The sequence below is a fragment of the Myotis yumanensis genome, unplaced genomic scaffold (genome assembly GCF_028538775.1).
Source record: "Myotis yumanensis isolate MYYU_CA2020_CCGP unplaced genomic scaffold, mMyoYum1.0.hap1 SCAF_1, whole genome shotgun sequence".
Taxonomy (NCBI): Eukaryota; Metazoa; Chordata; class Mammalia; order Chiroptera; family Vespertilionidae; genus Myotis; species Myotis yumanensis.
Window position 1 is genome coordinate 51,360,809 of NW_027223752.1, and position 1,028,014 is coordinate 52,388,822.

At 44.5% G+C, this 1,028,014-nt stretch overlaps 16 protein-coding genes, 2 long non-coding RNA genes, 5 other non-coding genes and 6 pseudogenes across 54 annotated transcripts; 17 read left to right on the forward strand and 12 right to left on the reverse strand.

Moving 5' to 3' along the window:
* The first annotated feature begins 445 nt into the window (after positions 1 to 445).
* SPG21 (SPG21 abhydrolase domain containing, maspardin) lies at positions 446 to 22,716 on the forward strand. Of its 4 annotated transcripts, none has more exons than XM_070420898.1 (9): positions 446 to 690; positions 4,585 to 4,671; positions 7,670 to 7,831; positions 10,789 to 10,869; positions 12,502 to 12,647; positions 17,319 to 17,427; positions 18,703 to 18,810; positions 20,963 to 21,103; positions 22,006 to 22,716. In XM_070420898.1, the coding sequence occupies exons 2-9, from the start codon at positions 4,609 to 4,611 to the stop codon at positions 22,120 to 22,122; spliced, it is 927 nt and encodes a 308-aa protein (XP_070276999.1). In that variant the 5' UTR covers positions 446 to 690; positions 4,585 to 4,608; the 3' UTR covers positions 22,123 to 22,716. The 4 variants fall into 4 exon arrangements, with proteins under 4 accessions (XP_070276999.1, XP_070277018.1, XP_070277028.1 ...); XM_070420907.1 differs by lacking the exon at positions 446 to 690 and adding an exon at positions 3,663 to 3,773; XM_070420917.1 differs by lacking the exon at positions 7,670 to 7,831.
* A 2,545-nt stretch (positions 22,717 to 25,261) lies between these two features.
* On the reverse strand, positions 25,262 to 60,543 carry ANKDD1A (ankyrin repeat and death domain containing 1A). 4 transcript variants are annotated; one of them, XM_070420876.1, is made up of 15 exons: positions 60,428 to 60,543; positions 56,846 to 56,949; positions 54,017 to 54,115; positions 52,472 to 52,570; positions 48,729 to 48,833; positions 47,958 to 48,056; positions 44,151 to 44,249; positions 43,469 to 43,567; positions 41,235 to 41,333; positions 37,504 to 37,602; positions 35,103 to 35,201; positions 34,081 to 34,176; positions 31,414 to 31,618; positions 28,732 to 28,863; positions 25,262 to 27,496 (listed from the first exon to the last, which is right to left on the reverse strand). In XM_070420876.1, the coding sequence occupies exons 1-15, from the start codon at positions 60,459 to 60,461 to the stop codon at positions 27,435 to 27,437; spliced, it is 1,530 nt and encodes a 509-aa protein (XP_070276977.1). In that variant the 5' UTR covers positions 60,462 to 60,543; the 3' UTR covers positions 25,262 to 27,434. The 4 variants fall into 4 exon arrangements, with proteins under 4 accessions (XP_070276977.1, XP_070276970.1, XP_070276961.1 ...); XM_070420869.1 differs by having other exon boundaries at positions 37,504 to 37,599; positions 48,729 to 48,863; XM_070420860.1 differs by having other exon boundaries at positions 48,729 to 48,863.
* LOC139013218 (nascent polypeptide-associated complex subunit alpha pseudogene) lies at positions 39,193 to 39,934 on the forward strand (annotated as a pseudogene).
* Positions 60,544 to 63,061: 2,518 nt separating the features above from the next.
* LOC139002911 (transmembrane protein 230 pseudogene) lies at positions 63,062 to 63,378 on the reverse strand (annotated as a pseudogene).
* Positions 63,379 to 94,000: 30,622 nt separating this feature from the next.
* Positions 94,001 to 95,285, reverse strand: LOC139002918 (solute carrier family 35 member G1-like). The gene is made up of 2 exons (XM_070404189.1): positions 95,059 to 95,285; positions 94,001 to 94,992 (listed from the first exon to the last, which is right to left on the reverse strand). Exons 1-2 carry the CDS (start codon positions 95,173 to 95,175, stop codon positions 94,066 to 94,068), a joined length of 1,044 nt encoding a protein of 347 aa, XP_070260290.1. The 5' UTR covers positions 95,176 to 95,285; the 3' UTR covers positions 94,001 to 94,065.
* Positions 95,286 to 102,105: 6,820 nt separating this feature from the next.
* On the reverse strand, positions 102,106 to 124,194 carry PLEKHO2 (pleckstrin homology domain containing O2). The gene is made up of 6 exons (XM_070420942.1): positions 124,077 to 124,194; positions 118,301 to 118,450; positions 113,212 to 113,328; positions 108,805 to 108,909; positions 107,265 to 107,363; positions 102,106 to 105,042 (listed from the first exon to the last, which is right to left on the reverse strand). Exons 1-6 carry the CDS (start codon positions 124,086 to 124,088, stop codon positions 104,041 to 104,043), a joined length of 1,485 nt encoding a protein of 494 aa, XP_070277043.1. The 5' UTR covers positions 124,089 to 124,194; the 3' UTR covers positions 102,106 to 104,040.
* Positions 124,195 to 133,209: 9,015 nt separating this feature from the next.
* PIF1 (PIF1 5'-to-3' DNA helicase) lies at positions 133,210 to 140,392 on the forward strand. Its single transcript, XM_070421003.1, has 12 exons — positions 133,210 to 133,797; positions 134,665 to 134,797; positions 134,883 to 135,008; positions 135,101 to 135,254; positions 135,336 to 135,450; positions 135,537 to 135,643; positions 136,897 to 137,036; positions 137,387 to 137,493; positions 138,231 to 138,318; positions 138,470 to 138,615; positions 139,254 to 139,445; positions 139,613 to 140,392. Exons 1-12 carry the CDS (start codon positions 133,240 to 133,242, stop codon positions 139,670 to 139,672), a joined length of 1,926 nt encoding a protein of 641 aa, XP_070277104.1. The 5' UTR covers positions 133,210 to 133,239; the 3' UTR covers positions 139,673 to 140,392.
* On the reverse strand, positions 140,322 to 165,188 carry LOC139014176 (uncharacterized). Of its 2 annotated transcripts, none has more exons than XR_011472202.1 (5): positions 164,973 to 165,188; positions 161,704 to 161,779; positions 160,812 to 160,881; positions 158,134 to 158,334; positions 140,322 to 142,126 (listed from the first exon to the last, which is right to left on the reverse strand). It is a non-coding gene; the product is annotated as an uncharacterized lncRNA (long non-coding RNA). The 2 variants fall into 2 exon arrangements; XR_011472203.1 differs by having other exon boundaries at positions 161,629 to 161,779.
* On the forward strand, positions 164,675 to 193,651 carry RBPMS2 (RNA binding protein, mRNA processing factor 2). Of its 2 annotated transcripts, none has more exons than XM_070421018.1 (8): positions 164,675 to 165,044; positions 181,615 to 181,692; positions 182,177 to 182,215; positions 183,084 to 183,146; positions 183,478 to 183,628; positions 184,102 to 184,253; positions 192,203 to 192,272; positions 192,542 to 193,651. In XM_070421018.1, the coding sequence occupies exons 1-7, from the start codon at positions 164,964 to 164,966 to the stop codon at positions 192,263 to 192,265; spliced, it is 627 nt and encodes a 208-aa protein (XP_070277119.1). In that variant the 5' UTR covers positions 164,675 to 164,963; the 3' UTR covers positions 192,266 to 192,272; positions 192,542 to 193,651. The 2 variants fall into 2 exon arrangements, with proteins under 2 accessions (XP_070277119.1, XP_070277129.1); XM_070421028.1 differs by having other exon boundaries at positions 192,718 to 193,651.
* Positions 193,652 to 215,387: 21,736 nt separating this feature from the next.
* Positions 215,388 to 228,953, forward strand: OAZ2 (ornithine decarboxylase antizyme 2). Its single transcript, XM_070421044.1, is given in 6 exon segments — positions 215,388 to 215,592; positions 224,540 to 224,615; positions 224,617 to 224,697; positions 226,164 to 226,339; positions 227,395 to 227,480; positions 227,737 to 228,953. Coding segments are annotated over 6 exon segments (570 nt in total). The 5' UTR covers positions 215,388 to 215,572; the 3' UTR covers positions 227,868 to 228,953.
* Positions 222,286 to 446,402, reverse strand: ZNF609 (zinc finger protein 609). 5 transcript variants are annotated; one of them, XM_070420973.1, is made up of 10 exons: positions 446,301 to 446,402; positions 417,790 to 418,083; positions 288,988 to 289,213; positions 243,469 to 243,556; positions 239,811 to 242,151; positions 238,123 to 238,489; positions 236,150 to 236,325; positions 235,708 to 235,924; positions 235,200 to 235,278; positions 222,286 to 234,547 (listed from the first exon to the last, which is right to left on the reverse strand). In XM_070420973.1, the coding sequence occupies exons 2-9, from the start codon at positions 417,955 to 417,957 to the stop codon at positions 235,205 to 235,207; spliced, it is 3,657 nt and encodes a 1,218-aa protein (XP_070277074.1). In that variant the 5' UTR covers positions 417,958 to 418,083; positions 446,301 to 446,402; the 3' UTR covers positions 222,286 to 234,547; positions 235,200 to 235,204. The 5 variants fall into 5 exon arrangements, with proteins under 5 accessions (XP_070277074.1, XP_070277066.1, XP_070277057.1 ...); XM_070420965.1 differs by having other exon boundaries at positions 235,200 to 235,263; positions 417,220 to 418,083; XM_070420956.1 differs by having other exon boundaries at positions 417,220 to 418,083.
* On the forward strand, positions 370,115 to 370,224 carry LOC139000122 (U6 spliceosomal RNA). Its single transcript, XR_011469531.1, has one exon. It is a non-coding gene; the product is annotated as a U6 spliceosomal RNA (small nuclear RNA).
* On the forward strand, positions 414,432 to 422,359 carry LOC139014177 (uncharacterized). Its single transcript, XR_011472204.1, has 3 exons — positions 414,432 to 414,545; positions 416,764 to 416,924; positions 421,674 to 422,359. It is a non-coding gene; the product is annotated as an uncharacterized lncRNA (long non-coding RNA).
* Positions 446,403 to 452,272: 5,870 nt separating the features above from the next.
* TRIP4 (thyroid hormone receptor interactor 4) lies at positions 452,273 to 520,035 on the reverse strand. Of its 2 annotated transcripts, XM_070421084.1 has the most exons (13): positions 519,884 to 520,034; positions 512,975 to 513,144; positions 512,089 to 512,222; positions 504,526 to 504,738; positions 502,412 to 502,490; positions 492,342 to 492,471; positions 489,543 to 489,758; positions 482,828 to 482,954; positions 477,531 to 477,718; positions 473,474 to 473,598; positions 471,345 to 471,436; positions 459,746 to 459,848; positions 452,273 to 452,561 (listed from the first exon to the last, which is right to left on the reverse strand). In XM_070421084.1, exons 1-13 carry the CDS (start codon positions 519,982 to 519,984, stop codon positions 452,494 to 452,496), a joined length of 1,746 nt encoding a protein of 581 aa, XP_070277185.1. In that variant the 5' UTR covers positions 519,985 to 520,034; the 3' UTR covers positions 452,273 to 452,493. The 2 variants fall into 2 exon arrangements, with proteins under 2 accessions (XP_070277185.1, XP_070277193.1); XM_070421092.1 differs by lacking the exon at positions 489,543 to 489,758 and having other exon boundaries at positions 519,884 to 520,035.
* A 4,349-nt stretch (positions 520,036 to 524,384) lies between these two features.
* PCLAF (PCNA clamp associated factor) lies at positions 524,385 to 540,904 on the forward strand. Its single transcript, XM_070404201.1, has 4 exons — positions 524,385 to 524,511; positions 524,824 to 524,904; positions 529,283 to 529,445; positions 539,610 to 540,904. The coding sequence occupies exons 1-4, from the start codon at positions 524,466 to 524,468 to the stop codon at positions 539,653 to 539,655; spliced, it is 336 nt and encodes a 111-aa protein (XP_070260302.1). The 5' UTR covers positions 524,385 to 524,465; the 3' UTR covers positions 539,656 to 540,904.
* A 3,122-nt stretch (positions 540,905 to 544,026) lies between these two features.
* CSNK1G1 (casein kinase 1 gamma 1) lies at positions 544,027 to 708,344 on the forward strand. 6 transcript variants are annotated; one of them, XR_011472207.1, is made up of 13 exons: positions 544,027 to 544,241; positions 601,877 to 602,279; positions 609,251 to 609,291; positions 619,997 to 620,066; positions 662,244 to 662,395; positions 663,742 to 663,976; positions 669,205 to 669,290; positions 673,937 to 674,021; positions 674,296 to 674,444; positions 675,303 to 675,407; positions 686,964 to 687,074; positions 696,756 to 696,983; positions 697,598 to 697,668. XR_011472207.1 is itself a non-coding variant. In XM_070421106.1 (13 exons), exons 2-13 carry the CDS (start codon positions 602,099 to 602,101, stop codon positions 705,726 to 705,728), a joined length of 1,377 nt encoding a protein of 458 aa, XP_070277207.1. In that variant the 5' UTR covers positions 544,027 to 544,241; positions 601,877 to 602,098; the 3' UTR covers positions 705,729 to 708,344. The 6 variants fall into 6 exon arrangements, 5 of the variants coding, with proteins under 5 accessions (XP_070277207.1, XP_070277216.1, XP_070277249.1 ...); XM_070421106.1 differs by lacking the exon at positions 696,756 to 696,983 and adding an exon at positions 705,674 to 708,344 and having other exon boundaries at positions 697,598 to 697,704; XM_070421115.1 differs by lacking the exon at positions 696,756 to 696,983 and adding an exon at positions 705,674 to 708,344 and having other exon boundaries at positions 544,027 to 544,196; positions 697,598 to 697,704.
* On the forward strand, positions 629,775 to 629,880 carry LOC138999991 (U6 spliceosomal RNA). The gene has a single exon (XR_011469496.1). It is a non-coding gene; the product is annotated as a U6 spliceosomal RNA (small nuclear RNA).
* Positions 708,345 to 714,476: 6,132 nt separating the features above from the next.
* On the forward strand, positions 714,477 to 721,421 carry PPIB (peptidylprolyl isomerase B). The gene is made up of 5 exons (XM_070421163.1): positions 714,477 to 714,655; positions 715,318 to 715,431; positions 716,355 to 716,448; positions 720,344 to 720,528; positions 721,095 to 721,421. The coding sequence occupies exons 1-5, from the start codon at positions 714,521 to 714,523 to the stop codon at positions 721,215 to 721,217; spliced, it is 651 nt and encodes a 216-aa protein (XP_070277264.1). The 5' UTR covers positions 714,477 to 714,520; the 3' UTR covers positions 721,218 to 721,421.
* On the reverse strand, positions 719,207 to 724,685 carry SNX22 (sorting nexin 22). Of its 2 annotated transcripts, XM_070421184.1 has the most exons (7): positions 724,611 to 724,685; positions 724,161 to 724,244; positions 723,668 to 723,772; positions 723,122 to 723,216; positions 722,676 to 722,708; positions 722,364 to 722,431; positions 719,207 to 721,984 (listed from the first exon to the last, which is right to left on the reverse strand). In XM_070421184.1, exons 1-7 carry the CDS (start codon positions 724,683 to 724,685, stop codon positions 721,863 to 721,865), a joined length of 582 nt encoding a protein of 193 aa, XP_070277285.1. In that variant the 3' UTR covers positions 719,207 to 721,862. The 2 variants fall into 2 exon arrangements, with proteins under 2 accessions (XP_070277285.1, XP_070277277.1); XM_070421176.1 differs by lacking the exon at positions 722,676 to 722,708.
* Positions 724,686 to 744,979: 20,294 nt separating this feature from the next.
* SNX1 (sorting nexin 1) lies at positions 744,980 to 789,236 on the reverse strand. Its single transcript, XM_070421197.1, has 15 exons — positions 788,996 to 789,236; positions 766,217 to 766,325; positions 761,515 to 761,642; positions 761,016 to 761,082; positions 757,479 to 757,522; positions 755,121 to 755,262; positions 754,415 to 754,493; positions 753,874 to 753,949; positions 751,193 to 751,306; positions 750,918 to 751,011; positions 749,676 to 749,881; positions 747,167 to 747,310; positions 746,555 to 746,635; positions 746,009 to 746,080; positions 744,980 to 745,412 (listed from the first exon to the last, which is right to left on the reverse strand). The coding sequence occupies exons 1-15, from the start codon at positions 789,146 to 789,148 to the stop codon at positions 745,362 to 745,364; spliced, it is 1,560 nt and encodes a 519-aa protein (XP_070277298.1). The 5' UTR covers positions 789,149 to 789,236; the 3' UTR covers positions 744,980 to 745,361.
* A 1,731-nt stretch (positions 789,237 to 790,967) lies between these two features.
* CIAO2A (cytosolic iron-sulfur assembly component 2A) lies at positions 790,968 to 814,554 on the forward strand. 4 transcript variants are annotated; one of them, XR_011472212.1, is made up of 6 exons: positions 790,968 to 791,246; positions 799,312 to 799,476; positions 800,866 to 800,915; positions 802,188 to 803,056; positions 808,975 to 809,020; positions 814,091 to 814,133. XR_011472212.1 is itself a non-coding variant. In XM_070421237.1 (5 exons), exons 1-5 carry the CDS (start codon positions 791,123 to 791,125, stop codon positions 814,186 to 814,188), a joined length of 483 nt encoding a protein of 160 aa, XP_070277338.1. In that variant the 5' UTR covers positions 790,978 to 791,122; the 3' UTR covers positions 814,189 to 814,554. The 4 variants fall into 4 exon arrangements, 1 of the variants encoding a protein (XP_070277338.1); XR_011472214.1 differs by having other exon boundaries at positions 790,970 to 791,246; positions 802,242 to 803,056; XR_011472213.1 differs by lacking the exon at positions 808,975 to 809,020 and having other exon boundaries at positions 814,091 to 814,178.
* LOC139014230 (SWI/SNF-related matrix-associated actin-dependent regulator of chromatin subfamily D member 2 pseudogene) lies at positions 805,394 to 808,968 on the forward strand (annotated as a pseudogene).
* Positions 813,710 to 813,816, forward strand: LOC138999783 (U6 spliceosomal RNA). Its single transcript, XR_011469450.1, has one exon. It is a non-coding gene; the product is annotated as a U6 spliceosomal RNA (small nuclear RNA).
* Positions 814,555 to 831,413: 16,859 nt separating the features above from the next.
* Positions 831,414 to 954,460, forward strand: DAPK2 (death associated protein kinase 2). Of its 10 annotated transcripts, XM_070421298.1 has the most exons (12): positions 836,923 to 837,094; positions 837,962 to 838,059; positions 898,892 to 899,113; positions 906,787 to 906,925; positions 920,677 to 920,806; positions 926,205 to 926,253; positions 927,058 to 927,084; positions 929,962 to 930,114; positions 931,163 to 931,208; positions 950,914 to 951,003; positions 951,125 to 951,208; positions 953,783 to 954,460. In XM_070421298.1, the coding sequence occupies exons 1-12, from the start codon at positions 837,074 to 837,076 to the stop codon at positions 953,861 to 953,863; spliced, it is 1,140 nt and encodes a 379-aa protein (XP_070277399.1). In that variant the 5' UTR covers positions 836,923 to 837,073; the 3' UTR covers positions 953,864 to 954,460. The 10 variants fall into 10 exon arrangements, with proteins under 10 accessions (XP_070277394.1, XP_070277403.1, XP_070277397.1 ...); XM_070421293.1 differs by lacking the exons at positions 836,923 to 837,094; positions 950,914 to 951,003; positions 951,125 to 951,208; positions 953,783 to 954,460 and adding exons at positions 831,414 to 831,480; positions 932,503 to 936,078; XM_070421302.1 differs by lacking the exons at positions 836,923 to 837,094; positions 950,914 to 951,003; positions 951,125 to 951,208; positions 953,783 to 954,460 and adding exons at positions 832,110 to 832,185; positions 932,503 to 936,078.
* Positions 852,630 to 853,263, reverse strand: LOC139013784 (ferritin, heavy subunit-like; annotated as a pseudogene).
* Positions 871,977 to 872,083, forward strand: LOC138999656 (U6 spliceosomal RNA). The gene has a single exon (XR_011469418.1). It is a non-coding gene; the product is annotated as a U6 spliceosomal RNA (small nuclear RNA).
* Positions 917,665 to 918,883, reverse strand: LOC139014247 (sodium/potassium-transporting ATPase subunit beta-3 pseudogene; annotated as a pseudogene).
* On the forward strand, positions 924,126 to 924,231 carry LOC138999954 (U6 spliceosomal RNA). Its single transcript, XR_011469485.1, has one exon. It is a non-coding gene; the product is annotated as a U6 spliceosomal RNA (small nuclear RNA).
* A 26,082-nt stretch (positions 954,461 to 980,542) lies between the features above and the next one.
* Positions 980,543 to 981,223, reverse strand: LOC139002932 (SIN3-HDAC complex-associated factor pseudogene; annotated as a pseudogene).
* Positions 981,224 to 1,028,014: the final 46,791 nt, after the last annotated feature.

Consider the following 1,028,014-nt stretch of genomic DNA (forward strand, 5'->3'; position numbering starts at 1 on the left):
GTGGGCAGGTTACAGTGGAGGGCTACGGAGGGCGTTTGTGGCTGTGCCTCCGGGAGGCGGGGAGGGGGAGAAACAAACAAACAAAAAACCTGCTCAGAAAAGATGCAAAGCCCTGCTCACCCAAGCCTGAACTCGAAGGGGTCCCTCAAAGCGCTACTCGAGGCAGGGGAAACTGCTTCCTCCAGGAGGGCGCGAACTGGAGGCAGGGGCAGGTCCCAGGGGCTCGGCGACCCCTCCTTCCATTCGCACAACCTCTCCCACGTCACACGGGTGACCCAGAGCCGACCCCGAGGCAACTGGGACCTCCCCCCCCCCCCGCGCCGCCACCCCGGGGAACCAGCCTGAGCGCGGGGACGCTCTCACTGGGCCCGTCGCCATGGTGACCACCGGAGCCCCGCCCCTTCCTCACTACGTGGCCCCACCCCCTCCAAACCCGGAAGCGGGAGAGAGGCTGCCGATGCGCGGACGTTTCGGGAGGAGGGAGCGGGGCGGCCCAGGTTCGCTCGGCCGCGCGCCCCGCCCCTCGGAGGCCGGCGGTCCTGTGCGTCCCCACTGCCTGCGGCGCCTGCGGGTCTGAGCGCTCCGGCCGCCGGCCCCCGCGCGGGCCCAGCCACCTCCCGGCCCGCTCGGGTCCTGGAGGGAAGAGCCGCCTGGGGAGGAGGGAAGCGGACGTGGGGGCGGCCACGGCAGGTGAGGGATGAGCGAGGCCCTGCGAGCGGGGGTGTGGTGTGTGGTGTGTATGGGGTGGCAGGGGAGTGTGTATGTAGTGTGAGCTGCTGTCCCAGTCGGTGTGACTTTGTGAGTGGGCCGATCCTTGTGACCATGCACGTGATCACATGTCCGTGTGTGTGTGTGTGTGTGTGTGTGTGTGTGTGGGAGAGAGAGAGAGAGAGAGAGACTGAGCTCAAGTCTGAGTTCGTGGGGGTGGTCGGCGTGCGGTGGCCCTGCCTTTGTGTGGCTGTCAGCGGTGGGCCTGGGAGAAGATGGGGGTCCGTGTGGAGGTCGTCTAGGGTGAGGGTGGGGCGCTTGACAGGGCACCCTCCTGTAATCCCCTCCTGGGCTCGCTGCGGCAGCCCGGGAACGTGTTTTCCTGTAAACTTTTAAGAACTCTGAGCAGAGACCAGTTCCCTGGGAGATCGGGCCTCAGCCTGAAAGTGACAGGTGACTTTGTCATTGCTGAGTAGGGCCAGGTGTGAGACTGGTGACTGGGGGCTGAGAGAGTGTCTCTCTTCTCCTCTCATTTTCCTGGGGAGTGGTGAGTTCTTGCTTCTCCACCTACAATGTTGCCGCTCCTGTTAGCACAAAGGAGTAACTTAATAGCTGTGTGCAGCTTTCCAAAAGCTTTTGTACGGAGACAGGACAAGATGAGGTGTCACAGAAGAAATGTCAAGTAGGCAACTTTTCCTCCCATGAGGGTTAGAAGATAATGCAAGAGAGAGAGATAAGTCTTCCCCTGTAGATATCTTTAAAAAGATAGCTATTTATTTGCCTTAAAAGCCAATTGCATCTCCTGGAGACTCTCAGGTTCAGTATTTTGTTATTGTGGTGTTAATAACAATCCTAGGTTGTACATATGTAGATCAACTACAGATTGAGATAAAGGTTCAGAAAACCTCTGAGTAGTTAAGCTAGTTATGTGACAGACATTGGTAAAGGTGATTTTGTTGACTGTAAACTGGCAGGTTCTGCTGAAACTGAGCCATAAATGCTGGTGATTCTCGGTGCACACTCACAACCGGCAGTTTTACTGACAAGCAGCACCAGGGAGGACCAGGTGGCCAAAGCTCTCCCCGGGGGAGGGGCTTCCTTGGGCAAGAATGAGGCTGATCTCTGCGGCCCTTTCCCTCCCAGCATGAACAGGTGCTTTTGTTTCGGTGAAGAATTGAGTTGTGAGAGATCAGATCAGTGTTGAGCTCGTGGTCCACATTCTTTCTTTTTTTAATACCGACCAGTTTGGTCACAATCTCAGTTAACCTTTTTTGCCATATACGGAATGTTCTTCTTGTGACTTGGAAAAGTACACCCTTTTAGTGAACGAAAGAGAGTTGGGAGAACAAACTTCCTTTTCATGCTGCTCACAGCTGCTTTCCCTTTGCAGCATGAGCTGTTTTTTTCACTTAGATGTCAGTTGGTCATATGCAGCATTTGCTATCTGTCTTACCTTTCATGTACTGCCAAACGAGCACAAGTGTTAAAATCACTTGCCTCTACAAAAATGTAGTCACAGGACTCTCTCCAGCAAGATTAGTTATAAAATGTTAGGATGCTGGGGTGGTTGTGAATAATACTGAGGACTGTGGTAAGGAGTATTTTTATATTTATTGCTATGGGAAGAAGTGGATGACTGTGAATGTATGTGCCTGACTACAGTAGTTTGGTTAGTCCATTGCAGTTGATTGCAAACTGTGAATAATTTGTTTTATGCCAAGTTTGGTAAATCTAGAAGGAAGCTTTCTGCTTTTAATTAGCTAAGGTGTTTTATAAATCTATTGGGTAGATTTTTTTGTTGTTGCTAAACATGTTTTTGATGTTTTCTTCTTTAAAATGGTAATTGTTTATAGTAATGCAATAATAAAAAAATGTCTCTGTTAGGAGCTATTTATATGATATAGGAATATTTCAGGTCTGTCCAGGTTGAAAATATTCCAGAATTAACTATCTATGCTAGCTGCTTTCAATTAAAAGTGGTAAGCAGCTCAGAGAAAGGCTATAGTTCACATTAAGATTTTTAACATGCTAATATTTAAGAGAAAATGGATATGCAAAGAATGATTTTCTTTATTTCAGTATGAATAAAAACTATATGTGTGCACAGTGATTTTCAGGATAAGACTGGCTAATGATTTATAATTTTAACAAATTTTTCTAAAAGTACCATCTTAGCATTGAGAGAAGAGACCATTATTATAATGTCAAGGTTGTAAATCAAGTTTAATATTGGATGTCTACATTTACCATTTCCTTGGGGTTCAATTTAGTAATCCCTCAAGGTTAGAGAGATAACAGTTGAGACTGCTGAGTGCCCTGTGTGACTGAGGGAAAAGATGTGGAGGTCCAAGGAGGAAGAGCTCCATTGGTTTTATTTATTTATTTTTAATATTTTTTTTATTGATTTCCGAGAGGAAGGGAGAGGGGGAGAGATATAAAAACATCAATGATGAGAGAAAAGCATTGATCAGCTGCCTCCTGCAAGCCCCACTCTGGGGATCGAGCCAGTGACCCAGACATGTGCCCTGACCAGGAATTGAACTGTGACCTCCTGGTTCACAGGTTGAAGCTCAACCACTGAGTCAGTCATGCCCGCTGGGCGAGCTCCTTTGGTTTTAGAATCCCCTGCCTCTGGTCAGCCCAGAGAAGCCCCTCTAAAATGACAGCTCAGAGTCAGCCCAGAAATCAAATCCTAAGATCCCAAGCTCATCCTAGCCCTCAGGAAATCCAGGCTTGCCCTGGGGTAGAGGACAGGGTACATCGTAGGTGTTTGAATCCTTCGAAACCAGTGGGTGGAAGTTCCCTGTTTGGCAGTAAGAATCGACAACAGGGAACTAATAATTTCAGGTTCCTGTTATGACATAACACGCATGCCTGAGCAAAGAGACCAGCCTTTAAATGGAAGATGCTCAGCCAGTTCAACACCCATAGTTGCCCAAGTTAGAAGGGACTCTAGGGTTGCCTAGTTCAATCTCTTTAGGACATAGCATTCGTCAACAGGTGATGCCTGCTGTGTGCCAAGCACTGTTCTAGGTGTTGGAGATGCCATGGTGAAACAGTCACAGGTGAGAAAACTAGCCCAGAGAGGGTCAGTGACTGTTCTAAGGCCACAGAACTACAAAAGCCGGAGATCACTAATCCCACAACAAAGACCCCACATTTTTTCGTAAAGGCACATGTTTTGTTTGGTTGCTAGTTCTAGTGCCTTCAAGCCTACCCTCATGTATTATCATAGATCTTTGGAGGATATTAGGTCATTTTTAATCACACTAATATGAACAGCAATTTTCCTGTATTTTGCATTAAGAGCTACATGTGAGGTTCTGAAGTTATGTTCCACTACAGTTAGTTAGATTTGTGGTATTTGGTGAATTGATCAGGAAGTAGGCTTATTAATACATTAACTCCTTTCTTTAGTGTGGACTATTCCCTATAATTCTATCAGACAGAAACATCTTTACTAAGATGGATTTAATAAGATATTGTCAAAAGATAGGGGGTGGCACTGCACTTTGGAATCATTTAACTAGGACAGGCAACCTGGTGTCAGAAAAGACTGTCCTGCATCTGGTCCTGGCTCTGAATTAGCCATGGCCTCTCCGGTAAGGCGTTTACATTTTCTAGACCAGATTTCTCTTTTGAAAGAACTAGAGGTGTGAATAATTATCTCTCAAGGCCCCTTCCTGCTCTGTGATGCTAGCATTTCACCAAATTGTTTTTTGTGCTTTACGTATATGTCAGCAAGTTAAAAATAGCCCATTTCCTCAGTTTTACCCTTTAAAGTATGCATTGTTGGTATAGCTAGACCAAACTGTACATTTAGTTCTGATGTGGACATGAATTCTTGACATGAAACATCACATGCTTTTATTTCAGGGTTAACCTCCATCTCAGCTAATCATGGGAGAGATTAAAGTCTCTCCTGATTATAACTGGTTTAGAAGTACAGTTCCCCTTAAAAAGGTATGTATGGTTTTACTACACTTCTTATTTCCAAAATCTTATATTGTTTTTGTGTGTGATTTAGATGTTATGTCTTATAGTGTTTGAGAGTAAAGGTTATTGCCAAGTATCATGACTTTGGGTTTCAGAGCATAAAGTTTGCCCCTTCTCTGTCAAGTACAGTCAACTTTTGAGGCTCATTCAAGAGTAAAAGTGAATATAAATATACTCATTATTTTATAATTATTTTTACATATTCAAGCAAGCAAGAATATGTGTACTCCTTAGTGTAGTTTAGTGGAAAACTTACAGCAATAGCAACTATACAGTAAGGGCAGTCAGATTCTATTATAAAGCATTTTTCTGTTCCTCAGATTTAAGATTCACAGTGGGTTAATTAGAGATCCTCTGTTAGCAATGATTTACTCACTCTGCCATGGTCATCTTCTGGAAACTTTATTTCCCTGGGATGTCCAAAAGCACCAAACGCTTATTTTGAAATTTCACTATTGACTCTTGAGTCCCAGATTAATCCTAAATATTTTGGGATCATACTAGACAAAGGCTGTTCACGTCACAGGATAAAATTTTTGCTTATCCCCTTGCAAAAGTATTAAGAGTACTATGAAAAAAAAAAGAGTACTATGATCTGACGATCATCTATGTCTCTGTTATTTTGTCAAGGTAGACAGTTGTGGCAGTATCATGCAAATTTGAGTTAATAACAAAATTACTCTCCATATAAAAATTTGAGACACAGTTTTCCAAGTATAGACAGAATACCTGCTATATACCTGGCACTGTTGTAGGAAGTCCCCAGGTATCGTATTTAATTCTTTTCAATAGTTTAACAAAGTGGGCAGTGGTGTGCCCATTTTATAGATGAGAAAACTGAGATTCACAGTGGTTAGCTTGTTCAGGGTTGCCCAAGTTCGAAGGGATTCTAGGATTGTCTAGTTCAGTCTCCTTAGGACATAGTCACTCATTTAGTCAACAGATCATGCTTGCTATGTGCCAAGCACTGTTCTAGGCTAATAGGTTTGGGATTAAAATCAAATTAATCTGACTTCAAAGCTGGAAGTACTTGGCTGCTTACCAAAGGGAGCTCCCTTCCTTCTTGCTACTGGGAAACCACTGTCCTCGCTGAAAGGAGAATTGGCCTCTGGAGTCCCTCTACTTCGTCCGATCCCTCAGCTTAACTCACATGAGCTCCTCCTGATGGACTCATTTAAGAAGCCGATCACCAGACCCAGGACAACCCACACCTATCTAAATAGTCTAAGAAGCAGTTATAGGAAGTTGTTTAATTGATGTGATTTTCTGCAGTTGTCAGGTGATTTGGCCCACAAAAGTCATGGTAAACTTGCTTGATACATTTTGTGGTGCTAGATTACAAATTATTAAGCAGATATTGTGACTTCTAAAGGAATTCTGACAAAATTGCCATTTAGAGAACTCTAAGGAAGTTGAAGGGATAAACAACCTTTGTATTTATGGCTTATATTTAGAACATACTATGTCAGTTATATCTCAATAAAACTGGGGATGGGGATGGGGGAGAGACATAAAAAAGAACATGCTATTTTTTTGTTATTTTTCTTCCAAATCAGATTATTGAAATAATTTTCTAGAAAACTTTAGAGATCTTTTCTCATATGAATTCTATTACTACAAGATTGAGATTTACTGTGTGCACTGTCAAAGCCATTGATAGATTTTTACCACAATTTCAGCAAAAAGGCATGAAAAGCAAAAATGTGAGCAATAAAATACATAGGACACAAACATGAATGTGAGATGCTGTTGTGACCACCTGTGGCCTGGGCAAGTCCAAAAGGGAATTGTCAGGGCTCTCTGGACTTTGCCTCGCGCTGTTGTCTGCTCTTGGTAACATCAGTGACCATGGTCAGTGTGTTGCCACCCAGAGTGACACCATGGGGTTCACAGCACTGCCAGCTGGGAGATCTCAGAAAATAGGACCTGGAGGCCTTGAACTTTTTAATGTGAAATTAGGAGGAATATTGATTTGCATGGGCAAAAGTTCAAACCATTAATGTACTTTTCCAAATACCACCAGAAGTCAAAGAAAACAAAAATTAAACTAACACGCAATGAATGATACTAATCGCTAACACTGATTGAACTCTGAGCATCTGCCCAACTCTGTGCTGAGCACTTGAATAATCTCAGCTCACTTAAAGCTCATCGTTTTCCCCTGTTGGGTCAAGAACCATTAAATCAGGAGGGTTTCTGAAGACCTTCCTCCTTCCCACCCACTCCCTCACCCCACCCCACCCCGGCAAAAGCCGGTTTTTCCTGTACCCACTCCCCACACCCGACTGAATGATTGAAACATTCTCCTGGGACAGGGACACCCACCCCTGCCTCATCCCTCCTCTCTAGCAGAAGTCTCGCCTCTGGAAGATTGTTCTAGATCAGGTTCCTGAAGCATCTCCTGAGTGGTACCATCTCTGTCCAGTTTCTCCCTAGAGCCTGAAGTCTTTCTCTCCCTGCCTCCCCTGTTCACACTCTGACCCTGCTGATCCCAGTCAGTCCTCTGGGCCAGCACTGGAGAATGATTCTGCAAACTGCCCTTCTCCTACACACACGCACATGCACACACGTGTGCACGCGTGTGCGCGCACAAACACACGTATGGGGAAGAAGCAAGATGCCATGTACAGAGTTTACTGTTTAATGGTAAACAAAATAGACTTCTTATAATCATAGATGGAAAGGAAAATTAAAAACTGGTAGAAAAAGCAGCTCTTTGGAGGAGTATAAAGTATAAAGGAGTATAAATATTCTATGGGATATTTCCTGAGCACCAAAGAAGGAAAAGGAGACCAAAGCAGTTTATTTTATGTACTAATCTGGCGTGACCCCTCCCCACAGGTTACCTTTTAACAAACAAGGCAGTGGTATTAAAATTGTCAGCAAAATTATAGTGTGAAGTTAACAATACAAAAACCAAATCTGTAAGACTTTCCTTTTTTTTTTTAAATAACTTTCCCTCCAGATTATCGTGGATGATGATGACAGTAAGATATGGTCGCTCTATGATGCAGGTCCCAGAAATATTAGGTGTCCTCTCATATTTCTCCCCCCAGTCAGCGGAACTGCAGATGTATTTTTCCAGCAGATTTTGGCTCTGAGTGGATGGGGTTACCGGGTGATAGCTGTAAGTATTATTGATTCAGTATTCCAGTTCAGGTCCACATTTTTTTTTGGGGGGGGGGGGGGGTTGTGCTTCTATTTCTGATCAACTATAGTGAAGGGCACATTTTTTATTGAGGTAAGGTACTGTTTTCCTTTTTTAAAAGTGAGATGAAGCCTTTTGGAGGAAGGTGGTATGGTACACAGACATACAGAGATGCAAAGGGACAGACCTCCGTCGGAAGCTTTCTGCACTCCTAGCTTTTCTGTGCATTCTCTCCTGTCCCTCTTCTCACAAGTCTGACCAGTAGGAAGCATTGTCCTTGTTCGTAGGTGAAGAAACGGCGGTCCAGGCCATTTTAGTGATTGCCTCGGGTCACACAGCCAATAGGTGGTGGAGGGAGAACCCAGCCCAGTCTTCTGACTCCATTTCCCCTCCTCGTTTATGACACCACTGCTTTCAGGGGAGGCGAGCATGGAGTGTTAGACAGCAAAGAGATCTAAGGTTGGGTGACTGGGAGCTTCCTGAGTCTTCTCTGTGAAAGGCTGGTGGGGAGGGCACTGTTGCTGTGACATTTCTTGGCGTGCCTCAGCTGTAACGACAATGGAGGGTAGTCTCCAACTTCCAAGGAAGGGAGATACCTGGGATATTAACATGGAAATGGTACTCCCCATGGGACTACTGCTGTTGTTACACATTTTATTTACTGTCTTCACGGAAAGAAAACGTGGGCCAGATCTCTTTTCTTGGAAGGTAACCAAAAATTCTACTGAGGGCACCACCAACTGGGGCCACACAAGACAAATGGACTCCTCTTCCTCCTGACAGCCCTTTTCTTTCCCGAGAAAACTAGTTATTATCAGCAGGCACTGCCTGCTGCCTTCCTCCCAGGTCTTTTCTTCCCTGTTAAGTTCCTCCAGATTCTTTTTTTTTTTTTTTAATATATTTTATTGATTTTTTACAGAGAGGAAGGGAGAGAGACAGAGAGTTAGAAACATCAATGAGAGAGAAACATCGATCAGCTGCCTCCTGCACACCCCCCACTGGGGATATGCCCGCAACCCAGGTACATGCCCTTGACTGGAATCGAACCTGGGACCTTTCAGTCCGCAGGCCGACGCTCTATCCACTGAGCCAAACCGGTTTCGGCTCCTCCAGATTCTTGAACCATTCCTCATATGGCATGTTTGAGTCTGCAGCATAACCCCTCTTGTTCTGAGAGTTCAGTAATTCCTCTTTGTGGACAGCCTTCCAGGAGGGCAGGGTGGTAGCCGCCCTCATCCCAGCCCTCTGCAGCTTCACACAGGACAGCCTTCCGGTGGCCACTGTTGATCAGCCAGGGAGGAGGAGACTGAGCAACCCCCAGGCTCTGGCCCGCCAAAGAGCGCTGTCGAAAGCTGACTCTGTTTATCCCTCTAAACTGGCATTTTAGAGATTTTGCCTCCTGGGATTTCCCTATTTCATTAGCTAGGTAATCAATCAAGAAAAGGCCAACAGTGTTTCAAAATTACTTTGTTGTTTGAACAGAATGCCCAACCCATGAGGTTTTGAAACTTATTAGGTATTCGTTAGCATCTAACAGTTAAAATGCACAGATACCTTTTTCATTTACATTTTTAAATGAAATCTACAACTCACATGCAGTTGTAAGAAATAATCCACAAAGATATCCCTTTTACACTTTGCCCAGTTTCTTCCAATGGTCACATTTCCCAAAACATCATACAATATCACAGCCAGGGTATTGATATTAATATAATCCATCCATCTTATTTAGATTTTTCCAGTCTTACTTGTACTCAGTTATGTGTGCAGTAAGTTGTATATAATTCTTTCATCTGTCTAGAGCACAGATCTTTTTAAATTAAAGGTTTTAACCCTGGCCAGGTGGCTCAGTTGGTTGGAGTGTTGTTCCATAGGTTTCGGGTTCAATCCTGTATGGGAGGCAGCTGACCAATGTCTCTTTCTCTCCCTCCTTCCCTCCTCCCTCCACCCTAATGTTTCTCTCTCTCTCTCTCTCTCTCTCTCTCTCTCTTTCTCTCTCTCTCCTCCCCCCCTTCCTCTCTCTCTCTCTATCATCTCTCTGTTAGGGTATCATCTTACTCAAATTTTCTGCTAGGAAGAGTCTGTTCTCCATGCTGTCTCAAAATAGCAGAATCTTATCCACAAATGGAATTTTAATGGTAAAAGTAACACAAATTTTAAAAGTACATCAAATCTGAAATGATCCCATAATTTACATGGAAGTATTTATTCTAATGATTTATTAATGACAAAATGCATGTAAGTGCTTAAAACAACAAGCCTGTCAGATGGGTTTTACATATTATTAAAGAGAGGAAATTATTAGGTGACAAGCCTGAGTACCCTAGAAAAGAATTAGTGACTTTATTTCTTTTTTCCCCCTCATCATCAGCATTAATAGATGGGTGACTTAGGGTCAAGCACCATACTTTTTTGGTCACAAAATAAAAAGTTCAGGAAATCATACAGACTAAGTCAATGGAAAAAAAGGGACAATTTTATTGAATGCTCCCTTAAAGAAATGCTACCCAAAAGAGAGGGAGCTCTCGTTAGAACAGTTTTGTTCCCAGTTCTCCTGAGCCACAACTCAGAATGAATTTAGATCTAAGGAGAAGCAGTATTTCTTTACTTGGATGGGCTCTGCTCTGTGTACCTTTAAACCTCAGAGTCTCTCACTATTTGGAAAGGAAGTTGAGGTGAGTTGAAATTGTTATTCACATAATATCACTAGAATGTGCTTACTTTTTATTCTTCTTAAAATTGGTCTGTTAGATAAAGTGTGAATTTTGAAGTTTAGGAAAAGGTGAGAAACATATTTACATATTTTGAATAAGGAGCAAAGCTTGAGCAACTGAGAAATGCTATTATGAGAGTCCTAAATTTTTCAGATAATATCAGTTTAAAAAATAAAAATAGATTAGTTCATTAAAAATAAATTAATTTTTTTATTATTTCAGTTGCAATATCCAGTTTATTGGGACCATCTTGAATTCTGTGATGGATTCAGAAAGCTTTTAGACCATTTACAATTGGATAAAGTGAGTACCATGAAACTAATTACTTGTGTGTGACTTTAATGCAACATTTGCATTATAAAGCCTGGTGTTGTTTTTCTCTTATTTTTTAAATAAAATCCTTTTGAGATAAAAGTCACATACTATACAGTGTACCCCTTTTCAAGTCTATAATTCAAAGATTTTTAGCATATTTACAGATATCTGCAGTCATTATCACAATCAATTTTAGAACACTTTTCTCACTCCAACAAGAAACCTCATACTCAGCAGTCACTACTCACTCACCCTCCCCCTAACCCTGGCAAGCGACTCTACTTCTGTCTCTATGGATTTGCTGTTCTGGATGTTTTGTGTAAGTGAAATCATACAATATGTGGTCTTTTCTGACTGGCTTCTTTAGCTTAGCATAAAGTGTTTGAAGTTCATCCATGTTGTAGATGTAGCAGTACTTCATTTCTTTTTATTGTCAAATAATATCCCATTTATGAATATAGCACATTTTGTTTATCCATTCGTTAGTTGGTGTACATTTGGACTGTTTCCAGAATATTTGGCTATTATAAATAATGCTGCTGTGAACATTCATGTGCAAGTTTTGGTGTGGACAGGTTTTCAGAGTGGAATTACTGAATCATAGTGTTTGGGGGTTTTTTAAAATATGTTTTTATTGATATTTAGAGAGAGGAAGAGAGAGGGATAGAAAGATAGAAACATTGATGAGAGAGAAACATCATCGATCAGCTGCCTCCTGCACACCCCCTACTGGGGATCGAGCCCACAACCCTGGCATGTACTCTGACTGGAAATCGAACTGGTGAACTCTTGGTTCATGGGTCTATGCCAGTGATGGCGAACCTGTGACATGCGTGTCAGAGGTGACACACGAACTCATTTTTTTGGTTGATTTTTCTTTGTTAAATGGCATTTAAATATATAAAATAAATATCAAAAATATAAATCTTTGTTTTACTATGGTTGCAAATATCAAAAAATTTCTATATGTGACACGGCACCAGAGTTAAGTTAGGGTTTTTCAAAATGCTGACATGCCGAGCTCAAAAGATTCGCCATCACTGGTCTATGCTTAACCACTGAGCCACAACACTTTGGGCCTGAATCATAGTTTTCTTAAACAGAAACTGCCAGTGGTTCCATTTTCTAATGTAATCTGTGAAGAGTATTTCTTTAAGTTGTATGATTTGGCCCTAACCGGTTTGGCTCAGTGGATAGAGCGTTGGCCTGCGGACTGAAAGGTCCCAGGTTCGATTCCAGTCAAGGGCATGTACCTTGGTTGCGGGCACATCCCCAGTAGGAGATGTGCAGGAGGCAGCTGATGGACGTTTCTCTCTCATTGATGTTTCTAACTCTTCATCCCTATCCCTTCCTCTCTGTAAAAAATCAATAAAATATATTTAAAAAAAAAAAGTTGTATGATTTGTATGCACAGTTGTATTGTTTTTCAAGGGGTGCATAAATTGCATTTAAATACAATATTTCCTAAAATTCTAACTGCAATAGATAGTTTAGTCTGTTGTCTAGTAGTGACATTCTCTTCTGCGGTTGGTGACAGTTAAAAATGTGTTGTTGTTTTTTATATTTATGTTCAGGATTAATCATTGTTGTAAGATCCTCCTTGTGCTTGTTTACAATTAGGTTCATCTCTTTGGGGCTTCCTTGGGAGGCTTTTTGGCCCAGAAATTTGCTGAATACACTCACAAATCCCCCAGAGTCCATTCCCTCATCCTCTGCAATTCCTTCAGTGACACCTCTATCTTTAATCAAACTTGGTCTGCAAACAGGTAAGGATGTAAACATTTGGCCAAAATTGTTACTATTTTTGTTCAATGGAATTTTGGAAATGTTGGCTTTTGTGGGTGTTTTTGGTGTACCAGGGAGGGAGGTTATTTCTACTTCTGTCTTCTGAAACCACCCTGCCTTTTAAAATTAGAAATAGTCATCTTTGCAAAAGAAAAGAATTGAATGAACTCTGAATTCACCTATTTCATTTACTGTAAGCTATTGTGTAGCTTTGTTTAATATGCATTCATAAGCTCTTACAGTTTCTCTTCGGTGCACATGCAGCTATTCTTGTGTTCTACATGTTGCACTTGTTATTTTATGTAAACACTCGAGTCCCGGTGCACGAAATTTGTGCACTGGGCAGCGGGGCCCTCAGTCTGGACTGTGCCCTCTCGCAGTCCGGGAGCCCTTGGGGAATGTCTGACTGACAGCTTAGACCTCGCCAGCCATGATCCCAGCTCAGGGCTTCTGGCTGAGCAACGCTCCTCCTGTGGGAGCGCACTGACCACCAGGGAGAAGCTCCTGCATTGAACATCTGCCCCCTGGTGGTCAGTACGTGTCATAGCGACCAGTCGTTCTGCCGTTTGGTCGGTTTGCATATTAGCCTTTTATTATATAGGATTCTGTGTATTGGCTGAAATAATTTCTTAGGAATTTGGCTTCTCTCAGTTTTTCATCGTATTCTTTTGTAAATCTTTGTACAAATTACTTTTTCCTTCCCTTTCTGGGTTATTTTCTTTAGATATGTTCCCCAAAATGGATAGAGTAGAGCAGGGATGGGGAATGTCATTTGGTCTGGCCCTGCCAAGGCAGTAGGGGGGAGTTAATTAAACGTTTGACCAAACATAGCAGGCTAATTTTTTTTTAAAAATATTTTATTGATTTTTTACAGAGAGGAAGGGAGAGAGATAGAGAGTAAGAAACATCGATGAGAGAGAAACATCGATCAGCTGCCTCCTGCACATCTCCCACTGGGGATGTGCCCGCAACCCAGGTACATGCCCTTGACTGGAATCGAACCTGGGACCCTTCAGTCCGCAAGCCGACGCTCTATCCACTGAGCCAAACCGGTTTCGGCAGCAGGCTAATTTTTAAGTTGATAATTTTGTATGGCCTGCGAATGATGTTATAAATATACAAATGGCCCTTGGCAGAAAAAAGATTCCCATTCCTGGAGTAGAGCATTTAGTCTGTCACCAGATGTTCTGCAGGTCATGACACTTAACATGTTAAGCAGCCAGCCTGTTTTGTCTTCGGGACGGAAAGTATAGTGTCAGTCACCGGTGACTGACAGGGCGCTTAACATGTTAATGTTTATTTGCTTTTCAGCAAGATGGGGATGGTGGACTGCTTTGTGGGGCAACCAAGGGCGTACCTGCTTCCTCTGAGCTATCCTGTCATTGATTTTGTCATTTTAATTAGTTTGATAGGGATCTAATTGTACCTTAAAGCTAACTTAATGTGCATTTTGTTTCATTGCTAACAAGGCTAAGCTCTACCCTAAAACATAGCCCAGTGACTGAACATGCCTGTCTGATCAGGTTGGTTTTCACATAATGTTATAGGTAAACGATGTTTTCATGGCTTTCACATCTACTTAAGATTGTACTCTGTTATTTTCCTGAAGTCATCTCAGTAGTTTACTCAGCCTTCATGCAACGATTTCTTGTATTCATTAGCTACAGGTACTTCATATCCAGGTGATGAACTAAAAAGTTCATTGATTATTTTTGATGATTTTTTTAAATCTTCATCTGAGGACAGATTTTGGGTTTCTTTTTCTTTTTCTTTTTAAATTTTTATTTATTGATTTTTTTTTCAGAGAGGAAGAGAGAGAGAAATATCGATTTGTTGTTCCACTTATTTATGCATTCATTGGTTGATTCTTGTATGTGCCCTGACCAGGATCGAACCTGCAATCTTGGTGTACTGGGATGATGCTCTAACCAGCTGAGCTACCCAGCCAGGGTCTGAGGACATGCTTTTATTGATTTGAGAGAGAGAGGAAGGGAGAGAGAGAAAAAGAGAGAGGGGGAGAGAGAGAGAGAGAGAGAGAGAGAGAGAGAGAGAGAGAAAGAGAAACAGGAACATTTGTGAGAGAGTAAAACCAATCGGTTGCCTCCTGCACGTGCCTGTACCAGGGATCAAATCCACAACCTGGGTATGTGCCCTGACTGGAATTTGAACCCAAGACCTTTTCATGCATAGGAGACACTCCAACCAACTGAGCCAACCGACCAGGGCTGGATGATTTATAATGTTTCAATTGTCAAAGCCATTTTGTATTCTTTGCATATTAGCTACTTTTAAATATATATATGTTTTTGTTGATTTCAGAGCAAGGAAGGGAGAGAGAGATAGAAACATTAATAATGACAGAGAGCCTTAGCTGGCTTGGCTCAGTGGGTAGAGCATCGGCCTGCCGACTGAAGAGTGCTGGGTTCGATTCCGGTCAAGGGCACATGCCCGGATAGCGGGATTGATCCCCGAATCAATGATTCTCTCTCATCATTTCTCTCTCTCTCTCTCTCTCTCTCTCTCTCTCTCTCTTTCTCTCTCTCCCCTCCCTTCCTCTCTGAAGTCAATAAAAATTTTTTTTTAAAAAATAATAATGACAGAGTATTATCAATCAGCTGCTTCCTGCACTCCCTCTACTGAGGATTGAGCCTGCAACCCAGGCAATTGACCTGACTAGGAGTTGAACCATGACCTCCTGGTTCATGGCTCAACACTCAACCATTGAGCCACACTGGCTGGGCATATTAGCCACTTTTTAACAAATATCTGAGCGTTTACTATATGCCATACACTGAGGTCAAAGAGGTGAGCACAGACAACAGGGTCCACTCCCCATAATGCACACCTAGGCATCAGGCCTTTTTAGAAGATAAGAAAGCTTTGGGGGTGAGGTGGAGAACTTAGATAAGTGAAAGATAGCCGACTATCCTTGTAAGGGAAGCTCAGCTTCCAACAAGGCCATTCTACTGAGAATATGCATCAGAAGGTGATCTGTACCTTTTGTAAGTCATTTTCAGTGCAGGCTTAGAGAAATTAGTGTTTTACCCTATATAATGGCTCTCAGCATTTGTAATTAATAGAATATCATTAATATAATTAATATCAACCAATTATTATTAATATCAATCAAAAATCACATAGAAATCCATAAAGATGGAATTGCCTTGAATTAGACCAGTGGAATCTAATAGTAGCAAACTTTGGGAGGTATACTAACTCTCATTTTGCTAATTTGAAATCTATTTTGAAATATCGGTCAATCCAAAGGTGATGTAAATGTGAAGGTTGGTATCTTAGGTTTTCAGTCTTCTATAAGAAGTAGGTTAGCACTAGAAATACGGTTTAGCAATTAGGAAAAAAAAAAGTCTTGGAATCATCAGAATGTCTACCTTGGTAAAGTTATTTTGAAATATATAAAAGGCTAATATGCTAAGTGTCCGACTATCCGACCAGTTGCTATGGTGCACACTGACCACCGGGGGCAGACGTCAATGCAGGAGCTGCCGTGACACGCAATGGCACCACGGACCTGGCGCCTACAAAGCAACACTTGGCTTCCCCCAAGTGGGACATAGGCCCCACCACCCCAGAGCGACAGCCCACCAAATCACAGCTGACGCTGCTGAGACCCCATGGTGCAAAATGTGGCCCACAGCCCAGCCCAGCCCAGAAATGGGCGCTGTGGGCACTGGGTAATGACATCACATATCAACACCCAGCTTCTTCTCCCTAGTGACAACTAGCCTCCTTGCAGATTCTTCATCCCAGGAACATGACTTGCTTTATGCCCAGCTGCAAACATTTCACACTTTAACCAAATGTCTGTGAAGCGTTTTCCCATGCCTCACCTCCTTTGATCCTCACAGAAGTCCTGGAGTAGGTAGATAGGAGACTCAATGGAATCCTATTTTCTTTTCATTAGCTGGAAAACGGAGATTTAGAAAGCTTAGAAACTTGACCCGACTGAAAGAAGTAAGAAATGGTGGACCTTGAAAATGACTTCAGGTTTTCTCACTGCACAGAATATAGTCAAACACTGCTGCAGTTAAATATTTTACCCTGTGTTCCCCTGCGTGATCTACAATAATCATCTTCTTCATGTTATATTTGTCAGCTGTGTTGCTGACAATTACCTGAAAGAGAAGTTGGGGTGCTTCATTGGGCTGGAAAAAGTTTAGCTACACCAGAAAGCAGGTCTAATTACGCAAGTTTATATAAATAAAAGGCTAAGTTGACTCGTGCATGTGCAATACATACAAATCTCTCCCTGGCGCCAATTGCATGCATGTGCTTTGATCTGTCATTGTCGATTGTGAATTTGGTTGACATTTCTATTATAGAGAAAGGGCGAATAGTGATATTAAAATAGCTCTTCTAATTAATTTCCTTTCAATGTGCACAAATCCATGCACTGGGCCCCTAGTCACTTATAATTATTTAAATCCTCAAAAGTTTAGTCATATTGAACATAATTCTTTGGGTGCTTGGGAAAGTGTATATAAAACAAGATGCTGAGCGCTTTGGAAGAAGAGACTAGGTCTTTTTATCTCTAGATCCTAAGTAGCTAATATAGCAACACTTCAGGGTTGAATCAATATTTGCTGTTTATGTGTAGTCTTGGAAGTTTAAATGATCAGGTCTTTGTTTTACAGCTTTTGGCTGATGCCATCATTTATGCTCAAGAAAATAGTTCTTGGAAACTTTTCATCTGGCCCAGTGGACCCTGTGATGGTTGATGCCATTGATTTCATGGTGGACAGGGTAAGGATTGCAGCATTGGGGTGGGGACACCTTATACTGGGAGTTTTCATGTTTGCTTGGTTCCTGAAGAAACATCTGTCTCATTGAGGATGTATTAAAGGTGCTTGTTGAGTAGCCTTCTGTATTAACATTAATATATTACTGCTGGTAATTCCTCAGAATCATTGTGGGGAGCTTTTCAAAATACAGATTCCAGACCATCAAACTGAAATTCCTGGGCATTGGATCTGGGATGCCTGTATTTTTATTCCACTCCCCACTCCTGCCTTCCCGAGATGAAGCTGATGTAGCAGCTCTATAGGCTTGCATTTATTTACTTACTAGGGCCCAGTGCACGAAATTTGTGCAAGGGGCTTGGCCCTCACAGCCCTGGCTTCCTCCAGAAGGTTGTCCGGAAGGACGTCCGGCTATCTGGTCTAATTAGCATATTATGTCTGGTCTAATTAGCATATTATGCTTTTATTATTATAGATTTTTAGAATTTTATTTATTGATTGTTTTAGAGAGAAGAAGGGAGAGAAACATCAGTTTGTTCTACTTATTTATGCATTCATTGGTTGATTCCTGTATGTGCCCTGACTGGGAAGCAAACCTGCAACCTTGGCATATCCAGACGATGCTCTAACCAACTGAGCTACCCAGCCAGCACTAGACTTGCATTTAGAAACTACTGGGCTAGTTAATATTTCTGAGGTCTTATCCAGCTCTAAGATCTCCTAAATGTTTATCTGTTGTCTTTGTTGTTCATCCTCACCTGAGGATATTTTTTCCATTGATTTTTTAAAAGAGTGGAAAGGGGGCGGGGGGGGGGGGGCGCGGAGAGAGAGAAATGTCGATGTGAGAGAGACACATAGATTGGTTGCCTCCCACACGCACCAGGGCCAGGGATCGAACCCACAACTGAGGTACGTGCCCTTGACTGGAATCGAACCTGGAGCCCTTCAATCCACGGGCTGCCATCTATCCACTGAGCCCAACTGGCAAGGGCTATTTGTCGTCTTTGAGCTACGGGAATTGGCTTGCTGCCCATGGCACGGAGTTGAAGAAGCTGTTCAGGTGGAAGACTATGAAAGGCCAGGTTCCCAGAACAGGAAAATGCCACCACCCGAGAGGCCTATTTGATGGCTCTCAGATACATGTGTTTCCTTGTCAGTGACCTTCCTGGCCCCCTGACACATGATCCCTCCTTTATAAGCACAAATGCTATCTGTGGATTTAATGGAAATGTGAAAAACAAAATCAATTCAAAAACTTTACCTGTGTTTCTTTCTGTAGCTGGAAAGTTTGGGTCAGAGTGAACTGGCTTCAAGACTTACCCTGAATTGTCAAAATTCTTATGTGGAACCTCATAAGATTCGGGACATCCCTGTAACCATCATGGATGTAAGCTTCCTTTTAAGTAAAATAGATGCTTTATCTTTTTAAATGTGTATGTCAAGATCCTCCTCATAATTATTTTATAATTTTTCAATGTTTTTCAAAGGCAACTTGGATTTTTTAAATCTCTTCAGCTTCCTTAATTCCAAAGCAATCTATTTATTGCTTATTCTATATTTTTCCTGGCAGGGATAACCCAATCGAAATCAGAATAAATTTAAACAAACATGGTAATTCTTACCCATTTTGGTGTATTTATTTTTATTGTTATCAACAGATATTACACTTTAGCTATTACATATCTGGGCAGCTAAGAGAAGGTGTCTCAGGAGGGCAGCAAATCAAGAATTCCATAAAGTCTAATTAGTGCAAAAACTTCTTATGTTTTTAAGTTGTGGTAAATTATACATAATAAAATTGACCACTTTAACCATTTTTGAGTGTACAGTTCAGTGGCATTAAGTACATTTACAATGTTGTACAACCATCACATTATCTAGTTCTAGAACTTTTCATCATCCCAAACTGAAACTCGGTACCCATTAAACAGTAACTCCCCATTGCTCCCTCCTCCTAGCCCCTGCAGCCAGGTTGTAGCATGTATTAGCATGTCATTCCTTTTTAAGGCTGAATACTATTCCATGGTATGTGCATGCCACATTTTATTTATCCGTTCACCTGTTGATGAACATTTGGGTTGTTTCCACCTTTTGGTTATTGTGAATAATGCTGCTCTGAACATGGTTGTGCAAATGTCTGTTTGAGTCTGTACTTAAATTCTTTTGGGTATATACCTAGAAGTGGAATTGCTGAGGTCATATGGTAACTCTGTGTTTAGCTTTTTGAGACACCACGGGATCGTTGTCCACAGCGACTGTGCCATTTACATCTCCACCAGCAATGCACCAGGTTCCAGTTCCATATCCTCACCACACTTGTTATTTTCTGTTGTTTTGATAATGGCCATCCTAGTGGATATGAAGTGGTATTTTATTGTGGTTTTGGCTTATAGTTTTAAAAAAATATCATATAACTATCTTGCCTCAAAAATAGATTTATTCTTAAATTCAGGGTATTTTATTTTTTATTTTTAAATATATTTTATTGATTTTTTCCAGAGAAGAAGGGAGAGGGACAGAGAGTTAGAAACATCGATAAGGGAGATTGATCAGCTGCCTCCTGCACACCTCCCACTGGGGATGTGCCCGCAACCAAGGTACATGCCCTTGACTGGAATTGAACCTGGGACCCTTGAGTCCGCAGGCCAACACTCTATCCACTGAGCCAAACCGGTTTGGCAAATTCAGGGCATTTTAAAAAGTTGATTTTGTCAGAAAATTATTCATTATAAGCATGATAACTTGTTGTCATTTTCCACTGTAATCTCTACATTTTGACATTCACCATGACACTGAGCAACCTTTAAGTACTCTCGGTGGAATGTCTGCTCCTCACGGTGCATTTGATCTGCTTGCTCATCTTTTAAAACTGCCCGCCACTTGGGTACATGGTCACGAAAAACTGTCTCTAAACTTTAGCAAGATGAGATGCATTTTTTTATTTCTTTTAAATTACTTTTTAAAAAACATTTTTGCATATGTGTATAAACATCAGTTGGTGTGGGCATTGAAAAATGTTTAGAATCATATGCCCCAAACTTCTACCAATGGCCCCTCCAGGGAAGGATCTGGACTTTTTCTCATACTTGCAAATTTTTTTGGATTTTTTTGGATTACTGAGCATATACTACTTATATAGCTGTTATTAACATAGTAAAATTTTAAAATTCTTTTGGGGTTTTATGATCTTTTTGAAATTAAACTGGCATTTTCTAATAATGATTATTCACTATTAATATTCTGTTCATTTAGTTAGCTATTTTGAGGAAAAAGAAAATCCATAGAAGAATTTCCTCCTCCTCCCCACCCCCATCCCCCCAAAAAAAGAATGCAGGAGACATTTGGCAGCAAAATCTGTGGCTAATGTCTTATGTTGGATTGGAGTCCCTGGCGATCAGCAAGCAGGAGGAGGTGGCCCCTACTGCACCCGGGTTCAGCAGTGTCTCTTCATGGGAAAGAAATGCCTAGGGGGCACTTTCCAGAATGTGAAAAGAACATATTAAATTACCAGTAGGTTACAACCTTGTCTTTTTTTAAAGGTATTTGACCAGAGTGCACTTTCAACTGAAGCTAAAGAAGAAATGTACAAACTGTATCCTAATGCCCGGAGGGCTCACCTTAAAACGGGAGGCAACTTCCCGTACCTGTGCAGGAGCGCAGAGGTGAATCTCTATGTACAGGTGCGTCCCAGCTTGGAACCCAGAGCACTTTGAACCCAACGTGTATGGTTTGAAACATAAAGCCTTTTTTTTTTTTTAATGTGGAGTAAGAGAACTAGAATTCTCTGTAGGACTGAGGCATTGATTCGATAATTTATAGGATAATTTGAGCAGATGTGTTAGAGATCCCCAGGTGACTCTGCCCACCATCCTTTCCTAAGAGCAGCAGGCCCATCGCCTCACACGCTGAAGCACCTTTTGGTAGGATGTGACCTTGCCTCCTGGACACGATGGCTTCAGCCAGAGCAGGACACCAGCCCTGAATGGGGTCCATCTGAGTGCCATGGAGTGACTTCTTGGTCTATTTTTAATGCATTTTTTTAAAAAATTAACAAATTTCATCTATAAATACAGCACCTCTTCACCCTCTACCTATAAAGGGTATTAGAATATCGGTGAGAAATGATTGTTTTTGACAATTGGCAGAAAGTATTAAAGTCTTAAAAAAAACAACCAGTCACGTCCTTTGATCTTGTCATCCACTTGTGGAAATGGATCCTAAGGAGAGGATCCTAACTACAGAAAAGCCTGATGCCCAGAGACATTCAGCATGGTGCTAGGCAGCACAGCAGAGGCTGGGAGGACCCGCCTTGCAGCAGCAGCGGGGAGGGTAAACCTTACCCTGCTCACAGAGCAGCGTGCACCCCTTCAGATGTTTATCAAGAGTTTATAGGAACTTAGAGAGGCTGGCTACATATTAAATGAGGAACAAAGATCCCAAACTGTGGTTTTTAAAAGTACTTCTTTGACTTTTCCATGTTGCCCAATTTTTCTCTAATTAGTAGGTATTACTCTAATTTTAGAGGGACAGAGCATTTATATACCATGGTGACGTTTAAAATAATGCTTCTGCATTTCTACAGATACATTTGCTGCAATTCCATGGAACCAAATATGCGGCCATCGACCCATCGATGGTCAGTGCCGAGGAGCTCGAGGTGCAAAAAGGCAACCTTGGCCTCAGTCAGGAGGAGCAGTAGCTGGCGCTTTGGCTGGTGATGACGAGTGACCCAGCACGTTCCTGTACAATCAGTGACATCAGTGCCGCCAGTCAGCCTCTGTTCAGTTCGTCAGGCTCGCCGGTTATCACTGTTCGGAAGTAGGACTGATGGTCCCTTTGTGACAGGTGGCAGCTCTTCTGAGCCAGCGTAACTGTTCCCTCTTTGGTTTTTTAGCTTTTGAATTTGAAGAAGTACTTTTGAAGACTCCCATTTTAAGAATTGTGAAAATTTTGCTACCAAAAGTCTTCACCATTGTGTACTTATGTGAATGTTACTTTCTGAGGTTTGGGATTTTGTGGGGGTTTTTCCTTGTCTTTTTTTTCTTTCTTTCCTTTCTTCCTTTTTATATAATTTGCTATAAATACTGCACATCCAGATTGTGTATTAGAAGGACATTGGTGGTTTCTGTGCTTTCTTGTTGTAACTGTTACCAAAGTGCCAAGGTTGTCACCGCACCAATTACTCTCCTACAGATCAACTACTTCCAATTCCAGTTATGCAAGTGGTTTTGAGTTTTAGCTGTTGTCTTTCTAGCCATTACAGTCATTTGGAATAAAAATTCAATTTCAGTGACTGGCTTTAATGATTATTGTATCGGGCTACACAGACAGGACTTCCTGAGAAGCAGACCATGGTGTTTGCCAATTCAGTGTGACTTTAGGTAACTTACTTAATCTCTCTTAAGCACAGTTTGCTCATTGTAAAATAATAGTAGCTATCATTTATTGAGCAGCTACTCTGTACCAGGTACTTTTCAGACCTTCTTTTTCCTTCCTTAATGAAAAATTTTAAATGCACATAAAGTAGAGAAAAATAATATAATGAACCATGTCCCACTCACCTTGCTTCAAAAATTATCAAGTCAGAGACAGTGCTATGTCATCTCTTATCCCACCATCCCTTCTTCCACACCTACTCCCATCACTGGATTACTTTAAAGCAATTTCTGATACCATATGATTTTATCTATAAGTATTTCTTTATGTACCTTCAAGAGATAAAATAACCATAATGCCATTAACATACTTAACAGTTCACCAATAATTCCTTCATATCCCCATTCACGACTACCTCATAAACGTCCTTTTATGATTGCCTTGTTCTAATCAGCTTCCATACAAAGTTCACACTTTGTATTTGATTGAAATGTCTCTTAAATCTCTTTTAAACTATAATTCCCTCTGCCCTCTATTTTTTTCTTGCTATTTACTTGTTGAAGAAACAGGCTTGTTTGCCCTATAGAATTCACCACAGTCTGGATTTGGCTGATGGCAGCTCATGGTGTCCTTTAACTTCTCTGTCCCTGGTATTTCCCATAAACTGATAATTGCATGTAGAGGCTTGAGCAAGTTTGAGCTCATTCTTTTTGGCAGGAATGCTTCACAGGTGGTGTGTGCTTCCTGTTGGGAGCTTTAGGAGGCACATAATGTCTCTCTGTGTCTAAGTTCTTAAGATCGCTCCTTGTCAGCCTGATCCAGTCATTGGAAAATCCCCTGATGGTTTAGCTGCCACTGCTGATCATCGCACACAAGCATCATTTCTTCAGGGGCTGCAGGACATTGACAGTACTGGAATGCTTATTATTCCTTCTGCATTTATTACCTGGAATTCACTGATTAAACAAAAGACAACTATAATTTTGCCTCATTAACTATTTGGTTTCTCTGAGGTACAATTTAGACAAAAAGATCAGCATTCATGTTTCTTTAAGTTTTCAGAATACTGAGTTGGCCATACTTTTTCAGATTTTAAACTGATTTTACAGGCGCAGAGACTTGGAGAGGTGGGGAGACTGCTGGGCGTCACACAGTAAGGATGGGACTGGAATGCCACGTTGGGTCATGCCTAAAGTCAGTGGTGTGTCTCAGAGGTGCTGTGTCTTCCCTGACTGCCTTATGATTTGACAGCAGTCGAGAATTAGGGAAGCAGTTGGTAAGCCATAGAGGCAGGGCTTGCCATTTCTAACTGTTAGCATTGAGTCTTCCTTAAGGCTGCCATAGTTTCACCGAGTGTGTCTTGACTTCCCAACAAACAGGGAGGGCCTGTGGGCAGGGCCAGTCTACACGTGGTCAGCAGCAACCCCTCACCTGGTGCAGTAATGAACCAGGGCTGCCCTCCACTCTCTTCAAATTCTCCCTTTGTAAACCATGCCTCCCTGGCTCTCCCCACTGACGACTGCCATTTCCTGCCCTGACTGATTGTGAGTGCTGGCCTTGAATGCTTATCCAGGCCTGTCTATTAGGCCAGTCTTCTACAGACTCTCCTGGCAAAAGCTACACCCATGTCCCCACTGCCCAAACCTGCCCCTGCTCTCCCCAACCCCATCATCTCGGTTCCCAACACCACTGCTCCTCAGATTTCCCAGCTAGAAACTCAGCCATCTTGGACCCCATCACCACACCTTCACCTCCATGCCTCAGGCCGAAGCAGATGCTGATGAAACATTGAGAGCAAGATGCTTATTAAAGATCAAAAGAAGGAAGGTTGTGGAAGGAAGATGGATTGGGCATCGTGACGCAGGCTGACAGACGAGGGAGCTCAGGGGCTACCAGTGCCCCCTGGAGTCATCTCAACAAGGGCTGAAAAGCCCTCCCCTCTGCACGCCGGCCCATGGGCCTCCTGCCCCTCCAGCACCTCTCTCCTCCCCTCCCATGCTTCCTGTGTTCCAGCCACACCGTCCTGCAGACAGACACACCTTCGTGCCATTGCTTAGACTGCTCTTTGCTTGGAATGTGTTTTGCCCACTTCTATCTTCTCTGTGAGCCTCTCACCTTCCTCCCTTACCTTCTCTAAGGAGGAATAAATCCCGTAGTTCCCTGCATATACCCATTCAAACACCAACCGCATTCTATTACATTACTGGTATCTGAGCCCCTCCGCCCGCCGCCCAGACCACAAGCTTCCAAAGGGCAGGAACTGGGGGCTACTCCATGCAGCTCCCCGGCTCCCAGCAGACTGCCCGGCTCGGAAGACACTCAGTCAATATTGACTGCGGGTGGTGAGCTGAACGGTTGTGGTTACACAGAACCGATCCACAACAGCTGGTCTCATCTGAAGTTTTGCCATAGGTCTCCCAAACAAAAGAAACGGGTATTGAATCTGAGAGATGTTTCAACATTTCAATTTTATTTTAAGAACTTGCTATTTTTGTCTCAAAAAAATACAAAATTCATTGTGCAAAATCCATTCAGATAAATGATGTAAGTCCCATGTGGTACAAAGTACCTTTCCCAAGTGGGAGATGGAAGAGGAGGGTTTTCCATGCGGAGGACGGGGCCACGGCACGGAGGCTGCCTGCTATGCCGGGGGCTGATCCATGTGAGCTGTGTGGCCTCTGACAAGACACACCTCTCACCACCAGGTTACTGCCTGTAACATGGGCTGGTTTCAAAGCCTCTTTCTTTTCAAAACTTAGTTTGTGGGATTTCTTTGTTTAATTAATAGACTTAATTTTTAAAACAGTACAAAAAACAGCAGGTGGTATAGATTGCCCACATTCCCTCTCCACGGCAGTGTCCCCTGTATTAGTTTGCACTAGTGTTAGCATGAGGTTTGCAGGGTTCTCTGTGGGGTAAATTCCTAGATGTGGGATTGCTGGGTGAAGGGAAATGTGCCTGTAACTCTGGTAGGTAATGGCACAGTGCCTTTCAGAGGATGGTACCATTGTGAACCCCCACCGCCGTGTGTGGTCACTGAAACCCCGTTCAGCTCCAACAGATTTTGTTCTATCTCCTTCCCAGGACTTGGGCCCAGTGGGTAACTTTGTGAGGAGTTTTCCTAAGATGCGGGCTCCCCACTGACCATCACCAGCTGTGCCACATGCAAAAGAGCTGGAATTAGCAAGCGTGGCAGGAGAACTTCAACTTCCAGGCTCCCGCGCAGATCGCCCCCCCTGCTGTGAGCCGTGACGCTTCCAGTCACATTTCCTGGAGCCACACGCGGGTTGGTGTGGCTGAGCTGCACAGTCACCTGCCTGCCTGTCACCTAAAAGGGAAGCTCCAGACCAGCTGTGCCGTCCAATGTGGTTGCCACTTACCACGGTGCCCATTTAAACTTCAAATAATTAAAATGAGATAAAGTTTAAAACTCAGTTCCTCAGCCCACTGGCCACATCACAAGCGCTCAATAGCCACAGGCAGCCAGTGGCAAATAAACTGTAGTGCACAGATGTCCATCATCACAGAAAGCTGCGTTGAACAGAGCTGCCCCAGAGAGGTGAGTCTTCATATTGGGGCTATAAAAATGAGAATGACGACTGACCAGTGTGGTTCAGTGGTTGAGCGTCAACCTATGAACCAGGAGGTCACAGTTAGATTCCCGTTAGGGCACATGCCCGGGTTGTGGGCTCAATCCCCAGTAGGGGGCGTGCAGGAGGCGGCTGATCAATCATACTCTCTCATTGTTGATGTTTCTATCTCTTCTCCCTCTCCCTTCCTCTCTGAAATCAATTTTTTTTAAAATTTTTTTTAATGAAAATAACAACTAAATGCAAGGAGAGATCCTGGACTGGATCCTGGTGCAGAAAAATGGCTCAACTGACTAAATTCGAATAAGGTCTGAAGATAAGCTAACAGTATTGTATCAGTGTTCATTTCCTGGTTTGGGAAATTATGCTCTGGTTATGTAAGATGCTAATACTTGGGGAAGCTGTATTGTGAAGAGTATTTGGAAATTCTTTGTGTTGCTTCTGCAACATTTTTGTAAGTCTAAAATGATTTCAAAAATGTTTTAAAACCTTAAAAAATGTTACAAGAGGAAAAAAATAAGTGTGCCTCAAGGAACTGTCCACGCCTACAGATAAACCTGGGAACAGAAACAGCTGTGGAGCGAGCACAGCATTCCTAAAAGCCAGTGGATGAGTTAAGGGTGGTCCGTTTTGTAAGTGACAGATGGAGCCCTTCAGTAGTTGGAGAGACGGGAATGCTGGGCTTGGCACCTGACCTCACCACCTGATTAGCTGCTTAGCTAGCCTGAGCCCGTGTCCTTTCTGACAAGACGCCTCTTGCACCCTGTGAGGCTCTGAGATGATGGGGATGAAAGTGAGCTGAGAGATGCGAAGGACCATACCTCTGGGAAGGAATTACCTGCAAAACCCAAGACAGCCCCTGGACCAATCACTGAAAGAAATTGCAAACATTTGCCTGCTGGCCCTGCATGATGATGCATTTCAGTAAAAGCAGCTGGAGGTTTGTTAACAGTGATTCTTTTTTTAAGCCCTTAAGTGGTGGTCGTCTTCTGTTCCATGGCCCCCACTGCAAGGTCCCAGGCTCCTGAAGGTCCAGCCCCTCCGGTTACATGGCTGTGCACCTCCTGGGGGTGCCCGGGTCGGCGTTTACTTTCCTCCTGATGCTTTCTGCAAAAGACAGACTCCTATTGCCTCATGTTGCCTAAGGGCTCGTTTCAGGTTTTCACTGGCTGCCAGAATTTGTGTTAAAAGAAGAAGCAACAGTAATATTTAACATTTTGGAAAAAGAAAGAAGTTATACCCAATTCCTCCACTCTGAAATGACTCTTTTCCCACCCTGCCTGTGGCAGCGCTGCAATGGCCAGCCTGCCAGGGGCTTTCCTTCCCTGCTCTCCATGTTTCTCCTGTTGCCACATGACTAACGTAGCCTTCACTACTATTGGCAACTGCCTGGTACCCCATCCTGTGGTTTCCCGTAAAGCGCCATCCAATGCACATCGCAGTGTTTAAGGCTTTGTCATCAAGAGCTGGCCTTGTTCCTAACGGGGGTTGTGCCAGAAGCTGTTATCCCTCTTGCCTGATGGTTCCATGGATGCCCTGAGTACCAAGCCATGATTTGGGGACTATTTTTTTCTTTTCTTTTTTCATTACAAGCTCCATTTGTTTCATCCTTTTTGTTTAATAGCTGGAATTCAAAAGTTGGGATGGCATTGGAAATTTTGAGATCTGACTGGCTCAACTCATCTTAAGCCAGTTCTGGCCCGAATGTCTTAATGTTTGTAAAAGAAAAACAAAACAAAACAAAACAAAAACTCTGCAGGCTGTTCCAGCTTTATTCCACACTGTGGCGGGGAGGGGGATCAAGTATAGAAGGCTGGAGAGGAAGAGACTAGCATCCCTGGCTCCGGGGCTGTGAACCTCATAGGCAGCAGTTCTCAACCTGTGGGTTGCGACCCCTTTGGCGGTCAAATGACCCTTTCACAGGGGTCGCCTAAGACCATCCTGCATATCAGATATTTACATTACAATTCATAATAGTAGCAACATTACAGTTTTGAAGTAGCAATGAAAATAATTTTATGGTTGAGTCACAACATGAGGAACTGTATTTAAAGGGCCAGAAGGTTGAGAACCACTGCTAATAGGCATCACCTGGGACAACACCCTCCTTGCACAGGTGGGGAACCCAGGGCCAGGAGGCACTGTGATTCGCCCAAGGGCCACCTGAGTTCCAGAAAGAGGCAGAGCCGGGACCAGGAATCTGGAAGGTTCAGAGCCAGCACCACGGCCCTGTGGTTTGAGCAGCCTTGGAAGACTCTGCCGCATTCCAGTAGGGGCCACGCTGCTCTGACCCTGGGGCCGGGCGCTGCCCTGAGCAGGAGCGGGGCAGGGGACGCTCTTACCAGCCAGGTCCCTCCTGCCGATGGCCACGAGGCCCTCGAAGAGCACTTTGCCGGGGTTCTCACCCGCCGTGGTCACGCCGTGCAGCCAGATGAGCAGCATCCGGTGGCCATGCTCCTGGTAGCTCTTGGTGCCTGAGGACCATGAAGGAGAAAGAGAAAAGGAAAAGGAGTCACCTGGCCAACTTAGCATGAGCCAGACCTAAGCACTTGCCCATGCTGCCCTGTCCTGCCGCCGGACACCAGGCCCTCCTCTGTGCTCTCGAGGGGTTCAGCCCAGAGATGGGGAGGGGAGGGCAGAGCAGCCTCAGATAGGGTGCGGGTGGAGGTTCTGTGTTGGGGACCCTGAACTCCCCAGCCCCAGGCTTTCTCCTGAGCATCTACCACGCATGCCGTTGGTGTCTCTCTTAAGAGAGAGTTGGCACTCACTGTGGTACCCGATGCACAAGGCGGTCGGCTCCACCTCTGGCTGCTCAGGACAGTCTGCGCCTTGCATGCTAGTGGCCCTACTCTACAGGTGAGAAGTCGGCTTAGTCAGAGGCCGAGCTGGCCACGTTCTTTCCCAGGTTCTCAACTGTGAGTGCCCATTGGGAACACCTGGGAGGCTTTAGGAACTATGGACACCCAGGTTCCCCTCCGTCCCCCAGAGCTCCCGACAAGCGTGGGTCTCGGGACGGCCCAGGCACCGAGTGGCGTTAACGCTTCCCAGGCGATTCCAAGGTGCAACCATGTTCGTTAAATAAGTGTTCACACTCTTCGGTGCCGGTGGTGAGATCAACTTGTTTTAAACTCTGTGACTAGGTCTGCTCTCCCAGGCAGGGTGATGGTGGCACAGCCGTCGGGTCGAGGTCAGTCCTTTCGCTGTGTCTGCCCTGCCCCCCTGTGGGCCCTCAGCAGGCACGTCCTCCCTCCTGGTGCTGCCCTTGGTGCGGCACTTTCATCCGACCCCTTTGTTCACTAGCCTTTGCCCCCCAGTGCCCCTCTATCGGCTATGAAAGCTCTTGTCCGTAATAAAGTTTACTTTTGGATACCCCGCTCTGTTCCACTAATTGGTTTGCATATTTTTGTGTCAGGTGTCTATATGATTTATTTTAACTTTATATATGATTGAGTCTGGTTGGGTTCGATCATCTTCACTTTTCCCCCCAGAATATTCATTTATATGTTCCCTGTTTATTCTTTCAGTCAAGCTCACAAAACTTCCTATATTCATCTGAGTAAAACTAAAAGTTTTAATCTAATTTGGGAAAAATCAATATTTATAAGATATTATTTCCATCCAGGAATATAAAATGTCATTCCATTTACCCAAGTCTTCTCTTATGGCTAAACTAAATTTTATTGTTTTATTAATATGTCATTCATATTTCTTTTTATAAAAACACATTATTATAAAAGTAATATCTTGCCCTAACCGGTTTGGCTCCGTGGATAGAGCGTCAGCCTGCAGACTCAAGGGTCCCAGGTTCGATTCTGGTCAAGGGCATGTACCTTGGTTGCGGGCACATCCCCAGTAGGGAGTGTGCAGGAGGCAGCTGATCGATGTTTCTAACTCTCTATCCCTCTCCCTTCCTCTCTGTAAAAAATCAATAAAATATATATATATTTTAAAAGTAATATCTTTTTTAAAATGCCTCTATTTATGTGGCCCACTTATTGATGGTACATAGGAATACTCTGGTGTTTGTATATTTTATCATATAGTTAGCCATTTCGTGGAATTAAATTTTTTTGTTGTTGTTAATCCTCACCCGAAGATATCTTTTTCATGGATTCTTAGATAGAGTGAAAGGGAGGGAGGGAGAAGAGAGAGAAAGAGTGATTGAGAGAGACACATCAATCGGTTGCCTCCTGCACACACCCCAACCCGGGCCAGGATCGGGCCTGCAACCCAGGTACGCGCCCTTGACTGAGCACCTTCGGTCTGTGGGCCACTGCTCTAACCACCACGCCAAACTGTCCAGGGCTGAATTAATTTTTTAATGTTTTAATTGATTTTTTAGAGAGAGAAGAAAAGAACGGGAGAGAGAGATAGAAACATCGATCAGAGAGAAACATCACCACCAATTGGCTGCCTCCTGCTGGGGGGATCAGGCCTGAAACCTGGGCATGTGCTCTGACCAGGAATTGAACCGGCCACTTCTTGGTGCACAGGTCAATGCTCAACCACTGAGCCATGCTGGCCGGGCTCACTGAATCATTTTATTCTAAGAGTTTTCAGCTGATTCCTCTGGACTTCCTGTGCATACAATTACAGCATCTGAACTTAATAAATCTCTCTCTTTCTTTCCAGTATTTGCACTCATTTCTAATTCTGTTTCATGCCTTAGTGCCAGGGCCAACATTTTCAAATATATGTTAAGTAGTAGTGGTCACAGCAGCTCCTCTTCTTTTTACTGAGAGTGCCTTTCGTTTCCTGTATGAACGGTACGTATCAGCTCCGGCTGATTCATGAAGAATGTGAGGTTGACAGGACAGTGGGGAGGGAGAAGCAGAGGGCATGCCGGTGCAAAGGCCTGATGAGTGAAGAAGACACGCGGTGTGCTGGAAATGGCACGCGGCTTCATGTGGCTGGGCTGTGGGTTGCACAGGCTTTTTCCCCAGAAGCACAGAAAACAGAAGATACCTCCAGTGCCCCTACCCCTCCACTTGCTGATTGCTCTGGGGAGCCGAGGCGAGGGGTACCTGTCCACTGTTGCTCGATGGCATGGACATGGGCCTCAGTGAACTCCCAGCAACACGCGAGCTTCTTCCACTCGTGGGGCCGCAGGTACCCGGAGGCCAGTCGCCACAGCACAGAGCGGAGCTGCTGCGTTTCCTGCCGATGGTCCTGCTTAAAGGTCAAACTCTTCCCAGAGAGGTCACTGGGGTCCCTGAGTGAGAGGTGGTCCTGTGGGGCAGATCCCAAAAGTGCAACAGGGGTTTCTGGGGGGAAATCCCTGCCAGACTCTCCCTCGTGATCCTGGACGGGGAACTGGGAGATGGTGTCATTACCAACCTGGGCCTTACTGTCTACGGCTCTGGTTTCTGCCTCTATGCCTTGCTTTGGCCTCTGGGGCCCAAGCTGATCACACTGTTCCTCCATCCAGAAGTACTCTCCTCACCTCCCTGTCCCTCAAGCCCATTGCCACAGTCAAAAGACCACCCAATGCCACCTCTTTCAGGAAGGCTTCCCAATTCCTCTCTTCTCTGTTTTTATGTGGTACAGGTGACAGTAGAGTGACTCAGCAGTTGTGGCTAAAAACCAAGCAGTTGTGGCTAAAACTACACAAGGCACTGGACTTGCCACGTGCCAACAAGCAATGAAGGGTAAGGTTACAGAATTCTTTCTTTACAAAGCAAGTGATAAAATGAGAGGTTACAAAAGAATTACATAATAGCATAAACTAACCCACAAAGGCCTCTGTAAGCCCCTCTAAAGGAAGTGGATACAGAGTTTCGGTTGTTGAAAAGCTCACGGTCAGAAAAGTCACCCTGGTGTCTGCATGTCACCTCCTGGTCAGCAGTGTTTGGCCAGTCGCCTGTGAGGGGAGGACATGGGAGCTTGGCTCTCACCCTGGTGGTAAGACACCGTTTCTTAGAGCAGAGAGCAGTGTTCTCCGCTGCATCTCTGCACCGGGACCATCTGGGAGCTTTAAGAACTACTATGCTTCATCCCCAGGCCAGAGATTCTGATTGAATTGGCCTGGGGAGAGGAGGGAGGAATTCGTGATTCTAACTGCACCTCTGCCCTAGTGTTGAGAGCGTTGAAGAGTGATGTGGCTGAGCATTAAGCACATAAATCATTTCGTCAAACCCTTCATATTAATGTCCTGGGGTTACATGTAGGGGTCGTCTGTTGTAATGTTTATGAGACTCCTGCATGTCAGTGAAAAGGAATATCTCATGATTCCTATTGAAATTGGTTATCCACCAACTGATTTGGAATAGTGATTTTTTTTTTATTTGAGAGGTGTAGAGAAGTTTACTAAGTTTGTAAACAATATTGGAGTGATATTTGAATGAAATTCACTTTATTTATAGGTTTAATTTATTGGGTTTACTCGGATAATTTTTACATGGAGGAAGCATTTGAAGTGCTTGAAAAGAAAATCTATTATATTAAATGTATTCATTCACTTTAAAATGTTTACAATAATTAACTAAATTTATACATGGGACCAAACACTAATCAAAAGGCTTCTTTGAAAGTACTGTTCTGCCGGGAGCCGGTCCATCCTTGCTGCTTGACACAGTCGCTGCAGGAAAGAAACATCTGCACAGCATATGTTTCAAGGGACCTGGCACATATAGCATATTGTTCTTAATATGTTTGCTCTCTTTAGCGCCATGTGTTTTAACCAAGGTCACCTCTCCGAGAAAGGTTGTTTCCCCAGGTGGGGATCTTTCCCTGAGGTTAGGGAGGGGATACAACACCTTAATTAAGTACCAGGCGGGTAGTTAAGCTACATAATCTTTACTCCCTGGAATGGAGATAAGAAACGCCCTACCCTTTGTAATAGAAATTGACAGGATTAAAATCGGCTGGTATAAATACGAATGTAACAAGACAATAAACATCAGATCCTGATCAGTTCCTAACCAGAACTCCGACCAGAACTTTGGCTGGAGATCCTGGCTAGAGGTCCTGACTAGGCTGCTGATCAACTGAAGGCTGTCTTCGTGTCATTCCTTCTTCGCCGACTCCGTCCACACCTTTGGGGACCCCTGGACCCGCTGGGATTGGACCCCAGCACTGTTCAAATTTACTAGGATGTCTAAATAGAATAATAAGATTTATAAGATAAATTTGAAATTTACAGAAAATTAGTTTTTTAAAGTTATAATAAATTTAGTATTACTTTTTAAAACTGAAGTAAATGTAAGAAATCATTTCCTGTGTATATAAACCACCCTCAAAGACACCAGAAACCCCTGCCCACCCCTACTTGCTGACAACTAGAACAGCAAATGCCCAGCCTCACATCAGCCACCCTTCTTTCCCAGTTCCACAGCAGACATCACTAATCGCTCCCAGCACACCTTCCTCCTGGGCTGAGGAAGTTGCCTGAATACACCCCCCAAGCAGTAATTGCAATCACCCGGAGATGGCCGTGATCCAGGACCAACCAGCCATCTCTGTACCCACACACGCACGCATGCATCTATTCGTCCACCCGCCAGGAGCCATAGCGGCGGCCTGTAGTCTCTCCACACTGGTGCGGACGCTCCCCAACTCACACCCTCACCAACAGCCCTGCTGGCAGGTAAGGCAGCGACTATTGCCGCCTTGGAAACTGAGGGGCCCCTGAACTGGTCGAAGCCCGCTCCACCTGGAGCCCAGGTGGCCCCCTTGGTGCAGGGCCCCAGTACCTTCTCCCGCTGGTAGAAGCGGTCAGCTTTTATGATCATGTCCACCAGGCTGATGTGGTTGCTGCGGGCGGCCACGGCCAGGGCGGTTTTCCCTTGCTGCAAGCAGAAGCGAGGAGGGAAGCCGGAGTGTCTACAGGAGGGGTGTAGGGTGATCTCTAGCTGGGACTACAAACCCGGCCGCCCAAAGGAAGTGGTTTCCAGCCATCTACACTGGAGAGTAGGAAGGCTTTCTGGTCATGAGGAGGGAGGTGGAAAAGTCACAGGTAGAATAAGCAATAACGATAATTCCAGCCACCGCCTCCTGTGCTCTCTAGAACTTAGGAAGCCTTAGTGCTTATGAAATGCAGCCTGCATAACACTTCTACACCACCTGGGAAATAGCTGTTACCAGCCCGTTTCTCAGATGAAACCAGAGCCCAGAGAAGGGGCTTGGGCTGCCTGAGTCAAGTTTTCCCACTTCCCCACATGCTCCCAGCCCTGTGATCCAGGCCTCCCAATCAGCACTGGCCTCAACCACCCCCACGGATGGGAAGCTCCTCTCCGGGTTTGGGCAGCTGCCCCAAGGCCCAGCTCAAAGCAGGGAGCCCCTCCCAGACCCAGCCTCAGAGCCTGGTCCTGCTCAATCCTCCCCACCCCAATCCAAAGGCCTTTTGCAAATAACCTTCCCCTCACAAGCCTCATACTAGGTCTTCACTCTCTCAGACCTCCAGCCACTGAGGACATAGTCACCCCACAGGCGTGATGTGCTGAAAAGCTTCCCCCTCCTCACCAGTGACTCAAGGTGCTCAGAGTCTGATGAGGCCGTGAAAACAGAGGGCAACCACATCCTAGGCCTAGAGAACAGGAATGGGGAGGGCCGAGTGCTGAGGGCCCTCAGAGGAGGCGGGGAAAGGAAATGGAGCAGGAAGGCTTCCTGGAGGAAGCTGCATTCGAGGTGGCCTGTAAAGGAGGGGAGGCCCTGACACTCTGAAAGCAGGTGGCCATGAAAGCTTGAAAGGGAAGCTGGTTGTGAGCAGAGGTACCTTATCTCTCAGGTTTAAGTTAACCCCCGCAACCAGGAGCATCTTCGCTATGTCCTGCCAGGCGTGCTCCGCGGCAAGGTGGAGGGGCGTCTGCTGCCTCTGGAAGAGAAATCAAGGGACAGGGAAATGGAAGAGCTTGTAGAAGTGGCCTGTGCTTAAAGCCAGGATAGGACCAAGGTGGGTGCACTCCCAGTTGTGCCTTAACAAAGTTTCTCTACAAAGTTACGAGGAAGAGTAAACTGGGTTTAATCGTAAGCATCATACCAGAGAAAAGTTGGTAAAAAAAAACAAAAAAAATACTACTCACTAGCTCACCTAAGTCAACCTCTGTAATGATATTTCTCTAGTCTTTTTTAAAAAATGCAGAATGTTCTTAGTTTGTTGGTTTCACATATTTGAGACCATCCTGAATACGCATACATTTTGCACCTATTTTTATACCTAACATAACACTATACACATATTATCAACTCTAATAAACACCAATTTTTAAAATCTTCACCCAAGGATATGTTTGTTGATTTTAGAGAGAGGGAGAGAGAGAGAGAGATATGAGAGAGAAACATTCATCAGCTGCCTCTTATATGTGCCCTGACCGGGAAATGAACCCGCAACTTAGGTATGTGCCCTGACTTGTAATCGAACCCACAACCTTTCAGTGTATGGGACAATGCTCCAAGCAATTGAGTCACACCAGCCACGTCACCCACCATTTTTGATAGCTCCACAATAGTCCATGTCAATACTGTAATTTAACCACTTCTCTATTATTAAGTATTTGGCCCATTTTCACACTGAAGACTGATAATGCTGCAATGAATATCTTTGTGCACGAGCTCTTAATATATTTCTTGAAGCTCAATTCTCAGATGTAAAAATAGTCACAATTTTAATGGTATACGCTATCTCCTGCCAAATTGCTTTCTTCCCCTAGTGATGTGTGTGTGTGTGCTGGCACTGAGGAATACATGGTTAGGAAGTGGATTGAGGGAACAGGGGTTTAAAAGGGCTTCTGACTGATCACAACTTCAGGACTTGGAGGCCTCTTGTTATTACACAAGACTGCCCCAGTCACCCCTGCCCCGGGATTCTCCCTGGGGGTGGGGAGGGAGTGCGGGGGAGTCAATGAAAGGAAAAGTTTGAATGTAGGAAAACTTGAAAACAACCAAAATAATAGGGGAATCCTATCTAATAAAAGACAAAAAGGGTAATTAACCATACCTCCACTACGCTTCCCATTGGCTAATCAGCAAGATATGCAAATTAACTGCCAACCAAGATGGCAGCCGGCAGCCACTCAGCTGAAGCAAGCAGGAGGCTTGCTTGCTCCAGTGATGGAGGAAGCCAAGGTTCCTCACCTGCCGTGGCCCGGCTCTAAGCTCCGAAAGCAACAGCTCCAAAAGCAACAAAATTTCAATTATAGAAGCCAAACAAACCCCAGATACCTGCATTCAGCCGGCCGCGGCCTCAGAGCTGGGAGCGCCAGTGAAGGCAACAGAGTTTCAATTATAGAAGGTAAATAAATCCCAGAATAAAAAAGAAAAAAAGGAGAGGCTGGGAGCTTCAGTCACCCGCCAGCCTGAAAACGGCCCTCAGCCCCTCACCCAGACTGGCCAGGCATCCCAGTGGGGACCCCCACCCTGAAGGGGGTGTGACCAGCTGCAAACAGCCATCAGCCCCTCACCCAGGCTGGCCAGGCACCCAAGCGGGACTCCCACCCTGATCCTGGACACCCTTCAGGGCAAACCATCCAGCCTCCACCTGTGCACCAGGCCTCTATCCTATATAGTAAAAGGGTAGTATGCAAACTGACCCTAACAGCAGAAAGACTGGAAATGACTGGTCAGTATGACACACACTGACCACCAGGGGGCAGATGCTCAATGCAGAAGCTGCCCTCTGGTGGTTAGTGCGCTCCCATATGGGGGAGCTCTGCTCAGCCACAAGCCAGGCTAATGGCTGCCAGTACAGTGGTGGTGGTGGGAGCCTCTCCTGCCTCCTCAGCAGCGCTAAGGATGTCCAACTTCAACTTAGGTCTGCTCCCCGCTGGCAAGTGGACATCCCCCGAGGGCTGCCGGGCTGCCAGAGGGATGTCTGATTGCCAGCTTAGGCCCAATCCCCTGGGGAGCAGGCCTAAGCCAGCAGGTGGTCATCCCCTGAGGGATCCCAGACTGCGAGAGGGCACAGGCCGGGCTGAGGGACCCCCACCCCCGAGTGCACAAATTTTTGTGCACCAGGCCTCTAGTGGTTAACAAAAATGATGCTACCACTACTGTCAACAAATCAAGCTATAAAACGATTAATAGCTTTGGGCCATCTGGTAGACTGCAGCCGAGCCCAGCCAGCCTGGGAGGGTGCCCAGAGGCTCTGTGGGAACCAAGTGGATCCTGTAGCTACTTACATTGTCGGTGGCATCCAGGTCACTGCCAGCATCAATGAGGAGCCGAACTAGGGTGGGGAAGTTGTGCTTCACAGCAAGATGCATTGGAGAGGCTCCCTGCTGGGGTGAGGGAGACACAAATCAATTGAAGGGTCCCTCCCAGGACTGCCGAGCAGGAGGTGGGTGCTGGGGGATGAGAGTAGGGAGGAGCATTGATAGTGCTTCTGGGTTTGATGGGTGGCCTGAGGCATTTACAGTCCCATAGCCTGAATCCCTGGGTTCCAAACACTGAACTTCAAGGTGGGTGGGGACCTGAAGACCCAAGTTGGAGACTTTGCTATGCCAGGACCTCACATGGTGACTTTGGGCAAGTCATTTTCCTTCTCTGCTACTCTTCATCTGGCAAGTGATGTTTGCCAAGGTCCCTTCTAGCAACAACACCTTAGTGCTCTCTCATATCCCATGTAACCCACACATGAACCTAGAGAGTATATAAGGATGGTACTTTTATTGTATTTTCATCTTACAAATGGAAACACTGAGGTTGAGAGAACATATGCAACTTGCCAAAGGACACATAGCTAATAGATACCTTGTGTCATTGCACCTAGCACCTCAGTAGATGCCTGGTACCTATTGATGTGTGATATCAATGAAAGAGAGAGCTGGATGTGACTGAAACAGAGATCTCACTCCAAGTCCAGCACTTATTCAAGGCCTTGCTCAAGGCTAGGAGAATCCCTTCCCTGTGGTCCCCTGTGACCCCTGACTGCATGACAAAGTGAAGATACTGCCACTGTATCCCCTTCTCTAGGTCACACACATACTGTGCAATAGTACAAAGCCAGTAAAATTGGTAGTATAGATCTATACTGATTGTGGAAATATACCCTCACATATTGAGTATAAGAAGGTTATAAGACAGAACACACACACATGCAACAACAAGAATGCCCACTGTTGCCATCACTAGTTTAGGACAGAGGAAAAACGGTTTATAAATATTAGAAAAGATTTCCCCAGCCAGTGTGGTTCAGTGGTTGAGCGTCAACCTATGAACCAGGAAGTCGTGGTTCAATTCCTGGTCAGGGCAATCGATGATTCTCATTGATGTTTCTATCTCTCTTTCCCTCTGCCTTCTCTGAAATCAATAAAATATATTTTAAAAAATATTAATGATATCATTATTTGTAGGCAATCTGGTTGTTTTAATCTAGACAGGTTAAAATCATTATTACCCTCCCTCCCTCACCCAAAACACTACTAAAATTAATTTTAAAAAATCATATAGAAGACAAAAACACTCAAGTAATTGTAATAAATGTAGCTCTCTGGTGGGTGGTGTTGATAATAAGGAAGGCTACGAATGTGTAGGGACAGGGAGCATATGAGAAATCTCTACCTTCTGCTCCATTTTGCTGTAAACCTAAAACTGCTCTAAAAATAAAGTCTATTTAAAGAGAACCAAACACACCCAGAATGATGAGGCAATATCAAGGGACACAGAAGCCAACTGAAAGGGCTCCCCAATGGTCAAAGCTGAAACACTTGAGCAACAAAGTAACATTGGATTATAAAAGGATCTAAAGAAATAACTCACAACAAAAGAACTTATAAACTAGAAAAATGATTAATGGTTCAGAGTCGATAGTAATCTAAAACAATAACAAGGAATCACTTAACTATAAAATTAACAGAAGAATACCTAATATGGGTGAAAGGTCACCCATAAATGACTGGAAGCTATGTGGTATGACTTTTTGGGAAAGCGCTTTAACAACTTGCACCAAATCATAAGATCTTGGTACAGAGCAGGAGTTGCCGCCGCCCCAGGCTGAGGCAGGGTGTGGAACAGAATCTGACAGTATGAATCAGGACCAGAGCTCGAGGAACAAGATTCCACACAGGCAAACCACACAACAAGCCCGCCGGCAGCCGATGAAATCGATAAAGAACCAGTCGGTAAAGCAAAACAGAGCCAGAGTGAAAAGAAGGCGTGAAAGGCTGGGTCCAAACTGGGCCTTCAAGAGGTGACAGAGGTTATAAGGGTCATTATCCAGAAATCTAAGAATATCCTCTTCGTCATCACAAAACCAGAGGTCTACAAGAGCCCAGCTTCAGATACCTACGTAGTTTTGGGGGAAGCCAAGATTGAGGATTTATCTCAGCAAGTCCTCCTAGCAGCTGAGAAATTCAAAGTTCAAGGCGAAGCTGTCTCAGACATTCAAGAAAACACAGACTCCAACTGTCTACAGGAGAGTGAAGAGGAAGAGGCTGATGAAACCGGTGTGGGCGTTAAGACATAGAATTGTTCATGTCACAAGCACATGTGTCGAGAGCAACGTCAATCCACGCCCTGAAGAACAATAGTAATAATATTGTAAATGCTATTATGGAATCCACACCGTATCCATCTGAAAATGAGGATTTGTTTGTTTGTTTGTTTGTTTGAAGGAGTAATTGCTGCTTAGTTTGAAATTTGTTCTGTTACTATCATTAATAAGCCTTTTTGTGGGATTTTAAAAAAGAATCATAAAAATGTTTTTACTACCTGACCTGGAATCCTGCTTGGAGAACTCATATATAATGCAAAAGCAATAAAAAGTTTTGCCATAAAGATGTTCATGAAATCATTCTTTATAGTTGCAAAATCAGCACCAACTTAAATGCCCAACAGTTGAGGCTCTGTTAAATGTGATGTGGATACTGGACCCTACCTGTCATGGTCAACACCTAAAAAGTGTCTACCAGGAAAACTGCAGCAACACTGGGCACCTGGGCTCGGGAGACTCCACTGGACTGGAGTCGATTCTGGTGTCTCGATGGGGAAAAACGAATAAGCACCCTCCTTGCAGAATTCTGCCTTAGCCTGGATTTATTCTGGAGGTGCTACTAATATGAGGAGAAACTGAAAAGGAATAGAGAAAAGTTATTGCTTTACGAGGGTGTCAGGATTCAGGATGCCCCTTTTGTCGCTATTCTAATGGATTGTGTTATACTGTTTTTACAATAATTTTATATTTTTTTAAACATCTTTTTATGTATTTCAGAGAGGAAGGGAGAGGGAGAAAGAGATAGAAACATCGATGATGAGAGAGTTCATTGATTGGCTGCCTTCTGCACACCCCCAGGGAGGATGAAGCCCGCAACCCAGGCCTGTGCCCTGACCAGAATTGAACCATGAACTCCTGGTTCATAGGTTGGTGCTCAACCTCTGAGCCACACCAGCCAGGCTACAATAATTTTAAATGGAGTACTGATTTCAGCCATATGAAATGACCTCTTTCTAATTTAAACAATAGATAGTTCCTCGTTTGTGTAATGGGAATAATAATAGTACTTACCGATATGGAAACAGAGGCCCGGGGAGGCCAAAGCTGCTTGCCCAAGGCCATTCAGTTTGAGTGGCAGAGCCAGGCCTCAAAGCCAGGTTGTCTGACACCAAAGTCCAAGCCTTAACCACAAGGTTATACTGTTGCCTATGGTACAGTGCATGTGCCGCAACATAACAGGAAACATGTGAACAACCAAGAGGTAAATCTGTAATAAGATCATTCCTGAGACTCAGTGGATAAACGCGAGGAGATGCTGCGCTTGGAAGGAATGCGAGCTTGGTTTCTAGTCCTGTCCCACTGAGCCCTCTTTGACCCTCCTACACGCTGCCAGTCGGCCCCCATCCTAACCCCGATCAATGGGTCATGGAAGACTTTGGGGTCATGGGGGCCCCCTTCATTCCAGGCCCCCACACTTACATGATCAGCCACGTTGGTGCAGCCCCCTGAGTGGATTAGGGCCCGGGCCACGTCCTCAGAGCCACTGAGAGCTGCGTAATGGAGGCAGCTCTGCTGTTTCTAGAGAAAAACAGAAATCAATGCAATGCCCTACGGACCCTTCAGAGCCGGTTCAAAACGCACTTAGGGATTCACTATTCCATGTTTTCTCATAACCCCTCCCCCTCCCACCCCTTCGGGATTATTCTCCCCTTTCAACTCTGAGGCTGGAGAAATCAATAACGTGCCCAGGCCTGGTGACAGTAAAAGGAGCTCACTATGACCTCAGCCTTTCCTGGCGTCCTGTCACAACTCCGGAACACAGGCCGAAGGCTGCACCATCCCTTAGCCCAGTGATGGCGAACCTATGACACGCGTGTCAGAGGTGACACGTGAACTCATTTTTTTGGTTGATTTTTCTTTGTTAAATAGCATTTAAATATATAAAATCAATATCAAAAATATAAGTCTTTGTTTTACTATGGTTGCAAATATCAAAAAATTTCTATATGTGACACGGCACCAGAGTTAAGTTAGGGTTTTTCAAAATGCTGACACGCCGAGCTCAAAAGGTTCGCCATCACTGCCTTAGCCGGTAAAGACACGCAGCGTACAGACTCTGAGGAGATGGTTTTCAAAGAAGGGGACGAATAAGATGTGCCATACAGGGCACACCCCGCCCGGCACGCGTTGCCCAGCGGGGTCTGGTCTCAGGGTGTCCCAGCAGGACCTGGCAGGGCCGGAGCGAGGGCTTCATCCTGCATCAGCTTTCTAAGTGCGCTCCTTCAGCAGAGCCCTCTCCTGGCCCAACAAGGACCTCACACAGATACCTCCAGGCCCCAGTGGGTGACCAAGCAGATGTCCCAGTTTGCCAATATGGGGCCAAACCAGGACGAGCTGGTCACCCTCTCAAAGTGCTGCCTGGGTACACAGGGTGGGTGGGAAGTAGCCCACCTCCCAGGGGGAAATACAATCACGTGGGTTGCCCCCCCACCCCCCTCGGAGACCCTGCTGCAAAACACTCAAGGGGTGAGAATTTCTAGATGGAATGTGGCCTCTGCCAGAAACCTCAAGCCAAGGCTGGAGCACAAGGCCCAGAGGAGTGGGCAGCGCCACCCTCACCATGACCATTACCAGCTCCCAGTCTCTAAATGCCTGTGCTTTTCCTGTTAAGAGCCCTCCCAGCACTGAGCGCTGTGCTGGGCACAGGGAAAGGGCCTTGCTGACCAAAGAGCGGCACCCGAGGACACAGCTGGGAGCCCTGAGGCAGCTACTTTCCCTCTCTGGGCCTTGGTGTCCCCTCCTCCCCCATACCCCTAGGCCAGTGGGTCCCTTCTAAGGGAGCTCCGTACATTAAGTGTTTCGTGGCTTATAAAACATTATTCATACTTAGAGTGGTTTAACATGGGTATTTTTACATTTGTCATTTTGCTATTTATTTTCTTTTTTGTTACTAATCCTCACCCCGGGATATTTTTCCCATTGATTTTCAGAGAGAGTAGAAGGGAGGGGGAGGGACAGAAAGAGAAACATCTATGTGAGAGAGACACATTGATTGATTGCCTCCCCATTTCCTAGTTGGGGAAAGAGGCTCAGAGAGGTTAAATAACTTGCTCAGATCACAACAGCTCAGCAGTGGAGAAGCCAAGACCAGCACCTGGGCCTGCTGCCTCATAGCCTCCGGGTACACAATGTTCTGGAATCATTGTGGCTGTTACTGCTGACTCGGTTACAGCTCAGCAGCCCAGGGCAGCTGTCCCAGAAACCTCAAGCCAAGGCAACCAATTGATGTGTCTCTCTCATATTGATGTTTTTTCCCCCTCTCTTCCACTCTCTCTAAAAATCAGTGGGCCCAGCCGGCATGGTTCAGTGGTTGAGTGTTGACTTAGGAACCAGAGGTCATGGTTTGATTCCCAGTCAGGGCATATGCCCGAGTTGTGGGCTCGATTCCCAGTGTTGGGCATGCAGGAGGCAGCCGATCAATGATTCTCCCTCATCATTGATATTTCTATCTTTCTTTCCCTCTCTCCCTCTCCTTTCCTCTCTGAAATCAATAAAAATATTTTAAATAAATAAAAATGGAAAAAATATCCTTGGGTGAGGATTAACAAAAACCTCAGACATGCAATCCAACAAAATAATTACTTGGTTATGTGTAAGATAAAGGAATAGAGCTATTTAAAAGTCCGCTGTCAGTAATGGAGAGGCCTGGCTACCTGAGTGAGGGCATTCACGCTGCTCCCCGCCGCCAGGAGGAGCTGCACACAGTCAGGGTGGATCCCTTCAGCAGCGGCGTGCAGGGTGGTCAGACCTTCCTGAAACACACGGGGGGGGGGGGGGGGGGGGGGGCGGGGGGGGGCGGGGGAGAGGTTTGGGGAGGGCGGGAGGCTGAGGCCAGGACCTGAGACCAGAGGACACCCTCTTGCCAGGCTCCAGGGCTCCGAGCTCTCCACTGCCCTGCTCCTAGGACAATGGCCCCATTATCTGCGGTTCCCTAATCCCGCCCCTGACTGTCTCACTCTGAGGGACGGGTGGTCCATTCACCCCCTCCGCCACCCCTCTGCTCAGGCTCTCCTGCCCTCCAAGCAGCCTCACCCCGCTCTCTGTCCATTCCCTCCTCTTCCAGGAAGCCGCCCCTGCCCATCCTGGTCACCAGACTCCTCCCTTCTGTGAGCACACACCCTGGGCATGGCTTCCTGGCAACCCCTCCTGCCTGGTGCCCCACTAAGCCTGGAGTTTTGTGCCCCGGCTTAGCTTTTCCTGGCAGGCTGTTGGGTTAAGAACATATCCTCAGCTGCCAGCTTTAGGACCGCTATCGGGGAAAACCATGGGCTGTGGGTTCCTTGAAGGCAGAGAGTGAGTGTCAGCCATTTCTGCATCATCCAGGTGGCAACTCACCACATTCCTCTCCTCCAAGTCCAGCCCGATGTCCACAAGTTGCTGCAACACAGCCAGGTGGCCCCGGCCGGCGGCCAGGTGCAGAGCCGTGTTCCCCTCCTGCAAGAACCGGCTGGTAGAATCACACGTCTTCCAGGCTCTGAGGGCCTGCAAGAGCCACCCCTTGTTTTATAGACATGGAGACCGAGGTCCAGAGAGGGGAGGTGACATCTCCAGGGTCACAGAGCAAGTCCATGACAAGCTGTGGCCCTGAATGCCGGGCCAAAGCCATCCTGCTCCTGAGAACTGTGCCAAAGACTATAACCAGGGCACAGTCCTGGTCTCTCTTTTTTGGACAGACACATACTTAAAAAAAAAAAAAAATCCCTACTTTCCATGCTCCTGTCTAAAACTGGCCCCTCCCTGGGGACTGCAGACCACCCACCCTCCTTCTGCTCAAGGCCAGGACCCCAGCCACTGCCGCCTTGCCTTTTCCCAAGACATTATTAGCTTCTCATGGAATACTGTGGCCCACCCTGACCCCACATTTAAAACTGGAACCCCACCCCTGTCCTCCCGATCCCCTCATCCTGCTCGACGTTTCCTTCTTCTCCATAGCGCAGCCGGCCTTCTCAAACCCTTAGCATTTCCTTGTATCCCATGCTCGTGGCTTATTGTCTGACTCTATTGGCAGAACATCAGCACCACGGGGTGGGGGAGTTCTGTCCATTTTGTTCTCTGGTTCCCCCGAGCGCCTAGAATAGGGCCCGAGCACACGGCAGACTCTCAATAGACATTTGTCCAATGAGTAAATAATGTGATGGGAGCTTCCCATTTGCCTCCTGGCACTTGAGAGCCAGAGGCCTGGCAGTCGCCTCACATGTGAGAAGTCCAACGGTGACCGTGACGGAACCAGAGGCTCCATGCGGCAGGGCAGAAGGCACATGTTCTCTGTATGAGAAGCCCCACGAGGGCAGCCTGCTTGGGGTTCTCCTTAAAGGGACCTCACTACGAAGGACAGCTGGAAGGAGGGTGCAGGGCCCCAGCCAAGGGGAGGACAGCCGGAAGCGGCCAGAGGTAAGTATGTCCCTAAAGAGGAACTGCAGATGGAAGACCAGGGCAAGGTCCCCTGAGGGACCACAGAAGCTCCAGAAGGGAAGATGTAGCCTTGGCCATTCCTCACACCCCAAAGGCCCCTGGGGCACCTCTCGCTGAACCAGTCCTAAGGGCCTCCTCGCTCAGGCTCCTTCCTCGCGCTGGCCTGTCTCACTGCCTTCATGAGGGGTGGACATTCCCATTTAAAGGACACAGATCTTTAAAGGGCCCGAAGAGGATGTGAACATATACCAAAGCCAAAGCAGTACTTAAAAGAGTTAAAAACATGCCTCGCTTCCCCATCGTAGATCCACACGTACATAAAACAGCTATAACTATCTTCTGGGATCAAAGGTGAAACATTTACATTTCTTTTATGATGACAGTTATATCATATTAACAAACAAAAAAACAAGTTTTAAAAATCCCAACAGCTTTGTTCTGCTTCTCTCCCACCTCTCTGCAAATGTGCATTTAGCGGCCTAGTCAGCTCTCCACAGCAACGAGGATCAGGCTGGGAATGTGGCCATCGTGTGAAGTCTCCGTGACCAAAGAAATGCAAATGCACTGACATGTGCCCCCAGCTAGCAGGGCAGGGCTTTCTTCTTCCTTCTGGGCTATAACTATCCACATCCTGCCCTTTGAAGCCGCAGGTGGCAGGGACCTCTAAAAGGGCACTTGAATTCTGTGTGGGCAGGACAGGGGGCTCAGAGGCAGGAGAGCCAGGCGATAGAGGCGTGGCCTGGGGCCCATGACCTCTGCCCTCTGCAGCGGGGATGCCCAACCTCTCCACCTCTGTGTACCCAGTGGAATCAATCACTTCCTCTGGATGCTCAAAGCCTCTCTACCATCACAGCACCTGTGGCATAACGTGTGTTGTCACCATTATGTCATTGTATTGTCTGACAGGTGGGATAGCAGGAGTCAGACTTTCAGTAGCCCAGAACCTTGAAAAGCTCTCTTTGCTGCCCTCCCCAGATGAAATACAAAATGAAAATATTCCTCATCTGAGCACTCAGGACTTCACAGGGGTGTGCAATTTTAAATGCTTCTTTCTAGAATTTCTGATAGCAGGCTTCTGAGCAAGTTCATCAAAGCTGGGCTAGTTGGGCCGGCATAGCTCAGTGGTTGAGCATCGACCTATGAACCAGGAGGTCATGGTTCTATTTCTGGTCAGGGCATATGCCCCGGGTTGCGGGCTGATCCCTAGTAGGGGCGTGCAGGAGGCATCCAATCAATGATGAAACATCTGTCTCATCATTGATGTTTCTATCTCTTTCTCCCTCTCCCTTCCTCTCTGAAATCAACAAAAATATATTTTAATAAAAAAAAAAAAAAGCTGGGCTTTTCTCGTTCTCTGGCTTTGGTGCTCTTGCTCTCCCGGGCCCTGAGTGCAATCTTCTTGCCTCCTGAGTAATGAGTCCTGGCAGGGGCTGTCCTCTCGCCCTCTCTGTAATCCTGCTTCCTGGCTCAGTGCCGGGCACAGAACACAGACATTTCCAGCCATGTTTCCAAAATGAAGGAAAGCACCCTAATCGGAGTCTCAGGACCCCACTCAGCCTTTTCATCCCAAAGGATGAATGCAGACAGATGAATGCAGTGCAGACCTGAGGGTTCAGTGCCCCAGGGCGCAGCCCAGTGAGAGGAGGAAGCACAGAGCTAGGCATCAGGATGCCGGCTCCAAACCCAGCTTGGCCTTGGCCTCGCTGTGTGACCCAGGCTAAAGCAGTCCCCTCCCTGGCTCTCAGTTTCCACATCTGTGAAGTGAGAAGGTTGAACTGGCCCCCGATGAAGATGCCTTCCAGTTCTAAAACCCTGCGATATATTTGTCTATGAGCTCTCTGGCCCCTAGCATAGAAACAGGACTCCTATTCTGACCAAGCACGTTAATCAGAAGATTAAAAACCGAGTTCATCTCTTTGTTAGGAGCATTGTTTAGAATCTGCTGCAACATATTTGCCTAATGCAGCGGTTCTCAACCTGTGGGTCGAGACCCCTTTGGGGGTCGAATGACCCTTTCACAGGGGTCGCCTAAGACCATCGGAAAACACATATATAATTACATATTGTTTTTGCGATTAATCACTATGCTTTAATTATGTTCAATTCATAACAATGAAATTGGGGGTCACCACAACATGAGGAACTGTATTAAAGGGTTGAGAACCACTGGCCTAATGATTTGCAATGGTCCATTGATACGAGTCATTTGCAGGGTAGTCCTTCCAGTCCCCATCCCTCACTCCTCAGATTCGTGAAGTGCTCCCTCCTCAGTGCTCTCACCCTACTTTTGCCGTAATCACTGTAGCTTACTAAACCTCAAAGAAAGCAAATGACCACAGGAGGGTGGCTACCATCCCCCTAACTCTTCCCACACCCCCAACAACAGATGTTCCCAATGGAATCACAGTCCGCTCATACCCACCCCGGGCAGCGCTGCCAACCAATCCAATTTGCCATCCTGACTCCCCATATAAGATTGTAGCTCTTTACTAGGATTGTGGCACTGCGTTCCTTGAGTAAGAAACTGTCTCGGGCATCTCTGTGCCCCTCATCTGTAGCACAGAGTTGACCCAGAGAGTGTGCCCAAGAAACGCCTGCTGGATGGACATCGGACACACTCTGGTCTTTGGGTTCCTGCCCCTCCAGCAAGTTAGAGGCAGAAGTAGCCCAGATGAGCTGCCAGCGCCCACCCCTCTGGAGCCCAGCACCTGGGACCTGCGGTCACAGTACCTTGTCTTTGACACTGTGGTCACAGCCAGAGCCCACCAGGAAGTCCAGAGCCTCCAGCTGCCCGTGTGCAGCCGCCAGGTGAAATGCAGTCCTTCCCAGCTGATGGGGGGGGAGAAGAGAGTGAACTTTTACGCTCTGTCCCCCGGCCTCTATTTCCCCAACCACACCGGGCTTGCAGTGGCTTATCCTGACCCAGACACGCTCCCCTCTCCTGGCCCCCACACACCCAACTTCCCAACAAGACCTCACTAGGGGGGTCCCTCCCCTACTGACACCCTCCTGTGGCTCCCGGCTGCCTACTGAGAAAGGGACAGAGTCCTGAGGCTGGTGGTGGAGAGCTTCATGAGGGACCCCAGCCCTCTGGCTTTCACTCGCAATATTCTGACCCACCTGATCTCACACACAAAGGGCCCTTTTCCACCTCTAACTCTCTAGGATGCTCTCTCCTCCGTTTGGAACAGCCCCCTGCTTTCCAATCTTATTGACAGAATTCAGTTCATCCACCAAATGCCACCTCCTCCAGGAAGCAGAAAGCAGTGGCTTCCCTCTCTAACATGTCTAGTCCTTATCAGAGCCTCTCCGACGGAACTAACCATATTTCTGCTGTGTCTTGCTCATTTGTGCCCTAATGTCCCTTCTAGACCCACAGCTCCCTGAGGCGGGGTCCAGTCTGCACCAGCCATAGCTCCAAGGACACACCTGAGGAATGGGCACGAGTGGCCCTAGGAGCCCCCGGCCCAATGGAAGGGACAGGCTGGATGCCACCCTCACCTTGTCAGCACGGTCCAGGGCCACGTCCTCCAGGTCTTCCATGATGAAGGCCAGCACCGGCACGTGGCCTTTCTGGGCTGCGCAGTGCAGTAAGGTTAGGCCGTCCTGAAACAAGCCCAGGGTGGTCCCTGCAGTCTGGAACGGAGACCCTTCTCACGCACTGTGAGGAAGGGGGTCTCCTGGCCCCACAAGCACGTCAGTGAGGGAGGTTTGCAAATGCTGTGTTGACAGCCCAGAGCCTCTACCCTGGCCTCCCATTGCAGTGGGAGTGTTTAAAGCACTGCTTTTCAAATAGATTGCAACCATCAAGGGGTCATAAAAATCAATAGAACAATGTCTTACATCTTGACGGTGGTTTGGGTTATACAGGAACAGCTTTTGTCAAATCTCAGAGAGTATAAGTTTAAGATTGGTGTATTTCCTTGTATGTAAGGAAATTGAACCCTACTTAATGATACGCACGCTGAAGTATTTAAAGGAAGTACACTACTGTCTATAATTTTTTCAAATTCATCCAAAATTTATAAAGAACTCTAAAAACTCATCAATGAGAAATTAAACAACACAATTATAAAATAATTTGGACATCAAAGTATAGGGGAGGCAAATAAGCACATAAAAAGATATCTGACATCATTGGTTGTCATTGAAATGCAAATTAAAACCACAAAGAGTTTCCAACAATAGATTATGGAAAGGGGAAAATGCTAACATTACAGTGGAGAAACCTGGCTGTCTCTACTTTAACTATCTGATGAAGAGTGATATTGTGGTTTATAATTAGAAATATATATTTGGTCTTTATCCCTCTTCCTTGAACAGAGCTCCTAAAACCTTTGAGATTTCCTAAGTGGTGAAAGCGTTAAAGGTGTCTTTTATTATGTTAATGAGGTAACTGTAAAAAAAAACAAAAAAAAAAAACAAACCTAGGTAACGTCAGGTTGGGGCCTGGTTGCCTGGGGAACCAACCTTGATTAGAAGGTTGAAACTGTCCCTGACATGCAGGGATGGAGAAGACCAAAGGTTGAGCCAAGCACCAATGGCCAAGGATTGCCTCACTCATGTCTACATAACGAAGCTCCACAAAGACCCAAAAGGAGGGGGTTCGGAGAGCTTCCAGTGGGTGAACCACAACGCATCCATGTGCTGGGCCCCACACTCCACGAGGACAAGATGCTCCTTTGTTCGGGACCTGACCCTGTTAGGGATGAAAAGGGGGCACGTGCTAACCTGACAAGCTCAGAGAAGGCCTGCGTGGTGACCTTGCAAACTCAGAGACCTAAAGTAACCACGAAGGATGGTCTGAAATGAAAGCTTTTTAAAATAAAAAGCAGTTTATGATGGGTAGTCATGTCCTAGGCCTGTATCTTCCCTGACAAAGATCAACTTTGACCTTAACTGAGCCTATTGTCTTTTTGCATCTACGATGATACATACGTTTGGAATGTCAGGGTAACTTCCCTTTTTCCAGACCCCTTAGGGCACAACCAATGCACCGGGAGGAGACCACAGAGTCCCTCACTGTTACTGTTCTCCTGCTAATTGTTGACTGCTAACTAGCCTGTGCCCACCTTGTAAAAGAAGCATGTGTCTATCATTTTACTTTTTATCCAATCCCAGAGGTTTCCCAGCTTTGCTTTCTCCCACCTCTCTAATCTATCACCAATGGATTTCATGTAACTCACTTACATCTCCTCTTGATTGTAGTGTATAAAACAAAGTGCAAAAGTGCCATTCTCGGCAGCATTATCTCAATCCATTGAGATTCTGCTTCCTGGCAATTGTCACAGTTGGCTCAAATAAACTCACAAAAATTCTTCACAGGTTTGAATGTTTCTTACGTTAACATTATGTATCTCTTCATCTGGCTAGTGATTCATATCCTTTAATATACCCTTATAATAAACAAGTAATCTAGTAAGTAAATGTGTTTCCTGAGTTCTGAGAGCTGCTCTAGCAAATTATTCAAACCCGGGGAGGGGTTCGTGGGGAGCCCAAATAACAGGCGGGACTTGGGACTGGCGTCTGAAGTGGGGCAGTCCTGCAGGGCTCAGCCCTCAGCCTGTGGGTATGATGCTGTCTCCTGGTAGATGGTGTCAGAATTGAGTTAATTTGGTGGGACCCCTGTCAGTGTCTGTGGAGACTTGAGTTAATTACTTGGTGGCATGGAAGAACCACACACATAGGAACTGGTGGCAGAACTGGATCAACGTAACATTGCCAGTGACCAATCATGGTGGTGTCATCTGCCCCCTGATAGCAGGAGGTGAGGAAGGAACTTGACCTCTGTGGTCTCCTTCCCAAAATTCTGTCAACCCAATCTAATCATCAGACAAGCCAAAATGAAGGACTTCCTACGAAATACTTGACGGGTGCTCTTCAAAAGTGTCAAAGTTGTGAAAAACAAGGAAAGATTGAGAAATTGTCACAAGGTTAGAGGAGACTAGGGAGACAAGACGACTAAGTGCACTGTAGAATATTAAGGTTTTTTAAAAAAACTGATGAAATTTGAATGCAGTCTGTAGTTTAGTAAAACTTGAAATGTCACCAAGTTTTGGTGACTGGCAAGGTACTGATGACCTCTGACCCAGGCCACAGCTCATCTAACAGTGAGATGAGTTCCTTTGGGGAGGACCTTGAACAAGGGATTGAAAGTAAGACTGGTGGACTGTTTGCAAAGATGGCTGCTACAACTCTCCCCGCCCCCCCTTGGCAACACCTTAAGTCGGGGGGGGGGGGGGCGGGGGGGCTGTACTGCTCTTCTCAAGGGAAGCCAGCTCTCTCATCCCCCCAACCTAAGCTGGCTTTGAGCAATAGAATGAGGTGAACACACTATCATGTGACTTTCCAGCCTTGGCCTCAAGAGACCATGCCACTTCCACCCCTGCATTCACCCATCCTTGAAAGAAATGCTAAAATCTCAAGCAGACGTCTGACAGAAGTGAAATAAAATGTTCTTTTCCCATCCAAATCCCTGGACCCCTGAAGTCTAAGGACCCAGGTTGAGAAGCCCTGGCTGACAGCATGTGGCCAAGATGTTTTCATCTTCTTTAGAACCACTGTGCAGGGGTTCCAGGCACTCTACCTGCTGGGCCCTCCCCCTTCAAACCACAGCGCACACCAGTGACAGCGAGGGACTGCTGGGCTCCCTGACACTGCCCCAGATAATATATGCACAGCACTGCACGTGCTCCTCCCACGGCTCGGGGGGGGGGTACCAGCAACCCCAGTTCCAAAGGGAAAAACTGAGATTCAGGGGGTAGACTAACTTGCCCAAAGATCCCAGAGTTTGGTAACCAGTGCTTTCTCCTACCCTGCCTCCCTGAGCACAAGGGAGGCAGCGTCCCACCTCCCTCTCATTTAATCTTCCTACCACCCTCTGAGGGTGTTACTCGTATTCCTCTTCTGTGAATGAAGAGGCTGGTCAGACAACTGGGGGCTGTCATAGCATCTAGAGTGGTAAAGGATGAGGGGATCAGAAGAAAGAGGGGTTCAATGTTGATGGAAGAGGCACCTCTGGCCCTTCTCCAAGTGCCAGTGGGAGCAGCGATGGTCCCAGTTTCACAGGGTTGAGCTCAGCTGGGTTTTTAGGAGGCAAACTGGGGCAGGCAGAGGCATGTATGTGGGACCAAAGGGAACAGCGATAGGCAGGTGTCAGAGGTGGGGCACACCTGTGCAGTTGGGTCAGGGGACGGAGGGGGCAGGGGCAGTGGGGTCCCGCGGGCTGCCAGTTGAGGCCTTACCTTGTTCTCACAGTGGATCTTGGCCCCTGAGTTGACCAGGATCTGAAGAATCTGTAAGTGGCCAAACCAGGCAGACAGGAGAAGTGCATTCATCCCAAACTAGGGGAGAGGACATGGAGGGAAGGAGAATGTGAGGAGGTGTGGCTGCTTTGCGAAGTCACACAACCGTAAGAGACCGTAAGTGCCACCCAGGCCAAGGAGCGCCCAGCTTTAGGGATTTAAAGTCCAGGACATTTTTAAAAATAGAGGCTGATATACTATTGCAAACTTTCAGGGTAGGGGAGGTTGCTGAATAAAACAGCTGCCATCTACTGTCACCATCATTTCATAAAGAGAGACCATTTTAACACAAAAAATTTGGAGGGAGCCAATCTCAGAATATACTCTTTCCAAATACAGCTTTTAAAAAACATGTTTTTTATTGATTTTTAGAGAGAGGAAGGGAGAGGGCGAGAGAGATAGAAACATCCACTGACTGCCTCTTGAACGCCCCCTAGTGGGGATCAAGTCCACAACGTGGGCATGAACCGGTGACCTCCTGTTACATGGGTCGAATGCTCAACCGAGCCACACCAGCCAGGGCAATATTTAATTTTAGACTCTTAAATGTATCCCTATCATATGTCATTGTCAGATGCAGCCCCTTCCACAAACCTGTAGAGCTAATTTTGTAGATCCTGCTACTTTTCAGTGCTCAGCAATGTGCTGCTTGCCAATTTGCTAGTCTTTGTGCAAATTGTTGGTTAAAGGATTAGACAGGACAGGGCCCTGTGGCACAGCAAGAGAGACCTGCCTTCTGGTGACTTTACTAATCCACTCAGTTATCTGCCCATATCTCTCCCTGCCCACATGATAGCAGGAGGAACTGAAAAGGCTCTCTGAGCATTGAAAGGCCCTCGAAGATGGAGAGATCTCTATGACTGGACAAGGGGTAAATGGGAACCACTGCAGTGTCAAAGCCTCTAAAGACTTAGACTCCCTGCCCATCTGCACCTGCCCATCTGCACCTGCGCATCTGCATTTGTTTTACATTACTTAATAGAGCAGTTTTAATGTGTTAGTTGATAACAGTCTGAACATTAATGTCTCAAACAATCTAGTTGGGAAGACAGGAACCAGATAATTATCATCCAGTCAATAGTCATTGAAATTCATCCTGTCCTGAGAGAAGGACTCATATACTGACTGCTTTGAGGGGACTTTTCAGAGTAAAGGTTGCATACAGGTTTGTTTTGGGTGGGTTTGTTTTGTTTTGTTTTTTTTCCAAAAACAACAAAATGCAAGAGGGGATTTAACACAAACAGAAGATATTTTTTCTGTCTCATTGCCACAAGCCAAACTCTCTTCAGCACCAGGTTGAAGAGAGGGAGGCTAGCTAGCCACTGCAGTAACTACACATCTGATTCCAAACGCTTCAGGCAATTGTTTAACCTTGGCAACAACAGCTGCTCATAGATCCAGAGTGAGCATCCTCACCCTGAGACAGACAGACAGACAGACAGACAGACATGCACACACAGACACGCCTCCATAGGGGTCCCGTACCGCATCCTCATCATCCACAGCAGCCTCATGTTCCAGGAGCAGCCGCACAGCTTGCTCGTGCCCTGCACCTGCGGCCCAGTGCAGGGCCACCCTGTTCACCTGCCAGGAGTGAGAGGAATCCTGTGAGGCACTGGCTGGCTGCCTGGCCCACCTCCACACCTTCCCCACCACCAGGCCAGGAAGCTGGTCTACAGCACGAGAGGCCTTTGCTGGCTCTGGTGACCAGTGACTGGGGCCCCAGCTGCATCCTGGTCCCTTCCGCCTCCAAAGGGCAGCAGCTGAAATGCATGTAGTAAAACACAACAACCAGATCCATCTGTCCCCCACCTGCAACTCTTCACAGCTCCCCACTGCTCTTGGGACAAACTGCATGGCCTGGCCCTGCCTACCACTGCTTCTCAGAAATGCCAGCTTCCCCACTCTAAGTCTGTTCCTGTGGCCTGTGGCTTTTCTCCAAGTCCCTGAGGGTCCCTGAGGGCCTGGGTTCTGTCCCCTCTTTCCCTGAGAATGGGTCTGAAGGCTCCTGACCCCCCACCTAGTTCTCACACCACCTTGGCGGTTTATGATGGCATCTGGCCCTCGGCACATCCGAGCAGGCCTGGTGGGAGCCAGTGTCCCTCCATAGTTTTCTGCTTGTGAGGTGACAATGAAAGAAACACTAATTTTCGGAGTGGTGTCTCCGCCTGGAACACTGTCCTTCTTCACTGGCTCCTACAAAAACACCTCTTCCTCAAGAAGCCTCCCCGTCCCTCAGGTGGGACAGACCCCTCCGACCCCCATGGAGCTCAATTTCTCACAGTGGGAATGAACTGTTTGTGATACTCAGTTTAATGTCAGTCCTCCCCCACTAGACTATCAGCTCCAAGAGGACTGCATCATGGGTTTTGCTCTCTCCCTAGAACCTAGCACAGTGCTGGCACGGAGTAGTAAGCCCTTAATAAATACTTATTGATTGAATGAATCAATGAATGAGTGAATGAGTGAATGGCATTAGCATCCTATCATCCAACAAATCCATGCTTCCTTGCTAGTGCTTGTCCAGGAGTTGAGACCAAGGCTCCAGCCATCAATAACTCGCCGTGTGACCTAAGTTTACTTGCTGCGCCGTCTGTGCCTGCTCTAAAATATGAACAGGACTAACACCTTCTGCCCGCCTCCCTGAGTGAGGATCACCAGGAAACAGGTGGATGAGTGCTCTGAAAACCTCAGAAATCCTGTTACTATTACTGAGTCCCAGAAAGGCTCTGGAGACCCAGGTCATACCCTTGTCGTGTCACCCGGACAGAGCAGCCTCTGCTGCGGTCAGAAATCCTACATCCAACCTTTTCAGCCTCTACTGACTAGCACCCAAGCTGGCATCTCCTCTAAGGTGCTCCTGACAGCCAGAGCCCCGAGGCGGGGGATGCTACCCCGGTGGTACTCAGGCCTATCCTCAGTGTCCCCCACCAGAAGGAATGGCTTTGCCCTCTGTCCTCTTCCCCAGCAGGGCTGTGGACCGCCTCACCTGCAGCCTTCCCAGAGGCCTGATCAGCTGGGCTGATCTGCCTCCCAGCCTGGTCTTTGAGTCCCTGAGGGCAGGCGGGGGCCCACAGCAACTTGACACATTCAGTGGCCCTCAGAGAATTGAGCTGAACGGCTGCCTCATGCATGCTCAGCCTCTCTTGGTCTGGTCTCTCTTGGTCTCAAACCCCTGGACTTCTGACCTCAGGCATCACTCCACCTTTGTCCCTCCAGGTTCTGCTCCTATCTGCCTATCTGTCAGCCTCTGACTCCTGACCTTCCTTGGGTATGCCTTTCAGATGGGTCACAGTATCTATATTATAAAAGGTCTGTAGCCCTAATGACCGGCGGGGGGGGGGTGGGGGGGGGTGGGGGGGGTGGGGGAGGGAGACTGAGGCCTCACCCCAAGTCAGGGTCAGGATTCTGAGCCAGACTTGGGCAATTCCAGAACTTATCCTATATAATAAAAAAGTAATATGCAAATCGACCGAATGGTGGAACAACTAGTCGTTATATTGCAATGGGGCGCATGGGTGGGCGGGGCTGTAAGCATGACGATTCACTTGCTGGGCTTCTAGTCTATAATAATAGAAGCATAATATGTTAATTAGACCAGACAGCCCAACAATCTTCCGGACATCCTTCTGGACAACATTCAGGATGAAGCCGGGGCTGCGAGGGCTGAGGCAAGCTACCATGGCTGTGAGGGCCAAGCCCCTTGCACGAATTTCATGCATCGGGACTCTAGTAACTTATAAGAGTACTAGAGACCTGGTGCACAAAATTCGTGCACTTGGGGGGGGAAGGGGGAAAGGGGGCCCTCAGCCCGGCCTGTGCCCTCTCACAGTCCAGGAGCCCTCGGGGGATGTTCAACTGATGGCTTAGGCCCGTTCCCTGCAGTTGGACATCCTTAGCACTGCCACGGAGACGGGAGAGGCTCCTGCCACTGCCACTGCGCTCGCCAGCCATGAGCCTGGCTTCTGGCTGAGCAGCACTCCCACTGTGGGAGCGCACTGACCACCAGGGGGTAGCTTCTGCATCGAGTGTCTGCCCCCTGGTGGTCAGTATGCAATATAGCGACCAGTTGTTCCACCATTTGGTCGATTTGCATATTACTTTTTTATTATATAGGATAAGTTCTGGAATTGCCCAAGTCTGGCTCAGAATCCTGACCCTGACTTGGGGTGAGGCCTCAGAGACCTTGAGACAATGTGGACAACCTGCAAATGCAGATGCAGATGCAGACACCATAAACTCTCCCTCCTGGGGGGAGGCGTCCCTGCCACACTGTCCCCATCCCTCCGGAGCAGGAGGAGCCTGTTTACATACGTGGTTTCTGGCCCTAATGTTGACTCTGCTTCTGATCAGCTCCTTCATCCTCCCGATGTTGTTCCTGCGGGCAGCCTCGTGGAGCTGCCTCTCCAAAGGAAGCACTGTGGGGAGAAAAAGGGAAGTGGGGTGAGAGTGAGGGTCCCACACTGCAAACAAGGTGCAGTGAACAGCCCCTCCCTGGCCCTGAATGTTTCCTGGGCTGAGGTCTTCCAAAGGAATGGAGCGTGAGGGGGATGCCATATGTCGGGACTTCCCCAGACAGCTTGTGTGTCCTTCTAACTCACCACAGGTCCACATGGCCAGGACTCAGCCAAACCCTGAACATGGGAGACCATGGGTAAGACCATCCGCAGAGCTAGGTGTGCACCCCTCACCCGTTAGAGGTGCCCCATCACCCAGGCTTCATGTCTGCTCTCCCAGAGCTGCTCTTAAGAAGGGAATGGAATTCATTCCCCTGGAGTTCACAGCTGTGTTTTTCACAGCCCTGTATAGAAAGCAGCCAGGAGCTACTGAGTCCTCTGCTGCTCCGGGCCCTGCGGAGGCCAGGGGCATGCTCACCTGGCTTCTGTCTTCATCCTTCCACCTCTTCTCTCCTCTCCCAGCTAGGGGGCCTTCTCTGCAATCTCTCTGCACACCTCTCACCCTCATCATGTACCTTTACTTCAGTCTCAGCTAGAGAGAACCTCAGAGCTCCCTGCCAGCTCCTACATGGGCAGTGGTGGACTCAGAGGGTTAGTGGCCATGTCAGGAGGGAGCAGGCCTGGTGAGCCCCATGCTGCTGTCATCCTGACTGCTCTCGGCTTGTGAGGGTGTCTGAGCTCCCTGGCTGGACCTCAAGGTCCTTGCGGGCCCTGGCCACACCGGGCCCTTTCCAATCCACCTACAGCTCACAGCAGGCCCAAAGCTGGGCCCGGGGGGGGGGGGGGGGGCCCAGAAAACTCTGCTTCCATGAGTGACACCAATAATCCCCAGACTAAGAGATGCCCGTCCCTCCTCCAGAAAAGCTTGGACACACGGGCACAAATATTCCCTGGCCCTTTGTGCAGCCATTACAGGAGGTAATCTTGTGGTTTTATTGCTGCTAGACCCACATCCTGCATATGGTCCAGTGTGACTGTCTAAACCCATCTCTGTCTAGGGACAGGTGGCCAGCGATGCATTGAGGTGACAGACAGGCCTGCCATCAGTTTGGTTTGCCTGATAAATTCCACTTGGCTTCCCAGATGTGGGAGAGGGCCTTGGGCTTTCTGGTGCCTCACAAACACAACCTGCGGACCTCCGAGTAGCTGCCCCAGAGCAATCAGCTCCGGCTGAGTCATTGTCTGGCTGTAAGACTTAGTTACTTAATTATCCCGTGCCTCAGTTTCCTCATATTCTGAACGGGGACATAAGCTGCCCTCCAGGGTTATTGTAATGATTAGATATAAGATAAGAGAAGCCTCTAGCATGGTGTCTGGTAAGTAGTGCCACCATTGACATCACTATCATTCCTCCAAGACAAAAGATCAGAGATTAAATTCTGTGGCAGTGACAGGAGATTTGTGGGTGGTGGGCACACGGTGCAATATACAGATCTTGTTATATAGAAACCCACACCTGAAACCTATATGTTCATGTTGACCAATGTCACCCCAAGAAATTTAATAAAATAAATAAATAAATTCTGGTGGCCAAAGACCTGGAAGTGAGCCAGTGAAGCCCTAACCAAGGAAAGTACCTCCCTACCCACCTCCCTGCATTACTTTTCTCCATAACATCTCTCACCATGGGCAAATGCTATAGTCACATATTTAAGTTTACAGTCTGCTTCCCCCATTATAATATAAGCGCGTGATGGGACAGATTTTTGTCTGATTTGTTAATTACTATATCCCCAAATTCAGGCCCTGGCATGCATATATATGTGTGTAATTTTTAAAATAAATATATATTTTATTGATTTCAGAGAGGAAGAGAGAAGAAGATAGAAACATCAGTGATGAGAGAGAATCATTGATCGGCTGCCTCCTGCATGCCCCCTACTGGGGATCAAGCCCGCAACCAGGACATGTGCCCTTGACCAGAATCAAACCCGGGACCCTTCAGTCTGCAGGCCGACGCTCTATACACTGAGCCAAACTGGCCAGGGCAGCGTAATTTTTAAAATTTGGGCCCTGGCATATATTTGTTAAATGAATGAGAAACACACAAATCATTCAATCTCTTTGGGGCCTTGGAACTATAAAATACTGCCTCAGTTAAGACTCATTAGCCCCATGGCAAACCAAGCCGTAAGCTCAGGGGAAGGCAGCTTCCTGTCCATGCTTCAGGGGATGGAGAAAACACCGCCTTCCCAGCGAGGTCCACCTTGAGAGCTCCACCTCCCCACTGCGAAGGGCCTGCCTTTCCTGCAGTGAGGAGGCCCTTCTGGAAGGGCCCCTCTCAGACCGCAAACATCTCCAGGAAGCACTGGCTCCCAGCTTTTCTGTCCTTAACCTCTTGGCTGTAAACCCCCACCACCCAGGTTTGGGAAAGGAGCTGGCACCGCAGGTGTGAGCTTAGAGAAGCGGGGGTTCTAGGGCCCACTCTGCCACTTTCTAGCAGCAGGATCCTGGGCTAGTGCCAGGGAGTGTCAGTTTCTTCAGCCGTAACATTGCAGGAGGGTCAAGAGAAAGTGATCTGAAGGCATCCCTTCCAGCTCTGACTCCCTTTCTCGTAGCTGAAGCCCAGGGCCTGTAGGCTGGTTTGTGTTGGCAAACAGCCAGGAGTCCAAATGGGAGCAAGCCGACCCTGCACAGGCCAGATACAACTGAGTCTCCTCTCTTCCCTGCACCTCAGCCCATGCATCCTCTCTGTGGCCACATCAAATACACACGGCACTGTAATCCCTGGGCCTCTGCCCAGAATTCCATCCCACACTCCCCCATGCATCTGGCTGCACATTGTAAAGGTCCCAATCATGTGACCCTCTGTCCCAGGCAGAACCCTGTACCCTTTGAATTAACACCTTGATAGAGCCCCTCCCCCAGCTCATCCCCTGGAGGCCGCTGGCACCATCCTTCTCTCCCCTCTCCCAGCTGATGCCCACCTGACTGCTGCTACCTGGCCTTGGGACCCTGGCACTGGGCACACCATAGCTCCTCTCCTCTGGGTCTCAGTGTCCCCATCTGATGTGGTCACCGGGGCATGCTGGGGGCGCTGGGGTCACTTACTGACTGTGACCTTGGGCCCCTTATTTAACCACCCTGTGACACAGCTTTCTCTTCTGCAGAAATGGAGATGGCAGTAGGTCCCACCCGTAGGGCCGCCATGGAGGTCAAGGAGCGTGCCCGTCGCTCGGCCTGGCACAGAAGTGAGTTCTCAGTAAAGGATCGCAGCGCCGGCTTATTGCGAGCCAAGGTCTAGGCTCGTGGCAGTGTCCCCTCGGCCGATGCACGCTCCTCTCGGCGCCACAAAGGAGCCCAAGGCAGGGAAGGACACGTGGGCCGAGCCAATCCCAGCCGGGGTCGCCCCCGCGGGCGTGTGGGGGTGCGGGGGGTGCGGGAGATGCTCTGGTCCCCTGCCCGCCCCCGCCCCGGCCTCGCAGCGCCGCGGACTCACGGCCGTCGGTCTCCCAGGGCAGGTGCTCCTCCATGCCGCCGCTCGCAGCCCCGCGCTCGGCCCCGCGCCAGCCCACCAGCCGCGCATCCCCGGAGCCGGGCGGGAGGGGCGGGGAGGGGAGGGGGCGCGGAGCCGGGGCGGGGAGCAACCGGGTGCGGGCGGCAGCCGCTCCCCTGGACCCCTCCCCGCGCCTCGGCCCTTGGGGATGATGTGAGCTCGGCTCTGCGGCCTCTCCCCGCCCCTCGCTGCTCATCCCCCGCCCCGCATCCCAGACCAGGCTGCCGGTCCCTCCTGCGGCTCCCTGGACCTGGCCCACCACGCGTGTCGGGGAGGGGAGGGGCCGCTCTGGCTCCCCAGGTCCCCCTCGGGGTGTCTCCCTCCTCCCCGCCCCCCGCCCCCGGAGCTGTCCCAGCCTGCACGCCCCGAGGTGTGTGCAAGGCCTCCGGCAGGCCCCATCCTCGGGGACTGGGCCGGCTCTTAAGCCACAGAAGCCCCGGCAAGCGTATGAGAAGATGGCCAGATTCATTCATGATCCGAAACATACAAGTTCAAACGAGAATGAGATTTCGCTTGCGCCAGTTAGACCAGCAAACATGGGAAAGCTGGATAATGCCCAACGGTGAGGAGTGAAGAGCTGTCCCAGCCAAATCACTGCTGCTGCGAGCAGCCTGGGGCCACCGTTCTCAGAAAGTCTGGCAACAGTGAGGGGGAGTATGCACAGCGAACGGTGACTCTAACATCCGGCTCCTTCTGCTCCTCTTCACCTGTAAGGCCCCCGGCTGGAGGGAGGGTCTGCCAGGGGTTCCACCTGGTGGTCACTGCTGGTCCACCAGGGACCTCTCTCCCAGGTCCCTGAAGAGGAGGTGAGGCCCCAGCAGGGGTGGCAGGTTTCTCCACAAGATGCCCCCCACCCCACCCCAGGCTTTTCATTGTTCTTACTTTATATCTTGAGAAATTAGAGGGTTGTTTTTTGTTTTTGTTTTGTTGTTTAACAAAATGGAACCGACTTGTGTTTTGCACTCTGCCTAGTTGATGTCATGCTCCTTTGCTACTTGAGTGGCATTCTTCTGGAAAGGTGGCATCCCAGGCCCAGCCCCGACCTGCTGAATCAGAACCTGCATTTATTTATTTTTAATATATTTTTATTAATCTCAGAGAGGAAGGGAGAGGGAGAGAGAGAGAGAGAATCATTGATCAGCTGCCTCCTGCATGCCCCACACTGGGGATGGAGCCTGCAATCCAGGCATGTGCCCTGACCGGGAATTGATCCTGATTTATAGGTCGACCCTCAACCACTGAACCACACCGGTTTCAACAAGATCCCTGCTGATTCCTGTTTACATTAAAGTAGGAGAAGCACTGCTCTAGGCTGTCCATCCCAGCCCATTTTTTTACAGGCTTTTATTTCGGTATCTTCCATAAGCAGATCTAACCTCTCGCACTGTCATTTATTGAGCACCAGCTGTGAAGCAGCCACTGTGTCAGTCCCGTATCAGCATTATCTCATGCACTCTTTCCTCTTCCCCAACCCCCACCCTGTGAGGTGAATGCTGTTACCAGCCTCTTTTTCTGGGAAAACTGCCGCTCACAGGCACAAGACCTGAGGAGCCTCAGGCCCAAGGTCCCACAGCAAGTAAGTGGCCAATTCAAACACAGCACATAAGCTACACAACTGCTCTCACTGAGGGCCAGGCTGGGATGCCTGCTTCTGCGCACCCCCTGCAGGTAGATGGGCACATGCCAGTGTCAGGACACAGTCTGTGACCGTCCTGTCACCTGACAGTGGTGGGAACCTTCCCCTCAGAGCCCCAGGGCCACTCCCTGAGAGTTGGGGGTCTCTGCTCAGGGCTGCAGTGCATTCTGCTTGCTCTCCCTTCTAGATACTCTAGTTCTGGGCATCTCAAATTGGGGTGCCCATACCCTGGGGGTACACAGTCGTGGACAACAGGCACAGAAAACCACAGTTAAAACCTCAATTTTACATGATGCCTGAGGCAGAATGGAAAAGTTGCATTTTTTATATGTATTTTTCTTACTAATTTCAGAGAAGAAGGGAGAGGGAGAGGTAGAAACATCAATGATGAGAGATAACTATCCATCAGCTGCCTCCTGCACGCCCCTACTGGGGATTGAGCCCACAACCTGGGCATGTGCCCTGACCAGAATCAAGCCCGGGACCCTTCAGTCCGCAGACCGACACTCTATCCACTGCATCAAACAGGCTAGGGCGAAAAGTTGCATTTTTATTAGAACAAGCATGTTGTTGTTGTTGTTGTCGTTTTTACATACTGCATTCTTCCATTTACCACAAGAACAAACTGATAATAAAGACTATTTAAAAGAAATGCTGGACTCTAAAAAGGGTGGTGACAGCAACACTTCCCACTGCAGAATCACCGCCCACTTTCTCCAGTTAACATTGCTGTTCTTCCATGATACAGGCCAGGAGATGAAATAGAGAGCATGTCCTAATTAGCTAATGTAAGCTCTTAGGGTGGACCCATAAAACATGGCCATTGTTTTGTTAAGCATCTGCAACCTGCAGAATTCCTTAGCCCTGAGCTATGGTTTCTGCTCAGTATCTTAAAGCTGAGCTCAGACCCATCTGACTGCTCCTCGGGGCTGAAGTAGGTGCTAGTCATCAAAGTCTGGAATGTCATCACAGCAGTAACCCCGGGAGCCTTTGGATGCGCAGTAAGCGATGCGCAGGTGGTAAAATCCTGGCAGGAACACCGGGGTGCCAATGATCAGAACAGGAACGGCCTGGTCTTCTCCCCCTTTGAGGATATAGCAGGAACAGTACCTGGCAAGCGCGATGGCCTTACATGGAATCTTAGAGGGCTTTTCTTAAGCTGGAGGTCAGTGTAGCCATCCTCTGTGCTGGAGAGTCTTGGGTATTTCACTTTCCTACTGGGGATTCCAGTAGCCAGGTTGGTACGAGATGGCATCATAACACACTGACACGGCCACAGTCCCTTACCGGAGCGCCGTGCCAAATCATCCGCACGCCGACAGCCCGCTCACCATTGGAAACAGAGATGCTCATGATGTGAAGGAAAACCCCTATTCTGTAAAACTACTGTTTGGAATTCTCTGCTATTCTTTGGACGGCCTCTTATTCTGAAAAAGTAACTTTGTTTTCTAGCCTGCTTGAATAGTGGGGGCGATAAACTTAGCTATCTGACCTTGTAGGCCAGAGACTAGGTACACCCAATGCCATGCCAGGTGCATTTTTTAATTGGATAGAACTGTGTAGTTTTCAAGGCCGCCGCCAGCAAGCACACAAAGGGCCGGCTCTTCTATAAAAAGGGAAGTTCTGCTTGTAGCTTTGCTTAGAATTTGGATTCATTTCCCTAAGCCCGCCGCGGTGAATAAAGTGTAACTCCAAACTCTCAGAGCGCTATTTGGTTCTTGTCCGGTTTTCCTGTAACAATGACACGCCTCACCTGACTGCCACCTGCCCCACTCCGCCCAGACTGGGTCAGAAACAACCATGGTTTTACGGGTAAGAGTAGAGATACACTACCCCGTGGGTCACCTGGACAAGGCCACAGAGCTTTGGGTGTTCGCACTGCTCTATCCCTGGGAGTATTGGGAAGGAAATATTTGGCTCTGCCCTTTTCCTGTCCCTGCCAGGATGCAGAGCCCATTTCACCATGCATCTCCAACCCCCCCACACACACACGCACACATGCACACACGCACACACATACACACACACGCACGCACACACACGCCATCTTCATGTCTTTCCAAAGCAAGTAGTACCCAGCTTCACATATATGCTGCCTCCACCCCTTTGGCATCAGGGACTGTGGGGCTGAGGGATAAGAAGAACATGTAATTCAGAGACCACCAGGTTTGACATGGATGGACAGAGGGCCTGAGAGCACAGTGCTGGTAGGGGTGAGGGGGTGGCTCCAGGACCGGTGTGAGTCTGTGTGACAGAGGGAAGTGATTGACCTGAACACTGATTAGGAATAAGGAGGAAATATGAAGTTGAGGGAAACAGGTGAAAAACTTGCTTTGACTGTGGAAAAATAAGGCCCATTTCTGTCATGTATGAGCTCTACATAGTAACTTTGTAGCTTGGTAATGCATATGATTTCAAACGTCTTTTATATTAATCCTCAGGGAGGGGAAAAACAATAAAATTAAACTTGCAAAAGTTCCTCCAGCAGAACGGCATTTCCTCTGCCTGCCTCGGAGCCTGTGCACTTGCTGCTGTTTTGCTTGGAGCAGCTCTTACCCACCCCTTTCCACGGCTGGCTCCTTGTCATTTTCCAGGACTTGCCTAAGTGTCCCTCTCCCAGTGCAATGGTGCCACCCCTTCCCTCACTGTCCCTCTCACAGCAGCCTCCTCCCCCCAGCACAGTCACAATGTGTAATTCTGTGGCACTAACAACACTGGGTTCACCGGCTCCCACTCAGAACCCACTGCCCTGTCGTTTCATACTCAAAAGAAGCCCTAGTCTGGTGTCATTACGATAGATTTACAATGAGTAGCCTCATCCATTTACCATTTGGTATTTTTATTGATTTCAGAGAGGAAAGGAGAGGGAGAGAGAGATAGAAACCTCAATGATGAGAGAATCACTGATTGGCTGCCTCCTGCACGCCCCCTACTGGGGCTCGAGCCTGCAATCTGGACTTGTGCCCTTGACCGGAATCAAACCTGGGACCCTTCAGTCCACAAGCTGACAATCTAGCCACTGAGCCATTTGATATTTTTTACCAATGCAGAGCTCTGGGGTCTATTCTTACAGATGGATTTCTGGGTCAAAGGGTAAGTGCACAAAAGATTTTACTAGCTGTTGCCAAATCCCCTCCACATGTTCTATACTATTTTCGATCCCCATCAGCAAGCAGTGTCTGAGAGAGACTATTTCTCTCAGATTTTCCAACAGAATACACTCTCAAACTTGGAATTTTGCCAATCTGATAGGTAAGAAATGTTAAACTCAGTGTAATTTTAATTTGCATTCCTATCATTACAAGCAAAGTTGGTTATCTTTTTCTATGTTTATGAACCATTTTCATTTTTTTCTGAGAACAATCTGTTCTTATCTCTAGCTCACTTTCCTTTATGATTGTTGACCTTTTTTTTAAGAGAGTTTTTTTTTTTTTTAAATTGATCTTAGAAAGGGAGGAAGGGAAAGAGAGAGAGAGAGAAACATTGATGTGAGAGAGCTACATCCAACGGTTGCCTCCTGTAGGGGCCCCTACTGGGGATCGAACCCGGAAACTAGGTAAGTGCCCTGATCAGAACTGGTGCACAGGATGTCGCTCCAACCAACTGTGCCACACAAGCCAGGGCTTAAGAGAATTTCTTGTTTTATTAATAAAGTAATGTCTGTTGGTTATCAAAGAAAAATTAAAATACAAGCAAGGAAAAAAATAGCCTTAATTCATCTACTCAAGAATGCCACTGGGAATCACTTGCTATATACTATGCTAGCCCCTTCCTAACAAAAGAAAAAAGATACGCACAGTTGTATATAGGTTTAATATGATCTCAAATCCACTTGTTTATGACTTAAGTGCAGTTGTTTTAATCCACTTGTTTATGACAAAGAGAAAAATTGCTTTGATATAAGTATGAAGTGATGCCAGGATGTCATCATTCTACATCTGTTGTCACTGATAAGCAGTCGGTAACCCAGCAGCTGAGGGATTCCCCGCAGACTTGTTGATAAGAAAGTATGTAGAAGTAACTATGGCAATGGACCGTTCATGCTATAAATACTGACAGTTTGTGAGGACTATTTGGGTTTTAACCTAAAAATTCCCTGAAAGACCTTTGGGGCATTCGCTCCTGTCCTGGGCAGGCACTCTTACAGAGACAGTGGTGATATGCCATAGGGCTGCCCAGTGAAAGCGATCAGCTTACCTACCGCAACTGGCATCTCACTCCCTAGCAAGGTACTCTAGCAACAGAGAACTTTCACTTTAGGCACTGGCAGCTGGAAAGCAGCTCTGGTCGGTCTACCCAGTGCCTACTGGTATACAAAGGTTCACCTCGTATCCAATTTGGACTTGATCCCTTCATCTCCCCTTGCCTGGAACAAACAGTGTGATCAATTTGTCATTTGTTTGGAGTATGTTATTTTTGTATTTGGCTTATTAAGACATATTATCCTGTGTGCTTTGGCTTATGAAATTATTATAATTCCTACAGCAAATGTGTGCTTAAATAAATTGCTGGCAAAGACAACTCAGCCTCTGAGCATTGCTTTTGCTGCCCCCCCCCCCCCCAAACAGACACACACATACACACACATGCAAACAGTGGTAAATATTTGCTGGTCTTGTGCCAGCACTTGGGAGTCAGAGGCTATACTTGTCTCCCTGCTTAGAGCATCAGCTCTGTGAGGGAGGAAGGCCTGGTGTGCCTAGAGGAGGGAACGGGGTGAAGGGGCAGAAGATTCTGGCCAGGTGGGTCAGGAGTGGCCAGTGGACAGCCCCTGGAGATGTGCCTGTGCTGAGTGGGCAATTTGATTGTTAGTGGGAAGGAGCATCACTCTGCAGAATTGTTCACCCAAAGGGGAGGGGAGGGAGATGAGGGAACAAGAGGACAAGCTGTGTGGCCCTGGACAAGTCTCTCTCTCTCTTTTTTTTCTTCTTAAATATATTTTTACTGACTTCAGAGAGGAAGGGGGAGGGAGAAAGAGAGAAAAACAACCATGAATGATGGGAGAGAATCACTGATTGGCTGCCACCTGCACGCCCCACACTGGGGATTGAGCCTGCAACCTGGGTATGTGCCCTGACCAGGAATTGAACTGTGACCTCCTGGTCCATAGGTCCATGCTCAACCATTGAGCCACACTGGATGGGCTTTCCCTCTTTTCTTAAGGAAATAGGCCTGGATGGTTTTTTAGGCCCCTTCCTATGAACGAATTATACTAAGATGGGATGAATAATCTATTAGAAGAAGAAAGCATTGATTAATGACCCAAAAGGGCAGGGCTGGATTATTTTCAGGCTTCTGAACACCCCTAAATTTACAAACCTTCCCAGCACTTGTGTGCCCATGTCTTCCTGAGTCTAGTCTCAGCTCTGCCACCCTCTAGCTGTGTGACTCTGGGCAAATCACTAAATTTCCGTTTCTTCCCTCAGTTTTTTAACAAGGTCATTTCAAAATGTCTAGGGCCTTCCCCAGCATGCAGTGAACGCCCCATATGGTGGTGATCATTACCCTCTGCTCCACTGCCACCAGCACTGCCCTGGGCCCCGTGCCAGGAAATCTAAGCTCCATTTTCAGAGGAGGCAGTGAAGCTGAGAGGTAAATGACTCGACCAGGGACGCGCTGCAAACAGGTGAGAGTTGCAAGTGGAATCCAGATGGGCTTCTCTCCAAAGTGAACCCAGTGGTCCCCAAGGTGCAGCACCCGCTGCGTCCAGGTTGGGGCCGTGCCACCGGTGAGACCCGAGGACATCTCTCAGACCAGCGTCCGCTGGGGCAACCCGACTCAAGGGGGCGACCCTCTCGCCGGGAAGGAAAGCGATTTGGGAGGAAGCCCCAAAAACAGCGCAAGCCGGTCCTCCGGTTGGAGGAGCCAGGCGGGAGGGTGGGCGCGCAGCCTCTCCGAGCTGAGCCTCCCCCAGGAGCTCTGCCGGGCGTGGGCGGGGCGGGTTTGGCCCGGCTGCAGTTCCCGTTATCGACACGCGGGGGAGCCAGAGCCGCGAAGAGCTGCCCTAAATACCGTAGTTTCCGCGGGCGTGCGCACACTAGTCTGTGCCCACCACCGTCATGACCGTGACGTAAGCCGAAGGGGCGCGGAGTGGGAGAGGCTGGGGGTCCGGGCTGTAGTCTGGCCTGAGGTTGGCTCGGCCCGCGGTGAAGGAGCAGGCACAACGCGGGGCAGCGGGTGCTCGCCGCTCTCACTCTCCGCAGTGGGCCCTCTCCATCGGGCTTCCTGCTGCTGTGCCCCAAAGTGCAGGTGGAGGTCCTAGGATGCCAGGCCAGGGGCTTGGTGCGCGAGGGCGGGGCGAGGGAGGAAGAGGTGCAGCGGGGATGTGAGTAAATGTGGGGTTAACTGCCTCCCGCCTTTCTAAGCCGGAGGGAAAAGACAATATTCACACAGAAAGTTTGGGGATTGACCATGGGTTCCTGTTAGAGTAATGTACATTTTTAAAAACTGCAGAACAGAGCAAATGCTTAACCGCCCCCCCCCCCCCCAAAAAATTTATAAAAGCCTAGTTTCTAAGAGAGGTGTTGCCCGGAGAAGGGATGGGGTGACCTGACATTCCTGGCTTGGGAAGGGAAGCAGTTTTGTGTGGTCTGGGCCGAGAGCAGGGGCAGGGGCCAGTCCACGCGGCACATGGGGTCGGGGTCCCAAGCCTCTGTAAGAAGGTTGCCTGGCCTAGGCAGTGACCATAGGCAGTGCCCACCACTCAGAGTTCTGCCAACCCAGCCAGCATGGTTCAGGGTGGGAAGTGGGGGGGGGGGGGGCGGGGGAGGGGGAGTGGACGGAGGGAGAAGTGATGGGGGAAGCACAGGAGCTGGAAAAGATGTTCATTCTCCAGGCCTCAGTCTCTTCATCTAAACAGTGATGGCGAACCTATGACACATGTGTCAGAGGTGACACGCGAACTCATTTTTTTTGGTTGATTTTTCTTTGTTAAATGGCATTTAAATATATAAAATAAATATCAAAAATATAAGTCTTTGTTTTACTATGGTTGCAAATATCAAAAAAATTCTATATGTGACACGGCACCAGTGTTAAGTTAGGGTTTTTCAAAATGCTGACACGCCGAGCTCAAAAGGTTCGCCATCACTGCTCTATAAGGTGGAGATAATCATACCACCTAATAATAATAATAATAATAATACCTAATGCAAAGGCTGTTGTGAGAATTCAATGAGCAGGTGTTCTAAAAAGTGCTCTGCGACCACTGTGCAAAGGCCAGGCAGGAAGCCTCCTCTGTGGACGCCGCCCTGATTGCCCAGATCCAAAATGCTGCTCTCTCCTGGGGCTCCCAGAGCTCATGGTCCAACCCTGGCCTCAGTGGGGATAATTGTTTGTTTTGCATCTATCACCCCCGCTACACCGCTATCCCCACTCTCATGCCTGCCAGACCGTGAACATTTCGGGACAGTATGTGGCTGATTCATCCTTGTATTCATTCAAAACAAGGCCTGATAATACTTGGCAAAATGATACTAAGTTCATCTTTTTTTTAAAAAAAGTGCAGACTTTTTAAAAAATGTACATATACTTTATGCTCAACAACTCCATTCCTAAGATTATGCACCACAGAAATAATAGCAGTGATAAGACAAAGATAAATACGCAAGGATGTTTGTTGCAGTATTGTTTGTAACTATAGCAAAGAATTGGAACCAACCCAAGAATGCATCAAGAGAGGATTGTGAGATAAATTGAGGTGCAGCCATACAATGCAATGCTGAGTGGGTCTGTAAGTGCTGATGTAGGAAGAATCTCTAAAAGATAGCAAGGTGCAGAACAAGAAGTACAGTATGAGTCCATTTCTTTAAAAACATTCTCCCACCACTGCTTCAATCCTTTGTTTGTCAAAGCTCCCTTCCCTGTCCCACCCAAGATGTCCATCTGGCAGATCCTTTGCTACTCAGTTCCTTTAAGATAATAAAAGTCTGGTGTAACCCAATTTAAATTCCAAGCTCTTTGCATTTTCAAAATACATATAGCACGGACGCATACCAGGCTCGTCATTGTAACTCATTTATTTCTCACCCCAGCCATCCAAAGTAGATACTGTGATTATCACCCCCACTTTGCATATGAGGAAATAATGGTAAAGAGAGAAGTTAAACTATTTTCCAAAGTCGCACAGATCATACATGGCAGAGCTAGAGTCTATGACTCCAGAATCTATGCTCTTAATTCTGTTATGTCACCCTAGGCTTACAGAACCGAATGGGACTTTTTCGTGTCTCGGGCTTTCAGCAGGCACAGTGTATATGGTTAACGAGGTATATGATAATTAATTTAGCCATTCCCCTAATGATGGACAGGTAAATTGTTTCCAGTCCTGTGCTCTCACAAACAATGCTGCAATGAATGTCTTTGTTTGGGTGTTTCTGTACACATGTACAAACATTTCAGTAGGTTAGATTCATAGAATCCATGCAGTTGCTGTGTCAAAGGGTACATTTAAATTTGGATAGCTATATACCTATGTCTGTATAATAAACTACTCCAAAACTTGGTGGTTAAAACCACCATTTTATTTTGCTCATGATTTTGTGGGTCAAGAATTCAGGAAAGGCTCAGCTGGCTGGTTCATCTTTGCTTCTCTTCCAGGCTGGAGTCATCACTCACATGACCCAGCCTCAATGCTGCGTGACTTCTCTCTCTTCACGTGGTGTCATAACCTCCAGGGCTTCCCCACCTGGTTCAGGCTTCTCACAGCAGGATGATGTCAGGTAATTGCACTTCAGGTAAACTGGCAGTTGGCTTGCAAGAGGTAAGAAGTGGAACCTGCTGGGCAAGTTAAGGGATACACACCTGGAACTAGGACATTATCACTTTTGCTGTATTTTATTGGTCAGAGAACTCATAAACCACTCAAATTCAAGGGAAGGGAACATAGACCTCACCTCTCTATTGAGAAGAGTCAAAGAATGTTTGGCCACCTTTACTCTGCAACAATAGTTATTTCCAAATTGCCCTTCAAAATGTTGATCAATTTACATTCCCACCAACAATGTAAGAACCTTTCCCCATGCCCTCTGTGCATTGTAAAACACTGGTACCAATGTGGCAGTTGAAAATAGTATTTCATTGTTATTTTATTGTGCATTTCTTTAATTATGAGGGAAGCTGAGCATCATTTCATTTACAATTTTTCTTTCCTTGTGATTGTCTTTGCTCGTTTTAAAATTTGGTTCACCTTTTTAAATATTAATTTTTAAAATGTGTATATTAAGGAGATTAGTCCTTTATGTGACAGTATGTTACAAATAGTTGTCCCAGTGTATGGCATTTTTGGTAATTTTCTTCATTCAGATTTTTTGTTTTATATTTTTATTAATTTCAGAGAGGAAGGGAGAGGGAGAGAGAGAGAGGAACATCAATGATGAGAGAGAATCATTATTGGCTGCCTCCTGCATGCCCCACACTGGGGATCGAGCCTGCAACCCGGGCATGTGCCCTGACCGGGAATCGAAATATGACCTCCTGGTTCATAGGCAACACTCAACCACTGAGCCACGCTGGCCGGGCTGGATGTCACCTTTTTTAAAATATATATATATATATATATTTTTTTATTGATTTCAGAGAGGAAGGGAGAGGGAGAGAGAGATAGAAACATCAGTGATGAGTGAGAATCATTGATTGGCTGCCTCCCGCATGCCCTCTACTGGGGATCGAGCCTACAACCCGGGCATGTGCCCTTGACTGGAATCAAACCCAGGACCCTTCAGTCCGAAGACTGATGCTCTATCCACTGAGCAAAACCGGCTAAGGCTGGATGTCACCTTTTGAAGTCTTCCCTTTTGTAGGACATTGAAGCTTATTGAGGGCTGGCAGTGCCATATCTGAAAGGCCCCTGCAGCACCCCAGGCACCTGTGGGGGAGGGAGCCCAAGAGCCCAGCAAGGGCAGCCCTGTGATAGGAGGCCCTGCACAGCCCTGGCCCTGGGACCCAAGGCCTGGCCAAGGGAAGCCTGAAACACAGCCCCTGGCCTGCAACTCCGGGACTTTCACTGCAGGGTGAGTTCAGGCTTCCTTGAAGGAAACATTCCTTGGAGGCCCTCAAAGAGCTGATTCATGAGGCAGGAGGTTTCACAGAGCAGCGCCTTGTTCACAAGACCAAACGCAGTAAGGCCTTTGCCAAGACAATCCTGCTGGTCGCAACATCACAGCCGTGGGGAAGGGCGGGGATCTGCTCCAGGAGCCGCAGGTTCGGGGGCTGCTCTGGGCACAGGCTTTCCTTCCTCCCCAGCCAGGCTCTGCTGGCCCCTGTCCAGTCCTGGAGGGCCAGACAGCAGCAGCCACCCTCTCCTTCCCCAGCAGGGCCCAGAGGTGCCCAGGGAGCTGAGTGGGCACTCATTTGTTCAAGGATTATTTATGGAGTGTCCACTATGTCCAGTCAGTGTTCTTGGGATACAGTAGAGAATAAAGGAAACTAAAATCCCTGTCTCTGGACCTTTCAGACAATAAAAATACTAGTAACCCTAGTGAGTAGGTAAATATGTTAGGAGATAAATGCCAAGGGAAAAAATGGGCCAGGGAAGAGGACTTGGGAATTGGGGGTGGGAATGGCTAACGGCAGGGCGACTTCATTGGCCCTCCAGCCTGGTTCACCAATTCGAGCCCATTCAGGAGAACCAGGAAGGAGAGGGAGGTGGTTATGCCCCTGGTTCCCTCCTGTGCTGGTCCCTGCTCTTGTCAGGCGGCCTTTCCCACAATTCTCTCCTTCCTGGTTCCAGCAGCCACTATTTTCCTCCCCCGCAGGCCTGGGAGTAGCAAAGCGTTTCCTTACATCCCATCCACACCTTTGCAAAAAGTCCTTGAATAATCCTAATGTGAGTGCTGTAGTCTGCTGGAATGCTGAGAAATACAGTGACATCTGAGCAGGACTATCAGGCCCTGCACATATCCAAGGACTAGTTTCTGGGCAGAGGGAACTGCCAGTGCAAAGGCCTGGAGATGGGAGGGTAGGCCTGACCTGTTTGAAAGAGAGCAAGAAAGCCTGGTGGCTGTAGCAGAGGGAGGGAGGCCCGGGAGAGCTGTTATCAAAGAGGGGTGTGCTGAGAGGTGTGAGCGTGGCTTTTGCTGTAAGTGAAGGGGGGGCCACTGGAGGCTTCTGTCTGAGGAGTGACACAATCTTTAACACTAATTGAGAACAGACGGGGGCCAAGGGTGGACACAGGGTGGCCACTGAGGGGGCTATTGCAGTAGCCCAGGTGAGAAACGGCAGTGGCTCAGCTGGCGATGGGGAAGAAATGAGTCAACAGGGCTTGCTGGGATTGGACGTGGGGTGTGAAAGGAGGCAAGGGTGCTTAGAGGATTCTGGCCTATTGGATTCAGCAGTGCTACTAGGCTTCTAGTGGGTTCTCCACATCTACCCAGCCTGGCCCTCATATCCTGTCCCTCTGGGTGGTGTGTGTGTGTGTGTCTGTGTGCCCGGTCCCTGGGCGTACACTGCAGACCCACCTCCGCTCACAGGTCAGAGGTCTGCCAGCCTCTGCAGGAGGCTCCTCAAGCACGTCGTAGCCCCTTCTGCTTGGGGCCGTCTATCTGCTGGTCCCTGGGTCCGGAGCGGAGTCAGCCCTGGGTGCTGGGAAGGGAGGCCCCAGAGGCAGCCCAGTGATATGACTGTTACCTTATCAGTGACCTGCTTTCTGGGGCACTCCCAGACCCGTGCCGTCTTCAGCCTGGGCTCTGTGGCTTAGCCAGACCTACATGTGACCTGCTTCCTCTTCTGTCATGCACTCAGCTAGCTTCCTCTCAGGCTCCTGCCCTCTGCGGGGCCTCCTCATGGCCCTTGGCAGCCTTTGCCCCCACCCCTGCTGGATGTGGTTTTTAGAATCCCAGTTTTGGGGGCCTCCTTCCACAGCAACCTGTGGGGGTCACTTGGCTGGACTCTCACTGCCCCAAGTTCCTGAATTTAGGCTGCGAGTGCCTCCTGGGCCAGCCAGGCCTGGCCGCCATGGATAGCAACACCACCATGGACTTTCCCTGAGCCAGCTCCGTGCTGAGCTTCCCACAGGCCTGCTGGGTCCGTCACGTACAGAGGTGGGTTCTGGAGCACCAGTTCGCCTGCACGTGACCTTGGGCAGGCACTTAACTTCTCCAAGCCTCCATTTCCTCAGCTGATCTCGTGGAGTCCCTCCCACACAGAGGTCCTTGTAAGTAATTGCTAAATAAGTTACTGCATGCAATACCCTTAGCACAGTGCCTGGCATACCCTTCGTATGTGCTCAGTGAAAGTCAGCTATTTAAATCATCACCATCTCCAGATGGAGACACTGAGGCTCAGAGAGGAGGGGAACTTATTCAAGGTAACAGAGCTGGAAAATGGTGAAGATGGGTTCCCCTGTGCCCTGACCCATCCGTCTATCCTCCCCTTCTTCCCTTCCTCTGGGAGGCCAGCACAGGGTAGGTATCAGTGCACAAATGAAGAAACCAGAAGCTTACACGCTCTCTCTTTTTTTTAAGATGTGTTTTTATTGATTTCAGAGAGAGGAAGGGAGATGGACAGAGAGATAGAAACATCAATGATGAGAGAATCATCGATAGGCTGACTCCTACACACCCCCTACCTGGGATCGAGCCCAAAATCTGGGCATATGCCCTGACCAGGAATTGAACTGTGACCTCCTAGTTCAGTGGTTCTCAACCTTCTGGCCCTTTAAATACAGTTCCTCATGTTGTGACTCAACCATAAAATTATTTTCGTTGCTACTTCATAACTGTAATGTTGCTACTATTATGAATCGTAATGTAAATCTCTGATATGCAGGATGGTCTTAGGTGACCTCTGTGAAAGGGTCGTTTGACCGCCAAAGAGGTCGTGACCCACAGGTTGAGAACCACTGTCCTAGTTCATAGGTCAACGCTCAACCACTGAGCCATGTGCTGGGCCAGAAGTTTACACTCTTAGAACCTCACAGGGAAGGGAGGTCCCTGTCATTATGGGAGATACAGAGATGAATGAAACAGTCCCAGCCCTCTAGGGAGGGCCAGAGTTCAGCATCCCTCCCTCCATGGAGGATCCAGGAAACCTCCATGGAAGGTGACACCTGGGTTCTTGATACATGACTGGCTCGTTGAATCATACAAGAAATGGTCAGCGCACAATCTGAATTTTTAAAGACCAAGTTTCAAACATTCTGTTCCTTTTTTTGAATAAAGCAGCAGGACCCCCCCCCCCCCCAAGAATCCAGTGTTGTGGCACCTAAACGACCTCTCACAGCAGATGTTACTTCACATGTCCTGAGCTCAACTTGGGGAAGTAGGGTCTCCGTTATGCGGGGCACCTTATGCCGGCTGCCCCATTTTGTGGGTGCGCATGTTCACACAGGCTGAGGTCACCCTCTCTCGGGCTCTTAGGTGACTGGCGTGAGTGAGCACCAATACCCCTTCCGGCAAAGATCCTAAGCCCAGTACCAGCACTAAGGTCAGGAGAAGCCTTTCGAATCCTCAGCGATGAGAAAAGAGTCTCCTGTCTTGCACACTTCTGTCAGGACAAAGGGCAAGGCCGGGTCTAGGTGACCCCAAGCTTGAGCTAGGGTGCCCCATCCAGCTCCCTCAGCACGGCTTTGCAGCGGTGCAAACATTTTGCTGCAGACCTGCCCTGCACATTGACTTCTGCCGGGACTTTTGGTTTCGGTTTCGGTTGAGAGCAGAAATGAGTCCTGCCCTTCCCCTCTGCTGCCCTCTACACTCTCCTCCCTCCTCCCTTGTCTTTGTCGTCCCTTCCCTGGTGGGAAATGACACCCTGGTCTCTAAGGGAAAGAAGTGGGGAAAGTTGCTCAGACCTCACTTCATTTTCAGGGCTGCTGGCCACTCCCAGTTGTGCAAATTGTGTACTGCACGGTTCTAGGGGATGCAGTCACAATGATGTCACCAACATTTGCATAGTTTCGGGTGCACTTTTCAGGCAGGTGGCAGTCAGGTGTCCTGAGAGGGGGCATCTTTTTCTAAATTGTCTGAATGCTTTGAGTGGGATGAAGGAGCTGAGTGCATTTTGGTTCTGATTCGCCAAAGCCCCAAGCCAGCTGGCATCCCACAAGCCACCTCCTCCCCAGGCCTTGCCCTCTAACCAACCTCATTGCTCAACTTCTCAGCTGGCCTAGAGCCCCAGTGATTCTGATTCAAAAGAGGCTGGCCCATCACCTTTCGGCCATTTGTGGGACCCCAAGTAAGTCTCTTTCCTTCTGGGCCTCAGTCTCCCTCTCTGCAACATGTGGACAAATTCTCTCTAAGGGGCTGTTCAGATTTGCCTCTGCGTCTGTGCTGAGGGGCCTGGGAGGCAGACAAGTTGGTTTGGCCTCAAGGTCCTGTTTCCTCTGAAGGAAGGAGGTTATGGGTCCCCTGATTGAAAGCAGGGCTCAGGGGATTCTTTTGTTGAAGGATGATGGTGAGGATCCCATGAGGTCACCCAGGGGACTGCTATGGCCTGGACAGGTCCCCTCGCCTCTCTAGACGTCAGTTTCCTCCCCCATGAAGTGGGGTGATGGTACTCACCTTGCAGGGGGCTGTGAGGGTTAAAGGGACTACTGTGTGCAAAGGCTGACACAGAGGAGGCTCAGAGAAAGGCAGGGGGAAGGGGCCTGTGGAACGCAGGGGAGCCGGGCCTACAGCTCCACAGGAGGCTGGCCCACGGAGCACAGCCGCCCTGTGACCGTGACCGGCACTGCCTGACTCGTGTTCCAGGGCAGGAAACCCACCGCGTTTCCTCTGGTCTGACAAGCCACCCCGTGTCCTCCCTCCCACTGTGGGCTCCCCTCCCCTCTCTGCGTGACCACACTTCCGGGAGGATGCCGAGGCCGGCATAGGCCCCAAAGAGCCCAGAGCCCTTCGTCTCACGTAGAATGCCCTCCCCTAATGCCCCCACTGCCCTTGCTGTTACCCAGTTACCTTGAGTTACTTGACACCCCCAAACAAACCATACATGGTCACAGTCCATGCTTTGCCCGAGCTGCATCCCTTCTGGTCACATGCCCTTCCTTCTCCCCACTCCCTTCCCCCACGATAGCTAAATCCTGCTCATTGTTTAGGGCCGAGCTCAAATGTCACCTTCTCTAGGAAGGCTTTCCTTGTCCTTCCAGTAAAGAAAATAATCACCCTTCCTGTTGGCTCGGGCAGCCCAGGACTCACAGTTGGGAGGCCTGCGGAGCTGAGTCAGTCAAACCCCCATGAGCCTCAGTGCCCTTATCTATGAAATGGAGGCAAATCACCTGTAGCTCAGGGGGCGGGTGTTGGAAGAATTCAATAAAAGGGGGGCATGTAAAGCTTGTAAACACAGTGAGGGCACACAGCTCGTGGAAACCAGTTCTAGCCGGCCACGCCTGCAGGGAGCCGGGAGGGTGTGTCAGGCACCCTTTCCATCCCTCTATTCCAGCTCTTTTCCGGGGGTCCTCAGGTTCCCACCCAGGGACACTCACTGCCAACCCACAGCTCATTGGAGCATCAATAATGATTGACAGGCTCTGAGCCCAGTGACTGACTTAGTCCTTCCTGGAGCCGGTGGTCCGCCCCACTGCCCCCTCTGGGGCCTCTACCTGAGGAAGGCAGAGGCCTGGAGTGGATTGGGGGAATAGGTCTGATGTCCACGGGTAGCCTGTGTGGGTGGCCTGACCGACCCACTGATGACTCAGATCTACTCCCCACCCTTCCCCTTCAGGAAGAGGCCCTGTCATAATCGCAGTTGTGCTGCACAAAAATAGCTTCAGTTCACAGATACATGAACACCAGGCCTTTTCACTGAGGGAAGAGGAAGGCCATTTCCCCACTCGCATCCCCTCGGCCTTGCTTCAAAAACTGATCCTCTTGGGTGGGGTCTTAACACTTCTCGGTGGATGGCTTCAGCAGCTGCTTCCTCCCGGTTTCGGTGCAGAGGATTTTTGCTGCTTTGCAATCAGCTTCTCACAATTTCTCATTTGTCCCTCACACCAGAGATGTGGGGCTGAGCAGCTGAGGTTCTTGTGCCCACTTTGCAGATGCGGAAATCCAAACCGAGAGAGGGGAGGGGAGTTGCCCAAGGTCACATGGTAAGTGGATGATGGAACCTAACTCCTGACACCGTGTTCTTTCTGCTCCAGCGTATGCCTTCTCCCTGGAGAATACTGTGGCCACAGCCAGAGCAAAGGGCAAAAGGGGAGGAGAGAAAGACTAGATAGAGCACAGATTTGAGGAGCAAGACATTCATGCAACAAACATTTGCCAAGCTCCTACTACGTGCCAGGGACCATCCTAGGCACTTGGAATATAGAAGGGAGCAAAAAAAAGGCCTACTTCCTGCCCCCATAGAGCTTACAGTTTAATGGAATGAGAGCTAACATTTATTGCGCACGTGCTTTACACCAGATGCTTTACATGGGATTTATTTAATTCTTACCAACATCCCCATGAGGTATTGGACATTTGTCATTCCTGTTGGCCACCCAGCATTTGAAACCCCTTCCTAGGTGTGGGGTATTCTCCCCTCATGAAGAGAAGCCCAGCTTCCATTTTTGAGGCTAAGTATGCCAGATACTCCCTTTCCCAGCCTCCCTTGCAGCTAAGGATGGGCATGTGACCAGATTTGGCCAATGACTGTACAGATCCACCATGGCGGTCAGTTAAGGCAGTCACAACAGGAGCCTCATCTGGCTTCCAGCGGCACCAGCAGCCATTCGTAGGGGCAGGGGCTCTCATTCACTGCAGTGTCTGTGCCCAGTGGTGGCAGCTAGCATTTGTCCCTCCAGCATTGCAGAGATTGAGTATTTCTCCATAGCTAGTTTAAAAAGTATGTGTGTGTGTTGGGGCGGGGGGGGGGGGGGGGGGGGGAGCGGGGGTGCCTCTGCTGCTTTCCCCCAGAGAAAGTGGGTGGGGTGGGCAGCACCTGGAAATGACAGGGAGTCTGGGGCAGAGGCTAGGCTTTCTCTAAGGCCTTTCAGCCTGAACCCAGTGGCCTGGGCTAGGGCAGAGGTGGGCACTGGGTGGTCTCAGAAGCCTGCACCTAGTGGCTGCAGAGTCATCCTTGCCCTTATCTATTCTCAGGTAGTCTCTCTTCTCCTACCCACCCCCCTCTCTCTCCCACTGCCTCAGGCCTGGTTCAAGCCCCATGAGCCCTGCCTCGATACCTGTCACAGCTCTTCATTGGTCCCTCATCCTCAGCCTGGTCTCCTTGCATCCAATCCCTACCATCCTTCATCCTGGAAGCAGAGCGAGCCTCTGAACATAGTACTAATGGATTCACACCCCTCCTTAAGCACCTTCCAGGGCACCCTGGCACCCAAATACCTTTGCCTGACGCTCAAGGCCCTTCCAACCTCTCTGACCTGCATGTCAGTCCTCCAGCCCCATCCCAGATCTCTGACCACACCCCCTGGTCAGTCACCCCCTGCTCCATTGCCACCATGCCCTTCCCTAACAGTTGCACCTTCTGGCACTACTTTTGTTCACGCTGTTGCCTCTGCTAAGAAAGCTCTCCCTGGCCTCCTCTGCTTTTCTCTCGAATAAACTCTCATTCATTCTTGAAGCAGCTTCAAATGCCAACTTGTCCACGAAGCTTCCCTCAAGCCTAGACTTCCAGTAATACTACTGTTTCCTTTATTTTGTCCATGAGAAGTTTGGTGGCATTTTTATGGGCGTGTGAGGTGCTGCTGCCCGGATCAGTTACTTTGGCATGAAGAAAGGCATGCCTGTGGGACTATGAACCTGGGCTCTTGGTCAAACAGACCCAAGATCAAATTTAGACTTTGCCATTTACATGCTGGGCCATTGCGGGCAAGTCAGTTAACCTCTCTGAGGCCCCATTTCTTCAGCCTCACTGGGCCCCCATGACTAATTGGTGGTTTCCCTGTCAGCCTGCCCTGCAACTGTGAGCAGCCTTCTAGGCCAGACTGATGGGCATCTGCCATGGGGCCCAGCCTGGGGTGTGGGCCTTTACTACCCATAGAAGCCCTGCCTGGTACCCTTGTCTGAGCTGCTCCCCTTCAAATCCACTCTCCACCTGTAAATAAAAGGCAGGTCAGAAGGTACAAGATGGGAGCCTCTGATTGGGCATCTCCTGGCACAAGGAGAAGTACACAGGTGTGTCCCACCTGTGTGCCTAAATGCTGACTAGCACAAGCAGGTGGCTCTGCATGTATGCACACAGCTGTATACAAATTTGGGGGGAGGTGAGTGTGTGCATGTTGGGGCTAATGTGCTTGCTTGCCTGTGTATATGTGTGTAGCTCTGTGGTTGTCAACTCAGAGCAAAAGTGCCCACACTTCCTGTTAAGAATCTATTAGAGCCCTAGCCAGTTGCTCAGTGGTTAGAATATCGGCCTGTCGGCTGAAGGGTCTGGGGTTCAATTCCAGTCAAGAGCATGTACCTCGGTTGCAGGCTCGATCCCCGGCCCTGATCGACATGTGCAGGAGGCAACCAATTGATTTGTCTCTCTCACATTGAAGTTTCTCTGTCTTTCCCCCTCCCTTCCACTCTCTCTAAAAATCAATGGCAAGCCAGGTGTAGCTCAGCAGTGGAGCGTCGACCTAGGAGCCAGGAGGTTACCGGTTCGATTCCCGGTCAGGGCATATGCCCAGGTTGCGGGCTCGATCCCTAGTGGGGGGCGTGCGGGTGGCAGCTGATTGGTGATTCTCTCTCATCATTGATGTTTCTATCTCTTTCTCCCTATCCCTTCCTCTCTGAAATCAATAAAAAAATATATTTTAAAAAAAATCAATGGCAAAATATCCTCGGGTGAGGATTAACACACACACACACATCACTCGAGCATATTTGATGGAGGCCCCACACCTCCCTGGGAGCATCATCAGAGCTGGGAGGAGAGGGGGAAAGGCCGGGCAGGAAGGAAGGCAGCAGAGGGCAGGTCTTGTCTCACTCTGCTTCCACGTCATGGCATAACCCCAAACAAGTTAGGGCCCAGTTTCCCTTTCTGTGAGAGCAGGATGGGGGATTAGACCAGGTGATCTCTGAACCCTCCCACCCCTCATATTTGGAGACTCAGAATAATATCCTGAGTTCACTTTTCAGGAGGCACCAGGCACAGTCCAGCTATCCCACCAGACATCATGCCGCCCCCTTCCCCGAGTTCATCTAATCCTTCCCAGACCATCCTCAAAAGCCCATGGACTCTTCCTAGCGGTTGTATGGGGGAGGAAGGGGACGGGGAGGAAGTTCCCAGTGGAGAAGGGTTTCGGGGCAGCCAGTCTCCCACCCTCATCAACAACTTCCTCTCCAGCCCCAATCCCATGCCGCCAGGCTCCCTCCCAGTTCCCACATCCTCAAACCAGCAGAGAAACAAATGAGTTGCTCAATAGGGCAAGGCAGGCGTCCCTGCCCCTTCCACCCACACCGGCTGCAGTGGGGAAGGAAGTGGGGGAGAGGCTGGGTTCCCAGTCAGCGCTGGCCCCTCATTTTACAGATGAGAAGCCCGGGTGCAGAGAGAGCCAGTGGCTTGCTCAAGGCACCCGGAGCCGGAGCCGGTGGCAGTGCCAGGACTGAGCCCAGCTTCCCAGGAGCCTTTCCCCATCCTCAGGCGCCCCCACCCCCTGAGGAGGGTCCCTGACTAATTCCCATTTCCACTGAGGGTGGGACACAAGTGCAGGAGCTGACATGGCAGCACGGGGTGGACGCCAGGAAGCAGTTTCCTGGGATTGGCAGACTCCAGGACAAGTGTCAAAGGAACACACCCCTTCCCAGGCGAACCTTCAGTGGAGGACACCCCGGACTGCAGTAGCTCCTTGTGGTTAGGAAGACAGTGGAGAGACCAGGCTTCTTGCCTGTTGTCCTGCGGGGAAGCCAGGCCCCTGCGCTCAGCACTCACACCCGTGCCCAGACAGCTAGGAAGGAGGGTTTTACAGTGAAGACACTGAAACCCAGAGAGGTTAAGTGACTTTCCCAAGGTCACACAGTAAGGAAACAGTAGGACCTATGTGGTATGATCCCCAAATCTTTTCTTTCCACTAGTTTCCCAAAACATGGACTGAGATGAATCTAAAAACATGGTCCCTGCCCTGGCCAGTGTGGCTCAGTTGGTTGGAGCATCGTCCTATCCACCAAAAAGTTTAATTCCCAGGCAGGGCACATACCCAGGTTGCAGGTTCCATCCCTGGTCAGGGCAGTTTCACTCTAAGATCAATCTCTCTCTCTCTCTCTCTCTCTCTCTCTCCCTTCCTCTCTCTTTAAAAATCAATAAAAGGATGTCCTCAGGTGAGGATTAAAAAATTTAAAATTAGCCCGATCAGCGTGGCTCAGTGGTTGAGTGTCGACCTATGAACCAGGAGGTCATGGTTCGATTCCCGGTCAGGGCACATGCACAAGTTGGGGGCTCCATCCCCAGCAAGGGGTGTGCAGGAGGCAGCTGATCAATGATTCTCTCTAATCATTGATGTTTCTATCTCTCTCTCCCTCTCCCTTCCTCTCTGAAAAAAAAATAAAGAAAAAACATTTTTTTAGTTAAAAACATGGCCTGTAAAGTGCGTTTAGATGATATGGGGGTGAACTGTTTCTGTTTTTTTTAAACAATATATTGATCTAAGTGTAAATCAGGAAAAAATAAATCAGCTCATCAAAACTTATGGTTTCACCGGTTTGGCTCAGTGGATAGAGCGTCGGCTTGCGGACTGAAAGGTCCCAGGTTCGATTCCGGTCAAGGGCATGTGCCTGGGTTGCGGGCACATCCCCAGTGGGGGATGTGAAGGAGGCAGCTGATCGATGTTTCTCTCTCATCGATGTTTCTGGCTCTCTATCTCTCTCCCTTCCTCTCTGTAAAAAATCAATAAAATATATTTTAAAAAAAACTTGTGGTTTTATTATTATTATTGCTTGGGACTAGGCTAAGGTTTGAAAGGGGTTTATTGAAAGAAAAATATTAAATGGGTAATAGTAGCAAATGTCTGGAAAGCGACTCATGAATGGCTGAAGCTTTAGAAGCAATGCTTGAAACCTCCTGGTCAGAAGCAGTGACTATGGGCATCTGCTGGCAAACACAGGGGTGACTCCTAAGAGCCCTCCACCCCCAGTCCTTCATGGGTGCAGCTCTGGCTCTGGTGTGTGTGAAGGGCAAGTTCATCCTGAGTAATGTGGGCCCTGGGGAGACTGAGATGGAGGAGAGCTGCTGGCTTCTGGGGAGGGCAGAGGGCAAGAGGCAGGGCACACCTGCAGGGGCTCAGAGTGTATGACCAAGCCCCCAGGCCCTGGAGTCAGCTCTGAGGGGCTCGCGCTCTCCACTTGGCCTGTCCTGCCCTGCCCTGCCCGGCCCGGGTGCCCCTTCCCCTCTCAGTTTTAGCTCCTCATTTTGGGTCCTGGTTCCTGCTCTCCTCCGTCCCTATCAGTTTCAGCCTTGCTCATTTTCTGAGGAGCCATCAGGCAAGAGGGAGACTGGACTCTCTGAGGAGGCAACTCCACTCCTGGGCCCTCCCTCCCCGTCTCCAGGCCTGGCCTAGGGAGCCCGTGCAGCTGAGCATCAGGCCTGGCAGCCGGCCGGCCTCCTGGACCCAGGGGACTCTGGGAAGACGCAGAGCCCAGCGAGGGCCTGGCCCACTGACCCTGCAGTCTGGGGGTCAGCCCCACAGGGACAGGCCATCAGGAGGTCGAGTGCCTCACTCCCAGGCCAGACACCTCTTCCCTGTCAGTAGGAAGCCCTGTGGTAGTGGGGTGGGTGTGTATGTGGGGGGGGGGGGGTCGGCGGAGGGGGGCTGCTCTCCTCAGTCTCTTTATCACACTAGACCTTGGGTCTGCCCAACCTGCCTTCATTACTCAGGATTTGAATACTGAATGACCATCAATAAACATTTTAAGGATATTTCTTCCCAAAGCTCTGGGCTGAGTGCTCTTCACAAAGGATTTTATTGGATCATCACAGCAACACTGGGGTGGATCCTGTTATTGTTTCCACGTAACAGACGATAAGTTGAGTCTCAGAGAAGTGAACTGTCTTGCTCCAGGCCACACACAGGGCAGGGCAGAGCTGGACCCTGTGGGCTTCTCCCTCCCCAAGAAGCAGGGAGAAACCACTGCAAAGGAAGCAAGACTCCATCCCCAGTTTAAATGCAAAGCCCACTGGGGAAAGTCACCACGAAGCTTTATGCTTGCTTGAACCTCGGTGTGAGTGAGTTGGTGATCATTGTGACTTTGAACTGTCAACCTTTTCTCACTACCATCTCATTTAGTCCATGCCAACAAGAGCAGGTAGAATCGTGCCCATTTTGCAGGAACGGGTCCCACCATGCCCTAACCAGCTCTAAGACCAGCCCCTCTGTTGGCACTGCCACTCCATCCACGCCACCATCCCCTCTCTCAGAGCACATTTTCACAGGAGAGAGGGGAGCTGGTTGAGGAACCAGGACCCCAGCGAGGGCAGGTGATGAGGGGAAGAAGTGGGCTGCAAGGAGAGAACAGAGACTCGAGGTCATTCCCCGGCCATCCTGTCTCTGAGCCTCTTTGTGTCTTCATTGGGCGTCCAGGGCTGCAGGCAGGAATGCAGGAGCCACCCTTCCTTAAAGCAAGACAACGGTCCTGCAGCTTCTCCCCACAGCCCTCCACCACCAGCCTCTTTTCTAGCTAAGAACTCTGCTCCTCAGCCATCACTCCTAGGACACTGCCTAATTACAGGGAGTGTACGTGCGTACGAAGAAAAGCATGCAGGGGACTCAGGGTTGTTTTTCTGTTAAGTCAAACCGTTCAAATGCCTGTTGGGGGAAAGATTTTTATGCTAATAGACGGAAGTGTTCAACCGGAGAGAGGTATATTGCTCACTGTTCAGTGCCGGTGGGGAGCTGAATTTCACCTGATTGAGTAAAATAACCAGATCAGCATTCAACTTTCTGATGTAACTGGAAAATAGTCCTTTAAAAAAGCAGGATTCGCCCTGGCCGGTTTGGCTCAGTGGATAGAGTCGGACTGCAGACTGAAGGGTCCCAGGTTCGATACTGGTCAAGGGCACATGCCTGAGTTGCAGGCTCGATCCCCAATAGGGGGCGTGCAGGAGTCAGCCGATCAATGATTCTCTCTCATCATTGATGTTTCTATCTCTCTCTCCCTCTCCATTCCTCTCTGAAATCGGTAAAAATATATTTAAAAAAATAAAAATTAAAAAGTGGGATTCATTTTTAAAATATGGGTATCTCACTAGATACGGCAGGGCGGGCCCACCTCAGGGGCTTTTCAGCTTGTGTATGTCCAGAGCCCCTTCTCAGAACCATGTTCTTAAATACAAATGAAATGACATAGGCTTATGTCATAACTCTATTAAAATGTCATTAGCAAAAGCAAATGTGGTTTATAGTGACTAACTATAAACGGAAGTGTTCAATCCACTGAGCCAAACGGGCCAGGGCGAATCCTGCTTTTTTAAAGGACTATTTTCCAGTTACATCAGAAAGTTGAATGCTGATCTGGTTATTTTACTCAATCAGGTGAAATTCAGCTCCCCACCGGCACTGAACAGAGAGCAATCTACCGCTCTCCAGTTGAACACTTCCGTCTATAGTGACTAACTATAAACTATAAAGTTTATAGTGTGGTTTATATAGTAATAGTAACTAATGGAAACAATATTAAGATCTGCAACAGGCCTAACAGCAACTGTAATTTTGAAATAGGGGTGAGTATAAACTATATTTTGAAACATCTGAGAAAACTGTAATGGGGTTTGAAAATATCTGTCATTCTCCCAGTGACACCATCACAAGGTCCTGCTAATTTGATGTGATTTTTGGCCACATCAGTGAAAAGAAAAAAATTCAGGTTGAGGTCAGTGAACATAAAGTTGTAGTATTTTCTCTTCCAAATTTTCAGACCCCTTGAAATCTATCCTTAGATCTTTGAGGGTTCCATGGTCCCCAGATGAAGAACTAGTTCTTTTATTTTATAGCACATATATGTAATGGTATCAAACGTAGTTATTAAAATCTGTTTAGCTTTACAAATAAATAAACTGCCTGGCAGGTAGTAGGTCTCAGTAAGATGCGGGGGGGTGGGGGAGATCTGCTGTGGCTACCCCCTAGTCTTTCTTCTGGGCAAGCATCGGCAGGAGAGCAATCGAATTAGGGGTGGGGATGTTTTGACTGGCCCTCAGTCCTGGGAGGAGGGCAACTCCACAGCTCAGTTCTAGGGAGCCCCAGCCTCCCAGGCACCCCAAGGCCTCCCTCATGCAGACCCTGAGCAGCCTGCATCTGGGAATCCCCCGGAAACCCTTGGGCTCCTGCTTCCCCTCTTGATTCATTCGTGGTCACACGAGAAGCAGTCACGAGCCAGCATGACTAGGTCCGTGTTGACAGGCTCACAGGACACTTGGCCAGGAGTCAGGCAGCAGACATTGGCAGCGAACTGGGAGGCCCTCGGAGCCCAGAGAGCAGACGCAAGCCCAGAGGAGAGGTCCACTCCGGCTCCTCAGCGTTCGGGACAGGCCCAACCAGAACTCTCCAGAGTTCACCCCGACTCCTCCTTTGTGGCCTCCTCCCCACTGCCAGGCGACTCTTCCTCCTGCTCGAACTGTCAGCGCCTCAGGAATCCAGGATCTCCCTCGAGCCACGGTCTGCCACCCAGTTCCCCTGCTCCAGACCGAACTGCCCCTCATCCCTTCCACTGGCCGTCCATCAAAGTCCACTTCTTCTATGTCCCATCAGCCTCCAAGTTCTAGGTCCCACCAGTTCTCTGAGGCAATTGCATGTTACCTGAGGTACATGGGACTTGGACTTAAAGACCTGTATAGGGGCATTGGCTCTGATAGGCCATGAAGTCCTCTGCCTCTCTGAGCCTCGTTCAACATCCTCATCTATTGCTTGGACACGTTTACATTGCTGCCCACCTTTCATGGTTGTTATGAGAATCAAAACGATGTTTAGATGTGCAGTCACTGTATAAACGATAAAGGACTTTCATGGCTATAATATGGGATTCGTGGTTGACAAGTAGTTTGATAAGTGTTTTCTTTTTTTTGACCTTAAATCACATTTTATTTTACTGTTATTATTTTCTCTTGAATAAGTGTTTTCTTTTCATATATTTTTATTTATTTCAGAGAGGAAGGGAGAGGGAGAGAATGATAGAAACAACAATGATGAGAATCATTGATGGGCTGCCTCCTGCATGCCCCCCACTGGGAGTCAAGTCTGCAACCTGGGCATGTGCCCTGACCAGGAATCAATCCGTGACCTCCTGGTTCATAGGTTGATGCTCAACAACTGAGCCACGCTGGCTGGGCTAGTTTGATGTGTTTTAATGTATCAGGGACCTTCTGGAGAAATGACACAAAGGAGTGACTTTGGTGGTGGTATTTCAGGCAGTGGGGGATCCACATAACCAGAGGGCCCTCCCACATACCCCCCCCCCCCCATTATATCCCAAGGGAGACATGCCCTTGTAGGCAGTGTGGCCTTGAATCTGGGTAGGAGTTTGAAAACTCTGTAGGAATGACCCCCCACTGAACCAAACACAGGAAATTGACCAAGAGGTGTTGGTGTGATACAGATTTGCTTCTGCTTTAGATGTGAGTCACCCAGTTTGTCTCAATCACTGCTGAGCAAAAGGGGGAGGGGAGGAGGTGTCTGTTTTTGAGAAGGAAAACCAAGAGAGTCACTCTATTCCAGGAGCAGAGCCAGGGGCTAGGGAGGGCAGGTCAAAAACCGTGTGTTAGCTTCGGGGCCTGGAATGTGACCTGCTAGGAATGATGCAGGGCTGAGCACCAGAGGCCTGCTCTGTCACACCCAAACTATGTGCCTGTGGGTAGGTCACTGGTTATCTCTGGGGCTACATTTTCTGTCTATAAAAGGCCTGGGATCAGCCCTAACTCAGCGGGATTGTCTGAGAGTTCATGTGCTCATGAGACACAGAAATGCTTGCAGCTGGGTTACAGGGTGAGTGCCCACCCTTCCACCTCCCATGGTGCCCAACCCCTGTGCTGCCCCCCAGCACAGCATTGGTCTGGGCCTCCTGTGTGTCTGTCTCCTCACTGGGCTGATTGCTGCAAGAGAGAGCAGTGCCTTCATCCTCTACTCCCTACGGGGCACCTGTGAGCATTCACTGTGCCCACTGGCTGAATGGAGGGAGGAGACGATGCACCTGAAATTATTATCCCAGGACTCATATTGCCTCAGGGCCAGAAGCCCAGGAAGGGCCCTTCCTCCCTGTGAGGCTGTGATCACATGCCTACATTTGTGTTGTTTTTAGATATTCCATTTAGCTTTCTCCTCTGGGGTCACAGAAAGCCACCCCCCAGCCAGCGGGTGTCCCCGTGTCTGGGACTCTCAGCAGGGCCCTCTCTTTTTCATCGGAGGAAGATAACCTGGTTCAAAGCCCAGCTCTGGTACTTACTAGCTATCACTCTGGACCTCAGTTTCCTCATTTGTGAAAGGGGAATAATAACTCAGCCTACTGCTAGGTCAGTGGTTCTCAACCTTCTGGCCCTTTAAATACAGTTCCTCATGTTGTGACCCAACCATAAAATTATTTTCATTGCACTCTAACTGGTTTGGCTCAGTGGATAGAGCGTCGGCCTGCGAACTGAAAGGTCCCAGGTTTGATTCCGGTCGAGGGCATGTACCTTGGTTGCGGGCACATCCCTGATAGAGGGTGTGCAGGAGGCAGCTCATCGATGTTTCTCTCTCATTGATGTTTCTGACTCTCTGTCCTTCTCCCTTCCTCTCTGTAAAAAATCAATAAAATGTATTTAAAAAAATTATTTTCGTTGCTACTTCATAACTGTAATGTTGCTACTGTTATGAGTCGTAATGTAAATATCTGATATGCAGGATGGTCTTAGGCAACCCCTGTGAAAGGGTCATTCGACCGCCAAAAGGGTTGCAATCCACAGGTTGAGAACCACTGTAGCTAGGTAAATGTATATTCTGCTTGACAAGAAAATGTCAACTTGTTTTTTAAAGTAGTTGTGGGAATATATGACTTTCTATTCCATATATATATTTAAAAGATCTCATGGTCTACATGACAATACCTTGGTATTGTCACCCTTTGCCAGTCAAAGGCATGTCAAATTGTCATTCACTTAGCCCTGGCCAGTTGCTCAGTGATTAGAACATCGGCCCGAACACCAAAGGGTCTCGGGTTTGATTCCTAGTCAAGAGCATGTGCCTGAGTTGCATGAAAGAGAGAGAGAAACATCCATTGGTTGTCTCCTACATGTGTAACCTGCAACCCCAGTGTGTGCCCTTGACCAGGAACTGAACTGGGCCCATGCTCCAACCACTGAGCCAAGTCAGCCAGGGCTTTATTTATATTTTTATTATTCTTTTGATGATGATACTGCTTAGGCCAAGGCTGTATTTCAGGAAGTCCAGCCCTGTGAGGATGCCTCCCCCTCCCCGCCCGCCCCCGGCCAGGCTGTCAGGACACTTCCCATCACTCTGTTTCCTGATTCCAGGCATCAGCAGAGCTGGCTGGACAGAAGAAAAATAGCCTTTGGGTGTCTGGGGCTCTTCCCAACAAGGTGCCAATGAAAGGCCTGGGACTGGTTTCCATGTGGGGGTGGAGCCTAGGAGAGGGCCCGGGGATTCCACGCAGCTGATGCCCGCAGCAGATTCTTGGTGACCTTGGACCCGTTCTTTCCCTGATCTCTTCATCTGTAAAATGTAGGCCACTGAGGCTCCTTCCACCATAGCTTTTCTGTGATGAAATTTAGAGTGGCAGCTCTGGGGAGGGCTTTCTGATAAGAGTAAAACAGGCTCTCCTGAGAAATGAAATGTTAACACAATGACAATACAAACCCACTGCTTGCTGCTTCCTGAGTGCCTCCCCTGGGCCAGGCACTGTCTGGACCCTTCACACTCGTGACCCTATTTAATGCTGGTAGGTATTCTTCTTCTCACTTAACAGATAAAGTGACCGAGGATCTGAGAAGTTAGGCAATTGTCAACGGTCACAGGGCCGGAAGGTCTGTGCTACAAATCCAACCTGTCACCTAATCCTGTGGAAGAACTTGGATATTTGAGAATGGGAAGACTCCAGGGCCCCTCTGAGCCTTTAGAAGCAGGTTAGAAGGCAGGAGTTCATCCTTCCAGAGCTCACGGGGACCCTGCCTCCCAGAGAGCCACTGCAGGACTGACCCTGCCCAGGCTCCAGGTGCAGACCTAATGGGCGATTCTGAAAACAGGGCCTTTCATAGCAGACAAGAGCAGGGGGCTGCTTGGCCTGGGGAGACCTTTGCTCACCCACAGCAGGGACCTGATTTTTGGGGTCCAGCCCCAGCAGGTCCAGGGGTACCCAAAGGTGTGGACAGAGTCGGCGAAGAAGGAATGACACGGAGACAGCATTCAGTTGATCAGCAGCCTAGCCAGGTTCTCTTTTATTCTCCTGTTACATCTGTATTTATACCATTTGATTTTAATACTATCCATTCTATTCCAAAGGTTAGGTTGTTTCTTATCTCCATTCCAAGGTCACTACTCTACCGTTCTGTTAAGCTACAAGGGAGTAACTGAAGGAGATTATCCTAAATAAAGATTATGTAGTTTAAGCGTGATTGTTCGTAGTTAAAGTGATTAACTACCCACCTGGCACTTAGTTAAGGGGTTTTACTGATTAATTCCCTTCCTTAGTCCTGTTAATCCCTAACTCCAGGGGAAAATCCCCACCTGGGGAAACAACCTTTCTCGGGGAGGTGACCCTGGTTATAACACATAGCGCTAAAAAGGGGAGCAAACATATTAAGAACAGTATGCCATATATGCCAGGTCCCTTGAAACATCTGCTGTGCAGATGTTTCTCCCTGCAGCAACTGTGTCATGCAGCAAGGATGGACCGGCCTCCAGCAACTCCCCTATTCTTATTTTTTAAATGTAGCGCATGTAAATCAGCAGCCACCTCTTGGATTTCGTTGTTTAAAATTCGGAAGAAGACTGGGAAAAGAGAAATAATTATTAAAGTTATGAATAAAAATAGGCCTGAGCTTAAAAGCATGGGGATAATGCTTTATTTAGAGATGGTTTCAAAAAGAAAAACCCCAAATCAGAAGACAATTAAAATTATAGAATGACAGTTAAAGTTGCTAATGCCACTGAACGAGAAACTATTAGTCAAATTTGGTGATTTAAAAACTTTCAAATAGTTTACATATAAAAAATCTGGCATTAAAATGAAAAGGCACAGATATGGGTTAAAAGAATAATAATCATTTATAAAAGCCTTGAAAATAAGGCTAATTTATTCGTCTTTTTAACACCATTAAGTAGGCACCTATTCCAAGTTTCGGTTTGGCCTCCTAAATGGAATTATGTTTCAAATGAATTTTCAACATACTAATCATAGCACTACGGTGTCGGGTGAATTTCCCGCCAAAATATAAGATGGCGCGGGCAATTATTTAGGTTTCCCGCGCAAAATCAGAGTTAGTTTAAGATACCTATTACCCCAATGGGTATGAAACGGTTCGCATACGCAGGTAGGTATCTTTGTGAACGGCAAACAAACAAATATTTGGTAATACGCAGTTACAATCGGCCCGAGTTTACACGTTTCCGGCACTCCACCGCAAATCTATATGAACCGAGTTAAGACGGCTCCCTCGGAGTACGCGCAATTCACGCGAGCCGACTTAACTCGTTTCCGCAATCCAAGTGATAGCAGCATTATTACCGGTAAGTTTCTTATCCTCTACACTGCTAAAAGAGCATCTAAAATTTATCTCTCTCCCCATGCTTCTCTCTAAAAAATTTTTTTAAAAATTAATAAACATGAGAACCAAGATGGCGGTATAAACCTGTACGTGCTGCCTCCCACAACAACACTGAAACTACAACTATAAGACAAAACAGTTATCATCCAGAACCACGGGAAAGCTGGCCGAGTGGAAGTTCTACAACTAGAAGGAAAGAAAGAAGCACATTGAGACTGAGTAGGAGGTGCAGAGGCGCCAAGAACAGAGGTACGAAGGCAGGCGTGAGGCGGGCTGCAACTGGATGCACGGTTTTTTTCAATTGGAAGGAGATACAAGCTCTCGAATGCACTGAGCGCGTTTAAAGCGAGATTCTGGGGTCCCAGACTCCTATGGGGAGAAACTGGACTGTCTTGCAGCGGGTCGGAAAGCAAGGGTGGCTTTCTCGCAGAGCTGCTCGCAGGGATCATTGTTGCTGTGGGGGCGTGGCACTCGGGGACGCACAGACGCGGAGTTGGAGTCACGGAGACACGAGGAGTCACGGAGACAGAGACCCTGATGACAACCATTGCTGTTTGCTCCACCCTGGTGATTCTCTGAGACCCCACCCCACTCAATTTACATCCCCACCCAAGCTGTGCCAGTGGTGCAAAGGAATCACCTGCGCTTTTGCAGCCTAACCTAACAAATTGCAGCTGGGTCAGAGAGCTCCAAAACTTCCAAATCCCAAACAAAGAGGAGAAATCTGTTGATATCGCTGTAGCTCCTGCTGGGTGGACCCACGCAGTGGTTGACTTGGAGATCCAGGAGCCAGGGTACCCCTGGTCAGATACCATATTTCAACTCCTCACATCCATAAGGGACACATCAAGAAGTAGACTCAGTGAGCACCAAAGCCCCACTGAAACAAGTCCTGCTCCATAAGGGTGTCTCCAGCACAGCAGTTCTTCCACTATAGACACAACCGGTCCTTGCAGTCAGCCAAAAATGTGGAGAAAAAGAAGCATGTCACAAATGAAAGAAATGGAGGAAAGCAAACTAATTGAGGACATAGAGTTCAAAACCACAGTTATAAGGTTACTCAAGAATCTTCTACGAACCTCCGAGGAACTTAGTGAGACCTTCAAGGATCTTAATGAGAATGCCAAAAAAAATGGAAAAGGACCAGTCAGAAATTAAACATACACTGACTAAAATTAAAAATAAAATACAGAGATCCAACAGCAGATTAGAGGATCCCAAGAATCAAGTCAAAGATTTGAAATATGAAGAAGCAAAAAACACCCATCCGGAAAAGCAAAATGAAAAAAGAATCCAAAAATATGAAGATAGTGTAAGGAGCCTCTGGGACAACTTCAAACGTACCAACATCCGAATTATCGGGGTGCCAGAAGAAAAGAGAGAGCAAGATACTGAAAGCATATTAGAAGAAATCATGACAGAAAACTTCCCCTACCTGATGAAAGAAATAGACTTACAAGTCCAGGAAGCGAAGAGAGCCCCAAACAAGAGGAATCTAAAGAGGATCACACCAAGACACATCATAATTCAAATGCCAAGGGCTAAAGACAAAGAGAGAATCTTAAAAGCAGCAAGAGAAAAACAGTTAGTTACCTACAAGGGAGTACCCATAAGACTGTCAGCTGATTTCTCAACAGAAACCATTCAGGCCAGAAGGGAGTGGCAAGAAATATTCAAAGTGATGACCAGCAAGAACCTACAACCAAGATTACTTTATCCAGCAAAGCTATCATGTAGAATTGAAGGTCAGATAAAGAGCTTCACAGACAAGAAAAAGCTTAAGGAGTTCATCACCAACAAACCAGGAATATATGAAATGCTAAAGGATATTCTTTAAGAAGAGGAAGAAGAAGAAAAAGGTAAAGATAAAAATTATGAACAACAAAGTGACAACAAATAAATACCTATCAACAAGTGAACCTAAAAATTAAGTCAGAATAAACTGGTGAATAGAATAGAATCAGGGGCATAGAAAGGGAGTGGACTGACAATTCTTGTGGGGAAGAGGGTGTTTTGGGGGTGCGGGAAGAGATTGGACAAAAATCTTACACCTATGGATGAGGACAGTGGCAGGGGGTAAGGGCATGGGGTGGGATGGGAACCAGGTGGAGGGGAGATATGGGGGAAAAAAGAGGAACATCTGTAATAATCTGAACAATAAAGATTTATTAATTTAAAAAATCAATAAACAAATCCTTGATGAGGATGAAAAAAAGACATACCATATTCAAAAATGATACTTAAACTATGAAATTTATTAAATATAATCAATTAAGTAAATCCTGATTTTCCAAGTATGTGCATATGTGGTGAAGGTGGACTTGTAAACAATACACATTTCCACAATGATGCTTCATTCGGACCCCTGGCACCAGTTACGAATGGCCGCTCCAGCACTACTGGCTACTACGCAGAGCGCGCCACCCACCGTCCACCACGTTGGTATATCATGCAGGAAAATAATTTGAGAGATAAAAGCGAAAACCACATCCATGGTCTTCATTAGTGCTACCAGCCCAGCTTTTTCTATTTGAAGGGCTTTGGTGAGAAACACCTGACCCCCCAAACCAAACAGCCCGATTAGTAGGAGAAGAAAGAGCCTGTCCATCCCACAGTTCGGCAGCTTCCACATTCCTAATGCGAAGAGGATGATGACGCACTCCAGGAGGCCAGCCACTATGTAATACCAGATGGTCAAAAAGTAGTCCACAGATTTCCCCATTTTTCTGAGGATAACGAAAGTCAAGGCAGCGCACACGGCTTGTCCGAGTGATGCGAACGTGCCCTTCAGGTGATCTGAGTAGCTTCCAGCCATCTCCGCAGTGTTGGAACCAAACAGAAACGGCGGCCTCACGCTGAGGATCACTCCGGTGATGGCGAATGCGGTGAAGAGAACATCCCAAAGGCTGTATTTTTCCTTGAGAAACATGCAGGCAAATAGAGACGTGAACACTGGACAGCTAAACGAGACCACCGTGGCACTGGCGAGGGACGTCATATGGAAAGCGTAGTATAAAAGGATCGTGCCGGTAGAACCGAGGACTCCTCTGAGAATGAGGAAGATTCGTAGATCTTTGGGGCCTATAAACCCAGTTTTTCTGTATATTAAGCAAGGGATAATGACTAACATTTGGAACACACATCGGAATGCACTAATTTCTACAGGATGGAGGCCTTGCACTTTTTTAACAAGTAAAGAGGCCACTGAGAAAAGGAAGGCAGACAATAATGCGTAAAACAGACCAAGTCCACGACATGGTGCTTTCTTCTTGGCTTCCGGCTGCACGCGCGAACCGCATGGCGAGGAGCAGCATAGCGGGCACCAGCTGGGGCCTGGGGTTTCCACTGCCTCCGCTGGCTCTTCCCTCACGGCCAGCGACTCTTCACTTGCAGATGTGACAGCTGTGAGCTGCAGCCCCGGCTCCCGCAGCAGGGCAACCCGGGTGCTGCCGAGGGGCTGCATTGCGCGACCCAAGCTCTCCCCGCGGCTGTTCCAGCGCCAGATGTTGGGGTCCAACCCCAGCAGGTCCAAGGGTTCCCAAAGGTGTGGACGGAGTCGCGGAAGAAGGAATGACACGGAGGCAGCGTTCAGATGATCAGCAAAGCTAGGTTCTCTAGTCAGGTTTTCTAGCCAGGTTCTGTCTTTATTCTCCTGTTACATCTGTATTTATACCAGTTGGTTTTAATCCTATCCATTCTATTCCAAAGGTTAGGGCGTTTCTTATCTCCATTCCAAGGTCACTACTCTACTGTTCTGTTAAGCTACAAGGAAGTAACTGAAGGAGATTATCCTAAGTAAAGATTATGTAGCTCAAGCGTGATTGTTCATAGTTAAGGTGCCTGGCACTTAGTTAAGGGGTTTTACTGATTAATTCCCTTCCTTAGTCCTGTTAATCCCTAACTCCAGGGAAAAAATCCCCACCTGGGGAAACAACCTTTCTCAGAGAGGTGACCCTGGTTACAACACATAGGGGAGCAAACATATTAAGAACAGTATGCCATATTTGCCAGGTCCCTTGAAACATCTGCTGTGCAGATGTTTCTTCCCTGCAGCGACTGTGTCAAGCAGCAAGGATGGACCGGCCTCAGGCACCCGATAGTTCAGAAGGGTTTGGGGGCTATTCCTCTCCCTAACCCTCCCCAGAGGTAGAGCTGTTCACACACTCCTCATCCCACTGACAGGCGTGCCCTTACCCACATCGTGTCCTGGGGACTTTGGGGACCCACAGGCCTCAGCCTCAGCCTGGCCTGGCACTGGCCACAGCTGGGGCAAGCCAGCTTCCCTTCAGACCCAAGGCCACAAGCCGGAGAGGAAATGAAGGTGGGAGGGGCCCAGAAATGCTGACTCAGCTGAAAGGCTGCCTAGGAGGAAGGAAGCACAGAAAGGCCTGGTCCAAGGCTGTAGGCAAAGCCATCCTGGCATCTCTGTGGATTCAGGGCCGCAGGACCTCACCTTGGCCACCCAGCCTCGGCTTCTGGCCAGGAGGCTGGAGGCAGGGTTCTGACTGGGCCACACTGTAAGGGAGGGACTGACCCTGAGCCTGGCCCTGGCTGCCCAGACTATGGGCTTCTTCCCTCACCAGCAGCCAAGGGGGGTGGCTGGTGGGCAAAGACATGCCCACATCTTAAACAAGCCGCTTCGCTGGGAGTCCGGCCTAGGAAGCTGCACTTCTGAGACCAACATCAAAAAGTGAATAAAACAAAGAGAAACAAACAAAGCCTCTCTGTTTGTGTAGGAGGGCAGGAGCTCTTCAAGCTGATGAAACCCCGGCATCTCGGTTTAAGCTGCTGAGCTCCCCTGCCATTGTGGTCTCTAGGGACAGGTGTCTTACACGCCTACACACAACTGGTCCACTCACTCTGCACGCTCCCCTGGTTGCAATAATGGGACTGTAAATTGTTCTCCGAGGCCAGGTTTCAGTCTCAGCGCTGATGTTTCGGGCTAGTTGTGTGGAGGACCGTCCTGCGCACAGTAGGATGTTTAGCAGCAGCCCTGGCCTCCACCCAGCGGCACCCCTCCCCATTGTGATAAACAAAATATCTCCAGACATTCCCAAATGTCCCCTGGAGGACAACGTGGCTCCTGGTGGAGAACCACTGCTCCAAATCCAACATATAAAATGTCGCTCGGCCATGCTCGTGGTTTCAATCACCCCCCCTCTAGATGCCCGTGACCTTCCGATTCTCCCAAGCCAAGTTCTGGCAATTCTCCAGAACCCCCCACACAGTTGCTATCCCTTCCCAACTTGCCCCTCCCCTGGACCTTCCCATCTCAGGCAAGGCCACCTCCATCCCCCCAGCATCCTGTAAGTCATCTCTGATTTCCCTTCCTCCCGCTCCATACTCTCACATCCACAAGACCCACAATCCCCAGTTCTGCTTCCTAAAAAAAACACTTTACTCCTCCACTCCCCCGCCAAGGTCCCTGTCCCAGCTTGGGCCCTCGCCGCTCCACACCTGGGGCATTGCAGCCACCTCCCAACCGGTCTCTGCCCTCAGCCTGCTCTGCCCTCCTGAAAGCCTCTCATAAGCCCCCTTGGTCCCCGCTGATCAATGATCGTCATCGCCACCCCCAGCCGCTGCCACCTCACCTCCCAGCCCCCCACCCTCCCTCAGCACCTCCTCCCACAGGATATGACACAAGGAATTTGTCACAGCTCCAGTAACACGCAGTTCTTCTTTTTTGGCGCATGCTATTCCCTCTGTCTCAAACGCCCTCCCCAAATCCTCTGCTTGACAAACCCTTACTCCTCCTTCAAGGCCCAGGCAAAGGTCCCTTCTCCACGAGCCCTTGCCTGATCCCCCCAGCAAAGGCAGCCTGTTGGTCCCCGCTCTGTGCGGCTGTGGAACTGACCCATCTAACTCAGGTTCATCCCAAGTTCAGGGGTCTCTTTCCCCAATTGCCGGTGGGCAGCTGCCAGTTGGGAAGGGATCCCATTTTACTGTACTTGAGACCCACACACAGCACCTAAGGTAATGGTGGCACAGAGTAGGTGCCCAGCACACAGTATTGGTATGCATTTACTAAGCCTCTTCTATGTGCCAGGCCCTGAGCTAGATGCTTTACCTAAATTATCTCATGTTATCTTCAAAGTCACCCTGCCCCGGGGAGACACGCCAGAAATGCGGAGAGGCTGCGCAGCTTGTGCTCGGCAGTGTCGGAGCGTGATTGTCCATCCGCCACGCTTGGTTCTCCCTTGGGGACTGGCCTCACCTCACTCCCCAGATGTAATCTCCAGGGAACCACCAATCCCCAGAGCTAACCTGACCTGGGTGTGGAACAGCCCTTGTCCTTTTATTCAGCTAACAAGTTGGAATTTTATTTTTAATTGATGTTTCCTTTTTTAAAAATCTGTTATTGATTTCAGAGAGGAAGGGAGGAGAGAGAGAGAGAGAAACATCAATGATGAGGGAGAATCATTGATCAGCTGCCTCCTGCATGCCCCACATTGTGGGGATCGAGCCCGCAACCTGGGCCTGTGCCCTAAACAGGATTTGAACCGTGACTCCTGATTCATGGGTTGATGCTCAAACACTGAGCCATGCCGGCCAGGCAAGTTGGGATTTCTTAAAAAGAAACTTTTAATAGGAAACCAAGGAAAAGCCCCCCCCCCCCCAAACTTATTTATACATATATAATTTATATATAACTTGTGTTATATATATATATTTAAAATTTATATATATAACATATATGTAATGTTTTTTAATTTTACAATACAGATGGGCAAGTTCGCTTCTTCCCTTGAGCTGTTACTTCCTCCTCTCCGAATCCTGGAGGGACTAGATGGGCTTAAAGATCCTTATCAGTGCTGATATCCTGTGAGCCCATGATTAGTTTCTCCGATGGAGAGTGGGTTGGTGAATTTTGTTGGTGATGGCAATTTACTAGGCACACAGCAATGGGAGGAGGAGGATAGGGTAACAGAGCAGTCGACAGCCCCACCCATGCCTCCATCCCTTTATGATTTGACCCTAGATGTCCAAAGGGAGAGGGGGACTTGTCTAAGAGCCTCCTCCCGCCTCCTCATTGGGCCCTTAGATGGTCTAAGGGCGGGGCTGGAGCTAGATAGGCTACAGCTCAGAGTCCAGACTGTGTGTTTCCTGCTGGAAGGGTCCTGTCCCCTCTCCAGGCCTCAGTTTCTGCATCTTCCCTTCTTCGGGCTGCCCGCTCTGGCCTCCCAGGCTCTGGCTCCTCCTCCCCTCTATTAGTGAGACCCACTGGAAAGCCCCGATCTGCACAGCACAGACACAGGAAGGGGAGAGGGGAGGCTCATGGGCGAGTTCCTGTGGAGGCGCAAGTGCTCAGCTGTAGCCTTTGGAGCCTGTCATTTCCCTTCCCCGCCCACCCAGCTGGGCTGCAGAGAAGTTTCATCACAGCTCAGTTGTTGTCCTTATAAGGGAAGGGCCTCCAGAGCCTCGCTCTTGGGCCACAGCTGGCTGGTAGAGAGCCAGGCCAGCCTCGGGGGATCCTCCAGGCGCCGGGAGAGGTGGGGCTCCCCCAGGCCTGCCAGAAGTCACCTGAGCTGAGTGTCCATCTGACCGTGGACCGTAACTGCCCACAGGACTTCGGGTGACAGACTCTCCAGAGAAGAAGCAGAAAGCAGTTGATGGTGGCCCCAGGCCAGGACCCTAGGGAGGCAAGTCTCAGATCCCAATACTAACTTGTGGTCTCCTGGGCAAACTGTTTAAGCCTTAGTCTCCTAGCCTGTAAATGGAGTGAACATAAATACATCTTCCTCGTGAGGCCACATGGTGACAATGAGAGACCAACATAGGCCTGCCAAATAGTAGGTGCTCTGTGGGGCCAGGCTGCTGGGGTTTATTAAACATTTCCTATGAGGCAGGCCATGGGCTAAGAGCAACCCTGTGAAGAAAGGAGAATTGGCCCATTTTACAGACAGGAAAGACTGAGGCACAGTTTGCCTAAGGTAACTCATTCATGGCTGGGGCTTGAATCTAGACGTGTCTGCCTCCAAATCTAAAATCATGGTTTTTCTACTTATACCCAGCTATTTCCTCCAGAAATTTTGTCCCTTTAATAAAATTATGAGAACAGGGAAGAATTCCCACCATTACCTCTCTATCATCTACATTCCCCCACAGACCCTCCTCATAACACAGAAAAACCTCCATTGCGTGAGTTTAGGTGGCCTTTTTGGACAGCCCGGTCTCATGTCTCATGCAGTGAGGAGAGGCCAGAAGACAGGACTTGGAGGAGGACACAAAACATGGTGGTTCCAGAAAGACACAGTGAGCTTCCAAGTCCCAGGCTCAAGTAGGGGCAGAGAGGGGCAATCTGGGTGCCCCCTCCCCACCAGCCCCTGCTCAGTCTGGGGTCCTGTCTGAAGGTGGCCACCTTGTGCTTTGCAGAACCGTGGACCATAACTGCCCACAGGACTTCGGGCCACTGAGATAACACAGCATGTGCTCAAAAGGAAGACCTTCCTTGCACAGGTCCCCAGGACGAGAGGGAAAGCAAGTTTCACCACATCCTTTCTCGCCCTGTGGCTGGCCACTGACACCTTCCCGGCAGCTGTCCCCTTTAAGGCGGTTCACCAGAGGGGCCTTCTTTCTGGGCCAGGGTGAGAGGAACACCCCCATCACTAAAGGGACTCCTCTCCCTCACCTTGGTTCCTCCTCACAGATAAGGGGCCATGAAAGTGAAGTGATTTGCTTGGGGGTCTCCCAGCTTCTGCAGGCCACTCTCTCAGTATGGCTGTCAGGTCAGGCCAGTGGCAGGGAATTCAGGAGGGACACGAGGGGCATAGCTCTAGGTGACAGGCCCGGATCAGGTGCTTCCTGTTATGTTGGCCACCGGGACTGCCCAGCAGCCCTCAGAGGAGCAAGGGAGGAGCCTTTGGGGAGCACAGTGGTGCTTTCCCACACAGGGGAGTGGGGAGCATTGCCATTCCCCTTTCGTGGGTAAGGAAACTGAGACCCCCCCTGAGTCTGTGACTCACCAAAGTCCCTGGGTGGAACATGAACTTTAGCAGCTGGACTTGGAGCCAATGAACACTCAGTGAAGTCCTGGGGTCCTGCTGAGATGTATTAGGGGTACTATTGGCATAAGGTGGGGCCCAGGCTCACCCCTAACCACAACGAGGTTCCGAGTTAAAATAACAGTTGGAATCATTTTGAACCATCATGGGAAACACCTGTGCAAACAAGCATTCTCGATGGAGGCTAAATCTACGGGGTATACTAGTATCTGATGAGATGCAACATATTTGTGCATGGTCTTAAAATATCTCCCAGATTGTTTATTAGTTACAAGAGAACAGTTATAACTCTCCAGTAGAGAAATCAGACACCTTGACCAGGTGATCAAAATTAACATCATCAACGAAGGGCCGATGGATGCATGTATCTCAGATGTGATGCCCTGAGAAGGACTTAGGAGCACCTGTGCAGTTTTCTGGATCCATACCCTCAATCTAATTATGAGGAAACTCAGACAAAACCCCAAGTGAGGAATGTCCTATTAAAAAGGGAGGTGGGGGCCTGACCGGGTGGCTCAGTTGATTGGAGTGTCCTTCGTAGACCAAAAGATTGCAGGTTCGATTCCCAGTCAGGGCACATGTGGGGAGGCAACCAATGGATGTTTCTCTCCATCAGTGTTTCTCTCTCTCTCTCTCTCTCTTCCTTCTTCGCTCTAAAATCATAAAAAGCATATCCTCTGGTGAGGATTAAAAAAAATAAGGGGAGGGACTGTGTCCTTCCAAAATGTCCATGTCATGAAAGATAAAAGCTGTGGAAACATTTCAGATTAAAGGAGACTAAAGAGACATGTATGCATTAGCAATATCCAACCCTACCCTAGAGGAAAAGTATGATACAGGACATTATTTGGTCATATGACAAAATTGTAATATGAATAGTAACTATCACACTGGCGTTGAGTTTTCTGAAATTGGTAACTATACTATGGTTACATAAAAGAATACACTTATTTTTAGGAAATACACAGTGAAGTATTCAGGGGTAAGGGACCATGATAATTCTCCAATGATTCAGAAAAAAAATTGTGTGTACATATGTTAAAGAGTGAAAGGCTCAAAAAATAAACCAATGAGTCAGTCGGGGTATGAGTGTAATGGTATTCTATGTGCTATTCTTACTCTTGCAACCTTTCTGTTTGAAATTTCCAAATAAAGCTTTTAAAAATTGAAAACCATTGTTCCTATGACAGCCCCAGCCTGTATAAATGTGTGGTGACATAGCAAAGGGGGAGCACGGTGGAGGGCGACGCCCCCGCCCGGCCTATGCGAAGGATGCCCTAGCACGGGGTTTGGAGGACCGGCGAGGCCACCGACCAACCTCCTACCCCTGCTCCCTTGAGGTCAGCCCTGGAGCTGGTCCCACACCAACAAACAGGCTTGCGGCAGAAAAGTTCCATAAAAAGGGATTTATTGCCGAACTTCAAGAAAGGCGCTTCATAAGCAGAAGACATGGAATGCCACCCTCCTTCCGGAGGCAGGCAAGGCAGCCCCTGCCTATTTCCCATCCTCCCTCCCTGGAAGCTGGCTCCCCCTTTGGGGCCCAGGCTGCCCAGGTCTGGGGACCCTACAGGAGCCAATGGCATTAGGCCACTAAGGTTGCCCCAGAGCTACTCCCTCAGCCTGGTCACTTATCAAAGGGGAAATGGAGGCTCTTGTCCCTGAAAGCAGGTGATGGGCTGAAGCCCAGCAGCCCTCACAGGAGGGCTGTTCCCCAAAGCAAGACCACAGGGGCCACATGGCTGTGGGTACTTGATGGTGTTCTTGCTCTCACACTGGAGAGAGATGGACAGGCAGAATGTGGCCGGGAAGCCTAGTTTTTCCAAAGAGTGTGGTTTGGGGAGATCCATGGGGGCTCATGAGCCACGGCATTGCTGCTCACACCCATGCCTGCCCAGTACAGGCTACAGAGTGGACCTCTATCGGCCCCTCCTGACCCCTGGCTACTACCCTCAAAAACAGGTAGAAGTACAGTAAAGAAGGCATCGGCCTGCACTGGCAGGCCTCAGCGGGCACTACTGGTGGCAGGGGGTAGGCGGTGGGCAGAAAGGCCAGAGCACATGGCTGTGGCCCTCCCTCTCCTCTCTTTCAGTAAACAAAAGTGCACATGCAGAACCCCCTGAGCAAGCCTGTCAGGAGCTGCTCCCGCTCCCACAAGCCCCAGGGAGAGTGGCTGCAGCCCTCAGGGCCTCTGCACCTACAGGCTCTGCCCTCAGTCCAGCTGCTACAGCAGGATGGAGAGCAGATGTGCTCCTGGAGCCAGGGAGGGGCTCGGGAGAGGCCCAGGGTGCTGGCCCGGGCCAGGAGAAAATGCTCCTTCCACTAGCAGCTCAGGAAGCGCAGCCCATCCGGGGCCTGAGCCAGAGGGGTGAGCGGAGGTGGGGAGAGGATGTGGTTTCAGGCCCAACATACCCCTCAGCGTAAGAATAAATGACTGGGATATTGGACCTGTTTGGTTGTGGAGGAACCACAGAGACCCAGATATAAATCCCATCTGGGGAGGCACAGAAGTTGGGGCAGCTTCTCTCCTGAAGGCTGATTTACAATGAATCGCAGACAGGATTTTCTGACGCTGACGTCGGGCCATTCTGAAGTTCACCTGTAGAGGAATGCGTGGGCTGGACACAAGCTGGTCCAGAGGCAGGGACTAGACTAGGAGACCTTTCAGGTTCCTCCTCCACCCTGGAGTCCTCCTGCCACACTCACCAGGGAAGGCCTGCAGAACAGGAAGGCCCAGAGAGGGGCCACACAGCAAATGGCTTTCGCACACCTGCCTCTGAGCTGCCTTCAGGGGCTTTCAGCTGAGGGATGAACCTACAGCCTGGACCCAAGGCCTCAGCAGCTACTGGGACTAGGCGGGCAGGAGGGTTGGTTACGACTTGAAGCTGCCTTTGCCAGGAGGCTGTCTGCCTGGGAGTATCTGGACATAGAGGCTGTGGGGGGCTCAGCTGTGCTCTATTCAGAAGTCAGGAATGTAAACTACGGGGGGTGAGAAGCAGAGATGATGCCACTCCCAGAGCCCCGAGTGCTGTGCCAAAGCCCTGGGGCAGATCAGAACAACCATGCCAGCACAGAGGTCCTGAGTGTGTGCTCCCAGCCCGAGCCAGGGCCCGGAGGCCAGGCCAGTTAGCCAGGCAGTGGCCCTGGGTGACACCTGCACCGCTGGCCAAGGCCAGGCAGGAAGGATACCAGGAGCCTCTGCAGGTCCCGGCCAAACACTGACACGTCCGATGGCCCTTCAACAGCCTGAGCAGAAGCACATTTCTTGGCAGGGCTGGGCTCGATGAACCAGGCCAGCCGGGAGGGACCGTGCCCCGGCCCGGCAGGCCCTAGGGCGCACTTCTCCTGTAGAGGGTCACCAGCTCCTTCCGCTTTTCCCGCAGCCCCGGTGCTTCCTGGCTTAGGTCTCCCAGATCTCGGATTTCCTGCAGGACCTGGGTGGCCTGCCTCAGCTGCTCCACAGCCTCGCTGAGCAGTGTCTCGGCATTCACCGGGGCCGGCTCACTGGCCAGCATCTTGTTCAACAGTTTCTCCGTCTGTTCTGAGGCCACCTGTACCTCCAGCTGGGCCCGGTACAGCCGCTGCTGTGGACGCCGGGGGCCTTCCCCAAGCAGGTCCCCCATGGAGGAGCGGCGGGGTTGGCTCTGAGGTGGCAGTTCCCAGGGGAACGCTGTGGAAGCGGTTTTGTTCTCGGGGGGAATTCCCGGAGTGCCAGCAGCCTGGGATGGCTCCACAGGCTCAGGACTGTCGTCCACGCCGTTCACTGAGACCTGTGCTGAGCCTGGGGCAGAGGTCTCAGAGGCCCCGGGACTCCGGGCTGGCCCGGAAGCCTCCACCCCAATCATGGAGGCTCTCAGTTTCTCCGATAGGATCTTGGGTGGGGGTGTAGGGGGCCTCCCACCCTCCTTGGTGGAAGCCTCGGAAGTCTCCGAACAGGGCACCTGGGGTGGTTCCGCACTCTCAGGCACAGGGGGCTCCTCGGGGCTGGAGTTGTCCCAGCTCACCTTCAGTTTTTCAGGCAGGACCCTGGGGAGCTGCTCAGAGGAACTGTCCTCCCCCACTGCAGTCTCTGAATCTTCTTGGCTCTCAGGCTGTGCCTCAGAGCTGGCTGAGACAGGGGTGGGGGCTCTCTCCCCCACAGGGGTCTCCCCTCTGTCACCAAGGGCGGTCACCTCGGGAGCTGGGGAAGGCTTGGCAGGAGGCATGAGGGGCCGGAGGGCCTCCCGGGGCTGGGCTGCGTTGACGTCATTGCCGGGGGTAAGCACTGGCGGCCTGCTGTCCAGAGCATCGAGGTCCAGGCGAGAAAGTCCATCAGAAGCTGCGCTGGCTACCTGGTGGGGGCAGCATATGGACATCATCATGGATGACTGGCCTTTGGGTCTGATGTGCCTGCCCACAAGGGCTCTAAAGCCCTCCCATCCAGGCTGCCCAGGTCCCCAGGCCCCGCTCCACACCCTCTGATGAATCCTCTGCTCTCTCACTTGCAGAATTCCCTGTGTCAGAATCACAGGCCAGAGGTCAGAGCCAGGCTGCCCTCTCGGTGCCCCAGCCGGCTTCTTCCAGCCAAGGAAAGAGGCCGCTCTTTTAGTAGCCGTTGTCCTGGCCTGGGCAGCCGGGCACATGGTTCCAGCCCTGTTTCTGACCCTTCCTGGCTGTGTGGCCTTGAGAGGGTTCCCTCTCTGCACCCACCCACCCAGTAGGCGTCAGGACCAGGACTCAGTATAAGTCTCCAGCATGGTGTGCGCTCACTCACTTCTGCTTCCCCTCCCTGGAGACCTCTGTCCAGGCTGCCAGCCCCACACCCAGCCCTCTGGCCCAGATCTCTCCAGCCCTCGCCTGCCCAGCTGCTCAGCAGCTTGTGCCCACTCTCCTCACATGGTCAGATGTGGCCCCAGGCACAGGCAGCCCTAGACCACAGCTGACTGCCAGAGGGGAACAGCTGCACCAAGCAGACAGCTGCCACCAACTTGGCCCCAGGGCTCCGCAGAAACACCCCGCAGCCACACCTGGTCCTGGGGACCTTCCCAGGGAGCCCCAGAGGCCCGAGAGCAGGGCTGGGCAGCAGGCCCCTCCCTGGTCCCTCAGGTGGTGGGGTCCTGGCGGGGACCCTCACTCCCCTTTACATGCACACAGGTGAACTGGCGACACACACGTTCAGTCACTGGGATGAGAGTCCCTCCCTGAACTGGCTGGCCCTCCCCGCACCTCCTAGATCTCCCCCCTCAGGTATGCCTTGCCCCCCTGGTTACTTCAGTCCTTCCCTCTGCGGCTTTCCCCTCGGCTGACAGACATGAACAGGCTGCCTCACCTCAAAGCAAACTCTCTGACGACCTTGGACCCTTCCCTTCCCCCTCTGTCTTCCTCTGGTCTCCCACTCCAGCACCCTTAGCTCTGCACCCCATGACAGTCCCAAGCTGACCCCCCTGAGAGAATATGCTGTAAGCATTACCACCTGCCTGTCCCTCACCCTGCCCTTGTGACTTGTGGCTGCCAACCTGGCTGAAGACCTAGGGGCCCCATGCCCTTCTCCCCCTGGAGGTGTCACTTGCCTCCTGGCCTCCTCTTCCTTGGCTCTTTACTGCCCCTCAGTCCCCAAATGTGGCATGTGCTGAGGTTCTTTCCTGACCTCCAAGGTCTCTACCACCCCACCATCCACCCCATCAGCAACAATGATCTGAAAAGGGCTCCTCGGTCACCCCTCCTTTTGCCCTTATCTTCTCCCAAATTCCCTGTGCCCAGGGCCTCTAAACTGCCCAGCCTCCAGGCGTGGAGGCTCCTCTGACAACCCTCCTTCTCTGTCTAGGGCACCTCCCCCAGCCTGCAGTCGATCACAAGCCGGGCGGACTCTTGCTTCCCAGTCTCTCTCCCACTGGCCCCTCCCTTTTCAACCCCTCTGGGCGCCTGGAGCCCCCACTGCTCCTCTTCCTCCTGGTCCCCTACCTTTCCTTCCCTCCATCCAAACCCTTGCTACCCTGGGCCTCAAACTGACGTCTGGAACACACCCTCCCACCATCCTGTCCTCAGTTCCGGCATTCAAGGTCTTCCCAATTTCCTCCCCCGACCCCACCTTCCCTGAAAGATCTCCCAAAGGGACTTGGCACACTTTGCACTCTCCTGCCTCCTGCCTCAGCTCACACCATTCCCTCCACCGGCACCTCCCTCGCACCACATCTGCCAATTGAAACCCTCCCCGTCCTTCAAGGGCTGCTCAAAGCCAGGGGGTCCTCTGTGCAAAAACTAGACACAGCTCTGCTTGCATGTCTTTCTCCAGCTGGGAGCTGAGCTCTGAGAGGCACAGACCACTTCGGGTCTGTCTCCCTCAGGCACCAACTCTGGCTGAGGCCGGTGTGTGGACTCACGGCGAAGTAGGCACACCTACACGCTGAGCACGGCTAACACATGTGCCTGCACTCAGACCCCGCACACGGCTCAGGAAGCCCCAGCGCCAGGCGTCCTCAGGAAAAAGGGGGGCCAAGCCTGGCTGCCATCCTAAGGAGCGGGGTCCCGGGCTCAGCTGACCTCCCATCGGTCCAAGCTGGGGGCAAAGTCTTACCTCCTTCAGGTGGATTCTCGTAGGTGGACGGCGCTGCTGGCCCCCACGCACTCGGTTCCGGGTCACATGCTCCAGCGCACAGCTCTTGTCCACCTTTATCTGGGAAGGAGAAGGAACCAGGTCAGTCCCCACCAAGCCTTGGGGAGAGAAGGAAATGCCCAGGTGTTAACTCAAAGTCAGGTCTGTACCCACATCCTCACTCACTCACAGGGTCAGAGCCGCATCGCTGCCTCTCTTTGAAGCATCTCCCCATGTCTGACCTCTGCTCTCCGTTTCTGCACTGCCTTTGTCATCTCGCTGCAGGCCGGGGCTCTCCCCCTCTCTGTAGCTGCCCTCTCTGGGCTCAGTCTTCCTGCCCCAATACGGGCTCTCAGCCCTTGCCCCTCGGTCTACTGCAGATATGTAAGTGGCCCCGAGGCTGCTTTTGGGCTTAGCTGGGGACGGCGAGGAGTTAGCTCATGATACCCTGGTATCTGATCCAGAACAGGCCTTGCCCTGGCCCCAGCTCCTCCCCCAGGACCTTTGGGTCAGAGCATCTAGAGGCAGCATCTCCTCTCTGAGGGTAAGGAAAAGGGTGAGGACTGGCCCAGGAAGACACAGAGTAAGATTCACACAGGAAATCTAGACTCTGAACCCGGAGCAGCCTGTCCCTTTGATGGGTGGTGGGGTTCGGGGGGTGGGGGGTGCTGAGACTGTCCAGCCCCCAGATCAGGCTCAGGGCTCAGGCCACCTGGGGTCCAACTGTCTCTGTTCCTCAGAGGAGGAGCTGACCCCACTCCACCCAGATGTGGGCTGAGGCCCAGTCCATGCTCCCATCGCCCGCCCCACAAAAGGGGAATATTTTCCCGGCTAGTGAAGCACCGAGCATGCCAGTCACACTGAGACATGAACTAGGAGCCGAGCCCCAAGTCAGGGGCTTGGGAAAATTTTCCCCCCTCGGGTCTCAGACTTCTGCAATCCCAGGGCCAGCCAGGCAGCCTCCAGGACCATTTTAGCCCAAATAGCTACAAACCCACGATGTCAAAGATGACCCTCCCTAGGAGATCTGGTCTCAGGGGACACCTTGCCTGTCCCAAGCCTGGCTGTGGTCACTGTGGCCACCGTCACCACTACAGCACAGGGGGTGGGTGGTCGCTGCAGGCAGATAGGGAGGCCCAGGGCTAGAGCCAGCCTGGCTTCCACTTCATGGCCAAACTGAAAAGTGAGCTTTCTGGCTTTCAGCTCACCCCCCAAACCTCTCTGGCTAGGCCCACCTGCTGTTGGGCTACAAGCCTTTAAATTCTACCCCACTACTTACCCATGTTTTCATTTTAACAAGTAACTTAATTTCCTTACACCTCAGTTTCTTCATCTGTAAAGTGGGATTGCCACCACCTACTTTGAGGGGTGTTGTGAGGATTAAATGAGGTAACAATAGCATGGCCCAGTTTGTAGCAGCGACATAATCAAGGGGTCATCTGAGCTGAGGCTGGGCAGGGTCCCTGAGCTCACACAGGGGGAAGGGGACACAGAGCTGTCTGTCCACAGGACTTCATCGCACCTCATCGAAAGCCTTGTTCTTGCCTCGGCTGATCCCTTCATTGAGGGCTTTGATCCAGGATTCCTTCTCCTCCCCATTGGGTGCTTGGAACTTGATGTTGCTGACCTGCAGGGGGCATGGGTGGGGTAGATGGCAGATGTTAAACCTGGCTCACATTGGGGTCTGAAGGAAGCTCCCATCCCAAATCCAAGGTGGGCCGTGCACAGCTGGCTGGGAGCAAACCACAACGACCTCACCCTGGGGCTTCAGGGGAAGGGGGTGGACAGGTCCAGCCGAGCAAGGGCTCTCCCCCTGGTGCAGCTGTCAGACTTAGATTGGAGTCAGCCTTGCCCTGGGGAGGGAGCTCAGGTCTGGCCCCCGCCAGCTGCTGACCGATGGGCTTGTTTTCTCTGAAGTAGGAGTAGTCCCAGTCTCCTGGGACTGAGGTGACAGAGGTGACAAGCATGAGGGTGTCCATGGAGAAGGCCCACTGGAACCAGAATCACCTTCAGCTCCCCAGTGGGCCCCACAGCAGTCCTGGCCACAAATAACAAAGTCCCAGGGTCTCCTTTCTGGCCTTGAATCATAGACGGTAAGAAAGGGCACTGGGGTCCTTCCCAACCTCCTCATTCTACAGATGGGGAAACAGAGGCTCACCAGATGGGATGGGATTTGACCACAGTGGCCTAAAGTAATCCCATGACTCCTGACTCCAGACACTATGCCACGCACCCCACAGGGCCCTCTCCATCTTGGGCAGGAGCTCCAAGCTCCTATATTAGAATCAGAGGGCAGCTCAGAGAGCCCCCTGCCCGCCGCCTGCCAGGCCCCAAGGCCAGACAGAAAATGATGGAAGGAGCGAGGCCATGCAAACTGAGAGGCTGCTTTGCATGGTGGACACAGCAGTGGGGTCTCTGAACTAGACAAACCACCACTTACAGCTGGCTGACCTTGAGCCTCAGCTTCCTCGTCTGTAAAAGGAGACCACCACCCTGACCTGCCTATGGCGCTGTGAGGGCCACTGACATGTGAAGTGTTAAATCTGGAGTTGGGCATAGAGTGCTCAGTAGTAGAAATTATCACCATGGCCTTCCTTCTGGACAAAACATCCCCAGTTTTCTCACCTGGAAAAAATGCTGAGGGAATTCAACCTGACTCAAGCCAGGGCCCGGCACAAGGTAGGTACTCAGTAAATAGTTACTGAATGAATGAGCCAATAAACGAATGAACTAGCTCAAGGTTCCTTCCCTTACCCCATTTTTGGGCCACTGCCCACTCTCTGACCTCAAGATGCCCTACTTCTTTGTTGGGCGGGTCGCCAGCCTGCCCATCCCCCTCTCCCCCGCCCCCTGGTGTTAGCGCCTTCCTTCCCACCACCCTCCCAGTTATGTAACACCCAAGTCCCCCTGGCCCCTCAGCATCCTCATTATATAACTTCCTCCTGGCTGCCTCCCACTTCTCTTCATACCAGGCCCTGGGTCCCACCCGCCTCCCCATGCCAGGCACGGCCAAATGCTCATTTGCATGACCAGGGTAAATTCGATCCTGGCAGCAGATCTGCAGTTAAGTCAGAAACCCTAGGGCACCTTGGCAACTGCCTCTTAGCCCAGCCATCAGGGCTGCTGGGAGCTCAGGGAGGAACAGCATTGCATCCAGGCTCTGCGAGGGCCCACCCAACCCTGGGATGGGGCTGTGAAAAGGTGGACCAGGGCCAGTGCCTCTGAGCCAGCTGCTGTTCCTGCTCGCAGGCCCTGATTGGTGGGCCCCTGCCTGGTGCAGAACTTAACATCCCAGAGAGCTTGGGAGGCATGTACTTGAATACAGCAGTAAATGCAGCAAGAGTGGGGCGAAAAAGACCACTGGCCTGGGAGTCGAGATCAGAGTTCTGGTCTCACCAACCTGCAATGGCACCCTGCACAAGTCTTTTCACTTGGGGCCTCAATGGGACAAGTGCAGAACCACTGAACCCAACCCAAACTGTGGCCTTCCTGTTGGCCAGCCCCCTGAGGCAGGCTGCGGGGAGGAGGGTGTAGGCCAAAGGGCCACCCCAGGAGAAGGAATACAAGGTGAAACGGGATCCAGCCCCACCCTCGGGAACCCTGTGATTCTGCTGAATGAGCCAGGCATCCCACAGGGTGATCAGAACAGGGATAAGCAGAATACCAAGGAGCTGCTCCTCCTGCCCCACCCCCACCCCCATGTCCTGAAGAGCCACAGGCTACACAGGTTTCCACCCAAGTTCTCCAGCCAAGAAGCCCCAGGAGAAAGGACCTTAGGAGCTAACAAGTCTGGCCACAGCATAGACCCACGCTGGCCTGGGAAGGCGGAGGAGGCGGGGACACGGGACAAAATGGCAGAGGGGCAGAAAGTGGGAGGGCAGGGGAGGGGAGGGGAGGCAGGAAAAGCAAAGGGCCAAGCTGGCTGGGACCAGCAGGCAGCAAGGCCCGGCAGGGCCACCCCGCTTCCTGGCAGCGTCTGCCTGTGACCTCATGGCAGGGGCATGGGGATGGGGAGACGGGGGAGAGGGGCATGCAAGACACTGGAGTCTTTGTTTATTTGATTAGAAGGAAAAACAGGCGGCCTCAGGACCAGACAGCCGGGGTCATGTGACCTCCCAGCCAGAGGGCAGCGTCACTGAGGATGGGGAACACCCAGGGCGATAGGAAAGGAGGGTGAGGGGATGCGGGGGATGTGGTACTCTGGGTGGTCCCCCGTGTGCCCTCTGGAGAGCTCTCACTCTCTGTGTGAGCTCCTGGGGTGGCGAGGGTCAGGAGGCCCTTGAGTTGGAAGCAGGGTGTACTGTCCTCCCACTGCTCTGCAGCCCCCACCCGTTGCTCCATAGCGCACTCCCTACTGATCACCCTGTTCCCTGAGTCACCCTGAGCCAACCTGAACTCTGAAGAATTGGAAAATGGAAGGGAGGTGTTGGCCGAAGCAGGTGAGAAGGCAGATACACAAACAGGCTTCTCCGAAGGTGATGTCCCACCCTGCACTGGGCCTGGCCCACCTATCCCACCACCAGCCGATCCTCAGAACAGGAGAAAGGAGGGGCCCAGGACTGGCAGAGGACAGAAGCCGGTCCCCTCCACTCCACGTCCACATACGCTCACTAAGAGACACCCAAAGACCCAAACAGACCTGGCCAGGTGAACACAGAGGTGCCCCCACGTGCACTGTACACACAGGTGCAGACCTTCACGCATAATGAACTCCAAGTCTCTCAAAACACACATACACAAATACAGTGCCCACCAGAGAGAAAGCAGGCCTCCCCAGCAGGATAGGGGCTCCTGGCCCGAGAGACCAAAATATGGTTCTCCTCTTCTCACAGAGCCCTAAGTAGCAGATGCCACGTGAAACCTGGGCCCAGCCCCGTGAACCCTCATGACACTATAAACCTGCCCCCGGCCCCCGTGGGCACACCCCCAATCCCAGTCAGAGCCCTGCCTACGTTGCTTCTTTGCCCTCACCCAGGCAGAGCAGGGCCAAGGATTAGTGAGTAGAACAGCATGGCCTCCAAGGCCCAGAGCCACCCAGGACTGGGCTCCTGGCCTGAAAGCTGGGGAAGAAACAGAATGGCCTCCAGCAGGCCCAGACCAGACCCGCTCCCCAACCCCCCGCATCGGTGACTCAGCCCCCACTCTGGGAGGCTCCACATGACGTGCAGAGGTCTGGAGAGGCGTGACCCAGTGCAGAGGGGGAGATCTGGCCAGAGTTACTGTACACGCCAACCTCAATCTGACTCCCTCCTGACATGTGTGAAACTACGCCAGCGTCACTCACCCGGACTGCCTGCCAGAGACATGTGGTGAAAACAGCAACCTCATCTGTACACACAGCATGTCCCGGGGGAGAACCTCTCGGGCAGGAGGCTTTCTCCAGCATTAGCCAGAGGAACGTGCAAGGGAGGGCAGCTGGGAGGCTGCATGTCTCCACGGCCTGAGTCCAGGATAGAGGGCCCACCCAGGAAGCCTGGGATAAAGGGGAGGCCACTCCTTCCCCTCTGGCCCAGACTGTGTCAGAGGTCTGGTGGGATGAAGCCCTCATCCTCAGCTTTCCTGCCTCAGCCCTGGGCCTCCTGTGTCCAGGGTGTGGGAGAAAGCCAAGTGCCCCACCTCCCAAAGGCTACTTTCCAACCGCAGCCTGGGAGGAGGCCCCGAGGCCTGGAAGGGAAGAGGGGAGCAGAGCTCTCAGCAGAGCTCTACACGCATCTCCTATCAACCAGGGGCGGGGAAGACTCCAAGACAAACTCGAAACTCGCAAAAGGTCCCACCTGTGGCAGCCCCAGATCTGAGCCTCAGGCACACGCCACAGAGAATGCTTGGGCTGCATCCCGGGGCCCAGCCTGTCTTAGAAAGCCTCCAGGGATGATCTTCCCAAGCAGACCCCAGCCTGGAGGAGGGTCAGGCCCGGCAGGCACAGCCCTACCTTGTTCCCTGGGGATCGCAGCAGGATAAATCGGTGTTTCCGCTTGAGGAGGGCACGCAGGTCCTGGCACTTCTCATAGCTGCCCAGCTCCACTGTCTCCACACACTTCTGCTCGTCCTGTGGAGGGACAGAGGGGACATGAAATGGTGAGAGCAGGACACACCCAGACTCTCAGACACCCAGGTCCCGCCTCGGACCCCGGTTCCAACCAATGAGGACATCACTTGGACAGAGGGGGACCCCAGCCTGCCAATCAATCACCAAGATGAGATATTCAGTCCCCGGCATTCAGTCTGTGCTGGCTGGAGGGACACGCTCAAGGCTCACAATGCACGTGAGAGATGGGGCTCACCATCCGGAGATGGGGAACAGGGCTGACTCGAATGTTCCTAAGGCAGTTGGAGGAAACCCGGGAAGCTGGAGAGGCTTAGAAAGGGTGCCTGGGGGTCCGCGCAGGCCCAGAGACCAGGCAGAGATGTGCGGAAAGTTAGCCTGGAAGAGGGAGCAAGCTGTCACAAAATGAAAAAAGAAAAGAAAAAGGCTTTCCAGGCAGAGCCACAGAGGGAAGCGTGAACAAGGCATGCTTGGGGCGACATCCCTGCCTTCACCACAGTGACCTGACTTGATTCTCTACTGGCATCTTCCTCTGCTGACCCTGGGCTCGGGGAGAGGCCACTCTCCACGGCCTGCTCAATGGAGAGCACAATGGCTCCTTTAAGAGCCCCCCACCCCAGGCTGTCATCCTGAGGCCCCATCAATAGAAGGGCCAGTGGCCAGGACAGCGGTCAGCCTCCTCTAGGCCACTCCTGGACACCAGCGAGACTCCCTTCTTGCCCACCAGGCCTGGCACCTGAGTGTTTTCTCCACCAGGTGCCTCTCAGCAAGCTGCCGGGGCAAGCTCCTCCCTCAATGGTGATCAGTTGGTTGCTATTCCAGAAGCCTTAGCTGGAGCAACTTCCTGGATGTGGCACAGTCTCACCCTGGAGACTCCAGGGAAAGAGAAACAGGCCCTGGATCAGCGGGGGTAGGAACTGGCCGAGTGAAGCTGCTATTGGACGTCACACAGAGCCAGCAAAAGCACCCACCCAGGACCTCTCAGTGCTCTGCAGTTTGGGGGGGAATATCTGGGAAGCGGTGATTCAAATATCTGCAGAGGAAATGGCCTCATTTCCCTCCATGAATCTGCCTATACTGTTTCCCAGGGTTCCACATCCACAGATTCCACCAACCTCGAATCAGAAACATTTGTGGGGGGAAAGTTACGTTGCTGCCAACATGTTCTATGTAGTTAGGCCTACCATGGTTGCTTCCTGACTGAACATGCACAGACAGTTCTTTATAGCCATTATACCCTAAACAACTAATTACATAGTATTTACATTGCATTGGGTATTATAAGTAGCTAGAGATCATTTAAAGTATATGACAGGATGTGTGTAGGTTATATGCAAATACTATTCCATCTTATATAAAGGACTTGAGCACCCATGGATTTTGGTATCCACGAGGGTCCTGGAACCAATCCCTTGCCTCATTTTATAGAGGAAGAGAATTCGGTTTGGAGGTGAACTGATTTGCCCTAGGAGCACAGACCCAAACATAAGCGGCCAGAGCCAAACTCAACCCCACACCCTCTGACTCCAGGCCAGAGCTCTTCCCAGCACAGCGCTCTCCTCCCTGCCAGGGGCAGAGGCAGGCATGGGCAGTGCCTTAGCAACAGGTTGCTCTGCACCAGTGGTCCTCCAAGTGTGGTAGCTGGTCCAGCAGCAGCAGCACAACCTGAGAACTTGTTAGAAATGCAAATTCTCTGGCTCCATTCCTAATGAATCATCATCTTAGGGGAAATCTGAGTTTTAACAGCCCTCCAGCTGATTCTAATATATACAAAAATTTGAGAACCTCTGTTCTCAACCTTGGTGGCACTGGGACCTTTAAAAATCCCAGTGCCACCCGCCTGGCGTGGCTCAGTGGTTGAGCATCGACCTATGCACCAGGAGGTCATGGTTCAATTCCTGGTCAGGGCACATGCCCGGGTTGCAGGCTCGATCCCCAGTATGGGGTGTGCAGGAGGCAGCCGATCAATGATTCTTTCTCATCACTGATGTTTCTATCTCCCTCTCTCTCTCCCTTCCTCTCTGAAATCAATTAAAAAATTTTTTAAATCCCAATCTCCAGCCCTGGCCAGGTGGTTCGGTTGATTGGAGCATCATCCTATACACCAAAAAAGGTCGCAGGTTTCCCAGTTAGGGCACATGCCTGGGTTGTGGGTTTGATCCCCGGTCAGGGCACGTACAAGAGGCAACCAATTGGTGTTTTTCTCTCACATCAATATTTTCTCTCTCTCAAATCAATGGGAACAATATCCACAGGTAAGGATTTAAAAAAAAAAAATCCCAATGCCCAGGCAACATCCCAGATCAATTACATCAGGATCCCTGGGGGGTGGCGCCCAGACATGAAACTTTTTCAAAGCAGATGACTGTACAGCTAACGTGGATAACCACTGATGTACCCTCCCTTCAGCCCCTGAGGGAAAGGGGAACATATGGCCAGGCAGCTTGATATTCCCCATCCAGATTCAATCAGGTGTCTTTCCCATTTTTGCCTCTGCACATCTCTTTCCAACCCCTAGTCCCTAATCCCTTCCACATTTCTCCACGCAACACAGGGGTAGCACAATCCACCTGGTCCAGGCAGCTCCACTGCCCACCCCTTGGTGCTCCCTTGCTCCTTTGAGGTCCCCCATCCACAAAGCACCTGCCAGGTGTAGGCAGGGACATTCTGCTGGGCCATCACTCTCTACCCTATGCTGCCTATGTCTGCTCTCCTTTCTGTTCTCCCTATAATGCCCTGCCCCACAAAGGAGCAGCTCAAGAGCAACATACATAGGACCAGTTGCTGGACTGAATGCCTGACTCAGAGTGAGACCCCAGGAAGTCCTCACCTACTGAGCATCCAGAGGAAGGGGGCTGCCTGGAAAAGGACCCTCAGCTGCAGAAGGTGCAGGTCACCTGCCCCATGTGCACATGCTTCCCCCAGCTGGACAACAACTGACCCAGACACAAAGGTGGCTCATCTCCACACCCAGCTCCCCATGGCTGTCTGTCCTGGGTCTCCTCTCCACCCGAATCGCTGAATCATCTGGCCCTTCTGCAGCTCAGAAAAACAGATAACCCAGCAGGCGCTGGGCGGGGGCAGCATTTTTGGAATGTCAACCTCACTGACAGCAAAGAGACAGCCAAGAGCCATTCGCATTAGCCTAGTTCCTTACATCAAGAAAGAGGAATTGAACTAATAAGCATTTCTCAATTCCCACTCCTGGGCCAAGCTCCCCACCCCTGAGAGGGCGAAGTTCCTGAAGCTTCAATTGAGGTTTTTAATAGTGATTATTTTAAAAGGGTGATTTAGGTTTTTCATGTTTAGGGGATGCAAGATCCTTCCTGCTTCCCAGCTGTGGCCAGATGTGGAGGGGCAGCCCAGGACAAGCCTGGCAGTGCCTGACAGGCTGGCAGCTGGGGACCTGTCACTCAACTCTTAGGCAGCTGGGACTGGAGAAAGCTTGACAACACCCTTTATTTATAAAAACATCCCCCTGCTGCCACCACAGCGCATCCTCATTTGGTGAGAGCAGCGGTACAGACCATCTGGGGGGCTGTCTGAACGACTCATCCAGCTGCTTCTCTGACACCCCAGCTCCATGGGCCTGGGCCTTGGGAAGGACAGGCAAAGTGCTCCTCAAGGGTAGCTCCTTTAATCACGGAGATCTGGGCGCCCAATCTTTCTTGGCCTGGGACAATTATGGATTTGCCAAGATACCCCGAGGCACGCTGAGAGGCTGAGGAGGAACAGGCAGGATGCCCTTCCTGCCGCCAGGCCGTTCTCCCCGTGTGTTCCATCTGGGGGAGGCATACAGTGATAGCCCATGCTCAGTGGATGGGCCCTCTAGAGCCCCACCCCCAGGACACACACATCATAAGTAAAAGACCTTTCCTCCCCAGGTTGTCACCAAGAGGTTTTTCAACTCTTAACCCCAATTTTAGCATCCTTGTTGTCCAGGTTCCAAGCCTGCTGAAATGAGACAGGGCGCAAGCCTGCAGTGGGAAAATGTGAGGACTGTGAGAGGCACAAAGACAGCAGAAGTAGCAAAGTAGCAACTGGTAGCTCGATGTTAAAGGAGAAAGAAAAGATGAAAAGTACAGTCTGATTATAAGTGACTCCGAGCCACAAGGAAAGACTCAATTTAGGCTGGCGCCTTCTTCTGAAGAAGGCAGAGAATATTCAATATACTTTAGAGAACGTCCACCCGAAATAGGTTGTAGAGTTTATTTGCTGGCATCAGTGAGTGGAAAGAGCACTGGATTTGGTTCTAGACCTGGCCCCTTTATTCACTGAGAGGCTGAGCAGTCATTTGGCCACCCCGGCCCCAGGATCCATCTCTGTAGACCAGGGGTGGGCAAACTTTTTGACTCGAGGGCCACAATGGGTTCTTAAGCTGGACCGGAGGGCCGGAACAAAAGCATGGATGGAGTGTTTGTGTGAACTAATATAAATTCAAAGTAAACATCATTACATAAAAGGGTACGGTCTTTTTTTTTAGTTTTATTCATTTCAAACGGGCCGGATCCGGCCCGCGGGCCGTAGTTTGCCAATGGCTGCTGTAGACGATGACATGATGACTGCACTCATGGGACTGTCGAGAGTGTCATACGAGAGCTCTAAACACACATGAGCGATAAGTATTATTTCCATTATCATTGATAAATGGAGCAAGCTTTAGTTTTCTGGAACATTCACATATGTGGAACCTACCCCAGGGCCAGGAAGTTGCAGTGTAGGCATGCCCCTGAGAAGACACACTCATCCTTATGCACATACACTTCCAACAGCCCCTCATCCAGGAGCCCTAGACTAGCATCTGGAGCTACTGTCCCGTGCCTCGGAGACCCCGAGAAGATCAGGTGCTCGTCCAGGGTTGCACAGCATGGCAAACACGGAACAGATCTTCCAGGCCCGGTTCTGGGTTCCCCCTGCTGCCCTCACTTTGTCCCCTGCCCCAGCACCCCAACCTCGGGGCCAGGCAGGTGCTCACCTCATTCTCGTAGACCAGTAGCTGGGCCTGGCAGAGGAGCAGATAGCGGTCTTTCCAGAGCCCTAGGAAGCCCCCGCTGCTCTTCTTGATCCAGCCAGCCTTGTCCGCCGTCCGTGCTCGCTGGGGCTTCTCGCCCGCCTCCTTCACACCCTGGAAGACAGCACCAGACATACCATGAGGGTTGCCACATGGGGGCACACAGTCCACAGGCCAAACTAGGGACATGTCCCTCTGCTGGGTACCTACTGGTATCTTCCCATGGGAGCTTCCCCACAACCCCCAAGGCAAATATTCTTAACCCAGCCTTAGAAATAACAGTAATAACAGCAGCAACAATATTAGCAGCAGCCACCTTGTACTGAGCCACCATTTTCACGCACTGTCTCATCTAGTCCATACAGCTACCCTCCAAGGCAGTGCACCGTTATCTACATGTCACAGCAAACTCAGAGGGGTAACGTGCCAGAGTCACGCAGCTGGAAGGACAGAGCCAGAACTCACAATTCTGCCTCCCAGGCGTTCATTCAACCAGCCAACAAATGCCGTCCTGAGCACCCGCAATGTCACGGATGCTGGAGCTGGCAGAGAGGAATGAAAATAATCGATCTCTGCCCTCAGAGAGCCGGCAATTTAGGGAAGGAGGAGCTGAACAAATACACACTAGACATAAACACAACAAGTGTGAAATGCTACGAAGGAAACAGTGAAGGGGTTGGCAGGTGAGAGAGGACAGTGCAGGCCTCCCACAGGAGAGGACATGCGAGCAGAATCAGAAGGATGAGAGGAGGAAGCAGGCAGAATGGTAATCTGCCTCCTGCCCCTGCCCTTCTAAAGAGCACCCTTGGAAGCCTCCTGCTTCCGCCCCAAAACAGGAGGCTTCTCTGCGCTCCTCCCCACCGAGTCCAGGACTTTGGGGCAGCCACCCCATCTGGTGAGGGCTCCAAGGGATTTGCCTTGGACCAGAGTCCTTCTCTAAGACATGGCAGCCACCCTGGGGCCTCCAGGCCAGCCACTGACATCTTGTGCCCCTCAACCACCTGCTTGGTTAGCTGGGTGCCAGGTGTATGCCTACCAGGTGGGGTCAGATTCATCTCCGGTCCCCAGCACTCAGCACTGTTCCTTTACACATAACAGGTGCTCAAGAAATATCTGAGAAATGAAAATAAAAATACATGCCACTTGCTAACCACTTTGCTTCAGCGACTGGTCTGCACAGTAGTGAGTGTGAAGGGGAGGGTGGAGGGGAGGGGGTCAAGAGCGTGTCAGAATCTAGAGGGTGCTAGAAGGAAATTAGCACTAATTTTTGACTACTTTGTAATTTACATAAAGCTCAAAAAAGTGGCCCCAGTTAAAAGCAGACCTCTCCCCAGGGGATACCCTGTGGCCACAGCTGCCTTTGGAAGGACAAGCCCAGGCAGATGGAAGTGTGGTGAGTTGCCAGGGGCTGGGTAGGGCACGGCCTCCCTGCTTTCTAACCTGGTTCTCACTGTGCCCCCACCCCTCTGAACTACAGCTGGGGATCTGAGCTTTGAAGCCCAAGTCACACAGACCAGAGGCAAGTCACTTGGTCTCTCGAAGCCTCCGTTTTATCTGTGAAATGGAGATAGATATAAATGCAGAAATGGCAAAGATTATCGTTCCATGAGGGCAGTGACTTTTGTTTTGTTTACTGCTATATCCTCCGTGCCTAGACAATGTCTGGGACACAGCAGTGCTCAATCAATATTTGCTGCTGGATAAAGACATGGCATACAAAGCAGTGCCTAGGAGACCTAAGGTTAGCAAAAGGTAGTTGTTATTGTTGTTATTGTTGTCCCTGCCACTCCCTCTGCCTCCCAGGGACCTCTCTCCCTGGGCCTGGTTCAGAATCTAGAACTAGGCCCTTTCTGGGCCTAGCTACTGGGCATTAATGCCCCTGGAGCTCCTTGGAATGTGAGGTACACCTCAGGGTCTCTCCCTAACTTTTGGATGACAAGAAAAATGGGGAAGTTGGATGGTCCCAAATGGTCTTCCCGGAAGGACGAATGAGGAAGTGGAAGGCTTGCCTGCAGGTCAGTATGAGCCACCCGGACCAGAGAGAGGACTTCAGGGCCCTTTACAAGAAGAGGGAGGCTCTTGTATCCTATCACCCACCCAACTCCCCTCCCGCCCTCCCCAGAGACCCTGTGTTCAGCCCCATGGGCTGTGGGACCCTTAGGGGCCTCATCCCCCTAAGGCTGGAAGGGATGAAGTGGGAAGCAGGAAACCCCACCCCCACATTTCAATCAGCAACTGCAGCATTGTTAGTTAGCTCCTTCCTAGGCCTGTGGGCTCAGGCTACCGGTCTCTCAAACCAGGCAGTAGGGCCAGTGGGATATGAAGCTACTGCCTGGATGTCCCACCGCTAAGCTCCAAGCTCCCCTCCTGCTTTTCAGGGCCCACCACCGCCCCTTTTAAGCCCTTCCACTTGTTACCTCCCCTGCCTGCCTCACCTACTGACACTGAAAACTTCCTGCCAGCTGGGAGCTCCCAGGGAGCAAAACTAGAGACTTGTGCCTTGACCACAGTCCTCTCTGGTTGTAGCAGAGCAGTGCCCAGCGAACGCCATGGCTGGATTAAGTAGAGAAGCCAGTCCAGGGCCTAAGGGATGGGTGGGGCCAGGATGAGGCAAGAAGGCACTTTGGGATTGAGGGGAGTGACAAGTGAGGGGCTGGAGGCCTGAATCAAAGCCCAGGGAAGGGTCTCCTTATGAGGAATCAGCCACCGACACACCAACAGCTTCCCCACCTGCCACCCTTCACCCAACTCCTCTCCCTGCCCCTCAGACATTCATTCCCCCACCAGGGGCCTGGCTATGCCCCAACAAGTTTTCATAAGTAGCCCCTCCCCTTGGCAGGGCTCACAGGGAGGTTTTATCTGGCTCAGCCCAGTTTCTCAGCCTCCTCTCCTCTTGTTGACCAGCTGACCACTGCGCTTCCTGTTTCGCTCCCTCCTCTCCCATCGCTCCTCACTCAGGCCCTCCTCTGCCCACGGTGGGCAGCTTCTGAGGCACCCCTAGGCACCAGCGTGGCTCCCCTTTGCCTGAGGTGGGAAGGTCTCTGTGTCATTCATTAAAAAGAAAAAGATGCCAGGTCACCCTGACCCTGTGCACAGGAGGGAGCGGGTGGAAAGCCACAACAATGGCCGTAACGGAGAGAAAACTTGTTGACCCCTCACATCACTGGGAACTTGCGATGATGATCTCTGCTCTTTGACTAAACCCAGTGATGCTCTGATCAAACTCTGCTAAGAAGCCACCAGGTCAGAGCCCCGCGAGGAACTTCCAATCTGACAGGGGCAACACAGACCCTGCTAGAGGCCCTGTTGGGAGGGACATAGCACCTACCTGCAGGGATACCTCAGTCCTCGCTCTCTAATAGGTCAAGGAAGGGCTTGAGGTTGGTTTAGGAAGCCCTTGCAGAAGGCAGGGTTTTGATAGGCCTGTGAAGAGGGAAGGAGACACACACCTTGGCCTAGAGAAGGAAAGATACAAAGGGTATCAACGACCCTACAGTCTCAGCTCCTTCGCTATAGAATGAGAAAGTACAGCCTGGAAAGGGCCAGAGGTTAGCCCGAGGTAACAAAACCAGTCCTGGGACTGGACACTGCCCTGCCTCTCTCTAGATGGGAAAGGGCAACTGAGCAGTCAGGAGGCCACACCAGGAAAAGGCATGACTAAGAGGACAAGGGTAGAACCCCAGGGCAGAGCGGAAAGCCGAGCCCAGGGTTTTCAGCCTTGCACCAGTGTCAGGAACACTTCACATCGATATTTGCACTTTTCAAAGCTTCTGCACGTATCGCTGCATGTCTGGATCTCCCACCTCTCATTTTACAAATGTGGAAGTGAGGCCCTGGGAACACAAGTGGACAGATGTCGAGTGCCCAGACCTGCACTTCACCAAGCCTCAGCCTGACGGAGGAGGTCACTGAGGCTGCGGGGCCTTGGCACCCGGGTGGCTGGGACATGGGGAGGAAGCTCAAAGCTGGGGAGGGGCTGAAAGCAGCCATGTGGGAGTGAGATGATGAGGCCAGCCTGTGATCATGAAGCAGCAAGTGACTATGGTCTAAGAGGAGTTTTAGAGAAACAAAGGTGGGACACTGGGGTCTAAGGAAACAAGAGTAAGTGACTAGGAGAAGAAATGAGAAGAAAAGAATTAGGGATGCCAAAGGGGAGGTAGGGGATAGGGAGCCCCTGGCTGTGTGGGGGAGAGGTAAGCAAGACCTTAGTTAACCCAGCTGTTTGGGGAGCTTTTGGTGCTGTCAGTAAGTGGCAAAGTTGGAAACTCAGAGCCAGAGGGAGTGCAGGGCTGGGCTGGCCAGGAGACAAACCGTGGCCCAGGAGGCCCCGAGATAACTTCCCTTAATTGGGGGCCAGAGCAGATCAGAAGATGGAGTAATCCTGTCTCACATCCTCTGGGAGAAGAGGTGGGGCCGCAGCCAGACTACCCAGCCCTCACAACAGGGGCCTGGGGCCGGGGCGGGCAGCCCTACCTCTGTAAGCAAGAAACGAAAGCAAATCACAGTGAAGTGACTTGGCCCCCTACTTCCACCCGCTCTAAGAGCAGGTGCCACAATCAGTGGATCTGGGGAGGAGGCCCGCAGGCCCAATATTTTATAGAAGAGGAAACACAGGCCGAGAGGGGAAGTGACTTATCTGCCACCCCATAGGAACGAAGGGCCTGGCCTGGAGGGAACCCTGACACTCCAGCCGCCCCTGGGCAGGGGCAGAAAGGACATGGGCACTGATGGGGACACAGGCAGCCTGGTTCACTCAGGCGGGGCTCCCCGGGTGGCCAGGGTGGCCTCCCCCACCCACCCAGGCACAGACATACACCCTTCCCCTTGGCTGAGAGGGTCAGAAGCTGACAGACACACACACACACACACACACACACACACACACACACACACACCCCCAGAGGACAAGAAGCAAGTCCTCTAGACTCAGCAGGCCCCTCCTCGAATTTATTCATTCCACAAGCACACATTAAATGCTTGCAGTGTGTTTGCAAGTAAAGGGCAAGAGTCACAGAGTGCTCGACCCCTCCCCAGACCAAGTGGGTCCTGAGGGGGAAGAGAGGCTCACAGGGGCACTGCTGGTCCAGCTGCCCAGCTCCTTCCGGGAACTAGCCCTCCCGGGGTGTGGGGGAGGCAGGGGCTAGGACCAGCCCCTATTGGGCCAACTCTAGGGTAGGTGAGCGGGTAGGGTAAAGGGGACACATGGGGCTTATACTGGGGAGAAAACAAGCAACTTCTCCAGTCCTCGGGCCACCAGAGAGGGGCACAACCTCAAGATTCCTTCAGACAGGCACCCCAGGACCCACAGACCCTCCCAACACACACACACACACACACACACACGCACACACACACAAACACACACACACACACCACAATCCACACAGTCTGCCCCTCATGATCCGACCTGGCTGGCAGCGAGAGTCAGCGGTGACCAGCGCTCGAGCCCAGCACCCCAGGCCGCTTCAGCAGAGCCTCAGTCTCCCCGTCAATCCAATGGGAACAATAACGTGCCCCCAGTGGGTGCGCGCAGCCAAAGAGACAGTGAAGGAGGATGGGTCGCTGAAGCCGGACGCGATCGCTCCCGCCGCCCCTGCCCGGCTCTGCCCGCTGGGGGTGGGGAGGGTGCCGGCGTCCCGAGACGGCGGGAGAGGGGCTGGAGCAGGGCCTGAGCCCGGGACCCCCACCGCCGTGAGCGGCTCGAGACCCCCGCCCAGGCCCCCGCCCGGCCGGCCCTCACCTCCTCCTCCATGGCGAGTCCGCGGGGTCCCCCGATCGGCCGCTGCGCGCTCACTCCCAGCGCCGCGCGGGCCCCGCCACCTCCATCCGCGCCGGCCGGGCGGCGGCTCGCAGCGCTCTGTCCCGCCGGCCGCCCGGGGCCCAAGAAACTTCGGGGGGGCGGGGCCGGGGGCGGGGAGAGGCTTCCGGGGGCCGGGGGGCGGGGCCTCGGGGGGGGAATAGCGGGGCCCGAGGCCGGGGGGGGGAGAGTGGGGGACAGGCGCGGCGGGCGGGGCGGCGGGCGGGGCCTGGGCGGGGTGGGCGGGGTGTGCGGACCGGGAGCCCGAGCGGGAGGAAGAGGGAGGGACGGGGCGGAGAGAGGCTTCGCCGGCCCGCGGAGGGCGAGGGGCTGGTGGGTGCGAAGGGTGCGGCGACCAGGAGGAGGGGGTGGTTTCCGGCTGGAGGGGGAGGAGCGGGAGCGGGAGCGGGCGGGGCCCGAGGGCGGGGCCGGGTGGGGCCGGACCCCGAGAGCTCCGGAGGCGCAGGCGGTTTGCGCCTCGGAGGTCCCCGACCCGAGTGGCCGGGATGGCCGAGCGCCCTGGGCGCCCCGGAGCTGAGGCCACCGAGAGGCTCCCCTGTTCCCTCCCCGACACCAGGGCAGTGGCGACGACCTGGTTCTCTTCTCCCTGGAACCTCCTGGCAGGTCAGGGCCTGGAACTTGAGTCCCATCCGGGGAGTAATGTAACCGGAAGACCTGGGGCTGGGGCTGGGGCGCTGGGCTCCTAGTCCCTTGGGGGAGGGGTTCTGCCCTGGCTCTCGGGGTTCTGCCCTGGCTCTCAGGGGTCCCCAAATGCCGTGTTCTCCAGTTGGGCGTTGCTCGGAGCTGTACCCTTCTCTGGTTCCAATGCCTGAGGGCCACCCCACCCCCCACCCCATTCAGCGGTGATCTTGCATCCTGACCGCCCTGCTAGGGAGCGCAATGTAGGGACCAGCAGAGAATGGTGTTAGTTACACCGGGCACCCTCAGTTTGCACTTAGAGAAACAGAGACCCAGAGAGAGAAAGTGGCTACATCCCATCCTCCAGCACCGCCTCCCCTCCCCCCACTCCTCCCCACCGCTTCCCCTTCGCTCTCAGTTGCCCCCATGTCTCAGCAGGAAGCACTGAGTGCCTGTGGGATCAATGGTGACCTCCTTGGGCTCTGGCTGCCGTAGCAGCAACTGCACCGGTTGATTGAGCTCTCCTTTCACTGCCTTCTGCTGGCCCTCAGGCTCCCAAGCAGTCCCAGCCCTACACGGAAAGGGGCAGCTTGGGGACCTAGGGCCACAGGCCAAGATGGAGGCACACGTTTCCCTCATGCCTGGGCCTGGGTGTCTTTATCTAAGCAGCAGTTCTCAACCTGTGGGTCGCGACCCCTTTGGCGGTCGAACGACCCTTTCACAGGGGTCGCCTAAGACCATCCTGCATACCAGATATTTACATGACGATTTTTAACAGTAGCAACATTACAGTTATGAAGTAGCAACGAAAATAATTTTATGGTTGGGACACAACATGAGGAACTGTATTTAAAGGGCCAGAAGGTTGAGAACCACTGAAAAGGGATAAAGAAAATCTAGCTCAGAGATCTGAGAAAATCCGTGTGTATGACAATCTCTTGCAGCCCATGCCTGAGGTTTTATTTCCTCAATCTGTGGAGTTGTGCTGCTATTGCCTCCCATGCCCGAGGACTCAGAAGATCCATATCTGGAAACTCAGATTCCATCTTTAGGAGAACTGATACCCCGGGGAATTCATGTTGTTGCTCAGTAGCAGCTCATGGTGGAGGTGGGGTGAGGTGGGTTTTGATATCCAGCCAGCTCTGCGCCACTGTGAGGAATGAGACGCTGGTAACGGCTTAGCCTCAGTTTCCCCCTCCAGTCCAGGCTAGCCCTCTGGTTGTTGCCTCCACACCACATGCACTCATTCAGCACAGATATTTTATTGGCCTTGATTGCTTGCCAGGTCCTACACTAATAGCTGGAAGATAATGGCAATACCCAGGGTCCCTGTCCTCCATCAGGAGAGAAAGGCATGTAAACAGATAAGAAAACTGTGTTAAATGTGAGGGTGGATGAGGAGAGGAAGGACACCCAGCCGGACAGGTATTCTAGGCAGAGGGGACAGTGTGAGCAATGGCATAGAGGTTTGAAATAGTGTGTGTGTGTGTGTGTGTGTGTGTGTGTGTGTGTGTGTGTGGTGTAGGGGGCAGGCTGGAGAAGCAGACAAAGCTCAGGATAGAGAGGGCCTTGAAGGCTGTATTGAGAAGACTACATTTTATCAGAGAATGGGAAGTCATTGAAAGTTTTGAACTATGAAAGTGATGGAGTCTGCTTTGCATGTGCATCATTTATTTATTTATTTATTTTAAAAAATATAAGTATATTGATTTCAGAGAGGAAGGGAGAGGGAGAGAGAAATAGAAACATCAAAGAATCGTTGATTGATCAGCTGCCTCCAGCACACCCCCTACTGGAATCGAGCCTGCAACCCAGGCATGTGCTTTTCACTGGAATCAAACTTGGGACCCTTCAGTCCACAAACTCTATCCACTGAGCCAAACCGGCGAGGGCTGCATGAGCACCATTTAATCAAGTTTATTGGGTGCTCTAAGTTGGGGTGCTTTCCAATACTTCAGCCTGGCTTTTATCTATTCATTCAAAAGAATTTAGGGAGCCTCTTATCTGCTTACCGTACTAAACTCTTCGCATATATCTCATTTAATCCTCACACAAGTAGACGTCCATCCATGAAATAAATACAACTGTTAACCTCATTTTACAGATCAAGAATTCAAAGCTTGGACCTATTTAAGGTCACTTGACTGGTAAGTGGTGGTGCAAGGATTCAAACCTCATCTGACTCCAGCGTCTGTGCTTTCTCCTAAATGACCTATTTTGGCAGCATTGTGTGACCAGGCTACACAAGATACAGGCCCTGTCTTGGAGAGCTGATACACCAGTAGGAGGATACTGAGAAGGCTCTGATGAAGGAGTACACAGTGTGTGGTGAGAGCTGGTTCCCAGAGGGAGGGGCTGGAGTGACTGACTTGTATTTAGTCGGGTTAGTTGCGGAAGTTAAGAGAAGAGAGGATTTTAAGGAAAGAGAATCAACTGTACCAGAGGTTCAATAAAATAAGTGTCCGCAGCCCCGGCTAGTTTGGCTCAGTGGATAGAGTGTCGGCCCACAGACTGAAGCTTTGAGGGTTCGATTCTGGTCGAGAGCACATATCTCGGTTGCAAGCTCGACCCCTGGCCTTGGTCAAGGTATGTGTGGGAGGCAACCAATCAATGTGTTTCTCTCACATTGATGTTCCTCTCCCTCTGTCTCGCCCCTTCCCTTCCACTCTCTCTAGAAAATCAATGGAAAAATATCCCTGGGGTGAGAATTAACAAAAATAATAATAATAATAATAATAATAATAATGTGTCCACAGCCCTGACTGGTGTGGCTCAGTCAGTTGGAACTTTGTCCTGTAACCCAAAAGGTCACCGGTTCAATTTCTGGTCAGGGCACATACACAGATTTGATCCTGATCAGGTGTGTATTGGGGTGCCTACGGGAGGCAACCAATTGATGTTTCTCTCCCTCTCCCCTCCTCTCTCTCAAAAAATCAATTTAAAAACACACACACAGCCCTAATCGGTTTGGCTCAGTGGATAGAGTGTCAGCCTGTGGACTGAAGGGTCCTGGGTTTGATTTCCGTCAAGGGCACATGCCCGGGTTTCCGGCTCAATCCCCAGTAGGGGGTGTGCAGGATGCAGCCGATCAATGATTCCCTTTCATCATTGATGTTTCTATCTTTCTCTCCCTCTCCTTTCCTCTCTGAAATCAATCAATCAATATAATATATATTAAAACAACAAACAAAAAACATGTCTATAAGAAAAAAAAGTGTCTGCTGCCCAGTGCCCTGGAAAGTGGCAGACCACCCTTCCCGTAGACTGTCCTTGTAAGGCAGGAGGGCAAAAGCTTGCAGAGAAAGGACCATGAGATGGAGAGGAAGGGCTCTTTTAAGTATCAAATGAGCTAACATCGAAAATGCATTTTGTAAACTGCCCAGTCCTGTGTTAATGCCATTGTTGTTTTTATTAATGACCTGGGGATTGGACTGAGACCACCGGTGAGAGAGAGCAGATAAGATGTAAGGAAAGAGTTCTAGGGAAGGAGGTTTCATAATGAAGAAAACCCCGTTCCTCCCGAGAGTCTGCGTCCAAACCAGGTGTCGGGTGAAGCGAGGGGACCCCGGGGCAGTGCTGCGCTTCACTCCGCACTCACCCACCGAGGCGGCAGCGGGCAGAGAACCAGGGGGATGCCTGGGCTGCCCAACGCCGAGGGAGGAAGTCCGGCCCCAGATGTGAGGCGTCCCTCTGGCTCCGCCCCCTTCCGCCCCCGACCAATCAGGAATCAGCTACAGCTGCACCGGGGCGGGGAGGGGGACGGCACTGAGGACCGTTAATTTGCTGCGAGTCAGCATCCAGTTATTCATTCGCTTCCTTTCCCTACAAGGATCTACTGTTGCTGCTCTTAAAAAAAACATGAGTGGGCACATTACCACTTTTGAAAAAGCTCTGGCAGTTTCATATGAAACTAAGTACTTACTATCCTCTGACCCAGCAATTTCTTACTTAAGTATTTATGCAAAAGAAAGTACAAATCCACAGAAAACCCAAATATCCATCAGCAGGAAAATGGATAAACTAGTATATCCGCACAATGGAATACTATTAAGCAACAAAAAGGAGCCACGCAGCAACATGAATGAATCCCAAAATTATGCTCAGTGAAAGAAACCTGTGCACACGAGAATAAATATTGCATAATTCTATGTATGAGAAGCTCTAGAACAAGCTAAAATAATCTATGATGAAAACAAAATCAGAACAGGGGTTGTCTGAGGACTGAGGGGAGGGATTGACTGCGAAGGGCCGTGAAGGAACTCTCGAGGTGATGGGAATGTTCTTAGAGCTCTGTGCAATGGAGGAAATGTCCTGGATCTGTGCTGTTCAACAGGGTAGCCACTGGCCACGTGTGGCTATGAAGCACTTGGATGTGGCCAGTGCAAATAAAAGCTGCATTTTAAATTTCATTTAATTTTAATTATTTTTAAAAATATATTTCTATTGGTTTCAGAGAGGAAGGGAGAGGGAGCGGGAGATAGAAACACCAATGATGAGAGAGAATCATTGATCAGCTGCCTCCTGTACACCCCACACTGGGGATCAAGCCCACAACCAGGGCATGTGCCCTGACCTAGAATCAAACCGTGACCCCCTGGTTCATGGGTCGGCGCTCAACCACTGAGCCACACCGACTGGGCTTATTTTAATTACTTTAAATTTAAAATTAGCCACATGTGGCTAGTGGCTTCCCTACTGAACAACACAGTTCTATATCCTCATAAGGGTTTGGGCCTCACAGGTATATTCATCTGTCAAAACTCCTTTCACAATAAGCCTAAGATTTGTGCATTTCACTGTATGTAAAGTTTACATTAAAGGATAAACATAGCCCTGGGCGGTTTGGCTCAGTGGATAGAGCATCGGCCTGTGAACTGAAGGGTCCCAGGTTTGATTCCGGTCAAGGGCATGCACTTTGGTTGCAGGCACATCCCCAATGGGAGGTGTGCAGGAGGCAGCTGATTGATGTTTCTCTCTCATCGATGTTTCTAACTCTCTATCCCTCTCCCTTCCTCTATGTAAGCAATCAATGAAATATATTTTTTTTAAAAAAAAGGATAAACATAAACTCTAATTAATGCTATGTGTGTTGAAGCGTTTAGATGTGAAATGTGCTGTTATCTACAACTTTGAAATGGGTAACAAAAATGTATTGATGAATGGAGAGATGGCTAAGTTGCTAGACATGTAATACAACAAATACAGCAAAATATTAATTGTAGAATCTTGGTGGTAGGTTAATGGGTGTTCACTGTAATCTTTCTGTGTATGTTGGAGTATTTTCAGAATAAAATGTTGGGACTAAGAGGAGAAAGGATTGGAAAGTTATTGTCTAATTGGGTACAAAGTTTCTGTTTGGAATGATGAAATTTTTCTGGAAATAGATAGTGATGGTGGTTACTTAATGGCAATTAATTGTACACTTAAAGTAATCATATGGTAAATTTTATGTTATATATCTTTTACAATTTAAAGAAGTTTGAAAGCAAAAAAAAAAGAAATATTGGGAGAAAATCCATATGAAAGTTTCTGTGTCTTCTCTAGAGGCAGTCGGGGTTCTGCACAAAGGGAAGGGCGAAAGGAGCAGGCTGTGTGAGTGAGTGTGCTAGTTCCGCTTGGAGTAGAAGTTAGTGGGAAGAGAACAGAGTCTTTGGAAACAGACCTATTTTCGAAATCCCAGGTCTTTCACTTTCTAATTGAATAACTGGGTAGCTTGATTCTGCCTCCCTTTCAAAAGAAAACTTGTGCTGGAGTTGCCAAGGGAACCAATAAAGTGTTTACTATTTTAAAAACTTATTTGTTTCTTATTGCTATTGTTACTGTAACAAATGTAGTAGCTTAGAACAACACAGAGTTATTATCTCATAGTTCTGGAAGTTTGAAATGTGTCTTACTGGGCTAACATCAAGCACTGCATTCTTCCTTCTGGAGACTCTAGGGGGGACCCACTTCCTTGTCTTTTCCCCCTTCTAGAAACCTCCTGTGTTCTTTGGTTTGGCTCATGGCCTTTTCTTTCAAAGCCAACAGTAACATCTTCAAATCTCTTTCACACACTACCCACCCCCTCTGCTTCCTGCATCACATCTCCTTCTCTGATTCTCCTGTCTCCCTCTTTCCCTTAGAAGAACCCTTGTGATTCCATTGGGCCTATCCAGACAATCCAAGATAATCTCCCCATCTCAAGATCCTTAATTTATTACATCCGAAATGTCCCTTTTGCCATGTAAGGTAACATATTCACAAGTTCTGGGGATTAAGGCTGGACATGGTGGGGGGACATTTTCCTGCCTACTACAGTGGCTTTGAAATTTTATGCTACTCCTACGTCAAGACTACACTGAAGCCCTGGCTGGCGTGACTCAGTTTGTTGGGCATGCACCAGGAGGTCACAGGTTTGATTCCCGGCCAACGCGCACAATGCCCAGGTTACCAGCTGGATACCCAGTAGGGGGCATTCAGGAGGCAACATGGATGTTTCTCTCTTCCTCTCTAAAAATAAACTATTTAAATAAATTTTTAAAAAGACTACACTGAAGAGGAAACATTTCTCATTATTTTTTCCTAATAGCTTTATTGAGATAGAATTCACATACCATATAATTTACCCATTTAAAGCAAATCATTCAAATGGTTTTTAGTAGTCACAGAGTTGTGCAACCATCACATTTTCATCTTTCTCCCATTTTTATGTTTGTGGAAACAAAGACTTGAGACATTATGGAACTTGCTTAGGGTAACATCTAATGGCAGGGCTGGGCATTGCAGTGGCTGTCAGGAGCTGATATTCTAGTCCAGGCCTGGATTCCACGAAGACCAATCACCTGGGGGCAGTGTGGTGTAGTAGTAAACACGCAGGTACTTAGGCCAGGTGAGACTTGGTTTCAAGGCTTTGTTTCTTCTACCTACAAGCTACGTGATCTTTGGTAAACCTCTTGGAGCTTTGGTTTCCTTATTTGCAAAATGAGGACAATAAAATGATTGGGGGGTGGGGGGGGACAGTACTCACCTGTAAGATCCCTCCCAGCTATGTAATTCCAAGCTTCAATGAGGAGGGCCGGGGAGGGGGGATGTAATTAAAAATAAATTCCCCAAGCATCCTCCAGGGCAACAAGAGGATGAATAAGTATTCCCCGAGACTAACTCACATGCTTTCATCGCCCAGGTCTCAAGAGTTCCTCCCTGATGGGCCTCAGCTGGGTGGGAAAGACAATGAGTAAAAGGCCCCTTAAAAAGGGCGAAGAGGAGTAGGAAGAGCTGAGAGGCGGGGCAGGCCTTGGGGTGGTCTGCCCCGAGTGGACAAAGATCCTGCGAGTGGAAACGGAGGTGGGAGGGGTCCGTGGCAGCTCTCCCCACGCCAAGTTCAGCCGCTCTGTAAGGGCTAGAGGGAGGGGGAGTGTGTTGGGTGGGTGGTTCCGAAAATAAATCTTCAGAGCAAGGTTGGGGTACACCACACCCCCTACGGCGCTACAGCAGCTCCCCCCGCCCCCCCGCCATCTCCCGCCACGCCCACCGGTCCACGCGACTTGGTATGCTCCACGCTCTGCCGCCACCATAAGCGTCCTTCCTCCAGCGTGCGATTGGTACGGCCCGAGCCAGGGAGGGGGCGGAGGGTGAGGACACGCCCCTGCCTCTGAATGGCTGGAGAATTTAAAGATCTGACCGGTGATAGGATGATTCTCCACGGCCAGCGTTTGAAAGTTACAGAGCCCGAGCTTCGCCGGCAGGTCCGCTCGGTTCGGCCAGCTCGTTCGAGTTCCGGCGCAAGTGAGTGTCCCCCCGATCTCAGGGTTTGGAGGAAGAGAACCTGCTTCTTTAATGGGTCCCTGCCGTGAGGGTGCAAACGAGAGGGTCAGTCGGAGGGAACACACATTCCAGGGTCGCCCCGCGATTTCCCTACCCAGATACGCTACCCCTTCCCACCTTGGAAATGGGAAGCGCCAGGGCTTCGGATCACACCACCCGGACTTCTCCCAGGCGTGTGGCCTCTCCCAGCCTGTTCCCACTTTTGTCCACGGGGAATAGGGATCCCTGCTCGGCTGCGTATGCACCAGTGAACGTAGCAGCAGCTGACATGACGAGCAGCAGCGCCCTTGCTCATCTCCCCACGTGAGATTCCCCTGCTTCCTGGGGAGAGGACTCAGGATTCCCGTGCCGTCTCCTCGGTCCCTGAAGCTGTCTTCTTTTCTGTTCAGGGTCCCCCTTCTTCTGCGGCCCTTGCCGGACAGCCGAGGCACCCCAAACCCAAACCTGGGTGCATTTGACGCTGTCCACCCGCCGCTCTGGAAATTATCGTGTAGGATGTAATTTCTAAATGAATTTCCTAAATTGCCCCAGCGTCCTTTTGCCATCACTGTGACCTCTTTGTGTTACCAGAGGCCTTGACCGGCCTCTATCCCACCTGTTGTGTCCTTGAGTCCCCGCGACTCCGGTGCTCCGATCCCTTTGCAGACCTGCGGAGGCGGTGGCGATGCTGTCGGGTTCCCTGGCGGCGGCCGCGGAATGCGAGGACGCGGAGCTGCGGTGCCGCGTGGCTGTGGAGGAGCTGAGCCCCGGCGGGCAGCCGCGAAGGCGCCAGGCGCTGCGCTCCGCGGAGCTGAGTCTGGGTCGGAACGAGCGCCGCGAGCTGATGCTGCGGCTGCAGGCGCCGGGGCCCGCGGAGCGGCCGCGCTGCTTCCCCCTGCGCGCGGCGCGCCTCTTCACGCGCTTCGCCGCCTCGGGGCGCAGCACCCTGCGGCTCCCCGCCGACGGCGCGCCCCGGGCGGGCGCGGTGCAGCTGCTGCTCTCGGACTGCGCCCCGGACCGCCTGCGCCGCTTCCTGCGCCTGCTGCGACTCAAACTGGCCGCGGCGCCAGGTCCCGGGCCGTCCTCCGCCCGCACGCAGTTGCTCGGCCCGAGGCCCCGCGACTTCTTCACCATCAGCCCCGTGCAGCCCGAAGAGCTTCGGCGCGCAGCGGCCACCCGGGGCCAGGACGTGACGCCGGTGGAGCGGCCCACGGAGTCGCGGGTGGGGGCCGAGCCCAACACCGTGAGGACAGGAAAGGGGGTATGCCTTGGGGACTGGGTGTGCCGCTGAGTTGGAAGGGACCAAGGAGACCCAAGTTGGGGGTGGTGGTGGTGATGGTATTTGAGGGGGCTGCTGGTTATCTCAGAGGAGATGCCCATCGGACATCTGAGTAGAACCGAGATGCGGGAATTGTGTGTTTCTCATAGTGCAATCTCTGAGACCGGGTAAGCCCGAATAGGAAAAGGGTGGCCCAGGTCACATTAAAAGAGAAAGCAGAGAAGGAGGCCTGGAAAGGAAACTTCAAAAGATAAAGAGAAGGAGAGGGGCGTTTGGAAAAAACCAAGTGGTCAGCAGTATAAGGGGGAGCCAACAGGTCCGATCAGATGGGGATAGGGACAAAGTCTGGTGGTTTTGACAGTTTGTGATCTGGGGCAGATGGATCTCAGACCACAGGGGTGGAGACTAAGGGGGTGGGAAGATAAGGATGGGGGAGAAGGGAACCTGGCTAGGCAGGATTTTGCTTGGGTGTTTTGAGGTTCATTGCAGTGAGAAGTGAGAAAAAAGGATGGGTGAGAGGACCAGGAGAGTTAGGGAACCCCGGGAGGAGGCTAAGGACCCAGACCCTGGTCTTCAGGGCACGAGGAGTCAGTGGAGACCCAGCCTTGATCCCTTCGTCAAGGGGAGACCTGGACCCCAGAAGTCACTGGCAAGATCTCCAGGTGAACCAAGGCTGCCCAGGGGCTCCAAGGAGTGAAGCCAGCAGAGACACAAGGGCTACCAGGCCTAGCATTGCACCTGGGCTAAGAAGGTGGTGGTGATTGGGGGTGGTGGGGGTGGTGGCAATGCCTAGAGTATGGGGGGAGGCTCTGAGACACCCTGTCCCCACAGGAAGCCCCAAGGTGGCCCCTGCCTGTGAAGAAGCTGAATTTGGCCCCCGCTAAACCACAGCTTTCTGAGGAGCAGGCTGCAGTGCTGAGGGTCGTCCTGAAAGGCCAGAGCATTTTCTTCACTGGGAGTGCAGGTAGTGGGGGGCAGAGTCGGGGGGGGGGGGGGATGGTGGAGGGCGGGATGGAAGAGAGGTGGTCTTGACTTTGCCCTCTGCCCAGGGACAGGGAAGTCTTATCTGCTGAAGCGTATCCTGGGCTCACTGCCTCCCACAGGCACTGTGACCACCGCCAGCACGGGGGTGGCGGCCTGCCACATCGGGGGTACCACCCTCCATGCCTTTGCAGGTAAGTGAGCGAGCCAGGCCTGTGGGAAGGGAGGAAGGGGAAGTCAGGGTTGAGACAGGGCCGGGGTCTCAGCTGAATAATGTCACTCACAGGCATCGGCTCGGGTCAGGCTCCCCTGGCCCAATGTGTGGCCCTGGCCCAGCGGCCAGGTGTGCGGCAGGGCTGGCTGAACTGCCAGCGGCTGGTCATCGATGAGATCTCCATGGTGGAGGCAGATCTGTTTGACAAGCTAGAGGCCGTGGCCAGGTCAGTGTGTGCAGTGAGGGCTGGGATCTGGTGGTTTCCATGAGGATCCTCGCTGCTAAAGCACTGCTCACTCCTCTCCAGAACTGTCCGGCAGCAGGATAAGCCATTCGGAGGGATCCAGCTCATCATCTGTGGGGACTTCCTGCAGCTGCCGCCTGTAACCAAGGGCTTCCAGCCCCCACAGTTCTGCTTCCAGGTACCACTCACCCTCCTGTCCTGCCCCCGCCCACCCCCCCCCCAAGGCGTCTGCTCTGCTCCCTGACCCCCTTCCTCCCCCATCAGGCCAAGAGCTGGAAGAGGTGTGTCCCGGTAACCCTGGAGCTGACCAAGGTGTGGAGGCAGGCAGACCAGACCTTCATCTCTCTGCTGCAGGCTGTGAGACTGGGCAGGTGGGCTCTGTGAATAGAGAGGGGCCTGCAGATGGGGACCCAAGTGTGGTCACAGGGGAGCATGGGGACCCAAACAAGAGGAAGAAATGCTTCCTGGGCCCATAGAGGATGGTCACTTTGTGAATATTGAGCTCCTGCCTCCCCAGGGCGGGTCCCCATCACCCAGCACAAGGCCTGGCACAGAGTAGGTGTCAGGGAACTATGGTCAGATGGACACACAAGAAGAATTCCAAGATATCGACACTCCCATTTCACAGATGCAAAAGCTTGGGTTCTCAGGGGCGAAGTGACTTGCCCAAAGTCAGGGCTGGAATTTAATCCCAGGTCTGACTTTAAAATCTAGGTTCCTTCCACTCTTTTCTTTTTTTCCTTCCACTCTTAAAGCCTGTGGGGTCACTTGGTGGTGGTGGTAGAGGTGGGGGTGGGGAACATTGAGACATGATCCCTGCCCAGCTAGGACAAACGGTTGAAATGCTACAACTACTCTAACATGGGAGTGGACAGGCCAGGAAGGCAGATGACTTGAGCCAGAGCTGGGCCTTGAAAGCCAGGTCAGATTGGGATGGGCTTGGGGGAGGGTAGTGGAGGTGAGCTGCTCTCTATGCCTGGGGACAGGAGGCGGGTAGGAAGGTGCACAGCACGCACCAGCATGCACGGGACAAGAGGAACGCTGAGTGGCAGAGCAGGGAGAGAGGGACCCAAGTTGTCCTCCTTCCTCCCACAGTAGTGCTGCGGTACCTAGGCCTCCCCGGATGGAGGAAGACTGTAGATGGAGAGAAATAGAAACACAGGCTCAATTTTCCCCCCCAAGGCAGCAGGCCAGGGGCTAGAACATTGTCATCTAGATTATAGGCTACCAGTATTACAGGTATCAACATCAGCTCCTGGTCTAGGTCCTCTAAACCTCTGGACTGTGCCCACTCAGCATACCAGACTTCCCAAGGAGTGCTGGGAATGGGAGGGTTGCTAGCTTCTTCCTGGGGGCAAGCAAAGGAAAGGGTACCCACCCATGATCATAGCCAAGTACCCCCCCCCCCCCCACACACACACACACAAACCCACACACACACTATGCTCAGTCCCCATGTACGGGGTCCAAGTGGAAAAGGATAAGTTGGCCGGCAAATCTTGCCCTCGTGCCCCTGTCTAGTCCCCAGGCCTGACCCATTGCCTGCGGCTTGGGCCATACCATCCACATGCCCCACCTTCCCTGGCATTCAGATGGGCTCTGCTCTAAAGCCCAGCCCCCACAGGTGCTCAAATGAGGTGACCCGCCAGCTCCAGGCTACGGCCACCCACAAGGTGGGGCGAGACGGAATTGTAGCCACCAGGCTCTGCACCCACCAGGATGACGTGGCTCTTACCAATGAGAAGTGGCTGCGGGACCTGCCAGGTGAGCAGGGAGCCAGGGCTGGGTAGTACCAGCTGGGGAGGCTATCAGGCAGGTATGTCAGCCCCCACCCCCCATTCCTGGCAGCCTGGGGCCTTGGGATAAATACCCAGGCCCCAACCTCTGTGGCCATAAGGCCCTTATATTTACAGAGGTAACTGGTTTTGAGAGGTGTGACCTTGAAAGGGTCAAGGTCACTCTGCCAGAAGATGCTGGAAGTGAGTCTTAAATTCAGGTCTCTGATTCTAAAGCTCCAGATAGGCCTGAGCTATCCCTGTTACCTGGTCTGATATGTGTTTTTGGAAACGAAGCCACAAGTAACTAGTAATCTTATTGCCTCACTCCTTCCCCAGGTGAGGTACACAGCTTTGAGGCCATGGACAGTGACCCTGAGCAAGCCCGGACTCTGGATGCCCAGTGTCCCGTGAGCAAGCTCCTTCAGCTAAAGCTGGGGGCCCAGGTGTGTGGGAAGCAGGGCCTAGACCCTGGGAGCTTGGGCCTCCCCAACCTTTGCCCCTCTGCCCAGCCTGCTCCACAGCTAGAGGGCCCAGCTGTGACCACAGCAAACTCCCTTCCTCCTGTTCCCACCCACCTTCCTGTCTTTAGCTTTCCACTGCCTTCCTGTGTCAACGTCTGGAGCTCCAGGCAGCGTTGCTTTGGATAAGCCCCTTGTCCTTGCGGAAGCTTTGTTTCATCTCTCAATCAGGGAGTGAAATATCTCCCCCACACAGGTGCCTTCCGCAGCGTACCCTCTGCTATGAGAGTCCTCCTTCCTTCCACTATGTCGGGGGTGGGCCACATGGGAGCCTTTTCTCAGGTTCCAAAGGGCACCCAAGGGGAAAGTGCAGGCACCATGTGGTTGGAAGAGGGATGGCAGCTGGGGGCTGGCCCTCGAGGTTGTGGCCCACATATACCCCCCAACAAATGTGGAAGTTTTCAAAGCCCTATGATGTCTGTGACCCTATTGCTCTTTACCTGCTCCCGAGCAATGTCCGTCCCCTTGACACAAGGGGAAACCGAGACCAGGAAAATAAAGCATCTTGCTGCACGGGGACACAGTCAGCTGGTGGCTAAGCTAAAAGTAGGACTCAGTGCCCCTCCATGACAGCCCCAGCCTCCCAAACCACAGCAGTGGCCCCTGGGCCCGAGGCCAGGCACAGGAATGGGGCAGCTCTCCATGCCTTCTTTCCCTTGCAGGTGATGTTGGTGAAGAACTTAGCGGTGTCCCAGGGCCTGGTGAATGGTGCCCGAGGGGTGGTGGTCGGCTTCGAGGCTGAGGGGAGAGGTGAGTGATGGGGGTGCAGACCTACTGCTTGGGGCAACAGGGCCCAGGGTAAGTGTGAAGAGAAAGAGTCTAGGATGCAAAGGTGAGGCCTGCTTCTCCGCTGAGCCCTGAAACAGGGCTGCAAAGCGGGACTTCTCCATGCATCCCTCAGGGCTGCCCCAGGTACGGTTTCTGTGTGGAGTCACCGAGGTCATCCGTGCTGAACGCTGGACGGTGCAGACCACTGGGGGCCGGCTCCTCAGCCGGCAGCAGCTGCCCCTCCAGCTGGCCTGGGCCATGTCCATCCACAAGAGCCAGGTGAGCAGCCAGGGCGGGGGGTGGGGCAGGGCAGGGCAGAGGGGGGACGAAATAGGCGAGGGGCAATTTGAGGGAGGCCTTAAAGGCTTTATGGGAGTTGAGCTTGCCCTGGAGGCAAAGTTCCAGACCAGTTGTAGGATAAACCTTTCTTGAGTGCATTTCCCATCCATGCTCTTCCTTTCTGGGATCCATATACTTGCCCCCGTCATCTCCTGCCCTGCACTTTCTGAGCCACTACCAGACATGTTAACTTTAATACTTACAACACCTGTATGAAGTGCAGACGGAATCGTCATTCCTGTGTTACAGAGGAGGAAACGGAGGCTCAGAGCGGTTAAGTAACATGTCCAAGGCCACACAACTAGTGAGAGGCAGAGCCGGATTCCTTTCCATGCCGGTCTGATCCAGGCCCGAGTTCTTTCCTTCCACCCCTACCCCTCTCACTTATCCTGGATGTATCTCCTGGAGCCCCTCCTGCTCAGATGCCCATCCAGGGTCAGCCTAGCCCTCTGCCTTGAGAACCTCGGGACTGAGCCAGGAGATCCAGGGGCAATAGCTGGGCTGGTGAGGTGGGTCAGGCTCTTGGGCACAAAGGACTTCAGGCAGAGCCGGCTCCATCTCTGTCTCTCCATCCCCAGGGCATGTCCCTGGATTGCGTGGAGATCTCCTTGGGCCGCGTGTTTGCCAGTGGCCAGGCCTACGTGGCCCTTTCCCGGGCCTGCAGCCTGCAGGGCCTGCGTGTGCTGGACTTTGACCCCACGGTGGTTCGCTGTGACCCCCGTGTGCTACGCTTCTATGCCACCCTGCGGCAGGGCGGTGGCCTCGGCCTGGTAAGAGGGAGTCACCCAGTGGTGGGCCAAGGGACCCTGGGTAGGGGTGGCAGAGCCTTCTCTGGCTCCATTGTGGACGGGGCAAGAGGAAGGAGATGCTGGCCCCCAGGCTGTGGCCCTGGAGGACAGCAGAAGCTCGTGACTCAGGTTCCCTGGCTTCAATCTAGGAGTCCCCAAATGATGATGAAGCAGCCTCAGACCAGGAGAATGTGGATCCAAACCTTTGAGCCACAAAGAGAAGACAGAAGATGGTCTCCCCCTCCTCCCATTCCTGAGTGAGCTGGGACCCCAGGAGAGAGCAGGGGAGGATGGTCAGTGCCCATTCTCCCGTCATTAGGGTCTCTCAGCCTCCTGGCACGGGTACAGGGATAATGCTTCCCACCCATTTGCCAGCTGTGCCTCAGTTTCTCCCCTTGCGCTGGGTGAGCTGCTTCCAGAGTCAGGAATAGTCTTTGTGTGCCAGTTGGGAATGGGCCTGTGGCGGTATCTGGTGTTAGAGGACAGAGGGCTGGCCATGGGACCACCGTCATGAGGGCTGCCCCCTTTGGGCTGCAGAGGAGAGGTGTTCAGGAGCAGGAAGAGGCACGCGGGTCCTGTGGGACTCAGGCCGGTACAGGCCCCAAATGGAGAAGGGACCCTGAGGTACTTTCACAGCCAGGCCCAGCCTCCCACAGCCGGGCCCAGCTCCCGCCTGAGCCTGACGTGAGGACACGCACAGCACACTGCGCGCCCATCTCTTAAGCTGCTTTTTGGGGAAAGAAATAGTGAGTGAGGATTAAAATGGATGTTCTCCGGTTGAGTTTATTTATTTATTTATTTATTTTAATAAATATTGTTGAAAGTATTACATAGGTCCCCTTTTTCCCCACCCCCCGCCCCAGGCCTTCACCACCCTATTGTCCGTGTCCATGGGTTATGCATATATGGGTACTCAGATGGTATTTATTTAGGACAAATAAACTTGTGAATTATGTAAGGACTGTGGGTTCCTCGGCTCTCTTTAAGAAGGCACACCCCTGCCCTGGCTGGTGTCGCTCAGTTGGTTGAGCATCTTCCCATGCACTAGGAGGTTGCCGGTTCGTGGATGGGAACAGGAGAAACAGACTGGGGATAACTTAAGCAGGAGAGGAAGGTAATGGAACAGAAGGCTAGCTCGAAGAAGTGATATGAGGAGCCCAGAAACCCAGGCTTGGGAACAGTGGGAACCAGGGAGGCTAGAAACACTGGCAGGAGTGGAGCTGGGGCAGCTGGCCAGGAGGACCTCTGGCCACCCCTGGGCGCCTTTCACAGCCACCAGGGGAAGGAGTCCTGAACTCTTCTGCCTGCTCACATCACTCAGTCCAGACCTAAAGGCAGGTGTGTGGCTGGCTGGGCTTGGTCTCCCATGCAGGTCCTGCAGCCTCTGGCAGGAGCTGAAGGTGCATGAAGGTGCAGGAGGTACCGGGTCTTCTGCTGGGAGATGGATCTTACATCATCCCCAGAGCTGGGCTGTTGAGGATGCCCGAGGGTCCTCTCCTGGGATTCTCCTCTCTGACCCCATCCTCGACACACACTGCCAAAGCACCCCTCACCCTCCCAGCCCTTTCTCCTCACCCAGGCACTGGTTTCAGCTTTCCCTGGTGTCATATGGACTTGCTCTGCTGAAAGATGGCTTCCTCACGAGCCTGCCTGGGCATCAGCAAGTCCTGTCCTCATTGTGCAGATGCTCTCCTCCTCAGTGCATCTGCCTTGAGGGCAATGATCAACTTACAAGTCTGTCTTCCCCTAGAACAGTGGTTCTCAACCTTGGCTGCACATTAGAATCACCTGGGAATCTTTTTAAAATCCTGATTTCTGGGCCTCATCCTCCGGAAATTCTGCTTCTTTGTTACTAATGTTGTGGCCCCACCTGATAACAAAGAAACAGAATTTCCAGAGGATGGGGCCCAGAAATCAGGATTTTAAGGATTCCCAGGTGATTCTAATGTGCAGCCAAGGTTGAGAACCACTGCCCTAGAATAAGGCAGGTGCCTTGGTAGCAAGAAACTTGGCTTAGCAGCCCTTGTATCCCCACAGCTCTCAGCATGATGACTTTAGAAAGGAGACACTTCATAAAATGGTTGATACATGAAAGAACACACCACTGTTCCAGGCTCCCTGAGAGGCAGGGGATGATTACTCCAATTCTGCAGGGGAGGCGGCTGAGTCCTGGGAGTGAGGCAGTGGCAGAGCTGGAAGAGAGCCCTTGGCCTCCCCTTGGGAGTGAGATGTGGGCTGAGATGGGGACTGGTGGAGTGCCCACCGTCATGTATCCTCATGGGAGTGGCCAGGGGAGGGCTTAGCTAGGCATGACCTCATCCTTTCTGAGGGGCTGGCATATTCTGCCCACCCCCACGGGGCCAATGGTCATGCTCAAACCCTCAATCTCAGAGCACCCTGGCCAAGCACCACACACCGTGGACCACTAGGTGGTGCCAAGTGGTCGGTCAGTCCCTTCCCAGAGACCTGGACGATCCTTTGTCTGTTGCCTTGTTGGGGCACATGGATACCTCAGGAGCTGGGAGCCCAGGAAGAGCAGAGGAGGAGGTTCCTTTCTTGAGAAGCTTGTGCCTGGTATCAGTTGAGTACCTTATGGTTTGTGCTCATTAGCACTCTGGTTTTTTCACAATAACCCCGAGAAGACAGGGGAACATTATCCCCACCTGAAGGGGAGAGAAAACTAATCAGTCTCTTGAGAGATTAGGTGACTCGGCCAAGGCTACACTGCAAGCTGGGTCTGGAACCCAAGTCCCAGGATCCTGGGGTTTTTAGTAGAAGGCCCTGAAATCAGATACTGGCTTCCCACTTCCCGTGTGACCTTGGACGTGCTGCCTAAACCCTCAGCCCCAGTTTCACCATTAGTGAAATGGTAACAGCTGACCAATGAAGTCAGGGCAAGAGCTGGATGGGGCCAGGCGTGCGGGAAACCCTCCTGGGTAGCTCTTTTTGTCCTTCATTACTTACCTAAAGTGGCCATCCTGCACCCCTCCTCCCCATCCCTACCCTTTCCCTGCCTCCCGAGTGGCCTGGAGAATAACAAAGAATTCACCAGAGCCCAGATTAAGTGACTGCTTTCTTTCAGTCTTCCAGAAGACACAGACTGTGCCCACCCACTAAGAGGAAGGGGCGAGTGAAGTTTTCCCCTCTCTGTCTCCCAACGAACATGAGGTCTCAGCCCTGATCTGTGAGTGCATTTGTCACAACTGCCCCTCTTTTTTTCTCTCTTCTCCCTCTTCTTCTCCTTCTTCTTCTTCTTTTTTGTTAGTCCTCAACCGAGGATATTTTTTCCATTGATTTTTAGAGAAAGTAGAACAGGAGAGGAGAAACAGAGAGAGAGAAACATCGATGTGAGAGAGACACATTGATTGGTTGCCTCCTATGACTGGGCCAGGGATCGAGCCTGCAATCGAGGTACGTGTCCCTGACAGAAATCGAACCCGAGACCCTTCAGTCCGAGGACTGAGACTCTATCCACTGAGCCAAACCGGCTAGAGCTCTGTCCCTCTTATTATCAAGCATGTATGAGGGCCATCTTTAGATCTACTTTACAGAGGAGGAGATAGACACAGGTGGGCAGCTCAAAGTCTCAAGGCTGATGGTGAGGCCAGGCTGGACACCCAGTGTCTGAGGCTTCATCTCAGTGTTCAGGGCCTTTGCAAAAAGGAGCATGGGGTGCCTTCTGGCCCCTAGCTTTGCCCGAGAAATTCCACACTCAAAACTCCATTTCTTTAGGATTCCAAGAGCATCACCCGCTGAGCCATAAACGGCTGGGAGGGGCCACGATGGAAGGGGAGAGGCTTGGAAGGAGACACTGAATAGGGAAGTGAGTGAATTCCAGGTACCAGACAAGCCCTGCAGGGCGGGCAGTGACCATGCCTCTCACCCCTGGCTCCAGCTCGCTCCTTTAGCCTCACGGTCTCCCAGCAGATACTTCTCCCACGCTGCCCCTCCCCCCCTCCCCGGCTTGTATTGGGTAAGCAGAGGCCCAGCTCACCTGGGAAGGTACAGAGTGAGGAGGGCGTCCAGGTACAAGCTGGGGCTGGGAAGGCCGGCAAGGGCAACCTGGGGGCAGGAGCCAAAGACCTGGGAACCGAACCGAGGGTGGAGGCAGGTGTCTAAGAGGCTCCACGACACCCCCACCCCACAGACACCCCCATCCCCACTATAGGAAGCCCTATCTTCTGGGCTCTTCGCCTCCCTGAACACCTCCCAGCTCTGGGAGCTGCAGTGGAAAGACCATGGCATCCAGCATCAGATGCCACCTGGTAGCTAGTACATGTCAGTTCCCCGACCTGGGCCTCAGTTTCCTCCTCCTCAGAATGGAGGTGGGGTGGGAATAAGCCCAGCTTGACCATCTGCTGTCGGGTGGACCCTGGGACTGTGCTTGGTAAACTGTGGAGGACTGTGCACATCCCTGGGCAGGTTTTCAGCTCCACTCCTTTCTCACAACCACGCAGGGTGGCCTCCTCCCCTCCCTCCACCTCCTCTCCACCCCCTACCCCCGCCCCCTTCACCAGGGCCCTGGCACCGCACTCCATGCCTATTTAAGGCAAATCTCCTGATCTCCTTTTAAATAACATTCTCTCCTTGTTATGCAGAAGACAAGCAGGGCTTCGGGAAAGAGGAGGAGAGCCTCAAGTATCCCATCGGAGGCTGGAGGGGGGAGGGGGACATGGGGGCAAGAGGCATGGCTCCCTCCTACCACCGTGAGCTTGGGAAAGTCCTTGCCCCCACCCCCGCCTTCACTTTGGTCCCCTCACTTCTTAGGCCCTAGATTGGCTAGAACCTCTTAGAGGGGCTGAGACAGCCCTCACTACCTGGGGGTGGGAGGATGGGGGATGATGCTAGCCCCCAGGCCCTGGGGGGGGCGTGGTGTATGCTTGGGTGAAGAAGTGGTGCAACCAGGGTAGCTAGTGAGGGGAGAGGGAGGATCTGGGGTAGGATTGAAATCTGATCTCACAGCCTGCCCAGTGTGAGAATGAAACACAACTGCTCTTTGGTTTTAGAATCTGAGGCTCAGAGAAGCCAAGAGACCTGCCCAAGGCCACACCGCCAGTGAGCGGAAGGGTCTATATGCGACACCGACAGTGACTCTTGTCAGACACCAGGCCTCACTCAAAGCCCCTGCACATACTCTTCTGCCTGTTTCACCTCTCAGGCGGGCCCTGACTCCTGCCTTCTGCCTCCCTCCTCTTTTCCGCAGGCCCACACTTCTCCCCTCCTCCTGGGTTCCTGCCCCCCGCCCCCGCCCCCCACCTTCCCACTGCAGGACCCAGCAGAGCCCTTCCCAGCAGCTCAGTTCTTTCTCTTTGAGGCCCAAGGCCCTACTCTCCTGATGCCTGCTCTCCCCTCTTCCCAGTCTTTCTCTAGGTGGCCCTCCAGCCTCCCATCTCAGCCCCACTAATCCGCCTGTGTCCTCACATGACTGAGCCGCCCTCTCCAGGGTTCAAAGGGAGAGGGTCAGGGATCCTTTGCAGATCATGTTGCCTCCTCGGGACCAGGCACTCATTCCTCAGGCACGTGAGCCACAACAGGCTGCCCCCCCCCCACCCCGCTCCCCATCAGTGTCAGGCTGCGGCTGGACTCAGGGGTCGGGGGACAGAGTGAGGAAGAAGGCCTGGCCTCTTCTTCCTCCGAGCACTGAGCGCAGAAAGGGCCAGATCGGTCAGCTGGTCCAGTGGTCTCATTTCACAGATGAGCAAACTGTGGCCCAGGGAAGGGGAAGGGAGGCCAGGGGTCCCACTATGAGACAGAAGCCAAGCTGGTGTGGACCTGATTCCTGGGGGAGGAGCGTCTATTATAGGAGGAGATTCAGCTCCTTGTTTAATAGGGGTGTCCCTGAGCTTCCCAGGGTCTTTCTAGCTTGGTTCTACCATTAACCTATTGTGTGCCCTTGGGCAAGCCCCTTTTCCTGTTTGGGCCTCAGTTTCCTTGTGGAAAACACATGGGTTGGATAGATGATAGCTGAGGTGCCATCCCATCAGCCCAGCCCTACTCCCCCAGGCCTCTTTTCTAGGCTCCTGCTCTGGCGCAGGCCACCTCATAGCTCACCAAGATTGCTCCGACAGCCTCTGCTGGCCTCCTCCGTTCTCTTCCCCTCTGATTAACCCACACACACATCGCTCAGGTAACCTCCTGAGGCTTGGGAACCTCCCATGGTGCCCAGGGGCCTCCCTCAGAATAAGCCATCTCACCACCTGGCAGTCGGCACATCTCGCCTGCAGTCCGACCCTGGACTCAGTTCCTCCTGTGCCGAGGGCACGAACAACCCCTCAACTCGGGGGACTGTGGTGCGGACACGCTACCCGGCACTCCTGGCTCTCTGTGCTGGACAGGCTGCCCGTCCCACTCTCACTCTCCTTCATTCAAATCGGTGAGGTCCCCTCAGGCTGGCCAAGTCCCACTACCTCCTCAAGAGGCCACCGTCTGGGGCCCCATCAGAGGTGACCCCGCCCACTTGGAGCTCCCACCAGCTGGACTCCACTCGCCTGCCTGCACCTGCAGCTCCCACCACCCGGTGGGCAGTATAGAAGGGGGGCTTCCAGAGAACCAGCTGGCAAGGCACTGGCTGAGGGAAAGGCCGGGCCTGTGGGCTGCAGCTCACTCCCCTACCTTCCCCCGGCCCCTGTTTTTGACACAGATTATCTTTGACCTTCAGAGACATCCTCAGCACCAACTTCAAAAAAAGCTCATAGTTGGACCTCAAGGCAGACTCTTAACTGGAGGTTTTAGACCCTCTGTTGCCCTGTTCAGATGATTCACGAAATCAGAAAGACTCAGAAAGCTTCTCAGGATTAGAGCAGCATCCCACTACACCGAGGTTGCAGGTTCAATCCCCAGTCAGGGCACACACAGGAAGCAACCAATGAATGCATAAGTAAGCAGAACAAATCAATGTTTCTCTCTCTCTCTCTCTCCCTTCCGCTCTTTCTCTAAAATCCATCAATAAAAATAAATAAATAAATAAATAAATAAATAAATAAATAAAAAGAGGAGAAAAAGAAAGCAAGCTTCCCCCAAAGACCCAGGAAGTGGTAGCTGGTAGAAAATCCATGTTATTAGAAGCAACTGCCAAGGGAAGAGAAGCCAGACCTAGGAGCTTAGAGACCACCCACTCTGGGGTCTGAACACTGCTTCAACCACTGGTAGGGCCTTGGGCAGGTTACCTAATGCCTCCAAGCCTCAGTTTCCTCATCAGTAAAGTGGGGACAATACTACCTATTAGATAAGAATTAGATGATGCATGCTTTACTCAAGGCTTGGTACCTCATATATGCTCAAAATATGCTAGCGATAAGCCTTATTGATGACAGACGGACCCAGGCCCCCAGCTGAGGGTGGGGAGGAGGGCTGTCGAGAAGCAGGAAGGCACCAAGGCACAGGTTGCTTAGCCAGAGGTGGGCAGCTGGTTAGAGACTAGAATAAAACACAAAGTCCCCAGCCTGTTGCTAAGCAGTCTATATACATTACCTCATTGAAACCTCAGTCTCTTCCTCAGTCAAAAATAGGGGTTTGGAACAGAAGCTTCCTAAGGCTTTTCCAATTCAGCAAGTACTTGTAAAAGGTTTTCTGTGTACAAAGTGTTTTTCACTTTGTAGTCAACCTATAGTCCTGTGTGTGTTGTAATAGTTGCAACGATCACACAACTAGATCTGGGACAGGAACCAAGAGGAAGGCTCCGTCTTCCCCCAGGACCTGGTGGCAGAGGGTTCTGAGAGGGGTGGGTGAGACCTAAGCTCCACCCAGGGCCCAAGGAGGGGCATGGCCCTTGGAGACGACGTCATGGAAGCTTGGCTCTGGCTCCTGCCCCGCGTCCGGTTCTGCCGGGCTATGCCGAGGCCCAGAGGCCTGGGTCTGGAACTCATCAACCCCACCTGTCAGCCCTCCATGGCTGGCTCGCTGGCCTTTGGTTATCACTAAGGAGAGTGTGGCTTCAGTCCAGGGGCCCTGAATCCCTTCCCTGCTAGCAACCTTAGGGCAGGGAGATGTGTTCCCATCAGCCAAGCATCCCCAATTTGACTGAGCTGTTATATGACAGGCTCTGTGAAATACGCAAAGACCTCACTATTCATAAATATTTATTGAACACCTACAGTGTGCCTGGCCCTGAGCCGGATGCAGGGAATCAGACAGACATTCCTATTTACTCTAGTAAAACAAGCTGTAAAGGAAAGCTACGTCTGATGGGAAATAAAAGAGAGGAATTCGCTTTACTCAAGGAAAACGGAGAAGGCCTTTGAGCGGAGAGAGGATGCATAGCTGGGAAAAGCATTCCAGAGAGAGGAAAGGGCCCCCGAAAGACCCTGAGATAGGGACATGCGGTGTCTTTGAGAGCCACAGGACCAGTGTGAGGTGGGCACACAGTAGGCTTGCCCTCAATAAATGCCAGCTGAACAAATTAACCAACGATCATAAGGATTCCTGCTTCCAGCCAAGGTGGAGCAACAGGGACTGGACTGACATTCCCACTTAAAACAACTGAAATGCCCAACAAACTATATGAAACAATGGCCCTGAAGACATTGAATGCCAGACGATGAAAAATATAGGGTGTCTCCCCAAAATGTATACACACTTTGAATCATTATAAAGGCAGTGTTTATTAAAATACATTTCATTTTTGGGGGGTGCGGATGGGAGCAGGCTGGAAGAGGTTAATGAGGGGGAAAGGAGGACCTATGTAATACTGTCAACAATAAAGATTTTAAAAAAGACATTTCATTCTCAAAACTGAGCTATCCTCTGTTACAGTGCCCATACATTTGGGGGGGGCACCCTGTAGTGACTCCTGTGAGTCAGAAAACAAATGTGGTGAGCCCCACTTTACTGCCTGAAGCTTCCAGACCAGGGCAGGCAGGTGGAGTCTGGTGGTCTAGGCCCTGGAAAGGTGACGCCAGGGGTCTGGGACCACAAGGCAGAGACTGAAAAGGCGAGAGCCGCACAGAGAGCTCTGGAGCTCCTCCGAGGGCCCCTCTTCAGTAACTCAGCGCAGTGCCTCCATGTGAGGGAACCACTGGAGGCACAGGGAGAACCATGCAAAGGAATTAGCACAATCCTGGGAGCTGACGCAGGGCTGGGAGCAGCGCTGGTTCCCACAACCAGAGTGGAAACCTCACAATTAATGGGGCATTGAGTGGAGCACGCAGAAGAATTTTTGGCTCAAAAGTAGGTCAAACTAAATGCAGTTCTGGCCCCACCTAACAAAAACAAGATCTGAAAGGGCCAAACTATTTTCAAATGACTTCTGTACCCCAGAACAAAGCTCAAGAATATTTATACAAATACGAAAATAGAGCCCAGCAAAACAAAATTCACAATGTCTGGCAACCAATAAAAATTAGCGTGTATATAAAGAAACAGGAAAATATGGCCCGTGATGGAAAGAAAAACCAATCAATTGAAACCTACCCAGAAATTTCACAGATGACAGAATTAGGAGACATGGACATTAAACCAGTTATTAAAACTCGATTGCATAGGTGCAAGAAGATAAAGGAAAGAGTGCTGTGTTAAGTAGAGATATAGAAGATATTTTTAAAAAAATATTTTTATTGATTTTAGAGAGGAAGGGAGAGGGAGAGAGAGATAGAAACATCAATGATGAGAGAATCATTGATTGGCTGTCTCATGCACGCCCCCTACTGGGGCCTGCAACCAGGCATGTGCCCTTGACCAAAATTGAACCCGGGACCCTCAGTCCACAGGCCAACGCTCTATCCACCGAGCCAAACCAGCTAGGGCTAGAAGATGTTTTTTAAAATACACTACATGGATTAATGGAACATTAGACATGGCAGAAAATTAGTGAACTTGAATACATAGTAATAAAAACTATCTAAAATAAAACAGAGAGAAAAAGCTTAAAAAAGTATAATAACGTCAGTGAGCTGAGACAACTTCAAGTGACCTAATATCGACGTGTAATTGGAATCTCCAAAGGAGGGAGAAGGACAGAAAAGATTATTTGAAGAAAAATAAACTGAAACATTTCCAAATTTGATGAAAATTATAAATCTACAGACGTAAGATACTTAATAAACCCCAAGCACAATAAACATAAAGAAACTACCAAGCTCTGATCCTCCCTGTCAACAGGCAGCCCGCTCTTGTTGTGCGGTGCCAGCTCCGTCTGACACATAATGGTTCAGGACTGGGTAAGTACATTTGGCCACATTGAGCGCCTGGTCACCAGGGCAACTTTTAACTCTACAACGTGGATATTGTTGTCATCAGTGACCTCCTTATTGAACTTAACTTCACAGTCTACATGTTCCGGTATTATTCCACCCATGGCAAGTTCAATGGCCCAGCCAAGGCTGAGAACAGGTAGCTTGTCATCAATAGAAGGCCCATCCCCATCTCCCTGGAGCAAGATCCCACCAACATCCAATGGGGTGATCCTGGTGCTGAATATGTTGTGGAGTCCACTGGTGTCTGCACCACCTTGGAGAAGGCTGCAGCTCACTTGAAGGTTGGAGCCCAAAGGGTCATATCTATGCTCCCTTCTGCTGATGCCCCCACGTTTGCGATGAGTGTGAAACATGAGAAGTATGACAATTCCCTCAGGATTGTCAGCAATGCCTCCTGCACCACCAACTGCTTGGCCCACCACTGGCCAAGGCCATCAGCCGTGACAAGTTTGGCATTGTGAGGGACTCACGACCATCGTCTATGCCATCACTGCCACCCAGAAGCCTGTGGAGCAGCGGTTCTCAACCTGTGGGTCGTGACCCCTTTGGCGGTCCAACGACCCTTTCACAGGGGTCGCCTAAGACCATCCTGCAGATCAGATATTTACATTATGATTCATAACAGTAGCAACATTACAGTTATGAAGTAGCAACGAAAATAATTTTATGGTTGGGTCACAACATGAAGAACTGTATTTAAAGGGCCAGAAGGTTGAGAACCACTGGCTTAGAGGGTCCCTCTGGGAAGCTGTGGTGTGACGGCTCAGGGGCTGTCTAGAACATCATCTCTGCTCCTACTGGTGCTGCCAAGGCTGTGGGCAAGGTCATCCCTGAGCTGAATAAGAAACTCACTGGCATGGCCTTCCATGTCCCTACCTCCTACCTTCTGCACACTCCCTATTGGGGATCAAGCCCAAGACCGGAGCCCCGACAAGAATCGAACTAGTGACCTCTGGGTGCATGGGACGGCACGCAACCAACTCAGCCACACTAGCCAGGGCGTTGCTACTTTTAATCCCAACCTATTCAGAGTTAAACTGCCAGAAGGTTTGAGGTTAAATTGCAAGGGGTTTGAGGTAAAACATACTCGGCTTCCAGTCCTGTCCTGACTTCCCTACATTTCTGCTCTGTGATCTTGGGGCAGCTTCTAAACCTCTCTGAGCCACATGTGGAAAAGGGATTTAACCTTTTGGGTTAGAAATCTTGTGAGGGGAGATGGATTCTTCTAGCAATAGACAAGGCTCAGGTCACCTGCCCCCACCACACTTACTCCACCCATCCCTCTGAGGCTAGTTTACTTCAAACCATTTGAAAAATATACTCAACCTGATCAGAGGGTTACATTTTGTAATGCCTGTTTAAGTTTACCTGCCTGGGATGTTCTTCCAGGAAGTCTAGTGAGCCGCAGCGAGACAACCCCCACTCGGCAGCTAAATGGAGCTCTTCGTCAACATCCCCTTCTTCCTAAGCCTTTCACATGCTAATGCGCACTGTGGACCTCCCAGAGCTTTGGGGAGGGGAGGGGGGAATGGAGCCTCCCAAACTTACTCCCTGCAGCACCGCCCGGTATCTCCCCTGAGAAGGCGCGCACCGCCTGCTATTCACTCACCTTGGGCAATCTGTTTCATAATCTCTTAGCTCCAGCCTCCCATTTCCAGCCTCCGGAGACAGATTTCCTACCAAATCCAGCTTTCCTCTCCATCCAGTCCTGCTGCCCTCCGCCCGGCCCCCGGATTCACAGTCCCACCCTGGTCCCCTCCCACCAAGCTCTGTGAGGCCCAGTGCTTGTCCTTCTCTCCACCTCCCGATGACCTTGGTCGAGTTCACACCAGGGCCCTACATGGACCCAATTCTCCTTGTCTTTTTGCCTGACACTCCAGCCAAACCAGGCCCTCACACCCTGAGTTTTCCCACACCCATGCCCTTCCCTCTGCCTAGAATGCCCCCAGCTCCCCCTCTTCAGGTTCGGGCTCCAGTGCCGAGACCTCCCACGTGCCTTCCCAGCTGGCCTGCCTGAAGGCTGCTTCATCACTGGTGCGGTCCAGTGTAGTCTTTGATATCTAGTAGGTGCTCATAAATACCCGGAGTTGGAAAGAATGAGTCTAATCCACCTGCATTATACAGTGGGGGCACAGAAGTGACTGAGGGGGCCTCCGCAGGGCTCCTCTGTGAGCTAGGCTTTCTCTGCAATTCACTTTGGAAAGGAAGTCCCCCAGAGGCCAGGTGAGTCACCTTTCTCTGGGAAGACAACTGTCTAGAGCTCACCATATAGACTCCAGCAAAGATGTTGAGTGGAATCCTCTTGTCAGCTGGCCCTTTGGGGTCCCAGACTGCACTATCCATTCCGAAAGCCCATGGTTCCTACTCTGTTTCTGTCTTCCTGCTGGCATTCCGTAATTACCACCACCACCACCACCACTGTCTGAGGCAGAAGCGGCCTGAGGAATTATCCATCCAGGGGGCCCACAAAGGCTTCACAAGGTGCTTAACCTCCCAGGCTGTGTGCACAACTCTGTATGTCTGTGGATTTCTGGAGCCAGCATCCAGAGATGCCACCTGAGTCTCAAAGGGAGTTGAGGGGAGGGCAAGACCCAAATGAGATACAGAACAGTTATCTGTCTGGCCTCTCATTATAAAGGTGTTAATACATGTAAGGTTCATATTACTATACCTGAGTTGGCTCACAGCCTGGTTTTGTAAGTAAAGGGTTTTTTTTTATAGATAACTTTAAAAAAATTTTTAAATTATATTTTTAATCAGAGAGGAAGGAAAGAGAGAGATAGAAACATCAATGATGAGAGAATCATTGATTGGCTGCCTCCTGCACGCCCCCACTGGGGATCGAGCCCGCAACCTGGGCATGTGCCCTTGATAGAATCGAACCCGGGAACTTTCAGTCCACAGGCCGATGCTCTATCCACTGAGCCAAACGGGCTAGGGCAGTAGTTTTATTTGAACACAGCCATGCACATGTTTTTGTAAGGTCTGTGGCTGCTTTCCCACTATAGCTCTAGAGTAGTTGCAACACAGATGTAATTGTATAACTCACAGAGTCCTCTAAGGGTTGGTTGCCATTATGATGGTGGTGATACAGATGAACAACAGTAGGCCTCAAGCTACATGGCTAGTGATCTGGGGGTATTTACTTATTTATTTATTTATTTTTAAAATACATTTTTATTGATTTCAGAGACAGAGAGAGAGGAGATAGAAACATCAATGATGATTGGCTGCCTCCTGCATGCCTTCTACTGGGGATCGAGCCCACAACCTGGGCATGTGTCCCGACCAGGAATTGAACCTCAACCTCCTGGTTCATGGATCGATGCTCAACCCTGAGCTACACCAGCCAGGCTCAAGGATTCTATAACAAACCTGCTGTGTCCTCCAGGACGAGCTATTGGGGACGGAGGAGTGGGTAGGGAGAAGCTGACTTTATGGCTCTGCAGAATGACCTCACTGCCTCCAAGGTCCGAAGTGATTAGACCTGTGTACCTTTGATACCTCATTTGCTCCAGTCACATTGGCCTTCCTCTCGTCTGTCAAATGCGCAAATTTTCTTCTTACCTCAGGACCTTTGCATATGCTGATTTAACTGTCTTTTTCTGTCATTCAGGTCCCAGCTCAGATATCACCACTCTCTTCTGGGGCCAAATCACTCTTTATGCTTACATGGCACTTGTAAGCAAAGTGTTTTGTCCACTTGCTATTGTTTTTTGTTGGTCTCCCTGAATGTAATGTGAGGTTTCTGTCTCATTCACTGCTGGAGCCCAGTGCCTAACAGTGGGTTTTCTTATGTTACTCAATAACTGTTTATTAAATGAATGAAATGATTCTTGAATAGAGTGTATCTTCTCTTCCTGGCTCTGTAAACCCACTCACTGAGCCACATTTTTCTTCTCTGAGCCTCAGTTGCTTCCTATGTAAAGTGGACTATGAGGTTTAGATGAGAAGCTCCTAGCCTTTTGGTTTGAACATTCTATGACATGAAAGCACTGCCAGGGGCCTGACATTGGTAGGAGATAATAGGTTTGGAGATAATAGGTTATATTTGACTATGAGCCTCAGTCCCAGCCCAGGCCCTGGGGACAGATGGTAACATCTCTACTGAAGGATGAAGGAAGGAAGAGGTGAGGGAGTAGGAGGAAGGGAGACCCAGTATCTGGCAGGCAGGGAAGGCTCTGAGAGCTGCAGGCCCAGGGCCAGGAAGGAAGTGTCCAGAAAAGGGAGGCAGACAGGAAGTGGGAGCAACCCCACCTCAGAGGCATGCCTTTGAGCTTCAGCGTTGTTTGAAATTTGTATTACAAGTATGCATTAATTTTTTTGTGTGTGTGTGTTTTATTAAATTTATTGGGGTGACATTGGTCGACATGACCATGTAGGTGTCAGGTGTGGGTTTCTATGTTACAAGATCTGTATATTTGTGTGTGTTTTTAAAAATTGATTTTAGCCCTAGCTGGTTTGGCTCACTGGATAGAGCATCGGTCTGGGGACTGAAGGGTCCCAGGTTCGATTCCAGTCAAGGGCATGTACCTTGGTTGCAGGCACATCCTCAGTGGGGGATGTGCAGGAGGCAGCTGATCGATGCTTCTCTCTAATCAATGTTTCTGACTCTCTATCCCTCTCCCTTCCTCTCTGTAAAAAATCAATAAAATTATTTTAAAAAAATAAAAAATAAAATAAAAATTGATTTTAGAGAGAGAGAGAAACATCAATTTGCTGTTCTACTCACTCAAGCATTCACTGGTTGATTCTTGTATGTGCCCTGACCAGAGATCACACCCGATACTTTGGCATGTCAAGATGACACTTTACCCTAGCCGGTTTGGCTCAGTGGATAGAGCATTAGCCCTTGGACTGAAGGGTCCCAGGTTTGATTCTGGTCAAGGGCACATATCTCAGTTGCAGGCTTGATACCCAGTCCAGGTCAGGGAGTGGTCAGGAGGCAACCAATTGATGTGTCGCTCGCTCTCACATCAATGTTTCTCTCTCTGTCTCTCCCCTTCCTTTTCCACTCTCTTTAAAAATCAATGGAAAAATATCCTGGGGTGAGGATTAACAACAACAACAACAACAAAAAATGACACTCCAACCCTCCAGCCGAGCTGCCTGGCTAGGGCAGTATGTATTAGTTTTGCAACTGAAAAAATTAAAATGCACGTGCCCTTTGACCCAGTAATTCCACTTCTAGGAATCGCCCCACAGGTAGAGAAGTTTGTGTGAAATGACGCATGTCAAGGCTATGTACAGCAGGCTTGTTTGAAACAGCAAGACTGGAAACAATCTAAATGTCCACCAAAAGGGGGCAAGCTAGATAAACCAGGGCAAATCCACAAAATGGAGTATTATAGAGATGTTAAAAATAACAGTCAGTCTGTTAAGTGCTGATGTGTGAGAATCTCCAAGGTCTCTCTTACGTAAAAGAAGGCACAGAGCAATGTATACAGGGTGTCTACCATTTATATGAAAAGCTATACACACACGTTTATAAATACTCAGAATACCCCTGGAACTTGTACTAGTTGCCAGGGGATGGGGTTGAGGGGAGCCTTAATGTTCAATCTATATATATGAAAGCGTAATATGCAAATCAACCAGACGGTGGAATGACTGCTTGCTATGACATGCACTGACCACCAGGGGGCAGACACTCCACGCAGGAGCTACCACCAGCCCGCAGGCCCCGATTGCCCAATCAGGGCCTGCCGCCCAACCTCTCGGTTCCTCCCCCTGGCCGGCAGGCTCTGATTGCCCAATGGGGAAGGGGAACAGGGAGTGGCAGTGGGTATGGGTGGCGCCAGGCCAAGGTGGGTGTGAGTGAGCAGGGCCCTGATTGCCCCGCTGGTCGACCCACACACAGGGCAGCGACCAGCATTGGCGGCAGGGGGTGGGGCCGGCTGCCGGCACTGGGAAAGATTGGCCCTGATCACAGGCCAGGCCTCGGGACCCAACCTGTGCACAAATTTCATGCGCAGGACCTCTAGTATTTTTATAAAACTGAGTTAAAACTCATATAACATGAATCATCTTAACCATTTTATTTATTTTTTTAAAAATACATTTTATTGACTTCAGAGAGGAAGGGAGAGGAAGAGATAGAAACATCAATAATGAGAGAGAATCATTGATCGGCTACCTCCTGCACGCCCCACACTGGGGATTGAGCTTGCAACCTGGGAATGTGCTCTGACAGGAAATCGAACCGTGACCTCCTGGTTCATAGGTCAATGCTCAACCACTGAGTCGCACCAGCCAGGCCATTTTAACCATTTTAAAATGTACAATTCATTACATTCAGTGTTGTCTAACCATCACCTCAATGTAGCTCCAATATTTTCATCACACACACACAAACAAACAAACACCCCAAACACCACTGCCTCTATTAGCAGTTACTCTCTATTTCTCAACTCCTAGGCCCTGGCAACCACAAATCTACTTTCTGTTTCTACAGAATTGCTGATGATTCTACATATTTCATATAAATAGAATCATATAGTATGTGACCTTTTGTGTCTGGCTTTTTTTACTTAGTATGTTTTTGAGGTTCATCCATGTTGATCCTTCTCATGGATTTTTATATTCCACCAGAGGCCCGGTGTACAACTTTTGTGCACTGGGGTGTAGGGGGGGAGAGAGTCCCTCAGCCCAGCCTGCACCCTCTCACAGTCCGGGACCTCTCGGGGAATGTCTGACTGCCAGCTTAGGCCCACTCCCCCTAAGCTGGCAGGCAGACACCCCCCGAGGGGTCCTTAGCACTGCCACGGAGGTGGGAGAGGCTCCCACCACTGCCACTATGCTTGCCAGCCGTAAGCCCGGCTTCTGGCTGAGTGGCGTTCCCCCTGTGGGAGCGCACTGACCACCAAGGGGCAGCTCCTGTGTTGAGCATCTGCCCCCTGGTGGTCAGTGCGTGTCATTGCGACTGGTCGTTCCGCCATTTGGTCAATTTGCATATTAGCCTTTTATTATATAGGATTGTATATATGACTATAACACATTTTGTTTATTCATTGATGGACATTTGGGTAGTCTCCACCTTTTGGCTATTGTGAATAGCACTACTCTGAACACTCATGTACAGGTCTTTGTTTAAATATCTGTATTCAATTATTTCAGGTACATATCTAGGAGTGGAATTGTTGGGTCATCTGGTAATTCTATGTTTAACTTTCTTAAGGACTGAAACTGATTTTAATATTCTTTTGTACCTTGTGAATCTTATACTATAAGTACCATGACAAATATTAGCTTTTCTAGAAACAAAGAAAAATATACATATAAAATGAAGGTGCACATTTATTTAAAAAAAAAAAACTTACTGTATAAATACAAGGGATTATTGCTAGATACAAAATTAGCAAATACTTAGCTAGAGGATTCCTGGAAGAAAACTGCATTTTGGACTTACACTTTAATTCGTTTGTTTCATTGTAGTTCCAGTGGTGGAATATAGGGAGACCTGAGTTCAAATCTCAGTCCTAACAGTTATAGCTGTGCATCACTATATAGGTTACCTAACCTCTTTGCATCACAAATGTAAAATACAGAAAAATCACCTGTCCAGCCAGCTGTGAGAGCTGAATGAGTTCTGAGACATCTTATGCCTAGCTCTGAGCCTGGCACACAGCTGGCAGCCTAGGTTAGCAGCCTTATGCAGGCAGGATTTGGAAGCTACTCTCTTCTATCCTGAGATCTGTACTCTGCAGCCTTTTTCACATCAGCTTCTCTGATTCCTCACATGCTCAAAGAATTCCTGCAGCCCTAACCAGTTTGGCTCAGTAGATAGAGCGTCGGCCTGCGGACTGAAAGGTCCCAGGTTCAATTCCGGTCAAGGGCATGTACCTTGGTTGCGGGCACATCCCCAGTAGGAGGTGTGCAGGAGGCAGCTGATCAATGTTTCTAACTCTCTATCCCTCTCCCTTCCTCTCTGTAAAAAAATCAATAAAATATATATATATATATATATATAAAAAAAAAGAATTCCTGCAGGCCTGGCCCTGCTGAGCAGAGTCCCCCTCCCACAGTATTTCACCACCCCTAGTGCCCGTCCAGAAGAGAGGCCAACCAGAGTGTGAGGGGACAAGAACCAGAGTCAGGTGCTGGCAATGGGGCCCACTGTCTGCCAAGGACTACCCTATGATAGGGAGCTATAGAGCTCAGGGCCACATATATGGAGGAGTTGCCTAAAGGAACAGGGAGACAGATTTGGGTTTAACCAGAGGCACACCTTAAATTTTTAATTGAAAGGACATAATGCCAAGCACTGTTGTGTAATTCTACACAAACTGTCCCCATTTCACAGATGAAGAAATTGAGGCTCGGAGTCCTTAGTCACTTTGCACAAAGTCACAAAAACAAATATAAAGTGCACCAAGGTTTGAACCCAGGCCTGTCTCAGTCTAGAACTTGGAAGCTCAGCTTCTGTGCTAAGAGGTCAATGGCCAAGTACTTGACATATGTTAATTATCACTAATCATTACCTGATAACAATATTGCTGTAAGTAGAGCTGGAGGTGTAGCAGTAGGATGAGCCGTTGGGGTGGGTGAAGTTGCTTTTCCCCCAAGTTCAGGCCAAGGCTGGATTAGTCTTTGGTGGAGATTCGAGTGTTTGCTGCAGGCAGTTGGATTCAGGTCCCAGGGTTCTAGTTGCTAGGGTACCAGGAGATTCCTAAGGTCTGCCCCTAGAAATTTGGATGTAGTTGTTTTCGCTGGGCCACAGGAGTCTGTCTTCTTCAAAAGGCAATTCTGGTCTGCAGCCAAGTGTGAGGTCCATTGACTTGTGTGACCACTAGGGCCCCTTCTAATACAGACTCTATGATCTGCAATGCCCACCTCAGGGGAAGCATACTGCCTCCTTAAATCCCTGAAGTCTAAGAGAGAATGAGTGCAGCTGCTCCCTTTCCCTTATGAATCAGAGGCTTTTTGGAAGGCAAAAAGGACTGTAAAAGGAGCCTCACTGGCAACTTCAGCGGGGAAGGTAGAGCCAGCTCATCCTCCCTCCTTGCCCCTCCCCACCCCACTCTAGGCAGAGCCAGTCCCCAGAAGATTGTCATTTGCCCCACTGGACCCTGGGTCAAGTACAACTATTCCTACTTTCAGTCCCTAGGTCTTTCTCGGAAACTGTCTAGTGGGGCCAGCTTCCTGGCATGCCAGGCAATTCTGCAATTTGTCTGGCGTGCGGGGCCCTCTCTCAGGCTCTGAGAGACCTGCAACTCAGGCAGGGAAGCAGGCCAGAGTGGCATTCTCAGTGACCTTTGGTTCCCTGGGAAGGACTCGAAAACAGTAAAAGTTTAGCAAGTGCCATTTAATCGTTGCCAGAACCTCTTTTTTTTTTCTTTTTAAACACACACTTTCTAAAGGATAAAAGATCATTTGAGGGCTCCATATGAAAATATCTGTGATTAGCTTTGTTTTTTTTTCTTAGAAAGAAAACTTCCAAGCTATCTGCCTTTGAAATTAAATAGAAAGTATAAAATGAATTCAGTGCCTGGCTGTGTGACCTTAGATGTTGATTTCAGCCGCTGAAACTCAGTTTCCCCATTTGCAAAGACCACTGGCCCAGTGGTTGGATAGGACCTGGCAGTGGGGCGGGGGCTCTGGCTGCAGAGAGGGAGGTGTAAGTTGGGAACCCAGAATCTAGGCCAGGAACCTTTGACCTGCCCAGACACCCCTTTTGGGTTTCTGATTGTTGTTTTTTAATCTTTTGCTTACTTTTCAGGTTCCTGGCATCCTACTCTCTCTCCCACTTTGGGAGAAGGAAGAAAAAGCAGTAATTGACATGTTAGTATAAAAATACCCCTCTCAGGGATTTTTTTCCATGGTAACTCAAGCCTTTCATTCATTCAATATTCATTCCTAAACCCCCTCCACCAGGACCTGAGCTGGGCACTGAGAATTCAGAAAAAGATACCACCCTGTCCTCGGGGTCCCCCCCTAATTTTCAGCCACATGGAAACAGAAAAAATAACATTATGTGCAGGGAGGGCAGAGACACTGCCTCTTGGGAAGACTGGGTTCTAAGTGAAGTTCTTGGTTCTATTCCTTTGCTGATTTTATAATCACTCCTCTTGTTGCCTTAGAGCCGTGGTCGGCAAACTGCGGCTCTTTGGCCCCTTGAGTGTGGCTCTTCCTAAGCCTTAGGAGTACCCTAATTAAGTTAATGACAATGTACCTACCTATATAGTTTAAGTTTAAAAAATTTGGCTCTCAAAAGAAATTTCAATCGTTGTACTGTTACTATTTGGCTCCGTTGACTAATGAGTTTGCCGACCACTGCCCTAGAGCTTTGAGGCCCTCATAGAACTTCCAGAGCTGGGATCTCATTTAACACTCAAGAGAGCCTGGATAACACTCAGGAGAGCCTGAAAGGCACCTCCCGTTTTACTATGAGAAAACGAAGCCACAGGGAGATTAAACGACCTGCCTGTGGTCACGTAAACTTAAACCCCGGCCTTCTGACACAGTTTTTTTTTTAGAAATACTGTTTGCTTTGGATTTGAACTTGGGATCTAGGTAACTGTGTGGCCCAGAGTAAAGGAGGCAAGGGGAGAAGGAGAGAGCTCAGGAACTTTGGGTTGAAAAGACCCAGTTTTCAATCTTGACCTGCATCACCTTTAAACTAGCAGTAGGATCAAGGGTAATAATCACAATCAACAAGAGCTTACCAGGAGCTCTTACTTAACTTGTATAACACGTCCTTGAAGTTGTGCACTGTATTCCCATTTTACAGATGAACTCGTTGATACTCAGCTGGTAGGCTGCCCAAGGTCACAGAATCAGAGTCCTGTCGCAGGGCTATTTCACATTTTCCCCATCATCCATGCCATCCACTAGTAGCTAGGCAAGTTCCCCAATATTCCTGGGTCTCAGTTTTCTAATCTTTAATTAGGAATAGCAGGAACAATGGGAAGATTAAGTCAGACTGCACATTAAGTGCCTGGGGCAGGAAGGCAAAGGTACTTTATAAATGTCAGCATCCAGCCCCCTTCCCTTCCTGAGACCTCTTACACCAAGGGGAGCTTAAACCTGTAAATGCCAAGAAAATATACCTTAGCCCAGTCTTTGGGCTTCAAGGTCACCCTCTCTACCTGCCTTCTCATTGCCCAGGCTTTCTTGATGGTGGGGAAGCTGAGGTTAGAAAGTAGCAAGGCATACATACCCTCAGGATGCTGGGTGGGTCCCAGGGCAGCATTTCTCAGGAGTGAGGCCATCTGAATCTTTTCCATCCCCTAAGAATAAAACACCAAAGGATGACGTATGTACAGTAAATCAAAGAGAAAGGGCCATACACCCCAGATAACCCAGAGGCCCCAGGAATGGTCCAATATCATTTCAGCGAAGGGTTATTAACATCTACCACTGCAAATGCCCATCCCTCATCAAGTTCTCTGCAGAAATGGAAAGGTGAGGCTGTATTCACTTAGCAAGGTTTGTGGATACTTCTCAGAGTCAGAGATTTTCACATCTGGTAGGTGAGACTGCAAGACGAGGTATTCCCAGGCTCAAGAGGACACAGAGAAGGCCCTATGAGAGCATTTGGGAAGGGGTGTGGGTGGGGAAAGATCAGGAAGCTGGGGAAGGGATGGGGGGTGGCCTTAGGCCAGTGATGGCGAACCTTTTGAGCTTGGCGTGTCAGCATTCTGAAAAACCCTAACTTAATTCTGGTGCTGTGTCACATATAGAAATTTTTTGATATTTGCAACCATAGTAAAACAAAGACTTATATTTTTTATATTTATTTTATATATTTAAATGCCATTTAACAAAGAAAACTCAACCAAAAAAATGAGTTCGCATGTCACCTCTGACACACGTGTCATAGGTTCGCCATCACTGCCTTAGGCAAAGGGAACAGAAATGTGAGAAGCTCAGAGGTAATGGGAAGCCTGGCACCAAGGGGTGAGGGGGCACTGAAGAGGTTGCTAGAGGCTGGCTACCAGGTCAGAGTTGGAAGAGACTGAGTTAAAAGTTCTCACCCGCCAGGCAGTTGGCCAGAGTTGTATACCCTGAACTCTTCTCTCTAGCCCCATTTGCATCAACTGGATACTCACACCAGGGTGGGTGGGACCTTTGCGTTTACATAATCTCCCAATCCCTCTGGAGTCAGAGATTCTTCCATTTCAGGAGCTGTGGGGATACAAGGTGGAATAAGACAGGTGCTGCCTCCAATATGCTTAAAGGCTGGCCACAATCCAGGAAGCTTTCTGAAGCAATAAGAATCCTCGTGTAAGGTGTTTCTCATGAAGGCAAAAGAGAGTAAAACTGGAAAGAATGCAAATGTCTAATAACAAAAGATGTCAAATTGTGGCACATCGCCCTAGCTAGTCTGGCTCAGTGAAAGGGTTCCGGGTTCGATTCCGGTCAAGGACATATGCCTGGGTTGCGGGCTCAGTTGCTAGGAAAGGGCATGCAGGAGGCAGCCGATCAATGATTCTCTCTCATCATTGATGTTTCTCTCTCCCTTCCTCTCTGAAATCAATAAAAAAATGTATATTAAAAAAATTATGGCACATCTCATGGGGGTTAACAATAAAAAATTATGACTGAATAATTTTAAGAAATGCTCATGACAAATTTAAGAAAAAGGGGTTCTGAAACTATAGATCGCAAATTTATGCACGGACAAAAAGATTAGAAGGAAATATTAATAAATTGCTCTCTAGATGGCAGATTGTTTCCTAAACTATTTTATAGCTTACAACTCTTCAACGATGTGCATATATTGCTCTTATCATCAGAAAAGTAATAAATATTTAAAAAAAATTATCAGCTTCATGTCACGGAAAAATACAGCAGTGGGGGTCAATTGTGGACCCTGTGTCATTTGTCACTTCTTCGGGCCTCAGCTTCCTTCTCTATAAAATGGGAACCTGAAGGGCAAGATGAGACGCCCTTCCTCTTTGAAAAATTCCAAACTATCAAGATACCGGAGTTTAGAAAACTGGCCAGGCTTCTCCTCCCGGCAGAAAAGGGAGCCGAACTGAAGCAGGAATTTGAGGGAAGTGAGGATTTGGATTGATAAAGCGGGAAAAGCGGAGAGGAAAGAAAAAGGGAGGAGGAGGGAGAGGAATAATCCTGATGGGACAAAGCTGGTGGTCCGCCTGCTGGGAAGATCTAGGGCAGGGGTGGGGGAGATTATGCTGGGTGGAGTGCGGCTTGTGAAGGATGGTCAGGATGTCTACGGACTCACAAGGTTGGCTCCATCTGGAGGGGCCAGAGGCTGGAAGTACCTAAAAACGTTTGGGTAAAGAGAAGCACTTCTCATGGAATGGCAGTGCCTGCTCCCTATAGGAGGCGGTTACCCTCATACTAGAGCCTGAACCTAATGTTCACAATGGGGGGGGGGGGGGGGGGGGAGACCAGGGTGCTTCTGGCCTATCCACCAGCACATAGTAGGTGCTCAACCATGATTTACTGGGAGAATATGTCTTTGGGAAAGACACTGCTTATTTCTAGGCCTCAATTTACCTAACTGTGAAGTGGCAGGCTAGGAAGGGGATTACGATTTGTTGTGGAGACTAAGCCGTCCCACTAGATACTCCCGGGTGGCCGCGCTAGCCTTGCCTAGCAGGTCGGCATACTGAGGCTCGGAAGGGTTGAGTCACTGGTTTAGGGTCTGGGATCCTCACTGGTCTGACTGCCCACCCAACCTCACTCCACCGACGTCGCGCGCCGCGTCCAACATTAAAACGCAGGTGCGGCGACCAGGTTGGCCCGGAAAGTGAGCAGAAACTAGGAGCAGGGAAGCAAATCACGCCAGGTCCCGCCGGTCTCTTCCGTCCCAACGGAGCCTCTGGCCGGGGTTCCGGGGTCGCAGCTCGAGTTCAGAGCCAGGGGCGCCAGTCCTGGGGCAGCTCCCCCGGCCTCGTGGCTGCTGCTCTTGAAGAGCACACCGAGGTGGGGGGGGGGGGGGGGGGCGGGTTGCACAGGGTGGCGGCAGGGGCCGGCCTCAGCCCGAGCGGGTTTTCAAAAGTCAGAGGAAAAGCCCTCCGAGGGCTGCGCCCTTGAGACCCGGGGAGGGGAGTCACTGCCGCCGCGCCCAGGCCGCAGGTGGCTCTCCCTTCCCTGTGCCTCGGGCTCTGAATGGGAGGGGCAAGGTGTGTTCGTGTGGGGGGCTTGAGGCCGTGGTAAGAGAGCACCCAAAGCTGGAGGGTGGGAAGGGGAAGGGGAGGGCGCACGGAGCCTTCTCAGTCACGGGAGGTACCCCCGGCTGGAGCTTGTGAGCATTCGGATCCCCAAGACTCGTCTCCCCGCCCAGAGTCCCAGCGGCGGCCGGGGTTGGGAAGGGAGCTGAGGTCTACGTCCCACCCTCGGGGCTGGAAGCCTGAGGCCAGAGAGGGGAAGCGATTTCCTCAAGGTCACGCAGCAAAACTGCGCCCAGCCGGGGCCAAAGCCCAGGTGTCCGCGCCCACCCCACGGCCCCACCCTCCTCCCCAGAACCTGCCCCCCAAAGCAACCCTGAGCTCCTGGGAGAGCGGAGCGCGCGGGCCAGGTCTGGGCGCTGAATTTGGGGGTGCAATGGGTGCCCCGGGCCCTATGATCCCGGATCAGGGCACAAGCTGAGCCTCCTTCCTGAAGCCGACGACTCAGGAGTCCAGCTGGAGCCCCCCACGTGGGGTCGCCGGGGCGGGGTTGGCGAGGGACGCAGGGGCGCCCGGCACCCAGCTCCACGGTCCGCGGGCTGGGACAGCGCGGCCCCTTTAAGAAAGTTCGCCGGGCAAGTTCATCAAAGTTTAAAAACTTGCGGAGAAAGGAAAAGGGGAAAGATGGGAGCGGGAGAGACCACGAGAGCGAGGGGGAAAGCCCCGCCGGGGGCTAGCGCGCCGCGGCCCGGCCGGGGCGAGTCCTCAGTGGGCGGCGGGGATTGGCTGCGCGTTCCCCCGGAGACCGCGCGGAGGGCGGGGGGCTGGCCCGGCCCCAGCTGAGGCCGGTTCCGGCCCCCGCCCCCCGCCGCCGCCCGGCGCCCGCCCCCTCCCCCGGCGCCCGCCCCCCGCCGCCGCCGCCGCCGCGGGCGCACTCGGCGGTCGCAGTGAAAAGGCGGAGGCGGCGGCCACTCCGGCTCGGCTCCGGTTCGCAGTGCCTCCCCCGCCGCACCCCCTCCCCGCCTCCCGCACCCGCCAAACTTGATGTGACCCCAGCCCGACGCGGCGGCCGCCCCTCTCACCGCCCCGCGCGCCCCCCACCGCCACCCCGCCCCGCACCCCCGGAGCGCACCGCTCACCGCGCCCCCTCCCACCTCCTCGCCGGGGCCGGCGCCGCTCTCGCCCTCCGCGTTCCCTTCCTCTCGTCACCCCTCCCACCCCCCCGCACCATGAGCAACCTGAAGCCGGACGACGAGCACAGCACCGGCACCGGCACGGGCTCGGGCTCCGGCGGCACCCTGGAGGAGGAGGTGGGTCTGCGCCCCGGGACTGGTCGGGTGAAGTGCGCGCGGAGGTGGGCGGGAGAGAGGGCGCGCGGGGCCGGTCCGGCCATCGCTCCCGGAGCCTTCCCGCCGCTGCCCTTCGACCGGGGAGGAGCAGCCCGTGTCCGGCGGGCGGGGGCGCACGGCCTGGACTGCCCCGCCGGGCGGGCATTGTCTCCCCGCCCTCCGGGGCTTGGGGCGGGCCGTGCGCCGGCCGCGGTCCGTGCGTCCCGCGGTGGGCGAGCGGCACCACGGCCGCCCCACGCCTCCTGCCCGCGCGTCCCTCGTCCTCCGCTCTCGGCCCGACTGGCTGCTCCCCTCCCGGCGCCTCCCCGCATGGCCGGGACTCCCACCTCGGCTGGAAGGAACTGAGCGGGATTAGCGCGGCGGGCGGGCGGCACCGTCCCGTGCCCTCTCCACCCTGACCCCTCCCCGTGACCTTGGAGGCCCGGGGCAGCCGCCGGCACCGTGGTTCACTAGAGCTGGTGGTGGCGGCGGCGGGTGCACGGGCTTCCCTCACGGCCCCAGAACCGGGCTCTGGCGAAGAGGTCAGCGGCAGTTAATTAGAGTTGGGAAGGCGATGCCTAAAGACACTTCCCGGTTCGCCTCCCTCGGTTTTGCCCAGGCAGCCAAGCTAGGACCCCAGAGCTGGCCTGGATGGATTCCGAAAGCAGAGGCGACGTTATCTGGTCCGCCAGCCATGTGCTAAGACTTGGGAGTATGAGGTGGCTTCGTGGAACCTCCAGCAGCTGGGTGGTTAATGGGATGGTGAAATCAGGGAGGATGTGGGGGGTGCGGTGGTGGATTTGGCTATCAGTGGATGGAGACCAGGAGCTGGGCCGCAAAGACAAAAACTGGTGTGGAAAGGGGACAGGGTTTGCAGCTCCCTTGAAGGGCCTGGGCCTCTGCTGTGTCACTCCAGGGCTGAGAGACCCTTCCTGCCCCACCCTGTCATGCTCTTGCCCAGGAAACCAAGGACCAGTTATCCATCCTGAGCTCCCTTCCCCTTGGTCTGGGGGAGAAACCGCAGAGCCCCTTGGTGGGGGTTGGTGTTGCTACCCCCTCCATTCCGGTGATGTTGCCGCTGGCCTGGCCGTGCTATAGGTTTGGTGCAGAATGGCGGCCACAGCCCCACTGCTGGGCTGGGCTCCTCAAAGTGGGAGGGATGGTGGGAGGGTCACACTGCCGGCTCCCACTCTTAGCAACTCAGAGCCTGCTGCCAGCCCCAGTCCACCAATGGCATGACATCTTGAGAATCTAGGTCTAAATTCTGCTTTTTGGGGGGTGGGGGTTGGGGGGGGGGGAAGCGGGATACACAACTCTTAACGCTCTAGTGTGGCCAGGGAGGCCCTGACATCGGTCCACTAGTGTGGTGTGGGCTCTAGTGTGGTGGGGTTGTTTTGGCTCCTGAAGGTCTTGTCCTCCTTGGATCTTGATGCCCACAGGTCATGGCGTTTCGGACCTTAACCCCATCCTGACTCTACCTGGTTGTTCAGAATCTCCCCCTTAGAGTTGGGGGAGGGTGACAGGGTTGCTGGTGTGGGGGGCCTCTGCTTGGCCTTCCGGTGGGCTGAAATTGAGGGAGAAAAGCTGCCTCCTACAAAGCTGGACAAGGACCCAGAATGCCACTTCTGCTAGAGGGTTGACTTAAGCAGGGACCTCACGCTGCCCAAGAGGCTGGGCTAGCCCTCAGACCTACCGCTTTGAGGTGGGAAGGGTGAACCATGTGGCCAGGCTGGTCTTGGAGAAAACATTTCAGGTCCTGGTCGCTTTTTCTAAGTGCCTTTTCTGAGAGAGAGGGCAGAATCCTCAAGAAGTGGAATCCTTGCTACTCCTTGGGGGTGGAGGTGGCCACAGCACTGTAAGAGTTCAGGGAGTCAGTGCAGCTGGTATTGGTGGAAGGCCCTGTTTAAAGATCTAAAACTGAGGGCTCTGGGGATCTCCTGGAGCCCAGTGTCTGCCTGGTCAGGTAAGCACAAGGATTGGCCCCCTTCCCTGATTAGCCTTCTGAACAGTGAGTAGACGAAGAGCTTTCTTGCCGGGGTTCCATCTTAGCTTGGTGGGTTGAGCTGGAACTGGACTCCTTCTCTTTAGCATAGATGCCCCCTAGGTGGTTAGTTCTGCTAACCCTAAGAGCCACCCCCTAGGGAATCTGCATTAGCAGTAGGGTTTACTCTCATGGCTGATCTAGGCTGCCTCTTCCCAGCTGACTATGGAGGTTAACTAAAGCAACCCTAGAAAATCGAGGAATCCTACTTGGCCCACATAGGACCTCAATTCCTAAAGGTGTTAGATCACTGGAGAAGGGTGTATTTTCATGGTTCCAGGATGGGGTTTCAGTGGGGCTGCTCATCTTTGTGTAGCTTGGACTCTTGGACAACTGCTTTGTCTTTATAGCCTGGGCTCTCCCTGGTTGCCCACCTTACCCATGGGGGCTTCATCCATATCATAAATATTAGGTTCCTTTTCTGGACTAGGGTCAGGAATATAGATGAAAGATCACAGACTCGGGGGTGAGAAGGATTTGCCAGGAAGTGACGGAATGTTGAAGACAATGGTAGATAAAATAAGGGGATATCAGCAAGTGATAGGGTGGTGCCACTGAGAAGTTACGAGGTCTGCCCTCCCTGAGATGCAGCTAAGTAGGAGGTTGTTAGACCAGTGAGGGTGGGAAAGGCATTCCAAGAAGAGAGAATCCTATATAATGAAAGCCTAATATGCAAATTGTCCCCTCGGGCGGTCCCCTGGCTATGACGTGCGCTGACCACCAGGGGACGGTGTGGAACATGGTGGGCATAGGTGAGGTGGTGCTGGCAGGGGGTGGCAGTGGAGGTGCTGCCAGCCCTGATGGGCCTGATGGGCCCCATCGAGAGCGGGATCGAGGTGGGATGGTGGAGCAGGAGAGTGGGCGGCACCAGGCCAAGGCGGGTGCAAGCAGGGCCTGATCGCCCCGCTGATTGCCCCACAGACAGCAACCAGTGGCGGGGGGTGGGGCCGCTGCCCAGCTCCCAGGCACTGAGGGAGCCAGGTTGGGGGCCTGGCCCCAACTGATAGCCCCGCAGACTGCGATCAGCTGTGGTGGTGGGGGGTAGGGAGCGGGGGCCCTGGCCCCAATCGGTTGCCCCACAGGCGGGATAGTGGAGTAGGTGAGGGGGCAGCACCAGGCCAAGGCAGGGTGCCAGGCGGGGCTGTGAGGCTGGGGACATGAGCTGGGGCCCAATCTCCACAGGCTACCCCGAGGGACCCCACCTGTGCACGAATTCATGCACCGGGCCTCTAGTAGCATGTATAAAAGTGGAGGTTGATTGTGGAACCACATGGCTTGCTTGGGTGACTACCAGAAGTTTGCCATGTTACAACATTATTGGGGGGCACCTTATGCTCATGCAAGCTTTGGGGGACATTGGTATTTTTCTGCCTCTAGGGAAGGAGATGTGTTAGAAGCATTGATACCCTTTGAAAGCTCAGGAGAGCAAGGAGGAATTAAGGGGAGGGTCTGAAGGGAAAGAGCTAAGTGTCAGTCTCAATACTCTACCCCAGGCAGGTCATGCCTGGTGCCCAAGCTCTAGAAGGTGAGGTAATACAGCACATGAAGCCTGCTCAGGACTGGCTTGCAATGCTGCTCAACCTCAGACCCAAACATGTCCTGTTTTAGGGATGCTCGAGGGATGGCTCGGTGGTACAGTGTTTATGGGGACGGGTGTGTGTGGTTTGTAAACATTCTGTTTTGAAAATGGAGACTTTACTTTCATAATACAAGGTAATACTAAGTTATAGTAATTAGTCATTGGGGGCCCCCTAAGGGAAGGGTAGAATTTGGAATCTTGGGTTGGGGGGCGATGTTTGAGTTTCCAAAAGTTAAAGACTTTTTTGTTGTTGTTTTCTTAGTTAAAGACATTTTTATGTTAGCCTAATGGTAAACTATAGAAAGACTGATTAATGGCAGCTAAGGGGGTGACAGTTTGACTTGAGGGCCTTGGTCTCTTGCTGTCCTCTCACCCTCATCTTGTCCATTGTGTTTACTGTAGCTGGGTCCGGGCCTGGTACCCCTGGGTCCATTATGTGTCCTCCAGCGGTCTCTTAAGAGCCAGCCACACCCCTACCCCCTGGCAGGACGTCCAGGGTTAGCACTTTAGGTGAGTGTGAAGGAAATCTGGGTCCAGCGTGCACTTGGGCACCTCCCTGTTTTTTTCTCTGCCATCAAAAGCATTTGACAGAATCTGGGACTTCTTGGTGATCTGTCTGCAGGCTTTTATTGGTTTAAGGCAGCGGTTCTCAACCTGTGGGTCGTGACCCCTTTGGTGGTCGAACGACCGCTTCACAGGGGTCGCCTAAGACCATCCTGCATATCAGATATTTACATTATGATTCATAACAGTAGCAACATTACAGTTATGAAGTAGCAAAGAAAATAAATTTTTTTTAAAGTATATTTTATTGATTTCTACAGAGAGGAAGGGAGAGAGATAGAGAGTTAGAAACATTGATGAGAGAGAAACATCGATCAGCTGCCTCCTGCACATCTCCCACTGGGGATGTGCCCGCAACCAAGATACATGCCCCTGACCGGAATCGAACCTGGGACCCTTCAGTCCACAGGCTGACGCACTATCCACTGAGCCAAACCGGTTTCGGCAGCAACGAAAATAATTTTATGGTTGAGTCACAACATGGAACTGTATTTATTTATATATATATATATATATATATATATGTTTTTATTGATTTCAGAGAGGAAGGGAGAGGGAGAGAGAGATAGAAACATTAATGATGAGAGAGAATCATTGATCGGCTGCCTCTTGAACGCCCCACACTGGGGATCGAGCCTGCAACCCAGGTATGTATGTGCCTTTGGCCGGAATTGAACCTGGGACCCTTCAGTCCACAGGCTGACGCTCTATCCACTGAGCCAAACTGGCCAGGGCTGGAACTGTATTTAAAGGGCCAGAAGGTTGAGAACCACTGGCTTAAGGGAAGGGAGGCATCCATGCGACTGGGCTTTTACCCGGAAACAGGGCCCAGGCAAGTGGATTCAGGCAGATTCCAGTAGGTCAGGCTCTTCTCCTTCCTGGGTGTTATGGATGTGTCGCCTCTGCTCAAATAACCTATGGGAGAGGCAGTTCTAATAATAGTGAGCCCGTATATGGTGTTTGTGCCAGGCATTGCTCTAAGCACTTTACCATTTGAACTCCTTCACCTCTTACCACAGCCTGTGAATTACTTACATCATCATCACCATTTCATAAACGAGGAGTAGACACAGAGGTTAGATCACTCGCACGCAGCTAGTGAGTGGGTGAGTTAGGATTTGAACCCAGTGTTACTCACCACGCTATACCTGCTGTTCTGTTATTAGGGTTTTTGGCGAGACTTGGGGGCAGGGGGAGAAAAAGCCTTGCAACTAAAGCTTTTGAAGCCTGAGCTTTGGGTGATGCCAGGGTCTCAATAGAAGCTCAGAGACTGGCCGCAGGCTTGCTCCCTTTGGTCTCCTGGCATCCCAAGGTTGGGTGAGGGGAGCTGTCGGCCCCTGCAGGAGGAATGTCTTATCACAGAGATTGTTTAGAATTGTCATCTCATGATAATAAAAACCAGGCCAGGTCATTTTTATTTTTCAGTTCTCTGCAGACAGTATGCTCCCCTGTTGCCTGTACCAGGGCTGACTGTCTTCATACACCCTTGGTACTCTGCGGCTTTAGGCATCTTAACTAAAGAAACCATGCTTGCTCTAAAGTGACTACCTGCCAGTTGGGGGAGGGGGGTGGCGGGGGAGACACACTCTCTTGGGTCTCCTTATCTTCTGCTTCCCTAAACACAGACAGCCAGCCTAGTTTGCCCGCCCCCCGTAAGAACCTGCTTCTAAATCTCATTCAGTGTTTGCACATCTGACTTATCCCCATCTTCAGTGGGCAGCTGGTGACACTGTAAATAGAGGCAAGGCATGAACCTGCCGGATGCTGAGCCTTTTGCTCTCATGCTTTCCCCTGGACCTCCAGACAGAACTGAGAGGTGGAGAAGAGGAGGAGCCTTCCTGCCTGCCCTGACCACTGAGCACCTGGTCAAGGGCCACCACCTCTCGTTATTCAGAGCTGAAGGAGAGTGCTAGAGTTCCCCCGCCAGCTCCTGACCATGGCTGCCTCAGAAGGGTCCTCACGCCCCTGGCAAAGCCGTGAGGCGGTGGCAGGGCCCATCTGCCATGCTTCAGTAACCATGCTGCTGTGAGGCGGGAGCTGTAGACAAGAGGCTTCATATGCCAGAACCCTGTCTGTCTGCCCAGGGACCAGCACAGGCTCCTTGGCTTTCTGCTGCTTCCTCTATTCTACCCTTGGATGGAAAGAGTAAGGTTGTCTCCAAGATGTGCCGAGGCCAGACCAGTGGCAGTTCTGGTGGGTTCTCCTTTCCTGACGACAGTCCACTGGTGGACCCATCTGTGCTGGGGGCCTCTGGAGTATCACAGGGGATGTGTGTAGAGGAAGGGTCTGCCTAGGCCCATCTGCCATGGCCTTTAGTCATTTATGGCTGGCTGAGCAGAAGCTTATGGCTGTCGCAAGTCATCAAGGCCACCTGCATATTGGACTCCCAGGGAGGCAGGGCAGGGCCTGACCGGGACCAGGCATGGGATACGTGTTTGCAGTATCCAGCTCCTCTTGGGAAGAGCCAACCTCCCCCTCCCAAATGGGTCTGAGCTTTTACTGGGGTCGGGGTGGGGGGTCAGGAGAGGTTACTGGAATAGCGCCTGAAACCATTTTTGAGAACCCTTGTCGCTGTGAAGGCTGAGAAGAACTGCCCAGACTGGCCCCTGTCCTCGGTGGATAGTTGTGGTCATATCCAGGCACAGCTGGGAATGGAGGGATCCTGATGTATTTGTGACAGGGGAGCTCCGGCCAGAATGCAGCTTCCATCCCTGAACAGAGACCCTTTCTCGACAGGAGCATTACATTAGGAAACATCTCTTGTCAGGCATCATCTGCCTGAGTCAGATGATGGGCAGTGTGTTGGGCTTAGTGCTGTGTTCCCAGTACGGCCTGTTCACACTCAAACAACATCACATGGTGTAAGGGTTGGAGGTATTGATTTTGGAGCTGGGGGTGGGGTATAAGATTCCTTTAGGCCAAAGCTTTGAATTTGCGGGGTGGTGTGTGACAGTGGTGCCAAGTACAGGGGACAAGCAGTGGATCTGCATTGGCCAACCGCACAGCACCAGGAAGGATGGGAGGTATATGGTGCAGAAGAGGAGGGAGCCTCACCCGTGGGCCCTCCATTCTGGAAGCCCTGTGAGTCTGCCCCTCGGAAAGCCTTGGACCCTGGCTCTGTCTGGAACCAAATGGAAAGCAGGTGCCTGGACATAGCAGCGAGTCATCTGCATGGCGCAGTTCGTGCTGTTTGGTCTGGTTCCCTAGATGAGGTGTAGGCTGGTGCTCACAATAGGCTCTGACCAAGTGTGCTTCTAAGACGGTAAGCCTGTTCCTGGAGCTAGAATTAGCTTGGGGTGTGAGGTCTGAAGCCTTCTTATTGAACACTATACAAGCCAGCCCAACAAAAAAAATATATACATGCCCTCCCTTTAGAGAACTTACCATCCCAGCTTAGTTCCCCACTCCTACACTCACACACACACAGTCCTGGACACATTGCAGGCTATAGGGGAAGACCCCCAACTTCCCAGGCAACTTGGACTTGATCCCTAGCCCTGCCACTGGCTGGCCAGGCACCTAATCCCTGAGCTGGTTTCTCCATCTATGAAATGGGCCAGTACCACGCTGCCTATCACATGGAAGGACTGCCAGGCTTACGTGCCAATGGTAAGCGTGAAAAAACTAGACACCATAACGTGTTGCCCAGATGGGGCCTGAGAGCCAAGCCCTGATAATGAGTGATTTGGGCTGTAATTAGCAGGGGCAAGTCCTAAGCCTGGGACTTCACGCCAGATCTGGCTGTCCGATGGCATTGTCGGCGTCCTGGCCCAGAGCTCCTTGGAGGAAACGAGGGAGCACTGGGGCTCTGGGAGTGTGTGCGTCTGGGTTCCCATTCACTGTCTGGCTGTATCTGCTTGCTCTTTAGTCCTATGCTGTGTTCAGCCCTTATAAGTCCTGGATCTGCGGGCCATGTCGCCACATTCCATCCACCTCTCGTCAAGTGGCCTCGCTCAGAGGGACTTCTTTCCCTCGGGAGGGGTAGGAGCGATCTGCCGGTGCCAAGCTTAAGCGTGGAACCCAAGCAGAACCCAGCCCCCACCCTACCCCCTTCACACACACACACACACACGAAAAATCCTGGCCACAAGATCTCCGCTTGGGAGGGCGTGACTGCTCTGAGCTTTCTGTTAGGCAACCCCAATATTACTCCAGCAGGGACCCCTCTCAAACCCTCAGGCTCAACTTGGCCAGGGCCTGGCTTCTGACTTCTGCTCTCCTACCCTCTCCTTCTCTAGCCCCTTCATCACCACTTTCTTTGTTTCCTTGTGGACAGAAGGAACGTGTTTAAACTCTGAGCCAGTGGAGGACACCTGCTTCCCTGGTGTCTTAGAAGGCGGAGTGTGAAGGACCTAAGGCTAGTCCACCCCTCTCCGTTGTTGCCCAGGCCGTGAGGAAGGCCTGACTGGCTGGGCTGGGACTCCAACCCAAGCTCCCTGACAGTTGGTTTGAGGCTATTTTTCTTTTGTGTGCATGTCTGGTCAGCAGTTGTTTGCTGAGCAGGAGGCTGAACCTGAGTCCCCTGTCTTGGTTCTCAGTGGGGTCTCTTTCCCTTGGTGAAGCCAGAGCTGGGTGTGATGATGGCTGGTACAAGTTCAAAAAGGATCTTCACTGCCTTTCTATCAGGAAAGCTGTAATCTGTATATAATGCAGGCTGCAGCCCGTAAACCCCTGTGAACTGGCTGGCGGGGGCGGGGTGGCCTGGTTGAGGCTTCCTGGAGCTGCGAGAGCCCAGCTGTCCTGTCCAAGGTGTTCGAGGGGCTTCCCACCCCCGCCTCCCCTAGTGAATGGGGCGCCAGGCTACACTCAGTGGCTGGGAGTTGGCCGTCTGGCAGTTTTCCCCTTGACCTCCCTCTCATTCACTCTGTTCGGGTTAACCGTGGGATCATCCACTGGGACCCCCAATCAGCCTTCTGCGAGGAGCTGTTTCTGCCCTCTTCACTTGGAAGCTGAAGGCCATCTACCTATTCCTGGGTGCCACGGCCGACCCCACTGGGCTCTGAGTGGGTGGGTGGTGTGAAATCATCGTGTGCGGAAGAGCTTTGACTCGTGAGCACCTCGGGGACACTGGGTCTGCTTCTGATGTGCTCGGTGACCGTGAGCAGCTCGCTGGACCCCAGGGCCTTGGTTTCCTCCTCTAAAAAGGTTTCTTCCAGCTCACATATTCAGCATTTCAGTGGCTGCTGAGGGCTGGGAGCTGGGGAAGGATGTGGGAGGGGCTTATGAGAGGCTTGTTTTTCCCTTTTTGGATTCCACCCCCCTTCCCGAAGTGGTGTTTTCCATCCAGATGACACCGGGAGAGCTCCTCAGCAGCCAGTAGGCGGGGAGTCAGAGCAGGCGCATTACTTGAACATTTTGATGGAGTGGACAGTTAGAACAGTTTTTCCTTCCCGGGCTGAAATCTAACTTTCAGAGGTGCTAAGGGATTGCTGCAAAGAATCAATGTTCATATACCGTCTTTATTTCTTTGGTAGAATGTTTCTATTGCCGGAGTCAACTTTCCCGAGTGTGTCTTTCCCGAACCCCAGCCGGTGGGGCAGGGATTTGCCTAGAAGGCAGGAGTCTGTCTTCCAGAGGAGGGCGCTCCTGGTGGACCTGTGGCATTTATTTGGGAGTGGGGTGGGGGAAGCGTGGGCAGTGGCCCTGATGTTTTCCTGCCTCAGCATCCTCTGTGGAGAAAGGTTTGTCCTCCAGGCAGGTGGACCTGAAGTCCAGGCTGCCATCTTGGAGAGGTTACCAGGCCAAGGTAGGAAGAAGGCTGTGGTGCCCTTCAGAGTCAAAAGATAAGAGGGTTCTTATCCAGGGGCATACCACTGGTTTCGAAAGCCGTGTCTGACCTTCCCATCTCTAATCAAAGCTGGAACTGGGGGAGCCTCTGGCCACAATACCCTACTGCCGCCTTTCACTGGGACGTTGAGTATTTAATGCCGTATGAAGGAGGTCTTTTGTGTCCAGAGGTTGCGACACGTTAGAGCTACTGAGCCCTCAGCATCAGGCATGTCCTTCCCCTTGCAGAGGAGGGCACACATCTGGTAAGAGCAGAGTGGCCAGACCCTTGCCTGGCCTCTGGCTGAGTGGGAGGGCTCTGAGGCCCCCACTGACCCCGTACCCCAGTCCCGTTCCACACAGGGGCTTTCTGTGTAGAATACCCACCTCCTCCTGCTCCCCTGCCAGCCCCTTCCCTTAATTCCTATAGGGTCCCCTGTGAGCTTGGCCCGAGACCTGAGCAGCCACTGTCGAGGAAGCTGGCCTGGCCTGGGGACACCTGAGTGACAGGTCTGCCCATCAGAGTGTGCAGAGGCCAGAGAGCTGTCCCCCTGGGCAGAGCGAAATGGATCGAAGTCCTGTCTGGAAGCTTTGCCCACAGAAGCTTGACTGTGCTGCGAGGCTGGTGCCTTGGGTGTGTTATCACCTTGCTCCTGAAGGCTTTGGTTTCATTTCATTTTTATCTGAAGGTCTTTAAACATGTTTCAGTTTGTCTGATAGAAGAACACTGACACATAGATATGAATGAGTTTATCAGAGCTCCTCCTTCCTACTTCTCTTTTCCCTGCAAAACACTAAGCTGTCCCTCTGACTGGAGAGGGCTGCCGAGAGGAGAGGAAAACCTAGATGGTGACCTGCAGTCCCCTGCCTGTCACGAAGGAGAGGACTGGGCACCCCGGGAGCCTGGGTCCTCTGTCTTGCTGGGCTTAGAAAGAGCAGTTGAGAGGCTCCTTATGGGAGGGGACATCCCCATCCCAGGGGCCTCAAGAACAAGGCTGAGGATGGGGGACCACCCTTTCCTGTGCCTCTCAGGTACTGCCCTTTTGCCCCTCCCTGAAGCACTGGGGGTGAGATTCAGGGGCCACCGGTAGCGGAGGTGAGGAGTGGTCAAGAGGTGAACCCTTAGGGAACCCTTAGGCACCCCAGATCCAGCACCAGCTGGAGGGAAAGAGCCCAGGAACCCACAGCAGAGACCTACCAGCCCCAGGAAGTCTGCTAACCAGTGATAGCCTGTGGGCTTACCCAAGGGGCTGGACTCCCCTGCCCCCTCACTCCCAGCAACTTCAGAGGAAGATGGGCAGCAGGACTTGCAGAAGAAAAGAGCTGCCTCGGGAGCCCCCAAAGCCTTGCTGGACAGGGACCCAGATGCGCCAAAAGGCCAGTTGGCTCCCCTCAGTGGGCCTGGTGCTGGCTGGGACCTCCAGCAAGGTTGAGTCTGCTCCCGACCGCCATGAGGGCTACACAGCCCTGCCTGCGATGTCCTGTGTCTCGGGACACCTCTCTGGCCAAGTTCTTTGTCCGTGTGAAATGTGGTGCCTCCAGTGGGTTCCGTCTGAGGAGCTGTTCCTCAGCAAGTTTCTCCTTTCACTGACTTCTAAGGATTCTCCATTTCTCCCCCAGTCCTCGCTCTACCCCAGGGGTCCTCAAACTTTTTAAACAGGGGGCCAGTTCACTGTCCCTCAGACTGTTGGAGGGCCGGACTATAGTTTAAAAAAAAGTATGAACAAATTCCTATGCACACTGCACATATCTTATTTTGAAGTAAAAAAACAAAACGAGAACAAATACAATATTTGTATTTGCATGTGGCCCGCGGGCTGTAGTTTGATGACCCCTGCTACCCCATCCCAAACATATCTCCTTGTGCTTAGGACATGGCTGTGGTCTGGCACTGTCTGCTCATATCTGCCACTAAAGATGACCATTTTTAAAAATATATATATTTTTATTGATTTCAGAGAGAAAAGAAGAGGGAGAGAGAGATAGAAACATCAGTGATGAGAGAGAATCATTGATTGGCTGCCTTCTGCAGGCCCCCCACTGGGGATCGAGCCCACAACCCCAGGCATGTGCCCTGAGCGGAAATTGAACCGTGACCTCCTGGTTTATAGATCGACTCTCAACCACTGAGCCACCCTGGCCAGGCGAAGATGGCCGTTTGAAAAGGGCTGTGGTTGCTTTCCCCGTTTTAGGATGGGAAGGATATGATCCCTTGGGTTGTGTGTGCACTTCTGGAGAAGGGCTGAGGTGTAGGAGAAGGGCCAGGTAAACGAGGGTGGTGACTTCTAGTACCTGGGATTGTGGGAACCGTCCCTTATGCTCCCTTCAAATACTGAAAACACTTTTGTGTTGAATTCTTTTTTTTTTTTTTAATATATTTTTATTGATTTCAGAGAGGAAGGGAGAGGGATAGAGAGATAGAAACATCAATGATGAGAGAGAATCATTAATTGGCTGCCTCCTGCACGCCCCCAACTGGGGATCAAGCCCACAACCTGGGCATGTGCCCTTGACTGGAATCGAACCTGGGACCCTTCAGTCCTCAGTCTGACGCTCTATCCACTGAGCCAAACCAGCCAGGACTGTGTTGAATTCTTATAATAAATTTGTGGAATAGGCAGGACATGGGCTCTCTGGTTGGTCTTTTCATCTTGGCACCAACCAGCTGTTGGTGCCTGCACCCACCTCATGATGAACATTGGGCCCTGTGAGGCTGGCACCAGCAAGTGGCATGGGGGTGGTCTCCAAGGCTGGCCTGGGACACAGGACTAGTGGACCAGGCCTTGGAGAAGTAACTGCATGTCTCTGTCCCAGCCGTCCCTAAAGGATCCTGACTATGCAGTCACCTTGCTTTGCTACCTTCCTTTTCTGAGCCTCAGTTTCCTCATCTGTAAAATGAGGGTGTTGTAGTTCATCTCCATGGTGCCTTCACCTCAAATATTACCTCCCTGGGAAAGAGGAAGAGGAACCAGTGACCACCTAAGATCGTCTCACCCATGTTGCCAGCTCACCCATGTTGCCAGCTCCAGCAGACCCGACCCCGCCTCACTAAGCACTTAAAAGTGAAAGGCTTGGGGTACCTGATAGGTGAGGTGAACGTGCAGTTTGTTGAGCCCCCCAAGTGCCAGACATGGAGTGAGGCGAACTGTTCATCCTGGAGGTAGGTGGTATCCGTGTTGTACAGATAAACAGCTTCGGGGGCAGGAGGCATCTTCCCCGAGCCAAGCCTTAAGCTGGGGTGCAAACAGCGGCTTAACTGAAGCCTGTTGTCTTTGCCATTTATGGCATTACTCTGCCATGCTGGGCCACATCTCTCGGGCTGGGAGTTCCTTTGGAAGGACCGAGGCACATGGAGACAGTGCAGGTGCTGAGGCCTGGCTCTGGGAACTTTGGAGGGTAGGAAAGTTTGAGACGTGGCTCCCTTCTGTGGGGTTTTGGAGTCCAGGATAAACTCAGACGGGTGGAAACGATGAGAGGCAGGGGGTTCTGAGGGCCCCGTAGGACTTCAGAGGAAGGGAGGGGAAGGGAGGAAGTAGAGGGATGTGAGGGGTGGGTGCTCTTCAGTCACGGAACTGGGGAGGGGTGGCCCGAGAGGCAGCACGGGCAGCTGCCTTTGGAGCGCATGGAGCTTGCCGGGGACCCGGAGGAGATGGGCTGTGGCAGGACCAGAGGGAGTTGGAGCCGAAAGGCAGAGGCGTGGTGGGCTCTGGAACCTCTTCTCCTCTCAGCGTGGGGCTGAGCTCATGCCCCCTCGACCTTGCTTCGCCGGTTTCATCTGCCTAATGCTCCAGCTTTGCTGTCATCCTAAACGAGTCCCCAAGGAAGGGCTCTGGAATGGATGTGTGGCAATACTTTACCTACATGAGGCTAACAAGGCCACCCCCGTGCCACTCCATCTGTCCCCACAGCCGGACGGATTGCTGGTGGCACCGAAGACTGAGTCAGGGTGCCTGGGTGAACTAAGCTGCGTGAGGCCCTTTGGGCCTCAGTTTCCCTGCCTGCACAGAGAGTAGTCAGGGAGCCTGTCGTCTGCTGGGGTGACTAAGATCAAGTAAGAACCTGAGAGAATAGTCAGGCCAGGCTTCCTGTGACCTAACCTCCCAGACTTGGATATCCCAGCAAAGGGTCTGTGGCCTGGCAGACAGGGACCCGCCACCACGCCCGTAACTGCCTTGGTCTCCTTTTGTTTCTGAGAGGTGGCCAGGGACAGGACGGGAGCGATACTGTGGCCTTGTGAACACTTCAGAACCTGAATGATGGAAACCAGAAGAAAAAGGCTGGAAACATCCGGCCCAGAGGGAAGGCTGGAAACCAGGATCTGAGCTGGGAAGGAGGGAAAGATCCCTCCTCCTCCCCTCCCCCACCCAGCAGGAAGCTTGGTGCTGAGAACTTGCTATTTAAGGGGGCCTCTGGGGAGGTCTGGCCAGAAAGGAGCCATTTGAGGAAGGGTTTAAAATTAGCCGGGGTGAAATGGGTGGCCCCTGGGGAGAACGGAGGCAGAGGTTTCTGTGGGGTGGCTCTGGTTCTGCATCTTTGACCCAAACCAAGCCCCCTCCATCCCAGGGAGGGGGAGAAGCAGGGCCCTGGCTGGGTGCTCAAGTCCTGGCACCCAGAAGCAAGCATCACCTCTACCTGCCCAGGTGGGTCCCGGGTCTGCTGCCTTTAAAGAAAAGCTGGTGACCCGAGAAGGTCACTCTCCTTGTGTTACAGGGAGGTTAAAGGCCCTCCCACCAAAGGGCAGCGCACAGAGGAGGGTGCCCTCCGGAGCCCACCCGAGAGCCTCTGCTGTCCAGTTTCTCCCAGGTGCTTCTGGGAGCAGGGCAGCACTTGAGCACCGTGTAGATGGGGACACAGCTGCGGCTGTGACGTGTACAGAACCTTCCGCCAGGCCTGGGAGCAGAGGCATATCTGGTTCGGGAAAGGCATGACCGAAAGGAACAATGTGCTCTAAATGGCAAGGGTATGCTTCTTGGCAAAAAACTCATGTGAGTGAAGAAACGTGCCCTTACCCATTTGTTATCAGGCATGGGCTGGGGCTGGTGGCACTGGCTACCAGCAGCTATCCATGCTGGTTTCCGTAGTCACTCCTGGCTCTGTTGTTGAGGATGTGCGTGTGCGTGTGCGTGCGTGTGTGTGTGTGTGTGTGTGTGTGTGTGTGTGTTGGGTGTAACTTTGCCTGGCTGCCCCAGGTTCCTGATTCAATCCATTGTCTCTAACAAGGCTGTTGGCTGGGTCCCACAGGCTATCATGCCGTTCAGGAAGTTGGGTTTGGCTGGAGTCACAGGATAGAAATCTGGTGTCTAGACCTGGCTTCACCACCAACTTGTCACCATGGTGAGGGCAAGCCTTGTAAACTCACAGCATCATCTGCCTCATTTGAAGCTGGCAAGATCCTACTCATTCTTCAAAACCCAGCATAATTGTTCCATCCCTGACTCCTAACCCCCGGTCTCTGATTCAGTAAACATTTAGTACCAGCACCATAGTAGGAGCTGGACATAGAGGCGAGAAAACAACACATCCCTGCCATTAAAGAGCTTACATCTAGCATCAGGAGCAGTGCCCAGGGGATGGATGTGACGGCGGTGGGCCCTCTGCTGAAGTCATCCCAGGGTGTAGCATAGGACTTATGTTCCATTTACATCTTTGCCTCTCCCCTGGACCAGACAGAACCTCTCAACCTGGGTCTATGGGTATCTGCTACAAAATATATACATTTTAACTTGTGCATTTGGGGGGGGTGGGGGGGGGGGTAAGATGCATAGTTTGCTTAGGAGGTCAGAGGGGCCCTTGGTCTGAAAAGGGATCCGTGATCTGTGTGCTTATTAAATAGGGCCTTCTCTTCTTGCAGCTGTTCGACAGCAGACAGTCTTGCACAGAGGTGCTCAGCAGGTGCTTGTTGAGTGACACCTGCAGGAAGAACCTAGAGAAAGAAAAGTGTACAGGAAGGGCTTTGAAAAGTTAAATGCTTGTGCTCTGGCTGGTGGCACAATGGTTGGAGCATCTGCTCACACACTGAAGGGTCTCGGCTTTGATTCCTGGTCAAGGGCACATACCTGGATTGTAGATGTGATACCTGGCCCCAGTCAGGGTATCACACCTCTCTCTCTCACACACATCTCTATTCTCTCCATTTCCTTCTCTCCCTCTCTTCCCCCACTCCCTTCCACTCTCTCTAAAAATCAGCCCTAGCCAGTTTGGCTCAGTGGATAGAGCATAGGCCTATGGACTGAAGGGTCCCAGATTCAATTCCAGTCAAGGGCACATTCCTGGGTTGCAGGCTCGATCCCCAGTGCGGGGTATGCAGGAGGCAGCCAATCAATGATTCTCTCTCATCTTTGATGTTTCTATCTCTCTCTTCCTCTTCCTTCCTCTCTGAAATCAATAAAAATATATTTAAAAATAAATAAATAAATAGAAATCTAAAAATCAATGGGAAAAATATTCATGGGGGAGGATTAACAACAATAACAAAAAGTTAAATGCTAGGAACCTCTGAGTATTCATTTGTCTCAGGAAATACCAAATTCCTCCCTAAACTCTGGGAGGATTCTAGTTCCTTCTAGAAGGAAGGGCCTTCATTCCTGTCCTTCTGTCTCCAGGTCCGGACACTGTTCGTCAGTGGCCTCCCTGTGGACATTAAACCCAGAGAACTCTACCTGCTCTTCAGGCCGTTCAAGGTGAGTCTGGGCCCAGCCACCCACGGGCAGAGCCTAGGATAGAGGCGAGGCGTCAGGAATGAATCGCTGACCTGGGCAGAGAATCAGAAACTGTGATCACAGACCTGTCGATTCACAGGTTGCTTTCTGCTGATCACTTAGCCCTTCCTAGCCTCTGCTTCCTCATCTGTAAAGTGGGGACATGGAGAATCTCCATAGGTTTTGCTGTAGAAGTAATCTTTGAGGTTCAGTGTAGCCTTTTCAATTTGCAGAGGAGAAAACCTAACGAGGTAAGATCTGTGCGTCTGGATTACGAGCTAGTGGGGCAAATGGGCATTTATGCCTGAAGCGATGGCTACTACCACCGATGCCCACCATGTGCTACTCCGTGTGGTGCAGGATGCAGAATGGAGGGCGCCCAACAGTGGTGGAGGGCGGAGTGGGTGGCTGGGACAGCACAGCAGTGGCTCTGACCTTCCCTGTTAATGACTGCCTCTCTCTGCAGGGGTATGAAGGGTCCCTGATCAAGCTCACCTCGAGACAGGTAATTTCTCTGCAAGGTTTTTCTCCCTCCCAGCCCATCCCAACTGCTGAGCTTGGGATGAAGTCTTTGCCTTTCACTCTGTCGTGAGGGAGCTGAGACCTGCTCCCTGTTCCTGTTTCTGTCCTGGGCTGACAAAATAGTGGCCTCCACAGACCCCCTCTTCTTACCAGTCAGCTCCTGGTCCTGCCTCTCTGACTCCTGGCTCGAGGCTGAGGGCCACTTGGGGTCTGTTCTGAACCTTGGCAAAATGAAGTTGGAGAAGTTTCAACCTGTTCCCCTTGATCGAATCTAGAACTTCCTTGGGAACTTGATATATTGGAGTCCCCTTCCTGGGAAAACATCAGAACTTACATATATATATTATTTTTTAAAAATTGATTTCAGAGGGTAGGGGAAAGGGAGAGAGAGAGAGAGAAACATCAGTGATGAGAGAGGATCAATGATCGGCTGCCTCCTGCACGCCTTACACTGGGGATCGAACCCACAACCTGGGCATGTGCCCTGACAGGGAATCGAACTGGGACCTCCTGTTTTTAGGTCAATGCTCAACCACTGAGCCATGCTGACTGGGCTGGAACTTACTCTTAATTACCTGCATGCATTAAAAAAAAAAAAAAAAGACTTATTGGAAGGGTGATGTTTAGTGCTGTAGGATAAAGCTCTGCTGGCATCATTTCCCACAACGTGGTACCTGGGTTGGAGACTTTTGGTGCAGTCTTCTATTGTTCCAACTGAGCTTAGGGTGGAAATGGGCAAGAGTTGCTTTTTATTATTTTGGGTTTTTTGTTTTGTTTTGTTTTGTTTTGTTTTTGCGGGGCAGATGGGATGTTGGGAGAGATACAAGGGTGTTCTCTCTTTTTCCTCCTAGCCTGTTGGTTTTGTGATCTTTGACAGCCGGGCAGGAGCAGAAGCAGCCAAGAATGCATTGAATGTGAGTAGATGGAGAACAGGTCTTTCTCTGACCCACAGTCCCCTCGGCATGGGGTGTCCTTGCTCTGTCTTCTGCAAACCTTCCCCCACCCCACGCCCAAGGAGAGGGCCCACAGACCTTATTTCCCAGCCGCCCTGGGGCAGAGTCCTTGGCTGTGCTGTCTTGGCCAGACGTCACTACTCACAAGGCTGGAGCAGCATGTCCTCTGTCGTGGCCTCATGTGGGCAAGTCTTTCGGGCAAGATCATTTCTGGGGCCCTTCTGTGCCCACTGCAGTGGACAGTCTGGGTTCTACAGAATAAAGTCTTCCCCTTCCTTTCCTTCCAATGTAGGGTATTCGCTTTGATCCCGAGAACCCGCAGACCCTGAGGCTAGAGTTTGCCAAAGCCAATACCAAGATGGCCAAGAACAAGTTAATGGCTACACCAAATCCCACCAGCGCTCACCCCGCCCTCGGAGCACACTTCATCGCACGGGACCCCTGTGAGTGGCGCTCAGCTGCAGCCTGCTGCCCTGCACTAGGCCTGGGCTCGGAGCCCCCACGGGGTTTGTACAGAGAGCAGGCATTGAGATTCTCACTGGGGGACTGTCCGCCTGCATGCCCCCTTTTCCAGGAGGCTGCTTGCATCCACAGCCACCTCCGTAGGGGTTCCATGCTTCCGTCCTCCCTGCAGCCTTTGTTGGGCCTCAGACAGGCTGAGCCGTCAGACTTCCCTGAAGCCTTCTCTGGTTTCTCTTGGTTGAGATGGGCGGAGGCCCATCTGAGAGCTTCTCAAAGCAGACAAGACGCACTCCCTGCCAGGCCAAGTTAACATGGCTTCTTTCTCTGGTCTTGAGGGGTATCTGACCTGATGGGAGCTTCTGCTTCATCCGTAGTGCTGAGTCCCCTTGTCTGCTTGGCATGAGGTGGCAGAAGGGAGTGTTCTGACGACGGGGGCTGTTGTCTCCCTTTGTAGATGACCTGATGGGGACTGCTCTGATCCCCACGTCCCCAGAGGCCTGGGCCCCCTACCCTCTGTACACCACAGAGCTGACCCCGGCTATCTCACACGCTGCGTTCACCTACCCAGCTGCCACTGCTGCCGCCGCCGCCGCCCTGCATGCTCAGGTAAGCTCTCCCCCAGGGGAGAAGCAGGACGGGGGAGAGTGAAGGCTCTGAGTTGGCCAGATTTTGTACCTACCTGGCCTCTGGACCACGCATGTCTCTTGGGCTCTGACAGGGCGTGGGGAGAGGACAAGCCGTGAGGCCACATTGAAGATTTGGGGCAGAGTCCTGAAGACCCAGCTGTGGCTCCACCACCCGCGGCCGGGCACTGCACTCTGTTTGCGGTGACTGAACCACGATTCAAATCCCAACCCGAGTGTGGTCTCCGGAACCCGCTGCCCGCCTCTGCCCCCTCCTGTCTTTATGAACTTGAGAAAGCTCTTAGAGATTGCTGTGCCTTGGTTTTTCTAGTTATCTGGGAAAGGAGAATACTATTGTGTGCCTCAGGTTGTTGTGAGAATTAAATGTCAGCTCACGAGAGGTGCTAGAACTGTACGTGGGACAAACGTCTCCCCCCCCCCCCCCCCGAGTGCTCAGAGAGGGTTCCTGTTTCCTTGGAGCCTGGATGCTCTCCCTCCCGAACCTGCGCTGGGGCAGGAGAGAGGACACGAGCATGTCCAGGAGAGGCAGGGAGGGCTCTCTGCTCAGTGAGGGCCGGGCCCGGTGCTGGAGAGGCAGACAGGCAGGGGGTCCGCTACCAGCCCATTCCTGTGAGGCAGCAGCAGGAATGCCAGCTGTGTGGATGGCACTGCCAGGTGGCACAGGAGGGCGGAGGAGCAGTGGCGAGCCCACCTCGGCCTCCCATCAGTGGGAAGAGTGACCTCGCCGGGGCGTGCTGTGCTGTTGAGCAGGCGTGAGCAGAGGCTGCAGACTTGCAAGGGCAGCGGAAGGGGATGAGGAGGAAAAGGAAGTGAGAAGCCAGGAAGGCGGAGTTCACAGGAACTGGAAGCTGCAGTGGGAGGAGTCGGTGCGCTGGCCAAGGGCTAAGTTCCTGGTCATCTCCGTCCTCTGGGGGGCTCAGTGACTTCTGGGTTGCCCAGTTCCAGGGTGGAAGGTTCAGGTTCTGTGGCTAGTACCCCAACAAACCCAGCAGGGGCACTCTCCCTGGCCACAGCAACTTTAGATTGTACCGAGGGCAGAAGTGTGGGCAAACTGGGCACTGCTCCCCAGCTGCACAGCACAGACAGCTGGAAAACTGGTTGGGGTAGGAAGGTGGTAAAGATCTTCCCTAGCAGGAGATGTTTGGGTGTTTACCAGGCTCTGTGGTGGGTATAGAGTAGTTAGCAGGGCACGCTGTCCGTCGTCTCTGACCTGGCGCAGTGTGGAGGGCGGGCAGTTGCACGCTATTCCGGACACGTGGGGAGTTTAACTGCTGGGGTCCTCACCTCTGATCCCCACTTTGCACCAGTTAGTGACCTGGTCTTCGGCAGGTGGCTTCACCTCGGGCCTCCGTGTCTTCCTCTGTACAATGAGAGGGTTAGGCCAGATCGGGTGAGAGGTCTGCTCTGAGATGCTAGGCTGTGACAGTGACCAAGCAGAGGTTGGGAGCCAGGGACAGGAGAGGCACCTTCTCGGGGTGGCCCCCTGGCGGGCTGGGAGTGGTATGCCGCTACCTGCTCCGAGGGTTTTGTGCCCTCCTGTTGTCTTCCTTTCCAGCTTGCTCCCTCCCTCCCTACACCTTGTGGTTGTCCAACTCTAATCCAGCTGCCTCGTCCAAGTCCTGGCTCTCTCTTTTAACACCTGTGTGACCTTGGGCAAGTTACTTAACCTCTCTGTGCCTCAGTTTCTTTTTGGAATGGTGATAGTCATACCTACTTTATACGGCTATACAGAGGGAAGACTATAGAAGTACCAGGCATCGTGGCTGGTATTTAATACCATCGTTGTCCAGTTTCCTCACCTGGGTCCTCTCTGAGCCTGGAGGCCTCATGTCTGAGTTCCTGTCTCCTGGGATTCCCAGGGAAGGGTTTGAAGGCTGCCTCAAAGGGTAGTGGCATTTTTGGGGAGGGAGACTAACAAGAGATTGGTCCAGGCAGTAACTAATTCTCTGGAAAGCCATGTTCTCAATAGTAAAACGTTGTTAGGACCAAATGCAGTAATAGGCATGAAAGCATTTTCCAAGTAGCATTTTTTCTTTTCATTTCCAGAGCCCCCTCCCCACCCCTTCAGTAGGGCTGCCCCAGAAGTGGAGGTTGAAAATGCCTAAATAGCCCTGGCTGGTTTTGGTTCAGTGGATAGAGCATCGACCTTCGGACTGAAGGGTCCAGGGTTCGATTCTGGTCAAGGGCACATGCTCGGGGTTGTGGGCTCTATCCCCAGTAGGGGGCGTGCAGGAGGCAGCCAATCAATGATTCTCATCATTGAAAGGAACTGTGGGCCACGAGGCTGTGGTGGGCACAGGGGCGGGTCTCGGCCCATCCTTTGCACCCCTGCCTGGCCCTTCCCTCCGAGACCCTGATCTCCTGTCTACCAGCAGCCTTGCAATTGGGGCCGGTGCCAGCAGCGGGTGTGAGTGGCAGCTGCTGCCCCAATCGCCCCTCAGGAGCAGAGGGAGGTGGAGAAGCCCTCAGGGGTGATCGGGGCTGGCAGCGGGTGCGAGCGGGGCTGGCGCAGGCAGTGGGTGTGAGTGGCGGCTCTGGTGCCGGCAGTGGGTGTGAGCAGGGCCATCGCCGACAGTAGGTGCGAGAGGCAGCTGCCGGCCCCGATCGCCCTTCAGGAGCAGGGGGAGGTGGAGTAGCCCAGCAGGACCTCAGCGTGTGGAAGCAGAGAATTTTCAGTAACTACCAGAGGTTCACCCTGATGACAGTGACTGGCGCCCCGCCTTGTTCCACGCTCTGCTGCCTGCTGCTGCCCGCCATGTTCCCTGCACACCCCCTGGTGGTCAGCACACATCACAGCAACCAGTTGTTCGGTTGTTCCACCGTTTGGTCTATTTGCATATTAGCCTTTTATTATATAGGATATCTTACACATATATAAATGGCTAATATACTAAGTGTCTGACCGTCCGACCGGTCACTATGATGCACACTGACCAACAGGGGGCAGATGCCCAACACAGGAGCTGCCGAGGATTTGGCAGGGGTGGTTCTCGGGTGATGCATCCCGAAACCAGAGAGGATGGAGCAGGATGGAGCCTGATTCCTCCTGGGGCCGCACAGTTCCACCTTCAGCCATGGGTTATGTTGTTTCTGGCTGCTGTGGGCCCTGAATCTGGTTTACTGCACACTTGGAATTGCGTTCCACACCCTGTACAACAGCAACTTTGCAGTGTGCCCTCTCACACTCTGGGACCCCTCAAGGGATGTCGGAAAGCCAGTTTCAGCCCAATCCCCGCAGGCCAGGCCGAGGGACCCCACCTGCTGGAGGGACCCCCCACTCCCTCCACAGATTCAGGGGAGGGACCACAGGAGGTTGGCTCCAAGGCATGTCTGGCCCATCTCATCCAGGCCCACCCTGCCGGCCACCTTCTAATTAATTTCCTTTCAATGTGCACGAATCCATGCACCAGGTCACTAGCCCTATATATCCTATATAATAAAAGGCTAATACACAAATTGTCCCCTCAACTGGGAGTTTGACCAGGGGGTGGGGCCAGTCGGCCCACTGCCCATGGCCCCTCCTCCGGCCAGCCCCACCCCCGATTGGGGGCAGGGCCAACTGGCCAACCTCTTACAACCAGGAGAGGCAGGGAGGGCTCTCTGCTCAGCGAGGCCCCGATCAGAGCGGGCCGGCTGGACCCCACCCATGCACAAATTTGTGCACCAGGCCTCTGGTGTATATATAAAAGCCTAAGTGACCATCCAACTGGTAGCTATGATGCACACTGACCACCAGGGGCCAGATGCTCAATGCAGGAGCTGCCGAGCTGCAGTGACTTGGCAGCTGCAGTTCTTGGGTGGTGCATCCCGAACCAGAGGAGGGAGCCCAATTCCGGGGTGCGTCTCCCGAGAACCGCCCTCGCAATCAGGACCCCTTGGGGGATGTTGGAGAGCCGGTTTCAGCCCAAACCCCACCAGTGCACAAGGCCTCTAGTATATATATATTTAAAAAGAAAATGCCTAAATAAAGGGATGGACAGTGTTGATATGAAGAGAATTATTCTGAACCCAGGGGACCAACAAAACTGAGTTTTTCTATGCCTGGGGGCAAGGAGGTAGCAGCTCAGAGACAAGAGGGGATGAAAAGCAGTTCTTCCTTTACCCAGATGGGCACACCCCAAATGCATGCCCTTTGCCAGTAGCTCAGCCAGAGCCCCAGGGACCAGACCTGCAGAGAGGTGCTGGGAGATGGTTCTCCCCCTCTGTCTTGGCACAAGGCCATCTTGCTCAACCTTCTGAGCCTCTTGATAGAATCTCCTCCTTCAAGAGGGAGAGGCATGCAGGAGGTGTGGATGGCAGAGGCCCGCTGGGGTCTGGTACATAAAGACAGTAGCCTAAAAGCAGGGGTTCTCCATGTCCCTTGTGTCCCAGAGTCCTCCCAGCCTGGACTTTGCCTTTTTTTATTTCACCTGAGGAAATGGGGGTCTCTCACGGCGGCTCCCCATCCTTAAACTGACACAGCCACTTACCGACAACCTTAAGGTTGCATGAGCTTCCTTGCCTCTGTTTTCTTATCTGTATAATGGGATGGTGACAGCATCAGCTTCAGAGGGTGTTTATGAGGATTAAATGAACCCAGTACCTGAAAACTACTTAGAGCAGCACTTGGCACAGGCTAAGGGTTTCATAAGCATTAGCTATTAGAGCTCTGCATTTATGGGGGTGGGGGGAGGCAGGGTTTTGTTTTGTTTTCCCTTTGGCTTATCATCCTGCTCCTAGAAAATCGCTACCTTTGGTCCTTAGACTTGGTAGGTAGTTGGGGGCAAGTGTATATGTAAAGCCACGGATAGGAATCTTTTACAAAAATTACTGTAGACATACTTAATCATTTTAAAATTTAATTATGAGGACATTTTTCTTTCTTTTTCTTTTTTTAAAATATATTTTATTGATTTCTTACAGAGAGGAAGGGAGAGGGATAGAGAGTTAGAAACATCGATGAGAGAGAAACATCGATCAGCTGCCTCCTGCACACTCCCTACTGGGTATGTGCCTGCAACCAAGATACATGCCCTTGACCAGAATCGAACCTGGGACCCTTGAGTCCGCAGGCCGACGCTCTATCCATCGAGCCAAACCGGTTAGGGCGAGGACATTTTTCCACATCAGTCGATGTAGATCTACATTCTAGATGCCCTGCCAGCCCACCACTGGGTGAGTGTGCCCAGCTCCCTGTGGATGGTAAGCAGGTGTGTACACAATGCTTTGCTGCTGGTAGGCTGTGCGGCAGTGGATGCTCTGTTCACGCCTCTCTGGGCACCTGTCCGGTGGTTTCCTTGTCATGAATTCCCGGGGCTGTTACAGGGTCAACGTGTAGACTGGCCAGTCTGGGGTCAGTAAGCCTGGGTGTTATTGTAATTGACCTTTGGGTGAGTGAGGCCCGTATTTGCTGGCTGTTCCTATTTCTTCTGTGGCTTCGCTCCTTTGCCCCTTCCCTTCTGGGCACATCTCCTCAGTCAGTCCCGGGTGAGAGGGAACTGAGTTCCTGCCCCCTTTTGTTTTGCTGCTGGTCCTCTTGGGACCTGGTTCATCGTAGATACCATGGGCCTGTCCGTGTGGGTATCTCAGGACCCCAAGTCCCCTGTGAGCAACTAGAGGCCCTGAGAAGGGACCAGCCGCTCACTCCCTGAGGTGCTGGCCCTGGGGGGCGGGGAGGGGGGCCTATTCTGAGCTGAGACAGGAAGGGACTGTGCTTTAGAGATTTGTTTTTTTTTTTTATTCCTCATCTGATAATATGTTTATTGATTTTAGAGAGAGAGGAAGGGGGAGGAGAGAGAGAGAGAGAGAGAGAGAGAGAAACATCGATCAGTTGCCCTGTCCGGGGATCAAATCCGCAACCTAGGTCTGTGCCCTGACCAGGAATTGAACTTGTAACCTTTTGGTGTAGGGGACAGTGTTCCAACCGACTGAGCCACCGGCCAGGGCTGGACCGTGCTTCCCTAGAGGACCCGGACCGCCAGCCCACGCTGTGTGTCTGAGGGAAGCGGAAATGCAGCCACTTGAGAACATTCTGTGCACTTCAGGGGAACGGCTGTCTGGAGCTCAGAAATGGGGTCTTTCCTCTACTTCCTCCCCAAGAAGGCACTGACTCATCTCAGGCCAGGGGGAAAGTGCTGCTTCAGAGGCAGGAATTCCAGCACTTGTGGAGAGTGGGCCAGATGAGGCGGGCTCTGAGGGAGTCTGACGCAGCTGCAGGAGGCCTCGGCTTCCCCAGTGGTGCAGAGGGCAAGGGGGAGGCCTCCAGAGTCCCTCCCACTCCCATCCGATGTCCTCCCCGCCCCCAGCCCTGCAGGGCACCCAGCTCCAGGCGCTTCCTTGCTGGGGGCTGCTCCGGGGTCAGGAGAGTTCCCTGAGCTGGGCCACAGGCTCTCCAGCAGCAGCGGAGCTGGTTTCCTCGCCCTCCTTGTGGCCTGAGCTCTGGTGTCCAGCGGGCCTCCTGCTGAGAGGGCATCCGTGGCTCCGCAAAGGGGAGGAGAGGCTTCCTCCCACTCACTGTCAGCCGGGAAGGCAGGGAACCGCTTCCAGATGTTCAGAAGGCAGGAAAGAGGGTCCGGGCCTCTGCCTGGACAGCTCAGAGGCGAGAAGCGCCTCCTGACCTTTCTGTGTGGTGCGGGGCTGACTCAAGGCAGTTCTCGCAGCCTGGGGTCAGCTGTGCCCTGGTGACGGCAGTGCCACAGGCTTGGAGCCCAGAGAGGAGCCTGGCATCGGTCAGGTGACTAAGACTTTATGCTATATGCCAAGCATCCTGGCATCGTAGGGTGGCCAGCCCCTGACGTCCTGCTGTGTGCTGGTGATCAGAGTCCTGCGCTGTACAGAACAGCACCTGGCATTGGAGGGGGCACAGGAGCAAGTTCTCAGGAAGCTTCCTGCAGCCCCAAATGGCCTGGAGGGTCCCAGGGGCCCGGTGGGTAACTGGTCTGACTGGTGCAGCTGCAGGGACTTGTCCATGAGTCCAGCTGCTCCTGTCTCTGCGTCGGCTCCTGTGCCATCCCTTCCTTTCCTTAGGGGACCCTGGGCTCCATCTGGGTAATCTCTCCCCTCCCCCAGGCAGCCCTGGGCCAGGCTGGGGCAGACGTGCTGCCTTGTAACTGGGGCAAGTGGCCTTCCCTGCAGTGTTGGCTTGGCCCCTAAGACAGCTTACCATCCAGACGACCACCAGCCCATGGGGAAGGGGGTGCATATCGTTTCCAGACCCATCTCTGGGGATCCTGCTTCGGGGCTACTGTGCTGTGGGACCTTCTGCAAAGTGCCAGGGTTTCCGTAGGCGCCACTCGAGGGTTTAGCTGGCAGGTTACAAACCTCGAGACTCAGGAGGGTAATGACGGAGGGACAGAGAGGTGGAGATGGGGAGGATGTAGCAATGGGGTCTCGCCCACGGCTTCCTTACAGATCACACAAGGCCTGGAGGCCACACCAGCTTTGCTTTCTCGTGTGGGGTCCTCGCATTCTGTCTCCCTGATGCTCATGGCTGCCTGTGACAGCCATCTCTAGCCGACAGCTGGGTGAGGACACTGAGATTCAGAGATGTCGAGCAAAACTGTATTGTGGTTTAGCCTCCTGTTAGGAATTCTGCCCCCTCCCAGGAAAGGGCGACAGGCAGATTGTTAGCACCTGGGCCCCCTGCCGCCAAGCCTCCACCTGGCCCAACCTGGCACGTTCCCGTCCGGTCTAGTGGAGTGTAAATCACCATAACCATTCTCTCATTTGGCCTTCACCCTGCAGAGGAGGCAGGTCAGGGGCCCTCTCCCATTTTCAGGATGAAGACACTGAGGCCTAGAGGTGAGTACCTGGCCCGACACCTGCCAGTGGTGACAGAACCAGGACTCTGACAGCACAGAAGGCCGAGCTGACGGGACTCCCCATCCGGGGAAGGGCTGCACGGCTAGCTCCTGATGTCGGCTTCTCTTGCAGGTGCGCTGGTACCCTTCCTCTGATACCACCCAGCAAGGATGGAAATACCGTCAGTTCTGTTAGTTTCTCAGTAAGTGCTGGCCCCGAGGTCCTGGATGCATGTCCCAGACCCGGGCTTCCCGCAGGGCCCTGGTCTCCCCTCACCGAATCCGAGAGCCAGGTGATGCGAGGCCTTCACCTGAGCGTGTGCTCCGGGCACTGCGGCTGGTTCTCCCCCTTCTCCTCCCACCTGTCACCCGCCCGCCCCATCTGTCTTGCAGACTTGGCCCAGTGGGAAGGCCTGGGTTCAGCTCCAGTCCCGCACCTCTGCTCACGGACCCCTCTCTCCCCTCCCTCCAGGTCTTGTTACCACAGCTTGACGCTCCCGCCCCCCGCTGGGGAGGAAGCTGCCGCTTGCCCGCAGCTTCCACTGTCCCCGGGCGGCCTGTGGAGAGCTGCTGCTTTCCTCCAAAGACTGTGAATTTTAAGCCTGACTCAGTGGACTGCTTCCTGTTCCCTTCTCTCCTCTCCCTCAGCCCTGTCCTGCCCAGAGCCCTTCTCCAAGGCCTCAGGGGAGGATTCTGGGACACCCAGACCCGGTTCCGAGGCCGCCCTGGGACCGAGCGAGGCCCGACCTCCCGTCCAAACTTGCTTTTGTAGCTTCACCTCAGAGGAACAAGGCGTTTGGTTTTGCATGTTTTCTGGCATGAATTAAGACACTTACACTTGTGTATATGTGAGTGTACAGTTTGTTCTCACACTGTGTCACCATAGCAACAGGTCCTGGCCTTTCATGGTTCATCATTCCTGGTCCCTCTCTCCACACCCCTCCCCTACACCCACCCTGCTTCGGTGAGGCCGCCCTGCCGCCGGTTCCACTGCCCCACACACTTCCCGGCTGAGCAGCAACGACCACCCGACAGAGTGTTGCCTTTTTCATTTCAAATCGGGGTCCTTCACTCCCTCCTCAGATGGGCCAGCAGCTGTTCAGAGCATCCCTTCTCTGCCCATTTTGCTCACCTCTCCACAGCACACCCCACCCCTGCCACTGCTCCTCATTCTTTCCAAACGACGAAACCAACCAAAAAGTGAAAGTATTTTTGTACCCTGTGTAACAAAATATTTATGCATCATAAAGGATTTTTCATGTGTGTGTGCAATTAATTATTGAAGAGACCTTGTTCGCCCTGTCAGATAAGTTTAATGTTTAGTTTGAGGCATGAAGAAGAAAGGGTTTCCATTCTCCAGCCATGAACTTTCGTGTCAGGCGTTAGTTTAAGAAAAATGAAGGGAGAATTGTGCAATTTTTTTGTTTTTGTGAGCACATCAGTGCTTTGCCTTTGGCCGCAGCTGTGGCTGTCTTGCCGTTTTCAGACTTAGGAGACGAGGTGGCTGTTGTAATTGCTGATCCTGTGAGAATGTGAAACTGGATGATATATGAAATGCAAAATAAAAAAATCATCCAAAGTCGCTGCTCTCTGACCTTTGCTTCCGCGGGATGTAGACTGCTGTTGGGAGGGCATAACGAGAGGACAAGGCTGAGAGTTCAGGGGGAGGAAGTGAAGTGGGTCCCGGCCTGAGAGCTCTCGTAGCCCCTCCCTCCTTCCCTCTTTTGTGTAACTGAAGTCTGAAGGGGAAGTGACTTGCCAAGGGCCATACATGGGATTGGGGGTGGGGCTTTCAGCTTACCTGTGTTTAAATTTTTTTTTAAATATGTTTTTAGTGATTTTAGAGAGAGGGGAAGGGAGAAGAAGGGAGATAGAAACATCTGTGAGAGAGGAACATCATCCATTGGCTGCTTCCTGCACACCCCCTACTGGGGATGGAGCCTGCAACCCGGCATGTGCCCTGACTGGGAATTGAACCGGCGGGCGACCTCTTGTTTCGTGGGAGGATGCCCAGCCAGCTGAGCCACACCAGCGGGGCACCACCTGTGTTTAATTCACTCCCTTCACGTTCCGAGTTCTGAGGATAGAACTGGAGAGTCCGTACACCCACAGGAAGCCCGCAGTGCTGTGACCCATCGGCCTGGCCCTCCGTGCCCTGTGTGATTTTCAGGCCCCCGGAGAGAAGGACTGGTTTGGAGGTTGGCCTCCTCTGTGCAGCGTCCTTGGCGCAGGTCTAGTGAGGCTGTTGGGGAGAGAACCGGGGAGGGTGGCGCAGAAATGGGTAAGCTCCTCTGCCCTGCTGGGCCCCGCTGCAGCTCCCCAGATGCCTTAGCTGAGGTGCAGCTGGAGCCAGAGCACATGGGTGTGAAGGTCAGGGGACCCGTGTGGGGTCGACCCTGGGCTGCCCTGGACCCAGTCAGGATGCCCCCAGCCGCTCCTTCCCCTGGGTGACTCGGGCCTCAGTTTCCTCTGTGATGTGGCCTGAAACCCTTTCCAGCTCCTGGAGGGTCGAGGCACTGACCTGACCTGACCTGATGGCTTTGCTGGTTCCCTTTTCTCTGTGTTCCCTCTCCACGCCTTTCGCTGCTTGACTCAGACGCTGTGCCTGGAGGGAGGGAGGGCAGGAGAGGCCCGAGCACCCCGCGCCTGGGGCTGGCCCTTCACGTCCCCACCTGCACCTTGTGTGACTCGGGTGTCCCTCCCACTCCCCACATCACCCTCTGAAGCCCGGGCCGGCACTGGCACCGTGGGTCTGTTCTGCTGCTGACTGTTCTGCTGTGAAAGGCCCAGGCAGACATTGGCTGTCCCTTCCGGTACCTGCATGTGAAGAGAGGGCACAGCACCTCGGTGCCATGAGGGAGGAGGAGCCTGGCCCGTAGGTAACTGGGCGTCAAGTGGTGGGTTACATGGACCCTGAGGGAGGCTCTGGGAGGGCAGAGCTGGTGGCTTTGTTCAGCCAGCAAGAGGAGGGGTGTTGATCCTTTCCTGTCTGCACCCTCACTTGATGCTGCACTTGAATCAGCTGGGCACTTGCCAAGCAGGCGAGGCCTTGCCCGCCTGCAGCCCCTCCTCGCGCTGGTGGGGAAGCTGTTCTGAGCCCACAGCCCCCACCCAGGGCCAGGGCGGTAACTGACCTACTTTAGCTGTCGGGAACCACTGGGTCTTCCCAGGCGGTGAATTATTCAGCTGGGTGCCTGGGCTGTGAGGGGCTAGGAGAGCTGCTCTATAATTTAAAGCCCCCCCTCCCGCCGGCTTCCCTGGGGGGCCTCCTTCACGCTTTGCTGAGCAGGCCTCAGGCCTGGGGCTGAGAGGAGGAGCTGGGAAGGGGAGGGAGGCCCCCAGGCCACCCCAGAGGGGGCTTTCCAGCTGAAGGGGCTTTTTCCTCAGAAGGGCCGTGATGGACAGTCACGTTAGGACTGAACTGTGGGGTTGACGAGCCTCAGATGGTTAAAGGGCGAGGCGGGGAGGCTGAAGTCAGGAGCAGCCAGGCTCCGGCTCCCCATCCTGTCCCTGCTCCTTCCAGAAGCACCTTTTACTTTCCAGGTGTGTTCAGTCCTGACCCGCAGGTTCGAGGCCTCTTTCTTTCTGGGAGGATTTCAGGCACCTGGGAAGACCAGGCTCTTCTGCTCAGAGGCCCCTTCCCAGCAGCACTGAAGGGCAGGGGAGACCATCTCCACAGGTGCATAGCCCCCCACCGCACGCACACATGCACACACACACATGCACGCGCGCACACACACACATGCACACACGCGCACACACGTGCACGCACGCACAAGGCTGGGGCTGAGTGGCTGCTTGTCGAGGCGCTGGGCGCCAGGGCTGCTCCTGGTCCCTGGCCTGAAGCTGCCCCACCTGCTGGGACAGGGCGGACTCGGGGCTGTTAGTGCGGGAGTGCTGCTGCCTGGCCAGTCTTTTGGGGGCGTGACTTTCACCTTGGAGCCTTCACAGCGAGCAGGTTTCCAGGCCCGCCTTGTGCCGTGCGAACCTCCAGGCTGTGTGGCCGACGCCAGGCTCTCCTGGCAGCCAGTGCACGGTGAAGGCTTGGCTCCACGGGGACTGGAGGGACTGGAGGTCTCTGGAGGGACCAGGCTCTCTTGTCCCCCCACCTTCCCCCCGCCCTGCCTGTCGTGACTCCAGCCCTCCGTCAGAATGTAAGTATCCCTCAGAGTAGGATTAGAGAATGTGCTAGAAGGGACCTGGGTGGGAGAGGTAACAATGCAGGGGGAGGAGGGAGCCCCGCAGCTGCAGCCCCCCCCCCCCCCCCCCCGCCTCTGCACCCATGCCCGGCCTGCACACTGGGCACCTCCAGGACGCAGGCCCTGCTCCCCACACTCCTCAGCGTGTTCCCTCAGGAGCAGAGGAGAAGCTGCAGGGCTGAAGGCCCAGCTCTGTGAGGGCAGGAGGCTGGGTGGATCCCTGCCCTGGGAATATTCCAGGGCTGACAGGAAAGAGACGTAGACTCCTGAAGTGGTTCCCTGGGCCTCCTTGACCATCACGCCGCCCACCCACACCCACTGGTCAGCGTAGACAGCGCCGAGGGCTCCCTCACCCTCTGCTTCTGTTTGCGTTGGGTGAGTGAGAGCCCTGGGGAGTTTGGAGGGAGGTCAGTGAGCGGGGCCAGGTGCCCCTTAGCCATTGACTTCATGACCTTGGAGCAAGTCCCTGCCTGGCTCTCTGCAGGCCCCATGGCGGCAGGGAGCACATGTAGTCGGTCCCCTCCCCTTACAGGTGAGGGAGGTGAAGCACAGAGAAGGAAGGTGGTTTGCTCTAAGTCAGAAAGGCAATGGCCAAGGCGTGCTCCTCTCTGCTGACCCAGTGCAGCTCCTTCCACCACCCGCCTGGCCATTCCAGGGCCTCCCGCACCCCCTTCAGCACGTGCAGAGGGGAAGCAGACAAGCCGACGTGGGACTGCCACAGGCTCAGAAGCCTGCACTGCAGCTCAGGTGTCCTGTCGGGCCACACCTGGGCCTGATGTCTTCCAGAGCTGCTGGGTGCTGCTCCCTGGTTAAGGGACAAAGGCAGGCCCTCGGTGACCTTTCTAGCTTCCGCCCAGCCCTGTGCAGTTTCTCTGGCCTTTTAAGCTAGGGGGGCAGGGTCATTGGGCCTGCAGGACCCACAGGGCTCTCAGTTTATGCAAGACAGTGTATCTCCATCTCTGCCTGTGGTAGAGAAAATGCAACACAGTTTAGTAGGAGGCGTCTAAGAACTAAGGAATGGCTATATCATTTTGTGAAAACCTATCTTTTCTCCTCTAAATGTGTATATATTTATTTGTGAATCTGTGCCCTTCTCTCGCCGGGTTATTGTGAGGGGTTATGATAATACAGGAATGTGCCGAATACCTAACAGGTGCGCGATAAATGCTTGCTATTGTTATCTTCAAAAAAACACACGTCTTCATAGTTCATCCTTAACAGATGTAATTGAGTTGGTTCTGTGCACTCCTGGGCCGTTTTTCTAATGCATCAATAGTCCTCAAAGGGTCCTAACCCCTCACTGTACCTGGAGGGGACTTGGAGGAGTCAGCAGGCAGAAGCCCCCAGAGCTAGCTTTGGGCACTTTGGCATCTTTTGATCAAATCACTTAGGATTTCAGAGTTCTGACAATAGTGGCAGTAACGCATTCATATACTGCTGTACACTGTACAAGCTCACATGCGCCATATCTGGTGATCCTCATCAAAGCCCTGAGATAAGCAAGAAAAGTATCCACTTTTTGTAGCTATGGGAACCAACGTTAAAAAGATGCCGAGGTCCAGGCCGCTGTGACTCAGTGGTTGAGCGTTAACCTATGAACCAGGATCTCATGGTTCGATTCCAAGTGAGGGCTCATGCCCGGGGTTGCAGTCTCGACCCCCAGTGGGGGGCGTGCAGGAGGCAGCTGATGAATGATTCTCTCTCATCATTGATGTTTCTCTCTCTCCCTTCCTCTCTGAAATCAATAAAAAAAAAATATATTTTTAAAAAGTGCTATGGAAAGCAGAAGGCTCAAGACCCAGGTTTTCTGGTGTCCCCATCCAGAGTGAAACGGTTCTCTGGAACTCTGGGTCCCAGGGTCCCACAAAGGCCAGGGCTCCTGGGAGACTGGACGAGTCTCACTGGGACCCCAGAAGCTTGGTCAGAAAGAAGCCAGTGGTGACCGAATCTCTCTGGTTACAAAATAGGCTCCCAACAGAAATCAAATCCACAGCCACTGCAGTGTGTGGGAGGGAAAAACCTGGGCAAGGGTGATCTGAGTTCAGAAATCTCGCTTTTTTTCAATATCTATCGATTTATTTTTATTGATTGAGAGCGAGAGAGAAACATATGTTCCACTTATTTATGCATTCATTGGTTGATTCTTGTATATGCCCTGCCTGGTGATTGGATTACAACTTCGGAGTATCGGGATGATGCTCCAACCAACTGGACTACCTGGCCAGGGCCAGGACTCTCTTAAATAGATTTGTTTCTTACTTTGGCCAGAGCGGGATCCTACAGGTGCCAGTATTAACTGCCTGTGTCTGGGTTGAGTTATCTCGGAGTTTTCGAGCAGCTGCATCTTTACCGTGCCTGAGTGAGTCATTGTTATTGAGATGAACTACTTGAGTTTGTTGTTTTCAATCACTTATCATGGGGCTAGGAGAGGAGGAGCGAGCCGAGTCCCAGATCGCCACCACGAACTCTCTTGTCTGTGTTCTTCACCCTCTGGTCTTTACCATTGCCCTGGGTGTGATCTGGGGAACGGCCATCCATTTCGTGGACAAGAAGTTCAAGTTTGGAGAGGGGCCTCGGTCATGTTTGGCCTTGAGGAGCCAAGCCAAGGCCCTGAGCTCTGGGTTCACGTCATCCCTGGGGAGGGACCACACCCGCTTACCCGGTCACTCTCTTCAGTCATTCTTCCTGTCGGCAAACGCTTGCTGAGTGCTCTCTACTGGAGCCTGTGTTGGGTGCGAGGTGGAGACTAAGATATAGTTGCTCTTCCCAGGACATAGCCTGGGTCTGGGGTCCGAGCTGTGGAGCTATGTAACTGGGAAGGGGAAGTTTTAGATGTGAATGGTTCCAAATGGCTCACTCCCCCAGGATGCCTTCCTACTGCCCCCCACCACCCCAAGAGTCCAGACCCACTGTGGGCCCGGGTTGTGGGTCTGTACTTGGCTTCTCAGGGTACTACGTGGGTGGCTTAGGAGTCGGGTACAGAGGAAGATGCACTGCTTCTGACCCCAAGGCCTCTCCTCAGCTTCCAGAGCAGGACACTCAGACTCCAGCCGCTGGTGAGAAGATCTCTCACAAAACAGCTGCACCTGTTTCTCTCTCCAGACCCAGGTTTTATTCCTGGAGCCAATGGAGTGTGCCTCCTGGGATAAGCTCGAGTCTCAGGGAGGAGAGGGAAGGAGAAGCTCCATAAAAGGGGAACAAGGAGGGAGCTACTTGGTTTCCTCCCGAGCAATCATCTCCACTAGGATTTTCCCCAGAGACCCTGCCCCCAAATATTTCTTTGCATGTACTTTCCATGGATGTATCCTATATAATAAAAGGCTAAGATGCAAATTGTCCCCTCGACTGGGAGTTTGACCAACCCCAGCCCTTCCTCCTGGCCGGCCCTGGCCCCAATCAGCCCCTCCCACCCCAATCTGGGGCAAGCTCACAGGACCCCACACATGCACGAATTCGTGCACCGGGCCTCTAGTATATTCATATTTCTTCTGTCTATGTTTGACAAAATACAACCTCAAAGTTTCAAAGAACTTTCATGGTCCTCTAGAGCCTATGGGTTGATGGCCAATTCAGACAGGCATTCAGGACCCACCCCAATCTGCTTTCTGGCCTCTTGTTCCCTGTGCATTCAAGTCAAAGCATTTGCTGACCACTATGCAGGCTCTGAGATACTCACAGGGGGAGCTTTTCTCTATGAAATTGAGCATCGCTTTCATCCTCAAGGTATTGGGGACTCTGTGACCTCATCCCAGGTCTCACTTCCTAATGGGTCTTTAGGCTGCTCTGTGACCCCAGCAAGACACTTCCTCTCTCTGGCCCCATCCCTGTCCTGCCTCTCCTCATCCTCCATTGCTCCGTTGTCCTGTGTTCATCTGTGTTTACATCTCAGGTGTCTTGTCTTGGCCCAGTGGTGCTAATGGTGAGGTTTCTGCTCACCTAAGACAGCAAGCATCACACCGGAGGCCTCTGATGGAGCCTTCCTCTTCCCAGGGTCCGGGTGGGAGGAGTGAGGCTGGGGCGCCCTCTTGTGGTAAAAAATGGTCACAAGCCTCATGCAGAGATCCCCTCCTCCCCCCAATCTTCCAAGACGAACTCTTGGCTGGGGCTACTCCAGGGTCCGTTTGTTCTGGACTGTCTGGGTGTCTCTGTTTTGGCAAATGCTCTCAGAGGCAGAGTTGGCAGCCAATCACAAACATTTATGGAGCACCTACTGGATTTGTACGTAGTTTATATTCTAGCTAGCCAGTCCCTGTGCCAGCACTGGGGATACAAAAGTGAATATGAGGCCCTAAGAATTTGATTCAACCCTGTTCACAGGTGAAGAAATCTCGGCCCTATGAGGCAAAGACATGTGCCCAAGTTCATTTGCAGAATTGACATAAAACTTAGGGGTCCTGACTCATGGCTTCATAGAAGATCAAGTCAATTACCCGTATGCCCTTCTGTCTCGCAAATTAAACTCTTAATGGCACAGAGCTTAATAACCACAGTTGATATTTTCCGAGCTTACAGGTCTAATTTCCCCCATGGCGGAGACTCTACCCACTGGAATGTCATGGATACAGCTCCCTGGGAGCTCAGATCTGGGCTGTTCCTTCTCAGATCTATTCCCAGGTGTCACCATATCTGGCAGCACTGCCAGGCATTGATGTCACCTGCGTAAACCTTGCTGGGCCCGCCGAGACTGGAAGTTCCGTTAGGGTGCAGGTTCCACCATCATCACTTACCAGCATGTCTAGGGGACCTGGTGGTCCCTAACCCCTGGCTGCTAACTGGCTACTTCACGTATGCGAGACATTGCAATCAAGTCTCTTCTCTTTGGACAGGTGTCTTCATGGGAATGAACCTCGACGGAGGTTCCCACCTTGTGAAAGCAGTCAGAGCTATCCAACGGTGCAGTGGGCTGCCTTATTTCATAGGCGATGACCTTCTTGTCCCCAAAGGTCTTTAAGTACGTGCTGGAGGTTCTGGCATGTTCCAGATGTTAGTGGGATGTTCTGGAGGCAGGTCAAGCATGGGTGACTGGTTGGCCCGTCCTGATATTTTTTGCCCTTGCTCAATGCCAGCCTTAGTGCAGGGGCAGGGCGTGAGGGGGCAGCTTGGGTGACTGGGTGGCAGGAGACCTCATGCCCCACTGAAAGGGGCAGCAGCTTGAGTTCAGCCCCGGCCAGCTGCTGCTCACAGGATGGGGCCCCTTTGATGTTTGGGTTTTTCAAGAGAAACTGGACATTCACATTTTAATATGAAAATTCCTGATATTGGATGTTAACAACTACAAAAAAAAATGTTAATACCATTGCATGGGCTTAACCACACTCATGTGTTTGTTGTTGGTTTGCAACTTAAAGATTTCTTCTAGTGTCTCACTTTTTGCAGTGAGTCTGTGGACAGAGACTGACCCCAAGTTCTCAGCTACCCTCAATCCATGTATATGCCCCTGTCCTCTCCCTCCTTTGTTCCCTTCTTTTTCTACAGCTTTGGCCGTACAGTGGGGCCTTGACTTACGAGTTTAATTCGTTCGGAGACCGAGCTCGTTAAGGAGCTCGTTAACTCAAATTACTCTATCAACTCAATGCAAAAAAATCGGCGAGAGACAGCTGGTATCTCAAAAAACTCGTTAGTCGGGACACTCGTAAGTCAAGGCCCCACTGTATTTTCTTCACCCGAATCAATCCATGATCTCCCCATGAGGAGCCGAATGTACTGGCAATGCCTCCAGAAGCCACCAGGGGGCAGAGTTGTATGCAGGAAACGATTGGTTTTGGCTGGCAGGAGTGAGGATTGTTTGTGATCTCCCTCTCTCTGCCAAGGTTACAGATCTATCTTGAATCCAGATTTGGGGGTTCTGGAAGGGGGTTCTGGGTCGTTCCCTGAGGGTGCAATGAGGCTCGCTATTCCCTGTCTCGCCTCCCAGAGGGCGCTATTGCCTCACCTCAGAGGATCAACTTTCTACCTTGACTCCCTGCCCTTAGCTTCCCTACATCCCCTCACACACACACATCTCCCATATCCCCCCAGCCACCCAGCAGTCACTGATTCTGCCTAGACCCACTGTCCACAGTTCTTTTCAAGAGCCTTCAGTGGCTCATCATCACATACAGGGTTTCAGAAGTTCAGTGTCAAGACACTGATTCCTGGCAGACGAAGTAGACTGGGACTGGAGAGCGTTTCTGTCGTCTCAGTTGTAACGGGCAGGGCTAGCCTTGTTCTTCCAACTTCATAGATGAGGAGACTGAAGTACGCGGTTCAGCCATCAGGCAGAGCTCATATATTTTCTGACCGTCTTCGCTAAATAGTGTGAGGGGTATAAAAACGTGCAGATATGGTTCCCATCTTTAAAGAGACCACCGATTGCTAAGAAAATATTATACATATATATAAAAAGGTAACTAACTCGCCCTAGCTTATTTGGCTCAGTGGATAGAGCATCAGCCTGCAGACTTAAGTGTCCTGGGTTCGATTCCGGTCAAGGGCACATGCCCTGGTTGCGGGCTTGATCCCCAGTAGGGGGCATGCAGGAGGCAGCCGATCAATGATTCTCTCTCATCATTGATGTTTCTATCGCTCTCTCCCTCTCCTTTCCTCTCTGAAGTCAATAAAAATATATTTAAATAAATAAATAGGTAACTAACTCCCAGTAGCTTCAAAATGGACATTGGCCAGTAAGCAACAATGGCAGCAGGACCCAGGTGAGGTCCCTGAATCTACAGCGTCGGTGAAGCCTCCCAGGCAGCGGTGGTCTTCACACTGGGGCATGGATACCCCTAGAGATACAAAAGGTGTTCCTAAGGGGAGGTGGCAGGGTTAGTTGAAGGGAGTCCATTTCCAGAACACGTGTTCAGTCTGCACTCGTCTGTGCCTGAGAATGCCTCTCTTCCCTTCATTTTCAAATTTCTTGTCTCCCATTCTACAAAAGAAAGGTATGGTATTCGTGGGTGCTGTTCACCCATTTTCCTTTCGGGTACTTTCCCACCTTTTAGAAGTTAGGTGTGGCCATGGGACTTGCTCTGGCCAATGAAATAGGAGCAAAAGCGTGTCCTTCTGATGGAAGCATTTCAGAGCCAGTGTATATTCTCCTCCTCACCTTCTCTCTGCCATGGTGACATGACATTTCAGATGGCGAAATCTGGACCCCTTCAACTAACCCTGAGTGACTCAGTTGGGGGTAAGTAAGAGTTGGGGGGAGAGGGAAAAAAAACCTTTGTTGGTTTAAGCAACTAAGATTCTGAGTTTGCTTATTAGTGCAGCATAATTTAGCCTTATGCCCTATACTATACAAAGGACTTACCTCTTCTCCAACCTAAATCTGACTTTGCTGTGTTGTCTTGATGTGTAAAAATCTCTGGGGCTCCAAATAAGTAATTTAAAATAGTGATTTCAGCCTAGCCAGTGCAGTGCAGTGCAGTGGTTGAGTGTCGACCTATGAACTTGGAGGTCACGGTTCGATTCCCAGTCTGGGCACATGCCTGGGTTTCCCGCTCCATCCCCAGTGGGGGGTGTTGCAGGAGGCAGCTGATCAATGATTCTCTCTCATCATTGATGTTTCTGTTTCTCCCCTTCCTTTCTCTCTGAAATCAATAAAAATATATTTAAAATAAAATGCTGATTTCAATATTGAGAAAGTGAATGACTGAAAAGGACTATTTAATACATCCTTTTGCAAATCAAAGATTTCCCAATACTTTGCTTTGGGCAATTGAAGGAGGTGAAACAAATTCAGTTGTCACCTGCAGGTGGTATTGTGTGACTCTCCAGACTTCTTCCATTCCCTTATTCTTATTTATATGAGCCAGATTTCTCAGCATTAACATCTATAGAAATTAAATATGGAAGTAAAATTAATGCTGAGCAGTCTCATTCCAGCATGTACATACCCAAATATGAGTTGTATTTCTTATACAATTTTACTTCTAATGTTTATTCTTTATCAACATTTAAAATATGTTTATGTTGTTTTCACAGTAAACTTACAATAATGTAATGGTAATGATAAGTCAATCCAGAAGAAAATCTTAAATCTAGATCCTTATGAATACAAAAAATACTAAAAGATATTTTAATTTATATATATTTTTTATGACAGAGACATATGGTTTGATGATATTTCCAAGCATAAACTTTACATTACATTAGGATAACATTATGTGGGGGAAGTAGAAAGAAAATATGAGTTCAAGGAGAAAATGCAATAATGTAAATTTTCCTCTGTTGGAAAAGAGTTTGCTTATATATTTTACAAATGGTTGATGATGGCTATCAAGTCTCTGTGATACATTTAATACGTTTTTTAAAGTCCTATACTAGTACACTAGAAATCACATCTGTTGCAACTGTTTAAATATGGTTGGGAATTTTTAAAATTTAAACATTTCAAGAGAACATAGTTTTTAAAAGCCAGCTTTACTGAGGGGGTACATCATTTTACAATTCTGTGTAGGGTGTGCATGAGCTAAATTACTGAAAGATTTCTGTTTTGGGGATGGGCTGGGTTTGGCTTGGTAGAGGAGGAGGAGAAAGGCATTCTGGGTAGGAGGAAGAGAGAGAAAAGGTATGGAAGCAGAAATAGGGCATGTTCAGGGAGCTGTGAGTGGACTAGTTTAAGACGGGGAGTAATCTGAGATTAGCTGGAAAGGTAAATTAGGATGAGACTAACATTTACTAGGCTAAGGCATTTCTGCTTCATATTTATTTTAATTATGCAAGGTATGCATGATACAGTCTCCTTATAAAAATTTAAAACTTTATGGATAGGCTTGGGACCATCACTTCCATGTCTGGCCCCCTCCCACCTCCCCGGATGTGACCTTGGTTTTCAGTGTTAGTCCATCGGACGTGTTTCCATGTATCCACACGCGCAGGTCACAGGCCTCTGCATGAGGGAATGCCTCCAGCTAAGGAGTTTCAGCTTTATTATAAGGTCACGAGCTACCTGGGGCTGGGGATGAGCTGGGGCGTGCTCCCAAGACATTACTCCTTTATGCCTTGCAACTGGGATTTGCTCACTGAGATAATGACAATTGTTATTTTGGGGGAAGGGGAGGCATAGGAAGTAATTGTGGCTCAGAGTCTGTGGCCCAGTATTGTCAGAAGGTGGCAGTAAGCACGTGTCACCGGAAGGTGGAGGAAATTGGGGAAAGGTGGTGGGAGGACACTAAATCCCGTCTTCGTTTGCTCACAGATATGCCTGGCTGCGTAGAAATACTCTCTCCAGAAACAGGTGGCCCTCTTTCTTTTATGCCATCATTTTTTATAGTGATAAGGACATTAAAAAACTATGTAATAGTCATGTAAGGGTGATAAGTAACAGCAGCTGGTCCTGCCGGTGTGGCTCAGTGGTTGAGCATCGACCCATGCACCAGGAGGCCCTGTTTAATTCCCCGTCAGCACATGCCTGGGTTGCAGGCTCCATCCCCAGTAGTGGGCGTGCAGGAGACAACCAACGGATGGTTCTCTCTCCCCCCTCCTTCCCCGCTCTCTAAAATCTGCAGGATGCATTTGGCCTGTGGGCTGCTAGTGTGTGATCTCTGCTTTATGGCTTCTGCCTGAAGGCAGAACACTGGGCCATGGTATGCTCTCTGGCATGCCGCCTAGCTCTACGGTCTGTGTGGTTATGAGAGTCTGGGCTTCTTAGAGAGACGCTGTGGGAATGGCTGACTTCACTCATGTCCGGTTCTCACCCACTTCCCAACACCCGGCTAGAGGACTGCCAGGAAGCGGGAGCTTAGCGCCCTCCTGGGTCCAGGAAGTCAGCCCATCTAGAGTCACCAGAAGCCAAGACCCCTCCAGGGAGCTGGACCTACGGCCCCAGAGCCCTTCTCTCGGGCGCTGGGCGGGTTCCTCGGCCTCTCCCAGGGCAGAGCCCAGTGGGAACATAGCCTGGTGACTGTTTCTCAAGGGGCTTTGTCCTGTGACTACAGCCAAGCAAGGCAGTCAGACACAAATGAAAACACATGCACACACTGTCCCAGCACTCCCAAGGCCTTTTCCCACGCGGTCGCAGGGTGGCCGGAAGGGCAGCTGGTCATGGGAATGGACGCGCGTCCCTCCCCCCGCCACCCGCCTGGAAGCTCCACCCTGTTCCATTTACTCCTGGCCATGCACCACCCCCCTTTCACCCCCTTACTGCTTACTACTTCCAGGGGGGAAGGAAATAGCTGAACAATGCGGCAGATCAGAGACCGGGCACAAAGCCCAGGCCGGTTGGCAGGCTGTGGACTCCCTGGCTGCCCTACTTCCACCGCACACCCGCCCTCTCGGTTCTTTCCCTGAAGGTCAGCCTTCCTCAACCTTTCTCCCTACCTTCTCGCCTTCCCTGTGAAACTTCACATGTCTGACAACTCTTTCCCATTTCTTTTTTTAATATATATTTTTATTGATTTCAGAGAGGAAGGGAGAGGGAGACAGAGATGGAAACATCAATGAAGACAGAGAATCATTGATCAGCTGCCTCCTGCACACCCCGGACTGGGGATCGAGTCCACAACCCGGGCCTGTGCCGTGACCTGGAACTGAACCACACCGGCCGGGCTCTGAGCCACACGGGCCGGCCTCTCCCATTTATTAGGTTGGCCCCTTCCCCTCTATGCGGTAGCCAGTGGTGACCACACTCCCCCTTGGGTATAATTCCTGGTATAAGGGGCTGAAGCCAGGCTTTGGTGGGGATTTTGGCCAGTGAAAGTGGGTGGGAAGAAAGGGTCATTTTTTCCTGAAGTTTTTCTCCAGAGGTGAAAGCAAGTGCTGAGAAGACAGTGCTGGACCAGAGCACGCAGATCTGAGGGCTCGTTCTCTCTCTGGACAGAGCCCATCACGGCCCGACGGGCAGGGACGAAGTGCTCACAGGCCTGTGGGGCTGTTCTCAGAGGAGCAGAAAGGAGTTACTAGTCATTCCCAATTTCTGGGGCTGGGAAGTTGGTGACAACCACAGCTATTGTTTTTCCTGTTGGTCTAAAATAATGTTCTGCCCCTTGCTCCCCCTTGGTTCTGGTGCTTCTAATGGCCTTGCCTTCCGCCAGGCATTTCCTGCTCAGGGAGCCAAGGGGCAGGGCGCCTCGCTAACCTTTGCCACCTCTAAAAGCCAGCCTGCCCTCTCCTCCCCGGTTCCTGGGAACCTGCCGGAGGGAGTGACCCGTGGGTGCAGGCCAGACCCTGTGAGGTAAGGACAGACCCATCCTCGTTCCCTCCTCCTGCCACACCCAGCGTGGTCCCAGGACAGGGGTGCCATGGGTGCTGAAAACCAGTCTCCTTCCCCTAACACAGTGGTTCTCGGCCTTCCTAATGCTGCGACCCTTTCATACAATTCCTCATGTGGTGGTGACCCCCAACCATAAAATTATTTTCGTTGCTACTTCATAACTGTCATTTTGCTACTGTTATGAATCGTAATGTAAATATCTGATATGCAGGATGTATTTTCATTGCTACAAATGGAACATAACTAAAGCATAGTGATTAATCACAAAAACAATATGTAATTATATATGTGTTTTCCGATGGTCTTAGGCGACCCCTGTGAAAGGGTCGTTCGACCCCCAAAGGGGTCTCGACCCACAGGTTGAGAACCGCTGCCCTAACATTTGATTTCATCCCTTACGTGACTTCTGCCCCTGTGTAGCTCGGCCATATAAAAGCGGCCACTTGGAAACCTACACAGTCCTGAGAGCAGGAAAGAGCCCTGAAGGGCACCTGTGCCGTGTCCGAGGTCGATGGCCACGAAGGGGGAGGACTGTCTCTGGAACCCCCCACAGTCCCAAACGCAGCTTCGGCGTCATCCTGCGAGGGAGCAGAGAGAAAATGCCCCGCCCTTGGTGTCCGCATCTTCTTGCTTGGGCCTTTTAGAACCTTCAGCTTTACCTTTTTTTAGTGCCTCCGGCTCCGTTTCCACCTGGAAAAGGTGGGATTTAAGTTGTGTCTGTTATTAGCAGAGAAGCTGACCGCAGTTCTCTATTCCTCCACTCGCAGGCTGAGCAACACACTTTTGCACTAATTGCTTCCTACTTGTTTCATTCATGTAAACAATGTCTCTCCAGCTTTACTGTAAGCTTTCCGGCTTCACCAAATGTTCGTTGACTTTTCCCACAATACAATTTTCCCACAACAAAAGGCAGGAGAGGAGAGGGATTGGATTCATGGCAAACGAGGTGGGGAGCCCTTGGAGGGCTCAAAGCACAATACTGACACCATCTACATTTTAAAAATACTTCTTAAAATAGTAATTACCCGGCATTTTAGAGGGGAATGGATTGGAAGAGAGCAAGAAAAGAGACAAGGAAGAGGCCGTAGTCTTCTGAGCAGAGATGGTGGTGGCTGGGATCAGGATGGGAAAGATGGAGAATAGATGTGACCATTTTGGAGACAGAAATGACAGGACTTGTTATGATGGGTTGGATGAGAAGGGAAGAGGGGTGAGGGAAGAGAGGAATTCTAACCACGACTAGGTATCTGCCTGAGCAGCAGGTGACGGAGGGCTATTTATGGAGATGGGAAAGAAGGGGACCCTGGGGAAGGACCGGGTTTGAGGCGACAGGTGGAATCAAGGATTTGGGCGTGTGCGGTTAGAGCCAGGCTGACCTTGTCATAGCGCCTGTATGTCTGTAGCTTAAAGGAGGATTCTAGGCTAGACACACAGGCTTGGTAACCTTCAGACCATGGGTAACACATAAATTCATGGGAATGAATGAGATCATCAGGGCTATAGAGGGCAGGTAGAGTTGGTGAAAGTGGAAAAGGCCATCGAGAAGCAGCAGCCAGAGACCGCTCAGGAGAGGACCGTGTCATAGAGGAGAAGAAAGGACAGTGTCCCAAGAGGAAAGCAGTGGTCAACTCTATTGCGTGTTCCTGAGTCAGGCAGGAGGACAGAAAGCCCGCTCTGGGTCAGAGGCGGCCCGGACGTGAGCAGCCCATGTGAGTCGTGGGGTGGATGTCAGGTTGGCACGGGTTACGATTTGTTGTTGCTGTTATTATTTGTTTTCCAAATTTTTGTTATGGAAAATGTCAAACATACATAAAAGTTAAAAGCATGGTTCAACAGTCATCAACTCATAGCTTCTGGTTTTATCCATGTCCTCGCTCATTTGTGTTTTTTTGGAGCTCACCTCAGACATTTCATTTCATTCATAAATATTTCAGTGTGTATCACTAAAAGATAAGGATTCTAGCCCTAGCCAGTTTGGCTCAGTGGATAGAGTCTCAGCCTGCGGACTCAAGGATCCCAGGTTTGATTCCGGTCAAGGGCACATTCCCGGATTGCTGGCTCGGTCCCCAGTAGGTGGCATGCAGGAGGCAGCCAATCAATGATTCCCTCTCATCATTGATGTTTCTATCTCTCTCTTCCTCTCCCTTCCTCTCTGAAATCAATAAAAATATATATTAAAAAAAAAGATAAGGATTCTTTATAAAACAACTAGACCTAAAACAAGAATAATTATTTCCTTTTTAAACATTGAGGTACAACTGACATATAACATTGTATTAGTTTTAGGTGTGCAATGCTTTGATCTATGTATATCCTGTGAAATGATTCTCTCTACAGCTTTAGTTAACATCCAAAAAGGTCACACTGGTTCCCTGTGATGGATAAGTCTCTTAAATCTATTTGAATCTACAGATCCTCCCCACCCCACCCCATTTGGTGAAGAGAGATTTTTTTTTCCTTTAGAAATTTCCTATATTCAAGATTTTGCTGATTGCATTCTTTTCTCTCCTTTTGTTTTCTGTAAACTGTTTTTCATTAGAAAGCTCACTCAGATTCAGGTTAAAGTTTTTGTCTAGAATATTCATAAGTGGTGATGAACCCTTTCATCAGGGGGTACATAACCGTCCTGTCTCTCTCCTTTGTAACTGTAACAGCTATTGGTGATTTACCCATCGATCGCATTAAGGGTTTGTAAAATTTTGATGTTTTATTCTTCCTTCTTCATTTCTTACCTAATTGGTTACCTTGAGGCATGTTTGTAAGGAAATCAAATTGAATGCTTGTTTATTACTCTTACCAGTGTTCAGGAGAACAATCTCACATCAATAATGTTGTGAACCTAACGCACAGCTCACTAAAGGCAGATTAAATGCTTGACCTGATTCTCTCCCTGTATCTACCAAAGTTCAGAATAATGAGTTGGATTCTCCAAATTCTCTAAAGGTGGTCAATGATGTTCCTTTTTTCCTTTTACTTCTCCTTTCTCTCTCTCGCTCTCTTTTCTCTTTCTTTTTGAGCATCATCAGTAAACATTCATGAATTTTATCATTATAAATTAGCTTTTTATCTGATCTTGTCTGGAGAGCAGATTTTTTATACAGAGAAGTGGGACTGAATTGAATTTACATTTATGGAACATTTTCTAGACACTGAAAGTAGATGCTGTCACACTACTTTATTTAATGCCCCACCTCCCCCCGCCCCCGCAGTCTTGGAGGGCAGGGCCCATGGTCCCTGCTTTTCACTGAGGAGGAGACAGGCCGTCAGTAGCCATGTGACTGACTAGCCCAAAGTCATACAGCCGGCCAGTGGCCAAGCCCAGATTTGTCTGAAGCACATGGCACCACATAGCTTTTTGAATGAGATCCTATAGATATGCAGTCCCTCAACAGGGCCCACTGATTACCTGTCCAGCCTCTAACTTACCTGTTATCATATATTCTCTTCAGACTTGCCTGTTTTTGTTCCCTGGAGTTGCAAGAGCAGTGCCTAGGGACTAGAACACTCTTCTGCCCTGTAACCTAACTCATATTTTGTTGTTGCTAAATACGTTTTTATTGTATTTACATATGTGATTTTACCTAAATATACACTCATCACATTATATATATTATTTTTTAAATTAAATTTAAAATTGTTGAGTTGTATTCCATGGTGTGGATGTACCCCAGTTTGTTTAACTGTTCACCTGCTGAAGGACATCTGGGCTGATTCTAATTTTTGGCTATTATGAATACAGCTGTTATGGACATACATGCATGAGTTGTTTTTTTGTGTTTTATGTGAACAGTTTTTATGTCTTTGGGATGAATGCCCAGGAGTACAGTTGCTGGGTCATGTACTGGTTGCATGGTTACTTTCCTAAGAACTGCCAAACTGTTTGTTCAGAATGGCTGTCTTATTTTTTAAGGATGGGAGGGCATGCTTGTGTGCCGGAGGGAAAGATGAGACTGTAGGAGCCAGGTTCTTGAAAAGAGGAGCGGGGATGGGCCCCTTGCTTCTGTGGCGGGATTAGCTGGTCTTTTGTAAAGGAGGTGGGGCATTCTCAGATAGGGGAAGGGAGAGACACAGGTGGGTGGAGAGGCAGATAGATTTGCAGATTGTGTCAGGAATAAGAGAAAGTTTCTCTTCTATTTCCTCAGTAACATAAGGGGCTAGAGAGAGAGATATTCATCTAATTATTATGTTGTACACCTAAAACTAATATGATATTATGTTTCAATTATATCTCAATAAAATTGGGGGGGGGTATGAAGCTACCCTTGGCCAGTGTGGCTCACTTGGTTGGGCATCATCTGTGCACCAAAAGGTTGCTGGTTCGATTGTGGGCTAGATCCCTGGTAGGGGGCGTGGAGACAGCCAATCAATGTTGTGCTTTTACATCAATGGTTTTCTCTCTCTCTATCTCCCTCTCTAAAAATCAATTTTAAAAAAGTGTGAGGCTAGGTCATCAGCTAAGATGAGAGGGTTAGAGGTTTTGCAGAGAAAGAGAATAGGTATACAAGTTGTCTTAGAGAGTGGAAAAGCAAGAAATGTAGCAGGAATTCCCAGGCACTGTTGAGAGCCATTTGAGGGTAGGATGGCAAACAAGGAATGAGGATAATCTGCCTGGTGGTGTGATTTTGCTTTAGCAAAATCACTGAAGAGGCAGATGGTGGGTTTATCCAGATTAAGGGTTTAGCCAGGTAAGCACCAAGGGAGGAAGAAGATGGGGCAAGAGAGTGGTTATAATGATGGATGATGGAAGTAAAGCTAAAAGGAAGGAACAAAAAAACTAGGGCCAATGAATAGTGAGAATTTAGTGAGGGCAAGGGATGGGAGCTCATGAGAAGGGTCAAAAAACGACTGAGGGAGGCTTAATTAAGAAAAAGGTTGCCCTGGCCGGGAAGTTCAGTCAGAGCATCGTCCCAGTACGCCAAGGTTGAGGGTTCCATCCCCGGGTCGGGCCACATACAGCCACTGAATGCATACATAAGTGGAACAACAAATCGATGTCTCTTTCTCCCTCCCCCACCCCTTCCTCTGTCTCTCTCAAATAAATTTTAAAAATTAAACAAAAAAAGGTTGTGGTCAGAGAGTCTACATATGGGAAGAAGTATGGTTTTCGGTGAAAACGAAGTTGAAGGTGCGACTACAGGAGCAGGCAGCTGCTGCGGTGTGGAAAATATTGCTGGGGCGAGAAGGTCAAGGAAGTGAGAGGAGGATGTTGGAGAGGCCATCATAGGGATGCTGAGCTCACCAAATAAAACACAATTTAGGGTGGAGAGAGGAGCAGTGAGCCAAGAGTCAAAACAGGGGTTTCGTAGGAAGGAGGGGCAGCACTGTAGGAGGGAGGGGTTCAGAAGAGGTATTGGGAGAGAGGAACATCCCACTTCCTGACTCTGAGGTACGTACGTGGGAATGAGAGGAAAATAGCATTCACCTGAAAGGGCTGCTAAAGAAGCAGTGTCCTTAAGGGAGAGCCAGGTTTCAGGTCAGGCCAGCGATGAAGGCAGCATCCTGAGAGAAGGCTGAGATACGGAGGAATTCGCTGATCACAGGTTGCAGAGGGCACAGCGGGAGGGAGGACGCGGCTGGAAACAGGGAGCTGGGAGCGGGGCAGGCATGTTGCCAGAGTGAAGAATGAAGTAAATACAGTAGGGACGTGGGAATGATGGGATGTAGCACTGTCCAGAACTTTCTGTGTTGACGGAAAAATTTTCACTGTGCAATACCATAACCACTAGCCACATGTGGCTATTCAGTACATGAAGTGTGGCTAATGGGACTGAGGAGCTGAATTTTTAGCTTTATTTTAATTAATTTAAATTTAAATAGCCACACGTGGCTAGTGGCTAGCATAGTGGAAAACATATAGGAAGGTGGGTCTCCATTTTTGTCACTTGCTTGCCAGGCAGCCCCACTCCTTCACACAGCAAGCTGTGGCAGCGGCCTTCTCACTCCTTCGCCATATAAGTCCAGACAAAGCACAGGGTCAGGCAACTCTGGGTCCAAATTCTAACTCTATCACTTACTAGCTTTTTAAAAAAATATATTTTTATTGATTTCAGAGAGGAAGGGAGAGGGAGAGGAGACAGAAACATCAATGATGAGAGAGAATCATTGATCGGCTGCCTCCTGCACACCCCACACTGGGGATTGAGCCTGCAACCCGGGCATGTTCCCTTGACCGGAATCGAACCTGGGACCCTTCAGTCTGCAGGCCCACACTCTACCCACTGAGCCAAACCAGCTAGGGCTAGCTTTTTGAAGTAGAACAAATAAATTAACTTGTTAGCAAAATCTCCCTGAGTTTTCATTCATCTATAAAATGGGAGTGGGGAGCTGTATAAATTAGTGCTTTTAGCATGATGCTTAATAAGTGGTCACTATTACTGACATAATTTAGTTTTCAATGTTTTCTGATTGATCAGTCAAAACCTGTTCTTCAGGCCAAAAGATTACTTGTCCAGGGATGGATTGACAGAAATGAGCCATCCCAGCTGCCTTGAGGGCCAGGAAAATGGCCCAGGTTTCTGGGACTATGAGATGGGGGTGAATCAGGGCTGGGTAATTCTGCTATGTAAGAATATTCCTACCTCAAACTTGGAAGAGCAGGTAGGGATAGCCAAGGGGACAAGGCGGAGGATCTAAAGTGAGCCAGAATATGGGATCAGCCTGGCTTAAATATCTAGTGATCATTTGGGCAGTTCTGGTATCATTTATCACTTCCCATTTTTGCTGGAAAAGCCTTAGTTTATGGCAGCTCCAAACTTCCCTCATAATTTAAAAACCAAAAGCATGTTGTTTGTCAAGTAGAGCAATGGTGCCCCGAGAGGGTTCTAATGTGGGACATTTGTGATTTGGGGCAATTATGAACTTGGGGTCATAGTGACCTCTGATCTGGAGTGATTGTGATCGCCTTCTCTATAAAGCATCACTAATTCCCTCGTTACTTTCTCTGTGGTCTTCTTCAGATGGAGCACTTACCTCATATTGTGATGGCCTTTCTGTCTCTCCCCCTCTGGCCATATTATGACATCAAGGCAGGAATTTTGTCTAGTTGATTATTGAGTATTCCTGGACTCTAGCACATGCCGGGAGCACATAGTAAGTAGCTGTTCGATAATTATTTATTGAATAAATGAATGGGACCCGAGGAGACAGTGCTCTGAGATAATGTGATCTCTCTTGTTTACAATCCGGATGGACTATGAACAGAGTCAGGAGTTCTGACGATTGTGTTGAAGTGCCTTTGCTTGTGGCCTGCAGTGATTGTGATGAGAGGTCCCTGCTCCAGTGATTGTGACTTCTTGGCAGGGACCACAGGGATAATGAATGGAGGTGACTGTGAACAAGTTTGTGATGGTGCCTTCCAGCCCTGCTGTCAGGGGACTGTGCCCCTGACCCACAGATATCTGGCTTCAGGTGCTCACCAGCCAGTGCCAGGCTTTGACCACTGACCTGCGATACCCTTTCAAGGTGCAGAGATTGTTGATCTCAGCTGACAGCTGAGGCTATTGCTTTGCATTATGAACTGAGGTATCCGAGATCTGTGGGCCTGAGCTCAGTCTGGTGATGGTGCTAATAATGTGTCTAGTACTCTTAGAATTCAGATTTTGTTTAATAAATATCCTCCCAGAACCTACAAATGACACAGCCCTGGCTTGGCTTCACGCAAACAAGGAGTCTAGATCAGGTCAAAGCTTAGAAAGCTCTACTTGAAATAGAGCGTGTCTCTCCGGCAAAGAAGCCACAGCCATCCCGCAACGTTTCTCACTCCGACCCCCACCTCCCGCCGCCGGCCCCCTGGTGCGCCTGCGCGGAAGCGAGGCGGGGCGGGGCTTGGCCCTTTGTTGTGGGCCCCAGTTTCCCAGGACACCGCGCGGCGCTGGGTGGGGCTATGCAGATGAGGCGCTCGGGGGCGGGGCGGCGGCGGCGGCGTCGGCGGCGGCCGGGGAGGGTCAGTTGGAGGCAGGCGCTCGCCGAGGCTGGAGGAGGGCTGTGAGCCCGCGGCCTGACAGGGACTTAACCCGCAGAGATCGGCCCCGCGCGCGCGACCCCACACCCACCCACTCAGCCACCTGCCCACCCCCCGCGCCGCCTCCTCCCACCCTGAGCAGAGCCGCCGAGGATGATAAACACCCAGGACAGGTAACGGCCCGGCCCAGGCTCCCCGCCCCCATCCTCCCCTCGGCTGCTCCGGCGGCCTCCTCCGCCCCCGCCCCCCGCGGGGCCCCGACCGCCCCGCACTGGGACCCTTCCCCGCCCAGCCACCCCGGGCCGAGCCCCCCTCTCGCCGCGGGGCCTCCTTCCGCCTCAGCCCCCCTCCCGCCAGCCTGGCCCATCCCCCCAATCCGGGCCTCCTCCCCCGAAAAGCCCCAACCCCCCGGGACTCAATCTTCCAATCAAGCCCCCGTTTTCCTTCAGCTCCCCCGAACGGTGCCCCGTTCCCCAGAGAGGATTTTCCCCTCATCCAGATTCTCCAGATTGTTTCCCATCTTCTCCACGTCCCCCCCCCTTAAGTCACTTAACCCCATCCACTCTGAATCCCCTAATTCCAACGGCGCCCTCCACCAAGACCTCCGTTTTACCCCCGACTCCCCTCCCACCGCGGAGCCAGGCTGCCTCCGTCAGGTCTCAGCTGGACCCATCGCCCCCCCTCCCACCCCCCACCCCCCCACCCCCCCACCCCCCACCCCCCACCTCCCACCTAAGAGCCTTCACAGTGATGCCAGCCCTCCCCTTGGTCCCTCACTCCAGCTGCTGCTTTTCCCTTCCTTCCTCCCGCAGCACCCCTTTCCCAGTTAGGCCCCATTTTTCCTGTCTCCCAACCTCGTTCCATTTATTTATCCAGCACTTCGGACTTGACCCCTATCTTCCATCCTGTTCCTCTGACGGGGTTCCCCCAGACACCCTTCTCCACACGCCTGCCCTGTAAGCACTCTCATCTGGAACTCGTCTTGACTTGTACTCCTCCCCTCTGAGCTGAACCCCGTCTTTAAATCGTCTTTAAATCGGTCGATCACAGACCCCCACCCACCCCGGCTTTGATGGGAGGCTCACCCTCTTTCCCCACCTCCAGCGCCTCCATACTCTGGACGCTGGGCCTCTGCAGGTTTCCTCCCTCAGAACCGGATCCTGCCTTCCCCTGTTAATTGGAGAGGAAGGCTGTACATCTTTTTGAAAGAGCACAGTGGCTTTTCTAAACTTGTGCCATTCGTGCTGCCTCCTGCTCCAAGAGGCAGAATTCATCATTCAATTTTCTTCTGGACTTCTCCTCCTCCTCTCCAAGGCAGCTCTTATCTGCCATCTCTTCCTCAAACATACTTTGTGTTTCTGCCTCAAACTCTTCTTTGAAACTGTCCCATAATTTCCTGATTCCCCACAATTAAAAAAAATATATATATATATATTTTTATTGATTTCAGAGAGGAAGGGAGAGGGAGAGACAGGAACATCAATGATGAGAGATTGTTCGGCAGCTCCTGCACACCCCCTACTGGGGATCAAGCCCACAACCCAGGCATGTGCCCATGGACCCCGGGACCCCCCAGTCCCCAGGCTGACGCTCTGTCCACGAAGCCAAATCAGCTAGGGCCCCACAATAGTTAACACCAGTTGCTTCTTGTACATCAGAATGGCTTCCATTTACAATTTGGCTCTACTTGTCTTCCTTCTTTTCCCCCTAGATTTGTGCTGCCAGCTCGAGATTGAGTCTGAAGCTCATTAGTTCCCCACACCAGCCTCTTTGTCCCCAGATTTGGCCTTATGGCCTCTGCCCCTCACTTGGGCCTCATTGTTTTGCAAGCAGATCCATTCCCTGCAAATCCTCCTTAAATTGTGCCTTGGTTTGTTTAAAACTAGACTTTATAGTTCCTCTTACAAACATAGCCTTCCTTATTGCTTTTCTTCATGTAGGGCTTTAATTACCACTCAAGGTTCTTCTCAAACTTGGGGTTTCTTTCTCATTAAAATGTCCCCGAACTTGCCATTTCCCACTCCTTTAGCAGAACCATCCTTAAATGGTCCAGCTGGGTCTTCAGCTTTTCTTGTATCTCAGTCTTTCTTAACTAGGGCTGCACATTTGAAAAATCAATCACCTGGGCCCCACCTCAGACCTGGTGTAAATGGCTTAGGGTGGAGCCTGTTTGTACATATTTTTAAAGCTCCCTGGATAATTCTAATGTGCAGCCAGGATTGAGAAACGCTGCCTCCCCACCCCTCCCCAGAAGACCCTTCCCATCGTATTCCTTTTGTGGTGTCAGCCCTTTAACTGGAAAGGGCCTTGATTTCAGGGATTTCCTTAGTCTTTCCCAGATACTATCTGGAAAATACCCAAGATACCTGCCACAGCCTTTTAAATTCACCTACCTCTTGTTACTCAGTTCTTAGCCAATAGCCATTTTCATTCTCAAACTCTTACCTAGCCCTCACACTTTTATTCCCTACATGCAGAAAGAAATTTCACTTCTTATTTCCTGTTTTGTTTTGTTTTTTATGGTCCAATTTGACCCATTACCCCGCCTCCCAAGCCCTCCACCTACAGCCCCATTCTGCTGTTACATTTCCCTTTTCCAAGACTCTCCATGTCCATCTCCCTTTGCAGTCCCGTCTTTTATTCCATCTTCTCTAACCCAGCCCCTTCTGGAGCTGAGGAGGTGGAAGTGGATGTATGTTCGGATTGTGTTGGATGCAGAAGGTATTATTTGTGGTAGAGAAGGCCATGTGTTCTGAGGATAGACAGCAGGTATGAGAGGGCAGAATGAAGCTGAGGCGGAGGGAGGCAGAGGAACCTATAGGAAATGTTCTTTGCTAGCCTTTATGTTCTTGTCTGGGCTGTGGGCTTTGGAAGGTGGTGTGGTCTCAGCAGGCATTCATTCTTTGGAGCCCTCAGGACTGACTGTGAGGTTGAGAGACCTGAGTTTTAGTTCTGGCTTAGCTAGTGTGCTTACATGTAAAAAGAGGGGGTTGGGTTCGCTTAACTTGGAGAATCCTTCCAGCTTCCTAAGTGGCAAAACAGGCTTGCTTTTCTCCAGGGCCCTTGCTTAGTGTGTTGGTAATTTGAGGGGCTTGGCTGTATGACAGGCAGGTGGAGGGAGGAGCCAGTTGGCCTGCCAGGGCCTGGGCAGGAGCAAGGCCTTGGATCTGGCTCCTCCACTTTGGCCTGGGGGTGGGGTGGTGCGTGCAGGGTGTCTGGTTTCTTTGAGTTATGGCAATCCTGTTTCAATAGCTTGTCTCCCAGCCTCCTCTGGCCTGCCTCTCACTCTGCTCTAAAAGGAGTCCTGGTAGAGCCTAACTGTGGATTCTGATAAGAGCCGGATGTTCTTCCCCTTCAGTGTTCTTGGTGTTTTGTATCCGCAGAGGGGGTAGCTGGCTAGAGTTTAGTTCCCATTGGGGGGGGGGGGGGGGGGGGCGGGATGAGGGGGATGGGCTTTACAGCTTCCCTGGCTCCAGTGAAATACTCAAGAGGTGGAGGCTTGGTTTCCTGGAAGAAACAGTTGCAGAGGAGCCCGCAGTATGTTTTGAAAACAAGGCTCTTCCTTTCCAGTTTTGTTCTGATTAGTACCTCCAGAATGTCAAAAGTCCTGATGGCGGGGGAAGGAAGAAGACCAAGTACAAGCACTTTTATTATAGTGTTTGAACACGAGGTTTAAATCCAAGGAAATCAAGCTGCCAGGCCTTTCTCCTCCTGGATTTGTGGGGGCGGGGGAAGACGGGCTCTGTCTAGGTCTTGCTTCGTAACTGACAGTACAGTATGTGAAGAGCTTGCCCCGGCTGGATATCCGTATAATCAGTCTGTGTCTGATGGGCTCTGAGGAAAAGCATTTGGTTCTTTCTACAGGTGGTTTTTCTTGGGGGTGGACAGGGCACAAGAGCACATCGGAGCTACCTTGAGCATCTTACTGCATAGTTCCCTGGTAATGGAATTTCTTTCTCTCCCCGCAGAGTTTGGTTTAGTTATTCCTTATTTATTGGTACTATGCCTTGTGGGATGTGGGGTGGTAGGGAGAGCAGGTTTTCCTGTTATGTGCCTTCAAGTTCACCCCAGAGAGGGGGAGAAAGAGAGACTTGTAGTATAGTCAGGAATCCCCCACATTGGAGGTATGCTTCAGAGAGCATTGAGAACTAACAATAGTAATTCCTCACTCTGCCAAGAAATCCAAATTTAGCCTCAGAGCTGCTGAGAAATATAAAAAAGGGGACTGAAGATTGGGATAGAGGGATGATGTTACATATGTGCATTTCTGGGGGGAGGGAAGTAATCCATCCCTTTCTGAAACAGTATGTATGCATGTTGATTCCAGTTGGTGCCATGATTTGGAAGGCTATGAAGCCTAATGGATAGCTATATAGTCCAGAAATGGCAAAGTAGTTGAACAGGAATTTTGTTACTTGAAGTGAACATTAGCAGCAGCAGAATAAAATGCTTTAAGATAAGCCTTAAGAAAATTTCCTAGGCCTTTGATACTATATAAACAATGAAGTGATTCTATCCTTGGAAGAGGCTGGAACTGGGTGATGATTTGACTATACAAAGTAGATTGAGGTTCTTAAAATGTAAATTTAAGGTCTTATTTTAAAGCATGATTACCTAGCTACCCACCAGTCTCTGGTAGCAAACGTAATTGTGCCCACCTTTGGCAGAAGATGTAACAGTATCATCTGTGTAATAAGCAAACCTCAGAGGCACAGATATTCTAGCTGGCCACTGTGTTTCTTGTGGAGAATCAACCAAAACCCAGTTTTGATTTCAGTCTATGATTCAGAGTGGTGATGTCATTTTCTTTAAAATCATGCTTAGCAAGTAGACTCCCTTTGGCACACAGCATAGCCCTACTGAAATGACTTATGCCTGGCATCTAACCAGGGCCCCTTTCTCATATGGAAAGGGGATTGGCAGCTGGAAATCAGCCTCTACACACACACTAGACTGGAGGTGGCCATCACCTCCCACCATTCTTCATATTTCGTTTTAGCTAAGTGTGTCGGCAGCCCTGGTTTGGTCCCTCGTTGTGTAGGAACTAGTCATCAGAGACCTTCTTAGTCTCAGAGTCAGAGCAGTTTGTATGAGGGAGTCAGGGCCCGGCAGTGTTCTAAGAAGCCAGAGACAGGAATGGGCCAGAAGAGGAGAAAGGAGGAGTGAATGCAGAATGTTTGGGAATGTGGTTTTGATGTCTTTTCACTTGATACCACAAGGTAGTAATAGCAAGGCCATCTGACCCTCCTCTGACAGGAAATAGAAACCAGAGAGAAAGGGTGCAGACTTGAACAAGCTCAAGCCACCGATTCATGTAAAACATGGTCAAAATATATGAAGGAGAATATCAATTCAAGTCTTTGTTAGATTTAGCCGAATAGAAGTTAGCCACAGAATTAACTTTTACATTAAATCTTTATGTAGCAGGCTATACCTTGCTTAAAACTGACATAGTCACCCTGGCTGGTATGGCTCATTTGGTTGAAGCGTTGTCCTGTGCACCGGAAGGTCGTGGGTTTGATTTCTGGTCAAGGCATATACCTAGGTTGTGGGTTCAATGCCTGGTCGGGGCACATGCAGGAGGCAAGCAATTGATGTATCTCTCTCACATCAATGTTTCTCTCTCTTTCTCCCTTCCTCCCTCTCTAAAAATCAATTAAAAAAAACACACCAACAAAACCAAAACACATGACAGTCAACTAGAAGTGATTTTGATAGGAGATTCTTTATTTTATCAAGAGATTTAAGATTACTTTCTTTAAATAGTAAGCACCCTAGAGATTTAAAAATAGGATTTGAATGATAAAAATTTGATTTACCAGCAGCATTCCCCAGGAATACATCTCCATACACTGCCTGTCTGTAGCCAGTATATGAAATTATAACCTGCTAAGCACATTTCAGACAACAGTCACAGAATGCTTTAAATTAGAGGCAGCAGGATGTGATATGTTGGTAGCATTCACGTGTATCCTGAGGAGTGTTTCCAAGGTCCTGTCCAATAACTGAGAAAATAAAGGGACTAACAAATCAGCTCTAATTTCCCATCTCTCTTCTGAATTGACTTGGATACCTGACACCCTCATTTCCAGAGTGGTATAGTTTTTTCTTCTCCAAAAGCAGGACCAGCTATGCTGGATGTTTAGGTTCAGTCTAATACATTTGATTCTTCTTAATCAGCCATGATCTTTTCAGCCTCTAGACTGAGTTTGTTAAATTATCCTTTTGGTGATAGGGATTAAACCAGTCCTGCCCCCCAGTGGAGCGAGCAGGATGTGAGGAAGGAGTGGAAAGAGCTGGGCATTGGAACCAGTAGAAACATGACTAAACTGAATATGAAATCTAATCTGGTTTGGATCTTGTGACAGGAAGACTTGTGTTTAGAAGCCACTTTCTCTTGTGCTTAAGTTCCTCCAGATCCACTTTTTCTATTGAAGTTGGTGGCATATTTTGCCTCAATACCCTTTGAACACTAAAGTCAGTACAAGAAGAGAAGGCCATTGCTGGCAATTTTATGCCCTTTTATTTCTTTAACCACCACATTCGTACCCCTCTCCCTTCCCTTCTCACATCAGAAATGACGATCAGGTAAAAAACCTATTTGCCATTCATAGCAAGTAACTAAAAACAGATCTATTGTGATATACGATGAAGATAATTATTGTGATCTCTCTACTAAGCTCAGCCCAAACCCCAGCTGTTTCTCTTCTGGAACTGGAACTGGATACCCACGTGGGGGCCTGAAACACCCTTCCACTCCTACTTACATACACACTTACGCTTGCTTTCTCTATAGATTTTGTGGGGGAGGAAAGAGTTCCCAGGACTGTTGTGATTGGGGAAGTAAATGACTTGTTACCATGGAATAGACTTCTTGCATTTATTTGAAGAGGATTGAAATCAGGATACCAGACATATCATTAGCTTATACATTAGTGCTAGACACAGGGAGGCCCTAGGGATTCATTCTAGGAAGATGGAGGGGATTCTGAATCTATAAAAAGAAAAACCCACCTTATTCTGGACTTTTCAGTGCGTTAGCTCCATTGTCTCTGCCATTTGCAAGTAAACATTAGCTCAGAATCAAGATGGTGGTTGGAATGCAAGTCAGGAGTTGAATGTAGCTCTCCCATCTACAACCATTGAGGAATAATTTCTCTGGAACTAGGAGTATTGAAGTTAAGTGCCCTAGCATCAGAATTCTAGAATTGCAAGGGCCTTCCTTGGGGATCTGGTTGTTTTGTGAACCACACAGTTCTGGTGTATGAGGCCACATATCATCTGTCTACCCCATAGAAGGTTTGTCCAGTACTCAGTAGCTCCACTGACCAATACAAGCAAGTCAGCTTTTTTCCGAGGCCTGAAGTGGTCACTAGGGAATGAGAAGGAAACAGTGTCATGTGGGCTGTGCTTGTGCCTTTGCTTGGGGGAAATCCTCTCCCTTAACACACTGGAAGGGGGGATTATTAACAACTCATTGTCCCTAGCACAAAATAAATCCCATCCTTGAAAACAGTAGCATAGTCCTCAGTCATGCCCCTTTTCTTAGTATCTCTCAGTGAGGCCAAGAGTGGCGGGAGATGAGAATGCCCTGAGACTTTCCGGAGGAGGCAGGAGGTGGTACATGTGGTTATCACCCTCAGGTATTGATGTTTTTCTGGGCCCACTGACACTGCCCTGGGAATGTCATCTCCCAATGAAACTTCCAAGTATAATTTCAGGCCCCCTGTTGAAATCCTTGAGAACAGAGGAGCCAAGCTAGAGTAGTGATGGGTTTGGACTTCCTGTCTCAGCTGGAATGCTTACACAGGTCTCTTGAGGGTCTCAGGGGCCTGGTCCTTTGGTTATTGTACCATTGCCAGATTAGATGTGAGTTCAGCTTTGTCACTCTGAGCCGAAGTGAAAACCCCCAGTCTGGCATGCAATGCCATATAAAGCAAAGGACAGAATGAAGAATGGTGCCTCATGTTATTTTACCACTGGTTTTCAGGGGGGGAAGAAAGCCTTGATTTATAGCATTTGTTGATTTCCGGGGTGTAATACTTCCCTATAGTTGATTCAAGCTGCCAACGTGACATCGTTAAACACCCAGCTGGGAAGAGATGTGCACAGTCGGGTGAGCTGGCTGAATCATGGTGTACATGCACAGACAGCTCACCTCTTGCATTGTTTCACTTGCCCTTGGCCTGTGGACTGAGTTACAGGTCAGCCTAAGGAGCCATTAAATTGGATTCAAAGAAGGCAGTGGAGCAAATTTGGAGCCCTGTTGGGTCCACCTAAAAATCATGGTGGCCAGTAAGGGCACATACCTTGAGATGATTATTGGCTTCCAGCATGTGCATCTCTTCCCAGCAATCTCCCACCCCCTAATATATACACACTTGAGTATCCATTCTGACCATATAAACGTTACCTGAACTCCCATGCCAGGTCAGATTCTAGCAAAGAAAGGCAAGGAAGCCCAGCATTTGATGGCATACCAAAATGCCATAATATTCAAGATAGCATAATACCCTGTACTATGGTGCACCTCCTCTCTGGGAGCCAAATCCCTGGATGTAATTCAGTTCTCAACCCTAGGTGGATTTGGGTAAGTTATTTCTGTCCAGTTACTCTGTTTAGATCAGGGAGGAGGCCATCATTGGAAAAGTGGCCTTGGGAGTTCCTCAGTGTGTGGTACCCAGCCCACGTGACTCCTGAGGCCCATATGCTCTCCAGCCTAAAGTAATTGTGTAGGCTCTGTGATTTGGCCACGTGGGTTGCTGAGACCCTGCTGGGTAAGGAAAGGGGCTGCTGGAGGGTATAGGGCTCAGCCTAGCAGACAGGCCAGGATCTGATTCCTCCCAAGGTCTGCAGCACCACCGAGATCTGTTTGGTGTTTGACAGGTGCTCTTCTGGTCACATATCCGGCTGGACTCCCTGTGCCTCTGCAGGACGGTGGGGTGGGTTCCTGCCCTTTAAGAGCAGACGTAGTTCTGAAAGCTGAAGCCTTAAGGACTGGCCCAGTGGTGTAGCCTTAGAGCAGTTGCTTAGGGAGAGCCAGGGCAGGGATTGGGGTGGGATGTTGGTTAAATCTTTACGTCTTGGTGTTCACTCTCTCACATTCTCCATCTCTTGCAGTAGTATTTTGCCTTTGAGTAACTGTCCCCAGCTCCAGTGCTGCAGGCACATTGTTCCAGGGCCTCTGTGGTGCTCCTGATGCCCCTCACCCACTGTCGAAGATCCCCGGTGGGCGAGGGGGCGGCAGGGATCCTTCTCTCTCAGCTCTAATATATAAGGTAAGGAGGACCCTGGGGCAGAAGGCTTAGAGCAGAGCCTTCTGACTCCATTGCGCTGTTGCTTAAGGACAGCAATCACTTCCCTTAATCCGACTCAGGCCAGGCCAGTAGGGGGATTGGGAAGGACTCTGAACTGTGGCTGCCATGTTGCTTCTGGGGAGTAGTAGAAGAATATCTGCACCAAGCAAACACCCTGCCATCTTCTTGGCGGTCAGCACTTTAGTGCTGGTTCAGGGTCTGGAGTAGGAAGGGTGCGATAGCTCTTGCAGGTGCTACTCCTTCCTGTTTCTCTTGAGAAATACCAAGGGCCAGGAGGAGCAGTTTTCCCGTTGTCTTCTTTTTTTTTTTTTTTTTTTTTTTTATATATATATTTTATTGATTTTTTACAGAGAGGAAGGGAGAGAGACAGAGAGTTAGAAACATCGATGAGAGAGAAACATCGATCAGCTGCCTCCTGCACATCTCCCACTGGGGATGTGCCCGCAACCCAGGTACATGCCCTCGACCAGAATCGAACCTGGGACCTTTCAGTCCGCAGGCCGACGCTCTATCCACTGAGCCAAACCGGTTCCGGCCCGTTGTCTTCTTTATTTGCCATTCTGACTGGTACCTTACCAGCCTGCTTGGGAGGGGGGGGCACGGGGGAGGTTTATGGTAAGGAGAGGGCGCCTTGCATCTCAATAACCTATCACCCTGGTAGCATATGGCACAGTCCAGGGGCTTTAGAGAACCCTGAGAATCTGCCTGGGAATGATCTGGGCTGGGGCAGCCAGCCCTTTGCTGGCTTTTGCTCTCCTGTGATTGAGGCCTAGAAGTTGGTTTAGCTTCACCCTAAGACTGACATTGAAGGGTAGGGTAGCAGGGCAGCTGAGTGTTGGTCTCCTGAGATTGTGGCCAGGAGACACAACATGGACCCTGCAGTCTACCTGGAAGCAGGCTTTGGTTAAGCTGGTCCCAGTCACGCCTCACACATACTTTGTTTCTAATGTCTCTCAGAGGGAAGGAAAAAAGTATGATGTTGTGGGGGGGGGGTGGGGTGACAAGCATGGGTTTTGAGTTAGGGAGACCTGGTTAACTGTGCCATTACTTACTGTGGAGCCTTGGGTCAGTTGCTTAATTGTTCTGGACCCCTAGTATCTCATATTTAAAATGGGGATATTATATGCCTACTTCAAGTGCTGCTTGTGGTCATTGACAAATGGGAAAGCACTTTGCACAGTATTTGGCATCTAGTGGGCACTTGATAAATATTTCCCTTCCTATCATGTTGGCTTTTAGCCAACATCCCCTAGCCTTAGTGCCTAATGAGTGATGGCTCTGTTTAGCTCTATATTTCCATGGTGCCCTCAATCCCATGCTACTCTTGAGATTGACCATAGGGGCCTCTCAGCACCACCTGGGTAAGGGGAGCCTACGATGTGGCCAGAAACAGTAGTAACATGGTCCCTGGACTAATCTCTTCCCAGGACGAGAAGCTCACTGTGACCCAGGACCTCCCTGTGAACGATGGAAAACCTCACATCGTCCACTTCCAGTATGAGGTCACCGAGGTGAAGGTCTCTTCCTGGGATGCAGTCCTGTCCAGCCAGAGCCTGTTTATAGAAATCCCAGATGGAGTATTAGCTGATGGGAGCAAAGAAGGGTAAGGAGCAAGGGCTGGGGGAAAGGAAGGAGCAACTGGGGAAAGAGGTCCCATTCCAGAGAAAGGGATATGTTTATTGGGGAGAACAGAGCAGTAGGGAGTCTGCCTTCTTTCCTAGCTCTAGGCCTCCCAAGCAGATACCATTTTGAAACAGGTTATTTTTAGCCAGTAAAACAGGCCTGCTCTAGGTTATAATTAAAGCAGATCATTATCACATTAACCAAATCCCTGTCATTAATCACTCCATGGTTCACACTTCCCAGCAGACATTAAATCCTCCTTGAGCCACCATACAGTGGTGCAGTTCAAAAGGCCAGGAACCTCAGAGAGCCGATGGGCTTTCATTGTATGGGCGAGGCCCTCCACGCAAGTCAAGTGTGTGAGAAACAGTCCTGAGGACAGAGTTCTCTTGAGGAACTCCTTTTTGGCAGTGTTAGGGCTCAAGAGTCCCTCTCAGTGGCAGGTAGTCATTATCAAACTTGGCAACTTTGGAAGGCCCCTGAAAAACTGGGTTCTCTTCCCAGGCCCCACACTGTCTTGTGAATTGTATTAGTTAAGTTGGTCAGAGGAAGAACCCCTATTCCAGGAAGAGATAATCCAGTAACATTTTTCTTTTTCTAAAAAATTAATCCTTACCCGAGGATATTTTTTCCATTGAGTTTTAGAGAGAGTGGAAGGAAGGGGGAAAGACAGAGAGACACCAATGTGAGAGAGACATATCGATTGGTTGCCTCCTGCAGCGTGCCTCAGTTGGGGCTGGGGATTGAGCCTGCAACCGAGGTATGTGCACTTGAGGAGAATCGAACCCAGGACTCTTCAGTTCAAGAGCTGATGCTCTAACTACTGAGCAAAACCGGCTAGGGCTCCAAAAACATTTTTCTTAAAGATTGTAGCTTATTTTTTCTGAATTCAGAGCTCTTGGGGTCTTGAAATAGGAACTTTCTCCCTGACGTTTCTCTATACTGTGGCTGTAAGCCTCAAAAAGCCTTTTTTGTGAGTAGTGGGTGGGAAGTCTAGAGAGGTGGTAGTGGGCCTGACTTCTTTCCTTCTTGCAGATTGTTAGCACTGCTGGAGTTTGCGGAAGAGAAGATGAAAGTGAACTACGTCTTCGTCTGCTTCAGGAAGGGCCGGGAAGACAGAGGTGAGGGGTTAAAGCAGCCTGAGTCCTACTTCCCAGAAAATGGGGTCTAGGGAAGGGGGAGGGGGTTCATATACAGTGAGGTGGGGCCCTTGAGTTTGCTACATAAACTTGGGCAGTCATGGAGGCTAGTGCCCAAAGGGTCTTTTAGTCAAGGACTAGTGCTTATTCATTCCATTTTTGTTTGGGGTTTTTCCTTCATTTGACCCTACCTTTGTGTTTCTTATTAAAATCCTTTTTACACTCTTATCTTTTGCAGCTCCACTCCTGAAGACCTTCAGCTTCTTGGGCTTTGAGATTGTACGTCCAGGCCATCCCTGTGTACCCTCTCGGCCAGATGTGATGTTCATGGTTTACCCCCTGGACCAGAACTTGCCCAATGAGCACTAATGGTTAGAGGATGCTTTGCCCAAGAGCCACAGTGGGGGAAGAGGGGAAGTTAGGCAGCCCTGGGACAGAGGAGGGGGCTCCTCGCTGTCTAGGGAAGGACGCTGAGGGGCTCAGGGTGAGGGTTGCCTATTGTGTTCTTGGAGTTGACTCGTTGAAATTGTTTTCCATAAAGAACAGTATAAACATATTATTCACATGTAATCACCAATAGTAAATGAAGATGTTTATGAACTGGCATTAGAAGCTTTCTAAACTGCGCTGTGTGATGTGCTCTATCTAGCCTAGGGGGAGGACATTGCCTAGAGGGGGAGGGACTATCTGGGTCTGGGCCAAGACCTGGAGGGTTGGTGGGTAGCACTGTCAGGCTCAGGCTCCCCAGCTATTGGGCTTTCTTTTTGGTTTTTAAGACTTGTGTATTTTCTTTCCTTGCTTCCTTCCTGTCACTCCAGGGGCTCCTGAGTATAGGCTTTGCAGCCCCATGAGCAAAAGTGTCCTCGAGTTGTTTTTTGACACTCCACCTGGGCTTCTCTGTGTGCATTTGTGTCCAGCCTGGAGAAAGCAGGTCTGACCCCCTCTTTACAGCTTAGTGTTTGTTATTCTGGCATTTGGTTAAACTGGCTTAATCTGTTAAATGTTATCAGTGCATTTTGAATAGGGGCATTCAAGTTCACTCCCACCACCAGGGCTTTCTTTGGGGTGCCTGGGCCCTATAAAAGACTAGCCAAACTCCAACCCTCAGATCATAGCCAGGAGTTGTTGCTACTGGCTGCATGGCCTAGGCCCCAGCATCTCTCCTTCCTAGGGTCACCAAGAGCAGAGAGGAAGAGGAATAGTGACTCAGGGCCTGGGGATTGAGGGGGGAATCTGTTCCTAAGGACTGGATGCCTCTGCCTGGCTGATGTAGTGCTAACTGTACCTCCCCACCCCGCAGTAGGTTCTGAATAGTGCCTGAGACCCTGCTCCAAGGGCCTGGGGGTGGGACTGGGGTAGTAGAGGTGGCCTGCCCTTTTCTGTTTTCAAGGTACAGCTTGTTCTAAGGGGAGAGGAGGGGAGAGAGATCTAGTCTGGGTGAGGGGGATGGGGGTGCCAGGGTGGCAAGTGTGTTGTGTTACAGTGTCAATAAACTGATTTAAAGTTGTGGTTGGTCTGTTTTTTATTCCTGCACCAGGACCAGCTTCCCACCACTACTGTCTTTCGAGTCTAGAGCCTGACCTCGTAGGGGCGTGATGCATGCTTCTCAGGTAAAAAGCTGCAGTGCGCCAGGACAGATGAACCGGCCGTCTCTGGAGCCACATTACACTGTAAAATGTGGGGTTGCTAGGAGTCTGGGACATACTGCCAGAGCCCTTAGAGAGTCAGGTGTACACAGCAGCTTTGTTCAGAATTGAGGCTATACACCCAGGAGTCAAGTTCTTCATAGGTCTTCCTTTTGTATAGAAGGCTGGGTCCTGAAACCAGGTTCTGGCTTTTGCACCAAGCTGACATTCCCATTCCTGGAGGTATCTGAAGGAAGCAGCACATGCCTTCCTTAGGAAGATGGTTTTCCCCACTTTGGAGCCCAATGCCCTGAGGCATGGCTGCCATTCTCCTGATGGAGGCATACCCCCAGTCTGATGATGAATAAGCTCTCAGTGGCATTGAAAGGGCCACTTCACATATGACCTCTTACGGCTTATTACCATTTCTTTCCTCTTCTGTTTTCTCAGGTGAAGTGTGGGCCTGTTCTACCTCCTAGAGCTTTGGACCTATCTGCTGCTGAACTGTGGCTGTCTTTACTTTGAGTCTTTGGCCCATTTTAATATTGTTCTTTGTGAGGCTTGTTTTCACACTGGGCCAAGTCATTAACCTTGGACCCTACCTGTGCTAAGCTATTCATTAAAAGGAGTGAGCTTAGCACCTTCACCCCTCCACAGTGATTAGTGGAAGGTCAGCCTAGAGACATTCAATTGAAATAAGGACCTGAAGATGTCTCCACTGAGCAGATAACCCCTAGAGGCAGCAAAAAGGCAGTGACTGAAACACACGAGATTTAGAGCAGATCTACGTGAATGCTAACAATGGCCAAGTTAATGTAGGCAGTTCAGGTTTCAGATGTTAAAGTCAAACCCAAGGAATCTATAAGACAGGTGAAAAACCAAGACAAGACTCGGCCCTTTATTATCCCCAAAGCTAGCAGAGTGGACAGGAAACACATCAGATTTTGCTGCCATCTACTGGTGGATCCTCTTAAATACAGCCAGAATTTAATAAAATCAGAAACCCAGACACTCAGTTAAGATTTCCCTTTCAAAAAGATAAGGCCACTAAGAGGAAAGAAACATAGGTGCCCAAAATCTGCACTCCAATTAAAACGCAACTTAGAAGGTAGACTATTTTGGGGGATGATGGAGTGGGGGAGGGGAGATAATGTGAAAGGCAAACTAGTCTAAATTTAAGAACAGGGACATTAAAAACTTTATTCAATAAATACAAATAATTTAAAAATATACTTCAATTCCAAACTCAATTAAGAAAAGGAAGCAGCAAGAAAGGGGGAAAAACAGGGAGGGGAGGAGAAAATCATGGAAAGGAGAAAGTTCAAGAGGTGGAACAATGATTTGGTTGGACTATTTCAGAATGTACCACCCTTTGAAATTCTGATCAAATGCTCTTGACCCATAAACATTTAGGGCTTGTTCTGATCGGGTGGGCGGCCATAGGAATCCACCAGCAGGGAATGATTCTCTGGTATCTGGATTAGAGCACCCTGGAGGCTGGCATTGGGAGGTTTTTTCTGTTCTAACTCCCAGGCAGGTTGAAATAGTGCAAACTCTTAGGCAAAGAGCTCCCCGCTGCATAGTTTTACAGGTGAGTGTCCAAAACCAGGGTTTCTGGGATGCCCCAGAATACCCAGGAGTCCAAAGCCACTTGGGTGAATGGGATCTAAGGGGAAGGAAGACAGGAGAGGCCAGGGCACAGGTTAAAGCTCCTGGGTAAGGCAGTGGCCAAGTTGGAAAACACTGCTGGGCAGGAAGGATTGCGGAGTAGGTAGTCTAGACATGGGATTCAACAACTTGCCATCAGCCAGGGAAGGTGGAGCTGAGGATGCATATGGAGCAGGACCAGGAAGATAAGGAAAGCTGAGAGAATGGAAAGGTGGGGAGGAGGGAGGAGGCGGCAGCTCAGCAGCAAACTCCAGGAGAAATAACCAGCAGCCCTCACAGATTTGTGATTGTCTCTTAAAAAGATTTATTTTTCTCTTCTTGCCTGAATGTACAAAGGCAAAAAGAGTACAGTTTGTATATATATATATTTATATATATATATATATAAAAAAACAAGGAACTTGGTAATGTACACTTTACATAAGGGAAGAATCAGGAAGACTGAAATTAAATCCAACAGAGCAACGCCAATGGAACAAAAGCTATGAACAGCAACACTGCCCCTCCAGCCCGGGCCTCCAGCTCGCCCCAACCTGCTCCCAATGGGGGCTGAGCACCAAGGCAAGCGGGTGGGCTGGGGCAGGAGGGGCTGGGATGGGGTTTGGGAGGGGCTCAATCCCAGGAGGGGCCCATGGCAGAGGATAGTCAGAAAACTTCCTGGGATGCCCAAGTAATAAAACAAATGATAAAGGCCCAGAATTATGGGGCCAACTAGCTGCCCAGTGGAGTCTTGGGGGCATCAGAGTAGACAGTGGGATGGTGATAGGGTATATGGATAATTAATGACATGGGTGACCTCAAAGCCCGTATAAAATAACTCTTAGCCCTTCTGCAGTCTTATCCTCCCACTCCTGAGGCCAAGTCTTCCCACACCGACCGTGGAGCCTGGAGAGAAGAGATTTAAGAATCACCACTTCATTTCATGGGGTGCCCTCTTAACCCTCCTGCTTGTGCTCCTCTGACCTTGAGATGTGTGGAGAGGATGACATAAGAGAATGAAATTGCATACATGTTCATATACATGTACCAACGGGGAAAGAGGCTGAATGAGGAAGAAGAGGATGTGAATCTTGAGCAGCAGCTCTCCAAGCCTTGGCTGTCTTTCCCTCTAGCTTCTCTGTGGGGAACCTGATGAGATGTCCAGCAGAGGCCTGGGCAGGGGTGGCGCCAAGAGCGCCTTGGTCTGGTGGTCTGGACCCTTAGCAGCCACCTTTCCCAGCCTATGCTTATGGAGTGGGGTGGGGTAGAATGGGAATTCTTGCTCCGAGTTTTGTCTCTCTGACCAGGTCATGGGTGCCACAGGTACCCTCACTTGTGTTCCTCCTTCCCATGTAGAGAGGCTGGAGGTGGACAGCAAATCCTTCACTCAGCACTTGTCAAGGATCTGTTTCCTCTATTGCTGCTGCTGCTGCTTTGTGCTATTCCAGGGAAGGAAGATTGGACCTGGCAAGGATCTGAAAGCAGGGGGATCAGGGATCAGGAAAAGGCAGTGCTATTCTGCCATTCCTGGGCAGCTCAGCTCCCACTCTTCAAGGGAGACTTGGATATAAGGATCCAAGAGCCAAAAGTTTTATAGGGGAAAAGAAAACAAAAGAAAAAGCTGTTCCCTTCTGTAGAACCCAAGGCTGCCCTGCTAATTCAAAATTTCTTCTCCTCTGTGTTACAGAACAAAGTGGAAAGGGCAGGAATGCAGACCATGCCTGCCTGATGGGAAAAAAATTACTTCAAACGGTTTCTTTACAATATGTACAGATCACGCTGTAAGCCAGCGCCACAGTTACAAAACACACAACAGTATTTAAAAACAAACAGGAACAGAGACAGGCCCTTGGCTTCACCCCACAGGAGTGTGGGAGGGCATAATCAGGCTGAAATTCAGTCATCCTCTTAGTGGTGACTCAGGTTAGGTGGGGTGTCATTTCCACTGTTCAGAGCACTGACCATTGGGGCAGCAGGAGGCAGAGGGAATAATGGAGGAGAAGGAGGCTTCTTGGGGGCCTGCTAAGAGGTCTAAATGGTGAGATTTTTGGATGGGCTCAGAACCCAACTTGAATGAAAACGAGAATGTGAAACCTAGAGGAAAGGTCTATAGGTCAGAGGGGCTCCTCTTGGGCAAATGACCCTAAGCCTCTCTAGAGTAGGGCTCTGGGACCTTGGAAAGCAGCCTTTGCTGGACATTGTGCTAACTGCCCTCCACCTCCATGCCCCACACTGTCAGAGCCAAGTACCTGCTTTAAATGGTCACTTTTGGCACTCTGGTCACTAATACCCCTGTGTAGCCTAGGCTGGTGTCTGTCAGTCAGTATTTTCTGTCAATCCAGGTCAAGGACAGATAGGAGAGGAGAAGAACAAAGGGATGATACCTCAAAAGCAAAGTAAGAGCTAAAGCTTCCCACCCCATGGGGAAGAAGTGACTCCAATAAAGCTACCAAAGCATTGTCCCTTCCCAGTACAAAGAGCACAGAGCCTGGACTGAGAGAGCAGAGAAATGTCTGCTGCCTCAAAGCACAGCTCCCACTGAGTACACTGTGGCTCAGAGGAGTAATGGCTTGAATATGTTACCCCAGGTCTAAAGAACACATAACCTCCCATGGTCAGTGTCTCCTAAAACAAAAACGTGTGTTACAAAGACACGGCTCATATTGGCACACATGGGGTTATAGACTGAGCTATATAAAACCATATACTTGTATACAGAGGAACCTGGCTGTATATATTTGTGACCCTAAATGATGGCTGAATGGACAGGACATTTTTTAAAAACTGCCCCCCGGGCCTTGCCCTGAGGACCCCTGGCAGACTCTGAAGCTCCCCAGGCCGGGGAATACTATTATACCTGCCTGAGTCTTAAGAGCCAAGCAGTGGAAAAGAAGAGGAGAGATCAGTATGAGAATCCCCCTGGGCACAGGGGTCAGGAGGGAAGAGAGAAAGGGCCAGGTGTTGAGGGCTAAGAAGCAGCAGGACTTAGTGGGGATGCAGTTCTATTTCACAGACTCCATTCATGCTCCAGCTCCAGCTTACTCCCAGTACCCCTGGGGAGCCCTGTGCTGGTGTGGGGACCCCCAGCCCTCTGCCTGACCAGCAGCCCAAGGCCATGCTGGGCAAGTACCATGATCTTCTTTTCCAGGCTGGGCTCTGAGCATTTATATGTGCTCATGTGAGAGGGGAGAAGTCTTCATGTTTGAAGACCTTGTTTTCACAATTATAGAGAAAACAGCCCCCAATTTCTTTCCTGAGATTCTAATTTCTCCACGTGCTGTCAGTTCCCAGGGCTCAAACCACTGGGGAGATGCAGGATCTGGTGATGGTGGTAATGATGGTGAGAGGGAATGGCTGCTGTGCTGTCTTCAGACCTTACCCAGTGCTTGGGGGTCCCTCCCTGGGGGGGCTGGTACTCCTCCGGCAGCTGACCAGGGGCTGGGGAACAGAGCAGTGACTTCTCTGGGCTGAGGCCATGTTTCCCTGGTTGCTCCCCATGCCTTCATCTCCACAGAGGCCACAACAGTCACAAATGTGGCCAAGAGAATAAATATTTTTGCTAAGTACCAGCTCTCCAGCTTCTGAGGAAGAGGGAGGGTGGGAGAGTCCGGGACCTGGTGGAGGCGAGATAGCCAAGGGTCTGCCTTCGGTCATGGTGGGAACACGGCAAACAGGATGATCAACACCATTTAACTGATGTATTAATGGCACCTCCAGCACCTCCTTGGGTGAGCCAGTCTGGCTCGTGAAGCTGACTTTATCCCGGCACTTGGTGTTCTGTAAGGGAAACATGGACAGATAACCAGGCACTCAGCGGCTGGCACAACAACCACAGGGTGGCGCTCCAAGAAAATGAACTGTGGGGGAGGCAGCTACTGCTGCTACTGCTCTCCCTAGACAAGCGGTTCTCAACCTGTGGGTCGCGACCCCTTTGGGGGTCGAACGACCCTTTCACAGGGGTCGCCTAAGACCATCGGAAAACATATATAATTACATATTGTTTTTGTGATTAATCACTATGCTTTAATTATGTTCAATTTGTAACAATGAAAATACATCCTGCATATCATATTTACATTACGACTCATAACAATAGCAAAATGACAGTTATGAAGCAGCAACGAAAATAATTTTATGGTTGGGGGTCATCACAACATGAGGAATTGTATTAAAGGGCCGCGGCATTAGGAAGGTTGAGAACCACTGCCCTAGAGGACGTGTTCCACAGCTCCTCTCAGAAGCACGTGGCTTCACGGGAGACTTGTACTAGACTCTAGTAACTAGAGGCTTGGCCACAGTTCCACCATTTCCAGACTGCTGACCCCACACAGCTATCCCTCACCCAGGCTCCACAGATACTCTGTGACCCACGATAGTTGTGATCAACTATCTCTACTCTATGTGCTGCCCCAAATTAAAAATCACTTACCATTCTCACCTCCGGGGCGGTGGGTAGAGTGAGGGAGTTGAGCCTTGCTGGCTGGCCACAATGGCTGTGGAAGAAAGCCCTGAGTGAGGAGGAGGACATGTTAGTGTAGCACTCCCAGAACCTTTGATTTAAGCACTTTCTCTTTACCAGCTGTGTGGGGAAGGGAGGAGTTTCTCCTTACTTTCCTAACTCTATTGAGTTTTGGGGTGCTGACAGAAAAAAAATGTAATACTTGGCCAGATACAGTTGCTAGGGATAGAGAATAAGGCTCCATTTTTCAGCTGCTTGTTTCTCTTTGGCTGTGGGAACACCTGTTCCTTATTCTTTTGAATATGAAAGCCAACTTTCTGGAGAAGTTTGAGAGTCCCCAAGCTCCAAGGGAGGAAATAAATGTCATATGCTTTAATGATGGTCTGCAGGAGGCTAGGATTCTGATTCTTGCCAGGGCTCCTTGCTGTGGACAACTGCTATGGAGTTTAAAAGGCAGGCAGTGGGAAATGAGGCTTACCTGCTGCATAGGGTAAGTTGTACTGTGCTGGGAGCAGTGAGTACCCCAAGTGGTGGTGGTGGTGGTGTGTGGACATCAGGCGCTGGGAAGGAGAGGTGCGGGGCCGGTCTACACTCCTATCACTGGCACCTGCTCCGCCGATGCTGCTACAGCTGCCACCACCCCCAACCACCCCACAGCCTCCCCGATCTCTCTCCTGAGAAGTTTTATCACTTATCTGGAAAGGAAAGCAACACAAAAGCACTATTGTGAGACACACACGAGAGCAAGATGCTAGAGCCCACATCATGACTCCTCAAACATGCAGGACACCTAAGAATCAAGTGGTGCCTGGAGGAGTCAACTGCACTGTGGTTAGGACCTGACCTTGTCCACCTTCTCCCGGACCCCGATTTCAGCCCTATTGGTCTGATACCAGCCAGTGTAACTGAACTTCCCTTACCGTGGGAGACTTGCTCTTGTAGTGACTGGCATGCTGCTGTAAGATGTCCAAGGCTTTGGACTCTGAGCTGGATTTACAACTGACACTGGGGCTGGCTCGTGCCTTGTCAGCGTCTTCACCCCCTGAGACCTTGCTGCCATATGGGGAGAAAGAGTAGCTGGAAGGTAGGTAGGAACCTGGGAAAGGAAAAAGAAAGCAGTCAGGGAGATGCGAGAGGTAGAAGAAACTGTATTAGTGAGCGTGGCTGGGAGGGATAGGCACAGGGATAGTTTCTACCCTGGTGTCTTTGGGCTGAGATGGTTAGTTTGTCCTTTCTTTACTGAGCTCTACAACAGGGGTGGGCAAACTTTTTGACTCGAGGGCCACAATGGGTTCTTAAACTGGACCGGAGGGCCGGAACAAAAGCATGGATGGAGTGTTTGTGTGAACTAATATAAATTCAAAGTAAACATCATTACATAAAAGGGTACGGTCTTTTTTTTTTTTAGTTTTATTCATTTCAAACGGGCTGGATCCGGCCCGCGGGCCGTAGTTTGCCCACGGCTGCTCTAGAGGCAAAATTAGCTTAGGGATATTAGGAACATGACCCGCAGTTACTGGGAATCAATTTCCCTCTCAGAGATTCAGCCTGGACAGGTGAGACTACGAAGTGGAAAAGTCATAGGATATGAAGGCAGATGGCCTTGGGCTCAAACCCTACTACTGAGACTTAACAGTTGGGTAGCCTTGAGCAAATTAACAACCTTTCTGAGCTTCAGTTTCTTCACCACCAAAATGAAGATACCAAATCTTATTTCACAGGGTGTCCAATGGATTAAATAAGATAATGCACATAAATACCTAGGACAGTGCCCAGCCCAGATCAGGCACTCATCCAACAGTACTGTTTTTTTTAAAAAAATATATTTTATTGATTTTTTACAGAGAGGAAGGGAGAATATAGAGTTAGAAACATTGATGAGAGAGAAACATCGATCAGCTGCCTCCTACACACTCCCTACTGGGGATGTGCCGGCAACCAAGGTACATGCCCTTGACTGGAATCAAACCTGGGACCCTTGAGTCTGCAGGCCGACGCTCTATCCACTGAGCCAAACCAGTTAGGGCCCAACAGTACTGTTTTTATAAAGATGAGTAGGGGCAACAGAAGAAAGGAATGAGACAATTTCCTATCTGTCTGAAAGCTTATGTGTCCTTATAATGCTATACCAGGATATCAAGACTATTTAGGCTGCTCTCCTATAGGGAGGGGCAGCTTGAAGGAGTGACAGAAGTTCTCTCTCACCCCAGAAGCACCACACATAGCTGTTCAGGCAACAGACATCAGTGAGTAGAGTGGAATAAGAGAATTTTCTTCTAACAAGTTAAAAACTCAAACTCCTACTGTGTGTCCCCCAAGAACTCAAGGATGGCAGTGTAAAGAGCTTGTCTTTCCCAAGCTCAGCCTCTTCTAGCTGAACTTCCCCACAATCTGACTTCCAATGCTCTTCCCCCTCCTGCCTTCCAATCTTACAGCTGAACAGGATCTTGTAAATGAATACATGCAGTGTGCTGGTTTGAATGTTATTTGTTACGTGTCTCTCATGCTACAATTAAGCTGTAAGCTCCCTATGTCTTTTGCGTTCTCCACAGTGCCGGAGTGCACTGCAAAATAAAGAATGTGTGTGTAACAAATCCTCGTTGAGGGAAGATGGCAGTGGTACAGAGTTTTACCTTTTGTTATCCATGAAAAGTGATCATAGAGGCAACCTTATAGTGAAGCAAGGGAGGTAGAGGTGGTTCCACAGACTGTAATTAGGGGTCAAAGAGTTGGGTGTAGAGGGGCCACTTCACAGAATGTCACATTCAAAAAAGGGCTGTCATCTACCTGAGCCCCAATAAGCCTTAGGACTGAGCAAGAAAACTGGATTTGAAATCTCTGCTTCGTTTCCACCCGCAGTTCATGGAACACCAGCTGGAAGGGTGGTGCCTACCTGGGTAGTTCTGCATCATCACAGCAGGCATGCCCCGGTAGCTGGGGTGGTTGGGGTCATAGGACTGGCTGTAGGAGTAGCCGTGCATGTAGGGGATGTAGGACTGGTGCTGGGTGAGGGGGGAGGACACAGGCACATGGACACTTGGCCGGGGCTCCTTGCTCCCAAGGCGGGATTCCTCAGAAGTGGGCAGCTTGCAGTCACTACTTGTGCTTTCTTTCCCATCCTCCTTGGGGACAGAGTCCTTATTCCGACTCCTTTCCTCCTTCAATTTGCGGTCCCGCTCCTCTTTCCACCTCTCATCTTCTGACTTGATGTCTGAGTACTTGGCAGGATAAACATATGTCCACATCCGGGGCTCAGCTTCCTACAATCACAGAATGAGCACTGAGCGTTGCACAAATGAAGGAGAGAGAGAGTGAGTGATAGTTCAAGCCCAGGGTCCCAGCAAACACCAAAGCAGACACCAGGGCAGAGAATGCCAGTGGCCTCTATTGATCGTTTACAATGACCTCTGGTCCCTCCTGCTTAAAAAGCCTGACCCCTCCCGGCCTCAAGGGAAAGAAAGAAAGAGGGGGAAAGAAGAGGAAATCTGTCGGTGGGTCTCCTCAGCGAGAACCAGCATTCTGGAGAAATGACTCTCTGAACAGAAGAGGCTGCTCCCTTTCCAAGGGTATTTAGGTTGTTTCATTTCTTCAGGGCAAACTCGGGCGGAAGGTCTAACTGTGGCACCAACAGGGAAGGGAAGACTTTCTTAAGTTTCTTGAGCAGCCCTGGCAGGTACGGCTCATTTGGTTGAGCGTCATCCCATGGTTTCTGGTTCAATTCTGGGTCAGGGCACATGCCCAGGTTGTGGGCTCAATTCCGAGTAGGGGACATGCAGGAAGCAGATGATTGATGTTTCTGTCTGTCTGTCTGTCTCTCTCTCCCTCTTCCTCCTCTCTCTATAAAATCAATAAAAACATATTAAAAAAAGAAAATAAGTCTCTTGAGCAGAGCAAGATGTGAGACCAAGTTCTTGGTTCTAGCTCTTCCTATAAAATATTTTTGCAAGTAACAGTTTGAGTAGTGTACTTCTGGCCTATTCTAAAATATGGACAGATCACCATGAAATCATGCCACAGGAACCGAACACTGGAAGAAACACTGTACTAGGAATCCAGATAGCTGGGTTCCAGTTTTGTTTTGTTTTGGGCCTCTCTTGTCAAATGGGAAAAGACCTTTCACTGATGTAACAGTACCGTCCCCCACCCCCCCCTTTTTCGTTCGTTAATTCTCACCAGAGGATATATATTTTTTCCCATTGCTTTTCAGAGAGAGTGGAAGGGAGGGAGGGAGGTGGGGAGAGAAAAACATCAATGTGAGAGAGAGACATCGACTGTTTGCCCTCTGCAGGTACCCCGACTGGGGGTGGGGAGTAAACCTGCAATCCAGGTATGTGCTGCAGACTGGGAATCGAATGAGACCCTTTGGTGCATGGGCCGATGCCCTAAATACTGAGTATACTGATCAGGGCTAAAAGTGCTTTTTGAAAAACATTAAAATGATTTACAAAGGTAAAAATATCCCTAAAATTATAGATTTCTCCTGCTAACCTGTATTCTGTTGACCTCCTAAATCAGGACAACCCTGATTGTGAGGAAGAGAGAAAGACAGACAGTATTTCTATTTCTTCCCAGAACAGTTACCTGTCGGTACCAGAGTATTGGATCCACCTCCGCCTGTCGGCCACACTCAGCACCTGTCTTAGCCTCAGAAGCCTCCTTGCCTAGATGGCTGGCCTCACTCAGCTTCACTTTAAGTGTTTCTGGGGCCTGGCTGGGGAGTTTGGAAGAGTCATCTAACTTGGGAATAATGACTGACTTGGCAGGGTCAGCCCCTGGCTCCTTGGCCTTGCTGGGTCCTGACTTCACCAGGTCTGTCAGGCTGGGAGCCTTGGTGAGAGTTGGTGGAATTGACGGCTTTTGCTTCCATTCTTCCTTGAGTGCTGCCTCCCGCTCCTTCAGGCCCAACTCTGCCTTCTTGTCCAGTCCCCGCTGCTGCTGCTCCAAGCTCTGCCGTTTCTGCTGTTCCTCATATTGCTGCCGGTAAGCTGTGTTCGTGCTCAGGAGGTGGGTGTGGTAACTCTGGTCGCTGTAGCCATAGGGGGGCACGTAGGCATACTGGTTGTAGTACAGGGACTGCATGTACATGTTGGGACGTTGCTGGATGACAGAGGGCTGCTGACTGGAACTGCTCAGCTCTGGCTTCTTGTCCTCACAGACATCGCTCTTCGCTTTCCCCTCTATGCTCTCAGGCTCCTCATCCTTTTTTGTCTTCAGGGCCTGGCTTTCCACTCCTGCCTGGCTGCTGGGGTTCAGCGTCCCTGGGCTGGACTGTGCGTAATTTGGAGAGTAGTAACTCTCAAAGCCTTGGTAATATGGGGAGTCTTTGCTCTGTGGCTGAGGGGGGAAAAGAGTTTTCTTAGCCCCTTCCTTAACCAACTGCTCAGGGTCCTTGGATTTGACACTCTCCACTTTGCCCTCCCCGTCCTCCCCAGCATCAGAGATGTCGGAGTAGGCAGGGCTGTTGGTTTTGACGGAGCTGGCTTCAGCTCCATTCTGAGTCACTACATGTAAGGGAGTCATGGGCTGGGTAGGGGTAGTGCTCTCTAGGCGGCTACTGCTTCCAATGGAAGGGCTGGGGGCATTGTCTGTGAAGCTGTATATCTTATCAGCTTCAGCCTTGATGCTGGCCAGTCGGCTCTGGTGGGGGTCTGATGAGCCATTTAGGAGCCCCTCCATTTTCATCCCATCTCCTGATGATTCCCTGAATGGGCTTTTGCCTTCTTCTGCTCGACAGACCTTGCCAGGAGTCAGAGGACTTTCAAGTTCCTTTGAAGACTCCTTCTTTTTTTTGTCTTTCTTTTTCTTATCCTTGGCTGGAGTCAAGGCAGGGTTGACTGTGAAAGGTTCTCCCATCACAGTGGGCTTGGGCTGAATGGGCTTGAGCTGGGGGCTGTTGGGCATGGCTTGGACCACTGTGGTGGTCAAGCCCGAGGAGGAGCCTGGGCTGGCTGCTGTGAAGGTGGCTGTCTGGAAGGTGTAGATTTGTTGTGGGGGGATGGCTGGGGCAATGGGCCGGGCTGACTTTAAGCTCTTGGAAGGCATCTTTTCAGGTTTCAAACAAGAGGGTTTTTTACATTTTTCTTTTTCCATACATTTCCTTTCCAAAGAATCAAAGGCATCATTGCTTGTATCATCCATAACTGACGGTCCATCATCAGAGCCATCATTGGATAAGGCCCCAAGGTCTGTGTCCCCTTCCCCACTCAACTTTTTCTTACACAGACCTTTTGTGCTGAATTTGCTTGAAGGAGAAGGGCTATGGGGCTCTACGAGCCGAACTTTGGGGGTAGCTGAGCGGGCAGGGGACAAGGAACCTTTCTGTGAGGCAGAGGCACCATTGCAGCTCCCGAGGTCTGCATGGAGTGTGGGCTCCTCTCCGTACTCACTGTCTCCATCTGCTTCTGGCTTGCTGTCATCATCTGTATGGGCGTGAGCTTGATGGTACTTAAGTCCATTGATGTGCTTATACTTCTTGTTACAGTTTGGGTGGGGACAGTCAATCAGGACTGGGGAGGGACAGTTTCTATCTAGAACAGTGGGTTCCACCTTGGTCCCAGGGAGGGGGCCAGTGGCTGAGCCCATGGAATTCGTACGGACACGCTTGCTCCCTTTGGAGTCCTCTGAGCTAGAATTCAGCTCCATGTCTGAAAGGGGTTTGTTTTTCCGCTTATTCACTGAGGAAGGGCTGGCCTTGACATCCTCAGAGGTGCTACTGGCAGGTGGGCGGTGCTCTGAAGAATTCTGGCTGCCCCGACGGCCTTTGCTATTGGCTCCTGCTCGGGTTTTGCTGCTGCTGCTGGTCCCTTTGCTGTCAGAGGTTGTTGCTGTCTCACTGACAGGTGTGTTACTGTTGGGACGCATGCGTTTGCCTCTACCCCGACCGTTTCGCATTTCCAAGTCACTGGTGGGAGAGTCACAGAACCTTGGCAAAGGACAAACACAATAGAATATTATTAAGAAGTGAAAACAACTTCAAACCAGTTTTGCTGCAGTCTCCAGAAGAATTGTCCAGATGGTAACTATCATTTTCAATGAATATGATTTGCTAAAGGAACTTCTGAAAGAGTGGGAACTGCAATTAAGTGGTGAGCTCCTAGAATGCTTTCTGCATACTAGCTGTAAATTATTCCCCAACATTTGGGTTCCCTAAAGCCTACCAAACTTCAAACTAATATTAGGAATAAGCTATAAGGTGCCATTCACTGAAATGCCAATCTTAAGATCAAATTGCAATTTGAAAAGGTCCTTGTGAAACCAACAGTGTCCAGTAGTTTAAAAAAAAAACCCCAAAATGTTCTTGAGTTTAAACTTTTCAGAGATAGCTACCATCAAAAAGGATCATCAATGAATGTTTGCACACTGATAGTCAGACTCTAATGACCTTTCAGACACGGAGTCTCAAAGTGACTACAGATAGCAGTCAGAATTCAATAATTACAGATGAAGACTTAAGTAGGATCTCCACCCACTTCTATCCAACCCATCAACACCTAACTCATTTATTCTTTTTCTTTCTTTTTTTTTGTGTGTGCCCTTGACCCGGAATTGAACCTGCAACCTTTTGGTCTGTGGGCTGACGCTCTACCACTGAGCAGCACCGACCAGGGCCTGATTAATTTATTCTTGAATGCCAGATAAATATAGTGGCTCCCTTTGTCTCTATACCATAATGTCCTTTAAAAGCTGGGTGCCTTTTATTTTTCCTTCCCCTGTATGGCAAATGCTTTTATTTTATAGAAACACATCTATTATATCTAAGGTGAAAAATACTGCTAGGAGATGCTGTTAATTTCTTAAATTTTTCCCTTTTTTTAAATTAATAATTTTTATTCTTCAATTACATTTGACATATAATATTGTATTAGTTTCAAGTGTACAACCTAAAGCTGGGTGTCTTGAAAACTATCCAACCCTATAGCCCGGCCAGCAGGCTCAGTGGTTGAGCGTCAACCTATGAACCAGGAGGTCACGGTTTGATTCCTGGTTAGGGTATATGCCTGGGTTGTGGGCTCAATTCTGTGTGGGGTGTACAGGAGGCAGCCGATCAATGATTCTCATCATTGATGTTTCTATCTCTCTCTCACTCTCCCTTCCTCTCTGAAATCAATAAAAATATATATAAAAAAAATTAAAAAACAAACCCAAAAAACCTATCCAATCCTACCTGGATAAAGGTATAAGAGATCACTGATTAGGGTGGTTCAGACTAACATAAACTAAAAAGCCGTAAAGTGCTTACCTGGGGGGTGCCCAATCATGCCGTGTGCAGTCAAGAAGTGTACCTACGTATGTCTTGTTCCTCCATGTTACATTCACTACCAACATCCCTGGAAGACAAAAAGACTCAGATATAGACAAGAGAAACCCTATTGACCACCGAAAAGAGTATTTTTCCATTTGAATAGCATTCTGGCTCCTATAGGAGGGTTTAGGGGTAATGTGGGTCCCAATAGGACAAACAGGATTGGGCTGAAATAGTTCTATGGGAACTGCCCACAACACTACCATGGACCTGTAAGATGGGCAACAGTTGCAAAGATTTAATGTGTCCAATTAAGACACAGTTTTATAACTTAAATACCAATGGTAATGGTATTATAAATGGTATTATGCAGTGTTTCAAACATACTAAAAAATTACAAACAATAACCTAACAAAAACTCATGTATCCACCAATCAATGACTTATTTATAAGATTTTGTGCCATTCAGGAATCATGTTTTTGGTGTAAGTCTAAGAATTCTTTGCCTACTGAAGATTTTTTCTAGATTTTTTTTTCCTAAAAGTTTTACAGTTTTCTGTTTTAGTCCTTGATTTGAGTCAATTTTTATATGAGATTCCCCCCCCCCACCCCCTCCCCTCGGTCCATGATGTCCATTTGTTAATTCATGATGCCAAGAATTGATTTGGTATCTTTGCCAAAATCAATTGGGTGTATCTGTCTATTTCCTCATTCTCTGCTCTGTTCCATTGGAGTAAGTGTCTATCCCTCTGCAAATATTACAGTCTCATAGATTACTGTGGCTATATAGGTCTTAAAATCTTATTTTAGAATAATCTTATCTATATCTACAAAATATCTTGCTGAAATTTTGACAGAAATTGCATTAACCTACATTATCAATTTGGGAAAAATTGACATCTTTACTATGTGCTCTCTATTTATTTAGATCATCTTTAACTTCTTTCAGCATACAAATCTTGTAGATGTTTTGTTAAATTTACACCTAAGTATTTCATTTTTTTGAGCTATTATAAATGGTATTATTACATTTTTAAATTCAGTCCCCAAATGTTCATAGCTAGTATATAGTAGACATACAGTTGAGTTTTGTATGTTTATCTTATATTCTATGACCTATCTAAAGTCACTTACTAGTTCTAGGAGTTATTTATTTAGTCATTGAGATTTTCTATGTAGACAGTCATGTGATGTGCATATAAGCACAGTTGTATCTCTTGCTTTCTGATCTGTATGCCTTTTCTTTCCTTTTCTTGTGTTATTGCAATAGCTAGAACTTCCAGCACTGCGTTGAATAAGAATAGTGAAAACAGACATCCTTGCCTTGTTTCTGCTCTTAGGGGGAAAGCACTCAGTTTTTCATCACTAAGTATAACGTTCAGCTCTATATCTGGAATATAGAGGGAAAACGAAAACCCAGGGAACTCACCACCATGTTATTACTCAGGTCTTGAGGTCCTTAGCTGGTCTGCCTTCTTTTCTACACCTTTCACAATCTTGTTATATTTGTTTTATATATAATGGACAGGGTTTTTAGTTGTATTTCCTAGTGCGAGAACTAGGAAAAAGTATGTCTATCTTCCTCAAAGTGTAAGTCCTGGTTAAATTTTACTGGTTATCTTTCTTAGTGTTAGTTTTCTATTATATAAAATTTTGTTTTGTAGGCTGTTTTTTTAAAAAAAACTTATCCTCACCCAAGGACATTTTTTCCATTGTTTTGAGAGAGTGGAACGAAGGGGTCAGGGGAGGGAGGGAGGGAGGGAGGGAGGGAAAATCATTGATGTGAGAGAGACACATCTATTGGTTGCCTCCTGCACACACCCGTACCTACTGGGGCTGGGGAACCTGCAACCCAGGTACATTCCCTTGACCAGGAATTGAACCCACAACCCTTCGGTCCTGCGGGTTGATGCTTTAACCACCAACCACTGAGCCAAACTGACCAGGGCAGTTTGCAGGCTCTTTTTGAGTGAGATGTTTTTGTTACTGATTTCCCCTTTCTCTGTTTCATACTTTTGCAATTTTCCCCATCTAGTCCCCTAAGGACCTAGTGTGAACAGGTCTTCGAATGGTCTATGCCATTAGAAGAAATTTAGGATATCATAGTTTTAGTCAGTGAACCAGCAGGCAGCTAGACATACTTCTTCCCAACTCCTTAGGCTTCCTTCCTCCTCTATTCAATTAACTAGTTAAAGCCTCCTTTTATGAGGCTGGTTGAGGGTTGGCATCTGACTCCCCTGGCCTCTAGTTCTATCTCTTTAGGAAGCACTTTCAGTATCTAGTTGGTGCTCAGGCACCATTCTCTGTTCCCAGATCTGGAGGAGAGCAGGCCCACAGCTTCAGCCCCAGTGACTTCTGTCTTTTCTATTTTTGATCCCTGGAGATGGTTATTTTGTTTTTGAGCCCAAACATGTTCTTTGATTTTCACTTTATATATTTTACTCCTTGTTATGTGTTTGGACCAGAAGGGATGTGTCAAAAGTTCGAACACGGTCTTTCTGACTGGAAGTCCCGAGGCACATTTTCTATGTAATGTATCTAGAGAATAAGTCTGGAGACTCTAGAGTTAGCCTTCTGTTCATCTTGGTCACACACTAGTATAATACTATTTGGGTCAGCACTCCATTCCCAGGGCCTATCTGCAGTAACTCACCTTTATTCATTTTCTTCTTAGATGTAGAAGGCTGTCTAAAATTCACTGGACTTGTAGTTAGAAAACCTTAGTCCAAATCCTTGCTCTGCTACAGTGTAATCTTGGACAAGACATTTAACCTCTACGAACCTTAGATTTTTAATCAATACTACAGAATTAAAACAAATAAATGATAAGATTTAAATTAGATAACTAGCCCATAGTAGGCTTTTATTATGTCAATACAAAGAAAGTGCTTAGATAAAACCATGGAGTACAGGACTCGAGCCCTGAACTCTTGGGCATGCCTTTTAAATAAGACCTTATTTAGCCTCTGTTCTCTTTGGGATCAGATTTTATGATGCTCTGTCATAAAACCAGATCAGAGAAGGGAATTGGGGGGAGAGGGAGGAGGGCATTATCCTTTCAGGAAGTCTCAGTCTGATGAAATTAGGGCAGGAAAGAACTTTGATTTAGTCAATTAGAGTCTAATTCAAACATTTATTGAACATCTATTATGTGCTATGTGTTTTCATACTCATTAGCTTATCAAATATTCACAGCCTTAAATCACTTTTTGAATAAGGCACACCATTAAGAGAAATCAGAGTCCTCCCAACAATCCTGCCAAATAGGGGTTGTTAAAGCTACTGTACAAATCAGGAAATGAAAGCCCAGAAAGGCTAAGTAATTTACCAAAGATCTCATTATTTATTAGTGGTCAGATCTTTAAGGCATTACACAGCAATCACTAGTGGATTTTGATTCTTTTTACACAATTTCCTCAAAATGTCCCTTTATCTTTATCTTAGCTAAAAACACACACAGGATTGCAGGGGTATGGGTGAGGGGCGGGGGGGATCCAGAGGGGAAAAGGACAGGATTCCTATCCCTTCTATCCCTTTCTAGGGTACTGACATCTTAAGGGAAATGGCAAACCTAAGAAAGCAATTAGGCCAAATTCTCTCTGGCTATTAGCAAGTGAATTCAAATGGATGTCTCCTCCCAGTGATGGGCTGCTCTGATTACTGTATAACCAATTTGAACAGGAACAGAGTCCATTTATTTCCAGACAAGGTAAGACTTAGAGATAGGCACTTCATTAATAAGAGCAGATGAGCACAGCTGTGTATAGAGAACAGGCATACAATTAGAATGTTAAGTCCCACTCTTGAAAGAGCTGGGCAGGAACACATTTATAAATCTGTCTTCTTCCTCTGGTATAATCTGAAAACCTTAGTAATAATGAATGAGTAGAAAAGAAGACAGGTCAGAGAGACTGCTGCAGATGCAAGAGGGGAAAATTCTGTATGGAAAAACAAAATGGAGGCTTGTTTAAATGTCAAAGCAAACACATTTTTCTGAAGTGTAACTCTCTTCCTACAAGGTTCTGAGTTGAGACAGCTGGGAGAATAAGAGGACAGGAAAGAAAAAGCAGGAAAAAAAACAACACTTAACAGACCCAGTTTCTCTATTAGGGGGTAGCTTTAGGGCAGTAAGTAGGCTGAAGAGAAAAATTGGTGTTCATTTCAGAAAGCTTCCTATTTTGAATAATGTTCACAAAATAGGGAATGACTTGGCTTATTTGAAGATTATAGTCCTAAAAATAGTAGTAATAATTTGTGCCTTGTGTTTCTCCAGGTAGTTTCATATTTACCAAGGGTCTTACAGACATAATCTCATTAAACATTAAGTTTTAGAGTGCTGAGTAGTACTCCTTCTTAAAAGTGATCACCTGAACCTATTTGAAGAAATAATGACAGAAAACTTCCCCTACCTGGTGAAAGAAATAGACTTACAAGTCAAGGAAGTGCAGAGAACCCCAAACAAAAGGAATCCAAAGAGGACCACACCAAGACACATCATAATTAAAATGCCAAGAGCAAAAGACAAAAAGAGAATCTTAAAAGCAGCAAGAGAAAAAAAGTCAGTTACCTACAGGGGGGTACCCATATGACTGTCAGCTGATTTCTCAACAGAAACTATGCAGGCCAGAAGGGAGTTGCAAGAAATATTCAAAGTGATGAATAGCAAGAACCTACAACCAAGATTACTTTACCCAGCAAAGCTATCATTCAGAATTGAAGGTCGGATAAAGAGCTTCACAGATAAGAAAAAGCTAAAGGAGTTCATCACCACCAAACCAGTATTATATGAAATGCTGAAAGGTATCCTTTAAGAAGAGGAAGAAGAAGAAAAAGGTAAAGATACAAATTATGAACAACAAACATGCATCTATCAACAAGTGAATCTAAGAATCAAGTGAATAAATAATCTGATGAACAGAATAAACTAGTGAATATAATAGAATCAGGGGCATAGAAAGGGAGTGGACTGACTATTCTGGGGGGGGGGGGAGGAGTATGGGGGGTGCAGGAAGAGACTGGACAAAAATCGTACACCTATGGATGAGGACAGTGGGGGGGGGGGTGGGTAAGGGCAGAGGGTGGGGTGGGAACCGGGTGGAGGGGAGCTATGGGGGGGAAAAAGAGGAACAACTGTAGTAATCTGAACAATAAAGATTTAATTTAAAAAAAAAGTGATCACTTGTTTTCCAGGAACCGGGTAAAGGGGTTTGGACTTAGGTATAAGGCAGCAAGCAGTAAAGTTCCCCCAGATCTCAAGGAAAGTGCAATGTTGACTCAAAACCTGCTTTACTTCAGAGGACAATTCAAAACCTCAAAAACAGTTGTGTATTCGAGACTGATCCAAGCACAATAGTGGAAAGAGTAAATTTTACCTCATTTTTACCATTTCTTCTAGTACATACTTGCTTTCAGGGATCTGGTCCCTTCATGCTCAGCTGACCACTCTCCCTGAAGCACTTCCTTCACTTGGCTTCCAAAGCAAGAACGTCACACTCTCCTGGTTTTCCTCTCATCTTTCTGGTCATTCCTCAGCATCTTGTACTTCTTTATGTCTAACTGATGTCTCCTGAACTTCTATTTCCAGCCCCAACCTTTCCCTCAAATTCAGTTCAGCTCCAGATTCATATATCTGATTGCAAATTTGACATTTCCATTTGATGTCTAAATAGAGATCTCAAATTTAACATGAGCCAAACTAAGCTCCTGACATCCACTCTTCCCCTGACACATCCCCTCCCCAACCAACCAATAACTGGCTCTGAGTTTTTCCTATTTCGGGTAATGGCATTTTCATCCTTTCAGGTGCTTAGGTCAGGTCCAAAACCGTCGGAGTTTTACTCTCAAGCCCCACACCTGACAGCAAATCTTGTTGGCTCAACCTTCAAAATATAGCCAAATTTTGACATATCTCACTACCTGCACTTCTCCAGCTCCAAGAACTCCTTAAATTATTCCAAGAGCCTCCTAATTTACATCCATTCTTATCCCTCTCTGACCTAGTCATAGCACAGAAGCCAGAGAGATCTTGTTAAAACCTAAACCATATCCTGATTCCTTTGCTCAAAATCTTTCAAAAGCTTCTTTCCATTTCACCCAGATTTAAAGGTTTAAATTCTTATTGTGACCTTAAAGGACTCACGTGATCTTGGCCTGCATTACCTCTCTAGTCAATGTCATCTTCTACTCTGCTCTAGCACAGTGACCTACTTGCTCTTTGAACACAACAGGCATATTTCCATCTCATGGCCTTTGAACTTGCCATTCCCTCTATCTACAACATATTCTCAAAGCTTACTCTCCCTTCACTTATTTCAAACCTTTTCTCAAAAGTCATCTCAGCCCTGACCGGTTTGGCTCAGTGGATAGAGCGTCAGCCTGCGGACTCAAGGGTCCCAGGTTCGATTCCGGTCAAGAGTATGTACCTTGGTTGCGAGCACATCCCCAGTGGGGAGTGTGCAGGAGGCGGCTGATCGATGTTTCTCTCTCATCGATGTTTCTAACTCTCTATCCCTCTCCCTTCCTCTCTGTAAAAAATCAATAAAATATATTAAAAAAAAAAAAGTCATCTCAGTGAGGCTATCCCTAAATACCATTATATGCTCTCTAGTTCCCTTTCCTACTCCCCCATAGTGAAAGGTGTAGAAAAGAAGGCAGACCAGCTAAGGACCTCAAGACCTGAGTAATAACATGGTGGTGAGTTCCCTGGGTTTTCGTTTTCCCTCTATATTCCAGATATGGAGCTGAAAGTTATACTTAATGATGAAAAACTGAGTGCTTTCCCCCTAAGAGCAGAAACAAGGCAAGGATGTCTGCTTTCACTATTCTTTTTTAAAAAAAAATATTTTTTTAAAATTGATTTCAGAGAGGAAGGGAGAGGGATAGAGAGATAGAAACATCAATGATGAGAGAGAATCATTGATCGGCTGCCTCCTGCATGCCCCCTACTGGGGATCAAGCCCGCAACCCAGGCATGTGCCCTTGGCCAGAATCGAATCTGGGACCCTTCAGTCCACTGAGCCAAACCGGCTAGGGCTGCTTTCATTATTTTTATTCAACATAGTGCTAGAAGTTCTAGTTATTGCAATAACACAAGAAAAGGAAAGAAAAGGCATACAGATCAGAAAGCAAGAGATACAACTGTGCTTATATGCACATCACATGATTGTCTACATAGAAAATCTCAATGACTAAATAAATAACTCCTAGAACTAATAAGGTCATAGAATATAAGATAAACATACAAAACTCAATTGTATGTCTACTATATACTAGCTATGAACATTTGGGGACTGAATTTAAAAATATAACAATACCATTTATAATAGCTCAAAAAAATGAAATACTTAGGTGTACATTTAAGAAAACATCTACAAGATTTGTATGCTGAAAGAAGTTAAAGATGATCTAAATAAATAGAGAGCAAGGAGTAAAGATGTCAAATGGCAACTTCTCTTTATTCAATTCAGAGTATCAGAGTGATTGCGGCAGTTTAGAAATTATCCACAGATTTGTTGACATTCCTCCCTTCAAAAAGTTGATGCCTAATTCCCCTCACCTTGCGTGTGGGTTGCACTTGACAACTTGTTTCCAATAAACAGAATGTGGTGGAAGTGATGTGCGTGACTTCTCAGACTAAGTAATAAAAGAGTTCCTCCTTGCTTTTGCTCTTGGATTAATTACTTTTCTTGGGAAGACAGCTGTGGTATTGTGAGGACACTCAAGCAGTGCACCCTATAGAGAGGTCCGTGAGGCCACAAACAGAGGCCTCCAGCTAATAGTCATGTGCTGAGCCAACTTGGAAGTAGATCCTCCAGCATCAAATAAGCTGACATCTTGACTGTGACCTCATGAGAGACCTCGAGACAGAACCAGCCACCTAAGCCACTAGTGAACTCCTGACCTACAGAAACGATATGATATAGTTATGTTGTTGTAGTCCACTAATATTTTGGGGGTAATTTGTTACAAAACAGTGGATAATCTGAAGCAGTGTCTTATCCTGAGCAGGCAAATAATTTGTTTAACTTATTTATTCCTTGAGTTTCTATTATTTGCCAGGCATTGTGCTAAGTAGTGAAGTTACATAAAACAGCTAAGAAGATATGAAGGTCTATTCCTGGGAGCAAATATTTATTAAGAGCCTTCTTTGTGGAATTCACTGGACTAAGTACTGGAGAACAGTACTTAGGGGGGAAGAGATGAGGACAGTGAGAACAGGGCAGGCCAGAATGTGTAGACCAGGGGTTGAGATAAATAAGGCCAGCTGTCTGCTTTCAACATAAAGGACTGAAAAAGAGAAAGGGTAGGAGTAAGAGATCACGTGTTACTGAATACTCTAGTAACTTTGAGTTTTCAAATGAAAACAGCAGCATTTACCTATATGCTGCTCTTAAATCTTGTTTCAATCTGATTTTTAAAAAAATATATTTTTATTGATCTCAGAGAGGAAGGGAGAGGTAGAGAGAGAGAGAGAAACATCAATGATGAGAGAGAATCATTGACTGGCTGCCTCCTGCACTCACCCTACTGGCGATCGAGGCCACAACCCAGACATGTGCCCTCGGCCAAAATCGAACCTAAGACCCTTCAGTTCGTACGTAGATGCTCTATTCACTGAGCCAAACTGGTTAGGGCTCAATCTGAATTTTCAATCCTGGTTGATGCTGACAACTACTCTCTGAATAAAGGGCAGGTCAGCATACACGTACGTATGATTGCTTCCTTGTATCCACCTACTCATCATTCATTCATTCATTCATTCAACAAATGAACATCTACTCTGGGCCAGACACTGTTGTAAAGTAATGGGATATATAGCAAAGCACCAAACTAACAGTCCTTGTTCTTAAGCAACTTATATTCAAGTGATGGGAGACAGACAATAAATGAACAAGTAAATATAGGTGAGATAGTGGTAAGCCCTATGGAGAAAAATAAGTTAAGAGCAAAAGAATAGATGTGAGAGATGGGGATGTAGCTATTTTATAAAGGGCAGTCAAACCTTATGAGAAGGGCACATTCAAGCAGATGAACCTAAGAGAGGTGAGAGAGTAGCCATGTGGAAATTAGAAGAACATTTTAGGTAGTGGGAAAAGCAGATACACAGACCCAGTAGTGGGAATGCATTTGGCATGTTGAGGCACAGCAAAGTGGAGAGTGAGGATATAGTGAAGTGAGGGGAAGAGATGAGGACAGTGAGACCAGGGCAGGCCAGAATGTGTAGACCAGGGGTTGACAGACTTTTAATGTAAGGGCACGTAGTAAGTTTCTTAGGCTTTGCAGGCCACATAGTCTCTGTGGTAACTTCTCACCTCTTGGTGCACAAGAAGAGTCACAGATAATGTGTAAAGGAATGGGCATAGCTGTGTCCCAATAAAATTATAAAAACAGGCAGTGGACTGGATTGGCACCTGGGCCTTAGTTTGTCCACCCCTGATGTAGACCATAGAACCCCTTTCAGGGCAAATGATGGAGGTCAGAGGGGAATGGTATATGCCCAGGTTTTGGCCTTAGAAAGCATTCTCAGAGAAACAAAGCTATAAATGAAAGCTAACTGAAATACACACACACACACACACACACACACACACACACACACACACACTGATTTCACAGGGGAAGGGAGAGGGAGAGAGAGATAGAAACATCAATGATGAGAATCATTGATTGGTTCCTCCTGCATGCTCCCTACCAGGGATCAAGACCCTACCCTGGGCATGTGCCCTTGACTGGAATCGAACCCGGGACCCTTCAGTATGCAGATCGATGTTCTATCTATTGAGCCAAACTGGCCAGGGCCCTTCTTTTTCTTTTGTTGTTAGTTCTCACCCGAGGATATTTTTTTTCATTGATTTTTTTTTAGAGAGAGTGGAAGTGGGGAGAAGGGGTGAGAGAGAAACATCCATGTGAGAGACACACTAATTGGTTGTCTCCCACATGCACCCCGACCAGGGCAGGGATTCAACCTGAAACCCAGGTATGTGCCTTTAACTGGGAATCAAATCTGTGACCCTTTGGTTCATAGGCCAGAGCTCTAACCAGTGAGCATACAGACCAGAGCTGAAATACTTCTATTAATATTAGGCACTAAAAGTTGTTTGTTGAACAGATAAAAATGAAAAAGCAGTTTGTCTGGAACCCAAAATGACAACTGTTTAACTGTTTCTATAGAAAAATATTTTGAGTGCCAAAAAAATGTTTTGAAAATTAAATTAAATTTGAAACACAAGTCATTCATAAGTTGAGGACTCTCCATATACAGAGGATATTTTAATCTTTTTCTTGATAACTCAGGAACATTATTTTAGACATGATGAACCTATGGTATGGTAAGAGACATTCCATTAAAGGTTATTAAGGTATTACGGGTTAACGGTTCTCTATTAATTATGACCAAATTGCTCTGCTCTTTTCTTGTGTGTTTTGCTTTTCAATCTCCTCTTTGGGTTGTCAGCAGTTACTTTTTCTTGTCATTAATATGTCTATACTTTTTGCAGTAGTAGTCTTTCTCCTATTGCCAACCTCTGTATCACATCCAACTTTCTTGTAATCTACTTTAGTTGAAGAAATCAGGGAGTTGACACTAATGCAACTATATCATCAGGTCCTATGGGTCCTCTTATCTGATTTCATGGCCATATAAATTCCACATCCATTAACTACATGATTCTCTAAAGAGCCTGTTATATTTGGAACTCAAAGTCCATGGGGGAAAATTCTATAGCTGGTAACCAAAGAAATCAGTTAGTCAGACAAAACTGTTTTTAAAAATTGATTTGGGTGGGGGGGGAAGGGAAAGGGATAGAGAGATAGAAACATCATTGATCAGCTGCCTCCTGCACACCCCCACTGGGGATCAAGCCCACAACCCGGGCATGTGCCCTTGACAGAAATCAAACCTGGGACCCTTCAATTTGCAGGCTGACGCTCTATCCATTGAGCTAAACTGGCTAGGGCTGTCAGTGAGCTTTGAATGTAGTGTGTGACTGTATGTGGTCAATGTCTAATAAACACAATTTCTAAAACTAAAGACTTGTTTTTACTCCTCTTTTAAATGTGCTAATTCTACTAATGAGTAATCAAGGTCTCAGTACAGGTGCCAAGAATGCCTAGACATTGCTACAAAATGAAATGTACATCTTTAATGTCCCCCCCCCCAATCCAAAATAAAACAACAACAACAAAACCACTAAAAAAAAATTGTTTAAGGCAGTGCAGTGGCTCTCAAAGTGTAGTTCTGGGACCCTGGGAAGTCCCAAAGTCAGTTTTTAAGGGGTCTACAAAGTCAAAACCATTTTCATAATAATACTAAGACAAATCTGTTTTTTTATTTTCATTCTCTCATGAGCATATAAGATTTCCAGAGGCTGCATGACATGTGGTATTTCAATGAAGAGAATATCCTATATAATAAAAGGCTAATATGCAAATCGACCAAACAGCAGAATAACCAGTCGCTATGACATGCACTGACCACCAGGGGGCAGACGCTTAATGCAGGATCTGCCCCCTGGTGGTCAATGCGCTCCCACAGTGGGGAGGGCCGCTCAGCCAGAAGCTGGGCTCATGGCTGGCGAGCGCAGTGGCGGTGGCGGGAGGCTCTCCTACCTCCACGGCAGCACTGAGGATGTCCGACTGATGGCTTAGGCCCACGCCCCGCATGAAGCAGGCCTAAGCCGTCAGTTGGACATCCCCCAGGGACTCCCGGACTGCGAGAGGGCACAGGCCAGGCTGGGGGACCCCCTCCCCCCGAGTGTACAAATTTCGTGCACCAGGCCTCTAGTAGAAATATATATGAAAATCTAGCTTGTTGTCTATTAAGCCAGACATAAAAAAGATTTGTAAAAAATGTAAAACAATGCTATTCTTCTCACTAAATATTTTTATTTTAGAAACTACAACTTTCATAAATGTCATATTGACATGTAATAGGTTTATTATTGTTATTTTTAAATGAGTTAATACACATTGTAACTGTTGTTCCCTCCCCACTCCCCCCATCCTTTCCTTCTGAGGTTCCACAGTCTGTTCTATCTTCAATGTCTCTGGATCTATTTTGTTCATTAGTTTAATTTGTTCATTATAAAGAGAACTCCTATAAGACTGTCAGCTGATTTCTCAACAGAAACTTTGCAGACCAGAAAGGAGTGGCAAAAAAAAATATCAAAAGTGATGAAAAGCAAGGACCTACAACCAAAATTACTCTACATCGCAAAACTATCATTTAGAATCGAGGGACAGATAAAGAGCTGCACAGATAAGAAAAAGCTAAAGTAGTTATCACCACCAAACCAGTATTATATGAAGTGTTAAAGGGTCTTTTAAAAAAAATTTGAACAATAAAATGGCAATGAATACATACCTATAACAACTGAATCTAAAAAATAAATAAATGGATAAGTAGATACAGACAACATTTTGACAGTTGTCAGATAGGGGGGAGTTGGAAGGATAGGTGAAAAAGGTGAAAGGATTAAGAAATACAAATTGGTAGTTACAGAATAATCATAGAGATTTAAAGTACAGCATAGGGAATATAGTCAATAATATTCTAATAAATATGCATGGTGTCAGATGGGTGTGAGATTTATTGGGATGATCACTTAGTAAGTTATATAATGTCTAATCACTGGGGTGTACACCTGAAACTAATATAACAGTATATGTCAACTGTAACAAAAAAAATAAAAATGATTTAAAAAACCCTTACACTGAAATGAAAGGTTTACTTTATTTTGGGGGAGGGAAATGAAGATACATAAAATTATTTTATACACACACACACACACACACACACACACGCACACACACTCTCTCACACTGAGTGGCCAGATTATTATGACCACCTGACGTTTGTAGGCAAATTAGCTATAATTTCACGCTGATGTTGCTAGAGGGCCAGACCATTATAAATAGGGAAGCAGGTTGTTTACCACGGCAGTAGAAGTGATTTTTTTCTGAAGATATGGGTAAACAACGCGATTTAACAGCCTTTGAACGTGGGATATATTTGAATGTGAGTGGCCAGATTATTATGACTACCCCATCAGTACTTCATTGGGTCACCTTTTGCCTTCAATACTGTGGTGATTCTTCTTGGCATTGACTCCCCGAGATGTTGAAAGGTGATGCAAGGAATCTGACACCATGCCTGATGAATAGCACTGTCCAGTTCTGTTGAGATTTGATGGTTGTGGAACCAGCTGCCTGATGGCTCTTTTAACTTCGTCCCACAAATGCTCAATTGGATTGAGATCTGGTGATTGTGGGGGCCACCTAAGCAAGGTAAAGTCTCCCTCATGTTCTTGAAACCACTCCTGCACAATACGAGCACCGTGGCATGGTGCATTGTCTTACTGGAAGAAGCCATCTCCATTGGGATCCGCCATCAACATGATAGGATGAACTTGATCAGCCATAATAATTAGGTATGTGTGCTATTCAAACGCTGTTCCACACGAATTCAAGGTCCCAAATCATGCCAGGAAAACATGCCCCAATCCATAACACTGCCCCCACCAGCTTGAAGGGTTGTACTCATGCATGTGGGGTGCATGCTTTCATGCTGTTTCCGCCAAATTCTCACTCTGCCATCTGCATGATGCAACTGGAAACGTGATTCATCGGACCACATGACTTTTTTCCCAATGCTCGACTGTCCAATCCTTGTGTTCCTGTGTGAATTGGAGACATTTTATCTTGGTAACCGCAGACAGCAAAGGTGTTCGAACAGGCCTTCGTCTTCCATATCCCATACGATGCAGTGTATGGCTAATTTGCCTACAAACTTCAGGTGGTCATAATAATCTGGCCACTCACATTCAAATATATCCCATGTTCAAAGGCTGTTAAATCGCGTTGTTTACCCATATCTTCAGAAAAAAATCACTTCTATTGTCATAGTAAACAACCTGCTTCCCTATTTATAATGGTCTGGCCCTCTAGCAACTTCAGCGCAAAATTATAGCTAATTTGCCTACAAACGTCAGGTGGTCATAATAATCTGGCCACTCAGTGTATATATATAGCCATGGAGTATGATAGCAGAGAAGGAAGAATAGGCAGGATTTTGTAAATCGTAAGGGGATTTAGGATGAGCTGGGGCTGTGTATTAGAGAACAGGAAGAAGACTCTGAAGAAGCTAGTCTAATACTTGATGCTAAATCAATACTTGATTGGTGTGCTGAGTTGCTTAATTCACTCTCCCTCAACAGCTGCTGCTCATCCACTCTATTTTCTAAATATGGTAAGAATGAAGGTATGGTTTTCAGAGTCTTTTTGTTATTTAATTACTTGATTCATTTTACACAATTTCTATGTCCCTTACCTCCATAGGCTTCTTTATGTTGAATATACACATTTCTATTTGTACGTATTCATATAAAATGTATATTATTGTTTTAATTTCATGTATTTTAATTTACATATATAGTATTATGTTATAGATCTCATTCTGGTTTTTTTTTTCAACTTGGCACTATGTAGTTAAGTCATCCATATTGCTATCTAACCTGTAAGATTATTTGTGATATCTATACCTGTCCTATAATAACATTTAATGAATTCTTATCAGTAGTTAGGAGGTAAGAAGATAGAAGCCAGAAAATAGAAGCCATGGTGCCTATCCTACCCTCAGGTGTCTTATAATCCAGTTGAAACAGATAAAGACACAAAATGATAACATGCTACCAGGCAGCAGTTGATATGGACAAAGTAAAATTTGGTTGAAAGGCCTGGTGAACCACAGTTTACCATATCATGATATAGTAAAAAAGGAGAGAGAGGAAGGATGTGGTGTCTAGATTTAAATGAACTGATATGGTGAAGCTGTAAAATAAAATTTTAAACATTTATAGACTTTCCTCTAATCAGCGATTTTCAACTGGTGTGCCACAAGAATTTTTAAACATGAAATACCTGACTATTTAGTCAAGGGCACTGACCTCTTTTCCCTGTCAAATTAAAAAATGACAGCAGCCAATGCCCTAGCTGGCTTGGCTCAGTAATTAGAGGTCAGCCTGCAGACCAAAGGGTCGTGGGTTTGATTCCTGGTCAAGTCCCCCTGCATGTGTAAGGCAATCAATCAATGTGTCTTTCATGTCTTGTTTCTCTCTCTCCCACACCTCTCTCCCTTCCACTCTCTCTCTCCCTCAAAAAAAAAAAAAAAAATCAATGGAAAAAATATCCTTGGGTGAGGATAAAAAAAAAAAAGACAACAGCTTAACACAACAATAACTGTCCAGGATGAATTAATCAAAATTATACCTATTTTTTTTTGTCAGATTGGCAAAAAAAATATATTTTTTGGTTTGCTGCATAATTTTAGTAGTTTGTGTGTGCTATGAGATGAACGAGGTTGAAAATTGCTGCTCTAGATGGTGCTAGAGCAACCATATTATCTTTTATAATTAAAGTTTCCTTCAACATTATACAGAATAAGAAGTAATTATGACTCATTAGCAACTTGATGATTCCTCTACTAATTTTATTGCCCTTTGGCTCTCAGTCTTGGACAGTGGGAACTCCTGGACATTGCTAGGAAATTAAAATCATAGGCAACTCAAACCCCAATGGTTTCTCATCCAATCTACAAAGGACTTTTAATTCAAAGTAATGTACTATTTGTGCTTGCTTGTGAGCTGAGAAGCAGGGTTGAATAATTTTTAGTCTTCGCTTCCAAGAAGCTTATCATCTAGAATGAAGTAAAGGGGACAAAAACTCTTAATATAAAGTGGAAGACATTATTACCAGCAATGCTTACCACTACTAATTCAAAAGATCAAGGGATGCGTAGGGTAGGTAATGAATATTCTAACCTGCCCAAGGAAATAGGGATTCTTTAAAGATTAGTAATAAGTTCTTAAAGATTGGCTTAGTATAAAATTATTGTCAGGCATACATAGAGTAGCTACCCAAGACTCTATTATATCAGGCATCTGAACCAGACTGGAAGCCCAGTCTAAGAACAGCCATAGTGTGCATTCTGTACAGACTTTCAATATCTGTTAGGTAATACGGTATGTTAGATGTGAAGTGAGCTCTAAGATTTCAAGTTATTAGGGGTTTTTTGTGTTTTGTGTGTTTTTTTTTTTTTTTAATTTTGAATAACTGAACTTCTAGTACACTGAGAGCTGGAGACAGTGGTAACGGTGGTGGTGGTGGTTAATGAGAGAGTAAGGTGACAGAGCTAACACATAACATGTAAACAGAAACCAAATAGCTTCTCCTTCCTCCCCAAGAGGGGAGCACCTGTAGAAAATGACAGCACTGGCATCTGGAGAACACCTGTGAGAAACTTCTAAACAGGCCTTCCCTATCAGCGATCATTGCCAGGACAGCTTACAAACCTTTAGGTCATCTTAGGTCCTTGCTGTGCTTTCTCCTTGTATAGTCCTCTTGACAGCTCCTGGCATACTCTTTCCCCTCAGATGCTAGTGATGAACAGGCTAGAGAACCCCCACACTGCACAGAAGCTAAGCCATTGGTCACTGCTCCCAACTAACCCCTCATAATAGCAGGTACCTACTGTAGTTAGTTACTCCATCTCCCAATTAAAAATAACTCGGCTGAAGAAGAGCTGCAGTGGTCTGCTCAACAGTCTGACCCTGAGTCACCCTTTCAGGAAAAGCTGAAAATGAACTGAGCTCTATAATTTAGCCATTAGTGATCTTTTTTGGTGCTCAACTATATGGCATCTTCTAATTGTATCATTAATAGGGCTCTTACTACACAGTGCTTGGTGGTACAGTTATTTGCATGTATTTGTTTAAAGATATTTCAGTTATAATATTTCCTAAAAATAAGATCGCATATACTAAGCAAATGTGAATAGCTCCACAAATCTCAGGAAATAAAGCTGCCTATTCAGCATTACATGGCAAAAATGTGACAGGGTATATATATAAATTCTTTTCATTCTAGCACATTTGAAAAGTAAAAAGGACTACCTTTAGGTCAAGTTGTTTAGAACTTTATTATTTTTTTTTAATTTAGTGAAGGTTTACATTCTAACGCAGCGGTTCTCAACCTGTGGGTCGCGACCCCTTTGGCGGTTGAACGACTCTTTCACAGGGGTCACCTAAGACCATCCTGCATATCAGATATTTACATTACGATTCATAACAGTAGCAAAATTACAGTTATGAAGTAGCAATGAAAATAATTTTATGGTTGGGTCACAACATGAGGAACTATATTTAAAGGGCCAGAAGGTTGAGAACCACTGTTAATGTAACAAAATCCATCAATCCGTTTTTTGTTATTTCTTTCATTACTTTCATGCTTAGCCTTTTCATCTAGAAACTTAGACATTTACTTATGTATTAGTTTAATTGAACAGCTTTACAAAAATCAAACAAACATGCATCTCTTTAATAAATCTTAAATTCATATATGTACTAGTATGTACTAGTATGTATGATATCTATACATACATACACACATATAAACTTATTTTTTTTTCAATTTAGGAAATTATTTCCTTATTTTTAAATTTCTTTTCTTATTAAGGTAAAATTGACAAAATTGTAAGTTTCTTAAAGTGTATAATGTGACGATTTGAGACGTGTACATTTACATAAACTTATATAAAACAAATGGATAGTTCTAGATGGTTATTTTAATTGAGATAGAGAGATTTTTTGTTCCACTTATTTGTGCATTCATTGGTTGATTTTCCTTCTTTTGGTTAATCCTCACCCAAGAATATTTTTCCCATTGATTTTTAGAGAATGGAAGAGAGGGAGAGGGGAGAGAGAGGGAGGTAGGGAGGGGGAGAGAGAGGAGAGGGGGATAGGGAGAGAGGGAGAAGAGGGAGAGGGGGAGAGGGGGGAGAGAGAGAGAGAGAGAGAGAGAGAGAGAGAGAGGGAGAGGGGGAGAGAGAGAGAGAGAGAAGAGAAACATCAATGTGAGAGAGACACATCAACTGGTTGCCTCTTGCATGTGCCCCAATAGGGGCAAGGATCAAACCTGCAACTTTGGAGTATTGGGATGACACTCTAACCAACTGAGACACCCAGCCAGGGCTTAGATGGATTTTTAAATCAACTTTTCCCCTCACAGAGGGTTTCCCCAATATTTACTACTAAAAAAAAATTCTTCCCATTTCCATTGGTTTGCTTACGAATTAGGGTCTGTTTCTAGACTACCAAATTGATTTTAATGAGCCATTACCAAACAGTATTTTTATAGTTTATTAGTTTTAAATAAATGGCAAAGAATTTTCCCCATTACCCCCAATACACATACTGTACACTAAAGGAGTATTTCTTTCACAATCGTATTAGCTATTCTCAGTCTTAGGCAAAGATCTTAAACTCTGGAAGGTTTGTCCTCAAAGTTCTAGTCTCCTTTTTCAATACCCTCTGTAATAGTCTCTTCCTGGACCTATGCCCAGCTCCTCAGCTTCCTACTTTTAGGAGGGTGAGGTGCTAAAGAAGAGTTACTAGAACTGGGCAGAGAGGACATCTTTCCCTTTAATACATTTCTGATTCACTGGTTGTCCAGCCTTAAAGGTATGGTATCTTTCTATCTTCAATCATCTAAGGCCCAAGGCTTCCAGATACAATTTTCTATTGTGACTTACTTTAGAAATTAATGGTTTACTTTACCTAATTTCTTATCTGATATTCCAAAATGTATTCCCATGTCTTCTATATTTCTAGCTCTAGATACATTTTCTGATTTTTTAAAATTATATTAATAACTGTACTTTGAAATTATAACTGTGTTGCCTCAAGATAGGTAGGCTAGTTGACAGGGGAAGATTTACTTCCTATTGTCTACCCTTTTTGTACTTTTGAATATTGTGCCACTTCATGTATGCACATAAAAAATAAAAAGTAATCCCTGCCCCCCCCCCCACTCCAATGATGCTATATTAGAAGAGATAACACCTAGATTTTTTTTTCCTACATAAATACCTAGCAGGTTCTCAGTAACTAGTGAACAGAATAAACAAACCCCAATACTGGTTTAACCCTTCAGGCAGGGTTTGAATAAGTAAGCTGATCTCATCTCTGGCTGATGAGCTGATAGCAACTGCTTACTCTTCCTTCTTTCAAAGATAAGAATCTTTGTGACTCTCAGCCTAGTGTGGTTCACCAAATTTCTAGTAGCAGTGTGTGTGTGTGTGTGTGTGTGTGTGTGTGTGTGTTGGGGTTCAGGGAAGGAGTGTTAGTAAGTCTAAGTGACAACATTCCACACAGCAATAAATTTCTGGTATTAAAATGTAGTGTAAAGATTTAGAATAAAAAAAACACATATATTTTATTAATTTCAGAGAGGAAAGGAGAGGGAGAGAAACATCAATGATGAGAGAGAATCATTGATCAGTTGCCTCCTCCATGCCCTCTACTGGGGATCAATCCCACAACTCCGGCATGTGCCCTGACTTGGAACAGAAAGGGACCTCCTGGTTCATAGGTTGATGCTCAACCATTGAGCCACACTGGCCCAGCTAGAATTATTTTTTAAAACCACAAATACAACTAAACTGAGTTCTAGATTTCTGATGCTTCATTTAAAGTTAAGACAATTCTTTCTTGTTGTTGTTGTTAATCCTCACCCAAGGATATTTTTTCCATTGATTTTTAGAGAGTGGAAGGGAGGGGTAGAAACAGAAAGAGAAACATTGATGTGAGAGAGACACATCAATTGGTTGCCTCCAGCACAGGGGCTGGGGATTAAGCCTGCAACTGAGATATGTGCTCTTGACTGGGAATTGAACCTGTGACCCTTTAGTCTGTGGGCCAACACTCTAACCACTGAGCAAACCAGCCAGGTTGACAATTTTACTTTTTAAAAATTCATCTAAGGGTTAACATTGACTGTGAAAATCAAATCCACCATACCTACTTTAATCATTGGGCTTACATTTAAAACTAAATTTCTGAATTTGTTCGAAGTGGAAGTCAATTCAAATCCTTACCTTATATTTATGTCTTGCTGCCAGCCAAAATTTGTTGTAGATTTTGCAATAAGCATCTATCTTCCTCTTCCCCCTATGAGATGAACCATCAGTAGAATCCTAGATCTAAACTATTATCACACACTGAATCTTCCCATACAGTTAAGATTTGGAATCCAATATACTTCCACTGAAATTGTGGAAGAGGTTTCCCAAGCCCAGACACACTGGCTTAAATTCTTTATTGCTTTCTTTGATTTTTGGGAGCTGGGGTGTAAAGTATTTCTGTGAAGCCTTGATTACTTTCAAAATAACAGTTACTGTCCTGGCCAGTGTGGCTCAGTTGGTTGAGCACTGTCTCATGCATCAGAAGATTGCTAGTTTGATTCCTGGTCAGGACACATGCCCAGACTGCAGGTTCGGTCCCTGGATGAGTGTGGTGCGGATGGGAGGCAACAGATCTGTTTCTCTCTCTCCCCCTCTAAAAAAATCAATAAAAAACATATTTATTTATTTATTTTTTAAAAATCTTATGTATATATATATATATATATAAAATTGATTTTTTACAGAGAGGAAGGGAGAGAGATAGAGAGTTAGAAACATCGATGAGAGAGAAACATCGATCAGCTGCCTCCTGCACACTCCCTACTGGAGATGTGCCCGCAACCAAGGTACATGCCCCTGACCGGAATTGAACCTGGGACCCTTCAGTCCACAGGCCAATGCTCTATCCACTGAGCTAAACTGGTTACGGCAATAAAAAACATATTTAAAAAAAAAGATAACAGTTACCATTTATTGTGCTTAACACTTGGAGTGGGGGAAACGAGTTAAGTCGGCTTGCGTGAATTGCGCGTACTCCGCGGGAGCCGTCTTAACTCGGTTCATATAGATTTGCGGTGGAGTGCGGGAAACGTGTAAACTCGGGCCGATTGTAACTGCGTATTACCAAATATTTGTTTGTTTGCCGTTCACAAAGATACCTACCTGCGTATGCGAACCGTTTCATACCCATTGGGGTAATAGGTATCATAAAAATCCCTGATTTTGCGCGGGAAACCTAAATAATTGCCCGCGCCATCTTATATTTTGGCGGGAAATTCACCCCACACCGGAGTGTTAAGAGTCTTCCATATATTATCTGATATTTAATCCTCTCAACAATCCCCAAAGTATTAGCATTCCCATTTTAGAGATGAAAAAACAAAAGCTTAGATAAATCTGTTTTAATGTACATAGATAGCTAAGTAAGATGCAAAACCAGGACCTGAATGCAAATTAGTCTGACTCTAAACTAAAGCCTGTATTTTTATACTTTCTTGCAAGATGAAGATACACTTTCTTGGTTCTCAGTAGCTCACATTTCTAAGTGTGAAACACAAAATTGTCCATGTACTGAACTTGAGAATACAACTGTAGACTAAAGTGAAAGATATCGATACTTGTAGGTTTATTTTTGGCTGGGATGCAGGTTATTGATTTTATATTTGACCTCTCTACCAGAAAAGAAACAGAAGCAGTAATAAAGTTGTATACTGGTGGCAAAGGGAGAGATACATAGAGCAGAAGAGGCAAGAAGCAAAAGAAAATGTCAAAGCAAGCAAAAGGCATCAAGGGTATAGAAACTCAAAAGTCCTTAAGAACAAAATAAAATAACACACACACACTCAAAAGTCCAAAGCTACAAGGTTATTATGAAAGATATAATGTTTCCTTTGTCTGTATTTTATTGATGATATAAGAAACAGAGCTCAGTTCTTGAAAAGCTGGAAATTTTCAAAAGTATCTTTTTTTAAGCCATAAAAAAGGGATGTAACTTGACTAAATCAATCATCATACATATTTAACATGGAATAATGTGCAGTTATTTAAAAATATAGGAGACCATTTATTTATTAAATACTAGTAGCCCGCACACGAATCTGTGCACCAGTAGCTCTCTGCGGGGCCTGGCCACTCTGTGCCCGCTGCCCAGAGGCTCGCCATGGCCCAGAGGCCCATCTGCAGCAGGGCGCAGAACGCTTGTCTCGTCGCCGGGACAACGACGCAAGCATTCCGCGCCCCGGCCTGGCCAGAGGCCCATCTGTGGCTGGGAAATGCAAAGGACTTCCCTCCCTGTTCTCAGAAACTCCGATAAAGGGTTTCCTTCCTCTTTCTCAGCCGGCTTTCACCCCTGTGCCTCCACCACCAGCCCCTCCTGTCACACTATCCTCTACCCACTCTACACTCTGGCTGCCCAGACCTGACCTTGCCCAGGAGTCAGGGGCCACTCGTTTTTGCTCAGCTCACCGGTTCCTTCTCTTCTTATGCAAGTGTTTCGCACCCTGGCCTGGCCAGAGGCCCATCCTCAGCTGGGCGCAGAACGCTTGCCATGTCGCCACGACGAAGCAAGCATTCCGCCAGGCTGCTCACACTGCCCTCTCTCAGCGGCCACCTCCCCTCCCTGGACTTGGGGACACCAGCGGGGCTGAGAGGACTGAGCGCCACCGTCTTTGTGACGGAGTGACGGTTAATTTGCATATTACTCCTTTATCAGATAGGCTGTTTTTATTTACTTCAGAGAGGAAGGGAGAGGTAGGGATAGAAACATTAATGATGAGAGAGAATCATTGATTGGCTGTCTCTTGCATGCCCTCTACTGGGGATCGAGCCCACCACCTGGACATGTGCCCTTGACCAGAATTGAACTGGGACCCTTCAGTCTGCAGGCTGACTGACCCTCTATCCACTGAGCCAAACTGATTATGAAAAAGGACCAACTAGAAATTAAGCATACACTGACTGAAATAAAGAATATTCTACAGAGATACAACAGCAGATTAGAGGATCGCAAGAATCAAGTCAAAGATTTGAAATATGAAGAAGCAAAAAACACCCAACCGGAAAAACAAAAAGAAAAAAGAATCCAAAAATATGACAATAGTGTAAGGAGCCTCTGGGACAACTTCAAGCGTACCAACATCCGAATTATGGGGGTGCCAGAAGAAGAGAGAGAGCAAGATATTGAAAACCTATTTGAAGAAATAATGACAGAAAACTTCCCCTACCTGCTGAAAGAAATAGACTTACAAGTCCAGGAAGCGCAGAGAACCCCAAACAAAAGGAATCCAAAGAGGACCACATCAAGACACATCATAATTAAAAGGGCCAAGAGCAAAAGACAAAGAGAGAATCTTAAAAGCAGCAAGAGAAAAACAGTCAGTTACCTACAAGGGAATACCCATACGACTGTCAGCTGATTTCTCAACAGAAACTATGCAGGCCAGAAGGGAGTGGCAAGAAATATTCAAAGTGATGAATACCAAGAACCTACAACCAAGATTACTTTACCCAGCAAAGTTATCATTCAGAATTGAAGGTCAGATAAAGAGCTTCACAGATAAGAAAAAGCTAAAGGAGTTCATCACCACCAAACCAGTATTATATGAAATGCTGAAAGGTATCCTTTAAGAAGAGGAAGAAGAAGAAAAAGGTAAAGATACAAATTATGAACAACAAATACACATCTATCAACAAGTGAATCTAAAAATCAAGTGAGTAAATAATCTGATGAACAGAATAAACTGGTGAATATAATAGAATCAGGGGCATAGAAAGGGAGTGGACTGACTATTCTGGGGGTGGGGAAGGGGTGTGGGGGGTGCTGGAAGAGACTGGACAAAAATAGTACACCTATGAATGAGGACAGTGGGGGGGGGGGGTTAGGGCAGAGGGTGGGGTGGGAACCTGGTGGAGGGGAGCTATGGGAGGAAAAAAGAGGAACAAATGTAATAATCTGAACAATAAAGATTTAATTAAAAAAAAAAACAACAAAAAACTCAGCGACCATTACAGCAGAATGACCAGAACGACCGGTCACTATGATACGCAATGACCACCACGGGGCAGACGCTCAATACAGGAGCTGGCCCCTGTGGTCAGTGTGCTCTCACAGCAGGAGCGCCACTCAGCCAGAAGCCGGGCTCACAGCTGGCGACTGCAGCTGTGGCGCACGAGCCTCTCCCACCTCTAGCAGGTGCAATCTCCAATGAACAGACTGCAGTCCCCACGTCCAGGTGGTGGGGGTGTAGCCTGAACGACCACGGATCAGTCGCCGCTGGCCCCTGGAACTCTCCCTTTGGACCCTGCAGCTGCACCGCACCCCTTACCTATTGCCCTCTGGGTCTTCGGATGTGGGCTCGGGAAAAACCCACAGAGGTGCTTCACGCACATACTGGCTGGGCCGGCCCCCATCTTGAGAGCCAGCGCTGGTGAAGTCTAGTCCAGTGACTGATACTCACCCATGTCCGCAGGAGAGCCCTTTGCAACTTCCACCTACCACCTGGCCCTGGCCCCATCTCCCAGAAAGTTTGGCGTCCTGGCACCGAATACCTGCTCCTGCATCCCTGCAGAGCACTGGTTGGCTTCGGTGACTTGTTCCGTTCAGGCAGCCCCACACTTGGGCCGGGAGTTGCGTGGAAAAATCACCCCCTATACCCTGCAGGTACAATCTACTGCGAACAAATGCAGTGTGGGACATTCGCACATGACTGGGACAACCTTGATACTGAAGTTGGACCCCTGGAACTCCCCCTCCGCAACAGGGCCATATTCCACCCCTTAGCTATTGCCATGTTCCTTCAGATGCAGAACTGAAATACTAAGAATGCGCCTTACCCGACCGCGATCACATTGGCCTTTCCCTCCTTCCTTCCTACCACTCCTAACTGCCACTTCCCAGCCGGACTGGTCCCCAAGTCTGGAGAGAGTCCCGGAAAAAGTGAGAAAATCCCAATCAGATGAGTGGGTTGTCCATGCCTGAGCCCATCGTGCCCTTCCTGGGCCTGGCTGGCAGCCGAGCTCCCATGTTCCCTGCGGATCCCTGGTGGCTTCCGCGTGCAGGCGGATCCCCAGCGATGCTGGTACCCGTCCCAGGACGCCCACAGCTCAGCCAGAACTTGCCCTGAGGCACATACCCCATAAACCTACAGGTACAATCTCCGGGGAATGAATGAAACGCAGACACTCGGAGTAACTGGGATGAGCCTGATACCGCCACTGGGCTCCTGGAACTCTGCCTCGGGCATCCAGATCAAATCTCATCCCTTACCGATTGCCCCAGAGCTACAGAGGAAGGCAGCAATATAAAAATGGCCACAAGGTGGAGATTAACAATCAGGGCAAAAGTCAGAGAGATGGATCTGAGGAGGCTGTGGGCAAACTACGCCCCGGGCCGGATCCGCCGCCATTTGAAATGAATAAAACTAAAAAAAAAAAAAAAAAAAAAAAAAAAGACCGTACCCTTTTATGTAATGATGTTTACTTTGAATTTATATTAGTTCACACAAACACTCCATCCATGCTTTTGTTCCTGCCTTCCCGTCCAGTTTAAGAACCCATTGTGGCCCTCGAGTCAAAAAGTTTGCCCACCCCTGCGTGTATAATATAACAAAACCATAATAGTAGTTATCTCTGGGTGATTTAAGATTTTATTTGTGACTCAGGATTTCTCCTTTTTCTTTGTTCCCTGAATTTTCAATAATAAAAAAATTGTTACTTTTTTTTGAAATGACTACTAAGATAGTTCCAAAACTCTGTAACTACTAAGCAGTAACTCTCTATTCCCAATGCCCCCTATCTCCTGTAACTCCATTCTAGTTTATGTGTTTGTTTATTGTATTGATTTATTTTAAATCCTCACCCAGGGATACTTTTTCCATTGATTTTCAGACAAAATGGAAGGGAAGAGGGGGGCGGGAGAAACATGTCAATTGGTTGCTTTCTGCGCGCACCCTGATGGGGGGCCAGGGATTGAACTTGCAACTGAGGTACGTGCCTTGACTGGGAATTGAAACCAAGACCTTTTAGTCCGGGGGCCGATACTCTAACCACTGAGCAACTGGCCAGAGCACGTGTCTGTCTTTATAAATTTGCCTATTCTAGATACCTCATATAAGTGGAATTGTACCATACTTGTTCTATTGTGCCTAGCTTATTTCACTTAGCATATTTTTTTCAAGGCTTATCCACATTGTAGTATATATCAGAATTTCATTCCTTTTTATTTCTGAGTAATATTCCATTGTAACTATATACTACATTTTGTTTATCCATTCATATGTTGAGGGACATTTGGGATGTTTCCATATTTTGATTATTGTGAATAATATTGCTAAGAATATTCATGTACAAGTTTTGTTTGAATACCTGTTACCAATTCTTTAGGGTATTTACCTAGGAGTAGAATTGCTAGAACATATGTTAATTCTATGTTTAACTTTTTGAGTTACCACTAAACTATTTTCTACAATGGCTGCAACATTTTACATTCCCACCTGCAATCCTATAAAGGTACTAATTTCTCTACAGCCTCTCAAACATTGTTATTTTCCTTTTTAAAAAAATAATAGCTTTCTAGATGAAGTGGTTATCTTATCATGGTTTTGATTTGCATTTCCTTTATGATTAATGATGCTGAGCATTTTTCATGTACTTATTGGTAATCTGTATATCTTCTTTGGCAAAATGTCTATTCAAGTCCTTTGCTCAGTTTTGAACTGGGTTGCTTGTTGTTGTTTTTTTGTTGAGTTGTAGGAATTCTTTACATAGTCTAGATATTAATCCCTTATCAAATACATGATTTGCAAAAATTTTCTCTGATTCTGTGAGTTGTCTTTTTTACTCTCTTGATAGTGTCTTGATAAGCGAAGTTTTAAATTCTGATGAAATCCAATATATCTTATTTTTTTGTTGTTGCCTGAGCTTTTGGTGTCATATCCAAGAAACCAGGCATTACTTTTTTAAATAAGTAACACAAAGTAAGTTAAAAAAAAAAAAAAAGCAACTAGAAAAACAAGTTGCTAGTGGTGGGGCAGAAAATGCAGGAGAAGATATAGTTTATTGCCTCTAATTTTGAATTTAAAATGCAGTATAACACGGCTTAAAATAGACTTTTAAGCATACCCATTCTTCCTTTTACTACAGTGTAACATAGTAGAGGCTCTTTTGGTCCAAAGATATATATAAGAACTTCTCTACTTCAAACTTTCAACTTATCAACTTTTTAAAAAAATATATTGTATTGATTTTTACAGAGAGGAAGGGAGAGAGATAGAGTTAGAAACATCGATGAGAGAGAAACATCGATCAGCCGCCTCCTGCACATCTCCTACTGGGGATGTGCCCGCAAGCCAGGTACATGCCCTTGACCGGAATTGAACCTGAGACCCTTGAGTCCGCAGGCCGACGCTCTATCCACTGAGCCAAACCGGTTTCGGCTCAACTTATCAACTTTTATAACAAAAACAAAGCTACTGCCCTGGCCAAGTGGCTAGGTTGGTTGGAGCGTCGTCCTAAACATCAAAAGGTTGCAGGTATGATCCCCAGTCTGGGTGGTTAACTGATAGATGTTTCTCTCTCACATCAATGTTTCTCTCAAATCAATAAGCATATACTTGTGTGAGGATTTAAACAAACAAGCAAGCAAGCAAACACAAAGCTACCAGCTGGATCAAGAGCTCATCAATTTTGCCCACCATCTACAGATGCCATGTCAGATCATTTGCACAGTGTCCACAGTGGGCTTGAAACTAGTAGACTCAGCCTTATCTGGTTTGGCTCAGTGGTTAGAGTGTCAGCCCTCAGACTTAAGGGTCTTAGGTTCAATTCTGGTCTAGGGCAGTGGTCACCAATCGGTGGTCTGCGGACCACTGGTGGTCCGCGAAGTCTGAAAGGTTGGTGACCGCTGGTTTAAGGAAACCTTTGAAGCAGTGGTCACCAACTGGTGGTCCGTGGACCACTGGTGGCCCGTGAGATCCGAAAAGTTGGTGACCGCTGGTCTAGGGCACCTACTTTGGTTGCAGGCTTGATCCCGGGCACGGTCAGGGCATGTGTGGGAAGCAACCAATTGATGTGTCTCTCTCACATCCATGTTTCTCTCACTCTGTCTCTCCCTCTCCCTTCTACTTTCTCTAAAAAAATCAATGGAAAAAATATCCTTGGGTGAGGATTAACTAAAAAACAAACAAACAAAACCTAGTAGACTTAGCAACAGCTCTTTGGTACCAAATTATTTTATGTATTTTATTTTTATAATTTATACCCCACCCTCACATCTGAAAGCAGAAACACCAGTTCTATTAGCTGTTATTTTTAAAAGACCCATGTTGCCTTAACCGGTTTGGCTCAGTGGATAGAGCGTCGGCCTATGGACTGAAGGGTCCCAGGTTCGATTCCAGTCAGGGGCATGTACCTTGGTTGTGGGCACATCCCCAGTAGATGGTGTGCAGGAGGCAGCTGATCGATGTTTCTCTCTCACCGATGTTCCTTATTCTCTATCCCTCTCCCTTCCTCTCTGTAAAAAATCAATAAAATATATTTTTGAAAGACCCATGTTTCTTTTTCTTTGCCTCCCCCCTCATTTTTTAAAAAGTCTGTCGCCTTAAGAAAGGATTTACTTGGAAGCTGTATTTCCTTAGCTTGATTAGAGAACTATAAAGGGTTATGCTTAATGGGGGCAGTTAATAAGAAACACTAATGGTTGTTGTTGACACTCTTTACCCTGGTGCCAAACAGCTCAATTTAGTCCTGTTCTCTAGAAGTTGAATATGCCTTCGGCTGTGTTTGCTTTCCTGGTAAAGTCCTCTTATACTCTCCCCAAACCTCTTATATTGGCCAAAGGTCTTTTTAGCCACTACTAAATGATCAAGAGCCTGTTAATGCGCTCGGTGTGGTCCCAATTTCTTTTTAAAGGAGAAAGACAAATGCTTGTTTACTAAGTTAAATTTGGGGGCAAGAAGGAAGATGATGCATCTGCAACAAATATCTCAATTCTCAGTCAATAGTAGTTTCAGGTTTTCTAGTTCTCTTTATAGATAGGGTGGAGGGAAAGAGCATAGCATAGTAAAGCAAGTCAGTCACAGTTTCTGGAAACCTACAAGCATAGCTGCATCTTGCCTAGAGCAGTACCCTGAAGGAAACTGGCTAGAACTGAGAGAAGGGAGAGTTACAACAGGATACCTGTGAGGAAGGCTAGTTTGGAACTTTGGGTACTATAACCTCTGTGGAAGCCTCAACTGGGGGAATGTAGTCATTGTTTCCTTCCCACAGCTGACCTCTGGTATATTAGTATCTAATATTTAATCTTGCCATGTGATTAGCTATTGTGCAAATTTCTGAGCACTGTTTCTTCCAAGACAAAAGTTCAAACCAGAGATGTAAGTCAAGACGAAGCTGAGTAGCCTTCAGAAAAGAAAAAGACTAGGAGAAATTAAGACGATTTATAGTTCATCAACTAGTTAAGTTTTTTCCCAACAAACTGGTTGTTAATCTGAAAACCAATCTTTTTTTTTAATGGGCTTGCCACATAAGTCATGTCAGGAACTTTATTTCAGGGTTAAAAACCCTAGCCCCAAATTTGTCTATTGCAGTGAAAATTACTAGAGAGAATGCTTTGCTATGCTATAAATTCTTATGTCCTACCAAACCTCATGTAGGCAGAACCTCAATTCAGCTAAAAGCAACATCTCCTGGTTTTTATCTCACTTATTCTGGCAATCTATTCATGTATAAGTCATGGATTTGACTGTAAGGAAGGATCAAATCATGTGCAGGTCTTCCAAAACCAGAAATCTAAAGGCAGAAATGTGGTTATTATTCCCTTAGAGCGGATACTTCCAAAGAGAATCTGTATTTCCCAGGCATTCTTTATTAATATTCTAAGTCTAAATCTCTGAGATTATACAATAAAGCAATTTAGGATAAGGTCTCTGCAGAAAATGTCTGAAGCCTATGGAGCAAAGGTTTCCAAACTTTGCTGCACATTGTATTCACCTGGAGATCTTTAAAGACTACTGACAACACCTGGCTTCCACCTACAGCCACACTAATTTAAGACCTGGGCATCTGGATTTTTAATCCCCACCCCTAAATGCTAATATGCAGCAAAATCTGGGAACCACTGCTACAGAAAATGTGTTTTCCAATGTTTCTGCTTTCAGTTCTGAGGAACTCTGAGCCTTTATTTCTGGGATATTTTGGGGCTGAATGAGCCAAAGCATGCACGAAGGTGACATGCATCACACCAAACTACTCCCACGTGACAATGGTGTTTTCTCTACACAGAGTTTCAGTACACTAGAGAGCCAGCTGAAAACATGAAGTACCAATCCGGGGAGTGGTTAGGTAGATCTGTTACTGCTAAAACTATAAGCAGGAAAAGAAGTGGTATAGGGTAGAGATGTAAGACCAAGGTGGAACATACACCAAATGTAAACCACTCCAGCCCCAGGCAGCTGGGGGAGCTGGGGAGATCTAAGACAGTTCCTCTTCCCATCTACAAGTTCCCACACCATGGGCACCATGGAAACGTACAAAACCTGGTTCACCACACCCTTAAATCACACACCCTCTCTTTCCTCTTGCTGAGGTTACCACACACTGTACCTATTGTGGGAGGTGGTTCAGCAGAGGTCATCATGCCCTCGGCTGTCCAGCTGGAGTTCTTGTCTGAAAACCACTGCAAATAAGGAGGATGGTATCATCTCAGTAGGACATACTTGAGGAAATACTTGGCCTGGAGTTGAGATGGAATCACACCTGTCCACAGTTTTACTGCTTTCCGACCTAGCAGGATAAGAACATGGCCAGGGGCTGGCCTACATGAGGCATTTTTCCTTTCAGCCTTCTTTAGCAAGAGGCTGACAGATGCAACTAACTGCTGAAACCTCTTTTTCTTTCTGGTAACCTCCACTTGGCATTTTCAGGATTTGTTAATAGAGCAGAACTGAACACATTGTGGCTCTTAGTGCCAAGCAGAGGGGAAACAGTAACGTATGGAGAGGAACAGTTGGGACCAGAGGATGGATGCTCTTCTGCCTAGACTGGCTTTAGCAAGCAATGCCTCTCATTATTATGTACAGTTCTAGATATTCTTCCTCTTTCCAGTTTGTGACAATAATTATTTTGAAATTTTTGATGGTCTTTGTTAATGGCTGAATTGTGTCCCCTCAAAGATATATTGTAGTCCCAACTCCCAGTACCTTAGAATGTGATCTTACTTAGAAACTAGAGGCCCAATGCACAAAAATTTGTGCAAGAGTAGGCCTTCCTTCCCCCGGTGCTGGCACCGGCTTCCCTTGGGCACCTGGGACCTCAGCTGGCTTCCCCAGGGCCGCCCCCAAGACCTGGCTGGCTTTCCTCTGCCCTGGCTTCCTCAGGAAGGATGTCCGGTCTAATTAGCATATTACCCTTTTATTATTATAGATATTATTATAGATAGGGTCTTTAAGGAGGCAATCAAGTTAAAATGAGGTCAAGTGGGCTCTAATCCAATATGACTAGAATCCTATTAAAATGGGGAAATTTGGACACAGTGACAGACACACAGAGGGGAGATGTGAGGGCATCTACAAGCCAAGGGACAGCAGGATTGCTAGCAAACACCAGAAGTAGAAGAGGCAAGGAAGGAATCTCCCTTCCATAGCCCTGCCAACACTTCTGGCCTCCCAAACTGAGACAACATATTTGTTGTTTTAAGCCACCCAGTGTTTGATACTTTGCTATATCAGCCTAAGAAAAACTAATACGGCTCCCAAAGCAGACCTGGTGTTGACTATATCAGTCAGATTTTACCTTAACTAACCTTAGTGAATTATTGCTGCTAGCCAAGGAGATTACAGTCTGGGTCAGTGGTTCTCAAATAGGGTGGTGGAGAACAGTGGTTATGCAGCAAGACAATTTCTAGGGAAGCTGTTTCACAATAAACATGCCTATGCTCCACCCTGAACCTGATGATTCAGAATAGGAGGAGTGGGGGATAGCTAACATGTATTTTAAACAAGCTTCCCCAAATGACATCATCGACTTGGTGTGATCCTTCATCTCTCCCCCAAACTGAGTCACACTAGCTTAAATAAAAAGGCAAAAAAGAAAAAAAAAAAGAAAATAAAGCTAAAACATTGGGTCTTCCAAATTGATCTGTAGATTCAATGTAATCCTAATCAAAATCTCAGCAGATTTTTAGTTTTATTTTAAATATATATTTTTATTGATTTCAGAGAGGAAGGGAGAGGGAGAGAAACATCAATGATAAGAGAGAATCACTGATTGGCTGCCTCCTGCAGGCTGCCCACAGGGGATCAAGCCTGCAAGCCGGAAATATGACATAACCGAGAATCGAACGGTGACCTCCTGGTTCATAGGTTGACGCCCAACTACTGAGCCATGCTGGCAGGGCCTCAGCAGGTTTTTTAAATAAAAATTCGCCACCAGATCCTAAAATTTATGTGGAAATGCAAAAGGCCAAGAATATTCAAGGCAATCTTGAAGTACAATAAAGAGGGAGGACTTACACCAGGGGTCCTCAAACTACGGCCCGCGGGCCACATGCAAATACAAATATTGTATTTGTTCCCGTTTTGTTTTTTTACTTCAAAATAAGATATGTGCAGTGTGCATAGTAATTTGTTCATAGTTTTTTTTTAAGCTATAGTCCGGCCCTCCAACGGTTTGAGGGACAGTGAACTGGCCCCCTGTTTAAAAAGTTTGAGGACCCCTGACTTACACTATTAGATATCAAGAGTTATAAAGCTATAGTTATTAAGACAATGTAGTATTGATACAAGACTAGATAAGTGATGAATGGAACAGAAGAGACAGAGCCCAGAAATAAACCCACACACGTCACTTGATTTATGACAAATGTGACACTGAGTGTAGTGGAGGAAAGCATGGTCTTTTCAATAAGGTCCTGGGTCAATTAGGTATCGATATGAAAAAAATAGAATCTTGATTCCCAACTCACACCCTAAACAAAAATCAATTTCAGATAGATTATAGATCTAAATATAAAAAGCAACGAAGTTCTAAAAAAAAAAAAAGAAAGAAACAGAAAACGATCTTCATTACCTTGGAAAAGGCAAAATGTCCTTTAACAGGCAGGACACAGGCTGGCCAGCGTGGCTCAGTTGTTGAGCATTGACCTAAGAACCAGGTGGTCACCATTCAATTCCCAGTCAGGGCACGTGCCTGGGTTGTGGTCTCAATCCATAGTGTGGGATGTGCAGGAGGCAGCCAATCATTGATTCTTTCTCATCATTGATGTTTCTATCTCTCTCTCCCTCTCCCTTCTTCTCTGAAATCAATAAAAACATATTTTAAAACAACAACAACAACAAAACAGGCAGGACACAAAAATTATAAAAGAAAAACGATAGCCCTAACTGGTTTGGCTCAGTGGATAAAGCGTCGGCCTGCAGACTGAAAGGTCCCAGGTTCGATTCCAGTCAAGGGCATGTACCTTGGTTGCGGGCATATCCCCAGTAGGGGGGGTGCAGGAGGCAGCTGATCGATGTTTCTCTCTCATTGATGTTTCTAACTCTCTATCCTTCTCCCTTCCTCTCTGTAAAAAATCAATAAAATATATTAAAAAAGAAAAACAAAAAAGAAAAACGATAGACTTTATAAAAATGAAGAAATTCCATTCATGAAAAAGTACCATTAAGAGAAAAGGCAAGATACGAAACTGAAAATATTTACAATACATGTATCTGATAAAGGACTTATAATCAGAATATACAAAAAATTCCTACAAATCAGTAAGAAAAAGCATACAACCCAATCCAAAAATGGGGAAAAGATTTGAACATGTACTTCATAAAACATTTCCCAATAAGCACATGAAAAAATACTCAATTTCATGACTCATCATGGAAATGCAAATTAATAACCCAATGAGATACCATCACACACCAATCAGAATGGCACAAATGAAAAAGACAAATAAGGTCAAGTGTTGCTAAGGCTGCAGAGCAACTAGGATTCTAATTGGAAGTAGAAGTATAAAGTGATTCAGATACTTTGGGAAACTAGCAATATTAAAGCTGATCATATGCATACCTTATGACCCAGGAATTCAATTCCTAAGTATATATAGAATAGAAATATATACATATATTCCCAACAAAACATATACAAGAATTTTCACAGACATTTTTTACATGAGCCCTAAACTGCAAACAACCCAAATATCTATCAACAACTTAATAGTAGTCACCCTTATCCACCATGGGTATGTTCCAAGACCCCCAGTGGATGCCTGAAAACAGGGATAGTACCAAACCCGATATATACTATATTTTTTCTATACATATATACCTATGATACAGTTTAATTAATTTATTTTTTGTTGCTGCTGTTGTTAATCCTCACCCGAGGATATTTTTTCCATTGATTTTTAGAGAGAGTGGAAGGGAGGAGGAGAGACAGAGAGAGAAATATTTATGTGAGAGACACACATCGATTGGTTGCCTCCCGTCCGCTCCCCAACCAGGGTCAGGGATGGAGTCTACAATTGAGGTATGTGCCCTTGACCAGAATCAAACCCGGGACCCTTCAGTCATTGAGCCGATGTAGGCTAGGGTTAAAGTTTAATTTATAAATCAGGTATAGTAAGAGGTTAATAACAAGAACTAATAATAAAAGAGAACAATCACAGCAAAAAAAAAAAAAAAAAAAAAACCCGTTAAGAAAGTTATGTGAATGTGGTCTTTCAAAATATCTTATTTCACAGATAAAAAATTCATTCTTACTGTAGATCTCAGCAACCTCAGCATACTAGTACAATTTTTTTTTCTTATTACATCAATAACTTCTACCTTTTCACTTAAAGGAAGCACTTTATGGCTTCTCTTTGGCATATCTAAATTGTTAGCAACACTACTCTCATGCTTTGGGGCCATTATTATAAGAAAAATAAGGGTTACTTGAACATGTACTGTTATACCACCACAGTTGATCTGATAACTGAGGCAACTACTAAGTGACTAATGGGCAGACAGCATATACAGCGTGAATATGCTGGAAAAAGGGATAATTCACATCCTGGACAGGATGGGGCTGGATGGCATGAGATTTCATCACGCTACTCAGAATGGCACACAATTTAGAATTTATGAATTGTTTATCTCTGGAATTATCCACTTAATATTTTCAGACTGCAGTTAACCACTGAAATCTAAACTGTAGATAAGGGTGGGCTACTGTATTCACATAATGAAATACTATATAAAATACTGAGACTAAACAAAATACAACTACATGTAACAATATGGATGCACTTCACTGGCATATGTTGAACAGTTAGACATAATAAAGTACAGAGTGTAATGATTCTATTTATGTAATGTTCAAAATGGATAACACTGATGTTAGCAGTCAGAATTGATTTTCTTGGCAGGAGGTTAGCTATTGGAGGGAGGTATGAAGGAGCTTCTGGGCTTCCAGAAATATTGTATTCCTTCATCTGGATGCTGGCACCACAAAGTGAGTTCATTTAGAAAATTCAATGATCTCCATTTTTATGATTTGTATACATATTTATACTTTTATTATTGTTCAGTAAGACCTATTAACATAAAAACAAAAACAAAACCTTTGGTTTTGTGACTCCTGAAGATCAGTGCCAGAATCAGCTGAGGTGCAGGTTAGCTCTATACTTTAGACATTCTGCCCAATCTCCAGGGTAGCAAACCAATGGTGGGTGGGGGTGGGGTCTGTTTTCTACTTTTTTCCATTCTTTCTTCACACTGCCTCTTAATCCCAGAAGTTTTTTTATTGTTGTTGTTTTTTGAGCAAGAACTAATAATTCTAAGGAGCAGGTTAAAAACTGAAAACTGTAGGGGAGCTTGATAAATGGAAGATGCACAGTATTTCAAGTGTACTGAATGAAAGGGGAAATTTTGCAAAAGATGAGGATAATCAGAGTCAAATAAGGAGAAGGCAGGTTGTTCACTGCATTAATTCTGGGTTAAAAGTTTCATTTCATTATGAGTTCAATGGGGGTAGAAAATTATTTGATAGCAGTCTTTTAGGCTTTTTAAAGATATCCTAAAGAGAAAATAGAGTACAACTTGTGGGAGGGGAGACTACTCAATTTCTCACCACAGCCTTTTTGTCATAGAGCTTGTTGCTATGGAGAAGGCCATGAAGGCAGCAACTAAGGGAAATAAAGGATCTGGCAGGAATAAGTACAGGGACAGTGGATTAAACAAAAACTTCTTAAGCAATTAGCAAGTAGCAGGGCCTATAAAAGACACACTTTCCATTTTTTCCTAACCCCTACCCCTCTAAAAGTATATGGCCCTGGTTTGCAACTATAATTTACCTCAAATACAGAGAAGCCTGAATAGGCCCAACAAGGCCTAAGCCTGGCAGATAAAACATAAGGCCATTTAGCAATGAAGCCTCATGCCAGGGGGAAGCAGCTACCTACCCACCCTATCCTGGGGAAATTATCTCTAGCTGCATAAATTATAAAGTTGATGCCCTATGACTTCTTTGTTCTATAAAGCCTGAGGGAGCTAGGATAATGAAGTATCAGAAGTGGAGAAGAGCCTCTTGTTTCATAGAGTAGTCAGACAGAGAGAAGAGAGAGACAGATTGAGAGAGAGAGAGAGAGAGAGAGAGAGAGACTGGTTGTTCTTAATGGAATCATTAAGAGGCAGCAGCAATGACCTGGGAGCAAAGCTCTGCCTGAACTGGTCTGAAACTACTGCTGTGAGAGAAAAGGCTAGTTGCCAAGTTAGTTAATAGCTTCTGCCCATCATTGTTTCAGACACTTTATCAACCAGGGCAGGGCCAGGCCCTGTTTTTAGCAGTGTAAGCACTAAGAGCAGAGGGTTCAACTACATCTTCCAGCAGATCTCACCACAACCAATGATTATCAAAGGCAGTTCCCTCTTCTGTCCCACACAAATAATCACAGAATTATAAATATCAGAACTGGAAGGACCACAGAGATATGTAATCCAATCTCCTCATTTTACAAATGAGGAAATAAAGGCCCAGACCAGTTAAATGACCTTATCAATAGGGCAAGAAAACATCAAGGCTCACAAATGGGGTATTTTCCTTTTGGAATCATATGCTGAGGCTAAATTAGCTAGGGCTAATTTATCAGAACTATATTTACTGGGTAGTTATTACTAACCTGGGTTCATATATAAGTATCAGGAACTAAATTATTTGTTAAAGGATGGCATTAATAACAACATAGGTCTGTCTCTGAGCCCATCTCAGATGGTTGTGTTACTGAAATACCAAAAGAATCTCATTAGAAACAACCTCAGCTATCTGGAAAGCCTGCAGCCTGGCCAACTGAACTGCCTGACTATGCTTTGCAGGAGGAGGAGGGTGAGAATGCACAAAAGGACATTTCTCTCCCTTGGAGATTAGTTTATTTTGCAATATGTAAAATGAAACTCAAAAAAGTCTGTAACTGAAAAATTTCCTTAGGGCTTCAGGATTTAAATATATGACAGTGGACAGATAACATAATCCACAAGGGTATATAAACATGTAATTGCCCTAAAGCATCCCCTAGGAGTAAGGTGCTAGGTGGAAAGAATGTGTTGGCGGTTGTTTGGGTGGGGGAAGGGTGGGAGAAAGTAAGTATTGATTTCCCTAATGCTTCCTTTGTGTGGCTACTGTTGCCATGTGGTAGTCGGTTGCTATGAAGATTAGTGGTGCCAGACAATGGCTGCTAGGCTCTTTATGACTGTGCTGTTGGTAGAGCGGTTTCTGCAGGAGTCGGGCTCGAAGCAATTGGCTAAGCAGCGGAAAGCTTGGTCACTGTGAACCATTTCTCTTCAGGTAAGTGCTGCCTAAGGCAAGACTAAAGGGGAAGGAGTGTTAGTTATAGCTAAGAAAAACGAAAACCAGTAGCTCCAGTATAAATATCTAAAATTAAATATTTCACAGTTCACACACATACTTTCCTACATCACAATCACACAGAATAAATCAAGAGTAACTCCCAAGGTTACTATTTCCACAAAGATGAATGGTCAGCCCCTTCCTTTTAGTGAGAAAGATCAAAACTCACAGCTGGGATCTGCAATCAGATGAGGATGAAGAACAGCTGAGGCAGGTTCTCAGCGGAGCTACCACAGGCAAACTAACTTCCTGCTAAGCAAAACCACTGCCTATTACTCTGATAATGAGAAAACTGCAACCCACAGACCAAAGTACAGGGCTCAACCACAGAGCTTGAAGGAGGGCCAATTTTTTCTCAGGTAAAAAGAGCCAGAGTACACAGAAATCACCCTGGGTCAGCTATTTACCCAACCTCTTCATTCTCCCACACAATTACTCCTCTTTCATCTCAGAGTATATATACACTTTTACATTATATATAATTTAAACATCATCTAGCCCCTATACTGTCCAAAATGGTAAACCACAGCTACATGTGACTATTTAAATAAAAATATAAAATTCAATTCCTCAGTTCCATGTAGCAAGATGTTATATGATACTGGACAAGTAAAAAGAGATTGAAGCCCAGCCAGTGTAGCTCAGTAGTTGAGCGTTGACTCATGAACCAGGAGGTCACCGATCAATGATTCTCTCTCATTATTGATGTTTCTATCCCTTTCTCCCTCTCCCTTCCTTTCTCTGAAATCAATAAAAACATATTTAAAAAAGAGATTGAAAATAGCAATAGTAAGTAGTAAAGGAGAGAGGTCAGTAGTTCAAAGGGGTAGCAAGGACGAGGAAAGTATTTTCATTGTAAGAAGTGTTATAGAGGGGAAGGAGTTAATAGAAGGGGAAAGAATGAAGATGAAGAAAGAATAGATAAAATTCATGGTAAAGACTCAAGAATTTCCAGAATAAGAAAAGAAAAATAAAATAATAGGATAAGAAAAATGCATTTTAAGGAAGAGAGGAGGGAAGCAGGGGATTTAGGTGGGTATCTTTGATCTCAGTTTAAGAGCATGAAGAAAGAATGAATTGGGCTAAGAATCTTGACAATGAGCCCAGCTGGCGTGGCTCAGTGGTTGAGCATTGACCTATGAACCAGGAGGTCATGCTTCGATTTCCGGTCAGTGTCAGGGCACATGCACATGCCCGGGGTTGTGGATCCCCAGTGTGGAGCATGTAGGAGGCAGCCAATCAATGATTTTCTTTTATCATTGATGTTTCTATCTCTCCCTCTCCCTTCCTTCCTGAAATCAATAAAAATATATATATATATTTTTTAATTAAATCTTTATTGTTCAGATTATTACAGTTGTTCCTCTTTTTTCCCACCCTAGCTCCGCTCCACCCGGTTCCCACCCCACCCTCTGCCCTTACCCACCTCCCCACCGTCCTCATCCATAGGTGTACGATTTTTGTCCAGTCTCTTCGGCCCCCCGCCCCCCCCCTCCGAATAGTCAGTCCAATCCCGTTCTGTGCCTCTGATTCTATTATATTCACCAGTTTATTCTGTTCATCAGATTATTTATTCACTTGATTTTTAGATTCACTTGTTGATAGATGTGTATTTGTTGTTCATAATTTGTATCTTTACCTTTTTCTTCTTCTTCCTCTTCTTAAAGGATACCTTTCAGCATTTCATATAATACTGGTTTGGTGGTGATGAACTCCTTTAGCTTTTTCTTATCTGTGAAGCTCTTTATCTGACCTTCAATTCTGAATGATAGCTTTGCTGGATAAAGTAATCTTGGTTGTAGGTTCTTGCTATTCATCACTTTGAATATTTCTTGCAACTCCCTTCTGGCCTGCATAGTTTCTGTTGAGAAATCAGCTGACAGTTGTATGGGTATTCCCTTGTAGGTAATTGAGTCTCTTTCTCTTGCTGCTTTTAAGATTCTCTCTTTGTCTTTTGCTCTTGGCATTTTAATTATGATGTGTTGTGGTGTGGTCCTCTTTGGATTCCTTTTGTTTGGGGTTCTCTGCGCTTCCTGGACTTGTAAGTCTATTTCTTTCAGCAGGTAGGGGAAGTTTTCTGTCATTATTTCTTCAAATAGGTTTTCAATATCTTGCTCTCTCTCTTCTTCTGGCACCCCCATAATTTGGATGTTGGTACGCTTGAAGTTGTCCCAGAGACTCCTTACACTATCTTCATATTTTTGGATTCTTTTTTCTTTTTGTTTTTCCGGTTGGGTGTTTTTTGCTTCTTCATATTTCAAATCTTTGACTTGATTCTTGCGATCCTCTAGTCTGCTGTTGGATCTCTGTAGAATATTCTTTATTTCAGTCAGTGTATGCTTAATTTCTAGTTGGTCCTTTTTCATATCCTTGAGGGTCTCACTAAATTTATCAGCGGTTTCTAGAAAATTCTTGAAAAACCTTATAAGTGTGGTTTTGAACTCTATATCCTGTAGTTTGCTTTCCTCCATTTCTGTCATTTGTGACCTGTTTCTTTGTCTCCGCATTTTTTATGCTTCTCTGTGTTGATAGAGTGGCTTTCTGTGCTAGTTGTCTTATAGGGCCCAGTGGCTCAGCCTCCCCAATTACCTGAGGTGGACACTCTTGGTGCACCCCTTTGTGGGCTTTGTGCACAGTCTTGTAGTTAAGCCTTGATTGTTGTAGGTATCACTGGGAGGAATTAACCTCCAGGCCAATTGGCTGTGAGAATCAGCTGTGTCTATAGTGGGGGAACTTCTGTGCTGGAGACACCCTTCTGGGGCAAGACTTGCTTCAGTGGGGCTTTGATGCTCCCTGAGTCTGCCCCCTGAGTGTGTCCCTTATGGATCTGAAGAGTTGAAATCTGGATGGTCCCACTCTGACCCCTGGGTACACTGGTTCTTGGATCTCTAAGGAGGTGCTAATTTAGCCTCTTCCTGAGGCTACCCAGCAGGAGCTATGGAGAAATCTGCAGATTCCTCTTCTTTGTTTGGGGTTTGGATGTGCCTAGATGAGGCCAAGCTGTGAAGCAATGCAAGCAGCTGTGGGGCCTTGGGCCTTCTTTTGGAAGTTCTGGGTCTCTGTGACCCAGCTGCAGTTTGTTAGGTAGTTTTCAGATTGCAAAGGGTCAGGCCTTTCATATGAAAAAGCCTCTGTGCACAGCTTGGGTGGGGCGGGGTCTCAGGGAATCAACAGGGCGGAGCAAACAGCTATGGTTGATCCTCAGTCATACCCTAAGAGGCCACTGGTCTCAGTGTCCCGGTAATCACTGCAAGCACCTCTGAGAGAAAGCCGCCCTCAAGTTCCAACGGATGCCAGACAGTCCAGTTTCTCCCCGTATGAGTCTGGGTCCCCAGAGCCTCGCCCGGAACTGGAGTTCAGAGCAGTCGGGAGCTTGAGACTCCCTCCCGATTGAAAAAGACAACCGCGTCCTCAGTTGCCAGCTCTTTCCACGTGTGCCTCTGTACCTCTGTACTTTACTTCCGCACCTCCTCTGAGTCTCAGTGTGCTTTTCTCTTTCCTTCTAGTTGTAGAATTTCCACTCAGCCAGCCTTCATGTGGTTCTGGGTGATGTCCATTTTGTCTTTTAGTTGTATTTTTGAAGTAGTTGTGCGAGGCAGCAATTTCTGGTGTTTACCTATGCCACCATCTTGGTTTCTCCTCAATAAAAATATATTTAAAAAAAATCTTCACAATGAAATAAGTATTGGGCAATGTAAATGGAACAGGGAGATGAAGGGATTGCTAAGCAGTATTGTGAGCTCAGCTTATGTCAGCTAACAAACAGCTGGGTTGTGTGAATTCTTTCACTTGTCAGTCTAGAATCAGGAGTCGAAAAATGGGAGATAAGGATTTCTTGAATTTGAGACTGGCAAGTTGAACAGATTCATTTCTCTGATGAAACAAATCTACATAACAAGTCTATAATGAAATTTCATTGGTATTAATGTTTTCATTCTCATGACTGCTATGTAAAACTATTCATTTTCAAAATGCAACAGTCAACTAGTACTGGATCCATGATGATTCCAAGGGTGTAGTCACAGGTTCTTATAACTTAAAAGCTGGATAGGTCCTTACTGGTCACTAGTTCAAGAAATGAGGTAACTAAGTTAAGAAACTTGCCCAAGGTCACAGTGATAGCAGCAGAGGTCTTCTGATTTTCACTTCAGTGTTCTTTGCACTATAGCACAAATTCTTCCAGAAAGCACGTCTACCAAAGTAAAATACATCACTAGTGATAGCCTCCCACTTAGTGCTGTGGTCTAAAAAGGAAAACCTACAGCATCCCCTGGAATTCTTATTTAAAGTCAGCCGTGCTTCTTTAAAATACCATAGAAGCTAGTAAGCAATTTTGCCTCAGCAAAAGTATGCGGTCTGCCTTAAGACTTCTTACACACCATTTCAGGACCTTGTGAACCCAAAATAGACTTGGGATCTATTATTTTGACTTGAAGTGCAGTGGGACAAAGGGAAATCAGATGGAATCAGACCTCTGCATAAGTGCTAAGAATAAGTCTCAAAAAGCCAAGGAAATCATTCCAGTGGGTCTTCTTAAAATAGTCCTAAGGTTGAGCCTAGTCGAGGATCTTTGTAGTGCTGGCTGAATTCCCAGCAACCTAAAAAGAGATGGGATCTGCAGGAATTTCAAGATGCCTCCAAGGCCAAGGTTTACAAGGAGAGGTAGGGAAAAAAGAAGCAACACTGCAGTACAGGTAAGCAAAGAAACAAGGAAGAATTGAGGTCACGATCCCTACAGCTGTTATCAGCAAGATGGCTCAGTGCAACAAGGACCTCACAGGTGAAGCATTCACAGCTTCCCTGGGCAAAGAGACAGAAGTACAAAGAGTTGGGTAGCAAAACAAAAAGCCTAATAGGCTGGAATAATTTTTTTTTAAAGTATCTGTATATAGTTCTTATTATTAACTTGAGGACTGACTCAGTACACTAGTTAGATCTTCTAAATCTGCAGAGAATGATCTTTGCAGGAAATCTCTGTTACTTTAAGATGAAAAGTAATGTGAACTAACTCTGATCCCAATTCAGACTACTGCCAACTGATAGCTCAAGTGAATGCCCTCTGAAATGGCCGAAAAGCAAAGTAGAGTACATAACAGCAAAATAGTTCTCTTGGCATGAAAAAAAACAAAAAAACAAAGAAGAAAAGTACTAAACCTTGAAACACAATGGTAAGTGGGAAAAAATATATTAAAATAGGAGCACTAAAAACCTTAAAAATTTAATTAAATAAATGAGAGTGATCTCAAACCTGGTGCAAGTATTATTCTTCTGAGTTTTAGAGAAGGTGAAGAATTTTGGAAAGTATTTGACATGGCTTCTAAGTTCAAACAATATTAAAGTATCTATCAGATGTACATTAACATAGCTCTAGAAATGACAATGACATAGATGCAAGATTCATTCAAATACATATTTTTGAAGGCCTACTACAGGTGTCAGGTGTTAAGTGTTGGGGATACAATGGTGAGCAAAACAGAGTCCCTGAGCTCACTGAACTTCTAAAGTAGTAGAAGAAATACACTTTTATAAAAAATACTATTACAGATGGCTCCCGATTAACAATGGTCTCACTTAAGATTTCTCAGCTTTATGACAGTGCAAAAGCCATTTGCATTCAGTAGAAACCATACTTTGAATTTTGATCTTTTGTGATGTTGGGCAGCAGTATTGAGATGATTTTGCCCAACTAAAGGCTAATGATGTGTTCTGAGCATGTTTAAGGTAGGCTCGGCTAAGCTATGATATTTAATAAAGTTAAGTACTAAATGCATTTTCCATTTATGATATTTTCAACTTATGATGGGTTTATCAGGATGTAACTCCATTGTAAGTCAAGGAGCATCTATACATACAAAATTGCAAATTGTGATGAGTGCTGTGAAATAAAAGTACAGAGTGCATTAAAAGTGTATAACAGCCTTAGCCGGTTTTCTTCAGTAGATACAGTGTCACTCCACGGACTGAAGGGTCCCAAGTTAGATTCCAGTCAAGGGCACATACCTCGGTTGCAGGTTCCCCGGCCCTGGTTGGGGTACATGCAGGAGACAACCAATCGATGTGTCTCTTTCACATCAATGTTTCTCTCTGTCTCTTCCTTTCCCTTCCACTCTCTCTAAAAATCAATGGAAAAATATCCTCGGGTGAGGATTAACAAAAAAAAAAGTGTATAACAAGGGAACTTGGTAATAGGCTACGAGTAACAACCAGAGAGCTTTTCAGAGTAAATAATTAATTTTTTAAAAAATTTCATGCTAACACTCCCCTGGCAGGGAGGGAAAACAGGGAACCTCAGATAAAAAGGTATCCACTATCTCAGGAGAGTAAAAGGTGTGCCTCACTCTCTTGCAAAGTTTTCATCAAGTTCACATAAGCAACAAATACCTCGCCCTTGGAGAAAAGTCACCATCATAAAGATGGACAGAATAAATAGGCAGGAAATTGATGTCTTCTATCTTTAATATATTGAGGCAACAGTTCCCGAAGGTTGCTTGGTGGCACAGAGCTGTGGTCTGAATATGTTTGTCATTCCAACAGACACTGTGGCTGTTGAGATGTTTGACCACAGGCAGATGACATTTTAAAAATCAGATCAGCCACTTGTGATTTCCAGGCTGTGTATCATATACACACATCCAGAGTCAATCTCAAGGATCAAGCTCTCTAATGTCTCGGTATCAGTTTCTAACACAATAGGTGTTTTTTTTCCCCGTTCTTGTCTTAGGAACACAATAAAAATTCATCAGCAATGGTATTCTAAAAGCTGGCGCTTCACTATAAAACTAATGATGAGAGAGCCAAGAACATAAAATTCTTAACCTGTATCACATCATCGCCGACTGAACGGTAGACTTTAAATAAATACTAGACCATAACAACATATTCAGAGGAACAGACTTTTATCAGGATGGCCAGAATGAAACACTTGAATTTCCACAGGCAGCCTGACGAGACAGCTTATGATAATCAGAGATAATGAGCTGTGCTCTTCTGGGCTTCTAAACTCCTCAGAGTGGGGAGGCTTTGAGAGTCTGGTTACTGATGCAGAGACCTGAGGGGACTCTGAGGCCCAGTCTTTCTAACCACACATACTTTGACAAGGACTTGGCTTTTTAAATAAAAATAATGTATTTGCTGAAATCAAATTGCCACAGATGGTACGAAGGGATCTGAAATACCTGGTAAGTCTCTTTGCACTCCTATTTTTTTAGGTTGATAAACTTTTAAACAGAAGAGATTTTATTCTCAAGGGCCGATGGAACATATAAGAAGTCTGGATAGTAGCCTTGGGGAGCAGCACCCTACAGTGAGCCAACTGCTTAGTGGATACCTGAAAACAAGACTATGTAAACATTTCCCTGTTGCCTAGGCCTATAAAATCTGTATTGACAGATGCATGAAGCGGTGTGGATGGTTGGGCAATGAGGCAACAGTAGGAAGAAGCTGGCTGCACCTCCAGGTGTTAAAAAAGGCAAGAGTTGCACATTCAATGAGCCAACACTAAGTCAATTTAAGAGTTTTCCATTTCCTTGACTCCCACAGCTGCCCTTTTATTACTTTATCTCTTCAAGCCTGACCCAAAAGTTCATTTATTTGAATTCTTCCATATAAAATGATAGAGAGGGGTATGGAGAGTATAGACACAGTATGAATTACCTGGCCAGCACCTATCAAACCTACTGCTTAAGTATCAGGGCCAATACTGTTGAACAGCTACAAAGTGGAAACAATTAAAACTGCCAATCTCTAGAAGCTGGGGGATTTTACTAAGAAGTTTACTGTAATCTTCTGGGTAAGTATCACCAGCAGACTATGGTCATTTGAGACTTCTAATAAATACTTGGTGTGAATTACAACAATAAACCCCTGCAGGCAGAAGCAGGTTGAGAAGAGATGGGGAAGCCACAGGTAGCACTTACCATCTTCTGTTTCTTGCCACACGATGCCCTCCAGGTTGACACTTGTCCCAGGTTCACAGGGACCCAGGCACTCAGGCTCAGTGGCTAAAGCCACATCACATGTGTTGACCCCAACTGATCGGGTACGAACCATGATCTGCTCACAGGGAGATGAGATGTCATTACTGACCACTGGTACCAAAAGGTGCAGTGGCAGCACTGCTGGTGTGGAGACAGGGGACTCCATCTGTGGGGGAAGAAAAAGCACCAGCTGAGTTACAGGAGGAACTTTTAGAGGAAATACCTTCCTTGTATTTAATCTAGTCCAACATCTTTTCCTGCCAGAGTGCAGAAGACTCTAAATATAAGACTTTGTTTTTTCCTTTCAAGTTTTACTCATGATACCACTACAAAGCTAGCAGTTTAGATGAATGTGCCCTGAGCTAGGAGAAGCTCTATCCTATATAATAAAGCCTAATATGCAAATCGACTGAACAGCAGAACGACTGGTCACTATGATGCACACTGACCATCAGGGTGCAGACGCTCAACGCAGGAGCTGCCCGCAGGCCCCAGGCCAGCCAAGGCGGGTGCCAGCGGGGCTCCCCAATCACCCCACCGGTCACCCCACAGATCGGCCCTGATCGCCGGCCAGGCCTAGGGACCCTACCCGTGCACAGATTCCGTGCACCGGGCATCTAGTTTCTTAATAACAATTTTCATCATAAATTGTGCTTGTCTCATTTTTCTAGTGAAAGAGAATTAGGGCCAGTTTTCAGTAGTAACAGAGCACAAAGATTGATAAGAAAGAAACGGACCAGTTTCTGAGCCATGTTTCACTGCTACCACTATGTGTCCCAAGAAATTCTACATTAACCAGGTATAAAATCCAAGAATATAGATAGGAATAAAGAAAAGGGGGAAAATAGATCCTAGGAATGCCACTTCAAGAAGACTGGAGCTTTAATTCATCTTTAGCTAGAAGGAAGTCTTCTTAAAAGTTATTTAGGAGAGCTTGAAGTTTCTATTATAACAGCAATAGTTAAGGAGAATGGCATTTTGGAATGTGAATCTAACATAAAATTTATCTGTAAGAAACAAGAGGTGTTATCACTACCCAGAAACCGACTGGTAGAGAGTCTGCTGATGAAGTTGATTATAGACACACACAGATAGAAATAGTTGAAGGATCAACAATCTACCTCCAAATATAGAACCTCTCACAAAAACACAATTACTTAGATTCCAAGAAGAATGTAACACATCTAGAGTTTAAAAAAAAAATGTAACGAAAAGGGTAATAATCCCTTAACTCATTATATCTTAGCATTTATCAGGTTGACAAATTACCAACTCTGAGTCTACAGTGCCAAAATCCTAACTGAACATAGTACCTTGCATATGCAAAGGCACTCAATGATGCACTGACTGACCTGGTATGATAGCAATCAGCAGACTTAGAAAATGATAGGGACCCTCTTCTCTGCAAAGATTTTTTAGTCCTACAGACCTATATTCAGAGAGCCATACAATAAACCCATAATACAAGCTGCTGGACAACTCTGCAACAGAAGTCTGGTTCTGGAATAGTTTACTGCATGGCCACTGTTCTACCTATAGTTCACCTACTTCCTCTTAACACTGACATCTGGGTATTGCATCCATTCTCTGCAGTTAGCTCTGACATCTTGGCTTATAAGTCATTGCTATTTGTGAATCATCACTGTCAGAGTCCAGAGACTGCTAAAACACTGATTCTTTTTAAAAAATTAATTATATTATTTGAGAGAGAGAGAAAGAGAGAGAGAGAGAGAGAGAGAGAGAGAGAGAGAGAAACATCGATGTTGTCCCACTTATTTATGTATACATTGGTTGCTTCTTGTATGTGCCCTGACTGGGGATTGAACCCGCAACATTGCCATATCAGGACGATGCTCTAACCAACTGAACCACTGGGTTGGAGGTTTAAAACACTGATTCAGATTAATACTGGTCCTTGAAAAGTTGCCAAAACATTATCCTTATCTGCTTGTTGTTACATATACCCACCCTGTATTTCCTTAACTCCACCTTTTTCATAAAATGAAATGAAAGTGGAAACCTGTATAATGAATCTTCTGTATGATGGTAAATGCCAAAAGGCATTTTGCTGTCTTTGCACTCTTAAAAATCAGGTATTCATAATTTTATTTGGTAACCTTTTTGGGATGTGTGTGGTACATCCTTAAAAGACCCTTTAACATCTCCATGCACAGACTTGAAGGTAGAAATAACACAGAAAAAGTAAACTAGACTCCCCATTACTCCTGTGTAGTACTGGAATCTGGCTCTAGTCATTTAGCCCTTTCAGGAATGCTCCAAGAAGGTGGCTCATAACTCTTTGCAAAGAAAGATTCCTGGGGAGTTACTAGAAAGGGGGAAATTAGAGATAGAATATACAGATCACCTTTACTTATGGACTTACCTCTGTTCTTTTGGGGAAGAACTGAGGCAGAAGCAATTTCACAGTCAGGATATGCAATTCCTTTGCTCAGTGTTTGTTCCCTTTTCTATACCTTTCTTCTTCTAGCAAAAGAAATTCCTACAAGGTCCTCTTTCTGGGACACAGAGATTGACCTAAACCTTCTAGGTCACTCCTGTGAATTTTCTGATTGCCTCGCTCGAGCATGTCCTGTTGCCAGTCTGTTCCACCGCTGAAACAGCAATCCCAAGTACAGAGGGAGGGAAGTCCCCAGGGAGTCAGCCACCTACTCATTATCTCAGCCATCAAGGACAGCTCTTTTCTGGAAGTGGGTTCATTTCCTGTTAACTTATTTAGTGCTGCTAGAGCCCAGAAAGAAATAAGCTACTAATATTCTAGATAAAGCCAAGCCCCTAAACTCCCTACTAACAGATCCAGAAAACAACATCTAAGATATAAGTAGGAAACGCCAATGTTGCATTCGAGCACCTTGTCAAATTAAACCCTGCTATATACCCTAAAGAGAAGAAACTTAGCAGAACTGATCACTAAGAACTAATATACATGAGGAGCTGATTAACATGTATATGCAACAAACTACCTTACTGGTCAGAGTTACTAAGCAGAGTTCAGGATCTCTGTGTAAGGATGACTTTATTTAATTTTTTAATTAATTAAAAGATTTTGGGGGGGTGGAGAGAAGTGAAGAAATTCATCTATGGGTTTGGAACTATTCAGTTTCCTTCCACTTTGCAACAGAAATCGAAGGCGAAATCATGGTGCAGCACAATAATGTTTAATTAGAGCTCCAGCTCTGCTAATTACGTTGGTTGCATCTATAATCTACATTAAGCCATAGTGCATAATAAGCAGCTCTGTGATATTCATCTAATAACCTAGGTGGCTTTATGAGATTTCATATTCTACTATTCATTGGAACAAACATAGCTTCATTTATCACTCACCAGGAGAGAATCAAAATCAGAAAAGGACTCATTTTGCCATCTTTTCCATATACTTAGGATATAAGAGCAGGGATTGTCAGGAGATTGAAGCCAGCAGGGAAAATGAGGAACAGGAATATAAAACGTTAAGGTAATTAAATACCTTAACAACTAGGACAACAATAAAAGCTGGGCCAGTTCTCACTCTGAAATGCTAAGTGCCACCACAGGCTTCTGGGGCTCACTGAAGGCGGGAAGTAAACAACAAAACAAAACAAAAACCTGAGAAGAGAGAATTTAAAAATGGAAATCTCTGAAGTTTCCTAACAATTCTGTCCTTTATCTTTTAATGATACTTCTTTTCAATTCACCTTTAGATATTAGTCAAAATAGTACAGTACCTATTAGGGATCTGAGTGCTGATAGGCAGGTGACACAGAAATGAGGACTAGAGACAATAAAGAAAGGCCAAAGCCATTAATCTCCCTGAAAGAAGTAATTATACACTGACTTCAATTGCTTCCCACACATGAGAGGCACTGATGAAAGAAAAATTTCAAGGCCGCAACCGAATTTTTGGGGCAGAAAATGCAGTGAAGAAATATTTGGTTCAGACCCTCTCCTCTCTCCTACACTAATATAAGTCTGGTATCTTCACCTTCACAGTCAAAAGGTAGAAAGAAAGCTGGCCTGGCAGAAATGGCACAGTTGGCCAAGTGTTGTCCAGTGCATCGAAAGGTTGCCAGTTTGATTCGGGTCAGGGCACATACCTGAGGTTTTGAGTTTGCTCCCAAGTCAGGGAGTGTACGGAAAGCAAATGATGTTTCTCTCTCTCCTTTCCTCTGCTAAGCATGTCCTCAGATGAGGATTTTTTAAAAACTTTAAAAAAATATATGTATATTTTTTATTGATTTCAGAGAGAAAGGGAGAGGGAGAGAGAGAGAGAAACATCAATGATGAGAGAGAATCATCGATTGGCTGCCTCCTGCATGCTCCCTACTGGGGATCGAACCTGAAACCTGGGTATGTGCCCTGATCAGGAATCATCCTGGTTCATAGTTCAACGCTCAACCACTGAGCCACTTGGGGATAAATGAAAGAAGACTTGACTTGCGGAGAGGGATAAACACACAATATTGTCAGTTGTTTTCCTTGGAGCAATAGGCTCATTTCATTCACTTTCAAGAAAATGTCTGCCAAACACCCACATCTGAATAACTAATTTGTTAGTTGTTCTTTCAAGTAAAAAATGGTATTTGATGAAAAAACTGGATAGGTCAGCCCACAATTCCCAATTGCACAGGTGTTCATGTGTACTTTCCCTTTTGTCACACACAACATAAAATGACATGTACTCAAAGGTTGAGATTTAATTAATAACTTTTACTGCTTTATTGGCACAATTAAAGATATTTTCAAGTGAAATTGGCTTTATAATGTTTTTTAATCTTTTACTAAAAGGCCATAGCAATGAAGAATGTGATGGTTACTAGTGCAATTTGGTGCCACTGATTTTATTTGTGCTAAGGTGCCAGCCATCTTACCCACCATTGCATTTGTATCATCAGTACAAGGTCAACAGAGCAAATGAAGTCTTAGTATTATTATGAAAATACTTCTGACCTAGCAGAACCTCTGAAAAGGTCTCAGAGGGTTATATTTCAGAACTTAGGGTTCTGAGGGTTATATTTCAAGAACTAATCAAGTTTCATGTTCTAGGACTAGAGAAGTGATCAGCTTCTGCAGAAGCATATACCCATCTGATTCCTAAACAAAACTGGGATTCTGGTAGCCAGAAGTTGAGGGAGACTGCCTATTCATTAGGCAAACAAGAGTGTCTTATTTGCGTGAAGAAAACAGAGACATGAAGGCAGAGAAAATTATTAGCGAGAGTGAAGTAGGAAAGAACACTCCTAAAATCCATACACTAAAGATCTTGTAAGTAGGGATGTTTATGAGTTAGGAGTTAATAAATTTCAGCAACTGAGTTAATAGTGAGTATTTTAAAAATATGGGGGAATGAAGAGGTCAGTTAATTGTTTAGAAAAAGGACAAATGAATGATGAACATTAACTAATGACAAAATTGCCCCTTAGTCTTGAGAGAAGGGAGGGGGAAATCTGTCTCTCTAGTGCCTATTTGTTTTCAAATCACCAAGGATAAGATTTCTCTGAAATTTTAACTTATTAGTTCAGAAATTAAACATGCCATTATCTAAAAGAAATTTTTAAATAGGTCTTTAATTAGATAAAAGTCATCATTTTCTACAAAAGTCTTCCTTGTCTTTGCTATGTAATCTAAAAGTATAAAGATAAAACTTCAAGAGTGCTCTGTTGTATAGTATCGATTAACTCCCAATTATGGACACCATAGCACTGGAAAACCAAGAGGGAAATAGCCATCTGTTTAGATAGGCTTCATTGCTCAAGTGTCTCCTAGGTGATTTTGTGTTCTAGAAGGTCACAAAATATCTACTGATTTTTTTTAACTTCCACATAAGGCTCATGAATTTTACAAGAAACAATGGGTTAATTCCAATGAAAGGTCACTGTATCTAACAAAAGCATCTTAAGCCCTAGCGGGTTTGGCTCAGTGGATAGAGCTTCAGCCTGCGGACTTAAGGGTCCCAGGGTTTGCTTCTGGTCAAGTGCACATGCACGGGTTGCAGGCTCAATCCCCAGTGGAGGGCGTGCAGGAGGCAGCCGATCAATGATTCTCTCTCATCATTGATCTCCCTCCCTCCCTCCCTCCCTCCCTCCCTCCCTCCCTCCCTCTCTCTCTCTGAAATCAATTAAAAACAAAACACCAAAGCATCTTCAGCAGCAAAGCTGTTTGAGGTTCCTAGAGAACACGTTTATACTACAGCGTCTCATTTTACACTATGTAAATGTTCCTAAAAGAATATGCACGGACAAAATCATAGCAAAGAAGAATCTTAAACATTAACCCACTGGTTCTCAACCTTCCTAATGTCGAGACCCTTTAACACAGTTCCTCATGTTGTGGTGACCCCCAATTTCATTGTTACAAATTGAACATAATTAAAGCATAGTGATTAATCACAAAAACAATATGTAATTATATATGTGTTTTCCGATGGTCTTAGGCGACCCCTGTGAAAGGGTGGTTTGACTCCCAAAGGGGTCGCGACCCACAGGTTGAGAACCGCTGAAATATTTTCTATAATAGGCATTCATAAAACCCCTATTTGAACTTCATCCCCATCTACCTACGTGGGTAGAGAAAATAACCCTTACTTTACTGGGGTGATTTAAAAGATTAAATTCTTTATCATACATCAAGTGCCTAGCAGTGTGCCTACAGTATTCTGGCAATCTCCAATGATAGTCATTCCGAACTATTCTAAGAGTCAAGTCACTTTTGAAAGCTCATATTGAATTTCCTATCTATTAAAACTCCCTAGATCTTTTCTAATCAAATTTTGAAAAGATTCTCTTCCATCCCCAACCCCCCATTTTCTTTCCCAGAAGCAACCAATGTAATGCATATGTATTAACTTGTTTATCTGTACCTTCCCTTTATTCTTTTTACACAAATGACAGTACACTACATACCCTGTTCTGTACCTTATTTATTCATGTAATAAAAACATAGGTAACTGTTTTAAACTTTAAATGCTTAAACTCTATAGCTTAATAGCTGGGTGACCACAAACACATTATGTAATCTTTCTGAGCCTCAGTTTCCTTTTCTGTAAAATACAAACATCAAGGATACCAATATTTTACATGGTCATTGTATAGCAATTAACTGCATGTAAAGTGCTTGTGTACAGTGCCAAAGACACAGTAAAAGTTAAATACAGATTAGCTAAGAATAATGATGATAAGTTATAATTACAATATCTTTTAAATTTTTAATCCATCTTTCAGTCTATTATGACATTGTCAATTTCTATTCAAACATTTAGTGCTTGAGAAACCTGTCTGTAGTTGATCATGATAGTCTCGATTTTTCATCATGCTTTCCCTTCCTTTTTCTGGTAGAAGAATTTTTCTTTCCTGTGGGAAATCTATTTCCCCAACTTCATTCCACTACAGGAGTGGCCCAACTCTACCCAAAGTATATGGAACCAGTTCTCCACAGGCTATGGCGATTCCTTTTTCTTCTGGTCCGTTAAGATAAAAGGACTAATTAAATCTGGAGCCGCCAGGGGCCATTTCTCCTCACACATGAAGAAGGCCTGTCTAAGAATAAAGCCAATTCAGGGGAAAATAGAATAGAGACATGAGTCAAGACAGAATCTGGATGAAATTATTTAAGGCCCTGCCTGAAATCAATAAACTCCATTCGTGGGGACCTACAAATTGTTTGCTTAAACTAGCTTGAACTAGATTTCCATTACCACTGAAAATGTCCTGGCTACTATATATTACCCACAAATTTATATGCATTCTTTCTATTTAGTCATGGAAGTTATAATAAACACTAGAGGCCTGGTGCATGGATTTGTGCACTGCGGGGCCCCTCGGGCTGGCCTGTGGGGATTGGGCCAAAACCGGCTCTCTGACATCCCCCAAGGGTCTTGGATTGTGAGAGGGCACAGGCCAGGCCGAGGGACCCCACTGGTGCACAATCAGTCCCGGGGAGAGACCACGGGAGGGCTCCAGGGCATGTCCAGCCCCTCTCACCCAGTCCCGATTGGCCAGACCCCAGCAACAAGCTAACCTACCGCTCAGAGCGTCTGACCCCTTATGGTCAGTGCACATCATAGTGACTGGTAGAATAGTCAGACACTTAGCATATTAGGCTTTTATTATATAGGACGCTGAACAAGATTGGACCAAAGGCAGAGCCTTGTGGTCCACTACGTCCATCCTAGCAGACAAACATGTAGTAATCAATACTCTTTAAATAAATATAGCTCTCAGCCAGCTATAAAGTCTCCCAACTGTATCACCATCTAGTCCACATTTCATCGACATGTCATCAAGAATATCATAAAAGGCTTTTTCAAACACCTTGAAGAAACCAAGGCATTCTAATCTACCCACACAAGAACTACTGGGAACAGAGAGAGAGAAAAGTTTAAAGTGTTTTATTTTAGAACTTAATTTGGTTTCTAAAAGCATTCTTTTTCTGCATCCTTTCTTCATTCAGAAAAATTAAATACTTACTATGGCCTAAGCACTGTACTATGTGATGAGTCTGAATATGAAGATAAACACAAGGTAAATAGCTAGGCACATAAAATTAAATTATCTTTTTTTGCTATATATCTACAGAAACTTAAAGATATCAGCTGAAAATCCTATACTTTGCTTAAAGCTAGAATTTATTAAATAGCCTGCTCCTAGGTCTGGTGGGGTAAACAAAAGTGAACAAGTAATTAGGTCTAGTGGGGCAAATAAATGTGAACAAGTAATTAAAGCAATGTAATAAAGGATGCAAACGAGGTAAGTACAAAAGGGGCAAAATAACTTTTGTGTACCTTGAAGAAAGGCAAGTAACACTTCACCTGAGTCTTGAGAAATAAGTTTAACAGAGAGATGAGGAAATCTAAGTTACTTTTGTCAGCTGCAATACCAAATAACATGGCCTAAGAGGGAACCACATAGTTTGGCATGGAGAGGGTGGAGAGAGTAGTGGGAGATTTACATGTCACTGTAAAGAAAGTCACTGTGGAGCTTTAAGCAGGGAAGTAATATGATCCAATATCCTTTTAATTTTTTACTTTGTCTTTGAAGATTACTGTAATTAGAAGGCAAGGATACCAGTTAGAAGCCCACTATAACACTCCAAGTAATATATAATGATGGCTTGAACCAAGGCATGGTAGTTGTAATGGAAAGAAAGGAATGGGTTAGAGGCGAAATCAATAAGACTTGGTGGTTGACTTAATATTAAAGAGGTAAGAAAAATCTGGGCTGACTTCAAGGTTTCTGGTGCCATTATCTCAGACAGGAGGTATAAGAAAACAATAGCAATAATAACAAATTGTTGGTGGAACAGAATTAGAAAACAAGTTCAACTTTGGGCATATCTAGAGATATAGAACTGGAACGCAAGAGAAAGGTCAGGGCAGTAGGTAAGAGAAGCTATAAAGCTGCTTCACCCAAATGTAAGAGTCACTATATTAACAGATTTTACTGCCTTCATTACTTAAATATGGTCCTTATTCTAATACTCACAAATCCATTCAACAGAGCAATAAAATGGAGAATCAAGCAACTTTACAAGGCTCAGAAAAACAGATATCCCACATTTGTAGAATCAATACAAAATATTTATTCCTGCTTGCAAAATTTCATTTTAGATTAGGAGTTAAACTGATAAATAATCACAACAGAGATGAACAAAGGGCTGTAAGTACCCTACCCAGGGAGTGACTGCTAGAGAGAATAGGGAAGACTTCATACTGGAGTGGACCTTACTGATAAATTAGAAGTCTCCTAAGAGAAGGAAGAGAAAGGAACAGCTTGTTCAAAGGTACTCAGAACCGCAAGTTGATGGTTAGGTTGAAGTAAAAAGTATAAGAAGAATAACATTTGGACTTAACTTTGCAAGTATTAAGAAGCTCCTGAGAGCCCTGGCCGGACAGCTCAGCTGGTTACAGTGTCGTCCTGATAAGCTAAGGTTGTGGGTTTAATTGCTGGTCAGGGCACATACAAGAATCAACCAATGATTGCATGAATAAGTGGAACAACAAATCAAAGTTTCTCTCTTGCTCAAATCAATTTTAAAAAACTACTAAGGAATTAAAGCAAAGCAGTGATATTATCAGATTTGTATATTTAAAGATAAAATTAATAGAAGGGAGTACTCTAAGAGATTGAAGAGAAGGGCTCCTAGCTAGATGCCTGTAAGTCAGTAAGTAAGGGGGATAACAGGAAGACATAACAGACATTCAGGTGTATAAGCAATTTGACTTCATGAGATATCGGACATATAGGTAAACAGCAAAGGAGTCAGGTATGATTAGAGTGTGTGATTCAGATGGCTGGGAGATGATTTCATTCCAAAAATATTTACCGAGCACCTAAGATATACCAGGCACTATTCTAGGTGCTGAGGAAATCCTGGGAACAAAACAGATAGAAATCCCAGTTTCTGGAGCTTAAATTCAAGTGGATGGTATTCCACTACTGAAAGAAACAGAAAGAAGAGGAGAAAGAGGTTTTAATTTTGACCTAGAGAAGGGCTAGAGAAAGATGAGTTGATTAGCTTTTGTGTTCTGTTTTGTTTTTACTTTGTTTAGTTGCCAGCATTCTAGGAAAAGAAGATTGGAAGTAGGTAGGTCTTCAAGTACACAATCTGAAGAGGTCTCAGAGCATTTTTAAGGACTTCAGAATAATATATAAATACAAATGAAAACACAATATAACTTTCCACCTATCTGTCTGGCAAAGATGAAAGAGTTAAACAAATATCTAGGTTGGTATGAGTATGGAAAAAACAGGCCCTCTATGCAGTACTAGTTGGTGGGAATATAAACTGGTAGGAACTCTGGAGAGGGCGATTTGGCACTAGGTATCAAAATGTAAACTGCACATGCCTTTTAACCCATATTTCACTTATAGGATTTATATCAAGAAGTTAAGTCCTGACTGGTGTGGCTCAGTTGGTTAGGCATCGTCCCAGATATCGAAAGGTTGCAGGTTTGATTCCCGGTCAGGACACATGCCTGAGTCCCGGGCTCAATCCCTGGTAGGGGGTGTGCAGGAGACAGCCCATTGATGTTTCACTCTCACATGGATGTCTCTATCTCCCTGTCCCTTCCTCTCTCTCTAAAAATCAATAAAAATATTTTTTAAAAAGTTAACAGGACAAATGCACAGATGTATGATGTACAGTTTGATTCAGTGCTGCTTTTAATAGGCAAACCAAAAAATCCCCAGAAACAATCTAAATGGCCATACTAGCATAGATCTTTATCTACCATCTATGACAGATATCCACAGCATATCTTTTAGGGAAGAAAAAGTTACATTACAGCATGTACTAGATTAGTCCATTAGTGTTAAATTGATCTCAATATAAGTACATATGATTATTATACAATATGTAGATTAGAAGTTAGAAATAGAAGCTGAGATCTGGAAGGATATTCTATATCTACACTAATAAGAGAGAAACATGGTAATTAGCGTACGACTGCTACCCTTCCCATTGGCTAATCAGCATATCCTTATGCAAATTAACTGTCAGCCAAGATGGCGGCCGGCAGCCAGGCAGCTGGAAGCGAACATGAGGCTTGCTTGCTCCAGTGACTGCAGACTCTAACGTTCCCCGCCTGACTTGCCAGCCTCTGAGTTGCAACTCTAAGCAACTATGTACTATGTTGCAAATGTAGAAGCTAAACAAAACCCCAGAAACCAGCTTTCAGCCTGCCGGGATCTCAGAGCTGAAGTTATACATTGTTTCGATTATAGAACGGCAAACAAACCAGATACGAAGCCTCAGAGCCAAAGCCAGAGCTAAAGCTGGCCCAGAATAAAATAAAAAAAAGAGAAAAAAAAGGAGCAGTTGGGAGCTTCAGTCAACAACCGCCAGCCTGAAAACAGCCCTCAGCCCCTCACCCAGACTGGCCAGGCACCCCAGTGGGGACCCCCACCCTGAAGGGTATGTGACCAGCTGCAAACAGCCATCATCCCCTCATCCAGGCTGGCCAGGCACCCCAGTGAGGACCCCCACCCTGATCCAGGACACCCTTCAGGGTAAACCAGCCAGCCCCCAGGCCTCTATCCTATATAGTAGAAGAGTAATATGCCTCCCAGCACCGGGATCAGCGGAGCCGCGAGGCCTCTTGGCACCAGATCAGTGTGACAGGGGGCAGCGCCCAAACCCCCTGATCACCCTGCAGCTCTGTGTGCGACAGGGGGGGGCCACAACCTCCCTATCTGCCCTGCTCTGTGTGTGACAGGGTGCGGCGCCCCAACTCCCCCCACCCCCCACGGGCCCTGCTCTGTGTGTGACGGGGTAGAGCCATAACCTCCCCATCAGCCCTGCCCTGAGTGTGACAGTGGCGGCGCCCCAACCCCCTGATCGGCCCTGCTCTGTGGGTGATAGAGGGCGGTGCCCCAACCCTCTGATTGGCCCTGCTCTGTGTGTGACAGGGGGCGGTGCCCTAACTCCCCTATCGGCCCTACTCTGTGCGTGACAGGGGGGAGCTCCCCAACCCCCTGATCGGCCCTGCTCTGTGCGTGACAGGGGGTGGCGCCGCAACCTCCCCATCGACCCTGCCTTGAGTGTGACAGGGGGCGGTGCCCCAACCCCCCAATCGGCCCCACCCTGAGCATGACTGAGGGTGGCATCGCAACCTCCCAATCCGCCCTGCTCTGTGCATGACAGGGGGCGGTGCCCCAACTCCCCAGTCAGCCCTGCTCTGAGCCCGACCAGGGGCTGCACCTAGGGATTGGGCCTGCCCTCTGCCACTCGGGAGCAGGCCTAAGCCAGCAGGTCGTTATCTCCTGAGGGGTCCCAGACTGCGAGAGGGCACAGGCCGGGCTGAGGGGACCCCCCCCCCCCCGAGTGCACAAATTTTTGTGCACCGGGCCTCTAGTATATACACACACACACACACACACACACACACATATATATACTAGAGGCCCGGTGCACAAAAATTTGTGCACTGGCGGGGGAGGGGTGTGTGGGGTGTCCCTCAGCCCCACTTGTGCCCTCTCACAGTCTGGGACCCCTCGGGAGATAACCACCTGCTGGCTTAGGCCCGCTCCCCAGGTGGCAGATGGTGCCTGCCCTGCCTCCCCGGGTCACGCACACGGCAGGGCCGATCCGGGGGTTGGGACGCTGCCCCGGGTCAGGTCGCACACGGGACGCCCGGGCGGGCTGGCTGATCGCTGCTGCCCCGCCTGGCCGCCCCGGGTCAGGTCACACACAGGACACCTGGGCAGGCCGGCGTATCGCTGCTGCCCACCCGGCTGCCCCGGGCCAGGTCGCACATGGGATGCCCGGATGGAGGCCGGGCGGGCTGGCCGATCGCTGCTGCACCACTCGGCCGCCCCAGGTCAGGTCGCACACGGACGCCCGCCTCCCCGGGTCACAGATAGCAGGCCCGGATGGCGGCAGGGCAGGCGGGATGGCACTGTCCTGCCCTGCCTGCAGTATGCAAATTAGCCGCCATCTTTGTTGGCAGTTAATTTGTATATCGCGCTGATTAGCCAATGGGAGGCGTAGTGATGGTATGGTCAATTACCATGTTTGCCTATTATTAGATAGGATATATATATCTAATTTCAGAGAGGAAGGGAGAGGTAGAGAGCGATAGAAATATCAATGATGAGAGAGAATCATTGATCAACTGCCTCTTGCACGCACTCCACTGGGGATCGAGCCTGCAACCACAGCATGTGCCCTTGATTGGAATTGAACCCAGGACCCTTCAGTCTGCAGGCCGACACTCTATCCACTGAGCCAAACCGGCTAGGGCTGGAAGGATATTCTTATAGTCATCTTTTGATACTAAGAATCTGGATGATTTTTAGTTTCTCTTTTATATTTTCCAGTATTTGATTTTTCATTATATTAAGAATTTATTATTGTAGTTTTTAAAAAGCTATTTTTATTTTAAAGCAAAAGGAAAAGATGTTTACATATGTGAAGGTTTAGGTTCATTATAAGAAAAGGGACCTACGTTGATAAGAAAATGGGCAGGTAGGTGACGAAAGAAAGGATAGTGGGGCATATAAGTAGAAGGGGGAGGCATAGGGTAAGGACATTAAGCCAGTACTTCCATTGCACAGGTCACTGGCAACAGGACTAGCCCCAAATAGCTGGGTTGTTCCTAAGAGCTGAGGATGGGGCAGTACTACATGAACATTTCTATGATCTTCAGAAGGCAGATATTCATAACCTAGAGACTTCCTGTACCCGATTCTCTTTTGAGAACTATGTGACATCTTCTATGCATGTGCAAATATGCAAAATCTTTGCTGAGAAATAAACAACAATCCCAAACCCCCTGTCTATGGTAACCAGAATCCTACCTGGAACAGGGCCAGAAAAAGCCATGTTTCCAACACTTCTGAGAAAACCACCGCTGCTGCTTATCAAATTAAAATGCAAAGCAGCTCACTCCAGTGTCACTGGGAACTGTCAGAAAGGGATTATGTTTCCACCCCAAGGATGCAGGTCAGCTAAACAATACCCGTCTTCTAGTGCTGAGAAGGAGGGAGAAGGAGGAAAAAGATTAGGCTGGTTTCCAAATAGCAGTCCCGCCTGCTTGTTACCGTGGTAACCTCCCTTCCCAGAGCTGCTCTCATTTGTCTCTCTCTGCCTGACCTTCATGTTGCTCTGACAATAACTGAGGAGGAAAAGGTGCCCGCCTGCCAGCTAAGCACTCAAGTAGAGGGCACCGAGCAAGAAAAAAGGCACTCAAAGTCCCTCTCATTCTTGACGTGACCTCAGAGCGATTAGAGTCCTGAAAGAGATTTCTGGTGGCCTTTGTCATTTCATCCTTCCTCCCCTGCTCTCAGGGCCACCCCACTTCTCTGAAACACCCTTTTGGTGTGAGGAATCTGAGTTAGTGGGTAGGTGAGAAGTCACAAAGAGAAAAAACAAGGTATGATAATCTGCAGAACAAAGGTAATAAAATATTAACTCAAAAATGCAGTACAGTAGTTAAGTACAGCATTTGTGCCATATGTCTAGTCAGTGGAACTGTGAAGGCAATTAAGGTACTTGGGACAGGCTAGGGCAAGCATGTCAAACTCACAGCCGATGAGTTATGAACTATGGATATAACTCTTATCTTGGGGCATGCAGCCCGAGGCCGCGAGTTTGACATGCTTGCGCTAGGGGAAAGACCCAAATACTTAATGCTTTTTATTGTTTTTCTTCAAACCTGGATATATAAAATTCAATCATTTAAAAAAAAAATTATTGAGTACCCCCTATATGGTCCTGTGCTAGACACTGGGTATGGAGTGGTAAATCAAAGAGCCTGGTAAATAAATATAAATTAGAAACTTATTAAAGAACAAACAGGGCAAGTAATAAGAGAACAATGTGAGCTACCTAGGATAGTCAGGGATGGTATCTCTGAAGAGGGTGGATTTCAGCTGAGACCTGAAAGATGAGAAAACATGAAGAACTTAGGGATAAGCAATACAGACGGAGGGAACAACATATGCATAGCCCTAAGGCAGGGTAGAACATGGCACATATTTGAGTTCCATATTTCATTTCATAGTTCTGGACACACCCATGGAAAAATGTTTGAGTCTGATGATTCTAGAAGCCTAGAAGGCACAGGGAATAGGCAAGATTGGTACAGCTAGCCAAAAAAGTATCCACTAAATTCACAGATGCTGAGTTACTAAGATATCAATCTTGATCTATGGACATAACTCTTATCCAATAGTTTAGAAAAATAAGAGCTACAACACTGGGGTCAATTCTCTGCTAAAAGGAGTCACTATCATTCCAAAAGACACATTTTTTAATAGTAGGTATGATTTCTATTAGTTTATTTTAAATGGCACCCTCAAACCTATCACATACTTTACCCCAAACCTATTTAAACTGATTTATGCTGGAGTAATGACCTTGTATAGGAATAGCAGGGCCAGGTTTAGTCCCAGTTTTCTACCATTTAGCTGTATAACCTTAGGCAAGTCATTTTACTTCTCCAAACCTCAATTTATGAAATGAAGTGATTGGACCTTATGACCTTGAAGGAGACTGTAGGGCGTTTTTCAGTTACAAGTGACAGAAAACCACAGCCAAACTGACAAACTAAAAAGGAATTTAGAGGCTCTCATATAGCAAAAAAAGTCCAAGTCAGGCATCACCTGATAGAGGGGCTCAAATGATGTTATGGAGACCTAGTTTCTATCTCTCCCTCTTTTGGTGCTATTTTCTCTGGTCCAGCTTCATTTTTAGATGGGCTCTCCCCCAGGTGGCAAGGTAGCTGTCGTAGTTCAAGTTTTACAAGCTCGTAACTGCAAGCCCAGTAGAAAAACAAATTATTCTCTGACCACTCTTCACAAATCTGAAATTCATTCTGACTGACCCAGCTTCTGGAGTTTGAGAGCCCATGACCCTTAAAATCTTAAAAAATTTTATGTTCTGTAAATATTTCAACACATCACTTCCAAGTCTTTCCCTTTTCAGGTTTTGATTTTTTAAAAACGTAGTGTACATGTAATTTTTACCTGCTCAGCATCACTCTTTCCTAGAAACTTCCCCTTTTCCAGTCCTGTGTTCCTAGTAAGATGAGTAATCACAGTGCCTCTCTAGTCATCTGGCACTGGAGTGGGTTCTTCTATTTATTTCTTCTCAAAAAAGCTATTGATGAAATATTAATTTTATTTCTTAAGAAGGTAGAGTTATGTTTCATTCTGTTCATGATATAAAACCCTTTAAACCTCTTCTGCTCTTAAAAGCATTACATTTTTGCATCTTCCTTAAAATATTTGAATGACAGCCAAGTATTAATATGGCCACACAGCAAACACTAATTCTTATTCAATTCAATTCTGTTACAATTGAACCTACAATTCGGACCTTATACACTCAATTCTACTACAGAAATGAGTATGGTTGGATCATCAAACCATTCGAGATTATTCTTGAATATGGGAACTTTCTTGAAGACCAACTGGAATTTTCAGATAGCAAAATGCCAGATTATCAGAATTTCCCTGTATCATAAACATGGTGTCAATTAGCTAGTAATTTAAAACACAATTTTAAATGTTTGAATATTATTCTTTTGAACAAATAAGCCATAATTTATTTGACCAATGCTGGTAGATATTTAGGTTGTCCTAATTTTCATTTGTATAAACAAAGCTGAGAGGAATAGCTTAATAGCTAAATCTCTTGCACCTGTTTCACTATTTTCTTTTCTTTTTTTTTTTTTTTTAAAATATATTTCATTGATTTTTTACAGAGAGGAAGGGAGAGGGATAGAGAATTAGAAACATCGATGAGAGAGAAACATCGATCAGCTGTCTCCCGCACACCTCCCACCGGGGATGTGCCCGCAACCAACGTACATGCCCTTGACTGGAATCGAACCTGGGACCCCTCAGTCCACAGGCCGACGCTCCATCCACTGAGCCAAACCGGCTAGGGCTGTTTCACTATTTTCACAGTCTAATGTCCTACATGGGAAGAGTGAGTAAAAGAGTATATATATATATATATATATATATTTTTTTTTAATTTATTATTATTTTTTAATTGAACCCACAACATGGGTATGTGCCCTGACCAGAAATTGAACCCACCATCTTTTGGTGTGCTGAACAGTGCTCCAACCATCCGAGCAACACTGGCCAGGGAAAGGGTATGTATATTTTAAGGCTTTTTGATATATACTACTTCATCAACTTTTAGGCTTTCTAGAGTTAACTTGAATACATATTTAATATACATCATACAATATGCACTATATAGAGAGAGTTCAGTTTATCACATGACCTTATATTTATCCATAGGTAATATTCAATTGGTCCAGGCCCAATAACTTGAATTCTGGGAAGAGTCTGAGTCACTCTTAAACCAGGACAATAAAAGGCTAGATTTCTTAAAGTACAACTTAGGAGTTGAGATTTCTAATCAACAAGTAGTTTAGCAGACAGGAAAGATCTAAGTTAATAAAGTAAATGTGGGCCATGCAGAGGATGTGTATTTTCTTCTCTCCAATGTCTTCTGGCAGCTCTTGGACTTCCTAGTAAACTAGAATAATGTTTTAGCTTTTACCATAACCAGTATAATCAATCTTACCATCTCATTGTTTAACAGCATCCATCAGTTTCAGTTTTCAGTCACTTATCTGTGAATACCATCAAGAGCTTTTCAAAAGGATATTGTTTTTCCTACTAAATCTCTATAATGAACAAACCTCTTAAGTTCCAATATATAAAGGCTCTTACTAATTTTATTTATAATTTTAACCTTGTAGAAAAGAAAATCACACATTAAAAAATCCCTGGACTATTTTAGGGGAAGGTTTTGGTTTAAGAATGGATAAAGTTAGGGAAGAAAGACTTCTTCAAACCTAAGTAAATGGTGACAATAAATAGGAGGAGATAAGAAAAATGAATGTTGAAGACAGACAACTGGGTTCACATAGATCCACCACTAAGGCTGTGCAGTTTTACTAGTAGGCAAGTCATTTAACTTCTTTAAGACACAGTTATCCAATTAGTAAAATGGAAATCATTAGTATGTATCCACAGAACTACTGTGAGAATTAAATGAAATTTATAAAAAGCATTTAGCATTGTTGCCTGGCACATAGCCTGATAAATGTTAAATGCTGCAGTTTCTGTTATTATTAAACTAGAGGCCTGGTGCATGAACTTTGTGCACTGGGGGGAGGTCCCCTCATACCAGCCTGCACCCTCTTGCAGTCCAGTACCCCTCAGGGGATGTCTGCCTGCCGACTTAGTCCTAATCCCCCCAGGCCTAAGCCAGCACTCAAATATCCCTCTCGCAGACCGGGGCTCTCACAGTCCAGGACCCCTTGCTCTTTACCGCTCACCTGCCATGGAGGTGGTAGAGGCTCCCGCCACCACCACTGTGCTTGCCAGCCGTGAGCCTGGCTTCTGGCTGAGCAGGGGGGGAGAGGGGAGCGCCGCTCAATCAGAAGCTGGCTTGCTGCTCCTTAGTGCTGGCTCTGCCTCTCCCCCCACTTGTGGGGGAGGGGCCCATCGACCGGGCCGGCTGGGGGAGGGGCTGTGGAAAGTTGAGACACCGTGGTCGCGCCCCATCCCCTTCCCTGCCACATCTGTGGAAGGCTTGACACTGGTACTGGGACACACAGCCCCTCTCCCGCCACCTCTGTGGAAGGCATGGCACCAGGACCGGGACTGCGTAGCCCCCTCCCGCCACCTCTAGGGAAGTGGGGGCGCTGGGACCAGGCCTGCGACGCCACCTCTCCTGCTGCCTCTGCAGATGGAGGGGCGCCGGGACCACCATGGCTGGCCTGGCAGCGCAGGCTCACTGGCCCCACCCCCCACCCACTGGTTGTTCAGGAAAGTCATTCTTGCCTCGGCCCTTGCAACCCCGGCTTTGTCCACAAAGTTGTCCAGAAGGACATTTGGCTGTCTGGTCTAATTAGCATATTAGCTCTTTATTATATAGGACTAGAGGCCCGGTGCACGCAAATTCATGCACGGGGGGGGGGGGGGGGGGGGGGGGAGGCCCTCAGCCCGGCCTGCCCTCTCTCACAGCAGTCCGGGAGCCTTCAGGGGATGTCCTACCGCAGTCTGGCCTCCCTCTGCAGGAGGCGACTGGACCAATCATGGGAAGGCAACACCCCCATCACCCTGCTGCTGCTGTCCCACTGCTGGCCGCTGTGGCTGCTGGCCCTTGCTTCTTAGTGCTGGCCCCGCCCTCCACCCACTGGTGGGTGGGGGGCAATCTGGGGCCAGGTCGGCTGGGGGAGGGGCTGTGGGAGGTTGAGGCACAGCAGGCTGCACCCTGTCCAGCCTCCTCAGCGGCGTGGCACCGGGCCCAAGCCCACGCTGCTGCCTCTGTGGCTGCCTCTGCAGAAGGGGCAGCACTGTGACTGGGACTGCGCAGCCCCCTCTCCCGCTGCCTCTGCAGAAGGGCCCGTGCTGAGGCCTTTCCCGCGATGCCTCTGTGAAAGGGGCGGCAGCGCTGCCTCCTATCCTGCGGTGCGCCTCTCCCGTGCTGCTGGCCCTAGGCCCTCACAGCCGCTGTGGCTTTGTCTGGACGGATGTCCGGTTGGACGTCTGGTTTAATTAGCATATTACCCTTTTATTGGTATAGATTATATAGGATGTGCCTTAGGGATTCTCCAAAGGGGCTTCATCCATTGACCTTTACCTTTAGAACAATGATTAGAAGGTTCATAAGTCAGATATCAGCAACTCTTCAGGATAAGAACAGGTCAGGATTTGGCTACTACATTATAATTTAAAATATGAATTTCCTCCTTTTTAGCTTTCAAAGCTTATCCTTATTTTAGGTTGGAACATGTGCACATAAGGTGAGCACACCTTTCATAATTCTTACTACAATGGAATTTACTAGTGTTCATCTGAACAAACCAAGAACAAACACAGGAAAGTCCCAAAATAACATTCTGATGTGTAGTTAAACTGCTTGCTCTATTTGGGTAGCTGAAACATTGTCCTTCTTGTACTATTAAGACTGGGAAACAGATTGCCAGAAATGCATGTGGTCTGTACAATCTTCTTGTAGAACAGACTGCATAACCCACAGTCTCCCCAAGCAGATAAAAATGGTCAGCAGGTGAAAAATTGGTAATAATCCTATAATTCTCTAAGGAGTTAGAGAGCAAGGACTTAATCTCCACTTCAATGAGGCCTTTGGCTAATCACTTGCTTGAGAAGAAATAATTGGAGAAACAAATGGGTGGGACAGCTTCTAATAAGGGGGAAATGCCTACAGCAAAAATACTTGAGGGGTCTTTAAAATGATCAGAGAGGTCTCAATCTGCTCCTCCTCTACCCTCTGTAACTAGCAGACCTTAGACCTTAATTCTGCAAAGGAAGTTTCCCTGGCTCCTATTTCTCAGTTTCTAGTACCCTCAAGGCACTTTTACACATTAGCTGCAGTCACTTAGGTTCTCTCGGCTTCAGTTTCTTTATGAGATTAATAAAATGCTAGGATTTTTGTCTCTCATCTAAATTCTAATCTTGCCTAAATCCAAACTGGTATAACTGTCAGGGGGCAGCTATCCTTAACAGCACTGCTGTTAACTTGAGCTTTATAACAAGGGTATCCATCAAAATAAAAACCTCTACATTCAGACAGCATTTTCAGTACAAAAATAAAACACTGCCAAGCAGGAACCTCTTCAAAATGATATGAATGAGATAAAGGTAGCACTATTAAGTAAACCACAGTGGCTCTGAACTGACATGAACGTTATAGGGTCCAAGCATGACAGGTGTTGGAATAATCACAATTTTTGCTTTTAAAGATCTTAAAATTGATTTTTAGAAAGAGAGAAAGGGAGAGGGAGAGAGAGAAACATTGATGTGAGAGCAGAAAATTGATCAGCTGCCTTCTGTATGCCCCCTGACTGGAAATCGAACCAGTAACCTTTTTTTTTTTTTAATATATTTTATTGATTTTTTACAGAGAGGAAGTGAGAGGGATAGAGAGTTAGAAACATCTATGAGAGAGAAACATCAATCAGCTGCCTCCTGCACACTCCCTACTGGGGATGTGCCCTCAACCAAGGTACATGCCCTTGGCCAGAATCGAACCTGGGACCCTTGAGTCCGCAGGCCGACGCTCTATCCACTGAGCCAAACCGGTTAGGGCGAACCAGTAACCTTTTGATGCTGGGATGCCCAATCAACTAAGCCACACCAGCCAAGGCAAGAATCACAAGTTTTGAGCTCCACAGAGATATGTGTATTTCAATTTTAATAAACAGTGAAATAGTTCAGATGCATTTTATCCCTCCAGCAAAGTGATATAGTCTTTCAAATTTTGAAATATTAAAATGGCCTATTTTGGTAGGATTTTCACATCTCCAGTGTTCCAGAGCCTAGTTCTAAATATATATATTTTTTTCTTTACAGGTTTTGCTCAAGATTGCTAGAAAAGATTCAAAGGCTTTCTAACCTTAAAACTGCATTGATCAGATTGGAATAAGAGATTAGAGTAAGAGAGGAGGCACATAAATGTAAGAATTAGCAAGAAACTAAATAAACCAAATCACAACTGCCAGAATGAAGATACTTCTACAGATGAGAAATATTACTTTTGTATTTCTAACAAGTACATGTGCCAGAAATACATGGTTTTCAACTTGTTTCCCTCATCCAATTATTCCACAAGTTTACAGAGGAACTCCTAGTAAAACTTCACTGTGTGCACCACTCTTTGCCATATTATAACAGACCAAAGTAGATGTTTCTGTTCTCTCTCAAAACTAAGGTTTTGTCTAATGGTAAAACAAAGACTTTCTTTTCTAATCTCCTGCAGAAGGAGAAAAAAATGAAGTCACATTCTAAGAAGACCTCATTTCATATACAGTATTTGAAGCCATGTGGCAAAGTACCAAGTTATTTCCTTACCATCCCGATAAGGCTAGATATTCCACTCAGAGGAAAAGTCCATATTCTCATATATTTAGAAGGATGTTATCTTAGTACACTGTCCTTGTTTCACAGTACTGAGAAGAAGTGATACTTTGTACCTTATAAACGTTGGGGTTGACCTGGAGAATTGTTTTTTTAAATACATTTTTATTAATTTCAGAGAGGAAGGGAGAGAGAGATGGGAACATCAATGATGAGAATTATTGACTGGTTGCCTCCTGCACGCCCTGCCACAGGGGAATGAGCCCACAACCCAGCCATGTGCCTTGACCGGGAATCGAACTGTGACCTCCTGGTTCATAGGTCGATGCTCAACCTCTGAGCAACACTGGCCAAGCAGCCAGGAGAATTTTTTAACTCTCATCCCTGTATGCTTTTTGGGTTTGTTTCTTTTTAAGAACGAGAGTAGAGAAAGAAAAGGCAGGCTTCAGTACACAACATACTGATAGGTGCTCACATTGTCCTTAATAACTTACTGGCCATATTTAAGACAGTATTATGTACTAACCACCATACTGGCAAGATTTCTGAAGTTGACAATTCCAAGTACTGATGAAGCAAAGCTGGTAGAAGCATGAACTGGTACAACTACATCCATAAACTGGCCTTGCCTAGTAAAGTAGCACGTGTGCACACCTTACTACCTAGCAACTCCACTCCTAGGTTGGTAACCTAGAGAAACCCTTGTATATGCACAGCAGGAGACATAACAATGTTCATAGAAGCAATGTTTGTAATAGCAAAAATGCTGAAAAGAACTCAAATGTCCACCAACAGATTGATGAAACATATTTTCATATATACATACTATGGAAAAATAAAAGCAGTGAAAATAAATGAACTAAACTGCACATTTCAACATGAACAAGGAAAAAACAAGCGACAAAAAAAGGCACGACACTGTGGTTGCATTTAAATGAAGAACAAAAACCAGGCAAAACTAAGCAAAATTATGTAGTGATACAGACAAATGGAAAATATAAACAGGAGAGTCCTATATAATAAAAGCCTAATATTCAAGTTATCTCCTCGACCGGGTGTTCGACCAGGTGGCAGGGCCAGTCGGCCAGCCGGCCAACCACGGGAACGGAGGCTCCAGCCAGCGGCGGCAGGTAGCCAGGGGAAGGGAGCCAGGGACCCTATCCATGCACAAGTTTCATGCACCGGGCCTCTAGTGATTAATATAAAATGCCAGTGGGAGATATAGAGGAAGAGGAGGTTAAAGTGAAGAAAGGGTCGGACAGGAGGTTCTAAACCTAACCTCAAGTGTTGTTAATGCTTTTACTTCTTAAGGTGGAAAATAGATACAGGTTTTCTTTTTATTGCTATTCTTTAAACTGCACAGGATATATTTTACAGTTTAAGAAATATACTGAGCATCCACAGTTTAAGTTTGAGAAAGAGCCCTGGTCAGGTAGCTCAGTGGGTTACAACATCATCCTGATATGCATCCCAATATGCCAAGGTTGCAGGTTCCATCCTATCAGGGCACAAATAAGAATCAACTAATGAATGCATAAATATGTAGAACAATAAATTGATGTTTTTCTCTCTCTCCCACCCCCTCCCTCTAAAACTCAATAAAGAAGTAAAAAAATAAATAAAACTAAGAAAAAATCACATTATACATGGAAGCAAAATAGTCCTTATTATCTAGTGCCTACACACTGCTACAATGAGGAAACATGCCAAGTTTTCCTGATGACCTCTTTAGGTAGTAAAGAGATGCTACTAATCACGTTAGTTTTTAGAAAAATTAAGCTTGAGACTCTACTTCCATAGTATTTTGGAGGTATAACTTTCCTTTGTAGCACTTATGTAAATTGACTATTTTTGTAATGTCACCCTCCCACAACAAACTGAAAATCTCATGAAGGAGGGTATTCTTCAACATTCCATCCCAGGGTCTAGCACAGTGCCTGATCATGGAAAGCAGTCAATAAACATTTTTGAATGAATGAATGAATGAATGACTTTAAGAATCTAAGTTGGGATAACTTTTACTAGTCTCTATTTTAAAAAATTCAGGAAAATAGAACAGAACTTTCCTGAAACTCAATGTTTCATCCCTGTTATTAGGCTTCCTGAACCACTGTCGCAGAACTTAGTTATTTCAACATTTATATAACAAAGTTTACTAAGGCCCTTCTGTAAGTAGGCACTGAGTTAGGTGCTGAAAATATGGCACTGACAGGATTGATACAGTCTTATTTATCTACTAGTAACCCGGTGCACGAAATTCGTGCACATTGAAAGGGAATTAATTAGAGGAACGTAATTTGGACTCACCGTCTAATATCAATAAAAAATTTGTGAGTGTGAGGCAGTCCGCGTTTCTGAAATTCAATGACATGAATTTTAGCTATTACTTTGCCAAATAAATGGACTTTACAGATATCATTTAAAAGAGCATTCAGCTTAATATTAAAAACCCTGGCTACCAAGTCAGGTCTGTTTTCAACTTTTTGCCAGCGTTGTAAATTGTTTGCAATATCTGCCCATTTGGGTTGCATGTCATGGTTATGAATAAATCGGGCTTGCCATACTTTGTTACAATTGCCATAGCATCCTGATACCGCTGTTGCATATTTCTGGGACTACCCTCAGAAGATGATGGAAGCATTATCATTTTACCAATTGGCACACTGTCATTTTTAGATCTAGATTTGAGGTAATCCATCAAACCACTATATTTTTCAACTCTCAACTTAGATTGGTTTACTTTGATGAAATTTATCCAATTGGCCTCCGTTTTTGAGTATGAATCCATGATAAACTGTTGAGTTAATTTTCCTGCATTTAAAATAGGATTGAACGTGTCCCGCACAGAGAGATGAAATCCATAATACTGCATTTGTGTGACTCGTGTCCTTACATTTCGTCTAGTATTATTGTCGATTACACTGTTATCTCTGAGTCTTAATGCAATATCTGTTCCCCAGCCTTTTTCACCATGTGGAAAAAGAATAGGATATGTCATTGCATCTAATGTAGGAAACAGGATATTGATTTGTTTCGTTTTAGTGGCATTTGGATTATTGGGATCTGGTTTACAATGAATGAGCAAGTCCCTTTCAAAAGGAGGTTCTCCATCTTCGTTTCTGAATATGACAGCAACCTCGGTCACACGGGGAGAATTTTATCTACTTGGGTCACTGTTACGCTCATATTTAATCGCCATTGTTACTTCTGTGGGAGCAATACCTTTTGCTGCTGCTTCAGATTGGGCTTCCTTTTCTACCTCATGTAGCATCTTGTACGATTTTGTTAATTCATTTATTTCATGCATGAGGTTGTTGATGTCGATCATGAGTCTTTCTGAGCAGCCCTGGTTTTCTGGCATTGCTAATCTTTTACTTGTAGCTTCGGCTGTATCCAAAATATAGAGTTGAGAAACTTCCAAGCAACACCATCTGAAGGATGTAAAGTTCCAGTATGGTGATAAACTTGTCCGTGTATTCTAAAACAGTATGGCCCATATCCTGATGGCGATGCAATATTTGCACCCATGGAAGCAAAAGCAAAAGAACTATATATGGAATGAATATTTTCCATGAAATTTTTACTGTCAGAATCTTCGTTTGTCATTAATCTTTTTAAATATGCCGGGTAATCTGGAAAATGTATATCATTTGGACAGAATTTCCCTTTGCTACAACATCGAGTAAATTTCCCATCAGATGGTTTTTCATCAGAGAAATTTAGTGATAGGCAAAATTCACATCGAACAGTCATTCCACCACAACTATGTTCGAGGATTGCATCGTCATGTACTCCATTTTCGCTGAGAAGGCAGTTCCTACCGGTATTGGTAGTACTTGTTGATGACTGTTCTCTAGACATATTCTGTCGTCACCACCGTCTTCTTTCAACTTCAAAGGGACAATGGTCTTTAGACATTTTCTGTCGATAATGCCGGTGTTTTTCGGCATCAGAGCGACGTTTTTCCAGTAGCTGGTGGTCAGATACATCCTGTCACAGGCGCCGCCTTCCTTCAAGATCAGACACACGCTGCTTTGCAGACACTTTCTGTCGATAACGCAGGCATCTTTCAGCTGCAGAGCTACGTTTTATCAACAGTTGTTCTTTAGACATAGTCCCACCTCTCTACTGTCACAGTCAGAGATGTAGGTGAATGAGAATCCTGGTTATCAGGCCGCTGACAGCTGATTCTGGCTGATTCTGTGGGGGTGGGACTTTCTCCCCCCTGCTGTCAGTTTCCACAGCTGTGATGAGGAAGCTGGGGTGAGAGAGGGAGCCATGCCCTTTAAGCCGCCCTCTCTCTTGGTCTGCTCTATGTCCATCAGTCTCCTGCTCTGCCAAATTCTCCAAACCTCCCGCTCTCCGCCCACTCCTCTCCTGCTCTGCTCTCCGCCAGCAATGTCCTGGGAGCCTGCGGGGGTGGCTAGGCGCGGGTGGCCTCGGCTCCCTGACCAGCGAAAGTCCCAGGAGCCCGTGGGCATGGCTACGGCCTTACCTCCCGGGGCCGGCGAAGGTCCTGGGAGCCCGTGGGCATGGCTAGGCGTGGGCAGCCTTGCCTCCCCAACTGGCGAAAGTCCCGGGAGCCCGTGGCTGCCAGACACCTGCGTATGCAAATAAACCGTCATCTTTGTTGGGTTAATTTGCATAGTCACTGATTGGTTGATGGGTGTGGCTTGTGGGTGTGGCTTGAGCATAGCAGAGGGATGGCTAATTTGCATGTTTCTCTTTTATTCTATAGGATACAATAGACACTCCATGTGTAAAGGATGATGGTAAGATAGGATTTTCTCTGTGACTGCTTAGAACATTGAAATGTGTAAAAGACAAGGCTGAGATTTCAACCGATGGGTGGCAAGATCCACTTTGGAAAACAATGGGTTACTATTTCCTTTCGCTGCTCAAAGGATGAACTAATTTCTTTAGTCTTTGCCTCCTTGTGAGTTAAATTATATCATCCTCTCCTAAAATATTGGATAAACAGCATAGCATTGTCCTTCTCGAACCTCTTCTAGAAAGCAACAGGCAGAAACAATCACTCCTTGGAAGAAAAGCTACAAAAAAAATTATCTTGAAAACAAACATCTCTATTCTGGAAATAAAAGGGAAGAGCCATAGGCTGCCACATTACAGCTGCCTCTCTACCTGCACTTTATGGGAAAGGTTAAAATTAGAGACAATTAATGAAAAAGCATTAAATCGTGGTTGTAATAAATTTGAAAACTATTCAATTTCACTGAACTTAAGACTTTGGCTGCCTTTCATTCTGTTTCAATGCAGTCATCATTCTACCCAGCATTCCTTTAAGGCCACATTAGAAAATGTTGCTGACACCTTTCATCAGCTCAAGCTATTCCTGACTCCCTTCTCCATCCTCCTTTTTCCTTAAGCCAACCTAAAAGTTAAGAAATCAAAGATGGTGAAGAGTAGTGTAATTAGATAGGACATGAGGGGCACAACCAGCTTTCCTCAAAATAAACTTTATTCTATTGTTTTCTTAGGGAATAAACTTCTTCCTAAAAATTTAACAAAGTCTTCAGTAATTTTATTTCACAAGGCATATTTCCTCTTGTACATTATCTCAATTAAAAATAAGCATTTCAAAATTTCTTAGATTAAGCCTCCTTCTCTGTGAGTCATTGTTTATGGGACAAGAATTTAACACTCAGGATGTTGAAATAATTCAGTCATGCCTAAATCTACGGAGTATGGTTCACACAAGGCCAATAAAGCCAAAGGCAAATGAGCATAAACTAAGGATACTGAGTACCCAAATAGACGCTAGTTAGTTACAGTGGAAACTATCAAAAAGATTTAGAAATAAAACTTACTTATTCCTATATTCAAAGGGAATACTTACCAAAAAACTGGGTAACTTAACCCAGTAAAAAGCATTCACAATTTGCTATAGAATTAAAAAAACAAGGCAGCACTATATGTCAGATTCAAGTTATTAGCTAAAGATAACAGCAACAAATAGACACCCAGGATCTACCACCAACGTAGGGCCTTTATGAATTAAAGAGAAGCTGCCGTCCTCTGGGCTAACCAGGTGCAAGGTATTATGGGCCAAGCTCAGGCTGAATTTCAACTCTTCGTTCAACCCCCTCAGGAGATGATCCTCCTGAAGGGCAGGCACACCCTGTACAACTGAGGGTGACTGCTCTACGTATCTGATTCTCTCCTCTCTCTTCCAAAACCTCATTAAAGTGAAAACAAGTAAATAGAAAAATAGGCATAAATCCTTGAGGACAAAAGAGAGCAAGAGAGAAGAGAACAGCAGATGTGTCAAACACATTTTGGAAACTAGAATGAAGATGGGCAAATGTTAACCTAGCAGGTCAAAGGAAGCTGAAAGCTAAGCCTATACGAGACTAAGCCTGTAAGATAAAAATGAAGGAACTCCGTATGCCAGGAAACATTCAAAATACAGGAAAAGCTTAGTGGCATCAGGTACTTCTGAAAAGAGGGTAGGTCTCAAAGCAGGAAGATCAGCTCAAAGTCTTTAAAAGATACAATTAGCCCTGGCTGGGTAGCTCAGTTGGTTGGAGAATCATCCTGTACCCCAGGCACATACTGAAAGCAAGTGATCAACGTTTCTCTCTCACATAGGTCTCTCTCTCTCTCTCTCTCTCCCTCTCTTTAAACATATCCTGGGATGAGGATTAAAAAAAAAAAAAAAAGATACAATCAAACTTCTAGACTATCTCCACCAGCCAATGCAGCCTTCCTATCTCCCCACTCCCTACTCCTCACAATTCTGGCAGAAGTCTGAAGGTTTACTCTCTGGATATGTTGAACATACAGGCTCTGTACTCACCCAAGCACAACTGAAAAAAGAGATAAAAGTACAACACTAAGAGCAACGGTGGCCGAAACCGGTTTGGCTCAGTGGATAGAGCGTCGGCCTGTGGACTGAGGGGTCCTGGGTTCGATTCCGGTCAAGGGCATGTACCTGGGTTGCGGGCACATCCCCAGTAGGAGATGTGCAGGAGGCGGCTGATCGATGTTTCTCTCTCATCGATGTTTCTAACTCTCTATCTCTCTCCCTTCCTCTCTGTAAAAAAGTCAATAAAATATATTTAAAAAAAAAAAAGAGCAACGGTGAAAAAAACCCTTTTCTCTCTATTGGGTTCTGTGCAAACAGGCAAAAGATTGGTTGATTCCTTTGAGGGAAAAATGACTTGCCTAAGATAAAAGACCTACAGATGCCAGCAATTGGGTGACCTGACCCAAGTGGTCAATCACCCCTTACAGTAAAGTCCACCAACTGACAAGCCCCACCAATGAAAATGAATGGTTGCAGGTTCAATTTCAGTCAAGGGCTCATACCTTGGTTGTAGGCTCGACCTCTGCCCCAGTGGTGGCAACGTGTGGGAAGCAACCAATCGATGACTCTCTCACATGGACAAGTTTCTCTCTGTCTCTCCATCTCCCTTCCACTCTCTCCAAAAATCAATGGAAAAAATATCTTTGGGTGAGGATTAACAACAACAGCAGCAACAACAACAACAACAACAACAAAATCCCTACATAAAATAAAAAAACTATTAGCCCTGGCCAGTGTGGCTTAGTTGGTTGGAGCGTGGCCCCACATATCAAAAGGTGGTAGGTTCAATTCCTTGGTCAGGGCAAGTGCAGAAGGCAACCAATCGGATATTTCTATCTTACATCGATGCTTGTCTGTTTGTTTATCTGTCTGTCTGTCTCCCTATCTCTAATACCAATTTTAAAAATAGTATAACTTCCATAAACTGATTATTAAAAAAAACAAAACACACACACACAAAATGCCCAGTTGAAGTGGCTCAGTTCGTTGAATGTTATCCTGTGCATTGAAAGGTTGCTGTTTCGATTTCAGGTTGGGGCATGTACAGAAGGCAACTGATCAATATCTCTCTCTCTCTCTCTCTCAGCATGCTCTCGGGTAAGGATTAAAAAAACAAAAACAAACAAAAAACTATCATATCAAACATAAGATATTGTATTAATGGAAAAAGAACACAAGATTATTACAAGAAGGAGATTGTAGAAATTTAAAAAACTATATATACACTAGAGGCCCAATGCATGAAATTCGTGCAAGAGTAGGCCTTCCTTCCCCCAGCTGCCGGCACCGGCTTCCCTCTGGAACCTGGGACCCGGGCTTCCCTTGCAGCCCTGGCTTTGTCCAGAAGGTTGTCCAGAAGGACGTCCGGTCTAATTAGCATATTACACTTTTATTATTATCTATACTAATAAAAGGGTAATATGCTAATTAGGGTGGATGTCTTCCAGACGACCATCCGACGTCCTTCTGGACAAAGTCGCAGTGGCTGCCTGAGGCTCAGGTAAGCCGCGGATGGTGGCTGCCACTGCCCAGGGCCAGCCCGAGGCTCAGGCAGCTGCGTACAGCTGCGAGGCCCGAGGCTCAGGCAGCATGGTGGCCGCCAGCGGCAATAGCAGCAGGGTGATGGGGGCGGCACCTTCCCCTAATCAGCCAGGTCGCCTCCAGCAGAGGGAGGCCAGACTGTGGCTTAGGCTGGGGACAGAGGCAGAGGCAGAGGCAGTTAGGGGCGATCAGGCCCCAGGGGGGGAAGGTAGGGGTGATCAGGCCGACATGGGCCAAGGTAGAGGCGATCAGGCTGGCAGGGGAGCAGTTAGGGGCAATCAGACTGGCAGGCAGACAGAGGCAGTTAGGGGTGATCAGGCAGGCAGGCAGAGGGGTTAGGGGCGATCAGGCAGGCAGGCAGGAGAGCAGTTAGGAGCCAGTGGTCCCGGATTGCGAGAGGGATGTCCGACTGCCAGTTTAGGCCTGATCCCGCAGTCGGACATCCCTCAACCGGCAGTTGGACATCCCCCAAGGGGTCCCAGATTGGAGAGGGTGCAGGCTGGGCTGAGGGACCCCACCCCTGTGCACAAATTTCGTGCACCAGGCCTCTACTTATAGATAATAGGAAGGATAAAGTTGAAGAAATTTCCTAGAAAAAAGACAGAGATGCAAATTGGGGGAAAAATAAGAAATTGGTAAGAAATTACAAAACAGTATAGTAGGGCTGAAATTTATTTTTTAAAAAGGATATAGCCTGGCCAGTGTGGCTGAGTAGTTGAGCATTGACCTATGAACTGGGAGGTCATGGTTCGATTCCCCGTCAGGGCACATGCCCGGGTTGCAGGCTCGATTCCTGGTGGGAGACATGCAGGAAGCAGCCAATCAATGATTCCCTCTCATCATTTCTATCTCTCTCTCTTTTCCTTTCTTTCTCTCTCTCTTTCTTGCTCCTCCTTCCTCTCTAAAATCATTAAATATATTTTAAAAAAAGGAAACAAAAATGTCCAGCTATAAATTTATAGATTGAAAAGGCTGTCTAGAACTTAGTTACTAGTACAGATGAAAAGAAACCCACACCAAAGCACATCACAATAAAAATTCAGAATAACAAGAATAAGTAGAAGATACTGTAATACCTTCAACATTTTGAGGTATAATTATTAAGTCAAACATATGAAACTACCAGTTTTTACAGGCCAAAAACTGTAAACTAATAGTAATTTCTTATAGCTCAACCTAATCTTGAATTTACTATCTAGCCCAGTGATGGCGAACCTATGACACGCGTGTCAGAGGTGACACGCGAACTCATTTTTTTGGTTGATTTTTCTTTGTTAAATGGCATTTAAATATATAAAATAAATATCAAAAATATGTCTTTGTTTTACTATGGTTGCAAAGATCAAAAAATTTCTATATGTGACACGGCACCAGAGTTAAGTTAGGGTTTTTTTATTTTTATTTATTTTTTAAATATATATTTTATTGATTTTTTTACAGAGAGGAAGGGAGAGGGATAGAGAGTTAGAAACATCGATGAGAGAGAAACATTGACCAGCTGCCCCCTGCACACCTCCCACTGGAGATGTGCCCGCAACCCAGGTACATGCCCTTGACCGGAATCGAACCTGGGACCTTTCAGTCCGCAGGCCGACGCTCTATCCATTGAGCCAAACCGGTTTCGGCTAAGTTAGGGTTTTTCAAAATGCTGACACGCCAAGCTCAAAAGGTTCACCATTACTGATCTAGACAAACTTTTCCGATTTGTAAGGTCTCAAAAAAGGAACAAAGTATGGGGAAATGCTATAATGTGGATGAACCATAAAAAACATTATGCAAAGTGAAAGAATCCAGGCACAAACACCATATATTGTATGATCCCATTTATATGAAATGTCTACTATAGGCAAATTTACAGTCAAACGTAAAGTAATGGTTTCTAAGAGCTAAGGGAAGGCAGGAATTTGGAGTGATTACTAATGGACACAGGGTTTCTTCTTGGGGCTCTAAAATTAGACAGTAGTGATGCAAAACTGTGAATATACTAAAATCTTCTGAATTTTATACTTTCAAAAGGTGAATTTTATGCCATGTGAATTATATCTTAAGAAAGCTACTACTTCAAAAAAATATTAAGAATTAACCGTTGGATTTACCCATGAAGAGGTCATTGGTGACTTTAACAAGGGCAGTTTCTGTAGAATGGCAGAGGGCAAAACCAGTTTAAGATTGGCTTAGGAGAGAAAGCGAAGAGAGGAATGGAAATGGCTGTGTAGACTATAATTGGGTCTACAGTATAACTGGAAAATGGACTGCTCTTTGAGAAGTTTTACTAAAGGGAGCAGACATATAGGGTACTTCCTAAATGAGGATGTGGGATCAAAAGAGGGCTCTTTTAAAAAAAAATTAAAGATATTTAGTGCATGTTTGATGTTGATGGGAATGATCTTATATACAGAAACAGTAATTATGCAATAGGAAAAAAGGAGAAATGCTGAAGTGAGGTCCTTGAGTAAACAAGAGGAAGAGATCTTATGTATAAGAGGAAAGATTAGCTCTGCATACGTACACAAGCAGCTCATGGGCAAAGACACAGGTAAATGGGTACATGTGGGTAAAGATAAATGGGAAGATCTGTGTAGAATGGATGGAAGCTCTTGCTTGTATTCAAGAACAACATAATCCCATCCCATTCTGAAAATCAACAGTTTACAATCACAATGAAAAACATCAGCCTGACAACCACCCGAGGGGGTAAGAGGGCTGGGGTGCCTTCAAAGCTTCATTCCCCCCAAACTGTCATTATTTGACCTTTCTAATGGTTTCCTGGGAGACCCCCAACATGCAAGGTTGTCTATCTAATCAGACTTAGAGCTTGCCCAGTGTGAAAAGCCTTTCCCCTGGGGATGGGAGCATTGGTTGAAGATACAGGCAAGTGTGCATTTAACTCAGTGGTTGCATGAGTCAGTGGATAACAGTTGGGGCAAATAATAAATTAGCAAAAAAGCTTAAAAAGTAAAGCTAAGGCAGGAGATATCCACAGGGGCTTTGAAAAGCTCTGATGTGTTCCTGGGGATCTAGAAGGTCACAAGTATACAAAAGGCTGTGTGCATGCCGAGAGCTGAACACATCCTCAGGAAAGGCCTGAGAAGGCTCTAAGTCTCAATTCTGGTTGACCTTGAGGCTCTGTACAAGCAGAAAGTGAAGGCTAAAACACAGCTGTCAACTGCCTGGTTGAGTGTTATATTTTACACCCAGCAAAACTATTCTTCAAAAACCAGGAGAAATGAAGATATTCCCAGATAAACAAAAATGGAGACAAGTCAATGCTAGCAGACCTGCCCTATAGATACACTAAATAAAATTCATATATATATATATATATATATATATATATATGTATATATATTTTTTTTTTTCAGGGAGGGAGAGAGAGATAGAAACATCAATGATGAGAGAGAATCATTGATCGGCTGCCTCTTGCATGCTCCCTACTGGGAATTGAGCCTGCAACCCAGGCATGTGCCCTTGACCAGAAGTGAACTGGGACCCTTCAGGGGGGCAGGCCGAGGCTCTATCCACTGAGCCAAACCAGCTAGGGCTACTAAGTGGAATTCTTCAGGATGAAAGGATAGTTTAGACCAGGGGTGGGCGAACTTTTTGACTTGAGGGCCACAATGGGTTCTTAAAACTGGACCGGAGGGCCGGAACAAAAGCATGGATGGAGTGTTTGTGTGAACTAATATAAATTCAAAGTAAACATCATTACATAAAAGGGTACGGTCTTTTTTTTTTTAGTTTTATTCATTTCAAACGGGCCGGATCCGGCCTGAGGGCCGTAGTTTGCCCACGGCTGGTTTAGACAGTAACTTGAATCCACAGGAAGAAATAATGAACTAATAAAGCTAACTTCTTGTTTTATTGGTTTCTTACTGATGTTGCAACATATTAACACAAATTTAGAGGCTTAAAACAATACAATTTATACAGTTCTGGAGGCTGGAAGGCTGAAATAGTTCACTGGGCTAAAAATCAAGAAGTGGGCAGGGCTGCATTTCTTTGTAGAAGTTTTAGGGGGAAAATCCATTTTCTTGCCTTTTCCAGCTTTTAGAGGCTACACTTGCATTCCTTGTTTCATAGTTCCTTCCTCCATCTTTCAAGTCAACAGTATAGTATCTTTAAAACTCTCCCCATTACTTTCCTGCTTCTTTCCTATAAAAACCCTGTGATTACATTGGGCCCACCTGTGATTACATTTAACAGAGGTTACATCAGGCTAACCTCTATTTCAAAATCCTTAACTTAATCATACCTATAAAGTCTTTTTTTTTTGCTGTTTAAGGTAATATATTCACAGGTTCCAGGTATTGAGACACAGATTTTCCAGGGGGTCATTATTCTGTCTACCACAGTAGATAAATACAAAACATGATGTAAATTTTTTGTTTGTACCTTTTTGTTTCTCTTATCTAATTAAAAAGATACCTGCATAAAGCAATAATTATAATCTGTGTTGAAGGGCACATAATGTTTAAATATGTCATTTGTATGATAATAATAACACAAAGGAGAGAGAGGAGGGAACAGAGAACAAAGATTTTGCATATTATTGAAATGAAATTGGTATTAACCCACACTAGATTGTTATAAATTAAGACTAGAGGCCCGGTGCATGAAAATTCATGCACTGGAGGGGGGGGTCCCTCAGCCCGGCCTGCCCCGGAGCCCTCAGGGGCTGGAGGCGACCCTTTGATCAGGGGAAGGCGATGCCCCCATCACACCTCTGCTGCTGCCACTGCCAGCAGTGCAAACCTCAGCCGGCCCTGGTTACCTGAGCCTCGGGCAGCCCTGGGTAGCTGAGCAGCCACCATCCGAGGCTTGCCTGTGCGCCTATGGAGGCTCCGGCAGGGCTGAAAGGACTGGGGGACTCCAGTGGGGCTGAGGGGACTGGGTGCCGCCATCTTGTGGCTATGGGGGCTACCATCTTTGTGACAGTGTGACGGTCAGTTTGCACATTCCCTCTTTATTGGATAGGATGTTAGTGTAATCTTAGTAGTGTACTACTAAGAAAATAACTAAAAATATTATAGGAAACTACAAGGGGATTAAACTGGTACACTAGAACCTATCTATTTAACAAAGACTGCTGTAGAGGAACAAAAAAGACACGACATAGAAAATAAATAGCAAAATGGTAGGCATGAATCTCACCAGAAATTACATTAAATGTAAATGAAGTAAACATACACATTAAAGAATGATGAAGAATCTAAAGATGACTGAAACAGACATAACAAGCCATAATCCTGGGAGGTTTTAGAGAAAAAGGAGAGACAATGATTTGCAAGTGGCAAGAAAGAAAAAGGATACCAACCCCACTTTTATGTTCAGTGGTACAATGAACGTGAGAGAAAGGACAGATATTGCTTGAGAGGACTGCAGTGAAGCAGGATTCTTTGGGGATGCTTATAATCTTTTTAGATAAAAAGAATTTTTAAATTTTATTTAGTAAAAACTATCATTCTTTTTCTTTATGTTTCTTCCCTTTGCATTCATGCTTCACTTAGGAGTTATTCATACTCTGAGAGCAGATAAAAAACATTCATATGTAAGATTCTTGAGTGAGGTCCTTAGTTCATTTTAACCTTACTATAGACACTGCTGTATAAAATTCTCATTTTTCTTTCATAGAATTAAAATAAAGGAAAGTAAAGGAGACAAGGATGTATATAAGAAAGAGCACTAAATTAAAAGGCCTTAGTATGGGAATTTATCTAAGATCCATTATGAAGTCATTGATCTCTAATCTGCCTTCTTCCTTTCCCATTGCCACATTCAGCTCCACATCATCTCTCGTCTATGGCTATAGGTTATTGCAAGATCTTGCAATTGGCTAAACTGAAAATAGTCTCTCCTTTTTCCAATCCATCCACTACAAAGGCTAGAATTACAGTCCTAAAAGAAAAACCACCCTAAAATGAAAGATTCATGTCTATATTTTATATAAATAATTCAGAAAAATAAAAGATTCCATATAAAATTGAGTAAAGTAGCCGAAACCGGTTTGGCTCAGTGGATAGAGCATCGGCCTGCGGACTGAGGGGTCCCGGGTTCGATTCCGGTCAATGGCATGTACCTGGGTTGCGGGCACATCCCCAGTGGGAGATGTGCAGGAGGCAGCTGATCGATGTTTCTCTCTCATCGATGTTTCTAACTCTCTATCTCTCTCCCTTCCTCTCTGTAAAAAATCAATAAAATATATTTAAAAAAAAAAATTGAGTAAAGTATATGAACAAGCAATATATAGAAAAAATACAAATATCAATATATTTTTAAATATTCAACCACACTAACAATTAGAAAGGCACAAATTAAAATGGCAAAGCAACTCTCCCACCAAATTAACATAATTGTAAAAAATTATAAACACCCAGTTTAGATAAAGAGATAGAGAAACAGAAACTTACAAATTAAAATCTTATTTATAGTAAGGAGTTTCATATTTAATAATGAAATCCAAACTTATTATAATTTAAGGCCTTTTGCAATCTGACCTTGGCTTATTTTTCTTTCTCTTCTCTATAGTCTACCCATCCTGAACTTTACCTGCAAATCTAAGTAAAAGCATACAAAATGTCAGATTTTTCATCCCTCAGCATTTAGGGACATGTTGTTCCTACTGCCTGAGATGATCCCTTTCCTTTGTCTCTGATGGAAATGCCATATTTCCTTTCAAGATTTAATTCAAGTATGCCCTTCCATAATGTCCCCAAATTTAGCTGTCCTCTCCTTGTGTTCTCATAGCACTTTAAAACTCAAGAGCCCTTAATACTCTTCTTCCAATGAAAGTTATCTGTTGATAATTGTCTTCCCAACACACTGGGGGAGGCCCTTGAGATTCTGGTCTTATTTATTTTTGTTTTTATAGCGCACAGCACACAGTTGGTGCTCCATAAATACTGAATTAGTAACATTTCATCTAGCACCTAAAAACTAACAGCAAGGCCTTTTCATTTCCCAAAATCTACAAAGACCAGTACTTAATACTACCTTAAAATTATAATTCTCCAACACACCACTGTCCAAAACACTAAAACTACCTACCTTATATTGGTAATCTAGATTTTATTCTTGATCATTTACAAGGCTAAGAAAGCTAAATGTTTCCTTTACCAATATGTGGTTTTAGTAGGTTAATTCTAAATATTAAAAATGCTGCTAGAGCCTGGTGGATGTGGCTCAGTGGTTGAGCATATGAACTAAGAGATCATGGTTCGCGCTAGCTGGTTTGGCTCAGTGGATAGAGGACTGAAGAGTCCCAGATCGATTCCAGTTAAGGGCACATGCCCAGGTTGTGGGCTCAATCCCCAGTGTCGGGGCAGCCGATCAATGATTCTCTCTCATCACTGATGTTTCTATCTCTTTCCCTCTCCCCTCCTCTCTGAAATCAATAAAAAAATATTTTTAAAAAGAGAAAAAAGAGAGAGAGAGAGAGAGAGATATCATGGTTTGAGTCCTGGTCAAGGCACATGCAGGAGGCAGCCAATCAATGATTATCTCTCATCATTGATATTTCTTTCTATCTCTCTCTCCTCTCCCTCCCTCCCTGAAATCAATCCTATGGAAATAAAAGGCAAATATACAAATAGAATGACAGAACAACCAAACAACTGGTTGCTATGATGTGCACTAACCAACAGGGGGCACACACAGAACATGGGGGGTGTCGGCAGAAGGTGGCAGAGCACGGAATATGGCAGGCATTGGCCGCAGCAGGATGGTGGAGCAGGTGAGCGGGGGTGCCAGACCAAGGCAGGGCACCGGTCGCTGTCATTGGGGCGAGCCTCTGGTGGTTACTGAAAATTCTTTGCTTCCACACGCCATGATCCTGCCTGGCACTCGCACCCACTGCGGGCGCCGGCCCCACTCGCTCTTGCTGCCAGCACCCAGCGCCAGTTCCAATCACTAGGCGCCATCAGCAAGCGGTGGCTGCTGGCCCCAATCGCCCCTGAGGGCTTCTCCACCTCCCCCTGCTCCTGAGGGGCGATCAGGGCAGCAGCTGCGGCTCGCACCCACTGACGGTGCTGGCCCCGCTTGCATTTGCTGCTGACGCCAGCCCCAATCGCTCTGCGCCATCAGTGGGTGCGAGTGGGGCCAATGCCATCAGCACATGGGAGCAGCAGGAGTGGGGCTGCCAGCAGACAGGGGACCAGGGGCCACAGCGGGAGGGGCCCGGCGGTGGGAACAGAGGATGGGCTGAGACCCGCCCCTGTGCCCACCACAGCCTTGTGGCCTACAGTTCCTTTCAAGGTGCACGAATTTGTGCCCTTGATTCTCTCTCATCACTGATGTTTCTATCTTTCTCCCTCTCTCCACCTCTCTAAAATCAATTAAAAAAATACATTTTAAAAAAAATGCTGTTAGAAAGAAGCAGTGATGTGCAAGGCAGTTGATTCCATCTTGATATACTGAAATTGGCCAGGGTAAGATTATTTATGCCATGGAAATTGGTAAACACTACAGATAAGCCCTGTACCCTCCCCTCCAGGCTCGTTAAACATTTACCAGCACACCACTGGACAAAAGTATATTTATTCTAGTAGGACAGCACTGTGACTAGCTAATGAGTAAACAGTAGTTCAAGTCTTTTTTCTTCAAGAAGCTTCCTGGTCTAATCTAAACTTCATGTATTTTTCCCTAATTTAGAACTCCTAAACCACATATCTATGTCAAAAAGTTTTACTTACATTTACTTAATTCACTCAATAAATATTTACTGGGTACCTGTGGAACTGCCCATATTGATGATCAGTTGTTTTATCCACTTATTTTCTTTTTTCCTTTAAGCAGTAAAGCTTCTTGAAAGAACAGTGGGTTCTCAGTAAGCACTTACTAGGTAATGACTGGGGTAGAAGATATTGTGATTGACACCTCACGTACATTTCACCTGCGACGATCAATCAAAGACAATCACAGAAATCCCATTCCCTTTGTCAGTGACTTGTTTTAAAAAGGGCTTATGACCCAATATGGTCAAAGAGATGTGATGACCAAAGTCTGCTTCGAGCTTCTGGAAAAGGCTTCTTGCTCCTAGGAAATAAAGCAGGTTTCCCTTCTTAACCTCATCCTCATGTGGTGCTATTTGGATGAAATGCTTACAAAGCTGCAGTCATCACATTATCCAAAACGAACAAAACCCCCCAAACCTGACCTAGCTCTGAAATTCCTTATTAACCATATTAGACCTGAGGTCCTGAACCTAACTGTCCCCTATACCTGGGCTCCTGAGCATTAAAGAGAAAAAACCAACACGATATAGAAAAATGTTAGTTACATGCAAACAAGTGGTTAGAATAAGATGGAACTTGGAGACATTGTAGAAAATAAGTCTAGGCAAAGTACCGAAAATTAGGTACAGCGGTATAGCGGCAGATTCGGAAATTACCGAAAAATTGGTACAGCGGTCTAGTAGGGTTAAGCCATTTAAAAATAGGGTTTCTGATATGGGCAGCCAAAGCATATTAACTGATAAAACAGAAATTTGAAACACAGATATATGCACTGAACTAAGATTCTTACCACAGTAAAATTTGGTTAGAGAATAATTGTGTTTTAAACTAAGCGTGTGTGTTTTTTTCCTTTAACATTTTCCTCCTAGGTACACAGTTATTTTTAAAAATCAAAGTGAGCTGAAAGAGTTAGAGGTCTACAAAGTTTGTTAAGAAAAACAGAAGCCCTTGCCCCTGTTGTTGTCCCACTTCTACTCCCTCCAGGCAAACCACTTGCACATCTTTTAACCGATTATTTTGGAACTGAGCTCCATGTTTCTAAAAGACTGCTTGTGTTGCTACTTATTGATTTACTACTTTGAAAGATGATTTAGATATATTTTCTCCTTTAGTATTCATCATACACATACTTCCTTTCTATCTCCTTAACTACCCTATATAATGACTGTAATTTTGATTAGTTCAATATTCAGTATACATTACAATGACTATGTAAGCCTTATTTACACTTGAGTCATACAGTAAACCATGATGCTTTTTTCTTTCCTGCACAACTCTTTGCTTTTTCTGTAACTATTATCTTTTTTATTCATTTGCTTAGATTTTCTACATATTCATCAACATTTCACCCCAGAAAATCTTTGTCAACTGTATGAATTTTCTCTCAAGATATTTAGACCATCAAGTATTCTAGTACACCTTCCTAAAGAAGTCTCTTTTGGAGACTTCGCATCTTCTCCAATGTGGACTGGCTGACCCCTCAGTGCTGGTAAACTGTTATCTGAAATCTCCACTATTCTAAGAAATGCCCTCGTCCAGTGGTAGGCAAACTGTGGCCCCTTGAGTGTGGCTCTTCCACAAAATACCCAAAATACCACGTGCGGGCGCACACGTACACTGCGATTGAAACTTCGTGGCCACACTCAAGGGGCCAAAGAGCCGCATGTGGCTCGTGAGCCGCAGTTTGCTGACCACTGCCCTAGTCTTTCTTGTTTATTGGATTTCCTGTTTCCTCTCACGTTTACCTCTTTCCAGTTTTACACCCTTATTTTGTGAAGTACATTTTCCAGTAGCTTCATAGATGGTGTATGGGAAGTACATTTTTCAAGACACTGCAAGTTTATTCTTGCTTTTCAGACAAGAAATATAGTTTAGCCAAATTAAAAAAATTCTAGGCCCCATTGTTGAATATAATTTTGACAATGATGTGTACGGACTCTTTTAATTTTTAGAAGAAATTGATGAATTCTTAATTGACATAGAAACTGAGAAGCACATGACTATAGAAGTCTGTATCAGATTTATAATACATTTAAGCTAGCCTCAAGTCAGTGTTAATATTTAAAGAAAGCTTCATGAAATTGGCAGCAAGCAGGCACTGAATAAACAGTAGTTATTAATAACAAAAACCATATTTACATATGCAAGTTCTGATATAAATAAAATTAAACCTAAAAGAAGCCAAACCAAGGGTTTTGATTTCTTAAGGTGCCTAATCCTGATTTGTCTCTAATTTTAATAATTTCTCAATTATATCAAGTAATTCTTTTCATATTTATATCTTTTCAGTTGAGTAAAGCCAGCTTGATTGGCTGGAATGTAGATTAAAAGTTCCAAATATTGGCAAAGTTCGAGTGACTATATCATTAAGTTCACCTTGCGAAAATTTCAAAAACTTCTTTTTGTAAACACACAGTCCTACACACAGCCATACTGCCCAGGATCTCTTCCTATATAATACAAGGCTAATATGCAAATTGTCCCCTTGACTGGGAGTTTGACCAGGGGGCAGGGACGGATGGCCAACTGCCCGTGACCCCTACCATAGGCTGGCCCCACCCCCGATCGCCCCCACCCCCCCACCCCAATCAGGGGCCGAGCCAGCCGGCCAACCTCCCGCGTCCACTCCCCCGCCAGCCCAGCCCAATCAGCCCCGATTGGGGTGGGCCAGCCAGACCCCACCTGTGCACAAATTCATGCACCGGGCCTCTAGTTTATTTATATAATTAATAGCACACAAAACCCTAAAAAAGAAGAGGGAATTCAGTATCAGGAGAAAACAAAGATGTCAACTTCCCAGAGGAAATAAAAGAACTTCCACAATGATTATTACTTCCATTCTGTTTCCATAAGATTTACAATGCAGAAATTTCATAAGTGTAAAATGCTATATACTGAGGAGTCAAATCCCTTCTTTGATCATTAGGCAATTTCTGCTTCAACCTTCTGTTTTCTTCCCATAGCCAACCTCTAGGTGTTAATGTTCAAAACACTGGTGTTCTGGGACATTATCTCCTTTTCTCCTTTAATAAAAACTGTGTAAGCAGGGAACATTCTAGTCTTCCCTTGGTTCCCTGATGTCTTGTTGCTCTTCAATGCCTACAGTTGTTCCAGCATTCTCAGACACAATAGTCAAGGCTCACTCAGTACTAGGAACATCTCTTAAAGGGAGAAATTTGATTTAAACTACATAAGCCTATCTAAAATAATAAGCATTTGAAGGATTAATATAGATCTTGTACACAATGTAGTCTCAACCTCTGTAGGAACTATATTTAAGTTTAATAGCAACAAATTGGTCTATTTACTAATATAGTAGTTTCCTCTTATCCAGTAGGGTGAATGTTCCAAGACCCCCAGTGGATGCTTGAAGCTGCAGATAGTACTGAATCCTACACATATGATGTTTTTCCCTATATATACTAGTACATGCCTTTTTACTTAAAAGTAAGCATTTAATGACTTCTCTTCTGCATATCCAAATTGCAAGCATCACTACTCTTGTGCTTTGGGGCCATTAAGTTAAAATAAAGGTTACTTGAACACAAGCACTGTGATATAATAACAGTCCGATAACCAAGACGGCCAAGTGACTAATGGGCAGGTAGTGTATACACCATGGAGATTTTATCACTCTACTCAGAATGGCATGCATTTTAACTTATAAATTGTTAATTTAGGGAATTTTATGTTTTTGGACCATGGTTGACTGCTGATAACTGAAACCATGGAAAGTAAAACTGCAGATAAAGAGGAACTACTGTACTATAAAAAAAAATTAAGATAATGGTAATAATATGTTTGTTTAAAAAATAATGGCCTTACTCCAGTAGCAAAAAGCATGCCTAGTGGCTAGATCTTGTTTTCTAATACTATCTATACTAATAAAAGGGTAATATGCTAATTAAACCAGACATTATTCCGAACGTCCTTCCTGACGAAGCCAGGGCCGGAGGGAAGCTGATGCCGGCAGCTGGGGGAAGGCAGGCCTACTCTCGCATGAATTTTCGTGCATCGGGCCTCTAGTTCTCCAATAAAAGGAATCAGGGTTCCTTAGAGAGAAATGGCTGATTCCCGAGCTGGGGCAGGAAATATTTATACAAGAGGAGTCTACTGCATTTTGCAGTGCCAGAATGCGAAAAAGTGCTCAAACAACCATGCACACAAGAATGTATGCATGGGCGAACATTCATGCATGTGCCTGTGTGTGTGTGTGTGCGCGTGCGCACAAACACACTAGTGATATGTTAAAGGAATACAAAAACTGACTGAAAGGGCTCCCAATGACTAAAGTTGGAACAATTTGAATAACACAATAAAGTAGTATTGAATTATAACCCAAAATATAAAACATATATCCATGAGTCCATCCTATCTAATAAAATGAGAATATGCTAATTGACCCTCATGCTGTCGCAAATGGTGGCGCTCACAGCCAATAAGGAGGGAATATGCTAACTGACTGCTCTGCCCCCAAAGATGGCGACGCCCACAGCCAATAAGGAGGAAATATGCTAATTGACTGCCATGCCCTCAAAGATGGTGGCACCCGCACCCACAGCCACAAGATGGCCAGCAGGGAGGGCAGTTGTGGGTGACCAGGCCAGCAGGGGAGGGCAGTTACGGGTGACCAGGTCAGCAGGGGAGGGCAGTTGGGAGGGACCAGGCCTACAGGGGAGGGCAATTGGGAGGGACCGGGCCGGGAGGGAAGGGCAGTTAGGGGTGACCAGGTCAGCAGGGGAGGGCAGTTGTGAGCGATCAGGCCGGGAGGGGAGGGCAGCTGGGGACGATTGGGCCGGCAGGAGAGCAGTTAGGTGTCGATCAGGCTGGCAGGGGAGTGGTTAGGGGGTGATCAGGCAGGCAGGCAGGCGAGCAGTTGGGAGCCAGGCAGGAGAGCGGTTGGGAGCCCGGATTGTGAGAGGGATGTCTGACTGCCGGTGGGATCGGGCCTAAACCGGCAGTCGGACATCCTCTGAGGGGCTCCAGATTGGAGAGGGTGCAGGCTGGGCTGAGGGACACCCCCCCCTTCCCGTGCACGAATTTCATGCACTGGGCTTCTAGTACTGATATAAATGACTAGATAAATGAATAAATGGAGGAGGAGAGACTAATCTCCCATGTAAAATTCCAAATAGTAATTTATGAAGATACTCTGCTCTTAAGGAGGTATAGCACAATTAACTCTCCACTCTTTACGCTGTAGACTGTGCATGGTGACTTCTCTCCGGAGTACAATATGGAAAGAGGAGGGGAAAAAAGGTAACTTTACAAAAGTGAGGAACCTGACAAACACTGTCTCAGTTAGGTGATCAAGGCCAACATCAATAGTTATAAATCATGTCAGTAGTATGTATTAAGCATATCATGTGATAAAAATGGCACTTTATCTCTGTGGTTATCTTCCCAATAACCCATTATGCCATCTTATCATGAGAAAAACTAAGACAAATCCCCATAGTGGAGCATCCTACAAAATATCTGACCAGTACTCAAAACTGACAAGATCATCAAAACAAGGAAAATTTGAGAAACTGCCACAGACAAGAGGAACCTAAGGAGACACAACTAAATATAATGTGGTATTCTAGATATGATTCTGGAACAGGAAAAAAGTAAATCAATCTAAATAAGATATAGACTTTAGTTAATACTAATACCAATACTGACTGGTCCATTAATTGTAACAAATGTATCACACTAACAGTAGGGGATGTTAATAATAGGGAAACTGGATTTTATGAGAATACTGGTATATGGGAATTCTCTATACTATCTTCTCAACTTCTCTGAAATCTAAAACTATTCTAAAAAATAAAATCTATTAATAAGAAGAAACAATAGTCATCCCCACTGCCAGGTCAGAATGTGATTTAACCAAATCAGGGTGGGTGAAGGAATTTAATAAATTAGAGTTCACAAAGAAACACACTTCCCCTAGACCAGTGGTCTGCAAACTGCGGCTCGCGAGCCACATGCAGCTCTTTGGTCCCTTGAATGTGGCTCTTCCACAAAATATCACGTGCGGGCGCGCATGTACAGTGCGATTGAAACTTCGTGGCCCATGCGCAGAAGTCGGTATTTTGTGGAAGAGCCACACTCAAGGGGCCAAAGAGCGGCATGTGGTTCGCGAGCTGCAGTTTGCCGACCACTGCCCTAGACCTTAGGAAAAAATATGAAACCTGTTATCCAGGTAGATAATATCAGGTCAGTTGTCTAATTATATATAAATATAAAATATTTAAGTTTCAAAGTAACTATATCTTTGCTTAATCAGAATCAATCAACCTAATAGACACAGAGCTAGCAACGAACATGGTTGATCTTATAAGAGATCTGGGGGTGGGGGTGGGAGTGGGGAAGAGGGCTAAAAGTTAAAAATTCAGATAATAATTTCAATAGACTAGCTTTGCTTGAAAGTAAGAGCAGATAAAAATCTTTGGAATCTATCACATCCTAAGAGAGACCTAACTTCCTGAAAAATCAAATTGAATCACCAACTGCTGAGTCTTAACTATGTGCAAGGCATTATCCCTGGACCTACTACTCTAAGTGTGGTCTCCAGATTGGCAACATCATCACTTCCTGGGGATTTGTTAAAAATGCATATGGCTCTAGTCAGTTTGGCTCAGTGGATAGAGCATCCGTCCTCAGACTGAAGGGTCCTGGGTTCGATTCTGGTCAAGTGCATGTGCTATGGTTGCAAGCTCGATCCCCCACCCCAGTCAGGGCACATGCAGGAGGCAACCAATCAGTGTGTCTCTCTCATATCGATGTTTCTCTCTCTATCTCTCCCCTTTCCTTCTACTCTCTCTAAAAATCAATGGAAAAAAATATCCTTGGGTGAGGATTAAAAACAACACATATTGACCTCATCCCAGATTTACTGGGGGTTCAGCCTAGAAACCTGTATTTAACATGCTCTCCGGGTGATTCCCATGTACACTGAACTTTGACTGTCACTGTGGTAGAAAGTGTGATTTCTCTTTGAACTTGGCAAACACATAGAGTGGTCTGGGCTGCAAGTTAGCAGATGGAGAATTCATGTCACACACCAACCCACCTGCCACATGATTACCAAGCAGCACTGGCCAAGGAGTCAACCCTCCTGTACCAGAAAATGAGTAGAAACACAATGGTTTGATCCTCTGAGCTTTTTGCGGCATTTTAAAATCTGCAAACAAGCAAAAGGAACAAGTCAGAAGGAGGCTGAAAATGCTGGCCAGGAGGGAGATATACATAATAGCAGGTATAGTGTATTTTCTACTCAGTGACCCAAAACAGACTAAATGCGACAATCTAGTCCTCTTAACATCTCCAGGTTCTTGTTTTCCCATGGAAACACATACATTTGGTTTTGACTCTTCTGCATTTTGAGACTGCTGTTTCCATCTTATTCTTGTTATTTAAAAAGTAAAAAGCACTTTCTATATCACCAAGAGCAATTCAGCAGGATTCATTTCTATATACTGTGTTGCCAAATATAAGCCCCAATAATGAACAACACAAGGGACAAGGGTTTGTCTTAGTAAAATGATTAGAGTGTCAGGAGAAATCTAGCTCTGCAAGCTGCTGCTTTTTAGAAAAACACACTTAACTGCAGCCGCAGATCCCTCCCTCCTCTTGCTTCAGAATCAAATGTTCACCCATCCCTAGCAACAAGATGAAGACTTTAGAGAGAGGGCTCTGACAGCAAACCACCAAGGCTGCAGACACATCCCGTTTTAATTGCATCAGCAACTGCTAAGCAATTAATGAAGAAGAGGGAGGGAGCACCAGGGCAAAGAGAGACTTGAGCAACCATGTGGAAATACTTCATCCTCACTCCAACAAGAGCAGGTGATTTATGGCAGCTGCACAAAGCATCAAATCCTTGCATCTGAACTCCCAGGCTACATCCCAGGCAGCAATAAAGCGACATAGTCTAGATTTCCTCTTGCTTAAAATTTTGTATCTCCCATTTTCCTCCCTGTAGCCACCAACAAAGATGAGGGAGGGAGAAAGCCAATAGGTCAAGTGGGTGATTTAGCTATGAAGTCCCTTGGGCAGATTCTATGTTTTGCACAGTACGAGGATGTAGTAAGGATCAGTAAATACTAAATACTAACAGCAGTGATTCATCAGAGGCATGCAGGTCCTGGGTCTAGGGCAGGATGGGGCAGGAACTCCATCAATAAATCTCTGCAGTTTCCTTCTTTTTCAAGCTATATCCTTATCCGATCACAGAAGAGAAAGTCAGTAAGAAAAAACTGCCAATGGCCCTGACTGGTTTGGCTCGGTGGATAGAGCGTCAGCCTGCAGACTGAAGGGTCTCAGGTTTGATTCCGGTCAAGGGCATGTACCTTGGTTGCAGGCACATCCCCAGTGGGGGGTGTGCAGGAGGCAGCTGATCGATGTTTCTCTCTCATCGATGTTTCTAACTCTCTATCCCTCTCCCTTCCTCTCTGTAAAAAAATCAATAAAATATATTTTTTTAAAAACAACTGCCAATGAAACCTTTCAGAGAGAAAGTGAACTCTCAAATGTGGCCATGGTTGCCAAAAAAAATCAGCATGAAAGTGAAACAAAAGCTCAGTCACTTAATGCCAAGATCCCAGCTGTCACCTCCTAAATAAACAGAGAACCCTAAATTACAACAGTGAAGGTTGGTGTTTTGGGATATGAAGATGGGAACTGATGAAAAATGAGATGGTTTTGACTAATTCACACAGGAAGTTCCTAAATAGAATAATTATCAGATACTCTCACTTCCCCCACCTTTTCCAGCCCTCACTATTCAATCACAAGGACCCGAGGTCCTGGGTTTTCTGCAACAAACCTGATTTTAAAATTCTACCCTATTGTGTCTGGATTTGAGGTTGCAAGAAAAAAATGTTTGCTTTATATATAGCTTATCCCAAAGGCCCTCACACAGAGCTTGACAGATGGTAAACCAACATACCTAGCAATGCCAAATAGAGAAGGGTAAAGAAGGCAGGAGACAGATCCCTGGGGCCATGGTCCAAAAGTATTGTTAAATTGGACTTCAACTAAATTGGCCTTTCCCTACCACAGAATTACTTGCACTGCTTATTAAAAAATACAGAAGATTATGATTCAAAGGGACTTCCCAGCTAACTGCTAGTAGGGAAAAAAAAAAAATCAAACTCCTTAGAAATCCCTAATACCATACATAGATCTAGTTTCTTGCCTACCTTCTCATCTCATAGCCACTCCCTCCTTCACTCTGAATTATTTGGTCATTCTACAAACATTTATTCAGTGCCTGCTACATGCTAGCACTGTTGTAAGCACTATGGATGCACATAGGACTGTCATATAACAGTTGTTCAATTTTGGCTTGTATAAGGGCTCCTGGCTGAGGAGGCTGGATGAGCCTGAAAGCCATTGCTAGCTAAGCTACATCCCTGGTGTAAGGCTGCAATCTCCTCGAAAGGAGACTTTTTTTTTCTAATTTGCAATAAGAAGCCCTATGGCCTAAGAGAGGCCCTAGTTACAGCGACAAACAAGTCAGACAAAAATCTCTATCCTCATGGAGCTTACATCCCTTTGTGGGGGAGACAGACAAAACCAATATAAATTAGATAGTATGTGAGACAGTGATAACTGTTAAGGAGAAAATGAAATAGGAAAAGGGGAAAAGTTTGTGTAGGTGTGTAATTTTAGAGGAGAACTATTATTCTAGAGGTTCCTAAATTTATACCATATGTTTTTATTGATTTTTAGAGAGAGAGGAAGGGAGAAAGATAGAGGGAGAGGAACTTTGATGAGAGACATCTACCAGCTGCCTCCTGCAGGGCCCCCTACTGAGGATCGAGCCACAACCCGGGCATGTGCCCTGACTAGGAATCAAACCCAGGACCTCTTGGTTCATGGGTTGATGCTTAACTACTGAGCCACACTGACTGGGCTAGAGGTTTCCAAATTTAAAACCATATGAATATTCAAACAATTTCATCAACTGCTGCTGGGCATCAGGTCCATGGCAAAGTGATCAGGAAAAATAAAGCCCTGGGGGAGGAAGGATTACTAGAGTGAGGGAAAAACAGACTAAAATAAGTGGTTAAGTATCTTGCTACACATAAATAATAGATGATATTAAGAAATGATTGTATAGTATAATAATGATATTTTGGTTATATAAGCAAATGTCCTCAGTTTTTAGAGATGCATGTTAAAGTATTTAGGAAAGAAATGTCATAATGTCTCAAACGTCCAAAGTGTTCAACAAAACTAATAAATAAACCATATCTATAGAATATGGCAAAACCTTAACAATGATCAAATCTAGGTGGTAGGTGATCATTTACTTCTAATTTTTGTGTATATATTTAAATTTTTTCTGAAAAACACAAGTGGGGGAGGGAAATTATTGCTATAATACAGTTTATCCATTATATTTGAAAAGATGACTTGGTAATATTTTTAGATCGAATGCCAGGCTTTTAAAGATGCCAGTTCATGCTATCCTGGTTAAAAACATAAAGTAGTCCCTGACCAGGTGGTTCAGGTGGTGGGAGCATTGTCCCAATACACCAAGGTTGTGGGTTTGATCCCTGGTCAGGGCACATACAAGAAGCAATCAATGAATGCATAAATAAGTGGAACAACAAATTATATGTTTCTCTTTCTAAAATCAATAAATACAAATTTTAAAATAAGAAAACAATAACAAAGTAAAAACCTGCTTTTAAAATATTTTGTAAATATTTAAAGTCTGTTTATAAATATTTTCTCTCAATTCTACTTAGCCAGACCCTTCTTAGCTCTTTATTTCCATATAACTGTGTAACAGGTGAAACTTACACGCTCTACATAGTTTATGATGTTCCACTCTTTCCGGGAATCAGATTTCCCAAAGCTGACCACTAAATGCCTCTTTGCTACCAGCAGCTTCAGGCTGTCTGCCATGAAATAGTCCTTACCTCGGAATGACACTAAGGGATACCACCTATGACCTGGAAGAGGATGGTGGCCTCCAGATGAACTGAGTAACATACTACTAGGCTGTAATACAATCTCTCTCCCCTGGCTCTCCAAAGCAGCTCAGAATTAGTGAGCCGTATTTAGGGTCACCCAAGGTAAAACTGGGAAGCCTACCACTCCCTCTTCCACTGACAGCTTAGGACCCTCCAATTCTAAACCTTTCTCCATCTCTTTTGTATCTCTTCCTTTACTCACAGTTAATTCTAAGTGGTAAATCAACTAAATAAATTAATCCTAATTAAATATGTTTAGCTAACTGGCCTTTTAAGAAGTGGTTAGAATTTCTGGCTCTTAGCAGTTTCTTCAAAGTACATCATGGCCACTAATTCTGATATACAGGGTGTTCCAAAAAATGTATACATACTTTGAATGATTGGTGACAGTGTTTATTAATATACAGTTCATTTTCAAAATTTAAAAGAATCCACAGAAATGAATAATTCTTTTGTCAATGCCTGTTTTTTTAATAATATATTTTTATTGATTTCAGAGAGGAAAGGAGAGAGAGATAGAAATATCAATGATGAGAGAGAATCATTGATGGGCTGCATCCTGAATGCCCCCTCCTGGGGATCAAGTCCGAAACCTGGGCATGTGCCCTGACTGGGAATCAAACCGTAACCTCCTGATTCATAGGTCGATACTCAACCACTTAGCCACGCCGGCTGGGCAATGCCTGCTTTCAAACCAATGACCATTCTAGTCTGGGCATTGCTGATAATGTGAAGCAATGGAATCACAAACATCAAGAATCATTTTGTTTGGTATTTGTGTGACCTCTATTTGTTGACTATTGCCGGTTTTGTACTGTAAACTTTATCTTTTATGTATCCCCATAAAAAAAAATCTAGTGGTACTTTAGGATACATTTTCTTTTTTTAAATATATCTTTATTGATTTCAGAAGGAAAGGGAGAGGGAGAGAGAGATAGAAACATCAATGATGAGAGAGAATCATTGATCAGCTGCCTCCTACTCATCCCCAACTGGGGATGGAGCCCGCAACCTGGGCATGTGCCCTTGACCAGAATCAAACCAGGGACCCTTCAGTTTGCAGGCCGACGCTCTATCCACTGAGCCAAACCGACTAGGGTTAGGATACATTTTCTTTGTTCAAATCTTAGTCTGGCTCCACTCATTATTTCAAATCAGTAAAACCTGAAAAGGAGTGAAAACTAAGTGAGTTGTCAGCTGTTAAAGTGTGTATACATTTTTTGGAGACACCCTATATATTACATACATACATATTCTGAAGTATACATATATAGAGTCTCATTTGAAGTTCCCATAAAACCAAGTCCACTTTCAGACAGTTCAAATGTTAGCCACTGACTGATTATACCTACTTCTTTCTCCATGGCTAGTCTAGGAGACTAATTTAATATATGTCAACAGAAAAATGCCTGAATAAATGTATAGATCAGTGTTCAGGTGGGTACTTTTTATCCTCCTTACTTTAACCAAAACTCATGGTGAATTTCAAAGCACACGAAAAAAAGGAAACTTGGCCTAGTATTAAGAAGAATGCTTATTCCATCTTGGTTCTCTTAAGAGATGATCAACCTGGCCGGTGTTGCTCAGTGGTTGAGCATCGACCTACGAATGAACCAGGAGATCGTGGTTCAATTCCTGGTTTGATTCCTGGTCAGGGCACATGCCTGGGTTGCGGGCTCGATCCCCAGTAGGGGGTGTGCAGGAGGCAGCCAATCAATAATTCTCTCTCATCACTGATGTTTCCATCTCTTCCTTTCCCTTCCTCTCTGAAATTAATAAAAAAATATATTTTTAAAAAGTCTTCTTTATAAAAAATAAAAAAGATGATCAGAATCACTATAGCATGACTTCAAATGCCTTTGCAAACCTAATTTTGCCAGTTTCCCATTCTGCACTCAATGCTTCTGAAATTAAAGACATTAAATTCATTTACTAAAATGCTTATGTAATTTAGTGGGCATTCCTAGTAGCCTAAGCAAACATTAAAGGTAACTATGGAGCAATTTTATAAATTATTAATAAAGAACTTACTGTGTCCTAGTAAAGAGACAAGCATTTACAAAAGTTAAGAAACTATTAGTGGATAAAAGGATATGTAAGCAATGTGCACAGAAATGGATGAGTGACAAATATTGTCATTCACTGTGATCTAAGTGGATTGAATGGCCGAGTTTGGTATGCTCTAACATAAAGCCAGTTTAAACTCAGATCATACATATTGAAGCCACACTGAAAATGGGTATACTTCTCTTCACTTGTTCTACAGCAAAACACAGATCCTGACCCTGGTTTTCCTTGTGAATATGACAAAATACCAGTGAAGAGTCTATTCTAATTAAGGGATGAATAACATTATGCCTGAAAACAAAACGAAACAAATGCTTTTTATTTCAGGTGTTGTAAAAAGTAAAAATAAAGTCAAAATAAAGCTTCATTGTTTGCTCTCACTTCTATGTTAACCTCTCCCTTTTATCACCCCCAACTTAAATAAGACCAGAGAAGCAGTGATACAACACTCAGTATACAGTACTTACAGCTCCACTCATGTGATTATCTTGTGCTATAGTGAATTTCACAAGCAGTTTTCCAGACCACAACAAACAGCTCTCTCTTATCTGAGCCACTGAGGCAATTATAACTATCACTCAGCTGGCTTATATATTGTTTGGTATAGTTATCTCCTTAATTCTTTTTATGAGCATAGGTCATCCCCTCACTCCAACAATTAGACAATTAGACTTCAGAAGTGACCTCACCTCTTGGCATAGTAACTGCTTTCTCAAATTCCCCCTCTCACCCCCCACACACAGACACTAAGCTGCTGCTAATATTAAGAATACATTTTTTTGCTGGCTTCTGCTTCTGAACCATAAACTCAGGTTATTGTTTAATTATAGCAATCATAAGATTAATGCAAATAAATGAAAACTGTAAACCCCCCTTCCTATCTTTTTAACACCATTAGTTAAATTTGAGAGATTTAATAGAATTATGCAATTATTTCAGTCAGGAACTCCAATAATGTGGCTGTGATATAGAGGGATTATTAGTAACATATGAGCCCAGTGTGGGTGTAATATTAATGCCTCCATCAAATTAAATGATATAGGCAGCCAAGCATTGTGTTAAGATGACCAGCTTTGGTTACCCACACACCTAGGTGATAAATCAACTTCTGATCCTTTCTAGTTGTGTGATTTTGGGGAAGTAAAGGTAGTCTAAGGTTCTTTTTCAAATGTGAAATGTGAATAGTTAGCTCCTACTTGTCAAGGTTGTTGTGAGATTATTAAGATAAATTGTTGCCTAGCTAAGTCTACTTTGAAATCACTCAAAATAAATGATAGCTATTATTACTAATTGCAATAACTTTCAGTGAACAGAATTTTACATTTAGCAACCAACACCCATGGATATCCTTGGTACTATGCCAAATTGAGAAACAGACTGTACTTAAAAGAATGAAATGTGGACGTGGCAGAATAAAAAGATTGAACTAAAATTAGGATTTATACTCGGATATGAGATTTATTCTTAGGATTTTGCATTAAGTTTGAAGATTTGTAAAACTCAAAAGGATGGATAATTCAGATGTCAGATGATACAATATTAAACATATATCAAAATATTCACAGAAAGCAGGAAGTATACCTTTATCTCACTAAAACTTGAACACAAACTCTAGTTCTTAAGGTAACTTAACAAAATGGCATTTACTAAGCCTGCTCTGAAAACACCTGCCCCCTATATCATTTAATTTGATGGAGGCATAAATATTACACCCACACTGGGCTCATATGTTACTAATAATCCCTCTATATCACAGCCACATTATTGGAGCTCCTGACTGAAATAATTGCATAATTCTATTAAATCTCTCAAATTTAACTAATGGTGTTAAAAAGATAGGAAGGGGGGTTTACAGTTTTCATTTATTTGAAACACCACAATGTTTGCTTCCTTATCCTCAGAAAAGAGAAACAACGTTAACACTTGATCTACAACAGGTTTTTGGCCTCAGTTGATACAAGTTTCTCTCTAGAGATAGGTTCTAAGAGAGTCTGAAGTGAAAATTATTCTGAGAGAATCCATTTTACACTATAAAAGGGAGTTAGAATACAGAAACCTTAGGTCTTAATCAATCAGATCTGAAGTAGCATTATTATTTTTTGAAGTTAAGATGTATCCTGTTTTGGTTTACTATGTTAAAACTGTTCAATAAGAAGGCTAGGCAATGGGACTGCAGCAGTGAAGAAGAGACGAGGACCAACTCAAAAAGATTCCTCTAGAAGAGAAAGACTGATGAACAAGAAAACAAATAAGTCACTTTTAGGCAATCTACATGCTATTACCAAAAAACAAAAACAAAACAAAAAAACAAGAGTTACTAGGGAAAAGTACCATTAGGTAAGTCCTAGAAGAACTGATGGCTGAATGATGAGTACACAAGAAACTAGGGAAGAGTAACCAGGTTGAGGAGGGAACAAGGGCACATACTCTGAGACAGGACCAGATATAAGGTTTGTGTGGCTAGTATATGAATGTGGAACAGTGGTTAACATCAGTTAAACAGGTAGTCACAATATGTAGGTCAGATATGTAGGACTTTTTGGCCTTGGTAAAATAATTTGAATCTTATCTTAATTTGGTGAGTCATTAGATTATTTTTTTATATATATTTTTATTGATTTCAGAGAGTAAGAGAGAGGGAGAGATAGAAACATCCATGATAAGAGAGAATCATGGATTGCCTGCTTCCTGCACGTCTCACACTAGGGACCTAGCCCGCAACCTGGGCATGTGCCCTGACCGGAAATCGAACCTGGGACCCTTCAGTCCAAGGGCCAGCGCACTATCTACTGAGCAACACTAGTTAGGGCGTCATTCAAGAATTTTAAGTAGAGAAATCAGTGACATTAAGACTGTAACTGAAACCTAAAGATGCTGTTTTCTGTTAAGATTCACAGACTCATAGACTTTCAAAGTTCCTGAAAAATGCATGGAGGAAGTTTACAAGTTACGTTAAAATACACATTCTATGGATTTCAATAATTTTTTACCTGTTCCTTGTCTTTGGTCCCCTAATCCAGTCAGTTAGGAAGTCCTGCCAATCTCTCCTTAATAACCTTCATTTATTTTTTCCTTTTGCCAAGCATCCTACTTTAAACTCTTTTTCATCTTTTGTTCTTTTCCTACCCTTTTTTCTAAACACGTGCGTTAAGTGTATAAATGCACAGAGATGCGCAGAAATTGAAGAGATAACCCTGTAGAGAGGTCCCTGAGTTTTCTATGTTAGAATATGAATAATGAGTATAAAAGAGTATTTCATTTCCAGAAATAGAAAATAAGAGACTTACTGGGTAAGAGTAGTATGAACAAGGAATAAACAAATTATGGAATAGCCTCTGATGGGTTATAGAAAGCCAAAGGATCCTTTGTTAAAAAAAATAAAACAAAAAACTAGGGAGACAAGAAGAAGAGCGAATGAAAATATATGGTTACTCTAGATCCAGAACAGAGTGTAACAATTCATATGGTATAGGATATAGCTACACAGGCACCTGTTTTCCTCTACTCTCTGTTTATCAAAATCTTATTCTCCTTAGAGAGGCTTTGTGGCCCTCCCAAGCTAGGATTAATTTTTCCTCCTTTACAGTCTCATATTTGAACTTCTATTTAGCTCAATTTATTCGGTCTTAAGTTATACTGTTACTGTTATGAATACAATTATCTATCTTGCTTACATCACAAAGGGGGTGAACAGGAGAGAAAGGTGAAATACTAAATGATACACCTATGAAGGCACTTAGTAAACTGGGAAAGGTTAAACAAATTCACTTATTCAGTTAACATCTACTGAACAACTACTATGTGCCAGACACAAAATAGACATGGTCGGTGTTCTCATGGAGTTTATATCCTTGGAGGTGGTGGGAATGTTAGCAGTTATTAATATACTAGAGGCTCAGTGCACGGATTCGTGCATGGGGGTGGGGGGGTTCCCCTCAGCCTGGCCTGCGCCCTCTCCCAATCCAGGACCCCTTGGGGGAAGTCCGACTGCCAGTTTAGACCAGGCCTGCGGGGATTGGGCCTAAACTGGCAGTTGGACATCCCCCCGAGGGATGCAGCAGTGCGCCAAGTGGCAGGCAGCCAGGGAGGAGCCTGAGCTGGTGTCACACGGCTCACGCTCATCCCAGCCTGCTGCGCCTGCCGCTGTCACTTGGTAGCACTGCTGCGGAGTCAGGAGAGGTTCCTACTGCTGCAGCTGCATTTGCCAGCTGTGAGCCCGGCTTCTGGCTGAGTGGGCACTCCCCCTGTGGGAACGCACTGACCACTAGGGGGCAGCTTCTGCATTGAGCGCCTGCCCCCTGGTGGTCAGTATGCATCATAGTGACTAGTCGATCGGTTGTTCCAGTCGTAACAGTCACTTAGGCTTTTATATATATAGACAAGAGGCCTGGTACACGGATTCATGCACCAGTGGGGTCCCTCGGCCAGGCCTGCACCCTCTCACAATCCAGGACCCCTTGAGGGATGTCAGATAGCTGGTTTCAGCCCGATCCCCGCAGGCCTGATCCAGACAGGAGGGAGCCTGATCCTGTGCGTTGAGCGTCTGTCTCCTAGTGGTCAGTGTGTGTCATAGCAACCGGTCGACTGGTTGTTCGGTTGCTTAGGCTTTTATATATATAGACTGTTGATCCTTGAAGAATGTGGGGGTTAGGGGTATTGACTCTAGTGCAGCTGAAAATCACATATAACTTTTAATTCCCTCAAAACTTAACTATAGTCATGCCTGAAATATCATTTTTAATTCCCTCCATCAATGACCACTGCATGTAGTATATACAGTAGGTGATAAATAAATGTCGGAATTGGGAATACCTCACACAAAGGCTCTTCTAGTGCACCGACACTGGGCCCCTTTTAAAGGTCTTGACTTGGCCACCAACGGTCTCCTTGCTACAGACTCCAGGGCCTCAGCCATTCATCCTTTCCACTTGGTTGTTGCCACTCAGCCACTTTTAATTAATCCTGAGGTTTTCCTCCACACCATCCCCAACTGACTTTTTATCTCCAGGACTGGAATCACACTATCATCCTCTTTTGATTCCATCTTTAAGACAAGCTATCTTTTCTTTCCAAACAGACATTGCAATTAAGGTAGAATAGCAAGCACTCCTTTGACTTAAATGAAAATTTTACATCATTGAGGTTCCACATTAAAATAGTTTACAAGGTTAGGGCCCAGCCTGGAAATTACCCTCTCTGGGCATTTCTTCATATTCCAGTTAAAGCTAAAGTGACTAATTAAACTGCAGATGCATGAATTCCTTCAGACACTAAAAAGGTCACTTAGTACAACAGCTTGATTTCAGAATAGGGTATAGAAATAGGATGAAACTGAAAAACTTTAACTTTTTGGGTTACGATCCAGATGAAAGACTTGCTGACTAAAAGTAATAGTGACAGTAAACAAAATAAAACACAAAATAAAATAAAAGAATAAAATGTTTTACAGTTTCAAAGCTATACAAAGGAATCTGCAAAATAAAACTCTGAAATAAACCTCAACAGTTCAGTTCAACACCTAAATTTCCCTATACTGCAGTCAATTTAAATTTTCTATTTGAACTGTATGTGTGTGCTAAACAACAAGTATTTATTGAGCAGTTATTATGTGCCAGTCAAGGAGGATATGATGGTGCGATGCTAGCAGAAAAATAACCTGTAGCAGTCAAACAGATAAGCAATGATGATACATGACAAAGGGAAGTACAGGAATCTATGGAAACACAAAGAAGGAGTATCTAATCCAGCTCTAGGTCAGCAAAGACTTCCTAGAAGTAAAATCTAAACTGACATCAGAATATGAACATGAGCCAGACAACAACATTTATATAATACTTAACTGCCAAGCACCATTTTAAGAATATTCTATATATTTACCAATTAATTCTCCCAAGGACCTTATGAGGTAGGAATTATTATTATTATTACTTACCTTCTACAGATGAAGAAATTAAGGCTTTTAGAAATTAAGTAAATTGCCAAAACACAGAGCTAAGAAGGGGCAGAATCAGGATTAGAAGCTAGGCATACTAGAGGTTCTGGCTCTCTCTCTATCTCTAATATCAAGATAGGAGGTGAGGGTGAGAGGTGGAAAGAGATGATAAGGGAAGGAGAAATGAATGTATTAGAATGTGGAAGAAAAATACAGTAACAATTGAAGGAATTCAGTATGGTAGGTTCTTGGGAGAGGTTAAGCATGGAAATTTAAGAGAAACCAGATTAAACTGAGGCACTTTAGATTAAGGTGGCCAGTTTCAAACTTAGGAATCATTAGTGTGTATATTACAGCAATAGGCAAAGTGATTTCTTGGTGTCTCTTCCTTTGAGACAATCTTTCTATATACCACTACCAAAACTGAACTTCCTAAAACACTGTGTTCATGATATCACTACCCTGCTCAGAAAGTCTTTAGTAGCATTCCACTGACTATAGGATTCATTCCAAACTGTGGAGCCTTCACAAAATGGCCTCTACCTCTCTTTTTAACCTTTTTTTTTTTTTTTTGGATTTCCACCAATTCCAACTACAAATTTCAGCCCCATATAAAATTATTTTTTGCCCTTGGAACAAATACTCATTGCTGAATAAAAATTTACAAGAACTATTTCAATTTAACACTTTGCATCATACTTCTACCTACAAACAAAATATTTATCACTCTTACCCATATACATTTTTTAAAAGATCATTGTATGTATAAAAAAAATTTTGACTACTGGCCAATAAAAAGTAAAGCACTCTATTTCAGGTTTGTTCAGTGGCAGATATATTAGCATTCAGCATATTTGCCATAATTCAAGTGACTGAATCTGGGCTATCCCCAAGAACCACAATTTTATTCTTACCAAAAAAGTCAGGAAAAGAACTAATATATACATCAGGCCTCTAGTAAGAGATAAAAGTATAAAACTCTGAAGAAAATATAGGGGGCATTGGATTTGGCAATGGTTTCTTTCTATAACACCAAAAGCACAGGCAACAAATGATAAAAGAGATAAATTGGATATTTCTCAGAAAAAAATATAAGCACATGAAAAGATGTTCAACATTACTACTCATTAGGGAAATGGCAATCAAAACCACAATGAGATACTGCCATTAGGATAGCTATTATTAAACAAAACAAAAAACAGACAATAAATATTGGTGAAGATATGGAGAAAATGGAACCGTTGTACCCTGTTGGTTTAGGAATATAAAAAAATGGTGCAGTCACTATAAAAAATAATATGGCAATTTTAAAAAGTTAAACACAGAATTACCATATGAGCCAGGAATTCCATTTGTGGGTATGTACCCAAAATAATTTAAAAGCTGGGACTCAAGCAATTATTTGCACACACATATTCATACTGGCATTATCCACAGCAGCCAAAAGGTAGAAGCAACACAGTGTCCATCAAAAGATGAATGGATACACAAAATATGCTGTATACAAACAATGAAATATTATTCAGCTTTTAAAAGGAATTCTGACACATGCTTCAACATGGATGAACCTTGAGGACTTTATGCTAATTATAATAAGCCAGTTACAAAAAGACAAATACTATATGACTCTACTTATATGAGGTACCTAGAGTAGTCAGATTCATAGAGACAGAAAGTAGAATGATAGTTGCCAAAGGCAAGGGAAGAAAGTGATAGAACATGTTTAATGGACATGTTTGCAGTTTTGCAAGATGAAAAGAGTTCTGGAGACTGGTTGCACAACAATGTGAATGTACTTAACACATTCCACTTGTCAGTCTGTACACTTAAAAATGGTTAAGATGATAAATTTTTAAAAACCGATTTTTAGAGAAGAAAGGAGAGGGTGGGAGAGAGGGGGAGGGGAAGAGGGAGAGGGGGAAAGGGAGAGGGGGAGGGGGGAAGAGAGACATCGATTGGTTGGATTGGTTGCTTCCCATACGTGACCAACCAAGGATCAAATATGCTACCTTTTGATTTATGGGAGATCTATGGGAGATCGCTCCAACCAAATAAGCCACACCAGCCAGGGCTAAGATGATAAATTTTATGTTATGTATGTTTTACCACAATTTTTCTTAAAGTTAAAAAAAAAACCACTCACACCAAAAAAACACACCAAAAAAACAGAACGACTCTGGAATTAGATTTCCTGTCTTTGAATCTTGACTCTGCTACTTCCTAGCTATGTGATCTTGGGCAAATTACCTAACTAGTCTGTGCCTCATTTCCTCAGCTATCGATGGGATGACATAACAGTAGTACCTAGATTATTAACTTGTGTGATGACAATTAGCAAATATATATAAACTTCTCACAACATTCTTAGAACACAGTGAGCTCCATTTTAAGTGTTTATTATTAAATTCACCATTTTGAAAACATAATTTAATGTGGAATTCAGGCCTACAGGCAAAACTAAGTTTTTCCCAAGCAAAATGGAATAAAACAATTCATGTGCTTATATTCAGGGTTTTCAGGTAAACTCTTGATATAAAGCAGCACTGACACACAAAATGAGTAAAGATTTCCATATTATGTTGTTTTTTCAAATTTATAATTTGAATATTTCATCAAGTAGTTTGTTTTAGTAGGTGTTCTAAAAATTTCTCTTCAAGGGATTCTAACCAGTACTATTAACGGGGCACATTCACTAATGTCTATTGATTCATCAATCTGTAATGAAAAACATCAGATTTAACCGCCATCTGGCATAGTGTTGTTTCTATGACAGCTGATGTTTTACAATGTCCACAAGTAGAATTACTCAAAAGTGGCACCTTTTCTATTTCCTTTTCTTCAACAATTTCAAACATAATGTTAACTATTTCTAAGCAAGATGGTAAAATAATCAATTCTGCAATTGTATAAGGCTACAACCTTTGTTTCCTGACTGTATTTGTATATGCTGAAAAAAACTCAAATCTTTTTCTATGAAAATGGAATGTTTTGTGATGAGGGATCAGTGTCATTTACTTGGAACAATTTCTTCTAAAAACTCTTCCTTGCAAATAAGACAATTAGGTTGGAGAAAAAAAATCAATGGGAAATATATAACTAAACTTGAGATCATCATCGACGGAATAATTATGAATTCACTTTTTTTCCTGCTACTTGGTTTGTGAGGTGACTCTAATAACTTTCCAGCTTTAATCAAGTAATCTATATAGGGTTTTATATAGGGTTTTATGCACCGGTGGGGTCCCTCGGCCTGGCCTTCGGGAATCAGTGGACCTCCGGAATCAGTGGACCACTGCGCTGCAGCCTGGTCTTACCTGCCAGCTTGTTGGGCTCCAGCCCACTGTCCACGTACAGTGTCAATCCTATATAGCACGAAGTAGTGCGCATTGTGGCAGGCAGCCAGGGAGGAGCCTGAGCCCTGCTGCGCCTGTAGCAGCAGCCACTTGGTCGTGCAGGGGGAGTGTCCGCGGGAGAGGCTCGCCTGCGCTCACCAGCCGTGAGCCCGGCATCTGGTGGCGCTCCCACTATGGGAGCACACTGACCCCCAGTGGGAAGCTCCTGCATTGAGCATCTGGCCCCTGGTGGTCAGTGTGTGTCATAGCTACCGGCTGGTCATCTGGTCCAGTCACTTAGGCTTTTATATATATAGACTAGAGGCCTGGTGCACAGATTTGTGCACTGGTGGGGTCCCTCAGCGTGGTCTGCGGGGATCCGTCAAAACTGGTAGTCCAACACCGCCTGCTGCTCCTGCCTGCCACTCCTGCTCATCCCAGCCCTGCTGCGCCTGCCGCCACCGCTTGGTAGGCTCGCTGCTGCTCTGCTGTAGTCTCTGGGCTGTGGAAGCCAGCTGTAAGCCCTCTGTCTGGCGCCGGTTGGGAGTGTACTGACTACCAGGGGGCAGCTCCTGCATTGAGCGTCTGCCCCCTGGTGGTCAGTACGTGTCATAGCTATTGGTCAAGCGGTCGCTTAGGTGTTTATATTCTATACTAGAGGCCTGGTGCACAAAATTCATGCGCGGGGGGGGTCCCCCTCAGCCCAGTCTGCACCCCCTCCAATCCGGGACCCCTCACGGCCACCCCTGCCAGCCTGGTTGCCACCAACTGCCCCCCCTGCTGGCTTGGTCGCCCTACACAGCCTGCTGCTCAGTCGTTCAGTCATCCGGTTGTTCGTTCGGTTGTTTCAGATGTGACAGCCCCTGGCTCTTTATATATATAGATATAATAAAAGCCTAATATGCAACTTGTCCCCTCGACCGGGAGTTCAACCAGGGGTTAGGGCTGGCAGTGGCTGTGGTGGCAGGTGACCAGGGAAAGGGAGGTGCCCCTAACAGACAGCCGCTAGGGACCCTACCTGTGCATGAATTTTGTGCACTGGGCCTCTAGTATACAGATAAGGATCTATTCATTCCTACTCCCCTTTTCTACCCCATTTTTCTTCAAAGTCCTATCTGCTCTAAATAGGTAGACACATAGAGAGATAGACATATTTTCATGCTTAATATTTATTGTGTAATTTTCCCACTAGAATGTAATCAAAACAATCCCTGGTACCCGGTACTCACTAAATATTTGTCCAATCAATTAATTGGTAAACTGCCTTACAAATTGTCAAAGGTATTTCCATTATCCTCAGATAAAACCTGGTTTTAGGAAGTGCTTCTTTTGGACCAGAGCAAACTGTATTGTTCTTTAGAGCACAGGGCCTTCTTCCTGAATTTTCAAAAGTCCAGCGGGCAAAACAGTCTTATTTACCACCTGCATATTTACTACCAATTCTACATATGATTATTACTGCAACTGTATTCATCCACTTCATGTCCAATGTTCCCACTTTAATTATATCATCCTAACATGAATATAAAGGTCCATAAGAATAAGGCTTTCAAATATCTAGCCAGAAAACTAAACAAGCCAAAAATCCAGATTATGTGGATTCATTTGTTACTGTATAAAGTTGAATAAAATAAGTACACTATTAACACCATGGTTGTCTATGTAAAAAAATCCTAGGAGCCCCAGCTAGTGTGGCTCAGTTGGTTGGAGTGTCATCACATACACTAGAAAGTGGCAGGTTTGAATCACAGTCAAGACACATACCTGGGTTGCAGGTTCAATCCCTGACGGGGTACATGCAGAAGGCAACTGATCTCTATCTCTCTCTCTCTCTCTCTCTCTCTCTCTCTCTCTCTCTCTCTCCCCTCCCTCCCTCCCTTTCTCTCTCTACAACCAATTTTTTAATGTTGTTTTAAAAAATAAATAAATAAAAAATCCTAGGAAATATAAAACAAAACAAACCCCTCCTGGAAATAAGAACCAAATGACTTTGATATAAGGTCTTACATGAAACTTAACTGCATTTCTATATACTAGCAACAAATAAATGGAAAAGGAAATTTTATTAAATACCATTTATAACAGGATCAAAAAACATGAAAAACTAAAATCACAATGAGATACCACTTTAAACCCACTAGGATATTGTAATGAAAAAAAAAAAAAAAAAAACACCAGAGATCAGCCCTGGCCTGTGTGGCTGAGTTGGTTGAGCCTTGTCCTATGCACTAGGAGGTTGCTGGTTCGATTCCAGTCAGGGCAAATGCCCAGGGTGTGGGCTTGATCTCTGGTGGGGGGCATGCAGAAGACAGCAGATTGATGTTTCTCTCTCCCCACTCTCCCTTCCTCTCTTTCTAAAATCAATAAAACATATTTTTTTAAAAAGACAGACAAGAATGGGCAGCAACCAGAATTCTCATAAAGCTGCTGGTGAGAGAGTGTAAAATGGTGCAATTACTTAGGAAAATAGTTTGCTGATTTTAAAAAATATATTTTTTATTTATAATATATATATATATATATTTATTGATTTCACAGAGGAAGGGAGAGGGAGGGAGAGAAGTATCAATGATGAGAGAGAATCATTGATCAGCGGCCTCCTGCTCGCCCCCTACTGGGGATCAAGCCCGCAACCCAGGCATGTGCCCTGACCAAGAATCGAACTGTGACCTCCTGGTTCATAGGTCGACACTCAATCACTGAACCACGCCAGCCAGGCTAATCTGTACATTTAAAATGTATGATTTTTATTGTATGGACATTATACTGCAACATTTGATTTTTTTACAATCTTGATCATCTGAATCCTCTTCTCATCATACCCCCTTCTCGTCCCTCCTTTCAGCAAGCAGATCTGGCTGAAAGTACCTCCAGGAGAGACAAAAAGGTGTCAAGAAAAAAGTGGGTTTCTAGTCTAATTTAATCCTGATAAATATCCAGTCTTAACCTCTTTTACCTGCTAATCAGAATGGCAAAAACTACAGGTACACAGTTTTTGCATTATAGAGAAATCATAGCTTTCTGCAGTTATTCAACATCTGGGAGCCACCTTGACATAGAAGAACAACATCTACAACTGGATGGGCCAACAGCAGAATAAAAAGCACTGACTGGCCCTAGCTGGTTTGGCTCAGTGAATAGAACGTCGGCCTGAGAACTGAAGGGTCCCGGGTTCGATTTTGGTTAAGAGCACATGCCCAGGTTGCGGGCTAGATCCCCAGTAGTGGGTGTGCAGGAGGCAGCCAATCAATGATTCTCTCTCATCACTGATATTTCTATCTCTCTATCTCCCTCTCCTTTCTTCTCTGAAATCAATAAAGAAAAAAGAAGGAGAAGGAGAAGGAGAAGGAGAAGGAGAAGGAGGAGAAGGAGAAAAAAAAGAAAAAAGAAAAGCACTGACCAGCAACCTGAAAACCAAATGCCTTTTAAACAATGTACCTGCCCTGCACTTTCAGGTCATGGCTTTCATGCTAGACTAGTAAGAAGGGATTTATTTGCTAAAAGCTTAGAGGATTTATGAGAAGAGATTAGTCCTGATATTACTGTTGAGAAAACTCTGGGCTAAGTTTGACAATGACCCATGGACTTAGAAAGTGGTTCAGATAAGGCTATAGAAGACCTATAGAAGGCTATAGAAGACCTATAAAACCAGGTCTTCATCAAAAAAAGAATGCTGCCTGCTGTGTCAATCAATATAAAGGAAGAAAAAAAACCAGCCTGAAAAGAGAACTTCCAATCTAGCATCATTCGTCTGGTTGACAAAAATTACCTTAATTACATGTTTTTATGAATCTGGATACCAAAAACCAGTAAACGTATAAAGTATAAAGCATATCCAATTATATTCCAAAAGGCCCCAGAGTCCTTTCAAATTCTATGATTTTGTTGGACTTTGAGCCTAATGAATATTACTTGGAATAAATGGGCTCAAAGATCAAGTTGAAAACCTTTTTGCTCAATTTATACTTTTTCTTTTTAACATGAATGAGATTCAGTCAATAAGCATTTATGGAGCAGCTACTTGGAACTAGGTCCTGTGTTAAGTAATGTGGCACCTAAGATAAAAGTGACAGCACTTGCCCTCAAAAAGATCTTATGTTTAGGTGGAAAAGAGAAAATTAGTTCATATAGAATGATGTGTTACATGCTATGACTAAATACACATGAGGTCTTGGGAAACAACGGCTTCCCAAAGTAAAATGTCTACTGATTCTTGAAGAACTGGAAGTTATTTGATCAAAAATGGTAGAAAAAGGTGTTCTAGGTAGAGAAAAAATATATGTACAAAGGCACAATGATATAAAAAAAAAACAAAGTATAAAACTCCATGACATGTCTAAGTAATGGCAAGTACTTTGGTATGGCTGAAATAAAGGAGTGGTAGAAGATTAAGCTAGAAAAAGCAGACTAGGATGGGATTGTGATGAACTGAGTCTCTTAAAATTAAGGTACTGAAACATAATCCAGAATGTTACGAGAAATAATTAAAATATTGTAAGTAGGAGTCTGATATCATGCTGTCATTTTAGAAAGATATAACCTGGCAGCATAGTAGAGAATGGTATGGAGAGATGCTAAATCAGAAGCAGGGTGACCAACTGGGAAGTAACTGGGCTAAAGCAGGCAACAAGTGAAAAGGTCCAACTAAGGCAGAAAAGTGGGGATGGAGAGGAAGAGAGAGAATATTTTTAAGAGAAATCATTCAGAGGACATATGATTTCTGGAATAAGTGGAACGGGGAGAATCTAGGGCAATTCTGTTTTAGCTTCAGCGATTGAGTGGATGGTCCATTAAGCAACACCAAGATATGGAACATCAATGACAATCAGGTTTAGGTAGGAAGATAAGGATTATTTTAGGCATGCTGAATAAAACATAATGAGTATTGGACTTTAGTGCACAGAACCTTGAAAGGTGACAATATTTAACTCCTACTTCAGTATTATAGGACTGAAGTTCCATTTGATGATGAGAGAAAACAACAGAGAAGAAATCTTAAGAAAAATATTTTAGAAAAAAATGACATAAATCTCATAGTTGAACCTGGAAGAAGTTATCATTTCTGCCTCACTCTCTCACAATAACTACCTGCAAAACAAGTCTATTGAATTCAGGCCAAAAAGGACAAAGTTGGAGGAATCACACCACCTGATATCAAACTATACTACAAGGCCATAATAATCCAAACAGCACTGACAAAATCAGACATGTACATGATGCAACAGAATAGAGAGCCCAGAAATAAACCCACATCTTTATAGTCAATTACTATTTGACAAAGGAGGCAAAAACAAAATGGGATAAAGACAGTGTATTTAATAAATGGTGTTGGGAATATTGGACAGATATGTGCAAAAAAATGAAACCAGTCCACCATTTTACACCATACACAAGAATAAACTCAAAAGGATTAAAGACTTAAATGTTAGACTCAAAACCATAAAAATCCTAGAAGAAAACATAGGTAGTAAAATCTCGGACACTGCCCTAGCCAGTTTCATCAGCCCAGTGACTGAGGTGTCTTGGATTCAATTCCAATCAAGGGCACCTATCACGGTTGCAAGCTCAATCCCTGACCCTGGCAGGGACATGTGCGGGAGGGAACCAATCAATGTGTCTCTCTCGCCGAAACCGGTTTGGCTCAGTGGATAGAGCTTCGGCCTGCGGACTGAGGGGTCCCGGGTTCGATTCCGGTCAAGGGCATGTACCTGGGTTGCGGGCACATCCCCAGTGGGGGGTGTGCAGGAGGCAGCTGATCGATGTTTCTCTCTCATCGATGTTTCTAGCTCTCTATCTCTCTCCCTTCCTCTCTGTAAAAAATCAATAAAATATATTTAAAAAAAAAATGTGTCTCTCTCACATAGATGGTTTTTTCTCTCGTGTATATCTCCTTTCCTTCCACTCTCTCTAAAAATTGATGGGAAAAATATTCTTTGGTCAGGTTTAAAAACAACAATCTCAGACGTTTCTCGTGGCAATATTTTTCTCATATATCTTCTCAAGCAAGGGAAACAAAAGAAAAAATAAACAAATGGAACGCTATCAAACTAAATGGTTTTGCACAGCAAAGGAAACTATCAGCAAAATAATAAGACAACCCACTGAATGGGAGAACATATTTGCCATTATCTGATAAGCACTTATATAACAACTAAAAAAATGAGCAAAGGACCTGAATAGACACTTCTCCAAACTGGACATACAGATGGCCAATAAACATATGAAAAGATGCTCAATGTCTCTAATCATCAGAGAAATGCAAATTATAACCAAGTGAGTCCAGTGGGCATGGCTCAGTGGTTGAGCGTTGACCTATGAACCAGGAGGTCACGGTTCGATTACTGGTCAGGGCATATGTATGGGTTGTGGGATTGATCCCTGGTGTGGGGTGTGCGGGAGGGTAGCTAATCAGTGATTCTCTCTCATCATTGATGTTTCTATCTATCTCTTCCTCTCCCTTCCTCTCTGAAATCAATAAAAATATATTTTTAAAACCACAATGAAATATTACCTCGCACCTATCAGAATAGTTATCATCAATAAATCAACAAACAACCAGTGTTGGCAGGGATGAGGAGAAAAAGGACCCTCAAGCACTGTTTGTGGGTAGGACTGCAGACTGGTAAAGCCACTGTGGAAAGCAGTATGTAATTACCTAAAAAAATTAAAAATGGAGCCCTTGCTGGGTAGCTCTGTTGGTTGGAGAATCGACCCATAAACCAAAAGGTTTTGGGTATGATTCCCAGTCAGAGCACATACCTAGGTTGTGGGTTTGATGCCAGTCAGGGTGCATACAGGAAGCAATCGATCAATATTTCTCTCTCCCTTCCTCTCTCTCTAAAAAACAGTAAAAACATATCCTCAGATGAGCATTTACTAGTAAAATAAAAATAAATAAATAATAAAAATAAAACTGGAACTGCCTTATGACCCAGAGATTCCACTTCTGGAAATTTATCTGAAGAAACCCAAAACACTAAATGGGATAGAATACATACACCCCTATGTTCACTGCAGTGTTATTCACAATAGCCAAGATTTGGGAGCAGCTCAAGTGCTCATCAGTAGATGAATGGATAAAAAAGCTGTGGTACATCTAAACAATGGAATACTACTTAGCATAAAAAAGAAAATTTTATCCTTTACAATAGCATGGATGGACCTGGAGAGCATTATGCTAATTGAAATAGCCAATCAGAGAAAATCAAGTACTATATGATTTCATTCATATGTGGAATCTAATGAACAAAATAGAGACAGACTCATAGAGAGCATGCTGACAGCATAGGGCAGTGGGGTGGGGGGGGTACGGGGGTGGGCGCTGGGTGAAAGGAAGAACTCATGTACACAGACAACAGTGTGGTGACTGGCAAGGACGGGGCATGGGGGAAGGTGGAGGTGGATATAGGGGCGATAAATGGTGATGGACGAAGGCTTGATTTGGGGTGGTAAACACACAATACAGTGTACAGATGATACGTTGTAGACCTATGCACCTGAAACCTGTATAATTTTGTTAACCAGTGTCAACTCAATAAATTCAATAAAAAATAAATTTAAAAAATTTTTAGACAAATTATATTTTTAATTTTGCCCAAGAGGCTTATACATATTGTAAAGCATGTTCAAAGTTTGAGAAAGATTGGTTTTAGACCATTTTTCTAAGCTTCTCTACTCTCTCACAGCCTGGAAAATATATACCAGGGAGTAGGTTCTAGACTCCTCTGTCTCTGGAGGACCCAGTTAAATTGAAGAGACTAAAAGTCTAATTTCAGTAACTAATAGGACTCAAAAGGCAAGAACAAAGAGAAGAGATTCCACCTGGATAACAATTCCATTTCTATAAAACCAGTTACAGTCCAGTGTAATTTATTTACAATGCTCCACTCTGCCAATTATTCTCCTTGCAAGGAAATGCAACTCTTCTCCCCTTTTCCATGTATCCTATTTGGTGGAGAAGAGGAAGGGGACTAAAATGGACTTTGTTTTCCTGCTAAGACTTGAGGTTTTTATTTACATATAAAAAACTAATCTGTTTTCATCAAGATTAATGACATATTCTGAATTACTAAACATAAAGCTATCAACAACTAGCAAAAAGAAAAGAGGTAGTTAATATTAGTGTTCCCTTGCTTTAAATTAGTCTCCTCTTTTCACCAGCCCTTTCTTTCTCCAGCCTTTCAATCCTCACAAAGTCTAACCTACTCCTCCTTCTCCAAGAACAGATGCTCTAAAGAAGATGAGGAGGATGGAGGGAGATGAGAGAAAAATAATCTTTTAAAAAAAAAGTATTATAAGGCATAGGAGAAATGCAGACCTAAACCAGCTGGCAATAAAAAGCCTTACTTTTCAGACAAATTTTTGAACATTAAACTCTCTGGCCTCTGCTATAGCCAAATATACTGATAAATTCTACGATAACTCAGTGTATGAACTAAAGCAAAAGTCTGAAATATTTTGAAGACTCACCAAAATTTCCCAAAATTTTTAAACATTAAGATCACAATATATTGTTGTCATATGCTGATTGTCAAATATCTTAGCTTAGAGATCTAACAGTAGATCCCAACATATTGTTTGAATACCTCAACACTAAAATTTTCCTAGGGAAGTCTAATACATCTGAATAATTTTTTCACCCCCTAATGCAACAGGGGAGGAAATGAACCTATCAGAACACTACTCTAGAGTGTGCATTTTCACTGAGGGTGTCACCACCGAATTTGTGTTCCACCTCAGGGCAAGAGTATACAGAGATATACAGCATACATCTAGTATTAAAATTTCACAGGATGAAGGCATTTAGGGAGAAAATGTCTAAAAAGGCTACTGAGGAAAAATAATGAAGAAAAAGATGGAGAAACACTGTTCAAGATTAGGGTCGACAAACCTTTTCTGCAAAGGGCGAAATAGTAAGTATTTTAGGCTCTGACGGCTATAGTTTGTCACTATTCAACTCTGCCACTGTAACATGAAAATAGCCACAGGTGATACACAAAGGAATGAGCATGGCTGTTTCAATTAAACTTTATTTATGGACAAAAAAATTGAATTTCACATAATTTTCACATCATTAAACATTGTTCTTCTTTTGATGTTTTTCAACCATTAAAAATGCAAATATCAACCCAAATATCCATCAACAAATAGGTGTAGAAAATATGGTATATCCATATGATGGAATATTATCTATATATTTAAAGCCAAGCGACCAGAACGGCAGAACGATCAGAACATGCACTGCAGCGGCCAACCGGCCCGATCGGGGGTGGGGCTGGTGGCCAAACTCCCACAGCCCATCCCCCTGCTGACGCGGCCTCAATTGGCCCCCATCAGGGCAGGCTAGCTGGAGCCCACCTGTACACGAATTCATACACCGGGCCTCTAGTTTAACAATAAAAAGGAATGAAGTATTGAATCATGCTATATGAATAACCATTTAAAACATTATGCTAAGTGGAAGAAGCTAGTCACAATCAAGAACACACGTTTATTGTATAATTCCATTTATATGAAATGTCTAGAAAAGGTGAATTTAAAGAGAGAGAGAAAGTAGGTTAGTGGTTACTTGGAGCTAGAGAGGTGGAGGGGGCAGTGTTGACTGCAAAAGTATATACGGTTTTTTTTGGCACAATAAAAATGCTCTAAAATTAGATATTGATACACTACTCAACTCTGGGAATATACTGAAAACCTTTCAAATGTATGCTTTAAAATGGGTAAAATTTATGGTATGTTTTTTGAAAAAAAGATTAAAACCATTCTTAGCTTGCCAACCCCTGTTCTAACTTTATCAGTTCAGCAAATGTGATCTTTAGAGGGGAGAATCTGAACTAACATCTTAGCGGTCAGACACTGATTAAAAGAGGAAGTACTTTTCATGGCCCTTTAGGAAAAGCCAATGTTAATCTGTAGGAAAAGCAATATGCTACAAGAACTGCTATGTAGGCTACCAGGCACACTCAATAAACCAAACCAGATATTCAAACTTCCGAAATGTATCATGGGTGGAGGAAGGGAGATGTTCAGAAAGATTGTTGGGTCTCAACCCTAGAGTTTCTGAGATGGCAGGTCTGGGAAAGAGATGGAAACCTGCATTTCTGACAGATTTCCATATGATGGTGATGCTGCTTATTTAGGGACCAAACTCAGACCCACTGATCTAAACGAATAGACTATAACTAGTGAAGTATTTATTGTAGTCATGTATCAGATATAAACATTTAAGAAAAAGTAAAGGAGATGCTGGGGCCAACAGGAGGAGCCAACCTTTGACCTGCAATGGAGACTACATCAGAGGCAGCTACAGTTGCCTGAGCAGAGGTTGCAGCAACCCGTGGTGGCTACAGCCACTGTGCTACCCAGATGCGAACCTCGAGGCCATGGTGGGCTGGTGGCCAAAGAGGATCCTGGTCAAGATGGAGTGGCTTCACCAGCTACTTCTGGAACCGGGAAATCTAAGGTGGAGAGAATACTTAACTATCAGGCTCCCTAAAGAGTAGAAGGAATTGGAGAAAAAAATCAAAAGAACTCACATCAAAACCTGTTGCTGTAGGACCTGAACATATTATTAAGTACATTGCAAAAGAAAAATGCAGGAAAAATACTACATAATTTTTCCTTTATTCTCCGAGAAGACATGTGTGGCTTATAAAGTAAGATCATCACAGATTTCAGGGATATAATTAAGCAGGGAAGGTGCAAGACCTCCTTTTTGGAAATACATCTCATATTTTTTCCATCATTCAAAGCATTTGCAGACACTTATTAAAGGAGCAGAACCAAGATCCATTAAAACTGAGACCTGACTACCAGAAGCCCACAGTAACTCACTTCATACCTGGGGAAAAAAGTCTTTAAGATACTTTATCAACTTTATTATAATTAGAAAGCTTATTGTGACTGTGCAATCATCTGAAAGGTGTTAATGTTCAATTTAGGTTGTATGGGAGAAAGAAAGAAGTCAACCTCAAAAGGCATAGATGGTTTCATTTATCTAACATTTTAAAAAAAAAAACACTATAAAGATGTAGAACAGTAGTTGCCAGAGGTAAGAGGTGGGTGTAATAATAAAAAGATTTTTTGGAGTGATTTATATATCCTAATGTTGGTGATAACTACATGAAAAATGACTTAAAATTTATAAAACTGTACCATCCCCATCCAATAAGTCAATGTTACTATATAATAATTTTTAAAAACAATTAAATACTTTTTAAAAGATTTTTTTTTAATTGATTTCTGACAGGAAGGGAGAGAGAGAGATAGAAACATCAAGGATGAGAGAGAATCATTGGTCGGCTGCCTCCTGCATGCCCTACACTGGGGATCAAGCCTGCAACCTGGGCATGTGCCCTGACCGAGAATTAAACAGTGATCTCCTGGTTCATAGGTCAATGCTCAACCACTGAGCCACACTGGCTGGGCTTACATACTTTTTAAAAAAAGAAAAAGTGAAGATATACCTTCTTTTATTTAATTCAGTGGGGCTTGGTCTTTGGATCCTAAAGCAGTATGAGTATAACAAATATTTTCTTTCAATGTGCAATGTGGCTGTATGTAGTCATAAAACCTCTCCCTCCTTCCTTAAAACTGAAGCTGACTGTTCATAAACCATCAGAGCCCTAGGTACATTTTTTTTTTTCACACAGGTACATAGACAAAGCTCTTAGTGTTTTTCAGAGGCTCACTAACATAAGTTTTAAGAAAGTCTAGGCAACAAAAAGCGGTGAAACAAAAACAATCTAGAAAAATAAATCACAACCCAATAGTGTTTACTTAGAGCACCTAACAGGACTTTATCTAGAAAAACAAGAACCTAGGGACAAGACCCTTGGATCTGGGGAGTTCTGTCAAACACCTTGCAGCTTGCCACCTTCTTTATCACCATAAATTGAGTTATTAAAAAAAAAATAACAGAATCACCTATGCAGCAGAAGAATTCCAAATAATTTATGTAGATACTCTGATTCAAAGAGGACTTAACTCCTCACTCCTTCAGTGTGGCCTATGCATGATGACTTCCCTCCATAAAGTAAGGTATGGAAAGAGGGGGAAAGAGTAACTTGACAGTATAAAAACCTGGCTAGCACTATTTTAGCCAGATGATCAAGCCCAACATCAACAATAATACATGATGTAAATAGTATATACCTTTGATGTAATGGGTGAAAATGTTACTTTACCTCTGTGATTCTTCTACCCAAACTCGTTAACTCTAGTCTAATCGGAGAGAAACATCAGATAAATACCAACTGAGGGGTATTCTACAAAATATCTGACCTCAACACCTCAAAACTGTCAACGTCTTCAAAAACAAGGAAAATCTGGGTAAAGTACTGTCCTGTTACTGCAAGGTTGTGGGTTCGATCCCTGGTCAGGTCATCTATAAGAATCAACCAATGGAAAAGAAACCAAGATAGCAGCATAGGTAAACACCGGAAATTGTTGCCTCACACAACTACTTCAAAAATACAACTAAAAGACAAAACTGACATCATCCAGAACCACAGGAAGACTGGCTGAGTGGAAATTCTACAACTAGAAGGAAAGAGAAAAGCACACTGAGACTCAGAGGAGGTGCGGAAGTAAAGTACAGAGGTACAGAGGCGCACGTGGAAAGGGCTGGCAACTGAGGACGAGGTGTCTTTTTCAATCAGGAGGGAGTCTCAAGCTCCCAACTGCTCTGAACTCCAGTTCCAGGTGAGTCTCTGGGGACCCAGACTCATACAGGGAGAAACTGGACTGTCTGGCATCGGTTGGAACTCGAGGGCGGCTTTCTCTCAGAGGTGCTTGCAGCCATTACCGGGACATTGAGACCAGGGGACTCTTAGGGCAGGACTGAGGATCAGCCATAGCAGTTTGTCCCGCCCTGTTGATTCCCTGAGACCCCGCCCCACCCAAGCTGTGGGCAGAGGCTTTTGCATATGAATGACCTGGCCCTTTGCAATCTGAAAACTACCTAACAAACTGCAGCTGGGTCAGAGAGAAGCAGAACATCCAAAAGAAGGCCCAAGGCCCCACAGCTGCTTGCATTGCTTCACAGCTGGGCCTCATTTGGGCACATCCAAACCCCAAACAAAGAAGAGGAATCTGCAGATTTCTCCATAGCTCCTGCTGGGTAGCCTCTGGCAGAGGCTAAATTAGCACCTCCTTAGAGATCCAAGAGCCAGTGTACCCAGGGGTCAGAGTGGGACCATCCAGATTACAACTCCTCAGATCCATAAGGGACACACTCAGGGGGCAGACTCAGTGAGCATCAAAGCCCCACTGAAGCAAGTCTTGCCCTAGAAAGGTGTCTCCAGCACAGAAATTCTCCCACTATAGACACAGTTGGTTCTCACAGCCAATTGGCCTGAAGGTCAATTCCTCCCAGTGATACCTACAACAATCAAGGCTTAACTACAACAAGACTGTGCACACAGCCCACAAAGGGGTGCACCAAGAGTGTCCACCTCAGGTAATTGGGGAGGCTGAGCCACTGGGCCCTATAGGACACCTAGCACAGAAAGCCACTCTATCAACACAGGGAAGCATAAAAAATGCGTAGACAAAGAAAGAGGTCACAAATGACAGAAACGGAGGAAAGCAAACTACTGGATATAGAGTTCAAAACCAAACTTATAAGGTTTTTCAAGAATTTTCTAGAAACCGCCAATAAACTTAGTGAGACCCTCAAGAAATCTAGTGAGATCCTCGAGGATATGATAAAGGACCAACTAGAAATTGAGCATACACTGACTGAAATAAAGGATATTATGCAGAGTTCCAACAGCAGACTAGAGGATCGCAAGAATCAAGTCAAAGATTTGAAATGCGAAGAAGCAAAAAACACCCAACCGGAAAAGCAAAACGAAAAAAGAATCCAAAAATACGAAGATAGTGTAAGGAGCCTCTGGGACAGCTTCAAGCGTACCAACATCCGAATTATAGGGGTGCCAGAAGATGAGAGACAGCAAGATATTGAAAACCTATTTGAAGAAATAATGACAGAAAACTTCCCCTACCTGCTGAAAGAAATAGACTTACAAGTCCAGGAAGCACAGAGAACCCCAAACAAAAGGAATCCAAAGAGGACCACACCAAGACACATCATAATTAAAATGCCAAGAGCAAAAGACAAAGAGAGAATCTTAAAAGCAGCAAGAGAAAGAGACTCAATTACCTACAAGGGAATACCCATACAACTGTCAGCTGATTTCTCAACAGAAACTATGCAGGTCAGAAGGGAGTGGCAAGAAATATTCAAGGTGATGAACGCCAAGAACCTACAACCAAGATTACTTTACCCAGCAAAGCTATCATTCAGAATTGAAGGTCGGATAAAGAGCTTCACAGATAAGAAAAAGCTAAAGGAGTTCACCACCACCAAACCAGTGTTATATGAAATGCTGAAAGGTATCCTTTAAGAAGAGGAAGAAGAAGAAAAAGGTAAAGATACAAATTTTGAACAAATACACATCTATCAACAAGTGAATCTAAAAATCAAGTGAATAAATAATCTGATGAACAGAATAAACTGGTGAATATAATAGAATCAGGGGCATAGAAAGGGAATGGACTGACTATTCTCGGCGGGGGGGAAAGGGATGTGGGGGGTGCGGGAAGAGACTGGACAAAAATCGTACACCTATAGATGAGCACAGTGGGGGGCGGTAAGGGCAGCGGGTGGGGTTCGAACCGGGTGGAGGGGAGTTATGGGGGGGAAAAAGAGGAACAACTGTAATAATCTGAACAATAAAGATTTAATTTTTAAAAAAAGAATCAACCAATGAATGCATACATATGTGGAACAACAAATTGATGTATCTCTCCTCTCTCTCTCTCTCTCTCTCTGGCTCTCTCTCAAATCAATAAATAAAAAATTTTTAAAAAACCCCATACACAAAAAACAAGGAAAATCTGAAACACTGTCATAAGTGAAGAGGAGTTTCAGGAGATATAACTAAATGTAATGTGGTTTCCTGGATGGAATCCTAGAACAGAACAGAATATCTGGCAAAAAATAAGGAAATCTGAATAAAGTATGGAAGTTGGTTAATAATAACATCTTAATATTGGTCCAGTAATAGTAACAAATGTACCATACTAATTAGTAAAATATTAATAATGGGGGAATATGGGTGTGGGATATATAAGAAATCTGTCCTACAATTGTTTCAAGTTTTCTGTAAATATAAAACTGTTCTTAAAAATCGTCTATAAAAAAAAAACAAAAACGTGTAACAGCACAATTCCAGGTTAGAGCTAGTGAACTGTTGGAAATCACTAGATCCCAAAACAAATCATATCTGACAAAGGTATCTTTATTTTTTGTTGTTAATCCTAACCCTTATGTAGCCTGCTAGAGAATGAAAAACCACATGGAGAAGGTGGCTCAGTTGTCCCAACCAGGTAAGCCAAGTCTGGCACAGATCATCAGAACCCCATAGCAGAACCCAGCCTAAACTGCTAATCCTCAGAAAAAAAAAAAAAAGCTAAGTAAATAACTGTTGTTTTAAGCCATTAAGTTGGATTGCTTTTTATGTAGCAAAAGCTAACTGAGATAATGGGTTTGGAAAATATGTGGATAGATAAGTTTTTAAATTAAAAGGTGTATATTCAGCATTATAGAATTTCTAAAGTTGAGAACTGATAAAAATTTTCAGATTTCCTCAGCAGTATATTTCAGAAAATGTCCACAACCCCTACAATACTTAAAAAATAAATGGGTAAGAGGTGATTGAAAAGTATAAATGCTCAAATACTCAACAGGATGGTTAAATAAATTGTAGTGTATTCACGTAATGGACTACTATAAAGCAATGAGAGTGAGCAAACTACAACTATATGCAATTATGTTTATGGCTCTCACAGCCTCAAAAGTATATATGAAAATTAAAAACAGGCAAAACTAACGTATGCTATTAGGAGTTAGCATAGTGGCTAGCCTTAGGGAGCTGTGACTAGAAGGCAGCACAGGGAAGTTTCCAGGAGCTACTAGTGTTCTGTTTCTTGATCTGGGTGCTGGTTATATGGGTGTGTTCAAATTGTGAAAATTCATCAAGCTGTGAGCTTACAACTAGAGTTACTAAAATTTATTTTTAAAACTACATATTCTACATAATTAATAATTATTGCCTTTATTTACTTATATGTATTGCTGTAACCCCAAAATGTTATTAAAAATTTCAGACATACACAAAAATCAAAAGAATAGTACACCTATATAGCTGTATTTTGATTAGCATCTCTAATGATCTGTCTTTTTGCTCAACACTTTTGTCAAAATACAGTTATTTTGTTTTTCATCCCTAATTCATCCCTTCCTAATAAAAACATAACTACCTATCAAACCTAAAGAATTCTGGGAGAAAAATCAGGAAAACAGGAACAAGCATAGTTTAATTACATGTGTATATGAGTCTGCTACAGCCCTCACTGGATTCAGAGTCTTTCACCGTATTTGCAATTTTCTTGAAGCAGTTAATTGATATATGCAGGCTTGAGTAAACAATCTAAAAATACAAAATGTCTAGCCCAGATCGGGTAGCTCAGTTGGTTAGAGTATCATCCCAATAGGCCAAGGTTATAGGTTCGATTCCCAATTAGGGCACATACAAGAAGCAACTAATGTGCAGCCAGTGTGGCTCAGTGGTTGAACATCAACCCATGAACCAGGAGGTCATGGTTCGATTCCCAGTCAGGGCACATGCCCAGGTTGCGGTCTTGATCCCCAGCTGAGGGCGTGCAGGAGGCAGCCAGTCAGTGATTCTCTCTCATCAGAGATGTTTCTCTCTCCCTCTCACTTCCTCTCTCTGAAATAAGTTTTTTAAAAAAAGCAACCAATGAATGTGTAAATATGTGCAACAACAAGTTGATGTCTCTCTCAAAACAAAACATACCTTAAAAAAATAAAAATACAAAAATTCTAGCTAGAGTTCACAGACATGTTAAGACAGACTGAGGAGAAAAAGAGGATAATGATGGAAAAAAACTGAGTATACAGACATTCTCTCCTAAAGCAAGGGTCTGGTAGGAGGGCTGGGGGGTGGGGTGGGTGGAGGAGGTCCCTTAGGAAAACACCAATGGCCAAATTCTAAGAACCACTGCATTTGCACATTTCATTTAAATATATTCATTCAATATCCATGTACACACTCACATATATTCTGAGTTTTATTATTACTGTTCCAAAGGTTATCATGACTTCAACTCTTCTTTTTTTTAAAAAAATATATTCCATTGATTTCTTTTTTTACAGAGAGGAAGGGAGAGGGACAGAGAGCCAGAAACATCGATGAGAGAGACATCAATCAGCTGACTCCTATACACCCCGCACTGGGGATGTGCCCGCAACCAAGGCACATGCCCCTGACTGGAATTGAACCCGGGACCCCTGAGTCCGCAGGCCGACGCTCCATCCACTGAGCCAAACCGGCCAGTGCTCAACTTTTCTTTATTCATTTATATACTCATGCACTTTAGGGTGAAATGTGAGACAGCACTGAGAAGACCTTCTTAAACAACCAACATAAGTGCAGACACCTATATATACAACATCTAATGATGTGGTCTATGGCAACATGTTTTTCTATTGCTGTTATTCTAGGGATAAAAATGAGGCAATAATGTCACACTTGTAGATTCTAATATTTCTTTTTTGTGTTTTGGATCAGATGAGAACAGAAAACAATGAGTCCATCTATTAAGTCCAGAACTGACACAAGATCCTAGACTTGAGTTAATTAAGAGATACAGATATACCATGTTCTTAGGTGGTAAGCCAATATTGTATTATATAATTACTGGAGGCCCGGTGCACAAAATTCGTGCACTGGAGGGGGGGGGGGGGCCCTCAGCCTGGACTGCACCCTCTCACAATCTGGGAGCTCTTGGGGAATGTCCGACTGACAGCTTAGGCCTATGGGGAGCAGGCCTAAGCTGGCAGTCGGGCATCCTTAGCACTGCCACGGACGCGGGAGAGGCTCCCGCCACTGCTGCTGCGTCCACCAGTCTGTGAGCCCGGCTTCTGGTTGAGTGGCACTCCCCCTGTGGGAGGGCACTGATCACCAGGGGGCAGCTCCTGCACTGAGCATCTGTCCCCTGGTGGTCAGTGCGTGTCATAGCAACCGGTTGTTCCGCCATTCGGTCGATTTGCATATTAGCCTTTTATTATACTAGTATAGAATAATGCAAACAGTTTATTACATTATTATAAAGACCATTTCTCCCTCAACTTAAATACTAAAAGTCAATGTAATTACAATGAGTAGCTGAATTGGATTTTGGGAAGAATAAAACTTTTTAAAAAAATTTTTACCTGAGGATATTTTTTCCATTGCTTTTTAGAGAGAGTGGAAGGAGGGTGGGGGAGTCAGAAGTGACCTCACACACACACGGGGGGGTGGGGGGGGGGGGAAGAGAGAAAGATAGAGAGACTCCCAAATGAGCCTGGATGGGGGCCGAGAGAATGAGAGAGCGCGAGCCTCCTGAATGAGCCCTGACGGGGGCCAGGGATCAAATCTGCAACCCAGTGCCCTTGACCAGGAATTGATCCTTAGAACCTTCGGTGTATGTGCCAACACTCTAACCACTGTATCATGTCAGCCAGGGCTAACAAGCTAGTCTAGAAAGAAGGACTATGAGGACAACTTTGCCCTGTTGCAATAGCTTAACTCTTACATGGCACCTATGAAAATACGTAGCATTAAAGGAGCTTTACATATATTAATGCATTTAATTCTCAAAATAATCCTTATTTTACAGGCAATACTGAGGTCTAGAGAATTTAAATAATTCCCACTAAGTTATCTAACTGATAAATGGCAGAGCTAGCATTCAACTAATCTAACCCCTGAGTTAAGCTCTTAACTTAGTTTTATCATGCTATGTCTCCTCCTAGACATTATAATATCTCATAGGCCCACAACTGGTCTTTAGAAGTATGATATGAAGATATAACAGATAACTGGACTGACAAGAAAGCCCAGGAACAGACCCAAAAATATATAACAATTTAGATTATGATAAAGATGGCATCTAAAATCAATTAAAAATTTGGAAGAATATTCAATAAATAATGAGAGGGCAGCTGACTCTCCAATTGGATTTTTTAAAGAATTAGGTTCCTACAGCACACTAAAATAAATACCAAATGGTTTTTAAAAACTAAACTTAAAACCAAAATATTAGAGTAAAAAATATACAGGTTAAGATTCTTATAATCTTGGCGTGAGGAAGTTCTTTTTTAATTAGACATGAAATTCAGGAGTGATAAAAAAAATACCTCAACAAATTGCATTAAATAAAAACTTTTATAAGACTAAATAAAATATATTGCTCGCTTTGGCAGCATATATACTAAAATTGGAACAATACAGAGAAGATTTATTAGCATGGCACCTGTACAGAATGACATGCAAATTCACAAAGTGTTCCATATTTTTGGGGATATAAACTACAGCAGAGGGAATATCTATATATATAAAAGTCTAAGGGACCATTACAACCAGACAACCGGAATGACCAGTTGGTAGCTATGACGTGCACTGACAACCAGGGGGCAGACGCTCAATGCAGGAGCTGCCCCTGGTGGTCAGTGCGCTCCTACAGTGGGAGCACCGCTCAGCTGACAGATGGGCGGGCTCACGGCTAGCGAGTGCAGCTGCGGTGGTAGCGCGAGCCTCTCCTGTGGATACTCCTCCTGCGTGCTGTAGCAGCATCAGCAGGCGCAGTTGGGCCCAGCCCAGGCTCGGACTCCTTCCCGGCTGCCTGCCACATTGTGCACTACTTCGTGCTGTGCGGGATCGATGTGAATAGTGGGCTGGAGCCTGACGAGCTGGCAAGTAAGCCGGGCTGCGGTGGCGTGGAGGTCTGCTGATCCATACAGGCCAGGCCGAGGGACCCCACCGGTGCATGAATCCGTGCACTGGGCCTCTAGTAGTCAATAATATCAAAATACCTTTGTATGGTGACAGATGGATACTGGACTTTTTCCTGGTGATCACTTTGTAAAGTACATAAATGTCAAGTCACTATAATATAATATAAGTATAGTATAATCCTATCTAATAAAAGAGAAACATGGTAATTAGCCGTACGGCCGCTACCCTTCCCATTGGCTAATCAGGGCGATATGCAAATTAACTGCCAGCCAAGATGGCGGCCAGCAGCCATGCACTGAAGTGACCAGGGAGGCTTGCTTGCTCCAGTGACGGCGGACTCCAACGTTCCCCGCCTGACTTGCCGGCCTCTCAGCTGGAACCCTAAGCAACTATGTTGCAAATATAGAAGCTAAACAAAACCCCAGAAACCTGCGTTAGTCAGCCGGGCTTCAGCCAGCCGGACTGCAACATTGTATCAAATACAGAAGGTAAACAAAGGCCAGAAACCTGCTTTCAGCAGCCAGCAGCCGAGGCCTCAGAGCTAAAGCTGGCCCAGAATAAAAAAAGAAAAAGAAAAAAGGAGCGGTTGGGAGCTTCAGTCACCCGCCAGCCTGAAAACGGCCCTCAGCCCCTAAGCCAGACTGGCCAGGCACCCCAGTGGGGACCCCCACCCTGACCCAGGAAGCCCTTCAGGGCAAACCAGCCAGCCCCCACCCGTGCACCAGGCCTCTATTCTATATAGTAAAAGGGTAATATGCCTCCCGGCACCGGGATCAGCGTGACAGGGGGCAGCGACCAAACCCCCTGATCGTCCTGCGGCTCTGTGTGTGACAGGGGGCGGGGCCACAACATCTCTATCTGCCCTGCTCTTTTCGTGACAGGGGAAGACGCCCCAACCCCCTGATCAGCCCTGCTCTGTGCCTGACAGGGGGGAGCTCCCCAACCCCCTGATCGCCCTGCGGCTCTGTGTGTGACAGGGTGCGGTGCCCCAAACCCCTGATCGGCCCTGCTCTGTGTGTGACAGGGTGCAGCACCCCAACCCCCCCTCCCCCATGGGCCCTGCTCTGTGTGTGACGGGGTAGAGCCATAACCTCCCCATCGGCCCTGCCCTGAGTGTGACAGTGGCGGCGCCCCAACCCCCTCATCGGCCCTGCTCTGTGGGTGATAGAAGGCGGCGCCCCAACCCCCTGATCCGCCCTGCTCTGTGTGTGACAGGGGGCGGTGCCCTAACTCCCCTATTGGCCCTACTCTGTGAGTGACAGGGGGGAGCTCCTTAACCCCCTGATCGGCCCTGCTCTGTGCGTGACAGGGGGTGACGCCGCAACTTCCCTATCAACCCTACCTTGAGTGTGACAGGGGGCGGTGCCCCAACCCCCCAATCGGCCCTACCCTGAGCGTGACTGAGGGTGGCATCGCAACCTCCCAATCCGCCCTGCTCTGTGCATGACAGGGGGCAGCGCCCCAACTCCCCAATCGGCCCTGCTCTGAGCCCGGACCAGGGGCTGCACCTAGGGATTGGGCCTGCCCTCTACCACCCGGGAGCAGGCCCAAGCCAGCAGGTCATTATCTCCTGAGGGGTCCCAGACTGCGAGAGGGCACAGGACGGGCTGAGGGCCCCCCCCACTGAGTGCACAAATTTTTGTGCACCGGGCCTCTAGTATAATATAATATAATATAATATAATATAATAGTTTGTCAACTATCCTTTAATTTAAAAAGAGCTTTACAGTCCAGAATAGGGGGAGGGAGACTAAAATCATATAAGTAAATTAAAAAAAATAAAATAAAAAATGATTCGAGTTCTCCCAATAATCCAATTCCTATCAAATCCCTAGAAAGATTGTTTTGTAGATACAGATAAGTAATACTAAAATTTAAATAGAAAGGCACTGACCTAAGAATAACTAAAATTATTTTGACAAAGAAAAATAAAATAGGAAGAATCACTCTATCCTATATTAAGGTTTATTAAATAGCTACAGTAATCAAGATAATGTAGTACTGGCAGAGAGATAGACACATGGGTCAATGGAACAGAGCAGAGCCCAGAAATAGATATATACAAGTACGGTCAAATGATTTTGACAAAGGTGCAAAAGCAATTCAGTGGAAAACGGATGGTCTTTTCAACAAACGATGCTGAAGCAATTGGGATATCCACAGGCACACACACACAAAATGAGCCTCAACTTAAACTTCACACCTTCTATAAAATTTCACTCAAAATGGACTGGCCTCTGAGAAAGAAAAAAAAAGGATCACTGGCTTAAATGTAAAACATAAATATCTCATAAGGGATTAGATCTAGAATATATAAAGAACTCTAAAAACAACAGTAAACAAACAATTAGAAAACGGGTAAAAGACATTCAGAGACATTTCACTAAAGAAGATATACAGATGACAAACAACAAATAAGTTCATGAAAAGATCTTCACAAAGGTTAGTCATTAGGGAAATGCAAATTAAAATGACAATGAGATCACTATACACATGTCAAAATGTCTAAAATTTAAAAAAAAATAGAGATAACACTAAATACTTGCAAGGATGCAAAGAAAATGGATTCTCATGCATTGCTGGTATATAAAATAGTATAGCCAGTCTGGAAAATTATTTGGCAGTTTCTTAAAACACTCAACACACAATTACCATATGATCCAGCAATTGTACTCTTGGGCATTTATCCCAGAGAAATGAAAACTTATGTTTGCATAAAACCTGTATATGAAAGTTCATAGCAATTTTTTTCATAATAGCACAAAACTGAAAATAACCCAAATGTCCTTCAACAGGTGATTTGTTTAACAAACTGTGGTACATACACACCCATGCCATAGAAAAGCTGCAATAAAATACATGCAACAACCTGGATAAATCACCACAGAATTATGCTGACTAAAAAAAGCCAATTTTAAATGGTTACTTACATACTATACAATTCATTTGTGTAATATTTTTGATATAACAAAATTTTAGAAATAGAGAACAGATTAGTGGTTTCCTGGAATTCATGGGGGGCAGGGGGGAAGGTGTTATAAAGAGAGGGATGTGGCTATAGTATAAAAGGACAACATCAGGGATCCCTGTGGTGATGGAATGGTTCAGAATCTTGACAGTGGTGGTGAATACACGTGATAAGATTGTAGAGAACTTCACACCCACACACAACTGGACAAATCTGAATGAGATTGGTGGATTGTATCAATGTCAATATCCTGGTTTTGATGTTATACTATAGTTTCACATGTTACCATCAGGGGAAGACTGAATAAAGAGTACAGGGATCTTTGTATTATTTCTTACAACTGCATGTGACTCTACAATTATCTCAATAAAAATGCCAATTTAAACAAAAGACAAAGGACAACAAAATAGTTGTAATAAATAAAGTAGACAATACCCTAGCTGGTTTGGTTCAGTGGATAGAGTATCAGCCTGTGGACTGAAGGGTCCCAGGTTCGATTTCAGTCAAGGGCACATGCCCGGGTTGTGGGCTCTATCCCCAGTAGGGGGCGTGCAGGAGGCAGCCAATCAATGATTCTTTCTCATCATTGATGTTTCTATCTCTCTTCCCCTCTCCCTTCCTCTCTGAAATCAATAATATTTTTAAAATAAATAAATAAAGTACACAAAACTACATTAATACTATAATAAAGGATTTTCTAAAAGACAAACCACAAGGAAGGAAAGAAGAGGAGACAACAATAACATTTCAGAATCTAGAAAGCAAATTAAAGAATGGTAACAGGCCCTAGCCAGTTTGGCTCAGTGGATAGAGCGTCAGCCTGGGGACTCAAGGGTCCCAGGTTTGATTCCGGTCAAGGGCATGTACCTTGGTTGCGGGCACATACCCAGTAGGAAGTGTGCAGGAGGCGGCTGATCGATGTTTCTAACTCTCTATCCCTCTCCCTTCCTCTCTGTAAAAAATCAATAAAATATATATTTTTTTTTAAAAAAGCTGTCCCTCAGCCTACTAAAAAAATAAATAAATAAATAAAAAAGAATGGTAACTGACTAAGCAAACATAAGAATGCTGAATACTACACTTCCAATAGGGAAAACTTCCAACTATATATACCAATCAACACCACAGAATCTTCTCCCCAAGAGCTCAGGAACTGGTAGCACCAGATAAGTCAAGGTGGTGAGACTGATGATTTAGTATTTTAATCCTGTCCTAAGGATATTCTTTTCCCCATAGCTTTTTCAGAGGGAGTGGAAGTAAGGGAGCAGGGGAGGAAGAGGGGGAAAGAGGGAGAGGGAGAGAGGGGAGAGGGGAAGTGGGAAAAGAGGGGGAGAGAGAGAGAAACATCGATGTGAGAGACACATTGACTGGTTACCTTCCCCACAGGGGATGGTGGGGGGCAGGAAGCAAACCGAGACAGAGAATTGAACCCAAGACCCTTCGGTACATAGGCTGACACTAACCACTGAGTGACGCCTGTCAGGGCCTAATGATTTAGTATTAATAACACTGATCAAAAGCTGTTTAAAAAGCAATTATATCCTTAAATCCCTTTTCTCATTCAGATGCCCACCCTAACTCAAGAGACTATAGAGGTTTATTTTCTGGAGAGGGTTGAATAGAGAAATCTCTGGACTAGGGTGCTCTAGGCATAGGAAAGGGCATGAGGACCATACCTAAAATAAGGGATTAAATGTGGACTTAAGCATACTGAATACTGAAGGCCAAACCCTAAGTCCTCTGTATTTTTTTCTTCATTTGGCACAAAGAAAGCTGGCAGTCAGTCTTTACCTTCCAGGAGAATTAGAAGAGGCTTTCTAAGGAATAAGGTAAACCCATGAGGAAAGACTTAAAGTTACTGACATGCCCTGCCTGGTGTTGCTAAGTGATTAGACTACAGTGGTTCTCAACCTTCCTAATGCCGTGACCCTTTAATACAGTTCCTCATGTTGTGGTGACCCCTAATTTCATCGTTACAAATTGAACATAATTAAAGCATAGCGATTAATCACAAAAACAATATGTAATTATATATGTGTTTTCCGATGGTCTTACGTGACCCCTGTGAAAGGGTCATTCGACCCCCAAAGGGGTCGAAACCCACAGGTTGAGAACCGCTGGATTAGAGCATTGGTCTGCAAGTTGTGGGTTTGATGCCCGGTCAAGGGCATATACCTTGGTTGTGGGTGTTCTCTCTCTCTCTCTCTTTCTCTCTCTCTCTCTCTCTCTCTCCCTCACCCTGCCCTTTCTCTCCCTCTCCCTCCTTTCTACTCTTTCTGAAAGAAAGAAAAAAGGCAATGGGAAAAATATCCTCAGGTAAGGGTTAAAAAAAAATTAAAGATACTGACATGTAGGTTTCATCAAATTAACAACCATCGCAACTGTGAAGTTCACCATACATACACCTGCTGATGCATTCAGAGCTTCCAATCAATCTTTCAGTGTCCCATCTTAAAGATGTTTAAAATGAGAGCAGATGACCAAGCACTACCAGGTATCTGAGGAAAACCTCTAACATAAAATATATAGATGTGGAAGAGGGTATGGGGGGATAAATGGTGATGAAAAAAATAAATAAATATATGTATCAAAACCAGCATTTCATAAATGAGTCAACTGAGGCTCATATCAGCTAAAACTGAGATTAGTATTCACCACAACCCATCAATGTGTTAACAAATATTTAATGAACCAGGTACTATTAAAGGTGCTTGGGAAATAAGGGTGAACAAACCAGAAAATTTTTTCCCTGGTAGAACTTACATTGTAGCAGATAGTTAGACAATAAATAATAAACGTAATACTTAAGTACACACTTAGTAAATTAGAAGATTAGTGCTTTGAAAAAAAAAATAACAGGGCAGGGTAAAGAAGTGGAGGTGGGGGGCAGTGCAGAGGCAGTTGCAAATTCAAAATAGGGTGATATTTGAGTAAAAAAACTTGGAGATGAGGGAGTTGACAATGCTGTTTAGAAGCTGGAATCTTCACTGTATAATCCCTAAAACAAGAGGAACATGGCTGAGATGATCAAGGAATAGCAGAGTCCAGTATGGCTTGAGACAACTGAGAGGGGCAGAATAAGAGATGAGGCCACAAAAGTATAGCAGGGAGAAGTACAGGTCATGTAGGGCCGTATAGGCCAGTGGTCAAACTCATTAGTCAACAGAGCCAAATATCAACAGTACAACGATTGAAATTTCTTTTGAGAGCCAAATTTTTTAAACTTAAACTATATAGGTAGGTACATTGTTATTAACTTAATTAGGGTATTCCTAAACTGGCCTTTGCTAAAAACGTCCTCAATCTGATTGAGGTACGGTTCGCTGAGGTCGACCCCTTCCAACTCTCCCACCCACGCTCGTCTTGTATACTTGTTTCGTCTATTTCCTTTCCAAAAACCGACTTCTGCGCATGGGCCATGAAGTTTCAATCGCACTGTAGGTGCGCACCCACACGTGGTATTTTGTGGAAGAGCCCCACTCAAGGGGCCAAAGGGCCACATGTGGCTCGAGAGCCGCGGTTTGCCGACCACTGGTATAGGCCATTGGCCTTTTCTCTGAATGAAATGAAGGGTTGATGGAGGGTTCTGGGAAAAAGAATGAGAATGATTTGACAAGTTTTAAAAAAGTAACTATGGCTGGTGTGTTGAGACTTATGGAAGCAAGAGACACAAGTAAGTAAGAGAGATAGCCCTGACTGGTGTTCTCAGTGGTTAGAAGTCAGCCTGAGTACCGAAGGGTCACAGATTCCATTTCCAGTCAAAGGCAAGTACCTGGGTTTCTGGTTCACTCCCTGCCCCAGTCAGGGCTTGTGCAGGAGGCAACCAGTCAATGTGTCTCTCTCACAATGATGTTTCTCTCTCCTTCCCCCGTCCCTTCCACTCTCTTTGAAAAGCAATGGAAAAAAATATCCTCTGACAGAATAAAGCCCCCCAGAATTTTAGGACAGACATGGACCTTGAAAATTTTCAGAGATAAGGAAACTGAGGTCCAGAAAGTTAAATGAGTTTTCCAAAGTCATGTATTAAAGCCTGGAATTGTATTGTATTATATCTGTAACCTTTTCAGTGTTTTCAGGTTTATCACCCCATCTTGTGGTCAACAATCCTGACAGTTCACAGGGTAGTAATAGCTGACATTTATTTCTAAGACAGCTGACCAAAATTAGGGACCAGGTCTAAAATACTCTCTCTCAATGAGTCTGCAACCTATAATAATAAAAGGGCAATATGTTAATTAGGCCAGACGTCCTCCGGTCGAAGCTGGGGCCAGAGGGAAGCAGCCCGGGTCCCGGGTGCCAGAGGGAAGCCGGTGCCAGCAGCTTGAGGAAGGAAGGCCTACTCTTGCACGAATTTTCGTACATCGGGCCTCTGTCATACCCATAATATCACAAAGTGCTAAATAAGCTAATTCAGACTTTCAAGTAACAGAAATAACTCAATTTTACATGATCTAACCGTATGGCTCTACAGCAGAGCCAAGGTTACCAAATGCTGCCTATGTATATTAGGTAGTGTGATGTCCATTACAAGTTAGGAAAAAAAGTAATTCTAAGGCAAATGGGAAATAGTAATTTTGTTCCCCATAATACTGTATGCTCTGGTTTCTTCCTCTCCCCTTTCTTTCCAGCCCAGGTTTTTCTCAGGTTAGAAAGCAGGTAGTAAAGAACCAATTCCCATAGGATAGCTGTTGATAAAATTACAAGTATTATCTCTCTCCAGGGGTATGTGTACTTGAATAGGAAACACAAAACCTTCAAATCCCAAAGGAACTGCAGTCAAGTTAGCAGGGAATATTATTTTTAAGAACTCCTAGCATTTCGTCAAATCGCACTAAATAAATTCACACTCAGCAACTGTTTATTGATGATCTACCATACTGTCAATCACAAAGATGAGACATAGTTTTTGCCTTTGAAATGCTCAGCCCTGATGAAAAAACAACAACAAAAAATACTAGCTTTTCTTTACTGAATGTTTACTATACATCAGGCACTAAGCTGTTTTACATAGGCAATATGTATCAAATATTACATTTAGCTCAGTGCTTAGCAAATAATAAATGTTCAATATATTGTGGCCATGATTATTATAATTATTACTTTCATAATTGCACTTAATCTTCACTTCTGCTCTATGAAGAAGTTATTAGCTTTACTTTAAGATGAGGAAACTGAGGCTTAGAGAGGCTAATATGCTCAAGGTCATATAGCTATTAAGAGCCAGAATTCAAACTCAAGTCTGTATGATTCTACAACTTATGCTATTAATAGCTATACAATATTCAATATAGCATTAATACAAATACCGCAGAATGATGTTTCAGTCAATGACAGACTGCATATACAATGGTGGTCTCATAAGATTACAATGGTGCCCTAAACGGTTTGGCTCAGTGGATAGAGCGTCAGCCTGTGGACTCAAGGGTCCCAGGTTCGATTCCAGTCAAAGGCATGTACCTTGGTTGTGGGCACATCCCCAATGGGGAGTGTGCAGGAGGCAGCTGATCGGTGTTTCTCTCTCATTGATGTTTCTAACTCTCTATCCCTTTCCCTTCCTCTCTGTAAAAAAAATCAATAAAATATATTTTTAAAAAAAGATTACAATGGTGCTGAAAAATTCCTATCACTAATGATGCTAAACCCACCATAAGATGGTAGTGCAACTCATTACTCACGTGTTTGTGGTGATGCTGATGTAAACAAATCTACTATGCACATATAAGTGTGTATCTAATCTAATAAAAGACAAAAAGGGTAATTGACCATACCTTTGCTACACTTCCCATTGGCTAATCAGGGCAATATGCAAATTAACCGCCAACAAAGATGGCGGTTAATTTGCATATGTAGGTGCCAAGCAATAGAGCGAAGCCGGCTGGCCCCGGGGAGGAGCAGCGAGCGAAGGCCAGCGTGGCGAGCGAAGAGCAAAGAGGGAAGCCCGCCGTGCCGGCCTCCGCTACGCCCCCGGGGCCCATGCGCAGCGGCCCCTCCCGGCGAAGAGCGAAGGCCTGGGATCCGGGCACCAGAGGAAAACTTGACTGCAGTTCCTTTGGGATTTGAAGGTTTTGTGTTTCCTATTCAAGTACACATACCCCTGGAGAGAGATAATACTTGTAATTTTATCAACAGCTATCCTATGGGAATTGGTTCTTTACTACCAAAACTGGAGTAACTAAACACACCAGCCATAGTTACTCTCAAACTGGTGGGTTTAGCCAGGGGAAGGGGCCCCCGAGGGGCTCCAGACTGCGAGAAGGCACGGGCCGGACTGAGGGACCCACCTGAGTGCACAAATTTATGTTTTAAGTTTGCTTCAAAGTATGCACCAGGTACTTGCCTTTGACTGGAAATGGAATCTGTGACCCTTCGGTACTCAGGCTGACCTCTAACCACTGAGAACACCAGTCAGGGCTATCTCTCTTACTTACTTGTGTCTCTTGCTTCCATAAGTCTCAACACACCAGCCATAGTTACTCTCAAACTGGTGGGTTTAGCCAGGGGAAGGGGCCCCCGAGGGGCTCCAGACTGCGAGAAGGCACGGGCCGGACTGAGGGACCCACCTGAGTGCACAAATTTTTGTGCACCAGGCCTCTAATAGTATAATAGTTGGTAATGATAATAAACAACTGTTACTAGTTTTGGACCATACCATACCATACCATACCATAGTATACTTTTTGTCATTATCTTAGAATAGAATCTTTCTACTTATAAAAAAAAAGTTTGCTTCAAAGTATGCCATGTTATGATAGCAGCAGCCTCATACAACTTGTGTTTAACATGTCCCTTGATTGTATAATTTTCTCTTGTGCTTGTTTTGTACAGTAACATGCTGTACAGACTTGTAGCCTAGGAGTAATAGGCTATACTATGTAACCTAGGCATGTGGTAGGCTACACCATCTAGGTTTGTGTAAGTACAGTCTGTGATGTTCGCACAATGGCGAAATTGCCTACAGTGTGTTTCTCTCAACATATCCCTATCATTAAGAGGCACATGACTATAGAATGATGTTTAATTTCACCTGGAAGTTTGAAGAATTGGCTAACAAGAATATGCTATAAAGAGGAAGTGACATTTAAGCTGGATCCTGAATGACAATTACTTTACCACGTGGGAAAGAAAGGGGATGAGAGAAGAGTTTGGTCCAAGTAAAAAATGATGAGGGTCTGAACAAAGGAAGTGGCAATAAGTACAAGAGATGGGGGTAGGTAACAAGAAATATGTAGGAGACAGTCTCTCCAAGGGCCTTTGTGATACACTAAATGTGAGCAGTGAGAAAAAGGTGTCAAGAATGACTCAGAAGTTTCTAGTTTGGGCAAATGGAAAAATATTCCCACTAATAAAAATGAGAATGCATGGAGAGAGCTGGGCTTTATAGATAAATCATAATTTTATGATAGACCTTGTAAGTCTGAAGTAGATCTAGAACAACTGAGCAAGGAAATCTATTAGGCAGCTGGAAACCATGGTCAACTTAGGAAAGAGGTCAGAGTAGAGGACAAAGATTTGGGAGTCACTGCTATGATGAACAGTATTTTGAAAAAAAGGAGATAAGTGTATAAGAGTTTGACACATAGGTAGCACCATGATATCTACATAATAAGACCAGTCTTAATACTGAGACCATACTGAACTCCGAAAATAAGCAAGGCCTTTAACACATGCTCACAAATCAAAATATGCCCAACACCTCAATCTTCACAGATTTTTTAAAAATGAGGTTGTTGATATAGAGTGCAAACTGATATCTGAGGACGAAGATCTCAGTGCTTTTACCCTTGTATCTTCAAATACCTAGCAAATCGAATGTTCAATAAATATATGACAAACAGAACACATGAATGGAGGCACAAAATGTCCAGAGTTAGTTAAAGTGATAGAATGAACACTAATATCCAGGTGCTCTATATTTTGTATGCTTTACATTCACAAGTTTCTCCAACTCCCTCCCTCTCTCTCTCTCTCCTTACCTCTCTCTCTCTCTCTCTCTCACTCACACACACACACACACACACACACACACGATCTTGTTATGAAAAATAATTAAAAGACTCTTAAATCTCAAACGGGAGTAGAAGTGTTCCCTTCAAAACTCCACATTAATAAAGGGCATCTCTGAAAACAAAAACAAAACAATGTTAACTTCATACTTAAAAGTAAAAGACTGAAGGTTTTCTTCTAAAATCTGGAACAAGCCAAAGATGTCTGTCTGTTCTTGCCATTTCCATTTAACACTGTACTGAAGGCTACAATTAGGCAAGAGAAAAAAAGACATCTGTGTTGGAAGGAAAGTAAAAGTATCTCTATTCGCAGATGTCGTGATCTTGTACATAGAAAATCCCAAAGAATGCTCATAAAAACTATTAGAGCTTATAAATGAGTTCAGCAAAGATGCATGATAAAGATCAATATATACAAATCAATTATATTTTTATGCACAGCAATAAATAACCCAAATGTAAAATTGAGAAAACAATTCTACTAAAAATAACATCTAAAAGAATAAAATACTTAAGAACAAATTTAATAAAAGAAGTGTAAGACCTGTACTCTGAAAACCACAAAACAACATTGAATGAAATTAAAGACCTATATAAATGGAAAGAGAACCCATGTACATGAGTTGAAAAACTTAAAACTGTTAAGATTTTAACAGAATTTTTGGAGAAATTGACAAGCTGACCCTAAAATTCATATGGAAATGCAAGAGACTCAGAATAATCAAACCTATCTTTAAAAGAAAAGCAAGTTGGAAGACTCGCAATTCCTGATTTCAAACTTACTACAAAGCTATAATAATCAAGACAATAATACTGGCATAAGGACAACTATGTACATCAGTGGAACATAACTGAGAGCTCAGACAAAAACCTGTACATTTCTAGACAACTGATTTTCTATAAGGATGTCAAGACAATTCAAGGGGGAAAGAACAGTCTTTCAACAAGTGGCACTGGGAAACTGGATATTCACATGTAAAAGAATAAATGGATCCCTACCTCACACCATGTACAAAATTAACTCAAAATTGAGCAAAGATCTAAACATAAGGGCTAAAACCATACAACTCTCAGAAGGAAGCATAGATGTAAATCTTCATGACCTTGGTTTAGGCAATGGTTTTTTAGATATGTCACCAAAAGCACAGCAACTAAAGGAAAAATAGATAAATCAGGCTTCAACAAAATTTAAAACTTTTGTGCTTCAAAGGATACTATCAAGAGTGAAAAGACAATCCACACAAATGGAAGAAAATATTTGCCAATCATATATCTGTTAAGAGAGTAGTATCCAGAATTTATACTCTTACACTTGGCTGTGTGGGTCAGTGGTTTGGGCCTCATCTAATACACTGAAAGATTGCCGGTTTGATTCCTGGTCAGGACACATGCCAGGGTTACTGGCTTGGTCCCCAGTAGGGGATGTGCAGGAGGCAAGCTATCAATGTTTTGCTCTCACATGGATGTTTCTTTATCTCTCTCTCTCTTCCTCCATTCCTCCCTTTCTCTCTAAAAAAGTCAATAAAAGATCTTTAAAAAAAAGACAACCCAATTCAAATATGGGCAAAGAATTTAAATAGACATATCTCCAAAGAAGATAAACAAATGGCCAATGAACAGATGAAAAGATGCTCAGAATCATTAGTCTTTAAAGCAATACAAATCAAAACCACAATGACATACCACTTTACACTCACTAGGTTATAAAAAAAAAAAAGGAAAAAAAAACCCCACCACAACAAAAAAAGACAATAGCAAGTGGCGCGCGCGTGTGTATCTGCTAATGGATCCACAGGCTTCTTTTGGGAGTAGTGAAAATAGTCTGAAATAAATAATGGTGATGGTTGCACAATTCTGTGAATATACTATAAAATCACTGAACTGTACACTTATAAAAAGGAAATATGAATATCTTAATTTTTAAAAACTTGTATGAAGTAAAAGAAAAAAATCCCCATGTATTACCTGTTTAGCTCGCCTCTTTCCAAAATATTCTTCAACTATCACTCCTTAATAAGTTCTGGAAACAGTTATTTTCTACTTTTTTTTTTTTATATATTTTATTGATTTTTTACAGAGAGGAAGGGAGAGAGATAGAGAGTCAGAAACATCGATGAGAGAGAAACATTGATCAGCCGCCTCCTGCACATCCCCCACTGGGGATGTGCCCGCAACCCAGGTACATGCCCTTGACCGGAATCGAACCTGGGACCCTTCAGTCCGCAGGCCGACGCTCTATCCACTGAACCAAACCGGTTTCGGCTATTTTCTACTTTTTGACAATAAATAAGAAAAGGCAGGAACATTGAAGCCATCTGATAAGCAAAAAGCAGAAATTCTACCCTCAACTTAGGCTATCAGACATCATTTCTCAACCTCTATTCATATGAAATTTAAGTTAATAACATGAAAGATTTTCCCAGATCTACTTAAATTCTTAAGTCAGTCTCTTGGACAAAGTAGTCAATCTTGATTTGATTTTTTCAAACCATAGTGCAGACGATAGTTCCAAAGATTATTCACAGACTGCTAGAGTAATTATTCTGATGGAAGCTCCCCTTCCCCTATTAGATGGAGAGTCCATGTTAAATAAAAAGATAATTTACAAAATAATGTATCAGTATAGAATGCATACTTTAAGAGAATATAAATTAAAATATATCCAGCCAGCATCTCTTTCCATTTCTTTCCTGTCAAAAAGATTTATAAGGTTATACAGTATTAATGAAGGTTTCTTTGGGGAATGGCTACACCTGATATTGCCAATGTCAGAGTAGTTTTAGACACCAGTCTCGAAGTCCCTCACAATTTTTAACATTAAAAAGGAACAATAAAAAAAAAAAAAAAGAAATGTGGAAAAAAAAAAAAAAAAAGAAGGAACAATAAATAAGTCCAAAACACATTTCTGTATTTGGCCAAGATTTCTATTTTCTTTATCACAAGCCTCTATAAAACAAAAATCTAAATATCTAATAAGCCAAAGTTCCACACTAGTCAATATAAATTCAGTAGAAAATTATATAAGAAAAGGAGATTTGTTTCTGTGCAGTTGCCTTAATTAAAATGTTACCCTAATGGAAAAGAAAAAGTCTCTGTGGCTCAGTTTATCTCAGGATTCCATGAAAGACAGGCCTTTTCTTCTTCTAAAACAAGAAATCTCCCAAGACTTTATAAGACTTTCAATGAAAGCAAATTGTTATGCAAATTGTTATGCTAAACTTTCCAAAAAGAGGTCAACATTTAGCCTTTAAAAATAATAAAACCATCACACACACACACACACACACACACACACACACACACACACGTTCATTCATCACCACTAATTTAAAAAAACAAATAAACACCCTGACTTCTAAAGATGAAGATTATAACTTGGCTTGAGACATATTATAAAAACTTAAATATAGAAGATACAGTTTCATACTTCAGGGTAATAAAATCTAGCCAAACAGGGCCAGACCAGGGCAGCTCTCAATGGGAAAATTAAAGATGTTAAAGAAACAGGGTTGAGACTCATGAGGTATATAGATCATGCCCAAGCCAGTCCTGAACCAATAATATCAGCCAGTTTCACAACATTAAAGAAATTCTTCTGTTAATAAAATGAGTCCTGGCTGAGGACCTCAGGTGGTTAGAGCATCATCAGGATATGCCAAGGTTGTGGGATCAATCTCAGGATACATCAAGAAGCAATCAAGGAATGCATAAATAAGTGGAACAACAAATTGATGTTTCTCTCCCTCCCTTCCTCTCTTCCCCTCTCTCTCAAATAAATAAAAAATTTTAAAAAATGAATATGGTAGAATTAATATGATTTTTCATTCTTCCATTTACCATTCTGCATTTTCCAAACTCTTTGTAATAAAGCACTCATTACTTTTATGATATTTAAAACGCCTTTTAAAAAGCATTAGTAATAGTAGGTCTCAACACCTGAATGCTGAAACTTTACTAGTATAACATAATCTCAAAGAAAAATAAAACCAAGTGGACCAGTTGTGTAATTCACAAGGTCAAAACGTTTCCATTTGCCAAGTAGACAGTTTGCTCTGAGGGCATCAGAGATAACAATGGTTGTACTTTGCCCCAATCTTCTTTCTGACAAAACAGGCTTTTGTCTAGAGTCACCAGATGCCTCAGCAAGTGCCAGAAGCTCAGAGCCTAGATAACACAGCTGAAGTTTGGTACTCCCATGCAGGCATTAAGAAACAATCCCCTGCCCACAACACTATTGAGCAAACTATGGTAGCTGCCAGGGCCAGTAAAGAATAATGAGGGGACGAGGGTCCAGAGTCACAGTTGCACTTTTTTCCATTACCAATGCTCTCCTTTTGTCCTCAGATGGCTCACTCTGCTGCCCATTTCAGGTCTTACTGGTCTTTGAGGTTTAGCCACCATGGCTGCCTACCCTCTTTAAAAAAAACCACGTTGGCAATGATGGGATTTTAGTAAAATTTAAACACTTCCAAATAAATGGAGGGTACCTTGCTTAGGGCACTTTCATAAAAGTTATTAGCTTTGATTCTACCTAGTTAAATCCCTCTGGCTTTCGTCTTGGCAGACTAGAATATTAATAGGCTGCCCTAGAAGAGTTGTAAAACACTCAATATCCAACCATTTCCTGTACCTTGAATGTTAATACTAAAGAGGGGAAAAGGAAAAAAAATAAAACAAAATAAGAAAAGGAAGGGAAAAAACATAGAAAACCCTCCTCTTAGGGCAATACCTAGACCCCAGAGACCAGGTCCACGCTCCCTCCTTGCTCCATTTCCAGCCACACTACAGCCAAAGCCAAGAACAATCCTTTTACTTACAGAGCCTTCCACACATTTCTCTCTTCAGCCAACTCTCGAGCCAGAATGAGCGACTCTGTTGGCACATGCCAGTTCTTGTTTATGAGCTGGTTACCACCTCAAAGGCTGCTTGGCCCAAGGCCTTCCCTCTCTTTACAGGATCTTTCAAACTTCAAAACAGGATCTTTTCTTAGACTCCTTTTAAGACACTGAGGTGGGTTACTGCTTCCTACCCAAGGAATTCTCTGGGAACTATATCTCAGGAAGCAGTCAATGTTATCCAACATGAAAGTAGAGAAAGATGGAAAGGTTTTACGTTAAAAGTAAAAGCAAACACTTTCAGAAGTAACTTCAATGACCATCAAGAAAGGGGTCATAAGACCTGAAGTGACCCAAATCAAATGATCCTCTCCTTTGCTGTCACAGTATAAGAGAGAAAGTGAGAAGAAAGATACCTGTTTTGCTGATAATTCTATTCTGTCATGTGCCCAGAGCTTATTTCTGAAAATTTGTAATATAAATTTTCCTAGGTTGAATTCCACACCCTACTGGCTAGGAGCTGAAAAGAGACATTGGGAAGCCAGATTTTCAAACTATATTTTGCAGCCTTTCCATCCTACCTATGTCTTCTTCTCCCCTTAATTCTACCTCATCTTTTAGGGATTGAGGGAGAAGAATAAAAACCTACACATACTTAGGCGTAGTTATAGGTTAGAGCTTGGTTCTCTACTGCCCTAGTGAAAAAAGGATTTCTTAAAAACTTCTTGTGGAAACATAATATTCACAACAGAAAATTGTATATATCATATATGTACAACTCACTGCATTTTCATAAACATACACAGCAGTGTAAATACCACCCATATCAAGAAACAGATTTTTTTTTTTTTTTTGCAAACATTTCTTAAATGGAGATTTGCCCTCTTGGGTACATTTGGTAATGTCTGGAGTAATTTCTGGTTGTCTTGGGGGTAATTCTGCTGCCATCAAATAGGTAAAGGCAAGGATGCTGCAAAAAATCCTACAATACACAGGACTGCTCCCCTTGCCCCCGCCCCAAAGAATTACCTAGCCCCAAACACCAATGTTGCTGTTGTTGAAAAACCCTGGATTATAACAACCCAGAAATCCTCCTTGTACTTCCTCTTCAGAAAGGACTTTTTCAAAATATGTTTTTATTGATTTCAGTGAGAGGAAGGAAGAGAGAGAGAGAGAGAGAAACATAAATGATGAAAGAGAATCATCAAACCGCTGCATTCTGCATGCCCCTAGTAGGGATCGAGCCCTTGACCCAGGCATGTGCCCTGACCTCCTGGTTTATGGGTCAATGTTCAACCACTTAGCAACAACACTGGCCAGGCTCCAGAAAGGACTTTTACTACTAAAATGTTCTAGCAAAAAGGCTATTGTTACATGATGCCATGAGGAGGTGGGACACAGAGACTCAATGATCACAGATGAAAAAAGTCACCTACCTCAAAAAATAGAAGCTGCAAAGAAGAGAAAGAAACAGAACAGACATTTGTTGCTGACCTTCAACTACTAAACCACCATATACTGTGCACTTACAGTGTACTTTTAACCCATACAAAATTTAAGGAAAATGAATTTCAGGAAGGTGGGTAATTTGCAGGATTCCACATCAATGAAGTGCCAGTGCTGGGATTCAAGCACAAGTCTAATCAAAGTCTATGCTCTTGCTTTAATTCCATTATGGAAGTTGAGAATGTCTTGGAGGAGAAAGTGAGAAGCAGAAAATATATAGGAAGTGGTTGAAGTAAAAAGCGAAGATCACTCTTTCATTACTCATAAGGAGCATGGGACAACAAACTTTCCCTTAAAGCATGACCCAATCCAGAAACCAAATCTAACTACAGAACCAAGCATGTTCTTTAGCCCCTTTCAGAGACTTTTAAAATGTTTTTTGTAAACCTGTGTTCCTAGTTGTAGTTTTGTATGCTCTTCACTGCACAGGGAAGAACTTCCTAATATGCCATTTAAGTTAGTTACCTTCTTGGTATTCCTCAGGAATCAGTCCTGGGCCCCCTTCTTTTTATCTCATTCAACAGACACATTTTCCCTAAGTTCATCCACTTTTATGACATCAATTACCACTTATCTGTTCACATTAATAACTCCTACATCTTTAGATTTCCAGTTCTCTCTCAAGACCTCCAGACCTTAAGGAACATTTCATTTCCACGTGGTTGTTAATTCATTTAACTCTCTCCTTCAAATGAACTACTATTCATCCTTCAGATATTTTCTCTGACCCTCACCCTGATGTGGACAAAAAAGGGGCCACATCCTAAAGCTGACAAGCTCAGGGTAAGCTTGCATGGCAGGCATTACAAACTCAGAGACTGAAAGTAAGCACACAGGATGGTCTGAAATTAAAACTTCCTAACTAAAAACGAGTCATGGCAGGCAGTCATGTCCTAGACCAATAACTTTTTTGACAAAGGTCAATCTTTACCTTAACTGAGCCTGTCTATTGTCTTTTTGCATTTATGATAACACACATTCAGAATGTCAGAGTATCCCCCCTTTTCCAGATCCCTCGGGGCACAATCTCCCACTAGAACATGAGACTACAGAACCCCTCATTGGTATCTTGTTCTCCTGCATACCATTTCTATGTGCTGTAAATGTTAATTATTTAACTATCCTATACCCACCAATGTAAAAGAGTATTTGTCTCTTCATTTTACTTTTTATCCAATCTCAAAGATTTCCCTGCTGTGCTTTCTCCTGCCTCCCTAATTTCTCACCAATGAATGTCACTTAACCCTCCTTATGCCTCCTCTTTTGATTGTAATGTATAAAATAAGATGTGAAAGTGCCATTCTCTGAAGCATTTTTTCAATCTGTTGACATTGCTTCCTGGCAATGGTCGTCAGTTTGGCTCAAATAAATTCATAAAAATCTCTACATGTTTGGATGTTTCTTACATCAACACTGATATGCATGTGGTTACTTGATTCCATTCTGTCTCTTTTACTAGAATGTATGCCCCAAAAGACTTATTATTCGGTAGTCCACAAGGTGAACTTTAGAAATGGTTCTGAAAGATAGAGAAACATATAAGCAGAATAAATACAATGATAAGGAACCATCCCTAAGGTAAGATCAATACAAAAACATTTAAGGAAAGATAATTTTTATTAAATGAGCACACCACACTAAAATCTAAGTTTCCTTTAAAAACACCGTTTGTTTCTTGGGAGGTATTACTTAAACCAAAGACATCACCTCTTGCTATCAACTCCAAAATTACCCTAATCTCAAATTTCTAATCAAAACCATCCCTAGAAGGTGATAAACCAGTCATTTGCTATTTTTCTTGCCAATAGCAAGTAGACGGTAGGGAAAATGCTGAGATTTGTGTGTAATTATTAAACATAAAAATAAACCATCAAAGTTTATATTCAAGACTCATTCCCCTGCTACGTTCATTTCAACAAGCTTTCACCAGTATCAAAGCTCTATGGGGGCAAGGGGATGGGAAGAATTAAAGTAGGATTTGCCTGGCTCCTTTCTCCTGCTTTTGGTTATTAGATATGAAATGCAGAATGAAATGTGATCAGGGAATAAAAACAAATTGAAACATCTGAAAATTTTAGTTTGATATAAAAAAATCATTGGGGTACATATTATTTTCCAACTATCTTCCCAGGCTTTGCTCTAAATGCCACTTCAGGTCATTGATCCAACATAAGTTAGGAACAGCAATAACCTAACTTGATTTCTAAACAGTTTGCTATGTATATGATATTTGAGGTCACCTACCTGCTTAATTATAAGAGGGTGATTACAGGGTTGGGCAGTGACCTTTTTTAAGCATTTAAATCTGCCTTATTCCATCCCTCCTCCCACACCCTTTGAAAAGAAGCTCCATTTCACAAAGGCTGAGAGAGTAGTGAAAACCCAGAGCTTCCCAAATTAATAAGCTTAGAATTTCCATTTCTGGGAGATTTTTTCTGGCCAAACTGCTTCCCAGGGAGAGGTAAACTGTACTTTTCTTCTTCCTTAGTGATATTGTATTGGCCTATACCCAGAATCATTTCTATTTAGCTCTTCAAATGAAAACTTCTATCTCTCCTATCTTAGGGGCAATTGCAATGTTCTGTCCAAAAGCTGCCACTAGCACACAGCTAAAAGTATAGCACTGGCACCAAGCCTTCAATGAGGTATTCTAGTCACAGCAGTGTCATCTCTAAGGAGTAGCTAATAGCAATTTCAAAATGGGTAAAACCTCATTGTCAAATAATACAGTGGGGTTTTTTGTTTTTTAAATGTATTTTATTGATTTTTTTACAGAGAGGAAGAGACAGGGATAGAGAGTTAGAAACATCCACCATCAGCTGCCTCCCGCACACCTCCCATCAGGGATGTGCCCGCAACCAAGGTACATGCCCTTGACCAGAATCGAACCTGGGACCCTTCAGTCCGCAGGCTGACGCTCTATCCACAGAGCCAAACCGGTCAGGGCTGGGTTTGGTTTTTTTTTTATATAACCAATGCTGTGCCTAGACTGCAACAAATGCCCATATAAAAAGAACATATTAAAAGGACTACTTATCCCTGGTTAATTACTTTTAATTGGGGAAGAGGACAAAAGTCCTCTCTAAATCTGTGTAACTAAATATAATCCCATCTGGTTAAGACAGGACCAGTAACAAATATAAAAGTGAGTCCCAGAAATAACAAAAAATAATTAAAACAACAATAGGATTTTTAAAAAGCATCCTTTAGATTCTCACTGAGTCAGATAAGGATAGAAAGTGAAGAGTAGTTCAAAGAAGTTACCAGAAGCACTGGGCCTAAGAAAGAGAGACTAGGCTCAGGGATATTTATGTTGGTAAAATGAAAATATCTCTGTTCTTCAGTTTGCTGATAGAGCAGTTCTTCTTCAACTCAAGGGTAAAACCTGAGGTTACCATATAGTGACTAAGGGAACCTAAAGAGAAGGAATTTGTGAGGGAATGTGAAAGCTAGAATTGAAAAGTAAATGCTACAAAAGAATAAAAATTATATAAAGATAGATTTAATCCATGGACCTGTAAATTTCCACTACAGAGAGAATCTGGACCCCAAGATTTCCTCTACTGTCATAAAATACCTTTGTACAGCAAACAGATAACCGCATATATACATTTAACACAATCAAATAAACTATATGTAGCTGGTAAAAAAGAAAAAAAGAAACAAACAAATAAGAAAGAACAATTTGAATGGTTTGGCCTCACACTTATTCTACTCAATGAGTATACTAGTAAGCTCTGGAGGGCGCCACAGCTAGGAGACAAGAACTCGTGTTCACTTATCTGGTGTCCATTCCTATGTGCCTCTCATGGTAGAAGCATTTCGCCAGGGTTAGGGTAATTTTAGCATTTACATATACATTTTTTTAAATCAATACAGTCCTCAAACACAAGCCAGCTTTTACATGAGACCTCAACTGAAGAAATAATGATTTGTTTCAATGCTAGAGAAAAAAATGTTGCTGAATTTATGAAGCCAGTATGTCACTTTCCAACATGGCATTATCCTAACTAATTTTCAAGGGTATTTTCTGACTAAGTGCTTTGTACACCCTGACTTTAGAACCTGATCCTTGTAAGAGATGTGAAAGGTCAGAAGAAACAACAAAGGCAAACCAAAATGAAAGAATTTCTCAGCCTCTTTCTGAAATTGTAATAAGCAGTCAGCTTGTTTGATTTCAAAAATCTCCACATTCTCAATACAAGCACATATGTATAATCAAAATGGGAAATGCCTTATGGCATATTTTATCTAAAACAGACACTCTACCAGATGTTTAGGAATCTGCATGCTGATGGGATTAAGATCTAGTCTAATATGGTGTATAAAATGTGTAGCTACTTTGTATGATGTCTTCCTCACATTTGCCAATTTTTTTCTCCTCCTATTCAGTGGAATATGCATCTGAAATACTCCAAAACCTAAAAAGATCCATTGAAAGTGTACAGTGTAGATTTATGTAAATTATGAGAACATATAATACTTGTAACAGTACTAAAAACATCATTTTACATTTTATTATGAGAATTTAAGGTTATATAACTTTGGCCAAAATGATATTTCACTTTTTAACTATGAGTCTGGAGCATATTCAAGTATATGTTTCTCCCTGATAATAATTAGCATTCCTTAGGTCTGAGACTTAAAAGTCCCATCAGGGCAATACTTTATACTAAAAAACATCAATTTTCTTTAAAGAAATAGTATGTGTTTATACACAAAAAAAGAAAGAAAACCAACAAAAAACATACATAAAGAACTTAGGGGACTTCTATTTCTGTGAAGTGATGCTCTTTCTTTTTATTTTTCTTGGCTTTTTTTTATTGCTTATGATTTTTTTAAAATTTTGTTTTATTGCTTAAAGCATTACAAAGAGTATTACATATGTCTCCTTTTTTTTTCCCCTTGACATTCCCCCGGCCTCCCCTACCCCCCAGTGTCTTGTGTCCATTGGTTATGCTTATATGCATGCATACAAGTCCTTCGGTTGATTTCTTACCCTCCCCCCTCAACCCTCCCCGGGCTTCCCACTATAGTTGGACAGTCTGTTCAATGCTGCTCTGCCTCTGTATCTATTTTTGTTCATCAGTTTATAATGGTCTTTATTATCCATAAATGAGTGAGATCATGTGGTATTTTTCTTTCATTGACTGGCTTATTTCACTTAGCATAACGCTCTCCAGTTCCATCCATGCTGTCGCAAATGGTAAGAATTCCTTATTTCTTACAGCAGCATAGTATTCCATTGTGTAGATGTACCACGGTTTTCTAATCCATTCATCTGCTGATGGGCACTTAGGCTGTTTCCAAATCTTAGCTATGGTAAATTGTGCTGCTATGAACATAGGGATGCACATATCCTTTCTGATTGGTGTTTCTGGTTTCTTGGGATATATTCCTAGAAGTGGGATCACTGGGTCAAATGGGAGTTCCATTTTTAACTTTTTGATGCTCTTTCTTTTTAAAAAAACGTGTTTGAGTGTGTTCAGAAACAGGCTAAGGAATAAGGTTTTATTGGATAGCTCCATTTTTTTTTTGGGGGGGGGAGGAGGGCGGGGTACATATATTTCCAGAAAGTTAAGAACACCTATTGGCCAACATAACCACAGAAATATATTCACTGAGAAACTGCTGTTGCATTAGCTGTAAATTTAGATTATCTACCTGTCTTCTGCTTCCTTCTAATTTACATATGGCAAATGTACTATATACTCATAAGAATTTTGCTCAAATTTTCCATAATAATTCCAAAAATTCCATAATAAAAATTTAATACTTAATCAGTAACACTGATATGGACGCTCTACCTTAAAGGTTATAACTATGAGAAATCCAATAATTAATTCTCCTAATTAAGAGGATAATAAGAGGCGTTATTATCCTCTTAATTAGGGGAATTATTCATTATAGCTATATTCCTAAATGACTGGTCCAACCCGACTGAGCAACAAAAAAGGAGAGTTGGAGAATCTTACTCATTATGTAAAGCAAATAAGGATCACATGGTATCTAAAGTGCAGTGTATAAGGACAACCAAGATGGCGGCACAGGTAAACACCTGAACTTGCTGCCACGCACAACCACATTAAAACTACAACTAAAAGACAAAACGAATATCATCCAGAACCACGGGAAGGCTGGCTGAGTGGAAGTTCTACAACTAGAAGTAAAGAGAAAAGCACAGAGTCCAGTAAGAGGTGCAGAGGTGTGAAAGTGCAGAGGTATGGAGGCACGCGCGAAAGGGGCTGGCAGCTGGGTACGCTGTTATCTTTTTCAATTGGGAGGGAGATACAAGCTCCCAACTGCTCCAGTTCCAGGTGAGAATTTGGGGACCCAGATTCATATGGAGAGAAAATGGACTGTCTGGCATGGGGCCTGAATGTGAAGGCGGCTTTCTTGCAGAGGTGTTTCAGCGGTCATTGTTCCTGCATGGGGCCGTGGGACACAGACCCCAGGACTTCTCCAAGGCAGAGCAGACTGGCAGCCATTGCGGTTTGCTCCCCCCAGGTGATTCCCTGAGACCCCGCCCCACCCAATTTACAACCCCACCCAAGCTGTGTGCAGAGGCTTTTGCATATGAATGGCCTGGCCTTTCTCTGCCTAAAAACCTGGGCAGACTCACTGAGCACCAAAGCCCCACTGAAGCAAGTCCTGCCCCATAAGGGTGTCTCCAGCACAGAAGCTCTCCCATTGTAGACACAACTGGTCCTCACAGCCAATTGGCCTGGAGGTCAATTCCTCCCAGTGATACCAACTACAATCAAGGCTTAACTACAACAAGACTGTGCACAGCCCACAAAGGGGTGCACCAAGAGTGTCCACCTCAGGTAATTGGGGAGGCTGAGCCACTGGGCCCTATAGGACACCTAGCACACAAAGCCATTCTATCAACACAAGGAAGCATAAAAAATGCGGAGACAAAGAAACAGTCACAAATGACAGAAATGGATGAAAGCAAACTACTGGATATAGAATTCAAAACCACGGTTATAAGGTTACTCAAGATGCTTCTAGAAACCTCCGAGAAATATAGTGAGACCCTCAAGGATATGAAAAAGGACCATTTAGAAATTAAGCATACACTGACTGAAATAAAGAATATTATACAGAGATCCAACAGCAGACTAAAGGATCCCACGAATCAAGTCAAAGATTTGAAATACGAAGAAGCAAAAAACACCCAACCAGAAAAGCAAAAGGAAAAAAGAATACAAAAATATGAAGATAGTGTAAGGAGCCTCTGGGACAACTTCAAGCGTACCAACATCCGAATTATGGGGTGCCAGAAGAAGAGAGAGAGCAAGATATTGAAAACCTATTTGAAGAAATAATGACAGAAAACTTCCCCTACCTGGTGAAAGAAATAGACCTACAAGTCCAGGAAGAGCAAAGAACCCCAAACAAGAGGAATCCAAAGAGGGCCACACCAAGACACATCATAATTAAAATGCCAAGGGCAAAAGACAAAGAGAGAATCTTAAAAGCAGCAAGAGAAAAACAGTTAGTTACCTACAAGGGAGTACCCATACGACTGTCAGCTGATTTCTCAACAGAAACTTTGCAGGCCAGAAGGGAGTGGCAAGAAATATTCAAAGTGATGAATACCAAGAACCTACAACCAAGATTACTCTACCCAGCAAAGCTATCATTTAGAATTGAAGATCAGATAAAGAGCTTCACAGATAAGAAAAAGCTAAAGGAGTTCATCACCGCCAAACCAGTATTATATGAAATGCTGAAGGGTATTCTTTAAGAAGAGGAAGAAGAAGAAAAATGTAAAGATACAAATTATGAACAACAAATACACATCTATCAACAAGTGAATCTAAAAATCAAGTGAATAAAAAATCTGATGAACAGAATAAACTGGTGAATAGAATAGAATCAGCGGCATAGAAAGGGAATGGACTGACAACTCTCAGGGGGAAGAGGATGTGGGGGGTGCGGGAAGAGACTGGACAAAAATCGTACACCTATGGACGAGGACAGTGTGGGGGGTAAGGGCCTGGGGTGGGGTGGGAACCGGGTGGAGGGGAGCTATGGGGGTTGGGGGAGAGGAAGAGGAACAACTATAATAATCTGAACAATAAACATTTATAAAAAAAATAAAAGATAAAGTGCAGTGTATAGCTCTATTTGAAAATGGCAAAAGGCAAGGACAACTTTTAGAGTTCCCCTGGCTAAGGGAATAACAGGGATTATTCAGAGGCTGAATAGTCCTTTTTATAATGGTAGTGGTTTTTAACCAAGAGATAATTTAAAGGCACCTGTTGAAGTTAAAAAGAAAAAAAAAGTACATGCTTGGGGTCCCAAGCTCTAAATATTTTACCTCAGTAGGGCACTTTTACTTTGCAAAAGCTCCAAAGTGATTCTGATATACAACCTCCAGTTGAGAAGCCTTAGGACCAAGAGACTCTTCAACCTGAATGTTGATTTCTCTAACCTCATGCTACTTTGGTTGGTGTTAGTATGATGAGTATGTGCATCTCCTTTCTATAATGTTCTCTGTACCTTTTACTAAGGATTGATTCAATACAGAGCTAAGTACTTAACTTCTGAAGAGACACATCGACCAGGAAATATCAACTCTAAGCTGAATACCAGTTCATAAAAAGCTTTTCACAATTATGAGAATCCATTATTAAACAAAAATAGAGGCCTAACAGAAAACATACAGATGCCAACACATACTAGTACATGAAAAGATGCTCAACAACACAAATCATTAGGGAAATGCAAATCAAGATCACAATGAGATGTCACCTCACACCTGTTAGAAGGGATATTATAAAAAAGACAAAAAATAACAACTGTTGGCAAGGATGTAAAGCGAACCCTTTCGTGCACTATTTGTGGGAATGTAAATTGGTACAGCCACTATGGCAAACAGTATGGAGGCTCCTCAAAAAATTAAAAACAGCCCAGCCGGGGTTGAGCGTCGACCTATGAACCAGGAGGTCACTGTTCGATTCCCGGTCAGGGCACATGCCTGGGTTGCAGGCTCTATCCCCAGTGTGGGACATGCAGGAGGCAGCCGATCCATGATTCCCTCCCATCATGGATGTTTCTGTCTCTCTCTCCCTCTCCCCTCCTCTCTGAGATCAATAAAAATATATTTTTTAAAAAATTAAAAACAGCTCTAGCTGGTTTGGCTCAGTGGATGGAGAGTCGGCCTGAAGGGTCCCAAGTTCGATTCTAGTCAAGGGCACATGCCCAGGTTGTGGCTCAACCCCCAATGGGGTGTGCAGGAGGCAGCCAATTGATGATTAGCTCTCATCATTGATGTTTCTATCTCTCTCTCCCTCTCCCTTCCTCTCTGAAATCAATAAAAATATTTTTTTAAAAATTAAAAACAGAACTAACATATGATATAGCAATTCCACTTTTGGGTATTTATGCAAAAAAGAAAACATGAATTCAAAAATATATGTTCATTACAGCATTATTTACAATAAGCAAGATATGGAAACAACCTAAATGTCTACTGATGGACAAATGGATAAAGAAAATATGGTCTATACATACAATGAAATACTACTCAATCATAAAAAAGAATGGAATCTTGCCATTTGCAACAACCTGAATGAACCTTGAAGGCATTATGCTAGGTGAAATAAGTCAGACAGAAAAAGATAAATACCATATGACCTCACCTATACGAATGTGGAATCTAAAACAAGCAAACAAATAAGCCAAGCTCAAGGATATAAAAACTAGACTAGGGGCTGCCTGAGGGGAGGGGTGGAGGATGGGAAAAATGGGTAAAGGGGGTCCAGAAAGTACAAATTTTCAGTTATAAAATGAGTAAGTCATGGGTATGTAATAAGTGGATCTTGAAAGTTCTTAATCACAAGAAAAAAAAATATTTTTTAGTATGTGAGATCAGCGCTGTACCAAAAGCACGTCAGCAAACTATGTATGGTGACAGATGTTAATGACTTATTGAGGTGATCATTTTGCTATGTAAATATCAAACCATTCCACTGTATACCAGAAACTAATATAATGTTAGGTCAATGATATCTCAATTAAAAAAAAAAAAAAGAAGCCAAGACAGGATTTAATGGCCAGGTCTGGCTCATCTATACACAATCTAGTATTTGCTACTAGGACTAGAAACTAGTGCTCTCAAATTTAAAAAGCAATTAGAGTATTTTTCAGACACATAGTTGAATTGTAGTCTCTCAAAAAACAACATTTCAAGTTGAAAACTGACCACCTTCAGTTTTTATTTTTGCAGCTAGTGACAAATTCACAAAAAGAAGTATTTCAATCCTCATGCTTCTCCTGACTATTCAGAATACCTGTAGGAATGCTAATGCCTTCAAAAGGCTAAAGTCTATACTTGTCAAGGACTAAAAGAGGGAAAAAACACACCTTTCTAACCTAAAATAATCAAAGAGCCATGCTTCTTCAACCTGAAATTAGCCCTGTACCAAAAGGAGTCCAACAAACCCTTCCAAACTCACCAATCAAACAATATAACCCCAAACCTCAAAGGCTCCAAATGCTCTGAATCAATCTCTCCTCAAGCCTTCCTGGAAATCAGTAGGAGTGAGAATATTAACTATCATAAACTCATTATTTCCAAAACCTCCATAGGTTTAACTCTTCAAAGTCTCTAAGCATATCCATTTTCCTTAATTTTACAATGACCTTGTACCTTATCCTATCTAATAAAGAGGGAAGATGCTAATTGACCATCACACCATCACAAGATGGCAGTCCCCACAGCCAATAACAAGGGAATATGCTAATTGACTGCCATGCCCTCAAAGATGGCGGCACTCACAGCCACAAGATGGCGGCACCCACAGCCACAAGATGGCAGTGCAGAGTCCCCTCAGCCCCGCTGGGGCGGCAGGCATGCAGCAAGACCAGGCCTGCTGCTCCGCAACCCTGCCTCCGGAGTCCCCCAATCCCCTCAGCCCCCCAGCCACCCAGGGCCGGCCTGAGGAACAGGCAAGCCTCGGATGGCGGCTGCCCAACCACCCAGGGCCGCCCGAGGCTCAGGTAACCAGGGCTGGTCGAGGCTTGCGCTGCCGGCAGTGGCAGCAGCAGAGGTGTGATGGGGCGTCACCTTCCCCTGATCGCTGGGTCGCCTCCTGCCCCTAAGGGCTCCTGGACTGTGAGAGGGGGCAGGCCAGGCTGAGGGCCCCCCCCAGTGCATTAATTTTCATGCACCGGGCCTCTAGCGGCTAATAACATCATAACACCAGCAACAGCTAACATTTATTGAGTATTTACTACATGCTAGACACTGTGCTGAATGCTTGAATGCTTAATTCTTTATCTCATCCAATCCTCATAATACCCCTATGAGGTCAGTACTATTATTCACTTCTATTTTATAAGTGATAAAAGAGAGGCTTAGAAAAGTTAAATAAATTAAACAGCTCTTTTGCTCTCAGAGGCCCTTAGATATTCCTTCCATTTTAGGCTCCTGTCATTTCATTCACAAAAAGAAAAAATATATATGAATATCACTCAGAAAAAAAAAATCATACCTACTGTTCAAAGTTACTTTTTATCCCTTAAGATTTTTGGTGAATTTGATCTTCACCATTAAGAGAAAAGGGAAGGATTAAAAATGGTGGCAGAGTAAGTGGATGCTGCATGGACATGCTCTCAGCAACAAATTCCCAGGAACTACAACTAAGATACAGAAAAACTTTCTGAATAATCAATGGAAAACTCACAGGAGAGAACCCTGATACCCGAGGACCGAAAGTGGAAACAGCATAGAGACTGGGGGGGGCGGGGGGGGGGGGGGCGTGAAGGTGCGAAAGGGCAGGTGGGGTGTCCACAGACAGCAACTGAAATCCTGGAGAGAGATATCTCAGCTGAGGGGGGTTGCCACTGAGAACTCTGGAATCTAATCCCCAAGCTGGGCCTCCCCTCCAGCAGAGAGCACCAAAACTGAGAAGGGTACCCACATAACATCTGGCTGTGAAAAGCAGTGGCATGCTACCTGCCAGGGAGTGACAGATAAAAATTTAGGCACCCTCTTAAAGGGCCAATACACAAAATTCCCTGTGGAGCCATCCATCTTTGTGCTCCGGCAGAGGGAGGGTGAAGTGGACTGGAGCTGTGACAGCAGAAGCCAGGACTGGGGACTTGGGGGATAGAGCTCAGAAGGCAGACACCCCAAGTTTCCTGGGCTGAGTCATTCCCTCACTGCAGTGGAGAACATCTTTCCCACATAGACATTTGCCTTGCCTAGGGGGAAGACAGTTGACACACCCTATTAGAAAATACCTAGTCCTGAGGCCACTTAAGAGATTAAAAATAACACTTATCCTCCAAGCAGAAGCAACTACCCCAACCTGTTGAAAAAAAAACTCCTGCCACACATGAGGACCATTGCCTGGGGGGCAATTCAAGTTGGAATACTATCAGTCTGTAGGCAGAGGTGGTCTATGAAGGCTTTGAATTTTTAACTGATCTAATTAGTTAGAAAGTGCTGGCCAGGATGCAGAGAAAAAGGAACCCTAGTACACTGCTGGTGGGAATGCAGACTGGTGCAGCCACTGTGGAAAACAGTATGAAGATTCTTTAAAAAAATTAAAAATGGAACTCCCATTTGACCCAGTAATCCCACTTCTAGGATTATATCCCAAGAAATCAGAAACACCATCAGAAAGGAAATATGCACCCCTATGTTCATAGCAGCACAATTTACAATAGCTAAGATTTGGAAACAGCCTAAGTGCCCATCAACAGATGAGTAGATTTAAAACTGTGGTACATCTACACAATGGAATAAAAAAGAAGGAACTCTTACTATTTGCAACAGCATGGAGGGACCTGGAGAGCATTATGCTAAGTGAAATAAGCCAGTAGGAGAAAAATAAATAGCACATGATCTCTCATTTGTGGAATATAACAAAAAACATAAACTGATTAACAAAAATAGAACCAGAGAAAAAAATATTTTAGAATAGAAGTAATTCTGTTATTTGCAGATTTTTAATATTTCCTACAACTTTTGTGATATTATACTATATTAGTACAGTTTCGGTAATATTATTATATTTAAAATCTTTTTTTCTTAAAATATTGTTTATTGCATGTAATATTATTATATTTAAAACTAGTGGCCTGGCGCACGGATTCATGCACACTGAAAGGAAATTAATTAGAAGAAATATTTTAATATTGCTATTCACCCTTTCTCTGTAATAGAAGTGTCAGAGATGAAAGAAAATTAGTAAAACGTATATGAATATATATAAATTGATTAATAAATAAACAATAACAACATGATATAACAGCAACAAAGACATGGTATAAAAACAACAAAAACATGATATAAAAAATTGATAAAAAACAATGATAAATTGATTAAACTTATTCTAATATCTCCCTGTATACAACATTAAGAGTAAAAATACTTTCAGAGTGCTTGACTAATTTCCCTTGTTATGAAGTATTTATAACTTTAACGTCACATGCTCCTCGAACTCGAGAGAAAGCGACATATAACTGACTATGTCCGAAAACGGGTTCAGGTAGGAATATCCCTACTCTGTCTAGAGTTTGTCCTTGTGATTTATTAATAGTCATCGCAAATGCTGGTATCACAGGAAACTGTCTTCGAATTAATTTAAGTGGGAGGCTAGTGTTGGACGGGGACAAATCAATTCTTGGAATCAGAATAACCTCATCTTCTGCAGATCCTGTCAATACTTCAGCTTTGATTATGTTAGGTCACAATCTTTTGATGATAAATCTAGTACCATTACAAAGACCCCATTTACTATTAAGATTTCTCAGTATCATGATGATTACACCTACTTTCAATTTTAATTTATGACACGGCATTCCTGAAGGAGTAATACTATTAAGAAAATTCATGCATGGGTGGGGTCCCTTGGCCTGGCCTGTGGGGATCGGGCTGAAACTGGTTCTCTGATACCCCCCAAGGGGTCCCAGATTGTGAGAGGGCACAGGCCAGGCCGAGGGACTCCACTGGTGCACGATTGGGGCCGGGGAGGAACCGCGGGAGGGCTCCAGGGCATGTCTGGCCCTTCTTGCCCAGTCACGACTGGGGCCAATAGGGGCTGGCGGGCCAAGGAGGGACCACAGGAGGGCGCCAGAGCATGTCCAGCCTGTCTCGCCCATCCCAATCAGCAGGACCCCAACAGCAAGCTAACCTACTGGTCAGAGCATCTGGCCCCTGGTGGTCAGTGTGCGTCATAGCTACTGGTGAACAGTCAGAAAGGTAGGACACTTAGCATATTAGGTTTTTATTATATAGGATAGTTTTTCTTGAAATATTAATGTTTATTGCATGTAAATGGCTAATTATTTTGTACTTACAATCTGGTAATATATTTATTTTGTATATTGAAAAAATTAAAATTAATAAAAATTCTATGAAAAAAAAATTTTTTTTTAAAGAGGAAAGGCCCTGGCCTATGTGGCTCAGTGGATAGAGTGTCAGCCTGCGGAATCAAGGGTCCCAGGTTCGATTCTGGTCAAGAGCACATGCCTGGGTTGCAGGCTTGATCCCCAGTGGAGGGTGTGCAAAAGGCAGCCAATCAATGATTCTCTCTCATCATTGATGTTTCTGTCTCTCTCTTCCCCTCTCCCTTCCTCTCTGAAATCAATAAATATATGTTCAAAAAAAAAAAAGAGGAAAGGGTGCTGCCCTAGTCCAGTGGTCGGAAAACTGTGGCTCGCGAGCCACATGCGGCTCTTTGGCCCCTTGAGTGTGGCTCTTCCACAAAATACCGACTTCTGCGCATGGGCCACAAAGTTTCCATCGCACTGTACGTGCGCGCCCGCACATGGTATTTTGTGGAAGAGCCACACTCAAGGGGTCAAAGAACCGCATGTGGCTTGAGAGCCGCAGTTTGCCGACCACTGCCCTAGTCGGTTTTGCTCAGTGGATAGAGCATTGGCCTGCAGACTGAAGGGTCCCAGGTATTGATTCCAGTCAAGAGCACATACCTCCATTGCAGGCTTAATCCCTAGCCCCGATACCCTGCCCTGTTCTAGTGGGTGTGGGAGGCAACCAATCAATGTGTCTCTCACATCACTGTTTTTCTCTCTTTGTCTTTCCCCTTCCTTTCCACTCTCTCTAAAAAAATCAATGGAGCCTGGCCGGCGTGGCTCAGTGGTTGAGGTCAACCTATGAACCAGGAGGTCACAGTTCGATTCCCGGTCAGGGCACATGCCCAGGTTGTGGGCTCAATCCCCAATGTGGGGCTTGCAGGAGGCAGCCAATCATCTCTCTCATCATTGATCTCTCTCTCTCTCTCTCCCCCCTTTCCTCTCTGAAATCAATAAAAAATATATATTTAAAAAAATCAATGGAAAAATATGCTCCGGTGAGGATTAACAAAAAGAGAGAGAAAAGTGGACAAACTTTAGTGTGTATCATGACCAATGGGAGAGCTAATGTTAAAACACTGATTGCTAAGGCCTCAACGCTAGAGTTTCTGATTTGGGGACCTAGGATGGGAACTGCATTTCTAACAAGTTCCCAGGCATTGCCAAGGCTGATACTGGGTACAGGGATGACTGCTTTATGAGAAGGTCAAAGGAAGTAATCCGCTCTCAACTTCGCTACCACCTTCTCATGTGAAAACATTTCTCTACAGAGTACTTCCAACAAAAGAGACACTTAGGATTTAAAAACACCTCCAGAGGCCGAAAGCTAAAAGACTACTCTCCCTACCCCCCACTTCACAAAGGCTCCAATGTCACCAAGGCAGTAGAAATCCAGAAAAAGAAAAATTAAGGACAGAATGATTGTAAACTCTGCTCAAGAGCCTCTTACATCCACATTTTACATCTTCAGCCTGAAAAGTGTTTCCTTTGGCTCTCCTAAGGCAAGAGAAATGCCAACAGAAAAAAAAAGTAGATTGTTTTTTAATACTTAAAAAAACGAGAACACACTCTGAAAATATAATTTTGCCCTATATACAGAAAATCTCAAATTGCTATAATTTCCTCTTGTCTATCTCTCCTTTGTCACATCCTGCATCTCAAAAAAGCTATTCCTTTTATCCAAGACAGACCCAAGGTCTACCGGTATACTTTCTTAGGTAGCTTAAATATTTATTATATCAAGGTCATATAAGATGAATGACTTCAGAGAAAAGGATTTGTTAAAAATGTCTCCTCAGCCGGCCAGGGAAGCTTCTTACTTGGGTGAGTGCTCTCAACCATGACTAAACTGTACTGAGAGAAATATATTTTAAAATATTAAGATGGCCTGGCACCTTCCTGATGCTAATCCTTCCAGGCCCATCCCAATGGCACAACTGGGAAATTAACAGAAGAGAAAAGCAATCTTCCCTCTGCTCTCGACTTTCAGATGCTTCTCCTTTAAGCTTTGCCATGCACAAACACACACACACACACACACACACACACACAGAGATAGAACATGTGCGCACACACAAATAACTCTCAGCAGGAACCAAAAATCAAAGCCTAACCCCATGGTTTTTAAGTGAGCAAGTCCAATTTCCTTCTTTGTAGCCCTTGACACATGCTGGCTGGGAGCCGTCTGGATTTTTTTCTGCCTTGTTCCTGCACCAGAAGGCTCTGCACTGCAGGTCAGGGGATGATAAGGAAATGAACAGTGTAATTTCCAAGGCCTCTGAACACAGCCCTGTCAGCAGCTCTGGAGGCAGGTTACTCAAGCATGGCTTGAAGAGTGAAAGCCACGGAGAGGAGGGCTCAGCCAGCCAGCAGTGGCAGGATCTCAGCTGTGTCTGTTACTGCCACCTCCAGCCTAAAAGCCCAAGCCCTGCTGCCTCCCTGGATGAGCACTGCACGTAAAAGCTCTTATACCCAAATGGCAAAAATACACATTCACAGTGGGGGAGGAAGATTAAGGACTAGGACTTAGATTTTCCATGCACTCTTGTGCAGAAACAAAAACATTTAGTGCTCTTCCAGCATACATGAGACGGCACATGCCGGCAAACCCACAGAAACATCTATCCAACATATCCTGCCCCACATCAGGGATATGGCCAGGAAGGAAACTCAATTCATATGAAATCGGAAATTCAACAGGCCACTTTAATATCCTTTGAAGCCAATTTTGGAACCCCCCTCTCCCCCAACATAAATATCAGGGGCTTTAGAACACATCGTCAGCATGCAAATTTTCCAACCCATATTTGAAAATTCTGACCATAGTGCTGGAAGTCTTTTTTTTTTTTTTTTTAAATCTTTATTGTTCAGATTATTACATTTGTTCCTCTTTTTTCCCCCCATAACTCCCCTCCTTCCAGCTCCCACCCCACCCTCCACCCTCACTCCCCACCCACTGTGTTCATCCATAGGTGCATGATTTTTGTCCAGTCACTTCCCGCATCTCCCACACCCCTTTTCCCCCCAAGAATAGTCAGTCTATTCCCTTTCTATGTCCCTGATTCTATTATAATCACCAGTTCATTCTGTACATCTGGTTATTTATTCACTTGATTCTTAGATTCATTTGTTGATAGATGCATGTTTGTTGTTCATAATTTGTATCTTTACCTTTTTCTTCTTCTTCCTCTTCTTAAAGGATACCTTTCAGCATTTCATATAATACTGGTTTGGCGGTGATGAACTCCTTTAGCTTTTCCTTATCTGTGAAGCTCTTTATCTGACCTTCAATTCTGAATGATAGCTTTGCTGGATAAAGTAATCTTGGTTGCAGGTTCTTGGTATTCAGCACTTTGAATATTTCTTGCCATTCCCTTCTGGCCTGCAAAGTTTCTGTTGAGAAATCAGCTGACAGTCGTATGGGTACTCCCTTGTAGGTAATTGAGCCTCTTTCTCTTGCTGCTTTTAAGATTTTCTCTTTGTCTTTTGCTCTTGGCATTTTAATGATGATGTGTCTTGGTGTGGTCCTCTTTGGATTCCTTTTGTTTGGGGTTCTCTGCGCTTCTTGGACCTGTAAGTCCATTTCTTTCTCCAGATGGGGGAAGTTTTCTGCCATTATTTCTTGAAATAGGTTTTCAATATCTTGCTGTCTCTCATCTTCTGGCACTCCAATAATTCTGATATTAGTCCGCTTAAAGCTGTCCCAGAGGCTCCTTACACTATCTTCACACTTTCGGATTCTTTTTTCATTTTGCTTTTCCAATTGGGTGTTTTTTGTCGAATCTTTGGTTTGATTCTTGTGCTCCTCTGGTCTGCTATTGGGTATAATATTCTTTATTTCAGTCCGTGTATGCTTACTTTCTAATTTCTTTATCGTAGCATCGAGGGTCTCATTAGTTTTCGTGAGGCTCTGCACAAATTTATGGCAAGCCCTCAAAATTGCGATTCTTAGCTCCATATCCTCCATTTCTGTCATGTTTTTTTGTCTCCGCATCTTTTATGCTTTCTTGGTGCACCCCCTTGTGGTCTCTGTGCGCAGTCTTGTTCTAGCCAAGCCTTAATTGTTGTAGTTAACACTAGAGGGATTTGACCACCAGGCCGACTGGCTGTAGGAATCAGCTGTTTGGAAAGCGTCTGTCTTCTGGGGAGGCGCTAGTCCAGCCCTTGCCTGAGGCGATCGGCAAATGGCTGTGCGCAGGGTTTGGGCGGGGCGGGCTCAACAGGGCGGGGGGAGGGAGCAGCTATGGCCGCTCTCAGTTCATCCCCAGGGGCTCTGCCTCTCTGTCCCAGAAACCGCTGCAAACCTCGGAGGGGCCGTAGCCAGACAGTCCCGCTTCTTCCGTTTGAGTCTGGGTCCCTAGAGACTCGCCCGGATCTGTAGCCCAGAGTCTGAGACTCACTCCTGAGTGAAAACGACAACCGCGCCCTCAGCCACCAGCCCGCTTTGCGCGCGCACCGCCGCACCAGCGTACCTTTAAATTTTCCACACTGCGCCGCCTCCTCTGTGCGTTGGAATGCTTTTGTTTTTGCTTCTAGTTGAAGAGTCTCTCCTCAGCCAGCCTTCCTGTGGTTCTGGTTGATGTCCATTCCGACTTTTAGTTGTATTTTTGAAGTGGTTGTTTACGGCGGCAGTCTCCGGTGTTTACCTATGCCGCCATCTTCGATTCTCCCTGGAAGTCTTAACCAATGTGTTTTATCTATTCATAATGAGTTTCCTATATAGGCGAAATGTTTTTATATTTCAGCCAATTACTATCTAGGGTAGACTAAGACATATTTCAACTCAAATCATGTTTTACTTTTTTTCTGATATTTATTGAATGCTTCCCAGGTGCCAAGCACTGTTCTAAGTGTTTAATATGGACTAATTTAACAACAACATCACACAAGGAACTATTGTTTTCCTCATTTTACAGATGAGAAAACTGGGGTATAGCAGTTAAATAACTTCCTCAAGATCTCTCAGTGGCAAAGCTAGAATACAAACCCAGGGAATCTGGCTCCAGAGTTTATACTCTTAACCACTAAGTCAGGGGTCCTCAAACTACGGCCCGCGGGCCACATGCAAATACAAATATTGTATTTGTTCCCGTTTTGTTTTTTTACTTCAAAATAAGATATGTGCAGTGCGCATAGGAATTTGTTCACAGTTTTATTTTAAACTATAGTCCGGCCCTCCAACGGTCTGAGGGACAGTGAACTGGCCCCCTGCTTAAAAAGTTTGAGGACCCCTGCACTAAGTCATACATAAGAGTTGATGTGAAATTTAAGTTTAGAAGGCTGGTGTTTTAAGTGAGAAGTGGATCCCACCTTATAAAGAAAATTCACGCCCTGACCGGTTTGGCTCAGTGGATAGAGCATTGGCCTGCGGACTGAAAGGTCCCGGGTTCGATTCCGGTCAAGGGTATGTACCTTGGTTGTAGGCACATCCCCAGTTGGGGGTGTGCAGGAGGCGGCTGATCGAAGTTTCTCTCTCATCGATGTTTCTAACACTCTATCCCTCTCTCTTCCTCTCTGTAAAAAAATCAATAAAATATTTTTTTAAAAAGAGAAAATTCACAGTGGTTCTCAAACATTAAAGTATATAGCAATTATCTGGAGAGTCATTTGAAGTAGATTCTGGGGACCCTACCGCTAATATGTGTTTAGTACATCTGGGGTAATGCCCAAGAATCTTTATTTTTGACATGTAGATTATGTGATGCACTTGGTTTTATGGGCCACACTTTAGGAACTCTGCTCTAGATGAACTGTAATCTCCTCAAAGTGCAGGAACCACTTTGCCATGTATACACCCAGAACCATGCATAATATCTGGATTCTAAATACACTCAATTAATGTACCTAATGAATTAAAGGTAGTAAGTCTTATCATCTCTTTACATAATGGTTAGTATCCACAATACATTTAAGGTCTGCCAATTAAAGATATGTCCAAGAAGCCCCAAGGCAGAGTTATTGTTTTTTATTTGTTTGTTTGGTTTTTACCTGCAATTGCCAAATAACGAGAGAGATGGCAATGAAAATTTACAATGAAAATTTGACTGAATGCAATATTCCAGAACACACACATACACACAACCTCGAGAAGTCAATCTCCAAGTAGCAGTTTATAAGTAACTTTCCTGTTTTATATGTAATAAGATAGGTTCGGTGTAGGTGTAAATGGTTATTCTTTGTAAACATGATCATCTTACCAAAAAAAAAAAAATCTAAACTCAAAGATCATTTTACTGTCTACAGTGTTAAAATCAGTATGAAAAATAAATGAAAGTGGTCTTGAAGCATACACAAAAATTTACTCAAAATGGAGCATAGACCTAAATATAAGAACAGAAACCATAAATTACATAGAATAAAACATAGTAACTAAACTTATGGACCAGTTACCATATGACTGACCCAGCGACTCCCCTTCTGTGAAACTACCCAAAAAAAATTCAAAACATTTATAAAGATGTAGGTACCCCTATGTTCACTGCAGCATTATTCATAGGCCAAGACATGGAAACAACCAAAGTGTCATTTGATAGCTGATTGGAATAAAAATGAAGTGGTACATATATGCAATGGAATACTTAGCCACACACACAAAAAAAGATGAAATACTGCCATTTGTGACAACACGAATGGACTTTGAGAATATCGTGCTAAGTGAAATAAGTCAGACAGAAATAGTAAAAAACCACAGGATTTCATTCATATGTGGGATGTAAAACTGAAAGCAATAAATGAACAGACAAGACAAACAAAACCTCAGAGACACAGACAACAGTATAGAGGTTATAAGAGGGAAAGGGGGAGAGAGGTAGTAAAGGTTTACAAAGGTGATAAAATATATAGGGATGGAAGTGATACTATTGTAATAACCTGGTTAGTTAACAGGAAAGGAGTAACTTAACACTCTCCAAGTCTGTTCCCCACTAACCAAAGGGAGAAGGGACTGGACAAAAGCAGTTTGGACACATGCCCAATACTAGTAAGGTCTGAGTGACATGGGAAGGTGCTTACCTGTCAGTCACACCTGGAAGCGAGTCAGTGGCCAGAATAGGCGTGGCCACTGCAAGGGCACAAAACTTGAATATTGAAACTCCTAGACAAAGGAGTTTCCTCTCTTGGCTCACTTGCTTGCTGTTTGCACCTGACTCCTGTCGTAGGGGCACATTCCCCTGCATTCAACGACGTGGCCCACTGACCATGCGGACTCCACACAATGGACTAATGGACTTTAACTAGCCTCATGCTCTGCCGGACCAAGCTGCAACAAGGAATGGAATCTCTGGACACTGGCCCTGCTTCCGGCTTTGCTGAACCCCCAGTTGCACCTTTTTCAGGACTGGGTTAAGGGGCATGGGACTTTGGAACCCGAGGAATGTAACTCCATGCAAATAAAGTCTTCTACCACATCTCATTCTCCTGTGGGGGCTTCTAAAAATGCTTGTTTCAATGGTGCCCCCAAAACCCCACTTCCACGAGCAACAGAGGAATCCCATTCATGTATTCCTCCAATAACAGAAGGTGATTTGACTTTGGGTGGTAAACACACAATGCAATATACAGATGATATAATATAGAATTGTACACTTGAAAATTATATAAATTTATTAACCAATGTTACCCCAATAAATTTAATTAACTTTTTTTTAAATGAAAGTAGTCTTGAGAGTATCTGGGCATTTACATCCAATGTTTCTGAGGTAGTTTTAAAGTGGGAAACTGAGAATCCCTCATAACAATTAAAGATTTAAGAATCCTGGCATAACAACATGACAAGAATGTGGAACAAGGAGAACCAAGATGGCGACATAGGTAAACACTTGTACTTGCTGCCTCTCACAACTGAAAGGGCGAGGGCTAGGCCTTCCACCTTGTCCCAGGGTAAAGGCTAGGCCCTCCACCTTGCCCCAGGGTAAAGGCTACACCCTCCATCTTGCCCCAGGGTAAGGGCTACGTCCTCGATCTTACCTTGGCCACGTGCTTGGCAAGAAGGTTCTTCCCGGAAGTCTAAGACTCTGCTAGCCACGCCCAGGAACAAGACATCGACTTGCACCTGGCCAATCGGCAGAGCACAGTCCTTTCTCCTCCCCTTACTCCAACCCCCGCTTTAAAACCCATCTCTAGGCGGGGTTCTCTCTCTCAGCCACTCGGTTTGCCGTGGTGTCGGTAAGTCTGGGGGATGGGGAGCTCAAGCTAGCTTGAAATACAGATTCTTATGCTTTTGCATCGGATTGGCTGACTCCCTGATATGGTTTCTTGGGAATCTTGAAATCTGGGCATAACAACAACCACATCAAAATTACAACTAAAAGACAGAACAACTATCATCAAGAACCATGGGAAAGCTGGCTGAGTGGAAGTACTACAACCAGAAAGGTGAAGACAGCGCATTGAGACTGGCAGGAGGTGCGGAACGGGCTGGCACCCGGGTGCACTGCTTCCCGCTTGCTCTGAACTCCAGTTCTGGGTGAGACTCAGGAGGACCCCGACACATACAGGGCAAAACTGGACTATCTAGCATAGGGGCAGGAACTCGAGGGCGGCTTTCTTCCAGACAGAGGTGCTGACAGCGGTCATTTTTCCTGCCCTGGGACCTCTTCAGTGCAGGGCTGACTGGCAGCCATTGCTGTTTGCTCCACCCTGGGGATTCCCTGAGACCCTGCCCCACCTAATTTACAACCCCACCCAAGCTGTGCACAGTGGCTTTTGCATATGAATGGCCTGTCCTTTCTCAGCCTAAACCTGTCAAACAGGCAGCAGCTGGGACAGGGAGCCCCAAAGCTACCAAAAAAAGGCCCAAGAACCGGCACCAGCACCTTGCTTCACAGCTGGGCCTTGCTTGGGCACTTCCAAACCTGATACAAAGAGGAGGAATCTGCAGGTCTCTCTGTAGCTCCTGCTGGGTGGCCCCAGGCAGTGGCTGACTTTGTACCTCCTTGGAGATCCAAGAGCTAATGTACCCAGTGGTCAGTGTGAGACCATACCAGATTACAGCTCTTCGCCACACTCAAGGGGCAGACTCAGTGAGCACCAAAGCCCCACTGAAGCAAGTCCTGCCCCATAAGGGTGTCTCCTAAAAAGCAGCTCTTCCATTGTAGACACAGCTGGTCCTCACAGCCAATTGGCCTGGAGGTCAGTTCCTCCCAGTGACACCAACAGCAATCAAGGGTTAACTACAACAAGACTGTGCACACAGCCCACAAAGAAGTGCACCAAGAGTGTCCACCTCAGGTGATTGAGGAGGCTGAGCCACTGGGCCCCATAGGACACAAGGCCATTCTATCAACTCAAGGAGACTTAGCAGCTACCCAATACATAGAAACAAACACAGGGAAGCAGCCAAAATTCGGAGACAAAGAATCAGGTCACAAATGAAAGAAATGGATGAAAGCAAACTACTGGATATAGAGTTCAAAACCACAGTTATAAGGTTACTCAAGAATCTCCTAGAAACCTCAGAGGAACTTAGTGAGACCTTCAAGGATCTTAGTGAGAATGCCAAAAAAAAGAAAAAATAGAAAAGGACCAGTCAGAAATTAAGCATACACTGACTGAAATAAAGAATAATATACAGAGATTCAACAGTAGACTAAAGGATCCCAAGAATCAAGTCAAAGATTCAAAATATGAGGAAGCAAAAACCACCCAACTGGAAGAGCAAAAAGAAAAAAGAATAAAAAAATATGAAGATAGTGTAAGGAGCCTCTGGGACAACTTCAAGCGAACCAACATCCGAATTATAGGGGTGCCAGAAGAAGAGAGAGAGCAAGATATTGAAAACCTATTTGAAGAAATAATGACAGAAAACTTCCCCTACCTGGTGAAAGAAATAGACCTACAAGTCCAGGAAGAGCAGAGAACCCCAAACAAAAGGAATCCAAAGAGGGCCACACCAAGACACATTATAATTAAAATGCCAAGGGCAAAAGACAAAGAGAGAATCTTAAAAGCAGCAAGAGAAAAACAGTTAGTTACCTACAAGGGAGTACCCATACGACTGTCAGCTGATTTCTCAACAGAAACTATGCAGGCCAGAAGAGAATGGCAAGAAATATTCAAAGTGATGAATACCAAGAACCTACAACCAAGATTACTCTACCCAGCAAAGTTATCATTTAGAATTGAAGGTCAGATAAAGAGCTTCACAAACAAGAAAAAGCTAAAGGAGTTCATCAATATTATATGAAATGCTGAAGGGTATTCTTTAAGAAGAGGAAGAAGAAGAAAAAGGTAAAGATAAAAAATTATGAACAACCAAGTGACAACAAATACATATCTATCAAGTGAATCTAAAAATCAAATCAATAAAAAATCAGACGAACAGAATAAACTGGTAAATGTAATAGAATCAGGGGCATGGAAAGGGAGCGGACTTACAATTCTCAGGGAGAAGGGGGTGTGGGGGGTGCGGGAAGAGATTGGACAAAGATCTTACACCTATGGACGAGGACAGTGGAGGGGGGGCGAGGGCCTGGGGTGGGGTGGGAACTGGATGGAGGGGAGGTATGGGGGGAAAAAAGAGGAACATCTGTAATAATCTGAACAATAAAGATTAAAAAAAAAAAAAAAGAATATGGCAACAAAAGACCTGGTTTCTATGTCTGGCTTTGCCACTGACTATCTGGGAGATCCCAGATAAGTCACATGACCTCCCTGGTCTTAGTTTCCTCCTCTATAAAATGAGGAGGTTAGACAAGATAATCTTTCCCTGGGCCCTCCTTGAATTACAACACCCAAATGGAAAACAGAGCTGCTGAAGAAAAAAATAAATTAAGCTCAGGCTCCATTGTAGTTAGAGAATACATCTCTGTCCCACATAAATATAAATTTTTAAATATTTTCCATGAAGAAAAATGCTTTAGGGCATTCGCTTCAGGAAACAAAGCTGACTGCTATGCCATCACTAACTGAGAAAGAACTAGAGAAGGAGGAAGGTGTATCAGAAGGAATAAAAGAGACCTGACCTTGGTTAGGCAATGAGGGATTGCAACAAGACAGAATTGAGCTAGAAGGCATAAGCCAGGGCAAGAAAACAAAACCAAGGGCAAAGGAAAATGCTCTTAGAACAAAGAATATGATAGCAAGCAAGATCAGAAGGCAAAATAGCTAAGAGCATACTTTACATTTTCTTTGTATCCTAAAGTAATGGGGGAAGTGGTAAATACATGCAGCATCTGACAGCAGCAGAAGCAGCAGCTAAAGAGGTGAGAGGAGCTTCTAGTTGCAAACTTCCAGATCAGTGGTTCTCAACCTTCTGGCCCTTTAAATACAGTTCCTCATGTTGTGACCCAACCATAAAATTATTTTCGTTGCTACTTCATAACTGTAATGTTGCTACTGTTATGAATCGTAATGTAAATATCTGATATGCAGGATGGTCTTAGGTGACCCCTGTGAAAGGGTCATTCGACCGCCAAAGGGGTCGCGACTCACAGGTTGAGAACCGCTGTTCTAGATCCTTTAGCCACTAGAGCAGGGGTGGGCAAACTTTTTGACTCGAGGGCCACAATGGGTTCTTAAACTGGACTGGAGGGCCGGAACAAAAGCATGGATGGAGTGTTTGTGTGAACTAATATACATTCAAAGTAAACATCATTACATAAAAGGGTACGGTCTTTTTTTTTTTTAGTTTTATTCATTTCAAATGGGCCGGATCCGGCCCGCAGGCCGTAGTTTGCCCACGGCTGCACTAGAGCCTACTGGTTACTTTATATGACTTGAAAAAAAGTCTCACTTAAACTCCTGGTTTAAGCCTGACTCTGTCTGCAGGAGTCAACACAGATAGATCACTGCCTTCTGTGGTTTGTAAATTCTTTTTTTCTTGCCTGTCAGAGTGGCAATGCAAGCACTAAGCTTGGAACATTCAGACAGGTACCCTCCCTCCTTCTTACCTCCCCTTCCATCCCTAACTTAACAACCTATCAATCAAACCACAGGCAAGGGAACAGGCAGGAGCCAGAAGGCTCAATCTTGTTTATTCCTCAACAACACCCCCCCATCTCTTCAGCTGGCAGGAAGTATAAGGCAGGCGTGTTCAATAACAATTCAGGCAGCAGCAGTTGCTAAGAGCCATCTCTGGACTCTCCTAGAACTCTGGGAAACAGCACAGTGAGCACTGCCAGAGAGAGGTATGGAGCAAAAATGAGATACAATGAAGGGAAATCCACATCCTTGGCTGATAGAAAATTCCCTGTCTTCGCCTAAGATACCTACCTTGATGAAAGAGAAGATCCTGAGGTAATCTGAATATTCAAATCTCCCTCATTAACTAGCGGTACACAAGTGACAATTCAGTGACAATTCTACCCTATACCACAAACTATCATTTATCTTCTCTCCTATTTCCAAGGAGGGGTGAGGGTGGGGGAACCTCTTGTCAAGATACTTTCTAAATATTATGAGTTTTCTTCCTTCATGACAGTTCTCAGCTCAGATTATGTAATTCCTAGATTATATCAAATCATCTGTTTTGGTTCTGTTGGTTGTCCCTACATGGAAGGAACATTCCAAACCAGTTAAGCCATAGGCAAGCCCGTATCTCAGAGAGAAAATTTTAAAAGAAATTTACAGAGACTTAGCTCACAAGCCATTTTACTTATCATCAAATACTGACTGAACACCTATTAAGCCCCAAACTCTGTGGTCCCTGTTTCTTGAAAGCTGCAAGATTCTTAGTCTTCTTTTCCTTCTCCCATTACAAAATCACTCTCTCCCTGCACAGTATTTTCATCTCCTAGCAACGTCCAAACATTTATTTAAATAATATTTCAATGGTCAAAGGCTTTATGCAAAAGCACCCCAGAAACAGACTGTTCAAAGGGGTTGAGGGATTAGGGAAAGGAACTGAGAAACCAGTTCATGCTTATAGTAACATCAAACTGCAAAATAAATGCTCTGCTTCTGAAAGTAATTCCTGGCAATTTTATTTTTCTTCCAAAAACTAAAGCACAGTCTCTCTCCCTTTTCTCTCATTCTACTTCCCCACTCTCAATTGCCTTGGGAGAGAAGGCTTATAATACAGCTACATTATTAAGGGACAAACTTCCCAAGCACCAAGGTGTATTCTTAGCTGAATGCATTGCATTTTTCAGTCCAATTATAATCTGAAGGGCAGCCTCCCAACTAGTCTCTGCACCTATAAGAGAAAATGGGTTCCATTTGCTTCTCTGTTGGAAATTATCCTGGACATTTAGAATTAAATCCAACATGAAGCTAAGCATCATTAATCCTTTCACACACAAACTAATTCTGGGTTTAGGAGATTGCAGCAATGAGGCCAGAGTTCTAAACAGAAAGGAAAATGAAGGTTACTCTTAGAAGTGTCCACTTTTAAGCACAGGAAGAACAATGATTATATGGCAGGAGTTTACTGCAGCCAGACGTAGGGAACAGTCTAATGGGCCTGGAACAGAAACAAGAACTGGTACTCCTAGGCCTCTTCAAAACAGTATTATCCATCTGCACCCCAGAGAAAATGGTAAATCACAGCCAGCACAGGATGAACCATGCCAATAACCAGCTGGAACTTGACTCTGCTGAGGTGGACTATAGCATCTGCCACCTAAACACAGGCAGCTTCTCTGGCAGCTGCCACTGGTAAAAGGAAATGAACCATTGTGTTATTAGTGGAAAAAAATTCACAGCCCTGTTACCAGGGAAGCCCCGATGTTGCTAAGAGCTACAGATGTGCCAGAGGCAAAGACCAAAATATCTACAGTAAAAAAAGCACAAGCTACCACTGGAATCCAGGCACTGAGAGGGCATTACCACCAAAACATACACATCCACCCTCTACTTATTAACACTTACATGTGGAAATAGGTATTCCCTGTTGCAGCTGATGTAATTACAGAGAAATCAATTTATATGGTATCTGCTGCGATCAGCTGAAAGCACAGGGTGAGCAGAACACAAAGCAGAAAATCAAGAGCCAATGAATGAGCAGCTCATCCCCAGGCCAGCTGCTCAGCAGGTAATTGTAAGCTACTGAAGTTTAAGGCAGCCTGAGCTGACCCTAGCCTCACACCTACTCTGCTCCAGCCCTGCAAGCTCGATATCCTGAGACATGAACTAAGATCATCTTCCCAGAGGAGAGGCCCTCCTAGGGCTGCAGGCACCTGCCCTTGCAAGCCAAACAGAAGGCACGGTATCATCATTACACTGTTTGGCAGCTCCAGGAGACTTTGATTCCTAATAGTTGAGAGAGATACCTGGCCAAGAACTATACCTTTAGTGGCCAAAGAATCTCTTTCAAGGCTAAACTTTCATAGCCACAACACTAAACACTAACTCATAAGGCCTGATTAAGTACCTCATAGTATAGTCAGAACCTCCTTCCCCTTGTTTACCTACCCCACATTGTGCGTGCTCATTTGCTCTTTGGTAGCCACTAATACACTACCTGGTAGCTACCACGCCATGGAACTTATTTTTATTTAACCCTTTTCTTCTCCAGAGACCCAGCAGCACCGTTTGTCCCATTAAGAACAGCACTCAACCGAAAGCCTATTAAATGTATCAACTTATTAAATTTATCAATGATTTTGAGGATGAAACACCATTCAAGCTGGGGATCACATAAAAGTTGATGTCAGCCTTCGACAACAAGTATCTGAGGTGAGACAAAAACAAGGTGGGAGGTTCTCAACTTGACTTATAGAAAATTCATCCTACAAGTAGCTGCCCCAACAACAAATATTCTTCTCCAAAATGTCCAGGCCTGCTGTTAATGAATCTGTAGGGAATCCCCTGGTTTGAAATAAAGCCACATTATCATTACCAGCTGCTCTGACCTTGTAATTGGTCATTACCCACAAACTAATAAGCCTCCCACAGAGTGCACATAGCATTTGGTGGTTAGTCCAGGGCAGCTCTGACTGGCAGTGGGCAGCCAGATCTGGCCACCTCTTACCTTTTCAGACTTGACTTTCTTTAGCAGGCGACACTCATTCTCCCCTTCCTCTGGCTCCGGTTTAGCTCCCAAAGGATTGAGCGCTGCCCCAGGCTCAATAGCTATACTCCCAAGTGGCTCCACAGCTCCTGTATCCACCCCTGCACTTCCATCATATTGACCACCCCGTGCTCCCAAGGGGACTGGCTGGAGGACCCCAGGATCCTTTTCTGAACAAGTCCCCACTCCTTCGCTTCTCTCCTTCTTGCTCTTAGATGAGCTGTTCTCTTTCTCCTTTTTGGAGCCGGCTATACTGCGGGATGCCTTAGCCGCCTTCTCTGAGCCCTTGGAAGCAACCAGGCTTCCTGCATTGGCACCATCTCCTGAGCGTCCCTGCACCTCTTTCTTGCTAGTTGCCCCCTCACTTGGAGTGAACAAGGAAGTCCCTGGAGTGGGTTTGCTAGTGTCTTTGCCACTCTTATTCCTTTTGGATTTTGATTTGCCTTCCTTCCCTTGAGGACCTGGCACTGGGGTCACAAACTTGATGTTGTCTGGTAGTGTGGCCACAGCATTGGGAGCCGGTATCCCCACCTCCTTTGAGCCTGACATTTCCAGTTTCTGCTGGTCCTTTTCCAGATCGGCGTCCAGGTCAATGATGAGATTCCCTACTCCAATGTCCCATTCATCCCCACTGTCGTATGTCTCAACCGGGTTTGCATCCACTCCTTTCCCTCCGGAGGCTCCACTGCTCAAGGACATCTTAGAGTCAACGTCCCACCTCAAGATTCAAGGCTCTTCCTTGCCCCAGCTTTCCTATTTTCAGCTTCAGCTATGTTCTCAGACCTGCCACATTGGTCAGTACATGCCCAGTGGACAACATCATTGCTGGAAAAAGAAAATTTAAAGAACTGTTAAAGGAAACAATACAGGCAAGAAGACAGGCTGAAATAAACTCCCACACATAACAGACCCTTTCCTAGGGGGCTATCACATCATAATGGACAAGACAAACAAGTTCAATTGTACTTCTAACCAAGTCACATTGGACCAGAGAAAAGTAAATTCCCACTCCATCCCCCCAGGGATGAGTACAATATTTCCAATTGCCTGGAGATTCCGTGGTAAGTCTTAACTAGGAATCCTCTAGAGCAGTGGTTCTCAACCTTGGCTGCACATTAGAATCACCTGGGAATCTTTTTTAAATCCTGATTTCTGGGCCTCATCCTCCGGAAATTCTGTTTCTTTGTTATGGGTGGGGCCACAACATTAGTAACAAAGAAACAGAATTTCCGGAGGATGAGGCCCAGAAATCAGGATTTTAAAAAGATTCCCAGGCCGTAACCAGTTTGGCTCAGTGGATAGAGCAGCCGTGGGCAAACTACGGCCCGTGGGCCGGATCCGGCCCGTTTGAAATGAATAAAACTAAAAAAAAAAAAAAAAGACCATACCCTTTTATGTAATGATGTTTACTTTGAATTTATATTAGTTCACACAAACACTCCATCCATGCTTTTGTTCCGGCCCTCCGGTCCAGTTTAAGAACCCATTGTGGCCCTCGAGTCAAAAAGTTTGCCCACCCCTGGGATAGAGTGTCGGCCTGCGGACTGAAAGGTCCCAGGTTCGATTCCGCTCAAGGGCATGTACCTCGGTTGCCGGCACATCTCCAGTAGGGAGTGTGCAGGAGGCAGCTGATCGATGTTTCTCTCTTATTGATGTTTCTAACTATCTCTCTCCCTTCCTCTCTGTAAAAAATCAATAAAATATATTTTTTTAAAAAAAGATTCCCAGGTGATTCTAATGTGCAGCCAAGGCTGAGAACCACTGCTCTAGAGTTAGTTTCCTATTCCCAGCAGACTTATTTCTACTACCATTGCCAGCTGGCAATCTTCCCTCAATCAATACAAGCCCTAGCACAGTGGTTCTCAACCTTGGCTGCACATTAGAATCACCTGGGAATCTTTTTAAAATCCTGATTTCTGGAGGATGAGGCCCAGAAATCAGGATTTTAAAAAGATTCCCAGGTGATTCTAATGTGCAGCCAAGGTTGAGAACCACTGCTTTAGCATATTACAGATTCAAGTTCTAGCACAACTTTATTACTCCCACCCCCTTTTTCTCTTTGTTACTTCTTGAATTATCAGAGACTCAGAAGATGGACTAGCAAAGGCTTAAAGCCTTCTACTAACAGGGTCTGTCCCTACTAAAAATAATAAATACTCTTTGTCATTTTACTATTGGGGGGTGGGGTATCTAATTATGAATAAAAGAAAAAAGCAAGCAGAACTGGAAAAAATACATCAGGACAGGGGACAAAAATTGCAACTAGAAGAGATATCCTCAGAGAGGCCTCAACTAATCAATTTAAGTTCAGTTATAACAGTCTTATTGAACTCCAGGTTTCAAATAGCAGAATTCAATGGGCCTTTCCAACTTTCCACTAAAATACCTATGAAAACATACATATATACACCAAAAAACAAAAACAAAAAGGAAGGAAAAGAAAAAATTTTACCCTACCAATAACTGAACTACTACAAACAACTACTGAAAAACCTAACACCAAAATGTGGATAACTCTCCACATTCTTGTATAAGATTGATAGCACTGTATTGGCCTCACCACCTGAAACAGATTGGCTAAACAGGTGGCGGGGTGGGGGTAAAAAGGCAATTTATACCTCTCCATTCCTTACTCATGAGACCTGAGGAGTTTACCATCTAGAAAACCCAGCAACCTACATATACCATCCCGATATTACTTTATGACAAAGCCAAAGAGTTCTCTTCATGATCACTTCCCTATCCACCATCTTTCTATATACATTTAAAAAATAATTCTCATAAGATAACAGGGCAGAAAGAGCAAACTAGTGGTGGCACATGAATACTACAAAGTGGATTTCTAACAGGTATATGCTTCAGATAGAAGAAACCTAACCATTTGTAGTTTTTCACCTATTCTCTCAAGATAGTGTCAAAGAGCCAGGGTACAACCCTAACAGGTATGGCTTAGTTGGTTGGACAATGCCCTATGCACCAAAATGTTGCTGGTTCTGTTCCAGGTCAGGGCACATGCCCAGAGGTTGAGGGCTCGATCCCAGATAGGGGGTCTGCAGGAGGCAGCCAATCAATGTCCCTCTCTCACATCAATGTTTCTCTCTCTCCTTCTCCCTTCCTCTCTAAAAAATAAAATATTTTTATTCCTCAGTAAAAAAAAAAAAAAAAAGAGCCAGGGTGCATTAGTTACAAAAGATATCCTAGGAGAGCAGAGCTGTACCAAGTGAATGCCAGTTAGCAACTGGGATTTAAGAGAGGAAGGTGTGCACATTAATCTACCATTTACCTGTAGATTTGAGAAGAAAAAAAAAGTTTTACCGAAGTAGAGTTTAGTGCCAAGTTTTCACAACAGCAAGCAACCTCTGATGGCATCAAGTTTACATAGATGTTACTTCATAAAAGGATGAGCAAAAAGGTGTATGTTTTAGGGAGACATGATGTAGAAACTATGAAAAAAATGCCACCTACAACGTAAAGGGAACATAAATCTTGGAGAGTCAGAGAAATAACTCTGAAAATAATTCTAGAATTCTAAAGAAATTTTTAGTAAAATGTTTGGAATTCTCAACACTACATAAAACTTGGCCTCTATGAAATAGTAGTGCAATACATATTTGTTCATTTATTTTAAAAAATTGATATTATGCCCGGCCGCGTGGCTCAATAGTTGAGCAGACCGATGAACCAGGAGGTCACGGTTCAATTCCCAGTCAGGGCACATGCCTGGGTTTCGGGCTCAATCCCCAGTGTGGGGTGTGCAGGAGGCAGCCAATCAATGATTCTCTCTCATCATTTAAGTTTCTATCCCTCTCTCCCTCTCCCTTCCTCTCTGAAATCAATAAAAATATATTAAAAATAAATAATGACTGTAATGTAGAAGAGAAAAATTTATTCCATAATGTTGAGGGTAGAAACAGGACCAGTGAGCAGAAATTACAGACAGACAGATGTTTAACTCAGGAAAAAAAATTTAACAAGATGAGATTTCCAACAATGGCCCACAATGCTTAATAAAGCTATATCTTTATCACTGAAAGTATTTAGCAAAAAAAAAAAAAAGCATAACCACTGTCAATCAAATTGCATAAAGAATTCCTCTATGTGTGGTAAGGGTAGTCTAGACATGCCTAGGGCTTTTTTCAAATCTGTAATTCTATTAATTTAACTATGAAAAAGTATTTTCCCTGCTAGAAAACTACTCAGAATTTCTGAATGGCCCAGCTGGTGTGGTTCAGTGGTTGAACGTCATTGACCCATGAACCAGGAGGTCACGGTTCGATTAAAGGTCAGGGCACATGCCCAGGTGGTAGGCTCAATCCCCAGTAGAGGGTGTTCAGGAGACAGCCGATCAATGATTCTCTCTCATCATTGATGTTTCTTTCCCTCTCTCCCTCTCTCTTCTTCTCTCTGAAATCAAGAAAAACATTTTTTTAAAGAATTTCTAGAACCCAAGATGGCGGCATAGGTAAACACCGGAAATTGCTGCCTCACACAACCACTTGAAAAATACAACTAAAAGACAAAACGGACATCATCCAGAACCACAGGAAGGCTGGCTGAGTGGAAATTCTACAACTAGAAGGAAAGAGAAAAGCACACTAAGACTCAGAGGAGGTGTGGAAGTAAAGTGCAGAGGTACGGAGGCGCACGCGGAAAGGGCTGGCAACTGAGGACACGATTGTTTTTTTTCAATCAGGAGAGAGACACAAGCTCCCAACGGCCCTGACTCCAATTACGGGCAAGTCTCTGGGGACCCAGACTCATACAGGGAGAAACTGGACTGTCTGGCATTGGTCGGAACTCGAGGGCGGCTTTCTCTCAGAGGTGCTTGCAGCAATTACTGGGACACTGAGACCCGGGGCCTGTTAGGGCAGGGCTGAGGACCAGCCATAGCTGTTTGCTCCGCCCTGTTGATTCCCTGAGACCCCGCCCCACCCAAGCTGTGGGCAGAGGCTTTTGCATATGAATGGTCTGGCCCTTTGCAATCTAAAATTACCTAACAAACTGCAGTTGGGTCAGAGAGACCCAGAACAACCAAAAGAAGGCCCAAGGCCCCACAGCAGCTTGCACTGATTCACAGCTGGACCTCATCTAGGCTCCTCCAAACCCCAAACAAAGAAGAGGAATCTGCAGATCTCTCCGTAGCTCCTGCTGGGTAGCCTCAGGCAGAGGCTAAATTAGCACCTCCTTAGAGATCCAAGTGCCAGTGTGCCCAGTGGTCAGAGTGAGACCATACAGATTACAACCCCTCAGATCTATAAGGGACACACTCAGGGGGCAGACTCAGTGAGTATCAAAGCCCCACTGAAGCAAGTCTTGCCCCATAAGGGTGTCTCCAGCACAGAAGTTCTCCCACTGTAGACAGAGCTGATTCTCACAGCCAATTGGCCTGGAGGTCAATTCCTCCCAGTGATACCTACAACAATCAAGGCTTAACTACAACAAGACTGTGCACACAGCCCACAAAGGGGTGCACCAAGAGTGTCCACCTCAGGTAATTGGGGAGGCTGAGCTACTGGGACCTATAGGGCACCTAGCACAGAAAGCCACCCTATCAACACAGGGAAGCAGCCAAAATGCAGAGACAAAGAAACAGGTCAGAAATGACAGAAATAGAAGAAAGCAAACTACTGGATATAGAGTTCAAAACCACAGTTATAAGGTTACTCAAGAATCTTCTAGAAACTGCCGATAAATTTAGTGATACCCTCAAGAAATCTAGTGAGATCTTCGAGGGTATGAAAAAGGACCAACTAGAAATTAAGCATACACTGACTGAAATAAAGAATATTATACAGAGATCCAACAGCAGACTAGAGGATCACAAGAATCAAGTCAAAGATTTGCAATACAAAGACGTAAAAAACACCCAACCGGAAAAGCAAAAAGAAAAAAGAACAAAAAAATATGAAGATAGTGTAAGGAGCCTCTGGGACAACTTCAAGCGAACCAACATCCAAATTATAGGGGTGCCAGAAGAAGAGAGAGAGCAAGATACTGAAAACCTATTTGAAGAAATAATGACAGAAAACTTCCCCTACCTGGTGAAAGAAATAGATCTACAAGTCCAGGAAGCGCAGAGAACCCCAAACAAAAGGAATCCAAAGAGGACCGCACCAACACACATCATAATTAAAATGCCAAGAGCAAAAGACAAAGAGAGAATCTTAAAAGCAGCAAGAGAAAAACAGTTAGTTACCTACAAGGGAGTACCCATAAGATTATCAGCTGATTTCTCAACAGAAACTTTGCAGGCCAGAAGGGAGTGGCAAGAAATATTCAAAGTGATGAATAGCAAGAACCTACAACAAAGATTACTTTACCCAGCAAAGCTATCATTTAGAATTGAAGATCAGATAAAGAGCTTCACAGATAAGAAAAAGCTAAAGGAGTTCATCACCACCTAACCAGTATTATATGAAATGCTGAAAGGTATCCTTTAAGAAGAGGAAGAAGAAGAAAAAGGTAAAGATAAAAATTATGAACAACAAGTACATATCTATCAACAAGTGAATCTAAAAATCAAGTGAATAAAAAATCTGATGAATAGAATAAACTGTTGAATATAATAGAATCAGGGGCATAGAAAGAGAGTGGACTGACAATTCTTGGGGGGAGAGTGGTGTGGGGGGTGCAGGAAGAGACTGGACAAAAATCATACACCTATTGATGAGGACAGTGTGGGGGAGGGGGGCGTAAGGGCAGAGGGTGGGGTAGGAACCGGGTGGAGGGGAGCTATGGGGAGAAAAAAGAAGAACAACTGTAATAATCTGAACAATAAAGATTTAATTTAAAAAAAAAATTTTCTGAATGACCAGGATGCAAACAAAAAAAAATTATGAGGACTGATCTTTAGTAGTACTTATGCCCTTTAGAGAACCATTGTCCTATTTTTGAGGGTGTTAAGAGTTTTCATAAGTACTACTTTTCAACCAGGTGACTTTTCAGAAATCCAGCTTTCCAAACCCAGCAGGCTTCACAGTAATTTTGGCGGTACGTTTCCAAAGACACTGTAAAAATGCCAAGGATTCTTTAATCAGCCTGGCTGCAGCAGCCAAACCACTTCCCATCTGCTCCCTACAGCATCCCTGGCTTTATACAGCTAATAATCAACTCTCTGACAGGTCGTTGCAGAGATGTTTAACCCCAGGAGGTAGGGCAACTAACATGCTAGCTGGAAATGAAAAAGCACTGACCTCTTGCTTCCATAGCAGAGAAAGTGCAGAATCAGGAGAACCGATACCTTACAGAGAACACAAGGCACTTTTAACTTGGAAGAGCTTCTGTAAATATTTTCCTGTCTTCTCTCCTTCTATCTATACTCCACTTCCCTATTTAAGACCACAATTCACCAGACTCTGGAATTCCTTGTCAGTACCATTTGTGCCTTGTTCCTGCACCTGATCTCTTTGTTGTGACCAAGCTAGGTCATGGTAATCATTCTCCATATTGTGTACCTGTAACAACAGGAGTTCAGATTCCAGTTTCTTCTCTGGAACCTAACTCTATCTCTCAGACTCTCAGCCCACAGACTGGTTTTTTGGGGTTTTTTTGTTTTAATATATTTTATTGATTTTTTACAGAGAGGAAGGGAGAGAGATAGAGAGTTAGAAACATCGATGAGAGAGAAACATCGATCAGCTGCCTCCTGCACATCTCCTACTGGGGATGTGCCCGCAACCCAGGTACATGCCCTTGACCGGAATCGAACCTGGGACCTTTCAGTCCGCAGGCCGAAGCTCTATCCACTGAGCCAAACCAGTTTTGGCCCACAGACTGGTTTGTAATCAATCACACATTTCAGGTCATTAGTTGCTTTTTCAGGGCACACGCCATAGATCATACCACTCAAGAATGAACAAGGCTTCTCTTCAAGACGGCTAAGAAAGAGAAAAAAAAGAGTCCTCATGTGACGTCTTGGCCCCTGGCAAGAGGACATAAGCAGCAACTGACCTTAAGTGAAACATACTAAGAACAGTACTTCTCTTTCCACTCAGATAAAGCTCTGTATCCATTCTAGAGGGCTTCAAAGAGAGAAGATCTCTTTAACTGCCAACGACCCACAGCTATTATGGTCTAAATAACAGTGTCCAATGTTGTTCCACTGTAAATTTATCTGTCATCCCCTCTCCTTATGGATTTTGAGTCAATCTTCTTATACACTCTGACCTGAGTAAGTGACAGTTGTGTATAATCTGCTTGGGACCACAAAGGTCACACATATTTGGATGTGAGGGTGATCTGTCTGGCTAGGTAGTTCCCTCCAAAAGCTGTATGGACAAAGAAAAAAAAAAATGCTATACTCAATTCTAGGAATGTAGCATGGTGTAGGAAAAAGAACACGGAACTTTGAATCAAGAGATGTGACTTCTGGACTCAAATTTCCATTGACCCAAGCCAGATTGATAGCCAAGTTGCTTCATTAAATATTAATTTTTTCATTATAAAATGGAAGGAGAATCCATCATGATTCTAAGCATATTATAAGGATACAATCTGAAAAATATAATACAACTCAAAAATATAAAATGATCCAAATATTCTCATAATATTCTGGTGCCTAAACTTACAGAGGACTGTTTCACAGTTACACCTTGTATAAAGTATCTAAGGTATTTAGCCCTGGCCCGGTAAACTCGGTTGCTTAGAGCGTATCGTCCCAATATGCCAAGGTTACAGGTTCAATTCCCAGTTAGGACACATACAAGAAGCAACCAAAGAATGCATAAATAAGTGGAAAAACAAACTGATGTTTCTCTCTCTCTCTCCCCCCATTCCTCTCTCTCTAAAAATCAATAAAATAAAAATATAAAAAAGTAAAGTATCTAAGGTATTTTAAAAAATAAATGGAAAATATTTTTAAAATTTTTTACAAATTAAATTACATGTAATACTGATATCCATTTGAGTTCTATGAAAGAAAATGGCAAAAAAAAAAAATGGCAATCCTTTCTTCTTTGATGAATTCAGGGTGGCTCATAAAACTCTATACTATATTGACTAACAAAAAGCCTCCATTTTGCTTCAAAAATCCCTCAGTGCCAAGAAACTAATCTGAAAGCTCAGAGTTTTAACATCTGGGTTATCTTTCACCAACTGTTCCAATCCACTAGAATGTTGAATCCATGAGAAAACAGTCCTTCAAATCTAAATTGTGAGTTTCATAGGGTTTGATGCCCCAGGAAACTGTCAATAAACCAATGAGATACAGCAAAGTTGCTAGAAAAAACCATATCATACCATCTTCCCTGAATTCCAGATGCTACCTAGAAATCACTTTGTACTTAGCCAACCTCAGGTGAGGCTAGTACAACATGTAAACCATCCTCAGTGATGCTGAGCTGACTCAGCTGGAAAAACAGGCATCTCCCTCTCCACCTGCCATGTTTCACAGGCGCTCACTCATCAACTCAATTTTCACCTAGGGCTCTAACAAGAAACAATCAACTTTCCTTTGGGTCTCTCCCTTAATTTATTACATTAATTACTATAACAAAGGAATTGTGTCATCTCAAGTACCATAGCTCTCAACTTATATCTCTAGTGGGGATCAGATAAAGAACAGACTAACAGTGCCAATTTGAGGAGAGATCCAATTCAACAGGGCTCATCTGACCAAGTGTCACCTAAGGACATAAAAGTGTAGCATCTCTCAGTCTCTGAGTGTATATGCTGCATCTCATGAATAGTTTTATGTCCCTCACAGGCTGCTATTCTCAAAGATTATGAGGCTTGACCTGTTTCATTTCACATAAACAACTGACACTTCCACCAGGACATAGCTATTCAAAAGGGCTCAGGTTTAGAGCTTTGGTGTTTGTTGGTACTGCTCTGTGCCAGCATACATCTCACAATAGGCTAAACAGCATACTGAATATGTAAATAGTTCAATCCCAACTCTGTAGGGATTCATTTGGTGGAAATAGTCCACAGGGAAAACCTCTCCTAAAGCCTATGTATAAGGCCAAGAAGCAGAAGGCCATGATCATTTAAAGCAGTGGTTCTCAACCTTCTGGCCCTTTAAATACAGTTCCTCATGTTGTGACCCAACCATAAAATTATTTTCGTTGCTACTTCATAACTGTAATGTTGCTACTGTTATGAATCGTAATGTGAATATCTGATATGCAGGATGGTCTTAGGCGACCCCTGTGAAAGGGTCGTACGACCACCAAAGGGGTCGCAACCTACAGATTGAGAACTGCTGTTCTAAAGTAAACAAAAAAATCCACCATTCCCCCTCCCCTAATAATGAGGGCTATGTCACCATTTACAATTTAGTTCTTATTCCCAGATGTAAACTTTCTGTGCTAAAGAGAATCGGTGATGTCAACTTCTCAGAAAAAAAGTGAATAGTGGAAATAGCTAGGAATCAGATCTCAGAAATTGGCCCTCCATACAGAATTGTTGTGTCAAAGCTTTTCTGTATTTCCATTTCCTCATCTCTAAAACAGGGAGTAATATGAGTCAAGTTCATAGTCATAAGGGAAAAAGAAAAGCCTATACATTTTTAAAGAAATACAGAAATTACGTTCACTTTTTATATTCTAGACCAAACCTCCTTACTTAAATTTCTTACACAAGAACTGCTATCCTAGCCCTGGCTGGTGTGGCTCAGTTGGATGAGCATCATCTCATACACCAAAAGGTCACAAGTTTGATTCCAAGTCAGGACACATGCCCAGGTTGGGGGTTCAGTCCCTTGTTAGGGTGCAAGCAGGAGGCAACCAATGTTTTTCTCTCACATCGACCTTTTTCTTTCTCTCTCTCTCTCTCTCTCTCCCCCCCTTTAAAATTAATAAAAACATTTTTTTAAAAAAAGATAACATCTACACTAGGATGTCAGACTAGCCACAAAAAAATGTGGGATCCACTTGCACATCCTTAAGGATATCTAAGCCATGTCTACTTCTCCAACCTTGCCTCATGCCCACACTGTCCTCTGCACCCCACTCCCATCTTATTGCCTCATGGCCTTTACCGAAAGACACTCCCTGTTCACACCCTACCTCTCAAAATATGATGACTTGATTAATATTTGTTTCCACCACTAGATTGCAAGCTACTCACTATTGTATCTTAAGAACAGTGCTTGGTTCACTGTGCCCTCAAATATTTTGGTCCATAAATGTGAACCACTAGACTGCAAGCACCCTGGTCACCACTGTTTCTTAAGAGCAGTGTTTGGTTCACTGTGCCCTCAAATATTTTGGTCCATAAATAAGTGAATGAACACTGCTTTCCTCAATGCATAGAATCATAACAGCGCCTAGGCTGCCACTTCTCCCCTCCATTTTTACTTCAGCTTGATTTACCACTAGTTAGTTATAAACTGTCTCAATTACCTGACAATCCTCAAACTTACTAGAACAAAGTGTAGATTCTTCTCTCCAAGATAAAGGATTCAGATTCAACAAGAATCTAGGGGGAAGGTTAGAAAACAAAACAGTCCTCACATTTCTTAAAATGCCTAACTGCCCCTGCCTATTCTCTTAGCCTTCAAACATGCCCAGTTGCTTCCCAAAATAGAGTTAGTCCACAAATCAGGTATTCTGGACAAAACCAACTCCTGAAAGCCCACATGCATATACTTAAGTGTATGATAAGTGAGACTATCAGACGACTTAAACCATTCAGTCATTAGATTTTAAACAACTATGACTTAAAGGTGACAGAAGTCAGAAAAGTGGTCATGTCTGGGAGTGCAGAAAATGTTTATATCTTTACTTGCATGGTGGTTACCGCTTTATTATATAGGATTGAGCCAGTAAGTATACTGCTGTTATGTTTTCTTGTACAACTTTTGTTTCTTTCCAGGATTTAATATAATTAATCACCTCTTTTTTTTAGTTTGTTGTTATTGTCCTTATAACTAATAAATACGGAAAAATTGAGTGTACACTTACAATTAGTGTTCTTTATGCAATTTATCACATTATAATTCCAAAAATAAAATAAAATATTAAGTAACTATAAACAAGAGAACTGTATTACTACTGGATCATGGTCCTGGTCCTAAAGTGGTATTTTATGCGATAATGGTAAAAGGTAATCAAGCCATCAATCTTTCTAGGTTAGAATATTTAGTGGGATGGTAAGGAAAAAAAAAGGAAAAAATAAAGGAAAGGAAGAAAGAAACTACTTATTACCCTATGTTTGACTATAGTGCAAGATTTACACATCTGTTGGAGAGACTGAATTAATTAGTAATAAGGACAATAACAAAAAACTAAAAAAAAGAGGTGATTAATGATATTAAATCCTGGAAAGAAACAAAAGTTGTACAAGAAGACATAACAGCGGTATACTTACTGGCTCAATCCTATATAATAAAGCGGTAATATGCAAATTGACCATCACACCATCATAAGATGGCTGCCTACAACCAGGCCGGCAGGGGGATTAGTGAGGTCTGACAAAACGACTGAACAAGCAGACTGCGTGGGGCAACCAGGCTGACGGGGGGGGGGGGGGGACGGGACAGTTAGGGGTGACCAGGCCAGCAGGGGCGGCAGTTGGGGGCGATTAGGCTGGCAAGGGGGGCAGTGAGGGGCAACTAGGTCAGCAGTTGGGGGCACCCAGGCCGACAGAAGGGGCAGTAAGGGGTGACCAGGCCAGCACACAGAGGCAGTGAGAGGCGGTCAGGCCGGCAGGGGGTTGGGAGGGAGGGGGCAGTTAGGGGCCGACCAGGCAGGCAGGCAGGTGAGCGATTAGGAGCCAGCGGTCTAGGATTGTGAGAGGGATGTCCAACTGCCGGTTTAGGCCCGATCCCAGGTGTCCTCGATTGGAGAGGGTGCAGGCTGGGCTGAGGGGACCTGCCCCCCACCCCATGCACAAATTTCATGCACCGGGCCTCTAGGAATAAATAATCCTTAACATAATAAACAATGAATATAGATTGACCTAACTAAAAATTGCAACATAACTATATTAGGAGGATTTGATAAGAAGGGGAGGGTAATAGGAGAGCATATTATTTATTATTTAGAAATATGTGAGTAAATATAAGAAAAAAAATCTTAAAAATCTTAAAGCAGTTGCCTATTGGGAGTGAGACTTGTGGGAAGGAGTAAATAGTAGATTGCTGATTTTCACTGAAAGCAGTAGTACTATTTGACTTTTAATATCAAGTTCATGGTAAAAGAAAAACTAAAAAGTATATGTATTAATTTGATAAATAAAACATTTTAAAACAATTTTATAAAAAGTTAAGGATGTACAGGTACTCCTGGACTTATGATGGGGTTACATGCTGATAGATCCATTGTAAGGTGCAAATATCAATAAGTCAAAAATGCATTTAATACACTTAACCTACCGAACATAACCATTTTAGCCTAGCTTACCTTAAATGTGCTCAGACCACTTACATTTGGGCAGAATCATCTCATTGCCACTACCCAGCATCATGAGAGTACTGTATGGCATATTGCTAACCCGGGAAAGGATCAAAATTCAAAGTACAGTTTTTACTGAATGTTATCATTTTTGCACCGTCATAATGTTGAACAGTCATAGGTTGAACCATTGTTAAGTTGGGAACTGTCTATACACATCAAAATAAGGGAAACCCTTGTTTCCCTTAATAGGTTTTTATAAAATATATCAGTTGATGGAAGGAGGGGCAGCAGAAGTGTGGCAGGTATGGCTATAGAGGGGCAGTATGAGACCTTTGTGGTGATGGAACTGTTCAGTATCTTGACTTGTGGCGGTAATAAAATTGCATAAAGCCCTGACTGGCTTGGTTCAGTGGATAGAGCATCAGTCTGCAGACTGAAAGTTCCCAGGTTCGATACCGGTCAAGGGCATGTACCTTGGCACATCTCTAGTAGGAGGTGTGCAGGAAGCAGCTAATTGATGTTTCTCCCTTATTGATGTTTCTAACTCTCTATCCCTCTCCCTTCCTCTCTGTAAAAAATCAATAAAATATATTTTTTTAAAAATTGCATAAAGCTAAATGTACACACTCATAAATGGGTACAAGTAAAACTGGGGAAATCTGAATGAGATAGGTGTATTGTATCAATGTCAATATCTGGTTATGATATTTTACTATAGATTTACAAGATGTTTCCGCTGGAGGGAACTGGGTAAAATGTATACAAGAGATCCCTCTATATTATTCTTACAACAGTATGAGACTCTGTAATTATCTCGAAATGAAAAGTTTAATTAAAAACGTTTCTTGACCTTATTTTTAATTTCTATTACCTCGAGGGTTAACACATTTTATTTATTTACTTTTGATAAGAGCAACCCAATAATTCAGCTTAATTTATTTCTAACTTGAAAGGGTGCTCTCTATCCAATACAGAATCCTAAGAAATGGTAACCAAATCTTTATATTCTTCTCTTCACTTGATAGAATTTGATATTTCCTCTGTCTTTAAAAACTGAAGTTCGCCCAGCCGGCATGGCTCAATGGTTGAGTGTTGACCTATGAACCAGGAGGTCACAGTTAGATTCTGGTCAGGTTGGGGCTTGATCCCCAGTGTGAGACCTGCAGGAGGCAGCTAGTCAATGATTCTCTCTCATCATTGACATTTCTATCTCTCCGTCTCCCTTCCTCCCTGAAATTAAAATATAAAAAATTAAAAAGTAAATAAAAACCAAAGTGTGTGCTTTTTTTTTACACGTCTTCATTAAAACCTTCGCCTCCTTTGGTCACCAGCTCTGATAAGTATTTCTTGGGGATCAACAGAAAACCATTGTCACCAACATAGACAAATTTTGGTTTTGCATAGAGGGGAGTTTATTTTTATCTTTATTTAGTTCTGATTCTCTTCCTAATGATGCCAAGCATTTCCCTGGCAGTGCACTGAGCTAATTTTTCTAGGAATAGCTTACCAAGATTCCTAGTCTCCCTTGGGGACTACAATTATTAGGTAGACGTTAATCATGCTAAGAAAGTGATTTGGACTTTCTGCCTCTTTTTAAATGTAATACTTGTCCACACTGAAGCTAATCTATTTTTCATCTCCCACATACAAGATACTCCTTTCATCGGCCCACAAGAGCCAAGATCTCTTAAACAATATGGGAACCTAACTACTGAAAACTATCCTGGGAAAACCTAAATATGTCACTTATGAAAAATATTTATTTATTAAAGTATCAAATAAGATGAGTGTCACTGCTTAAATTCTTGCACCCAGAACTTATGCATATGGTTTTTGAAGGTAATGTCATGAGGAACCAGCGCAGTACAATGAAAACAAAACAGGGGAGGAGGCAGAAAAGTTCAATTCTATTCTTTACTCTCCCTTACTTCCATAGCTGTTTAACAATCTCAGGCAAGTCACTGCACTTATTTGAGTCTGTAAAAAGTTGAGATAATTAATATAGAAACTGGAGCAGCATTCTAACATCAAACTCATTAATATCCCTACAGCAAAATGAATATTTACTTGGAATAGAACCAAAAAGACTGTAAGTTGCCTCTTATTGGTTGAAGCCAGGTTGTGCCTTCCTTACCAAAAAAAAAACACAAACACACCTTTGTTTTCAGAGCTTTTAAGTTTTAGAACTGCAGAGAAGGACTATGGAACTATAAAAGTATTCACTGTGAGAAAATAAGTTTGCTAAGGCACAAAACATTTTTGTCCATTCCATGACTAAAGTTTTTTGGCCTGACTTTTTAAAGTCTTTTCAAACTAAACAATGTCCACAGGTGACAACTCAACCCACACACAATTGTTAGTGATTTATCATATGACTTCTCCTTATGTTAACTAACCACTGCACCAATAAGTTATATGAATGGTACCAAGTCATCTCAATCAATTTACATTTTACCAATTTTCCAATATAGTTTTTAGTCCCTCCAACTCCAAACCCTTAAGAGAATAACATTTGAAATCCACACCAGTCCAGGTGTAGTGATCACACTACTACACTACTTACAACTTGAAGTGATATATTTTCACTAAGGGTTCCACAGTTTATTCTTGAATTCTCTCTAAATTCTTGAATAGATAATTGTGATTTCATCAAGTCTATTGATTTGATTAAAAGAAGTCTAGGCAGCTAGAAAAAAAATGTGTTGGAAATACTAAATAAATGTTAACATTTCTGGGATAATTCCTAAGAGCTCTTTGTATCTTTTGGTGCTTTAAAAAAGATTAACCCATGTTCTAATCAGGAAAAAAAACAAACATTAAGCATCTATCATCAGTTGACCTGGAAGTCTTTTTAATCTGCTTGGGAAGTGGAACTTCGGTAATGTTATCATCCCTGAATGGATCTTCCACACTATGGTAAGTAGTCTCACCAATTTTGTAGCTGCCTTTCCATTTTTAACATCTCCTTTTAAATAAAAAGCAGAAAATGCCTACCATTAGTTTTGCAAAGAGGCTTATCTATTTCATCTTTTTTCTTTTGCCTAAATTCTAGATGGCACTCAACCATCATCACTTTGTGGGTTGCTTGTGGTCTTGACTGAAAATGTTCCTAATTTTTTTAAAAGATGGCTTTCTCTTCCCCACAGCTTCAAGATTATGCCAAATTGCCATCTGTTCTGAATGGTCCTTTTGAACCCTTGCTTTTTTTTAACATGGACTTCTTATATGATAGTTTTCAAGTCTTTACATTTCTAGAAGATGATTTACCTTTTTAAATCTTTCTTTCCACTTTTTCTAATGTACATACTTCATCACAGCTTGATTTCTTTTTTTAAAAATATATTTTATTGATTTTTTACAGAGAGGAAGGGAGAGGGATAGAGAGTTAGAAACATCGATGAGAGAGAAACATCGATCAGCTGCCTCCTGCACACCTCCCACTGGGTATGTGACCGCAACCAAGGTACATGCCCTTGACTGGAATCGAACCCAGGACCCTTCAGTCCGCAGGCCGATGCTCTATCCACTGAGCCAAACCAGCCAGGGCACAGCTTGATTTCTTAAAACAGAATTTCCATATAAATTTTGTTCTTCCTCTCTTCCTGAGGAAACTGAGCTTAATCAAAATGCAATTAAATAGTATTAATCTAGAGAAATCTTTATTAATTCTTGTTTTTTCCTTAGGTGTAAAATCCAGGTTATTTCTTTGTAGGTTCTAAAACAGCCAACTGGAAGTAGTTTGTCTTATTCAAAACCATATTTTCACATTTGCATGCAATGAAGCATTTAACCAATCTGTATATAAATAAATGAACTCCACATTATTATTATCTAGCCTAGTTTTGCAGCTCCTCCAATCACCTTTAACATTTTCAATTCAAAAAAAAAAAAAAAAAAACATTTTCAATTCAGTCATATTATTTTTATTAGAAATGTGACATTTTTTATTTAAGCAAAGATTTCAAGCCTTATAAAAATGTAATCCCTTTACATCAATAAAATGAACCTCTTTGAGTAAAAAAAAATGTAATCCCTTGCTGCCACGATTAGTCTTCTTCTATAAAGTATCTGAGATATGAATTAAATCATTATACCAAGACATTGCCTACCAAAAAAGGACACAGAAAAAATATTATATAAGGATAGCAGAAATTTCTCTCATCTTTGTATTAACAGCACTTTTAAAAATACATAACGTGTCAGATCACATATTCAGGTAAAACATATATGTTTTGGAAGAAACATATTTGTTGTTGGAAGAAAATTTTACTTCATCATTATGTCACCTACTCCAATGTAACTTGTTGAAACTGAATTTCTTTCTTATAGAAAGTCTCCATAAGAAAAAGAATCTTGCCGAAACCGGTTTGGCTCAGTGGATAGAGCGTCGGCCTGCGGGCTGAAAGGTCCCAGGTTCGATTCCGGTCAAGGGCATGTACCTGGGTTGCGGGCACATCCCCAGTAGGAGATGTGCAGGAGGCAGCTGATCGATGTTTCTCTCTCATCGATGTTTCTAGCTCTCTATCTCTCTCCCTTCCTCTCTGTAAAAAAATCAATAAAATATATTTAAAAAAAGAAAAAAAAAAAGAAAAAGAATCTTACCAAACACTGTCCTGCATGTCCCTCTCTGTCAGATAGTGTTATGGAACGCATCTGAAATCCACACTGCCAGGATTTCCAGCTCTGCTAGGATTGGAAGAGCCAACTAATACAAACCACAGAGACATTACTACTAAAAAAATAGTTTTCACTAGCAAACCAAGCTATGTTAAAGCATTTTTAGTAATAAAGCAATACAACTTGGTTAGTTAAACTGAGTTCTTCTCACCACTAAAGAAAACAACATACACTTGAATTAACAGCTGCTGGCTTTAAAGTTCATGATATCAGTGATATGTTATTCTACCACTTAAGCATATGTAGTGAAAACGCAGAACTTCACATTTGATATACAGTAAATTCAGAGAAAAGCCCTGTGACATGTCTCAAAGCTCATCTAACGTTAGAACCATTTCTGCCTAAAAGTAACAGATTTCTTTTAGCATGGGCCAGAGTTCATCGGGACCCTATTCTAAAATTAGGTAGCAAAAAGAGTACATTTTTACAGAATGGCAAATAGGTCTCCTGTGCACTGCCACTGCACAAACCGATGAGATAAATAAAAATAGCATGTATAGGTAGGTACCCTGCATCTCAGCAACATCAAACAGCATTCAATGTTAACAAGCTGAGAGCTTGATGTCCATGAGCTGCATTCTACATAACTCAAGGACAGAAATAAGATATTCTGTCTCTTGTATATAAGGTAGAAATTTTAGCTTGCAGTAAATTACCAAAACAGCAGTCTGGCCTAAGGGATTTCTGTTTCCTATTAGCTTCATGAAAGAAAAACAGGAAAGAGGTAACAGGAAAAATAATGAAAAAGTTGAAGGGTGAGTAAAGGGCAAGCAAGAAAATTATAAGAAAATTTACAATACACAAGTCAGACAAGAGAGCATCTTAGACATAAGACATCTTCATCTTCTAGCTAATGAATTAGGTACTGGGAGAAGAAGTAAAAAAAATACCACAAACTTGAAAATTCAATTTTTAAGCTGAGAGCAGAGTGCACACTCCTTGAAATCTTTTTTAAAAAATATGTTTTGATTTTTTCAGAGAAAGAGGAAGGGAGTGGGAGAGAGAGAAACATTGATCAGCAGCTTCCTTCATGCCCCCTACTGGGTATGAAGCCTGCAACCTGGACTTAGGTTCATAGGTTGACGCTCAACCACTGAGCCACTACTGACCAGGCCTTGAAATCCTATTTTTAAAGAGCTACCCAAACACAGTTGCTGAGGCCTCATTAGAAAGAGGTAAGGTCACAATACTGGGCTTTCCCCATTGAGGAAGGAGAAAACCTAGAGGCCAAACTCACCCATTACTCTATGTACCCAAGGCCAAGTAACCGAAGAGTAAATCGCACCCCTCAGGGAACTAGCTCAAGGCTTCCAGTTCCACTCCTGGTGTCTTCCAGACAAGACTGACTGTAATTTTCACCATGATTAACTTCCAGAAATGCCAGCCAGAGGAACACCAAGGAGAGAACATAACAAGTAGCTATTTCCCCCCTCAATGTCAGCTGGACTCTTTGGAACAATTGCAGACACTGCCTCTTTTTCTCTGTTGAGCAGAAGAGCATTCAGCAACCTCAGGTAAGTGCCTAACAACCCTGTAACACATCAGCACCACATTTCTCAAAGATGCCTTCTCTGACCATCTTATTTAAAGCTGTAAACTCCCTACCTTCCTAACCTATCCCTCCTCCACACTCCTAATCCCCCTTCTCTGCTCTACTTTCTCACCTACTTTATCACCCTTTAAACGTTATATAATCATTCATTATGCTTATTTCTGTTTCCGTGATCCATGAGGTTGGGACTTTTTTGTCTATGTTGTTCACTGATAGATCTTAAGCAGCTAGAACAGGACCTCACACATAGTAGGAACTCAATAAATATTTACGAAATAAAAGAAATAGGAAAAACTAAAAAGACCTCCCAGAGGTCAATAATACCCAGAGGCCCAACAATGGCTATATCCCTCTAACAGAACCAGTCTGGTTCCTGTGACTGACTGACCTTCATTGCTTCTACCAGCCATACACCAACTACCAGCCTCTCTCCCCCAAGTCTTCAATCAGCTTGGTTATATGAAACCACAGTACTGATACAGGCAGTAAAGGCATCAAAAGCTTGTCCTTGAGTCTGAAGGATTTCTAAAGACTTTCTTAGTCTACCTTGTTCCTAGGTTATTCAGTTTGGGATAAAATTTAGCATAAAAGAGGCCTGAAGAAAGATCACAAGAAATTTCTGTTTTCAAATGTTAAATTCCAATTCAATTCAGTAAGCATTAATTAAACATAAAGTTATATTCAAAACACTGGGAACAGAAGAGACACAGGTCGGTTTGGCTCAGTGGATAGACTGTAGACTGAAGTTCTGGTTCAATTCTGGTTAAGGGCACATGCCTGGGTTGCATGCTCAATCCCCAGTAGGGGGCATGCAGGAGACAGCCAACAGATGATTCTCTCTCATCACTGATGTTTCTATCTCTCTCCCTCTCCCTTCCTCTCTGAAATCAATAAAAATATTTTTTAAATAAATAAAGCAAGAGATACAGAGGAAGATAATCAATTCTGGAGATAGATGGGTGGGAAGATGAGGGTTAAGAAAGGCTTCAGGAAGGAGATAGGTTTCCTTGTTACACACTTCTAGAATCAAATCCTTTTCTTTCAGAGCACTGTTCATAATCATACATTTATTAGTTGATTGTTGATCTCCCCCACTAGACTTATAAGTCCTGAAAGGACAGCGACCATGGCTGGCCTGGTATATAAGTGCTCAATAAATATTATTCAAAATGAATAAATAAAATTATAGTAATATTGCAGCAGTCTGTAATGTGGAATACAGAAAGAGGCATTAACCGTGAGGTTATTACAGATGAAGACCTAAACTAGGTGAGCCAAAGGAAAAAGTGGCACGATATCCAGAATAATCCAAATGTAATAAATGATTGAATAGGTGGTAAGGCACAAAAAGAACCAAATATGAGTCCAAAGTTTTGTGCCATGGCAACTGGAAGAAGCTGTAATGCTTATGGAAGAAAAGGGTAGGCAGGTTTCAGAAATGATGTACTGGAGGTACCACTGAAAACAAATGCCAAGTAGAAAAAAAAATTCCTCCTTTCCTGTATACCTTTCAGATACATATATCCCACAAGCTCCAGAATTCCAATTTATCTTCCTATAGTTCTATTTCTGATATCATTCTTTAAGACATCATTCTCTAGAAGCATCAGTTACAGAACAAAGTGCTGAGTTTCACACCAAACCTCAGAATTTGTCACTAAAGTTTATAAAGTGCATTCTTGAACATCCACTTGTGTTCATGTGAATAAACCTAACTCAAAGGACTTCACCTAGCAATGTTGCTAAGAATATTCCTGGTAACATACCCAAAGCCCTGGCTGTACTACGTACATAGAATAGAGCAGACACTGCTGCCTTTCTCTAATACTGAATGAACTATAGCCTAAGAAACTACAGTACCAGCATGCAATGCTATACCAGCAAGCAATGTGGCCTGTCAGGATCTGAATTTCATTCATGGTGTGGTTTGATCTCCCAAGGTTGCAAGGTACCTATTCTGGCCACTTTCTAATTCAATACCCTATGCTTCACTTGCCACCTTTTTTAAAAGCCTACCTACAAAAACTACTTACATTTCTAATATAAATTTTTTTAAAATCTCACATTCAAGTGGAGCACTTCCCAATAATCTTTAGATTACCCGAAAATTAGTAATGTGCTACAGATGGCTGGGAATAAAGCAAAGTACTCCCAGGACTTTTTGCGAATCCAAAACAAATAGTTCTGCCCACCAAATTTTTCTATTACAGACTGATGAATGTTTTAAGTAGAAATTTAAAAACAGTGAATGCTTCTTCCAATGTTCAAAGGTAGATTAAACATGTGATTGTGCTATATTAACAAACAAGCAAAAAGACTAAAAAGACTGTCATCCTCCTCTTAACATTCAATAAATATCTGCTATATTAGAAGTCCCAAGTCTAAGAATTAACTGGGAAATGTTGACAAAAATCCTAACTTGGGGAATTAACTTGCTTATGTGATTTTATTCCTTTAAACTGCTTGAAAACAAAGATTTCCTAACATACCGTCAACTTTAAAATTCCTACAGTCACTCACCAGCTTTCAATTCCTCAGTCCCTTTTACCAGGTATTCTGGAGATCTCCCTTGCTAATCAGATTTCACCAAATGTCACCCATTTAGAATTTACAGCATTAATAATAACAACTTTATTTTCTAAACAAAACACAGTGAACAATTCATATTCAATCCCAAGAAGTTAATTCAAAGGTTTTCCACTGACTGGTCAAAAATGGAAAAATACCCAATCCATTTCCACAATCAGTCCCATTTAGTTAAAAGATTTGATGAGATTTAAGATCTTAGATCCCTGACTGAATATACAAAATTACTTATTAATATCTGGCAAATCCCTCCAGGTATGATTTCCTTCTCATAAGCTGAGGTTCTTTTTCTGCAGCTTTCTGATACCCATTCTCATGGCTTGAACAGACTAAAAAAAGATACACTTGCTAAGCTGGTGAACCTGTAGAATGAGGATACAAGACCTTTCAAAATAAGATGGCCTAGTAAGAAGAAGAAAAAAAACCACACACAGCATAAGCCTTACAAATATATCAAAGAGGAGTGGAAGTCAAGCCCCAGAGATCTAAGCTACACCCATAAGCCCTTCTGAATATTGACTATATTTTTGACACAGTAATTATAAACTGCTCACTCCTGTCACTTCCCAATCAGTGGAAAACCCGCTTTCATCACAACCTTGACATCATAAATTTCTACAGTTAAATGGAACCTGAGAGATGATCTTGTCTAATCTGCTAATTTAACCGATAAGGAAAGAGCAAAGAGAGCTATGACTAGCACAAGGTCACACAGCTAGTTAGAGGCATAGTAGTGATAAGAACTTGGGTTTTGTTTTATGACTCCCTAGTCTACGAAAAGCAAAGAAAATACGTAACACTATTAAATCAGACAATAACTTAATTGTAACTGTAATTAAGCCACACAAAAATAAAATTTTTCCACATATAGAGAACAAAGGGTTAGAACAGGGAGTGACTCACATTAAACAGAAAGAAGCAGCATTTGTTCATACAATATAGAAGTTTCTTAAGGGCCCAACCTTGCACTTATTTTCTAAGCCATTACCACCTTCAAGGATGTGCATACTGTGCTTCCATCAGCATCTTCTTGTGGCAAAGGTTTGAAAAGTGGTAACTTCTGGCATAGAAAACTGATGGATGGTACAAAAGGAACAAATGTGGTACCAACAATAAAGAAGAAAGGACTGAAGGTGAAGGGGTGCAGATATTGCTGGGAACAAGGAATCCTGAAAATGGGGTAAGAATAAAAATCCAAGAGAGTAACATTGGACACTAATGACCAGAGAGCACAATAAAAAGAAGGCAGTTTCAGAGCTTGCCTGGCATCAGACAGCTCTCACCTACAAAAGAAAAAAAGAAAAAATTCTCACAGAGACAAGAGGAAGATTGTAGGTTTGCTCCTGAGTGATGGACTAGATATGACCTAATAGGTATTTGCCATCTCTTATTTCTGGGACTCTGATCCAAGAACAAACAGCAAGAGAACCATGAAAAATCAGCCCTGTTGGATCTGGAGTTCTGCCTTGACAAGATATAAAGCTCATTCATAGATCTGACTGTGCTCATGAGACTGCAGTTCAACTCCTGCTGCTAGAGCAAGGGGAGGGAGAAGGAAGATAGAAAGGGGTGAGTGGGAAGGAGGTGGAAGATCTGGGTTGTGACTATAATAGTGACAGTAATTAGAGTGTTTCCAAGCTGCTAGAGAAGTCTTCAGAGCAGAGAACTAGGATGGGAGATGGGGGAGGGGAAAAAGCATGAGAAAGCAAACTGCTGAGAATGCTAGGAAAGTATATGGTGCTTTGTGAATTGTTTAAAACAAACAACTGTGATGGCTTTATATGGGAAAATAAAGAAGTGTATATTTTTCTTCAGAAGTGAATACTATACAAATAATTGCTAGGCTACCACTTAAAGCTAGGTTACAAACCAGGTTTAAGCAGATTCTTACAAAATGTTCCTGTCTCTGCATTGGTCCATTGGCCCCTAGCCTCAGAGTCAATGTTCACCTCTCTTCCCCCTAATCAATCTACCTACAGACCTAAATCTGTCTCTCTCTCTCTTTCTCTGACATAGAGGTAAAGAGACTTCACGCCACTTGGAAAAGGGATTTCTAAATTCTAAAACAGCTAATATCATGTATTTCTTTCAATCAACTGTTAATACCCCGTGAATTCATTATCAGTGGTTCTCAACCTTCCTAATGCCGCGACCCTTTAATACAGTTCCTCATGTTGTGGTGACCCCCCACCATAAGATTATTTTCGTTGCTACTTCATAACTGTAATTTTGCTGTTATGAGTCGTAATGTAAATATCTGATATGCAGGATGTATTTTCATTGTTACAAATTGAACATAATTAAAGCATAGTGATTAATCACAAAAACAATATGTAATTATATATGTGTTTTCTGATGGTCTTAGGCGACCCCTGTGAAAGGGTTGTTCGACTCCCAAAGGGGTCGCGACCCACAGGTTGAGAACCGCTGCATTAGACTGTGTGCATGTGTGCGTGTTTCAATAGAAGCACACAGCCTGTCAGCCTAATACAGAAAATGACTAGAAGGCAAATAAATAAGTAAATAAATCAGAAAAACACCAAGTTACTAGTTTATAAAATTTAGGTTCTATGGCACTGCCTATTACAGTGGCATGACTATGTGAAAGAAAACCATATTAACAGAAGATGATAACCTTCAAGAAAAATCTGGGAATTTGCAGAAAACCGCAAAAAAGAAAGTCTTCATTCAAGTTATTGAAAATTCTGTACTTGTTTTAAAGATAAATATTTAGTTGAGATGGTTCCTTAACACGATTTGGCCCTCGGGTGATTATTTGATTCTAACAAATGTCAATCTCAATGCCCGAGAAGAGTTATAAAGGTGCTGGGAGAAATGAAAAATGGAACAAAACAAGCTGAAGAGATATAAATTTCATGTGGAGAATTATATTCATAAAATAAAACACATGCAAATTTATTGAGTAAGGCATGTCAGGTAGACCTAACACAAAAAGTCAATTACATCCTTTGCCTAAAACCTGCTAGGTTATCTTCCCAGTGGAGTTAAATCTTTTTCACTATGTTAAAACCAAAGAATTTCTAATAAACAATTACTAGAAACACTGAATTGCCACTATTTATTTCCCATTTATAGGGCATAAAGCCAGAACTCACAGAAATACAATAGGGCTGTCTAGGACCACGTCTAAGGCAAACTACTCAGTAATCTAAAAGAAAGAGAAAGAAGAATCTGTTTTTTTCTATTCCATTATCATCTCACTAACAAATCAGTACCGGGCATTAAGAAATGTGAAACAAAGAGCAATTTCACACATATGAACTGAACCTAAACCACGGAAGACTAAGTATTTTCTTGTCACTGTGACATGTGATTCTTTAACCACCTGCTCAATAATCCCTCTTCAGCTGCACAGCTGCTGCCAATTCCACATGCCCAGCTAGGCAGGTGCTTTGGTGAATTACCTGTTCCCTAGTGAAAAGAGTCCTTCACTGACACTTAGTGGGCCCAGAACCTGCCAATCAGCATCACCTATCTTCATTGTGCCTGTCACAGCCAACTTTCATGAGAGAGATCATAAAGGCATATTTAGTACACAATGTGATTTTTGTATTTTGTGGGTTTTTGTTGTTGTTGTTCTTTGTTTTTTAAAGAAAATGGATTTTTATAAATCAGGTAGAAGTGAGAATTCAACTGCTGGGGGAAAAAAGCCTGCCACACAACATAAGGCTGCCTTATCTCAGAGTGACCCCATCTGTCTGGCAGTATTTCCATCCATGATATTTTCCACAAGGGAAATAACAATTGCTTAGCTACCTTTGGAGATGGAGAAAGTGGCAGTAGAAGGTGCTATGGTACCTGGCAGTAATAAGAGAGAGAGTAGAGCAAGAAGTTCTGGAAACCACATATCATTTCTATACTTCCTAAGTCTCCATGGCTGAGGCCAGGCAGTGGAGTTCCCAGGCAAATAAATAAGGAGTGGCACTTCCACTTGACAGAGCAATCAGTAAACCCCTCAACAAATTATCCTATTCCAGCCATTTAGTTGCTCTATGCTAATTGCAACATAATTACTACCAGTAGCCAAAATTATGCTTTCATATCCTCAAAAAAAGCACAAATCTGTCCAGCTATCCAGACCTCTCACAAGGAAACATTCTCTTTTCTTAATACGTGTGTGTGTGTGTGTGTGTGTGTGTGTGTATTTCAGAAAGGGAGAAGAAGAGAGATAGAATCATCAATGATGAGAGAAAATCACTGATCACTGATCAACTGCCTCCTGCGTGCCCCTTATTGGGAATTGAGCCCGAAACCCGGGCATATGCCCTGACTGGGGGAATCAAACCTCCTGGTTCATAGGTCGATGCTCACTGAGTGACACCGGCCAGGCACAAGGAAAAATTTTCTGCCAAGATGCTGGGGGTGGGGAAGACCCAAAGTACTCTCTGAAGGATGGTCACAATCAGAAGACTCATGAGACTCCTCATGGCAAGGGCCCAAATTTGAAAGCTCTATACCTAATCAAGGCAAATTAATCTGGGGCTTCTGCCTTCAGTGTCACCTGACAGGATTCAGAAATGAATGCCACCAGCACAAGAGCAAAAAGCTTTGGACTCAATTTAGCTGAGACTTCACTCAGAGACCAAGGACATATATTAGTTGAAAATAGCCTAAAGACAGACAACACCTCTAGTAAGACCTTAAGACAGTTCTGTCATCAGGAAATACAAAGGTCACAACAACTTCTTCCTAACAAAGCCCAACACCTCAGTGGCAAGCCATCATTTTAAGACTAAAATAAAGGAAGGAGGGAAGCAACATAGATTCAGCACCTCAGAAAGGCCTTTACCAATACCAAAGGCTAAAATTTCTATTTATATGAAATGGTTGGCTATTGCGTACAGTGTATCCTATACAACTGCTCTCTCAAAATGAGTTTGATTTCTAATCTCTTTTTAAACAAAAGTTTTCTTCAATGTCCTAAATGAAAACCAAATTTTTAGCCCCAAATATTATTTTTACCTAATATACCAGTTGGACACTTCTATGAGATATATACAAGGATAGGGTTCCTTCTAGCTTGTTCTCATCCTTCTCTCATTAATAACCCCCAAGCTCTCAAATGTGGGTGGTGGTGTTTTTTTAATGTTCATCTCTTTGGCACAGTTCTCCCTAATAAAGAGGTAGATATGGACCTTCTGCACAATAAGCAAGTCACCCTTTTCATCAGAATTAAAATGAACAGGGATGTTGTTTTGTTTCCACAGGCCTTGACCAGATAGGCAAATCCTGTGGCTTTTTGTTGTGCAATTACTATTGACCAGGAAGTCACCATTAAAAAGGTACTGGGTCCTTGACTCCCTATATTAACACTACACAGGTTTCTGGTTGTATTCCTAAACAAACACACAAAAAATCACTGTCTGAGTGCCTCATCTCTATAAAAAGAATTAAATATGATGGTTCAAACCAGAGTGGAAACCTCCCCTTGGAGGTCTGACATAAACATCAGGGTCGAGTCTCCCAGACACTATTCCTTCACAACTTAGTACAGGCTAAAGAGGCAGGCTCAACATGGCTGGCATCCCCTATTCTTCTGAAAAATGTGTGCCAATGAGCTCTGCATTGTTCCTCACTCAAAAAGAAGAGCCTTTCTGTCTGGCCTCCTCCAATGGCAAGCCCCAGTCTGGAAAAGGAAGAAAATGGCACTGAGGAGCCTGGGAGATGGAGCATATCCAAAGCTCTCAGACAAGACTTGAACCTATGACCTTCACTGTGTACACAATAGGCGGGTGAGAGGGACCGGTTTATCTCTGCAGCAGCAGTTCTCAGCCCTGGGGTAGCACTCCCGATAAAATGACACGACTATTGTGTGTGGCAGCACAACAGCCCTCTCTCCTCACAACCGTCTAAACCAGCACTCCCTCCCCCGAGACAAAGCAGCAGGGGTGAAATTAACTCACGGCTGCAGAGCAAAGCCTCGTACAGAAAAGAGAGGCCTGTGGGGGACGGGGGACTCTACCCAACCCCTCGGGCCCTGGACACATGGCTGGGAACAGACAGGCTTCCTCCCCCATCTCCCCCACTTTCATTTAGGCAGGAAGCTGTTTCTCGTAGAGAATTCAATCATCTGTGATTTGTTCAGAAATATTCCCCCTGAAGGGCTCTGATCTCTCCACCCTGTGTGAGCCTAATTCCTAGAAGCTGAAATGACTGTTTGCTGCTGCCTGTTTCACAAACACACATTAATTGGTCAGATGTGTCTCCTCCTCCTCAACCCCAGAGGGAGGAAGGAGAATCTGAGCACAGCACAGAGATGATCCAACCGTAATTACACATAAAGGGAAAAGAGGGCAGCATGGGTTTTCCAAACAGGACAGGGTCACAAACCCTCCGGGGGGGCAGAGAGCAGTTAAGGGCCAGGCCCAGGAATCCCTCCATCTTGAAGAAAAGGACAGGGGTAAATATGACCTGCAGACTAGAGGGATCACACACCCACAACCTACTTGCTGCACACTCCCAGCCACCTTGCTGCCCCTCCTGGGCCACGCACACGTCCAGCTCCCACCCCTTCGCTCTGAACCCCCAACTCCCGGACTAGCCCCCGTCGTCCTGGGCCCCCTGAAGACAGACTGGCCTCAAACTCTCTGGCCTGTCCCTGCAACCTGGCTGGACCCTAACCCCCTCCCGGGCACCCCTCCCCTCACCCTGAATCGGCCCGGCCATGCTTTGAACTTCACCCCGCGCCCCTCGACGCCCCCTCCCCCACCCACGCAACGACCCCCCCTCCCCTCCATACACACCTTCCCCCCGTTCGGCCCCGACCCCCAACCTCCACTTCCTCCGTCAGGCGTCGCCACCCCCGGCTCCCCTCAGCGCCGCCGCCTCTCCTCCCCCAGCCCCGGCTTCACACAAAGCTCCGGACTCACCGCGCGGCCGGTCCCGGGAGCCGCCACCTCCGCTGGCCCGGGGCCCCGGGCCGTAGAGCCGCCGCTGCTACGGGGCCCAGGCCGCCATCCGTTCCCGCGGCCCCTCCCCCCCACCCCACCCCGCCTCCGCTTCGGCTCTCCGCCCCTTCCCCGCGCCGCTCCGCCCCGCCCGGCCGGTGCCGCTGTGTCCGGGCCGCGGGTCCCTCAGCCACCGCCACCGCCGCTGCCGCCGCGATCCGGGACAACCAGGGCCGCCTGGAAGGCACGGACACTGGATCGCCGGGCCCTCGGATCCGGATTCCGGGCTGGTGTGGAGACTGGCGCGGGAGAGCGCAGGGGAAACCCGGAACGTGGATGGAGAAGCCAAATCCTGGGTCTCGGAATGCGCGGTCACAAGGAGCCAGGATTAGAGTCTGCTCTGGGAATGCTGGAAAACCCGGCGAGCCGGTTAAAACAGAGATAAACTCGAAGAAACCTGGATTAGAAGCTCGAACCTAACGCTCTCGCCTCGCGGAAAGAACTCTCGCCGGACCAGACTTCCTCGCAGAGAGGTCTCTGGGGGAGCATCAAAACTTACAGAAGGCACCCGTTCTGTAGGTGTCCTTCAACTGTGGGGAACGGGGTCTGAATGTGAACATCCACAAAGAACAGAAGAGCAAGCAAAGCTCATGATGGTTTCGTCTATTTTATCCCTTGGTTCAGCAAAATATCAACCCTCTACTTTTTCCTTTGTTCTCGTTTCCTTTTTTCAGATTACCATTTGTTTTCCTCTTCGAAGTACCCATTTCTAGTCCTTCTAATATCCCTTCTCACCTCACCATCCTGTCATCAAACCTTACTGCTTTTTATTATGTAAAAGTCTTACTCTATCCTCCAAACCAATATCCTATGTAACTGTTATCTTTCCTTATTTATCTGCCATTCATCTCTGATAGCCCAGCACATTATCTAGTACACAGTAGGCATTCAGTGCATGTTTTAAAAAAAGATGTATTTCATTGATTTCAGAGAGTAAGGGAGAGGGAGAAATAGAAACTCAACGCTGAGAGAGAATCATCAATCAGCTGCCTCCTCCATGCCCCCTACCAGGGTCTGAGCCCACAACCTGTGCATGTGCCCTGACAGGGAACCAAACCGTAGAGGCCGATGCTCAACCACTGAACCACTCCCGTTTGTTTAAAGAATGCCCCCACTCACCACTCACTTGTGAAACATACTCTTCAGGACTTCCTTTCCTAAAACTTCTGCCTCCTTGCATAGCAAACAGAAATTTATCTTAATTCTCAAGGCTCCCCACATTTTAGCCCCTATTACATTCCTCCTGTGTCCTTGACCATCTTAGTCAACTGCAGTTTCTTTCCTTTCTTTGCTTATCCTGAGGTATCCTCCAACAGTGCCACTCAAGATAGTATGTGACTTGAGGATAGAGCCAGGTCATAAAATACCTTTACTCTCCACCTCTACACACAAAGGTGTTTATATTTTGAGGGGGGAGGGGAGGCAGGGGGTTTGCCAAAGGTAAATACTAAGGTTGTCTGGCCTAGGAAGATAATCTCCCTTTGGTCCACCAATATTCCACTTATTTAGGACAGTATAAGGACAGAATTGATCTCAGGTGACAGCAAACTTCCAATCTGTACTAAGTGATATATTACAAGTGAGGATTCAGCTCCTTATCGGAAAGAGAAAGAACACGGTTTAGTGTTTTAGACTTAAGTGTTAAAATGTTTAGACTTAATTATGGATTAATAATTGAGTAATCATCTCCCAGTGAAGAACATGACTCTGCTGGAGACTGGGCTACAAAAATAGGAAACAAAGGAAAAACATTCCTACACTGAACCCCAATTTTTAGCCAGAGAAAGTTCTCAGGTCTGGAAGAATACTAAAAATTGTAAAGTGATTGATGTCCTGTACAGTAAAAAAATATTAAGTTTTAACTTCCTGTTCCTCTAGACCCGTGGTCGGCAAACTTATTAGTCAACAGAGCCAAATATCAACAGTACAACGATTGAAATTTCTTTTGAGGCAAATTTTTTAAACTTAAACTATGTAGGTAGGTACACTGTTATTAACTTAATTAGGGTACTCCTAAGGCTTAGGAAGAGCCACACTCAAGGGGCCAAAGAGCCACATGTGGCTTGCGAGCCGCAGTTTGCCCTACCACGACAGACTAAGGGTTGGCAAATTATGGCCCACAGGTCAAATCAGGTTCATGAGCAAAGAATGTTTTTACAGCCCTGGCTCGGTGGATAGTCAGTTTGCAGACTGAAGGGTCCCAGGTTCGATTCTGGTCAAGGGCACATGCCCAGGTTGTGGGCCCAATCCTCAGTGGGGGGCATGCAGGCGATAGCCGGTCAACAATTCTCTCTCATCATTGATGTTTCTCTCTCCCTCCCTCCCTCTCCTTCTTCTCTGAAATCAATAAAAATATATACTTTTAAAAACACTGTTTTTACATTTTTAAATGGCTGAAAAATAAAATTTTGTGATGTGAAAATGATATGAAATTCAAATTTCAGTGTTCATAAAGTTTCATTGGCTCATGGCCATGCTCATTCACTTATTATCTTGGATACATTTGCATTACAATGGCAGAGTAGAATAGTAACAGGTTGTATGGCCAGAAATATTTGCTACCTAGTCCTTTACTGAAAAAGTATGTTGACCCCTGCTCCAAACAAGCACTGTCCAATAGAACTTTTTGCAATGTTAGAAATGGTCTATATTTGCACTATCTAATTCAAAAGTTACTAGCCACGTGTGGCTATTTGAGCACTTGAAATATGGTTAATGTGACTGAAGAAATGAATTCTTAATTTCATTTAAATAATCACATGTGGCTAGTGGCTACCATATTAGACAGTACAGCTCTAGACTCTTCTCACGTCTTCTGTACCGACATTCTTTTTGTCCCTTGTCCCAACATTTCACTCCTCTCCTATGACACACCTCTCTATGGACACTTTAGTCTGGCTCCTGGCTCCCCTTCCCTGACCCTATTTAACTGACTCCAAGCTAGGGTACAAAATTTACTAGGTTTTATTCCTAGACTCTCCATTGTCAATTAAAATCTGAAATCTGATCAGTTTATCAAGTTTCACCTCATGAATTAATCCACATTACGTGCACACACATAAATGGACATTTACACGAGTGTCTTTGTGTCAGAGGCTGGCACTGTGGCCATGTTCTTTCTTTGCATGAGAGAAGTAGAAAAGCCTTCCAAATGCTGGACCCTTGTTGCTGATGGAATCTGTGATATGGATCACCTCCCTCCAAACACATTCACGGAAGCTGAGAACAGCAGATGTGTACTTGCTATTTGAATCTCAGAGAGAACACATCCTTCATCATAGGACTTTCTTTTCTCCCCTCAGGCCTAATAAACTGAAGTTAGCTGATTTCTCTAGTTTAATAGATGCTTGCTTTTTTACTGGCCTTTTCTAGCTAGGCAGAAGAACAACTCCCAGACTGTCTCAATCTTGGCTAAGAGCTCTAGCAAAGGCATTAAAAAAATTTACCAAAGTAAATGAAATCCACATAAATACACTTTAGTAGAGACAGTATACTTAAAATGGAAAAAGTTATAACTCATAACTTTGTAATTATTTGTAAAAGTAATCTTGAAAGTCTAAATTTTTCATACCTCCCTAGGAAAAAATGGGTTTCTGTAAACTTCTAGCTTAAAAAGAAAAGAGGAGACACATAGTTCTCTTTCTCCAGATTAGCTATAGCAAGCAAAAAGTTAAAAAAACAAAAAACACCTCACTCCATTTCAAACATCTGACTGCAAGGTCAAAACCTCCTAAATCCTGACAGAGAAAACCAGTTTTATATATAGCCTACTCTGAGCTTATATATTTAAGATTGGGTCCTGTCTGGAAAAACAAAAATAAAAACACTGAATCCTTTAGGTACCATATAAATTGTGAGCCACTGAACCCAACCATCCAAAAGGGGGCGCAGAAGAAAACCAGCTCTGAACCATGGCACTTCCCTCAGGCCAAGCTGTCCTAGTTGTAGGGTCAGAGCAAAGTGGTATAAAGTACTAAGAGGCTGGCTATTTCTGTGTGAGTTTATATTCAGGCTAATAATTTCCACTAAGCTTTAAATTATGCTACTCATCACTGAGCAATGGAGGCCCATCTACCCTCAAGTCTCTCCCACACTTCCTCTCTGGTGTCTGCAAATAGGGGACCTAATACCACCACCACATGAACTAAAGACAGACTTTCACAGTCTAACCATGAAAAGAAGTTTCCAAGTTACTCTGCCATTTTCTCATGTGGCTCCAGCTGCATATTTTGGATGTGAGGTGGTTCTTATAAACTTGGAAGGCCCTTATAAACTTTATCATGATACACAAAATGGTTTCATAACCTGAACTCTTACAGTTCCTGATGTTTTTCTTTAGGCATGCACACAATCTATCCAGGTGGAAAAATCAATCCAGACTCTTCTGTGCTCAGGCTGTCATTTAAATAAAGAGGCAGATTAACTTTTCCTCTTCCAGCCCTAGGCTCTTTACCTCGTGCCTTTTGGTTTTATTTTGGTATTAAGGAAACCAGACAGCCCGGCCAGTGTGGCTCAGTGGTTGAACATCGACCTATGATCCAGGAGGTCACAGTTGATTCCTGGTCAGGGCACATGCCCAGGATGCAGGCTCAATCCCCAGTAGGGGACATGCAGGAGGCAGCCTATCAATGATTCTCTTTCATTAATGTTTCCATGTCCCTCTCCCTCTCCCTTCCTCTCTGAAATCAATAAAAATATATTTTAAAAAATGAAAGAAAGAAAACTAGATAATTCCAGCTCAGAATTCAAGGTGCTACTGCTTGGTAAATTATTAACTGCATAGTGAACCTAATGTGGATTCACTAACAGTACCAGGGTCTGTAGGAGGCCAAAAAGAGACTTTTCCCCCTACAGACATGCCCTTAGCGGTCTTTTCCATTTTCTCTATAGAGGTTGAACAGGAAAGGAAAGAAAATACTGCATGTTTGCATCACCAGAACAAGAATCAGGTTGGAAATCCAGAGTGACCAGGCCCCCTCAAAACCAGTGCCTAAAGCTATGCAACAAGCAGGGTTCACAGTTGAGTGAACATCAATGCATAATGAGTGGAGGTATTTCCATGCAAATAAATGCTGAATATGAAGGATTAAAGAAAGGGGAAATTAATCTTTTTCATAACACCGGGCACTTTTTTTCTCTCCCTTGTGCTCTCTTTTTAAGTCATGCACATAACTGCTGGAGGGGATCCAACTTCCCCAGTGTGGTGGTGCTGCTTCATAAAAAGCAGAACATACGCATTTAAGACCATGAATTCCCTGATACCAGCAACTGAGATTCTGATAGCTCTTCTGAACAGCCTCAGAAGAAAGGCTTTGCTAAGTGGGGGCCAGACTGACTAGTAAAAATCTCATTTCAAACCAACCTCCTATTTTTCCAAAACTCACAGCTTCCTGGGGTGTGGATGGTTTAAAGGGTTTGGTTTCAGCATCTGGGGGTATTTGGATGCAATTACTGAAGGGATTTTATTTTTCAGTTTGTTTCTAATTGCCCCATCCAAGTGATGCTTTTGCAATACCAACAAAATAAATAGGGCAGTTTCATGCTGCTTTAGCAGGTGGCTCCATCTCTTCCCAGTCTGATCTACTTATGCCTAATGTCTCAAACCAGAGAACAAAGTGGTAGCACCTATTCAGACTATCTCTTAAAAAATTTTTTTGTTTTAAAAATCTGCCAACGAAGCTTTTTGTCCTATCACAGGTTTGTATCAAACACAGGATTTCTCAGACATCCAAATTGTCTATCAAGCTATCATTTTTGGGGGGCAGGGGGCCTCAAAATTCAAGTGGTCCCTCCAAAATCGTTAACCTAGGTTAAGAATTTTCCCAAGGAACAATTTGTTCCTTTTTCCTCAAATACCATTCTAAGAAAAAATGTCAAAGACCTAGAATTTTTAAAATAGGTTTTTATAAATAATGTATTCAAAGATTTTGACCCACTACATAAAGAATCCCACTCCCTAAGAAAAATATACAAGTTTGATAAGAGTTTAAATTCTGAGAGTGTCAAGCTTGATTCCAAGCCTTGAGATTTCTACTGCTTCAGTTCCAAAGGACCAACGGATAACAATTTTAGTACACAAAACTCCACTAGGCTGTATAGTTCCTTTTCTCCGGGGTCAGACAGCTTTATTCTGCTTCATTAACCCCTTCTTTGCGCCTTGATGGATCTTGGAATCCAGTTTCCCTGTAAGGGAGAAAAAGAAGCCTCATTATTTATTTTTTATATTTGCAATGCAAATCTTTCATGGCCTCCCAGGTCTTCTGGTTACTGTGTTCCTGTCACATTCAATTATTTTGCTTCAGGACTCTGACACTTTCAAACTTCAGAGTTGCATTCTGTAAGAATGAGGAAGCAGTGGGAACACCATATAGAGAGATACAAAAGCATGCACACAAACACAATGAGTATTCGCCTAAAGAATCTAAGTTAATATTTCTAATTTTGTAGCTAGTAGAAAAGAAACACCATCTTTTCCAATCTAATACTAAACCAAGTTTTTAAAGAATAGAAAATATAATAGAGAAAGGCATTTCACACAGTGTGAAACCCATTCCTCTGACCTGTTAACTCGCTGAGGATAATGCATGAACCTCCCTCACAATGAGAAAAGCAGTTCAACTCACCCCTTTCCTGCCTCTGACTTAATAGGGGGAGTGACCTGAAACAGTCGAGTAGAATCCACATGAATGCTGTACTGACAAAGGGCCCCTATCACCAGCTAAGAAGGGCAAAGGTCACAGGCTGCATGACTCTTCTAAGTGTTAAAGTTAGAAAACAAGCAACCTTCCTGTCCCAGGTGACCTGCCTTAGGAGTGAAGAACCTGTGGTCTCTGACCTCTGACTCCTCAGATCTACCAGGACAGAGTTTGGTTCAGTGGTAGCAGCCTGAGGAGCCATCCATCTCATGAAGAGAAAGAAACTTGAGTTCCTTCCTGTCTGTCTGGCCTGAGAATAGAGTGTGTAGTTTGCTTTCTTCAAAAAAAAAGTCTCATTTAAGTCCATAGCAATGCTAATGCTGGAAACAGAAACAATTAAGTTGAACATCATCCTCAGCACTAAAAAAACCACAAAAACAAACAAACAAACAAAAAACCTAAAACAAGGATCCACATGTATAAGAGGCCCATACCTACAACCTTTGCCCCAATATGCTGTCATTTTCATTTCTTGCAGCAATCAGGTATAAAAGAGCACTAGACTAGGAGTCAGGAGACTCAGGTTCTTGTCTATTAACTAGCTATATGATCTGGGGCAAGTCATTGTTCCTCTGGATTTCAATATCCTCATTTGCCCAATTAAGAATACATGTTGTGCGGCTCAGTTGGTTAGAACATCATCCTGATACACCAAGGTTGCGGGCTTGCTCCCCAGTCAGGGCACATACAAGAATTACCCAATGAATGCATAAATAAGCGGAACAACAAATCGATGTTTCTCTCTCTCTCTTTCTCTCTCTCAAATAAATATTTTTAAAACCTTATTTAAAAAAAATAAAGAACACATGTCATGACTACTGCACAAAGAGATTGTGAGAAAAATAACCACAACTTAACAAGTTTCCCTGTTTTCTAAATTTCTTCCCCCCTTCTCCATCTCTCGAGGGCTATACCTGCTCCTGGAATAACATTACTTCTTTTTTGTACTTTCTCAGAAACCATCACTAAATGATAATCTAAATGCCATTCACAATAGTCACAATGCTGTTGATTTTATTGTTTTTTTATTTTTACAATGCTGTTGATTTTAATTTGGGCTTTAGAGCACAGAGTATTCCCAAGGATTTAGAAGTTCTTTCATCCCCTAGGCTGCCTGGTTGGAAATCTGAACATGTGCCAGCAATCTGGCAAAGAGCCCGATTACAAAGCAAGTTTGGCCCTGGGTGGCATGCTCAGTGGTTAGAGTGTCGGCCTGTGCACCAGAGGGTCTTGGATTCGATTCCCTATCAAGGGCACGTATCTGGGTTGCAGGTTTGATCCCCACCCTGAGGTGGGGTGCATGTGGGAATGTGGGAGGCAACCAATCAATGTGTCTCTCTCATATCAATGTTTCTCTTTCTCCTTCTCTCCCTCTCTCTCTCTCCCCCCTCCCTTTCACTCTCTCTAAAAATTAAAGGGAAAAATATCCTCACTACTTGAGTGAGGATTACAAAACAAGGCAAGTTTGCCTTTGTATCTCTAACACTACCAAATGATAGGTGCTCAATAAATGTTTTCATCAAATGAATTAAACAAAGAAGGCAGACACTACAAATTTCAAAACCTTTACATTATAGGAACTATTGAGTAACCAAAAATAGATAATATTAAGAGTATCCACGGTAAAGGTGGTGGTACCCAGAGGTACAAAGAAGTATGGTGTATTATTCAGCTTTTTAGAACAAGCCAGGACAGAATTTAGAATTCCATCTAGGACTCCAGACTTCTAGTTCTCTTTATTGAATAAGCTGGAAGAACCAGGTCCCAGTTTCAGTCCTGAGACTGCCTAGCTGTATAACCTGAAGGGAGTCACCCAGTCACTCTTGTCCTCAATCTTTTCAATGCTAAGAAACTAGACTACATAGTACTGACGGCTCTTTCCAGCCCTATGATATTGTGTCCTAAAAATGAAATGTAAATTGGAATGATTTGTTTCTGAGGCAATATGAAAAACAAAACACATAAAACCTAGAAAAGAGCTGGAAACCTAGAAGCAAAAAGATGTGAGCAAAATACAATTCCTATAAACCTGTTTACTAAAAATGAAAGGAGGAAAAATTCCTACCAACTTACAAAGTTGTTGAAAGGATTACAGCTAACATTAAGTGCTTTTTATATACCAAGCGCTGTGCTAAGTATTTTACATACATTAAGTCATTTAATCAAATAACTAATTGAAATCACTTATGTTAAAGAGCCTCATAAACTCAAAGTTCTCTGAAAAAGTAGTTGAGGCTTGGGAGCTGTATTTCTTAGATATGGTCTGTTTTAATTTATCATATAACTCTAGGCAAGTGTTTTCACAATATTCATTTCAGATTCCTCATATTAAAAAAAGAGACATTACCTTCTTCACACTCTCAAAGCTTTACTGTATAAGAACTTTCCAAGTATAATTTTTAGAAAACTGCAATCTGGTTATGACAACCTTCAAGTAAGACCAGCTCAGGTAAGATCAACCCATCAGAGCAAAGCACTCAGTGGTAGGCAGACTAATTTCTGACTTCAATTATGATGTCATAAAATAGAAAACTAATAGGAGGAAGGAGATATAGAGGAGTAAGGATTTCCAAGGCATTTCCAGGGATTCAGAAATTCTTTTCATCCCCTAGGCTGCCTTAAAAAAAAAAAACTGTACATGTGCCAGCCAACTGTGAGCTCCTTACAAATAAGGACTTCTTTGCATTCCCTAGCATCTACCACAGTGACTGCCAATAGTAACAATTCTTGGGGTCAGCTGTGGGCAATGAGGGCAAGGGACTAGGGCTTCTTGCATGAAGAAGAGACATCATGGCTTCCCTTGGATTACATGGACTCTGAACTTTGAGTTCTAGTTCAGCCTGGACTTGGGATCTGGACAGTTAACTAATGTAACACACAGTATACACTCTCTTAAAAGCAGAGTGATAATGTTTAGTTTCTGTATTTCCCCAATACTTTTACATTTAGTACCTACAGCATTTCAATATTAAACCACATCCTCAATCATGGTGCCTACGAGAAAATCAAATGCATGTGCAACAGATGGGCTAGAAGTTGAAAGGGAAAAAGTATTTGCCATCCATTGATATAACTCTCATAGGGATTTTCACATGCTTTGCATAAGATATAAGGCAGTATTTGCATGAGTTTATAGAGCATGTAGTTTATTTAAAGTAAAAAGATTCCTCTATCTCTCTGAACATTCAACCTATATATTCTACTATACTAAACATTTTTGCATTTCCTAATTTGAGCACAGCCAAATGATAACATATTGCACATTGCTCTTTTTTAAACTATTTCAATTTCAAGAAACACAATTATCCCCAGGTCAAGCAAGCTCAAGTTTACATGTCCAAAAACGTAAATCAAAATGTATACCTTTCAATGAAGGCATATATACATATATATACATGACACAACATATAAATGGGTTGTATTCTAAAAGTTTATTTCCAAGTCAGAAGTTTAGAACTTGGAATATATTTCTCATATAACTATCTATAAAAGGTGGTTATGCCCTAGCCGGTTTGGCTCAGTGGATAGAGCGTCGGTCTGCGGACTGAAAGGTCCCAGGTTCAATTCCGGTCAAGGGCACATGCACAGGTTGCGGGCTTGATCCCCAGTAGGGGGCCTGCAGGAGGCAGCCGATCAATGACTCTCACTCATCATTGATGTTTCTCTCTCTCTCCCTCTCTGAAATCAATAAAATATATATTTTTTAAAAAAGGTGGTTAGGTTCCTAAGCCATCCCACAAAAATTTTTATTTTATTTTAAACTATAGTTATGGCAGTCATTGAAGTAGAGTACTAACTATATTATTAATATTATGGAACTTAACCATTACAAGTAACAATATATCTAGAATAAACTATGAAGCATTCCAAATTAAAAGCCAACTATATATTTTTCCCTGTGGCTGTGGGATTAAAGACTCTCCCAGCTGTAAACTACTGAAAGTGGCCCCTACGACCTAAGGCAAGGAAGTTCTGGCAGAGTGTAAAGTTTTTAGAGATGGTAAAATTGAATGAAGGATAAAGGAATGGGGAGTTATAGAGAACAGAAACTTTATACCTGACTAAATCCTCACTCTGGTTTCCTCTCAATTGAATTTATTTTTCTGAGACACACAGGGATTGGTGAGCCTATTCTTTCCTTTAAAAAAACAACACACCAATTTTCACTACCTATTGTTTCTGACCAATGTTTTTTCACCTTGACTGGTCTACCATGAAAGAAGCTGTAGGCTCATAATTTCTATGTAGCTCTGTTGTCCCTGAAACAAGTATACATCCCATTTTGGCTTTTAAAAGCTTTTAACTAACAGAAACAATGGGGAAAGACAGGAGGTTATTAAAGCTTGCTCCCTAAGATCATCACTCCTCACCCCTATTAAACCTTATGGAAAAAAATGAAGGCCATATATGTGCTGAAGGTGGATCTCTGTCTGGGTAGAGATAGTACTGAAGTAAAACATTTCAGAGAAGTATCTAAACCAGCCGTGGGCAAACTACGGCCTGCGGGCCGGATCCGGCCCGTTTGAAATGAATAAAACTAAAAAAAAAAAAGACCGTACCCTTTTTTTTTTTTTTTTTTTTTTTAAAGGCACGAGGGAAAGCCCTTGGCCTATTTTTTTTTTTTTTAATACATTTTATTGATTTTTTACAGAGAGGAAGGGAGAGAGATAGAGAGTTAGAAACATCGATGAGAGAGAAACATCGATCAGCTGCCTCCTGCACACTCCCCACTGGGGATGTGCCTGCAACCAAGGTACATGCCCTTGACCGGAATCGAACCTGGGACCCTTGAGTCCGCAGGCCGACGCTCTATCCACTGAGCCAAACCGGTTCGGCAAGACCGTACCCTTTTATGTAATGATGTTTACTTTGAATTTATATTAGTTCACACAAACACTCCATCCATGCTTTTGTTCCGGCCCTCCGGTCCAGTTTAAGAACCCATTGTGGCCCTCGAGTCAAAAAGTTTGCCCACCCCTGATCTAAACTCTGTGTACAGAGAACATTTTCTCACGGGAGCTTAAACAGTAGATAAAAACCAAGATAGAGGAGGCAGCTAAGAAAAGGTAACTAAGGTAAAGATCAAGGTAGCAGTGGGTTTGACAGAGGAGACATACCACATTTCCTCTTACCACCAGAGTAAGGTGAGAATGGAACAGAGAAGAAGAGGGTAGAATGCCACAACCAAAAAGGAGAGGAAAAGAAAGATTTAAATCCTACATAGTGTAGAAGAAGGGAAAAGAATTTCCAGGGCTGCTTGGCTACCCATTAGGGTAAAGTCTGAAGTAAATAATTTGGATAAGTTAAGGGCAACTTATGTTCAGATTTTCTGATTTGTAGGAAACTCAGGAACATATGTGTCATTTAAATCATGAGAGTTGCCTGAATTTTGTAGTGAATATACATTAATTTAAGTTCATACTCAAAGCATTTCATTTTGTGATTAAAAGCAGTATTACTCAGTGTACTCAGTCGATCAAAGCCATAGGTACCTTGGGGAGAAGGCCTAGGATTCTCTCTTAACAGTTCTATAGGTGATTTTTATTTATATTCCTAGAGGCCCAATGCATGAATTCGTGCACGGGTGGGGTCTAGCTGGTCCGCCCCGATAGGACCAATCAGGCCAATGGCCGGGTGGAGGGGATGCGGGAGGTTGGTGGGCTGGCCCTGCCCCCTGGTCCAACTCTGGTTGAACTCCCGGTTGAGGGGACAATTTGCATATTACCCTTTTAATATATAGGATAGTTTGAGAAGTCCTTCTCCACAGAAAAGAATTATAAAGTGGCTAACTGATCTTCAAGATAATGGGTGAGATAGAGTTGCGCACAGCTGAAGACAATGCATGCCCCAGAATCATCCAGTTCACACAGTGGGAAAGCAATGTCACAGAGGCATAAAATAGTAACTGATATGAACAAATGGGAGAATAGTTGATGTTGTTTTTTAAAGAAAGTTAGACAAAGAGGATACCACTATATGTTTCCTTAGATTGCTTTGAAACAGAAGAGGCTGCTGTAGGACCAGACAGAGAAAGAGAAGATGGAAGATGAAGAAAAGTTGAGTGTTCAAAGAGTAGTCAACAAGCACTTCCTAAGAGGTGAATATAAAAAGGGTACTATAATCACAAATACATAAAAGCAAAAGTTACAGAAAAAGAAATCATCAAGATGTTTCAAAAAGATGAAAAACAAGATGCTTAGGGCAAAGCTCTAGAAACCAGTGATCAAGGGAATTGGGGGGAGGGTAAGAGGGAATAGTGGGGAAGTAATGCCTCCAAAATAGACAATCAAGAACAGACACTTAAAAAGTTGTCTTATTCGTGGATTAAATACTGATGAACAATGGATAAATGACAATGCTGCCACTAAGCAGTATAGCAGAACAAAGCACACTCTTTTGGCTGACACATAGGATTTAAATGTATTGGGGTCCTAAATTGAAGATTACAATGATTCATTAGCATGCCAATAATTGTGGACCAATCAGGATACACTTTAGAAAAGGTATTCTACAGTTAACCTAACATTAAAGTTATCAATAAATATAAATTTATTAATCCTCCAACACTTGAGATGCTATAGAAGAGGGTAAAAAGAGAAAAATTTCAAAAAGTTAAACAAGTGAGGTGCAAGATAAAAAAAGAAAATTAGACCGTAAAAGCTTGTGACTTACAGATTTTTGGATTTCCTTTAATGGGAAACTTCACAATCATTTCCTGGGGATTTTTGCAGATGAAAACAAATGGAGAATCAGATTCTTGACTCATGTCTGGATACTGTGAAATATAAAAATAAAAAGTTCAGTCTAGTTGGGACAAATTTTGAATTTCAAGAAGATCAAAGATGTCCCAGATTTCACCTCAACATGCTGATGACAGTACTCTTCATTTCATACTCACGTAAAGAGGATTATGCTCAACAACAAGAACAAACCTTCACCTTTTCTCAGGCCTTAGCACAGTATTCTTATGTAGTCTATTGTCTATCATTTCTTTAAAAAAAAAAAAAAAAAAAAAGGATGCCTGAGATCTTCCCAGAATAAGACTGCCTGTTCCTTTAATATAAGCGACTATGAAGTGGGAGATTCAGAGGTCTCCTTCAGGAACATTGGGCAAATTGAAACCCTCATGCATTGTTGGTGTGGATGTAAAATGGTACAACCGCTGTGGAAAAACAGTTTGGAGTTCTTAAAAAAGCTAAATACAGAATTACCATATAATTCAGCAATTCCACTTCCTGGCATATACCCAAAAGAACTGAAAGGGACACAAACACATAAATGTTCACAGCAGCATTATTCACAATAGCCACTAGTTTCCACAATTCATTAGTAGGTAAATGAATAAACAAAATGTGGTATTTACATAGAATGAATATTATTCAGCCTTAAAAAGAAATGAGCCCGGCCAGTGTGGCTCAGTGGTTGAGCATTGACCTATGAACCAGGAGGTCACAGTTCAATCCGGGCACATGCCCAGGTTGTGGGCTTGATCCCCAGTGGAATGGGGGGGGAGGGGATGTGCAGAAGGCAGTTGATTGATGATTCTCTCTCATCAATGATGTTTCTATCTCTCTCTCCCTTCCTCTCTGAAATCAATAAAAAAGAAATGAAATTCTGATACAAGATGGATAAATCTTGAAAAATCATGCTAAGTAAAATAAACCAGACTCAAAGGGCAAATATTGTATGATTCTACTTATATGTGGTACTTAGAATAGGCGAATTCATAGAAATACAAGGTAAAATAGAGGTTACCGGGGGCTGGGGGGGAGGGGGGGCCGGAATAGAGAAAGAAGGAATTATTATTTTTTTCCCTTCAATAACTTTTTGCTTTTTAATCCTCACCTGAGGATATGTTTTTATTGATTTTTAGAGAGAGATGAAGGGGATGTGAGAGAGAAACATCGATCAGTTGCCTCCCATATACACCTAACTGGGAATTGAACGTGCAACCCAGGTATGTGACCTCACGGGGAATGGAGCCTGCAACTTTTTGTTGTATGAATGACACTCCAACCAACTGACCCACTTGGCTGGGCAATTTATTTAAATTTTTTAATTTGTCCTCCCCTTAATAGGATGAAAGCTCCATGAAGGCAGAGATTTTTGTCAAAATTTACTTCTCAGTACCAATCATGCCTGGCATATACTAAGGCAATCAATAAATACTTATTGAATGAAAGAATAAGGAATTTACCAACTTGTGCATTAAGGTTAACTTAATAATGCTGAATATGCATAGGCTGGGAACTAGACACTCCTAGGATTTTAACTCTGGGTAAAAGCAGGTGCTATTCTGTAATCTGTTATCCCTCAAGCTAAATTAAAACTTTTGTGTCTTGGCAAGTATCCAATAAGGCCCTAAGTTTAATAAAAAGTACCCTGATATATAAAAAGTACACAGTAAGCAAATGTCAAATAAAGGGGAAAAGGTTGGATAAATGATATTATAGAACAACAGGTTCCTTGGACCCATTCATGCCTCACAGTAAAGCTAAATATTAAAATCAACTTTCCCTTGTGAACCAATGTCACCCCAATAAATTCAATAAAATAAAAATTAACTGAAATTAAATCCAAGTTTCATGTGAATATCCCTTTTCCCAAGCTCTATCACTGAACTTTAAGAGGCTTATAAGAAACATAGCTGAAGAACAAAGCAGCCTACAAGGAATAAAGAAAGGCAGGTCTGTGCATTGGGAAAATAGATTATTTTTCATGGCAAAACGCATTATAGCAAAGTCAGCTTGGCAGAGCCTCAGAACCTCCAAAAACATACAATCTCTGCAACTGCAGCCTGGGCGTTAGGGACCACATTATACACTAACAAGTCAGAGACAAGAAAGGAATTTCTGGTCTGAGAGGCAAAGACTAAAACGCAGCTGACTCAGAGAAAGAGTAAATTAAGAGAGGAGGATTCATATTTGTGAAGAATGTGGATAAACTGATGTCATATCCAATTTAGAGAAAATGCTAGATTAAGGATCACTGACATAGTACAGTAGGCGTTGTGGGTTATAAGATCAAGCAAGCAACTCAAAGCAACCATTCAGATTCAGTGACAGACTCTTCAGAAAGTTGCTACTGTCCTTACCTAAGACAACATGACTCCTATCATCACCTGGTTTCTGGCCTGACCACCAGGGGAGGTGTGGTGGACTCTTCTTTCATGCCTCATAAGTTTCACAGCTGTCTAGTATAAATGGTAATTAACTACTAAACAGCCATTTTCTTCTCCCCTCCAGAGGAAAATTATTCACCAGCTATCTAGAACAGCGGTCGCCAATCGGTGGTCCGTGAGGTCCAAATGGTTGGCGACCGCTGATCTAGAACACATTTCTTTTCCATTTTCATAAAAGAAAAAAAGTTTAGTAGTTTTGGGCAACCGCAGATTCAAAACCAAGTGGGCATTTTCACCAACTCTGCAAGAGTGCCTCCATTTAGTCCTTGCACTGAAATGATCAGTAACTCCTAAATGATGTCACTCTTCACAAATCCCCAGATGAGCTCTAAATCTTATTATACCTGTCTCCACAGAACTAAAAGCTAAAGCAGTCAAGAAAAAGTCACTGACAAGGAACATATATTTGCTGTAGGTTTCTTGGATTAAACTTTGAGGAACTAGATAAGACATAAAATCAGGCTCTGAAATCTAGTTAGCTGAAAACCAACTCCAAGTAGAGGTGATAATATTTGGAAAGAAAAAAAATGAGTCTGATAAAAAGGCCACAAGCACCAAAGCAGCAGATGCCAAAAGCAACTGTGTTCTCTGATAAATAGTTCTTGTTTACATTGCCCTTCAAAGCAATTCAAGGTGTTCAAAGGATAACTAGCACCCCGGGCCCTATTCTCCTGGAAGATAAAAGTTTTCTCATATCAGGGTAACATTGATCATGATACTTTGACTACTGTATATTGACTGGGGTTAGGTAAAGATCATGCCAGCTGGCCCAAAGTGGGATAGTTGAACTCCTTTGTACCAGTACCCAATTCAAATCATGTATCAAAGGCAGGTGGTTCCATCTCAATGATAGAGTCAATTCATATTTGCTCCAGGTGAAATGAATAAGTGATAAGCGATATGTAGTTTATAGGTCTTATAGTCATTTGAGGAAGTTGATCTGGTTTAAGTCACAAAGCATTGGTCTCCTGGTCCCATCCTACTCACAATAAAATTTCCACTGTGGCTTTCTGTGCCTTTTGGAGTCCTATGCTGGAACCTCCACATGCAATAGAATCCAATCAAGTATATTTCTCTAAAATTAACCTCAGCTTTTCTGCCCTGACCTTTTCAAAACCTAAATGGGAATCACCCATTCATGACAAGTATTTTTGGTCTTAATTTTCATATAGCAAGCTTTCTACTTAAACTAGTAAGAACCAAAAGAAAATTGCTCTTAATTAAAGATACTTCATTGTAAGGTTCTTAACCACTGAAGTCTACCCTGGGACTAATACCTCCTCTTGAGTTAAAGACTGCCAGTTTTAGATTTTATTTCCCAACTAGAGGCCCGATGCACAAAATTCGTGCAAGAGTAGGCCTTCTTTTCCCCGGCTGCCGGCACCAGCTTCCCTCTGGCACCTGGGACCCAGGCTTTCCTCCGGGACCAGGGTTTCCCTCGAAGCCCTGGCTTCACGAGAAGGTTGTCCAGTCTAATTAGCATATTATGCTTTTATTATTATAGATGTCTGGTTTGACTCAACTGAGAACCATTCTGAGGCAAAGCTCAGAGAATCCTTTGACCTTAGTTAACATATCAAGGTAAGATAATTATTAAGCATGATTAACATTAACAGTACCCCTTACTAGATAACATTTGTCTTTTAGAACAAAACAGATTAAAATATTTTAAACTATGCAAATGAAAACTTACAGAAAAGTTGATTTTGGTATGGTGAGCACACACTAGAGAACACCTCTCCTTCACGGCTACAATATAGGTTTCCTTTGCCATAGCTCATTTATTTTAAAAAATATATTTTATTGATTTTTTACGGAGAGGAAGGGAGAGGGATAGAGAGTTAGAAACATCAATGAGAGAGAAACATCGATCAGCTGCCTCCTGCACACTCCCTACTGGGGATGTGCCCACAACCAAGGTACATGCCCTTGACCAGAATCGAACCTGGGACCCTTGAGTCCGCAGGCTGACACTCTATCCACTGTGCCAAACCAGTTAGGGCAGCTCATTTTAAAAAGTCATTTACCTTAAAAGAAAATTCTCTTCTTTTGTATACCCCATCTGGACTAAAGGTAGTACCATTCACCCACTCACCACAGCCAGAAACACAAGTTAATCCTAGACTCTTTTCTTTTTCTCATACTTCATATCCAATCAAATCATCAAGTCCTAAACATTTCAATCATTTGTTCCTTTCTGTCCACTAACCTGCCTGAGTATTGTTGCAGACCTTCATCATGCCTCACCTGGACAATTATTTCCTTATATTTAGGCTTGCCCCATCCAGTCCATCTTTCCTACTGCTGCCAGGATAATCTTTCTAAAATACACATCTCATTACATCACTTATATAGTTGCCTTTAGAATACAATTCAAATTCCTTCACAAAGCACTTAAGGCTTTTCATACTAGTATATCAATCATTGCCAGCCTCTCAATATATTGTTACAACTTTTATTGAGTACCTACTATGTGCCAGGTTATATACTAGGACACTGGAGATAAAAAGATGAATATGACATAGATGGTGACCAACTACATGTGAACATTTTATTTTTGTAATTATAAAAAAAATTACCATCCTGCCAAGGAGGAAATGGGCTGAAGTCAGGGAAGACTCTACTGAAAGAATGACATCTAAGCTGTTTAAAAGATTAAATAGGAACTCTCCTGGCGGACAAGAGCATACACACATGATATAGCATGGTATATTGAGGAAGACATAAATTCTACCTTCTTCTGACTGACCATTTTTAGAAGCTTCTTTAACCTTCCTATCCTACCTCCAGCTGACTTAGGGTTTGGTCTCCTCTTTTGTGTATTTCTTTGTTCATATGATAATTATTATGGTTGGGGTTTTTTTGTTTCAGTCTCTTCTAGTAGACTTAAGGATCTAGAGGGAATAAAATATCTTGCTAAGCCCTGGCAGGTATGGCACAGTTGGTTGAGCATCATCCCATGCACCAAAAGGTTGCCAGTTCAATTCCTGGTCAGGGTACTTATCCAGGATGGGGGTTTGATCCCTGGTCCAGGCACCTATGGGAGGCAATCAATTGATGTTTCTCTCTAATATCAATGTTTTCCTCTTTCTCTCCCTTCCTCTCTCTCTAAAGTCACTAAAAAAATAAATATTTTTAATCTTGTTAAAACTCTGGATCCTCAGTCTTTAGCACAGTGCCTGGTACATGGCACATGGTCAATAAATACTTCATGAATGTATGATTGTATAATATTCTGAGCAATAAAATTTTAAAATAGGAGACAATTTGCCACCTGGTTCATACAGTAGACTGGATGACAAATCAAGAAGCTTTGAACAGATTGCAGTAAGATAGCAAGACTAGAGCAGATTCCTTCTAAATCAAGCAGATCACATTCTCTCTAAGCCTGGGTTTACTTACAGGCAAAATGAAAGTGTCACATTAGGTGTTTGATTCTACCTATATAAAACCTTTTGCATCTGCCCCCACACCCTATTGCCTAATTTTGCTGGCATTATCCTAGAACAGATTTTTAAAAAAATCTCTACCTTGGATGACAAATACCTTCAACATTGCTGCCAGATTGATTTTCCTCAAGCAAAGCTCTGATCACCTTCAAAACACCTTTTCCCATCCCACAACTGACTACAGAAAAAAGCCTTCCTCCTGTGGCCTGTCATTCAAAGGTATCTATCTCTGACAAAAACATACCTTTCCATTTTTGTTTGCTGCTTCTTCCCCTTCACTCATACTCTTCCCTCAACAAACTGGTTTGCTATTACTCTCCATACAGGCCCATAACTGCCTACCTCACCTTACTCCCTCTCCTTGGCATGTGCTTTCTACCATCTAAGTAGGAAGACTTGAACAGCAATCCCAATTCTACCAATTACTAACAGTACACAAGTTAGTATTTTAACTCTCTTAGTCTTAAGTTCTCTCATTTCTAAAAGAGGGGTAATGATACCTTGGAGTTGTTGTGAGGGTTAGAAAATAACATATATAATAGGCCTGGCACATAATAAATTATCAAAAAGTAATAGATCTTATTATTACTACCCTTCAAGGTTAGTTCAAAAGCCATCTTTTTCTTAAAGTCTTTTGTGATCCCACCCAGCTGGAAGCAACCTTTTCCTCCTTTACGTTCCTCAGAGGCAGCTTTTACTTCTCTTGAAACAGTCGTCTTTGCTTTTTATTTTGTATTTGGTTTACGTATATATCTTATCTACCTAGTGATCTTTCAAACATTCTAGGGTCAAAAACTTTGGCTCATTCAATTTTTTGTTTCATTCAGTGTCTAAAACCGTGACTGATTTGTAACCTATACTCAAGTATTTATCGATGAATGAAAGTTAAGAAAATCTTAAGAATTATATGCTCATTTTCAGATGACAAGCTAAACATTAAAAAATGTACATAAATGAATATAAAAGTATTAATATTCCCTTCCTCTCTTCAGGATAAATACAGCAGAAAGCATAATGCTTCCTAGATTATTAAAAAATGTACATGCTTGTCCTCAATTCATTAAGTGAACACTTGCTACCTAGGTTGCAAAAAACTCGAGTCTGTTCTTGTCAGAAATTCTAGTAAATGTTCTGGTTGTCATCAGATTCCAAAAATACGTTACCTATCTCACTCAAATGAGCTGTGATTTTAAAGAACTGCCAAGGGTTAGGCTAATTGTGGCAGATATTCAACACCCCCCTTTATGGGTTCTCAGATACAGCCCTCAAGATTCCTTAGGAACATACATTTTAGGTCTATAAATTGGTAGGCTTTCTCAGTACAACATATATATGTTTTTATTTATTTTAGAGAGAGAAGAAGGAGAGAAAGAGAGAAATATCAATTGGCTGCCTCCTGCACGCCCCCTACTGAGGATCAAGCCAGCAACCCAAGCATGTTCCCTGACCAGGAATCAAACCTGTGACCTTTTGGTGCATGGGACCAAACTGAGCCACACTGCCAGGGCCCTTTTCACATATTTTAAAAGAGAATTTGGGGACTCTATTATTTAAGGTCAATGCCTGATTTAAATATTGACTATTAATTACTTCCTTCATTTTTTAACTTCTAACCTCTCAGACTTACAATCGCTGGTGACAGTAGCCAATGATTTCCACATATGAAGTGGTATTTGCAATCTTCCTGATCTGTATCACTTGGATGCTTTTTAAAAAATGTTTTTATTAATTTTTAGGGAGAGGGTGAGAGAGAGAGAAATATTGATGAGCGAGAAATATCAACATCGATCGATTCCCTACTGGGGAATCAGCTTGCAAGTGGGCCATGTGCCCTGACTGGGAATCGAAACCAGTGACCTCTTGGTACATGGGTAGATGCTCAACCATTGAGCCACACCAGCCAGGCTGGATATTCTTATAGCAGTCAGCAGCAGAACTGCTTCATCGTAATTCCTTGAGCCCTGGCCGGTTTGGCTTGGTAGTTGGAGTGTTAGCCTGGGAACCTAAAGGTCACCAGTTCGATTCCAGATCAAGGGCAGGTTTCATCCCAGCCCTGCTGGGGGCGAGTGCGGGAGGCAATCAATGGATGTCTCTCTCACATCAATGTTTCTCTTTCTCTCTCCCTTCCTCCCTTCCACTCTCTCTAAAAATCAATGGGAAAAGATATCCTTGGGTGAAGATTTAAAAAAAAAGATAGGGTCTCGGTTATTATAAAAACCATAAGATCAAATGGAATAAAGGGTCAGTAAACTGACAAGGAGAGAAATGGATTCAGTACAGAAGAAATTGAATAATCAATGACCTTGGAGATTTCAGACAAATCTGATTTTCTATTGAAGGCAGAGATATAAATAGCACAAACATAACATAGACACATAGAAACAAAAGCCACCAGCTTAACTTTTTGTCTGAAAACTTGTTAGGTCTAGAGAACTGTTCAAACCACAGCTGCTAATGGTTATGGATTTGGCAATCAAAATGTCTTTGTTTTAAAAAAAAGTTTTAACTGCCTTACTATTGAGGTTACAAACCACAGCCTTGATGCATTGTTGCAGTTAACATCCTCCCTGCTGTTTTTGAGAGCTTACATCTGCTGCTGGCAGATAAAACGCTGGCAAACGGCATGGGCTCCTTCCAGGGGAATACAAAAGTTTTAACTAGATGGCTCTCATCTACCTCAGTGTCCTGAGTTGAGCCTACAGTGCTTTCTATAGCACTCCTACCTTGTCTAGGTTGATCCCCTGCTACTACTTAAGAGGGTGGAAGGTCTAGAGGGGGTTTTATCCTGGTACAAATCAGCAATGCCAACCATACTATTCTTAGAAGATAAAAGGAAGACAAATTCTTAGCTCAGGGGAAAGCACTTTTAGCGCATATTTTAAAGCCACTTCTAGTGTAGTGCACTTGACTTTTAACAACCACTAATAAAACATTTACTGTGGGTTTTTTTTTTTAAACTAAATGATCACACTATGCTGAAAATAGTGAGGGCTTAGTATATTTTAACTAATCAAAGAAAGGCCAAGAATTCGAGGTCAGGAAGTAAGTTACTGAGTTTCTCTGGGGAAGAGAAAAGTTACGAACAAGATGGAGAAGCAAAATGTGGGCTAAGTCACATAGGAGATTGGTTTCAGTTGAAATAAAATTAGTATATCCACAGGGGTTTTCAAAGAAAATGCAATTTAGCTGAGTGATGAGAAATGAGTGCGGAAATGCAGAAAGAAGACTTAAGTCAGGAAAGTGTCTTCTGGATGATTCTCCCTCAGTGAGCCAATCTATGAGGATGAGAGAAAACCAAATATATTCAGACTAGCACTTCCAAAACGTACATACCACAAGATACCAGTTCTGAATATGCAAATAGGGAGTTTTGGGGGGTAGAAGAGGGAAGAAGAGGCAGAGATGTGGTCAAAAAGTTTTGTGAACAATGAAAGTTATATCCACCAGATATATCAGAGAGTTACATCAGAATCATAATACACACTAGCATATTAAGGGCTCTGAGAAGTTTTTCAGTAAATAAATTTATTTAATCCAAATACATTTTCCAAATGTATGTGTTCATGGAAACCTCACAATCTCCCTACCCTCGTTATTTTTCAGAGAACACCTATACCATGGAATAGTTTGGGAAATGCTAGTGTAGGGTTATAATACGTAAACTCTCAACTCATTCTTGCAGAAATGAGAATAAGGTTGGTAAAACAGACGAGGCAATCACATTTCGTATATCATAGAACCCTAGCTCAGAGAGAGACAGACAGGTAGGCTACCAACGGTGCTTGAGACATTTTCCAAAAGCAGCCAAATACCAAAGCTACAACTTTAAAAGCTGTAAGATCCTTATCTGATAATCATCAAATAGGGCTAATACCAATTCTGAATACATTCATGTGCTACCTTCAAACATAGAATAGAAACAATAGGGAAAAGCCATAGGAAAAATAAGCATGGGATTCCTGTGTTTAATGAAGCTTGGAGGCTTCTGGCATTTTGAAATATTCTAATGTCATACATTAGGGAAATTCATAAAGAGAGTTGCCATGACCTCCAGCTAGAAACATATGGAAGGATTCCTCCACATCTATAAGCTACCTCCAGCTTTCTCAGGATAAAAGACAGAATAGGAGGAATATTATGCTACCCTGAAAGACAAGAATCTGGAGAAACCAAAACAATGTTTTGTTAATTAGATTTCTAATTCCATAGACTAGGATTATAGTTTCCCAACCTTTTCTACATAAATTGTGGCAAAAAGAAGACTGGCTACAAATCATTTGATCTTGTATCAGATAGTGGTTTGCTTGACTGGCAAATGAGAAAGTAAAGGAAGATCCCTTGCCAAAACCACCACCCACACTGCCAGAGGCTGCTGGTTATTTTTTTTAGAATGCAAATAACCTAAGAAGAAAAGTTATACTACGCTGTTAATGACTGTGAGAGTCTCTAAAATTGTAAAGCTTACACCAATATAAGAAATTCTTACATTATTTCTAAACTGAAAAAAAAAACCACGCTAGAGTAAAAAAAAATGACACTGAAAAAATGGGTAAAGGGCCCATTAGATGGATAGGACAGGCACAAGTGTGTGGAAAATGAAGAGCCTCCACATGTCTATGGTTTTGTGTAGATCTAGATCAGTGCTAAGAGCAGAAAAAAAGGCTAGGAGTAAAGAGTCATGCCAAATTAGATACATTGTATTCATATACATAAAGTAATCAGAGAAGGGCTGAGGAGGCAATCCACAAGAAAATGAAAGACAGAAAACTAGAGAGATTAATAACTATTGGCTAAAATATGTGAGGAAAGGATAGAAAAGGTGATATAGGAATAGTGTTTTTTAAAATTGCAGATAGTAATAACACTAGTGAAAGGCAAATAGATCTGGAAAGCAAAGAATTTACTGAGAAAAACTGAAGAACACTTTCTTTAGCACAGTGGTAGAAGCCCTACTGCTTAAAGTAACTATTTAAAGTACAGGTAACCCACACTGGTAGGTAAAACTTCATGCTTCAAGGATGATCCTTCTGATTTTGGATTTCTCTAGTCTGAGTCTAAACAAAAGGCTCTAAATTTCAGGTTTTCCTTTAGCTCCCTCTGCTGTTCAAAAATGTACTTTAGTTATGTCAGTTCTATCTTAAATGATCAAAATAAATAAAAACACACACATATATACACACGCACACCAAACTTAGCACTGTCCAGGCAATCAGAGTTCAAACATTTGCTTATTATGAATTCTCTGGCCCAGAACAAATGTTCCAGAATAAGTAATAACAAATTCAATCATTCCCACCACCTAATTGAAATTCAAGGGATAATGGAAGCTTTATTCACCAAAAGCAGCGAACTTTTTCTAAGGGATGAGGATCCTATATGTGTTAGCTGGATTGTGGCAAAAGCTTTTTATGCAGAAATGTATATGTGCCTATTCTCCATATACCAGAAATCAAAGCATCACTATACCATACTTTTTCTGTTTCTACCCTGGTCTTTTCTCTCCCCAGTATCTCCTAATTAAAAGTTTCTCTTTACATGTTTAAATCCAATTGCTAGCACCTTACTATCTTCAGGATATCCTGTGCGGAAAGATCTATGGTGGCGAAGCAAGCATCTGTCCAAGAGAAGTATTCTTACTCACCTGATCCTTAAATTGATTCTGGGACAAGCAGTCAATTAGGTCCACACAGCCCAGAAGACAACCTGATGGATAGTCATTGGGAAATTCCACATCTGAATCAAGAATAAAGAATGATTAAATTTCCTTTTTTGTGACCCTAGAACTCACAAATCTGTTTTCAATTCTGAACAAATCACTTTCTCTATTATCTATATGTAGACATAAGGAAAACAATGAGGTTTTTATTTGGTTCAACTGTTGATATTTTAGCAAAAAAATTTGAGTGGCTGGTTTAGTCCACTCTCCACATCTAAGCTATAGGAAAATTACTCGCACACCATTGAAGTTCAAAGACCCCACAATTTCACTTCAAACAAATCAATTCCACTACACTCAGCTGGATCAGACTGGTGTTTAGTGATGATGGGTTTTGGAAACAAGCTACAGGTGTCAAGAGAAAACCCATAAATATTTTTTTTTTAAATTAAGAATGTCAGAACACACAAATTTAAAACAAGCCTGTTATATCAGTCAAAACAGAAATACATTTTTATAGAAACATGTACTTTTGATTTCTTTTATATATACATATATGTATATATTTTATTGATTTCAGAGAGGAAGGGAGAGGGAGAGATAGAAACATCAATGATGAGAGAAAATCATTTTGATCGGCTGTCTCCTCCCCCACTGGGGATCGAGCCTACAACTCGGGCATGTACCCTTGACTGAAATCTAACCCGGGACCCTTCAGTCCTCAGGCCAACGCTCTAGCCACTGAGCTTGGATTTTTAAAAACTTCTATAGGTGTTGCCCTGGTCAGTGTGGCTCAGTTGGTTGGGTGTTGTCTGTGCACTGAAAAGATTGCCAGTTCGATTCTTGGTCAGGGCACATGCCCTGGTTGCAGGCTCAATCCCTAGTGGGGATGTGTAGGAGGCAACCGATCAATATTGCTCTCACATCAATATTTCTCTCTCTCCCCCTCTCCCTTTCTCTCTCTAAAAATCAATAAAAAGTCTTTAAAAACAAATAAAGAAAAAACCTTTTATAGGTGTGTCTGTAATTATCCTCTCATTCTATCTTAAAAAGAACTGTATGATCTGAATAAAAGGAAGGAAAACAAGACACCCAAGGGTGAGAAGTGTATTTTAAGATACAAATTTATTTTTTTTCTTTCTTTTTTTTAAAAAGTTTATTTATTTATTTATTTAATATATTTTATTGATTTTTTTTATTGCTTAAAGTATTACAAAGGGTATTACATATGTCTCCTTTTTTCCCCCCACCCTTGACAATCCCCTGGCCTCCCCTACCCCCCCAGTGTCTTATGTCCATTGGTTATGCTTATATGCATGCATATAAGTCCTTCGGTTGATTAAGATCCAAATTTAGTGTGCTGAGGGTGATTGCCAAAATACACTGCTTAAGTCAACCAACCTTGATGTGTCCAAATCCAATAGCAGATGTCTATTTGGGTCACTCCGGATAAAAATTTTTATTTGTGGTTCTTCCCAATCTAAAGATCCCAGAGTTTATAGCAGTCATGTATATTTACTATGATTTATTATCATAGTAAATATAGATATAGATATAGATATAGATATAGATATAGATATAGATATAGATATATAGATAGATATAGATATAGATAAAATTTTCTCAGATAAAACTAAGACTGCCCTGGCCAGTGTGGCTCAGATAGACTGTCAACACATACACCGAAAGGTTTCGGGTTTGATTCCTGGTCAGGGCAAATACCTAGGTTTCAGGTTAGATCCCCTGTCAGGGTGTGTATAGGAGGCAACCAATTAATGTTTCTCTCTCACATCAATATTTCCTTTCTCTCTTTCCCTTCCTCTCTCTCTGGAATAAATGAAACGTATCCTCAGGTGAAGATTAAAAACAAACAAAACAAAGTAAGACTAATTGGTTAATTTCTGGTATTGGGAACTAAAATTTTTATTTGCACTATTTGGCAAATTAACGCTTTCGACAGCTATCTATGACTTGCCACTAAACAAGCAAATACACAAAGTTTAAAGTCACTTTCATACTTTCAGCCAAAAAAAAAAAAATCATAGGAAGAAGAAGTGAAAGTCAATGACTTCTCTCAATAAAGTAAGACTAAAAGGAGAATATATGGTGGTTACCTTTCCCACGAAGAAAACGATATGTAGTCTGGAGTTCTGAGACTTCTTGAGGGGAGGGTCTTTTGGCTGTGGCTGCTATCCAAAGCCGTCCTCTGTGAGGAGTGTACCAGCTTCTGCCCTCCACCCTTAAACAAGTATAAATTTAGCAGGAAGAATCTAAATTCTAGTGTCCTGGAGGGTCTCATAATATACAATAAATTATCCAGTTGAACAAAGAGATCTGTAGATGATACCTCAGCAAGAGAAGCATTTTTTGTGAAAAACAATTCTCCCACAATACTCTTCACATGAGTATGAATTGTGTTCCCTTTCCCCAGTTATGCTTATTATCAGAACAAGGACAATTCATCTCTCTCAGCTTCTATTTTTTAAAAATATGATCTCTATAACTCAGATTGGGGGCTTTCATTAGCCTTGGGACTTTTATAATCCAAATCTTCTATTTTCATGGTATCCAAGTTGTCCCATAAAAATGGAAATCTTTGCCTTTCTTTGAGTCAAAGGCTAACCTTTTCCCTGAAAGATTTGCTAATTGTTCTCTAACCTGACAGAAAAATTCTCACCCACATATAATTCCTCAAGAATAGTTACTTTTATAATTATTATTTAATATGATTTAAGTAAATAAAAATGTTTATAATCTTTACTCTTTAAATTGCCACCACATTCATTTATATTTTCCAAGTATTTTATAAAAGGTTATGTTCTTTGGAGGAATTAAATAAGCTCTTCATTAGTTTGAAAGAATCTTTAAATGGAGTAACAGAATGCATTCCAGAAAATTTCATTACTCCAAGGATTACAAAAAGATATTTCTCTTTTAATTCACACCAATAAAATAAGGTACCTAGACGATATACCCCTATGATGCTATTCTTAGAATAGGAAACAGAGATGTTCTCATATCCTTAGTTTTCCAATGTAGATGAATTGGAAGACTGCTGGGCACAAAATAGGTACTCAGTAAATGAGGAATGAATCAATATATTTCTTCCCTCTATATCAAATAACCTTAAGGGCTACTGGGGAAGTGACCTCACAAGTATAGCAAAACCACCCACGTTATTTCTGTGGGATTAGTGATTGTGGGTTGGATGCTGCTCATCCTGTTCTTTGCAGTGAGAAAATCTGAATAAATAGATCCAAAATAGGATAAGAGAAATGTAAACATTCTGATTCCCTCAGCAGAGAACAAGCTGTCTAGTTTTCTACTTTAAAAAGGGAAGGCAGCCGAAACCGGTTTGGCTCAGTGGATAGAGCGTCGGCCTGCGGACTGAAAGGTCCCAGGTTCGATTCCGGTCAAGGGCATGTACCTGGGTTGCGGGCACATCCCCAGTAGGAGATGTGTAGGAGGCAGCTGATCGATGTTTCTCTCTCATCGATGTTTCTAGCTCTCTATCTCTCTCCCTTCCTCTCTGTAAAAAATCAATAAAACATATTTAAAAATAAAAAAAATAAAATAAATAAATAAAAAGGGAAGGCACCTAATTGCAGAGAACGAATGAGGAAACAGACACCTGCAGGCCTGGCTGCCCTGGAGCAGTAGCAGAGTGCTACACACCTGCTCTAACAGCACTACACACCTGGACTATGACACAGATAGACAAAGCAGGATAGCCTGATCTTCAAGAGGAGGGGGAAAACGGTAATGCACCTTAATGAAGGAGAAAAGTCACAATTCATCATGAAAACACCAAAGCACTAATAATTGTTCCTAAATATTGATAACAAATTTTCTTTCAGGAAAGTAGAAAAATGATTCTTACACAGTGAGAGTGGAAAAAGCATTTTGAAACCTGACCTCTAGTACCATTCCTGCCACTAGTAACTAACTTTGAAATTCAAAGCAAGCTGCTTTACCTTTGCCTGCCTAAGTGCCCTCATTTGTCCAAGATTGTAATAATACTGGCCCAATCTATTTAATAAAGCTACCTCTTTAAAAATGGTAAAATGTTATTTAAATACAAAGTATTATCCCGTTATGAGTTAGGACACTGCCAGGCATATGAAATTCTAACTGATAAAATAAGAAGGAAGAAAGAGATATCTGTATTCCCATATTCGCTACAGAATTAGTCACAATAGCCAAGACATGGATTGATGAATGAATGGATAAAGAAGATGTGACGGGGGTAGTGTGGGGATAAGGACACATATGTAATATCTTAATCAAAAAAAAAAAAAGAAGATGTGATATATATATTTATATATATTTATTTATTTATATATATAATGATATATTAGTCACAGCCATAAAAATAAAGAAGATCCTGCCCTGACTGGTTTGGCTCAGTGGATAGAGCGTCGACCTGCGGACTGAAGGGTCCCGGTTTCGATTCCGGTCAAGGGCATGTACCTTGGTTGCGGGCACATCCCCAGTAGGGGGTGTGCAGGAGACAGCTGATCAATGTTTCTCTCTCATTGATGTTTCTAACTCTCTATCCCTCACCCTTCCTCTCTGTAAAAAATCAATAAAACATATATTTTTTAAAATAATCAATAAAAATAAAGAAGATCCTGACATTTGCAACAACATGGATAGACATTGAAGGCATTTTGCTAAGTGAAATAAAATAAGTTAGACAGAGAAAGACAAATATTGTATGATCTCACTTATATGCAGAATGTGAAAAAAACCAAACTCGTAGACACAGAAAACAGATTGGTGGTTGCCAGAAGGAAATGGGGAAAGTAGTTAAAAGTTACAAACTTTAAGTTATAAGAAACTTCTGGGGACATAATGTACAAAATGGTGACTATAGTTAACAATATTTTATTATATATATTTGAAAGCTGCTAAGAGAATAGATCTTAAAAGTTGTTATCACAAAAACAAAAAGTGTGTAACTGTGGTGATGATGTTAACTAAACTAATTGCAACAATCATTTTGCAATATATATACGTATATCAAATCATTATGTTGTATACCTTAAACAAATACAATGTTGTATGTCAATTTTATCTTTCTGTAATGTTTTTATTGATTTTCTTTTTTTTAGAAAGAGAGGAAGGAAGAGGAAGAGAGAGAGAGAAACATTGATGAGAAAGCATCATCGATCAGCTGTTTCCTGTGCGTCCCTACTGGGGATCAAGCCTGCAACCCGAGAATGTGCCCCTGACTGGGAATCAACCAACCGAGTCATACCGGCCAGGGCAAATGTCAATTTTATCTTAATAAAATTGGATAAAAAAGGAAAAATAAATGTTGTAATGAAAAGTGAAAGAAGAAAAACACAAACATAAATACATATTAGGCCTCACTATATAATTTTCATAGGAAAAAGAACATAAACACTCCAAAATGTTAACAGTAGCTGTTTATAGGTGATGGGATTATAGGTGATCTTTCTTTTTCTAGCTACTTTTCTGTATTTTCCAATTTTCTATTTACATTTATAAAAGAAAAAAACCGAACTATCTTTAAAAATTGAATTGAGAAGAAACATATGAAACCATGGAATTATAAGCTATTACTATCACCACTAACAGGTACAACAACTCTACTCTATTATACTTCTTCTATTCCTTACTACTTCTCCCACTTTTTGTAGGAAAGGAATTTGTGGTAAAATAGTTTCTCAATATGGTTACTCAGATAGATAGATTAGCTGGATGATAGATAGTCAGATGAATGAAAGAAAAACAAAACCAAATAAGCTAATGTCTTAAAAAATTAATAAATATTAAAAACCTTGAATTTCAAATAGGATCAAACCATTAAAAAGTTGAGTGCCTTATTACAAAGACAGCACCAAGAGAAGTTTTATCAATAGACTTCCTACAAAGATAAAAAAAAAAAATTGGTATTCTATTGTTTGTTATGAGTAAAATCCTTAGCCATTTTAACCTCAGTTTTTTAAAGCTATTCAGTAAAAAAAATAAAAAAGAAAAACTATTATCAAGTCAGTAACATGAATATATTGCTTAAAGTTTTATGTACCAACGAATATTATAAATCATCACTAGATTGGGGAAAATAAATTCTAATCCATAACTCTAAATCAACTTGATGTCACTGTAAAATCTCTCACTGTCAAGATTCATTTCTGTTCTTACCTTTTAATACCTCTGACAAGCAGAGAAGCCCAGGGCTGATGCATAGAGAGGCACCAGCCACCATCAAAGCCTTCCTGAAATTCTTCGTCCTGGATTCGCAACTGGTGCCGATATGAGTTGAACTCTGGTTCTGATCCTGCTGAATGAAAAGCCTTCTTCTGTGTGGCTGCACCTGTCTGGTCTATCCACTACACAGGGGGAAAAAACAACATATAATTCTGAAAAGGAAAGAACCCGGAGTAGATCTAAAAAATGAGATGAATGCTAATAATGAAATCATAGTGGGAACATATTCTTAGAAAAATTTATCCCATCTTTGAAACAAGGACAAAAGAGCTAGAGAAGGTACAAATTCAGTAGAAGCCCAGGTATGATAACAAGGTTCCATCTTAGAGGATAGAATGTTGAAATCTCCACACAAAGTTTCCTAATTCCAGCAACAGTACAACTATCACACCAAATAACTGGTCTGTAATTATTTCCATTTTATACTTATTAATAATCTATATTGGATACATTATGTTTCTCAACATAAATATATCAGCCCAATGAAGATTTAACATTTTGATCTGTACATTCTTCACGTGCTGAGGGGCAGAATCACATGCTGGTACCATGATAAAGCCAAACAGATCTTGTCAGGGGCAGTAGTTCTGATGACTGGATGCAAAAAGTATTATTCTCTTACCCTGCATTAAAGAACTGGCCCCTAAAGGAGAGGATGGAGCACTACAGAAATGAGGCATCCATCATGTAAAGAGAATAGAAATTATAGGGTACAGGTAATTACAGGAGCCTGAAGAGTCCTGACAGTAGTTCAGTCAGAGACAAAGGTTAGTGTTTCTTCCATCCAGAGCAAGAAGACTGAGTGCTCCAAAATTTAAGGGGGAAAAAAGAGGCTTTATTAGGATGGTGAGGTTAGGTTAGTTGTCTTAATTTTTTTACTTTTTACTTAGTAATTTATAAATGGGAAAAAATGCTAGAGTGGTAGTCTAGAAACTCTAAGCAATCATTTAACCCCTAAAGGTGTCACTTTGCTGTAAAATAATGCGGTTGGACTAAATAAATCCCTAAGAATCTTTCCACAATAAAATTTTATAAGTCCAATCAACTTTGTATATTAAAAAAAAATCACAAAAACATTCAAGTACTTAACTATATGAAAAGGCATAAAGCAGCAACATATAAAATATAAAAAAGATCATGGTTCTTGCATTCAAGGAAGTTACAATCCTAATAGAAGACAGACACATAAATAACTATCCAAAATATAAGGCAGAGAGATGCAAATCAAAACAACAATGCGGTACCATCTCACACCTGTCAGAATGGCTATCATCAACAAATCAACAAATGACAAGTGCTGGCAAGGATTCGGAGAAAAAAGGAACCCTCGTGCACTGCTGGTGGGAATGCAGACTAGTGCAGCCACTGTAGAGAACAGTATGGAGTTTCCTCAAAAAACTAAAAATGGCCCTGGACGGTTTGGCTCAGTGGATACAGTGTCAGCCTGCGGACTCAAGGGTCCCCGGTTCAATTCCTGTCAAGGGCATGTACCTTGGTTGCGGGCACATCCCCAATAGGGAATGTGCAGGAGGCAGCTGATCGATGTTTCTAACTCTCTATCCCTCTCCCTTCCTCTCTGTAAAAAATCAATAAAATATATTTTTAAAAAAACAAAAATAAAAATGGAACTCCCATTTGACCCAGTGATCCCACTTCTAGGAATATATCCCAAGAAACTAGAAACACCAATCAGAAAGGATATATGCACCCCTATGTTCATAGCGCAATTACAATAGGTAAGATTTGGAAACAGCCTAAGTGCCCATCAGCAGATGGGGGGTAAGGGAGGCCAGGGGATTGTCAAGGGTGGGGGTGGGGGGGATAAATAAATAAATAAATAAATAAATAAAAACCTGTGGTACATCTACACAATGGAATACTACACTGCTGTAAAAAAGAAGGAATTGTTACCATTTGCAACAGCATGGATGGAACTGGAGAGCATTATGCTAAGCGAAATAAGCCAGTTAGATAAATATCATATGATCTCACTCATTTATGGAATATAATAAACAACATAAACTGATGAACAAAAACAGATCCAGAGACAGAGAAGCATCAATCAGACCGTCAAACCTCAGAGGGAAGGTAGGGGAGGGTGGGGTAAGGGGGAGAGATCAACCAAAAGACTTGTATGCATGCATATAAGGCTAACCAATGGACACAGACACCAGGGTGGTGAGGGCATGAGTGGAAGTGGGGGGGGGGGGGGCAATGGGGTATTACATATGTAATACCGTAATCAATAAAGAAAAAAAAAAGAATGCACACAGAACCTAAAAACAAAACAAAACACCTATATAACATATAAGGCAGAATTGAGTAAATACTACACAGGGATATAAACTCTTCAGTAGGAACACAGAGGAAGAACTGATCCATTACAGGGGAAATACATAATTTCATAATTATGTTAATATTTGAACAATTCTGAGGCCCACATTCTGTTCTTCTCTATTACAGTTCTTGTTTATATGTTTATATTACTTGTTTCTCTATTCTCACAGTCATTTTGCTAAATTAATCACTTATTACCTTTCAATAATACTATTGAGCCCTGTTAAGTGGTCTCATCTACCTTTTTAGCCTTTAAGAAACTGTCTACTGCCCTCCTAGTGCTACACCACTAATTTAAGCCCTCAGAATCTCCCCACTGAGTTACTACAATAATCTTTTTAGCTATTTCCCTGCTTCTAGTCTCATTCCTCCCTCCAATCCATTCTCTACATAGGCATGGATATTAAGTCAATCTTCAGCTAAAATCCTTCAAGTCCTCTTCTTTGTCTACTTTAGGATAAAACCAAACTCCTTAGCATGAGACATAAAGGCTTTCATAATAAGATGCTGCCTACTGTACTGGCTTAAGTAGTATCCCCTCCAAATTTACATCCACCAGAACCTTACTTGGAAATAGAATCTCTGTAGATGTAAATGAGTTAAGGTCATACTGGATTAGGGTGGACCCGAAATCTAATGACTGGTGTCCTTATAAAAGGGGAGAGCACATAAAGACAAAGACACACAGGAGGCAAGCTCTTCCTCCAGGGAGCATACCCTCAACTTCTCTCTGCCCCTCCCCTTCTCCTTCCCCCAACAGGTAATTTCCTAAACTCTAAGGGACCCCACCCCAACCAAGTAGCAATGGGCAGTGGCAGTTCGTCCAGGGCTAACCCCCTGGCCCTGTCCCCAAAGCCCCCTTTTCTCTGACTTCCTAGTAAGCCAAAGCAGACCAGACTAGGCTCATTTCCCCAGCCCTTTCTTGTTTCACTGTCCCCAGCTTTAGTATATATTTTTTTAAAAAGATACACAGGAAAGAAGGCCATATGCAGACAGATGCAGAGACTAGAATGACAAGCTACAAACCAAGGGCTGCCTTACAGGCACCAGAAGCTGAAAGAGGCAAGAAAGCATTCTCCAGGAGAGCCTTTAGAGCAGTGGTTCTCAACCTTCTGGCCCTTTAAATACAGTTCCTCATGTTGTGACCCAACCATAAAATTATTTTCATTGCTACTTCATAACTGTAATGTTGCTACTGTTATGAATCATAATGTAAATATTTGATATGCAGGATGGTCTTAGGCGACCCCTGTGAAAGGGTCGTTCGACCGCCAAAGGGGTCTCAACCTACAGGTTGAGAACCACTGCTTTAGAGGGAGTACGGCACTGCTAACATCTTAATTTCAATGTTGAGAACTGAGAGAGAATAGATTTCTGTTGTCTTAAGCCAACCAGTTGTGTTACTTTGTCATGGCTGCCTTAGGAAACTAATATGCCTACTAGTCCATTTTAACTTCAAACAATACTTAATTACTTGTGGTTCTCCAAAGCTCTCAAACTGTTGAGCCTCTGTACATGTTGTATCTTCTACCTGGAATTCCCTTCCCAGATCTGTCTGCTTGAAAATTCCTACTCATCCCTTACATCTCCTCTTAAACACTATTTCTTTTGTGACTCCTTGAGTGGGCTTATGAACTCTCCTAAAGTCCTATTGTACCTATGACATGTGTCTATCATAGCAACTACCTTAATTAATGGTAATTATTTGTATTTAAACACATCTTCCCATTAAATTTGAAGTCCTTAAGGACTGGAGTTAGGCCTTTATCTTTTAATTTCCCAGCACCTAGCAAAAAAACCTACCACATATACAGTGCTGATGAACAAATATTTCCAGTTAAGCTGTCTGCAGCACTGCTTTGAATGCAACTCTCTGTTTAAGAACCTTCTATGGCTCACATTAATTTACAAAATAAAAATGTGAAAACTTCCTAGCTAAACATTTAAGCTCTGGTTTTACCTACCTAACCCTAGTCTATTTCTCATGATAATGCTTTTTATGAGTACTATCTAGGTTGCTTAAATTCAGTATTCCATATATATATCTCCCATGCTATTGTGTACCCACGCCTTATTCCGACAGTTCATTCTGCCTGGAATGCTTTTTTCCCATCATCCCCAAACATTCATTTTCTTGGAAATTTACTTGTAATGAATGGCAGCTTCTCTATAAAAAGCCTCTTTTAATTAATCCCCTCAACTGGAAGTAGTCTTTCCCTCCTCTGGATTTCCACTGTACTTTATTTATATCTCCATTAGTCTTAAAATTGCATATATAATCTTTTCCCCTATTTGTCTCTGAGTTCTTTAACCCTTTGGGGTCCAATTTTATTTTTGGAATTCAAACAGTCTGGTCCAAATTAATTGACGGGATTGAATGTTGAAGTTATCTGTCTCACTAGACCTCAGCTCGACGTTGGACCTGCTCCTAGCGCCTGGTCTGTCGAGTCAGCCTCCACGTTGGACCGAAAAGGGTTAAAGATAGAAGTTATGTCTACTATGCTTGTACAAAACAGGTGCTCAATGTACTTGATAGAAAAATAAATGATGACAATGAATATGTGAATTAATGTATTAATTTAAAACATCACTCTATGGGACTACTTCTTTCTATAAAATATACAGAAAAAAACACTAACAAAAGGATCATGGAATTATCTAAATCTTTATAGTACTTAACAAACCTTCTCTTTGGAAATACTCAGAAGATAATATAGGTCAACTTGTCAGAAGTGCTGCAGAAAGACTGGAATGAATTGAACCAGAGAATAAGGTTGGTGGGTATGCTGAGAAAGCAGATTGGTATTTAAAGCCTATTAAAGAGACACACTTGAAAGGAGACATGTCTGGGCCCAAACTTCTCTCATTATCAATTAGAGCAAAGATCCACTAACCTGGGGAGGGGATTGGTACAGGTTCGGATTCACCAGAATTCCCAAAGGCTCTTCAGAAGATCTATCCAATTTGGTCAGTGATTGGTTCAAGGTTCCACTGGCAATGGCCTGTATTGTCTCATCTAGTCTGTGATAACAAACCAAAGGATGTAATAATTGGTAATATTCTATGTTCAGAACATCCTTACTTACCACCAATAAAAAAGCCTTCTACAGTAATAAATTTTAAAATTCAAAGAGGGGTTCATAAATAACCACCTTCCCCCACCCAAATTTCCTTCTCTTTACTCCAATAACCCTAAGGAATGAGATAGTAAAAGTTCCAGAATGCTAAGAAAATAGGTAGGGCCCACAATAATCATTTATCTGTCTAACGAGTTTATTAAAAATGCAAGGATTAGAAAAGTTGCCTAGAAAAAATCTGACCCACAGAAGAGTATTCTATGGCAGCCTATTTACTCAACACATTCAATTACTCCTCTGCTCACTCAGGAGTCCCTCTCTCCATTCCTCCATGATGATATGAATTCTAGCCTTGCTTCAAGGCCCAGAAGTTCTAATGAGGCCCTCTACTGGCCCCACACAAAAGTGCTTCCTCCTTTCTCTGAAGTCCTATAGCACCTACTATTTAGTCCAGCCGTGGACAAACTACAGCCCGCGGGCCGGGGCCGGCCCGTTTGAAATGAATAAAACTAAAAAAAAAAAGACCGTACCCTTTTATGTAATGATGTTTACTTTGAATTTATATTAGTTCACACAAACACTCCATCCATGCTTTTGTTCCAGCCCTCTGTCAGGTTTAAGAACCCATTGTGGCCCTCGAGTCAAAAAGTTTGCCCACCCCTGATTTAGTCATTGGATACATCCTATGATCGTGTTTGCTATGACTACTTGGCTCTAAACCTATGTGATAATGTTCACTGGTGGAACTAATTCTATTGGATAGTAAGAGATCATAGGTCCTGCAGGGACTGTATCTTATTCTACTCTATAGCACTACATTACTTGCTGCTTTACTCCATGCCCCTGCTGAATGTTTGACAAATGTAGGATGATGATGATTCTGAGACACACATGATGAAAAGCTTCTACCAGTAGGAAAGACTGAACCTGACCTTGAATACAATTGAAGAGTTACTTGTTAGGAACGTGTTATATGGAAGGCAACTTAAAAGGTTGTAGAAGACATGGCTCCTCCTTTCAAGAAAGCTTTGAATCTAAGTGGCAGGTTTAAGACAGCTATAAAGATGATGAATAAAACATGAGAGGATGTAATTAATACTATGAGGCAAAATCCATTTGGTGGTTATTATCCTATCATCCCATGTGCTGTACTTAAGCAGGTTGAGAGAGAGGTAGATATTTGAAAGGCAAAAATTGGGGGAGGGATTTCCAAACCAAGGGAAAGGCAAAAACAAAGGCATGAAGCTTAAAACAAAACAAAATAGTACAAGAATTTGAAGGAAGAGGTGAGTCTAAAATAAGGCAGCGACAGTAGGATCTGAAGAAGAGAAATAGATTTAAGACATAGTACAGTGGTAAGTACTGGTATATCCAGAACTCCATAATGTATAAAAGAAATAATACAAATAGCTTATGAATACATTTTTAGAATGTTCGAAATGTGAATAAAATTATGATGAAATGCCATTTTTCATGTGTCAGAATGGCAGTTTTTAAAAAATCCTCACCTGAGATTGGTTTTTTTAATGTTTTGTGAGAGGAAGAGAGAGAGAGAGAGAGAGAGAGAGAGAGAGAAATGTGAGAGAGAAATATGGATCGGTTGCCTACCGTATGCACCCTGACTGGGGATTGAACCTGCAATCTATGTATGTGCCCTGAACAGGAACCGAACCCACAAGGTTTTGGTGTACAGGATGATGCTCCAACCAATCAACCAAGCCACCTGGCCGGGGCAGAATGGCAAATAATTTTTTTTAAATATATTTTTATTGATTTCAGAAAGGAAGGGAGAGGAAGAGCGAGATAGAAACATCAATTATGACAAAGAATCATTGGAGCACCAAAGCCCCATCAAAGCAAGTCTAGCCCCAGAGGGATGTCTACAGCACAGAAGTTCTCCCACTGCAGACACAGCTGATTCTCACAGCCAATTGGCCTGGAGGTCAATTCCTCACAGTGATAACTACAACAATCAAGGCTTAACTACAACAAGACTGTGCACAAAGCCCACAAGGGGGTGTACCGAGAGTGTCTACCTCAGGTAATTGGGACACAGCACAGAAAGGCACTCTATCGACACAGCGAAGCATAAAAAATGCGGAGACATAGAAACAGGACACAAACGACAGAATTGAAGGAAAGCAAACTGTTGGATATAGAGTTCAAAACCACACTTTTAAGGTCTTTAAAGAACTGTCTAGAAGCCGCTGATAAATTTAATAAGGCCCTCGAAAAGACTGGTGAGACCGCCGATAAATGTAGTGAGATCTTCAAGAAGACTGGTGAGACTGCCGAGAAATGTAGTGAGATCCTCAAGAAATCTAATGAGACCCTCGATGTTGTGATAAAGAACCAACTAGAAATTAAGCATACACTGACTGAAATAAAGAATATTATACAGACTCCCAACAGCAGACCAGAGGAGCGCAATAATCAAGTCAAAGATTTGAAATACGAAGAAGCAAAAAACACCCAACCGGAAAAGCAAAATGAAAAAAGAATCCAAAAATATGAAGATAGTGTAAGGAGCCTCTGGGACAGCTTCAAGTGTACCAACATTCCAATTATAAGGGTGCCAGAAGATGAGAGAGAGCAAGATATTGAAAACCTATTTGAAGAAATAATGACAGAAAACTTCCCCTACCTGGTGAAAGAAATAGACTTCCAAGTCCAGGAAGTGCAGAGAACCCCAAACAAAAGGAATCCAAAGAGGACCACACCAAGACACATCATAATTAAAATGCCAAGAGCAAAAGACAAAGAGAGAATCCTAAAAGCAGCAAGAGAGAGAAAATCAGTTACATACAAGGGAATACCCATACGACTGTCAGCTGATTTCTCAACAGAAACTTTGCAGGCCAGAAGGGAGTGGCAAGAAATATTCAAAGTGATGAATACCAAGAACCTACAACCAAGATTACTTTATCCAGCAAAGCTATCATTCAGAAGTGAAGGCCAGATAAAGAGCTTCACAGATAAGAAAAAGCTAAAGGAGTTTATCACCACCAAACCAGTATTATATGAAATGCTGAAAGATATCCTTTAAGAAGAGGAGGAAGAAGAAAAAGATACAAATTATGAACAACAAATACACATCTATCAACAAGTGAATCTAAAAATCAAGTGAATAAATAATCTGATGAACAGTAAAAAAAAAAAAAAAAAAAAGAATCATTGATGGGCTGCCTCCTGCACACCCCCCACTGGGGGTTGAGCCTGCAACCCAGGCATGTGCCCTTGACCAAAATCAAACCCGGGATCCTTCAGTCCGCAGGTTGACACTATCCACTGAGCCAAACCAGCTAGGGCAAGAATGGCAAATAATTTTTAAAACTGTTGAGAAGCAAATAAAGAAACTAGCATTTGATATCTGGTGTGCAGCTGATAAGTCAAAAAGTATGCACCATTTAAATTTTGAGATACTGTCCAGTTTCCCTTCTAAAAGGCTGAACCCTTTCTTATGAGATATAAAATGATTTTTATTGTAAAAGCAATCAATTTTTATTATGGAAAAACTGGAAAACACAAATTAATAGAAGGAAAAAGAATTCTTAAACCCATCACCCAGAAGTAATTTTATTTTTTTCTTTATATCTGTGTATCATATACATAATAGATGCGAACAAATAATTATTTTGAAACTAGTGGCAGAATTTCCTTTGTTTAGAAAAAGTTGATCATGGAGTTGCCAGGTATGAAAGAGAAAAGCCACTTGTGAAAAACACTTCTCTGCTCACTAATATCCATTTTTATGTGTGTGTGTGTGTGTGAGAGAGAGAGAGAGGTATCATTTTCAAAACAAAAAAAAAAGGGCAAGATCTCTATGTGCTTTCTTTTCGTTGGAACCAATATGCATATCTCTTCTCAACTCTAAGTAGCCATAATGGCAATTTTTTTTTCAATAGACTTTATTTTTTAGAGCAGTTTTAGTTTCACAGCACAACGGAATGTAAGGTGTAGAGATTTACCTTACACTCATACTCCCTTGTCCCCACACATGCAGAGCTTCCCCCATTATCAAACATCCTTCAATAAAGTGGTACATTTGTAACAATTAATCAGTCTACACTGAGACATCATTATCTCCCAAAATCCATAGTGTATATTACAGTTCACTCGTGATATTGAGGCTGTACCATTTTTATTTTTTTTATTTTGGGAGGGATCCTATGCTCCTCCTTCTGTGCAGTTGTATGTGTGATTTTACACACACACAGTTCAGAATTAGAGACAGGCCCTTTGCTGTGTAGTTCACACTGGTCAGTGTTCATGCTCATGTGAACAAAGGGGACAGTAGGCACCGCAAAGTCTAGTCATGCTTGTGTTTGTACCTGTTTATCTCCTAAAAAGGCATCTAATTGTATGGTATATGATTGCCTGATCACTAAGCTTTACACCTGAAAAAGGCTGTACCATTTTAATACTCCCATCCACAGTGAAAGAGCACAACTATTTTCTTACACTCACAAATTATGCAATATTATATATATTTTATTTCAACCAATTTAATGGTACATATGTTTAAAAATATGTACTTTTTTATTTTGGTTAACCCTCACTGAAGATATTTTTCCTTTTTTTTTTTTTTTTTTTTTAGAGAGAGTGGAAGGGAGGGGGAGAGACAGAGAGAAACATCAATGTGAGAGAGACACATCGATTGGTTGCCTCTTACATGCACCCCAACCAGGGCTGGGGATCAAGCCTGCAACTGAGGTACGTGCCCTTGATCGGAATCAAACCTGGAACCCTTCAGTCTGTGGGCCAAGGCTCTATTCACTGAACCAAACCAGCTATGGCTAAAAATTTGCATTTCTTTGATAACAAGTTGAGTATCTTTTCAAACATTTAATGACTATTTTTATTTCTTCACCTGTAAATTGTCTATTCTTAGCCTTTGCCCATTTTTCTACTGGATTTTTAAAAATACACTTTTATTGATTTTTGGAGAGGGAGGGAGAGAGAGAAACATCGGTGTGAGAGTGTAACATGGATGCGCTGTCTCCTGCACACACCCTACCAAGGATGGAGCCCACAACCTGGGCATATGCACTTGACCAGGAATCAAACCAGCAACCTCCTGGTGCACCGGATGATGCCCAACCAACTGAGCCACAGTGGCCAGGATGTGGTCTTTTTCTCTTAATTTGCAGAAGGCCTATTTATATATTACTAGAGGCCCAGTGCACAAATTCATGCACAGGTTGGGTCTGGCCGGCCTGTCCTGATGGGGGCTGATGGGGGGGCGGGCGGGCAATTTGGGGCGGGGCTGGCAGGGGGGCCACAGGAGGTTGGCTGGCTGGCCCCGCCCCCAATCCTGCTGGGGCTGGCTGCGGGGTGGGGCCACACACACACACACCCGCTTGGGTCAGTTTGCCGGCTGCAGTGTGCGTCATAGAGACCAGTTGTTCCGGTCACTTGGCTTTTATATAGAGAGATGGATGCTAGTCTTGGTTAAATGTTGAAAATATTTCCTCTAAGTTTGTTATTTTTTTACTTTATTTTAAATATATTTTATGTCTTTTGACTTCTGGGTTTTGGAGCCTACTTAGAAAGAGATTTATCACACCAAAACAATAACCATATCCTCCTATATATCTATATTTGTTTCTAATTCTTTTATTTCTTTTACATTTAACTCTTTAGTCAAACTATCACAGAAGATTTTTTTTAACCCTTTCGGTCCAATCTCGAGGCTGACTCGACAGACCAGGCATTAGCAGGTCCAACGTCGAGCAATAAGAACATTAAAAAGTTCAACATTCAATCCCATCAATTAATTTGGACCAGACTGTTTGAATTCCAAAAATAACATTGGACCGCAAAGGGTTAAAGGTCATGAGTTATCTTTTTTAAAAATATTTTTATTGATTTCAGAGAAGGGAAAGGGAGAGAGAGATAGAGATAGAAACATCAATGATGAGAGAGAATCATCGATCAGCTGCCTCCTGCAAGCTCCCCACTGGGGATTGAGCCTGCAACCCAGGCATGTGCCCTTGACCAGAATCAAACCCAGGACCATTCAGTCTGCAGGCCGATGCTCTATCTACTGAGCCAAACCAGCTAGGGCCACAGAATGATTTGAGGTACAGATCGACTATAGATATTTTCTAAGCTGGTGGCCAATCATCCCATCACATATTAAATCCTTTCCTTACTATTTAGAAATATTACCTTTATCAATTATTAAATTTACACACATATAAACACACACCCATGCACACATACACATACAATACAGACACACAGGTTTCCTTCTGGAGTCTATTATTTCATTACTTATTCCTGTGCCCAAACTGTATCTAATTTTTTTAAAGTTTTTTTTTAAAAATAAAACCACTGTAATTATCTAGTAGGACAAGTTTCCCTCCCTGTTCATTTTCAAAATTTTCTTAGCTACTCTTACATGTTTCTATTCCATATGAATATATTATTTTTTGAAATCAACAAAAATAACAGATCCATTAGATGGGGTAAATCTTTTACAATCAAACCATAACCTTCTTTCAGACCTTTTCTGCTACTACCCACTTACTTGCTATGATACTCGGCTAGTGGATTTTCATCTTCCACAATCTTCCTGCCTGCAAAGTCAATGGTGATCTTCTTAGAAAGCCGAGAGGCATGTCGAAATTCTCTCAGCTCCTCCTCTCGCTTCTGTAAAGTTTCCCGCTCAATTTTGGATAACCACTGGTTAGAATCACTGGCAAAGTAATCTGATTCATCATCAATTACTTGGGTCCTTCGAATACTAAGAAAAAGAAAAACAACAACACATGGCAATTAGGTCACCTATTGACAAATAGGAACTTGATTACTGGGAAAATGTTTCAAGGTAGCTCTTATGCTGTCCTAAAGGTTATTATCTCAAATATGGAGGTCCAAGAATGTTCTAAAACCAGGTCAAGCTCTGCCTGGTTCCGAGCTTCTGCATATAAATTATCTCCATTGCAAGCTCAGCTCAGCTTCTAAAACTAATCTTATTGTCAGCCAGGAAAAGACACAGCACCATAATCCACTGTCCTTCTAGCTTTCTTAATACAGTACTCTAGTCCTCATCTTCTGAAATCTGGGCTTCTGCCTGGTTTTGCTGCAGCTGAGTTCATGTCTTGGCAACTTACTTATTTAATATGATAGTCCCTCTATAACTGGGACTTAGTCTATTCTTGTTAGGCCCAACTGCTACCCTTTCCCTTAGAAACTGGTGTTCTAATCTGGACTCTCAGTCCTGTGGCTTATTCTTAGGACACTTACTCTCTACTACTATATGTCAGTCCCCCTTCCCCAAATCTCCAGTCCCTCACTAATACAGTGGCCAAGTTCAGAATATGATAATCAGGCCTCTTTCTAACAAAGAAACTGAGAACTAGAAGAAATCTTGATAATCCACTCTCTCATTTCACAGATAATAAACCCAGGGCTCACAGAAGTTAAGTAATACTCTAAAATAACAAATCACGCTAGACGGTTTGGCACTGTGGATAGAGCACTGGCCTGTGGACTGAACAGTCCCGGGTTCAATTTTGATCAAGGGCATGTATCTAGGTTGCATGCAGGCTCCTCCCCCGCCCAGGCCCTGGTCAGGGCGCGTGCAGGAGGCAACCAATGGATATGTTTCTCTCACATCAATATTTCTCTCTGTCTTTCCCTCTCTCTTCCACTCTCTCTAAAAATCAATGGAGAAAGATCCTCGGGTGAGGATTAAAAAATAATAATAATAAAATGAAAAATCAACTGGATTTGTGCATAATTACAAATTTGTAATATACATAGTTATAGGGAAACACTCAAATCATATTCATATAGTGATTTCAATTACTCAAGATTCAGCTGGAATTATAAAAGTTTTAAGGTAGACAGAGTGGGAAGCTTAAGAGGGCTCAGGAGAAAATTGGTTCTATATATGAACCTAAATAATGCAAGTGGTACCCTTGAACAAATCAGCAAAAGGGCAACATCAATAGAGAGAGACACTTTTCCAGTTTTTACTTATCAAGAGATGTACTCCATTTCTAATTCTATTTCTAAGGTTAAGTTTTATTGAGTAGGTCTAAAAGTAATATTTAAAGGATTAAGAGTAAATATGGAGTTACAAACCTGGTAATAGGCTTAAGAAATAGTTTTCAAAGTTATATCTCATGTATTCATAGCAAACAGTTTGGTAGTAGAAGGTGTGTCTAACCAAAGATTAAAAACACACACACAGCCCTAGCCGGCTTGGCTCAGTGGATAGAGCGTCGGCCTGCGGACTGAGGGGTCCCGGGTTTGATTCCGGTCAAGGGCATATGCCTGGGTTGCTGGCTCCCTCTCCCTTCCTCTCTGAAATCAATAAAAACATATTTTTAAAAAAATAAAAATACACATACACAAAGAATTGTAATGCCAGGGATAGACTACCAGGTCATTTACAGTAAATAAGAGATTTGGGGTCTAAGAACCCTCATGTGGCCATTTGAGAAGTGAGCATTTATGTCCTATTTAATTTTTTTTTCTTTTTACCATTAACTGATTTTCAACATATGTATTTGGTCCCAAAGAAGAAGATGAAAGAGAAAGAAATAGAAAATAGAACTAGCAAATTCTGTCTCTTAAAAAAAAGTCAGGCCTAACCGGTTTGGCTCAGTGGATAGAGCATCGGCCTGCAGACTGAAGGGTCCCAGGTTCGATTCTGGTCAAGGGCATGTACCCAGTAGGGGGTGTGCAGGAGGCAGCTGATCGATGTTTCTCTCTCATCAATGTTTCTAACTCTCTATCCCTCTCCCCTTCCTCTTTGTAAAAAATCAATAAAATACATTTTTTTTAAAAAAGAAAGAAAAGTCAGTGGGCTAAATGACAAAAACATAGGAATGTAAAAGCCAATTGAGAAACATTTTAATATATTAATCATTAAATCAGAAAACAAATTTCGTGTCAATGATATGGCGTTACCTACACTCGCCCAGAGGCAACGTCTCATAGATATTCCACAGCCCAACACAACAATTTGCACATGGTAGGCACTCTAATATATAAGATGACTGAATGTCTGTAAGTGAAACAAGTGGGGAATTATTCAACCCAAGGCAACTTTCCGGATGTATACTAGCATGTGTTAAAAATTTAAAAAATGTTTCTCAGTAGGATCCTCTTGGTGGGATATATTTTTAAAAACTTTATTCAAATATTGATTTAAAAAATACATATAGGCCTCCTATGTAGAGCATCCAAGCTGTTCTTTCCCTGTAATCTTTTTCATACTCAACCCCTAAGAATGTAACAAGTGCCAAAATAATTTCTAATGGGCAGAATCTGAGGACTAGTCTACTTCTTAGCATTTATTCTAATCATATCATACCTAGTTCTATCAAACTCTAACAGTTTGTCTTTATGCTTGACAGCCTTCTCCAGACCAGACTTAAATCGCAACTCTTGATGAGGAAGAAGGTCCTTGGTAGAGATGTCCACTTTTCCAGAATTCTCTGTCCCTAAAATTCAATAAGAAAATCAAATGGTGTCAGCTTACAATACAGATTAGTTGTATCACTGTGCAGCAAAAAATAAAATCAGAAGATCTGGTTTTGCCCTGATGACTGACAGCCTTCATTTCAATGGAAAACAAACAAGTACACAGGCAGTGCTTGGCACATAGTAGGTTCTCAACAAATATTAAGGTCCATTTCTTCCCTTATGGAAATTTGGATCACCAAGGGGTACCAAACTGTTTAACAACACAATATTAAATGCCTTAAAAATGCCAAAACCGGTTTGGCTCAGTGGATAGAGCGTCGGCCTGCGGACTGAAAGGTCCCAGGTTCGATTCCAGTCAAGGGCATGTACCTGGGTTGTGGGCACATCCCCAGGAGGAGATGTGCAGGAGGCAGCTGATCGATGTTTCTCTCTCATCAATGTTTCTAGCTCTCTATCTCTCTCCCACTAAACCTTCCTCTCTGAAATCAATAAAAATATATGTTTTAAACAAACATACAGACACAAAAAAAGACAACAAGAGAGATTGACTGATTCTTATATTCTGAATATAAAAAAAGCACTTAGCCCTGACTGGTTTGGCTCAGTGGATAGAGCGTCAGCATTCGGACTCAAGGGTCCCAGGTTCGAATCTGGTCAAAGGCAAAGGCATGTACCTTGGTTGCGGGCACATCCCCAGCAGGGAGTGTGCAGGAGGCAGCTGAAAAAGCACTTAGAGCTATCGTTTCTCATAATAATGACTTTAAAGAAATCCTAATTAAAAAATATTGAGGGGACTTCCAGTCATGATGGTCATGTAGATAAATGCAGCTTGAAAATCCTCCCACAACCATGTCAAAATTACAACTAAACTTACAAAACAACCATCATTCTGAACAACCTGAAATCTAGCTGAATGTTAGTTCTACAATTAGAGATTTACAGAAGAAGCCACATTGAGACTATAGGAGGGGCAGAAACACAAAACAGGCAGGTCCCACAGCCACGTGAGCCAAATAAACATTGAAAGAAATCCTGGAGGGTTCTCAGTGGTTAGAGCATCAGCCAGTGGACTAAAGGGTTGCGGCGTTGATTCTGGTCAAGGGCACATACCTCAGTTGGCGAGCTTGACTACCTCCCCCATGAGGGAGCGTGCAGTAGGCAACCAATCAATGTTTCTCTCTCCCCATCCCTTCCACTCTCTTTATAAGTCAGTGGAAAGAATGCCCTCGGGTAAGGATAAACAAAAATAAATAAATAAATAAACAAACAAACAAACAAACAAATAAATAAATAAAATGATGATTTACTCTGGATGTTATAATTTTTTAAAATGGAAGAAATACCTTGGCTGAGGAGGACTTTCTGAAGAACGAGGGGTTCCAACCCATACCAGGCCCCCAGCATTCAGGTTCCAGTACCAGAAAGAGAAGTCCCCATAACTTCTGGCTGTAAAAACCAGCGGGGAGTGTGGCTGAGTGAGAGGCTGCTGAAGTCCCAGGCAGTTCTTAAAGGGCTCATGCATGAACCTACTAGGACTCACTTCCTCTGAGATCCAGTGCAGGGGCAGCAACTTGAAAGGCATCAGAAACATATGGGGAGGAATTGAATTGTCTGACATCAGGGGGAAAGCTGGCGGAGGACAGCCCTTTACTAGATAAAAGTGCTGACAGAGATCACTGTTCTTTTTCTGAGACTCTCCTCCCCAACAGAGCCAGCAGGCACCACATCTGACTCTCCATCAACCTGGTTCACAGTGTTCACCCCACCCTGGTGATTCCCTGAGACCCTGCCCCACCCAACTTGTAGGCCCAGCCAAGCTGTTTCCAGTGGCTTTTCCATACAAACTGCCTGTCTTAGCTCCTGCTGCAGACTTTCCTAAAATCTCTTAAAGGTTCAAAAATTACAAAGCAGCGACATTCGGTCTTGGCATGCCCCATATCTCTTGCTAAGTGGGCCCAAGCCTGGCACTAGCAGCAGCTAGCCTTGGTTTGCAGCTTAGCCTCTCCTGGGCACCACCAAGATCAGCATAAGTAGCAGCCATCTGCAGATCACTCAGTAGCTCCTGCTGGGTGCCCCAGGCAGAGCACAGGCAGCAGCTGACTTTGCACCTCTTAAGAGGCTCCAGAGCCAGTGTACTCAGTGAACAGCTTCAGACCATGCCGGATTACAACCCTACCACATCCAGGAGTGACAAATTCACTGGGCAAACTTGGTGAGCATCAAAGCCCTACTGAAGCAAATATTGCTGGGTAGGATCAGCTCCAGCACAGCAGCCCCTCTGCTGTAATCAGTTGATTATTGCAGCCTGGGGGAGGTGGGTGTCAATCCCTCCCAGTACAGCCAATAGCAATCAAAGCTCAACTACAACAGGCCACTGCACACAGCCCATACAGAGGTGTAACTGGAGTGCCCAGCTTGGGAGACTGGGGAGGCTATGTTATTAGACCCTAAAGGACACCTACTACACAAGACCACTATACTAGGTCTGGGAGAGGTAGCAGCTCTACCTAATACATAGCAACACACTTGGGGAAGCAGCCAAAATGCAGAGACAAAGAAACAGATTCCAAATGAAAGAAGAGAAGAAATCTCCAGAAAAAGAACTAAATGAAATGGAGGCAATCAAACTACCAGATACAGAGTTCAAAACAATGGCTATACGGATGCTCAAGAAACTTAGTGAGAATTCAACAGCAAGAAAAAGAACACAGAAACCATAAAAAAACCTGTCTGAAACGAAGGAAACAATAACTGAAATTAAGTTACAGCTGAAACCGGTTTGGCTCAGTGGATAGAGCGTCAGCTTGCGGACTGAAAGGTCCCAGGTTCGATTCCGGTCAAGGGCATGTACCTGGATTGTGGGCACATCCCCAGTGGGAGATGTGCAGGAGGCAGCTGATCGATGTTCCTCTCTCATTGATGTTTCTAGCTCTCTATCTCTCTCCCTTCCTCTCTGTGGAAAATCAATAAAATATATTTAAAAAAAAAAAAAAAGAATAAGTTACAGAGAATCAACAGTAGTAGATTAAACCAAGAATCAAATCAGCAATTTGGAATATAAGGAAGCAAAAAAATCCAATCAGAGAACCAAGATGGCAGCCTAGGTAAACACTTGTACTCACTGCCTCCCACAACTAAAATATAGAACCATCATCCAGAACTGCCTGAAAGCTGGCTGAATGGAAGTCACATTGAGACTGGTAGGAGAGCTGGAGGCACGGAATGAGCTTGACCTGCACTCATGTGTGACGCTTTTTTTTAAAATATATTTTATTGACTTTTTACAGAGAGGAAGGGAGAGAGATAGTTAGAAACATTGATGAGAGAGAAACATCGATCAGCTGCCTCCTGCACACTCCCCACTGGAGACGTGCCCACAACCAAGGTACATGCCCTTGACCGGAATCGAACCCGGGACCCTTCAGTCTGCAGGCCGACACTCTATCCACTGAGCCAAACCGGTTACGGTGTGTGACGCTTTTTTAATTGGGAGGGAGGCTGTCTCTGTGGAGCTTCCCCCCCTCCATGAGAAGCAAGGAGTCCCAGCCCCACACCAGACCCCCAGCCCAGGCTCTCAGAGCTGGGAAAAGAAGTTCCCATAATTATGGGCTGTAAAAACCAGCAGGGATTGGGGCTCAGTGGTACGGAGGCTGATGGAAACCCAGCTGTTCCTCTTAAAGGGCTGGTGCAGGAAGGAACTTACAAAGTCCTGCTTACTCTGAGCTCCAGCACCAAGGCAAGGCTCTAGGTGACAGAGGCACATACAAGGAGGAACTGAATTATCTGCCAATGGGGCCCGAACTCAGGGACAGCTTTCTTCCAGACAGAGGTATTCACAGGGATCATTGTTCTTATGCTGGGACCTCCCCAGTTGCAGGGCTGACTGGCAGCCATTTCTGTCCCACCATGGTAATTCCCTGAGACCCCACCCCATCCAATTTGCAGCCCCACCCAACCTGTGCAGCAGCTTTTGCATATGAATGGCTTGTCCTTGCCCAGGCTTCTGACTTTGCTAAAATCTCTCAAACTAACTACAACCAGATCACGGAGCCCCAAACCTATTAATAAAATGCCCAAGACCCGGCACTAGTATCAGCCTGCCTTGCTTTACATTTGTGCCTTGCCTGGGCACTTCCAAACCCAATACAAATAGGAGGAATCTGCAGATCTCTCTGTAGCTCCTGCTGGGTGACCGCAGGCAATGGCTGACTTTGCACCTCCCTGGAGGCCCAACAGCCAGTGCACCCAGAGGATAGCATCAGACCATACTAGATTACAACTCTACATATCAATAAGCGACACACTCAAGGCGCAGACCCAGTGAGCACCAAAACCCCACTGAAGCAAGTCCTGCTCCATCAGGGTGTCTCCTGCATAGCAGCTTTCCCACTGTAGTCACAGCTGGTCCTCACAGCCAATTGGCCTGGAAGTCAATTCCTCCCAGTGACACCAACAGCAATCAAGTCTCAACTATATCAAGACTGTGCACACAGCCCATAAAGGGGCTTACCTAGAGTGCTCAACTCAGGTGAGTGGGGAGGCTAAGCCACTGGGCCCTATAGGACACCTATCAACAAAATGCCCACGACCTGCACTAGTATTAGCCTGCCTTGCTTTACAGCTGGGCCTTGCCTGGGCACTTTCAAACTACACCAACTCAAGGAGACCACTCTACCAACTCAAGGAGACATAGAAGCTCTACCCAATACACAGAAACAAACACAGGGAAGCAGCCAAATGTGGAGACAAAGAAACATGTCACAAATTAAAGAAATGGAAGGAAGCAAACTATTGAATATAGAGTTGAAAACCATGGTTATAAGGTTACGCAAGAATCTTAATGAGAGCTTCAAGGGATTTAGTGAGACTTTTAAGGATCTTATTGAGAACGCCAAAAAATGGAAAAGGACCAGTCAGAAATTACGCATACACTGAGTGAAATAAAGAATAATCTACAGGGATGCAACAGTAGAGTAGAGGATTCTAAGAACTAAATCAATGATTTGAAATATGAGGAAGGAAAAAACACCCAACCAGAAGAGAAAAAAGAAAAAATAATCCCAAAATATGAAGATAGTGTAAGAAGCCTCTGGGACAATTTCAAATGTACCAACATTCGTATTATGGGGGTGCCAGAAGAAGAGAGAGAACAAGATACTAAAAACCTCTTTGAAGAAATAATGACAGAAAACTTTCCCTACCTGGTAAAAGAAATAGACTTACAAGTCCAGGAAGCGCAGAGGGTCCCAAACAAGAGGAACCCAAAGAGGACCACACCAAGACACATCATAATTAAAATGCCAAGGGCTAAAGACAAAGAACCTTAAAAGCAGCAAGAGAAAAGCAGTTTAGTTACCTACAAGGGAGCACCCATATGCCTGTCAGCTGATTTCTCAACAGGAACTATGCTGGCCAGAAGGGAGTGGCAAGAAATATTCAAAGTGATGAATAACAAGGACCTACAACCAAGATTATTCTACCCAGCAAAATTATCATTTAGAATTGAAGGTCAGATAAAGAGCTTACAGACAAGAAGAAGCTAAAGAAGTTCATCACCACCAAACCAGTATTACAAAAAACGTTGAAGGATATTCTCTAAGAAAAGGAAGAGGAAGAAAAAGATAAAAAATATGAACAATAAAAAGGCAATAAATACATATCAACAATTGAATCTAAAAATTAAACATAAATGAATAAGAAATCTAATGAACAGAATTAACTTGTGAATAAAATAGAATCACAGGCATGGAATTGGAACATATGGACGATTCTCAGAGGGGCGGGGGCAGGAAGAGATTAAACAAAGATCTTATATGCATATTAGAAGTGGATTTGTGCACTGGTGGGGTCCTTCAGCCTGGCCTATGCCCTCTCGCAATGTGAGAACCCTCGGGGGATGTTGGACTGCTGGTTTTGGCCCGATCTCCACAGGCCAGGTCGAGGGACCCCACCAGTGCAAGAATCCATGCACTGGGCCTCTAGTATGCATATAAGATCTTTGGTTAATCTCTTCCCACCCTTCCCCCACCCCCCTTCCCTCTGAGATTCATCAGTCTGTTCCATGTTTCCATGCCTGTGGTTTCCACTCTTGCATTAAGCATCTGCCCCCTGATGGTCATTGTGCATCATAGCTACCAGACAGTTGGCCCATCACTTAGACTTTTATATATATAGATATGCTTTACCTATGAACATAAACAATAGGACAGTGAAGGCCTGGGGCAGGAACCAGGTGGAGGGGGGCAATGGAGGGAAAAAGAGGAACATTTGTAATACTCTCAACAATAAAGATGAAAAAAATAATAATAAATTAACATGTTAAGCGCCATGTCAGTCACCAGTGACTGACACTATACTTTCCATCGGACCAGTCAGTCACTGGTGCTGCCAGCATATCAGTGAAATCGGATTATCTCGGGCTAAACAGGAAGGAAGACAAAACAGGCTTGGCACTTAACGTGTTAATTAATAAATAAATAAAAAGGAAAAAAAACACAAAATAATCAGAGCAGCAAAAAGAGCCCGGCTGGTCTGGCTCAGTGGTTGAGCATTGACCTATAAATCAGGAGGTCATTGTTTGATTCCCAGTAGGGGCACATGTCCAGATTGCAGGCTCGATCCCTGAATGAGGGACATGTAGGAGGCACTCGATCAATGATTCTCTCTCATCATTGATGTTTTTCTCTCTCTGTGTCCCTTCCTCTCGGAAATCAATAAAAATATTTTTTTTTAAAGAAAAAGGAATACCAAGAAAGCCTTAAGGGGAGAACCAAGATGGCGGCATAGGTTAACGCCAGAGTTTGCTGCCTCAAACAACCACTTCAAAAATACAACTAAAAGACGGAACGGACATCATCCAGAACCACAGGAAGGCTGGCTGAGTGGAAGTTCTACAACTAGGAGGAAAGAGGAAACCATACGAGACTCAGAGGAGGCGCAGTGCTGAAGTGAAATACTAAGGTGCGGAGTGCATGTGGAGCGGGCCGGCGGCAGAGGGCGAGGTTGTTGTTTTCAATCGGGAGGGAGTTTCAGACTCTGAGCTCCAGATCTGGGCAAGTCTCTAGGGACCCAGACTCAAATGGGAGAAGCGGGAAGGCAGCTTTCTCTCCGAGGTTTGCAGCGGTTGCAAAGCCGCTGGGGACGGAACTGAGAGCAGCCATAACTGCTCGCTCCACCCGCCCTGTAAATCCCCGGGGACCCGGCCTGCCCAAGCCCTGCACAGAGGCATTTGCCCGATAGCCTCAGGCAAAGGCTAGATTAGCACCGCCCTAGAGATCCAGCACAGAAGTTCTCCCACTGCAGACACAGCTGACTCTCATAGCCAGTTAGCCTGGAGGTCAATTCACCCCCAGTATTGCTGACAACAATCAAGGCTTAACTACAACAAGACTGCGCACAAAGACCACAAGGGGGTGCACCAAGAAAGCATAAAAAATGCGGAGACAAAGAAACATGACAGAAATGGAGGATATAGAGCTAAAAAACGCACTTTTAAGGTCTTTCAATAATTTTCTAGAAACTGCTGATAAACTTGATGAGAGCCTCAAGAAATCTAATGAGACCCTCGATGTTGTGATAAAGAACCAACTAGAAAGTAAGCATACACTGACTGAAATAAAGAATATTATACAGACACCCAACAGCAGACCAGAGAAGCACAAGAATCAAGTCAAAGATTTGAAATGCAAAGAAGCAAAAAACACCCAACCAGAAAAGCAAAATGAAAAAAGAATCCGAAAGTGTGAAGATAGTGTAAGGAGCCTCTGGGACAGCTTCAAGCGTACAAACATCAGAATTATAGGGGTGCCAGAAGATGAGAGACAGCAAGATATTGAAAACCTATTTGAAGAAATAATGACAGAAAACTTCCCCTACCTGGTGAAAGAAATGGACTTACAGGTCCAAGAAGCGAAGAGAACCCCAAACAAAAGGAATCCAAAGAGGACCACACCAAGACACATCATCATTAAAATGCCAAGAGCAAAAGACAAAGAGAGAATCTTAAAAGCAGCAAGAGAAAGAAAGTCAATTACCTACAAGGGAATACCCATACGACTGTCAGCTGATTTCTCAACAGAAACTTTGCAGGCCAGAAGGGAATGGCAAGAAATATTCAAAGTGATGAATACCAAGAACCTACAACCAAGATTACTTTATCCAGCAAAGCTATCATTCAGAATTGAAGGTCAGATAAAGAGCTTCACAGATAAGGAAAAGCTAAAGGAGTTCATCACCACCAAACCAGTATTATATGAAATGCTGAAAGGTATCCTTTAAGAAGAGGAAGAAGAAGAAAAAGGTAAAGATACAAATTATGAACAACAAACATGCATCTATCAACAAGTGAATCTAAGAATCAAGTGAATAAATAATCTGATGTACAGAATGAACTGGTGATTATAATAGAATCAGGGACATAGAAAGGGAATGGACTGACTATTCTTGGGGGGGAAAGGGGTGTGGGAGATGCGGGAAGAGACTGGACAAAAATCGTGCACCTATGGATGAGGACAGTGGGTGGGGAGTGAGGGCGGAGGGTGGGGCGGGAACTGAGAGGAGGGGAGTTATGGGGGGAAAAAAGAGGAACAAATGTAATAATCTGAACAATAAAGATTTAATTTTTAAAAAAAGAAAAAGGAATACAAAGAAATGAGGATAGTGTAAGGAGCTCCTGGGACAACTTCAAGCATAAGATTCGTATCATGGGGTGCCAGAAGGAGAAGAGAGGAAAAAATATTGAAAACCTATTTGAAAAAGAAATGATAGAAAACTTCCCTAACCTGGTGAAGAAAATAGACATACAAGTCTAGGAAGCACAGACAGTCCCAAACAAGTTGAGTCTAAAGAGGCCCCACACCAAGACAGAGCATAATTAAAAGGCAAAAAGTTAAAGACAAAGACAGAATCTTAAAAACAGAAAGAAAAAAAGAGTTTGTTACCAGTGAGGGAGCTCCCCTAGGCTAGAAGGGGTTAGCAAGAAATATTCAAAGTGATGAAAAGCAAGAACCTACAACCAAGATTACTTTATCCAGCAAAGCTATCATTTAGAACCAAAGGACAGATGAAGACCTTTCAAGATAAGAAAAAACTAAAGGAGTTCATCGCCACCAAACCAGTATTATATGAAGTGTTAAAGCAGTGGTTCTCAATCTGGGGGTCGAACGACCCTTTCACAGGGGTCGCCTAAGACCATCGGAAAACACATATATAATTACATATTGTTTTTGTGATTAATCACTATGCTTTAATTGTTCAATTTGTAACAATGAAATTGGGGGTCACCACAACATGAGGAACTGTATTAAAGGGTCGCAGCATTAGGAAGGTTGAGAACCACTGTGTTAAAGGATCGTCTTTAAGAAAATACATTTAAAAAATCAAAAATTTGAATAATAAGATGGCAATAAATACATATTTACCAACAATTGACTCTAAAAAACAAAATAAATGAACAAGCAGAACAGAAACAGACTTAAATAAAGAGGACATTTTGACGGTTGCCAGATGGGAGAGGGTTTGGGGTATTAGGCAAAAAAGCTGAAGGGATTAAGAAGTACAAATTGGTTCTAACAGAATAGTCATGAGTCTGTTCTGCAATTTAGTTGTTGTAATATGGTTGTGGGAGGAGGTGAGTACCACATTTACCTATACCGCCATCTTGACTAGAAATCTCCTCTCACTTTATTAGAATTCTTCTATGAGAAAGAGCTGTCCCTTCTCCCCCATTTAGTTAATTCAGGATATATTTTACTCATCGGGTTATAAACCATTATTATTTGTTTTTTTTGCTCAATGTTAAGTGGTTTTAATAATAATTTTTAAAAAAATAAATGCTTATAGAATAAATGAGTGAATAAACTGCATCTTACATGCCAGGATATGAGAAAGAGAAATAAACACAGATACAACAAAATATATCCATCACCACAGTAATCCAATCAAAAGATTACTGCCTACCTGACATTAGTTTCTTGAGCAATTTCTGGCTCTTGTTTGAGTCACGCTGTAAAATATCCTGTTCTTCACGAGTACATACCTATATAGTAATAAAAGTATTACATTCAGTTACAATGTCCCTATATAGTAATAAAAGTCACATGATCCCATAGTTATTTATGTTGTTTGCTTGATATACCTACAAAGTAACTTAAATTACGCATTAGCTATGGCAATAAAAAAAATAAGACTGTTGGTGCTTTTTTATTCTGACAAACATATCAAAAAATATATATTCAAATGAGTTTTGCCCTACTCTTTCTATATCTCCCTTCTTTCATGAACCATACAAAAAACTGATCTCACTGCAAGTGACCCTAAATGGCTTGATAATTTAAAAAATACACACACACACACACGTATATAAAACCTTTTTTCAAAGGAGAAAGATTTGCCATTGAGAATATTGGAAAAAATATTCAATACTTTCTTTTTAAAAAAGCTTTCCAGCTCTAGTCATGAAATCCAAGTCTTACAGGAGAAATTATAAGCAGATATCTTATTAGAAAGAAGCAGAGAAAAAAGCAAATTACAATATCACCAGTAAAATCTAGCCTAGCTTTTATACTATATATATATATTATTTCTTTGCCTTTGAACATTATAAAATAATGAGTATATTGAACAAAAAAAGTTCTGTTATTATAAAATCACTGAAATTTTAAGAAGGGAGGCAAAGAAGGGGTTACTTAAAAACAGTTTCATACTAAGCTTATAAAGCTACAAGGCTTCAAGGCCGATCTGTTTTACATTACTGTTTCTTGAACTGTTATATCTCCAAGGATCTAACAGAAAATGCTGTACTTCCTAAGTTGCCTTGGTGGCACAGAGAGTTTCTGCCAGCAGCTATAGGTTGTTTCTCTAGAGAAAGCTTCATATGGGAGGATATTTTCTGCCATTTTCTGAACATTTCTGATGGTAGACATTACATCTATCAGGTCATCAATTTTCTGTCAGTTTGTTCTCTGAGTATACCAAAAACATAAGGGCTCTGAACAAAGCAATTAAAAGAAGGTAAAACAAAGCAATCCTATATAATAAAAGGCTAATATGCAAATTGTCCCCTTGGGAGTTTGGCTGATTGGGAGTTCGACTGCTGGCTATGATGTGTGCTGACCATCAGGGGGCAGCGCGGAACGAAGGAAGGCCTAGATTGGTCCTGATGGCCAGCTAGGGGTAGGGACCCTACCCTTGCATGAATTTCATGCACCGGGCCTCTAGTATAAAATAGGTGCCTTCAACACTACCAAATGTCATTGCTTCGGCCAGCCAGCTCAACTGGCAAAATAAGCTTTTTTTTTTTTTGCTTTTTTTTAAATTCTCACCTAAGGTTATGTTCTACTGATTTCAGAGAGAGGAGAAGAGGAGGGGAGGGGAGGGAGGGAGAAAGAGAGAGAAAGAGATGGTGGGGGTGTGGAGAGAAGGAAACAGATTTATGAGAGAAATATTGATCAACTACCCACCCACCCCTAAACACACACACAAGCCCCCCCACACCAGGATCGAACCCACAACCCAGGTGTGTGCCCTGACTGGGAATCAAACTAGCAATCTGTTGGTGCATGGGGAGATGCTCCAACCTAGTCACAATGGTCAGGGCTGACATAGTTAAGGTTTTTAGACAACTCATTAGGGTGTTTGTAAGAGAGTCATAACTGCTACACTCTTGGGATCATTCTCTTAGACAATACAGAGCTATAAAGAGGAGTTGTCCTGGAAACAAAACCTTTAATGACCCAAAGATTATGTCACAATGGTTCTGTTCCTTGGGGATGTGAACCACATCTGAAGACTTTGACAAACATTTTTGACATTTTAGGCCCTAAAGTTTTCTTGAATTGAAGTTAATCTGACACAAGACTTGGGTATCTTTTAACAATGTGTATCCTCAAAACTCTTTTCACTAATAGGCCTCGTTACTAGGATAAAACATTGTTAAAAAATTCCTGCTACTACAGTTTACTGGACATCACAGGGAAGAAATTTCTATGAAAAAGAGAGTACTCGGGATGTGTATGTCCCTATTTATTAAACCAAAACACAGTAGTAAAATAAAATAGAAAAGAAACAATTACCAGAGTACCACAGAATAAGCAAGGGCCAGAACCTTCTTGTTCACAGACTATACGCCCGCAGATCAGACAGTTATTGATCAGCTTGTGCTTCTGGCCCAGGCAATCACAAGGGTGGCGACCTGGGATCAGGACTGCAAGCTTATCTTGTCCCTCTTTTGTGTATAAACTGACAAACTTTGTCTTCTTCTTTAAGGAGTTGTTGTTCTCTTGTGCCTAAGTGTACAAAAATATTAGAAATAACATCAAAAAATGAATGACAATGAAAACAGTCAAGGAGAGAGAACTTCAGTTCTGTTCAATAACAACTTACTCACTACTGAGAAGCCAGGAAAGAAGGAAGGGAATGGGAGAAATACAAATTAATTATAATCAAGGGTCTAGGGCAGTGGTCAGCAAACTCATTAGTCAACAGAGCCAAATATCAACAGTACAACGATTGAAATTTCTTTTGAGAGCCAAATTTTTTAAACTTAAACTATATAGGTAGGTACATTGTTATTAACTTAATTAGGGTACTCCTAAGGCTTAGGAAGAGCCACACTCAAGGGGCCGAAGAGCCGCATGTGGCTCGTGAGCCGCAGTTTGCCAACCACAGGTCTAGGGAAAGATTATGCTCTAGAAAAAGTTACTAATATCCCTTACCTTTTCAGCCTTCTATTACAGTTGGTGGGAGGTAGATGTAGCAGTAAAAATTGATTATGTGACATATTTAAGCATAGCTGAATTGAAGATCATAAGAAATAAAAATGCTTCTAAAAGCAGATGATATTCACAGATTTGGAAATATGACTAAAATAAGAATCAATAAAAATAGACTGAATAGCCCTAGCCAGTTTGGCTCAGTGGATAGGGCGTCGGCCTGCGGACTGAAGGGTCCCGGGTTCGATTCCAGTCAAGGGCATGTACCTTGGTTGTGGGCTCAATCCCCAGTGGGGGGCGTGTAGGAGGTGGCTGATCGATGATTCTCTCTCATCATTGATGTTTCTATCTCTCTCTCCCTCTCCCTTCCTCTCTGAAATCAATAAAAATATTTTTTAAGAAATAGACTGAATAAGGCCCTGGCTGGTAGTTCAGTTAGTTAGAGCATTGTCCCCATAAACCAAGATTGTGGGTTCAATCCTGGGCCAGGACACATAAAAGAATCAACCAATGAATGCATATACAAGTGAAACAACAAATTGATGTTTATATCCCTCTCTCTCCCTCCCTCACTCTAAAATCAATAAATAAAAAATTTAAAAAATAGACTCAATAAGAAAAAGACAAATAACACAAAAGAAAAATGGGCAAAAGACCTAAATAGGAATGTAATAAAAGACAATATCCAAATTGGCCAACAATCACATGAAAAGGTGCTTAACTTCATTAATCATCAAGATAATGCTAAATAAAACCACAATACATACAACTACATAACAACCAGAATGGCTAATTGAAAAAGACAGAAAATACAGAGTGTTGGCAAGAATACAGAACAATTAGAGCTCTCATACACTGCTGGAGTATAAATTGAAGCTGAACATATGCATATCCTGTGACCCAGCAATTCAACTCGGATATATACTCAACAGAAATGTGTAAATATGTTCACTAAAAGACAGGCAAAAGAATGTTCACCGCAGCACTGGGATTGGAAACTACCCAAATGTTCAACAGTAGATAGATGTATTCACTTAGTGGGATCCTATGTAGCAATGAGAATGAAAAGTATAGCTATACAAAACAATATGGGTAATTCTTATAAAGTGTGTTAATTGAAATAAGCCAAAAACAAAAGAGTACATATTATTTAGCTTCATTTATACAAAGTTCATAAGCAGGCAACACTATTCTCTGATGTTGGAAGTTAAGAAGGAGTTTCCCTTGGGAGGGTTGTCATTTTGAGGAACACTGGGGGTCTTCTAGAGGAATGGAAATGTTTTGTTTCTGTCTATACAAGTATGGGTCAGTTTGTGAAAATTCATCTGTTCAATTCTGCATGTGTGTTATAAAATAAAAAGTTTAAAGAGAGAAGTGTATTTATCAGCCTCTGTCTCACTCCATTCAAGCTGTTATAACAAAATACCATAGATTAGGTAGCTTATAAACAATAGGAATTTATTTCAAACATTTCTGGATGCTGAGAGTCCAAAATCAGGGTGTCAGCATGGTTGGGTGAGGGCCTTCTTCCAGAAATGACATGTAGGTCACTGTGTCCTCACAATGTGAAAGGGGCTAGGGAAGTCCTTCAGGTCTCTTTTAGAAGAGCACTAATCCCATTCATGAGAGTTCCACTCTCATGACATAAGAACTTCCCAAAGGCCCCATACCCTAATATCATCACATTGGGCATTAGCACTTCAACATGTGAAGTGTATAGATGCCTCTCCCATATTGTGGTCTTATTTCCCTTTAAATTGAGAGTTCCTCAATCATTTCCAGAGACTGAAGTTTCACAGTGGAAAAATCTCAGAAGTCTAGCAGTTGGGAAAATACTAAAAGAGAACAATTCTTTAGTAAGTATAAAGAGATCTGAAATGCCCTAGTGTCCAAAGCCAAAAGTTGAGATATAAAGACAATATCAAATAAGTCAACTTAGGTAAAAATTAAAATGTAAGACAAATGCTAAAGATTTTATCAAATCTAGTAGGCTGCATTTTTTCAATCTAGCCAATTATACCTTCGGCTCTCAGGGATAGAGATGGAGAGAAGATTAAAATCTCTAAGCAGAGCCCAGCCTGTGTAGCTCAGTGGTTGAACATCAACCCATAAACCAGGAGGTCATGGTTCGATTCCAGGCCAGGGCATATGCCCAGGTTGCAGGCTGGATCCCCACTAGGGGGTCTGCAATAGGCAGCTGATTGATGATTCTCTCTCATCACTGATTGCTGGGGTCTTTTCCGCATCTACAAGACTTCAGAAATTTCGAGAAGGGCTGTGTGTAAATGAATGAAGAGACTAGAGAAGAAATATGAATTTGGAAGGCATTTTGGTGTGCCAGATGGAAACTTAGTTCTAGTGACTAAGCTCCTCGAATCTCCAGACCCAGAGCTTTTTATTCGCACATTTTGCCCTCTAGCAAAGCAGATATAGATATCAAAGGTAAGGTCTGCTAAAGAATAAAGGACCATCAGGTTGGGGAAATAGCTGTCTGGCTGTTCCAGCAGCAGGTAATAACATGGAGATTTTCAGCCCTGCTGAAAGAGTCCATTCAACCTTTTGAGGACTTCTCGCATTTATCCTGACCCACTGGAATTAGCCTCCAGCAATTGAAATTGATGTTCCTTTCTCTTTCTCTTTCTCTCTCTCTCTTTCTCTCCCCCCCCCCCTAAAATAAATAAAAACATTTTACAATCTCTAAGCAGACATTTTTATTTTATTATACAGTTACATTAAAATAAGATATTTGAGGGACTGAGAGTTGGGCTTTGATGATGTCTTGTATATAATGGAAGCAAGTATTTCTCAAGAAGGAGAAAGAGAAATAGAGAACAGGAAAACAGGGCATGCAAGAATATTCATAGCACATCATTCCACTGCTTAAAATCATCATTCGTTTCCCATTGTGCTTAGAATAAAATCCAAGCTCCTTTCTAATCCTATCTAATAAAAAGGAAATATGCTAATTGGCGGCACTCACAGCCAATAAGGAGGGAATATGCTAATTGACTGCCCTGCCCTCAAAGATGGCAGCGCCCACAGCCAATAAGGAGGGAATATGCTAATTGACTGTCACACCCTCAAAGATGGCGGTACCAAGCAGCCCTGCCGTGCACCTGCCTCCAGAGTCCCCCTGTCCCCTCAGCCCCCCAGCTACCCAGGGCAGGCCCGAGGCACAAGCAAGCCTTGGATGGCAGCTGCCCAGCCAACACCCGAGGCGCAGGCAAGCCTCGGATGTCAGCTGCCCAGCCACCCAGGGCTTCCTGAGGCTCAGGTAACCAGAGCCGGTCAAGGCTTGTGCTGCTGGCAGTGGCAGCAGCAGAGGTGATGGGGGCATCACCTTCCCCTGATCACCAGGTCGCCTCCTGCCCCTGAGGGCTCCCGGACTGTGAGAGGGGCAGGGCTGAGGACCCCCCTCCAGTGCATGAATTTTCATGCACCAGGCCTCTAATTACCTATAAAGCCTTACATATGGCTTCCAGGTACTCTCCAATTTCATCTACATGTCATTCTTTTCCTGCTCACTATAACCAGGCACATAGGGCTTCTGATACTTCCTAGAATACTTTTCTCCATCTCCCCTTTGTAGTTGTTAATTCCTCTATCTGCACTGTTCCTAGTCCATCTCTTTATATCTGGTTCCTTTTCATGTTCAGATTTGGGTGTTTGTTTTTTCAAATTATAAGAGAAAGTTTATTTAGAAAGTTACAGAGATAGTAGAAGTGAGCCAGCTGGGCTTTGCAGGCTCAGGAAACAAGCTACAGAAGCAAAAGAAGGACCCTTGGAGCTTAGAAGAGGGAAAGGGAAAGGTAATGCGCCAAGGGGGAAGTAAAGAGGAATGGGAAAGACACAAGTGTGCTCCTGAGAGGGCCAGCACTTCAAGTTCAGGTCTTAGCTATAATTTCAGTTCTTCAGAGAGGCTTTATCTAAATGTCCGTCTTACCAATTACTGCCTATTGTACTGTTCTTTTTATTTTTCATGGTAGTCTTCACAATTTATAATTACTTAAAAAGTTTTCTTTGACTGTCTTTTCCACTTTTCCTCTAAACCACTAAAATGTACACTCTAGGAGAGCAAGAAAGCTGAATGTATCTTGCTTATTGCTATATTTCCAACACCTAAGTCAGTTCTTGACATAGAGCAAACATGCAATAAAAATAACCAAATGAATGCCTGTGAAAGTTGAAGATATATTTACCTACAGATCCATTTGTAGGTACAGTTTGATACTGGTGCTTCCGGATCTGTGAATTTGCCTACTTGCAAGAATTTATTTATAACCCCAAAATCAATCAATCATTCATGGACATGCACAGAGTGGCAATAAATTTGAGTCTCCAAATGCACATATTTTCAGCTAAGATCAAGCAGGGCAATGGTCTGCCTTTTTATTTCAGCTCTCATACCGTAAACAAGTGTCTTTTTAAAAATATATATGTTTTTATTATTTTTACAGAGAGAGGAAGGGAGAGGGACAGGAGCAGGGGGAAATGGAGGATATTTTTTCCATTGATTTTTTTAGAGAGTGGAAAGGAAGGGGAAGGGGGGAGAGAAAGAGAAAGAGAAAGAGAGAGAGAGAGAAACATCGATATGAGAAAGACACATCAATGTGAGAGACACATCAATTGATTGCCTCCTGCATGCGCCCAAACCCCCAACCAGGGCTGGGGATGGAACCTGCAACCCTGGTATATGCCTTTGACTAGGAATGGAACCTGAGGCCCTTTGGTTCTCTGGCCAATGCTCTAACCACTGAGAAACATAGGCTAATTTATTTAATCCTTCTTTTATGACTAAACAATCAGGTCAGTTCAAATTTTCAATATCTATACTAATAAAAGGGTAATATGCTAATTAGACTGGACATCTTCCGACGTCCTTCCGGACAAAGTCGTGGATGGTGGCTGCTGCTGCGAGGGCCGGGCCAAGGCTCAGGCAGTCATTGTGGCTGCGAGGGCCGAGGCTCAGGCATCCTCGGTGGCTGTGAGGGCCGAGGCTCAGGCAGCCATGGCGGCTGGCAGTGGCAGCGCGGCAGCGTGATGGGAGCGTTGCCTTGCCCTGATCGCCCTGTTGCCTCCCGCAGAGGGAGGCCAGAGGCAGCAGCAGTGAGTGGGTAATGGGGGCGGTTGCCTCCTGCAGAGGGAGGCCAGACTGCAGTTTAGGCCTGCTTCTCCTGGGGCGCAGGCCTAAGCTGACAGTAGGACATCCCCTGAGGGTTCCCAGACTGTGAGAGGGGGCAGGCCAGACTGAGGGGATTCCCCCCACCACCGTGCATGAATTTTCGTGCACCAGGCCTCTAGTTATAAATAAAATTGTATAGAACATAAATTTTTAGCATGTACTTCTACTTTCTTAAGTTACATTAGTAAGTCAAAAGTATATGAACATTTCCCATGGTTCTTGATGTATATATGCTGCCAAACTGTCCCCAAATCTTTTTTTTTTAACATATCTTTATTGATTTCAGAAAGGAAGGGAGAGGGAGAGAGAAAGAAACATGATGAGAAAGAGAATCATTGATAGGCTACCTCCTGCACGCCCCCCACTGGGGATCAAGCCTGCAACCTGGGCATGTGCCCTTAGCCAGACTTGAACCTGGGACCCTTCAGTCTGCAGGCCAATGTTCTATCCACTGAGCCAAACCAGCTAGGGCTCGTCCCCAAATCTTAAACCAGTTTATATTGCAATCAGCAATGTACAGGAGATTCCTGTTTTAATACTTCATCATCATAAGTATTCTAGTTTTAAAATATTTGACAATTTGATAGGCAGTATCTCAAGGGATTTAATGTGTATTTATTTGATTATGAGTACAGTAACCAACCATCCTGGTTTGCCCCGGACTTAGGGGAATCCCAGAAGATAGAACTTTCAATGCTAAAACTGGTCTTAAGCAATTAGCAAAAGTCACAAGCAATTAGGGTGATGAACTGGTCTTAATTACTAGTAAGTTAGACATCTTTTTTTAAAAAATATATATTTTATTGATTTTTTACAGAGAGGAAAGGAGAGGGATAGAGAGTTAGAAACATCGATCAGCTGCCTCCTGCACACTCCCCACAGGGGATGTGCCCGCAATGAAGGTACATGCACTTGACCAGAATTGAACCTGGGACCCTCGAGTCCACAGGCCAATGCTCTATCCGCTGAGCCAAACCAGTTAGGGCAAATTAGACATCTTTTTATGTTTATTGGTCATTTGTGTTGGGTTTTTTTTTTTTGCTTGTGGTCTTTGCTCATTTTATTCTGACCATTAAAAAGGCTTAAATCTCTATTTTTTTCCCTTTAACTTAACATCATTTTGTAAACAATTTGCCATGTTTTGCATAATCATCACACTCAGAATTTTCTGATCACTACTTTTCCATTTCAGCATAATTAACTTTTCCCTTATGTTGGGAAATTTAGCTGGTCAAATTGTCTTATAAATTTTTCTGATCACGGGGCTATTTTGATTGCCAAGAGAGAATACAAAAAAGCTCTAACGTTAAATGCTGATGAGGACAGTGTTGGTAGTAGATGGCCCAAAGAAGAACACTGCTAATAATAGCTAAAATTGTACATTCTTTTAGTATAAACCCATAAAAAAAATGTTGAAATTGAAGGCCTGGTGCACTTCATTAAATATTTTACATTAAACATATATAATGTGTGTGTGTGTGTGTATATATATATATATATATATGCATATATATATATATATATATATATATATATGCATAATCTTTAAGTAAAGATGTCCTTATAATACTTATTTAATCAGGCAGCCAAAAATACTACCATATAGAAAGTAATTATCACTTTCTTTTCATAAAATTCATGCATTTGTTGAAAAATTGCCGTTCTAGACCAATGTGTACACTTTATACAGTCATTCCTCTTCTCCATATAGCCAGAAAAAATTTCATTTTATAAGCACTTACCTTGGCCAAATCAAAAGGTGTTTTGACCTCTATGGTTGTGTCAGGTTCAGCAAATGCAGGAACTTCCTGTCTGTTTCTCCCTTTCCGCCTACTTCTCTTTAGCTGGTCTCCTGATTTCTGCCCATCTAAAATTTCTGTAAAGAAGAAAAAAATATAGAGAGGGGTAGGGAGAAAGGGACAGGATGGGGGGCAAGGAGGGGAGAGAAACATCAATTTGTTTCACTTATTTATACATTCCTTGGTTGATTCTTATATGTACCCCGATCAGGGAACCCACTACCTTGGCATGTGGAGACGAAGCTCTAACTAACTAAGCAACCTGGCCAGAATGATGCTTAATATTTAAAGTCAAGATATGAAGTCAGGCAGGTTTTTAAATTTTATTTTCCTTTCAAACAAGAATTAAATGTAAACCATCACTTTCTAAAGTGTAGTCAATGATAAATAAAGACTACTGGCTGGAATTAAGAAGTTAAATTAAAATCTGATATTTTAGATTGCATAATAATAATAATGACTTAGATTATTTAGGTTGGTGCTCATGCTGTGTTTAAAGAGTTACTTCTAAATGCTATTTATACTAAAATTGGACACCATTTACCTTGTAACTGGAAAGTGTTCCTTTAAACCATGTATAAATCTTTCAAATTATTCTGAAGCCACATTTATATCTGCAAACAGTATTTTTGTGATATTTTCTAAGTTGAAAAAATGTGAACTAGAACAATATTCATCACAAATTGAGAAGAACTGGATTAAAACTATGTATACATATGATTCTGCTTAAGTTGGCTGTGAGGAAATACAGAGTGACAAAAAAATACCAATTCCTATAAGCCAACCCATTTACCAATATTTCAATCTTTATTTAATTACATTAACTTACCATCTTTTTTGAAGGACGGCTGCAGAGCATCAGAAATCAACTCCTGATCATTCTTTTGCCATTTATTTATAAGCTCTTCTATGAATTGACCTTTTTTGCCCTCATTTCCCTGAAGGAGGTCAGTAACATACTCTCGTATCTCTTCAGGACTCTCAATTGACAAAACATACCTCAGGAAGTAAAGATAAAAGTTGTTGAAACAAGGCTAACTTAACTATGGTTTTCAATAATCATAATAGAGATCAAGGTAGTAAAAACCATTAATTAATCCATTAGAGTGTTTACTTTGAGTGAAGTTCTACTCTAGATGTTAGGAATATCAATTTGATTAGGACAAAGACCCTAACCTCAAGCAGTTCGTATTCTAATCTTCACAATCTTCTTGTATTTCTAAAACCAAATCAGTATATTGAAGATAGGCTTGTGGGGATACCCTTAACACAGGAATACTATTTTTTTATTTGTATTAAAATACAGTTAGAACGAGAATCGAAGATGGTGGCATAGGTAAACACTGGAGACTGCTGCCGCAAACAACCACTTCAAAAATACAACTAGCCGAAAGCGGTTTGGCTCGGTGGATAGAGCGTCGGCTTGCGGACTGAAAGGTCCCAGGTTCGATTCTGGTCAAGGGCATGTACCTGGGTTGCGGGCACATTCCCAGTAGGAGATGTGCAGGAGGCAGCTGGTCGATGTTTCTCTCTCATCGATGTTTCTAGCTCTCTATCTCTCTCCCTTCCTCTCTGTGAAAAATCAATAAAATATATTTTTAAAAAAAATACAACTAAAAAACGGAACGGACATCAACCAGAACCACAGGAAGGCTGGCTGAGGAGAGACTCTTCAACTAGAAGCAAAGACAACAGCATTACGAGGCTCAGAGGAGGCGCAGTGTGGAAAATTTAAAGGTACGGAGGTGCGCGCGCAAAGCGGGCTGGTGGCTGAGGGCGCGGTTGTTGTTTTCAATCAGGAGGGAGTCTCAGACTCTGAGCTCCAGATCTGAGCGAGTCTCTAGGGACCCAGACTCAAACGGGAGAAGCGGGACTGTCTGGCTACGGTCCCTCCGAGGTTTGCAGCGGTTGCTGGGACAGAGAGGCAGAGCCCCTGGGGATGGACTGAGAGCAGCCATAACTGCTCCCTCCGCCCGCCCTGTTGATCCCCTGCGACCCGCCCGCCCAAGCCCTGCGCAGAGCCATTTGCCTGATCGCCTCAGGCAAAGGCTAGATTAGCACCTCCCCAGAGGACAGAAGTTTCCCACACAGCTGAATCTCACAGCCAGTCGGCCTGGTGGTCAAATCCCTCTAGTATTAACTACAACAATCAGGGCTTAACTACAACAAGACTGTGCACAAAGACTACTAGGGGGTGTACCAAGAAAGCGTAAAAGATGCGGAGACAAAAAAACATGACAGAAATGGAGGATATGGAGCTAAAAATCACAATTTTGAGGGCTTGCAATAAACTTGAGCAGAGCCTCACGAAAACTAATGAGACCCTCGATGCTATGATAAAGAAACTAGAAATTAAGCATACACTGACGGAAATAAAGAATATTATACCCAATAGCAGACCAGAGGAGCACAAGAATCAAGCCAAAGAATTGAAATGTGAAGAAGCAAAAAACACCCAACTGGAAAAGCAAAATGAAAAAAGAATCCGAAAGTGTGAAGATAGTGTAAGGAGCCTCTGGGACAGCTTCAAGCGCACTAATATCAGAATTATAGGAGTGCCAGAAGATGAGAGACAGCAAGATATTGAAAACCTATTTGAAGAAATAATGACAGAAAACTTCCCCTACCTGGTGAAAGAAATGGACTTATAGGTCCAAGAAGCGCAGAGAACCCCAAACAAAAGGAATCCAAAGAGGACCACACCAAGACACATCATCATTAAAATGCCAAGAGCAAAAGACAAAGAGAGAATCTTAAAAGCAGCAAGAGAAAGAGACTCAATTACCTACAAGGGAATACCATACAACTGTCAGCTGATTTCTCAACAGAAACTTTGCAGGCCAGAAGGGAGTGGCAAGAAATATTCAAAGTGATGAATACCAAGAGTCTACAACCAAGATTACTTTATCCAGCAAAGCTATCATTCAGAATTGAAGGTCAGATAAAGAGCTTCACAGATAAGGAAAAGCTAAAGGAGTTCATCACCACTAAACCAGTATTATACGAAATGCTGAAAGGTATCCTTTAAGAAGAGGAAGAAGAAAAAGGTAAAGATACAAATTGTGAACAACAAACATGCATCTATCAACAAGTGAATCTAAGAATCAAGCGAATAAATAATCTGATGTACAGAATGAACTGGTGATTATAATGAATCAGGGACATAGAAAGGGAATGGACTGACTATTCTTGGGGGGGAAAGGGGAATGGGAGATGCGGGAAGAGACTGGACAAAAATCGTGCACCTATGGATGAGGACAGTGGGTGGGGAGTGAGGGCGGAGGGTGGGGCGGGAACTGGAAGGAGGGGAGTTATGGGGGGGGGTGAAGAGGAACAAATGTAATCTGAACAATAAAGATTTAATTTTAAAAAAAGGAAAAAAAATAAAATACAGTTAGAAAAATAAATAAAATACAATTGGCAGAGTATTTTCTATAACTATATATCTGCAATCATTATATTTTCCTAGGAACAATACAAATTACCTAATCTCTATGTTGCAAAAACCTAAAATTTCTCTTCATTTTCACTAAAAAATGAAATTATAAATTCAAACCAGTTACTGATTTAACATTCTTAAAAATTGTAAATCAAGATTGGCATCACATCAGAATAAGCAAATCTACATGTATACCTCACAGGTATTGGGTGTTTACTAACTGAAGGTAAGACCCTCTATCAGCAAAAAGAGATTATGACTTGCTTTATTACAGTGGTCTGGAACCAAACCCTCAATATCTCTGAGGTATGTGTGTATTTAAGGAAATTTTATAAAGAGTTCTTAAAAAGTGAGATGGGAGTACAAGTCAGTACAACTTTTCTAGAAATCAACTAGTTAGTATATTTAAAATGCCTTAAAAATAATCCAATAATTCCCTTTGTAGGACTCTATGAAATAGAGAGAGAACATTTTATGCAAAAAAGTTAACTGCATCATTATTTAAACTGGTGAAAAAAGTAGAAACTACTGAAAACATCCATCCATGGAGAAGGGTAAAATGAACTCAAGTTTTTAGACTTTACAAAATGTAATATGCAATCGTTAAAAGTGAAATTTTTGAATAATTATTGTTAACCTGAGGAAATGCTCTCATACAATGGTAAGTAAAATAATAGTTAGACTGTATATTTAGCATATGATCTAAATTGCTACAAAAGAAATGTGTATATCTATACACTTTATGTAGAAAAAGTGTAGAAAGTTATACACCAAAATGATTATCACTGAGTGGTACGATTAAAAAGAGTTTTAGTTTATTGTTTATTTTCTTTTTCCCGCTACAATTTGAAAATATATTACAACATGCATAGATAAAAACACTAAAAGAGAAATTATGGTTACCTCTGGGTTGTGGTAATTTTAGTTTCCTCCTTAAAAAAAAAATTCTTTTTTTAGTTTCTACAGTGAATATGCACATCATCAGAGAAGAAGTGAAAAAAATTACTTATAAATTAAGATAATGGACCATGGAAGCATTATAAGATCTGAAGAAACCAATTCAGATACCTAATATGGGACATACAAAAAATAATAATGCTATATCCTTTAAATTTAAAACATAATGCAGCCCTAACTGGTTTGGCTCAGTGGATAGAGCGTCGGCCTGCCGACTGAAAGGTCCCAGGTTCGATTCCGGTCAAGGGCATGTACCTTGGTTGCAGGCACATCTCCAGTATGAGGTGTGCAGGAGGCAGCTGATTGATGTTTCTCTCTCATCGATGTTTCTAACTCTCTATCCCTCTCCCTTTCTCTCTGTAAAATATCAATAAAATATATTTTTTTAAAAATCATGCAACTGTCTCATCATTGGTAGACAACCATTTTGGGGGCTTTTACAGTTTAATCAACCTGATCCCCAGACTTACCAGCCCCCATTACAAAAGCAATTGCTATCAAGGACTCACAGTGCTGCAAGGAACCTCAAGGGATCATTAACTCTGGAGTATTCTAACTACTAGGAAAATATTTTAAAAGCTCCAGAAACATTTGAATAAATGTCATTTCAACTATTTAATAAATTATAATAAGGAACAACATACAGCCCTAGCTGGTTTGGCTTGGTGGATAGAGCGTCAGTGTGCGGACTGAAGGGTCCCAGGTTCCATTCTGGTTAAGGGCACATGTCCGGGTTGTGGGCTCCATCCCCTGTGGGGGCTTGCAGGAGGCAGCCAGTCAATGTTTCTCTCTCATCATTGATGTTTCTGTCTGTCTCTCTCCTTCTCCCTTCCTCTCTGAAATCAATAGATATATTTAAAACAAACAAAAAGAACAACATACACCCAAATGCGTTATATACCAAATCTTGTATGTCAACCAAAATATGAACGAATGTGGATTTGTGGCTCTTAATGTCACATAAATGTGTCATTGTTCAGGAAGATAAGAACTCTGTGATGTCTTTTTAAAAATTTCAGGCCACTCAAGTAAAATTATTCAAATTACCTGACTAATACAGTACACCTGGGTAATTTTCAAATACCAGGCATGGCACAGCAAATTTACATAACAAAGGCTTTCATCTTGCATCACAGGGTGTTGTGCAATAAGTAGTAAAAACCTAATAAGTGGTTTAAATAGAGTTATATTATAGGAAGCTGTACTGCTTATTTTTTAAGTTTTGAATAATTCTTATTTAATTTATATTTATGAATTTTTAAAAATGCAAGCAGGTGTTTAGCCATTAGCGCTTCAACTTTAAAACAAATTTCTCATCACTCCTCTTTCAAGGCTGTGGATAAGTTTAACCAAGGAAAAACTAAGACTGCAAAATAAGCTTTTAAAAAAACATTTATAGACCAGCCGGTGTGGCTCAGTGGTTGAGCATTGACCTAGGGACCAGGAGGTCAGGGTTCGATATCTGGTCAGGGCACATGCCCAGGTTGCGGGCTGGAACCCAGTGTGGGGTGTGCAGGAGGCAGCCAATCAATGATTCTCTCTCATCATTGATGTTTCTATCTTTCCCTATCCCTTCGTCTCTGAAATCAATAAAAATATATTTTAAAAAATATTTATAGGTATCAGTAAGAGTCTCAGTTTTTCTAAAATTTTTATTTATTGATTTTTAAAAAAGAGTAAGGGAGAAAAATAGTGATTTGTTGTTCCACTTATTTATGCATTCATTGGTTACTTCTTACATGTGTCCCAACCAGGGACCTGCAACCTTGACATATTTGGATGATGCTCTAACCAAGAGCCACCCAGCCAGGGCCTGCAAAATAAGCTTTTAAACTACAACCTATGAGAATTAAAATTTTCATGAAATTATATAAGCAGACAAAATACAATTGGATTTGGAGACTGAGAAGACTGCTCTAATCCATACTTCATTGTTGATCCATCAAAAATAGCATCCATATGTAATACTTTCAACAATACAGATTTAAAATAAAATAGCCTTAATTTTTTTAATTGAATGACTTTTTTGGTTTGGTATATATTTTTTTAAAATTCTAACTATTAAACCTGACAGCACTCCATTGCTTTAAAAAAATGTTTGAAAAACTACTTAACCTGACCTTGCTTTCAAACAATGGTATAACCAAGCCATATGATTTGGCTGGATTTTTAAAAATTATTTTTTGTTTGATTTTTACTTTTTTTGTTTTTGTTTTTGGTGTGTGTGTGTGTGTGTGTGTGTGTGTGTGTGTCTTTTTGGCTTTTTTTTTTTTTTAAATAAGTCTATTCCAGTGTTCAAAAAAAAAAAAAATCCTTTAATATAGGCTCTCTTAACTCTCTCCTTGCCAACAAGTCTATTTTCTCCCAAACTTAGAAACTCACCTTACATCCTACAAAAGTCCTAGAATTGCAATTCTATTTCCGCATCAACGAACAAGGAATCAAATCAAGAAACACAGGTTCCTTGATCAAGACCAACTTTTGTGGAAGCTTTTCCCTCTCGCCTGAACATTGCACCTCCACCTATTCATCCTTTAGTTCTCAGAAATTGCAGGTCTTAGTTGCAGGGAACTGCAATTTCTCAAATCTTAGAGTCCTTTTCTCCGTGCTCAAACCACTCCCTGAACTTCCCTTACCTCGGGACTCATCAACCAACCAGAACCCAATTGTAGCAATTTTCTCTGTTGCTCCAGCCAGCACCTGGCTGGTAGTAGCGCAACAAGTATTTGTTAAATCAACTGAAAGCAGATACTAAATCCTGTCACCATCTCCATTTCATAAGAATCATATAGTATAAGATAAGCTCTACTAATTAGTTTATAGATGAGGAAACTAAGGTACAGAGGGAAATTAAGCAGCCCAAGATTCCAAAACTAATAAATAACAGAAACTAGAACCTGGGACCCCTTACGCCAGGAGCTATTTGCACCGTACTACGCCGCCCCATTTAAATTATAGGTCCTACTTGACAACCCAGATGAGGCAAACGAAAATGCTCATAGTAAGGAATTTCTGGAAAAGACCATTTGGCTTGCCCCTTCTCTTCAGAATCTGTAAGAAAACTGGCTCCCGGGGCAATCTTACAAATTCTAATGACAGGGATGTGGCGTTTTCCAGGGGGCGGGGGGGGAGGGGAGGGGGGGACCCCATCAGCCTGACACTCTATTCCAGAAACTAAACTATAAAACCAAACGTCAGAAATCGGTGCCTAGTGACCAACAACAGCCCTCTTATCACATTACTTCATTCTCATCAACTTTTTTAGCCCTCCCTGCTTCCGGGTTCGCTCGGCCCGTTCACTTCACAGAGCTCCTTCCCGCCTCGGACCCGAACCGGTCTTACTGCACGATCTCCTCACTGACATCCAGGCCAAAAGTTTTCCGCAAATGCTGGGTACACCAGCCCACCAACTGCTCCCGCGGCGCCGCCCCAGCCACCGCCATTTTCCCCAGCCGGAACCAGCTGGACTGAAAAAGCCTCGAGTCCTGCGCCGGACCAGTTCCCTTCGCAACAGCGACTTCGCTCGCGCGGGTTCCGCCAGCTGCACGCCCCGCCGCAGCGCAGCGCCGCCTCCCCGCCCGCCGGCGCCGGCCCCGCCCCCTTCGGCTCCGCCCCCTTCCCCTCCGCGCCGGCAGGGCGCTCGAATTCGAGCACTTGCCCGTGATTCTTCCGCATTGGCGGATGTAGGACTCGGAAACCGAGAATTCGGTTGAGAAGGCAGTACAAATACCTATAAAAACCACAGTTTAGTAAAGTCAAAACTGTAACCCATTAACTTGAGGGGCCACTTTTATTTTACTTTCGAAGGTCCAATTTTAAATGGTCGGTTTTAATGTAAAATGTTCAAAATAGTACTTGGAAGCCGAGGCAAAGCACTTACTAGTATAAGAGTTCGCTCCAGTGGTAGTGGTTGTATTAATACCGCTCCCTCCTCCCACCCCCGCCATGGTCCAAGACTAGAGTCATGCTGCTAAAACCTCTCTGTTTAATTTTTTGAGCCAGATCTTTCCCCGGAGAGGCTAGATAACTCAGCAAGCTCCACGGCGGTGCGGGAGGGGTGCGGGGATGAGGAGAGGGGGGAGGGAGGCTTTATATAAAATAGGTGTTGGAATTTGGCTTTGAAGACCTTCCACAGGAATTCAATGTAGTGATAAAAGTCACTACAGAATTTGGAGGTATGTATTTCAATCCACGATGGCCAGATTTAAAGGTCTTTTGCTATTCTGTAGACCACTGTAGACTCGGGAAAATTTAGCCAGACTTTTCTAAAGGGCCTATTTTTTTCTTTTTCTTTTTTAGAGAGAGAGAATGGAAGGGAAGGAGGGGGAGAAAGAGAGAAACATCTATACACATGGATTGGTTGGCTCTGGCAGGCTCCCTGAATGGGGCCTAGGGCCAGGATGGAACCTGCAACCCAGGTATGTGCCCTCCACCCGGAATTGAACCCACAACTCTTTGGTGCGCAGGCCCACGCTCTATCCATTGAGCCATGCCAGCCAGGGCTCTGCTGATATATTTAATCAATAAATTTAATTGGCTGGCTTTGTTTTACATTTATAGATTCTTCATTTCCATTAGGCTATTTAGACTACATTAATCTGATGCTCTTTCATCTTTTTATGCGAATGTTTTCATTGGCAAAAATCACAAGTGTATTGATTTACATTGAATTTAGATTGTTTTTAGTTTGGAAAACGTGATTTTCTAGCTTAAAAAATACGCTGAATGTTCATTATTACTGGGTACAAGTTTTGGGGTTTTTTAAAATGTACTTTTATTGATTTCAGAGAGGAAGGAAGAGGGAGAGAGAGATAGAAACATCAATGATGAGAATCATTGATTGGCTGCTTCCTGCATGCCTCCCACTGGAGAATGTGCCCTTGACCGGAATCGAACCTGGGACACGTCAGTCCGCAGGCCAACGCTCTATCCACCGATCCAAACTGGTAGGGCCTGGGTACAAGTTTTGTTTCTTCATAAAAATCCTCTACATTTAATACTAACTATAACATATCCAAGAAGTTTACCTGTTTCGTTATCTGTTCAGTCCCCATAACTAAAAATGTTAACTTCTTAAAGACAGAGACAATGACTTCAGTTTTATTTACAACTAGAGGCCCAGTGCACGAAATTCATGCATGGGTAGGGTCCCTATCGGCTACCTGCTGCCGGCCCCGGCCTTCCTTCGTTCCGTGCTGACCCTGGTGGTCAGCGCACGTCATAGTGAGCGATCGAACTCCTGGATGGTCGAACTTCCGGATAGTAGAACTCCTGAGGGGACACTTTGCATATCAGGCTTTTATATATAAAAATAAGACTTAATACATCATACTTAGTATGATGAAATTACTAGGTCCTCAAGACTAAAAATGTTCTTTTTTCATAAGGCCTGTTAAGGATTGTAATCTCTAGTTTGTAATGCTTGTAATATAACGTAATATAATTTACAATCATTATCATTTATTAGCTTTTTGCCTGAGCAAAGCAAGCACACCTATGTAACATGACTTAAAGATGTTCTTTCTTATAAACTTAGGCAGAAATTTTAATCATATATACTACAATTTTTCTTAATGCCCTAGGCCTTCAACAATTTCAGATTCACACACAGAATTCTGTTTTATTTAACTGCAGAGGAGATGCACTTCCTCACAGCAAATGTTTAAATTAAGAATTTTTACTAGGGCCCTGGCTGGTGTGGCTCAGTTGGTTGAGTGTCATCCTATGCATAGAAGGTTATTGGTTTGATTTCCAGTCAGGGCACATACCTAGGTAGCTAGTTTGATCTCTGGTCAGGGTGTGTACAGGAGGTAACCACCTGTAGGAGACAACCAATCCATGTTTTTCTCACATTGATGTTTCTCTCTCTCTTCTTCTTCTCCCTCTCTTTCTAAAATCAATTAAAAACATTTTAAAAATATATTTCATTGATTTTTACAGAGAGGAAGGGAGAGGGATAGAGAATTAGAAACATCAATGAGAGAGAAACATCTATCAGCTGCCTCCTGCACACCCCCATCTGGGGATATGCCCACAACGAAGGAGCACGCCCTTGACAGGAATCAAACCTGGGACCCTTCAGTCTGCAGGCTGATGCTCTATCCACTGAGCCAAACCGGTCAGGGCGGGGGAAAAAATTTTTTTTAAAGATTTTTTACTAGCCATCACTGTTTTTTTCTTTTTTAAAAACTTTACAAGTCATCCTTCCCTAACATATTTGGTATTCAAAAGACAAACATCCAATCAAATATAGCTGTAGCAATATGTAGACTATCCTTGTGCGCAAAAGTATATTTGCAACTCTTTGTAGCAATTTACTTGATAAGTGGACTAGGATGAAAAAACAGCAGATTCTCTATGTATTTCTAACAGCTGCAGGGGTCTGGGATATTCAAACTGAGTAATTCAGGTCTTTGTAGAAGCCACTTTGACAGGAAATAAAGTAATGTGTATTGAAGAACGATTGTGTATTGAGAGAGGCATGATGATAAATAACAAAGGATTATACCCTGGAGCTTGTTGGTTTTTCTGATAGGGATTTAGCTCTAATCTTAGACTACAAGGTTTAGTTAGACAAAGCTACAAGTAATTTCCAATACATTTCCTGCTATCTTAATGCTAATTTCGCCTGTTGTCTAGATTCTTTCATTCTAAAAGTAGTTGTTGATTTTGTTAAAATATTAAAAGGTTCCTAAAGTTCAAACAGTTTATTAGAGAAAATCAATGCTGTGCTGATACTTTCAGGGTTGCTTTTCAAGTGAGAATTTAACAAAATCCCAAGGTAAACTCATCTATGTTTTATGCATGGTATTCAGAGAGTGAAAATCACTCCACGTGAGTATTGTAATTAGATGATAGGCACAGGGATAGGGAATAGTATGGGCTTCTATTTTAGAGTTATGCTCACTGTCTGCTAGAGATGCAACAACACATTTGACATATTTTGAAATATATAATTTTATTAATTTCCGAGAGGGAGGGAAAGGGAGAGATAGAAACATCAATGATAAGAATCATTGATCAGCTGCCTCCTACATGCCTCCTGCCTCCTGCATGCCCCCACTGGGGCTCAGCCTGCAACCCAGGCATGTGTCCAGGGGAATCCAACAGCCTTTCAGATTCATAGGTCAATGCTCAGCCATGTCAATGCTGGCATATTTTTAACACCGAGACTATACATGTCTCAAGAAAGCATTTTGTTAATTTGTTTTCTTTATGTGTGTTTGGATATACAACTCACTCAGTTTTCCCCTTAGTTTCACACCATCCTAAAAACATAAATTAAAAAAAAAAAAAAAGCCCTATAAATAAATTGCATTAGCTTCCTTTTCTCCCATTCTGTAGCATTGTTTTAGTCAGTGGAGAGAGTTCCTCCCTGAAGTATTAAAGGAAAGTTCTATTTATTTTGATTTGCATGAAAAAGTCCGCTTCATTTCAGGTTTCACTTCCAGGAGTGAATCACTAATGGATTGAACCCTGCGGTAACTTTTGAATAAATGGTAAAAATTCTCGTTCTTTGCTCCCCTCGGCCCCCCCTCGCAGCAGACCCATTTCCCTAGTTCGAAAGGTTTTCCCTCCCGAGTTCAAAATCTTAAAAACCCCCCCTGGAGCCACCCCAGGAAGGCACCCCGCCACCGCCCATCTGGGGCGGTACCAGTCGAATCACAAGCTTCTGCCAGTTGATGGACGGGTCAGCACTGTGCCAAGAACCTGCAGCGGTCTCCCTGGACGCTGGCCATTGGTTGCGGGGGCCCGCGCGGAACCAATGGGGAGAAGGCGCGGAACCAATGGGGAGAGTCCCCGCTGTGCGCGGGAAAGAGACCAGTATAAACCGTGCCCGGGAGGTTGCCGTTCTTGTTCTTGCCCAGTGAGACGCCCTCCGTGGGAAAGCCAGCGGGTTGCTCTCACCTCCTCGCGTCCCAGTATGGTGCGGACTAGAGCGGACAGTCTCCCGGGCACCTACAGAAAAGGTGAGGCAGTCAAGCGGGTAGTGGAGGGCCGGGTGTACCCCTCACCGTGTCCCCCTCCCGCCCCCCCAACCCCCCGCCACCCCGCCGGCGGAAGAAGCGTGTGGGGGATGGGGGGCCCTGGCCTTGTGTGCCAGACTTAGAGAAGCCTGGGAAGCAGCGGCCCAGCTGCTTAAAGGGGGGTGGCGGGGGTGGGGGCGGGGAGGGTTATCCTGGGGCTCTCCGAGAGCTGGCGTCTGGGACTGTGGAGCTTGGGGCTCAGTGTCGGAACCTTACTGCCCCCTTCTAAACGCCCTCCTCTGCCTCTTTCCGCAGTGGTGGCTGCTCGAGCCCCCAGGAAGGTGCTTGGTTCCGCCACCTCTGCTGCTAATTTCACTTCGCCTTCTTCTAGGAAAGGTAAGAAGCGCGCCTGCAAGCGCCTGGAGGAACCCTCTCAAAAGGGGATCAGACCTAGCACCACAATTCTCCCCTTGGTACCACATTTCTCCTGATCTGCAAGCACCCTTACCCATCGTGGAATTTATTTTCCCGAGATCCTCATGCCCGAATTTCTTCCTTGTCCTATGATATAATGAGGGGGCTTTGGTGTCTTGGAGAGTTGGTGCAGAGGAGGGGAAAAGAATCTCAAGCCTCGATGTTAGGGATAAATACAATTTATTTTCAAACCTATTTTTTCTGGTTTAGTGTGTTGTTTCAATATTGACAAATGCCATTTATTTTATTTTATTTATTTATTTTTGACAAATGCCATTTTTTAATATATATATTTTATTGATTTTTTACAGAGGGGAAGGGAGAGCGATAGAGAGTTAGAAACATCCATGAGGGAGAAACATCGACCAGCCGCCTCCTGCACACCCCCCACTGGGGATGTGCCCGCAACCCAGGTACATGCCCTTGACCGGAATCGAACCTGGAACCCTTCAGTCCGCAGGCCGATGCTCTATCCACTGAGCCAAACCGGTTAGGGCAACAAATGCCATTTTTTATTAAAATTGGTTTTAAATATCTTTTTATTGGTTTGAGAGAGAGAGAGAGAGAGAAACATCAATGAGAGAGAAACATCATTGATTAGCTGTCTCCTGTTCGCTCCTTACTGAGAATGGAGCCTGCACACCCGCCCCCCCCCGCCCATGTGCCCATACCAGAATCGAACAAGTGACCTCCTGGTTCAGAGGTCAGTGCTCAATTCACTGAGTCACAGCTGCTGGGCTATTAAATTTTTTAAGTGACTTAAAATATATATACTAGAGTCCCGGTGCACGAAATTTGTGCACTGGGCGCGGGGGAGTGCCTCAGCCCAGCCTGTGCCCTCTTGCAGTCTGGGACCCCTTGCTCCTTACCACTTGGCTTGCTGCTTCTTAGCGCTGCCGCGGGAGAGGCTCCCACAACCACTGCTGCACTCACCAGCCATGAGCCCAGCTTCTGGCTGAGCGAAGCTCCCCATGTGGGAGTGCACTGACTACTAGGGGACAGCTCCTGTGTTGAGTGTCTGCCCCCTGGTGGTCAGTGAGCATCATAGTGACCAGTCGTTCTAGTTGCTCTGCCTTTACGTCGCTTAGGCTTTTATTATATAGGCTAGTGGCCCTGTGCATGAAATTCGTGCATGGAGATGGGGGTGTCCCTCAGCCTGGCCTGCACCCTCTCTAATCTGGGACCCCACAGGTATCGGGCCTAAACTGGCAGTTGGACATCCCTCTCACAATCCAGAACCGCTGGCTCGTAACTGCTTGCCTGCCTGCCTGTCTGATTGCCCCTAACCGCTTCTGCCTGCCAGCCTGATCATCCCCTAACCGCTCCCCTGCCGGCCTGATTGATGCCTAACTGCTCCCCTGCTCGCCTGATCGCCCCCAACTGCCCTCCCCTACCAGCCAATCACCCCCAACTGCCCTCCCCTGCTGGCCCGATCGCTCCCAACTGCCCTCCCCTACCGGCCTGATCATCCACAACTGCCCTCCTTTACTGGAACCTGCCTCCTCCGCCGGAACTGGCCTCCTCCATGCCACACAAAGCCGCAGGACCCCCAGGCCTCACCGCGCAGAACAGCTGCTGGGCCCCGCCTCCACTGTGCGGGTGGCCATCTTGTGATGACATCGTGCACACGAGGGCCACCTAGGCTTTTATTAGTATAGATTTTTATTGATTTCAGAGAGTAAAGGAGAGGGAGAGAGAGAGAGAAACATTGATGATGAGAGAATCATTGATCAGCTGTCTCCTGCATGCCCCACACTGGGATCGAGCCTGCAACCTGGACTTATGCCCTGACCAATAATTGAACTGTGACCTCCTGGTTCACAGGTTGACACTCAACCACTGAGCTATGCCTGCTAGGCTAATTGATTTTTGTTTTTTAAGTGAGAAGAAGGGAGACAGAAATACGGATGTGAGAGAGAAACATTGATTGATTGCCTCCCCTGGTGCCCAGACCAGGGATCTAACCACAACCTAGATTATGTGCCCTGACCAGAATCGAACCCACCACCTTTTGGTCAATGCTCAATCAACTGAGCCACACCAGCCAGGGCACAATGGCTTTTTCTTGTAAGAGATTATGTAAGCATCCCTTTACTAGATTAAGAATTAGGATGACAGTTACAGTACTAATCACATTGTCTTCTTTTTTAATATATATTTTATTGATTTTTTTACAGAGAGGAAGGGAGAGGGATAGAGAGTTAGAAACATCAATCAGCTGCCTCCTGCACACTCTCCACTGGGTATGTGCCCCCAACCAAGGTACATGCCCTTGACCAGAATCGAACCTGGGACCCATGAGTCTGCAGGCCAATGCACCATCCACTGAGCCAAACCATCAGGGCTAACATTGTCTTCTTAGTGTAAACATTTTGTTTTCATTCCTGCACGTTTTTCTCCCTCTCCACCCCTCTTTTGTTTTTTTGGAGTGTTTCCCAACTTTACAGCTTCTGATACTGCCTTTGGGTAGTAGCAATGAAAACCCGGTCAAGGAAATAGCTTCACACTGCTCCTGTGCAAGGATAGGTTGAAAAAATACTCTGCCATCTGATGCCTCATTCCTTTTGGTATGAAATTGAGCGGTAAGAAAGATTAATTCCACAAGGTCTAGTTAGGAATAAGGAAGCACTGTTAAGGACTTCATGGTTGTTGCTTTTTGTAAATTTCAGAGAGGAAGGGAGAGAGAACATCAATAATGAGAGCGAATCATGGACCAGCTGCCTCCCGCACTCCCCATTCTGGGGACTGAGCCCGCAACCCTGGCATGTGCCCTTGACTGGAATCGAACCTGGGATGACCCTTCAGTCTGCAGGCCAACGCTCTATCCACTGAACCAAACTAGCTAGGGCAGGACTTCATGGGTTTTTATGTTAACTCAAACTTCCCCTATTCTAAACATTTTATTAGAAAATATTTACTATTTCAATCTCTTTAGATAAAAAGGAATAATAGGTCAAAATTTTTGGAAATAGATGAATTTATGGAGAATATCTTGTACCCTGTATCACTACACTAATTTACACACAGGGACACATTGGCCCACTGTTGAAACACAACTGAGTAGGCCCTTAATGAACTTGTGTTGGAGAGATGCACCTATTAACGTATGTTACAGATCTCTATTTTTAATCAATAATCAACTATGTGAAATTGGTAATATTCTTATTTTAAAAATGAGGAAATTTAAGCTCAGGTTATATACTTTGGTAAAGGTCACACATCTAAATCTGCAGAGCTGGGTTTGAATTCTCTGCTGAACTATCCGCTGCTGTTATATACTTTCTAGTAATGAAAGCATTCTCATTAAGTTTCCTTCAAGAAAGTTATTAATCAAAGGATCACTCTTTTTTAAAGGCCATTTGTACTTTTTAAAAAGTAAAAACCATAAAACTTTAGATAGTATATATAGGAATATTTTATCAGTTTTTTTAACAGCTAGAGTTTGTGACAAATGTGTTGTAAGCAAAGGATATATGTAGTAACTTAATAATTTGCTCTTCTTAGTATTCTAATCATTACTTTGTAAAAAGGATAGAAATTTTCCCTTTATATTACTGTTTTAAATAATCAGGAATTGGATTTACCCTATGAACTAAAAAGGAGCCAAATGCTTTGAAAAGTGGAACATATTTATGTGGAAATGTTCACTGCTATACACTACTTATTTAGCCTTCTATATTTGATTTAACTAAATGACCTTATTAAATAAAAATTTGTCAGTTTGGCCTTGCCCAGTAGCTCAGTTGGTTAGAGTGTCCTCCCGATATGCCCATGTTGCGGGTTCGCAGGTCAGGTCACATATAGAAATCAACTAATGAATGCATGGATGGACGGAAGAACAACTCTCTCCCTCTCCTTCTCTTCCTCTCCCTCTTTCTATAAAATCAGTCAAAAAATAATAAAATTTTTTAAAAATTGGCAATTTATGGTACATGATGCTACCTTATATTAGGAAAAAGTGGGTCAAACTTTATCATGACAGTACACAAGTCTCTTCAAATAGGTCTTGTAGATAAAATATGAAAAATATTTTCCAGTTGTAAAAATTCCATTAATGCTATTTTTCTGGGCTAAAGGATAATGATGATAAGGTATTATACATTATACTACAATACTGTACTATATAATGTACTATTAACTGAATACAACTTTATTTTGTCACGTTTTCCAGTTCTTCATTTTAAGATGGATGTAATACCATTAATAACCTTTAGATTTGATGTTAAAAAATTGTTTCCCTCTAAGAAACAGCTATTGTATTCTTAGTTCTTATTTAGTTCCATCTGTTTATATTTTACAGCTGAAAATAAGTATGCAGGAGGGAATCCAGTTTGTGTGCGCCCAACTCCCAAATGGCAAAAAGGAATTGGAGAATTCTTCAGACTGTCCCCTAAAGATTCTGAAAAAGAGAATCGGATTCCTGAAGAGGCAGGAAGCAGTGGTTTAGGAAAAGGAAAGAGAAAGTAAGTTTTTATATTCTGCAATATAAGAAAACATTGATATTTTTGAAAATAAAAAACAATAGGATGTTGAGTAACTTTTAAGTTTCCCCTTGAGAAGTTAAGAAGATACAAACCAAAGGGTTTTTAAAACTTGTGCTGATCTCTTATTGAAAGTCACTCCCAAATTTCAAACATCAATGAAAGGTATTCTGTTTACTCATTTCAGTCACTTAAAGAGTATCAGTTTACATCAAGATGAATGCTACGTTATTAACTATTAACTATGAACTTCCTGTCTTTAATTTTTATTGTCTTTAATTTAGTCTTTAATTTTTATTGTTTGTTTTCGATAGTCTTTTCAAAAAAGCAATTTCCATGTTGATTTATCTAGTTTGAGTTTCATTAATACTGCCCCTTAAAAAACCATTAGTTCAACCTCCAGAAGAAATATATAACCAATGTAGAAAAGTTGGAAAATGTAGAAACCCCATCGCTTAGAAAGAACCAAAATTAACTCTATTGGGTATTTTCTTTACAACTTCTCTATAAATACTAGTACACTAGAGGCCCGATGCACGAAATTCATGCAAGGGCCTTGGCTCTAGCCCCTGCCTGCTGCGGCTTTATCCCGAAGGAAGGATGTCCAGAAGGACATCTGGTCTAATTAGCATATTATGCTTTTATTATTATAGAAAAGAACACTTCAAAACAAGGTGGGAATAAAACTGCACACATGCAGAATTTAGTGTGCAAACTTTTTAGGAAGATACCTCATGCTTTATAAGCTTTAATGGGGTGGGAAGTTAATGCTAATGGTAAGTGCTAAGCAAAATTTCTGGATGCAAAAGTACAATCTTTATTGCAAAAGTACCAAATGTCTCGTATACCAAATATAAACAATACTAAATGAAAATATACCAAATATCAATAGAAATCATCTCTGAGTAAAAATCTCATACTTACTAAGTGCTACCAATTTTCTTTTTTCTTTTTCTTTCTTTTTTTAAAAAATGATGTTGACTTTAACTTTTTGTTGTTGTTGTTTTTTTATATATTTTATTGATTTTAGAGAGGAAGGGAGAGGGAGAGAGAGCTAGAAATATCAATGATGAGCGAATCATTGATTGGCTACCTCCTGCACACCTCCTACTGGGGATCGAGCCCGAAACCCAGGCATGTGCCCTTGGCAGGAATCGAACCTGGGACCCTTCAATCCGCAGGCCAAAAAGTCCACAGGGCTTCTTCTTTTTCTTTTAATATCCCCAAAGCAGCATTTATTTATCCATTGAATTCCAAAACATTTCATTTAGAAGTATGGCATTTCAATAATTACCCATCTTTATTGACATGGGCTGATACACAAAGACAATAATCAAAATTACAACAAGTAAATCCATGATTCTTAAACAATTGCAACCCTCCCACCCCCCAAAAGTTACAACTATCAAAACTTTAGATGCATTGTGTTGAAAAGAAGGTTTGTGCACATCATAATTTAAAGAGGCATAACAGGGTGCTACTGAAACCTCACGTTAACAGTTTATTTTAAAGCTGATAGAGGGGCTCCAGTGGCGCAATCGGTTAGCGCGCGGTACTTATAAAGCTGATAGAAAGGAGCAAGTGTTCTCTTTGTATCAGCTTCCCTTAACAGTTTTCCAATCAATGAAGAAAGAGGTGGGAGGGTGAATTCAATTTTGCATGTACAAGATGTACACTGCTTATTAACAAAACACTATCAGCTCACTTTAAATGGATTATTTAAATATCATGATAGCCTGTTTTGGCTAATTCTTTTTTTTTAAACTTCCCCATTGCTTTCACCTGGAATTCACAACTATCAAGAGGCATAGTAAAATGCCTCACTCAGAATGCACTTGTCTCCATAATTTGAAAAGCATGCTCCTGTGGGCTCAAAGCAACCAGCAATCCAGCAATGAAGATTTATTTGAAACTGCTTCCCAGGAGGCAGGGGAGGAGATCTGAGTAGCTGTGCTGCCAATACAGATAGATTTAGCGCTAAATATTTTGTGATTGTGGCAATGAAGAATTGGTGATGATGGGGGTTGTAGGTGAAGGAAAGGCCAGGGGTCCAAAGGCTCTTCAGTTACTTTCTCCTGCTTCTTCATCCTGCTGCTCGCTTATCCAGAGGGTGAGGTTGTCTCACAAGTGCTATGAATTTAAGAAGCAGGGGAAAGCCTGCCAGCGTGACTCAGTGGTTGAGCATCCACCTATGAACCAGGAGGTCACAGTTTCAGGTCAGGGCACATGCCCGGGTTGTGGGAACGATCCCCAGTGTAGGGCATGCAGGAGGCAGCCAATCAGTGATCTCTCTCATCATTGATGTTTCTTTTTCCTTTTTTAATCCTCACCAGAGGATATTTTTTCTTTGATTTGTAGAGAGAGTAGAGAAAGGGAAAGATAGAAATATCAATGTGAGAGAGACACATCAATTGGTGCCTCCTGCACATCCTCCAATCAGGGCCCAGGCAGGGGGGGAGCTTGCAACTTGCCCTTGACTGGAATTGAACCTGGGACCCTTTGGTCCACAGGCCAAGGCACTATCCACTGAGCCAAATCAGCTAGGGCTCATCAGTGATGTTTCTATCTCTCTCTTCCTCTCCCTTCCTCTCTGAAATCAATAAAAATATATTTTTTAATAAAAAAAATAGAATCAGGGAAATAAATAATGCCACTTGGAAGAAAAGACAATGGAACTTTCTTTAATATAGATTTATAAGTGACTAGAGGCCTCGTGCATGAAATTCTTGCACTTGGGGGATCCCTCAGCTCGGCCTGTGCCCTCTCGCAGTCCAGGAGCCCTCAGGGGATGTCCGACTGATGGCTTAGGCTCCTGGGCCTAAGCCATCAGTCAGACATCCTTAGCACTGCCGCAGAGGCGGGTGAGGCTCCCACCGCCACCACTGCATTTGCCAGCCATGAGCCCGGCTTCTGGCTGACCAGCACTCCCCCTATGGGAGTGCACTGACCACCAGGGGGCAACTCCTGCATTGAGCGTCTGCCCCCTGGTGGTCAGTGCACGTCATAGCGACTGGTCATTCTGCTGTTCGGTCTATTTGCATATTAGCCTTTTATTGTATAGGATAGAGGTCTAAGCTCTCTAAATAACTTTGAAATATTTTGTTATGAAAACATCATTTGATTGGGGGTGGGCAGTGGTGAGGACAGTGGTGGGCGGGTCATGCCACATCACTGCCATTATGATGCCTCCTGATTTAAGACTCTGCTAGTTATTTCCCTGCACCATGCAAGAGCCCAAGATCCTCCAGCACACCAAGTGGCGGTCCTGAGCCAAGGTGTGGTGACCAACATGGGCATGGGGATGGTGGCCAGACTCAGTCTGGGGCTGCTGCTTCTGGTGCTGTTTCTACCCACGCAGATTTATTCAGAAGTTCCTTTGATCAGCACACCAGAACCTCCTGAACCCACAACGCTATCCAAATGTGCCTTGAAGTTATCAGCCAGTCTCCTTGTGGTCTTGTTTGCGCTTCTACATCTCTACCTGTAAGAGACTCAGGCCAAAAAATATCTACAGTTCACCAACCCATATTCTACAGCCCAATCCATATGGCATCTTGAAGTACAATGTGACAAGGAAAAACAGGTCTTCATCAAATCTACTAATTACTAATCTACCAATGCAGAAAATATTGAGAATCTCATATTGGACTGGTTTAAAGTATATCTGCAGCTTTGACTACGTAATGAATGCCAATAGTAAATCTGCTGGAGTTTCATGTACAAGAACAAAGAGACAACTTAGAAAATTAATGTTGTGATAAAATGTAGCTTAAAAGTTTTAAGTATGGACACCTAAAACTTTACTTTGAAAAGAAGAATAATTTCACCTGGACCTAGGGAAAAAGGATGAACTGTGGAATGGAGAGTCAGTTTTTACTTGGCTTCATTAAATCTAGGAGGCAGTAAAAGGATTAGGTAGTATAAAAAGCTTCCATGATTTCATTTATGTGTACACTAGAGGCCTGGTGCACAAAATTTGTGCATGGGTGCAGTCTCCCTAGGCCTGGCCGGCTATTGAAGCGCGAATGTCTGGAGTGGAAGGACAGGTCCCAGCTGACCTCTGGGCAGCACCTGGGCCTCCCATCCCCCTCCCCCACCCTGTCCCCTTGAGTCACAGCGCCGGAGTCCCCACATGGAGATGCGGTGAGCATGGCCAGATGCCATGGGCCAGGGCACAGCGTGAGCCTCTGGGCTGCCCAGCATCGCCACACAGTAGCCGGGTGGGCAACGTGCTCTCTCCTGGTTGCCTTGCAGATCAGCTCCTGTGCAAACCCACGGGGACAGCTCCTGCAGTCCCAGCAGCTGTGGCCTGGCTCACCCAGAAGAGGCTGTGTGGGTGTGGGGTGGGCTCCTCTCAGGCGCCCAGCACCTGAGCAGGGCGAGGGGGTGGGGGGTGGGGGCTTCCCGGTGCGTGAGCCCTGGCATCCTGGGAAGGGGTACCAGGCAGAGTGAGAGTGAGCTCGGTGGACACCCCACATTTTCACTGCACCTCCATCCCCATCACCCCCGCCCAGGTGCACTGGGAGGTTGGTCGCCTCCACCCACCCCCAGTTCCCCATCCCAGCCCAGGTCCCGGCCCTGATCAGGTGATCAGGGCCTGCCAGCCACTGGTCGCCATCTGTAGGGCAATTGATTGGGGCTGGGCCCCTCGCCCCACTCAGTGCCTGGAAGCCAGTTGGCGGCCCCGTCCCCCCCTGCTCCCCCTCCCCCCCACTGCTGCTGTTCACCGTCTGAGGGGTGATCGGCAGGGCGATTGGGCCCCGCTTGCACCCACCTTGGCCTTGTGCTGCCTGCTCAACTGCAACACCCGCCATATTCTGCGCCACCACCTTGTGGTCAGCATACATCATAGACTGCGGTCGAACTCCTGGTCTCCCAGTCAAACTCCTGGTCAAATGACCACCCGAGGAGACAATTTGCATATTAGGCTTTTATTAGTAAGACTGGAAGGAACCAAAGGTGTTACTATAAACTCTTTGTATTTCAGCAGTCCTAATTTGTTTTTAAATTTTAATTTTTTATGTTTTTTACTGAGATTTTACAGAGAGGGAGAGAGAAAAACATCAATGTGAGAGAGAAACATCAATTGGTTGCCTGCCATTCACACCCCAATAGGGGATCGAATCCACAATTTGGGTATATGCCCTAATCAGGAATTGAACCCGTCACCTTTCAGTGAATGGGAGGACACTCCAACCAACTGGGCCACATCTGCCAGGGCATCTGCAGTCCTAATTTAATGTTGATAGATTCCACATAAACTTTTACATTGTTAAATTTTCACTATTTTCTTGGGAACTTAACTCTTTCCTCTGGGGTTTTTGTGTTTGATTTTGCGTTTGACTTTATGTAGTAATTGACATGTGCCAGGACAATGCTGGATTCAAATCTACTACAAATCTAATAATGAGTAATTCTTGGATATACACTTAAAATTCAAATGACAGGTATTTCCTGTCACATTCTCACCCAATAGGTGTCGGGTGAATTTCCCGACAAAATATAAGCTGGCGCGGGCAATTATTTAGGTTTCCCGCGCAAAATCAGAGTTAGTTTAAAATTCCTATGTCTTTTGAAGTATGGGTTCGATTGAAATGGGTATGAAACGGTTCGCATACGCAGGTAGGTATCTTTGAAACAAATATTTGGTAATACGCAGTTACAATCGGCCCGAATTTACACGTTTCCCGCACTCCACCGCAAATCTATATGAACCGAGTTAAGACGGCTCCCGCCGAGTACGCGCAATTCACGCGAGCCGACTTAACTCGTTTCCCGCAACCCAAGTGTTAATTTATCTTTTTATTGATTTCAGAGAGGAAGGGAGAGAGAGATAGAATGATGAGAGAGACTCATCAAATGGCTACCTCCTGCACATCCTCTACTGGGTATCAAGCCCACAACCGGGGCATGTGCCCTGACCAGAAATGGAACTGTGACCTCCTGGTTCATAGGTGGACATTCAACCACTGAGCCAGACCATCTGGGCTGGAGTTCCATATTCTTTTAGCTAACTTGAATCACTTACAATGATTTTGAAAATTAGAAGTACATTGACATTGTTAAAATACTGTTTTTAATTTCTGCATATGCTGAATAATTTTTACAATTTAAAAACTTAACTGTTTTGAAGGCATATTTGACAAATCTTGAAACTAAGAGGCGATTATATGAAGAAGACATAAATAATACATATTTATGTATTGGCAACTTGCCTGCATTCAATTTACAACTCTTTTGTGCTCTTTCTGTAAATATTTTTTAAAACTTCTTGAATCAGAATAGTTACCTTTGGAACACTCTCTATCAGTCAGTGTTTTTAGATTATTAGAACCTGGTCTAAGTGTACTTGATTTTGGAAATTAAAACTTTTTTATAACTGCTTTGATATACAAAAGCCTTTTTAGAAATAGACACTCCATGAAATATTTGGTTCACATGTCACACACTGATGCTTAGATTTTATAGAATCCAGCATGGCCATAGTACTCTTAAGTCTTAAACCAGCAGTTCTCAACCTGTGGGTCACGAACAATGAAAATACATCCTGCATATCAGATATTTACGTTACGATTCAAAACAGTAGCAAAATTACAGTTATGAAGTAGCAACTTGAGAACCACTGTAAGACTTAAAGTAATATTTGCCATCTTTATTTTTATTTTTTTAAATATATCTTTATTGATTTCAGAGAGGAGGGAAGAGGGAGAGAGAGATAGAAACATCAATGTTGAGACTCATTGATCGGCTGTCTCCTGCACGCCCCCTACTGGGGATCAAGCCTGCAACCTGGGCATGTGCCCCTGACTGGAATCGAACCCAGGACTCTTCAGTCCGCAGGCTGATGCTCTATCCACTGAGCCAAACCAGCTAAGGCCAACTTTATTGTTTTTCATATTTTTATTGAATTTAGTGGGGTGATATTAGTTAATAAAATTATATAGTTTTCAGATGTACAATTCTATAATATATCAGCTGTATATTGTATTGTGTTTACCACCACAAGTCAAATCTCCTTCCATCATCATTTATCCTCCCTATACTTTTTTCTATCTCCCCCCAAAATATTTGCCATCTTTAGAAAACTACACAGGAACAACCAGATCAACATCTCAAGCATTATGAGATCTGTGTGTGTGAATACTTTTTTTTTGACCTTATATCTGAACACTGTACATCCGTTTTGGATTGTACATTGTGTTTGGAATTGATTTGCATTTAACACAAAAATAAAGATAAAATGGCTGGAAGAGCAATTAAATAAAAGTAAATGGCTGGAAGAACAATTAAAACAAAGTATTTGAGTCCTGCCAGCATGGCTCAGTGGTTGAGCATCCATCTATGAACCAGGAAGTGGAGGTCACATGACACAGGCTGCGGACTTGATCCTCTATAGGGGGCGTGCAGGAGGCAGCTGATCAATGATTCTCTTTCATCAATGATGTTTCTCTTTCCTTCTCCCTTCCTCTCTGAAATCAATAAAAGTTCTTCTATAAAAAGAACAAAACAAGTATTTGACGCATAAAGTGATGTTTATGCATATACATTTCTAAGAATTATTCAATACTGTTCATAAGGTCATTTAGTAAATGGTTACTAAGCTCTTACTGTCTTATGAGATATTTAAAAAGAATGTCAAATTTTGGAGTAGAAACTACATTTTAGACTTTTTGGCAATATTATTATTTTTGGTTTTAATAAAAATCAACAACCAAAGAGATAAATTTTTGGTTAGTGCCTTTTAATAGACTTGATTTAATGATCCTGTAAGTGTCTTCTAGTTCACTCATTGTCTGGAACCATTCTTCCTTGTACTTTCTCATTCTAATATGAACAAGCTAATAGTCATTATCAGCTCTAGAATAAATTACAATTCTTTTGAATTATTTGTGACTTCCATTAAGGAAACAAAATATTTGGTAATGCAGCCCAATATGGCTATACCATTGATCATCATAGCAATACAACCTATATTACAGGCTTTCTATCATATGGAGAAAGATTACACATATATTCTCATTAAAAACTTTGATGTATGGTATAAAAAGGATGTTTATATTATTCCTTTAGCCTCCTTTTCAAAAAAAATTTTAATTGACTTTTGAGAGAGGAAGGGAAAAGGAAAGAGAGGCAGAGAAACATCAATGTAAAAGTGAAACGTTGAGTTGCTGCCTCCTGCATGCCCCCTACCAGGGATCAATACCCACAACCTGGGCATGTGCCCTGATGGAGAATCAAACTGATATTCTTTTTTTTTTTTTTTTAATATATTTTATTGATTTTTTACAGAGAGGAAGGGAGAGGGATAGAGAGTTAGAAACATCGATGAGAGAGAAACATCGATCAGCTGCCTCCTGCACACTCCCCACTGGAGATGTGCCCGCAACCAAGGTACATGCCCTTGACCGGAATCGAACCTGGGACCTTTGAGTCCGCAGGCCGACGCTCTATCCGCTGAGCCAAACCAGTTAGGGCGATATTCTTTTTTAATATATTTATTTATTTTTATTTCAGAGAGGAAGGGAGAGGGAGAGAGACATAGAAACATCAATGATGAGAGGGAATCATTGATTGGCTGCCTCCTGCATGCCCGGTATGGGGATTGAGCCCACAACCCGGCAGGTACCCTGACTGGGAATGGAACCGTGACCTCCTTGTTCATAGGTCGACATTCAACACTGAGCTACACCGGCTAGGCCAAACTGGTATTCTTAAGGTGCACAGGTTGATGCCCAACCAACTAAGCCACACCGACCAGGGCAAGCCTCTTTCTTTGTTGTTTTGCAAGCCTCTTTCTTAAATCGGTCTTTGTTGTAATTACCCATTTATTGATAGTAAATCAATAGAGTAACTATTAATAGTAAATAGCAAACCATCAGTTTATCAAAGGACTTCTGCTATTAACTCCCCAGTTAATAATCTAGAATATGATATCTCCTATGGCTTTATTTCCCCCACAAAGGCAGGATAATCTCCATTAGTTACATGGGGGAGAGTCAGAATCAAGAAAGACTAGCAGCTACTTAAAACCTGAACAGAACCATGATACCAAAAGTAAATCAAATCCTTGTGAAAAGGAACTTTGGTTCATGATGGTATTCATTTGTTAACTATTAAATTTCTAGGAAAATAAAATAAAGACATCTCCGTAATCTAATAGGTGAGTCAATGATAATTTCATACCAAGTCAAAATACCTTTGTTTTAGCTTTCTTCTTTCACTAATTCTATGACCATTCAGCTTACTGGATCTAAATTGAAAGCTGATTATTTTAGGATAGATCTCACAAATTTTCATCCACTCTAAAAAAGAAAAATTCTGATTTATGATTATGTGGGTTTTTAAAAAATATTTTTATTGATTTTAGAGAGGAAGTGAGAAGGAGATAGAGATAGAAACATCAATGATGAGAATCATTGATGGGCTGCCTCCTGCACGCCCCCTACTGGGGATTGAGCCCACAACCTGCGCACGTGCCCTTGACTGGAATCGAACCCGAGACCACCCTCCAGACTGCAGGCCAACAGTCTATCCACTGAGCCAAACCAGCTAGGGCATGATTACGTTTTTGATTCATATTGTTCAAAAGGATGTACAGTCAAATATGATAACTTTTCTCTGCTCCAATAGATTATTAATTATTATTATTTGCTTTCTACTATCACAAAGTTCTTGCTGAAGGATTTTATTCCACTTTTATTATCCATTTAACATGTTGAAATAAGATGTTATAGGAACATATTTCTTTTTTTTAATAAAAATGGCAACATATCCTAAAGAAGAAACACTGATTCTATAAATTGACAAAATAAATTGTTAAACATTTTGTTGCCCTAGCACAGGGGTGGGGAACCTTTTTTCTGCCAAGGGCCATTTGGATATTTATAACATCATTCGAGGGCCATACAGAATTATCAACCTAGCCTGCTATATTTGGTTAAACATTTAATTAACTCACCCCTAAAGTCTAGCACTAGGAATTTGTAGGTGTTTATCAATTAACGGTTTTATTTTTCTCTCATTTCCAGTCACTTGATCAGACCCACTGCACTGTTAATTAATATTCCTGATTTATATGTTTGTAACTATTTTTTTTTAAAAAAACCAGTTGATATTGACTATTGAAGTTCTCTGTTCTTTCCACAGAGTACATCCTTTGCCACCTGATGACACAGATGACGAAGAAGAATAAAACTTTCTTATTCATCCTTGACTAATGTCTCCTGTTTACTCTGGTATTCTAGGATGTAAATTTGCATAAATGTATTTGTACCAGTTAGCTTTGTTGAATAGGCATTTAATTAAAAATGAGGGTTACAAATAGTTATTCAAAAGCAACTAGTTAAGATATTGCAAGATTTACGAGATAATTATGGTTATTTACCTTAGTATTCAATATAATGCAGTATTTGGTTTCTTTTACCTATTATTAAGCTTCTTGTTCTTGCTAAAAAGAAATCATTGCATGTTGTATACAACAAATCTGCTGTATTTGAGATTTGCTTAGATTTTTGTACTGCTGCCATTTTTACTGGCATTAGATTTTTATTTTCGTTCCTTTTATTTGATTTAAAAAGCAGAGTTGGATTTCTGCACATTTAAAAAAAATCAGTATTAATTAAGCCACACCTGTATTCTGTTTAAGAATGGGGGCCAATGTTGAAAAAATTTGATGGCTATCTGTGTTTTCCATAGAAACAAGTAAGGGCAATTTGATCCTGAGGGTTTCAGGCAGGAAGATGTCATAGACTACATTAAAAGAGAAGAATTTTCTTAGAATATGCATTTGGTTTGGTATCATAAAATAGTGCTCTCTGGAAATCAATAAATCATGAAAGGCAAACATGCCATAAACCCAGAGCTATGTCTAAAGTTCTTAGAGCTACCTTTATATTTTTCAAGATAACAGGGGTATAATTGAAGAGGTGGGTATAATATAACTTAGTAACAGTAATTCTTGCTTCCTCATCACATTTTTTTGCTGACATCTGTTGTCAAAATTAACCATGTTTTAACAGATATGTTTTTCTGAAGTTTGTTTTTAATAAATGAATACTTATTTTCACAATAGATTATATCCATTTGTGTGCTTTCTAAGATTCTACTAGATACTTCTCTTTTATTTCTTCCAAATACAAATTTGTGCATTAATCTGATTTTATCACCTTCCACACTGAGTCCTGATGATTCTAGATTACATTTTTTTTGTCTTAGAGGTCGCTATTAAATAAAATGTTACTGAATTTCAAGTAGAGTTTTATTTTAAGTACTTCCTTGATAGGTAGGCTTCTTATTAAGGAGTAACTCAAATCAACTCTTATTAAAGTCAAGTTTTGATGGGTCTGAAACCTGATTTATTATTTTTCACTGATGGAGAGAGAAACTTTTTGGTGGTGTGTCTCATGAAGTATAATTTTGATATATAATTTTTAAAAAATTTGATCTAATGAAAGTACAGTCTCTTCAAATATACAACATTTGATGATGTCTCACTTTTTAAATTTTTTATTTTTTAAAATAAATCTTTATTGTTCAGATATTACTGATGTTCCTCTTTTTTTTCCCCCCATTGCTCCCCTCCACTCAGTTCCCACCACCCATGTCCTTCCCCCCCCCGCCCCCCCCCCCCGCCACTGTCCTCATGTCTCACTTTTATTAGGCAGAGGTGTCTGTTCCATGTAATGTTTTTCTGTCAAAGCTTTTTGAAAATTAGGTCGGCAATTTAGCCTCTTCTAAAAACATAAGGGAAGTATACCCTGTTTCCATTGAAATTGGTTGGCAACTATTTGTTTTTTGTTTGTTTGTATTGATTTTTAGCGACAGATGTGAGAGCTTAACATCTATGGATCGATTGCCTTCTGCATTCCCCCTACCTGGTGAATAAAGCCCGCAACCCGGGCATATGCCGTGACTGGGAATCAAATTGGTGACTTCTCAGTGCATGGGGCGATGCTCAACCAACTGAGCCACACCGGCCAGGGCTGCAACTCTTAATTGTGAAAAACATCATGAGTTAAAATTTTGAATTTTTGTAACTTCCCCTCCTTCCTATTCTTCCCTCCCCCTTCCTATTCTTGTTTCTGTCTTTGACATACACAGAGAACAAGTTATTCCTTCCACATGACAATCTTCAAGTACTTAAAGATAGCTGTTATAGCTTTAGCTTTCTCTTCCTAAGGCTAAACATTCTATTGTTTATGTCACATATATCCTAAGTTAGTTTCTCTAAGTCCCTTGTATAAGGGGCTATGTTTTGTGTTGTATATTGCTTAGGTACATAAACTGATCCAAGTAGTCATTAATTGTTAGACTTTAGTTTTTGTATCTTTTATATTTGGAGATGCCAATGGAACTCTAAGAATATTTAAATATTCATTATTGCATAACAGTTATATTTCCCAAAAATAAACATTAGATACCCTAATTCTTTCTTAAATTATTAGAAAGAGCAATAAAAAATGAAAAAAAAAAAGCTTTTAAGAACTGAGAAAAGCCTGGAGGTTATATCTACAGGATAAACCAGCTGTGGGCAAACTACGGCCCGCGGGCGGGATCCGGCTCATTTGAAATGAATAAAACTAAAAAAAAAAAAAGACCGTACCCTTTTATGTAATGATGTTTACTTTGAATTTATATTAGTTCACACAAACACTCCATCCATGCTTTTGTTCCGGCCCTCCGCTCCAGTTTAAGAACCCATTGTGGCCCTCGAGTCAAAAAGTTTGCCCACCCCTGGGATAAACGTACTGACTTTGAAGGCTATTTGAGATCTAGTTTAGATCTGAAAGCACTGTCTTAATTATGGTTCATATTAAGAATATGGACTCCTGTCCTAGCCGGTTTGGCTCAGTGGATAGAGGGTCGGTGTGTGGACTGAAGAGTTCTGGGTTTGATTCTGGTCAAGGGCACATGCCCGGGTTGCAGGAGGCAACCAATCAATGATTCATCATTGATGTTTCTATCTCCCTTCCTCTCTGAAATCAATACAAATATAAAAAGAAAAAAAAAGAATATGGACTCCAATAGTACTGCTCACAAAGTCCTGTAAGTGTAGTTAAACTCACCTAGCTAATTTTAGGTGTGGGTTGTGCTCTTTATCTTTAGAGGCCTCTAAACAATGACTACACTGAAAATGATAGAATAATAGAAGTCATGTGACTATTTAGGAGTCAAGCCAGTTACAAACCTATCAAAAAGTGACTACTACTAATAAAACTATGAAGAGAGGATCTAAATAAATACTGTCATATTTCTTCAGGCAATGGGAAAAATAGATGTTGCATAGGAATTTGCATTTCTATATTGGCCTAAACTACTACATTTAATCTTAACTATTAATTGTTCTCAATAAAACATTTCTATAGAACACATTTGCCATAATGTTTAAAAATTTTTAAAGACATGTAGTCCATTGTAGTTTTAGATAAGTCATTGTTCATTGGGCTCATAGTTTTACTTTTTTAATTTAATTTTTTAAAATAAATCTATTGGCAATTAAAATATCAGGTTCTATTTTGTCATGGTAATGGTTTATCACTTGTCACAGCCAGATTTTTTAAAGAACAATTAATTACTGGATGGCCTCAGATTCTATTTGAATTGTGTGTGTGTGTGTGTGTGTGTGTGTGTGTGTACTTCCACATGTATGCATGTCCATGAGAAGGGTTGTAATGTTTTAGATTTATTAAACAACCTACTACTGACATTTTATTTTTTATTTTTTGTTAATCCTCATGGGAAGATATTTTTCCCATTGATTTTTAGAGAGAGTGGAAGGGAGAGGGAGAGACACACAGAGGGAAACATCAATGTGAGAGAGACACATGGATTGGTTGCCTCCTGAGAGCTTGCAACTGCAGTACGTGTCCTTTGACCTGAATGGAACCCCAGATCCTTCAGTCCGAAGGCCGACACTCTATCCACTGAGCCAAACCGGTTAGGGTGAAAGACAAAGACAAAACTTACCATTCCCTATGAGAGGCTGTCAAAGGAGAATGAAGTGCATGAGAAAACTTTCATAACATTGAAGATTTTAAAAGCCCAATTGAAACACAACTGAAAATCCACAAGAGGGGGATGCTTGCTAAACTGCCAGAAAAGAGAACTCCCACAAAGGGACGAGAGAGAGAGAGAGAGAGAGAGAGAGAGAGAGAGACCAATGGGTGGCCTGGGACTCAGGGTGGGAGGAAGCAGGTGTTCATAGTTTCTCAGGGGTAGGGGTGGAGGCGTGGGCATAGCTTAAGCCAAGGGAAAAGCAAGATGGGCTTTGTGACTCCGGCTGTGAAGCGTGTGCTCTAAGACCAGGAGCAGAAGGTAGAAGGGTGTTGTCAAAGGAGAGTACACGCTTCCAGCTACCTCCTGATAGTCCCAGAAGAAATGGGGGTGCTTTTGAGGCACTTCCGCTTAGCAACCCCACGCGGTTGCTAAGGAGGGGCAGTAGTATGGTGACCCGGAAGTGGTTGTGTCAGTTTCTCGCTGACTGCTTGAAGTGTGTCCTACCTAGAGCGCCCGGGTGCTTTGCGCCAGGCCGAGGGTGGGGCCAGCGTTAGTGGTTCCGGCTCGGCTCCTGTCGCCCCTCGGCTCCTCGCCTTCCCCCTCCCCTCCCACACCTCTCCTCCCTCCGCTTCCTGGGAAAGAGAGAAGCTACCACTGTGGGTGGGTACAGAAGCGCTCGTCGCCTCTGGGAGGGGTCCGCGCCGGCCCCTTGTGATCCTCGAAGCACCACCGGACCAGGTACTCGCTCCGGCGTCGACGGGGTCCCGGAGGTTGGAGCCTGAGGTGGGTGTGTGTGTGGGGCGGGGGGACTGGTTGCGGGGGGAGGGGGGCGGGCCGCGTTCTCCGGGTCGGGAAAGGGGACGCCGAGATGCTGGGTGGGGCGCAGGCCGGCGCTGGTGTCTGTGGAGGCTGCGGGGGTGGAGAGGAGGGGCTGGTGGAAACCGCCGGCGGAGAGTTTCGGGTGGCTGGGTGAATGTTGCGGAGGAGGCTCCCCTTTGGATGCAGAAGACTTCTGCCGTGTGGACGGGGAGTTTGCCACCTGGGGGACTCGCTCTGAAAGGGGGAGCGTTCTCCGGAGCCAAAAGGAGGGCATAGATCTCGGCAGGGTGGTTGGGGCAATCCACAGCTTCCATTGCCTGCTTTCCCTGTCCACCCCGCTGGGACATAGCCCGGTTTTGAGGTTTTGGGGGATTGTGACTCGGCTGGACACCGTGGGGAGCCGCCCTTGACCGAGCTAGGGCCGAAGAGTGGGTAAGGAGACCTCCCTCCACCCGACTTCCGTGTGCGTCCCCCGCTTCTTCCTTTATTGCTCGTGTCCCTGCGTCGCACGGGAGCGGTGCCCCCCAAGTGGGCGGCATCACAGCGTAAAAGAGAGTGGAACTGGGTTTGTTGCCTCTAAATGGTATTTCAAATGTTTGAAAAGTGCTGGAATAACATATTCAACAACGTCTCTTCGTTCCATATTAAATCGTATAAGTTATCTTAGAAAAGTGCAATTCTGAAAAGCACCAAACTATAGGCTAGTCCGGCATAGTCTTGTTTGGTAGATATAGGTGTTTATAAAAAATAAAAATAAAAAGACTAGAACCGTATAGAATAGAGGTCTAGGAGAGACATGTTGAGGCAAGCCTTTTCCACCCTCTTTTTTTTTTTTTAACCTGCCAGTAAGCCTGCCCTAGTTTAAATGAAGCAGAACGAAGCTCTTCATTTTTATTTCAATCAGTGGCCGACTGGTAAGTACTGTGTGGTGATGCCTTAGAATAGATAAGTTCAGAGAGACAGGATTGTCTGCTTTTGAGCCTGTCTCTTAATCTTTTAAGGAGATAATTGTGGTCCAGGGGAAGTTTTGGCTTTGAGGTAGGTAAATCTGGGATTGAACCCAACCTGCCATTGGCTAGTTGTTGATCTTGGGCAAGTCATGGAACCTACCAGAGATTTATTTTCTTCATAAATACAATGAGTTAAAATTCTCACCAGTATTGTAAGGGGGTGATATACGTAAATAATAGCCCACTTTAAATGGAATCACCTTCTAATTGAAAGATGAATTATCATTCATCTTACACAGTCAAGGTAGCCCAGTTTTGTGGAATAAGGCTTGAGATAGGAAGGGAATTGGATAATAATATTTAAAAACATATGTACAACAAGACTTTCAGTGACTTAGAGAAATTGATTACAAGTAGCATGAAATTCAGCTACCAGTAGTTTCTTAACTCTTAAAAATAAAGTAGAATAGGCGCATTTATTCAAAATACCAATAATGTTTCAAAGGTTTTCTCAGATTTGTGTTGTATATAGTATGGATTGATAGGAAAAACATTTAAGCCCTAGCTGGTTTGGCTCAGTGGATAGAGCAACAGCCTGTGGACTAAAGGGTCCCTGGTTCCATTTCTGTCAAGGGCACATGCCCAGGTTGCTGGCTCCATCCCCAGTGGGGGTCATGCAGGAGACAGCTGATAATGATTCTCTCTCCCTCTCCCTTCCTCTCTGAAATCAATAAAAATCTATTTAAAAATAAAACATTTAAAAAGTAATTTATGCCCTAGCCCAGTGGTTCTCAACCTTCCTAATGCCGTGACCCTTTAATACAGTTCCTCATGTTGTGGTGACCCTAACCATAAAATTATTTTCGTTGCTACTTCATAACTGAAATTTTGCTACTTTTATGAATCGTAACGTAAATATCTGATATGCTGTATGTGTTTTCCGATGGTCGCGACCCACAGGTTGAGAACCGCTGCGCTAGCTGATTTGGGCATCCGCCCTCGGACTGAAGGGTCCAGGGTTTGATTCAAGTCAAGGGTACCTACCTGGGTTACAGACTGGATTCCCCCCACCCTCCCCAGTGGGTCAGGTTATGTTGTGTGCAGGAGGCAATCAATCGATGTGTCTCTCTCACATCGATGTTTCTCTCTCTGTCTCTCCCTCTCTCTCTAAGAATCAATGGAAAAATATCCTTAGGTGGGGATTAACCAACAAAAAAGTAATTTATGTAAATTTCAATCAACATCCCCTGTCTCTGAAGAGAATTAAATTGGGACATAAAATAGAAAGTTGTAATTTAAGATTAAAATTAACATTAGTGTTGTGACTCATCTTAATTAGATTTAAACTGTTAGCAAAATTTACAGAATTCTTAAATGTATAATCTGTAAAATAAATGAAAATGGAATGAATTTCTGCCTTTAAGTCAGTTATGATGATAATCCTATATAATAAAGAGCTAATATGCAAATGGTCATCACGCTCTCATGCTGTCACAATTCATCACCTGAAAGCTGTGTGCACAGCAGGTGCACACAGGTGGGGAGGGCTGCGTGCACGGCAAGGCTCGCACGGGTGGGCGGGGAATTGACGCTGCGTGCATGGCGCAGAGGCGGGACCCCGGCTCCTGCCTACCTCTTTGGGGCAATCCATTGAGGAGTCCCGGATGGGTGGGTGGTGCTCCCGTACTGTGAGAGGGCACAGGCCAGGCTGGGGAACCCCCCCCCCCCCCAGTGCATGAATTTCATGCACCGGGCCTCTAGTATAGAAATAAATCTCAGGAACATGAAGTCTTTATAATTTGTTTCTTTTATGGTCTTAAAATGATAATTATATGTTACCTGTTATATGTCATATTTTCAGCTAATATAGTTTGCTTTGTGATGTAACATGTAGTTTTCATACTGTTTTAAAAAATATATATTTTATTGGTTTTTTTACAGAGAGGAAGGGAGAGGGATAGAGAGTTAGAAACATCGATGAGAGAGAAACATCGATCAGCTGCCTCCTGCACATTCCCTATTGGGTATATGCCCGCAACCAAGGTACATGCCCTTGACCGGTATCGAACCTGGGACCCTTGAGTCCGCAGGCTGACGCTCTATCCATTGAGCCAAACTGGTTAGGGCTAGTTCATACTTTTTAATTTTGTTGTTGTTGTTGTGAATCCTCACTAGAGGATATTTTTCCATTGATTTTTAGAGAGAGTAGAAGGGTCGGGGGAAACAGAGAGAGAGAAACATTGATGTGAGAGAGACACATCGATTGGTTGCCTCCTGCATGTGGTATATCCCCTTGAGGGGAATCAAACCCAGGACCCTTTAGTCTGAGCCAAACCTGTAGGGCTGAACTTTTTAATTAAAAAAAAAATATATATATATTTTTTTATTGATTTCAAGTAGGAAGGGAGAGGGAGAGATAAGAAACATCAATTATGAGAGAGAATCATTGATCATTACCTCCTGCACACCCCACACTGGGGATCGAGCCCACAACCCAGGCATGTGCCTTGGTTGGGAGTGGAACCGTGACCTCCTGGTTCATAGGTTGACACTCAACCACTGAGCCATGCTGGCTGGGCTGTACTTTTTAATTTTTAAATGTACTTTATACACAAAAGATAAAAATTAAGTAATAATTACTTACTCTAGTAATAGTTTTTTGTGTGTAAAAAATATACATAAAAACTCTGATAAAAGTCACCAACTATACTGAATGCTCCTTGAGGTAGAAATACTATTTTAAATTTTATCCACCACTGAATCTGTATAATAAGCAATAAATATTGGTCACATTGGTAAATGGATGGATATATTTAAAATTATTCATAAAGAATCCATACCTTTTTTAAAAATATATTTTGTATTGATTTTAAAGAGGGAGATATAGAGAGATAGAAATATCGATGAGAAACATCCATCTGCTGCCTCTTACACACCCCCTGTTGGGGATTGAGTCCAAAACCCAGGCATATATCCTGCCTGGGAATTGAACCAGGGATCTCTTGGTTCATAAGTTGACATTCAACCACTGAGCCACACCAGCCGGGCTCCATACCTTTTTTTTTTTAAAAAAAGTTGAAATTATATTTTTGGTAGTTGTAGCTTTTTGTAAGATTATTCAACTTCATGAATGCCCCATTAAAGAGTGTAAAATTTTTAGTGTATCTTTAAGCTTTTAGCTATGTTTTCCTGGATAATTTTTTTCATCATCTTTTGAATCTAAAATTTGAGGCAGTATTATCTTGCTTTGTTGGTAAAGATATCAGGAACTCCTATTTTCCACTCTCTTCTCATAAAACTTTCATAAACCATTTGTTATAGTATTATAAGAGGATATTATAAGAGGATGTTAGAGTAAAAAGATCTATCTAAATTATAGGCAACAATAGAAATTGTTAGAGATGATACTTTTCTCAGTGACCTTTTCCACTCAAAGTATGTGGCTGTTCCAGGAATCTTTGCAGTTGTCAGTTATGGAATTTGCTTGTCAGGAAATCTAAAAATGACTCCTTTAATATCCATTCCTTGGATGAGCTCAGAAAGCTTTAGGAAAAATTGGGACGGTTTATATACCATATACTAGATTCAAATAATGAACAGAGTACATACAGCTAATTTTATTGGTGCTGTCAAATCAGGAATGAAAGTTACTGTGTAAATGTTTTTAAAATGCCAGGTAGTGCTTTACTCAAACCAAATGAGTATTCTCCCAGAGCTTGTTATTTGAAAGCTTTTTTTTTTTGAAATATGTGAACTTTTGTAATGAAGATAAATAATCATTGTATCCAGAAAAAAAGAGCTGATATCATAGACAGATTTTAATATCACCAATCTGATAGAAACTGCTTCAGTGGCTTCAGATAAGTGGAAGTAGAGTTTCATGAAAGAACTTTAGAATTTGTGGAATGATAGTTTTTATACTTATTATTTATTTATTTCAGAGAGGAAGGAGAGATAGAAAGAGATAGAAACATCAATGATGAGAGAGAATCATTCATTGGCTGCCTCCTGCATGCCCATTACTGGGGATCAAGCCCACAGCCTGGGCTTGTGCCTTTGACCAGAATTGAACCGAGGACCCTTCAGTCCGAAGGTGGACACTCTTTTCACTGAGCAAAGATTGGACACTCTACCCACTGAGCAAAACCAGCTATGGCTGGAATGATACTTTAAAAAAATTTTTTTTTTATTGCTTAAAGTATTACAAAGAGTATTACATATGTCTCTTTTTTTCCCCCCTTGACATTCTCACGGCCTCCCCTACCCCCAGTGTCTTGTGTCTATTGGTTATGCTTATATGCATGCATACAAGTCCTTCGATTGATCTCTTACGGCCGCCCCCCCCCCCCCCCCCCCCCCGCTCTGCCTCTATCTATTTTTGTTCATCAGTTTATAATGGTCTTGGAATGATATTTTTTTAAACATGTAACTTCTCTGTACTCATTTCTGTCTAATACAAAAAATTTAAGCTGGGAGGAAAAAAAAGAATAAGTTTATTTCAGAATTACCATTTTCTTTTTTATTGATTTTTAGAGGAAAGGGGTAATGAGAGGGATAGAAAGAAAGAGAGAAACATTGTTGCTCCACTTATTTATGCATTTATTGGTTGCTTCTTGTATGTGCCCTGTCCTGGGATCTCGTTGAGGATGACACTCTAACCAACTGAGCTCCTTGGCCAGGGCAGAATTACCGTTTTCCTTCTTCTTCTTTTTTTTGGTTAATCCTCACCCAAGGATATTTTTTCCATTCATTTTTTGAGAGAGTGTAGAAGAGAGGGAGAGAGGAGGAGGGGGAGAGAGAGAGAAACATTGATGTGAGAGAGATGTGTTAGCTGCCTCCTGCACACACCCCCTCCCCCACTGGGGCTGGAGAACGAACCCAAAATCGAGGTTTGAGCCCTTGACTGGAAATTGAACCTGTGACCCTTCAATGTGGGGGCTAACGCCCTAACCACTGGACAGCACCGATCAGAGCAGAATTGCCATTTTCAGTTTGGGAGATTTACTTATTTGGAGAGCTAAATTGGATTTTGACATTATTAGGATTGTGTTCAGGATGGACTCAGGAAAAAAAATTAGATGCCATCTGTTTCAGATTTCTTATTCTCTCACCCTTTCATGTTTTGTGGCTTTGAATTCATCAGATTATTTTTCAAAAATAAAAATCCTCTGATTTAGGTTATATAATTTCAGCTATATCTGTGAACACAAAAGTCAAAGAATCTGCATTTTTATACTGAGTTACACAAAGTTCACAGACATAGGTTAAAAGTAATTGTTTTTTTCAGACTATGTGAACATTAGGTAGCATCATATATCTTTGTCATCATTCACTTAATAAACCATTCTTTTCTGTTCCTTTTTAGATAAATTTTTGTGAGTTTATTTGAGCCAAACTGAGGACATATGCCAGAGAGCAAGATTCCAAATGCTCCTTAATAAACTATTCTTGTCAGTAGTGCTTAACCATAGTCCACTCCTGGTGGAAGTTGCTAAGAAAATGGATTATGGAGATACAGAATAAATTTTTCCCTTTGATGTCACAATCAGAAGAGGAGCTTCTACTGGAGATTTTTTATTTAGTGATAAGTCCACTTAGTCTTTTGGTAGTGAGTTTTGCCTTACCTATGCCAGTTGCTATACCATAACAGTTCATAGGGCACATTCTTGTCACTTTTCAGTTTGAATCTTTTTTTCTTTTTAAAGATATATCTTTTTAATATATATATATATTATTGATTTTCTTACAGAGAGGAAGGGAGAGGGAGAAGGATAGAGAGTTAGAAACATCGATGAGTGAGAAACATCGATTCAGCTGCCTCCTGCACACTCCCTACTGGGTATGTGACCTCCACCAAGGTACATGCCCTTGACCAGAATTGAACCTGGGACCCTCACTCCACAGGCCGGTGCTCTATCTACTGAGCCAAACTGGTCAGGGCTTCAGTTTGAATCTTGATAAATTTTGAGGTCAGGCTTTGGGTTTACTGAGCTGGAAAAGACCATTACTTGTTTGTGTTACAGTAGTTGACATCAAACATGGAACCTAAAAACTCAGGTATCTTTGAGAAACTTTAAGTAGAACTGGTGTGGTATCACAAAAATGGACCGAAGAGAGAGCCCTCTGGACAGAAGAAAGCCATCCTTTGATTTCAGCAGGAGTATTCTGATGACATAGGAAAACATATAGACTACCCTGCTTCTACACCACTGTAGTCTGTTAGTTGTCTAGAAACGCTGAGTGGGTAGTGTAGTTATGGTAGGACCTGCGGTGTCAGGGATGGGAATTGTTCTTCAATAATAGCTCACCCATCACAATGGAGGCATTGACATACTGGGGAAAGGGATATTCTCTTGGATTTTGCCTTTGCCAGAGAAGCTGAGTGAACAGGTAACCATTGCCCTTGCCATCAAAAAGAACTTGCTGCAACACCTGTGGGTGCTGGGTAAGCCTATCAAAATGCCACATAAATTTCTAAGGAATAGCAGCATTGGACCTAAATTGGTTTCTGTAGCTTATACATTCTAACTCTTTTTAAAAAAATATGTTTTTATTGATTTTAGAGAGAGGAAGGGAGAGGGAGGGGGTAAGAAACATTGATGAGAAACATCAACATCACACAGATGCTTCTTGCATGCCCCCCACTGGAGATTGAGCCCTCAACCTGGGCATATGCCCTGACCAGGAATCAAACTGGTAACCTCTTGGTTCATGGGCCAGCGCTCAAACTGGCCAGGCCATTCTAACTCTTGAACAGACAAAAAGGGGTGTTGAGGACTTGAGCCTCTGAATGAAAGTACCATACCTTTACATCCCTCTTGATACATTTATAACTATACTTTAATTTGTTGGCATTAATGAATGATGTGGAAATGTTTTAAGTTGTGTGTGTTTGTGTGTGTGCTTGAGTGTCCATGATAGTCACCAGATCTCATTAGTTCTTAAGGCTCAATTGCTAACCACGACTGATCAAGCAGCTTCCCAGCTTGGTATCTTCTCCATTTCCTAGCTGTTACTCTCTGATGTAGGTGTTAGTGAGCAGGGATATGACCAATATGGCCAATGCCAGGAAAAATGCAAGGGGATTAAAGGTAAAATATTTTTATTTAAATTTATTAAAATTAAAATTTGATGTTTTTTAAAAATATTTTTTATTTTTTTATTTTATTGATTTTTTACAGAGAGGAGGGGAGAGGAATAGAGAGTTAGAAACATCGATGAGAGAGAAACATCTATCAGCTGCCTCCTGCACACTCCCTACTGGGGATGTGCCGCAACCAAGTTACATGCCCTTGACCAGAATTGAACCTGGGACCCTTCAGTCTGCAGGCCGACGCTCTATCCACTGAGCCAAACCGGTTAGGGCATAATTTGGTTTTATTTAAAGTCAATTTCTTTTTTTTTTTTTTTTTTATATATTTTATTGATTTTTTTACAGAGAGGAAGGGAGAGAGATAGAGAGTTAGAAACATCGATGAGAGAGAAACACCGATCAGCTGCCTCCTGCACATCTCCCACTGGGGAAGTGCCCGCAACCCAGGTACATGCCCTTGACCGGAATTGAACCTGGGACCTTTCAGTCCGCAGGCCAACGCTCTATCCACTGAGCCAAACCGGTTTCGGCTAAAGTCAATTTCTTTTTCACTGACGAGAATTTCTATAAATTCTAGTTTCGAGATTGTGGATGCCCAATTCAAAAAAATCCACCTTTATTTATTTAAACAGTTTTAGAATTATGGAATAATTGAGCAGGTAGAGTTCAATATTTCTCATATCTATATATCCTCTCTTCCCATTTCCTCTATTAGTAACATTTTGTATTAGTGTGGTACATTAGTTACAATTAATGAACCAATATTGCCTATATTGATACATTATTATTAACTATAATCCATAGTTTTCATTAAGGTTCACTCTTTGTGTTGTATAGTTCTGTGGGTTTTAACAAATACATAATAATATTTTCTATCATACAGTTTCATACTGAATAATTTTACCACCCTAAAAATTCTGTTTTACCTATTCATCCCTCCTCTCCTTCCCCCAGAATCCCTGGCAACTACTGACCTTTTTACTGTCACTATATAGTTTTGCCTTTTCCAAAATTTCATAGAGTTGGGATCATATAATATGCAGACTGTTTCTTTCAGTTAATAATATGCTTTTAAGTTTCTTCTATGTCTTTTTGTGGCTTGATTGCTCATTTTCTTTTATTGCTGAATAATTTTCCATTATATGGATGTACCACAGTTGTTTATCCCTTCACCTATTGAAGGACATCTTGACTCTTCCATTTTTTTGGAGATTATGAATAAAGCTGCTATAAACATGCATGTGCTGGGTTTTATGTAAACCTATGCTTTTAACTCCTTTGAGTAAATGCCTAGCAGTGTGATTGCAAGATCTTATGGAAGGACCATGTTTAATTTTGTAGGAAACTGTCAAACTGTCTTCCAAAGTATTTATACCATTTTGCATTCCCATCAGCAATGAATGAGCATTCCTGTTGCTCACATCCTTGCCATTATTTGGTATTATCAGTTTCATGTACTTTTTCCATTCTAATAGGTATTTTAATTTGCAATACCGTAATGACATACAATGTTGAGTACCTTTTCATATGCTTACTAGTGGCCTGGTGCATGAAATTCATGCACATTAAAAGGGTAGTAATTAGAGGAAGTATGTTAATATTGTTATTTGCCCTTTCTCTATAATAGAAGTGTCAGAGATGAAAGAAAGTTAGTAAAATGTATATGAAAATCTTCCTCCTGTCAGAGTCTGGGGCATGCTGTGGGACTCAGAGTCAAGTCCCTGCTCACGTGTGTGCACCTTGAAATCGCGTGAGACCCAGCCGGCCCCACCTCCATTGGGCGAGATCCAGACCCGGCCGGCCCCACTCCCATCAAGCCCCATCGAGTGGGGGGTGCAGCCTTAGGTCCCCCGTCAAGCCCCGCTGGGTGGGGAGTGCAGCCTCAGGGCCCCTGTCAAGCCCTGTTGGGTGGGGGAGCGCAGCCTCAGGTTCCCCATCAAGTCCCACTGGGTGAGGGGCACAGCTTAAGGTCCCCTGGAGCACCCTTAGGTCCCCCGGCCCGGTGCTGGGGCAGGGGGTCTGGCCTAAGGTCCCCCAGCCTGGTGCTGGGGCAGGGGGTGCAGCCTCAGGTCCCCTGGCCCAGGGCAGGGGGAGTGGCCTGAGGTCCCCTGGCCTGGTGCCGGGGGGCGTGGCCTAAGGTCCCCCTTCAAGTCCTGCCAGGCAGGGAGTGTGGCATGAGGTCCCCCAACAAACCCCACCGGGCTGGGGGCACAGCCTCAGGTCCCTGCTTATCGCTCATTATGGGAACCCTGCCTCCGCTGTGGGTGCAGCCATCTTGTGTTATGGAAACCCTGCCTCCCCTGTGGGCACAGCCGTCTTGTGGTGGCATGATGGAGTGAGGGTCAATTTGCATATCACCTCTTTATTATATAGGATTTGCCATCATCTATATATCTTTGGTGAGGCATCTGTTCAGATCTTTTGCCTCTTATTAAATTGGGTTGTTTGTTTTCTTATTATTGAATTTTAAGTGTTTTTTGTATATTTTGGATACAAATTCTTCATCAGATATGTGTTTTGCAAATATTTTCTTCCAATTTGTGGCTTGTGTCTTTATTCTCTTAACAATGACTTTCATAGTACAGATGTTTTTAACTTTAATGAATTTAACAAATTTTGCCCAGCCACTGTGGCTCAGGAGTTGAGTGCCACCCAGGAACCAAGAGGCCAAAGTTTGATTCCTGGCAGAGCACGTGTCTGGGTTGTGGGCTCCATCCCTGGAAGGGGTGTGCAGGAGGTAGCTGATCAATGATGTTTCTCTCTCATCAATGTTTCTATCTCTTTATCCTTTTCCCTTCTTCTCTCTCTAAAAATCAATGAAAACATATTTTAAAAGAAACACACACACACACACACACACACGAATATACTTAACAAGTTTTTCTTTCATTGAGCATACTTTTTTTTTTTTTAAATATATTTTATTGATTTTTTACAGAGAGGAAGGGAGAGAGATAGAGAGTCAGAAACATCGATGAGAGAGAAACATCGACCAGCTGCCTCCTGCACATCTCCCACTGGGGATGTGCCCGCAACCCAGGTACATGCCCTTGACCGGAATCGAACCTGGGACCCTTCAGTCCGCAGGCCGACGCTCTATCTACTGAGCCAAACCGGTTCTGGCGATTGAGCATACTTTGGTGTATCTAAAAACTCATTGCCAAACCCAAGATCACATAGATTTTTTCTTATGTTATCTTCAAGAATTTTCATAGTTTTGCATGTTACATTTTGAGTTAATTTTTGTGAAAGTTTTAAGGAGTTTATCTGTCCACAAGGATGTTCAATTGTTTATAAAAATATTTTCTATTCCAAAAACACTTGAAAAAATGCATTGTGTTGTCTTTTGTTACGTTTTCTTAGAGTAGTTTTGGGTTCACAGCAAAATTGAGAGGAAGGTACAGAGATTTCCTGTATACCCTCTGTTGCCATACATGAATAGCTCTCCCTCATTCCCTCCCTCCCTCCTTTCCTTCCTTCCTTTTCTTTTTTTAACATTTTTAATTGATTTTTAGAGAGAGAGGAAGGGAGAGGGGGAAAGAGAAACATCAATGTGCAAGCACAATATCAATTGGCTGCCTCCTGCACACCCTCTACCAGGGATTGAGCCCTTAATTCAGACATGTACTATGACCTGGAATCAAACCATCAACCTTTTTTTTTAAAATATTTTTTTAATTTTTATTAAATCTTTATTGTTCAGATTATTACATTAGTTACTCTTTTTTCCCACCATAACTCCCCTCCACCCAGTTCCCACCCCACCCTCCGCCCTCATTCCCCACCCACTGTCCTCATCCATAGGTGCACGATTATTGTCCAATCTCTTCCCTCACCCCCACACCCCTTTCCCCCCCAAGAATAGTCAGTCCATTCCCTTTCTATGTCCCTGATTCTATTACAATCACCAGTTCATACTGTTCATCAGATTATTTATTCACTTGATTTTTAGATTCACTTGTTGATAGATGTGTATTTGTTGTTCATAATTTCTATCTTTTTCTTCTTCCTCTTCTTAAAGAATACTTTTCAGCATTTCATATAATATTGGTTTGGTGGTGATGAACTCCTTTAGCTTTTTCTTATCTGTGAAGCTCTTTATCTGGCCTTCACTTCTGAATGATAGCTTTGCTGGATAAAGTAGTCTTGGTTGTAGGTTCTTGGTATTCATCACTTTGAATATTTCTTGCCACTCTCTTCTGGCCTGCAAAGTTTCTGTTGAGAAATCAGCTGACAGTCGTATGGGTATTCCCTTGTAGGTAACTGATTTTCTCTCTCTTGCTGCATTTGGATTCTCTCTTTGTCTTTTGCTCTTGGCATTTTAATTATGATGTGTCTTGGTGTGGTCCTCTTTGGATTCCTTTTGTTTGGGGTTCTCTGTGCTTCCTGGACTTGTAAGTCTATTTCTTTCAGCAGGTAGGGGAAGTTTTCTGTCATTATTTCTTCAAATAGGTTTTCAATATCTTGCTCTCTCTCATCTTCTGGCACCCCTATAATTCGGATGTTAGTACGCTTGAAGCTGTCCCAGAGACTCCTTACACTATCTTCGTATTTTTGGATTCTTTTTTCATTTTGCTTTTCCGGTTGGGTGTTTTTTGCTTCTTCGAATTTCAAATCTTTGACTTGATTCTTGTGCTCCTCTGGTCTGCTGTTGGGTGTCTGTATAATATTCTTTATTTCAGTCAGTGTATGCTTAATTTCTAGTTGGTTCTTTATCACAACATCGAGGGTCTCATTAGATTTCTTGAGAATCTCACTACATTTATCGGCGGTCTCACCAGTCTTCTTGAAGATCTCACTACATTTATCGGCGGTCTCACCAGTCTTTTCGAGGGCCTTATTAAATTTATCGGCGGCTTCTAGACAGTTCTTTAAAGACCTTAAAAGTGTGGTTTTGAACTCTATATCCAACAGTTTGCTTTCCTCCAATTCTGTCGTTTGTGTCCTGTTTCTATGTCTCGGCATTTTTTATGCTTCTCTGTGTCGATAGAGTGCCTTTCTGTGCTAAGTGTCCCAATTACCTGAGGTAGACACCCTTGGTACACCCCCTTGTGGGCTTTGTGCACAGTCTTGTTGTAGTTAAGCCTTGATTGTTGTAGTTATCACTGTGAGGAATTGACCTCCAGGCCAATTGGCTGTGAGAATCAGCTGTGTCTGCAGTGGGAGAACTTCTGTGCTGGAGACACCCCTCTGGGGCTAGACTTGCTTCGATGGGGCTTTGGTGCTCACTGAGTCTGCCCCCTGAGTGTGTCTTTTATGGTTCCATGGAGCTGCAAACTGGATGGTCCCACTCTGACCTCTGGGCTTCCTGGCTCCTGGATCTCTAGGGAGGTGCTAATCTAGCCTTTGCCTGAGGTTATCCAGCAAAAGCCTCCCTTCAGGGCTTGGGCGGGGTGCGTCCCACGGGATCAACAGGGCGGGGTTAGCAGTTATGGCTGCTCTCAGTCTTGCCCTCAGAGGCTCTGCTTCTCAGTGTCCGGGTAATCGCTGCAAGCCCCTCGTAGAGAAAGCTGCCCTAGGGTTCTGACCGATGCCAGACAGTCTCGCTTCTCCCGTATGAGTCTGGGTCCCTAGAGACTTGCCCGGAACTGGAGCTCAGAGCCTGAGACTCCCTCCCGATTGAAAACGACAACCGCGCCCTCAGCCGCCAGCCCGTTCCGCATGCACTCCGCACCTTAGTATTTCACTTCGGCACTGCGCCTCCTCTGAGTCACGGTATGCTTTTCTCTTTCCTCCTAGTTGTAGAACTTCCACTCAGCCAGCCGTCCTGTGGTTCTGGATGATGTCCGTTCCGTCTTTTAGTTGTATTTTTGAAGTGGTTGTTTGAGGCAGCAAACTCCGGTGTTTACCTATGCCGCCATCTTGGTTTCCCCCTCCCATCAACCTTTTGATGCACGGAATGATGTGCAGCCAACTGAGCCACAATGGGCAGGGGCATCCTCTCTCATTTACATCATCACCGGAGTGCTATGTTTCTTAATTGACACATAATCACCCAAAGTTCATAATTTAACTTAGGGTTCAGTTTTTGTGTTGTATATTCTATGGGTTTAAGAAATATGATAACATTTATTTATCATTATAATATATAGAGTATTTTCACTGCCCTAAAAATCCTCTGGGTTCTGCCAGTTCATCTCTACCTCTCCAACCCAGGCATTTAAAAAATATATATGTTCTTACTGATTTTTAGAGAGAGAGGAAGGGAGAGGGATAGGGAGAGAAACATTGGAGAGAGAAACGTCAATCAGCTGCCTCCTGCATGCCCCCCACTGGGGATCGAGCCCCCAACCTAGGCATGTGCCCTGACTGGGAACTGAACCAGTGACTTCTTGGTTCAAGGGGCAACGCTCAAGCTCAACCACTGAGCCACATTGGCTGGGCCCAGGCATATTTTTAAAAGAAACTAAAATGAATAAAATAATTTGTGGGGCTCGTTTTGAAAAGAAATGTTCCTAACATTCTTAGATGTAATTAGAAGCATTATTTAGAGTCTTGAGTTTTCCTTTCAGAAAGATTGATATTAGGTCATTAAGTGTTAACTGATAGGTGCCTAATTCTTTGTTTGAGATTAGGAAGTGTGAGCTAAATTTGGTACCAACCATACGACAGTAGCAGGTGGTAAAGGAGATCTAAATTCAGAATTTTTGAACCATCACTAAAATTAAGGTCCTTTGCCACTTACATTTTATTGTCACTCATGGTTTCAGCGCTACAGATTTCTTGTCCAGAGCTCCAGTGTGTGCTTATTACACTTGTAAGAAGCAATCCAGAAGCTTGACCTGGCAAAGGTTTAGTAGGAAGAGTACATGGGTACTGCTATAGTTGCCTGATCATTTCCAATTCTGACTCAGAGTGGGAATATCTATTATCATGGCAATAAAATGCTGTCCCGATACACTATTTCTTACATAGCCTAAGTAGTAATTATTAGCTAGAATCCACTTTCAGTTGGCTTTATAACTGTCCTGTCCTGGACTTATAGGGACACCCTTTGTTATTCCAAAGTATCTATTTTAAAAATATATTTTTATTGATTTCAAAGAGGAAAGGAGAGGGAGAGGGAGATAGAAACATCAATGATAAGAGAGGACATCATTGATCGGCTGCCTCCTGCATGCCCCCTACTGGGGATCGAGCCTGCAACCTGGGCATGTGCCCTTAACTGGAATCGAATCCAGGACCTTTCAGTCTGCAGGCCTTCTGTCCACTGAGCCAAACCAACTAGGGCTTAACCTTAATTTGTATTGTGACATCCAAATATTCTGGTCATCTAGGATATGATGTAAAAATTGTTTAGTAGCTCCATGTTTGGTGGATTGTGTTTGCTTTTTCACCTAGTTAAATAACACACAGGAACAATCTGTTTCTGTGAAAGCACTTAGGTTTTCTAGAGATAGATGTTCTCCATATCAATCAATACATAAGCTCACTTTGTCTTTAATGGGATCCATTTGGTTAATGATTGCGTTTCTTGAGTTTCATAGGTTAGGGATTCATAAAGCTAAAAGAAAACAATGGAGATGGTCTAGTTAGATTCTTTCATTTTACAGTTGAGATTACTTAAATGCAGAGGCTAAGTGACTTGCTCAGGATTTTATAGTTAATGTTAGATTGGACCCCATGGCTCCTGAATATCAGTCCTATTTCTGATATAATACATTAATTGGTTCAATTTAGTTAATGAAAAAATTATGATTTTATAAGAAGTAAATTTTCCAGGAAATTTAATTGGACTATTAAACTACTACAGTTTTAGAATTCAAATATTTGGTTGAATTTCCTAGTTAATTTCTAAAGTGTTAAGTGAGTTGCTTTTTCTTTAAGTACCAAGTGTCACTGGATTTTTAGTTAAGAGCAAATTTACTTTTCACATTCTAGATAGAAATTGGCCAATTTAAAAATAATGAAGATATGATAGCCTATATTTACTAGCAACAAGCACACATTTGACTGCATTAAAATGAATTTTAATGTATTTTTTTGCATAGTAGAGATAATCTGTTAATATTTAATGTCATAAAGCACCAGTGGATTCTGCTTTATCTGGGGAAGTATTTATAAAACTAAAGTGGAGTGTTATATAAAAACTAAAAGTGGGGATTAATTCAATATGCATCTGGTGAATTCAGGGCTTGAAGGATGCACATCTGTTGAGAAAACAAATCAGGGCTTTAAATATGTGTGCTTTGATTCTTTTTAACTGTTTTGAAACAGTCTTAATGGATTTAGAAAAGGCCATTTGCTCTAAGGAAGCAACTGTGAACCATTTATGATGCTATTAATAATTTTATTTTTCATAGCATTTTGATACATTAGTATTTTTCTTTCCTATTTATTTATTGGAGCAGGAAGGAGTTAAATGACTCACCATAACACAATTAGTTTGTTGCAGAACTATTTAAAAAGAGGGAGTGTAGTTTCCTGAATTGGATGGATTAGAAATATTTTAAAGCTCTGAATTCTATTTTGAATCCATAATCAATGAAGAAATAATCACAGAGCGCCTACTATGTATTCATCATGATACTAGTGCTATAAGAATGTAGGAATTCATGATCACAGATCAAGTTGGAGAAATAAGACTTAAAATGAAAGATATTGAGTAGTATAATCTATTAAGCAACTTCTTTTAAACTTGGTAATATAATCTGGGAACACTATAGGAATTTAGAGGGGAGAAAATTCAGTGACTGTTCATAATTCTTTTGGGAAACAGATTGAAGGAAGGTAAAGTGATGGATCTCAACTCTGCCTGCCCATCAGAGTAAAATGGGGAAACTTTCCCCAGGATCGGTTGAATCAGAATCTGATAGGTGGTGCAACCATAGTTTTTAAAGGCGTTCTCAGGTGATTGTAATATAAGGCAGTGCTGAGAACTACAGCCTTAAAGGATGGGTATGATTTGGGTAGGCAAGAAAGTGTTTGGGGGCAGCAAAGTTAAGCAGGGAGGAAGAATTGGGCACAGCTCGTGAAAAGATGAATCCAATAAAAGAATTATGTACTGTTAGGGAATAGGGAGAAATAAGTTTAAGGAGATAGAATGGGGTCATTTTGGAGATGTATTGTAAATAACGGTTTTGAGGCCTGCTTCAGACTCCGGAATTGGAAATTCTAGAGGTAGCGTACAACAATCTGTTTTAACAGGCACTCCAGGTGATTACAATGTACACTAAAGTTTGAGAAAAGCTCTTACTACAGGTTAATAGAAGTCAGGCAGAGGGCCCTGGCCAGTGTGGCTTGGTTGGTTGGAGTGTAGTCCTGTGTACCAAAGGGTCATGGGTTCAATACTCAGTTGCTGTGCATAGGGAAGGCAACTGATTGATGTGTCTTTTTTTCTCTTCCTCTCCTTCTCGTCTCTAAAAATCAGTGGAAGCATATTCTCGGGTGAGGTTTAAAGAAAGAAAAGAGAGTCAGAGGAAGTTAGATTTGATGTTGTAATAAGTAGGAGGACCCACTGAAGGTTTTTTAAGCTTGGGAGTAACAGGATGTATTTGTATGTATGAAAGGTAAATCTGATTATGATGTGCAGAATTTTTTGGACTACTAAAAGATAGAAATGAAGAAAACCATTTCTTGTAAAATTTCCATTTCTTGGAACTGTCTTGTAAAAGTGGTTGTGAGAAATAACCCGTGGAAATTTTTGTATTGTGTTTTTTAGGTATAAAGTTCTTGTGATACCATATCTATGAAGTGACTTGTGATAGCTGTTTCTGGGTTTTGTCCTTTCACTCATGGTGACTAAATTAGAACCACTTCATCCAGCTTTTAAAAAATATCTTGTAGCCCAGCTGGCATGGCTCAGTGGTTGTGTGTTGACCTATGAACCAGGAGGTCACGGTTTGATTCCCAGTTAGGGCACATGCCTGGGTTGTGGGCTTGATCCCCCCAGTGTAGGGCATGCAGGAGGTGACTGTTCAATGATTCTCTCTCATCATTGATGTTTCTCTCTCTCTCTCTCTCTCTCCCTCCCTTCCTGAAATAAATAAAAATGTATTTTAAAAAAGTAACTTTTAGAATAAATAAGTCAATGATTAAATTATGCCTGAGGAGCTTTCTATAATGGCAGTCTTTGCTGATATTATCGAAAATGTCTTAATCTTAAGATAGTTTAACCCTTTTTGGTCCAACGCCAAGGCTGACTCGACAGACCAGTTTCAAAAGATACCACACTATGAAATGTTTTAAAGAATAAACTCTTTGATTGAACATACTTAATAATATAACCAGTGAATTTTTGGTTTAAACTTTAAAATAAGAACATTAAAAAGTTCAACATTCAATCCCGTCAATTAATTTGGACCAGACTGTTTGAATTCCAAAAATAAAATTGGACCGCAAAGGGTTAAGAAATATTTCATTGTTATTTTTTTAACAGGCACTCCAGGTGATTATAATGTATAATGTTTTAGTTGGGAAGCAATAAGTAGTAAAATAACATGCTTGGGTAATTGTTTTCAGATGTTATCAGTTCTGTTCTAGCATTCTCTTATTTATTGGGTAAAATTCACACATCATAAAATTAATCAGTTTAAAGTGCACAGTTTGGTGGTATTTGGTACATATGTTATGCAACCAGAACCTTTATGTAGTTCTAAAACATTTTATTATCCCAAAAGGAAAAACCCCTATTAAGCAATTCTTTCTTCACAGCCCCTGGAAATCTGCTTTCTATCTCTATGAATTTACCTATTTTGGATAATTCATATAAATAGAATCCTATATAATAAAGAGGTAATATGCAAATTAACCCTCATGCCCTCACAAGATGGCTGCCTATGACCAAGCCAGCCAGGGGGGTTAGTGAGGGACGACCAAACGACTGAACAGCAGGCTGCATGGGGTGACTAGGCTGGTGGGGGGGGGCAGTTAGGGGCAACCAGGCTGGCAGAGGGGGGCTGTTGGGGGCAACCAGGCCAGCAGTGGGGGCAGTAAGGGGTGACCAAGCTGGCAGGGGGGGCAGTTAGGGGTGATCAGGCAGGCAGACAGGTGAGCAGTTAGGAGCCAGTAGTCCTGGATTGTGAGAGGGATGTCTGACTTAAACCGGCAGTCGAACATCCCCCAAGGGGTTCTGGATTGGAGAGGGTGCAGGCTGGGCTGAGGGGACCCCCTCCCCCCCCCCCCCCCCCCCCCGCACGAATTTTGTGCCCCAGACCTTTAGTCATATAATAAGTGCCTTTTGTGTGTGTGTGTACGTGTGTCTGCTTTTTTTCACTTGGCATAATTTTTAGAAATGGAATTGCTGGGTCATATGATAGTTGTACATTTTACTTTTTGAGAAACTGCCAACCATTTTCCATAGTAGCTGAACCATTTACATTTTCACCAGCTGTGTTCAAGGGTTCAAATTTCTTTATGTCCTCACCAAAATTTGTTATTTTGTGCCTTTTCTTTTTTAAACATCAAATGAAATGACCTATTATAAAGCAAAGATGGAATAAGTGCCAAAGTTAACCTCACATATTGGACAGTAGTCCCTTAGAAAGTAGCCTTGCTCAATTGAGAAAAGACCCAAGGGACAGAAGTAGCTCTTTATGGAAAGTTGAAACTGGTTTTACCATCAGCCTGAATGCCAGAATGTCTCACAGAACAGCGGAATATACCTTTGAAGGCAGGAGGCAAAATAATGCTAGTCTGTGAATTGTCTCTTGTGTGAATCCATAAACTGCCACAGATCAACAGAAAAGGAGCTCAATGAGAAGACTTTTAAAAAAATATTACAGCTATCCTAGTCAGTGTGTGGTATCTCCTGAAATTGCTTTGCATTTCCCTAATGAAGCATCTTTTCTTCTGCTTACTGGCCATTTTATACATTTTTTTTGGATGAACTGTTTATTCAAGTCTTTTGCCCATTTTTTTTGGTAGAGACTTTTCACTTTATTTGTTTATAATTTGTCCAATTCACATTAAATGTAGCTCTCTACCTCAAGCTGCTGTATTTCCCAAGTGATTTCTGCATAGATTCACACAATGCCTCCTACTCTTTCTAATCTTGCTTTAAAAAAAATTGTGGTAAAACATAACAAAATTTACCCTTTAATGATTTTAAGTACATATGTATAATACAACACAGTACTCTGTGGCCTTTGGATATCATGTACATTTGGCAGCTAGCTAAAAAGTAAAATTAAATAAAATTTATATCAAAATAAATTAGTACAGTTTTAGCCACATCAAATTGTATTAATTTCTTTTTTTAATATGTCAAGAAAAAATATTTTAAATGTAATAATATTACCCAAACTGTACTTACATAGTATAATACCACAAAAGTTGTAGGAAATATTAAAAATCTGCAAATAACAGGATTACTTCTATTCTAAAATATTTTTTCCCTCTGGCTCTATTTTTGTTCATTAGTTTATATTGTTCATTATATTCCACAAATGAGTGAGATCATGTTATATTTATCTTTCTCTGACTGGCTTATTTCGCTTAGCATAATGCTCTCCAGGTCCATCCATGCTGTTGCAAATGGTAAGAGTTCCTTCTTTTTTACAGCAACGTAGTATTCCATTGCGTAGATATATCACAGTTTTTAATCCACTCATTCGCTGATGGGCACTTAGGCTGTTTCCAAATCTTAGCTATTTTAATTGCGCTGCTATGAATGTAGGGGTGCATATATTCTTTCTGGTTGGTGTTTCTGATTTCTTGGGGTATATTCCTAGAAGTGGTATTACTGGGTCAAATAGGAGTTCCATTTTTAATTTTTTGAGGAAACTCCATACTTAACCACAGTGGCTGCACCAGTCTGCATTCTCACCAGCAGTGCACGAGGGTTCCTTTTTCTCCACATCCTCACCAGCACTTGTCGTTTGCCATTTTGACAGATGTGAGATGGTACCTCATTGTCGTTTTGATTGGCATCTCGGATGATTAGTGACTTTGAGCATGTTTTCATATGTCCCTTGGCCTTCTGTATGTCCTCTTTTGAAAAGTGTCTATTTAGGTTCTTTGCCAATTTTTTAATTGGATTGTTTATCTTCCTTTTATTAAGTTGTTTGAGTTCCCTGTAAATGTTGAAGATTAAACCCTTATCGGAGATAACATTGGCAAATATATTCTCCCATGCAGTGGGCTTTCTTGTTTTGTTGATGGTTTCTTTTGCTGTGCAGAAGCTTTTTATTTTGATGTAGTCCCATTTGTTTATTTTCTCCTTAGTTTCCATTGCCCTAGGAGCTGTATCGGTAAAGATATTGCTATGACATATGTCTGCTATTTTGCTGCCTATGGATTCTTGTAAGATTTTTATGGTTTCCTATCTTACATATTAGCCCTTTATTCATTTTGAGTTTATTTTTGTTTATGGTATTAATTGGTGTTCTAGTTTCATTTTTTTGCGTGTATCTGTCCAGTTTTCTCAACACCATTTATTGAAGAGACTGTCTTGACTCCATTGTATGATCTTGCCTCCTTTGCAAATACTAATTGACCATAATGACTTGAGTCGATTTCTGGGTTCTCTGTTCTGTTCCATTTGTCTATATGTCTGTTCTTTTGCCAGTACCAGGCAATTTTGAGAACAGTGGCTTTGTATTATAGCTTGATATCTGTAATTGTGATTCCTCCAACTTTGTTCTTCTTTATCAGGATTGCTGTGGCTATTCAGGGTCTTTTTTTATTCCATATGAATTTTTGGAGAGTTTGTTCTAGGTCTGTGAAATATGCGGTTGATATCTTAACACTACGGTGTCGGGTGAATTTCCCGCCAAAATATAAGATGGCGCGGGCAATTATTTAGGTTTCCCGCGCAAAATCAGAGTTAGTTTAAACACGTAATAATATTCACAAAACTCAAAACTAAAGACGTCCGGACACAAGAAGTATTTCTCAATAACTATTCTCTTTGCATGGTGAGATATCCAGGGATATCGGTTATAAAATGAGAAAACAATACATTGGTACCCTAACGGTATTGTACTCGACCAGCGCCATAAAGTGTTCTCTACTTACAAGGGATTTTTATGATACCTATTACCCCAATGGGTATGAAACGGTTCGCATACGCAGGTAGGTATCTTTGTGAACGGCAAACAAACAAATATTTGGTAATACGCAGTTACAATCGGCCCGAGTTTACACGTTTCCCACACTCCACTGCAAATCTATATGAACCGAGTTAAGACGGCTCCCGCAGAGTACGCGCAATTCACGCGAGCCGACTTAACCCGTTTCCCGCACTCCAAGTGTTAATAGGGATTGCATTGAATCTATAGATTGCTTTGGGTAGTATGGACATTTTAATGATGTTGATTCTACCAATCCATGAACATGGTATATTCTTCCATCTTTTTTGTGTCTTCCTCTATCTCTTATTTCAACGTCCTGTAGTTTTCTGAGTGCAGGTCTTTTGCCTTCTTAGTTTATTCCTCGACATATTAATTTTTTTGGTGCAATGGTAAATGGGATTTTTTTTTTTTAGTTTCTCTTTCTGTGAGTTAATTATTGGTGTATAAAATAGCCATAGATTTCTGTGTGTTAATTTTGTATCCTGCTACATTGTCAAATTCATTTAAGTGTAGTAGTTTTTTGATGGAGTCTTTAGGGTTTTCTGTGTACAATATCATGTCATCTGTGAATAATGATAGTTTTACCTCCTCTTTTCCAATTTGGATGCTTTTCATTTCTTCTTCTTCTCTGATTGCTGTGGCTACCACTTCCAGTACTATGTGGAACAGGAGTGGTGAAAGTGGGCATCCCTGTCTTATCCTGTTCATAGGGGAAATGGTTTTAGTTTTTGCTATTGAGTATGGTGTTGGCTGTAGGTTTGTCATATATGACCTTTATCATGTTGAGATATGCTCCCTCTATTCTCACTTTGCTGAGAGTTTTTTTCAAAAATGGGTGCTGGATTGTGTCGAATGTTTTCTCTGCATTTACTGATATGATCATGTGATTTTTGTCTTTTAATTTTTTTATGTAATGTATCACATTTATTGTTTTGCGAATATTGTACCAGTCTTGCATCCCTGGAATAAATCCACTTGATCATGGTGTATAACTTTTTAATATATTGCTGGATGCGATTTGCTAATATTTTGTTGAGGATTTTAGCATCTACGTTCATCAGAGATATTAGACTGTAATTCTCTTTCTTTGTAGTGTCTCTATCTGAATTTGGAATTAGGATAATGCTGGCCTCATAAAAAGAGTTTGGAAGTGTTCCTTCCTCTTAGATTTTCTGAAATAGTTTGAGGAGTACAGGTGTTAGTTCTTCTTTGAATGTTTGGTAAAACTCCCCTGTTAAGCTATCCAGACTGGGTGGACTAGTGGGAGTTTTTTGATTACTTCTTCTATTTCATCAGTTGTTATTGGCCTATTCAGGTTTTCTGATTCCTCCCGATTCAGTTTTGGGAGATTATGTTTTTCTAGGAATTTGTCTATTTCATCCACATCGTCCAGTTTGTTGGCATAAAGTTGTTCATAGTATTTACTTACAATGCTTGGTATTTCTGTTGTCATTTGTTACTGCTCCACTTTCATTACTGATTTTATTTATTTGTGTCCTCTCTCTCTTTTGTTTCTTGATGAGTCTGGCTAATGGTTTATCAATTTTGTTTATCCTTTCAAAGAACCAGCTCTTGGTTTCATTGATTTTTTTTTTGTATTTTTTTTTAAGTCTCTATGTTCTTTATTTCTACTCTAATCTTTATTATTTCCTTCTTTCTGCATACTCTTGGCTTTTCTTGTCCTCTTTCTAGTTCTTTAAGTTGTAGGGTTAAATAGTTTATTGCTGATTTTTCTTGTTTTTTGAAATATGCCTGTACTGCTATGAATTTCCCTCTCAGGACTGCTTTTGTTGTGTCCCTGAGATTTTGGGGTGGTTATGTGTACATTTTGATTTGTTTCCAGGAAGTTTTTTATTTCTTTCTTGATCTCATTGGTAACACATTCATTGTTTTATAACATGCTATTTAGCCTCCATGTGTTCGAATGTTTTAGAGTGTTTTTACTGTTGTTGATTTCTAATTTCATTCTACCATGATCTGAGATGTTTGATATGATTTTAATCTTGTTGAACTTGCAGAGACTTGCTTTGTGTCCTAACATGTGGTCTATCTTTGTGAATGATCCTTGTGCACTTGAGAAGAATATTCTGCTGTGTTGGGGTGATATGTTCTATAAATGTCAATTAAATCCATCTGATCCAGTGTGTTCTTTAGAGTCTCTGTTACCTTGTTAAGTTTTGTCTGGAAGATCTACCCAGTGAACTCAAAAAGGTATTAAAGTCCCTTACTATGACTGTATTGTTGTCAATCTCTCCTTTGAAGTCCTCTAGAAGATTTTTTATTTATTTAGGCGCTCCTATATTGGGTGCATATATGTTTACCAAGGTTATATCCTCTTGTTGGATCGGTCCCTTTAGTGTTATGTAGTGACCTTTGTTGTAGTGATGACCTTCATTTTAAAGTCTATTTTGTCAGATATCAGTATTGCTACTCCAGCTTTTTTTTCTTTTCCATTTGCATGGAAATTTTTTTCATCCCTTCACTCTCATCCTGTGTGTGTCTTTTATTTTGAGGTGGGTCTCTTGTAGACAGCATATAGTTGGGTCATGTTTTTGTATCCATTCAGCTACCCTATGCCTTTTGATTGGAGCATTTAATCCATTTACATTTATGGTTATTATTGGTAGGTACTTATTTATTGCCATTTTAATTCTGTATGGCTAGGTTTCTCTCTCTGTTTCTTCTCATTACAGCAGTCCCTTTAGCATTTCTTGTAATGCTGGCTTGGTGGTGATGTACTCCTTCAGCCTTTCTTTGTCTGGGAAGCTTTTTATTTGATCATCTATTTTGAATGATAGCCTTGCTGGATATAATAATCTTGGTCTCAGATCCTTGCTTTGCATTACCTTGAATACTTCATGCCATTCCCTTCTGGCCTGTAGGGTCTCTGATGAGAAATCAGGTGTCAGCCTATGGCAGTGGTCAGCAAACTGCGGCCCCTTGAGTGTGGCTCTCCCACAAAATACCACGTGTGGGCGCACACAAACAGTGTGATTGAAACTTCGTGGCCACATTCAAGGGGCCAAAGAGCCGCATGTGGCTCGTGAGCCGAGGTTTGCCGACCACTGGCCTATGGGAACTCCTTTGTAGGTAACAGTTTTTGTTTCTCTTGCTTCCTTTAAGATTCTCTCTTTGTCTTTAATTTTTGGCATTTTAATTATATGTCTGGGTGTGGGCCTATTTGGGTTCTTCTTGCTAGGGGTTCTCTGTGCCTCCTAAACTTGTGTGACTTTTTCCTTTACCAGGTTAGGGAAGTTTTCTGCCATTATTTCTTCAAACATGTTCTCTATTACTTTCTCCCTTTCTGCCCTTCAGGCACAGCTGCTATCCTAATATTGTTATGTTTCACGTTGTCCCACAGCTCCCTTAAGCTGTCCTCCTGTTTTTTAAATATAATTTTTATTGATTTCAGAAAGAAAGGAAGAGGGAGAGAGAGATAGAGACATCAATGATGAGAGAGAATCATTGATTGGTTGCCTCCTGCAAGCCCCCCAGTGGGGATCGAGCCCGCAACCCGGGCATGCGCCCTTGACTGGAATTGAACCTGGGACCTTTCAGTTCGCAGGCTGACACTCTATCCACTGAGCCAAACCAGCTAGGGCATGTCCTCCTGTTTTTTATTTTTATCTTTTTGGTTCTCTGATTGACTGATATTTTCAATTCTGTCTTCTAATTCACTGATTCAATTCCCAGCTTCCCCTAATCTGCTGTGCATACTTTGCAAAGTGTTCTTTATTTGTGTTACGTCATTTTTTTAAATCTCAGACTGTTTTTTTTATAGTTACTATATCTTTTCTCATGCTGTTGAGAATCTTTACCATCATTACTCTGAACTCTGTTTTAGATAAATGTCTTATCTCTGCTTCATTTATCACTTCTTCTGGAGAATTTGCTAGTTCTTTCATTTGGGGTTGTTTCTTTGTCTCATTTTGGCTTTCTGTTTGGGTTTGTGACTATGTATTAGGTAGATCCTCTCCACCTCTCAATCTCTAGTGCAGGGCAGTATTAAAGGCTGTTTCTGACTAATTAGATCAGGCAAAGACTCAAAGCCTCTAGAGCAGCAGTTCCCAACCTGTGGGTCGCGACCCCTTTGGGGGTCAAACAACCCTTTCACAGGGGTTGCCTAAGAACATCGGAAAACCCATATATAATTACATATTGTTTTTGTGATTAATCACTATGCTTTAATTATGTTCAATTTGTAACAATGAAAATACATCCTACATATCAGATATTTACATTACGATTCATAACAGTAGCAAAATTACAGTTAGGAAGTAGCAACAAAAATAGTTTTATGGTTGGGGGTCACCACAACATGAGGAACTGTATTAAATGGTCGAGGCATTAGGAAGGTTGAGAACCACTGCTCTAGAGACTGCCTCTGCCTACAGACTTATAAGATTCCGACTTGAATTGCCCCCCAGGCAATGGTCCTCAGGTGTGGTTGAGTTTTTTTCAACAGGGTAGGGCAGTTGCTTCTGCCTGGAGGCTAATTGTTATTTTATTTTTAGTTCAAAATATGTTTTATTTCTTTTTTTTTAAATTTTGTTTTATTGCTTAAAGTATTACAAAGAGTATTACATATGTCTCCTTTTTTTATTTTTCCCCTTGACCTTCCCCCAGCCTCCCCTACCCCCCAGTGTCTTGTGTCCATTGGTTATGCTTATATGCATGCATACAAGTCCTTCGGTTGATCTCTTACCAACCCCCCCCCCCCCCAACCCTACCCAGCCTTCCCACTGTAATTTGACAGTCTGTTCAATGCTGCTCTGCCTCTGTATCTATTTTTGTTCATCAGTTTATAATGGTCTTTATTATCCATAAATTCGTGAGATCATGTGGTATTTTTCTTTCATTGACTGGCTTATTTCACTTAGCATAATGCTCTCCAGTTCCATCCATGCTGTTGCACTAATTGTTATTTTTAATCTCTTAAGTGGCTTCAGGGCAAGTTGTTTTCCAATAGGCTGTGTCAACTGTCTTCCCCCTAGGCAAGGCAAATGTCTATGTGGTAAAGATTTTCTCTGCTGTGTGAGGGAATGACTCAGTCCAGGAAACTTGGGGTGTCTGCCTTCTGAGCTCTATCCCCCGAGTCTGCAATCCTGGCTTCTGCTCTCACAACTCCAGTCCACTTCACCTCCCTCTGCCATGGAGCACAAAGATGGATGGCTCCACAGGGAATTTTGTGTGTTGGCCCTTTAAGAGGTGCCTGTTTTCAGCTATCTCTCCCTGGCAGATAGCTACCCCACTGCTTTTCACAGGTAGATGTTAAGTGGGTTCCAGTCTCAGTTTTGGTGCTCTCTGCTGGGGGGCCCAGCTTGGGGATTAGATCCCAGAGTTCTCAGTGGGAGCCCCCCACGACTGAGATCTCTCTCTGGACTTCAGCTGCTGTCTCTGGGCTTCTGGCCAGCCCTTTCATGCCTCTGTCCCTTCTACCAGTGTCAGAGGTCTCCACTTTCGGTCCTTGGGTATCAGGGTTCTCTCCTGCGAGTTTCCATTGATTATTCAGGAAGTTTTTCTGTATTTTAGTTGTAATTCCAGTTTGTTCCTGGGAGCATGTCCATACAGCATCCACTTACTCTGCCGCTATTTTTCAACAGTATATTTTAAAATGTCAAACACTGGTACTTCCCTTTTCAAATTGTATTAATTTCTGACATGTTAGATGGTAATGAAAATTCCAAAGGACCTGTTTTTCTAGTTTGTATTGTCATATGTGTAAGATTTGGTAGAGTCTGCTGATGAGTCCAATAAGTTTTTATGTGGTTGCAACTATGATGTGGCCCTAAAGATTGTTGGGTTATATCTACTAAGAATCATCTCCACCTTTGGCTGAAAAACATCTGTGGAAAAGATGGTTTGCTAAGAAAATTATTCGTGGAATCAGAATAAAAGAGGCAATAGCTAACATAACAAAAAGCAAATTGCTTTAGAGATGTTCAGAGGTGACATTTTAATTATAGACTCTTCCTGTTTATTTGTATTAAGGATATCAATAGATTCCTAATTAGAAATTATTTTTATTAACTTGGGTTATTGTTTGTATTTGAACACAAAATAGCATTTCTTTTTTCTTTAATATTTTTAAATTTCTGTATTAAAATTTATAAGTTAAAGATATTGGGCTGCCGAACAGGTTTGGCTCAGTGGATAGAGCGTCAGCCTGTGGACTCAAGGGTCCCAGGTTCGATTCCGGTCGGGGGCATGTGCCTTGGTTGCGGTCACATCCCTACTGGGGGCTGTGCAGGAGGCAGCTGATCGATCTCTCTCATCGATGTTTCTGGCTCTCTGTCCCTCTCCCTTCTTCTCTGTAAAAATTCAATAAAATATAATTTTTTAAAAAAAGATATTGGGCTGATCATGAAACTAGTCTACCCTTTCTAAAATGTAAAGAGCACTTTCTTATGAATTAAAGAGCAATGATCATTTTCAGTACACAAATCAAATGTCTTTACCCACTGCTCCTTGATTAGCTCTATTTTCCCTAATTAGAAAATTAAATGACCTTTCTTTTTTTTTTTTTTAAATATATTTTATTGATTTTTTACAGAGAGGAAGGGAGAGGGATAGAGAGTTAGAAACATCGATGAGAGAGAAACATCGATTCAGCTGCCTCCTGCACACTCCCTACTGGGGATGTGCCCACAACCAAGGTACATGCCCTTGACCAGAATCGAACCCGGGACCCTTCAGTCCGCAGGCCGACGCTCCATCCACTGAGCCAAACCGGCCAGGGCTAAATGACCTTTCTTTATCCAGTCATAGTTTTATGCCCATAGGAACTCTTGCAGTTTTATTTTTCTAGAAACTTCATATATACACAACTGCAAACTCAAGTGTAGATTAGAAAGTTTGTATTCTAAAAGTCTGAGTCCTAAAACTTCTATACTTAAGAGTATACTTCTGAAGCTTCCAGGAGCATAGTCACCTGACTTTATTGTCACCTAACTCTACTTAGTTTGCTTATAGCTCATAGGAAGTTAAAGAAGCAGATTATAAGGAACCATAAAAGGAAGGTGCTGCTGGAGCTGAACACACCAGCTATATGAAGAGATTTTTGATACATAAGAAAAAAATAATAGTCTTAAAACTACTATAAAAATTTAATGGCCTGGGGCCATTTAGCAAAGTAACGTTTGGAATTACACATTCATTAGGGCTAAATTACATAATTTTTCAAAGGAATTTACATTGGTTGTCCTCGATCATCAAAAAGGTTAAATTCAGCCTTAGATGGTTTGGCTCAGTGGATAGAGTGTCGGCACATGGACTGAAGGTGTCCCAAGTTTGATTCAGGTGTGGAGGTACATACCTTGGTTGCAGGCTCAACCCCTGCCCCTAATTGGGGCGCATGGGGGAGGCAACCAATTGATGTGTCTCTTTCAAATAGATGTTTCTCTCTGTCTCTCCCTCTCCCTTCCACTCTCTCTAAAAATCAATGGAAAAATATCCTCGGGTGAGGATTAACCAAAAAAATGAAAGGGGGAAGGGGGGTTAAGTTCATATAATGTCTTGTATCTGGATGCCTAAGAGTCCATCTGTGAGAATATACTCTAAAATTATTGTCTCTTTCTTTTTAATACTTATAGCTCATTTTTAAAAATAATTTATTTATTTATTTATTTTTGACTTAAAAACAATGGAAATTTATTTCTCACATTCCCATTAGCTTGGCAGTCCAAGATCAAGTCTGTGGCAGATTTCTCTGCCTTGCCCACATCCTGGTTCATACACAGCCTTCTCTCTGTGACTCTCGGGAGTCTCTCTCTTTTTTCTTTAATTTTGTTTTATTGCTTAAAGTATTACAAAGAGTATTATATATGTCTCCTTTTTTGTTTCTCCCCTTGACCTTCCCCTGGCCTCCCCTACCCCCCAGTGTCTTGTGTCCATTGGTTATGATTATATGCATGCATACAAGTCCTTCGGTTGATCTCTTATCCCCCCACCCCCACCCCTCCCTGGCTTTTCCGCTGTAGTTTGACAGTTTGTTCAATGTTGCTCTGCCACTGTATCTATTTTTGTTCATCAGTTTATAATGGTCTTAATTATCCATAAATGAGTGAGATCATGTGGTATTTTTCTTTCATTGACTGGCTTATTTCACTTAGCATAATGCTCTCCAGGTCTATCCATGCTGTTGCAAATGTTAAGAATTCCTTCTTTTTTACAGCAGCATAGTATTCCATCATGTAGATGTACCACAGTTTTCTAATCCATTCATCTATAGCTCATTTTTCTTATTGAATTGACTACGACTATTGGTTAAGTTTTTGTTTTTTATTTGTTTCAATATATTTTTATTGTTTTCAGAGAGGAAGGGAGACGAAGAGAAACATCAATGATGAGAGAGAATCATTGATCGGCTGCCTCCTGCACTCTCCCTACTGGGGATCGAGCCCACAACCCAGGCATATGCCCTTGACTGGAATTAAACACATGACCCTTCAGTCCTCAGGTCGACACACTACCCACTGAGCCAAGCCAGCTAGGACTGGTTAAGTTGTTTTTACAGTGGCTTCTATTTAAGTATAAAAGTATGTATATCTTCTTGAAGTTTAAACTTCAATTTAATAAATTCATCTATTCAAGAAATAATGTCCTAATGATTAAGATATATCTATGCATAGGTACAGTTTGACATATTTACCCGAATGTACATTTTTTAGAAGTATTTGGTTAGACAGAATTGTGGTTTGGTAGAGGCAAGAGTAGATTAGGAGATGGGACAAGGTAAAGGCTAATTATGGAAAAAAGTAGAATGGTTAAGTAGGTATGAGTGAGAGTTGGGGAAGAGAAAATAATTAATCTGAAGATTAATATGCTAATGATTCTATTCTTGGAATATTCATTAAAAGGAAGTTTTTCATTTTTCTATTGTAATGTCACATTTTCCCTAGAAATTTTGTAAATACCACATATTTCACTTTAAGAGTAAAAAGTTTATGTAACTGATTAAAATTATTTATGAGCCCTGACCGGTTTGGCTCAGTGGATAGAGTGTCAGCCTGTGGACTCAAGGGTCCCAGGTTCAATTCCGGTCAAGGGCATGTACCTTGGTTGTGGGCACATCCCCAGTAGGGAGTGTGCAGGAGGGAGCTGATCGATGTTTCTCTCTCATCGATGTTTCTAACTCTCTATCCCTCTCCCTTCCTCTCTGTAAAAAATCAATAAATATATTAAAATAAAAATTAAAAGGAAGAAACATTAAAAAATAAATATTATTAAAAAATAAAATAAAATTATTTATGATTATTAACAAGTGGGGTAAAAGGGAAAGGGGCATGTGAAACCCAGTTATCTTTTGAGTAACAGAATTTTTCTGTTCCAGAATTATAAAGCATTTTTTTAGACACTGGACTTTTATGCAGCCAAATGTACAAAATTAATGTGTTTCACTACACTGTCTTGATCATTGAATTTGGCTCTGGCTCATGGGAATCCTGTGGGTGTGCACATGTTTTACTTCTGAGCAAGCTCCTAGAGAAGGTTTGGTTTTAATTAATGCTTCACAAAGCAGTGCTAAAATATGGACTTCTGGGTGGGTTTTTTGTTTGCTTGCTTCTTTGTAGTGGGCTAACAATTGTTTCTTTTTTTCCATTGTGCCTTTCTTGCCTTTGAAGAAGAAATATTCTTCTTATTCGTTGCTTTTACTATTTCAAAGTGAATCCAATATGTTTGTCTCTTCTTTTGGTATAATGCTATTAAATGCAGAGTTAGCAGTTCTTTTTTCCTTTGAGATGATGGGAGGTTATTTCCTCATCTACTTCTTTCAAGTACCTTTTTAGAGTATTTGCTCACTGGGTTTTCAATTGAGGGATTATTTGCCAGCCACGAGACTACTACTATGCATATAGACCTAGAGACTTAATGGATTCATTTGAATTCAGTATGGAGTCATAGGAAGGAAAGGAGAAATTTCTGGGTCTGTCTGCAATCGTAATAAATATAAACTGTCAAACCAATACAAATTCAAGTTCTCATGATTGCTTATTTGCTGTGGAGGTGTAAGAATAGTAGAAACTCCTTGGCCCGTTATATGAATATGAGGAAAGGGCCCTCTACAGGTTATGGTTATCTTTTGTCTACTCACTTTCCTTACCTACATAGTTCCTCCTACTGCTTTGAAGCGGTTTATAGGAAGAACAGGGATGAAGGGAAAGAACACTCTTAGCGGGCTGCCCCATATCTTTAATCAATTTTGTTATTTTTCCTTGGTGGTCATTCTTATTTTACCAATAAAGAAATTGAGGCATAATCAAAAGTTACTGATTTCCTAGATTCTCTGTACATTACTTTACCATTGAACCTTTTGTGAGTCCATGTGTTTTCCCCACCCTTGAGCTCTGAAATAATCCTAACTTTCTTCTTTACAGAGGAGGTGCATTGAAATAGTAGTAATTTACCAATTAATGATTTCAGCCTGATTCCCTTCATTGGTAGATTGTGAAGTTGGAACTGCATTGGTTTTTATTATAAAACTAGTGGCCCGGTGCATGAAATTCGTGCACAGGGGAGGGTGTGTTCCTCAGCCTGGCCTGCACCCTCTCCAATTTGGGACCCCTCAAAGGATGTCCTACTGCCAGTTTACAGGGATCGGGCCTAAACCAGCAGTCGGACATCCCTCTCGCAATCTGGGACTGCTGGCTCCTAACTGCTCACCTGCCTGCCTGCCTGATTGCCTCTAACCACTCTGCATGCTGGCCTGCTCGCCCCCAACTGCCCCCACCCCCCGCTGCTAGCCTGCTTGCCCCCAAATGTTCCCCCGCCAGCCTGATCACACCAAACTGCCTCCACTGCTGGCCTGCTTGCCCCTACTTTCCCTCCCCACTGGCCTGCTCATCCCCAACTGACCCCCTGCTGGCCTGCTCACTCCAAACTGCCCCCCTCGCTGTCCAGATCACCTCCAACTGACCCCCACTGATGGCCTGCTTGCTCCCAACTGGCCCTCCTCCTGGTCTGCTTACCCCCAACGGCCCGCCCCCCAACCAGCCTGATCACCCACAACTGCCCTCCCCTCTTGGCCTCTAACCGCCTCTACCTCGGCCCCGCCACCATGGCTTTGTCCAGAAGAACATCTGGAAGGTTTCCTGGAAGGTCTTCCAGTCTAATTAGCATATTACTCTTTTATTAGTATAGATACATTTGTCTGTAAATATGATTATGATTGCAGATATGAGTAGGACCAGGTAAAATTTTATAGAATGGCCCTTTTATTACAGATGGTTTGCCATGTATGCATTTTTATTTATTTTTTATTTTTATTAATTTTTATTTTTATTTTTGCTAAAAGTATTACAAAGGGTATTACATATGTGTCCTTTTTCCCCCCCGCCCTTGACAATCCCCTGCCCTCCCTTACCCCCCAGTGTCTTATGTCCATTAGTTATGCTTATATGCATGCATACAAGTCCTTCGGTTGATCGCTTACCCCCCTCCCTCCTGCCCCCCCAACCCTCCCTGGCCTTCCCACTGCAGTTTGACAATCAGTTTGAGGCAGCTCTGCCTCTGTATCTATTATTGTTCAAAAGTTTGTAATGGTCTTTATTATCCATGAATGAGTGAGATCATGTGGTATTTTTCCTTCATTGACTGGCTTGTTTCACTTAGCATAATGCTCTCCAGTTCCATCCATGCCGTTGCAAATCGTAAGAGTTCCTTCTTTTTTACAGCAGCATAGTATTCCATCGTGTAGATGTACCACAGTTTTCTAATCCATTCATCTACTGATGGGCACTTAGGCTGTTTCCAGATCTTAGCTATGGTGAATTGTGCTGCTATGAACATCTGGTTACATATATCCTTTCTGATAGGTGTTTCTGGTTTCTTGGGATATATTCCTAGTAGTGGGATCACAGGGTCAAATGGGAGTTCCATTTCCAGTTTTTTGAGGAAACTCCATACTGTCTTCCATAGTGGCTGCACCAGTCTGCATTCCCACCAGCAGTGCACAAGTGTTCCTTTTTCTCCACATCCTCTCCAGCACTTGTCGTTTGTTGATTTGTTGATGATAGCCATTCTGACAGGTGTGAGATGGTACCTCATTGTTGTTTTGATTTGCATCTCTCGGATGATTAGTGACTTTGAGCATGTTTTCATATGTCTCTTGGCTTTCTGAATGTCCTCTTTTGAAAGGTGTCTATTTAGGTTCTTCCAGTCTAATTAGCATATTACTCTTTTATTAGTATAGATACATTTGTCTGTAAATATGATTATGATTGCAGATATGAGTAGGACCAGGTAAATTTTATAGAATGGCCCTTTTATTACAGACGGTTTGCCATGTATGCATTTTTTCTAAAGAATTAAAAATTACTTTTAAAAATATTTCAGGAAGACTTTGAGAAATTTACAGTATCTGCTTTTCTTCCAAGAAGGTTGTCACTTTTATGCCAGAGTGAGAATTATTTGTATGCTTTTTATGTCAGCATCGGGCCACTGTGACTGGGGGGCACTTAGCTTGACTTGAGAGTAATTATCTTGCTCACTGGCTGGGAGGGAGGGTGTGTGGCAGAGGAGATAAATACTCGGTTCTGGATTATTCATAGATTGCTGACTTTCTTGATTGATTGTGAAAGCCCCTCCTTTTATTGATGTCCACCTTCTATTGACAGACATCTACCCTGGGAGAGAAATGAGATGAGTCACTCTTTCTTTTCATTGTAGAAAGCATTTGAATTCCTAAGGTGTGATAAGGCCACCCAGCCATCCACAGTCAAGATACACATTTTCATGGAGGATGTTCCCACTCTTGAATAAATTAAAACAATTTTTCTTTTAATTTAAACTTTCTTCTATAACTGGTTTCTTGTTACTTAAAAGCTAGTTTTTTTGAAACTACTTCCAAAGCTTTTCAAGCTGTATATGTCCCTGGAATCTACACTAATAAAAGAGAAACATGGTAATTACCATACGACCGCTACCCTTCCCATTGGCTAATCAGCATATCCTTATGCAAATTAACTGTCAGCCAAGATGGCGGCCGACAGCCATGCATTGAAGCGAGCAGGGAGGCTTGCTTGCTACAGTGACTGGCGAACTCCAACGTTCCCCGCCTAAATTGCCGGCCTCTCAGCTGCAACTCTAAGCAACTATGTTGCAAATATAGACGCTAAACAAAACCCTAGAAACCTGCTTTAGCCAGCCAGGCTTCAGCCAGCCTGACCGCAACATTGTATCAATGTTTTCAGCAGCGAGGCCTCAGAGCTAAAGCTGGCCCAGAATAAAAAAAGAAAAAAAGGAGCGGTTGGGAGCTTCAGTCACCCGCCAACTGGAAAACGGCCCTCAGCCCCTCAGCCAGCCTGGCCAGGCACCCCAGTGGGGACCCCCACCCTGATCCAGGACACCCTTCAGGGCAAACCAGCCAGCCCCCACCCCTGCACCAGGCCTCTATTCTATATAGTAAAAGGGTAATATGCCTCCCGGCACCGGGATCAGCGGAGCAGCGAGGCTCCCGGCACTGGGATCAGCGTGACAGGGGGCAGCGCCCAAACCCCCTGATCGCCCTGCGGCTCTGTATGTGACAGGGGGCAGGGCCACAACCTCCCTATCCACCCTGCTCTGTTCGTGACAGGGGAAGGCGCCCCAACCCCCTGATCAGCCCTGCTCTGTGCCTGATAGAGGGGAGCTCCCCAATCCCCTGATCGCCCTGCAGCTCTGTGTGTGACAGGGTGCGGCGCCCCAACCCCCCTTCCCCCATGGGCACTGCTCTGTGTGTGACAGGGTAGAGCCATAACCTCCCCATTGGCCCTGCCCTGAGTGTGACAGGGTGCAGCGCCCCAACCCCCTGATCCGCCATGCTCTGTGTGTGCCAGGGGGCGGTGCCCCAACTCCCCTATCGGCCCTACTCTGTGAGTGACAGGGGGGAGCTCCTCAACCCCCTGATCGGTCCTGCTCTGTGCATGACAGGGTATGGAGCCCCATCCCCCCTCATTGACCCTGCTCTGTGCATGACAGGGTATGGAGCCCCAACCCCCCTGATGGGCCCTGCTCTGTGAGTGACAGGGGGCAGCGCCCCAACCCCTGATCGGCCCTGCTCTGTGCGTGACGGAGTGGCGCCGCAACCTCCCCATCGACCCTGCCTTGAGTGTGACGGGGCGGTGCCCCAATCCCCCAATCGGCCCTACCCTGAGCGTGACTGAGGGTGGCATGGCAACCTCCTGATCCGCCCTGCTCTGTGCATGATGGGGGGCGGCGCCCCAACTCCCCAATCGGCCCTGCTCTGAGCCTGACCAGGGGCTGCACCTAGGGATTGGGCGTGCCCTCTGCCACCTGGGAGCAGGCCTAAGCCAGCAGGTCGTTATCTCCCGAGGGGTCCCAGACTGTGAGAGGGCACAGGCCGGGCTGGGGGACCTCCCCCCTCCCCCCGAGTGCACAGATTTTTGTGCACCGGGCCTCTACTGAATTTGTAAATAAGAATTGAGCCCGGCCGGTATGACTCATGGGTTTAGCATCGACCTATGAACCAGGAAGTCACAGTTTGATTCCAGGTCAGGCTACATGCCTGGGTTGTGTGCTTGATCACCAGTACGGGGTGTGTAGGAGGCAGCCGATCAATGATTCTCTCTAATCATTGATGTTTCTATCTCTCTCCCTCTCCCTTCCTCTCTGAATCAGTAAGAATATATTTTAAAGAAAGAGAGAGAGAGAGAAAGAGAAGAGTATATATGTTTATAAATAAGAAAACATGTATTTGATGCTCTTAGAAAGTCTTATTTTCTTTCATTAAAACTTGTGCAGTATAGGGAATTCCATAGATTCTCTTAATTTGAAGAAAGTTAGAAGGAAAGGTACTAATTCAGAGTTCCTTGGGAAAATGTGTCACATATATTTTTTTATGTTTATTTTGTTTAAATCAAAAACTGAAATATTTTTCTATTCAGAAAATATATTTGGATCAAACTATCTTCTATAATTTTAACCCTAAAATATCAATTTAAATATTTTAAAAATGGATGAGATGTTTGTTTGTTTTTAAAATAAGTTAGGTTACTGGAGTTCTACATGTTACTGGATCACCTGGGGTAATTTTTTTTTAAATTAAATCTTTATTGTTCAGATTATTACAGTTGTTCCTCTTTTTCCCCCCATAGCTCCCCTCCACCCGGTTCCCCTCCCACCCAATGCCCTCACCCACCCCCCACTGTCCTCATTCATAGGTACATGATTTTTGTCCAGTCTCTTCCCACATCCCCCACACCCCTTTCCCCCCCAAGAATAGTCAGTCCACTCCCTTTCTATGCCCCTGATTCTATTATAATCACCAGTTTATTCTGTTCAACAGATTATTTATTCACTTGATTTTTAGATTCACTTGTTGATAGATGTGTATTTGTTGTTCATAACTTGTATCTTTACCTTTTTCTTCTTCTTCCTCTTCTTAAAGGATACCTTTCAGCATTTCATATAATACTGGTTTGGTGGAGATGAACTCCTTTAGCTTTTCCTTATCTGTGAAGTTCTTTAACTGACCTTCAATTCTGAATGATAGCTTTGCTGGATAAAGTAATCTTGGTTGTAGGTTCTTGGTATTCATCACTTTGAATATTTCTTGCCACTCCCTTCTGGCCTGCATAGTTTCTGTTGAGAAATCAGCTGACAGTCGTATGGGTACTCTCTTGTAGGTAATTGACTGCTTTTAAGATTCTGTCTTTGTCGTTTGCTCTTGGCATTTGAATTATGATGTGTCTTGGTGTGGTCCTCTTTGGATTCCTCTTGTTTGGGGTTCTCTGCTCTTCCTAGACTTGTAAGTCTATTTCTTTCAGCAGGTAGGGGAAGTTTTCTGTCATTATTTCCTCAAATAGGTTTTCAATATCTTGCTCTCTCTCTTCCTCTGGCACCCCTATAATTCGGGTGTTGGTACGCTTGAAGCTGTCCCAGAGTCTCCTTACACTATCTTCATATTTTTGGATTCTTTTTTCATTTTGCTTTTCCGGTTGGGTGTTTTTTTAACTTCTTTGTATTTCAAATCATTGACTTGATTCTTGTGATCCTCTGGTCTGCTGTTGGGAGTCTGTATAATATTCTTTATTTCAGTCAGTGTATGCTTAATTTCTTGTTGGTCCTTTTTCATATCCTTGAGGGGCTTACTAGATTTATTGAGGGTCTCATTAAATTTATCAGCGGTTTCTAGAAAATTCTTGAAAAACCTTATAAGTTTGGTTTTGAACTCTATATCCAGTAGTTTGCTTTCCTCCATTTCTGTCATTTGTGACCTGTTTCTTTGTCTCTGCATTTTTCATGCTTCCCTGTGTTGATAGAGTGGCTTTCTGTGCTAGGTGTCCTATAGGGCCCAGTGGCTCAGCCTCCCCAATCACCTGAGGTGGACACTCTTGGTGCACCCCTTTGTGGGCTTTGTGCACAGTCTTGTTGTAGTTAAGCCTTGATTGTTGTAGGTAACACTGGGAGGGATTGACCTCCAGGCCAATTGGCTATGAGAATCAGCTGTGTCTACAGTGGGAGAACTTCTGTGCTGGAGACACCCTTCTGGGGCAAGACTTGCTTTGGTGGGGATTTGGTGCTCACTGAGTCTTCCCCCTTAGTGTGTCCCTTATGGATCTGAGGAGTTGTAATCTGGATGGTCCCACTCTGACCCCTGGATACACTGGCTCTTGGATCTCTAAGGAGGTGCTAATTTAGCCTCTGCCTGAGGCTACCCAGCAGGAGCTACAGAGAGATCTGCAGACTCCTCTTCTTTTTTTGGGATTTGGAGATGCTCAGATGAGGCCCAGCTGTGAACCAGTGCAAGCTGCTGTGGGGCCTTGGGCCTTCTTTTGGATGTTCTGATTCTCTCTGACCCAGCTGCAGTTTATTAGGTAATTTTAGATTGCAAAGGGCCAGGCCATTCATATGCAAAAGCCTCTGCGCACAGCTTGGGTGGGGCGAGGTCTCAGGGAATCAACAGGGCGGAGCAAACAGCTATGGCAGATCCTCAGTCCTACCCTAAGAGACCCCGAGTCTCAGTGTCTCAGTAATCGCTGCAAGCACCTCTGAGAGAAAGCCGCCCTCGAGTTCCGACCAATGCCAGACAGTCCAGTTTCTCCTGGTATGAGTCTGGGTCCCTAGAGACTTGCCCAGAACTGGAGTTCAGAACCGTCGGGAGCTTGAGACTCCCTCCCGATTGGAAAAGACAACCATGTCCTAGTTGCCAGCCCTTTCCATGTGCGCCTCTGTACCTCTGTACTTTACTTCCGCACCTCCTCTGAGTCTCAGTGTGCTTTTCTCTTTCCTTCTACTTGTAGAATTTCCTCTCAGCCAGCCTTCCTGTGGTTCTGGATGATGTCCGTTTTGTCTTTTAGTTGTATTTTTGAAGTGGTTGTGGGAGACAGCAATTTCAGGTGTTTACCTATGCGGCCATCTTTGTTTTCTCTCCAGAGGTGGCTGTTGAACACACCTCTTTCCACAGACACCAAATCTACATCTACACACAGAAGAATTCCCTCTGGAAGGAACCTAGAAATTAGTTGAGCAATTCCTATACATTGAGCAAACAAGGAATCCCCCCCACATCAAATGGGTAGGAAAGGCTGGACACATTCTTTTCACAAACCTAATTCCTGGCTCAGTGACATACAATCAGTAGGGAACTCAGAGTTCCCAGATTCTCCCTGAGGAGGGAAGGGTTTGGACCCAACATCTAGTGCCCCAACATTTTAAAGCTTACTCCTAAGGGATGACCCCCCTTCCTCCCCGCCCCCCCCCCCCCCCATACACCTAACTCTGAAAGCCAATAGCACTTGTGTCCACAGGACCTTGAAGACTATAACAATCAAAGAAACAGTTCTTAATGGGGCCTTCAAGGACTTGACCCTCCCTGCCCCTCAGCCCCTTCCCCCCCAACCTCCGCAAAGACTCAGTGCAGAGACAGAAGACAGAAATGCCCACCTCCCCATCTTTCCCTGAAAGAGGACTATTTGCATATTTTAAAAGGTGTTGCATGCAGGTCAGCTTTCTACTTTAGCACATATCTATGTACAGACTGTACTCTTCCTCAGAAATCCAGGAGGTTTGGCAGCTGCCATCTCTACATTCTCCTTCTGGCCCATTCCATGTCACTTGTGTTGCCCTGGAATGAGCTTGTACACTCATCTGGTGTCTGGGGTTTTGTGGCTGCCTCCCAGGGCATACACCTTTTGATTGCTTGGCCATGATGGCTGGCAGGTCTTGTGTTAGTGGGTCCCACAGGAATGGAACAAAGAAACATTCTAAACTAACTGTTCCTATACTGTGTTACCCTCCCCCCAGGGCTCAGTGTTGTGGGAGTAGACCCAAAAACCTAGCTCCTAGTCCAGCCGTGGGCACACTACGGCCCGTGGGCTGGATCCAGCCACCCGTTTGAAATGAATAAAACTAAAATAAAAAAAAAAAAAGACCGTACCCTTTTATGTAATGATGTTTACTTTGAATTTATATTAGTTCACAAAACACTTCATCCATGCTTTTGTTCCGGCCCTCCGGTCCAGTTTAAGAACCCATTGTGGCCCTCGAGTCAAAAAGTTTGCCCACCCCTGTCCTAGTCTCTGTCTGAAGGAGATCTAATTACATACTTTATTTTTTTTAAATGTGTTTTTTATTGATTTCAGAGAGGAAAGTAGAGGGAAACAAAGATAGAAACATCAAATCATTGATTGGTTGCCTCCTGCACGCCCGCTACTGAAGATGGAGCCGGCAACCCAGGCATGTGCCCTGCCTAGGAATTGAACTGTGGCCTCCCGGTTCATGGGTCAGTGCTCAACCACTGGGCCACACCAGCTGGACTACTTGCACACTTTAAAGCTGCTGTCTGAGGGTCCTGCTTCTAATTAACCTGCATCGAGGTACTGGACTGTGATCCTCCCCTTTGGGATATTGACAGGTCTTGGCACATCCTCAACTACTGAGAGCCACTAAGAACAAAGAAAGCAGTTTAAACAATCAAGATTTGAGTGACAACTGAGACCTAGGGTCTGGTTCAATGATAAGTTTCATCTTCTACAGACTACTCCATTAAGACTTGGAGAAGTGGCTGTTTTATCTAATGCACAGAAACCAACCCAGAGAGTTAAGGAAAATGAAGAAACAGAAATATTTTCCAAATGAAAGAACAAGATAAAACTTGAGAAACAGACCTTAATGAAGCAGACATTTTACCTGATAAAGATTTCAAAGTAATGGTCATAAAAATCTTCACCAAGGTTAGGAGTCCTTTAGGTTTGAAGGAGAGAGAAAGAATTTTTAAGACAAGCAAAAACTTAAGGAGTTCACTGCCACTAAATTAACCTTACAAGAAATTTTACAGGGACTTCATCAATTTGGAACTAAAGGATGCTAGTTAGTAACAGGAAAACATATGAATGTATAAGTCTCAAAGGTAATGATAAATATTATAGTTAAATTCAGAATACTCTAATGTAAGGATGGTAGCTAAATCACTTATTAATCTAGTACAAAGTTTAAAAGAGAAAAGTAGTAAAAATAATTATAACTGCAGTATTTTGTTAATGGATACATACACAAGGTAAAAATATAGAAATTATGGTATAAAAAATATAAAATGTGGAGGGGGAGTAAAAATATAGAGCTTTAGTATGCATTTTAACGTATGTTGTTCTTAGCTTAAAATAGACTATTATAAATATGCTATTTATAAGCAGTAGTGCAACCACAAAACTAAAACCTATAATAGATAAACACACAAACCAAAGAGAAAAGAATCTAAGCACACACTACAGAAAATTATCAAGTTACAAAGGAAGAGACAAAAAGAATAAGAACAGCACAAAGCAATTACAAAACAGCCAGCAAAATTGTAACAGTAAGTTCATACCTATCAATAATTACTTTAAAAATAGATTAAAATTTCCAATCAAAAAGAGTGGCTTAATGGATTAAAAATATAAGACCTAACTATATGCTGTCTACCAGAGACACTTCTTCTTTTAAGGACACAAACTGAAAGTGAATAGATGGAAACTAACATAAGAACACCTAAATATATAAAGTAAATATTAACAAATCTGTAGAGAGAAATAGATTTTAACATAATAATAGTAGGGAACTTCAGAACTCTACTTTCGATAATGGATAGATCATCCAGACAGAAAATCAATAAGAAACATTGGACTTAAAGTATATGATAGCCCAGATGGACTTAATGGACATTTATACAACATTTTACCCAACATCAGCAGAAAACATTTTTCTTTACCACACACAGAACATTCTCTAGGATAGTTCATATGTTAGGCCACGAAACAAGTTTGGTAAGTTTATGAAGATTGAAATCATGTCAAGCATCTTTTCCAACCATAGTGGTATGAAACCAGAAATCAACTACAAGAAGAAAACTGGAAAATTCAGAAATGTGTGGAGATTAAACAACATGCTATTAAGCAACCAGTGGGTCATTGAAGAAATCAAAAGAGAAATCAACATAGTTTTGGAAAGCCTAGACAGAGCAATTAGTCAAGCAAGGCATCAAAATTGGAAATGACAAAGTAGAAATATCACTGTTTACAGATGACATATAATAGAAAACCCCAAAGACTCCACCAAAAAATGCTGGAGTCCAACCCCAGCAGGTCCAGGGGTCCCCAAAGGTATGGACGGAGTCGGCGAAGAAGGAATGGCACGGGGTCAGCGTTCAGTTGATCAGCATAGCGAGGTTCTCCCTCAAGGATCTCAAGCCAGGAACTCCAGCCGAGTTCTGGTCAGGATCTCCAGCGAAGTTCTGGTCTCCAGCGAAGTTCTGGTTAGGATCCAGCCAAGTTCTAGTCAGGATCTCCAGCCAGGTTCTGTAGCCATGTTCTCTTGCTAGGTTCTCCATCCAGCTTCTCCAGCCAGGTTCTCCAGCCAGGTTCTAGCCAGGTTCGGTCGCCATGTTCTGTCTAGGTTCTCCAGCCAAGATCTGTAGCCAGGTTCTGTCCAGGATCTTTTGCCATGTTCTCTCGCTAGGTTCTGTCTAGGATCTCCAGCCAAGTCCTGTCTCTTGGTTCTCTCTCTAGGTTCTCTGTCTTGTTGTCTTGTTACATCTGTATTTATACCAGTTGATTTTAATCCTGTCAATTTCTATTGCAAAGGTTAGGGCGTTTCTTATCTCCATTCCAGGGAGTAAAGATTATGTAGCTTAAGGGTGATTGTTTGTAGTTAAAGTGATTAACTACCCGCCTGGCACTTAGTTAAGAGGTTTTATCCCCTCCTTAACTTCAGGGAAAAATCCCCACCTGGGAAAACAACCTTTCCTGGAGAGGTGACCTTGGTTAAAACACATAGCGCTAAAGGGAGCAAACATATTAAGAACAGTATGCCATATACGCCAGGTCCCTTGAAACATATGCTGTGCAGATGTTTCTTCTCTGCAGCGACTGTGTCAAGCAGCAAGGATGGACTGGCTTCCGGCAAAAAAACTAATAAAAAAATTCAATAAACTTGCAAGATATAAAATCAATATACAAAAATCTGCTGCATTTCTATACACTGATGAACTGTAAGAGAGGAATTAAGAAAATTTTTACATTTACAGTTGCATCAGAAAAGAATAAAATGCCTGGGGATAAATTTAATCAAAGAGGTGAAAGGTCTTTACACTGAAAACTATAAGACATTGATGAAACAAATTGAGGAAGGCACCAATTAATGGAAAGATATTCCATGCTCATGGATTGGAAGAATTAATATTGTTAAAACATTCATACAGCCCTAACCGGTTTGGCTCAGTGGATAGAGCGTCGCCTGCGGACTGAAGGGTCCCAGGTTCGATTCCAGTCAAGGGCATGTACCTGGGTTGCGGGCACATCCCCAGTAGGGGGTGTGCAGGAGGCAGCTGATTGATGTTTCTCTCTCATCAATGTTTCTAACTCTCTATCCCTCTCCCTTCCTCTCTGTAAAAAAATCAATAAAATATATTTTAAAAAAAATCATACAGCCCCAAGTGATGTACACATTTGGCACAGTCCCTAACAAAATGCCAATGGAATTTTTCACAGAAATAGAAAAAACAACCCTAAAAATTGAGCCCTAACTGGTTTGCTCAGTGGATAGAGCGTCGGCCTGCAGACTGAAGGGTCCCAGGTTCGATTCCAGTCAAGGGCACTTGCCCGGGTTGTAGACTCGATCCCAGGAGGGGACATGCAGGACACAGCCGGTCAATGATTCTCTCTCATCATTGATGTTTCTATCTCTCTCTCTCCGTCTCCCTTCCTCTCTGAAATCAATTAAAATATGTTGTTTTTTTAAAAAAATTTTTAGAAAAGCTTCTACACAGCAAAGGGAACCATCAATAAAATTAAAAGGCAACCTATGGAATGAGAGAAGATATTTGTAAATCATATCCCTCATAAGAGGTTAATATCTAAAATATATATAGGACTCATATAACTCAAAAGGAAAAAGCCCAAATAATTTGAATAAAAAATGCGCAGAGGAACTGAATGCACATTTTTCTAAAGAAGTTATACAAATGACCAGGTATGTTAAAAGGTGTTTAACATCACTAATTGTCAGGGAAATGTAAGTCATAACCACACTGAGATATCACCTCACACCTGTTACAATGGCTATCATAAAAAAGACAAGAGATAAATGATGGTGAGGATGTGAAGAAAAAGAAACCTTGGTGCAGTTACTAAGGAAAACAGTATGGAGGTTCCTCAAAAAATTATAGATAGAACTATGATATGGTCCAGCAATTCTGCTTCTAGGTACTTAACCCAAAGGAAAGGAAATCACTCTTTCAAAGAGATATTTGCACCCCCATGTTCTTTGCAGCATTATTTACCTCAGAGGCCTGGTGCATGGATTCATGCACCAGTGGGGTCCCTCAGCCTGGCCTGCAAGGATTGGGCTGAAACTGGCTCTCTGACATTTCCTGAGGGTCTAGGATTGCACAGGGTGGTTCTCGGGTGACGCCCCCCGGAATTGGACTCCCTCCTCTCTGGTTCTGAGTGCATCACTTGAGAACCGCAGCTGCCAAGTCACAGCAGTTCCTGCGTTGAGCATCTTCCCCTTGGTGGTCAGTGCACGTCATAGCTACCGGTCAGACGGTCAAACAGTCAGATAGTCACGTAAGCTTTTATATATATAGATAGCCAAGACATGGAAACTGCTTAAGTGGCCATCAATGGAAAAAATGAATAAGATGTGGTAAACACATACCCACTCTGGAATATTATTCAGCTATAAAAATGAAGGAAATCTTGCCATTTCTGACAACATGGGCATTATGCTAAGTCAGCGGTTCTCAACCTATGGGTTGCAACCCCTTTGGGGGTCGAACGACCCTTCACAGGGGTCGCCTAAGACCATCGGAAAACACATATATAATTACATATTGTTTTTGTGATTAATCACTATGCTTTAATTATGTTCAATTTGTAACAATGAAATTGGGGGTCATCACAACATGAGGAACTGTATTAAAGGGTTGCGGCATTAGGAAGGTTGAGAACCACTGTGGTAAGTGAAATAAATCAAAGAATGATAGCCAAAACCGGTTTGGCTCAGTGGATAGAGCGTCGGCCTGCGGACTGAAAGGTCCCGGGTTTGATTCCGGTCAAGGGCATGTACCTGGGTTGCGGGCACATCCCCAGTGGGAGATGTGCAGGAGGCAGCTGATCGATGTTTCTAACTCTCTATCTCTCTCCCTTCCTCTCTGTAAAAAATCAATAAAAAATATATTAAAAAAAAAGTTTAAAAAAAAACAGAAAAAGAAAAAAAAAAACAAAGAATGATAAATACTGTATTGTAAGTTCATTTATATCTGGAATCTCAAAAAAACGAATTCATAGATACATAACAGATTGGTGTGGCTAGAAGCAGGAGATTGGAGGGGGTTTTTTGGGATGGGTAGGGTGAAATGAGTGAAGGTGGTTAAAGATACAAAATTCCAATTAGAAATTCTGAGGATACAATGTGCAGCACAGTGACTATAGATAACAATGTTGTACTGTATATATAAAAGTTGCTAAGTATCTTAAAGGTTCTCATTACAAGAAAAATTATAAGTATATATGGTAATGGATGTTAATGAAATTTATTCTGGCAATAATTTTATAATATATACCTATGTTCAATCATTATGTTGTACACCTTAAACTAATACAGTGTTATGTTACTTACATGTGAAAAAACTGGAAAAAATAATGGTCAGATGGGAATAGACCGAGCAATGAGGGGTGGAATGGTAAGAATTGGAGGCATTAATAATAGAAATTTGTGAAAAAGAGAGGCAATAATAATACCAAAATCTGTAACATTGTTCTTCCCTTTAATAATAGCTCTCCCATAATGTATTTTGGCTAAAATCAATCAAATTTGATCATTAAAGTGTCCTTTTAAAAAAGCTAAAATGAGTTTTGAGCCTTCTATTTTTACTTAAATTATCCTGTATATTTTTTACTGTCTTGTGATTTCTGATAGTTTTTTAGCACACACACACATCACATGTTCACATGCAGATGTCATTTTTACTGAATGTTTACTGAATAACTTCTTTGGGTGTTATCCTGCTCTTAAAGTTTATCCTGTGTTCTAAGCGTCAGGTCAGGCTTTGATCCCATTCTTTGAGAGGCTTATAGTGAAAATTTCAGATATTGTTGCAGTCACTATTGGCAACTCCAAATAAGGGGAATTTTACTGGGAGCTCTGAAAAACATTTTTATTCTTACCAACAAAACAAATACTTTTTTGCTGAAGTTGAAACTTGTGAACAAGAGGCTGTTAGCATCCAAACCAAAGCGAACATGTGGTAGATGAAGGAATAGAAGAGAGACTCTGGTCACTTTGGAGATTCTTTAAACATACACTTACCATATGATCCAGCATTGCTGCACCAATAAACAATCTACACTAATAAAAGACAAACATGCAAATGAACCCAACCAAGATGGCGGCCGGAAGCCACGGAGCTGGAGCAAACAGGAGGCTTGGTTGCCCCAATGATGGAGGAAGCCAAGCTTCCCGCTTGCCGCGGCGGGCTCTGAGCTCCACTCAAAGCAACAAAGTTTCAATTATAGAAGGTAAATAAACCCCAGATACTGCTTTCAGCTGGCCGTGACCACGGAGCTGGAGCGAGCAGGAGGCTTCCCTCCCACCCGCCTTGGCTGGCTCTGAGCTCCTCTCAAGGCTATAAAGTTTCAATTATAGAAGGTAAATAAATCCCAGAATAAAAAAAGAAAAGAAAAAAAGGAGAGGCTGGGAACTTCTGTCCCTGGGGGGCTTGGCCAGCCTAAAAACAGCCCTAAGCCCCTCACCCAGGCTGGCCAGGCACCCCAGCGGGACCCTCACCCTGAAGGTGGTGTGACCAGCCTGCAAACACCCATCAGCCCCTCACCCAGGCTGGCCAGGCACCCCAGCGGGACCCCCACCGTGATCCAGGACACGCTTCAGGGCCAACCAGCCGGCCCCCACCCATGCACCAGGCCTCTATCCTATATAATAAAAGGGTAGTATGCAAACTGACCCTAACAGCAGAACGACTGGGTTACTTGTCACTATGACACACACTGACCACCATGGGGCAGGCGCTCAATGCAGGAGCTTCCCCCTAGTGGTCAGTGTGCTCCCACAGGGGGAGCTCTCCTCAGCCACAAGCCAGGCTGATGGCTGCCAGTACAGTGATGGTGGTGGGAGCCTCTCCCTCCTCCTCAGCAGTGCTAAGGATGTCCGACTGCAGCTTAGACCTGCTCCCCGCTGGCAAGTGGACATCCCCCGAGGGCTGCTGGGCTGCCAGAGGGATGTCTGACTGGCAGCTTGGGCCCGATCTCCCAGAGAGCAGGCCTAAACCAGCAGGTGGACATCCTCCGAGGGGTCCCAGACTGCAAGAAGGCATAGGCTGGGCTGAGGGACCCCCCGAGTGCACAAATTTTTGTGCACCGGGCCTCTAATCTATATATATAAAAGGCTAATTTGCTAAGTGTCCTTCCCACTATCTGACCAGTTGCTATGATGCCCACTGACCACCAGGAGCAGATGCTCAACACAGGAGCTGCTGTGGTGCGCACAGAGAAATGGCACCACGGAACTGGTGCCAACAAAGCAACACTCAGATTCCCCCAAGTGGGACACAGGCCCTGCCACCACCCCAGAGCAACAGCCCACCAAATACCAGCTGATGCTGCCATGGCACAAAATGTGGCCCACAGCCCAGCTCAGCCCGCAAATGGTGGCTGTGGGTACCGGTAATGATGTCACATTTTTGTTGACATTCTGAAGTGGAAATTGTCAACAGAATATGTCTGAAGACCAACTACTGCTACAACATACCTCTGAAGCCGAAAGAAGCTGGCGTCATCAACAGAATGCATCTGAAGACCAATTATTGGCACAACGTACCTCTGAGACTTAAAGAAAGCAATGTTGTCGACAGAATATGTCTGAAGAACAGTCATCAACAAGTACTACCAATACTGGTAGGAACTGCCTTCATAGCGAAAATGAGGTAAATAAGGATGCAGTTATTGAACACAGTTGTGGTGGAATGACTGTTACATGTCAATTTCGCCTATCCTTAAATTTCTCTGATGAAAAACCATCTGATGGAAAATTTACTCTATGTTGTAGCAAAGGCAAAGTTTCTCCAAATGATACAAAATTTCCAGATTACCCAGCATATTTAAAACAATCTAAGGCTTAGGAAGAGCCACACTCAAGGGGCCGAAGGGCCACATGTGGCTCGTGAGCTGCAGTTTGCCAACCACGGGAGCAAATGACCTATTGATTTTGAACTATATTTTTAATATGTTGGCTCAGAGTGGTAATTACTAGAATTTCCACTGGAATGGTATAATATATCTTATAGAGTAGTCTGTGAAGGAATACTTTTTACTGACCACTTCTGAAGCTAGCCATATTTTTTATCTGTAAACCGGTGGACTTGGATTTGTTGATTTTACTGTAGGTAGCAATTCTTTAAGCTGCTAGAGAGCGCATATTTAGTGTATATGTGGGGTCTCATACTTTTAAAAATATTTTTTCTTTTAATTTTGTATGCCTAAATTGACAGAAACTACTAGAATTAGTCTTCTTTTAAAAAAAATTACTGATTTTTAGAGAGAGAGGAAGGAAGAGGGAGAAAATATTGATAATGACTGCCTTCTGCTCTAAGGAACAAGCCCACAACCTAGGCATGTGCCCCCACCAGGATTAATCTTAAGGTCCTTGCTGGTATGACTCTAAAAATTTAAATATGTATCCATCATAACATTAGCATGTTTAAGAAATAAGTAACAAGTGATTGTAATAATTTATTCACCAGAAAAATAAACATCTACATATTATATTGATATAATTTTTCTCCTTTATCCCCTTTTTACTATTAAAAAAGGAAAATTAATATAAGCATATAGTTTGTCTTTTACTGCTGTCCTTGGAAGCCATCTTTTAAAAATAAGGTTAAGCTACAACTTACTTACCTTACCTATTCTATTTGACCTGGTTTTTGAGCTATCTTTTTCATATGTTATCTGCTATTAACTGTAAGTAAACTATTTAATATCCTTGTGAAATGAAAATCCCATATAGCCAATGTCTTTACGCTATTGAATTTAAATGAAATAATACTAGCTTCCTGCTGGATGAATTCTAGGAGCTTTTTTTTAAAAAAATAAATCTTTATTGTTCAGATTATTACAGTTGTTCCTCTTCCCCCCCCCCCCCATAGCTCCCTCACCTCCACCCAGTTCCCACCCCACCCTCAGCCCTAACCCCCCCCCACTGTCCTCATCCATAGGTGTATGATTTTTGTCCAGTTTCTTCCCGCACCCCCCACACCCCTTTCCCCCCCAAGAATAGTCAGTCCATTCCCTTTCTGTGCCCCTGATTCTATTATATTCACCGGTTTATTCTGTTCATCAGATTTTTTATTCACTTGATTTTTAGATTCACTTGTTGATAGATGTGTATTTGTTGTTCATAATTTGTATCTTTACCTTTTTCTTCTTCTTCCTCTTCTTAAAGGATACCTTTCAGCATTTCATATAATACTAGTTTGGTGGTGATGAACTCCTTTAGCTTTTTCTTATCTGTGAAGCTCTTTATCTGACCTTCAATTCTGAATGATAGCTTTGCTCGATAAAGTAATCTTGGTTGTAGGTTCTTGGTATTCATCACTTTAATTATGATGTGTCTTGGTGTGATCCTCTTTGCATTCCTCTTATTTTTGGTTCTCTGCGCTTCCTGGACTTGTAAGTCTATTTCTTTCAGCAGGTAGGGGAAGTTTTCTGTCATTATTTCTTCAAATAGGTTTTCAATATCTTGCTCTCTCTCATCTTCTGGCACCCCCATAGTTCGGGTGTTGGTACGCTTCAAGTTGTCCCAGAGGCTCCTTACACTATCTTCATATTTTTGGATTCTTTCTTCTTTTTGCTTTTCCGGTTGGGTGTTTTATAACTTCTTCATATTTCAAATCTTTGACTTGATTCTTGTGATCCTCTGGTCTGCTGTTGGGAGTCTGTATAATATTCTTTATTTCAGTCAGTGTATGCTTAATTTCTTGTTGGTCCTTTTTCATAACCTCGAGGGTCTCACTAAATTTATCAGCGGTTTCTAGAAAATTCTTGAAAAACCTTATAAGTTTGGTTTTGAACTCTATATCCAGTAGTTTGCTTTCCTCCATTTCTGTCATTTGTGACCTGTTTCTTTGTCTCCGCATTTTTCATGCTTCCCTGTGTTGATAGAATGGCTTTCTGTGCTAGGTGTCCTATAGGGCTCAGTGGCTCAGCCTCCCCAATTACCTAAGGTGGACAGTCTTGATGCACCCCTTTGTGGGCTTTGTGCACAGTCTTGTAGTTAAGCCTTGATTGTTGTAGGTAACACTGGGAGGGATTGACCTCCAGGCCAATTGACTGTGAGAATCAGCTGTGTCTACAGTGGGAGAACTTCTGTGCTGGAGACACCCTTCTGGGGCAAGACTTGCTTTGGTGGGGATTTGGTGCTCACTTAGTCTTCCCCCTTAGTGTGTCCCTTATGGATCTGAGGAGTTGTAATCTGGATGGTCCCACTCTGACCCCTGGGTACACTGGCTCTTGGATCTCTAAGGAGGTGCTAATTTAGCCTCTGCCTGAGGCTACCCAGCAGGAGCTATGGAGCTATGGAGAGATCTGCAGATTCCTCTTCTTGTTTTGGGATTTGGAGGTGCTCAGATGAGGCCCAGCTGTGAACCAATGCAAGCTGCTGTGGGGCCTTGGGGCCTTCTTTTGGATGTTCTGGGTCTCTCTGACCCAGCTTCAGTTTGTTAGGTAATTTTAGATTGCAAAGGGCCAGGCCATTCATATGCAAAAGCCTCTGCACACAGCTTGGGTGGGGCAGGGTCTCATGGAATCAACAGGGTGGAGCAAACAGCTATGGCTGATCCTCAGCCCTGCCTTAAGTGGCCCGGGGTCTCAGTGTCTCAGTAATCGCTGCAAGCACCTTTGAGAGAAAGCCGCCCTCGAGTTCCGACCAATGCCAGACAGTCCAGTTTCTCCTGGTAGGAGTCTGGGTCCCTAGAGACTTGCCCAGAACTGGAGTTCAGAGCAGTCGGGAACTTGTGTCTCCCTCCAGTTTGAAAAAGACAACCGTGTCCTCAGTTGCCAGCCCTTTCCAGGTGTGCCTCTGTACCTCTGCACTTTACTTCCGCACCTCCTCTGAGTCTTGGTGTGCTTTTCTCTTTCCTTCTAGTTGTAGAATTTCCACTCAGCCAGCCTTCCTGTGGTTCTGGATGATGTCCGTTTTGTCTTTTAGTTGTATTTTTGAAGTGGTTGCGTGAGGCAGCAATTTCTGGTGTTTACCTTTGCCACCATCTTGGTTTCTCCTCTAGGAGTTCTTTAGGTAAATTAGGGTTCTCTTTATTTTTATTAGTTGGTATAAAATGTTTGATTATGTCACTGGGTGTCTTTTTTCTGTTAAGGAAGAGTATCATAATTATTTGGGACCAATTATGTGCAAGAAACTTAAGGAGATATGACAGGATTTTTAACTTCAAAGGCTTAATATCAAACTGACTATTAGAGTACATACCAATATAATCTGGTATATGGTAGGTGGCAAATGAGTGGTATAGATAGTGGTGCTCCAAGTGTTAATGATGAATTGGTTATTAAAGGTTTCACGAAGGATATAGGATATGAGTCAGGCCTAAATAAGACAGAAGAGTTAAGAGGCCATTCTAGGTATAAGGACTAAGAATGGATGTTCCTTGTACTAGCTTTTTAAAACATGGATTTAAGTAAGGAGTTGATATTGAAGGGGCTCAAATGATAAGCTAAAGAGTTTAAACTAGGTGTATTGGTTAATAATTTGGATTTTGTAATAAAAGAAAACACGATAATTTCAAGAGAAACATCAAAAGTGCTTTACTCAAAGTAATGTCCATCGCTAGCTACACATTTTCCCCGTCTTTCAGGTAATTTATGGATACCATCCCAATAGAACTTTTCTTGTTTTAAGGCAAACCATTCAAAGACCCAATTTTCCACTTCTTTGTACGTTTTGAAGTGCTGCTGAGAAAGGGCGTGTGCCATATATTGTAACAAGTGGTAATCTGAAGGAGCAAGGTCTGGTGAATACAGCGGGTGGGTTAATACTTCCCAGGCAAGATCTTTTTTTTTTTTTTTTAAATATATTTTATTGATTTTTTACAGAGAGGAAGGGAGAGAGATAGAGAGTCAGAAACATCGATGAGAGAGAAACATCTATCAGCTGCCTCCTGCACATCTCCCACTGGGGATGTGCCGGCAACCCAGGTACATGCCCTTGACCGGAATCGAACCTGGGACCTTTCAGTCCGCAGGCCGATGCTCTATCCACTGAGCCAAACCGGTTTCGGCCAGGCAAGATCTTTTAACGTGTCTTTAACTGGTTTTGAAGTGTGTGATTGTGTGTCATCATGAAGCAAAATTACTTTGCCGTGTTTTCTGGCACATTCTGGTAGTTTCACGATTAAAGCGTGGTTCAAATTGATTATTTGTTGTCGGTAGCGATCAGTATTAATGGTTTCACCTGGTTTTAGAAGCTCATAATACACCACACCTTCCTGATCCCACCAAATGCAGAGCATTTGGCCTTGCAGTCAATGTTGATGGTTGACCTGGATCAACCCATGATTTTGTGCATTTGGGATTCTCAAAATAAATCCACTTTTCATCGCCAGTCACACAATTCAATGCGAAAAAGACTTCCTTTCGTGCTGTTGAAGCAAGAATTTACGGATGACTTTTTGGTTTTCCATTCATCTTTCGTTCAGTTGATGTGGCACCCATTTTCCTTCCTTTAAAATCTTTCCCATTGCTTGTAAAGGATTGGAAATTGTTTGCTGAGCAACATTTAATCTTTCTGCAAGTTGTTTTTGAGTTTGACACGCGTCTTCATCCAATAATGCTTGTAATTGTTGGTCTTCAAACTTTTTTGGTTGACCTGGATGTTCTTTGTCTTTCACATCGAATTCATCACTTTTAAAGCGTTTAAACCAGTTTTCACAAGTATCTTGAGATGGAGCATGTTCACCATAAGCTTCTGAAGTATTCTGCAGCACTTTTCTTCAAAATAATGAATTAGTACTTCCTGCAAATGCTTTTTTTTTTGGCACAAAATTCGACATTTTAAACTGTAAAAATATCTATGATGTTCACACCTTCAGAAAACTTGACATATGAAGTTTTGAAGCTTGCTGTCAATACAACAAAGTAGCATACATATCAAATCACATATATATCAACATATGTGTAATTCCCATCTAGTGAAAAAAATCCGCATTATTAACCGGTACCCCTAGTAATTGGAAAGTAGAAAATAGTTTTGAGCAGTGGATGGTGATAAATAAGATTATAGTCCAGCTGGTGTTGCTCAGTGGTTGAGCATCTACCTATGAACTAGAAGGTCACCGGTTTGATATCTAGTCAGGGCAGATGCCCGGGTTGCAGGTCAATCTCCAGTAGAGGGCATGCAGGAGGCAACTGATCAATGTTTCTCACTCTAGCCAGTTTGGCTCAGTGGATAGAGCATCGGCCTGCAGACTAAAGGATCCCGGGTTTGATTCCAATTGAGGGCACATGTCCAGATTGCGGGCTCGATTCCCCAGTGGGAGGTGAGCAGGAGGCAGCCAATCAATGATTCTCATCATTGATGTTTCTATCTCTCCCTCCCTCTCCCTTCCTCTCTGAAATCAATAAAAATACATATATTTTTAAAAAACGTTTCTCATTGATGTTTCTATCCCTCTCCCTTCCTCCTAAAATCAATAAAACCATTTTTTAAACTGATATTTTGAGAGAGAGAATGGGAGAGAGAGAGAAACATTGATGTGAGGGCAAAACACCAATCAGTTGCCTCCTGCACAGTCCCTACTGGGGATTGAGCCCAAAACCCTGGCATGTGCCCTGACCAGGACTCGGACCGGTAACCTTTTGGTGCACAGGACTACACCCAACCTACTGAGCCATACTGGCCAGGGCAATAAAAACATATAAAAAAAGAAAAGAAATAGGATTGTTAAAATTTCTGTTGTTCAATTAGTTTTCCTTCTTAAATGAGAGGCACCACATAAGGTGATATTGACTATCTTTCATTAACTATGGATTAGACTGTACTAATATCCCATGCATAGGTTAGAAAATTGATATATTTTTTCAATATATTTTTATTGATTTCAGAGAGGAAGGGAAAGGGAGAGATAGAAACATCAGTGATGAGAGAGAATCATTGATTGGCTGCCTCTTGCACTCCCCCTACTGGGGATTGAGCCCACAACCCAGGCATGTGCCCTTGACTGGAATCGAACCCACGGGCCAATGCTCAAATCTGCTAGGGCAGAAAGTTGGTATCTTAAATGTGAGTTTTTGCCATATTTGTGGGAAATAAAGTTATTGTTCTGATCTACAAGCAGGTGTTACAATTATCCTTTTCCCAGCTGAAGGCAGTTTTTGGCTTTCTGCAGGTTTCTAACCTTGAATGCTGTGTTTTTCTAATGTATACATGCAAGTGTACAAGGAAAATGAGAGCTGTGGGTAATTACTTCACATAATGTTAAAGTCTCAGTGCAATGGAGAAAATTAATGACAAGCATTATAAAAATAAACTCCATTTGTTAGAAAAACAGAGTGAACACAAATAAAATAGGAAGAGCAACAGACAAGGTAGTACGGTTTTCCAAATTTTATAAATGAGACTATTATGTGAGTGATAATTGATGAAAATTTGGGAGATAGTTGAATGCTCAAAATTGTTTGGATAGGCTGACATACTTTTTCTGTCTTCAAAAATTTTTATAGTATAAGGGAAGAAAGTATAGCCTGACAGTTTCTCATAGAGACACACTCCTACCAGTTAAGATGGGATTATCTACATAAGACATTGTAAATTGTATTTCCACTTTACTAATATTATGTGAGGAACTTTGGGTAAATAAAGATAATTGGAGAATATTAGATACAATTGAAAATATGAAAAAGAATGAGGAAAAATATAAATTCATAATTTTACTCATGTAGGATATGCAGTAATGCTGACCTCGTCTCATCACCCTGATCTTTTTACCTTAATTTGCTTTATTGCATACATAATCATGCAGCTCTTTTCTTCCTTAAAGTTTTAAGGAAAATATGTTTTTTTTAAATTAAATCTTTATTGTTCAGATTACATTTGTTCCTCTTTTTTCCCCCCGCAACTCCCCTCCTCCCAGTTCCCACCCTACCCTCCGCCCTCACTGTCCTTATCCATAGGTGCACGATTTTTGTCCAGTCTCTTCCCGCATCTCCCACTCCCCTTTCCCCCCCAAGAATAGTCAGTCCATTCCCTTTCTATGTCCCTGACTCATTCTAATCACCAGTTCATTCTGTACATCAGATTATTTATTCACTTGATTCTTAGATTCACTTGTTGATAGATGTGTATTTGTTGTTCATAATTTGTATCTTTACCTTTTTCTTCTTCTTCCTCTTCTTAAAGGATACCTTTCAGCATTTTGTATAATACTGGTTTAGTGGTGATGAACTCCTTTAGCTTTTCCTTATCTGGGAAGCTCTTTATCTGACCTTCAATTCTGAATGATAGCTTTGCAGGATAAAGTAATCTTGGTTGTAGGTTCTTGGTATTCATCACTTTGAATATTTCTTGCCATTCCCTTCTGGCCTGCAAAGTTTCTGTTGAGAAATCAGCTGACAGTTGTATGGGTATTCCCTTGTAGGTAATTGAGTCTCTTTCTCTTGCTGCTCTTAAGATTCTCTCTTTGTCTTTTGCTCTTGGCATTTTAATTATGATGTGTCTTGGTGTGGTCCTCTTTGGATTCCTTTTGATGGGGTTCTCTGCACTTTCACCAGGTAGGGGAAGTTTTCTGTCATTATTTCTTCAAATAGGTTTTCAATATCTTGCTGTCTCTCATCTTCTGGTACCCCTATAATTCTGATGTTGGTGCATTTGAAACTGTCCCAGAGGCTCCTTACACTGTCTTCTTATTTTCGGATTCTTTTTTCATTTTGCTTTTCCGGTTGGGTGTTTTTTGCTTCTTTGCATTTCAAATCTTTGACTTGATTCTTGCGCTCCTCTGGTCTGCTGTTGGGTGTCTCTGCACTGCGCCTCCTCTAAGTCTCGGTATGGATTTCTCTTTTCTTCTAGTTGTAGAATCTCTCCTCAGCCAGTCTTCCTGTGGTTCTGGGTGATGTCCGTTCCGTCTTTTAGTTGTATTTTTGAAGTGGTTGTTCGAGGCAACAAACTCCAGCGTTAACCTATGCCGCCATCTTGGTTCTCTCCTCAGTTTTAAGGAAAATATTTAATGAAAGTGAAACATAACTGTGTTTAGTGGTAAGAATATATATTTTTTTGTTAAGGATATTCACTTGGATTATAAAAAATAGCATCAAAATTATCTCATTGTATACTTTTGTTTTGGGCTCGGTCCTGATTTGGGTCACTGGAGAATTCCCACAGGAATGAGGTTGGTTTAAGACTTTGTTTCTCAGCTTTACTTTCACTTTGGATTTGTGCACAGGATTAGTTTCACGTACTTTTTCTTTGTATACTCGGTGCACAGTGAAACTAGACCAAAAGTTGAGCTTTCCAAAGTTTTAGTCTAGGACTGCTTAGTACTACTAGGGTTTTGAAAAGTCCTTTATAGAAGAAGTCTCTGTCATTCAGTAACTTGTCTTGGATTGTGTGATTGCTGTCAGTGTTTGATAAATGGTGGGGTTGGAGGAGGGGGAGAGTGAGTAACCTCATTTCTGATAGATTCTGTCCAAAGTAAAAGGAAGAGCTTTTGTCCTCAGTTTATTTAACTAGATTTAACCCTACCATATCTGTCTGTTAGCTAGTGATAAAAAAGCCAACAAATAATTTTCTTTTGGGCCATATGTATAGTATTAGAAGAGAGCCTTTTATATTAAAGGCTTGTGTGTTCCCTTAGCTGCCATGGTGAACAGCCTACTGAGCTTATGTTACCTGATGAATAACTAGTCCAGATGGCTAAACTGTTGGAAGATATAAAACCAAAGCCAGTTACAGGAAACTATCCACTTTGCTCATTTGGGGGTAAGATCCATTGTGGTAACTTTCTCAATTTGTTTTAAAATTTAATTTTTAACTGTTTTCTTGATTTTTACCTAGGTTACAAAATATCCGTCTATGCTCGAGACCTACGAACTACATGTCCTACAAGAACGATCCAATGGTTTTTCATCCCTTGAAGATACATTAGAAGCATAAATATGGTGCCAAAAGAACTTTCTACCCTTCTCTGACTACGGTTCATTTGGACATACTTTTGTATTGAAAAGAGGTATACAGCCTGAGGCTATTCATTGTGGAGAGACTCTGTCGGGTAGGATAATGGACCATCCTAGTAGGGAGAAGGATGAAAGACAACGGACCACTAAACCCATGGCACAAAGGAGTACACACTGTTCCCGACCGACTGGCTCCTCAACATCCTCTGGGGTTCTTATGGTGGGACCCAACTTCAGGGTTGGCAAGAAGATAGGGTGTGGGAACTTCGGAGAGCTCAGATTAGGTAAGAACTTGATTACATCCGTGACTTCCACTAACTACAGCAGTAGCTATAATAGGCAGTGGCGTGTTTCACAGCAAGTGGTTTATAATTTTATGAGAAATTCTCTTAATTAAGAATTCTCTTAAGAACTAAAGAATTTGTGAATGAGATAGTCATTATCAGTTATAATTGTTATGCAAAGTTCATGTCTATGTGTATAGGCTTTTAAATTTTCCACCAATATTTTGGTGTAGGGAGATCTGCATACAGATAACAATAAAATGAAGATTCTGATTTAGTTGACCTAAAAGTTAGAGCCCTAAATGCTGTCTTTCTAACAGACTTCCAGGTGCTCTAGATGCTGCTGGCCCTGGAACCCCACACCTTGAGAAGGGAGTAAGGTCTTGTTTTAATTCAAACCTTGCCCCTGATAAGGCAATAATTCCCAAATTTAATCTGCAAGGATATATTCATCCTGTTTAGAGAGGCTTCCAACTGATACTGTGTTTGCATTTCTTCCTGGAAGTCCCAGCATCAGGATTGAGCTAAAATTTCAGGGAGAAATTACGCAAATGTTTTTTTCCCAACCAAGGAAATTGATTTAAAAAAAAAACAAAAAAACTCACATGAGGATATGTTTTTCATTGATTTTAAGGGAGGGAGGGAGGAAGGGAGGGAGACACATCAATGTGAGATATAAACATCGATACGTTGCCTCATGCATGTGTCCCAGTTGGGGATCGAACCTGTAATCGGGTATGTGCCCTAACCTGAAATCGAACCAGTCACCCTTCAGTGCACGGGATGACACTTTAACCACTGCGCAACACTGGCCAGGGTATGTGGAAATGGATTTTTTAATTTAAAGTATAAATTTATGAGTGAGATGATGAATAATGACAAAATCAACCAGTTTGAAGTTGTGAAATTGGGAAGAGGGTATATTGGCTGTTTATTTATAATTCACCTCCTAGGTGAATGAAGAAGAGAAAATGAAAGATCTTATAAATGTATGAAGGTGGACATCAGCTTCAAGAATGAAGAGGTCCCCTTTTAGGCTAAAGTGTTTTCCTTTTCTTCATAAACATTGAGGCTATGATTATTATGAAGATTCCTTATAGGAGACTTTGGCTCTTGGGGCAATGGGAGTATAGGGTATTGCTTATTACCTCTGCTGCTTCTAATGATTCTGCAAAAGAAGATGGAAAAAGTCTTACCTTTGATCCTCCATCGAGAGATTCAGGGAAACATCATTGCACCAGCCAGAGATCACTGGCTGCAAAATTGATCACTGGAGCTGAGAATGAATTTATTTTTATTGGTAGAAGGTAGGATAATGAAAGGCTCTTCACATTTAGTGGTATTCATGTTCAGGTTAGCAAAGCCAGCAGATGCTTCTGAGAATAGGAGTAATGTGTACAATTTCATACTTGAGTTCCTAGCAACTACTGAATTGCTTTAGCAACTAGTTTAATGAACATTCATTTACATAATGGATTGACTTTGCTCCAGCATCACAGTAATATTTGAATTAAATAAATTATGACATAAATATCCACAAAATTACTGCTGAGAGGCAGTTTATAATGCATATAAATCCATGAACAGGCAAACCTTGTTCTACATCGTCTCTTATCTCAAACAATGCGCTTCTCCACCTGACAACCCTTTCATGCTGATACCTGTCACACATCTCTCAGGTGACAGAGGAGAAAATGTGAGAAAATATGAGTCAGCTTACCGCTATTAACATTTCAGGATATTGTGCTGTGAATATTTTCATGTATTTTTTGCTTTTGTTACTGCTTATTATTATTAAATTTTCATTTTTTAATGTACATTTCATTTCCTTTTTGTTAAATTTTCATTTACATTTTATGTTCTTTTTGTTTTTAAAGTTTATTAGAAAAACAGTACATTAGACATGTACTGTATCTAAGAAAGGTTAAAACAGGAAATAATTTGGGTGTCTGGAACAAATTAATTCACTTTACATTATTCCTAATAGGAAAAAATGATTTGGTTTTCAAACAAATCACTTCTCGAACAGCCTTTGGAATGAATTAAGTTCAAGAACCGAGGTTCCATTGTTCTAATACATGCAACAAAACAGATGAATCACAGACGTAATGTTAAGCAAAAGAAGGCAGACACAAAAGAGAGGTTTATTATATAATTACGTTCAGAGATATTTAAAATAGGCCAAACTAATTTCTTGCGATTACAATCAAAATAGATTATTTTGGGTGGCGATAGATGAGGGTTATTGATTGTGAAGAGGCACAAGAAAACTTACTAGCGTGCTGAAAATGTTCTCTCCCAAGGTAGTTACATGGTCATGTGTATGGATATGTAAAAATACACTGAGCTGTGTGCTTTGTGCACTTTACTTCATGTTAGTTACACCTCAATAAAAAAGAAAAATAAGTGTTAAAAATTATTTACAGGCATATCATTTGTACAAGAGGATTAAAGTTTGATTTTAAGAGTATGTGTCAGTGATCCTTATACAGCTTTTCACCTGTTCCTCAGGAGCAGCTGCTTCCTAATCATTGAAAGGTCCCGGATTCGATTCCGGTCAAGAGTACGTGCCTTGGTTGCAGGCTCGATCCCCCGCCCTGGTCGGGGTGTGTGCGGGAGGCAACCATTCGGTGTGTCTCTGTCACACCGATGTTTCTCTCTTGTCTCTCCCCCTCCCACTCTCTCTAAAAATCAATGGAAAAAATATTCTCAGGTGAGGATTTAAAAAAAAAAAAAAGGCTTCTTGATTTAACTACTAATTGCCTCAAGTTCTTTGGTTGGATTTTACTTTTTATAAGTTCTAGGTAGTAACTTATAAATGTACTACTTTCACTTTAGTTAGCTAGAGATCTAACTAAAACTGAGAACCCGAGGCTGTATGTCCCTTTATTGGTGTGACTGAGAACTGAGATGCTGGTTCTTTGCATTAGTGCTGTGTCTGATGAAGCTTACGGTAAATGTTGTCTCTGTAGGTGACTTACTGAAACAGGAAGTCTTCATGTAGTGGTTTTTATGGGCAGTATCACATCCAGGACTGCTGTTTCAAATGGGCTGAGTTTAGGTGTAAACTCAGTTTTTGTAAGTTCCAAAAACTACTATGTAATGCAGAGTGTTTTTTTTGTTTTTTTGTTTTTTAACAACACTAAAAGAACCCATAGCCAAGAAGGGAGCTTTGGGAAGCATTGTGGATTTTGTGCAACAGATGCTAAAAGTTTTGGGATTGTGCCATCTCATCAATGGTACTTTTTACCTGTTAAACTGCCTGCCTCTCTCACATATATATCAGATACATCAATATTTAGCTGAAGCAGTCATTCATTTTAAATGGGCAGAATTTTAACTGTATGTAATTAAGTTCTTCCAGAGCAAATGTTTGAGTACTCTCTCAGGATAGTGGTTGAGTGATTGTCTAGCTTTCCACATGTGGCAGCATTTTGTGTTGTCCTGTTCGGTCTAAATGATGTTCTCTAACAAAGGAATTTATTAGAGTAATGCATAACTCAAGAGAATTATCCAGTCACCTCCAGTGCCTCTTAGGTGTAAGGATAATTGCTTTGTCAGAGGGTGACATGTGTTCAGTTCTTCGATGCCCTCAGAGAAAAAAAGCAAACGTAAGCAAGCTAGCAATTTGTGATATATCAGCCATCATGTTTGGTGGTACGGAGGCTGTTTCATTTATTATATTTCTGTGAGTATATTCTTTTATATAGATATGAAAATTGAAGATGAGGGGCATTTCAAAATTAGTCTATTATTTTTAGATTTCATGAGAACTTGGAGGAAGGCATCCTGGTGGAGTGGAATGACTATTGCCTACTCTCTTGGTTCTCTTTCTGTTCTCTACTGATTGAACATAATTTTTGACCCTTCTCTTTTCCTTATCCCTCATGATTACATGTGGTTAGATTTTTCTTCCAAATGCCTTCTGGCCAGGTAGCTCAGTTGGTTAGAGCATTGTCCCAATATGCCAAGGTTGCAGGTTCGATCCCCAGTCAGGGCACATACAAGAAGCAACCAGTGCATGCATAAATAAGTGGAACAACAAAATGCCTTGATTATAAATCCTGTTTTTAAGTCATTCTCTTTCAGAAAGTATTGCCTCATACCTACAATAATAAAAGTAATAAAAATTAGACTTATCACCTTGTAGTTTACAAAGTACTTTCATATAATTTTCATGTAATTTTCATAATCACACTGTATATGGTAGATACCATTGAAATGTTCTGCTATAAAAACTTCCTATTTATTTTACTTGTAGGTATTCTCTCTTATACACTGGGGCCAGATGAGTACTTTAAAAATACAGCTTTCACCATTATGCTTTTCCTCTTAGCTAATGAGATCTTTGGTGGTTTCAAAGCATGTTGAATAATAAAATCAAAAGTCCTATATTTGCATTTAGAATTATCCATAATTTGATAACAGCCTTCTTTTTTTATTGTCCTGAAACTTTCTCAGAAGAACCTTCTTTGTATATCAAGTCAGATTGGTTCGCTTCAGCAAACATCTGTTACCTCTTATATATCAGATACTATCTTATTGCTAGGGATAAAAAGATTAGTTGAACATTCTTCTTGTCCTTTGGAAATTTGTGTCTAATGGAGGTAAAAAGATATATGCATAGCTAATTGTAATATATGTGGAAGTTTATGGAACTGGGTGCTGCCTCAGTTCTTTATAAACTGTATTTAGAAAAGGGATATTTTAAAGGAATCCCCCCAAAATGGGAGAGTAGATAAAAACAGATGAGAAATGTTAACAAAATTTTGGAAGCTGGAAAGCAGATAGCTAAGTGGTAGCTGATTTAGCAGTCCAGAGAAAGCTGAATGATTGAAAGGGTAGGCCAGTTTGTAACATAAAATACACTGGATAGGCTCAAGAATTGGAGACACTAGGAACTTCAGAAAGTTAGGATGCAAAAGGAGCCAAAAATAGGAAGCCTAGTTGCAGGTCTATATGTGAAGCTGTTGGATAACTAAACCTCTTCCTTCCTGGCACCACCTCCCCCTGCAGCTTCCCTTTCCCATCCTCACGGGAGATGGAAGGTTTACACTGTTGAAGGTGAACTACACTGAAAACTGGCCTTGGCTGAACCTGGGGAAAATGAGAAAAAGTTACCCACTGATTAGTGAGAAACCCCCTCCCCCCCAGACTCTGGAAGAAACAAATCCAAAGTGCTTGGGGTTTCTTTGAACACTTTTTCTTCAAAAGAAATATGTGCATAATTTCTATAATATAATTAAGTTGTTTTATTGTGACCAAACCATTTTTAGCCTATACCATCTACTTTCTCATTTTTTGTTAGATTGCTCATGTAGTTTCTTCTCCTGAGATGCCTTTCTACCTTCTTCAACTTAAAATCCTTCTAATTTTTTTACTCTTGAGAGAGGTGGCCTGAAGGAACTGCCTGGGACTCTAGCAGCCCTTTTCTCACTCAGCCACAGTCTCCGCTGTGTTTTTTGTTTGTTTCGTTTTGTTTGTTTTGTATGTGTGTTTATTGATTTGAGAAAGAAACATCGATTTGTTGTTCCATTTAGTTGTGTATTCATTGATTGTTTCCTGTATGTGCCCTGACTGGATATCGAACCCACAACCTGGGAATATGGGGACATTACTCTAACCAACTCAGCTACCCAGCCAAGGCTAATCTCTGCTGGTTTTTACACCCAGAAGTTATAGGGACTTTTCTTCCTGGCATTGGAACCCTGGGTTGGGACCCCTCCCTCCTCAGCAGTGACTTCCACAGTTGATATATTTATCCTGATTTTTATCTGCCACATGTTTGTGTGGTATACCAACCCATTCCATGTCTTCGCCCTTCCTACCAGTCTGGATGTGGCTTCTTTATATCCTTAGTTGTAGGGCTTCCACTCAGCTAGATTTCAAGTGGTTTTGAGTGATGATTGTTCTGTAGGTTAGTTATAATTTTGATGTCTATACAAGTAACTTTTAATCAGTTAAGGTTTGGGGTGTCTGAGATGTGTAGAGCATGGTCTTAAGCACCATAGGACATGGATAGAACTCTTAGGTAAAATCTCTACTCCTCAAGATATTTGTAGTCTAGCTGACTAAGGTAGTACAAATATATAAGAAACAACATAAAGTCCAATGCAGTGACTATATATTGTATACAAAACACTAGGGAGGAATTGAAGCCTTCAAGAATCAGTGGGGTTAGGGAGGTGAAGGTAGCTAAGTACCCAGCATGCAATATGGACTCATTCAGTGATAGTTATTGCTCTTATCCTCATCCTCACTGCCAAATTCCTATTCTAAATGTTTAGGAGAATATTGATTTTATTTATACAAGTAGAGAGCTTGAGAGGAAAAATTGTTATTATTTCAGGAAGAACTTTAAGATGTTTAAATGTTGTTAGAGAGCTGTTTCCTGCACATAGTGAAAGATACAGATCTAGAGTTTCTAGTGAAGGGTCAAAACAGCTTTGAGAATCATTTCCTTATATACAGTAGATAAGTTTTTCAAAAGGTGATTGGGACAATAGTTGGTTTTATTTCACACTGTTCTTTATACCAACTAATATTGACACTAAATACCATGATAAAAAATATAAAATCCCCATTTGTCAGTGAGTTGGAAAAATGAGGGTGTGTGTTTATTGTGCAAGAGTTAAAACCTCTGTGTCTTTGAAATTCTGGATTTTTTTTTCTTGCTTAATCTCATGGTTTAATAGTTAGGGGATATTAAAAAATAAAATGTGCATATGTGAGAGAGATAAATAGATTTTAAAAATATTCTTATGTCTGAATTTTCAAATTCTCAAGCTGTTTTTTGTTCTTGTCTTGCTGGGTCTTACCATCTTTATTTAGCATTTCAGTTATAAATCATGTTTTATATATGTGAACAGCTTTGGGAATGTGACCTTTCTCATGACCCTGTAAGCTATGATTTTGCTTTGTATTTCCCGGAATAAGTGTCACTAAAACATACATTTTGGTTTTTTTCCTAGGTAAAAACCTCTACACCAATGAATATGTAGCTATCAAACTGGTGAGTAGAATCTATATTTGTACTAAGTGTATTTTGGTGCTCTCACCCTCACATATAATTTTTTTACAGGAAATAATTGTGAGCATTTACAAAAATACTGTTCTTTTTCTCTTACATATGATCCCATAAAGTAATTTTCCTTCAACTATGTATAGTGTTACAGCATGAATTACTGTATACTATATAACATTAAATGATACTTACTATAGTTTAGCCATGATGAATCAAAAATAGTTAATAAAAAATTGCTGGAAGAAAAAAAATCATTGTAAAACTAGTAATTTTTGTGAACTTTATACCTTTCACAGTGCTACTTAAAAGATAAAATCATTTCCCCTGGCCAGTGTTACTCACTTGATTGAGCATTGTCCCAGGCACTGCAAGTTCACTAGTTCAGTTCCTAGTCAGGGCACATACCCAGGTTGTGGGTTTGATCCCTAGTTGGGGTATGTTCAGGAGGCAATCAATCAATGTTTCTCTTGCATCAGTGTTTCTCTCTTCCTCCTTCCCTCACTTTCCCTTCCGCTCTCTCTCTAAAATCAATGACAACATAGTTTTTAAAAAGATAAATTCATTTGAAAATTTTATCATTTTTGTGACTGATTCCTTTTTAAAATGTAATGTATTTATTAATATACTTAGTACAGAAATAAAATTGATCATCTAATCATTGTCTTCAAAAGCTGCCAAACATGAAAAGCACATCATGTGGTCAAATTTGAAGCAAAGAGAGGAGACCCAAGATGGTGGCATAGGTAAATGCAGATGCTGCCTCCCACAACCACATCAAAATTACAACTAAAATACAGAACAGCTATCATTCAAAACCACCTGAAATCTGGCTGAATGGAAGTGCTACAACTAGAGAAGTGAAGAAGAAAGCACACTGAGACTGGTAGGAGGGGCAGAGATTCTGAAATATGCTGGTCAGACACCCATGTGTGGCATTTTTTTAAATTGGGAGGGATCTCTTAGCTGCAGAGGCCTCCCGTGAGGAGCAGGGGGTCCCATACCAGACGCCCAGCTCAGGGTTCCAGAGTTGAGAAGAGGAGCCCCCATAACTTCAGGCTATAAAAACCAGCAGTTATTGTGCCTGAGGGACACGGAGGCTGCTGTAGACCCAGGCAGTTCCTCTTAAAGGGCCGGCAAATGAACTTACATGGACCCGCTCCCTCTGAGCTCCAGCTTTGGGTCAGCAGCTTGGGGGATCCAGGAATAGAGGGAGACACATGGGGAGGAACTGCATTATCTGGCATCAGAGTAAGAACTCAGGGACAGCTTTCTCCTAGACATGGGTGCTTTCATGGGATCATTGTTCTTATACTGAGACTTCCTCCGTTGCAGAGCTGACAGCCATATATGAATTTCCATCAGCCTGACTCACACTGTTTTTTTCACCCTGGTGATTCCCTGAGACCCAGCCCCATTCAATTTGCAGCCTCACCCAAGCTGTTTGCAGCAGCTTTCCCATTTGTATGGCCTGTCCTGGCTCAGACTTCAGACTTTCCTAAAATCTCTCAAACAGCAAGCAGCTGGCATCAGCAAGACCTGGCACTAGCAACAGCCTGCCTTGCTTCACAGCTTGGCCGTTCCTGGGCACTTCTAAGCCCAACACAAGTAACAGCCACCTGCAGATCCCTCTGTAGCTCCTGACGTGTGGCCCCAGAGCCAGGCACCTGGTGGACAGCTTCAGACCATACCATATTAGAACTCTACATACCCATGAGCCATACACTCGAGGAGCAGACTCAGTGAGCACCAGAGCCCCACTGAAGCAAGTACTGCTCCACAGGGGTCTCTTCTGTAAAGCAACTCTTCCACTATAGTCCAAGCTGGTCCTCACAAGCCATTTGGATGGAGGTCAGCTCCTTCTAGTGATGCCAAGAGCAATCAAGGCTCAACTACAACAAGACTGTGCACACAGCCCACACAGGGGCGCACCTAGAGTGCCCAACTCGGGTGACTGGGGAGGCTGAGCCACTGTGCCCTACAGTACACCTACAACACAAGGCCACTCTACCAGTTCCAGGAGACATAGCAGCTCTACCTAATACGTAGAAACAAGCACAAGGAAGCAGCCAAAATGTGGAGACAAGAAACATCACAAAACGCCGAAACCGGTTTGGCTCAGTGGATAGAGCGTCGGCCTGTGGACTGAAGGGTCCCAGGTTCGATTCCGGTCAAGGGCATGTACCTGGGTTGCGGGCACATCCCCAGTAGGAGATGTGCAGGAGGCAGCTGATCGATGTTTCTAACTCTCTATCTCTCTCTCTTCCTCTCTGTAAAAAATCAATAAAATATATTTAAAAAAAAAAAAGAAACATCACAAATGAAAGAACAGAAGAAATCTCCAGAAAAACACTGAAATGGAAGCAAGCAAACTATTAGATATAGAGTTCAAAACAATGGTTATAAGGATGCTCAAGGATCTTAATGAGAGCTTCAAGGGAGTTAGTGAGACTTTCAAGGATCTCAATGAGAATTTTAAAGACATGAAAAAAGGACCAGTCAGAAATTAAGCATACACTAACTGAAATAAAGAATAATTTATAGGGATTCAATAGTAGAGGAGAGGATTCTGAGAACCAAATCAACGATTTTGAATATGAGGAAGCAAAAAACAGCTGATCAGCAGAGCAGAAAGAAAAACAAATAAAAAAATATGAAGATAGTGTAAGGAGCCTCTGGGACAACTTTAAATGTACCAACATTAGCATTGTGGGGATGCCAGAAGGAGAAGCACCCATGTCTGGGAGAAAGCTGTCCCTGAGTTCTTACTCTGATGCCAGATAATGCAGTTCCTCCCCATGTGTCTCCCTCTATTCCTGGATCCCCCAAGCTGCTGACCCAAAGCTGGAGCTCAGAGGGAGCGGGTCCATGTAAGTTCATTTGCCGGCCCTTTAAGAGGAACTGCCTGGGTCTACAGCAGCCTCCGTGTCCCTCAGGCACAATAACTGCTGGTTTTTATAGCCTGAAGTTATGGGGGCTCCTCTTCTCAACCCTGGAACCCTGAGCTGGGCGTCTGGTATGGGACCCCCTGCTCCTCACGGGAGGCCTCTGCAGCTAAGAGATCCCTCCCAATTTAAAAAAATGCCACACATGGGTGTCTGACCAGCATATTTCAGAATCTCTGCCCCTCCTACCAGTCTCAGTGTGCTTTCTTCTTCACTTCTCTAGTTGTAGCACTTCCATTCAGCCAGATTTCAGGTGGTTTTGAATGATAGCTGTTCTGTATTTTAGTTGTAATTTTGATGTGGTTGTGGGAGGCAGCATCTGCATTTACCTATGCCACCATCTTGGTTCTCCTCTCTTTGCTTCAAATTTGACCACATGATGTGCTTTTCATGTTTGGCAGCTTTTGAAGACAATGATTAGATGATCAATTTTATTTCTGTACTAAGTATATTAATAAATACATTACATTTTAAAAAGGAATCAGTCACAAAAATGATAAAATTTTCAAATGAATTTATCTTTTTAAAAACCATGTTGTCATTGATTTTAGAGAGTGGAAGGGAAAGCGAGGGAAGGAGGGAGAGCAAGATATTGAAAACCTATTTGAGGAAATAATGACAGAAAACTTCCTCTACCTGTTGAAAGAAATAGACTTACAAGTCCAGGAAGTGCAGAGAGTCAAACAAGAGGGGAGAAAAAGGAAGAAGAAGGAAGGAAAAATGGGAAGAAGATAAAAAATATGTACAATAAAATGGCAATAAATACATATCTATTGACACTTGAATCTAAACATCAAACGAACAAGGAATCTAATAAACAAAATAAACTAGAAAAAATAGAATAGAAAAAAATAGAATAGAATAGAATAGAACCAGAGGCATGAAAACATGGAACAGGTGATGACTCTCAGAGGGAAGAGGGTAGGGGTGTTGGGAAAAGATCAACCAAAGAACTTATATGCAAATATTACCTATGGACACAGATATTAAGGTGGTGAAGACTTGGAGCGGGGTAGGAACTGGGTGGAGGGGGGCAACAGGGGAGATATCTGTAATACTCTGAAAAATAAAGATTTTTTTTAAAGATATGCCAAAAAAAGAAGTTTGAAGTAGAGTTTAATTCATTTTGTCAGTCTAATCTTACGAATAACTAATCTTTGCAAATAGCATCCTGTTAAAAAAGAATAATTATGTGATTTTAAGGATTAATAATTTTAGAACAAACAATTCTTTATCTTATATTTAAAGTTAATACAAAACCATTTCTAGCTTATATGAAATGTTTCATATGACTAGTTTCTATGAAACTTGCATAAATGTTTCTCTGCCTACTAAATCCTAGCAAGTTTCCCAGGATTTTCAGGTAGTTTGGGGATTTTTTAGTTGGAAGGCAGAGGAGTTAATGATTGAAGGACATATCTTGTGACAGTTGAATGCTGTTCTTTTCTAATGAATTGCACTTACTACTTCCACATCTGCTCTATGATTGGTCCATCTAGATTTCTCCTTCCAGAATCATGCTAGTCAACCTATTTAGATAAACTTGCATAACGCATTGTTGACATGACTGATAATTGCATTTCATTTTTAAATTTCATTAAGTTTTTAGGCTATTTTTATGGCAGAGTTAAAGCTGAAAATAGACAATGTTATCTAGTATAGTGTGTCTTAGTACTTCATTTCTCTTTCAAATCTTAAAGGCTTTTTAGAGGATAATAATCTTTTCTATAGGCCTCCTCTCTTGCTGTTGATCTGTATTCTTCATGGGAGATATAAGGCCCATAATTGAGCTCTTTTCATTGTAACAGCAAAATTGGCCTTAAGTGTTACAGTTCTATAAGGTAGCTGTCTGCTGTTGGTTTAGGATTTCAGGCAGGTATGTGTGTTCCAGAATAACCGTGATTCTGGCAAATAGCCTGCCCTCATTGGAAATGTAATCAGTACCTGGCGCAGAAATACAGAAAGTCCTGCTGGAACTGTTACAGTTCTACTTTGTTTGGATTTTCATTGTGAGCTCTTGTTTCTTGGATATCTAGGAACCTTTTAAAAAACCGTATATAGCCTAGATGGTGTGGCTTGTGTTGTGCAGTAGTTAAAGCATCAGCCTGTGCACCAAAGGATCTCGGGTTTGTTTCCCAGTTAAGGGCACGTACCTGGGTTGCAGATTCCATCCCTAGCCCTGTTCAAGGTGCATGCAGGAGGCAACCAATTGATGTGTCTCTCTCATATCAATGTTTCTCTCTTACTCTCTCCCTCTCCCTTCCACTCTCTCTAAAAACCAATGGAGCCCTAGCTAGTTTGGCTCAGGGGATAGAGCGTTGGCCTGCGGACTGAAGGGTCCCAGGTTCGATTCTGGTCAAGGGCATGTACCTGGGTTGCGGGCACATCCCCAGTAGGGGGTGTGCAGGAGGCAGCTGATCGATGTTTCTATCTCATCGATGTTTCTAACTCTCTATCTCTCTCTATCTCCCTTCCTCTCTGTAAAAAATCAGTAAAATATATTTTTTTAAAAAACGATGGAAAAAATATCCTCAAGTGAGGATTAATAAAAAAAAAAGAAAGAAAAGATAGATAAGGTGGACTTTATAAAAACTAAAAATTTATATAATATCAAAAGATTCTGCTCAGAGTGAAAAGGCAACCCAGGAAATGGGAGGGAGAAAGTATTTGAAAATCACATATCTGATAAGAAATTGATATCTGGAATTTACCTTTTTAACCATTTTTAAGTGTACAGTTCAGTGGTATTAAGTTCATTCACATTGTTGAGCATCCATTCCAAAATTTTTTCATCTTCGTCAACTGAAATCCTGTACCCATTAAACACTAACTCCCTATTTTCCTCTGCCCCCAGCCCCTGGCAACCAAAATTCAACCTTCTGTTTCTATGAATTTGATGACTCTGTAAATGGGATGACGCAGTATTGTCCTTTTGTAACAAGCTTATTTCATTTAGCATAATGTCCTCAAGGTTCATCCCATGTTATAGCATGTGTCAGAATGTCCTTGTTATAGCTGAATAATATTCCATCTTATGTGTGAAACAAAATGTACCCACATTTTGTTTATCCATTTAGTTGTTGATAGATACCCAAGTTGCTTCCACCTTTTTTTTTAATAATTAAATCTTTATTGTTCAGATTATTACAGTTGTTTCTCTTTTTTCCCCCCATAGCTCCCCTCCACCTGGTTCCCACCCCGCCCTCTTCCCTCACCCCCCCCACTGTCCTCATCCATAGGTGTACGATTTTTGTCCAGTCTCTTCCCACATCCCCCCCACCCATTTCCCCCCCAAGAATATAGTCCACTCCCTTTCTATGCCCCTGATTCTATTATAATCACCAGTTTATTCTGTTCATCAGATTATTTATTCACTTAATTTTTAGATTCACTTGTTGATAGATGTGTATTTGTTGTTCATAATTTGTATCTTTACCTTTTTCTTCTTCTTCCTCTTCTTAAAGGATACCTTTCAGCATTTCATATAATACTGGTTTGGTGGTGATGAACTCCTTTAGCTTTTCCTTATCTGTGAAGCTCTTTATCTGACCTTCAATTCTGAATGATAGCTTTACTGGGTAAAGTAATCTTGGTTGTAGGTTCTTGGCGTTCATCACCTTGAATATTTCTTGCCACTCCCTTCTGGCCTGCAAAATTTCTGTTGAGAAATCAGCTGACAGTTGTATGGGTACTCCCTTGTAGGTAACTGACTGTCTTTCTCTTGCTGCTTTTAAGATTCTCTCTTTGTCTTTTGCTCTTGGCATTTTAATTATGATGTGTCTTGGTGTGGTCCTCTTTGGATTCCTTTTGTTTGGGGTTCTCTGTGCTTCCTGGACTTGTAAGTCTATTTCTTTCAGCAGGTAGGGGAAGTTTTCTGCCATTATTTCTTCAAATAGGTTTTCAATATCTTGCTCTCTCTCTTCTTCTGGCACCCCTATAATTCGGATGTTGGTACGCTTGAAGCTGTCCCAGAGGCTCCTTACATTATCTTCGTATTTTTGGATTCTTTTTTCGTTTTGCTTTTCCGGTTGGGTGTTTTTTGCTTCTTCTTATTTCAAATCTTTGTCTTGATTCTTGCGATCCTCTAGTCTGCTGTTGGAACTCTGCATAATATCCTTTATTTCAGTCAGTGTATGCTCAATTTCTAGTTGGTCCTTTTTCATACCCTCGATGGTCTCACTAGATTTCTTGAGGATCTCACTACATTTATTGGCGGTCTCACCCGTCTTTTTGAGGGTCTTACTAAATTTGTTGGCGGTTTCTAGAATGTTCATGAAAAACCTTAAAAGTGTGGTTTTAAACTGTATATCCAATAGTTTGCTTTCCTCCATTTCTGTCATTTGTGTCCTGTTTCTTTTTCTGCACATTTTGGCTGCTTCCCTGTGTTGATAGAGTGGCTTTCTGTGCTAGATGTCCTATAGGGCCCAGTGGCTCAGCCTCCCCAATTACCTGAGGTGGACAGTCTTGATGCACCCCCTTGTGGGCTTTTGTGCACAGTCTTGTAGTTAAGCCTTGATTGTTGTAGGTATCACTGGAAGGAATTGACCTCCAGGCCAATTGGCTGTGAGAATCAGCTGTGTCTACAGTGGGAGAACTTCTGTGCTGGAGACACCCTTCTGGGGCAAGACTTGCTTTGGTGGGGATTTGGTGCTCACTGAGTCTGCCCCCTGAGTGTGTCCCTTATGGTCTGAGGAGTTGTAATCTGGATGGTCCCACTCTAACCACTGGGTACACTGGCTTTTGGATCTAAGGAGGTGCTAATTTAGCCTCTGCCTGAGGCTACCCAACAGGAGCTAAGAAGAGATCTGCAGATTCCCCTTCCTTTTTGGGGGTTTGGAGGTGCCCAGATGAGGCCCAGCTGTGAAGCAATGCAAGCTGCTGTGGGGCCTTGGCCTTCTCTTGGAAGTTCTGGGTCTGTCTGGCCCAGCTGCAGTTTGTTAGGTAATTTTCAGATTGCAAAGGGCCAGGGCATTCATATGCAAAAGCCTCTGCACACAGCTTGGGTGGGGCGGGGTCTCAGGGAATCAACAGGGCGGAGCAAGCAGCTATGGCTGATCCTCAGCCCTGCCTTAAGGGGCCCCAGGTCTCAGTGTCCCGGTAATTGTTGCAAGCACCTCTGAGGGAAAGCTGTCCTCAAGTTCCGAGTTCTGCCCGCTGCCAGACAGTCCAGTTTCTCCCCGTATGAGTCCTGGATCCCCAGAGACTTCCCGGAACTGGAGTTCAGAGCAGTCGGGAGTTTGTGACTCCCTCCCGATTCAAAAAGACAGCCGTGTACTCAGGTGCCAGCCCCTTTCCACGCGCTCGAGCCTCCGTACCTCTGCACTTTACTTCCGCACCTCCTCTGAGCCTCAGTGTTCTTTTCTCTTTCCTTCTAGTTGTAGAATTTCCACTCAACCAGCCTTCCTGTAGTTCTGGATGATGTCCATTTTGTCTTTTCGTTGTATTTTTGAAGTTGTGGGAGGCAGCAATTTCCGGTGTTTACCTATGCCGCCATCTTGGTGTTTTTTGTGTTTTTTTTGCTGCTTCCACCTTTTGACTTTTGGGGATAATGCCAGTATGAATATGGGTGTACAAAAATCAGTTTGAGCCTGTCCAGCGTGACTTAGTAATTGAGCGTCAAACTATGAACCAGGAGGTCTCGGTTCGATTACCTGTCAGGTAACATGCCTGGGTTGCAGGCTCAATCCCCAAGTGGGGGGTGTGCAAGAGGCAGCCAATCAGTGATTCTCTCATGATTGATGTTTCTATCTCTCTCTTCCTCTCACTTCCTCTCTGAAATCAATAAAAATATATTTTTTAAAAATCAATTTGAGTCCTGACATTTTTGTGTAACTATCCAGAAGTGGGATTGTTGTATCATATGGTAATTCAATGTTTAATTTTTTGAGAAATTGCCATACTCTTTTCCATAGTAGCTCTACCATTTTGCAGTATTGCACAAGGATTCCAGTTTCTTCATATCCTCACCAATACATGTTGTTTTCTGTGGTTTTGATAATAGCCATCCTAATGAGTATTCAGGTATATCTTTTAGGGTAGTGTTTGATTTTCTTATTACCTAATTGCCTGGTGTACTGTCAATACAGAATAATTAACCAGCCAATTCTTGAAGTTTGTTATAGAGCAAAGTGTGATAATTAGCTACTTTATCTCTGGGGTCTTTAGAAACTCTATTTTTGAAAACTTGATCACCATATTGTTTACATATTTTAATTGCATGTATAATCTAATTTTCTTAAGTATAAAGCTAAACATATATAAACAATTTTTATGCAGCATTATTCATAATATTGAAAACTGAAAGCAATTCATGTGTGTGTACATACATTTATACAGAGGAGTACTATTGCCATTAAAAATAATATACAAAAATAAATAAATAATATACAGCCCTGGTCGAGTGTTTCTGTTGGAGCATCATCCCATGCACCAAAGGGTTGTGGGTTTCATCCCCAGTTGGGGAGTGTATGGGAGGCAACCAATCAATGTTTCTCTCTCACATCAATGTTCCCCTCTCTCCCTCTCTCTAAAATTAATAAAAGCCCTAGCCCATTTGGCTCAGTTGATAGAGCATCAGCTTGCAGACTGAAGGGTTTTGGGTTCAATTCTGGTCAAAGGCACATACCTTGGTTGCAGGCTCAACCCGGGAGGCAACCCATTGATGTGTGTCTCTCTCTGTCTCTCCTTCTTTCTTCCACTCTCTAAAAATTAAAAATCAATGGAAAAATATCCTCGGGTGAGGATTAACCATAAATAAAGAAATTGATGGATAGATAGATAAAATTAATAAAAACATATCCTTATGGGAGGATTTTTAAAAATAATATACAGTTTTACTTCCTGTCATGAAAAGATATCATTCTCACATTGTTGAATTTAAAGACACATTTACAGAACAGCAAATGGAGCATGATCTCACTTATTAAAAAAATTTTTTAGTCTATTTTGTATATATAAGTAAATATTTGGAAGGACATTCACCAAAATGTTAATAGTGCTTCTCTGTAAAGGAATAGGGGCTCATATTATTTTTAGTTTCTTCCTAATTTTTGTGTTTTTTGAAATTTTCTTCCTGAGCATATATTATTTTTCTAAAAATAATAAAACTTTATTAGCCCAAGTTCATAATAAAAAAAGCAGGAAATACATGCTGGTAGTTAATTAAAAGATTTGACATCTGGTTTCCTAGGATAATACATTTCAGGAGAACACTTGATGATGAGGGGGAGCTATCCTTGAATGATGGCTCATACAGAGTATTTTTTATTTAAATATCTATGGAAAGAATTATATGTAATTCGGTTTCATCTTCTCCCTAGCTATGATTTCAGAGAGAAATTGTGGTAAGAAAATGCTATCATATGTAGATATCATCTCTAAATTATTAAGTGATCTTATGGATGAAAAAAGTGAAGAGATAAAGAAGTACAAATTGGTAGTTACAGAATAGTTACCAGGATGTAAAGTACAGCATAGACAATATAGCCCATAATATTGTAATAACTATGTATGGTGTCAGATTGGTGTGAGATATATTGGGATCACTTGGTAACTTGTATAATGTTTGATCACTGGGTTGTAATATAATAATGTATGTCAACTATAATTGAAAAATAAAAAATTATTTAAAGTAAAAAAAAAAAAAGTTAATAAATAAATATTAAGTGATCTTAACTCTGGTTTGTGTTGAAAACCTAAGAATAGAAAAATTCCACTTGTCTAAATCTGATATATCTTTTTTTGGGTTTCAGGAACCAATAAAATCACGTGCTCCACAGCTTCATTTAGAGTACAGGTTTTATAAACAGCTTGGCAGTGCAGGTAAGTGAAGGCTGTTTTCTCTATTTACTAAAATATAGATTACTGGAAGCCCTAAAATATGCACATTTTCTTAACTTTACTCTCATACCAGACACATATCTCCTCTGCTTGCTAGGTAAATAAATAAGCATAGATAGGTAAATAAACATAGTTAAAAAGCTACTTGCTCTTTGGCTCTTGGAGGAGCAGTTGAGTTGATTGGGGATCTGTGATGCTGTTACTGTACCTGTAAACCAACCTTTGAAAGCTTTCACCCACTTGAAATATACCTGGTATGGAGTTTTGCTTTTTGGCAGTTTACTTATTCTCTTTCCATCTCTTTATGTATACCAACAGAAAAGAAGAGTGGTTGCTAATTTACAAGCTATATTTTACCATATTGAGACTATATGTCCATTTTAAAGACATACTATAAAATCCATGTTCTGAAATACCATAACACTATCATTTTATTCATTTTTCTCATTAATTTGGAAGACCTATCTAAATAATTGTAATAACCTATGATCTTTGAGGATTTAAAAAATTTAAGATTATAATTTTTTAAACATGCCTAAAAGCTCTAATTTTTTTTTAACCTAAAAGCTCTAATTTTAAAAATATCTTCCTGGTTTCCAGAAAAGTATCTTGACTTAGCAAATGTTACCAACCTTAAGGAGGTTGTACCTATAGGATACTTCTCACAGAAGATTAAATCCTTCAGTGCTGGGATTCAGCATTGCTTGATATTAGTAGACATTCCTTTGCTTTGTGCTTTCCTCAGTGTGACAGTTTTATGTGAATGACTGAATGGTTTCTATTTCAAGTATCACTGTTGAAGGTACTATTGAAGGAATTTGAGTTACACTTCCTTAGAATATAGAGAATTCTATAAGAGCCTCTTGGTGTTATTAAAGTTGTTTTATACTCTGACCATGCAATAATCAGCCATAGTCATAACCAAAGCAAACGAGGATAGGCATTTGTCTTTCATTGAACCTAACAAGCATTCTTGCTCACAGTAGCCTCTTAGTATATACTATTTGTTCATTGATGGTATCCTTAAATATGGAGTGTGCCTGGCATAGGATTTAAGATTGCCAACTGAGTGCATAGAACTAAACTTTAAAGTTGGCTGTAACTTTCACCATGATATTTATCACAACTCACTTATGATAAACATATTTGTACATTTTTCAAAAATTTCGGGCACAGGTGAAAACATGATAGATTCAGCCTAACTTAGAAGTTTGAGTGGGCCTAAGGAAAATGATGAGGCCAGTTTGCAGAGGGATGAATCAGATCAGGCCAATGTTCCCTTTTCAATATGGAGCCCCAAAATCTAATGAACCTGTTAATAGGGATGACATCTGTGCTGCCGGGTTCATACTATCCCCAAATACAAGAGAGCATTGCAGCCTTAGCCGGTTTGGCTCAGGGGATAGAGCGTCAGCCTGCGAACCAAAGGGTTCCGGGTTCGATTCTGGTCAAGGGCACATACCTTGGTGGCAAGCTCCTCCCAGGCCCAGGCCCTGGTGGGGGTTGGTGCAGGAGGCAACCAATGCGTTTCTCTCTGTCTTTCCCTCTCTCTTCCACTCTCCCTAAAAATCAATGGAAAAAGATCCTCGAGTGAGGATTACCAAAAAAAAAAAAAAGAGAGAGAGAGAGAGAGAGCATTGCAGATTCTTGATCTTTTGGCATTCTACATGCACTGAAAATATTATTAAACTAGAAGCCCGGTGCACAGATTTGTGTACCAGTGGGGTCCCTCAGCCTGGCCTGCAGGATCGGGCTGAAACCAGCTTTGTGACATCCCCCAAGGGGTCCTGGATTGTGAGAGGGTGCATGCTAGGCCGAGGGACCCCACTGGTGCATGATTGGGGCTGGGGAGGGATGCGGGAGGGCTCCACAGCATGTCCGACTCGTCTCACTCAGTCCCGATCAGCCAGACCCCACCAGCAAGCTAACCTACCAGTTGGAGCGTCTGCCCCCTGCTGGTCAGTGCACATATTAGCGACTGGTTGACCGGTTGCATGTCTTCCCCTGGTGGTCAGTGCACGTCACAGCGAGCAGTTGAACGGCCTTAGCATATCATTAGCATATTATGCTTTGATTGGTTGAACGGCCAACCAGATGACCGGACACTTAGCATATTAGGCTTTTATTATATAGGACTAGAGGCCCGGTGCACGAAATTTGTGCATGGGGAGGCAGGGGTCCCTCAGCCCAGCCTGCACCCTCTCCAATCTGGGACCCCTCGGGGAACATCTGACTGCTGGTTTAGGCAGGATTGGGCCTAAACTGGCAGTCAGACATCCCTCTCACAATCCGGGACCACTGGCTCCTAACTGCTCACCTGCCTGCCTGCCTGATCACCCCTAACTGCCTCTGCCTCGGCCCCTGCCACTGTGGCTTTGTTCGGAAGGACGTCTGGAAGGATGTCCATTGTAATTAGCATATTACCCTTTTATTAGTATAGATAGGTAGATCATTGGATGGAGGGAGTCGATGGGAAAAAAGGGGGACATCTGTAATACTTTAAACAATAAAGATAACTTTGTTTTAAATTTTTAAAAAATTGCCTTTCATCTCTAGCTGGTTAGGCTCAGTGGATAAAGCATCGACCTGCAGACTGAAGGGTCCCAGGTTCGATTGCAGTCAAGGGCACATGCCCGGGTTGTGGGCTCGATCCCCAGTAAGGGGCGTGCAGGAGGCAGCCAATCAATGATTCTCATCATTGATGTTTCAACCTCTCTCCCTCTCCCTTCCTCTGTGAAATCAATCTTACTGCATAAAACAGCTTACTACTTCACAATTTGCTATTTAGTTCCTATAAGAAGGTGTTTAGAAAGAAAGGGAACAAGGTATTGCATAACTTTGTTATCATTGGTTGAACTTATGCCTGAAATTGTAAACACACAGCTCAAAGAAATGGGGACAGAAACCAGTTGCTTGGTGATGGAGGAAGGTAAGAGAAAGACCATAAAGCCATTGCTGCTGTTGAGTGGTAGAGGGGGCAGTGTATAACAGTTGTTACAAATGCCTCTGAGCTGATAACAGAGGGCTCAACAGCGCTCCATGGAAATAGAAAAGGCAAAATTTTGGCCCAAATTTGAAGAACCTCCAATGCTCTGGGATTTCCAACAATGAATTACCTTAAAGAGCAATAAATTCTATGGCTAGGAGTAGTCAAACAGAGATGGATGACCAATTGTTAAGAAGCAATTTTTTAAAATATATTTTTATTTGTTTCAGAGAGGAAGGAAGAGGGAGAGAGAGATATAAACATCAATGATTAGAAGCACTGATCTGCTGCCTCCTGCACAACCCCTAGTGGGGATCAAGCCTACAACCCAGGCATGTGCCCTGATGGGGAATCAAACCTTGACCTCCTGGTTCATAGGTTGGCACTCAACCACTGAGCCATGCCAGGCAGACTGTAAGAAGCAACTCTTGCCCTGCAGCAGTGGCTTTATGGTCTTACTCTTTATGGTCTTTCTCTTACCTTCCTCCATCACCAAGCAACTGGTTTCTGTCCCCATTTCTTTGAGCTGTGTGTTAACGTTTTCAAGCATAAGTTCAACAACTGATAGTAAAGTGATGCAATACCTTGTTCCCTTTCTTTCTGAACCCCTTCTTTAGGAACTAAAAAGCAAATTGTGAACCGAAGTAAGCTGTTTTATGTAATAAGATTGATTTCCTGTCTCTTAGAGGGAGGGCAGTTTCCAGGCAGAAGTTGAACAGTTATTCATTCTGGATGTTGTGAGGCCAATTTGTGCACTGGGTAAAAAGTTAGACTACATTACCTTTTTTTGTTAATCCTCATCCAAGGATATTTTTCTATTATTTTTAATTTTTAGAGAGAGTGGAAGGGAGGAGGAGAGACAGAGAGAGAGACACATCGATTGTTTGCCTTCCACATATGCCCAGACCAGGGCATTGAGCCTGCAACCGAGGTATTTGTCCTTGACTGGAATCAACCTGGGACCCTTCAGTCTGAGGGCCAACACTCTATCCAGTGGCCAAACTGACTAGGGCCTAGAATACATGACTTTTAAAGACCTATTTGAACTCTAAGATTGTATTAAAAAAACTTTTTAAAAAATATATTTTTTTATTTCAGAGGGGAAGGAAGAGGGAGAGATAGAAACATCAATGATGAGAATCATTGATTGGCCGCCTCCTGCATGCCTCTTACTGGGGATTTAGTCTGCAACTTGAGCATGTGCCCTTGACTGGAATCAAACCCAGGACCTTTCAGTCCACAGGCCAACGCTCTAGTCACTGAACCAAACCGACAAGCGTAGTAAAAACTCTTAAAAGCCCTAGCCGGTTTGGCTCAGTGGACAGAGTGTCAGCCTGTGGACTGAAGGGTCCTGGGTTCGATTCTGGTCAAGGGCACATGCCTGGGTTGTGGTCTCAGTCCCCAGTAGGGGGCCTGCAGGAGGCAGCGGATCAGTGATTCTCTCTCATCATTGATGCTTCTATCTCTCTCTCCTCCCTTCCTCTCTGAAATAAATATACATTTTTTAAAAAAAAAGAAAACTAAAAAACCCCAAAAAACTCTTAAAGACTACATATTACTCTATAAGAAACATCATGACACAGATATATATTATACCTGATACCTTCCTCAGTTTCAGAAAATATAAACTTATTTTTTTAGAATTTAATTATATTATAAATATAACCCAGGCAAAATGGACATCCAATGAGCCATGAATCAAAATGGGGACATTATCTAGTGTTTCCCATCATTGGCTGGCTGGGGGCAAGGTAGGTTTTTATTTGCAAATTATGGTTTGAACATGGGATTACTGGAGAATTTCTAAATTTATTATGAGAAAAACTTTTAAATGTGACTCTATATGTAATTGACTATGAGAAATGTTATTTTTCCCTGATTATTGGAAAGTCAAAGTTTTAGATGTTCTCTGTTTCTAAACCAAATACATTCTTCAGTTCTGCTTCATTCCTTCTTACATCATTGTGTTTTGATTTTTCAAGGTACAATAGACTTTGGCATTGGACATAATTATGCTTTTCAGATGTAGTTTCTATAGGTTGTTCTGAGTACACAAGATTAGGAGTCAGGGACTTAAATATTGACTCTGGATTCCCTGGAACTTGCCTGCCCTGCTGGTAGCTTTGGTATTGGTTTGGTACAATGATCCAGCTTCACAAGAAAGAACAGCAGTATTTCATTTTGGTAATTAAAGCTTTAAGCCTTGGAATCAGCAGAAGAAAGCACCCTGTGAGTTGTAACCATCTTTCTTATTTTTCTTATCATTTTCTTCAGTCATCAGTGTTGTGTTAATTGTATGATAGTCACCATGGTAAGTCTCAAACTTACTTTCCTGTTATGGGAATGTTTTTATGCTCTCAGAGTCCTTTTACTTAAGAGAGTATATACATAGTCAACTTAACATTTTCCCAGCTCACAGCTGTTTTATCCCATACTAGAGGCCCGGTGCACAAAATTCGTCCATGGGTAAGGTCCCTAGACCTGGCCAGCAATCAGGGCCGATCGGGGCTTTCCAGCTGCCGACCAGGGCCTCCCTTCCTTGGCTGCTGGCTGCTGGCCAGGGCCTGCCTTCATTCTGTGCCACCCCCTGGTGGTGAGCGCACGTCATAGCGAGCAATCGGTCTCCTGGTTGAACTCCCGTAGGGAAAATTTGCATATTAGGCATACACACACACTCACACACACACTAGTGGCCTGGTGCACGAAATTCGTGCACATTAAAAGGGGGATTAATTAGAGGAAATATTTTAATATTGCTATTTGCCCTTTCTCTATAATGGAAGTGTCAGAGATGAAAGAAAATTAGTAAAATGTATATGAAAATCTTCCTTCTGTCAGAGTTTGGGACGCACCACGGGACCCAGGATCAAGTCCCCGCCCACCCACATGTGCCTCAAAATCACACGAGATCCAGATCCGGCCAGGCCCCCCCCCCCCCACATTGGGCTAGATCCAGACCTGGCCGAGCCCACCCTTGTTTAGTCCCACCGGGTGGGGGGACGTACCTCAGGTCCCCTGGCCCAGCACTGGGGGGGGGGGGGGGGCGCGGCCTGAGGTCCCCCAGGCCGGGGTGGGGGGGGGTGCCTTGAGGTCCCCTGTCAAGCCCCGCCAGGCAGGGGGCGCAGCCTCAGGTCCCCTGGCCCAGTGCCGTGATGGGGGCGCAGCCTTAGGTCCCTTGTCAAGCCCCGCTGGGAGGGGACGCAGCCTCAGGTCCCCTGTCAAGCCCCGCTGGGAGGGGACGAAGCCTCAGGTCCCCTGTCAAGCCCCGCTGGGAAGGGGGCACAGCCTCAGGTCCCCCGTCAAGCCCTGCTGGGCAAGGGGCATGGCCTGAGGTCCCCTGGCCCGGGGCAAGGGGAGCAGCCTGAGGTCCCCCTTCAAGCCCCGCTGGGCGAGGGGTGCAGCCTGAGGTCCCCTGTCAAGCCCTGCCAGGTGGGGGGAATGACCTGAGGTCCCTTGTCAAGCCCTGCTGGGTGGGGGGCACGGCCTGAGGTCCCCCAGCCTGGCACCAGGGTAGGGTGTATGGCCTGAGGTCCCCCATCAAGCCCTGCTGGGTGTGGGGCGTGGCCTGAGGTCCCCCGGCCTGGCGCCAGGGTTTGGGGGCACAGCCTGAGGTCCCCTGTCAAGCCCTGCCAGGTGGGGGGCGTGGCCTGAGGTCCCCTGTCTACCCCAATGGGTTGGGGAGGCGCAGCAGCCTCAGGTCCCTGCTGATTGCTCTTTAAGGCTCGTATGGGAACTCGGCCTCCACTGTGGGTGCAGCCATCTTTGTGGTGGAGTGATGGTCAATTTGCATATTCCCGCTTTATTATATAGGACTTATGGCTCGGTGCACAAAATTCGTGCATGGAGGGGGGGGGGTTCCCTCAGAACAGCCTGCACCCTCTCCAATTGGGGACCCCTTGGGGGATGTTGGACATCCCTCTCGCAATCTGGGACCGCTGGCTCCTAACTGGTCACCTGCCTGCCTGCCTGATTGCCCCTAACTGCCTCTGCCTGCCTGCCTGATCACCCCTAACTGCCTCTGCCTGCCTGCCTGATCACCCCTAACTGCCTCTGCCTGCCTGCCTGATCACCCCTAACTGCCCTCTCCTGCTGGCCTGACCTCACCCCCAATGGCCCTCCCCTGCCAGCCTGATCTCACCCCCAATGGCCCTCCCCTACTGGCCTGATCTCACCCCCAACTGCCTCTGCCTGCCTGATAATCCCTAACTGCTCTCCCCTGCTGGCCTGGTTGCACCCAACTGCCCTCCCCTGCCGGCCTGATCTTGCCCCCATCAGCCCTCCCCTGCCGGCCTGATCTTGCCCCCAACTGCCCGCCCCTGCAGGTCCGGTTTCCCCAACTGCCCTCCCCTGCTGGCCTGATCTCGCCCCCATCAGTCCTCCCCTGCCAGCCAATTCTTGCCCCCCAACGGCCCTCCTCTGCCAGCCTGATCTTACCTCTAACTGCCCTCCCCTGCCAGCCTGATCTTGCCCTCAACAGCCCTCCTTTGCTGGCCTGATCTCGCCTCCAACTGCCCTCCTCTACTGGCCAATTTGGTTTTGCTTGGTCGGTTTCTATGCCAGTCAGCATCAAAAGCTCCACCTCCTAGGCAGCCATTGGCTCCTCACAGCACCCAGATTTGGTTCTGATTGGTTGGTTCCTATGCCAGTCAGCGTCAAAAGCTCTGCCTCCTAGACAGCCATTGGTTCTTCACAGCACTCACATTTGGTTCTGATTGGTTGGTTCCTATGTTATTCAGTGTTTCTGGGCCTATCAACGGGGCCTGATCAGGAAGGTGGGGCTCATCAGCTGCTGGCCAGGCACAGATAGGAAGAGAGAGGCAAGTGCTGATCTATAGCTGCCACAGAGGCTCTAGATCAGTCCCTGCTTCTCTCTTCAGGCCTCTCTCCGGGCATGATTTGCAGCCTCCTCAGCAGTAAGTACTAGGTCACCTCGCCTGCAGCCGCAGTGCTGGGTCGCCACAGCAACCCAGTGCTGACTGCAGGACTTCCGGTTGGTCTGCCTCCGGTTGTAACTGGTCATTACAGACCCAGGGTTTTTATATATTAGGATAGCTACTACTCACTTTGCTTGTATCCTAACACACAGGAACAGGATTGATGGATGACAGGTTTGCAGCAGAGATAGGCAAAACCAGTGGGCTAAACACAACAGGAAGCCTAAACACAAGACAGTATGAGCAGGAAGGTTCCTAGCTAAACATGAGCTGGCCACGTGATAATGGCCTAGTATAATATATGTTTGGTAATTAAATAAAAGATAAATAAATAGAACCAAGTATGCAGCAGAAATGACAGAAGGGAGGGAGAGGAAATGAATTAGAAAGGACAGAAACAAATGAAAGAGAATGGAGATAGGCAAATGGCAAGAAAATAGGACTCTAGATATAGAAATGAGAATGCAAGTAGATAAAATATGGTGGAGGCCTCTGATTTAGGAAGAAGGAGCTATACAATTGCCTTCTATTATTTTTCTCAGAAATAACTATTTCTTAAGAACAGTAATTTTGAACAGTAGCTCTGACATTTTTAATAAATAACCTACTTTAGTACTTTGACTAAAAATTCCCACCACTTCACTTAGCATTTGGACCAGGCCGACTATAATATAAATGGACACTGCGATAATCTCTTTGCTTCTGCACCCTTCTTAATTATATTGAGAGATCCTAATAGTAGTGGAGGAACTCATCTTGCTCTGGTTAAACATTTAATTCCATTTCTACGTAGCAACCTGCCTGGGAAAAATTCTCAAGGGCTATAGGAATAAATAGCTGATCTAACCCTGAGCTGCCATGTCCTGGCTATCCAGCAGCTATTCTAATCTGCTAATGACCATTCTGCTTTGGCTCTCTTACAAAGGATATGTTAGTCCTCAAATAAAAAAAAAAGACAGCAAGATACTTATTGAAATTTCATAATGTAACAAAGCCCAGGCAAAATCTCATTGAACAGAGAATGCAAGTGAACTTAAGTACCCAGTAGGTACTTTATATGTTATTTCATTTTTCCCATTTTTGAGCACAGGGAAGTGTAGTAACTGACTTACCCCAAGGTCACACAATAGGCAAACTATGTTTTTTTTTGTTTGTTTTTTTTTGGTACAATAGATTCAATGCAATTCCTATCAAGATACCCATGGTGTATTTCACAGAACTAGAACAAATATTACAGATTTTTGTCTTGTGTGTGCATATATATACATATACCTAGCAGATGCCTGGGCCCTTTAACCCATACCCCTTACCTAATCATAATAGAGTGGTGGAAGAAAGCCATAAAAATACTTAATTGAAGCAAAGGCCCAGAACCGCCCTCTAGTGTGAAAGAGTAAGATTTTCTGTTTCACCGGGTGCCCCCATATTTTATGCCATAGAAGGCTGCCTTTGTTACCTCCAAAATGTTTTATGGCCTTTGATGATCTAGGTTTTGAAATATTTCTTTCCAAAACAAATTAATCATTTATGTTGAATACATGTGCCATCTATACAACCAAGAGGCTCAGAGCTACCTATGCAAGCCATTTTAACCCACTGAAACCTTTATGTTGTGACTAAAGAAAGTGTTCATAGAGCGGATTGGGCTTTGCAGTTTTGGAGTTTCTGGGAGGGAATGGTTTTATATGTCATCAAAAAGCATAGGAGATGCCAATTGGTACCAAAAGAAGAGCTTCAAATCTAGGCAACTGTTAAATTAAAAAGAACATGGTGCTCACTTCAGCAGCACATATACTAAAATTAGAATGATACAGAGAAGACTAGCATGGCCCCTGTGCAAGGATGGCATGCAATTTGTGAAGTGTTCCATATTTTAAAAAATACTCAAAAAGAATATGGTTCTGCTTCAACAAAGGAATAAAGCATAAATGTGAAGAAAATCATAAAGTGTGAAATTGACAAAACCCTTTGATAATATGAACTTCTTGAGGAGTGCATTGTAAACAAGCTGGGCAAACATAGGAAGCGGTAAACAGGAAATTAAAAATAAGAACATCCGAAGAGATACTGGAAAGATGGGAATTTTACTTAAAATATAAGTGAATCATATAACAAGAGTAGTTGGGAACAAGTAACATGCCTCAACTTAGATAACCAGTACTTAGAAATGCTTAAAGAATTAGAAAAAACTTTTTGGTCTCCAGTTAGGCAGACATTTTTTTAATGAGAAGAAAGGATAAAGTGGTGATCTCAGTAAAAGAAAGTAAAATCTGGACCCTTTCTTGTCATGTATAAGTTTTCAGAAATCTCTCTGCCAGGGGTATTATAGATGAAGGAGACAAAAACCACTAAATTTAGGGGAAATTGATCTTTATTAGTATAAAAGAGCAGCCTTGAAATTGCATTTTGACGACTATGGAGATTTAGACACTTGCCCTCTCTAAGTACAGGCAGTGTGAATAAGTGGAGACAGCCAAGAATTGGAGCGAGGAGAAAAGTTTAGCCCAGTTTTTCCAGCTGTTTCTTTGTGACTTAGGTGTTAACCATGTGCCCATGCCTCAGTGTCCTTTTTCATACAACAGGAAAACCTGCTGTTTCTTATCAGGTTTGCAGACCTGCTGGGGTTGAATGAGGTAATGTCTGTAAAGGCCTTGAGTTCTGAAGGGAAAAGTGCTATGTAAACACAAGGCAGTATTGTTTTACATTGAAACTGAAGATCTAACTTTCCTGTAGAAATGGAAATATCCTATTTACATTTCTCATAGCTTTAAGAAATATCAGAATGAAGAGATAACAGTTTCATTTTTTTTGAAGAATTTCTGATGGGTTCTAAAGCAATGGTCACTTCGTACTTACCAGTTCTTTCTCTGACTCAATGCAGCAGAATTCTGGCTACTGTGAACCCAGCATATCTGTGATCTTGAGTGAGGTGTTTGTTTCTTTCAGAGGAGCTGAATGTGGTCAGGTTGAAATACAGTTATTCTCATTTGAGCCTCCTTGGTGAAAAGGAGTACTTTTACTTCCACAGCTCCATAGCCTTTTATGCCAATTTGGAGGAGACACTTGGCCACAGCTACCTTGAACCCCAGAAAAAAAGATAAAATTGCCATACCTATTTTTGTTCTGTAAAATTGAGTTGAAACTATTGCTCAAGGACCAAGCCAACTGGTCCCATTAATGTTTGGTCCTTACTAAAACTGCCCTTATTTATGAATCCTCAAAGGAAGCGGTGTTACTAGTGCCAAACTACTGAAACATCATAAATAAGGCTTATTGTTGTATGGGAATGTTAGTGAATATCAGTGCCCTCAAAGAGGAAGGATACATAAGTTGGTTGGGCATTGTTCCATGCACTGATGAGTTGCAGGTTCTGTTCCTGGTCTTTATTTGCTTATGCCAACAATTCTTCATTAACTGTGTTAAGGAAGCAGAATAAAAATATGAATGAATAATTTAAGATATTAGAACAAAGTCCCTCAAATTATTTCTATATGGATATAGTATACAGTTAGATACATGTATATTTACTAGTACTTATAAATTCCAAGCATCTACTCTGTGGTAAAAATTCTGGAATATAAGCCCCTTGCGTTTCAGAATTATGTTTGTTTGTTATCAGTGTAGTGGCTATAGTATTGCAAATCGTCAGACATAAATAGCCCATCAGCAGCTAAAGAATTATGTAGATGCAATCAAATTGAAGGAGGGATCATAGCTTGTCAGCTGTTTGCTTAGCTCCATTCTTAACAGTTGCAGTTCAGGAAAGGTAGCACTCTAGATCTCATACTCTGCTCCCTAAAAAAAATAAAAAATAAAAAAGTAACTTTAGAGAAGGAGTTTTTAATTATCCATGTGCAGCTTGGCCAAAGGAAAAAAATGTTTTTCCAATTGAAAAATTCTGTAAGTGCTGGAGAAAATTAATATCACTGAAGGTTTGGAAAAATATATAAAAGAAAGATTTACTTTCTCCACTTAGCTACTATTACCATGTATATTTCATTGGTCTTTTTTATTTCTATATTTTTCATTAAAAATGTTCTGATTTAAAGATAAGATTGGGAATCTGTTTATCAAATGGAAAGGTATAAATTTCAAACAGTGTTGAGATTCTTTTAGCTTTATTATCCAACTAGAGGCCCGGTGCACAAATTTGTGCATGGGTAGGGTCCAGCCGGCCCCGCCCCCAATTGTGGGGGAAGCCCAATTGAGGGTGGGGTCAGGGGAAGGACCCGATTGAACTCCTGGTCAAACTCCAGGTCGAGGGAACAGTTTGCCTATTAGCCTTTTTTTATATAGGATATGGATTTGAGAGATGAGATAGTAAAGGAGTAAGATGAGTTAAATGTCAAGTTGAATATTACGATTGAAAAATAATTGAAATATTGAAAATATTCTAGGAAGATAATAAAAGAATGCTAGAAAAGAAGTTGGTGGGGCCTATCTATGTGATAGTTTGTTATATTGAGGCACTGACACTTTGGGGACTTGGTGGCCTAATTTGAGTCTAGAGGCTTTATTCAAAATCCTAAGATACCTCTCAGAACACCATATTTCAGTTCATTGGCTGCTGGGATAACCTAATAAACTTTCAAATAATCAGACCACCACCCAGCTGTCAAAGATCACATGTACTAGTTTTTAGGTATCTATATATATATATAAAAGCCTAAGTGACTGGAACTACTGGAATGACCAGTCGCTATGACATGCACTGACCACCAGAGGGCAGACACTCAACACAGGAGCTGCCCCCTGGTGGTCAGTGCGCTTCCAAGCCAACCTCCCGTGGTCCCTTCCCCTGGCCCCCGGGCTGGGACAGGGAACCAGAAGTGGGTGGCAGCAGATACGGCCCTTTTGCCAGGGGGGCTGAGGGCCAGCTCCCTCCCCTCCTTGGGGCCAGTGGCCAACCTCCCATGCCCTGTCCCTCCCCCTGGCCATCAGGCCCCGATCAGCCTTCGAGCTGAGTGGTGGCACAGCAGAGAGGGTAAGAGGGGGGGAGGAGGCGGGGAACCGCTAGGTGGCAGGGCACAAATGATGGCAGCGGCGGCATCTGTTCCTTCCACGCCCAGCCCGCAACTATCACCTCCTCTCTGGCCTGGCCCTGATCAGCCTGCCCCCGGTTGGCCCTGATCGCTGGCCAGGCCTAGGGACCCCACCAGTGCACGAATTTCATGCACCGGGCCTCTGATCTTATATAAAATGCTAAGATTTCAAGGGTGATAGTTTTCCTAAGAACTGTGATATGTGAGGTCAGGAGATAAAGTTAGCACACAGACGAAAATCATGCATAATCAGCCTTCAAAAATCCCTTAAATTGCCTATAAGAATAAAGTGCAATCTAACTGGATTTGTGTATTATGATCAGGTTTAGTAAGTAAGTGCTGCATAGCATGAGGTATAGTATATAGTATACAGTGGTACAGAGTTGATATAATAAGGTATATATCTGCAAAATATTTTATGGTAGTTTTTTATTTTCTTAAACTTTTTTCAGCCAAGCATATATTGTTAAATTTGAGTAAGTAGCCCAGCTGGTGTGGCTCAGTGGTTGAGCATCAACCTATGAACCAGGAGGTCACAGTGCATGCTCAGGTTTCAGGCTTGGTCCCCGGTAGGGGCCTGCAGGAGGAAGCCGATCAAGGATTCTCTCTCATTGTTGTTTCTCTCTTTCCCTCTCCCTTCCTCTTTGAAAGCAATTAAAATACATTTAAAAACAATTTTTAGTAAGTAAATTTGGTTTTTATGCCATTTCACATCATAGTCTTCCTTCATTTTACTAATATTTTTGAAAGGTTTAACCTAGTACCAGGGTAGCTAGAAACCTCTCTGTTTTCTACCTGTAAGTTCCCAAAGGGCAGAATCTGTATCTTACTAGTATTTATCTTTTGTTTTTTTCCTTCCTTCCCTAAAGCACCTAGTACAATGTCTTGTACATAGTGAGTATTCAGGATACATTGGTTACAGTGGAGGAAGATGAGCAATTATATGTGTCTTAGTCAATACTATTTTGATTACAAATAACAGACTACAAATAACAGACTCTATTCCAGTTAGCTTACATCTAAAAGGAGGATTTACTGGAAGATCTCGGGGACATGGCATGGAACCCAGGAAGGAAATATACAGGTCTCACTGGAGATTAGAACAAAGCACTTTTGCCTCTAAGAACCAAGACAACTGCTCTCTGTCCCTGGCTTTCTGTGCAACTTTTCTAGACTCTGACACTTTGACTCTCCTTCTGCTGAGGGTCATAAAATTCCTTGCCTCAGCTTTTGTTAGCCCTCTTCATTTTCTTCATATTACCAGCCTTCTCAGCTTCTCCTTACATTTAGTAGGAAAAGGTCTCTCATGTAGCCCCTTTCAATTTAAGCACCCGCAGAGATTGACTTGAGCCGTATGTCCAAATTGCAAGTTCCTGGAAATGAGACTGGCTGATTCTGCTTGGAACAGCTTTTCAGTACTAATCCAGGTACCTTATTCAAAAGGTACAAAGCCATGTAAACCTTACCACTCAGCAGGGAGCAGGTTCTCCAAGAATATGGCTTTGAGAACTGGGAGAAAACACTTATTAGTGTGACAAGCTTACAGATGTTACTTTTTTTTTCTCTTCATGAAACACTTGCTAAAAAGCAAAACATTTTTCCTTAAGACAATTCAACATCTTGAGATTCTCAAAGTGGGGAGTAGAGCCTGAAAACAAGTGTGGTGTCCTGGCATAGGGCAGTGAATCCCAGAAAGAAAACCGCCTCTTTAACAACTAATTGTGCTTACGTTTATTGTACTTAACCATCAAGAATAATCTTAGGAGAAAGAAAAGAATAATCTTAGGGGAGAAACCTGCTTTGGGCCTGTGTTAACAGAGGCAGACCTTCTCATACTTTGCAGGGGTCTGGAATAATGAATTAAGATGTAAGCCACATCTGCCAAGCTTTCACCCTTCAAGGACCTGCTCCTTTCAGTGTGAGTGGCCTATTTGAAATAAGTAAACATGAAAGCAACAGCAGAAGCCTCAGATTCAAAACAAAAGGTCTAAAGTTCTGTTCTCTGGGTAAAGGGTAAGGAGGATGTTTGAAAATATCTAAGCCTTTGTGTATATTCTTTGCAGAAGGAGCAGCACCAGTGTCACTGTTGTTCCACATAGGGAACAGAACCTAAATATAAAAGTGTGCTTGAGTTGGTGAATCAGTAGCAAGAACCTGAGATTGATATGAGAATAGTATCTCTGCCGTATGTGTATGGAACAAACTTCAGACAGTGAAAAGTGTGGTGTGGTTACCATCTTTTCCTTTTAGAGTATGTGTGCATGTTTGTTTTCAAATTTACCTACATTTTAAAAGGACATTTAAATGCTTCCCTTGATATTACAACATAAGTCCAATCTGTGACTAATGCTTAATTTTGTGAGGAAAAAATAGAAAGAGTTGTTTCATGTAGTGGGCTTGGAAAGGTGTTTTTCACACAATACTAATAATGGCTAGTCTTTAATGGAGCTAATTTAGTGGCGATAATACCATGAATTTCTATCTGTTCTTCCAAGGATGAACTATGACCTTGACCTTTATTAACTAGTTATACTAGTTAGCCAAAAAAGGAACACTTCTGAACTAGGATAAATTCTATGATTGTGTCCTTTATGTGTATTTTCCATTATTTAGAGCAGTGAGACACATTTCTCATATTATGGCTAATAAGGTACTCTATGGTACAGTGAAATATAAGCAAAAAAGTTCATATCTAATGCTGTAAGAGACTAGCTTATCTGTTAGAGTCAAACCCCATGTGGCCCTTCTCTGCCCCTTAAAACTTTCAAATAGCTCTAAGTCACATCATGCATATAGAGTATTACCTATAATCACATACATAAAATTTGTCCCTCTTCCTTTGGGGAGAGAAGGGAAGGAATTCTATTTTAAATGTTTTGCTGGTGAAGACTTGTTGGGCCAATAATTTCTTGAATTGCAAATAGAGTGTTGTGAGTTTATTATAGAAATTGGCCTGCATACAACACACAGTAACACAGAGCACTAACACCTTTTCAGTGTGTTGTTTTGCAAAGTGCAGAACTGCTGGAGATGTTTGCTCAGTGTGAAGGCAGAATATGTTACTTGGATTTTGTCTTTAAGGAACTTCATGAAAAATAGAAGGTTAGGTTTCAAAAATAAACTCAAGTAACATATGTAAGCGGACTGGGCTGGAGAATTGTACTGTAGAGTGCTTATGAAGGCAAAGGTTTGGCAAAGGTCAATCACTGAAGCCTGTCAGTTGGAGCTTGCTTATAAATAGACACAGACCCTCTGGGCTCTGATGCCATTCTAGGACATTTTTTCCTTCTTAACTCACACCTCTCTTACTATGTACCTGCATGTTTCCCTTTTTTCCATCTTACAGCCATTCTTTTCTTTTTTTAACATTTTAAAAAGAATTTACTGATTTCAGAGAGGAAGGGAAAGAGAGAGAGAGGAACATCAATGATGAGAGAGAATCATTGATTGGCTGCCTCCTACACAACCCACACTGGGGATCGAGCACGCAACCTGCGCATGTGCCCTTGATCACAATCGAACCTGGGACCCGTCAGTCCCCAGGCACACACTATATCCACTGAGCCAAACCAGCCAGGGCTTACAGCCATTCTTTAGACATTAAGAATGACTTTGTGATTAGAGAATGCTTATTTAAGGATTCAAAGATCCATGAAGTTTCGGTCCAAACTAAGGGCTAGAGTAAGCTTATTGACCATTATAGGACTGACCACAGTACTCAATCATTATTCCTCCTAACTCATAGTTTGTCAAGATTAATCATTAGGAAGAAAGTTAACATATATTTAATATCCCTAAAGCTATGGAATGAAAAAGATGAGTGATTGCAGTGAATTTTTCCCATGGGTTATGAGAAGATGGAGGCATGGATCCACTGTTTTGTATTTAAACTTTTAAAAAATATATTTTTATTGATTTTAGAGAGGAAGGGAGAGGGATAGTGGGAAACATCAATGATGAGAATCATTGATCAGCTGCCTCCTGCACGCCCCCTACTGGCGATTGAGCCTGTCACCTGGGCATGTGCCCTTGGCTGGAATCTAACCTGGGACCCTTTAGTCCGCAGGCTGATGCTCTGTCCACTGAGCCAAACGGGCTAGGGCTGTATTAAAACTTAATAAATTTTTTCCTTATGTCTGTCATTGTCATTGGTGAGAAAGAATATTTTCCCCAAGTTTTAGTAATGAACTACATAAAATAGATAACTCCCTACATAAAGGTAGATAACTCCATGCACCTGCTTTTTTTTTTATCCTCACCTGAGGATTGAGAATATTTTCTCCATTGATTTTTAGAGAGAGTGGATGGGAGAGGGGTGGGAGAGAAAGGAGAGAGAGAAAACATCTCAATGTGAGAGGAACATATCAATTGGTTGCCTCCCGCTTGTGCCCCAACTAGGGTGAGGGATTGAACCTGCAACCAAGGTACGTGCCCTTGACCAGGAATCAAACCTGAGACCCTTTGGTCTGTGGGCCAATGCTCTAACCACTGAGAAAAACCGTTCAGGACCTTACTATTAAAATAGTTATCTATTTGCTAGCTAAGCCCTACTCTGTATGTAGCATATAACTTATCTATAAGCATGTATAAGACAAAGATCAACAAAAAGGTTAATTTTTAACATTTGTGACCAGTTCTGTTATCATCTTTCCACAGCTCCTAAGCAAGTAATTTATATTCCACCCCTTAAAAGAAGAATTTGTTAGTTCTGTACACCTCTGCATTCTTTATACTTTCAACAGTTTGGCACACTTTTTTTTTAATTGCTAAAAGTATTACAAAGGGTATTACATATGTGTCCTTCCCCCCCCTCCCCCCCCGCCCTTGACAATCTCCTGGCCTCCCTTATCCCCCAGTGTCTTATGTCCATTAGTTATGCTTATATGCACGCATACAAGTCCTTCGGTTGATCTCTTACCCCCCTCCCTCCTGCCCCCCAACCCTCCCTGGCCGGCACACTTTTAACTTTTCTCTTTTTTTTTTTTTTATTGCTTAAAGCATTACAAAGGGTATTACATATGTGTCCTTTCCCCCCCCCCCCCACCCTTGACAAGCCCCTGCCCTCCCTTACCCCCCAGTGTCTTATGTCCATTAGTTATGGTTATATGGATGCATACAAGTCCTTCGGTTGATCTCTTACTCCCCTCCCTCCTGTCCCCCAACCCTCCCTGGCCTTACCACTGAAGTCCGACAATTGGTTTGAGGCAGCTCTGCCACTGTATTTATTATTGTTCAAAAGTTTGTAATGGTCTTAATTATCCATGAATGAGTGAGATCATGTGGTATTTTTCCTTCATTGACTGGCTTGTTTCACTTAGCATAATGCTCTCCAGTTCCATCCATGCTGTTGCAAATGGTAAGAGTTCCTTCTTTTTTTTTTTTTTTTTTTTTTTTTTTAAATATATTTTATTGATTTTTTACAGAGAGGAAGGGAGAGAGATAGATAGTTAGAAACATCGATGGGAGAGAAACATCGATCAGCTGCCTCCTGCACATCTCCCACTGGGGATGTGCCCACAACCCAGGTACATGCCCTTGACCGGAATCAAACCCGGAACCCTTCAGTCCGCAGGCCGACGCTCTATCCACTGAGCCAAACCGGTTTCGGCAAGAGTTCCTTCTTTTTAACAGCAGCATAGTATTCCATCGTGTAGATGTACCACAGTTTTCTAATCCATTCATCTACTGATGGGCACTTAGGCTGTTTCCAGATCTTAGCTATGGTGAATTGTGCTGCTATGAACATCTGGGTGCATATATCCTTTCTGATTGGTGTTTCTGGTTTCTTGGGATATATTCCTAGAAGTGGGATCACAGGGTCAAATGGGAGTTCCATTTCCAATTTTTTGAGGAACCTCCATACTGCTTTCCATAGTGGCTGCACCAGTCTGCATTCCCACCAGCAGTGCACAAGTGTTCCTTTTTCTCCACATCCTCTCCAGCACTTGTCGTTTGTTGATTTGTTGATGATGGCCATTCTGACAGGTGTGAGATGGTACCTCATTGTTGTTTTGATTTGCATCTCTCGGATGATTAGTGACTTTGAGCATGTTTCATATGTCTCTTGGCTTTCTGAATGTCCTCTTTTGAAAGGTGTCTATTTAGATCCTTTGCCCATTTTTTGATTGGATTGTTTGTCTTCTTTTTGTTAAGTTGTATGAGTTCCCTATAAATTTTGGAGATTAAGCCCTTATCAGATATGACGTTGGCAAATATGTTTTCCCACGAGGTGGGTTTTCTTGTTGTTTTGTTGATGGTTTCTTTTGCTGTGCAGAAGCTTTTTATTTTGATGTAGTCCCATTTGTTCATTTTCTCTTTAGTTTCAACTGCCCTAGGAGCTGTATCAGTGAAGAAATTGTTTTGGCATATGTCTGAGATTTTGTTGCCTTTGTATTCTTCTAGAATTTTTATGGTTTCCTGTCGTACATTTAAGTCCTTTATCCATTTTGAGTTTATTCTTGTGTATGGTGTAAGTTGGTGCTCTAGTTTCATTTTCTTGCATATGTCTGTCCAATTTTCCCAACACCATTTATTGAAGAGACTATCTTGGCTCCATTGTATGTTCATGCCTCCTTTGTCAAAAATTAATTGAGCATATTGGTTCAGGCTAATTTCTGGACTCTCTATTCTATTCCACTGATCTATATGTCTGTTCTTGTGCCAGTACCAGGCAGTTTTGAGAACAGTGGCTTTGTAATACAGCTTGATATCTGGCATTGAGATCCCACCTACTTTGTTCTTTCTCAGGATCGTTGCAGCTATTCGGGGTCTTTTTTTATTCCAGATGAATTTTTGGAGAGTTCGTTCTAGATCTTTGAAGAAGGCCATTGGTATTTTAATGGGAAGTGCGTTGAATGTATAGATTGCTTTGGGTAGTATGGACATTTTAATGATGTTGATTCTACCAATCCAAGAACATGGTATGTTCTTCCATCTGTTTATGTCTTCCTCTATCTCTTTTTTCAACGTCCTGTAGTTTTCTGAGTAGAGGTCTTTAACCTCTTTAGTTAAGTTTATTCCTAGGTATCTTAATTTTTTTGGTGCGATGGTAAATGGGATTGTTTTTCTGATCTCCCTTTCTGAAAGTTCACTATTGGTGTATAGAAATGCCTCAGATTTCTTGGGGTTAATTTTGTATCCTGCTACATTGCCAAATTCATGTATTAAGTCTAGTAGCTTTTTGATGGAGTCTCTAGGGTTTTGTATGTATAATATCATGTCATCTGCAAATAAGGACAGTTTTACTTCCTCTTTTCCAATTTGGATGCCTTTTATTTCTTCTTCTTGCCTAATTGCAATGGCTAATACTTCCAGTACTATGTTGAACAGGAGTGGTGAGAGTGGGCATCCCTGTCTTGTTCCTGTTCTTAGGGGAAATGGTGTTAGTTTTTGTCCATTGAGTATGATGTTGGCTGTGGGCCTGTCATATATGGCTTTTATTATGTTGAGGTATGATCCTTCTATTCCCACCTTTCTGAGAGTTTTTATCAAAAATGGGTGTTGGATTTTGTCGAATGCTTTTTCTGCATCAATTGATATGACCATGTGGTTTTTTTCTTTCAATTTGTTTATGTGATGTATCACATTTATTGATTTACGGATGTTGTACCATCCTTGCATCTCTGGGATAAATCCTACTTGGTCATGGTGTATGATCCTTCTGATGTACTGCTGGATCCGATTTGCTAAGATTTTGTTGAGGATTTTGGCATCTATGTTCATGAGGGATATTGGCCTGTAATTCTCTTTCATTGTGATGTCTTTACCTGGTTTTGGTATTAGGGTGATGCTGGCTTCATAGAATGAGCTTGGAAGCGTTCCTTCCTCTTGAATTTTTTGTAGTAGTCTGAGGAGGGTAGGTTTTAGTTCTTCCTTGAATGTTTGGTAGAACTCCCCTGTGAAGCCGTCTGGCCCTGGGCTTTTGTTTGCTGGAAGCTTTCTGATGACTGCTTCAATTTCTTCCATAGTTATTGGCCTATTGAGGTTTTTAGATTCTTCCTGATTGAGTTTTGGAATGTTGTATTTTTCTAGGAATTTGTCCATTTCCTCCAGGTTGTCTAGTTTGTTGGAGTAGAGTTGCCCGTAGTATTGTTTAACAATCATTTGTATTTCTGTGGGGTCTGTTGTTATTTCGCCTCTATCATTTCTGATTTGGTTTATTTGGGACCTCTCTCTTTGCTTCTTGGTGAGCCTGGCTAGGGGTTTGTCAATCTTGTTTATCCTTTCAAAGAACCAGCTCTTGGTTTCATTGATTTTCTGTATTGTTTTTTTGGTCTCTATTTCATTGATTTCTGCTCTAATCTTTATTATCTCCTTCCTTCTGCTCACTCTGGGGTTTTCTTGTTGCTCTCTTTCTAATTCTTTGAGTTGTAGAGTTAGATGATTGACTACCATTTTTTCTTGTTTTTTGAGATAGGCCTGTAGAGCTATAAACTTTCCTCTCAGGACTGCTTTCATTGTGTCCCAGAGGTTTTGGATTGTTGTGTTTTCATTGTCATTAGTGTCCAGGATGTTTTTAATTTCTTCTTTGATGTCATCGGTAACCCAATCAATATTTAATAACATGCTATTCAGCTTCCAAGTGTTTGAGTATTTTGGGTTGTTTTTATTGTAGTTTATTTCTAACATTATGCCATCGTGGTCTGCGAAGAAGCTTTTTATGATTTCAATCTTCTTGAATTTGTGGAGACTTTGCTTGTGACCCAATATGTGGTCTATTTTTGAATATGTCCCATGAGCACCTGAGAGGAATGTATATTCCGCAGCTGTGGGGTGAAGTGTTCTGAAGATGTCAATTAAGTCCATCTGATCTAGTGAGTCATTTAGGATTGCTGTTTCTTTGCTGAGTTTTTGTCTAGCGGATTTATCCAGTGATGTCAGTGGTGTATTAAAGTCCCCTACTATGATTGTATTGTTGTCGATCTCTCCCCTGATATCTTCCAGAAGTTTTCTTATGTATGTGGGTGCTCCTGCATTGGGTGCATATATGTTTACCAGGGTTATATCTTCTTGTTGTATTGATCCCTTTAGTATTATGAAGTGGCCTTCCTTATCTCTGGTTATGGCCTTCACTTTGAGATGTATTTTGTCAGATATAAGTATTGCTACCCCAGCTTTCTTTTCCTTTCCATTTGCGTGAAAGATATTTTTCCATCCCTTCACTTTCAGTCTGTGTGAGTCCCTTCTAATGAGGTGGGTCTCTTGTAGACAGCAGATGTAAGGGTCATGTTTTTTTATCCATTCAGCCACTCGATGTCTTTTGGTTGGAGCATTTAGTCCATTTACATTTAAAGTTATTATTGAAAGGTACTTGTTTGTAGCCATTTCTTTTTTTGTGTGTGTGTGTGGCTGTTTTCTTTCTGAGCTTGATATTTCTTCTTTTTACACCAGTCCCTTTAGCATTTCTTGCATGGCTGGCTTGGTGGTGATAAACTCCCTTAGCCCTTTTTTGTCTGTGAAGCTTCTTATTTCCCCTTCAATTTTGAATGATAGCCTTGCTGGATAGAGTATTCTTGGATTCAGTCCTTTGCTTTGCATCACTTTGTAGATTTCCATCCATTCTTTTCTGGCCTGATGTGTTTCTGTTGAGAAATCATTTGATAATCTAATGGGAGATCCCTTGTATGTTACTTTCCGTCTCTCTCTTGCAGCCTGTAAGATTCTCTCTTTATCCTGCACATTTGCCATGGTAATTATGATGTGTCTTGGTGTGGGTCTTTTCGGGTTCACCTTGTTTGGGACTCTCTGGGCTTGTGTGACTTTTTTCTTCCCCACCTCAGGGAAGTTTTCTGATATTATTTCTTCGAATAGGTTTTCTAATCCATGTTCATCTTTCTGTTGTTCTGGCACCCCTATTATTCGTATGTTGTTTCGTTTCATGTTGTCCCAAAGCTCCCTTAGGCTCTCCTCCTGTCTTTTAATTTTTTTCTCCATTTTCAGTACAGTTTGAGTGTGTTTTGCTTCCTTGTCTTCTAATTCACTAATTCGGTCCTCCGCTTCTCCCAGTCTACTGTTGATACTTTCAATGGAGTTTTTTATTGAAGCTATGTCGCTCTTCATTTCTTCTTGGGACTTACTTAAGTTGTTGATTTTTTCATCTGTTTCTTCTAGCTTCTTGCATAAGTAGTTGAGTTTTTCATCTGTTTCTTCTTGCTTCTTGAACATCTGGTGCATGTACTCTAGGAACCTTATTCTGAATTCTTTTTCCGTCATGTTGCATATCTCTGTCTCACTTAGCTTCTTTTCTGGCGAGTCCTCCTTTTCTTTCCTTTGGGGGTTTCTTTGCCTACCCATGTTTGATCTCGCTGACATATGTAGATGTTGAGATGTTCAGTGGCTGCTCCCTGGGTGGCAGGGGCTCCTTGGGTTGTGGTTGCTGCTCAGACGGTTGCGGTAGCAGCTGCTTTCCAGTTGGCAGCAGCTCCTCTGGTGGGTGTTGTTCACAACTGTGTTGGCTCTTCTGGCTGGTGGGGGGAGGCTTCACGTACAGCTGCTGTTCCACAGACAGAGGGTGTGGTGATCAGGAGGCTGTGGTGATCAGGAGGCTGCGGTGATCAGGGGGCTGCTGTTGCTTGGATCTGCTGCGTTGATTTAAAGGCACAAAATACAACAGAGCAAGGCACAACGTACCAGGCACTGAACACAAGTATATTCACAATATTAATAACCCCAAATAAAGGTGACCACCCGAATTAAGAGAATTAGGGGATAAGGGAGAAAGAAGAGAAGAAGATAAAAGAGAGAACAGAAAAGAAAAATAAGAAAAAAACAAACAAAAAAGGAGTGCAAAAATAGAATTGGGAAAAAAGAGGGGGGAAAAAAAGAAAAAAAAAGGAGCGAAAAGAGAGAATGAAGTAGAAGCGGGGAAGAGACTATTTGTATGAGGAGCAAACTCCAATAGAACTGCCACTAATCTCAACAAATTCCAGCAACAGATCCCTGGAGATGAATGCAAACTACAAACCACCAATAATATCCAGAGGGGTAAGGGAAAACAGAAGGACAAAAATAGCCGGGGTGGGGTGGGGGAGGGAAGGGAAAAACCAGCAGAAAAAAAAAAAAAGAAAAAGAAAAAGAAAAAGAAAAACAACCTCACAACCAGTCCTAAAACAGAAGAAAAAACACAAAACAAAACAAACAAATAAAAAAAAAGCCCAATATATTCAACAATCAAGAAAACAATAGAAAGATAAGAGAAAAAAAAATGTTTGGAAAGTGAAGAAGGATAAAGAATAGGTGTATAAGGATTTAGAGCAGTAGATTGGAAATAGGATATATAAGTAGGGTGGAATTAGACAGGGGGTAAAAAGAAGGAATTGGGAAAGTCTGGAGCAGGAATAGGGTAAGAGAAACAGGACACCAAAAGGGGAAAAGTAAGGAAGAGGGTTTTAGCAAAGAGGTGAAATTGAGATAGGGAAAATTAATGCTAAAGGAACGATGAAAATAGAATGGAGAACACTAATCCCAAAAGAAAATAAAGAGAAAATAAAATGGCACTTTGAAAAATGGTAAAATGGTAGCAGTAATAATACTGGTTAAAAATAAAAATGTGGTAATTGAAAGGGTAAAATCAGGTGATGGAAAAAGAAGAAAAAGAGAAAAAAAAATTGGTTTCTTAGTAAAAAGGTGAAAAAATTAAAAAAAGAAAAAGAAAAAGAAAAAATTTGCAGTAGTGATGGTCTTTCGGTTCTTCTACTCTTCAGCCTGGTTCGCCTTAGTCCTGCCAGGTATTTAGGAGAGTGTTGAATTTCACTGCATTACACTGTTCCTCCGTGTTGTAAATCACAGTCCTGATTTTAAAGCAGGCCGTATTTGTGATCCAGTCTGCCTTAAATTGTATTCCCCTAAGAGTCAGTTTGTGGCTCAGCCTCTGGGTGGCAGTGTTTTTGGGTTGGCCTCTGAGGCTATACAGCTTCTCTATCCTTTTTTAATCCTTACCCTGCTCTGTGTTGTTGGTGGGACTGAAAATCCCTCTATAGGCCAGACCCTGGTAACACCCAGGGACTAATCAGCTTGTTTTAATCCTTTATCTCATACAGGGTGGAATCTGGGTGTGGCTGTGCTCCTTGCCTGGGGGGCTGGGGGGAGGAATTCCACCCTCTGGAGGAATGGCTGCCCCAGTCCTGGGCCCAGGGGTGTCTCAGCACTCAATTCGCTGCCACCTCCTCCGGCTCCCCCTCTTTCCTCAGCCTCTCCCCAGATTCCCCTCGTCTGCACCTTCACCCTCTCTTCAGCACAGGTGAGTGTCTGTATCCGAACTGTCCTATGAGCCGGGTTCAGTGAAAACAAAGAAACAGACAAACGCCGGCCGGCCGCGGAAACGCTCCTCTCTTACCGGTCTGGGAAACGCTCCTCTCTTACCAGCACTGCATGATCTGGGAAACGCTCCTCTCTTATGGGCACTGCATGGTCTGATCAGTTCCTCAGGATGCCCCCTGTAGTCTCAGTTCTCCGCAATCACAAAATCCAAATCTCAAATCTCCTGGCGCCAGCAAACCCGCGGAACTCCTTACCCCAGTCAGGGTCTGTGTCTGTCCCAAGAGACGCGGCTGTCTGCCATGCGGTCTCCCTCCGACCCTCTGGGCTCAGGTCTGGCCTCTCTCTTTCTTTATACTTCATACTAGAGGCCTGGTGCATGAATTTGTGTATAGGTGGAGTCTGGCCACCTGCCACGATGGGGGTCGGGCTGTTGGAGGGGAGGGGCCAAGGGCAGTTGGCCGGCCAGCCCTGCCCCAATTGGGGTGGGAGGGCCAGTCAGGGGCCGGGCTGGCCAGGGGGAGGGACCACGGGAGGTTGAGGGGGCCCAATTGGGGCCCCAATCAGGTTGGTTGGCCACCGCAGTGTGCATCGTAGTGACTGGTTGTTCTGGTCACTTGGCTTTTATATATATAGATTGCTTTAATTCATTCCTTACTAGCCCGTAGCAGTCTCTTACTAATAATAAGTACTTCAGTTATAATACAAGGAGATAATGTTTTCACTAACTAAAACATAATGAGCATCATCTGTGTTCATAGCATTGCACTCATTAATTTGAGAGTCACAGAGTTATAAATAAGATGGTCTCTGCCCTTCAGGAGACTAGAGCCTCATTAGAAGGAAAATGTAATGTTTACTGATTGTAAGGTATTATCCTAATTTTGTCTAGTTAACTATAAGGTATGGTTGACACTGATGTGTCTAAGTAACTATAATGCAAACTAAAACAGTGGAATGTTCTTTTTTTAAAGAACTTATATCAGTAGGGGCTCAGTGCATGAATTCGTGCACCTTGAAAGGAACTGTGGGCCATGCGGCTGCGGTGGGCACAGGGGTGGGTCTCGACCCATCCTCCGTGCCCCTGCCTGGCCCCTCCCACCGCGCCCCCAACCCCCTGTCTGCCAGCAGCCCCGCTCCCGCCGCCACCACTCCTACACGCTGACCACGCCAGCCCCACTCGCACCCCCTGACAGCGTGGAGCAATTGGGGCTGGCACCTGCAGCAGGTGTGAGTGGGGCTGGTGCTGTCAGTGGGTGTGAGCAGTGGCTGCTGCCCTGATTGCCTCTCAGGAGCAAGGGGAGGTGGAGAAGCCCTCAGGAGTGATCAGGGCCGGCAGCCGCTGCTCGCACCTGCTGACGGCGCCAAGCGATTGGGACTGGCGCCAGATGCCAGCAGCGGGTGCAAACGCCTGGCAGGACTGCGGTGCATGGGAGCAAAGAATTTTCAGTAACCACCAGAGGCTCACCCCATGACAGTGACCAGTGCCCTGCCTTGGTCTGGCACCCCTGCTCACCTGCTCCACCATCCGGCCACAGCCAATGCCCACTGTAGTGGGATGTGTGCGCCCCCTGGTGATCAGCGCACGTCATAGCGACCGGTTGTTCTGCATATTAGGGTTTTATATATATGGAAGTTTTGAAGGGAAAAAATGTTTATAATTATTTGGAATAGGGAAAGCTTTATTGAGAGCTATAAGGCTAAAATTTCAAGAAGGAGTATGATTTACTTTTACATGTTCAAATAGAAGTGTAAGAAAGCCTTCCAAGTACAAAATAAGCTAAGGTCCAGAGATAGGTATGTGTCTGTTCATGCCTTTATTAAAGAGGTATTCATTGAGTATCCCAATTGGGTTAAGTACTGTTTTGGCTAAGCCTTGGGGATACAGTGGTGATCAAGAATAGACACTGCCACGAACTTACATTCTAAAAAGGAGACAACCTGTGATTGGCTCCAGATAAGCAGAATTAGCAGTTCTGGAGAGGTTAGAAGAAGGAGAGTTGTGGGCTAGGGAAGGCTTCTTTGTATGGGTCATGCAGATTGCCAAGTATGGAAGCTGTTTTCTGCTGCAATTTTGTACATAAGACAGACTCACTTAATCTTTCATAACTCCTTACAGAGCTGAACCACTAGCCCCATGTGCCTATTGAGCACCTGAAATGTGTTACAAGTATTAAATACACATTGAATTTCAAAAGTTAGTACTTGCCAAAAAATATGTAAAATATCTCAGTAATTTTAAAATTAATTACATGTTGAGGTGATGATATTTTGGATATGAGTTAAATGAAATATATTATTAAACTTAATTTCATCTGTTTCTTTTTACTTTTAAAATGTGGCTTCTAGAAAAATTAAATTTATGGTTCTCATTCGTGGCTTGCATTGTTTTTCTTTTAGACAGAGCTGCCTGCTATAATTCAATAGTATGTTCCTAGTGCATGCTTAGAAGAAAATATTTACTGTGAAACTATTATTAAAGATGTACTAAGGGCAGTATGGGTATATAGTACTCAGATAAATCCTTACTTTTTCTCTTTATTCTCTTTTGATCTTCTTTTTACTCGGCTATCTTTGCCTTTTCATCTTCATTAATGACTGTCATATTTTTGTAGAGACATTTGCTTAACCAACTGGTGGTTCAGAATTAAAGGAAACTCTAGGTAAGAGCAAAATAGTCTTAGTATTTCCAATTTTAGGGAGCTGTTACCCTGCTTTTGCCTCTGTGCTTTTAGCTCTCTATATACCTGCCTATAAGATTCACTCTCCCTCCTCCAGCCTAATCAACTAACTAACCATCATCCTTCAGGAGTTAGCCTGTGACTCCTGTTCTGTGAAGCTTTCTACAACTCCCTCAGTCAAGGTTATGATGCCCCTCTTTTCATTCATTCATTCATTCATTTATTTATTTATTTTTAATCCTCACCTGAGGATATGTTTTTTATTGATTCTAGAGAGAAAAGAAGGGAGAGACAGAGAGACTGACATTGATGTGACAGAGAAACATCGATGGGTTGTCTCCGATCGCCCCGGCTGGGAATCAAACAGGATGACGCTCCAACCAACTGAGCCACACCAGCCAGGGCTAGATGCCCCTCTATTACTATAGCACTCTATTCTCACTTGTGATGTTTGATGAATGGTGGGGGTGGAGAGAGACACATAGATTGGTTATCTCCTGCAAGTGCCCTGACTGGGGCCAGGGATCGAACCTGCAACCCAGGTATATGTCCTTGACCAGGAATCCAACCCAACACCCTTCTGTGTACAGGCTGGCTCTCTACCACTGAGCCTTACCAACCAGGGCTAAAGTAATCTTGAATGTTCCATCAGGTCCTATTAGTTTTGACTGGAGAGAGATTTGGGTGTAGGCTCAAATAAGAAAAAAATGTCAGGCTTCAGCATCTGTTCCATTGACTGGTTGGTGGTGGTTCTGTGGCAAGCTGCTTACTCTCTATTTTTCCTATTCAGAAAAATGAGGGTGACACTTGGTACTTTACTCTCCCGGGGCTATTTTGATGCTTAAGGACTGATATTTCAATATTAAAAGAGTTTAGTAATAGGGAACACTCTGCTTCTGTGCTATGATTAGACGGTGTGCCTTAATGGATTTTGTTTTCCTCAATTAGGACACTTCTGGGAACAATTTGTTAAATGGGCCCAAAGGTATTGAAAACCTATCCTTATCTGCTTTTTATAATTTCTATATTAATTTAATCATATGTCGAGTCGCTTCCTGAATTTCTAAATGATTAATTCATTAAGCTTTATTTGGTAGTTGTATTAGAAAAATGCCACTAATGCACTCCTGATGTAATCTTAAGGGAAATATTACTCTTTGTTTACTTGAGTTCATAGTCTATCAACATTATCAGTATATTATGATGGCCTGTTAGGTCCAAATACAGACCATGTTTTATGGAATCTTTACAAAATCAGTTAACCTTCTATCAAAGTAATGTGACCCAGTAGTTCTTGTTGTGACTCAGGATGTCCTTGAATTTAGGGCACTGATAAGTACATGTGATATAGAAAAAAGAACCTGAGACTTGGAGGCAAAAGTTGAGGTTTTAGGTCTTAACTACATCACTCACTATGACACCTACATGTACTTGTTAATTTTAAATGGGAGGACCTGTATAAGAACACTTCATAAACTGTAAAACATACTTTTGTGACTGGACTATTTTTTGAATGAAATTTTCTAAATGTAACATTGAACGAATAGTGGGGTAGGAAGGATTCTCCTGACTTTTAAATATAAATAGTAATTTGGATAAAAAGCTAGGCGATACCCTCCAGAAGCTAGGAGATAACTTTGTGCTGGGGCTTTGGAAATAATGGATTAAGACAGGTTCTAAAAGTTTCCTTAAATACTCCATGGGCCTGCATACTTAAGAAATAGGACTATAGTGCTAACTGTTGAAATAGATCTAGGACTCAAGACAGACTAAAGAGCATTTAGAACTATGGCAATTTGGCAATATATGCTAAAATGTCAAATATGCATGCCCCTTGACTTAGCATTTTCTCTTCAAGGAATGTTCGCAGATACATTTGCATTCTTGCCCCAAAATGTGGGCACAAAGATTTTTTGCAGTATTTTATGCATATTTGTCTAAATCCAGCAATAGTTTCAGCTTAGGCCAGCCAGATCTAGGATCAACACTCTCCTTGTTCCTCAGGTTATGTGGTATATTTGTCTGTCTCTCTTGCTCACCGCTCTGCTTTCTCTGTTAGTTCCATTCTCAGATAGACAGTCTACCTATCCTCATGTAGTAGTGTCTGGCAGCTCCTTCCATTTTGGCAATCATAGAGGGAGCGGGGTGGGGGATTGCTGCTCCTCTGTAGTTCCACAGGAGTCCCAGACTTTACTATCATTGTTCTGATATGGCTCAAGCATCCATCCTTGACTCAGTTTCCCAGGATAGAGGGATAGCATACTCCGATTAACCTGCTTGAGTCAGATCCTTGGATGACAGTGGGAAATGGGTTTAACAAATGTATGGATACAACCCAAATGTCCATCAGTACTGGAAAACAAACATATATGATTTATCAGAGTGGGATACTGTATAGCTATTAAAATGAATGAGGTATATTTGTGTCTTGACAAAAATTGCTATGTAATATTAAATTAAAAATGAAGTTGCAGAAAAGTATTCTTAGTTATGCATATGTGCATTATTCGTTAGGGATGTGAATACTTTTTCTTCATGTATTACATAATTATTACATAATTTAAAAAAGTAATGCTCCAGGTGGCCGCTATTCTGGACCAGCGCTGGAATTGACAGAGCTCAAGAACTATAGAGAGATGGACATATGATAGGAAAACTGAAAAGATAGTATTCTTGGATCTGATACAAAAATAATGGGAACCAAGAGGTGGATAGGACAGATTAAATTGCCTGTGTAGCAGGAGCAGATTTATAATCCTAGAAGAGTGACAAGAGAATTTCTAGAAAAAGTAAAAATATTAACCAAAAGCCTCATGGTTTGGAAGAGATGGGGTAGAGAGCATAAAGAATAACTTTGGAAATCACATGAATGAAAGGGAACAACAGAGGCAGAGAATGTGGGCGGCTTAGTGTAAAGAAGAGAGCAGTGAACCTGCAGTTGAGAAATTGGTTATGTTTACTTCGGCAATCCTATATTACCTAGGAAAGGTCACGTAACATCTCACAGTATCTATCTCCTATGGACAAGGTAGTTTTTTGAGAGAGGGGAACACATTTATATTTGTTTGTGTGTAGCTTTTGCTGCTGTTAATTAAAATGAATAATTCTGCATAGTTCACCTATATATGGCAGAACGGCAAGATGAAATCAGTTATCACATACAACCATCATGAAAGAAAACACACAGAAGAAAGTCAATGTAGAACTTCAACTCTGAAAAAATCATTCTCATGGAATTCAAACAAGAGCTACTCAGAAATATCAATTGTGGTAGCATTCCCTGCACATTTTAAATCTGATTCATTTGTTTTTCTCTGTATATATGTGTATTTTAGCATTTTGAGGCAAGTATTGTGCAGTCCAAATAGAAAACTCAGGTGGCGTTTCATTGAGTTGTATTTACTTGCTTAGTACTTCTACCCTTATCTACCATATGCTTGGACTAGTGCTAGGTATTGACATACAAATGTAATTGTCACTACCTTCAAACAGCCTTTGGGTTGTAGGGAAGACAGCCACATGGACAAAGAAAGTGTAATGGGAATGAAGTAGGACTGTCAGGAAGGGAGTCACTGTACTTTGAGTAATTTTTTCCCCCCTTCTCATTGCTTCTAAATGCTTGTTAGAACTTTCTTGGTTTTTTTAGTTATTCTTAAGATGTGTGTTAAGAAAAGTTCAGCATCTCTTAGCGTTTAAAATTCTGTCTTCATAACTTAAATCACAGGAACTGCAGTGCTAAAGAAGGTGGAAAATTTTCAGAGACTGGGTTATTATCCTTTAAATTTACCAGTTCTGAGCTGACTTAGTCTGTTTTTGGAAAGAGAAAGAATTCCACACCCCCCAGTACACAAAATACTTGTTAAACAGTTTTTATCTTAGATGCAGTCTACTACAGAAAGAATCCATCTTCTATCTTGGGCTTTCTTTCCTGACTCCTTTGGATAAATAAAACTTTGAACCTGCTTTGAGGTTCAAGGCCTTGGTAAGTGTGTGTGTGTGTGTGTGTGTGTGTGTGTGTGTGTGTGTGTGTGTAATAGGTAAGTGGTAAAAGCTCCATTTCTGTGGCTAACTGCTCTTGCCTTTCCTCGCCTTCCGTACCCCAACTCCCAGTACAAATTTGAGCTCATATTAGCAGCATATGTCTAGCGATATTCAAGTTCCCAAGAGGCCTGTGAACAAAATGATTGTAGAACATCTTTCATTACAGGACACACAAAGTAATCCTGATTTCTTAATTCTGGTTCTAGCTATTCTTTTTATTAAACCAGCATTTTGAACTGATTCATATCATAGAGGCATTTTTCAGAGTCAGAAAAATCAGAGGGATTCTGTCCTTAAAAGAGAAACATGTGTATTGTCTCATATCTTTCTAATAATGCACTGTTTTTATGGAATTATTTCCTGAGTTTTAAAGGCTTTGCTTTCATTTTCCCTTTTCAGTTTTTCCTATGGAATATCATCCTGTTTATCTGCCTATTCTTTCTATTTTCTCGTTAAGTAGATTTGTTTAATATTATTGGTGATAATTCCCCCATGTATTAGTAATTCCTTGATTCTCTCAAACACTAAAGAACATTCAATAGTTGTGCAGGAAGCCACTGCCATTGATGGGACCAAGGATAGTTTAATTTTGGAGAAAAACTATTCTGTTGTCTTTAAAAATTAAAAAACAACTATAAACAAAAGGAAGGAATTGCCAAGGTCATTATGCCCTTAAAGGTTTTCTCCAGCCCTAACTTTAGAAGACAGTTATCACCAAGATATGCTTATTTTTTCATAGAATTTTAATGTAGAAGTTATTTTTTTACATCCAGATATTAATATAGGTATGGGACTTTGAAATTGCTTCACAGCTAGGTAATTTAGTTTTTCAAAAAGATGAAAGGCTAATTATTAGGCAGTAATGTGATCAAATTACCAAAAGCTTCAAGGTGGTTCTATTTCAGTTCTCAGCCTGATGTGCATTTAAAAATATCTCTACTTAGAGTAGTTACTGTTCATAATGCATTATGGAATCTTTTTAGGTAACAGATTGGGTGATAAAGAAGCCATTATTCTTGATTTGGTCTGTTTCACCCAAATTTATGACAGACTGAAAATTAGCTGTAGTATTGTACACCTTCCTATTTTATTCAACCTAATATATGTGAGAGCCATATGTCCAGCAGGATTTATAAGAATATGTTATTGATGGAGGGAAAGGCTGTTTTATAGTACCCTGTGAAAATATACAAGATAACGTGGGATATATCCTTGAATTTTGGGTTTATAAGAGATTTAACCTGTACCTAAAGGAAGTACAATTAAATCTATTGTAAATCCTTCAAAATGGGAAAATTCAGAATTTACTTCTTTAATTTAGAAGGGAGAACTTATTAGTGGTTTATTTCCAGAACAGATGAGAGATTTTAAAACTAATTTGGTTTCTTCAAATGAATTGAAGAATTCAGTGCATATCACCTGTCTACCTCTGTTCACTTCATTTTCATTACTTCATAATTATTTGCAGGAAGTACCTTGTTTACCACATGTGTAGTGTATAGTTTGTGTTGCATTTAAGCCTTTGCCCTCACACCCAGTCTTATTAAAGGATTTCATAGCATAATGCTAATTAATTAAAAATTTCTTAAGCAATGAATTAGAGATGGCTCTGCAAAAGAAGAATAAAATGTAAAATACAAGATTTCTCATTTAAATGCAACCCAGGTGATAATAATTACTGTACCATAATCTCTGACCCAAGAGACAGACTTTCTTTTATTTTTTGTGGGTTTTTTGCTTGTTTCTTAAAATATGTTTTTATTGATTTTATAGAGGATGGGTGAGGGAGAAAGAGAAACATCAATGATGGGAGAGAATCATTGGTCGGCTGCCTCCTCCATGCCTCCTACTGGGGATCAAGCCCCAACCAGGCATGTGCCCTGACTGGGAATTGAACCAGGATCTCCTGGTCAATGCTCAACCACTGAGCCACACCAGCTGGGGGCAGACAAATTCTCTTAGTGGGCCTATATTGTGTTTCACCACCAGCACTGCCCACTTTATGGGGAGTCATGCAAGAAACTAGGCACAGAATGGAACTTGCGTGGGTGTTCTTCTGTACAAGTAGTTCTAATAAATTACAGCTACCGCTCCCAAAAAGACTTTTATACTCAGCAGCACATTTTCTGTAATCTAAGAAACTCCAAATAAATCTTTTAAATAGCTTCAAAATGATTCCCTTCAAAAGGTACTGAATGTAATTGTTCTGATGTGAAAGAACTTCTGAAAGAGACGTTCAATTAATGTTTTCTAAGTCCTCATAATATATTAGTCATAAAACAAAGCAATGCCCTTTATTTTTACCCTGTAGATACAGTGTTTTCCAGCTGAGCTTACACTTCAGAATCACCTTTGGTGCTATGCTTACATCCACTACTAGAATTCTATTTTAGTAGGTTTGAAATGAAGTAAAAGCATCTGTTTTTTAAAGTTTTAGAGATGTTTCTAATAGCCACACTTCAGTTGAGTAACACTACCAGCTTATATTTGAATTTATACCACACCTATTCTATATAACATGTAAGCAACTCTCATTCATACTGGTTCTATGGCTTTACAAAGAGGAACTTAGAAAGTAGCTATAGTCAGAATTTTGGACGTAAAAGGGAACCATTCTAAACCTTTCCTCTTTACAGAGTTGGTAGCAGAACCAAATACTAGGTCCAAGACTGACTTGAACTCTTTCTGCACTAGCTTCTTAAACCTAGTTCTTCTTTGAGAAAAGCTTCAAAGCCACTCAGTAATCTAGAAATTGTCGAAATTGTCTTGAGCATCCCAAAGCCTGCCCAGGGTATTGTGAAGTCTCAGAGTATTTAATAAAAGGAACAGTAATGCAGCCAGCAGGAAGTTCTCACAGTTTTGAAGTTACTAGGCAGGAGTCATGGGTGATATAATGTATAGTTAGAAATTATAGTCATCACTCAGAATGCTTTTGTGACTTCTTTGTAAACATGTAACTTTCTGACAAGAGATGCCTAGATTTCGTACTAACGATTATTAGGAACAAGGTGATCATTTGTCCTGTTTAAACTAATCCTTAAGTAGGAAGTCTAAGAAATTATGTCAGTATTATATTTTTAAGCAGGCCTGACTTTTAGCTTGTACTTCAGAAGGAGGATATTGTGCCCAGATACACAGTTTAACCAACTAAAGGAATAATATACTTATTAATTATGAGTAAATTTGGCTATAAAAAACCCCAATCAGTAGTAGCCCAGTCAAGGTATAGAGATTGATTTTTCTTTTGGATTAAAAAAGTCCAGAGGGCCCTGGCTGGTTTGCTCAGTGGTTAGAATGTCGGTCCTCGGACCAATGGGTTGCAGGTTCAATCCCTGGTCAATCCCTGGCCCCGGTGAGGGTGAGTATTGGAGGCAACAAGTTGATGTGTCTCGCTCACATCAATGTTCCTCCTTCTTTCCTGCTCTCCCTCTCCTTTTCCCCCCTCTCTCCATCTCTCCTTCGTTTCCACTCTCCAAAGATCAATGGAAAAAAATATCCTCAGGTGAGGATTTTTTTAAAAATTCCAGAGGGAAGGGAAATCCACCATTGGTATGGTTACTTCATAGCCATCAGGAGCTCGAGTTCTTTTATTTATTTTTTATTTTATTTTAGAGATAGGAAAGGAGAGAGAGAGACACACACACATTGATGTGAGAGAGAAACATTGACCAGTTGCCTCCCGTATATGCCCAGACCGGGGATAGAACCCACAACCTTTTGATATATGGAATGACACTCCAACCAACTGAGCCACCCAGCTAGGGCTGTTTCATCCACTCTTGGCACTAACTTATATCCTTTTTTTTTTTTTTTTATATTTAAATAATTTTTATTTCTTAAAGTATTACAGAGAGTATTACATATGTCTCCTTTTTTCCCCCCCTTGACATTCCCCCGGCCCCTACCCCCCGCCCCCCCCCCGCCCCGTGTCTTGTGTCCATTGGTTAATCTTATATGCATGCATATAAGTCCTTCAGTTGGTCTCTTAATCCCCCCCCCCCAACCCTCCCCAGGCTTCCCACTGTAGTTTAACATTCTGTTCAATGTTGCTCTGCTTCTGTATCTACCCCTGTTCATCAGTCCATACTGGTCCCCTTTATTTGTCCCAACCTCACTGGAGTAGTCTCAACCTCACCAGGGCCGTCTGAGCCTCACCAGGGCCGTTTCAACCTCACCGGGGCCGTCAACCTCACCGGGGTCGTCCCTACCTCACGGGGGCCGTTTCAACCTCACCGGGGTTGTCCCTACCACACCGGGGCCGTTTCGACCTGACCAGGGTCGTCCCTACCTCACGGGGGCCGTTTCAACCTCACTGGGGTCGTCCCTACCACACCGGGGCCGTTTCAACCTGACCGGGGTTGTCCCTACCACACCGGGGCCGTTTCGACCTGACCGGGGTCGTCCCTACCTCACGGGAGCCGTTTCAACCTCACCGGGGTCATCCCTACCTCACGGGGGCCGTTTCAACCTGACTGGGGTTGTCCCTACCACACCGGGGCCGTTTCAACCTGGCTGGGGTTGTCCCTACCACACCGGGGCCGTTTCGACCTGACCGGGGTCGTCCCTACCTCACAGGGGCCGTTTCAACCTCACCGGGGTCGTCCCTACCTCACGGGGGCCGTTTCAACCTCACCGGGGTTGTCCCTACCACACCGGGGCTGTTTCAACCTGACTGGGGTTGTCCCTACCACACCGGGGCCGTTTCGACCAGACTGGGGTCGTCCCTACCTCACGGGGGCTGTTTCAACCTCACCGGGGTCGTCCCTACCACACCGGGGCCGTTTCGACCTGACCGGGGTCGTCCCTACCTCACGGGGGCCGTTTCGACCTCACCGGGGTCGTCCCTACCTCACGGGGGCCGTTTCAACCTGATCGGGGTCGTCCCTACCACACCGGGGCCGTTTCGACCTGACCGGGGTCGTCCCTACCTCACAGGGGCCGTTTCAACCTCACCGGGGTTGTCCCTACCACACCGGGGCTGTTTCAACCTGACCGGGGTTGTCCCTACCACACCGGGGCCGTTTCGACCTGACCGGGGTCGTCCCTACCTCACGGGAGCCGTTTCAACCTCGCCGGGGTCGTCCCTACCTCACGGGGGCCGTTTCAACCTGACTGGGGTTGTCCCTACCACACCGGGGCCGTTTCAACCTGGCTGGGGTTGTCCCTACCACACCGGGGCCGTTTCGACCTGACCAGGGTCGTCCCTACCTCACAGGGGCCGTTTCGACCTCACCGGGGTCGTCCCTACCTCACGGGGGCCGTTTCAACCTCACCGGGGCCGTTTCAATCTCACCGGGGTCGTCCCTACCTCTCAGGGGCCGTTTCAACCTGACCGGGGTTGTCCCTACCACACCGGGGCCGTTTCGACCTGACTGGGGTCGTCCCTACCTCACGGGGGCCGTTTCAACCTCACCGGGGTCGTCCCTACCTCATGGGGGCCGTTTCAACCTGACCGGGGTTGTCCCTACCACACCGGGGCCGTTTCGACCTGACCCGGGTCGTCCCTACCTCACGGGGGCCGTTTCAACCTCACCGGGGCCGTTTCAATCTCACCGGGGTCGTCCCTACCTCTCGGGGGCCGTTTCAACCTGACCGGGGTTGTCCCTACCACACCGGGGCCGTTTCAACCTGACCGGGGTTGTCCCTACCACACCGGGGCCGTTTCGACCTGACCGGGGTCGTCCCTACCTCACGGGAGCCGTTTCAACCTCACCGGGGTCGTCCCTACCTCACGGGGGCCGTTTCAACCTGACTGGGGTTGTCCCTACCACACCGGGGCCGTTTCAACCTGGCTGGGGTTGTCCCTACCACACCGGGGCCGTTTCGACCTGACCAGGGTCGTCCCTACCTCACAGGGGCCGTTTCAACCTCACCGGGGTCGTCCCTACCTCACGGGGGCCGTTTCAACCTCACCGGGGCCGTTTCAATCTCACCGGGGTCGTCCCTACCTCTCGGGGGCCGTTTCAACCTGACCGGGGTTGTCCCTACCACACCGGGGCCGTTTCGACCTGACCGGGGTTGTCCCTACCACACCGGGATTGTTTCAACCTCACCGGGGCCATCCCGACCTCACCGGGGCCATCCCAGCCTTACCGGGGAAACAGGAAGTTTTGCCCTCTGTCCCCTGCCGGCGGCTCCCCACCAGACAAAATCTCCAGTTGTTCCTGGTGGTTGAACATCCAGCACTCCTGCCCTCCACCAAGTGCACAGACTGCCTGTCTGCTGTCCCCCAGCGTCCCACAAGAGACTGGGACCAGTGGGCATGTTTGTGCGCTTGCTGGTACAGCAGTTCCACAGTGCCGGCCGAGTCAGGCCCAGCCCTGGCCGGCCCCGGACCCGACTCTGCCCCCCGATTGCGTCCCTCCCAGATGCAAGGAGCTGAAATCTGCAGCCTGCTGGGATGGGCTCTGTACTTGGTGCCTCTGCACATCCTACTCAGTCTCAATGCGCTTCTTTCTATGCGAGGAGTTGAAATCTGCAGTTTGTTGGGTTGGGCTCTGTACTTGGTGTCACATCCTACTCAGTCTCAATGTTCTTTCTCTCCTTCCAGTTGTAGAGCTTCCACTGGGCCAACTTTCCCATGGTTCTGTATGATAGGTGTTTGTCTGATATTTGGTAGTTTCGATGTTGTTGTGTGAGGTAGCACGCACAGGTCTCTTCCTTATGCCGCCATCCTGGTTCTCCTGGGTCTGCTTCTTGAGTGTGTTTCCCATGGCTGCGAGCAGTTGAAGTCTGCAATTTGTTGGGATAGGCTGCAAAAGCGCAGGTGGGTCTTTTTGTGCACCTGGCACAGCTTGGATGGGGATGTAAATTGATTAGGGCTGAGACTCAGGGAGTCGCCATGGCAGAGCAAATAGCACTGGCTGAGTGTCCGCGGCCCCTTGAATCTCTGCCAGGGCTTTGTGTCCCCCAGTGCCGGCGAGCAGCTGTGCAACAGAGTCTCCCTCGCTTTCTGATGGCTGCAAGGCCCTGCTGCCTCTCCCCGTAGGGTCTGGTGCCTCATGATCCCGCCTGAACCAGCTCAGTGGATTTGAAAGTTTGCAGAAGCAAAGGCGTTTCTACTTGTGAGTCTGGCACAGCCCAGACGGGAATGTAAATTGCGTAGGGCGGGGTCACAGGGAGTCGCCGGGGCGGAGACTCAGCGGCCCCTTGCCTATCCAGGACTCCAGGACTTTGTGTCCCCCAGTGCCGGCGAGCAGCCGAGCGCCAGAGCCTCCCTCGCTTTCGGACCGCTGGAAGGCCGTGCCGTCTCTCGCCTTGGGGCCTGGGGCCTCAGAGACCCGCCGGAACCAGCTCAGTGGATTTGAGAGTTTGTAAAAGCACAGTCATTCCCTCTTGTGCCTCTGGCACAGCCCTGAGGGTAGGGCGGGGTCACAGGGAGTCGCCAGCGTGGAGGAAATAGCGATGGCGGCCTCTCCGCGCCCCTCGCCTCCCCGGGACACCAGGACTTCTTGTCCCTCAGTGCCGGCGAGCAGCCGCGTGTCAGAGCTTCCCTCGCTCTCCGACCACTGCAAGGCCGTGGCCGCCTCTCCCTGTGGGATCTGGGGCCTCAGAGACCCGCCCCGAGCAAGCCCAGAGGATTCGAGGGTTCGTAAAAAACCGAGAATCCATTTGCAGCCCGCGTGGCGTGTGACTGCGTACCTCTGGTTTTGGTGCCTCCGTAGCTCCCACTCAGTCTCACTGCGCTTCTTTCTTTTCCTCCAGTTGTAATCTCCCACTGGGCCAACTTCCCCATGGTTCTGAGTGGCGGTTGTTTACTTCATAGTTGATAGTTTCAATGATGCTGTGAGAGAGCAGCACACACAGGTCCGCTCCCTACGCCGCCATCTTGGTTCTCCCTAACTTATATCCTTAAAGTGTCTGATAGTTCTAGATGGCTTCTGGAGCTTCAGCCATCATCGAAGGGGCATAGCTCCAACTTGAGTCATCTTCCTTGAAAGAGCTTTTCTAGAACCACCTCATTCAACAATTTCTGCTTCCATCTCACCTGTCATTCCTATTATCAAGGGAGGCTGGAAAGATATGTATAACTGGGAAGGTTGCTATTCACTATAATTAGGAATTCTGTTATTAAGAAAGAAGAGAGTAGATATTGGGCAGGTGACTAACAGATCTGCTGCAGCATGTTTTTCAAGAATATAATACTTTAAATATTAGGAAAACCAAATTTTAGTGACATCAAAAACTATTATTCAGAATATAAATTTAAAAGATCTCCTGCCCTGGCTGGTGTGGTTCATTTGGTTGAGCATCATCCATGCACCCAAAGGTTGCTGGTTTGATTCCCAGTCAGGCACATACTCAGGTTGTGGGCTTGATCCCTGGTCAGGGTGCATAGGGGAGGCAGTGATTTGATGTTTCTCTCTCCCTCTCTCTTCCTTTCACTCTAAAACCAATAAAAATATATTTTAAAATAAAGAACCCCAAACTACCATCTACCATGTATTTGGTTAATAAAAGCAATACGTCTCCATGATAGAGTTCTGTTTTGGCTTTCTCGGCAGGACTCATTGGGAACAGCTGTTAGGTTTTATATATTTTAAATAAACGAAAGAATGAGTTCTTCAAAACAACAGGGGAAAAAGACTTTTCAAATTAAATTCTGTTTCCTTTTGGAGATAGGAAGAATCAAAACAAGCACAAAGACAATTCAATGGACATTTATGGAACTAGCAGGAGCAGAATATACTATATTAGATGATTTGAGGTAGGAATGAATTTATGAAAACACTCATTGTTTAGTATTTAGATGGAACAAGGTAGACTGATGCAGTACATTAAATAGTTTAACATATATATTATAGCTAACTCCAGATATATAAGACCTATCCTGGAGAGAATAATGGGCATAGTAGGTTAAAGCTTTAAGTAGTAGATATTGTATTAGTTCATTTGGGCTGTTATATCAAAATACCACACATACTGGATGGCTTATAAACACAGAAATTTATTTCTCACAGTTCCAGAAGTTGGAAGTCCAAGATCAGGGTGCCAACATGGTTAGTTAGGTTCTGGTGAAGGCCCTCTTCTGTGTTGCAGACTGAATGGGTAAAGGATCTCTAAGGGGGTCTCTTTCATAAAGGTATTTGTAGGCAAAAACAAGCAGTAATCTGCATCATTTGCAACTGTAGGCTATGGTATACATAAATGTGTAAGATGGAAGTGTCTGTGCTCTGTGAGACCAGATTTTTAAAATGTTCTGGGCCTCATTCATAATCACTGTTCACATGGTGCTATCTAACACATATTCACTATATACCTCACATTTACAATACACTTTCTTATCAAGTTGCCACTTAGGTAAGAAAGTCTAGATTTTGGCTTCGTATAGCTATGGATTTTAAATCTGGGGGAAATCTAGCCTTGTATTTTCCCCCCTTTTCCTTTTATAGTTACTTATCAGTAACCAAACCTTGTCTGTTGACTTTGCTCCAGCTAATAGAAAACAGGAAACTACGGAGCCTCCCTGTGAGAAGAGGGCCAGGCTGTACCCTCTGTGACCTCACCCCTTCAGTTTGATTTGATTTGTCCTTGAGGAAACAATTGCAAACAGCTTCACATGTGGCTTTGGCAGTACGCATAGGAAATGCAAATTAAACCAACTAATGCAGCAGGGTCTGTTAGTCTGGCCTTTGAGCAAGCCATTTTTTAACCTATTATGATAGAACACTTTTGGGCATCCTTGGGGAAGAATAGTTTACACTCTGATCAAGTAATGGATCAGGAACCCTTCTCGGTCTTATATAGTAGTAGATATGCCGTTTGCACTCTGGTATTAAATAACTGCTTATTTGAACTTAATTGTGCAATGACTTAGCCGTTCCCACCCTTTATTACAGTGATTCTCAACGTTCTGACCCTTTAAATACAGTTCCTCATGTTGTGACCCAACCATAAAATTATTTTCGTTGCTACTTCGTAACTGTAATGTTGCTACTGTTAGGAATCGTAATGTAAATATCTGATATGCAGGATGGTCTTAGGCGACCCCTGTGAAAGGGTCGTTCGACTGCCAAAGGGGTCGGGACCCACAGGTTGAGAACCACTGCTTTATTAGGTCCCTTTGATGCTGTTGTGCTCAGTTTAGTTCTCCAGTAGGGATTATGAAAGAAAATGGAAATCTCACAAATTGTACTTTCTTTATAACTCAGTGCTGATACAGCTGTCATATTTTGGTTTTTGTATTCTCCATTCTGCACTCACTTCCCCTCTGCTTTCAGGTGAAGGTCTCCCACAGGTATATTACTTTGGACCGTGTGGGAAATACAATGCCATGGTGCTGGAGCTCCTCGGCCCTAGCTTGGAGGACTTGTTTGACCTCTGTGACCGAGCTTTTACTTTGAAGACTGTGTTAATGATAGCCATCCAGTTGGTAAGTTGACATTGCTATTCTGCAAACGGATAGTCAGCCCTCACCCCCCAACACATCCTTTTGTCGCTTTTGGTGATTGACCAGATGTAGTGGCATCTAGTGAATGTGCACTCACAGGCTTGATAGTGCATTCCCGGGCAAAAAGGACTAACCCAGAAAAGTCAGGCTGCGTCTGCTCTTTGATCTGTTTTAAGAATTTGCACTTTGGAACAGTGCCCTGTCCTTATCTGAAGTGGAAGCATATAATTTAGGTTAGAAAGAAAGAGGGTGAGTAGGTGAAGTTGTACAAATGCAAATAATTTCTCAGATGTTTTATTTATAGGTTTAAACACGACTGTAAGGTTTTGTCATGTCTTCCCTCTCCCTTTACTGTTGCATCCAAGAAGAGCTTGGAGATGTAATCCACTGCTCTAACTATTAAGATTCCAAAATTGTGTGACCAAGAACCTGCCTTAGTTCTCTGGCCTTCACTTCTCACAGAATGACATAGCTAAGGAGGCAGCTCTCTCAGCTCCTACCAAATTACATACCATTACCAGTTTGAGCAGTAAAGATAGTTCCTTTGAGAAGTTTGTCAGCCCCTCAGAGGAGGATGCAAATGCATCTTTATTGGACTAAGGTGGTAATGGTCTCCTCCACTTTACAGCAAAAACTTGGAAATGTTGGAAAATTGACTTTATATTTTGAACCCAAAATTCAAAAGTCCATGCTTCCCTTTCTGTATTAAGTAAGTAGAAAAGCTTTGTAGCTAGAAATGAACTTAATGAAATTTAAAATACTTTTATGATTATTATTTTAGGATAATTTTACTTTCATATATAAAAAGTACCTTTACCTTTGCTACTAATTAGCTCTGTGATATCAGTCCAGTATTAACTTCTCTGGGCCTCACTTGCCTTATTTCCACAACTGAGAGAGCTGAACTGGGGAGTCCTATTCAGCTGAGAGGAAGGTGTGGGCAGGATGTGAATGTGGCACTGTCTTCAAAGGCTGCCAGCGTAGTTTGATGCACTGTCTCTGCATAGATACTTCTTGCCTCTCAAATGCTTACTTTCTGAAATAGCATAAAAATACTTAATTCCATTTACCATTTGCAAATTGTAACATTATGAGGCTTAGCTGACCTGTACTACCCCACTATTTAATCTGGAGATTTGTTATGTGAATATTAGTATCAGAAAATATTTTCTGGTGGATAAGAGTAAAGTGACTCTGGGTGGTGAAGAAGAAATTAGTTTTATTTTCATTTCAGTAAGTAAAACCTTGGGCTGATAAAGCAAATGTTTCCATGTATTTTTTCAGTAGACTTGTTTAGAGTATTTACATCATTGTTTTTTCTCTTTCAGCTTTCTCGAATGGAATATGTGCACTCAAAGAATCTCATTTATCGAGATGTCAAGCCAGAGAACTTCCTGATTGGCCGGCAAGGCAATAAGAAAGAGCATGTTATACACATTATAGACTTTGGACTGGCTAAGGAATACATAGACCCTGAAACCAAAAAACATATACCTTACAGGGAACACAAAAGTTTAACTGGAACTGCAAGATATATGTCTATCAACACGCATCTTGGCAAAGGTGTGTTTATTTCCTGCTCCATGAACAGGGCGGCTTTTTAAAACAACTTTTTATTCTAATAATACTTTGTCCCCATTGTGCATTACAACTTGTGATTCTTATTGCTTCACATGGTAAGTGGATTTTTATACTTGAGAACTTAAGATGGTAAGTTAATGACTTTCCTGAGTATCCTGTTGGACAACTTAAGGATTTTAATTCTTTATACAGTTGGCCCTTGAAAAACATGGGTTTGACTTCACAGATCCACTTATATGGTTTTTTTTCTATGAACACTGTAAATGTATTTTCTTGATAATTTTCTTAATTTCTTTGCTATAGCTTACTTCATTGTAAGAATATAACATATAATACATATAAATATGTGTTAATTATGTTACTGGTAAAACTTCTAGTCAACAGTAAGTTATTAGTAGTTAGGTTTTTGGGGAGTCAAAAGTTATATATAGATTTTTTTAAAATTCTTTATTAGTTAAGGTATTACAAATGTGTCCTCATCCCCCCCCCATTAAACTCCCATCCCCCCCCTCCCCCCATATATAGATTTTTGACTGCAAGCAACCGGCATCCTTAACCCCGTGTCCCAGGGTCAACCTTGCTGTGTTTCCAAATGTTTAATTTTTTAGCAGTGTGGGTAATAGACTTACTGTATTAAGGTGGTAGTATTGGAATAAGTTTAGTGATGAGTTTGGTATGGATGACCTTGTATATGACATCTGCTTTGGGGAGGAGTACTTCACTAAAACATGAATTAGTCTTCTGTTCACTGTGCATAATTCCATGAATAATTCTTTAAGGAAGAGGTTATGTCTTATTCAGTGAAAATATATTTGCTTTTCCATGAATCTTACATTTTATACATGATAGTTTGCACAAATATTTCATAAAGCTCTAATCAAGGCAAAAGGCCTTATTTGTGAGAGGAAATGGTCCAGAGGAGAATTTTTGTGAGAGAAGCCTAAAGAACAGTGGAAGCCTTCTCAGCAGGTCCAAAAAAGCTTTCCTTTTTATATGTTTTATATATTGTTCTTTCATGGAAGATTCTGTTTGGAGACAAGTTCCACAGTGATTGAAAAAAAAAATGTTTGGAAATCACCACCCTAGAGAGTAGACATATAAATGGAATATTATCAAGTTTCATAATCATAGACATAGCTAATTATATCAGGTGTTTAAATATTAATGAACTGTGGTACACTAATAAGTATTTTTTTCACTAATATGTATTTTAAAGACTAAGATAAATAGCTACAAAGTTGCCTTATAAACTGTACAGGTATTCAGATAATGAATTAGTATTAGCGAAGATTAAAATGACATTACAAAGTAGTGTGATACAACTTTAGTTGAAATCATGAATGCTGTCAGAATTTTTTCAGTAACCACATGGAAATCCTCATTTAACTAAATGTAATACTTTAAAATTAGACTAGAATCTCTGCTACTTATTATCAGTGTCACTTTGGATAATTTTCTTAATCTCCCTGAAACTTATCTGTAAAATAAGACTAATATTTCACAAGGATGCTTTGAAGATTGAATGGGTAATATATGTAACACAGGTCTCTTGCATAGTGCTCAATATTTCCTTCTTCCTTTTTACAAGGAGACAGACTGTGTTATAAATAGTAAAGTCATAATTGCTTGGCTTTACTGAGACTGGAAATTATTGTTCCAGTGTGTGCTTCCTGGGCTCAGCAATTTGTCTTCTGCCTTTATTATTCTTGTCAGGAAAGGCAAGTACAGACAAGGGGAGGAGTGGGTATGTGTTATATTTGTATAAGGTTAAGAAAAATGGATACAAATCTTGGCTTTTTCATTTAAAACTATGTGATTTTGGTCCAGTAACCTTCCTCCCTCAACCTCAGTTATCTTAATCTATGAAATGGGTATGATAAACTTTATATTATAGGTTTGTGTGAGAAAATGCATATAAAGTGTTTAACGTAGTGTCTGATAGTAGCAAAGACTCTGTAATGGTAATTACCACTTATTTATTCAACAAAATGTTTTAAGCATCCACTTTTGTCAGACTAGGTTTCTTCATTCTTGGTGTAGCCATTTCTATTGGAACTTAGAGTTTATCTCCAAACTTTGACTTCCTAGTTCCACAGTTTTTCAGGTCCAATTCAACCTGTCACCATATTTTATCCTTACAGTACCTCAGAGAATACATATAGAAGGTTGTCAAATGCCCTTTAAACTCTGACCAGGGTCTCAAGGAACTCTGTCCTATTAGTATTAGCAAAGAGTAAAAATGACTTTACAAAGTAGTGTGATATAACTTGAGTTGAAATCATGAATGATAAAGCCCTAAACTTGATTCTGATAAATAAACACATAAATTTTTAAATGTGTAGCATCCTTTATGTTGTAATGAAGAAAAAGGGAAGTGTATTTTCAAATGACTTGGAGAGAATTGCCAATAATTTTGTGAGGAAAGATGCTTCCTAAACCTGATCTTGCCACATGAGGTTAGCCACGTTCCCCACTGATTAAGCCCTGGTTAAGGTAGCCCATTTAAGTAGTCTTTAGTCATTGAAGTTAGGGTGAGAACACTGGGCAATCCAGCCCCTTTCCTACAACAAAATGTATTTGACCTAAAATCAGGGATGTGGTGCATGTAAACTAAGCACATCTTTCTGATTGGTTGAAAGCAAGCCTTTATGGTGTGGAAAAATTTTATGTCCTACTGTTCTCACTGGCATTGAAATCTTTCTTCTTTAAAATGAAAATATCTTGCATGAATAAATAAGGGCGTGTGAGAATACTGACTTGAATTAGAATGTTCAAAGAAATATGGAAATAAAGCATGGCTCTGGTTTTCTTTTTTTTTTTCTTGATAGGTCCTAATGGCTTAAATTATCATAGGTTATTTTAGAGCTGGAAAATGACTTTTCAGATTACCTCCGTGGTCAGCAAACTGCGGCTCGCGAGCCACATGCGGCTCTTTGGCCCCTTGAGTGTGGCTCTTCCACAAAATACCACGTGCAGGCAAGCACGTACTGTGCGATTGAAACTTTGTGGCCCATGCGCAGAAGTCGGTATTTTGTGGAAGAGCCACACTCAGGGGCCAAAGAGCTGCATGTGGCTCTCGAGCCGCAGTTTGCCGAGCCGCAGTTTGCCGACCACTGACTAAGTCAACCACTTTATTTTCAAATGAGGAAATTTAGGCCCAAAGTAGATGACTTGATCATGCTGAATTTCACATGGATTAAATAAATGGAAAGGATGGGTCAAGAGCTAGATGACTTGACTCAGAACTATTGTTTTTCCTATTATCGCATATTCCACAGCTATTTTTCATGGTTCTCAGTTTTTGAAAATTACTTATTCCAGTGGGCTTAATGTTTATTTATTTTTTTATCTCATTTTTATAGTGAATGGTCTTTGCTGTGAAAAGAAAGTCTTTTTCTGTAGGGCTGATCAATATTGAAAATGTGGAGAGTTTCGCCCTCTTGTGCTCAACTAACTAAAGTGCAGCCATTTATCCAGTGAATTTTTTTATTACCAAGGGGCCTCTTGTTACAGGAAGTGAATATAAAAATGGAGAGCTGATGAGTAGGTGTGATGTAGTGTGAGAAACTGCAGGGTGTGATTTCTCTATCTGCCCTGATTTCTGGGAGGCCTCGATTGAACCTGCCTCCTCTTTTTTAAATTTGTTTTATCTTTAAGTTCTGTTAACAAACTCTGCTTTTGTGTAATGGCTTTTTGTTTTCAATTGCGAATAAAATTTATTGCAAACTTCAGGCAAGCCAGTAGACAAAAGCTCCTGGTTTATTTTATTCTTTTTAAGATCATTTCAATTGATGTACTCAATTTTATGTTATTTTTATATCTCATCAGGGTGCCTTTAGTGACCACCTTTCCGAAAACCTCCTTCCCATTAGTGACCCCCTTTCCTAAAGCTGCCTTCAAACAGCAAAAATTAGAAAGTTTCCTTTTCTTTGTTTTTCTCTTTTGAGGAGTACTATTCACGCTTTTTCATGCAAATTTCCCATGATTGGTGGCGGCATTTAAACACGTTGTGCTGTGGTATTTTGAGTTAGTTGAATAGCTTTCCCAGCCTCCTTGACTCCTGGGTTTTACTTTCTGCACAGTGAAAGCAGTCAAATGTAAGGTAGCCCCTTAGTCTTGCTTCTATAATTTTTTAAAATATATTTTATTGATTTTTTACAGAGAGGAAGGGAGAGAGATAGTTAGAAACATCGATGAGAGAGAAACATCGATCAGCTGCCTCCTGCACACCCCCCACTGGGGATGTGCCCGCAACCCAGGTACATGCCCTTGACTGGAATCGAACCTGGGACCTTTCAGTCCGCAGGCCAACGCTCTATCCACTGAGCCAAACCGGTTTCGGCTGTAATTTTTTTATAAAGCCCTAAACTTGATTCTGAAAAATAAACACATAAAATGTCTCCGATGAACCATAATTGGCAAATTAGAAATGGAGGTGTATACTACTTAAATTCAGTATGACAACCAAAGGTGGAATAGGATGTTTTCTGAGATGAAGTTATAATTTTTTATTAACTATTCTGCAGTTCTTTACCATTTTAATCATTACAGTTAAAAGAAAGAAAAAAAAAACCCCAGCAATTTGTCTTATATATATGCTCCCAGAATGCTGGAATCCTATAAGGTGCCATACAGGGCACCTTAGTAATTTTTCTTAAGGTAGTTATAGAACATAGTACAAATAGAATGGAGCTGAGAGATTATACATTGATGTTCTATTATATGAAGTTAAAATTTGATATTAATTTTTATGACAAAAAGCACTAGCCATGTATGCTAGGCATTCTGCAGCTTGTGTCTTCACAGGCCTACCCAAAATGGATGGTTTCAGCAGCTTCAGCTGCTAGTCTGCTGCTCACCTTCTCTGATGGTAACCAAGGATAATTATAGCCCATACACTGAAAATAATGTTTCATTTAAGATATCTTCCTTTCAGGAAGCTGACAGCATTGAATGAGGGGTGGTTACTCACTGTTCAGTAATTTGGACTTGATTTTAGTTTAGGATTTGCTCTTTTCTCTTAATACTTCTAGGTAGAGGAGCACACATTGTTTTTCTGTCTTGAACTAAAATACTATCCCTGATTTAGATAAAGAATTAATAAGCGAGACTTTCCAGAGCAGAAGAGTTACTGAACGGACTGCTTGGTTTTAAGGGCCTTTCTACTTTATTAACTATAAATGTAATGTGTGATCTGTCTTCCCTTTTAGAGCAAAGCCGGAGGGATGATTTGGAAGCTCTGGGCCATATGTTCATGTATTTCCTTCGAGGCAGCCTGCCCTGGCAAGGACTCAAGGTATCCTTGAAAGTGCTCAGTGGAGGACTTTGTTTCAATACTCAGTTGGTAATGAAGGGGTTGCTGATTTGATGTCTGCAAGAAGCACAAAGGGGAATGATTGGCTAGAGAGATGAGAAGCAAGGACTGGTTACATTAGTCTATATTGTAAATGCTCACCTGGGCTTTGGAAGCTCTGTTTTGCTACCATTTGTCTTCTTCCCCATCTGAATCCTTCTTCCTTGTTTTTGGATTTTCCATAATCTCTTCCCTTGTTCCCTCCCAGCCTTGGCAGTGCTGCTTTCCTCTCTGTCAGTATGCCTCTTCCACTACCATTATGTAGCAAGATGAGTGTTCCCAGTGTGTTGGGGAATTTCTGGAACAAATTGGTGACAGCAGCTGCTATACATTTTACCAGTAAGGCCAGCAGGGCTGGGTGTGTCCCTAAGAGGAACTGGAAATATTTGTTCATCCTATATAAGCTGAGTGCTCACCTAAACGAAAACAAAAATCCAGGTTTAATGTTGCTGTTCAAGTGTTTTATTGAATAAATGCCTATGCAGACAATAGTCATTCCTTGTGAACCATGTAGTTTAAATAGCCTTCTTTTGGTAGGTGTCAATACAGTACATTTCTATTAGAGTTAATTATCCTATCTAATAAAAGAGAAACATGGTAATTAGCCATACCTCCGCTACCCTTCCCATTGGCTAATCAGTGAGATATGCAAATTAACTGCTAACCAAGATGGCGGCCGGCAGCCATGCACTGAAGCGAACAGGAGGCTTGCTTGCTCCAGTGACGGAGGAAGCCAGGTTCCCTGCCTGCCTTGCCGGCCTCTCAGCTGCAACTCTAAGCAACTATGTTACAAATATAGAAGCTAAACAAAACCCCAGAAACCTGCTTTAGTCAGCCGGGCTTCAGCCAGCAGGACCGCAACATTGTTTCAAATACAGAAGGTAAACAAAGGCCAGAAACCTGCTTTCAGCAGCCGAGGCATCAGAGCTGGAGCCGAGCCTCAGCGCTAAAGCTGGCCCAGAATAAAAAAGAAAAGAAAAAAAGGACAGGTTTTGAGCTTCAGGCACCCGCCAGCCTGAAAACGGCCCTCAGCCCCTCAGCCAGACTGGCCAGGCACCCCAGTGGGGACCCCCACTCTGAAGGGGGTGTGACCAGATGCAAACAGCCATCATCCCCTCACCCAGGCTGGCCAGGCACCCAAGCGGGACACCCACCCTGATCCAGGACACCCTTCAGGGCAAACCAGCCAGCCCCCACCCGTGCACCAGGCCTCTATCCTATAAAGTAAAAGGGTAATATGCCTCCCAGCACCGGGATCAGCGGAGCCGCGAGGCCTCCCGAATCCGGGATCAGCGTGACAGGGGGCAGTGACCAAACTCCCTGATCGCCCTGCGGCTCTGTGTGTGACAGGGGGCGGGGCCACAACCTCCCTATTCGCCCTGCTCTGTTCGTGACAGGGGAAGGCGCCCCAACCCCCTGGTCAGCCCTGCTCTGTGCCTGACAGGGGGGAGCTCCCCAACCCCCTGATCGCCCTGAGGTTCTGTGTGTGACAGGGTGCGGAGCCCCAAACCCCTCCCCCAAATGGACCCTGCTCTGTGTGTGACGGGGTAGAGCCATAACCTCCCCATTGGCCCTGCCCTGAGTGTGACAGTGGCGGCGCCCCAACCCCCTGATCGGCCCTGCTCTGTAGGTAATAGAGGGCAGCACCCCAACCCCCTGATCCGCCCTGCTCTGTGTGTGACAGGGGGCGGTGCCCCAACTCCCCTATTTGCCCTGCTCTGTGCCTGACAGGGGGGAGCTCCCCAACCCCCTGATCGGCCCTGCTCTGTGCGTGACGGGGTGGCGCCACAACCTCCCCATCAACCCTGCCTTCAGTGTGACGGGGGCGGTGCCCCAACCCCTCAATCAGCCCTATCTTGAGCGTGACTAGGGGTGGTATCGCAACCTCCCGATCCGCCCTGCTCTGTGCATGACAGGGGGTGGCGCCCCAACTCCCCAATCAGCCCTGCTCTGAGCCCGACCAGGGGCTGTACCTAGGGATTGGGCCTGCCCTCTGCCACCCAGGAGCAGGCCTAAGCCAGCAGGTCGTTATCTCCCAAGGGGTCCCAGACTTCAAGAGGGCACAGGCCGGGCTGAGGGACCTCCCCACCCCCCTCACCCCCCGAGTGCACAAATTTTTGTGCACCGGGCCTCTAGTCTATAATAATAAAAGCATAATATGCTAATTAGACCAGATGTCCTTCCAAACGACCTTCCAGATGAAGCAGGGGCTGCGAGGGAAGCCTGGGTCCCGGGTGCCAGAGGGAAGCTGATGCCAGCAGCTAGGAGAAGGAAGGCCTACTCTTGCATGAATTTCATGCATTGGGCCTCTAGTTAATTATAAATATAACCATTATAATGACTGTGCCTTTGGCTGTAGACAAGACAATGCTAAGCTTCTAACCCAGCCGTGGGCAAACTACGGCCCGCGGGCCGGATCCGGCCCGTTTGAAATGAATAAAACTAAAAAAAAAAAAAGACCGGACCCTTTTATGTAATGATGTTTACTTTGAATTTATATTAGTTCACACAAACATTCCATCCATGCTTTTGTTCTGGCCCTCCCTCCGGTCCAGTTTAAGAACCCATTGTGGCCCTCGAGTCAAAAAGTTTGCCCACCCCTTTAACCCATGCTAAATCCCACTAGTTAGTTAAATGTGAGATATATTTTTGAGCTGTAAATTATAACAACATTGGCTCAGTGGATAGAGCATTGGCCTGCGGACTGAAGGGTCCCAGGTTCGATTCCTGTCAAGGGCACATGCCTGGGTTGCAGGCTCTATCACCAGTAGGGGGCATGCAGGAGGCTGCTGATCAATGATTCTCTCTCATTGATACTTCTATCTCTCTCTACCTTTCCCTGCCTCTGAAATCATTAAAAAATATATTTTTAAAAATTATATCAATGTGTTAGTATGGAAAGAAACGTAATCAGTAGCTTTGGATACTTCACCACCCCAAGAGGGCAGAATGGTTGATTTGCTGTGTCCTAGAACATGGTCCTGAAAAGTAAGGTTTCTACTTCCCTTTGGGAAGATACTTCTTTTCCCTTAACTTCCTCTAATATCTCCTCCATGGTCTTCTAGTCATATATATCTTCTCATTAATATTGACAGTTGTCAAATAGTTTCACATCCTATTTGCTCATTATGTAGCCAAACAATGCATTCATATGCTAGTATGTATTTTATTAATTGCTTCTTGAAACTTTCTCACAGCCCATAAATCATTTTAGTGATAGTTATAGATCTAAAATTTTTCCAATTTACTTTAGAACATTATTGCTTAAAGCTGGGTACAGCAGGCCAGGTAGAGCCTCAAGAGACTGCCTTGAGCCAGTACCGGTTTGGCTCAGTGGATGGAGCGTCTGCCTGCGGACTGAAGGGTCCCAGGTTCGATTCCGGTCAAGGGCATGTACCTGGGTTGTGGACACATCCCCAGTAGGAGGTGTGCAGGAGGCAGCTGATTGATGTTGCTCTCTCACTGACGTTTCTAACTCTCTGTCTCTCTCCCTTCCTCTCTGTAAAAAATCAATAAAATATATTTAAAAAAAAAACAAAAAACAAAAGAGACTGCCTTGAGACCACATTATCGGTCCAAGCTCCAGGAGCCCTCTGTCTATAGTCCTGAGCAAACCAGACTTGTCTGCTTTGAGCCACTGACATATATCAAACCTATCTGTTAGCCATGCCTATATCATAGATAACATTTTTTCCCTCTGGAACCTCACTGTAGAAACACATTGTTTTCTATTTCTTGTTTTTTTTCAGTAAGTATGATATAGAGTCATTTATCTATCTGTCCCCACTTGGATTTAGGAGTATTTTTAATCTTATCATAGAGCTGATCTAAGGAGGGGAATACTGAATCATTTTTTTTAAATTGATTCCAGCCCTAACTGGTTTGGCTCAGTGGATAGAGCGTTGGCTTGCGGACTGAAGGGTCCCAGGTTCGATTCCGGTCAAGGGCATGTACCTTGGTTGCGGGCACAACCCCAGTAGGGAGTGTGCAGGAGGCAGCTGATTGATGTTTCTAACTCTCTATCCCTCTCCCTTTCTCTCTGTAAAAAATATCAATAAAATATATTTAAAAAATAAATAAATAAAATTGACTCCAGAGAGAGGAAGAGGGAGAGAGAAACATCTACTGGTTGCTTCCTGCACATGGATCGAACCCACAATCTGGTCATGTGCTCTGACCAGGAACCGAATCCATCACCTTTTGGTGTATGGGATGACACTCCAACCAGCTGAGCCATGCCAGCCATGGCAAGGCTGAATCACTTTTGATCCCCAGTGGCCCTGGGAGATTACTAAGCTTCTTCAATTCTGAAAATATTGCTACATGGTATTTTTATCTTCTTATTCTGGGCACTTGTCTCATTGATGGTGTTTATCTGAGACTACTAAATATATTTTCAAGTAAATGTTCTGGAACCCTGCAGATGTTATGTACATATTTAAATACATCATCTCTACTACATTTCTTATTAATGTTAGAAAAATAATTAAGAAAAATACCTAATAAATCCTGCCAATTTGAGTGAAACAACCATTCTGTTCCCAAACATACTAGATCTCTTTCCAAATAACTTTTTTTACTCTCTGCAGGCTGATACATTAAAAGAGAGATATCAAAAAATTGGTGACACCAAAAGGAATACTCCCATTGAAGCACTCTGTGAAAACTTTCCAGGTGAGATGCTAAAAGGACACTCCAGCGAATGTGAATAAAGCTTTCAAGTAGGTGAAGATTATGACTTGGGATCTCTAGATAAAGGTGCTCCCCAGAAAAAAACTTAGTTTCTTTTATTGTTATTTAGCTCAAGATAGGTGATGTCACTTTCATTTGGTCCATAAAGAAAACACTGTGTCAAATAGTCTGTACAATATTCCTTGCTTGGCCCAGAGCTTCTGCGCATGCGAAGCATCTGGTTAATGAGCGTGGCCTTTCACCTCTTTCCTAACAGAGGAGATGGCAACCTACCTGCGATATGTCAGGCGATTAGACTTCTTTGAAAAACCTGACTATGAGTACTTACGGACCCTCTTCACAGACCTCTTTGAAAGGAAAGGTTACACCTTTGACTACGCCTACGATTGGGTCGGGAGGCCTATTGTGAGTATCCTTTTTATCTACCTCCTCACTTCAGACCAGCACTACCTCATCCCTTTCCTTGCCAGACTTTCTGCTTAAATCTATAGGGGGAAACATTTCTTTGACTGTAAACTTTACATTTACCAACGTTTTCAGGAAGATGCCATAGATTGCTCTTACTAGAGTTAGGAAGTAGGAGTTACTCCCTTATATGTTTTTAAGGTTATGACCAGTATGTCATAAGAGACCAGAAGTTAAGCCAGTTTTTTAAAAAATATATTTTTTTTATTGATTTCAGAGAGGAAGGGAGAGAGAATGATGAGAGAGAATCATTGATCGGCTGCCTCCTGCATGCCCCCTACTGGGGTTCAGGCCCACAACCGGCATGTGCTCTTGACTGGAATCAAGCCCAGGTCCCTTCAGTCTGCAGGCTGATGCTCTATCCACTGAGCCAAACTGGCCGGGGCATTAAGCCAGTTTTTAAGAAGAATTTTCATTTGAATGATACAGAAGCTGGTGCTACATAAGATGTTAAGGTGCTTGACTTCTGTAGGGTTGTAACCTAGCACCATAGGACACTTTTGAATTTGCTCTTCTGGCCAGGGGTCACAGGGCACGAGAGCATGCTAACAGACATCACCGCAGGATGTTTTTTTATTTTCAAAGGTAAGCTACTACTCTCCAATGAAGTATTGAGGACCAAGCTGCATCCCTTTTGCAGATAAGCAAACAGAGAAGACAAGAAGACCTTGAAATTGCCCTTGGTGGCTGAAAATAATAATTACTACTATTCTAGTAGAATTTGAATGATGCAGTCCTTTGCAGAGGCATTAAGTGGGACCTGTTTTCTCCATTTGACTTTGTGTTATATTTTTCCAGCCTACTCCAGTAGGGTCAGTTCATGTAGATTCTGGTGCATCTGCAATAACTCGAGAAAGCCACACACACAGGGATCGGCCATCACAACAGCCTCTGCGAAATCAGGTGTGTTGGACCTTCATTGTTTCAGACATTCCCTTTATTTGTGGCTAATGTTAACACCCAAATTCTTCAGCTTCTCTATTTAAGTGTATGTATTGAAATTAAAGACAAAGACCTTGCCAGTTTTCACTGGTATGGTGTGGCATTCTAGCATCCCTCAGAGTTTGTGTAATGGCACTGAGATGCAGCCAGGTGCCTTACAGTAAGCATCCACTCTAGAGAATCTGGGCCTGTCGAATCTGTTGGCTGAAAGGACCTACTGGACATACAGGATGTACAGGCTAGCCCACTTGGGGTCTCATTGACACTCCAGTGTGTAGCTCTTGCCAATGCTGGTTTTTCCTTGCTGGTTAGGAAGGATGGGTAATTTGGACTTCCAGCTGCAACCTGGGAATGAACTGGCACCTCCACTCCACTCCTGTCCTTGTATTCAGGCTAACTCTAGAATTATGAAAGAAGACTCAGCTTTGCTTTAGGCCACTCCTCAGAAGGCCATGTCATCTCTTTTTCAATGCTCATGGTTTGGGAAACTAGTGGTCTGGATGAGAGGCTTCTCTTAGCCTTAAAGACAGAGGAGGCAAGCACATACACAAAAACAAATTGGACAACATTTAAAAAAAGGAGAAACTGATTGGGAAGTGAGTATAATGAATATCTTTATATCATAGTATATTGCTAAAAAATAAAATGCGGACTCCAGTAGGCAAATAAACAAAGAATAATAAATAAGTAAACATATACACGTGTGCATGCACACCCCCACACACATAATCATTAGCACCTATCAAATTAGCTTGTTTCCCTTCCTAACCTCACTTTTTTATATTCACAGATACTTTTACAATAAAATAACAACCACACTTACCATCTCACAAATGCAACTGTGCAAGAACATAGGTTAAAAATAGCATATAGAGCCGAAACCGGTTTGGCTCAGTGGATAGAGCGTCGGCCTGCGGACTGAAAGGTCCCAGGTTCGATTCCGGTCAAGGGCATGTACCTGGGTTGCGGGCACATCCCCAGTGGGAGATGTGCAGGAGGCAGCTGATCGATGTTTCTCTCTCATCGATGTTTCTAACTCTCTATCTCTCTCCCTTCTTCTCTGTAAAAAAATCAATAAAATATATTTTTTTAAAAAAATAGCATATAGAAATAATACATATGTACTCGTTACAGTGAAGTACATACAAAATATAGATAGACTCACCAATAAGTACATACTCTTGGCAGATGTGTGGCTTGGTGGTTAAGGAAAGTATAAAGGGAGGAAATTATGTATTAGATCGTAGGTAAGAAAAAAAGATGGGGTTTAGCAAACTCTGTACCCTAATTGGGTACATAGTTACATGCTTTGATCAAGGTAGTTGGCTAAGAATTGTATTTGACTGAATTCTGTTAACAACACAGTACTATTGACCTTTGTGGTTAGCCCTCTCTCTCCTGTCCCCTTTTTTAAAAAAAACATAGTTAAGTACACAGTTAAACTGACACTCTCATACATTGCTCTTCACTTTGCAAATTGTTACAAATACTCTAGAAAGTAATTTGATAAACTTACTGTCCTCCCTAATAGAATAATCTTTACTCTTGGAATCAATCACAATTAACCCAAAATATAGATTAAGTTTTGTGTATAAAACTGTCGCAATGTCATTTGAAGTAAAATTTTAGAAATGACCCACCTATCCAAGTATAAGGGAATATATGGATCCATCTCAAATCCTTTATCAAATACCCTGGGTTATAATAAAGTGACTTGTAAATATTATATAGTCACTTAAAAGAATATTTAGGAAAACTTGTAGCAATCTGAAAATGTTTATGGTTTGTATAAGGGGAAATCAAAATACTACATTAGAAGTGCCTCAAAATTTCCCCTCAGGGGAAGGGAAGATGAGAGAATCAGTGGGAAGAGATAATGCCAAAGTATTAACAGAATTAGTTTTGGAAGAGATAGTGTGGATATTTTTCTAAACTATTCTATAATGAAGTTATGTTACCGTATAATGAAAATGCATTTATTGAAATGTACCTTTAAAAAAGGAAAATGCATTTAAATAGAAAAGATATGGAAAAATAAATAAATTTAAGTAGTTAGTGAAGTCTAATCAACATATCTGCCTACTCATGTTTTTTTGAATATTTGAAAACTAAAACATGTGGGTCCCTTTGGTTTCCCTGGTCTTTTCTTCTTCAGTGAATTCATAATCAGGGCTGCTGTTTTGAATGGATTTTAAACATATGGGAACAAGAGATGGTTGAAAACTTAAATTGCCAGAGTAGAAAATGAGGTCATACCTAGTATCTGAGAAAGGACAGTGAATTTCAATGTACTTTTAACTGAAATGTCATTGAACTAGTGTATATCATTAGGAAATCTCATCTGAAAGGTGATAAACTTGGTTTTGAAGAGTTTAATCTGAAGATCTCTGATTTTCCCCCCTTGCAGGATTTGTAGAATCCCATGGCTGCTGAGGGATTGAATTTCCCCTTATTAATGCAAATTTTACACCTCCTTCCCAGCAGGATTCTGAATCCTTGCTGGGTAGAATTCTTTCTGCCCTGCGCACTGTGGGCAAATGGATTTCTAGTGTCTGTTAAGCCTTTACACTGTGTTTAGTTTGTGGTCTCATGTCTTATATTCCATCACTAGGGTTGTTTTCTTAGGCTTTTTTTTTTTTTAATTACAGCTAAATAAGTCCCTTTTATGAGTTTAGGGAATGAAAGCAGTATGATTTTTTATACTGATTCGCTTCAAGTTTTGAAATCAGCAAAAGAAGAAAATAAAATCTCTCCTTGAGATCGAAAGATATTAACTTTACTTTAAAGGTGACAATGAATATGTTTTTCAGCAACTTTGACTCAGTAAATCTGAGGACCTACTATGTGAAAGTATGTCCTGGGGATACCAGGGTAAGAAGGGTCCTTGTCCTCAAAGAACAGACAAGCAGATAAGCCAAGGAGCCAGATAACTATAACAGAAGGCAGAACAGATAAGGTTCCCAAGTCACAAATTAGCATCATCAGGAGTTGGAAAAAGGAGACATTTTATCCAGTCTGAGCATGACAAAGAGTTTCATGAAAGAAGCTGTAGTTGATATGCTCTTAGGAGAATTAAGTGGAAATGAAAGAGTTATTTCAAGCAAAGAGGGAAATACGAGGAACAGCACATTATCTAGTTCCATTCTGCTATATATATGGTGTGATTAAGGAGACAGGCTAGGAAAGTAGGTTGGAGCCATTTAATGAAGCTCCTGGAATGCTGGGCTGTGGTAAGGATTAAGTACTAACGGTTTGAACAATCAGATGACAATGAGCTCCCTTGAGAGATAAGGGGCCGTTGCTGGCCTGTAGTAGAAAAGTGATACAGGGATATAACCTACCAGAATTAGCAGCCCACATGTATGTCAGGGTTGAGGGGAGAAGGATGAGTCAGAGCTGTTTCTGAGGTTTCAAGCCTGGATATCTAGGAGGGTGGTGATACTATGTCTAGAAATGGGAAAGTTGGGGGAGAAACTTATTTTGGGTTGAATTTAGGCATCTTTTTTTTAAAAAAAAAATATTGAATTCAGAGAGGAAGATGGAAACATCAATGATGAGCGAGAATCATTGATTGGCTGCCTCTTGCACAACCCCTACTAGGGATCGAGCCCACAACCTGGGCATGTGCCCTCGACTGGACTCAAACCTGGGACCCTTCAGTCTGCAGATCGACGCTGTATCTACTAAGCCAAACCAGCTGGGGTGAATTTAGGCGTCTTAAGTTTGAAATACTAGCAGTGCATTCCAGCTGAAGATGGGTAATAGGCAGAGGATGGCTCTTGAAAGAAAACCAGAGAGCTATTTGGGAATCAAGGCATGGACGTGACATTGATGATAATGCCTAAAGAGCCTCTTTTTCTGGGTAAATCTGCCCATCAATTGTGTGGTAGAGGAGTGAGCATGGGGGTTAACAGGCTCTGCTTGGTCCCATACTTAGAGTAGGAGGATAAAGTGGAAGAGCTCAGAACTTGATTGTAGCTTATCCCAAGACTGTGGCCATAACAGCGGTTCTCAACCTGTGGGTCGCGACCCCTTTGGCGGTCAAACGACCCTTTCACAGGGGTTGCCTAAGACCATCCTGCATATCAGATATTTACATTACGATTCATAACAGTAGCAACATTACAGTTATGAAGTAGCAACGAAAATAATTTTGTGGTTGGGTCACAACACGAGGAACTGTATTTAAAGGGCCAGAAGGTTGAGAACCACTGCCATAGACTATTTAACCTTTTGGGGGCCTCTCTCAAAGGCTTAAAGGCAGAGATTTTTTGTTGTTTTATTTGCTACTATATCTCTAATACATAAAACAATGCCTGGAATTGTAGGCACTTAGTAATTGAATGAATGAATGAGAAGCAGAAATTAATTAAATTAGATATTTGTTTAAAATATAGATTTTTATTTAATTTCCCATGAAAAATAAATTTGAAACTTTTCTTCCTATATGTTTTCTATTTCTAAAAAGAGGTATTCTGCCTCACTTGGTAGCCAGAACAGGGCTGGATTATATGCTCAAGGGAAAGGGTTTATAAAAACACAGCAGGTTCTTGCTGCAAAATAAGCTCAGGCATTTGTGTTAGTTCTCCATCACAACGAGAATTTTCAGGGAGAAATTGCTTTGCTGGTTGTAGGTATATTGACTTGAGTACTCTTTGGTTCCTAGGTGCACTAATAGATCCCAAATCGAGCCTGCAACCCAGGCTTGTGCCCTGACTGGGAATCAAACCGTGACCTTCTGGTTCATGGTTCGATGCTCAACCACTGAGCCACATCGACTGAGCTATTAAAATAGTTTTAAAAGACAAATCCAACAGTGGTTGAATGTCAACCCAGGGCACATGCTGGGGGTTGCAGGCTCGATCCCCAGTAGGGGGAGTGCAGAAGGCAGCCAATTGATGATTCTCTCTCATCGTTGATGTTTCTCTCCTTCCTCTCTCTGAAATCAATAAATACTTATTTTTTAAGATTGTTTTTTTAAAAAAACTTTTAATATCAGATGCTTAAGAACATTTTTTGAACATTCATTTTACCTGGCTAGAAAACTAATTAAATCATGAGGTTGTATAGAATAAATGTTTCTAAAAGCTAGATCCAGTCAGAAAGATCCCAGTGGGTTACATGGAATAACCTCTGCCTGGCATAGGAAAATCTGTTAAATACCAGAGGCCCGGTACACGAATTCGTGCACCAGTGGGGTCCCTCGGCCTGGCCTGCGGGATCAGGCTGAAACTGGCTCTCTGACATCCCCTGAGGGGTCCCAGATTGCAAGAGGGCACAGGCCAGGCCGAGGGACCCCACCAGTGCATGATTGGGGCCGGGGAGGGACGTGGGAGGTTAGCCAGCTGGCGAGGAGCCACAGGAGGGCTCCAGGGTGTGTCTGGCCTGTCTCACTCAGTCCTGATCAGCCGGACCCCAGCAGCAAGCTAACCTACTGCTTAGTGGTCAGTGCACGTCATAGTGGCTATTCGATTGCCCCCTAGTGGTCAGTGCACATCATAGCGAGCGAGTGGTTGAGTGGCCTTAGCATATCATTAGCATATTACACTTTGATTGGTTGAACAGCCAACTGGATGATCTGACACTTAGTATATAGGCTTTTATTATATAGGATAGAATGTTGCATTAACTAGCCCAGCCGGCATGGCTCAGTGGTCATTGAGCATCACCCTATGAACCAGGAGATCACGGTTCAGTTCCCAGTCAGGGCAAATGCCCGGGTTGCAGGCTTGATCCCCCGTGTTAGCACGTGCAGGAGGCAGCCGACCAATGATTCTCTCTCATCATTGGTGTTTCTCTCTCTCTCTCTCTCTCCCTTCCTCTCTGAAATCAATAAAAAAAAATTTTTTAAATATTGCATTCACTAGGATGTACAGGCTTCCTGCTTTTTCAGAACTTTAAGCATTTTCATCATTTCCTTAATAGAAGAAGCTTAATAGAAGGAAATTTTTGTTAAAGTATGTATTTAAATAACCTTGCCAACTTTTTTTTAATATATTTTATTGATTTTTTACAGAGAGGAAGGGAGAGGGATAGAAAGTTAGAAACATCGATGAGAGAGAAACATCGATCACTGCCTCCTGCACATCCCCGGTGGGATGTGCCCACAACCAAGGTACATGCCCTTGACCGAATTGAACCTGGGACCCTTGAGTCCACAGGCCGACGCTCTATCCACTGAGCCAAACCGGTTAGGGCACCTTGCCTACTTTTTTTCATTTCATATCTAAGGTTTATTATATTCCCAAAGTTTATTAAGGGGCTTCCTTTGCCATTCTTCCTGCCCCATTCTTTTTTTTCTCAGCTTACCCCCACTACATTAAAAAAAAATTTTATCTTGGAAGTGTCGTAAGAGAGAATATATAATCTAGTGTATTTGTTGCTAACCTTTGGTACTGTTCAGTCTCTATTCTTGTTTATTATAGTTGAAGACTATAAAATGAGGTCTAGAAGACTGGCAAGGGAGGCCAAAATGTTCTGTGTAGATGGCAACTTTTAACATATTATGGGAGCAGTAAAGTGAAGTAGATAAAATTCTTTGTTAATGTAATAAAAACTAATTTTTCAAAATACCTTTATGTAAAGAATAGGATTGAGTGATTTGTTTGCTACACAGGAGAAAGTTGTTTTGCCTGCCTTTGCTTCAGAATAGTATCTTTGTCTCCAATAAGAATTTGAGCCCTAGGCAGTTTGGCTCAGTGGATAGAGTGTCAGCCTGCAGAATGAAGGGTCCCAGGTTCCATTCTGGTCAAGGGCACATGCCTGGGTTGCTGGCTTGGTCCCCAATGGCGAGTGTTCAAGAGGCAGCTGATCGGTGATTCTCATCATTGATATTTCTATCTCTCTCTCCCTCTCCCTTCCTCTCTCTAAAATAAATAAAAACATTTAAAAAAATAAAATAAAAGGCAAAACAGAGCATTCATGAGAGAAGTAATTGCATTGAACATGTATCATAGAACTCAAAACAACACCCAATGGATTATAAATGTCTTGATATTTTTAAGCATTTAAATTTTTTGAGAATTGAAAGTTCTGTATAGTAATTTAGACGTTTTAGTATTCTTCAGTATTAAAAAAAAATAAAAAAGTTGTAGAGAGAACTGAAGAAGCTATTACTAATAGATATTAGTTAGAGATATTACTTATAATATTAGAAGAACAGATTTGTCCCCAAAGCTCTAGTAGTGAGAATAAATGAGACTAAGTTCTCTGAGGATATGGATACTGCCAATAAGTTATATAAAATAGTTGATTGTGTTATAAACCAGTCTTATTTTGGAAAATGAAACATCTGAACCTCTGTTGATAGAAATAATTGGAGGAGGTAGGTATATTTTGGGTAGCTTTTGATTCTCTCGAATGTGAAGCAGTATAAAACTAATCCCCTCTTTTATATGAGTATATAACAAGCAGATTAATACAGCTGCCTTCTTACAGAATATGCTCATTCCCTGAGGAACATCAGAAATCATGGCCAGGCCCTAGCTGGTTTTGCTTAGTGGATAGAGCTTCAGACTGCGGACTGAAGGGTCCCAGGTTCAATTCCAGTCAAGGGTACATGCCTGGGTTGTTAGCTCGGGAGGCAGCCAGTCAATGATTCTCTCTCACCATTGATGTTTCTATCTCTCTCTCCCTCTCCCTTTCTCTCTGAATCAATAAAAAATATATATTTTTTAAAAATCACGCTCAGGCCCTGACCGGTTTGGCTCAGTGGATAGAGCGTCGGCCTGCGGACTCAAGGGTCCCAGGTTCAATTCCGGTCAAGGGCATGTACCTTGGTTGCAGGCAAATCCCCAGTGGGGAGTGTGCAGGAGGCAGCTGATCGATGTTTCTAACTCTCTATCCCTCTCCCTTCCTTTCTGTAAAAAATCAATGAAATATATATTTTTTAAAAATCACAGTAAGGATCCTTTATATACTGTTCCCCATATGACTTCATGTTCCATCAGCAAAGAAGATGAGTAAGTTATAGCTTGTATGTGAGGCTTTAAAAATAATAATAAAAGCCTTTTGGTGACTTATAGGTGAGCTTTAACTCTTGACAACAGAAAGGGGAGAGTGAACATGGAGCCTTAAACCACTACTTTGTCACTCTTCCTTTGCTTTTTTTTTTTTTAATTAAATCTTTATTGTTCAGATTATTACATTGGTTCCTCTTTTTCCCCACCATAACTCCCCTCCACCAAGTTCCCACCCCACCCTCAGCCCTCACTCCCCACCCACTGTCCTCATCCATAGGTGCACGATTATTGTCCAATCTCTTCCCGCACCCCCCATACCCCTTTCCCCCCCCAAGAATAGTCAGTCCATTCCCTTTATATGTTGCTGATTCTCTTGCAATCACCAGTTCATACTGTTCATCTGATTATTTATACACTTGATTTTTAGATTCACTTGTTGATAGATGTGTATTTGTTGTTCATAGTTTGTATCTTTACCTTTTTCTTCTTCCTCCTCCTCTTAAAGGATACCTTTCAGCATTTCATATAATACTGGTTTGGTGGTGATGAACTCCTTTAGCTTTTTCTTATCTGTGAAGCTCTTTATCTGACCTTCACTTCTGAATGATAGCTTTGCTGGATAAAGTAATCTTGGTTGTAGGTTCTTGGCATTCATCACTTTGAATATTTCTTGCCACTCCCTCTGGCCTGCAAAGTTTCTGTTGAGAAATCAGCTGACAGTCATATGGGTACTCCCTTGTAGGTAACTAACTTTCTTTCTCTTGCTGCTTTTAGGATACTCTCTTTGTCTTTTGCTCTTGGCATTTGAATTATGATGTGTCTTGGTGTGGTCCTCTTTGGATTCCTTTTGTTTGGGGTTCTATGCGCTTCCTGGACTTGTAAGTCTATTTCTTTCCGCAGGTAGGGGAAGTTTTCTGTCATTATTTCTTCAAATAGGTTTTCAGTATCTTTCTCTCTCTCTTCCTCTGGCACCCCTATAATTCTGATGTTGGTACGCTTGAAGTTGTCCCAGAGGCTCCTTACACTATCTTCATATTTTTGGATTGTTTTTTCATTTTGCTTTTCCGGTTGGGTGTTTTTTGCTTCTTCATATTTCAAATCTTTGACTTGATTCTTGCACTCCTCTGGTCTGCTGTTGGGTGTCTGTATAATATTCTTCATTTCAGTCAGTGTATGCTTAATTTCTAGTTGGTCCTTTATCACAACATCGAGGGTCTCACTAGATTTCTTGAGGATATCACTACATTTATCGGCGGTCTTACCAGTCTTTTCGAGGATCTCACTACATTTATCGGCGGTCTCACCAGTCTTTTCGAGGGTCTTACTCAGTTTATCGGCGGCTTCTAAACAGTTCTTTAAAGATCTTAAAAGTGTGGTTTTGAACTCTATATCCAGCATTTTGCTTTTCTCCATTTATGTCATTTGTGTCCTGTTTCTTTGTCTCGGCATTTTTTATGCTTCGCTGTGTCGATAGAGTGCCTTTCTGTGCTAAGTGTTCCAATTACCTGAGGTAGACACTCTTGGTGTACCCCCTTGTGGGCTTTGTGCACAGTCTTGTTGTAGTTAAGCCTTGATTGTTGTAGTTATCACTGGGAGGAATTGAACTCCAGGCCAATTGGCTGTGAGAATCAGCTGTGTCTGCAGTGGGAGAACTTCTGTGCTGGAGACACCCCTCTGGGGCAAGACTTGCTTCAATGGGGCTTTGGTGCTCACTGAGTCTACCCCCTGAGTATGTCTTTTATGGTTCCACGGAGCTGCAAACTGGATGGTCCCACTCTGACCTCTGGGCTTCCTGGCTCCTGGATCTCTAGGGAGGTGCTAATCTAGCCTTTGCCTTCGGCTATCCAGCAAAAGCCTCCCTGCAGGGCTTGGGCGGGGCGGGTCCCAGGGGATCAACAGGGCGGGGCTAGCGGTTATGGCTCCTCTGAGTCCTGCCCTCAGAGGTTTGCTTCTCAATGTCCCGGTAATCGCTGCAAGCCCCTCGGAGAGAAAGCTGCCCTCGAGTTCCAACCGATGCCAGACAGTCCCACTTCTCCCGTATGAGTCTGGGTCCCTAGAGACTTGCCCGGAACTGGAGCTCAGAGCCTGAGACTCCCTCCTGATTGAAAAGGACAACCGCGCCCTCAGCCACCAGCCCGCTCCGCATGCAACCTCCGCACCTTAGTATTTTACTTCCGCACTGCGCCTCCTCTGAGTCTCGGTATGGTTTTCTCTTTCCTTCTAGTTGTAGGATTTCCACTCAACCAGCCTTCCTGTGGTTCTAGATGATGTCCATTCCGTCTTTTAGTTGTATTTTTGAAGTGGTTGTTCGAGGCAGCAAACTCCGGTGTTTACCTATGCCGCCATCTTGGTTCTCTCTCCCTTTGCTTTTTTATAGAGTACAACATTTATAGCTTTGAACATTTCTAAGATTTATAGAATTCTTACTGGTTTCATGCAGAGCAGCAACATCATATCTCAACCCCTGCTGCTGTTTACATCAGCAGCAATTAAAATTTGATTTCTTATCCCTCATTGCAGCCTCTCCAACTCCTCATTTTTCATTTTTGTAGAGCCTTAGGACTGATACAGCTGAGCATCATGATGTTAACATCTCCTCAGCCATCTGGCACAGGGGAAGAGGCACCTAAACAGATTGTTCAGAACAAAAATCACATATGAGCAAGATCAAAATACTGTGAAATCTAAAAAGCAGGTGAAGAGAATCTGAATGATACCAAAGATGAATGCAGAACCCAACAAGGGTTTGAATGAAAAGCCTTCATTTTGCTGGGAAAAGATCTGCCTTTAGCTTTCTAGGAGAAATACTTAATAGTGGAATAATTCACATCTAACTAAACTTTTTCTAATTCCAGACTAGAGACTGTTAACTAAAAGAATCAGGATAACACTGTAGCCTTCCCTGCCCCTGCCCCGCCCCCCCCATCATTTTATATTCTTGATGTGTGAACCTGCTTTTAAAGAGATACTTTGTTCATTCTTCTAGCTAAGAAAGCATGTTCCAGCCACTGCCACTGCTCATTTGTCTGGGTTGAAGTCTCATGGAGGTTTGTGTTGAGAGTAGTGGGCTCCCTATTTAAGAAAAGGCATATTATCTTGATTCCTAATGCTAGGAATTTTCTGTATTGACTGTTGTCTATTTAGATTGTTCTTTAGTCAGTGAAATTATTTATAAGTATGATTATTCCTTTGTTCAATAGTCTTAACATTCTGAATTTGGTCTGCTTAGTGACTACTGAAATTTTACTAATAGGGAAGCTAAAAGATGGTGATTTCAGCTTTTGATTTATTTATTTTTTCCTCCTTTGGTGATTTTTTTTTTTTCTGTGACTGGGTGAGAATGGTGAGTTCAACTAGAGACTATCAATAGACTGTCATGTATTGACTCATTAGGCTGAAATGAATGTAGTCAAGCTAACTTTACCCCAGTGCTTTGCAGCAGTTGTTCATTTAAAATCCAAAACAAGAACACTAATGTACTTGATTTTGTTATTGCTTGCTGTTGCTTCACCTTTCCTTCCCTATGTTGCTCTCATGCTTCCTAATGCCTGAGCAGACTGCATCATCAGAGCGCCGAGGAGAGTGGGAAATCCAGCCCAGCCGGCAGACCAATACCTCGTACCTGACGTCTCACTTGGCTGCAGACCGCCTTGGGGGATCAGTGCAGGTACTTACTGTCTTTATTGCCTTTCCCTGGCCTTCCCAGCTTGACTGGTAGAATGTTGGCTTGCTTCTGAAACTCAGGTTCCTTTAGAATGGAAACTTACAGCAAGGTTGAGGGTGCTTGAATAGGTAACTGAATATCAGTGCACTGACTTTCTGCCTTTGTGGACTTTTAAGAGTCACTTGTTAAGATGATTGCTGGCTATTGTCATTGACTAAGGAACATCTGTATGGTTTCTGATACTGATTTCTGCTTAAACTAGTTCTACAACTTTAATCCACTCATGATAAACCATAAAAATAAGGTCAAGGTAGAAGTTGTTTAGTGTCAAGTTGATGAAGTGTAAAGACTTGAAATGCATAAAGTTAAGTATTTTGGGGGTAGAGGGCTGCATATGTAGCTCATTCTATGATAATATGTGCCTTAGTGCCTAACCTGAGAATGTTAATTAGTCCAAGTCAGCTGTTTCTGAGTCAGTGCCCTCGCAGTTGGGCTATTTATTTTTCCTCCTGGAATACATGTGGTCTTGGAGAATTATTTCTGACTTCATTTGGACTGTTTTGAATCTCTATTCTCTCTAGTGCTTAAGAAGTACTTGTATCTCTAACTTTTCTTATGTCACTGTATTAATAATCTTAACCAAATTGTTTTTCTCATATTAAGTGACACCACCAATTGGGGCACACAAATAAACCCAGAGCTACCAAATAGAAATTCTTATAAAGGGGTAGATAAACCTTTTGCACATAGAAATGCATCTTGGTAGGCTTGATTGTCTAGAATATGCTTTTACATGGAGTTGAGTCACTAAAGTTAGGACACAGGAAATTAGGAGATAGCTTTGGCCCTCTTAAATCCTCATAGAAACATTTGGGTTAAAATGATGGATTAAACACACAGATCTACTCTCACTTCTCCTGAAACATACTAACAGAATGATAAAGCAATTTTTAAAGACATAAATTCATCTAAAAACGGAGAAAACAGAAGAGGAGGCAACAGCAACAAAATGTTAGAAGCTGGAAAGCAGATGGGCAGTTATTAAATGGCTTAGGATTCTCAAGAAAACTGAATTCCCTGCCAGGAGAGGGGAAAGCTGAGAACCTATTTACACTGGGGAATCCCCAGAAGGCTCAGAAGTTGGCCTTCTGTAACGGGGAGGTGGATGTGGAGGGGCATGTGCTAAAATAATGAAGACTGGTTAAAAGTCAGCTTTAGAAGCCAGAGGTCCCTAGGTGCTCTTCTCCTCCCTCAGCAAAGACCACATATGTATTCTTTTATGTTCTTCAAAGATTTATTCTTTAAAAAGGCAAATAAAGGGTCTCTGGATTAGGGGGTAGGAGGCACATCTGGGGGCAGAATACCAGCCTGATAAAAAATGGAGAGTAAATGAATGTATGCATATTGACTGCCTGATTTCCCCTTTGAGTCCTTCAGAATACTGAGAGCCAGGTGTATAGCTTCCAGGCAGGAGATTGAGTTGGCTCTGAGGAATCTGACCAGCCCAAAAGAAAATATCTGAGCATATTAACAAAATGGTTTCCCTACTGAAATGGCCCAGCCAAGTCATTCTGCAGTGAGATCCATATTTCAGAAGTCCCACCCCTGTACTCAAAGTGCCAGTTAACATTGCAATCTCCCACTTTTATATATGAGCAGACAATCAAGGATTATTCGACTTCTGAGGAAAGCCTTTAATGTGATATAGACCAAAGTAAACAACAGCAAAATATATATATATATATATATACACACACACACACACACACACACACACACACACACATATGTACCTTATTATTAATATCCTCAGAAACAGAAGATACTGCAACTGTGAAGCAAGGACAAGATGCTATGTTTAAAAGGAATATTCTCAGAGCAATAAAAAAAAAGAGCTCTTGGAAATTAAAAACATCATAAACAAAAAACTTATACTCAATAGTTTGGAAGATGAAGTTGTGAGGAAGTCTCCCAGAAAGTAGAGCAAAGAGACAGAGGTGAAAATAGTACAAAACAATAAAAGATTTAAAGAGAGTCCAGGAGGTCCAATTTCTATATAGTGGGAGTTCCAGAGTGAGTAAGAACAGAGAAAGTGGAGAGGAGGAAATCATTAACAAAATAATTTCCCAGAATTCATAGACTTGTTTCCAGATCAAAGGGGCCCACTGATTGCCCACCATAAATGGGTAACGGAACCATACCAGGGTACATCGTTGTGAAATTTCAGAACACCAAGGACAAAGAGAAAATCCTTCAAGCTTCCAGAAAGAGAAAACAGTCATATGCAGAGAAAGGATCAGGATTTAGTTTAGCTTCAAATTTCTGAATGGCAATACTGGAAACCAAAGAACGATGCCTTTAGAATTCTGAGGGAAAAATTATTTTCAACCTAGAATTCTGTACTCAGCCAAACTGTCAATCTGGTTGGAATATAGAATAAAGATGTTTGCAGAAATCTGTGGTCTCAAAAATTTTACTTCTCATGCACCCTTTTTTTATAAAGCTACACAAGGATGTGTATTATGAAAATGAGTGAGTAGACCAAGAAAGAGGAATAAATAAGTGGGATCCAGGAAACAAGAGATCTAACACAACACAGACCTAGCTGGTTTGGCTCAGTGGATAGAGTGTTGGTCTGTGGACCAAAGGGTCCCAGGTTCAATTCTGGTCACGGGCAGGTACCTCAGTTTCAGGTTCCTCCCCTGCCCGGGCCCTGGTCAGGGCATGTGCAGGAGGCAGTCAATGTGTTCTCTCACATCAATATTTCTATCTTTCCCTCTCTCTTCCACTCTCTCTAAAATAAATGGAAAAATATCCTCAGGTGGGGATTAAAAAATAAATCTATATATATAAAAGGCTAATATGCGAAGTGTCTGCTCATCTGACCAGTCGCTATGACACACACTCTGGGCAGACGCTCAATGCAGGAGCTGCTGTGATGAGCACTGGTCATTTACAGAGAAATGGCACTGCGGACCTGGCACCCACAAAGCAACACTCGGCTTCCCCCAAGTGGGACACAGTCCCCACCACCACTCTGGAGCGACAGCCCACCAAATAGCAGCCAACACTGTCGAGACCCCATGGCACAAATTGCGGCCCCCAGCCCAGCCCAGCCCGGCAATGGAGGCTGTGGGCACTGGCTAATGATGTCACGTACCAGTGCCCAACTGACTCTCCCTAGCTACTAGCCTCCTTGGAGTCTCTCCAGCCCAGGAACACAACTTGCTTTATAGCCAGGTGGAAACATTTTACACTTTAACCAAATGTCTGTGAAGCGTTTTCCCATGCCTCATCTCATTTAATCCTCATGGAAGTCCTGGAGTAGGTAGATAGGAGACTCAGTGGAATCCTATTTTCTTTTCATTAGCCGGAAAATGGAGATTTAGAAAGCTTAGAAACTTGACCCGACTGAAAAGAAGTAAGAAATGGTGGACCTTGAAAATGACTTCAGGTTTTCTCGCACAGAATATAGTCAAAACACTGCTGCAGTTAAATATTTTACCCTTTGCTCTCCCTGTGTGATCAATAATAATCTGCTTCATGTTGATATTTACTGCTGTGTTGCCGACAATTACCTGAAAGAGAAGTTGGGGTGCTTCACTGGGCTGGAAAAAGTTTAGCTAAATCAGAAAGCAGGTCTAATTAAGCAAGTTTAGTCTATATCTATAAAAGGCTACGTTGACTTGTGCATGTGTGATACATATAAAGCTCTCACTGGTGCCAATCGCACATGTGTGTTTTGATCTGTCATTGTTGCTCATGAATTTGGTTGACACTTCTATTATAGAGAAAGGGCGAATAGCGATATTAAAATAGTTCTTCTAATTAATTTCCTTTCAATGTGCACAAAGTTGTGCACCGGGCCACTAGTAAATAAATAAAAATACTTGAGATGTGTATTTCACACTTAAGTCAACATTATAAAAAAATAAAAAGAGAGAGTGATCTAACACAGAAGAGAAGGGACTCACCAGTATAATGGTAAAGTCAGGAGGTCCCAGGATAGGGTAGCCTGTCCCAGACAGAGGTGGTCACAAGGCTTTGTGAGCAGTTTTACCAAAATGATGAATCAGCCCTAGCCGACGTGGTTCAGTGGATAGAGCGTCAGCCTGTGGACTGAAGGGTCCCAGGTTCGATTCCGCCCAAGGGCACATGCCTGGGTTGTGGGCTCGATCCCCAGTGGGGGGTGTGCAGGAGGCAGCCGATCAATGATTCTCTCTCATCATTGATGTTTCTATCTCTCCTTCTCCCTTCCTCTCTGAAATCAATAAAGAAATATATTTTTTTTAAAAATGATGAATCAATTAGGATTCTAATATGTCAATATTTTGAAAGTAAGTGTTTAGATAAATGACAGTTGGTTAGAATTAATAATTAACAACTAATGTATAAAATCTAAGTAAAAATAAAATTTAAAAGATAATTAACTTCAAGGAAAACAAGAAATTATACAGGAATACTTTATAGCACAGTCGCAAATAGCTTTTAATAGTCATAACGCAAACACTAACAATTGATCTAATGAAAATTATAGGATAAATTATAATGGGAGAATAGATGAATGGGAAAAGTGAATATAATGCCAAAAATTATTAATTAAGATGCATATTGTTCAGAGATATGTAGGTAAAAAAAGAGTCAGCTATCAAGGAAGGGGGAAAGAGACAGCTGTTTTTTCTACTGATCCTTATAGAAATAGTTGATTCTTTATACAGTGTATTCATATAACTCTGATAAAAATAAAATAAAATGTAACTAAAAATATATATACATATATACATGATTTATCAAATTTGCAAAGAAAGTTTATTAGCCTAGCCTTCTGTTGTTGAAATGTGAATTACAACTATTTTGTAGAGTAATTTTATCAATTTTTATTAAAATCTTAAACATCTACACTTTGTGATCCACTTAATCCAATTTCAGATATATATCCCTCAGGAATGCACAGATACTAAAGATACATGTTCTAGAATCTAGATCATGGCTGTTAAAAGAAATACGAGTCACTTTTGTAATTTAAAATTTCCTAGTAATCACATTAAAAAAGTGAAAAGAGCCCTAGCTCAGTGTTCGGCAAACTGGCCCCTTGAGTGTGGCTCTTCCACAAAATACCACCTGCGGGCGCACACGTACAGTGCGATTGAAACTTCGTGACCCATGCCATGGGGCCAAAGAGCCGCATGTGGCTTGCGAGCCGCGGTTTGCAGTCCACTGCCCTAGCTGGTTTGGCTCAGTGGATAGAGCATCAGCCTGAGGACTGAAGGGTTCCGGATTCGATTCCATTCAAGGGCACATGCCAGGGTTGCAGGCTCAATCCCCAGTAGGAGGCATGGAGGAGGCAGCCAATCAGTGATTCTTTCTCATCATTGATCTTTCCATCTCTCCTCCTCCCTTCCTCTCTGAAATCAATAAAAATACATTTTTTTAAAATAAAAAGAAACATGTGAAACTAACTTTAATAATACATTTAATCCAGTATATCTAAAATAGTTCAACATGTAGTCAATATTAAAAATATTAGAAATATTTTACATTTTTAAAACTAAGTTTTTGAAATCTGGCATATAGTTTACTCTTATATCCAGATTAAGAACAAACATCTTAATTTGGACCAGTCACATTTTAAGTACTCAGTAGTCACATGTGGCTAGTAGCTACTGTATTAGACAGTGCAGCTCTAGAATGTTTATTGCTGACTTGTTTCTAATACCAGAAAATCATGCTTAGCCTAACCTTGATGACCTGCAGATACCATGACCTACCCAGTAGGGAGTGCAGAATTCTGAGAAGTTTGCTCAGATGAAGCACATGGACACTCCCATTCCAACTTATTTAATAGGCAGACCCCTATGGCCCCATCCTCCCAATATTTCCATAGCTGTTCCATATGTAGAGGCCCAAATTCAAGAAGACAGTATATTTTTCTCTTTCAAAAAGATGACTCTAAAGTTGTTTAAATTAAAACATATAGGAAATATCTATACATACCATATGTGGGACCAAGGAAGGGCCTGAGACTTAAGAATGACATTTAACATTTAATCATTATTTATTTGCTCAAATCTTTATAATTTTTAATTATTTACAATTCTTGTTAAGGTCAGTATTATAGATAGGTAAACTAAGTAGAGAATTGCCAAATAGGGTAGTTGTGAGAAATAGGATTGAAATGTTGATTATCAGTTAAAGCACTTCTTCCTTTGGTGCACAGCTCTGATTTTTTTTCACATTAATATTTTGAAAAAATGGGACTAATAACTCAAATTTTTTAGACTCCCAAAAGAGCTATTACCAATATTAAAGACTAAAGTTCAAAATAGTACTTCACCTTAGTCTCTTTCATAGATATTAATCCCATAGATATGAATTACTTTGTTCTTGTGTGATATAGGCAGAGAAATGTGGGATTAATTTTAATAGTGATTACAGCAAAATAAATGTCAGTATTCCAGATACAGAAATAAAGTTTAGCCCAGCTGGGTGTGGCTCAGCGTTTGGGCATCGACCCAGGAATCATGAGGTCACTGCTTCAATTTCCAGGTCAGGGCACATGCCGGGTTGTGGGTTCAATCCCCAGTAAAGAGCATGCAAGAGGTAGCTGGTGGATGATACTTTCTCATCATTGACATTTCTCTCTCTCCCTCTCCTTTCCTCTCTGAAATCAATAAAAACATTTTTTTATGTTTAGCTCAGTGGATAGAGTATCAGCCTGCAAAGCAAAGGGTGCCAGGTTCAATTCCAGGGCACATACCTCAGTTGCAGGCTCCTCACCAGCCTGGGCCCTGGTCAGGGTGCGTGCAAGAGGCAGCCAATTGATGTGTTTCTCTCACATCGATATTTTTCTCTGTCTTTCCCTCTCTCTTCCATTCTCTCTAAAAATCAATGGAAAAATATCCTCGGTGAGGATTAAACAACAACAACAAAAAGAAACAAACTTTTTTTTTTTAAAGAAATAGCTTACTTAAAAAATTCAATTGAAAAAATATAAAAATGATATTGTTTAAAGTACTAATTCATTATATACTAAAGGTTATTTATAATTTTTCAAATTGTTTTTGCTCTATATCATTGTGCTTAGCTTAGTAATTATGAAGTTGATATGACCAATTTTATTGACATAGTCTGACAGAGTTAAAAAGCAAGGCTCACGGAGGATATTGTGGTAGAGCTAAGCCTGAATCCAGCTCTTCGGTCACCTACACTAGTGTTTTTTCCACTGCACATATAGGCAGCAGTTCAGTGGTTTAACAAACTGTAGCTCCATCTTGAAATAATTTTGTGGATGCTCTGAGGCCCAAATTGATTCCTAAAGGGCAATTAAGTTTAAGGCTAGACAACTGGTATTAAGGTTCCCATTTGTGCGTGATTCATTTGAGACCAGGTTCTCATTGATACAGACAACTGTCTAGTCTGTAAAGTGAGGATAACCTCTCCCTTTGATTGCCTGAGGACATTGCTTGTGGGCCTTCATAGCAAGGAGAAATTGGAGAGGATGAGACATGTGAAACGCCATGAGCAAGCACCATGACCCAAAGTCACCAGGTAATTCACAGGGGTGGTGCTTATTCCCACTTTGTTCATGTTAGTAGAGGCCAAGGCGTTTTACTTAACATCTTGTCTAGTTGCTGAGTTGTTCTTTAAGAAACTTACTATGATTCCTCCTTTAATCTTTGTGCTCACAGAATGAATTTACAGCACTATCATTAGTGTGCAGCCAAAATGGGCCCACACGAAGCAAATGTAGGCTGAGGAAATTAACGGAGCAACATTAGCTTGAGGAGCTGTGGTTCTCCAGTCTGTAAACCCTCTCTCCTCAACCTTTTGTTTTTGCTGGTTTTCCCCCAACTTTTTATTTTGAAATTTACAGAAAAGTTGCAGGGTGTAGAGGTTGCAATGAACTTGTTTATGTCCTTAACCTAGATTAACAAATGATTAAGATGTTGTCCTATTTGCTTTAATTCTGTATGAGGGGTTGAAGGAGGCAGGGGGAGTGTTCACTAAACGATTTTAATGTAATCATTACATTTTAGCTCAGAATATTTCAACCTACATCTCCTAAGAACAGAAACATTCTCTTGTGTAACCAATAACACCATTTTATAGCCAAGAAAATTAATAATAATTCCATAATATCTAATGTATAGTACATGTCACATTTCCCCCAATTGTCCCCAAAATTAATCTTACTATGTTTCAGATTTTATCAAGGTTTGTACATTGCATTTGGTTATTATGCCTCTTAAGTCTCTTTCAATTTCTTGGTCTCTGAATTCTTAATCTCTTTTAATCTGTAACAGTCATCCATCTCTCTCTCTCTCTCTCTCTCTCTCTCTCTCTCTCTATATATATATATATATATATATTTATATATTTTTTTAAGACGTCTTCTTTGAAGAGCCCAGTCTTTTTGTCCTATAGAATGGTCCCACATTTTGGATTTGTCAGTTTGTTTCCATCATACTTAGATTCAGATAAAACTTTTTTTTTGCAAGAATACTACATAGATAATGTTATATAGTATTTATCATATCACTAGAGGCCCAGTGCACGGATTTTTGCACTGGTGGGGTCCCTCAGCCTGGCCTGTGGGATTGAAACCGGCTCTCCAACATCCCCCAAGGGATCCCGGATTTCGAGAGGGTGAAGACCAGGCCGAAGGACCCCATAGCTGTACAAATTTATGCACCAGGCCTCTAGTATGCATATAAGATCTTTGGTTAATCTTTTCCCGCCCTCCCCCCTTCCCTCTGAGATGCATCACCTCTTCCATGTTTCCATGCCTGTGGTTTCTGCTCCTGCATTGAGCATCTGCCCCCTGGTGGTCAGTGCACATCATAGCTACTGGTTGGATGGTCGCTTAGGCTTTTATATATATAGAATATATACATGTCAGGAGATAAATAATATCGATGGTTCCATTAAGCAGAGATGCTAAATTGGATCCGTAGCAGAAATGTGGGGTCTCCCTTGGTTAAGTCTAAATTTAATGTTGTAGGTTTCTTTAACAATACAACATTGTTTAATTTTTTTAAGCATGTATTATTAATGACAATAAATATTGTTGATTTAGTCATAATGGTGGGCATAGACTACTAATAAGTAGTATTTACCTTGTCTGCTCTTTTTTCTTTGAATAAATACCCTAAAGACTCCAACCTCCCACCTTCCTCTTTATGACTATGTAGGAAATTTTTACGAATTAATTGCTGATAAGGACCCCAGAGGTAGAGATAGATAAGAATAAACATTTATAAAGGGAGAATAACAGTAATACGAATATTTATTGAGCCATTGCTATGTACCATGGCACTGGGCTAAGCACTTTCTGTGGATTGTCTACACAGAAACCCAATTAGGTAAGCAGCATTGTTTCCCCATTTTACAGATTAGGAAGCTCAGGCACAGAAAGATTGAGGATCTTGCCCCAGGACCCACAGCAAGTAAGTGATGGAGCTAGGGTTCAAACCCAGGGCTGACTAAATCTAGAGCCCATTACTGTGCTATGCTGCCTCCATTATTGTGCACCAGGTATTATATCAGACACTGTCTTATACATTTTCTTGTATAATTCTCACATCAAACTGTAAGAAACAGTCTCAAGTAAATGAAGTTACTTACCCAACGGCATATGATATCCGAACCGTTTATTCTATTTTGTGGTTCTCTCCCATATTTCAGCCAAGATCTTTAACAACAGAGTGGTTTGTGCAGCGGGGTCCCTTTTTCCACTCCCCAGCACCCACATAAGCAGGAATCATGTGTTGGAAATGAAACCAGGTGACAGAAGCAACTGCACAAGCAAGAGAAGCCTGATCGGGTCCACATTAACCAGATGACAGGAGAGCCTTCAGTTACAATTCGGGGACCATCAGTGAGACCTGGGATGACACTGAACCTGAAATAAAGGTGGTTGAAATAAGACTGGTCTTCCAGGGGAACGTTTCCTTATCGTCTGCCCTCTCACCAGAGAGGGCGTGGCAATCTTGTTATTTGAGTAACTTCAAACTGATGGTCAAAGCCATGAAGAAATTTTTGAAGGAAAGTGTGATTGCTTATAGTTTCTGATGCCCACTATTAATCTCCTTTGTAGAATTTTTTAACATCATCACTGAATTTATATATAATTATTAGCATAATAAATTAAGAGGAGTAAAATTAAAGAGAGTAGTATGACCTATTGCATAGGATTTTTGTAGGGATTACATTTACACACACACACACACACACACACACACACACACACACAATCTAGTAGAGTCCTTGACACAGAGTAGGCATTCAGTATGGAAGTTATCATCAGTATATGTTTACATCATTGAATTTTGTGTCCTCACATGATAAGATCTGGGAACCTTTCCTAACTTAGGACAGTTGGCCCTCAACCTAGGAAAACAAACATTCCAGACACTGCCTGACTAGTACCTAAGCAAGAGACCAGATCTCCCTTAGTGACCCTCTCTGGCACTGGCAGGAGGCTCCTATTGTCATGGTGTCTGTCACACTCTGTCTTTCTGTTTCAGGTGGTTAGCTCAACCAATGGAGAGCTGAATGTCGATGACCCCACAGGAGCCCACTCCAATGCACCAATCACAGCTCACCCTGAGGTGGAAGTAGTGGAGGAAGCTAAGTATGTTCATCTTTCAAGGGGGCTCTTGAGTCATAGATTGAAAAATCTTTTACCTGTCTCTTCCTCTCTGTGTGCTGCTCATCTCAGACTGAATTCCTCATGCTTGTGTCCATAGCTTTTTTCTTTTGACCATTTTATTTTTGCATGGTATTGTAAGGCTGCTGCTGCTGCCCTTCTTTAGTTGTGATTTCCGGAAGACAGTCATATTTCTCTAGTCCACATGAGGCAAAAGACATAGTGAACTAAAAGAATCATGATAGAAGACCTATAATAGATAGTAGTCATGAGCCTCTTGGTGCCCTGGATCTTCTTACTCCCTATAGGACACAGAAAAATCTGCTTATCTCAACCATGGGCTGTGCTGAACAGCATAAAACTTCTGGTTCTTGGCTAACCACTCTGCATATATAGTCCTGGAGCAAAGATTTCAGGGCCATTTTGTTCTCACTTAAATGATTCTGGATTCAGAGAGACTCAGATAAATCAGGCAAGGAAAATAGTCTCTGTACATATGAGGGAAGGATCTTGAGAAGGAAAGGAAATCACACTAATCCCAAAAGGGTGAGGAGATTCCCCCACCTCCTTTTCTGATGCTCTTGCATGTGAATGTCTCGCCCTGTCCATACCACCAGCCCTTGGTGCTCTCTGCATGGTCTGTGTTTAAACTCTTAGAATATGGGGTGGAAGGTGAAATAACTGCTGATTCTACTACAAAAGCAGCATTTCTGTCACTTCTTTCCCTTCTTGCCCCATCCCAAATTCAAATCCAGGTTTAACCTTCAAGAAGACACGAGGTAGGAAGAGAGAAGTCCTTTATAAATCAGTTACTGCTGCCAAGCCTGATTTGGATGATTTTTCTTGTAAACCCTTTGAGAACATTCAGGCTACCCCAGTGTCCTGTTCAGTTATAGTGATATTGCATCCTAAGTGGTCTCTTGAGCCTCCAAGACCTGCATTCTTCTTCCTTCCAGATACACTTTGCGTGGTTGTCCCTCCTGCCCAATCCTTTACTGCCCCATCTACAGGCTTGGCTCACTTTGCTTCCAGGAGATCCTTTTCTTAAAGCAGGTCCTGAGGATTCCTACGCAGTAGATAAAAAGCAAGTGAGGATGACTTAAACTGTCTCCTGTCGAGTCCCTGCTGACTGTGGGCAGCTTCTGGTGCTCCTCTCCTGGTTTATATAAGGCCCTGCTACATACATAGGAGGGCAGGGGAGTTTCTAATGCCAGGAAGAGACTATTTTAGTAAGGAAACATGCTCCCATTTTCAGGGACTTTGGAGATGCTAATGGTATTCACAGTTTTTCAGTTTCCATGACAGAACTTTCTTCTGCTAAGTAGACAGTGTGTTTATTCCTTCCCTATGGGTTTTCAACCTTGGATGTACTTTGGAGTCTCCTGGAACTTGGTAGAAAATACAAATGTCTGAATCCTGGCCCTAGAGATTCTGATTTAATTTATCTGGAATATGGCCCAAGTATTAGGAATTTGTAAAGTCGAGGTGATTTAAATGTTTAGTCAGGGTTAGGAACCACTGCACTAGGTGTGGTCTGATCCAAACATTGTCTGGGCTTGAAAGATGGCTGTACCCATTCCCACCCCCACTTCACTTCCAACTCACTGCCGTGGCTACTATTTTGAAGACTAGAAATTTAGCTCTGCTTTTAATAACATATTTTGAATATCAAGATAGAATGGGCTTTAATCTTATAATGTGCCCTATACAGGTTTATCTTTTGAACCCATTCATCTCATTTCATTTCAGTAAATGTATACACTAATTGTGTATGTGAGTGTGGTGTTTGTGTCCTGTATGTAAGATAGGGGGTCATTCACAAAGAGATTCCAATTTCGTGTATTCTGTTCTGGTGTAATCTAAACTCTAGGATGTAAAGAGAGTTTAATGTCTCCCCATTTAGCAAAAAGGAACCATTGTGTCTCTTTGCTACCAGTTCCAGGTTTGGGCCTTAAAGATGGGGAAACCAGAGGGGAGCAATTGTATTTAACCAAATGTCATCCAAAAGCTTATAGTTTAGGGCATTTTGTGTGCTGATTCCCCTAGTGCAGTGGTCGGCAAACTGTGGCTCGGCAAACCGCAGCTCGTGAGCCACATGCGGCTCTTTGGCCCCTTGAGTGTGGCTCTTCCACAAAATATCGGCTCTTCCACAAAATACCGAATTCTGCGCATGGGCCATAAAGTTTCAATCGCACTGTACGTGCGCGCCTGCACGTGGTATTTTGTGGAAGAGCCACACTCAAGGGGCCAAAGAGCCACATGTGGCTCGCGAGCCGTGGTTTGCCGACCACAGCCCTAGTGATTTCATGAGCTATCAATCCATCTTGCCCAGTGAACTTTCAGGGCACAGCCATATGTTTTTCTTCTTGGTCTTCTATTTGGGTGGAGGGGGTCGGGGAGGAGTCCAGCAAGCCATGTGTCCACCTACTTGATCATTTTCACAGGAAGAGGTCACAGCTAGAGAAGCACAAGGTGTCCCAGACAGCCCCTCAATACGGCAGCTGTGATGCCATTTGTCCCTGCAGCCTAGTTGTAAAAAAAAAAGAGGATATTGCCCAAATTGAGATTTAACTAGGGTACTGGGGAGACTATGTGAAACCCTCACTTCCAAGCTTTTAGTTTGGGGTTCCTTGCCCAGCTTGTTTTGTGTAAAGGAGGAGAGAACTTAGAGGGTCTTAATTTTTGTTCCATGTACAAATGAACATCTAACGTCCCTTTTTGCTAGCTACAGGACACATGCCCTAGTTTAAGTATGATTAGAAGGGTAGTAAGGCAGGGCAGCTTTTTCGTTGACTTTTGTTACAGTAAGAATGCTGGAATTTTTGGTTATCCACTGACTTCTGCTGTAAATTAGCAAATATGGGCCTCATTTCCCCTGAAAATTAATAAGAATGAGATTTAGGCCCTTCTCTGCAGTTACACCTTCATCCAGAGCAGTGATCCTCACTCTGAGTCCTCTCCTAATAAAATAAAGTGTCTCTTAAGCCTGTTTCCCCTTGAGAAGAAGAGCTGACTGCTGACTGCTTTGGTCAGGCATGTTAGACTTGTAATAGCCTCAGAATAGTTGGGAGGTTAGCTTAACAAATTGCACACTAACACTTCATGTGGGAACCATTTGGCTTGGCTTTGGTGCTCGATTGAATTCTTACAAGCAGGATCATTTGCTCCGTTACCTTCCTGGAACATGCCCAGGAAAGCCCACTCTGGGGCACCCATCAACTCTCTTTCTGTTTTGTTTTACCCCTCACTGAGATCCAGCTGCCATCATGATGCTTCTATCAGGCACCTGCCCCCTCCACTCTAGTGTGGGGACCAAGTGGCCTGGGCCTACCTTGACAGAGGAAGCAACTAAACACAGACACAACATACTGCATGTTTGCATGGCTCACAGGGAGTCGCTTCTATCTCACGTCTGTGGACTAATATCTCTTTCTCTCTCTTCCTTTCTGTGTTTTTCTCTTTACACACTCTGTAGCTGCCTGAAAATGCTCAACCTGTGGTGAGTCCCTCTCTCCAGTCCACATGCTAGGGGAGTGGACCAGACTGGGCTGGATTGGCAAAGCCAAACAAAATGCCTTAAGAACACTGAATGGCTTCCATATGCCACCTTTGCCATAACCACCCAGATTGGGGAACTAGATCCGCAAGGTGGGAACGGGGCAGGCCTGTATCTAGGAATTGATCTATTCCTTCTTTCCTTTCAAACCCACCTAATTGCTGCCTCCTCCTGTCAAAACAATATCTATCCCACTGTATTCAAAATTACTTTTTAATTGAATGAATTTTTTCTCAAATTAATACACCCAGATGTTATCATTCAGAGAGGGACAGAGGTAGGAGGACAAAGTTACTGTGTCAGTTGTTTACTATTATTCTTCACAATCCAAGGACAATTGTTGCTGGATAATCTCACATTCTGCACCATGGTCTCTACCTGGAAATCAACTGCTTTGGAAAAATCTGTGACTTCTCTTTTTTATTCAGCTGGTTCTTCCATTGTAGAATATGTCTCTCAAAAAAAAGAGAGCTCCATGGGAAGCGATGGGTATTTTGTCATTGTTATTTTGGTTTATTTTTGTTTGTTTGTTTTTCGTTTATTGTCCTTTTTTCCTTTTTTGTTGTCCTCTCTTCCTATAAGAGTATAGTGGGCCAGGGGCTGATTTGGCTAATGAGATATTGGAGCCTCTCTTTTCTAGGTTCCTCAAATGCATTCTTAGGAACAACATGAGGTGTATAGGAAGGGAAACCCTAAAGAATCCATCCACGTTTGGTGAGGCGCATTCTTGCTATAAGACAGAGCCCCGTCCCCAGCTCTCTTCCTGGACACTGCCTGTGACCCTCCAAGTCCTCCTGAACTAGGTGGTTTCTTGCAGTCTGGAATTGTACTCTCCCACATTGTCTGCATGCATGGGACCATATTCTGTGTGGTGATAATGGCCTGCTGGCCTCTATGACTACCTTGTTTCTATTTGTCTTCTGTGACTGAGTTGAGCATTGTTTTCTGAACCCTAAGCCAAGTGGCCTACAGGGTTTCTCAGGGACAAGGATGTATTAAAGGTAACAACTGGATTTTATGAAGATGGAATTCAGTCTTATAGCATCGAGGAGTACATTGGGCCTGTTTATTTAGCAAACATAAGTCTGTGTGATATGACAGTGCTATGGTCTATTTTTCTCTGTGAGATATCAGTCATGTGATTCTGACTGCAAATATAAGGCCTACTGTATGCTCATCCAACTCAGTGCTTGGAACTCTAGGAGGTCCCAAGGCCTTCCCCAAAGAGCTTAGATACTATCTCGCTAGAGAGATAAGACATACATACTTGAAAGGACAACTGGTTCTCCAGGGTACTTATGTCATTGTCCCTTGAGAGGTCACTGTGGACAGGATGGTCAAGGAAGACTTCATGGACACTGCGGGACCTGAGCCAGCTATTAGAGCAAGGCAAGAGTGTACAAGTACAGCAAGGACAAGCACAAGAAGCATAGCAAAGGAATAGGTGAAGGGAGAAAGCAGGACTTTGTAAGAGAACATACCTTTTGCACAAGCCATGCTACAGCTCTCATCACCCCCTCTGGACCAGTCACTACCTGAGCAAGAGGTGTTACCTATTCCAAAGGCAGGAGTAAGGAGGGAATACCCCAGGTCAGGGATGTGCCAAGGCTATGGCTGTCGCTCAGGAGACAGCCTTTTCTATGAGCACTTGGAGGGCTCATCGAAACGGCAAAATAAGTGGCTCAGAGGCCTAAGGGAAGAGCACTTGGTGGCTTGTGAATATGGAGAATGGATCGACTTTCACTCCAGCATGTTTCACTCTAGCATGTTAAGATCTTCTGATTATACAATCAAACTGGAAGCAAACCCAAGACCCAAGAAGGGTTCATTTCTTGCCTTCATTCTCTTCTGATAGTAAGACATCTGTATGGTGTCCATTTGGGTTTGGTCTGGATTTGACCAAGTTTAATGGGCCCTGTTGCCGGTAGTTACCACAGAAACCAAAGAGTTGAGCAGATTGTAGGGTCTGTTTCTTTGTGGGTAGAAAAAATTATTAAAAGCTTCTGCTACTGCTTAAGCTTTAACTATAGTAACCAGCAAAAATTATTCTGGGGTTCTAAACCATAGCTCACACTCTCCTCCAATTAGGTGAACAGCATTGCACATCAGGTTATGATACGCTTATAAACACAATTTTTATGCCTTGCCTTGGAGGAGGTAAAAGAAAAGTCCTGTCACTTGAAATGGACTAAAACAGTATTTCAAACTTTTCTTATGATTGCTTTTGCTTAAAAACACAAAATCATCATCTTAACATCCTCTAAAAGGAGTAAGAATAGAGATTGGCTTAAATGTTAATGGTCCCTCTGAAAGTCGTGGTTAATAGGGAACGGGTAAATATATTTAAATATTGATGTTCCCATGAGATTTAATTTGCCTTGTTTAATATTAATCTCAGGAGATTCAACTTGGAAAATGTCTTTTTTCTAAAGCATATGTGTACAGAAAAAGATCATTTTCTTGAATCCTTCCTCAGGGATGTCATTGAGGACTGTTTTAAACAACCGAAAGTGTTGCTCATTTTTATTTAAAAGAATGTATTCAGTCTCCAAATACACATGACACTTTGTTTAGTAACTGTATTCATACCTGTTAATAGTACTTTACAAATGACATTAATACTCTTAAAAAATCTTAAGACCCTCTTGAGGTGCTCTTATTTCCAAAATCCATGTTTGATTCATTCAGATATAAAGCCCATTATTGTCTGTATAAATGTCTATTTTAACATTCTAAGAAATGTTCGACTTTTTAATAACTAGTCCAACGGGTATAGGAAATTACGAAGGGGTCTGGCTGAAAAGGAGAGAATCTTAGCTAAAGTGGTGAACTGGGGGTTTAGGAAGTAAGCAACAGTTCTTTATTTTTATATGAATACTAAAGGCCCAGTGCATGAAAACTCATGCACTGGAGGGGGGGTCCCTCAGCCCAGCCTGCCCCCTCTCACAGTCCGGGAACCCTCAGGGGCGGGAGGTGACCCGGTGATCAGGGGAAGGCAATGCCCTATCACACCTCTGCTGCTGCCACTGCCGGCAGCACAAGCCTTGCCGGCCCTGGTTACCTGCGCCTGGGGCCGGCCCTTAGGGGTTGGGGGGCTGAGGGGACTGGGCGCCGCCATCTTGTGGCTGTGTGTGCTGCCATCTTTGAGGGCAGAGCAGTCAGTTAGCATATTCCCTCCTTATTGGCTGTATGCGCTGCCATCTTTGAGGGCGGGCAGTCAGTTAGCATATTCCCTCCTTATTGGCTGTGTGCTCTGCCATCTTTGTGATGGCTTGAGGGTCAATTAGCATATTCCCTCTTTATTAGATAGGATTCCTGGCATTAAGCCTGGAAGGATAGGCAAGCAACTCAAAGACAGTTTTCTCAGAAAAGCTTTTCTTTCAAGGGTCCAGCAAATCTGAATTATACTTCCAAAGTTACTCTCCACCATCATCAGCATCTTTGACTCATTCACAACCTTCTCGTTTCCCATGTGTCAGCGTCCTAGAAAGGACCTATTTTGCACCAGCCATGTCACAGCCCTCATCACTCCCTTCTGGATTAGTCACTACCTGAACAAGAGGTGCTTCCTATTCCAAAGGCAGGAGTAAGGAGAGGATACTCACGCTTAGGGATGTGCCAGGAGGCAGCACTTGGAGGGCTCGTGAAGGAGCAGGCCCAGCCACCACCCTAAACAGGGTCGTTCCTGTAACCCACTCTGGCACAGCAGCAGCAGTGTCTGGAAGCTAAGTTGAAGACCTCCCACCAGATGCCCCCTGATGATCAGCTCCTGGTCTGTGGCATTGATCTTCTCCGAATGAAGAGTGTGCTATGCTAATTCCAGTCAGGATATCTGGGCTCCCAGTTATTATTAGAATCCGGGCTTCTCCTGCCTACTCCAAGTAGCTGGGTGGGAGCTGGGATGGGAATAGAGAATCCTTATTCCTTCATTGGTAACATTGCAAGATCCTCCTAGAGTTCCAAACATCATACTTTCATGGGGTTTGTTTTTTGTTTGCCTTAGTTTAGCCTCCATACTTGCTGACCACTGTAGTTGCATTAAATAATTTTGTGCTCTATATCAAGGGGCAGACAGTGCAGCCTATTTTTATGCAGCCCTGAGACCCCCAGCCTTGGTTTTCCAGAAAGATGAGGCATCTGGGTTGGGTGTCCTTTTTCCAGAAATGCTTGTTTTGGCATGCCTAGCCTGTGGCGTTTTGGTAGCTGCAGATTGAAGTAAAGCAGCTACTTGCCTTGGCTTTCCTGGCAGACACTGCCTACTGCCTCTAGGATGTGCACTGTAGATGGTGGGTGGCCCTGTGGGTGGTGCCAGGGGGAGACTTCCACTCCCTGCAGAAAGCAGAGGCTCTTAGAAGCTGCAGCCTCTCACACTGACTTGCAATGTTCCTTGTGCCCCAGGTGCTGCTGTTTCTTTAAGAGGAAAAGGAAGAAGACTGCTCAGCGCCATAAGTGACCAGTGCCTCCCAGGAGTCCTCAGGTCCTGGGGACTCTGACTCGATTGCACCTGCAGCTCCTGCCATTTCTCATTGGAAAGGACTCCTCTGCAGGGGAGGGTGGAGATCCAAACCAAAAAGAAGAAAAGAGATGCCCCCAGAAGGAGCCAGTGTGGGCAGCCAGGGCCCAGTGGGTCAGTGGCTATCCCCACCTGCCTGAGGCTCTGAGCAGGTCCCAGAGCTGCTGCTCCTCCACTGCTTGCCCTTGGGGCCACTTGGTTGACTCTCCTTCCTATTGTTTACAGTGAAGGTGTCATTCACAAAAACTCAAGGACTACTATTCTCTTCCCTCCCCTTAGTTTACTCCCAGTCCTTGCCCCGCCCTCAACCTTCTCCAGCACTAAAGCTAATGAGTTGAAGGCTTTGTCGGCCGAAGGAACTCTAGAGGCTGGGCTTGCGGCCAAGAAGGTAGGAGGAAGATGGCAGGCCTGAGCTGGAGAAGAACCTTCTCCACCTTCCAGGGATATCTGGCTCCCTCTTCCTCTGTGCCTGCCCAGCCTCCATCCTCAGCTGGCCATGGGTACAGTTCACTCCCTCCCTCCCTCTTGTGAGGTTACACTGTAGGACACAAGCTGTGAGAAATCTGCAGTCTACTGTCCCCATGTGTTGGCGTTCTTAGCTTTCTTGACAAGTGTGAACTCTATTCTCCAGTCAGTAGTAGAACAATGCAAATTGTTCTGAGCAAAGGAAAAAAACTGACTTTATTGCACTTTTAGTTTATTGGTTTTTTTGTGTTTTTGTTGTTTTTTTTAACAAAAAAAAAACATGGCAGATGCATATTGTGTCTGGTTATATTGGGAGTTTTACTTTTTTTCTGTTTTGAGGGGGATGGGGCCAGCCAAGCCATTCAGAAAGAACATGGGTCCAGAGGACATCTCAATGGAAAGAGTTGGGTAGCAGCACCCAGAAGAGAAGAAGCCAAACTCTATGTCATTCTGAGTAAACACTCAGGTTGGCAAGAAAACATACTTGAATTTTCATTCATCTTCTCAGCTACTGAAGAATGTCCTACCAGAGCCTCTTGACCTTATCAGCCTGCAGTTTGGACAACCTAACCTCTACGGCACGTGGGATGAGCCAGCCAAGCCAGACTATGACCAGGAGATACTTCATCCCAGAGAAGGAGATAACTTTAAAAACAAACTGAAACATCTGTTTCCTCCACTGCCAGGGACTTCCAACTAGATAGCCATGTAACTTCCTTATCGATTTTGGGGAACAAAATTAGTGATGAAACAGCTACCACCATATTACCACTAGTGGACAAAAAGAGAGGTAAATGAATCTGCCTTCCAACTGCCAAAGGAAACTCAGGATTTGGCATCATAGGGCCAGGAAATAAAATTGGTATGTACCGTCTGCCCCAGTAGCTGAGTCAGACATTTGGGCTGGTCTGCCTTATCAGAAACCAAGCACCTGCAGATTTTCTCCTGGCAGGTCTACAGCAGCAGGCTTAGGACTCAGTATATGGGGCTGGAGTAGCAGGAGGGGGAGATTAATTGGTGCTGGAGAATTCCAGGGGAAAGGAGACTGAAATGAAAGCTCTGAAATTATCTTCTCAATTAGACATAGACTCCTTCCAAATAAGATGGCCATGCATCTAGAGCATGTTCTCCCCGGTATGCTCTCTGCCACCCCCACCCCCCACATCGTGTAGTCACATGACATACTGCCATGAAGAGTCTTGGTTCCTCATTCATTGCTTTAAAAAAGTATTAATGTACAGAGTTCATCTTCTCATGCTCAGTTTTCATTTGAGTTCAGCAGCTTATCCAAACAGTGACCTCTTGTTCCAGATGTCATAGAGGAGAAGAGATTCTTTACATCAGGGAATGAGGTCTTCTATTTGGGAGTAGAGAGAGCTAAGCATGGAGGACAATGGCTGATGACTTATTCTGGTGGTTTGGGGAACAGAAATCCTTGCCCCTGACTTGAGGTGTAGGGCTGTCTTTTGGACTGGAGGGTGTGGGGATACTTTCTGGTAGTTGGCATTTCCTGACAAGTCCCTTGATGAATGGAACAGAAATAGTAGTAGCATGAAACAGAGTTACTAGGCTTCCTCTGTTCCATCAGGCCTTGCCAGGAAATATCATTCCCCTGGCTTCAAACCTGCTTAGCTTATATAAAGCTTGTAATTTTCCATTTCTTTAAAAGAATTTTCCCTGTATACAAAACAGTGGCTGGGAGACACAGAACCACACCCCTCCCCCACAAGGATTTCAAATATTGGGATTTGTTTCCTTGACATTATCTAGTGGTTAAGGTGTAATCACTGAAACTTACATAGTTTCTCAGTTGGTATTTGGGCAACTCTAACTTTCTGTATAGAAACTTCCTCATACCTGTATAGAAAAAGCCTTGCCTCTTAAGAGAGGGCAAGGGGAAAGGGTGGCAGAGCCTAGAGCCTCTTGGCACTCCATACCCTACTAAGTGCCTCCCCACCCCCTGCTTCCACAAAAAAAGCAAAGGCAGTGACCAGCTTGGCTGTAGGGCAAGCCCCCTTGCAGCTGGGTTTGTGACTTTCTTGGTCTTAATTTTTTTTTAAGGCTAGCTCTTGAGGGGTTGAATCTGAGCAATTGGGGGCGGGGGGGGGGGGGGGGTCCTTCCTAATGCATTGTTTTCACTCTGCCCTCCACAAATCCCTTGCTAGATATTTGATTTCCATAACAAAGATGAAGGCCCCAGGCCCCTCTGGCATGCAGGGCAATGGTGATCCAGAACCATTGGCACTGTAAGGCGGTCCCACACCCCTGAGAAATTGTGATTTTCTTTAAAAAATTTTTTTAGATGAGTACCTTTTAGCCATCAGTTCTATCCCCAACAGCACATTAGGGCTCCCTCCTTCGCTCTGTTGCTATAGTTGCTTAGCTGTATGCTTCAGCCAGGTCCTTGGGGTTGAGCACTCCATGCGCCCACCACCTACCCAAATCCACTTGCTCTGTAGTTGTTGAGATTTCTTCATTTCACAGCCATGATGCCAATTCCTTTGGAATTGATGCGATTGTTTCTGAGTTAGCATTAAGTACTAACAGCATCTGTTCATACAAAATCCATCATATTATACCATTGGGAGTTCTCCTAAGCCCTGCATACCTTCAGGCATTGCATCCTGAGCAGATTGAGGCTAGCAGGACAGGCAAAAAGGGTCCGACCTTCCCTTGTGACCAGAGCATGACTTATGTCTGCAAAGTCTAAGCAAGTAAGGGTTAATCACTTACTCTACACACCGTGGTGTTTCCCAGTGATCTCACTCCAGACAGCTCTGCAGGGGTGGGCAGAGTGTGCCAGCAGCAATGTGCTTTCAGGACTGCCTTCATTAACACTCTCCTGCTATTTTGGGTCTGTCTAGGAGTAAACAGGATCTAGAGAGGTACAAGGCAGGTGACTAGGTTGGGCTCCAATTAAAGCTCCATTTTACTTTGGAATGCAGGGGCAATAGGAGACAGCAGGATCCTGGGGTTTGCTGTAGAAGTGATGAATGCCTGTTAATTCTCAGTGAACTCCAACTACATAGAAACAGCCCCTACCATTAGCCAGAAGAGGTGTCCACTGCCTCTAAAGTAATTTCCGTCTCTGCACTGGAAATGTACACTGGTAGTACATGTTCCGTGTCGATTCTCAGTGTTAGTAATCACTTTCAATGTTAGAAATAGGCAGTGATGGTGATGTTATGTCAGAGTGGTTACTACGGATCATAGCCTTAACTTTTTATGCAAAAGACATAACTCTGTACCCCTCCCAGTGAGCATGCATTTTTCAAAAATAAGTACTTCCATGGCAGCCTAGAAAGCATCTTCTCAAAAGAACTTGATCATTCTTCTGATGCAACTCTCCTCCGCCCACATGCCTCTTGTGTCCCAGTCACCTCTTCCATATTCATATTTAAGCCCGCGTTCCGTTCCCAGTGAGTTGCCCTGGCGTTACCTCCAGTGTCAGAGCTACCACGGTAGGGCTAGAGTGTCTCAGCCTGGGTGGAAGCTTGCAGCGCCATAGCCAACATTGCTTTCGCCAGGTCACTGCCACCATCCCTGCCATTATCCCAAGGTGGGCAAATTCCAGAAACCCTTAGGGAGCCAGGATAACTAGGCACACCATCTGGATTGGCCATGTAAATAACAGGCACTTGTCTCTGGGGTTCTTGCTTTTGTCGACACCAGGGCTCCAGGCAAGTCCCTTCTAGAGGTTGATGGACAGTGATTCTCAGTCTTCCCCATAGTGGATTGGTAGGAATCAAAATGGGATTTCTATGGTTTTGTTTTCTTGTGGGATTTTTTTTTTTTTTTTTTTTTTTTTTTTTGGTGGGGGTGTTGTATATGAATAAGAGGAAACCTTGGCCCTTCTGAGGGCTTGCAGAGTTTTGAGCAATTTTTTAGCCACAAATCTTGGAAGTCTCATCAATCAAGCAGTCTTAACATGTTTTCCCCTAACTCCTTTTGCAGGTGACTAAGTGAAAAAGAGTAGGTTTCTTCATTGTATTCAAAATAGTAAGTAGATTCCCTGGATATAGAGAGTAGTAGTTGACGTATTTCCTCAAAAAGCAACCAGGAAGTCCACTCCAGTATTTGTAGATCAGCTTACAAAGGAAAAAATGAATGTGTACTCCATATATTTCTAGTGTGATTACCAAACTTGATGTTATTCAGAAACCTCAGTTTGGTGGACAATTTCTTTTATTAGTTTCCTTCTTTACTTCTCACAATCATCTTTCCAGTGCCATCACCACTTTCAAAGTCTCAGCTCAGAGGGCTATTCATGGTAGTAAAGGGGGGTGCAATGCAGACATCCCAGTAACACACACGAGAGGACAGCTGTCCTGAGTGCCCCTTCCCCACACACCCCTCTTTCAGGGCAGCTGAGACCTTTTCAGTGTTCCTCTTCATGAGTTCCAGACCAAATCCCAGGCCAGCCCTTGCGCTGAAAGCTTTTTTAAGAGGCTTATCAATTTGTTAGGAATGTCTCAGGAAAGATGAGCCATTTCTTTGGGGGAAAATATATTTACGGATGGTTGTGTGTGGTTGCATTTGTATGCTTGTGTCTGTGTGCTCATTTGTGTGTATTTCACTTCCATAAAAACTCAGCCCAGGCTACAGGGATCATGTGTTCCCGAATATTCTAGGAAGTAAACAAGTAACAAGTGAACTTCTCAAATTAGTGTCACAGCAAGTTGGTTCTGGGAATGAGTCCCATTTATCAAGCAGAAGAATAAATAATAAACAGCAGAAAAGATAGAGATAGAAACCAAAAATATAAGTCCTCTCCCCCCCAATGGAAAATAATGTTGATTCATCAATGCCCATTGGATATATTACATGCTCTAATTTATTATATTATTATTTTGTTTCATTCATCTTTGCCCATTGTATGTTTAAAAAGATATTGGGATGTTGATTGCAATTTTTTGAGACTAGATAATGTATAAATCAGTTGTGGAAATTAGTTTTAATTGATGTGTGGATGTGTCTAATCATTGTTAAATGCCTTTTATTTTTTTCTTTCTTTCTTTTTTTACCTGTTGTTTTAGATGTGTAATGTTTCATAAACCCTGGCACTGGTCACAAAGCTCAGCTGTGAAAATGAAACTTGTAGTATTTTTAAACATGAATGTCAATTTCAAGTGTATTTGAAATTATTCCTCCAGGAGAGAGATTTGTAACATCATTAGGAAAAATTCCTCTGCAGAGGAACTAGCCTTCTTTGGAGAAAATGGGAAAATGGGTCTTGATAAGTTATCTCAGAGTAGCCCATTTCCTAGGGCACCATGGAAAACACAAATGTGATCTTTAAGTATACCTCTTCCCCAATTTGGGGAGGAAAGGACTCAGTTTGCACCCTTTTTGTATGTAAAATAAAATGTCTTACCTTTCTTGGCTAATTTTGTTTGGTTGGTTGATTTGTCTAGTTTTTATCTCCCCTGGCTCACTTGTAACTTAAGAATCTGGCTAGGTCTAACTTTGATAGGATTCAAGCCTCCAGTGAATGAAAATAATGTCTGATACTTTGACAGTCTTCATTCATTTGGGCTAAACATTGCCTTCTCTTCTGGGTCACTTTAAAAATGAATATTCCTGCCCTAGCTTGTTTGGCTCAGTGGATAGAGTGTTGGCCTGTGGACTGAAGGGTCCCAGGTTCAATTTCCAGTCAAGAGCACATGTCTGGGGTTTCGGGCTCCATCCCCAGTAGAGGGTGTGCAGGAAGCAGCCGATGGATGTGATATATTGATGTTTCCCTTTCCCTCTCCCTAAAAATCTAAAATATATAAATAATCCTGGCAGAATTTGGACATTCACCATTGACATACTAGTTCCTATATTCCTGTGGTTCTTAGGTGGTGGAACACCAGGAAGTTAGGATCTGCTCTATGGAACAGCTTTGAATAGAGCTTTATAATCCTGCTCCACTAATGAGGAACATCTAACAGACAGAAGGTATAACTGGGATATGCGATATAAACTCACAAGGGCATATATTGGCCACAAAAACAACTGCCAATCTGGGCATGATTGGTTGCAGTTTTTCTGTTGTTTTTTTCTTTGTTTCTTTTCACTATTCAATTACTATGTAAGGATTTGTTTTTTTTTCACTGGCAGGCAAGTAAAAAAAAAAAAGTTTAAGATCTTTATGAGAGAAAATCTTCGCATTGAGACTATTTTATCCACCAAGCTTATTTTTTTTCTTTCAAAAGTGGTGGAAAAGGTGGGGGGAGAAGGCTGTTTTTATGCCATTGTAACATTTCATGTTGAGAAGGCTACTTTGAAAATATAGTTTGGTGAACATTTTTCTCAGTGGATTCAGTAGCAGCGTAAGATCTATGAGTGTGGAAAATTCATTCCCACAGAATTAAGGGGAAGGGAGTTTAGATCATCTGATTGAGGTGGTCTGGATTAAGGTGTGAAGATTAGAAAATAGCAAATGTTATTTGTGTTTATATGAGATTTGTCTGTTGAAGCTCTGCAGCCAGTGTAAGGAAGGACAAGTTAAACTTATGCCAGCGGCCATGCATAATCTGAAACTTAGGTCAGCACCTCATAGAGACTCAACTGCAGAGTTTAGCTATAGAAACAGTCATGCCTACCTACAATCTGGGCTGTGAAGACCAGGAATTTATAATTAATCTTTGAAAATTAGTTTTAAAGATGTTTAATAACATCATAGGTGCACGTTTTGGAAAGCTGTACTTTGGTGTGTGCGTAAGATTTATGGTACTGAAGTATGTATGTTGTAGACTGAACACCAAGTGAGAATACCTGAACTGGGGATGGAAAGGCATCCAACAACCATCCCTGACTTTTCTGAAGGTTTCTCAAAAAGGGAGACTAAAACTCAGGCCTTGGCATGTATTATTTCCCAGCTGGGTGCTAATGTGACACTATCTCAACCATTACTTGTTGAGCACAGCCCTGCAGCAGGTTTGGGGGAGCTACAGTATACACAAAATAAGCACAACATAATCGTTGCTCACAAAAAAAATGTAGTTACTTGGGAAAATAGGTAAAGAAAGTTAGTTGAGCCCTAGCTGGTTTGGCTCAATGGACAGAGCGTGGGCCTTCGGACTGAAAGGTCCCGGGTTCAATTCCAGTCAAGCACAGATGCCTGGGTTGCAGGCTCCATCTCCAGTGGGGGGCGTGCAGAAGGCAGCCAATCAATGATTCTCATCATTGATGTTTCTATCTCTCCCTCCCTTCCTCTCTGAAATCTATAAAAATATATTTTGTTTAAAAAAGAAAGCTGAAAACCATACTAGATCCATGTATTCCTCTCACAATGATGTTTCTCTCTCTTTAAAAATCAATTTAAAATCTTTTTTTAAAGCCCTAGTTAGTTTGCTCAGTGGTTAGAGACTCGGCCTGCAGACTGAAGGACCCCGGGTTCAATTCCGGTCAAGGACACGTACCTCGGTTGCAGGTTCAATCCCCGGCCCCACTCGTGGGCAACCAATCGTTGTGTGTGTCTCATTTCGATGTTTCTCTCTCTCCCGAATGCCCTCCTCTCTTTCTAAAAATCAATGGAAAAAATATCCTCAAATGCGGATTAACATTAAAAAAAAAAAAACCACACAGAGTGTATGCGCATTGACTCATACAGCAACAAGCACAGTAAGATTAAAGGAGAGAAAAGTGAGTAGTAAAGTGACAGGACAAAGTCAAAAGTGGGTTTTGAAGCAAGTTTTGCAAGGAGCTGTAGAAGTCATACTCTGGGTACGCGCAAACGCGGAAACTACCACACCCTAACCCAATTTTGCGGTTGACTGGCCCAATACGGACAATTGTGAGCGCCTCCGGCCCCTGTCCACTCACTTCCTAACAAAGTATCCGCGCCCATCTCGAAGACTTCCATTTCCGCTAAGTCAGAGCGGCCCGGCCGCGTGACATGCCGCTCTGCATGCTGGGTTTTGTAGTTTCTTCAGAAACCCAATCCCCGCGCTCTTTGAGGGGGCAACGCCTTCTGCGGCTCCTTTTCCTGTAGGTGGGCATGAGAGGGCTGGGGAGCCAATGAGGCAGCAGTAACGTGGCAGCCACCCACGAGCCCGCGTCTTCGCCCGCCCCACCGGGAGCCGGGCCCCGCCCCCATGGGGAGCTACTATCAGGCGCCGATCCGGAGGGGGGAAATGAAGCCCTCCTCCTCCTAGGAGGCCTGCAGAGGCCCCGGCCTCCCCCGCGGCCGCGCTCGGTGGAGGCGCCGGGGCCCACGCCGCCCGATCCCTCACCTGCTTCCGGCCCTCGGCTGCCCGGGCCGTGCTCCCTTCTCCCCGTGGATGCTACGCCTCTCGGAGCGGAACATGAAGCTTCTCTTCGTCGCCGCCCTGATCGTGGGCTCCGTCGTCTTCCTTCTGTTGCCGGGACCTTCCACGGCCGATGAGAAGAAGAAGGGGCCCAAAGTCACCGTCAAGGTCCGGCTTCCCTTCCCAAGCCCTGCCCGGCGGGGCCCGCCCTCCGCCGCCTGGGGTCGGCCTGGGCATCCTGGGCTCAGGCTCAGCGCCTGGTCCCCCGGCTGTGGCCTGGTGACGCCTGGATGGTCCTCCCGCCTTCAGACCAGAGACAGACCCGACCCTCCCCCAGGCCCCTGGCCTGACCCAGGCGTTGGCCCCGGGGGTGCCCAGCGGGGGCCGCACCCGCAGCCCCTGAGAAGTCCATTTGCAAATACCCCGCGGCGCTGGCGAAGTGGTGAGCGATCACGGCTGCCAAATCGTGAATCCTTTCTCTGTTTAGGTCCAATTTTAACCAATTACAAAGCACAGCAGTATAGTTTAAGCTCGCGTGGTTGCTTTTTTTTTAACCGCTGTTGTTTTGTATTTTGTTTTCTGAGGTTCCTAGAGCCTGGGAAGATTGTTACCCTGTAGTCTAAGGAAAGTGTAAACGGGTTTCCTGGGAAATGAGCCTGGAATTTTCATTAGATTCTCACGGGGTTTTGTCACCACCACAAGCAGATGCAGAAACACTGCTTTAAAACAAGGCTGTTTTTTCTGCCATCCTCCGGGTAGCTTCTCGGGCCCTTCTTTCCCTAACAAGGCCCCTTTAAACAGGCTAAATTCAAAAGGCTCTTTTTCCCCAGGTGTACTTCGACCTGCGGATTGGCGATGAAGACATAGGCCGGGTGGTCATAGGTCTCTTTGGAAAGACTGTTCCAAAAACAGTGGATAATTTCGTGGCCTTAGCTACGGGAGAGGTAAGTGGCTAGAGCAGAGGGAGTCAGTTTCAAACCGACTGAAGTTGGCAAGTAACGCTGGCAGCAAACAGCGCAGAGCGTGGCTCTCAGTACCAACTAACTTGCCCTGTTGGCAAGGGGAGCCCAGTATTATGTCTTGAGTTTTTAAAAATGAGTCCAGAAATCTGGGTTTTTCTTTCTAAAATTTATTTTTCAATACATTTTTATTGGTTTCAGAGAGGAGAGGGAGACAGAGAAACATCAATGATGAGAGAGCATCATTGATCGCCTGCCTCCTACATGCCCCCTACTGGGCATCACGTCCACAACCCAGGCATGTGCCCTGACTGGGAATCAAACCGTCACCTCCTGGTTCACAGGTCGATGCTCAAACTCGGAGCCACACCCGCTGGGCATGGATTTTTCTTTTTGAGAAGATTTCTCTCTCAGGCATTGCAATAACCAAAGAAGGCGTGTCTGTGGAAACTATAGTTTGTGGCCGCAGCACCAAGCTTTCTCTTAAGAGTAGGGGCCCAGAGTTTCCCAGGTTTTAAGAAAACCGGAGTGCCCTATTTAAGAAAGTTTATATTCCAACTTTTCATTGGGTCAGCAGGTAACCTTTTCTGGGGGGTCCGTTTTCTGGCATCCGTTCTTATAATTAGGAAAAAACGAGAGGGAAACGGCAGAGGCATTGTGTGAAGCAGAATTACATGAAGCCTGGGAAAGGTGGAAGGCGGAAGAATTCAGGCCAGCCCCGCCTGGCTCCGTGTGCTCCGAGCCTGTTTGTGGTCACTGCTGGCTCCGCAGCACATTGAACGATGACTGGCCAGCAGTGATGTCTCTTCTATGAGCAGGAGTCGTTGTGGGCTGGGTTCCTGCAGGGTCTGTTTCATGTCTGCCTGGTGCCTCGTGCCACCTCCTCACCTTCTCATCCCTTTTCCTAGAAAGGATTTGGCTACAAAGACAGCAAATTCCATCGTGTGATCAAGGACTTCATGATCCAGGGCGGAGACTTCACTCGGGGAGATGGCACTGGAGGTAACCCGGGTCCTGTGGGCAGAGGGTTGGGGTCCCTTCCTTCCCCAGCTCCGGAGGCAGGCCTGTCACCTGCATGGAGACCAGCTGTACAGGGAACCCAGTACAAAGAAGAGGGAGTAATGGGGGGTCAGGTGGACATAAGAGGTAGACTTGCTGGTCTAGGCCTACAGCCTTGATGACTTCTCGCAGTACCTTGTGGTGGGAGGGGAGCAAAGTCAAACGTAGGTGATTCTAGGTCAGGCATGCAAAGCCTGTGGGCAACCTTGGGAGCCCCAGCGAGGGTGGGCAGAGTTGCTTTTCTTTCTTTTTTAAAAAAAAATATATTTTATTGATTTTTTACACAGAGGAAGGGAGAGGAATAGAGAGTTAGAAACATCGATGAGAGAGAAACATCGATTCAGCTGCCTCCTGCACACTCCCTACTGGGGATGTGCCCGCAACCAAGGTACATGCCCTTGACCGGGATCGAACGTGGGACCCTTGATTCCGCAGGCCGACGCTCTATCCACTGAGCCAAACCGGTTAGGGCCAGTGTTGCTTTTCTTGGCAGTCTCCTACCAGAGACCATTTGGCAAGAGCTGACTAGGTCTCTCCTCTGCATTGCTTGTGAACAGGACAGACAGACACCCTGGACTAACCCACAGGTCTCACCATTCTTGGGTGAACAGCCTGCTCCTCCCTCAGGCTGCATCTGCAGCTCACCCCATCGAGTGTCTATTGGGCCAGGCTCTGGTGGGTGCTGAGGACACACAAATCAGCGCGGCAGCAATTCCCTTTCACTTCCAATACCTGAACACTCATAAACTGGCCCTAATCCAGCCTTTAGGACTCAGGCTCTGTCCTCAAGTTATCACCTCGGTGGAAATAATTAGGAGAAAGCCTGGGCAGGCGAGCCACGCAAACAGTACAAGACGTAAGTAGCTGGCAGCAGGTAGCAGTGGAGATGGCCAGGCAGACACAATCCAAAGTGATGTGTTCCTGGAGTCAGATACAGTTGGGTGTGGCCCGGTGTCAGCCACCTTCTTGCTTTCGACCTTGCAAGTGAGTTGTCTAGCTTTATTTTCCTCTTGTGTAAAGTGAGAGCGGTAAGAGTTATGGGTGCTGTGAGGGTTGGGTGAGATCTTGAGTGTAAGTTCCCAGTACGTGGTAGGTACCGTCAGCCATTGCCGGAGCTGACAAGTGCCGAGGCCTGCACAGAGGGAGTCACTTGGGGCCAAGGTTATCGGGAAATGGCCTTGTGACTGTGAGGAAAGATTTGAGCAGGGTCCTGGTTGGGGAGAATATGAATGGGCAGAGAAGAGGCATGATTAAGTTGTGGGCCGAGCTGTGTTCGGCAGCAGGAACTTTGCCAAGGGTGGGGTCAGGGAATAAAGTAGAGCACACTGCTTTGTCCTACCTGGAGGCTCTGCTGAAAACCTGAGGGGGAGGAGAAGGGGGCGGAAATAATGGTCTCAACCGAGTTTGAGGAAAAGTAGTATGGCAGCAGGACTCAGGCTGGTCAGGGGGCCGGTGTAGCTGTGTCTGTGGGGCAATGTGGGCTGGAACCCAGGCAGGACGGCCTTATGGGCAAGGGCGGAGATTCCAGGACCAGACCCTCTGTGGTTCGAGTTGCAGCTCTGCTGCTTCCTAGCTTGGGTACCTTTAACCTCTCTGCACCTCAATTTCTTCACCTTTGAAATATGGTTATTGGATCCTGCCTCATAGGAGGAGGTTTTTGTGTATAAAATGCTTGCCACGGTTCTCTGGCATGGTTACTTATCACTCTAAGCAATAGCCATTTTTGCCATGGGAGCAGCAGGAATAGTAAGAAAGAATGAACAAATGATGGCGGGAGGGGCGGGGGACAACAGTAAGCAGAGGAAAAGTTGGCAAACAAATTAACTGATGTCTAGAGGGAGAGATTACTAAGTATGTTGAGGTTAACACGCAGAACTGTCCCTTTAAGTTTGGAACTCCTCGTATCTTGGGAAAGCGATTGGAGCGGGGATGTGGATTTGTGGGTTGTCTGGACAGCAGCAGCAACTGAAATCCTGATTTACAGAGGATTCTCACGTGGGGAGGCTTTAGCTGGCAGCCCAGCCAGGAGTCGTGGCACAGCAGTGGGAGAGACCAGTTCATTTGGGTGTGGGACTGAGAAGTGGGGCACAGGCTGGGACATGCCCGCCCCCACCCGCCACAGTCTAGAATAGATTCTTGGTTTTCAGTCTTTTCCAACCTGTTACCCAAGCATGTCAAACGTGGGGCCCGTCGACCGAGAACTTGCCGTGCTTGTATCACACAATCAGAAGTATCTCCCTGATTAGCATCAGTCTAGGAAATTTCCCCACCTGCTTCCATTCTGTGGAACCACAGGGTGAAAATAGTTGTATTAAAGAGGAAAAAAAGGTTTTGAAAAGTATTGAGTAAAACAAAATGAAAATTACTTTATTGCTGCGTTTCTCGGGGCCTCTGGTTCACTAGTTCACAGTGTGAATCTCTAGGAGATGGAAGAAGAGGTAGTATTTCCCCTATAACTTAGGATCTCTGAAACTGTCTGCTCTCAGCCCTCTTTGTCATGTCTCCTGGCCCCTTATGGAGGGACACTTACATATATTCATTGCACCTTTTATTTTCTGTTCATTCGATAAGAGGCTCTAGACCAGTGATGGCGAACCTTTTGAGCTCGGCGTGTCAGCATTTTGAAAAACCCTAACTTAACTCTGGTGCCGTGTCACATATAGAAATTTTTTGATATTTGCAACCATAGTAAAACAAAGACTTATATTTTTGATATTTATTTTATATATTTAAATGCCATTTAACAAAGAAAAATCAACCAAAAAAATGAGTTCACGTGTCACTTCTGACACACGTGTCATAGGTTCGCCATCACTGCTCTAGACCAAGCATGTCAAACTCGCGTGTGGCCCACAATGAATATTTTTGTAGCCCAGCCAGTATAATGGTGTGAGCAGTTATTTACAATTATGAAATTTCAGTCTCCTGTCAGATACAGAATTACCTTGGGTCAGTTTTGAAAGTAATCACTGTGAACAAGATTTCCCCCGAAGTAAGAGAGATAGTAGCAGAGAAGAGATGCCAAGTGTCAGGAAGAAAATATTAATTTTATCATTGCTCTTGTTTTTTTTCTACTATACTTTTCAAAATAAACCCACGTTTCTATGAAAAATGAAATTTTTGTTTTTTTGTGGCCCACATACACTTAAACCCTATTTGACCCGTGTTAGCCTTTGAGTTTGACATGCTTGCTCTAGGCCAGTGGTCGGCAAACTCATTAGTCAGCAGAGCCAAATATCAACAGTACAACAATTGAAATTTCTTTTGAGAGCCAAATTTTTTAGACGTAAACTATATAGGTAGGTACATTGTTATTAACTTAATTAGGGTACTCCTAAGGCTTAGGAAGAGCCACACTCAAGGGGCCAAAGAGCCACAGTTTGCCGGCCACTGCTCTAGACTTTCCAGAATCCAAATGGCAGCTGCTTCCCAGTCTTTTGTGCTCTCTGGAAGAAACGCTGGTCAGCCACGGCATTCCTCTTCTGGAGGGTGCTTACCTCTCCTGCCCCTGTATCCTGCAGTCCCTCTCCACCCAGATCCTCCCATGCAGCCTGGGGCCATCGCCAAGGCTAGTTGTTAACATGTACCTTATTCAGAAGCCATAAACTACATTCTCAGAGTAATCATTCATGTGAGCTAGTCCCTAAATCGGCCTGGCCTCGCGCCCCACTTGGTCGGTCAGCATGGTTTAGTTCCAAAGGCCAGAGGGTAGGAAGAAGACAGCTCTAATACCCCTGTACTCTACTTGAGCCTGGCCTGACACAGGACAAGTTGAGGCCCCAAAGATCTGAGTTTGTGCCAACCCAGGTTCCCTGACCTGCTCTGTCTTTCTTCCCAGGTAAGAGCATCTACGGTGAACGCTTCCCTGATGAGAACTTCAAGCTGAAACACTATGGGCCCGGCTGGGTGAGCATGGCCAATGCTGGCAAAGACACCAATGGCTCCCAGTTCTTTATCACCACAGTCAAGACAGCCTGGCTGGATGGCAAGCATGTGGTGTTCGGCAAAGTTCTAGAGGGCATGGTGAGTTTTGGAGATGGGGGCTAAACGTGGGCAACCCTCACCAGGAATAGGACAGACCTTGGGGGCAGGGCAACCTGTATTCATCCCTTTCCCACAGGGGAACCCACAGATTCAGACGAGTGTTCGTGTCTGTAAACCTGGGGGGATTTAAGACTAGCCTGCCTCTCTATGCCCCCAAGTCCTGAATCCTTCTAGGCCCCAGGCAGAGGCCAGCCAGGCCTTGTTGAGGGACCTCCCCATACCGGTGCTGAGAGTGGGATGTGGCGGCACTACCCAGAGGTGTACAGGGCCCTTGGTACCCACTCCCCAGCCACCCTCCTCACCCTCCGCTCAACCTGGGTCTTGCTTCAGAGGATCAAATTGCTGCACCCTCTTGTCAGAACTGGGTTCTCCCTGTCCTGGGCTGACACCTGGCCAGGATTCTAGGATATTGGTGCCTTGAGGTTTGTAGGCTGTTCGTCACATGAGAGACTCAGTCCTCCCTGGCCATGCACCGGGGCCTGTCTCCCGTGAGTGGCAGATCTCCTGACCCACCCTGCCTTCTTGCTTCTGCCCTTTCTCCCCAGGAAGTAGTACGGAAGGTGGAGAGCACCAAGACAGATGGTCGGGACAAGCCCCTGAAGGATGTGATCATTGCAGACTGCGGCAAGATCGAGGTGGAAAAGCCCTTTGCCATTGCCAAGGAGTAGGGCCCCAGGGACAGCTTCCTCTTGAGCGACTGTGTGTTGCCCTCTCCGGGGGGTGAAGACAGCCCTCCACAGGGCTCTGCTGCACCAGCCCTTGTGCGGATGTCTGAAAGAGCGGACCCGCCCCTCACATTCCACAGGCCCAGTTTTGTAACAAACTTCTACCATCACTGACCAATTAAAAAAATAAGGTGGGTTTTTTTATAACCTGTGTGTGAGCTTGGGTTCTTGGGCCCGCAGCTTCTCTGTTCAAGTCTACGGCTCAGCCTGGGACTCTGAGGCAGTGGCTGCTTGTCCCCTCCTTGGGCTCCAGCCTGAACCCTTTCCCCAGATGCTACCACAAACTGTCGAGCTTTTGCTTCTTGCTTCCAAACTTTGCCAGCTCCCTCCCCCCCAAGAAGGTGAAGAAATACACCTGTACCTTTTCATAGCCTACCTCCTAAATTGACTTCTCCCTTTATCCTCATCCTCTGTTGTCCCTACCCAGAGTGCAGGTCTATCACCCCAGCCACTGGTGCAGTTGGGTTCTGGGCCTGGGGTGGGTAGGTCCTGGGTCCAAGCCAAGGGGGACCCCACCCGTCTCTTATAGGGCTCAAGGACAGACGCATGTGACTGTCCTGGCAGGTGGTCCAAAGGCCTCTGGGTTGGTCAAGGCATTGGTGGCAAAGGTGCAGGGTGACAGGGAGCCTCCGGCTGGGTGTCAGCTCTGTTGGTGCTGAAGCTGTAGAAGCCCTGGAGCACGCCATTCACCACCACGTTGGGCAGAGGCTCTGGGACAAGGAAAACAGGAAGAAGGGGAATAGGTGTGGGCCGGCCATGGCCTCAGGCCTGCAGCTCCCTGAGCCCCTGACAAGGCAGCAGTTAACAGCTGGTCACCTGAAATAAGACCTGGGCATTCCCAGTTCACATTCTGTTCACATAAGCCAGGCTGATGGGGAGTGCAGACCAGGGAGCCACGTCTGCTGCACCGTGTCTGCTTCCGGAGGGGAATGCACAGGGCACAGCAGTGCAGGCAGGGCCGCAAGGAGGGCCGTAGGAGGGAGCTGCTGCTGAGGGGTCCTGGGAGCTGAGAAATGACAAGCTCACCCCCACTCCCACCCTGATTCCTGCACCCTAAATCTGGGTTATAGGTCAGAGGCACCCCCTCACCTGGGGATGAGATACAAATGTAGGGGTCCACGCAGAAGCTGATGACCGGCCGGTGGTACAGCTGCGAGCTAGGAGGAGAAAGGGTCTTAAGCAGAGGAGAGTGAGGTGGGGCAAAATCTCCTATCGGGTAAAGACTGGGAACTGAGATCACTAACAATCCACAAGGAAAAAGGTGAGTGGGCAGTGGTGTCAGGAGCGCCCACAGGAAAACCTGGGCCAGTAGGACGGGCAAGGCAAGCCAGGGGCCACAGACCAGCCTCACGGCCTATGGCCACCAGGGGGCAGCGGGTGCAGAAAGAGTCATTAACTTGCCTGCTGTCGCTAGGCAGGAACTCCCCCAGGGCTCTGAAAAGAAGAAAGAGTGTAAACTGCCTGGGGATGCTCAGGGGAGCATGAGGAAGGGGTGGAGCAACGGAAGACCAGAGCTTCACCTCCCAGGGGGCCACTGCTTCTATTTGTAACAAGCCCAGTTCCGGTGGGTAACCAAGGCTGTACAGAAAATGGCCCCTTGCCCTGGCCGGTTTGGCTCTGTGGATAGAGTGTCCACCTGCAGACTGATCAGTTATGGTCAAGGCAAGAAAGCAGCCCCCTGCCAGGGTCAAGAAAGCTGACAGATGAAGGTGGTCATGTCTCACCCCTGGCAGATGTGAGAGAGAACAGGACCCTGCCCGGAAGCCTTCACCTGCTTGCTGCAGAGCCCCTTCCCCCAACACTGGGGCCTCTCATGCCAAGCCAGGCCCCTGGAGGCGCTCACTCACCCCCAGTTGCTGGCCTTGGGGTCTGTGGGGAAGTGCCGAAGACTCAGGAACTCCAGCAGCTCCTTGGGCACATCCCGGTTCAGGTACAAGACGCCCTGGAGAGGAGCACACGGGACCCCCGTCAGACACGGCCCAGTGCAAACTGAGCACAGGAGTCCTGCCAAAATGATCACAAAGTTCAAGACAGCTCGGGCCCTTCCCAACACGGCCCTGGGGACTCCACAGGGATGTGCCCAGAGTCTCCCTGGCCTGGAATCTGGCGTCCCTGTGTGGGAGGGGGAAAGGCCCACGTCCTCCTCAGGAGGGCATGCAGGACCTCGCCCCGGAGGGGAAAGGAACTAGCAGCAGGTGGCCCCAGTTCAATGAAAGTCCAAATTCAACTGAATTCAATTAATTTTCATTCTGAAATTACTGCTCAAAAAATTGAGGTTTGGGATAGAAAAAATCATGCCCAAGACGTGCGTCCCCCCGCACCCCATGCCCTCACACGTCTCGGGGTCACACCTAGTCCAGCAGGCTGGGGGCAACAGTGAGACCCATGCCCACCTGGATATAGGCCTCCAAGCCCTGCCGCCGCTGCTCCAATCCTCTGGTCCTCCAGTTGGGCAGGCGTTTCGAGGGGAATTCGGGCACCTTGTACAGCTTCTTCATCTGCGGTGCGATCAGTGTCCCCACTGAGCCCTTGAGCTCGCTTCACCCTAGCAAAAGCTCCCCCCCAAGCTCCCCACCCCCTCCGTATCCCCAAAACTTCAGGCTCTACCCTAGGATGGACACAGGTGAATGTGCTTGGGGCAGGGGCGAGAGAGGACCCAACAGCCGCGGACGCCCGAGGGTGGGCGCAGGGGCACGGACAGTCCCGGCTGAGACCTGCCCCTCTGGTCTGTCCGCAGCCCGCGGGGAGGTCAGCGCCCAGGACCTGAGCCCTCCGGGGACCGGAGTGATAACCAGGGTGGCAGAGGCGGGGACCGCAGCTCGGACGCCCGCCTCCCAGGCTGGGCAGGAGCCCGCAGGGGTCTGTCGGTCGGCGGCGCCGCCTCACCCGCTTGTGTAGCGCGTGGAACTCGCTGTAGCGCCTCGGCACGGTGTGTCTGCGCCCGCGGTACCGCACTTCCACTCGGAACACCTGCGGGGCGGGGGCGAGCAGGCGGGTGCGTGAGGCCCCGCGCCGGACGCCCGCCCACCCTCCGCGCTTAAAGGCACAAAGCGGCGTTGGAGAGCCGCCGCTCCCCGGGGACCCTCCCACGTTCCCCACACTCTCCGGGGAAGGGGCGAGGACCTGCCCTCCGCTCCTCCTGAGTCCGGACCGCCGTCCGCAGGGCTGGCAAATCCAAGCGCCCCGTGGCCGTCGGCCGGCGGCCCCCCGACGGTCTGGACCGCCGCTCCAGGACCACCCAGTCCGGGACGCGGGATCCCCATTGCGCGCGGGATCCCCATTGCCCTCGGCACCGGCGGGTCCCCGCGCTCCTTCCAACCCATCGCTCCCACTCACCATGTGGCTTTTCTCTGGGCTCTGCCTGGGCGCCTCGGCCTCCGGGCCCACGGACGGAATGTGAACTTCCAGCATCCGCGCCCCAGCCTCTCTCTGCCCTGCTCGCGCGGAGCTCGGAGCCGGAGTTGTGCGGACGCCGCAGAGACCCCAGCGGGGCCGGCCCCGCCCCTCAGCCCTCGGCCCCGCCCCGGGCGTATCCTCGCTCCGCCGGGTCTGGCGAAGGACCGATTAGGCGACGAGCAGCGTGGCGGGAGCAGAGAACCGCCCCCAGAGCCATGAGAGGTTGCAGGGCCGGTGGGGACAATTTGGCCAAGAGGCATCCGTTTGTCCACATTCACTGAGCGCCCACCGACCGTCAGAGGTGCGGTGAGCCAACATTTCACCTGCTCTTTGTTGAACACCTTACTACAGACTAGAACCTGTGGGCACTGGGCACGGAGGGAGCCGGGCGCCTACCTTGGGGGCCAACCAGGGACATTCCCTGCGTTCCTCACACCCATCCCAGGCTGCCCCCAACCCCTTCCCCCCACCTTCAACTTGGCCCCTGTGAGAGTGGTCGCGCCTGGGCAAGGCTTGGACCCCATCTGGATTGTTTTGTTTTGTTTTTTAAATTGATTGATTTTTTAAATATATTTTTTATTGTTTTTTTTACAGAGAGGAAGGGAGAGGGATAGAGAGTTAGAAACATCAATGAGAGAGAAACATCGATCAGCTGCCCCCTGCACACCCCCTACTGGGGATGTGCCTGAAACAAGGGTACATGCCCTTGCCTGGAATCAAACCTGGGACCCTTCAGTCCGCAGGCTGACGCTCTATCCACTGAGCCAAACCGGTTAGGGCTAAATTGATTGATTTTTAGAGAGAAAGAGACATTGATTTGTTGTTCCACTGATTTATGCATTCATGGGTTGCTTCTTGTATGTGCCCTGACAAGAGCTCTAACCTGCCACCTCTGGAGGATGCTCTATGGGACAAAGCCCCCATCTGGTTTTGCTTCAGGCCCAGTTTGCCAGGAAGAGGCAGTTTAAGGTCTTAGACTCTGCTTTGGGGGTCAGCTTGGATTTCCCAAAATGTGTAGACCTGTGCTCATCTGCAAAATTAGGATAATATGCCTCTCCCAGGATAGTGTATGAAAACTGAGTGATATGATCCCTGTGAAGCCATCAGCAGAGTAAGTGCTGAAAAAACGGCAGCCTGTGGGCTTGTCCTGGAGGCATATTTGGGTGGTTGGTGTACAGGGCAGTGAGTGGGGAAGAGGGACTCTGGAAAGATGGGTGGCCTAGGCTGCTCTTCCCACTGCTCTGGGAAGGGTCTTCCTGGGTATGTGGCAGGACCTAATCCATAACTCTCTCACCCCCTGTGATAGAAGGATCTCTGCTCCTATCTCTAGCCACCACCACCCCCCCCCCAACCACGAGGGAGCTGTTCCATTCAGCAGAGTCCACTCCACTGACGCCCCAAACAAAGGCCTGGGTGGGTGGTGAGGCAGGGATGGCCCCACCTGAGAGAGTTCATACCTAGCTGGAGGCCTGTGGCAGGAAGGAGGGAGCAGAGTGCCTATCTTAGGGAGCGAGGTTGGGGAGCCACTGGCTCACTCCATCCCCCGCTAGTACAGAGGTGCTTCTGAGCTGGAGCAGAAACTCTCCATTCCCAGCTCTGCCCCCACAGAGGCCCCAAAATGGGAAAAGCAAGCCTCCCCAATACTATGTGCCACACTTTCTTCCCCCAGATTCCATCCTCACAAGGGCCCTAGAATCAGGAAGCTGAAACTCCCTGGAAGGGAAACAGCCCACCAGGAGGAGAAGTGCTGGGTTTCATTTCCTCCCTTACACTCCAGGGCCCCGTCATTCAGGTGTTACCAGCAAGACCAGGAGACCTTAGTTCTTGTTTTCTTTTTTTAAAAATATACTTTATTGATATTTTACAGAGAGGAAGGGAGAGGGATAGAGAGTTAGAAGCATCGATGAGAGAGAAATATCGATCAGCTGCCTCCTGCACACCTCCTACTAGAGATGTGCCCGCAACCAAGGTACATGCCCTTGACCGGAATCGAACCCGGGACCTTTCAGTCTGCAGGCCGACCCTCTATCCACTGAGCCAAACCGGTTAGGGCAGTTCTTGTTTTCTTGAAGGAAAGATTTCAATCAATAGACAACATGTTGAAAAGCAAACAAGAATGTATTGACCACAGCAAAAATGTACTTAGGACAGTAAAACAAGGAAGGACCTAGAAGAAGCAACAGGAGAGCCTGGGCAGGGTGCTGTGGCTCAATGGGAAGTCAGAGAAAAGGGGGCCTTGGAGACAGGGTTAGGGGGTTAGCTCAGGACGAGCTGCCGGCTGCCCATTGTTCCCTTGGTTACAAGTCTCATGGGGTCCCTTAGAGGTTAGGGGGCACATGCCTGTGGGGGAAGGGGCAGGGTGTGCTCCCTGCAGGGAACCTTCATTTGCAGGGGTTTTAAAGGCTGGGCACTTAGGGGAGGTCTTAGGGGAGAATCAATAGAACATTCATCAGCTTTATGCTGATGTACCAAAATGAGATTTATTCTTTTCATTTGTCTGTCCTTGGGTGTGGTTGGCAAATGGCACTAATTGGATTTCTGTTATCTGTCTCCCTGAGTAGGGTGATTTAAGCTATTTACCCTCGGTTGGGCTGAAGTGCAAACCATTTACTCTTAAGTATCCTTGGTTTAGGGAAGATAGGATTTACTAAGTGGCTGCAAACTATTTAATTGTCTTCGTGCCCCTATTCCCTATTCCGCTTATCCTGAAATTTTCTTAGCTTCTTGCTATTCTGTAACACAGGGACCCTGTTCTGCTTGTCCTACTGTCAGAAGTCTTCTCCTGGGACCCCCAGACCTCTAAACTTCTTGGTCATCCATCCCAATGAGTTTGCCCCTCTGTCTCTATTTCTAACCCCTAGAAAACTGCTAGTCTCCAAATGGATCCCCATTTTCCCATGCCTCCCTTCATACTTAGTCCATTCTCTACCTAGCAGCACAAACTATCATCAAGGCATCTGCTTAAAACCTTCCAAAGGCTTCCCACTACTCTTAGAACAAAACCCACTCTCCCCACTACAGTCTACAGAGCTCTTGTGACCCAGCTCAGCCTCTGTCTCTCCTTTCATCTCCTCTCCATGCACAGTGACCATCTTCCAGTTCTTTAAACCTAATGAGCTCTTCCCTGCCTCAGGGCCGTTGCACTTGCTGATTCATTTCCCTGGAACACTTACCCTGACTCGTCACCTGATGGGTTTAGCTTAAACTTCCAGTATTTAGCCTAAAAATCACCTCTCAAAGAGGCCTTCCTTCCTGATCACCTTATCATATCATCCTGTCTGTGCACTTATTCCAAAATGTAGCTACTGTTTATTGTAGGTCTCCCTGGTTTCCCAGACTCTGAGCACCATCAGGCCAGGGGCCTGGTTGGTCTTGTGAAATTTTGCTGCCATGGTGCCAAGCATGTAGTAGACACTCAAAAACTAATTGTTGACTGAAAGACTATATGAATGAATAGAGGAGAGGGGTGTTGGGGAAAGGCTAGGGAGAGGACGGAAGGCCTGGGAGAGGCAGGAGGGAGCGGGGTTGCCAGGAGGTTCTTCGAGGAAGGCCAGCATGGGGATAACAACGGGAATGTTCTTCATGCCTTTAGAGTTAGATCTCTCTCTCTCTCTCTCTCCCTCTCTCTCTCTTTGTTGTCCACCTTGGTATTTGCTTAATTTCCTAAGAAGCCTCAAATCCCTGGATTTTTATCACTAGTTACAATTAAAATTTATGTTATTTTTTTTTCCATCACCATTTATACACAGAGAGACTTGATTCGACTCATTTGTAAAATTGCACAGCATTCCATGGCGCTGAAGTGAAGATGCATGGAGAAAACCCAGACCCATCTAAGATGTCTTTGGGGAGACAGAACAAGTTATGGAAAACAGTTTCCTGAAAGGAGATGATGGAAATCCCAAAGCAGTTATTACGTTCAGAGGAGAGTTTATTTTCTGTGCGCCTGAAGCACTGGCCAGCTCAGTGAGCCAGGCTCTATATGATGGGTGTGGAGCCCTTCAAAGTGACTTCCATTTTTAGAAAGAGTTGTCTCACTGGACAAATCCTCGTCTTTGCTCTGTCACTCTCTAACATATGAATTCCATGTCCAAGTTTCTGGGGGAAAGTTGGTTAAAAATACTGGTTGGTCACATTTTCTCGGCCGAGGTGTTTCCAGGTCAGATTTTAGAGCAGTGGTTCTCCAACTTCAGCAGCAGCAGCAGCGGTGGCCACGAGGCCTGGCAGGTCTCAGAGGGCCCTGACCTGCTTTCCGAGTGCCTGGGCCTGGCATGGAGCCTCACAAGTGCCCGACGATGCTGACTTGGGGACCACATTGTAGACACTGGTCTCTTGACTCCCACAGCAGACCTGTCAGGGAGCCGGGCCCCTCTCACGCCACTGTGCGGACGTGCAGCCTGGAGGTGAGGATCAAGGCCTGAGCACAGAGCAGGAAGGCCTGGGGTGGCAGTGTCCCCCCTGACAGGACCCCAATGCGGGGGAGCTGGTGGCTGGGTGGGTCACAGGTGGGATGGATCCCTGTTCCTGGCCCCAGCATGAGCCCTCGCCCCCCTGCCGCCATCACACAAAGCCCCTTTCACTGGCCCTGCTTTTGCTGGGCTGCATGGCTGCTCAGGAGGTTTGGTTATCCCTGTTAAGAAAACAAACAGCGCCTGAGCCTTGGGCTGGCAGGCCCTGCTGGGCACAGAGGCTGATTATTTCCTCCAGGCAGGTGGCCAGCGGTGGGCTGGCCCAGGGACTCAGCCCCCAGGGGCTGCCTGAGCAAGGCTGGGCCTGGGCTGCTCCACCCAGACTGGCTTTGGTCACGTGGGCAAGCGTGGACCACTCCCTGTGCCTCAGGGCCCTTGTCTGTACAAGGGAGAGTTGTGTGGATTAACTGACATCAGCCTTTTAAAGTGCTTAGCATGGGGCTTGCCACACAGTAAATGAATGTTAGTTATTATTTGACTGAAGTATATGAATTTGCTGTTTCTTAAGCCAAACCATGTACTGTTGGCAATTACGTGATTCATCCTATATATTATTACTGATTCAACTTTGAAACAATAAAAACAAAGGCTACTGTTCCTCGTTTAGAATCTTGAGATTGAAAGGTTAGCTTAAAAAAAAAAGCCTAATTAACTCTGTGATCAGGATTTTTCTGATTTTCTCAATATTGTGCAACCAAATAAAGTAAAAGAATAAATTGGAAGCAGACGTTCATGTAAATTAGCAACTATCCTGTTCATTCTAACAGCCTCAAAGTATTTACTGCTTGTCTTTTTAATAGGTACATGTTGCCCTAGCTGGTTTGCTCAGTGGATAGAGCATGGGCCTGTGGACTGAAGGGTCCCGGGTTCGATTCCAGCCAAGGGCACATGCCTGGATTGTGGGCTGGATCCCCAGTAGGGGGCGTGCAGGAGGCAATCAATCAATAATTCTCTCGCATTGATATTTCTCTCTCCCTCTTCCTTCCTCTCTGAAATCAATAAAAATATATTTTAAAAAAAAGATTGACTTAAAAAAATAAAAATAAATAAATAGGTACATGTTGTCCTGGCTGGGTAGGTCAGTTGGTTAGAGCATCGTCCCAATATACCAAGGTTGTGGGTTCGATCCCCAGTCAAGGCACATACCAAGAATCAACCAATGAATATATCAATAAGTGGAACAACAAGGCATACTCTCTCTCTCAAAACAGTAAATAAAAAAAAAGTACATCTTATACATTTGAAATAATAATAAAAGGATATTTTTGTTTTGAATATTGGACTTTGGTGTAGATGTCTAAAAATAGCTCTGCTGCTAAAACAGTTTAAATTATTGAGCTAGTCTATTTTATAAGTTTTATTTTTTTATTGGACCATGTTCCTCCTTTTTTAAAATTTTCATTTGACAAGTGTATTCTTTTTTACAATATACAAAATAAATCTATTACCAGATTGTAGGTAGAAAATAATTAGCCATTTACATGCAATAAACATTAATATTTCAGGAAAAATTATTTTAAATGTAATAATACTACATGCAATAAACATTAACATTTCAAGAAAAAAAGTTTTTAAATATAATAATATTACCAAAACTGTACTACCATACTATAATATTACAAAAGTTGTAGGAAGTACTTAAAATCTGCAAATAACAGGATTACTTCTATTATATCCTAAAATATTTTTTTTCTCTGGCTCTATTTTTATTCATCAGTTTATGATCATTATATTTCACAAATGAGTGAGATGATGTGATATTTACCTTTCTCTGACTGGCTTATTTTGCTTAGCATAATGCTCTCCAGGTCCATCCATGCTGTTGCAAATGGTAAGAGTTCCTTCTTTTTTACAGCAGCATAGTATTCCATTGTGTAGATGTACCACAGTTTTTTAATCCACTCATCTGCTGATGGGCACTTAGTGCTGCTATGAACATAGGGATGCATATATCCTTTCTGATTGGTGTTTCTGTTTTCTTGGGATATATTCCTAGAAGTGGGATCACTGGGTCAAATGGGAGTTCCATTTTTAATTTTTTGAGAAATCTTCATATTGTTTTCCACAGTGGCTGCACCAGTCTGCATTCCCACTAGCAGTGCACTAGGGTTCCTTTTTCTCTGCATCCTCACCAGCACTTGTCGTTTGTTGATTTACTGATGATAGCCATTCTGACAGGTGTGAGATGGTACCTCATTGTTGTTTTGATTTGCATCTCTCAGATGATTAGTGACTTTGAGCAGGTTTTCATATGTCTCTTGGCCTTTCTTCTGTCATCTTTTGAAAAGTGTCTATTTAGGTCCTTTGCCCATTTTTTTTATTGGATTGTTTATCTTCCTTTTGTTAAGTTGTATGAGTTCCCTGTAAATTTTGGAGATTAAACCCTTATCGGAGATAACTCTGGCAAATGTGTTCTCCCATGCAGTGGGCTTTCTTGTTGTTTTGCTGATGGTCTCCTTTGCTGTGCAGAAGCTTTTTATTTTGATGTAGTCCCATTTGTTTATTTTCCCTTTAGTTTCCATTGCCCTAGGAGCTGTATCGGTAAAGATAATGCTACAACAAATGTCTGCTATTTTGCTGCCTATGGCTTCTTCTAAGATTTTTATAGTTTCCCATCTTACGTTTAAGTCCTTTATCCATTTTGTGTTTATTTTTGTGTATGGTGTAAGTTGGTGGTCTAGTTTTATTTTTTTGCTTGTATCTGTCCAATTTTTCCAACACCATTTATTGAACAAACTGTCTTGACTCCATTGTATGCTCTTGCCTCCTTTGTCAAATATTAATTGAGCATAATGGCTTGGATCAATTTCTGGGTTCTCTGTTCTGTTCCATTGGTCTGTGTGTCTGTTCTTGTGCCAGTACCGGGCAGTTTTGAGAATAGTGGCTTTGTAATACAGCTTGATATCTGGTACTGTGATCTCTCCAACTTTGTTTTTCTTTCTCAGGATCGCTGCGCCTTTTCGGGGTCTTTTTTTATTCCATATGATTTTTTGGAGAGTTTGTTCTAGGTCTGTGAAATATGCTGTTTTAATGGGGATCGGATTGAATCTATAGATTGCTTTGGGTAGTATGGATATTTTAATGATGTTGATTCTACCAATCCATGAACATGGTATATTCTTCCATTTGTTTGTGTTTTTCTCTATCTCTTTTTTCAACGTCCTGTAGTTTTGCGAGTACAGGTCTTTACTCCCTTAACTTTTTTCTTAGGTATCTTAATTTTTTTTGTTGCAATGGTAGATGGGATTTTTAAGTTTCTCTTTCTGTGAGTTCATTATTGGTGTATAAAAAAGCCATAGATTTCTGTGTGTTGATTTTGTATCCTGCTACATTGCCGAATTCATTTATTAAGTCTAATAGTTTTTTGATGGAGTCTTTGGGGTTTTCTATGTACAATATCATGTCATCTATGAATAATGACAGTTTTACTTCTTTTCCATTTTGATTGCCTTTTATTTCTTCTTTTTGTCTGATCGCTATGGCTAGCACTTCCAATACTATGTTGAACAGGAATGGTGAAAGTGGGCATCCCTGTCTTGTTCCTGTTCTTAAGGGAAATGGTTTTAGTTTTTGCCCATTGAGCATGTTGTTGGCTGAAGGTTTGTCATATATGGCAAGTCAAGGTCATGTACCTTGGTTGTGGGCACATCCCCAGTAGGGGTTGCGCAGGAGGCAGCTGATGGATATTTTTCTCTCATCCATGTTTCGAACTCTCTATCCCTCTCCCTTCCTCTCTGTAAAAAAATCAATAAAAATATATTAAAAAGAAAAAATGGCTGTTAGGCCTTAGCTGGTTTGGCTCAATGGATAGAGCGTCAGCCCGCAGACTGAAAGGTCCCAGGTTCGATTCTGGTCAAGGGCGCATGCCCGGGTTGCAGGCTCGATCCCTAGTGTGGGGCGTGCAGGAGGGTGGCAGCCAATCAGTGGTTCTCTCTCATCATTGATGTTTCTATCTCTGTCCCTCTCTCTTCCTCTCTGAAATCATAAAATATATATATTTTTAAAAATGGGTGTTAGTCCTAGCTGGTTTGGCTCAGTGGATAGAGCACCGGCCTGTGGACTGAAGGGTCCCGGGTTCGATTATAGTCAAGGGCACATGCCTGGGTTGCAGGCTCAATCCCTAGTAGGGGATGTGCAGGAGGCAGCCAATCAATGATTCTTTCTCATCATTGATGTTTCTATCTCTTTCTCCCTCTCCCTTCCTCTCTAAAATCAATAAAAAAATATTTTTTTTTTAAAAAAGGGTGTTGGATTGTGTCGAATGCCTTGTCTGCACCTATTGATATGATTATGTGATTTTCGTTTTTCAGTTTATGTGATGTATCACATTTATACATTTATTGATTTGTGAATATTGTACCAGCCTTGTATCCCTGGAATAAATCCCACTTGATCATGGTGTATGATCTTTTTAATATATTGCTGGATGCGAGTTGCTAATACTTTTGTTCAGGATTTTAGCATCTACGTTCATCAGGGATATTGGCCTGTAAATCTCTTTCTTTGTAGTATCTTTATCTGGTTTTGGAATTAGGATAATGCTCGCCTCATAAAAAGAGTTTGGAAGTGTTCCTTCTTGGATTTTCTGAAATAGTTTGAGGAGTATGGGTGTTAGTTCTTTGAATATTTGATAAAACTCCCCTTTGAAGTCGTCTGGACCTGGGCTTTTATTTGGTGGGAGTTTTTTGATTACTGCTTCTATTTCATCAGTTGTTATTGGCCTATTCAGGTTTTCTGATTTCTTCTGATTCAGTTTTGGGAGAATATATTTTCTAGGAATTTGTCTATTTCATCCACATTGTCCAGCTTGTTGGCATATAGTTGTTCATAGTATTTTCTTACAATCCTTTGTATTTCTGTGGTGTCAGTGGTTACTTCTCTATTTCATTTCTGATTTTATTTATTTGTGTCCTCTATCTTTGTTTCTTGACGAGTCTGGCTAACGGTTTACCAATTTTGTTTATCCTTTCAAAGAACCAGCTCCTGGTTTCATTGATTGTTTTTTGTAATTTTTTTTTTTAGTCTCTGTGTTATTTATTTCTGCTCTAATCTTTATTATTTCCTTCCTTCTGCTTACTCTGGCCTTTCTTGTTCTCTTTGTAGTTATTTAAGTTGTAGGGTTAAATAGTTTATTGCTGATTTTTCTTGTTTTTTGAGGTATGCCTGTAGTGCTATGAATTTCCCTCTCAGGACTGCTTTTGCTGTGTCCCAGAGATTTTGGGTTGTTGTGTGTTCATTTTCATTTGTTTCCAGGAAGTTTTCAATTTCTTCCTTGATCTCATTGATAACCCTATCATCCTATATAATAAAAGCCTAATATGCAAATTGTCCCCTCAACTGGGTGTTTGACTAGGAGTACAACCAGGGGGCAGGGCTGTCCAGCCAACCATCCTGGCCAGCGGCAGCAGCAGACAGCCTGGGGAAGAGATCCACCCCTCCGCCCCCAACAGCTGGCAGCTGCTAGGGACCCTACCTGTGCACAAATTTTGTGCACTGGGCCTCTAGTTGTTTAATAACATGCTAGTTAGCCTCCATGTGTTTAAATGTTTTTGGGTATTTCTACTGTAGTTGACTTCTAATTTCATTCCACTGTGATCTGAGAAGATGCTTGATATGATTTCAATCTTCTTGAATTTGCAAAGATTTGTTTTGTGTCCTAACATGTGGTCTATTTTTGTGAATGATCCATGTGCACTTGAGAAGAATTTATGTTCTGCTGCGTTGGGGTGATATGTTCTATAAATGTCAACTAAATCCATCTGATCCAGTGGGTCCTTTAGAGTCTCTGTTTCCTTGTTAAGTTTTTGTCTGGAAGATCTATCCAGTGAACTCAGAGGGGTGTTAAAGTCCCCTAGTATGACTGTATTGTTGTCGATCTCTCTGTTGAAGTCCTCTAGAAGTTTTTTTTTATATATTTAGGCGCTCCTATATTGGGTGCATATTAAATTCTATTTTGTCAGATATGAGTATTGCTACTCCAGCTTTTTTTTCTTTTCCATTTGCATGGAAATTTTTTTTCATCCCTTCACTTTCATCCTGTGTGTGTCTTTTATTTTGAGGTGGGTCTCTTGTAGACAGCACATAGTTGGGTCATGTTTTTGTATCCATTCAGATACCCTACACCTTTTGTTTGGAGCATTTAACCCATTTACATTTAGGGTTATTATTATTATTTTTTAAATATATTTTATTGATTTTTTACAGAGAGAAAGGGAGAGAGATAGGGAGTCAGAAACATTGATGAGAGAGAAACACCAATCAGCTGCCTCCTGCACATCTCCTACTGGGGATGTTCCCGCAACCAAGGTACATGCCCTTAACCGGAATCGAACCTGGGACCTTTCAGTCCGCAGGCCGACGCTCTATCCACTGAGCCAAACCGGTTTCGGCTAGGGTTATTATTGATAGGTACTTATTTATTGCCATTTTAGTTCTGTATGGCTAGGTTTCTCTCTCTGTTTCTTCTTCTCATTACAGCAGTCCCTTTAGCATTTCTTGTAATGCTGGCTTGGTGATAATGTACTCCGTTAGCCTTTCTTTGTCTGGGAAGCTCTTTATTTGACTGTCTGTTTTGAATGATAGCCTTGCTGTGTATAGTAATCTTGGTGTCAGATCCTTGCTTTGCATTACCTTGAGTACTTCATGCCATTCCCTTCTGGCCTGTAGAGTTGCTGATGAGAAATCAGGTATCAGCCTATGGGAACCCCTTTGTAGGTAACAGTTTTTGTTTCTCTTGATGCCTTTAAGATTCTCTTTGTCTTTAATTTTTGGCATTTTAATTATGATGTGTCTGGGCATGGGCCTGTTTCAGTTCTTCTTGCTTGGGGTTCTCTGTGCCTCCTGAACTTGTGTGACTTTTTCCTTTACTGAGTTAGAGAAGTTTTCTGCCATTATTTCTTCAAACATGTTCTCTATTACTTGCTCCCTTTCTGCCTCTTCTGGCACAGCTGCTATCCTAATATTGTTATGTTTCACGTTATCCCACAGCTTCCTATAGCTGTCCTCCTGTTTTTTAATTGTTTTTTCTTTTTGGTTCTCTGAATGATATTTTCAACTCTATCTTCTAATTCAATGATTAGATCCTCAGCTTCCCCTAATCTGCTGTGTATTCCTTCCAATGTGTTATTTGTATTATGTCATTCTTTATCTCAGACGATTTTTTTTCATAGTTACTATATCTTTTTTCATGCTGTTGAGCATCTTTAACATCATTACTCTGAACTCTGTTTCAGATAAATTTCTTTTTTTAATTAGGACTTGTTTCTTTTTTAACAAATATTTTTTTATTGATTTTTTACAAAGAGGAAGGGAGAGGGATAGAGTTGGAAACATCAATGAAAGAGAAACATCGATCAGCTGCCTCCTGCATACTCTCTACTGGTTATGTGCCTGCAACCAAGGTACATGCCCTTGACCGGAATTGAACCTGGGACCCTTGAGTCCTCAGGCCAATGCTCTATCCGCTGAGCCAAACCGGTCAGGGCTCAGATAAATTTCTTATCTCTGCTTCATTTATCTATTCTTCTGCAGAATTCTCTAGTTCTTTCATTTGGGGGTTCTTTGACTCCTCATTCTGGCTTTCTGTTTGGGTTTGTGACTATGTATTAGGTAGATCCTCTACACTTCTCAATCTCTAGTGAGGACAGTGTTACAGGCTGTTTTTTGAAATTTTTTTTAATTTTTAATTTATTTTATTTATTTTTTAAAAATTAAAAAAATTTTTTTTTATTGCTTCAAGTATTACAAAGGGCAGGCTGTTTTTGACTAATTAGATCAGGCAGAGACTCAGCCTCCAGAGACTGCCTCTGCCTACAGACTGATAGGATTCCGGCCAAGTTTTTTTTCAACAGGGTAGAGCAGTTGCTTCTGCCTGGAGGCTAATTATTATTTTTAAATCTCTTAAGTGGCCTCAGGGCTAGGTGTTTTCCAATAGGCTGTATCAACTGTCTTCCCCCCAAAGCAAGGCAAATGTCTATGTGGGAAAGATGTTCTCCACTGCAGTGAGGGAATGACTCAGCCTAGAAAACTTGGGGTGTCTGCCTTCTGAGCTCTATTCCCTGAGTCCCCAGTCCTGGCTTCTGCTCTCACAGCTCCAGTCCACTTCACCCTTCCTCTGCTGGAACACAAGGTGGGTGGCTCCACAGGGAATTTTGTGCATTGGCCCTTTAAGAGGGTGCCTGAATTTTCAGTTTCCCCCTGGCAGGCAGCACCCCGCTGCTTTTCACAGCCAGATGTTAAGTGGGTTCAGGTCTCAGTTTTGGTGCTTTCCACTGGGGGGCCCAGCTTGGGGATTAGATCCCAGAGTTCTCAGTGGGAGCCCCCCCCCAATACTGAGATATCTCTCTGGGACTTCAGCTGCTGTCTGTGGGTGCCGGGCCAGCCCTTTCAGGCCTCTGCCCCTCCTACCAGTCTCTGTGAGGTCTCCACTTTCATTCCCAGGGTATCAGGGCTCTCTCCTGTGAATTTTCTGTTGATTATTCAGGAAGTTTTTCTGTATTTTAGTTGTAATTCCAGTTTGTTCCTGGGAGCATGTCCATGTAGCATCCACTTACTCTGCCACCATGTTTAATCCTCTATTTTATGTTTTTAAAAAAATTGTTTATTGATTTTAGAGAGAGGGGGCAAGGAAGAACAGAGATAAAGAGACATTGCTTTGTTGTTTCACTTATTTACGTATTCATTGGTTGATTCTTGTATGTGCCCTGACCGGGGATCGAACTCCCAACCTTGGGATATCAGGACAACACTCTAACCCAGTGGCCCCCAACCTTTTGGACCTTACGGACCACCGCTGGCAACCGCTGCTCTAACCAACTGAGTTACTTGGCCTCTCTTATTTTATAGGTGAGGAAACTGAGGTGTGAGGAGAAGTGGGCCCTGGAGAGGCTGTATTAGGAAGGCACCTCTGGCAAGCATGTCCTGCCTGAGCCCAACCCTGAAAGCAAAGTGTGGCTCAGGGTAGGCTGGTGACCTCAGGGCACAGGCAGGCTCCAGCCCCCAGGCTTCAGCCAGCAGCCTTATTCCTAGGAGTCCCCTCCCCCCTGCCCAGACAACAGAGGCAGCTCAGCTGTTTCAGAATGCATAAGCTAGGGCTGGAGCCATGGGAGCTGGCAGAGACCCCAGCCACCTGGCATCCGAGGCAGCATAGCTTCTGGGGGGCGGAGGGGAGGGGGTTTCTGGTGCTACAGTTCTACAAAGAACACATTAGAGCGATATGTCAGTCAACCAACCAACCAGCCCCTCTGGTGTGCCCAGCTCTAGGTTCAATGAACAAAGATGCATGCAGGTACCCTCATGCCATGGGGGCTTATGTGAAGAGAGCTGTGGGACCAGGAAGATAACAGGAAAGTCAGGCCAAAGGGCAGGAGGAGCTACACAGCCCCGGCCTCAAAGCCTGAATGGAAGTTTCCTTGTCTCCCACGCTAGCCCTGGGTGCTGTCTGTGATTTCTTGGCAAGTGGAATTTTTGTCATTATTGTTGTTCATCCTCACCTAAGGACAACCTTTCCATTGCTCTTCAGAGAGAGTGGAAGGGAGGAGAAAAAGAGAGAGAAACATGGATGTGAGAGAGAGACATTGATTGGCTGCCTCCCGCAGGCACCCCAACCAAGGGTGGGGAGCAAACCCGCAACCCAGGTATGTGTCCTTGACTGGGAATCGAACCTTCGGCCCTTTGGGGTATGGGCCAACGCTCCAATGAATGGCCAGGGCGGCAAGTGGAGTTTTCAGTCTCTGCTATTAATGGTCCCCAGCTATTTGCTCAAGCTGCTGCTTTGTCTTCCAGCTTCTGCTCCTGCTGCTCGACGGGGCCACACACTGCACGTCTGGGAAAGGGTATCTCACAGGGATCAGAAGCTCAGATGCCTACAAAGTCAGGTGGGGAACTTATCCTTCCCAAGCTTATTGTGCAGATTAAGGTCTTCAAGAAAACACTCAGTGGGTTAATGTCTAGGTTCCTCTTGTCCATCCCTGTGGATCCTGTGGGATATGGTACGGCACACAGCTGTCAAGCAGCTCTGGGGTGTGACCGTGGGCAAGCTTCTCAAGGACTTTAAGCCTCAGTCTTTGAATGGAGATAATGATGGCACACTGGCACAGAGTAGGTGTTTAACACATGGCAACTCTTATTATTAGGCCCCGGGGTCGGGAGGGAGTATGGGGCTGTCTGGATCCCACCCTGCACATGTTCCTGGCTGCCAGGTGCCTTATCATTTTCTGGTTGCTGATGTTCCCATGGAGCGAACTGCTTGCTGGGCCCCTGGGTCTTCACTGCTGTCACTCATAATGGAAGAGGAAGCTGAGAGCTCTGGAGCTTAGGAGGGCACAGTCATTTGGAAACAGTCGTTACTCTTCTTTAGAGAAAGGTCCTATCTTAGATTGAACAGGGTTTTTCTGTGGGTTTTTCTGGACCCAGACAAAGTACATCCTATGGATGAGAGCACCTCGCTTCCCTTGGGGGGAGGGACTGGCCATCACGGCCAGAGGGGAATTTCCACAAGAGACAAGGAGGGCAAAAAGGAGGCAAGTCATGTGGCAGGTGGTTGTCACCTCCCAGCCTGCAGGCCCCACCTGGGCACCTGAGCACCAGTCCTGCCAACCACAGCAAAGCCTACTGAACCCCAAATCAGGCCTGATTTTGGAATCTCTTAAAAAACTCCAAGATCTGGGCCTGTAGGCTCATAATACAAAGTTACCAGAGCCTGAGGGTAGCCATTGCCCCGCAGGCTGCCTTTGGGGGTTGGGAAAGGGCACCCAGATGGGTAAGAACAGAGGACGAGGACAAGAGGATATAGTTCATGATCTTAAGGAATTCAGAGACCAGGAGGCACATCTCAGAAATCACATTTCACAAAGGGTGAGAAAGACCAAAGGCTTAAGGGGATGACAAAGACAGTGCCTTGCCAAGAGCTATAAAGGAGGCAGGGCTGTCATGCCAGTCTGGGGTGAGGTGGAAAGTGAATCAAAGAAAGATTCCAGGGAATGTACATCTAAATTAGGCCCCAAGGGATGCATTGGATTGTTTTCTCATAATAAAAATAGCTTTAATTTTTATGATTATAAAATACATAGAAATTCTAAGCAACATAAAATGGTATAAAAATGTGAAATCATGCACAATTCCATCCTTAGAGACAATCACGGTTAACAATTCAATCAACATCCTTCATATATATATATATATATATATATATATAAATTTTTTATAGATGTGGAACATACCATAGATGTATTTCTATAACCTACTTTTTTCACTCAAAAATAGGTATTCCTTGTCAATGAATATAGCTATAAATTATCTCCAATGACTGTGTGATGTTCAGTTGTATTATGTACCATAATTCATTGAATCCCTTCCTGCTGTACAAACTGATTTCTGTAAACAATGCTTTAAGGGGCATCTTTGCATAGTCATCTACATGGTCTTGGTTTGTACAAGTGTCTATGGGAATCCTCAGTCAATCTTCTGACACGTTGGCCAATGCCCTCCATTTCTATCTACCAACACTCCCATCTACAATACTGTGCACTGCTTCACACAGATGTAACTGTGAGTTTGAGGAGAGGAATGGGAACTGGGAGAGGTACTTACGATACAAAGCCTACCACTGCTGAAGGCTCCTTAGGCCACACGAAGTGAGAAAGGAAAGAGCATATTTGGAATCGGTTTCCATGAGGAGTCAGCATGGTTAGGAAGGACTAGGAGATAAATAGGGAAGTTGAGCTGGGGTCCTCTCACAGAAGACTGTGAATGCCAGGTGGCAGAGTGAACATTCACCAGTTATCTATTTGGCACTAGTTATCTATTTAGAACATTCAACAGTTATCTATTCTGAGCCCAAACCTTTGCCAGGGCCACGGAGTTATAAAAAGATGTACCAGCCCAGCCGGTGTGGCTCAATGGTTGAGTGCTGACCCATGAACCAGGAGGTAACAGTTTTTTTATAGACATGCCCGGCTGGGTTGGGGGCTCTATCCCCAGTAGGGGGCATGCAGGAGGCAGCTGATTGATGATTCTTTCTCATCATCGATGTTTCTCTCTCTCTCTCCCTTCCTCTCTGAAATCAATGAAAACACATTAAAAAATATTTTTAAAAGATACACCACTTCAGAGAGTTTACTGATTGGCGGAGAGAGCCAACATGAAACCACACAACCGGATCCAAGCCATTAGCAGATGACGTAGGCACCGTCCTGGGGGCCAGAAGACAGGGGTGAGTTGTTCTCATCTCTTTCTAACTCTCAGCTCAGGCCTGACTCTACCCAAATATGGAGCAGAGAATACTAGCCAGTGTTTCACAAGACAGAGAGTTCGGCTCAGGCATATGCCAATGGCAGCAAATGTGTCCTTTGCATTGGGAGGGATCATCATTTGCGTCCCCTTCCTTCCTGTTACCCCAGGTGGAAGATCCTACCCCCCGTGTGGCCTGATGCCCCTCAAAATCCATGGTCTTCAATATATGTGAGTCTGACCACACTCAGCAAAGGACACTCCTTCCATCACCATGCTCTCAACCAGTTCCTGGCCCAGCCCCAGCAGATTTCCATTATCTTGTCTCCCTTTCTAAAACCTGAGCTGCAAAGGAATTCTTTATTTTCTTTAGGGTTCCCAGATGCAGATGCATTCAGAATAAAAATCTGGAAAGAGTTCCAAGTTACAAATATTTATGTATAAATGACCCTATCATTTTGACTTCTCTCATATATTCTGTCTCTGAATACTAACATTGAATGTTGGGGTCCCTCCAGCTCTAAGTCCTCATCTTCAGGACTCAAGCCCAGAGATTTTTAGGGGAGATAACCCAAGAAGAAGCAGAGGAAGTGTGAACCCTACTCACGTGGAACCAGGAGACCAACCCAAATATATATATATTTCTGTACAGCTTTATATTTATTTCCTTGCTTTTAGCCAGGCCTAGAAGCATCGACACTCCAGTAACAATGCGCACACTCAGCACCCAGATCTTGGTTTCTAAATATAATTCTCATTAAAGGGACTCAAGACTCCCTGGAGAAGTGGCTGATAACAGGGCTGGGGCAGCAAAGATACAAGATAAGCTTGAAACATCTTGTCAAGCCAGAAAGTGTTCAGAAAATGAAGGGGACATGTGAAAAAGACACAGGAGCCTGCTAGAAATAGGGAATGGATTGAAAATCAAAATAAATAAAAACAATGACTTGCACTGAGTAATAGGAATCCATTCATCCACATGATAAACAAAGCAGATTAATAAGGAGAAAAGATACTTTTCTTTTTTTAATTTATTGATTTGAGAGATGTGGGGAGACAAGGGACAGGAGTTGACTGAAGGCGGCTGCCCATGCCTTGACTTTTCCAAACAAGTCTAAACTGCCGCGTGTTTACTGAAATCTTTATGCTTAGTCTTCACACGTCCTTGCCTAAAGGACACTGCAGACGCATGTGCTTTCTCAAGGATGCTTACCCTGCTGATTGTATCTAATAGTTAATTTTAGTTTAAACTGTTGTTACAATAAAAGCCTAAAGAGGCAGGCAAACGGGCTGTTTGGTTTCTCAAGCCAAGCAGTCCCTTAGCCGTCTCTTTCATAGAAATGTGTGTCAGAGTGATCACTCATCCGTTGCTCAGGGTCTGCCGGTCGGCCCCGGCAGAGAGAAAGAGAAAGAAAAAAAACATTGATTTGTTGTTCCATTTATTTATGCACTCATTGGTTGATTCTTGTATGTGGGGATTGAACCTGCAACCGTGGCATATTGGGATAATGCTCTAACCCAGCTACCCTCCCTGGCCAGGGCAAAATATACTTTTCTTTAGAAGTAGAATGCCAACCAATAAATGTAGAAGAAATTGTAGAATGGGAAAATCACAGTGGATAATGAGCAAAATATTTACATGACCTCAAAGTATCTCCCCACAAATTATGTAATTCTTCATTCAATTACAAAGGGGAAAATAGTAAATTTAAAATGGATAAACCTGCAAACATCAACTTAACCCAGTGATCAGAGTAACCTTCAGCATTAATGGGGCCAACTGACATCACTTCCATGCTGTTCCTGCCCCACATACAAAAACCCTAATCTAGTCATGTGGAACCAGGAGACCAATCCAAATTGAGGAACATTCTACAAACTACCTGGCCTGTATTCATAAAACATGCCAACGTAATGAAAGGCCGGGGAACTCGTCAAGATTCAAAGAGACACATGTAACCATGTGGTACAGCTAAATGTAACATATAATCCTGCACCAAGAAAAAGGAAATTGCTATAAGGGAGATACTGGGACAAGTGACAAAATTTAAATATGGAGCATGGGTTAGATAACAGTTATTATATCAGTGTTAAACTTCCTGATTTTGATAACTATACTTATGGTATAAATTATGACAGAATGTTCTTAGGGAAATACATACTGAAGTTTTGGGGGTAAAAGGATACAACATCTGCAACTTACTTTCAAATGACTCAGAAAATACATGCAAAAGTAGATACAGCAAGTCATTTAGTCATAAAGCATCTGGTAAAATGTAAATACTTGGGAAATTTGGGTAAAGAATAATATATTGGTGTTCTCTGGGGTAGTCCTGTAACTTTTCTGTAAGTTTGAAATTATACTAAAATGTAAAAAGTTACCAAACAAACCAAGAATCCAACAAGGGATGAGTCAGAATTATGGTACAGTAACTCTGAGGAAGGCTTACAATGACACAGTCTTACAAATAAAGTTTGCGCAGCTACATAACAATACAGACAAAATGTTTATAACATATACAGTGTCGAATGATAAAAGCAGGATACAAAATATTCTATGTGTATATTTTTATAACTATGCCAAAGTAAGCATATAAGAAAGGCTGAGGATACAATCAAAGGTGATAACAAGAATATTAGCAGAGTAGAAAGAGAATGAGTGACTTAAAATCCGTGCTGTTTACCGCAGTCTCAGAGTGCCTGGCTCTTGTCTATGGGGATAAAGAGTTAACTCCTTATTGGTCCTTTACACTTTTCAGGACTTTTGATGGGTGGCAAAGAGGAGTTCAGAACCCAAGACTTTGCTATCAGAAGGCAAGACTCAGAGCACCCTGGGCAGCTTAGGGCAGGAAACAGAGTAGGCATAAAAGAGAAAGTCTGCCTCCTTTGCAGGAGAATTGGTTTTTCCCTCTTATTGTAAGAGACATCTTTAAAATCCTTCTCTAAGAAGTGGGAATAAGGATGAAACAGATTTAAGAGACCCTGTCGCTGTGGTCGATGGAGAAAAGGAAGCTCCAGTGCCCTAGGACAGTGGTCGGCAAACTCATTGGTCAACAGAGCCAAATATCGATTGAAATTTCTTTTGAAAGCCAAATTTTTTAAACTTAAACTCTATAGGTAGGAACATTGTTATTAACTTAATTAGGGTACTCCTAAGCTGGCCTTTGCTAAAAACGTCCTCAATCTGATTGAGGTACGTTCGCTGAGGTCGACCCCTTCCAACTCTCCCATCCACACTCGTCTTGTATACTTGTTTCGTCTATCTCCTTTCGTTCATCCTCTCTATATGTCCACCCCCCACTTCTTCAAAATAGACTCGCCCAGGCCGAAAACCGACTTCTGCGCATGGGCCACGAAGTTTCAATCGCACTGTACGTGCGCGCCCGCACGTGGTATTTTGTAGAAGAGCCACACTCAAGGGGACAAAGAGCCGCATGTGGCTCGCGAGCCGCGGTTTGCTGACCACTGCCCTAGGAAGCAGCAGCACAAAGTTGTGAACTCCTGCCGAGAGAAACTTACTCTACCTGGGCAGCGCCTTGGTTAGGAGTACTCCCGACCTGCTTCCCAACTGCACCCCAGCCTAAAGGAAAGAGCACCACAGTCTGAGTCATGTGACCTGATTTTAAAATATTTTATTACATAATCTTTTCATGGCACCATCAGGAGTAACAGAAAACGTTATTCCCAGTTCCTAACCACATCCTGAAAAATATACATATGTATTTATATATTTATATCAATACTCCACCCTATCCCATAATTCCACCACCTATTATAGGTCTTTTGCTTAAAGCAAGAAACTATTCTCTCAGGTAAGAAAATATATATGGAAGCTAAATGCAGGAAGGGTTAGAATGACGGGACAGCTGCTGCGGGGCAGGGCGGAAGGGGAGAAGTCAGGTTAGGCAGGATGCGTCAGGGTCCAGCAGAGGTGGAGGAGGACAGTGTATAAAAAGGCAGCGTCGGGCAGGTGGGCTCTGGTGTTCTTGGTCCATTAGGAGATGGCCTTTGCCTCAGGAAGGAAGGCTTCCCAGTACTTTGCCAGCTGTAAAGAAGTAGAGACAGTAAGCATGTGCCCCCATCGAGTGGCAGAGCCTGAGCTTGGAAGGGAAGTAAGCACAGAGCCATGGCACTCCCCCAAGAGCCTCAGCCACCCCACAGGGAGGCCTGAGGTGAGGTGGAGCTGAGGAAATGGCCAGCCACATGGCCCAATATCTCTCTAGACTTAGAATAATCTCTGAAGACAATCCTGGTTCTGCCCCAGAGGAAGCATCCCGTGGAGGTCACAGCTTTGCCCAGCTCGGTTAGCTCCTCGCAGTGGGGGCCATTGTTCCACATATGGATTGGGTTAGGTGGTATTAAGGGGTTAAAGGGAGAGGAGAGTTGAGCTTTGTTCTTAAAAAACAAACTCATTTTAGGATTAGGGCAGTCCTGTTTGGCAAAAGACCCTATTGGATGTTCCATGTTAGAGCAACAGGGCCTACTTTTAATTATTGATTATAGCAGGGCACAGGCACCCCCTGCCCGCCCCCCCATGCCCCCTCTCCAGCAGGGCCAGCCCATCCTGTCACAAAGCCACAAGCAGGCAGCTGGTCTGTGGAGCACACAGCAGAGGATGAAAGTCGTGTGTAACTTACATACCTGCTGCTGTGAGTACAGGAGTGTCTCAAGGTACTTGATCACGTGGTTTCTGAAGTCCTTGGATTTCTCTTTCTATAGGAGACAGGATTCTACACTGACCACCCAGACAGTGCTTCTTCCCCTCTTGATAGGATGGTGGTGGGTACTGCTGACCAGTGCTGCACAAGCTCAGGAAGTGGAGCCAGCAGCTGAAAGAGCTACCATTTCCAGCCAAACAGCCTCTGCCAAGGTTTTTCGCGGTTTTTTGTATGGCGGGTGTGGGAAGGGAGGAGACAGGACAGGAGACCACAGGGTATATGACAGCTGCAAGTTTTATTTTGTGTCTAACTGTTCTAGTTCAGCAGCAACAAGTGCCTTAGGAACAAACACACAGACGTGAACATGAAGACACACACACATACACACACACACAGCCACTCCTTTTCACAACAACTGCCAAGTTACTGGCAGCTCCACCTGTCTCTCTACTCAATAGACTTGGACAAAACCAACACCACTACGAAAGCAGGCACGGCACACCTGTGAGAATAAGATCTTCTATCTCACCTCAAAGCGTATCACTTCTTTTCGGACCACAGCTGAAATCCTTTCAAAGTCCCTTTCATACTGAGTCACCCGAGACTCCCACTGGGAAGAAAGAGGAAAAAAAGGATCACTTAACGTTATGGTATCATTATTAGTCTTTGTCTTTGGACAGCAATCCTATATTTGAGACCTCAATTGGTCATTCTGTCTGTCTGCCCCTCTGGGTAAGATCAGACAGCATGTGGGGATTTAGCGTGTAAGTGAGAGTCCGGCAGAGGCCACCTTGGGGCTGGCTGGAAGGGATGCCTGGTTCGCAGGCCGATCCTGCATCTGGGAAAGCTCGTAACTGCAGAGCTCTGGTCAGGTCCTCACCAACAAGGCTGGCGCCCAAAGAACTGAATTCGTTCTCACCAGGGGGCATAGCTGAATTACCTTTTCCAGGACCCCGCCAGGACCCTTCCAGCAGAGACTGACTGAAGTCTGGGTGAATGGGAAGAGGAAGAGGGCAGGCCTCAAGGCCAGCCAGCAGCCACCGTCCTTCACACTCAATCACCTCTCTCACCTGAGGTGGCGTGCCAGCATTGGGTGCAATGGGACCACAAACAACCCTGTCAGGCTGCTTCGGGGCCTCACCTCCACGATCTCGTCCTTGGCCTGCTGCAGCTTGTCGGGCTTGTTGGCCCACAGCAGCCGAGCCTCAGCCTCTCGCTTCTTCTGCAGTGTGGCTTGAGCATCCTGCCAGCGCTGCCACGTCTTCATGCGCTGGTCGAAGGCAGCCTGTGGGGTGAGGTGTTGGGGAAGAGCACAACCAGCCCTCAGGAGCTCCACCGGCTCCGCCTGGGGGGGCTCTCCCAGTGGCTGGGCTAGGGAAGGACCAGAGCAAGGGCAGGTTTCGCAGCCCAGTGTTAGTGCCCAGCTGAAGTTTAATGTCCAAAGCAGAAGCTTGGGTAAGACTCCTCTCCCAGCCTCCAGCGGGCCAGCGCCATGCTGCTGCATGCCACTCCCAGGCTGGATGGCTGGGAGCACCAGAGGTGGCCTGAGGCCAGTGCCCAGTACGACAGCGGCTGAGCGCCTCCCTCAGGCCAGCCAGTCCATGAACCTACACACTCCTCCTGAGCGCTTGCCATGTGCCAGGAACTACGAACACAGTGGGAAATGAAACACACATGGCTTTCCTTTCATGGAGCTTATACTCTACTAGAAAAGACTGACATTATGTTAATAATCACCAATAAGTAATTACAAGTATGCAGAGTACAGAGAAAACAAGCAGGTACTTTAATAAACTGGGGACCTAGCTTAGCCTGGGAGATATATCAGGGAAGGCCAACATAAGAAAGTAACCTTTAAACTGACAACCAAATACTATACAGGGTTAGCTCAATAGATCTTTAAACACTTAAAGGCCCCTCAGGGACATGGTGCTATTGCCCCATCCATACACTCAATTGCTCTAGGCTATCAAGTGCCCCAAGAAGCTCCCTAAAATCCACTTGATGGTTTTCCCTGGTTCTAGTCACTTGCCCACAATCAAGATTTCCAGACGACAGTTGTTGGCCTAACCAAACCATCCCATATCCCCACTGGCTTTGCAGGCTTCCAGACACAGCCTGGGGGAAAGATGTGTGCCTGTGGCCAGCCTCTCAGCCCTGTTCCATTTGCTCCCTTTCCTGGCATAACAAGTTCCCTGGGGGTTTTCGAGGTACAGGGCTTTGCTGAAACTTGAACCTCAGGGAGTGAGATGCCACCAAATTTACTTTCCCCAGCAGTGCCACTAGGATCACTTGAAATTTCTTAACAGCTCAAAGTCAAAGGATTAGGTAAAGGGTGACCTCATACCCAAGTAAGACTCAAGCCTAACCCCAGGGCTCACAGCGGTACAGCCCAACTTTGGGGAGAGGTAGAGGAAATCTGCTCCCTCTCTATTCTCACCAGCAGCTCACGACCATGAGGAGGGCAGGCAAAGTATCAGGGAAAAGCCCAGCTGGCAGCTCTGCGCTCTGAGGCCTGCTGCCCCAGCACCTGGAGCTTTAGGCCAGGCCTCCCTCACCCCTGTCCACAGGGGCTGCCCCTGCCCAGGCACCATATCCAAGCTCTGCCCTCCAGGGATCCCAACGATGCTCCTCTCTGACAGGTTCCCCAGAGAGTGCTCTTCCCTGGAATGGCTCTCCAGTCTAAGCAGTCTGACCAGTTCTAACAATTCCAAAGCAGGTTATCTTTCCAGCTCTTATCACTCTGGGTTAGCAAACCAAAACGCAAAGTGACAGGACAATGAGCAGGCCCACAGAGGAAACGAGAGCCCTGGAGCAGCTCGGCTCCTGACAGCACAGGAGCCTCTGCGCAGGGAGATGGGGGATGGGGAGTGAAGATGGCTCCGTAGCAACTCAGAGGCTCATTCATTCTGGGCCCCTCAGATCAGAGGCAGACGCAGGCCTTACAGGGCTCTTTCCTCTGTCTCAGGGATGTCATGCGAGAGCTAATCCCACTTCCCAGTGAAGCTTCCTGGGCTGCTCCGAGAGGTCATGGGAAACCAGTGTCCTGGTCACCAGGAGAAAAGGTGAGGTGCTTGACCTGAGGGGCAGGCTGCAGTGTTGTTACCAGTGTGGTCAGCACAGCACACAAAGGGCTCTGGTGACAAGCTCTCTCAGCCCCTGGCCACACTCCTCCATGCAATGCCAAGCTGGTTCTGTGTAGTTACCTGACTGCTCACATTGGAGGACAAGTGGAAGCCAGCAAGAGCTCTTACCAGGGCAGAGCCACCGCTTACTGTTAAGGAGGCAAAGACCAAAGGACTGAGGAAATGACTGCGCCAGGGCGCCATGACATAAGCCTTGCTTGAAGAAAGGAGCATGAGGACGCTGTCCAGCTTCAATAATAAGGAGGGGCGTATTGGGAATTCAAGAGTGGTCTTTTCTCCTAATGCACTTAAAAAACTGGCTGTGGGCCTCAAAATGACTTAGCAATAACCAGCTAACAGTTAAATGGTTCACAGTTTCTTGGTTCACAGGATGCCTTCTCTCTTGAGAATAGAAAAAGTTTCAGCTATTCTGAAGTATAATGAATGAAACTTTTTTGGGAAGGGGAAGAGCAAAGGGAAGACAAATGAAGTCAAGGGGAGGAGAAAGAGGAAACAGAAGCTTACTCGGACTATGGCCAGGAGGCGAATGTAGTCACTCAGGAGCTCGGCAAGGAGGAAGAAGTCACTGTTGGCCTGTTCTTGGTGGAGCTGCTCAACTTTTTCTTCCACCTCAGCCAGCTGGGAGAGCGCCCGTGACAAGGCTGTGTTGTCCTCTGAGCTCCCAAGCATGGCTAGACTCTTGGCAAACTGGGCCGTGTTCAGCGCTAGCTCTGGAAGGAGGAAGACAGCAGAACCTCTTACCTCACAAGGAAAAGGGACAAGTCAAAAACAAAACGACACAAAAACAAAAAAAGAAAAGGGACAAGTCAGCTGGTGCCTGGCGTGTCTCAGCGATGCTGCCCAGTCACACCACAGTCAACTGCATTCAGAAAGTGAGGGAATGCAGCTTGGCCACAAGAATAGGGAGAGGCACCTGCTGGCGTGAGTTTCACTAGCTGGGTCCACCTGGGAAAAGCAGCTCCACTATTCCTGAAGAGCCAGAGGCCAGTTAATACTAACGGGCCAAAGGAACGATTCTGTTTGTGCTAGAGCTCATGGTAAGAAGCCTGTCTGCATGAGAGTGAATGCTGTGCACGCTGCACAGTCTTGCATATTCTAGAGCAGGACAAATTTTTTATGTGAAGGGCCACATATTTTAAGCTTTGCAGGCCACATTTGGTCTTACGTGCTTTTTAAAAAATTCATCCTTTAAAAATGTAAAAACCATTCCCAGCACAGCAGTAGGCCCTGGGCCAACCCTTGCAATGGTCTCATTCTAATGGTTTTTGCCTCTTTAGGTTTCTGGTGATCCAGCATGCTTAAGGCAGAAAAGGAAAGCATTCAAACTTGGCAAAATTTACTAGCCCTTTAGCAAATCTCACTAAAGAAAAATGAGAAAGGGTTAGGAGACATACCTGGTTTCCCTACATTTACAAATTGCTCATTTGACCAGGTAGCTAAAGTCTGGGATATCATTTTGTGGATATAAGCCACCAACTCAAATCATACCAACAGAAGCCCACGTCCCAGGTCTAGCTGTACCTGGGATGGCTCCCTGCCCAGGTAGAAAGTACAAGGGCCCACAGTGACTGAGTCACGTTTCTTGCCAGGAGATGCAGGCATATCTTTTCGATCGGAACATCAGGACCAGGTGGGCAGAAAATTTCAATTTGAGTGGCTGAGAGGCTTGGGAACAGCATGCCCTCCCATGTCCAACTCACTGGAGACACCAGTTCCCCGGCTTCAAGTGCATTCAGAGGTTGTTACCTTTCCTATGGTTGACTAGAGTTTCTACAACAGCATGCAGTTTCCGTAAGCGCTGCTCCTCACACTCTACCTCCTGGAGCTTCTCCTCAAACCACTGAAACACACAAGCCCAGAGCTTTAACGGAAGCTATTCACATAGGCACAGCGCAGTCTTTCCTTAGCAGTTTTCAAAAAAGGAACTGTATTATCTTAAAAAGAAAGTCTCTAATTTCAGGATTTCTCAGGGCTTCCGATCTGTAAGCCTGAGGGAGTGGGGGCAGCACAGGGCTACTCACAATGTCTGATTCATTCATCTTGATGGTCATTTTGCTCACTGCGTCTGTGGCTTTGTTGAACATCTTGAGGAGACCAGCGCCACTCAGTGTCTGGGTACCCACAGCACGTGGCAGCTACAAGACCAAGAAGGCGGGGATGGCAAGTTATCTGCTGCCCCTATTTTAGGTTCAGAAGAATTAGTATCTATCAGATGGCATGCCCAAAACATGCCAAACGAATTATTTGAACTGTAGATTGTTGTTTTCAAAGGCAGACACATCTATAACCAGCATGTACAGAAAAAAAAAATCAAAGGACCATGCTAAACAGAATCAGCAACATTTTCTGCTTTTGATAGTGTATGCAGAAAGCAGTGTATGAATGTTATGGGGCCAGGTGACCTCATGTTGAGATTGTCTGTGCACCCAGGCATGAAGTGCTTAAATACCAAGTATGCTTTTGTCAAAAGTCAAAAATTCCTTTGGATTAGCATACTCTGCACACACCTGGACTTAAGGTCTCGAAAGTCTTTGAAGTTGTGCTCTGATTCTATTTGGATTTTCCCCAGTGATTAAAGATCCAAGGACAGGAACGTTATTTATTCAGATTGTGGCTATGTTTAGCGATGATCTAATTAAGCAAAAAAAAAAAAAAAAAAAAAGAGCCAAATATTTATAACCATTTGATTGGTTCAGTGTTTCAGAACTTTCCTAAGGCATGGATGGAAGGGATGCTGAAAAATCTATATATACAGCATACCATAATGAAAAATTAGATTTAGGACACTTACGGCAGTAATCCTCAATATGGCATTATTTTGCCACTACCCCCCCCCACCCCACCCCCCAATTTGGCTGTATCTGGAGATAATTTTGGTTGTTAAAACTGGGAAGGGGTTGCTACTGGCATCTAGTGGATAGAGCTGTACAATGCAAAGAAGGATCCAGCCTGAAGAGTCCCCAGTGCCCAGTGTACACAAACCCTGCTCTAGGGGAACAAAGTGGGATAAGTGGGTGAAATGGAAGAATGGACTTAGGAATCCCAGAGGAGGAATGAAAAGATTTAAAGCGTCAGACAGAATTTTTAATTAAAAAGTTACATTTTTGCGGGGGGGGGGGGGGGGGGGGAGGGAGAGGGGAGGAGACCCATATACTTAGTAGCATTTTCTTTACTAGAATACTAGATACTTTTTGCAAATTAAAAATTAAAACAAAATGAAAAATACAAAATATAGTCTTGTCCTTTTATTTATTTCCTTCTAGTTTTCTTTCCTATGAGATACATTATTTTATTATAGTGCTTCTTTTTTTTTAATCCTTGCCCAAGGATATTTTTCCATTGCTTTTAAAAAATATATATATATATTTATTGATTTCAGAGAGGAAGGGAGAGGGAAAGTGAGATAGAAACATCAGTGATGAGAGAGATTCATTGATCGGCTGCCTCTTGCACACCCCCCACTGGGGATTGAGCCTGCAACCCAGGCATGTGCCTTTGACTGGAATAGAACCTGGGACCCTTCTGTCCTTGGGCTGACACTCTATCCACTGAGCCAAACTGGTTAGGGCTCCATTGATTTTTAGAGAGAGAGTGGAAGAGAGAGGGAAAGACAGAGAGAAATATTGATGTGATAGAAACACATCGATTGGTTGCCTCCTGCACACACCCTGACTAGGGCCTGAGCCAGGGAGAAGCCTGCAACCAAGGTACGCGCCCTTGACCAAAATAGAACCCGGACCCTTTGGTCTGCAGGCTGACACTCTATCCACTGAGCCAAGCTGGCTAGGGCTCTAGCGTTTCTTTTGATCCTTAATGACTAACGTATTTGTTTCTTTTTTTCTTTTTTTAAATATATTTGATTGATTTTTTTACAAAGAGGAAGGGAGAGGGATAGAGAATTAGAAACATCGATGAGAGAGAAACATTGATCAGCTGCCTCCTGCACACTCCCCACTGGGGATATGCCCACAACTAAGGTACATGCCCCTGACTGGAATCGAACCTGGGACCCTTGAGTCCGCAGGCTGATGCTCTATCCACTGAGCCAAACCAGTTAGGGCGACTAACATATTTCTACACCTGTATTTTCCTGTTTCACTTTTTATCATTATTTTAATATATGCTTCCAGCAAATATATATAAACATTTCTGTAAACTTTGTTTATGATGAGAACAAAGTACTTGCTGTATTGATATGTTTTACTTAATTCTTCAATTGTTAGCAATTGGGATGTCTCCAATTTCTTACAATCGTGAATAGCCTACAGATAGCCTGTAAAAAAAAGACTGTTCACTTGAATCAACACTTTTGCTACATGGCAGTTCTGTGGTTTGTGGTAACTGGTTTTGAACCAATGCCCCTCAGCTCCTGGCACAAAAAAATGTATTCAATTTGAGGCAAGTAGTAACCTATGAAAGACATGCCAAGGACTTGCCAAATAGATCACTGTGTTGATCCAGTAAGAAAACTAGATTGCAGTGTGACCTCTACAACCAGTTGCTTTTGACTATAGGCAGAGCTTCTTTTCTTTCAAAGGCTGAAAATACTTGTCACTCATAGGTGTTTACAAAGTAGGATATAGTCTGGTACTAGCCTATATGCATGTTAAATGTTCAAATATTCATTGAATGAACTAGTTTCATTTCGCGAGGGACAGCTATCAATTATGAAATTCAATTATGAAGTCCGTACAATACTAACCTCTTCTTTTTCCAAGAACTCCCTGACATCAGGGTCCTGTAACATGGTAGGATGGTTCACAATCCTCTGAAGGTACCTATGGGGTAAGCAGTTATCTGGTTAGTCAGGCTGGCCTCCCTGGTTCTGAGTGTCATAGAGTGCCAGCAGGGTTACAATGTCTTTCATTACTTTAAAACGTCCTCAGATAAGGCGCTTAAGTATAACTCTGTTTGTAAGCACATTCAAGTTCATGTTCTTCACATTTATAAAAGGGGAGGAGAAATAACTGGTCAAAGAGACCTCAGTTATTCATATTTGACTGTCCAAGGAGAGGAGGACTGCTTGCCTACTCAGGATGGGGAAAGAAAAGAAGATGGTCTGTTCCTGAGCTGAGTGGGTAAGAGACTTAGGGAAAGTCAGGCATACTATGAAGGTGTAAATCTTTCATTCACCCAAGTTTCTCATCTCTACTAACTCCAGTGAACATCTCACAATTGAGTCTAAGGTTTCAGCTTCTCACTAGTCCTCATGTTACTCAGGAAAATGGTTGTATGGCACTTACCTTTCTAGAGCAGCCCTCCGTTTTTCAAGAAATTCTGCAGAAGAGGAATCTTCTTTCCCGACTTTTACTTTTGTCATTCCTGGAATGGAATTTAAAAAGCAAAAATAATTAATAATCATCATGAAAAGAGTACACCTGTAAGAAAGCCCATAGGAGGAAAGGCAATGAGAACAGCACTGCAAAACAGAATCAAAGGCCGCTTCAATGTCATGAGCATCAACCAAAGGTCCTTTACGCGTGTCATTTGTGAAATTAGTCTTGAAGCGCTGAAGGATCTAGACTCTGGGACTTGCAGAGTCTATGTTTTCTAAAGGGGGGGGGGGCATGGGACTCTGAGTATAGATCAAACATCAACTGAGGATGATGGGAAGGTTCCTTTCCCCCAATCCCCATCCAATTTACATTTCAATTTGGAAGGAACAGCAATCATTTAAGTCTCCTAGATACCAACACACACACACACACACACACACACACACACCCCTACCTGTGGAAGCTAACACTAGGATATTCTACTATACCAAAGGAAAGAGAACATGTCAAAACGTGCTATTTCTTTAGAACTCATGAGCCTTACAGGAAAGTACTGGAAATATTTCTTTTCTAACCACAAGACTACATTGTTACATGAAATAGTTTCAGTAGAAAATATATTGCAGAAGAATGCAAAGAACATACCCAAGCGGATTAGAGAGCACAGGCTTACCTATTAGGCTCTTCTCAGGTGGAGGAGGGACAATGAAGCCATTCTGAGAGTGTTTCTCTGAAAGCTTCTCATAAAGACCCAGAAAGTCACTAAATCTTCTTTTCACTGCAAACTGTTTACTTCTGAACATTGGTAAGCTCGTCTTGGGGACAGAAAAAACAGAAGGCAGTTTCATTCCAAATAAGGAATGAAGGAGTATCTTGAAAATTGTCCAGCTGACATCAAAGGCATTTATTTCCCAGATCCCTGTCTCAGCCATCTGGTAAATAACTTTCTCCAAGGCTGAGAGTCTTAAATTTTTGGAGCTATAGTTACCTTTGGCTATCTGGAATCTACAGAGCCCTTCTCAGAATAATGATTTTAAATGCATGAAATATATAGGATTACAAAAGGCAGCCGATTAAATTCAAGCGTACAGTTTCATTCCCAAGTTAAGAACCCTTGCTCTATGGAAAAATGTTAAAGCTAGAATTCTATTCATTCTTCCTGCACTGACTTATTAAGGATGTTAGCTGCTGGAATTAAAGCAGCCAAACTAAAGATAGACTAAACAGTGCTTCTAAGGGGGAGGGTCAGATGAAATGTCTAAGCTGTACACACTTTAACCCCTAAGGTGTCACAGGATATAGAATTTACAGGAGACAGAGAAACAAGTAGTAGAGAGACAACATAAAGCAGATTTCTAGTAAAAAAAGACTAGGCCAACATGAAATGAGAGATCATTTAATACTCACCAGATAGGCAAACTTGAAGGAGAATGGCCTTGCCAATGATTAACAAGAAAGTGTATCAACAGGAACTTTTACACAGCCAATGGGAGTATTAATTGGTGCAAAGACTAGGCTGTATTCCTTTCCAACATCTGCATGACCCAGGGGAACTATTCATGGCTCTATACCCTAGAGAAACTCTTCTATGTGTACACTAGGGGACTATGCAAGAATGTTCATAATTCATAACTATAAAAATAGCAAATATGCCAAATATCTATATATATAAAAGCCTAAGTGACCATTACGACTGAATAACCAGAACAACCCGTTAATCAGTCAGCTATGATGTACAATGACCACCAGGGGGAAGCTCCTGCATTAAGTGACTGCCCCCTGGTGGTCAGTGCGCTCCCACAGCCAAACTCCCGCAGCCAGCCAACCTCCCATGGTCTCTTCCCCTGGCCGGCAGGCCCCAATCGGCCCACTGCCCAATGTGGTGGCAGTGCGGCTGCGAGGGAAGGAGGGGTGGGGGAGGCGGGAGCGGTGCGGTGATGGGGCAGCCATTGCCTCCTCTCCTGACCTCATCGCGGCCTTTGGGCCCTGGGCTGGGACGGGGGAACCAGGGGTGGGTGGCAGCAGATGTGGCCCCTTTCCCAGGGGGGGCTGAGGGCTGGCTTCCTCCTTGGGGCCAGCGGCCAACCTCCTGCAGTCCCTCCCCCTGTCCCTGCCTCGATTGCCAGCCCAGCCTAGGGTCCCCACCCATGCACGAATTTGTGCACTGGGCCTCTAGTTCACAACATAAAAACAGATAAGTATTTATGTTATAATCACACAATAAACTAACTGTAGCTACACACAGCATGGATGGGTTGAGGAACAATGCTAGTAAAGAAAGCACTATTTTCAGCATGATGCAATTTTTATGAAATTCAAGAACAGAGCAAAACAGTATATTGTTTAGGGATACACATATGAAGACTTTTTAAATAAAGGAGCGACAACTCAGAAGAGTAGTCACCTCTAAGGTGTGAGGCAGGAATATGACAGGGAGAGACACAGGTGGGATTCAATGGTACTCATCTTAAGAATGGTGGTAGGTTCAGGGCTTCATTTTTTATGCTTCATAACATGCATACAACATTGTGTAAGTTTTGTATGCATTAATATTATATAAAAAAGGAAGACCAGACCTAAGAGCAAAAGGTTAGGGAAAGTATTAAAAGGAAACAAGTAGTTCTACCCTAAGCTAGCTCTGGGCTTGGTTTGCTCTTTCAGAAATACTGTCACATAGGAAACATGAGAAGAACTGACAATTTTTAAACAGGTGATATATAGTTTGGGGCAATCCACCAAACTAGCTCTAAGCCACATAGTTCCTGAGAGGGAGAGGACTGTATCAGATACACTGCATGTCCTAATAAAACTTACAAAGTTTCACACTGAAACGGTAGCTCTCTGGAAGAAAAGTGGAAAGGTTTGGATGAGATTACCAAGGGGATGCAGGCTTGCTCCATCTTGAGGAAACTTGAAGGAAGATTTTGGCAAAGAAACTACAGAAATACCCAGAAAAAATCTGAATGACGACCTTCTGGTATAAGCACCCAAGTCTATTAAGGCAGCCATCAGAAGGGTCACGTGGACTCACCTGTGTTGTAACTTTGTAGGCTACATAGGCATTCATACCATCCCCTGTGGGAGAACAAGAAAGCAGTAGAGGATTATTCTGTAAACCAAAGCAGTGCTAATCTTGTTAACATTTAACCAGGAATCATAAGCTACAGGAGCCCTGTATAAGAAGGGAAACTTGTTTCATATCCAAGCTTTATATACCATCCTAAATTCAATTCCTACTTTGCCTCAGGGCCTTCATGCATTTCATGCCCCATGGATGCTGGCTGGGCCCGTTTGAGTTAGACAGAGTCAGTCCCCTGTTCAAAGCCAGGCTCCATTTATGCCCTCCACAAAGCAGCACTGGATACTGACAATCCATCAGTTGTTATCATGCCAATATTTGGGCTGGTTGCACACATCTGTCTAAAACCAAACAATTCTCTTGCTGTGTAAAACAGGAGGAGGCAAAGGAAGCAACTGATGCAAAAGGAAACAAGTAGTTCTACCCTAAGCTAGCTCTGGGCTTGGTTTGCTCTTTCAGAAATACTGTCACGGCCCCCTCCATTGGTGCTGGGGGACATTGACCTCTCTCATCTAACATGTTCAACCAGAGCAAAGGGCCTGGCCGGAAGAGACTTTAGCTGCCTAATATCATACAAATCTCTCTTTCTGGAGGAATTGTGTTTCTGAAACAGCCTTTGACTGTTAAATAATTTGGGATTCAAGCAATTGTTTTTCTCTTTTTATTAGTGCCCTGACCTAGGCCACTGAGGGACATAAAGGCACCATTGACTCCCTGAGCACTTAAAAGACATACATTGGATTGTAGACAGATACAGCTCTGATGTTTGGGGCTAGACTCTGGTGTTTGGGGTTGATTTTGTCCCTTTCCTCCCCACCCCTTGGTTTTTCCCCACACCAAACAGGAAACCTAGGTCAACAATTACTACTTGGTTAAGCTTCTGAACTGGTTGTGGGGTAAGGGCCCCGGGGAAGAAGGTGCAGTACTGGATCAGCAGGGTCATATACTGCAACTTGGTTTCAGTGAGGTGGCTGGGAAAGTACACAAAGAAGCTGTGTACCTATATAGGAATAGAGGGCTTGCCTTCTCTACCTTGCCAGCCCTAATAAGAGTATGTATAAAATGGAAATCATATAGTCAACTTTAAAAATTACTTTATACTGATTATTGCTGTTAGTTCTCTTCTAAACCACTCATACTGCATTGCCTAATATCACTAAGGATACTTACCACTGATAAAAGGAAAAAGATATCTAGATTTACTTTATAGAAAAAGTCTTAAAATTTTCATTCATAGTCCAGTAGTCATAGTCAAATATCCAAAAGGTCAATCCCATAATCTACTGCCTTCAATTAAGAAAAGTCTAAGTGCACATATACATAAAACACAGTAGCAGCCCTGGCCGGTTTGGCTCAGAGGATAGAGTGTCGGCCCCTGGACTGAAGGGTCCAGGGTTCGATTCTGGTCAAGGGTACATACTTTGATTGGAGGCTCAATTCCTGGCCCTGGTTGGGGTGCATGCGAGAGGCAACCAGTCTAGGTGTCCCTCTCACATCAATGTTTTTCTATTTGTCTCTCCCCCTCCCTTCCATTCTCTCTAAAAATCAATGGAAAAATATCCTCCGGTGAGGATTAACGCACACAAAATACCCCACAGTAGCAAAGCAGGATCTTCAGACACTTTGCCTACATATCATCTGCTCTCACTGAGGAAATGTGTGAGGAAAGAGAAATACTTGCATGTACAGACAACTCACAAGATATAGAAATGGGCTAGCAGTACAGCAGTTTTAAATTTATGTTAATTTCCTAAATAACTTCAGAAGTTGAAGATGGCATATGCAAATTACCAAGACTGAAAAAAAGCATGTCCTGATAGAAGTAGGATTCTAATTTTATTTAATGTATGTGGAAATGAGAACCTCATGTTGAATAAACAGCCCATACAAATAAAAGGTGTTTCAATAAGATCAGGCTTTGAACATGAAAATGCTTTAAGCAGCTGGTTCTTGGCACCAACCTAAGATGAAGACTTATCCTCAAAAGTGACTTGTATTTATTTATTTATTTTTAATATATTTTATTGATTTTTTACATAGAGGAAGGGAGAGGGATAGAGAATTAGAAACATCGATGAGAGAGAAACATCGATCAGCTGCCTCCTGCACACTCCCTACTGGGGATTTGCCTGCAACCAAGGTACATATCCTTGACCAGAATCGAACCTGGGACCCTTCAGTCCACAGGTCGACGCTCTATCCACTGAGCCAAACTGGTTAGGGCAGTGACTTGTATTTAAATAAATCTGATCCACATGATGTTTAAAAAAAATGGGTTGAATTGTGTCCCCCTGAAAAAGATATACTGAAAGTCCTAAATCCCAGTATCTCAGAGTGTGACCTTATTTGGAAATAGGTCTTTATAGAATTAATTGTGACATGACAGGAAAGCTACGATTGGTCCTCAATTTCCTCTGTTGTTGGAAAGCGAAGTGTATAAGATGCTCATAAATATCTTACCAGTGCAACAGTCTAGGAAAAGTAAAACTCAACATTTTAACGACAAACTGTTTTGGTATAAAGTCTAACTAGACCAGGGGTCCTCAAACTTTTTAAACAGGGGGCCAGTTCACTGTCCCTCAGACCGTTGGAGGGCCAGACTATAGTTTTAAAAAAAACTATTTACAAATTCCTATGCACACTGCACATATCTTATTTTGAAGTAAAAAAACAAAACGGGAACAAATACAATATTTGTATTTGCATGTGGCCCGCAGGCCGTAGTTTGAGGACCCCTGAACTAGACTTTATAAATTCCTATTTCTAATTCAGCATAGACAGAAGGTTGGAAATTACATTTTTCCACTTAACCAGAGATTAGGAGGACAAGGCTCTGTATAGCATCTTCTGTAGGGATATACCTGGAACAAGGAAAGTTGAGGCCTGTTACTCTCTGCTCACTAATAGCTTTCACAAGCTTGGGACATGGAGAGGTTATTCTAAAAATCCAACTTCTGCAAAAGTTAAGTATTGTGTTTCAATTTGACCAAGATCCAACCTGGGTCTTTTATTCTTTACCTAAAATAAAGAGATGCAGACCTCCCCCCTTCATTAGGACAGCAGAGTACATGATAAATGGTCTGTAACAAGAATTTCAAACTTCTTGAGGGAAAAACAAAGTCAGTATCCCCAAAGTATAGAACATGTGTCTTTTTGGGTGTTTAAATGGGATTTGTGATCTCAAAAGGGAATAAAATGGTTTAATTAACTCTGTGGGAGGAGGAGATGTCTGGATTTTTAAAAAGGGATTCTAATAGTATTTGAGTCTCTGATTTTTATGCCTAAAGCCAAGAAAAACCTAAGTAAAGTACTGGGTAATTGACATTTCTGGCCTTAGAAGCATAGTAACGAGTATAATTTTACAGGAAAGATAACGAGGAAGTACTTTACAATGGCTAGTTCAGTTCTGGACTTGACTATCTAGAAATTAGCTAACTATACTTCCCACAGCCGCATCCTAACGTCACAAGGAGTCCCAAGTACACTCACCTATCTTCTCAGGATCAGTTATACCGACTGTCAAATCAAATTGGTCTTCCTGTTCTTCTTCCTCTAGCTTTTAAAGAGAAAACAATCATGAGACTATAATAAAAAAGGCTATTAATTTTACCCTGTATTAATATTGTACCAATATAACATCAAGATTTATCCTTCTATGCATCAGTGTTCAGTTGTCCATTCCCAACAATGCCAATGAACCAACTTCCACAATTTTAAGTTGGGAGGCTGTTCAAAGGTCTTTGTTACATCTATTATCTTAAAACCTTATTTTGATCATAATGAATAATTGCTAGATTTTGGAAACTTGCCTCTGTCAGGCTAAGGAGGGAATGAAGAGTTTATACTCTTGAATATGGGAGCTTCAGACACTAAATATTTACTCAGGGTTCATACTCAACTTCAGACTGGCAACATAGTTCTAAACACACACACACACACACACACACACACACACACGCACGCGCGCACACACACACTAGATTCTCACCTCCTCGTAGCTTTGCTGGGGTTTAGAAGAATTTGTGGCTTCCTGTGGAGGAAGAGATATGAGTGTTTTGGCTGGCACCTTCTTCTGATTATTCTGTGTGCTGTCCAGTGATAGCTCCACTGTGGCATCTGAAAATAGTTAATATTTTATAATAAAGGTTAATAATGCGTCTTTAATGGTTAAACTTCAGTTCTATAGGCTGTGACAAGAACAAGAGCAACCACTCTCAATACTCAGAGGTTCTCAGACTAAGAGAATAAGAATCATGAAATTTTTACATGTATAAAAGGGGAAGATGGTAAGGGAAGTATTCTTCTAGCACAAGCTTAATAGAGCCACATCTTTCATTTCTAAATAGAACTACTTGGCTACCCCCTCTTACATAGAATTTAGGCAAGAACTAGCTATCAAGCAAAAAGACTACAGAGCCAAAGTAAGTATGCCAATTTATTTTACTCTTAGGAATATTCCTTCAAAATCTTATATGGATCCTATTTAATCTTTTTAAAACACATATATGTTTTAATTGATTTTTTTTAGAGAGAGAGGAAAGGAGAGGGAGACACACATACACACACACACACACGAAAGGAAAAACATCAACATGAGATCGGCTGCCTCTTGCATGTCCGCAACCCGGGCATGTGCCCTGACCAGGAATCCAAGTGGTGACCTTTTGGTGTATAGGATAATGCTCAACCAACTGAGCCACGCCAGTCAGGGCCTATTTATTCTTGTTATAATTGTCGTAAAAGAAGAATAAGTTTGGTTACCTACATTATAAGCCAATATGATAGGAAAGGCACATATACTGACATTAAAGAAATGATATCAAAGGAAGAGTAAGAAAAACTATAAACTAGAAAAAATGGACCCAAGATACAAACATACTAACACCTATGAGAAGGACTATTTGCCACACCTGATGATGGTACTGTTGCTTTAGCACATTAAAAAAAAAATTGATTTCAGAGAAAAGAAGGGAGAGGGAGAGAGAGATAGAAACATTAATGATGAGAGAGAATCATTGATTGGCTGCCACCTGCACGCCCCCTAGTGGGAATCGAGCCTGCAACCCCAGGCATGTACCCTGACCGGAATCAAATCTTGACCTCCTGGTTCAACCATGAGCCACACGGCCAGGCATTTTTAGCTCAATTTAAGAATTGTTCACAATTATAGTTATAGATCACCTTGCAAAGATTAAGTTATGTTTAATATATGTGGTCCAAGGAGGATAAAAAGATGTGTAATATCTAAAAACTAGAGGCCCAATGCACGAAATCTGTTCAAGGGGCTCAGCCCTCACAGCCGTGGCGGCAGCCTCAGCTTAGTCTGGAAGGTCGTCCGGTCTAATTAGCATATTATACTTTTATTATTATAGTTCTTTCTAATCAAAACAGTTTTACAAAATAGTGCTTAAGAGCTGCTTTTGTCTATCTTGGAAATTTCAGTTGAGCAGAACAACTCATTCTCTAAGTGACCTAGAGAGGATACTTTTAAAAGAGCATTATGCACCATTTCTAGGCATCAACATTTTTTAGGCCATTTTTTTAAAAAAAGCAATTTTAACTCAGAGCAATGGAGCTAGAAGTTCAACATCTAAACAGCTCAGATGTTTTTTTCTTTTTAATAAAAAACAAAGTTAATATCCATTTGGGTTTGGCTTGAACACTAGGTATTCAATTTTAGCCCTTAGGGAATTCTAAGAAAGTGGTTTCTTTTTCTTTTCTAGACTTTCATTTGGAGCTAAAATGAAACCAGAGACAGGGGTCTATAAGATGCAACCAAATACTAGATCAATGTCTTAATCATTAAATGTGAATCATGTCTACAAATAAAGTTGTCATACTGTTGGAATCCAGTCCCTATCAGGAAAAGAGTGGTAACATAATGTGATGCTGTGGGAGTACAAAACAAAAAAGTATACATAACAAGTTAGGATTCTGTGAAACAAGCAACCAGCTGAAGTATGTTTAAGATATTCACATCATGCAGGCCCCACACAAATAATTAAGTTAACAAATGTGTTTAGAAATGAAACAGGAGGTGCTTCTTATTTAAAACCCTTGGCTTATTGGAGTGCTACTAAGAGCTCTTTGAAGAGCTGTGGCATTTTTATTGAAATTCATGTGACAAAGAGGTCAAAATTTACATGTTTTTTTCTCTGTATTATTCCCCCCCTTTCTCTTTTTTTGTTTGTTTTGTTAATTCTCATCCAAGAATATTTCTTTCATTGATTTTTTTTTTTAGAGAGTGGAAGGGAGGGGGAGAAACAAAGAGAGAGAGAGAAACATCGACGTGAGAGAGACACATCCATTGGTTGCCTCCCACACATGTTGGGTGCTGGGGATCAAGCCTGCAACTGAGGTATGTGCCCTTGACCAGAATCAAACCCGAGATCCTTCAGTCTGAACGTTAACACTCTAACCACTGAGCAAAACTGGCTAGGGCTCTTCCCTGTACTCTTGATAAGAGTGATGGAAAAGCTTTTGGGCTCCATCACAGATACTCTGATCATCACTAAACTAATCATGTAGAAAATATAATATCTTAAATTTCCAGTCAATATCTAAAACATCTTGAGAAGTTACTCAAGTCCTAAACTAAATGTCTCACTGTAAGCATTCCTTTCTGTATTTTATGATTTTTTCTTAGTAGTGAGGTAGGTATTAGCTGCTTATGAAAGTAGCAGGGGAATTAAGTAAATCAGAGTCCTCATTAGTAATAAATATGTCCCTAATAAAGATTTTCTATATGTTCATGTAAATAAAATACAACCATTGGGGCTATCAGTTACATTAAGATTTCAGGTCTTCTTATAAGGAAAGATCATATAAATGTTAAGGTCCCAAAGATAGAAAAACCTTCTTTTCAACCTGTTATATATCTAAAAACAGTTCATTATTTTATATTTCTCTTCCAGAAACTGTATCCAAAAAATAATCACTCCCAGAATGATTAAATAGTGTGCACTTTAAGTTTCAGAGATGAAAGGAACTGGAAAATCTTCTAAATCTTTATAGATCTTCTTCTAACCTCTCCTTCCCTTTTGTCTTTTAAATTTCCTAGCAGAATTCTAATGTGAGTTTCCCAGAATCTTACCCTCGATGCTCTCATCTTGCCCCTTCCTCACTCTTCTCTCCTTTAAGGATCACATTCCCATGGCAGCTTCAACCTCTACGAAGAGGTTCTTCTAGTTCTTCCCTCTTATCCCAGGGAGAGCACCACAGTTCAAATCCCCTCCGGGGCATTTCCCTTTACATTTCAGATTTAAATATCTAAAACTCTAACTCACTTTCCTCTCAAAAGCCAGTTTCTTCTTTGGAATATAGTTCTCCAACAGTACCATTTTCTTCTCAGTCCTTAGACTGAAACCTATAACTCTGTCTTCAATCCTGATTTTTGGATACCTAGTATGTCCAATCACTAACACGAGAATTTGTTGATTTCTCTTTTGAAAAGTTTTTACCTTTCCCTTCCTACTTCCATCACCTTATTTTTGCTTTGTCATTTCATTCTTGAACTAATTTGTGAATACCTTCTGAAGTTTCTAATCTTTGTCCACTACAATCCATTTTATATAATAATTCCACTAGATCAGTCTTCCTAAAACATTATGTTGCCCAAATTCAACACTGCCAATGGCTCTTAATTGGCCCTAGGATGAAAATTTAAAATCTTCAAGATTAAGAAATCCCCATTCTATACCATTGTTTTTCAAACCGCAGATTGTGTCTCATTTGGTGAATTGTGAAATCAATTCAATGGGTTGCAAATGTCATTAAAAGAGAAATAATAAAAAATTTCAGATTGTATTGAAAGTTGTAAGGAAAATTTAAAAAAAACTTGTTTCAGATTTATATCTATCTATATATAAAAGCCTAAGCGACTATTACGACCGCTCAACTGGTCTCTATGACATGCACTGACCACCATGGGGCAGACGCTCAATGCAGGAGCTGCCCCCTGGTGGTCAGTGTGCTCCCACAGCCAACCTCCTGCGGCTGGCCAACCTCCCGCAGTCCCTCCCCCTCAGGGTTGGCCCCCATCAGCCCCGATCGGGATTGGGTGAGATGGGCCCGATCACCTCTAGTAAGTATATATGTATGTAGATTTTAAAATATATTTTTATTGATTTCAGAGAGGAAGGGAGAAAGAGAGACAGAAACATCAATGATCAGAGAGAACCACTGATCGGCTGCCTCCAGAATGCCCCCCACTGGGTATTGAGCCCACAACCAGGGCATGTGCCCTAATGGGGAATTGAACTGTGATCCCTAGTTCATAGATCAATGCTCAACCACTGAGCCATGCCAGCTGGACAGTAAGTATATATTTTGGATGATGACAATAAAATATATTTCTTACTATGAGTCTTGGTCATAAAAGTATAAAGCCACTGCTTTAGTCTGATCTCAGACCTCTCTAAGCTGCCATGCCTTAGTATGTCTATCATTCCTCTGGTCACATTTATATTTCTGTTTAATAGTTTGTCTAACTGACGCTCTTAAGAAGCTATGTATTTATGTTTTATTCCCTAAACCTGCAAGAATCTTGATGGCAGGGACTGCGTTTTATATATTTTGAATCCTTCACAATCCTAATTATGCAGATGTATTTTTTCCTAGAGGAAGGGGGAAGGTTACTTTAACTCAGTAATTTAGAAGATCCCTAGTATAAGTGTTGAGTCCATACTTGCCTGCAAAGAGATCCTGTGGCTCTTGATCTTGTTCCTCATGGATTCCATTTTCTTTGGAGCCATTGCTGATAGGAAAGGAAGTAATTCTCTTTGGATACTGGGGCTTACTCTAAAAAAAAAAAAAAAGAGATACTGTGAATAAGACAGTACCATTAAAAACAAACCTATAAAGTGACTTTTGAATGGTTTTATTTTAGCAGAATATTTATTCTGGCCCTGGATGGGTAACTCAGTTGATTAGAGCATTGTCCTGATATGCCAAGGTTGCAGGTTTGATCCCTGGTCAGGGCACATACAAGAATCAACCAATCCTATATAATAAGAGTGTAATATGCAAATTGTCCCCACAGGCCATCATTCGACCAGGAGTTCGACCACTTGCTATGATGAGTGCTGACCACCAGGGGGCGATGCGGAACATAGTGGGTATTGGCGACACGGCACTGGCAGCAGTGGAGGCACTGCCAGCCCCAATGGGCCCCAATGAGAGCGGGACCATGGTGGGATGGTGGAGCAGGTGAGTGGGTGGCACCAGGCCAAGGCGGGTATGAGCAGGGGCCTGATCACCCTGCCGATTGCCCTGCAGATGGCGACCAGTGGTGAGGGAGCTGGGCGGGGGGCGGGGGCCCTGGCCCTGATCAATCGCCCCGCAGGCGGGATGGTGGAGCAGGTGAGTGGGTGGCATCAGGCCAAGGTGGGGTGCCAGGCAGGGCTGCGGAGCTGTGAGGCTGGGGGTGCAAGCTGGGACCCATCTCTGCAGGCCACCCTGAAGGACCCCACCCAAGCGTGAATTCATGCACCTGGCCTCTAGTGAATACACAAATAAGAGGAACACAAAATTGATGTTTTTCTCTCAATATAAAAAATATATAAATAAATGAATATTTTTCTTTTTAAAGAAAAGAAAAATGCAGCCTGCAGACAGGTTCCATGCCTTCAAGTCTGTGGATCATTTTTTTAAAAAAATTATATACATATTTTTAATTTTGTTGCTGTTGTTGTTAACCTCACCTGAGGATATTTTTCCAATTGATTTTTAGAGAGAGTGGAAGGGAGAGGGAGAGACAGAGGGAAACATCGATGTGAGAGAGACACATCAATTGGTTGCCTCCTACACACACCCTGACCGGGGAACCTGCAACCAAGGTACATGCCCTTGACCAGAATCGAACCTGGGGCCCTCCAGTCCGCAGGCCGATGCTCTATCCACTGAGCCAAACTGGCTAGGGCTGTGGGTTTTTTTTTTTTAAAATATATTTTTTATTGATTTCAGAGAGGAAGGGAGAGGGAGAGAGAGATAGAAAGATCAATGATGAGAGAGAATCACTGATTGGCTGCCTTCTGCATGCTCCCTACTGGGGATCGAGCCCACAACCCGGGCATGGGCCCTTGACCAGAATCGAACCTGGGACCCTTCAGTCCGAAGGCCAACATTCTATCTACTGAGCCAAATCAACTAGAGCTCATTGGTTCTTTTTTTTTTTTTAATTTAATTCATTGGGATGACACTGATGAATAAAATTATATAGGTTTCAAGTGTACAATTCAATGAAAGTGACTTTTAATGCATCGTTCAGTCACTCCCACAGTTATTTAGGAGAAGATAGGGGCACTAGTCAGCCAGTTCAATAAGCAGCAAATCAATATTAGTGCTGTAAGTGCTGCCCAAGTAATCACAGAGCTGAAATAAACGGATACATTTTAGAGTTAATTTCTAATACCATAACTGCTGAAATGCCCTACCCCAAAGCTCATGATACTGATGCGGGTATGTGTATACAGAGATAATTTTCAAAAGAACCTGTCCAAACGGATTTCTCCTTCTCAGTTGATGACCTTTATTCTTTCAAATGCTGACGGGGCACATTCTAGTGACAAGAACCCCACACTGGATCCAGTGGATTCCAGTATTTAAGCTCTGATCCTGCTTACTTTGTTGTCTTGGCTAAACTGTTCATTGAAACCCAGTTGTGTGGATATTACTGATCCCTCTGGAGAGACAAAAGAAGTTTTAACACTTTACACCTAATGCTGTTGTTAAAATAACTTATCTTTTCATCCTTAACTTACACAGACACAATTTTCAACCATACCCTGTCAGAACAGGGGAATAAAAACCAGTCATGCTTAGCTTCGTGGGTACACAGTGAAAATACAGTCAGTCCATGCCCTTTATCAAAAGCTCAGCGATCAACCACAAACAAGTGTGGGGAGAGACCCAGACCAGTTACCAGAATAAACAAAGCTGGATTGTGCAGGACAGGAACAGAAAGCTGGGAATCTGGCTTCAAAAGCCATGGTGTGGTTTCGCAGGGTTTTGAAGTCAGACCCTAAGGCTAAATCAGTTAAGACCTGACTTTTAGAATCTTTTATGAAACATTTCCTTAACAAATCAGAGGGATTTAGTTCCTCAGAAACAGGCCATTTCTGACCCAAAAGAATAAAGTGAAATGATAGATCTATTGAGAACTCTGCTTATTGAACTGGCTGACTAGCTCCACCCCAATACTGGGAACACCCTCGGGGAAAGAAACTGTTACCAATATTTAGTTTTATATTAGCGAACAATGCCTCTACTGGAATTTTTCCTATGCGAATAAAATTTAATGAGCACTAAGTTGTGTGTGCTTAAATGTTATACCAATTGTCAAGAGACTTCTAGCTGCTTCAATCTTAAAAAGCAGAGACACAGACAAGAAATAATAGAGCAAAAACAAAACCCACATTTCCCTTTTGCTCATACACTGCCAAACACCTTCTTACATACACATTTCCTATAAATATTCTTGTTCTCTTGTACAGTAGAGGGATCTCATAGAAAGCCATCTGATTTTTTAAAACTGGGGTGACAATGGCTAATAAAATATAGGTTTCAGGGGTACAATATACATAATCTGTATATTGTATCATATTTTCACCACCTCAAGTTTCCTTCCATCACCATTTATCCCCCCTTTACCCTCTCCTAAGCCCCCCACCCTCCTCCGCTGGTAAATCCCTTATCCTTTTTCTCCCAGCCCCCCCCACCCCTTCTCTTCCCATTTGATTTCTTTTTAATCCAGTTCCCACTGATACCAGTCATCTGTAGATGGAAATCTAGGAGAGATTAAAACCCAAGATACATTAAGGATGAATATATTTAAACGTAAGTTACTAGTAGCTCACTAGGAACACTGAAGCAACAGAAGGGCACAGGTTGGAATTTAGCCATTTTAAAAAGCATTTGGAAGAGCCCATTCCTGTGATATGGAGATGAACAAAGCTAGCTTTCTGATTTACCATCAAAACTTATAAGCTTAAAGACAAAGAACATTTTCTGGAGCCATGTGTCTGTCTATATACTACTCCGAAAAGACAGAACCAGATGGATGAAATATGCAATGACAACTAGAGCATAATTATCTGTCTTTCTCCCTCCATCAGACCATCTTTGAGCCCAAACAATAGTTGCTTGACTAGAACTGTGATGAAAACAGACTTGTGCTCCCTTAAGAGCTAGGTAACAACTACCTGAGAACAGAAAACTGCTCCTCAGATATCCTCTGGGACTCCATTCCAAAAACCACTCAAGATTGAGTTCTAGATAGTTAAAGTTTTAGCTAATTGAAGATAGTTAGATGGATTACTATATTTACTACCCTAATCTTTCCTCTGTAATTCTTCTATGTACTAATCTATGTATATAAAAGTTTGTATTCTGGTTTTGCCCCTACCATTTAAGCATTTTTCAAAGAACCAGCTCTTGGTTTCATTGATCTTTTGTATTATTATTTTTTGGTCTCTATGTAATTTATTTCTGCTCCAATCTTTATTATTTCCTTCCTTGTACTTACTCTGGGCTTTTCTTATTGTTCTCTTTCTAATTTTGTAAGTTGTAGGGTTATGTAGTTTATTAATAATTTTTCTTGTTTTTTGAGGTAGGCATGTTGTGCTATAAACTTCCCTCTCAGAATTGCTTTTGCTGTGTTGCATAGATTTTGGGTTGTTGTGTGTTCATTCTCATCTGTTTCCAGGAAGTTTTAATATTTCTTTCTTAATCTCATTGGTAGCCCATTCATCCTATATAATAAAGAGATAATATGCAAATTGACCATCACACCCTCACACAAGATTGCCGCCCCCATGTGGTTACAAGATGGCCAGTAGGGGAGGGCAGTTGGGGAAAACCAGGCCGGCAGGGGAGGGCAGTTGCGGGCAATCGGGACAGCAGGGGAGCAGTTAGGCATCGATCAGGCTGGCAGGAGAGTGGTTAGGGGTGATCAGGCTGGCAGGCAGAAGTGGTTAGGGGTGATCAGGCAGGCAGGCAGGCGATTGGGCCTAAACCGGAAGTCAGATATCCCCCGAGGGGTCCCAGATTGAAGAGGGTGCAGGATGGGTTGAGGGACCCCCCCCCCCCCCCCGTGCACGAATTACGTGCACCATGCCTCTAGTTCAGTGATGGCGAACCTATGACATGCGTGTCAGAGGTGACATGCGAACTCATTTTTTGGTTGATTTTTCGTTAAATAGCATTTAAATATATAAAATAAATATCAAAAATATGTCTTTTTTTACAATGGTTGCAAATATCAAAAAATTTCTATATGTGACATGGCACCAGAGTTAAGTTAGGGTTTTTCAAAATGCTGACACGCCGAACTCAAAAGGTTCGCCATCACTGCTCTAGTTGTTTAATAACATGCTATTTAGCCTCCAAATGTTTGAATATTTTTGAGTGTTTTTATTGCAATTGATTCCTAATTTCATGCCATTGTAATCTGAGAAGAAGCTTGATATGACTTCAATCTTCTTAAATTTGTAGAGACTTGTTGTGTGTCCTAACAAGTGGTTTATCTTTGAGAATGACCCATGTGCACTTGAGAAGAATGTATATTCTGCAGCTTTAGGGTGAAATGTTATGCAAATGTCAGTTAAATCCATCTGATCCAGTGTGTCACTTGTTGATTTTTAAAATACATATATTTTTATTGACTTCAGAGAGGGACAGAGAGAAACAGAAATATCAATGATGAGAGAGAATCATTGATTGGCTGCCTCCTACACACTCCCTATTGGGGATAGAGCCTGCAACCCAGCATGTGCCTTGACCAGGAATTGAACCATGACCTCCTGGTTCATAGGTTGATGCTCAATCACTGAGCCATGCTGCATGGGCCCTTGTTGATTTTTGGTCTGGAAGATCTATCCAGTGGGGTGTTAAAGTCCCCTCTTATGACTGTATTTCTTTTGATCTCTCCCTTAAAGTCCTCCAGAAGTTTTTATAAAAATGTATTTAGGTGCTTCTATATTGGGTGCATATTTGTTTACCAAGGTTATATCCTCTTGTTGACTTGGTCTCTCTCTTTTTTTTTTTTTAAATATATTTTATTGATTTTTTACAGAGAGGAAGGGAGAGAGATAGAGAGTTAGAAACATCGATGAGAGAGAAACATCGATCAGCTGCCTCCTGCACATCTCCTACTGGGGATGTGCCCGCAACCCAGGTACATGCCCCTGACCGGAACCGAACCTGGGACCTTTCAGTCCGCAGGCTGACGCTCTATCCACCGAGCCAAACTGGTTTCGGCGACTTGGTCTCTTTTGAGAGGGAGATATTTCTATCTGAAATCAATAAAAATATATTAAAAAAGAAACAAACAAGCTTGTAGAGAATTATTATAAGAGTTTATTTGAGTTTTTTTTTTTTCCATTTCCATTTGCATGGAAAAAATTTTTCCCATCCCTTCACTTTCATCCTGTGTGAGTCTTTGTTCTGAGATGGTTCTCTTGTAGATAGCATATATTTGGCTCATGTTTTCATATTCATTCAGCTACCATATATCTTTTGATTGGAGCATTAATCCATTTACATTTAAGGTTACTACTGATAGTATTTATTTACAACATAATTAAAATGCCAAAAATTAAAGACAAAGAGCGTATCTTAAAGGTAGCAAGAGAAAAGCAAACTGTTACCTATAAAGGAGCTCCCATAAGGCTGTGAGCTGATTTTTCATCAGAAACTCTACAGGCCAGAAGGGAATGGGATGAAGTATTCAAGGTAATGAATAGCAAGGATCTGAAACTAAGATTACTATATCCAGCAAGACTATCATTCAAAATAGATGGTGAAATAAAGAGCTTCCCAGACACAAACAAAAAATAGCTAAAGGAGTTTGTCACCACCAAACCAGAATTGTAAGAAATGCTAAAGGGACTGCTGTAATATAAGAAACAGAGAGAGCCCTAGCCGGTTGGCTCAGTGAATAGAATGTCAGCCTACGGACTGAAGGGTCCCAGGCTCAATTCCGGTCAAGGCACATACCTGGTTTGCAGGCTTGATCCCCAGTGGGGGCATGCAGGAGGCAGCCAATCAATGATTCTTTCTCATCATTGATGTTTCTATCTCTCTCCCTCTCCCATCCTCTCTGAAATAAAAAAAAGAAAAGAAATAGAGAAACATAGGCATAAAGAATGAAAATGGCATCTGAGCATTCTTTCATGTCATTAAGAATTGTACAAAAATTCCCACTCTTAGTGACTTAACTCTCTATTGTATGAGTTTACCACAAGCTAGTCATTATTTCCCTAAGGATGGACATTTAGATAGTTTCCAGGTTTTTTATCACTACAAATAGTAATATTCATACATACACACACACACACACACACACACACACACACACATACTATATATATATATTTCCTTGGGATAGACTCTTTTAAAAAAATGTTTTTATTAATTTTTAGAGAAAGAGGAAAGGAGAGAGAGAGAGAGAGAAACATCAATGATGAGAGAGAATCATTGATCGGCTGCTTCCTGCACATCCCCTACTGGGCATTGAACATGTGACCTGACTGGGAATCGAACCGTGACCTCTTGGTTCCTGGGTTGACGCTCAACCACTGAGCCATGCCAGCCGGGCGGGATAGACTCTTAAGTAGAATTATTGGACATAAAAATTTCAAAGGCTCTGCTAAGCTGCCTTTCAGAAAGCGTAGCACAAGCTTATATACTCCTCTCTTCCCCCAACAATGCACAAAAGTAGTGCATCTATAGCAACAGTAAGCATTTTCTCTTTTAAAAAATCTTTGCCAGGTTTCTCATGTTTACTAGAACATCTAAACACCTCTGTGACTTATCTTGATGTCCTTTGCCCGTTTTTCTATGCAAAGTTAACTTTTCTTAGGTGTACACTTTTCTTACAAAAGTACATTAACCCTCTCTCGGGCATATTGTACAGTATCCCTCCCAAACTTTATCTCTGTTCACATTTGTTTTATATTTTACTTTGTTGATGTAAGAAACATCCAAACCTGTCTGGCTTTTCATTACCCAATAAGTTAAGTTTTGTTTTTTTTAAGTTGATTACCTGGCCTAAAGCAATACTTTTTTTTTGTTTGTTTTACTAATGACTTCCTTCCCCACCCTCCTGCCATTAATACCCTTCCATTTTGCATAACTCCTGAGAGTACCTCTATTTACTAGATGGGATGCTTCCGGATTCATGAATCATTCAATAAAGTCAATTAGATCTTTATGTTTACTGGATTGAATTCTGCTTTTTAACAATCCTAAAGAAATAAGTTTAGTTTGTCCAATGCCAATCCAAATCAATGAACTGAAATGAAATTTGGTAAAATTATGAACAAAAAAGGGGTGCTTTTTTTGATGACATATGTGGGGGAGCAAGTCTCAAATGCCCCTGAGAATAATAGTTTGCAGTTTCTTTTCATAAATTTGGAGTTAAAGAGAGAAGGTAAGAAAGATTATATGCAGGTCAGAGAAAGCAAGGTGGGAACTGGATTACAGATTGGTTCAAATTAGTTCAGGTCCTTACTTTTCATTATCCCAGGAACCAAGAGGTCATGGTTCAATTCTCAGTCAAAAAAAAAAAAAAAAAAAAAAAAATATATATATATATATATATACTCCTTTGTTCATTGCTAAGTGAAAGAAGTCAGTGGTTAATAAAATTATACAAATTACAGGGCGCACAATTCTACAATACATCACCTGCCACCACTCCAAGTCAAGTCTCCCTAATCACCATTTATCCCCACTATATGCTCCTCTACCTCCCTCCACACCTCACCCCTGCAATCACCATACTGTTGTCCATGTCCATGAGTTTTTTCTTTCTTTTTTATTCTTTTATGCTCAGTCTCTCCACCTCCCACCCCTCCACCCAGGCTCTCCCCGCAAGCCTCTGCTCCCAGCTGTCAGCCTGCTATCTACACAGGTCATCAACTTTATATATATACTAGAGGCCCGGTGCACAAAAATTTGTGCACTCGGCGGGGGGGGAGGGGTGGGTGCCTCAGCCCAGCCTGTGCCCTCTCGCAGTCTGGAACCCCTCAGGGGATGACCACTTGCTGGCTTAGGCCTGCTCCCCGGGGGATTGGGCCTAAGATGGCAATCAGACATCCCTCTGGCAGCCCGGCAGCCCTCGGGGGATGTCCACTTGCCAGCAGGGAGCAGGCCTAAACTACAGTCGGACATCCTTAGCGTTGCTGAGGAGGCAGGAGAGGCTCCCAACACCACCGCTGTAATGGTAGCCATCAGCCTGGCTTGTGGCTGAGCAGAGCTCCCCATGTGAAAGCGCCCTGACCACCAGAGGGCAGCTCCTGCGTTGAGCGTCTGCCCCCTGGTGGTCAGTGTGTGTCATAGTGACCAGTCATTCCGTCTTTCTGCTGTTAGGGTCAGTTTGCATATTACCCTTTTACTATATAGGATAGAGGCCTGGTGCACGGGTGGGGCCGACTGGTTTGCCCTGAAGGGTGTCCTGGATCAGGGTGGGGGTCCCGCTTGGGTGCCTGGCCAGGCTGGATGAGGGCCTGATGGCTGTTTTCAGGCTGTCTGCACCCCCTTCAGGGGGGGTCCCCTCTGGGGTGCCTGGCCAGCCTGGATGAGGGGCTGATGGCTGTTTTCAGGCTGCCCGCACCCCCTTCAGGGTGGGGGTCCCCACTGGGGTGCGTGGCCAGCCTGGATGAGGGGCTGAGGGCTGTTTTCAGGTGAGCCAAGCCTGCAACTGAAGCTCCCAGTCTCTCCTTTTTTTCTTTTTTTTCTTCTTCTTGGATTTATTTACCTTCTATAGCTGTCACTGGAGCTGAGAGCCGGCTCCAGCTCTGAGGCCGTTGCCGGCTGAAAGCAGGTTTCTGGAGTTTGTTTAGCTTCTATAATTGCAACTTTGTTGCATCCAGAGCTCAGAGCTGGGCCACAGCAGGCGGGGAACCTTGGCTTCCTCCATCACTGGAGCAAGCAAGCCTCATGTTTGCTTCAGCTGCCTGGCTGCCGGCCGCCATCTTGGTTGGCAGTTAATTTGCATATCTCGCTGATTAGCCAATGGGAAGGGTAGCAAAGTTACGGTTAATTGCCATGTTTGTCTGTTATTAGATAGGATATATATATATTTTAGAGAGAGAGATAAAAACATTAATGAGAGAGAAACATCAACAGCCTTTTGCATGCCCCCTGCTGAGGATGGAGCCTGCAACCCGGGCATATGCCCTGATCAGGAATGGAACTGGTGACCTCTTGGTGCATGGGTTGATGCTCAAACACTGAGCCATCAACTTTTTGAGGCAAGGAAACCTGACAGAGGTTTTATCATGAAGATTATTGCACTAGTACTAATCAGGAAATTTCAGATTGACTGTTCAAAGGTCATATTTCTGAGGTAACCCTTGGCCACTGTTGGTGGGAATACATAATGGTGCAGCTACTCTTCAAAAAATTTAAAATGAAGCTGCCTTATAACCCGCTGATTCCACTTAGGGGTATATATCTGAAGAAATCCAAAACACTAACTCAAAAAAATATATATACCTCTATGTTCACTGCAGGGTTATTTAAACTAGCCAAGATATGGAAGCAACCCAATGCCCATCAATAAACAAGTGGATAAGAAGTTGTGGTATGTACACAATAGAATATTATTTGGCCATAAAAAAGAATGAAATCTTACCATTGTGACAGCATGGATGGATTTAGAGCAGTGGTTCTCAATCTGTGGGTCGCGAGCCCTTTGGCGGTCGAACAACCCTTTCACAGGGGTCGCCTAAGACCATCCTGCATATCAGATATTTACATTATGATTCATAACAGTAGCAATATTAGTTATGAAGTAGCAACGAAAATAATTTTATGTTTGGGTCACAACATGAGGAACTGTATTTAAAGGGCCAGAAGGTTGAGAACCACTGATTTAGAGGGTATTATGCTAAGTCAGTGGTCGACAAACTGTGGCTCGCCAGCCACATGCGGCTCTTTGGCCCCTTGAGTGTGGCTCTTCCACAAAATACTGACTTCTGCACATGGGCCAAGAAGTTTCAATCGCACTGTATGTGCGCGCCCACACGTGGTATTTTGTGGAAGAGCCACACTCAAGGGGCCAAAGAGCCACATGTGGCTTGTGAGCTGCAGTTTGCCAGCCAAATATCAAATGATCTCACTTATATGTGGAATCTAATGAAAAAAATAAACAAATGAAACAGACTCATAGAGAATAGACTCATGGTTGCCAGAGGGGAGGGGAGTTGGGGGACTGGGTAAAAAAGGTGAAGGGATTATTGTAAAATTATAAGTAAAATTTTAGTTAGTTTACAAAATAGTCACGGGGATGTGAAATCCAGCACAGTGAATATAGTCAATAATACCGTAATAACTATTTACAGTGGTGGGTACTTGAAATATCAAGGGGATCATTTTATAAAGTACACTAGAGGCCTGATGCACAAAATTCATGCAAGAGTAGGCCCTCGTAGCCCCGACTTCATCTGGAAGGTTGTCTGAAAGGCTGTTCCGATATTCGGCCGTTCAGTCGATTTGCATATTACCCTTTTATTATTATAAACTAGTGGTGGCCTGGTGCATGAAATTTGTGCACATTAAAAGAGAATTAATGAGAAGAAATATTTTAATATTGCTATCTGCCTTTTCTCTATAATAGAAGTGTCAGAGATGAAAGAAAATTAGTAAAATGTATATAAAATCTCCCTCCTGTCAGAGTCTGGGGTGCGCCCCGGGACCCAGAGTGAAGTCCCTACCCATCACCCTCACGTGCTTCGAAAATGCAGGAGACCCAGACCCTGCTGGCCCCACCCCCATTGGATGAGACCTAGACCTGGCCGGCCCCACCCCTGTCAAGCTCCTCTGTTCCCCCGACCTGGCATCCCCTGTCGAGTCCTGCTGGGCGTGGGGCGTGGCCTGAGGTCCTCAGTCAAGCCCAGCCCTCCCTCTCCCCTGCAGCACCATACCAGTGCTGAACCAGGATACACGCAGGCAGCGTGATGTTAGTGCTGGGGGTGGAAGTCCCTGCCCCTGGCCCTGCCCACAGACTGGTCGTGACTGGGACACTGTCATGGACAAATTAGCATATTTCCTCTTTATTATATAGACTAGAGGCCTGGTGCACAAAAATTTGTGCACGGGGGGGGGGGGGGGGGAAGGAGGGGTCCCTCAGCCTGGCCTGTGCCCTCTTGCAGTCTGGGACCCCTCGGGAGATAACGACCTGCTGGCTTAGGCCTGCTCCTGGGTGGCAGAGGGCAGGCCCAATCCCTAGGTGCAGCCCCTGGTCGGGCTCAGAGCAGGGCTGATTGGGTAGTTGGGGCGCTGCCCCCTGTCATGCACAGAGCAGGGCGGATTGGGAGGTTGCGATGCCACCCTCAGTCACGCTCAGGGTAGGGCTGATTGGGGGGTTGGGGCACCGCCCCCTATCACACTCAAGGCAGGGTCGATGGGGAGGTTGCAGCGCCACCTCCTGTGACGCACAGAGCAGGGCCAATCAGGGGGTTGGGGCGCTGCCCCCTGTCACGCACAGAGCAGGGCCGATCAGGGGGTTGAGGAGCTCCCCCCTGTCACTCACAGAGTAGGGCCGATAGGGGAGTTGGGGCACCGCCCCCTGTCACACACACAGCAGGGTGGATCAGGGGGTTGGGGCGCCGCCCTCTATCACCCACAGAGCAGGGCCAATCAGGGGATTGGGGCGCCGCCACTGTCACACTCAGGGCAGGGCCGATGGGGAGGTTATGGCTCTACGCCATCACACACAGAGCAGGGCCCGTGTAGGGGGGCGGGGGGTTGGGGCACTGCCCTCTACCACCCACAGAGCAGGGCCGATCAGGGGGTTGGGGCGCCGCCACTCTCACACTCAGGGCAGGGCCGATGGGGAGGTTATGGCTCTACCCTGTCACACACAGAGCAGGGCCTGTGGCGGGGGGGTTGGGGTGCCGCACCCTGTCACACACAGAGCCGCAGGGCGATCAGGGGGTTTGGGCGCTGCCCTCTGTCACGCTGATCCGGTGCCAGGAGGCCTCGCTGCTCCGCTGATCCCGGTGCTGGGAGGCATATTACCCTTTTACTATATAGGATAGAGGCCTGGGGACCGGCTGGTTTGCCCTGAAGGGTGTCCTGGATCAGGGTGGGGGTCCCCACTGGGGTGCCTGGCCAGCCTGGATGAGGGGATGATGGCTGTTTGCAGGTGGTCACACACCCTTCAGGGCCTGGCCAGTCTGGGTGCCTGGCCAGTCTGGGTGAGGAGCTGAGGGCTGCTTTCATGTTGGCAGTTGGGTGAGGAGCTGGGTGCCTGGCCAGTCTGGGTGAGGAGCTGAGGGCTGCTTTCAGGCTGGCAGTTGACTGAAGCTCCCAACCGCTCCTTTTTTTCTTTTCTTTTTTTTTTTTTATTCTGGGCCAGCTTTAGCTCTGGCTCTAGCTCTGAGGCTTCCGCTGCTGAAAGCAGGTATCTGGTTTGTTTGCGTTCTATAATCGAAACAATGTACAACTCCAGCTCTGAGATCCCGGCCGGCTGAAAGCTGGTTTCTGGGGTTTTGTTTAGCTTCTATATTTGTTACAATGTTTCTTAGAGTTGCAGCTCAGAGGCCAGCAAATCAGGCGGGGAACGTTGGAGTCTGCAGTCACTGGAGCAAGCAAGCCTCATGTTCGCTTCCAGCTTGGCTGACAGTTAATTTGCATAAGGATATGCTGATTAGCCAATGGGAAGGGTAGCGGTCGTACGCTAATTACCATGTTCTCTTTTATTAGTGTAGATGATTGTCAAACCACTATGCTGTACACCTGAAACTAATACAAAATAATATTGAATGTAAACTGTAATTGAAAAATAAAATTAATTAATAAAAAGTGTCACATTTCTGGGAGAGGTCGAATTTGAAAATAAGCCTTCTTTTGCTGTTGTGAGGGCAAATGACTTCATTTTGAGTCTGTTATTTCTTTTTTAACAGATTGAAAAGTATCAAGACACAGTTGGCCTTCGAGGCATAATAATCTCAAGTTTTACGTAAAATCAGATTCAAAAGAAGCCGAGCAGAACTATTTTCAGGAGTAAGAAGAAATGGACCCCTATTGGTGGTATCCCACATTCACAGAGGAAGTAAGTCTTCCATGAGACTATACAGTCTATAATAATGACTTGTGTGGATGAAAAAGAGGTTTTATGGCAAGTAACCTCACAGGTGATCCGATCATAAATTCTTAACTGGGCAGGTAATGGTGGGTCGTCATGCCTCAGACTTGTAACTTTTTTAGTAAAAGGTTTATTTTTTTTATCTTTGCTTTAAACAAGCCCTATCCATTTTTCTAGTGCATCTAGCTTAACTCACCTTTGAAATAAGTGTAAACACCCTCAAGAAAGCACATAATCTTGAAAACTATCCTGTAATCCAATTCCAGCCTTGCTTTCTCCCACCTTCAGGTCATCTTCCTTACACTCCCTCTTTAATTTCAAATGTATAAAAGAAGCTGCAAATCAGCTGCCTCCTGCACACCCCACACTGGGGATCAAGCCCGAAATCCAGGCATGTGCCCTGACAGAGAATTGAACCATGACCTCCTGGTTCATAGGTAAACACTCAACCACTGAGCCAAGCAGGCCATACAGTATACTCAATTCTTATGTCGATACCTGTTGTCAAAATAAATACCCACATGGACAATATAACAACACATTTCATATGTTATGTCTAAGATTAAAAGGCTCATTTTAAATCAGTATTAAGGTATAATTTATATTAAAAAGCTAATTTTGGATCAACAGTTAAAATTTTAGGAAGAATTCATTTTGGGGAAAAGAAGGAAGCACAGTGATTAATTGAATGGCAAGATCAATACTAAAAATAAGTTTTACTTTATAATCCATATTTTAAAAACCTCTTAGTAGTCAATAAGTCACAAAATATACATGTATTTGAAGGAGGCTACATTTCAAGCAGCATATAAAATTATATTGTAATGAAAATGGTATGTCTGTGATGTACTAACAAAGCCAAAGCCTAGCCCTGCCTCTTCCCTCTACCCTCCCCACCTTTTTGTAAAATAAAGGAAGCATTCTTTCTGTTAGTGATAGGATCCTAGGCTAGGATATCCAACACTTGCTGACTCCCTTTGACTGTTAATTCCAGCAGGTGGTTCCACTGATAAGCTGTTTAAAAAGTTCAAGTGCTTCTGTTCATAATTATAAGAGCACATAGATAGCCTAGTCATAATTCTCAGAAAGGCACTAGAAAGATCTGCCATGCAGCAAGAGAGCACTTGTGTTAAGAGCAAACAGGTATTCCTTGCCAATTACCAGCCTTAAACCATGAGGCCCGGTCTACTAATGCAATTTTCTTACCTCGGGGAAGGACAGACCTGGACTTGCTGTCCCTCAGAGCTGACACAGCCATTCAGTACTGAGAAGTCCTGTGATTCTGGGTAACTTCCCTTTAGGTTAACCAGTTGTGATTCTTCCTCCTGTTGCTCAACTGTTCCTTGCTCCATATAGAACCCTTGCATTATGTTCAAGGGACCTCAAAAGGGTAGTACTTTTAAAACTCAACTGCATAGTAGGTCAAATCAAAATTAAAAGCTAAGGTAACACTGCTTCTGGATCTGGAGAACTAGAGTACTCATTTTCTGAATCTTGTATAATGAAAGGCTAATATGCAAATCGACCGAACGGCGGAATGACTGGTCGCTATGATGAGCACTGACCACCAGGGGGGCAGACGCTCAACGCAGGAGCTGCCCTCTGGTGGTCAGTGTGCTCCCACAGAGGGAGTGCCGCTCAGCCAGGAACTGGGCTCGTGGCTGGCGAGCACAGCAGTGGTGGTGGGAGCCTCTCCTGCCTCCGTGGTAGCCCTAAAGATGTCCGACTGCCAGAGTGAGAGAGAGTGCAGTGCCCCCCCCCCCCCGCACAAATTTTGTGCACCAGGCCTCTAGTATTAGTATAATTTAGTAAGGCAAGATGGATCTATGAAATTGTGTGATCATACTAATATAATAAGGCAAGGACATTTAGGGATAAGTTAACCCCAGAAGCTATACCCAGATGATAACAGGGCAGTAAGGAAATCTTTAAAAATTACCCTGGAAGACCTTAGCATGAAATACTGCTCCTTTTGCCATCTTTATTTCTAGGGAAAAATGAGTGAAGTGGGACAGTGTACTAGGTTTCTATTGCTGCTGCAATAAATTATTACAAATTTAACAGATTAAAAAATGCAAATTTATTTCTTCTAGTTCTGTGGAAGTCAATATAGGTATCATTGGGCTAAAATCAAGCTGTCATCAGATTGTGTTCCTTTCTGGAGGTTCTAAGGGAGAATCCATTTCCTTATTGGTCTAGCTTTTAGAAGCTGCCCACATTTCTTGGTTTATGGCTCACTTCTATCTTCAAAGCCAACAACTTTGTATCTCTCTGTGCCTCCCCTCCTCCACCAAAGGTAGTCAGTCTAGTGTAGTCACTCTCTGACTCTTCCTTTTTTAAAGGATCCTTGTGATTACACTAGACCCAGATAATTTCCCTACTTTAAGGGCAGCTGATTAGCAACCTTAGTTCTGTCTTCAACCTTAATCCCCCTTTGCTTTGTAAACTAACACATTCACAGGTCCTGGGATTAGGACCTGGATATGTTGGGAAGGGGGCAATTATTTTGCCTATTAAAAACAGTAACTCCTCTCCCACACCATGTTTTACAAAACAGCACAAATGCACTGCACTAAAAGCTTTTGTGCTTGGGACACTGAGTATCTATTGGATTTCTGTTTGTTTGTTTTAATTTATTTATTGATTTTAGAGAGAAGGAGGGAGGAAAAAAGAGAGAGATTATCAATTTGTTGTCACTTAAATATGCATTCATTGGTTAATTCTTGTATGTGCCCTGACCCTGACTGGGGAACCGGCAAACTCGGTGGATTGGGATGATGCTCTAACCAACTGAGCTACCTGGCCAGGGTAGATTTGGGCATAAGTGCATCTTAGTTTACAAACTGAGTAAATATTTGATTAACTCAAATGATTTCACAGTATTACCACTTTTGTGCCTTAAGGAGTTAAAGTAGGGCTCTTATTCTGGGCCACAGAATTCAGAAGGGATCTATAAACTTAGATGGGAATAAAACAACAACTTCATTTTCATTAACCTCTAACTGAATGAAATTCAGCCTTTTCTTCAATTATAAAAACAAGTAATAAGCCATAATAGTAACAGCAGTATCTGAGACCTGAATAGAAATTAGATATCTTATAGTTGTTATAAACTTCAAAATGTCATTTATGCCCATTTCTACTCAAAAATTATGTTTAGTTATTAGACCTATCCTTAGATCTTATTATTTAAAGCATTAAAAAGCACATGTTACTAAAACAAAATTGTTATAATATTTTGATAATTGCAGGTTGGTGTAATTGGTTTCCTTTGTAATCTTATGTATTTTATACACTTAAAGACATTATTCTGATAATATATCCATAGGCTTCACTGGATTGCTGATGGGTCCATGACACAAAAAAGATAAATATCTGGTGTAAAAGAACTAATGAAAGTAGTAGAGGAGGAGCTGGGTGAGGAAAATGACCCTGAAGCTGACCACTGAACTAGGTAAGGAAAACCATGAGCAGGCCCATTAGAGACCTCAAAGTGGAAGGGCATACACACCACGATTTACCAAAATTTAGCTACTGAACTTTCTATTAAATTCTAGGTGTAATTTTCCTACTGAACTTTTAGGTCTCAAATTACTATAACTTAGAAGGTCCTAGAAAACTGAAGAAGGATCAGAGCACTAATGGGTACATTAACTTCTAAATTGAAAAAGCAAACCCAGTTCAAATTTGCTCTGAAAGCAGAATGAAGGTCCAGCTGTCCATTTGACTAAGCAAAAGTTGAGCAACAGGCTTTTCCTGGAGATGAAATACTTCATGGCTACTTGCTCTAATAACTTCACTACTCATGATTTATTTATGCCAACAGTTACTCAAGAGTACTGAGAAGTTTTGAGGACCAAGGGAGAGAAATTAGTTCTTTTTCCTTTCTCCCCTCCCGACGGAAGAAATCACAAATGAACACTCATCAGATACCTCAACACTTGAGTAAGCAAAGGGCAGCAACTCCCTATAGGAACCAGACATCAACTGTCTCTCATACGCTCCAAACTTGAATTTTAAATATTTTTTAAGTTGGGTTCTAATTAGTCATTGTTAAAAGTCTTCTCACACCCTTCTTCCTCCAAAAGGCTTTTGTATCTATGTTTGTTAGCTTTTCCTCCATTATCCTGAAAGCTAGGTTAACTACTACTATAAATTTATGATCAAGAAACCGAAGAATCTATATACTTCAGGAAAACCTAAACTTTTTAAAAGTAAAACTTGTCTACAATTTGAGCTAAGCATTAAAATGAAACTTTGGATATAACACCAGTTGCTGATTTTTAAAAAAATATTTGTATCAGACCTGTGTGAAAAATGTGGTATTTACTTATGACTTTTATTTAACCAGATCTGACTACCTGTGATGATGTTAGCTCCAAAAACAAGTGTTTGAGATAATATGCTTACAGAAAATACTATACACAAAAAGAAAGAAAAGAGAGAATAAAGGAAAAAATACTACACCGAGGAACACTTACCCATGACTATATTTACTAATATAAGTTGTAAATGATTACAACTTATTACATTAACTAAAGAACTTAAGCAATAAACCTATGTTTAAGATTATTATTATGTAGCCCTGGCAGGTAGCTCAGTTGGTTAGAGCATCGTCCTGATATGCAAAGGTTTTGGGTTTTATCCCTGGTCAAGGTACATTTAAGAATCAACCAATGAATGCATAAATAAGTGCAACAACAAATTGATGTCTCTGCCTCTCTGTCTCTCTCTAAAATCAATTTAAAAATTACTATTGTGTAGATTAACTTTCAGCTGGTTAAGAACAGAGAAGGGATAGTATCAAGAAACTTACTATATATAGTATACCTTTGGGAACAGTCATCATATATTTCATAGAACAGAAAATTAAGGTATTAACCATCAATCTCCTTAGGGCTTTTAATAAAATTATCAAATTCTGTCCAGATATAAATAAGTTATCCTATAAGCACTCAAATGGGAAATAAACTGGTCTTTAAAAAGAGCTGAGAGGGGACTGCAAAATGGTGCAACTGCTATGGAAGACAGCATGGAGGTTCTTAAAAAAATTAAAAATAGAACTACCCTATGATTCAGCAATCCCATTTATGGGTATATAGTCAAAAGAATTGGAAAGCAGAGTCTTGAGGAGATTTTTGCACATTCATATTCACAAGAGCCAAGAGGTAGAAGCAACCCAAATGCCCATCGAAGATGAACTGATAAATAGGTGGTATACATACAGATATGATGGAATACTCTTCATCCTTAAAAAGGAAATTCTGATGCATGCTACAAAACGAATGAACCTTGAGGATATTATGCTTAGTAAAATAAACCAGTCACAAAAAGACACATACTGCATGATTCCACTTATATGAGGTTATCTAAAGTAGTCAAATTCATAGAAACAGAAGGTAAAATGGTAGTTACTAGAGAGTGGAGGGAGAGAGGAAAGAGGAAATTTTTTAACGAGTATAGTTTCAGAAAAGCAGATGAAAAAGTTCTGGAGATATATTTCACAAAAATGTGAATATAGCCCTAGCCAGTTTGGCTCTGTGGATAGAGCGTTGGCCTGTGAACCAAAAGGTCTCAGGTTCAATTCTGGTCAAGGGCACATGCCTGGGTTGTGGGTTTGATTCCCAGTTGGGGGACTTGCAGGAGGCAGCTGATCCATGGTTTTCTCTCATCATGGATGTTTCTATCCCTCTCCCTCTTCCTTCCTCTCTGAAAAAAAAAAAAAAAAAGAATGAAGAGAGCCAAAAGAATGGTTCCAATTTAGTCTCCAGTTTTATTAGAGAAAAAATTAATCCCATCCCAGAACTAAGAATGTTTTAACTAAAAAGATACATATTTGGATTCAGGTCCACATAAAAAATTCAGATAAAATATTTAGAATTTTACACCTTTTTATTCAGAGGCCCACAAGGTAGGAGGCAGAAAGAAGATAAGGTCTTACATATTCGTAAGAATCAGATTTTCCACATGCTGGTTTTCAGTCTTAATGCAATGACTTCAGATTTATTTGAATAATTCTTTTAACTCGTTTCTCCTTATAGATTCTTAGATGCATTATTATCATGGGCTGCCCTTTTGATTATAAATCAAATCACACTTTTATTACTGTATTAACAAAGCCTCTTGGGCTGTAAAAGAGAGCAGATGGGATGATTAACAGCAGCAGCTGTTACATCAATGTTCAGGAAATAACACACATATCATAAATGTGTTTTTAAATTTTATATGCCTTAGCTTTTCAATTCTTTAATGCTCCTCTCTTTGCCTCCAACATGCAACAAAACACAATATGAGGATAAACTTAAATCAGTAAGATGTCTACTTGGATGACTTCTAGCCAAGCAAATCAACTTTGCTAGTTTGATTTTGACAAAATATGTTAATCATTTAGAATGAATTTAACTTTGTAATCCATTATTAGATTTTAGTGGACTTTTAAAATTCTTTAATTTCAGTTTACAAAATGCTCAATTGTTTTACATGTTTTACAGGTACATATTCTAATTCAATCTTCATAAAAAACAGTGGAGGTAAATACCATTATTATTCACATTTTATAGGTGAGGGAATTGTACAGAGTAATTAAGTTCCTTGTCCGAGGTTAAGCTAGCAAATAACAGAGCCTGGATTTAAATGAGACTTCAAAGCCGGTGCTCCTAATTACTTTCTTCTTCAGTGTTGTTCCTTAAGATACAGAATCAGTGCAATGTGCTATCTTTTCACACTGACTCACAACTAAAGCGGTATTGAAATATAACTTGTATTTAATGGCTATTTAAGTAGCAATTCACAAATAGGGAGGGGTCTTGGCTTCCTGAAGATTAACAGCAGAACAGGCAGCTCAAAAAGTGGCTTACAAGTAGCATTTTAGTTTCTTCAGCAAATCATTTTTCCTGAATCAAAATCTAAAATATAATTAAGCTTTATGTGGTACAACAAGGCCATTCTAACCCCCTCCTTTTCCCCTTAGCTGGAAATTCGGCAAAGTATTTTTAGTCTTTTAAGAGAGAAGTATTGATGCATCTGTACAGTAATCTGGTTAAATCAAATCACAGCCTCTTGAACTTTTTAAGGTAACTCTAGAAAATAACTCCTCACCCTCCCAGGGTCCTTTTTTAAAAAAAAATAAGTCATCATTTGTCTATATGATTAATCACTTTCAGTGCCAGAGTTTCTATTTTGAGATAGTCAGTCTAAATATCTACCACCCCAGGAGCTATTCACCATGGTATATGGGAGAATTACTAAAGGAAAAGACTAAAGATCCTTATTAAATGGGCTACAGAAAGACTAAATTAGCAGCAAGAGTTATTTCTCAGAATAAGAGACATCACTAAACAGTTTGAGCTGTTATATTAGCATCAGCAAACGTTTTTTTATTATTAAAAAAAGAAATTCTATTCCAAGGATATGTTTTCATTGATTCTAGAGAGGAGGAAGGGAGAGGGAAGAGAGAAACATCGATGTGAGAGACACATTAATTGGTTGCTGTACATGTGAACTTGCAACCAGGGTATGTGCGCCGACTCGGAATCAACTCTGCGACCCTTTGGTACATGGTACGAAGCTTTAACTAACTGAGCCACATTGGTTAGGGCAGCAAATGCTTTTTGAGCTGGAATTATGGACTCAATTCCTGGACACAATACGGGGTAAATTCTAATGATTGTCATAGAAGGTATTTCCAAGAAACTTAACCTTTTTCTGATACTGGGGAGGAACAAATTTTTCTCTACCTTCAAGGTTCTTTTGGCTGGTCAAATATATGCGAGACATATTAGCAAGAGAAAATAACCAAATTTAATATGTATGGGAACCCCTGCATACATGAGAGAGTCAGAGACCCCACATGCAGATAAAGTTCAGAGATAGAAAAGGAACATGGGTATATAAGACATCCTGAGCTAGGGATGACGTAAGGTGTCTTGGGGACTTCAAAGGGTCTTTGCAGGATGATAAGAGCAGATGCTTAGTAAACAGAGGTTTGTCATGCCCAATACATAAATCAAAAGAGGTTATCTCTGATAATCTGCGCCTATGGGGAAGGCCCCTAATTCAAGTTATTTTAGGTAGGGGCAGAAATTTTTAAAAAAATATATTTTATGGATTTTTTTTTTTTACAGAGAGGAAAGGAGAGAGATAGTTAGAAACATCGATCTGCTGCCTCCGGCACACCTCCCACTGGGGATGTGCCCGCAACCAAGGTACATGCCCCCTGACCGGAATCGAACCCGGGACCTTTCAGTTTGCAGGTCGACACTCTATCCACTGAGCCAAACCGGTTAGGGCCAGAAATTGCTTTTGAGCCAGAGGCTAAAGTTGCTTTTAGCTCAAAACAATCTGCATACCACGGAGGCACATCTTGGGGTGATACTGGCAAATGAGACAAGCGCCAACTGTTTCAAACACACACTGCATAAAGAATGTAAAGCTGTTTTCTTACTTAGTCACTCATATACTGAGTAGTTACTCTGAGGAGAAGCATTATCCAAGACAGATACATAAACTCACCGACCTAAGGCTGAAGACGTTTTCAACCTGGAAAGAACTCTACCAAGTAGTAGGGGTCAATAGTCTCACAGAACACCCCAAAACATCTCCACTAGTTCCAGAACTGATAACTGATTTCCACATTTCACATACAAAGATTAGTTTTCCCCAATTCTGAACTCTTATTCGAAACCTGGATATCACTATGGTAAACACCATTTCCTCCTCACATTTACAGATTTGCTCCCACAAAGATCCTTAGGCCTCTAAGAGATCCCTTTAAAAGAGACAAAGCTTGTGGCATATGCAGAGATTTATCTAGTAGGCCCTTTTTTCCCAAACGACCTCTGGCAGGATTTTCCTAGAGATCAGAGGAGTCAACCTAACTCACAAAATTAGCCAAGACCCAGAAAGATCCTTTGGTAATCAAAGGTAAGTGCTGAGCTAAGGAAAGGATCTGTGGGCGGATCACTCTCCCGGGCCACCTCAGATAACATATCCATCCTCGGAGCAGTAGGCGAGAGCAAGTCTGCGCCCATGCACTTCCCTCGACCTCTTAAGTCAGCCCCGCAGACAATGGCCAGCAGACAGCTCCGCGAGTCCGTGGGGTCACTCCAGGGCAGGGCCAAATGCCAGTCCCGGCGGTTCCTCGCAGTCAGGGACCTCAGCCGAGAAGCCACCACACCCCTCACTTCTCCTCACTGTCCGCGCAGAGGCCGGGAGGCCAGGCTCTTGGTCCCGGCGTTCATCTAGCGCCCCCAAGCCACGGCGACTGTCACCAACGCCGGGCCCACTCTGCCCAGCCTCCCCGACCCTCATTTAGCCTCTCTGTCCTTTCGGGGCGCCCGCCCGCCCCCCACGGCCGCCCCCAAGGGTGCGAACTCACCGCCGCGCCGGTGAAAATATCCTCCCCCTCAGTGTCGCTGTCCCCAGCCTCGGGTTCTGAACCCCCGGCCGCCCCCTCGGACTCCGGCTCCAGGCCGGGGAAAGGCGGAGGGAGTCTTTCCGAAGCGCTACAGCCACCACCACCCGACGCCATCTTCCTCCACCCGCGACGGAAGCCGCAACAACAACTTTATAGAGAGAAAGCGCCGCGAGCAAATCGTCCTAGCGGAGCGAGGAGTGGGATGACCACTACCAACCCCCGCGGAACGCGCCGGGGCGGGGGCCTAGGTATTGGGGGCGGGGCCTAGGCGCTGGGGGCGGGGCTTAGGCGCTGGCTCACCGCTCCCGCCCCAGCAAATCTGATCCCTGGATCGCAGTGCTGAGTTCTTCAACCAAGAGAGCTAAGGGGCAGGAAGGGAGGGGCCAGGGGCTGCTCAGGTTGCTAGAGCCCTTTGAGCTCTGCATAGCTTTACCTAACAGGCTTCTTAAGGAGATGTCGTCTGGATAAAGGTGTGTCTGCAAACCTCTACATGCCACCTACCCATGCCAGGCATAGTGCCCTCATAGAGCTTCAGTAAGTACTTTTGACTCAGGTCTCCGAACAGATTGCAGTAAAGCCTTGCCATGTATTCTTTGGACAACATTTAGTTAATTCAAGAAATATGTATTGAGCATCTACTGTGTGCCTGGCACCGTGCTATACATCTGAGACATAGAAATAAAGAAGCTCCTGGCTCAGTAGGCGCTGCAGGCCCTGTAAATGAACTACTCAACAGGTTTAGTGCTATAATTTGCTGTGCCAGCACAGTAAAAGAGTGATTATATTCTATTTGTTGAAGTCAGGAGGCCTCACAGAGGAAGTGAAATCTCAGTGTCCTAAATCTGGTTGCAAGGAAGTTAGGATTCCCCTCTCAATTGCTGTGGAGTATGTGGAGTGAAACAGGGAAATTATTAAACTCTGAGCAAAATTTTCTTGGGACTTAAACAATTCACTGGTTGTCTGGTGAGCCTAAAGACTAAATCAGCTAGATAAGATAAATGGGATATTTTATTGTGGGATAATTCTCCAAGATAATCCTGACTTTCTTCTCAGTAGAGATGAGAAAAAACTTGGCATCGCCTTTGACAAAAGGTTTAGTTTGTTTCTAACTGCAAATTCCTCAACATCAGGGGTTGGCTCCCTCATAGATCTGTTAGCTGCTGGAAGGCAGGGGCCCTGTCCAAGCCTTGACGCCTACAGACCAAGACTGGCAAATTAAATACCCAATAAATGTTTGCGATTTGATTGGAGGGATGGATGGATAAAACTCTAACATCAACCTTGTCACTCGCAACCATCAAGGCCACGAACGCCAGTGGACTTAGGACATCCTTTCTAGGATGGTGATCTCCAAGGTCACTATTGGATGCACTAGACACAGGGAAAGCTCTCCTTAGTTGTCTTTGAAGGCAACTGGCAAAAATATTCAGTCTGTAGTGGGGAGTTGTGCTGGCCTAAATTCCTGTAAGATGAGAAAACTAGCCACATCTAACCATCCTTCACTGGGCTCCCAGGCCATCCTGTTTTGCAGTCAGGGAAACTCACTTCCGGCCTAAGGAAGTAAAATCTCCCTTGGAGAAATAACAGTAGGAGTCTCCGTGCACACGCTTCTCCAGGACTAGATATCAAGATTTCCTTTCCCCTACCTCTTCAGGATTCATCTTTAGTCATCCTTAGTCTATAGAAGGCGCTGAGTGAGGAAATCAGTAGTGGATAATAGACCGTTACATGCCGACTCCCTTCCCCGTCGGAGACTACAAGTCCCAGAACACAGCTGTCTTCCGAAGAAAACGACCCACACGTCCCAGCATGCAATGCGCCTCACGTGCGGCGAGGAATTTTTTTTTTTCCTCTCTCCAGTCTCGCGGAAACCGAGCAAAGCATGATGGGGTTTGTGGTCCTTGGGGTTTGCGCCTTTTCCCTTGGTCCCCCGCGCTACTCTCTCCGGACCCGCCCATTCCCTGCTCCCCTGGACACTTAGGTTGGTCTCGGCCCGTTTGGAAACCAGGAAGTTGATAAATCGCGAGGCCCGCCGCGGAAAGACGGCGGCTCGGGTGGGACAGTCGCCAGGGATGGCGGAGCGTGAGGATGAAGCGGGTGTCGGGACTGCTCTCCTGGACGCTGAGCAGGGTCCTGTGGCTCTCGGGCCTCTTTGAGCGGGGAGCTGACCGGCAGCCCCGGATCATGGAAGAGAAAGCGCTAGAGGTTTATGGTAATTAATTTTATCTAGGGCAGTATTCGGCGTTCTACGTGGAGGCTGTGGGTAAACGAGGGCCTCACTTGAGGGCTGGGAGGGGCGACTCGGGCTTTTGCCGGATCCGCTGGGGAGCGTGGGAAGCGTTTTCTTGGGGGTTTTAAGTCACGCGGCATTATGGGTCTTTCTAGGACCGGGGCTCTTCCTAGATCTGGGCAAGCCGAGTCTGGAAGTCTTCAACGCTTCATTTCCCTTGTCTGCCCCAAGCCCTAGTGGCAGAGCTGGCGCCGACGGGGCTTGTTTAGGAAGCAGGCTGGCCTGGCTGCGCTCCTTGAGCCTCTTTCCTATCCCTGACACGCGCTCCTGCTACCGTTGAGGGCGCTGATGTGTGACTGCCAAGTTGGGGACTGGCCCAAGGTCACAGCCACTTCTCTGTACTGCAGAGGCAATAGGCAGAGGTCCCCAAGAGAAGAGGACGAGATAGGTTCCTCGTAGCCAATCTTCGAACTTAACACAGCCAAACCTGGAATGAAAAAAAAAAACACAAAAAACCACATACACACACTTCTCTTTTTACCCCTGGGGCCATCTTCATTGTACAGGTGAGGAAACAAAAGTTTAGAGTGGCTACACAACTACCTGGTGGTCACACTGCTAGTAAGGGAAAAGGGTAGAGCTCATGTCTTCTGATTCCAAATTTAGTGCACTTTCCACCACTTCACAATGGCCTTATGACTATTCTTTTAGTATTGTTTTTGAAAACTAAAAAGGGTGGATCTAACTAACGTTGAGAGATTCCTGCTGACTGAGGGTAAAGAAAGAACCATAAGAATAAAAATATAATATAGTAAGGATTATAGGCTAGGAGATGGAAGCTCGTGATGGAAATAACCTTTGGAGCTGGTCTAGTTTACCATTCTCTTGCCAGGGGCAGGACCCAATCAACCTTCCTAGATGATTGACAGGAGTGGAATGACCTCCAGGAAACTGATGGATGCTTTTTTGTCCTGTCAGGTCTCTATCTACAGTTGCTAGTGACAGCAGGGCACGGGGGACACAACTTTGGAAGAGAGAGAGATGATTTTTGTCTTCAAACTTACATTGAGGGGGACAAATATTTATATATCTATCTATCTGTGTGTGTGTGTGTGTACATATATATACAAATATTTATATATATAAATATATATGTGTGTGTATATGTATATATGTATATGTATGTATATATGTATATATATGTATGTATGTGTGTGTGTGTGTATATATATATATATATATATATATATATATATATATGATAGAAGGCCATAGACCTGAGAGATACAGAAATTCAAAGGAAAGAGAGATACCATTTCTGATTGGGAGATACCATTTCTGATTTGGGATCTGGAAAGACTTTAAGGAGAAAGAATTACTTGAGTTGGGCCTTGAAGAATTAGTAGGATCTGGACATATAGAGGGTAGAGGGCATACTAAACAAGAAACTAGAGCAAAAGGATGGGGGTGAGAAAATGGCATGTTTGGGGAATGGCAGATAGGTGGATAGGATAGAGTTTGTGGTTAAAAGTGGTAGGTAGGGTCAAAAATTGTTTTAGATAACAGGTTGGAATTGGATACTGAAGGTTTACATATAAATGATTTTTTTGGTATAACAGTTTCTTTAATGACAACATCTATATCATAAATGAAGATTTTAATATCAGTCCAGAACCGTGGAAGAATTTTACTCAGGGGAGTAATGTGAGGTGAGCAACATTGCTTTCTTTCTAAAAGAAATAAGTCCAAATCTCTCAAATCACTAGAAAACTGGAGATGTTTAATAAAGGGGGAGATTTAATTTCAGGACTAAGTAGCATATAAAGACTATATGAACAAGCCTTACAGGAAAAAGGCCTAGGATGAGGGGCAGCAAAATCCCTTTCAGAAAACCCTGTTTCCCTGAGCTCCATGATGACACAGCCTTGTGAAGGAGAAGCTGTGTCCTCTTTTTCCTGCCTCTATTTTCAAATTCTGTTTCTAATCAAGTGATAAGCCCAGGAGTTGCTATGGAGGAAGTAACTTTGATTGATTTGTTTTTCCCAGCTGTATTTCTGATGGCAGGGGTGCTATACTAGTAAATAATAGAACAAAATCTCCGGCTTGAGACCATCAAGCCCATTCTCTGAACTCCCTCTGCTTCTGCCCTTTCTACTTCATCATTTCTCTTTATCATTTTTTGTGTCTTTCTGTACAGCCTCAGAGTAAGAAGGAAATCTATCCTCTCCCAAGGCCAACCCAGGTTCCCACATCCTTGGTCTCACTCCCTTCTGCTTATTTTACCAGTCTCTCCACATCCCCTCAAATTTTCAGTCTCTCTTTCTCTTTTTTTTTTTTAAATATATTTTATTGATATTTTACAGAGAGGAAGGGAGAGAGATAGAGAGCTAGAAACATCGATGAGAGAGAAACATCGATCAGCTGCCTCCTGCACATCTCCCTCTGGGGATGTGCCCGCAACCCAGGTACGTGCCCTTGACCGGAATCGAACCTGGGACCTTTCAGTCCGACGGCCGACGCTCTATCCACTGAGCCAAACCGGTTTCGGCATCTCTCTTTCTCTTTTTTAAAAAAAATATATTTTATTGATTTTTTACAGAGAGGAAGGGAGAGGGATAGAGAGTTAGACACATCGATGAGAGATGAGAAACACCGATCAGCTGCCTCCTGCACACTCCCCACTGGGGATGTGCCCGCAACCAAGGTACATGCCCTTGACTGGAATCGAACCTGGGACCCTTGAGTCCGCAGGCCAACCCTCTATCCACTGAGCCAAACCGGTTAGGGCTCTCTTCCTCTTTTTGATCCTTCTCTTTGGACTCTAAAACATACTCAAGTTTCCCTTATCCTTGTCACTGTTCTAGTTTTTTCTAAACCCAATGTCCCTCTTCTGCCCTTCCTTTCCCTGCCAATGTTGTAGAAATACATTTTCAGTTCCCAACCACTTCCCCTTTTGCAAGGTGGCTTCTGCCTTCATCTTTACTGAAACTGCTTTCTTATGGTTGATCTCCTAGGTGACAAACAAAGACCTGTTTTAGCTCTTTGTCAACCTGAATTTTTCTGCAGCATTTGATGTTGTTAACCACCCCTGTCTTCACTTCTCTGCTTCTTATTTTTCTTCCTCCTGATGCTAAATTAGGTGCTTTCACAGATTATTCTTGGGTCTCTTATGTTAGTGATTTTCAACCTGGGTTACATATAATAACCTGAAGAATTTCTTAAAATCTCAATGCCTAGGCCAGCCATGGGCAAACTATGGCCCGCTTGAAATGAATAAAACTAAAAAAAAAAAAAGACCGTACCCTTTTATGCAATGATGTTTACTTTGAATTTATATTAGTTCACACAAACACTCCATCCATGCTTTTGTTCCGGCCCTCCGGTCCAGTTTAAGAACCCATTGTGGCCCTCGAGTCAAAAAGTTTGCCCACCCCTGGCCTAGGCCATACTACACAGACTATCTGGTGGTAGGGCTCAGATATTAATTTTTTGTTTTTAATCTTTATTGTTGAGAGTATTACAAATGTTCCCCTTTCTCCCCTCCATAGCCCCCCGCCACCCAGTTCCCACCCCACCCCAGGCCTTCACCACCCTATTGTCTGTGTCCATAGGTAATACATATATGCGTAAAAGATCTTTAGTTAATCTCTTCCCACCCCTACCCCCCCTTCCCTCTGAGATTTGTCAGTCTGTTCCATGTTTCCATGCCTCTGGTTTTATGTTATCAGTGTAATTTGTTCATTAGATTTCTTGTTTATTTATTTTGATTTTTAGATTCAATTGTTGATATATGTATTTATTGCCATGTTATTGTTCATATTTTATTCTTCTTTCTCTTAAAGAATACCCTTCAACATTTCATGTAATACTGGTTTGGTGATGATGAACTCCTTTAGCTTTTTCTTGTCTGTGAAGCTCTTTTTCTGACCTTCGATTCTAAATGATAGCTTTGCTGAGTAGAGTAATCTTAGTTGCAGGTCTTTGCTTTGAATATTTCTTGCCATTCCTTCTGACCTGCAAAGTTTCTGTTGAGAAATCAGCTGACAGTCATATGGATGCTCCCTTGTAGATAGGCAACTGCTTTTTTCTTGCTGCTTTTATGATTCTCTCTTTGTCTTTAACCCTTGGCATTTTAATTATGATGTGTGTTGGTGTCAGCCTCTTTGGGTTCCTCTTGTTTGGGACTCTCTGTGCTTCCTGGACTTGTAAGTCTATTTTACTGGGTAGGGAAGTTTTCTGTCATTATTTCTTCAAATATATATTTTATTTTTAAAAAATATTTTTATTTCAGAGAGGAGGAAGGAAGAGGGAGAGAGGGATAGAAATATCCTATATAATAAATGGCTAATATGCAAATTGTCCTCTTGGGAGTTCAACCAACCAGGAGTTCGACGCCCGCTATGACATGCACTGACCACCAGGAGGCGGCGCAGAACAAAGGAAGGCTCTAGCTGGCAGCTGGCAGCCGGGGGAAGGAAGGCCCCAGCCAGCAGCCGGCAGCTGAGGGAAGCAAGGCCCCGATAAGCCCCAATTGCCGACCAGGCCTAGGGACCCTACCGGTGCACAAATTTCGTGCACCAGGCCTCTAGTCAATAATGAAAGAGAATCATTGATTGGCTGCCTCCTGCACGCCCCATACTGGGGATCGAGCCCCCAACCTGGGCTTGTGCCCTGACGCAGAATCGAACTGTGACCTCCTGGTTCAGAGGTCCATGCTCAACCACTGAGCCATGCTGTCTGGGCTTCAAATAGGTTTTCAGTATCTTGCTCTCTCTCTTCTCCTTCTGGTACCCCCATAATGCAAATGTTGGTATGCTTGAGTTATCCCAGAGGCTCCTTACACTATCTTCATATATTTTTTCTTCTTTTTGCTCTGCTGATTTGGGTGTTTTTTGCTTCCTCATATTCCAAATCATTGATTTGATTCTCAGAATCCTCTCCTCTACTATTGAATCCCTGTAAATCATTCTTTATTTCAGTTAGTGTATGCCTAATTTCTGACTGGTCTTTTTTCATGTCTTTAAAATTCTCACTAAGATCCTTGAAAGTCTCACTAAGTCCCTTGAAGCTCTCATTAAGTCCCTTGAAGCTCTCATTAAGATTCTTGAGTAACCTTCTAACCATTGTTTGCACTCTGTATCCAGTAGTTTGCTTGCTTCCATTTCTTTCATTTGTGACATGTTTCTTTGTGTCCGCATTTTGGCTGCTTTCCTGTGTTTGTTTTTATGTATTAGGTAGAGCTGCTATGTCTCCTGTGATTGGTAGAGTGGCCTTGTGTAGTAGGTGTCCTGTAGGGGTCAGTGGCTCAGCCTCCCCAGTCACCTGAGCTGGACACTCAAGGTGCATCCCTGTGTGGGCTGTGTGCATAGTCTTGTAGTTGAGCCTTGATTGCCATTGGCGTCACTGGGAGGAATTGCCCTCCAGGCCAATTGGCTGTGAGGACCTGCTGTGATTACAGCAGAAGAGCTGCTGTGCGGGAGACACCCCTATGGAGCAGGACTTGCTTCAGTGGGGCTTTGGTGCTTACTGAGTCTGCCCCTCGAGTGTGTCGCTTGTGATTGTGTAGAATTGTAATCTGTTATGGTCTGAAGTTGTCCACTGGGTACACTGGCTCTGGGGTTTCCCGGGAGGTGCAAAGTCATCCACTGCCACTTGGCAGGAGCCACAGAGTGACCAGCAGATGGCTGCCACATGTTTAAGGCCCAGAAATGCCCAAGCTGAGGCCAAACTGTCTTGGGCCTCTTATTGATAGGTATGGAGCACACTGATGTCAGCTGCTGCTTGTTTGAGAGATTTAGCAAAGTCTGAAGACTAAGGCAGGATAGGCCATTCATATGGAAAATTTACTACAAGCAGCTTGGGTGGGGCTGCAAATTGAATGGGGTGGAGTCTCAGAGAATCAACAAGGTGAAGTAAACAGTGTGAGCCAGGCTGATGGAAACTCAGATAGGGCTGCCACTCAGCTCTACTATGGGGGAAGTTCCAGCACAGGAACAATGACCCCTGTGAACACCCCCGTTTGGGAGAAAGCTGCTCCTGAGTTCCTGCCCTGATGCCAGACAATCCAGTTCCTCCCTGGAGCTCAGAGGAAGCAGAACCATATAAGTTTGTGTGCTAGACCTTTAAGAGGAACTGTGTGGGACTTCAGCAGCCTGTGAGTTGTCACTCAGCCACAATCCTTGCTGGTTTTTACAGCCCGAAGTTACGGGGACTTCTCTTTCCAGCTCTGGAACCCTGGGCAGGAGGTCTGGTGTGGGCTGGGACCCCTTGCTTCTCACGTGAGGCAGCGGAGATATCCCTCCCCATTAAAAAAAAAGCCACATGTAGGTGTCAGACCAGCCCGTTCCCTGCTTCTGCCTCTCCTACCAGTCTTTATGTGCTTTCTTCTTTACTTCTCTAGTTGTAGGACTTCCATTCAGCCAGCTTTCAGGCAGTTCTGAATGATGGTTGTTCTGTATTTTAGTTGTAATTTTGATGTGGTTGTGGGAGGCGGTAAGTACCACAGTTACCTATGCTACCATCTTGGTTCTCCTCTTGTTCTTCCATCAGTTTTTAGTTTTTTAAAAGGATTCCTGGTGATACCATTGTTCAGCCAAGGTTGAAAACTACTGTTCTACTCATTCTTTCTTGTGAATTTCAGAGGCTCAACAACTGCTCTAGCCTGATGCTTTCTCTTAAACCTTATGTCAAGCACGTGTTTACTGGAATGTACCTCTGGTTTGTTCTGAAACAAAATCATATATAAAATTAAAACTATTCGCCCCAGCCCCCAAATTTATTTTTGTGTTCGCTGTAGTTTTATTCTATCAGTGTTCTCCCAGACACTTACACTTAAAATATGAGTCATCGCCCTGGCGGGGTGGCTCAGTTGATTGGGGCATCCTCCCATGTATCAAAAAGGTTGCAGGTTTGATTCCCCATCAGGGCACATACATACGTTTCGAGTTCAATCCACATATGAGAGGCAACCAATTGATATCTATCTATTTCTCTCTCTCTCTCTTTCTCTCATTAATAAACATATCCTTGGGTGAGGATTTAAAAGAAAAATCGGAGTCATGTTCCTTTTCTCCCTTTCCTTCCCTTCTACATTTAACCAGTTGTCAAATTCTGTTGATTCTGCCACAGAAATTCTTCCTCTGTCTGTCACCATTGTTCTATGCCTGTTTTAGGCCCAATTTTTTCAGCTGGTATTCCTGACTCTGCTCTTTAGTTCTGTGCCTATCAACTAGTGGATGAGTTACCAATTTACAGTGTAATGCTGTCCATGTCACTCCCTTGTTCAAAACCTCCTGAAGTTATCCTCTTGTCTATAGTGACCCCAAAAGATTCTTCGTGGTTTGGCCCAAACTCTTATATCTCTTCATTTACTAGTATGCTGGGTTCCAGGCAAACTAAATTTCTGGTTCTTTACTTTCTTTCACCTTAAATATTGAATATTGAAATGTTACCTATTTTTATTTTAAAATTATTTTTTGTCAGATACAAGCAAAAGTTTATTTAGAAAGTCACAGAGGTAGAAGAAGTGAGCTGTGGAAGAAGTGTGTCAGCTGAGCTGTGTGGGCTCAAGGAACAAGTTACAGAGGCAAAAGAAGGGCCCTTAGAGCTTAGGAGAGAGGGGTAAGGAAAATGTGCCTGGGGGGAGGAAGGGGCTAGGAAAAGGCTTGACATGCTCCATAGAGAGAGCCGCTGAAATATTACCCGTTTTAAAGGCCTAATTCAGATTCCACTTCCATAAGTCCTGATGTCACATTCTCCTAAGCTAAAGTTATTTCTTCCTCTTGAGTTTCTATAACGCTTTCCCCATTCTTATATTCTCACTTCAATGTTGAATCCAAGACACTGAAATGATCTAATAACCAGGAAAACAGTTTTCTCAAAAGGAAAGTGGTAGTGGAAATTTCTGTCAGAAATATGGGGACTTGCTCTAGTATTTGCTTGCCTTAAATATAAAGAAGAGTGTGCTTTTTGATTAAGACTGGCAAAATCATCCATATTTAGAATATTCATGTTTTTACATAATACCTTGTCTGTGATGATTCTTTAGATTTGATTCGAACTATTCGGGACCCAGAGAAGCCCAATACTTTGGAAGAACTGGAAGTGGTAACAGAAAGTTGTGTGGAGGTTCAGGAGATAAATGAAGAGGACTATTTGGTTATTATCAGGTTCACGCCAACAGTACCTCATTGCTCTTTGGCAACTCTTATTGGTAAGCTTTTATATATATGTATGTATATATACATATACACTAGAGGCCCGGTGCACGAAAATTCGTGCACTGGGGCGGGGGGGGGTGTCCCTCAGCCCGGCCTGTGCCCTCTCACAGTCCGGGACCCCTTGGGGGATGTCCAACTGAAGGTTTAGGCCTGCTCCCCGGGGGATTGGGCCTAAGCTGGCCTTCAGACATCCTCTGGCAGTCCGGGAGCCCTTGGGGGATGTCTGACTAACGGCTTAGGCCCACTCCCCCCGGGGGGAGCGGGCCTAAGCCGTTAGTCGGGCATCCTTAGCACTGTTGCTGAGTCAGGAGAGGCTCCTGCCACCGCCGTTGTGCTGGCCATCCATGAGCTGGCTTCTGGCTGAGCGGTGCTCCCCCTGTAGAAGCACACTGACCATCAGGGGCCAGCTCTTGCGTTGAGTGTCTGCCCCCTGGTGGTCAGTGCGCATCATAGCGACCAGTCGTTCCTGGTTGTTCCATGGTTAGGGTCAATTTGCATATTACCCTTTCATTTTATAGGATTTTTAAATTCTGAATTATTCTAGCTGATATTGACCCAAAGTAGCAATTAGCATGATGTGTGGTAACTTTATGGTATACAGAGTATCGACCTGCAACCTAGCTATGTACCCTGACTGGGAGTCGAAACCACAACCTTTTTGGTGTATAGGTTGTTGCTCCAACCAACTGAGCCACTTGGCCAGGGCTTCATTCCTTATTTTGAGGTGGGGGAGAAGTGGAACATTGGCACTGAGGGTCTGTTCCAAGCCCAGTTTTAATTTACAAATTAAAATTTTTAATTTACTGAAAAAATTATAGAACCGTGTCTTGGCATTGGGGTGATAAACTGAACTTCAGAGGAACTTGTTAGAGGGAAACAACTTTGTACCTTGTAGGCATAGACTAGGATTCCAACTTTGAGAGGTTTCTTGTGCTCCTTTTTAAGTGCCTCTTGTTTTTAAATTTTTATGTAGCCTGGCCTGTTGTGGGCATTCAGTAGAGTTTAAGGAGTGAATTGACTTTTGTTTGAAGGCAAATTGATAATAGAAAGGTCCTGGGCTTTGCAGTGGTCTTGGGTTCCAATCCCAACTCTGCCACTTGATTAGTTCATTGACCTTGGGCAAGTTACATTGTGACCTTGGTTTCATAATTTGTAGAGTGGAATTGATAATATTTAGCTTACTGGATTATCATAAGGAATATGTAAGACTATATCTATATTAAAGTTGCTAGCATGGTGTGAGATTCAGTGGAGACCTACAATGGATTGAGCCAAAGCTGTTTTCAGCTACTGTATTATATGGATATGCCTAAGCACAGGTGTACGCTTTTTCAAGAGCTAGTAAGAAGGGATAATTGGGGCTTTTTTTTTTCCTTCCATAGGACTGTGCTTAAGAGTAAAACTTCAGCGGTGTTTACCATTTAAACATAAGGTAAGGAAGATTTTTTTTGTTGTTGTTTTATAAGTTTTATTGAGATTTAATTCAAATTATATAATTCACTTGTGTAAAGTGTACAGTTTAATAGTTTTTAGTATATTCACTGAATTGTGCAAAATCACTATTAATGTTGGAACATTATCATCATCCCAGTGAGAAACCCTGTACTGATAGCAGTCATTCTCCATTTCTCCCAAACTCTCCCCCATCCCTAGGCAACCACTGATCTACTTTTTATCTCTAGATTTTCCTATTCTGGATGCTTCATTTAAATGGAATTATATAATTTGTGGTCTTTTAAGACTGGCTTCTTTCTCATGAAATAATATTTTTCAAGGCCCTCGCCAGGTAGCTCAGTTTGGGTAGAGCATCATCCCGATACACCAAGTTTGTGAGTTCAATCTCAGTCAGGGCACATACAAGAATTATCCAATGAATGCATAAATAAGTGGAACAACAAATCAATGTTTCTCTCTTTCTCTCCAAAATCAATAAAGAAAATAAAAACAAATATTTTCAGAATTTATCTATGTCGTAATATGTATCAGTATTTCATTTCTTTTTATAGCCTTATACCATTCCATGATGTGGGTGTACCACATGCTATTTATTTGTTTATCAGTTGGTAGACATTTGGGCAGTTTCCACTTTTCATCTATTATGAATAATGCTGCTCTGAACATTTGTGTACACTTGTGTGGTCATATGTTCCCATTTGTTTTCCACCTAAGGAGTAAAATTAGTGGATCATATGGTAACTCTATAGTTAACCTTTGAGGAACTGCCAGACTGTTTTCCACAGCTGTTCTACCATTTCACATTTCCAAAAGCAGTGTATGAGAGTTCTGATTTTTCCACATCCTCACCAATACTTGTCTTTTTCATTATAGCTATCTTACTGGGTTGAAGTGATAGCTCATTGAGGTTTTGATATGCATTTCCCTGGTAGCTAATAATGTTGAATATTTTTTCATGTGCCAAAAATTTTAAACCAAGTAAAAGTCACATAAAAAGGGCCACAAGAAACCTCTCAAGAGCTCTTATACACGGAGCCACATTCCTTGGCCCTCCCACCCCCTCCCTCAGGGCACCCTTGCCCCCCTGGGGGGGGGCGGGATCCATCCCAAATCACTGGAACCCGAGGGAGGTTTCCTCACACCCTCAGGGCCCGAGGGAGGTTTCCTCGAACCCTCAGGGAGATGAGCTTTCAACAGTTCCCTCTTCCCCTGTCCCCTCCCCTGCTCCCACCCCCTTCTCCGAGTGCAGGTCCCTTTAAGGCGACAGCGCCTTCTCTGGCGCCTTCTCTGGTGCCTTCTCCAGGTCAGACTACCAGCAGCGACCACGGGAGCATGGCGGACACCGAGAGCATGGCGGACGCGGACCTGTTCATGGAATGTGAGGAGGAGGAGCTGGAGCCATGGCAGAAAATCAGTGATGTCATTGAGGATTCTGAAGTTGAAGATGATAATTCAGTGGATAAAACGACTACAGTTTCTGTGAGCCAGGAGCCAGTCTCAGCTCCAGTGCCCATCGCTCTCTATGCTTCTGTTGTTAAGCACAGTGGGGCACAGAACAAAGACGGTACAAAGAGGACTCTTGTCAGACTAATTGTCGAGGACAATCCCCAAATAAAGCGTCGTCGTCGATATAATATGCCTGACGACCAAGAATTGCCACCATATGTTTCTCCATCCGAAAGAAGGCGACGTCGTCTACAGAATATGTCTGAAGAAGAACGATTGGCACAACGTACCTCTGAAGCCGAAAGAAGCCGGCGTCGTCGACAGAATATGTCTGAAGAACAACGATTGGCACAACGTACCTCTGCAGCCGAAAGAAAGCGACGTCGTCTACAGAATATGTCTGAAGAAGAACGATTGGCACAGCGTACCTCTGAAGCCGAAAGAAGCCGGCGTCGTCGACAGATGATGTCTGAAGAACAACGGTTGGCACAACGTAACTCTGCAGCTGAAAGAAAGCGACGACGTCTACAGAATATGTCTGAAGAACAACGATTGGCACAGCGTACCTCTGAAGCTGAAAGAAGCCGGCGTCGTCGACAGAAAATGTATGAAGAACAGTCATCGACAAGTACTACCAGTACTGATAGGAACTGCCTTCATAGCGAAAATGAGGTAAATGAGGATGCAGTTAGCGAACACAGTTGTGGTGGAATGTAACACATGTGGTGTTACATGTCAATTTTGCCTATCCCTAAATTTCTCCGACGAAATGGAGTTATTTGTTGCTTTCTCTCGAGTTTGAAGAGCGTGTGACGTTAAAGTTGTAAATACTTCATCGCAAGGGAAATTAGTCAAGCACTCTGAAAGTGTTTTTACTTTTAATGTGGTATACAGGGAGATATTAGAATAAGTTTAATCAATTTATCAGTCACTGTTTTTATTGATGTTCTTTATATCATATTTTTGTTGTTTTTTATCTTTTTGTTGTTTTCATGTCTTTGTTGTTATATCATGTTATTGTTTATTTGTTAATGAATTTATATATTATTTTCATGTACATTTTACTAATTTTCTTTCATCTCTGACACTTCTATTATAGAGTAAGGATGAATAGTGATATTAAAATATTTCTTCTAATTAATTTCCTTTCAATGTGCATGAATTTGTGCACCAGGCCACTAGTATTGAGATATTTATAGGTGAAATGATATGATCTAGGACTTGTTTCAGAATAATATGGGCACCAGTAAGTGGGTAGAAGGTATAAATGAAACATGATTGGCTAATTATTGAAACTCAGTGATGGTACATGGGATTCATTATAGTGTTCTATTTTTATATATATTTTAACTTTCCTATAATCAAACATTTAAATTAAAAAGTATATATATAGTCAGTAAGTTGCCCGTATAGTTATCATAGATAAAACTTGTTGGAATTTTTTATCTGTCAACCTCTGTAATCACTACTCTGCTGGCCTAGTAACTGTCAGGGTCTAGTCCACTACTGGGCTCTCAGTGTCTCAGAGACTGTGGGACAAACCACTGGTGGCCCATTAATAGCTGCCTGTATACCCAGTCTGCTGGTTTTGCTTTGTAGCTAACTGCAGTGACTCCATTTGCCAAATTGAACATACAGTTCAGAGGAGTCCGTCTTATTCAGTAATTTGAGGTCAAAAAGTTGAGGCAATATTTGCTTTTATCTTTGATTTAGGTATATTGGCTCCCCCAAATTTTCTATCTGGTTTTAGAATATTTGTAAGTTAGAAAATATAGTATTGAGAATTTTTTTAGCCAAATGTAGTATATGGAGGACTTAAAAACATTTACAAAATTGCTTTTCTCACAAATGAAAAAGAATGTAAAATATTTCAATAACAATTAGCCCAGTTTATTAGTATGTGTTTATTAATATTTATTCATGAATGAATCATTACCTTATTAAGTCATCATTTTTACTTAATGCTGTTGACCAGGTCTTTTCTTTGTCAGTCTTGATGACATGAAGAGAAAGAAGGCCTATGAATCTCTGTGTTTCCATACCTAAGACCATGGTTGTTTAGAGAGTCCTTTGCATTTCTGAGATTTGACTCACTAGGAAGAGATGCCATTCTTTTTTCTTTTTTTAATATATTTTTATTGATTTCAGAGAGGGGGGGGAGAGAGAGAGAGAGAGAGAGAGAGAGAGAGAGAGGGAGGAATCAGTGATGAGAGAGAATCATTGTTTGTTTGCCTCCTGCACGCCCCACATTGAGGATCGAGCCTGCAACCAGGCATATGCCCTGATTGGGGAATTGAACCATGACCTCTTGGTTCATAGGTTGATGCTCAACCCCTGAGCCATTCTGGCCGGGTGAGATGCCATTCCTTAAAGTCTCTGTACTTGCTGAGTTAATGCTTATTGATGAATATTCCTCTTATAAAAAAAAAAAAATAGGTGGTGGGGGTGGGCTAGAAGGGGTCAATGGGGGCAAAGGGGGAATATATGTAATACTTTCAACAATAATTTTTTTTTAAGTAAGGTGGGTTAGCAGCAAATTACATTCTGACAAAATAGGTGTTACCTAGTTAAAATGTAATGTTCTTGTTTTTTGTTTTAAGAAAAACATGTTATTTTATTTGTAAGAAAAAAAACCTTATATGTTATTTTGTTTTGCTCGAAAAAAAAAGAAACCTCTCAAGTTTAGAATCTTTTATTCTTGCATCTATTTGGCTGCCCTGGGGTATAGTTCGTATGGAAATAGCAGGATAGCCTTAACCGGTTGCTCAGTGGGTAGCATCAATCTGCAGACTGAAGGGTCCCAGATTTGATTCTGGTTAAGGGCACAGGCCCGAGTTGCTGGCTCGATCCCCAGTAGGGGGCGTGCAGGAGACAGCCGATCAGTGATTCTCTCTTATCATTGATGTTTCCATCTCCCTCTCCCTCTCCCTTCCTCTCTGAAAGAAAGAAAGAAAGAAAGAAAGAAAGAAAGAAAGAAAGAAAGAGAAAGAAGGGAGGGAGGGAGGGAGGGAGGGAGGAAGGGAGGAAGGAAGGAAGGAAGAAAATGCTGACTCTCCTTTATTTACCATTTTTCAGAATAATGAATCATGCTTAATTTTAAATCAAAGTAATGAGTATGGAGTGGTTTTATATCTGTTACTTTGTGTCTAGAATAAGAGTTAGTATTATGCAAGCCAACCCAGAACCAGTGCTCAGGAGGCCAGGGCCAGCTGGAGGTGTGAGGGGCCCCTGGGGCTGCTGCCTTCCACCCCATGGGCTCTGCAGGCCCTGTAGTGCAGGACCGGTGGCCTGGCATGTCACCAGGGAGCTGGATATCCATGTCTGGCTTGTAGGTGGAACCCCTTGCGGGTTCCCCATTTGGCATAGCTACTCCACTTCTATCTGGCATGCCACCTACCATGATGGACCCATTCCGAAAATGCCTGCTTGTGCCCCAGGCCCAGCTCCCAATGCCTGCTAGCACTGCAGGTTAAAGAGGAGGAAGATGGCAGATAAGGTTCTACCTCAGCGAATTTGGGAGTTTGTCCCAGAGTCTCAGGTATACATGGATTTCTTGACTTTTGAGTGGAAGCTGGACCAGACCATTGCTTGCAAGCAGATGGAGATCCAGGAGGCCATCAAAAAGCCTCTGCTGTGAAAATGAAAGCTCCGGATCTGTATTTCCAATATGTTCAGTCCTAGCAAGGCAGAAGGTGACAGTGTAGGAACTGTAGGGAACCCCAGCAGGGGACAAGGTGGGAACTCTGAGCGGAGGGAAAAACTCCTGGATGATCCTAGCAAACAGAAGAGGAAGTTCTCTTTATTCTTTTAGAGCCTCGTCATTGAGCTAGATAAGGAACTGTACTGACCTGAGGACCACCTATTGGAGAGGCATCGGATGCCCACCACCCAGCAGGCGGATGGCTTCCAGGTGAAATGGCCTGGAGATCTCAATGTCAAGTGTACCCTCTTGCTCATGTGGATCATCAGCCTCCCCAGTACAAGTTGGACCGCTGCTGGCAAGGCTGCTGGGAGTGCAGTCCCTGAGGCTTTATATCAAACACCACCAGCTACAGGATGAGCATGAGCATGGGTATATCAACTCCAGCCATTACTTCTGCCAGATCTCAGCTATGGTCGACTATTTCTCCGAGATTCCCATGAAGCTGACTGGGTTGCTGCAGCACCCAGAACCCATTGTTATCAACCATATCCTTAGGTTAGACCCTAACCAGAAGAAGACAGCTTGTTATGCCATTGGAGGTGGCCAACCCACTCAAGGCTCAGATGAGCAATTTTCTGGCCTCTACCACCAATCAGTAGGAGATTGCCTCCCTTGATATCAATATCCATGAGACCATCGAGTCCATCAACCAGCTGAAGACCCAGAGGGATTTCATGCTCAGCTTTAGCACTGACCCCCCATCCAGGAGTGGCTTCGTTCCCAGCACTGAGACCTCAAGATCATCTCTGATGTGATTGGGAATCCTGAGAGATGAGATGCTTCCGACCACCAGCCCTGGACCCAGGAAGCAGTGGGAAGGCATATCTTTGTCAAGATGCAGCGGCCAAGGCAGGAACTGGAACAGGTGCTGGGAATTCGCCTGACCTAACTGAACAGGGATCCCTCCCTTCCTTCTCAGCCTGGAAGGGACCATCATTTGAGGCTGCAGACACAGGCACAGGATAAAGAAGGGAGTGAGGGGTATCTCCTGTCACCTACTTCCCAACTTTAGTTTCATAAATGTAGTGGTGGAATTCCTTGTTGCTTGACCCCCAAAGCCTTATTACTTACTTGATGCTTTGGCTTTAATTGGGTTCACAACGGATGCCTCTGCCCCCTGCAGGCAGGCCCAAGTAGGACTACTGGAGGCCTTGCTTTGATATTATAACTGATAGGTTTCAAAACCAAAGGCCCCTGGCTTTGCTTGTTTACAGACTCCCCTCTGGGGCGAGTGCCCTGGCTGGCTCTGGGGAGCTGGACAAAGAAGAGGGACACAACTTACAGTCTTCCTAGCCTTTCTAAACTGAAGTTCTTTGCCATTCCTACTAGCCCAGCCTTGTTACTGGTTTGTTCTTTTCCTTCGGGTATTTACATTTTTTGGGGAGCAGGTTCTCCTATGCGGCACCCACTTTTTTGTACAGGGGATAAGTGGGGTTTTTTTTAGGGAGTCCTATTTGGTGCCTCCTCCTTTATTTTCTTCAATCTATGCCAGCGGATCTGGCCACCATCATCTCCTGGGATGCCAGAGGGCTGCCACCCTAGCTCTTGGGTCCAGGGCTATAAAGCCTTCCTTCTAGTGGAAGGGGCACTAAAGTTCTCTGGCATGGCCTGAGGTATGGGTGTGCTTGCTTGATGGAGGGCAGGGGGAAGTGGGGAGAACTTGTTAAGGAAGGTAGGCCTAGGGTTTGGAAAGTGCCACTTTAGGCAGGTTTAGAAATTTCCAAATAAATCCTTGTTTATTGGGGTTCCCCCCCGCCCCCACCCCCCCAAAAAAAGACTGGACTAGATGATCTCTAAGGTCTCCTTTAGCCATGATATGCTACAATTTATTCACTCATAAAAAAAACATCTCAGTAGTAAATAAGTATATAAGAATTAGTTCAGCCCTAGCCGTTTTGGCTCATTGGTTAGAGCACGGCCCATGGACTGAAGGGTCGTGGGTTTGATTCTGGTCAAGGGCATTACCTGGGTTGCAATTTCCCTCCCTGCCCCCTGGTCAGGGCATATGCGGGAGGCAACCAATAGATGTGTCTCTCTCACATTGATGTTTCTCTCTCTGTATCTCTCCCCCTCTCTTCCACTCTCTCTAAAAAATCCATGGAAAAAATATCTTCAGGTGAGGATTAATAAACAAACAACAAAGAATTAGTTCATATGCTCCATTTTTCTCTGGAAACTAAACATGTCTTTATCATATAACATGATTTATTTCCCATAGGATTTGCAATAATTTTGTGGGTTTGACTCAAAAGCTCTGGTTCTTGGAGGATAGCTTATGAGGGAGTGAGTACAGCAGAACCGGGAGGGTTAGCTTAACCTATATTGTACTTGAGAATAAGTTTGTCAAGATAAAAATGGATGAGAAAAGGAGGATACTGAGAACTATATACTGTGATTTCATTTTTGTAAAATAAGAAATAAAAAGGAATGTCCAACCTTAGGGTGTACGTGTGTGTGAGATATGTGTTAGATTATGGGTGATATAGAGGAAAAATATGGAAGAAACTACACTAGATTATTAATGTAGCTTTCTTGAGAGGGGTAGGGAGCAAGTTTAGATAATGATTTTGGAGTAAGCATTAGAGTGCAGGAGAGGGATTTCCATGAGTAAAACATATGAGGTCTTATTTGTATAAAATTACATTAGTTGTATTTTAAAAAATAGAATGCCCCCTGCAGACCTTTCCCAGGTGACCAAAATTAAAAATCCTACTCATTTAAGCCCTTGTTTTAGGGAAGAATCTGAGGGATTTGTTCCCAAGTCTTTGATGGTGGAAACAGGATTTGGGCTTTCTTCCCTAGACTGTTGAGTCCATTGTACATTCCACTTCATTCATCATCTTAGAATGCCCTAAATGTTTTGCTTTTAATATTTTTTTCTTCCTAGTTGGAAATCTACATTTCTGAAGGAACCCACTCAACAGAGGAAGACAGTAAGTGAATCTTGAATCATTATTAAAAACAACTTCAAAAAGTACTTTATCTGGAATACCAGGTTATTCTGCCAGCCAAGTATCTATTCTTTTGCAAAAAAGTGAAAAATCAGTTAGTAGCTCTTTCTTGAGGTGTGGAAACATAGACATTTTTATGAACGTAATTTTTTTCAGTAGGACTCTGGGTGAATTAGAGTTAGGCCCTGTGGATATTGACTGGTTTAGGCCAGTGGTTACACATCTGTAAAGAACATCCAGCTCTAGGAAACTTGACTTACAAGCTCTAAAGAGTACTGATTCTTTTCTTTGGTGGCAGGATCGAGAGCTGTGTACTTGAAGGTCTAGCGAGTAAAGCTTTAGGGAATCTTGGAGTAGGTGTTATCTTTCTGGGTTAATGTATTAAAATGGGAGTGGGGCCCTAGCCAGGTGGCTTAGTTGGTAGGAGCATGCACCAAAATGTTGCTGGCTTGATTCCTGGTCAGGGCACATACCTAGGTTGCAGGTTCAATCTGCGGTCGGAGTGCATACAGGAGGCAACCAACCAATCAGTGTTTCTCTCTCACATCAATATTTCTCTCTTTCTTGCCCCTCCTCTCTCTCTAAAAAAATCAATAAAAACATCCTCAGGTGAGGATTAGAATAATAATAATAAAATGAAATGGGAGTAGGGAACTTTTTTTCTATAGAGGACCTGTGGCCTATAGAGAGAAGTCTATCAGTAACTACTTAAAAATACCAGAGTTGGGGTTTGGGAAAAGCAAAAGACAAAAAGTTCTGTATAACTATGTATTACATTAAAAACAGAGAACAGCCCTGGCTGATGTGGCTCAGAGGTTGCAGCATCAGCCCACATGCACAGGGATTATGGGTTCGATTCTTGGTCAGGGCACATACCTGGGTTGCAGGTCCCAAGTAGGGGCGCATGTGGGTGGCAACCAATCCATGAGTCTCTCTCAAATCCATGTTTCTGTTTCTCTCTCTCTCCCTCTCCCCCACCCCTTGCCACTCCCTCTCTCCTTTCTACTCTGTCTAAAAAAACAAAAACAAAACAAAACAAAAAACATTAAAAAAAATCCTCCAGAGAACAGAATTTTATCTATAACCAATAGAGTGCAAATAATGAAAAATACATTTAAAATGCATGTTGCCCTAACCCAGTGGTCAGCAAACTGTGGCTCGGCAAACTGCGGCTCGCCAGCTACATGCGGCTCTTTGGCCCCTTGAGTGTGGCTCTTCTACAAAATACCGACTTCTGCGCATGGGCCACGAAGTTTCAATTGCACTGTACGTGTGCGCCCGCATGTGGTATTTTGTGGAAGAGCCACACTCAAGGGGCCAAAGAGCCGCATATGGCTCGCGAGCCGCAGTTTGCAGACCACTGCCCTAACCAGTTTGGCTCAGTGGATAAGAGTGTTGGCCCGTGGACTGAAGGGTTCCGGGTTTGATTCTGGTCAAGGGCATGTACCTTGGTTGCAGGCTTGATCCCCAGGAGGGGGCATGCCAGAGGCAACTGATTGATGTTTCTCTCTCATTGGTGTTTCTAACTCTATCCCTTTCCCTTCCTCTCTGTAAAAAATCAATAAAAACATATTTAAAAAAAAGTAAAATACATGTTGTGCTTAGCTTTTATCACTAAGTAAATTGAGAAGTTGGAAAACAGCAGAGGAGGGGAAGAAAGGGACAATAATAGAGTAAGAGCAACACTAAGATAGACATACATCGGAAGACAGTGACTTAAAAAACATACACAGGAAGAGATGCACACAAAAAACGAACACAGAAGAGAGGTGCAGAGAGTGAAGTAAGCCCACTGCTTTCAGAGAACCAGCCCATTCAGGAAACTTTTTAGGTACTGTCATGAAAACTGCTAAAACCATGTCCTATTTTCACAGTTCTGGACTTGTAGATTATTTTACTCCTCATGTATTAAATGTATTCAAATCCCATAAGCTGATGGCTTCTACCTCTTAATTTAAAATATAAGAGTTTAGATTCCCTAAATCCACTCTTGTTATGTCTTTGAAATTCCTCTTCATTATGAGATTTTATAATAGGATAGTATTAAGCTTTTTTAGAAGTATTTATTGAGTGCTTTCTTTATGTAGGCACAGTTTGACCTTTGAGATACATCCTTGCTCTTGTGGAGTCTACATTGTAGGAAGAAACAGAATTGCAATAGTTTATATGGGAATATATAAGTTTTCTACATGTGACATTTTAGCAGGATCCCAGAAAAGTTAGCCCACATTAAGAATATGGACATCTCGCCCTGGTGTGTGGCTCAGTTGGTGGGCATCATCCCATGCACTGAAAGGTTTCTAGTTTGATTTCTGATTAAGGCACATGCCCAGGTTGCGGCCTTGATCCTTGGTAGAGGGTGTGGAGTAGGCACCCCATCAGTGTTCCCTCTCACATTGATGTTTCTCTCTCTTTCCCTCTCCTTTCCTCTCTCTCTAAAAATACATACATACATACATACATAAAAATCTTTACAAAGAATATGGATAGCCCTACCCCCAGTTCAGTTGGTTGGAGTGTTGTTCCTTGCACCAAATAGGTTGCGGGTTTGATTCCCAACCAGGTCACTTACCAATGTTGTGGTTCTATCCCAGGTTGGGGCGCTGATGGGAGGCAACCAATCCATGTTTCTCATATTGATGTTTCTCTCTCTCTCTCTCTAAAAAATCAATAAACGTATACTCGGGTGAAGATGAAAAATAATAAAGAATATAGAAATCTCTCTTGGACTATTCCATCAGGATTATTTTTAGCAAATTATAGACAACCAATGTGGACCAATAACCTTTATGATATGAAGATCCATGCAAACTAGTTTAAAAAAGGAAAGATCCAGCCCAGCTGGTGTGGCTCAGTGGTTGAGCATCCACCTATGAACCAGGAAGTCACGGTTTGATTCCCGGTCAGGGCACATGCCCAGGTTGTGAGCTTGATCCCCAGTGTGGAGTGTGCAGGAGGCAGCCAATCAATGATTCTCTCTCATATTGATGTTTCTATCTCTCTAGCTCTCTCCCTTCCTCTCTGAAATCAATAAAAATATATAAAAGATCCAGTAGATTAATAGAGACATAAATAGAACATTCACATAAGAAAAGCTAATAAATACACATGGGAGAATGTTATCCCACTATTAATCAAGAAATTGCAAATTACAGTCATTGGAACTATTTTTCACCTGTTTTATATATATACTAGAAGCCCGTTGCAGGAGGATTCCTGCAAGAATAGGGCTTCCTTGAGCCGATTGCGCCGCCAAGCCCCGCCGCCCAGGGCTGCACACGGGGGTCCCCGCTGGGGGTGGGGCTTAGGCAGCACACGGGGCCTGGATGGCGGCTCACGCTGGCCCACCCTGCCTGCATTATGCAAATTAGCCACCATCTTTGTTGGCAGTTAATTTGCATATCATGCTGATTAGCCAATGGGAGGTGTAGCAAAGGTACAGTCAATTACCATGCTTGTCTATTATTAGATAGGATATATAATTTTTATTATATATATAATTTTCACCTGTTTTATATATATATATGTTATTTATATATATATATGTTATTTATATATATATAATTTTTATTCTCACCTGAGGATTTGTTTTTATAGATTTTAGAGAGTGAGGAATGGAGAGAGAGAAACATTGATGTGAGAGAAAAACATCTATCAGTTGCCTCTTGTATGTGCCCCAACCAGGAATCAAACCCACAACCTAGTTATGTGCCTTGAATGGGAATCAAACCCACAACCTTTTGGTGTACAGGACAATACTCCAACCAACTGAGCCACCTGGCCAGGGCTGGTTTTTGTTTGTTTTTTAATATACTGGGTATTTCTGGCACACTGATAGCTCATGTATTGCTGTTGAGAATACAAATTGGTAAAAAAAATACTGGGAAGTAATTCAGTTATATCATTCAAACCATAAAAATGCTCATGTTTTTGGATCTGATAATCCCACTTTGAAGAATCTTTCCCAAAAAAAGGCTATATGTTTAAAGGTGCTTGTTATAGCATAGTGTTTATAATTAATTTATTTTTTAAGACTAGTGGCCCAGTGCACAGAATTCATGCGGGGAGGGGGTGCGGATGTCCCTCATCCCAGCCTGCACCCTCTCCAATCTGGGACCCCTTGGGGGATGTCTGACTGCCGGTTTAGGCCCGATCCCTGTGGCCCCCAACTGCACCCCCCTGCCAGCCTGATCTCCCCCAACTGTCCCCCTTGCCAGCCTGTTCGCTTGCAACTGCCACCCCCTGCCGGCCTGATTGCCCCCAACTGTACTCCCCTGCCGGCCTGCTCACCCCCAGCTGCCCCCCCCCCCCGCTGACCTGATCGCCCCCAACTGCCCCACCGTGCTGGCCTGCTCGCCCCCAACTGCCCCCCTCCACCAGTCTGCTCGCCCCCAACTGTCATCCTGCTTGGCCCCAGCTGCCTCCCCGCTCCCCCCACCAGCCTGGTCACCCCTAACCTGCCTCTGCCTCGGCCCTGCCACCATGGCTTTGTCCGGAAGGGCTCCTGGTCTAATTAGCATATTACCCTTTTATTAGTATAGATTCATTTTTTCTTCATAATTAATTTAGAACACTTAACAATTTTTGCTGTATTAAATAACCCTGTAGCTTTAAAAAAAAAATAGACTTAAGGGGGGAAAAAAGAGCAACTTTCAAAATTGTATTTACCCTGTGCTCGCTTTGGCAGCACATGTACTAAAATTGGAACTGTACAGAGAAGATTAGCATGGCCCCTGCGCAAGGATGACATGCAAATTCGTGAAGCGTTCCATATTTTAAGAAAAAAAATTGTATTTTCCCTGAGTGTAACATCTGGCAGTATGAATATGGACAAAGACTGGAAAGAAAGAAATGAAAATAGTTGTGGTAGAATAGTAGGCTTATAGGGGATATTTTTCTCTTTAAATCTCCCTTCCAGAACTTCTGAATAATTAGCTAAAATCAGTTTTAAGTTCTCAGGGAGTTAAATTCTCTTTTAACGGCCTAAGAAAAATACTGTCTGTTGCCACATATTGACACAGTTCTGCTAACTTTTGTCTGTGTGTTTTGCAGTCAACAAGCAGATAAATGACAAAGAGCGAGTGGCAGCTGCAATGGAGAACCCCAACTTACGGGAAATCGTGGAACAGTGTGTCCTTGAACCTGACTGATAGCTGTTTTAAGAGCCACTGAACTTGTTTGATATGTCTGTTTAAACTCCTTGTAAAATGTAAAAGACTCATGTTTAATACATAGGTGATTTATACCTCAAAGCATTTTTTTAAAAGATGATTTCCAAGCAAGATATGGTAGTAACCTAGTTTGTTCATTGTATAACATTCTCAGGATTTGTAACACTTAAATGATCAGACAGAAAAATATTTTCTAGTTATTATGTGTAAGATAAGTTGCTATTTTTCTGATGCCTATTCTGATACAACTGCTTTTCATGTCAAATATTTACTGTGTCCAAATGTATTCAATTTAAATCATTACTCTGTAAAATAAATAAAGCAGAGATGATACTTTCAATGACACACCTTAGAATGTTTTTATTAAATTTTAAATTCAGTGTAAATGTCGACTGTAAGATATTTACAAAGGTTTATTTTTCTGATTATGATGTAGAGTCAGAGATCTGAAAGCCAAAATGAACCCTTAAGATCAGGCTGGGGTCCTGCCTTTCTTCAAGGAGAGTCCTGGACCCATTTAGATGAGGAACAAATGTGGAGTGCCAGGTGGCAGATAAAATTTTGAAGATCAAGAATTCCCCAAAGCAGGTGGTTTTTTGTGTGTGTGTGTGTGTGTGTGTGTGTGTGTGTGTGTGTGTGTTTTATCCTCACCTGAGGATATGTTTATTAATTATAGAGAGAGAGTAAGGGAGAGAGAGATAGAGAAACATCAATGAGAGAGAAACATTGATTGGTTGCCTCCCATACTGGGGATCGAACCTGAAACCTTGGTGTGTGTCCTGATTAGTAATCAAACCTGAGATCTTTTCGGTGCACGCGTGGACACTCCAACCAACTGAGCCACCCAGCCAGGGCTCCAAAGCAGTTTTGATTAAAACAATCTAAGTTTATGGTCTCTCGTTTACTTTGTTCAGTTTGTTTTAGGGTATAATGGTCATTTTAAGTGTAACAGGGTTTGGCAAGCAGTCTCCAAGTTGGTCCCCAGTGATCTTAGCTTTCTGGTATTCATGCCTTTGTGAAGTTTCTTTCCATGGTGAATCAGAATTGGTTGACATGACTAAACAATCAGAGGTGACAGTATATGACTTCTGGGGTTAGATCATAAAAGGTGCTGCTTTCGCCTTGTTGCTTGTTCTGCGGGAATCCAGCTGCTATGCCCTGAGAACACTGGAGCAGCCTGTGGAGAATTCCAGGAGCGAGGAATTGAGGCCTCCACTCACAACCAGCACCGACTTGCAAACCAGGTGAGTGAACCACATTGGAAGTGACCCTCTAGCCCTTGTCAGGCTTGATACCATGACTGGAACCTCACAAGACCCAGAGCCAGAACTACCTAATTCCTGAATTCCTGGTCCAGAGAAGCTGTGAACAATAATAAATATTTATTGTTTACACCATTAAAAGTTTGGGGGTAATTTATTTTGCAGCAATAAGTAACTAACATATAAGTTATTAGAATGGAACTCTTCTGCCTCAAATTTGAAGATCCTAAGGGAAAACAAGAGAACTTGTTTCATGGCTCTTGAGCCCCTTAATCTACTTCAAGAATACAAGTTTTGAGAGAACAGAGGATTTGGTAAGAAGATGGATAAAAAGATTTTTTGGATAAAGTTGCTGTGAGTTCCAACCCCCATTTTGGCAGAAGAGTAGGGAAGTGACACCCACTATTATAAGCTGAGGAAGATTTCAAGGGGCCAACTCAGAGAGTTTGGAAATGTGTTCTCTGCAGTCAGGACACCCGGAAAACTGGTGCCTGGCTCAGGACTGGGAAAGAAAGCAAAAGTGGGCTGAAAGCTGGTATGTCACTCGGCTAGGAAATCTAGGGGGCGAGAGAAAGGCAAAGCTACTTTGGTGACAGTTCTTTTTTTTTTTTTTTTTTAAATATATTTTATTGATTTTTTACAGAGAAGAAGGGAGAGGGATAGAGAGTTAGAAACATCGATGAGAGAGAAACATCGACCAGCTGCCTCCTGCACGCCCCCCACTGGGGATGTGCCTGCAACCAAGGTACATGCCCTTGACCGGAATCGAACCTGGGACCCTTGAGTCCACAGGCCGATGCTCTATCCACTGAGCCAAACCGGTTCGGCTGGTGACAGTTCTTTCTCATGGCCAAGGATGCATGAATTTTTCCCATGGACCATCGGTGGGGTCATATTGGACATGGTCCAACGGGCCACCAGCAGAGCCAAGGAGACCTCAGCAGAAAGGGACTTGCATGTACTACCTGGTGCCTAAGGACAGGAGAAAACAGCAAGTGAACAGCAAGGGTGGAGACGCATCTGCCAGAGTGAAGGGTTGCACAGCAGGAACCTCTGGCAAACTCATGAAAGTGTCAACTCAAGAGAAAGCCAGCTCTCATCACCAGGCAGGCCCAGAGAGCACAGAGCCAACCAGGTAAGTAAGAACTGTGTTCTCTCTTGTGTTTCTCCCTCAGCTTCTGAGGCAGTGGTAGAACAGCTAGCATGTGGGGGAGTTGAAGAGGAGGAAAGAAGAGAAAGCACAGGATTCCATCCCATTGCTCTGCTATAAGTTTCAGGCCTGAAGCAAGCTCAAATTAGCAAGAGTTAATGCCAAGTTTGTAGGTTTGACTGTTAGATGTGAATGACCCATGTCCCGCGTGGTTCAGGGTTCGGGCTCTGGAAGAGGGGCCGCGCGTGCAAATGACAGAGACGAGACAAGAAATAATAATTTGGAAATTGGGGGGCCAGGCGGGAGCCCAAAGCAAGAGGAAGGACTCCGCTTGTGCTCAGGCCTTGCCATCCTTCTATTCAGTTTGGGATACACCTATAGCCCTTAGGCAGGCAATTTCCAGTAACAGACAGATCATCTGATCAGTAAGGATTTACATGACTATCTGGTTGGGAAGTTACTTCAGCTACCATTGTCTTGACTAAATAGTTGGTGCATGGCCCTGACCTTTTCCAGGGCTCAAGGATCACCAGCATTCCAGGCTCCTTGTCCACACCTCTCTGCTAGTGAAGACAATAGGCGGCTTCCCACAGTTAGATGTGACTAGATACTTTAATACAATGAGATTATCTGATTAAATGTGACAGGAAGACAGACAGAAATCCTCTGCTGCCTACATCTTCACCCCTTGGCAGAGGAAGATCATGTCTTCTCAACAAAGTTGCAAATGATGGTGGGGGACACAAGTAAAACTAATTCTTATGCCACGTACTGGTTACAGAAGTCCTGTTAAGCCATCTTGGCTGCTCTCTTCCAGATCTTTAAAAATCTGTCACCTACCACACATAGATAAATCCAGAAGTAATGAGATGTTGCTGATTTTTAGTCATCACTGTAATCCCTTCTTTCTAAATTACAAACCCACCAAAAAAGGTTTTTGGCACCAATATTAAGTTTCTTGCTTCATGGCAGTCTGCGACCAGGGCGAGAGTATACCTGGTGTGCGTGCTGTTCAATGTTTTTTGACCAGCTGCTTTCTAGGATATGAAGGCATTATCTGAGGGGGCTTAGGCTGGCTCATAGCCCAGAGTCAAATTTACACTAATCCCCAAGTTCTGACCATTTCTCATTACTGGAGCCATGATGGTCTGGGGAACCTAGGAAGCCATATACAGCGTTCAAAGAGCACAGCTGCCTTTATATCTGCTTCTCATGAAACCCTGATACATGAACTCTCATTGCCAATTTCATGCACATACTCACTGGTACTCGCATCAACAAGTATCCAGTGAGCACTTTTCAAGCACCAGGCACTCTCCTAGGCACTGAGAATACAAGGTGGAGCACCAGGCACTCTCCTAGGCACTGAGAATACAAGGTGGATCGACCATTGTCTGGAGTACATCCTTACTGACTTCTGCTTTCAGCCCCTCTCTGCTGCGGGCAGTACCAGGACGTGATGCCGACTCAGTCTCACATGGTGCCTGAGCTTGTCCTGGCCAGGTAGACATGGAGGCTACATGCCAGAACTAAAGACAAAACCATCCTTTAGGGACTGTCTGGTGAGGGGACCGCTGATGTGCATGCAAACCACAAACAGGTCACTGCTGCAGGCGCCCATCCTGCTGGTCCTGCTGCTCTTGGAAGTCAGATGTGACTGCTGTGGTCTCCACGACTGCCAGAATGATCTCTCTCTCTCCCATTTTGTGTGACTCATTCCAGTTTCAGAGGCCTAGATGGGGTCTCTGTGGGCTGATTCCAAGTCACATCTCCGTGTCCTGGCTTCGAGGGAAGTGGGAGGAAGAAGTCTCTGTCCTTCTGTACAGGGAGGCTGACTCTCCAGCAAGACCCACACGGTGGGAATTCCCCACATACAAGTAAGAGGGTTCCGATGATTCATGTGCACTACATAAATAATATATTTAAATGATTTGTACTTTATCAATCATAATAGCATGCACATACAAATGAAAAATAGAGGAATATAAGATGTACTATCTAGTCCCATCTAGTCAGCAAACTTTTTTGGAAAAAGGGCCATATGATAGCAAATATTTTGCTATTTTGCATTTCTGTTGCAACTATCTCTGTTCTTTTTAAAATATATATATTTTTATTGATTTTGAGAGGAAGGGAGAGAGACAGATAGAAACATCAGTGATGAGAGAGAATCATTCGTCAGCTGCCTCCTGAATGCCCCACACCAGGGATCAAGCCCGCAACCCAGGCATGTGCCCTGGCCAGGAATCGAATCATGACCTCTTGGTTCACAAGTCAACGCTCAACCACTGAGCCACACTGCCTGGGCTATCTCTCTGTTCTTGTAGTGCAATAATAGGCATGACAATATACAAATGAATGAGAGTTCTGTGTTCCAATAACACTATTTATGGACACAAATTTGAACCCCATATAATTTTCATATCATAAAATATTCTTTTGAGTTTTTTAAACCATTTAAAGATAGAGAATTTTCATTCTTAGCTTATAGATTGTACAAAAGCAAGCATTATGCTGGATGTGAGCTGTGGGCCATTTGCCAACCCCTCTTCTATAGGAATGATTCTTCACCTTTTTGGAAGGTCTCAGACCTCTTGGAGACTCTGACAAGAGATATGGGATGGACCCCTCTCTCTACAAGAAAAGGCACCACATAAAACTTTGCATGTGACTCCAGATTTGCTGAGGAATCAAAGGACCCTGGGCTAATAACTCTGGGCTACAAATTATGTCAGCTAAGCACTTGGGCTTCCCATTCCTTCAATAACTTCTCAGAGCCCAGGAGTTCACAGCCTTGGTGGGGAGCCACTACTTTCTTAGACCATCACAAATAATGGAGAAGCTTTCTCCACTCCACTGTGAAGCAACTGCTTTCTTACCCAAATGCAGATGTCCCAGCAGGATACAATGAGCTGTGATAGGGGAGGACTGTTTATTAAGAAGGAAAAGGATTGCTATGAAAACCCCACTGCAGTCATAGCCCCGTTGATATCCCCAAAACTCATCACTGATGCACCATTACTGGAAACATGCTATTTTTAAGCTGCTTGTGGTTACTGAATATTTGTTATGTTATTTCTTATATATTTGTTTATATAGTATGAAATATTTTACAAATAAAATTTTTTTAACCCAGCCGGTGTGGCTCAGTGGTTGAGCATTGACCTATGAACCAGTTGGTCATGGTTCGATTACCGGTCAGGGCATATGCCTGGGTTGTGGGCTCAATCCCCAGTGTGGGGTGTGCAGTAGATTGCCAATCAATGATTCTCTCTCATCCATTGATTTTTTAAAAATCTCTCCCTCTCCCTTCCTCTCTGAAATCAATAAAAATATTAAAAAAAAATTTTTTTAAATCCACTGAGTCTATCCTGGGACAATGTTTGTCTCTGACTCAGGTGAGACTGCTCTAGGGCAGAGGTGAACTCAGTCCCTGTGTGAACTTCTTCGGGGCAGGTGTGTTAGGGAAAGGGGGATCGATAGCAGTTGCTGTGTGGGCTGTGAGGTTCTGAATGCTGTTAGTATCATCCACACCTTTGACCCTCATGGAGGAGCTGGCTTAGAGCACGGACCCTGGTACCAATCTGCTACTTGTTCTAATCCTGGACTCACCCACTTAGGAGCTGTGTGACCTTGAGGTAGTTACCTAACCTCTCTTTACTTTAGTTCCCTCATTTGTAAAACGAGGATGATAAAAGTACCTATTTCATAGGGCTGTTATGAGGATTAAGAGGGAATGTTAATAAATGCAGAGCACAATGCCTAGAACATGGTAAATGCTTTATTTGTGTTTGTTAAACTTAGCACCGTTGGTGCTAAGTTAATTAATGGAGACAGTTTTCCTCCCTGGCTGGGTGCAATTACCTGGGGAGCACTAGGTGGCAGCAAAGCATGCTTCCTTAGTGCCAGCTTTCTGGTTTTCAGTCTTCATCCACAAACAACACAGCACTGACTGTGTAGGGTCAGCTGCCCTGGGTGTTCCTGGCACCTGCTGAGGGACCCGCCGAGGGAACCCCCCATCCCCTCAGGCACATTCACCACCACTGGTGAGCCCGGTTAGAGGCTGCACTAAATGGTGTCATACCACTGGGCGCATCGCATTGCTGTCTGTGCCTTTGTTCTGACAGGGATGATTATCACGGAAGACTTTTTAGATGTGGAATTACTTTGCCAAAGGTTATGAGTAATTTTGAAGTTTTTGATACATATTACTGAATTTCCCTCTGAAGAAATTGTGCCAATTGCTATCACACTAAGGGTGCCGGTGTGTGTCCCTACCCACACTACTACAGGGTATGATGACTTTGAAAAATCTTTGCCTAATGTGGAGGATTAAAATATGTTATCTTTCTTTGTTTGCTAAGATTGAACATTGAACAATATTTCTATTGGGATTTTAAAAATATCTGTTTCTATCCTTTATTCATTTTTCTGTTGAGATGTTCGCTATTTAGAAAGTGATTTATACAATAGGGATATTAACATTTTCTATCATATATACTGCAAGTATGTTTTCCAGTATTTTTTGGGTTGCATAGACTGGTTAACGATTATTTGTTCAGTTTTTGAATGAGTAATACCTTCAAGTGGTTCAAACACCAAAAAGCATAGAAAGGTATGCAGTGAAAAGATTTCTTCCCAACCCTATTCACCCAGTTCTCACCCTTTCCCAATAGGTTTTCTGGTTAATTATTTCTTACTTATTGCTCCAGAGAGCCTTTATGCCTGTAAAATCCAGTACAAATATACATATTCTTTAGCACAAATTTTAGCATAGATTGTACCAGACCCAGGTGTTCTATGTTTCTTTCTTTATTTTTACTTAAATTATTTTTTGAGATATTCCCATATCAATCTATAAAGGGCTTTCTCATTACTTTTACAGTGTTAGAGTGTAATATATTTTTTATTTATTTTTTATTTGTTAATTCTCACCCAATGATATTTTTCCATTGATTTTTTGAGGGAAGGGAGGGGGAGAGACAGAGAGAGAAACATCAATGTGAGAGAAACAGATGGATTGGTTGCCTCCTGCACGCACTCTGACCAGCAACCGAGGTACAAGCCCTTGACTGGAATTGAACCCAGGACCCTTCAGTCCACAGGCCAACCCTTTATCCACTGAGCCAAACCGGCTGGGGCTGTCTGATAATTACTGATGCTAAATTTGGACATTTTATTAATATAGTATCTGCCAGAATCCTCCATTGTATAAGTACCCTTTTCTCTTTGTCATTAATGAGTAGACTGTGAGGTGATACTTAAAGACCACCTGAGTATATTGTTCTCCAATTGATGAGTATTGCCTGAATTACTCAATATTACGTGGTGGCAAAGTAGAGTTTTATAATTCCATCATTTCTTCTATTCTTGTGAGTTGATATTTTTCTTTTAAAAAATCTCCTTCCTTTTTCTCTCCTTGTTTTAATTTTTATTTTAAAAGATCAGATTATAACACATGGATTTTAAAAAAATTATTCAATAACTATAATCTATTTTTATCATTATTTATTTCAATACTCAAATTATTTCAAATCTGGCCAGTGGGGGGCCCTTTAAGTTGGCTCCCTGGTCCGTGAGATGTTAGTTACCACCCATATTTGAGCACTTCCTTTCTTTCTAGCACAAGAAGTTCCAGGTTCATCTTGTACTATTCCTGTCCCAGCCCTAGTATCAGTCATTTCCCTTAGGAGATTTCCATTATAATTTAAGATCATATAAACCAGAGCAAAATCCTTTCCTTCTACCTCTTCTTCCCTTTTCACTTCCCAAATCTGATAGTGATATATTTTTCGTGTTGTCAAGGTTTATAGCATTACCTTTTGATCTGTACCTATAGATAAGCTAGTTCATTCTTTGCTTATAGGTCATTTTTAGAAATTGAAAGCCAATAAGTAGGATTTTTAATGATTATATGTAATACCCTTTATTTTTTTATTTTATTTTTTTTATTAAATTTTTATTGTTCAGATTACATTTGTTCCTCTTCCCCTCCCCATAACTCCCCTCCTTTCAGTTCCTGCCCCACCCTCTGCCCTCACTCCCCACCCACTGTCCTCATCCATAGGTGCACGATTTTTGTCCAGTCTCTTCCTGCATCTCCCATTCCCCTTTCACCCCCAAGAATAGTCAGTCCATTCCCTTTCTATGTCCCTGATTCATTATAATCACCAGTTCATTCTGTACATCAGATTATTTATTCACTTGATTCTTAGATTCACTTGTTGATAGATGCATGTTTGTTGTTCACAATTTGTATCTTTACCTTTTTCTTCTTCCTCTTCTTAAAGGATACCTTTCAGTATTTCGTGTAATACTGGTTTAGAGGTGATGAACTCCTTTAGCTTTTCCTTGTCTGTGAAGCTCTTTATCTGACCTTCAATTCTGAATGATAGCTTTGCTGGATAAAGTACTCTTGGTTGTAGGTTCTTGGTATTCAGCACTTTGAATATTTCTTGCCATTCCCTTCTGGCCTGCAAAGTTTCTGTTGAGAAATCAGCTGACAGTCGTATGGGTATTCCCTTGTAGGTAATTGAGTCTCTTTCTCTTGCTGCTTTTAAGATTCTCTCTTTGTCTTTTGCTCTTGGCATTTTAATGAAGATGTGTCTTGGTGTGGTCCTCTTTGGATTCCTTTTGTTTGGGGTTCTCTGCGCTTCTTGGACCTGTAAGTCCATTTCTTTCACCAGGTGGGGGAAGTTTTCTGCCATTATTTCTTGAAATAGGTTTTCAATATCTTGCTGTCTCTCATCTTCTGGCACCCCAATTATTCTGATATTAGTCCGCTTGAAACTGTCCCAGAGGCTCCTTACACTATCTTCACACTTTCGGATTCTTTTTTCATTTTGCTTTTCCAGTTGGGTGTTTTTTGTCAAATCTTTGGTTTGATTCTTGTGCTCCTCTGGTCTGCTATTGGGTATAATATTCTTTATTTCAGTCCGTGTATGCTTACTTTCTAATTTCTTTATCGTAGCATCGAGGGTCTCATTAGTTTTCGTGAGGCTCTGCTCAAATTTATAGCAAGCCCTCAAAATTGCGATTTTTAGCTCCATATCCTCCATTTCTGTCATGTTTTTTTGTCTCCGCATCTTTTATGCTTTCTTGGTGCACCCCCTTGTGGTCTTTGTGCGCAGTCTTGTTCTAGCCAAGCCTTAATTGCTGTAGTTAACACTAGAGGGATTTGACCACCAGGCCGACTGGCTGTAGGAATCAGCTGTGTGGAAAACTTCAGTCCTCGGGGTTGGCCCTAATCCAGCCTTTGCCTGAGGCGATCAGCAAATGGCTCTGCGCAGGGCTTGGGTGGGGCGGGCTCAACAGGGCGGGGGTAGGGAGCAGCTATGGCTGCTCTCAGTGCGTCCCCAGGGACTCTACCTCTCTGTCCCCGCAACCGCTGCAAACCTCGGAGGGACCGTAGCCAGACAGTCCTGCTTCTCCCGTTTGAGTCTGGGTCCCTAGAGACTCGCCCGGATCTGTAGCCCGGAGTCTGAGACTCCCTCCGGATTGAAAACGACAACCGCGCCCTCAGCCACCAGCCCGCTTTGCGCGCGCACCGCCGCACCACCGTACCTTTAAATTTTCCACACTGCGCCTCCTCGAGCCTCGTAATGCTGTTGTTTTTCCTTCTAGTTGAAGAGTCTCTCCTCAGCCAGCCTTCCTGTGGTTCTGGTTGATGTCCGTTCTGTCTTTTAGTTGTATTTTTGAAATGGTTGTTTATGGCGGCATACTATATGTAATACCCTTTAAAACAATATGCATTGGGTCTCATTTTAGTGTAGATATGAATCACCTAAGGAACTTGTTAAAGATTACATTTCTTGCCAGGCTGGTGTGGCTTAGTTGGTTGAGTGTCATCCCATGCACCAAGAGGTTGCCGGTTCAACTCCTGGTCAGGGCACATGCCTGGGTTGTTGGCTGCATCCCCAGTAGGGGGCGTGCAGGAGGCAGTCAATGGATGATTCTCTCTTATCAATGTTTCTCTCTCTCCTCCTCTCCCTCTCTCTCCAAAAATCAATAAAAACATGTTTTTAAAAAGATTTACATTTCTCAGTCCCACTCCCAGAAATTCTGAATCAATAAATTTAAGGGGTCTGGTGATTCTAAGACATTCTGTACAAGTAGTATTGGGCGCACAAAGATGGAAATATAATGCATGTCATTAAAATTTGGCAGTTAGATTGAGAGTCATTTAAGTGTCAGCCCCTAAATAATTCTTTTATTTATTTTTTCCAGCTGCATTCAATTTTGGCAGGGGCAGGGGGTGATACTCAGCCTGAGTTATTTCTTATATCTCATATTATTCTCTTTTGTGGGATTCTTTAACATTTTTATACTTTCTAGAGTAATCCTTTTCATATCAAATGTGTGTGGTAGGATATCTAAGCCATTTTGCAAAAATGGCTTCATTTCGTTCTAATACGTAGTGGACAGTTTGGTTTGATAAGTGAGAAGTCCGTTGTTGATCTGATTTATATTCTTCTTAAGGCAAGATGCTTTTCTACCTCTGAATTCTTTTAGGATTTCTTAGAGTGCTGAAAATTTATCATTATGTACCTTGGTATAGATATTTTTTTTTGTTAACCCAGCTTGGCAATTAGGGGGTTTCTTTAATATGAATATTTTTATCCTTTTTTCCTTTTAGTCAAAGACTTGACTAAATTTGTTCTCTTCTTTCCTAATACTGTACTCACTTTAAACAAAGGTTGGGCTTCCCAGATCTGTTCTCTATGCTTTGAACATTTCTCCATATTTCTCATCTTTTTGTCTTTTTGTATTTGTGAGACTTCTATATTTTCCAGTTTACAAACTGTGTAAGTGTGTTGGATGTGTGGTTAGTCTAGCTTTCCTATTGGGGACTGGGTGGGGAGCATGCAGGTTGGGGACAAACTGATAAATAAGTAGTTTATTCTAAGCATGGTACACCATGGTATATTTCACTTCTATTGATTGATTAATTTATTGATTTATTGGTTTTAGAGAGAAAAAGAAACATCAATTTATTGTTTCACTTATTTATGCATTCATTGGTTGATTCTTTTTAAAAAATATATATTTATATTTTATTTATTTATTTGTTTGTTTTTGTTAATTCTCACCTGAGGATTTTTTTTTCATTGATTTTTAGAGGGAGTGAAAGGGAAAAGGAAAGACACAGAGAGAGAAACATCGATGTGCATGTGCTCCAACCAGGGCTGGGATTCGAGCTTGCAACCAAGGTATGTGCTCTTGACTGGGAATCGAACCCAGAACCCTTCAATCCACAGGCCAACACTCTATCCACTGAGACAAGCTAGCGAGGGCAATATATTTTTATTGATTTCAGAGAGGAAGGAAGAGGGAGAGAGAGATAAAAACATTAATAATGAGAGAGAATCATTGATTGGTTGCTTTCTGCATGCCCCCTACTGGGGATCCAGCCCAGAAACCTAGGCATGTGCCCTGACTGGGAATCAAACCATGACATCCTGGTTCATAGGTTGATGCTCAACCACCGAGTCACACCGGTTGGGCCATTAGTTCATTCTTGTATGTGCCCTGACCGGGATTGAACCCACAACCTTGGTGTATCAGGGTGATGCTCTAACTAACTGATCTGCCCAGCCATGGTCATATTTTACTTCTGGGTGGAGCTATCTTTCCTTTTCCATCCTCTATCCCTCATGGGGGCCAGGGTTACATCTGCTCTGCTTCTCCTGAGCACCCCCACCCCCGACTCCATGCCACTCTCACTAGTAGGCTTCCCCAGGCAGGTTGTTCTCTTCTCAGGCTTTATCCCAAACCCAAAGCTGTATTCTCTGGCAAGTATTAGAAGAGTAGAGGGGAGGAGCCTATTGGCCTGATGTGGCACTTCATGAATGATCCTGGTCACACTGCACACCCCTGCCTGTCCTACCTCTGCTCTTCCTAATGGTTACTGCAGGGCTTGGAGCTTTAGGGCTCAGCAGAAATGGGACTCTGGAGACAGAATGCCTGGTTGAAAGCCTGTCTCTGCTACTGTCAGCTATGTGAGTCTCGCTAAGTCTCATCATGCTGACTCCATCTTGGCCAAGCCCAGGTCCTGACCCAGTTGTGAGCAACTACATCCAGGAAGTATCCAGACATTTAGTACAGTGTCTGGCTCATGATAGGTTCTCTATAATCGGGAATTATAATAATATATAGTGATTGGTGTGCAGTAAATGCTCAGTTATTCTTAGTGACTACGAAACTGAACTTTGTTATGTTGAGCTGTGATTTTATTTGCCTTTTTTTTCTATTAGTCTGATCCCACCTAATTCCCCCCCCCATTTTTAAAATTTTAATTTTAATCAAAATAACATTGCATTTTATTTATTTATTTTTTCATCATCAAAAGGGATTTATTTTAGGGGGGGGGAAGATTGCAAACCAGTGCATGCAGACATGGCAACCCACATGCAAACTCTCTCAGAATAACATTAGTTTAAAGAACAAATACTTTATAAGTCTTTTAACTAAAAACCACTATTCCCTCCCTGACATTTGAGCTCCACTCCCTAGAAGCTACCACTTTCAACGCTTGAAATTATTATTATCTTTTGTTATTCAGCACCATATTTCAAAAAAAAAATTAACCACAGTAATATAATGCTATTTCCTGACTTTTCAATATTATTTATCTGTTGACTTCTTACTACGAAAGATGGCCTAATGCTCATAATTTTCCTCATTCCCCATCCTTCTCTTGATTGAGATAAGATAAAAATTTACTCACATCATTATGACATGTAACTATTACTCACAGTTCAAAGTTGAGTTCTAGCGTATTGAGATAAACATTTCTTTACTTATTTATATACCTTTTTCCCCTCTAGGATTAATAATCGCTTTGTCTTTCATTCATTTAATTTTTCTATATACTTTTAATAAGTCTGTCTTCAAACTTTCAAAGAGCACCACTCAGTAGGTTAAAACACATTGCCAGATATATCAGTTTCACTTTTTTCTTGGAGGCATCACTCCTGGCGGCCTCTGTTGCCTACAGATTCCCTGGTTCCAAGCTGGACTGGTTGCTGTTTTCCCTCCTGCACACTGTCATCCTTGCTTCCTTTACCATCATCCTGGAATTCCACCCAACTCTCTCCTGTGTTAAGAAGTTTTTTTTGACAAAGTAGAAAACTCTTGAGTATGAAAGATGTCTTTGGTTCCTGGCTCTCCCTACGTCAATCAGGTTCTTGCCAACTCAGAACAAAGGGATGTACAGGAAGGCTAGAGGGACTCAAACTCAATGGGAGGCTAGAATAGCAGGAATCAAAGAAGCTCAAATGTCCCTGGCTGGGTAGCTCAGTTGGTTGGATGCGCTCATCGGATGTGCCAAGGTTGCGGGTTTGATCCCCAGTCAGGGTACATACAAGAAGCAACCAATGAGTGCATAAATGAATGGAACAACAAATCAATGTTTCTCTTTTTCTCTCTTTTAAATTAATAAACTTTTTTTTAAAAAAAGAAGCTGGAACAATCTGTTCAAGATGCCCATTGTGAACAGCTTGGCTTTACTGACTTGAGATTCAATACAGAGGTATCTGATTGGCCAAGCCAGTGATCTCACTGATACTGAGGTTGGGGGAAGGAGGATTTTCTTTCTTCGGTTTTTGTGTGGGAGATGGTTTATCACATCCACTTACACCAGCCGTTTTCAACCTGTGGGTCGCGACCCCTTCGGGGGTTGAACAACCCTTTCACAGGGGTCGCCATTGGAAAACACATATATAATTACATATTGTTTTTGTGGTTAATCACTATGCTTTAATTATGTTCCATTTGTAACAATGAAATTGGGGGTCACCACAACATGAGGAACTGTGTTAAAGGGTCGTGGCATTAGGAAGGTTGAGAACCACTGCCTTACACCCTAATGCTGCCACCATAGTTATTTCCTCTCAAATAGGAAGGGGACTTTGGAAAGTGGACAGCCAAAGCACATGGACATGGCTTACACTCTTTGAGTCTCAGTTTTTCCATCTCTCTATAAAAATAATAATTATATAAAGTTATTCAACTTGGGGACTAAATGAGAGAACAGGAAAACATTTAGTACAGTGTCTGGCTCATGATAGGTTCTCTATAAATGTTGGTTTGGTGTGGGTAGAAGAATGAAAATATTCTATGTGGATGGAGTGATAGAACCCAAGAGTAAGAGGCCAGAAAATCTACTGAAAGGAATGAGCTGAGGGAGTCTGCATAGCAGGTCTGGAAAGGAAGGAACAGGGCTCAACCCTGTTTGGGGCAGAGGCCACTGTAGACGGTTGGACTTGGCCTTCTATGCCTTTGGCTTCCTGGATGTAGTTTCTCATAACTGGGTCAGGACCTGGGCGTGGCCAAGATGGAGTCAGCATGAATACCAGGGAGGGGAGGGCAGAGCAATGGTCCAAGTGGGCAGGCCAGCGACGCAGAGGTCAGGGATCAGACAGGGGTGTGGAAGGATCTGACCTGAAGTTTCTCTTCAGAGGAAGACGGGAGGAAATGCCGTCCTACCCATCCTTCCCTTATGGGTCCACCAAAGGCCTCTGATGATCCAACCACATTATCAGCAACGTGTGGAGAGGGATGACAGGAGTCACTCAAAGGGCCCATTAACAAACATGGGAAAGTGAAATCAGCTTCAGCACAGCAGACGTGATTGTGACATCTTAAAAGAGTTCTCTCCTCCTCCGAGCCTCCCTGCCCCGGTCCCCAGTCACTCAGAGACCACCCCTCCCACCTCTGGGCTCCCTTGGGGGCTCTGCCCAGCTCCCAGCCTGGCTACAGAACATGGGATTCTGGGCATTTGTCCCATGATATCTCCTCTGCTTGGCTTTGAGTTCCCGAAAGGCAGGGCTGGTGCCTCACTTCTCTCAGGGCCTGGCCCAGGATGGGTAACAGGAAATGACTGAAAATTGAGTGAGATTGGAATTGAGCTGAGCCTTAGATAAATGAAGGATAAAGGACGGAAGTATTTCAGTGACTGTGGCAAGAACAACATGGCCGAAGAGAAATGGCACAAATGACAAACTATCTTGAGAGAAGGAAACATCTCTGACATTTATACCAGTTCTCTCTCAAATACTTTGCCTGGTTCTCATATCAGCCCTGAGAGTGAGGTGTGATTATTCCCATTTTGCAGGTGAGGGAACTGAGGCTCAGAGTGGGGAAGTGACTTGCCCAGAAAATGGCTGAAAACAGGAATATAAATAGGCCTATCTGATTCCGAGCTTAGAGAAGTAGGCGGAATCGGTAGCCCTAAAGGTGGGCACAGTTTGGGGACTTTGGGTAAGCACTCAGTGCCTGTGTCTCCAATCTTTGCCCCAAATAGAAGGTGATGGTATATTCCTAGGTCCTGATCCCACAGTGTGACACCTGTGCTGGCTCAGGTGGGAGTCCAGGCAGCAAATGCAGGTGGTTTCATACCCCCAGCATGCTCCCACCTATGGTCACTCCCTCCCTCCCCTCATCTCCTATTCACCTGGTCCTCTTTGGAGTTTGAATCAAGCCTCTTCTTCCCCTCAGGCCCTTCATGATGCCTGCTGGAGTCACACTTCTGAGCAAGGAGGTGCCCTTGACTGTTTGCAGAGTGAGTGAATGTGACATGTGCCCAGGAATCCCCATTCTCCAGGGCTTCCAGGGAAAGGCAAGGCCTCCCATGCTCCAGCCCCTTTCTGTCTCTTATCCTCCCCTTCCCAGCCCCAGCCCTGTTTTAGGGTCAAGACCTTGCTGAGTCCAACAGGGCCAGAGGTTGAAGAGGCCACCTCTGGTGGCAGGAGCCACAGTCTCTTGAGGGAGGAAGCAGGAAATGCTGCCAGGTCCACTCCCGTGACCCTGCCTGGCTGGGCGTGGGAGAGCAGAGGGCACAGGACAGAGTGGGCAGGGGTGGTAAGGGCTGAGAAGCCAGGCTACCAGGCCACCTTTGGGAGGGGAGGCTTCCTGCTCGCCTTCCACCAGGGCGGTGAGCCAGCGGGGAGGGAGGGAGAGAGAATGGGGAGAAAGAGAGTGGGAGAGAGAGTGAGAAAGAAACATCAATGTGAGAGAGAACATCAATCGGTTGCCTCCCGTATGCACCACAACGGGGAATCAAACCTGCAACCTGGATATGTGCCTGATCAGGAATCAAACCTGTGACCCTACACAATACATGGGATGATGCTCCAACCAACTGAGCCACACTGGCCAGGACAATTCTTAGCTCTTAATATTTGGACCTTCTCCTGGCTTCACTCTGGAGTAGGTGTCCTTGTTGCTTCCTGTTTTCTGCCCACGGCTGCCTTGGTTCCATGTTCAGTACTCAGTGTCCTGCTGCTGCTCTGAGGTGTGGGTCTGATAAAGCCACTTGACCTTAGGCATAAAATGCATTTCCACATGACACCTCTAGGCAACTGCATTTGGCAGGGTCAGTGGAAAGAGCACCAAACTGAGAATCTCGAGGAGGCCCGGCTCTAGTCCTAGCTCTGCCTCTCACCAGCCCTGAGACCTTGGGCAAATTGCTCCTCTCCCCTGAGCCTGTTTCCACATTTGAAAAATGACCAGGCTGGATGGGATGATTGACAATGGCCTTTCCAGTTGCAATGTTCTCTCAGTTGCCAAGTATAAAATCCAAAAAATATCTGTTTTGCCTCATGCAAGGGGACACTGTTGCTGCAAATTAGGTATTAAGCCTGAGTCTCAGAGGGGAATGGATGGAGAGGCTACATGGAGATGCTACAGCAGTGTCAGCTGTGCCCAGCCTCGGATTCACCATGACTCAGGCACTAGCCATGTGCATAAAGAAGCCTCCGGAATATTCCATCCTTCAACCATTCAAATCTTCTCAGTTGAAGCCCAGACTCTGTGGAGCAGAGTGCTGTACGTTGTCTGGATTCCCGACCCACAGAATTGGTGAGTCTAGGAAGATTGTAGTTTTAGCTACGAAGGCTGGTGTGGTTTGTTGAATTGGAAATGAGCAATGAAGGCTCCGTGGATGTCTTCTGCTCACTGACTTCAGAAGCAGCCACCCCCGGTCTTGCATACTCCAGGTAGCATGGTGCTCTTGGGAGAGGAAGCTCAGAGCCTGCACTGTCCTGGGATGTTGTAAAGTTATAAACAAGGAGGCTCTGGAGTCTCTCCCCAGGCTGTCCCAGACTCTGAGGTATGTATGGGTCAGCTGGAAGGCGGGCCCATCTGTACTTGTCAACACCCCAGTGTGGGAAAGGCCAAAGGGCGGAAGGGAGGCTGTACTCCGGTAGAGGTCCTGTAGGTGCATCTTACACACTCTGCCTCATTTCAGCCTCACAATAGCCCTGTTAGACGCTGTAAGAAGGGGTGTTTCCCTGCTTTACTGATGAAGGAAAAGCTCGGGTGCCATGCTCAAGACTATGCAGGCGGGTGGCAGAGCTGGGCTTTGACCACAATAGCAGGCAGGACTCTACAACTGCCCTGAGAAGCCCCGTGGTGACCTAGGGATGGGAGCTCTGAGAAGGGACCTCCATTTCCTTTGGCTAAACAGCCTCTTGTCTTGAAGGGAGACCACGGAACTTGGCGGAAGTTCTGTTTCTCCTCCCTTCCCCTCCTCCCTCATTCCTTTTGTCCTCCTGGGATTTCGAGGTAAGGAAGAGAGGAAGGACCCTCTCCAAGTCCTTCATTAGGGAAGGGGCGATGCGGATGCGGTCGCTACTAACCAACCATTCCAGGGCTGGGGGCGCAGAGGGAAGCCGGGCCGGGCGCCCCCAAGCTGGGGGTGGTGGTGAGGAGCGGAGTGTCCCTCCCACCACAGCCCCCGCCCCGCAGTGAAACGTGGGCGTGAGGTTCCCAGAGCATCTGGGCAGTGTCAGGGCGCACGCTGGTGTCAGGGAGGAAGCGGCCTATTCCCTGGTGGGACTTCCTCTCTCACGGTGTGTTTTCTTTGGGAAGACGGGGGAGGGGGGGAGGGCAAGGAAATACCATTTCTGAGCGATCGTGCCAGGCTGTGTCACACGTATCAGCCCATTTAAATCAATTTCCAGGCAAGGCATGCAGAGGTGAGCTGACTTGTGCGGGCCGCGCAGCACGTGAGCTGCAGAGCGGGTGAGGACGCCTGGAAGGTCTCGCCGGAGCTTTGGAGGTGACCGCCTGGCCCTGCGCCCTCACCCCTGGGCTGTCCCGCGGGGCTCCCAGCAGGGGGCGCCCCGAGCCCCGGCCTGGGTCACCGGGCGCGCCTCCAGCCGGCGCCTGGGACGGGGCTGGCCGCTCCGCCCCTCGGCTCCTCCGCGGCGGGGCGGGCGGCCCGAGGGCGCCGGGAGCGCGAGGAGCAGAGCGGAGCCGAGCGCCACGCACCCTGCCGCGCCCCCGTGCCCGCCGCGCCCCCTGCCCTCCGCGCCCGCCGCCGCCGCGCAGCCTTCCGCCGTGAGTAGCGCCCGCGCGGGCTCGACGGGCAGGACGGGGCGCACGCCAGACCGCAGCGGTGCCCGGGGCTGGGGCTGGCGGGGGAGCAAATTGCCCGGGGCACGCACTCTCCTGTTCTCCAAGCCCGCAGCCCGGGCCCCGACGCCGCCCGCGGGTCTGGCCGGCCGTGGCCTTGGGCGCCGTAGCCTCGCTGGACCTGCCCGCTGCACCCCCAGGGCACACGCTGAAGCCTGGTAGTTTGACCCGGGGGCCGGGGGCGGAGGGCAGAGGCCTGGCACCCAAGCAGGAGATGGGAGACAGACTTCCTTCCATGAAGTCAGAGCCCTTTGACGGGGTAGAGTACCCCAGATTTCCGGGAGAAGAGGAGCCAGGTTTCTCAGCATCCGCCTCCTCGCAGGACTCCTTCTCCCCTCGCTCCCGCAGGTGATGCAGGAGGCTGCTCAGTGCACAGGCAGCCTCCTGCGTGGCAGGATGAAGCTGTGAGTCCTGACATCAGGACCCCGGCCTGGGGCAGAGCCAGGGTGGGCACGGGGCAGCCAGCAGGCCGCTGCAGGCTGTGGTAGAAAGGCATGGCAGGGTGCTGTCAGCAGCTGACCCCAACTCTGGGCCAGGCATTGTGGATGTCTCCTGGCATGTGGCCGTGATTAGCATTTCCCTTTAGGAAGGAGAAAATGAGGAGAGGGGAGCATGGAGGCCACACAGGTGAGGTAGATCAGGAGTGCACACCGGGAGAGGAGGCCAGAGTTGGCTGCAAGAGGCAGGTGGGAAGGTCCCTGTGGGCAGGTAGACTGAGCACAACCTTTGACACCTTGTGCTCTGGATCCAGTGGTGGTAGTTGGGGGCTGCTGCTGCTGCTTTGGCTTCTGACACTCATTTCCCAACTGCCTCTGGGTAAGGTGTTCCTGGAAGAATCCTGGAGATTGAGGGGTGCTGCTGCCTGGCCCCTTCGTAAATACGTTCAGAGTCCTGCTCTTCCCAAACCACCCATCTCCCAGGATGTGTTTTTAGCGCTTAAAATGGCCCCACTGATAAGTCAGCAGTTTTAGGAGAGACTTGGGCAGGGGGCACAGGGGATGTGGATGTGTGTGGTGTATGCTGGTCTGGGGCAAGTTTCTAATGGGTAGGAATGAAACCTGAACTGACCATGAGCATTTTCCTAAGGCCCCCCCTAGTTGTTGGATGTGGGGGTGAACCAGCAGGCTGCCCAGTGGAGCTGGACCTTCATCAGAAAGATGGAGTTTTCTCACGCCAGCTTAGGCAGGTGGCTCATCTTCTCTGAGCCCCACTTCCTCCTCAGAGATTGGGATGGGTCAAAGCCTTGAATGCCTGGAGGGGCTCTGTAATGCCAGAGTCCCCCCCACTCCCCCAACCTCCCAGTCTCCCCTCCTCAGAGCCTGAATGTGATGATCCCTAATGGCAGGAGTAGGGTGGGAGGTGTAAGGGGATAATCACTCATGGCCTCTTGCAATGGTCCCATTTTAGTGACTTGCGCTGGGTGAGGTGGGGTGAGAGTCTCTGAGAGTTTAGCTGAGTAGCTAGGGCCAGTGGAGATGAGGGCTTGGAAGGGTTGAGAGAGTCTCCTACGGGGCGATCCTCCAGCCCTGGATGCCTCCTCCTAGGTTGTCCTTCGGAGGCCACTGACTTCCCCAACCCTGGTGCCACCATCAGAGGTGCTGTCCACAGCAGCCCAGGAGGAGCAGCTGCAGCGGGCTTCCCCTTTCTGGACCTCAATTTCCTCCTTTTGTAAAACAAGTGGGTTAGACTAGACAGCAGTGGTTTTCAGACCCCCTGCGCCCCCCGCACCCCCATGAATTCTTTCACAGAACCCAAACTTCTAATATGGATAAAGTGGAACTGCTCTGGCTCCCCTTCCTCACACTGCTGGCTCCGGAAGTAGAGTCTAAAAATCCCCCAGACGATCTTTGAGGCCCCTTTCTGTGAGGTTCTAGAAAATCTGTATTAACCTTCAGAAGTATTGCCTAGTGTGAGGGTTGGGGGCAGGAATGTGAATCCTGGAGATTCCATTAAGAGAAATGTGGGCATTAAGAGGGGCCTCATCGTTGAAATGTCTGCAGCTGATGGCCTTTGCTTCTAACCAAAAGTTGCTGCTGTGCCCCTCCCCTCTGCCGTGTGGTTTATCTCTGCAGGCCCAGAAAAGGGCCTGTGCCTCTGGGTCCTAATTTGTGACTGTAGTTCCACCTCAGAGTTTCTCCCCATAAGTTTCATGTTTCCAAAGTAAAATGCAAATTCATCTTGGGGACAGATGTGAGGGAAGGGCTTTTGGCTGTTATCAGCTGTTTTTGCCTGACGAGGTATCATTCTTTATGGGGTGATTGCTGTATACCAGCTACTACAAGGGGACAGAGGTGAGACTGTCTCCACCTCTGCCCTCCCGGGGCTCTAAGACAAAAGGCAGGAGGGACCATCAAAACACTACTTAGAAGATTTTACATATGTTATCTCATCTGCCCCAGAAGGTAGATGTTAGACTCACTTTTTAGCAATGTAAAACTGTGTACAAAATAAGTATATATCCTATAAGCCCATGGAACCACCACCCAGATCAGGGAGCAGCATTGCCAGCACCCAGAACCCCCCTGTGTTTCCTTCCAGGCACAACCGCTCACCCTGGGACAGCCACTGTGCTGACTTCTAGCACCATAGAGTAGTTTTGCCCAAGTGGAATGGCACATTATGAAGCCTTTTGTGTCTGGCTTCTTTCATTCAACGTTTTGTTTGTGAGTTTCATCCATGAGGTTGCAGATAGCTGTAGTTTATTTTCATCGTTGTTTAATAATTCCATTGTGTTGGGGGAATGGGAAAGGTCTATTTTGGCTGTAATATAGGCTACGTGGTGGGGAGGGGAGTAAGGTTGGGAAGCTGAGTTGGGGGCCAAACTGGTAGGCCTCGTTTGCCCTTGGGGCCCCCCTGCCCTCACCCCAGCCATCCAGGATGTGGGGCCCAAGGATGGGGCTTAACCTTTTGCTGGGGAGCTGGGGTTGCTTCGAATCCAGCTCAGCTCCTGATAACAAATGTCCCTGGCCTCATGCCAACGGCAGATCTTAGCTGTTCCTGGGGCCACTCTCAGGGTATCTGCCAATAGAATGTTTTTGGACTTTTCAGCTTCCACCTAGCTGTGTGAAATTAGTAGCCTCACCTCCCTGCTCCCCACCCCGACCCCTGCCCCACAAGGACCTGACCCAAATGGTTTATTTGGAAGGATGTTTTCAGCATAAAGAAGATGGTGTGGGTTGCCACCCTCTGGGCTTGTTCAGGAGACTTGCCAGGATGGGTTGAACTCCTGATTATGGTTGAGCCAAATTTGCCAGAGGATCCCCAGACCTTTCTTGAGAAAGGAACGGAATTGGTTGTCTTAATGGCTGTGGGAAGCAGAAACAAGTCTAACAATAACAGTAAGAATCATCCTCTTTCTTTTTGCCCAGCAGTTTATGCCCCTACCACAATGGGTCCTTACACAGATGTGTGAAGTAGGCGCTATCAATGTTATCACCCCTGTGAGTCACATGCTGTGAGTCACATGCTGTGAGTCACATGGCTGACATACAACCAGACTAGCCTAGAATGGGTTCCTGGAGTCTGCTCTTTCCAGTATCCCATCCTCGCTGGGCCCTGGCCGAGCACAGAGTGAAGACGTAGCAGGAAGGAGGATGTGTGGTGGACCATGAGCGCCCACAGGCAGGAGGTGACCTGAGAGAAAGGCCTGGGTGCCAGGCCGGGTCGGTCTGGAGGTCTTCAGGGATCTGTGTGCATCCTGGTAACAGAGCTCTACTTTGCAGGGGACTAGACATGGAGAGAAGAGGGTGAAATGTACACATCGCCTGAGAGTTAGAACAGCTCCAGCCACTTGACATTGATGAGACATGCCTTTACGTAATGGGGCCTCCACCCAGCCTGGTGAAAACAGTCTTTTGGGGTTCGTGGGGCCCGGGCGTGGTTGGTATCTGATTGGCAGAAGGAAAGCTGCCAACGCTTAGCCTAAATAAGCTCTGAGAGGCCCGTGATAATGACTCTTGAAAGACACATCCACAGGCAGCCGGTGTTATCTTTGTGACTTGCACACTGCGTCCTGGGCCCTGCCCTTGAGGGTGACATGTGGCGTTCCCAGGAACGGGTGAGCTCCTTGGGGCAGGGATCCCAGGGCAAGGTGCAGATGGTCTCTCCTGGTGGAGTGGCGAGCGCTCTCACGGCGCAGAGCTGCCTGGCTCTCAGTGCGGTGCCCTGGGCAGCAGAGCGAGCTCCATTCGACAGATGAGGAAACTGAAGCTCCTCAGACAAGAGATGAGGTCACAGAGCTAGCTGAGGGCAAAACTGGAACTAGAACCTCAGCCTCCCGGCTCCTGATGCCTGTTGTAATTTGTCACGGCACTCCCGCCCATCTTTCTCTTGGGGTGATGAGTGAGTTTACAATCAGTTCAGACTCGCTTTCAGGTGGCGCAGCCCGGAGAGAGCTGAGGTCATGAAAATCCCTTACGTTTTGACTGCATTTGACAGTTTACAAGATAATTTCATGATTTGCTGTTGGTTTTTGCAGTATCAGCCCCTCTTACAGACAGGGAAGCTGTCTCCCACAGTTTCAATGACTTATCCAGTCAAAACTGGGACTTGGACCCAGATCTTCTGACTCAAAAACAAGTGCTCTTTCTCCTGCCTCACGGCTGCCTCTTTCCCCAGTAGACCTGAATTTCCTGAGAACAAATCGCTGAAGTTGGCATGATTCTATTTCTCTGAACTTGTTCAGAGCAGATCTGAATAAGTGAGGACTCTTTTTCTATCTCCCAAGCAAATATGAGTTACTCTAAATCAAATCAGAACCATGCCGCATCGGTCACAAGTGAGGAAAGGCTAGAGCAGGGCAGTTCTTGAAGAACGAGGGCTGTGGATGATTGTGAAATTATCAGCCCCCTTGCGGCTGATTACTTTTAGGCTCAGACTCTGAGGCTTGTGCCAATTGACACATCTGTCCTAATCTCACTTCCAGGGCTGTATGCTCCAGGCCTCAATGAGGAGCCCAAACATGGAGGCCTTCAAGCAGCAGAAGGTGGAGGACTGTTACGACATCGGAGAGGAGCTGGGGAGGTAAGAGGCCGGCAGAGGCGGAGGGGATGCCAGAGGGAGACAAGGATACACTTCTCTTGGTGCACTTGTCAGTGGATCTTGTCACAGAACTCGTGGGAAGCTTTAAAAACAATCCTGAAGTTTATTTATTTAATTTTTATTGAATTTATTGGGGTGATATTGATTAATAAAAGTAATAACTTTCAGTTGTACAATTTTACAAAACATCATCTGTATATTTTAGTGTGTATTCACCACCCAATGTCCATGAGGTTTGTTGTTGTTGTTTGTTTGTTTTTTGCTTAACTCCATCACCGTTTTTATTCAGTCCCCCCAATCCCCCTCCTCTCTGACAGCTGTCAGTAATCCTGAGGTTTATTCATCTTTATGGGAGGCTCTGCAAATAGTCATCTCTCTGAAAATAAAGACACGGGTAGAAGGGGCTAGAATTGTTGAGCTCTGTGTTTTCAGTATATCCTGGCTAAGAGTTATGGTGAATCCAAACGATTCTTGGTTTATCTGTTACTGTTCTCACGAAGCCCTCCCCAGACTTTGGACTGAGACCTGACCTGTGGTTTTCTTCTCTGAGTCCCACTTGACATTCTCCACGGCTCCCAGGATTTTGTTTCATAAGCTCAGAGCCTGATTGGGAGATGAAGTAATCCTCCTGAAAGTGGATTTGCATTGAGTAACAAGCCACAGGAACACAGCCATGAAGGTTCATGGGATCGGAGTTACTGGGTGCCTTTTCAGGTTTGCTAAACACGGAACACAACCAGAGCTAACCTCTGAGACCTGAAAGTAGTTCCTATTTGGAGAGAAATGAAGATTTTTCTGAAGATCTCTTCTTGCTCCATTTCTAACAGATGCTACTATTTAGATGGTGTTTTAGTGATTATAGAACAGTAGTCCTGAAGTTTCATTCTCACAACAGTGCATGAGATGGGATATTAAAATATATATATGTTTAAAAATAGATTTTTATTGATTTCAGAGAGGAAGGGAGAGGGAGAGAGAGATAGAAACATCAATGATGAGAGAGCATCATTGATCAGCTGCCTCCTGCATGTCTCCCACTGGGGATCGAGCCCACAACCCGGGCATTTGTCCTGACTGGGAATTGAACTGTGTGACCTCCTGGTTCATAGGTCAATGCTCAACCACTGAGCCATGCTGGGCCGGAAGAAATGGGAATTGTTTTACTTTCGTTTTTCAGATGAGGAAATTGTGGTCTCACATACTTAAGCAAGTTGCCCAAAGTTGTTCAGCCAGCAAGCGACATAACCAGGTCTGGCCAGCTCTGTTTGTAACTGCACACCTGTTGTGCTCTATCCTATGAGCATGGCACTTGCACACTCCCACGTTCTCACCAGTATATCCAACCTTAGCCTTTCACACTCCCAGCAAAGTAAAAACCTGTGGGTTTAGGGCCTCTACTGTCTCCAGGAGGCAAAGTAGGAGGCCCTTCCTCTTTATAGAGTTCGTGGGTCAGGACTAATTCCTTACTTACTTTAATTCTGAAAGACAAAACAGAGCCAGACTCTGAGGAGAATGGAAGGTGCAGGTGCTTCAAGTTCAGGCGGTGCTTGTCCTGGGTGACTGGATGGCTGGGTGCATGGGAGCAAGTGATGCAGAGTCCCCAGAGTGGGGGATGACCCATCTGCCTTATTTCAGAGACCAGCTGACATAGGCAATCCAGGGCCCGGTGAAAGGGTGGGAGGAGGACAGAGGGCCAGAGGCTGAGGGTGGCAGTAGGAGGCTGCCTCTGAAAGAGAGGCCAGGCTCTCTGCCCTCCGGTTTCTCATGACCTGGGTGACACCAAGGGTAAAGTGGCATCCTCAGCAGCAGACCCTGCCAGTGGCATTTGATTCAGTGGCCCAACCTTGGCCACATCCTGTGTGTAGGGGTCTGTGCTAAGTGCTGTGGGTACAAAGACAAGGAGGACACAGATAGTCTCTATCTTCCTGGAGCTCCAGCGTGTGTGTGTGTGTGTGTGTGTGTGTGTATTTGTGTGTGGTGGGGGCCACACACATAACAAGGGTGGAGTTGGATGGGACTGGCACCAGAGCTGGGAACTGAGGAGGGAGATTTTGAAGAAGGAAGTAGAAGCAGCTTCCTAGGGAATCCGTCTGTTATTCCCCCCTAGTCCTGTCTTTCCCCCACGCACTATATTGGAGCTATTAGAACTAGAGAGATCTCACGTTTTCCGATCCTTCCCTCTAACAGGGTGTGAAGGCCCCGTGTATCTTGCAGCCTGGGGAGCCTTAATGGACCCCACCTACTTTTCTAAAGTGCTAACCAGACATGGAGTGGGTAAGAGGCAGTAGAGGCCTTGGGAATGGCTTGACATGCTAGGATTTGTGGTCTAGAGGCCAGATGAGCTGGGAGGCCATTAGAAGTCCTCTAACAGGCCCTTCATCGGACAGTGGAGGAGACTGAGGCTCAGAGAGGGAAAGGTCTTGCCTGAGGCCATGAACAGGCTGGAAATAGAACTGCCTCCAGATGACTGCTCAGCTTCTGAAGGGACAGGCCTACCTTTCTCTCCTCCCCTTCGTTTCTTCCCTTAACATATTATTAAGGACCTGCTGTGTACCAGGCACTGCCCAAGGTAGGGGTACACAAACAGGAATATTCCTGTCCTCTAGCAGCTTATGTTCCATTGGTGGACAAAAGCACTAAACAAGTGAATAAGGGCACAGATACATCATTTTAGCATGTGTGAAGGGCTATGAAGGAGAGAGCAGGTGCCCTGAGAGAGACTAGGGCCGTGGTCAGCAAACTGCGGCTCGCGAGCCACAGGCGGCTCTTTGGCCCCTTGAGTGTGGCTCTTCCTAAGCCTTAGGAGTACCCTAATTAAGTCAATAACAATGTACCTACCTATATAGTTTAAGTTTAAAAAATTAGGCTCTCAAAAGAAATTTTAATCGTTGTACTGTTGATATTTGGCTCTGTTGACTAATGAGTTTGCCGACCACTGGAGTAGGGGATGCAGGTTTAGACTGAGGGTCAGGAAAGGCTGCTCTGAGGAAGAGCCTGTTAAGTTGAGAACTGAGGGGTTAATAAGCAGGTAGAGGCAACAGCATGGACATAGGCTCAGAGATGGGAAAGGACCTGGAGCCTGAGCTACTGACAGGAGGCCAGTGTGGCCTCAGAACGTGAGCTGGGGGCAAGCGGTGCTAGATGAGGTTGGAGACATAGGTGGGGCCTGATGCAGCCAGCAAGCTCCCTGTCAACACAGAATGGTGGACAGGCTTGGCCGTAGGGGTCACACAGATTGCAACCTTAGGACAACTTACTCAACCTCTCTGGGCCTCAGTTTTCTTACCTGTGTGATGGGAATAATAACAGTACCGACCTCACAGTTGTGGGGGTTAAACGAGATGCTGAGTCTATGGTGTTCCTCACAGAGCCGAGCACAGGGTAAGTGTTCAGTGAATAAGAGCTTCTGGACTTTGAAGTAAATTTGAGGCATCAAGGTCCTGCCTCCCACCTATGGAGCCGCTAGGAGGAAGGGGTGGGACTCTGCAGGAAAACAGCACGTGGAGGGGCCGTCGTTCTTATTTTGGAGAGAGCTGTATGTACACCTGCTTCCTGGGCTACCAGTGAGTACTCTGCCGACACTCAGGGCTCTCTTCTTGTTTATTTTAGCTCCTTATTAAGTCCTTCCTATGCAAAAATGAGAATGAATGACAGTCACTGTTCATTTTTACCTGTGCTGATGGATGAAACTCACATAATGTTGAGTAAAGGAAGTCAGACTCAAAGAGTTCATACTGCATAATTCCATTTGTGTGAAGTTTGGGACAGGCAAAGTGAATCAGATATGCTAGAGGTCAGATGGTGGTTATTTGGGGGACTGGTGACTGGGGCACAAGGGGGACTTGTGGGGGATAGGGGTTGTTCTGTTTCTTGGTCTGGGTGCCTGTTTCACTGCTGTGTTCATGTCATGAAAATAGATCAAGCCGTTCATGTTCATGTACATGTACATTTTCCTGTGGGTATGTTATACCTTAGCTTAAACCATGTGTTAACAAGCAAAGCATCTTTACTTCACTTCCTGCCCTTGTCTGGTCCCTGAGGCACATGTTTTTGATTCATTTGGAGGCCTTGTTTGTCCTTGTTCTACAAGTAAGAACATCTGTGAGAAACGGTGCAGCATCCAGCTTTGGATGGGGACAGCGTGACCTGGCTGGAGAGTCCTGAGCTCGGCTGGGACCACTCCTGACCCTGCATATCTCACCTGATTTCTGGCTCCCTGTGCTGAGTGCAGACACGTGGCTGCACTCACATTTTGGCAGCAGCCTGCTGGGGATGCTGGAGCGGTTGGAGAAATGCTGGCTTGCAGATTCTGGCCTCTACCAGACTTGTTAGCCACCTAGGGCAGAGCAGGGGTATATTAGAGTAGGGCTCATAAAGAAAAAGCCACTCAATCCCTCATTTTAAAGACAAGGCTAGGATCGGAGAGAGGAAGTGGCTTGTCCAAGGTCACACGGTGAGCCAGTGATAGACCATGTGGGGACTGGAGGTCTGACTCCTAGTCTAGGGCTCTGGCCACACCATCAGGACCCACAGAGAGCAAACTCATTTTTTCCTTTATTTTGAATGCTTCTGGGGAGTGGGGGAGAATATATGGTAGGGTGGTCATTTCTGTTTGACCTTGAAGGTTAAGGGTCAGAGTCAGGAGGTGAACATTTTGGAAGGAGTGATATTTCTTAGACCAGGGGTCCTCAAACTTTTTAAACAGGGGGCCAGTTCACTGTCCCTCAGACCGTTGGAGGGCCAGACTATAGTTTAAAAAAAAACTATGAACAAATTCCTATGCACACTGCACATATCTTATTTTGAAGTAAAAAAACAAAATGGGAACAAATACAATATTTGTATTTGCATGTGGCCCGCGGGCCGTAGTTTGAGGACCCCTGTCCTAGACCTAGAGGAAGGGCGCTGGTAGTTAGGACCAGTGTTGAATACTGTATGCACAAGGGCACAAGGTAATTCAATAAAAACAGCATGCAATAATGAGTGGTTTCTTCTTCCTCTAGTGGTTTCTTTTACTTAGACGATCAGATTATTTTATTAAATGTTACTGTTGAACTGGATCTTGACAAGAATTTAGTCCAAATTTCCATTTTATAGACAAGGAAAGTGAGGCCCAGAGAGGGGAGGTGATTTGTCTAGGGCCACAAAGCAAGCAGTATAGGAGGCAGAATTTAAAGAAGCTTTTTAACTACATTGTGCTGGTTTAAACAAACAGAAAAAACTATCCATATGCACATTCAACTTTTATCCACAGTCCCCACCTCTCTCAGGGAGCCTACCTCACTATCACCCCCATATCCTCTCATCCCCTCTTCCCTCCCTGATGAAGACAGCAGCCATAAGCCCTGCTACTTACCTGCAGAATCTCCTTGTGTAGGGACAGGAGCTTTGGGACAGGGAGGGGTCCGCTGCTCTCAAGCCTCATCCTTCCTGGGAGCTGAGGAATTGCCAAGGATGGCCATCCTGACAGGGCTGTCGGCCAGACCCGAGTCTCTAATGGGGTCTTCTGTCATTAAGATCATTCAGCACACACTCAGCTTAGCCTGGGCAACCTCTTTGTGAGAGAAATAAAGACCTTCAGGAAATGTGTAGAGCTCAGACTTACTCAGACTGGATGCTAGAGCCCAGTGTAGCCACAAAGCACTATGGAACACAACAATAATAGTGGTTTACCTGTCTCGGTCCTTGGGACAAGGGTTTTCCAGGGAAAAGCGTGTCTGAAGCAAAGGGACTTTACTATTTCTGTTTAAATGAAACATTTTTTATTACAGAGGTAATGCATGGGAAATGTCATAAAGTTATGATGAGTTAAAGTAGAATTCCCTCTGCTCTCCCTCCACATCTCACACCCACAGGAAAACTCTGATAATAATGTTCTTCTGTTGCCTGTTAGAACTTTTCTAAGTAAAGCAAGTGCATAAGTGGACCCAGATGGGACCACACGACCATAAGTCTACAACTTGCTTTTTCACTTAATGAAAAGCACTGAATATCTTTTTACAGTCGTGCATATAGATCTGTGAGACTTATTTTGGATGCCAGTTTTTTTTTTTTTTTTTTTTAATAAAAAATCTAAGCCCTAGCCGGCTTGGCTCAGTGGATAAAGCGTCAGCCTGCAGACTGAAGGGTCCCAGGTTCGATTCCGGCCATGGGCATATGCCTGGGTTGTGGGCTCAATCCTCAGTGGGGGCTGTGCAGGAGGCAGCTGATCAATGATTCTCTCTCATCATTGATGTTTTTCTCTCTCTCTCTGAAACCAATAAAGAAATATATTTTTTAAAAAAATCAATAAAAATATATTTAAAAAAATAAAAAAATCTAAGACGTTTAAGCCAATAAAAGATTAGTGGCCTTAATACAGCAGCTATTTTTATTTCTGTTTTACCTTCTAATCTTTTGACAGCTATTTCTCATGTCCACACATCCCTTCCTCTTTTGTGTCTACTTGAGGTACACATATCTCAGAGTTAACATTCCCCCAAGTGCTAAGCTACCGGGGCAGGTCCAGGAGACCAAGGAGCAGCGCCCGCGGCCTTGGGATTGCCCAGGAGTGAGATTAGGCCTATCCTGTCCCACATTTGCTTGTATTGGGCTGTCAGCTCTTTGAAGCCAGCTTCACATAAGTTCTCCTATTTTGAGAATCATTGCAGCACTGAGACGGAGGCCAGAGATCCTCCAAAACTTGCCACTTCCCTCTGTTCTTGCTGTTCCCTCACTCTTGGAAAAGTTAAACGCTTCCTCCCAGGTCCAGATCAAAGGCTGTCTCCCTGGCAAAGCCTCTCATGACCCAGCCCACCCTACCCTACCCCTGCCCCTTCCGTGGATTTAATTACCTCTTATCCTGGACCCACATCTCTATTAAGTGCTAATGTCATCACATCTCATGTTACACAAAGGGTCCACCTGGTCATCTTCCCCTCTGGACTGAAGGCTTTTCCCTGCATACTTCATCTTTTATCCATCCATTCCCCCTCCCTGCCGCCATAGTGTCCAGCCAGGCCTTTTATACTAATAAGTGCTCAGCTCCCACAGATACCCATCAGGTACGTGCAGAGCTGTCTGGAACCTGCCTTGAGTTAAATCTGAGGCAGGAAACATCAGCCAAGCCCCCCAGCTTCCAAAGGTCTTGGAGTCCATGAACGTCCAGGATTCCTTCCCCACACACATAGTGGGAAACACAAAAATTACCTCCATTTCCTAGACATACATTCATTAAAAAAATATTTTTATTGACTTCAGAGAGGAAAGGAGAGAGAGATAGAAACATCAATGATGAGAGAGACTCATTGATTGGCTGCCTCCTGCAAGCCCCCTACTGGGGATCAAGCCCACAACCTGGGCATGTGCCCTGACCAGGAATCAAACCGTGACCTCCTGGTTCACAGGTTGATGCTCAACCATTGAGCCACACCCGCAGGGCTAGACATACATTCTTGTATTTAATCCTTGTAACACCCTGGGAAGTAGCTATTATTCCCATTTTAAGGATAAAGAAACTCAGTCTCTAAAAGTTGGGGAACAGGGGTACTCTTCTCAAAAGCTAATAAAAGAAGAAGATGGAACCGGCCATGAGCTAATGCTCCACACCCCCTCCCCCAAACATGTGCTATCCGTTCAGAGGAGGAAGCTGTAACCCGGGGTGGGCCAGCTCCTCACAGACTAACCCGGAAATAGCAGGTAACTGCCTCGAGGTAAGGGCTATACTACTACTGAGGAGCAGCAGGCCTGGGAGTGGGCAAGAGGGCACGTGGAGAGGGTTGAAGGGATGGGGCCGCCAAGAGGCAGGTGACTGCAGAGAGCCCTGGATGATAGAAGCATGGATAAGGGAGGGAGGCGCTTTTATCAGCCTTTGTTAGGAAAACAAAGCACAAAGCCACTCAGACAAAGTGGCTGCCTTGCACACGCTTCAGCCCCCAGCTGGCCCAGGGAGCAAATCCCCTGCCCCAGGGTAGGTCTCATTGAGCTCAGTTTGCTTTGTGAGAACTCTGAGAGCTGAAGAGAGGTACTTGTGTGGGCTAATTGAAAGCATTATATACCTATGTGTACTGTATATACTTGCTTTCCTACTTGTCACCAGCATGTACATTTTTGTGTTGTATTGTTTTTACACTCAGCATTCTTTTATTTAGACCTTTCATATATCCAGAGTCTATGTAAATGAAAACAATTGGTGTTTTGAAATAATTTCAAATTTAATAAAAGGTTTCAGGATAACAGAACTCCAATCCACCCTTTATCCAGATACCCCAATTTTTAACATTTTGTCACTTCCTGTCTCTCTTCTTTCCTCTCCCCATCTCCTTCTCCTCCTGTTGCTCCTCTCCCCTCTTGCTCCTTCCCTCCCTCCTTCCTTCTTTCCCTCCCTCCCTCCCTCCCTTCCTTTCTTCGTTCCTTCCTTCCTCCCTTCCTTCCTTCCTCCCTCCCTCCCTCCCTCCCTCCCTTTCTTCCTTCCTTCCTTCCTTCCTTCCTCCCTCCCTCCTTCCCTCCCTCCCTCCCTCCCTCCCTCCCTCCCTCCTTTCCTTCCTTCCCTCCCTCCTTCCTTCTTTCCCTCCCTCCCTCCCTCCCTCCCTTCCTTCCCTCCCTCCTTCCTTACTTCCTATCTAACTATCTATTTATTAATGTTTCTAAACCATTTGAGAGTCAGTTGCAGACATTTTGCCTCATTATCCCTAAACACTTCATTAAGCGTCTCCTAAGGACATGGTTATTCTCTTTCATAGCCACAGTGCAGTTTTAAAATTCAGGACATTTAACTCTGATAAAACATTTTTATCTAAGCTCTCATTCTTGTTCCAGTTTGTCAATTTCCCCATCAGTGCACTTTATAGCAGTTTTTCTCCCTGCAGAACCAGGTGCAGTGCAGATCATGCATTGCATTTCGTTGTTGTATTTCTTTAGGCTCCTGCAATCTGGATGGCTCCCTGGCCTTCCTTTGACTTTCCTGACACTGATATTTTTGAAGAATACTCACTTTAAAAAAAAGATATAGTACATATTTTTGTTAACTTCATAATATTCTGCTATACAGACATTCCCAGTTTACTTAACATTCCCCTATTGTTTTTCACTATTAAAAATAAATGTTCCTGTGGACATATTTGTTTAATTTCCTCTCTCTGCATTATTTCTGCTGGGTGTATTCCCAGAGGTGGAATACCAGGTCAAAGGTTATGGCTGACTTATGTCATGGTGAAAACTAGAAATACTTATGCAGTTTACCAGGTCACCAACATGCGCTGGTTTCCGTAGGGCTTTGCCAAAAACTCGTAGTTTTTATGTATTTCTGGTAGTTCAAGAGTTTTGTAAAGAAACATTACTGTTTTTGCTGTAGGGAAATGGAAAGTGGTTGAAGTTTTCTATGCTTCTCTCTTAATTCCAAAACTTATTCTCTCTGCTATGTTACCTTTTCTAATGGTGTTTACATTTCATTTTCATTTTATTACATTTTTATGGATAATTTGAAGTTCTGATAGCAACACAAGGCAGGCAACGCAAATATAATAATTCCCATTTTATAAAGGATGAAAATAAGGCCCAGAAAACTCACCTGACCCATCAGGACCAGAGACAGAGGTCTTCCCCATAGATGGATGGTTTTGCCTCCTGCCCCCACAGATAGAAGAGATCAAGGTTTTTGGGAGACCCCAGAACTCAACCAAAAGGTTCCACTTTTTTTTTTTAATATATATTTTTATTGGTTTCAGAGAGGAAGGGAGAGAGAGAAACATCAACGATGAGAGAGAATCAATGATCGGCTACCTACTGCACGCCCCACACTGGGGATCGAGCCCGAAACCTGGGCATGTGCCTTTGACCAGAATCGAATCCGGGACCCTTCAGTCCACAGGCCAATGCTCATCCACTGAGCCAAACCAGCTAGGGCAGATTCCACTTTTTTGTATCTACTTTTAGAAGCTGGTGGGCAGGGTTCTATAAGAAAGTTCTTGGAGGCCCTGGCTGGGTAGCTCAGTTGGTTAAAGTGTCATCACGATATGCCAAGGTTGTGGGTTCAATCCCCGGTCAGGCTACATACAAAGAAAAAAACAAACGAATGCATAAATAAGTGGAACAACAAATTGATGTTTCTCTTTCTCTTTCTCTCTCTCTCTCTCTCTCTCTCTCTCTTCCCCTCCTCAAATCAATCAATATATATTTTTAGAAAGCTTTCTGAGAGAGTGCTGTTGGGAGAGATGGGCTCCTTGGGGAGGGGTGCTTTGAGGACAAAGAAGAGCGCTGTTCCTCTGTTTTCTCCTTTGCTGGGAAGTGAGGGGTCAGAGCAGAGGCAGTGGTAGGAGTTAGGCCCTGAGTCCCGCCCCGCAGCTGAGGTAAAGCCCCAGGGCTCTGGCCTGGGAGACTGCAGTTCCCAGGGCCTCTCGCAGAGTGATGGCTGCAGCCTTCAGGTCTCTCTCCTGGAGATTGCCCCAGACCCACAGCAGGCTTCAACAGGCTTTAGAGCCCAAGGACTTGAACCTGCAAGGGCTCCTACCATGTCTAGTCCAGGGGACGAAAGACTACAGCTCTGTGGCCAAATCTGTCTGCCACCTGTTTACCTGTTTGTGAATGGCCCTGGAGCAAAAAAATGGGTTTTACAGAGGAACAGTTCCAATAGCTTTGATGATAGGGAACACTAACTTTGTAACCTAATTAAACAAAATGTTATCCTCCCCGAACACCATTTCCCGCCCCCCCCCCCTCCCCCCCGCAAATTCCACTCTTCTTATTGGAAAACCTGTATTACAAAAAAACAGGCAAAACAAAACTCAATTCTCATTATATTTTTAATCCCATCAATTAAATATTTATTGAAATTTTGTTTTCTCCTTTGTTATATAAGTGCTGCATAATACCCTTAATTTGCTTCTTGGCCCACAACACCTAAAATATTTACCATCTGGCCCTTTGTGGAAAAAGCGTGCCTTCTCCTGATCTACTTCAGCAGAGTTTACTATTTAAGTAGCAAAACTTTAAAAAAGTAGATTATTGTGGGGTGGGGGATGGTACACAAACAGGTCAAAGTGAAGGTGCGGCTACGGAAAGGAGGACGAAGGGGGCGCAGAAGTCCACTTGCCCCTCCTCCCCCTCCCTCACACAGCCCATGAGGAACCTCTGGGAAGCCCCGTTTCAGAATCCAGGCCAGTGCCGTCCTCTGAAGAGAAGGCAGGGTGGGAAGCATGGCTAGGAGCTCTCTGGGTGCTAGGGATTATCTTGTACAGACACGGGGTAGGGCTGGGGGCATCACCTGGCGTAATCCTCTGGGCTGGTAGGTCTTTTTCCATTTTGCAGATGAGGAAGCGGAAGCTCAGAGAACTTCACTGCTTGCCAACTTTAGTGTCAGAGCTGGGAGTTAAGCCCACGGCTTCTGATCCCTGGTCCCTGTTCTCTTTGAGGTGCCAAGCTGCCTAGGATTTTCTTTCTGCCTGTGGCCCTCGGGTCCCCTCCAGAGAACAGAGAAAGAGGTGGGTCCTACTGCTTAGTGCTCTTGGTGGTTTACCGGACGACCTGCTGAGAGCCCTGTTGTCCTGTGTCTAATCCACATCCAGGGCTGGCACTGCCCCCCTGCCACCCCCACCCACGTGCTGCCGGCATCCAACCCTGAGGCCTCACTCAGGACCCTAATCTTGGACCCTGAGCTGCTGGTCCCTGGTAACTTGGCCACAAGGCCTGGAGGGAAATGGGATGTCCTTCCCACCTTGGGTTGAGGTGGTACCTCGGGGGCGGGGCCACCAGCTGGAAAGGAGAGCTTTTCAGCTGTGGGCAAACTATGGCCCGTTTGAAATGAATAAAACTAAAAAAAAAAAAGATGTTTACTTTGAATTTATATTAGTTCACACAAACACTCCATCCATGCTTTTGTTCCGGCCCTCCAGTCCAGTTTAAGAACCCATTGTGGCCCTCGAGTCAAAAAGTTTGCCCACCCCTGTCTGCTGAGAGGCACAGTGTGGCTCTAGGAGGCAGAGTGTTCCTACTCATCTTTTGGAGGAACCCCTGCCACCTGAGAGAGGAGACAGGGCCGAGGGGAGAAGGGCAGCGGAGGGAGGAGGCAGGGAAGGGCACTGAGCCATTCCTGGCAGGAGGAGGGGTAAAGGGTGAGCCTGGGGAGCTTTAGCCTGGTGGTGGCCACTCTGGGCATTTGGAGCTGCCAGGCCCCGGTTGGCCCCTGGCTCTGCTACTGTGAGCTGTGGGGCCTCAGGAGGCAGCGTTGCTCTCTTAGGCTCTGTTCTTCGTTGTAATGGTCTGTCTCACAGGGTTCTTGAAATAACCTGGGGACTCTGAGCCTCTCCATGTTTTCCAGCCTTCTGGGGTCCCATCATTCATGTCCAAATAGGAAACATGAGCATTCCATTCCAGGGCAACAGGAAGTCGTGTTCCTGACCCTGCCTCCCTGCTTCTCCCCGGGGAGTGCTCACATCCTCCTCACGCCTCGGGCCCTGGAACTCAAGGACCCCTTCCTCCTTTGAGACAAGGCTGGGCTCCCTCTGTGACCCTGGCTCAGGATGAACTCACCACTGAGACTGGTTGAAGAGTAAACTGAGTTCCATGTCAGGCTTGGGGGCAGTGAAAGGAATTTTGGCACAAAGAAGGAAACGGCTTAAAGCAGGAGACAGACACCTCTGCTTCTTGACCTCTGACCTCTGCCATGATGCTGGGAGCTTCCAGGACCCTGCTTCAGGCCCCAAACCAGCTACCATCCTTTTTACTTACCACAAGGTCAGTTTCATATATAGACAGTTTATTGTTGTTGTAACCACTGCCTCAGTGGACTCTAGGTCTCTCTCTCTCTTTTTTAAAATTTTTTAAATTGATTTCAGAGAGGAAGGGAGAAGGAGAGAAAGATAGAAACACCAATGATGAGAGAGAATCATTGATTGGCTGCCTTCTGCATGCCCCTTACTGGGGATTGAGCCCGCAACCCGGGCATGTGCCCTTGACTGGAATTGAACCCGGGACCCTTCAGTCCACAGGCAGATGCTTTATCCACTAAGCCAAGACTCTAGGTCTCTAGGTCTCTCTTTTCTGGAATCAAAGGCCCTTTAAAGTTTCTCCCAAACACAAAGCTACCTCTGATTTCCCTCTCTTCCCCCTCATTCCTGCCGCAGATGTAAGGGGTATAGTGTGGCATGTGGGAAGTGCCTAGCACATGGTCACAGATACGGACGTCATTGTGCTAAAAGCCCAGTGGTCAGTTGCTTGGAAGAGCTCACAGGGAGGAGCTGGGTTGGGCAGCTTCTCCTCTGTGACCTTATTTAACCAGTGAGATTCCCAAGTTGGAGAGGCAGGCAGGTAGGAAGTAATTGTCCACATTTTACAGAGGCACAAACACCCAGTCCCAACCTTCGAGAGCAGGGAGGCCAGATGGAGTGGGGATAAGGCTGTGTGTCCCCAGGTATTTATTTATTTATTTATTTATCTATCTACTTTTTAAATATACATTTTATTGATTTTTTACAGAGAGGAAGGGAGAGGGATAGAGAGTCAGAAACATCGATGAGAGAGAAACATCAATCAGCTGCCTCCTGCACACCCCCTACTGGGGATGTGCCCGCAACCAAGATACATGCCCTTGACCAGAATCGAACCTGGGACCCTTTAGTCCGCAGGCTGACGCTCTATCCACTGAGCCAAACCAGCCAGGGCCCCAGGTATTTATTAACATAGGTCCAAGTAGCAATCCTGAAAAGATTTCTTAGAGAAAGATTTTTTAAAGCATCTTAGAGCCAGCTAACTCTGCAGCGTTTCCAGAGTTTGGGTCCGTGAAATCCTTCCTGATGTCTCATCTGAATTCTGACACGGGATCCTTCCTGGGGTCCACGAGTGTCTCTGAGAAAACGTCAGCTCCCTGCAGCTCAGGAAGCACTGCCAGACGCTGGCTCAGCTGGCTGGGCTCCACTGTAAGCCCTCTGGTTCCTCGAGCTGCTACCCTAAAGGGAAGGCCTGTGGCCGGGCAGCTGACCCACTCCTCTCCAATACACAGCCAAGAATTTGTCCCTCAGGCTCAGGGTCAAACCTGGGTAGGAATCCCAGCTTTACTACCGACAGCCTGTGCGACCTTGGGCAAGTTACTTCACCTCTCTGAGCCTTGGTTTTTCTTATCTATGAAATAGAGAACATACCACCTACTTTATCAGGCCAGGGTTTAAATTTAGATCTCTTCTGACTGCAGAGGATTGGGTGAGATTATGACTGAAACATGTAGTACAGCAGATGTCATCCCAGGAAGTGCATCTGAATCACAGAAGCAATAGACACACATACATACGTGCCAGGGGTTTGGGATGTAGAAGGTACAACTAGGTCCAAGATCATTTCTTCAAAATGGTACTGGAGACACAGTAGGCTCTTAGAGATGTCGGTTTATTCCTTTCTTCCCTAGTAACAAGTCTCTTTATTATCCTCTCCCCGGGTATGTTATGAGTTTTTAATAATGTAGAACAGATTTATTTGTATGTGCAACAATGAGCAGTCTTCTGTCAAGTGGAGCCGATCTGGATTCTTAAGTAGCTGACTTCGGGACCTACTAACAATGGGAAGACTTGCTGTGCTGCTTTCAGATGCTAAGTCTCTACCTGACATTTCAGCAGCTTGTTAAATGGGTCTTCCTGCTGGGCCTGCTTTTCTTCTCCCTAATGATATACAAGCTGGCGAACCAGACAGCCTGTGTTCCTCTCCTCTTTATCCAGGCACTTTCCCGTGAAGCGTAAGAGATCGGTTCCACTGTTCGCAGAAGCCGAGGGGTTCCGGTCTTGCCGGTTAACATGTTCTTCAACTCCAGAGCAGCCTCTAGAGCTTGTACGCCAGGCCCCCAGTTACCTGTATCAGGCCTGTTAGTCACCGGAAGGCAGATTTTACCCCCACGTCTTCTTAGGTGTCTTTAGAACTGCTCTGCATGTTCCCTCTTCACTTCAGCGTGGTCTTCAAAAGATGCAGCAAAAAGAGGTGCTTCCCTGTCTTCCTTGTAGTAACACGTCATAGATAAATAAGCACCACTGACATGCAGCTCATAAGATGCCACCTGATTAATTGTAACCCTCCACTCCAGAGAGGAGGCTCTGGACCTGGGATGCCACCTCAGCGTTAGAGAAACTCAGGCATAAAAGTGCTACCCAGCCTGTTATGTTATTTTTACCTCTTCCCTTTGCTCACACTAGATCCCTGCTGGGATCCCCTCACTGACCCCCACTCTTCCATGGTGTCTGCCACACTCAACACTCCTTTCTTGCTAAAACTACCCTCTTTTTTTCTCCCCAGGCCCCTCCCAGCCTTCTGCCCCATAGAGCTGAGCTGAGCTTGTACAGGGGTGGCCCCTGATTGGCAGGGATGGTCACTTGGCTCAAGAGTGACCAATTCATTGGCTATGAGATGCTGGGCTGAAAAAGTTCTGCCCAGTAGGAGCAGTGGTAATTAGCTAAAATAGTTTCTCTCTGAGACTCAATGCAGAATGTGAGGAGGGAATGGAGCTACCACTGAAGATGCAGTGATTCTACAAGCTATTTCCTTGATGGCCTCTAGGTTCACTTCCCATTCCTGTGTGTATCCTTCCAGTGACCACGTTCCCCTTGAAGAGCCCAGGTAGCACGCTTTCCCTGTCCTTATCTCTGTCTCACTCATGTGTGGAGCCTCCAGGCATGTGCTCAAGCTTTGCTTCCTCCTGGAAGCCTGCCCTGATTACTGCAGATATATTGACTGCAGGTAGGGTTGGGTGCACCTGTTCTATGTTCCACAGTATGTTGTGGAGTTTCCAGTTGTCATTGTTTGCCTCTGAGTCTGCTCCCACCCTCTTCCACACCACCCCTGAAAAAAAGCTACCCTAGAACAGCTCGCAGTCCAGTGAACTCTCTGATCACAGGATCTGGAGGTCATTCGTTTCATTTCCCAGTGCCTTACACAGTGATAGGCACATAGTAGGTGCACAGTAAATGTTCGAATGAGTTCTGGTTTCAGTTGGCTCCTATTCTGGGGTCTCTGATCTGCCTTTGCACTTGAACCTTAGTCTAGTTTCTCCTCCTCTCTGGTCCTCAGTCCCCTTTCCCCCCTCAGCTCTAAAATTTCAGAAGTCTATGAAATACCCGTCAGACATATATTAGGTAGGAGATGTTTTGATGAGCACTAGGGTGGGGAGAGGAGTGAATGCAAAGATATAGTTTTTATTTTCAGGAGCTTACAGAGGTAAATAAGCAAACTTAAATATACAGAAACACCCATGAGAGTATCAGGCTCAGCAGCAATTCAAGAGCTGTCAGAATATAGTGCAGCTGAAAAAACATCCAGACAATACGTGTGATACTGGTTCAGAACCTGGCTCCCTCCATGGCCTGGCACAGCCAGAGAAGGTTTTGGGAGGTGGGAGCTAAGCGGGATACTGAAGGATGGGTAGAATTTGGATAGGTTGAGCAGGGGGGATGGGCATTCCAGGTATAGATGGACTTGAGCCATCTAAATGGACAGGATAATGCAAGGCATGTTTGGGGGGTTGGGTCCCTGGAAACTGGATGACAGGTCTAGCAGGGAAGCAGTGGGCAAGCCCAGAGTAGCAAGTAGAGGATGGACCAAAGCCTAAGCCAGCCATTAAAGTTTTACAATATGGGTCACAGGGGTAGAGGGATAGGATAATGAATGATTTAATTGTTTTTACTTATACTTTTCAGTATCTCCTAAGCTGGAAAAGTTTAACATGCATTTCTTATGTCATATAGAACAAATTGCTTTTTAAATATTTCATGCTCAGGAGATTGGACTTCCCACTGGTTTTGAGCTGGAAGAAAGGTTAATGGTATTGGATGGAGAAAAGGGCATGGGAGGTGGGCCCAGGAGGAGTGAATCACTGTAGAGAACAATGAGGCCCTGGAAGTGTCATAAAGGGATGAAGGTATCATTGCCTGTATCCTTTATGCAGAGAGAACAGACTCAGTGAACCCTTGGCTGAAGGACTAGTAAGTTAGGGAAGGTAAAGAGTTGGTGAGGATTCCATACTGGTACCTACAAAGAATCTCCCATATCTTTTGCTAGAAAAAGGGTTTGGAAAGAGTAATTTGTCATCACACCATTAGAATTAAGCTGGAGGGGCCCCGCAGTGCCATCTATCTAACCCCTTCAATGCACTGTGAGCTCTTTGGAGTCATTTAAAAATGTTAAGTAGTATGCTCTTCACAAGTATTCACTGAGCAAAAGAAGTTCTTCCTTCTTGGACACTAAAAAAAAGTGACTTGACTTTTAAGAAGTCCACTCTTTAGGGAACTTGTCTGTTGGATGAAGTACACCTGTACGTATCTTAGCCCACATCCTAATTTTAGCTAATGCTGGTTTTCCAAAGCTCTTCCTAAATAAGAGCTTCCACAAATAAATCTGGGGAAACTTTGCCTAATGCTTGGAAGAAGATGACCATTACCTGAGAACAAGACTTAAGCTATTTAAATGTTAATGGTTGCAGGTGCTCATTTAAGAATAAGAGTGTGGTACAGACTCTTTTCTCTCTACAAGATTGCCCAATAGCCAGCCCTTAGAGCAGTGATGGCGAACCTATGACACGCGTGTCAGAGGTGACACGCGAACTCTTTTTTTTTGGTTGATTTTTCTTTGTTAAATGGCATTTAAATATATAAAATAAATATCAAAAATATAAGTCTTTGTTTTACTATGGTTGCAAATATCAAAAAATTTCTATATGTGACATGGCACCAGAGTTAAGTTAGGGTTTTTCAAAATGCTGACACGCCAAGCTCAAAAGGTTCACCATCACTGCCCTAGAGCATTGCCAAGATTAGCTGACTCTTGCTGATATTAACCCGCATTTGGATGGTTACTCTTGTAAAACTGTACTCTGCACCCACAGATGTATGTTTCTAATGCATTTACCTTCCCTTTTTGTTGTCACCTTAGCTTCCTCTTTGCAGGGTAAGTGCTTCCAGGCCAATGTCTAAGTCATGCCTTCCCTATATTCTGTGATACAGAGTCAGGAATAAGTGGCTGGCAGATTAAACTGAAGGGTGTATGTAGCTCAGCGGTTCTCAACCTGAGGGTCGCCAACCTGTGGGTTGTGACCCCTTTGGGGGTCGAACGACCCTTTCACAGGAGTCGCCTAAGACCATCCGAAAACACATACATAATTACATATTGTTTTTGTGATTAATCACTATGCTTTAATTATGTTCAATTTGTAACAATGAAAATACATCCTGCATATCAGATATTTACATTACGATTCATAACAGTAGCAAAATTACGGTTATGAAGTAGCAACGAAATTAATTTTATGGTTGGGGGTCACCACAACATGAGGAACTGTATTAAAGGGTCGCGGCATTAGGAAGGTTGAGAACCACTGGTGTAGCTAGTCCCATTATTTTGTCCACTCTACCTGGCCAAACTTACCTCTCTATACTTTCTCCCCTCTAGCTGCTGTCCACGTCTTTTAATGAGATGCTCTTCCTTCTTCTGAGCACCTTCTCTCTACCCACCTTCCTCTCTTCCACTAGTTCTGCTCAGCCCTCAAGTCCAGTGAAAAATCCTCCTTTCCACTTAAAGCCTTGCCTTGAGTACTTGCCCCAGCCACCTTTCCAGCTTCAAGCATCCATAGCTCTTAGAGTCTGGGCCTCATGCATAATTCTTCTGAAGCAGAAGATTTTCTGGAGGTTCATTCTGTGTTCCAAGCCAGGCTGTGAGACCCTTGAGGACAGGGGCCAAGGTTTACCTTTCTTAGTGTTTTCACCACCTCTAGCATAGGGTGGGATGCACAGTAAGCATTCAGCAAACACCAGGGCCAGTTCAACCATAAACTGTGCCCAGCCAGCTGAGCCTCCAGGCCTTGAGTTTGTGTCTACAAGCCCGGGAGCCAGTAGAAGTGCAGCAGCATCGTTTTCACCACAGCTCCGCTCACACAACCTTCTTTGTTTTCTTGCCTGGAGGGGGCAGAGCAGGGGAACAGGCCAAGTGTGCAGAGCTGTTTGACCTCTCAGCAGCTGTACAGAATGCTCACTTGTTCTCCCTCTCATGTACCAGATTCGCCCCGCATCACAGCTTCTTCCTGTGCTGGGTCAGCCTAGTGGCTTCTGTCTTGCTTCTGTTTCTCCAGGAAGTGACTGAGCCTGGTTCTGTGAACTCAAGTGGAGTATCTAGTCCCAGGGAGAGAAGGGGCAAGGGCTTCCCTTTTTCGGAGGGGTTCTGATCTCAGCTGAGATGAAGGGAAGGCCTATTACCATGGAATTTCCAGGTCAGGGGTGTGGCTTTCTTGGGGCTATGTGAGAAGTAGAGAGACTCATTTGTGGCATCTGAGCCATCAGCCATGGACTTGAGTGAAGACTTGATTCAAGTCCCACTTTGGCCACCAAAATGTTGTGTGGCCTTAGGCAAGACACGTTCCCTCTGTTGGCCATGCAACATTTTGGTGGTGCAAGTGGGATCTGAATGCAGGTCTCCTCACTCCAGCTCCTTTGCTCTTTCTGCGACTCCACAGAAACACTGTAGGCATTTGGTATCACACCAAGTCGTCTTTCCTCTCCCTTCTGACTTGTTCCTTTCAGTACCCGAGGTGTTCTTAGGAATAGGGACTTTCCTCCAGAGGCCTGTGTCAGAGATCCTTCTCCAAACTATAAGTTTCCTATAATTCCTTCCTATAGATACTTCCCTTTAGGCCCCAGATTTCCTTGGGGCTGCCCGATGGGTCTGTCTCTTTTGACAACTGTGAAGAGATTCTTTTCAGAAGAGGTGGGCAAGTGGCAGTGCTTTGGGGAAGCAAGTAATGTCTTCCTGTCGCGGGGCTCAGTAAAAATTTGTCCCACGAAGAGATGAATGAACGAATTCCAGCAGGAAACAAGAGAACTGACAACACCATGGTATCACCTTAATCATCACTCTCCGAGACCAGGCCAGTTTTGGGGAGACCCCTCTGTGAAACTAACTAGAGCAGCACTTGCCCAATTTGAATCCAGGCCTGTGAAGTGGGTTCTGCCCCCACTGCAGTCTCAGCTGTTTCTCATTCATTCAATGAGAGAGTGCTGTTGTGGGAGTGCAGGGATCCAGGCTTTGGTTCTGGAGCGACATGTGCTTAGGCAAGTCCTTCCCGCCACAGGGCCTCAGTTTCCCTATCTCTTAATATTTAAATGTCTTTAGGCACGAGCCTCCTGGACTTTAAGATTACATGAAGCAACCTTGCTGGGTCGGGGCCCACCTGTTCAGTCAGGGCAGGAGTCACTCACCTGTGGCCTGTGGCACAGTAAGGCCTCTGGTGCCGCCGAGACTGCCTCTGCTGACATTAGGCAGGGACGCTTAGCACCGAGTTTATTCAGGGCCTGTTTTAGCAACACTGCTAGTAAATATTGACTCTGTGGCAGGAAAATGGAAAGCAGAGATGACTGCATTAACTCACTCAAAGGGTAGAAGTTCACTAAGCCCTGATAAGACAAGATGTAGTTACGCAATGTGTAGGTGTGTCACCAACAAATAAGTTGTTTAGGGGTGGGGAGAAGGGAAAACAGGACGAGGAAGCCGTGATGGGCAATCCATGGCTGCTGTCTTGTCGGCACTGCCTGGCTCTCTTAATCTTCTATTTGATTTTAAACACCTTTGAGGCACATAGAGAAATGACTGGAAGGAAATACACCAAAACATTTATTGTGACATTCTCTAGAGATGGTGAAATTGCCACTAATTTGATTTTTTCATATCCTTTTTCTATTTTCCACTCTGTCTACAATGATCACATATTACTTTTGTAATCAGAGAAGGGCAATGTATTAGAAATAAAATATTTTTGTTTGAAGGGTCTGAACTTTCAGAATCTTCTAGGTCCCTCAAATCATTGTGTTTTGTTTATTGGACATTGTGTAGTAACATAGCTGTCAAGAGAAGAGTGAAGTCCATATGAGAGAAGTTATTCTTCTAAATAAACCCTGTGTTTACTTAATGATTTGTACTCATGAAAGCAGAATGTGGTGGGAAAAATTCCAATCACTTGCGATTTCAGGATTTTTTTTTCTAAGTAAACAAACACTTACTGCTTGGAGTGCTTTCTGTTTGCCAACCCTGTACTCTACAGAGTCCAGGCCCGGCTTGGCCCAGAACTGGGCAGGTCTGAGAACTGGCCACTTTGATAAGTGGTTACATGTGAGCCAAACGTAGGAGGAGCCAGGTATGAAGGAGGGACTAAGCCTTAGAATTTGTAGCTTGAGGATGGGGATGCAAATATAATAAAAATTACCACCGATTAAGCACCAACCATCTACCAGGAGCCGTCCATACATTATTACTAATCCTTAGAAAATTAGCTGCCTCTTAGGGATGAGGAAACCAGGGCCAGGAGAGTCACCTTTCCAAAGCTCCACAGCCAGTCAGCAGCAGACCTGGGTTTAAACCCGTGTCATCTGACTGCAAAGCATTTACTTTTTTTTTTTTTTTTTTTAATATTTTTTATTGATCTTCAGAGAGAGAGAGAGAGAGAGAGAGAGAGAGAGAGAGGAAGGGAGAGGGAGAAACATTGATGTGTGAGAGAGAAACATCAATTGGCTGATTGGCTGCCTACCATTGCCTATCAGCGACAAACTCGAAACCTGGGTATGTGCCATGTTCGGGAGTCAAATCGGTGACCTTTTGGCGCATGGGACGATGCTTAACCAACTGAATCACACTGGCCAAGGCCAGCATTTACTCTGCCCACCATACCAGGCTGCCTCTCAAGTGACTTAGGGTTTTGCACTGGAAAACAGAAACCTCCAAGGAGAAACCTGCAGCCTCCAGACAGGACTGAGGGCCTTTGGAGGAAGAGGCAGCTCCAAGTGTGAAACATGAACGAGTAGCTGCAGGTAGGATCCTAATGTATCAGCCCTGAACCCAGGACTGGGAGTTTTTGCTCACCTGGGGTGACTCAGCAGGCCCAGGGGGGCCATGAGAACCATGGGACAGGTGGGCCTCCTTTGAGGCTCATACTGGCCAGTCCAGAGGGCCCTTCATCTTCGGACTGCTTATGCTGTAGGGAAGGCCTTTCATTGGGGAGGTGGAAATTGGAGCACAGGGTTGCTGCATCAAGGTTGGTGCTTGGTCTAGAGGCCTTCTTTGTTCACTTCTTTTTTTAAAAAAAAAATACATTTTATTGATTTTTTACAGAGAGGAAGGGAGAAGAATAGAGAGTTAGAAACATCGATGAGAGAGAAACATCGATCAGCTGCCTCCTGCACATCTCCTACTGGGGATGTGCCCACAACCAAGGTACATGCCCTTGACTGGAATCGAACCTGGGACCTTTCAGCCCGCAGGCCAAGAGGCCTTCTTTGTACCTGGTTAATTAAAACAGCTATAAGGGGAGTCTTATGGTTGTTCAGCTTTTTAGCTGGATTAGTAGAGCGAATTTCTGAGTTTGCGGCAGCGGTTGCCTCTGGGCTCACAGGTTCAGTCCTCACAGCCTTTGGAATGGGCCAGGAGCCTCCCTTCCTCGCCCACCTCCACTGGAACGCGCTCTACCTGCGGACCATAACGAGAATGCTGTGTCTGCCCTCCTCACCCGGAAAGGCCTGCCTTCCGAGAATGAATGCCTCAGAGTTTGATTTCAGTTAAAGTTGGTTTCCACGTATTTTATTTTCTTAGGAGAAAAGATGTGTGTTTTGGGGGAGGAGCTGAATTGTGGTGTTCGGTGTTTTTAAAAAACTATGTTTTTTGGCTGAAGCAGCTGAGTTGATTGAAGCCCAGCAGTACCCATTATGGAAATGCCTTATCTTGTGGTTCTCCTGAGTTGTGGCTAGAATATTTTTGGTTCCTTGGCAAAGCCAGATAGGATTTCGAAATTTGATGGCAAAGGTTTCCACGTCACCAAAATGGAAAGGAGCAGTGGCATTTGAATGCTCCTCCTCTGTTCCAGGAGCTTGTGTTACTCCATGGCTCACACCACTGTGCATGTCTTTTGTTTCTTACGTAACAACGGTAATAGTAATAGTTCCCTACATTTGTGTGGAACTTTACAGTTTATAAGGCATGTTCATGCACATTATCTCATTCAATTCTCATGGTTGCATTTCTAGACAGGCAGGGGCTATTAACCCTCCTTTTACAGAAAACGGAGGCTCAGAGAGGCTAAGTGACCTGGTCACACAGCCAGGAAGAGGCGGTGTCAGAAGTTAAGCCAAGGTGTTCTGACAGCAAACCAGGAAAGGCAGGGAGGTTTGCACCCAGTAAGATGTGGACCTGCCCAGGTCCTGGAATGCAGGCTCTCTGGGCACGGGAAGATGTGAGCATCGCCAGACCTCGCTGTGACTGTCCTGGGCCCAGCACGGCCAACCTCTGTAAAAATGGGACAACCTTTAGGTGTAGTTTGGGGTTTTGTGGGGGGCTTTGCCTCAAAGGCCTGCTCTGGCTGCTGCTTGGTTTCTACTGTAATTGCGCGGTGAGACAGAAGGGTAGGTAGAGGCTATTAGCCTCATTTTACAGATGAGAAAACTGACGTTTCAAGGGGTTGGGTGACTCAATGTCACTTATTCATTAATCGCATAACAAATATTTATTGGGTGACTATTGGAGGTACATAGGGGACTGGGGTCACCCCTAGTGACTGGGGAAGGAGGAACTTGAAGGCAATAAGAAGAGGGAACACAGTAGGTATTCGCCAACTTTGCTGAGTCGAAGCCCTTGAGAACAGCCCATGATGTGGGTCTCTCTGTATCTTCCACAGCAATGAAAACAAGATGGGCTCAGGCCAAAGTTCCCAAGACACTTTGTTATCCATGTAAATAATGGTGATGATAATTGCTACCATTTATTGACCTCCCATTTTTTTTTTAATATGTTTTAATTGATTCTAGAGAGAGAGGAAGGGAAAAGGGGGAAAGAGAGAGAGAGAGAGAGACATCGATTTGAGAGAGAAACATTGATTGGCTGCCTCCCGTATGCACCCTAACCAGGAATGTAACCCACAATCTGGGTATGTGTCCTGACCGGGATTCGAACCGGAGATCTTTCAGTGCATGGGCCGATGCTCAATCAACTGAACCGCACTGGCCAGGGCTATTGCCCTCCTGTTGTATAGCAAGCCATAGGCTGGGCATTATTCTAATTGTCGTAGTAACCTATGTGGCAGTGATTATTTATCCCACTTTACAGATGAGAAAACAGAGGCTCAGAGAGGTCAAATCACTCCCATCTCAAGTTACCCTGGGAGTAAGATCCAGTCTGTTTGATTCCAAAGCCAGAACACTTTCCACTGACCTACATGCTCTCTATGATAATGGACTCTGAGAAACTTGCTGGAGAGGATGGTCCAGTTACTTTTGGGGAGCTCATGGATAAAGAGGGTCAGGCAGAGGCAGCTGGGTGGGTGGACAGGACTTCAGGTCTGGACTGAGAATCTTTAAGAGGCTGTGGGCCCTGCTGGAGGCAGCCAGTGCCTGATGAGAGAGCAGGGCGGGGCAGGGCAGGGCAGGGCAGGGCTGGGTCGGGTGGGGCGGGTTCCTGTTCATGGCCCTGCATCCAGCCGGCCTGAAGTTTTAAGGAGCCAGAGGCTGCTATGTCCTCTTGGGTACCCTCCTGGGAAGGTCCTCCTGCCACAGGCCTCGTGACCCCTGTGACACATAGATGAGTGACACCTTCTCTCAGAATGCTGCAAACCCCAAGCCCAAGTTTTGCCATCTCCCTTCCCTGCTGTGTTAGTTTCCGGGGCTGCCATAACAAATTACCACAAACTAAGTGCTTTAAAACAGCAGACGATGATTCCCTCACACTTGTGGAGACCAGAAGTCTGAAATCAAGGCATTGGTAGGGCTGGTTCCTCTGGAGGCTCTGAGGGAGAATCGGTTCCATGGCACTCACCGAGCTTCTGGTGGCCGTGGAATCCGTGGCATTCCTTGGCTGGTAGAAGCATCCCTCCAATCTCTGCTTCTGTCTTCACATCACCCTCTGCCCTGTGTGCCTCTGTGAGTCCTCCTCTTCTGTTCCATCTCCCTCTGCCTCACTCTTAAACCTATCATTGGATTTAGGGCCCACCCACGTAATCCAGAATGATCTCATCTCAAGATGCTTAAATTAGATACATCCCCAAAGACCCTTTCACCAAATAAGGCCACATTCACAGGCTCTGGGGGTTAGGACATAGACATCCCACTATACCTGCTACCCCCGTTTTCCTCCTGGAGTTGTCTGAGACCTTTGGGGTCAGTGCCCTCACTGCAGACTGGGTCCTGTGCTGATGCACCTGTCTCTTCTCCCCACGCAGTCCCCTGAGCCTTATGGCCAAGTGGGTCTTGGACCCCCATAGACTGGCAATGAAAGGCCCTCATATGAAGAGCTCATAGAACCCTGGGGTTAGCTACTCGTGAACTGCAGAGTGACAGTTCCCACCTGGAACATGCTGTCCTTGTCCCATAGTGGATAGGCAGGAGAGAGGGTGTCCTTGTTATGGCAAGGCCCCGTGGGTCAGCCAGGCTATTTGTCTCCTGCCCGTCTACAGCTGGCACAGGTCCCTGACCATGCCCTACCCTCTCCTGCTGCCCCCCCCCCTGACTTACTGCCCCGCAAAGATCTGCTCTGCTCCTCTGGCCAGATCTTCTCATCCTTCCCTACCTGCCTCTTCTTACTCTATGCCTCATGCTTCTGATAATTTTTCTCTCCTCTCTCAACTGTGGCATGTCTTGTTTTTATTTAATTGTATTAACTTTTCTGCAGGATTAGATCTGGTGGTTGTTTTTTTTGTTTTTGTTTTTTTTTACTAGATGTAAGCTGAGATCTCTGATAAATACCTCATTGGCAGAGGAAAGTGTTTGTGAACCCCTGGTTTCATCCAGGACCTGTTGGGACAACCACACAAGGTTCTACCTGAGACCTTTGAGAGTATCTAATAGTCTAACACTCTGGTTTTCCAGAGGAAAAAAATGAAAATTCAAGAAGTGGTGATTTGTTCCTAAATTATCAGGGGGCTTTGAACAAGTCACTCACTTTCAGGGTTCTCATTTCTTCCTCTGGAAAACCAGCACGTCGGACTATCAGATACTGTCTGTCAAACAAATTCAGAAATAAATGACAAAGATTTATTCAAGGGTCTTAGAATTTGCAAACTGGGAATCCAGCTAGGCAGAAGCCCAGAAGTGTTCTAAAGAAGAAAGAAAAGCTGAGTTCTTGTAGTGAAAAGTGCATTATTATGAATAACCAGTCCTTCATCCTCAGCCCTAGGATTGGTCCAGGATGGTTATCGGTGAGATGTCAGGCAGTCTGATAACGGATGTCAGGTGGATATTGGGTGGACCGGATATGTGAGTCCTCAGGAAGTAATCAGAGGGTTACCTGGCGGTCTGATGTACATCCAGGCATTCACGCAGGACTCGAAAGTTCAAAAAGTTTAAGTTCCCAGTCTCCTTAGAACAAGAACAGAGTCTTCTCCTCATGTCGCAGCCTTCATAATGTTAATAATTTGGGCAGCTTGGTTGAAGTGACTTCATTTAATTTATACCCTATCTTCACTCTCTCCTCATCTCAAAGCTCCCTTTCTGGTTGAACATTGTGTTTGTCCATATAGCCTTCGGGTCTCTGAAAGGTTGAGTTTGATAAAGGCAGGGCCTGGACCAACAGGACGGTTCTCCCTGTGCCTGAGGCAGGCCAGAGTTGCTTACTCCTTCACCTCTGCCCCCGGCACTGCTGCCTCCTCAGGGTGGACCATGCTTTTCTCTGTTAGCAGCCTAAGGGGTAGCACTTCCTAGGGTCAAGTTCTCTAGGTCCCCAAGGTCACCGTGGAGGCCAGTTAGAGGGAAATGAAGTGAATAATCACTTGATCCAAGTTGCTGCAACCTCAGGGGGGACCCAGGCGGCCGAACCTCCCAGCCCAGAATCCTAGCCGGAAGGTGTTTCTGTCTGGCAAAGCTACCAGCCACACCCAAAGAAGGTCGATTTGCTAAGTGAAATGACTAATTAGTCCTGAAGCGGAGATTCCTATCTTCTCACAGTGGCCTCATGATTTATTCATGTGAGGCTGGAACACTTGCAGGGCCTGGGCCCTCCTCTCCTGTGGCTTCCATGTGATGGGCAGCCAACTGTGTTTTTCCAGAATGGATAATTGCTCAAACCCAGCTTGCTTTCCCAGTGTCAGCCAGGAAACCTATGAGCCTGGTCACTTCATAGCCTCCTCCTTCCCCTGGACTGCAGCCGTTTCAGAAGGAATGCATTCTTATCTGGGCCTCACTCCTGTGGCAATGTGGGCTCGATGGTATCTCAGCGCCTTCTAGCCCTCAGGTTCTTTACTTTTAAATTCCTGCCCCTTCCCCCAGCCAACCCTTCTGTTTTCTTAAGGTATTTGCTTCCATCGGGCTGCTTGCTGCTGGGTAATCAGAGACAGCTCAGCTGCTTGGAAGCCTCACGCCTGGTTTCACTTTTCTGCCCAATTACCAAGTATTAAAGGCACCTATTGTCGTTTAAGCTGTTAGTTTCTGGCCTTTTAAGATTGCACAGATTCACCTAATGTCTTCTGACTTGTGACTCCCAGCCTAGAATCTCTGTAATGAAGAACAAGGTGCCAGCCTTTAGGAAGAGTAGGGCAGGCTCACTCCATCTCCAGATTCCAGTGGGACCTGTCTCACTTTACAGGACATTTGCAGTGTTACTATGACTGCCTCCTGGACTCTGGCTGTGGAATGATTCGAGTCCTTAAGGATGTGGTTGCCGCCTTGCAGGTTGTCTGGGGATGAGTGGCACGGGGTCCACAAGCCTCCTTAGAGGGACCAGACTGTTAGGGGCTATGTCATGGTTTTGTTTTTGTGCTTTTTTTTTTTTTTTTTTTTGGTCTATTTGACATTATGATCACACCAAATATATCCCATTTCTCCCAATTATGTTACAGTGTAAACATTTTTCTCTATCATTCCCTTGGTAAATGTATTTATTGGCCATGAGATGTTCCAGATTGAATTCTTAACATGATCATGTAATAGCCAAAATTTGGAAGCAGCCCAAGTGCCCATCAGTAGATCAGTCGATAAAAAATCTGTGCCACATTTACACAATGGAAAGTGTGTAAAATTTTAACATTAAAATAAGTTGTTAAAAAAAATAAAGAAAACTAATTAATAAAAAAAAAAACCAAACAAACAAAAAACTAGTGCACTTAAAAGCTTCTTTCCCTGTCCTGAATCTCTCTAGGCCCCGTCCTCAGAAGTGACCATTGTTAAGTTTCTGTGTATCTTGCCAGAAATTGTCTATGTGTTTATACCATATATGCATATATTGTTTTTTAAAATGTAGATGGGATTGTACTGTACATGTAAGATGGATTCAGAATGTTGTTCTGAAATATGATTCTTTAATCTTGTGCATTTTCCCAGATCGGTGAGTGTGAGTGTGTTTGTGTGTGTGTGTGTGTTGTGTATGTGTGTGTGTGCTGTGTATGTGTGTGTGTGTAAATGTGTGTGTGTGATGTTCTTTTTAACAGTGACATAGATCACCTATTATAGATGGACCATAATGAATTTAACTAGTGCCCTTGTTTGTCGACATTTAAGTTGTTACCATAATAAGCATCCTTGTATATACATTTACATACCTCATTTACTCACCTTCTATCTGCCAAGTATGGTTTTAGACACTGAGGATTTAGTGGTAAATAAGACAAACTTTTGTGTAACATTCATACCAGTATAATTGTCAGATCAATTCTGAAGAGTGAAATTGTTGGCAGATTGATGTAGCACATTTATTGAATGCATCTAAGCCACATAGAATATTTTATTGAGTGTTTGATAAATGATAAATCAGTGGCTGCCTGAAACTTTGTCCATCCCCTTGCCCCTGCCACCTTATGCCCACCCTTTCCCCAGTCTCCCAGCATTAAAGGGCCATTTACTGAGGCTTCAGGAAGGTCATTCCAGCAGTGATGGATGGGGACAGTAATATGTGTTTTCTGACACTTTTAAGGATCATAGGATACAGCTTTTCTGTGTCCTCACAACTGTGTGGGAAAGTTGTTTTACCAGAGAGCTTCCTGTGTCAAAGGGGGCTGGCTCTCCCCTCCTTAGCTCTTGTCATGAGAAAGATTCAGATGGATGACAGAAAGCAGTGTTGAAACAAAGCACGTGAGTTTATTAAGGAAGCAAAGCAAGCAAATTTATTAAGAATCCACTTGGCATAAAGCACAAATGGCCAACCCGGTTAGTCTGAGCACTCCACCTGGTGGGGGCTCAAGAGTTTTATACTCTACCCCCCTATACATTTCAAGGTTCCCCTGCTGGGTAGACTAGATTTCAAGGTTCCCCTTTTACATTGTTATGGCTTTTCCAATAATTTCTGAGAACATCTGGCAATTTTATCTTGGCAAAGTCCCAAGGCTGCTGACTTCTTTGTGCAGTGGGTGAGATCAACTCCCTTTTCCTGCTCCCTTCCCCCTCCTCCTGCCCTAACAAAGATCTTTCTTGCCTAAGACCCCCCTCAAATGATACCATCCAACTGCTTTGGGGGTTTTGTTATTTGTCCCCCAGACTTTATCTGTCCTTGGGTTTAGCTGGCAAAAATGGCATTAATTGGGTCTTTGTTCTCTGTTTTCCTGAACCAGGGTGACTTAAGCTATATATTCTCTGGTTAGGGAGGAGAGGTATAAGCCATTTTCCCTCAAGTGTCCTTGGTTGGGTAGATAAAGTCTTGCCGTTCACAGGCTGGCTGCGGCTGCCTGAACTGTTTGGCCTTATTTACTTTTCTTGTCTTAGTTTCCACAGTCCACCTGCCCAGGAATTTTCCTAGCTTCTTACTGTCCTGCCACAGTCGGAGTGGCTAGTTTGCACTTTACAGAAGGAACTGGGCCCAGAGAGGTAAGGTTAGTTAACTAAGGTTGGTGAAGGGACTGCTAGCTCCCATGAAGCTGGCTGGTGGGAAGGCTGGGATGAGGACCCAGGCAGAGGGGCGCTGCTTTCTGGGATTTCTTCAAGGGTGCTCAGAGTTCCTGCCATGTAAATTAAATCATTTTAAAACCAGAAGATAAGTTCGTTTTTTTCTTTTCACTTACTATGTGGAGATAGGGTTCTAAAGGACTTGCATTTCATGAATTCATTTAGAGCTGCTCTGTGCAATGCAGTAGCCACAGTCATGTGTGATTATTTAAATTTAAATGTAATTAAAATTAAATTACAAGTTCCTCAGCCATAGTGCTCCGAAGCCACGTGGCTAGTGGCTACTGCAGTGGACACTGCGCTGACAGAACATTGCTGTCACCCACGGCGCTGACTTACAGTGTCTATAAGGCTGTGGCATTGTTTTTCTCCTAAACATGCGAATGTTTGGGGGAGGAATTTTTGAGATCATCTTCACTTTCTAACTTTACAAGTAGGGAAAAGGAGGCTCACAGACAGGAGGTGCAGCTGAGGGTTCAAAGTCCCCCTGTGTATCCTCCACTCCAACCTGCCTCATTTATCCTGAGGGCCTCTATGTGTGTGGCTGCCTCTGTTCCCTTGCCCTGACCACTTGCTGATCCTAAGGGCCCAGATCAGGTGCCCTCTGCCACGTAGCTCCAAGTCTGCCTTCTTGCTGTGTCCCCACGACCCGGAGACCACAGTGTGAGTCAGCCACTTCTGCATGGCAATGCTGTGCCCTGCAGATTCTCCCCCAGGACTGTAGGCCAACCCTCAAACCCTCTTCTGATGGGGTCAGGTCAAGTTTATAAACACAGTTACAGGAAGCTGGGCTGCCACTGCACACACAAACCACCCCACCCAGCAATGCGCAGACTGAGACAGATGCTGAAGAATGAGGGGATGTGAAGCTTGGACCAGATAAAACTGGAGATGCCAGCAGATGATCCAATGTTTTCAAAGGTGGGGGTGGGCATGCAAATTAGAGACCAAAACCTCTTGTAGAGGCTTAGAACAATTAAAATGCAAACTGCAAATCCAGATGATTGAGAAGGCAGACAGAGCCTTTGCCTGTAGTTGTCCTCTGGGCTTCGGGAGTGATAAGAAATCATTGGTTTAAGACTGAGAGACAAAAGTTGAAAAGGTCAAGGATGCCTATACTTCATGCTACATAGATTTTATTTTCCACTCAACCACTTTCTCCCAAAAACTGTAGTTAGAAAGATTGGCAGAGGGTACTAAGCAGTCAATAACTGTTATTATTACTGCTACTATTACCATTACTAATACTCAGTAATAACAGTACTACTACTTCTAGTAATATTGATAGTTATCAACTGCTTAGCATTCTCTGCCAATTTTTCTAACTACTGTTTCAGTAATAGTAATAGCAGTAGTAGTCATAGTAAACAGGAAGGCCTGAGTTAAAAATTATATCCATAAACAGTCTTCAGAGGTGGAAGGAGCTGTTCTTTCTGGTATCTGAGGATATTCCTCTTGTGTGTTTACACTAGTGGCTCGCAAACAATAGTGGACATTGGAATCACCTGAAGGGCTTGTCAAACCATAGAGGCTGGACCCCACCCCCAGAGTTTCTGATTTGGCATCTCTGACAAGCTCCTGGGAGATGCTCCTGGGAGATGCTGATGCTACTGGTCTGGGCAGCACACTGTGAGAAGCACTGGTTTATACCGTCAGGTGCTAGAGAGAACTCAGCTAAGTTTCAGTGGCACAGATTTAAATTTCTAAGCCCCTTTTACAAACCCTTGTACCCATGCCCCAGTGGTGCCAGCTGCCTAGAACAAGCCTCTGCACTAACTGGAAATCACTTTTGTTATTACTGACCATGGCTGTGTTCCCGATTTTCAGACCTAACCGTAAGTCTTGAACTTCTCCGTGCCTGTCTTACAGTGGGTGTGGTGGGTCACACCGATGAAGTATAAGGGATTGCCCTGCCCTTAAGAAGATTAAGCTAGTTTTGGGGTGGGGAGAAGACAATCACAGGGGAAAAAAATGTAAGTGTGCTCAACTTTGGAAGCTGACACATTCAGAGCGAGGATCCCTGGGGGTTGGCGTGGCCAGGAGGAGTTGGAACTTGAACGTAAGCAGAGGTAGGATTTGAATAGGCAGAAGGTATCTCAGGACAGGCAAACAGGGCTAGTAGAAGCCTGGAGGTGGGAATGCATGTGCTGGGCTGTGCCTGCTGGGAAGCCAGAGTACAATTGAGCATGGGGCCAGGTGATGATAGGGCCCTGGGGCCTGGCCAAGGCACTCAGTCTTGATGGGAAAGGGAAAACAGGTCTTGAGCAGAAGAGAATGTGGTGACATCAGTGTTTCAGGAAGACAGACTTGGGGATGTGTGGGGTAAACCAGAGTGGGGGGAGGACTGCGGGCAGGAATGCTGATCAGGAGGTGGTGCTAGGCGTATTATTTATCCATAAAAGTCTAGCTCAAGAGTGTGGCAGGTATGAAGAGAGTCTAGCTAATTCCATTCAGAAAACACATACTGCAGACCTACTGTGTGCCTAGCACTGTATTAGATGCCTGAGAGTACAAGGATGGGTGATGATGGGCTCTGCCGAGGACCTCACAGTCTAGTGAGGAAGAGGAACATATAAAGAGAGAATTTCAAGCAAAATGCCATGATGGAGGTGTGCACAGTGGTGAAAACAGAGGGGGGCCTCGTGTCTAGGACACAAAGAACATTTCAGAGGAAAGATCAGAAGTGACTGAATAAATTCTGTCTGACTTTGCTGTGCTGCTTTTGACAAAGAGGAGGTGTTATGTTTTCAGACCTAAAAGGGGAGCCTGCCCTTTCCTCCCATCGACTGCAAGGCCCGTGGTGACTCTGCAGCCCAGTGGCCTGTGTTGTGTGACCCCATCTTGAGTTCACCCTGATTGGATAATTATAGTGCTCTGCTGTGCTGCTTGGGGTGTCCATTCAAGCGTTTATTTTCTTCTTCCCGCCCTCCCTTCCTTCCTCCTCCCTCTCCCTTCTGTTAAAACAACACAGGAAATTTTAAAAGGAAAGAGTTCACCAACTATTCATCATCCTAGCACATTTTTGCATCTGTGTTCTCTACCATTTTTTGGCCCCACGCCTATATTTAAAACAAAACAAAAATGTAATCAAACTGTACTTACCATTTGCGCGTGTTCCCTTAACATTGTAACACCTGGAGCTCCTATTTATCGTTTTAATGTTTGTGTAATCTCCATTGCATCCGGAACAAATAATTGCCACGGCAGTTCCTCAGTAGAGGATGTTGAGTTTGTTTCCAGCTTTGCTGTGGCCATGGAGCTGTGTTCTTTTCTCTTCTCTCCATAGGCCACATTTAAGTCCCAGATCTGTGGCTGGTGAGCTATGTTACTTAACTCTCCGAGCTTCAACTTCCTGGTCTGTAAAATGGTGACAATATTGACTGCACAGGATGTTGAGAGATGATCCAGGGTCAATATATGTGGAAGTGTTTCATAAAGGACCCGCACATTTAGGCATAGTTGACATCCAGGAAAAGAATGTGAGTATTTTATGGTTCTTCTTCTTTTTTTTCCCTTTGAGATAGAACTCACATACCATACGATCCACCCATTTATAGTGTACAATTCAATGGCTTTTAGTATATTCAGAGCATGGATCATCACCGCAATTGATTTTAGAACATTTCATCAGCCCCCAAAAGAAACTCCATACCCATTAACAGTCACTCCCCATTTCCCCCAATCTCTCTAGCTCTATGTAACCACTAATCTACTTTTGTCTCCATGGATTTTGCCTATGCTGGCCATTTTATATAACTGGAATCATACAGTAGATGTTGTTTTGTGACTGGCTTCTTTCACTCTGCCTAATGTTTTCAAGGCTCATCCACATTGTAGTATCAGTACTTCATTCCTTACAATTGCCAAATAATATCCCATTGTATGGATATAGCAGATCTTATTACATGCATCAGTTGATGGACATCTGGGTTTACAGTTCTTGATAAATGATGCTCAATGGCATCTATCAAACACTGTTGTGTACCCCAAGCTGTTTGATGTGCCAAAAAGTAGGACTTGTGATCCCTTTTCCAGGAACAAACTGCAGGGATTAGGTAACAGTAGGCCTTCGTGCTCGCTTCGGCAGCACATATACTAAAATTGGAACGATACAGAGAAGATTAGCATGGCCCCTGCGCAAGGATGACACGCAAATTCGTGAAGCGTTCCATATTTTTAAAAAAAAAAAAAAAAAAAAAAAAAAAAACAGTAGGCCTTCGGAGAGCTGCCCGGTGCTGAGCAAGCACTCGCCCTCCAGGAGGGGACTGTGCCTTCCTTCCAGTGCTGACTTTCCCGGGCCCGGAAGGTCAGAGGAGGGGCTTCGGGAGGCAGAGAAGCCTTCCTGGAGGAGGGGTCTTCCAACTGGCCCTCGAGGATGGACAGGTCTCGCCAAGTGAGGAGAGATGGACATGTTGGGTGGTGTGAGCAGGGGACAGGTTGTCAGGATAGGAGAGTGGAAGGAAGATTTGGGGGTGCTGAAACTGAGGATCCAGATTATATATAGACTGAGGGGGATCTTATGCTTTCTTATCATTTGGGGGTATGGAAGAAAGGGTTGTGTGGTGATGACCCACTGCTGCCTTTTAGCTTTCCCCCTCCCTGTAGCCGGTGGGGGTTTTTCTGAGCCAGGTTAGCCTCCTGCGTTTTCAGTGGCTTCCTGGAGCCGGGCTACCTGGGGGCGGGAGGGGAGAATAGTCTCCACTTTTTTCTTGGCTACTCATGAGATTGATGTAATCTGGGCTTGGCTTTCTCCTCTCCCAGCTGCCAGGCCTTCTCCTTGGAGGCGCCAAGTCTGAGCCGCCTGAAACATGAGGCGGGGTGGAGGGGAAGGAGGACTGGGTTGCCTGTCAGGAGACCTGTCTGGTCCTGAATCTGTCACTGCCTGGGAGAACAGAGACTTGGACAAGTCCATTCCCTTTGCTGGACCTCAGTTTCCCCATCTGTAAAGTGAGGGTGTTGGTGAGAATTTGCATGGTTCAGTGAGGTTTTCTAAGCTGTATTGTGTACTGGGGGATCTTGGACAACCGGCCTTGGGTAGGTCGGTCCTGCTAGGACAGTGGTTCTCAACCTTCCTAATGCCTCGATCCTTTAATACGGTTCCTCATGTTGTGATGACCCTCAATTTCATTGTTACAAATTGAACATAATTAAAGGATAGTGATTAATCACAAAAAACAATATGTAATTATATATGTGTTTTCCGATGGTCTTAGGTGACCCTGTGAAAGGGTCGTTTGACCCCCAAAGGGGTTGCGACCCACAGGTTGAGAACCGCTGTGCTAGGAGGAATTTGCAGCTTCTCTTAAGAGTCCTGGTATAGGTGCTAGGACTGCACAGCCTAGCTGGGGGTGGCCATGGCAGACATATTGTACAGACCATGACAGAATATGAGGATAGGTGTCTTGGTGCCCTCTGATGGTGGCCTGTTTTTGGTAAACTGGCAAAAGCCACATGCGCCATGGTTCAGGTGGGTACAGACCTCAGTGGCAGGTGCTGCTGTGGCAGCAGAGGGGTCAGGCTGGCCTGGGGAGGCTGGGTGGACCAGTGTGCTGGGCGAGGATCACTCAGTGGGGGCTGGTCCTGGAGCCCTCTTGGGAATGGTGGGGTGTCAGAGCGATGCTGGGCAGGCTGGTTTTGCCCATGTGGCTGAGATTTACGTGGCTGGATCTGGTTCTGCTCCTGGATCCAGTCCTTGTCTTCACTTCGCCTCCTTTGTGGGCAACATAGTTTCTGGTTGTTTTCCCTTCCCGCCCCCACCTTGGCCATCTGTCTCCTAGTGTTTGCAGTTGGCCTCAAGCTTGAGGGCCTCTGGGCAGATTGGTACAAGCCCGTTCCCATCTTGGGAGGGCACGTGGCTGGCCTCTCACCTTCTGCGTTGTTTCTCTTCCCACATCTTCTTCAGCACCTGAATGTCTTTCCTGAACTGTACCTGGCATTCCTGGGCTAGAGGCTGGGATTTAGGTCAGAGGAGGATATTGTTTCTGTGTTTGTTTTCAGTTTCTGTGGTGGATGTATCTACTAAACCCTGATCAAAACACATGGCCTCTCACACAGCAGAGCCTGAGAGTGAACAAAGTGTTTGAAATTGCTGCGGTTTGGGAAAACCTAGGCAGGATGATTTGCCCTAAACTGAGTGGATACTTCCTGCCAAGAGCCTCCTGGCTTCCCCAACCCCTCAGGTAGGAGGATCCCACAGGGTCGGTATTGGACTTATTCAGACGACATGACTTTGTTTTGTTAAAGGCAAGATCTCCCACCTTAGGCCGGAGCAGGACAGCAGACAAACTCTCCAGGCTCAGTTTCCCTGCCTGGGAAGTGGGGCTCTGCTAGTCATCTTCCTTACTCACCTACCCACTAGGAGGATCAGGTAAGAGTGTTTTGAAAGCTCATGAAAATCCTCATCTAAAAGGAGCTACGGGAGTAAAAGGAATTAATGTTGCAAAGGAAAGAAGGAGAAGTTGTCACTGATTTTGGCCCTGAAGCCAAGAAGGTGAGGTCAAAGGACAACCCATGGCTGCTGAAAGGAGGCTGTGGCTCTCAGGGTTATAGGGTCCTTGGGTTGAGCCCCTGGCTGACTCAGGAGGCAGTTCTGCACGTGCTCAGTGCTTTTGTGTGTGTGCCCAGCACCCGTGAGAAAGCCCACCCCGCGGCTGTGGTGACGAAAGCTGAGGGGACAACCCACCAAACCAGCCTGCAGGTCCTCTGGAGGCTGAGCAGAGACGCCCCCACCTCCAGCCCATGCTGTGGGGCACTGACAGCTTTGAAAGTCTGTATCCCTGAAGGAGTTCAAAATCCTCAACACTCTACTGCTCTAAACAAAGCCGTACTGTCCAGGCAAAGGGATCCAAGTGAGGCAAGTCCTGGGTGATGATGATGACTTTTTATAGAATGAAGCCCCTATTGAATGAATGGATCTAGACATTGATCATCAAAGCTGCTGTTATCACAGAGAGAGCCAGGCTGCATGTCCCACCTGATGGAGGCACACAGCACCTCCTATGGAGTTTTGCCACAAACAAACCTGAAGTTGATCAGCCTCTACATCCAACTACCAATTTACAGGAAATACTGGGGACAAAGGAACATGTTAAACAACACTATGGGGGTGCAATTGGCAAAATCCAGGCTGTGGAAAACTCTGCAGGTCAAACAACTTAGTATTTTCAGCAAATGAATTATGTGTGTGTGTGTGTGTGTGTGAGAGAGAGAGAGAGAGAGAGGAAGAGGGGGAGGAAGAGGAGGAGAAGGGGGCAAAATCTATAGATTAAAAGAGACCTACGCAATTATGAACTTTATTTGGGTTTTGATTTGGTGAAATAAACTGTAAAATAACCTTTGTGACACAATAGGGAAAATATTAGCACCAACTGGATATTGATGATATTAAAGAATTATTTTTAAAAGCATGATAAGTACCATGGTTATAGTTTTTAAAGAGAAGGGTCTTATCTTTTAGGCATACATATTGAAAGATTTACAGATGATTTGCTTCAAGATAACGCAATGGAAGGGGGAGCAGATAGGAGGGTAGATGAAATAAGATATCTATGAGTTGATAATTGTTGAAGTTTAAAAAATTGTTTTTAATGAGATTTGACAAAAACTTTATGGGACTACTTGATCCCAGGTTGATTAAAAAACCTTATTGTATGGACATGTCTCTCAGGCTCAGTGTTACAGTCATTATTGAAATATTTGTAAACCAAATGAACTTCAATACATTAAAACATAGAATAGGACTATTTTCTGGGTAGGTACAAAGTAGATAATATATCTATGGAGACTACTGTGATTAGATGCTGTTCTTAGCCCTTTTATCTGTTCATTTAATCCTCATAACAACTCTGTAAGGGAGATACCATTAGCAACCTCCGTTTTTAGAATGCACTTTTATTTTGGAATGATTTTAGATTTACAGAAAAGTTGCAAACAAAGTACAGAGAACTCCTGTATACCCTTTACTCAGTTTCCCCAAACAGGGGGTAATAATAATACCTCTTTTATAGGGTTATTAAAAGGACTCAGTAAGTTATTCATTTTATTTTATTTATTTAGTTTTTGCCCACATGCTTTAAAAACATAGTTAATATACCATATTATATTAGTTTTAGGTGTACAACACAGTTATTCAACATTAGCATACCTAACAAAGTGATCACCACGCTAAGTCTAGTAGGTCTGCCATTACAAGGTTATTACAACATTGTTGACTATACTTCCTATGCTATACATTACATCCCTGTGATTTATTTTATAACTAGAGGCCTGGTGCATGAATTCGTGCATGGGTGGGGTCCCTTGGGGTGGCCTGCAGGGTGACCTGGCGCTGCCCCCTCACCTGCTCCACCATCCTGCCTGCAGGGTGATCGATCAGAGCCGGGCCCCCCGCCTGGCTCCCTCAGTGCTGCTGCTAGTCGCCATCTGTGGGGTGATTGGCGGGGTGATTGGGCCCCTGCTCGCACTTGCCTTGGCCTGGTGCCACTCGCTTACCTGCTCCACCATCCCACCACAGTCCTACTCCCATCAGGGCCCATCAGGGCCAGCAGTGCCTCCACTGCTGCCCACTGCCAATGCCGCGTCGCCGGCACCCACCATGTTCTGTGCCACCCCCTGGTGGTCAGCACACATCATAGCAAGTGGTCAAACTCCTGGTCTAAGGGATAATTTGCATATTAGGCTTTTATTATATAGGATAGGAACTTTGTACCCATTATTCCCCTTCACTTTTTTGGTCCCCCCCTTAACCTTACCCTCTAGCAACTAATAGTTTGTTTGCTATGTCTTTGAGACTTTCTGTTTTGCATTGTTTGTGCATTTGTTTTGTTCTTTAGATTTCACATGTAAGAGAGATCATACGGTATTTGTCCTTCTGTCTGAGTTATTTTACTTAGCATAATACCCTCTAGGTCCATCCATGTTGCAAATGGCCAGATATCATTCTTTTTTTTTTATGGCTGAGAAAATTCCATTATATATATATTTATCTTCTTTATCCATTCATCTACTGATATACTTTTAGGTTGCTTTCATATCTTGGCTATTGTAAATAATGCTGCAATGAACACAGAGGCACAGATATCTTTTTTAATTAGTGTTTTTGTTTTCTTCTGATAGATACCTAGAAGTGGAATTGCTGGGTCATATGGTATTTCTATTTTTAACTTTTTGAGGAACCTCCATACTGTTTCCCATAGTTGCTGCACCAATTTGTAATCCCACCAACTGTGCATAAGGGTTCCCTTTTATCTACATCCTTATGAACACTTGTAATTTGCTCTTTTTGATGATAGACATTTTAACAGGTGTCACGTGATATCTCATTGTGGTTTTGATTTGTATTTCCCTGATGATTAGTGATGTTGAGCATCTTTTCATGTTTTGTTGGCCATCTGTATGTCCTCATTGGAAAAATGCTTTTCAGGTTCTCTGCCTATTTTTTAATTGGATTTTTTGTTATTTTTTATTTTTATGAGTTAATACATTTTAGAATGGTGCCTAGAATACAGAAATAAAGAAATGTTAGCTATTTTATGAATAGTGAAAAGTCTTTGCAATTAGAATAAGATGTGACTGTAAAATAATTAGTGATTGTTGTTGAGGAGAGAAAGGCAGATTCAAAGAAAATAAGAGATATCAGGAATCTAGTTTTTATTTTATTTTTATTTATTTATTTCTAGTTTTTATTTTTAGAGGCAGGAGCCTAATTTCTTATACTTGTGCTCAGTTTACAGGCCTCTCCAGTGCGAGAGGAGAAGACATGTTCGGATAAATCTGCCAGTTGGTCACCTGTCTATCAATTAATTAACTAACTAAAAAACATTTATCGATAAATATGAGCAAATTACTGTGCTGTGAAAGACACAGTGATAAACAGGAGAACTTTAAGACCTTTAAAAATCTGTTATTTTCCAAGAATTTTTGATTAGAGTACATATACAGGATATTGTTCATTACCAGGGCAGGTAGAGCTGATTCGTGTTCCCAACCAGAAAGTCCAAATACAAAAGAATTTCTGATAAATATCTATCTATACATATAAAAGCCTAAGTGACCGTCTGACCGTCCGACTGTTGGGTAGCTATGACACGCACTGACCACCAGGGGGCAGACACTCACTGCAGGAGCGGAAACCACAGGCATGGAAACATGGAACAGACTGATGAATCTCAGAGGGAAGGGGGGGAGAGGAGAGGGTGGGAAGAGATTAACCAAAGATCTTATATGCATACTAGAGGCCCAATGCACGGATTCATGCACTGGCGGGATCCCTCAGCTTGGCCTGCAGGGATCGGGCCAAAATCAGCTCTCCAACATCCCCCGAGGGGTCCCAGATTGCGAGAGGGTGCAGGCCAGCCCGAGGGACCACACCACTGCATGAATCTGTGTACCGGGCCTCTAGTTTACTGTAATTATAAACATTGAAAAATCAAAGCACATCCTTTCTTCCAAACACTATACTTAATCCGTGTTGAGCCACAACATTCCCACCAGTTGTGGATCCAGATGTGGAGGCTGATTATGCCACTTTCTCCAAGGGTCCTGAGCTTGGCCCCTTCTCTGTAATAGGAGTCAGTGATACCTGTCCCCAAGGGCCTTCCGGGGATTTGGTGAGGATGAAATAAGAGATCTCAGGTGAAACCATTTCGTAAATCATAAAGCTCCTCTTCAAGAGTACGTATTCATAGGAGTCATTCATTAGATATTTATTAATTTGTGTTATACTGCCTTTTCCAAGGTATGAAAACAGTCTCATAGATCCAGATTTTCAGCAAGAAGAGCCAGAACCAAAGAGAATTTGGAGTGAATTTTTGGGTACCCAGGATTCCATTAGGTACTGGGTTGCAGGCTTGCTATATGTAATATTTTCTAAGACGGGGCTTCTCAAACTATAATATGTATGTGAATCACCTGGGCATAGTGTTAACACGCAGATTCTGACTCAGTCGTGCTGGGGTGGGGTCTGAAATTCTGCTTTCTGAACAAGTTCCTGGTGAAGTCATGCTGTTGGTCCAAGGACCACACTTTGGGGAGCAGTGTTCTCAGGGGTGCCATGTCCAGTGGTGAGGACAGGAAGGGAAGTGCAGCGCAGGCCCTGGGAGGGAGGAAGAATGCCAGGAAGGTTGTGTTGGGAGCTGTGATTGCGGGTCAGTGCCCCCACTTCCTTCCCATCGCCATCTGGTGGGAAGAGGCTGCTGTCTGGGCTGTGTATTTGCTCTGAATTTGGGGGGAAGAACATACCCATTGTGAGTGCTCGGGGAAGGAGGAGGAAGGAAGGAGATTGCACCATCTCCTTGGTTAACTGTCCTTTCTAGGTGGCAAGCTGCATTTCCCCACGGCTGACCAGTGATCTAGAGATAGCAGAATGAGCTAGGAAGTTCCTGCCTTCAGCATCTGATGGGGCCACACAGCAAGATCCAGTGCAGACCAGAACTTTAAAAAAACTGTTTTTGCCAGTAGTGGAGGCGGTTGAAGAGTGTTGACTTAAGTGTTTCAAATAAGGGAAGGACTGCGGAGTAAGCAACCAGACGTGCTCCCACCCTTCTTGTTACATTCCTCTGATACCTTTGTCATTTCCTGCCCCCAGCTTGCCAACACAGGTGCCCTCATGCTGCCTCCTAGCAGCCCAAGCCTTCCACCGCAGGGCCCATCTTGTTCTGCCTTCTCCCCAAGTACCTCAGTCCTCCCCATCCCCAACACAGTTTCTTCTCCTCTTAGGTCAACATTTCCTTTCTCTTCAGCATAGCTGAATTTTGCCAGGTGGTAGGAAAGCAGTCTACAGTGGGGCCTTGACTTAGGAGTGTCCCGACTAACGAGTTTTTTGAGATACCAGCTGTCTCTCACCGATTTTTTGCATTGAGTTGATAGAGTAATTTGAGTTAACGAGCTCCTTAACGAGCTCGGTCTCACTCCCCCCCTCACTACCCCCGCCCCCCTGTAACTGCGGCCCACCCTGGGGGCACCAGGCCCACTCTGCAGCAGGACCTGCTCACTCTCAGTGAATTAAACTCATAAGTCAAGACCCCACTGTAATTCAACTAATTCATATTAAGGTATGCATGACTGCCAATCCAAGTAGCTGTAGTTATTTTATTTTATGAGCTGTGACATACATGGATTCCTCCCCATTTCTCTCCCTCTGGTCAGAGCCTAAGCTTTGGGGAAACTTGAAGTTCTGTAGTGTCTCTTTTGCTGTAGATGGTGAGAACTCAAGAGTCTGGGTGTGGGAAGAGCTGTGGGACAAAATCCAGGTGTACCTGGTGCAGGGGTGTCTGTTCAGGCAGAAAGATTCCTTCTGCCTCTACGGCAGGAGGCTGTGATGTAAGGGAAGTTTCCTGTCGCTGTGTGGTTTTCACATGGGTAGGGGTTGTGTGTGTGTGTGTGTGTGTGTGTGTGTATGTGTGTGTATGTGTGTGTATATGTGTGTGTGTGTGTGTGTGTGTGTGTGTGGAGTAATCAGACAAGCACTTTGTGTTGCTCCCCTTTCAACCAAAGCATCTTTGCTTTCATATATTTTTGAAACAAACACTCCTAAGTTCTTAAGGCCTCTGCAAGCAGAACTGGGGCAGGGGGGATTGATTCTGCTAAAAGAACTTCTGTGCAATTTCATTTTTATTTAGCCATGTTTGTGTCTATTACTGCATTAAAAATGAAAAAAAAATAAATGACAAGGAAAAGAGCTCTGCTACTAGAAAAAGTTTGGAAATCCTTGCCAAATCCAAGACAAAGACTAGGCGTTGAATGACCTGGGGTCTTGGGCTGCTCTGCTGTAAACTGCTCTGTGACCTTGGGCCAGCTGCCCTGCGTGCTTCTTCAGCTGTGAAAAGCGTCCTTCCTCTCCCCTGCGGTTTGACCCTGTAATTTCGTGAGAAGCAGCTGTTGGCAGCTGTGGGCGCAGGACTGTCCCTCCCCTTCCCTGCAGTGCCTGGAAAGGCGTGGGTCTGACACCTTGCCGAACCCCTGCCCCGCCCCAGCATGCTCCATCATTCCTAGGCTGGAGAGGAAGGGGGATTTTGACCAAATTACGTTGTGTCTTACTCACCATTGGGACCCATGGGAGAATCCCTCTCCAGCTGGGCGGTCTCCTTCAGAGTGTATGCGCAGGGCTCCTGAGCTGAGTTTAGTCCATCCACATCGAAGGGCTTACTGTGTGAACTCCGTGTGAGCTCAGGTGTCCTGGGGGTAAAGAGAAGTTCCGCCCAACAGCTCTGCCCTCAAAGAGCACGGGAGAGAAGGCACACGGAAAGTCTAGTTTAGAAAAGCGATTTGTGAGGTTGCCCTCTCAAATGCTTGGCGGTACTTACCTGAATGAGAAACTGCCTGTTGTTCAGCTCTGTGTTCCCAGTGCCTCCACTCACGACTCATTTATTGCGCTCACACTCACTGAGCACTTGGAGATGCCAAAAGCTCAACAGTGAGTGAGACAGTGCCGACTCTGCCTTTCGGGAGTTTTCAGCTGGGGGTGGGGGGGGGGGCACTCAGGCAAGTAGATAGTCAGAATAGTCCAGGGCGGTAAGAGCCATGATAGACGTTGAATTGTGCACACAGAGAGCACCTGTTTGTTGTAGTGGTCCTGGAAATCTCGGCTGCTTCTGGCTGAGTCCCTGGCAATTCCCCTGGGTCTGCTCTGAAGGTGGCCCACCCAGCAGAGACCCAGGGACCCAGGCAGAGATCTCTGTTTACTAGTATCTGGGAACCCTTCTCTGTGTGTATCTGAGCCTTGCCAGCCAGACCCAGCCTCTGTCTAGGACCCTGCAGAGTCCCTGAACTGAAGGAAATGGGGTGGTGGCAAGAGGCCCAAGGAGACAGTCTGTCCCCTGGCTGTCCTGGGCCCTGATGTGTGAGACACAGACGGCTTCTCACTCTGCTCTGGAAGGAAAGCTGGGACCTGCCAGCCCTCCAGATAAGGCAGGGATGTGTGGGGGCCAGTGGCTGCTCTGTGGGCCTGTTTCTCTGACGGCGGAGGCGATTTTCTGGGTTACTGCGGGGCAGGAAAGGGCAGCCTGCACCCCTGGGTGAGAACATCTGCTCTGATCCATGACATTCAGTGTCCAGTGTATTCCCCCTTCACCACATCCCGAGCACCAAGGATTTATGAGCTACGTGTTCTCACATTTCTGTAACTAAAGTTTCTCCACAGTCCTGTGAGTTGAGTGTATTATTTTCATTTCACAGGTGGGGACACTGAAGCCCAGAGTGCTAAAATGGAAATGATATTTATCGGTGTTGATCATGTGCCAGAGGCTGCTCTGGGCACATACATGTGTCAATGCCTTTAATCCTCATCACGACCTCTGAGGTGGCTGTCACACCATCTCACCGATGAAGAAACAGAGGCACAGAAAAGGGAGACTCACCCAAAGTCCTAGCACCAGCTTAGGCACAGAGCTGGGCGGGGTTATCCCGGGGTCCTGCCCAGATCGGAGCCCCCTGCACACCCAGGGCACTGTTGTTAACCTCTGCCCCCGTGATTCCAACGTGAACCACGTGGGCGAGGACAAGGCCACCTTGAGGCAGCTAGCAAGGGAGGCCTCTGTGTGGGCTTCTACAGGAACGAGGCCATGTTCGAGGCAGAGGTCCATTCTAGATCAGTGTGGGTGGACGGAGGAAAAATAAGTCATGTTGGATGTCACACATACCTTTCCCGTGTCCCCACAGTAAGGCTGGGAGGAGACAGGGTAGGCAGCGCCAAATCCTGTAATGGCTTAGAACAGAGTTAGAGGAACCAGGAAGGAGTGGCAGCCCTGAGGGTGCTTGGTCGCTGCTAATTGGGGCTGGTGATGACAGAGCGGTGGCACAGCTGCAACTCGGAGCCGCTTGCTCAACAAGGCTCTGGCTTCTGCTGGGGAGACGGGGCTGGGTGGGAGGAGGGTGGGGAGGAGATCTGCCTCTAAGAGGACTTGAACTTATTCCCTCACCCCCACCCCACCCCCAAACTCTAGGCTGTGGGCACAGGGAGGCTGGGTGTGGATCTGAAGTCAAGTCCCTTTCAGGGTAGGGGTGAGAGAATGGGCCACCTGTGAGCATGGAGGCAGAAGGGGGAAGGGGCGGCACCATTTTATTCTTACGGGCAAAGCCTTCTGCTCTGCAATCAATCAACTTGGCCATTGGGATGGACTGCAAATGGGTGTTTGGATGGTCCTGCCTTGGACAACACCTTTAATGATTTGGGGCCTCCTTTTGCCTGTCTGTGAAATGGGTCAAGTTTAGTCTTTGCAGGCCTGCTCTGCAGCTCACTTTCTTTGTGCTGCAGTGATAGCAACACAGAACCACTTAGAGCAGCGGTTCTCAACCTGTGGGTCGAGACCCCTTTGGCGGTCGAACGACCCTTTCACAGGGGTCGCCTAAGACCATCCTGCATATCACATTACGATTCATAACAGTAGCAACATTATAGTTACGAAAATAATTTTATGGTTGGGTCACAACATGAGGAACTGTATTTAAAGGGCCAGAAGGTTGAGAACCACTGACTTAGAGTTAGTTTCTCCAGTTTGTTGAGGATTTGAGGCAGCATACAATAAGAGGCACAGAAAATTTGAAAATAAAGATAGAAGATCAAAAGCCACATACGTTCCAAAAGATTAGGATTTCTCAAATCTGTGGTAAGGCCTGGATATCTGCATTTTAACCAGTTAACTGCCACGGTCCAAAACGAAAACCATCTTTGTGTCTATACTCGCTTATGTTGTACAAAGGGTTAAACAAGCTCCCCTGATGATTCTGTTACACCACCAAGTTTGAGAGCCACTAGAGTGAAGGAAGGAGGAAGGAAATACACCTAAGAGCTAGGCCAGTATAGTTGTTGCCATTGACTACCAAGAGCAAAGGGAAACAAGGTTGTCATTTTCATTATCTGAAATGAGGAAGAATATTTGCTCAGGGTAGATAGACATCGTCACGGTACTAATTTCTGAGAGAAAGCCATTACCTGTGCCTGTTACGAAGGACACTTAACAACATAATGGATAATTGGGGGGCAGGGAGATGCTTTTACCCCTAAAGTTGTGCAGGCCAACCCTCCTCACTACCCCGCCCCCCTGTAACTGCGGCCCGCCCTGGGGGCACCAGGCCCACTCTGCAGCAGGACCTGCTCACCCTCAGATGCCTTCCCTTCCTGCACTCAGCCAGTAGAAGGGACATTGTCAGGAGGAAGAGTGGGGCGACTTGAGGAAGGGATCAGGTGTGGGGGAAGGCTAGTGGTAATTCCTCTGGGGCCTGTGCAGTAAGTTTGAAGGTATAACCTGGACTGAGTGCCTCGGTGACCCATCACCAAGCCACAAGGCTTTCCTCTTCAGTGTGATCCTAAGGCACAGTAGTCAGGTGATTAAAGTGGCAGGTAGGAGGAGAGAGACGTAAAGTAAAAAAAACTGGCTAACACTGTTTGATGCTTAGAAGACCTAAAGCTCCTTTACAATACTATCAGGGCAAATATTTATAACATGTATGACAAAGGTTAATATCACATATATGTAAAGAGTTTTTATGAACAATAAGAAAAAGGCAAATACCCTAATAGAAAAATTAACAAAGCTCGCCTGCCTGCCTGCCTGATCACCCCCCACCTACTCCCCTGCCAGCCTGATCCACACCTAACTGCTCCCCTGCTGGCCTTGTCACCCCTAACTTCCCTCCCTTGCTGGCCTGGTTGCCCCCAACTTCCCTCCCCTGCAGGCCTGGGTCCCCCCCCAACTGCCCTCCCCTGCCGACCATCTTTGACCACATGGGGGTGGCCATCTTGTGTGTTGGAGTGATGGTCAATTTGCATATTACCTCTTTATTATATAGGGTTGTATTAAAAATAGAAGTAATAGAAATGTCCACAATCAAGAATTTGCTTTAAAAACCATGGCTTATCTGTATGTGGGGTGTTATTTAAAATTAGATAGTAAAATAATTTTTAATTATGTGGGAAGTACATTAAGTAGAGAGTTTAAAAAGGCAGTTTCCAAAATGGTATATATGGCATCATACCAATTACATTAAAAATGAACAAACTGAAAAAAGTCCAAGAGAGCAGACCCCAAATGATAACAATGGTTGTCCTAGGAAGCTTCCTCTTTGTGCTTTTCTGTTGTCTTTCTTTTGTTCTTTTAAATAATGTACATGCTCCTTTTGTAATAAAAAAAATATCAAGAATGTGTTGTTTTTAAAGCAAGTCTGCCAGGGAGGTTCTCCTGCTGTCCTCAGGTCTGGCTGTGGGTGACAGTCCTTCAACACACTTCTGCCTCAGGTTAGATCAAGCATGTCAAACTCAAAGGCTAACACGGGCCAAATAAACAAGGTTTAAGTGTATGTGGGCCGCAAAAAAAACAAAAGCTTCGATTTTCATAGAAACATAGGTTTATTTCGATAGAAACATGCGAATACAAAGGGCTGAAATAAATGAGTAATCTTTAACCTAAAATAATAGAACATTTTAATAAAAATGAATATCTTTTCTTGAACATTAACTTACCAGACACTGAATAACTGCACAAATTAATAAACGTAACGCAAATAAACCTATTTTTCTTGTTCTCCGAAAGCGAAATAGTTCCTGTTGCGCACACCAAACAAGTCAGTCCAAGATTAATAACATGGCCATCGGCTGCTAAAATATCGCTGCTAGTATTAATGGAGAGAAATGGTGCGCCTGTGCATAAGGCGCGTAAGGGAAATGAATGCAACACGATTATAGTAATCAGTTATTAGCGAATGTTATAGTTTGTTATTAATAATTATGTATAACAGGATATTGTAAAAATTAAGTTATAAAATTTTTATTAAAACGTTTCTTACAAAAATGTCATATTGGCTGGGCTGCAAAAATATTTGTTGTGGGCCACATGCTGCCCGCAGGCTGTGAGTTTGACATGCTTGGTTTAGATCTTTATTTCTACAAACACTGGCTGAATCCCTGCTTACTGCTCAGTGCTGAGCAGGCCCTGTGAGAGGTCTAAAGATGACTAGGACAGTACTTACTCTCCAGGCCCTTGGGGGCTGGTTGGGGGTTAAGGGCTAAGGTGAGTACCCGGGTCAGTTTTTATAGAAATACCTTTGGCATTGGGTATTTTCAGCATTTTGCTGGATGTGAAGATGGTACAGGGGCATCTTGAGAGTACCTGAGATCTGCTTTCCTTGCCCAAAGCCCCGATCCCCTTCTCTCTTTGGAAATTTAGTTCGTTAACATGTGACTGATAAATCTCAGTAGCATGAACCCATGGCTGGGCTCTGTACAGCGAGAAGCCCAGAAATCACTCTCGATGTCACATTGATAGATCCATGTGACATACTGACCTGCATCAGAGATTCCTAAAAGGGTGAGCTGGGATGGGGGTGGGGACCTGAAAGAAGCTTCTTGGTCCCATCCATCATTTTTTCTGATGTGGATACTGAGGTCCCAAGAAAGAAATGGACTTGGACGTAGGTGATGGATCCAGGGCACCTATCCCTGTGCTGTACCCACAGTGCATGGTCTTCCCCATTCACAACCCTCAGTGTCTGAGGAGGTGATCTGTGGCATTGTCAAGTAATGACAAGGAAACCAACTTGGGGTAAAAAAAATTCACAGAAATGCTGAGAAACAGAGAGCATCCACCTTAGGATGGAGAGTTGAGTATATCAATGAAGAAGTTGTTATAAGAATCTCTTGGACATTAAGATCCAGGTGTGCAGAAGAGAATTGACCAGAAGAAATAGTAGTTTATGATTTGTACACACACCCACATTCACAAACACAGACACACATAGTCCGTCCGTCTATTTGATGTGAATTTTAGGAAAGTGGAAAGACCTTCCTTTTTATCTCCAAGTAGTTCCTCCACTTGCCCAGTGTGTGCCTAAACTTGCCACCATTAAAGTCCCTCTTGGTCAAGGATGCTGTTAGAATGTGAACGAGTTACTTTGAATGAGGTCAGGTTACCCTTGGGAACCCATGGTCGCTTAATGTGACTGTGGAAAGGATCCCAGGGGGATGTGGGCCAAAGGGAGGTGCAAAGCCCCCAGGAGACAGGCTGGTACAGGAGAACTCCGCACTGGAGGGGCGGTACTTCCCCATTTTATGAGGGATGACCTTGTACCCCCACAGTGATAGCAGAACCTCAACCATCCTGGGTTTTTCTGTCTTCTCTTAGCAGTCCCTTTCGTGCTCTGCAGCGTGAGTTCATGTTTCAGGTATCAACTGTAGGTCCAGCCTCCTGGGCTTTGCCCAGGCTGCGAAGGCCAGTTGGCTTCACGACTGGAGTGATGAGAAGGCTGTCTGACCCGACTGAGCATTACTGATTACTTGACCCATTGCTCTATCCCTCCCTCCACCACACAGTGAGGTGGGGGAAGGGCAAGTTCAGCTTCCTGAGATATTTCCTTGAGAAAGTGGCTACTTGATTGGGAGGAAGTGAAGTGGAGAGGTGGTGACTTGGGGCCTCCACAGAATAGAGCATTTGTGTATCACCCCCCTGCCTCTCCAGCGACAGCAGGCAGTTTCCCTTTGCCTGTTGGAATCCAGCTTTTCTTCCAGGCCTGGTTCAAATCCCATAAGGCTTCCTCTGACCTCCCTCAGTAGTACTTGTCCTTCCCTCCCAGGAACTGCTGCAGCGCTTACTGTTTGCCCACTTGACCCCGAGGCAGATATTTCTTCACATCCAGAACATATTTCTTTTTCCATTAGTGTTTGTCCAGTCTCCCCAGTTGACTGTAAGCCCTTCAAGTTGTGGGGTGGGTCCTGTGTATAGCACTTAGGACACTGATTGATAAATGAGGGTGGGGGATACATTAGTGAGTGAATGGATTGATGAATGGACAGTTAGGTGGGTGGTGGGTGGGATGGATGGTACCCTCTAAGCCAGTGGTTCTCAACCTTCTGGCCCTTTAAATACAATTCCTCGTGTTGTGACCCAACCATAAAATTATTTTCGTTGATACTTCATAACTGTAATGTTGCTACTGTTATGAATTGTAATGTAAATATCTGATATGCAGGATGGTCTTAGGCGGCCCCTGTGAAAGGGTCATTCGACCGCCAAAGGGGTCGCAGCCCACAGGTTGAGAACCGCTGCTCTAAGCCCAACACTTCTACAGTAACCTACATCATGTCAGCTAGACTCTAGACTACGGGAAAGACCAGAGAACTCTGAGCTGCGTTTTTAGTGAACACTTTTGTGTATGGAGTCTAGTTTATTTCAGGGATTGGACTTGTGAGCTCATGTTCATTTGACAACAGCATCAAAATATGCTTATGCTTAAAAATAGATTCCAAAAAGTAATCATACCTCAGCCCAACTTGGCTGTGTTCAACGATTCCTTCTGTTTTGTGCCTTAGGAAATTTTTCTGGCTTAAAAAAAAGGTCAGAGGAAGGAAGTTAGTCTGCAGGGCGAGGGAATTAACTGAGCTAACCTGTGCAAGCAGCTGCTATGGGCCTGCGCAGGCAGACACCTGTGACTTTGTGGACAGGAGCCATTTCTAGGTCAGGGTTCAGCTCCCTGGAGACTTCTGGTTCCTGATGCTTATCCTAACTGTATTCTTTTCTGTTTACCCTGAGCTTGGCTTGGCCAGAGTGACTTCTTCAATGACTAGATAATAATTTTGAGAAGCATCAGTGGTTTTTGTTTCTCCTTTTTTCTTCATTTATAGCTTGAAACTGTTTTTGGTATCATCAAAGAGCACCCTTTCATGCTGTAGAGCGTACTTCTCAAATTGTGTTCCCTGGAGCTCATGGGGTTCCATGAAGTCCCTTTACACACCATCAGGGTGGGCTCTGAGTGCCTCTCCCCAAAAAGAAGCACCGCTTTTCATCTGGTTTACATATTGGGCTTCTGTGCAAGATTTATTGGAGAGAGGGTTCCACACCTCAAAGAAATTTAAAAAGCATTGTCAGGAGACTGGAGAGGCATTGACAACATGGTCAAAGGAGGAATGGGTTCATTAGACAGTGGGTTCTAGTCACTAGCTGGGAGAAAAGGCCATTTGAACGGCTCTGGGTGCTCTTGTGTTTGCGGGCCTTGTGCTGATGTTTCTGTCTGCTCCAGGATCTCTGCCCACAGGATGCTGGCCTGGCTGCTGCTCCTTGGGCCTCTCACTCTTTGCTTGTCTACCTAGTTCCTGATGTGCTGCCCACTTGGCTTTTCATAAATGTTTGCTCATTACCCTCATTTCTCTGGCCTGGGACCCCATATCCTTCTCTGACTTTTGGTAACTTTCTATTTTTTCACCCTATTTTGGCTTCTTCCTGGATATCTAGTCCCTTGTTTGCTCTGACCTTGGATAACTGTGTCCTGAAGTGTTTTCTGCTTTCCTGGATCCTGGCACCACCTGGGGACGCTGCTTTCCAGCTGCCACAGTCTACCCCAGCACTACCTATTTTTAAGCTGGGATCTGAGGAGGGGCTTCATTGAGGCTGAGTAAGGTTCAGGAAGACACTGGGATTGGAAAATGGAGACCAGGATTCAGATGTGGCGATCCAGTGCATGGAGAGAAAGGATAATTCACATTCATGGAGAAATGATAGTTTGCATAATGCGTTCACATACCTGTCTCATGTCATTCTCATTACAACCTGGTGAGGCTGGGATATTCTTATGTCTGTGTTACCTCACACAAGGGAACTGAGGCTCAGAGTTATGTGATTTGCTAAAAGTAGTAGAGCTGGAAATAGAACTTGGATCTTTTGACTCTAAATCCTGGACTTGGATATAGGAGATCAGAAACAGGTTGTTTACTAAGGCAGTGGGGGGAAGGATCTTGTTCATGGGAACTGGAAGTGGCCTAGCTAGAGGTTGGATATGCTAGAAAGGGGAGGGGGGGAGCGGGGGGCAGCCACAGAGGCCCCACAGTCAAGCCTGGCCAGGCAGAGAGGTAAGGAGAGGGCTCGGTGACACCATCCCCCGACAGGCTGTTGCTGTAAGATCAGGGTGTGGGTCCTCTGGGATCAGGCCGATCTGGTTCCTGCTGACTATAGATTCAGGCTGCTCCTGCCTATGACTTTGAAACATGTTAGCTACATGTCTCAGCCCCCAACTGTTGAGCTGCACCTGGGATGACCTTGGCTGGAAGCTTCTAAGCATTATCCTGGCTGTGGCCTTGAAGACTTGCAGGGTAATTCCAGAGGAATCTGCTCATTGTTCTCCAGGGTGGGAAGGGGAACTGCTGTGACCGCTGGGGGAAGTAGCAGGAGGAGCCTGATCTCCACATCCTTCTGCCTTGGAAGACTTCCCATGTGATGATACCTCTTCCCTCATGTGGCATCTCATCCCTGGGTTTGCATTCTGTGCAGCTTTGCCTCATCTCCACCTCAATAAATGGTGACTTTGGAGCAAGTTACTAAAGTCGTGGGCATTTAAGAGTTGACCAAGAAAGGGAATGAGTTAGGCCCACCCTATTCATAGACCTTGCAAAACACCTGTAGCAGCCAGCCGCTGGGGGGCTGCCAGAACACATCTGCTTGGCTGTGGTTTCTCATGGAAGGTGGGGGCCAGTGGGCAGTAGGAGTGGTCTGCTCGCTGCAGGCCATGGGGGTGCATTGTCTTTTGAGAATTCAAAACTAAGAGATAAAATCGAATAAAGGTCAATCTGTTTTTTATTATCACCATGCACTGGCAAATTAAACAGGGTTAGTGACAAAAATGCTCCTCCCTTCTGGGGTGGGCCCCTCTCCTCATTGCTTGACAAACCACCACTGTTAGTTACCTCAACAGGTTTAGGCCTTAACCGTGCTAGCTAGGCCTGCTACCTGGCCAAACTAACAACTCACTTCACCTCCCTGAACCTTAGTTTTCTGATCTGTAAAATGGAACTACCTGTAAATAGTAATAGAAAAATATAAAATTAGCTTTGTTAGTGTAAAAACATTCGAACCTATAAAAGATTTTTGTGAGTTTATTTGAGCCAAACTGTTGACAATTGCCAGGAAGCAGAATCTCAATGGACTGGGATAATGCTCCAGAGAATGGCAGTTTTTCATCTATTTTTATACATTGCAATGAAAGGAGGAAACAGTGGGTTACATGAAATCCATCGGTGATAGATTAGAGAGGCGGGAGAAAGCAAAGTGGAGAAACCTCTGGGATTGGATAAAGAGTAAAATGATAGACACATGCTTCTTTTACTTAGGTGGGTGCAGGATAATTAACAGTCAACAATTAACATGATACCACCAATTCCTTCATTGTCATTGTTATCTGTCCTGGCACCCAGGGCATTTGGTTGTCCCTTGAGGGGTTCAGAAAAAAGGGAAGTTACAAGTTACCCAGACATCTCAATGATATGTTATGGTAGATGCAAAATGACACTAAGCTCAGTTAAGGTAAAGAATGACCTTGTCAGGGAAGATGCGGGCCTAGGAGGTGACTACCACCATAACTGCTTTTAGTTAAAGTTTAATTTCAGACCACCCTTTGTGGTTACTTTAGGTCTTTGAGTTCGCAAGACTGCCATGCAGGCCTTCCCTGTGCTTGTCAGGTTAGCGTATGGCGCCTTTCGTCTACAGCTTACAAAAAGAAGAGCTGGGTCTAAGTGTTGTAATGTCCACATGGCTATACAAAATCCAAATGTGGTGAGATTTGGGTCATGTCGGGGTTATTTCCCTTTGGTAGTGAAGAATTTGGGGGCAATTGAACTAGGCTCTTCCATGAAGCTTAGGAGCTGCTGTTGGAGACAACGTCATTTTTGGTGCTGAGGAGCTGTTGGAAGTTTACTCCTTATCATCTGGTTTCAGGGAAGACAACAGGAGACCCTCAGAGGTGCCACTCTGGGTCCTGCTGAGTTCTGGAATGAGCCCCAACTGTCTCATTCTCTACGCAGCCTGCTCTGTCCTCCCAGGGTGTGAAGTGAGTGAGGAGCTGAGCCCTCCGCCTGGGAAGAGGGGTATGTTCGAGACATAATTGCAGGAGAGCACACTGACAGCAGCCGGGAAGGTAGTTTCTGCGACTTGTGGATTTACTGCCCTCCTACGTGACTTTTGCAAGCCAGCCTCAGTGCAGAGTTCCGCCCACCCACACCTCCTGCAAGTCCTTTCCCCAGCATTATCTCGTGATTTCCCACCAACCCTGAGAGGTGTGCAGGCTAGGTTTTCTCGTCCCCCTCTGACAAGGGCAGAAACTGAGGCCCCCGGCGTTGAAGAGGCTGCCCAGGGTCGTGACCAGTTAGTGGTAGGCCTTTGACTAGGACGCCTGCTCAGAGATAGGAATTTGGCAAGTGAAGGGAAAGCTCTCATTTCTGTTCAGAGTTGTCTCAGGCTCTTTGGCACTTTCTAAGAGGAAGCTTTCTGAGGTGAGACCTCAGGTGGCAGGTGGAGAAACATGACCTGAGAAGGCAGTTCCCTTGTCCAAGCCCACGAAGCTTTTTTTTTTAATTATTAAATCTTGATTGTTCATCTAAGAATCAAGTGAATAAATAACCTCATGTACAGAATGAACTGGTGATTATAATAGAATCAGGGACATAGAAAGGGAATAGACTGACTATTCTTGGGGGGAAAAGGGGTGTGGGAGATGCAGGAAGTGACTGGACTAAAATCATGCGCCTATGGATGAACACAGTGGGTGGGGAGTGAGGGTGGAGGGTGGGGTGGGAGCTGGAAGGAGGGGAGTTATGGGGGGAAAAAAGAGGAACAAATGTAATAATCTGAACAATAAAGATTTTAAAAAAAATAAAATAAAATATTTTCAAACTTTAGAAAAAAAAAAAATCTTGATTGTTCAGATTACATTTGTTCCTCTTTTTTTTCCCCCCCCATAACTCCCCTCCTCCCAGTTCCCACCCCACTCTCCGCCCTCACTCCCCACCCACTGTCCTCATCCATAGGTGCACGATTTTTGTCCAGTCTCTTCCCGCATCTCCCATTCCCCTTCCCCCGCCAAGAATAGTCAGTCCATTCCCTTTCTATGTCCCTGATTCATTATAATCACCAGCTCATTCTGTACCTCAGATTATTTATTCACTTGATTCTTAGATTCACTTGTTGATAGATGCATGTTTGTTGTTCACAATTTGTATCTTTACCTTTTTCTTCTTCCTCTTCTTAAAGGATACCATTCAGCATTTCGTATAATACTGGTTTAGTGGTGATGAACTCCTTTAGCTTTTCCTTATCTGTGAAGCTCTTTATCTGACCTTCAATTCTGAATGATAGCTTTGCTGGATAAAGTAATCTTGGTTGTAGGTTCTTGGTATTCAGTACTTTGAATATTTCTTGCCATTCCCTTCTGGCCTGCAAAGTTTCTGTTGAGAAATCAGCTGACAGTCGTATGGGTATTCCCTTGTAGGTAATTGAGTCTCTTTCTCTTGCTGCTTTTAAGATTCTCTCTTTGTCTTTTGCTCTTGGCATTTTAATGATGATGTGTCTTGGTGTGGTCCTCTTTGGATTCCTTTTGTTTGGGGTTCTCTGCGCTTCTTGGACCTGTAAGTCCATTTCTTTCACCAGGTGGGGGAAGTTTTCTGCCATTATTTCTTCAAATAGGTTTTCAATATCTTGCTGTCTCTCATCTTCTGGCACCCCTATAATTCTGATGTTTGTACACTTGAAGCTGTCCCAGAGGCTCCTTACACTATCTTCATATTTTCGGATTCTTTTTTCATTTTGCTTTTCCGGTTGGGTGTTTTTTGCTTCTTTGCATTTCAAATCTTTGACTTGATTCTTGCGCTCCTCTGGTCTGCTATTGGGTGTCTGTATAATATTCTTTATTTCAGTCCGTGTATGCTTAATTTCTAGTTGGTTCTTTATCATAGCATCGAGGGTCTCAGATTTCGTGAGGCTCTCATCAAGTTTATTGGCAGCTTGTAGCACATTATTGCAAGCCCTCAAAATTGCGTTTTTTAGCTCTATATCCTCCATTTCTGTCATTTTTTTTGTCTCTGCATTTTTTTTTTTTTTTTTTTTTTTTGTCTCTGCATTTTTTATGCTTTCTTGGTGCACCCCCTTGTGGTCTTTGTGCACAGTCTTGTTCTAGTTAAGCCTTGATTGTTGTAGTTAATACTAGGGGGATTTGACCACCAGGCAGACTGGTTGTGATAATCAGCTGTGTCTGCAGTGGAAGAACTTGTGTCCTCTAGGGAGGTGCTAATCTAACCTTTGCCTGAGGCTATCTGGCAAATGGCTCTGCACAGGGCTTGGGTGGGGTGGGGTCAACAGGGCAGGCGGAGGGAGGAGTTATGGCCGCTCTCAGTCCCGTTCCCAGAGGCTCTGCTTCTCAGAACCCCAGCAACCGCTGCAAACCTCGGAGAGAAAGCTGCCCTCACGTTCCAACTGATGCCAGACAACCCCGCTTCTCCCGTTTGAGTCTGAGTCCCTAGAGACTCACCCGGATCTGGAGCTCAGAGTCTGAGACTCCTTCCTGATTGAAAAAGACAACCGCGCCCTCAGCCAACAGACCGCTTTGCGCACGCACCTCTGTACCTTTGTATTTTCCACACTGCACCTCCTCTGAGCCTCGGTATGCTGTTGTCTTTCCTTCTAGTTGAAGAGTCTCTCCTCAGCCAGCCTCCGTTCCGTCTTTTAGTTGTATTTTTGAAGTGGTTGTTTGCGGCAGCAATCTCCGGTGTTTACCTATGCCGCCATCTTGGTCTCCCCTCGCCCACGAAGCTTTGATGGCAGGTCAGGACCAGGAATCGGGCCTCCTGACAACCTGCCCTTTGATGCATCAGACCGTAGGTTAGGTAATGACTGTTGCTATGGGGGGCTGGGGATAGGCCTGTTTTGCATATGTGTATCAATGTTTCAGCATTGTCTTAATTTTTGAATCAGTGTTAGCAATAATATCCACTAACGATTGAATGGCTCCCATCTGTTCCTTCTCTGGATGATGCCCTGGGTGACTGTCCTAACCTTAGAGGGGTCCTCACTCTCACCTTTGCCCCATAACCTCACTGGATGACCTTTGCACTGGTGGGTGGGGGGACCCGGGGGGAGGGGGCTGAACTTCTGGCTTTGGAGCCTTTCCGATGGGCAGGCAAGGGCCCATCCCTGTCACTGTTTTCACCTGCCCGTGAGTCTGCAGGTGCTGATGGACATGATAGAGCACCCTCAGGTCTGGCCTTCATGTGTCTTCTCTGGGGACAGTGAGCAGGGCATGCCTACATGCAAACGTCCACTCCTGTTATCCCCCAAAGCCCAGGGTAATTCTCGGTCTTGATTTGCCAGTAAGTATTGGAGCAGTTAGATTGCGGACCCCTCCAGCAAAAACTGTGTTGGCGGGAAAGACAACAGTCCCCGCCTGCTTCTCTTTCTCCCTCCCTCCCTTGTCAGATCAGAGAACTCGGGGAGAGGGTAAGGAAAAGGACAAGGAATAATATGAGTAACAGCTGCATAGTGTCTTCTGGAAAGTGGAGATAATCAGAGAGCTGTTTGTAAGTCAGTGCTTCTCAGCCCTGGCTGCACATCAGTCACCGGGCAGCTTTTAAGTACAGTAAATCCTCACTTAACGTCATCGACAGGTTCTGCAACTTTGAGCTAAACAACATATAAAGCAGCCAATTTTGCCATAGGCCGATTGATATAAACAAGAGTTACATTTCAGTAGCATCTCATCGTTAGTTGTAATGAAACGACATTACTCAAGGACATGCTGCATCCGGATTCCCAGGCTGCAGCCCAGGCCCAGGAGATCAGAATCTCTGGAGATGGGACCCAGGCACCAGTAGTTGTAAATTCCCCACAAGACTCCAACGTGCAGCCAGCATTGAGAACCACTGCTCTAAGGACGAAAAGAATTGGCTACTAGCTTAGAACAGAGATATTCCCACAGCTGGCCGTGCACTGGGATCATCAGGGTTTTTTTTTAAATTACGCTGATTCCCTGGCCACACATTGCAGACCATTTCAATCAGTGACTTCTGTGTCTAATGCCTCTTGCTCAGCCTTCACCTGAGCCACAAACTCATAGTCATAATTGCTACCATTGATTAGTGCTGACTATGGGCCAGCATTATAGACATTTCCAGTCTTCACAATTCCCAGTCTACAGATGAGGAAACTGACACTCAGAGCAGGTAGCCTCTGACCACAGGTGACAGAACCAGACCTGTCTGACCTTGAAGTTTGCTCTCACTGCCCAAAGCTTCGTGGCCTGGGGGCTGGCCCTAGTGGGGCACATTCTCCACTCTTTCCAGGAACAGCTCAAGAAGAGAGGAAAGCCAGCAAGTGTCCCTGGATCCCCTGAGGCTCCCCAGGGCAGGTTGAGTGGAGGACCCCACCCCTGAGAAGAGGGGGAAATGAGTGCTGTTGCCTGGTCTTTGACTCCGCGATAGTCACCCACTCTCAGAATACCTCCTTTTGGCGGGAGGAAGATGCCTGCACGTTAGGCCTGACCCCCAGGCACCTCTTATTGCCACAGCTGCTTGCACAAAGAGAAAACTCAACCAGGGAAAGCAAACACTCATTTGCTTTTTGAGAGTTGGAGGAATTTTTTCAGGCATGCAATATAGAAAAATGCTTTGTTTCCCTCGTAAGAATAGGGGAAGCTATGTCAAGGTTCCCTGAAATAGTTATTTCCGCTTTATGAAAACCTGGTGCCTCCACCTCTGTGTTCTGTAAGTGTATACAAAGTGCTTAAAATCCTTACGCTTTGGTTTCTCATCAGTCAGCTGGAAAGAGGGAGCTGTCTGCCCCCAGGACTGCTGATGCCAGGCCCCTTGAGGTATCAGAGAGAGAGGAGAGAGTGTGGCATCCACGCTGAGACTCACAGCCGCCTGGACTGAAAGCTTCGTCAAGTGTTTGCTGGCACCCACTAAAGGACCCAATGTCCCCAAGGCCCAAAGTGGTTCCAAGGCACCAGCTGTGTTAGAGATCTTGCTGAATGTGTTCACTCCGGCTTCGGGAGGACTGGCTCCACTCCACCTGCGTCAGCCGGGTGTTTCGACAGCTGAGAGCATATTGAGGCATAAATAGCTGAAACTTTAACATTAGTGGACAATGTAAGATCAATTTGGCTCCACCAAGCCTTCCCTGTCCACCCGGGCCCCCCGGGGCCCTCTCCCTCCCGAGAGCTCCCTCTGTACCTGTTGTCTGGGCCTTTGGTCCCTGCCCTTTACTGCCTGGCACAGAGCCTGGCACAGAGCAGATGCTCAGCCAGCGTTGAGTGAATGAGGATGTGTGTCTGGTGACATCTCTACAGCATGTTGGCATATTTTTTTCTTGCTGGCTCTACTTGACTCTTTTGCGTGTGTGTGTCACTTAGGTTTATTTTGAAGGTTGCTCACTGAGTATTATTCTAGTAAAGGAATGGTTAGGTGTGGTGCTGTTTTCTGAAGTTGAGGCAGATCTCCAGAGCATTTCATTGTGTAGCTCTTACCCCAGAGCCACTAAGAGAGTACATCCTAAGTGTGGAGTCCGGTGGCCCCTTATTAAGCTTAACCTAAGACTCTCTGAGCTCTGTCTCAAGCAGTGGGTGTTGTGGCTGGCGAGATAACATGGGGCCATGGTGGAAGGGGAGTGGGAGGACCCCTAGGAGGGGTGGCCACCGGGCAGTCTCCAGGGACTGGGTGCCTGGACTGAGATGGTGAAGCAGAGGCTGCTGGCCTTCCCAGGGAAGCTGGCTCAGCACTGCCTGCTGCTCTGGCGTGGACACCACGTTATGGCTGCTGTCTTGGTCCACAGAGTGAAGGCGTCCAGGCCCAGCCCTGACTCCGATATCTTAGAGGCATTGTGGACAGTGGGCTAGGTGCCCATCGCTGGGGCCTGGCTTTGCCATTAACCCTGTGATGACCTCAGGAGAATGACTTCACTTCTGTGCCTCAGTTTCTAAACATTCTACAACTTTGTGGTCCCATCAGCCCTCTCACCATGATGAGCTCCCACCTCTAGTTATTCACAGTGTTAGACTGCCTCCACCCCCACCAGGCTCCCCACCAACCCAGCCTGCAGAGCCTCTGGCCCGGTCTTTCCATTAAGTGCATCACCCTCATATTTGCTGGGTCCCCCTATTGTCCAGCTGCTTGGCTCATGTCAGGTAATCGAGATTTTAGTTGTGGGGAGGAGGTTGGGAGCAAAGGGGCAAAAATGCGAATAGAGGGGTGGGTGTTTGTCACTCACCTCACAATTCCCAATGGATGAATCTGTGCTTGTATCCAGATACGGGCAACTCAGCTGGATGATTCTTACCATTAGTATTTTGACCATCCCGGTCTTTTGAAAAATCCTTCCCAAGGACATGTTTTTACTGTTTTAGAGGGCAAGAAAGGAAGAGAGAGAGAAATATCAATGTGAAAAAGAAACATCGACCAGTTGCCTTCCCTACATGGCCTGACCAGGGATTGAACCACAACCTAGGTGGTGGGAATTGAACCTGCAATCTTTTTGGTACATCGGATGATGCTCCAACCAATTGAGCCACCTGGCCAGGGTATGCTAGTCTTTTTGTTTTTCCTTTCTAACTTTTCCATTACATAGTATAGGCCTCTGGGCATTGGGATTTCACCTGGTGAAACTAGACTTGGGTTCCAGCTGAGGCTTTGGATGACGAGGCTGTGTAATTTTTTATTTTTTATTTTGGTTAATCCTTACCCGAGAATATTTTCTCCATTGATTTTAGAGAGAGTGGAAAGGAGGGAAGGAGGGGTAGAGAGAGAGAGAGACAGAAAGAGAAACATCGATGTGAGAGAGACACATCAATTGGTTGCCTCCTGCACATGCCCCGACAAGGGCTGGGAATCAAACCTGAAACCCAGGTAAGGGCCCTTGACTGGGAATCGAACCCGTGACCCTTTGGTGGATGGGCCAACGCTCTATCCACAAAGCCACACCGGCCAGGGCAAGGCTGTGTCATTCTGATCAAATCAATAACCTTTCAGGGCCTCAGTGCTCACATCTGTACACTGGAAACAACAATGCTAACATTCATTCAGGGTTCATATGAACAGAAGGGAACCCCAGTACCTGTCCCGTCTCAGCCACTGGTTGATGGCCAGGTGGGGATGCTGGCTGGTGGCAGGATTTGTGCTGAGCTGGCAGAGTGACTCTGAATTAGTGTCCCTGAAGGCCACAGTGATACCCTAGTCATGTGAGTCTGTGTCCCCACAGCGGCCAGTTTGCCATTGTGAAGAAGTGCCGGGAGAAGAGCACCGGGCTGGAGTACGCAGCCAAGTTCATCAAGAAGCGGCAGAGCCGGGCCAGCCGGCGGGGCGTGTGCCGGGAGGACATCGAGCGGGAGGTGAGCATCCTGCGGCAGGTGCTGCATCCCAACATCATCACGCTGCACGACGTCTTTGAGAACCGCACCGACGTGGTGCTCATCCTGGAGCTGTGAGTGGGCTGCCGGGACCCATGGTGGGCAGCAGGGACAGGCCGGGCGGCGGAAGCTCCAGCCACAGGCCCCAGAGGAGATGAAGTCAGTGGTGGGTGGTTGCCCTCAGTGACCCCCAGCCTCCTTCTAAACCTGGGGAAAAGCAGGGGCCAAGCAGCAGGAGAGAGGGTGACGGTCTAGGTCTGGCTTTCATGGGCCCTGGAGACCAAAGGGAAGGAATGGCTGGCTCTGGGTCATTTCCTGGCTGGCAGGCAGGTGGGAGGATGGAGCGGGGAGCGGAGAGGGCAGCAGGGGAGATTGTCAGGCAGGGGTCTGTTCTATGACCAAGGGAAGAACAAACATCCTTTGGGCTCTGCAAAGCCCTTCTCCAGCCCTTTCCTGGAAAAATCTACTGCATTTGTGCTGTGATGCCTTTATTGTTATAATAACTATTATTTAGAGAGCATTTGCCACAGGTTTCATGCTTGTCATCTGTTTAGTCCTCCCGGGGATGGTGATGAAGGAAGTATCCTACCAACACAGAGAGGTTACTTTGCCTTCACTGTGCCAGGCGCATCTCTTACCTCATCTATTCCTCAGACTAACCCTCTCACACAGAGACTCTTCCTATCCCCATTTTACCAACAAGAACACTGCAGTCAGGTCACTTACCAGATCTGTGAGCCAGGAAGTGGTGGGGTTACCGAACCGAACCAGGTCCAAACTTTCAATAGTAGCCAGCCAGAGGACAACACAGATGATTTTATGGAAAGGAACTTTATCGCAGGCTTATAAACAAGGAACATGCCGGGGATCGCTCCCAGAACAGTGTTCCTCAAGCAAAGCATCTGATCCAATTTTGTTGGGAGAAATCATGCATAAACATCAAGGTGAGCTTTGTCATTGTATGTGTGGGTGGGGACATGCCAGGGCACCGACAGTTAGGAAACTGGCTATACATACATCGCATATTCAAAAATGGTGGGAAACTCCACCTCTGGTTGGAGATTTTAGTATTATAATGAGAATATAAGTAATGAGGAAAGTTCAGCAGGAGGTCACTGGAGGGTCTTTAAAGCTGGTCTCATGGTTTCAGCTGGTTCACCCCCTGGTTCTGCAAAATGTCCTGGGCTTGTTCCTGAAAAACAGTCCCGGTGACTCTACGTCGGGGATTGCAGTTGTTATGGAAGGAATTTTAGCTGAATACGTCTTGGTCTTTCTGTGAAACTTAGCAAATTACGAGATATGCATCACACAAACCATATAAACTCTAGGGTGATCTAAGTTAGGCTCCAGGTTAATCAGGGCAAAGTTAGAAACTCTAAGCAAAAAGTTAGTTTACGCTAAGCTACCTGCTAGGCTACATATGTGGGTTCGGTTGCACCAGGTCTTGAGTCCACACTGCTTGTGCAGACAGCTGTGAGCATGAGGTAGGATGGCCTTATGCCGGCCCATCCTGGTGGAATTTGGATAGGTGACACCAAGTTCTCAGGGATTGTCCCTCCTGGAGGTGTCTCCATGGAATGGGGATGTGGGGTTCCGGCAGACAAGCGAGTTTGAGTTGGGCTGTGGCCCAAGTCACAGTGGCTGTGCCCAGTCAGGCAGCAGGACTCTGTGCTGAGAATGTTCTGAGCCTCGTAGGCATGTATGCATCTGCCAGTTAGCCGGGGAGTGGTGGCACTTACCTCAGCAGTCCTTGACTTTGTGACCTCGGGCAAAGTCACCTCATCCACCTGAGCTTCAGATCTCATCTGTAAACCAGGCAGCCATCCTTAACCTGCCTACAGGAGGGGTGGACCACTGGCATTGGAGATCATTCTAATTTGAGAACTATGCTCTGTCTTGGCCAGGATATAGATTTATGTTGCAGATGGGCATTTGCATGCTCTTGCATTTGATTCTTAAATTATCATCTCAATGTTTAAATGCACGTGTTGCCCATGTTCCCCCTTCTCTAACTCCCAGCATCCTCTCTATTTCTCCCATGGAGCCTCAGCCAGTTGGACTAGTTGGTGTATGCACCGCCTGGCCCAGACAAGCCTGGTGGATTCCCTCAGTGTGGCCAGCCATGTGGACAGCCCACGGTGTAACATGCCCCAAGGCTAAGGGTCACCAGTTGGCACACGGATTCCCAGCAGAGAGTGACAAGCCTATCTTCACTGGGAAGACCAGGCCACTCCTTTAAAAAGTCTATTATTAGAAAAACTTTACAGCGACTGAAAAGAAATTACATTCATAATCCTACCACTCAACCATAGCTATTTATGTTTTTTTGTGGTTCCTCTCTTTTTATCTATTTGTATACAGTCACCGTCCTTATAGATTTTCCTGCTCTACTTTCCCCCCAGTTCACATAATCCCATAAATAGCTTTTTTCCTTTTAACTGACTATATCATGTTTCATTAAATTATATACCTGTCTTTCCCTCTTGTTGGTCATTTGGTTTTTATTTTCCAGCTTTTAATCATTACAAATTTTACTGCCATAAAACAATCTTCTTCCCATAATTTCCCCCTTTTGTTTTGAATTCATTCTTTCAGATAAATCCTCAGGACTGGGATGACTAGGCTGACATTTTTAGGGCTCCTGATATCCTCACTTTCATACATTGGTGTGGTTAACCAGTACCACCTGCAACATAGCAGTGTTCCTATTTGCCTGCAGGCTTGCTAGCCCTGCATCACTTATTTTAAAACAAGGTTCATTAATTATTGACATGTATAGTTAGAAAATGATACTTTGTTGTCATTTCTTTTGTTGTTGTTAATCCTCACCTGAGGATATTTTCCCACTGATCTTTAGAGAGAATGGAAGGGAGGTTAAGGGGCGGGGGGGGGGGGGGGGGGGGGGACTGGGAGAGAGAGAGAGAGAGAGAGAGAGAGAGAGAGAGAGAGAGAGAAACATCAATGTGAGAGAGACATATCGATTGGTTGCCTTCTGCTTGCACCCCAACTGGGGCCCAGGATTGAACCTGCAACCAAGGTACATGCCGTTGACTGGGAATCGAACCCTCAACCCTTTGGTCTGTGGGCCGACTCTCTAACCGCTGAGTCACACCTACCAGGGCACTTTGTTGTCATTTTAAGTGGCATTTCTGTAATTGCTGGGGAATTGTCTGTTTCTCCCTGTTTGTAGCACCCCAGGAGTTGGGGTCTGGGATGATCTTGAGATGCCCCCGTTTCTCCCAGCAGGTCTCATGGTCAACCAACAGTTATGTGCCTTCTTGAGAGCTGTCACCATTCATATCATCCGTTGTCACACTGCTGCTCCTGTGACTTGCTTGAGCTGCTATGTTTGTTGAGTTCTGTCTGTTCCTAGTTTCTCGTCTCCTCCTTACTTTCAAGCTGTCTCACTGCTCTCAGGGAGCCTGTCTGTGCACGGGGTGCTAGGAGTTGCTCAGACTGAAACCATGCCTGCCCAGGGAATGAGAGGGCGGACCTCCTGGGAGAGAGGGGCTTTCCAGGGGCTTTTGTGTTTGGACTTGGTGACTCCTGTTGGGCTGATCAGGAGCCTTTGGCCTCCTGGTCCTCACTGTGCCTGGTAGGTTAGTGGATTTGCCCAATAATTAAGCATGGGTATTAGTGCCCACCTGCTCAGTTGTAATTTGCAAGTTTTGTGGTTGGGTTTACACTGACACCACTGCCCTCTCAGCACCTATCGTCTGGGGCGGGCTTCCTCCTGATTTCTGCTAAGGTGTCCAGCACTAGGTGGACATACCCAGCCCTGATTTAGGTCCCTTTCAGCTGTTATTACTTCAAGCATGACCTCCTTAGCAGGAGCTACCTCTGGTCAGAGCTGTTGAAGGCCAGGCTGGGGAGGATTTAGTTGTCCGTATAATTGATTTCTGTATGTTATATAGAATATATTCAAAATCTCAATAGATTAGCTCATGTCATATGTGAAGCTTGCTCTGGAAAACATACGTCTGCTCTGGGAGGATTGGGCTGGTCTCCCATCCCAGGCCCCTGGCCTCTCTGGGGCCTCCTTGACTCTATGCTAGTGGAAAGCGGGACCCTGGCAGTTGCATCCCAGAAAATGGCCTGACAGAGGGCTCCACGGTGGAGGCAGTGCGTCCCAGTTCCCCAGATTGAGTCCAGCTTCCTCGGCCCCGATGGATCGGTCAGCATTCTTCAAATCCCTGCCTGCAGGTCATTCGAACGCACGTTCCTGAGAGAGTTTCCAGCAGGGAGACCAACCTGCAGGGAGGAAGGAGGCCAAGGTCCGATTTGCAGGAAGGGGCCTGATGGTGGGACCATGGAAGGGGAGCAGAGGAGGCCCCGCTGTTAGGTTTTGCTTTTCATCTTTAAGCTAAATGGGTTTGGGATGTGAGCGGAGAGAAGCTTGGGAGGAGGTGGGCTCCAGGGAAGAGGGCTTGGGGCTGAGAAACCCTTGGGAGAAACTATGTTGGGGGAAAATGAACAGAATCTTGAGACGAGTTGCCTGAGCATTGATGTGAGTGACCCCAGCATGGGTACCTAGGCCTGGTATGCTCATCAGTCTCCCCTTTTCTGAGTCTCTGGGGGAGATTCTAAGGGCAACTGTGACTGTTCCCTTCTTCATTCAAAGGAGGCATGGTCTCACCTGGTCTCTTGCCCACATCACACCTTCAAACAGAATGGCAGGTGTCCCCCAAAGTCGTCACATAGCCTTTACATCGGGGACTTTGGGTGACCAGACACTGTTACATCACCATGATATTCTTTTGCATTTATGCAGCATTCCCTCTAAAATGGGAATGGCAAGATGTGCCCAAGGTCCAGCCTCACAGGACCCAGCAGGGTCTTGGATATTAGAAAGCAAGGGCTGCTGGGTCCTGTGTGTCTCAGACGGGGCACTATGGTTTTGAAAATCTTCAAAGTGCTCTAGACAGGTCTCTTACAAAGGCCAAGGCTTCCCTTCTATACAATCTAGATTATTCTATGTCATGTTTATATTTAAAAAATTTTCCTTTGTTCTTTTATTCACTTACCTTCTATTGAATGTCTTTCTTGCACAGGGTGCTGTGGAAGCAAAAATAATCCAGCTGGAGAGATAGACAGACAGTGATACCCAGTGTGATGAGGGCGTGTGCTGCTGAGCAGGGATCTCAGAGCACGTGCCCAGAGCCTGGGGTGGCTTCGAGCTGTCTCTTTTGCCTCAGCAATTCCAGCTTTGTAACGTGGTGGACTGATGCTGAGAAGATCTGTGTCTAAATGGTGGTTCTGCCACTTAATGGCTGTGTGACCTTGGGCCAGTCATCTGCTCTCTTGGGGACATCAGTTTTCTCATTTGAAAAATCAGAACAGAACTTCCATCTACACCTCAGGGTGGATGTGAAAGAATGCTTGAGGAAGCACATGGCAGAGGTGGCAAACTCTAAATAAACTCTAAATGAAGCCCTCCACCACCGTCACCCTGACAATGATGTAGCATAGTATTTACTCAGAGATCATGGTATTTACTGAGGCACTCATAGCACTTGTCCAATTTTACAAGATTCTTCCCACCTACCCCAGGTGGGGATGGGGCAGAGGATGACCTCACCTGTGAGACACATGGGGAAGTAGTGCACCAGCCTCGTCCCACACACTTCAGCAACTGCAAGGGTGCTCTGGTTCCAGCACCTGCCCCAGGTGGGGGTGGGGCAGGGATGACCTCACCCATGAGACACGTGGGGAAATAGTGCACCCGCCGTGTCCCACACACACCCAGGCAGCCACTTCAGGCCACACCCAGCTCACTCTGAGTAGAGGGGCACTGCAGCTCTTGCAGACAATATGCTTGCATGTGCCATCTTATCTCACCCTCTCTTCACTCTCTCACCTCCCCCCCTTCTCTCTTTTCTGCCCCCTCTCTCCTTCTCTAAATATTTACTCAGCATCTATTATGTGGCAGACACTAGACATACAGATGAGTACCTAACTCACGGCTCCTGCCCTTGAGAAGCTCACAGCCCAGCAGGAACATGCGCTTCTGACATTGGTCCATCTACTTAAGGGAGATATTTTTGACTCCATTTGGCAGATGGGAAAAGACTGAGGTGGAGAGAGACTCGCTAGGAAGTGGCAGAAGCAGCATTCCAGCAGGCCTGCACCTCACCTCCAAAGCCGGCCAGGGCACAGGGAGTTAGTGCTATGTACATGTTCCATGCTCACCCTCACCTCTGGGCCTTTGCTTGTGCTGTTTCCTGTCACACCTGTCCTCATTCTCTGCTTCCTCTGTCCATGCCCTGCCCAAGTCTCACTGCGTTCCCAGCACCTTCTCCCACCACTTGAGCCTGTGCTAACCACATATAACACAAATAATGACATCATAACAGAAGTCCCCATGGATGGAGCACTGTCATGTGCCAGTCACGGTGCCAAGAGCCTGGCTCGGTGCACTGGCTAATTTGCTCATCAGAACAAGCCGAGCATGTAGACCTTCTCATTACCCTCCATGTCTGAGAGACATTGCTGAGAGAGTGAGGGCCACCAGTCCCAGTCACACGCTAGTGCATGGAGACAACACCAGACTGAGGCCGGTGCTGGGAAGGATTTAGTTGTCCATATAAATTGATTTCTGTATGGTGCAAAGATTTCTGTATTTTCAAAATCTCAATAGTTAACTCATGCCACATGTGAAGCTTACTTGGAACCTCTGTTTCTTCAACTGTGAAATAGGAAAAAAAATAGTGCTTTCCTCATAGGGTATTGTGATGATTAAATGAGGTAATGTGTGTACAGTATACATAATGCACAGGGTAAGTATTCAATAAATGTTAATTACTGTTATGTTGTTATTGTAAAGATACAGGTTCCAAGGCTTCTGCTGCTTGAGGCTATAACTTGGTAGACTCTGTAGTGGCACCTGGGAATCTGCATTTTAAATTCATTCTCTCAGTGATCGAGTTCTTGGACCACCTGTCCCAGGTCCCTCCCTGAGACCTTTTCCTGGGGTGACCCTTGGCTCTGTCCCAGCCCCGAGAAGCACATGCAGGCTGGATACCCCAGCCTCTGACAGAGGACCAACAAGCCCAGAAGGGGTGCCAGATTTAGCACATAAAACCTCCTGCTTTTCCTGGCTATCCTAAACTCAGATAAAGCTGTAAACTAGTACTCACAGGGGAGATTCTTTTTGCTCTGTGGGTCTCCATTTCTGTCACATCAACTATAAGGTGCAAGAGTGTGGAGTGTGAGAACAAAAGTATTTTATAGTTTTTAGAGGTTAATATAATTAGTGGGTCTTTACGTTTAAATTAGGGACCTTTGACGAGGCCATCTGTTATAAAATCACAGAAAGGGGCTTTAGGAGCCATCTTGCTCCATCTGCTCATTTTGCAGGGGAGGAAACTGAGGCCTGACTGGAGGGGGAGGTGAGTTGCCCAAGGTCAGTGCAGGGCCTATGTTACTTTCTCCACCTACAGCACTTGTTTCTGTCCTCTGCCACCTCAGTCATATGTGGGGGAGAGGTGACGCCCAGAGTAACCAGGGTCCTGGGCCTAGCGCCTTCGCAGAGACCTTTCTGGTGACACCCTCAGGATGGGTCCTGCCCTTGTGAGCCAAAGGGAAGAACACAACACAGAAGCCAAGTCAGCCCCTGGCTGGACGAAGCCCCAGAGATGGGCGAGGTACTCTGCCACGCAGGGTGCTCAGGGGTCAGGTTCAGGACCTCGAGCCTTCGGCCTGGCCTCCGGGCACAGGGCTGACTGGGATTCCTGCTGGTGTCTTGCAGAGTGTCCGGAGGAGAGCTCTTTGACTTTCTGGCCCAGAAGGAGTCGCTGAGTGAGGAGGAGGCCACCAGCTTCATTAAGCAGATCCTGGATGGAGTGAACTACCTTCATGCCAAGAAAATTGCTCACTTTGATCTCAAGGTCAGTGAGGGGGGAGGGAGGTGAGGGAGAATAACCAATTTAGGAAGAATGGGCCCAGTCTCTCACGATGTCATTGCCAAGAGGGGTCAGTGCCCACGTGGCTCTCCTCCCTCATCTTACCGTTGAAAGCTCTGAGCTCCTGGGAAAGAAAGTGTCCATCTCCCCAGGTTCATTGAACAGATTAGGATTTCTTCACATAGGCCGACTGCAAGAAGCTTAATCAGACCGCAGGCACCTTATCTCTTTCAGGAGCAGATGGTGTAATTTTTAAATAAGTAGACCAATGACAGGAAACTTGAGACCAAACACATTTAACAAGATTGAACTTTTCAGTAAGAAAGAGCTAACTCCTGAGGAGGCAGGTCTAGAAGCCTTCAGAGGGGACGGCTGAGGTTGGTTGGCGCTCCAGACCCAGCACAGCGCAGCCTCCAGCATCCCTTGACCAGAGGTTGTCTCTCTTGGAGCCCAAGACCACCGGCCTCCCGCCCCCACCCCGCCCCGTACTGTGGCCATCAAATTGCTTCCCAGGGGCCACTGATCGTTTGTGGTAACTGTTCTTCAAGGTCGAAAAAGTTCACTGTGACCACATAGGACTTCAAAAAGCAAGAATGTGGTCAAAGTACGATGATCAGTTCCTATAGAAACTGAGCTCCTTTGCAGCGACTGATGAGCCTGTAAGATACCCAAAGCATGAAGATCTCTAACCCATGATCAGAGGGACCTGTTTACTGGGGAGGAGACCCACTCATTTTTCTATCCAGAAACTCCTGTTGTGTTTCAAGCACTGTGCTGGGTGCCTGGATATTGCTACAGATCCAGAATCAACTGAGGCCCTGTCTAGGCTTAGTTCCTCTTTTTCAGGGAACTTAGTACAGGAGGCAGAAAAGAAAGATCAACAACTCTAAGTGCTATGAGAGAGGGAAGTACATGGGGCTGGGAGCCTAAAGGAGAGGCATCTAAGTCAGAATGGGGTGTTTGAGAGGGCTTCCTGGAGAAGGTGGTATTTGACTTGCGTTTTGAAGGACAGGCATTATCAGAGGGGAAGGGCCTCCTCAGGAAGAGAGGCCAGCAGGGTACATGGTCCCAGAATACTACAAAGTATTCAGGGAAGTAAGGCAAAGAGTGAATGTGCTGAATGGCTGGAGAAGAAGTCAGGAGGAGAGAAGGAGGCAGACATGAGGGCGTGGGAGCCTAGCCAAGGGGATAGAACTTTATCCTGTGGGGGCCAGGTGAGCAAGGAGGTGAGGTAAGCAGGTGTGTGGTTCAGAAGGATCCCTCTGACCAGGAGGATGGATAGAATGGTGGCAAAACACTGGAGGCTGGAGTCCCAGCCAGGAGGTTATACATTTATCAGGTGAGACGTGACAGGTGTCAAACTAATTTGAGAAGGGGACAGATGTAAGACCTATTTCAGAGGTTGATCTGAGGATTGATTGGGTGCCTGATTAGATGTGGGAGATGAGGAAGAGGGCAGAGGCCAGGATGACACCCAAGTTCTGACTGGGGGACTGGTCCAGAGGGTATGGCTTATCTGCTGCCTCACAGCAACTGCAGAGGGTGGGCTCTGTTCCGGCACATGGATCTCACCCCGCATTTATTCTGCATTGTGAGGTGACCTGTAGTGAGTCCCCTCCGCATGGTTCCCCCTCCTAATGCCAGTTGTCATTATCTCGCAGTATATTGAATTCCTCCAATAGAAGATGTCTTACAGAGCTTCACTTACATGTCAAGGGGTAAAAGTTGGGGTCACCAAGGAGGGTGTGGCTTGGGCAGACCTTTGGACCTCAGTATGGTAAGACATCAAGTAGGAAACGCTCTACCCGGATTACACCTGTGCCTCCTTCCTGGTAATACTATGGACAGTGAACTTGTTTTCATGTCTTTGCTGGATCCAGGAGACCAGTCTCAAAATGGGCTTCTTTGTTCTCTAATGGGTCCACACACTCTAAGGGTACTAGGCGTGGTGGGTGTTAGCAGGATCCTCACTCTAACACCCACAGGAGGAGTTGTGGAGGAGGAGGAGGAGTTGTGAGGCCTGCAGGCCCCATGACTACAGCAGGTTCGTGCTGTATAGTTTGCTTCTATGGCAGCTCTCAGTAGTGGTGGTGCGGGGGCGGGGTTGGGGGGGGGCAAAGGGGGCGGAGGGGGGGCGGGGAGCGGGGAGTGCTGGCTGGGAGTTAGTAGCCAGGTCAGGGTTTGTGTCTCTCTCTGCCATGTACCAGGGTACAACTGAACCTCGTCTTTTCAGCTTCAATGCAAATAATAATACCTGCCTGGCAGAGTTGTTGTAAGGGTTAGAGAGAAGTGGCATGAAGTGCTGAATACCAAAGAGGTGCTCTGAAATAGTAGCTGGTGTTGTTGTTTCCCTATCTAGAACAGAGGAAAAGAACACACAACTCTTGTCACAGTGTTTTGGGCCCCAATAGACTAGGAAAACAAAGCCTGTTGGTGCAATTTAAATTGCCCAGCAGAGAGCTGAGATTGGTTGCTAGGTGGGGCTGCTATGGAGGATCTTGTCTGGCTCCTGGGCTCAGTCTGGACATTTTCCACACCTGGAGACAGTCTGGGTTTCTCCTGGATGCATGCAGGGCGAGGATGCCGCTAACACCCACCCCCGCCTCATGTCCTTAGAGCTGTGTGGACTCAGCCTTCTGACTCCCCCACCAGTGGGTCCCTGGGCCTGGGCCCAGCTAGGCACCTTCAGGAAGTGATAAGTGGCTGGAACTCAGCGAGCTGACCTCATGGTTGGATAGACACTTCCTGGAGCCAGAATGTGCGTGTGTGCGCCCCCTGGCTGAAGCTTTCCGCCCGCCCGAGGGGATCATGCCGAAGATTCAGCTTAGAGGGGACTTCTTGGTTCCATATTGTCTCCCACCATATAAAATTCATTTTAAATGAATATATTTTTATTCCTGGTCTTCATTCTCAACAAGGAGATCTCAGTTTTCCTCTCCTGTTTTATCCTGTTACATTTTAATTCTGCCTCACCCGGTGAGCCAGGCTAGCCAAGCTGCCCCGTTAACATGTGTCCATGTTCCTACCCATGATCTGTTCTTCACTCTCACTTTCCAGCTTGATGGAGGAGGGTCAGCTCTCTGGCCTGCCTTTGGAATATGAATGGCCTCTACTCCTATGTCAGCCATTGTGCTGGACACGGTGAGGCTCTGTCCCTGCTTACGACATGCTCCCAGCTTTGTAGCAGAAAGCAGACGAATGGATACAAAAATGTTGATAAGCAGTCTTGGTAAACAGATCATGGCATGCTATTGCCCAGAAATCTCTGATGGAGCCTTTTCACCCATAGGATAGATAAATGGCCGCATTCTCAGCAGGGCTTTCAGGCCTTTCTTATGCTGCCTTAGCCTTTAGTCTGGCCTCACTCACCTTCCCCCACTCCAAAACATTAGCCCCACCAACAGGACCACAGATACCGTTCTGGCCTCTCTCCTCCTCTGTTCCTGCTGTTCCCCCATCCAGGAAACTGCTGCTCTTCCTTTCCTATGCCTGTGGACTTCCTGTTCATTCTTCAAGGCCCAGCAGAAACACCATTTTCTCTGGGAAGACTTTCCCACCCCTGTCACCTCCCAAATCATCACTGAGAACGGACCTGCCTGTCTGCTTCTGTTGTCCTTTGTACAGACGACTGCTGGGAGCATTATCACTGTGAATCATTCCGCTGCTTGTGTCTAGCACAGTGACAGACCCATGACAAGTTAGTTACTCAGTGTTGTGCAAATAAGTAAATGAATGAATACCTTAGTAAGACCAAGTGCATGCATAGATGGCAAAGGCCCTTTAATTTACCTGGAAAAAGCAAAAGAGGTTGCAGGCAGATTTCAATTCAGTGATCTGAACATTTATTGAGGGACTATTTTATGCCAGAGAGTAGAGTGACAAACATCAATGTAATATAATACCTGCTTTCCAAGGGCTCACCATCTACTAGGAAATGCCATAGTGGGGTTCAGTGGGGAGGCCACCTGAAATAGAAGCTAACCCAAGAAATGTTCACTTCCAAGAGGTAAATTCTGCCCCAGCAGTGAATACCATCTCGGTGAGTGCTGTAAATTCGCCACAGGAAGGCCTGCTGGTGTGGGTAGGTGGGTAGAGGTAGATGATGTTGCCCTGTATTTACATTGATGGGAGGGACACAGGCTGACTGCCCCTCAGTACCGGCAGCACCTGATGCGCCTTCAGACATGCCTTCCGCGGGATGGATTACCAGGAAATGGGGCTCAGTGCTACACAGGAACCTCGCCCTGGTATGTGATCCCAAGACAAATAAAAGCCTTGTAAAGGGCATTTTTATGTGGTTTTGTGTTTATTTTGGAGTTGGGAGTTTCCTTTCTGAGTAAGGGTGTGACCCCACTCTCCCCGCCCAGCCTTAGCCTAATTCAACGTGAGAATTCAGAAAGAGAAGATAGTTCTCCTCGGGTCTGGCTGGAATAAGAATAAGACATGAGAGTTGAATGAAATTGTATGCAAGCCAGGAACCTAAAACTCTGAAGGGACTTTTTGATCTATATAAATAGTATTAAAAGGAGTGAATTCCTGAGCAAGACACTCCAAAACTCCAAATTCCTCTATGCCCTGATCATCCTTTGAGCTGTTAAGTTCATAATGTGATGAGGTCTGCTCATCACGCTCTCATAAGAATGACACTAATAATACTTTAAATATATGAAGTACGTTCTAGATATAGTGTGCTTATATCTGTTCACTCATTTGATTTCCATGGCCACCCATTGAAATTCAAGATATGGCCACTTTTTTACACACAAGGCAATTAAGATTCAGAGAGGTTAAGTAACTTGTTCAAGATCACACAGGTATTAAATTTAGACTTTAACTTAGCAAGAAACATTTAACAAAGCTGGGTGTCACCAGCTTTTATTTTGCCAGATTCTAACAGTGCAGATTTCTTACTTGGGTCATGCATGCCTTTTACACACGGTTAACCCAAAGGTCTGTACTGTGCTATAAATGTATTCTTTATGGTTAATTTCTCGGTTACGTTGTTTTTTTTTCTAATAAGCTATTCCTCATATTTAAATAAATTAATTTGTATTTTATTAAGCTATAAAATGTGCATGCATTTGAAAGTAGAATTTACAACAATAAGACTATTTCCATACTAACACCTGGGGGCATGGAGTGGAGGTGAGATGTGGCAGAGGTTTAACTGACAAGACAGGTTAAGGTGAGATTTTAAAGGTTCAGGGCAGACCAAGGAGTTTGCATAGATAGTCATGGAAAGCTTTTTCCCTTAAACTTTTTTATTATGAAAACATTTCAAAACATTTGAAGAAATTAGAGAAGAATACAGTGGACACCCTCCCCCTAAATCCATCTGATACTTCCCTCCAAACACTTCTGTATGTATCTCCCAAGATTAAGGTCTGTCTCCTAACAACTCACAGTACCATTATCACACTTAAGAAAATGAATAATAATTTATAGAAGACCTTTACTTGGTGGAGAAACATGATTCTATTTCTAGTTCTCCCAGGAGGGGAGAGGATGTATGGGAGACTATAAGCCAATTGGAGATGATACCAGCAATGTGGGAAAGAAAGAAACCAAAGGTATCCCATAAACACTTTTTACATGAAGTTGATGGTCTTTTATGCCATTATAAAAATAATAACTCATAGAAAATACAGAAATGTACAGAGAAGTTACCTACAAAGTTTCCACTCCAAAACAACATTTTTAACATTTGGTATATTTTCTCCAACTTTTTATGAACAGGTGTGTGTGTGTGTGTGTGTGTTTTCAGGTGCTTAGAACTATATGCTTTCACAATTTTCTCTCTGTTGTTTTTCCTCTACATTCTTACCTAAGCAGCCCATGTGCACTCTGAAGTATTTTACTTCGCTACAGAAGCTTTTATACAAGTCCTTCCTGATTTTTACCCTCTCAGTGTGTTCTGAGGGGTGGACCTGTTTCCAGTTTCTCATACCCAAAGCTTGGCCTGCCCCAGCCTCAGAGTGTACCCCATGGGCCCCTTCATGTCAGCCCTGCATCAGACGTGAGCCTGGAGCCTAGAAATGCATGCTGGTTGCTTCATCAACTCTTGCAAGGCCACCCTAGGATAACCTGAGGACAAGTGAACTGAAGACACTGAACTGAATGGTTGAGGAAAAGAACAAAATGTAGCAAAAACTAAATGATGGAGAGCCATTATTAAAAGAGTTGAAATGGGAGCATTAAATCAACCAGCTGATTCTTGAAAGATACAGCAGGAGGCCACGTGGCGAAGGGGAACAGGGAGAAGATTGGGGGTTGAGCCTGCATTTGAGTGTCGCCTCTGCTGGGGAATGTTGGGGAAGTCACATCTCTGACCTTTCCTGGTCTTGAGAGTGGAGATGAGCCTGTCTTTCCTTCCTGTCCCACAGGAGTGGAGTGAGGGACCAGGAGGCAACTGTTTATGAAAGGGCCCTGCAAACAGAGAGAGAGAGAGAAACATGAATATGGGAGAGGAACATTGATCGGTTGCCTCCGGTACACACCTAAACAGAGATAGTACCCATAACTTAGGAATGTGCTCTGACCAGGAATTGAACCCGCAACCTTTCCGTGTACAGGACAACGCTCCAACCAACTGAGCCACACTGGCCAGGGCTAACAGCCTCCCCATAAGGCCACATTTCTCCCTGTTCCTCTCTTGTCTCCGGAAGAATTCGGGAAGGGAGGTGGGCACGGAAGCATCCAAAAGGAGAATGAATAAGGTGGCATTTCCCAGCTAGCAGGCTGTGCAGATTCCCAGGGTGGCAGGACACTGGGCAAGGCTGAGATGGTTGGAGTAGATTGATCAAGATCCCTATTTTACAGATGAGGAGCCTAAGACAAAATTGCAGTGCCCTTTTCCTCTTTACCCTTGTTGACTTTGCCATCAATGTTAGGTGCTCAGAGGCCTCTTGCTGCTCTTAGATGCCACAGCCTCCACTCTGGATCCCTGGCTAGGCCTGACCCCCATTGAAACATCATATGTTCAAACAGTACTTTTTAAGTTCTATTCACAGCTCCACCGTCAGCCCTCCCACTGCAGGTGACCTCAGTGGGAATGAAAGAATCGTGACTCTGGAAGCAGTGAAGGGTGGTAGACAGAGCAGGTGCCTTGACACTAAGAAGACCTGGGTCCCACCCTAGCTCCACTACTTATTAGTTGTATGGCCTTGAGTAAGTTATTTAACTTCTCTGTTCCTCAGTTTCTCATCTGGAAAACATAGACCGTAACCTGCTTTACTGAGATTCTGTGTGGTGGTATTCTGGTAACAGCCAGATCTCTGAAAAAAACCCACAAATATATGTACACAGACACACTTACATTGTAAATTTTATGATATAAAGATTTATAGCACAATTTACAAATTAAAAATATATAATACTTTTTATTGTAAATTCCAGAGAGCCAATTGATTCTCATAGAATACTTTCCTTGGATTTTGCCAGTCTTGCATCAGTAGCCAACCTGTGGGTGTAGTGGACAAAGGAGCGTAGTTCCAACAAGAACGTTGGTTGATAATTTTATTTACATTAGCAAATAAGGTAAAAATGAAACAGTGAAGTCATGTGTTGGAAGTTTACTTGTTTGCCAATGACATGAGTAACTTCTTTGATGAATTGGATAATAGTTTCTGCATATTGAAAAAAAAATACTTCCTCTCTCTAAAAAATAAATAAACTATTCTTTTAAAAAAACACTTCCTTAATTTGCTCTGCTATTCAAAAAACAATGGCTACAGACACAGCACTCTTTTAAGTTTAATCTGCATTATTACCTAATCTTCTCCAGCACTTAAGTCTAGAATCAAGAAGACAATAAATCAAGTCTTGATTTGTAGTTCTGCCAATTTCCACAGTGTAAATGCACCCACCATGGCCAATTTCAAGATACTAAGGTGATGTCACTGACTAGAGCTGGGAAGAGGGGTGCAGGAGCCCGCCGTTATGTAGTATTTCCCCAATACAAAGATAAAAGGTGGAACCAACCTCAATACTAAAATATAATTAAAATTAGGAAGCAATACGTTTTAAATATAATTTATTTAAATATAAGTTTATATAATTTAATTTTTAATATTAAAATAATATTATTACATAGTTCTTTAATAATCGGCTGACAAAATTCCTGCCAGTTGAACAATCAGCTGTCATGAACTGGTAAGCACCAGCTCTAGTGTGCACGCATGGTTCCTGAGACGCTGTAGGTGAAAGCGTTTTATAAAGAGGACTAGAGGCCCGATGCACGAAATTTGTGCAAGGGCCTTGGCCCTCGCCCCCACCCACCACTGAGGCTGGGGGCCTCTGCCGCCTCTGCCTCCTCCCCACCCACTGCGGTTTTGTCCAGAAGGAAGGACATCCAGAAGGACATCCGGTCTAATTAGCATATTACGCTTTTATTATTATAGATAGTGCTCTCTGCAGGCTGCCTGTCGTGGTGTCAGAAGTGGTGTAATAGTAACAGCAGCCAACATTTATTGGTAAACATGCAGGCTCTTCTCTGCGTGCTCTGCATTTGTTTACTCTTTTTATCCCCCCAATAGCCCTGTGAGGGGGTTCCACAGTGGTGCTCATTTTTTAGAAAGGAGAGGTTGCTAGAGGGCCTTGTTGTCTTCAGAGTACCGTATCAATATTCCCATTTGGCAGACGAGGGGCCAAGGCTCAGAGAGGTGAGTGACTTGCCAAGGCCACCCAGCTCGCAGGGGGCAGAAGTGGGATTCAAGCCATGTCTGTCTGATGACAGGGCCGTCTTTAGTGCTGGTTTCCTAAACACTGGACACCGCCTGATTTTGGAGAGATTGCTTAACAAAATCAATTCTGGAGTCTCGCTCCTGGTGACATAAGTAACTTCTCTTTACCCTTGTTGACTTAGTCGGTTGGTATTTTTAACACAATCCCCAGGGGATTCTGATGGGTAGCTAGCTCAGATGGGGGCCCCCAAAGCACAACTTGGGGCTCAGAATGCCTGGCTCCAGGCCCAGGTTCCTCACTGTTAGATGGGGCACTGCCATCTATAGGTTGAAGGCTATGAGGACCTAATATGGTGATGTGCGGGGAATGCCCATGGCAAATGCTAGTTGTGTGGATCAGACCACAAAGCCAGCATTGCTGACTGGCCCAAGGCTGAAAGCCAGTGGTCCTAGCATGGCCTTGAAAGTGAATTTTTATTTCCCTCCCTCTACCCCACAAGAGCATACAGACACTAGGTAGTGATTTTCTCTCCTGCTTTACCAGGCAAAGCAATGAGAGATCAGAGCCATGCAATGGCCTCCCCCAGAGGAGGAGGCATGAGTGAGTGGCCAGAGGCTGTGCTTTAACAAATCTAGGGAGCTGAGTTGGGGCCCTTCCCTCAGCTGTGAGTTTTCTGGGAAAAACATGGAGCTGGAACAGCAAGCTCATGAGGCACTAGTGTCGAGATGGAAATGACCCCTTTGCCAGCCGGCAGGGGTGATCCCAGTGGGCACCTCTGCATCAACTAGTGGAAAGGAAGCAACGTGGGGAAAGGGCAAACACATAGGACTTGGAGTCAGCCTGAACTTGAATCTCAGCTCCACTGCTTGTGAGCTGAGGCACTTCAGGCAAGCGCTTAATCTCTCTGAGTCTCATTTTCTTCATCTGTAAAATAGGGGTGATGACGGTACCTGCCTCCGAGCGTGAGAATCAGATAGGTGAATGTGAGTGCTTTGCAAACTAAGTGCTGTAGGTTTTGCTCTATGTGAAACCCAGGACTGTGTGCTTTAGGAACACAGGCAGAGCATGAGAAGCAGGCCCTGCCCTCGGCGATGTGCAATCTAGTGGGGCAGGAAGACTGGCACACAGAGTTCTGAGCAGTGTTGGTGCTGCAGGTCCAGATTGCTGCTCGGGTGTGGAGCTGGGAGAAGGAAGAAGGGCTGGACTGGGTATTCAGATGATGCTTCCTGGAGGAGATAGAATTTTTGCTGGGCTTGGAAGGATGGGTAGGAGTTCACTAGGCAGATGATAAAATAAAGACTCTCACTCTGGGCAGGAGATACATGATCAAGGAAATAATGACAGATGTTGGTAACAGCCACAGGCCCCTTTATATGCTTTGTTTGATCCTCTTGAGGTAGGTTTTATTATTATTTCTAATTCATAGGGGAGACCCCAGAGGTTGGGTATCTTGCCCGGTGTCAGACTGCTGGTAAATGGCACAAGTAGGATTCGAACCCAGGTTCTAAGGCTCTGAACTATCATCTATAGTGATTCCCTAAAAGCAGGATGTACCAGAGATGCATCTGTGATTCCATTGGTTCAATCCTTCATTTATCCAGTGAACAATTTCTGAGCCCCTACCACATTCCCAGCCATTCTTTGGTGTTAGGGATGGAAATGAGAGGAAGGTCCCTAGCCCCTGTCATGGGGCTTTAGGACAGTGGGAAGAGGACACATAAAGAAGTAACCACAGTAAGTTGGTTCTCTGCCAGGGTACCGTGCTGGCCCTTGGGTAGAAACAAGTATCTGCATGTGTTGGGGACGAGGGCTCACAGAAGACACTCCAGTGTGGACGAGTTGGAGCTGGTGGGGAGGGGGAAGAAGCTTGTCAGGAAGGCATTCCAGCAGAGTGGAGATCTCCTAACTCCTACTATTCATACATTGTAATTTTGTTTTGTTTCTCTTCTTAAAAAAATTTTTTTTAAATTGTTAATAGTATTTCAGATATCTCCCATTCTCCTCCCCCCACCACACATTGTGATTTTGAATGCAACTCTGTCCTAAAAACTTGTCATGATCATCTTGTTTTTTACGTTGGGTGATTCAATAATCTTGCACTCACTTATTACTTTTTTGGGGGTACTGCTAGCACCAAAGCTGAGCTGGATAGCAACTAATGGCTGCAGATGCCTCACGTGCAGTTTTCCCCATAATATGGAAACTATTTTAAGTCTATATTTCTCTTGGGAGGATAAGCTGATAGAGTTGTTTTCACCCTTAGGAATACTAAAGCCATCTATCCTTGGTTCTCCTTGAGGCTTTAACCCAATTATTCTGTTCATTTACACAAGAATACAAGGGTGCCACAACCTTTTGCAGCAGGGGTTCAGGATCTGAAGAAGGGGCCACGCACAAATGAAAACACTAGACAAGAAATATGAATTTAGAAGCCATGGGGGGCCAGGTGGAAACCTCCCTCTTAGAGAGGCACACCGACTTCTGGCCTGTCTACTTTTTATTCACTTTTAGATACACATCTTGCCCTCAGGAAAGCATGACAAACAGGTAGCAGACAGACCATCTCAAAGGTTAGTAAAGATCAGTAAAGATTTACTTTGAGGCTATCAGGTCAGGAAATTGCTTAGAGCCACCACTATCTCAACAGAACAATTGGTGCATGGTATTTGCCCTGCTAATACCAAGGTCCATCGGCCTTCAGAGTTCCTTGATACACTCTCATGATAGTATTGACAATGGATGGCTTCCCACACAAGGGTGTCCACTGGAGTGGCCAAAGTCAGTATCATTCACACCATGGCATGCTTGAAGTAAGGTAATAGGAACTCTTCTGTTCAAAGAGTTCTCCATCAGGGCAGGCTGAGGTTCTTCTGTTATTCTAAGGCAACTGGCTTTGGAAAGGTCTCACGGTCTCCAGTGTGCCCTTTATAGGACTCTGGATCAGATGCACTGAATGAATATTCCAACGCTGACACTAGTTTTGGGAAAAAAATGTTAGTCCTGAACTAAAAATCTGGTCTCAATATTTTGGAACCATTGTTGACAGTCTGAAGCATAGCCCACATTGTGAATGTGAAGAATCCAGCCAGGAACCCATAATAGACCAGGTGGAAGAGCACGATCAAACTCCTGCTCTTGGCCGTGCACCCCAGGAACTCCCTAGTGGTCGGTGAATGATCCTGACTTCGGTCGGTGGTTGTAGATGAAGAGCTCCCACCCAGGCAGGCTCTGGCTGAAGGACTTTTTGTGTTTCTCTGTCATGGTGTGTGCGAGGAGAGCTGCAGCCACAGAGGCTGCGAGGAGCATGGAGGTGCGTTCTGGCTCCAGAGGTACAGCCTGGCTATGGGGGCAGAAGGTGGAGCTGCAGAGGACACCTTCTCACTGCCGATTGCACCCAGGCCAGCTGCCATGCACCAGGTGGGCTGCTGCTGAGGCCTTGGGAGCTTGACATTTCTACTGCCTTGGCCAATCCCTGCGCCACTGGACCCACAATGCTGCCACTGTCACCACCTCCCTTTTCTTTTTCTTTGCCTTCATTTCTTTTTTATGGCTGAACTAGTGACCTGGTGCATGGATTCATGCACATTGAAAAGAAATTTATTAGAAGATGGCCGGTGGGGCAGGACTGGGTGAGACGGGCCGGACATGCCCTGGAGCCAACCTCCCCAGTCTGCTGCACCTGGCATGGCACCGTGGCTTGAAGGGCGTCTGTGGAGAGAGCGGGGTCTCTCCAGCAGGTGGGGTGCCTCGGCCTGGCCTGCAGGGATCGGGCCGAAACCAGCTCTGACATCCCCCGAGGGGTCCCAGAGTGCGAGAGGGCACTCTGCAAAGTTGCTGTCGTACAGGGTGTGGAACGCAAATGCAAGTGTGCAGTAAACCAGATTCAGGGCCGACAGTGCCCCAGCAACAACATAACCCGCTGCCGAAGGTGGAATCACGCAGCCCCACGAGGAATCGGGCTCCCTTTTCTCTGGTTTCAGGGTGTGTCACCCAAGAACCGTCGCTGCCAAGTCACCGCAGCTCAGCAGCTCTTGGTGGTCAGTGCACATCATAGCTACCAGTCGGACGGATACATAGCATATTAGCCTTTTATATACATAGATAGTATTCCACCGTATGGATACACCACATTTTGTTTACTCATCAGTTGATGGACACTCGTGTGTACTTTGGGGCTATTATGAATATGCTGCTGTGACGTTTGTGTACAAGTTTTTGTGTGGATGTATGTTCTTAGGATGTTCCACTTCCAATGGAGTCTAGGAGAGTTATGGTAGGGAGTGGGAAGAAAGAATGAAGCAGACGGACCTGCTCACCCACTGGGTACTTGGAGCAGATGGGTGGGAGTGAGAAGGGTAGGCTCAAGATCCAGTTCTAGCCTCACTGGGAGATATGTGTGAGGCCAGGGTAGGGCTGTCCCCCAACTACTGCACCCCCGCATTGTTGTGCCAGATCTGACAGCCATTTGCTAGAAATAACTTGGACCGTGGTATTTTCCCTGGAAATCAGGTCCATTTTTTTCTGTGCCCTGCTGGGGCCAAAATTAGTTAAACACATAGAGACTGGTGAGCCACACCCATAGTCTAGAGGAGAAGAGTGTTGTCAACAGGAAGCTGGCCTGCCAGGCGAAAGAGGTGGTCAGAGAGACAAAGGCCAGTTAACCAAGTGTAAACTGAGGGAGTGGTTTTGTTTATGGGAAATGCTGCAGGTAGCTCCCTGGCCCCATTTGACAGATGAGAAAACAGAGGCACTGCAGTGGAGGAATCTGCCATTCAGAAGCAGAAAGGGTATTAAAACCAGAGTCTCCAGTTGTGCTGAGAGCAGCAGGAGCAGCAGGTTTGGTAAGACCCAGGCCTTGCCCTCAGTTCTGTGCCTGTTTTTGAGTTCACAGGAGAAGACTGAGGACACAAAAACAAGAATAACTTATGTTGTTTTAGTCTCTGAAAAAACAACACCAAACTCCACCCCAGCCCCAAAGCAAAAACACAAAACAGGGCTTTAATTACCGTCTTTTTTTTCTTCCTTTTCTTTTTTTTTTGTTTTTTGTTCTCCAGCCAGAAAACATTATGTTGTTAGACAAGAATATTCCCATTCCACACATCAAGCTAATTGACTTTGGCCTTGCTCACGAAATAGAAGATGGAGTTGAATTTAAGAACATTTTTGGCACACCAGAATTTGTTGGTGAGTTTTAGGGCTATTTCTCTCCCAGTGAAGAATCTGATATCAAAAGGTAAAGAAATCCCAGTAACAATCCGGTGTCTGGGGCTACGGCTTCCAGGCTACGAGATGATGCCTTCGAGACCCCCTAGAAACTCAATGGGTGGGAAAGGAAATGTCTTGCTGGGCCTTTGGGTGAGGGTCCAGGGTTGGCTTGGGAAGGCCAGGTGGGGCTACAGGCCTTTGCAGAGTTAAACCTTCCCAGAGCTGGTCCCATCTCCTGCTCTTAGATGAGTTTGTTGTGAAGATTTAAAATTACCTCACCCTCTTGCATTCCTGTAAATTCAACTTTCTCTGAAAAGAAAAAGGGAAATCATCTGCCGGATGCCAGATCCTCCCACTCGCCTCTCTTGTATGCCTGTCCTTTATTTATGCACAGGAGGCCCGCCTGCAGCAGGGCCCAGGTGGCTCTCTCTTTCCTCTGTTTCTCCCACTCTTGGCCCAGGCCTCGGAAACCCCCTCATGGGGCTTGGGTTGCTGGTTGGGGTCATAAAGAAACAGCCTTGTACAGGGGAAAGGAATGAGAGTTGAGAACCACTGCTCTCTGCTTTGGGAGTTAGAGTGGTCTTGAAAATGGAGGGAAGGCGTGGTCTCCCCAAAACCCAGGGGCTGAAACTTCTGACCACAGTCTAAATAAAAAAGAAGACAGAATGTGTCAGGTCACTCACTCTGATAGATTTTTAGGCCACACTTACCAGCGCTGCAGCCACGATAGCATGGTGCTGCAGAGGCCCCACAGACCCACCGGCGGGGGTGGGTGCCAAGTACTATGCCTGGTGCTCTACAGACATTAGCTCAGTTAATCCTCAGACCACCTCGTGAAGCAGATTTACTTATTTCCTCTATCAAGAGCTTTGTTCAGGGCAAAACAACCCCAGTAGGTGGTGGAGCTGAGGTTCAAATACAGACACATTAAACATCAAAGCCTATCCTCTTTCCATTATACTGGATTGTCTCTCTGAGGAGACCCTGCCCCAAGGAGCTTACAGTTTGTGGAAACAAGACATCAAGCCACTAAATAAGAGTTCTGGAAGGCTCTTTGCAGATCATTGGTCTAGTTTTACAAATGTGGACCTGGAGGATTTTAGTTAAGGTCAACCAATGGTTATTCTTCATCTTTTGTATGGGAGATATTAGGTGAGGACTAGGGACAGACACAGTGATGGTAAGGAGCCGCATTCAGAATAACACACCCAAGGTCACACCATGAATTGGTGGCAGAGCAATTAATCACATCCTATCTCATGGCCAATCATTGCCCTGACTTTCTAATTGAACCATTTATTGTTATTAAACACTTGGCATGACTTAACAAAATAAACATATACATTTTTACTACATATGTGAATGGTGGGCAGCAATTGCTATCTCAGAAAAAAGTTCAATAATAGATGTCTTATGCTCCAGGTTCAAGCTGGCTCTGCCACCAATTCATGGTGTGACCTTGGGTATGTCATTCTGAATGCAGCTCCTCAAAGACTGTTCAAACAAGATATCTAGCAAAGTCAATGGGATCAGTCAGGGCCTTGAACCAGTGAGGGACAAGGGCTGTTGTGGGTGGGGGAAGTGTCTGAGCGGGGTGGGGAAGGAGCCAGGGTAGGGGAGGAGCCCATCCCAGGTCCAGTCATCCATAGCAGGGGGATAGGGCCAGAATTAGTGCATTTATCAGGGACAATTCACTGCTCACTCTGGATGGAGCAGAGAGTTCACACAGACTGGTTATGTACGTGGGATATTCATGAGTAGGGCCAAACTGTGGAGTGTTTTGCCCAATCATATGCTGATAAATGTCTAACAAATGGGTCTCAAAACAAAACCCTAATTTCTAGTATTTTCCAATTTCAAGCTATGAACATGTCACTGAAATCAGAGTTGTGAAGAGATGCACACAGCTGACTCTTGTGAGTCAGTATGAGCCAGTTCCAGCCTAAAACTGGTTTTCTGTGTACCTTACAGATATGTAGGGTGGCTTCTCTAAGACCCTGCCCAAAATCTGATGCCCAACTCTCGTGAGAAACAGGTTATAACCATTTTCCTTATTTCCATGATTTCTTTGAAATTTCAACCCGAGACCCGGGTTAAAAATTTACTGTCAGCTTCCTGGAGTGTGGTGGACCTGGTTTTCCAAAAGCCCTCCCACTACAAAACTGGCCTCTTGAAAAAAAAAAATTATTTTTAAAGCAATTTTGGACTCATAGGAAATGAGTAAGGGTAGTAACTCCTTCAGCATAATCTGGCTCACCCCAAAAGCCAATGAGATGAATTTAGAACTGGATCAGTAAGCAGCAAGTAGAAGGACTGCTCCTAAAAGCAAGTACACATATCAGTATTTCAATCAGAGACTAGCAAAATTTAGATGTTCAAAGACATAAGATATTGAAATGATCAGATGTTGACTATAAAATAAATGGAATGTATATAGAAATATAAGGTAGAATCACAAGAATGAGCAAGCAACAAGAGAGTGTCAAAGATGACCAGGCAAATTCTAAAAGGAACCAGATAGAACTTTAAGAAATACAATCTATACTTGTAGAAATTTAAAACTCAATGAATGGACTAAACAGCAGATTATACACTGCTGAGGAGAGACTTGAAGAATTGGAATACTGAGCTGAAAAAAATTAGCTAGAGTACCACAAACTGACAGACCTAGAAATATGAGAAAATAAGAGAATGAGGATAAAAAAAGAAAGCCTAACATAGGTCTATTTGAAATCTCAGAGGAGAGAACAGAGACAATAGAGAGGCAACATTTGAAAAGAATAGCTGAGAATTTTCAGAACTGATGTAAAAAACAGAAACGGAAAGGACAGTGTACATCAAACAGAAAACAAAAGAAAATAAATCCATACCTAGCCACTTTATAGTTAAACTCTAAAGTACCAAAGACAAAGAAATCTTAAAAACCAGCCAAAGAGAAAAGATAGATCACCTACAAAACAAGAAACAAACAGTAATTAGACTGACGGCATACTTCTCAAAACAACAATGGGGCAAGGGAGGGTGGGGGAGGGGGGGTAAGAGATCAATCAAAGAACTTGTATGCATATAAGCATAACCAATGGACACAGACAATAGGGGGGTGAAGGCCTGGGGGGGAGGGGCAGGCTGGGAGAGGTCAATGGAGGAAAAGGGGGACATATGTAATACTTTCAACAATAAAGAATTTAAAACAAAACGACAATGGAAGCCAGTGTCCAATAGAATATTATCTACAAAGAGCTGAGGAAAAAAACAATAGTTGTGTACCCAGGAAAATTACATTTCAAGAATGAGGGTAGTGCTTGCTTTGGCAGCACATATACTAAAATTGGAATGATACAGAGAAGATTAGTATGGCCCTGCATAAGGATGACACGCATATTTGTGAAGCATTATATATATATAAAAGAAGAATGAGGGTAAAAGATTCAGGTAAAACAAAGCAAAAAAACAATAAAAACAAAACATAATCAAATAGCAGCAGACCTTTTTAAATGGAATTTCTAAAGGACATACTTATGAATTAAGGAAAATGACCTCTGAAGGGACATCTCAATGTAAGAAGTGATAGGAACAAATAAATCAGTTAACATTATGCAAACATAAACATTTTCTATTTAAAATAATGATGAAGTTTTAATTATGAGGGTAAAAAAAGGACAACTAAAAACTGAAGAAAATAATGCTAGATAGGACAGAATGCTTGAAATTAGTCTTATATTAGTAGAGGAAGGTTAAAATGTTGACTTACGTTAGCATTTGTTAGGTAGACATAGTAAAGTCTCAAGGTAGCCATTACAAAAATATAAGTGTGTGTGTGAACAATAAGAAAAAACAACAACAGAAAGAAACACAAAAATGGACAAACAAAAGCGCATAGAGGATAGAAATGAGACATAATAGAGATAACTACTAGAATAGAGAAAACTACTAGAAAATGAGTTACGCTTCTCACACTGAATGTCAGTGCTGTATGTGTCTCTAAATGCTTACTCCCAATTTCTGTATGTATCTTGTCTGGACCAGTGACAATTTGCAGACTATTCGTCTGTGGACCACACTTTGAATACCACTGTCCTAGACAAAATCTTTCACGTGTGTGTTGGGATACATGTACAAAAAACAGTTCATAGAAATGCTGTTCTAATAATAAAAGAGTGCTCAACCGTCCAAATGATCACTGAGAAGAGAATAAGTAAAAAAATGATATATGTATATCCGCACAATGGATGATTAATTAGATAGTGGAGAAAATGAAAGATCGTGGATGATCATTCAATGGATGCTAGAAGCATAATGGTGAGTGAGAGGGAGAACATCAAATGACAGTGAATCACATGCAGTATGCCATCATTTCTATGAAGCTGAAAAATAAGCAAAGCCAAAAGAATGGCTTCCTGTTTCTGCAAGTAGGGAGAGGTGGGAGGGTGGAATGGTGGGCACACCCTGTAGATGCAGTGGCTTTGATATTGTTCTAGGTCAACAAACTTAACCTTTCCCACTCCCTATCTTATTCCATTAGTGGTGAAACAGGCTCAATCCTTCTCCCTGCTCTAGCCTCTGCCCTCTCTTTCTCTTCCATTTCATAGGCAACCTTTTTTTTTAAAGAGTTGTCTACAAACTTATCTCCACTCCCCACACTCAGGGCATTCTTTGGCCACTGCAGTGAGTGTGAAATTTAATATTCACTTGCCAGTGCTTGTCTGCTTGACCTCTGGGCTGCATTTAGTCTCCTTCTTTTCTCAGTAGAGTCTTCTTCCCTAGGCTCCGCACCCTCTCCTGGTCACCGCATCATTTGCACAATTCCTGTTTCCACCTATACGATGACTCCAAATTTGATAGCTCTGGCCCACTCCCTAATGCCCAGCTTCTTCCTGGACACCTTCCCCCAGATGCCCCTCAGGCACCTCAAGTTCATCATCTGGACCCCAGAATGTCCTTCTGACCCCCAGGTGGGAGGTACCCTCTTTCAGACCAGACTCGGAGGGATGTGTATTCCCTCCCTGCCATCTTCTCCGTCACCTTCCAGTGCTGACCTGACTGGCTTCCACCAGAGAGTTCTCAAGTAGGCCTTGTCACTAGGCCCATTTCCCCTTCTTGCATCTTCCTCTCCCCGCCCTCCTCTTCCTTTTCCACACATTCCTTTGTGCTTTCCCTCTCCTCACTATCAAGGCCTCTTTGTAAAAGGTTTCTACCAGGATAACAGGCAACTACCTTCCTCAAAATTCTTAGAGCTGGATTATCCCCTTCCTTTGCTCTGACTTTCCTTAGTGGGGATTCAGGATGGAGACATTTGGTACCAAACTCCCTAAAATTCCCTACAGCCATCTCTTCCATTTCCATACTCCTGCTGACTCTTCCATATGGCTTCTTGCAGCTCCAGAGATTGTGAACTATGAGCCCCTGGGCCTGGAGGCTGACATGTGGTAAGTTGTGTAGGCCACCCAGGTGGTCTAGGGATCCTCCCAAAGGCAGAAGGCCTCAGACCCTGGCTCTGGCTGATGTCCCTCTTGACTGTGAAAACCCCTTGCTCCACGCTCTCCTTTCAGAGACTCTGGCTGCTCTACGAGTGCTGGGTCTGAGGCCTGGGCAGCTGGAGGCAGGTAGGCCTGGAGATGAGGCCAGTTAGAACATGGCAGAGGCAGAGAACAAGGAGAGAGCTGAGGCTGAGGTCCAGGATCCACCCCTGAAGCCTGCCACGGCCATGATCGAGATAATGTAGTAACAGCTTTCAGTCAGTCAACCAAGTGACACTGAGAGCCTCGTGTTCCAGGCTCTGTGGTGGGCCTGGGGATACCGCAGTGATTGATTCTCTGCACAGACAGGACTTGTTTCATTTGGACAGTGCTTTATAGTTGGCTGAGCCCCTTGATTAGTTGGTTTTCTAAAATCCGCCCAGCAGTTCTGTGAGGTAGTTATTATTGTCCTCACTGTATGAGGAGAGAGAGACTCAGAAGTGTTAAGGGACTTGCCCCAATCACAGCCTGCAAGTGCAGGAGTCTGATCTTGAACGTGGGTCCTCGGACTCAATGTCCAGAGTGTGATGACTCCACATGCTTCCCTGGGTGCTGCTGAAGAGTGGGAAGGAGAGGACTGTGGGGCTGGAGATGGCATTCAGAAGCCGCCATGGAGGGGCAAGTGGCCACTTTCCCTGAGAACCATGTGGGGATCCCTTGCTGGTCCGGGATTAGAGCCAGGAGGCCCTGACTTGACTGTTCTTTGTTTTTCAGGAGCATAGGCGTCATCACCTACATCCTGTGAGTATCCCTGATTCCGGGTGTCTCAGCTTAGACCTGGGGGAAGCAGGAGGAATGAGAGAGGTGCAATCAGGCAGATTGACACTGAGCACCCATCATAAACCAGATGTGTTCGAGCCACACAGCAAACCTGAGGCTAAGCCCTCTTAGCTCCATTCCACACATTTGACTTTGGGGTTGGAGTTGGGCAGGAGAGCAGCTTGTGGCCCTCCACACTGTGCAGCCTGTGTCTGCATCCCCACCATGGCCGGGGCCCACCTCTCTGCTTCACCCAGACCAGAGTTTGCTGTGAGAGTGTCAGTTTTCACTCAGAAGCCTTGTGATGACCTCTCTCACGTCATTATGCCCTCCCTGATCCTGCCTCCTCCTCTCCCTTTCTTTCTTCTTTCCCCAGCTCTCACATTCTCCCTCCTCCTTTCTCCCTGTAGTTTCTCCTTTCTGTTCCTGAAGTTTTAAGTCACTCAAGCAGAGATTTCCTGCACAGCTCTGTGTGTAGTGGATCTGACACTTTCCATCTCCGTGGCCTTGGCAGATTCTTAACTCTCTCTGAACCTGTTTTTCTCATCAGAAAAATAGGAATCACGAACGTCCCACCAGGGGTGTGCTGTGAGGGTTAAATAAGCTGACATGTGCAAATTTCCTGGCACTGCTCTGGCACCTAGAACATGGCTGGTTAGTGGTTGTTTATTCCATCAGTGCTTCCCAACCAGTTTCCCCTCAGCACACCTGGAAAATGCTATTTCTGTGGCTCATTGGGTGAGAGTCAGCCCACAGCCACACTCAACAGCTGATGGGGTCATTCTCCCAACACCTCCATAAACTAGTTTTCTGACCAGTAGTACTTGGACTGGGGGCTCTGTACAATGTGGGGGACCCCCTTGAGCTGCAGAGAGGGACTAAACCCTGACTGCACATAAGACCTTTTGATACCACCACGGTTGAGGCCCTACCCCAGATCTATTAAATTAGAATCACTAGGGGTGGGATCTGGGCGCCAAATATTTTAAAAGCCCCAGAGAAATTTGATGCAAAGAGAGAGAATTTGATGCATTGTTCTATAGTTCCAAATCAGAGCCAGAATAGTCAGACGTTGGCTCTTGAAACATCGGTTTCTTCAGAACTCTGGTGCCCACATTGAAATGTTAAAGAATTCCAGTGTGTACAGGGCACATAGACTTCTTGTAGCTCATTTGAGTTCCATACAGTTTTTCAAGTGCCTGCTCCATGGTGGGCATTGTGCCAGGCACTTGGGATAGTGACATGATGGAGAGTCTGCCCTGCTAGTCTGGAGCTCCCTGTGTTGGGGTGGGGTGGGGAATGACTCCAGGTAGCTGACTCTCACCCAGTGGGACCAAGGTTATGGTGGAAGTATGAACCCGCCTCTGTGAGACACAGATGGGAGAGGCAATGGTCTGCTGGGGCTTCAGAAGGTTTAATGGGTTTGGGGGAGGAGAAGGAGCTTTATTGATTGACCTGATGTGAACTGGACTGTACAGAATGAGGTTAATTCTGCAGGTATAAAGGGATGGAAGGAATGTCCTGCTCAGGAAGGAAACAGCATGTTAAATGTGGTGAAATGTATAAGGAATGTGTTAGGAACTAACTCCTGATGCCTTGCTCAGGAGCTTAGATGTGATCCTATAGAGCAGCGATTTCCAACTGGTGCGCCACAAGCATTTTTAAAACAAGCAATACCCGACTAGTTAGGCAGGGGCACTGACCCCTTTTCCCTGAGGTTGTCAAATTAAAAAATGACAACAGCCAACACAACAATAGCTGTCTGGTGTGATTGAATCAAAGTTATACCTACCTTTTATCAGATCAACAAAAATATATTTTTTGGCATGCTGCAGAATTTTAGTAATTAGTTTATGTGTACCATGAGGTGAGAAAGGTTGAAAATCGCTCCTAGAGAAAACGGGGAGCCATAGAAGGTTCTCTGTGTTCTAACGACGACGATAATAATGGCCACCAATTTCAGCTCTTTAATGAGGGCCATGATTGTATGGATCATTTTATATACATACTTACTCTTCACAGCAATCATGTGAGGTGGAGACTTAATTTTCTTCATTTTATAGACAAGAAAACTGTAGGTCAGAGAAGCTGAGTAACTTACCTAGGTTGAACCTAAGATTGAAATGTCAAATATTTTCTCGTGCACTATGCTGAGAAAATGGCAGTGTGGATGGGGATGACTTTCAAGAGATATTTGACCAACAAAACTTTCTGACCAGTTGGATGAGGTGAGGAAATGGAAGGAAGAATCAGAGGTGACCCTTGTGTTTCCAGCTTGGATGCATTTGTGAAGTAGCATCATTAATCCAGGCAGGGAGTTCAAGGAGGGAGGTTCGGGCACAGTGACTTCTGGGAAAATGGCACCTCTAGGTAGAGGTTTCCCATAAGCAACTGGCATATGTGTTAGGAGACAGTAGATTCAGGAGTCACTACTTTAATGACGCCTCCTTCACAAACCTTGCAGGGGAGCCTCACACCCCCTTCTAGTCCCTAATGGCACAACCGACTCCAGTGTCAGCTCTCCCATGAAGCCTGCACTAGGCCTCCCCTCCATCCTGTGCTCCCACAGTCCTTTGCCTGTCCTTCTATTATATTCTACTTGGTTCTGCTGTGCTTCTCTCCCTTCCTCTTTCCAGTCTCCTGGAGATGCAGTTTCCATCAAGTGCTTAGTCAGAGCTCCATAAAGGGTATTGAATTGGACTCAGTTGAAAAGGCTGCTGACTGGCTGCCTAGAGGGGTCAGGCAGTGTTGCTGGGAGCTCCCAACCCCGTGCAATTGTATGAGTCAGGGTTCCCTGAGTCCATCACCCCCTATTCATCTACTTTCCTGTAGTCACGTGTTCTCTCTCTGTGTGCTCAGCCTAAGTGGAGCATCCCCTTTCCTGGGAGACACGAAGCAGGAGACACTGGCAAATATCACAGCGGTGAGTTACGACTTTGATGAGGAATTCTTCAGTCAGACCAGTGAGCTGGCCAAGGACTTCATTCGGAAGCTTCTGGTTAAAGAGACCCGGTAAGAGGACAGAGAGAGGCACGGGCTTCTGAGGTACTGACCTGCACCTGTTGCCCTTCCCCGTGTCAGTCTGTCCCCACTTTCTCACGGGCTGTCATCTGTGCCATTGTGGTCTAATCCGGGCAGGTGCTGAGAAGTATGGACCGGCGTTCATCTTGTTTGCTCAAGTCTTCCTGCTTCTTTTCCTGCTGAAATGCAAATAACTATATGTGGTGTGTGCACAGTGTGTATCTGCGTGTGTGCAGTGTGTGTCTATGTGTGTGTTTGGAAGTCAGCCTGGGTTTCTCTGGGGCTCATTATCTTGTGCAGTCTGTCCCCAAAGCACCTGGAAATAGAATTTCAAAAGGAAAGCAGCAGGTTTCAAACCAATTCAGGTGGGGAGGTGAGCTCAGAGAGGCCAAAAAGTGGGAGAGTAGGAGACCTAGTCATCCTATCCCTTCTTCAGGACCCAGGCAGGGTGAGCTCTGTGGCTGTGGGGTCACAGTGGGAGATGGGCAGGGAATTGTAGTGAGTTAGGTGCTCGGAGCATTGCCTACCTGGGGCAGGAGTAAGGTCTGTAGATTCTACAAGGTCATGGCTTCTTGGTCCTGCAGACTTTGGAGAGAGCCAGAGTGCGATCCTCTACAGTACAGGCGCCTGATTTCTCCAGCTAAGGGCAGTGCTAGGCAGCAGCACCCTACCCGGGTACAGTGAAGGCAGAGCTGAGAAAGGATCTGGGAGGCAAACAGGAAAACAGAGACCAAAGGTTTAACAAGGGAAAGTGGGAAGCTCACAAGAGCACTTACGACTCTACTATAGTGTGGCGTTAGGCCCTTCCACTTTGGGACCAAAGATGAGGGTTTATGTATTGTCACTCTACAGAGGAGTCAGTCTGGACCATTTTCTCTGGAGTGCGGAGAATTCAGCCAGTTCCCCATTCCCCATTATTCTGGTTTGATGGCAGTGATCAAAGAATGCCAAAATGCTAGTCTAAGAAGAGTAAGAATGAAGACCTTTGCTCTCAGCTTCTGTCCTCATGGGTCACCTCTGTTTCTGGTCCTCATTGCAGGAAACGGCTTACAATCCAAGAGGCTCTCCGACACCCTTGGATCACGGTAAGGGCACAGCGATGCGTTCCAGTGAGCAGGAAGGTCTCCGCTCTGTCGCCAGGGCTGGCTGGGGTGGCTGGATGCAGAGGGCCCTTGAAATACTGACCCATGGGCACTGATGAAAGCTAGTTGGAAGGCCCCAAGGTTCTGGGCCTTTTTCAAGTAGGTTTATAGGTTTAAGTTTTTATTTCATGGGTTCAGGTGACTTATAAAATGCAACCCTCACAAACCTTAGTTGTAACCCTTTTTCTCTAGGGCCATCTTACAAAGTGTTCTTTGTCGGATGATGTGTCACTCTTGTTCCCAGTTGTGAGAGAGATTGGTAATAATGAAAAATCTCAGTTTTGTAACCAGGGCTCCTTCTGACTTTTGGGGCTCTGAGTAAAGAAGTCATCTGGCTTCTTAGGCACCATGAGACCTCAGGGAATGGGGCTCCGAGATGGAGGCCTGGTGGGAAGAGGCAGCCGCTCTCTGTGGGCAATTCCATTCTCTCTGGGGAGGACAGGGGCACAAAGGCGACTCCCTGCCTGACCTGCTTTGTAATTGCGCTTCCAACTGCTGGTTTTCCAGAGGTTTTGTGGTCTAGTCACAGTAAAGTGCTATGAAAAGCCCTTTGGGGCGGTGGGAATCAGGAGACTGGGACTCTGGCCCTACTAGTTCTGTTAACTGAGCAGATGTGTACTCCAGGCACATAGTAGGACTTCTAATTCCCTTGAACTGTTTGTTAAATGAGAGAGCTGGTGAGGATGATCTGAGGGGTAGAGGGGGAGGGCTGGAGTGCTCCAGATAGGTCAGATTCCTCTGCTCACTGAAGGATGAGGAAGGCCAAGGGCCCTCCAGGTTTGGGGTGGGCTCAAGGCACAGAGCTAGGGAGTCTCTTGGGCTGCCTCCTTGCTCAGCCTGCTGAGTGTTGCAAGGTCCAGGCGGCTGACTGGCCCTGAAGGCAAGAGGCCACTCAGCCGCCCACTGTGAGACCTGGCCCTGCGTGCTCCTGGCCTTGAGTAGATGCCTGCAGAGTGCTGCAGCCTGCCTGTCTGTGTGAGCGCCCTAAATGCTATGCGTGTGAAGACCCTCTAATGCCGCGGGCCACCCTGCCCTGAAGTGAGCATGCAGGCAGCACCCCTGTACTCCTCGCCTTCTGATGGTCTGTAGGGGTGTTCATCCCACCCTGGTCCTCCACATGGCCTGGCGCATGCAGTGAATGCCAGAGGCTGCTTGTGTGCCTTCTGCCTCCAGCTCGGACTGCCCTTTGGAGCAGGAGTCAAATTAACTCTGGCTCTTCTGTCTAAACACTCACCAGTCCAAAGGAGAAGCCAGAGCCCCAGAACAGCGGAAGACAGAGCCCACCCAGCTGAAGACCAAGCGCCTGAGAGAGTACACCCTCAAATGCCACTCCAGCATGCCCCCCAACAACACCTACGTCAACTTTGAGCGTTTTGCTCATGTGATGGAGGATGTGGCTTGGGTCGACCAGGGATGCCATGCCCTGGCAGGGGCCCATGACACCATCCAGGACGATGTGGAAGCTTTGGTTTCCATCTTCAATGAGAAGGAAGCTTGGTACCGAGAGGAGAGCGAGAGTGCCCGGCATGACCTGTCCCAGCTCAGGTACGAGTTCCGCAAAGTGGAGTCCTTGAAGAGGCTCCTGCGAAGAGACATCCAGGCCACCGGCTCCAGCCTCGGAAGCATGGCCAGGAAATTGGACCATCTGCAGGTGCAGTTTGAAGCTCTGAGGCAGGAGCTCTCAGCAGACCTACAGTGGCTCCAGGAGCTGGTGGGCAGCTGCCAGCTGGAGAGTGGGGGCACAGATGGCCTGGGCTCTGTGTTTTGCCGGGACGCCCGTGAGCCCCTAGCGGAGCTGCGCAGCAGACCAGGCAGCGGCAAAGTCTTGGCCGGCTTGGAGCTCTGAGGACCAGAATCTCGTCAGCAACGCCTCCTGGATGGCTTGCAGAAGCATGTTCCAACGGCCCTGCTGGGCGTCAGCTAGTGTTATCCTGCAGGGATGTATGTCTGTAGCATAGACGTCCACCCCCTTCCCAGAACCCAGAACCCAGAATCACAGAGGTACTATCAAGTTATTCATTCTGCACCTCCTCTCACCAACCTGGTTTTCTGGGATGGGGGATTGGCAGGGTAGCCAAGCTGTTAAAACAATTGAGAATAAACAGCCTTCAATGTATCTTTCTCTAGAGGGAGGACAGCTGGCTCTGGGGAAATGCTTGATAACTGATGTGTGATCATGGATTTGTGCACATTTCACTTCCCACCTATATGCCTTGGGGGTGGCAGATCTTGGGTAATATTGAGCTAACTGGGGGTAATAGTAAGTCAGCTTGGTGCTTTCCTGCTTCAGAAGGAGGAATTTTAAATGCACAGAGAAAATACTACTTCTCATTTGCATTGACATCACTTATCAAGCACTTACATCTTTGATCCTTAGGTCTTTGATCCCTAAAATAACTTTGCAAGACAGGAAAGTCGGTGGCATTATTATTGCTGTTACTATTATTTTCATTTATCTGATAAGGAAATTGACTCAAAGAGGGAAAATGATTTACTCAGGGTCATTCATAGCTGGTTGATACAGATGAAACAGAAACTCGGGATGCCTGACTCTAAGATGAGGTATATGGGAAGAAATTGCGAGACTTTGATATAAATATCCATCTTAATATTAAAGTTCAGACCCCAGCGGTAAAATAGGCAACTTCACATATTCTGCCAGGTATGGATGGAATGCTTCGTACCTTCAGATGATGGAGGAGTATGTCCTAGAGGGCGCAGTCATGGCTCCTGCCCAGCCTGAGCCTGTCTGAAGCTCAGCCCACAGAGCAGGAGGAGGGCCTCATCTCACCCTTCTCCAGCTGTCTCCCTCTGGCTAAGGGCCTCAACCTTGTGTTGGGAATGAATACCAAACAGGACTCAGCAAGAAGGTTCCTTTTCTTACGTACTTAGGGCTTTGGGCCACGAAAGGTCAGAGAAACTCCATGAGAGTTTTTGAAGAGGGTGGACATTAAGACTGGGAAGCACAAGGTTCAGTGGTCCCCTCTTGACCCCAAGCTTTGAGCATGCCCCCTGAGGACTGTGTGGTCTTAGCACCCTTTTCCCAGAGGAGCACCCGTTATCCAGCTCGTAGAGACAGAGCCTGAGTGTGGGCCCAGACTGTGCTAGAAGCTTGGGGGTTGGGGAAAAGATGTATCATTTCCAAGTGTCTTAACAGACTCACAACCTACCCTTGTCAGAGAAGCAGGGTAAATGCTATTCCCAGTTTGGAGATGAGGAAACAGAGAGGATGTGATTTGCCCAAGGGCATAATTGTGGGCAAAAGTGGAGGCATCCTGAGACGTCTGTTGCCTTCCTGCTTCCCCTAACTGCCCCAGGCTTCAGGAGTTTTCTCTCTGCTTCCAGAGGCAGGTGATAGGCAGATTCAACCACCCACCCATTCTCAAATAGTTTCTGAGCACCTAGCAACTGCCAGGTACTTGGTTTGGCCCTGGAGATACAAAGCTAAGAGAAAACAGGCATGTTTCCTGCCTTAACAAAGTCTGCAGTCCAGTGAAGGATTCCAACATTAATCAAGAACATTCTAGAAACGTAGAACTGAAGCTGAGACATATGCTGGGAATGAGAAGTATGAATTACTGTAAGAGCCTGCAATGGGGGTTTGATCTAATCAGGGAAGGCATCCACGAGGTGGTGATGCTGAGCTGAGATCAGCTAAGCACACTAGGGAGAAAGAATTGTTCCCTACAGAGCCCTCACGCCATGGCTCTGTGGTCGGAGGGGGCATGGGAGGCTGAAATTACATAGATAGAAGGAAAGCTGGAGGGGAGAGAATAAGAGGATTGTGTAGATGTGACTGGAGAGGATGCAGGACCAGCAAGGCTTTGCCATATCAAAGACCCCTGCCTTTATCCCAAGAGTCATGGGGAGCCATGATGGATGCCAGGCTAGTCAATGGCCCGATGTGCTGGGGGGAAATGCCTAGTGAGCAGCACAGATGGGAAGTGGTTTAGGACGAGACATGAGATTTTAATCTCATGAAAGCATTTCCTCAAAAGTCTACCTCCTTTTCTATTAGCATGCTGGATCATTTCAAATATATAAAATATTGTAACAAACTTTTTTCATCAAATAGAAGAAACCGTATTTTCATCAAATATAAGACACATCACTATTTTATGTACCAAAAATAAGAAAGATAAAAAGCCCAAGATGGGAAGTCCAATAGGAGACCCCCTCCACACACAAAGGGGAACACCTGTACTAAGAGGGTAATGACAAGGCCACCATGAGAAAGGAAAACAAGAGAATGTGAGTCCCAACCTTTTCCCTTGGGGCGGGATGACAAACCCTCCTCTAAGAATAGGCGCTCCGGTGGTAGTCCTCGCTCCGGGTGGTGGTCCTCATGCTTTGTGAATTTGCACAATCAGTGTGATCCAAAAGGACCTCAAGCAGAGACTTAGGTCAGACAGCCTGAGGCTGGTGGCCCCGATGGCTGGCGGAAGCAGCAGAACACCTGCCTTCACTTCAGACCTACAGTTATGATAAGATGCCATTGATTGGGAGACAAGTCCTGATTTCAGAGATCCAAACATGTGCGTCTTGGAATCAATAGAAGATGGCAAAGCTGTTCCTATGCCGTCCCTGGGAGAATTGGGACAAATGACCCATCTGCCATCTCTCCAAGGATGCCCTGTCCAGGATGTGATGTACTCATTTGGCATAAGACACTGTTCCTATTAAAGGGTCCTTTGGCCATGTCAACACACCTTGACCTCACACAGCCAGGTTTCCTACAGAAAGGAAGCCCTGACTGAGCAACTCAGGGGAAACTTTCTTGTGGATGTCGAAATAAAATGCAGTCAAAGAGTAAGACGTTGATGATGATTTGAATTAGGGAGACTGGGAAGAGGGAGGGATATGTTTCTTTTAGAATTGTGGCAGCAGCCACAGGCTCTCCATGCAGGGAGGTCCTCAGAGGTGAACCACCAGACACCCTTGCAGCACTTTACAGGGCAGGACTTATCTGAAGTTCACCCGGCTAGTCAGAACCATAGGAGGTTTTCCTCACAGGAGTGGAATTGTCCTCTTTATGTTCAAGTCCAGTCATTGGTAACGATTTGTCACTTAGACACTTTATAAACAGATCCTTTTCTGTACTAAGAACTTCCAAGGACAAATAGCAGTGAACTGAGAAATGCCCCCCAAGTGTTTCAGGGAAACCAGAGAAGGCTGTAACCTTCCCTGTCATCTGGCCAGTCCAACATGCATCACCCTTTGGCTTCAGAACCCAAGGAGACCCAGCTGAACTTCTCCCCACACGCCCACAGCTGGAATTTTAGCAACGGGGTCAAGGGCAGGGTGGGGCTGATGGTCCCTAGGCACTTGTACTTAGACGGAGAAAGGCCTGGGGCACTGCTCTGTGGGCAGACCCATCTGCCGTCAGATTTGTCATTCACTTGGCTGTTAATGAAAGATCTGCCTCTGCTCTGTGCAAATGCCATTCTGGACTCTTGGGGGGCGGGGAGGGTGAGTATGTGACATCTTCCTGAATAATGGTTCCCAGGGAAGCTGGAATCAGCTCCTGGGGAAGGCGGCAGCCTGTCCCTGCTCTGAAGGGCATGCACATGGCACACAAAGCGGGGGGGGGGGGGGGGGGGGGGGGTGTGTGTACCACTGATTCTGCGATGCAGGCGGCTGGCCTTGAAGGGGTGTGAGGAATAATAATGACAGGAGAAGCCAGAGTCTCCTCCATGCACCCGCTCCCAGCACTGCCCACGCTCCCCTACAGGTGATTATGGACATGGAGGCTTCCCACCTCACTCCATCACATGGTGCAGTCGGCCCCTTGGGAGGTGGGTTTGTGCCCCGATGCCATCCCCGCTGCAAATGTCTGTGGAACCGAATGGCCTTTTCTCCTTTGTCTGTGGAACTCTTGGCCTGTGGAGAAGGCTCTGCCCTGAAGCAGAGACCCAGCAGTGGGCATATTTGAGGAGCAGAAGGGGCCAGTTCAGTGGAACAAACACTGATTGTGCTCGGCTCTGGAGGGAGGTGACAGATACGGACAAGACAACTCCTGAGTAAAAGATTCCATTTCTGGGATAAACGGGGACCTAACCCACTGAGAGACGGGACAGGCCGTGGTGATAAATAGAGGTACCCAATATTCCAGAAAACAGGAGAGAGATGAATTCTGATTGAGAAAAGTTGAGAGGGGAGGCCAAGGGTAGAAACATTCTCAGCACCCTCCCCTCCCCACCCCAAAGTGTAGCCTTGGAGAACGGCCAAGTAGAATTCGGAGGGCTGGGCATAAACCCAGGTTGGGGCCAGGACCCTGGACTGGGAAATGGAAATTAAAGAGAAGATTACAGAGATTAAAAAGCGAGTTTTTGTTTTTAACTTTTTGTTATGGGAATTTTTCAAAACCTGCAGAAAGTATTGAGAACAGTGTAGTGAATTCTATGTACCTATTACCCAGCTTCAACAGTGAGCAAGTTGTGGCCAGTTCTGTCTCATTCATCTCCACTGTTACTTTTTCTGGAGTATTTCAAAAGCAAATTCAGACTTATTTAACTCACAAATTCTTCAGCTGGAATCTCTGATAAGGACTTTTCCTATTAATATTACTACCGTGTCATTATCACACTGGACAAAATCAGGATGAATTCCTTAATATCATCTGGATACACATTCCGTACTCATGTCCCCATTTTCTCAAGGATGATCTGTCATCGTTGGTCTGTTCAGATCAGGATCCAAACAGCGTCCACACGTGGCATTTGGTTGTTGTGCCTCTCCAGTCGCCTGTCTTCTGTGAAGTACAGAAGGGGGAGCTTTGGAAGCTTTTCCTGGGGCCGGAAAATGGCTCAGAAGACGGAAGGCCCTGGAGAGTGGATTAAAAGTGAGAGTTTCCATGCTGAGACCTAACTGGGAAAAGTGAGACCAGATCAGGCAAAGAAAAGGGCATTCTTGCCTCTTTCCATTGACTTTGTTTGATGTAGGGACAACCTGCAGGGACACATGGTTTCTGCAGCTCTCCCCACCCGTTTATAAGGAGGCAGAGACTCAGGCACCTGTGAGCTTCACACGCTCCTTTTAGGAGGTGAGTCTAGGTAGAGTCTAGGCTTCAGCCAGGAAACCATCCAGCAAAAGGCAGAGGTGGAAGGGCTGCCTATAGAGAGATCGGGGGAGAGGGGGCTAGAGTAACAGACCTGGACAGGAGAGGGAAGTGGGCACCCAGGTGTCCATGGTTTTCAGTGGAGGATGGGGCTGGAGAAATGGCACAGATGGAGGTTTGAAAACTTGCAATCTGTTTGCAGTTTCTAGAGGAGGCCTGGTATTTAAAGAAAATCTTCCGGAGTGCCTCTTCTGAAGAGCCAGGGTTCTTTTTTATGCCTGGAGGATGCCTGCTGCTTCATCCCCCTGCTCTGTGGATGAGAGCACTGACCTAGGTCACCCCCCTGGGCTTTTTCAAAGGCATTTGCGCCTGCAAAACAAAACCTGACTTCGGCCACGGCATTCTGTCTTCTTGCCTCCCTGACATTTTTCTGAGACACACAAATGCTCCTAGGAGCCTGGTCAAAATTGCCCAGACTCTCTGGTATCCCCAAGGACTACAGGCCGGAGAAAGGTGGGCACTGTCTGTTTGCAGAGAGATGGGGGTGGGGTCAGGCAGAACATAGCCCTATCTCCCTCAGACTCTCAATTTATCAAAAGTGTTAGTGCCATGTTCCTTCTGGGAACAGATTTCACTGCAGAATTTACATCTCTGATTTTCAAGGCTTAGATGAGAGTGTCAGCATTTGGTGAGCTCTCTTAGCAACCAGGGAGGCTGTTGGTTAGGAAAGGCCAGGCTGATAGATTTATAGCCCCGGTGGCCTCGTCAGAGTTCATGCTGTTTTATGTAGCATATAGACAGGGCCCTAGAAGGAATTGCATCACCTTCCACGAATGGCCTCTGTGAGTGATCCCACCTGACATTTTAGTTGGGCCTCTGCTGTCACTGGCACTGCTAGACCAGTTGGAAGATGGGATTCTCATAAACGGGACTCCCCTAGCCTGCATGTTGACCTTCCAGCCATGGGCTTAGGCATCTCTCTCCTGGCAGTGGTGCCAATCAGTAAGTGGATAGACTCCTCCCGCCTCATCAAACTCTCCAAATGGAGTGCAAGTGTCCCTGCAAGGGTTAGGGCCAAAGGTGAATTGCAGGCATTAGCAAAGTTAGAGGTAGAAATGTTCTGTGGATTGGGATCGGAGGGGGCAGGGGCAGGGGGAGGCAGGAAATCACATTGGAAAGGAGACACTAGTTGCTGGGAGGTGCAGGAGAGGGGAACTAACAAAAAAACAAATAAACGCAGAATAAAATGACAGTGACACGTGCTGGGAAAAAGTAGGGCACAGGCACAGTGAGTTCTGTGGAGCAGCTGGGTGCTATTTTATATAAGACTAGAGGCCCAGTGCACAAAATTCATGCACTGGGTGGGGGTGGTCTCTCAGCCTGGCCTGCACCCTCTCGCAGTCCAGGACCCCTCGCCCCTTACCACCCGCCTGCTCGCTGCTCCTTACCACTCGGCTTGCTGCTCCTTAGCGCTGCTGCGGAGGCGGGAGAGGCTTCCGCCACCACCGCTGCGCTCGCCAGCTGTGAGCCCAGCTTCTGGCTGAGCTGTGCTCCCCCTGTGGGAGTGCACTGACCACCAGGGAGAAGCTCCTACATTGAGCGTCTGCCCCTGGTGGTCAGTGCGCATCATAGTGACCGGTCATTCTGGTCGTTCTGCTGTAACAGTCGCTTAGGTTTTTATTATATACATGATCAAGGAAGGCCTCTCCGAGGAGGTGACATTTAAGCAATGACCAGAACAAAGTGACAAAGTGAATATGAAGGAGCAAGGGCAAAACCCTGAGACCATGGGTTCCTGGACTAGCAAGCAGACCTGTGTGATGGGAGCCACAGCGATAGGAAAGAGAGAGGGAGGAAATCAGATTGGAGAAGGACCCAGGTGGTTCAGGCCTTGGGGGTCTTGGTGAACGTGTTGAGTTCCCTTAAGAGTGTCAGGAAGCTGCTGGAAGGCTGCGATACCAGAAATGGGCAGGCTCTGCTCTCTCCTGCGTCTCCCTTCCAGGTGAGTCCTCGACCCAGGCTTGCAGGTGTGGCAGAGGAGGGCCGGGCTTGCAGGTGTGGCAGAGGAGATGAAGGCAATTAAGGAAGGAGTGGGAGAGCTGGCCCGATGCTCCCCTCGGTGCCCTGTGCTCTTCTCTTCCCTCTCCATCTTTCTTTCTCCTCTCCCTCCCTTCTTTGCTCCTGCGCCCTTTGATCTAAACCACTATGTTCCAGTCTGGGAGGGTGACTTGCCCTGGCTTTCTCTCACGTGTCAAGGTTGTGTACACTCTCCTCTCTGACCCCCCACAGAGCTCTGCTGACTCTCAGACAGAGCTGTGGGGAGTCATGGTGTTATGACACCTTGTCATGGTGTCATGGCTGCTGACCCAGGTGCCTGGTCTCTCATTGGCAGGAGTGAGCAGGTCCTAAGTCCTAGGTTTTGTTCCAGTTGGTCTCTTCAACAGCGCAGGAAAACAATTTTCACATACAACTATTAAGCACCCATTATTGAATGCTCTGAGTGGGAAGGAGGTGGGGCCAGGAACATGGACAAACACATGAAGAAATTTCTGTGCCCTCGGGTTGTTTTCCGCTAGTGGGAGTGAGTTGGGTGATATATGTAATAAGGGAGCTCACGTGTGTTTTGGTCATGTTGGGGAGAGTGACATTGTTTCTTGGAAGTTGTCTTAAAGGAGGTCACATTTGAATTGGGCTTGAAACACACAGAGGCCTTCCAGGACGATGGGGGTTGGGTGGACATGGAAAGGGCCTCCTGCTGGAAGCTGTTAAGTCCAGGGCAGTGAGGGCCAGCAGTGTGCACCGGCTTCCACTGGATGGAAAATAAACAAGTGTGGTTAGGAGTGAGACCAGCACTCAGGAACCAATGAGCTGCCTCGCCCCACATTCACTGAGGTGCCAAATGAGGCGTTGCTGCGTGGAGGCGGTCAGAGCAGAGAGAAAAGCAGAGCTGGACTTTATGGACCATCCTGGACAGTTCATTTCTTGAGGTCCCAGCACCCTTTGAGAATCTGTGAAAGCTAGTGACTCTCCTCAGAAGGAATGTATATCTGTACATAAATTCTAAATTATTTAATTGAGATATAATTCACATTTTATAAACTTATCTTTTAAAAGTATACAATTCTGTGGTTTTTAGTATATTCACAGGTTGTGCAGCAATCATCACTATATAATTCCAGAACCTTTTATTAATACCCATTAGTAGTCATTCCCCATTCTTCCCTCTCTCCACCCCCTGGCAACTAATCTATCTTCTGTCTCCATGGGTTTGCCTATTCTGCACATATGATACAAATAGAATCATACAATATGTAGCCTTTTGCTTCTGCCTTCTTTCAATTATAATGTTTTCAAGGTTCATTCATGTGCAGCATGGATCACTACTTCATTCCTTTTCATGAATAATTTTCCATTGTGTGGATAGACCATATTTTGTCTGTCCATCATCAGTTAATGTACATTTCAGCTGTTTCCACTTTTTGACTATTGTGAATGATACTGCTGTGAATATTCATCTACAAGTTTACATACTAAAATTTATAAACCATTTCAGAAGGTTCATAGAACCACAAAACCCATCTCTTGGTCTCAGAAAACTGTGTTTTATTTACAAAAGGGGAAGAATTAAGAGGGAATTGACTCATCAAATTGTATACATTAAATATGTTCGAACTTTTTGGTAAAAATAAAGCTATTTTTATTTTTCTAAGCTATTTTTAAAATAAAATAAAACTTAAAAAGAAGGAATGAGAAGGCAGGAAGGCTATCAATAATTTATTTTTATTTTTATTTTTTTTAATTTTTTTTTTTTTTATTGCTTAAAGCATTACAAAGGGTATTACATATGTGTCCTTTTTCCCCCCCACCCTTGAAAGCCCCTGCCCTCCCTTACCCCCCAGTGTCTTATGTCCATTAGTTATGGTTATATGGATGCATACAAGTCCTTCGGTTGATCTCTTACTCCCCTCCCTCCTGCCCCCCAACCCTCCCTGGTCTTCCCACTGCAGTTTGACAATCGGTTTGAGGCAGCTCTGCCTCTATATCTATTATTGTTCAAAAGTTTGTAATGGTCTTTATTATCCATGAATGAGTGAGATCATGTGGTATTTTTCCTTCATTGACTGGCTTGTTTCACTTAGCATAATGCTCTCCAGTTCCATCCATGCTGTTGCAAATGGTAAGAGTTCCTTCTTTTTAACAGCAGCATAGTATTCCATCGTGTAGATGTACCACAGTTTTCTAATCCATTCATCTACTGATGGGCACTTAGGCTGTTTCCAGATCTTAGCTATGGTGAATTGTGCTGCTATGAACATCTGGGTGCATATATCCTTTCTGATTGGTGTTTCTGTTTTCTTGGGATATATTCCTAGAAGTGGGATCACAGGGTCAAATGGGAGTTCCATTTCCAATTTTTTGAGGAACCTCCATACTGCTTTCCATAGTGGCTGCACCAGTCTGCATTCCCACCAGCAGTGCACAAGTGTTCCTTTTTCTCCACATCCTCTCCAGCACTTGTCGTTTGTTGATTTGTTGATGATGGCCATTCTGACAGGTGTGAGATGGTACCTCATTGTTGTTTTGATTTGCATCTCTCGGATGATTAGTGACTTTGAGCATGTTTTCATATGTCTCTTGGCTTTCTGAATGTCCTCTTTTGAAAGGTGTCTATTTAGATCCTTTGCCCATTTTTTGATTGGATTGTTTATCTTCTTTTTGTTAAGTTGTATGAGTTCCCTATAAATTTTGGAGATTAAGCCCTTATCAGATATGACGTTGGCAAATATGTTTTCCCACGAGGTGGGTTTTCTTGTTGTTTTGTTGATGGTTTCTTTTGCTGTGCAGAAGCTTTTTATTTTGATGTAGTCCCATTTGTTCATTTTCTCTTTAGTTTCAACTGCCCTAGGAGCTGTATCAGTGAAGAAATTGTTTTGGCATATGTCTGAGATTTTGTTGCCTTTGTATTCCTCTAGAATTTTTATGGTTTCCTGTCGTACATTTAAGTCCTTTATCCATTTTGAGTTTATTCTTGTGTATGGTGTAAGTTGGTGGTCTAGTTTCATTTTCTTGCATATGTCTGTCCAATTTTCCCAACACCATTTATTGAAGAGACTATCTTGGCTCCATTGTATGTTCATGCCTCCTTTGTCAAAAATTAATTGAGCATATTGGTTCGGGCTAATTTCTGGACTCTCTATTCTATTCCACTGATCTATATGTCTGTTCTTGTGCCAGTACCAGGCAGTTTTGAGAACAGTGGCTTTGTAATACAGCTTGATATCTGGCATTGAGATCCCACCTACTTTGTTCTTTCTCAGGATCGTTGCAGCTATTCGGGGTCTTTTTTTATTCCAGATGAATTTTTGGAGAGTTCGTTCTAGATCTTTGAAGAAGGCCATTGGTATTTTAATGGGAAGTGCGTTGAATGTATAGATTGCTTTGGGTAGTATGGACATTTTAATGATGTTGATTCTACCAATCCAAGAACATGGTATGTTCTTCCATCTGTTTATGTCTTCCTCTATCTCTTTTTTCAACGTCCTGTAGTTTTCTGAGTAGAGGTCTTTAACCTCTTTAGTTAAGTTTATTCCTAGGTATCTTAATTTTTTTGGTGCGATGGTAAATGGGATTGTTTTTCTGATCTCCCTTTCTGAAAGTTCACTATTGGTGTATAGAAATGCCTCAGATTTCTTGGGGTTAATTTTGTATCCTGCTACATTGCCAAATTCATGTATTAAGTCTAGTAGCTTTTTGATGGAGTCTCTAGGGTTTTGTATGTATAATATCATGTCATCTGCAAATAAGGACAGTTTTACTTCCTCTTTTCCAATTTGGATGCCTTTTATTTCTTCTTCTTGCCTAATTGCAATGGCTAATACTTCCAGTACTATGTTGAACAGGAGTGGTGAGAGTGGGCATCCCTGTCTTGTTCCTGTTCTTAGGGGAAATGGTGTTAGTTTTTGTCCATTGAGTATGATGTTGGCTGTGGGCCTGTCATATATGGCTTTTATTATGTTGAGGTATGATCCTTCTATTCCCACCTTTCTGAGAGTTTTTATCAAAAATGGGTGTTGGATTTTGTCGAATGCTTTTTCTGCATCAATTTGATATGACCATGTGGTTTTTTTCTTTCAATTTGTTTATGTGATGTATCACATTTATTGATTTACGGATGTTGTACCATCCTTGCATCTCTGGGATAAATCCTACTTGGTCATGGTGTATGATCCTTCTGATGTACTGCTGGATCCGATTTGCTAAGATTTTGTTGAGGATTTTGGCATCTATGTTCATGAGGGATATTGGCCTGTAATTCTCTTTCATTGTGATGTCTTTACCTGGTTTTGGTATTAGGGTGATGCTGGCTTCATAGAATGAGCTTGGAAGTGTTCCTTCCTCTTGAATTTTTTGTAGTAGTCTGAGGAGGGTAGGTTTTAGTTCTTCCTTGAATGTTTGGTAGAACTCCCCTGTGAAGCCGTCTGGCCCTGGGCTTTTGTTTGCTGGAAGCTTTCTGATGACTGCTTCAATTTCTTCCATAGTTATTGGCCTATTGAGGTTTTTAGATTCTTCCTGACTGAGTTTTGGAATGTTGTATTTTTCTAGGAATTTGTCCATTTCCTCCAGGTTGTCTAGTTTGTTGGAGTAGAGTTGCCCGTAGTATTGTTTAACAATCATTTGTATTTCTGTGGGGTCTGTTGTTATTTCGCCTCTATCATTTCTGATTTGGTTTATTTGGGACCTCTCTCTTTGCTTCTTGGTGAGCCTGGCTAGGGGTTTGTCAATCTTGTTTATCCTTTCAAAGAACCAGCTCTTGGTTTCATTGATTTTCTGTATTGTTTTTTTGGTCTCTATTTCATTGATTTCTGCTCTAATCTTTATTATCTCCTTCCTTCTGCTCACTCTGGGGTTTTCTTGTTGCTCTCTTTCTAATTCTTTGAGTTGTAGAGTTAGATGATTGACTACCATTTTTTCTTGTTTTTTGAGATAGGCCTGTAGAGCTATAAACTTTCCTCTCAGGACTGCTTTCATTGTGTCCCAGAGGTTTTGGATTGTTGTGTTTTCATTGTCATTAGTGTCCAGGATGTTTTTAATTTCTTCTTTGATGTCATCGGTAACCCAATCAATATTTAATAACATGCTATTCAGCTTCCAAGTGTTTGAGTATTTTGGGTTGTTTTTATTGTAGTTTATTTCTAACATTATGCCATTGTGGTCTGCGAAGAAGCTTTTTATGATTTCAATCTTCTTGAATTTGTGGAGACTTTGCTTGTGACCCAATATGTGGTCTATTTTTGAATATGTCCCATGAGCACCTGAGAGGAATGTATATTCCGCAGCTGTGGGGTGAAGTGTTCTGAAGATGTCAATTAAGTCCATCTGATCTAGTGAGTCATTTAGGATTGCTGTTTCTTTGCTGAGTTTTTGTCTAGCGGATTTATCCAGTGATGTCAGTGGTGTATTAAAGTCCCCTACTATGATTGTATTGTTGTCGATCTCTCCCCTGATATCTTCCAGAAGTTTTCTTATGTATGTGGGTGCTCCTGCATTGGGTGCATATATGTTTACCAGGGTTATATCTTCTTGTTGTATTGATCCCTTTAGTATTATGAAGTGGCCTTCCTTATCTCTGGTTATGGCCTTCACTTTGAGATGTATTTTGTCAGATATAAGTATTGCTACCCCAGCTTTCTTTTCCTTTCCATTTGCGTGAAAGATATTTTTCCATCCCTTCACTTTCAGTCTGTGTGAGTCCCTTCTAATGAGGTGGGTCTCTTGTAGACAGCAGATGTATGGGTCATGTTTTTTTATCCATTCAGCCACTCGATGTCTTTTGGTTGGAGCATTTAGTCCATTTACATTTAAAGTTATTATTGAAAGGTACTTGTTTGTAGCCATTTCTTTTTGTGTGTGTGTGTGTGTGGCTGTTTTCTTTCTGAGCTTGATATTTCTTCTTTTTACACCAGTCCCTTTAGCATTTCTTGCATGGCTGGCTTGGTGGTGATAAACTCCCTTAGCCCTTTTTTGTCTGTGAAGCTTCTTATTTCCCCTTCAATTTTGAATGATAGCCTTGCTGGATAGAGTATTCTTGGATTCAGTCCTTTGCTTTGCATCACTTTGTAGATTTCCGTCCATTCTTTTCTGGCCTGATGTGTTTCTGTTGAGAAATCATTTGATAATCTAATGGGAGATCCCTTGTATGTTACTTTCCGTCTCTCTCTTGCAGCCTGTAAGATTCTCTCTTTATCCTGCACATTTGCCATGGTAATTATGTTAACACTAGGGGGATTTGACCCTCAGGCCGGCTGGCTATAGTAATCAGCTGTGCGGAAAACTCTGTCTTCTGGGGAGGCGCTAATCCAGCCTTTGCCTGAGGCGATCAGCAAATGGCTGTGCGCAGGCTTTGGGCGGGGCGGGATCAACAGGGCGGGCGGAGGGAGCAGTTATGGCCACGCTCAGTCCCGTTCCCAGAGGCTCTGCTTCTCAGAACCCCGGCAGCCGCTGCAAACCTCGGAGAGAAAGCTGCCCTCAGGTTCCAACTGATGCCGGGTAATCCCGCTTCTCCCGTTTGAGTCTGGGTCCCTAGAGACTCGCCCGGATCTGGAGCCCAGAGTCTGGGACTCAGTCCCGACAGAAAACGACAACCGCGCCCTCAGCCACCAGCCCGCTTTCGCGCGCACCTCGGTACCTTTGTATTTTCCACACTGCGCCGCCTCTGAGCCTCGATTTGCTGTTCTCTTTCCTTCTAGTTGTAGAGTCTCTCTTCAGCCAGCCTTCCTGTGGTTCTGGGTGATGTCCGTTCAGTCTTTTAGTTGTATTTTTGAAATGGTTGTTTGCGGCAGCGGTCTCCGGTGTTTACCTACGCCGCCATCTTGGTCGACTCCCTGCCATGGTAATTATGATGTGTCTTGGTGTGGGTCTTTTCGGGTTCACCTTGTTTGTGACTCTCTGGGCTTGTGTGACTTTTTTCTTCCCCACCTCAGGGAAGTTTTCTGATATTATTTCTTCGAATAGGTTTTCTAATCCATGTTCATCTTTCTGTTGTTCTGGCACCCCTATTATTCGTATGTTGTTTCGTTTCATGTTGTCCCAAAGCTCCCTTAGGCTCTCCTCCTGTCTTTTAATTTTTTTCTCCATTTTCAGTACAGTTTGAGTGTGTTTTGCTTCCTTGTCTTCTAATTCACTAATTCGGTCCTCCGCTTCTCCCAGTCTACTGTTGATACTTTCAATGGAGTTTTTTATTGAAGCTATGTCACTCTTCATTTCTTCTTGGGACTTACTTAAGTTGTTGATTTTTTCATCTGTTTCTTCTAGCTTCTTGCATAAGTAGTTGAGTTTTTCATCTGTTTCTTCTTGCTTCTTGAACATCTGGTGCATGTACTCTAGGAACCTTATTCTGAATTCTTTTTCCGTCATGTTGCATATCTCTGTCTCACTTAGCTGCTTTTCTGGCGAGTCCTCCTTTTCTTTCCTTTGGGGGTTTCTTTGCCTACCCATGTTTGATCTCTCTGACATATGTAGATGTTGAGATGTTCAGTGGCTGCTCCCTGGGTGGCAGGGGCTCCTTGGGTTGTGGTTGCTGCTCAGACGGTTGCGGTAGCAGCTGCTTTCCAGTTGGCAGCAGCTCCTCTGGTGGGTGTTGTTCACAGCTGTGTTGGCTCTTCTGGCTGGTGGGGGGAGGCTTCACGTACAGCTGCTGTTCCACAGACAGAGGGTGTGGTGATCAGGAGGCTGTGGTGATCAGGAGGCTGCGGTGATCAGGGGGCTGCTGTTGCTTGGATCTGCTGCGTTGATTTAAAGGCACAAAATACAACAGAGCAAGGCACAACGTACCAGGCACTGAACACAAGTATATTCACAATATTAATAACCCCAAATAAAGGTGACCACCCGAATTAAGAGAATTAGGGGATAAGGGAGAAAGAAGAGAAGAAGATAAAAGAGAGAACAGAAAAGAAAAATAAGAAAAAAACAAACAAAAAAGGAGTGCAAAAATAGAATTGGGGAAAAAAAGAGAGCGAAAAAAGAGAATGAAGTAGAAGCGGGGAAGAGACTATTGGTATGAGGAGCAAACTCCAATAGAACTGCCACTAATCTCAACAAATTCCAGCAACAGATCCCTGGAGATGAATGCAAACTACAAACCACCAATAATATCCAGAGGGGTAAGGGAAAACAGAAGCACAAAAATAACCGGGGTGGGGTGGGGGAGGGAAGGGAAAAACCAGCAGAAAAAAAAAAAGAAAAAGAAAAACAACCTCACAACCAGTCCTAAAAAAGAAAAAAAAAACACAAAACAAAACAAACAAACAAATAAAATTAAAAAAAAAAAAGCCCAATATATTCAACAATCAAGAAAACAATAGAAAGATAAGAGAAAAAAAAATGTTTGGAAAGTGAAGAAGGATAAAGAATAGGTGTATAAGGATTTAGAGCAGTAGATTGGAAATAGGATATATAAGTAGGGTGGAATTAGACAGGGGGTAAAAAGAAGGAATTGGGAAAGTCTGGAGCAGGAATAGGGTAAGAGAAACAGGACACCAAAAGGGGAAAAGTAAGGAAGAGGGTTTTAGCAAAGAGGTGAAATTGAGATAGGGAAAGTTAATGCTAAAGGAACGATGAAAATAGAATGGAGAACACTAATCCCAAAAGAAAATAAAGAGAAAATAAAATGGCACTTTAAAAAATGGTAAAATGGTAGCAGTAATAATACTGGTTAAAAATAAAAATGTGGTAATTGAAAGGGTAAAATCAGGTGATGGAAAAGAAGAAAAAGAGAAAAAAAAATGGTTTCTTAGTAAAAAGGTGAAAAAATTAAAAAAAAGAAAAAGAAAAAGAAAAAATTTGCAGTAGTGATGGTCTTTCGGTTCTTCTACTCTTCAGCCTGGTTCGCCTTAGTCCTGCCAGGTATTTAGGAGAGTGTTGAATTTCCCTGCATTACACTGTTCCTCCGTGTTGTAAATCACAGTCCTGATTTTAAAGCAGGCTGTATTTGTGATCCAGTCTGCCTTAATTTGTATTCCCCTAAGAGTCAGTTTGTGGCTCAGCCTCTGGGTGGCAGTGTTTTGGGGTTGGCCTCTGAGGCTATACAGCTTCTCTATCCTTTTTTAATCCTTACCCTGCTCTGTGTTGTTGGTGGGACTAAAAATCCCTCTATAGGCCAGACCCTGGTAACTCCCAGGGACTAATCAGCTTGTTTTAATCCTTTATCTCGTACAGGGTGGAATCTGGGTGTGGCTGTGCTCCTTGCCTGGGGGGCTGGGGGGAGGAATTCCACCCTCTGGAGGGAGTGGCTGCTCCAGTCCTGGGCCCAGGGGTGTCTCAGCACTCAATTCGCTGCCACCTCCTCCGGCTCCCCCTTTTTCCTCAGCCTCTCCCCAGATTCCCCTCGTCTGCACCTTCACCCTCTCTTCAGCACAGGTGAGTGTCTGTATCCGAACTGTCCTATGAGCAGGGTTCAGTGAAAACAAAGAAACAGACAAACGCCGGCCAGCCGCGGAAACGCTCCTCTCTTACCGGTCTGGGAAACGCTCCTCTCTTACCAGCACTGCATGATCTGGGAAACGCTCCTCTCTTATGGGCACTGCATGGTCTGATCAGTTCCTCAGGATGCCCCCTTTAGTCTCAGTTCTCCGCAATCACAAAATCCAAATCTCAAATCTCCTGGCGCCAGCAAACCCGCGGAACTCCTTACCCCGGTCAGGGTCTGTGTCGGTCCCAAGAGACGCGGCTGTCTGCCATGCGGTCTCCCTCCGACCCTCTGGGCTCAGGTCTGGCAAACTTTCCTGCCCAGATCCCTGGTTTTTAACCTTTCCAGGGGAGGTCTGCCCTTCCCGGCTGCAAACCGTCTCACCAGCTGAGTAAATTTGCCAATTCGGGGTGGGTGTTATTAGTTTCAGCTGCTTACTCCGTTTGCTCCGGGACAAGACCTGGGACGCGTCTGCCTATATCGCCGCCATCTTGCTTCTCCTATTTCAATTTATTTTTATTTATTGAGCATCTCTAGGTTAAGCACTTTACATACCCACATTCATTTAATCCTAAATAACCCTGATATACAGTGTTACTTATTATCCCCATGTTACAGATGAGAAAACTGAGGCTCAGAAAAGTCATCCAGACTTCTTGGCAACTACATATTCCGTTTCCTCTTGACCTTCATCAAAGCGCCTATTTCCTTCCATTTACTTTTGAATGGAGTACAATGTCCTGTTTGCCAGCAAGGCATCCGTTTCGCTAAAGCCCATCAGGCTCAGTGCACAGTGGGCATCCTAGACTACTATACAATAACCCTTTCCCAAAGTGATTTGTGATCGAAAGCCCTGCCTCCCTCACTTCTTCTTGCGGGAGCTCAGCCTCTGCCCTGGCCAGCATGTGCATCTGTGGTAATAATAGCTCAGGGGCACCAGGGCATCTCCTGAACAGCTGAGACATCTGTAAACGTTGTCCTCAGTGTGATACCCCTCCGCATGCGCTGCCCGGCAGAGGGTGCCAGGGTCAGGCTGAGGATGGCCTGTGGTTGGGGGTTCGGTGGAGAGGGTGGCCGCTGCCCAGAGCTCAGTGTCAGCTGCCATGCTCTGCTTTGTCTCCCAGCCGGTGGACAACCAGCAAGCCCTGGTGCGCAGGGAGTCCGTGGTCAACCTGGAGAACTTCAAGAAGCAGTATGTCCGCAGACGGTGGAAGGTGTGTCAGGGCTTAGGGGTGGGGGTGGGGCTGAGGGTGCAGGGGACCCAGGTGGGTTCCCGGTTCCCTCCGGGGTCTCTGTGCACATTCTCACCTGGCACCTCTTCTCTCCCTCCCTCAGCTCTCTTTCAGCATTGTCTCCTTGTGTAACCACCTCACCCGCTCCCTGATGAAGAAGGTGCACCTGAGGCCAGATGAGAGCCTGGTAAATAAATGCAGTGCCTTCTTCTGGGGTGGAATTCGGGGGTGGCCTGGAGCCCGGGGATGAAGGGGAGCGGTTGGGTCTTAACTGTTTCCAGTCAGTTCTGCTGGTCTGCTTTCCTCTGCACCGTGATTAGTGGAGGCCTCCTGTTCAGAGGGACCACCTAGATAAGCGGTTCTCAACCTGTGGGTTGTGACCCCTTTGGGGGTCGAATGACCCTTTCACAGGGGTCGCCTAAGACCATCAGAAAACACACATATAAATACATATTGTTTTTGTGATTAATCACTACGCTTTAATTATGTTCAATTTGTAACAATGAAATTGGGGGTCACCACAACATGAGGAACTGTATTAAGGGGTCGCGGCATTAGGAAGGTTGAGAACCACTGCCCTAGAGGGTGCCAGGAGAAGCATAGCCCTGGGGCTCTCAGTCCTCTGCTGGTGGGCCTTCAAAGGCACGCTGCTGCCTCTTCACTGCCCAGCCTTTTCCCGAGGACAGGTAGCCTGCCGGGGACCTGAGGGCTCCGGATAATGAGACTACCACTGGCAATCCAAAATGTATTCTTGGCAATCCAGAGATCTGCTGTAGAATGGGAGCTTTATATTCATGTTTCAATTGTTCTTATTTCTGTTTAGCTTTAGATGAACATCAATAATAATAATTAGATATCTTATATTTGATTAGCTTGTTACCGTTTTGTGTACATTTAAATTGAGGGACTTATAATACACTGATCAAGAGTGTCGGCCTCTGGAGCCAGACTGCCAGGATTCACATCTGCCACATAATAGCTGTGTGACTTTGAGGAAATTACTTAACCTCTCTGTGCCAAATGTTATCATTTCTAAAATGGGGTTAACAATAGTTCCCACCCCATAGAGCAGTCATAGGGATTAAATGATGACATATTCTTAGAACCTGACACTCTAAGTGCTCAATACAGGTTAGCGGTTATTGTTGTCTAAAATACTCCTGTAGGCTTTACAATGCAGTGCCAGTGCTTCCGAATGCAGTGTTAGTATTTCAGCTGTCAGAAGTTCCCCGGACAGATGCTCCTCACTGCTCGCTGAGTGTGGTGAGGGCCCCAGGAGTGCCTGGGGTGGCACAGGTCAGGACAGAAGGTGACTCCTGCTCAGGACAGGGCTGGAGGGCAGCTGCCTGAGACAGATGAGCAGCCTTAGGACACAGCACTCGGGCTGAATCCCAGGACCCGGCACAGCCCCTGTGTTCCTCCCTCCCCCCACACATCCTGGGTCCTCTTTCCTCAGCCTCAGCTCTTGTTGATTCTTGCTCTTGCTCAGGACTTGAGGATTTATGGCTCCAGAGAACTGAAACAACTATGTGCCTTTGGCCAAGCTATGTCCCTTCCCTGGTCGCGTTCCTCATCTGCTATAAAAGGAATTGGACTCCCTCCCTCTGAAAATCCCTGTTAATGACAGGCAGACTTTCCTCCAGCTTACTTTTTTATTGTTTGGCTCTGACGCACACTAAAAAGTTGCTATTCAGCGGAGCTTGAGTTATTTTTATTGTTATAGCCGGGCTTGGTCCAGGATGTGTTTGGCTAAAGTTGATCTTGACCTTGAATTTCCAAGTGGCTACGGCCAGGGGAAGGGGAGAAGGCCCTGGGAAGGGATATAGTGCACAGCAGGCATGCCTTCCAGCTGCGTTGCCCTGATATAATGCAGGCCACGGGGAGAGAGGACCAGAAAGTATTGAAGGGACTATCAATTTCTATCCTAAGAATTGTCCTTGATTAAACATTTTAAAAAGTCCTCTTTTTACTCGAATGCTCAGCACCATTAGCACAATGGCTCACCCTGCAAGTGGAAAAGGATTGGGTCCTAGACATCCATTACAAAGTTTTCCCAAAGGGATTTTCCTTAAAAAAAAAAAGAAAGAAAGAAATAAGTCCTTTTGCTTGGGAAGCATTAAAATTGAACATCTTACAGCAGATTTTTTTTTATAACTTGCTTAAGTCTTTTTGAATTAGTGCTTCTTTTAGTAATTTTAATAATTCAATAGATCAGTGCGGCCTGAATGAAAAAGGCACTGTGACCTCCAGGGCCTCAGCTTTGGTTTAGCCATGGAATGTACTTGACTCTTTTCTTCTCTCATAAAAATGGAGCACAAAAGCTATTTCCCTGGAAAAACCGCATGGCAAGGCTTGCTCAAGGTGCAGCCTAAGCCAGTGGAGGAAGAGGGGGGATAAAGTGGTCACCGTCAGGGGTTAGGGAGGTCCCGGTGGCTCCCTTTTCCCCCCTTCTCTCTGGTCTGCGCTCAGGAGACCTATCAGACCATGTATCCAAGTGGTCTTGGTCATGTGGCAGCCACCAGATATAATTTTCATGATTGCTATAATTTGGCTTCTCCTGGCACCTGTTTCCCCCTAGACACTAGGGTGCCTGTTTTCCTTCCTCCTGGCGTTCTCTGGACAGAACAACAACCTTCCTCTCAACATCCACCTCTCTGGCTTGCAACCCCCTGGCCCAGGTGTACGGGGCCTGATGGCGTGGCACAACCCCATTCCTGACATCTCATGACCCTCTTGCCCTGGGCTTCTTTTTTTCTTCCAGAGGAATTGTGAAAGTGACACAGAGGAGGACATCGCCAAGAGGAAAGCCCTCCACCCCCGGAGGAGAAGCAGTACCTCCTAACTGATGCGGCTCTCAGCGGCCCCGCAGGGAGGCCCAGGCCCAGCGGGGCCCCCTTCTGTGCAGACTCTCGGTCCCGTTTGTCACCAGCACCCAGGCATTCTGCATTTCTGAACTTGTTGCAAGAGAGATGGGCCTGCAGGATTCAGAAGAGTTTGCAGGGGATCCAGGAGACCCTGGGAGCTGTGGCTTTTCCTACGGAGGAGGTGCCAGCATTCCAAAAGCTCTTATTCTCCATAAAACAGGCTCTCACCCATCTGTCAACCTCAGAACATGGAGTGCAAGTGTGGACTTAAGAAAACAATGTAAATGAACATTCTCATCAATGGTGAAGGTCAGATTCAGGCAGTTTTCCTCACAGGATGAGGGAGTCCAGAACCAGCCTGGTCAAAAATTACACCAAGAGGACAGAGGCCTCCCCCATGGGGACAAGCCAAATGAGTGAAGTGAATCTTCGGGCGTGAGGGACCAATCCTGTGAACTCCTAGAACCCACACGGAGTCAGCACGACCAATATATCAGACCTTCTAAAGCAGCCCATTGCCAGCCCACTGTATTGTAATTTTTTTTTCATTTTTATTAAACTTCTGGTTTATCTGATGCTTGGCTTCTTTTAGGTCTCTCTCCATCTGATTTTCTTTAGTTCAGGTGCCTGTGACTCTGGGGGAGCACCCAGGGTTAGGGTGCGCTGAGTGGACAGGGCCTCAGAAGGTCATACTGAACCACTCCCTCTGGACTACAAGGCACCTACCTTCTATATCCTTCCCTAAATCAGATATGGCATGTAACGCCTGTACTGTCTCTACTATCACTATCATCCCTGATTGTGTGGGCTGAGTTGTGTCTCCCGACCCCTGTACTACAGAATATGACAATGTTTGGCCATAGGGTCTTTCAAGAAGTAAGCAGGTTAAAATGAGGCCAGTGGGCCCTAATTCCAATATGACTGGTGTCTTTATAAGAGGAGGAGATTAGGACACAGAAGAGCGACCATGTGAAGATACAGGGAAAAGACAGCTATCTGCAAGCCAAGGAGAGAGGCCTCAGAAGAAACCAATCCTGCCAATACCTCCATCTGAGACTCTGGGCCTCCAGAACCGTGAGGAATACATTTCCGTTGTTTAAGCCACCAGTCTGTGGTATTTATTAAAACAGACCCAGAAAACAAATGCACCTGCCAACTATGGCCAAGATAGGGGCAGGGGACTTTTTAAAGATGTGGATGGAGCCCAGACAGCGTGGCTCAGTGGTTGAGCGTTGAAATATGAACCAGGAGGTCACAGTTCAGTTCCCGGTCAGGGCACATGGCCAGGTTGAGGGCTGGATCCCCAGTGGGGGTCATGTAGGAGGCAGCCAATCAATGATTCTCTATCATTGACATTTCTATTTCTCTCTCCCTCTCTGAAATAAATAAAAATATATTTTAAATAAATAAATAAAGATGTGGATGGAGAAGGATAAAGAAGAACCCACAGGGAGAAAGGAGAGGGAAGAGAGGTGGATTACCCGGATGGACCCTGGAGTGAATATGGTAAGGGAACCTGAATGGACATAGATATCTGGGCCATGCTTCCCAGAAACCCAAGAGAAAGCCCCATGGAAACCAGAAATCAAAAAGGTTAGGGTGAGGCCCTGAAACTGAGAAAGTACCTGTGAAGAGGTGGAAAGAAAGGGAAAGTTTTGGAAGGTGAGTGGAGAAAAGTGAGCCAGGAAGGAGAGAGGGAAAAAAGTGAAAAGGGCCTACGGCAGCCTTTCCCTTTGTCTGTAGCAAGTTTTAAGCCCCTCATGTGAGAGAGTGGATCAAACTGCCTTCATCCAAGTGGATGGATTCTGAGCTAAAGAGGAACAGAAGGGCTGGCCAGCTCTGGAAAAGCTTCTCGGTAGAAATGAGTGGGCCTGGGCTGTGGCAGAAAGCGGTGAGTTCGCCATGTAGTTCTCAGACAGAGCCAGCCCTGGGCCTCCTGCAGCCTCTTAGCTGAGGCTGAGAACTGCGTTCAGGGCCCCTGGGCCAGTGAGGGGCTCTTGGCTGTGGCTGGTCACATAGACCAGCAAGGAATACTCTGGAATGGGAGCTTATAGGTGCTCTTAGGAAGTCAAGTGTGGTAGTGGGTAGGCACTGTCCTCCTGCTAGGAAGGCGAGAGTAAATGGCTTTGGCAAACCCAGTCTGAGTTTTCAGTCATGACCATGGGGTTAGCCTTTTAGATCTCGACCCAACATTTTACTGAAGATGAAGCTGAAGCCCAGAGAGAGGAAGCGACTAGGTCTATGACACACAGCAAATTTCTGAAAACATCTGATGAAAGCCCAGACTTCCTGACTCCTGATTCTATGCTCCTTGCTTCAGCGTGATAAACTGTGGAAATGGATGGAGCATTCACCTTGCCTCATTTTAAACAAGTTCTCATCTATCCCTTACTGTCCCCTGCCTCATCCTCCATTCCTGGGAAAGAGAGAAATGGCCACACTTGCTGTTGTCCATCTTCTCACAGTAAAGGACACTGCCCCTGGGTAGGGGCATCTCAGCAGACAACATCCATGGGCCGTGAGTCCATCAGTGAACCAATATGTGCCTGGCACTGTTCTAGATGTGGAGTGAGGACAACGAACGGGACAGACATGGGCCCTGCCCTAAAGGGGTCCACATTCTGTAAGTCTTGGGCACCCGGACTCCGTCCTGCCCACAGACTGCTCCTCCTCACCTTCCTCTCATCCAGGTTATTTAAAGCCCTATTGACCAAGTCCCCTCAGCCCAGCTCTCTGGTGTTTGACGGCATCTGCTGGGTTTCCCAGAATCCCTTGGGACGCATAGGGCCAAGCAGTGGCAGAGGGAGGCCTTTGAGGATGCACATCTCCAAGGATGCCTTTGAAGCCCAGCAGCCAGAGCCAGGTGCCCACTCCCACACAGGGCCAGTCCTCGTGGCCTCTCCACTGGCAGATGGCTGGTACCCTCCAGGTGTGAAGAGGGTGGGGCAGCTGGCCCAGGGGAGCTGTGTGTTGGGTTGACTCTGAAGAGGTCAATTGACCAGCTGACACTTCCAGCTGAACAGTGTGCTCTGAGGCCTAGGGAACATTCCCAGTGACGAAAGCTGTGTCTGGTTAAAAGGCAAGTCTCTAAAGAGGTCTGAGGTGTCCTGCCCCAGAGTGTTTGCCTGTGTGTTTCCAGGATGCCGCATTAATATTTCACAAATGCGCATATAAATATTTTAATGCACTTCATTTTAATGTCAATTTCACTGACTTCCCTGACTCCAGAGCTTAGATTGCATTTGCCTTTTCCACTCACATCCTTATTTGCTGAAAACCTTATTTTGGAAGCAAACGAAAGCCATACTGTAAGAGGTGAACCACAAAATCTCTAAAAAAAGATAAAATAAAAATTAAGCGCTGTGCTCTACAAAGTAGGTACATGTGAAAAGAGCTACATTGAGGACCGGGATTTCACAAGGAATTTTACCTGGCACAGATTATAGAACTTTCTTTCCATCTGCTTCCCAGCTTGATGTCATTCGACATTGTTCTGCTCACCATTGCTGCCCCCACTCCCAAACCCCCCAAAGAATGTCTTCCTTGGTGGTCTGCTGAAAGGATCGCATTGTAAGCAAACCATAATAGGCTTAGGGATTGGAGCAGTTGAAGATCTGTAAACAATGCTTAATTGACATTTCAAAAAGCAGAAACACAGTTGGTGTCCTCCCTTTAATAGTTTCTCTCTTCCTGTTTTTTCTCCCCCCCCCCCCCCCCCCCCCCCGTTCTCTTTCACTCCTCTGCCCATTAGCAAATCATAATATATAGCTGAAGCACATATTTTCATAATGACTTTACTTATTGAATAAAATTCACATTCCCAGTTCCTAGTCTAAAAAAAGTTGTTAATATTATCTAGGAAGAAATAATTTTGTATTTTCCCCCCTGTGGATCAGTACTTCCCCACCTGAGCTAGAAAAAAAATGAAAGAAAAAAGCTCACAGTAATTTTAAAAAACATGTTCTGCAATAGGAACATTTCACATACAGCAGTCCATTTAGTCCTCTTCATAACCTTGTAAGGGAAACAAGAGCCCGGTTTACATAGGCAAGGAAGCTGAGACTCAGCAGAGTGAAGAAGCTTGTATGCAATCACACAGCTGAGTACTTGGAATCTAGATTCCAGCCCTGTTTCGCCTGCTCCAAATCCACATCTCTTCTCTACTTTTCTTGGGGAAACATTGTTGAGTGAAAAAAGCATCCCTGAGAACCACCACATACCATATAATACTATTTTTGTAAAGCTCAAAAACTATACCATATGTTGTTTAGGGATACATGCAAACATAATAACTGTATCTGCAATGCAAGACAATAACTACACTGAGAATTCAAGTTCAAGCTTACCTCCGGGCTGCTGAGAGGGGGAGGAGGACAGGGTGGGTGCTGGCCCTTGGCAGTGTTTTAGCCAGCACTGAGTTTGAGAAGGCTAAAAGGCTAATTCCAATGTAACCCTGATATTTGGGGGGGGCTAGCGATCTGAATCTGTGCCAGCAAGCCCAGTGTACCTTCTTGATAACCTATAATTAAGTCATTGCCCCTGTGGACGAAAGGGGCCACATGCTGACCTGACAAGCTCAGGAAAGGCCTGCATGACAGTTTTGCAGACTCGGAGACCTAAAGTAACCACAAAGGATGGTCTGAAATTAAACCTTAACTAAAAGCAGTTATGGTGGGCAGTTACAGTCCTAAGCCGATAGCTTCACTGATAAGGTCAACCTTTACCGTAACTGAGCCTATCTGTCTTTTTGCATCTAAGATAACATATCCTTGGGATGTCTGGGTAACTTGTGACTCCCCTTTTTTATGAAGCCCCTGGGGCACAACCAGGTGTGCTGGGTCCCAGGACAGATACCACAAATCCCTTCATCATCATGTTAATTGTTCCTGCACCCATCTGTTATGCATCAGACTTTTGTCTGGCTTTAAAGGATGGGTAAGCTTCTGATAAGAGAAGGGGAAAGAGGGTATGGGTTGGTATTCTGATTGCTTGTCCTTATGCCTTCCCATGGCTGGACTTTAGAAAGCTACCAAATAGACGAAAGAGTGAAACTTTGAGGGGAGGGGTGTTGAATTAGTAGTGTGATGAATCAGTAGTTCTACCACTTTCCCCTCCTTTAGCCATTGTGACCCTGGTTCCAGGTCAGAGGCCCAGAGGGGCCTGCTAGAGGGCGAGCAGCCACTTGTTGGGGTTGGAAGAGATGTTCAAGGACAGGCATGGAGGACAGAACTCTGGTTGAGTTCTTTGGAGGAGTGTGTGTTTCTAGGTGTTCCTAGGTATCTGTGTGTGTGCGTCTGTCTCTCTGTGGGTATATTTATGTGTGTGTGTGTGTGTGTGTGTGTGTGTGTGTGTGTAGCTTGCATGTGTGTATCACTGGATGTGTCTGAGTTTTCTCTGTGTGTCTATCTTTGTTTCTATGTGTATGCATCTGACTGTCTCTGGCTGTGTGCATCTATCTCTGTGTGGATGAAACTGGGTGCCTGGGTATTGTCTAAAGAGACTCAAGGGGAAAGTGCCTCTGGGCCAGGAATTGCAGCATCTTCTCTGATGCTGTCAGACCTCTAAAGCTGGTCTAGTTGACATTCCAGGGGACGGGGTGTTTGCTGAATCATAAGGATGTGGACTCTGAGTTCAGAGTTGGACATATCTCCTTTCACACACACACACACATACACAGAGGAAATTTTAGACAGAGTTGGCTGACCCTGCATTCTTTCAGAAGGTCATGACCTCAGCCAGGCCCAGGAAGGAACAGAAATGAGAATGCTCATGAGACCTAGAGGTTAGCAGAAGGTGACCTGGGACCGGGGTGTTCCCCAGCTGGGTTTTCCGGGTCATGGCTTTCTCAGGCTGTTCCAATAACCAAGCTGCCGGCTTTGAAACTGAAGAATGGACACTTTCTGATGGGGGAGGAAGCCAGGGCGGATTGTCTTGAATGGTACAAAGTGCAGACCTCACCAAACTCTTACAACCAGTGCTGACCCTGGAAGGCCCCACCAAGCCATGAGCCCAGACTCTGGAAAATCCTTCTCTTCCCTCTCAAAACCAACCATGCCATAAATAAACAAAAAGTACTGCAGCCCTGGCCACTGTGGCTCAGTTGGTTGAGCATCGTCCCATACACCAAAAGGTCACTGGCTTGATTCCTGGTCAGGGCACATGACCGGGATGTGGGCTCAATCCCCATTGAGGGGCGTGCTGTAGGCAACTGATTGATGTTTCTCTCTCACATTGATGCTTCTCTCTCTCTCCCTCTCTCCTTTCCTTTCTCTCTAAAATCAATAAAAACATACATTTTTAAAAAGTAGTGTAATAGTATGTGTAGCCACAATGCAATCAAGTGAGTCTTTCAAACTTGTCTGATTTAAACAGTAAAATTCCCCCCAGGGATAGCATGGCAGGAAGCCTTAGTCACAGGCTTTACAGGTTCTTTCCAAAGAACAGAAGGGGAAGGACAAGAGAGCATTTGCCCACTGGTGTGCACCTGGAGGGCACCAGGGATGAGGAAAGGGCTTAAATGGGACATGGGGAGAAAACACACACCTTCTGAGCGATGGCCTGTGTCTGGTCTAGTGCCAGAGAGACACTGTTCCCAAGGAGCTCAGGCTGGGGGCAAACCTCTAGACCAGTGGTTCTCAACCTTCTGGCCCTTTAAATACAGTTCCTCATGTTGTGACCCAACCATAAAATTATTTTCGTTGCTACTTCATAACTGTAATGTTGCTACTGTTATGAATCGTAATGTGAATATCTGATATGCAGGATGGTCTTAGGCGACCCCTGTGAAAGGGTCGTTTGACCGCCAAAGGGGTCGTGACCCACAGGTTGAGAACCGCTGCTCTAGACAGTCAGCCGAACCACAGATATGCTGCTTTCTCTAGCCCGTGAGGCTGGAAGCACAGGTGTGGGTGAAGTGCAGGAAGGGGCTGTGGGTGGATTAGAGAGGGGTGGGTCCTTCTGAGGAGGCGGTGAGCAGAGAGGGGAGGTGGGCTGGCCTGGAGGAGGGGGCCCTCCCTTGCTCAGTGAATGCCACTGACAAACACTCGTGCGTGCCTGCCATCACCAGCCTCTGTGAGGTCCAGCCAGCCCTAGGGCCTTGTGGGTCTGGAATGCACAGTGGGTTGTGGAGTTCAGGTTCTCCTAACCAGGGACTTTGGCGACTTTTAGATTCTCATCCAACCCCACTAAAGATGCCCAGAGGTGACAGGGAGCTTATGATCTCCTGGCAGGACACTCAAGAGCTGGCGTCAACTGTTCACATTGTTACAAGTTCTTTCTCAGGTTGAGTTCAAATTTGCCTTCCCAAAGAGCCATCTGTTGTCCTGGTTCTATCTTCTGGGGTCACATCCAGTTAATGAATATGCAGACAAAGATGAAAGAGACAATTCTTGTCTTCAATGAATCTACAGACCAATGATAAGGACAGCTACTACATGGGGCAGGATGAAATAGGGGCTCAGCTGTGAACGAAGGGAAGTCCTTTGTCCTGACCACTGGGGTCCCAGACAGGCACCCAGAGGAGGTGGCATTTGAGGTAGGCTTAAAAAATAAGGGAATTGTGCCCTGGCCGGTGTTCTAAGTGGTTAGACATCAGCCTGCCCACCAAAGGGTCACAGATTCAATTCTCAGTCAAGGGCACATACCTGGGTTGCAGTTCATTCCCCACCGCTGGTCAGGGCACATGGGGAGGCAACTGATTGATGTGTCTCTCTCATATAGGTGTTCCTCTCTCCTCCTCTTCCTTCCACTCTCTCTGAAAAGCAATAGAGCCCAGCTGGTGTGGCTCAGTGGTTGAGCATTGATCTATGAACCAGGATGTCTTGGTTCAATTCTCAATCGGGGCATATACCTGGGTTGCAGGATCAATTCCCAGTATGGGGCTCTCTCTTTCTCTCTCCCTTCCGCCCTGAAATTAATAAAAATAAAAAAAAATTTTTTAAGCAATGGAAAAAATATCCTCTGGTGAGGATTAACAGAAAAAAAAGGGGGGCGGTATTTTTATATGTGGAGGGGGCTGTGGAGTCCAGGCCAGGAACGGCTTGAGCAAAGACACAGAGGCAGGAGAGAGCGGAGCATCTCCAGAGGATGGGGAGCAGCCTGGCAGGGTGGGGGCCTGGTGTAGAGGGAGCTTGGGGGTAATGGGGGCTGGATCACAGTGGGTCTTGAAGTCAGTCCTGGGCCTTTTCTGTGAGCCATGGGAGGTCCAGAGGTTTCAAGAGACCTTATCAGAGCTGTGGTTCACATCAGTGATTCTCAAAGCACGGTCCCTGGTCAGCAGCATCAGTACTTGAGACCTTGTTAGAAATGCTGGTTCTCAGGCCCCACCCCGACTCACCCAATCAGAAACTCTGGGGGTGGGACCTAAAGAGCTGCTTTCACAGGCCCTCCAGGTGATTCTGATGGCTGCTTTAGACAAATATCCTCCAGAGCTGAAGGAGAGATAGGTGAGGTGGGGTAGTCTGGAGGAGGGAGCGCAGTTAGGGGCCATTAGCATCACCTGGATGAGCAGGCAGCAGGCCTGGCCTGAGTGGGGTGGAAAGTCAGATTTGAGCCAGCCCCCCACCTTCTAGCTTCATGAATCTGGGCCAGGGGCTTGCCTTTCCGGAGCCTCAGTTTCTGCATCTTCAAAAAGGAGTCACAGCTGGAGAACGGTAGGAGATATGGCCCAAAATGGCCCAGCTTGCCCAGGACCGAGGGGTTTCATGGGACAGGGGACTTTTACTGCTAAAACCAGGAGTGTCTAGGGCCGTGGTCAGCAAACTGCGGCTCTCGGGCCACATGCGGCTCTTTGGCCTCTTGAGTGTGGCTCTTCCTAAGCCTTGGGAGTACCCTAATTAAGTTAATAACAATGTACCTACCTATATAGTTTAAGTTTAAAAAATTTGGCTCTCAAAAGAAATTTCAATCGTTGTACTGTTGATATTTGGCTCTGTTGACTAATGAGTTTGCCGACCACTGGTCTAGGGCAACTGGGATGGTAGGTCACCCTACTCCCTCTGTGGCCTCAGAGCTCAGCTCAGGATGTTTACGGAGGGAATGAGCGGAGGGTGGGGATGCTGAGGGGCCCAAAGCCCATACTCGAGCACTTTGGTGGCAGCTATAATTGCTAGTCCCTCATGCCACCGGTTCCAGGTGCCCGCTGGGTCTGGCAGGAGCCTCTCCCACATGCTTCTGCTCTGGTCTGGCCCTGGAGACCAGCAGAAAGGGAGACGGGGCCCAGGTCAATGGCAAGAGCACGAGGTTGTCTCCCCATGGCCATGGCGCTGGCCTGCTCCGCGCCACATGAAACACAATGTGGCTGTCACCTCTCAGGCCCTGCTGATGCCGCTGGAGGCTGCAAATACCTGGTGCCCTGGCCTGGGCGCCTGGCTGGCTCCTCTGGGCCAGGAGTTGGGGGATCACTGTGGTGTCTGTTACCCCACTACTCTGGATTCAACAGGGTTCTCACTACTTTAGCCAGGGGTCTGGCAGAGGGAGGGGGAATGGGGGGGCGGAGAGTCCAGGGCCTGTGACCTCCCACCTTCCCGACAGGTTGGGTTTTTTAAACAGAGACCTGAGGTATAAATACCAGACAGAAAGGTTGCCCATGGAAGCTTTCTCAGAAAAGTGGGGCGGCTTCTTTCTGAAGAATCCAAGGAACTTCTCATTGTGCTTACTGGCCCACATGCTCATCCATGGACTAATAATGGGGACTGGGATGGATTAGGGCAGGGGTCCTCAAACTACGGCCCGCGGGCCACATGCGGCCCGCCGAAAACATTTATCCGGCCCGCCGGGTGTTTTTGCCGCCGCTGTGTGCATAGGAATTTGTTCATAGTCTTTTTTTAAACTATAGTCCAGCCCTCCAACGGTCTGAGGGACAGTGAACTGGCGCCCTGTTTAAAAAGTTTGAGGACCCCTGGATTAGGGTGATTTGTTGAGGCCCGAGACCCAGGGCCTTAGGGTGGAGTCAGCTTCCTCCAAACTGATAATGGGGAACCGAGGTCTCTGCCAGGAGAAGGGGAACATGTTGGGAGGGGCCTAATGTCTCTTTCACTCTCTCCCCCTTTCCTGATGAGCCCTGCTTTATACCTGTTCTGCCACTGGGACACCTTCCACTAGTTCAGGGTTGGCTCATGAGACAATTTTCTGGAGTTCAAATGAGGCTCCCCATTCCCAACACACACCCGTACTGGCCCAGTCACCAGGCCTCTGCAGCCTCCAAGACCTGTGGCCCTGCCCATGTCCATCCCTCTCCCTGGAAAGCAGCTTCAAACCCAGCAGGAGGCGCTGGCCTCGGGTGTGGAAATGCTGGGTTTGAAGTCAGGCCAGGCCTCAGGAGATTTGAATCCATATTCTGGCACCTTCTTGGCTGAGTGACTTCGGCAAGGAACTGAGCCTCGGTTTCCCCTCTTGTAAAATGGGGATGACAGTATGTCCCCTGCAGGGCTGCTGTGAGGATTAAACAGAGGATCAAGCCCTAGTTGGACTGGCTTAGTGGATAGAACATTGGTCTGCAGACTGAAGGGTCCCGGGTTCGAGTCCCATCAAGGGCACATACCTCAGGTTGCAAGCTGGATCCTTGGCCCTGGTTGGGGCATGTGTGGGAAACAACCAACTGATGTGTCTTTCTCTCCCTCCCTTCCACTCTCTCTAAAAATCAATGGAAAAATATCCTCGGGTGAGGATTAACAAACAAAATCTAAAAAGTGCATGTAAGTTAAGCTAAGCACCCAGAACACTGCACTTAGGAAATGGTTGCTGCTGTAATAACCATGCCTCTTACTGACATCACGCAATAAAAGAATAAGAATCTATACTAATAAAAGCCTAGGTGGTCCTTGATGCCCTCATGTCATCACAAGATGGCCGCCACAAGATGGCTGGCAGGGGAGGGTAGTTGTGGGCGGTCAGGCCGGCAGGGGAGGGCAGTTGGGAGCAACCAGGCTGGCAGGGGAGGGCAGTTGGGGGTGACCAGGCCAACAGGGGAGGGCAGTTGGGGGCAAGATCAGGCCGGCAGGGGAGCAGTTAGGCATCAATCAGGCTGGCAGGGGAGCGGTTAGGGAGCGATCAGGCTGGCAGGCAAGCAGGCAGGCAGGTGAGTGGTTAGGAGCCAGCAGTCCCAGATTGTGAGAGGAATGTCTGACTGTGGGGATCGGGCCTAAACCATCAGTCGGACATCTCCCAAGGAGTCCCAGATTGGAGAGGGTGCAGGCCGGGCTGAGGGACACCACCGCCCCCCCCCCCCCCCCCCCATGAATTTCGTGCACCGGGCCTTTAGTCTATATATATAAAAGCCTAAGCAACTGGTTGCTATGACAAGCACTGACCACCAGGGGGTAGACACTCAACACAGGAGCTGCCTTCTGGTGGTCAGTGTGCTCCCACAGCCAACCTCCTGGCCCTGATCGGCAGGGAGGGACCCCACCCATGCACATATTTGTGCACCGGCCTCTAGTAAATACATAAATGAGGAAACAGGAGCAAAAGGGAGAGGAGGATAGAGTACCTGTAGTACTTCTGCCCCTGGCAACTGCTCTGGCTGACAGGTGCCTTGATGTGAATAAGGAGCCAGGCCTCTTAGTCATATTATCAAGAGGCCAAACCTCCTTGGCCTCTCCACACCGTGTGCTGGGTGTCTGGCCCCAATAGCCTGCATGCTCTGCAAGTCGAGGTTAGTTAGGAAGCCTCACTGCCCAGCCCTGGGTCACATTCTACTTTCCATACATCTGGCCCCACCAACCTGAACCCCACGCCCCCACCATGACCACCACCAAGTGCCAAGCAGTCTTGCTGCTGCAGCCTGCCCCCTTCCTGCCTGTCTGTGCCAGGGACAGTTTGGGGAGGAGAAGCAATGGTAACAGTGGTTCTGCTTGTCATGTGCCTGCCATGTCCCAGGTGATTTCTATGTATTATTTTGAGTCTCCACAACCATCTTGAGAAAAGATGAGGTTTTCCTCATCTGTGAAACTCACTGGAGAGTTTGGGTTCAAATCCAGTTCTTTCTGGCTCCATAGCCCTCATGCTTTCCACCACACAATGGGGAGAAGACACAAGGCCAGGTCAGGGTCATTCCTTAACTCACATGGGACTGGGGCAAGCATCTCCCTTACTGTTCCTCAGTTTCTGCACCTGCGAATCAGGTGATGCCTAAGGTCAGGATTCTGTTCTCCTGGCACATGACTTCTTGGCGGTCCTCTGCTGCCAGGGGTATAGAGCACAGCCCGGGCAGAATTGTGACACAGGTGACCTCGGTATTTCCCAATCTCCTCTTGTGAGGCTCTTCCTCCGGCCAGGCTGGTGTCTTGCCACTGCTAGACACCTTTGAACCCGGTAGTCACCCCTCCCAGGCTGCTTTTCCTAATCTCCGAACATTCCTGCTCGTAGTCTCAAACAAAAATGTTTCATCCTAGGGCAGTGATGGCGAACCTTTTGAGCTCCGCGTGTCAGCATTTTGAACAACCCTAACTTAACTCTGGTGCCGTGTCACATATAAAAAATTTTTGATATTTGCAACCATAGTAAAACAAAGACTTATATTTTTGATATTTATTTTATATATTTAAATGCCATTTAACAAAGAAAAATCAACCAAAAAAATGAGTCCGCGTGTCACCTCTGACACGCGTGTCATAGGTTCTCCATCACTGTCCTAGTGTCTCATCTTCCTTGGATTCTGCCATTTTGAGAAGACCTAGGAGGGGAACTAAGATGCTAATCTGAATGAAAGGGTGAGAGTCTAACAGGATCTTAGTTAAATTTATCAGGAGCTTCTAGAAACAGTATCACCCTCAAAAGAGCAACTGGCCAACTTCATCAGAGCTTCTCTGAGTCCCCTCACCCCCCTGCGCATTCATTGTGATGGTTGTTCCTTTTGGCTCTCTCCCAGGCTATCGCTCCCTGGGGGCAAGAACTGGGCCTTGCTCCCAGGCCAGAGGAAGTGCTTGATGGGGCACCGAGGCCTCCTGGGGCGATGACTGAAACTGGGTCTGACCCTGCCTGTGGGACCCGCAGCCACTTCCTGAGCTTCTTACCCTCTGGCCAGGCATAGGATATTCCTTGGTAGCTAAAAAGACGAAAGAAGATGGAATGAGGGAAGGAGAGTGTTTAGAAATACCAGGATTATGCGGATTTCTTTTTCCTCAGCCTTTCCAATGCTGAACCCTCTCAGCACTGTGGCCACAGAAAGCTCCCAGGAACCAGTCCACTGTCTTCTGGGCAGGGGAGTAAAGTTATCAAGAGTAACAAAAGGGAAGAGAATGAACATTTACCAAGGTCCTGCTATGTGTGGGCATTGTTTTAGATTTTTGTGCAGACTTTATCTGATTTATACCTGTACCTATTTGGCAGTTGAAGAAACTGAGGACCAGAGAGGTGAAACCAGGTGAGATAACAAGACTACTGATGGAGCCAGGGGTTGAACCCAGGTCTAGCTTTCAAGTCCATGTGCTACGTGCTTCTGCAGGGTGCCTCTAGGTGGCTCCTTGGGATACAGAAGTTGTGGAACTCTAGGAGCTGTGCCTCGTTCCTAGTAGGACCCGGACAAGCAGCCCTAGAAGTCAACTGTGTGACACTGGGGCCACCCCCACCCAGCCTGTGGGCATAGGGCCATGTTACCACCCTTCTTTTCTGTGTCTACTGAGTGTCCCACAGATTTTTTTCGAGGGATGTTTGGAATCTTGTCGAAGGCCACCAGATGGCGCAGCATAGGCCATGGGGCCTTGACTCCAGGATCTAAGGCTCAGCAGGTTTTTAGGGATCTTCTAGGACAGGCCAGGATTCTCCTAAGAGGATTCTAAATATATAGGCCCAATCCCCGACAGATGGGTCTGAGATTCTAGATATGGGTTCTGGAAATTTGCCATTTAAAAGTTGTGTTTTTTATTTTTTCTGAATCAGTGAAGTATCATTCACATGGTTCAAAATTTTTAAAGTATGAAAAACTATATAGAGAAGAATCTCCCTTCACTTTCCAGTAGGTATTCACTAATATTAGTTACTTGTGAACCCTCTAGAGATTGCACATATGTATCTAATATATATAATCATCTATATATAAGAGCACATATATAATATATAAGAATATATATCCTTTTCTTTTTTTACATGAACAGTTGCATATCTTTTTACTAACTGATTATTATTTTGTCATATTCAATTTCAGAATTATGTCTAAGCATAAATTTTATAAGAAGGAAAAGATGCATTTCAGTCCTCTGCTAATAAGACTAGTTGATATTTTAAATCAATAAAGTGACTGATCTGAGCCATATTTTATTTTATCACATCATAAAATACAAAACACATCCATGCAACAAAAGTAAAATGAGTAGATTTCAATTAAATTAATAAAATAAATATTCTTTTGTTGTCCAGCAAAACAGGCTATCACCAGTAAAAATACTAATAAGCAATAGCTGTTGATTTGATAAGACTATAGAAATCTCAGCCATGATTCTTACTATGAAAATTCACTTGATTTTTGATAAGCCAATCTCAAATTGAGGTTTTAGGATTGCTTCAGAGTCTGGGTCACCAGATTTCTGAGCCTTACTTATTTTGTCTTTCTTCAGTGTTAATGATAAACCCTTGCATGGCATCCTTGATTCTTGCTTGCACAAGTTTTCCTCAAAAACTTCCTGTCATGCTGGTCCCAGTCAACTTGCAAGGGACCCCACTCCTTTGACTTAACAGAAGCCGAAATAAAATTATGCTTCTGATGGCGGTGTCGGATTCCTGTTAGATGTCGCTCAGCCTCTTGGCTTTTGGGAGGCTTGGCTCTCATAATCACCACTTTGGGAGCTGTATGATGCCAAACCACTGGCTATACATTTTCAAGTACCCTTGAGATGGGATGGCACTCTCCCAGTTCCCCAACCACAGAGACCTGTGGGACCTGCTTCTATGATGTAAAGTCTGGTTGTCTCTAGCAGTGAGAGAGTGTTACATATTATAAGTACATACTATTCAGCACCTTATTTCACTTAACAATATAGAGATATTTTCAATTTCAGTTCATAAAGTCTTCCTGTTCTTCATTACAGCTATATAGTAGTCCAATGTATGGATGAAACGTATGTTACAAGTTCCCCAATGTTTCCTTTGCTGTTACAAACAAGGCTATAATGTACATATGTCATTTCACATGTGTAATATCTGAGGACAAATTCCTAGAAGTGGAATGGCTAGATCAAATGGTATGTGCATTTTTAATTTTCACAAATATAGCAAAATTGCCCTTGATAAGGGTTGTACAATTTATACTTCTACCAGGAAAGTGTGAGACTACTTGTTCCTCATCAGCTTCACGAATACAATGCGTTTTCCAACTTTAGGATTTTTGCTAATCTTATAATGTAAAAAATGGTATTTCAGCGTGTCCTTTTTTTCTGATATAATTGGTGGAATTTTTTCTCATGTTTTTAAAAATCTATTTATATTTCCTTTGCTGGGATTTGTCTGGGGAATCTGTCATTTATAAAATGTTCCTCCCCTATACTCTTAGGCAAGACACAAAAACACAAAACCTTAAAGGAAAAGATGGATATATTTTAATCACAAACTTCTAATAAACAATACCATAAAAATGTTAAAAGACAATGGGAAAAATATTTGCAACATGCTCCCCAATGTAACTTGCAGATGAACTTTCAAAGGAAGGGAAAAGGGCAGAGTTCTGATTGCCCACTGTATCTCACCATCTTTATAGCTTGCAAGGAAGATATGCTCATACTTACATGATTCCTCAGTAAAGCCCATTGATGTGGGTGTTATCATTTCACAAATAAAGACTCTAGGCTCAGCAAGGTTAAGCAACCTACCCAAGGTCACACAGCTGGGGAAAGGAGATAGTATGTCTCCACTGCACACGGCTACCTGAACCACGTGGACACCTGAGCTCCCACTCCTGCTCGGGCTTGGCGACTACCCACAGGCCACCTTGGGCAGGTCTCTCCTCTCTCTACCTTAGTCTTCTTGTCTATAAAGTGGCTGGGTTTTTAAGGTCCTTGCTCTAGACTTCTGGGGGGGTGGGGGGGAGATGATGGAGGAGGGTAGGGGGAAAGGGTGGGGTGGGATTTGTGGGGATGCACTGTGGAGGTGTGTCCATGATAAGGAGGTGGTGAATACAAGTGTGTGTGGTGTGTTTACAGTAAGGCCACTTTTTCAGACTCAGAGCCCCTTCCAGGGATTTCACAGGCTCCTGCAACAAGCTGCTTCCACCCAGAGCTGCCTCTAACCCTAGTCCTGTCAACAAGGCAGGCCCCTGAGTAGAGTGAACATTGAACCACCACATTGGTTTGTCTCCAGGGCCCTCCTGCTGGGCTCTTCCCCATTTTCCAGAGCTTATCCTACTCAAGTTCTTCCTCAGGCTCTTCTTTCCTCATTTTGAAGAAAAGGCAATGCAATAAGCTCTCCCCTTTGAGAGAGGTGCATTCTAACTAGGGCCCAAGGCCCTGTAAGGAGAGGACAGTGCTTAACCCTGAAGGAAGACTGCCATCAGCGGCAGCTGCAGATGAGGCGATATTGTCAGACATACTCAAGTAGGGGCTCATATACTATCGATGCTGGTCCAGGAGGCCTGCCTTGTCAGGAGTCACCTTTCTACCCAGTCAGCCCTGGGGACAATCTGGACAATTGACCTTAGAATGGACTGGAGGGCAGTGAACTGTGATGAGACCCATTAGATCCAGCCACATAGCCAAGTGATGTCCCCAGGACCAGGCTGGGGCAGGGGCGGGACCAAGAAAATGCCAGCCCCACTCCCATTCTCCCCACTAAGCAATACAAAAGGGGCTGGTTTGCCCAGCATGGACACATAACTCAACTAATGACCAACCACCATTCTCTTAGCAGTGGTCGGCAAACTGTGGCTCGCGAGCCACATGCGGCTCTTTGGCCCCTTGAGTGTGGCTCTTCCACAAAATACCGACTTCTGCGCATGGGCCACGAAGTTTCAATTGCACTGTACATGTGGGCCCGCACGTGGTATTTTGTGGGAGAACCACACTCAAGGGGCCAAAGAGCTGCATGTGGCTCGCGAGCCGCAGTTTGCCGACCACTGTCTTAGAGAAAGAGGAAGAGAGGGAGGAAGGGCAGAAGGAAGAAAAGCACTGGATAAACAGACTTTGAAAAGTTAAATCTAAAACAAAACATAAAACACATGTGATATCTATAAATACACTATAACATTCCTGAGCTTTAAGCAGGCTTAGAAGGTCTTTGCTGGTGGCAGTCGTTTGGGGTTCTGTGTATGTACACATGTGCATGGGGCTCCCAGGAGGTCCGTGTCTCCTGGGGTATCATGGGGGTAGAGGGAGGGTCAGAGGAAGGCCTACAGGGACCTGCCCCAGGCCCTGTGGCTTTCAGGATGACAAGAGCTGACCCCAGACAGGACCAGACCCTGCATCTGCCTGGAGGCCTTATCCCCCACTCCCATGCTCAAACCAACCTCAAATAGATCACCCCAGCCCAGCCCCAGTCTCTCATAAGAGCTGCTGGGAGCAGCTTTCCCAGGCCTCCCGCCCAGGGCCTGGCCCTCAGAGGAGGTGCCGGAAAAGGGTCAATGAGGCCTGGACCCAGGGGAGAGGAGCAGGGTCAGAAAGAGAGAGGAAAGGGAGATGCACGCTTTGAGAAACCACAGTGGCCTTGGTGGGGTGAGCTCGCCTCTCCACTGAATAAAGACGTGTTTTTCTCAGCCTGGGAATGGTGCCCGGGAAAACTCACCCATCCTGGGCTCCTTGCCTTCTCCATGCACCTGAGTCCTGTGAGAGGCACTGAGGAAAACAAGGCTCCGCTTCTGCCTTCTAGGAGCCACCGAACACATTGTGTCACACAGATGTTTAGCATCAGTGCTATGGGAGAGGGAGATGGGAGAGGTTCCTGAAAAGTGAGGGTAATGGCCTTAGCCGGTGCTCAGTGGTTAGAGCATAGGGTCTCTGGTTCGATTCTGGTCAAGGGCACATACCTTGGTTGTAGGCTCAGTTCCCGGTCCAGCTGGGGCACACGGGAGGCAACCAACCGATGTGTCTCTCTCACATCGATGTTTCTCTGTCTCTCCCCCTCCCTTCCACTCTCTCTAAAAATCATTGGGAAAAAAATATCCTCGAGTGAGGATTAACAACACCAACCACAAAAAGTGAGGGTAATGTAATGTAAGACCCCATGTATATAAAGTACAAAACTGGCAACCCTCCTCTGTGGTGTCAGGGCAGTGGTCATCGAGCTCAGGGAGGAACACAAAGGGACTTTGGGGCATGCGCTGGGGCTGGTTACACAGGCGTGCCTGTTTTTGAAATTTAATCTAACTATACGCTGTGATTAGTGTACTTGTATGCACATATATTTCCTTTTAAAAATAATATATCTTTATTGATCAGAGAGGAAGGAAGAGGAAGAAACATCAATGATGAGAGAGAATCACTGGTCGGCTGCCTCCTAAACATCCCCAACTGGGGATCAAGCCCAGGGACATGCCCTTGACCGGAATCGAACCCAGGATCCTTCAGTCCACAGGCTGATGTTCTATCCAAGGAGCCAAACAACATAAAACACATGTGACATCTAGGGCTATGCACATATAATTCAATAAAAAGATGTTTGTTTTTTAATGAGGACAGCTTAGATATTTCCTCAGAGGAGCTCGCATTTAACAGGGAAAGAATTGAAACCACTGAATAGCTACCAGTTCGAGCATATCGCATATGCAGCTTCAACACTCAATGCTACCCATGTGAGGTCGCTACTGGTGGCCCCACTTTACACACGAGGAAGCTGAGATCCAGAGGAGTTTAAAACTTGTCTGAGGTTGAGGCTACTAAATGACCAAGTCAGGAAACACACCCAGGCCCTCACACTTTCTGCTCAGCCTAGCTTCCTCCCCACCTGGTAGGTTTCAAGCCACAGTATTCAGCTTAAAGGAGAGAGAGGGAAGGGCATTCCAGGCAGAGGCACAGCCTGAGCCAAGGCCTGACACTCCTTGTTCAGGAAACTGGGAGAAGCCCCTGTGACTGAAGGGTGAGTTTTACAAAGCTAGCAACTGGCTGAGGGCTCCCTCCCTGCTGCAATTTTAAAGGATTTGATTTCAATCCTGTAGTCAGCAATGAGCCAATAAAAGTTGTGGGCCAGAAAATGACCAGTGTGTTGGATGTTGAAGACCCTATTCTGGGCAAATCCATTGTTGATTTGAACGGTCCCCCTGCTCATTAGCTATCATGGTTCACAAAGGACAGCGAAAGGGAATCCCTAGGAGCAGTTCCCTCTCAAAGTCCCAGAGGGGAAACCAATGGGTGTTTGAGTGCTTAACATGGTCCTGGCCACTGGATGGGGGGTGAGGGTGGGGGTGATAGAAAAGCAACAGAAAAAGTGGCCATGACCTGAAGGCATTTAAAGCCCAGCCAGAGAAAGAAGTCACATTCACATACATAAAAGAGATTCCCAGGACTTGGGTGGACCTTGAAAGCATGATGCTAAGTGAAGAAAGCCAGACACAAAAGACAACATGCTATATGATTCCATGTATATGAAATGTCCAGAACTGAAAAATCTACTGAGACAGAAAAGGGATTGCTTAGGGCTATGGGGGTGGGGTGGGGTGGGGGATGGGGGCATGTTTGCCAAAGTGTACAAGGTTTCTTTTTGTGACGGCAAAAATGTTGTAAAATTGACTGTAGTGATGGTTACAGATATCATGAATATACTAAAACCCATTGAATTGAATACTTCATTATTATTATTAACATATATTTTCATTGATTTCAGAGAGGGAGGGAGAAGAGGTAGAAACATCAATGAGAGAGAATCATTTATCGGCTGCCTCCTGCACACCCCCTGTGGGGGATTGAACCCACAACCCGGGTATGTGCCCGGACTGGGAATCAAACTGTGACCTCCTGGTTCATAGGTAGATGCCCAACCACTGAGATACACTGGCCGAGCTTGAATTGCATATTTTAAATGGATGAACTGTATGGTATGTAGATTGTATTTAATAAAGGAGGGGGGGGGGAGAGAGAGAGAGAGAGAGAGAGAGAGGAGAGTGATCAGGAGCAATTGGAGCAGACCCTATTGGGAAGAGGGGGTAGAGGTAGAGAAAGTCTAGTGGGACAGGGATGGCTGAAGGGAAGAAGAGGGACTTGAATTACGTCTGGGGGGGCGGGGGGCATGATTTCCAATGCTCTCCCAAGAGGAAGTAGAAGCCTCCTCCCCACCCTGCCCCCACCATGGGTATATGCTAGAAGAGCCATAAATCCAGATCTTAGAGAAAAATCCAGGAGCCCATGTCAGGGGTGGGTGGGGGTGTCATAGGACAGAGTGGAGAGGCAGCACTTCCTGTGGCCACAGGGAGGGAATCTGGATGTGATTGGCAGCTCTCCAGCTGGTGGCCTCATAGGCAGGTCCTTGAGAGACTGAGTGGTTGACAACAGACTCTCATCAAACGTTCACTGACCATCCACCAGTCTCTGTCTGTGAACACAAGATACAAAAAGACACAGGCCATAGCCACAAGGAACCTCAAAATCAAGTCTGCCAAGAGGTCTGAAATTTACCACAAAAAGCTTCTTTTGTAGGTGTAAAGGCTGCTGATAGGATTATAGAATCTTAGATCCTAAGTACAGCCTCTATTTTATATGAGAGTTAAGTTCAAGTTCTATCAGCTGTGTGACCTTGAGCCAGTCATATGAACTATCTTAACCTCAATAAGATGTGATAAGGAAACCTACTCTGCCTTCACCAAGTTATCTTATGAAATAAATATGCTTTGGGCTCTGGCCAGTGTGGCTCAGTTTGTTGAGTGTCGTCTCATGCACCAAAGGGTTCCTGATTCGATTTCTAGTCAGGGCACATGATTGGGTGGTGGGCTCAATCCCCGGTAGGAGGCTTACAGGAGGCAGTGAATGGATGTTCTGCTCTCATATCGATGTTTCTCTTCCCCTCTCTCTCAAAAAAAAAAAATCAATAAAAACATTTTTAAAAAATGCTTTGTAGCCCTGGCCGGTGTTGCTAAGTGGTTAAAGCATCAACCCACACACCAAAGGGTCAAGTGTTTGATTCCCAGTCAAGGGCATGTACCTGGGTTGCAGGTTCAATCCCAGGCCCCAGTCAGGGCGTATGCAGGATGCAACCAATGGATGTGTCTTTCTCACATCAATGTTTCTCTCTCTTTTCCTCCCTCCCACTCTCTCTAAAAATCAATGGGGACAATATCCTTCAATGAGGATTAGCTATATATATATATATATATATATATATATATATATATATGCTTTATAAATTGGAAAATGCTAGGCACACATTGGTCATAAAATTAATGAGCTACACAGAATTATTCACAATAGCTAAAAGGTGGAAATAACCCAAAGGTCCATCAACTAATGAATGAATAAACAAAATGTAGTATATACATACAATGAAATATTATTTAGCCTAAAAACAGAATGAAATTCTGATACATGGATGAACCTTGAAAATATTACACTAAATGAAATAAGCCAGACAAAAGAGACAAATGTATGATTCCACTTATAGGAGGTACCTAAAATATCAAATTCATACAGACTGAAAGAATAGGGGCAGAAGGGAGGGGACAATGGGAATACTGTTTAAGAGGTACAGAGTTTCATACAGGGGACCTTGGCACACTAGCCTATTTCACCTCCTCCCTATCACACTAAGAGCAAAATAGCAGCCTAGGAGCCCTTCATTCCCATTTCCCATTTCAATTGGCGTGGCGAGAAGTTCTAGAGACGGGTAGTGGTAATGATTTATGCAACACTCTGAGTGTACATGCCACTGAACTGTACACTCAAAATGATTAAAATGGTAAATTGTATGCAGATTTTGCCACAATAAAAAAATTAATGAATTAAGACTGCAAAGACAAAGGATGATATATTCTAGCTTCTGGTCTGGCTAAGATTAGGAGAATAATAGCAAATATTTATTAATTCATACTATATGCTAAGCATTTTGCATATTATTTCATTTAACCCCCCTAATAAGCCTACAAAGGAAGCTTCATTGTTATCTCCACTTTATAAATGAATTAGCTGAGGCGGTGTAGGTATCTGTATCCTTTAGGCCTTGCTTTAGGTGGCAAGCAAGAGAAGGTTTAAAAGGTCTGAAACCATAAGAGGACTTGTTATCTGTCTTAAGAAGGTAAGTTAAAGTGGGGCAGTTCAGGCTGAGTTAATTCTGCATCTATCAATGAGGACCCGGTTTCTTCCTTTGTATAAATTACATTTATTTATTATTATTAAATATGCTAAACACACAGAAAAGAGAAATAGAATGAACACTTGCATATTCCCCACCCAGTTTAATCACATCTTAATATGATCATTTTTGCTCAAGATTCTTCCCTCCTCCACCTTAGAAAAATACAGATACTGTTAAGTCCCCCTGTGGACCTTACCACCTCGCATTCCTCACCCTCCCACCTTCCCCATAGGAACCACTATCATGAATATGGTGTATATCTCCCCCCACACATAATTTTATGCTTTTGCTAACATATTTGTGTCTTCATAAAGATGATATAGTATTGTTTTTGCAGATTTCTAAATTTCTTTTTTTTTAATTTTCTAATAAGACTAAATTTATTCAATAACCTAGTAAAAATTTTGAGTATAAGTATTCAACAGTATAAAAAGTACAAAACAGATTTGTAGATTTCTAATGTATTAATACAAAGTGCATGACTACATGCAGTACATCCTGCAGGCAAAGACAGATGGAAGGGAAAAAGAAGACTGTGGTTGACTGTGGTCTAGTTATAAATAAATAAATACAGAAGTAGAGATGATCCATATTATAGTATATCCTACCACTGATACTGTAGCCAAAATGTACAAAATAAAAACATAAATAAAGGACCATTTCAAAGTAACTCGGGAGGCGGACGACAATGGCTGAGACTCTTGCAGTGCACCTTCGAGGCTGTGGGAGAGCCGCCCCAAACCACTGTGTTGTCTGTACAGATGGTGGCTTGTAGTTTCTTCCAAAGGAATATAAAATTTTAAGTTTAGAATAAGAACTATAAAACTACAGGGTGCCCATAAAAAGTAGCTCACTCCTTATTGTTATTCATACTATCCAATTTTTAAAATCCGGCTTTAAAAAGAAGCACCGAGTCATTTTATTATAAGGTCAGCAAATGATCCTCATTCTGAAAAGTATGAACTGGTAATATTCTTCCTGAATTGATAGAAAAGAGGCAATGAGAGTGCTTGGGTTTGAGTTCAAGTAACAGGCTTTTCATAAAAATTTTAGAACCGAAGGGCCCCACGTTCAGGATTTATCATCTAAAATCTCAATGTTCAGAAAACCTGACTACAAAAAGCCAAACCCACTCAGCATTAACACACCTCTTTTCTTTTACTAGCATTTTACTTTAATATAGTGTGTGTGTGGGGGGGGACCCTAAAACCCTCATACATTAAAACAAGTTGAACAAACACTCTACACAAATAAAACCTTCACAAAGGTCAGCTGAGGTAATCCAGAGCTAAAACTGAATTGTGTAGATTTTCAATGAAGTCTCCGGTAAGCAACACAAGCCAAAGTCAATTATTTACATACTTGGCGAGCCCTCTGAGAAGCGTGCCCCCAGAAGCACCAACCTTTGTTATTTTTTATTTTTATTTTTTTAATTAAATCTTTATTGTTCAGATTATTACATTAGTTACTCTTTTTTCCCACCATAACTCCCCTCCACCCAGTTCCAACCCCACCCTCTGCCCTCACTCCCCACCCACTGTCCTCATCCATAGGTGCACGATTGTTGTCTAATCTCTTCACTCACCCCCACACCCCTTTCTCCCCCGCCCCCAAGAATAGTCAGTCCATTCCCTTTCTATGTCCTTGATTCTATTACAATCACCAGTTCATCAGATTATTTATTCACTTGATTTTTAGATTCACTTGTTGATAGATGTGTATTTGTTGTTCATAATTTGTATCTTTACCTTTTTCTTCTTCCTCTTCTCAAAGGATACCTTTCAGCATTTCATATAATACTGGTTTGGTGGTGATGAACTCCTTTAGCTTTTTCTTATCTGTGAAGCTCTTTATCTGGCCTTCACTTCTGAATGATAGCTTTGCTGGATAAAGTACTCTTGGTTGTAGGTTCTTGGTATTCAGCACTTTGAATATTTCTTGCCATTCCCTTCTGGCCTGCATGGTTTCTGTTGAGAAATCAGCTGACATTCGTATGGGTACTCCCTTGTAGGTAACTGATTTTCTTTCTCTTGCTGCTTTTAGGATTCTCTCTTTGTCTTTTGCTCTTGGCATTTTAATTATGATGTGTCTTGGTGTGGTCCTCTTTGGATTCCTTTTGTTTGGGGTTCTCTGCGCTTCCTGGACTTGGAAGTCTATTCCTTTCACCAGGTGGGGGAAGTTTTCTGTCATTATTTCTTCAAATAGGTTTTCAATATCTTGCTCTCTCTCATCTTCTGGCACCCCTATAATTCGGATGTTGGTATGCTTGAAGCTGTCCCAGAGGCTCCTTACACTATCTTCATATTTTCGGATTCTTTTTTCATTTTGCTTTTCCGGTTGGGTGTTCTTTGCTTCTTTGTATTTCAAATCTTTGACTTGATCCTTGCGACCCTCTGGTCTGCTGTTGGGAGTCTGTATAATATTCTTTATTTCAGTCAGTGTATGCTTAATTTCTAGTTGGTCCTGTATCACAACATCGAGGGTCTCATTAGATTTCTTGAGGATCTCACTACATTTATCGGCGGTCTTACCAGTCTTTTCGAGGGCTTCTAAACAGTTCTTTAAAGACCTTAAAAGTGTGGTTTTGAACTCTATATCCAACAGTTTGCTTTCCTCCAATTCTGTCGTTTGTGTCCTGTTTCTTTGTCTCGGCATTTTTTTATGCTTCGCTGTGTCGATAGAGTGCCTTTCTGTGCTAAGTGTCCCAATTACCTAAGGTAGACACTCTTGGTGCACCCCCTTGTGGGCTTTGTGCACAGTCTTGTTGTGGTTAAGCCTTGATTGTTGTAGTTATCACTGTGAGGAATTGACCTCCAGGTCAATTGGCTGTGAGAATCAGCTGTGTCTGCAGTGGGAGAACTTCTGTGCTGGAGACACCCCTCTGGGGCTAGACTTGCTTCGATGGGGCTTTGGTGCTCACTGAGTCTGCCTCCTGAGTGTGTCTTTTATGGTTCCACGGAGCTTAAAGCTGGATGGTCCCACTCTGACCTCTGGGCTTCCTGGCTCCTGGATCTCTAGGGAGGTGCTAATCTAGCCTTTGCCTGAGGCTATCCAGCAAAAGCCTCCCTGCAGGGCTTGGGCGGGGCGGGTCCCACGGGATCAACAGGGCGGGGTTAGCAGTTATGGCTGCTCTCAGTCTTGCCCTCAGAGGCTCTGCTTCTCAGTGTCCCAGTAGTCGCTGCAAGCCCCACGGAGAGAAAGCTGCCCTAGGGTTCTGAGCGATGCCAGACAGTCCCGCTTCTCCCGTATGAGTCTGGGTCCTTAGAGACTCGCCCGGAACTGGAGCTCAGAGCCTGAGACTCCCTCCCGATTGAAAACAACCGCGCCCTCAGCCTCCAGCCCGCTCCACATGCACTCCGAACCTTAGTATTTTACTTCAGCACTGCGCCTCCTCTGAGCCTCGGTATGCTTTTCTCTTTCCTCCTAGTTGTAGAACATCCACTCAGCCAGCTTTCCTGTGGTTCTGGATGATGTCCGTTCCGTCTTTTAGTTGTATTTTTGAGGTGGTTGTTCGAGGCAGTAAACTCCCGTGTTTACCTATGCCGCCATCTTGGTTTCTCCCAACCTTTGTTATTTTTATGCTATCCTGAAAGCCTGCACGTTTTTCAGATAACTGAACATGTTTCATAGAGTGTATTCTCGCCCATGTGGTAAAATAAAGCTTTGGTACTATTTATATTAAGATTGCTTATCCTGAAGACTTGACATTTCCCCAAGAGGAGCTTCGATTCTGCTTTAGAAGTTTCATATAAGTTAAAATCTTCATCAAATAGCAGTATGAAGGAGGTGACATAGGATACAACATATACAGTCCAGTTACCTCTTTGTATATTTAGAAATGATTCCTTCAAGGTATTTGTACCAGAGAGCTTATTCTGTCCTGCTTAATATTCAGTAGTACAGGTTTGAATCCTCAGAACCTTGGCAAGACCTTAATATTTTAAAATTATTAACAACTACCTCAAGGGGCAAGTCCAGGTTACTGGTTTATGACAAATTTATTATCACGAAGGAAAACAAGTGTAGTCAGCCATCTTTAAAAATGCCCCAATCACTGCTTCTCAATATAGAAAGACTAAAACTACGTACGTTTATCATACAACAAATCCCATCTCTGTCCCCTGAAGTCCCCCTAGTTTCTCATGAGAAGGGGATTTAAAAAAAAAAGACTTAAAGAGCACTTTACAGCAGCACTCAGCTTTCCTACGAAATACTCAGCATCTTGGATATTCTGTACACGTCTGTTTTTCCTTTTAGTAAGCTAGACACTGGCTTCAGACTTGGTGGAACTTGTGGAAGTGGAGGAAAAAATAACCCTTTCGGAACTTTTCTAGAAATTGTCTTTTGGCAGAATAGCAGGTATCCAAGTGAAAAACAGGAAGGTCGTTTTGTTGCTGTGTTTTGGGTGTTTTTTCCCCCTAAAATTTCAATCATTTCCTGTTCCCCTTCTACATACACCTCAGTTACCACTCCTGGGTGGAGATGGGCAGAGGCTCTGGGCCGGGCTCCTCCGGCTTCTCTGCAGCCGCCTTCTTGTTGCTGCAGCGAGGCTTGAAGAGGTGCGTGTCAATGAGGACTTCCCCAAAGTGGCCTTTATAGATAATCCCACAACATATTTTCTGTCTTTTCCAGTACGTGAGATCTAAAAAGGGAAAAAATTGGCGTTTTGCTGGAGCCCAAAGCCACCTCTGTATCTTTGCCATCACCTGACTGGTTACTGTAACAAGGAGCCTGAGCTGGGGAGGCACTTGAGGTGGTACCGTGAGCATCAGAATTATGATGTTTAAATTTCTTCTGTAGTTTGCTTTTTATCCTGTTTCCAGATAGAGTTTTCACTTTCTTTGGTTTCAGTGTAGTCTTCAGGCTGGGTCATGCCCTTGCATCTACCACGTGATTCCAGTTTTTTTGGATCCTGCTGGCAATTTCTTCCATCTTTTCACAAGCAGGACACAGGCATTACAGATGTCTCCTGAACATGTCTCATGCAACCCAAAACAGCTCTGGAAATCCTTCTCATAGCGTTTACTGTCCGTGAATCGAGAACTGGAGGACTTAGCTCTGCAAATACAGCAGCCTTCTATACTTCAGTACATCTTTGGCTTGTGAAAACCAAACATCTTTTCTTCTAGGCAATAGTCTTCCCAAAACAGCCGTTCTGCGCGCAGTAATGTTCCCAAGGTGCGGAGTGCACGCCAGGCCAGCCCCCCTGCCACTCGCTCCCTCCTCCTCAACTGCCTTGTCTAGAAAGATTGTCTCCTGCAGTTCTCTCTAAATTTCTTTATGTGCTATCATATTGTGTATTTCCTCCTGCCATTTTTTTTTAATTCAACCTTACATTTTTGGGTTAATGCATATGGATACATGTGGCTCTAGTTCATTGATTTTAGTTGCTATGTAGTATTTCATATCTGAACTTGACCACAGTTCAGCCCTTCTCCTGTTGGTAGACATTTTTATTACTACGAAGTTGCCACACTGTACGTTCCGGTTCTTGTCTCACTGTTGCCATGTGAGAAAGTTTCTCTAAGGTGTATACTCAGAAGTGGAATTTGTAGGCCCAAGGGTATGAACATCTTCAGCTTACTAGATATTGCTAAATTGCTTCCTCAAATTGCTCTTATTAATTTAAGCTCACACTAAGCAGTTGAGCATGTCATTAACACCCTAGTATGAATCAGCGAATTCAACCACTTTCCTTTGGTCTGCCATCTGGGAGCTGAGCAATTTTATTTGACCCTGAAATAATTTTCTCCTGTAGCATTGCATGGGATCTTGCCACTGCTGCCCATTTCCACCAAGAGCAAAATAGCAGCCTAGTAGCCTTCATTCCCTTTCCCCAGTTTAATTTAACATTTATTGGGCACCGGCTGTGAGCAAACACTGGGAAAACTCAATGCCAAAAAGGACTCATTTCTGGCCCTCGAGGCACTTGCGGTCTCATAGACTAGAGAGTCTCAACTATGCAAACCATTGTCCAAACCACATGAACCACCCGTGAGCTGCAAACAAGACTCTGCGGGTGCTTCACAGGAGTGAGTCTTTATTTCCTTTTTAATAAAGATTTTTGTTTCGATTCTAAAAGTAAAGAGTCTTTTCTTAAAAGAGAAAAAATTGGCAATCCTAATGCCCAGAGACAATAAATGTATTTTCTGGTCAATGCCAGGGTGACTTGTTCTGAGTGGGGAATGTGGTCAGGGGTGGCATGCGGACTGTGAGGAAGAGGAGACAGCAGGAGCAGTGCAGGGCCCTTGTGATGTGGAATCTGACACCCTTTCGATAACAGCCCCTCCCTTCTGGGGCTGGAAATTACGGTGTGAATGGGGAGTTTAAGTGCTGGCCCAGCAAGTCTGGCCAGTCCTGTCACCTCTGTGGGCCTCAGTTTCTCCATCTTTAGAATGATAGCCTCAAGGTTTTTTCTAGGTTTCACACTTGGACGGTCTGGTCTACAGCTGGCAAACTGGATTTGTTTTTTCAAAGTTAGATTATTCCATGTTGTTTTCTTTAAGAACAAATGAAGGGAAACAAAGCCAAACCCCGTCCATCTCTGACAATAGCCCTGTTCTCCACCCAGAGTTGTCTCTCTCAATCCTAGTGCTGCTGACTCTGACACTGGAAGTCTGTCTGCCTCTGGGGACCCACAGAAAGTGCCAGGAAGTGCTGAGTGAGCCTGGCCTGTGACCTGTGCTCAGTGGAGGGTCATGACTGTCCTATGGCCCTCCTGGCCTTGGTGGGAAATTCCCCGAGTGGAGGGCTGCCTTCTGGAGGTCTAGGGGCTCTGGCACCTGCTGCCCTTCCTTCACTCACAGGGACCCCCCAAAAGGGTAAGTAAGTAGTCCCAGAGGGGAGTAACTTATCCAATGGGGCAGCGAAGCTGGAGCAAAACCCCCAGAATTCCAGCTCCCTGGCTGCCCCTGGATGGTGTGCAAGGCCTGTCCCCCTCAGCCACACCCTGCCCTGTCCTCACCAGGGTCAGGTCTCACACCTCATGATTCACTCTGCAGGCCTGGGCCTCTTGCCTTGACCCTCAGGACTGCCTGCCTGAGGAATTCTATGCAGGCCAATGTCAGAAGAACACCCATCCTCTAAACAGCCCCCGCCCGGCTGGCTACCACCCGCAATTGCGGAGTTAGAAATTCTGCTCGTTGATACTTTCCTAAACAGACAAATATATTGTCTTCTCAGTCACAGGAGTAAGTTCAGAAAGGCACTTTCCCAAGAGCGATCTTCTGTGGGGGAGGGGAGAAGGAAGTGTCCCCAGGACGTGCCCAGAGCTGGAAGGGAGCTGAGAGGGAACAAACAGCACAGAAAGGCCTTCCCGGGATGCTTCTGCCTCACGGTTGTACCCAGAGCCGGATCTGAGTGTGCTCTTCTGATTTTGAGAGAAAAAGATAGAATACACTTTAATGCTTCTCCTTTGTCAATTGAGAAACGAGCAATGTGTCACAGCAAAGTGCCTTAGACATTGGAGAGAGCACGGACTTTGCAAAGAGACAAACTTGGGTCTGATCTTGGTTTTCTCACCAACTCAATGTGTGATGCTAGACAAGTGACTGCTCCTCTAAGTTTCAGTTTCCTCCTCCATTGAAATGGGCCTGGAGAAACCAAGATGGCGGCATAGGTAAACACCGGAGTTTGCTGCCTCACACAACCATTTCAAAAATACAACTAAAAGACGGAACGGACATCACCCAGAACCACAGGAAGGCTGACTGAGGGAAAATTCTTCAACTAGAAGGAAAGAGAACAGCATACCAAGGCTCAGAGGAGGGGCAGTGCGGAAAATACAAAGGTGAGGAGGTACTCGCAGAGCGGGCTGGTGGCTGAGGGCGTGGTTGTCGTTTTCAATTGGGAGGAGTCTCAGATTCTGAGCTCCAGTTCTGGGCAAGTCTCTAGGGACCCAGACTCAAACGGGAGAAGCGGGACTGTCTGGCATTGGTCGGAACGCGAGGGCAGCTTTCTCTACGAGATTTGCAGTGGTTGCTGGGACTCTGAGAGGCAGAGCCTCTGGGGACGGGACTGAGAGCAGCGATAACTGCTCCCTCCGCCCGCCCTGTTGAGCCCGTGCGACCCGCCCTGCCCACGCCCTGCAAAGAGCCATTTGCCAGATAGCCTCAGGCAAAGGCTAGATTAGCACCTCCCCAGAGGACAGAAGTTTTCCCACTGCAGACACAGCTGATTCTCACAGCCAGTTGGCCAGGAGGTCAAATCCCTCTAGTATTAACTACAACAATCAAGGCTTAACTACAACAAGACTGCGCACAAAGACCACTAGGGGGTGCACCAAGAAAGCATAAAAAAATGCGGAGACAAAGAAACAGGACAAAATTGTCAATGGAGGATATTGATTTCAGAACCACACTTTTAAGGTCCCTCAAGAACTGTCCAGAAGCCGCCGATAAACTTATTGAGATCTACAAGAAATCTAATGAGACCCTTGATGTTGTGATAAAGAACCAACTAGAAATTAAGCATACACGGAATGAAATAAAGAATATTATACAGACTCCCAACAGCAAACCAGAGGAGCGCAAGAATCAAGTCAAAGATTTGAAATGCGAAGAAGCAAAAAACACCCAACCGGAAAAGCAAAATGAAAAAAGAATCCGAAAATACGAAGATAGTGTAAGGACCCTCTGGGACAGCTTCAAGCGTACCAACATCAGAATTATAGGGGTTCCAGAAGATGAGAGTGAGCAAGATATTGAAAACCTATTTGAAGAAATAATGACAGAAAACTTCCCCTTCCTGGTGAAAGAAATAGACTTACAACTCCAGGAAGCACAGAGAACCCCAAACAAAAGGAATCCAAAGAGGACCACACCAAGACACATCATAATTAAAATGCCAAGAGCAAAAGACAAAGAGAGAATCTTAAAAGCAGCAAGAGAAAGAAACTCAGTTACCTACAAGGGAGTACCCATACGACTGTCAGCTGATTTCTCAACAGAAACTTTGCAGGCCAGAAGGGAGTGGCAAGAAATATTCAAAGTGATAAATGCCAAGAACCTACAACCTAGATTACTTTATCCAGCAAAGCTATCATTCAGAATTGAAGGTCAGATAAAGAGCTTCACAGATAAGGAAAACCTAAAGGAGTTCATCACCACCAAACCAGTATTATATGAAATGCTGAAAGGTATTCTTTAAGAAGAGGAAGAAGAAGAAAAAGGTAAAGATACAAATTATGAACAACAAACATGCATCTATCAACAAGTGAATCTAAGAATCAAGTGAATAAATAATCTGATGAACAGAATGAACTGTTGATTATAATAGAATCAGGGACATAGAAAGGGAATGGACTGACTATTCTTGGGGGGGAAAAGGGTTTGGGAGATGCGGGAAGAGACTGGACAAAAATCGTGCACCTATGGATGAGGACAGTGGGTGGGGAGTGAGGGCAGAGGGTGGGGTGGGAACTGGAAGGAAGGGAGTTATGGGGGGAAAAAAAGAGGAACAAATGTAATAATCTGAACAATAAAGATTTAATAAAAAAATAAAAATAAAAAAGAAATGGGCCTAATAACACCCACCTTAAAGGGCTATTATCAGAATAAAATGAAAGAATATATCAAAGGTACTTAGCCCGATGCCTGCACATAGTAGGCCTACACTAAAAGCAGGCTTCCTTTCTTCCTTCCCTCTCCCCTGTTCTCCCATCTGTTTGGATGGTGAAGCAGATGGTTCTTTGGTTGAAAGCAACAGAAGCTAATTGGGTCCAGAAACCAGCGTCGAGAACCAGGAACCAGGAACAGGTCAGGAATTCAGTCATTTAGGATGCTGGAATTGGAATAGGCACCAGCCTCCCATCAGTGGGTCCCTCTGCACAAGATTCTCAGGAGAGAGCATCTGATGGGCCAAACTTGGATCAGACAGCCATCCTTGGCCTTGTGGCACTGAGATGGACAGTTACTGCAGGACACATGGAATCCGAAAGAAGCAGTTCCCCAAGGGAAAGCAGAGAGAAGAGAAGCTGGCTGGGAAAAATAGCAGGTATTTGGCTCTACAGATGGAATTTCCTATACAGATGAAGACCACTGTAGAATGTTCTTTGAATGTAAAGCAGAGGCAGAACTCCAACATTGAAAAGGCCAAGAGGAAGCCAGGGCTTAAATTTGCTATAGTCTCAAATCCCAAGTCAAGGGTGGGATGGGACAGGAGCAAAGCAGCTGAAAGCTAACTGGGTGTGGAGTCAGGAAGTTCCGGTTCAAGTCCCACTCTGCTAGTTACTAAACGAGAATCAGGTGGGTTATTTGACCTCTTTGGACTTGCCTTTCTTCATCTGTACAATGGGGCTGGATCCTCACAGGAATGAGGCTTAAATGAAAACGTGGCTTTGAAACTATAACCTGCACTACAGATATAACAGCCGGGGCTTATTATTTGTAAAAACTCTGAATTTGAAACCTGGAACCTGACCTGCATTTGCAGTGTCTTGGGTTACATCACTATTGGCGACTTTGCTTGCTGAGAATGCAATCACCTGAGATACTCAATTTCAGTCTTGGCTATTGGGAAAGTATGTAATAGGGGTTCAAGGTGAATCACAGTGTTCTATTGGAAGCATTAGAAGCCCAGGCTGCCCTTGTGAGCCAGTGAGGGGAGAGGGAGCAGGAATAATCAGTCAGACTGGAAATGTCTCTCTTCCCTCTGTCTCAAAGCCCTGGGCTTATCAGAGCCCGGGCTCTTAACCTTTTTGAGGGCATGGCCTCCTTTAATTGTCTAGTAAAGGTTATAGCACCTTCTCGGAACATTATTTTTAAATGTGAAAACTAAAATATAGAGGATTATAAAAGACATCAATTATATTGAGACATGGTTATAAAAATATATTTTAAAAAAATGAATGTATAATATAATCAATGTGTCTCCTCATTGGCACTCTCAATAGCAAAAATCTAGCACTGGGCATAATAACTGCTAGAATTTTTTAAAAATATATTTTTATTGATTTTAGAGAAGAAGGGAGAGGGAGATAGAAACATCAATGATGAGAGAGAATCATCAGTTGGCTGCCTCCCGCACACCCCACACTGGGGATCAAGCCCGCAACCAGGCATGTGCCCTTGGCCAGAATCAAACCCAGGACCCTTCAGTCTGCAGGCCAACACTCTATCCACTGAGCCAAACCTGCTAAGGCATAACTGCTAGAATTTTGAAGTGATGATGAGTATAAATCATATTTTGAGATACTTTCAAGGAATTACAATGTGATAAGAAAATATCAATGATTTCTGCTAGTGACAAAGCTACAGATACTGCTAATGCTGCTAAGGCTTATTATCTGCATTCAAAATTAAAGGAAAAGCTAGATTTTGGATAGAGATTAGTGTAATAATGATGTAATTTTTTAAATCCCGTACAAATGGACCCTGGATTACCATGCACAGATACAGTTAAAGAATGTTTGGGCTCAGAGAGACTTATGAGATGCTGATGAGTCAGAGACCAGCCCTCACCTACCAGCAGGTTGTAGCCATGGGCCTTGTTTGCATTCAGAGTGTACAGTGGGGCTAGTTCTTCCTAGAGCAGTGATGGCGAACCTATGACATGCGTGTTAGAGGTGACACTCGAACTCATTTTTTGGTTGATTTTTCATTGTTAAATGGCATTTAAATATATAAAAAAATATCAAAAAATATAAGTCTTTGTTTTACTATGGTTGCAAAGATAAAAAAATTTCTATATGTGACACGGCACCAGAGTTAAGTTAGGGTTTTTCAAAATGCTGACACGCTGAGCTCAAAAGGTTCGCCATCACTGTCCTAGAGGCTTGTCTTTTCCAGCTCTCCAAGGTCTTGCCACATCTCCAGGAGCCTGGGTTCTGAAGACCCTCAGGGATGAAAAGACCCTTACAAGTCTTGGGTTGACCACAAATAAGATCCAAACCCTAGTTTCCAGCCCAGGAGTCTGACCACTGTTGAGTAACACGTGATAATTCAACCCAAATGGTATGGGCATAAGAGGCTGGGGAGAAGGCTTTTCTTAAAATTATTCTTTTATTATTTTTTTTATTTTTATGTTACTGATTTGAGAGAGATTTGTTGTTCTACTTATTTATGCATTAATTGGTTGATTCTTGTATGTGCCCTGTCTGGGGATTGAATCCAAAACCTAGGTGTATCAGGGCAACACTCTTACCAAATGTGAGCTACCCAGCCAGGGCCTTAATTATTTTTTTTTATTTGGAAGTTTTTTTTCTCATTACAAAAGTCAGAATACTCAATAGAAATTTATAAAACAAAAAAAAAACTTACATAATAAAAGGCTAATATACAAATCAACCGAATGGCAAAACGACTGGTTGCTATGATTCACACTGACCACCGGGGGGGTACACTCAATGCAGGAGTTGTCCCCTGGTGGTCAGTGAGCTCTCATAGGGGGAGCACCACTCAGCCAGAAGCCAGGCTCACGACTGGCAAGCACAGCGGCGGGGGGGGGGGGGGGGGGGGGGGGGAGCCTCTTCCACCTCTGTGGCAGTGCTAAGGATGTCCGACTGATGGCTCCCGGACTGCGAGAGGGTGCAGGCTGGGCTGAGGGATCCCCCTGAGAGCATGAATTTCATGCACCAGGCCTCTAGTAAACATATGAAATTCCTCCAAGTTCTTATTATAAGTCTACTCATATCTAACCACTAGTAATAGTTTAGACTATGTTCTTTATTTTTTTAATGTAGATACACATGTACATTTTCTACAAAAAAGAATTCATACTGCCAAAATGTTTTCTCTTTTTTTGTTCAGTTATATACAAGTTTTCCCATGTCAACAAATACGCTTTGCTGATAACTTTTAATGCCGGTAAAATACTACATTGTTTGGAAGTACAATGATATTTATCATACTCTATTCAACATTTAATGTGCTTCCACTTTTTCATCATTACAAGTGGCACTGCTGTGAACATTCTTAGGCATCTTGGATTTCTTTTTCATTTACTCCCTAGGATAAGTTCCTCAATAGAATTTCTGAGTCAAAGCAAAGAAAGAATTGTGCAATAAATTGCCAAATTGCTCTCATAATGTTTTTTTTTTTTCCAGTTTAAACTGATTGTATATCATTTCTGCACATTTATGCCCACCCTGAGAATTTAAGAACTTTTTCATCTTAGCCAATATGAGGCTTTGGGTCCCCAGGTGTGCTGTGAGGACCCATGGCCCCTCAGGGGCAGCTCTCTGAGGAGGCCCTCTCTTCCCTGCACACATGTTGAGATCTGGGTCCCTGGAGCAGGTGTTCTGGGAGCAGCCAGTAGGCCAGGCTTCTGATGGCATATTCCCCACAGCTTTCCTGGGGCCTGGCAGGAGTGCTGAGCTCAGGGAGCCTGTCTCTGCCTGCGGAGAGCTGCTTCTGGCCCAGATAAAGAAGGAACCTGCTGTCCTCAGGCCTCAGAGAGACATCCTTGGCGACTTAAATCCTGAGGGAGGGAGGGTGAGCCTGGCAGTTCCCCTGTGCACTCAACCTTCAACTGCCAGAGGTTAGGGCACTGCCTGCTCCCTGCTACCAACGAGATCAGAGAAGCAGGGCCAGGGCATGGAGTTCAGAGACCTGGGTTCTAGTCCTGGCTCTGCCACTAATTCTCTGGGCAAACTTGGCAATACTTATGACCTAGAATGTGTCAGACACTGTGAGAAAATTTATACATTTTTTAAAAAGTATTTTCTCAGTTTTGAGGCTCCATAAATTGTCCAAAGTCACACAATTGAAATTTAAATTCAGTTTTCTCTGACTCCAGAGCTCTTTCCCTACATCTCCCCTGTCTGTACATTTCCCATCTCTTACTCATTCTATAAAGAGGCCTGACTTGAAAGAAAGAGGCAGGAAGAAATTATCAGAGCCACTGGGCCTGGGGTTTCCCCACCATGGTTGGGTTCTTGCCAAGGATTCTGGTTCCCCAGAGGTTGGCTCCAGAGTGGCCCCATCTGGTGGCCTCAGACACTCCCTCCATCCACCTGCATTCCCTCCAGTCCACCCGATGGATTTTCTTCCCTCCCTCCCTCCCTCCTTCCCTCCCTCCCTCCCTCCCTTCCTTCCTCTCTCCCTCCCTCCTTCCTACCCTTTCATCAGCTGGGGCTAGAAAATCAACTTACAAAGGAAACTACAAATATAGGAGTTTCTCTAGAGAAAATCCTGATCACAGGAGAAGCTGTGACTGGGGCCTACTTTCTGTAAACTTTGAGGGATTCTGTAGGGTCTACCTTTCTCCATCTGAAGCTCCCCCAATTCAGGCTCCTTTCCCCCTACGGCCCATTAGAGAGTAAAGATCAGCATGCTCTATGTCCTCTGCTTGTCCAAAGGACACTCATTGCCCCCCAGGATTCTGAGGGTGAACACCCACTGCAGGTCCACAGCCCTTTCCCACTCATTACTTCAGCATTCTCACAGCAGCCTTGGGGCACACAGTTCCATGACTATTTGAGAGAAAACAGACGTTCCATCTCCGAGTCCTGGCCCTTGGCTTAGGTTAGACTGTGGCTTCTGATCTGGTCCGTCTATGTTCCTTTCTCCATCTTTCCTGGTTTTCTAGCTGAAGCTGTTGGAGTCTGGAAGGCAGCCTGTCTCCCTGGGTTTCTCAGGTTTGTGCCAACAGCTCCTAGGCTGGCTCTTCTATAGGAATTGGAGCCACCCTCTGCTCCATTCCTGCTGACAAGAACACCCGAGAGCTTTGTTTCTCCCCCAGATGAAATTGGAAACCAGTTGGCCTGCTGAGGCCTTCATCAAAAAGCACTTCCCGACCACCTGCCCTTGTCTCCCTCTACCCCAAGGAGGAAATGACAATCCCCCAGGAGGCCTGTGATGGGAGGTTGGCAGCAAGGCTTTGTCGCAGCCCTTAGGATCATGTGAGTCAGGGGAACCAAACACTTGTGTTCGCCTTCCAGATAAGATAAAGGTTTCATTTTGTTCTTGTTGGGGAAGGAGCCGACCTTGCCAGGTGCCAGAAATGCTAATGAGGCCCCAAGAGAGAACCTGCCTGGTGGAAAGAGTACTGAACTTGGAGTCCCATAGGACTCTGCTGATTCCCAGAGGTGTGACTTTGGGCAAATCAGGTTGCCTCTTTGAGCCTGCCTTAGAAGGTTGGTGGGAGGACAATGAGGCAATACTAAAGTGCTATGGCCTTAGAAGGATGCTCATGATATATTGGTTTGAAAACACAGGTTACAAAAAAATGTGAATAGTAGGCCCCCGTTACTGTAAAATATAAAAAAATAGCTGAGGGCTGTACATCACAATGCTAATAGTGCTTATTCTTGGTGGTGGAATCACTGATGTCACAGTTTTCCTTTCTGCTTATCTGTTTTCTAATTTTTACAGTGAGCATTTATGTTATATATATCAGTATAATAATGCTTCATAACAGGCTAGCCCAAAAACTGAATGGCTTATAACACAAGGGTTTATGCTCATGCTTACGTGTCTGCAGGTCAACTGCAATTTGACTGATCTAGGTTGGGCACGCTCTGTCTCAGGCTGCAGGTCGACTAGGCCTGGTTCCTCACTGAAGGTCGGGCTCAGTCTGTTCCATGTGTCTTCATTTTGGCATTTTGGCTGAAGGGACATCAGCTATCTAGGGTTTGCTTCTCCTTCCAGATCACCAGAGCCCAAGACACAAGTTAAACTGTGTAAGCACATATAAAGTCTCTGCTTACATTGTTTCAATAACATTTCATTGGCTAAAGCAAGTCACATGGCCAAGCCCAACATCAGTGGGGCAGGGAAGTAGATGCCACCTACTGTAGCAATGGAGCGGAGTGAATTTATGCTGAAAAATAATGCAAATTTATTACTTATTACTTTTATATAAAAAAACAAGCATAGTGTACTTTGTCTTATCCAATATATGCATTCATAATACCCACTAGAATCTTATAACGCTCTCCAAGAATAAGACTGAGGAGCCATTTAATGATCTTGTTAGAAGATAGAACAAACGTTAAAGGAATAGGCTGATTTTCTCTTCCTTCATTCTCTCTGTTCCTTTAAAATAACCAAACACTAATATTTATAGCACCTGTAGTCCCACAAAGGAAGGTGGGAAACACCAACCTGGGCTCATGAGCAATTATAGCCAAAGGTTAGACCTTTGCTAGTTTCCATCCAGATCCATCTCAATCCACTTCCTGTTGATTTCCTTTATTTTGTTTGTTTGTTTTTGTTCTCTCAATTCATTCAGACATTCATTCAATGTCTATTTATTGAGCACCTACTATGTGCTGGCACTCTTCTAGCCATGATGCCAGTATCAAACAAGGAAATCTCTCTAGGGTTTATATTCTAGTAGGGAGGAGGGGTGGCTACTGAGTGTGGGAGGAAATCCTAGTGATGTTAATAATACCAAGTAATGTAAATGCTAAGAAGTAAATAAAATAGGGTAGTTCACCAGAGAGCGATAGGGCAGGGAATAGCTACTTTGGATGGTGAGGTCAGGAAAGGCTTCCCTGAGAAGGTGTTATTGGAAGTTATTGGCAGGTGTCTCTTGGGATTTGACATTTGTAACTTGGCTTAGATTTTCCACCAGCTCACTCCCCACTTTGGCCTGCCATGGGGAGCTCTCCTATCCTAGTTGTCTTTCAGAACCCAACCCAGTTTCCAATTGGCTGGAAAATATTCTAATCAGCTTAGCTAGTCCTCAACAAGGAGGAGACCCAGAAAACCCAATTCGATCAAGCTGACCACTATTGAACTTCTATTGTATACCAAACTAGCAGGCATTTATTGAACACCTTCTGTAAACCAAACCAATAGGCATTCATTGAGCATTTATTGGATGTCATTTTATTTTTTTAAAATATATTTTTATTGACTTCGGAGAGGAAGGGGGAGAGAGAGAGAGAGAGAGAGAGAGACATCAATGATGAGAGAGAATCATTGATCAGCTGCGTACTGCACACCCCCCTACTGGGGATTGAGCCCACTACCCGGGCATGTGCCCTAACCAGGAATCAAACCTCGACCTCCATCAATTCAAAGGATTGATGTTCAACCACTGAGCCATGCCAGCTGGGATGGATACCATTTTATTTATTTGTTTGTTTTTATATATTTTTATTGATTTCAGAGAGGAAGGAAGAGGGAGAGACAAATAAAAACATCAATGATGGCCAAAACCGGTTTGGCTCAGTAGATAGAGCCTGTGAACTGAAAGGTCCCAGGTTCGATTCCGGTCAAGGGCATGTACCTGGGTTGCGGGCACATCCCCAGTAGGAGATGTACAGGAGGCAGCTGATCGATGTTTCTCTCTCATCGATGTTTCTAACTCTCTATCTCTCTCCCTTCCTCTCTGTAAAAAATCAATAAAATATATTTTTTAAAAAACATCAATGATGAGAAAGAATCATTGATGGGCTGCCTCCTGCATGGTCCCCACTGGGGATCGAGCCCGCAACCTGGGCATGTGCCCTTGATCAGGAATCGAACTCAGGACCCTTCAGTCTGCAGGCCAACGCTCTGTCCACTGAGCCAAACCAGCTAGAGCATGGATGCCATTTTAACAGTCATTCATTGAATGCTTAGTATGTATCTATGCCAACAAGTATTTATTTACTGTGTGCCTGGAATTGAAGAGAACACAAAGGTTCCAACTATTGCTCTGTAAGAACTTGTGATTGAGTTGTGGAGGCAAGTGTTACATGGATGTAGCTATAAAAGGCAGGACTTAATACAATAAGTGAAATGTTGTACAGAAACAGCCTCTAAGCCCTTTGAGAATCTAGTGATGGGCCTAGAGATCAGTGTGGAATAGGGTAGCCACAGAAGGCTTTCTGGAAGTGAACCTTGAGCTGGGCTTTAAAGGATAGGTAGGACTTGCAAAAGAAAGACAGGGACTGAGGCAACATGGCTGGGCTTGGGGTGTATGTATTTTGGAATCCCAGGATATAAGTCTGGGCATTTATTCTTTGGGCCTGCATCCTCTCCTTTCTGGTTTATCAGCCTTCTTGTAACACCCAGCTTCTTCTTGACCCCTGTTTCTCCTAGGCCCCTGCTGAATCCCTAGGCCGTCTATACTCACTTGTCTGGGTGATCAAGAGCTGATGTCATCTGATGTCAGAATAGGCAGCCCTACAAAAATGTATTTGTGATACTTTCAGTAGATAAGGGCATAAAGCCCATAAAGATAGATGTCAGGATATCCAAATACAGTGTATTTCTAATTCCAGGTATCCTCCCACCTCCTAACACAGAAGTCTTTAAAAATAATCATGTTCATTTCCTCTGCCTATAGCCTTGAGACAGCAGCCAAGACTATTTAGAATTAATTAGATTTGAGAACTTAATTAATTAATGGTCTCTTACTATATTTCTGGAAGCAGGAAGAATGGCATATTATTCTTTTACTATTCTGACAGCTAACAATATAGTCTTACTTTCCAGAAATAAGTCATGAGAAAATCTGAATTTATAAAATAACTTCATTAAGTATCATCATTTCTTTTCACACTAAAAATATTTACCCAGCACCCACTCTGTAGGCTGGGACTGGGTCAAAGGGGACAATCCATAGTCAGGATTCCTTTAGGTAAGGAGTCCTTCCACCCCTTGAATATAAAACTTGATTCAGTTTGTGGAAAGAGTCTGTTTATAAGGATTGATGTTCAACCACTGAGCCATGCCAGCTGGGATGGATACCATTTTATTTATTTATTTGTTTGTTTGTTTGTTTTTATACCTTTTTATTGATTTCAGAGAGGATGGAAGAGGGAGAGAGAAATAGAAACATCAATGATGAGTTTTCTTTTCAGGAAACTTGTCCTTTCTCTTCTGTAGGGGCGTCTACACCATCTGTAGGATTACTTTAGATTTTGTTTATTTGGGGGTTACAAAGGCTGTGCAAAGCTCAGGAGCCTTTGAACATTGTCATTGTAGAGGGAATTTTTAGACCTTAGGAAAAACAAGAACTGAAACTGAGAGGCAGGTGCAAAACAGGCTCGAAGATTCATTCTGAGTGAAAAATAAACCCGCACAGGCTTTCTTCTCCGCTGGAGTCCCGGGGAACAGTGAGAAGCAGCAGGCAGGCAGCACAAAGAGTTCTCTGCGATCGATCGCAGAGCCAGCCCCTCTAGAAGGAAGCGAGTGCATTGCAGAAAGGAGGAGGGCTAAGGAGCTCTGTCATGGACATGTTTAAGGAAAACCAGGCAGACAATTCAATGTTTGTCCTGGACGCTTGTAAGTGTGTCATGGCAGGTGGCACAGGATGCAGGGGAGGGAGCATGGGTTGGCCTGGGCCCAGGCCCAGCCAGCCAGGCACCAGCTGTGTGGCTGTGCAGTTGTGCTAGCTCAGATCTCCTGAGAAGCAGACACCCAAACAGGGTTAGATGAGCAAAGGTTCATTAGATAAATGCCTGTGTGCAGAAAAATGGGGAGGTTAATGGGGGCCTTGAGCCAAAGCCTCCCTTGAGAGGAGTCCCCTGACCTCTAGGTCTGCCCTAGATTCCCCACAGGGAGCAGCCTGTGGGAAGCATGGCCTCCGAGTGAACACCCTGGGCAAGTTCCCTCGCTCTCTGAGCCTTGGTTTCCTCAATTGCAAAATGAAGGTTGTTTTGAGAACGAAAGCAGCATATTGAAAGGGTTTGAAATGAAGTCAAGTGCCAAGTAAATATTCAGTGAACACAAATTGCCTTCATCCCCTTGTCCTGCCCCATCTGGAGGCAAGTTCAGCGCAGCAGCATGGCCTCTGCCCCAGGCCTTCCACCAACCATCCTTCCTCCCACTCCCCCAGCCATACATCCAAGAAGGCAGGTGTGTGTGCCCCAAGGTAGGGGGCTGAAGTTTTGTGGTTTAGCAGCCAGATCCTTGATCCTTTATCACAGAAGACATAGGGCTACATCTGGGATGAGAAGGAAGGAGACCCCAAAAGGGTTGATGTCATTCTTACTTAGGGGAAAGGAATAAGCCACACCCCCTCAGGAACTCCCCCAAGGAAGACTTCAGGAAAATTCTGCTTCCTGCTATTTAGAGTTGAGGTTCAGACGGTCCACTGTCTCAGGACTATTGGATATCTTGCCTCAGAGGGAGTCTTTGGGGGTGGCTGTGTAAGGCAGTCCTCAGCCCCTACCTTGCTCACTACTTGGACCTCACCCTCACGCTCCTGCTGTGCTGTTCTCTGTTTCTGTCTCGGTCTGTCCCCCATTCGTTGCCCCCATAAATCCAGGCCTTTGTGCCTCTTACAGTGTTCTTCCCTTTCCCCCACCCTCCTAGTGAGCCTCTTCTTCCCAACCCAGCTCAGGTGTCTCCTCTTCTTGGCAGCCTTCCCTGACCCATTCCTCTTGCTATTGGCTCCAGTCCCCTAAGCATGCCTCTGTGCCTTGGTTTCTGCCTCTGGAAAATGAGGGTAATGACAGTGTCACCATAGCTAATCACAGTGTCGTGTCAAAAGTTAAATGAGATCATGAGAAAACCAAGTCATAAAAGACTGAATAAATGAGTTTCACTGTCAACAACAGGCGTGTGCCCAGTAGACACTGGTCTGTGAGCATATGATATTGTATAATGTGAGGGTGGAAGCCCAGTGTGGCAATATGGCAAAAGCACTGGATTCAGAGGTGGAAAACCTGCTTCTGTCTCTGCTGCTGGGCCACAATATCCCTGAGCCAACCCACTCGGGGCCCCCTTCTCCTCCTTTGTACATGGATGTGGCTTCTCAGGGCCCTCATGGCTATGCTAGCTGTTGTAAATGTTTCCCCCCACATCCCGCGTGGTTCAGGGTTCAGGATCTGGAAGAAGAGCCACACACAAATGAAAGAGAAGAGACAAGAGATAATTTGGAAATATTGGGGAGCCAGGAGGGTAAGTCCAACTCAAGGGGAAGGACTTCCACCGGTGCTCAGGCCTTGCCAACCTTTTATTGATTTGGGATACACCCATAGACCTTAGGCAGGCAATTTCCAGTAACAGGCAGACCAGCCCATCAGCAAAGATTTACATAATAATAAATGGGGAAGTTGCTTCAGCTACCATTGTCTGGACTAACAGTGGATGCACAGCCCTGACCTTTGCTAGGGCTTCAAGGGTCACCAGCCTTCCGGGTTCTCTGTCCACACCTCTCTGCTAGTGAAGACAATAGGCGGTTTCCCACAGCTAGCTTGTTTCAGAGGCTCTGGGTCCTGGGCTCTGCAGGCGTTGCCTGATCCCTGAGCTCTGCCTGACTCTGAGGCTGGACAGCTCCTGTGGTATTTCAAGAGGCAGCAGAGGCTCCCATCTCAGCATCTGGACAGCACCTCAGGCTGAGAGGATGGAAGGTCTGGCTAACACCAGACCAGGCTTTCAGTGGGGTGCAGAAGAGTGGGGGAGCTCCCTTCACGAGGAGGAGGAGGAGAAGGAGGAGGAGGAGGAGGAGGAGGAGGAGGAGGAGGAGGAGGAGAAGGAGGAGGAGGAGGAGGAGGAGGAGGAGGAGGAGGAGGAGGAAGAGGGTGGGCATCAGCAACGGTAAGGAGCTCCAAGGTCTCAGAGGGAAGGATGGAGGGGTCTGGATAGAATCTAACCCCTTAGTGGAGGAGCTCAGAGGCTGTGGCTTTTGGAATTTGCCTACAATCTTTAGGGCCAAGATCACCAAAATCATTTAAGCCCTAATGTCTTGATTGACGCTAACCCAGATATAATATGGGATTCTCACTTGATGTTATGAATTAGAAAAATGTTCCTTTGGGATTATTTAGAATCTTATTAGCAATCAAAGGCTCTATCCCCTTACATAGCAACTTTGTCATATCCTACACTATGTCATATCCTACAGGAATTGTTTTTAAAAGTCATTGGTGTGTCTTTGATGCTGGATCTAGTAATTGGATGGTAGGTTTTAAAGGCTTGGGATTTCCACTGTGAGTCATAATTGTTCATTGACATGCCTCGTTTATTGCTCAATGCCATTTATAGCCCCCAAAGATAACAGGCATGGCATGAACAAATATTTAAAATGCACTTCTTTAAATAGATTCTATGTCCTATACTTTTTTCTAGGTCCTTCATCCATTTGTTTATCCATCAGTGTTCATCTAATTTCTCCTGCATGCTGGCAACTGTGTAGCACCCATCATTTCATTTACTCTCACAACCATCATGAGACAAGGATTGTCATTCCCTTTTCACAAATGAGGAAAACATGACTCTGTGAGGTTAAGTGACTTGCCCAAGGCCACAGAGTAGGTGACAGAACCAGGATTCCAACTTAGGACCTTGAACTTCTAATTGTATCAGATTGGCCCCCTCTCACCTCCTTAGCTTCCCACTCAGAGTCCCCATGCCCTGCCCCCTACAATTTTGAAGCAGAAAACACTGGGGGAATTATAGTTTGGTGAATGGGACACAGAACGATATTGTTCAGGGTCAACTTTTTCATGTATATATTTATTCTTTCAACACATATCAATGAGAAACAGCTAAACAAGGATTGGTCTTAACCCAACACTTAAAGGTTATGGTCTCCTATTACATGCCAGGACCGATGGGAATGCCACTCCATTTCTGAATAAGAAGAGCAAAAAAAAAAGAAAAAAAAAAGAGCTCAGCCGGCTTGGCTCAGTGATTGAGCGTGGACTTATGAACCAGGAAGTCACAGTTCAATTCCCAGTCAGGGCACAGTTCAATTACAGGTCAGGGAAATGCCTGGGTTGTGGGCTCAATCCCCAGTGGGGGTCATGCCGGAGGTAGCCTATCGATGATTCTCTCTCATCACTGAACTTTTTATCTCTCTCTCCCTCCTTCTCCCTTTCTCTAAAATCAATTTTAAAAATCTTTTAAAAAGGGAATAAAAAATGGAGCACAAATAACTAGGACTCAAACAGGGGTGACTGGTCCTGTTGAAGAAAGTCCAAGGGAGTGAGAAGGAGAAAATTCTACCAGTTAGAAATCGAGTCTGAACTTAAGGCAGGAAAAGTAAAAAAAAAAAAAGACTTCAACTCAAAAAACCCTCTGTTCCAACTAATCTCATGAACTTTAGATTAAAATGTTCTATATAATGACAAGTTAGACTATAAAACTATATCTCTGAGAAGGTGTTTGAGGTGGGGAAGTAGAGGCACCAACATTGGCACCCATCAAATCCTGGGCAGTCTCTCAGGCAAGTAGCCTGATCTATTCTGGCCTTTGTTTCTTTAGATGGAAACAGGAAGATGTTTCCCATCTCTCCCTATCTTTCAAGTAGATTAAATGTGATAACATATGCAAAGCCCTCAGCACAGGTCCTGGCATGTGGCAGCTGCTTGAAAATCATTTCAATTCATGAATTATGTTGGAGCAGTTTGTCCTGAGTGAAGGGGGACCAAAATTTGGGTCAAAAGAGCGCCCTTGTGTTAAGGTTTGACACAACATATACATGCATCTTTGCAAAGACCCCCTTTTTTCCCAATGTACTGATGAGACCCTTATATCCCATCAAATAGTTGGTCTAAATGGATGTAAGATAAGCTCTAATTTGAGAACTCTAATAGACCATCCATGTACCAATGGAAATGCTAATAATTATTGCAAAGAAAGAGTGGTGGTCTGCATAAATGAAGGGTCTTCTAGATGCTCTGGAGGAAAAGAAACATTTATTTGAGACTCCTGGTTAGGCGCTTTAGGTTGAAGAAAGCCAATACAATAATGGATAGAGTATGATAGAGAGAAGCCTGAACTCAGAGCAAGAGGACCCAGGTTCAAATCCTAGCTCTACACCAGTTTTGAGACCGTGGGCAAGTCACCAAGTGTCCTGTCTTATTTATGGCAATAGTTGTCTTAGTATCTGCCTTATCTCTGTCATAGAATTGTTGTCAGAATGAAAAAGTAGGCTCCTCAAAAAATTAAACATAGAACTACCATATGACCCAGAAATTCCACTTCTAGGTATAGACCCAAAAGAATTGAACAGATATTTGTAAACCCAAATTTACAGCATTATTCACAATAGCCAAAAGGTAGAAACAATCCAAATGTCCACCAAAAATGAATAAACAAAATGTTGTATATACATACGATATAATATTATTCAGCCTGAAAAAGGAATGAAATTCTGGTATAGCAGGTCCTCTTTTGGTTGCTTTGCTCAACATCGTTTCTTTATGTCATTGATGAGAAAAGAAAATCAATTCCTGTCCAGGGCCATTGTCTGGGTGGAGTTTACATATTAGTCCTATGTTTGTCTAGTTTCCTCCCACATCCCAAAGATGTGTACATTAAGTGAAATGGCATGTCTAAATTACCCCAGACTGAGTGACTGTGTGTGTGTGTGTGTGTGTGTGTGTGTGTGTGTGTGTGTGTGTGAGCGGCCCTGTGATGGAAGAGAGTCCTGTCCAGGGTGGGTTCCCACCTTGTACCCTCAGCTGCCAGGATAGGCTCTGGTCCCCTGCAGCCCCAAACTGGAATAAGCAGTTTTTATTAATTATTTTCACCTTACTTGTTTTTATTAATCTCTTTTAAATGTATGTATAGCTCACATTTATTTCAATGTTTAATAGTAGAAGTGTTTTGTATCTTTATTTAGAAGTTTATGTGACCAGAAATATGCCATAGGAAATTAACTCTTATTTATATCAATCAGCCTATGGTAAAATTGGTTTTGTTATAGGTCGTTTTGCATAAAGTCGTAGTTTCCAAGAACCTATTGAGGACATTAAATGAGGACTTACTTTACATGCTATAACACTGGTGAACCTTGAACACATTATGCTCAGTGAAATAAACTAGACACAAAAGGACAAATATTGCATGATTATGCTTATATGAGGGACTTAGAATAGTCAAATTCATAGGAAAAAAGTAGACTAGAGGTTACCAGGGGCTGAAGATAGGGGAACGGGCAGTTATTGTTTAATGGGTAGAGATTTTTCAGTATGGAAGATGCAAAAGTTGAAGATAGATGGTAGTGAAGTTGGACAGCAATGTGAATTGAACTGTGTGCTCAAAAATGGTAGAAAATGATAAATTTTATGTTACATATATTTCACCACAATAAAAATTAAGTTTTTAAAAAGAAAAAAAAGCAATATAATAAAGAGGAAAATGCTTTTCAATTCATAGAGCAATATGAGCCAATTGGCTGTGGTAAACTGGTTAGGATGCAGCATTAACATTTCTGTTAGAGCAGCCATCAACATTGGGGCCCCCATCTAGGATGTCTATAGCTGCTTTCTTATCTGTAAAGGAACAAGAAGAGGTGGATACAAAAAAGAAACAGCATCCACTAAAAGAGTTGAAAGTGTTTCCTCTGGGAAGTGAGAAACAGGAGTGGTGGGGACTGCTGTTTACCTAACAGGCCCTGTAAAATAATTGGACTCTTTAAACCCAGTGCATATCCAGGCCCCGGCTGGGTAGCTCAGCTGATTAGTGACATCCTGCTATGCCAAAGCTGCAGGTTTGTTCCCCGGTCAGGGCATATATAAGTATCAACCAGTAAATGCTTAAATAAGTGGGGCAAAAAAAATGATGTGTTTTTTTTCTCTCTACCTTCCTCTCTCTCACTAAAATCAATAAATGAATAATTTTTAAAAACTAAGTGCATATCTCTGTTTCACACACACACACACACACACATTTGGCCTTAGCAGAGCCCAAATTAGAGGAAAGCATCAAATATTTCCCATTCATTATTTTTTATTTACCAATTTTAGTTTTTTTTATTATGTTTCAATCTCTAGCTGTTCTGAGTCATTGGCTTTCATTCCATAATGCACTCAACCAGGCCAGTGGAAAGCGGCTGTGGTTACTGTCAGGAGGAGGTTGCTGAAGGACATTGAGCACCTTGTGGTCTGCTCTCCGCTTGCCAGGTGCCCAGCGAGGGGAGGACCCTGCCCCAGGATTCGTGGTGTGTCCCCACTGGTAAATGAATCAACTGGCCTCCCTGTTTACCAACCAGTTTCTCAAATGTCTGAGAGCTGGGGCTTGGATTCTCCAGAGCGTGGTTCCCCCAAGTGAGCTTGCAGATGGAGTCTGACAACCTCTGCAAACAGGAAAGACCTGGGATCCAAGGAACCTGAGAAGGTGCTCTTTGACCCTCTTCTTGAAACTGCCTGGAGGCCTTGGCCCTTTAATTACACTTACGGTGACAATTAACTGGCAAACTGTGTGCATAAAGATTAGTATATGCCAACAAGTAAAAGTGAACTTTGGCAGTAAGTTGGCATAATTTCTAAGCAATGTTTCACAGGCAATAACTCAATATGCCTATTAAGTATTTTAATCAGCTCTACTGAGACCTAACTCCCATACCATATAATACACCTTTTAAACTGTACAGTTCAGTGTTTTTTGTATATTATATTATTAATTTTTTACAATTATGGCAAAATATGTACAATATAAAATTTGCCATTTTAACCATTTTTAAGTGTACAGTTCAATGGCATTAATGACATCACAATGCCGTTTCATTTAATCCCTGCAAAGACATTTTTTACAGATGAGAAAACGGAGGCTGAGAAGTTAACAAATGTATCCCTAGTTACTCAGCTACGAAGCAGCCAGGTAGACTTTCAAATCTGAAGCTGCCAATCCTAAAATCTGAGTGTTTCCCAGCAGGTTGTGTTGCCGTTTTTAAGGGCAGAGAGGTTCCTCAGAGGTAAACAGTCTAGAGTAGCCAAAGAAGGTGGGCTTCTTGATGCCTAAAGGAGCGGGGGAAACTGCAGAGAATGCTTCCGTCCCTTGAGCCTCCTCGCTTGCCCTCCCTACTTAACTTTGAACCACAGATACTTGTGCCCTCATTTGTGCCCTATCACCTGCTGTCCCTTGAGGACATGAATAGGTCATCCTCCTGCTCCTCCCGGCCAAACTTTGTGAAAGAATGACACTCAGCTTTCTCAGCCTCCTCATTTCTTGTTATTACTCAACCCACTGAGATGTTGTCCCATCACTTCTCTGACACTACTCCCCTCCCCCACCAACGTCAGTAAGGGGCCTCTGTGACCAAATTCAATGGATGCCTCTCTTGGCAGTTGTGCTGGCTTTTCCCATGGCTCCATTGGCATCGCACTCTGGTAGTTCTTCCTACTATGATCACTCCTCTACCGCCTTTCTCTTCAATGCCGAGTTCAGTCCCAAGCCCTCTTTCCACTGTTCTTGCTTGCCCTGGACAGCCTCCCAGTCTCCCTTGGATTTAGAACCATCCATGTGCAACCACGGCCAAATCTGCATCGCATGCCAGGCCAGACCTCTCATCTGAGCTCCAGCCTCAACTCCTGTCAGGCCACCCTCTCTGCTCATCCCACAGGTGCCTCAAATGAACCATGCCTGATATGGAACTCAGTGTCTCCCCAACTCCAAACTCTCTCCTCTCCCCTATTTCCATCTTAGTAACATCCATCATCCACCCAGGCACCAGAGGCAGAAGCCTGGGAGTCATTCCCTGGAATGTAAACATTACCAGGTCAGATATTTTTTTTCTTTAGCCTACAGTCCAAGCACCGTGAACTGTGTCTGGCTATGGGAGATGCCCACTAAGCATTTGCTGAATGAATGCTTACCCTCTCCCTACATGCTCAAACCATCCCCAAGACCTGTCCATTCTGCCTCCTAAAACATTCTCTCATATACTTCTGCTTCCTCCAATAGCTCGTTCCTACCCTAGTGTAATCCCCCCCATCTCTTGCCTAGACAAGTGCAACAACCTCCTCACTTGTCTCTCTGCTTCTAATATCCCATTAAAAAAATCATTCCTCAGATCACCAGCCAGCAGATTCTTTCAAAAACCCGTATATGATCTTGTCCTTATCTGCTTAAAATCCTTTAGAGCAGCGGTTCTCAACCTGTGGGTCGTGACCCTTTGGGGGTCGAACGACCATTTCACAGGGGTCACCTAAGACCATCGGAAAACACATATATAATTACATATTGTTTTGTGATTAATCACTATGCTTTAATTATGTTCAATTTGTAACAATGAAATTGGGGGTCACCACAACATGAGGAACTGTGTTAAAGGGTCGGAGCGTTAGGAAGGTCGAGAACCACTGCTTTCGAGAGTCCCTGTTATCATCAGGAAACATTGCCTGGCATTGGGGCGGGGGGAGGGGGTCAAAGAATAGTTTTTTAAATGGTTCCCTGATCCTTGTAGCAGAGGGCCAAAGCCCGTGGCCCACCCACTCCAAAGCTTTCTTCCTGAGGGGTGGTGTTGATGAGTTCTCTAACAGAAACCTCCATCTGCTGGCTCCCTGCTGGCCTGGGTGAGGGCCATCTTGGCCGTCTCCAACTGGAGTCCATTCAGATTGCTCCCAACAGTCTGCAGAGCTGGGAGAAAGAAGGGAGGGGAGAGAGCTGCCAGAGAGAGTCATCCCCATCCTTGCCTGGGATCCCAATATCCCATCATCCTGAGTCTGCCTGTGGCCACCCCACCTTTGTCAGGGTAAGCACCAGGGAGAGAGACCTAGCTTGCTCCCTCCACTAAAGGAAAGATTCCTGGCTTCGGCTGTTTTAATGAACTTGGGTCTTGCTAATTTAGAGCCTGGAGCAATGGGGTTTGGGGGTACAGTGACTTCTGAGACCAGACAGGGGAAAGGGAGTTCCTGGGGGTGTAGGACATAGAGGGATTCAGGCTGCAAGGGGCTTTTTCTGAAATGCTTTGAACTTAGGCTGCAGGAACCCTTTTTTTTTTTTTTTTTTTTTTTTTTTGCTTTTATTTTTTTTTATTTATTTTATTTTTTTTTTTTTTCTTTTTTTTTTTTTTTTTTTTTTTTTAATTTTTCTCTTAAAGTATTACAAAGGGTATTACATAAGTATCCTTTCCCCCCCCCCCCCTTGACAAACCCCTACCCTCCCTTACCCCCCAGTGTCTTATGTCCATTAGTTATGCTTATATGCATGCATACAAGTCCTTCGGTTGATCTCTTACTCCCCTCCCTCCTGTCCCCCAACTCTCTCTGGCCTTCCCACTGCAGTTTGACAATCAGTTTGAGGCAGCTCTGCCTCTGTATCTATTATTGTTCAAAAGTTTGTAATGGTCTTTATTATCCATGAATGAGTGAGATCATGTGGTATTTTTCCTTCATTGACTGGCTTGTTTCACTTAGCATAATGCTCTCCAGTTCCATCCATGATGTTGCAAATGGTAGGAGTTCCTTCTTTTTAACAGCAGCATAGTATTCCATCGTGTAGATGTACCACAGCTTTCTAATCCATTCATCTACTGATGGGCACTTAGGCTGTTTCCAGATCTTAGCTATGGTGAATTGTGCTGCTATGAACATCTGGGTGCATATATCCTTTCTGATTGGTGTTTCTGGTTTCTTGGGATATATTCCTAGGAGTGGGATCACAGGGTCAAATGGGAGTTCCATTTCCAATTTTTTGAGGAACCTCCATACTGCCTTCCATAGTGGCTGCACCAGTCTGCATTCCCACCAGCAGTGCACAAGTGTTCCTTTTTCTCCACATCCTCTCCAGCACTTGTCGTTTGTTGATTTGTTGATGATGGCCATTCTGACAGGTGTGAGATGGTACCTCATTGTTGTTTTGATTTGCATCTCTCGGATGATTAGTGACTTTGAGCATGTTTTCATATGTCTCTTGGCTTTCTGAATGTCCTCTTTTGAAAGGTGTCTATTTAGATCCTTTGCCCATTTTTTGATTGGATTGTTTATCTTCTTTTTGTTAAGTTGTATGAGTTCCCTATAAATTTTGGAGATTAAGCCCTTATCAGATATGACGTTGGCAAATATGTTTTCCCACGAGGTGGGTTTTCTTGTTGTTTTGTTGATGGTTTCTTTTGCTGTGCAGAAGCTTTTTATTTTGATGTAGTCCCATTTGTTCAGTTTCTCTTTAGTTTCAACTGCCCTAGGAGCTGTATCAGTGAAGAAATTGTTTTGGCATATGTCTGAGATTTTGCTGCCTTTGTATTCTTCTAGAATTTTTATGGTTTCCTGTCGTACATTTAAGTCCTTTATCCATTTTGAGTTTATTCTTGTGTATGGTGTAAGTTGGTGGTCTAGTTTCATTTTCTTGCATATGTCTGTCCAATTTTCCCAACACCATTTATTGAAGAGACTATCTTGGCTCCATTGTATGTTCATGCCTCCTTTGTCAAAAATTAATTGAGCATATTGGTTCGGGCTAATTTCTGGACTCTCTATTCTATTCCACTGATCTATATGCCTGTTCTTGTGCCAGTACCAGGCAGTTTTGAGAACAGTGGCTTTGTAATACAGCTTGATATCTGGCATTGAGATCCCACCTACTTTGTTCTTTCTCAGGATCGTTGCAGCTATTCTGGGTCTTTTTTTATTCCAGATGAATTTTTGGAGAGTTCGTTCTAGATCTGTGAAGAAGGCCATTGGTATTTTAATGGGAAGTGCGTTGAATGTATAGATTGCTTTGGGTAGTATGGACATTTTAATGATGTTGATTCTACCAATCCAAGAACATGGTATGTTCTTCCATCTGTTTATGTCTTCCTCTATCTCTTTTTTCAACGTCCTGTAGTTTTCTGAGTAGAGGTTTTTAACCTCTTTAGTTAAGTTTATTCCTAGGTATCTTAATTTTTTTGGTGCGATGGTAAATGGGATTGTTTTTCTGATCTCCCTTTCTGAAAGTTCACTATTGGTGTATAGAAATGCCTCAGATTTCTTGGGGTTAATTTTGTATCCTGCTACATTGCCAAATTCATGTATTAAGACTAGTAGCTTTTTGATGGAGTCTCTAGGGTTTTGTATGTATAATATCATGTCATTGCAGGAACCCTTAAGAAATGCTCAGAACCCAGGCTGTGAGGATGTCCTAGTGAAGTGTCTGGACTGAGCTGTGGGACCTTTTTGAGACATGCACTAAATTCAGGCTGCAAAGACTCCCCAGGGACTCATGAATTCAGGCAGAGGGCCTTCTTGGGAAATGTCTCTCTGACTGTGAAGATGTCCAGGGGAGGCTACTAGACTCAGGTCCAATGGGATGTTTGTGGGGCTACACTGAACTCAAGTTACGGGGACTTCTTGGAGGGATCAACAAACCCAGCTTATGGGCTCGTCTCAGGAGTTCACGCTGCAAGCCTGGAACTTTGCCTCCTGCATATTCAGGGTCCATTAGGCTTCCCTCTGCCACACAAACCCAGAGTTACAGGACCTACAGACAGGCATGGCCTCTCTCTCTTTCTCTCTCTCTCTCTCTCTCTCTCTCTCTCTCTCTCTCACACACACACACACACACACACACACACACACACACACACACGCCTTCTCAGTCCCCCCTTCTGGTTCTTCCACATTTTCCTGACCTCTAAACACAGGAGTGCTCAGGGCTCAGCCCTCTCCTCCTCTTGTTTACACTCACTCCCCAGGGGATCCCATCCAATCTCATGACATTAAACACCATATGTTCTCTGACAACTGTCAACTTTACCTCTCCAACCCAGACCTCTCCTGTCCATTCCAGACTCACTCACAGCCAACTGCCTGCTTGACACATCCATCTGGTTGGCTGACAGGCATCTCAAGCTCAACATGTCCAAAACCATACTTCTGACCTTTCCTCCCAAACTCCTTCCTCCCACAGTTTTCTCCATCTTAATAAAGGGCAACCACATTCTCTCCATTTCCCATGTCTAAAACAGAGTCATCTGTGGTCCCTTCTTTCACACTCTATATTAGCAAATCCTGTTCATTCTAGCTGTAAAATATAGTCAGGATCCAACCACAGATAACTATCTCCACCACTTCTACCATGATCAGCCCTCCCTGGGTTATTACCCTAGCCTCCTGGTTATCGATATAGGTCTCCTTGCTTCAATTCTTGACCCCTTTTGTCTATTCACAGTGCTGCAGCCAGAATGGTCTTTCAAAAATGTCAACCAGGTTGGGTCACTCATTTTTTCAAAACCTGCCTATGGTCTTTATCTCAAAGTAAAAGCCAAAGTTTTTATCATAAATTTTTTTTTTTTACCATCAATGCCCCACATATTTCTCCCCCTCCCCCTCCCTTTCCTCATCTCCTATCATCCTCTCCCCTGTTCATGCCACTCCAACCATCCTTGTTTCCTTGCTGCTTTTTGGATATGTCAAGGCCACTCCATCTTGGGATCTACCTTTGTACTTGCTCTTCCCTCTACTTGCAATGCTCCTCTCAGCTACCCACAGGCTCACTCCCCCAGCAGTCAGACTCTACTCAAATGTCACCTCACCAGAGGGATTTTCCTGGTCACCTATATAAAAAGGCAATTCCTCCTTGACACTCCTAATCCCTTTGTCCAGGTTTCTATTTTCTCTGTAGCTCTTATCACCATCTGATGTGCTATAGATTTATTTGCTTATTTGTTCATTTTCTCCCCCCAATAGACTGGACTCCATGGACATAAAGACTTTGTCTTGTTCAATGCTATATCCCCAGGACCTACAACATGCTTGGAAAAATAGTAGTTGCTCAATAAATATTTATTGAGTGGATGAATGAATGAATGCTGGGGACCAAGTATATATTTGTTGAATTGAACAGAACTGGATCCCACCCTTGCCCTTTGTGGGTCTCATGGACCTATATCTTCTTCCGAACAGGGAATTTTCTAAATCAGTTACCAAGGCTGTTAGGTGGGAAAATCAATACTTTGCCTAAGGGAGGAAGTTTAGGACTTCTAGAACATCGTAGGTAGTTTCTAGCCTGGGAACAAACACCACTTTGAGCATTTAAAACAGAGAGATGTTAATAAAGAGAACTAGTTTCACAAGTGATGGAAGAACCAAGAAACCACTGAGGAACATGAGGCAACTCGGAGATTAGCGGCAGCAGAAAGCCACTTCTACCCCTAGATCAAAAGGTCAGTTGGAGGAAGTTGCCCGGGCACAGGAACCAGGGGCACCCAAAGACGCTGGCACCACAGAGGAAAAGTAGAGATGCAGAGATGCAGCCTAGGGTGTATATGTTGAGGAGAAATAGCCTGCCCTCTCCCCCAGTCTTCCTCCAGTGCCTTCTATTGGCCAAATAAGCAGGAAGCCAGCTGATCTGGAAGCCTGGGAAACAGCCTGCAGGGGTCACCTCCTGTAATACAGACCAGAGAGGGGAAAAGAAAGGAATGGAGTGGAGGACAAATGGCACAGGCCTAGGACAGACACAGAAGCACTCAGTGGTTTCAACAGACAGAAGAGGAGAGGGAGAGGCATGGCAGAGGCAGGGGCAGCAGGACCTATAAGTCTGAAGCAGGGAGGAAAAAATCAGACCCAAATTGTACTTTCAGTTTGGACTACAGCTGTAGGAGGTCCCCCACAATGCACACACCATACATACTTTTTATCACTTGCTTCCGGTCTCTCAGTTCTGATGGCTGCTTTAAAGAGAGGAGTCTGTGGCTGCTGGCTGGGCTTGCATGCATGCTTCAGCCCTCCTCTTTCTAGGTTGAATCAGCTCTGCTGTTGGACACCAGTCCTGAACACTGCCTATAGGAGCTCTTTATCATGTGACAGGCATCGGATTCGTATTGTCCAGGGACTCTGATGCTGCTCAGAGTATCCACAAATTTTTGTGGCAGTGGAGGATGGCAGAACACACCCCAGGTGCAAATGGTGCCTTTGATTTAGCAAAAGCCCTCTTCAAAGTCGTCATTACCCTCAAAGGACTCACCTACAGAAGAGGGAAAGGGCTTGTTCAGCCTCAGTGCTAGGACCAATGCGTACATTTCTGAGGAAGAAGGTTGAAGTTAGGGAAGAAGCTTTGACAACTAGAGCTGCCAGCAATGGAACTGGCTGTCTTTTAAAGGAGTGAGGTCTCTGTTCCAGGACATACTCCAGCAAAGGTCTGTCAAAAATGTTGTGGAGGGGAAGCCTGCAATGGTAAACTGGACCGAGTGCCTTCTCCATGGCCTCTAACTGCACACCTCTGAGCTTTGTGGCTGACCAACCAGCTCCTTTCATTCTGACCCTCTGCTCTCGACACATCCTTCCACAGGCCAAGCCCCTGCCCAAGTTCCCTGACCCTGGCGAGGGAGCATCTGAAGGGAGGGGAGGCATGTACCACTTTCTCAGTGGGCTTTCCCCTTCCTGTCTGGCTTTGGGTTGAGGAAACTGGTCCTTGGTGGGTGTGGTAGACAGAATAATGCCACTGCCCGCCCCCCCCATGTCCTCACCCTAATACCTGAACATGTGAGTATGTTACCTTACATGGCAAAGGGGACCTTGCAGGTATGATTAAGTTAAGGATCTTGAAATAGGAAGATTACTCTGGATTACCCAGGTGGGCCCAAAGTAATCAAGGGTTAGAGAAAAAGGAGATGTGATGACAAAAACGAGATTGGAGTGATGTGCTTTGAAGATAGAGGAAGGAGCCATGAGCCAAAGAATGTAGGTGGCCTGTAGAAACGGGAAAGGCAGAGAAATGGATTCTCCCCAGAACCTCCGGGAAGAATGAAAGAAGGCAGCCCTGCTGACGCCCTTGATTTCAGCTCTAAAATACCCATTTCAGGCTCCTGACCTCCAGAATTTTAAGCTAATAAATTGTTGTTTTAAGCCACTAAATTGTGATAATTTGTTATCAAAATAGGAAACTAATACAGAGGACTTATGACCAAGTCTCAGGACAACTAGCACACAGCCTGGTGGTTAGTAGAAAACCATTTCCCACCAGGAGGGAGTGAACATGGCAGTTGATAGCACGGACCCTGCAGGCAAAAAGGCTTGGATTCCTATCCCAGCTCTGTTACATTGCATAATCGCTCAGAGCCTCCTTTCCTCATCTACAAAATGGGATTATTAAAACCCACCTTGCCCAGAGTGGCTGTGAAGGTGAAATAAAATATGCAGGCAAAGTACTCAGCATCGCACCTGGAGCACAGGAAAGGCTCAGTCAGCAGTAGTGGTAGTAGTTCTTATACCTGCACCATCTCCGCCGTCACTGCTACTGTTACTGCTCATGCTACCACTGCTAACAGTATCCATGGCTGAAGAGCAGAGCAGGTGCCACAGCAGCAGCAATGAGGGAGGATGGGATTAGAGAGGGTTAAAGGGTGGAAGTCACAATTTCAAACTGCTGTTTGAGCTGGACTTCAGAATCTGAAGGCTAGTCTGAGGCCTCTTGAGGCTGAGGAAGGTAACATCTGTATCTGCCGGCCCTAGGTGTGTGCTGGAGTGTCTGTGCTGTGGGGATAGCCTCCTGGCTTGGACACCTTGACTCAGAATCACCTCCTGTCGGTGTTTTTTTCTGGCCCAGTGCCCTCAGTCCAGGAGTTAGGGGAATGCTGGAGGAATGCAGAGACATGACAAAGCCCAGAATTCAATCCCAGAGGTCTGCTCTGGGAGAAAAACCAGGACACTGAACCCAATTACGCATTTATTTCTTTATGTTATTTTCCAGTTGAAAAAAGTCAGAAAGAAAAAAAAAATGTGTGGGTAAGGTACAAAAACCTCCTCTTTGTCTCTGTGATTCTCTCCCACGGTCCTGCTATTGGTTAGGGGCCCTCCCTGTTTCTTTTCTTTGAAGGTACAGAAAAGCACCAGGGGCTTTTCCTAAGACACTGGGTCTTGATAACAGCTCACAATACGTTGTAAGTAGTTTTAGCAGTCAGCCCCACCTAACAGGGTGGCTAGGAATCTTCCTCTGGAGTCAGATAAAATCTGGTGTCACAATCTGGCTTTGTCACTTTTTAGCTGTGTGGCCTTTCACAAGTTTTTTTTAACTTCTCTGGGCCTCAATTTTCTTTTCTTTGAAATCTTTGTAATAGCAGACACCATCTAAATTTCTTGTAAGGAGAAAGGAGAGAATCCATATATAGTACTCAGCATTCTGCCTGAAATTTAGCAATTACTGTGGAGATATTGATTATTGTTTTTGTTAGTATCAGTGTCATGTTATTATCATTTTGGGGAAAAGCTTCAACTCAGGACCAGAAGCAGCAGCCACAAATCTGGGTATCAACTTGGCTTTACTTTATGTTGCACAGCAGCCTGAGACTGCGTGCTTAGCAAGGACTGGGAGGTCAGGCTGCTCTCTTCTGCAGAGTTCAGGAAGGCGGGCAGCTGAGGATCTCCCAGGTAGGTTCAGCTACAAGGGACAAAGAAGAGATGTTGACATGTTCCATATGGGCTCCACAGATGTTGTAGTGAGGACGAGTGCTGCCTCTCCTCCTAAACCATTTTTAAAAAGCTTTGCTAGGAAACTGGTTTCTAACTTTATGTGTCTTGGGACAAAAGGGTTGAATTTATTGACAGGCTCATTCAGTTAGGACTAATGAAAACATACCTGAGAAATCATGACACTTTCAGGTTTATGTCCACTGCCAAAAAGCATATTTCCCCAGAGTACAAACAGGATATAGTGAGTCAAATGACATTTGGCAAAGTCTTTAAATCCACTCCCCTGGAGCAACAACAATTGATGGAATGCAGTGAAACAAACATTATCCTTCATTGCTGGTGGCAGTGAAATCACTATAATCTTTGGGAATGTAATTTGGCTGTTGGTGTCAACGTGTTTATTTTCTTAGGCTGGGTAATTCCATCCCTGAGAATCTATCCTAAAGAAATAATCCACAAATTTAGAAAAGAGCTGTGTGCATATGTTTGTTCATTGCCTCATTGTGTATAAGAGTGTAAAGATGGAAGCATCCTAAATGTCAACCTAAAGGCCTAACAACAGGGGGTTGGTTGAATGAATGAATATTCTATTTGGTAGAATATTATGAAGCCATTGCTCTTGAGTTTCATGAAGACATGCAGCAGCATAGGAAAAGACTTCTGGTATATAGCAAGTAAAAATGCCAGACAAAAATGGTATAATTGAAAGGGTGAGGGCTAGGCCCTCCACCTTGCCCCAGGGTAAATGCTAGGCCCTCCACCTTGCCCCAGGGTAAAGGCTACACCCTCCATCTTGCCCCAGGGTAAGGGCTACGTCCTCCATCTTACCTTGGCCACGTGCTTGGCAAGAAGGTTCTTCCCAGAAGTCTAAGACTCTGCTAGCCACACCCAGGAACAAGACATCGACTTGTGCCTGGCTAATCGGCAGAGCACAGTCCTTTCTCCTCCCCTTACTCCAACCCCCCCTTTAAAACCCATCTCTAGGCGGGGTTCTGTCTCTCGGTCACTTGGTTTGACGTTGTGTCAGTGAGTCTGGTGGATGGGGAGCTCAAGCTAGCTTGAAATACAGATTCTTATGCTTTTGCATCAGATTGGCTGGCTCCCTGATGTGGTTTCTTGGGGATCTTGAAATCTGGGCATAACAATAATTATAACTCTGTGAAAGACTCAATAGAAAAATAGATTGGAAAGACTTACAAAGAGATATTATTAGTCATTGTGAAAGGATGATGGAAGAATTGTGGGTAACATTTTTGGACATGCTCCAAGTTTTTAATTTTGTAGTTCAATAACTTATATGGTAGGCAGAATAACAACCCCTCAAAGGTCTTCATGTCCTAATCCCTGGAAACTGTGCGCATGTTCTCTTACATGGCAAAAGGACTTTATAAGGGTTGATAAAGGACTTTGAGATGGAGAGATTGGCCTGGATTATCCAGATAAGCCCAATGTAATCACAAAAGTCCTTCCAAAAGGGAGGCAGGAGGATGAAAGTCAGAGAAAGATTAGAAAAGCCTACACTGCTGATTTTGAAGATGAAGGAAGGGACCTATGAGCCAAGAAATTCAGGTAACTTCTCAAAACAGGAAAAGGCAAGGGAACAACTCCTCCCCAAGAGTCGCCAGAAGGAACACAGTCCTGCCAAAACCTTGATTTTAGCCCAGTGACCTATTCCAGACTTCTGACCTCCAGAATTATGCGATAATAAGTATGTTGTTTTTAAGCCACTACATTTGTGGTAATAGGATATGAATATAATATATATAACAATAAAATTTAAAAAATATATAATAAATATATCTAAAATATATATAATAAAAATTAATTTTCTAAAGTGCCAGCTATTAAAACAGTGCATTATAAAAATATATAATAAATATATCTAAAATATATATAATAAAAATTAATTTTCTAAAGTGCCAGCTATTAAAACAGTGCATTATCAAATAAGTTGAATCATTATATATTTTCTTTACACTTATGCCCATGACATTTTTCCTTTTGAATGAGGAAGGGGATTGATTAATTTATGGCACTGACTACAGAAGAGGCAGATCTGAGTTTGCTTCCCAGCCCCTCAGTTGTGTGACCTCGGGCAAGTTTCTAAAAAACTTCTCCTAATCTACATACATGTGGCCCCTGAAATATTATCACTTTCAACTGCAGTGGGCCCCACAAGGGTGGACTAATGTTTTTTCTTTTTCTAATGTTTTTTTCTTAAGTAATTTTTTTGAAATTATAGAAAGAGCATAACATTGAAAACAGAATAGAACATATAGAGAAAAACTCCCATAATTCTTCCATCCTAACACAATAACTCTTTTGTGCATTTCCTTCCAATCTTTGTCATATACACATGGTGTTAGTCAAGGCTCTTGGTTGCAAGTAACCAGAACCCAACTTAAAGTAGCTTAAGTTAAAAAAAGGAAACTTGTTTGTTCAGTAACTGGGAGGTGCACTGACTTTTGGAATAGCTAGATTTATGTACTCAAATAATGTTTTTAGGGTCCTGTATCTCTCCATGCCCTGGGTTTGCTTTTCTCAATATGGTTTCCATATCCAGGGGAATCTTTTTTTTTTAAAAAATATATATTTTTATTGATTTTTTTACACAGAAGAAGGGAGAGGGATAGAGAGCTAGAAACATTGATGAGAGAGAAATATCGATCAGCTTCCTCCTGCACATTCCCTACTGGGGATGTGTCCGCAACCAAGGTACATGCCCTTGACCAGAATCGAACCTGGGACCCTTCAGTCCGCAGGCCGATGCTCTAGCCACTAAGCCAAACCGGTTCGGCAAGGGGAATCTTTTTATGTGGTGGGAAGAATAGCAAACAGCATGGTGAGGCTTCTGTAGTCTTTATAGGTCTTGATCCCAGAGGAAGACGAAGTATCAATATACTAAATATCATACTGAGACTTCGATTGGCCTTCCATGGGTCATATGTCCACCCCTTGAACAAACCAGTGTTGGTGGAAGGAAGAGTTATCCTGATTGTCCAGGCTTGTATCACATGCCTACTCTTGTAGGCAGGGATTGGTAAGAAGTGTGTGATTGCCATACAACCAGGGGGAGGGGTGGTTCCTTTGATGGCCAAGAGCTGTCAGGCATGCAAAATCAGGAGCCAGCCTCTATCCATATAATGAGTAATTTATATATCATTCCACAGTCTCCATAATCATTATTTTAATAGATTTAGGGTCACAGCATACCCTAGCTTGCCTAATAAGCTGTTGGCTACTTGGATTGCTATAAAAATTATTCAATTATAAATATTGCTGTAATGAACATTTTCATGCATATAGCTTATCTATAGTTTAGGTTATTTCTGTAAAACAGATTCCCAGAAGAGGGGTTGCTAAGTTAAAGGTGAGAACAATTCCTTTTGGTAAATTGTTTTCCAGGAGGGCTGCACAAACATACAGGGAGTGGCCCACCGCTGAGGCTGAGAAGTGGAGTTGTGCTCACTCTCAGACCTTGCCAACTAGTGTGCCCTGAGGCCATGCCAAAGCAACAAACAGGAAATATGCTTATCTTGCTTAAAATGGAGCTAAAATGTAAACTCACTTGTACTTTGGGAAATGTATATTAGAACAGCAAGATACCATCTTTCATCCCTCAGACTGATAAAACTTGAAAACATACCACTTGGTGCTAGTGAGACTGGGGAAAGAGGCACTCTCATAATCAGCTGATAGAAATGGGAATTATTACAACCTTTCTGGAAAGTAATGTGGCCAAAGGCATTAAAACTGATCTGAGAACAACTCCATTGCATTACATAATTACCATTGCTTTTGAATTGAGAATTTTAAGATCTACTCTCTTAGCAACTTTCAAGTATATAACTGTTATATACTATAGTCACCATGCTGTACAATAGATGCCCAAAACTTACTCATTTTCTAACCAGAAGTTTTACTCTTTGACCAACATCTCTTCATTTTCTCCACCCACTCTGGTTAATGACTGTTTTTTTTTTTGTCTGTTTTTATGAGTTAGGCTTTTTAAGATTCAACATATAAGTGATATCATATAGTATTTGTCTTTCTCTGACTTACTTCACTTAGCATAATGCCCTCAAGGTCCATCCATGTTATTATAAATAGCAGGATTTCCTTCTTTCTTATGGCTGAACAATATTATAATACTAGAGGCCCGGTGCCCGGTGCCCAGCCTGCACCTTCGCCAATCTGGGACCCCCTCAGGGATGTCCGACTGCTGGTTTAGGCCTGATCCCTATGGGCCTAAACTGGCTGTTGGACATCCTTCTCACAATCCAGGACTGCTGGCTCCCAACTGCTCGCCTGCCTGCCTGCCTATTGTCCCTAACCGCTTCTGCCTGCCAGCCTGATCAATGGCTAACTGCTCCCCTGCCGGCCCGATTGCCCCCAACTGCCCTCCCCTGCCAGCCTGATCGCCCCCAACTGTCCTTCCCTGCAGGCCTGTTCTCCCCTAACTGCTCTCCCCTGCCAGCCTGATCGCCCCCAATTGCCCTCCCCTGCAGGCCTGGTCATCCCTAACTGCCCTCCCCTGCTGGCCTGATCGCCTACAACTTCCTTCCCCTGCCGGCCATCTTGTGGCAGCCATCTTATGACCACATGGGGTTGGCCATCTTGTGACCACATGGGGGTGGCCATCTTGTGTGAGGGGTGTGATGGTCAATTTGCATATTACCTCTTTATTATATAGGATATGTGTATCAAATCAACACATTGAACATCTGAAACTTATACAGTGTTATATGTCAATTACATCTCAATAAAGCTGGGGGGGGGGGAGATCTGAGAATCTTTTTTTTTTTTTAAATCTATCCTAGATAAAGAAGGTACCAGGTCAATTTTTTGTTTGTGTCAGTTTCTCTTTCTTTACAGGTTATAGCTCCCTTCACAAGCCAGATCCATCATGGCCTTATCTCTTTTGCCTTATCTCCAGGAGGTGCCATATCCATTTTTGTCTTAAACAATTAAGCATTTGATATGGACTGGCAGAGGCAACTATCTCCAGTAACTACTTTCCCCTTCTTCCTTTCAGTAATAGATTTCACAGAACCTTTTAGAGGCCACATAACCCAACCTCCTTTAGGTGTGGCCATATGAATAAATTCTGGCCAATAGGAGATGAGTGGAAAGGATATCTGCAAACTCCAGAGATGGAACAATCAGATTTGTTCATCTGAAAATTCGGGCCTTTGAGAGATACCAATGAAAGCCTGCTGGTCTCTTGAACTGAGAAGAGACAGAATTGAGAGCCACAGGTGGTTTCTTTCTGTCACGAGAACAGAGAAAGAAGTGGTTTGCAAAGAAATGGACTGGAGCAGATGCAAAACAAGAGGCAGGATGGGGATACTGTGAGGTCTGAGGGTGCTCAAAGAAACTTTTCCCAGTCCTGGCCCTTATTCTTCATGGTGAGGCCCTACCACTCCTGTCCTTGGTCCTTTTAATAGATTCTCCATTTTCCTTTAGATAATTTGAATAACTTTTGTTATTTGCAAGAAAGGGGAAATTCATAAATATAGAGTTCTCCAAAATAACCCTGTTTTTTATATATGATAGGCAATAAGGTGTGGCAAGAAAATTTACTGAGATGTTGTATTTTGCTTTTGCTGATGTAGAAATATTAGAAAGAGCAACCACCATCTGTTTATTTATTCTTGAGGTTTCCCCTTCCATGTTCTGAGAAGGTAGAAAGGCCTTAGGTTTTCTGCCTTAGAGGAAGTTTGAGCTACTGGGCTGAAAGAAGTTACCGAAAGCAGTCTGCTGTCCTAGGTTTGGTTTCCAAAAGTTAAAGTTTCTTGGGAGAATATTCTCGAGGAAGGGAGAAAGTGTTCTAAAGTGGGATAGGTGGAAGCAGATAGAGTGAAAGGGGACTCCTTAAGATAGAAGAAGGATAAATGTCAGTAGATTCTGTGACTTTGGGGAACCTGTACCCTAACCTGGCTAGTCCCAGGGAGATTTCAGGATGCTAGAGGGGACTGGAAGCCTGGTACATCCAGAGAGACTGGATTCTAGCTTTTCATGCCTGAATGTCACTTCCCGACAATAAGACTTTATTTTTAAAAACAGGGAAGCTAGACAGATTTGGCCCATGGGCCATAGTTTGCTAACCCTTGAATTAGAATATCATCATTTAACAACCCTCAATGAATTAATAATATTAGAGGCCTGGTGCACGAAATTCATGTAGGGGGGTGGTGTCCCTCAGCCCAGCCTGCACCCTCTCCAATCTGGGATATACCTCTCACAATCTGGGAGTGCTGGCTCCTAACCGCTGGCCTGCCTGCCAGCCCGATCGCCCCCTAACTGCTCCCCTGCCAGCCTGACCGCCCCCTACTGCCCTCACCTGCCAGCCCGATCGCCCCCAACTGCCCTCCCCTTCCGGCCTCATTGCCTCACCGTGTGGAGCGGCCACTGGGCCCTGCCTCCGCTGTGCATGCGGCCATCTTCTGGTGGCCATCTTGTAACAATGTTGCGCGCAAGAGTGTGAGGATCACCTAGGCTTTTACTAGTATAGCTAGGAAACAGAGAAGCATATTGAACTGCACCAAGAGTATGCAAAATCTAGACTGTGGAAAGTTGCACAAATCAAAAGGATTCTTCAACAGATTGGGTGAAGTAAAGAGACAGAGGGAACATATGGGTTAAAAGAGATTTAGGGATATATCAACTTGCAGAAGGATGGGCAGAACTAAATTCCAGTTTAGGAATGCACACTTGGGTGATTATAAAATTAGGATTTGGGGAGTGTTGTGATTAGGAATAGGTTCATGGGTGGGCTTCTGGGGTGGGTGGCAAGGTTCTAGGTCAAGCATGTAAAACTCAAAGGCTAACATGGGCCAAATAAACAAAGCTAAAGTTTATATGGGCTGCAAAAAAACAAAAGCTTCAATTTTCATAGAAATGTAGGTTTATTTCAATAGACATGCTGAAATAAATGAGTAATCGTTAACATAAAATAATAGAACATTTTAATAAAAATTAGTATTTTTTCTTTTTTTAAAAAAATATATTTTATTGATTTTTTACAGAGAGGAAGGGAGAGGGACAGAGAGCTAGAAACACCGATGAGAGAGAAGCATCGATCAGCTGCCTCCTGCACACTCCCCACCGGGGATGCGCCCGCAACCTAGGCACATGCCCTTGACCGGAATCGAACCCGGGACCTCTGAGTCCGCAGGCCGACGCTCCATCCACTGAGCCAAACCGGTTAGGGCTAGTATTTTTTCTTTAACATTAACTTTACCAGACACTGAATAACTGCACAAATTAACCAGCATAATGCAAATAAACCTATTTTTCTTGTTTTCTGAAAGCGAAATATTTCCTGTTGCACATACCAAACAAGTCAGTACAAGACTAATGACGTGGCAATTGGCTGCTAAAATATTCACTGCTAGTATTAGTGGAGAGAAATGGTGTGCCTGCGTGTAAAGCTTATAAGGAAAATGAATGCAACACAATTATAGTAATCAGTCATTAGTGAATGTTGTAGTTCATTATTAATAATTATGTATAACAGGATATTGTAAAAATTAAGTGATGAAATTTTTATTAAAATGTTTCTTACATACCGTTACATTGGCTGAGCCACAAAAATATTCATTGTGGGCTGCATGCGCCCCCCGGGCTGTGATTTTGACATGCTTGGTTTAGGTAGTTTCCCCTAAATATTTTTACCAGAAATATTACTGCTGCATAACTAATTGGCCATAAAGTAATTTCACTGTGAATGACAAAAGACCATAAATTGAAACAAAGATATTAAGAAGGACATAAAAAAGCAATAATAAAATTTAAAATTTTATTGCAGTCCTGGCCAGTGTGACTTAGTTGGCTGAGTGCCATTCCATGCACCTAGAGGTCACCTGTTCGATTCCTGGTCAGGTGGGGGCTCAATACCCAGTAGAGAGAGTGCAGTAGACAGCCAATCAATGTTTTCCTCTTGTGGATGCTTCTTTCTCTCTCTTCTCCCTTCCTCTCTTTTTCTAAAACCAATAAGAACACATTTTTAAAAAAAGCTTTATTGTGAAAAATGAAAATATTTTGTCTTTGAAGTCTTTTGTTCATAGTATTATACATTTTTTCATTGCATGTTGGTTCATCTATTCCTTTGGCATTACACTTGTTTGTTTGTTTGTTTTGACTAATTTTTTTTTTTTATTAAAAGAGATATCCATTTCCAACTAAAGAATCGATAATTAATGTTCTCAAAGACTATTGTGAATTAGTAACCGCCACTTTTTTATTTGTCATAGCTTGGTAAACTTTTGGTTTGAATGGATAGAAGTGATGACTGTGCTCCCGGAAGGATTTGATAAGTACTATCATAGAGTGCAATCTGGCTTTATATGTATGCATACAAGTCCTTCAGTTGATCTCTTACCCCCCTCCCTCCTGCCCCCCAACCCTCCCCGGCCTTCCCGCTGCAGTTTGACAATCTGTGTGAGGCAGCTCTGCCTCTGAGGATACATTTTTTTTTTTAATTGATTTTAGAGAGAGAAGGGAGAGAGAGAGCTCCAACCAACTGAGCCACACTGGCAGGGCCAGTTATTTTATGTTTGTGGTAAAATTACCTTATGGCCAATGAGTTTAGGTGGTGAAATGCTTGCCCAAACATCTCGTAGCAAAGATGTTTACTGGAAAACTGATAGGGGGTGGTGAGATTCTATTTCTTCATCTTGTGGTGGTTACCAGAATGTTCACCTTAGATTGAGCAAATGTGATGGTTTTTTTTTTTTTTTCTTTCTGTTTGTTTTTTCTTTTTTTTGTATCTGTGTTTTCATTTGTAGTTAAAAGAAAAAAAAGAGTCCTATGCCTTCTTTATGCATAGAGTTGCTTTGAGAATGTATCCATACCAGAGTAATGCAGGGTCTACACATAGATGTGAGACACAGAGTTCACAATGATCTTGTTTGATTACCTGAATCCAGCTGTTTCTGAAGCTTGATTTATCCCTGTAATCTTCATTATATTAAGCAATTAAATTCCTTTTTATTTATACTGCTTTGGTTTGTAACCAAAATAGACCATCTACATATCTGTAGATCCTGAAAAGGCTAGTGAATATTTCTCAAGAAACTAGTTTTGTTGGATTTTTAGTGATTGCTTCAGCTGCCTACAGTAACTCACATTCTCTGCCACACACAGAAAAACCTGTTTCTTCTCATTTTCTCTGTGCTCTTGAAAGCTTTATTTCATATTTCATAGTGATGGGGTCCATTTCCATTCACTGAGGCATGATTCATTCTGTTCTGACCTTGTCTGAGGGTCTGTAGAGCTCACTGAGGGAGGGGATGGGAAGGAATATTCTGCCAAAGGCAGATAAAAATCTTGCCAAAAGTTGGCAAGTTTGTTGGGTTAGTCTGAAGCCTAGGGGAAGTAAGGCACAGTCCTGTGTTTCAGGTCTCATTCATTTATTCTATATTTATTAATTTCCAGGCATTAAACATGCATGGCTCTCAGGAAACTCACAGCTGGGGCTACAGGGGCGGGGTGAAGAGCTTTGTGGCCCAATCTGGTGAACTCTCAGAGGCCTGCTTGTCTCTGGTATGATCTACCCCCCTCTTCCAGGTCTGAAATTTCTATCATTTGAATTTGTTAGTGTTACGACAGTTTTTCTCTGTGGGTCATTGGAACTTAACACATTTGAGTTATTCTATATAATAAGAGCCTAATATGCAAATCGACCAAACAGCAAAACCACTGGTGGAACAAATGGTCGCTATGGATAGCATTAGATAAATGTTAGTTCTCTTCTTTTTCTCCTTCTCCTCATTATAGGCATACTTTTTTCCTGTAGCTTCATTTTCTTTATCTGACATCAACATTCCATTCCCTGCTGCTGAGTGAGAAAATGTTCATATGTGTCTGCCCCAGGCAGTTGTGTTTTGATAGCACAACACTAACAAACTATTATAAAAATAATTTATTTAAAAATGGTTACAAAGGGGACATCTATAATACTTTCAACAATAAAGATAAATTGAAAAAAATGGTTACTTCATGAAGGCTTAAGTAACTAGTGTGAGAAGTTGTTAATACTGTTTAGATGGTGGGTTGTCCTGGTATACATGATATTTCACTCAGAATATGGATTTCATATAGGAATCCTATAAGGTTTGCATTTAGCAAGAAGGAACTCCATTTGCAAAAACTATCTGGCAATCTTGTGTTCCCATTTTTAGTATCCCTACTTCCCTTAAAACTTTTGGCAGATCCATTATTCATTAGCGAGAGAAGAGATAATGACTGTTCTCATATGTAGATGTACATAACAAAAGTTCTATGCAACTTTAATGGCTTGGAGGTGTTTTGAGAATAATACATTATTATTAGAATATGTAACTTTTAATATTTAGTTCCCCTCTCAAATCTTACCACCTGAATGAAGTTCTCTCTGTCCAGCAATCTCTTTTCTGAGTTCTGGGAATATTTAATTTTCTGCATCATCTTTTAGCTTGTTATCATATTGCTTTTTATTGATGGCTGTTTTTGGTGCAAGTCATTGTGTTCCAGAATAATGTTAATTGATCCTTGGTTAATTTCAAATTTTACTTGTACCCAGAGAAAACTGTCATGGTTACACTGTGTTTAAAGATGATGTATTCCAGAGAATCTACTAAAATACCTATCATACACCTATAAATATCAAGTTACAATAAGCATCTTGCCCTTCCTTTTATTTTTATTGTTTAAAGTATTACATATGTCTCCTTTTCCCCCAATTGACACCTCACCCCCCCCACCCCCCCACCCGCCACTCGCACCCCTCAGGACAAGCCCCTACCGCCCAAGTATCTGTGTCTATTGGTTATGCTAATATGCATGCATACAAGTCCTTTGGTTGATCTCTAACCCCCTCCCCCTCCCCTGCCGTCTCTCTGAGGTTGGATGGTCTGTTCAGTGTTACCTTGTCTCAGGATCTATTTTTGTTCATCAGTTTATGTTGTTTATTATATCCCACATATGAGTGAGATCGTGTGATATTTATCTTTCTCCACCTGGCTTATTTCGCTTAGCATAATTCTCTCCAGTTCCATCCATGCTGTTGCAAATGGTAAAAGTCCCTTCTTTCTTATAGCAGCATAGTATTCCATTATGTAGATGTACTACAGTTTTCTAATCCACTCATCTGCTGATGGGCACTTCGGCTGTTTCCAAATCTTAGTTATTGTAAATTGTGCTGCTATAAACATAGGGATGCATATATCCTTTCTGATTGGTGTTTCTCGTTTCTTAGGATATATTCCTAGAAGTGGGATTACTGGGTCAAATGGGAGTTCCATTTTTAACTTTTTTTAAAAAAAATATACTTTATTGATTTTTTACAGAGAGGAAGGGAGAGAGATAGAGAGCTAGAAACATCGATGAGAGAGAAACATCGATCAGCTGCCTCCTGCACATCTCCTACTGGGATGTGCCCGCAACCCAGGTACATGCCCTTGACCGGAATCGAACCCGGGACCTTTCAGTCCGCAGGCCGATGCTCTATCCACTGAGCCAAACCGGTTTCGGCCCATTTTTAACTTTTTGAGGAAACTCCATACTGTCTTCCACAGTGGCTGCACCAGTCTGCATTCCCACCAGCAGTGCACGAGGGTCCTTTTTCTCCACATCCTCGCCAGCACTTGTCGTTTGTTGATTTACTGATGAGAGCCATTCTGACAGGTGTGAGATGGTACCTCATTGTTTTGATTTGCATCTCTCGGATGATTAGTGACTTTGAGCATGTTTTCATATGTCTCTCGGCCTTCTGTATGTCCACTTTCGAAAAGTGTCTACTTAAGTCCTTTGCCATTTTTTGATTGGATAGTTTATCTTCCTTTTGTTAAGTTGTATGAGTTCCCTGTAAATTTTGGAGATTAAACCCTTATTGGAGATAGCATTGGCAAGTATGTTCTCCCATGCAGTGGGCTTTCTTGTTTTATTGATGGTTTCTTTTGCTGTGCAGAAGCTTTTTATTTTTATGTAGTCCCATTAGTTTATTTTCTCCTTAGTCTCCATTGCCCTACAGTGGTTCTCAACCTTCCTAATGCTGCAACCCTTTAATACAGTTCCTCATGTTGTGGTGACCCCCAATTTCATTGTTACAAATTGAACATAATTAAAGCATAGTGATTAATCACAAAACAATATGTAATTATATATGTGTTTTCCGATGGTCTTAGGCGACCCCTGTGAAAGGGTCATTCGACCCCCAAAGGTGTCGTGACCCACAGGTTGAGAACCGCTGCCCTAGGAGCTGTATCGGTAAAGATATTGCTATGACATATGTCTGATATTTTGCTGCTTATGGAGTCTTATAAGATTTTTATGGTTTCCCGTCTTACATTTAAGTTCTTTAACCATTTTGAGTTTATTTTTGTGTATGGTGTAAGTTGGTGATCTGGTTTCATTTTTTTGCATGTATCTGACCAATTTTCCCAGCACCATTTATTGGAGAGACTGTCTTAACTCCATTGTATGCTCTTGCCTCCTTTGTCAAATACTAATTGAGCATAATGGCTTGGGTTGATTTCTGGGTTCTCTGTTCTGTTCCATTGGTCTATATGTCTGTTCTTGTGCCAGTACCAGGCAGTTTTGAGAACAGTGGCTTTGTAATATAGCTTGATATCTGGTATTGTGATCTCTCCAACTTTGTTTTTCTTTCTCAAGATTGCTGTGGCTCTTCAGGGTCCTTTTTTATTTCAGATGAATTTTTGGAGAGTTTGCTCTAGGTCTGTGAAATAATGCCATTGGTATTTTAATGGTGATTGCATTGAATCTATAAATTGCTTTGGGTAGTATGGACATTTTTATGATGTTAATACATGAACACGGTATGTTCTTCCATTTGTTTATGTCTTCCTCCATCTCTTTTTTCAATGTCCTGTAGTTTTCTAACTACAGGTCTTTTACCTCCTTAGTTAAGTTTATTCTTAGGTATCTTAATTTTTTTGGTGCAATCGTAAATGGGTTGCCCTTCCTTTTTAATCCTACTTCTCTGGAGGAGCAGCAGGGTAGAATAAACAAGTTCCAGAAGTTGGGCACCTAACTTTATAATTTTGTTCATTTAACCAATGAAAAATATAGGGGGATAGAATCCACACTGTTGGTTATTTAGCTATCTTTTCATGGATCTTTATTTACATGTTTAGTTTTCAGTACCCTAGAGGGCATGGACCTACTTTGTTCAGCCTATATTTCTAACCAGGTGTTTTATACATAGTAGGCACCAATAAATATGAGAAATGATTGAGTGATACACACACACACACACACACACACACACACACTTTCTTGGAGTTTCTTTTTTTTTTTTTTTTTTTTTTTTTTTTTTTTTTTTAAATATATTTTATTGATTTTTTACAGAGAGGAAGGGAGAGAGATAGAGAGCCAGAAACATCGATGAGAGAGAAACATCGATCAGCCGCCTCCCGCACATCTCCTCCTGGGGATGTGCCCGCAACCCAGGCACATGCCCCTGACCGGAACCAAACCCGGGACCCTTCAGTCCGCAGGCCGACACTCTATCCACTGAGCCAAACCGGTTTCGGCTCTTGGAGTTTCTTTGTGGGGAACATGATCCAGAATAAAGTGCTTACAGTTATCTCAAAATCTTTTTGAAAAGAAGTAGAGTATAAATAAACGCATACATAAAAATAAAATATTATTATCACATTTTGGAAATGCCTCTTGGCCTCTGATCTGTAATATTCCCTGGATCAGAAAGACTGGCTGAAGGGAACTACTGGGGACAGTCTGTGAGGTGGAATGCATTCTCTTTTTCTGGTGTTTAAACACAAGCTGTAAGAACAAAATGTTTGCAATTGAGATACCACTGATTTTTTTTCTCCATTAATTTCATCTTTCTTCAAAGCTAATGGGGATATATAATGATTCCACATCAAAGACTCTTTTCTAATGGTTTAGGAGATGTGCGTTTTATTAGAACAAAGCAGAATTCACAACCCACAACAGAGGAATTAGTTGAAGTTATTTTAGAGTTGATTTACGAATCACTCTTCATGAAATGAGCTGGATCCTCATATGTGCTCTCCTTCTAAACCTCCTTTTCCAAGAAGCCTTTCTAGCTCTTTGTCCTTCCTCCTGTTCCATCCTTCCCCCCATACCCTTGCCCTTGCACTCACTTCACATGATAATATTTATTTTCTTCCCTGTCTCCTCCCATTAGACCACAAGGGATCTTGAGGGCAGGTATACTAGGTAAAGCTTGCTCGACTCAGTATATTCAATGCCTTGCACAAGTGCCTGGTTTACGATAGGCATTCAACAAAGATCTGTTAAGTGAATGAATTAATGGTAACACCTCACATTTAGGTGTACTCTAGGCTTACAAAGTACTTTCCTATGTTGTGATTCCCATGATATTCTGAGGCAGGCAGAAAACCTATTATTACCCATATATACAGATGTGAGAAGAGGTTCAGAAAGGCTGTGTAACCTGAGGGCAAATAGGCTGCCTTTCCAGGAGATACCAGGACTCGTGACTGTGGATTCTGGCTCTGCAGCCCTTTTCTGAACATTGGAGCTATTTGTTTCTTGAGCCAAGTGCCAAAGGGAAAACAAATTTATGCCCAGAATCCTTTTAACCTTCTCCTCTGCTCTGTCTTTACTCCTCTGTTGGATTCTTTCACTTCTGACTTAGCCCTACTTTTTATTTAGGAGGCACATATTTCCTATTTGCAGATGAAAGATGTAAAATATATATTCTTCTCTTGATTCTCCAGTTTCTCTGTCTGGGACCTCCTGGTTGGGGTGTGGGATTGTGGAATGTGTGGCTGAGATGGGGGTGGTGTACACATGTGGGAAAAGCTGTAGCAGACTGAAGTGGCCAGTGTGTGCTACTCAGACTATCAGGGCAAAGGCCTGGGATGCTGAGGCCTTGGCCTTGAGTTCCTTCTATCCCCTCTCCCATGTCCAACACTTTTCTAGGGGAATCTGGATACAATGAACTGGTAAGAGTTGGGAGAATGATGCTGACAATAAGACTCCAGCATACGGAGATTTAAGAATTAGAGTGTTTAGGGAAGGGGTGGAGTGGTCAAGGTGAGGTTGGACAGTAGTTAGGGCTTATTTGCAGACATTAACTGTATTTGTTAATTGTATGAAATTGAATTCAATTCTTTCCAGACAGCCCTGAGGGTGGAAGTTAAGGAGAGGGCAAAAGAGAGAATCTCTTAAATGGCCTTTAAAGTAAGTAGAGTCCTCTTCTTGAAAGAGAAAAGGCAAGGATGCCTACATCATTAGCAAGTGAAAATGAAAATGACAAGGGAGCAGTGTTGGCCTTATCTCAGCTTCACACACAATACCCAGGTCATAAAGCACTAGCAACAATGACATCACGCTACCTATACCCACTCGCTCACATCTAGTTTACCAGGGAGGTAGACATTTTATATGGACAAACTTGAAAGTTACACACATTTAAATAAGGCCTAACATTTAACAAGTAATATATGTCAGAGACTTTACATATATTTTACTTCTCACAGGGACCCTGTGATAATAAGAACATTATAAGTTGACAGATAAGAAACTGAGGTTCGGAGAGGTCAAGCAACTTGCCCAAGGACATACACCTGGTAAATGGGACCCCAGAATTCTCCTCTATGCCTGACGGTGAAACCAGTTATCTCAGAGTCAAACAACTCTCCAGCTAACCTGCCGCACATACATACAATTTAACCAGTCCGTTTTGTTTACATTAGTGAAACATGCATGACTTGTATGTTGTATTTTCCTCTTATGTCCCCAATTAGTGAACTTCTTGAGGGCGGAGACCAACTCCATATCCTGGGTCAGTTGCACCTAACTGGTGCTCGGTAGAATATTTTCCAGGAAGGACAGACACCTGGAAGGTGGCTAGACATGCAGGAGCCTAAGAGTAAGCACAGGTGAGGAAGGAAGACGGGGACAGGAACATCCTCCAACAATGTCATGAGTACCTGGGCCGGTGTGAGGTGCTGGGGACACAGTGGTGACCCAGCCAGTTAGGATC

What these genes read in the sequence shown, in the direction of transcription:
- SPG21 (XM_070420898.1), top strand. Translation starts at nt 4,609, where the DNA reads ATGGGAGAGATTAAAGTCTCTCCTGATTATAACTGGTTTAGAAGTACA. An exon ending in GGGGTTACCGGGTGATAGCT is followed by an intron (nt 7,832 to 10,788) that starts GTAAGTATTATT and finishes TTATTATTTCAG; the next exon opens with TTGCAATATCCAGTTTATTG. An exon ending in ACCATTTACAATTGGATAAA is followed by an intron (nt 10,870 to 12,501) that starts GTGAGTACCATG and finishes GTTTACAATTAG; the next exon opens with GTTCATCTCTTTGGGGCTTC.
- ANKDD1A (XM_070420860.1), bottom strand. Translation starts at nt 60,461, where the DNA reads ATGGAGGAGCACCTGCCCTGGGAGACCGACGGCC. An exon ending in CTGTGGATGATGAGGATGCG is followed by an intron (nt 52,571 to 54,016) that starts GTACGGGACCCC and finishes CCTCTCCCCTAG; the next exon opens with TTTGGGATGAATGCACTTCT. An exon ending in GCTTCTACCAGCGGGAGAAG is followed by an intron (nt 31,619 to 34,080) that starts GTACTGGGGCCC and finishes TCTGCCCCACAG; the next exon opens with GACCACCTCTCACTCAGGGA.
- LOC139002918 (XM_070404189.1), bottom strand. Translation starts at nt 95,175, where the DNA reads ATGCAGCCCCTCGGCAGCACCCGGGTTGCCCTGCTGCGGGAGCCGGGG. An exon ending in GGGAAGAGCCAGCGGAGGCA is followed by an intron (nt 94,993 to 95,058) that starts GTGGAAACCCCA and finishes TCGCGCGTGCAG; the next exon opens with CCGGAAGCCAAGAAGAAAGC.
- PLEKHO2 (XM_070420942.1), bottom strand. An exon ending in TACTGGTCTACGAGAATGAG is followed by an intron (nt 113,329 to 118,300) that starts GTGAGCACCTGC and finishes GTCCCTCCACAG; the next exon opens with GACGAGCAGAAGTGTGTGGA. An exon ending in TGCGATCCCCAGGGAACAAG is followed by an intron (nt 108,910 to 113,211) that starts GTAGGGCTGTGC and finishes TGCCCCCTGCAG; the next exon opens with GTCAGCAACATCAAGTTCCA.
- PIF1 (XM_070421003.1), top strand. Translation starts at nt 133,240, where the DNA reads ATGCTGTCGGGTTCCCTGGCGGCGGCCGCGGAATGCGAGGACGCGGAG. An exon ending in CACCCTCCATGCCTTTGCAG is followed by an intron (nt 135,009 to 135,100) that starts GTAAGTGAGCGA and finishes TGTCACTCACAG; the next exon opens with GCATCGGCTCGGGTCAGGCT. An exon ending in CTTCGAGGCTGAGGGGAGAG is followed by an intron (nt 138,319 to 138,469) that starts GTGAGTGATGGG and finishes TGCATCCCTCAG; the next exon opens with GGCTGCCCCAGGTACGGTTT.
- RBPMS2 (XM_070421018.1), top strand. Translation starts at nt 164,964, where the DNA reads ATGAGCAACCTGAAGCCGGACGACGAGCACAGCACCGGCACCGGCACG. An exon ending in TCAAGCTCACCTCGAGACAG is followed by an intron (nt 182,216 to 183,083) that starts GTAATTTCTCTG and finishes TTTTCCTCCTAG; the next exon opens with CCTGTTGGTTTTGTGATCTT. An exon ending in CAGCCAAGAATGCATTGAAT is followed by an intron (nt 183,147 to 183,477) that starts GTGAGTAGATGG and finishes CTTCCAATGTAG; the next exon opens with GGTATTCGCTTTGATCCCGA.
- ZNF609 (XM_070420956.1), bottom strand. Translation starts at nt 417,957, where the DNA reads ATGTCCTTGAGCAGTGGAGCCTCCGGAGGGAAAGGAGTGGATGCAAAC. An exon ending in GTGGCAAGAAACAGAAGATG is followed by an intron (nt 243,557 to 288,987) that starts GTAAGTGCTACC and finishes TTTGTCTTCCAG; the next exon opens with GGATGTTGGTAGTGAATGTA. An exon ending in CATGATTGGGCACCCCCCAG is followed by an intron (nt 242,152 to 243,468) that starts GTAAGCACTTTA and finishes TCCTTTGCCAAG; the next exon opens with GTTCTGTGACTCTCCCACCA.
- TRIP4 (XM_070421084.1), bottom strand. Translation starts at nt 519,984, where the DNA reads ATGGCGGTGGCTGGGGCGGCGCCGCGGGAGCAGTTGGTGGGCTGGTGT. An exon ending in GCCGTCCTTCAAAAAAGATG is followed by an intron (nt 512,223 to 512,974) that starts GTAAGTTAATGT and finishes TCTTCTTTACAG; the next exon opens with AAATTTTAGATGGGCAGAAA. An exon ending in GCTTATTCTGTGGTACTCTG is followed by an intron (nt 502,491 to 504,525) that starts GTAATTGTTTCT and finishes ATTACTATATAG; the next exon opens with GTATGTACTCGTGAAGAACA.
- PCLAF (XM_070404201.1), top strand. Translation starts at nt 524,466, where the DNA reads ATGGTGCGGACTAGAGCGGACAGTCTCCCGGGCACCTACAGAAAAG. An exon ending in CCCGGGCACCTACAGAAAAG is followed by an intron (nt 524,512 to 524,823) that starts GTGAGGCAGTCA and finishes CTCTTTCCGCAG; the next exon opens with TGGTGGCTGCTCGAGCCCCC. An exon ending in TTCGCCTTCTTCTAGGAAAG is followed by an intron (nt 524,905 to 529,282) that starts GTAAGAAGCGCG and finishes TATATTTTACAG; the next exon opens with CTGAAAATAAGTATGCAGGA.
- CSNK1G1 (XM_070421106.1), top strand. Translation starts at nt 602,099, where the DNA reads ATGGACCATCCTAGTAGGGAGAAGGATGAAAGACAACGGACCACTAAA. An exon ending in TAATGATAGCCATCCAGTTG is followed by an intron (nt 662,396 to 663,741) that starts GTAAGTTGACAT and finishes TTTCTCTTTCAG; the next exon opens with CTTTCTCGAATGGAATATGT. An exon ending in AACAGCCTCTGCGAAATCAG is followed by an intron (nt 675,408 to 686,963) that starts GTGTGTTGGACC and finishes ATGCCTGAGCAG; the next exon opens with ACTGCATCATCAGAGCGCCG.
- PPIB (XM_070421163.1), top strand. Translation starts at nt 714,521, where the DNA reads ATGCTACGCCTCTCGGAGCGGAACATGAAGCTTCTCTTCGTCGCCGCC. An exon ending in TGGCCTTAGCTACGGGAGAG is followed by an intron (nt 715,432 to 716,354) that starts GTAAGTGGCTAG and finishes CCCTTTTCCTAG; the next exon opens with AAAGGATTTGGCTACAAAGA. An exon ending in TCGGGGAGATGGCACTGGAG is followed by an intron (nt 716,449 to 720,343) that starts GTAACCCGGGTC and finishes CTTTCTTCCCAG; the next exon opens with GTAAGAGCATCTACGGTGAA.
- SNX22 (XM_070421184.1), bottom strand. Translation starts at nt 724,685, where the DNA reads ATGCTGGAAGTTCACATTCCGTCCGTGGGCCCGGAGGCCGAGGCGCCC. An exon ending in TCCACGCGCTACACAAGCGG is followed by an intron (nt 723,773 to 724,160) that starts GTGAGGCGGCGC and finishes ATCGCACCGCAG; the next exon opens with ATGAAGAAGCTGTACAAGGT. An exon ending in TTCCTGCCTAGCGACAGCAG is followed by an intron (nt 722,432 to 722,675) that starts GCAAGTTAATGA and finishes TTCTCCTCCTAG; the next exon opens with CTCGCAGCTGTACCACCGGC.
- SNX1 (XM_070421197.1), bottom strand. Translation starts at nt 789,148, where the DNA reads ATGGCGTCGGGTGGTGGTGGCTGTAGCGCTTCGGAAAGACTCCCTCCG. An exon ending in CGGAGGGCTGCTCTAGAAAG is followed by an intron (nt 753,950 to 754,414) that starts GTAAGTGCCATA and finishes CTTACCCCATAG; the next exon opens with GTACCTTCAGAGGATTGTGA. An exon ending in AGTTCTTGGAAAAAGAAGAG is followed by an intron (nt 751,307 to 753,873) that starts GTTAGTATTGTA and finishes TTGGTCTTGTAG; the next exon opens with CTGCCACGTGCTGTGGGTAC.
- CIAO2A (XM_070421237.1), top strand. Translation starts at nt 791,123, where the DNA reads ATGAAGCGGGTGTCGGGACTGCTCTCCTGGACGCTGAGCAGGGTCCTG. An exon ending in GAAAGCGCTAGAGGTTTATG is followed by an intron (nt 791,247 to 799,311) that starts GTAATTAATTTT and finishes ATGATTCTTTAG; the next exon opens with ATTTGATTCGAACTATTCGG. An exon ending in CCACTCAACAGAGGAAGACA is followed by an intron (nt 809,021 to 814,090) that starts GTAAGTGAATCT and finishes TGTGTTTTGCAG; the next exon opens with TCAACAAGCAGATAAATGAC.
- DAPK2 (XM_070421271.1), top strand. Translation starts at nt 836,857, where the DNA reads ATGGGGCCTCCACCCAGCCTG. An exon ending in TGGCACACCAGAATTTGTTG is followed by an intron (nt 920,807 to 926,204) that starts GTGAGTTTTAGG and finishes GGCTTCTTGCAG; the next exon opens with CTCCAGAGATTGTGAACTAT. An exon ending in TCCGACACCCTTGGATCACG is followed by an intron (nt 931,209 to 932,502) that starts GTAAGGGCACAG and finishes AACACTCACCAG; the next exon opens with TCCAAAGGAGAAGCCAGAGC.